Source organism: Aedes albopictus, chromosome 2 (genome assembly GCF_035046485.1).
Source record: "Aedes albopictus strain Foshan chromosome 2, AalbF5, whole genome shotgun sequence".
NCBI classification, from domain to species: domain Eukaryota; kingdom Metazoa; phylum Arthropoda; class Insecta; order Diptera; family Culicidae; genus Aedes; species Aedes albopictus.
The window spans coordinates 12,992,680-14,146,112 of NC_085137.1; the positions used below are offsets into that span (position 1 = coordinate 12,992,680).

Consider the following 1,153,433-nt stretch of genomic DNA (forward strand, 5'->3'; position numbering starts at 1 on the left):
CGAGCTGAAGGGTTCAGTAATTTTTTTTGCTGAACTTTCAGCAAAGTTTGCTGAATTTCAGCAAAGTTTGCTGAATTTCAGCAAAACGTTACTGATGATCAGCAGAGTTTACTGAACAAATCAGCAAAATTTTGCTGAATTTCAGCAAAATGTTTACTGATACCTTCAGCTTGGCAAAATTCAGCAAAATTTTGCTGAAACCCTCAATCGATTTTTGGTGTGTATTCAAGTATTTCTGGTGGGATCCACCGGGCACCAGGAAGTCTTGTTGTGAATCTCCGAGAACTACTTGGAAGACTACCAAGAGCAATTACTGGAAAAAATGCCAGCTTGAAATTCTAGAGAAGTCCTAGCAATATTTTTTTAAAGGAATCCTAGCAGGAACTTCTATTATTATAGTTTTTAGAGGAATCCTCCAAATCTATCAGACATTCCTGGTGAAATTCTCTGGCTGGCGGCTTGACGCGTCTTGAGTTGGAATCAGGTAAATTTATGTGGTTATTATGTTCATAGCATAATTGCCAATCATAAACTCTTGTGCAACCTGAAAAATTTAGCATCTTACTTATTTTTTTAACATTTTTGCTGAAGCCGAATAAGAGCTTTACTATATATTCGTAAAAGGCTTTTAACATCATCATAATAGTGTTTATTAACCCGTAAACACCCGGGACGATCTTCTTTTGATGGAAATGAAATATCTTCTCTGTTCTATAACATTTTTCCCTTACTTACCTTACCGACCAGGCTAAGGCCGGGTAACCTCTGCTGTACAAAGTAGCCGTCTCTATTCCACTCGGTCCATGACTGTTTGTATCCAGTTCCGCACTCTGCGTAGGGTCCGCAGATCGTCCTCCACTTGGTCGACCCACATAGCTCGCTGCGCTCCACGTCTTCTTGTACCGGTCGGATGACATTCTAGAATCATTTTAGTCGGGTTGCTATCCGACATCCTGATGACGTGACCCGCCCACCGTAGCCTCCCGATTTTCGCGGTATGGACGAAGGTTGGTTCTCCCAGCAGCTGATGCAGCTCGTGGTTCATTCGCCTTCTCCAAGTCCCGTCTTCCATCTGCACTCCGCCGTAGATGGTACGCAACACCTTCCGTTCGAAAACTCCAAGGGCGCGTTGGTCCTCTGCACGTAGGGTCCATGTTTCGTGCCCATAGAGGACGACCGGTCTAATCAGCGTTTTGTAGATAGTTAACTTCGTGTTACGGCGAACTTTATTCGATCGTGGAGTTCTGCGGAGTCCAAAGTAAGCACAATTTCCTGCCACAATGCTCCTCTGAATTTCTCTGCTGGTGTCGTTATCGGCGGTCACCAGTGAGCCCAAGTACACGAATTCTTCAACCGCCTCGATTTCATCACCGTCGAGATAAATTCGGGGTGGCGGGCGCGGTGATTCCTCCCTGGAGCCCTTTACCAGCATGTACTTAGTCTTCGACACATTAATGACTAATCCGATTCGCCTGGCTTCACTCTTTAGTCGGATGTACGTTTGCGCCCTCGTCTCAAATTTACGAGCTATAATATCAATATCATCAGCGAAACCAAACAACTGAACGGACTTCGTTAAAATCGTTCCACTCGTGTTTACCCCCGCTCTCCTAATTACACCCTCTAAAGCAATGTTGAACAGCAAGCACGAAAGACCATCACCTTGCCGTAACCCTCTGCGAGATTCGAAGGGACTCGAGAGTGTCCCTGATACTCGAACTACGCACATCACTCGATCCATCGTCGCCTTGATCAATCGTATCAGTTCATCCGGGAATCCGTATTCGTGCATAATCTGCCATAGCTGTTCTCGATCGATTGTATCATACGCCGACTTGAAATCGATGAACAAGTGATGTGTGGGCACGTTGTATTCGCGGCATTTCTGCAACACCTGGCGGATGGCGAACATCTGGTCCGTTGTAGCGCGTTTACCCATGAATCCAGCCTGATATTGCCCCACGAACTCTCTTGCAATCGGTGATAGACGGCGGCATAAAATTTGGGAGAGTACCTTGTAGGCAGCGCTCAGTAGTGTGATCGCGCGATAGTTCACGCAATCCAACTTGTCGCCCTTTTTGTAGATGGGACACACGATACCTTCCATCCATTCCTCCGGTAATACTTCCTCCTCCCAAATTTTGGTAATGACTAGGGACAATGGAAATTCGCGGCAAAATTTCTCAAATTTCGCGGGCCAACATTGCGAGTTTCGCGGTGATTTCGCGGCACCATATTTTTGATCGTATTGTTAAAGAAAACATCAATTTTGCATGCGAAACGAATAATTCACTTGGATTTTATGAGGCGTAATCATAAATTTACAGGGAAAGTAACAAATTTGATGAAAAATTGGAAAAGAAGCTGATGTAAAATGTATTAAACTATTAAATTATTTTACATTGGTAAAATTTATCAGCCAATTTATTTTTTAAATTTTAAAATTAGCGAAACTTTGAGGTTATTTTCTGAATTTTCTCAGATTTCGTGTCATTTCGCGGGATTTCTTAAATTTCGCAACCATTGCCCAATTTCGCGGATTTCGCGGCTTCCGCGAAATCGCGAATTTCCATTGTCCCTAGTAATGACCCAGTGTAGTGCTCTCACCAGTGCTTCTCCACCGTATTTTAGAAGCTCGCTTCCCTTTTTCCTAGAGTCTTTTTTATAGCCAAGGGGAATAGTTGTGCTAAGAAATGCGAGGCACCTCCTTCCATTTGCTGGTATCCGAAAATACGTGTTTTTTGTATATTTTTTTTTATAAATTCTCTACACGTTTTTGCTCAAACCATCAATAATTTTGACTAATCCTTGACATCATAGTCTGTTGAAGTTTTCATCCCAGAGCTATTCTAAGGCATCCAAAATACTCCGATGTTTGTGTCACAAATCCAACATTCTAATCCGAATTTTATACACGATGAATGATCACATAACATAGTCTACGGTACTCAAAAAGCCTCAAAGCACGCCTAGAAAATTCATGGCACGTGAATCGGGTGATCTAGGTCATCCAAACCACACTGGAATTCATTTTCTTGAGAACTACTGGATCTACCATCATTTGTGTTCACTTTGTTCAAGAAATTTAGTCACGTTGATGTTCATTTGATCTCGTAATGCTACGAGCAACTCAATATCGTGGCAGTTGAACATTCCGGGAAATATACAAACGGCCTCCAATACACTTTGAAGCTCGAGCTATGATATCTACATACTGTATCATGCTTTAATTGTAAAAAAAATATTCGTGGAATGTAGTCTGTACTACTGATGGAGCCTCAGTGAACAATTGATATGCTCTTGGTACATTCATGGGATATCCAGGCTTACCAAACTATTCTGGAATGAGGACCTTCAAGGTCTGCAGGCTCTACTCTTGGTTTTCTTCACCGTATCGGCATAATTCTTTCACGATTGTGTCTGCTGCACCTCATAATATTATAGTTGGGTATCCACTGGCTTGGCACAAATTTCCCGAATGGAGGAGAACGTGCCTCTAGAGCCGACCTACTGATCCACTGGCTTATAAATGGATCCCAATGTATTTTTAAGTAAGGGTCGCAATATCTGTAATTTTTTGGATATTTTTATTGTAGCGAATGCTCGCGGAGTATAATCTATGCTACTCTTAGATCCTCAGAGTGCAATTCTGATAACTTAGCAACATTCACTTGGTGATCTAGGTCATCCAAACTATTCTGGAATTAAGACCTTCAAGCTCTACAAGCTCTACTCCTGTATCTCTTTACTTTATCGGTGTGAATCTTTCACGATTATTTCTGTTCTCACTGGCTTACAAATGATCTCCATAGTATTTTTAAGTATGGATCGTAAAATCTGTATATTTTAGTGACCTGACATTTTTTACTGTTTTCATTTAGGGATTCCTCCAGGAATTCCGCAACGAATACAACCAGAAGTTCCTTGAAGAGTGCCATCACAAATTCATTCAGAAATTCCTACAGGGACTTAATCAAGAAATTCATCAAGGGATTCTTCCAAGGCTTCCGTTTGGAATTTTACGCAGACTACCGTGGCGCGGTCTCCTCAGACTGCCGAGCTACGAGAGTCGCTGTTTGCCGATCGATATTGAAACCCTGAAGACACGGAGAGATATTTCGAGAGCAATGTTTGTCGTCGACGTCTTGCAGAACAGAATCGATTGCGCAGCAATTCTCCAAGAAATTGACATCAACGTACAGCCACGAGCACTGCGGAACAGTCTTATGTTGAGACCACCATTCCGTCGAAATAATTATGGAATAAACACAGCTAACGTTGAAATCCAGAGAATGTTGAACCAACTTTCATCCGATTTTGACTATCACCTTCCTCGTGCTACAATACGTCGACGGTTTTTAGACTTTTTAACAGCAGCCAGAGAATTAGGATACCTAAGTATTGTTTTTTTACTGTTTCACCTTTTCTACAATTATTATTTCTTTCTTTCCGTGTGTACCATGTAGTACATTTATGAAATTGTTTTGTATAACTAGTTGTTTTGTGAAAACTGAACATCATTGGGACTTCCATAGCCTATTGATGTAAATAACAATAAATAAATAAATAAATTCTTCATGGAGCTCCTTCCAAAGATTCCTCCATAAATTCTTACCGTAACAGCTCCAAGAAATTCTCTAGAGATTCCTCCATGGATTCCTCCAGAACTTCTTAATGAATTCTCTCACGGGTGCTATGATGGGTAGTGGAGCATTTATGTCAAGGACAAGGATCTGTCTATTGATGGTTACCAAAACGACGAAATTTGAGCAAAAATATGAAGAATTTATAAAAAAAAAATACAAAAAACGTTTTTTTTTCGGTTACCAGCAAAATGGGAGAGGGTGCAAAGGGGGAGGTACCATGCATTTCTTAGCACAACTATTCCACATGACTATAGAAAAGACTCCAGGGTAAATTGTTGTAAAACAAAGAAGCTATTTCATTTAATGAATGATCTCGGAGTTCCAGGAATGCCTGTTTGAACTCTCCAGAAATTCTTTTAGTGACTCGTCAGGAGTTTTCACCGAAGATTTTTCCAAGAATTCCTCTGGGCATTTCTTCGTGGATTCCTCGTAGGATTCCTCCAAGATTAAACGCGAGAATTCCTGCAGGTGTTCCTTGTGTGATTTCTACAGGGATTTTTCTAATGATTTCTCCAGAAATTTCTCTTGTAATTTCTCGAAGAATGCCCGCTTCATCCTTGGTTCCTTTGGAGTTTCCCATGCAATACTTGCAGAGAATTCTTCAAGAAGGCCTCTCGAAAGCAATGATTGGATACATTCCAGGTGAAAGTGTATGGCAGATCTCAGCAAGAATTCCTGGAGAAATTGCTACTAAATTCTCGACCTAACTGTTTTTTTGGTTCTCTGAAGGAATAATTGGAGCAATTTCTAGAGAAACTTCAAGAGGACTCCTTGGATGAATCTCAGGTGGAAATGCTGAAGAATTCCTGGGAGCCTTTTTTAAGAAATTTTAGCGGGCATTCCTGGAAGAATATCAAAAGGAATTTGTAGAGGTACCTTTGGAGTAATCTTTTTGGAATTTCTTCAAGAATGCCTGACAGGATTTCTATAGAAATTCCTGCAAGATTTCTCCAAGGATTCCTCCTGATTTTGCTCCTATGATTCCTTTAGATATTCCTTTTGGAATTCCTCTAAGGATTTTCATAAGAATTTATATTGGAATACCTCCTAAAATTCTTGATAGGATTCCTACCATGGTTTCTGAAAGAATTCGATTTCTCAACCTCCAGGAATTCCTGTTGGATTTCCAGCTAGAATTTCTTGAGGAATCTCAGTAAGGCTTCCGTGTTGATTCCTACCATATATTCATGGAATTACAGAACGAACTTCTTCAAAAATTACAGAACTAACTTCTTCAGCAATCCCAGTGGGAATTCCTAGAGGATTTTCTACAGGAATTCCTGAAGGAATCCTTGGAGAATTATTGGTAGGAATTCCAAAAGGAACTCTTGGAAGGAATTCTATTGAGGTGTCACAGGTAGAATTTCTGTAGGAATCTAAGCAGACATTCCTGGCAAAAAGCTGGGCGCAATTTCAGTAGGACTCCTGGGAGAAATCCCTGAAAACAATCGCATGTGAAATTCTTAGAGGAACTTTAACTGGACTATCTGCAGAAATTACAAGAGGAGTTCTTAGAGAAATCTAGCATAAATCATCATGGAATTCTTCTAAGGTTGCCTGATTCCTCCAAAATACTAGCTGGAATTTTTCTGAGGTTCTCCAAGGATTTTTATACGAATCTCCCTGTGATTCCTCCAAGGAACCTTCAAGAGGTTCCTAAAGTAAAATTTTGAGGCCACAACAACTGGATTACGGCTTTGAACCCCAGAATGCAGAATCAAGCAGGTTCTTTCGGAAATTATATCCAGTGGTTACAGCAGTGTTTATAACAGTATTCGGTTGAAAAATATAAATTTTAATGGAAAATGAGTGATTTTAATTACGAATACACGAAAATACGTTGTAAGAATCTGACCCAGTGGCCCACCGGAATAACTGCGGTCACAGAGACTATTTCGATGTAATGCCCACTTTTACATAATGTTTATGATATTTTGAAAACTGTAAAAAAATCCGTTAAGTATTCTCTTAACGGCGAGATTTTTTGTTCGTTTGTGTTGACTCAAGTCAACACTTGTTAAAAATGTACGAACAACATTAAGACAAAGTTCGAAATTTGCCTGGAGGCGTATTTCACCCCAACCTCCCTACACTGTCCAGCATAAAAACCATCCTTGGTCCCATTTGGCCAGAAGAAATCGACAGTAAAAAGTTGGAAAAACGGAACCTTTCTGCCCGACCCCGAGCTGGTGGAGAGGTGGAGAAAACGGAAAGGAAGAGAACAAAATTGCATCTTACAGAAAAATGTGCAGAAGCAGCAAAAGCTCATCCACCCAAACCTGGGGAGGACGCGCGCGCGGTGACGGTGCGGTGGGGCAGAAAACAAAGGACTTGCAGCGATGCCGGGGAGTATGTAATGCCGGCCGCGGTACGAGGACGACTGACGATTGCTGCCGAACGAAGCCAACTCCAAATTGCAGGAGGCGAAACTCGAAATTTCGATCTGCCTGCCGCTGCTGAATAATCAAGGAAATTTCTGCTCGAGATTGTAATTTGAATGTGAGTTGCGGTTTTGTTTTTCACTCTCTGTCTGGTCTGGTTTTCTTTTTCGCAATTTTGCATTTGTCATTGCGCTTCGCGGTGTAGATCTGTTGGTTGTGCATGTGGAAGCCGAAATCTATGCGCGCGCTCTGGAAAATATTTGGGAGCTGACTTGACGAACGAACAATGTGCATTGTCTTTGAGATGTCACAATTTAGAAATGTTTCGGAGACAGACGCCCAAAGAAGAAAAGATTTAGCTGGATTTAATAACCAAATTTTGCTCGTTATTTGCATTCGACGTTTGAATGGTCTTGTTGAAGTTTTGGGTATTTTCTTTGAGGTAAGTGTGCAGACAGGCAATTTGAAGCGTTACACTGACCAGTTGAAAAGCCGCCTTAATCCGAAAGGCTGTACAAATTTAATTGACAAACCAGGGATCAAATGAAGAATTTACCACTACACATACAGGACAAAATGATCGGGCAGGCAATTTTCTAAAAAATGTTTAACTGCTCCAAAAATTGCATTGAAAACACTCAGGGGTTTCAGGAGGTCTCACGAAGTTTCGAGGGGTTCCAGGGCTCTTTGGGGCGCTTAATACTATTGAATCATTACTGAAATCCTCGTAATCCATTTGAAATACCCCTGAACGCCCTTAATCTCTTGAAAATCCACCCTAAAATGCCTTGAAACGCCCCTGAACCTCCATAACCCAATTAAAACAACCTTGAAGTCCTTGTAATCCAATTGAAATGCCTCTGATATCCCATAGAACACCATTACTACTCAAGTAGCAACAATATTTTATAATGCTCTTGAAGAATTCTTCAACACCTGATCTTTTAAACCAAACATAAACCAATTTGATCTGCAAAACGACATCAACTCAACCATAAACCCTCTATAAGACGGAAGCGGCCCATCCTAAGATGCTGTTGAAGAGTTGATTCTAAGATTTTCTTAAAACTTGTTGTACTACCGAAGGTATCCTCTAGGTGACATGCTTTCTACTTGTAGAGCTCTTCAAGTGCACGATAAAACGATAATAAATCTGTCAGCTTCTGTTACTGCTGCTGCTTTTATGTTGGAAGATAAGTTAAATTGAATTAGGAAAAGCAAAATGATAATGGTACATAATTATAATTGGGATTATTTTTCCCACAAATTGGGAATATTTTCGTAGTTAAACAAGGTTGTCTGCAATAATACAATATTTAAAATTTTTATCCCAGGACATGAGAGCAGTCCAAGTAACACTTTTAGTTTTCTTATAGCCTACAGGCTGTTGTTATAACCTAACCGTTAAAACCTGTTACAAAGCTTAGTGGTCTTAGCAGCTCTAATAAACCCATGATAAAATTCTATTAAACCAGAAGGGGTAGGGTGGAGGTTGTTAAAACCATTCATTAAAACGTTGAACATGCTTTTTGTTTTTATGACATATTCTTGTAGTATACTACACAGCATAGATAAGATCTGTTTTTAGGTTGCAAGAAGACAAATAAGCCGTTTAAAAGTTCGAACAATATCTTAATCTACTTATCTACTTATTCTTAACACATACATTTGTGCGCTACTCAAACACAAATAGGTTTTATAAAATGTGGGTTCAGACTGTATCCTCTTAAGAACTCGCTGCTGCTGCTGGAATTTGGTAAACAGTAAATTTTACCAACGTTTCTTTAGGAACTCCTCAAGCTGGTTCTTCTCACAGGTGGAACGTGTAGTGAATACGAGGCGGATAGTAATGAGTAAAATCGAATCACCTTTACGTAGTTTACGTTGAGTGTGTATTGATGACAGATACTGAAATGAACTCAAGGGAAGAAATAGAAGCGAACGGATCGATGTAAATTTCCCTTCAGTTGTATGACGAGTGTTACGAAGAACGGTCGACGTAGAATTAGAGTTTTGTTTTTGTTACTAATAATATTAGATTCCGAATACGACAGAACGGACCTGGTGTGATGGTTAGAACACTTGACTATCACGCTGAGGACCTGGGATCGAATCCCACTCCCAACAAACTCGCAAAATGTTCTTCTTTCGGAAAAGAAGTAAAGCGCGAATCCCGAGATGAACAAGCCTAGGGCTAAAAATCTCGTTAATACAGATAAAAAAAAGTTTTGCATTTCCGTAATATTTTCAGTTGTGTTTCATTTTTGTAATCGTGTATTTTTTTTTTAAATATTCAATTAGACTTTAGAAGTCCATTGAATTAACAACGATAAATAAATAAATAAATAAATAAATAAATAAATATATAAATAAATAAATTGATTAAAACATAAGTATGCTTAGATGTTTCCTTTTCTGTTTGTGTGGCATAATAAAATAATTGATCAAAATATGATCGCATTGTAGTAACACTCCTTAGCAAGCTTTAATGCTTCCAGTGGTTATTCCGAAAAGGTTTAAGATGGCTTTATTACGACTTTATGCAATCTATCAGGTTTTAAATCTGATAAAACGTGGCATGTCTGAGACTTTCAAAAAGGTTTTATGACCAAATTTGAATACTTAGCGAAAAGGCAAGCAGATAAGTTTTATTCTTGTGCTTTCGGCAAAACATTTTTTCGGCCATTCCTCAAGGAATACTCCCGACACTTGATTTGCAAATTATTTGAAATTTTTCTTTCAAGTTAGATTCTTTTCATTCTTAACCACAACTTAGTTTTAATAGCTCTTTTTTCCACTAGGGCACTACGTGAGCGATTCGAATTGGCAACTGCACTTACTTTGTACAGCACCCAAATGTATTCTATTATATTCTTAATCTACTATATCGAACTGGTTTGCCTTTGTGCTGCTCTCACTTTTCTACCCTGTCCTTGGTAGAATGATGAGCACGATGATGGTGATGTGTGGCTGCTGATCGTCCGATTGGGTTGCCGGTCAGCGATATTCAAGTTATTTAGAATCTTTTGGAATTGTCATTTTTTTCGGTTTTTTTTTTTTTTTATTCAGCAACAATTACAATTACAACAATAACAAACACACAAACTTAAAACTATTGGCTCTCCCGGTGTAAAACCATAACTGAGCCGTGATTCGACTTGTTTAAATTTTCATCTTTTTTTTTTTATTTTTTTTTATTTTTATTTTTTTTTTAATTTTTATTTTTTTTCTTAAAGCTAAAACATAAATGAGGTTCTCCGGATTGGATCTACAGTTGTCTTCGGGATTTGCGTTGTCCAGATTTTCTGCAAATGTGAATTACATTTTTAGTTGATCAAATTCTAATCTTATTTTCCGAGATAAACACGTGGATTAGTTGTAGCATTTTGAAGTCCTTGCAGCCCAAAATGTCTCTTATTGTCGGGTGTTCATTTTTTCTCATGTTTCGTAAATCGTTTTTGAGTTTTTCTCTTTTTTCAGCGTACCGTTCGCATGACCATAACACGTGGTCAAAATCTTCATATGAAACTCCACACTCACACATATTAGAATCAGTTAGGTTTATACGATACAGATGACTCTTTAAGCCATAGTGATTAGACATTATTCTTGAGAACGTTTTAATAAACATTCTATTTCCAAGTTCTGTTTCCAAGTTCTTGAACCAAGGATTTTTAGATACTCGAGGTATAATAGAGTAGCACCAACGTCCCATGTCACTTCTGTCCCACGAAAGTTGCCAATCTTCGGTAATATGTTCCCGTATGAAATATGTATATTCTCTGATTTCTGTTCCATGTTGGAATACCATTCCTCTCCTAGCCCCAAGCTTTGCTAAATTATCCGCTTGATCATTACCGTATATATTGCTGTGTGCTGGTATCCAAAGAAGTTTAATTCCAAATCCTTGAGCGATCAAGGATATGATTACTTCCTTTATTAGTAATACTGTTTGGTTCGTACTACCACGAATCTGATTTAACTGTAGTGCTCTTAAGGCACTAAGGCTATCAGAACATATAGTGTACTTCGCAGGAGGAAGTTTCTGGATTAGCTTTAATGTGAATAGTATGGCAGTAATTTCCGCGGAAAACACTGTGCATGGTTCTTGCATGCCGAAAAAATAGCTGATATTCTCATTATATACCCCAAATCCCGCCGTTCCATCTATACGAGAACCATCCGTGTAGAAGATGCTTTGTTTATTTTCCGTAGCAATTTTATGTTGAAAGATATTCTGAGCCACCCTATTTAGATGATGCGTTGGAATGTTTTTAAGCTCTGTTAACAGCGATTCGTCTATATCAGGTTTAAAAGAGTGAGTTTCGATACCAAAAGAGAAATTTCTTGTTGTCGGAGGATTTTTTATATCTATCGTGATACAATGACGGTAGGCAGATAATAATCTACTGGACGGGTTGATTTCAAAAAGATCATCCAAGATATCAACTACCGGGTGCTTCTCTGCTATGGTCTTAATCAAGAATCGGCAATTGAGTTCAAAAAATCGGGTCTGTAGAGACACTATTCCAGCTATGACTTCTACTGATTTTGTATGTGTAGAGTGCATTAAACCGATGCTTATTCTCAAACATCGATATTGTATTTTCTCCAATTTGTGTAGATGTGTATTACACGCGGATCCAAAGGTAAAGCATCCGTACTCCAGAACAGATAGTATGGTTGTTTTATAAAGCATTAGCATGTCATTTGGGTGTGCACCCCACCACGTTCCAGTTATGGTTCTCAAAAAGTTAATTCTCTTCGAACAAACTTTTTGGAGGTATGTTATCTGAGCCTTCCAGGTCATTTTGTAGTCGAACCAAATACCTAAGTATTTATGTTCAGTTACGTTTTCAATCTTTTCGCCATACAAAGATAGTTCAAGATTAGGCGGGTTGCGTTTATTTGTAAATAGTATAGATTTAGTTTTCTCCACGGAAAAAGTAAGTCCGTTTTCGGATGCCCAATCCTCAATACGGTTGAGTGATTGTTGCATAAAATGCTCGATTACAGCTCTATCTTTTCCTGAAATACTTAACACCGCGTCATCAGCAAATTGATATAAAACACAACCGTTGGGTAAAACTCGATCAATGTCATTTGTGTAAATGTTATATAGAAAAGGACTTAAACAGGATCCCTGCGGAATCCCGAAGTAGCTGTAGCGGACTGTTTGTAAAGAATTTTTGTTGTAAAATTTCATTACTTTGAAGGACAAAAGATTACTCAAAAAGTTAACTAGTTTGGTGGGCAAACCAAGTTTATCCATCTTATCAACTAGAATGTTAACAACGATGGAATCGTATGCCCCAGAAATATCAAGAAAAACTGAAGCACACTCCTGTTTTTTGTTGATGCTTAATTGTGCATTCGATGCAAGTAAAGCCAAGCAATCCCTGGTTCCTCTTCCTTTACGAAATCCGTACTGCGTTTCCGAGAAAACGTTTTGTTTTTCGGCCCACAGCTCGAGCCGGTTCAACAGCATTCTTTCCAACAGTTTTCGAATACACGATAGTAAACAAATCGGGCGGTAAGACTCAGGTAAAGATGGATTCTTTCCTGGTTTTTGTATGCTGACAACTTTGATTTGCCTCCAGTCATCTGGGCAAACGTTTTGTTCTAATAGATCATTAAAAATTTGTAGTAGAGCTTCTCTTGCAACTTCCGGTTGATTTTTAAGGACAGCCATTTTGATTTTATCCAATCCAGGAGCAGTATTGTTGGACGAAGATAGTGCCATATCAAATTCATATAAACTCAAGGGTGTACCCAGATTCCCGAATATTTCGGCTCGACTATTAGAAAAATATTTAACATTTGTTGGGACGTACGGTGGGCAAACTTTTTCCACAAACTGATCAATCCATTGTTCTGAATACTCTGTCATAGATTCAGTACGGGTTTTGCAATTTCTCATCTTTCTGGCAACTGACCAGAGTGTAGAAAGTGATACATCTTTATCTAAAGATTCGACAAAGTTCTTCCAATAGTTACGTTTTTTACTCTTGGTCGTTCTTGTGAAAGCCGCTTCAGTTTTCTTGTATTCAAAATAATGTTCTCTTAAACCCGTGGAACGGAATATTTTGAACGCGTTGGATTTCTCTTCGAGTTTTTGCGAACATTCTCTGTCCCACCAAAATGTAGGATCACGAATCTTATTTTTCCCCGATTTAAATCGTTTAGTCTGAGACTGCATCAGGCATCGTATAAGGGCGTTGGAAAAGTTTTCGTATCTGGTTTTCACGGGATCAAGATTTTTCTGTGAAGATAGTTCTACTGATAACAAGTCTCTAAATTTATTCCAGTCGATATTTTTTGTCATGTCGAAAATGAAATCTTCTGTGAGAGTATTCGTAGCAATTGTTGGAGTGTATTCTGTAATTATTGGCAGATGGTCGCTATCATTGGGATCATCCACCACCTTCCAAGAGCAATACAAAGCCAGGGAGTTAGAACATAGGGATATATCAACGCAACTTGATACATTTGGTGGGCACGCTATTCTGGTATGCGACCCGTCATTCAATATAGACATCTGGTATTCGTCAATTATATCATATAAAATATTAGCTCTTGCATTGTCTCTGAGACTTCCCCATGAAATTCCATGTGCATTCAAGTCGCCCAACAAAAAACATGGTTCTTTAATTTGCGAAAGACTGTTCTGCAAATCTGCAAGAGTACACCGACCATTCGGAGGAATGTATGTCGACAAAATTGCAACAAATTTATCATTAACTTTCACGGAAACTCCTACACACTCTACACTACCTGACGTAGGAACGCTGATCGATTTGAATTCAATACCGTTTCGTATTCCAATCATGACTCCGCCATACGGCTGCTGGCGGTCTTTTCGAAGTATGTTATAAAAAGGTACTCTGAAAAATTTTTCCTCAACCAACCAAGTTTCGCAAATGCAAAATATATCTATGTTGTTTTTTGACAACAGGGCTTTTAGACGATCTAACTTTGGGATGACACTGTGCGCGTTCCACTGTAGAATTTTCAAAGATTTTGAGGAAGTACTACTAGAGTCCATTAGTTCTGCGCAGGGGTTTCAAGGGGCGTCGATGAGGGAGAGAATTTGTTCCAGAGGGCAGTCAATAAAGGGACTAACTTTTCGATCATATCTATCCAGAACTGATCGATGTTCAGAAACTTGCATATGGTTTTAATCAATTCTGAAATGTTTTGTCCAGAAACACGTGGCAATTGCTCAATGTTTTGAGTTTCAATTCTTCGGAACCCTGGAATATCTGATCCGCGTGGTAGAGGGGGGAACGGATCCTGTGAGCTATGTGCTTGCTGATGACCGGCTGTACTCGGTGGTTCAGTTCGCTTGTCTTTCCTAGTCATATCGCTTTTTGGAGAATCTGGCTTCCCTTTGAAATCTCTCTTTCTCTTTCTCATCGGCGGTCGAAAACTTCCGAAGGAGCTTTCCCCATCCCCATGTTCATCATCTTTCTGATGACACAGTGGTTCGAAAACATTTTCTGACTCAAACCGAGGACTAACCTGTTGGACCAACGCTTCGTACGACGATTTGCTACGATTTTGTAGAATTTTCTTATGTTCCTTCCTCTTCGCTTGATAATTTTGGCAGTTTTTGATGGAATCGTGTATTTCGTTACAAAGAAGGCATTTCTGGACAGTGTTGTTTGCTTTTTCACAAGCAGACACGTCATGCTGATCTCCACATTGCACGCAACGGGGTTTTGAAGAGCAATACTTACTGGTGTGGCCAAGTCGACCACACTTTCGGCATAACATGACCTTCGGTGAGTAAAGACGGACATTGAGCAGAGCTCCGTTTATGCAGAGTAGATCAGGTAAAGCTGTACCTGCAAAAGTTACTCGCATAGCGTTCGATGGTGTAAAAGAGGCTTCATTAGATGCTACTTCTTCGCGCATAGCGAGTCTTTCGCATTCCAACACAGGAAGCATCGGAAGCTGAGGATTAATGAACTTTCCCTGGCCATATTGCAAGACTTCCTCAGGAGAGATCATTTCGTCGTAGACAACACCGTCAATTTCAACTTCCGCGGACGGAATGTAAACTCTGTACAGCCCTCTGAAACGAGGAAGAATAACCACTTCGTTTGCATCGTTACGATCGGACATTGTAACGCGAATTTTGCGAAGCTCAACTTGCTTGATTTCTTTAACCGTTTTGAACCTTTGGTGCAATTCGGCTGAAATTAGCAGAAGGTTAAGAGGCTTGTCGATTTTTCGAAAGAAAACCGTGTATGGTCCTCTGGCACTTTCAGGGTATACCCTTACTCGCGGTGCCTCTGGAGTGCTGCGCATATTGTCCACTCCATGCGGGAGTTTGTCAGTATGGGCCACTTCCATCTTATCAAGCGCGTCCCCTGGTGGATCCGGAGGATCACCGGTTCCATCCATCTTTGGATGGAGGGCTTTGCAAGTACAAATTGAAAAAACCTACCTCTGATCGCGTGTTAGTTCCAACCTCAAAACAAAAAAAAACAAAAGGGGCTACTTATCTTTTCACCAATCGAACAAAAAACCTTTGTATATAGCACTAGTACTCAATAATAGAGCTCACAGCACGGAGAAACAGAAACGAACGTCTGCCTGCGTCGACCGATGAACTGCGAATGCATTTTTTTTCGGTTATTTCTTTGGCATTTCCTTCTCCATTTTTTTTTTTATTATTTTTTTTTATCTTTGCTATTCGGTATTCCTTTGGCAATTCATTTTTGAATTCTTATAATTCCTATGAGGATTCTTTCGACATTTGTTTTTGATTTTTTTTTTCAGAAATTAGCAGTTGAAGGAATTTAGATGCTTTTTAAAAATTTTCGGAAATCCCGAGGAAAATTAAAAAAAAAAAAAAGTTTTTGAGAAGGTAATTTCATAAGCTTTGATCGCTGAAATTTTTGGAATGCACTTTTTCTCGTTCCTGAGTTATGGCCAATTTTGTGAAAAATGACCATATAATATAGGCTTACATTGTCATTTTCCACAAAATTGGCCTTAGCTCAGGAAAGAAAAAAGTGCATTCCGATAATTTCAGCGATCAAAGCTTATGAAATCACCTTCTCCAAAATATTTTTTTTGAAAAATTTCCGCGAATTCGGGCATAGTTTTTCTGGCTTTTCTTTATGGATTTTCTCAACAGTGAACAATTTTGTGGAAAACTTTTTTCATTTCTTTTTTTTTTGATTCCTGAGAAAATTTGCTGTCATTTTCATTAAAAAAATTTGTTTCTACGATGCTTCGTTCTTGAGTTATGATTTTTCAAAGAAAACCCAAGTAACAATGAATGCTGAACAGTGAGAGAGTTAGTGGAACAATTGGTGGTTAATGGTTTCAATGGCTGAACACAATCATAGCTGATTATTGGTCTGAAGTATGGCTTGTTCAACCTATTTAATCAGCAAAACATAGATGGCTAAACATCAAGTTGAATAAAATATTTTTCATCTGAATAATCAGCTTTAAAACATACACCAACATGCAGAATTAATCATCTGTTGCTCAACCTTTAATCAAAAAAATCTTGACGGCTGACCCAAGAATGTTTTCGTGAAGTCCACATCGCTTCTTCAGCCTCAATACAGACTTTGTTCAACTTATGTTTTTGACTATTCAGACACTGTTGGCTGTTCGAGCCCGTATGAAGTTGATCATCAATATCAACTTCTTTTCTCGATCAGCCTAGATAGCTGTGTAGTGTCAGTAGCGATTGTCTCAATTGGCTAAGAATAACACTACGGACCGCCTGTTTCGGTGGCAAGAGTCTACCAACAGGTGACCACTAATTCATGGTGTGATGTGGCTTTATGCTTATCGTGCCTAGGAATGAATGGCTAGGGGGGTCTAATAAAAAGCTAATCGCAAACGGAGCCTGTGGCCTGTGCCCTTACTGCGCTAACCGGAGCAATGGTGCAGTGGACCTTTTGTTTCTCCGAGACAATCAGCTGCCCTTATTTAGTCTCACTTGAGGATAAATAAGGGCGGGATTATGAAGATGTTGTTAATTAGTTTAAATTTTCACCTATATGGTTTCGCATTATGCGATTTACACAGTTATTCTGTGTATCCTCGCCTTTGGCGTTTTCCAATCGATACCGATCTGGTTTTGTTGCTGCTGTTCTTTGTTGTGCTGTTGTTGCAAAGAGTTTAATCTTGCCTAGTTTGGGTAGTGGCTACGGTTAGGATAGCTCAGATAAATCTTCAGCATAAAACAACAGCAACGATCAATCTTTGCAGACTTATGCAAAATGGTTGAGCCCAAGTGGCCTTGGTCCAAGAACCTTACTTCCGTAAGGGGAATTTCTATCTAGGAAACCTTGTGAACCCGGTGATTGCTAATTTCAGTATGAAATGGCAAACTCGCGTGTCATGCCTCGAGCCTGTGTGCTTGTCAACAACGCAATAGTTGCTACACTCATCTCAGAAAAAACCACCAGAGATGTATGTGCTATCACAATTGATGTATCTGTTGGAAACCTCATCAGGAAATACGTCTATTGTTCGGTTTATTTTCGGCATGATGAACCATCCCCTACGGATGCTTTCAAGCAAGTCATCGCATCAGTGCTGCAATTTTTCGACAGGCCTTTATGATAGCGATATTTTGCTTTTTTCATTTTCTCCGTTTTGGTTTTCCTGTCAAAGTTGCTTTCCGATCAGCAACACGGGAGCGAAATGAAATAGGTACTCACACTCGCACGCAGCGTGCTGAAAGCGAGAGCTGACAGGGCTAAATTTCCATTCAATTTTCTGTAGTTGAGTGTTTTCACCCGTGCTAACGTATAGGGCACTTACTCTCACAAGCCAGCGCTTGAGACGAATGGCCTTTCAGCATGAGTAGTGTGTGGATGATTGGGAATTGATCGTGTTGGGTCGCTCACGAATGGACCTCTCGGACTCTGTCAGTTCTCACATCGAGGAACTGAAAACGACCGCCGCAGTCATTCATTTTCGGCTGAAAAACAGGCACTGAGACAGATATTTTGCAGGACTGCATCGCATACTGCACTTCAAAAGGCCTTCCGCTAATTGTTGGCAGTAATCCCAACAGGGTAATAAACTTCATAAATTGCCACACGGTGTCTAAATTTCGATTATTATCGAACATTCATGTACCTAGGATTTTTCTTCGAAAATGATTAGTATTTGGGCTATGTATTCATAATCGGAAAACTAGAAAATATTTCATCGGCGAAATTTTTTCCATACATTTTGTATGGGACGTTTTTTGGGCTAAAATGGTAATTATTGCTTTTTTGTATGGAAAATAGCCAAAAACTCATCTAACTCAAATTTTCCCCGATAGAATATTTTCAAATTTTGCATTTGTTCATTATAGCCGAAATTCTAACATTCTATGAAGAAAAATCCGAGGTACATGAAAGTTCGATAATAATCAAAATTTTGACACCGTGTGCCACAAAAGTTCAGCTTATTGGACGCAGTGGCTTAAATTCCCCAACAGGGGAGGGAAAAAAAACGTCATAAAACGAGTTGTGCCTAGTTGGGATCAGGTGTTACATCAACCATTGTCCATCACAGCTCAATTGTGACAGGATATTTGACTAGCACCAAATTAAATATGGGTCATACCACAATATTCCTAAATAAGGGACGCAGTGGTTAAAAGGCTCTACAGATAAGGGAAAAAAATGTTTGCAGTGATACTAATGCTCACCATATTATCTGGGGCAGCTCAGACATTAACTTGAGAGGCTCCAGTTTGATGGAGTATTTAAGTAGTACAGATCTTGCAATACTTATTTATTTATTTAGTCAGTCAGTTAGTGAAGTCAGTCGGTTAAACAAAATCCTTGCGAAATCTAAGGATTTCCGAGTGAACGAGCTTCGTTTGACAAATGGCGATCTGACTTCCTCTGATGAGGATGTTCTGGAATGCTTATTCAGCACACACTTCCCTGGATGTGTGGATATTACATCTTCGGATGAGCCTGATGTCTTTTCTTGTAGTTATGATTCCCTGGCCTCGGCGCGGAGTATTGTAACTATAGAATCGATTGAGTGGGCACATAATAACTTTGCTCCCTTCAAATCTTCTGGAGCAGATGGGATTTATCCTATTTTGCTTTAGAAGGGATTTGATTATTTCAAACATGTTTTGAAAAAAATACTTGTTTGCAGTTTTGCTACAGGGTATTTTCCCAAACCTTGGCGAGATATTACTGTGAAGTTTATTCCGAAAGTGGGTCGTGCGTCGTATGAAGAAGCAAAGAGTTTCAACCTATCAGTTTGACCTCTTTTATTCTGAAATGCTTAGAACGCATTGTGGATAATCACATCCGTGATGTTCATCTGGCCAACCTGCCTCTTCATGTGAACCAACATGCCTACCAATCTGGTAAGTCCACTGTGACTCTTTTACACAAGGTTGTTTACGATATCGAGAAAGAATTCGCTCAAAAGCAATCTTGCTTGGGTGTTTTCTTAGATATCGAGGGTGCCTTTGACAATGCGCCTTTCGATGCCATATTGGAAGCCGCACGGGGTCATGGTATATCTCTAATGATTTCCAATTAGTTTCACCAAATGCTCAAAAACCGACATCTCTTCTCGACATTGTGTCAAGCGGCGATTAGGAAATTGAGTGTTTGTGGATGCCCTCAAGGGGGAGTCTTATCACCACTTTTATGGAATCTCGTAGCAGATACGCTATTGAGGCAACTCAATAATAGTGGTTTCCCTACTTATGGTTTTTCTGACGACTATCTAATATTGTTAGTCGGTATGTGCATCAGCACCCTGTTCGACCTGATGCAAAGTGCTCTTCAGGAAGTTGAGGGTTCGTGTCGCCAATATGGACTTTCGGTTAATCCGAGTAAAACATAACGTTTGTACAGCATCAAATTGTTACCTGGTCATAACTCAAAAACGAAAAAAAAGTGCATTCCAAAAATTTCAGCGAATAAAGCTTATAAAATAACCTTCTCATAAATATTTTTTTGGAAATTTTCCACGATTCCGGGCATAGTTTTTTCGGCTATACTTTACGAATTTTCTCAACTGTGGAAAATTTTTTCCAGTTCATATATTTTTTTGGATTTCTGAAAATTTGCTTTTATTAAAAAAAACTTTGTATCTACGATGCTTCGTTCTTGAGTTATGATTTTTCAAAGTATGTAGTGTCAGAGGAAAACATACAATTTCCACCTGAGTTTTCCGGGAAAAAAGGTGATCCTAAATTTTTCACAATTTTTTTTTGTTCATATATCCATGAGCCCTGACTGTGGAAAAAGTTCCATGAAAATTTGAGACCCTTCGGCTCTAATCACTAATAAATATAATGACCAGAATCTAGGGCAGTTTGGTGGACCTTGAACATTCCAAAAGTAAGTTACAATTTATATCAGTCTTCAAGTAAGTCCAGTAATTTTAGTTGATTTTGTAACGTTCTGCTCCTCGGAATGGTTTGATTGGTCTGGAACATCCCAAATGAATTTTGAATTGGTTCAAAATGAAAATAGTTACTGTACAGCAGTAGATATAAATGACTCTTAACTCCAGGATAGATTTGACGACTTCGAATGTTCTTAAAGTATTGATAAAATCTATTAGCATCCCAAGAGGTTCTGTAACCATAGTTAAATTGCATTGTTATTCTGTAAAACGGATATGACTACTGTTACGAGTGAAGGCCTGAAGTTCAGCTCTTCAGAGTTGTTTAGTTGATTGGAATACCTATCCCAAAATAATTTTGGCATAATTCGTCATTGGAGGTCATTGATAATAGTAGTACGTCCCTGAATGTTTATAAAAATATATCTTTTTTCAAATTTTTAAGTAAGGCCCCAGTGTTTAATACATATTATTGCTGAAGTGAGTAAAAGCACCACTGACAGGAAGTGATCGGTCCTAAATCAACCGAGATCCATAACTCGTTTGAAGTTCTTTCAGAAGCTGTTTTCCCCAATCCGCCGTCGTCGCCGCCGATGTCGGCAGCACCGTTTGATGCGTGACCCTTGCGGTCCTCTGCAGCAGGTCAGCTCACATCACACATTCATGTGTTAGGTTCATGCTTTCCTAACTACTACAACTAGGCATCCTATTTCTCTCGCGGGCGCGTTTGTCATGACAAGACCATTAAAAACTCGAAGCATCTGACCGGACCATGTCCGATTCGGAATGGATTGTTTTCCATCATCATCTCGGGATCCATAAAGCATTTGTGGACGGTCAAACACTATTTGATGCACTGTGAACAAAAACATATAGTTGCGCGAGAAAAAAAAATGAATAACTTTTTAAGTTCTCATCGGCCACGTGTATCAGCATTTGTTTAATTTTAGGGGATCAAACGGTAAAGTGCATCTATTCCACAGAACCATTCCAAGTGTCTGTCTTTTTTTTCGTAATGTCCTACAGTGGCGTAGCTAGGAATTTGGGGGCCCGGTGCGGAAGCAAATAGGTAGGCCCCCATGAAAATTACATAATATGTACATATTTTACAATGATAAATCTATACACATATAACTGTCGAATAATCTCACTGTTATATTTTGTACAAAACTTTGAAAAAATCTCGCTTTTTGTATTCAGTATTCTAGTGATGCTGGCAGTGATGGCCAACGGAAGGTTAAAAATTATCTATCCTATCTTATTTTCTGTTTTCCTTTATGATTTTTTTTCGGGAGCGCGAGATTTTTTTATAATTGATTGATTGATTTGTCTTTATTAGAGACTTTTTTTTTTAAGAATTATGCTGAAAATGTTTTAACAATTTATTTAGAAATTTCACCAAATAATCATTTATAAACGCTTTCAAAGATTGCTTTACTTTTTTCTTTAAGATTTTTTTCTTGAAGAATAATATGTATTCAAGAAATTTTTAAGTTGTAAATGCAAGGATATCATTCAGTATTCCTCTAAAAGCACTCCTTGAGGAATGATATTATTATAATTAGCCTTATTAATGAGGCTTTCAGTCCCTTGGCTGGTTCACCTCAGACATGCAGGAATGTTTTCAAAATATTACAGAGTAATTCAAAAGATTCTTGCAAAGGCTTCATCGAGTATTTCTCAAAATATTAGTTCAAGAAATCATCTAAAGAATCCTTTCAAAATTCAAAAAAAAAAAATCATCAATGATTCATTTAGAACCAGATGTTCTTCCAAGAAATTACATCGGGATTCCCTCAGAGGAAGAGAAGCCCTTCTAGGGTTTCTTTAAACATTCTTCCGTTTCTTTCAGAGAATCCTCTTAATATTCCTTTGGTGATTTTCCATAGATTCTTCAAGTATTTCTCAATTCTTCCCTCAAATAACTCTTTTAGATATTTCTCCAATAATTAAACTTGGAATTTCCTCAAGCATTCATCACTTATCTTAGTGTCCTTTTAAAGATTTCTTAAGAATTACTTCCTAAGATTACTTCAGAAATCCCACCAAAAATTCCCTTTTCCAAAAAAAATCTTCAAGGATTCTTCAAGAAGTTTCTCTAAGGTTTTACTAAGAGATTCATCATAGGATTTCTCCATTAATTAAACAAAATCTCCAAGGATTCCTACTGAAGATTTAGATGGACTTCTGTAGGAGTTCTGTAGGAATTCTTTCGAAAAATCCTTCTGGACTTCCTCTAACGAATTTTTCAATATCCATCAACTCTAGGAGTTTTCTCAAGTGTTCCTTCAGGAATTTTTGCTAGTATTCCTCTGGGCACTTTTCAAAAAAATCCTATTTCTCCAGAATTTATGATTGATTCATCCAGAATTATTATGTTATTTTTTTTATTATCCGTGCTCACTTCTAACAAATATACAAGAATAAGAAACAGAACAAAAACGCTTCATTCCATTGTTTTGAGTGGGATAAAAATGGCATCGTATATGGCTAAATAGTAAAGAAACAGATATCCTATCTTATCAAAACAAATAACTTCTCCAGAAGTCTCTTCAAGGATTTAGGAAATGTTCTAAGGTTATTCAAAATTCTAAAGGATTTCCTTTAAGGTAGCCTTTAGAAATTGTTCCCAAAATTCCTTCAGGAATTTTTTCCAGAGATTTCTTTAGTAATTCTCTTGCGATTTGCCCGAAGATTCGTTCAGATTATATTCAAGTATTCTCTTAGAGTTTCTTCAATTGATTTCATTCATTCATTCCTAAACTGATTTTCCAGGTATTTTACAAATAATGTTGTACAAGAAATCTTTTGGGGTCTTTTTATGCAAGGATTTCTTCATGTATTTATTTAATTACTACTGCAAGGGTTTTCCGGAGATTCTTACACAAATTTCTTCAAGAAATTCCATTGGAATTCCTCCAGGGGATGCATTGAGTGTTTTTGCTAGATTTTTTTAGAAATTCCTCTAATAAGCCTATTCAAGGATTCATAAATTCTTCCAATGAATACTTTAGAAACTCAAAAAAATAAAAAAGAATTCTTTCAAATCTCACAGAAATTCCTCCTAGTAATTCTATAGAAATTTCTTCATACATTTTTAGGAAATTGTTTGTGATCTCTTCTGGTAATTTTAACTAATATTTTTGGAAATTCTTTTGGTAATTTTCTTGAGATTTTTCTCGGTCGTTCCGTTGTAAATTCGTGGATTTATTTTTAATTTGCAAAGATGTATCTCATAGAACATCAAAAGTAATAACAGACGGAATTTAATGAAGAATTATCAGAAGAAATTTACAGAGGAATTACCAAAGAAGCTTTTAAAAGTTGCCACTTAAATTTACAAACGAATCGACTAATTAATTTTCAAAGTACCTGTATGTGTCTCTGACAGGTTTTGGGCCGCTGAATCCGAATCCGGGCACAGATTTGTTTCAGGACGCCGCAATTTTGAGCTATACCTCAATTTATAGGGCAAAATATGCGATTTTGGGCTTTTCTGACTGCAAGCCGTTAAGTATGGAATTTTTTTTAAGCAATTAAAAGGTAATATGGTCAATTGACATCTAAATTTACGACTCACGCAAAATATTTCGTTTTATCAAATCAAATTTGAAAGATTTAAGCATTTTATGATAATATGTAAACTTGCATGCAATTTTTGGAGGGTGGTTTGTATCGTACCTAACATAACCGCGGCCCAAAATCTGTCAGAGACACATTAGTTTGCTCTTGAGACAGACTAAAAGTTAATTTTTGTTACGTTGTGCTATTGAAAGAATTACAATAGTAATTGTCAGGTATATGAGCAAAGGGACTGCTGGTAGAACTTTTAGAGAAATTGCTGAATCCCGTAATAAATTTCCAAACCCAAAGAATTTCAAAAAGTCCTGTCAAAGATATTTTCAAAAATAATAACCTAATTCAACTTTGAATATTATTGCCGAGAAATTCCAAAAGAGTTATGCCGAAATAGTTTTCAAAAACATTTGCAGAGAAAACTCTAAGAATACTCTTATAGGAACTTTCAGATCAAATTCAATCAAAGCATTTCCCAAGAATTTGCCAAAAAAAACGCCAAAAGATATTTGAAAGTTTTTTTCAGGTAACTCACAGAAAACTCGCCGAATAAATTACCAAAAAAAAATGCCAAATGAATTACCCAATCGATTCCCGTAGGGATTGGCATAGAAGTTTCCAGAAAAGTGTTAAAGTTATTACCAGAGATTTTCTCAAACGAATTGTCAAAAAAAAGTCAGTAAAAGTTGCAGATGGAATTCCCAATAAAGTTTTCGTAGAAATAGAAATAAGAATTAGAAAAATAGAAGTTCGTGGAAATAATAATCAGAAGCCATTTTTGTAGCATTTCTGAGAATTAGTTGAAGAAGTTTCCAAAGGAAATGCCTAACAATTAATCAAATATATCGTCAAAGGAAATTTTCAGAGCAATAGCCGAATGGATTCTCAAATTAATGTTCAAAGATATTCCTTAACGAATCTGTACACGGGTTTTCGAATTAATTACTGAAAAAGAAAAAAAAAATCCGAAGAAATACTTCAAAAATTGTAATAAATGATGTAAAAATTCTCACAGGAATTGCTCCGAGAGATTCTACTGGAATTCCTCAATGAATCCTTTACGAATTCTTCCAAGGTTTTTATCAGCTTTTTTTTTCTATTGATACCTTTAACGGTTTCTTTAGCGATTACACCAGTTTAGTCCGTATTTCTTTCACGAAACTTCTAACGAAATGTTTCTAACGATTTCATCAATACTTTTTTTCTCAAGTGTGGAGCTCCAAGAACTCTTTCTCGGATATCTTTTACGATTAATCTGGGAAATACTTCAAGGACTTCTTTACAAATTCCTCGAAGATTTTCTGCGAAAGTTGCAACAGCGATTCCTTAGGAAACTTCTTCTTCAATTCCTTGAAGGATTTTCTTCAATATGTATTATGTTATTTCTTAAAGATATCCACAAACGATTCCCACATGTTCCCTTCAACTTTTTTTTTTTCAGAGGAATACTTTGGAGTTCCTTCAATATTTTTTTAGAAACTTCTTCAAGGGTTCTTTTTGCACTGCCTCATACGATTTATCTTGGAAGTTCTTTCAAGGATTTATTAAGAATTTGTTCAAGTATTTCTTTAGTAATCATACCTGCAGGGATTTCCTCATAAATTCCTCTAATAATTTCTGTAGAAAATCATTCAAAGATTCCTTAGGCAATGTTTTTAAGACCTTTTTCACAATTCGTTCAAGAATCTTTTAAGAAATTCCAGTAAAAATTTAATCTTTTCAACAAGGATTTTGTTTTTCAAGTTACGTATAAAGATTCGTTCATGGATTTTTCGAAGTTTTTCTTCAGATAACCCTACAAGGATGGACACATTAATCCCTAAATAATTCCTGCACAAATTTCCTCAGGGGGTCTTACAGAAATTCACCCAAGGCCTCCTGCGGAAATTCTTTTGAAGATTTTTTTTTATTTGCACCAAAGAATTTGGAATTCTTTGGGGGTTCCGTCATTGATTTCTTGAGAAATTATCTAGGCATTTCATTATTAGTTTAAGTAATTACTCATAGTACTCCTAGTACTTGTAGTACTACTTCATACTACTGTAGTAATCCTTCCAGAACATCATCAAATATACCTCCAAAATCAACCCAATGATTCTTTCCTAATACATCTTAGAATTCATCTAGGCGATTCTTAAAGATTTTTTTTAGAAATTTCTACAAAAAATCCTACAGACATTTCTACAAGAGTTCCTTCGGGAATACATTCAAATTTCTTTGGAAAATCTCCCAAGGATCCATTCGGGCATCCAAAAAAACAATGACAGCTGAAAAACAGCTTATTCAGCCAAAATTTTTAAAATCAAGCTTAAGAGCGGTTTATTCAGCCATTGTACAGCAATAATGTTTGTTGGGATGGCTTCAAAAATCTCAAAAAATCATCAAATATATTTTCCATGAGGAACTACTGCAAGATTCCTTCTTGAAGAAATCTCTAAAATCATTCTTGGAGAAATTCCTTGAGGTCCATCTGAAGGATTTCTTGAAGAGTTCCATGATATAATCCTTGAATGGCTTTATGAACGGTACCGAAATGGTATTTCTGAACGACTGCTTGAAGAAATTCTTACAAAAAAATCTCAAAGGAATTCCTGAAGGATTTCTTGATAATTGTTTGAAGAAATCCTTAAAGAAATGTTAGGAGGAGTTCCTGAAGCAATCATTGTAAGTATTCGTAAACCAATGCTTAGAAAGTTTTCTTAAGCAATTCCTGAAAAAAGTTCTGAAGTAAATCATAGAGGAATTTTTGTAGAAGTCTTTGAAGTAACTGCCTGATAAATCGAAAAATATATTCTTGCCCGAAGGAATTCCCGCAGAAACCCTTCAAGAACGTAACATGCGTTCAGTTCTTAATTTTGAAAAATGGGGCCCTTGAATTTCAGCTGCTATCTTATGCTTAGTCAACACCTATGTTTGGTTCTGTGGTTAGGATATCAGGGACATTTTCATAATGCTCATGAATTATACTTCTATATCGGTACTGAATATCGTAAAATTCAATTTTGATTTCGAACACATTTTTTATTGTATTTTGGGGCTCCTGCAGTTGCAAAGAGTAGTCATCAAATTAATATAAACAAAACTAATGAAACTACATGAATAAAGTGTGTACATTTATAATTGTTAACAATAGAACATCAAAATAGCCATCTGTGTTCCCCATTGCAAAATCTCTTGATAATCACGAAGAGGCCCCTGCATACCTATCAGCAGATCGGCAAGTATTTAACTTATACTTATGTGTAGGAATCTTTCGCTAATCACAGAACTTTTTTCAAACTGGGCCCCCGAATTCAGGGGGCCTCCAAATCAGGGAATGTTTATAACACTAGACCTCCCCTGATTTGGAGGCCCCCTAGATTCGGGGGCCCGGTGCGGACCGCACCCTCCGCCCCCCCCTTGCTACGCCACTGATGTCCTATCCGGGAAAAGCCTGCTTCTTTACTTTAGTATTCAAGGAGCACTTTCATAGATACCATAAAAAAACTGCTAAGGACATCTGGGTTAGATTCTATTCATAAATTGTGTTAGTACCTACTTATACTGTGGGAGTTCTTTTAGATCACTATGCGGAGAAACAATAGAAATAGAAGTATAGGCTGAAACAACAGATCGAGATAAGAAAAAACCCGTTGGATACTTTTCGAAAATTCAGCATACTTTTGTCGTGCAATTTCGCCATTGTTGTCCACAGAACCCCACAGTTTTCGTCGTGAGTAAACTCGCGCACTTTACTTTCTTGTTCTACTTTCATTCCGGTGTGAGAAGGTTGTTCAATATGGATTCTAACCAACGAGCAACGTTTGTTTAACTAAGCAGCATAGTTCTGTTTGGTTTGTATGTAGGTACACTACTGTTTCGTCGTCGTCGTCGTTGTCTGGCTTGGCGGCGCGGCGGTGCAACGTTGCAGTGAGGCAATGCACCATACCAGCAGCAGCATAGGTTGAGTTGTGACGCGCATTCGTCTTGTCATGCGCGGCGGAGGGCTTTCGGATCTCTTGTTCGGCACGGTTTGTTTGATCCTGCCACCGCCACCGTTGAGAGAGGAGCCGTTGAAGGCAGGGATGGAACATGTGAATTAAGTACTAGGCTGTGCATGGTGGCGGTTGCTCACCTTTTTGTTCTAACTAAGGAGTTTGTACTGCAGTTACTGCAACAGTGTCTTCTGGTGTTTCTCCAGGAAATGATTCTGGGAACTTTCAAGAAGTTTCTTGTATCCATAGTCAAGATGTTCCTTACAAGATTTTCTTTTTTAAGAATTCATCCTGTTGGGAATTCTTCAAATATGTTTCTTCTGTGATTTTTCAAGGAGTTCTTTCTGAAATTCCTTAAGGAGTTTCTTGGAGTCTTTCTTGGGTTGCTTCAGAAGCAACTTCCTTCGAGGATTCCTTCAGGAGTTCCTTCACAAATACCTCCTGGGTTCCTTCTGGGATTTTTCTAACATTTTCCTTCCGGAATTTAATACTTCTATTTTAGGATTTCTGGAGTTTTTCAAGAAGTTTCTTCTGAGATTCTCTCTTTAGAAAATTCCAAGTATTCTCCAGCAGTTCCTTCCGGAAATCATTTGAAAATTTATCCTAGGTTCCTCTATAAGTTTTTCTCTGTGATTCTTGATGCAGTTCCTTATGGAATTTTTCAGGAAATTTCTTCTGTCTTCAGGAGTTCTTTTTTGGATTGATCCAGGAGGTGTTTTCCTGGATTAAGTTGAACATTTCCTGCGGTTTTTTCATTAACTCTTTATCGGGATGCCTGCAGACACTCCTTATAGAAATGTTTCATTAATTCAGGGTCAGCACATAATTTACTCTCACGGCAACTGGGAGCATTCGGGTGATTAAAAATAAAAATAAAACGGGAAAACATCCTTTTGCATATAAAACAAACCAAATGATCCATAAACAAATGCGCAACGATCCATAAAAAATATCATTTCATGGGGTCTTGTAAGCAATTTTATTGCTCTTTTCGCATAAACTATGGATCGTATTGCACTTTTGTATGGATCATTACTGCTTTTTTAGGGATTTTCAGTTCAATTCTGTGGAACATGCAAATATATGTTATGGATCGTTTCGTATTTGTTTAAGGATCGTTTTTGTGGTTTTACTGGTACAAAAAAAGTGCTGCCAATAATATATAGTAGACTTCAGCTTGATCCAGTCATCGCGATTGATTATGAAACGGTACTCAGTATGTCAGATATAGCTGATGTTACAAGTGTAGAACTGAAGTTCTGAACTCGAAAATAGTTTGGCTGACCTGGAACATTCTCATAGTGTCTCTAAATGACATTTAAGGTTTCAAGAGCTTCACGGATCTCAGCAGTTTATCCCATACTTTTATTTATGGTGAAAACACATTAAGTTTTTCTTGTAGATTTGAAGGACTTTATTATAGAACAGTTTGAAGCGTTACTCCGATATGGATACTGTAACGAGTGTAGACCTGAAGTCCTGAACTTCAAGGTAGTTTGGCTGACCTGGAATAGCCCTGTAGTGTCTCTAAATGATAATTGAGATTTAAAAATTTCGCGGATCCCAGCAGATTATGAAATACTATTATTTATGATAAAACACATAAAGTTATTCTTGTAGATTTGAAGTACTTCATTATAAAACAATTGGGACGAGTCTGAATGTCCCAAAGGTTTGTAATAAGCTAGTAGACTTCAGATTGCTCCAGCAACTGCGGTTGATTATGTAACGTTACTCAGTGTAACACATATGGCTACTGTTACAAGTGTAGACCTGAAGTTCTTAACTCCAAGGTAGTTTGGCTGACCGGGAACATCCATATAGAGTATCTAAATTACTTTGTAGATGTCAAGAGCTTCACGAATACCAGTAGGTGCAATGTGGCGAAAATACATAAAATTATTCTTGTAGATTTAAAGAACTTCACTAACTATAGGACAGTTTGGAACACCTAGAACATCCCGGAATATAAAACACTTTTTGATATTCTTGACGAAGGCTAAATGAATACATATAAACGTAACCCACATTCAAGTTCAGCTTTTAGAACAACTGGTATGTGAATTATTTCGTTTTTCCAAACTTCATGGTGTTCAGAATGTTCTAGATTATCCATGAAGTCCCAAATACAAATATTCTCATCTTTCCCTAATAGAGGACTCAATTTGTAACAACTTTTCCCAAGACAATATTCTGTTTTATTCAATGGGTAAATTTTCACAGCCGTTTCTATGTTGGGGTCATATATGACTCCTCCGGCTCCAAAGGGTTAAGGAATTTCACAAAGGAAGTTCCCTTTCCATTTCCAATGGAATATCCGAAGTAATTACAGAAAAATGCCTCCAATATTCCTTTTTTTTTCATAGAAGTTTCCAAAAATAATTTCAAAACAAATTTTCTTAGAATTTGACAAGGGGATTTCAAAAAAAGTTATCGAAAACGAACTCCAGAGTAATTAACAAAAAAATCCTAAGGAATTTGCAAAAGCATTTCCAGCCAAATCAGTTAAAAAAATGCTGAAGAAGTTTTCAAAGTAGTTTTTAAAGATATTTCCAAAGGAATCACCGAAGGATTCCTCAAATATACTACTGAAAAGAGTAATCAGCAGGAGATCTAGTAGAGGTTGGCGAAGTCAAGGATGCTTTTGATGAAGACCTGGGCAGCCGCCAAAACTTTCAGGGGATTTAACCCAGGACTGATAAAGATCGAGACCTACTAAAAGCTCGGCGCTGGATTAAAATTATGCTACACTCTCGCATCAATATACCTGTTAGATCTCCGCAAGGTGACCTTTGTTCCACTCTGTCACACAACGTACCAATACAATGCGGTGGCGTGTTGTGTAATGGACCCTTCTTGTGCGGATCCGTTTGTGACGGATGGATTGAAGTGCACTACACTTGGTGGATGAAATGTGGATGGATTAAGAAAAGACCCAGGCGGGCGAGCACTGAGCAGCAGGCGGAAGAAGGACCCGAACACCGAGGGGTGTAATTATGTTTGTTGTTTAATTACAGACCAGACCGCGGTGTGCGGCGGCGTTAGCAATCAACCTAAGACAATGCAGCCAATCGGGAATGCACGCTAGAGGTCCTCTCGGAGCAGGAGCAGCAGCTGATGATGATGCAGTTGAAATGTTGAGTTTTTTTTTTGTGGGTAAGTAATGTCGGCGGCAGCATGAGAATCAGGATATGTCCCGTTCGATAGCAATCGCTCGAAGGAATGAAAGGTGGTAACTCTAGTGGGTGTCCCAGAGGGTGTACCATGGGGTGGGGAACCGGAGGGGAGAGCTGATGGGCTGAGAGGATGAAAAACGTTGATTCCAAAAGCCTGATCATGTCAATGTGCACAGTGGTAAGAGATTATTTGAAGAAAGGTAATAAATTCAAGTTTGTATTATATCTGGTTCTCTCCCACCGCGCCGCCGCGTGGAGTGCCGTCGGTCGCTCACTCGCTCGGTCCAGAAGACATCAGATGGGTCAACCAGCGGTGCGACGGGGCATGTGGGATGTCACAGTGTGTGCAGTGCAGTGCGAGGCGGTGCAGCGTCTTTGTCCGCGTACCGTTGAATGGGGGCTAATTGATCTTTTGAAAATATTTTTAACCGAAAAATTATTGCAGAATCTGAGTTAGTTTCTGACAAATTTTCTGACAGACCACAGTGCAAAAAAATCGTTGTTGTTGGAAGCAATCAATAATATCAGAAGAATTTCCTATGTAATTTCTGAAGATGATTTTGGATATTCCATGGGTAAATCCTTTGATGACATCGACGATGGAGCTCCACGTTGGAGATCCAATTGTGAGGCCACCATGCACGAATTATTTACCGCAGGCATCTATTGATGAAGACCTGCATCCGTTGAGTGTTCTCCACTGATACACACCAGGTTTCACTGACGTATAGCAGCAAAGATTTCACGTTCGAGTTGAAAATTCTGATTTTGGTGCTTCGACTAATCTGGTTGTTTTTCCACACATTTCTTAAACTCGCAAAAGCAGCCCTCGCCTTTTTGATCCGCGCACTTATGTCGATCTTGGTGCCACCATCGGCCGCCATTTCGCTACCAAGACATTGGAAGCTTTCAACATTCTCTACAGATTGCCTAGCTACCGTGACGCTGAAAGGGTTGACCGTGTTTACATCCAACGATTTGGTCTTGTTGACGTTGATGGTAAGAGCTGTCACCGAGGAGCGATCGGCAAGATCATCGAGCTTACTTTGCATATCAGTTCACCGTTGAGCTAAGAGAGCAACGTCATTCACCAGTTCGAAGTCATTTAGGTGCTCCATGGTAATGAGCTGCCACAGAAACTCACGATTTGGTTCACGATCAATCGCCCCTACCAGGATCTCGTCTATTACGATGAGGAATAATGATAATATACATCCTTGCCTCACTCCAGCAACGACCCGGATGGGATCGGATAAAACACCGTTGTGCAGTACTTTGTACGATAAAGCCCTGTACTGTGCTTCATTAAGGCCGATGAGGAAGAGCGAAACGAACGGCGGGTGGTGTTCGCCGCTGCAAAAGCCGCGCTCAAGACCGAGATAAGAGCAAGCAAAAAGGCCTGCTTTGAAGGTCTCTGTCAGAGTGCCAATACGAACCCGTGGGGTTATGCCTACAGGATCGTTATGGCCAAGACGAGAGGTGTGATGGCTCCTACAGAGCAATCTCCAGAGATGTTGGAGGGGATCATTGGAGGACTTTTTCCGCGTCATGATCCTAGTCCTTGGCCTCCTTTCGTAGGACAGCCGGGGACTGGGGCTGGCGATGAGGAAATGGTCACCGATGTGGAACTTGCGGGGATAGCTAAGTCCCTTAGCGTAGGTAAGGCCCCAGGTCCGGACGGAGTTCCGAACCTGGCCTTAAATGTAGCTATTGCAGAAGCTCCCGAGATGTTCAGGTCTGCTATGCAGAAATGCCTGGACGAGGGAGTTTTCCCAGAAGCTTGGAAGAGGCAGAGCCTGGTACTATTGCCAAAGGCGGGGAAACCACCCGGAGACCCGTCGGCATATAGACCAATATGCTTGATTGACACGGCGGGGAAGGTGCTCGAAAAGATCATCCTCAATAGAATGTTGAAGTTCACTGAGGGCGTAAATGGTCTCTCGAGCAACCAGTATGGCTTCCGGAAGGGGAGGTCCACCGTAGACGCTATCTTGTCGGTTACAAAAACCGCCGAGAAAGCACTCGAGCCTAAGAGGAGGGGAATTCGCTTTTGCGGGGTAGTGACTCTGGATGTAAGGAATGCATTTAATAGCGCCAGTTGGGCTGCTATTGCTGATGCGCTCTTGCGTCTGGGGATACCGGAGTACTTGTACAAGATTCTCGGAAGCTACTTCCAGAATCGCGTACTAGTATACGACACGGAGGTGGGTCGGAAGTGCTTTCACATAACCTCAGGAGTCCCGCAAGGTTCCATCCTGGGTCCGGTGTTATGGAATGTCATGTACGACGAGGTGTTGAGGTTAGAGTACCCAGTGGGAGTGGTGATTGTCGAATTTGCCGACGATATTACGCTCGAAGTCTACGGTGAAACGATCGAGGAGGTGAAGTTGACTACCGACCACTCGATCAAGGTTGTGGAGGCGTGGATGCGGTCCAGAAAACTGGAGCTGGCTCACCACAAGACAGAGGTGACGGTTGTTAACAACATGCAGTCGGCGCAGCAGACGGAGATCAGTGTAGGAGAGTGCACTATCCTGTCGAAACGCTCTGTCAAGCACTTGGGCGTGATGATCGACGATAAGCTTACCTTCGGTAGCCACGTCGATTATGCCTGTAAAAGAGCCTCCACAGCTATTGCGGCACTGTCCCGGATGATGTCCAATAGCTCAGCGGTGTACGCCAGTAAGCGCAAGCTTCTGGCTAGTGTTGCTACGTCCATACTTAGGTATGGCGGCCCGGCGTGGGGTACCGCGCTAAGTACTGAATGCTACCGACGGAAGCTGGAAAGTACTTACAGGCTTATGTGTCTGAGGGTTGCAAGCGCGTACCGTACCGTGTCACACGACGCTCTCTGTGTCATTACTGGTATGGTGCCCATCAGCATTCTTATCAGTGAGGATATGGAGTGCTTCGAAATGCGCGGCACAAGAGGCATACGCAAGACTGTCAGGATGGCCTCTATGGTCAAATGGCAGCGCGCGTGGGACAGTTCCACCAAAGGAAGGTGGACCCATAGGTTGATACCGAGGGTAGATAGTTGGATTAATAGGCGCCATGGGGAAGTTTCATTCCACCTGACACAGGTCCTTACAGGTCATGGTTGCTTCCGACAGTATCTACACCGTTTCGGGCATGCGGATTCTCCCGAATGCCCAGTGTGCAATGGTTTAGAGGAAACGGCGGAACACGTTTTGTTCGTGTGCCCGCGTTTTCGCACAATGCGTGACCGCATGCTTGCCACATGCGGGGAGGACACAGCTCCGGACAACTTGGTCCAGAGAATGTGTAGGGATGAGATTAGCTGGAATGCCGTTTCAACGGCTATCACCCATATCGTCTGGGAGCTACAAAGGAGGTGGCGCGTGGACTCGGAGAATGGCTAGTCCAGATGCAGTACAAGAGGTGGTCCAGGGGTTCGAAGTCGGCTTCGTAGGTCATACCGGTGCCCTGCGGTCGAGATCGACCCTTACAGCGATTAAGTGGCCGCGGAGAGGAAGTCCCGGTAGCGGTGCTGTCGTGGCGTCAGTCTACTGGGTTGGATCTGAGCCCGCGGTTGGAAAGGGGTCCCCGGCAAGGGTCGGGGTAGGTGAGACCCTGCTGTCTGCAACCTACGGATGCAGCTGATAAGGCCTGAAGGGTAGTGATACCCTTGCCTTCAGCAGGTCAGATCGGGTTGCATGTGGGCATCAGTTCTTGATGTCCGCTCAGCAGTAGGGCGCGGGCGGGGTTGACCCTGCCCGCCTTCCGAGGACAAAGGGAGTGGCGAGGACCACTCGGGAAACTGGCTAAGCGCCAGCATGCTATCGTGATGGACTCTCCAGTGCGAGTCATCGATGTTCGTTGCTGCTAGGCTACGGCAGCTAACCTTGAGGGTGCGATATGCACTAGCCCCTCTCTGAAGCAATACCTTCTTGGTGGTTCCGGAGAGACGTAGGGTTTGGCGACCATAGGAATGTGTTTTAGTGAGTCGAGGAGAGAGTAGTCCTGGCTTCTACCGGCATTGTAGAAGACGGCCTCATCCCCACACTACCCTAACCTTCCTGTTAGGGTGTCTGATGAGCAGATTTATCCCCCTATGGTTTAGAAGGAAAAAAAAAAAAAAAGGCCGATGATTTTCTCAGGGACACCCTTGTGCCTGAGGGATCCCCACGTGTTTTCGTGATTGAGACGGTTGAAAGCTTTTTCGTAATCAATGAATACCAGGTAGAGAAATTCTTGGAATTCATTGATTTGCTCCAAGATGATACTGATTCGTGCGTCTGGCACGAAATCCTGCTTGCTGCTACCGGAGAGTTGCGTCAATCTTCTCCTATATCCGGTTAAGGATCACTTTGCAGAGTACTTTGAGAACGATGCACAGTATCGCATACAGTCAGGTCCCCCTTTTTGGGTACCTTTACTAAGACGCCTTGCATCCAGTGGACCGGAATGGTCGCGGCTTCCCATATGTTGCAGAGTAATTGATGCAGTAGTTGTGCGGTATATACGGGGTCAACTTTGGGCATCTCAGCTGATATGCGATCGATCCCTAGGGCCCTGTTCGATTTCATGCTACGGATGTCTGTTTCTGATGATTCTGCAATGATGGAAAGGTTTCCAAAGTGCTCGAACCAGCGTTTCAGCTGGTCCGACGGGTCGGTCAATAGCTGTCCAGATGTGTCTTTCACGGGCATCGTAGCATTCATCTTAGTCCCACTGAGACATCGTAGTGGAGACGGATTTCAACGGTATTTTCGGCTTTCTCGCCTTCATCAGCCCACGCTTTTTTGTCCCACCTACATGAGCGCTTCACTTCCTTCTCGAGAGCGTAATAGTGCTGACGGGCTACGGATTTGGCTCCTCGTGTTTTCGCGCGCTCTATCGCGGATTCGGTGTTCCTTCGCTCCTATATCTTTCTACCTAGGTTGTTGGCCTGAGGTCCTTTATCCGCCATGCCACCTTAGGTATAGCTTCCGGTGGAGGATCATTTCATACTCAGCCGCTGTATGCCAGAACAGACACTGTTTGAGCCGTACCTCCTTGGTGAACAGATACTCGATACGCACCTCCTCAGTATACCTCAAGTCAGAAGGACAACAGGGCCAGGCAATGCCAGCTAAGCATACAGCTCTTAGCTATCGGTCTTTGTCATCGCTTGACGCGTGGAAACATGCGGTAGAAATTTGTGAGAGCTAGAGCTCTGTTGGACGCTCTCCTTATCGACTCACCGTTATGCAGTCCATCCTTGAGTAATGGCTTGAGAAATTCTTGGAGGAATCCCCAGAGAAATCCCGGAAGGAATACCCATAGGTATCCCTGGAGAAAATCTTGGACGAATTCCGGGGGAATCCCTGAAAGAATTTCTTGAGGAATCCCTGGACGAATTTTTGGAAGAACGCCTGGAGGAATCCCTGCAGGAATTCCCGCAGCAAGTCCTGGAGGACATCCTGGAGAAATCTCTGGAGGAATTCTTGGATGAATCCCTGAAAGAACACTGAAGGAATTCTTGGACAAATTCCTATCGGAATCCTTGAAGACAGTCTTGAAGGAATCCCTGAAGGTATTCTTGGAGGAAGCCTTGGATAAATTCATGAAGGAATCCCTAGCGGAATTCTGGGAGGAATCCCTGGAGGGATTTCTGAAGGAATCCCTGGAGTAATTCCTGGATGAATTTCAGGGGAACCTGTGGAGGAATTCCATTCGAAGATCTTGGACGAGTTCCTGGAGGAATCCCTGGAGAGATTCCTAGAGTAATCCCTAGATGAATCACAGGGGGAAACCCTGGATGAATCGCTTGAGGAATCCTTGGAGAAATTCCTAGAAGAATTAAAGAGGATTTCCAAGAGAAATTCGTGGAGGAACTCTTGGAGGAATTTCTGAAGCAATTTCTGGAAGAATTCCAAAAGGAATTCTTGGAATAATTCCTGGAATAGTTGCTGGAAGAATTCTTGGAGAAATCTCTGATGGAGTCCCCGCAGGAATTTCTGCATGAAATCCTGGAGTAATGCCGGGAGAAATCTCTGCATGAATTCCTAGAGAAAATCCAGGAGGAATTACTGGAGGAAATCTTGGAGAAATGCCGGGAGAAATGTCTGAAAAAAATCCTGGAGGAAATCCTAGAGGAATCCTTGGAGGAATCCCTAGAGGAATCCTTGGAGGAATCTCTAGAGAAATCCCCAAAGGAACTCCTGGAGAAATCTTCGAAGGAATGAATGAAGAAATTCCTGGAAGAGTTCCGTTAAGAATTCCTGGAAGAATTCTTGGAGGAAGTTCTGGAGAAAGGAAAGGAACTCATGGAGAAATTCTAGGAGAAATCACTGGAGGAATTTATAGTGGAGTCCCAGGAGGAATCTCTGGAGGAATATCTTGAGGAATACCAGGAAGAATTTCTAAAGAAATACCAGAAGGAATTCTTGAAGGAATTCCCGAAGGATATTCTGAAGATATTCCAGAAGGAAGTCTTGATGAAACAACAAAAAGAATACTTAAAAAACCCCGAAGGTCTCTCGAGAAGAGCTCGTGAAGGAACTCCCGGAGTTATCCCTGTAGTAATACCTGAAGAAATCCCTGGAAGAATTCCTAAAGAATCCCCAGGAGGAACCCCGGAAGCAATCCCAAGAGGAACTCCTGAGGGAATCCCTAAACAATTCCTGGAGGACTTTCTGGGGGTTTTCCTGAAGGTGATTCCTGGAGTATGGTTCTGTTAAGAACAAATTAAAAGATGTAGGTTATCCAAGAACTTAGGTTATGTAATTATCGGGTAAGTCGGTCGGGAGCAGTACTGAGACTCCCCGACTCAACAGCCTCAGGGTCGGCACGCTCACGTCCCGTAACTCGCGGGCAGGGAACTCTCGCAATTTGAAACAGATAATCACCACAGCACTTCACGGACAACTACGCTTTATTCGGTCTAACTCATCTATGCTCATGCTCATGCTCATGCTCAACTACGCTTTATTCGGTCTAACTGGTCTGTATTTCTGGCACTTCCTTACACTCCCTCTATCTCCCACTTTCTTAATCTAACCTGACCCTATCGTTGGGGGCCCCTCTTCTGCAACACTCCACCACTCCTGGTCACCTTCTACCTCTGCGTCCTGGGTATTGCGCGCAATGGCGGCGCGCAGGTCTCCGTACGGCTTCCTGGTGCTGGCGTACGCGATGGCGGCGCACGGTACTTCACACCGCTATCAGCGATGGCGACGTCCTACGGTTTGGGGTGGCTTGGGGTTGTACCGCACGGGCTCCTGAACCTCCTACGTGTTCCGTCCTGCCGATATGGTAACGGATCGGCCTTCGGCGGGTTCTGTGCCGGAATTTGCCCAGATGGTTACGGAGACACTGTAGGGAAATCGGTCGAGCACTTTTTCACCAAAAACAGGAAGTGGTGGTAGAATTACCTGTAGTCCACTGCGCACTCTCTCTGTCCACTTCCACAAACTTCTTGAACTTCAACTTCCACTTTTCAAGCTTTTCTTTCCACATCTCAAAGTTTTCCTATCAATTCTTTCGTTTCAACTTTTAGCCTTCAATCTATCTTGGTCGACGAACTCTGGGCAAGTGATAGCATACCGAGTCGTTGACTGCCTTGAGGTTCATGACCTCGTTCCTCGGTCATTGCCCTCTCCAGCCATCCCATTTCTCAATGGCCCCGTTACGCCACCCCTCATGGCCGCTCAATGGTTGGTAACCAGTCCATCTGGTGGTGGGTTTTCCAACAACGATGTGTAGCGTGCTGATGGTTGCTTTTAGGGTGGTGGAGCCTGGCCTTGTCCTGTCTAGCCTATCGGGAGCTTTTTAGCTGGGTGACACCTACACTAACCACGAGTATTACCTGCCATAAACATTTTATCATTTCACGTAACACAAATCACGAAATTCTCGGTAATACTCACGACACAAAATAACCAACACTTACAGTTATCTAAGGACTTTCGCGAGTAAGCGCCTTAAGATCTACAAGCGTAATCGATGGATTGTAGTTACATTACTGATACGGTGCAACATCCTACAGGTCCTTAGAGCATAGTTCTGATGTTATTATTGTTTTAATCGCCGCGATTTGATGTGCTGGTGGTTCATCGATTGGTTTCCGGCGTCTTATAGTGAAGAGATGGCCGTCTGATAGTGAAGAGATGGCTGGAAGATTAGTCCGCAGAAGATGGTCGAAGGCCAGTAAAATCGACCGAAACACAGCACAGCCCGGACAGTGTGGCAAATAAGTTTTTAATTATTTCTCGCTGAAAACCAATCGATGAACCACCAATACAGAGCACAGTTCTGTAGAGATGTACTTTTCAAAGATATTCTGGGACCTCCAAGAACTTCCGCGAGTATAGGCCTGAAAATCTACGAGCGTAAACAATTAATTGATGCGGTTCAACATCCTACAGATCCATAGAGCATGGTTCTGTTGAAAACAACTTCCCAAATATGCTATAGGTTATCCAAGAATTTCCGCGTATAACTGATACGGTGTAACATCCTACAGGTCCATGGAGCATAGTTATGAAGAGATGTTATTTTCAAGGATATTCTAGGGCATCCAAGAAATTCCACGAGTAAAGACCTTAAGATCTATAAGCGTAATCGATGGATTGTAGTTACATTACTGATACGGTGTATCATCATGCAGGTCCATGGAGCATAGCTCTGAAGAGAAGTTATTATCAAGGGTATTTTAGGGCATCCAAGAACTTCCGCGAGTAAAGGCCTTAAGATCTACAAGCGTAATCGATGGGTTGTAGTTACCTTACTGGTATGGTGCAACATCCTACAGGTCCTTAGAGCATTGTTCTGTAGAAATGTAGTTTTCAAGAATATTTTAGGACCTCCAAGAACTTCCCCGAGTGCAGGCCTGAAAATCTTCGTGCGTAATCAATTAATTGTTGCTATATTATTGATGCGCTGTAACATCCTACAGATCCATGGAACATGATTCTGTAGAAAACTACTTCCCAAATATACTCTAGGTCATCCAAGAATTTCCGCGAATAAAGAATTTAAGATCTTCAAGCATAATAAATAGATTTATGTTACATTACTGGTACGGTGTAAGATCCCACAGGTCCATGGAGGATAATTCTGAAGAGATGTTATTATCAAAGATATTCTAGGGCATCCAAGAACTTCCGCGAGTAAAGACCTTAAGGTCTATAAGCATTATCGATGGTTTGTAGTTAGATTACTGATGCGGTGAAACATCCTACAGGTTCTTGGCGCATGGTTCTGTTAACGTGTTCAAGATCACCCAGAACTTCTACCTGAATCTACTGTTTTTACATTACTTATACGGTGTAACATCATACAGATGGAGCACGGTTCCAACCAGTTCTTTTCAAAGATGTTCTAGGTAATCCAAGTTCTTTCGCGAGTAAAGGCCATAAGATCTATAAACATAATCAATAGATTTTTGTTGCATTACTGATGCGGTGCAACATCCTACAGGTCCATGGAAGACAGTTCTATCGAGTCTTGATTTCCAAGGATACTCTAGGTCTTCTAAGTACTCTTGCGAATATAGGCCTTAACAAACAACTATCGACGGTAACATCACACTTGTGATGTATGTAATAAACGTTATTTTTCAATCACGGATTATCATTGCACGATATGCTGGCTTTGGGATTGAATCTTCAAGCATTTGCTTTACGGTAAATAATTTAACCGCAATTCCAGATGTACTATTGCAACAATGCATTTGGAGATTTCTTGTGCGGGAAACGTTATTTTCAGGCTAGTGATTTTTTGGTCGAAAGAAATTCGAGCGTTTGTCATTCAGGTATTTGGAATTCGGACGAATGACATTCGAGTTTTGTTTCCAAAGCATCTCAATTTTTGAGTATAATGAAGTACTTATTGAGTATGTACATATCGATAAAACTTACTTATAAGTCAGCAACATTTATTTTTCGTAGCGAACAAGCCCAAACAGAAATTATCCAATCTCTCTTTTTATTCTTTACCAATGCGAGAACTCAATAGTGAGTCCGAAGTTGACCATAGCTATCGCAGTCGCAGTTGAGAACCGGAAAACCTGAAAGATATTGCACCGCATCAGTAATGAAACAACAACTCATTGATTACGCTTAGATACCCTAAGACCGTTCGCAATGCTGTTTTATTTTGTATGGCGAGTTTTAAAATTTTTAAAACTCGCCATACAAAATAAAACAGCATTGCGAACGGCCTAAGGGCTTTATTCACGAAAGTTCTTGGAAAGCCTGTTAGAACATCTTTGGAAATTGATTCATTACACAACAATTCTCCATCGACCTGTAGGATGTTGCACATCATCAATAATAAAATGAAAATCCATAGATTACCCTTGTAGATCTTAAGGCCTCTACTCGCGGAAGTTCTTGGAGGACTTAGAATATCTTTGGAGATTCGTTCTCTTCAGCTCAATGCTCCATGGTTTTGTATGATCTTGCACCGTATAAGTAATGTAAGAACAATCTATTGATCACGCTTGTAGATCTTAAGGCTTTTACTCATGGAAGTTCTTGGAGGACCTAGAAGATCTTGGGCAATTATTTCTCAACAGAACTATGCTCCCTGGACCTGCATGACGCTACGCTGTATCAGTTATGTGACAACAAACCATTGATAATGCTTGTAGATCTTTAGGTCTATACTCGTGGAAGTTCTTGGAAACACTCGATCATCTTTCAAAATTATTTCTGTACAGAACTATGCTCTCAGGATCTGTAGGACGCTATACTGTATCAGTAATGTGACAATAAATCATTGATAATGCTTGTAGATCTTCAGGTCTTTACTTGTGGAAGTTCTTGGAGGACATCTATGGAAATTAGTTCCTGACAGAAAAATGGTTCATGGACTTGTTGAATGTAACAACGTATAAGAACCCAAGCAACACGACTTGTTGCTAATCCAGTAACAGCAACCTTGGGGCAATTTATTTCTTGTCCGTATTACGGACGACAGAACACAATTGCTTCTTCTTTGAAACCCAAAAAGCGCAGATTTTGAATTCTTATGCAACATAAACGAGGAGGAATGATAAAAAAGTTGGGAAACGATTTTGTCCAGACTCGAACCATGGACACCAGGAGTATTATCTACTCACCTTACATACTACACCACAAGCTCTGTGAGAGAATCGATGCTCAACACACCATAAAAGCTACTGAAGTTACTTGTTACTTTATTGCACCTTCTTTGTCACAAGTTAGAGAACTGTCAAAATGAAAAGACGCTCAAGTTTTCTGTAACGCATATGGAACCTAATCTGAACAAACAAACCAGAGTTAGATGTTTCATGCATGTTACATAACACATTTAATGTAAGCTGACTGTATTATCACTTGCGAGCAATATGTAAGCTCCGCCTCCACGAATCGATGTCAAACACGTGGTAATTTGTGATTTTTATGAAACAAAGCCGCAACTTTACGAATTTCGGAGTTTAAATGCAACTCAACTGACAAAATGGAAGTTTCGTGTGCTTCTAGTGCAACTCATTTAGACCAAAGCATAGAAAGCCACAATCTGCATGATGTTGCAGGTGCTGCTTGGGAAATGTAACAACAATCCATTGATTACGCATGTAACTCTTAAGGCCTTTACTCGTGAAAGTTCTTGGAGGTCCTAGATCATCGTTGGAAATTATTTCTCTACTGAACTATGTTCCCTGGATCTGTAGGACGCTACATTGTATCAGTAATGTGACAACAAACCCTTGATAACGCTTGTAGATCTTCAGGTCTTCACTCGTGGAAATTCTTGGAGGACGTGGAACATCTATGAAAATTAGTTCCTTACAGAAAAATGGTTCATGGACTTGTTAGATGTTACAACGTATTACAATCCATTGATTACGCTTGTAGATCTTAAGGCCTTCACTCGTGGAAGTTCTTGGAGGACCTAGGTCATCGTTGGAAATTATTTCTCTACAGAACTACATGCTACATTGTATCAGTAATGTGGCAACAAACCATTGATAACGCTTGTAGATCTTCAGGTCATTTCTCGTGGAAGTTCTTGGACGATCTAGAACATCTTTGGAAATTAGTTCCTTACAGAAAAATAGTTCATGGACCTGTAGGATGTTACAACTTATCAGTAATGTAACAACAAACCATTGATTACGCTTATAGATCTTAAGGCCTTTACTCGTGGGAGTTCTTGGAGGGCCTAGATCGTCTTTGGGAAGTAGTTCTCTACAGAACCATGCTCCATGGATCTGTAGGATGTTGCATCGTATTGTCATGTGAGAATAATCCATTGAGTACGCTTGTAGATCTTAATGCCTTAAGTCGCGGAAGTTTATGGAAGACTTAGCATATCTTTAGAAATGTACACTTTTTTTTACTTTGCGTATTTTACCTAGCATAAGTTGAAATCATTCTTAGGTTAAGTCTGGAAACTCCGGCAAAGTTGATCAGGACATCAAGAGCTATCCGATAGTGTACTAGTTAATTCTAGGTTTATCCGCTATGTGGCGCTAGTGAGTTCTAGAAAATCTTAACTGCTGTATCTCGAGAACCAGACCACTTAGTGAACTGGACGATTCTAGTTTTATCCGCATGGTGATCTTAGAGTTTCTGAACCATGTTCTAAACTTCTGTATCTCCAGAATCCAACCATTTAATATAATTTTGTTTTCGGAAAAACCGGGCATTAACACCTATGTGCCTGAGCCTCATTTTGCGCCCAATTTCAAAACTTAAAAAATCTGATTCTCATCCGTTTCTCAACGAAAGTTAATGAAATTTTGACAGTTGATCACAAAATCCTTCTAGTTTATGTAACCGGGATCATGGTTCCAGATTTTTCCGTTGTTCCGGATTTATGGCCGGGGGTACTGGGGTAACGTCCTTATCAGATAGAGGTGCAACCTATAATTTGCCTTCTAAAACTAGGTTGCGGCATATCAAACTTCATGATTTTGCAAAATAAGAGTATTGGACCATGTTTCCAGAAATTTCGGATGTACTGGCTACTTCTCCGGATGTTCCGGAAACCTGGTGCCTCCAGGGAAGTGGCCACTTTCTGACCGGTTCTGAAACCTAGCTTGCGACATATCAAACTTTATGATTTTGCAAAACAAGAGTATTGGACCATGTTTCTAGAGGTCTCGGATACACTGGCCATTTCTCCGGATGTTCCGGATCCTGGTGCCCCTAGGGAAATGGCCACTTTCTGACCGGTTCTGAAACCTAGCTTGCGACATATCAAACTTCATGATTTTGCAAAACAAGAATATTGGACCATGTTTCTAGAGGTCTTGGATACACTGGCCATTTCTCCGGATGTTCCGGATCCTGGTGCCCCTAGGGATGTGGCCACTTACTGACCGGTTCTGAAACCTAGCTTGCGACATATCAAACTTCATGATTTTGCAAAACAAGAGTATTGGACCATTTTTCTAGAAATTTCGGACACACTGGCCACTTCTCCGGATGTTCCGGAAATCTGGTGGCCACTTTCTGACTGGTTCTGAAACCAAGCTTGCGACATATCAAACTTCATGATTTTGCAATTCAAGAGTATTGGGCCATGTTAAGAGCTATCCGATAATATGCTAATTGGTTCTAAATATATCCGCTAGGTGACACTTGGTACGTCGTAGAAATTCTAAACTGCTGTATCTAGAGAATAAAACCACTTAGATGAATCTCGTCTTCGGTAATGTTGATCAGCACATCAAGAGATATCCGATAAGGGGCCATTCATAAACCACATAGGCTTTTTGAGGGAGGCGATTGATCTGTCCAAAATTTGCGCTCCACACTTACTTTTAAAATTTTTGTAAACACATTTGATACATTTCTTATGAAGCTTTAGCCGAGGAAATTTTTAACAGTTTATATGATATTTTTTTTTGAATTAATATTTTTAAAGTTTACGTTCTTGGCAAACGAGTTGCGTGTACATTAAAATATTTCAAATTAGATAAAATAATTATATCGAAAGGAAGAATTTCTACAACCTTGGATCAAATAACTCGATTAAATATTTTGCTCTCGCCCAACTCCCAACTGATCACAATTCCCCCCGGCTGACGGTACCCAAAGGGGCGACTCTCTTACACTTCGCCACATATGCAAGATCGTTGTTGTGATAAGTTTTATACTTTTTTACATATCTTTGGTTGGAAAATGTGTAGTGGTTTCGCTGTTCTTCTCATGGCTCCGTCCAAGACGATGACGACGACGACGATTGCTCACGAAAGATAGTGGTAGGTACGTGCGGTTGGTGCAGCGAGTGCAGTCAGCCAGCCAGCCAGCGGTTGGTGACGATAGGAATGGCCATCAGGCAGGCAGGCAGGCAGGCCGGGATGTTGGCAGCCGAGGTGACTACCGGGCGCGCGAGGAACTGCTTGCAGCACAAGCACGAGGAGACAAAAAGTTTGTCCATCCAACCAACAACCGACCGACAACGACGGACCGAAGTGTGCTTGCAACTAAGTTGGCCGAACGGGTCGGGAAGGAGTCCTCTTCTGTGTGTATTTATACACCTCTCAGCATGCCATGGCATCTGCACCTAGTAGGACTCTTGCTGCACCACCGCGCCGTCGCCGCCGCCGCCTTCGATGACTTTGGTTCTCGTCGTATACGAGACACGGTGCTCCCCAGACCGTTATTATAAAATAAAAATCTCCATCCAATCGATGCCCACCATTCGTTTTCTATGGCTATCCTGCATGTCTGGACAAAATTTGAAAATAATCGTAGGGCTCATTTTTGAGTTACGCCCTTTTAAAGGGCGTAAAGTCCAATATTCAAAGAAAAAATCGAAATATTTAGTACTTAATCATTTTTTAACGATTTTGATGAAATATTTTCTTGAAGAATTGTATTGCATTGAGTGTTAGATTTGTTTAGCATAGTTTTTTGTTGAAATAATTGAAGTAAATATGACGTTTTTGTGAGTTGACATAAATAAAAGTGTATTTATATGAAAATATTTCAATAATATTTGTAACTTCTCAGGTTCAAATACGGTAAGAAAAACGTGAATGAATATAAAAAAAAATAAAGTAAATGAAAGGAAAGCTCTTAAAAAGAGAAATTTAGCATAACATGTGAAAAGGGCCTAAGTGCTTTTTGTAAACAAACACGTTTCGATCGATGTAGGGCCCAACTGTACTCACGAATATCTGCACCCTTTACCGATAGCCCGAAGATTGCACTTTCTGAAACATGTTTGTTTACAAAAAGCACTCAGGCCCTATACAATACAATACAATACAATTCTTCAAGAAAATATTTCATCAAAATCGTTAAAAAATGGTTGAGTATTAAATATTTCGGTTTTTTCTTTGAATATTGGGCTTTACGCCCTTTAAAAGGGCGTAACTCAAAAATGGGCCCTACGATCTTTTTCAAATTTTGTCCAGACATGCAGGATAGCCATAGAAAACGAACGGTGGGCACCGATTGGATGGAGATTTTTATTTTATAATAACGGTCTGGGGAGCACCGTGCGAGAGTGATCAACTGATTGAACCACCATATCATCATCTTCTTGCCTTCATCAAGGTAGTCATGTAGCAGCAGGGGGTGCAGCGCGAATGCGGCGAGAGTGCGCTTAGGTCCTGGGAGTTTGGCGGTAGGGAACCAAAAAGTTGCCCTTAGGAATAAATGAAACAATTTCGAAACAAATTGTTTGATGTGTGAAACTACTCATAGCTTAAATAAGGCAGCTGTTCAATGATGAGATATCGATCCGTAGCTCTCAGAAACAAAGTAGTTACTGTGATGTTGTTGAAGTAGACTACAGTTTTTTTTTGAAATCATGTCTCCGTGGCAGCCACTGTTCTTATCTCAGTCTCCTATGATACACCAAATTCTAATTAGATTAGCACATACTAGCAGATGTTATCCAGAATCGGCTAAGATTCGAAACTAGATGGGTATTAACGTTACTGTATTCCTCCTCCCTTGTGCAACCACAGCATACTGTTTGGCAAACGGTGCCCATCGATAGATAAAAATTATTACTTAGATGAAAAACTATAATTGAAAGTACACCATTCGGAGCAACCGGACCGGACTAGAGCATCGTGGAACATCGTGGGAAGCGAACAGATCTAAACTTTCCCATAATTAAAATAGCCCGATAATAGCAGTTCGGTTCAGACCCCGACCACTTGTTGTTGGCGAGTTTAATTTCGATAATTCACAATCTGCTTGAGGTTGCAGCAATTGGATCTCGGGTACTCTTATTTTTGCGACTCTTATCGAAAGCTTTTTGTTGCTGAAAGGAAGAGTGCGGGGTCGAAAGCTGAACTTCTTTCAGCAGATCTTAAAATCTCCTTTTGGCGATGAGCTAACGCTAAATCGTATATGTTTTTTCGATTTCATTTTTCAAGCACAACATATTGCATTCCATATCATTTTCTGTCATCCTTTATTGCTGCCCTTCCTTTCAACTCGACAAACGTGGGTTTCTAATAATGTCTGCTGTGATAAAGAAGCGTTCTAAATGCCGCTTTAAAGGTAATAAAGCATGTTCTTACCAGTTTATTTGGATAACATTTCTAAAATACACTTCTTCAACACTTCATCTGCTGAGTTCTGTCTACTAGGTTTTCTTTTACTCGCAGTCAACTAGTAAAAAACTTCACCTTAAAACTCACGAAAAATATAAGCAAGTCCTATTCGGAAATGTTCCAGAAACCTTTCAAGGAATCCTCCAAGATATTCCTACACTATTTTTTTCTCGGCGTTCCTCCGAAGATTTCTGCAGGAGTTCTTCAACCCTTTAACTTTTGAACCAGCGTTCGAGGTACACGGTGGCAGCGGCGAAATAATAAATCTTCAAATAGTTAAAACTTTTGCTCTCGTATTCCTTCAAGCGATACTCTACCATTTCCCAAAATATTGCTCCGGTAGTAACCTATTAATGCCATTTGGAACTTCTTTATGGATTACTTTTGGCATTCTTCTGAGCACTAGTCCTCTCTTGATATATCATGGAATGCAAACATCCATTATATGTCATATAGCATAGTTCTAAAATGTAGTGAAAATGAACTTTACTTGTCACAAGTACGCATTATTTTTGTGTGTTGATGGGATGCTTGGCCTCGTTTGGAAGTTGACCATCAATGTTAACTTCTTTTCCCGATCAGCCTAGATAGATATGTAGTGTCGGTAGCGGTTGCCCCAATTGTCTAAGAATAACACTACGGATCGCCTGATCTAGTGGCAAGAGTCTACTAAACAAGTGACCTCTAATTCATGGGGTTATGCGGCTTGGTTTGTCGTTGATGTTTCCTTTTTGTGCTGTGATTGTGAAGAGTGTAATCCTGTCTAGTTTGGGTAGTGGCTACGGCTAGGAAATCTCAGATAAATTTTCAGTGTAAAAATCGTGTGGAGCCCAAGTGGCTCTACTTCAAAAAGTTCATCTTCGTAGGGTAACTTCTGTCTATGTTACCTTGTGAACCCAGTTTTGCTTCTTTCATTATAAATGAAGTGTCGTGCCCCGAGCAGGCTGTACTAATTGCTTGCGACCACATTGCATGTGTGGATAACTCGTTTCTATTGCTACACTAAGAGTGGTATACCATAACTATTGCTTTGAAAGAAGCTTATCCTCTGCGGACTTTGCGGACTGCAAGAGGTATTCCTGAATAAAACTCTTATCTGTTCAAGTTCAAAATATCTTCGGATAGACCAGGCTTTTGTATAGCTACGAATCTCTAGCTTCTGTCCCGAGGATTGTAGCTATAGATTCGATTTAGTGGACACTAAAAAGCTCTGCTTACTTCAAATCTCCAGGAGCAAATGGGGTTTTGTCCTATTTTTCTCTAGAGGGATTTGAGTATTTGAGTATTGGGAATTTTAATGGCGTGAAGTTACTCCATAGTTTTATCCCGAAAGGATGTGTGCATTGTATGAAGAAGGAATGAGTTCCAGATTTATCTGGTAACCTCGTTCTTTCTCAAATGCTTGAAACGCAAAGTCGATAATCACATCCGTGATGTTCGTCTGGCTAACATGCCTACTCATGTGAACACTCACATGCCTCCCAATTTGGGATGTCCACCGTGACTCTTTTACACCAACTTTCTAGGTTTAATCACCGCATGACTTCATGATAATTGAATTTTATTGGCTTTTTTCGGTGAAAGTATTACGTACTCAAAGAAGGAGGGAGTAACAAAAGTAATGAAAGAAACGGTGGATAGAATCGCAAGTGTGCGACGAGAGAAATTGAATAGAAGTTGAAAATTAACAGAGGGCTATAATTGAACAACACAATCACAACGACGACCCCTTTGCCTAACGTCCTGGTTTTGAACGGCTAGGTACTAGTAGTTTGATGATGACTACTAGCCCTAGACAGGCAAAAAGATCGTGGTTGTGATCGCACACTTGCGATTCTATCCACCGTTTCTTTCATTACTTTCGTTACTCCCTCCTTCTTTGAGTAGTATTACGTTCACCGAGAAAAGCCAATAAAATTCAATTATCTTTTACACCAAGTTGTATGAGTTTTCAAGAAAACACTCGCTCAAAGTAGGTTTTGCTTGGGTGATTCCTTGAGTATTGAGGATACTTTCGATGACGTGTCTTTCAATGCCATATTGGAAGTCGCATGACGTCACAAGCTACCTTCAATGAGCTATAGGCTCTCTTTACGCTTATGCGTTTTACAGTGTCCTTTTCAGGGCGCTGATTAAACTCGTTGTGGTATGGGGCTATGAGCTGTCGTTGCGCTTATGTGTTCATTCCCTCTTCTAGGGCACCTCTTCCTATTTCATCACCTTGCCTCTTCCAAATTCCCAACCCTTGTCCCTTTCTCCCTCAGGTAAATAATGAAATAGGCTTATATGTATGGCGATGGCACAAATTTCCCAAATGGAGGATAACGTGCCTCTGGAGCCGGCCTTCTATACCTGATTCTTATGAGGCTAAGAATGAGCCTTGCAGAAACTTTGCACATAAGTTTGCTTCTTCAGTAGTTTGAAATCTGCTCAAGATGATATTTGGAACTTTGTTGGAATCTTGAAGTTCATGAAAGTTCGTTTCAGTAGTTCGATGTTCTGATCATCGATGACTTTTTCCTGTCCCTTGTATATAGCATAGTTTCCCAAACTTTATGCATGGCTCGCTACAATATCGAAAAGTCACCTTCACAAACTTCACCTCCCTTCCCCACATGATTACTCCAGGAGTCCCGCAAAAGGCATTCTTAAGAAGTCCTTGGATGAAACCCGTGAGAAATTCCTGATAGGAATCCTCGAAGGAGCCCTGCAAGAAATCCCTGAAACCCTTGGAGGAAATCCATGGCAAAACTCTGAAAGAATCTCAAGAGGCGAATCTTGGAAGGATTTCCTGAGAGAATCTCGGGAGAAAACTCTAAAGGAATTCCGGGAAGAATATCTAAAATATTGCCAGAAGAAAGCTCGGAAGAAATCTCAAAAAGAATCCCGGCCCAAAAAGAATTCTGAAAGCAAATCTCTGAAGGAGTTACTAAAATAACCTTATGGAAATATTGAAGGAATGCCAAGAGCAACCAATGTAGGAACTTCGAAAAAAAGTTACTTGAGTAGATCATGAAGAAATTTCGGGAGGAATCTCTGAAAGAACCCCAGGTGAAATACTGGAAGAGATCTAATATAACAGGAGAAATCCCCAAAGTAATCATGGAATAATTTTGTGTCCGGAAGATGCTAATCAAAATTCAAGATGGGAAATAAAAACTAGATGTTCAAGCCATCTTGTCAGTCTGACACAACAAAATGCATCAGATGTAGGGCATGAATCGAGCTGCATCGAAATGTGTCGTAAATGCAAAAAATACTTTTGCGATAGTTTCACATTTTACGTGATTTTCAGCTTAAGATTAATTCAAATCTTGAGGAACCCAAGAAAAATCCCCAAAAGGAATCTGGGAAGGAACACTTGAATGAATGCCGAAAGGAATCCCACAAAGGCACAAGAAATCAATGAAGGAATCCTGGAAGAAAACCCTGATGAAATCTCGGTAAAGAATCCCCCGGAATGAATCTCGGATGAAATCTCTGAAGGAAAACTGGGAGAAATCAATAAAGAGTTTGCGGATTTGCAATTATTTAAGCAATACTGAAGGAATCGCTGAAGAAAATCTAGTTAGAATCGTATAGCAATTCCTGTGCAATCTTGGGAATAATCCGTAACGTAACTCGTAAAAAATCTGATTTTCCTGAGAACTTTTAACGAAATTCTTGAAGAAGCTCCGGTAGCAATCGCTAAAAAAAGAAAACCTGGGAAGCATCAATGAAGGAATCCCGGAAAAAAATCGAAAGGAATCCCGGGAAAAATGCCGAAAAAAAACATAAAAAATCTCAGGATAAGTCAATGAAGGAATTCCTCGAGAAATCACTGAAAAAATTGCAGGAGGTATTCTTAACAGAAATACCGGCAGAATTCCTAGAAGAATCTAGTGACAAATAAATGAAGGGTTGCCGAAAGGAATCCAGAGAGAATTCATTAGAGGAATCTCGGGAAGAATCCTTGAAAAAAATCATGAATGAATCTTGGGTGGAATCCCGGGAGGTATCAACGAGAAAAATATGAGAGGTATTCTTCAAGGAATTCCGGATTGGATCCTTGGAATAAGCCCAAACGAAATTCCTGGCGAAGTTCCAGGAGAATGCTTGAGAAATTTCAGATGGAATCTCGGGAGTAATCTGTGAAAGAAGACGGGCGGAATCCTCAAAGGAATCCCAGGAGAAATCTTTAAAGGAAACCCGGCAAGATCAATGGAGGAATCCCTAAAGGAATCTCTAGGTAATCTCTTAAAAAAATGCCAGAGGAATCCCAGAAAGAAACCCATGAGAAATCATTACAGAAATCCCAGGTGGAATCCTATTAGAAATTCCTCGGTGAAACCTTGGTAGTGGTGATCACAGGAGGAATCCTGAATGCAACGAATTTAGGAAGCAACCTGTTGGGACTTCTAGAAGAAATCCATGGAAAGTTATCGAGAGTCTGAATATTTTTAAATATTTATCCCTGAAAGAACCTTCAGTAGGTCGGCTCCAGAGGCACGTTCTCCTCCATTAGGGAAATTTGTGCCATTAAGAATCAAGAACCTTTGTATGTATCAGTTATCAGGATGGGACAATAATGTCTACGAAATCTGAGTTGACAAAAACGATGCATGATAAAATGAGGCAGAAAGTGTTCGCTATTTATGTGTGAATACTATTGGAGAAAAATCGTTCCCGTTTGCAAAATAAAATCTTTTTTGTTATTTTGATCGTTCAGGGATACCACAAGGTCCTCTAGTAATGTTTTTGTTTCGGGTTTGCGCTTTCAGTTTAGTCGTTGTACTCATAATCACGGCAAGCCTCTTTAAAGAAAAACCGCCTTGTTTCACAGAAATTGTTAGAACTTTGGTAATAAGTACCATTCTTTCATGTTCTCAAGCTGATTTTACACATTAAATATTTTATTATGCATGACGAAAAAAGAGAACTTTTGAAAATATGTCTACATACTTTAACAAAACTTTAAACTTTTTATTATTTTCACGCACCTTAACATGTATGACCTCTTGAGAAATTGAATTGGGGATTTCATCAGTAATTCCTGTGAAGATCCACCAGGAATTCATTTTAAGTTACTCTTGGAGTTTCTTATGAGATTCCTCAAGAAATCCTTCACGGATCATTTTAGAAGTTTATTTTTTTGAAAATTCATCCGTTTGGTGTGTTTTCAGTAGATAAAAAGCTTGATTCCGAAAAAGAATTCCTAAATAGAGCTTTTGATACGACTATTGGGAGCAGTTTCCCACACAACTGCTAGAGAAATTTCATATGAAGAACGAAGGAATTCTTTAAGAAAATCTAAAAAAAATCATGTAGGAAGTAGGAATTTTATTAGAAACTTTTAGAAGAATTCCGTAATACGGATCGTCTGAAAAAAAAAAACATCTGAGAGAACTCCAGAATGCACTCTGGAGGAAATTTTAGAAGAAGTCTGCAGGAGTTGAAGAAGGGACTCTTGGAGAACTCCCTTAAGAAGTTCTTCGGGAGTGCTTCTTAGGGGAATCCAGAGTGGAGTTCCTGATGGAATTCCGATGTAATTGCTGAAGAAATCCCGAAAGGTTTTTCGAATGAGTGTAATCAGTTTCGTACCTTTTAATTCCGCCCTATTTTGCTTATCCTTTGACAGATACGCGTATTTTGTAATCTTCCTCAGTGTCAGTTATCCAGTAGCAAAATAGGGCGGAATTAAAAGGTACGAAACTGATTACACTCATTCGAAGAGGGTATTCTGAGGGTTGGAAAAGTTGGCACAAGATCCCGAAGGTGATAATGAAGAAATCGCAAAAACAATTTTTGGAGGAACCTTGCAAATATTTCTTGGAAGGGTTCGTGATGATTTTCTCGAATGAACCCCCCAACAAATCTAGAAATGTAGGAAGGAATCCAAAAAGAACTCAAGGAGAAATCCCACAGTATAAGAAAGAATTCCGAAAAGATTTCCTAGTCGAATCTCAAGAAGAATTCCTGGAAAATTCCCGGAATAAAATCCACGAGATACAAATTTCCCATTTACAGGGGAACGTACCACCTGAGCCGACCTACTGATAGGATCTCAGAAGAAAATCCTAGTGGAATCCTTTGTGGAGCTTAGTAGCCGTGCGGTTAGGATCACCAAGCTTCTAATCACACCATGCTATGGGGTGAGGGTTCGATTCCCGCTCCGGACGATGAAACTTTTCGTGAGAATAGTTTCTTCTCCGTATCTATTGGTGCATGCTCCGTGTGTTCGTTGTCGACGGGCTTGGTGGTCTAGTGGCTACCGCTTCTGATTCGTATGCAGAAGGTCATGGGTTCAATCCCTGGCCCGTCCTTTTCATCCTACTTTGTATCTTTCTATCCACTTTCTCTCGCTCTCTCTTCTCTACATATACAACTCATGTATATTCATATGTTCATAGCCATCGCTAGAACCAGAAACGAATTGAAAAAAAGTCGTTTCCCTCCCTTCCGACTTCCACTTACAGCACAGCGTTAAATATAACGCCTATAAGTTATGCAACCAAAGCGTGCTGTGCCGCTTGACCTTATTCACCTTATTCACCACACAATTTATCACGAACACTATAAATAACCCCTATTCATGGATCGCATCACCGACCCAACGGTGACTCCCAGATCTGCCATCCTTTCCGTCTAACAGCCCCTTATTCAGTTGGATCTCAGTGCAATTGGTACCAGTTCAGATCAATCACGGAGGAGCAACCATTGACATGTATAGTCAGAATTGATCGTTTTGATCGTTGATCGTTGATCGTATCTATTGGTGTATGCTCCGTGTGTCCGTTGTCAAGTGTTAAGTTCCATTCAGTCTGTACAGCCTTTGGCTAAAGACGGTGTCCGCGTCTTTATTAACCCTAAAAGGGATACCATCATGGCCTCAGTTTCGTCACCTCAGTGAGTGTGTTCCATCAAAGACAAGCTCTGAAAGGCGCCTGGGGTCCAATGGACCCCAGGTATCCCTTTTAGGGTTAAAGGAAGATATTCTCAAAAAGAGAAATTCCGAAAGTAGCTGCTTGAGCAATCTTCGATAGAACTCCTAGAGGAATTTCGGAAGGAACTCCTGAAGGAGCCTCAGAAAGAACTCTTGAAGGAATCTCAGAAGGAAATCCTGGAGGGTTTCTCAAAATGAGGAATCCTAAAAGAATCTCTTTGAGAAATCTCACAAGGATTTTTTTTTGGTATCCAGGGTGTCCAGGATTTTATTTCTCCAGGAGTTTCTTCTGGGATTTTTCCATAAATTGGTTCTGTAACTTCCGCAGATTTTAATGGGATGCTCTCTGATGTTTCTTATAGAAATTCTCCAGGAATTTATTACTGGATTTCGCCAGAACTAATTCGTGGATTTTTTTTTTATGAAATTGGGAGTTCCGCAAAGGATTTTTCTATGAGTTTCTTACAAAATTAATACATAACTACCTCGACGAACTCCTCCAACAACTTCATGAATAATTCAATCATCAGTTGCGTGAGTAACTTCTGGGTATCCTCAAATAGTCGTGGCAATCGTTTTAAAAGTTGTAGTGGTATTGTCTCGTTATTAAATTCCCATCAAATTCCTCAAAGTCGTACACAAGTTTGTCCCCAGTATGTCTTTCAGAATGCCAAAGATATTGAAAATGATTTACGTGGTAACCTCAGCAGAATTTCTCCTACCTCTGAACCACAGCTTACAGGGGATGGCCGAAATGTTTGGGATAGGCAACTTTTTTTCTCCCACAAAAAAATTCAACATGCTGTAACTTTTCATAGAGTGCATCAAAAAATCTCAAATTTTGACTGTTTGTCAACCTATTATATGTGCATCATTGGTACAAATTTGGGCTCGATTGAATTATTTTTCGCGAAGTTATAACCGTTCGGGTAAAACACTATTATTTAGAAAACTAATTTTTGAACTGCCATATCTCGGAAACCAGTGAACCGAATTGAATGATTTTTTTAACGTTTATCAACAATATATTGATACCTAATACAACGTTATAAAATGTAATATTTCCTCACGGCGAATTAAGTTATACCGGATTGAAATTTTTATCTATATAGAGGAAAATAAGTCAAATTTACAATACCACACAAAAATTACTAAATATGTTATTCCTTCAATCTAAATAGGCTCAAATATATCTGATTAGAGATAGCTAGAGAACAGAAGTGGAAAATCTTTGGATATTAACACTACCTATGTTTTAATAGTTTGTGAAGCATTTACATATTGTTAGTCTTCGTTCAAAATTTCATTCAATTCGGTTTACTGGTTTCCGAGATATGACACCTCGAAAATGAGTTGTCTGAAAAATAGTGTTTAACGCGAACGGCTCTACACACTTAATTCAGATTGCCGGGATATCAGCATTTTTCCATTCTTTTGCCGAGATTTGCACAGCCGAGTAATCAGCAAACAACAATTTTGCTGAGATCTCAGCAATTATGACAGTTCATTGCTGAGCTTCGGCAATCGTTTTGCTGAGAGTCAGCTAACAAATGTCACTTTTTGCTGGGATATCAGCTGATAGTTTTACTGAGCAAACGGCTGTGCGCGTTTTTGCCGAGCCCGCAAATCTGTTTTGAGTGTGTAACTTTGCGAAATATTAATCAATCGAGCCCAAATTTGTACCAATGATGCACACATAACAGGTTGACAAACAGTCAAAATTTGAGATTTTTTGATACACTCTATGAAAAGTTATAACTTGTTGAACTTTTTTGTGAGAGAAAAAAAAGTTGCCTATCCCAAACATTTGGGCCATCCCCTGTATATCGATATTTGATCCTGCCATAGTTCTAACTGCTATCCTTTTCGAAGCCTTATCTAAGTAACAAACATGCTGACTTGGTAAAGACTAGCCTGAAGAACCAGAAGGTGACCAAAATCGTCATTTTTGGGGGGACTGCTCAGGCGTAGATGCAGATTCTGTCGTAGTTGTGATGTCATGCCAAACAAAATAAGATGAAAGACAATAATTGGGCTATTTTAAGCCCAAAAAGTTAAATGGTGTACGTCCTGAAAGTTTCCGTTTTCGCCGATCTGACCAACCTGATTTCTATATTTTGTTTCAAAATCATTGGCTCCCCCCCCTTCAGTGGAAGCCACAGCAACGGCAGCGGCAGCAGCACAAAAAAGCCTTCAAGCGAACCAGAAAGGCGCAAGTAGGTACCCACACACACGGGGAGAGTTCAGCGCGCGTAATCGGATCTGATACCACCTGAAATTCAATTTGTGAACCGCGATTATCATCATGAAAGAGGGCTAATAAAGGCGATTGCTTATTGACTGTTGAATGGATATTGGCTTTTAAAGACATCACTCAGCAGCCGTCGTGGTCCAAGCAGGCAGGCAGGCTGTCGTGAGTGTGTAGGAATTTTCATGCGCCTACTTTGATGAACTGTAAATGTCTCGAGGAGACCCACCAGAGACCCCGAGAGCGAATAGTGTGCTGATGGAATGTGCATTGCATTGAGCCGAATGTCTTGTCTCTATGGATGTTGTAGATCGCTTGGAGGCAGTTCGATAAGAAACGGACCCTGCGGCAGTGTCCAACACCTAAACCGAAGACTTTGGAAGACCCCTGCGAAAGGGACCCCGAGCAGCAGCACGTAGGTAATGATAATGATGGCAAGAAAACAACTAAAATGTTGCATTCGGCGAGGCACGGAACAACAGCCATGCCAGCTAGCCGAAGTACTTCAAAGTCAGAGCAATTTTTATAATAATGATATGGGTTCATTTATTATAATATTCTGTATGTATGCTGTTTGAGGAGTCCAATCTTTTTTATACCCTACCTGTATTTCTGCGCTCTGCGGCTAAACCAGTTTTTCACCTAAACATACATTCCATTGGAGATTGAATCCGTTCGTGGTACGGCCACGCTAGTGCTGCTGGCTGGCTGGCTGGCGAGGAGCGAAGAGAATGAAGCAAGAAGAGAGCACGGAATTGGAACTCGCGCATACAAACAGACCCAGGCATATGGCCAGGCCAAGGCAGCGGCGTGGTGGCGGAGACAGCGATGCTGCGCACAGCAGATCGATTCTGAAGTGATCTTAGCCTTCTTCTGCTCGGGTTGCTGTTGGGTGGTGTTGGTGAAGTTGGAGTTTTTTACATCACGATGCTTTGCTTTGCACGCAGTGGTAATGGTGGGCCATGGATGAATTTAGTTTAGTGCCAAGCAAGTTGGAAGATGATACGGAATAGCGGGGTGGGATAGGTTGTCTACAATCATTGAGCTGTTCTTTTGGATACATAGTCCTGCCGTGTGCAGCATAGTTGTCCCATGTTCTATGGTAATCCCTAAATAGGACAAGTATGCTGCACTCGACAGTTACCGATCTGGACCTCAGGTATGAATATTTAAAAAAAAGAATCTACCTCTAGGAGTTCTGAAAATTGGGTTCTTTAGGGGTATCCGGATTATTTCATATTCGGATTCTCCGCCCAAAAAATAATCAAAATTTCATAATTTTTGGAGTCCGAGAACTATTTTTTAAATGCATTTAAAGTTTGTATGGGGAAAATTTTTTGTTCGGGTCGAACTGTCACTTTAACGATTGAACTGTCATTCTATCCACTAAAATTAAAACTGTTTTGTTAATTTAACCATCAAAACAAAGGTGTTGGAATCCAATAAAATCACGTTATACTCAGAAAAATGAGCTCTTTCGATTAGGCTGTAGAAAATAGCAATATTTTATTCACTAAACAACCCAATTCTCCAATAATTTCTCAAAGAAAACTGTACAAAAAGTTAATCCGATGATACTCTTGGCTGATTTTTTTTCAAATTTTCCTGGAATTATTACAGGAATTCTTGTTCTTCTTCTTCTTCTTTCTTCTTTATGGCTCTACGTCCCCATTGGGACTTGGCCTGCCTCGCTTCAACTTAGTGTTCTTTGAGCATTTCCACAGTTATTAATTGAAGGGCTTCCTTTGCCTGCCATTGCATGAATTTGTATATTGCGAGGCAAGTACAATGATACAACTATGCCCAGGAAGTCGAGAAAATTTTCCCGACCGGAACGGGAATCGACCCCGCCGTCTCCGGATTGGCGATCCTTAGCCTCAACCACTAGGCTAACTGGAAATCTTGTTATGAGTTTAGAAACAACTGCTTCAGAGATATCTTCAGATTCAGAATTCCGTTTGAATTTCACCAAAGATACCGCCAGTGTTTTTTCAGTATTTCTGAAAGATTTTTGCAGGAAATTCTGTAGGGGTTTCTCCGGATTCATCCAGAAGTTCCTCCAGCGATTCATTCAGAAATACAGATTTTTTTTTTGCAAGAATGCTTTTTTGTAATTTTTGTTCTTGTTCCTCCGATGCTCTTTTCAGGATTATCTCCGGGTAATATTTGTAGCTCTTTCTTTACTTTTGCATGCGACGTACGACCCGCTTTTGGAATAAACTTTACAGTAGTATCTCATCTAGATTTGGGAATATACCCAGTTGTAAACAAATATCTTCTTTGTATTCAAATATCTTCTGGAGCAGTACTATAGTACTCGGTACTCCGAGTCGAAGGTAGAGAAGAATTGCTGACAATCGTTGAATTGTGTTTAGAATGCAGAATTAGTTACTCATCTGAACGGTGGTTCAGATGATCTAAAAAAAGTCGCGCAGCAAAGATATAAAGCAGAGCATGCGAAAGTTGCTGAACATTGCAAAAATTATGTCGATAAAACACTTTTTAGGGTGGTATCCCGGGTAGAGCGAAATGGCAAACGAAGGGCAAATTTTACCATTAAAATAGAATGTTTGAATGGCAAAATGTGCTATTAGTTTGTTTGAAATAAGAGTTCTAATAACAAAAATAATAACTGCATTTCTATGGCAAAACAACTAAAGAATAACTGATTTTGCCATTGTAATAACAAAATAATAGCAAAACGAATGTCAAAATAATAACATATTACAATATGATGGTAAACTATGTTATTGTTTTAATATTGTGGCAGGAAAGTATGATAGTAACATTTGTTATTATTATGTTATTATACTATTTAGTAATAACTCGTCAATTACAAGTTTTACAATGACAGCATATTTTATGATTTATGTGTCATTCAGAGCTATTCATAAAGAACTAAAGAATTGCAAATTTAGATATGATAACAGAATATGTTATTCTTTTGTTGTTGGTTTGTTATTTACCTCTACCCGGGATTACAGTAAATATATACCTTCATTGATGCACATAACTTTGTTAGTTTTGAAAATAGAATTTTCCCGTCTTCAACAAAGTTTCTCAAAAGTTATCGTTTACAATGTTTCATAGACGTCATTCGATTTTGGCAACAAATTGAAAATTGATTTGCAACTAAACAATAGTGCTAAGAAGCATTTAGGGAGAATGTCGCTGGTGCTCCCTTTGTTCTCATTCGCAAACATGTCGGGTATCTAATTGTCAAACTGCATACTCTTTCGCCCTGACTCTTATATCCTTGCCTATCTCCGACCAGCAAGAGATGTTGCGGCAGCGACGCCAGCGACATTCTTCCTCTATAGTTTAGCACCTCTATTAACCCCCCTAAGATGTTGGGTTTTTCGCACCACGATAGAGTAGTGCACGCTCAGCTTGCTTGTCTGGGTCATATAGATCCCAACATCCAGCTAGGGTTAACTAAACTGTGAATGCTGTGATGAGCAGCACGAACTAATGAGAGTAGACGACCGCACGATCTCCTCCAAGGGGTCCATGGCGAGAGATTCTTCCACGGATTCTTTTAAGTATGCCTGCAGTGATTTCTCCAGAAATTCTTTCAGGGATTCCCCCTTCAATGGATGGCTATAATAACTAAAATGGGCGCCTTGAAATGCACAGATAGCGCCACCGTAGCCTTGTGTGTTTGACGTAACTCGATTACTGTCACTGTGTTACAGTCCATATACAGTGGCACTTTTATTTATTTATCTGTTCATTGAATTGATGTAACGTAAGACATTAATCTTATTTATCGTTGCAATATGATGTTATGCTCAGAAACAATGTTTTTTTGAATATCTTATAACTACGTTTTCTCTTTACCTGTGTGTATCTTTCTACTGTAAGTTATGCAAAAGATCCAACTTGAAGCTTGATGTTGTGTTCTTCACCTTAATTGAAGTAGGTCAACTATTCCAGCTGACAATGTCTCTAACGGAGAGCGATTGACCAGAGTACCGGCTGAATGTAGCCTTTGTTTTGATGCGACGAGTGGCGGAAAAGTTTGCCTTAATAATTGATTCTTCCAGATGACAAAAACGTGTATTTAATGGGATGCTCACACCATAATGGTGCATTAGATGTTTATTTAGATGATATTATAAACACTTTGATGGTGCAAGAAGTTTTTTGATGGTGCATGAAATCAGTATGGTGTATTAGATACCCAAATGATCAAAAGATGGTGCGTGAAATCAGTATAATGCGTGGATGCCTAGATAGTTCAGTGGACATCGTGATGGTGCATGAAAAGCTTTGAAGAAGGTGCATGATGTTAGTGTGCTGTATTAGTCGTCAATGGTTCTCGACAATTTGTATGGCTAGGTGTACGAATTGCAAAAATGGTGCACTTTAGTCCATGGTCTAATTCAATGTGGTGCCGAAGTCACCATTGCTCACGTACATGGAATACAGTTTTGAAATACGAAATGCCGAAATGATGCATGTTTTTCAGATGTGGTGCTGACATCACTAATTGTTTGATAAATAGTGCTTAAGATCAGCATGGATGCCTAGATGATTATGTGAACATCACGGTTGCACATTTACTACTATGAAATTGCATATGTCATGTCAGTATGATGCATTAGTTGCCACCTTATGGTAAGGATTCAGTGACCCTCAATATTGCATACTTAGATGCAAGGTGCAAAAGTAGTGGTACATGGTATAGGTACAAAATGGAGACTTTAAAATTCAAATGTGAATGATATACAGGGGGTGGCCAAAATGTTTGGGATAGGTAACTTTTTTTTCTCCCACAAAAAAAGTTCTACATGCTAAAACGTTTCATAGAGTGCATCAAAAATTCTCAAATTTACCTATGCTTTGAAGAATTTTCAAGCATTAAAATATATTATTGATAATCGCTCAAAAATTCATTCAATTCGGTTCACTGCTCTCCAAAATATGACAGTTCAAAAATTAGTTGTTTAAAAAAATAGTGTTTTACGAGACATGTTCTAGCTTCGCCAATAATGCACATATAATAGGTTGATAAACAGACAAAATTTGAGCATTTTTGATGCACGCTATGAAAAGTTACAGCATGTTGAATTTTTTGTGAGAGAAAAAAAGTTGCGTATCCCAAACATTTTGGCCATCCCCTGTATGAGTTGTTTAGATGGTGCATGGAATTTGAAGATGTGTAGTGATGACAGTATGCTACAGTTGATGGCAATATAATTTAATTAGTCTCAATATGGTGCATATTTCTTAGATATATTTTTTATAAAAGGTAGGGCAACTGACCTGCCAATACGGGATTGACCTGAACTTTCCTGTGGGAACAGTGTTCTTGTTCTCAGGGAATGCTGAATGTTACTGTTGTTGCGACTCGAGCCAGCGATAAGGGATCCTGGTGAGATTTGGGGTTGACGGAGGTCCCATTTCGGTGTGTAAGCGTTTGGAAAAGGTATTATTGCAGTGCCCGCGTAATACAGTGTCGGACAAAACAATAAGACCACCAGCCATTTTTCATATAAAATGGCCTAGTTTGACGATGTGATGCTCGGTTTCTAGTGAACCGATTTGGCTGAAATTTCGACAGTCGCTATGGAGTTACATGAGTTTTGATTTGTATTTCATTGTTTGAGTTCTGTTAACTACATCAAAAGTTACAGATTTTCGAAACGACAAAATAATAGGACCCATAGATTTCCATTATTAAAGGATTGTTGCCACATCTGGCAGCACTGACGGTACGGAAGGCGAGCCGAACCACAAAGCCCCTCGTACATCTTCCCACACTAATTAGAACAGCGATTAATATGTATTGTAATCCATGACGGGTGAAACTGTCACACAACCGATAGCATTTTGGCAAGTCATCTTGATATAGCAGCTGAATTAGACTCGAGATAGATTTATTCTACAATTTTATTACTCGTGAATTAGTTTAAACCAATTAAGTTAGCTAAGCTGATAGTTGATCGCTGACAGTAGTAAGTGAATTAAATTATTGTATGAATTGAATCCAATATTAGTTGTTTTAGGTCGTTGGGCGAGTTGTTTGAAGTGTCGCGTATTTGCATCGCTTAACTCGGCGAGCTTCTAGAAACTTCTTTCCGAACTACGCCACACTAGCTGTAAGTTACATGAAATTACATCTAAATTAAGATATATTTGTAAAATACCGAATTACGATTAGGGTCGCGTCCACGCTGAAGAGTTGGATTCAAACTACATTGTAGCCGTAAAGGCAGAAGAATTTGTTGGACATCGTATACCCTTAAGAGACCAATTTGTAAGTATAACGCAACTCTACCATTGAAGGTTTCTCACTAATAAAATGAAATTAGCTTCAAGATCTACGTCACCCAACACCTGGCGTTTCTCTGAGGAGGTCGACAAAAAGGGGAAGATCCAACAAGGATATATGAGAGTATCTGATACTTGACGATGGATAAACAAGTACTAAAAAAGGATATGGCAGCCAATTAAACGCCCCATAATAAATTAAGAAATTTCCATAAATAATTCGAAAATTGCCAATAAATAAATAGGGGTGGAAGCAATAATAAACTATAAAAGTTCCACAAACAAATCAAAAAGTGCATAAATAAATCAAAACTTTCGATAAATAATTGATTTTTGAGCAATAAAAAATGCTGGAATATCCACAAATAAATCAACAATTGCAATAAAAAAACTACATTTTTTCCAACAAAAAATTTCGAATAATGTAGTATGAACTTCTATGATAGAAAGACTGAAACTATGTGTGCAATTTAACAGACAATCACTTGCTGTCCGAACTCGCTAACGCTCGTCGGACTTTAAAAAGGTATAACAACTCACCGGGCAAATTCTTGGATCTGTGGATTGCCTAGATCCGAATCGACGCAGTTACGGCGCGTCGGATTTCGAAAACTTCGGCGGCCTTCTGCCGCCTCAGTTCCTCAATCCTCTATGCGGCTTCGCCGCATGGCTCGGCCAAAACTTTTACTATACTCATTGTTTCGTATTAATTGCTAAATTTTCAATTACTTTTTTGATGTTTTTCAATTGGGAATTTTTAAATTATTTATGGAAAAATCAGATTTATTTATGGAAAATTTAAACTTTTTTGATGGGAAAAATGTAGTTATTTATTGCAATTTCTGAATTATTTGTGGAAATTCCGACATTTTTTATTGCTCGAAAATCAATTATTTATGGGAAATTTTGATTTATTTATGCACTTTTTGATTTGTTTTTGGAAATTTTATAGTTTATTATTGCTCCCACCCTTACTTCTTTATTGGCAATTTCTGATTTTGGTATAGAAAATGATCACTTTTCTATGAGTCGTTTATATTTTAGCCTTTAAACATGGGCGCATTTTTATTGAATTGACCACAAATATCCATCATGAAAATCTGGTGTCAGAGTTTTGTCGCACCGTATATCTGTAACTTTGGAAGTAGTGGACAGAACTCAATCATTTTAATACAAATCAAAATTCTCATAAATCCATGTCAGCTGCCAAAATTTCAACCAAATCGGTATACTACAAAACGGAGTACCATATAGTCAAACTTGGCCATTTTGTATGAAATATTACCGGTGGTCTAATTGTTTTGTCCGACACCGTATATGGCGTGATACCTACGGTGCAGTGTAATGCAGGCATGGTGTCTACTCTGTCTTGCCTTTTGAGGACGAAGGAAGTGGTAAGCTCAGCTGGGAAGCTGTTAGGATGCTCCTCTAGAAAGCGATTGTAGAAGTTCGCAACTGCATAACTGTAGCTAGTATTGAGATTGTTTACTAGCATTAGCATAGCTTCTGAAGGTCGTGGAGAGACAAGCGTACAAGAGCTTTGGTTTTTCTCAGATATCTGGTGTTTTTTGGCCAGCGGCGGCGGCGTCATCGGCGTCACGCCGGTGGCAGCTTTTGGCGGCGGCGGCGTGATTCGGCGTGACCAAAATTTGACCATAATCTAAACATTGCAAAATAAAGAATTATTACGTTAGAATGAATACCTTTTTTATTTCTGTTCGGATCCGCCACTGCCACCAGTATTGAGACGTATTGAGATATTACCTATATCCTTAGTGTAATGCATGTTGCATTACTCGATTGCAAAAGATGGGCAATAAAATATCGATTTTGCTATAGTTTTTAAATCCTTCAGCAGCTGTCAAACTTGATAATAAGGTCACACTATTTATACTAAGGAATCCCCGAATGATTTCAGGAAGGTATCTCAAAAGGAATTCCAAGAGGAGCCTTGAAGAAACGTTTGAAGAAATCCATGAAGAAAATGCTGGATTAATCTCTGCAGGAACTGCTCTATGAAACCCTGAAGAAACTTTTGCAGAGATTCTCTCTTAGAGAGATCCATGCAGAAACTTCTGAAGAAATCGCTAATTGCAGTTTTCGAGGAATTTTAGAAGAAAATCTATGACAAATCTTTGAAAGAAATTACAGGAGGATTCCCCAAATGAATTCAAGAAGGAATCCCAAGGGAATTACACCAGGAATTCCAGCAAGATTTTCCGAAAGTATTCCAGCGGGAGTTCCAAACGAAATTCGAGAAGGAATCCCCTAAGGATTTTTAGGAGGAGTCAACGAAAAATATCCAGGAGAAGTCTCTGAAGGAATTTAAGGAGAAATCCGTGAGAGAAAATCAGGAGGAATTTCCTCGTGGATCCTCGAAGGAATTTCAGGAGGAATCCCATAAGGCATTCCAGCAGGAATTTTCATATGAATTCCAGGAGGAATCTTCGAAGAAATTCGAAGATGAATCACCAAAGAACTTCCAAGAGGGAAACCTGAAAGAAATCCAGAAGGAAACCTCGACGAAATATTAGGAGAAATCCCGAAGGAATTTTAGGAGGTATACTCGAAGGAAGAATCCCTCAGGAGAAACCTCCGAAGGAATTCGAGAAGGATTACCCAAAGGAACTCTAGGAGGAATCCACGAAAGAATTCCAAAATGAAACCCCGATAGAATTCCAGGAGAAATTCTCGAAAGAATTCAAGGAAGAATCGCTTCGCAGGAATTCTAGGAGGACTCCCAAAGGAATTCCAGGAGGAATCTTCGAAGAAATTTAAAGATAAACCACCAAAGAAATTCCAAGTGGGAATCCTGAAGGAAATCCAAAAGGATTCCTCGACGAAAAATCAAGAGAAATCCTCAGAGGAATTTTAGCACGAATCCTCAAAGAAAGTTTAGAAAGAATCCCTGAAGAAATTACAGCAGAAATCCCTGCAGGAATCCCAGGGGGCACCACCGAAGGAATTCCAAGCAGAACATCAAAGGTTTTTCAAGAGGGAACCCCATAGGAAGTCCAGGAAGATTCTCCTTAGTAATTCAAGGAGAAATCCTCAAAAGAAATATCAGGAGAAATCCCCGCAAAGTCTTGAGCTTTCACCCTATAAAAATTCTTGAATAACGTTCCGGGGGAATCCCTGAGTTCTCCTGGAGGTATCCTTGGATCTTCCTATACGATTATCTGAAGAAACTTCTGTAGAGATTTCTGACGGAACTTCTGAAGAAATTTAGGAGGAATCTCTGAAGCAACATCTGCAAGAATCCCTGCAACTCCTAGAGGAATCTCGAATGAAACTCCTAGACTAATTTCTGTAAGAACTCCTGTAGGAATTTCTAAAGGAATTTCAGGAAGAATCCCTGCAAGAACGCCTGTTCTCATTTCTAAAGACCTCCTGTATGAATTACCGAAAAAAACTTTTCACGGGATTCTTGATGGATCGCCAGGTGACATTTATGAATCCTCCTGAAGATTTTTTTAAAATGACTTCTGGAAGGATTCCTGAACGAACTCCTGTTAAAATAGCTTAGGAAACTTCTGAAGGAACTCCTAATGAATACCCGGAGGTATCCCTGAATCCTCCTGGAGCTATTGGAGAGGTCCCTTAGTGAACTCCTGAAGAGATCACCGAAGGAACTTCTGGAGAAATCCTTGAAAGAACTCCTATAAGATTCTTTGAAAAATTTTCATAAGGCATCCCGAAATAATTCTAAGAGGAATCCCCGAAGGAATTTCAGGAGGGATTCTTGAACAAATTTCAGGAGGGATGTTAGTGATAGTGATCGTGAGTTTTTTTTTTTATCTCAACTTTCTGTAAATATAATTTTGTTCGTGCACTGATCATCGCATCGGCGCGAAAAATGAAAATCGGCAGCGTGACAAACAGCGGTACCTCGGTCGGCATCGGCGTGGGACAAAAAGTGTCGGCAGCGGCGGCGGCGGCGTGGCGTAGCGGCGCACAGGTCTAGTCTGGTGAGCAGGCAATATCTTGCGCTGGCTTAACTCTTACCTTATTGGTCGCAAATTGATCGTTTCTATCGAAGGCTTTGAATCCTTGGCCGCTTCAGGAATCCTTCAAGAAAGCCATTTGGATCCATTGATATTTCCTTATGTATTTTTTTTGTACTAAAGAGTCCAAGGTTATCTTACGCTGATGATCACTTGAAGTGATTACTTGAAAGATCTCGGAGTTGTGCTTGATACAGAGCTAGCGTTCAAACAGCATGTCTCTTACGTTGTCGAGACGTTGTTGTAGGTCATTATAAACTTCTGTCAGATGCAATATGTTTTTAAACAGTCCGTTGAAGCACAAGCACTCACTCTGAACCACTTTCTGAGGGGCTCTTCTTCGAACCTGCCCTGCGTGACAGTGCCTCTTTTTTTTCAACCGACAGAAGCTCAAAAATATTCATAATCCAGCGTTCGATTCAGTTGGTTAGCATTATTTGGGGACAGTAGAGTATATTCGAGTGTGCGTTGTAGTGCTGCTTCCACCTTTCGTTTACCTCGCGAACTTCAGATGCTCTCAGCATTATCCATATATGGTTCAATTTCCTCATACCTTGCACGATTTTCCCGCTTCCGCTTGTAACTAATTTACGGTTTGCATAGTGTAATGCAGCAGCTCTACTAACTTATGGAGTTTACTCTTGTTCAGCAACGCTGTAACGCGATTCTGCGCCGATGTTATACCGTGTATTCTAGATGCCTAAGAGTTTTCGGTGCTGTTTGACCACTGGCGTAGGTAGATTGTTCTTTTCACTCACTTAACAAAGCCGTATAATTCAGTTTGGTTTTAGGAGGCCCACTATGAGTTAAACAGGTTTTAGTAAAAATCCTCTGACGAAAAACATTGATTTGAAATATGGATCAGATTACACTAGTTTACAAAATAAAATGAAAGTCGTGAACTTCTGTCAACGACCAACATTTTTGAAGCACATTTTAGTGCTGATTTCGAAATCGACCTTCAAAAAATTTTAAGTAGAACAGTTTTTGAGTTTTAGCTCAATAACGAGTTTTACAACTTTTTAAAATATGTAATTTACTAAAATTCAAATATATTGCGTTTTGTTCAATCACTTTCAAATCATTTTCCATAAATTTAAAGCTGAATACAATACCATTCGATCATCTGAATACAGGTTTTGCGTCAGATTGATGAAATTCACGATATTGGCGTGATTTAAGGACGATCTCCTTGAATTTTAGCAAAATTCCTAAAAAAATTTGGAAGAAATGTATTTTTTTCAATAAAAAAACCCGATTTAAAAATTCTTTCTCATATCATATGTAGGCGAGTTACAGTAAAAATTTCAGCTCAATCGGAGCATTGATTACGGAGAATGATATATTTGAAGTGAGCAACTTTGCTTAAAAAAAGAACAAAAATCGATTTCAAATCATAACCCTTGTATGGAAAGTCGAAAAAAAATCCGCTCTACTGTATTTTTTTTCTTTCGCGTTTTCGAACTCAGGGCATGATTCTACAACTAAAATGATCATCAGCTTACCGAGTTCAAAAATGCTGTAAACTAGTGTTATCAACGGATACCTGTGAGTAACCTCATTTCTCTAAGTTCATTCAATTTATAAATGTTTTGAACACGTGACCGGTACATCACTTGATGTTCAGTAAATTAAAAATAATATTCATTTTATAATGTTCAACCTCATTAAGGCGTACCCTTTTTGCACTCCGAAAAGCCCCAACCTTCCGTACAATCAACTCACCGACGAGTAGCATGAGCTCAAAAAGCATTTCCATCTTTTTAAGTCGATATTGCGGTAAACATACTCCACACACGTTGGTTGGTAGAGAGTGCCAGTCCGGTAGCCACCAAGCAAGCGAGCGGGGTCTCTTTCCTTGGGTCCCTTCGGATAAAGCTACGGCTGGCTATGAACCATCCAACCAAACCAGTTAGTTGGAGAGATCTTTAACCGCACAAATACACACGGGGATGCCTATGATGATGATGATGATGATGGCACGAAAAACCAGCACTCGAGCGATTGAACTTTTCGCAGAAGGAATAAAAACCACTCACTTCGCTCGGACCGTCCGTCCATCCAACGTCCGTAACCTATACTTAAGGCACCACCACATCTTCGCGAGGCGAGCTGTGTTACGTGTGGAATGAGGCAAAAACAGCCTCGGCGATCGCGTATATGTACGAGCGCGCGAGAGCATAGTGAAGTCAGTCCCAAAGTAATGACCGCTTTTTGGTTTTGCTGCTCCTCCGGACCTAGCGCGCAGCGCACAACGGGAACTGCCAGAGGAGTGTCAGCAGCGCAGCGCAGCCAAACAACAACAGGAGAGACCTGTACCTGAAGTCAGCCGTCTAACTTTGTCCAACTTGGCCGTCCCTAGGTACTGACTGGGGCAATGGGAATGCGGTGTTTACCACCACCTTGATCGGTGAGCCACCAGGTTGATCGCGATTCAGTTCCGAGAGTCAGTCAGCGCGCAGAGAGCATCGACAACATCGTGGAGTTGCGATCGTCGTCTGAGCGAGGCAAGCATTGGGTCTCAAGCTGTTGCAAGTACCGTAGGGTGGGGGCGAATTGATAAACTGCTCTCTGATTTGAGTTGTTTTAACTTTGTCACATTTATTAATTTCTTTTTGAATTATCAGGTTACCTTCACACTTCAAGCCAAACGTCCAGAATGATACAGATCAGTTTGCCCAGAAAAGCATTGAAGTGTCCATCGTAGTACCTCTTCCACCTTTCAATTTATGCTTGGGCAGCCTTGAACCTTCCGATCTAAAACCAAGCGTTTGCCAGATACGTTTTAGATTCCGCTCCTCAATATCGCTACAGCAGATCCATTTATTCATGACGTACCTCTTCCAAGCTACGTTTTTTGTTTCTCAATCAGAACAATTTTCCTTCGGTTAACAGTAGGGCACTGTGTCCCTACGAACCATGGACCACGATGTACTGCTAGGCTGGTGAAAGAGGCACTTGGAAAGACGAGCGGAAAGGAGAAGGTACAACAAGAAATAAGTCCGAAAGATGTACCACCACAGGTTCAGGTGGGCGAGCACAACTACCACGATTTGCGAAGGCGAAACATATCCAATCCATCGGTATATCGGGTTGTTGTTATTTTCCTGACGACGACGACGACGATGACACAAAGCTTCGGCTGAGGATAGAAGCAGCGCTGGATGTTTGCAAGCTGCTGCTGCTGCCTCTTCGAGTCCAAGAAGGCTGAAAGAGTGCAAGTTGCTGCGGCATGTGAACATAATGAGGACTAAACCAACCCAAGAGAGATGATGACAAGAGGGGTTGGCTGTAGGTAGAGGGAAGAGGGATACGAGGGAGGTGGGCCTGCTGCAGAGATGAGGATCGAAAAGTGGATGGAAAGCACACGGTACAAAATTGCTTTAATAACAAGTTGATTTCAAGCTTTTCCCTGTGTCTCTCATTCGGGTGCGCTGGCTGATGCGGTGGTGTTTCTAATCTTATGATGGGTATTGCAATACATGTGATATACATGTGAAATATGTACTCGGGATGGAAACTCAGTGGATTTTATAACACTAACTGGAATTAATTTTTAATTATTTTATTATTTTTATAAAGGAACTTTCAAACACTTTCTCTGCTATATTTCTAGAATTTCTCGGAAGAGCTCTCAGAAAATATTTTCATAATTTCTAATCTACATATGTAATTTCAACATTATCTACAGAATTTGTCTCAAAAGAGATTTCCAGTTGAGAATTTCCTTTTGAGGTCAAAGTCCCTGTTGCATTTTTTGTGAGGAATAATTCATTTTAAGTTTCACATTAATTTGATTACCAATTAACCTCGACTTTTTACTAAACCCTCCCGTTCCTAAATTTGATTTTAAATTTTTATTCGCCTTAGATGCCACTTAGTAGCCCAAAGTTGACGCTTTTGTTTTTTTTTGCCTGCTAGTCAGCAAAGATAGCAAACTCCGGTATACGGTTGGAAGCTATCTCGGAAATCATTCATTCTACTAATTTAGAATTTCAAAAACAATGTACTAAAAGTTTATGCATTACTTGCAACAATTCTGTGTTAACTATGATAACAGCTGCTTCGATCACTCCGCTCGTCTTCGCCATTGCCCAATCATTCATATGCTTCCGATCCAAACTACGAACGAACAGCGACGAATAACAATGCCAGCGAATGTTGCATCCCATCGCACTGGCGATGGGTTGCGTGGTTCGTTTATGACAGTTTATTTGCTGCATCTTTCTCGACTCGCAGTAAGAGGAGTGAATATGAATAGAATCAGGTGAATATACGGACCCATGCGCCAAACATCTAAAGAAATACCTCGACCCCACTTGACTCGTTTGATCCTGATGAAGCAGTCCGGAGAGGATTGAAATGTCGGTAGTGGCTGCCGGAAGAGAATTACATACAGGTCGGACTCGATTATCCGGGTGACTCCAAAATTTTTTCATCTCGGATAATCGAAACACCCGGATAATCGAGCCATGCATTTTTTCATATATTTTTGATGTTCTTCAATTAAAAACTGTTCGTTTAACATAGAAGCTAACATACATGACGTTGTAGCGCCCAAACTAAACGTCTGGTATTATTATAACCATGTTTTTTAAAAATGAAATTTTAGCTAAAAAATGTGAAAAAATAAAAACAATTTTCAAATAGGCTAAATCTTATTTACAGGTGTTGTATTTGATGTTTATCACATTTTTTGACAAATAATCATCTGAAAATTTGTAAACAGGTATCAGAATATTGGCCCAGGTGGCACGTTCTCCATCAAATGGGAGATTTGTGCCTCGCACGTCATAGCCGATCATCACTTACCTGAGGGAAAAAGGGATTTTGGAGAAAGGAAGGGGAAGTGGGAAAGGGATGATTAAATTCATACAAGCACCCCCGAAGAGTTACTTGTTAGAATAAACAAGGATTCGAACGCAACAATCAAAGTGAAAATCGCGTTGATTCCTTCCAGAACGATTCACTTCTGATTTCTGATTCACTTTCGATTCCCGGAGGGATACTGAAAATGATTCATAAACAAATCCCAACACTCTATGATGACATCACATTATCTACCGCAGTAGAAGACGATGCGCCATTTCGAGTATTAGATTCTGTTTTATTCGATAAAACACGAACAAAAACTTTCGGGAAACCATAGTTTACCAAAAAGTTTTGTTTTTTGAGAAGGACCAACGAATCATCACCAATGTTAAAAAAGAATAGGTGATGTCCTTTTTCACTCGGTATGACTTTATTGATCCCCCAGAAGTTCGCCAGAATATTGGGATTCTGAAAAACTAAACGGTTTAATACATCGTTCCGTTTCAAATCTTCAGACGCATTCCAAGGAATGCGCAAGCAAATGCTGTTTCGGTGAAGATCGTACTGTTCAATCGCGAACTTGAAATCAACCACCGCCTTCTCATTGATCAACAACAAGCTCTGTTTCAGCCAGTCATAGCTTTCTTGATTTTCCGGAGAAAACCAGATTTTGCCGTATCTGAGCCCGGAACCGAGGAATGTTGGGATGAATGAATTATGCGGCGTTTGATATAAAAGAGTGTTCAAACCCTTCATTAGTTCATCCTTCAGCGCATTCGTAAAATAGCCTTTTTCAAGCCTAATTTGCAAACGCAATGAAGGTTTAGAACTGTTTGCTTCCCCAGAGATAGAAGTTTTTCCGATCAAAGCAGTTTTGCGGTTTTGCTTCTTTCTCTGGTTTCTCGCATATTTTTTGCCTTTCACTATCGCGGCAAAACCAGGATCACCACTATTTGTGGTCGATGGCTCCGCACTCGGAAGTTTATGTCCAGCACATAGAGTTTCTTCTTCAGCACGTCCAGTAAATGCATTCGAAGAATCCCCCGAATGCTGCACGAAACTACCAGAGGGCTTACCTGAAAGCTCAGCCATGTTTTCAAATAAAATCACCGCTTAGCTAGAAATATCGAACCACAACGAATGACGTCCAGGATCAAAAGAATGATCAACTTCAGTCAAACCGCTCTGTAGGGTTCTATATCAGTAGTTGGCTCACCAACACACTAACTTTTTGAGAGAATTTGAGCACCAAAAGCGAAAAAAAGGTCCATAAATACACCATTATGAACAATATGCAATACAGGGATATTTTTGGCGTACATATGCCATACGCCCATAAGATACCCCATGCACGCAAATTATCACACATTGTATAGAACCTTTACCCTTTCATATTAAGATTGAAATAATTGACAATACAAGCAATCGATCGAACTCTCATATTGCAAACAAATGAGCAAACCTCCATTGCCATATGTTCTCCCATGAACACATGCCAAGACACATGCAATATAGGTTTATATGTATGAAGGAGAAATTCCAAATAGTGAACAATTTGAAAAATACAGGGATATTTCCTGATGCACATATTACATACACCCAGAAAAAAACCCCATGCAAATCAAAGGTTCACAAAGGTATTTCACTCTTCCAAACAACGTGTCCGTGTTTTTCATATATATTTAGATATATATAAATACGATAACATGATTTGCGATACACTCGTATCACAGTTATACGTCATTCATCCACAAATATTAGTCAGCCAATTCACTATACTATTGGAAATGACCCATAATTGTAGATGACCCATAATTGCAAAACAACTGTACAATTGCTTGCACAGTTGTATTACAACACAATATCACCCTGATACGCGTTCCTCTGTAAGTAGGTACACGCAGTAGAGGCGAATTGAAGAGCGCACACGAAAACAACAGTGTACAGTCTCTCATTGTCTCATCACAGCCACTCTGGTACAGACCACTATTGCAATATAATGCTGTAGCTGTTTACCTACAAATGGCTTTAACGGATACCCAAACTCGCACAACGATAGCTGATATGGATACCACATTAAGTTCTCACCTCCTCTGTAAGCGACAACACTCTGTAAGCGACTCCTCTGTAAGCGACACAGGAGATTTCTCATGGCTCCATACTACCTACATGCACCAAACGATGGAGTAAGTAATTGCACTTCACAGTAAAGAAATATTCTTTTCACTATATTTCTTTTTAGACGGGTCAGAAACATTTCACTTTTCTTAACCCATTAGCACAGTGGTAATACTTTATTTAATTAATTGCCTGAAGGGCAATTAAAACGATAACACCAAACTAAAATTGCTTGAAGCGGGTTATCACAAAGGGCGTCCACTACCCAGCAGCACTACTCTGTCACTGAAATTTTAGCTAAAAAATGTGAAAAAATAAAAACAATTTTCAAATAGGCTAAATCTTATTTACAGGTGTTGTATTTGATGTTTATCACATTTTTTGACAAATAATCATCTGAAAATTTGTAAACAACGCGAAAACAAACTTTTCCCCGTATAATCGAGCCATTATTGCCGGATAATCGAGCCCCGGATGATCGGGCCCCCGGTTAATTGAACCCTCGGATAATCGAGTCCGACCTGTACTTGGATTATCGTTTCGTTCATCTTAATGGTAAGTTTCCAGTTCCCAAGTAGAGCGCTCAAGTAAAATTCCTCCTTTTTCCGTAAGTAATTTTGACATTTGTTTAACCGACAGCATTTTTACGAAACGATGCTGTAAGAAGGATGTGAAGAAAAGGGCACTGCATACGGCGGTTGCTAGATAAATTGTTCGTTGTTCGTGTGGCGTTTCGTGACCTTGTTGTTTACGATTTGGACTTAGAGAAATTTTGTTCGTTTCCTCAGGAAGTGTGATTGAAATTTAAATTTAATTTTTGCGCGCGTATGGGGAAAATCCAGATAGTGAGATTTCAACGCCACGGTGTCAAAATCTCGATTTTTATCGAACTTTCATGTACCTCGGATTTTTCTTCGGATATTGTTAGTATTTGGGCTATATATTCATAATCGGAAGACGAGAAAATATTTTATCGGTGAAAATTTTCCCATACATTTAGTATCGGACGTTTTTTGGTTAAAATCAGTATTTAATTAATTTTAGTATGGAAAATAGCCAAAAACTTAGATAAAGCCTGTATCCGCAATAATCGGGACACAGAAGCACGGCTGTAGCTCTGTAATGAATCGGTGAAATTGACCAAATAATTGACTGAGAACTCTTTGATGTATGTTTATTATTTGTGCAAAATTTCATAAAAATCGATGCATTACTTGGAACTGTGGATGAAAAACAAACAGACGTGGTTTTAAACATTTTGTACAATCTTGACCAATTTTCATTCGCATAATAGATGGTTCTTTCATGCTACAGTTCAAAGTTCTGTGATGATAATTTTGAAATTTCGTTAGCAGTTATGACACTCATAGAGACATATTCCTGCAAAATTTCATCAACTTTGATCAATTGGTTTGAAAGCTACTGGTGTTGATAGGGGTGGGTGCAAGTGAATATTTTTCATGTTTTTCATGTGCGATGTTTGGTTTATCATAACTTTTGCATTTCTCTGTCAATTTTCATGAAATTTTCACAGGAGGTAGTTGTATATGTGTTTATTGTGCCTGCAAAATTTGATGAATATTGGTATTGTACTTTCAATAGTACAATCGAAACATTAAAGGATGCTGACTAATTGCTGTTCGAGGTGCTAAAATCACGTTCAGTCCCAATACATGTTTCGACTATAAAATTTTTGATAGTGCATCGATTTTTTTGAAATTTTGCCTATGCAACAAGTGTAGATTGAGTGGTTTGTGTGCAAAATTTCAGCCATTTCCTCTGCCAAATTCAAAAATTAATGCGCTGACAAGCAAAACTAGGGGCTGTACAAAATTCAATGGCACACATTCTACTCATTCATTGCTACAACAAAAAGTACTGCACCGATTCACATGAAATTTTCTAGGTAAAATGAACACATTGGAAGATGTTATTAGGTCAAATTTGAGCAATTTTAATGTATCTATTGCAGAGCTACAGCTGTATTTCTGTGTCCCGATTATTGCGGATACAGGCTTTAAATCAAAATTTTCCCGATGGAATATTTTAAAACTTTTCAATTATAAAGTATGGCCAAAATGCTGACTTTCTGTGAAGAAAGATCCGAGGTACATGGAAGTTCGATAATAATCGAAATTTTGACACCGTGCAACGGAGTTCCAAGGGAAATGCTAATGAGAGACGCTGGGATTCTGAGGGAACTTTTAATGGGTGTGTGAAGAATTAGCCTAAGTTAAAATTCACAAATAAAAAGAAATTAAAAAAAAACTTTTAATGGTATTACAGCGAGAACTATGGTTGGATACTAATTATAAATTCTGCAATATTGGAGTTCGGACTACGGTGAGAGGAATTCGGCTGGGAATCTGACGGTTACCTTGTGGAGTTTTAGATGAAATACGAGGTAGGACAAAGCTTCACGGGGAATTTAATGAAGAACCAAGAAAGATTCTTTGTGATGAATCTTTTGGCATTCCGTACGAAGGTTTTTCTTTGGGGTTTCCCAGAAAGTCCTCTTGAATTTCTTCCAGATGTTCCACCGAAAAATTCACCTGAAGTTCGCAGGGGATTCTTATAAAATGTCTCTGAGATTTTCATTAGAAGTTCTACAAAAAATCCCTCCGTGAGTTTCTTCTAATTCAGGATTTATTTATTTTGTTTTTTTTTTATTTTGGGATCTTCTAGAGGAGTTCCTTCAGGGTTTTCTCCAGAGGTGTTTTCTAAGATTCTACCAGGAGTTTTTTTGAACTATTCTACAATAGTTTCATCCGGGATTTCTTAAGTATTTTTTTATCTGGGGTTCACTCAGATATTTATTCGGAGATTGCCGCAGGAATTCCTTCCGGGATCATTTCAGGTATTCCTTCTAGGATTTCTATAGGAATTCATTCTTAGATTCGTCCTGGAGTTCTTTCAGTGATTCTTCCAGGATTTCTTTCTAAGATACAACTTTTTGAGATTCATCTAGGTTTTCTCTGGACGTTTCTCATGTGAATCCTCAAAGAATTCCTTTTGTAATTCCTCTAGCTTCTTCCGGGATTCCTCCAGGAACTCCTTCTAGGTTTCCTCTAGGAGTAAATTTATGGGTTCCTCTCATAGTTTCTTCTGGTATTTTTCCAGGATTTTCTTCTAAGATTACACCAGGGGTGGCATCAGGGACCTCTCCAGAAATTTTACCCGGGGTATCTTCCGGGAATTTTCAAAAGTTCTTTCCGGAATTTCTTCAGAACTTCCAGACTCCTGGAAAATAAGTCAAGGTTCTTCCAGGAGTTCCTTCTAAGATTTGTCCAATAATTTATCCAGGATATCCTTCCGGGATTCCTCCAAGAAATTCTACTGGGATTCCTTGCAGATTACATAATTTGGAATTCATTCTGGAAGTTTCTTAAATTTTGCTCATGGAAATACTCCAGAAGTTTTTTTTTATTCATTATGGAAGTACTCCAAGACTTGCTCTTGAGTTCCTTATAAAATTCCTAAAACAGCTTCTTAAGGAATATCTCCACCAGTTTTGCAGGGAATATCTACACGAGCGATTTCAGAGATTCTTTCAATAGTTTCTTCCCAGATAAAAATCTGAAGACATTCCAAAAGGTTCTGGAGAAATCATAAAAAAAAACTCGTGAAAGAATCCCTGAAAGAACTTCTAGAATAATTTCATATGAATCTTCTGGAGGAATCTCGGAAGGAATTTCTGGAGAATTCCATGAAGGAACCTCTGAAGGAATCCCGTATGAAGTTACAGGAGTAATCCTGGAGAGAACTCCTGGAAGTTCTGAACAAATCCTAAACAAATTGCTGGAATAATATCTGAGGGAACTCCCTTAGGTATCCCAGAAAGAACTCCTGGAGCAATCCTAAATTAATTTCGAGAGAGATCTAGGATGGAATTTCTGGAGGAATCCCAAGCAGAAATTCTGAGGGAATCCCAGAGCAATTCTCGTAGGGATCTCGGAACGAATTATTGGAATTCAGAAAGATTTCATAATAAAATGGTAAATGACTATTTTTTTACCAGGAATAGTGTATTACGTAAAGCTAATACTATACAAATTTCATCAAAATCGGATGAATTTTGGTGGAGATATCGTTGAAACAAGAATTTTGCCATTTGAGAAGTTTCTTCACCGTTATAGCTCTAGATTCAAAAATACTGAACCGATTTCAATCAACACTGTTCTGTATGTAAAGTATACATGTAGAAATATTGTGTAAAAATTTCATTCAATTTGATCTAGCCGTAATAAAGTTATAGCCGTATATGTGGCACAAAGTCACAATAATCAAAAATGTTTTTTTGTATCGTGACATTCACACAGTTATAACTTGAAATGTTTTCAAGCAATTTGGCTAAGAACAGTTTTTATAATGGTTTTACAGTTTCAAATGCTAATAAAAATCGGAACAGTCATGACAGTTGTACAAACAAAATAGTACACACGGAATAAAATGGTTAAAATGTACCTAAAATATGCCTTGAAGCGATTTGAGTTTTGAATACTGGAAAAACGTATTGAACCGATTTTAAGATTTTTTACCAGTTTATTGATACTCTGTTAAGAACTTCGAGTCAAATTTTCAGACGTCTTGACGAGTTACATCAAAATTAGCCTTTACAATTTTTAAAACGGATGAAAAAATTTGCTAAAATCTTATTTTATGATATTAACAATATCTGCGCCAATACCAAACTGAATTTGTTGTCATTGTTATGGTATTAGCTACACATTATATATTATTCCTGATCAAAAAAATATTTGATTTTGTGAACGCAATCAAAAGCTATACATTATTTTCTGTGTCCAAATTTCATCGAATACAGTCTTTACTTCTCATGGTTCTAGTGCACCATAGAACATTTTATTCAACAAACGAAATGAAATGATTATGATGCAACAGTTTTTAGAATCATTGTCTCCTCATCAGCTAAACTCAAATGCTATTTACTTTTTCCAATAATCAAACTATTTATAAACAATTCAATTTTGGGATGTCTTTATAAATTTTTAAACTACGTAACGGCAAATTATTCAAGCTCAAGAAATTCAATCTCGTGTTCAGATGCAGCCATGCTGGGGGACGACGGAGCACACATTATAGAGCGACACGGCTAAATACTAATGCACACTGTGAACGCGCAGGCGCGAAAGAAGAAACACAAAGAAAGAGAAAAAATGTCCCTTTTACTCACGGAATAATACATCGACATATTATTCCGTACGGAAAATCAACAACATGACTGACAGCATCGCATGACAGTGCCATCTGTTGGCAAATCTTTCTGGCTGTGAATTACTTATCAACTGCGAACGCCTAAGTAATTTTGATTGCAAAAGTTTTACGTGAGCATTACTTGTCCTATCCTTTTACACAGTACTTATCAGGTGGAAACCAGCCATAACCAGTTGAAGAGGATATGCTAGAAGACTACTCTGGGGAATCCTGCCAGGAGTGTGAGTTTCTGAGGGAATGCTTGTTAGACAGCGGATCATCCTCGTCTGGTATCCAGATATTGGCTTGTATCATCTTCGGAATAAGTTTTCCCTCATTTCAAACATTACCGATGGTCTTCTCCATATTGAGCTGGGCTTCCGGATAAGAATGAACTTTCATAACTACCATTTGACCGGGAAGTAGTCCAACACGACACACTGGGTGAAGACCGCCGCAAGATGGCGGTATGCCCTGTGATCCGCCCGACGTAAGCGGCGGCGTCCTCGTTTGGTCTAGCTGAAGGCTTGTTTACTGCTCCATAAGTTTCATAAGGGCTATACAAGCCAGTAGGTTCTATGCCTTGTTCCGATTGCTGGCGGTTTCATTGGTCATATTCCTGGGGATCTCAGGGGCGCTTCAAGGGGTCTTTAAGGATTCAAGGGGAGTTCCAGAGGGTCTCAAGGGCACTTCAGGAGATACTAGAAGAAGGCATTTAAGGTGGCCTCTATGGTGTCTCAGGGGACCTCAAAGATTTCTAGGGGCGTTTCAGGGGGTTCCAGGGGCGTTTTAGGGGGTCTCAGGTTATAGGGGCAGTTTCGGGGATCTGAAGGGGTTTTCGAAGGCATTGACGAGAGTTTCACAAGATTTCCGACGGGTTTAGGAGGCGGCTTCAGGAACATTTTCCGTGGTCTGAGGTGCGTTACACGAGGTCCGATGAGATTTAATGAGAGTTTCGAAGGCATTGCATTGAAGTTTCATTGATTTTTTTGGTGGATTTCAGAGGCGTTACGGATGTGTTTTCGGGGGATTCGGAAGCTATCAGGTGCGTTGCATGGGGCCCGAAGGAGTTTTAGGGGGATTCCCATGAAAAAAAAAACCTATGCGAAGTGTTATCATTCTATCGAAAATAGTGATCTGGTTACAGTTTACGATGGTAATTGTGCCATTCCATGTCGCCTGTGATTGACATCGCGAACACTCGTGCACACATGATCCTAAGGTGAGTTATAGCTGTCTATTCCACTCCCGTATCATCGCATGTGCTACTCGATGGAACTCATGGTATAGATAAACACCTAACAAATATTGATAAATATGACAACGCAGATGAGGTTAGTTCGATGGTATCATGTTTTTTAAATGTCCCATTAGCGTGTTGTACCGACATTGTGAAACATATTCCAAAATCACTTCGCATGTTAGATTCGTGCATTGGGGCCATTATTACCCCTAAACGTGCACTACGTCAGCGGGGTGACCATTAGTTAATGCACGAAAAACGTTTTATTGAATGCTTATTTGAAATTACTTGCGATGTATGCATCAAAATGGCCCAAGGTAATATGATATAAAATTATAGAGAGTTAGTGAATCGAATTAATGAAACATGGAAGCCTCTGACACATACATAATTGCTCAAATTGTGCTCGTATAAAATAACTAAGGCGTTTTTCATATCATGATTGTAAAATGCTTCTGAATTTAGTGTCTGCTTGTTATTATTGTTCGAGTGTAGCCTCACCCACTTCTAGTTACGTCACTGGCAAATATGGAAATCTCCCAGTTATTACATCATGACATAGCACAGGAACTCTCTACATTCTCTCTCTTTCTACGATAGTAAAACTCAAAGTGTTGAAGAGCTGTTTGTTGGCAATGCTATATGTGACGTCACTAATAATGATAGTTACTCAGATCCTGAGACTAGTCAAATCTCACGGTGTACAACATTTGGAAGGTGATATCTTCCGGAAAACTGACAGTTTTTTGATGACGTAATTGAAATCGTTCAGAGGCGATCTAGTACTCCGCCTCAATTTGATCATGTGCAAGAACGATTAGAATGACGTCATATGTTTACATCCAAAATGTATGTTTACATAGGTTACCAGCCTGCCTTGTGATTTTTATGCCGTGGTCAAACCAGTAGGCTTTCGGTAGCAATAGATGAGAAAATCCAACAATTCAATATGTGTTAAGTCCAAGTATTTTAGGTAAATCAATTATTGTGCGCTGGAACAACTTCAACTCCATGTCCCTAAAACCTCCAGGAACGTTCTTAAAACAACCATGAAACCACTTGTTCATTTGGCTCCTGAGAATCACCCTGAATCGCCATTAAAGCTCCTTGAAACGCTCTTGTTACCTCCAGTGATCTACTGTTGAAATGCCCATAAAACCCCGTAACCTCATCAAATCGCCAACGAAACCTGACGGAATTCTCTTAGAAGGTTCCTGGAATCCCCTGCAACAACTCCCTGTAGCTTCTCTGATGCCCTTGAAACCCTCTTTTTGAGATCTCTGGGAACTTCCTGGAAACCGTCTTGGCCCCATCTCAAATGCCCACGAGTAAAAGTTGTTCTCGCTAACTAGATTCCCTCATTAAAGCCCTGACTTAATTTATGCACAAAAATCTCCCCTTATAATCTGTTAAATTTATACACCCCCAGCCAATGGCATAAAAGGAAGTTCCAGGGTAGTTTGGTTCGTTTGGCAGGAAAAAAAGTGGAAATCAAAACAGAGTTCGAAGTGTTGTGAATGTGATGCGTCATCTAGTTAGGAGGTGCCTGCTCTACAGAAGCACTGAGTAATTTGGTGTGATCCAACAGTTTGTTTGAAATTTCGTTTTAGAGAGCTAGTTATAGTGCTTGAGCCTAGAATTTAAAACCCGACACTAGGGAGAAATGCCTGTGTTTCTTCCCGGTGGGAGAACACCAGTAAGAACAGAGTGAGCAATGACATCACTTTCAACACTTTTATGTTCAAAAACAATCAACCTAAAATTAAACGGCTGTCCTCGTCTTTTCTTACATTCAATTCAAAACATTACATTAACCACGTTGTTCATAAGCGGGTAATTTGATGGCCGTTATTTTTTTATATATAATTACGTAACCGACGAAGTTTACAACCAAAACGTCCATGTGCTGGTTAGATGGCTGAAATTTCTCGGACGTCATTGATGTTATAACTTTTAGGGGTCTCAACATCGACTCAGACCACTACCTCGTAGTTAGTAAGATTCGACCCAAGTAACACACTTGTCATAGAAGAGTTACGGCGGCGCAGCTTTTTGTTACGCAGAAGTCATTGTGACTTACTTCTCACAAATAAACACTTACTTGCTAGATGTAAGTCACAGTGACTTCTGCGCAACAAAAAGTTGCGCCGCCGTGACTCTTCTGTGACAAGTGTGTTACTTGGGGAGCTCGATTGTCTACTGTGCCGGACTCTAGCTCCCGGTGCTCGATGCGTTTCAACATGCAGCGTTTTCCTCCAGACGGTACGGTAGTAGACTATCAACAGAAGCTATACTAGCGGATAAGTAAGACCAACGAGGGTGATAATCTCAACACTCTGTAGGAGTTTATCCACGGAGCGATGAGCATGGCAACGCGGGAGGTGATGGACACTGCGCAAAGACGGCATAGGTTTCAGTGGTTCGATGAGGAGCCCCAGAGGGTATCGGAACTTTCTGAAGTAATGCCTTCTTGGTGGTTCCGGAGAGACGAAGGGTTTGGAGACCATAGGAATGTTGTCTAGTGGTTCGATGAAGAAGTAGTCCTGGCTTTTACTTTTATTGTAGAAGACGGTCCTTAACCCCACAATACCTGGACCTTCCTGTTTAGGTATCGGTTGAGCAGATTATCCCCCATGGTTTAGAAGAAAAAAAACGAGCGTAACAGACGAGGAAATGTTTCCAGAAGCTGGATGCTTGGTGTCGGGGAGCCGGCAGAGCAAGAGTAGCCCAAAATCGAATCAACCGCAAAAAGAAAAGATAGCAAGAGAGTAAGCAACAGAATGATATGCAGAGGTCTTATGGAACTGTCAACGGCATGCGGAGTAAAACAATGGCTTCTCCTGTCATGTGCAACGAGCGTAATGGAAACCTGCTGACAGATACAACAATGGTGGCTGCCACGTGGAGAGAGCACCTTGTGGCATTATTGAACGGTGGAAGTGGAAGAGTGACCGACAGAATTCGAATCGATGACGACGGACAGACTGTGGAACCTCCAACTGAAAAACAACCAGGATGCTGAGAAGGACGAGCTTCTCAAGCACTGTAGTGAACCCGGGTAGAGTTGAAGTACTGACGATCAAAACGTGATATTAGTTTGATTGATATAAGAGATAAAAGATCTGGAAATAATATCTGGAAAATGTTCCTGAAACATCTGAACAATATCAAAATTTGATATTTCAAGATCAAACGAATAGCTTGCTGCTATTGATTAGATCTTGCAAGATCTAAATATGATCTGATGATGATGTTCCAGGAGTAAATTTCAGATATTATTTTTAGATCTTTTATCTCTTATGTAATTCAAACCAATATCACATTTTGATCTCAATATCAAAATATGCCATTATTGAGCTCTTTTCCTCTACCCGGGAACAGTTGCATCAACTCTTACCGTATAATATTGAAGTTTTTAAAAGCTCATTATAGGGTATTGGGATGCTTCGGTGGCATAGTCTCCTCGCTCGGCCCATCTTAACGTAAACCAGAAACTCAAACAAACAAGCATAGCTGAAGATCGGGAAAGCTATGCGTCCAATAACTGTAATATTTCGTTTCAATTTTAGCACTTTAGAGCATTAAAATGAAATGAAAATGTCACTTTGTTTAGCTTTTGTAGATGTCATGATTCTTTGGCTAAGTGGGTAGCCTATACACATGATCATAAATGGCATGATTTTGGAATATATCGAATTGATTTTTCGAAAACTGAACATTTGATGCGACGGTCGAAGATGCTACTTTGAACTTGATTATTTGTTTTCAACGAATAATAACTATTTTACAAATTAAATGTGGGCCGAATATTGAGGACACTTTTTTCATTATGTACCCAAATCTTGACTCATCTCATTAGCAAAGTGACGTCAACAAATTAGATAAAGTGACGCCAACAACAGTGCTTGCGTTTGAATCAGAAGGAACGACTAGAAAGAAAGATTTTGTGTGCGAGGACTGTAAAAATATAACACAATAATTTGGTTGCCTTGTTTTCGTTACTAAATTTAGAAATAACTTTCTTGAGGAATCGACTGTTGATTTTATGTTTCGGCTTTCAGTCACAGATCGAAAAGACAGTGTAATTTTCTGTGACATACTACGCACATGATTGGAGCGTGGGGTTTCACAGAAGTTTACATGACATATCATGTAAATCTCATCAAAAATCATGTAAACTTCCATTATATGTCGTGTAATTCAGCATGACTCACAGTTTTTACATGACATATAACACAGATTTACATGATACATCATGTAAACCATCATAACTTTAAGTTTACATGACTAAAATGAAGTTTACATGATGTGTAAATCTCATCATTTTTATCTGTGTACTGTTTTCATCCTCGACGTCTTTCACCAGAGGCAGCATGGTTATGGCATTTTTTGAGCTAATGGTCACATTTGGATAGTCTTTTCTTAGGATTTTTTGAATGTTTCCCGAAAATTGCCCAACTTGTACTATGGAACTGTAGATCGTTTTCGCGCTGACTGTGACGTCTTCGTTGGTAGGGTTAACCCGTTGTTCCCTCGATTCTGGTTCCAGTGATACGTTCGTCTGGGACAAATTTGGCCTATGCTGTGGGCTTATGTTACGAGAAAACAGAGCATACACATAAGAATAATAAGCACAACATAAGAAAATCATTGTCCACAGATTCCTTGAGAAAGGCACAATATAGTGACCGAAACGTCGGATGAAAACTTAACAATCCGTTTTTGAGTTTTTCTTCCAAGACTGAAAGCCATAACCTGAAAACTTAAGAAATAACTGTATTTTAATCTTTCAGGACGCGCGCGCCATCAAGCTGTATACGACGAGCGAGGTTTTTTGGCAGTGTTGTACAACAGCGCGCGTCCTGAAGGGTTAAGTGATTTATTTATAGTTTTGTGAAGATTTGGCTCCAAAAATGTAATTTAAAAGTTAGATTGGTGAACAAACAGTGATAATACTTCAGAAATATTAAAAAAATGAGGGAAGTTCTAGCGATCGGAAAACAATAGGCCAACGTTGTATACACTAATAGACCAATTTTTGTACCATAGACCAACATGGCATACCATCGCATCGAAGCTCTTATACGTAACTAAGCAATTTCTTGAATATTTACGTTAGTTTATATCCAAGTGGTGAAACATGCATTGTCTAGAGTGCGTGAAAGGGTCAACACATCATTTCTAATGCTATTATTTCACGAGTTATGGTCAAACTTGTCAAAGCGGCTTGCATATTAGGCCAAGGTATGGTACATTAGCGTGGTTCAAAAAATCGTTTTTGCTCCACACCGCTTATTCGATTCATAATCAGATTCTATGCCTTCTCCCAAAATTTGAGCTGATTTGGCTGAAAATTGAGACTGCACAAGCCCTTCAAAGTTTGTATGCGAATTACTATGGGAAAACGATGTTTTTCATTTAATTGACCATAGTATTTTCCCAAGTACCCAAGAGGGTTCGAGGACCCCGGATACACCTAGGCTGCTCTATCAGCTACAACTTTGTCGAAGACCGCAATCAAATCGGACGGCTCAATAATTAATTACCGATTTTCAACCAGAATGAAAATCTTTGCCCATGATAATCAAACTATTCGATAGGCATCACTGCAATTTGCAGTGAAACATAGTAGCCGTGATTTCTGTGTGCTATCTTTGGCGCCATGTGCAGCAATGTTGCCTGCTGGGAAGCTGAACGATCACTGATGACGTTTCTCCAGTTGGATAGAAATCGATAACTAATTATTGAGCCGTCCGATTCGAATGCGGTCTTCGGCAAAGTTGTAGCTGATAGAGCAACCTAGGAGTGTCTTGGGTCCTCTAACCGGCTTGGGTACTTGGGGAAATGCTATGGTTGATTGAATGAAAAACATCGTTTTCCCATAGTAATTCTCATACAAACTTTGATGGGCTTGTGCAGTCTCAATTTTCAACCAAATCAGCTCAAATTTTGGGAGAAGGCATAGAATCTGGTTATGAATCGAATAAGCGGTGTGGAGCAAAACCGATTTTTTGAACCACGCTAAGGTACATATACCCTATAAGTAATGGTCAAAATTTCATGGCATTTGGTTCATTGAATCCGGATATATAACAGCTCAAAGTTAGCCATCGGATAATTATATGGTATGTGGAGGCAAGATGGGTCAGTGTTGTTTTCACGCGTACAAGATATTTTTGGAATCTTTTATTTATTTTCCCAGATCAACGTAAAAGTGATATAGTTATTTGAAAACTCTTTACGTTTCTTGGACAGAAAAAAATGTTTTTTTTGTTATATTCCTTATGCTATACTTCCCATATAACTACGTGTAATGTGTAGACGTTGCAAGATGGGTCACCCTTAGTTTTCGGCATGTTTGCATAGTTTTTGAATATGTTTGTTTGTTTGTTTATTACCAGGGATTTCAACCTTTAAGGGTCATTCATCCCGTACCAGTTTTTGAATATGTTTTATTTTTTTATTGAAAGGCTATTTCGTGACTTACATTATTGAAGCAATTAGAGAGCTGGAAATTTGTGCCCTTAGATTTAATATTTTTTGGCGAAAAACATAGGTTTTTGAAATCCGTTTTTGGCTGCCTGAACAAAATTTTTCTAATTCTCAGAACCAATCACTAATGTGTTTCAACACTGCTTTTATGTAAACTGTAAGTAAGTTCGAATGAGTGTAATCAGTACCTTTCGTACCTTTTAATTCCGCCCCAATTGCTTATCCTTTGACAGATACGCGTATTTCGACTACCACTTGTAATCTTCCTCAGTGTCAGTTATCCACGAGTTATCTTAATAACTTCGTGCTCAATAGCCCGATCTTTTCCAATTTTCCAAAAGATACACAACTAGTCGATCAACTTACAGTGAAAATATGAGAATATATGATGTTATTTTCTAAAAGTTACAGCTTTTTGAAAAGTCTTAATAAAGTAAAAATATTACCTGTCTATCTCCTGTAGATCAGTTAAAGCGAATGCTTTATACGGCGTAGACTCACCGTTACGACTAGTAGCTTATCAATTATCTATTTTATTGAAACCCAATTAGTCTGCACAGTAAGACTAGCTATTTTTTTGTAATACTGCTGAAATGTTGCAAATAGATGTCCAGCCATTTTGCTGAATGTCGCTTGGCCGAATTGGTCGTTTGGTCGAACACCGTTTTGCGAATTATGATCAAACTTCAGAGGAAGTTTTTAACATTTTAACTACCAATACGATCATCAGAAATATTTCTGTTTTTAAATCCTAGGCTATTCTTTCTACTTTCGACATTCAGGGATTAGTTGGCGTTGAAACTGTCGATGTTTTATCAAAGATTTTTCCTTCTTTGAATCATTTGCTGTTCTTTCGAGATATAGTGATGCGGGGAACAGTGGCATGGTCACTTCAGGGTTTTTATTTTATTAAAATAAGCTCAGAAGCAGGCTTTGCTTCAGTTGGGTCGTTATGCCAAACATGATCATATCATCTAATGTTTCATCTACAAACTCTGATCTCATACGTAGGGGAAGGTGGGGTAATATGCACCCCCTAAGCAAACGTGGCCCTATATCTAAGATTAAGATGATTTTATGGGTGTATTGCGTTTTGAAAGTTAGTTTACTTATTTGTCTAAGAGACGCCAACTTTTGGTCCGCGTGATGTCAATTTTACCTAATCAAATTAACAATTTAAAAAAGTGTTACGTTTTGGGTGCTGAAAAACTGTTGGGGGCAAAACGCACCTTGAGGTGGGGCAATACGACCTCTGGGAATTTCCGCTTTGAAATCTAATGAAATACCAGGCGGCGTCATCTTACTATTTACGGCAGCAAATGGAAGGAGTAGGAGGCGGATGATAATTAATAGGTTGATTCTATATAATGTCCTTCTGACATCAGCTAGATTGAGGAGGTACGATCTGAGTGTCTGTTCACCAAGGAGGTGCGGCTCAAACAGCGTCTGTTCTAGCATCCAGCGGCTGAGTAAGAAACGCTGCGCCACGCCCAGCTAGATCCAAGGTGGTAGCCCTATCAGCGTGGTCGTCCCAGTGTTGGTTAGGACGTTAAACAGAACTGGCACGATGGCCCTCCGGCGAGACAGGAGTGTTGGTGTAGGCCCAATAAGCCACCCGTAAAAATCCCCATTGCGAATAACATAGGAGAAAATACGACTCGATACAATCGGCAAAGGCAAATAACGACTACGATTGGAAACTTGGAACATGGAATTGCAAGTCACTAGGTTTCGCAGGATGTGACAGGATAATCTACGACGAACTACATCCCCGCAACTCCGACATCGTGGCGTTGCAGGAACTTTGTTGGACTGGACAGAAAGTGTGGAAAAGCGGGCATCGAGCGGCTACCTTCTACCAAAGCTGTGGCACCACCAATGAACTGGGAACAGGATTTATAGTGTTGGGCAAGATGCGACAACGTGTGATCGGGTGGCAGCCGATCAACGCAAGGATGTGCATGTTAAGAGTTAAGGGCCGTTTCTTCAACTACAGCATCATCAACGTCCACTGCCCACACGAAGGGAGACCCGATGACGAGAAAGAAGCGTTCTACGCGCAGTTAGAGCAAACATACGATGGTTGCTCGCCGCGTGACGTGAAAATCGTTGTCGGCGACATGAACGCGCAGGTAGGAAGGGAGGAAATGTACAGACCGGTAATCGGGCGAAACAGCCTGCACGCCGTATCGAATGATAACGGCCAGCGATGCGTAAACTTTGCAGCCTCCCGTGGTATGGTAGTCCGAAGCACCTTCTTCCCCCGCAAAGATATCCACAAAGCCACCTGGAGATCACCCGACCATCAAACAGAAAACCAAATCGACCACGTTCTAATCGACGGTAAATTCTTCTCAGATATAACCAACGTCCGCACATACCGCAGTGCGAATATAGATTCGGATCACTACTTAGTCGCTGTATGCATGCGCTCAAAACTTTCGACAGTTATCACCACGCGTCGAGGTCAAACGCCGCGGCTCAACATCGAGCAACTTCGTAACGTAGAAGTGGCTCAAGACTACGCGCAGCAGTTAGCAGTGGCCCTACCAACGGAAGAGCAGCTTGGCGCAGCTACACTTGAAGATGGCTGGAGGGACATCCGATCCGCCATAGGTAGTACCTCGGCTACAGCACTAGGCTTCGCGACTCCGAATCACAGAAACGACTGGTACGATGGCGAATGTGAACAGTTGAAAAACGAGAAGAATGCAGCATGGGCGAGAATCCTGCAACACCGTACGAGAGCGAATGAGGCATGTTACAAACAGGTGCGGAACAGGCAGAACTCAGTCTTCCGGATGAAGAAGCGCCAGCAGGAAGAACGAGATCGCGAAGCGATGGAAGAGCTGTACCGCGCTAAGGACACACGAAAGTTCTACGAGAAGCTGAACCGCTCGCGCAGAGGCTTTGTGCCACAAGCCGACATGTGCCGAGATAATCACGGGAATATTCTCACGAGCGAGCGTGAGGTGGTCGAGAGATGGCGGCAGCATTACGATGAGCACCTCAATGGCGACGTTGCAAGAACCGAAGGTGGCGTGGTAACCGATCTAGGAGTATGTGCACAGGACGAAAGACTTCCGGCCCCTGGCCTTCAAGAGATTGAGGAGGAGGTTGGCCTGTTGAAAAACAACAAAGCCGCTGGAGCAGATCAACTACCAAGCGAGCTTCTAAAATACGGTGGAGAAGCACTGGTGAGAGCACTACACTGGGTCATTACCAAGATTTGGGAGGAGGAAGTATTACCGGAGGAATGGATGGAAGGTATCGTGTGTCCCATCTACAAAAAGGGCGACAAGTTGGATTGCGGGAACTACCGCGCGATCACACTACTGAGCGCTGCCTACAAGATACTCTCTCAAATTTTATGCCGCCGACTATCACCGATTGCAAGAGAGTTCGTGGGGCAATATCAGGCTGGATTCATGGGTGAACGCGCTACAACGGACCAGATGTTCGCCATCCGCCAGGTGTTGCAGAAATGCCGCGAATACAACGTGCCCACACATCACTTGTTTATCGATTTCAAATCGGCGTATGATACAATCGATCGAGAACAGCTATGGCAGATTATGCACGAATACGGATTCCCGGATAAACTGATACGGTTGATCAAGGCGACGATGGATCGAGTGATGTGCGTAGTTCGAGTATCAGGGATACTCTCGAGTCGAATCTCGCAGAGGGTTACGGCAAGGTGATGGTCTTTCGTGCTTGCTGTTCAACATTGCTTTGGAGGGTGTAATAAGAAGAGCGGGGATAAACACGAGTGGAACGATTTTCACGAAGTCCGTTCAGTTGCTTGGTTTCGCCGATGATATTGATATTATTGCTCGTAAATTTGAGACGATGGCGGAAACGTACATCCGACTAAAGAGTGAAGCCAGGCGAATCGGATTAGTCATTAATGTGTCGAAGACAAAGTACATGATGGCAAAGGGCTCCAGGGAGGAATCACCGCGCCCGCCACCCCGAATTCATATCGACGGTGATGAAATCGAGGCGGTTGAAGAATTCGTGTACTTGGGCTCACTGGTGACCGACGACAACGACACCAGCAGAGAAATTCAGAGGCGCATTGTGGCAGGAAATCGTTCTTACTTTGGACTCCGCAGAACTCTACGATCGAAAAAAGTTCGCCGTAACACGAAGTTAACCATCTACAAAACGCTGATTAGACCGGTCGTCCTCTATGGGCACGAAACATGGACCCTACGTGCAGAGGACCAACGCGCCCTTGGAGTTTTCGAACGGAAGGTGTTGCGTACCATCTACGGCGGAATGCAGATGGAAGACGGGACTTGGAGAAGGCGAATGAACCACGAGCTGCATCAGCTGCTGGGAGAACCAACCATCGTCCATACCGCGAAAATCGGGAGGCTACGGTGGGCGGGTCACGTCATCAGGATGTCGGATAGCAACCCGACTAAAATGGTTCTCGAGAGTCATCCGACCGGTACAAGAAGACGTGGAGCGCAGCGAGCTAGGTGGGTCGACCAAGTGGAGGACGATTTGCGGACCTTACGCAGAGTGCGGAACTGGAGACAAACAGCCATGGACCGAGTGGAATGGAGGCGGCTACTATGTACAGCAGAGGCCACCCCGGCCTTAGCCTGACCGGTAAGGTAAGTTCTATATAATCAGCGCGCAATTGCTTAAATTGCGTGCGCTTCAAATTAGACAATCTTTCCAAATGTGGAAAATCATCGTTTTCCACGCTTTTCATTCGAATATTCTTTGCATTCTTGGGCTTTTCCGGATCAATTTTACGTCTAGTTTGCTTGCATCGAATGGAACTTCACTTATATAATGGAATAGCGTGAGTGAGTTTCGCCCCAGGTTACCCTATTTACTTGTCTTCAAGCAAAAAAGAAAAGGGGACGCATGGTTGCTAGTAGGACCAAGAACTAATTAAAAACTTTCCCAAATTGAGTTTACTTCACACGACGTTGATGCGTAGCGTTAATTTCTTGACGATCTATTTATGTAGCGATTTATGTGAAAAAATGTGCACTTCAAACTTCAAGGTGAATCACTCCCCACGGCTCTTTTTCTACCTGATCGACGGACGGAGCATACCACAACCACCACAGTTTGCATGGAACAACATCACCAGTCAAGTCAGTAGAGTGAAGCAATGGAAGCATTTTCTTCTCTCGGTGTGCAACCCGTTCACTCATCGAGCTCACCTCATCACCGCAGCGCGCAAGCCAGCTAGCACACAAACATCCAGCAATCAATATGCTCTTAGTTCGGTTTGGATGCTATGCTCTCCGTGCCTCTTTGGTTGCTGCTGGACGGTAAAATACCGCAAGAGACGAACCGCGCGCGCGCGGGACGGACGGACCTGAAGAATGCCAGAGCAAGTTCCCAACCTACCGTCGGTCGTCGTCGAACAAATCTACCTGCGCGCTTCATCGGTGGATCGATCTTCACCTGAGCGCTGAACTCTGTGCTGCTGTTGTGCAAGGATGTGTGCGTGTGACGAACGGGCTTTGCGTTGGTGTCTCTTTGCGCTGACTGACCATCCGTTCCATCTTGGCGGCGCATGGTTGTGTGAGCTCCTTGTGCAACATTCTCACTCACGTTCCTCGCTTGTCCATTCGTTCAAGTCTCTCTCTCGTGGCTCTCTTGGGTTGCTGTGGGTCTGAACGACGATCGTTTTCGCTGGGATCGCATGGATTCGGTTGCTGGAATGGTTGGCCAGCGCCGTGAGATCAGTTCTTTAAACGCTCGGGTGAAGAGTTGAAGTCCGTCCCGTACGTCGTGTTTTAGCTGAGGGTCCAAGCGCGCGCGAGAGGTTTTTTTCGGAAAAGTTTTGCGGTGTAGAGACCCTAGGAGTGGCGAGTGAGGAAGAGAAGAGAGGAACGAGAAGAAGTCAGTGCTGAAGCGCATTAGAGGAGAGCTAGTTTTTCTTAATGGAATGAAATAACACGGCGCGCGAGCGAGTTGAGGACCCCGTTGAGTTGGAGTTTTTGGTACGATCTGAGGTGAATGTGCGGGAACGGGATCGCGATAGAGAATTACACAGCAGCGCGGCGGAGAGTGAAAGACAAGACTAGGGATACATTTTAAATTAACACCGTGCGTTTAGGAGGTCTGTGTATTTGAAGGGAGTTCGACTTTTCGCTCAGGAATTTGGAGATGTGAGGAAGATGGCTGTGGGGTTATTTGGCTGAGGAAAACTAATCAAGAGGCCTAGGAACAAGTGCGTGGAAAGCTTTTGTGTGTTGTGCAGAAGGGTCTCTCAAGATGAATCTCAATCAATGGCGGATGCTGCCACAATAGTTTGAACCACTTTCCGAAGGTTCGATCGTGGTTCACGATCAACCAATTCGCAACCAATTCGAAATTGCCCAAAGTGTGAAGTCTCGTCGTCATCAGAAGAATCAGATGCCGACCAACGAGTAGTTGAGCCGTGCAGAAGAGGTCAGAGGAAACCCCGCAAGAGTTGGGAAGAAAAGGGAAAAATCTTTTCAAGAAAGTTTGGATGGTCGCGGACTTCAACACGTATGAAGAAATTTATTTATTTTCATTTACAATTACAAACGTGCGCGCGCGGTGTGTTCTTGTCCGACGGCCTCCCCGTAGTTTTCTTCTTGTCATTATTGGCAGCGTAATCTTCGGCTGCTGCTACTTCAGCTTCTGCGCGGCGCAGGCCCTAGCAGCGAGGATGGTTATTTTTTCCTCCTTTTCATGAGAAATATCTCATTATATTGTTTTATACAGCTTGGCGCGAGAGCTCTGCCCCCCCCCCGTGCGTGTGAGTGAGAGGGATAGTAGACCAGAAGGCCAGAAGAAAAAGGAAACAAACAAAACCGAAGACCTGTGACGACTTGGAAAACGACTCGTCGACGATGGAAGAAGAGAGCAGCCAGCAGCACCGCGAAAAGAGTGTGTGGATGTAATACAAAGTGAAATACAAAAATATTTTTATAATAAAATAAAGTCAAACGCGCTGACGACGGAGAAGAGCATCAGGAAGAGCAAGGGAGAAAAAGTGCAGCGCGAAGAAACGCGGAGGAGAAAAGAGCAAGGAAAAAAGAAACCGGAGTCTGCGCGAGGATAGAAGTAAGTGAGTGAGTGAGCAGGCGGCGAGGAGCCAAGCGAAAAAAAGTACGAGGAAGAATTTTTTAAAAGAAAATTTTTGTAGCTGCAAATAGGAATTTTAATCACAAATTTTTTCTTCGGGATACGCGTTTTGATTTTGCGTACAGATGATTAAAACAAAGTGAGATTAAAATTGGGCTGCGGAATTTCGGCTGTTTGCGCAAGGATTTGAGAAAGCTGTCGCCGTCGCTGCAAGGAAGAAAGTCTCGGTGAAGATCTTCGTCGCTAAAACAGCAAAAAAAAAGGTGCCAGTGCCAGTGTCGATTTTCGGCTTTGCCTGATTCGTAGTGGTGATTTTGCCTAGCAAGAAAATAAAAGGTGGAAAAAGTGTTGATGCGACGGCAAAAGCCCGAGAGCGAGTGAGTGGCCGACCAATAGAGGAAGAAGATAATAAGGAAGTGAAGATTTCAATCGAGGCAGGCTGACGCTGCTGATGATGCTGAAAGGCTGAATGCACAAAGCATTTCATTGGTGAAGTGGATTCTATTGTTCTTCGGTTTATGGAACGCCGTCGCCACGCAACAAGCGGCGAGAAACAACAACAGTTGAAGCTGGGAAAAGCGGACTACAGCCGGCAGGATTAAGGGATTACTACTTACTGCTATAGCTGTGAATTAAGGTAATTATCGTCGGTTTTGACCGTCAGGTTGACGCTTGAAGCTGCTTTGGAAGACTGTTTTCCAAGAGACTTCAACGCGGGGTAAACGGGAAGCGTTTAGTTTACTGATCTGTCTTACAGATTCGGCATAGGCAATTTCTACGATACTAGTTTAAAGTGATGAAAATATTGCCAATGTTTATTCACATATTTTAAACCTTTTCAACAACTGAGATCCTCGCCTCAATATGTTACGATCCTACTAAACATTACATAGGAAAATCCGCCAATAACGACGTGTTCAAGTGATTGAAAGATATTCTATTCAACCTTAGAATCATTCTTTCAGACTGTCAGTGAATACTATCTGAATTTTAGTAAATATCCCACTTTGAGCTGCGGTAAAACTCAGATTTGCAACTTAACCACTGTTCTACTTAAAACTGGAGCATGATTTAGGAATCTGCACGCGACTACGCATGATAAATGTTTGGCGTTGATCAAAGTGCATTATTCTCGTTTTATTTTGGTCACTTATGCTATCTGCAAATAATGATAGTGAAGAAGTTTCTAACTGTTTTCGAGAATGAATCATAGTTCTAGTTTCTTCAAATCAAGGTAATCCAAGATCACTAAAAGAATTGTAGGAAACAAAGGTGCAGTGAGAATTCCAGTTTTCACAATAATGAATGATGGAGTTGTTCCTTAGGGAAATCACAACTCAAGTGGAGCAGAACCGGAATATTTTTATTCGAGAACCTGATATTGAGTTTCATGTCCGGGAAATTATCAAAATGTGAGGTCTTCGTTCGGAAGAGAAAGACTGCCGTTGGCTCGGGATAAGCTAGTCTAAGACTAAAAAGACTGTTTATAGAGAATAAAGAACAGAAACCCTTAGTGATATATATTAGGGTAAAAGCACTAGAGTTTGCCCTTCTAAAATTCTGCTAAGATCTTCGCCACTTTATACACAAAAAAGGAAATTGCAGGGGCGAACAATACAACAGTGGCGAAGATCAGTGCTTTTCCCCTAAATATATTCTGATTTTGTTGGCACAAATTTACCAAATGGATGAGAACGTGCCTCTGGAGCCGACCTACTGATAAATATATTCTAGGTGATTTGATGAACATTCAGTAGATGCTCTCCTGTAAGTATTTGCGGGTACATTATTTAAAAAAATGGCCGGTATAGTTTTTTTCTAATAACAATACTTTAGCCCGTGACTATCACGCCGTTGACCTGGGATCGAATCCCACTCCCGACATACTTATTTGCTTATTCGGAAGGCTCGGGGCCCCATTATAGTCACAGAAACATATGTGTCTTTTTTATCTTGGATTTTAGACCGCCAACTTGGATATATTGTCAGCATTTTTGGACTTGAGATATCTTCTTCGTACCAAATATACCCATATTTCAAGGCTTAAGACACCTAAAACATCGTTAAACAGCCACTATCTTGAATTTGGAGCAGCCACATTGGATTTTAGACCGCCATCTTGGATATTCTGGTAATCATTTTTTTTACTACGGACATCTTCCTTTTACCAAATATACCTATATCCCTTTCGGGACGGAGCGCAAAACAGTGAGTTCGCTATAAAAATTGCTTGAGCTTGATTTTGACTCTCCAGAATTCTTAAATTTCCCAACAAAACAACAATTTGTGTCCCTCGTTTGGAAGAACTACTCTTTATCTTTCGATTTCTAGCTTTGGCTACCTAGATAGGGTATGTGTGCCATCAATAATCTCACGCTCCCATATTAATCCTATTCGAAAACAAGCGATTACGGCACCGATTGATTCCGTTCTTTTTGTTTTCATGCGTGCTCACTTCTAACAAAAAATACAAAAATATGAAACACAACAAACTACGCTTCAATCCTTTGTTTTTCGTAGGATGAAAATGGGAGCCACATGCTTAATAAGGGAACCAATACCCTAAATCGGAAACAAAAAATATACGACAAATAAAACTTTTTCATGTTTTACGGTTTTGGTTCACTTTTTGTTTAATTTGCTGTGCTAAATCTTACATGAAAGGTAAACAAAAGTTTATTTGCACACGTGCAAATATAAGTAATGGCTCAGTTCTACCGGTGCTGATCCTGATCACTGAAATGGCCATAACTCCAACACGCCTTGAACGATACGGACTATTTTCAATAGCAAACAATGTGGTAAAATTCAAGCTATAATCCGATAAATCCGATTCACACGCACTTGGTGATTGTTAGAATATAACTGTTGTTTGGGTTTCTGGGTATTCCGTGTTTCTTCTTCTTCTTCTTCTTGTTTATGGCTCTACGTCCCCACTGGGACCTGGCCTGCCTCGCTTCAACTTAGTGCCCAAGCAACCAAAAGTTCGGATAAAATAGCATGTTTGGGCTAAATCAGCTATTCGAAGGAAGATGAATAGCATTCTATTCAGCTCACTTTTTAAGTAATTAACCGAACTTGAGTTCACAAAAGGTACACTTGTGTCGTTGAAAGGAACGCTATTCAGCTTGAAAATAAGCTTCGAAAAAATGAAAAAAAAAAATGTGTTTAGTCCTTAAAAATAATTTATTATTAAGAGACATTAATTAGTTCATGTGGAATCCAAATTAATTAATAGGGTATCGGGATGCTTCGTTGGCATAGTCCCCTCGTTCGGCCTATCTTAACGTTAACCAAAAACTCAAACAAACACGCCGAACTGGATATCGGAAAAGCTTTGCGCCAAACACCTGTAACATTTCGTTTCAATTTTAGCCCTTTGGAGTATTAAAATTGTATGAAAATGTCACTTTGTTTAGCTTTTGTAGACGCTATGATTCTTCGGCTTAGTGGGTAGTCTATACACATGATCATAAATGGCATGATTCTGGAATATTTCGAATTGCCTTTTCAATAACTGAACATTTGATGCGACGGTCAAAGATGCTATTTTGAATTTGTATGTTTGTTTTTAACGAATAATAACTATTTTACAAATTACATGTGGGCCGAATATTGAGGACATTTTTTTCACTATGTACCCAAATCTTGGCCCATCAGTAAAGTGACGTCAAAAACACCGATAAAGTGACGCCAACAACATTGCTTGCGTAAGAACCAGAAAGAACGAACAGAAAGATAGATTTTGTGTGCAGTGACTGTAAAAATATAACACAATAATCGGGTTGCATTGTTTTCGTTACTAAAAAAGAAAGAACTTTAGTTTAAGTAATTTATTTATAGTTTTTTGAAAATTTGGCTCCGAAAATGTAATTTGAAAGCATGATTGGTGAACAAACAGAGATAATACCTCAGCAGAAATATTGAAAAAATGAGATAATAAGTGGTTCTAGTGCATGGAAAGCAATAGGCCAACGTTGTATCCACTAATAGGCCAATTTATGTACCATAGACCAACGTTGCATACCATCACATCCAATCTTTTCAACTTAGTTAAGTAAATTCTTGAATATTTACGTTCGTTCACTTCCAATTGGTGAAACATGCATTGCCTAGAGTGCGTAATAGGGTCAACATATTATTTCTAGTGCTATTAATTCATGAGTTATGGTCACAATTGTCAAGGCGGTTTGCAAATTAGGCCAAGGAATGATCCATATACCCTACCTTGAAATATTTTTTTTTGTTTTTTACTTCCTGAGATTTGAACTCGGGTTCTCCTCGTTGAAAGCCGGTGCCTAACCACTACTCCATGTATGTGTTGTTAGGAACTTGGGATTTTACTCAATGTGCTGATATTATTTAGTAGAGCTCAATCAGGTTTGCGTGTGAACTTTATCTGAACTTGGAATACTTTTTGAAGTCGAAAGTTCGAAAGAAGTTCACGTGGAACTTCTTGTAAACTTACACAGTTTGACATTTTCAGTTTGTTGTGGTTCTCAGTGCAAAGCAATAAATTAGGGCCAGTGTATCGACTTTCAGAAAAGATTATAAGTTTCCAGTGACTACGATCGCGCGCTGCAGCGACAAGTGAGACGGAGATGGAGACATCCAGCATAGCTGGAAAAACATTATGCACAGCCGAAAAAAAACTCCGGCGGAATCCGAGGTGGAACAGTTTTCCGCTGCGGGGGCAGCCTTTGAGCCACACAATACGGATGCTTTGCGTTGATTAAAAGTAAGTACGCTGAAATATTATAGTGAAACAAAGTGTACTTGTGAAATTAACACAAGCTGTGGCTGCTGAGCTCGATTTCCGAGTGATATAATTGAATGAGAACTTCTCCCGAGCTCCGCTGTCGCCGAAGTTCAAGTGAAGTTCACTTTTGGTACGGTTAATATTTATCTGAACTTTGAGTAGTAAGTTCAAAACAAGTACGAAACAAGTTCGAAATGGAACTTTTCAAGTTTTTGGAATAGGTCAAACTGAACTTTATTTGAGCTTTAGAGGCACACAAAAGTTCAACATGAGTTCGGTTAAATTTTATTTGAACTCTGCTCAAAAGTTCAAAGTAAGTTTTTTTCTGGATCTCTTTTTTACTTTTATGTCGTTTTGAGGAGCAGTCAAAAACTTGTACATGTACTTCCAAGTTCATAAACAATACATGAGTAACTTTTTGGAGAATTAAGTTCAACGAAACCGGAATTGAACCAAACTTGAACTTCTGAGTTCGTTCTTCAAGTTGAATCCGAACTTTTGATTGTTTGGGTGTTCTTTGAGCACTTCCACAGTTATTAATTGAAGGGCTTTCTTTACCTGCCATAGCATGAATTTGTATGTTGTGAGGCAAGTACAATGATACACTTTGCCCAGGGAGTCGAGAAAATTTTCCCGACCGAAATGGGAATCGAACCCGCCGTCTCCGGATTGGCGATCCATAGCCTTAACCACTAGGCTAACTGGAGACCCGTGTTTCTCTAGAAATTCATTCCCGGATTAATTCAGGAATTTCTTCTAGGACTCTCCAGCAAACTTCTACTAAGATTCTGTTTGGAATTCGTTCATGATTCCTTCAGAATTTTTCTCTGTAATTCTTCCAAGAGTTGAAGGAATCTTTCTAGATCCCTTCTGGAATTTCCCCAAGAGTTCCTTCTGGAATTCCTCCAGGAACTACGTAATCCTTTGAGAGATTTTTTCAATGATTGCTCTTATCCAGCATTATTTCAGGAGTTACAAAAGAACTTCAGCAGATCTTTCTGGGATTAATTCAGGATTTTTTCCTGAGATTGACCAGGAATTCCACATTTTATTGCCTAATAAGTTTCTTTTGAAAGTCCTCTAGATGTTCTTTCTAGGAATCTTTGAAGAGTTTCTGGAGCAATCCCTGAACGAATTATTGGAGGAGTCCTAGAAGGAGATATCCTAAAAGATATTACTGGAGAAATATTGGATAGCACTTTTCTAGGAATCTCGTAGGACACTCTCAATAGAATCCCTGAAATAGCTCCCTGAGAAATCCTGGAACGAACTTCTGGAGAAATTCCTGGAGGAACAATTCCTGGAAGTATCTGGGGAGAAATTTCTGGTGGAATTCTGGATGATTCTTTAAGAATCTCAAAAGAAACTACTGAAAGAATCTCAAAGATGTTTGTTTTCCGATTCTCAACGATGAACTTTGAAAATTCTGAGATGTCAGCTGAATAGGTTTGCTGGTCAGTTGGCTGTGCAAATCTCGGCAAGAGAATGGAAAAGTTGATTCCCGACAATCTGAATAAAATCTGTAGACTAGCACACATCACCTAGCACCCACGTTTTCAATTCAATCAAACTGCCTTATCTTGATTCTGTGGAATTTGAATAGAAAATTTATGTCGTTTAAATTGCAAGGCTGAAAAAAACCCAAGCTTAAGAAACATCAGTCCATAGCAGAGTTGCGCAATATCAGTCTTGTCAGGTGACTAGTGATATTGCACCATCGTCACTATCACTCCAGACCAATCAATATCAAAACGACAATGACAGACAACGACTTGATATTGATCATAGGCGCCAACTTAGGGGGGGGCAAGCATCGTTTTGCCCCCACCCCCAATATTTGACGATTTTTCGATTTTCCCATACAAAAAATCAGAAAAACCAGGCTTTGCCCCCCCCCATAATTTGGCCAAGTTGGCGCGTCTGATATTGATCATCAACGAATCATTGCAACTGATGGGATATTTTAGTGGTTTTCGCCAAAACTCAAACTTTTTTGTGACCAACATGCACTTGTTGTTTTGGACCACATATAAAAATATCATCTTGGTAAATCTTAATTTGGATTTTCAAACGAGTTTTAAAGATGGCCTATCAGTGATATCCCTATACCATCACAGTCAGTCCAGTTCTGATGGAACAAGGAAAGTGACTCAATAGACTATAGGGCACTGCACTGTCAATAAGAGCGAAAGAGAGGGAGAAAATTTCGTGCAGAGCCCTATAGAACGCACGCTGACTTGGACCGCAGTAGGCCTATCAAAATCAGTGATTTGCTTACCATTGACAGTAACACAGTGCTACTCTGGTCCATAGTATACTCAAGAAGTCTATAAAGATACAAAAAAAAAAAAAAGAAATGTGTGCAATAATAGTCGTGTTCAATGAAGTAGGTTGAACATTGTTGAAGTTGCTGTATCCTGCTCTTACCCATTTGTTGACGAATAGGTAAGAGCAGGTTGCAGCAACTTCAACAATGTTCAACCTACTTCATTGAACAGGACTAATATCTTAGCATCTAATGACCTAGGATGCGCCTTTTTTTTTTTTTTTGAAAAGTTGCTGAAATCTGGAACCAAAACATCTAAAAAAGCACACCAAAGGCTTTTTGAAATTGGTCAAGCGGTTAAAAAGTTATCGGGTCAGTTAAATTTTTTTACTTATATTTTACGTGACTTTGGAAAAAAATAATGTTCTACAAGTTTATTCAAAATTCAATTTGTGAGAGATTCATAAACAGATTAAAAATCAGTTGAAAATTCTTTCAACCATTGTGAATTTCTTTGATAATTCCTTAGTTATTTACATCAGTAATAAAATTGAAAATATTGTCGGCAATTTCTGAGGAATATTTTTCTGAAATTTTAACCCCAATTTCTCCGATTCATAGTCCCTTTGCAAATTTTTCCGGCAATTTTATTGTGATTCCTCGTGTAATTCTTTATGATTTCATTGTATTAATATTGGTTCGGCAATTTGTTTAGAAATTTCGAAATATATTAAAATAATCATGGAAAGCTTTTCCGGCAGTTCCGCTTGCAATTTCTTAGTCATTGATTTATAAATTTCTCAGACAATTATTCTTGGAATTAATGTCACAGTTTCTTCTGTATATTCTTTGGAAATTCTTCCAGCTAATTCTCTGTGAATTTCATCGATCATTCCCTTGCAAATTTCCAGACAATTCCTGTGAAAATTCAGAAATTCCCATTTGGGCTTGCTCCAAAAATTTACAGAGGACAATTTCCAAAAGAATAGAAAAATAAATTTCAGAATGGAATTGTCAAATCAATTTGCAGAGTAGATCTAGAAGTTATTCTCGAAGGAAAACCCGAAGAAATTCCCGAAAAACTTTTGAAACAATTCCGAATTAGGACAAATTTCTCTCAAAATAACCTTAAAAGTTTCCTAAGAGTTGTTAAAGGAATTTGTTTGAGAATTACCAAAGTAATCCTGAAAAAAAATTAATACTCTACATAGAAGTAGGCTAAATTTAATCAAAAAAAATAAAATAAAATATATCCCAAAGAAGTCGTCAAAAAAAAAAAAAAAATCCGCAAGTACATCCGATTATTCTTTTGCACGGGAGGTTCTTTTGCTATAACTCAGTCAATTTGGAGCCAATTGACTTTATTTTTTTGTGCATAGATAGTTCTGATCGTGCCTGCATGCGTATAACATTGGCTGAAAAATTTTGCGAAGATATTTTTAATAGGAAAAGGAATTCTGAAGGAATCAATCAACATAGGTTCCAAAGAAATTTGTGAGATGATTCCCAGAGTCATTGGGAACGTTTACAAATTACAACATTTGGGGGAGGGGGGTCTAGAAAAGTGTGACAGTACGTATATTAGGTATAGGAGAATAGCGTGACAGAGAGGGGAGGGGGTCTAGAAATCCTGAAAAACGGTGGACGTAATAAATGAATCTTCCCATTGATAAATAAATGTCTAATGAAAGTATCGAAGGAATTCTCACGAGAATTGCTGGAAGAGTTGTTAGAGAAATAATAATAATAAAAAAACAAATATCAATATAATTGCTGACACACTTTCAAATCCTGAGTACCACAATTGGCAAAGGAATTCAAAAAAAATCCGAGGAGCTTGCCGATGAAGTTTATGAAGAAACGATGAAATTTTCAAAGAATGTGCTGAAAGGTGTTTTGTAACAAATTCCAAGCGTATTAAAGAAGAAATTTTAGAAGAATATGCCGAAGAAATTTGCCTATCCTAAAGAATTACTGAGGGATTTTCAAATTGAGATACTAAATATACCAACAAATTGCAAAACAATTTCCAAATAAATTGTCAGGACTATTTCTTAAGAAAGGGTCAAAAGAATATTGTACCGAAAACACAAATTTCTTGTATTATACGTACAGGCCGGTCTCGGTTATCCAGAGTCGAGTTTGGGAACATCCCAATACGTATATCTTGCAAATGGAATGCTATACGAAGCTGACATTTTGATTGATTACTAATCAAACTTAGTTTTACAATTTTGTATCATTTTCACAAATGCTCTGTAAAAGTATTTGCATGTTCATTTGATGGAGTCACTTTCTTACATTTTTTCTGGAAAGCATTTTTTTAAATACAAATGATTTTTAAAGCAATAAAACAAAGATGTCGCGACAAATGTTAAATGGTTCAATTCAATAATTACCTCAAGAATATTGCACGGATGACACCAAAACGATTGCGTTTAAACTAGTTCTTTTCGTACACCCTTAAATGAAACAACACAGCGCACGAATAACTTTCACGCAGCGAGCAAAAAGACAAAGGATTTTTCACGCAGATTTGTGTACGACTGGATCAACACAAAAAATGTGCTGATCCGGAGGTACACAAATCTGGTGTCCGGCCATTTGGCCGAACGCCGTTTGGCCGAATGCCGTTTGGCCGAACGCCATTTGGCCGAATGCCATCTGGCCGAATGGCCGTTTGGCCGAATGCCGTTTGGCCGAATTATGTTCAAAAGAATTCAGAGGAAGTTTTTGACATTCCAACTACCATAATGGTCATCAGAAATATTTCCTTCTTTTAATCATAGGCTATTCTTTCTAGTTTTGGTATTTAGGGATGAATTGGCGTTGAACCTGTTAATATTTTATCAAAGATTTTTCCTTCTTGGCTGTTCTTTTGAGTTATACTTATGCGAAGAATAGTGACATGGTCACTTAAGTTCATCATTTATTTTCGGCCAAACGGCATTCGGTCAAATGGCATTCGGCCAAATGACCCTTTCGGCCAAATGGCGTTCGGCCAAACGGCATTCGGCCAAATGACCCGGAACCCACAAATCTCCGTGAATTTTTTTTTGTCTTTTCGGTCGCTGCGTGAAAGTTACTCGTTGCTCTGTGTACATCGAGTTCTGCGTGTACTTAGTGCAGTACCTATATCATTAGACACATTCCACGCACATCTAAAACGCGTTTTTTGAACTTCATTGAACGATATTTCCAAGCTCTTGCTGTCGATTTTGATTCTTTTTGCATTTAAATGAAGACTATTACTAATATTCTTCGAATAGTACCTGAAACTTTGAAAAAAGTAACAAATTTCTTGACGTTCGGTCAAAAATCGTCATTTTTTGCGATGGTGTCCCGTTACGCTGCATTTCTTGATTTCTTGATTTCGAAGTACAAAGGTCCAATTCAATTAGAAAGCATATAATGAATCTTCTATTCAAATCTGATCGTTTGATATGCTGGTTAGCGTGTATTTAACAACATAACTGTTTTTTGAAGCAAAAGTTTGATTCTCGCGCAAAACGTAACGTGTGGAATGTGTCATTATACTATGAAATTGATCGGAATTCACTTATACGAAAAATCAAACGTTAAGTCACTGAAATCGGCACTCCCTAGGCACTCCTTAGGGAAAAATCCTAAATACGCTAATATATTTATCATGTGTAATGGGTCTTGAAGGTATTGGAGTATATTATCCCCAATGGTATTACAAAGAAACACGTCATACTCAAATCGTCACATAAACAACTTTTAGGTTTTGGCGCGATACAGGTTACTTGTGTTCTATCTAAACCCATTAATGCGAATGCGCAACTATTCAGTAAGACTATTCTGAGCATATCTGGGTTGGATTCCGACTCGGTTAAAGAGCTATTCATAATGGTAGGTTTAGAGACGAATGCCCCTTCAGGGTAAAGTCTCTATAAACAAAAAAAAAAGTAGTTTTCTTGATTCTCCTGGTCAGAAAGCATTTTGTAGCGTGTTAATATACGAATTGACAATTGGCTAAAAAAGATTTTTATGGGAGATAAAATACTAAGCTGGTAATCATGTCAAGTTGGAACTTCTGAAGATTTTTTTTATATGATTTTGGATTTCTAGATTGAAACTTTCGGAAAATAAATGCATCTCCGTTTTGACATTGAGAAAAACAGCTGAAACGATCGATGTTTGGCTCAGATCAATGCCATTGCAAGCACACAGTCGGTCATATTGGGTCCACCATACCAATCGCCGGTCGTCAGCGCACGCGGCAAATCGAAATGAAGAAAAATGGAAATGAGTGCAGACGGAATTGGAGTAACACTACGCCGCCAGCAGCGCAGCGTCCCCCGAAGAAAGAGGTCTTCTCCGCTGTTCAAAAACGAAAAAAAAAAAAATCGGGAAAGATAGGAGTCAACAACGCGCCGCGCCGGTGCGCGCAGAGCCCCCAAAACGAAACGGACAGCGCGAACATCGAATTGTAGGTATCGGTTGTGGTTGTTGAGCTCTGTGAGATGGAAGGTTGTCCAACGATTCCTGCTGGCTGGCCTGGCCGTTGCCGGGTCGAATTTGCCACTAACCTAGATGCGGGACGGCGCGAGGATGGGACGGGACGGGACGGGCGGACACGGAAAGAGAATCGAAGCTGCCGAGAGTTATAAATAAAATATTTAATCCCAGACAGTAAATAACGAATGTCAGCGTAATATTTTATGGGCTCTTCCTCGCGAGCTGACTTGTGTGTGGCGGGTCTCTTTCTCCTGGCTCTCACTCTCGGTCGGTTTGGAGTTCGACGGCGGTTTTTACTCCGGTTCCTCACCTTTTGCCCATGGGTAGGTAGGTAGGTTAGCGAGCCTACATTGCCAGAGAGACAGGCGAAATCCAAGAAAACTTCAATCGAGAGTTATGCGTTTTTTTTTTCATCCCGAACAAGATCCCAAGAAAAGACAGCGCGGAAGGTATTTTTTCGGGCTCGAGTTCGGGATAGAATTAAATTATGCTAAAAATTCAAAACAAATTATATCGAATCGAGACGTTGACCTTTTTCCAATGAACGGATAGCCCTTTTCTCGTGCTGCGTTCTTTCCTCTACAGGATGAGTTATGCTAGTGCGGTCAAATCGTATCTTGTCCTGTCCTATCGAGCAAAAATATGGGAGAAGAGTGCCAAGCGGGGGTTCGTCGCTTAGAATTGAAGTCTCTTTTCGTTTTGGAGAGGATCGGGAGGAGCAAGAAAGTTATTGATTCCGTCCTTTTGAGTGCAATATGGTCTAGATCTTATCTGGTCTTTAACAGATTTAAGATTCTATCAAATTTCATGCTCGAGCGCGGACGTCAAACTGTTGCTTCCGTCATGTTTTTGTTTTCTGATGCTTTTCCGTTTCGAAAAGTTCGACTTTAGAGTTTCTTCAATAGTGCAAAGTGCCAATGGTAAAGGTTTTGATAATGAAAATAAAAGTTTGCACTACTAAATCATTATTTTGACGAACTGCACTGGAAATGAAATTAAGAAATAACAACATTGTATTTCTTAAGGAATGCAAAGAATTGAAATTGTACTAGTCTAGTGTTACGGTTACTTGCGATGGAAATCACGTATGTAATGTTCCAACCGATTAGAGTCACTGTGGGGATCACTTTGAAAGCGACTTGTCAGGAAACAGGTTCGTCTGCCAAAGAAAAGGTTTACTTTCAATTGCGCACGAGAGCCGCTCAAGTCCACACTGACGTTGTCGCACCCTACAACAGGTATAGGCTCTCCTGCCTGCCGACATGTATGGCTCACCCCGTTCCAAAGCGTTCCAGCACTCATTCACTTCCTGGAGGCGCCCTCAAGCTATTTGGCAATAATAGTAATAAAACCAGCACTATGCCAGAGAGCGAGAGCAGGCGGCCGAAACGACGCGAAGGGGAACGGAGTAATAAATAGACGAGCCCGTCTGCCTAGCTAGGCCGGGGCACACATTGTTGCATCCTCGGTAAAAAGTCGGATTTCTTGGGAAGATACCTAGGTGCTCGCATCTCTGCTGCCAGACAAGAGGAACCATGCCATGCAACGGGGAACAAGTCGCCAAAGGGGACTTTGATGATGCTACTTTCTGGAAGAGGATACAGAGCGTTGAGGGAAAAAGCACGCATGCACGCGCGCCGTCCCAGTTTACGCAAATGAAGTCAGAGTTGAAGCAAGGAAGAACAGACAATCAAGTTAGCGAATAGCGAATATAATGCGATTGTTGCATTATGCATGGGTGCATAGATAAAAAGCAATTTGAGTAAGAGCTTTCTTAAATTTGATATAATCAACATTTTATGTCTATTTATCATGTTGCTGAAGAGCTTGCCTAATGGCGGAATTTTGAAACAAGTGTCCCATTATATGTATGTGAGGGGCCCAGATGAAAAGGGGTGTAAGTGATCATTTGGTTGATTTTGAACTGAGCATATAATAAAATTCTTCAGATTACAAGCTTTCAGGAACTTTTTTAAGATTGTTTTTATAATGATTAGAAAAATTACAATAAATCGGAAAAAAATTGAGTTGATTTTGAAACTGCATACAATTTGTATGGGATGAAGAATTGATGAAAAACTTTAAACCTTATTTACTCGAAAGTAGGTTTTTGTCACTTAAACTCCTTTGCTTCTAACCCCCTCATGTAGGTCTTTGTCATACGTTTAATTTCCGCATATTGGTTTGATCCACTCTATTTTGCGCCTCAATACAGAGATTCTCCTTATACTGTCATTACAGAGGCGCGAAACACTTTCAGATACTATGAAATCCTCTGGATGTTCTCTAAAACACCGATGACGCTTCCTAAAGCATGCTTGATACTTTCTGAAACGCCATGAAACCACTTGTAACACCCCTGATACCTCCGGTACCGGAGTGGACTTGGTGGGATGGTTAAAGCATCTGACATCACACCGAGGACATGGGATCGAATCCCACTCCTGACAAACTCACCTTTCGGAAGGGTCCCGAGGTGAATTAGCCTATAGCTAAAACTCTTGTTAATAACTTATTAACCTTAAAAGGGATACCTTCATGGCCTCAGTTTCGTCACCTCGCTGAGCGTGTTTCATCAAAGACGAGCTCTGAAAGGCTCCTGGGGTCCAATGGACCCCAGGTATCCCTTTTAGGGTTAAAAATCCCTTCTGGTACCTCTTTAACTCCTTTGTACCGCATGAGACTCCGTTAAAACCCCCTGAAACCAGCTAGAATCCCCTGAAACCCCGTGAAACAGCCATATACCTACTGACAAACCTCTCAGGTTTCCTGGGGCCCCTGAAACGCACCTGATACCTCGTAAATCATTCCTGAGGTCCCATTAAATGCCCCTGAGACTCCCTGAAACCCCCTAGCATCTGTGCGACACCATCAAACGCCCCTGAGACTTCTTTACACACCCTTGAGATCTCCAAGCATTCCCAGAAATCTCCTGGGATCCCATGAAACGCCATTGAGACTTCCTGGTATTCCCACTGAAACTCTGAGACCCTCTGAAACGTCTTTGAAACCCCTAAAACCTCCCTGAATCTCCCAGGGAACCCAGGCAACGCCCCATAAGACCCCCGTGGAGCTCCTTAAGACCACCTGAAATGCCCTTGAGACCTCTTAGAGCCTCAAAAGCCCTCTGAAACGACACTGAAACGCTTCTGAAACGATCCTGGGACCCCATGAAACCATCTAAAATGCCCTTTTCTTTTCCCGGGTGTCCCACTTTCGTTCTAGTGCTTCAATCTTTACGAAACTTGGAATACTCTCAGAATATGCAATAAAACATCAATTTTTTTATCACATTTAAGGTACATATGTTTCCTATTAAAGTAACATTACCTAAATGAAATATTAGTAGATTCATAGCAGTTAGGGATACTTAGGGTGAGATTTGGGCGCATTTTCGCTCAAGGGTCGCAGTACGGAATTGAGGGGTATTTAAGGCAAGTTTAAGTCTAAGGGGGAGTTTTATCCAAGAAGTTCCCTAAGAATAGGTCATTGGATCTACATGCATATCTAGCAATCATTTGAAGCACTATGAACAAAGATCATGTTCCCACAGTTTGGATCAATCAATGAGTTCAATAACTGTTCCTTGAATCTACAAGCGTAGCTAGTGACCTCTCGGTATAATACGAATAAGGTTTGAACTCATCTCTGAAATGCACTGATACGCCCTAAAACCTAGTAGAAAACCTTCTTTAAACCCCTGTAGACTTCATTTAAACTCTTCTGACGTTCTGAAGAACCCCCACAAGCCCGCCATGAAGTCCCTAAGCCCCCAGAAATACCTTGAAACCTTTAAGTAATCCCTTCTGAGACCCCAATAACTTCCCTAAAACTTTTTGTTTAGTGGAACCCCTTAGAACCCTGTGTGAAGAATTAGCATTAAGTTTAAAATTCACAAATACAAAGAAATTAAAAAAAAACCTTAGAACCCGCTGATAATAATAAAAGCACAAGGAAGCCCCTTAGAAAGCCTCACTGTACAAACCCACCCCTCCACCCCTGTCATCAAACTTTCATGTACTTAGGATGTTTTTTTCAAAAATGTTAAGTATGTAGAACTAGATGTAGGCTGACTATTCTTAATCGGAAAACAACAAAGAATTTTATGGGCGAAAATTGTTACCTACATTATAGTAAAGAAAATAGTATAAAAAATTTACTAAATCACAATTTCTCCGATGGACTCTTTTCAAACTTTTCAGTTGAACAATATAGCCTAAATTTAGATTTCCGAGGTACATAAAAGTTTAAAAATATTTGAAATTTTGATATCGTACCCTTCGAGACTCTGCTGAAGCTGATTAAAACCCTGTAATGCCGCCATGAAACCACCTAACATCCCCTGAACTCTACTGAAAAGCATTGAAACTTCTCAGGAAACCCTCTGCGGGCCCTAAAATTTCTTTAAACTCTACGAATAACTTTTAGAATGCTCTGAAATCCTCCAGAATAACTCTCTAAGGCCCTCCTAGTCGTTCTTTAAACTCTACGGAAGCTTACGAAAATCCAATGAAATGCCCTGAAATCCCTTTCGAGCCCCTATGCTTTCATAAAAGTTCCTAAGGGGGCATCCATAAAGTACGTTATGCTTAAAGTGGTGAGGGGGGTTTGGCAAAGTGTGACAAGCAATGCACAAAGTATAAGAAAATCCCGTACGAAGGGGGGACGGGGAGTTGCAACATCCCAATTTTAGCATGACGTACTTTATGGTTGCTCCCTAAAACTCCCTGAAATCGCCTGGATCGAATTGTCTTCTGAAACCCCTTTGAAGCTCGAATAAAAGACCCTGAAGTTCCCGGAGAGCCCTTCTGAAACCTTCTAGGATTCTCTTGGAAGCCTCTCAAATCCAATGATACTCTGGGAACGCTTTTGAAATTCCCAGAAATGGCATGCCTTGAATCTGCCTTGACAGCCTCCTTCAATCCCTCTAAACGCCATATGGCAAGACCTTGAATTTTCCTAACCATTCACCCTTGTCAAACTGCCCTGCATTTTCAGACCGATTTCAAGGCCCATTTCAGGAAGGTTTTAGATGCGTTTCAGCGCATTTCATGATGTTTTCGAGACCTTTTCGAGGGCTGCAGAGACTCTTCTTCTTTATGGCTCTTTTTTGAGCATTTCCACAGTTATTAATCGATCCCGCCGTCTCCGGATTGGCGATCCATAGCCTAAACCACTAGGCTTACTGCAGGGACTCTATGATGAGCTAACGGAGATGGTGCGGGGTGAGGCTTATGGTTAATTAGAAGCATTTCAGGAGGTTTTTGGGGGACTTCACAGGCTCCCTGGTGGGTTTCATGAGGCCTTCTTGGGGGATTCAAAGGTATTTCAAGGCGTTTCAGAGAATGTTCCAGAGACACTTTAGCGGGCATTGACTCTCAGGTGAGCTTCAGGAGGAGATCCAGATACGTTTCAAAGCATTTCAGGAGGTTTTCAGGGGGCTTTAAGGGGGCTGTACAGGCCATGAGGTGAGCTTTAGGATAGTTACAGAAGTTTATGTGTCGTTTCAGGTCGTTTCAGAGAACTTCAGGAGGACTCTGAGGGTTTTTAGGGGGCTTCGCATTCTCAAAGGTGAGCTTCAGAGTGAGGTGGGTTTCAAAGACATTTCAAGGCATTTTAAGGCATTTTGGGGCCTGGGGTATTCAAGGGAGTTTCGGGGTGGCTTAGGGGCTTGTAATTATCGGGTAAGTCGGTCGGGAGCGGTACTGAGACTCCCCGACACAATAGCCTCAGGGTCGGCACGCTCACGTCCCGTAACTCGCGGGCAGGGAACTCTCGCACTTAGAAATAGATAACCACAACAGCACTTCACGGACAACTACACTTTATTCAGGTTTTACACTGTATATTTCTGGCACTTCCTTCTCCCTTTATCTCCCACTTCCTTAAAGCTAACCTGACCTTATCGTTGGGGGCCCCTTTCCTGCAGCACTCCACCACACCTGTCCTCCACTGCGTCCTGGATACTGTGCGCGATGGCGGCGCGCAGTCCTTCGTACAGCTGGCGTACTCGATGGCGGCGCACGGTACTCTACACCGCTATGCACAACGGCATCGTCCTTCGGGTTTGGGGTGGCACTACACGGGTTCCTGAACCTCCTACGCGTCTCGGTCCTGCCGATATGGTGACGGATCGGCCTTCGGCTAGTTCTGTGCCGGAATTCGCCCAGATGGTCACGGAAACGACGTAGGGAAATCGGTCGGGCACTTTCAAGTCAAAAACGGCGGGGTTCTGTAGCACAGAGAGGGCATTACTCACAGGTTTTAAATGTTACGCTTACTGTTATTACCTGTAGTCCACTTCTCTGACACTTCTTCCACTTTTCAACTTTCTCCAATAACTCTGCATAAAACTTTCCAAACTTTTACTTCTGTCCAAACTTTCCAAACTTTTACTACTGTCTTAGTCGACGAACTCTGGGCAAGTGCTAGCATACCGAATCGTTGACTGCCTTGAGGTTCATGACCTCGTTCCTCGGTCATTGCCCTCTCCAGCCATCCCATTTCTCAATGGCCCCGTTACGCCACCCCTCATGGCCGCTCAATGAGTGGTAACCAGTCCCTCTGGTGGTGGGGTTTTCAACTACAGTGTGTAGTATTGATGGTTGCTGTTTAGGGTGGTGGAGCCTGACGTTGTCCTATCTAGCCTATCGGGAGCTTTTAGCTGGGTGACACCTACACTAACCACGAGTATTACCTGCCATATTACATTTTTACATTTCACGCATCACAAATCACGAAGTTCTCGGTAACACTCACGACACAAAATAACCAACACTTACAGGCTTCTTAAGTCCACAGATGAGTTTCAGAACGTTTCGAAAAGAGTTTTAGAGGTGTTTCAATGCGTTTCAGGAGGGTTTAGAAGGATTTTAGGAAGCTTTTCATGCTCTGCGGTGACCCTAAGGACTTCAGGGAGTTTTGGAGTCATTTCAGGGCGTTGCAGGAGGTTTCAGTGGCTTTAAAGTGAGCTTCATTGAAATTCCAAGGGACTTTCAGAGTGAAACGCCTCTGACCTATACTCAAGAAGTTTTTAGAAATCCTCAAAAAGACATCGAACTCAACACATAGTGGGACAAGGCTAAATAAAGCTGTGTTAGTATGAGCACAATGCATGACTGTATTAGCACAGACAAACTGACGTATCACTTGGAACAAATTGCGATAAAAATCATCGTCACGAAAGCATTATCGCCCAATGCTAACCAGGCTGTGCTACGCAAACCACTCAGTAGGTGGCAGTAGTGAGCAAACGTCAAACAGAAGCAAAAACGATGCGAGCGCCGTGACCGAGCGATTTGCGAACTACAAAATATTTGAACTAACCGTTAAAAAGGGTAACGATGAGATGTGAGTAGAGTGAGACGTCTGTGGTATTAGCCTAAGTATAAGTATAAACCTTATACGTAATATAGCGAGTGGTTTTTTTATCTGTATTAACGAGAATTTTTAGCCATAGGCTAGTTCATCTCGGGTCCCACGCTTTACTTCCCTTCCGAAGGAAGAACTCGCATTTAGCGAGTTTGTCGGGAGTGGGATTCGATCCCAGGCAGAGTTGCACTCTGTCACTGTTAATGGTAAACAAATCGCTGATTTTGATAGGCCGACTGCGATCCAAGTCAGCGTGCGCTTTCTTTGTCCCATCAGAACTGGTCTGACTGACATGGTGTAGGGATATCACTGATAGGCCATCTTAAAAATTCGTTTAAAAATTCAAATGAAGATTTACCAAGATGATAGTTTTATATGTGGTACAAAATAACAAGTTTTGCATGTTGATCACAAAAAAGATTCGAGTTTTGGCGAAAACCACTAAAATATCACATCAGTTATAATGATTGTGATCTAGAATGCGGGTCAATATCAAGTCGTTGCCAGTAATTGTCGTTTTGATATTGAATGGTCTGAAGTGATAGTGACGAAGGTGCAATATCAGTAGTCACTTGACAAGACTGATATTGCGCAACTCTGATCCCAAGTCCTCAGCGTAATAGTCTAGTGTTCTAATCATCATAAGTTCTCATACAAAATCAAATTGAATTCATTTCAAATATGTTATAAGGATTTTCAAAGTAAACTTATTTATTGACAGAACATCAAACACTGATCAAATACAGCATGTTTTTTTTGGAATTATCCTTCTCTGCTAATCGCTTATGTGTCTTATGTTTCATTTAACGAGTAATGGATATACGTTGAAATAAATTAGATTCCTGTCCTCACCGTTGCTCGGATCATTTTGCGGTCTTTGACTAAGTTGTTTGACATGAAGTGATCTATTTTAAATGAAAAGCGGTAATGATTAAACGCTTCAAGACCCTTAGTATTCTCTGGGTTTATTCAAAAAAAAAAAGTAATTGTTGAAAATTCCACTAGATAATGGTGTTGTCATGTTGAATGAAATGAGAGGTGGCCCCAGCAACATTTTCGATACATGGTATTTTGTCAATCGAGAAAGTTCTCTCTCTCTTATTGGCGTAACGTCCTCATTGGGACAAAGCCTGCTTCTCAGCTTAGTGTTCTATGAGCACTTCCACAGTTATTAACTGAGAGCTTCCTCTGCCAATGACCATTTTGCATGCGTATATCGTGTGGCAGGCACGAAGATACTCTATGCCCAAGGAAGTCAAGGAAATTTCCTTTACGAAAAGATCCTGGACCGACCGCGAATCGAACCCGTCACCCGCAGCATGGTCATGCTGAATACCCGTGCGTTTACCGCCTCGGCTATATGGCCCCGAGAAAGTTACAAAACCTATAATCCTACACTATATTCTACACGCCTTCACAAAAATACTCTTCTTGTGAAATAATTGGCATGTATTTTTTTAATTTGTAACGGATTCGGATACACATGTCGCCGCCGTAATTTGAATGTTCTATCCTGTAATTAAAGTCATTTTATTGTCACGATTGTCTTGTACAAAAAAACAATAAAAACACAGGGTGGTACATCAAAGGTCACGCAACTGAAATGCCATCTTGCCTCGCAAGTTCTCACTCTCGAAAAAAAAAAAAATTAACTGTTTCACCTGTTACCACAGGTGAATCTAATCATTTCGTCGTCGTCTCATTACCGGCTCTCCGCTTACAACTAGCGAGATCTAAACCCGCAAAGCGGGATGTTCTCTAACGGTTCTGGTTCTCGACTCCGGCGATGACACTCTCGCTTGCCGAGAAGCAAAAATTCTCATGCTCTCCCCTCGAACCCACTTATTTTCGTTTATTAGCGACATGTACACGCGGGGTCGTAATCACCGCCCAGGCCGGAAACACTCGACCCGAAAGCCATCCTCCATCTAATGGCTGCCGCGCCACTGACTGACTGACGGTGTCCCGAAAGAGCCCAATAAAACCGAGAAGCCGTCCAGATCTCTTTGTCTGCCGAGCGCGCCAAGACGCGGATATCACAGGGTGCGCGTGTGGAATGATGGTTTGCCTCTGCCTGGCTTACTCTACACTTTTTCGAAACTAGTAATTAGCGATCGTGTAGCTACTTATTTCCGACATTTTTTGGTTTGTTTCGGCCGGAGATTCCAACAACGGTTGTCGCTGGTCGGTCGCACCGCGCACACTAGATGCGGATGCCATTTCAATTTGATTTTGAACGCGCGATACAAAATTTCTATTTCCTAGAAACTGGTGCAGATCGGCGGACACTCGGTGCCCTGCGGGGGTCAACCGAAGAAGATGGGGAAAAATCGCACGACGACGGTGCAAAATTCGACAGAAATCTATCTCTGATTGGAAAAGTGCGGAACGCACCCGGGGGGTTGAACCTGCCGGAAAGATCACGTTCCAACTTCGGGCAACAGTTTTGGAATGGATGCGAGATATTGATTACCAAGGGGAAATAATCGGTGAGCGGAAAAAATCTGTCATGTGTTGCACATTTCGGATCATGGTGTGCTAACATTGGTGAACTGAAAGATAGTTTAATAGAAATCCACCACTGTCCACTGGTACCGTCAAATGGGGTTACTTGCAACACTTTTCGACTTTGAAGCAATATCATTAAAAATCTAAACATTTGTAACATTCTGTAAAGCATCGTGTTCGCTAATTACCCCGAGTAGAATACTATGCAGCACTTTATTTACCAAAATACGTTGCCACCTAATCAGGATGTGCAAAATATATGCATGTTGCAAGTTTCCCCATTTGTGGGGTAACTTGCAACACAGGACATGAGGCTAAGTTAGCTATCATTAAACAGCGATAACATTCCAGTGCTTAGTCGTTTTGTAAATGTGTGATGTTCTGCATGAAATAAATCAATTGAAAAGATGTACACTAACCAATTGACATATATTTTTTTCTTGAAAGGGTTGATTTAGTAGCTATTGCAAACGAGAGTATATTGTTTCACAACAGGTCTCACGTCCCTCAAATATAAAATATGTAGGGATCTCGTGACTCAGTACTCGTTACAAAATGTCAACAATGATTATTGTCATTTCTTGAAAAGCTAGAGTGAGACATCTTCAAGTAGTTTTCAGTTTGAAGTGGTGTTTGGCGATTTCAGCTAAAATAACATGATTGAAACACACCTATTCAACTTTGTATATATTAAAGTCACTAATTTGGGTATTCATCTTGAAAAAAAAAACAGTCTTGGTTCAGAAATGATGTGGGTGAAAGCGTCCATTAACTAAATTAAACTATTAACAAGACGAAACATGAATAAAACTTCATATGGTATATCCTAACAACGTGACCTTCAAACGTGCTAAAAATCTCAAAAATGAGCTATTATTTGAAAATGAACGCATTATGTAATCAATAAATGATCCATTTCGGTTATTTCTGTCAAAAATATCGTGAAATAAAAATAAATAATAGAAGGTTTTGTCAAATTCAACTGTTGCTGTTGTTGGGGTAACTCACAGTGGTTGTTGAATATGATGATGATTTTTTACATTACTTAGTCGATAAGTTTATCAAACTTTTTTCGTTGAGCTAAGCTTACTATTAGATACCCTAACTGCAAGCAAGGTCATCAGACTTATCGCGCTTACCATAGGGGAGAGGTGAAACACGATTTTCATACTTGTTTTTAGGGCATAAATTGAGCAAACCGTTTTAACAGTGTAGCTAAACCATAAACAAAGAAACAAAACTAATTTTTCCACTAAATCGACCTTTGCTACACATAATATTTATAACTGAAATAGTAAGCATACATACTAGTTTTCATTATTATTAGAAAACACTTCGCATTTAGTTTATGTCACCATGTTGCAAGTTACACCGCTGTTGCAAGTAACCCCGTTTGACGGTACTGATTTTGCTGTTTTTTTTCTGGTAACCTTAGAGTAACATTGTTTAGCCAAATAGATCAGAAGAGGTTCTTACATCCATCATCAAACCAAATCGAATGGTATATGGTTTTCCCGAGCATAGGGGAATCTCAAATTAATAACAACGAAATCTCATAATATATTTTTATATCTTGCTTTGTTATCATTAACTTATCAATGCATTACTTTTCGATAACATGTTTTGTTGTGCAATCTTATTTGACATGGTACACAAATTACGTAACGCTAAAATCAGCGATTTCAGTCTCCCCACTCCCCCTTGTAACGCTTTTTGTATGAACACCACAAATATTTTGTATGGCTCGTAACGCTAAGCTAGACTCCCCCTCCCCCTATAGCGTTACGTAATTTGTGTACGATGCCTTTTGTTATGATCAAGCTATTGGCATACCACCATTAAATAACATTTAAATATAATGTTTTGTTGTAGAACATGCTTCATTATTATTGTATTATTGAGAGTGTGCATATATTTGATCAACAATATCACAACAACAACGAGTTTTGTTAGACTTATCATTCACACTCGTTATGTCGTTTGAAAATGTAGTATCAGAAGTAGTTTTGTTATAAGTTTATGCATATCTTATTTGTAACGGAGCATTCATGATTTTTGCAAGTATTCGTGCTATGCTATGCTATCTTATTTGTAATTGAGCATAATTTTACTTTATAACCAATATTGTTATGGATATGTTCACAACACTTTTTGTTATTTAGTCTTATAACTTACTTTGTTATGAGTTTGATATCATTACTAATTTTGATTTCGGATTATTATCAATAATTCTTGGATATTAAAATTTGTTATTGAAATATTTTTCAAATTCACTATTGTGTTGTTATTGAAGCAAACAAAACTTGTTATAAAATTGGTCTTCTAGGAACATTTTTTTGTTATGATATTTGTTTTTTTTGCTTATGACAGACAAAATCATAATAGAATATGTCATATTGATTACATAAAAATAACTGATTCCATTACTCAGTTATTTTGCCAAAATAACTCATTTTCTTATGCTATTGCTATTTTCTTCTGATCGGTTTATGACGGTTCTATTTGACCACGGATTACCGTACTCGAGTTTATAATGCATTTGGTGCGTTACAGCGATAAAACATGGAACAAAATGTTCAAATTACAGTTTTGTTTTGGATGAAAATGGTACATACAAAATTATGAAATTGACATAGGAGTTTGAAACGACCTCATTTTTTTTTGCTAATCACAATCATGTCTCGTTGCCGTATCTTTCTGTTGTAACGGATCCGGATTATTTGGTTGAATTTCGTTTGACCGAATGCACTTTGGCTGACAAAGTCATTTGACCGAACGCCGTTTGACCGAAAACGGGATGATGAAATTAAGTGATGCTGCCACTGCTCTTCATATCGGTATAACTCGAAAGAACCGCCTGTGATTCAAAGAATAAAAAGTCTGTGACAAAAATATTCGTTGTTTCAATAGTAATTGATCTATTCATGGTAAAACTAGAAAGGATAGCCTACGATTAAAAGAAGGAAATATTTCTGACAGCTAGAATGTTACACGGACTTTGCCGCGTCTCTTAATACATTTGGCGCCGTCCACAAATTACGTAACGCTCTAGGGGGAGGGGGGGAGTATGGCCAAGCATTACGGTCCATACAAAAATTTTAGGATTTTCATACAAAAAAGCGTTACGGAGGGGGGAGGGGGGGGTCAAAAAATGTCGATTTTAGCGTTACGTAATAAATGGATGCTGCCTTTGATCATAATTCGGCCAAACGGCTTTCGGCCAAATGACCAGAAACCCTTTGTAATATAGGGGCTGTCCATAAACCACGTGGTCATTTTTTTGGGACATTTCGACCCCCCCCCCCCCTCGCGTGGTCATTAGTCCATACACATTTTTTTATTTGTTCATACAAAATGGTCATTGGCCGAACCCCCCCCCCCCCCCCCTCATGACCACGTGGTTTATGGACAGCCCCATACAATCACCGTGAAAGCAAATTGACGAAACTGTCTAAAGTACAAAATCCTCTGACTGGATGCCTTTGCAAAATTCTTTTGGTTTGTATCTGGAATCAAAAAAAGGTTGATAGATCGTGGTCAACTCTGTAACTTCATTAGTTCTTGAAGAACGCCGAAATGTTAGTGTGTAAATGTTGAATGCGGCTGATGAAACCATTCATATTTTTCCTTATTTTCAATCAAAATTTGGTAAAAATTCGCAAATAACATCCAATTTCTCGAAGTATTTTGATGTCTACATAGGATTAAAGTGTTCTTGTGTCAATTTTTGCCAAGCAAAATATTGACTGCGAGCTCAAATCGGCTTGATTTATTCCATCCAGAGGAGGAAGAATTCTTGTAATATCCTTCGACATCTTTAGATCCAATCGTCAACAATTGCTCAAGAACGTTTTGAATAATCCAACTTGTGGTGTTTGTTGGCCAAGTAATTGCAACACGTTAAATAGTTTATCACAGAATGTTGTCATTGCTCCCTACGACAGTCTCATCAAAAACTCCAGAAACGGGTCGGGGATGCACCTCAATGGATTGGAGGGTGGATTGGAGAGTGGCAAGGAGATTTTTAGGTGATGCCATGAGGGGTTTCAGATGGAACCGGCGTCATTCTGAGAAGTTTCAGGAAGATGCAATGGGTATGAGAAGGATCCAGCTGGTATGGGGAGTCTCAAGGGCTTTCATGAGAGTTTCTGGAGGGTTTCAGTGGAAACCAGATTCCAGAGACTTTCAAAAGAGTTTTAGTGGAATTTCGAACGCATATGTTTCAATGCATTTTCAATCATTTCAGTGAGTTTTTCGAGATTTAGGGGGTTTTACGGGCTTCAGGAGCGGCTTCTGGGGCTTTTAGGAGGATTTTAGAGGGTTTTTGGGCGGCTTACGGGAGATTACGAGAAGCTTCCGGAATTCTCCATTTGGGTTTCAAGCGGCTTCAGAGGAGCTTCAAGTGGAGATGTAGGAGAGCTTCATTGAACTTTCTGAAGGGGTTTCAAGGTGTTTCAATAGGTTTCAAGGAGCTTCAGGCCTCTCGGAGATTTCAAAGGGGGTTCATGAGGATTTGAGACAAGTGTCTAGGTGTTTCAAAGCGATTGCAAGGGATCCAGAGCAATTCAGTGGATTTCGAGAGGTTTCGGGAAGTTCGGATGGCTTTAAAAGCTTTTAAGTGGGGAGACGATTTCCTGGAGATTTAAGAGAAGCTCTTGGATATTTCAGTGAAGGAGAGGTGTTTCAAGATGTTTCATTGGATTTAAGGGAAGGGACGGGGTTGCCGAGGGTTGTCACGACAGTTTCAAAGTAGTTCTTTGGGAGCATTCAAAAAGAAAAAAAAAATCAAGACGTTTCAAGGCGGTTGTACGCGTTTGTTGAGGTTACTGGGGGTTTCAGAGCAGTTTAAAAGATGTTAAATATAGAGGTTTTCGGTTGATATTAAATCATAAACGCAAATTGCACTAATGATATATCCCTAGAATTACTTCACATCTATATATATATATAAAAATGCAGTGGCATACGTGGGACCGCGCATAACTTGCGAACGGGAGGTCCAATTTTGATCGTCTAAGTTTTGTTCTGTTAGTTTTCACCCAAGGAAGGTTTATGAGCCAAAAAACATGGAAAAATTGAGAGTTTTTAAAAATCGATCTTCCATACATTTTGTGACCGGGGACTTGGTCTTGGATAGAAACTTGAAACGTCAAAAAACACAGTAGGCAAAGTTTGCCGGGTACAGCTAGTAGTTTACTAAAAGACTTAAAACTATTTTAGTACTAAATATTTCCAGTAATTAAAAGTGACAGCTTGCTGTCACAAAAAATTTGAAATCAAATTAAATAAAGATAAACTGATATCAAAATGTGATATTAATTTGTTGCAGAACAATGTGTGATTCTTTCAAGACAGTTTTAGAGAAGCTTATGTGAGTCTAAGAAAGGAATTCAGAGAGGGCTAGAAGGAGTTTCAATGCATTTCAAATGATTGCTGGAAGTTTCAGTGGGGTTTCAGGGGCAAATTGATCATATTCAATATTCGTATACCATATGCGCAATAATGCGAGCAATTTCTAGTTACGCTTGTAATTTCCAAAACCTAGTCAAAGAGGTTCGAGTAGATTCTTTTCATGGAACTCACCACTTGACTGGAAATAATTACATGAAGCACTTGGATATTCCGGTCTCATTTCAGTTTATTCCCTGAACTTCATGTACATACGATTTACATTAACATTTCATGCATACTTTTTAAGCTTTGGGAAAACAAAGTTTATGAAGGAATTTTATAACATATGTTTTGGAATGCTGGTCGTTCGTCTAGGCTCAGGATGTATGTAACGGTGCAAACTTTTATGGGAGCCAGTAGTTATTTATTAGTCTTAATTGATCATTTTCTGTGATTGTAGATTATACAGTAATTACTTGGAGGATGAGAACCTTAATCATCCCTTCATATAGATAATTCAACCGATTCAAAGTAAAGCTTGAAGATTACTAAGCTACCAGCAAATCTTGTTGTGCTCACCGGAAATGCATTTTAGTGCAGTGCGTCAATTCCATTTATTCATACAAATTTCACTCTAATGCGCCACCGGAGCAGAAACGCACTGCTAATGAACCGCAGTTGAGCGCCGCCACCGCCGTTAAGAATTAATTCTACTCCGGTAGCTCAGCAGAGCCCAAAGGGGAAGCTTTTATCACTTCTTATAAACTAACATTGTAATTACTACCAATCGGCAAGCGGCGTGGCGGTGGCGTCGGCGTTGGGGTTCTTTGACGAAGCCGCCAAACGAAACACTGGCCTGGCCAGACACACACGCACGCACACAAGATAAGCGCGTAAACTGCAAGCTTACACGGATTTCCTCCATCAACGCGGGCAGCAGCAGCGCCAGCGTGATGCGTACTCACCTACCTGCTACACTTAATCCATAAAATGCCAAACCGAATTACGTTTTGGTTTGCTCGGACTTGTGGTGTGGTGCGGTGGAATCTGGATTGGTTCTCTTTAGACAGACGAGATGAAACTGTGCGGTGGTTGCTTCGGTGACGACAACTTTTCGACCTGTTTCAAAAGCAGCCTGAGTAAAATAGGGAAAATTTACCCAAGTTACAGTTGCTTTGCTCTCTTTTCCTTGGAGTAACGTCCTTTCAAGGACAATGCATGTTTCTAAGCTCTTATATTCTAATGATTTAAGAATTTATCTATTTTTATCAAAACATTATTCTCTAAAACCAACACTATATTTTGTCAAGAACTCCTCTAAAGAGTTCCACTAAAATCTATTCTTAGAATTTTTCCATTATGATATATTTCCTTAAGACATCTTCAATCAGTGACTGTATGAATTTCTAAAGCCTGTATCCGCAATAATCGGGACACAGAAGTACGGCTGTAGCTCTGTAATGGATCGGTAAAATTGGCCAAATAATTGACTGAGAATTCTTTGGTGTATGTTTATTATTTGTACCAAATTTCATAAAAATCGATGTATTACTTTTAACTGTGGATGAAAAACAAATACATGTGGTTTTTAGCATTTTGTACAATCATGACCAATTTTCATTCGCATAGTAGACGGTTCTTTTACGCTACAGTTCCAAGTTCTGTGATGATAACTTTGAAATTTCGTTGGCAGTTATGATACTTGTAGAGACACTTTCTTGCAAAATTTCATCAACTTTTATCGATTGGTTTAAAAGCTACTGGTGTTGATACACTCAGCGAAAAAAAACTAGCGAAATTCATCGAAATACCTTATGAAAATTTGCTATAACTAATTCTCATGGATGACATAAGAATACCTTATGAAAATTGATCGTTCTTGCTATGACAAATTTCATAAGATAGACTTAAGAAAAGATCAAAAAAATCTTAAAATGATGCAGACTGGATTCGATCCATGAACGTCGAAATCACCGAGCCCGTGTTTTATCCACACGGCTACTGACGCTTGAGAATACCATGTTGCTAAACATGAATAAAAGCCAAGCTGTGAGACGATTTTACGTCATAGAGTGACCTTATGAAATTCATCCGAATCATTATGAATTATTTAAAGGCCGTTTCATAAGTTGGGCCTTATGGAAATCTTAAGGTTATTTGGCTGAGTGTAGGGGTGAGTGTTAGTGAATTTTTTTCGTGTTTTTCATGTGCGATGTTTGCCTATTCATAACTGTTGAATTTCGCTGCCAATTTTCATGAAATTTGCACAGAAGGCAGTTGATAATGTTTTTATTTTTCTGCTAAATTTGATGCTTATTGGTATAGTACTTTCAATAGTACAATCGAAACAACAAGGGTGCTGACTAATTGCTGTCTGAGGGGCTAAAATCACGTTCAGTCTCAATACATGTTTCGAATATAAAATTGTTGATAGTTGATCGATTTTTTTGAAATTTTGCCTATGCAACGAATATAGATTGAGAGGTTTGTGTTCAAAATTTCAGCCATTTCCTTTGTCAAATTTAAAAGTTACAGCGCTAACAAGCAAAACTAGGGGCTGTACAAAATTCATTGGCACACATTCTACTCTTTTATTGCTACAACAAAAAGTACTGCACCGATTTACATGAAATTTTGTAGGTGAAATGAACATATCTTAAGATGTTATTAGGCCAAATTTTGGCAATTTTTATATATGTTCTACATTTTTACAGATGTATTTCTGTGTCCCGATTATTGCGGATACAGGCTTTACATAGATTGTAATATATAGTATATATAAAATCTTTTACGAATTTAAATAAATGACTTCCTGGACATATCCCTAGAACTTTTTGTAGAAATCATTTTACCTTCAGTATTCAGTTATTATTCAGTATTTAGTTTTAATTGTATATTTTTTAATGATACATTTCCTCAATTTGTATTCTTTGGGTGCATGATTAATGGTTCGTGAATTTTGCATCGAATTTCCAAGAAAGTTATGTTCGCGGAATTGTTTTTTGAAATAAAAAAAATATTAAGAATTTATCAACTCCTTTAGGATCTCTTGTAAAAATTATTTAATAGAAAATATCTTTGGGAGTTCTCTGTGATTGTACTTGTATAAATTGTTTCACATTTCTAGACACAAATTCTCTCATAACAAAAAAAAAATACTACTTTTTTTTAATTTTGAAATTTAGCTAGCTTCTCCAATAAACCGTCCAGCTAATCGAGGCTTTCTGGAATTCCATCAGTAATTTGATGAAATTTTCTCATAGGAACTGAAGAAACTTTTGCATAAAATGTGTTCCAATTCCTAAATGCTCATTTCGCTTAAAGTGAAACTATTTTCAAAATTGGTTTTCATACATAGTTAATGCATGGATCACGCTATCTTCTGAATGTTTTCCTGGTGAAAAATGTTAGTAATTTTACAGCAATAATTTTTTAACGAAATTAAGTAAAAAAATGTTGTTGAAAAATTGACTAACATTTTCCACCTGGAAAAAAATCAGATGATACCTCGATCCTTTCTCAACTGTGTATGGAAACATATTTTAAAAATATTGCTTCGTCAAAAAAAAAAAAAATAATAAATATGAGGAAATGCATTACCCTCGATAACTAGTTAAACCTTTCGTAGCTCGCGTGGTTGGCCAACACCTCCAGCACCGCGCCAATGCAGTACAGAAGCGAGATTTTTTCAACGTATTTTTACAAAATACAACCGCGTGATCGCTCGAGGGTTCAAAAAGAAAAAAAAGAAAAATCACACCGTCTTCAGCCAGAGGCTGCACAGAGTTAACATATTACTTACACTAGACAATGACAGCACAGAACACCCAGTGGCCCAGTGATGAATTTTTCGTTTGACGAAAATTTTCCACCGACTGGAGCGGGAATCGAACTCACACTCCGAGGCTTACGATACGCCTAGACGGCTGGCGCCGCAAACCGCACGGCCACGAAGCCCACAAGGTTAAGTTAAGATCTGGGTGGAGCTGAAGAAATGGGGCTCATATTAGGGCTCCCCTTATTTTTTCACATTTGCCCTGGAAATCATGCCGATTGTAGTCGAATAAGAATAGAAGCCGAGTTTGAATGGGCAAGTTTTCTTAGAGAAATTCCTAAACAAACATTTGTGAGTTTGTCGGCAGTGGGATTCGATCGCAGGTCCTCGGCGTGATAGTCAAGTGTTCTAACCATCCAACCAGATGCGCTCCACAATTTTTTTTGTTTTTATTTATGTGTATTTTAACATAATGCTAATTCTACACTTGACAAACATTATTCTGTTGCTAGAATCTTTCTCGTAGTTGTGAGCTATACACCTGAAAAAAAAAATGGTGAATCCACGGAGATGTTTGTGTAACATAAACGACTTTCTATCCTACTTTTGATTATCTTTGTATGGCACTTATAATTCACGGTTAAAATTCCCAGAGAAGGAGCTTTTGAAGGAACTCTTGGATACATCCTAGAAACTACTCCTGGTTAATGTTGGAAAATCTAGGTATCCTTCAAGGAACTCCTGGGATAATACTCGGAGCTTCGGGAGGTTTTCAAGAAAGACTCCCAGAAACTCCTTGAGGAATCTGAGGAAGAACTCCTTGAAAAATCAAAGATCTTTCGTAGAATTCCCAGAAGCAATCCTAAAAGGAACTTCTCGACGAATCCAAGAAAAAACTTCTCTTGAGAATTCCCAGAATTAGTTCCTGGGAGAATACCAGAAGAAACATCTGGAGTAATTTCAGTAGGAACTTCTGGGGGTCCCTCGAATGAATCTATGGAGAAATTTTAGAAAGAACTCTCAGATCAATCTCTGAAGGCACTCCTGGAGGAATTTCATAAAGAGCTCCTGAATGAATCTCAGAAAGAACTCGAGGAGGAATCTGAGAAGAAACTTCCGTAGGAAAATCTGATGGAATGTATGAAGTAATTCAGAAGCAACTTCTGAAGGAATGCCTAAAGGAATACATGGAGGATTATCACCCTGCAGCAGGCGAATACCGTGATAGACATTCGTTTAGCCGAGACCAAAAAAATTTCAAAAAAAGTGTCAGGAAACTCATACAAAAGATTTTATGATAACACTTTTTTATCGTAGTGATAGTATATGTAGTACTGTTTTATAAAAATGTGATACACAACACTTACACAACACCACTATGGGGTAACTTGCAACAGTTGAATTTGACGAAACCTTCTATTATTTATCTTCATTTTACGATATATTTGACAGAAATAACCGAAATGGATCATTTATTGATTACGTAACGCGTTCGTTTTCAAATGAAAATTCATTTTTTACATTTTTTTGCACGTGACCTTCAAACATTGTTAGGAAATATCACATTTTGAAGTTTCATTCATGTTTCATCATGTTAAAAGTTCAATTTTTGTTTATGAACGGTGTAAAGCAATCACCAACATCAATTCATGATAGAAATTTGAATACTTTCGGTGCCATTTCTCGAAATGTCAGCTATCCAATGTATGTTATTTTAGTCAGAATACAGTCTAGAAGATGTTGGGAGCTATAAGAAGACGTAATAGTAGTAAACGCTGTGGTTTATGCAAGTAAAACCATCATATTTCATAAAAATAATACTTAAATATGTGATTTTTTTTATGGTTTGCGTTTTTTTTATGTTAAAAACATTGTTTTTCGTAAATTTTCAACCTTCACTCGTCATGAAACTTTCATTAGATTCTTTTGAAACACTTCCGATAAAAATAACTACATCAAATCTTAATTTGGAAATATTTACAATATTATGACATATTTATATGAGATGCATGCAAAATTAATATGGCAACACTTCCAAAAACGATTTAATTCATGATTTTTAAGTCGATCTATAATGCACGTCACCATACAAAGTGATTCAGTTGGATATTTTTCGTAATTTGTTAGTTTTTTTTTATTATGGAATTCCAAAAATTGTACAATTCGGCTAATCGAATGTCTAAGCAAAAAATGACATTTGTAGGGCTTTTATCCTCGTTTTTGTTTCAGTGTATATTTAAGTGTGATGTATCACATTTTTATAAAGCAGTACTAGATATGCTATCACTACGATAAAAATGTTTTATCATAAAACTTTTTGTATTAGTTTCCTGACACTTTTTTGAAATTTTTTTGGTCTCGGCTAAACGAATGTCTATCACTGTATATATGAATAAATAATAAATAAAATAAACTGCTATTTTAAAAAGATGGAGACGAACGTTCATTCCTGGTCCCGGCTGTATATTCGTAGCTATCGTTAGAACTAGAAACATATTGAAAAAAGCTGTTTCTCTTCTTTCCAACTTTTACAGCACAGAGTCAATCTATTATATAACGCTTACAAGTTATACAACGAGTGATCTGTGGCATCCATGCACCAATGCGTGAACCTGTCGCATTGACCTGCATATCTAACCTGGCAGTGGGATTCAAGCCCAGGATCCGAGGAGGTGTCAGGGGGTATTTGTTGGCATTTCAGAGACTTTCAAAGTATTTTCAGGGGTTTCTGAATGTAGGGTCTAACTCGAATCCAAAGTACGATTCAATCTTGGATTCAATAAATCACGATCAGATGATTAACAGAAAATCTAATTCTTCAATTACTTGCGCTCTGAAAAAGCGTCTTTGTATCAGCACGTCTCAGCCAATTCTGCCTTCCTAGATGGTTCCCGATTACTATGACCGTTTCTTCTCAATGAGCACAGTCTCGGAACACCGAAGCAAATCATCTACTATTTTTTTTTTATAATATTATAATGTTCATTATCAAATTCCTACACCGAAAGAGCTACAGGAGTGTTTTCAGGGGCTTCGGAGGGTCTCAGGTGCGTTACATGGTGTCTGAGGGGGTTTTCGGTGGCATTTCAGAAAGTTTCAGAAGATTTTCTGGAGCGTGACAGGAGCGTTTTTGGGGGTTTCATGTGCATTACATGGGGTCCGACGGGGTTCCAGGTGCGTTTCAGAGGTCTGAGGGGTATCAGAAGGCATTCTGTGGCATTTCACGAAGTTTCAGAGGATTTTCAGCGGGATTCAGAGGCCCTACCGAGGCGTTTTTGTGGGCTTAGGAGGGTCTCACGTGCGTTACATTTCAGGAAGTTTCATAGGGGGTTTAAGAGGGCCTACAGTTTGCACATTTTGGATCACTGCTCTCAGGTGAACCTTAGAAGGATTTCAGCGGCGTTTTAAAGCGTTTCATAATCGTTTCATGTGATTTCAGAAAGGATTCAATACGATCTTGACGAAAGACGCTTGCAGATGCGGTGACCTATACTCAAGGGAGCTCCTGAAGATTCTTAACAAACATCGAATTCACCACTTGACAGCACATAGCTGAAGGCAAGCTTACATAAGTCTGAGTTACAAAGGCTGAACACGGAAGGATGAAAGTATATTTAGAATCGTAACGAAAGGCTGAAATCAGAAAAACGCTTGAAGTTTAAAAAAGCATGAAATGATTTATAAGGTCGAGAGAATAAATATGTCTACGAAAATTACTTTTTCTTTTCTTGGTGTTTAAACGATTAGAATAAAGCTCGCATTGCAGGTTAGTGTTCTATGGGCACTTCCACAGTTATAAATTGAGAGCTTCCTTTTCCAATGGCCATTTGTGGCGGGCAAGCCCAAGGAAGTTAAAACATTTTTTTCATCACAAAAAGTTCCAGGACTGGGAACTAGCCACCCTCAACATGGTCTTTCTATAATTTTGTGGCGGATCCTAAAAGCATATCATGGGATGAGGTAGAGCTGGTTTCGAATTGACGGCATTTGAAAAATGTTCCAGCCGTTTGAGAACCATTTGTTATTCAGTCTTTTGTTATTTCAGCCTTATGTGTTTTAGCCTTTTGTACGCTACCCCAGCTGAATTAGGTTGTATTGCATCTTTCTCCTCGCAAGCATCAGTGACTTGGCGGAGTTGTCATTGATGTGTACGGTATATGCGCATGATTCTTGCCGTCATTCAGTGTTACGCACTATTGTCTTCTTCACACAAAAAGCCTTCTTCTTCCTTTAACACTTCAGATGACCATCTCAATGTCGTTTACAAACACGTTCGTAACGGGCGCATTGATATGTTGGAATCTCCCACTATACTTATTCGTAGCTCCGATGCAGAAATTATGACACTCACTGCTGAATGATGCCACCAAGCATGGTTCGAATGAGTGTCAATTTGTCCAGTATTAGTGTTCGGAGCTACAAAAACATATGTAACTCGCTATATGAATAAGAATGTAAGCCTTAAAACAAAAAATCATGCAGTTAAAGCTTCGTGTTTGATCGTGTGTTTCTAGCTTCAAAATCGTCGTACGTTTTGAAAATGTCTCATTTGTATTCTGAAATAAGACCCAATGTCGTACTTAAAGATTGAGTTGCTCTCTAAAAAACAAATTCTCGATAAACCATAAAAAATAGTCGAAGATCTCCTCATGGAATTGTCTTTTTTTACAGCTAGTATTCGTTGCCAAAATGTTATTTGTCACACTTTCAAGATTTTGAATGCACTGTTCCCCATTCTCCTGCGTATAATCCAAACAATTTGGAAGACACTAACCTCATGCGTACAACCAGCATATCGGTCTAAGTAAGGGGCAGCACACACGTGCAAGCATCCGAATCGACCCCTCATCATCTCCATTCTGGCGGAAGGTCCCTTGCCACGTCTGGAATCTTATAGCCCACCGCCGCCACACCACCATCGCCACCCGCTACCACGCCCCGAGAGCGTCCAGAAAAACCACACGTAATTACGAATTAAAATAAGTATAAATTATATGTTTTTAATATAGTCTTGATTAGTCAGCAAAATTTCAATAAAAATTACTTTTTCTCGGTGCTTCCTCTTTTTGCTGCCGTCTGTCTGTCTTTCGGTTCTCGACTTGGAAAAGGCAGCAGCACATAGAATGTATTGTGGATGGTGGGTGAAGGACGGCAGTGATGTGTGATTGGAGGGCCACAGCAACCGAATCGTTCGCCATCTGAAGCCAAGCCACCCATCTGGGGGATAGGATAGATATTCTTAGGTGGTCGTCGGTCACAAATATAATGGTCAAAAGAAACGCCAGGGTTAGATTAGCAGCAACACGATTAGAGTAAGAATGTGAAGTTCGTCAGAATCAACTTCATCATCATTCACAATTACTCTACAAACGCATGAATAAGTTACCTAGCTCCGAGACTGTTAATCGTAAGCTGTTTATTTCCATCCAATGAAATATTATCGAGTATCAGTAAAAAGAGCAAAAAATATTTAAAATAATAAAAAAATAAAAAAAAACATTAAAAAAAAATAAAAGTTCGAGGACAGTTTTGTCAATCTATCAAGGTAGTTTGGGTCCTGTTTAGTTGAAGTCTCAAGTGAGCCTTAAGGCTTTGGATCGCCAATCCGGAGACTGTGGGTTCGATTCCCATTCTGGTCGGGAAAATTTTCTCGACTCCCTGGGCATAGTGTATCATTGTACAAATTCATGCGATGGCAGGCAAAGAAAGCCCTTCAAATAACACCTGTGGAAGTGCACAAAGAGCACTAAGTTGAAGCGAGGCGGGCCAAGTTCCAGTGGGAACGCAGAGATAGATAGAGGAAGAAGATAGTGAGGACATTTTGTGTTAAAAGCGTTCCTTCGGATCAGAAATTTATGTACAATCAGTATATCTTGTAACAGGTAAAGTAAAAGATAAGATCTTCAATTGACAACAATAAAAACAGAATAATAATTAGGAACGAGCTCACCAATAAATTTGTAAATCTGTTTTGAGGAAACGCTATTGGGGTGAATATCGTTCAGCTGAGTGCAATTCTTCTTAAAGCGGGATGAAATTTACGCAAAAAAATATTCGGAGCCATTCTTAACTCTCAGCTCATTCGGCGAAGTTCATTAAAAATCGATGAGTACCAATCAAATGCAGAGGGTGTTGTCAATTCTCATCGTATTTGTTGCGTCACGTAAATAAAGGATGCTGCCTGAGGAGATTACTGGTTTCGAACAAAAGAATCGTTTTTTTTGCGATTCTTTCAGAGAGAAGAAATTACCGATAGTAAAAAAAGAAAAAAAAAAGAAAAACGAGGTGACTCTGGCTCTCAGGTTACAAAAGCAACTACCGGACACTCACGCGCCCAATATCTACCACCATGTGTGAGCAAGTGTGTGAGTATGTGTGTGCGTTCCACGATTTTTTTTTCTGTGCGCGCGATTCTGTGATAGAGCTGCTATTCTTCTAACTTGGAGATCGGCTTTTTTTTTCGGGCGAATGTCCGCTACTAATAATAAGATACCCCAGTCCCGGTTTGGCATTTTTTCCTCCTCTTGTTCGCCGCCTTCTTCTGCTCTGCCTTGTTCGACGATTTGTGGAGCGGAGTTGTTGCTGCTTGCTACCACCGCCCAGAGTGGGTCCACCACAAACCCGCACACCGGTTTCCTATTGCTTAAAAGACCCCGCACGCGTCTCGATCAGATGGGAATAACAAATCCGTAACAGGTTGTGTTGTTTTGTTAGAATGATTCTACTAACTGCATGTTACAGAAAAAACAAAACTACCTTCAAAGAAAATTAAAATATAAAATATAATATTTCCTTATATATTTAACAAGATTTTTACAAAATTTGTTCAATAATTGAAGAAAATTCAATAAAATTTTTCAGAAGTATAACAAGTTATGTTTTATGTTGCAGAATAAAATGTAAATATTGTCGTCAATAATCGAAATAAAAAAAAATCTAACTAACTTTAGTATAATTTTGTTATATCTATAACTAATTTGATTGAAATTGTGGTGGGAAATGATGTTTGTATATTTCATGTTATATATTGTCATGTCATGTTCGTTAAAAATAAAAATTCTGCGTTTTATTTATTTTTTATTCTGTTCTTTTTTTTATTTTTTTTTATTTACTGTCAAGACTTTTAACACGATGTTAATTTATCTAGACATCTTGTTATTTGCTTCTGCTCGGGTTCTGACTGGACTCGGAGACGATGACGACGACCACTCCGATCAGCAGCAGCAGCGGGTCGATTCTCCTTCTCCGAATAAATGGATGCTTGGGTGGGCATAGTAGGCCAGATTGGCTGACGGGCCGGCCGGGACGGGTCGGGAGTAGCGCAGCGCCGGAGTTGAATTGAGTTGATGGTTGATGGGAATATGTAGAGGCGCAGGCGCAGGTAGCTCGAGCTCGCTCGGCTCGAGGAAGAGAGGCTAGAAAATGGAGGCCAAAAGCACCATAAAACCAGGCCACGTCTCACGTGGCTCATTTGGCTGGCTGGCGGGCTGGCTGGCTGGCTGCTGAGAGAATCAAATGGACCGCGATGGATCTGAGCTATTTGGATGTTGACTGGATTTGTTGTTGTTATTGTTGGGGCCATTGAAACATATTCATGAATTTTGCAAATACAAACGATCTTTTGTGGTTCAACAAGTGAGTTTTGGTGTGTCTCATAATGGACTAGTATTGAAATACTGATATAGATTCAACGGAAGTAATGTTCGGCAAACCTCACTTGTCTGTTGAAAACTTATTGTTTTGAGGCTTCTTAAAAAAACATATCCATCTGTTTTTCTGTAAACTTTCCTTTCTAAAATGAAAAAAAAATATTAGGATAGATGGGATAGGTTGGTGCTTTTGAACGTTAGAATGTTACCACGGCTTAGCTTATTCTTGTTTCTAAAATTTGCCTTGTGTTTATTTCCTATTACATTCTTGTATGCCTTGAAAATGTTTAGATAATTTAGCATAACTGTTTGTGAATGCATCCACTTTTTTAATGAATCTGTTGAGAATATGAAGAAGCTTATTGTCCTGTTTTGGAAAACTCTAAACCCCAGCGAAAGATTATGGAAAATCTCAGCATTTCTACTATCTTCTTCTTTATGGCTCTACGTCCCCACTGGGACTTGGCCTGCCTCGCTTCAACTTAGTGTTCTTTGAGAACTTCCACAGTTATTAATTGAAGGGCTTCCTTTGCCTGCCATTGCATGAATTTGTATATTGTGAGACAAGTACAATGAATCACTATGCCCAGGGAGTCGAGAAAATTTTCTTGACCGGAACGGAAATCGAACCCGCCGTTTCCGGAATGACGATCCATAGCCTTAACCACTAGGCTAACTGGAGACCCTACTACCGTGATTTCTACTATGAAAAGATTTGTCTTAAAACGCTAAAATATCTCTGTAAAAAATTCAACATATAATTATTATTTTTTCAAATCACGTGTTCGTGAAATCGTCAAGAAGTTGTTAGTTTTGGAGCTGACGAAAATGATGGGATCAATATTAAAGCAGGATTAATGAAAAACTTTTTTCGAATGAGTATAATCAGTTTTGTAGCTTTAAATTCCGCCCTATTTGATTTAAACTTGAATTTTTTGAATATTTGGTTATATTCCTTAAAAAATATTGCGTTTTTCGACATCTTGACTGAAGTACCAATGAGAAGCACAAATTAATTATAGCAGTTTCGAAACTTATCACGGAAATCCAGAAAATAGATCGTTGAAGGAAAATCTCAAAAATCCATTTAGTATTTCTAAAAATGTAATCCAAATGAAGCTCTAAAAAAAAAAAATTAAATTGTAATGAAATTTTGAGATCCGATCCGTTCAAATTCTGAAGTCTACTTTCTAAACATTATGTTCGATACAAGTGATGTTTTCAAAAAAAAAAAAAACAAAACAATAAAACTCAAGAAAAAAATATAAATAAAAACCAATTCTTTAACAAAAAAAAAACAAAATTAATTAATAAATTATCGATTTTTGTGGCCTAACAAGCCGAGTGGAAGTGTTACTTAATTCCAAAAGCTAGACTTTACAAAGACTGATATGAGTGAGAAATGGACAAATTATAGTTGAATTTGCGATGAAGCTACTCGTCTTATTCGTGAGACTCGAATTCACGACTCCTACTTATTAGACAGGCGTGTTACCAACTACACCAAGGGAAACCCCGAAGATGTAGTGATTAACCTGAATTCAAGTTCAACTTGAAGTTTAAAATTCCAGGAGTTTCTTGAGGGATTTCCAGGGACTTCTTGATGAGATTCTTCCAGGGCTTGATTTAGGACTCCTCAGAAGTTCCCTCTGGGGTTCTTCCTGAAATTTCTTCTGAGATTCCTGAAGAGGTTCCGTCTGGAATTCCTTCAAGAGTTCTTACCAGGGTTCTCCCAGAAAGTACTAACGGGATTCTTCCAGAGATTCTTTCCTGGTTTGCTTGAGGAATATCTTCTGAGATTTTTTCACAATTTCCTGGATTTCTTGAAAATTTCTACTGAATTTTCTATAGAAATTAATTCCGAGATCACTTTGCTATTACTCCTTCCAAGATTACCCCAGCATCTTTTTTTTTGGAGATTCTTCCAGGAATTCTTCCCATAGTTTCTCCACAATTTGTTTCTAGGATCCCACTAGGAATTTCTTTCTGTGATTGCTCAGAAAGCAATATCTGAGATTCTTTTCGGGGGTCCTTCTGAAGTTACCTCTAAAGTCCTCCTGGGACTTCGAGGATTTTTTTCCGGGATTTTTCATGGAGTTCCGGGAATCCTCCAGGAATTCCATCCGAGATTTTCCTGATACCGTCATGCGGGGTGTCATTGGGCCAAAGTGGGGTGACATTGGGCCACTATTCCGCACTTTTATAATACGAAGGGAATGCATATTGTGTGCTAAACTACTGGAATACATAATTCTAAGATACTTTGCATCCACCGTTGGAATCCCTGACTTATATAGAATCCGTTTGATCCATGGACCAATGTGACCCTCTAGGCCCAATGTCACCCCAAACGGCGGTACCATCTGAGGAAAACCAGAAGGAACTATGTAGCTGGAGTATTTCCTTAAGGAAATCCTGTAGGAACTTCATGAGGAGTTCTATAAACAAAAACTTCAGATGTGATTTCTTAAAATACTCCTAAATAAACTCCTGATGGATTTCCATTGGGAACATCTGAAAGAATTCCAGAATGAACTTCCAGAGGAATTCCAGAAGGATTCGCAGGAATTTCAAATGGAACTCTTGGAGGAAACAAGAAAAAAGTTTCTAGATGAATCCTGGAAAGAGTTCTTGAAGAAATCCTGGAAGCAGTTCCTAACGGAATTCCAAAAGATTTTCCCGGAATAAGCTTATAGGGGAATTCCGCAAGAAGTTTCCGAAGAAATCCACGTAGGAGTTGCTGAAGAAATTCCAGAATCAATTCCTGACAGATGCCTAGAAAAAAAACTCCATAGGAATCCCTGATGGAGTTCCAGAAGGAATTCCGGAAGGAGCTTAAGAAAAACTCCTGAAGAAGTTTTTGGAGGGATACTGAACGATGTTCTTGTAGGATTCCTGGAAGGATCTTATAAAGAATTCCTGAAGAAATCCCAGAAGGAACTCTGGGAGGATTCTCGCATAGAACTCCTGGAATCTCTAAAAGAATTTTAAAAGGAGTTTTTGAAGGAATCGTGGAACTGAAGTAATCCCCGAGAAAAATCCTGCAGGAATTTCGAAAGAAATCCCGGATAAAATTGCTGGAATTCTCAGGAATACCTTCTGGAAGAAAAAAAGTACTTTCGAAGACCTCCCAACAGAAACTTTTAGAAGAACCTAGGATAGAATTCCTGGAGGATGAAGGAATTTAGGAAGGTAATTTCAGAAGGTATTTCTCAACAAATCCTGGAAAAAAATCTCTGGAAGAATCTCGGGAGTACTTTCTGGAGGAATCCTGGCGAGAGATTGAGCTTAGATTACAATATTTTACTACAAGTGGCAGAAAATTGCGCACAGCCTACTTTCGTTCTCATGCTCATACTCTCTTTCTTTCAGCTGGTAAACGCTACGGAGAAATGAACGCTCTCCCACACAAATTGAGTGACTAGCATCACTGCGTTTTTTTTTGTTTATTTTCTTTCCCACTGTCGTCAAGAGTTCATTTTCGCTCAGCACATGCATCCTATCGATGAACGCACTACATATTTTATCTCGCATAGTTCAATAGTGAGAAACGGTGTTTAGAAGCTTCCTAAGAAAACTAACAAACACATGTTTTCGTTTTTACTATCAAAAAAAAAAAAATAAATAAAATAAAATGAACAAACAAAAAAAAACTGTGAAACTGTTCAGATTCCTTAATTGACGCATTCGATAAAACATTTTTGGAGTGTAGATTATCTTTACATATCGATTTTGGATGAGAAAAAATGGCGGAAACGCCATAAGGAGGGGCCAGGTACCGCCAGACAGAATAACTCTAAATCAAGGTATGAATCAAATATTCTACCATACCCCATTCGAATGACCGATTAATTATTTCATAGACGTTCTGAGTTCGCGTGCAAAAGATGTATGCAATCGCTGCTGGAAAGATAGATATGAATAGATTGGTGAGCTTGTTTCATGCTATTGATATATTGTAAATATTGATGAAGTATTAATTTGGAACTAATATGGCATTCTTTGATATTTGATCAATCCATCACTACAAGTAACGGCATTAACTAATTTTCCGAATTCTCATGTAAAGTTGGTTTCGTTTGCTTTTAGAGCAGTGTGATTCAGAATGGCGGTGCCATTTAATGGCTAAAATCCGAAGTTTTTTTTTTTATTTCAGATATCATTTGAATGGTTAATCAACTTCGGTTGCACATATCACATCACTTACCAACATACCAAAGTGAATCCAAGTGACTTTTGCCCCTCCCCAAAGCAAAAACTCCTTCCCGTGACAGTCGTTGAGATGTAGAGGTGATTTTTGTCTCTAGTAGCATCGCAAGTCATACGAATATTTCTTCCCTTCCTCGATGACCGTAGAGATGTGACCGGCACCGTTATTGACTTGAAAAGTTTGGATTTCTCTAAGGTGCACATTTAATACGGTAAGCTCCATATGTTTATTCCCTGTGCGATTCTGATGGTTCTGGTCAATCATGGAGTAGCACCTAAGAAACCGTACTACTTGAATGGCAAAGTAACATTCTACACCTATCATTACAATATACTCAGTGAAATTGCAGCCACACATACGTTACTTTCGCACAAATCACTACTAACCCAGGTAACAATTTGATGCTGTACAAACGTTTCTGCAACTATTTTAAATCAGCCATTATTTGAACAAAGGCTGTGCACAAGAGGTACATGCCTTTATTCAGCTCCTGAACATCTAAATTTTGGTGATTTTATTCAATCGTTAGCTGATTTGACGTTCTTTGAAAGGCTTTTTCAAGGCTTAATATGCGCTTAATCAGTAATCAATTAAATTCAACAATTGTGTAAAACACTTTCGTGAGCCTATTTTAACCATTAGTTGCTTTCTATTTCCAGAAGAGATGTTTCGGAAAGTTTAAAGATTAATCTGTGGAAAAACTGGGAATTGAACTCGGACCTCCTGATTAATAGTCATTCACCTTAGCACCTACACCACACACAATTGTATACGTATCCTCGAAAACAAGAGCATTACTTGTTGTACAGAATAGTCAAGAACATAAGTGGAACTAAGCTTGTATCAAGGCTAAACAAGCGATGTGGACTTCACGAAAACATGTTAGGGTTAGCTGTTAAAAAATATTTGATTAAAGGCTGAACAACAGATGATTAATTCTGCATGTTGGTGTATGCTTTAAAGCTGGTTACACAGGTGAAGAATATTCCGTTCAACTTGATATTCAACCACCTAAGTAATGCTGATTTAGGAAGTTGAAAAAGCCATACTTCAGACCAATATTTAGCAGTCATTGTGTTCAGCCACTGACACCATTAACCAGCCACTGTGCAGCTAATACTCTCACTGTTCAGCATTCATTGTTTTTTGGGAAGTCACTTGTGTTTATCGATTTACTATTGCTCGCATGGATTAATCGGAATGGTCAAGTTGAACAAGCAAAGATGATCAACTTGCCGGTTTTACGGCAGACTTATGGTTTGTTGGGGATGAAATGATTGAAAATTATATATATATACAGTGTCTTTTATACTCAATAACAATTTACATATAATCAATGTTCATTGACACTTAGCAATAACAAGGTCTGTTGTTTCTATTATCCTAATAAGTAATACTCGTTTAGAACTTTCTCCAACGGAACATCCACGATCGTTTAACACCGCGGTGGAAAGAACTTCCACGACTTTGTAAATCATATTTTCACGAATCCTACGTGCGCGCACACATCCATTCGTGTTCACGCGTACCCAACAAAACGAAACTCACGATCTTGGACCCCATCGGTTCTCTTGGTCAGACGACGCGTCGGTCGATCGTGAGCCTTGGAATGTGCTGCTTGCTCTGTAGCAGGCGTAGTAGGCTTTGTTTTCCCTGTACAGACCCACTACGCACACCGAAACAAATCATCCACTGCTGCTCTGACTGTTGCAAGGCCTGCTTTGCTTTCACACAGATGAAGGTACAACTCCATTTGGCCAGCATCCACCATGATGGTATGGTGGACCATCGCATAGCACGGACGGCTGGTCAGACGGACAAACGGACGGGTGTATATTTAGTGTGGATGCTATAATTAGCGAGCCATGATGGTTGTAAAGTTTTAAACCAAATTTCTCGGGTCCCGAACCAACCGGCAGCAGCCATGAGGTTTTCATTGGTGAGTGTTTCTTCAGTGCGTGTTCTGTTCTGGCTCCATCGCTGTTGGAAGTTCTCTTTGTGCGTAGATGTGGAAGTCGGTGTAAAATGCTCGGTTAGGTGTTTTAGAGCATACTTACCGAAGTAAATACTGATCTCGTGCCATCTCATGCATATCTACATTCCGCTAAATTTCTCTCCATATGTCGATATGCCCGTTTTTACAGATTGCTAGATCTCGTTTCTTAGGTGCAAAACATTCTGGGAAGGGGAAGTGACACCTGTTTGTTGACGGTTTTCCTAGTTACGGAAGTTTTTTCAATCTAGTGTGCATTACAAATTGCATTCTTAAGTTCGATCTCTCCCTATCTCGATGGTCCCTTTAATATCGAGATACAGAGAGTCAACTGTAATTTTATTTTTACTATTTTTTAATGGAGTATTTTATTTTCCGTGTAATTTTTAGAAAAATACTTTAAGAGAATATTGAAATTTTCCTCAATCATGCTTTGATAGTAAAAGAGTTTGGTTTATTATAAAAGCATGATTGAGGAAGAGTAAAATTTAAAATAGGTTAACTGTTGCGATTTAATACAAAAGAAACAATGACACCTGAAAGGTGACCGAATAGGGCAGTTCAGACTTTAAACATATTAAAAACTTAAAGCTTCCATATGTTCATTACAATACTTGGTGCAAAACTTGGGTTTATATGGGAATTACTATGGAGAATATTCAAAAAAGGTTCTCCACGCTGTAAAGCATTACCACATGGATGAAGTCATTGGGTCAAAGCCAAATTGAATTCTTCAGATCGCAATGATGAATGTTGCCGAAGACCGGAACTCATTTCGACATTCAGGAAAAAAGATATTAAACAAATTCTCATTCGAATGCGCATATTTATACATGTCCTGCAAGGTGTGCAAGAAGGTAACACGCATACTATGATTGCGTATCAAGTGTGTCGGTCGAGATGTGGTCTTCTGTTCACGTATTCATGGATGAATATTGATTAATAACTTCTGTTTTATGAGTCGAAACGAGTTGCGGTCTTCGGCAACATTCATCATTGAGATGTGAAGAAATCAATTTGGCTTAGACCCTACGACTTCATCCATGTGTTATTGATCTATAGCGCGGAGAACGCGGAGAAATGGCTGAAAATTTGACAGGACTCTAGTTTTGCACCAAGGATGGTAATGAACATATGGGAGCTTTGAGTTTTTAACATGTTTGGAGTCTGAACTGCCCTAGTGACCGAAATATCATTTTTCAACGATTATTAAAACATATAAATTCGCTTCAAAAGACACAAAAAAATCAATTTAAGACATACAGATCAGTCTCAAACTATAACCCGGCCAAAGGCGAGGGTATTAGAGAGTTACTCAAAACAATTCTTGCTCAGAACTTTACGACAAAATTGAGACTGCAATGGACAGCGATTTTTTCTGAAACTCGCTTCAGAGTCGATATGAAAATGAGTGTGAGAAATGTAATAGTGAATGTTTCCTATGCCTGCTCCCAAAAACTCTTTCAAAAGACCTTCCAGAAATTCTACCCAAGAATAAAAAAAAATACCAAAGTTATTGTTCCAAGGAATTGCTCTTTCTTCAAATCTACAAATTTAGAGCATTCATATGGTTATCACTTTTAAATTATTTCACTAATTTTTTTACCAATAATTAAAAAAAGACTGTAAAAATTTCAAATTTTCATCTTTTTTTTGTGCACGGAAACTAATTTAAAAATTAATTTGAAGTTCACATGGAAGTGATTTATTACACTATCTCCTGTGGATGTTATGCAAGAAGGAGCTGTCGAGCAGTCGTACAATTGCGAGACAAACAATTTCTTTCACATTTATTTAAAGTTTCAAAAGAAAGTTCTAAAAATCTAAAAAAAAAAAGAAAAAGGTGTTATTTAGTGTAAAATATAAAAATCAACAAATATTTCGAAATTTAAAAACACTTCAATAGGCGATATTAAATGATGAATAATGAATAATGAAATTCAAGTCTGCTATTGGCTCAGTGTTGAAATACTCGGTTTTATTGAGGACTAGCTGACCCGGCAAACTTTGTCTTGCCATGATGTGGTGGTTTGACAACTGTTGAAGTCATCGCTGCACCTCCATCTAGATTGGTTCATTTTTGATCGCGTTGATTTTTTTCCCAGGTTTTCAGAAATCAGCATTTCATCAACTTTCTTACTTTGTAAGTTGGTTTTCGTAACTTTTTTTTACACATAAACATAGCCACCATGAATACGAATCAAAACTAGCAGGATTCATCTTGATCGGTTCACTCGTTCGTTAGTTTTGTTGCCTCAAAGCGAATTCAAACTCATTTTTATCTATATAGATTTGATTGATATTTTCTGATTTTTTTAGTGAATGTATTAGTTTTCAATTACGTGCTTCGATATGACTGGTATTTTTCCAAAAGCAAATCTATTTTGGAAGTGAAGTTTTTTTTTTTTTATTCTTATTCACTTAGCCTAATTTACAGCTCTTTTTGTCCACTAGGGCACTACGTGAGCGATTCCAATTGGACGCTGCACTTTGTACAACGCCTACATGTATTCTATTCTAATTTAACTATATCGAACTGGTGCCTTGTGCTGCTTCAACTTCTCTACCCTGTCCACGGTAGAATGATGAGCACGATGATGCTGATGTTTGGCTGCTGTTCCTTTTTCCAGTCCGATTGGGGGGTCCATTATGAGTTGCGGTTTGCCGATATCCAAATTCTGGGTCCGTTGGAGCTATATGCTCCGAAGAGGGTCAGGTGCCAGCTGCTCTCGGGGGGAAGAGCAACTGACGAAAAACTGCAAGTGCCGGGGCTGGGTTCGAACCCATGACCATCCGCTTATGAAGCGAACGTGTGGACCACTGCGCCACGGGCCCCGACTGAAAGCAAATCTATCTATATTATATACATGCATACATCGGTGCTCTGCTGATGAAAAACAGCCTTCAAGGGACATTTTGTAAAGCCGTTTTGTAATTCTTAAAAGAGTCTTTACTTTAATTAGAAATATCTTAAATAATCCTTAATATACGTATTACGTAAAACTTTCGAAAAAAAGAAGAGACGTCTATAATGCAGTTTCGAAGCTAAGCATTTCTTAAAAAATAATCTGGAAAATGAAATGATAATGAGAATAAATAATAACAATAAAACTACTGAAGGAATACCAACTTCTAATCAGAATAGTTTAAAAAACATTGGGTGGAATATTCATATATCAGTTTTTTGCCTTTCTCGTACACCAAGGTGTACCGAAAGGCTATATGTTCACTCCAAAAACGAAAATTTGATAGAGCCTCCGGAGGGGTCAAGTCTTATATACCAATCGACTCAGCTCGACGAATTGAGGTGATGTCTGTGTGTGTGTATGTGTGTGTGTGTGTATGTGTGTGTGTGTGTATGTGTGTGTACAAAAAAACTCACATCACTTTTTGGCAGTAAACCTCATCCGATTTCAATGACCGACGGTTCATTCGACGCGGAATCTGGTCCCATTGTTTCCTATTGAAAATGGTTCGGATCGGTTCAGCCGTTCCGGAGATATGGCCATTTAGGTGTTCCGGAACGGTACCCCAGGAAGGGACCAGATATGAAAATGCATCAAACCTATGCATGCGACACATCAAACCACGGCATTTTCGATAATCTGATGAGCGGAAAGCAGAAAAATAGTCTAAGACCATATCTGAACCGGTAGTGTTCCGGAACCGGTTCCGGGTGTCCCGCCGGAAGTGGCAAATATCAAAGTGAACCAAACCCATGCATGAGACACATCAAACCACGGCATTTTCGATAACCTGATGAGCGGTAAGCAGGAAAATAGTCTCAGACCATATCTGAACCGGTGGTGTTCCCGAACCGGTTCTGGGCGTCCCGCTGTAAGTGGCCAAATATACAATTGTACCAAACCCATGCAAGCGACACATCAAACCACGGCATTTTAGATGACCTGATGGAAAATGAGCAGGAAAATCATCTCAGACCATATCTGAACCGGTAGTGTTCCGGAACCGGTTCTAGTCGTCCCGCTGGAAGTGGCCAAATATATAAGTGAACCAAACCCATGCATGCGACACATCAAACCACGGCATTTTCGATAACCTGATTAGCGGTAAGCAGAAAAATAGTCTCAGATCATATCTGAACCGGTAGTGTTCCGGAACCGGTTCTAGTCGTCCCGCTGGAAGTGGCCAAATATACAAGTGAACCAACCCCATGCATGCGGCACATCAAACCACGGAATTTTCGATGACCTGATGGATAATGAGCAGGAAAATCATCTTAGACCATACCTGAACCGGTAGTGTTCCGGAACCGGTTCTAGGCGTCCCGCTGGAAGTGGCCAAATATACAATTGAACCAAACCCATACATACGACACATCAAACCACGGCATTTTCGATGACCTGATGGACAATGAGCAGGAAAACCATCTCAGATCATATCTGAACCAGTAGTGTTCCGGAACCCGTTCCGGGGTTCCCGCCGAAGTGGTTAAATCTGAAAGAGAAACAAACCCGTACATGCGTCACATCAAATAGCGGCTTTTTAGATTACCTAATGAACGGTCAGCAAGTGTTTCGGAATCGGTTTTGAGTGGCCGGAAGAGGCCAAATGTAAAAGTGAACCAAATCCAGGCATGTGACACATCAAATCGTGGCTTTTGCGATAACCTGATGAACAGTTAGCTAGAAAATAGCCTTACGTCACTGGTAGTGGTCCGGAATTGGTTCAGAGAGTCCCGTCGAAATTGCCAAACCCTGCATGTGACACCTTCAATTTGCAGCGTTTTTGGTTAACCGATGAGCAGTTAACAAGACAATAATGTTAGACCATATTTGGTTCAGCCGGTAGTTACCCGGAATCAGATCCGGGTAGTAAAATGTAAAATTCAACCAAACCCGTGGATGCGGTACATCAAATCCCGACCAGTCTTGTAAACATTCGACACTTTTTACTACCTTCATTTCGTTGCCGCAGTCGGGTGTCAGTCGGCTTTGTAACATTCGTGCGCTATCGTTACCTCTTACCTACACACAACACGAGCAGAAGAACGAAGACTGATCACGACTTATCGACAATCTGATGGAAAAAAAGGGTCAGACCACATTAGATTCCCGGTAGTGTTGCGGGTTCAGCTGTGGCTTCGAAAGTGGTTAGAAGTAAAAGTGAAGCAAACCCATTCATGCGATGTATCAAATCGCGGTGATTAGGTAAAGGTGAATAAATAGCAATAAAATATTCTCAGACCATAATTGGGACAACCGGTCCATGACTCATGGAATCAGATCCGGCTATCCCACCGGAAATTACCAAGTATAAAAATGAACCAAACCCATGCATACGACACATCAGATCGCAGATTTTTTGATAATCTAATGAACGGTTAGCAAGAAAATAGCCTTAGATAACATTAGGGACTAGCTGTTGTGTAGCAGAACCAACGTTCATGTGAAAAATTAAATCGTGGCTTTGTTTAATGGCCTGATAAACATTAGGTATGAACAACAGTGACGAATAGGTCTAAGTTCTCATATATGAGAACAAAATATAGACAAAACTAAAGCGATCTCATCAAATCGTACCATTTCAGATTCCTAAGATGTAAAGTTATAGCATGATTGGTCAACGTTGAATGGAAAAATAAGAATTTGATCGCGTAAACAGAAGATGGTGGCTGTTTTACGGAATTTTGAGCTCTAAAATTATGTGAAATAAGTGTATTTGGTATGGGAAATTTGTTTGGAGTTCACCAGAGTATCTAAAATAGCGGTCCAAAGTCCAAGATAATCGCCCAGTATTCGAGTTAGTGTCTATTTTATAGGATTTTTAATTCTTGCATTATGGGCATATTTTGTATGAAAATATGTCCAGAATTCAAAATTTGTAATCAGAAAACCCAAGCGCTGTTTCACAAGGTCTGCAATATGACTATAGTTTGAATGGGGAAGAATGCCGGTCTTCGTCCAAAACTGGTAACCAGAAAATCATAAACGACATGCCAAAATTCAATACGGCGACTATTTTATGTAATTTTAGGTGCAGAGTCCAAAAATGAATACCAGAACATCCAAGATGGTGTCTCAATGTTCAAGATGGCGGTTAGTTTAGTTGGGGTAGATATCCGGAGTCATAAAATGATGACCGGAAAATCTAAAATGACGTTTCAAAATTTTGCGGCTTCATGACACTTGTTTGGTTTGAGTTTTGGATCGTTGTCTTATATTTTGTGAATATTTTATGTTATGCTAATATAAAATGTATCCATATTGAGTAGATTTAGCAAGCAGTTTTCATTTTGTATTTATGTCAACGTCATCAACATGTCGCTCGAGTTTTGTTGAAAGGATATTTTAAAGCACGAGAAAGGCACCATCACCACTAGGTGGATTAATTAGGGTTTTTTTATAAGAGGAATGCATTTCGTTTGTTCATTTCGCCTAAAAATCATCCATATATTAAACAGGAAATGCCCCACACAATATTGCTATAAATGCTTCTGGTAGATGTCAAGAAAATACCTCCAGTATTTATCTACAATGAATTGTCAAAATGAAAATGGAAAAACGCAGAAATTTTTCCTCAATTTTTGAACAATATTACCGAAATAATTTTTGAAAATTACGCACTTGTTTGCAAAATTTGAAGAATACTCGAGACCATTAGATAAAATTCGCTCTGGAAATTTTTATTTAGTTGACAGAAATGCTTCTCAGAAATTAAAAAAAAAATATTTTTTTATTTGTTGAAAATGTATAATTTTTCATAAAGCTGTCATTTGAAAAAAAAAATGCTTCGATTTAAGTTTTTTCCTGGTCCGGGTCGCATTTAGGCAACATACTTAAACTGAAAATAATAATGAGAACAATAATTGAAGATTCTTTAAATTTCTTTCTTCAAATGTTGAAGAGTTTTTTTTTCTAATATTTTGAAAATCGGCTTTTCTATATAAGTAGTGTGTTCTGCATACCTGCATGATTATTTAATGTAGAAGAGCTTGCAAGTGATTCTATTCTCTAAGACGAATCAGCTCAGGGCTGTTTGTCTCATAAATAAGAGAAAGAATATTCATGTATGAGTATTTTTAAATTGTTTTTTTTTTCCAAAATAGGAAAATTCAATGAATTATTTAAAAATTCTCATGTAGCATTTTCAACAAACCAAAAATTAATTTATTTATGAAACTCAATCATGATTTTAAATCAGTTATTGAACTTAACATAGAGATACAGAGTTACTATGATGCGCATTCTATATGAAGAAGTGGTAAGAGTATGTTTGTTCTTTATGGTTTTATTATTTGTATTTAAAATTAAAAAAAAAAATAGGTAAATGTCTCTTGTTGTTGTTTAAATATGTTTCTGCGATTCCTACTCACAGCTGGTTTCATTGCTCAATACTCAGGGTAACGCCACAAGTTAAAAAAAAAAACGTTCCGATTGGTAACGGCTTCCATGCGTGAAAGCAGTCGCTCCTTTTGAGACACGGTTTCTGAAAGTGTTTCCATCATATTGCGATAAGCAAATTTCGAGCAGCTTTGATAGTCGTCGCACTGCCAGAGCAAAAATGGAGTGATAAAGGTTCGTTAAAACGATTAGCCTTCAGCCAGTGGTGGTGATGGGTCTCGGTGCTTTTTTTGTTTTATCTTTATAAAAATTAACTCATGGGCAATTCAAAGAAATGTTTATGGGTTAATTAGGAAAGTACAACATCAGACGTAATCACTTGATTCTAGTTTGGATCTGTTCTACGATAGCTTCGATAGTGTATGAGAAATCACTTCATTAGCTCAGTTGCTACGCGCGCCAGAACGTCAGGCTAAGGGGCGGGGATCGAATCCCTGCGCGACGAAGTTTTTTTTTTATGAAAATTTTATTTTCTCTTGAACTCGAAATTCACTACTTTCACGTTGAATTCAGTCAGTAGCGATTCCCTAACGTCAAATTTATCTGTTTTTAGGAAAAAAACTTGTTAAAATAAAAAAAAAACTTCATTTACTACTTGAATTTTTCAAAAAATTCAAGTAACAAAAAAATTTAAAAAAAATTAAAAAAAAATGAAAAAAAAAATGAAATTTTTAAAGAAAAACCAGAAAGGTTTTGAGCTAATTCCTTTTATTTCATTACTATGCTTATCGGACAGTTAGGCCTATTTTGTCTGCGACTTACAGACTTCTTCAGTGTCGAGTGCTTGACTACCTGTTCTTTAAGTAAAAATTCCCAAATTTTCTGATAGTGAGCTTGCAATAAATGTAGAAGAATAGCGTAAAATAGTATTTTCGGTGATTTGGTTTTGTTTTGGATCATAAATTTTCCAGAACTTTTTATATTTGGATCGTAAAACAGGAAAAGTGAGGTATTTATGTTATGAGCATTAATATTTGAAAGATATTCTTAAGGTTCATGTTGAGTATTCATGTTTAGCTTCTCTTGAATGCTGCTATTCACGGATTTTGAAAAAATGAAAATTATTGAGTATTCAATATAGATACCCAATTCATGGATTTTACCCAAAGATAACCAAAGGGGAAGCACTTTGGGGCCCAGTTTCATCATTCCAAAACCATCCTGGATCACAATTGCTGCTGCACCGGACATGAGTTTTAATATAAAAATAAATTAAACATTTGCTCCATCGTCATCACCGTCCAAAGAAAGGGCTGCAATTTTCTTTCAGTCCCTTATTTTGTCCGTCGTCGGTCCATCCTGTGGTGGTTCGGAATGATGATCCTTTTTCATCACCGGTGAAACCACGGAAGATGACGACGACGACGGAGACGATCGATGATTGAATCGACCACAGTAAAAGACCGCGCATCATTGAGGGATCGAGGGCTGAGAGAGAAGAAATCGAATCAGACCACTGAAGCGGGGGGGGGGGGGGGATGGGCTGGGCGAGGGGGACTTCCAGATCGCAATTTCCAACCGCGCTGAGCCACTTGTGCTGTTTCTTTTGTTATTTCGTTAATGCACATACAATGAAATAGTCACGGTTGCCAATTATGTCCAAAATCATTTCCCATGAGAGATTGGTAATAAGATTCCAAATTGTATGTGCTGGGGTAGCAGCAGCAGCAGCAGCAGCATCAGAAGCATCAAAAGCAACAGCAGAGCAGCGGTAGTTCTTGCCCGGGTTCCGCACTTTTTTCCTCCGTTGCCGACGGGGTCGCGACGATGATGACCGATGGGATGGTTTTCGGGGGTTTTAGAGTGGATCTGCACAAGAAAGCGCAAGAAAAGGTGAACTGCTTAGTTTAATAGTATGAACACTAAGAAAATTGAGATTAGATGTAATTCAACTGAAATGAGTACAAATGTCAGATTTCCAAAGTTTAAGAATTTCGGAATATTTTATGGGCAAGCAAACATAGAGCACACATATAGACAGAGAGAATACGTTGAGTTCGTTATGCTGATTTAAATGGGAGGATATCTTATCTTATAAATTTCAAAAATTGTAAAGATTCTAAAAATGCAAAAAAAAAAAATTAAATATAAAAAATCAAAATATTCCAAAAAATTCAAACACTCAAAAATAAATAAGAATTCACAAAAATCTAGGAATTCTACGAAGTTTAAGAATTCTTAAGATTCTAAGAATTCTAAGAATTCTAAGAATTCTAAGAATTCTAAGAATTCTAAGAATTCTAAGAATTCTAAGAATTCTAAGAATTCTAAGAATTTCAAGAATTTCAAGAATTTCAAGAATTCTAAGAATTTCAAGAATTTCAAGAATTCTAAGAATTTCAAGAATTCTAAGAATTCTAAGATTTCTAAGAATTCTAAGAATTCTAAGAATTCTAAAAATTCTAGGAATTCTTAGAATTTTAAGAATTTGAAGAATTCTAAAAAATCTAAGAATTGTGGGAATTTTAAGAATTCTAAGAATTGTAAGAATCCTAAGAATTCCAAAATTCTAAGAATTCTAAAAATTCAATAAATTTAAAAAATTCTAAGAATTTTAGAAATTTTTTAAGTTTAAAAAAATTTAGAATTTCTAGAAATTCTAAAAGGTTTTTGAAAATTCCAAGAATTGAATTCCAAGAATTGAAATATTTTATTATTTTGCTATTATTTTGCTACAGGGTTTCAATCACTTTTCGTTCTTTGAATGCCCGCATGTGCGAGGACGATCACATCATTCTCCAAAGCAGTATGTATGATCCCGAGAAAGAAAAAAAAACGAGGTGAGAGCGTGCGGAAAAGCGCTTCTGGATGTTTGGGATGGTGCTGATGAGTGGTCGCGTTTTTTCCCCTCTTCTCGTGCTTCCATGAGATTATTTTCGGAATTCATGCATCGAAATTGGTCTCGCGTTCGCGCAGTTCTCTTGATGTGTTTGGAGGAAGGAGCCGTACCTTCTGTGGTTGGTGGACCGTCTGCTTGCTGCCTATCGAAGAGCATCCGAGAGTTGATGATGACCCGTGAAGCTGACGGACGACCGGCGATGATGGGTGAAAAGAGAGATTTCGGAACGAATGAACGGACGAACTGCAAAAAAAAACGGAATGGAGCGTTACACCTCAGATGAATGGGGGTGATTTTGGGGTATCTCTCTGGAAGTTGATGATGCTCGTCGTCGATGGTCCCACGGTGTAGGCCAGCAGCGGTGGTGATTGAGATTGTGGGTACACTGCAGGGTATCATCAGGAAATTGGCAGTTTTTTTGAGCATCTTATACACTCTAATAGTATTTCATAAAGTTTTTGTGTGTTTTATACACAACACAGGGCAATTGATGATTTTCAGAATAAGACATTCAATGGAATAAATCAAGAATAGTTTCGCCAAATAGCAAAACGTAATAAATTGTTTGTATGTACGGTGTTTCGAAAAGCCAATCAGAATTGATATTTATATATATCGATCATTGAATCAATCAGACCCAATTCTAATGAATTACATTAAAAACACGATACGCAATCAGGAATTCACTCCAAAATTATCGAAAATTTAGATTTTGTCACTAAAATCCGTCAAATGCTGGGGTATGCAAGAGCTCATCCACTTCAAAGATACATAGAATATTAGAGGTGTATATTAAATTAATAATTGTAATGAAATTTGAAAGCCTTATTGCAAAGAGAAATGTTAACAAACATTATGAAGGTAATCTTTTAACATCCATTTAGAACGCCTAAAATAGGTAGCGTCCAAAATACATAACAGATCCTCTTACCTTACCTTACCGATCAGGCAAAGGCTGGGGTGCCCTCTGCTGTACATAATAGCCGTCTCTATTCCACTCGGTCCATGGCTGTTTGTCTCTAGTTCCGCACTCTGCGTAGGGTCCGCAGATCGTCCTCCACTTGGTCGACCCACCTAGCTCACTGCGCTCCACGTCTTCTTGTATCGGTCGGATGACTCTCGAGAACCATTTTAGTCGGGTTTCTATCCGACATCCTGATGACGTGACCCGCCCACCGTAGCCTCCCGATTTTCGCGGTATGGGCGATGCTTGGTTCTCTCAGCAGCTGATGCATCTCGTGGTTCATTCTCCTTCTCCAAGTCTCGTCTTCCATCTGCACTCCGCCGTAGATGGTACGCAACACCTTCCGTTCGAAAACTCCAAGGGCGCGTTGGTTCTCTGCACTTAGGGTCCATGTTTCGTGCCCATAGAGGACTACCGGTCTAATCTATCGGCGTTTTGTAGATAGTTAACTTCGTGTGACGGCGAACTTTGTTCGATCGTAGAGTTCTGCGGAGTCCAAAGTAAGCTCGATTTCCTGAAACAATGCGCCTCTGAATTTCTCTGCTGGTGTCGTTGTCGGCGGTCACCAGTGAACCCAAGTACACGAATTCTTTGACCACCTCGACATCATCACCATTTATAGAAATTCGGGGTGGCGGGTCTTCAACACCTTAATGACTAATCCGATTCGCCTGACTTCATTCTTCTGTCGGATGTATGTTTCCGCCATCGTCTCAAATTTGCGAGCTATAATATCGATATCATCAGCGAAACCAAGCAGCCAAACAGACTTCGTGACAATCGTCCCTGCTTTTCTTATTACAACCTCTAAAGCAAAGTTAAACAGCTAGCACAAAAGACCATCACCTTGCCGTAACCCTCTGCGAGATTCGAAGGGACTCGAAAGTGTCGCTGATACTCGAACTACGCACATCCCTCGATCCATCATCGCCTTGATCAACCGTATCAGTTTATCCGGGAATCCGTATTCATGCATAATCTGCCATAGCTGTTCTCGATCGATTGTATCATACGCCGATTTAAAATCGATGAATAAGTGATGTGTGGGCACGTTGTATTCGCGGCATTTCTGCAACACCTGGATGGCGAACATCTGGTCCGTTGTAGCGCGTTCACCCAGATCCTCTACTGTTCATATAATATGGCCATCTGTTGAACTACATAGGGATGCTGTGTGATTGCATACTGAAAACTATGAAAACTATTATTTTGATTTAAAAAACTGTATGTTAAACGCTCGAAAATGGAGAAGTGACCCGGTATCCAGTTCCGGAACCCATCTGCCTACAAACCGTGAGGATGAAAAGCAGTGCCCAGCCTACAAGAACGCCGGTCATCGTATCCAGGATTGTCGGGTCTTCTAATGGCTCTCTGTGGACGCTCGTTGGAAGTGTTTGCATTCAAATGGACTGTGCAGGGCAGCTGTGAAAGGAATCTCGCTGCACTCAGTATGTACTTATGAGAGGTCCGGACCAACTGTACTTCGACATGCTCCCTGGCATCAGCCCATTACACTAAAAACAAGAATGTCAAGAATTTTTAAAAGGCGTACCGCCGAGCAGCCGAAGGCATTGTGGAAAATCTATATGGACGACTCGCCTGAAAGTTATGGGTTCACAGAGGCAATAAAAGTGTCCCAGGAGCAGGTGTTCATTCACGAGCAAGGTGGTGAGGACTGAGAAACTGGTTATCCAATAACAGCGAAGTTCTGACCGCTTTAGATGTAGTTAAAGACGAATGAGGCGAGAGATTTGCAACGGACAAGCAACGTGACTTCGACCGGGTACTCGGACTCCTGTGGTTGACACAGGAAGACTCATTTAACTTCTGGACCGAGATGAAGGAAGATATCACTGTGCTGTTGCAGGTGACCAACATCCTACAAAAAGACAGATGATGAACAGTCTGATGACGCACTTTGGCCCTTTGGGTCTGCTGAGCTTCTTTGTGGTGCACGGGAAGATTCTTCAGCAAGAAGTCTGGAGAGAAGGGAAATAGTGGGACGAAAAATTTAACGACGACCTACTTCAAAAGATGAGAAGTTGGACCCACTTATTCAAAGTTGTTCCAAATCTGACAATTCCTCGCTGCTATTAAGCAAAGATACCAGAATCTCCAACTTCACGTACATATTTGTGGATACCAGTGAGTGTGCGCACAATGGAGTAGCATATTTTCGAACACCAAAAGCTGATAGACTGCCACAATATATGCTCATTGCAGCGAAAGTGAAAGTGCCCCCCTTGAGGACCTAATCCATTCCTCGTTTGGAGCTATAGGTCGCAGTTCTAGACCCTCGTCTGTCGCAGTTCGTGGAAGAAACCCGTACTCTAGGCATCTCAAAGAAAGTCCTGCAGCGAGCTGACCATCGATGATATAAACAATTCGTAGCATGCAGGAGCGGAGAATCGTTGACCATCACCAATGTTGAAAACTGGCGGTACGTTCTAATCAAACAGAACCCAGCGGATTTCGCAACGAAGTGACGGAAACGGGCCCAACCTAACGGCCAACAGCGTATGGTTCAGGGGTCTCGCATTTCTTTAATTATCGGAAGACGAATGGCCAGTGCAGAAAATGTCAACGACCCTGTACAGAAGGAGAGTTATGGCTCTGTTATGCACACAAGGCTACGAGTATTGTAGTAAGTCTGGTAGAACTTCTCTCAGCTTTCCAAGATACTCGAGAATCACTTATGGTTAACGATTCATTAGGAACCTCAAGCAAAAAGTCACACGACAGGAGGGATTCGTTGGCCCATTATCATTGGAAGAACTGGTATGATCAGAATGTCTGCTTTTCCGTGAGGCATAGTGGCACTCTTTCCAGATGAAATGGTATACCTGAAAGCAACCGTTCGAAGCCGAACACCGAGCAAGCATTTCTGGGGAAAGTTAGTGCTCTCTATCAACTATGTATGTCCAATGTTGGATGAGCTCGCGTTAATGGCAGAATCAGAGCGTCCCCAACATTCAATGTGCAAACAAAATTTGTAGCGGAAGCACAAGTTCGCTGAACTACTGTTGGACAACTACCATCGTAGATATCTACATAGTAACGCGGAGACTTTAGTAAAGTAGGTCTACCAGGCTTACTACATTCCCGAGACTCAGATTGGCGGATAAAGGCGCTTCCAAAGCTTGTCAATGGTGTCGGATCTACAAAAGTGCTTCGAAGATTCCCCGTAGGGCGCCGTTACTACTAGCAAGAATGGCACCATTTGTGAGACCGTTTACCTACAACGCTAAACCCTGTGTAGCCGTTCACATGTTTGACCAACCGCGCAGTACACGTCGAAGTGGCCTACAATCTAACCACGGATTTCGTGTATCGAATGCATTCGACGATTCATTTGCCGCACACTTTCTAAGCACCGCCAGACTTTTGATATATCAGATTGACCAGTTGGCCGTAACGTTCACGGGCACCACTACCAATCGGGTGTTCAATCCGCCTGGAACTCCGCACTTGGGTGGAGCATGGGAGCGGATAATCCGCTCCATCAAAATAGCCAATAAAACGACATAGTACAACAACCGAAAGCTGAAGGACGAGGTGTTGCACACGTTTATGGTGGAAGCCGAAGTTCTCATGAAAAGCCGTCCAGGTGTCAAACAACCTGCTGTCGAAGTAACGGAACCAGCGGAAGCTCTCCGCTAATGCTGCCACCAAGCTCAGCATGAGCTCGACATGCTTTGGAGGCTGAAAGACAACTGGTACTGGTGGTCGGTAAAGGAAACTAAAAGAGTGGACAAGAGACAAGCAATTGTCCAAATTGTGAGGGGTGGCTAGGTTGAGAGGACTAGAGGTCGAAGGGGTTGGGATCGAAGGGGTCGAAGGGGTGTGGCTTCGTGGTCGTGCGGCTAGTGTCACCAAGCATTTAGTCGCATCGTGCTAGGGGCGCGGGTTCGATTCCCGCCGCAGCTGTCAGGAAAAGTTTTCGGCTGTGCCACTACACTGGGCGTTGCATGCTGGTCTGTCGTGCTTCCTTCAAAGAGCGAATAGCTCACTGGAAGTACTAAACGTGTCCGTGTCTTTTAAAACTGGGCAAGGTGGCCAGTGTTACGGGGAAGAGGATGTTGATACTGGCAACACTTATATGCACGCTCCGATGAGACGGCCGGAGCGAATCGTCAAACATCTGCATCGTCATTGTTTATCCAGAATTCTCAAGTGAAAAGTTAAAACCTAAATCTATCAAGGGTATTGTACCATTTGAGCAGGTGTACTTATTTTGGGCACTTGCCGCTATGGCTAAGTCAATTTTATACCTAATAATCTTATTTTTGTCACATGGTTAGATACGCACAGTGGCTAACCCTATACAAAAATTCAAATCAATTGATTTGAAATTGACTTAGTTATAGCGGCAAGTGCCCAAAATAGATACATCTGCCCAAATGGTACAGTATTCTAGTTCGTAGCTCCAATTCATTATACAAAAACGTACAGTACACAAACTATTCCGCGTTCAATTCCAATCTCACCGATCTATATAATCTTCTCCTAAATCGCAAATATAACCATCTCTGTTGTACATATGTACGACGAGCGAAGCGATTTATTTATTGTTTGAAACTGTTTGCCTATCGTACAGGCACCGCTTCCCCAACGACTGTGTTGAGGAAGAACAATTGCTACCTAGAAGGCGATCAAACGAGTCGATCGTATTCTGTTTGATACGACTGATAACTACCTCTAATTCTCGAAAACGACTCATTCACAGTGCAAAATTTCGGTAATACCAATCCGTGTGGTCAATTATGATTTTCAAATAACTCAACGTACATATGTACAGATGGGTAAATTATTGATTAAATTGGGGAAAAAATCCACAGCTCAGATGAGATCCCATCTGTACATATGTACGTCGAGGTATTTGAAAATCATAATTGACCACACGGATTGGTATTACCGAAAATTTGCACTTTGAGTGAGTCGTTATTCACAGTGTGTTAACGTTAGTACGGCGGTTAGAATTGCTTGAGCTTGAGCTTGAGCTTGATTGACCGCCCGTAGATACTACTCCAGTATGGCCAGACCAGCTACACTCGCACAAGAAACCAATGAGATATCTGCCGGGGATTATGAGGGATTGTCAGTGTGTGAGCGTTGGTGATCTTCTATTTTAGTCGACATTGGCGCCTGACACGTCAGGTTGCAGGTCAATATGTGGAAGGAAGTGATGATTACAAGCATTTGTATCCGCAACAGACCGAATATACCTCTGCGTCTGCACAAATTCATGCGGATGTCGGAGCGTTGGTAGGATATGGTTGGCAGAGGGCGCACACATTGGTGTGTGGATGCCAGGCGTAAGGTGATAGAATTATGTGTTTCATTATTCTGAATATGTGCGGCGCGATTGCCTAACTCGTAGGCGTTATCTGATAGACACTGTGTAGTGAAAGTTGGTAGAAAAGGAATGGATTTTTTACAACCCGTTTCTGGTTCTAGCGATGGCCATGAACGGATATATTCATGTACATGAGTATATGTAAGAGAGGAGTGGGAAAGTACATATAAAGTTACAAAGTAGGAGGAAAGGGATGGGCCAGGGATTGAACCCAGGACCTTCTGCAAAGGAATCAGAAGCGGTAGCCGCTAGACCACCAAAACACGTCTTTAGTACGGCGGATAGAATTGTGCGATAAATAACCCATGCAAACGATTTTTTCTTCAGCCGAATTACAACCAACTATACAAGTGTTGCGATTTGCTTAAAAAAGATCGAACAGGGGTTTGCAATTCATAATCGCAGTAGGAACACTAATTGACTTTAGAACATTGATTTTTGAAACTTTGAAGGGAATTCAAATTTAAAAATCGATTTTTCATTTTTTCACAATAGTTGGCAAAATCCTTCATAATTTATATTACAGCTTAAAAAAAAAAAAACTGCAAATGCATTTCATTTCAGTTAAAGGGAATACCCAGAACTATTGAAGGTAGATTAAATTATTTATTCGTCTTGAAATACTAAAAAAACTAACTTAACCAATCACTATTTTTCCAAAACTTTGATGTGCTGCGCTGCCGGTGGACGCATAAATGTCACATGTGCAAAAACAGACAATCGAGAAAATCGCGTCCAAAGTTCGAAAAAGTAAATTGTCTCAACTATGAAGCATAAATGCCGTATCGTGTTCTAACATCAACCAATTTTGAATTTGAGCACTAATTTTTGTTTTAGAGCGATTTTAAAATTACATAGGTTTTCCAATGAAACGTGACACTTATGCGTCCACTTTTCAGAATGTGACAAATCGGCGTTGCATTTTTTTCAACAATTTTCGGAACATACTACCTATTTATATTTCCCTATATGGTAGTACATTGCCAAAAATGCACATGTGACAATTATGCTTCAACCAAAAAATTGTTAAAAAAATAAACAAAACATGTATTTTTTTTTAGAAAAATAACAATTCCCATGAAAGTATTCGGTATAAAAAGTACTTCGTGCCGAGTTTTAATATTTGATTGACATTAAAACATTTTATGCATTAAAATCTTTCTGCTGTTTATATTTATTACAAATATTCTCCTAAAAAGTAAAAAAAAAATAGTTGTTTGTTACCATTTTCTAAGCTTGCTATGCAAAGTTGTACCCATACTTTCAGGTACACCCTATAACTCGCAAAAGAAATAGTCCATTTTGGACCATTTTTTGTTACGTTCTGCTGGTTTTGACTTAATGAAGGAGTGTAGCCAAGGGCTGAAAGTCTCTTTAATAAAGACAAATCAATCAATCAATTAATGGAGGTTTGTTAGTCAACCTAACATGGGGTATATGGATATGTGGGTTCGTCACGACAGAAATGTTCAAATTCTAGAATAAGCTTCAGATCACAATAAATTGAGGTTGAAGGAATATCATTAAGCCAATGATCATGCTCACATGTTGAAAATTAACATATTTCTCTTTTTTCTCATTTTAGGTACGATACTGGATTTCCCATGTTTGATGAAATGCCTAGTTAGTAAGTAAACTTTTGAGAAGGTTGGCAAATATTGTGTTCATTCAAAACAAAAAAAGATCGAATATGCTATGTTCTGGATCGAGTAAAAAATTATTATTTTTTTTTGGTCTTTATTATAGAGACTTTCAGCCTGGGTAAAAAATTAGGTATTTGTTATAAATACATGGAAGTTAGTACTTTCTACGTTTCTACAATTATCAGTTAATCAGTTGATCAAAATTTCAAGATTTTCTTGAGAATCTTCAGGATTATTGCTTATCAAAATTGTTGTAAAAAATCTTGAAGGATTATTTTGCAGGATGTTTAGTTAGCTTTCATACCACGACTTTCCTGTTTTACCCTACTTTATTCGGGAGTAATTTATGAAATAATTATTGAACACAGAAATTTGAGGTATATTTCCTGAAGGGTTTCTTTTAAAAATTCTGAGCATGAATTTTAGTCAGAAATGTAGGTCAATTGTCTAATTAGGAACATTGTGGATTGCGCTTAGTTTAACCCCTAGTAGGATTCCCATTTTTTCTGATCGTATTCCGAAGCGACATACATTTTAATAACCACACTTTCCCACGTTTTCAAGATTTATTTTGCGTAGCTAAAATAATTATAGAGTGCTGATTTCAGTAATGGAAAAGTGCGCAAAAGCGGAGACTCCATTACACCATCCAACAACGCGAAACCATTTGATCTTTTGTGTGTCCCATATTTCTGCACACTGTACCCGTGCACAATTGTGTAACATCCAACCGGACTAATATCTTGGATCATATGCATGCGTCTCTAAAACCCGGTTCTCACCGTATAATTTCGCTCGGCTAAATCACATGGTTTTAGCGGGCAGTCAGTCGCGTCTTGGCAGCTAATGCCCTAAAACAATCCCCCAATATCCAAGAAATGCGCGCTGCTTCTCCGTCGCGTCGTCGGTCCGCCCGTCAGCAGTCAGTGGTGTCGATGATCCTCTCCGAACTCCATATTGACGCGCGCGCGCGCGTGGGACCCCCGTTTCATGATGCAAACGCAGCCTTTTAGAAGCGCTTTCGGAGGGGAGCCACACAGTGGTACTGCACTGCCACTACTGCTCTGGTTGGCAATTATTACCTCTGTTTGTTGGCCTTGGATGGCCGACGAAATTGCGCGCGCTCCTAGATCGATTTCATTCGCACTTTACCCGAAATTGCATAACCCCATCACCGCCAAAGCCAATCTCCTTGCCAATGCTGAAAGTGAGAGTTTGGACCTCGCGGGGCACCAAACAGCAGCAGTAGCATCATCAACAGCAGCATCGGGGAAAATTTCGGTTGGTTTCGAAGAAATGAGTCAGGGGAGATCGGGGTATAATGGGCAACCTAAGGAAAAGCGAAATTTTCAGTATGAAAATGTTTGCTTTTCAATTTGCTTAACTGAGTTTCATTAAACGCTGCTACTCCAGTACCATCAGATCAGCTACGTGGAAATTTACAAGGAATCAATGTCTTGAATTACTGAAAATAACAACAGTTCTTACTGTACAAGTGCTGATAATCTTCCTTTCTGTATGTATCGTGCCTGTTATGCCTCTCAGCAAACTGGCTATTGATGATACATTCGCTCGCCCACTGCTGACCATTTATCAAGCATCACAAAGACACACTAAACTATTTCCAAAATCTTCATCGAGTGAAAATATCACAGAAGGACAATTATCCCCATGTGGCGTATTTGACACAAATCTCCCCTTCACCCTTACAATCCTCGAGCTTGATGGATCGGATGGCGGGACTGCTGCTGATGACGATGATAGGCATTATCCGACCGACCTCTGAAGGGCCCAGCAGCTTCCGACCTGCCCATTATGAAATGAAGAAATGATTTTCGATCGAACACAACACAGCAAAGAAAAAGCAGCAATGAAAGAGATTGATATTTCGTTTCTCTAATTGTTCGGCTTTTAATTTTCGGTTTTCGAACAGATCGGAACCGGCAATCACGTGTCGGTGGTGGTGGCAATGGCGGCTTGAGTGTTGTTGTTGTTGTTGTTGAGAGTTCGAATGTTACCTTGAGTTCGTTTTGGCTGCTGCACTTACACTCCGGATCAAAAATTTAGAACTGTCCTTTCGAAAACACAATTATTAATATTTGGGACAAATCTTGCTATATTGACGACGACTGTTTTGAAGACTTTCGAATAGTTTTGGCGTTTCAGTCTTTTCGGGGTCAAAAACAACTAAATGTTTTCTTCTTCCAACTTTTCGATCGTTATTGGGTCTTCCTCAGGGAATCGAATGAAATTATTCGATTTCCTGAGGAAGATCCAATAAGGATCGAAACGTTGGAAGAAGAAAACATTTAGTTGTTTTTGACCCCGAAAAGACTGAAACGCCAAAACTATTCGAAATATCTCGCAGAAAAATGTTTTGGTCAAATAGACTAGAAGAGGTTCTCAGAACGATAATAAAACCAAAATAAAAGGCATAAGATTTTATGACGGTTCGCAAAACATCTAAATACAAGGCTGATTGGTCATCAAAACGTTGCTTGAGATGTATTCTGGAGTGAAAAATTGAATATTTCTTATTCAAAAAAGCTTCAGAAGTTCTTCCAGGAATAGTCTGGAGATTCTTTTAAGAATTTTTCAGATATTCCTTCAGGAATTCCGTCCATAGATTTTTCCAATAATTCCATCAGAATTTCTTCTATGAATGACGTTTGCACGCTTTTGCACGATCTATTCCAGGAACTTGTTAAGAAATCACTACTGAAATTTTCCAAAAAATCAAAACGGCACTTTTTAGAAAAAAAAAAATGAATTCCAAGAGTTTTTCAGGAGTTTTATCAAAGATTTGTATAAAACTCCTCTAAAAATCTTACAGCATTTACTTCAAATGTTCAACCGATGTTTGATTCAAGATATTGCTCCATCGGTTTCTCCATATTTTTTTCAAAAGTGGGAGATCCTTTATTGCTACCGAGTTTCCTCTAAAGATTTCTTTCAGAAATTTGAAATTCTTACAGAAATTTTTCAAAGATTCCTCTAGAAAACGTTATCTCTGAATCTAAGCAACTCTTCTCCAGAGATTTATACAGAAATTCTCTAGAGTTTGCTTCTACAACTCATTCAGAAGTTGCTTCAGAGTATTCTTCAGGAATTACGCCCGGCCTTAGAGATTTTTCTATGACATTTCTTCTGGAAATAATCGAGGATTTTTTTTGATCACGAGATTTTAGACCGGGGTTAGTTTATCGCCTGTCCCACCGCAGGAAGAACTCACAACTTGTGAATTTGTCGAGAGTGGTATTCTATACCAGGCCCTCACCATGATCACTAGGCTGATTTCACATAAGAATTCACCTCCGAGGCTCCTCTAGGAATTCATTCCAAAAGGTTCCTCTGAGAATTGTGCCAGAGACTCTTCTAGGTATGGCTAATAGACTTCGTGCAGTGCAAGTAGAATCCAGAGATTCCAGAAAATCCTTCGGAAATCATTGTAATGTCAGAAGGAATCTTCAAAGGACTTTTTGGAAATATCTTAAGATGAACGCTTAGAGACATTGTTGGAGGAGTCATTAGAGAACACACTGAAAAAAAAACCCCTAATTAATCCACCTAGCGGTGATGTCACCTTTCTCGTGCCTTTGAAAACACATTCCAGCACAACTCGAGTGACATGTTGATGAATATCGCACTTGCATACCTTTAACAGAAATCCAATTCATGGCTTCAGAGATCACATCGTTTATTTGGCTTTTGAACAACACAAAACAACAGCAATCTTGAATTGTGAGCCGCCATTTTGGATTTAAGTCTGGCAGCTTGGAAATTCTGGTCGCCATTTTTTTGGACTCCAGACTTCTTCCCCATACCTTCTTCTTCTTTATGGCTCGACGTTCGCATTGGAACTTGGCTTGCCTCTCTTCAACTTAGTGTTCTTAGAGTACTTCCACAGTTATTAATTGAAGGACATTCTTTGTCTGCCATTGCATGAATTTGTGCATTGTGTGGCAAGTACAATGATACACTATGCCCAGGGAGCCGAGAATAACAGGTACACCCATATTGAATGATTTTAGAGCCCAAAACTCCATTAAACAGCCATCATTTTGAAATTTGAATCGGATAATCTGATCGCTATTTTTTAACTCCAATTGTCTTCTCCATACCAAATATACCCATATTGTACGGTTTTATAGCCTAAACCTCCATTAAACAGCCGCCATCTTGAAGTTTATGCCGTCATCTTGAATTTTGAGACACCATCTTGGATATTTTGGTCGCCATCTTGGATATTGTAACCGTCATTTTTGGACTCCAGACTTCTTCCCAATACCAGATACCCAAGCAACACACATGCTTACAAAACAGTGACGACAGCGTATGTAAGGGTTGCGCAGTAAGTCACACTGACTTCTGTGCAACCCTTACATACGCTGCCGTCACTGTTATGTAACCATGTGTGTTGCTTGGGTATACCCATATTGCATGGTTTTAGAGCCATTAAACTGAAGCCATTTTGAATTTTGAGCTGCCATCTTGGATTTCAGACTGCCATCATGGATATTCTGGTTGTCATTTTTTGAGACCATATTTATTCCCCATATTGCATGGTTTGAGGTCCTAAAACTCCATTAAACAGTCGCCACCTTGAATTTTGAGACACCATCTTGGATATTTTGATCACCATCTTGGATATTTTAATCGTCATTTTTGGATTTCAGATATCTTTTCAATACCAAATATACACAGATTGTACGACATTTCCCCGAAAGCCAGTTCCCCGAATGAAGTTTCCCCGAAAGTTATTTCCCCGAAAAACGATTCCCCGAACGAACCGTTTCCCCGAATTTACCGTTTCCCCGAAATATTTATAATACTACTTTTAGTACTGGTTTCTAATCATTTTCTTGATTATTTCCATTGTCTGAACTAGTCATTGAAACGAAGTAGCGGAAAGTTAGCCTGAGTACAAAGTGTGCCGATGTGTAGTCTTTAGAAAGATATCAAGATCATGGAAACATTCACATCTAATTGATATTGTGCATTCCCTCTTACCATGAATTCTTCGAGTTATAATGTTCTTCATGATGCTTCAATGAGGTTTGCTTTTTTTTTGAATATTGGTCGTTCTTTTCTGTTGTACTGATTGAAAATGACATGGCACTCGACTAAGACCACGCTCATCATAATTTTCCCTTCTTTTATTCATAGGCTGTTCTTTCTATTTATTTTTGAATTTTCAATCGATGAAAACGCCCTTTAAACGCATAATACTTTTAAAACGAGTAATCGGCTAAAGTTTATTGTCATTGTAAAACACATGATCCAGATGACTTCAACTTTAAGTCTTAAAGTATTCTTGCTAGCGAAGGAAGTCTATGAGCACAATTTTAATGTGTATTAACAGGCTTTAAAACAAAAGTCAATGTACAGGGGGTGGCCAAAATGTTTGGGATAGGCAACTCTTTTTCTCCTACAAAAAAATTCAGCATGCTGTAACTTTTCATAGAGTGCATAGAAAAATCTCAAATTTTGACTATTTATCAACCTGTTATACGTGCATGATTGGTACAAAATTGGGCTCGATTGAATAATTTTTCGCGAAGTTAGAACCGTTCGGGTAAAACACTATTTTATAAACAACTCATTTTTGAGCTGTCATATCTCGGAAACCAGTGAACCGAATTGAATGATTTTTTTTAACGTTTATGAACAATATATTGATACTTAATACAACGTTATAAAATGTAATATTTTCTCACGACGAATAAAGTTATACCGGGTTGAAATTTTTACCCATATAGAGGAAAATAAGTCAAATTTACAATACCATACAAAAATTGCTAAATGTGTTCTTTCTTCAATCTAAATAGGCTCTAATATATCTGATTAGAGATAACTTGAGAAAAGAAGTGGAAAACCTTTGGACATCAACACTAAAATTTATTGACATTGACGTAAAAAAATTACCTTTTTTCGAGAAAAATCCAAAAAGTGTCAATCCATGATAACTTTTTTCAACGTTCAAAAACTATCTTTGTTTTTGTTAGTGTTTGTTAGTGTACGTTCAAAATTTCATTCAATTCTGTTCACTGGTTTCCGAGATATTACAGCTCAAAAATGAGTTGTCTAAAAAATAGTGTTTCACCCGAACGGTTATAACTTTGCGAAAGTTTAATCAATCGAGCACAAATTTGTACCAGTGATGCACATATAGCAGGTTGATAAACAGTCAAAATTTGAGATTTTTTGATGCACTTTACGAAAAGTTATAGCATGTTGAATTTTTTTGTGAGAGAAAAAAAGTTGCCTATCCCAAACATTTTGGCCATCCCCTGTATGTCAGGCCGAAGTACGTTAGGCTGCAATCATTAGGCCGAAAGTATCATTATGCCAGACGAGCATCATTACAACTGAGTTGAAAGCCAAGAAAATACTCAGTTTGATCATATATAACCCAATACTCAAAAGAACAGCCGACTTCTCAAAGAAGGGTAATCTGTCATAGGACAGTCAGTGGTTTGATAAATTACTACCGGCAATAAGCTATGCAATATTACAACTAAAAACCACTACGTGTTATAAAAAGAGGCGAAATTTTCAGATGGAATGTTGGCAGGGTGATCACATATGTGAGAAAAGGGAAAAGAATAAAGAAATATTGTAAAATCATGGAAGTATATCCCAGTATCCATAGAATTCCCTAGATTCGAGGAATGTAAAACACTCAAGGGACTCAAACATCTTCTAGGCCTTCGAAAACAAATTTCAACATTGTTTATGAAGAAAATTAAGAAGACGGCCTACTGACCCATTCTACCCTATGAACTTTAGCTTTGCAACCCATTCGGCTTAACGTACTTCGGTCTGACGTACTTTGGCTGAGCGTACTTCGTCCTAAAGACCGGATGCCCCTAGTTATGCATTGGGTCAATGTTAAATGGCATATGTAATAATCTTTTCGGGGAAACGGTACATTCGGGGAAACATTTTTCGGGGAAATGGTACATTCGGGGAAAAAACTTTCGGGGAAACTTCATTCGGGGAACTGGTTTTCGGGGAAATGTCGTACAATCTATACACATATTGCATTAAACAGCCGGCATCTTGAATGTTGAACCGCCATTTTGAGTTTTACAAAAATCGCCGCAGTTTGATGTGTCATTAGAATAACTAGCCACAGAAGCCCAATGTCGCGACTGTTCGTGTGACTAACATCTAGTTTGCCAAGCCCTTACAGCGTCAGTAGCGGTACTAGAAGTGTCAAATAAATTTTGTTTACCTAAACAAAAGATGCTCTTCAAGCTGGACACATTAAATGATCAATTATAACAATAAAAGTTATTAATTAAATTAAACAGGAGAAGTGACTACAGCGCCATTGGAGTTCTAGTGTATTTCTATTGATGTGTCGCATGATGCAAACAATGCGGTAAAATTCCGGTTCGATACGAGCTATAATCCGAAAAATCGGCCAGTGGAAAGTGCTTTAAAAATGAGTAAACTTTTTTGCGCACAGACATACATACATACACACACACACATACACACATACAGACATCATCCCAATTCGTCGAACTGAGCTGATTGGATTGTGACTTGACCCTCCGAGCCTTCTATCGAAAATTCGTTTTTTGAGTGAACATATAGCCTTTCAGTACACTTCGGTGTAGGTACGAGTAAGGCAAAAAATCAGGTTAGATCTCTGGAAAATGTTTTGGAGAGATGTCTGGGAAGATTCCTGGAAGCTTTGGAATATTTCTGAAGAATTGGTTGTGAAAATCTCTAAAGGATTTCGTAGAGGAGTTCTTTGACGAAATGCTGTGGAATTCCTTAAAGAATATCGGAGGACTTCCTGGTGGAATCGTTGGATTCGGGGAATTCCTGGAGGACTTCTTGGAGAAATCACTGGATATCCTGGAAGAATCCCTGGAGGAATTTCAAAACAGATTCTTGGAGAAACTTCGGTATGATTTCTTGAAATATCTGGGATAACTCCTTAAAGAATCCTTGAAGCAATTGCTTGAGAAAACTAAAAAAAAATCCTAGTTGAGCTGTGGTGGATATTTTTGGAAGTTTTTGAAGGAGTTCCTGGTTGCATCTTTGAAAAAAAAGTCCTGGAAAAGTTTCTGTTGTACTTTTTGCAGGAGCTCCTGAAGGACTTTGTGGTGGAATCTCCAGAGGAGTTTCCGAAGGAAACTTGAAAAGAATTTCTGGATACATCTCTGTATTAATTTCTGGAGGAATTTCGTATGTGGGAGTGCCTTCAAGCATACCTCCCATAATTGCTTCATAGTCTCCTCTTAGAATTTACGCACAAATATTTTAGAAAGATAGATTCTTCCATAGATTGCTTCAGAACTTTCTGAAGAGATTTTTCAGAAATTACTCCAGAGATTTCTCCAGAAAACCATCAAAGGTACATCGGGTTATTTATCCCGAACTTTCCCAGTGCTTTCTTCAATAACTCATTGGGTTGAGTTTGCTTCAGTTACTTCAGAGGCTCCTCTAGAATCTATTCCAAGACTTTATCCAGAAATTCCTGCAGATTTTTTTCAATAGAATTCTCTTAAGAATTCATCGAAGATTGCCTTGCCTCATAAGTTGGGAGAGGGTTTCGATCCCAGGTCCTCAGCGTGAAATTCACGTTCTCTTTGTCATAGCAGATTCATTTCGTAAAGGAAATTCTATAGAAATTGCTTTAGTAATTCTTCCAAAGATTCCTCCAGAAAGTGCTTTAAGACTTCGTTCAGTATTTTTCCAGGAACTCATCCAGAGATTCCAGGAATCCAGGAAGTCTGCCCTGGATAATCTTTTCTGGCCTAGATTTTTTTTCCTTATTTCACTGAAAACACTTCTCATTCGTAAATGTCCACCTAATTATTTTATTCGGCTTTCTATCCTGGTGGAGTCATAAGAGATGGTCCTTGAGAAAATCCTGGTAAGATTACTGGAAAATTTCCTGAAGGGATGTCTGAGATGATTCCTGGAAGAATCGCTGAAGTATTTTTTGGAAGATTTTCTGAACCATTTGTCTCAAAAAGTGGAACAATTCTTAGACGAAATGCGGTGGATATCTTTGGAGAATCTTTGGAAGAGACTATGGGTATTCTTGAAAGCAACTTCTGGAGGACTTCTTGGACTTTGAGAGTTCCTGTTCTTAGACGAAGCTCGAAAAGGATACCTGGAGAAACTACTGAATGAGTTTTCGGGATTTCCTGATATTTTTGGATGATTGTCTAAAAGAGCTCCTAGAAGAATTTCTGGAGCATTTCCAAAAAAAAACCTGGTATAACATTTTTTGGAAATCCTGGAAGAACATCAAGAATATCTGAATGAATTGCAAAGAATTCTTGGATAAAGCTCTGCATCAATTGCTGATGGAATCTTTGGAAACATTTCTCAAAAATGACAATTTACACCGTCTTCAGGCTGAGCATCACTAACACTAGACAACGGACAACACAGCATACATAATACCCAGTGACCCAATGATGAATTTTCCGTCTGATGAAAATTTTACCCTGATTGGAGCGCTAGTCGAAATCAGACTCCAAAGTTACAATACCGGGCATTTGAATAAATTCCTTAAGGCATGTGTGCAGTATCACCTAGAAGAATTTATCAAGCAATTCTTAAAGGAAACTTTGAATGAGTTTTTGGAGGAATTCCTAGGGGATTTGCGGAGCGGAGCATTCTTTGGAAGAATTTCGGAATGAGTTCTTAGACGAATTTTAATTTCGAAGGAATACCTAAAGGAATAGCAGGAAGAATTCCTTAGATAATCAGGAATAATTTCAAGAATAATAATATTTTTTTAAGAATATCAGAAGTACTGCTCAGGAAAATATCTGTACAAAATCTTGAAGAATCTGCAGAAGAAGAGTTCAAAAATAATTTCTAGAAGATGAGCTTTCATTCATGCAAGAATGAAATATTTTCAGAATTCTAGAAAGAATCTCCGCAGAAAACCTTGAAAGAATCTTTAAAGCAACTCCAAAAATTGCCATCATGTTCCCTCTCTCCAAAACTCCCTATTTTGTCGTCCGACATTGCCAGATTTTTCACATAGTAGACAGTTTCAGTTACTTTTCAGTTAAATTACAGAGATAAACAGGAAAAAACCTTAAAAAAACAAACATAGATCAAGATTCAGTTGAACTTTATTTTTTATTTTTGATAGTCTCTCTAATGAAATTGTTAGACGTACAAAAATATAAAAACAAACTTAACAATACAATTTTTCCTGGTTTTGTGTTTGGACATCTGGCATAAACTTCTAAACAAACTCCACGAGGAAATTATAAAAAAAAAATCAACATAAATTGTCATAAAACTGTTTGGAAAAAATATGTAGAAAAAAAAAACGAAAGTATTTCAAAACTATTGCCAATGGAATTGCAGCAGCAATTTTAAACTGGATTCTTAAAAATTTGCCTCCAAAATTCCCAAAAAAACAAAAGTTGATTCCCAAAAAATTTGGCCAAGCATTTCTCAAAAAAAAAAAACAACAAATAAGGAAATTTCAAAATAATTATCGTGGCAATTCCCAATGAGATTCCCAAATAAATTGAATATGATTTTTCACAAAAAATTCCAAAAGGATTTGCAGATTTTTTTGGATATTTTTCTGGGAAATTTCTGGGCCCATCTTTTAAATATATTTAAGAATCTCTGAAGAATTTCTCAGAAGACTCTCTGGAAAAAATCTTGGAGGAATCTTTGGAGGGATCCCTAGAGAAAACTATGAAAGTATTCCTATAAGATGTACTGCATGAATGAAATATTTGGAGAATTCCTGGAGGAATCTCCACGAAAGAATCTCTAAAGCAATTACTGGAATTGCCATCTTGTTCCCCCTCTTCAAATCTCTCTATTTTGTCTACCCGGCATCGCCAATTCTTTCACACAGTAGACAGAGCTTCAGTTACTTTTCAGATGAAATACTGAAGTGCCGGGAAAAATCTTCAATAAACAAAAGAAAAACCAAAAAAAAATCAAGTTTTAGATGAACTTCTTGAACTTCTTGAATCTTTAATAGACTTTCTAATAAAATTGCTAGACAAGCATGAACATTTCAAAACAATTTATGATAACTGAAAAACTGTTCTATCGTTATTCTTTTATAACTTCAATTTTGATCTGTGGAAAAAGAAAATATTCCATATAAAAAAATTATAAAATATCGCAAAAATACAGTTTTAAGAAAAAGTGGTCAATTACAATTTTTTAATTATTTAGTAAACGAATTTTTTTGAGTAAACGGTGTGTTCGGAAAGGTTATGTGTTTTGTTAGACTGAATTTTTTTTCAGAAGAACTTATTTGCCTAAATATTAAAATTTCGGAAATGTTCCCAAGCCAAAGTTTTTCAATTTTTTTTTTCGAAATACTAAATTTGCGAAAACTTAAAAAATCTTGAATTTTTTCTTAACAAGTTAAATTTTAAGTGATTAAGAGTGTTCCAAGGAGTGTTCAGTTAAAATTTGAAGTCAATCTGCGCATTAGAATCTGAGATTCAGAGCTCAAAACTTGAGCGTTTTGTATGAAAATTGACCAATGCGTTCTATATTTTGTCCAACGCTGTATCTCTGCAGGAAATTCCGAAAAAATCTATCTTATATCTTTGGAGACATTCAATATGTAGTCATTGGAGGAGCTCCTTGAGAAATTTCTGGAAAATTTTCTGGAAGATTGTCTGAAGGAATTGTTAATGTTTTCTGATGTGTGTAAGTTAACAGTAGAAGAGTAAAGTAATCTCTAAAGCAACCCCTGGAATTGCCATCTTTTTCCCAGATTCTTCAAAACTCCCTATTATGTATCTCGATAGAGCCAAATTTCTTCACAGTGCAGACAACATGCCTTTAGAAGCCACAGTTTTCCCCCTAGTTTTTCTGAAATATCTTATTCCCGCCAGTCATAAACCATTTGCACAAATTCACAATTTCTTTCTAGAAGAACCATTATTTTTCCAGTTATAACTAAATTGAAAGACGTTGACCGGAATGAACAGCCCTTATGAACATCTCTAGAATCCACCAGCTTCTTTCCAGATTTTCGCGTTTCCTCTTGAGCTATGGGCTTCTCACTGAAATTGCCAGCTTCTTTCTTAAATTCCTAGCTTTTTCTTGATATCTCTGGTTTATACCCAGAATATCAGGCTTTTTATGGAATCCTGTTTTATTGTTGGAATCGTTTTGTATCTTTTGATATCCGCATCTTATGAGACCCACAATGTTTCAGTAAGGAAGTGCTTTCTGAGAAAAAATCTGAACTACAATTTATTTTCACAATTTAATTTCAGCTAAAATACAGAAGTACCAGGCAAGTCACAGATGATTTTCGATAGCCTTTCGCAATGATATTCTTAGACAAATTAAATGAAAAATGTTTGAAGGAAATCTGAAACGAATTTCTCCAGGATTCTGTGTAACAAAATCTTTCAAAAACTACTATAGGAACTTCACGAGGAAATTATTGGAAAAATGTGGAAGAAATTGCCGAAGAAAGTGCCAAATAAAATTCAAAATCATTGCCGACGGAGTTGCAAATGAAATTTTTAATTGGATATTCAAAAAAATGTTGCTGTAATTTTCAAAACAAATATTGAAATATTGAGAATTTGACAAAACATCTCCAAAAAAATTTAAAGTAATTGCCAAAAAAATCTAGAGAATTCCTAATAAATTGCCTTGAGACGGTACTGCCAAATAAATTGCCGAAGGTTTTTCAAATGAACGCGTAGAGGAATTTTCTAAAAAAAATCATAAAAGATTCCGAAACAAGGAATGCCTAAGGAATTGCAGTAGAAATAAAAAAAAACACTTCAAGAATGAAAATGCTGAACGAAATTCCGGAAGATTTGCCACAGAAACATCCAAATCATCTTCCGATACAATTTAAAAAAAAATTACTAAGGAAATTACCGAGTGCATGCTGAAGAAAATTTTTATGTAGTTATAGAGGAAATTTCAAAAGAAAATGCTTAATGAAAAAAAGACATTCCAAATGGATTTGCTTAACTTTCAAATAAGCAAAGGATTTTCTCAACAAATTTCTGACGGAATTTCCCAAGAAATTGCTGAAGCAATGTCGTACAAAAATTTTCAGAGGTATTAAAAATAAAAAAAAATCGCAAGAAGGTTGAAAGATTTGTCAAAAGAATTAAAAAAAAAATGTTTAAATTTTTTTTTTGAAAATTTTCAATATAATTGCCTATTGAATTTGCAAAAGAACAGCTTATGGAATATCCATTGAAATGGTTATTCAGTTTTCTAAAGGCTTTGAAATTCATTTCTTTTCTTAAGTGTATTCAGAGTCCATATGTTTTTTTTTATGTTTACGTACAATTCGTTTGAACATTTCATACTGAGAGTTGACGTCTTTTAAAAATTTATTTCACAAAAAATATCTTACGACAGGCACGACAAAAGCACTTGTCTGAATGTTATGTTTGTACAATCGTCCTCACATCGCCCATTTGACTGGATGGTCGATCATATGTGATGACAACCTGCCGCTATCCATTACAGTACAAATTAAATCGCAAAATTCCATCGAATTTTTCGATGACTTCATCGAACCACTTGTTGTTCGTCCCCCACAGCAACCCCACAGTACCGGCAGACTGACCGACCAACTGATTGCCGTCAGGCATTTCAGTCAAGAAAGCTCCTCTGTTGTCGTAAAAACCAACCACTTTGCATCTTAATCAAACTCCACTAATCACCCAACAAACCGCCTGGACTTATGCATTGAACGTTTCCATCGTTTCTTTGGATGGTTCGCGCAAATTTTTATTGCACTCGTCAACTTGCAGGAAGAGCAGCCCGCATGTGTGTGCCTCCCTTTTTTTCAGATGTTTGCGCTCCGTTCGGTGTCAAGTGGTGTGGACCAACATCGTCGTCTTCGTCAACGAATTCAACGAAATTGTTTTTTTTTCCGCCGATAACTGATTGGCAAAAGGTTTTCGGGGACAGTTCGCTCATTTGCGCAAAGACAAATTAACATCAAAATCGAATGTAAAAAATGTTGAAAAATCTCTTCAAGGGAATTCAAACAGATGATACACACATACATGCAATCCAAACTGTGCATATGCTATAACTTAAGGAACTTAAAAAAGTAAAACAAATAAAAATAGAAAAATAAAAAAAAAGTAAACAAAAGAAATAAAAATGCAATTCTATACAGCAACAAAAAATTTTAAAAAATGGAAGAGAAGGATGAAGAAGGAGAAGCAAAAGATGAAAATGGAAATAAGATATTTGCTCGGCAAACTGCTTTACAGTAAAAGAACAACTAAAAGTTTAATGAATAAAAAAAAAATAAAAATATAAAAAAGTAAAAAAACGAAACAAAAATAATGTATAGAGAAACTTCGTATGTCAAGAAGTTCTAGTGAACATGTTTTACATGTGATTTCATACTTTAAAATCATTCCAGGAAATGTGTTTCTTTATATTTTTTAGACAAATTTTGAAAATATGATTTTTCGATGAAAATTTACTATTTTAAATGGAACACATAACAACTCCGTTAGTAAATGGTGTGCATTCCTTTAACACACTGAGTAAGCAGCACAACCAATAATAATGATCGTGTTGATGAGCTGGGTTCAGCCACAATAAACCATGCCCGGACCAGCAGCCCAGACAAAATAAGTACTCAAAAAAAGAAAAATGTTTACCTTATGACCAAACGGGTCCCAGGCGCGACCAGAGCGTAAACCCGACGACACAAAAAGCACCTCCACTTGCCGAGGGGGCGTTAAACTTTGGAATCTTCCGATGACGGACGAACCACCGTAAGAGCGTAGCAGGTAGTCAGTTCATATAGGGTGATGCAGACTGACGATGAACTTATTTTGGTTTAGTTTTAACTTAAAATCCAACAGCTTTAGTAGATTTATGAATTTACTTATTTTAATCAATTTTTGGTTGGACTTGAGAAAGCTTCAAAACCCTCTTGAAACCTGATGAGGTAAGATCAATTTAAAAAAAAAATAAACTCAAGTTGGCTTTGAATAGTTACCCAAAAAATTCAAAAATGGTTTTGCTATTTTTTTTAAATATTTATTCAGAGCTTGAATCATTTACTCATGTTTTTTTTAATTTTTTGCCCCAACGTAGATCCATTACCCTACTGGAGAGAGATTACCTTTTTTGCGCTTCTGATGCTCTCGAAGCGAGCAGAGAAAACACACAAATAGTTTAACGTTTTGTCACTGCTTGCCTCTGGTGTCTGTTGGCTTCGTTGCTTGGGAACACAGCCAAGTGCAAATAGCTTCAGGGGAGAAACGTCCCACATCAGCAAGTGTGCGATCCTCGTCATCCAGTTGTAGTGCTAGCAAATGCTGCTTTCTTTTACGACTTTAATGTCGCAATTAAACTTCTTTCCACTGTTCAACTGTTAATCTAAAAAATCATTATTCTTAATACGGGATTTAAGTTATTTTTTACTTCAATTTGCCAGGAGTTTAGTAGGTTGAATTTGAAACCAGGAGTGCGACTCTCTTCAAGACGACTATAAACACCCTCTTAAATATGAATAAATTTAAATGATTTTCCCTTTTGGCTTTTTGAAATGCCACTCACGGAATCATAATCATGAGTCAGCGGGGGTGTAGCTTCACATTTCGATTTTTCTCCGTGACTGAACTGCTAGATTTGTAGCCAGTGATTCGTTAGGGGCAGACATGATCGGGCTTCATATCAAGATAGACACTATATTTGTGAAGAATTAGCATTAAGTTAAAATTCACAAATACAAAGAAATAAAAAAAAGATAGACACTACACATCAACTACAGGTTGTGAAAATTCTAAAAATCTCTTAATAATTTTTAAAACAATTCTATCAGATAATATTCTCACAGTACACAAGTACACTTCGTTCTCTTTTTACGTTCATCGTCAGCCAAACAATAAAAGTTCCCGAGCCTATTCGTGACATACAAACACCATTCCATTTTTATTTATATAGATTATATAATGGTGCAGTTGAAATATGTATATTTTCAAATTTTCGTCCTTGTGTGCCGCCCCTAGTTTAACCCGTTGGTACCGGAGGGTTCATATATAATTCCAGTGATAAAACCGAGTTTACAAACGTGTTCAAGGCCAAGAAGGTTGCGGCTGCAACGGCAAACCAACCCAGCTCCAAAAAGTTAAAATCCTTAGTTTATAATTAATGAATTATCGATTTTTACAACTGGTTTACTGAGTGGAAGTTTTACCTTACTCCAAAAGCTAGACTTAACAAATACAAGTGTGAGTGAGAAATGGACAAATTGGAGTGGAATTTTCGAAAAAGTTACTCGTCCTCTCGATGAGACTCGAACTCACGACTCCTACTCACTAGACTGGCGCGTTGCCAACTACACCACGAGAAGACTCGAAGATGTAGTGACTAACCTGAGTTTAAGTTCAGATCGCTCTTGTGGTGTAATTGGCAACGCGCCAGTGTAGTGAGTAGGAGTCGTGTATTCGAGCCTCACCGACAGGAGGAGTAACTTTTCGCAAAATTTCAATGCAATTTGTCCATTTCTCACTCACGCCTGTATTAGGAAAGTCTAGCTTTTGGACCCTTAGTTTGATGATTGTTACAATTCACATCGATTACATTGGGCCGCTATTTATGTCACTTTTTGTCCCACCACTCTTGGTATAGGTGAAGGGAGGGTAAAGATAAAAATAAATTAGCATTTAATCTGAAATAATCCGGTTGGACAACCTTGGAGATACTGGGCCATACTCTGTCTAAAGTATCAACGGCTGTCAATTGTGAAGCGGACCTGGTGTGATGGTTAGAACACTTGACTATCACGCCGAGGACCTGGGATCGAATCCCACTCCCGACAAACTCGCAAAATTTGAGTTCTTCCTTCGGAAGGGAAGTAAAGCGTGGGTCCCGAGACGAACTAGCCTAGGGCTAAAAATCTCGTTAATACAGATAAAAAAACGGCTGTCAAACTCCTTACGCAAAAAAAAATAGTAAAAAAAACGGAGGGACCTGAACCCGATTGTATTACATGGAGTTTTGAAAATCTGAAATAGGGTCCTAAAATGAAAACTATTTTCACAGTTTTGTTACATAACTCAAAGAAGCATGCTGTTCTGATATCAAGAGCTTTTTTCCGAAAGCAGTGGCAGAATAGTTAATAAACTCGAAAATAAAATAATGGAAAGCCGTTCTTGTTTGACATTGGAGGTCAACCTTGACGTAACAAAAGTGGAACGGCGGGTTGCAAAAGACATCACATTGGCTCACTTTTGACAGCAAATGTTCCTGTTTGACATACACGGTAAACAAAATTTTCCCAAAGTTAAGTGCTAAACAAGGAGTGTTGCAAAAAATAATAAAATGTTTAAAAAGTTATTTTATGGACCTTACCTAATAAGGCCGTTACAAATATTTATTTCACTTTTTGTCCCACCACTCTTTGGCTGATCGAGGGGGGGGGATAAAAAAAATAAAGCATTTATTCTGAAAAATATTAAAAACTCATCGGATTTGTTAAAAAATTTTTAGCAAGACCCGATATTTTGATAAATATTTTTTTATCTACCCCCTCAAAATGCATATTTCTGCCAAAATTTTTTGAAGGGGGGGGGGGGAGACAAGAGTCTAAATTAAATTTGTATCCGCCTAAGAATACTTCAAAAAATAGTAAATATGTCGTAATAATCAATGCTTGATCGATTTGTGCAGAAATTTGGATAGGCCTTTAGGAGCCTATTCTTTAAGTCTCGAGTTTCTCCCCATCCCTGGAAAGAGTGCTTCAATGGAGTGACATTAACTTTCTTAGCAACGTCACTCCCAACGTACATATTTACGTCGCATCTATACTGCACACTGTACGGAGCGGCTAACGAGATGACGCCGTTCCATGAATTATTTCAAACGTATTTGATGACGCTGCACAGTAGGCCTGGCCTCTTCAATACTTGTTACGCATCTGCGGTGCACTGCAATGATTGATAATGACAAGGAAAATGATAAAAGTAGTCGAGTGAAGACTAGTTTAGATTATACATCGGTTGTTTTGTTCTTGAGTTGTTTATCTTTTTAAGTCCTCTAGTTCTCCAGCTGCACAGTGCATAAATGCATTGTATTCTTGAATTGTGCTCTTCAGTTTTCTATTTTTTTCATTCAATCAGTTCATCAGTTCTTCCCCAGTAGTAGGAAAGCATACGCAATTCTTATGTGACGAAATTCAGTCATATAAGAGTTTAGTACAGGAGTTTTTGAGTTCTTGGGCTTATAAGTCTCGGAAACACTGTGATATTATGCTTTGCAATTTATCGATTTTTGGGTTTTATGAGTTATTAAGTTCTTGAGCTAAGAGATGAACTGGCTAAAAGTAAAATGCACGTTGATGAAAAGCAATAAAAAATAGAAAGTTATTGATTTCAAGAGCTCTTTAGCTTTTAAATTCCATAGCTCTCTGAATCTCTTGAGTTCCTGAGGTCTTGAGCTCTTGACTTCTTGAGTTGTCATGACTTTTGGATTTATTGAGTTCTTGAAATCCTGACTTTTTAAGCTATACTGCTTTTTAATTCTCCAGCTGTTGGGCTTTCTTGAATTATTAGGTGAGCTCTAGAGCTCCTTCAACTCTGCCATTCTACTGTTCATTACTTGTCCAGTTCTAGAGTTATACAGTTTTTGAGTGCGGGAGTTCTTTAGCTGTGCATTTGCTTTTAGGCTTTTTGAGTTTTTGAGTTTTCAAAATAAGTGATGAATTAACCTAAAGTGAAATGCACGTTGATGAAAAAGGAATGAACAACTAGAAAGTTGTTAAATTCTTGAGCCTATCAGCTCATCAATTCTTTGGTTCTCTGGACTTTCACTTTATACATTTTTTATTTCTGAAGTTCGTGCTTTGCTGAGTTTTTCAGTTTCACTTTTCAATTTCTCCAATTCCTCAGTTTTTGGGTTTTTCAGTTATTATGTTTTTATGAGTTCTTGAGTTCCTCAGCTCTTAAGTTCTCCATTTCTTCAATTCATGAGATCTGGAGTTCTGTAGCTTTTGAGCCAGTTCATCAAGTCATCAGTTCTACTTGGGTTTCTTGAGCACATCTCGCTGACGTAGTGTACGGTTTGGGTAGAAAAGGACCCTAATGCAAAAGGAGTGAGAGTTCTCTAACTCTGTATTTCTTCAGTACATAAGCAATTCTTCAGCTCATGAGTGTTGAGGATTTTGAGCTCTTTAGTTGTTCAGTTCTACATATGTCTTTTGGGTTTCTGGAGTTATTGAGTTAAACGATGAAATAAATAACTTAGGGCAACATAAAATGCACGCTGTTGAAAAATAAAAAAAATATAGAAAGTTCTTGAATTTCAGAGCTCCTTAGCTCCACAGTTTCTTAGATTTTTATAGAATATAATTTTGTCAGTTCTTGAGTTCTGGAACTCTTGCGTTTTTGAGTACATTGGTTTCACTTTTTAATTTCTTTCAATTCTTTTGTTTTTTTTTGTGGTTTTCAGTTGGTGCTCTTAAGTTCTTGAAGTTTTATTTCTTTTCCTAAGTCCTTCCGGTCTTCAATTTTTCAATTTTTTAAATCATCAGTTCTGGAGTTCTGGAGCTTATCTTCTTCTTCTTCTTCTTCTTCTTCTTCTTCTTTATGGCTCGACGTTCCCACTGGAACTTGGCCTGCCTCTCTTCAACTTCATGTGTTCTTTGAGCACTTCCTCAGTTATTTCTTTGTCTGCCATTGCTTGAATTTTATGCCCAGAGAATCGAGAAAATTTTCCCGGCCTGAACGGGAATCGAATCCGTCGTCTCCGGATTGGCGATCCATAGCCTTAAACACTAGGCTAACTGGAGCTTATGGGTTTTCCGTTTCTTGAAGTTTTCCACATTATTCATCTCTGTGATTCTGAGACCTGAATCTTCAATTCTAAAATTTTCCAATTCCTTGGTTGTTCAGTTCTTCAGCTCATCAGTTTCAATTCAACGAACGACCAATTGGTGTTTCAATTCGTCTGTGCCGATGTTTTATAGTTCCACAGTTTACAACTTTTCCTGTTGATCAGTTTTTCATTTGTTCAGATCTTTTTTGTTTTGGATTCCATCAGTAGATCATTTTGAATTATAATTTTTTCAGTTATTTCAATTTATTTCAGTTATTTCAGAATTAATTTTTTCTGTTATTTCAAAATTGAACTCTTTAGCTGGCCAGATGTTTGGTTCTTGATTCTTAAAATCTGTACAACTTGAATTCCGCTCTTCTTGGGTTTTTGAGATTTGCGTTTTTTTGTCTTTGTTTTACACCTAACAATTCTTCAGATTTTATCAGTTCTTCTGTTCCTCAGTTTTCGTAATACTATCGTAATCAATACATTTTAAAAGTTTTACACTAAGTTTTACTCAACGCAGCTTTGAGTTGAGCGAAACTTAGTCTATCACTATATTCAACCGTCAAAAAAAAGTTCCCTCAGCCGATTTTTTCCGCTTTCAATCAATCAAAAAAGCCTACAGATAGATCTCAGCAAGCTGCTGCTGCTGTGCCGCTTGGCATCGCGCGGTTTCCTATGATGAGTTTTCACTCGCCACACTCACTTTCTTCCCCCGCTTCTGCGCTGCATGCAGACACTAGGCAGCTCTAGGTCCAAAATTGACTGTAATTTGGAAGCGTTTAAAAGTTTATTCGGTTCCATTCCATCATCCGCCGCTCCGCCATCTCACAACAAAACCAAACCGAACGAACAACGTGTGCTAGATTTCGCCTCCTCCCTCCTTATGTAAATGTTTCCTCCCGGTATACAGGTGAAGGTGAGGCTGTGTAGGTGTTCGGATTGGATAAGATGAGCCTTTTTTGGGGAGCGATTGGGTTGTTGGGGGGAGCGCTTGCTGCGATCTAGTCGGTGAGCGAGTGAGTGAGTGAGTGAGTGAATGAGTGCGTAGCTAATCTCGAGCCTAGGCAAGAAGAAAGAGAAAAACCGACGAATTCCGACGAGAAAAAGTGAAATAAAGATGGCTAAAAGCGTGCAAAGTGATTTTTCACTTCATTTTTAATAACAATAATGAAGAAGAGGAACGGGCTGCCAGAAACGGCCTGGCTAGAAACGGCAGCCAGCCAGCAGAGCCCCCGAAAAAGGTTTCATTAAAATTAATTTCGGCCTTCCTCTCCGGGCTGGATCTCTCCTCCGTCCCGTCCGCGTAGGCTTCCCGAGCGGCCTCAACCGCTTTGCCTACTAGGGTATGGCCGTCTGTCCACGTTCGTCGACGCGCGTATACGTTCGGACGGTTCATTTGTGGGGTAAAACCCGACGAAATTTGAAGAAAAAAAATCCAATGCATTAATCTGAGCGCGCTATCCGGGAGGAGCGTTGCCCCTGCGTGGTCCCCCGCCCCACACGCTCTCTAGGCCGAACAACTCCAAAATCGATGATGATGATGATGAGTGTTGCATTTGATTTGCTGGCTGGCTTCTTCCCAAATTGAAGATTACTGGCCGCCGCCGGCACTACCGCCAAATCAGTTCGCTTCGATTACGCACTCGGTCGGGTTTGTATTTTCCTCTGATTTGGCAGTGTGTGCAGGCATATTGATGTTCGCAAATGGTCGATGTTTCAGAGAGTTTCCGAGAGAAAACTTAAAGTTGTGAAACTTGACAACGATGATACAGTGCGTGATGCCTAAAGGTGCCTAAAGGTGATTCCTTGGGTAATCTCTGGACGAATCCCTAGAGAAATTATTGGATAAATCGCCGTGGAGTTTCTGAAGAAAATCACGGGAAAAAATCCGCTACTTGAAACCTGCTCAATGAGTCATGATTTCGCGTAAAATGTGTGTTTTCATGTTATAAATATACACCACAAAAAAAGGTCATACTTTCATGACTCATGTTGCCGTAACGTCACCTTGGCGTTACGTTTTTCATATTTATTGACAAAAATTTGTAAGTTAAGTCATGATATCATCCCCATGAATACCAGAACTATTAACTAGATTCATAAAACCAGAAGCGGTAGTTGTCATTTATGGTTCCAGTTTTATTAGCGAAATTTGGTAAGTCGGTTCATATTATCATGAAGTACGTACTCAAACTATGAACTAAATTTATGAAAGCTTGAGCATTACTCATGGTGCAAGTATTTGTCATTTATGGTACTGGATCGATTTGCGAAAAATGGTAGTACTGGTCATGTTATCATAAAGCATGTTCTAAATTTATTACCTAAAGTTATAAAATCATAAGCAGTATGCATGATTCTAGTATTTGTAATTTATACTATCGGATTAATTGGTGCAAAGTGGCATTTAAGGTCATGTTATCGTGAAGCACTCACTCTGAAATCATGAATAAGGTTCCTGAATATTGAAGTAATTTTTATGATTCTGGTATTTGTCAATAATGATGCCCGTTTTATTAGCAAAATGCCGTACTTAGAGTCATGATACTATGAAGCATGCATGCTGTAATCATGATTCGCCTTCATCGAATCATAAGAAGTACTCATGATTATAATATTTCACCCTCATTCTTGTTTACGGATGTATCCACTTTCGATCGAATTTGATTAGTTCGAATCTTTCGCTCATTTGTTTATGCTGACGTAAACGGAAATACACACGAATTCGAAAGTGGATTCGAACATAAACAATACAGGCTCTCTTTCGCACGGCATCACGTTTTCTGTCTTGTGTCACTGCTTGCTCCTTACGAGCTTTGCTCGTTTGGCTGCACTTTTTGTCTTGTTTGTCTTGTTTGGCTGCAAAAAAACAAAGTCTATTCTTCATTACACCACGAAACCTAACCTCGAAATGTTTGACATTAGCCAGGTCATTTTGACAGATCACACACATGCAAGAAAGAGACGAACAATTTTCTTGCAGTTTGCCGACCTTTTCTTGCTCGTGTGAGATCTGTCAAAATGACCTGGCTCCATACTGTCAAATTTTCATTCATAAAATGAGCGATTAGTTGTTCTGAACCGTCTCGTAAAAAGGTCCATAGGCATAGGGGGCGTTCATAGATTACGTCATGCATTTAGCCAAAATTTTGTGCCGGAATTGTGCGTGAATCTCCGTACTACCCATTAGTCGTGAACCTCAATTTCAGGCTTGCTTTGGCAATCTTTATGTTTAGAAACGGACAAAAAACATCCAGGGAGCATTAAAGGTCAAAGGAGTTTCATGGAGGTTCCAAAGTGTTTTGGGTGGGTTTTTGGAAATTGAGGTGTTTTCAGGTTGGCATTTCAAAGATTTTTAGGGAGAATACAAAAGAATTTCCGAAAAGCACAGAGGCGTTTTAGGAAGTTCCAGAGGGATTTCAAGAAGTTTACTGCCGTGTGCAGCATAGCTGTCCCATGTTAATAGGGATTCCCATAGAACATGGGATAACTATGCTTCATACGGCAGTGTATGGGCCTTTCAGGGGCGTTATGGGGCAATTCAAGGGAGATTCGATGGGCTTCATTGCATTTCATGGCGGATTTAGTGGGCTTTCCATCTAAAATCGCTCTGTACCCAGGAAAACTCCTTGCAATCTTCTGAAAGTATTCTAAAACCTTCTCTGAAACCCCATGAAACCCTCCTCAACAACGTTGGACTGGCTGAGAAAGAGGATATACCGCTCAAGGTGGGTCAATTGGAGACTGATTTGGAAGCCATCGCCGATAAGTTTGCATATGGCTCTAAGGAACAGGGTTGGACTGGAAATCAACTTCGTAGGTTTGCTGCAGGACATCATTCGACCGACAGCTGCCTACGCCTTTTCTGATTGTGGGCGACTTGAACGCCCATTACACATCATGAGGAAGCATAAGGTTGACGTAAGAGGTGAGCGAATACGTTAGTTACTAGGCTGCACCCTACCACTGTGGTTCAGTCTAGTCGGTTTACATGGCAAGTTGACGATGATCTTCATGGTAGTGACCATTTCCCTATTATCTTGTTGCAGGCCATAGAAGACACCCCCCCCCCCCCCCCTTACACTGCGTAAAGACTTAGGCGGAGTATTGAGAAGGCAGACTGCGACGGTTGATCTCGAGATGTCCGTCGCCAACTCCCTGACGGGTACGGCGTACTGACTCTTTGCGAGTGGGGTACGTTAATCCGTGAGGCCACCGGTTATGGTTGTCGCAAAATAGTACTGTGGTGGAATACCGAGGACCACCGGGTTTTTAAACTTAGGTACATACACGTGCCAAAGAGGCTAGCTCCCGATAACCCTGCAAGGCCTTACGTAAGTCATTTGAGATGCCCAAGAGAGAACATGGGGTGACTTAACAGCGAAGATCTAGTTTGGCGGAACTATGGAGAAAGGTCAAAGTTCTCAGTGCTGTAGGGATTGAGAGGGATACAGAGAAAGCGAGAAACAGGGCATATAGCTTTAGCAGCGGTGATGCGCCATCTGAAAAACAAAGCAAACGATCATGATGAAATGAAACGTCAGTCTTGTAAAGTATTTTGCACGAGTAAGTTGGATTACTCGTCGGTTGCATCCCGATTGAATTGGATTGGAATTGCCATGGTGTCCTTCCGGACACGACAATGGCACAGCCGGTAGGTAAGCTCCCAAAGAAAGGTTTAAGTAAGAGTATTTTTTTGTGTTGTCGATGTGTAGAAGCAGCTGGAGCAGGTAAACCATAGTGTGGATTTTGTTTACTTCAAGAGCAAGCGACGTGCGGCCGCTGCGGGGTTGTTTTTTTTTATGGAACAAGGAGCAGTCTCGTTGGCTTTTGGACCTTGGATGTGCAAAAACGAAAAATTAAAGAGTCGTGTTTTGATGTTATTTGCAGCTGCGTTGAGCGACTTCATATGCAGGGGCGGATTGTTTACATTGATTCAGTTGCAGGTTGAGAAAATGTGAGTTTTTTAAGTTTTTTTGTTTCTCTGCTGAGATGAGTGCAGTTTTTGCTTCCCGCTCGGAAATTTCAACTAGATATCTAACAGATATCTGCTGGACAAAATAAAATATCTAGTAGCCATATGGGCATCTAATACAAGTCCGAAACAAAAAGCGAATTCCCCCGAGAGGGTAAGCTAGGCAAATTCCCCCGAGAGGGTAGCCGAAACAGAAAGCGAATTCCCCCGAGAGGGTAAGCTAGGCGAATTCCCCCGAGAGGGTAAGCCGAAACAAAAAGCGAATTCCCCCGAGAGGGTAAGCTAGGCAAATTCCCCCGAGAGGGTAGCCGAAATAGAAAGCGAATTCCCCCGAGAGGGTAAGCTAGGCAAATTCCCCCGAGAGGGTAGCCGAAATAGAAAGCGAATTCCCCCGAGAGGGTAAGCTAGGCGAATTCCCACGAGAGGGTAAGCCGAAACAAAAAGCGAATTCCCCCGAGAGGGTAAGCTAGGCAAATTCCCCCGAGAGGGTAGCCGAAATAGAAAGCGAATTCCCCCGAGAGGGTAAGCTAGGCAAATTCCCCCGAGAGGGTAGCCGAAACAGAAAGCGAATTCCCCCGAGAGGGTAAGCTAGGCGAATTCCCCCGAGAGGGTAAGCCGAAACAAATAGCGAATTCCCCCGAGAGGGTAAGCTAGGCAAATTCCCCCGAGAGGGTAGCCGAAATAGAAAGCGAATTCCCCCGAGAGGGTAAGCTAGGCAAATTCCCCCGAGAGGGTAGCCGAAATAGAAAGCGAATTCCCCCGAGAGGGTAAGCTAGGCAAATTCCCCCGAGAGGGTAGCAGAAATAGGAAGCGAATTCCCCCGAGAGGATGATGATGATGATGAAGGATGATGATGATGATGACGAAGGATGATGATGATGACGATGATGATGATGATGATGATGAGGATGATGAAGGATGATGATGGAGGATGATGATGATGATGATGATGAAAGATGATGATGATGATGATGATGAGGATGATGATGATGATGAGGATGATAATGATGAAGGATGATGATGATGATGATGATGATGATGATGATGATGATGATGATGAAGGATGATGGTGATAATGATGATGATGAAGGATGATGATGATGATGAAGGATGATGATGATGATGATGATGATGATGATGATGATGATGAAGGATGATGGTGATCATGATGATGATGATGATGAAGAATGAAGGATGATGGTGAAGATGATGATGATGAAGGATGATGATGATGATGATGATTAAGGATGATGATGATGATGATGATGATGAAGATGATGATGATGATGATGATGATGAAGGATGATGATGATGATGATGATGATGATGATGATGATGATGGTGATGATGATGATGAACGATGATGATGACGATGATGATGATGGTGATAATGATGATGATGATGATGATGAATGATGATGATGATGATGATGATGATGATGATGATGATGATGATGATGAAGAATGATGATGAAGGATGATGATGATGAAGGATGATGATGATGATGAGGATGATGATGATGATTAAGGATGATGATGATGATGAAGGATGATGATGATGATGATGATGATGATGATGATGATGATGAAGAATGATAATGATGATGATGAAGGATGATGATGATGATGAGGATGATGATGATGATTAAGGATGATGATGATGATGAAGGATGATGATGATGAAAGATGATGATGATGATGATGATGAAGGATGATGATGATGATGAAGATGATGATGATGATGAAGGATGATGATGATGATGAAGGATGATGATGATGATGATGAAGGATGATGAAGGATGATGATGATGATGATGATGATGACGCTGAAGGATGATGATGATGATGATGATGATGATGAAGGATGATGATGATGATGATGATGATGATGAAGGATGATGATGATGATGATGATGATGATGATGATGATGATGATGAAGGATAATGATCAAGGATGATGATGATAAAAAATGAGGATGATAAGAAAGGTTGATGATGAAGGATGATGAAAGATGACGATGAAGGATGATGATGGAGGATAATGAGGAAGCGTGATGATGATGGTTGTTAATGATGGATGATGATGAAGGATGAGGATGGTAGATGGAGCATAATAATGACGGAGGATGATAAAGGTTGATGATGAAGGATGACGATGAAGAGTTGTGGTGATGGATAATGATGAAGGATGATTACGAGGGACGATGATGAAAAATAATGATGAAGGATTATGTTGAAGCATGATAATGAAGAATAATGCTGATGAAAGAGGGTATTGAAAGATTATGAAGTGTGATGGTGAAGGTTGGTGATGAAAAATAATGATGAAGGAAGATGATGAAGAATTATGATAAAGGATGATGATGAAAGACTATAATGAATGATGATAAAGGATTGTAATGAAGGGTGTTAATGAAGGGTTTAAGCTTGAATTCAAATCACAAATAGAAAATTTGCAGAATGCATGTCAATGTGGTAAAGGCCAAAAAAAATATTGAGATGAAATATAGGTGATGCTTCTTGGTTTAAAGTGAAAAGGATTATGATAGTAATGATCGATTATTATTATTTTAACGAATATAATTGTTAGCTACAGTTAAGGTAATGCAAATCGGTGAATATTTAGATAGAAGTTAAAATAAAAAAGAAGTTTAAACTAAATAATAATAAGGAAGGTTGATGTTGAAGGACAATGATGAAGGATGATGAAGGATGACGATGAAGGATGATGATGATAAAGAATGAGGATGATGATGCAGGATAATGATCAAGGATGACGATGAAGGTTGACGATGAAGGATGATGGTGAAGGATGAAGATTAAGGATAATGATGAAGGATAATGATGAAGGATAATGATAAAGGTTGATGATGAAGGATGATGATGAAGAATGATGATGGAGGAGGATCATAATGGATGATGATGAAGGATAATGATGAAGCATGATGAAGGTTGTTAATGAAGGGTTTAAGATTGAATTCAAATCACAAATAGAAAATTTGCATAATGCATTTCAATGTGGTAAAGGCCGAAAAAAATATTAAGATGAAATATAAGTGATGCTTCTTGGTTGCAAGTGAAAAGGATTATGATAGTAATGATCGATTATTATGTTTTTTAACGAATACAATTGTTAACTATGCTACAGTTAAGGTAATGCAAATCGGGTGAATATTTAGATAGAAGTTAAAATAAAAGAGAAGTTTAAATTAAATAATAATTTGATTTTTACAAACAATGACAGAGTAGGACAGGTGGAGAATGTAGGGATTGAGAGGGATACAGAGAAAGCGAGAAACAGGGCATATAGCTTTAGCAGCGGTGATGCGCCATCTGAAAAACAAAGCAAACGATCATGATGAAATGAAACGTCAGTCTTGTAAAGTATTTTGCACGAGTAAGTTGAATTACTCGTCGGTTGCATCCCGATTGAATTGGATTGGAATTGCCATGGTGTCCTTCCGGACACGACAAGTGCTAAGAACAGAAACGAGGATAAGGTTACAAGAGTAGGGGGAGCTTCACCAATAATGATCCGGGCACGGCGGCTGAGGCCTTTGCTGTTCAATTTGCCAAGGTGTCGGCAAACAGCAATTTCAGGAACCGTTTCGGCAGGATAAATTATTGGTGGAAGCTGAGTTCTGCCACTCGCTTTAAGACGAAGTCACCCTCATCTATTGATGGACTACAATAAAGATTCCAGTTTGAACGAGCTCCACTGGGCCCTCAGTCATGGCACTGGAAAGGTTATGGGACTTGAAGATATCGAGTATCCCATCCTTAGGAAATTCCCCTTTATCGGCCGGCTGGCCCTCGTTGACACCATTACCCGGGTATGGTAATCAGGTCCTAAATATACCCGAGGAGTGGAAAAAAGGGTTTGTTATTCCTATCCCCAAAAAGGAAAGAACAATACTCTGACGCAGGGGTATAGACCAATAATCCTACTAAATATCATGGGTAAAATAATCGTGCGGATGATTGATCGTAGCCTGTCAACAGAGTTAGAAAGGCATGAACGTACCCACCCACAGCAACACGTATTTCGATGCGGCTATGGTATTGATCAATGTGTTAGAACCTGCACGTAGATGTAGACTCGCTTGACATATACAAGTTCTTCAACAGGGCACGGAGACTCCTATCTTGACTACCTTCAAGAAATGGGATATCCAAGGGCGTATGTTCTTCTTCTTCTTAGCTAACTTCCTACACAACCGCAGTTTCGCAGGAGCCATCTCCATCCCCACTCGAGAATGGCATCTCGCAAAGGTCTATCATCTCGATCACACTGTTTCACATTGCGATGAACACAGTTTTTAAGCGCATACTCCCGGGAGTACACCTCGTTGATAATGCGACCCTAGCATACTATGGTAAGTATGCCCGGCGAGCTAGGTCTTAAATGCAGCAAGCAGTTTAATGTGTGATGGAATGGGCAGACAGTAGTGTAGGTTTCAAGTTTTTCCTTGGAAGTCAATCCTGGTGCATGTAGCGCATGACCGACCACCTATCTGGTGGGCTACCGGTAGTCCAGCATGCCTTGAGCCAGTGGCAAGACTTTGCGTCGACTAACCGCCGTTTTCTTAGCCACTAGCCCTCGCCTATGGTAACGGATCTGAGACGTGGACGTCCCTAAGATCGACTGGCGATTGGTGAATGAGGAAGCATTCGGAGCTGGTGCCAACCTCGAAGTAGCTCTGACCAACTTGAGAGACGTTGCATCTTCGTATGCACATAGGACACACATTTGCACCGATGGCGCATAAGTAAATGAGGGAGGAAGTTGGTTTGTTACAATTTTTAAATTATATAGATTCTCTACATATACACCGAGATTTAGTACACTAAATACCCACAGTACACTACCAGGAAATAAAAGTTGTACGGTAGAACAGTTAGCGTTCAGTAGATATGGGAAAATGAAAAAGGGGCCGAGAGACACTATCGGACGATGTAGATATTAGCTAGCGTAAAAAGAATATGATCGTCCACTTTGCCCGAAGACGGCATCCCAGAAAGAAGTGATATAACGAAAAGCGAAATTGAAGTTTTTTTTTTGGAAGAAAAGTTAAGGAAAAGTGAGAGTATAGTTGGAGTGTTGTAGAGTTGGAGAGTTGGACTAAAATGAATGAGGTATGGAAAAGGATATCTTAGATTCAAAATTAAGCCTAAAAGTGGATTAGGACCCGTTGGGCTTCACGCAAACTAGAGGTTAGGTCAGATCGACCCACCGTGACATTCAAAGGCTAGGAGTCCTTAGCGATCCATCCCTGGAGCTCAGAGAAGAAGTGAGCCAACTTCTTCAGAACTCCTCGGTTTGCATCCACGACTGTTTCCCGTTCGCCCAGCAGTTGCCGCCCGTTCAGGTAGTGTAAGGGCAACCACCCACTCACAGATTTGTAACGGTTAGGACAATATGTCGTTAAAATTGTACACTAGTTTCCTTTATTACACTCCCCCACATATCCGAGGTCTGATTGGCCGACTAGGTTCCACTCCGGCTGACCTTAAGACCAGAGAGTTGCTCCAGATCGCGGTAAGCCGTTGTTAAGCCATGCTTGCCAAGATATTTTGTCCTGGTAGCACATGTGCTACCCTACCTACTAGTAACAGGTTATAGAGTATCTGGAGAGGTCAGTTCCCCGGTCTCTGTGGTATCTTCTCAGCTGGGGCCTATGCATTACTGTAAGCATGCAGACTTGCTCACGGGTCTAGGGCTGTTGTATTCTCACTTCTCAGACTGCGTGAGTTGTCTATCTGCCCTAGAGCACGAGAAAGTTAAGATACAAGGCTGCAGTGTGCAGCATAGTTGTCCCATGTTCTATGGGAACCCCCATTAACAACTATTCTGCACACGGCAGACGGGTACACTAACATAACATTTGGCTGGGTCCCTGGACACGCTTGATGTTCTAGCGTATCAGGGGCGTTATGCTTCGCCAGAGGTAACTTCGGTTCTTCTCTTTGGTGACGCAACCCGCTGGCGCTAGATCAACCAGACCTTGAGGTATACGTGGGATGCATTCTGGCATTACAACCGGGAAAAAATCTCCCGCATGATAAGACACGCGAGATCTATGAAACAAAAGGTTGAAAAGTAGAGGGCGAGTTTGAGAGGGGTCGTTAGCTACTTTACGCGAGCTATTGTACTACGACATAGTACTGCGTAAGGCAGTACCAAGAATTAGAAGTTGGCTGTCTAAGCATCGAAGTTGAACCTGAGAGATTATTATTCCAATCATTAAGAAAAAAGAAAAAGAAGATCTCTAGAAATCTAAGGAGTAAGTGAATGAGATAAGGACACTCCGCTACCATTTTTCACCGACCAAGGAGCAAGCTATAAGCATCTGGAGATTTACATCTCTGCTAATAGTGCAACAGAGCTTTTCCCTCTTTCAATCATAGGCAGTTCTTCCGAGTTATATTGCTGTTCGGGACAATGACATTTTTCTTCTTTATGACTAAAAGGCGTGCAGCGGAATGACTTTTTTCGCCTCTTTCTAAGATTAAAAGAAAATTTATTTAAACTATTTCCAGTAATTTTATTTGTTTTAATCAATGTAAACAAATCATTCGAAATCATTGAACATATTGAACATTTCAAAAACGTGATTCAAAGTTTACCCTTTTGTATCCGCCATCAAAAACAAAAAGTTCAATCTATGGAACATTGCTCCTTATTTTGGTAAAATTTAAGCTCGATTCGTGATCCAAAATTGCCCAGCTTCGCAACGCGTACCGGGACACTGCCGAAACGCTGAAAAACAATGCAAGACATGTGTCATTTGAGCATTTCTTCTTTCGCCGTGCGCTGACAACCAGGTCCCTGAGCCCAACAACCCCACCAAGTGGTCGCAAAAAGCACAACCGAAAATAACTGTCAATTTAGCAATTAAGTGTATTCCCGAGCGAGATGAATCGTCCGTCGTCGACGTCGTCAGTCACCGCCTCGCCTCGACTTGCAGCCTGTGAGATGCGCAGCGCACAATGCACATGCGTTTTCGTGCTGCGCTGCACCCCGCGCGAAAGTTGAAGACCGAATGACTGACGCATGGACGGGACGGGATGCAACTCGCGCAAAAAGTGAGAACGCATACACTCACACCGGGGGCGAACTAGCAGCCCCAGAATGCTCGGGACTCGAGATTTTCTTCGTCCGAGTCCGACGCGACACGGAACAGAGAAGACTCGGACTCGGATGAAAACGATAATGATCGCTGCAGGCGAAAATATCAATTTCCAAATAATACCATATCAACGCGCTTCAATCTTCTGCTCCCTGGCGTTTTATAAACCGTATTACGCGCATTTTGTGCGGCTCCCCCGCGCCTACACTACCATGCATCGACGACGACGACGTTCACTTTGATGGGTGCCATTGCTTCTTGCGCATCGCAGCATCCTTGCTGGCTGGCTGTTTTCGGAGTAGTCGAGGCCAGGCGAAGCGAAGATGATATTGATGACGGCGATCACGGTCGATGCGTGCCGTTTTGTCGCGCACGAGCTCATCTCCGCCGAGAGAGCTTCCGTCGTCAGCTTGTTGTTGGGATCAGTGCAGGTTTCTCTGCACATTCGCGGCTGGTGGAGCGCGGGAGGTTGCTACGATGGTGGAGCAAGCTACTGGGTGTCTTCCGTCCTTCTTCGCAGATTATTGACTAGCTGTGCAGCAGAAAACTTCGACAGTGCGTACAAGCCAATGGATTTAACGAGTTTCTACAGAGGTTGGCTGAGTCCCGTAGGTTTTGCCTACCGCTGTGGGAGAAGGCAAAGCACAGCAATGTTAAGGATACTAGTTGAATTGTACTACTGCTGCTTCTATCTATAGTCTTTCGAATGCGCAACTCTAATGAAAGAAGTTACTGCTACATCCTAAGTTATGAAATGGTCTTTAAACAATTCATGACGGCTAGATTGAATTTCATAAGGTCGGTTTATGACGCAAAATCGACTCACAATTTGGCTTTTATACACATTTAGCACCACGATATTCTCGAGCGTCGATAGCCGCGTGGGTTGGGCACGAGCTCAGTGATCTCGACGTTCATGGATCGATTCCAGTCTGCATCATTTTACGATTTTTCTTCTCTTTTCATAAGTTTATCTTCCCAGACCCAGACAACCAGTAATCGTATAAGATGTTGCATAAGATGATAAAGTGGAGGCCATATACGTGCATGCCTCCATTTAGGCGCATGTAAAATGTACGCATATCGCCTCCACTTTAACATCTTATACAACATCTTATACGATCACTGGTTGACTGGGTTATGTTATTAGGTCATAATAAGCATGTTTAATTTTCATAAGGTATTCTTATGGCATCCATACTTTGCAGTTATGGCTAAATCTCATAAGGTATTCTGATGAATTTCGGTAGTTTGCTTCACTGAGTGCACAGTCCCGAAAGAGATATTACCCTAAATTGTCTGCACGAGGATAAAGACGGATATGACAAGCAGAAGATCATTAGGGATACTGAAATTGTTCAACGAAGGATTTCCTCGCTTTGCCAACTACCATGAGTTGAACAAGCTATACAGACGGCTTCGGAAGTGGAGTACATCAAGCTGGAGGCGCAGAGGAAATTGGGAAAGGATAGGACAAGATAAATCGATACGTTTAGAAGAATGTCTGTTGGGCTGAATGCATCGTACGCAAGTGAGAACCGTGATTCAATTGGACCCGAAGATTCAGAACCAAACGCGGGTGAACCAAAACTCCGAGATCTCACAGAAGTCAACGTTTAAAAGACACGGACACGTTCAATGCTTCCAGTGAGCTATCCGCTCTTTTAAGGAAGCACGACACTAGACAACGGACTAGCATGCAACGCCCAGTGGCGCAGACGAAAACTTTTCCTGACAGCTGCGGCGGGAACTTTACCCGCGCTCCTCAGCACGATGCGACTACATGCTTGGTGACACTACCCGGGTAGACGAGAATATCTAAATCATATCTCAAATCGAACACTTTTTGCTGTCATAACTCGAAGTGATATTGATAAGTTGTTCAAAAATCTAATGAATATCGCACGAATAGCTCAAAGTGATATGATATCAGTTTTTGTTCTTGTCGAAATAGCTGAAAATTTCTACACAAGAACAAGATTAGCTCTTCTGCACGAAATGGAACACATACACCCATAGAGATGGCTCAATGTTAGTGAAATGCCATGTGCCCATTTCTGAGCTGTGGAAACGAAGAACCGCATGCTCATATTCCCATGTTTTATTACAACAGCGAGCCACAGTTGAGTGGTAAGCATCGCCGCCTGTGAATCCTAAGGTCGTAGGTTCGATGCTGGATGCTGCCAATTTTTTATTTTTTTTTCCTCGAAAAAAGTGACAATTCTTGTCTGTTATTGTTTTGATCTTGTAATATCTTAACAAGCTATTATTGAGTAGTGCACCATATTAGATTTTGCTATTATTTCTGTTCTTTTACCTCTTATATCAATCAAACCAATATCAGTTTTTGCTCTTCAGTAATTCAATCAATCATAACTGCATATGCTATTCGTCAGATTTTTCCACCTACTCGGGTAGCCGCACGACCACGAAGCCGTACGTTACGGAGATCCTACGACGTTATAAAATATGTTTGAAGCGGAAGGAACGACATCGCATGTTCAACAATTACGAAAGGGAGTTCCGGCAACGACAAACCTGATTTTGAAGAAGGTCTTCCGGAGATTGGAGACATCATACAGTTCTATGCCAATCTATCGGAAAACTCTGTCCATCATAGCGACGATGGGATGTGGTTGGCAGAAGAAGAGTGACAGTGTAATGGAGTGTAATGCCCAGTAATTGCCCAGACTTTTTGCCCGTGCACAATTTTTAGTATAGTAATCACATACAATCCATGGACGGATGGCGGAGTGCTTCAGCATGGGGCTAGAAGACACTTTACCTTATATTTTTGGATCTATTAGTAGACAGTTCATAGTTTGAGTTTAAAATTTATAGTTACTCACCAATACCATGTAATGACTCATATATTCGAAACAGGACGAAGAGGACAATTCAGGCCATCATCGACAAAAGGAGAGATTGCGAAATCTTACTCATGTTTCAGAATCTTTGAAGCGAGTATCAGACCCCTTTGATCAACATATAACTAACCATGTACGTTCTAGTCTCAGATTTTTCGGGATCGATTTAGTATTTTCTAGCAGAAACAATCAGTTGAAGACTTCATTAGGATCTACAATGGATCCGGTTAACGCCCTTAACAAGTCTGGCGTTTACAAAATCAGTTGTTCCCATTGCACAATGGGTCCAGAGCCGTATTAACGAAGACAAAAATGTTTTAGATGCATGGTCTCTTTAGGAAAGTTTCTTCTTATTTTTCGATCTTTTTTCCCATCATTGTGAAATTAGGTAGATCCCTCTAGTTTAGCAGGTCCAAGCATCTTCTTTTTTAATGTTTAATATACGTCAGTGGTAGTCGAAATACGCGTATATCTGTCAAAGGATAAGCAACATAGAGCGGAATTGAAAGGTACAAGACTGATTTTTTTCTTCGAAAAGCAAATGGATTTTTATTTTTCATTTTTCATTTGCATACCGAAGTCGTGACGGAGCTGTGAAAGCGACTCTCCACGAGGTGAGTGTAATTTACTTTCACCTCGTGTAGAGTTGCCTTCGCAGCTCCCTCACGACTTCGGTATGCGTGGGCGACCCCTACTCTATTCGGCAAACTTTTGGACAAAATCACGAGGCAAAAGTCGTCCATATAACGTTTTTTCAGCTGCAATATTGTTCTTGAGATATCTTTGACATGGCACTTCACTATCCGTATTTTGGGTGTTCGGTAAAACATTGCTTTCGCCATTCAAGATGCTCTCGTCTTGCGTACTATACATTTTAGTATGTGGCGGGTTTGAATCGTTAACCATTATTAAGCAGATTTAATTTCGGAAAAGATTTATCGGAATTTATATATAGAGGAACAGGAAAAGCGTTGACTATTTTATATCATTGCCAACGTTTGTATTGTTAAATTGAATCTTCCTCAGGGCTCGATCTATTTACACCGTGTCCAATAAGTTCTCATACAAAATACAAGTTTAGAAAATATAATTTTATTTCACATCTGTGATTCATATTTTCAAAACGAATGCATGTATTGAAGGCCCACATAATACTAATTGAATAAAGCATATGGTTTAGAATAACATTATTTTCTATTTGTTTTTATAAGCCTAGCAGTACACTGCCGTTTTCTGAAATTCGTTTGCTCCGGCACGCGAGAAAAATGATCGAAAAGTTTTTCATTGTACGGTAGCTAAATAGAGTACATGTTGTTAAATTTTGAGTTTTTAACCCAAGTATGATACCAAATGGATATACTAAGGCTAAAATAATACAATTTTAATGATGATATGGTAAGAAATTCGCAAGTAAGCTCAACTTGGGCTGATTATCTTGAAAATGACCGTTCTATTGGAGATAAACATCATAAAATGTAAATTTTAGGCAATCTTTACCACAATAGAGATACAATCATGTTTTAGAAGTGAGAATGGTGTGGATTAACTAGATAAAATGCAGATATGCTTCTTTAACACAACAAATCTTATTAAAACAGGAAAATTGACATTTTTTTTTGATTTATGATTAGTTTTGTACAACATTTAACGACTTTTGACTTCACCAATACATAGTCTAATTTTTTTTCTCTTCTGGTCATAGTTGCTACTAGCAATGTTGAGGTCAAGAACCTAATTTGTTTCAACTTAAAACGATTACTCGTTGAAATGAGACGAAATATCAATGAAATGGCGCGCGTGCCAGACGAAATGGACTTACGACACATAAGCGATCGGCAGAGGAGGATAAACGACAATTATTTCCAAAACATATGCTGTATTTGATTAATATTAGATGGCCTTCCAATAAATAAATTTACTTTGAAAATCCTTATTGCAGATGTGAAATAAATTCAATTTGATTTTGTATGAGAACTTATTGGACACGGTGTAAATTTTTATGAATCGAACTTTGCACACATGAAAGCTCTGAGGAAGATTCAACCCAAGTATCGAAACGTTGGCAATTATGTAAAACTTTCAACGCTTTTCCCGTGACTAGAGAATTTTCTCCATAGCTTCGCGAACTCTTCTTACCAATCATAAACCATTTCAGATGCTTAGCCTCTCAGGGCTCATCCTCATAAGTTCAGCTCTGAGTTTGTCATGATCAGTATCTCTGTTGGTAATGAGACACCATCTTTGACATAGCAGATGATTCTATGCCTTTCAAGTGTTTGTTAAAATGCTTCTTTCATCTTTCAAGATGAATTCAGCCTAGTATCGTGATCAAAAGGAATCGCTCATGAAATTCCTTGAACGATTCCTGACAAAACATTCAACAGTCACTGCTATTTCTTTACAACTGCATGCTGCGTTCGAAGAAAAACATTTTCTTGTGCAATTTACGCAAGGTATCTTCCATGCATTAAGGCTGAGAAATTCCTTTCGAACTGTAAACCACACATTCCAGTAAATATGCGTTTGTAATAGGTACAATCAATTTTGTTAGAGAGTCGAAAAATCTCAACATGCAGATTAAGATTAAAGGCGAAAGCAAAATTTATTGTTCGTTGCAAACACAATGCATTCGACAAAGAATAGTTTTGGAAAGTTATAAGCAAACACTTTCTTTCCAAAATAAGTGGGGCTTCGACTAACACCGTTTCGGTTGTTAAACAAGCGTATTCTTTAACCGAGCGAAGGAAAAAAACCTTCAACACTTATCCCACAAAAGCACCAGTTTACGCGTCCAACTAATCAATACCTTTAGTTTAGTTAATCACTGCCTGGCAGCGGCTCGAGGCTTCGAGCGCAATTTCCCACACCATAGCACAACCGGCTCGACCTTAAAACATCAAACCCCGAAACTATCTAGGCTAATTCGAACCCTCATCGAATACAGACACGCACCTTGCATTCCGTCCAGCTACTTTTTTTTTCTTAGGCTCAGCCAAAGAGCTTCGAAATAGTTTATCAAAAATTATCCCCGGTGCAAAAAAGAGTTCTCGTCCCGCGCACTGGCTGCCGTGTTTTCCCACCTACCTACCCTACTAGGAGTGTGGAGGAAGTGGATCGCGCACACGCTTAATTGAACATTAGCGCCGAAATTGCCACTTCTCGATCGTTTCCCCTGGGTACCTCCTACCTGTGCGAGCGGGCGCGTAATGTGCCTGTGGGGGCCTCTCGAAAATTTGCCTCTTTTTTCTCATCACGGATCAGTGTGGTAGGGAAGATACGGATGAAATGCGTTTTCTGGAGAAAAGCTGAATGATGGAATGTACAGAAGATATTTTGCATCAATTATCGGTAAAATTTTGAGAATTTCTGGAATAACTTCAGAAGGAATTCCTAGAAATTGTATGTTTCTGATTAGTTGACATAGCAATTTCAATGCAAATTTTCATTAGAACTCCTATATGAAGTCTTTGTGGTAATCTTTTTGAAAGTACTTGGATAAATTCTTGCTTGATTCTGGAGAAATGTTTGGGGTAGCTTTGAGAGTACTTCTGAATAGCAATCCCTTGGAGAGGATCTAGAGAAATAATATAAGTAGTTTTTAGAAAATTTCTAGATAGATTTCGTTATTCAAGTTTTGATGAAAATTTTGTGAAAAGTACTGAAAATGTTGGCCACATATTCAAAGTCGTTCGAAATAATCATTTCTTTACTTTTTAACTGCACCATACAGTAGAATCTCAATCTAACTTGAACCTCTACCACGTAGTGATTTCTCAACATTTAGGATTTGTTCAGACTTAACATCAGGGATTCCTTCAGAAATTTTGTCGGTGATGTTTCAGAAATTTTTGCAAAGAATATCTCAGCAATTCTCGCAGAAACTACTACAGAATCTATTTCTTGACATTTTTCAAGGAATTATTCAAGATATTTTTCTATGATTACCTACATGCAGAGGGTTTTCCAGTTTTTGCAGGTTTTTTTTAAGATCCCTTAATTTTTTTCAGGATTTCTACAGTGATTTCTTCAGAAATTTCTCCATGAAGTATTTCTGGAATTTTAATGTAGTACTCCATTCAGAAATTGTATGAGAAATTCTTCCAAGAATTCCAGAGGAATCATCGAGAGTTTTTCCGAGGACTCCTTCAGAAAATTCACCCTTAAGAAATTTATTGAAAGATTTAAATTCTAAGGGTTTTTTCAGTGGTCGCTCCAGAAATTTCTCAAGCAATTTTTCCTTCAAAATACATCCAGGAATAAGGGTACAACTCAATAGCTTTTTCAGGTATCCTACCAGGCATTAATTCAGGAATTCCTCCACATAAAATTCCAGAAATTGCTTCAGGATTTTATTTATGACTTCCTCCAAAATGTGCATCTTCTTAGAGAATTTCTGGAACAAATCCCTGCAGGATTATCTGAAGCAATGAATGCATGAATCTCTCTAGTTATCCCTGAACATATTTCTGACGGATCCGCAGGAGAAATTTCTAAATATAATCCTTGTAGGAATTTCTGCAGGAGTCTCCAGATAGCCTAGTAGTTAAGGCTATATATTTCTAAAGAATGGCTGTAGAAATCACAGAAAGAACTCTCGAATGAATCTCTAGAGAAATATCTGAAGAAATCACAGAGGGGTTTCTGAACAACATCCTGAGGAGATTCATCCTGGAGAAATTTTCGTAAGATTTTCTAGAAGAATCCCAGAAAGAATTTCTTAAGTAATCGCTGGCGAAGTAAGGAGCCCACAGACATCTACATGCCCAAACGAAATCTTCGAGAAACTTCCAAGGAAACATCTGAAGGAAGCTCTGGAGTAATTTCCGAAACAAGTTCTGAGATTTTTTGAAGAACCGCCCAAGAAACAGAAGCAGCTGAATAACAGTTTCTTAAGCTAAAGTTAGCTTAAGAGTGGTTTGTTCCACTCTTATACAGCAAAAATGTTTCCTGGGCGGCTTGAGAAGAAACGTTGGTAAATTTTTGACCAAATTCCTGGAGTAATTTCTTAAGGAATCCATGGGTTTTGGAAGGATTTTTTTTTTGGTTGAATAGACTAGAAGAGGATTTCATAATTACCATAAAACCCAAATAAAAGATGTCAGGTTATTTCACGGGTTTTGATACCTCCTCTACAAGACTAATAAGTCATCAAAATGTTACTTGAGAAAGGAATCCTTGGACAATTTTAGGGTTCATTTTTTGATAAAAAATCAGTAGAAGATTTTTTCAAGAAATCTCTAGAAGAATCCCTGCAGAAATCTTAGTAAGTACTCTCGAACTAATCTCTAGAGAAATATCTGAAGAAATCACACGAAGAAAAAACTGGAGAAACTCCTCGGGAAAACGTTGGTGGAATTCCAAGAAAAGTTTATTGGCGATTTTTCAGAAAAAGCAGAAATCTATGAATAACATTTCTAGACAGTTTTCTGAGAGTATTCCTGAAGGAATCTGTAAACGTATTACTGAAGAAATTCCTGTATGTATATCCGAAGAAAATCCTTAAGAAATCTCTGTATGAACTCATGCAGTACATTTTATGGAATTAATTTATCTCCGGCATTTCTTGAGAAATTTTCATGAAAATTTCTTTAAAAATGTCTCAGGAATTTTACCACGAGTTTTTATCCGAAATAGGGTAAATCGCCAATTGTTGCACGGCTAAAAATTCGCCAATTATTGCACACTCCATAAGAAAAGCATGGAGTGTGCAACAATAGGCGAGTTTTTAGCCGTGCAACAAATGGCAAATTATCCTAGTTATTCCTTTTAATTCTAAATCGAATCATGTCAGTTCTCAATAATTTTTGTTCACCTTTTTTGCCTTTCTCGTACACTAAGTGCACTGGAAAGGCTATATGTTCACTCAAAAAACGATTTCTCGAAAAAGGGCTCGGAAGATCGACTTAGTTCGATGATTTGAGATGATGTCTGTATGTGTGTATGTATGTATGTCTGTGAGCAAAATAAGTTCACTCACTTTTAAGGCACTTGGCCGATTTTTCGGATTATAGCTCGAATCGAACCGGATTTTTACCGCATTGTTTGCTATTGAAAATGGTCCGGATCGGTCAAGGCATTCCGGAGTTTTGGCCATTTCAGTGATCCGGTAGAACTGGCCTAATACTTGTAAAACTGAAGCAAGCCCCATCATGCGACACATCAAACTACGGTGATTTTTGAAACCTTAAGCATGGTTGACGAATTTTGTGCGGAAATCAACACTGGAGATCACAAACTTCGCGATGTCGGCCCAAAATTCAAGATGGCGGCTCCTGATTCAAGATGGCAGCTGTTTAATGGTGTTTTAGGCTCTAAAATTATGCAATATGGGTATATTTGGTATGGGGAAGATATCCGGAGTCCAAAAATACGACCAAAATATCCAAGATAGTGGTATACAATCCAAGATGGCGGCTCTAAAATCAAGATCGCAATTATTTATTGATGTTTTAGGCTCTAAAACCATGCAATATGGGTATATTTAATATTTAGAATTTATATTTAGAAAATCCAAGATGGTGGCTCCCAATTCAAGACCTGGTGGCTGTTTATTGGTATTTTAGGTTCTAAAACCATGCAATATGGGTCACTGGCGTAGCCACGGGGGGGGGGCGGTTTAGGGTTAAACCCCCCCCCCCCCCCCCAGAGCCAAAATTTATGGAGCAAATTTTCAGTATAAAGCGCTTTGCGACGAAAAAATTTTTCGGCAGCGCCGCTGTTTTCATTCTATAAATACAATTGCTCACTATTTGTTTACAAAATGTAAGTGTCAAAGCAACAAAGGTATCATGGACCGTTGAAAACCCCTCCCAGAGACAATTTCTGGCTACGCCACTGATATGGGTATATTTTGTATGGGAAATATGTCCGGAGTCCAAAAATACGACCAAAACATCCAAGAACGCATTATAAAATCCAATATGGCGCCTCCAAATTCAAGATGGCGTCTGTTGAATGGTGTTTTAGGCTCTAAAACCATGCAATATTTGGTTTAGGGTGTCCGGAGTTAAAAAATTACGACCAAAGTATCCAAGATGGTGGTAAAAAATCCAAGATGGCGACTCCAAAATCAAGATCGCAACTATTTATTGGTGTTTTAGGCTCTAAAACCATGCAATATGGGTATATTTGGTATGGGGAAGATGTCTGGAGTCCAAAAATGACGAACAAAATATCCAAGACGCTAGACTAAAATCCAAAATGGTGGCTCCAAATCCAAGATGGCGGCTCTAAATTCAAGATAGCGGCTGTTGTATGGTGTTCTGGGCTCTAAAACACGGGTTCCCAACCGGTGGTCCGCAGCCCCCTAGGGGGCCGTAAAGCCAGTCCAGGGGGGCTGCGATGTTACCAAAGCAATTGCTAAATTTTTATTGTATGTTGTGCAAATTATACCAATTTTTAATTTTGTATACCGACACCCCCAAAAGCCACCATTTTAGGAACAAATTTTCAGTATAAAACGCATTCAGCAGAAAAAAATTTCGGCTGCGCCGCTATTTTTCAGCTACGATTCAAATTGAATGCACATTATTGTTTACGAAATGTGAGTGTCGAATAAAAAAACGTATTATTGATCGTCAAAAATCCCTCCAACAGTAAATTTCTGGCTAGGTCACTGTACCCAAAAAACTCGGTTTCGTTTATTTAATTCAAAAAGGTTGGGAACCCCTGCTCTAAAACTATGCAATATGAGTATATATGATGTGGGGAAGATAGCCGGAGTCAAAAAACTACAACCAAAATATCCAAGATGGCGGTATTAAATCCAAGATGGCGGCTGTTGAATAGCGTTTTAGAACCTAAAACCATGCAGTATGGGTATGTTTGCTATAGGGAAGATATCTGGATGTGGAGTCCTTAAGTGACTACCAGAATATCCAAGATGGCGGTCTAAAATCCAAGATGGTCGCTCACAATTCAAGATGGCTGCTTTTTCATAGTGTTTTGGGCTCTAAAGCCATGCTATATGGGTATATTTGGTGTGGGGAAGATGTCCGAAGTCCAAAAATTGCGACTAGGCCCAGAATCCAACATGGCGACCTAAAATTCCAGATGACAATATTTGGTATACAGAAGAAGTCTGGATTCAAAAATGGCGACCAGAATATCCAATATGGCGTCACAAAATTCAAAATGGCGGCTGTCAAAGGCTCTAAAATCAATATGATATGAAGCTGATGTCCGGTCCGGAGTCCAAAAATGGCGAGCAGAATATCCAAGATGGAGGTCTAAAATCAAAGATAACGGCTCCAAGTTCAAGATGGCGGTTGTTTAATGGCGTTTCAGGCTCTAAAGCCATGCAGTATGGGTATATTTGGTATGCGGAAGATGTCTAGGGTCCGAAACTGGCGACCAGAATATCCAAGATTGTGGACTTAAATCCAAAAGAGCGGCTCAAAATACAAGATATCGGCTTTTTTAAATTAAGGATCAAACATCAAAAGCAATCAGTTTCGTACCTTTTAATTCCGCCCTAATACACTCATTCAAAGAGGATATTCTGCTTAGAGGGTTCGAAAAGTCAGTAGAAGATCAAAAGCAAGTTAAGCGAATCATATCTGGTGCCACGATATGGATTTCTGTTAAACGTTTGAAAGTGCGATATTTATCAACATGTCACTTGAGTTTTGTTGAAATGAGGTTTCGTGGGCACGAGAAAGGTGCCATCATCGCTAGGTGGATTAATTAGATTTTCAGAAACCATTTAAAACAGAGTCGAGTCAAGTACAAGACACTGAAGACGACCTTACAGTTGAGGTCGAAATACGTATCTGTCAAAGGATGCAAATTCTTAGTGGAATTCAAAGGAACCGTACTTAACCCGATTTTCTTTTATTTACAGATATTCCCCTAACAAGCCCAGGTTAATCATCATCATTTAAAACATGTCTTCTATAGAGCGATTATTTCAATTTTTTCAATGAATTGCGGTATTACTGCAAGAATTTCTGAGGAATTGCAGCAGAATAATCTGGACCCATTCCTGCGGGAATTTTTAACGGAATCTCTAGAGCGATTCTTCCAAATAATTCTTGTGGACTTGTTAAAGAAATACCTGTACGAATTTCTGAAGGAATCTCTGGAAGATTATTTAAATAAACTACTGGAAAAAAAATTGAAAGGAATCCCTGTATGTTTGGAGGTTATGGCTTTCAGTCTTTGGAGGAATGACAGTCTTTGAGTCATTCCTCCAAAGACTGAAAGCCATAACCTCCAATCCTCCAAACATAATCATCAACAGTCGAAATTCGAAGAAAAGTATCACTGTAGCTAGTTCTGATAAAAATATTTTGGAGAAATTCTCGAAGGATTTCCTAAATGAATCCCTGGAAGAATTCATGAAGAACTCCCTGTTGGAATAGAGTACTCATGGAAATGTGCCCGAAAGATTTTTTCGAGAAATTTCTGATGAAATTCTAACGGAATACCTGAAGGTTGCATCGGAGAAATTTCTCAAAGAAACTTTAGAAGTATTTCTAAAGAAACCACTTGGGGAGTTTCTGACAAGAAAAACCCTTGGTAAAAGATACCAATCGTAGAGTAATTTCTGAAGGAATTCATAGAATGTTTTTAAGCAATCCTTGGATAATCTTGGGAGAAATTTCTAATAGAATCTGTGGAAGGTGGAATTCTTGAAAATTTCTGGAAAAGTTCTGAACAATTGATTTGCAAAAGAAATCGATAAAAGCATTTCAGAAGAAATTTGTGAATGATTTCCAAAGAAAAAATATCGTACGGATTTCTGAAAGAATCTGTAGAATATTTATGAGAAAACGCATAGAAGTTTTTCTAGAGAGAATTCTTGGAAAAAATCCGGAAGATCCTCAAGAGGAAATCTCGACGGAATTTCTAGAAGAGTTTCTGAAGCAATTCATGAATCCTAGAAAAACTTTTAAGAGGAATCCGTGGAACACTTTCTGAAAGGAATTCACGGAGGATTTTCTAATTGAATCCATGGAACAATTCCTGAAGGAATCAAAGGAAGGTTTTTTGAAAGAGATCTGGTTGGGTTTTTTGAAGGAGATGGTTATAACCATCAGACGAAAATAATGAAGCGGTTTGGTCGAGGATCGAGCGCTTTAGCCAGATCTCCCATCCACTGTCGTGGACAAAAAAACTCCCGATCCAGACCAGGTTGAAATAATGAAATAAATTATAAATTACAAATAATTGTTACCAACTTCCCTTGCTATTCGGACAAGTAACTGACCCGATCAAATTGGCCACCCGAGCAGGCAGCGCGCGTATCTCAAGGTTAGACAGATTAGTTTAATCGTGGTGCGGGGCTGCAGCAATTATCATTCCATTAGGTCCGATCCGACGATTGCGCGGTGCGGTGGCGATCGGTTCTCAGGCACAATGAAACGGGAAAAACGCATCCTGTAAGTTTCCCTCCGAATTGTTTCTGAGCATCGCTTAGGAAGCGTACGTTTTCTCGATTTAAACAAAGGCCCTAAAATTTCAATTCCAAGCGAACGGACTCATCTGCATACCGGTGGCGGTCAGCTCCACCAAGTCGCGGTACACCTAAGTAAATAATTTCCCTGCTGCATCTTAATGAGAGCCCCACTCGGCGGACAAACAAACGGTCGAACAGAGTCATTCGCTTCTTGCTTACCGCGCTCTGTTCTTGCGAATACAATTATTAGCAGATATCTCACGTATTTTCAAGTGGGAGAGAGGTGGTGTGGACCAGAAAGACGGTGGAAGCGACGATTCCTTCTGTTCCTTTTCTCTAGCCAAGTGAGCCGGATGATTCTTAGGTTTCACGTTGACCATGCAGAAATGGTAGACTTGGAACGTAGGGGTAACTGGAACTAGTTACTAGTCAAATTTTGAAAAGTTTTTAATTTTTTTTTTGTATCTAGCGATTTTTTGGGAATAGTTCATCTTGATTAGATACAGTAGAGTATGGATTTGTTTTGATAATGTTATAAAACTATTGAATCTTTAAATTTCCAAACATGGAAATGTCATATATTTGTCATTATAGTCCGACATTTATCCAAGGTTGCTATTATTTACGTTGTGATATTCATTTGTTGGGCTTGTTTGGCCATCTCCGTCATGAAAAAGATTTTGAATGCTTCTTTCACGACGTATTATCTAAGATAACTAACGGTTCTATTACATATGACAAATATTTGCCCAAACAAGCCCAACAAATGACCGACACAACCTTGGATAAATGTTGGACTACAATGACAAATATATGTGTCCGTCTAATGGACCCTTAAGTTTTGAAGATTGGCCGGAATTCTATTTTAAGGAGCTTGCTATGTGTAAGTTTATATTGCAAGGTGCCAAAAACAGATTCTTGAAAATATCGATTTTTTTACTTAAATTTTGAAGCTTATTCTCTTTTTTGAAAAAAAGAAAAAAAAATAATCGAATCCTTCTTACTTTGATCAATTGATTACAGGATATTGAATGTTTGAAACATGCGTAAAAATGTCTGCAACGATTTATCCACGAATTTTGTCACGCTTACACTAGATACTTGAAATATCAAAAACCAAAACAATCTGTATAAATCACTATCGAAACCACAAAGGTCGGAGGTCTAAATTTGGTCGTTTATGATATCCTTGTCGAACTCCTTGTATCCTAGGCGATACGCAGATTAAGATAAAAGCATTTCTTCCCATACCAAGAAATATCTAGAACACATTTTCACCTAATTTTATCCTAAAAAGTCTTTTTATTCCTAAATCTTTTGTTAATTTTTAGAAACTATATACCTACATATACATAACACCCCTTTTTAAATGCAGCTCAGATTATTTGATTGTAAATAGTTTGCTTAATCGGCTTTTATTCTGTCATCGAGTGTAATCAAATGTAACCAGTCTAATAACAGTTTTTTTTTTTCTTTTTTATTTCAGGTTTGTGGAAAGCAAAAATGGACATTTTATTTCCTCTAAAACTGTTTTCCTCATTAATTATGTATGGGTAGTGTAAGTATATAAAACAAAAGTAAGCCTTTTGAATCTTGAAATATGTTTGGGTACATCAGTTTGTCGTTTTGACTCTAGCCTTATTTTTGCGAAGGGCCTGAGTAAAAACCATTGAAAATCGTAAAAAATATATTCTAGAAACGGGTTCTCTGTTAGATTATAAAATTGTCTTCGGCAATTCGGCAACATTTTTGGCAATTAATAAATCTATGTGAGAAACGAATTCGCTGTAAAAGTTTTATTTTTCGTTTGAACAATCAAAGCATTTTCAACAGTGTAATTTCAAAAAATCAAGAAATTGACATTTGTAAGGTGCTACGGTGACCCTTACCGTAATCGGTCGGCCGAGGACCTGCTCACTAATTGTCATACCAATAAGGGATTGGGAGGCAGTGCCCGAAGCACTCGACAATTAAAAATAATCTCCTCTCCCGCTTTGACATGCATGTGCACAACAGTGTATGTGTTAGATGTTCATCTAATCCCATCCGAAGGAGGTTTGGATTGTGAAAAGAACACTGAAAATATTCTACACGTTCGAATCACACGTTTCACACATGAATTTTCACTAGTTGAAAAACAATTGAATTTAACGTGTCAAACCAGTCGTAGATATACTTTTCAAATTCATGTGTAAAACACGTTGATTTGGCATCATCAATGTCATTTATTTTTAGAATATCAGTAACAGGACTAAGGACTGTTCATTAAAGAAAGTGGACACCTGTTTTTCAATAGAAAATATTTATTTTCGAACAAATTAATAAGTTTAATATTTATTAATGACAATCAACATACATGTGGCCGAATTCACGTGAGTTTGAACATTTACTTCGCATTTCTGAAGAACGCTCGGACTTTCCTCTTGATACCTCCCATCAGATTCTGCACAACATTCTCCGTAACCTTTCGTTGTGCTGCAGACTAAATTTTCTTGAAACAATCAACAGAGCCTTCCATCTTTCTTGAGATGCCGCTTAATTATTGTCCAGTATCTTTTCATAGGATGCAGTTAAGGGAAGTTTAGTGGATTTTGCCATTTTTCGACAAAATCGACATTTTCCGTCTTGAGCATCTCTAGTGTAGAAGAAGCGTAATAAGCGGATGCCAGATCCGGCCAAAACAATGGAGGATCCGTATGTTTTCGGTAAATGGGTAGAAGTCGGTTTTGATGCATTCCTCTCTGTTATTTTCACCGTTAATTGTTTCCGTTGTGAAATATTAAGAACTCTTTGAGCCGCATGAACAATTGGCTTGCCACACCAAAAACTTTCTCCAATTTTTTTCGGTTCTGACGTACCCTACATCATCCGGCACATCTGTCCCCTGCTCAGCGTTGAAAAATTGCGGTCCCGGAAGTGTACTAGTATGCCAACTCTCGAAACGACAACTTTTTGGAATACCATTTGTGCAGAATTTAAAGCTAGTCGCTAAGCTAATCCGACCCATCGCTCGAAATTTCTCACTTTTTTCCGTTTTCTTTGAGTGTATTGCCAAGGTAAACAATGCTTATACACATTGAGCAAAAATTCAAATTTTTTTGTTAAGTTTTAACTCTAAACTATTGGTGAACAGATGTCCATTTTCTTTAATGAACAGTCCTTAACAGGCACCCGCTTTCCTGTTCCTGTTCTTAAAAAAAATGAAGCATGATAAGACATACTTAGCGCGAGCGAGTTTGGTGATGTACATTAAGTAGTTGGCGAACCATGTCCATTATCGATACAGAAACACACTGTCAAACACGATCAAATCGTGTGTAAAAGATAGTAGTTCAGAACCTAAACTATTCAACATCTGATTCAAAAGAATTACACGTTAATATAGCTTGCTGTTTTCAACGATAAATTAACGTGTAAAAGAACATGGATGAGGCGTTTTGATTATTTTCAGCAAAGCAAAGCAAAGCAAAGATAACCGTACACATCGTAGTTGCTACTCCGTGATTGACCAGAACAATCGAAGTTGCACAGAGAGCCAATGAATGTGAAAGCTTGGGACTAGCTAACCATTCTCAATGTGCACAATTCGAGAGTTCAGCTATTTAAAGTCAATAACGGCGCTGGCCACGTCCTTACGGTCATCAGGAAAGGGAAGGAATGTTAGTTCGACAACCGTTGCTACTAGAAACCGTGGAATCCACAGCATCCCCACAGTTGTCACGGGAAGGAATGGTGGTTAGTAGGGTAGGGTAAGGTGTGGATCTAGGAGCCACCTCTGTTAGGTGATATGATCCACTAGTTATATGGTAATACACGTCGCGGTCTTCATCACGATTATGATTTATTTGATCACGATGACCACTGATCCCGGATTTCGTGCTCGCGTTTCCATTGCCCTACCGTGGAAACCGACTGATCTACGATTATTGTAGCGCGATTCTGAACCCGGATTTTTCACTCGCACTTCCATCGCCCTACCGTGGAAACCGACTCGAGGCGTTTTGATTATTTTCAGTGAAGATAAACTATCCCAAGTAACACAGAAAACATCTTTGGAAATTGAAATTCTTAAAGATGTATTATAAATGTACTTTAAGTGGATTCTCAAACTATCAGTGTCATAGACGAGCTCTAATTGTGTTGTTCGATAACAAACACAAAACCTAACTGCAGTCTTGCCCATGGGCTTCATAAACGTATGGAATATGTTGTTTAAACAATTATACAACACAACCAAAGCAACAGGCGCACAAGTTCCAAAAATGTTTACGTTTTCACATTTAGCGCTTTTATTGTCAATCGTCACTTTTGAAAACAAAAACACTTTGTTTTAGTAAATAATCTGCCAATGCACCCGGCTCTATGACCCCCGCGAGACCAAGTCAGCCAACGTAACCGATTCAGCTGGTCCAGCCGCATAACGTTTCTGTACCTCCAAAAAGACCAGGAGCACTCCAAGCCAACTCCATTTTTTTTATCCCAAATACCTATGTGTCTAATAGGGCCCATATAGCCGAGGCGGTAAACGCACGGGTATTCAGCATGACCATGCTGAGGGTGACGGGTTCGATTCCCGGTCGGTCCAGGATCTTTTCGTAAAGGAAATTTCCTTGACTTCCTTGGGCATAGAGTATCTTCGTGCCTGCCACACGATATACACATGCAAAATGGTCATTGGCAGAGGAAGCTCTCAGTTAATAACTGTGGAAGTGCTCATAGAACACTAAGCTGAGAAGCAGGCTTTGTCCCAGTGAGGACGTTACGCCAAGAAGAGGAGGAGGACCTATGTGTCTACTTTTTAGCAGTATCGCACGGTGTATCGGATACCACTGCAAATGCAGTGGCAGCGTTCTTCCGGCAGTGTTCTGTTGACCTTCCAACCCCAGTGCAGCGTTGCTTATTTTACAACGGCACACGCAAATCGCCCCGGTAGCTTTCAAAACCTTCGAATTCGAACCTCACCGAGACTGAATATGAGCTGAGCCGTCATTCATTGAGCTAAGATTCTTCACACGGATAGCTCTTTTGATGAGCACTACCAATTTCCCTCAGCAATTTATTCGGGTGGACTTTTAAATTTGTCATTGGACTAATACTAATGATTAACGGAATGCTAACTGGAAATTCCACAGAAACTAAAAAACTCTGACGAGCCTTTGGGCAGCAGCGCGATTGTTGACAAAAATACATTTTGACGTTTTGATAGACTTGAGAGTCGCTACACAAATATGTTGTAATACAGTTTTTTAGCTGTTGCGATGATTACTGCAAAATCAAATAATAACATATTTGTGTTTATATTGGAAAAAAGCTATCAAGACGTATTATTAACGTTGATAAATGACCTATCACATTTCATTATTGAGTTCCTCTCTAAATGTAATTTCAACGCTATTTTAACTATGTTTTTACAAACAAAGAGCAGGATTAGTAAAAATGTTTTTGTTTCTTCGAGAAATAATTTTGATTACAGTGCTGGCTAAAAATATGAAGATGCAAAATGCAAGCCAAGCAAATTGACATTACATATTAATTTCCTTGCTTGGTGAGAGCTATATTTTTTTTAAATTCTGAATATGAAAATTTTATATGAGCGATAATTAGTAAATCGTCATATCTTCCATTAATTCGTGTATAATCAAAATTTAAATTATTATTAACATTTTTGATTGTCACTGTTAGCTTCACGAAGTTGCCGCCATATTTTTATCTTTCACGCGGATTAAAAAAAATCTCCAAACCAGGATTATTTCGTTGATTTATGATATATTTTTAAGTCATTTCAATGGCGCTCAAATTATGCAAAAGTAAAATTATTGGTTTCACAGTAAATCTGCAACAGCATAGCTAAACATGATTAACACCTCTGTGCCTGAGCATTTCAGAATTTATCTTCTGAAAAATAAACGGTTATTAACATCATCATTTATAAATAATCATCATTTTTTTTTCGTGCACTTAGCAAGTGTAGATTACATTGTTATATTATTTTTTTTCGGAAAGTTTCTTCGCTTCAAATATCGAGGTTCTTAAATAAAATATCAGTTTGTTTGAAAAAGATATTCTGCAAGCTATATCGCTTTTAAATGACTTAATTGTAACATATGAGTATGTTATGTAATATAAGTGTTTTCTGCTAGTTGATTCATCTAAAATTAGCCTAATTTTAACCAAAGAATGTGATTGCATTATCTGAGTATTTTGTCATTATTAAATACAGTCAAATAACTTGATGGAAACTGATTATTAATGATGCGTCAGGTGTGAACGACATAATTAGTATTATAAGTGTATCACAATACATCTTATATAACTTGTAAGATGTTTTATAAGCCGCCATTTTTTGCGCTGTTTTGATTTTATAAGTGTCTAAAATCAAGTAAATAATGCAAGGAAAATACAGCAGATTATGTTGTAAACGTTGAGTTTTTACAATTATATAACAAGTTGTGTTACTTGGGATGTGCGACTGTGGAATCGAGTTCAGTTCTAGGCATACTGGCGAGTGACTCCGTAGCTTGAAGGAATAGAAGCGCCCATCGAGCGAACTGGGAGTCGTGAGTTCGAGTCTCACCGGAGTACGTGGATTTCTTTTCATAATTCAAATCTCTTTTTTTGCATCGAGCACATGTTCTGTTGTGCACATGGATGTCAAAGCATTTTCAACAGTGTTTTTTAGATTATTGATTTTCATGCTTTCTTTTTCAAATAAATTTCAAATTACATTTCTACAGTGTATGCGTTCTCCATATAGTCCCATGAATTGTCTAAAATATTGCTCAAGACAGCTTATCAACCGGACAAACCGTTTTAGGGATGTTTTGAAAATTTTTAATGAATTATTGTTCAGGCCCTTCTCAAAGGTAAAGCTAGATTCAAGATGGCAAACTTGTGATGCAAATTGTCCTTCCAAATCCTTCTTTGTTAAGATATCGAAATTGAGATTGAAAATTCTGGTGAAGTGTGTCATTTTTGAAAGCATCCATCGACCCGAATTTTGGAATTGTAATCACTTTTGCATTCAACGAAAATAGAGAGACATAAGAATAAATTCTTATATAAATATCTAACAAGATTCTGAAATTTTCAAAAGTGGTGTCACAAATGTAGATTCTCAAAAATGGGGTGGAAACCTCATGTCAGTTAAAAAACTATAATGTAAAAACTGTGCAATCAAGATGTGATAATAGACGTCAATTAAGTTTTACAGTAAACTGCATAATTTAGCATTCTGATTTGACGGTCGATTTATTTTTATATTTTTTTTTTATTTATCTAAAATTTTGCTGAAGCATCTTTCACCACAAAGAAAGATGCTTCAGCAAAATTTTAGATAAATAAAAAAAAAATATAAAAATAAATCGACCGTCAAATTAGAATGCTAAATTATGCAGTTTACTGTAAAACTTAATTGACGTCTATTATCACATCTTGATTGCACAGTTTACATTATAGTTTTTTTAACTGACATGAGGTTTCCACCCCATTTTTGAGACTCTACATTTGTGACACCACTTTTGAAATTTTCAGAATCTTTTAAGATATTTATATAACAATTTATTCTTATGTCTCTCTATTTTCGTTGAATGCAAAAGTGATTACAATTCCAAAATTCGGGTCGATGGATGCTTTCAAAAATGACACACTTCACCAGAATTTTCAATCTCAATTTCGATATCTTAACAAAGAAGGATATGTTGCATGCCTTGCGAAAGGCATTCCTCCACGTGTTTTTTTCTGAGATTCATCCAGGTATTACTCTAAGAAATATCCAGGATTTTTTCTATGCCATCACTTGGAACATCTCCTAAACACCAGAATTCCCCAAGAAGTTCATTCTGAGATTCCTCTAGGTGATCTTGTGCTATTCCGCTTGGTTATCTCTTGGAATTCGATGACAACTTTCCGAGGGAAGAGTTTCTAACACCTGGGTTTTCTTCAAGAGTAATTTTTATGATTAATCCATATGCATCTTTTTAAATTTCTTCTGCAGTATCTTCGGGGATACTTTCAGGAATTCCACTGAATTTTATTATGAAAATCATTAATCAATACATCCTTTTGAAATTCATCCAAGAATTGCTTTTGAGATTCCCCAAGAATTTCCTTCCGAAATTTCTACAGAACTTCTTCAGATTCTTTAGAAGTTCCTACAGAAATTCTTCCGAGATTTGTTTTTGAAATTCTTTCTGAACACACCAAATTTGTACATTATTAACCCAGAACAACACCTACACGACACAATAACCAATAAATTGTTCAGAATGTGAATATTCTTAGTTTCTTTACGTAGTCCGCAAATCCCCTCCGATAACCAATTAGCATACCGGCCCACTATGGTTTATCAGTCGGCCAAAAATCAGAAAAGCAATTTGCTCTGATTCATATTTCTTCATGATCATTCGACAGCTAACGCTTCTATGAGGAGTTTCTCAAAATATCGGTTCATGACATACTACGGTTCCGGAGGTATACAGTGTCAAAGTTGTGCTTCCTAAGAAAACGAATCTTTCAGAAGCAACGGTTGGGTATCTTAAAAAATGATTTTTACTAACGCAGTGTAATAATTGAACCAGGTCTTGTCCCACTGCCGATTTTTTTTAGAATATGCTACTTGGAAAATTTAAATAAGTGATAAATTTGTGTTTTGAAGTGAACAAACATGACAACTACACTAAAAACATAATATGGTGAAAATTTTTGAAAACTTCAAATATCATTTTTGTCCCAAGTTGTCCCAGGCTAAATTTGGTTAAGCATACTTACATATGTCTGCTAAAAATTCGTGAAGAGTTTTGCTGCACATAGGGGAACTCACGTATTTTTGGCAGTTTTGCTCTCTTCGTCATGGGGGGTTCTTGAAACCTGTTGGTCTAAGAGTTGGCCTCAAATCCTTCCCAACCAAGCTAAGTTATATGCTCTAATTTCAGACAGTTCGGCCCACAAAAACCCCCCATGACGAAGAGAATAAACCTACCGATAATACCCTTCGTCACCCTATTTGCACGTATTTGATATAGGACGTTTTATATTTTTATAGTGTTTCCAACAGTTTTGCTCTGTTTTTGGCTACAAATCATCCAAATGGATGCTTCTAATCCACTAATTAATTGAAAATTTCATAAATTTTCGGCCTTAAGCTTTTATTATGATAACCATAGCGTTAATCGTAAATGTGGCTTATACACACATTTTTTCTAAATATACTTAATGGACAACACACCATTTTCAAAAAATTGTCTCGAAAATTATTTTTTTGAGTGATCACATCAAATATATGTTACTATACGCATAAATGATACAAAGAAATCAAAAAATATTTTTGGCCACTGGATTATATGGAAACCGGCCATAGTACGGCCCTGAGACCTAGCTACCGAGCTTGTCCGGGAGTAATTTAGGAGCCACTGTGGGTGCGTAGCAGCCTTATAAGTCTCTGTAGTTACAAACATTTTTGGTAATTGTGCTCAGCAGGAGTTCTTTCTGGAACTTTGGTTTTGAATAATTCCAAAAAAATTTTCTGGATTCTAGTTTTCTTCGTCTTCAGAATTTTTCCAGGATTTCTTATTGCGTTTATTTATAGAGCTCTTACTGCAAGACCTTCAGAAGTTTTTTTTTTTATTTCTAGAAGTTTCTTCTTGGAGCCCTCCTGGTTTACCTTATCGAAATCATCCAGTAGTTATTTCTGGGAATCCTCCAGAAGTTTCTTCTGAAAATTTTCAATGAGTTCCTTATGGGAATCCGTTGGAAATTCCTTCTAGAAATTCTGAAGATGTTCTTCCTAGAAATCCATCAAGAGCTTCTTGTGATAAATTTTCAAGATTGATCAGATTACATTGGGAGTTTCTTTAGTTTCTTCTGGGAATGTTTTAGGAGTTCTCTGAGAAACGCCCAGAATTCCTGAATCCTAGACTAAAACTCTGTTTCCTAAAGAAACGAATCCCTTGAAGTCTAAACTCCTAAATCCTCTTAAGGAATTTCTAAAGGAAACCCTGGGGAAATTTTCAGAAGAAACCCACTAAAAGACGTGAAGAAATCCACAGAAGGCATACGTCTTCAGTGTCTCGTACTCAGTCGAGTTAAATTCGAGACACTGAAAACAACTTTATAGTGATTTTATTAGTGGATTTAAAAGATTTTTTAACATTATACTTAGATTATTAAACAAGTCAATTGCGTAGCATGATTGTCTAATATTATTTTAATTTGAGGTCGTAATTCTAAAAGGACAAAAAGAAACATATAACCACTGCGAATTTTACCCATGTCATTCATTCTGCAACTCCTCTGTGCGTTCATTTGCCCCATGGACGCCTAGGAACCAAGGAATACCAACAGACCTCTTCAGGATCAGGTAGGCACACACCACTCGAAGATCAATGGACAGGAAAAAAAGGAACGACGAAAACACAAATTTCATACAACAACGTTGAATAAATCTTTTGTGCTCGCTGATGGGTAGCAATTTTATTTTTATTTCATCTCGCTCTGCTGCGGTTCCCCTCGCATGATTGTGCTACGCTGCGCTGCCCATGCAGCAGCAATACCAACATGTTTGGAACATGAAGGAGATGGCGGGCATGGCGGCGGGCGGCCAACAACACGACAAAACACAGCCTACTTTGGTTTGGGGTCCAACGGCAGTCGTCGTCGTCGTCGTTCGTTGCTACCGTAGTCCGCGCGCGGTCATCGCCGCCGCGCCGTTTTCATTTGGAACCTGAGTCACCACACTGACTGCCGCGCTGAAGAGAAAAGTCATCGAGTGTGTGTCTCTGACGGAGAAGCGAGTTGGGTAGCTGCCGGCGGTGGACATAATGGGTAAAACGATCCACCTCAATACCCGATCAGAAGGGAATATCGGAATTGTAACAAGTAGTGTTATCTTGTTGTAATAATTTTTGTAGCAAGAGATGTTATCGAAAATGTTGTTAAAATTAATTGTATCCAGAAACATTTCAAATGACTGCATAAAAGTAACTGATTTTGTTATAGCTTCAACAAGATAATAATTAGAGTATTCACTGTTAGATTAAATAACTGCGTACCTAAGCCATTATTATCTGATTATTGAAATGTTTCCTGAAATTGCGAAAGAAATAATCAAAGATTGCCTTGGTGATCGCGAAGTTTAATCAGTTTACGCTGCGTAATGAATCCCCTAAATGATTTTGTTACAAACATGTATACTTATTTTTCATAAATTCTTTAAAAAAATAATAATATAATTAATATTTGGGGGATTCACTTAACAACGTAAACTGATTAAACGTCGCGATCACCAAAGAAATCATTGATTATTTCATTCGCTAAATCATGAAACATTTCAAATAAACAGAAAATCATGGCTTACGCAGCAATTTAATCTGTTTAGTGAGTATACTCCTATTATTATATTAAAAATCAAACTATCATGAGGTAATTAAAGTAATGCTCTCGGAAAAGAGAGGGTTAACGACACGTTTGAACTTTACTTTTCAAAAGCGCACTGCACCCCGATCTCCCCAACCCCCTTCAAATGCGCGGCGATAGAAATAAGAGAAGAAAAAAATACGGCAAGATCACGATTATCGCGGGTATAGAGTTAGTAATGTGGTGCAAAATGATTTTGAATAGCTAACTATCTGTTGGAGGTTTCTTTTCCCCTCTGCTTGCCTGTGCCTCTACCTACAGTCTCCATATTCGATTGGGGTTTTCTTTCGGAGTTCGATGGTTTCGTCTTGTGTCTTGGTGCTTGGTGTCTTATCCCGCGGGTCTCCCCATCAGCGTCATCATCATCAGCATCAGCATCAGCATCAAGAGCTGAGCTGGAAGCAGCCGTGTTAGAGACTCTCTCTCACTCTATTCTTATTCGGATGGGGTCGTCCACGGCGCAACGTGGATAGATAGCTCCAACCAAGAACGGGTATAATGAGGCAAAATTTATTCATATTCATCTGGCTGAACACACAAATGGATACTGGGGGTATGCCGGCGATTCCGAGTAGGAGCGCTAGACCTCGTCCTCGTGGAGTTGTGGAGTCATTGTCTGGGGAATGTTGGATAAATTCGAGTTGGTTGACCGCCTGGAAATTGAATCGTGGAATCAGTAATGGTTGCAGCTGATCTGGAGTTCGTATTGACTATAGCATAACTAGAATCTTTTCACTAACATATGTAACACCTTCAAACCAATAACTGATGAATCTGTAACTTATACGAGTTTCTATCTTGAAAGTTGGATGTCTTGGATTTAGTCTTTCGTTCGTCCATCTTTATATCATTCTACATATCTTATATCTCAATCTATCACTTTTTTACATTTAATGAATCGGCAACACGTTGAGCAGAGCTGAGCTCAATTATTATGGCACGCCTACTGACCGGCAATCCGCAATCCAAAGCGAACCTGTGTCGCTGTAACACTTCCTCTTACAACCAAGTATCGACCTGAATTCATGCAGAAGCAGTTGCAGTTAAGCGCCATCCACAAATTATCTTTTTCTGAACTTGTATAATTCGATTGCCGTTATGTCCTTGAAACCATCAAAATTATCACCCTCTAAAATTTGTATAATTCTACGTGTGTGCAATCCCTCCCCCATACTCCTACAATTACATATAATGATCCATCCTAATAACATCCTGCATCATCGTCAGGATCGAGTTAACCGTTATGTGTCCGACAAATGTTTTGCTTTTTTCTACACCGTGCTTTTTAAATAGGCGCTGGATACCCTGTCGGCCACATAAGGGTTAAACAACTTCCGGCGTAGACACTCATTCTTACGGCACATGGCAGTCTAATTCGGCCATTCTAATACCATTCATTAAGGGTTGCGTGCACACTCGTCAAGCTAAGTCAATAATTGACATAAAAGGAATAATTCGACAGATTGTGGCTTTGCGGGCAAGGTGAAACAAAAAACACAACCTCCAAAGCTAATCATTTCTGAGAAGAAAAATAGACAGGACCTTCATTTGTTGTGTAAAGGGTGAGTCGATAATTATTGTGCCATTTTCAAACTAACGTAACTTTTTTCCTACTTCACCAAAATCAACCAAATTTTGCACAGTTTCTCCTTATAGTCTATTGTTTACATATAACGAATTGGGCAGTTATCAGTGAGATTTCGGTCGATATAAAATAAATTTAGTTTAACAGTTCTATAAAAGGTGTTGTACAATCACATGCTAAAATCAAAAATCATGGTTTCGCGCCTTTGAACAATTAATGATTATACATTATCGGATCATCTTAATGTTCGTCAATAGGTTTCAGGAACGGTTGTCAGTGAAACATAAGCTTGGAGCTGGGTGAAAACCAGGCACGATGCGCATAAACAAACCAGAGAGCTTCAATTATTTGTTTCAAGTGGAGCCTGAACATGTCCATATGGGGGGCGTTAATTGAAAACGTTTTCAACCGGTCAAAGTTACATCGACGGTATTCATACTGAAGTGGTTGGGTTTGATAATTGCTATGCTGACAGAATTTTTGCAGACATGTTTTACGTCATTTGAAATAATTCTGTAGAAAATGCTGGCAAAAGTATCTAAACAATTTCTAACAAAATTATTGATAAATGTTTTGTCCAGTTTATGCATTGATTACTTTGTTATTATTTGGAGAAGTTTTGACTTGGTTTCAAAAGAGTTTTCTGAACTCCATTATTGGTACGTTTTGACAAAGTATTTGAGGAAATTTATTTGTCAATACACGAGTTAAATAAAAAGAACTCGTTTATTAAGGCGTTTATTCAGTAGAAATTCCTTTAAGAAACAATTATTTCTAGATAAAGTTTCCTGACAAATCTTGAAAAGTTTTTTTCTGTTATTTTGTGGAGAAATTTCTGCAGGAATTTTTGGAATCTCCAGCTCGTGTAGGGCCTCAGCAAAGATTTAGGAACAACTCCTGCTGCCGATAGAGCGACCGGAACTACACATACCTACGTTCTTCAGGTGCCACATATGCTTGAACTTGCCAGGTCATGTTGCTTCGTTATCTTACTGGACATGTTGTTCTAATGCAGGGGGTGTCAGACCTTTTGGCTCACTGTGCAATTTTTTAAAAATAAATCATTTTGCGACGCACCTGCTCAATATTGTTACAATGTGCAATTTAAAACCTATAAGGTTTTGTTTGCTAGGTGTATACACTATTCCTTGAAATGTTTTCAGCTTCCAAACTTATGTAATTATGACACTGATTTGGAATTGGTTTTAATTTTTTGCCCAAGCTTAGTATGAGTGACACAGTTGTTCTATTTGGAAAATTTTCTTGCTGTGCTAAGTGATATCCTGAGAAAATATTGATATTTCTGCCAAACAAGTGGTAAATTTCCTAATGAAAACTTCGGCGGAGTGTTGAGTTGGATGATTAATAGTATGGTTTCGCTAGATGATTTTCCAAGTTCAATGGACTTGGATTGAAATTTACAGAAAAATCATTTCCAGAACAAAATGGCATATTTCTAACAAGGTATTTGATATTTTTTTTAGGATGAGTGTAATCAGTTTCGTACCTTTTAATTCCATCCTATGTTGCTTATCCTTTGACAGATACGCGTATTTTGACTACCACTTGTAATTTTGCTCAGTGTTAGTTATCTGTCAAAGGATAAGCAACAAATGGCGGAATTAAAAGGTACGAAACTGATTACACTCATTCGAAGAGGGTATTCTGCTTAGAGGGTTCGAAAAGTCGGTACCAGATCTCCTTTAGGTTTTTCACAGATCGAAAAAAGAGTGTAAAATTCAGTGACATATGATGCACATGATTGGAGCGTGGGATATCACAGAGGTTTACATGACATATCATGTAAAAGTAATAAAATATCATGTAAACTTCCATTATATGTCATGTAATTCAGCATGACTCTGTATGTTTACATCACATGACATATAACACAAATTTACATGATATATCATGTAAACCATTATAACACTAATTTTACATGACTTTACTGAAGTTTACATGACGTGTAAATCTCATTATTTTTATCTGTGTTTGACCAAGATATTCTTTTAAAGTTTCAAATATGTTTTCGGCAGAATTCCTGGTAAACTGATTCCGATAGAGCAATCAAGGATCCTAAACAAAGCCGCAGGAATAATACTTGGAATGGTTCTCAGATTTTTAACGAAGTTTATTCTTTGTTAGATGATTGGAGCTGTGGATACACATGACAAATTCTCGAAATTGTCTCATTCTTTGAGGATGCCTTGTATAGTCTTTGCTGGATTTTCAAATGCGGCGTGAATATATTTTTCATCCATCAGGTAATCAGTTTCGAAGTGAAGGCAGCATTTTCTTTGTACCGCGGTGCACGATCTGAAAGCCCCTGGTCTTAATGGTACAGCAATGTCGATGAGGGTTACCCGAGTCAAAGTTTTGTCGTAAAACACAATGTCGGGTTGGGATCGCGCGATGCCAGTACATCTCTATGCAACTATTTTCCAGAATCGAATCCAGCCAACACCTACTTGTAAAAGGGTACTTAGTACTTGTAAGGGGTCTCTTAATGAATTGTACTTTCTACAATAATGGTCATCCACGTCTCCGTACGATGTGTACCGCCGCAAACTCTTCATCGCAAATAAACCTTATGTTTCCGACAAGAGGTCACTGTCAGGATCCAACGTACCTCGTATTAGTGGACTGTATGTGGGGGATTCCTGCATTGGCGTAGCTAGGGGTGGTTCCAGGGGTGCCTGGCACCCCCTAGAATGTATTTGGCACCCCCTAGAATTTTTTCTTGGTATTAGTCTAAAAGTAAAACTTCACACGATAATTCCAACCTTTATTAACCCTAAAAGGGATACCTGGGGTCCATTGGACCCCAGGCGCCTTTCAGAGCTCGTCTTTGATTGAACACACTCAGCGAGGTGACGAAACTGAGGCCATGAAGGTATCCCTTTTAGGGTTAATGGCGCATTTAAACAAAACTAAAGTTACAAACGAAATGACTTCATTAATAATTTTACATATTAGCGTTTTGGACTTATATTCTTTAATTAAAGCACTAAGAAATATGGTTTTGCTGATTAATTAGTTTTGGACCCTCCAAATAGGATTATCCTGAGACGGTATATGAAATGTTCATCAGTTTTTCGGTTATGGCAGGGGTCTGGGTGATTTATTTTAACTTTTGGCCCTAAAACTGCATCGCGCTCGCGCTGTATACAACGAGCTTGGTTTTTGATCAGTAATTTCATGAGAAATTTGTTCTGAAGTTTCAACGGCAACTGATCTGAATTTCCTTCCACGGTTCCTTTTTCAGTTTCTTTGCAAACTTCTTTGGCAATTCCCTGGTAACTTCCTCTGTAGTTCTTTATGATTTCATTGTATTTATAATTATTGCTTCCGAAACTTGCTTCGGCAATATGTCTATATTTTTTTGAGCATTGTTTATTTTTTATTTATTCGGAAATTTCGTTGGAAATTCCTCTGGCTGCATCATCGATGATTTTTTCGACGATTCCTTTGTGAATTACTTCGGTGTTCAGCACTTTCTTTGAACATTTCTTTTGTTATTTGTGTGGAAAATTTTACAGTTATTCCTTTAAGATTTTCGACAATTTCATTGGAATCTTTTTCGGTAATTCCTCTGAAATTCCCTAGGCAGTTAATTTGGAAGTTTCTTAATCGACTATTTTTGGATTTCCATGGGAATTCATTTTACATTTTGTTTTGTATATGGGGATTTTTTCGGCTATTTCTTTGTGAATTTCTTCGACCATTCCGTTGAAAATTCTCTGACTGTTCCTTTTGAAATTCAAAAACTCACAACTTACAACGGAATTGTGATTTCCATAACAATACCCGGAAAATTTCAAAAGGAAGTTTCCGAATCAATTTGCAAATAAATTCTCAAAAAGATTCTCAATAAAAAAAACCGAAGAAATTTCCAAAAATTACATACGAAGTTTTCAAAACATTTTAACAACTGTTTTAGAAACTTCTTAGGGTTCGTTCAAATATTTCGTAATGCCACAGGGGAAAGGTGGAGGGAGGGTGTCTAAAATTGGCAAATATTGCGTGACGTAATATTTCAATGAACCGTTAGGTAATTTTGATGGAATTTTATCCAGCATTTCTTTTGGGAATATCTCAAGTATTATTAAAAGAACTATTAAGGGCATTCATGAATAAATTATAGAAGCTTTTCAAAGAAAATGGGATCTGATCCAATGCAAAATAAATTGTCGAAATATTTTCCAAAGGAATTACCGATGAAATTTCCATGAAACTTTTCACAAGTATTAAAAACATTTTTTTCTTGAGGGATTTCTCAGAAAATAGGCCAACAATATTTTGGAATAAAGTTCCAAATAATTGCTTGATGAATTTTCTAAGAAATTACCGAACAAATTTTCCAAATATCATGCCGGTGAAATTCTTAAAGGAATTGTTGGCAAAATCATCAAAGGCATTTCTGATGGAATTTTAGAATGAGCTCTAAAGGAAATGCCGATGGAATTTTCAACCAAATTCTGAAGTAATGTTTGGAATAATTTTGAAATAATTGCCGAAGATTCTTCCAAAGAAAATCCTGAGGGATATCTATAAGGAATTTGCCGTAGAAATTTCCAAAGCAATTACCGAAAAAGTTCCCAAAGCAGTAACAGAGCCGTAGCGTGGTCCCATGGCGCCCTTGGCAAGCGTCCAGGTTGGCGCCGCATGACAATTAGACATTGTTAATTTGCTTAATTTGTAGTTTTATTTTTGTACAAATTTTCTTCAAACGTCATATTTTGGTGTTTCAAGGAAACATAATTCCTTCGACTTTGTTTTTATTTCCTTATCGTATTTTTCATTTGTGTAATTTCTATTGTTATTTCAATTGGAGTCACCCTAAAATTATCCGAAATCTTTTTCTCTTATTCAAGTATAGGTACAATCACATTTTGCATTCCAAGCATCTCACTAAGACCAGCTCAATAATTAGAAATAATATTTCAGATCCGTAATATAAATAAATTATGCATCATTTTCTACAAGAAATCTTACAGTATTTTTAAAAACATTTGTTTGTTTTGTACTCACGGATTTTCAGGAATCTTCAAAGGAACTATTTTCGGGGATTAGTTAAATTGGTTTTACCAGATTTTTTTCCAAAAAATAGCAAAGGTTTCTTCTGAAGTTAAATCAAAATATTTCTTAGAAGATCTGTAAGAAAATTTTCAGTAATCATTACACATACCATGGACATGGAGGAATACCAGGAGAAATTCCTGAAAAAATCTCTAAAGAGGTTTTTGTTCTCTGGAAATATTCCTGCTGGAATCATTGGATTAAATTATGCAAGAATCTCTGAAGGAATTTCAGCAAAAACATCCAGAGGAATACTGGATGAAAATCCTGGAGAAATTTCAGCAAGAATTTCCAGTTGAATTCATGGAGTAACTCTTGCAGGAATTCCTGGAGCAGTTTGTGAAAATACCTGATGGAATGTCTGTAAGAATTTGTAAAGAACAACTGGAAGAATTTCTGAAAGAACGCATGTTTTTGGAAGAATTTTTAAAGGAATCTGAAAAAGTTTTTTAAGTATTTTTTGGAGATTTAGAAATTCTTGGAGGAAGTTCCAAAGGAATCCATCAAAGACTTTCATAAGAAACCATTAGAGACATTTTGAATAGAATCATAGGTAGATTTTCTAACGAAATATCTGAAGAAATTTTTGAATGAACTTCAACTTAACGACTTTCTTGAGGAGTTCCTATGGAAATTCATGAAAGGTATCCTAGCGGAGTTCTAGCAGAAATATGTGGATCAATCCTTAGTAAGCATGGAACAATTTCGGAATGGATGAGTTTCTAAGCGATGTGATAGATTTCTTGTTTTTAAAGAAATCTATAGATGACTTTCAGAAGAAAACTTTAATTTTTAATTAAACTTTGGAACTCTAAAAAAAATGTGGAAGATTATTCAATGAAATTCTTGGAAAGATATTGGGACAAATCATTTGAATAATTTCTGAATAAACTTCTAGAGAACAGCCTGAAAGCCTCCCTGGAAGAATTTCTGAAGGAACTTCGAAAATTTCAAGAAAAATCTGTAGAAGAATTTTTTATTTGATTTTTTAAAGATCCCTGAATGAGTTTCGGAGATATTTTTTAGAGGAATTCTTTAAGAATTTTTCAAAGCAAACCGTTGAGAAAATTTCTGAAATATATTTTGAATGATTTTCTGAAGGCAACCTAGCAAAAAATTCTGAAGAAATACTTGGTAAAATTGGTGAAGTAATTTTTGGGATATAAAATTTTATTTGGGGGAATGGCAATAAAAAAAAAACTCAATGGTAGTTTTTTTTTGGGTGAAAACGACCTATAAAATTCTGCATTTGCACTCTTGTCACTCTTGCCAAATTTCTATTAAGCGCAAACAAACATTTACTGGAACAGTTGTTTGAACTGAAAGAGCATCATTTGATTTTTCATTCATTTGAAATACTTTTTAATCACTGAAAAATATTTTATTAAATGCCAAGAAAATCCTCGAACGTATCCTCAAGACCACACACGTAACCACAACTCTCTGTGTCGCGAATGTTTTGGAATTTACAAAAAGTAACTTTCACTATACTGTCGAAAGATTATTGATTATGTTTTGCTCAATACAAAAAAACTGATATATGATTCTCACATCAAAAAGGTATCTGAATTCCCAGGTAACATAATAATAAAAATTAAAAATAATCTAGAGAAATTAGACTTTTTGAAGAATACGGAAGAACGTAAAAACATATGATCATTCTCAGATATTGTTAATGATGAAATCTTGATAACATTCAAGAAAATAATAGCATACTCCTTTTTCCTTCAAGCTTTAGGTTTCTTTCCCCCCTCTGAGGCTGGGGGGAAATCTTGAAGAAAATGCCGAACTAAAACTGAATAACACAGCTAGAACATTAAAAAGAAATCCGACGAAAATCCCGAAAAAAAATAGATGGAATTTCCGAAGATATTTGCCAAGGAATTTGCGAGGAAGTTCCTAAAGTCATTGTCGAATGAATTACAAAAAAAAAAAAAACTGCTGACGTAATTGAAAAATGCTTTAGAAACTACTAAAAATCTGAAAGATTTGTTGATGGAATCGAGAAAAAAATGCCAAACAATTTATCGAAGAAGTGTTCATGGTAATTATCGATGAAATTGTCAAATGATGTGCCGAAAGGTATTTTGTAAAAAAAAAAACTATACATATTACCGGAAAAAATCTTAAAGAAATTGTCGAAGGGAGTCCAAAGAAAATACATAAGAAATTTTCCAACTCCAAAGAAATTACTGAGAAAAATCCAAAATGTATCTTTATTGGTATACAAATGACAATACCATTTCTAAATAAATTGCCGGGAATATTCCCTGAGAAATTTCCGAAAGAATGTTTTGCAGAAAACAAAAAAAAAACTCGATTATCCAGCCGAGTTTAGGAACTTCCCAAAACATGTGTCTTACTGATTACAGAAAATTTCAGCTTCCTACAGCATTTCATTTACTAGATAGGATTGATTAAAATTTGATGTCTTTTGCAAAAAGATTGTAATTTAGCTCAAAAATAATGCGTTGATGTCACCAACACGATTTGACGCAGTCGTGCACATCTATTTTACAAAAACCAAACTGGAAACTGGCACCCCCTAGGCACCCCCTAGGAAAAAATCCTAGATACGCCAATGGATTCCTGTATCCAACACCAGTGGTGGTGCTATTGGTGAACTCTTGAGTAATAGGTGACTCGTTTAACAACGGCGATCACCAGACGAACACGCGTGCCCTACTCTTTGGATGCCTATGATTAACTAAACCTAATTTGATTTACAATCTAATCCGTTCCCTCAATCTCCCAAGCAGCATCCCGATGCGATGTTTCCCGATCAGGAAATAGAGTGATGATAATAGGCATGAGTTCATCTTTATAATAGGAATCAGCCTTGTGGAACCGATTCAAATCTGTCGTGTTCTTCTGTCTATTAATAACTTGTCGATGGAAAAACAGTTGACTGCCAGGGTTGTAGTTGGTGGTGAGCTACTCTTCAACAGTCACCAAGCCACAGCAACGCGTTTAACGCCGCCTTTTCGATCGATTTAATACATTTTGGCTGAAGAAACTGTTATTCAGCTATCCTTATTACTTGGGTTACCACAAAAAGTTGTATTGGTCAACAGGAACACAGGAAACGTGTTGATAGGCATCTCCTTAAAATACAACTGACACGATGCAAGAATTTGTTCAGCAACTCCTTCTTAATCGTTATGTGGCGTATACTTCTACGTTGCAGGATGCCGAGTTATTTGTACGCTTCGCCTTCAATCATATTCCAGATCTCCTTCTGGTATATTGACCGACATTTGTCACCGGATGTTAATTTGAATACCGTCACATGCTGCAACAGTTGATGAAGCCTATACTGACTCCGCAAACAGCTTTTGGTCGTCCATGAAAACGGTGTTTTTTCCTCTCTCTAAGCAATGGAGGGAGAATCTGCTCAACCCGAGGGAAATATGAAAAAGCTACGGTAGTGGGAGGCTGCGACTAGGTCCAACGCCAACGATAAATAAGGGACGACTTTCCCGACCCAACCCAAAACCGTTTCCGCTGCCACCAAGCCTTTCGTCTCACCGGGCCCACCAAAAAGTTATTGCTTCGATGAGAAGATAATGCAGTTCGCACACTCAAGGTCGTGCGTGCAAGTGTCATCAAGCTGTTAATCGCATAATGCTGAGGAGCGCGGGTTCGATTCCCGCCGCTGATGAAGTTTTCGGCTGACTGGTCTTTGAATGGTAGTCCGTTGTCTAGTGTCGTGTTTCCTTTAAGAAGCGAAAAAGCTTACTGGAAGAAGCATTGAACGCTTCCGTGTCTAAAAAAAAAGCTTCCTTGTGGTGCAGCTATGGATTTCGTATGAACTACTTTCTTAGAATATCACGATGGTATGGTCTTAGCGTATTGTCAGCTTCCTAAGCGACCTCACGGAAGTCGGGGTAGAGTCGACACCACACCTGCCCCACCTCCTACATGTGTAGTTTCGAGACGATGTGGACGATAGCCAAAAACATCTTTTTAGAAGATGGTCCGGAGTCCACTACGCATGGCAAGTATATGGTTGCGCACTGTGCAAAAACGCGGCCACCGAACAAAAGATGTACTTCAGTTTCTTTAAGACCTGCACAAACTGAACATCTGGTGTAGATCTGGCTATCTAAAGCAGCCATGTCCCGAAGGGACCTGAGTCAGGTGGAATATTAGTTTCCCCTGGTGCCTAGAACAGTCCTATGCATGTTGTTGCCCTTAGGAATATCAATCTATTGCCAGATTACCCCAGTAGCTGTCGGTACCGTGTCTCTATAGTAGTGCCGTGTCCCCATACCTAAGTTTGGACGAGACGACACTACCCAGAAGCTTACACTTACTGGCCTACATCGCGCTCTTGACATACATCATTCGGGTATAGTGGCACCTGTAGAGGTTCTCTTGCTGACGTAATCAATGTGGCTATTGTGCTTCGAAGGATATTGCAATTGTCCATCCTAGTCACTGGCCCGACTTTCGGTTTCAGCTCACAACAACTACCTAAGCTTTGTGGCGAGCCAATGTAACTGTAACCAACTGTACAGTTTCTCAGAGCTCATCCATTTCGTCACAATCGCGATCGAGAGAGCAGCATCAGCCACTGGGAACTTATACCTCAACACCTCGTCCTACATGACATTCCATAACACCGAATCCAGGATGGGAACTTACGGAACTTTTGAGATGTTACTTGAAAGCATCCATCTCCTTATCGTATACCGGTACTTGATACTGAAAAAAAAATCGAGGTATACTCAGACTTAGGAGTGCTCTAGCAATAGCAGCCCTACCGGCACTATTGGACGCATAGCTTACATTGAACGTCACTACTACACCGTAGCGATGTCATCTTCTCTATCCTTCCCCTTCCCCTTTCCGAAGCGGAACTGTTTATTCGAGAGACCATCTAAAACTAAAACACCAAACCCTTGGTGAATCTTAACAGTCTCTTGGAGATGATCTTTTCCAGCATCTGGAAACCTCTGGGAAGATTCCCTCTTCCAGACATTTCTGCATACCATATTTGAACATCTCGGGAGCTTCTATAATTTCAAGACCAGAGGTTTAGAACTGATTTCGGACCTATGGCCTTATCTGTGTCAAGACCTGCGCAAAGCTTGTAGGCAGGTAGGCTGGTCTCCCATTCCTAGGGTGTACCTGCCTTGGCATGTCGGCATCGCATGTTTACACGTGTGTGCCCCACTACCAGCTGGTCATCACTATGATCGAGTAAAGTATTGCTCAAGACAGAACGTCTCCGTGAATACCGCGTCGTTGAATTAGATATCTTTCTCCTACGAGGGCGTTCGAACTACTTGTTAGGCCAGGATTATAAAAAGTAGCAACGATGATCGATTCCGTTTAGTTTCGGTTCAATGTACTTTTAGTGCCAACATCGAGCATGCTCAGAGCGTCTAGCTGGATATGACCCCGCTCGTTCGTGAAATGGTTTCCCAATTCCACGGCCCAGGTATTGTAGTCACCCGCTATTTAGCATCCACCTTTGCCCTGTCAACTTCTCGATTGTCCACATTGGAGGCACATAACATCTACAGAAAATCCCGTTGACCTTGGCGATCACGAAGCCCTTAAAAGATGTAAACACCAACTCCTGGACTAGGTATTTACCCGTTGTCCGTATTGCCGCCTTTTGGAACCCATCCGCAACCCAATTGATGTAAACAACGGGATGGATCCGCTATGATGGCGATATCCGTCCCCCAATCAGCGACTGCCGAGCCACCCGACTGAAAGCCGAGCCACCCGTGAGATGTTTGCAGTTCGCGGGTTTCCCGGAATTCCTCTTAGAGTGTTATTTGGGAATCCACTTGACTGTTTTTTCCGCGATTCCTTCCTTCACGATATCCGTAAGACCTCTTCCAGAGATTTCTACATTAGTTAGTTCTGTGATTCCTACTAGAGTTAATCCTAGGATTTCTTCAGGAGTTTATTACGAATTTTCTGCAGGAGTTCTCTTTGGGATTTCTCCTAGAGCTTTATTCTGTATTTCTCACAAAATTCCTCAGATTCCTCGGATTTCTTCAGAAGCTCCTCCAGTAATAATTTCTATAAAATTTATGCTGAATTTTCTCTCAATTTTTTTTCCGAAATTTCTGCGAAAGATTTTTTAATTTCACAGGAGCTGTCGCTGATATTCATCAAGGTTTTTTTTTTCGGAATTTCTTTCAGAGGTGTTCCATTTTTGCAGGAACTTTTTCCAACACTTTTTTGAATATTTGTTGGCTTCACCTATGGAATTCCAGTAAGAAATACACAGAGAAATGTCAGAAGAAATCGCCCAGAAATCTTGCGAGATACTTCGGGAAGATCATTTGAATCTGAAAATGATTAAAAAACCATAAATACAAATCTATTGAAATCTCAAGTAGAACCTCGGGAGAAATCCTGAGAAAAATAAATTTGTGAGTTGGCGTGGGGGAAATATTAGCAAAACTCCAGAAGAAACTCGAAAACCTTTATGAGAAATGCTTAGATAAATTACTGGTCAAATCCAGCAAAAAAAAACACTAGAGAACTTTTGAAAAACTCTCTGAAATAAATACTGGGAAGAACTCCTACAAAAATCTCGAGAGAAATTATCCAAAAATCCTGACGAAGCTTTGGGTGAGTTTTGGAAGGATCTCCTAAGGAATCCATTGATAAACTCTGGAAGCACATTGGCACATCCTCTGGAAGAAGTCCGAGCAGAAGCTTTGGTACAACTTAGAAATCCCGGAAAAAACACCAAAAAAACCTCGGCACACTAGGAGCAAATCCGGAAACTCTGAATGGAACCTTGGGTAAAAAAAAGAAAAAAAATAGTCTGAAAACATGAAACTCGACCATCTTTAATTCGCAGGCTGCAGATAATTTCCAGGGGAGTTTGAAGACATTTCAGGGGGTTCTCAGGGGTTTTACAGGATATCACAGGCTTTTGCTCCAAGTGAAATTCACTGGAGTGAACTCACCTGAGTGAAACTCTCGCCACTCAGTGTGGCACTGCTGTGCAGTTTTCAACAAATTGAAATGACATTTAGGATATTTCAACATCCGTCTATCAGTTAGAAGGAAGATCGCATAAATACAATGATTTTGGTTTGAATCAAAACAGCAGAGCTTTCATGCACTGAGTGCAGAAAAGTCTGCATCCAACCATTGCTCCATCGCTAGCCGAAAGAAAATTAACCTCTGCCGTCGCCTATTGTCGGGTACGAAGCATACTTGTCTGTGAAAAACGATGCACACGAGAATTTATTTTCCTTACTTGCTTAAAGTGATGTATGATTTAGGGAATCAGGAGGAATGTTTCAGGTAGAGTTGTTAGAGAAATTCCTAGCGGCAAGATGAACTTCTGGGTGTATTTTTGGACAAGTTCTTACTCACAATTTACAGATTTCCATAGCATCATAATACTGGAATCTCAGATGTACTACCGGTTTAGCTCAAGATCACAAGATGCTTATCAATTCGGCTTGTATCCTGCAAGGAAGGTTCGACGCTAGGGCCAAGCACATACGCTTCGCCAGTCGGTTTAAATTTGGACCTCACCCAAAACCAGGTAGAAGGTTTGGATGAACAAATGGTCATAACATGCAAAGGTTCTAGGAAACAAATTTTTATAGTTTTTTTTTCTTTGTAGCATCGATACATGCACATAAACACTGTTTTTATTATTTCTACTCGTTTTTTGTTCGATGTTCTCTCGGAATCCTTTCTTACCGAGCCAGTCGTCGCCAACGCTCTGCTGGGCTGGTGAATGCCCAGCGTACTGATGAGGAAACTGTTTGTAGCTGCGACAGCCTAAACAACTGTTTGTTTTATTACCGATGAGTTAGGTGCATTTTTTATTCTCAAGCGTCGTTGGGCCCCGGATGCTTATAAAAACATTATATTTTTTTTTATTGGTTTTCCCCATAAATCTTCTTCCCATTTTGTGATTAAGCATTCCGAAGGGCGCTAATGCAATTGATGAGCTGCACTGGAGAGGCGTATCTTGACTCTTTTTGTTTTTATTTCATTCTATTCTTTTCCTCTTCGGTGCATAACACGTTGTGTTGTCTATTTTCTTGTAGAGTTTTGATCAAACTACTTGCTCGTTCAGGAAGAATTAGGGAGTTGTTTTCAACAGCACGTTACCAAATTCTCTAAAAATTTGCTCTGATAAGCTTTTGTAATTCTTTGATCAACCTTCAAGAATTTTTTTTCGTCATAAGGGGTTTTTGTCGCTCAAATTTCCTAATGTCACCTGTAGGCGAACCGAGGCCTGTAGTTTAGTTTGGTGGGGAAAGTTCTTCTTCTTCTTCTGTGTGGCTCGACGTTCGCATTGGAACTTGGTGTGCCTCTCTTCAACTTAGTGTTCTTAGAGCACTTCCACAGTTATTCATTGAAGGGCTTTCTTTGCCTGCCATTGCATGGATTTGTAAATTGTGTGGCAAGTACAATGATACGCTATGCCTAGGGAGTCGAGAAAATTTTCCCGACCGGAATAGGAATCGAACCCGCCGTCTCCGGATTGACGATCCGTAGCCTTAACCACTAGGCTAACTGGAGACCCCTAAAGTGGGTGAAGTTATAATGCCAAATTTGAGTACAACAGGTTTCAGAAGACCCCTTATGGCGAAGAGAACAAAACAGCCGAAAATAGTATATTCCCCTATCTTTCGATAGTTTAGACAGAAAAATTTCAGGTTGGTCGGTTACGTTTATAATTTTTATGTACATAGATTTGAGAGATTTACAAATCTCTGTCTAAAAATCACCAAACGCCAACTAATCCAATGTTTTCTTCTTCTCCTTCCGCAGATTCCCACCACCGAGTACTGTTTCGCCACAGCCAGTACAACGACGTCCCACGCCCGCCCCCCGAGATGGAATCCCCCAGGGCACAGCGCCAGTTGCTGTCGCAAATCGCACACCCCTTCGCCCGCCGGTGATGTTCACCGAAGCAGCGCCCAATCTGCTGCTGCTGCAACTAGTCAATCATTGCAACAACCACCATCATCATCACCAACACATCCACCTACCACCGGCACCGCCCAAAAGATGGCAGCGTGCTTTCGATTCCGCCACCGGAAGATGTCTCTGCTGTGGCTATTACTGATGATATGCGCCTTTGCCGGCGATAGCGGCGGAGGAAGCGAAGGGGGAGGACGGTTGGGGTTCTTGAGGCTAGCGAGGGCCGAACACGTTCGGGAGCTGGAGGTTTCCGAGGGGGTTCCGATCGGGCACCAGATCGGGTTTATCGGGGAGTTTCTGCACGGGGTGGATAGTGGTCCGCCGTATCTGATCGTGCCGGTGCCGGGAAGTGCCGTTGATACCGATCTGGCGATAGATCATACGACGGGGGAGATCCGGACGAAGGTCTTGCTGGATAGGGAGAAGCGGGCTTCCTATTCGCTGGTGGCGATTCCGTTGAGCGGAGAGAATGTCCGAGTTGTGATACGGGTGCTGGATGAGAACGACAATGCTCCCAGCTTTCCGACGGCACTGATGAACATCGAGTTCCCGGAGAATACTCCACGGGATGTGAAACGAACACTGAACCCGGCTCGGGATTTGGATTTGGGACGGTATAATACTCAGAGGTACAATATAGTGTCCGGGAATGTGAACAACGCGTTTCGATTGTCGTCGCATCGGGAACGGGACGGTGTTTTGTATCTGGACTTGCAGATCAACGGATTTCTGGACCGGGAGACCACACCAGCTTATAGTCTCGTTGTAGAGGCACTGGACGGTGGAAACCCACCCCTGAGGGGACAGATGACGGTCAATATTACGATCCAAGATGTGAACGACAACCAGCCGATCTTTAACCAGAGTCGGTATTTTGCCACCGTCCCGGAGAACGCCACGATCGGAACTACAGTTCTGCAGGTCTATGCTACGGATCAGGACGCCGGGGAGAACGGAATGGTTGAATACGCGATCAACCGAAGGCAAAGTGACAAGGATCAGATGTTCCGGATCGATCCCACCACGGGATTGATCTCGGTGAACAAACCGTTGGATTTCGAAACGAAGGAACTTCATGAGCTGGTCGTAGTGGCAAAGGATCGTGGCTTGCAACCTCTGGAGACTACAGCTTTCGTGTCGATACGAGTGACGGACGTGAACGATAACCAACCGATAATAAATGTGATATTTTTGAGTGATGACGCGACTCCGAAGATTTCGGAATCGGCTCAACCCGGTGAATTTGTCGCGAGGATTTCAGTGAACGATCCCGACTCGAAGACGGAATACTCGAATGTGAACGTAACACTTTCCGGTGGTGAAGGTCATTTCGGGTTGACCACTAGAGATAACATAATCTACTTGGTGATCGTGTCGCTTCCGTTGGATCGCGAGATCAAACCGAATTATACGTTGAGTGTAGTGGCTACGGATACGGGAAATCCTCCGTTGCATGCAGCGAAAACAATCTTCCTCACCGTTACGGACATCAACGACAACGCTCCGGAGTTCGAGAAGGAGATCTACCATGCGAATGTGATGGAAGTGGCCGATCCGGGAACCTCGGTCATCCAGGTGACCGCGATCGACAAAGACGAGGGCAACAACTCCGCGATCGCGTACTCCCTGCTGGACACGCCCGACACCCATTCGCAGTGGTTCCAGATCGATTCCAACTCCGGCCTGATAACGACCCGGGCGCACATCGACTGCGAAACCGACCCGGTACCGCAGCTGATCGTGGTGGCGAAAGATAATGGCTTCCCGCCGATGTCCTCCACCGGGACCGTTCTGGTCACCATCCACGACGTCAACGATAACGAGCCGATCTTCGATCAGAGCTTCTACAACGTCTCCGTCGCCGAGAACGAACCCAAAGGACGCTGCATTCTAAAGGTGAGTGTTTAATTTTAAATTACTTGACGTCCCTCGCCGCCATTTCCCAGGAAGACCGTCTCGTTTCAATTATAAGTCCCTTCGATCGCTCAACTGATTGCCCTCCCCACCGTATTGCAGTGCACCGTTGCACCATGGCACTGGCTCTGCGTTCTCGATTATAACGCGATTTTCTTATCTCGAGAATTTTATTATATTCAATTTCAACAAATATTAATATTCATCTCCTCTGCTGCCGTCTTAACCGGTCGCCGTTTTTGCGTGTTCTTCTGTCGTGTGCATTCCGTTTTCTGCAACCATCTCCGCGAGAACACACAGTGGGGCTAACCTTCGGGCGGCGATGGTCAAAATCGATCGCGTTTTGATCTGATCTCCCACCACCGGTTGAGGCGTAGCATTTATTAACGAGCCCCCAGGAATTCCGATCTATTGGCGATCTGCTGACACCGTTCTTCTCACTATACCTATCACATACACACACACAGCCCAAATCCCCGAAGGGCGAAGAACGTGCGGTCTTGACAACCTCCGTCCGTTTCACCATGATCGCCGTCGCGATCGATTAGTCTCTCATCCCTCTTACGCACACCACCAACAACATTTCTCCGCCGTTGTCCGCGCACACACATTCTTGCGCTTCGGCTTTCATCTCTCATTCACTCGCCCCTCGAGAGGGGCCCGACCCTCCCTCTGGTGGGACCCCTCGTCCACCACCCGGGGACTCCGTGTCGTCCGAGTTCTGAAGTGGTGTAGTGTGGTCGCGCGATTTCTCATCAATTATGTGTGTGCCTTCTTGGCCGCATTCTCTTCACACTTGGTTTACGGTTCAACACCACCGTTGCGTTGCGTTGTTGGTTGCTGGCGAAGAGGTATACAAAAGTTGGTACGGCGGCCGGCGGTGAGTAGCTACGGCAAAAAATGCGAGCTTGTTCTGATGTGATGGCGTTCGTACCGAAAGCGGGGAGAGTGGATTCACTAAACTCACTGGAATGGTGAGTTTTGGGAGAAAAGTACCATCTGGGGAAGAGCGTTGACCGTTTTGAAGTTTTTTTGGGGTTCAATTCAATGGATTTAAAAACAAAAACGACAAATGATTGTTCTACTCAAGAATCACAGATATTTGACTACTTGGCCTTATCCTTATCTAATATTCTCTAACGAAGTTGCTGTGGTTTGTTGGCATTGACGATCATCTGAGTTCGTCGCTTGATGCCATCCTTACATCGTTGAAATCTCCTCAATATCTTGATGGCATGTAAATTTCAAAGTCGTACTTTCTGCAGTATAAAGAAATAAGTCGCTAAGAAGTGTATTTTCTAGCATTTTTCACATGCAGAACATTAGGGTGTATAAAGATCAGGAATGTTATAGTCTAAAACCACACAGATATGGGCTATCGAGAAAGTTAGTTATGGCCAGCACTGCCATAGTAATATCAGAGCTGATTACTCAAGGTTTCCAAATTTCAGCGCTCTTATACTGAAATACCCCCATGGAAATTACTTCAATATTGCGCCTAATGTAGAATTGTTCCTGGGATATCCCTTTATGAAAACCATGATTTTCCCTTTTTTTCTGATTATCGTGGCCAAGGCATTCTTGCAGGAACTCCAGGTAGTTCAAAAACAATTTCCAAAAAATTTCCACCGATAATTATTTTAGAATAAACTTCTTCTTCCCATGTAATTCTTAAGAAAAAAATCTTCACGATGCCCTTCGGGAATACCGCAAGAGATTTCCTTAGGAATATTTTCAGGATTTATCGAATTTTTTACAGCATTTTCCTAGAAAAAGGATTACCTAGAATGTTTCAGAAATTTCCCCTGGTATCTCTTTAGAATGCATTCCCAAGTAACCAAAAGTTTCGCTTCCCATGACAAAATGCACTTTCGAGCTCCACAAAGCTCAGATAAAGTTCCGAACGTAACTTTCTAGCTGCTTAAGAGGCTAACAATGAGCCTTGCTAGAACTTCGCACATTAGTTCCAGCAATGACCCTTGTTGGCCTCTTAAGCAGCCAGAAAGTTCAATTCGGAACTTTATCTTGCAGCTTTTGTGGAACTTAAAAGCTGCTTAAGATGCTACTCGGAACTTTATTGAAATTTTCTAGTTTCTTGAAGTTCATTTCAGAAGCTTGATGTTCTAAGGATTTATTTATGTCATGTGAGCAAAAAAAATCACTATTTATATGCAAATTTTCATAGACAACTAAATTATATTCACCAAATCAAGGAATATTTAGTGCAAACGAAAAAAAAGATAACACTTACCAGATTTGAACCGGTAGTCGCTGCGTTAGAGCCCTACACTCTACCCCGACACCACAATTGCGATAAAGTGCAATGCGGATGGAATCTGACTTGAATCTATCCTCTGCCGACATCTAGGTTTGCACACTTGTACAGTAAGTTTGAGAATGTTTCTCAATACAAACAAAAACAAGTTGTGATGAATCTGAGAAGTTCATTTTAGTTTTCACATTCATTTTGAGGAAGTTCCGTCAGAAGCTGCTTAGAAGGCTATCCGACTTCCTTATGTGAACTTTCAAGTTCAAAAATTACTTTAAAATGAAGCAGCTTAGAAGGCTAAAGAGCAACCTCTTACAAGTTGCTTAGCCTATAAAGTACCTTTTATCTGAACTTTTGGTTACTTGGGTTCTCACCAATGAATTCCTTTGAAAATTTTTCCAGAAATTTTTCCTCCTGATAGAAAGATTTCCTCCTGATATATTCTTTGGGATTTTCTGAACAATTTTTTTACCAGATCTTGAGAATGGTGAAACTAGTCCACGGGTTTCCTAAAAACATATATCTGGGGCTCCTTCAGTGATTCCTTGGGAAATTACTTGAAGGATTGCCACAAAAGTTTGTGCATATTACTTCTTCAAACATTTTTGAAGGTGTTCCTCCAGGAATGTCATAAGACTTTTCTCCACTACTTTTTGGGACTGTTTCCTAAATTCTTATAGAAATTCTTCTAAGATTTTTTCTAAAGATTTTTATTCAAAAGATGCAATTCTAGGATATTCAGATTTTTTTTTAGAATTTCTTCGCAGGGTTTCTTCAGGTGTCCAGGGATCCCCTCAGCAATTTATTTAGCAATTCCTCAAGAATATGCTCAAAAGATTTTTCTGGAAGTCCATCTAGGGATTCTGCAGAAGTTCCTCCAGATAGATCCTCCGGCAGGGATCGTTTAGGATTTATTCATATCTTTCTTCAGGTATTCCGAATTTTCCGTTGATGCTTCAGGGATTTCTCCAAAGATTCTCCCAGTATTTCCTGCAGATTTTTTTTTTCAGAATGCATTTCTTGGCAATTTTCAAAGATTTTTTTTTTTTAGAATTTCTTCTTTGAATACGTGCAGAGGGTTCTGCAGTTCTTCCAGATAATCGTTCAAGGTTCTCTTCAAAAGTTTTTTTTTTTTTCAAAAACTTCTTCGGTGGTTGTGTAAAGAATTCCTCCAGGATTTCTTTTATGTTACTGTAGGATTTACTATATAAATTTTGCCAAGTATTAGTTTGAACATTTTTGTGTACTAATTCCTTTAGAAATTCTATTATAAATTATCATTAAATTCATCCAGAGGCATCTCAGCAAAAAAAAAAACAGAAATTGATTGAGGAGTTTGTTTAGAAATTCCGCCAGTACCATTGTGTACAATTTCTGAAGACATTTTTGAAATCGTATCTATGGATATTGGATATCTTTAGGAACCCCAAGGGAACCTTTTCAGATACTTATAAAGCAATTTTCCTTTGGTATTATTTCCAGATTTCCAGCAAAGATTTTTCGTGTTTTTTTTTCTTGTGATGTTTCTAAAGCCATTCTCTTAGGCACTCATGCTGAAGTTACTCCATAGATAACTGCAGCAATAGTTTAAGAATGTTTTGTGCTGGGATCTTTCCAGAATATTTTCCAGAATTGCTTCTGAGAATCTCCAAAGGTATCACCAAGATTTTTCAAAGGGATTCTTTCCATTATTGTTCCAGCATTTTTTGTGCAGTTTTTGGAAAAAAAAAAATAAAAAAAACCTGGAGGCATATCTGTAATTCTGATGGAACCACAGGAGCAAAAAAAGTTTGGAGTTATTTTTGAAAAAAAAAACTCCGTTAAAAACTTTAGAAGAAATCTGGAGAAATCAATAAAATTCTGAAAAAGTCGCTGTACATATTTTTAAATGAATCCGAGCCCAAATTTGTGGAAACAAATTCCAGTAGAAATCCAGTATTTTAGGTATTTTACTTGAATAAATTTCTAGAGAAATATCTTCAGATATTCCAGGGAAATTCTTTAAAGAATCTCAGGAACAATTTCTAAAGAGCTTCCTGGTGAAACTTCAGAAGAAACCGTTGGTGGAATTCTAAGAAAAGTTTATTGATGAACTTTCGGAAAAACGTCTGAAGAATTGTTTCATTTAAATTCTTGGAGGATTTCCTTAAAGAATTTCTGGAGCAATCTGTGTACGTACTTCTGAAGAAGTCTCTGCCGAAATTGCCGGAGAAACGCCTAGATAAGCTTCTGTTAAGATCTCTCAAAAACACTTATGAGATGTTTCTTGAAGAATTCTTCACGAAATGCGTAGGAAATAGTTCTGAATAAATTCCTTGAACATTTCGTGGAGAAACTCAAGGAGTTATCCTTAGAGGAATTTCTGGAACATCACTGAAAGTAATAGAATCAGTGGGGGTATTCCTGCAGTATTTTCTAGATAATTCTCTGAAGAAATTTCTGGGCACATTCCTGCGGCAATTTTTATTAGAATCTTTAAATTATTTTCTGCACGAATATTTGAATGAGTTTCTAGAAGATTTTATCAAAGAATTAATTAAGACATCCCTGGAGAAATTTCTGAAGATTTTTTTAAACGAATCCCTAGAATAATTCCTTATATAATCCTTGGCGGAGTTTAGGAAGGAGTCCATGGAAAGCTTCCTCAAAGAGTTCTTAAAGGAAATTTGTTTAGGAAGATCTGAAGAAAGTGCTGAAGAAATTTATTTAAAAAAATCCTCGGAAGTATTTCTGAAGAGACCGCTGGACGAGTTCCTGAAAAAAATAGTGAATTTTAAGGCCGAATTCTTGGAATGATTTCTAACAAAAACCATGGAGCAATATTGGACAAAATCCATAGAAGATGTCTTAAAGAAATCTTTTCACAAATTATTTGAGGAATCTCATAAAGAATTTCCGAAGGAATCTCCAGGAAACATCGAACAATTTCCGAAGGAGGCTGTACACTATTCTCTGAAGGAACCCTGGGAGTGGAGCGGACCTGATGTGATGGTTAAAGTACGTGACTGTCACGCCGAGGACCAGGGATCGAATCCCACTCCCGACAAACTCACGAAATGTGTGTTCTTCCTTCGGAAGGGAAGTAAAGCGCGGGTCCCGAGATGAACTAGCCCACAATGGGGCGGCTCCATACAAACAGGTGGCCAAAAATATTTTCGCGTCATTTTTATAATGTCTTGCTCCTATTCGTAGGGTTTATGCCTGAATAATATGAAAAACATGTTGAACAGGTTGTTTCAACACGACAGTTTCAAATAGCATGAAATAACAAGGGCATTGCATACTTTTAGGCGTTTAAGGATTTCTGTTCCCATTTACAAAATGGATTTCAATTCGTAAAAACACGCTTTGCTAAGAGATCCAAGACCAGATTAGACTGCACTATGATTGATCTAACGATAAAAGTGGCCATGACGACCAAATGTTTCCTCAGAGGTATTTAATGGCCAAAATTGTTTAAAGCAATATCTCAATCATCGCCAATCACATGATTGGAATTACAGAATAGCAGCTAGTAGCAGACAAATTTGATTTCAATGCCTCCCAGGGATCCTAAACAAAGACACAGAAATAGTCCCGAAGCGAAACTCAGCTAAACTTTTTTTTGTATGGAACTGTTTGTATGGGAAAATTTTTAATTATTCGATGTGGCATCATTTAATAGTTTTATAATCAACATTTCTACGTCTGATACGTCATTCGAAAGGTTTGTAAGCAAGCTTTTAGAAACTACTTTAAAAGTTTGGCATTTTTCATTAAAGCCGAAGATATGCAAAGTTGAACATTTAATTAATTTTACCAAAAATTGGCAATGGTCTCATTCTGCTGCCAATATCTCGATAAGTATAGGGATTAGCAAACTAATATTCTAGGGTTTACTGGTCCAAGTGGTCTACTTCCAACTACCGAACCTTAATCTCAAATTGAATAAAGTCAATTTTCGATTTTTGGCCACCTGAATACCCTTAGTGTAGTCTAGGGCTAAAAATCTCGTTAATACAGATAAAAAAAAATAAAAAAAACCCTTGGAGCAATTTTTGAGAAATTCTGAACTTTAGATCTGAAGAAACCGTGAATGGTTTTATGAGCGAATTCTCGCACGGATACAAGAACAAATCTACGGATGTTCTTCCGAGGAAACTCATAAACGATATTTCAGAGGTATTTTTGGAAAAATTTCAAGATGATCCTCTACAGGAAATTCTGAAAGACATTCGAAAGTAATTTCTCAAGCAATCCATGGAAAATGTTTTAAAATAATCTTTGAAAAAGAATCCGGCCTAACAGTGGAGTTCTTAGAATAATTTAAGAAATATTCTCTAGATCACTTTGGAAAAAAATCTTTCTATCAATTTTTAAAGAATCCCTGGAAGAGTTTCTGAAAGAATCAGCAGAGGAATCTGCAAAGGCTTTTCTGGCAAAAATTTTTTAAAGTTCTCTGGAAGAGTCGCTACCGGTTATTTTTTTTTTGAGATTTCCATGGATGGTTTTCTAAATAAATCCTTCAAATAAAGGAAGGACATTCAGGGGGAATTTGTATAGCAATCCTCGAATTTTGAAAGGAATCCCGGGAATTTTCAAATAAATTTCTGAAAGAATTCATAAAATATTGCTTTCATTTGAAGAAATTTCTGTAACACAACACAACGTGGAGCCTCGTAGCCGTGCGGTCAGGGTCACCAAGCTTCTAATCGGATCATGCTGTGGGGTGAGGGTTCGATTCTCGCTCCGGGTGATGAAACTTTTCGTGAGAATAGTTTCTTCTCCGTATCCACTGGTACATGCTCCGTGTGTCCATTGTCTAGTGTTTAGTTTCGTTCAGTCTGTACAGCCTCTGGCTGAAGACGGTGTCCGTGTCTTTTTAAACACAGTATTGTATACACATATGAGGAAGCATAAACATGGAAATCAATATAAGCATATAGGCAATATATTTAGGATGAGACAAATAGTTAGAATATTCACAATAGGGGGATTCACTTAACAGCGTAAACTGATTAAACTGATTCAACGTCGCGATCACCAAGGCAATCTTCGATTATTTCATTCGCAAAATCATGAAACATTTCAAATAAGCAGAAAATCATGGCTTACGCAGCAATTTAAACAGTTTAGTGAGTACCCCTAATGATTATTTTACAGTAACACACAAAACTAGCAAAATCACGTTCGACTCAGTCGCCGTTCTTTAAGAGTTTTACCAAGTGAATCTAATCGTTTAATTCGCACCAGTATCGCGAATAACTTTTTCGTCGCTTTGTACTTAATAATCCGGTGTTAGTTCGCACTGTTGCAGCCAGATAAAGCCGTAGTGATCAATTTTATAACTTTGTGCGAGCTGCTCAACTATCACATGAGCCGCCATTGTTCGCTGTTTTGCTGCCACAACAACCGAAGTTGAGACAAAGCGCTTCACTCAATTGCACTGGTCCACCATCCAATCTGGAAAGATGTCAAAGAAATGTTCCGCATCCCATTGTATTACTGGCTCATCTAGAAGCAGTAAAATTTCGTGTGCCAGTTGCAGGAAAGGTTTCCATTTGAAATGCGTCGGATTATCTTCCAACCAGTTCAAGGGCATTCGTGATTTCCCTGGGGCAGAATGGTTCTGCCCAGCGTGTCGACATTCATCGTTTGAATCCCAGCAATCGTCAATAAATGCCGTGCTTAATCTCATACTGGATCGTCTCGCGTCGGTTTTGCGCCTGGCTGGAGCCCAAATCGACGTTACACGCTCGCTATGCCGTGCTCTGAATGAAAATTGTCGTCGTACAAGTATGAGCAATAAAACCTCGCAACCTGCCCAAGCAACCCAATCAAGGAATTTCGAGGACGCATTGAACAACCTCCAATTCGAGTTCTCAAATGTCTTCAGCTCCTTCATCGACGCCGCTGATAATTCGGATACCAAAAGGGACCGCACCAGCAGCTTATCGTCATCTCACCTCACAACGTCCAACGTGGAGAAGCGAATGAGAGTTGATGTTCCGATCAGTACTTCTCATTTTGCAAATACTATAGTACCTTCAATTGCAGGCGCTACCTCCGCGGATATTGTCCCATCATCCAGCTTTGACTGTTCCAACCCTCGGACCACCAACCTCACCAACTCAACCGCCACCACAGTCGCCTCTGCCACCTCCGCCACCTCTGCCACCACCGTCATCACCGCCACTGCCTGCACAACCGCCTCTCATACTTTCACCTCACCAGTGATCGTGTCACTACTTTCCCCGCCAGCTAGTAATCATGTCACTGCTCCTGCTGCTGTTGCTCCAATATTCAGCAACAACATTGCCTCCGCTGTTGGCCACGCTCCTGCTGTTTCCACAACCGCCACACAAACGTCACCATCAATGACCACCGCCATAAAAACTTCTGCCGCCGCAGACCAAAGCACGCAAACCTTTTATACTGATCTGCCTAAACCGTCACGTGCCGCACCGAATCTCCAAACGCCTGCTGCTCCTGCTCCAGTGCCATCGCCATACAATACTATGGTTAATGCGTCCTGCACAGTTCCTGTTCTGGTGGATAATATTCGCTTACCAAAATCCACGTCATCCGAGCTCGTCGACTTGGCCACCACTCCTATCACGGTGAGTTCATCCGGGCCCGACTCCGTTTGCCACCAGCCGCTACAACCTCGTACAACTAATTTTAAGAATACACCTGTGCGCAATGAAGATATGCAATGCTATTCTAGCTCTCGACCAAATCTCGCGGTAGCTCGTGCTGATCAGTCAGGTTCAAGCAATAACAATGGGAATTGGTATTACCTCACACGTTTTCTGCCACACGAAACTGAAAACAACATAATTAATTATATTGCACACCATGCTAAATGTAACCCTACACACATCATATGTCAAAAACTAATTCGTGCGAGTGATAGTGTTAGACCGCTTACATTTCTGTCGTTTAAAATTAAGTTTCCTGCTCAAATTGAAAACTCGGTACTTGCAGAAGGATTTTGGCCAGTGGGAGTTACAATTGCTCCTTTTTTAGACAGACGATCCAACAGTCGCAAACCCATAGGATCACGGATAGAACCTCGCTCGATTCTTCGCTACCCGAGCAGATACAACCAACGTCCCACCTCCCTTCAGTCGAATCCTTTACCTCAGCTTCATCCGCAGCGGAACCTAGTGCAAAGACAAGACAAACACGGGTTACCATCGCCAAAACTCACGCCGTCGAGGTTCAGAGTAACTTTAGTTTGAGTGAGCTACTCTGCTATTACCAGAACCTTGGAGGTATGAATACATCTCTTACTGATTATCGTCTTGCATGTTCCGACACCGCATACGATATTTATGCTTTTACTGAAACATGGCTCAGTAGTGCTACACCTTCTTCCGCTATTTTCGGACAGGCGTACTCTGTTTACCGTGCCGACCGCTCACCTTTGACTAGCTCTAAGAAAACTGGGGGAGGTGTACTGCTTGCTTTTCGCTCAACTTTTAAATGCCGCTTATTGCATCCACCCAATTGCACATCTGTCGAACAATTATGGGTGGCACTTACAGTTTTGGATTACACATTATATGTTTGTGTAATTTACATTCCTCCCGATAAAGGAAACGACCCCGTAGTAGCCTCTCAACATTCAGAATCGTTAGCATGGATCACGTCACAAATGGGCTTGAGAGACAAAATTCTGATTTTAGGTGATTTCAATATGTCCTCGGTTAATTGGATCACTGGACCTGCATGCTACTTGTATCCTAATCTTGGGCGGTCTAAAATAAACAATCAGCAGCGCCAAATACTAGATGACTACAGCACAGCAGGTTTGGTCCAGATAAGCTCTGTTTATAACTCTAATAGTCGTTTGCTCGATTTATGTTTTACCAGCAGTGAACACATTCAAAATACAACTGTTGTTGAAGCCCCCGCTCCATTAGTCAAATATGTTCAGCATCACCCACCTATTCAGGTTCTTCTAAGGAATAGTGTACCATGCAAATTTAGATCAATTCCGGACTGTGTCCGATACAATTACAAACGAACTGATTTCCTCAAAATGAATCAATTTTTGGCTTCAATCAATTGGGATGCCATACTGCAAGATTTGAACGTCGATACTACAGTTGAAGTAGTCAATTACGTTTTGAATTACGCAATTGAACAGTTCACTCCCAAGACCCCTCGTCAAGAACCTCGCTTTCCACCCTGGTCAACCAAAGCTCTTAAAAGATTGAAGTCGGTTAAAAGGTCTGCTCTCAAAAAATACTCTAGAAATCGTAATCCTAACACCAAAGCACACTATCTAACGTGTAATGAGCAATACAAACGATTTAACGATCAACTTTTCCACGACTACATAAGCCGCACCCAATGCAATCTCAAGCAAAATCCAAAACAGTTCTGGTCATATGTCGATGAGCTAAGGAAGGAATCAGGTTTACCATCTACCATGATGCTTGAAGGAAATGAAGCATCAAGTATCAAATCCATCTCTAGTTTATTTAGACAGCATTTCTCAGCAGTATTCTCTAACAAAAAATTAGATGCTCGCCAAATTTCTGAAGCCGCTGATACAGTTCCTAATCGCTCTGCTATTGGCCGTCATCCTAGAATTACTCAGCTTACAGTCGAGTCAGCATGCAGTAAGATGAAATGCTCATTGAACCCTGGCCCTGATGGCATACCTTCCATTGTTCTCAAAAACTGCAGTTTGACACTCTCTAAGCCTTTGTCTGCTATCTTTAACCGATCACTGTCTTCTGGATATTTTCCGAGTATATGGAAAAAGTCATACATTTTTCCAGTGTTCAAAAAAGGCGATAAAAGCGATGTTTCAAATTACAGGGGAATCGCTTCTTTATGTGCTATGTCAAAACTATTTGAACTGCTTGTGCTTGACTTCCTTAAACATCATTGCTTGAACTATGTATCTGAAACTCAGCATGGCTTCATGCCAAAAAGATCCACAACCACCAATCTCGTTAGCTACACATCATTTATTATTAAGACATTCGAAACTCGTAAGCAAGTTGATGCAATTTATACTGACTTCTCGGCAGCTTTTGATAAGATCAACCATCAAATTTTGCTAGCTAAACTTGAGCGTCTTGGCCTAACTGACCCACTCTTGAGTTGGATACAATCCTACTTATCTGGTCGCTCTATGTCAGTTAAAATAGGCAGTGTAACTTCTGAATGCTTTGCTGTGCCTTCTGGTGTCCCGCAGGGTAGTCACATAGGACCGTTTTTATTTCTGCTCTACCTAAATGACGTGAATCTGGTGCTTAAATGTTTCAAGCTGTCTTACGCCGATGATTTCAAACTCTACTACGTGATAACTAGCCGCGATGATGCCATATTTCTCCAATTTGAATTAGATAAGTTTACAAACTGGTGTAGAATCAACGAAATGAGTTTGAATGCCAACAAATGTTCCGTGATATCCTTCGCCCGTAAACATTCGCTTATAACTTACGCCTATTCTATTGATGGTATTCCCCTTAAACGAGAGTCCACTATCAAAGACCTAGGGGTTCTGTTAGATTCAAAGCTTTCATTTAAAGAGCATCTTGGATACATCACTTCAAAAGCTTCAAAATGTCTTGGATTTATATTTCGCTCAGCCAAGCTTTTCGTTGATATACATTGCATGAAAACTCTTTACTGCAGTCTAGTCCGCTCAATATTGGAATATGCTGTTGTTGTTTGGGCTCCATACTATAAGTCAGGTATTCAACAACTTGAGAGAGTTCAACATAAATTCATTAGCTTTGCACTTCGTCGTCTTCCTTGGAGTGATCCCCATAACCTGCCAAGCTACGAAGATCGATGTAAACTTATTGACCTGGATCTTCTTGAACATCGTCGAAATGTTTGTAAGGCCTCATTTATCTCAGACGTCTTACAATCAAATATCGATTGTCCTAATGTCCTTCAATCAATGAATGTTGATTCTCGTCGTCGCTGTCTTCGTTCACATCTGTTTTTCCGGTTCCCTGTATTCCATACAAATTACGGCTATAATGAACCTATTAGTAGTATGTGTCGTGTTTTTAATCGCTGCTATCATGTTTTTGATTTTCATTTGTCTCGTGTCTCCAACAAAAACCAGTTTCGCAAAGTGTTAGTTTGATTGAGGAGTTAGGTGTTAAATGTCTTGGTAGAAATAGGTTCTTATATTTTAAGATTGTACTAGTTTTAAGTAGCTATAAGAAATCGTAATTGTATCATTTGGAAATTGTATTCTGTTGATGCGAAAAGAAGAGGAGGTTTAGTGAAAATTTAAAAGAAATTTGCGAAAGAAAAGAGTGGAACCATCTCGGCAGGGCCCCTATTTTCGGCACTTTTCTGCTATAAGATGTTGTCTATGCGAAAGCTCTTAGTGTTCAGAGCAACTTTTCCGAAGACAGCGAAGGTTCAGAATGCGAAATAATCCACAAATACTGGCAAAATATAATGCTATCCCGACTAGAAAATTATATCAAGTTTATATCATATTGTGTTATGATGTTATAATATTTTTCTACAACTTATTATGTTATGAACCAGATGCAGGATGATGTTAAAATAACTAAAATTGTAACAAAAGGTACACTGGCCTGAACAAAATTACAACCGATTTTGTTACAATCATATCAAAATTATAACAAGATGTGATATGAATTTTAGCCTCAGGATTACTAGTTTCTATCAAAATGTGATACAATTTTATAACATTTTTTCCAAATGTCCTAGACTGCAAACTTAATGATAATACAATGAGTTATCAAACAACACTTATGACACAATGTGATATTATTGAGTTATAGTATTTTGAAATCACCAAGGATGTTGAACATGATTAAAGCACATAGAGTTATAAATATCATAGATTGTTAAGATTATGTTATATTTTTGTTACAATTTTCTAGTCGAGATCCCACATGTCCGACATGGTGCCCTATGTAGCAGATTCCCGGTGGCCAATGTTCCCGAGACCACTTGTTTTACCATATCGACAAGTTCTTGACGAAATTTTCTTACAGATAAGACGTTGGTTGTTTGAATTGATAAAATAATTATCATTCTATAAGTGCCCAAATTTATGGGTCATAGTGATCCCAACACGGAGAAAGAAATAAAGTCAAACCAATCATATTGCGGTCCCAAACAAGCATATTTGTGCACCGACGTTTATATAATCCTATTTCGAGATTGTATTGCGCATAATATAATAGGTCGAAGAATAATGGAAGCTTGAATTAAACAGAATTGATAATCTCTTTAGAACAAGAAGTATGGGTATGGTTGATTCAACCATAATATGCTTACATCAACAATATTTATGGTTGATGGTTTGACAGTTCACTTATTGTCATGGGAGATTCAAGCATGTTTATGTTTAATTGGACTCTTAACTTGAGGCTTGAACTAACTATACCGGATGATTGATTTAAGGTGCTTCAAGAATACATAGAAAATCGCTGTTATTTCATTTAAATAATCATGAAAATCTTCAAATTTTTGGATAAACGTTTCAATGATAGTAGTATGTGTGTGCAATATGTTATAATAAGTCTATTTATCGAAAGCTTACGCTCACTTCAACAGCAGGCAGCATGATAATGTGAGAATCTTGTTGAAAAAAAAAATGACTTCGTCAAAAATGCCCTTTCTCCGTTACAAAGACCACTTTTCTCAATTTTTCTTATCGAAATATGTACTTCAGAGGATCAAACAAGCCATTTCTTGAGGGAAAAGTAAATTTTCTTCTAGATCTGTTTGGATTCGGTAGGTACTTGAAAAAAATTGGGGGAAAACTTGAATTTATTTTGGGAATGAAAAATTGAAATTCGATGTAAACAAACAATTTTGGGTGCTCGATTACCGTCTCTACAATACAGGCGTATCCTGATTCACATAATAAAATAGAAATATTGCACTAACATTCCATATTAGAGAATTGTTTACACACTTAGCACAGTTTTTTTTCTTGGAGGGTTGAAAAAACCATGACGACGATGAGAAAAAAAGTTGAAAATAGACAATTTCCCTTATGTAGGTTATTTTTCCATGTTTTGCAAGGGTACTTATACTGGGAGTTGAACCCTTTTTTTATATCTCAAGAGCTGGTTACTCATTGAGTAACCTCGATGACACCACTGGTTAAGGAGAAACATCAGAGAATACAAAGATGGCTGCCATAATGGCCGACTTTGATTTCAACTCACGTTTTCAAGAGTACCAATCTTGAAAATTCTTAAACAATTGCGCTCGATTCTGGAAAGCTGCCTTTTTTGCAAGTGACCAAAGCCTTATACTGGCTACAAGTACGGCTTGCTTCGATGCTTCGATTTGTGCCTCTAAAGTTTGTATGAAAAGTTGAAATGGGATTTCTTGATGTTTCACCTTAAAATCATTAAATAGTGGATTCTCAACAAAAAATGTTCAAAATTCTGCAGGAATTTGAAAATTAAATTTGAAATTTTAGGATTTTTATAACTCTTGGGCAAACAAAGTGGCACAGTCTGTAGGCGAACATCAAAAGCTCACCCCGTTTACTAGTGCCAGAGAAGTTTCATACCGTAGCTTTCGACACATTTCTGAACCATCTGCTGATGATGGGTGAAGAAAGATATTAGTAAAGTGTTCCAATTGTAGGGGCAAAACTATTGGATTTGCTCTTTCCGTAAAAAGTTGTTGAATAACGTACCCGGCAGATGAAAAATTCATAGAGGATTTCAAGCAACGTAAATTTTACACAGAGTCAGTGAATCAAAATTCAACCATCGCTCAACAATAATGACAATGTCGCAACCTGTATTTGTTGCGACAAACAAACCCATGCGACATAAGTTTGTCCCAACTTGAAAATAATGGGATTAACATCGTACACCACGAGTTTAGAGATTTTTAAGCCTTGCATTGCGATTTTCGAACGGTAACTTCGAGTCGGTAAACACTGCAACTCTGGTGAAGCTCTATCATCAAACAATTTCGACTTTGGGTTAGCAATAATTGATTATTCACGAGTTGAAAAGTACGCAACAAATTCAGCTTCCGTTTTGTCTGCAACAAAAAATTTCGAGATCATGTCATTATCTGTTACCAGTAGGGATAAAGAGTAATCGTCGCACCTTCTTTGTTGCTTGTTTTGTGTCGCTTTTGTCTGACAATTCTCTTCACTGCACAGAACATTGAACATTTCATATCTAACCAATGCATGGAGCTTGAGATTAGCTAACCGAAGCTACTGGAGACCGCGGAATCCTCTGCATCTCCCAAATTGTCTCTGAAAGGTGTATTCGTCAGAAGAGTTGGGATAAATGTGGATTTTTTTACAATTTTACCAACCGAAACTGCATAACTCATTACTGGAATAGGAATGTTTTGAAATTTTCCATCACTTGGTACGTTCACACAGGCACCAATGAATGCAATAAAAGTGCTTCACCAATCATCTTTGACGTTACCCACCGGATTCTCCATCACTCAAAAAACTGCATCATCAAAGTTATAAAACCGAAACAAACTGAACCTTGTTGGGTTGTCTGAATCCGACTCGAATATTGTTTGTGCTTCTTGCGCTGCTGCGCGCGGCCATCTTTGCACCAATCCAAGCTTTTATTTTTCGGCGGTAATTAGAAAATGAGCCTTATCATTAAAACATTTATTTCCGAAACCCCCTCCCCGAAGCCGGAGGCAGTGGTGTAGAGTCGATGTTGTCCGGGTTTTACGACCCCACCGATCATCAACGGTAACGGAGGGGCCAAACCCAATTTTTTGGATTTAATTTCCTTTTGCGCAGTACTTTTTAAGAAACCGCGATGATGCTGCTATTGCTGCTGCCGGTGTAATTGAGAGTGCGCGGTCCAACAAAAGGCACTCCACCAATTCAAGGCGAGTCGCCAGACTGGCAGCCAGTTTGACGATCGGACTTCAATCGAGTCCAGTCCGTTTCATGTCGGCGTTTGTTTTTTTTTTATTTAATTGAAACATAAACCTTAATTAGGACCGCGGCAGCGCTAGGGGTAGTGCCTCGATTGGCAGACATGGGAAATGTTTTCACTCGCCACTTCTACAACACTCGAAACTAGGTATTGCGCACGGTGTCTCACCTTCTTGGAGTAGAGTAAACTGGCGAGAGTGCTTTGTGTGACTGGCGTGCTTTACGCACCACCTTGTGTTTGTAGGATAGCTAAAACGATGGAGTAGATTGGTGAGCTCGTTCCATGTTGCTGTGTTTTATTTTTATTGTCATTATTACTTTTTTTGATTTAAGTGAGTGGAATCCACTCATCAGCGCTTCTAAAGTTAATATCTGAAAGCTCACCTGACGAATTGATCATTTTTGGATACCAATTGGTCAAGATCAGTCTCCCCTACAGTGACCGTTTGCTATTTGCTACCGAAAAAATGGCCTCCCAGCAAAGCGCGTTATTCCACCGCGACGACGCATCAACTTGTACCAAAAACGGTTTGTAAAAATAGATGCTTTTTTGCCCGGCTGCCTTTGAGAGAAGATTTTTACGACTTTTCCCACAATCTGATTAAACGACGATGGCGACGACGATGCGATGGTGTTGGCTGGCTCGAGGGGTCAACTCAGCTACGCAACTTGATCCACTAGCAGTAGGTTAGCAAAGCCAGGCTTGTCCGGGCCATTGGCACACCTGGTCGGGTAGGACCAAGTGAGACCAGGTCGACGAAAACGGGAGAGGTCTTCTCGGAAACTAATGCGAGTTGTGCGCGATTAGTGGAATGTTATGTTCTCTAAACGGGTCGAGTCGTAAACGGTGGGATGTTTTGAAATTGGAGGTTTTCGTCGCAAATGGGTTTGGAATGGGGCTCATTGTTCAACTGTTTTGGCTGGTGCAATAAAAGCTCTGAACGGAAAATGTAGGTTGAGTTGAGGGCTGAAATACATTGGGACTCCTGAAATTTGGTTGGATTTCAAATGTTGTTCTCCAATATGTTGGTCTTGATCTTGCTTGTATGAGTAATGGTGGATTGGATTGCTTAAAAACGTTTGAAGATCGGTAAATTATACGCCGCTTCTTAAAGAAGATTTTAGAGAAATCTGCTTTTAGAGGGTTCCAATGTTTTATTTCCTCATACGCCCAAAATAATCTCAGCGATTTTTTGAGTTATTTCAGGGATACCTTCTGAAATTCGTTCTGAGCTTTGCCTCTAGACTAGCGGCTTCGAAGAAATTCTTTTAAAAAATTTCTGCAAATATTCCACCACAAAATCCTCTACAAATTATTTCACTGATTCTTAAAACAAAAAATCCTTCAATGATTCTTTCGGAAATTTCCTTCTGAAATTGCTTCGGTAATTCTCTCAGGGATTCTTTCAGACATTCCACTAGCTATTCCTCCGAAATTTCATAACAGATTCGTTCTGGAAAACGTGTATGAATTGTTTCAGAAATTCCATCATGAATTTCTCCAGAAACCCTTTTGGGATACTTAAGGAATTGTTTCAAGAGATATCTCTAGGAATTTCTCGAAACATTTATTTGGAAAGCCATCCATGGATTCATTCAGAAATTCCGCTTTCGGGAATCTTCATGAAATTCTTCCAGGGATTTCTTTGAAAATAACTTACGAAATTCTTCCAGAGATTCACAAAAAAAGCTTAGAATCCTTTAGAAGTTCTTCCGAAGTTTACGTAAGAGTTCTCCAGAAATTTATCCATGAACGTTTTTATAAAACCTTCCATGCGTTCCTTCCAAAACAGCTCACAAGTTCCTCTCTAGAGGTTCCTTCAGAAGTTTTTCCAACAGTTTTTTCACGATTTCTTCAAAATATCAAACATGTAGTAAAGTTAAGTGTAAAATTAGCCTTAGGTAAAATACACGTAATTAAAAAAATAGTAATTCTCCGGAAACTTCTCCAAAGATTTATTTTGAAAATCATCAAACTATTTCTTCGGAAATTATTCCAGGGATTTCTTAGGATAATTTTTGGGGAACTCATTAATATTTTTCTTCATTTTTATTAAAAGACGCGGACACCGTCTTCAGCCAAAGGCTGCACAGACTGAATGAAACTTAACACTAGACAAGGGACACACGGAGCATGCACCAGTGGATACGGAGAAGAAACTATTCTCACGAAAAGTTTCATCGCCCGGAGCGGGAATCGAACCCTCACCCCACAGCATGGTGCGATTAGAAGCTTGGTGACCCTAACCGCACGGCTACGAGGCTCCACATTTTCATTCTCAGGATCTCATTTAGTCCAAAATTGTAAAGATTCTTCAGGAATTCTTTCAGAAATTTCTACAAAATTTCTCTATGAATTCCTTCAGAATTTTCCTTAGGAATTCGGTCTTGAAATCTTTCATTATTTTTTCAAAAATTGCTGCAGCCGTTTCTTCAGGAATTTTATCAGAGATTCTTTAGGAAATATTACCAAAATTTTCTCATGAACTTAGATATTTTTCTTTAGTAGGGGAAATGGCGGTAAAATGAACACCTTAAGTGTTTAGCGTTGTTTTCAATGGAAATATGTTAAAAATTTTCATTTTTACCATGTCATACCGTAGATGGTATTATGTTCTAAACATTCTAGAAGAAAAAAATGCCCAAAACTACAGTTTTCTTTAATTTTTATCGATTGCAAAAAGTGCAAGAAAACCGAGTAGCGAAAAACACTGAGGGTAAAATGAACAATCGATGGGGGTAAAATGAACACTTATTTAAAAGTTGATTTAAACGTGTAATTTCGATTTATAGCCAGTCAATTTAATGTAAATTGTATGTGCTATGATTTTGAAACTTCTTATATAAAGTTTGCAATGCACTGAAATAATTATTTGGAAAAAATGTACTAAAACAGGCGAATTTTCTAATAACAATCTTATTTTGTTGAAGTAAAATATGTTTTCTTAACTTTTTACTCTAGTTATATAACGATATGCGTTAGAGATTTCAGTATACCGAGCTTGAACAAAATCTTGTAAAAATTATATAAAGTTTGAATCAACTGTTCATTTTACCCCCAAGCTCTGTTTGTTTTAAAGTTACTTCTAAAATTTTATTAAAAACAATACTTAATTTTTTTCTTCACAAAACATTTTCTTTTAGGAGTAAATTATTGGAATATGGTATCAAACATGTTGAAATTTGCGAATAATGGACGAATTGACCTTAATTACGATTAGCTCAGTTTTACACCAGACCATATTGTTTACATGATTTTCGATATTTTCGTCATTTTAAAGTGGTTCAGTTAATTTTTAAGCCCAATATCAGCAGAGGTACACTGATTTATGTTGTTGAATAGAACCCAATTGTTAAAATATGTTAAAATACCCTAAATGCTGTAAAACACCATCCTGTTCTTTTTACCATCCCCCCTGTTCATTTTACCCACAATTCCCCTAGTACTTTTTTTTACTTTTTAAATGGATTCGCCAGGAATTACTTAAGAAATTCTTCGATGCATTCTTTCAGCATTTTTATTTCAAAAATTCTTTCAGGAAATTTTCTTTTAGCGTTTTTTTCAGGAATTCCTGCAAGAATTCTTCCAGAGATTTCTTAGGAAATTTTCCCAAAGCCTTTATTGGAAATCCCTACTGGAATGCCACAAGCAATTTCTTCAAAAATACAATTAGAAAGTCCTTTGAGAACTCCTCTAAAGATTCTTGCATTACTATTTTCATTGATTTCAACAGGAAGTTCTCCATAAATACCTTTAAAATTCAAGACAGAGATCCTCCAAATTTATTCAGGATTTCTTCTAAGGATACCTCCTTCTAGGAATTTCTCCTTGGATTTTAAAAGTTATTTATCCAGAAATTCCTCCTGGAGCATTTCCCAAAATTTTTTTCACAAATTTTGATACCATTTTCTAAAAAAAACTTTTCAAGGAATCTTCAGAAATTTTTCTTGGTGTTTCTTCAGATGTTCCACAGAGACTTCTGCAGAAATATGGCCAGTACAGGAACATTTTCAGAAAATCCCCCATGAATTTTAAATAAGAACTTCTTCAGAAGTTTTTATGAACAGATCGTAATTCTTGTACGATTTTCACGAAGATTCCCAAAAAGTTTATCCAGATATTCCTCCTAGATTTTTCCAAAAGTACCTCCTGACAACCCATCCGTAATTTTCCTGGGATTCTTTAGATTTGCCTCCACAGTTTTGTTGAAAAAAAGAAGTCTCCGCAGATTTCGACAGGAGTTCATCATGAGCTTATTTCATAATTCTTTCAGAGGAAATCTTCCGAAAAAATCCACAATCCGTCTGAATTTATCCAAGAATTCCTTCAGGAATATCTCCAACGTCTACTTCAGTATTTCAAGGATTGCTTCAGGAATTCAAGCAAAGGGGGTTTTTAATAGTTCTTCCATTGCTTTTTCTCCAGATATTACTTCAGAAACTCGTTTAAAAATTCCCCATAGATTTTTTTTTTAGGAAATTCGTTTAAAGGTTCTTCCAGGAATTCTTTGAGAATTTCCTGCTGAAATTCAACTGATACCGAACCGAACCGAAATCCAAGAATTTATTTTGAAATTGCTACTGGAATTCTGTCAAAAATATCTCTTAGGGCTCCAATAGGGATTCTTTCCTCTAGATATTTTTTTCGGAAGTTTGCGATTTTAGAAAAATAAAATCCAGGGAAAAATCTCTGAAGGTATAGGAAAGGACTTTTTAGTTTTATTCTAGGAAAGCATTCAAAGATTTATATATAAATTTGCCAGAAGATTGCTTCAGAAATGCCTGCAGGATCCTTAATTTTTTTTTAGTTTTCTGAAATTTCTCCAGTAATAATTTCAGAAATATCTCCTAAGTCACCTTCAGTTTTTTAAAAATTTCTTCAGGAATTCAAACAAGGGTTCATCCATTGGTTTCTCTGAAATTCCTTTAGGAATTCGTTTAAAAATTCCACAGAGTTTTGTTCGGAAATTCCTTCAAAGGTTCCTCCAGGCGTTTCTTGAGAAATTTCTTCACGTATTCCTGCAGATATTCAACCGATACCAAACCGAACCGAACCAAAATCCAAGGATCTATTTTGAAATTATTACTGTGATTCTGTCACAAATATCACTTGGGATTCCTTATGAAATTCCTTCAAGAATTTCTACCCGCAAGATTTTTCTAAGGAAACTCTAACAGTAATTATACAAAATTTTTGATAATTTTTAGTGGGATTCCTGGCCAAAATTCTCTGAAGCAACTTCTGAAGTGACACCAGAAGAAATTTCTAAAATAATTCTTTTGGCAATTTCTGAAAACAAAATCCAGGAGGCATTATTGACGGAATCATTGAAGTAATCTGTAAAGAAATTCTTTCTAGGATTTCTACAAAAAATAAGATATCTTCAGAAATTCCTGCTGCGATTCTTAAAAAAATCCCAGTGTCCATTAAAGAGACAGACACGGACACGTTCAATGCTTCCAGTGAGATTTTTCGCTCTTTGAAGGAAGCACGACACTAGACAACGGACTAGCATGCAACGCCCAGTGGCAAGGGTTTTATTCAATAGTGTTTCCATTGATTTTTTTTTTCCGAAATTCATTTTAAAATTTCCAAAAGATTTCTTTGGAAATTTGTTTAAAGGTTTCTTCAGAAATCCGAGAATTTGTTTTGAAATAGCTTCTATGATTGTGACTCCTTCAGAACTTCGTTCAGGAATTCTATGCTCCTGTGTACTTTTTCGGAAGTTTCTCTAGAAATTGCACAATTTTTTTTGAAAATTTCCGGATGGGATTCTTGGACAGAATTCCTCGATGCAACTTCTGAAGTGACATCTGAAGAAATTTCCGAAGGAATCCCTTGAATAATTTTAGATAAAATCCAGGAGAAATTATTGAAGGAACTATTGGAAAAATCCCTGAAAAAATAGATTTTCTGAAAGAATTTCTGAAGTTGAGAGAACTGAAGAACTCTAAGCAGTTGGTCCTACAAAAAAATCTCGATTTATTTCTGCAGAAATGTCAAGTAATAAGTTCTTGATTAACTTCTAAAGGAATTCCTAAGACAATCCCGTGAGATTTTCTTGAAAGATCATCGGATAAATTTCTAAAACAATCCCCAGAGAATGGTCTGAATCAACAATGAAAAAAAAAAAAATAAAAACAATCTTTCGGAGACTTCTAGATGGATCGTTTGACAATTTACTAGGTGATTTTTTGAATGACTATAATCCTAGAAACATTTTCTAGAAGACTTACTGATGGCACTCCTGTTAGAATATATGGAGGAATACCTGGAGGAACCTTCTGAGAAATGCTAATAAGACTTTCGGAAAAATTTCTTGAAAAAAAGTTGAATTTTAGAGTAAATTTCTGAAAATAAAAACAATAAAGGAATCTCCTAAATCAATATGGGAATCATTGCTTAAATCTGTGGATAGATTTCTGCAAGAATATGTGAAGAAATTTCAAGATCTGCATTTTTGAAGCAATCTAATGGAATATCTAGAAAAGTTCCTAGGAAATCTCCTGCAGGAATTCTTAGAGGAATTTATTGAGAATTTTCAAGAAATTCCTGGTAGAAATTTCGATACTTTCCCAGGCAGAATTCCTTCGGAAATTTCTAAAGGAGTGCATGGAAGAATACTTGTACGAACTTCTGAAGCAACCTTTGAAGAAATTCTTGACGGAAGTTTTGAAGGAATCTCGTGAACAGGCAATCGTGGAGAACATTATTAGGAAATACATGGATAGGTATATATTCTGAAGGAATTTCCACAGAAAATTCCTTGAGGAATTCTGCAGATTTTAATAAAAAAAACAGAAGTTTTTATTAGAGATTGTTGTATTATATTTTGAAGAACAGCAAGATTGTCAAATATCAAATACCGAAGCCGTCGCATCATGAATTACTTTCTAGAGAAATCCCAAAATGAGTTTTAAAGAATTATTGGAAGTTTGGCAAGTTTATGGCAAAAAATAGACGTCTAACTAGTTTTAAAGGACTTTTGGTTTTATGACGGCTTCAAGTTCTTTTTAGGAGTTGTTTGACTTGTTACTAGGGTTGGAATATATTTTATCATTTATACAATAATTCGTGCTGGAAGTTGGCGAGGATATGCTATTGGAAATCCTCAAGTTATTCGAGGGCTCAAGATAAGATTCCTGAAAAAGCTTTCCATAATACTTCTGGAATTCTGCATTTCTTCAGGAATAGCTATAGCCTTCAAAAGTCGAATACTGATGGACTGCGAAAAATATAGAATGAACTTCGAACGAGCATAACACAAATTCTAAATCACTCGAGTTAGAACCGAAAATCAGAGGAAATGACAGCTTCTTCCGAAAAGACTATTGATCCTACCATTTTTAAAATCGTTGACCATTTATGTTGAAAAGAAATTCATTTGACTATATTAAAAACCTCCTGTACTACCAAACTAATGCGGCAGAAGATTTTAATCAAAGTAGTGTGCACCTACTGTGCTGGGATCATCAATTCCCTTTTGGTTCCTCTAGGTTCTTTCAGCTTCGGCTGTAGCTGCGACTGGCGCATGATGCCCAAGATATGTGCCGTTGATGCGATCTGATAATGCTCAAAAACTTACTCGACCAGAAGTACATAACAAGATAATATCAAATTTCACAAGCTACAATTAACAGAAGTTAATATAATTTGATTCAGAGTTATTCAAAATTTCAGAATTAACATTTTGTTGTATCATTTACGCATGGATGTTGAACAAATTTTTTTATCAAAATTCAAAACAATTTGGCTTTTGAGGATAAACTTGATATTTTTGTGTTATTTTGAAGAGAACCGATTCCTCAAAATTTGTTTGCAATTCTTATAAGAATGGTATCAGAATTTGTTAAACTTTTATATTCTAACTACCAACCTTTCAATGTTTCCAATGTTTCAAAAATCATTATAGCAAAATAACACAACCAGTTATAATTTTGATATGCACATCTGGTCGAGTAACAGGATTGGATGCCTTTGATTGTGCATGGTACCTCCACCGTGCCACAGAAAACGAATGGAAATGATGATGTAGCTACTTTTTTCTGTTCTTTCGGGGTTTCTGCCTCACTCCTGTTGCGCGATTTGATGTCGCTCATATTTTTGTTGTCTGCTTTGTACGCGAAAGAGACGTACGGACATCATTACCATTCAGAAAATGTTAATTAATTAATTTAAATAAATCAAAGAACTTTTTGTTGGCTGGCTTTAATGGCTGTAACCGTTAATGACTGACTGAATGAAACTGGACTGAAAAGTTGCAATTGCTGCAGTTGGATTGAGGAATTCCACCAAAGTGGTACCCAAGTGCTTTATCTTCCGTGAACAAGTGACCTTCATCGGATCATATAGTGCTCGAACAGGAATAATGGCATAACAAAAATGTAATTCAATAGTATCAACGGTTGATAGCTATGCCAACATTTGTTATGTTTAGATACATTTGATGGAATTGGTCTGATCCTGTTTTTATACTCCAGATAGATAACAAGGTCAGTTGTAATGAATGTAACATTATAACAAATTCAGTGATAATAAGGCGCTGTCCTTAAAATACGCAAAACTATTTTTAATCAACTCAGAAATCCTCCAGGCTAATGTCCAGGCATTTCTCCAAGAGTCCTTAGAGTAATTTTTCTTTGAAGTTCCTGCTGGAGTTATGCTTCGAGTTTTTCCAAAGATTCTTTCAGCAATTTCTCCAAGAGTTTCTTCAGAAATTTCCACAAGGACTTCTTCAGAAAGTCCTCTAAAGATGCCTCCGGGACTTCGTCCCTCCAAGGAATTCAACATAAATTTCCCCATAGATACCTTCAGACCGATTGTTTCAGAAATTCCATTAGAATTTTCTCCAAGGAATTCCTAGGAAGTTCCTCCATGATAAATCTAGCGGGAACCCCTTCAAGGATTTTTTCAAAAATTTCTCCAAAGCTTTCTTCAGATAAAATTGATGCTATTCTTTCAAATTTAATTTAACCCTCTAATACCCAATCCCGCCTTTAGACGGGGTATAGTTTGAGCATTTTTGTAATTTTTGTTTCGTGGAAAATCATTTTTTTTTATTTTTGGCTGATATTAAGGACTGTTTTGTACATCTCAAAATGGTTTTTGGTGTATTTTAAAGCGCATTTACATTTTTTAAAAATCATTGAAAAATTGATGTTTTAGTCACCTTTTAGAAGTAATTGTTTATTTTGTATTGAATCGCTACAATTAACATATTTTAAATGTTTCCCAAATCATTCTATCCTTGTTTAATAGTTTAAAGGAATCGAATACACTCTAAAATTATTTTCCTTAAAATAACACGGAAAATAAAATTTTCTGTGAAAAAAAATTTAAATAATAATATTTCAACAATAATCATGAAATCTCAAAATGTTTTTATCTCAAGAAATCCGTTCCCCAAATTGGCTTCCAGGAAAAATATAAAATTGTGGGAATGTTCAAAAATAAAATTTAGAAAAATCAAAAACTGAAATTCACAAAATCGAGAATTAAAAAGAATCATCTTCCAAAACATGTTTAAATCGTCATCTAAAGAAAAATGATATTTAGATCAAAATCACAAATTTGGGTATTAGAGGGATAATTAATTTAAAATTTAATGACTATTTTTTACATCGGAGACAAGTAATAACTGTGTATCTGAATTCGGCAATGCTCCCTTGATCCACCACAGGGCGAGTTTCTGCGAAATGTTTCTGTCACTTGCGGATCAGGTGAGGGTCTCACCGCGCAACAAACCACACTGGCAGAACAAACTAAAAAAAAAAGAAGAAAAGAAGCAGAACAACGACACAAGATACGCGCCGTGACGAAAACAGTGCAAACACAGAACAACGAATCACGAGTTGACATGCCGAATATACATAATGAGCGAAATTATCAAAAAATAAAAAAGGAATGAAAGAATAACAAAGCACTCGCCTCGCCGTCCGTCCAGTGGTCCCCAACAGGCAGATATCCTCGGAGAGGGAGGAGGGCGGACGGAATGCACGCTCTACCGAACCCCGAATCGACGACACTCGAGAGTGGATGGAGACCGGTCGGTGGTGGTTGCCCGCCCGAGCATCGAACAATCGAAAGCCAAGCAACGACGACGACGGACGAATGCAAAAAATACAAACTTTTTGAAATCTATCTTCAACGTCAATCGTAAATTGAGAAAAAGCGACATGTAAATGTAGCACTAAATCTTATTTTCAGATTTTCGTAACACATCGAACACCGCGCCGCCAGCCGCCGATTTTCGTTTCTTCTGCTTCGGCGTACTCCTCCTCTTCTTCTGGAGAAGTCCGCAATGCACAAATGCAGACGCGCCGAGGTCGTCATTCACTTGGATTAAGACGGAGAGGTGCGCAGCAGCAAACTTCCCGCCTTCCCCAGGTCTACGCTTCGCTGTTATCTCCTATAGGTACACACAGTCTGTCTTCGTGGCCTTTTGACAGACTGTGGAATTGCATAGTTGACCATGGAATGCGAATGGCGAAGAATCTCTTGCGATTGTTTGTACAATTGGATGGTTGAGAGTCCAGAGGATATTGTTTTATTAATTTAACTAAAAAGCGTTTATGTAAGGGTTGATTTTAAACTAAATAACCCAAGTAGCACTTTTTAGTCAAACAGTAAAATTTTCAAGAAATACACATGATTCCAAGAAAAAAAAAACTCGAATAAACAGACACCATCTTGAATTCAAAGTCACCATCTTGGATTTTAGATCGCAATCTTGGATATTCTAGTCGCTATTTTTTGACTCCGAACATCTTCTTCATACCAAATATACCCATATTGCATGGTTTTAGGGCTTGAAACTCCAATAAACAGACGCCATCTTGAGTTTTGAGCCGCCATCTTGGATTTCAGATTGCCATCTTGAATATTCTGATCTCCATTTTTGGACTCCAGACATCTTCCTGAAACCAAATATACCCCATATTGCATGATTTTAGAGCCTAAAACTATTAAACAGCCGCTATCTTAAATTAGGAACCGCCATCTTGAATTTTAGGCTGACATCGTGGAAGTTCTGGTCTCTAGTGTAGATTTCCGCACAAAACTCGTCAACTATGCTAAAGATTACAAAAATCGCCGCAGTTTGATGTGTCGCATGATGGGGCTTGGTTCAGTTTTATATACGGTTAGTGTTACCGGTGCTGGTCCAGATCACTGAAATGGCCATAACTCCGGAACGCCTTGACCGATCCGGACCATTTTCTATAGCAAACAAGACGGTAAAATTCCGGTTCAATTCGAGCTATAATCCGGAAAATCCGGTCAGTGGGAATTGCCTTAAAAGTGAGTGAACTCTTTTTGTTCACAGACACACATACAGACATCATCTCAATTCGTCAAACTTAGTTGATTGGTATATGTGACTTGTTCCTCCGAGTCTTCTATCGAAAATTCGTTTTTGGATTGAACTTATAGTCTTTCAGTTAACTTTGGTAAACGAGAAAGGCAAAAAAATGGAAATGTATGTTGTATGTAATTCCAAATAATGAGAGGAGTTCCAGCTGGAAGCTCGACAGGATTCCCTGAAAGAATCACTGGAGAAATCCCGGGAGAAATTAGTGGAGAAATCCCGGGAAGAATCTTGTAGCTAAAAGAATTCCCATTGGATTCTCTGAATATATCTTGACAGCAATCTTTGGAAAATATACCAGAAGGAATCTTTAAAGTCATCCTTGCAGGAATATCTGCAGAGATGCTGGCTAAAATTCCTGAAAGAATCCTTTAAGGATTTCTGAAGAAATCCCGGCAGAAATTCCTGAAGTTATTTCTGAAAAAATCTTGTAGAGAATGCCGGGAGAATCATGACCGGAAGCTGAGCAGAAATTCCTGAAAGAATCAAAGAGGAAAACCCGGAAATTATTGAAGGAATCTCTAAAAAAAATCGGGAAATTTTTTGCAGAAATTCTATTTGAAATTCCGGTACAAATTCTTTCAAAACCCAGGATTTCCCGAAGAAATCTTTCTTAAACATCTATACTCTTTCATAATCCTTTTTGGAAAGAATCCCTTAAGCAATCACAGCAGAATCACCGGAAGGAATCTTTGAGGAAATTCCAGCAGGGATCCCTGAAGGAATGCCGAATAGAATTCCTTGAAGAATCCTTCCAGGATTTTCTAAAGCAATCCTGAAGTCATCTCTGGAGCAATCTCTACAGGAAATCCGGAAAAAATATCTGGAGGAGCCCTGGGAAGATTCTCGAGAGAAATGCCTGAAGAGTTTCCGGAAATAATTTCTGATAGTATCTTGAGAAAATCTCATAACATTACACCACCCTAAGCTCTACATTAACCCTGACAGAATCCCTGATAGTATTTCTAAAGAAATCTCTAGTAGAATTCTAGAAGAAATGTCGAACGAATCTCTAGAGGAATTTCTGAAGAAATCACAGAGGGGTTTCTCAAAAACTTTCTGAAGAGATTCATCCTTGAGAAATTTTATATTTTTATAGGAAAAAGAAGGATAAGCATTGGAGGTCGAAATTACAAGGTACACAGCTGATTCCTCTTATTCGAAGAGGGTATTCTGCTTAGAGGATACGAATACTCGGTATAAGAGACTAAAATAGCTTTTTAGAACCACCATAAAACCAAAATTGGAGGTGTAAGGTTTTATCATGGTTTTCAAAACTTCTACAAGACTTATTGGTCGTCAAAATGTTACTTCTGAATGGAATCCTTGGAAATCTTGGGCGAAATTTTTTAGAGCATCAGTGGAAGAATTGTTGAAGAAATCTCTTGTAAAATCCTGCAAGATTTGCTGGACGCATTCTTGCCAGAATGTTTAATGGAATTATTCGAGCAATTCCTGAACACATTTCTGGTCGACTTCTTAAAAAAATACCTGAACGAATTTTTGAAGGAATTTCCGGAAGACTGAAGAATATATGCATAAAATTAACGTATTTCCGAAGGAATCCCTGTTGGTTATTCAGAAAGGTTTCACTTTGGAGAATTTCCCGAAGGATTTTCTAAATGAATCCCTGAAAGAATTTCTAAAGTTATTCCTGGCGGAATAAGGGACCCATGGAAATTGAAACAAAAAAATATTCGATCTAGAGAAATTATAAGGAAACATCTGAAGGAAGCCCTGAAGAAATTTCTTAAAAACTATGTGGAAGCGTTTCTGAAGAAACCGCTTGAGGCTAGGCTTGGGGAGTTCCTGATTTAAAAAAAACCCTTGGTAGATTTCAGACCGAATTCCTAGAGTAATTTCTGAAGGAATCGATGGAACAATTTTGGAAGACATGCATAGAGTATTAGTGAAGGAATTTTTGCACAATCATGGGGAAAATTTCTAAAGGAATCTGTGGAAGAATTTCAGAAGGAAAGAGACGAATGCCGAGTACGGTAAAGTCTCTCTAAACAAAAAAAAAAAAAAAAAAAAAAAAAAAATTTCAGAAGGAGTCTGTAAAAAACTTTCGAAACAAATCCTTGAAAGAATTCTGAACTATTGATTTTCAGAAGAATTCGATAAAAGCATTTCAGAAGAAATCCGTGGGCAATTTCCTGCAAAATTCTCGCACAGATTTCTTAAAGAATCTATAAAAACAAATTATCAGAATTCATGGATTCTAGAAGAACTTTTAAAAGAAATCCGTGGAGCACTTTCTGAAAGGTATTCCTGGACGATTTTCTGAAACAATCCATGGAGCAAATTCATAGGAAATTCAACGAAGGTTTTATGAAGAAGTTCTTAGAAACTTGGTAATAACACTAAGGCGATTCACATTTACGATTCGCTTATATCAAGTAGGGCGAAAACCAATTCCTAATGCCACTCAGAAGCTATTTTTCATAGGCTGTTTCTGCCATTCTCGTTCACCAAAGGCACTAACTCAAAAACATAATTTTTGATAAAAGGCTCCTAAGGTCAAGTCACATATACCAATCAACTCAGTTCAACGAATTGAGATGATGTCTGTTTGTATGTATGTCTGTGCACAAAAAAGGTCACTCACTTTTAAGGCGCTTCCCATTAGCCGATTTTTCGGATTACAGCTGGAATCGATCCGGAATTTTACCGCATTGTTTGCTATCAAAAATGGTCCGGATCGGTCAAGGCGTTCCGGAGTTATGGTCATTTCAGTGATCCGGACCAGCTTCGGTAAAACTAACCGTATATAAAACAGAACCAAGCCTCATCATGCGACACTTTAAACTGCTGCGATTTTTGTAGCCTTTAGCATGGTTGACGAATTTTGTGCGGGAGCTAACACTGGAGCCCATAAATTCCACAATGTCGGCCCAAAATTTAAAATGGTGGCCTAAAATCCAAGATGGCGGCTCCAAGTTAAAAATGGCGGCTCCAAATTCAAGATGGTTGCTGTTCAATGGAGTGTTCGGCTCTAAAACTTGGCAATACGGGTATATTTGGTATAGAGAAGATGTCCGGAGTCCAAAAATGGTAACCAGTATATCCAAAATGGTAGCCTAAAGTCCAAGATGGCGGCTCCAAATTAAAGATGGCGGCTGTTCAATGCATTTCTAGGGTCTTTAACTATGCAATATGGGTATATTTGGCCTACGGAAGATGTCTTAACTCTAAAAATGGCGATCAGAATATCCAAGATGGCGGCTCAAAATTAAAAATGAAGACTGTTTAATGGTGATTTAGGCTCTAGAACCATGCAATATGGGTATATTTGGTATGGGGAAGATAACCGCAGTTCAAAAATGGTGACCAGAATATCCAAGATGGCGGCCTAAAATCCACAATGGTGACTAAAAATTCAAGATATCGGCTTTTTTAAAGTTTGAGGATGAAACATCAACAGCCAGATAAACGATATGATTTCTGGTGCCATGAAATGGATTTTTGTTAAACGTATGAAAGTGCGATAGTCATGAACATGTCACTTGGGTTTTCGAAGGCGCCATCACTGCTAGGTGGATTTATTTGGGTTTTTTACTTTGGAATTAGTCAATCATCCCTTAGTAAAACTGTTAGATATTCCCTGAGGATTTCCTTAACCAAACACTACGCTTTTTTTAAAAATCTAGGAATTCTATCTAAACTAAAAATAATTCAGTCTCTCAGATCTCCAACGTTAACCAATAAATTTTCAGAGTTTCAGCTTAATTGCAGAATAAAAGCTTTATGGAACTCTGATAATTATTTCTCCAAAACTTCGACAATAAACTCGCCTCTAAATCTGTAGACTGATAATTACAGTATTTTTTTCAGGTTAAGTGGAATTCCCTGATAATGAAGCAGTGAGCTCCATCACAATTAGGGTTTATTATTATTTTGGATTTAGTAAACTATCAGGAAAATATAACTAGGGAGATCTACTACAAAACAATAAAAAGGTCTCCGATAAGATCTGTAGCAATATTGCCCAGCCTTGCAAATTTGATGATGACTGTGACTGCTCCAAACAATTATGAGAAAAATCTACAATGCCTCACCCCTGCATTCAAGCTGAATAATTCAACCATAAAAAGTAATCCACCTAGGCATTCTCAACAAATACTCAATGAAAAATGAAGCATTCACCTCACTAACATTCCTTGATGAATCATAGCAGAAAGCCATGGAAAAATAACTGCAGGAATTTCCGGAGGAATAGCAATAGAAATTCCTTGAGGATTCCCAGAAAAAAAATGCAATTGATTAACAGGGGAAAGCCCTGTTGGAAACCCCCTCAGAAATCCCTGGAGAATTCCCTGAAGGAATCTCTAGGGAAGTTCCAAATAATCCAGGGATAATCTCCCAAATAAATCTGCAGAAATTCTTAAAAAAATCTCTGTGTCATTTCAGCTGAAATTCTCGGAGAGTTGAAGAATTTCTAGCAAAAGTTCTTGTAGAATATCTGAAGGTTTTTCAGGAATCCCAGTAGGAATTGCTAATGAAATACGAAGAGAAATTTTTGGAGGAATACCAAGAGAAATTTACATAGGCATCCTTACAAAAAATCGCTTGAGAATCTCCTAAAAGATTTCTGGATTACTGAAGGATATCTGGAGGATAGATATATTTCCAGAGAAATTCTAATTTCCTGGAGAAATTTCCGTGATACCTCCATAGGGTCCCCAGGAGCATTTGCGGAGAGATTCTTGGAGGAATTTCTTGAAAAAATCTTGGCGAATATCTGGGAAAATTCTTGAAGAAATCTGAGCAAGACTTTCTGGTGAAATCCCAAGAAAAAATCGCTGGAAGAATATCGATCTCGAGGAACATTTCTAGGAAAATGGAAACCCTGGGGACTCATCAACAATACCTATAGAAATTTCAACTGGGATTTCTAGAGAAATCCCTACCGAGATTTCTTGAAGAATGTCTAAAGAAGATTTTGCATGTTCGTTCAATTTCCCACTCTTTAAATCAGTGTAGTCAATTTATAGGACCCCATCACCAACTCAACCTCGACAATTAATTCCTGTTACCTGCTTAGAGAAACGGTTGAGATAAAGAGTTGTACCGAACTAACAAGCACCAGGCAACAAAGTACCATATGAGTAATGCCTAGAAAAATCATCAATAAAACTTCCCCGAGAGAGAGAAAGAGCGATCATTAACTCATGAAACGATCAAATAAATTCAGATCTTTCATCCCTTCCTCACCGCGCGCGCAGGCCGGCGAAAGGAGCGGGTGGGGTGCAAAATATCTCTAATCATCAAATGAGTCGTTGAGGCGATGACGACGACCGCTTGGCACTGGCGAGCGGAGAATCGACGTTCCCATTAGTAAATCATATCGACCGTCGTCTTGTTCATCGAACGAGCTCTGGTCTGCCCACATCACACTGCTGACTGAGGAGATCTTCTGAAGGATCGCATGCCGGCCGTTGCGGTTTTTAGGAGGGAATCCGGCAAAACGGATCGTTGTGATGATCACTCTTGTTGTAAGTAGTTATTAAGGGGCATTTCTGCATTGAAGTTTTGCATTCTTAGTCATATGTTTAGGTCGAATCAGATCGAGAAAGTCACTAAAGCTGTCATAAAACCAAAATAAAATCGTTTAGCTGTTAAAACATTCCTCAGAACCTTTCCAAAACAAATTGGACTTGAAATAGTTGCTTGGTGTTCCAGGGAAAGTGGAAAGCATTGATTATGCATTCGCTCGCCCACAGAAGATTTTGAAATCCTTCACATTCATGCAAGGTCATGTGGAATAGAGTGGGGCTCTCTTCAGATCGTGGATTGAAAGTTTTTCCAGCCTATCGTATTTGAATACTCCAAAGACTGTTTATGAAATGCTGTACTTAGCAGTTGAAGTCATTCCATACAACATTTCCCCCAGATCTCCTCTTTTACATTCATAGATGATGGCTAGGCAGTGCGGTGGTGGATACCCCTACTACACTAACCAAACATCATTTCGAAGCGAACAACGAGGGATATTAAATTTATGAAACGGAATATAAATTAATACATAGTTAATTCCTTACCGTAAGAGATAAATTGTAGCTCAATAGCCGCGCGTCCGTGTTTTTTTTTCTGCTTCTCGTTCTGCAACTCTGCTGGTACGGTTTCCCCTTGAGCACCTCCTTAGCATTTGTGCGGATTGTCACCACTTCTGGCACTGGCACTGGCTGGTCGTCGGCTGGTCAGAGGAGCCGCAAACAGGTATACGACTCTTGGTGACTTGTCTCCGGCGCGCGGCGCATAGGCGACGAACCCCCTTCGATGAACGACGAAGACGTCGATGGATGATGGCTTGCTGGTCGTTCTCGGACCGACTTTAGGTTGTTGCTGTTGTTGTTGTTGTTATTATTGTTAGTGATGCTGTAAGCTGCTGCCGCAGTGGCCACTGATTCGATTCGAAGCAACGCGTTTGTAGCTCTATGTACGATGACTGATCCGGGGGAGTATGAAATGGAGCTTTTAGGCAGGAGTTCTCAATTGTTTTGCTGTTGTCCTGGTGGCTGCTCACTCTCTCGTAACCAGAGATGCCATATATACAGATTTCTGTATTATACAGATTTTTGAGTATCCGTTGGTTTATATGAAATACAGATTTTTGAACTAGCAGCACTAATTTATTTTTGTATGGGATACAGATTTTTCACCCGAATTTTGTATGGGATACAGATTTATGAAAATTGCGTTACAAATTTTTCAAAACATCATTTGGCATCCCTGCTCGTAACTGAAACGGCAACCGTAGTCAAACTGCAGTACATTATGTTAACATTTACGACTCTCACTTGTGAGTGTTTGCATGTTTACGAGTTTATCTATGCATTTATGTGAGTTTATTCATATAACAATGTCAGTTTAACTGACATTTTAAAATATTCTTAGAAAAAAAAACGGAGAAATTTCACCCATGGAGATTTCTTCAAGGCTTCACCAAGAATGTGTACCACAAACTCTTTCAGGAGTTGTCATTGGCCGTAGAAAATTTAATGGCTTTTAATGCCTGTATGTTTTCCTACAGTATTTCCTTAACATTTCGTTGAGAAATTTCTCGGAAGTTTCTTTCTCTGTGGCTTTGGGCGCTGACACGATTTCTTTTATAACTCCCGGAGCATTGTGCAGCAATTTTTAATTAAGGTTAACAAATAGGTTTGACTGATCTCAGAAACTCATCCACGCTAATGATTGCTCTTCAAATTGTTATAACGACACTATATCTTGCCCTACGTTCAAAAGGCTTGGGAACCCCTGCTCCTGAAGTATTGCGTCGATATGATAGCGCATGTACCATATTCGCTTTGAATGACAGGTACCGATGACATATTTTGAAATCGGTACATTTCCACAATGTTGTTTCTTTCCCCGCTCCTCTCATGTTGTTCCCCTACAGATTCCTCCAGTGATCCATAGAGAAGCAACAGACCAAGGCGAGTGAGTGTGATGATGGGCAGCTTATGATACCATTTCGCGTGCTGTGGCATGTACGTTCATATGGGTGTTGACGGGCCAAAGCGGCGGCGAGGACGAATAGTTTTCTATTGTAACATCAACCAGTCGCACACATATGCACTCGCACACACACGTGCAAGGTACATTATCTGTGGATGCCGTCCTTCATCTTCGTTGGAGCCTTGTTGGTTCCACTATAGGGCAGGAAACGAACAACTTCATGCTTACGGACAATTTCCTTTTACAAATGGATCGAATGGATCAATGACGACTGGCTATCGTAGGCATGTCTTCAGTTGCATCAGTGGAGTGGTTGTGTGGTGGGGTGTGGTGGGATCAATCGATTGATCGTTTGATTTCAGCGTTGCGTTCAACGAGAGCCTTCGGGAAACCAAGAACGGTTCAATGCATTGGAATATGCAAGAAAAGTGATGCATCGCCTAGCTGCGTTGTGTGATTTTCCATCCATCAAACCAATAGCACTATGAGCTGGAAAGCATGAATTTTGCGTTGAAGTTAACATTATCTTAATTGTGATCCGAAGGATACCTTTACACAGTTCTAAGCAGATTTTTTTTTTCAAATTTTCATTTACATTTCTAAGCAGAGCCAAACGATGCAAAATTTCTATTTTGATAATAGTGACCGATTGTAGCACTCAAAGCTAAACAAATATTCAAAGTAAAAAGATATTTTATGTGTTTTTTATAATTCCATATAAACAATAATAGAAACCCACATGGAAGACCCTAATACATTTTATTAGAAATTTGTTTCAGAATCTGGGTTTACTGAATTTCCTTTTTTTTTTATTTCCATTGTTACATTTTTCAATTTTTTTTTTCAACTATAAACGAACTCTTCCTGGAATTTCGCTTAGTTCTCAATAGTTCTTTAAAGATTCATGCAAAATTGAAATGGGATTTCATCACATAGTTATCCAGAAATTTCAAAGGGAAATTTTCAAAAATTCCTTCGAGGGTATATCAAAATATCGATAATGGAGATAGAAAATAAAGGGATCTTTCTTTCAAAAATTTATTCTGGATTCCATAATAAGGAGCTTTTCCAGAATTTTCTTCAAGATGTTCTTGCGTGAAGTTATTTCAGTTCTCTCCATAAGTTTTAGCAGTTTTATGAGGGTTCTCTCTAAAAATTATCCAAGAGTTTAAATTGTTGGAGGAGGAGATATGGTAGTGTCCAACCCCTCGCAAGCACGTGCGGCAAAACAGCGAAGTGTGTCACCCCTGAGATGTCTGTTGACGTTTACGTGATCGATGATCGGCATTGTTGTTACAGATTCGGATAAGTAAGGAAGTGTTTAATCGTTGTGCGTTTATTAATAAAGAGATATTTAGTTGTTGCAATACTGAGAATCTTTGTCTTCTTCCTGTAACGCGAAAGTCCCGTCGAGAGTCTGGTGTAGTGACTGCCGGGTGTTCCACTGTTGTGTACGGATTCAACAGGTTCTGGGCCCAGTAAAAGGAAGAAGAAGCTGTGTTTACGTTTCGAGACATTATAATCAAATTAGTGCGAAGTAAATCAAACTATTCGGGTTAAAAATGAGTGACGTAAAAGTAATGATGGAGCGGCTGAACAATTGTAATTGGGCCAGTTGGAAGTTCCGAATGGAACTGATGTTGGTAAAGGAAGGACTGTGGGCAGTTGTGAGTGAACCCAAACCGGACGATGCTGGTACGTCGTGGTCCACGAAAGATGCATCCGCTCGAGCGATGATCGGATTGGCGCTCGATGATTGTCAGCTGTCGCATGTTATTGATGTTTCCACGGCAAATGAGATGTGGTTGAGATTGAAAGGGTATCATGAACGCGGATCGCTGTGCAATAAAATCCACGTATTGCGGAAGTTGTGCTCTTTGAGGTTGGCTGAGGAAGGCGATATGTCGAAGCATTTGACTGAAGTGGCGGATCTGGTGCATAGGCTTCAAGGCATGGGGGAGAAGCTGGGCGAACACTGGATAGTAGCAATCCTGCTGTCTAGTTTGCCCGAGACGTACAACCCGTTGATTGCAGCGCTGGAAGGCAGACCGGAGGAAGAACTTAAAATGGAGTACGTGAAGGGAAAACTTCTTGACGAGTGGCGTCGGCGGTGTGAGAAAGAAGAAGAAAACGAAGCGAAGGCTCTTCGAACGGCTTTTCAGCGTGCGGAGGTTGGAAACAGGACGGAGTATATTAAACGAGAGTGCTTCCATTGTCACAGAGAGGGCCATATTCGGCGTGATTGCCCTATGTTGACGACCGAGAGACGTGATTCGAATGACAGACGACAAAGAGAAGATGATTCCGCTAATGGAAGTAGCTGGAGAGGAAGCAGAGGTCATGTGTGCTTCACGACTACAACGGTTGACACCAATATGTCTGATGGCTGGTTGATCGATAGTGGATGCACAAAGCATATGACTGGAGACATCGGAAACCTAACTAACGTATCGCGACGCAGAGAAGAGGTTTGTCTTGCTGACGGTAAGAAAATTTCCGTTCGAGCTTCAGGAGCAGTGGAGTTTTCTGGACGTGGAAGGAATGACGAAAGAGTTGATGTTAAGTTGAAAGAAGTACTGTACGTGCCTGGTTTGGAGGCGAATGTAATTTCGGTAAGCAAAATGGTTGCAGAGGGATACACGGTAAGCTTCAAATCTGGTAGTTGCTGGATCGCAAGAGGAGACAGGGTCGTACTAGTAGGAGAAAAACGCGGAGGATTGTTCCACCTATGCAAGCCAAGAATGTGAATGTCGGCGGAGGAAATTATGTGGCTGACGAGAGATCAGTTAAAATAGAAACTGTCTGTATTAAGGAGGAGCGATTTCAAGAAGCGAAGGGTTTGTCACTATGGAGGAGTGTTGGAGGAGGAGATATGGTAGTGTCCAACCCCTCGCAAGCACGTGCGGCAAAACAGCGAAGTGTGTCACCCCTGAGATGTCTGTTGACGTTTACGTGATCGATGATCGGCATTGTTGTTACAGATTCGGATAAGTAAGGAAGTGTTTAATCGTTGTGCGTTTATTAATAAAGAGATATTTAGTTGTTGCAATACTGAGAATCTTTGTCTTCTTCCTGTAACGCGAAAGTCCCGTCGAGAGTCTGGTGTAGTGACTGCCGGGTGTTCCACTGTTGTGTACGGATTCAACATAAATGACATACAATTGGTGAATTTTCCTGTAATTTCAATAATAATTTTTAAAAAAAGTCCTTCTGATATATATTCTTCAGATCCCTTGATCCTTTGAAGGATTCTTGAAGGAAGAGATTCAAGAGATCCATTGAAACAGTTTTCGGGATTGCCTTCAAGGAGTTTCTACAAAAGCTTCTTCACTGGGAAGAAGTATCCATTCCTTTTATGTATCTGGCACATACATAATAATAATGGGGGTAAAAAAAAAAACTTTGCTGTAGCGTGCCACATACATTAGAGCCTGTTTACCTGCATTGGTTCCAGGCAAAGTTCTTCCAGGCGCTCTTCAAGAATTCCCCGAGGAGTTTGTCTATGAGTTTTCCCAAAAGTTTCTCAGAGAGTTTCTCCTTGAATTTCTCGAAGAACTACCTAGGATGTTCCAAACCCTCCAAGGCAGGTCAGTTTTTGTAGTATTTCAGTGAAACTTCCGTTTTGTAAGAATTAATTCAGACAAAACTTATTTAGACTTTTCCATTAACTTTCCTAAGATGTCAGGGTTTTCGAACTACGATGACGTGGTGCACGTTTAGCGTGCCTGTCTATGGTATATTTGACCTCAACATCTTACTAGCGACATCTAGGAAGAGAGCAACAAAAAAGTAACACATTTAGCATTAAGGGGTCAAAAATGGCCAATAACTTTGACACGCTCCCAAAAATCCATTTTTGATCCAATTTCCATTCTCTTAGGCTTAAATGAAAGATATGAGTTCCAAGAATCAAACCGTGACTAATTCGTGGCCATTCCGGGACCCTTGTAACCGGTTCCAGAAGGTGCCCACAGAGAACAGATTTTAGTGCAGAGGCTCGTTTTGCCGATTGAAATACCGTGGAATTTCATCTAGAATCTGAAAAGCAGCGCGATAACTAGGGCATGAGCGCATTGACCATATCCAGATATTCCGGAACCGGTTCCGGTGAGAACCGGAGAGGCTAGAGATGCTGTTTTGAGCTCACTTTTATTCAGTATCGAGGAAATTTTGATCACATTACCAAACTAGTCATGTGACGGCTCTATCTTTATGGTGTTTCATTCAAATTACGGTGATAATCCCACTTTCGGCCACTGACATAAAGAAACATGTTTGGAGATGGGGAATGCATGATGGGACAGAGATGGGATTCCTCCAGGACTTCCTCCAAGGATTTTTCCTGGAATTCCTGCACGAATACCTCCAGGAATTTCTCCAGAGATTCTTCCAAGAAATCATCCAGTGATTCCTTCAGGAATTCCTCCCAGTATTCCTCCGGGGTTTCCTTCAAAAAATCCTCCAGGGATTCCTTCAAATCAGTCTTTCCACAAACTTGACACATGTTCAACTTCTGTACGTTTTCTTGCACTTGTGTTGAACATCAAACGCCAAACATCGTAGTACCCGTGTTTGCTACCGTACTCCGTACCGAAGAGTACTCAAGTACAAAACTTGTGTACGTACAGAAGTACAAAACGAAAACCGATCCGAGCGCAAACCGAGAATGAAACCCGAAGCGGCGTTCGGATTGGCAAACGATTTGTGCCGAACTGTCAATCGTCGTTCGAGAAAGTTCTTTTTTGCACGATTGCTTTCCACTTCGTTTCGCACAGTACACGTGTACTGTACATATGTTCGAACTTGTGTTTGAAACGAACTTTGAACATAAGTACACGTTTGGGTACATATTTGTGTGTTGCGGTTCGAACGCACAGTCAGAGTACAGGCGGAGTATAAATACAGCAGTACTTGGCGAGTTTGGTGTTCGTTTGGGAAGACTGCTTCAAATATCTCTCAAAGATTCCTGCTAATATTCTTCCAGGAATTCTTCCAAAGATACCCCCAGGAATTCTCACAGACATTCTTCCAGGGATTCCTCCAGGAATTCCTCCAGGGATTCCTCCACAAATTCTTCCAGACGTTCCTCCAGAGATTCCTCCAGGAATTCCTCCAGGAATTTCTCCTAGGATTCCTTTACGAACTCCTCCAAGAATTCCTCCAAGGATTCCGTCAAAGATTCCTGCAGAGATTCCTCCACGAACTCTTCCAGACGTTCCTCCAGAGATTCCTTCAGGAATTCCTCCAAGAATTCCTTCAGAGATTCCTGCACAGATTCCTCCAAAAAATCCTCCAGGGATTCCTCTAGAGATTCATTCCAAGGATTCCTTCATGAATTCCTCCAAAAATTCCTCCAGGGATTCCTCCAGGAATTTCTATAGAGCACCTCCCAGAAATCCTCCAGGGATTCTTTCGAGAATTCCTCCGAAAATTCCTTCAGGGAGTCCTTCAGGAATTCCTCCAAGGATTTCTTCAGGCATTCCTCCAAGGATTCCTCCAAGAAATTCTCCAGGGATACCATCAGGAATTCCTCCAGAGATTCCTCCTAAAAATCCTCCAGGGATTCCTCCAGGGATACCTTCTGGAATTCTTCCAGGGAATCCCAAAGGAGATCCTCCAGGGATACCTCCAGGAATTCCTCCAGGGATTCCTCCAGGAGATCCAAAGATACCCCCAGGAATTTTCACAGACATTCTTCCAGGGATTCCTCCAGAATTCCTCCAAGGATTCCTCCAGGAATTCCTTCAGGGATTCCTCCAGAGTTTTCTCCAGGAATTCTTCCACAAGTTCCTCCAGGAATTCCTCCAGCAATTCCTCCAAGGATTCTTTCAGAAATTCCTTCACGAATTCTTCCAAGAATTCTTTCAGAGATTTCTGCAGAGGCTCCTCCAAAAAATCCTCCAGGTATTATTCCAAGGATGCCGGACTTACCGGAAAATGACGAAAGGAGAGTTAAAGGACGTTTATGGCAAGTTTAAGCATGAGCAGGAGGGAGTCTTAAGATATCATAGATTTATCTTGACTCTATACCATTGGAACTACAAGCCTACAAGTATAACTACAGTCGACTCTTCATGTCTCGATATTGAAGGGACCACCGAGATAAGTAGAGATTTAATTGAAGAACCAATTTGTTATGGAAACTTAGTGTTTTTTTTTTTTTGCTTACAGTCACAGAAAAAGCGTTGATTATTTCACGTGTCGATTTTCATCACACTAGATTGATTAAAATAAAACTCCTTGACTCTAGAGCTCGATTTGAATAGGTCGTATGTGCTTTTATCGATATAAAATTCGATCAGTTTATTTTAGTTATTGTAACATTATGGAAGATATTTTTGGGACTTTTAATGATGGAACGGAAAGCTTATTTTGTGAGAATTCTGCTGTATGTATCAACTTTGTTAAACTTCAACGGTTTTCGCTACAATAAGCGAATCCAACTGATCGAATTTTTAATCGACAAAAGCACATACGACCTATTCAAATCGAGCTCCAGAACTAGGAAAACCAAATTAAATTTCATGCTCCATCAACTTCATGCAACTATGTTGGAGTAAGCAGTGAGTTCAATAACTGTTTAGGGTGTGCGAATCTCCCTTCAATACAGGTCAAACGAGCTACTATCATAACTAGTGACCTCTCGCTGTATTATGGATAAGTATTGTACTTACCCTGAATACCACTGAAATGCCCTAAAACTCCTCTTAAAGCCTCTACTGAAGCTCCTGTAGACTGAAAGCCCCTGGTACCCCCTGAAACCTCTCGAAATGCCATTAAACCCCTCCCAACCCCCCTTAAAACTCCCGTAGTCTTCCATTCCAATTCTACTAAAACCCCTGAAGCCCGAATAATTTGAAATCCATTGAAACCTCTTGTAACGCCTTGAAACGCAATAAAACCGCTCACACAACTTCACTGAAACCCCGCAAACTTATAATAAGCTTTACTGAAGCTCGCTGAAATCCTATGAAGCCAACTGAAACCCAATAAAATCCACAGAAGCACCTTCAAAACCTTGAAGCCCTTTAGAAAAAAAACTCTACTCAAGCCCACTGAAACCCACCCCACAGAAATTCCAACAGGACAACATTCAATTGAAATAAAAAAAAAACAAAAATATCGTGAGGGATTTTTTGGGATCCATTAAAGAAACATCCAGTGGGATTTTCAAAGGAACTGCTTGGCTGGAGAAATTTCCGAAAAACTTCAAATTCTCAAAAATTCTTGAAAAAATGTTTGTTCCAAGAAAAATGTCTGAAGAAATAAACAGATAAATTTCTAAAAGAAATCCTACTACTCGTACTGGGATTAACAAATTCCCTTTGTCCTGGTTTTGAGTTTAATAAATTAAAAAAAAAAATCATGACGAAGAGAACAAAACGACCGAAAATATGTAATTTCTTCTATAAGCCAAAAAAGAATTAGTAAAATTTCGAAAGGAGATCCATTAAGAGATACATTCAGCGGAATTAGTAGAGGAGTTTCAGGTTGAGCATCTGGAAGAAGTGGAGAAAATATCGATACATTTTTGGCAGAAATCCTAGACGAATCATGATAGAATTTCAAACAAAGTTTTGAACAGAGGTTAAGTCAAATTATTTGGTTATTTTGGTAGTTTTTTGCTAGAAAATATCAACTGAAATATTATTTGAGATTTTGGGGAGAGTCATAGGGAAAGCCTTTGAATAAATTTGTGATGGAATAAGTGGAAACATACGTTGAAAATTTAATAGGAAATCACGTTTTTCTCGCAATTAAAAGGAAAATAGAAACTTTCTGCTACATTTTATGAAACGGAAATTTTTATTCAGTTACTGTCGGCATTCTTAAAAACCCCTTACTAATTGGATTCCATTTTTTTGTAAATTTTCTAAAATATAAGAAAAATGCAGTTTGTAACCAGACAATCTATTAGAAAATATTTAAGCAATTGCCTTATATATTTTTCCAGGAGTTTGCAAACAGTTTTTTTTTTCGGAAATCATGCATTTAATTCTTTTGGATAATCCTTCGTTCAGCAGGAATTCCTTCATCACTACTTTCAGTGACTCATGCAAGAATTTCATAAGAGATTCCTGCAGGGGTTCAAACAGGAATTCCTGTAGGATTTCAAGCAATTTTCTTTTAAATTCCTCAATATTTTTTCTGGGAATTCCATCAAAGGTTTTCCAAGAAGTTTCTCCAGGTATTTCTCCAAGAAGTTTTTAAGCAATTCCTTTTGAAATTCCGTGGATTTTGTTAGAAATTATTCTTTAAATTTGTTTTGAAATTCTTCCAAGGGTTTCTCCAAGAACAATTTGAAAAAATCCTTCAGTGATCCCCACAGAAACTCTATCAAGTTTTTTTTAGATATTGATCTTGTGGTTTTCTTACAAACTAGCTGTCCCGGCAAACATCGTTCTGCCTGCCTACCGTTTTTTTTGGCATGCAGCTCTGTTGAAAAATGTCCCGCAAAATGGAATTTCAAACTTTCTCGTTTTCGGTGCGTTCCCGGTCGATTTTCCCAATTATTTTTCGTACAAACACTTCGGAGTCCTGCACGAATGAAACACTGAAAACAGGGATGACATTTCGCACTTAAAATGTGCACAGTGCAGCTATTTTCATATTAAAACCACGCACGCTTGCACACAAACTGAGCAGCATGCCATCCCTGACTGAAAGAATGATGTAGATTCGTTTGCCCGTTCCCGAGCCTATTCATGACATACAAACACCATTCCATTTAGACATCTACTGGAACAAAGATCCCTGCGGAATTTGTTCATGTGTTCTTCCAGGATTTTTTCAAAAGTTTTTCCAGAAATAGCACAACAATTTCTGAAGAATTCATTAAGAATTTGCAAAAACCAAACCGGGTGGATTGTCTCAACAAATCGCTTGAAAATCCCGGAAATACTTTTGGAAACTGCTTGAAGAAGTTCTTGAAAACTTATTGGAGGACCAAATTCTAAAGTTATCCTTGGGGCAATTCTTTGATAATTGCTTAGGATGAAACGTAGGAGAATACCTGAAGAACGCCTTGAGATATCCCCTTAGTTTCCAGAAAAAGTTCATGAGAATCTTTTGAAGGAACTGTGGAAGTGATTCCAAGGAAAAAATTCTCAATAAATTAAATAATTCCTGAGAAAATCCATAGGGGAATTTCTGAAAGAATCTTTTAAAAATTGGCTGCACAAATCGCAAACAATGGTACTGGTGGAATTCTTGAAGATAACCCTAAATAAATTACTGAAAGATACCTGAAGAATTTTCTGAAGAAATCTTTGGAAGAAATCCTGGAGATAACTTTGAAGGAAGTCCCAGAACGAACCCTTACACATTTTTTGTAGATTTGTACACAAAAAAAAAACCTAAACTAACCTGGGGAAATCTCTGGAAGAAATCCTGCAGAAACCAAGAAAAAGTCGCGGAGGAATCTGTATGCAACCGCGAGTACTCTGGAATCTATGGACAAACTTGAAAACAATTTCCTTTGAAAGAATAATTTAAATAATACCTGGAAAAACCGGAGAACTCACTGCAGGTAATCATAAAGTTATTTTTAAACATCCTTGAAACGTGCTAAGGAATAAATTCTGGAGTAATTTTGGCAGTCATTAGTGTAAAAATCTAAATGAATCCCTGATGAAAGGTCTAGAAAAATACTAAGCAATTCCTGGCCGAATACCTAATGGAACTATTGGAGAAACCCCTGCAGGAACTTCCAGAAGAATCTCGTGAACGTTTTCTAGAAGAGTTTCCAAATAAATATCCAAACAATCCCAGCAGAAATATGTAGGAAATTGATAATGTTATTCTTAAATAATGAGTAGATGATTTGCTTCGGCGTCCCGAGACATGTGCTCGTTGTTAGGGGCAACAAGAAAAAACGGTCATAGTAGTCGGGGACCGTCTTGGAAGGCAGAATTGACTGAGACGTGGTGACATACAGACGCTGTTTCAGAACGCAAGTAATTGAAGAATTAGATTTTCCGTTCATCATCTGATCGTGGTTTATTGAATCCAGGATTAAATCTTACTTTGGATTCGAGCTAGACCCTATAAAATAAAGCAATAGGTTCTGAAAAAAAATTGGAAAAATTTCTAAATTTCTGACGGAAAACTCAAGAGCGACACAAACAAATTTCTGATAGAATTGCATCTTTCGAAAAAACCTTTGGAATAATACCTGGAGAAGTTCACAGAAAAATTTCTTGAAGGATTTTCAAAGAAATCCCAAAGAGAAAATCCTGGAAAAAATAGCTAATATTTCTGAAGAAATGTTAGAAGATACACATGAAGAAATACAAGCATGAATTCATGTAGCAATCCTTGAAAGATTTTTCTATAAAATCCGTTAAGGAATCTCCTAAGAAATTCCGGATGGAATTTATGAAAAAAAAAACCGTGAACCACTTTCAAGATGAATCTATTGAGAAATTTCTTGAAAAATCTAAAGTGGAATTCTTACTAAAACAATTCTAAGAAATCCTGCAAAATTTTCGGGTAAATTTTGATACACTGCGTTACACTGCATGACAGCACTGGGTCTTCCAACAATCAAAACATCTCAAAGCACTCCGACATCTGCATGAACTTGCGCAGAAACAGTGGTAAATATTGCATCATCATTTTCTGCTACTTCGCTCAAACTAGGGTTTTCTCTGACAATTTGATCGGTTGGATATAAGTCCATTTACCTTTATCATTGGATAACAGTCATCTGGTTCATGAAATTTGTGCTCTTGAAAATTTGAGATGTAGCTTCACCACCATAAACGAATGCAAAAACAATAAATCGGCAAAGTTCTCCGTTGATAACCTTGTGAAACTGCTCCTAGGATTTTGAAAATTTGAGCTGAGAAGCAGGCTACATGTCAGTTTTAGCTTGATTGAGCACCAGTCGATCAGCTTCACTCACAAAAAATGAGAAAGTACACACACATGTCTATCTGGTCTGTTGGTACATACATAGAAAACATAAAATTAGATGCTGATTATAGAGAAAATTAAGAAATGAGTTATAGTGAGAAATATGCGTTCTGGGAGCATGTGGCTCGCATTTTTATCCTACGGAAAACAAAGGATTGAAGCGATGTTTGTTTTGTTACTTATTTTTGTACTTTTTGTTAGAAGGGTTCACGCATGAAACCAAAAAGAATGGAATCAATCGGTGCCATAATCACTTGTTTTCGAACAGTATGAATTTGGGAGCATAAGATTACTTCTGGAACTCATGCCGAATTTACCAAAACTTCGTATCAGGTAGATTAGAGTGTTGAGTGAAAAGTGAGCAGTGGGAAAGGAGCAGTAAAAAATGAGGAGTGAGAAGTAAGCAGAGTAGAGAAAACTAAAATGTATGAAGCCAGCAATCAAGATTGAACAGTAAGGTGCGCGAAGTAGTGATAAGTTAGTAGTGAAAATAAACAGTCAAGAATGAACGATAGGAAGCGTAAATCAGTAAGAAAGAAGTAGTGGATAAGTTAGGAGTGAGAAGTGAGCAGTAAAGAGTGTGAAGTGAACTATTACGAGTGGGCAGTGAAGTAGTGGTGAGTGGAAAGAGAGTTATTCGGAGTGAGCAGTTAAAATTTTGGGTTGAGAAGTGGATTAATGTAAGCAGTGAGAAGTGAGCATCGAAGAGTGTGAATCAGTGGGGAGTGATAAGCGAGTAGCAAATAGTTAAAAGTGATAAGTAAGAAATGAGAAAAGATAAATTAGAAATAAAAAACGAGTACAGTGAAGGAGTGAGTAGGTAATTATCAATGAAGAGTGAAATGAGGAGGGAGAAGCAAGTACTGGGGGATAGGAGTGAAAAGTGAGGAGTCCGAAGTGAGAGGTAAACAATGAACAATGAAAAGTGAGAATTGACAAATGAAGATTGAGCAGTGAGGAGTTAGCAATAAGGAATGAGCTGCGTGAAGTGTGGTAGGCAGATATCGATTTTTGGCATGTACTCTTTGAGACAGAAATACCCATATGAAAACTATTTTAGTAATTCAATGCAACGGCACATTTCACTCCTCCCTTATTCCCAAAATAATCTCCAGAGATCCAATACTTTAGGAATTCCAAAAATCCTGAAAATCGCTAGATTTATTGACATTACAGTCCCATCATAGATTTTTTCAAGTTATAAATTGAATAATTTGTATATGTTTTCGTACTTCAATACACAGTACGAACAAAATCTGTAAATTTATGACGAACTGAATGTAACAAATTGACCTCCATCGTGTTCGATAGAAATTTATGTGTGATCTTAAAATTACACTGCTGATCGCTGAGAGAAAAGTGTTATCGACTTTTCATAGAAACTTAAAAAAATCTTTATACGAGAATCGAACTCAGATCTTCCGAGTGAGAGTTCACGCCTAACCCCTCTAGGCTGTCTCACCAAGCTGAAGAGAGAGCAATCAAAGATAAACATGTTCCACCATAAAGGAACAAACTGTTGTACCGCTACGGCCACAGAGAGCGAGAGAGCAGTCTCCGCAGCGAGGCAAACGACTGAGCGTAGCTGTCCTCGTTTACGTTACTGCATGTAAATTTCAAGCGGATATGTCTCAAAAAATGTAAACAGTACGCATGATTGGCTGATTACTGAGCGGGCAGTATCATCTCTCGGTAAATGGTTGTAATTTTGTAGCTTCTGTTATAATTTTCAGTCGATGCTTAACTTACGTGCTGTTTAATTTTCATGATTTCTTTCTGTGTAGAATATATCAATTCTCACGTTATCCTGATAAATTCACTATGTTTTTATAAAATTTGTCCGTAGAGAAGGAACAATAATGCGGCAAACTACAGTTTTTTTCGCAGTTCTCATTTCTTACCCACAGTGTAATGCGGTTTCGAAGCCGGTCTTCATTCAACTGATGACTATTATTGCGCCGGGCAAAAGAGGATTTGTGTGCAATCTGATCCTCTAATCGAAAGAGAGAGATGGGATTTCGCATGAATTCGAGATGAGCTTTGTAAACTGCGCGGCGCGGTGTGGTAGAGACTGTCGTCTGTCTGTCATTCAGTTTGACTTTGACTTCGACGACTTTGAAGCTGAGCATGGTGACAAAGCAAGGCGGGATTTGCGATATGCTTCCCTGGACATCTGCACATTCTGTCGGGGACCCATCATTGTCACGATCATCATCATCATCGTCGAAGTCGTCGTCGTCGTCAAGCCTCAGAGCAGAGAGGAAGAAGTAACACAAGAACCTATGGTTATTGAGGTCTCGGGATTGATCCTAGGCGACAACGATGTCAATTGAGCGCGAACAGAGATGAAAAGTGATCTTCCCGCAAGGCCTCCCTTCTTCTACTTAAGAGCGATGATCGCAGGGAAAAGATAGCCCTGGCTTTAGATTGAGCAGAAGACTGCTGACAGGTCGCTTTGCCTGCCCGGGCTCCAGTCCTCAGTCATCTCATATGCAGTTATGGGGCGACGAGAAAAGTGTCTTTTAGGAAATGAAGATTCACGATTTCCGTCCGTGCGAAGTTAGATCTGTCATTCTGGAGCGGAGATAGGTGCATCAGATATCGACTGATGCGCGAAATGTGGCTTCACTGGGAATCGATCATCGGAATCCGGGGGAGAGAGAGACAGAAACCACAAAGGTGATTGCAATCGCTGATGAATTGTATGGGATGGGATGCAATTAACTGTAGCTGAGTTAGATTTTCCTTTGAAAACCCTTTTTTTCCATAGTAAATACTAATAAAACTTTGAACGACCAGACTTTTATCATGTCTCAGGTTATTGCATACATCTATTCATTCGATCCCAAAATGAATCGATTTTTTGCGCTCAATTGTGGAAAAAATGCTTATTTTGCCTGGTCCAAATTACCACCGAAGTAACCAATCAGGTCACAACCTCCTATATTCAAATCAACCATTCGGCTACGCTCGACCGATCGATCGCAGCAACAGGAACTCCGAATCAAACACGGACACATATGGGCCCTCGGTCAGACGGACAAAACAGAGCAAAGAATGGGCGTGTATTCAAATTTCCGAAAAGTACATAAATTATCGTCAGTTGGGAAATATCGTCAAATCTTGAAATACGTCGTCGTCCTTTTTCTTCTCTGAGACCTCGAAATCGACGACGGTGAACGGTTTTGCGAATTCGTCTACCTCTTTGTTCTGTACGAAGGTCTACTCCTTCTTGGGGATTTTAAACAGGGGATGACATCCACCGTACCCGAACGGGGACAATTTGACGGGCGTGTGATTTGATCTAGACGTTTGTTTGCAAAAACGACCCGAAAATCGAACGTCCCGTTTTTGATTCACGGTTTCGGAAAATTCGTCTCCATTCGTTTGGTCTTATCTTGGGTCTTAATCTTTCCCGAGAGGAGCTAGTGGTTTTTCCCGTAGCGCGTAATCCTGGGTTGGTCCGAATCCGGGGCCCAATTAAGAATAATTGGCTGGGATGGAAATTTCGAGGCCGCCCGACGTGACGCGACGACGACGGTCCGTCCTGATGGGATCCGGAGGATAACGTTCCCAGAAGAAAGACAGATGTCGCGTTGTCGTCATCGTTGCGCCGCTGCCACCCATTTGGACCCGGATTCATGCGCATTCAGGATGGTGGATCACATTAATTGGCTAGTTTCCTCCACTACCTATGTCAAATGCGCATCGATTATTACGGCTAATTATCTCATTTCAGCAGCGGCGAGATTGCACCCAGGCTTGAGTAATCGTTGCTTTCTAATCGTTCTCTTCGATGTGATTGCCTTGGTACACACTTGTGGTGCGGTGACACTATCTGCGTCTTCCTGAACAGCTTTTTTCAATGACCGGGGTTGTTGAATAACCTGAGTGGAAGAAGATGATTTAGTAGGCACAAAATTGGCTTGGCATATACTACTACCTTCACAATATGGTCACAGAGAAACAGACGTCACACTCTGATCGCTTCCCTTCAACCAACTTTTTAATGGTTGATTCAAACATGCAGCAGTTATTCAATTGACCACTCGCGGCTCTGGCATCATTGTTGCTCCTGTTTGACATTTGCTCACAACCGCCACCTAGTAATGGCCTGGCCAAAAACAGTACGTTGAGCATTGGGCGATTGCGTTTTCGTGACGATGTTTCAATGAAATTCAAGTAACTTTACCAAACACCGTATGTAACAAAATCAACGAACGGAGAATATCGAAGGGGAAGTTCGCTGTTCCCATAACAACTCATACATTGAGCATTTTAGGAACATGAAAATTTCAGCATTTTCTTTTTACAAATCATTTCCAAAGGTGAGTGATACAAGTAGTCCTTAACGAAATTCAGCGCCTCATGTGAAAATCTCCTTTTTGTTTACATACAGAGGATAGACAAAATGATCAAGACAGGCAAAATTTTCCCTTCTCAAAAAATTTTAAAATAGCTGTAACTTTTCGAAAAGTGCATCAAATATTTTCACTGTAAGTTGATCAACAAGTTGTGTATCAGTGAACAAAATTTAGAAAAGATCGGGCTATTCTGGACGAAGTTATAAAGATTCTAGAAAAAGTCATAATTATCTAATAGCCAACTTTGAGTTGTTATATCTCCGGATTCAATTAACCGAATGCAATGAAATTTTGATTATTTATGATTAATGTAATGAGCTTTGAAAAACTTTTGACCTAATTTGAAACTCTTCACACGAACGAAAATTATAACGATTAGATTATTTTTCTAATAAAACGCCCAATTTTCTTAAATTTCAACATCGTTTCAAAATTTAAGATGCTAATTATAGTACATTTAAATTCCCTCTAATTATCTTGAATATAAATATGTTTTTTTTTTAATTCTTCAATCTCTTAACCTAATTTACAGCTCTTTTTGTCCACTAGGGCACTACGTGAGCGATGATTCCAATTGGAAGTTGCACTTACTGTTTGTACAGCGCCTAAATGTATTCTTCTATTCTAGTTCTACTATATCCAACTGGTTGACGTTGCGCTGCTTTCACTTTCTACCCTATCATGGTAGAATGATGAGCACGAGGAAGCTGATGTGTGGCTGTTGGTTGTTCCTGTTACCAGTCCGATGGGGGGTCCATTATGAGTTGCCGTTCACTGATGTCCAAGCATCCGGGTCCATTTGAGCCATTGGCTCAGAAGAGGGTTAGCGTCAGCTGCTCTCAGGGGGGAAAGAGCAACTGACGAAAGTTCCGGGGCTGGGATCGAACCCATGACCATCTGCTTATGAAGCAAACGTGTAGCCGCTACGCCACGGGCACCGGAATAAATATGTTTTGAAAGAAATTAATAACATAGGCGGCAATTCATTGAAAAAGTAATGGAATGCATATTAAAAATAGACCAATTTACTAAAAAATCATAAAATAATGAAATTACTATAACTTTTCTCTTGTTAATAATTTCAAGTTGAGTCAAACGTTTTTCAAAGCTCATTGTCATAAATGGTCAAAATTTCATTGCATTCGGCTCATTGAATCCGGAGATATAACAGCTCAAAGCTGGCTATCGGATAATCCTACCTTTTTCTAAAATGCTTATACCTTCGTTCAGAATAGCTCGATCTTTTGCAAATTTTGTTCACTGATACACAACTAGTTGATCACCTTACTGTTTAAATTTGAGAATATGTGATTAGAAAAGTTACAGTAAATTGAACATTTTTTCAAAAGTGAAAATTTTGCCTGTCCCGATCATTTTGTCTATCCCCTGTATATTACATACGGTGTTTGGTAAAGTTAGGCTTGATTTGTCCTAAGTGTTACGTCTATTTCTCTATGATGTGGTATTGCGTGAACTTAAACATAAACTGTATGTTTCCAAAGATAATCCATACTATTTCATTATCAACATAGGAAAATGCAAGTCATATTTATAACGTTTTTCTTTCTTTCATTTCAGGTATGTGAAAAATTCAATAAACATTTAAAAAAATCAATGACATTTTGTTCGAAAAGTGACTGTTTGAGTATGCCGACTATGACGGTAAGTAAAAGTAAAAGTAAAAGATATGTTTTTACTCTAAATATGGAAGTTGGACTTGATGAAGATAGAGCCATTGAGCAAAGAGAGAAAAAGGATTTTAAATAAAACCGGAGTGCATTCTACTATTGGTTCGAGAGTAGTCAGTGGATTAGATGAGAATATTAAGCACAAGTTTAAGCAGTAGGCTGCGGCTTACTTTTCAAAAGTTGATGATACCTGGAATTCGTAAACTCTTCTTGATTCAAGTGACATGAAAAGAGAAAACTCTTAGTTTGAGCCAAAAAATATTGAGATTTGGAGGTGGCGCAATCGCCACAGAGTTGAATTTTCGAGTAATAAAAAGGTGTTTTCACTTCAAGTAAGGTAATTTTTCAATTGATGCACGGCTAAAAACTCGCCTATTGTTTTGCACATTTCATGTTATTCTTGTGAGGTGTGCAACAATTGGCGAATTTTTAACCGTGCAACAATTGGAAAATTACCCTACCTTATTTTTTTTTTCAATATTCAACCGAATTGAATTCCGAATAAACTCGTAGAACATTATTTTTTTCCAAAGTCACACAAAAAAAGCTTTAAATGCTTTTATATTTTCTTCTTCTTTCAAAAGAAATAAACTTAAGAGTCCGATAACTTTCTAGCCGTTTAACCAATTTCAAATTTCTTAGCGTGCTTTTGTAGTTATTTTTGTTGCCTAAGAATGTTGAGCTTGAGCTTGAGCTTGATTGACCGCCCGTGGATGCTACTCCAGTATCGCCAGACCAGCTACACTCACACAAGGACCAATGAGATAACTGCCGGGGACTAGCAGGCATCTTCAGTGTGTGAGCGTTGGTGATCTTCTATTTTTAGGCGACAATGGCGCCTGCCACGTCAGGTTGCAGGTCAATGTGGGGAAGGGGTAAGGAAGTGATGATTGCAATCGTTTGTATCCACATCTGGCCGAATATACCTCTGCGCCAGCACAAATTCATGCGGATGTTGGAGTGTTGGTGGGAATTGGTTGGCAGAAGGTTCACACATTGGTGTGAAGGGGAAGGTGATAGAATTGTGTTTTTTTATTCTTTTAAAGATGTGCGGCACAGTTCGCTTGATTGCATAACTTGTAGGCGTTTTCTAATAGGATTGTGACACTGTGCTGTAAAAGTTTGGAAGGAAGGGAAACGGCTTCTTCAACCCGTTTCTGTTCTAGCGACGGCTATGAACATGTTTATGTACATGAGTTGTATATGTAGAGAGCAGAGAGAAAATATATAGAAAGATACAAAGTAGGAGGAATGGGACGGGCCAGGGAATGAACCCAGGACCTTCTGCATATAAATCAGAAGCGGTAACCACTAGACCACCAAGCCCGTCTTATTTTTGTTGCCTAAGAATGTTGTGCAGTGAAAAGAAATGAGCTTTGGCAGATAATGTCAGAACATGGTTTTCCGGCGAAACTAATGAGGCTGATACGCGCAACGCTGGATGGATCAAAATCAAGTATTCGGATCGCGGACGAAGTGTCTACGTCATTTGTGACCTTGGATGGATTGAAGCAGGGGGATGCTGTTTCAAATTTATTGTTCAACATTGCACTCGAAGGAGCGATTAGGAGGTCAGGCGTGCAGAGGAATGGCTCTATCATCACACGGTCGCACATGCTCCTCGGTTTTGCGGACGATATTGATCTCATCGGCATCGATCGTAGGGCAGTGGAGGAAGCTTATGCTCCTCTGAAGAGAGAGACAGCGAGGATAGGCTTGACGATTAACTCTACCAAGACGAAGTACATGATAGCGGGTAGAGACAAAAGCAGGCCTAATGGTGTTAGTGCTGAGGTAGTGATTGATGGGGAAGTGTTTGAAGTTGTTGAAGAATTTGTTTATCTTGGAACACTTGTGACATGTGACAATGACGTTTCCCGTGAAGTGAAAAGGCGTATTGCAGCTGCGAATAGGGCCTTTTACGGATTGCGTAGCCAGCTTAGGTCCCGTAACTTGCAAACGCAAACAAAATTCGCTCTGTATAAGACGCTGATTCTTCCGGTTGCCCTCTACGGTCACGAAGCGTGGACGTTAAAGGAGGTAGACCGAAAAGCTTTTGGAGTTTTTGAGCGCAAAGTGCTGCGGACAATTCTCGGTGGGAAACAAGAAAATGGAGTGTGGCGCAGACGCATGAATCACGAGTTGTACCAAGTGTACGAAGATGCGAATATTGTGAAACGTATAAAATACGGCAGACTTCGGACTTCTGGCGTAGTGCGAATGTCGGAAGAAAGAATAGCGAAAACAATATTCAGCAGAGAACCCGGTAGAGGTAGGCGACTTCGTGGGCGGCCGCGAACTCGCTGGCTGCACGCGGTTGAAGAAGATCTACGATCCCTACACGTTCGGGGAAACTGGAGGAACATCGCCCAAGACCGACGAAGATGGTGCTCTACTATACGCTCGGCATTGGAGTAAAGTTACTTTGTAGCCAACAAGGTATCAAGGTAAGGTAAGAATGTTGTGGAAAAACTGTACCTTTAAAAAATAGATAAATAGATGGATAGAAAAATCAGAATTTTAACGAAATTTTAATTGTAAAAACATATATGGAAACATTAAATTTCAAGTTTTGGAGTGTTCTGAATTTGAAAAAAATCATGTTTTTAATGCAAGGAAAAAATTGAAAAAAAACCTCCACTGTGTTCCAAATTGCTAAATATGATGCTTAGTATCTGGTTTGGACTAAATAAATGCAAATAATCGCCAAAAACTCATTTTTTACAAGAAAAAAAAACAAATTTTAAGGCATGTTTTGGCAGTTTTTGGTAGGAAGTATCACAAAAATGAATTCTTTGACTAATAGTTTGCTCAGGACAAAGTTAGGCAACCGAAATATCTACAAAAGCATGCTAAAAAAGTTGAAATGGGTCATACGGTTAAAACATTTCAGGGTTCGATAATTTTTTTTGTAAACAAAAGAAAAAATAAATTAAATTTTTAAAAACTTATATTTTGCGTGACTTTGGAAAACATTAAAGTTCTATAAGATTATTGAAATTAAATTTGTGTGATTTTCTTAAAAAATATTGAAAATCGGTAGAAAATTGAAAAAAGTTATGACACTTGAAGTGTAAACTACTTCTTATTACTCAAAAATTCAACTTTGAGGCGATTGCGCCACCTCTAAATCTCAATATTGTTGACTCAAACTCAGAGATTTCTCTTTTTATGTCATTTGAATCCAGAAGGGCTCATGAATTCCAGGTTCAACAACTTTTGAAAAATAAGCCGCAGCCTATAATGCAGTTTACGAGGATGATAACACCAGTTGAGCTATGCCTGGTCAGCATAATTGTGTATCAATTAAAATGGATCAAAAACGCCAAGCTGTTCAATTAATGTGACTAACTCAAAATAAGTGATTTCTAAACATTTCGTGGAATAATTCCCTTTTATTTGTGTGCCATCGATACACAACTAGCTGATCAACTTACAGTAAAAAAATTAGATTTTTTATGCACTTTTCGAAAAGTTACAGTTATTTGACCATTTTTGACAAGTGAAAATTTTGCCTGTCCCGATCATTTTGTCTATCCCCTGTACGTATTCTTATGCGTACAAGTTACATCGCATAAGATACATCAAAAGTTTGATATACCAAAGGGGATGAGTTATACGAACGGTGGAGGAGCAAGAGTAACACTACGTAACTTGAAGCGTTAAATTTTGCGATTTACCGGCAGCTTTATTACGATGTAATGTAGCATCTCTTGTGACATATGTAGTAAATATTGAAAAAAAAAAATCAATTCCTGTTACCTTAGTTTCAAACTAACCTTTTGAGTGACGAGACGCATTTTACAGTAAACGTCAAATATTTGGTATATACTATTTTTGAATACGACACGAATGCACTTTTCTGGTGAAAAGTGTCGTAAATACATACACAAACAAACAAACTACTTTTGAAACAATTTGATTAATTATCATGCCATTCTAACTCACTTCAACGTTTGTTGAAATGCGCTCGGTTTACCAACACTGTGCGAGTTTGATATCCTATCTGAAGTTAAAATACAACGGGACGTTATTTTAATCTCCACTTTAACTACCACTTTCCTGTGTGCGCCATCTATTGTTAGTTGTCAGGGTACCGTAGCCGCATTAAATGATAACAATCGAATAGCTGCTGTTTGAGCACTCAGCGAAAATCGCATAATGTCAACATAAACGATTCCCACTTATGTGTATTTGTATGTATACTTGAATAAGTTTATTTTTACATTTATACGACTTTATTCATGCACTTATGTGAGTTGAGCTGGTATAGTAAAATAAAGTACCAAATGAAGTCGTCATCGCAGTATGCAATATGCGAATCTAATTGACATTTTGTGAGATCGTCGCGCGTTTGTCAATTCAACAAAACATTATTTTGTCATTTTGTGCGATGTAGTCATGTGTGTCATGAGTTGATTCGTATACGTTTAAGAGTTTACTAGCTACGTCGAATACGAAAATAAAACATACTCGGATTGAACTTTAGGATTTCCGCAGAAATTATTGCTGGAATAATTTATGCAATTATAGATGAGATTTCCACTCACAGACCTGCAGTGATTTCACCAGACATTTCTTTAAAATGTCCGGCAGGTTCCTACGAGGAGTTCCATCAAAAACCCATGGATTTTACCCTGTAATTCCTGCTGGAAAACCAGTTGAGATTTATTCAGTAATTCTTGCTGCGATTGCTCCATGAATGCTGGTGGGATTCATTAAGAAATTTATAATACAAGCCACCAAGAAATCTTGCTGGGATTCTTTAGGAAATTCCTGCTGTAATCATACAGGAATACTTGGAGGGCTCCTTAGATCAATTACAATAGAATTATAGTTGAAATTGTTGAAATTTCTCTTGAAATACGTCTAGTAATTACTGCTGGAATTCCTGCTTTAATTTCTTAAGGAATACTTGCTTATATTTCTTAAGAATTTTCAGTAGGAATAGTCCCAATTATTGCTCTTGAGGGTTCTCCATGAATTTCTAAACGATTCCCTAAAGGGGGTCTTCATGGGAAACTCAGAGAAAAATCCTGGAGAATTACTACCAGAAATGTCTACACACGCAACCTGAGATTGGCAGATTCTAATACAATTGGGTATGAAACATATACAAATATTGTATTAGGGCCTTGCAAATACAAAAATTGGTAGGTGGCAGTATACCAAAAATTGTATTGGCTTCCTAGAATCTGGAAAAGGAAAATTTCGCATGTGTGCGTGTGCTCTGTCGCACTGGTTTCTCATTATTTGTTCTATTTTTAGACTGATCATGGCAGCAGCGGCGGCATCAAATACCAATACATGTTTAAAAAGAAATACGGGTGGCGGCGGGAATCGAACCGAGACACTATCATGGTGTTACACAGTATCCTGCACTCTAACCAGCACGGCTATAACTGCACATGAATAGCCAAGAAGCTGAAAGCCATCATGATCAACACAAACGTGGCCTGGTGATGGAAGTGATACAGCCGCCACACTGCACAATGGGTCCAGAGCCGTATTTGCGAAGACAAAACTGTTTAAGCTTCAGCTTTAAGTTTTTAGACACATATTGTATTTTAGAAAGTTTATTTTCAATTGTTGACCCTATTCCCTATTATTGTTATGTTAGGGTGGTTCGTCTGGTTAAACTGATTCAAAAATCTGCTTTCTAATAATTTTATTTGCGATGCCATGATGGATGGTGATGGATCGTTTAATTAGAAATTCCACCAATAAACGGCAAATTTTAAATTTCATGTATCTCAGGACTCTCACCACTTAGAAAGTTGGTGTCTTCGACAACGTTGTTAAGTGAGTCAAGGGCTTACAGTTAATGGTCCACTAGGCGGCGCTAGTTATACATTTGCAAAATCATTCAAATGATTGATATTTTTTCGTGAAGTTATCAACAAGCCGTAAGTTTGTTTTCTTTGAACGTGTCTAAGTCAAGTCAAAGGTTTTTCAAAGAGCTATGTATTAGTCATAATTGTGCAATGTCGCATTTCATTCGGTTCACTTGATCCAGAGATATAGCAATTAAACGAAGAACACTCAAATATGAACTACTTTATTAGAGTTGCTCCAGTTTTATGTAAAGTTATCCAATCGAGCCCAAATTTGTACCGTTTATAGCTTACTAGTTGTGCAACTGGCAGGAAAAATTTGAGAATATTTGGTGCATTTTTGAAAAAGTTACAGCTTGCTGAATATATTTGAAATAATAAATAAAAGTTGCATACTTCAATTAACTCGTAACTAGCGCCGCCTACTGACAGAACCTTGAACCAATCAGCTAATCAACTGAGCAGCCGTAACCAACCGAACAACATCGCCGAAGACATCAACTTTCTAAGTGATCTGAGTCCTGAGATATATGGAATATAATATTTGTTTGCTCACTAGCGCTGCCTTGTGGTGGAATTTTGAATCAAACGGCTCATCATTTGTTAGTTCTTGACCAGCCAAATAATATTGCCGAAGACACCAACTCTCTAAGTAACCAGGTTGATGAGATATTTGGTATAAACATTTCATCAGTGTTACATCTGTTTGTCTCTGGTATGACAGATATCACAGACAGCAAGACGTAGCACTGGCGAAATTTCCATATCGTACATCTTAGCACCATGATTACTTAAATATTCGGTATACTTGGCAAAGTTGTTAGGCCTGCCAAGGTTTTACTGGTGATGGGCCGTTTGATTCAAAATTCCACCACTAGGTAGCGCTGACGATAAATTAATTATTATATTCCATATATCTCAGAACTCTGATTACTTCGAAAGTTGGTTTCTTCGGCAATGTTGTTTGGTTTATTAAGGCGTTTCAGTTGATTAGCTGATTGGGTCAGGATTCTGCCAGTAGACGGCGCTAGTTGCAAATTAGTAGAAGCATGTATCTTTTACTTATTATCTCGAATATATTCAGCAACCTGTAACTTTCTAAAATGTGTAGGGAATATTCTCAAATTTTATCTGCTAGTTGCACAACTAATTAGCTATAAATGGTACAAATTTGAGCTCGATTGGATAGTTTTACATGAAGTTGGAGCGACTCTAGTAAAATGTTTCATATTTGAGTGTTCTTCGTTAAACTGCTATATCTCTGGATTAAGTGAACCGAATGAAATGAAATTTTGCACATTTATGACTAATATATAGCTCTTTGAAAAACCTTTGACTTGACTTAAATATGTTCAAAGAAAACTAAACTACAGCTTTTTGATTGCTTTACGAAAAAAAACATTCATTTCCATAATTTTGCAAATGTGTAACTTGTGCTTCCTTGTGGCAAAATTTCGAAACAAGTGGACCATTAACTGTAAGCCCTTGACCTACCAAACAACATTGTCAAAGACACCAACGTTGTAAGTGACCAGAATTCTGAGATATATTAAATTTAAAATTTGCTTGACCTCTAGCACCGCCTAGTGGTATATACAAAAGCATGCTAAGTTTTAAAAATTGCCTAAAACATTTTTAGCAAGTTGTATCCTTTTATAAAGTCCACCAAAACTATTCAAATTTTGATTACTTGTTCCTCAACGATTTTGATTTAATTGGTGCAAATATGGGCTTGATTGATTATTCAACTTTACACGAAATTAGAGCCCTTTTATCTATATCTAGTTTTTGACTTCCGTTTATCAAATTACTGTACTTAGGACTAAGCGAACCGAATTAAATTAAATTTTGAAAGTTTGTGGCTAATGTATTGGTCTTCATGTATCGTTGGACTCGACTAAAATATGACCAAAGGCAAAAAAGTTGCATTTTATTGCAAACTTTTCGAAAAGTTCTAATGATTCGAATGTTTTATCCAAGGGCTGAAAGTCTCTTTAATAAAGACAAATAAATCAAATCAATCGAATGTTTTATTTTTGTAAATCTGCTATAACTTTGTAAAACAGTCTGATATTGTATAGAGAATAATTAATCAGCAGATTTTTGGATAAGCCACACTTGATTGACCGTAATCATTTCATAATAATGAAAAAAAAAAAAAGAAATGACAGAACTTGGCGGAAACATTTTTGTCTTCGTAAATACGACTCTAGACCCATTGTGCACTGAAAAGCCCGCATCCAGCAGGTTGCTGTTTGCAAGTGGAAAATTCCATGTAGACAATAGGACGCGAAGCTCAGAACGAAGCGAAAGTTATTTTTAGACGCAACCCGGTTCAACTTCTCGGGTTTGAATGGAGGTGCTTGTGTGTAGTGGTATGGAAGCTATGGAACCGTGTAGCGCATCTTAATACAACGAATGGATTATGATTTATCACATTTTCTGTACGTTTTTAATACATAAATTGGTAGAAAAGGCATATCTCAATTTTTGGTAGCTTTTCTTGTTTTGCGTGCAGGAATCCCAGTATTTAGCAGTGCTGAAGTAGAGGCTTCTAAAGTAACCTCAAGTAAGAATATTCATTTCGTTTTGTACGCGACAATATATCGCCTCATTTCGCATCATTAGCAAGAAAAAAATATTCATAAGTTGATATTATTCAGTCAAACTAATTAAGATCTTTGACGTGACAAAGAAAAACATTGGGTATTTGTTCATATAAGCGAATGAATTTGAATTTTCGAGTTTCACGCCTCAAGTTAGGCAATGGCAAAAAATAGATGCGGTATAAAACCGAAATGTCGGTGCTTTTTCAAAGTAGAGTTAACTGATATGAAAACTATCACCGATTATATATACTATTTTATGAATATAATGTAGTGAAATGTGAAGATGAGACGATTTTTTTTTACTTTTATCTTGAAATAGTTCGAGATTACATGAAATTTCTTGAAATTCCGCAGAATGTGCACGTGTCGTATACCCTTAAATCTCAAGAAGATTCCCAATAGTAATACCAAATTTCTGAAGCATTCGATGGAGAAAGCATGTATTGCTAGAGGAATCCCAGCAAGTGGTGATGCCAAAAGATTCTTGGACGAATCTTTGCTGAATTTTCGAGAAAAATCCCAAAAGGAATTCATTGGAGAAATTTCTGGAGAATTTCTAGGAGTAAATCCTTGAGATGTATCAAAAAAATTACTGGAGGAATCCCAGCAGGTATTTCAGAAAGATATTTAAAAGTATGTTTGGAAATCGTTGTAATCGTTGTAGGAATGTTCGGCAAAAAATCCTGGAGAATTCATGAGGAAATTCTTGGGAAAAGTCCTGGACGAATCTAAGGAAAAACTTCGACTGGGCTCCCTGGAGGAAACCCAAGAGAAATACCTGGAGATATTTCTTCTGCAATCCCAGCAGGAAATTCTAAAGAATTCCCTCAGACATTCTCGGAGAAATCTTTGGAAAGCCCTCTTTGAATCCCTCCACAAAAGCCTGCTGGGTTTACTCTAAAAAATCTTGCTGTGATTCTTCCAGAGACTTCTTCAAGTATATAAATAAACTTCTCTTAGTGTATCAGCTGATATTCCCACTAGAATTTTTTCTGTAATTCTTGCTTGAATACCTCAAGTATTTTCAGCTGGGATTTCTCCAGTAATTGCTCTTGGGAGTCCTTCAAGAATCCCAAGGAGGATTCCCATCAAAACTTCCCTGTGGATTCTTTCAGAAATTTCTCAATAAATCCCATCAGCATTCTTGGGTCCCAGCGAGAATTCCTGAAGAAATCGCCGATGAATTTCTAACAGGAATTACTGCGAATTCCAAGAATCAAACGTGGCGAACAAACATTTCTTCGAGAAACACGTCGGTAGTGATGCGGAGAATCCGTGGTACAGTGGCATTCTAGCGTCCGACCAGCGAAGGAGCGATAGAAGGATTTATATGAGCTGGTGAGCTCGTTTCATGTTAAAATTTTAAAATTAATGTTTGTTATTGAAGGGTATGGGTTACTCATTAACAAGAGTAAAAAATGGTATGAGTATGGCAGGTTCACTGCTTTACCGAGCAATCTCAGAAATTTTAACATTTTCTTGAATTTTAGGATTTTGAGTCCCTTTTTTATCCCCTTTTGTTCGGGTCACGCTAAACTTGGCAGAGTCAGCGCCGGAAAACCAGAGACAAGATCGATGCAACCCGCTCATTGAGCAAATCCTTCTAACGTGCGCTAATCACGAAATATGTATCGCCAGGCGGCTTTGCCCAGCTGGAAACACACCATAGTTTGTGTACTCTCCTCTTCTCATACAAACACCACGTGATCCGAACCTGCACGACTGACTTGGACCAGGACCTAGGCACTAGGCAGGCGCACTTGCATGTAGAAATCAGGGCGCAAAATTTTCGAGCAGACGAGTTGAAGTTCGCCGTGCGGAAATTTTCATTCACTTGCCTGCATATTCATATTCAGCTGCTCGATACTCATTTGTCAACTGAATGAAAGTCAATGAATATTTGTAAACATCTTACAAAGTGCTAAATTACTGATAAAATATTAACGTTTCGATTACATTTAACGGTGCTTTACACAGATCTTTTCCCATTTGATTGTAGTGGAGTGTTTTTGGAAGGAATCGTAGCCATAAACGTAGGTAATTATGAAGATGTTTCTCGATCGGCTTCATATTCAATGACTACGAATTGACTGACTGTGTGAAGAGGAAGAGCGAAAATGAATTTGTTTGTTTTGAATGTTCAGTGCAAAATCATTCAAATTCGTGCTGTTTTCAGTCAATGACTATGAACATTTTGCACCCTGGTAGAAATAGAAAGTTAACTTTGTCATCGTTAGTGGCGCGCCGCGCCGAGGAGACCCCGAGAAAATCGAAACCTCGTTGAGTTGATGCCCCTCAGCGCCTCTGGGCTTGCAACTCTCCAACACGATCGACCGCGGTCCAGTCCCGGCTCGGCTTGTTTGTGCGACGACCATGTGTGTGAGTCACTAAATGCACACTGCACATAGGCCTATCTGCATCCAAGCAGGCGCTCTGTCGTCGTCGTCGCGTCGTTTTGCCGCGGCGATTTTATCCATTTCTACAACTGTGTCTCCCCTGCCCGGCACTTTTGAACAACAACAACGACTGGCTTGGCTTCGACCATCATGCTGCAGTGATTCCCTGGGGGAATTTTTCGCACCCCATTCCACATGGGCCTATGGTTATGGTCGGTTGATTTATGCGATCGTCTATGTTAATATGATTACAAAATACCGATGTACAACTAGGGTTCGACTGCAATGGATGCATGCTGAATATGCACGTTGTTGGCTGGCGACCAAAATGTCGAACGGGCAGTTAGCTGGCCCAAGAAACTGTGGCGGGACCCGCCATGGGGTGACAAAGAGGGACGACCTCCGGGGCTTGTTTCACCTTCTGGTTGTCCCGATCCGACGGCGTCAGGCTTTCACTATCGTTGAAGCTATGGGATGTAGAAATCGAAAGACCAGACGAGGTTTCCTGGTATTTCTCAAAAATGGCCCCCGATGAAACGATGTGGAAGCGCACCATTTGGTTCGATACGCAGGTTGTTGTAGGGGGACTCGGACCGGCAAGCCGATGAGTTGCAATGTACAGCGACGACAATCCGGGAATTGGTGAAAGCTCCGCCGCACGATTAACATGTTTCTAGTTGATCTTTCTGACTGGAGTTTGTAATTAATTATCACTTCCGTGGTAATGATTTTTTTGCAACTTCTCATCGTAATAGGCCATTTTACCTCATGCAAATCTGACAGGAAAAGGCCTACTCTCCCACACCAAATTTACAGTGCTGTAATGGTTCATTACAGCACTGATTTGCGTTGCGTAATGAACCATTACAGCACTGGTTTCAGTTTTGATCAACTTATTGATGCTTTCTGGACGAAGGTTTGAAAAATTGTGACAACTGTACTGTATAACCTGCTATGATCAGATTTCCTTAATTATGGCTATGAACATCAGTGTGAAACAGTTTTGTTAAAAACTATCCTCAAGTGGTATTTTATGAAGCTGCAAAAAACGGTGTACGCAACTCGGTGCAGAACTCGATTTTTACAGCACTCATTGTAATTATCCAACTCGGCAAGCCTCGTTGGATAAATGTACGACTCGTGCTGTAAAAATCATCATTCTGCACCTTGTTGCGTAAACTACTATTTTGCAATTTCTCATCGTAATAGGCTGTTTTACCTCACCCAAATCTGACAGGAAAAGGCCTACTTTCCCACATCAAATTAACAGTGCGGTAATGGTTCATTACAGCACTGATTTGCGTTGCGTAATGAACCATTACAGCACTGGTTTCAGTTTTGGTCAACTTATTGATGCTCTCTGGACGCAGTTTTGAAAAAATTGTGACTACTGCACAGTATAACCTGTTATGATCAGATTTTCTTGAACATAGCTATGAACGTCAGTGTGCAGTTTGATGAAAATGTTTTTTTTTAAACTATCCTCAAGGGTAATTTATGAAATTGCAAAAAACGTTGTACACTACTCGGTGCAGAACTCGATTTTTCCAGCACTCGTCGTAATTATCCAACTCGGCAAGCCTCGTTGGATAAATGTACCACTCGTGCTGTAAAAATCATCATTCTGCACCTTGTTGCGTAAACTACTATTAGTGGAGTGTGGAAACAATGTTGCATTGAGTAACTCTCGCTGAGACCGGCCCACCTACACTTTGTCTTCAAAAATGTATTAGGTGGAAATTTTCTGAAAGTCCTCGCCAAAAAAGTAAGGAATATGCATTTGGTTACCTAATTTGATGAACGCAGCGTTATTTCAAAGTGTTTATGAACAAGAAATAAAAATCGGAACCTTTTAATGAATTTTGGCTGTTTGAGCATCTCAAAACACTAAAATAGTTATTTCAAGCCTAACTTTACCAAACACCGTATGTAACATATGTAAACAAAAAAGAGATTCTCTCACGAGGCGCTGAATTTAGTTGAGGACTACATACTTGTATCACTCACCTTTGGGGGTAATTTGTGAAAAAAAAACCCAGATTTTTCACGTTTCGGAAATGCCCAATGTGACCAACTAACCAAAAGTGTCATCGACCTACAAGCTACAATCAAGAAGAAGGACCTAGAAATCGAATATTTGAGAAAGATCTACGTGAATCCCACTCAAACCCAATCAAGCTTTACTACTCCCTTCGATATACATATTCCCGAAACCCAGGATGTACCGACCAACTCGACACCGCAAACAGATACCCTGAACCTTACACCAGACACAAAAACGACTCCGCAGTATCAAGAATGGACATCACAGTCAGGAAAAAGCCGAAAAAAGAACAAGAAAAACCGACTAAAGAAAGATTTCGACCCAGCTATGGAAATTTCATCTGATGACAGCACGGAAAGTAATCGATCGATAGCTTCCATCCAAACTACTCTCTCCAAAAGAAATCACTCCGATGGTGATCCCGGCAGCGACTCCAGTAAACCCTCGAAACCAAAACGAAGCGACCATGGTGACCAGGGAATCGATGATCTAGCTTAACAATACTCTGTATATCTCTTTTCGATCAGTCATTTCCGTGCTAACAAATGTTTATCCGACCATCCGGCAGAATGTCAAAAACGATATTTTCAACTCCAAGAGAAATCACAAGAAAAAGTACTCAAACAAGGAAATGACTGATGATACCCAAAGCGACGAAGATGTAAACCAATACTCCACCAGCGATAACTATCTACATACAGCAGAGGCTCCGAGCAGCCGGAGCCCCGCCATAGCGGCCACGACATCTCTTCCGGTACCGGTGGATTCCCTCCGGCACACAGAGGACACCGTGGAATTCGTGAATGGAAACAGTGAGTCCACAAGAAGATACCCTATACGAAACCGTCGAAAACCGCTCCGTTTCCAACCGGAACAATGCTTTTTCCAACCTCTGGGCCCGGAGGTAACCAACGCCGAGTTATATGATAAGCTTCACGCCAGGAGATACGGTAACTCAAGTATAAATCAACCAGGTACGTCATATAGCATTTCTTCTCCTCGAACAAACCTGTCTCCTTCTATCCCTTCACATACATTAAACGCTAACCGTACGGCGGGTCGCTCATACGATAGAGACGTTCCACAATCTACTCGTACGAATACCGCTGATAATATCCACCATTGTATACGTAGCTCTTTTGCCTTACAGTGGAACATGAATGGATTTTTTAATAATCTAGCCGACCTTCAGTATCTTGTCCGGGAGCGAAAACCGGCAATATTAGCTCTTCAGGAAATCCACAAAGCCTCGTCCAGTTGGATGGAAACCTCCCTTTCTGGAGGCTACAAGTGGATTACCATGTGTGGTCAAAACTTCTACCATTCCGTTGCACTAGGCATTACGGTAGCAATACCATTTTCCCAAATTAATCTTGATACCGAACTTCCTTTCGTAGCCGTCCGTATCTCGTGGCCTTTCCCTGTTTCCGTTGTATCTTTTTACCTTCCGAATGGCACGTCTTCCGATCTTAAAAATCAATTACGTCACGTCTTGGAGCAAATACCAGAACCGATAATCCTATTGGGAGACTGTAACGGACATCATCGTATATGGGGAAGCAAGGCGAATAACTCTCGTGGTATGCTATTGGCCGACGTGGCAAACGAATACAACATTAACTTTTTAAATGATGGGTCCACCACATTCATTAGTGGACAAAAGGAAACTACGGTGGATGTTACAATGACATCAGCATCGATAACACATACGCTACAGTGGTCCGCCGATCTCGATCCACTAGGAAGTGATCATGTACCAATTACATTATTCCTAAATGAGACTTCACCTGAGACTTCGCGTCGACCGCGATGGCTGTATAACCAAGCAGATTGGTCAGCCTTTCAAAGTTCCGTGGAAGCTAGCTTAGATGAAGCAACACCCGGTTCAATTTCAGAACTGACTGACCTTATTCATAACGCTGCACAATCATCAATCCCGCAAACGAGTACTACCCCTGGGCGCCGAGCTCTTCCATGGTGGTCACAAGAAACTAAAAACGCGGTAAAAGCAAGGAGAAAAGCTCTCCGTGCAGCGAAACGCTTACCAGCCGGCCACCCCAACAAACACAAAGCTACAAAAAAATATAGAGAGGCCCGGAACACTTGTCGTCAAACCATTCGGGAAGCAAAGGAAAACAGCTGGATTAGTTTCTTGGATAGTATTAACAACAACCAATCTACAGCCGATCTGTGGAAAAGGTTAAATGCCATCCAAGGAAAACGGCGCGCAAGAGGGATCTCCCTCAAAATCGATAGTTGTACCACGCGTAACCCAGAAATAATCGCAGACTCCTTAGCGGACTATTTTGCGGAGCTTTGCTCCTTGCGACGATACTCGTCTGGTTTCCTCAGCCGGATCCCAGCACCGGCCGAAGCTATCGCGAAATTCACGATTCCCCCAGATCGCGGCCAGAAATTTAATCAACCTTTCTCGATGAATGAACTTGCCCTTGTTTTACAGCAAGGTAAAGGAATATCATCGGGACCAGATGACATTGGCTACCCTATGGTGAAGAGACTGCCGCCAAGCTGTAAAGCCGTCCTGCTAGATCTGATCAATAGAGAATGGACTAATGGTACATTTCCCTCCAGCTGGAGCCACAGTTTGGTAGTTCCAATTCCAAAAAACACTGGATCTGCCAGCGAGACGAAACACTACCGACCCATTGCGCTCACCAGCTGTTTATCAAAGATAATGGAGCGACTGGCCAACAGAAGGCTGATACAGCATCTTCAAGAAAACAATAGGTTAGACCATCGGCAACATGCTTTTAGATCTGGTTTCGGTACAGGGACGTACTTCGCAGCACTAGGTCAGATTTTGGACGAGGCAGTAGGTCGGGGGGACCACATCGAAATAGCCTCTCTTGATTTATCTAAGGCATATAACCGAGCATGGACACCTAATGTGCTCAAACAGCTGGTGCAATGGGGTGTTACTGGTAACATGCTATCCTTTAAAAAAAATTTTCTAAATGGCAGATCTTTTCAGGTGATAATTGGGAATAACCGTTCAAAATCTGTTCCTGAAGAGACGGGCGTTCCTCAGGGCTCCGTCATTGCCGTCACTCTTTTTTTGGTGGCGATGAACGGGGTCTTTGGAGTTTTGCCCAAAGGAGTGTACATTCTAGTTTACGCAGACGATATTATTTTACTTGTAACCGGAAGAACTCCAAAAAGTACTCGTCGTAAGCTTCAAACGGCAGTTAATGCCGTGACAAAATGGACTGATCAATCAGGATTCGATATTTCAGCGGAAAAAAGTGCAAGATTGCACATATGTTCACACAATCATATCCCTCCTCGAAGTCCAATCACTGTTAAAGGTGCCCCAATACCAAACAAAAAGACATTAAAAATTCTAGGAGTGCTCTTTGATCGCAGTTTAAGTTTTCAACAACATTTTGTCAATCTCCGTAAAGATTGTAAAAGTAGGATCAACTTTTTAAAGACTATCTCCAGTAAACGTACAAGAAGTGACAGGATATCACGACTTAGAGTCGCTGACGCTGTCATCAACAGTCGCATTTTCTATGGTATCGAAATAACCTGCCGCTCCTTCGAGCAGTTAGTCCAGAATATGGGTCCTACCTACAACGAAGCAATAAGAGCCTATATCCGGACTCCTTCCATCGACCCCGGCCATTGCAGCATGCATCGAAATTGGTACACTCCCACTTTTACATCGGACAGCAATAGCAGCAGGCAGCAGAGCAGTCAGTTACTTAGAAAGAACTCGAGGTGATGGATCGGTGGTCTTCACCGTTCGTGAAGCTAACCGAATCCTGGAATTGGTTGCTGGCGTGAAAATCCCCCCAGTGGTTGGGGTCCACTGGAACGGATCTATCTGCTGGCACTCTAAATTGCCAAATATTGATCTTAAAATCAAACAAAACTTTCGCGCCGGTTGCAATCCCAGCAGTTTACGATCTACTTTTCTAGAGAGAATCTCAACTGAGTATGCCCAACACACGATCAGGTATACTGATGGATCCAAAAGACTTGACAGAGTTGGAATAGGTATTTATGGAGAATGCAATACAGAATCTCACCGACTACCCGACAAATACTCCATATTCTCGGCTGAGGCAGCTGCAATTTATCAGGCTGTATCATATCCGTATGATGGATCGCTCCTGGTTGTCACCGACTCGGCCAGTGCCCTTTCTGCTCTGGCTTCACCGGTGGCGCGCAACCCTTGGATTCAAGCCACGCAGAGTGTTGTCGCCGAGTCAGACAATGTCACTTTTACGTGGGTACCTGGACACTGCGGTGTAACCGGAAATGAATCAGCAGACCATCTGGCAAATTTAGGCAGAACAAGCAGATTATTAACCCGTAAAACCCCTGCCGAAGATCTTAAAAAATGGCTGAAAACTACTGTTCGAAGGGCCTGGGCATTGGAATGGTCTCAGTCAAGAGATCTTTTCATAAGGAAAGTAAAGGATGAAACTGTACATTGGGAAGATGTCGCAAACCGAAGAGACCAAATAGTGCTCTCTAGGCTAAGAACCGGTCATAGCAGAGTTTCTCATAGTATGGGGGGTGATCCAGAGTTCCGAAGAAAATGTACCTTCTGTAACGTTCACAACTCGGTAGAACATTTTTTAATCAATTGCCCAGCTTTTGATCAACTCCGCCAAGAATACGGCATTGGAAACATTCGATCAGCTCTCCAAAATGACCGTTCCAGTGAAACAGCTCTTATTTGCTTCTTAAAAGAGGCAGGCCTATATCAAGATATATAATGATCTTGTTTGTTTATTAATTATTTATTTTTTATCATTATTTTTGTTATTCTTTTTCATTGATGAGACCCTGCAATCGACCATGCCAGACATCACGGGAACGCAATGGAACGACAAACCAAAGATGCCGGGACCTAGAACCAACAAGGATGTAAAAAAAAAGAAAAAAAAAAAAAAAAAAAAAAAAAAAAAAAAAAAAAAAAAAAAAGAATATGAAAGACAGCAACAATGAAAACATATGTAAAACTCTGTTAATACTACAAACAAACTCTGTAAACATTATTTACTTTTAAGTACCCATAAGGTGCTTAACTATTTCTCCACGAGACGAACCAGCCAAGGGCTGAAAGTCTCGTTAATAAAGACAATAATAATAATAATGCCCAATGTGTGAGTTGCTATGGGAACAGCGAACTTCCCCTTCGATTTTCTCCACTCGTAGATTTTGTTAGATACGGTGTTTGGTACAGTTAGGCTTGATTTATGTAAGAGTTGCAAAATGATGATTTTCACAGCACGAGTTGTATATTTATCCAACGAGGATTGCCGAGTGCTGTAAAAATCGAGCTTTGCAACGAGTTGCACATATTTTTTCTTTTGCAATGGAAGAAATTTTTTCTTTAGAATATGATAGATTCCATCAATATCATCGTGCTTTGCGGTGGTTGAATGGGACCGGCCACGTGCTTTGTGGTGCAAAACACAAAAATTTGGATCAAGCATGCCGTGCTCCGTCGCAGTTTTTCAAGCTCTAGCCGTGGAAACTGAGGTCTAACTGAGGTTGTCAAACAATTGCATTATGATTCATAATGCAACCGAAATTAGTTGCATTATGAACAATAATGCAATTGTTTGGTATCGTGCGAAAAAGTAGGCCGTGACCTCGCCGAAATAGCAAGTCTAAAGTAGAATATTATAGTGGCGAGTTGCGAAAGTTGTAAAAACAATGCCCGCATCATTCAGAAACAGTCGAAAACGGAAACGAACTTCCGATTTTCCCTAATTTTGCTGCAGGTAATTAGGGTAATTTTCCAATTGTTGCACGGCTAAAAACTCGACTTTTGTTGCACACTCCATGTTATTCTTATGAGGTGTGTGTAGTAATAGAGACAGAGAAGAGAATGATTGAAGCGAAAAATATGCGCCTTCTGATTGGCCGACTCAGTGGAAAGCTAGAATGAACAACAAAAGCGAACATACAAAAAGAGCTGCGCATCGTGGATTCAATTCAGTTGATAGACGATAGTGGATACGAACGGACGCACCAAAAGGCAGCAGCAATGGCATTTGCAGTACACAGCAGTCCACCACAGAGAGGTTTTAAAGAGTTTCCTCTCTGCGGTCGGTGTTGTGACTGTAAGAATAGCCGCAGCGGTCACGACAGTGTGCAACCATTGGCGAACTTTTAGCCGTGCAACAATTGGAAAATTACCCTATGTGTATATATGCAGGCGTAAACTCTGATGCTGCTGCATGTCGTTGCTAATGCGCATGGAAATGTATTGAGAGAACGTGGCTTGATTTACAAAACTGCAGATAACCATGTTATTTTACGTAAACTACCCCAGCCTATTAAAATATCACTGCAGCTTTAGGAATCTCTATTATTTGTAGAAGTATATGATAGTATTTTCCATAGTTTTCAATGGATTATCAGTAGAATATATAGAACCTCTTTTTATGCCATTGGCTAGGGGTGCATAAATAAAAAATGTGTGATTCTATAACATTTACCCGAATGTAACATATACCCGAATGCCAAATACCCGAACGCGACATTTACCCGAATAGTTTATCACTCTGCACAAATTATATGATTTTTTTGAATAAAGTTCATTTATTTTGTTCAATGCAAAAGTACATGTATCATTTTGGATTGTGGCTCAGACAAGTATTCTGAATGTTAAGTTCCTAAAGAACACATTGTATTGAATTTTCTGAGAAATGATCCGCTATAGGAATTCACAGCCAGGGCAAATACCTGAATAAAATTAATCACCACAGATTACTATTTTTTGTATTAACGTTGTTAGCATTTTCTCTAGAGATTTACCCTTCTTTGATTCAAAAGCCGTTCTTTCGATAAACAAAGAACAGTGTATAATTTAAAGATGGGATCCAGCCAACACATGATCGCATATGATCTAGAATAGGATGCAAAAGGGGAGGTGATATGCGTACTCTTTACACACAGGTAAATGGAGGCATGTACGCATATGGCCTCCACTTTAGCATCCTATTCTACATCCTATGCGACTTCGTGTTGGCTGTGGAAATCTCTGTAGGCCAAATGGTGATTAGATCGAATCGATTATAGAACAGCCTTTGGACAATCAACATATCATTAGAAAAAAATCTTAAATAGAAAAGTTTGCAGTTTGTTCACGAATCAGAACATCCTGTTATCAAAAGAATGAAGAAATCTTAGATGTAGACTTGGAATCCATCAGTCAATCCTGTGAAAGTGTAATTCAAAAGAACATTCAATGATCGAAAGAAGGACAAAAGTTATATACAGTCACTCATCAAAAAGCCAGCCAAGCATTCGGTACCAAATTAATTAAGATGAAAACAAACTTTGTGCGGGTATGGTTATAAGATTGTCTATTTGAAAGAACAGTCAACATTTGAAAGAAGGGAACATTTCAGATTAAAACACTAATAGTTTTCATAGCAATAAAAAAAACCCTAGCGGCGATGGCGCCTTTCTCGTGCCTTCGAAACCCCATTTCAATAAAACTCAAGCGAAATGTTTATGTATATCGCACTTTCATAAAATTTACAAAAATCCATTTCATGATACCAGAAATCATATCGTTTATCTGGCTTTCAATGTTCGAGCCTCAAACTCTTAAGAAAAAGACGCTATCTTGAATTTGATGCCACCATTTAGGATTAAAGATTGCCATCTTGGATGTTCTGGTCGCTATTTTTGGAATCCAGACATCATCCCCATACCAAATATACCAATAATGCATTGTTTCAGGCCCTAAACACCATTAAATAGCCGCGATATTGAATTCGGAGCCGCCATCTTAAATTTTAGAACGCCATTTTGGATATACTGATAGCCATTTTGGACTCTGGAAGTCTTCCCCATACCAAATATACCAATATTGCACGGTTTTAGAGCCGAAAACTTCATTAAACAGCCGTTAGAGCATAAATCTCCATCAAACAGCCGCCATCTTGAAACTGAAGCCGCCATTTTGGATTTTAGATCGCCATCTTGGATATTCTAGTCGCCATTTTAGGAGTCCAGACATCTTCCCCATATTAAATATTCCAATATAGCATGCTTTAAGAGCCTAAATCTCTAGTAAACAGCCGCGATCTTGAATTTTGAGCCGCCATCTTGAACATTTGGCTGCCATCTTGAGTTTTGGGCCGACATCGTGGAGCTTCTGGTCTCCAGTGTTGGTTTCCGCACAAAACTCGTCAACCATGCTAAGGGTTACAAAAATTGCCGCAGTTTGATTTATCGCATGATGGGCAAGGATGGGAAAAAATCATTCATTTATTGCGTATGCCTCACTCACATCCACGCACAATCTGATGCGAATGTGCTTCTCCCCCAGCCAAGCAAAATCTTTCCACTTTCATTGCCCATTCTTTCTAATCGCCGAGCACCGGGCGAAGCAAGCAACGACGGCCGAATGAATCGCTACCGAATCTGAGTGCCGAAGGCGAACGAACCAAGATTGAACGAGTGTTTGCGTACTGAGTCGGGTGCGAGAGCATTCATATTGGAACGTTCACTTAGCGTTCAGTGGAAGCATTCAGTACTGGGAATTGAATCAGTGAGTGCGTTTTGATTCAATCAGCTGAATGCCACTCGGTAGTTGAGAGAGCGAACGTTCTTTTCGTATACACCGATGCAAGCTGATTCATTTCGAACACTATTTGTTTCTCTCCTGATTCGCTTCGGTGGCGTCGGTGGCGAGCCGTTCGTGTTGCGTTCGTTCTTAGTGCGCCGGGCTCTCACTCAGCATTGGGTTGTTGGCGTTCTTTTTGCTATTATGCATCGCCGGTATTCGGGTGAGCGAATGAGTTTTCCCATGCTTGATGATGGGCTAGTTCAGTTTTATATACGGCCAGTTCTACCGGTGCTGGTCCGGATCACTGAAATGACCACAACTCCGGAACGCCTTGGCCGATCTGGACAATTTAGGATAGCAAACAATTCCGGTTCGATTCAAGCTATAATCCGAAACATCGGCCAATGGGAAGTGCCTTAAAAGTGAGTGAACTTATTTTGCGCACATACATACACACATACAGACGTAATCTCAATTCGTTGAACTGAGTTGATTGGTATATGCGACTTGATCCACCGAGCCTTTTTTCGAAAAATCGTTTTTTGAGTGAACATATAGTTTTATAGTACACTAAGTGTGCGAGAAAGGCAAAACACTACTTTCGAGCTTTTTTGCTTTAGTTATCTAACTATACCAATAGATTCCAAGATCTTTTTGGTAGCAAATTTGATAATCATTCAAATGCGATAAGTTTGACCATTTTCAAGTTATAGGCAGCTTTAGACAAGCAAAGTCAAAAACATGTATTGCTCAATTACTACGTAACGGTTGAGATTCGACCACATGCGTAAAACTTTTTTTTTCACCGATCGGAGCCTGTTTGCTTGCTAACGTTCATAAGGTTATCAAAAAATCCTAGCCTTGCTGTGTCGCATACAAAGGTGCAAATTTTATATTTAGCCGCTTTCGGAGGGACACCTGGAACTGGTTACGGCACTACCGGCAGTCCCTAATGTGGTTCTAACCTATATCTTTTATAACCAGTCATCAGATTATCAGAATAGCTGTTATATGTTGTATCGCATGCATGAGTTTGGTACTCTTTTATATTCGGCCACATCCGTCGAGACCCCCGGAACCGGTTCCGGACAACTACCGGTTCAGATATGGTCTGATACTGCTTTTCTGCTAACCGTTCATAGGTTATCAAAAATGCCGCTGTTTCATGTGTCGCATACATGGGTTTGGTACTCTTTTATATTTGACCACTTCCGGTGGGGCATCCGGAACCGGTTCCGGAACACTACCGGTTCAGATGTGGTCTGATACTGTTTTCCTGCTTACCGTTCATCAGGTTATCGGAAATGCCGCTGTTGCATGTGTCGCATGTATGGGTTTGGTTCACTTTCATATTTGGCCACATCCGTCGGGACCCCGGGAACCGGTTCCGGATTACTGCTGGTTCAGATATGGTCTGTTTTTGTTTTCCTGCTAACCGTTCATCAGGTTATCGAAAATGCCGCTGTTTGATGTGTCGCATGCATGGGTTTGGTACTCTTTTATATTTGGCCACTTCCGGTGGGACATCCGGAACCGGTTCCGGAACACTACCGGTTCAGATGTGGTCTGATACTGTTTTCCTGCTAACCGTTCATCGGATTATCGAAAAAAGCCGCTGTTTGATGTGTCGCATGCATGAGTTATGTTCAATTTGATATTTGGCCACTTCCGGCGGGACATCCGGAACCGGTTCCGGAACACTACCGGTTCTGATATGGTCTGAGATTATTTTCCTGCTTACCATTCATCAGGTTATCGGAAATGCCGTGGTTTGATGTGTCGCATGCATGGGTTTGTTTCGTTTTTATGTCTGGCCCCTCCCAGGGGTACCGGTCCGGAACACCTAAATGGCCATAACTCCGGAACGGCTGGACCGATCCGAACCATTTTCAATAGGAAACAATGGGACCAGATGCCGCGTCGAATGAGCCGTCGGTCGTTGAAATCGGTTGAGGTTTACCTCCAAAAAGTGATGTGAGTTTTTTGTACACACACATACACACATACACACACACGCACACACACACATACACATACACACATACACACACACAGACATCACCTCAATTCGTCGAGCTGAGTTGATTGGTATATGTGACTCGACCCTCCGTACCTTCTATCAAAAAGTCATTTTTGGAGTGAACATATACCCTTTCCAGTACACCGAGAAAGGCAAAAAGTCATAGCTTGAAAGAAGGAGAATTCTTTAATAAAAACTTCAACAGCTTTATTGCAACAGCTTTTTACAGCTCCAAAGAACAGCCAATAATAAAAAGAAGGAAAAATTAATTATAACAACTTGATTTGGGATCAGCGCTAACAGAAAATATTCAAGCAAATTTTGAAAGAAGACCTTAGTTAAGGATTACCCTTCTGTAACTGATTAAGTTTCATCAACTTCAAAGAAATGGTCCACAGTGAACACTTTTTGGGCGATCTCCTGAATGATTCGGGTTGACGTTCGAGCCAATGTAAAATATTAAAAAATCCTCAGATTAAAAATACATTTTGACCACCAATAAGCCCTGTACCAGAGTGCTTGATGATCACTCGGCGTGATGATTATTAGGTCTAACGAAAGCCTGCTGAATGACACCGGGCCATAACATATTCATTTTTGACAAATCATAAATATTGATCCCCATGTCCACCTTTTTTTTGCATTTTTCGGGTAAATGTCGCATTCGGGTATTTGTCGCATTCGGGTAAATGACGTTCGGGTAAATGTCTTTCGGGTAACCGGTTTTCGGGTAAATGTTATAGAACCAAATGTACATGCGTTAAAAAAGATATATGTAAAATGAAGGAGTGCATGAATTAAGTCAAGGCTTTAAGGTGAAACATCAAGAAAGCCCATTACAATTTTGCATACAAACTTTAGAGGCACAAATCTGACGAACGAAGCATCGAACCAAGTCGAACTTGATTATCCTGGCTTTGCTCACTTGCAAGAAGAGGCAGCTTTTCCAAATTGACCGCATTTGTTTACGAATTTTTAAGATTTGTGCTCTTGAAATCGTGAGTAGGGGTCCAAGTCGGCAATTGTGGCAGCCATATTGGTACTCTCTGAAGTTTCTCCATCTATGAACTTATAATAGTATTTGCACATGGGCTTTTGAGGATACATGACTTTCTGTGTATCAAATTTGCAAGTAAAGTGCACAACCATCTATTTTTTGTCTGTATATTTGATCGCTCTTGACCACGGTATTCAAATTTAGGATATCCTAAAATCATGAAATTTTTACAGAAGCCTCTGGGATACCTGAAGAATAATTGCACATGAAAAAATTGCGATATTCGACCTCATATTCGACAAATTACGCAGAATATACCAAAAACCCATGAAATCCTCTCTCTCGTGAGAAGCGTGACCTCAGACCTTAATGAGGGGATCTACACGGAACCGCCAAACTACCCAAAATTGAGTTCTTTTGACGCAATACCATAGTTCGGCCCAATAAGCCAAATTTGAGTAAATCGATTAAACTCACACTAGGTAAATTGCCTTTACCTCCAGCAAAAACATTTACTTAAGAGTAGGTAAATTCAACCCAAGACCCCCCCTCATTCAACCCAAATTTGAGTAAACCTGCATTTACCCAAAATTGGCTTATTGGGCTCAAGGACCCCCGTTGGGTAGATGCATCTCTGTTTGTTTTTGACAACATCGGTGAGGGAAAGAGGGAAAACAACCTAATTTTGGGTAACTAGTTTATTCGATATACTTAGCTTTGAGTAAAATCGACCCAAAAATTAGGTAGTTTGATTTCTCCGTGTAGTTCACGATACTCCTGTGCATTTGAGATGGGGCGAAGTAGGCTTCGAGAAAGTTCCCAGAGACTAGAGAGCCTTTTAGACGTTCCGAGAGCCTAAAAGAGCGTTTGATTCTTTCAGGTCGTTGGTGTTGATGGTTTCAACGGCACTTCAATGGGATTACGGAGATTTCAAGGGCGTTTCAAGGTATGATGGGCCGTATCAGAAGGGGGGGGGGTTCAGGAGCACCTTCATATCCAAGAGGGGGCTCTGAAACTTCCTGCAACGCCTTCGAAATCCCCTCAAACTCCCACGAACCTCCTGCTACGCACCTGAGGTTACCTTACTTACCTTACCGGTCTGACTAAGGCCTGAGTGTCTTCTGCTGTACATAGGAGTCGTCTCCATTCTCCATGTCTCCAGTTCCGCACTCTGCGAAAGGTCCAAAAATCATCCTACACTTAATCGACCCACCCAGCTCGCTGCGCTGCGGTCGGATGACTCTCGAGAACGATTTTAGTCGGGTTGCAATCGGACATCCTGATGATGTGACCCGCCCACTGTAGCCTCCCGATTTTCACGGTGTGGACGATGGTTGGTTCTCTCAGCAGCTGATGCAGCTCGTGGTTCATTCGCCATCTCCAAGTCCCGTCTTCCATCTGCACTCCGCCGTAGATGGTGCGCAACACCAAGGGTGCCAGTTGGTGCCTTGGATGGTTCTAAAGATAATTCACCTTTTTAGTTTTCCTATATAGAGTACCTAAAAGAATGTTTTGTAAAGCTCACAAGCACTTAATTCCATACTACTTTACCAATGAAACCATATTTCTATTTCTCATTACGAGGAAGATCGCAGTAATAGGAACACTATTTTGACCATTTATCGGAATAGACATTTTACAATATAAATTAGAAAATAAATGATAGGGATTTTCAAGCAGGTTTTCATTACTAGAGATCCTGGATTGACCGGGAATCGAACTAATCACCCTCAGCATGGTCTAGTTAAATACTCGCGCATTCACTGCTTCGTCTTGAAATTATTCCCCTTAAAATAAAATGATACCCTATGTATGTGAAACAAATTCTGGCGAAAAAGTCAATTACTGTAAGTGACAAAGGATTTCCAACTTCCGTCCACATTCCTATTGTTTTCAGACTTCGGAACCCTGGGAGCAAGAGAACGAAACCACAACAAAAAACTGGCGGTCCGCATTCCGGAATGTTTCGAGTGCCGGGCGCAAAAGTTCGAAGATTGGCTTAAAATAATCATCCAAACTCCACCGCAAACTCGAACGAACAACGATCCCGCATCTCGGTTCCGACTCCGACGAAAAGCAGGCCATGCCGTTTGCGTTGCTGCTACGACGCGACGCGGCGACGGCTGCGCGCAGTGATCGAATTTGACAAGCAATGAAAATTGCTAATGAAATGCCTTCTTCTCGCGAGGCGGCGGCGGATGCTCGCCGATTCTCGCAGCTTGCCAGGCAGCCATCAGCCAGCGCCTTCTTCGATCGTCGCCGTCGAAGTAGGTAGGCGCAAGAAAGCCAGGAAGAGAAACACGATCGAACAGCCAGCAAATTCCGCTGATGGCCCCCTTTTCGGCCCGGCCGGGGCCATAATTTTCCCGAACTTATTTTCTGTTCGCGCCGAGGCCGAGGCCGAGGCCGAGACAGAAACCAAGAAAAAGCGAACAGTTTTTGCCTTTTTTGGTCAAAGTTGATTGCGTGGTGTGGCGAATCGAAGTTGGCTTCTAAAAGTGCACATGGACCCGGGCCTCCCCGGTTCTGGAGGTTGGTTTTGGGTCAGATGATACGTTGGGTGACTAATGGAGGAGAGAGGGGATGGGTCATTTTAGAGGAACAATTGACCGCGTGAAGTTAGAAGCCTAAGGTTGGATCAAAGAAGAAATACGATGAAAAAAAAACAATATGATGGGAATGAATTGAGCTCCAAATTACCATCACCTGTAGAAGATTGATAAGTAGGTACTAGCCGTTCCGAAGTTTTTTTTTTTGCTTAGGGAATAAAAATCGACTTCCGTCAGAGTGGTACGTTTGTATTAAAAAGTAAGAAGCTTCACTTTTATTTTTTATGCTGAATGTTGTGTTATCATTAATGAACATTTTAGACGAAAGATGAACTTTTTGGCTCAATCACCAGCTTTGGTTTGTTTGCAGAAGATCTAAGATCGAATTAATGCCGATCAGATGAGAACCATACTAGGATATCTAGTCTAGTCTAGTCTACCCATACACAGCCACTTATTATTCTAGTTGGCGTAATTCAATAGGAGATACATGCAAGCATTAAGAAATCCCATTACAATGTTGCGTACAAACTTTGGAGGCACAATTGATTTAAATCTGACGAATGAAGCATCGAACCAAGCCACACTTGTAAATCCTGACTTTGCTCACTTGCAAAAAGAGGCAGCTTTTCCAAATCGCGCGCATTTGTTAACGAAAATGTGAGGAGTCCTAGTCAGCCATTATGGCGGCCATCTTTATACTCTCTGATGTATCTCCTTAAAGCGGACAGGCTTACTATGCAGCGTTATTGGGTATTACTGTGGGAATCAGTTCCACATTACAAGAATGTAACGGGGACATCGCGTACCAACTGTTTAGTGAAATGTAAGATTTTTATACAACTATGTTGAGAGTGACTTTACCAAGAAAGTTAACGTCACTCAAGGTCCTCTGGAATGCTGGGATGGGATAAAGATATTTTGGCCATTTGCGCTGGCTCTCAGCCCAGACCGTTACTCGCTCTATGAAACGATATCAAAGGTTTCGGTCAGCCCTCGCCACCTTTACAAACATTTATCCATTATATCTCGGATACTTTTTCAAAACGACGTATAATACATGCAAATCTTATGTTGATACGTCGTTTTGAAAAAGTACCCGAGATATTATTGATAAGACAAAAAAAAGTGTACGTGTCACAAGAATTCTGAAGTCAAATTTGGAATTCCCGAGTCAAATTCCATTAGCATGGAACAAATAATAAAAATGCATTAAAAAAGTTTCATATTTGTCGACTAGTGTAACATATTTATGTACTTTCTTTTTATGCGTTTCCAAATAGCTTCTCAGTGAAATTAAGAGCTGCTTTTCGCCCTGCTGGAAACAAATCGTAAATGTAAATCGCCTTGTGGTTATTACCAAGTTTTCATGAACTTCTTCATAAAACACCTTCCGAAATTGCTCCATGAACTTATTTAGAAAATCCTCCAGGAAGTGATCCACGAATTCCTTTTAAAAGTTCCTCTAGAATCCATGAATTCTCAAAAGTTTTTCATAGAATCTTAAGCAAAACCGTGCGTGAATTTTTCAGAACGAAAATCACCCACGGATTCCTTATGAAATGCTTTTATCGATATCTTCTGAAAATCAATAGCTAAGATTTTCCCAAGGTTTTTTTTAGAAAATCTATCACAGACTCCTTCAGAAATTCTTCCACGGATTCCTGTAGAAATTTTTGCTAAGATTGTCCAAGGATACCTTCACAAATATTCTATGGATTTCTTCCAAAAACGCTTCATGGATTCCTTCAGAAATTACTCTAGGAATTCGGTCTAAAATCTATCAAGGGTTTTTTTCACGAACTCCTCTAACGGTTTCTCCAGAAACGCTTCCAGATATTTTTTAAGATATTCAGGGCTTCCTTCAGAAACTTCCTTAAAATTTCCCTAGAAATTTATCGTTCATTTCTTTTGGGTAAATTTCTATGGGCTCCCTATTCCGCTAAGCATAACTTTAGAAATTCTTCCGGAGATTCATTTAGAAAATTCTTCGGAAATATCTCCAAAGTGAATCCTTCCAGAATTTACCAAAGGGATTCCTTCAAAAATACTTTAATTTTTTCATATATTCTTCTGAAAGTCTTGCAGAAATTCCTTCGAAAATTCATACAGATATTTCTTCAAGAAGCCCACAAGAAGTGTGTTCAGGTTTTGCTCCACAAATTCCATTAAAAAATTCTCCCAGGAGTTTGAATAGAAAGTTCTGCAGGAATTCCTTCGAAAATTCCCGCGTTACACTTTTACTGATTCTGGTAGGAACTCCTTCATAAACTTCAACAGAAGTTAATACAAGGTTTTTTTTTAGAACTTCCAGATATTCATAATTTAGTCAGATACATATATTTCCCAGGGATTTCAATGAGAATTCCTTTAGAAATACAGTCGAGTCTCTTACTAAACGAATTCCTATTAAACGGACTCCTATTAAACGAACTCCTACTAGACAGGGGTGAGCGTTATAGGAGACTAAGAGCTTATGGGATTTCGGCATTTTGGGGGTGTGGCCTATTATCTCGGGTGTGTTGAGAGTTAACGCAATACTTTCTTCGGCAAAGTTTTAGGGCTTGATAAGATCTACCATTTAGAACTTTGGTTCATATGATTAGTTGGCAATTTGGCCGCTAGAGGGACCATCAACAATTTGATGCTAAATTGCACTACAGGAACCATATCAGGTTGTCAAGCAAACGTTACGATATGCGACAGCTCAAGACCCTGATAATTTGGAAGGATAGTGTCTTCGGGAAAGTTCTTGGGTACGCCAATAACTTACTGACGATGAGTTGCGAAGTTCGAAATTCCTCCACTGGGCGGCGGTAGTGAGCAAGTAAATTTTCAAAACCACATATCTCAGAATCCCGATAACTTACGAAGATGGTGTCTTCGGCAAAGTTGATCAGTATGACATAAACTTACATAAAAATAAACACTTGTTTCGCCATTCTATATTAGAAATAATATTAGAAATCTCATAGCTTAGAATCCTGATAACTTAGAAAGTTGGTGTCTTCGGCAAAGTTGATCAGTACGACATAAACTTACATAAAAATAAACACTTGTTTCGCAATTCTGCCACTAGGCGGCGTTTATCGGGTTTTTTCGTATTTTTTCGATTTTTTTGGTGGTTTTTCGGCTTGGCAAAACTAATGTCGCTCCCCCCGATAACTTAGAAAGTTGGTGTCTTCGGAAAAGTTGATCAGAATGACATGAACTTACATAAAAATAAACACTTGTTTCAAAATTCTGCCACTAGGAGGCGCTAGTGAACTTGCAAATTTTAGAAATCTCATATCTCAGAACCCTGATAACTTAGGAAGTTGGTATTTTCGACAAAGTTGATCAGTATGACATAAACTTGCATAAAAATAAACACTTGTTTCAAAGTTCTGCCACTAGGAGGCGCTAGTAAACTTGCAAATTTTAAAAATCTCAAAGCACAGAATCCTGATAACTTAGGAAGTTGGTGTCTTCGGCAAAGTTGATCAGTATGACATAAACTTACATAAAAATCAACACTTGTTTCAAAATTCTGCCACTAGGCGGCGTTTACTGCTTTTTTTCGTATTTTTTCGACTGTTGGGGGGGGGGGGGCTTTCGGCTCAGCAAAACTAGTTTCCCTCCCCCGATTACTTAGAAAGATGGTGTTTTTGACAAAGTTGATCAGTATGACATAAACTTACATAAAAATAAACAATTGTTTCGCAATTCTTTAATTTTTAATTCTTTTAATTCGTCTAGTAGTTTCAGCTGGCATACTTTTAAAAATTCCACGGAGGATTCCTTTCGAGTCCGACTGACATCAAGGTATACAACTAATAAAATATGCATGCTGCCCAGGGGCAGAATTTCAAACCAAGTATCTCATCAATGAAGAAAACAGACTCTCCAAGATTGCAGAATTCTGAGCTATGAGATTTTCAAAATTTGTGTGATTACTGGTGCCACCTAGAGGCAGAATTCTGACACAAGTGTCCCATTTTGTGCAAGTCTATGTCATACTGATCAACTTTGCCAAAGACACCAAACTTCTAAGTTATCAGGATTCTGAGCTATGAGATTTCTAAAATTTGCATGTTCACTAGCGCCGCCTAGTGACATAATTGCGAAACAAGTGTTTATTTTTATGTAAGTTTATGTCACTCTGATCAACTTTTCCAAAGACACCAACTTTCTAATTTATTGGGATTCTGAGATATGAGGTTTTGAAAATTTACATGCTCACTAGCGCCGCCTAGTGGCAGAATTGCGAAACAAGAGTTTATTTTTATGTAAGTTTATGCCACTCTGATCAACTTTTCCAAAGACACCAACTTTCTAAGTTATCGGGGAGAGCGACACTAGTTTTGCTAAGCCGAAAAACCGCCAAAAAAGTCGAAAAAAGACGAAAAAACCTGGTAAACGCCGCCTAGTGGCAGAACTGCGAAACAAATGTTTATTTTTATGTAAGTTTATGTCATACTGATCAACTTTGCCGAATGTACCAACTTCCTAAGTTATCAGAATTCTGAGCTATGAGATTTCTAAAATTTGCAAGTTCACTAGCGCCTCCTAGTGGCAAAATTTTGAAACAAGTGTTTATTTTTATGTAAGTTTATATCATACTGATCAACTTTGCCGAAGACACCAACTTTCTAAGTTATCAGGATTCTGAGCTATGAGATTTCTAAAATTTGCATGTTCACTAGCGCCGCCTAGTGGCAGAATGGCGAAACAAGTGTTTATTTTTATGTAAGTTTATGTCATACTGATTAACTTTGCCGAAGACATCATCTTCCTAAGTGATCGGGATTCTGAGATATGAGGTTTTGAAAATTTACTTGCTCACTAGCGCTGCCCAGTGGAGGAATTTCGAACTTCGTAACTCATGGTCAGTAAGTTATTGGCGTACCCAACAACTTTCCCGAAGACACTATCCTTCCAAATTATCAGGTTCTTGAGCTATCGCATATCGTAACGTTTGCTTGACAACCTGATATGGTTCCTGTAGTGCAATTTAGCATCAAATTGTTGATGGTCCCTCTAGCGGCCAAATTGCCAACTAATCATATGAACCAAAGTTCTAAATGGTAGATCTTATCAAGCCCTAAAACTTTGCCGAAGAAAGTGTTACGTTAACTCTTAACACACCCGAGATAATAGGCCACACCCCCAAAATGCCAAAATCCCATAAGCTCTTAGTCTCCTATTAAGCGGATTCCTATTGCGCCCCCCGACAAAGTGATCTTATAAGAGTTTCGACTGTATCTTATTTTTTTTTCTTTTTTTTTCTATGAGTCTTTACAGACGCTTATCTAGGTGTTGCTTAAAGTATTCCTACAGGAATTCCTTCAGAAGTGCATTTACAGATTGCTCCAGAAATACTCTTAGAAAATTTTCAAAAAATATTATTTATGATTTTTTTAAGAAATTTTGCTGAAAGAACACCAATAAACTTTTCTTGGAATTCCAGCAGGAGTTTCTCCAGAATGTTGTTCAAAAAATCCCCATGTGATTTCATCAGATATTACTCGAGAGATTTATGCGAGAGTACTTCCTGAGATTTCTACAAGGATTTTACTAGAGATTTCTTCAGAAATTCTTCCACTGATTCTTTCAGAAACTTCCCCCCAAGATTGTCCAAGAATTCGTTTTCCAAGTAACATTTTGATGACCAATAACTCTGGTAGAAGTTTTGAAAACCGTAGTAAAACCTTACACCTTTTATTTTGGTTTTATGATGGTTCTGAGAACCTCTTCAAGTCTCTTGTACCGAATTTATGAACGCTCTAAGCAGAATACCCTCTGCAAATCAGTTTTGTACCTTTGAATTCCGACCTCTTATGTTTATTATTTGACAATATCCCTTTAGAAAATCTTTCGGAAATTTATCCAGGATGAATCTCTTCCGGAAGTTGTTCAGAAACCCCTTTGTGATTTCTTCAGATATTTCTCTAGAAACTCATTTGAGATTTCCTTAGAAATACTATCAAGGATTCTTTCCGGGTTAGGGTAGAGAGTAGGGTTAAGTAATTATATGAGATTTTTTTGAGATACCATCCGGAATTCTTTCCAGGATTTCATCAGGCAATCCTCTCGAGAATCTTTCCAGGATTCCTCCAGATGTTCCTTCTGGAGTTCTTGTAGGGATTTGTTGTTCCTGAGATCTCGTCAGAGATTCCTGTAGGGATTGCTGAAAGCACTCTTCTAGTTATTCTATTGTTAATTGTTGGATTTCTCAGCTATGCAGTCTCCAAACTCCTTGGAACGACAACGGGTTTAATTCGTCCCTATGTTTCGGCAATGTTTATTGCCATCTTCAGGGGCAAACTACCACTAGGTGGATTAATTAGGGATTTTTTTTTTTCTTCATCTATCATTTTTTATCCTAAACCAAGGTTTTGCGTCCTTCAAAATACGATGCGTAAATTTTGAATAATTATAAACCGAAAACATTCCAAGTATCTCTAATACACATGTGATACTGCAACTGGCGACACATGTAACGTAAAAGCACGTTTATCCGTAGAGACGCAAGAAGAATTTCTGTATAAATCCCATGAAGAAGTTACCTGGGGTAACCGCTTGAAGAATCCCTGGGAAAATACCAGGCAAAATCTCTAGACGAATCCTTGGGTAAATCACAAATGAAATTCTTTGAAGTATCACTGGAAGAAATCCGGCAGAATCTATAGAATTATTCCTTGAGATATATCTTGTATTCTTCGAAGAAATTCTTAAAAAACCCGTGTTGTTGAAAATCAGATTTTCTGGAGAAATACCTGTAAAAATCCCTGGAGTTATTCCTCGAGCAATCCCTAGAAGAATTAATGGAGGAATTCCTGAAAGAACTTCTGGACAATTTCTGGAGAAATTCATGGAAGAGGTCCTAGGCCATAGGTTCTCAAACTTTCAGGTACGCGACCCCCTTTTGTCAGCGGACGTACTTTTCGCGACTTACCATAGAAATTGTCTCATTTGTTGTATGTAACAGTAAAATATTAGACAGTCCCTCGCGACCCTGAGGGGTCACGACCCACAATTTGGGAAACCATGTCCTAGACGATGTCTTTAAGATATCTCTGAAGGAATTTCAGGACAATTCTGTGGAGGAATCTCTAGAAGAATTGCTGAAGGAATCCCCGGAGAAAATAGCAGTATCTCTATGTTTGTCAAGACTGGAAAGCCATGTACCCTAGTTTCTGGAGCGACACCTGGAGGAATCCCTGAAATAATCCATGGAAAAACCTTTATATGAATCCTTGGAGGAGTTGAAAAAGAGTTCTCTGGAGAGATTTTTATAGAATTTTCTGGAGCAATTTTTGGAGGAGTTCCTGGAAAAAAAATTTGAAGAAATACATGTAGAAGTGGAATTCCAGAATTTCCCCGAACCCGAAAAAATATCGAAAAGGATCTTCGGAGTACTTTTTTTTTAAACAATTCTGATGGAGGTACTGTGGAGGTACTTGATGAAATCCCTGTAATTTGCTGGGACAGATCACCGGAGGAATTTCTGGATGAATCTAAGCAGGAATTCTTGGAAGAGTCCAAACAGGAAGTTGTGGAAGTAAACTAACAGCAATCCCTCTTTCCTGGAGGAATCGCGGAAAGAATTTTTGATATAAAAATATTCAGAGTATTTATCTGAGGAACTCTTTGAAAACTTCCCTGAAGAAGCATCTGCAGGAAACCCACCCGGAACTATTATGTAAATTTCAGTAGCAATTCTCGAAGCAACTCCAACACACATTCCTATAGAAATCTGTGCATATTTCGTAACTCACTGGATCAATCCGTTCCCCGCAAACTACAGTAGAATCACTTGGCATAATACGAAACCACACGATGAAGGCGACTTGCTCCGCAAAAGCTCCTCTCCTCAATGAGGCAGCTTCACACACTGACAACCTCGCCATGGTGCTGGCTGTCACTGATGCTTGCTAGGGGAAGGACATGTAAGGGGAATAACACTTAACTAAATTCACACCCCACAAAATCCTACAAGGAAAATATAAAGGAATCTCAGTTTGAATTCGAGGATGAAATTATGGAAATAAAAAAAATCCTCAGGAAGAACTCCTGAGTAATTCCTAAAAGAAATGTCTGGGTTAACCGCAGCAAGAATTCCTGAAGGAATCCCATGAGGAGTCACTGGAGGCTAATCCAGTCAAAATGCTTATGAAATTGGGTCACTACTGTATCATATTTCCATTTAAATTTTCCTGATTTTCCAATATCTTTCTTAAAAGATGATGTGATAAAACAGCACTGTATCTCGAAAAATGGGACAGCAGAGTTTGGCACCCATCAGAAATAAAGAGAAGATTTCGCCAGAAAATGGCTCTCTAAAAACTGCAAATAACCTCCAAAGCTACTCATGAAGAATGTTGATCGGATCAACTATAAATAAACTTCGTCTTGATAAGAATGCCGGTCGGTACCGCATTCATTCGCCATTACCGATGGAAAATGTAAAGCTGCCCGTTTCTGGAAATATTATGACAAATCATATCCAACAACTATGCACATAGCAGCGTTCTCCTCAGCCAGCACAGAAGGGCGGAAAAAAGTGGCCACCCCATATCGACTGCCGCAATGCAGTGATTGGTTGTTCATTCCAGCAAGTTTAGTTGCAACCTGTTCCTTGAAAAACTGCAAGGTGTACAAGGTACGCACGCGGATAACAACTAGCCCCTGCCGACTTCTAGGTAGGAACAGCAAAAAACACTTCATCAGGATAAGCCGCTGTTGCTTCTCGGAATGTACGCAACCCCGCTATTAATTGCGCGTACCACCTTGGCTGGCTGCGACTGGCTGGCTGGAAGGGTGGATGGAGAAAATCTTATCACATTGTCTTTACTACAGTACCTACCTACTCGTAGTGAGGTGGAAGACAGTGACGACGACGAACAAGTCGTCGAACGCATATAGGCAGGTACTATGTGTGTAGGGGAGAGTGGAGTGAAATGCTCCTCCTCGAAATATATGCATTTTAACATATTCCTTTTTAAGACAAAACTATCCCCCAGTATGAAACATAGTCGGGTTTCGAGTGCTTTTATAATCGTTTCAAGTTTTCACAGGAAGTCTTACAGAAGTTCACATCTTGTGGCATGCAAACTTCCGTTATATGTTGTGAAATTCAGACTTAGAATGATTACATGAAATTAACACTACACAGATCGAAAAAAGTGTAAAATTCTGTGACATATGATGCACATAATTGGAGCGTGGGATATCAAAGAAGTTTACATGACATATTATGTAAACTGCCTTTACATGTTATGTAACTCAGCATGGCTCTGAGTATTTACATGATATATAACACAAATGTACATGATATATCATCTAAAACCATCATAACACTAAGTTTACATGACTAAAATGAAGTTTACATGACGTGTACGTGTAAACCTCATTATTTTTATCTGTGTATTTTTTACGACACAACATGTTAATTTTCATATGTTTTTTATGTTATTATATGTTATTTCTTTTATATTACATTAGACAGCATACATGGCAAAAGCGAAGTTACAATTTGCACAGTTAAAAATTGTTACAGTTTGCTACCTGTAACAAAAGGATCTATCCATATCGCTCACATTTTTTCATCAGCTTATGAATTTGAAGCTTGCATTCAACATTCCATACAAGAAATTCTTCAATGTAGAATTATGTGAAATCGAATATAAATGCATATGCTGTTCTTTTTTATGTCGGGTGTAATATTAGGATTTTTTTTTGTTGTGTGAGTATAGGCTTCCTCCGGTAGCTTGCAACTTTCTTTCAATACAAAATTCAACTTGTTTGTTTTTATGGAGCCTATAAAATGTTCCTTATCAGATAAGCATGTCGTTTTACTCCGAAGGTAATTCCATACCTCTATCCCCCAGATATTAAAAAGTATTACGGCAGCCTGTATGCATGTCGTGCCCAGGCCATCAACATCGTCATCGTCTTGGTTCATATTCGCTGGCGCTGCACATAGGCCGTCGCGTCGTCAGAGAGGAGGCTGCCATTATAGTAATAATGAGGTCTTGTCGGTCGTTCGGGTTCTGCACTGCACTGCACCAAGCAAAGAGGGAGGGCCCGGATGGCTTGCGCGAGTAGCTCAAATAGAGAGGTACACCCATCAAAAAGCCGGGAATCGATGCGATGGCAGGCAACCGCCCTCCTCCAGCTTCTCCCTCGGTGGGCAACGAAGCGATCGACGACGACGACGACGACGACGCACGCACGAATCAAGCGAGGGAACGAACGAGTACCTTCCTTCGGTTCATAACTACTCCCCATACTCCATTTTTGCACCCAACCAACAGCCACCATCAATGATCGTCGTCGATGTCGATGAAGGTGCTCTCTGTGCATAAGAAGTATACAAAGAAAAAAGCGGAAGAGAGGAGTGGATACATGTTATCATGAAATTAATATTTTTCCATTCTTTTTTTTTATCGATTATCTATCCAATAAAGTATAATATTAAAAGTTTGTAGCGATGAGGAACTCAAGTAACAATTTGATGCTGAACAAACGTTTTTCCAACTATTTTACAGCAGCCTTCAATTGAGCAAAAGCTGAGCACAAGATGTACAATCCTTTGTTCAGCTCGTAAACATCAAATTTTAAGAATTTTATTCAACATATAGCTGATTGGAGGTATATTGAAAGGCTGATTAAAGGCTTAATCAGTAATAAATAGAATTTATTTTTGCAACTCGGCACTATAAATTCTTATTATACACTAGCCGTTTTGGCACCGAAACGGTCTACTTTTTCGCACTATATCAAATAATTACATTATGGTTCATAATGCAACTCATTTCGGTTGCATTATGAACTATAATGCAATTGTTTGATCAACAATCTGAGTTTCCACCTTGGTTGCCACCGTTTTCACGGTAAGAGCTTGCAAAACTGTGACGGATATAGTTGGTTATAGTACAGCTTGCTTGATCCAAACGTCAGGTCTAGTGGAGCAAGGTGGTCAGTCTCATTGATCTACCGCGAAACATGATGGTATTGATGGAAATGATCATATTCAAGTAAATAATACAATTGTAGGGGAACCAACATATTTTGGACACAGCAACGCACCAATATTTTTTGGACACTTACGGCAAAAACAAATGGAAGTGTCCAAAATATATTGGCGTAACGCTGTGTCCAAAATACGTTGATTCCCCTATATCCTTGGAAATGAGAGCATTACTTGTTGTGCATGACTAATCAATAACATAAGCTGAACTAAGCATGCATTGAGGCTGAAGAAGCTATGTGGGATCTATGAAAACATTGCTTGAGACAACTGTCAAAAATCGTTTAAACAACACTGGCGTTTGATTTGTATGGGTCGTATTAGCATAGGAATAACAGCAAACATACGACCTATTCAAATCGAACCCCAGAACAGATGATTAATTCTGCATTTTGGTGTAAGATTGAAAGCTAGTTACACATATGAATAATATTCTATTCAACTTGATATTCAGCCATCTATGTATTGCTGATTGAAAAGGTTGAACAAGCCATACTTCAGGCTAATATTCAGCTGTCATTGGAGCGGACCTGATGTTATGATTAAAGCACGTGACTATTACGCCGAGGACCTGGGATCAAATCCAACTCCCGACGAACTCGGAAAATGTGAGTTCTTGCTTCGGAAGGAAAGTAAAGCGTGGGTCCCGAGATGAACTAGTCTAAGGGCTAAAAATCTCGTTAATATAGATTAAAAAAAAGCTGTCATTGTGTTCTGCCACTGACACCATTAATCAGCCAATGTTCAGCTAATACTCTCATTCTTTTCTTTCTTTTATGGGTTTATGGTTTCTTTTATGGGTTGCTTTTGATCATAGAAACGGGAAGTCAAACACTCCAAATAAACAAACAATTTGAAGACTACTTTGCCTCGAGAAGGCTTTGGAAACCACAGCAAAACCACAAATAAACGTAGACACGATCAGCCCTATATTTTTTTTTTTTGTTTTTTTTTCTATAAAGAATCAGGTTTGCTTTAGTTTCAGTTCAGTTTCAGTTCAGTTTCAGTTCAGTTTCAGTTCAGTTTCAGTTCAGTTTCAGTTCAGTTTCAGTTCAGTTTCAGTTCAGTTTCAGCTCAGTTTCAGTTCTACAGGCTAGATATTTTTTTTTTTCAATAAACACGGTTTCCACAACAAAACTCTCACAGTTACCAAGGCTACTAACTCCGACCATAATCCCAGGAAACCATCGCCCATCACGGAAGCCGGTTTTCTTTTCCAATTACCTATCCTTGGAACGGACCATCCCGGCCAGCATGCACCGGCAGTATCATATCGAGCACATCTCCCACCGATAGCAGCACCGGCCCCCTCATTTCGACCTAAATGAAGAAAAATTACCGGCCTACAAAAAATCATCATTTTCTGATCGCCATCGCGGAAAGCGAAGAAAAAACTATAACTCAACCCAAGGGACCTTCTACTGTAGACTGACTCGGTAAAATGATGCAGCCAGCGCAGCCATCACACTTTTCGATTTATTCTGCCACCGAACGGATATGAGCGAAAATGGAAAAAATATCTTTCGCCAGACATCAGCGAATTTTGCCCTGCATTCGGCTTGCCGCGTTCGTCCAACCGCCATCTTTATCCAATAATTTCTCAAATATTTAATATTTCATCCCTTGCAATCAATGCTCATTGAATTTGATTGGCTTGGGCTGGTGAAGTGGCGTACTGATGTACTCTCCAGGTACTCCGTTTGAGACCCTTTCGCATTGCACTTTTGTTGCGCTCTCTCTTTTGGCTTCTGTTGTTCAGCGTGCACCTTCGCCGTTGTTTTTCGTTTTTTTTTTTATTTCTTCAAAGATCTTAAATATATGCTCTTATTGCCCCCGCGCCCCGGCTCTGGTTCCGTGCATGATGATTACGCCTCCCCAACGCTACCGCTCCAGCACTGGCAGTGGCAAATGGGTGCATTCTGGGGAACTAAGGGTATGACATGTTTGTCCAATAAAGTTCCAAGAAAGTCAACAACTTCAACAGTACTTCAAAATATTGCTTGGGAACTGTAGAAGTGTCTATAGAACTCGAAACAGCGAAGCAGACTATGTTTCACTTGAGACACCGATACGACGAACTGTAACCCCATGAATAGCCGGATAGTCCGCTATTACTTATTGACCGGAATTGAGCAACGAGAAGGAACCCAAAGTGAAGGACCATTTCGACAAAGAACTTTTTCAAACCCTTATCCGATAAAGTGCAGAGTTTTGTCAAAACCAGCTCCACATCTCTGTCAGGTATGACTGTCTTACCCCAGTTCCCCATTCTGCAACAGAATGGAACTTTTTTACTCATTTTGTTCACCCAGAGCCTGCTGCATCTACCCAGGCAACCAACCGGTGATGCTGATGGTGGTGATGATGGCATAGTATGTTTTTACGACGACTTATGCTGCCTCTCGTTGATCTACTATGCATCACATTGCCACATTGCATTGAAGTAAGTTTACATTGTGATGACGGACGACGACGGCGATGACGATGATGATGATGATGGTGGTGGCAAAGTGTGGGCATACGTATTATCAGAAGCACATTTCACGTTCCACCACTGACGATGGGTAGAGCGCCTTTACTACAGCAGCCATTGGCTCCATCGCCACCGTCACCGCCATTGCAATGAGCGGTGGCTCCGGTAATGCAAGTTGCACATTATGTACTTGCTCATTTTATGCATCTGCGGAAGAATGCAGATTGCAAATGCAACGGATTTCAGTGAAACAATAATCAACTCAATGGGCATACCTACACGAACACTACCGAGCGGAGTAAGATGAATGTGATTGCCGAATGTTCGAGAATCAGCAGAAGGAGCTCCAGAAAATTGTATTGTACTTTATGTATTTTTTTTTTAATATTACTTCAACATGTATCCAGAAAAATCTTCAGAAATTCATGTAACTCATTTCATTGACTTCTGAACAAATAAACACAAACAAACACACCAGTGTTCTTGATGATTTCTCCTCCAAAAGTCGTAAATTGATTGATTTGTCTTTATTAAAGAGTCTTTCAGCCCTTGGCTGGTTCTCTCTTCCGCGAAAAGTCGTAAATACCAGTCCTCTAAAACTCTCAGCAATGCCTTCGAAAACCCCGTCAGGTCCCGAAAACATCCCTGGAACCTGCTTCGAAAATTAATGTCTTCAAATATTCACACTTCTGGTTCTCGAGGTGCCCACATGACTTTTTCACAGTTTTCGGAACAACTGGAACTCCATGTCTGCATTGCAAAACTGTCATTTCATAGTCCGATCATCTTGATTTGTGTTACAACCATGATTGTAAGCTGTTTTCTAGGCAAATAGCATTCATGCATGAACGTAGTGTATGACGGTATTATGAAACACTACTAGCCATGACGTTAAAAGCATTACGACAATAGTGATAAAAAGTACAGGACAACTCACTGCCTGAAACCCCCTGGAAGCCCCGGAAACCGCCTGAAACGCCCCTAAGTTTCCTTAAAACGCCTTTGAGATTCCTTGGAACGTCCCAGAGACCAGTACAGCCCCTTAGAACTCCTTGACATCCCCTAAGAGTCATTGAGAGCCCTCTTAAATGCCCCTGATACCTCCACGAAACCCCCTTAAACGACCCTGATATCCGCTGGACCTCTCATGGAACCCCATGAGACCCCCTGGAACTCCTTAAAATCTCCTGAGTAGAGGTGTCAGTGATATTACACCAAGTTACCGAGTAACCAGCTCTCCAAATCAAAACATATTTTTTTAATTCACAGTATGAGAATACGTTTCTTTGCATTATTTTACTCAAGCTCTACGAATTAGCTTAACTCTTGATAAACATTAATAGAAAAAAAGATTTACGGGCGTTTAATTGATTTGCGCCCCACATGTAAGATAAAATTTCTATTTAAAAATTTCCTCTTACTTCAATATCTATGATCAAAATATCTTTGCAATCGATTCGTTGAATCCGGAGATATAACAGCTCAAAGTAGGCCATCGGATAATTTTACCTTTTTCAAGAATCTTTATAACTTCGTGGAGAATAGCCCGACCTTTTCTAAATTTGGACCACTGATACACAACTAGTTGATGAACTTACAGTAAAAATTTGAGAATATTTGATGCATTTTTCGAAAAGTTACAGCAAGTTGAACATTTTTTGAAAAGTGTAAATTTTGCCTGTCCCGATCATTTTGTCTATCCCCTGTAGTAAAACCGCCAATATGGATTTCCAACAATATGTGCCTCCGTACTTGCAGAAATACTGTGATACCTCTTATTTTATGCACATTTTAATGCCCTGCATAAAAAGAGGGAAAGGTATTCAGAACCAATATTGTGCACAAGAACATTCAATATTGACGGCAACTATTGCAACGGCGGCCAGAAAGTGTTTATAGGGTAGAGCAGGGGTTCTCAAACTTACGAAACACGACACTTACGATTATAATAGAATTTGACGACCATCCAGCACATAATTGAAGTCATTTTAAATAATTTCAACTTAACTTTTGAATAAATACAATGTATCACTTTCATAGATTTCCGTTAAGTAGCATTTAATATTGAAATATTTTAAGTTTATTTTTTACAGTGCTTTATCCGTTGTCTTCAAATCAAAATAAGCCAAAAATAAACATATAATTTAGTCTTGTCGAACTTTGCTAATTTGTTTTTGATTTTATCCGATCATTTGTATTTATGCTTTGAGCTTTATTTTCTTTTAATCAGGGTTGACAATCGTCCTTCTCGTCACCACTGCGTGAAGATAACAATAAAACAATCTTCGTCCGATAGAACAACGGTGACGATTAGCCTTTTCGTCGCCGACTGCGGGCTTCACGACGAAGCTCAATCATAAATAGTCACCCACCAACTTTTTCGTCGTCCTCTTTGTTCCCTGGAAACGAGTGACGACGGGCCAAGCGAACGCCAACTGGGAATAGCTTTTATTGGCGTTTCGGTACTTATAGTGGTGTGAAACCTCACTAGCTCAGTTGGTAAGAGTGCTGGATTAGCAATCTAGAGGTTCGTTGTTTGATTCCAGGTGCAATTATTTTTTTATTAAAATCTTTTTTTTTGTGTGTTGCTGGTGGCAACATTGACTCCGTCGGCTAGACGCACTTGGACGAAGAGCGAAACAAAACGAATGAAGATTTTGTTTTCGTCACGACGCAAGCCCTTCACGACGATTCGCTGGCTTGAATGAGTCATCCGATGTGGAACGAGCAACGATGACGATCTAGTTTTCGTTCTCGTCGTCGACTTTTTTGGTCGTACGGCGACGATTTTCAGCCCTGCTTTTAATAGCATAATTTTATTAAAGTATTATCGTCCAGAATATGAAAAACCATCCAAATAATGTTTTAAGAGGGCAATATTGAAAAAAAAGGCAATGGCATACGCCAAGAAGTCAAGAAAAATCGCAGTAGGCAAAACAATGTTTGTCGGGGACAACTAGTTTGATATTAAGGTTAGCCTTTGGTTTTGATTTTGAGGGGAAGTACACAAGAAGTTTTATGGGTTATACATAATCTGAAACTTTGAAACCTCATTGTGCAATTCAAAAACAACAAGCTTTTGTGAATGAATACGGTATTGAAAACAATCCGGACTGTCCCGCAAATTAGACGAGAGAAGATAATATAGAGTGATAGACATTCATTTAGCCGAGACAAAAAAAAACAAGTTTCCGGACACTTATGCAAAACTCATACAAAAGATTTTATGCCAAAACTTTTTTATTGCAGTGATAGTATATCTAGGACTGTTTATGAAAAGGTGATACATCACCCTTACAAATACACTGAAACAAAAACGAGGGTAAAACCCTCCAATGTCATTTTTTGTCTAGACATGTGTTGAGCCGAGGTAAATGAAAATTTTGTTTTAATAGAATTATTGCAATTTCGTGAGTATATATTACGAGCATATACACCAAGGATTTTAGTTTATGACGTGTTAGCAAGATAATTTACCTTAAAAGTATATTTATTTGTGAAATTCCGAGAAATATTACAACAAAACACTTAAATGTAACTAGCGTACATTACATTAGTTGTTTTGAAAATATGGCAAATATGTTTATTTAAAAGCTTCAGTTCACACAAAAATGAAACAATTGGTTTTTTTTCATTCAATCTAAAGAAATATATCATAAATGTGTCTTGGTCATGAGCCATATTCATTTTTGACATGATTTATTTTAAAAGAACTTCTAAATTATGAAGCAAGTAGTTCCTGCTAGAAATTTGAATACTTTGAGTGCCATTTCTCCAAATGTGGGACCTCCAATGTATAGGGTGTCCCAGAAAGTATGGGCACAACTTTGTATAGCGAAAATACAATCATTTTCTTAACAAACAACAATTTTTATATTTTTGTATTATTATTCAGAGCATTTTGATTGATAACTGTGAAGAGTTTATACATCAAAAATGGTTTCTATATGCAGAATGATTAAAATGGAAAAACATCTTTTAAAACTTCTGCACAAACTACTTTTTTACGGTTTTGCCAAATATCCAAATTCGAAACATTTTTTTCGAATTCTTTTCGCATGATACATTCAAAAACAAGTTTCCTTAGATGGTTGATTGATTTTTTTTTATAAAAATATGTTTTTATTGTGCGTACGGATAAATCATAATTTTGAGAAAACTGAAAAAATCGCCTTTTCTATTTTTGGATTAGACATGCCCACAGACATTCGAGTTTTAAAACATGTTTTGTCGAGAATAAAAACAGTTCAATCTACACTTTATAAAGCTGGAGCATTAATTGAACTTATAGTGAAATTAAAATGCAATTTTCTGCATGTTTTGATACATATTAAGAAGCTTGTTTTCAACTATTAGAAAAACGGGTTTTCAAAAATATCGATATTGGTGTTTCAATTCATTTTTCAGGTTCAAAAGAATATATTTTTAATTCGAACTTAGGGTTGTATAATAGATACGCATGTAGAAATACACGGATATATTTTTTGAAATTTTTATCGAGCTTAATTTCATGCGCAGAAAACAATTTATTAAGCGATGTTATTGAAAAATATAGCAATTTGTGCAGAAGTTTTAAAAGGTCTTTCAGGAAATGTTCTACCGCATTCAAACGAAGTGTGAAATGCAAATTTTAATGATTGGCATTTGATGTTGACATATTAAGGCAGGATATGTGTGAAAATAAAGTTTGTTTATGCATCTATTTCCAAATGACAGAGCGGCAAAGTTGTGCCCATACTTTCTGGGACACCCTATATGCTATTTCAGCCAGAATGTTGTCTAGAAGATATTAGGAGCTATTAGAAGACGTGATAGTTATAAACGCTTTGATTTAAACAAGTGAAAACAATACTTAAATACGTGTTTTTTTTTTTTTGAAGAATTGCGGAATTTTTTTTTCTGATAAAAATATTGTTTCCTGTAGATTTTCAAGCTGCACTCGTTATGAAACTTTTATTAGAATCTTTTGAAACGCTTCAGATGCAAATACTATTTAGAATGATTGTGGTCGATTTTTTTTTAAATTAGGCGGATACAAATTTATTTTTGACTTTTTGTCCCCCCCCCCCCCTTCAAAATTTTTTGGCAAGATTTAGCATTTTGAGGGGGCAGATAAAAAAAAATTATCAAAATATCGGGTCTTGCTAGAAATTCTTGAACAAATCCGATGAGTTTTTAATATTTTTCAAATTAATTGCTATATTTTTTTTTATCCCCCCCTCGACCAGCCAAAGAGTGGTGGGACAAAAAGTGAAATAAATATTTGTAACGGCCTTAGATAGTTTTTATCATTTAATTTTAAAAATTGTACAATTCGGCTAAACGAATGTCTAGGCAAATTTTCAATTTTTCATTAGCTAATGCAAATCACCTAGAAAGATCCTCCACTGTATTATTTGACCATAGTAGTCATGAATTTTTCAGCTATATGCATTTAAATCGTTGTATGGACAATAGTCCTGTTCAACGACGTAGGTTGAACTTGCTCGAAGTTGCTGCATCCTACTCTTACCCATTTGTCAACAAACGGGAAAGAGCGGGATGGAGCAAGTTCGAGCAAGTGCAACCTACGTCGTTGAACAGGACTAATTTCTATTATGTCAAGTATTATGTTCATATCTTCTCAGCAGACGATCGTAGACGTATGAACTATGTAACCCTTATTTGAAAGCTCTTTAGATGTACTTTCTAATAAGTCGATAAAACACATACATTGGCTAAAAATTCGTCTCATTGAATTCTCATAGCTATGATACGTAGTGGATGAAGATGTCAGCAAAAGTGGCTTCTTGCTTATGAGAGTTTGAATTTTTGTTTCTTATGGTGTTACGTATTAACCTGGAGGAAACCTGCTTCTCAGCTTTCCACCAAATGTGCCATTCTTAGTCTTTAACTCCGCATAATAACATTCAAGGCCAACCCATTTGTCCGTAATTTTAAATCCTCTTAGCCTGCATTACCTTCCTTACCGCACTTTAGGTTCATTTATCTTTGCAGTCAATATCGGTTGGATTGCAATTTTTGCAGGGCTGGTACTTCATCACTACACGGTCGTCGTCACGATGCGCACGCGTGCAATCTCCTCGCCATCATCTTCGTACGAATCTTAGTAGGCTTTTGCTGCTGCGTGTGCTACTAGGTGCTATCCAGTTTACTTGCTATCGATTCAGGGGGCGTCCGACTGGACTGGAGGAAGTTGTTCTAGGCATCCTTCTTGGGGAACTTCGTATAAAACACACCACTGAAGCACAACAATTTTAATTATTACTAGCTGTCCCGGCAAACTTTGTCTTGCCCGGTTGTAGTGGTTTGACAACTGTTGAGTTCAAAATAGCACCGCACTCTAGATTGATTTTATTTCGGTCGTGTTGATTTCCTTCCCAGCTCATAGAAAAACAGTTCTTTATCAATTTTGTTACTTTTCTAGTTGATATTCATAACTTTTTGTACATATAAACACAGCCAAGTAAACTGTCTTTCATTCCGGGTTGAAAATCAATTCATGCTCTAAGGAAGTGCATTCATTCCCGGTTCTCCCCTACACGCACCGTTTGCGCAATTCTACGTTCCATGAAAACGATCAACGCTGGGCTTGGGGTGCGATCACGAGGGGGAATGGTTTTTCTCGGATTGCTTCGATTGATCTTATGAGAAAATCGATTTTCAACCAGCCAGCCGCAGCGCAAAGCTCTGTGATGCCGGTGCGCCTGCGCACTCCAGTCATAATTGAAAAATACGGCAGGGTAGGTATGATGATGGTCGTGCTGCAATTTTGATGGTCTGATGGGGGTATGTGGGGAGGTGGGGAGATTGTTTTTAATCAGATGGGCACGAAGATATTTACACACAGACACACACGCAAACACCCCGACAATGTGTGGCTGAAGGGCGCCGAGCCGAGGAGGAGTGAACTTCGTCTTGGGCCGCCCCATCATGATATGATGGCTTGCTGATCACACGGCTGACTGCGCTGCTGCTGATGATGATGATGGCCGTGCAATAATGTTGTGCCACTGACTGATGAGATAGGACGGGGGAAGGAGCGGGTGCAGATTTGTTTGACGGGTGAGTAGATTCCTACGCGCTGGGTTCATTCAGTTTTGACCCTTGTGGATTCAGAACGGATCCCGATGGGTGGTTGACTTCACGTTCTTGATTTAGATAACGTCGCCGCCGTATTATGGGAACAGATAGCGATCAGCTAAACTACATTGTTCTAAAAGTCGTTGGAATTTACAACAATGTAGGGGTTTTTCCTTGTTTGCTATTCTACAGTGCGAGAAATAAGTATAAAGACAGAGCCGTTTTCCGTACAAAATAATCATGTTTAGGGATCAAAATCTCCTTTTCTAGCGATTCGATTGTTATGGAATTTTGTCTGCAACCTTAAAATAACTAGAATTTTGGCTAGAAATATAAATTATCATCCATGAAAACGTTTATATCGACTTTTCAGATTCAAATAAATATAAAGACACTTATTTCCATATAAAAATGTGTCTTTATATTTATTTGAATCTGAAAAGTCGATATAAACGTTTTCATGGATGATAATTTATATTTCTAGCCAAAATTCTAGTTATTTTAAGGTTGCAGACAAAATTCCATAACAATCGAATCGCTAGAAAAAGAGATTTTGATCCCTAAACATGATTATTTTGGATGGAAAACGGCTCTGTCTTTATACTTATTTCTCGCACTGTATTGGGATAACGTTTTCATATTAATCTGAAAGCAGAATGGATTTTCCTTATTTTGTTTTACCGTCTACCCCCCTTAGTTTGAACGACACCTCATGCAAAGCAACGGGGTGCATTTTTTTAATTTGAACTTCTAGTAATCCTGTAGGCACCGAAAAACATACTGATGGTAATCCTTTTTGCTGTTCTGTTTTGATTCTGCGTTCCGTTTCACTCCGTTCCATGAGCAGAATGATGTTAGAACCATTTTTAGTTTGAACGATGTGCAGATTAGAGGGAGTCAAATTAAAAAGTGTTCAGATTAGATGAGGTCAAACCAACGGGGGTAGACGGTAGTCAAATTTTCTTTAAAAAAATAGTCATTTCTTCTACTATATCGATTATAGAATGAAGAGCACGTGTAGTTCCCGTTATTCCTGATCAGTCTATCACAAAACATACTCTATTTAAGAGAATGGCTTTCCGGTCTTGATAAACATAAAAATACTACTATGTTATATTCGCCGACGTTTCGGTCCGTTTGGGACCTCTTTCTGAGACTCTAAAAGATTATGTATTAAATCAATAGAACAAAATTATGAACTTTTCAATTTTTACCGAATAAATAAAAGTATCTCCAACATTTGCTGCCCCCACTCGCATAACAGTCCCATTTGCAAAAAGTAAGAATTGAGAAAACAGCATTTGAAGTTTGTAAACTTGTTTCCATATAAAACTTTAAAAAATCGCCAAAATTTGAAAAATATTTCGATCATCTTGAAACTTTCACAGATTGCTTTGCATATGAATATATTACTGTAAAAAATATTACAATCACTACAAAGTTGTTCAGTTTTGTGTCACGTGACACAAAAATCTATAATGGGACAGTTATGCGGGTACTTTTGATATGGGACGCTCATGACTTGGTATTTTTTTCACACATTGACATAAAAATTCGTAATTTTTATTATTGTTTTTGGAAGTACATCGAAAATGATGACTATTCATAACGTTAACTCGAAAGTGATGAAAAGTCAAATGGGACAGTTATGCGAGTGGGGGCAGTTTGGGTGTTGTAGATACCTGAAAGCTTGAGCTAGATTGACCGCCCGTAGTTGCTACGACAGATCAGCTACACTCAGACAAGGAACCAATAAGATAGCTTCTTGGGACTTTGTGAGTATTGGTGATCTTCTATTTTGGTGCGACAATGGCCTCTGCAACATCAGGTTGCAGGTCAATGTGGGAAAGGGGAGGGAAATGGTGATTCAATCAAATGTCACCGCAGGCCGTTGAGATCTGTGGACCTGCACAAGGTCATGCCGTTATATGAGTGTTGATGGCATGGCAATTTTTGGAATAGGGTTCACGCATTGGTGAGTGGATGCCAGGCGTAAAGTGATTTTTCAAAATCCTTTCAGAGATTGTTTTTGAAATTCGCCAAGAGATTACAGAAAATCCTTTGAATATGTATTCAGAAATTTCTCTATGCATTCGTTTGGAGAATCTATTGGAAATTCCTCTATAAAATCTACCAAAAATGTCTTCAGAAATTCTTCGAAACTATCTTTCTAAAAATAATCGTTCGGATATTTTCTTCAGCAATTTGCTTTGAAATCCATCCTTTTCTACAAAGGATTATTTCAAAGCATCTTGCATGATTTATTTCTGAAATTCCTCCATTGTTTTATAAAACCAATATCCATGAATATGAGCAGAAATTCATCCAGGTACTTTTTTAAGAATTAGTTCAGAGATTCTTTCAGGATTTTTTTTAAACATATTTACAGACATTTCTCCAGAGATTCCTATAATAAAATTTTCAATGATGCCTTCAGAAACTATTCCAGAGTTTTTTAGAAAATGTTTCAAATGGTCCTTCAATAATTCGTACTGGAGCTACTTTGAAACTGAACTGAAACTGAACTGAAACTGAACTGAAACTGAACTGAAACTGAACTGAAACTGAACTGAAACTGAACTGAAACTGAACTGAAACTGAACTGAAACTGAACTGAAACTGAACTGAAACTGAACTGAAACTGAACTGAAACTGAACTGAAACTGAACTGAAACTGAACTGAAACTGAACTGAAACTGAACTGAAACTGAACTGAAACTGAACTGAAACTGAACTGAAACTGAACTGAAACTGAACTGAAACTGAACTGAAACTGAACTGAAACTGAACTGAAACTGAACTGAAACTGAACTGAAACTGAACTGAAACTGAACTGAAACTGAACTGAAACTGAACTGAAACTGAACTGAAACTGAACTGAAACTGAACTGAAACTGAACTGAAACTGAACTGAAACTGAAACTCAACTGAAATTGAACTGAAACTTACGTGTAATGTAGATTTCCAGGAGACTTCAACGATGAGGGAAGCTTCAAGCGACGAACCTTACAACGTAGAGCATTCCGATATTTTTGTCACTGTCAACCAGTTTCATCGATATTTTCTCAGCTTCACATTCAAACGAACAGAATGACATGTCCCATCGATCTACCCAAGTGCAGCTCCACGCTGTGGGTGGATTTCAATAAAATCGGTCCATCTTTCGAAGTGCAGCTCGTCTGTTCCCCGGACCAGCCAGCTGGCCGGACACATTTGTTTAATTGATATCCAGCGCGAGCGAGGTCGCAAATGAACAACGACGACAACCGATGATCGCGCAAAACGACGACGACGACAACGCTGACGGTCACATCCGCCGCACAAACCGCCGGCCCATTTAAATGAGTACAAATTTTCTTCCAAGGAGAATATAAATTAAATTAAAGCGAAATGCAAACGAAACAAGAACACAACATGCACACGGCTGGTTGCCATTGGAGAGCACTCGGATCGGAACACTTGGCATGGCACTGACTACCCATCAAACTCCGGGCGGAAGCCAAGCGGGAGCGGAAGGAAGCTGCGCGCCGGCCGGCCGGGATTTTGTACAGTGCGCAGAGCATGGCCTTCCCAATTGTATAAATACGCGCATGCATTCACAGAAATGGCGAATCGTTCGCGCAAATGTATACAGACAGACACACGAAAAGGTAAAATAATAAAAGATGTGGTTGCCGACAAAAGCGCAGAGCAGAGCGTTCCGTGCGCGGTAGCAACGTGCAGCTCTGAATTGTCGCTGTCGTCGTCGTAGCATTGTGTATGCAAAAAACCTAAGTTCGTCTCTCTATCCATCGGCGTGGTCCAGATTGGCGACCTGTCGTGGGAGAATGGCGCGGGAGGATGTTGGGAAGAGGGAACGTGTCGACAGACAGTTTTCATCGGACGGACGCGTCCAGGTCGTCGTCGGTATTTCTCCTTTGTTCCGTCAAAAAATAGCACTGACTGTTGTTTCGGTGGCGGTGGTTTCTCATCTTGTCATTGCAAGCCAAGCCGCCTAAACTGCGAGAAGAAATGTTACCCGCAGTACTGGGAAATCAGTTGCAATTGCAATCGGAAGTGGGAGGGTTTTGCCAAATATTTATGTCCGTCCACGTTTAACCTGCCTGATAGGCAACGGATGTGCGGATAAAAGTGAGCTCATTTACCGTCTAACGTTGCAGCTGTGGAGATTTACAAAAAATCTAAGCAAATGGATTAAACTATCTTAGGACTTAGCACTTATGTTGGAATGGTTTTGGAGTTCCTTTTCGCTACAGATGCCCATGGAGTGACATAAGATTTCTCAACTACGTCACTCCCAATGTTGGTATTTCAATATACTAAAACATTCACACCAACATATCTACATAACCTAATCAAATCTTACACAATCTGAATCTTGTCGCATTACTCGCTCATAGTGAAAACCAAGTCATCCTTTTCCTTGTCCTTTTTATATATCCAACTCCTGGACACTTATGAGGGCGACCTCTTTTTAAGTAGATGTTATATCATCACATCCATTCCTATCCTGGTAACGGAAGAAATGAGCGTAGCCGGTAATGGAAGTTTTCATGTATTTTCTATTTCAACCTCCGTTTGGGTACCGTAAACCGGGGTCAAATTGATCTTCGAGTCGAAATTGATCAGACATATTTCCGTTAGATTAAGCATATTCTAATTATTGTCTTTGCAAGTATCGTGCTGTTGGAATCTGATACTATACGATAATGTTAAGAAAATTATTAAAAGTATGCTTTATCTAGCGAAAAAACGTCTAATCAATTACGACCCCATGATCAATTTGACCCCAGTTTACGGTAACTGTTCATTCCCAAATAGATATCCATAAGTAATTGGAATAATAGTATTAAAGTTTTTAAAATGCCAACGTACTGTATGCAATCTACGAATTACTCCTTTACAACGCAACGCAATTTGCTCACTCACATATCGTATTTGCAAGAATTTTTTTTTGAAAAGTATGCATCAATCCACGTTTTCACCCGGTTGACGTCTGAGAAGTGCCGTGTTATCTAGAGGACCATGGAAACGAGTACATTTTATGTAAACATGGTATTATTAAGCGTCAAGTGATTGATCTCGTTCATCGGCAGGCACGTTATGTTAATGTCCTATTGTTTATCCGGATAAGCTTATGCAGGGACAATTATGATTTTGCACAGAGAAGTGAGTCGTAAACAGAGAGAAAGAGAATCATCGTGAGAGCGGGAGCGAGTGACTTTTATTTTTCATCCCACACTGTGAAAATCCATTATCGTGAAGGTGGATATATCCGTGGAATTTGATCACCCGAGAGAAAAATGTCATAAGTCTTGATTTTTACGACAACGGAACCTTCAACATCATAAATACCACTAAATGAAATGGTATTCTACGTTTTTAGAGCGAAAATGCGTTGAATATTTAATAATAAAAGTATCGTTATATACGTAGATAAGTAGAATGAGTAGATGTCAAAAACGATCGGTGCAATTTTAAAACTCAGGCTAAATAGAAACACACACGAATCAGAAATTGAACTTGCAAAGCACAGCACTTTTCGAAGCTTTTTTATTTGCAGCTACACATTGCAACTTATGAACACGGTGATCAGAACACCCATTGTGTAACTGATTCACACTTCTCACTTCTAACTATTTACTCCTCAATACTTCGCACTCCTCGCTCTTCGTTTTTTTTTTCATTTCTCATTCTACACTGCTTACAACCCACTACTGATTCATCACTGCTAACTTCTCACATCTCTCTGATTTACACTTCTCGCCACAGACTGATTCAATACTCATTCCTGCTAACTTTTTACTCACTCCTCATTCCTCCCTCTTCACCGCTTACTTTTCTTTCTTCACTTCTCATGCTTCACTTCATCACACTCTTCACACACAACTTTCCACTGCCCATTCCTTATAGTTCACATCTCACTTTTCATTGATCACTTCTCGCTACTCAATTTTCACTACTCCACTTTTCATTGCTCGGGCCAAACAGCTCAACTTTTTCTCTTCACTGCTTACTCGTCATTTCACACAACCTACTACCCACTTCTATCTTCTCACTCTTCACTGCTCGCCTATCTCCATTGCTCACATTTCACTCCTTCACTGCATATTCCTTGCAGTTCATTCATCGCTCGGCAGTGCTCCATTGCTCACTACTTGCTTCTCACTCCCCACATTACACCGATTACTTTTCACTATTTATTCCTGTGTACTCACATCTCACTACTGCGTCTACATTGTTCATTTCTCACTCCTCATTGCTCTCATTTCACTCCTAACTCTTCATGGCTAAATATTTATCTCCTACTAATCACTGCACACTAGGGTGGCCCACACTTATATGAAAAACAAACATTTCGAAAAATACCAAGTCTTACCTCCTAAATCAGTTGCTTTGGACTCCCAGAAGCTACGTTCAAAATTTGAGCAAAATCGGTTAAGCCTAAGGGGGTGCTCAAAACGCTTGAAGTTTGTATGGGAAAACTTGGCCAAATGTATGAAGAAATTTTAAGTTTTCGAATTTTGCCGCTAGGTGGCGCTGTATGCGTCCAACAATCAAACCCTTTGGTATTATTGTAGGTGACTATATGCCAGAGAACTTTGTCGAATACCGCGAAGTGATCCGACGTCTGTGACAAAAGTTATACCCTAGGCAAAGTAAGGCAAAGTATTGAGATTTCATTATTGATATTATTCCTTTACATGTATTGGAAAAATAACAATAAAGTTTATCCTCACTTTTCCTAGGGTATAACTTTTTTCACAGACGTTGGAGCACTTTGCGGTCTTCGACAAAGTTGTTTGGCATACAGTCACCTACAATAATATCAAAGGGTTTGATTATTGAACGCTTACAGCGCCACCTAGCGGCAAAATTCGAAAACTTAAAATTTCTGCATACATTTGGCCAAGTTTTCCCATACAAACTTCAAGCGTTTTGAGCGCCCCCTTAGGCTCAACCAATTTGGCTCAAATTTTGAACGTAGCTCCTGGGAGTTCAAAACAATCGATTGAGGAGGTAAGACTTGGCATTTTTCGAAGTGTTTGTTTTTCATATAAGTGTGGGCCACCTTACTGCACTCATTGGCAGGGATGGCACATGACATACTTCTCAGTGAATGAGCAAGAGTGAACAGTTTCGATTCGAAAATGAGCTGCACTATGCACAGTTTCTGCACAGAATGCCAACCCTGCTCATCGATCATCATTGCCTCGCCACTCTTCCACACTCCTCCCTCCATTTAACACGCCAGACTCTTCGCTTATCACTCGGCACTGCTCAATTGTCAATCATCACTGATTTACACTCCACACTCATCACAGGTTACTCCTCACAGTTTATTCAAACTTCTCATTCCTAAACTAAATGCTGAAAAATCGAACAGGGGACAGCTTATGATGTCAAAACTTTCAAACCCCTATTCTTTTTTTCTCATCCCATAACGCGAATTAGTGTTGAACGGTGTTATGGTTTCTAAAATTTTTGAAAAGTTATATTATGAAAAACCAAGTGGATTTTTAAAGGAAACTTTCGGAAGGAAATGCTGAATACCTGAATAATTTATGATAGAGTTTATGAAGATGGATATGTTCTTCATAGGATTCCTAAAAAAATCAAACGGAGGCCGTCAGAAAGATCATCACGAACGAATTTTTAGAGAAATATTGACACTTGAAGGCCCTTTGGATGCGCTTCTGAAGGGCAGCTTTGACAATGGGTCGTATGAATAATAAGTAGCGAATTTTACTATTTTACTATACACAAATTTCTAACGACAATTTTTAGGCAAGCAAGATAAATCCAGAACGAATCTGCGGATAATCGTGCAAGTGAACCTAGAAAAGGGCAGAAGCAGAAATTTCCTGCAACGATTGCCAACGATTACCATAAGATGCTGTATATTCCAGGTGGAAGTCGATGAATCTGGGATTTAAAATTCATCCAGAAATTGCTTAAAAAAGAACTTGTACAGAAACTCTGTCAGGCATTTTCTCTGAAACCTTTTAAAATGATATTCAGAATTTCTCACAAGATATATTCCGTTTTTTTTTCTCTCCATTTTTTTTTTAATTAATTTTCCTCAAGTTCCTGTTGGTGGCTGTTGAGTATCGGTATTTTCCAAGATTCCAGCAATACTTTTCTTAGTTCCTGAGATGCTCCCAAAGCCCTTGCAAGATTTTTCCCATAGTTTCATCTTTTCTTTTCAAAATTTTCCTTGGAAATATTCCCACGGTTTATCTCAGAATGTCTACAGGAGGTTTGCTATTTCTAATAGGACTTCTTTTAGAGTTCCCCGTAGCATTCCTCTTGAATCATTTTCCAGCTTTCGTGCCGGGGGTTTCCTCTGAGTTGTTACCGGAATTGTTCCTGGGATTTCTACTATAGGTTCCTAGCAGGAATTCTTCAGATGTTTTCTTCACGTGCTTTCTACAAGAACACCTCAAGCTTTCTCCCGGTTTTGCCTCAGAGTTCGTCACGGAAATTCTCTCGGAGTTCTTCCAGTAAACCAAAAAATCATAGTGAACTGTCATCTAAGGATACTCCCGGGATTTCTGTAGGAATTTCTCCCGAACAAATTTCCCAAGTTGAAAGTTTCACTGGAGATTTCTTTCGAATTTTGCTTCGGAACATCTCTTGGAATATTCTTGCCGTCGTTTTTCGAGATTTATCCTGGACTTTCTCTCATGATATCTTGAAGAGTTTCATTGAGAATTCTTTTTGGAATTTATACAGAATTTATTGTTATAATTTCTCATGGAGCTTTTCCCGCGATTTTTTTTCTGACATTTTTTCATGACTTATATTTTTAATTGTATCCTAGATTGGTTGCTGTCTTTCTCCTGAGATTTCTCTTACAGATTTTCCGGTGTTACACTGAGTGTTCTGGAATTCATTTCGATAATCGTTTTACAGTTATTCTAAGTTACTCCCAGTGTTTTTGTCAGAATTTTCCATGAGTTTTTTCGAAATACCTGCTGGGCATCCTACGCAAGATGTTTCCAGCGAAATAACATATAGAATCCTGGAGTAGTGCACATTTCTTAGCAAAGTGTCTGGTGGATTTTACGGCATATTTTCCAGATTATATATTGAATTGAGAGGTTCTCTCTGCGTGTATTGGTTCCTGGTCATCTGGCCGAACGTCATTTGCTTGGGTAAAGGGATAATAAACTGAACTGATCAAGTTACTGTGTTCTGTGAGAACTTAATTTTAAAATACAGCCAACGACTGAAGGAAGAGAAAATAAAAATAATAAAAGGTTACGACTTCAAAGTTCGTACAGTCTCGTGTTTTCCAACGGCCGTAAGACATATATAGCAGCTGAATTATATCAAGATTACTATATAATCACATCTAGAACTACAACTACCAATGAGAATTCTCATTATATCTTTGCTTATATCTGATAAGATTGTTGAACTATTCGCATTGATAATGTTGTTGAATAATTTGTGATAACAGTTATTCATAGCGAAATCAGCCTATTCTAATGAACTATTTTTCTTTTTATTTCAGGTACGTTTTTACAATGGAATCATGCCGTAAGTAACATACTGCAATCAATCAATTGTCTTTGACCTATGCTAATTCCATAACTAAAATTGTGTCTTAATTTAACTCAGGTGCCAATGTGAGAATGCACAAGTGTCACTACAATTAGAACCAGAAGTTGTAAATTGAACAACAGATGCCAACCATACATCTACCGGAAGCTGAGTCTCATAAGTGTTTAAAATGTACATTTCTGTCAATCATACTGCCATGCAACAAACGACCTCTTTACCGGTTAACCCAATTCCCTACACGAGTAATGGCGTGTTAGTGTTTGATACTTTACAACTATCCATTCCCACCAAATTCAAATCTCGCCGATGCACGAAACCTTTCCGACAAGCCTTCACCAGTTCAGGTAATTTTCTAAATTTCAGTTGACAATACTCCGTCCCCGTCCCCGCCCATTTTGGTACCCCCAAAACCCTAGTGGAATGTAAGAGATGAGAATTCCGTTAATTTACAATAAAAACACACTTCCCACTTAATACGATAGGCAAGATACCTACACTGAGCTGGTGGCGCAAACACATTTCACTACTGAGTGACTGTTAGTTACCCCGTTCGTTCGTTTTCATCGGATGGGTCCCAGTCCCAACCATACCAGGTTGACGTCAAACAGCTCCGAATTTTAATGGTCCTCGGTTGTTCGTTTTCTTAGGAAACCATTTTCCAGACTCGCTCGGTGCGATCTATTGTTGCTCTGACTCTCGGATTCCACTAGAACTGGGATAAAGCAGCTATTTTTCATCTTCACTGCTGCGCTCCCGGATAAATTGGCCGTAACTAATTGATGGATGATTTTCGAACTGTTCCAAAGACGGGTTGAAAATAAGCACTTTTTGATCAGTAGTGGGGTGCCGTTTTCTTTTTTTTTTTTTGAAGCAATACCTCTACGTTATTATTGTGTGACAAATTGGGCAACTCTCAGTGTGCTTATTTTAGCAATTTGCTCTTCGCGAGGTTTGAACTATGGGGGTTTTGCTGCGATTTGAGATGTACAAATATTCGATGCACATGCTCCTTGGTGTTATAATCTCTCCACTTAACGTAGAGTTCGAATTCTGCTCGCCAGCTGGTACATAGACATAAAGGGCACGATAGCTGAAATAGTTTCCTTTCTATTACTTACTTGAAATTTGATGGGCTAAAACTCGTAGCGGTGAGTCTACGCCGAATGAAGTATCCGCCTCCACTGGTCTCGGTCTAGGGCCAATCACTTCCAGTTGTCTAGAACGTTTAAAGTCCTTGGATTCTCCTCATCCTGCAAAAAGACAACGACTGCTCGGCCTTTCACGAAGCCGACGACCACTTTCTGGTTTTCTGCTGAATATGATTTTAGCTTGTCGTTCCTCCGGCATACGAGCTACGTTCCCAGCCTACCGCAGCCTGCCGAGTTTATTCGCTTCACTATATCCATCTCTTTATATACTTGGAACAATTCGTAGTTCATGTGACGCCACCAAAAGCCATCCTCCAATTTACCGCCGAGAATTGTTCGCAACACTTTACGTTCGAAGACTCCGATCAACTTCTTTCAACGTCCACGTTTTATGACCGTATAAATCAACCGGAAAAATCAGAGTCTTGTACGCCACGAGTTTTGTCTTCGTTTGCAGTCTACGGGATTTCAGCTGGTTCCGCAAACCGAAAAAGGTCCGATATGCAGCCGCAATCCGTCTTCTCACCTCGCGGGTACCATCGTTATCGTACGTCACTAGAGTACCAAGATAAACAAATTTGGTCACTACATCAAACTTTTCACCATCTAATACCACTACCACGGCCGCGCCGGACCGACGTTGACGTTCCGCTCCTTTGCATGCCAGTTCTTCTTATCGCTCCTTCCAGTGCTATGTTGAACAGTAAGTTGGAAAGAGCATCGCCCTGCTTTAATCCGTCTAAGGTTACAAACGATGGCGAAACTTCATCCGCAATCCGTACACTTGATTTCGATCCGTCAAGCGTCGCACGAATCAGTCTAATCAGCCCTTCCGGAAAACCATGTTCGATCATTATCTGACATAACTCGTTTCTCTTCACTGGATCGTACGCCGCCTTGAAATCAATAAACAGATGATGGTTCTGCAAGTTATTCTCCTGAAAATTATCGAGAATCTGCTGCAGGGTTATCATCTGATCCGCAGTTGATCGACCTTCGCGAAAACCCGCCTGGTATTCGCCGACGAAGGGCTCCTCAATCGGCCTCAGCCTGTGAAACAGAATTCCGGATAAAATTGTGTACGCTAAATTAAGAAGTATTGTTCCTCTGTAATTCGCGCACTCCAGTTCCTTTCTATTATATACTATCAAATACAACTGGAGGAAACCTGAGCATGGGTATGGATATTAATAAACCTTTCATAGTCTAAACAGCTTACGATGCACAGAGGTCCAATTTTGGAAAAAAAAGCTGGCAGAAACTCAATTTTTGAACATGCCTTTTATGAGTTACTGTACATCGATCATTCATCTATAATACCAGCAGCATTGAATAGCGTTTAAATAATTTGGAAATATCGTTATCTTATCTTTTTACAGCACTGAATAGCTGCTGATCAAAAAATTACCGAGTTTTTGATAAAGAACACATGCGCGTTTAACCACTACAAAGATGTTAATATACCTATACACTTATTTTAGAGTCACTTGTTCAGCTGTTCTATTTTCGGCAAAAGTTCGGATTGCCGAAGTTCAGCACAGTTTTACCGAAGTTCGGTTGTTTTACCGAACGTTTGGTAAACATTACCGATGATTCAGTAGAGTTTATCGAACGTTCGGTAATTTTTTGACGAACTTCGGTAATATATTGCTGAACATTCGGTAATCTGAACTTTTACCGAAAATAGAACAGCTGAAAACGGTACTTTATTTTAAGTGTGTAAGTAATTTGATTGCATCCAAAGGTTTATTCATAAGTTCTTTTGTACATCAGACATCTGCAATTGAGAAAGAGATCAGAATAACACTTTAGACTTCAAAATTGACATTATATTTCATTAGTAAAAGAATCTCTTACAGTTCGACTTCAAAGCGTCACAAATCACTCCCCGCTGCTCCCCGTGGGGATATTCCGTTCAAATGCCCGTTCAAGTATGCAGAATTGATTGAGGAAAAATGCAGCTGCCAAGATCTGCCAAAATATTGGCGCCATGATGATATGTATATACCAAGTAACAATTTGGTGCTGTACAATCGTTTCTCCAACTATTATAAATCAGCCTTCATTTGGACAAAATCTGAACAGAAGAGGTATAACCCTTTATTCAGCTCCTAAACATCTAATTTTGATGATTTTATTCAACTTTCAGCTGGTTTGAGGTTCATTGAAAGGCTTTAGGCATTTAAGGCTTAATATGCGCTTAATCAGTAATCATGTTTATTTATTTATTATGAAAAATAAAAATAATAACACTTTCATTAGCCTTTTTTACCTTTAGCGGCTTCTTTATTTCAGAAGAGATGTTTCAGAAAGTATAAATTAAAACTGAGAATTGAACTCGGACCTCCTGATATATAGTCATTCACCTTAGCACCTACACAGCACACAATTGTATCCTCGAAAGCAAGAGCATCACTTGTTGTGTCAGAATAGTCAAGAACATAAGTTGAGCTAAGCCTGTATTAAGGCTGAAGAAGCGATGTGGACTTCAAGAAAACTCGCTTGGGTCTGATGCCAAAAATTATTTGATTAAAGGTTGAACAACAGATAAGTAATTCTACTTGTTGTATTCTATTCAACTTGATATTCAACCTTCTATGTATGGCTGATTAAAGATGTTGAACAAGCCATACTTCAGACCAATATTCAGCAGTCATTGTGTTCGGCCACTGACCCCATTAACCAGCCAATGTTCAGCTAATATTCTCACTGTTCAGTATTCATAGTTACCTGACGCTGTCGAATTGTATGAAAAACAGACATTTTCTTCGGATTTCGTTCGAAGAAATCGAAAAATAATGAAAATATCAAAAATATGAATTTGAGAACTAAAAAATGTTCCAATACATTAATTTAGGCTAAAAATAGCAGACTACTACGATTTGGGAATTTTGGCCAGGTATTTTCAAATCTGGACCACTGTGCGTTGATAGTTTCTGAATTACGGGTACGATTGCCATTTCCACTCATCTGCCAGGAACACAATTCAACAACAGTTTTCTTCAGGGGTTAGTCGGGGAGTTTCTTTGGAGATTCCTACAGGATTCCTTCAAATATTCCTTCTAAAATTTCTTCAAAGATTGCTCTGAAATTCCAATCATGGATTTCTCCAGAAATTCCTAGATAGATCTCTTCAGGAGTTCCTTACAGATTCTTACAGGAGGATAAACTGATACCTCCAGAAAAAAATCTGGGAATCCCCAGAAGTATCTTAAGGGATTCCTTCAGGAGTTCATTCAGGAATTAGTCCAGGAGTTCCTTCAAAGATTCCTCCAGGAGTTACTTCAGGGATTCCTCCAGAAGTTAAGGATTCTTCCAGTAGTTCTGCAATCGATCGCTTCTGAAGTTCTTTTGGAGATTTTTGTGAAAGATTTGGAGAAGCCTCCAGGAGTTACATCAGAGATTTCTCCAGAAGTTTCCTGAGGAACCTACAAGAAGGATTCCTACGCGGATTTCTCCTAGCAATCCTCTGGGATTTCTCCTGGAAATCCTTCAGGGATTCTCCCTGGATATCCTTCGATGATTCCCGCTAGAATTCCTTCAAGGGTTCCTGCTGGAATTCATTTGAACATTTATCCTGAAATTCCTACGAGACTTCTTCGTAGAATTTTATCGGGAACTTCTCCTGGAATTCTTGCAGGGATATCACCTGGAAATCCTTCGGGGATTTCTCCTGGGATTCCTTCGGAGATTCCTTCTTGAATTTCTTCGGGAACTCCTCCTGGAATTCCTTCGGGGATTAGCGAATAGCTCACTGGAAGCACCAAACGTGTCCGTGCCTTTTTTCTGGAATTCCTTCGAGGATTCCTCCTGGAATTCCTTCGAGGATTCTTCCTGGAAACCCTTTGAGGATTTTTCCTCGAGTTACTTCGAAGGTTATTCTATGAATTTTTTTATGGACTTCTTTTGGAATTCCTTCGGGGATTCCTCCTGGTATTCCTTCAGGGATTCTTCTTAGGATTTCTTCGGAAACTTCACCTGGAATTTCATCGAGGATTTCTCCTGGATTCCTTCTGGAATTCCATCGAGGATTCCTGAAATTCTTTCACGTATTCGGGGTTCTTCCTGGAAATTATTCAGGGATTCTTCCTGGCAAGTTCAGAACATCTTTTGAAATCCTTCGGGGATTCCTCCTGAAATTCTTTCTGGGATTCCTCCTAAAATTTCTTCGGAGTTTTCTCCTGGAATTCTTTCGGGAATTTCTTTCGAGCATTCCTCATAGAATTTCTTCAGGGATTCCTCGTGGAAATGCTTCGGCAACCCCTCCTGGAAATCCTTCGAGTTTTTTCGTGGAATTCCTTCTAGGATTTCTCCTGGAATTCCTTCGGGGATTTCTCCTGTAAATCTTTCGAGGATTCCTTTTGTAATTTCTTCGGGGATTCCTCCTTAAATTTCTTCGAGGATTCCTCCTGGAATTCCTTCCGAGAGTACATGTGGAAACCCTTAAAGGATCCCTCCTGAAAATCCTTCAGAGATATCTATCGGCGCTGCAGGCAGTCTTGGGGAATCAAAACGACTGTTTTAGATTTGTCCCGACGTTTCGACTCTGTTTCGAGTCTTCTTCGAAACAGAGTTGAAACGTCGGGACAAATCTAAAACAGTCGTTTTGATTCCCCAAGACTGCCTGCAGCGCCGATAAAGTAGCTAGATCACACATATCAGTCGAACTCTCTTAAGTACCTTCAGAGATATCTTCTGGAAATCTGTCGAGGATTCATCCTGCAATTTCTTCGTGGATTCATCCTGGAATTCCTTCGGAGAAACCCCCTTTGAAATCCTTTGGTGATTCCTCATGGAATTTCTTCGAGGTTTCCTCATGTATATTTTTCTATGACTCTTCTTGGAAATCTTTCCGGCATTTCTCTTCAAATTTCTTTGAAAATTCCCGATAGATTTCCTTCGAGAATTTCTTTGGGAATTTTTTCTGGAAATCTTTTTCGTCTTCACGATTTTTACTTTTGTTTTATCTTGTTGTGGTAGCTCGTATATGCATTGTAAGCAAAAGTTTGTTTGCACACATGCATGTTAGCGTGGTTCAAAAAATCGTTTTTGCTCCACACCGCTTATTCGATTCGTAACCAGATTCTATGCCTTCCCCCAAAATTTGAGCTCATTTGGTTAAAAATTGAGACTGCAGAAGCCCTTCAAAGTTTGTATGGGTATTACTATGGGAAAACGATGTTTTTCATTCAATCGACCGTAGCATTTCGCCAAGTGCCCTAGAGCGTTAGTTGACCCTTGGTATTCTTAGGCTACTCTATCGGCAATAACTTTGCCAAAGACCGCATTCAAATTGGACGCCTCATTAATTAATTATCGATTTGAATCCAACTGGACAAACTTGAACAATGATCCTCCAGCTTCCCAGCAGGCAACATTGCTGCATGTGGCGGCAAAGATAGCACACTGAAATCATGGCTACTATGTTCCACTGCAAAATGCAGTGATGCCCTTCGAATAGTTTAACCATCATCAGTAAAGATTTCGATTGTGGATAAAAATCGGTAACTAATTAATGAAGCATTCGATTCGAATGCAGTCTTCGGCAAATTTGTAGCTGATAGAGTAGCCTAGGAGTACCAAGGGTCAATAAACGCTCTAGGGCACTTGGGGAAATACTACGGTTGATTGAATGAAAAACATCGTTTTTCCATAGTAATTCCCATACAAACTTTGAAGGGCTTGTGCAGTCTAAATTTTCAACCAAATGAGCTCAAATTTTGGGAGAAGGCATAGAATCTGGTAACGAATCGAATAAGCGGTGTGGAGCAAAAACGATTTTTTGAACCACGCTAATGCATGTATAAATAAAAGCTCAATAATTAAGGCAGCTCACATCACATTAAACAAAGATTAAGATGATCAGAAAATGTGCAGAAATGTTATTGTTCCAACTTACTTGTGTATTCGTCTCGAAAGGGTTAATGGATGTCCACGCAGTTCCATTTCAGTTTTAGTATTAACCATAGAACCATAGAAATGTATAGTACGAGCTACAGAGAACAGACTGTACCTGAATCTAATCACAAAAGTCTCCTCCCCGATTGCTTCGATTAATAACTAGGACGGCTTTCTCCTTTCTACAACTTTTGCAAAGCCTACTCTGCGCAGCCATCATTCTACACATATTTTCCTCTGATGCGAGATGAGATGGCTGGTTGCTCATTAAATACATCAGCAGGCTTCGATCGACGACGGATCGATCGATCCGTCCGTCCGGTCCAATCGTCGTTCCAATCGATGGAAATTGTGCAATAAATATTTGCAATATTATGCGGCTTTTAGCGCAGGACTCTAAATTTCATATGCGCGCGTTCAAACGCTTGCTTCAATCGGTCGTTAACTCGCTTGATCGTGTGGTGTGGTGCGGGTTGCGGTGGTGATGACGCCGATCCACCATCCACATGCGGAAGATCGCGTGTGGATCGTTAGAGAAGCCATGGAACCGCGTGTGCGCGGTGGATCGAGCGGATGTTGCCCGTGGGGAATGGGGCGCGAATGCAGATGAGGGAGGGGGTAATAACAATATTCTATATGCCCACTTTGCTTGGTCTTCCTTTGACCTACCCGTAGGCGCAACATGACGAACGCATGCGCCGAGCATGATGGTGATGAGCAAGGCGGAAAGTGCATCTTGGGTCCGCGCGACCGGGATAGGCATGCATGGCGAATTGGCGCGGCCGCCAACCAGTAACCACCAATCACCACCGACTGATCAACCGAAGCTGCGCTTTGCTGTACGCTGTCGTACCTACGGACGTACGTACTAGTCATCGTCGTTTGGTTCTGATCGATGTAACGGGTCAACGGGAACCGTTTCTAATAGAGTGCGCGCGAGCAGAAATGCGGTCTTATTTATGCATCACTTGTATTAAGGAGGATTCTTTCTTATTTTCGCTTGAAGAAGAACAGGTCGTAACAAACATGTAATGAACGAAGGTCATGTTTCGGTTTTTCAAGATTTAGGAAAAGACATGAATCCGATCATTTTCCTACAAGTAGTTCTTTCTTCTTCGTCTTCTTCTTATTATTGGCTCAACGTTTCCACCTATTTATATCTTATTTTTCTTTGAACTCTTCCATAGTTATAATTTGAATGATTTTTTTTTTCTACCATGTTTGGATGAGCTGATCAGAAAATCCACAAACAAAATGTTCTTTCAAAAGTCTCACTCACTTGTATTTCTTGTATGAAACAGTGAAATCTCGTGACTCCATCTTCACCATGAAAATGCAATATGAACTACATATTATTTCCAGCGTTGCATATAAAATGTAATGCAATTCCCAGAATCGCCTTCATTGACCATCCTCATCCGTCTTTACAAAGGATTATACCTCATCACGGAAGAACTTTCTCATTAGCGCAGGAGCGTCGCGTCGTTACCCCTGAACTGCTGTGGAAGCGATACACGAGAAGGCAAATCAATCCCAGGAAAACCGAATCAACCAACAATCATAGCCGGGGCTACGAACGAACAACAAACGACGGACGGCAGCCAGTCCAGCCGCGCAGTGAAAAGTAAAGGAGCACAAATGAACAACAGCACAGAAAAAAACATGTAATTTTAATATACCTCCTCACTCTCTTATTTTAAGCCATTATCTGATCTGCGTGCTGTGTGTGAGAGTATCTGAATTTTTAGTACCGTCTCCATGATTCTCATTCCAGCTTCACCATCGTCGTCGGACGGTTGGTCCACGGTTGCCCAGTTGTTGACTGGTTGGTCATGATTCGGCGGTCCAGCAGACTGCCTACCAATCCAGGGGCCGACGCCCAGAATGGGATTTCCTCATTCAACTGGTAGCTCTCCTCCTGTCCCCACACTGTGGGTCAGAATATGGAAGCTTGTGACTATAATATTCATCCTCTGAAAACGAGGCTGTCCAATTCACGAGTATCTGTTGATGAAATCGACAATGAAGACACATGTTGGACATCCAAATTAGATGGCACAAATATCCTAAATGCAGAATAACGTGCCTCTGGAGCAGTCCTTCTGATGAAGTCACATGTTGCAATTATATACCACAGGCAACTAATTAAGACCTGTTCTCCACTGATACTCACCAGGTTTCAACGGCATACCCACCTACCTTACATTGATATCTTGTTGACTACAAAAAAATGTTACTCCAACGCCAAGCATTAAGGAGAGCACCGTCAGTCTTGGGCAATGTCCCTCCAGCTTCCCCGAATCTGTAGAGATCCCAGGTCTTCTTCAACAGCGTGCATCGCGGCCATTCTCGAAGTCACCGACATCTACCGGGTTTCATCTGCATATTTGTTTTCGCTATTATTTCTTTCATTCATTCGGACTACGTGTCCATCTCACAAAAATAATGTGTCACTCCAAATGCACATTAAAATATAACGTATTATAGTGGAACACTACAAATGCGTAATAAACTAGGACAACACATATAGACATATACAACACCGAACTCATAGATTTTGCCCTGTTACCCTATTGGATAATAATTGCCGATGACAGGTTGACAAGGTTTCATTAATGTTGTTGGAACATCAGTCAATCCTGTAATCGTATTTTCTCTGGCAGAATACCTTTTGTTTGCAGCATTAGAGCTTTCATAGCTTAAGTTTTTGTCTAGGAATTTCTATTCCGAAGGGACATCCTGAATCAAATTTTAATATAAGACGTCTACACTTTGATGTCTCTGAGGCCTTGGCCGAGTAACAAGTATTTTTTTTTTCGCGCTGTCAAGTTTCTGCTGAAAAACATCTGAAAATTTTCGAAGACGAATTGGATCATTGTCACAAGGTTTCGAATACAGGTCGTTTTCCGGATTTTTGGTTTGGACGTGGGCCATCGATGTTTTGTTTCCTGCTATTGGCGTTGTTGAAGTCCGTTGGTTCCCTCCGAAAGGGAAACTTTGAAATTCGAAGGAGACCATTCGAGCGTGAAAACACATTCGAGGAGAAGAGGAGGTTGCTGAGAAATTTGGTATTACCAGCTGTTTCCCAAATTTGAGGTTCAAGTCGATTGGTGTTGGATAATAACGGTTGAGCTACGCAAAACTGCCGAAAGACCGCAACGATCTTTGGTGCTAAGGACGGTGATGATGGTGAACTGATCGTGATTCAACCATGTGTATGCCGTAAGAGCGATCCGCGGGTTTTGATATCTGAAGCAACCTGATAAATTTAAGGGCGAGTATTGGAATTATCTGGTGAGTTTGTTCCTTATTTTTTTCTTCTAGTTTGTAGACTCTATGTTTATTATTGTGTGCGTACTATATATCTCTTATATATTCATTCATCAAATTTTGCAAATTTTCTCTTTCGCTTTACCTTCGTCAAAGCGAAAACTTAGACTCTAGGTTAGCGCAGTCTGACAGGCGAAACATTACATATATTGTTTTAGTAGGTACTAGCTGTCCCGGCAGACGTCGTACTGCCATTTTGATTGTGGTATTTGACAGCTGTAGTGTGTTCATTTCGTCACCGCACTTCAGATTAGATTTATTGCGATCGTATTGGATTTCTTCCCCGCGCTCAACAATTTCAGTAATTTCACATTTGTTCATCTTTTCAGTTGATTTTTGTAACTTTTATTACTTATAAACACAGCCACCATGAATAAGAATCGAACCGTGCAAGGGTCATCCCGATCGGTTCAGCCGTTCGTGAGTTTTGTTGCCTCAAAGAGACTTCAAACTCATTTTTATATATATATAGATATATAGATTATCTATTATGTATCTGTTTAGGTATACCTCGTACATCCATCTTTTGTTCATTTACACAATTTTGTTTCACAAGAAGTTTCAATATTAATTCCCTCAGTTTGTGCGGTCCGTCACTGTTGGTTTCGGCACAAAGTTTTGTCTTAATATATTGAGTTCATGGTATCAAAAGCCAGAAATATTGTACTGGCCCACCAGTCCTATCCTACCAACGAACCCATTTTTCAAGACCCCAACGAGCGAATACACTGTAATTTAATTTGTCTCGAAGTTCGCGAAAATTGTGAACTGCGAACCATTGGCGATATAAGGGATTTACATCACAAAAAGAAACCAGGGTAATACACATTTGCATAAGCATTTGAATTTTTGCTGACGTACATAAAACTTTATTTTTGGATTCGGGGATGGGACTATTATTTTTTCTTTCTCGTTCCAGAGAGCGAGCGCTTAAGCCTAGGCTTTAAAGCCAGGACACATGGACTAATGCCTGTGCCCCATCCCAGGAGAAGAGACCCCAACTATAACGGAGTGTGCATTAACCTTCTTAGCAGCACCACTGCCAACGATTTTATATTCAAACATCATTCCCCCAAACCGAAACGGTTGGTACGGTTGTCCCCGTTTCTTCCTTCAATCAATTCAAAAAGGTTTGTCAATCATGTCATTCATAAGTGGATAACCTGATTGCCTTATAGTTTTGAATTATCTTTCAATCCAATAGTCTGCACAGTGGGCCTGGCCATTTTAATATTTGTATCACATCTATGATATGCTGCAAATATTAATGCTGACAAGAAAATATCAGAAGAAATTTTGATATTTCCAGGATGCTTTTCAATACTGGCTGTGCAAGCACTAGAATAGAATAGAATAGAAGACGTCTACACTTTGATGTCTCTATTAGGGAAGTCAGTGCCCAAAATAACTTAAATGTAGGCCATCAATAAGAGACAGATGATATCTTAAGGGGCTCTATTGCTCCAGAGCACTATAAATGCGCATTTCACTTAGGGAAATATTACCAGGTTAAAATAGAACACGTAACACAAAAATAAAACTTGTAACAACGTTCACTCCTTGAGGAATACCTGAAGATCAGCATCTGAAACATAGCGAAATTCATTTGCATATGCAAGTTTCTGGACATAAGCTGGTTACGCAGTCCGTATAAGGTCTTATTCGCAGCTGCAATACACCTTTTCATTTCGCGGAACACATCATTTTCACAAACAAATTCTTCAATATCTTCAACAAGCACATCCCCATCAACCACTACCCCAGCACTATCACTGCTGCCTGCTTTTGTCTCTTCCCGCAATCATGTACTTCTTTTTGATCAAGTCTATCATCAAGTTTATTCTCGCTGTCTTCAAGTTTATTCTTCCGTCTTCAGATGAGCATAAGCTTCCTCCGCAAAGGCGAGGAGCATGTGCGACAGTGTGAATATAGTACCATTCCTCTGTACGCCAGAACTTCTTATCGCTCCTTTGAGTGTCATGTTGAACAGTAAATTTGAAAGAGCTTCACCATGCTTCAATTCATCTAAGGTCACAAACGAGATAAACACGTGACTTGCGATCCGAATACTTGATTTTGATTCATCGCGCGCAACATTCAAATTAGTTTCGCCGGAAAAGCATGTTCTCACACTATTTGCCAAAATGTCAAAGCTCATTCCTTTTCTCTGCTACGTACGCTGCTTTGAAATCAACGCTGCATATTATTTATGCCTCAGAATTTATCTAGTATCATCCGTAGGTTAAACATTATATCCGTCCGAAAATCATCCTGGTATTTGCCAGTAAGACGGATTCCTCAAAAGGTCTAAGTCTGTTGAACAGTACACGTGACAGTATCTTGTACGGCGAATCAAAAAGAGTAATCCTTTTGTAGCTGGCACACTCTAGTATGTGCCCTTTCTTGTAGATATATCCATGAGACCATCCAACCAGCTGAAAGGCAATGCTTCATGTTCCTTATCTTTGCGAGAATCTGGTAGATTGATTGATGTAGCCACTCGTTTCCATGCTTAAAAAGTTTGATCGATGTCTCGTCCTACCCAGCAGCCTTACTGTTTTTCTGCTTCTTAAGAGCCGACGGGTCTCCGGGTGGTTTTCCCGCTTTTGCCATTACACCTCTCGTCTTGGCCATCACATCATCCCATGGATTCGCACAGAGACCCTGAAAGCAGGTTTTTTTTCTCGCCCTTATATCGGTTTTCAGCGCGGCTTTTGCGTTTCGCTCTTTATCAGATCGTGCTTCCTGCTTCCGCCGCATAGCCCGTAGGCAGGTACGACGCAGGTCCGAAATCGCTTGGGTCCACCAGTAAACCGGTGGTCTTCCATTTCTAGGGTGGACTCGCATAGGCATGGTCACATCGCACGCACGTGAGAGTACCACCACCAGCTTGTCACCGGCTAATCCACGGCGAAGCGCCTCCCTAATACTTCGTCGAAGTATGATGTCTTCCACCTGCGAGGGCTTGGCCTTGGTCTAGCCGCCTCTTCTTCTACCCGCTGCCTGCTGTTGTTGTAGTCGATACTGTAGCGAACCGCCAGGTGGTCGCTGTGAGTGTAGCCATCATCTACTCTCCAGTTCGAACTACTTGTTAAGCCAGGACTACAAAAGGTCACGTCAATAATTGACTCCGCTCCGTTTCGACTATAGGTACTCTTGGTACCGACTTAGCCAAGTCGACATCTAAGATGGCCAGTGTCTCTAGCAGAATCTAACCCCGCTGATTCGTGAAACGGTTACCCCATTCCACGGCCCAGGCATTGTAGTCACCAGCTATTACCACCGGCCTTCGCCCTGTTTTTTTTTTTTTTTTTTTTTTCCTTCTAAACCATAGGGGGATAATCTGCTCAACAGACACCCTAACAGAAGGTTAGGGTAGTGTAGGTCTGACAGGCCGTCTTCTACAACAAAAGTAAAATCCAGGACTACTCTCTCCTCGTACCCACTAAACCATTCCTATGGTCGCCAAACCCTGCGTCTCTCCGGAACCACCAAGAAGGTATTGCTTCAGAGAGGGGCTAGTGCACATCGCACCCACAAGGTTAGCTGCGTAGCCTGCAGCAACGAACATCGATGACTCGCTTTGGAGAGTCCATCACGGTAGCATGCTGGCGCTTTGCCAGTTTCCCGAGTGGTCCTCGCCACTCCCTTTGTCCTCGGAAGGCGGGCAGAGTCAACCCCGCCCGCGCCCTACTGCTGAGCGGACATCAAGAACTGATGCCCACATGCAACCCGATCTGACCTGCCCGCAAAGGAAGGGTATCACTACCCTTCAGGCCCTATCAGATGCATCCGTAGGTTGCTGACGGCAGGGTCTCCACCTGCCCCGACCCTTGCCGGGGACCCCTTTCCAACCGCGGGCTTGGATCCAACCCAGTAGACCGACGCCACGACAGCACCGCTACCGGGACTTCCTCTCCGCGGCCGTGCTAACAGGCCTTCGCCCTGTTAGCACGGTCGTTATGTGGTCCAGCATTTGCGTGAACTGCTCGATCGGCCACCGCGGAGGCGTATAACAGTTACAGAAGAAGATCTCATTTACTTTGGCGACCACGAAGCCCTTATAGGTAGTAGACACCAACTCCTGCACGGGGTACATATTTACCCGTCGTCCATATCGCCGTCATTTTTCTGGACCCATCCGCGATCCCGTTGCCGTTGCCGGCGGTTACTCGGTATGGGTCCGCTATGATGGCGATATCCGTCTTCAACTCAGAAACCGCCTGACAAAGCAATTGCTGAGCCGCGTCGCAGTGGTTCAGGTTCAGCTGCTTTACATGAACTGTGATTTGTTCACTGCGGCTTTCTTAATGGCCGGGCACCTTGGACCACCTGTCGGATGTCTGTTGGTCACGGATTTTCCGGTACAGATCATACAGATAGGTGCAATCGTGCAGCTTTGGGCCTTATGACCTTCAGCGCCGCATCGCCCTCACAGTTTGCGCCTGCCACGGCCTTTGCAGTCCCACGACTTGTGTTCTGGTTCCAGACACCTAAAGCAAACCTCTGGTGGCTCGTGGAATGTCAGGCGTCCTGCATTTCTAACGGCGTACTATTCTTCCTCTTCTTGACCTTAGTCGAAGGAGGGTGTTGGAAATGGGACATTATGAGGGCACCGCTCTTTTAGCAGGGCAAATAAGTAAAACACTTGGTTATGCTTTTTGCCACATGCTACAAAGCTAAAAGCATACTTTATTAGTAGGTTCAAACATAAAAACATACAAAACAACTTACAACTACGGTGATTTCTCCACATATAAATCTTCACGATTCATACGCGCCCATTGTGTCTCATTTTCACTGACTCTGTTATGTGACTCGTTTGACAGAACGAGAATGACGGAGAACACAGAGTATAAAACAATACACATATACAAACAGTCAACTCCGACAATGCACAGAGGTTCGCAACTACATTCTCACGTAACAGAGGGTCCTCCCCTTGGTTCGCCCTACTTTGCGGCTCGGAACCCCTTGTTTCCCTTGTTCCAGGGCGGGCCAGCCTTTTCAGGCCCACCCTTCCCAGATATCCGGTAGCCCTGTCTTGGGTCCGACTTTCCGGCATTGTTTGCTGACCTAATACGCCTGGCTTTGCGGGCGCCGCCGGACAGCTGCTCACCTGACGGCTGCCTCGCCCACTTTTACGAGTACTTGACACACTTGTCACGAGCATCTGCATCAACCACTTTGCTCGGACTACCTGCGAAGGAGAAGGCCTCCGTTTGGGTAAACTTTGGCACTTTCTCCTTCACCGGTTCCGCCGCTACAGCAATCAGCATCGCGAGTACCGCGTGCTTCTGCTTGGTCTCATCAATCGACACCCTAAGTCGATACAAGACCGTTTTCAGGTCCTTGCCTCTATTGCGGGCCGTCCTTTGTTCTCTTGGATGATGGCCCTCAGCAGCCACGCTCCGTCCATTATCTCCACCGGCAGGCTTACCGGGGAGTGGACTGGAGCTCCCACCAGGGCGCAAAATTTTCGAGCAGACGAACTGAAGTTCACCGTGCGGCAATTTTTATTCGCTTGCCTGCATATTCATATTCAGCTGCTCGATACTCGTTTGTCAACTGAACGAAAGTCAATGAATATTTGTAAACATCTTATAAAGTGTTAAATTGCTGATAAAATATTAACGTTTCGATTACATTCAACGGTGCTTTACACAGATTTTTTTTTCCATTTGATTGTTGTGGAGTGTTTTTGGAAGAAAGCGTTGCCATAAACGTAGGTAATTATGAAGATGTTTCTTGATCGGCTCCATATTCAATGACTGCGAATTGACAGACTGTCTGAAAAGGGAGAGCGAAAATGAATTTGTTAATTTTGAATATTCAGTGCAGAGTCATTAGTAGTCCTATTCATGGCCGGCGCCTACGCGACTGATTCCCAAGGTGGGGGGAGGGGGTTTCGTCAGTCACCACGACTATCGTCCCTGCTGCCCTGATGATGTATGTGCACGTGTATGCATGTATGTCTGTGTACAAAAAAGGTCACCCAGTTTTTAGCACTTCCCATTGACCGATTTTAACGATTTTAGCTGTATCAAAGATTACGGGTCATGACCCAGGTAACAATTTGATGCTGTACTGTACAGCCTGTACAATCGTTTCTCCAACCATTTTAAATCAGCCCTAATTGGAACAAAAGCTGAGCACAGGAGGTATAATCCTTTATTTGGCTCCTAAACATATAATTTTAGTGATTTTATTCAACCTTTTGTTGATTTGAGGTTCATTGAAAGGCTGATTAAAGGCTTAATATGCGCTTAATCAGTAAATAATAAAATTTATCAATTGTGTAAAATAGAGATAAAAACACTGTGAGCCTATTTTTACCATTATCTGCTACTATTTCCAGAAGAGAAGTTTAGGAATGTATAAATTAATCTGTGGGAAAACAGGGAATTGAACTCGGACCTCCTGATACATAGTCACTCACCATGACACATACACCACACACAACTGTATACTTGTTGTTCTTGTTGTGTCTGAATTGTCAGGTACATAAGTTAAATTTAGCATACTTGGGTCAGTTGTCAAAAAATATTTGATTAAAGGTTGAACAACAGATGATTTATTCTAAATGTTGATATATGTTTTAAAGCTGGTTACACAGATAAATAACACTCTATTCAACTAGATTTTCAGCCATCCATTTATTGATGATTAAAGAGCCATACTTCAGAACAATATTCAGCTGTCATTGTATTCAGCCACTGACACCATTAACCCTTATTCGGGCTGCAGGGTATCCGAGTACCTTTTTCTCTTTCAAATCTCGATAATAAAGTGGTTATTGAGAGTATAAGTTGAAAGTTGGCTTCGAAAAGTTCATTTTCGTAGGGTAACTTTTGTATAGGTTACCTTGAGAACCCAGTTTCGCTTCTTTCATTATAAATGAAGTGTCGTGCCTCGAACATGCTATGTTTTAGAATAACGTTAAGAGTATGTTTCAACCTTTTCTTATGGAAGCCTTCAAGCAAGCTCTTGTTTTAGGCATCTTTTTGCTGATTATATCATCTGAAGTAGCTCAAACATTAATTTGAGATGCTTCCGTTTGATGGAATACTTAGGTAGTACAGTTCATGGAAAAATTAACATAGAATTGCATCTAACCCAACTCTGCATGAGCAGAATTTGTCATGAATTGCCTGATTGTCGGGTGAGGAGTCTCCATTTGACATTCTTTGCGCTTCATTCGCAAACTTTGTGTATTCAGGCGTCCCTGCTCAACAACTAGGAAACCTGTACTAATTGGTTGCAACCACATTTTATGGATAACTTGCTTCCATTGCTACTCCAAGAGAGTTTCGTTGTGGTTTTGTTACTACAAATCCCTCCATTGTGGTATACCATAACTATTGCTTTGAAAGAAGCTTGTCCTCTGCGGTCTGTGCGGACCACAAGAGGTATTTCTGAATGGATCCTGATCTGTTCAAGTTCAAAATATCCTGTGGATGCTATCGACTGTTGATTCTTGGACTTGAGGGCTTCTTTCGGCCTTGCAGTCTGCGGTGTGCAATCAAAACGACATATGTTCTCTACGCCCGACGTTTCGATGGTCTATGCCATCTTTTTCAAGGGTTTTAGGACGAAGAACGATTTTTCTAACCCTTGAAAAAGATGGCATAGACCATGGAAACGTCGGGCGTAGAGAACATATGTCGTTTTGATTGCACACCGCAGACTGCAAGGCCAAAAGAAACCCTCAAGTTCAAAATATCTTCGGATATACCAGTCTTTTGTATAGCTACGAATCTCTAGCTTCTGCCACAAGGATTGTAGCAATATAATCGATTTATTGGGAACTAAAAAGCTCTGCTTACTTCAAATCTCCAGGACAAAATGGGATTTTGTCCTATTTTTCTCCAGGGAGATTTGAGTATTTCAAACATGTTTTGAACTCTTGTAGTTTTCTATTGGGTGTTTTTATGGCGTGAAATCACTCTATAGTTTCATCGCAAAAGGGTGGGTGCGTTTTATGAAGAAGGAATGAGTTCCAGATTTATCTGGTTACCTCGTTTCTTCTGAAATGCTTGAAACGTATTGTCGATTATCACACTTTGATGTTCGTCTGGCTAAAATGCCTATTAATGTGAACTCACATGCCTCCCAATTTGTGATGTGCGTATAGTGACTCTTTTACACAAAGTTGTATACGTTTTCAAGAAAGCATTCACTCAAGCGTAGTTTTTGCCTGGGTGATTTCCTGAGTATTGAGGATGCTTTCGATGACGTGACATTCAATGTCATATTGAAAGTCGCATGACGTCACAAGGTACCTCCAATGAGTTACAAGCTCTCTTTACGCTTATGTGTTTTAAAGTGTCCTTTTCAGGGCACTGATTAACCCCGTTGTGGTATGAGCTATGAGCTCTCGTTGCGCTTATGCGTTCATTCCCTCTTCTAGGGCACCCCTTCCTATTTCATCACCTTTCCCTTTCCCTATTCCCATCCCTTGTCCCATTCTTCCTCAGGTAAATGATGAAATAGGCTCATATTTATGGCGATGGCACAAATGTCCCAAATGGAGGATAACGTGTATCTGGAGCCGGCCTTCTAATGCGCTATGAGTATACAGTAATGTACCATTTTTTTCACTGCCTTCGCGAGACAGGCCTTAATTCACTATTAATGTTACATTTGAGAATAAACTCCCTCCTCTTCATGAAAAAGAATGTTTCAAGCGCTTAAAGTATTGATAACGATATTGCTAACGCATGAATAATTTGTACAATGCTTAAAACAATTTTCAAACAGAGAGATGATAAAATAGGTACGTTAGGGGCTGTCTATAAACCACGTGGTCATTTTTTTGGGACTTTTCAACCTAACCCCACCCCCCCCCCCCGCCCCCCGCGTGGTCATTAGTCCATACAAATTTTTTTTTCGTCCATACAAAATGGTCATTGGCAGAACCCCCTCCCCCCCCCCCCCTCATGACCACGTGGTTTATGGACAGCCCCTTACGGCATTTCGAAGGGCGAAGATGTCTGGAGTCCAAAACTGATGACCGGATTATCCTACCGTTATTGTTATACATGTTAGCCCAAAAGGCCTTTTTTATGAAGTTTGAGGCTCCAGAACCATACAATATTGGTATTAGGTAATAAGAATGTTTACTAAAAAACTAAATTGAGCCGCAAGTTTCAAGAGCGGTACAAAATTAAATATTGCGATTGTTTTATGGAGTTTATGATCTGATGACATGCAGTATGGATGAGTACGTGTAAAAAATATCCGGAGTTTAAAAATGTTATAAAAAAAATAAATTTAAAACTCCAGCTTTGTTATAGAGATTTACAAGGAGGATCTTGAATATCGCATTTGTAAATTTAGTATGGAAATAATTTCCGGAGTCCAAACATGGCAACCAGAAAATTCAAAATGACGTTCCGAACTTCTTCTGCTTTATGAAGTGCGTATGATGTGACGCTTCTAGTTATCGGGGAATCACAAGAGGAAGTCGACACCCTGTGGCAGGTTGGATGCGGGAGAGAAGACTGTCACAACAAGACCGTCACTTCAACTTAGTGTTCTTTGAGCACTTTCACAGTTATTAATTGAAGGGCTTTTTTGCCTCCCATTGCATGAATTTGTACATTGTGAGGCAAATACAATGATACACTATGCCCAGGGAATCGAGAACATTTTCCCGACTGGGACGGGAAGCGAATCCGCCGTCTCCGGATTTGCCATCCATAGCCTTACCCAGTTGACTAAGAAGAGTCCAAAAGAACACCATAAAGGATAAATTACACTAGTTTACAAAATCCAGCTTTTTACGCTGTGATGAGGGGTGATTCATTTTTGGCAGGTGCTGCCGACAGCCCCTGCAGCATCATAGTATCCGAAAATTTCAGTTCACTGCTCTCGAATTGTCAAACATTTTCCCCATTGTTACCATTGTTACCTTCACAACAAAACTAGCTTATAGAATGTTGGAATGTTGAGAATTTAATATTCTTACTAATATCGAACAAAGTTTAATTCCCTTTCAAAATTACAGTGAAAAGCTCGTTTGAGTAGCTTGAGGCGCACGATAGCAGCACCCCAATATGACAAATCAAATCTCTGAATTATACAAAGCAAGGAATTCGAAGCTGATAGCCAACCAAGAGCTTGATCACTGAGTAAATTCCGGCGCACATTTTTTTTTTCAAAGGAAGGAAACATGGAAGGAAAGATCTTTGCTTTGAAGAAATTATGCACCTGAATCCGCCCACATGAGTAGTGAATGTACAGGAAGGAATCCAAAATCCATGAACAAAGTAATTCAAAACCACCAACAGACTTAAGGGAGATTAATCCTAGTTGGGTGGTTCTAGGTCTAACAGGTTGTGCTGGACGGTATCCATCAACGATTGCATCAGGAATCTAAGAAGGACCTTGCCAGTAATCCAATTAAGATCGTAACGAAAATCTGAGTGTCAGAAATCTAATACGAATGTATAGCCTGGAATTTGTCAACGATTTCAGGAGTTTGCGGAGTTCACAGAACTGTATCCTCCAAACCACGCTTGATCCGTGACCGACCCCTACGGAATTGATGCAGGTAACGTTCCTAGTTCTACCGGATTGGTGATGGGTTGATTGTGTCCATAACAAAGGTTCCTTGGTGTCAACTGATTATTTGCTGATGGTAACAATGGTAACATGGATGGTGAAAATTTTTGACAATTCGGGAGCAGTGAACTGAAATTTTCGGTTGCTGTGATGCTACAAGGGTTGTCGGCAGCACCTGTCAAAAATGAATCACCCCTCATCATAGCGTAAAAAGCTGGATAAAACGAAAGTTGTGAACTTCTGTCAACAACCAAAGTTTTTTAAGAACAATTTAGCACTGATTTCGAAACCGTGCTTCAATAATTTTTAAGTAGAGCAGTTTTAGAGTTTTAGCTCAATATCAAGTTTAACAACTTTTAAAAATATGGAATTTACTAAAATTCAAATATCTTGCGTTTTGTTCAACCAATTACAAATCTTTTTCCATAAATTAAAAGCTGAATACAGTACCATTCCATCATCTGAATGCAGGTTTTGCATCAGATTGATGAAATTCAAGATATTGGCGAGTTTTAGGGACGATCTCCTTAAATTTTAGCCAAATTTACAAAAATATATGAAGAGATGTATTTTCTTCAATAAAAAAAAACAATATAAAAATTCTTTCTCAACGTTTGTTTGACATATGATATGTAGGCGAATTACAGTAAAAAAATCAGCTCAATCGGAGCATTAATTACGGAGAATGAGATGCGTGAAGTGAGTGACGTTGCTTAAAAATAGAACAAAAATCGATTTCAAATCATCAACCTTGTATGGAAAGTCGAAAAAATTTCCGCTCTACTGTATTTTTTTTCTCCTTCGCGTTTTCGAACTCAGGGCATGATTCTACACCAAAAATGATCATCAGTTTACCGAGTTCAAAAATGTTGTAAACTAGTGTTATTGTTTTGAGATTGACCTCCCCTTACTAAGCTCTAGTAGGTTTATCAATGATGTTCCATCGCCTTAGATCTCTCATATTAGTCTGTATTCAGCAATGTCTAAACTGAAAGTTATGATTTTTGACGTGAAATTTCAGCTTTCTATCCCACAATGCGTCATCATCGTCACCGGTTCTTGCGCTCTCTCCCTTCTCCATTCGTCATTCTATTATTCCGAGACGAATTTATATTGAAAAATATTGTGAAATCAGACCATCTGGTTGGTAATTATTTTCGAGCATAATTCTATATTTCGTTTTATGTGTGTTTCGCGCTCCTCGCTTTGCTACTGCACCAACCACTATACTCAAGGCGCTTCCCACTTCGCCCACCATCATCGGCCTCGGCATCGTCGTCATCATCATCATCATCCGCCAGAATTGCGGTTGGAAGATGTTGATTGGTCGGTTCGCTGCTATGCTGCTGGTGGAGCTCTCACACAAAAACACTCTGGCCAGAAGAATAATGGCCGCGATTTTGCACTCTCGAAAGAAGAACGGGAGTCGAACCCCGCGCGAGATAATGCCCCTGATTGTTCTTATATGCGATTTTTTTTTTCGATTGTTGTTCAGTTGGCTCTTCCTGTGTTGGTTGGTCTAGGATTAGACAGACGAATAATGGAAAGATTCATTTCACGATCAATTTGATACCTTTGGGTTAGATCGAATTAATCTAATTACCCGGGATGCGTTGGGAGATTTGTTTGCTTTTCACACACTGACTGGCTGGCAAGAGAGGGTTAAGGCTCTCGGACCGCCGCCGCAAAAGGTCAATGTATTCCTAGTGAGTGACCCCGGTCTTTGGCGGTCCGTCCGATTAAATTGCCCACAGCCAGCAGAAGCGAGCGATCGGTAAATCCCATCAAGCAAATCGATTACCGATTTGCGCCCATAAAACTCATCAATTAGGTTTAATTTCACAGTAACTGTTGGTTATATTGTTCCACACGTGAAGATTCCTTGTTCTTCGAGTAGTGCGCTAAGAGCAGAGGTAAGACGATCGCGCCGCCGAACACACAATTGACCTCAATAGATCAAGCGCTGGTTCGTTGCTTGTTCAGGCGAATCGATCTTGAGGAAGCAGGGCAATGACGGAGGAACATCTATTAGATAACGCTTTCATCGCCGCCACCACCATCGTCATCGCCTCGCCAGCCAAGTGGGCAAGTGAATGGCTTTTATCGGTAATAAAATCGCACATATCCTCCTCATCATTATCCGAGTGATGAGAAAGGCGCGCACAGCAGGCCGATGAATATGAAGCTAATCGTGATGGTTCAGTCTTAGGGATGTTCAAAATGAAAGCCACGGCATAATCTTGTTCGCTGAGATGTTCATACATATTCGATATATTTCATGAACTATTCACAAAACCGCACAGGTTTGGTGGCTGACAGTGCTTGAAAACTGAAGCGTTTTTCCCCAAACGAAGCAAAATTTATTCCTCTCTGACCGACGCGGTAGCAAGTGGGAGTTTCAAATTTCTTTGAGTGAGAAACGATGGTTCAGCTGCATGGTGGTGGCTCTCTGAATCATTCCCTTCGCCGGTGTATAGCAGGGAAATTGCTTGGTTTTATCCCGTTATTACAGTGCAAGACCTAAACTCAAATTAAAACGATTATGATATTCACGTACAACATTCCCATACCAACAAATGATTGAACAACTGAATCATTACCGCATCTTTACACTCATCGCTGCAAGTGAGAACGAATGATCATCTGTCAGTTTGCTTCACAAACCACGAGAAACAGCGCTCACAGATGGTCTAGTTTTTCTTTGCTCCCTGATAACTGGTTGTATTTTTCATTTTTACTCAGATTCAAGCACTCAAAGTTGGTGAGCTCGTTCAATACTGTTCTAGTTTTTAATGATTTTTTTCGAAATGTTTGCCTCGTTCGATCACTAAAATAAACTTTGTGATTTCGGGACATTTTCCAGGGTTTCCTTCAGAAATCCCTATAAATAAGCTATAAGAAATATTCTCATGACTCTTTCATAAATACTTCACGGCATTTCTTTAGAAATTTATTCAAGAATTGTACCACTAACGCCTACTGAAATTCCCCAACGGCCTATTTGATCAAATCTATCGAAGATTCACTCGAAAAATTTTTCAGAGGTTTCTCTAGTTTTAAATGAATATCTTGAGAAATTTGTCAAAAACCCTTTCCTCCAGCGGTTCCGTCAGAAAAACCTTCCAAGGAATTTTCAAGAAATTCTACCATGTATGCCATCGAAAATTTCTCTGAGATATCATTGAAGAATTCTTCCATTGATTTCTTTAAGAGAACTCTTAGTTTTCATCCGAATTTTCTAAAATTTTTCTACAGATTATCCAAGGAATTAATTTAGCAACTTTTTTTTATAAAACCAAGGTTGCAACCATTCATTTGCAAAGATTTACATTCATTTGCTATTATCTCAGTTCAGAAGCATGCTATCGAAAAACAATGTATGGATGAATTTAACCTTGTAGTTTTATCTGAAAGTTTGCCGAATAACATTGGGGTCGCACACGCATTCCAAAGTCGTGAGCGAGCTGTGAAGGCAACTTTCCACAGCGTGAATGAAATTTATATTCACCGCGTGGAGAGTTGCCTTCACAACTCGCTCACGACTTTGGTATACGTTTGCGACCCCAATGTAAATTCATCCATACATTGTTTTTCGATAGCATGCTTCTGACCTGAGATAATAGCAAATGAATGTAAATCATTGCAAATGAATGGTCGCAACCTTGAATAAAACCTTCTTTCAATTCCTTCCGATTTTGTTCCATGGATTTCTTTAGAAAATTCTCCAGAAACTCCTTCTGAAAAGTCTTTCACGGATTTCCTTTGAAAGTTCCTAAGAACCTATTCCAAAGATAGCTCCAGCATCTCCTCTAGAATTTCCTTCCGAATTTCCGTTGCAGGATGCTCTAGACATTCCTTCAAAAATTACTCAAGAAAAGCTCTTATTGGTTTCCTTAATAATCCTTCATTGTTTTTTTTTTTCAGGAATCCGTTGTAAAAATCTTTCAGGAAGTCATTCCTTCAGAAATCCTTTCAGCGATTCCTTGAGAAAATCAAAGGTTCCTTCAGAATTTTTCCAAGTATTTTTTCAGAAAATTTTCCGCAGATTCCTCCAGAAATTCTTACAAAGATTCCTTCAGAAACTCTTCCAGGAATATTTTTAGAAATTGCTCTGGAACCTCCTTCGACAACTCCTCATAAGATTAGTCCATAAATTTGTCCAAGTATTTCTAAGGAAGTCTAAGGAAATCTTCTATGACTTTCTTCCAAAGCTAATCCATAAATTCCTATAGAATTTCAGATATTTCGTCATAAATGTTCCGAGTTTCTACAAGAATTCATTGAGGTAGATTTGTATGAGCTTCTTCTGAAACTCCTCCAGGAATTACTTCAAAAATTCTTCTAGAGATTCGGGTAAAAAAAATCATCGGAAATTTCTCCAGGGATTCCTTCAGAATATTTTACAGGGTTTTCTTTATAAATTATTTCAAAGATTGATCAATACATTCTTCTTGTGATGTCTCCTGGAAAATTTTCAGATATTCCGTCAGAAGTTTGTTTAGGTAATTTTTTTAGAAAGTTCACCAGAGATCTATACAGGAATTTCTCTAGGAATTCCATCGAAAATTCCAACATGAACGTGTAGAAAAATTTCTTCACGGATTCAACCAAAAAATCTTGCAGGAATTCCTCGAAAGGCTTTTGCATTAATACTTCCAGTGATTCAGGCATAAACTCCGCCAGAGACTCCTACCAGAATTCATACAGAGGTTCATTTAGGATTTTCTCCAGATATTCCTCCACAGATTTATCTGGCATTTCCTGTAAGGAAACTCCAATAATTTCTCCACTAATTCTTTAAGAAATTTATGCAGAAACATTTTCCAGAAATTTGTATCCTTTTCTTCTAAGGATCTTTGCAGAAAACTATCTATGCGTTTCTCGAGGTGTTCAGGATTTTTTTTCAGAAACTCGTCCACAGATTTCTCCTAGATTACTTCTAGAAAATTCTTCAATAGTTTTACCAAAGGATATCCCCATTTTTTTTTATTTGCTTTGAATTCCATCAAGGGTTTCCCGAGAAGTTTCTCCAGATATTTTTTTTTTCAAGAAGTTCTTAAGATATTCCTCCTGAGATTCCTTCAGAAGTTTTCCTGGGATTTCTTCGAATACTCATCCAGAGATTCATTCAAACATTCTTCCTAAGGTTTCTTAAGAGATTCTACTGCATATTTCTTCAGAAATATCATCAGGGTCCTAGATATCCCTCCATGTATAACTCCAGAAATTGAGCCATCATTTCCTCTAAGCATAACTCCAATAATTTCTCCACTGGTTCTTTGATAAAATCATTATAAAATATTTTCCAGCAATTTCAATGGAAATTTTTTTAGAAACATTTCACAAGTTTTTTCTAGTGATCTTTCCAGAAGATTATCTATGCGTTTATCAGGGTATTCAAGTTTTTTTTTTCAGAAATTCGTCCACAGATATCTCCAAGCACACTTCTTTGAAATCCTCTAAAAAAATATTGAAGTATTTCCCCATGAGTTCCTAAATATATATTTTTTTCTAGGAATTCCACCAAGAGTTTCCCGAGAAGTTTCTCCAGGTATTTCGTCAGGAAATTCTTAAGAATATGCTTGAGTAACTTCTGGAGCGATTGCTGGAACAATTTGTGGAGGAATTCCTGAAAAAATCTTTCTAAAAAATCTGTAGAAATCGCAGACAAAGGTACTGGTGGAGTTCTTCCTTCCCTTCCCTCAATAAGTTTCTGGGCGATCCCTGAAAGATTCTTTGAAGGAATCCTTAGAAGAACTCCTGAAGATACCTCTGAAGAAATTCTCAGAAAAATTTCTAATAAAATATCGGAATAGATTTTTCAAGAAATAGTCAAGTAGGCTAGAACAGGCTCTCAGAAGTCAGAATCATCATAAAACCAAAATAAAAGGTATTAGGTTTTATGCCGATTCTCAAAATCTCTTCAAGACTACTAGGTCATCAAAAAGTAACTTGGGTTGTACACAAAAGTCCCTAAACTACACAGATAAAAATAATGAGATTTACACGTAATGTAAACTTAATTTTAGTCATGTAAACTTAGTGTTATAACGGTTTACATGATATATCATGTAAATTTGTGTTATATGTCATGTAAATAATCAGAGTCATGCTGAATTACATGACATATAATGGAAGTTTACATGATATTTTATGACTTTTACATGATATGTCATGTAAACTTCTGTGATATCCCACGCTCCAATTATGTGCATCATATGTCACAGAATTTTACACTCTTTTTTCGATCTGTGTACTACCTGGAGAAATTTCTGAAAGAGTTCCTGCAGAAGCAATAAAATTATCCTTTTTTTATTTTATGGAGAACCACAGTAGAATATAAAAATATGTTTTTGTAGAAATTATAGAAATAATATCGGAGAAAAACTGGAGAACACTCTACAAGTATTCATATAAAAATTACTGAAACAATTCCTTGAAAAATGCTCAGGAATTGATTCTAGAGTAATTTCTACAGGAATTGTTGAAAGAATCTGTGGAAAAATAATTCTGATAGAATCCCTGAAGGAAGTTCCAAATAAATCCAAAGCAACGCCTGGAAGAATTTCCTGTAGAACCTCTTGACAATTTTCTAGCGAAATCATTTCTGAAAAAGTTTCTGGAAGAATTTCTAAAGGAACCTCTGGGTCATTGTAAAATAATTTCTCTTTGAATTGCATAATGTATCTTAAAGATACGAATGGAGGAATTCCTGGAGAAATTTCTAGAGGATTTTTTTGTGAAATTTCTAAAAGAGTATTCGGAGAAATTCAAAAGAAAATCTTCTGAAAATGTTTTGACAATATTTCAGGAATGTTTAAAGAAATACATACAAGAATATAAGCATGACCTCATTTTGCAATCCTTGAAAGATTTGAATAAATTTCCTATAGGAATCCGAAGGGGAATTTTAGAATAAATTTCTGAGGAAAGTTTCTTACAAACATGGTTGCTATACAACAGCTGTATAAACCACTATTAAGGTAAAGCTTGGCGCATTTCCTCATCTTTTGGTTTTTGATTTTTTTATTCAATAACGGCGCAATATTTTCAAAATCAGTTTTCTTACACATTTAGAGGAAGGATCAGGGTATCTTCGCATTTTTTTTCCTGGTGTAAAATATTTTAATTTTTTTCAAAAACCATTTTTTTAGAAATTTTATTTGAAAATGTTTTTGTTAAAATGAAAAACTTTTGCATTGGAAAAAGAAATCAGATATTCTTTCCAGATGATCCTTTGTGTACAAAACCCGATTATGAAAATATTCCTTGTTATTGAATAAAAAATCAAAAACCAAAATACTTCACTTTCGCCTTAATCTCAATTTTAAAAATGAATAAGCTATCATTGTTGATTACGATGTGGACCACTTTCAAGATGAATATTTTCAGAAATTTCTTGAAAACCTGCCAAGGAAAATTCCTGGTGAAATTTTCAGAGAAATCCATAGACAGGGATGCATTTTGAAGGGATACTAAGAGGAATCTTTAGAGGAGTCCTTGCTGAAATTATTAGAAACATTCCAGAAAATTTTAGAAAATTCTCAAAGAATGCCCAAAGGAATGGGGATTTCCTGGAAGTAGACTGTATAACTGTCCAACTTCCCTAAATAAATAAAGGAAACGACTGGAACAGGTTACTCAGGTTTCATACCCATTTTGGGAACTCGAAATCAGAGTGCCCAGCACAAAACTAAACTATTAGCACATTGTAGCTGTCAGCAAATTATCCAATCATAACCACACCGAATACGACGAAAAAACGACTCCAATAGTTTCGATTCCCACTTTTCTTCAACTTACTAGAGCATGTACTGCTCCAGTCTTCCCCATCTCGGTTGGGGTTAACCGATTTATCCAGTAGGACGCCTCTTTGGGTTTTCCCATCGAACTTTAATCGAATCAATAGCCGGTCAGTGATCGACCAATCGACAAAAATGGTCCAAATTAACCAATCGAGCTGTCGTACTTTCGGGTGCGCACAGCGGCTGCTCATCGATTACTCGTAGCGAGTGTTGATCCCCTGCGGGATGAATTTCTCCTAAGGGGGCTTGTACAAACTTTGTACGCTTTTTTAGGATGGACGAATCTGTACAACGTCCGCCATACATGAACATTAAGTCGATTTTAACATGGACATCCAAGCATCGATAGATTTGATGACCGATTTACATTCAACTATCATAACAACTAGTCGATTGTATTTTGATTTACATTCATACATGACTATTATACATTTATAACCTCCTCTAATCTACTTTATGTGGGTAAGAACCCTGAGAAGGGAGAAGCTGCATATCCGTAGCTAAGCCTTAAGATGCCATCATCGGGAGATTCACTGATCCAAAAACTCAGATTTTACCAATCTATGAAGACAGCAGAAGCTCAAATACCTACCTAATAATGAACTGGTGTTTGTTATTGCATGTAGGAACTGACCGTGTGGCAGCAATACCTTTTCACCCATTCCGAGTGGTATGAAAGTGGGGGAGTTGAATACTATCCCTCTCTCCTCAGGGCAAACAGGTTGTTTTGAAGAGGCACCTCTTCCCCTCTTCTATACAATTTCGCACAATTAGGAACCGTTATTGGGGCGTCCAGTTCCATAGACCATAGAGAGTGAGTCGAAGAATATTGGTTCCTCTTCTCTTTCTTCGGTCAGGGATTATGCTATTGTAATTCAATTATTGCTCATTATGCTGTGTGAGTGATAACGAACATCAGCTGACTAATTTGGCGGGTTCTTAGGCCGCGCCGGAGCTGGTTTTAGGCAGCGCTACTAGCCCACAGCACAAATAGGTTCGCAAGGTGCAGTTTGATTCGTGATTTTAGAGGAGGGAAGTCTTCCTGGACAAGAGCGTTTGTTTGCGTAGGAACAATACACTTTTATCATTATAAGCTTTGCTTTCGTGTGTAGGTGAAGGAGTTTGGAAGAGTGGAAAATGAAAGAAAGAAGCTCTTTGTTTGTACTAGAGATGACCTAGTTAAGTGTGCCAACACCCTAGTTCATGTATTAAAATGAGACATTCAATTTGAGAACATTTCCAGCCCAAAACTCGAAAAAATTGACATTTTTGCCATATAATTTAAATTTTTCAGAAACCTTACCCTTCGATTTTTTTTCAATATTTGCCAAGTAGCCCAAGAAAGTCAAATACTTTTAACTATTTTGACACGAATTTTCATTTTTCATTTAACAAACGAGCCAAAAATAAAAAATCGAGAAAAAACATTTTTAGAATTTTTATATCAAAAATGGGTTTTACGTACAAGTTTCAATGAAAAGCTTTACATATTTTTTTCCTTTTATCCAACCCTGCTTGAGTAGCTCAAGTAGGGATGGATGTAAGAAAATTATGAATTGTATTTTTCATACGAATTAGTTTTTTTTTTTTATTTAAATTTGTTTGTAGATTTTTTTCACACGAAAAAAGAAACAAAAACTGTTCCTTTTGCTAGTTCAAAAATCTAAAAAAATAAAAATTTGAGTAAAAAGTTGAAAGCATGTGTCTATCATGGCCTTGCTACTTTATCGGCACTGCAGTCTTGGGGAATCAAAACGACTGTTTTAGATTTGTTCCGTCGTTTCGACTCTGTTTTGAGTCTTCTTCAGACTCGAGTCTTCTTCAGGCTCGAAACAGAGTTGAAACGTCGGGACAAATCTAAAACAGTCGTTTTGATTACCCAAGACTGCAGCACCGATAAAGTAGCTAGATCACAAATATCAGTTCAACTCTCTTAAGTATTGCTATCGTGGGTTACTTGGCAAATTATGAGGCTGAGAGTAAAAAAAAAATAAAAAAAAATCGAAAGGTAAAGTTCTATAAATTTGAAGTTATATGACATCTAACATAGATCCCCGATGAATATTACTCTCAGACTCAGAATCTCAGTTATTTTTTTTATTATTGTCATTTTGATATCCTCAACCATCCTCAACCATGTCTTCTATCATTGCAATCCAAAAAACCGTTTTTAAATTATATTTTTTGAAAAACAAAAATAGTTTTTATTTTCATACGCCCTTTGCAAAAGTTAGGTGATGCAAAACAAATAACATAAATAAACATTTTCAGACATTTGAGGTCGACCTTGACGTGATGGAAACTATCTGACATACACGATGAAAACAAATCACTTAAAGTATGTGTTATAAGCTAGGGGCGGGACAAAATATTCAAAATAAGGGGGAATAAAACTCAGCAGATACCTTGATCCTTCCTCTGAGCTTGTGGAAACCAATTTTGGAAATATTGCACACATCAAAGACCAAAAAATGAGGAATTGCATCCAGTTTCGCCTTAATAAGTTATTCCAGGTCAACTTTTATATCGGGTAGGCTATCCAATTTTGTAATATAAACTTTCCTAATTAACTGATTTACGCTGAGTTCATGTCCGGGTAGTGTGGTTAGCGGCAATATTTGTTTAAAATCTTGAATATAATCTATATAAATAAAAATGGAACGGTGTTTGTATGTCACGAATACACACTTAAAAATTCTGAAATTTGCACGAGACATAAACATCAATGAACCTAAAAATTTTCAAGACTGAATCACAAATTAGACTCAGTTTTACGCGCATCATGTAAGTCCTGGTTGGTTGCGTTAGATGTCAACAAATCCACTTCACCAGAAACGTAGAATCAGTGTCACATTCATCTGCCACCTTCCAACTCGATGAAATAGCCGAGAGGTAAGAGAAGTGGCTCACAATCAGCAGATCCTGAGTTCGAATCCAGGCATGTTAACTTTATACTTTTATATGTTTTATTTATCAGATCGGTTCTAGCGATTGCTAGACGCTAAGAAAATATAAATCCTGGGAGACGTAAATTTACATGTTTCGACCTCTAAATTTGTGTCTTTGAAGAAGCTCGTATATGTCAGGTTCAGGACACCTAAAATTACATGATTTTTTCTAGGTGTGTAGTTTCAAATATATTTAAATTCCTTTGAACAAAACTGACCTAGAGAAAAGTATATCTTGCTGATTTTGCATGATGATATTTGTCGATCTTAGAAAAATGTTAAGTTATTCCCGAAAAAGGGCAATTTATGGACCCTTTAGGTCTACCAAGATTACTTGAGCATTGCTCAAAGTTGAGAAAGTTCTTCATTATTCTCGAGTTTATTGGTGAAAATTGCTGAAGATGACCCAAACATTCTCAAAGTGTTCTGCACAAAAATACTCTCAAACTATTCTGAAAAATTTCACCAGTACTATTTGGTAGAGCTACGTGAGAGATGGAATCCTCACTTCAAAGATGTTCAGAAGTAATCTTGGGAAAATCTTAGGGAAACCGTTTGAAGACTTCCAAAAGGCATCCTTGAAAGAATTTGCATGTGAAAATTTCTGGAAGATTTGTTGGCAGGATTCCAGGAGGAATGGAGGAACACCGGAAAAAATGTTCTTAGAATTCTTGGAAAATTTCTTGGGTAAATTCCTCACGAAGTATGACTGAATTTCAAAGGGTATTCCTGATAGAAATCTGGATGGAATCCCCTCGTTGAAATAATTTTTGGTAAAGTTCAAGAAGGAATTATCTGATGAATTGAGGGACGAACCACTTAAATCGTGGTGGCGTCCCTGGGAAAATATATAATAATCCTGAAAAGAATATCGGAAGGAATTTCTGGAAGAATTCTGAGGAATCCACTTGCAACTGATTGAGAAGTGTCTAAAAGAGTTCCGGGAAAAAAATTGAATACAAGCTCTGAGAGGAACTCCTGAAAGAATATGGGAAGGAATTCCTAGAAGATTTCGAGAGAACTCTCAGAAAAACTTCAGGAGAATTCCATGGATCTTAAGAAATCAATGTGGAATTTATCAATCGAATCTCTGAAAGATTTCTGGAATGGTTTTCTGAAGAAATACTGAGAGGAACTCCTGAAAGAATATCTGAAGGAATTGCTGCAAGATTTTAAAAGAAATCTCTGAAGTTATTCCGGGAGGATTCCCTGGAAGAATTTTTAAAATCAATCCAAGTACAATTATTCAATGGAATCTTTGGAAGATTTCTGAAAAAAGCCCTGGAAATTGCTTAGAAGAACTCAGCGATGATTAAAAAAAATACCTGGAAGTATTCCAGGAGGAATTCCTGAACAAATTTCAGGAGGAATTTTGGAAAGAATTCCACAAGGAATTGTCTTAAGCCTTCCGGGACGAACCACTAGCAAAAAATCGTGGTGGAGTACCAGGGGAAAACTCCGGATGAAATCCTGAAAATAATTCCTGAAAGAGTTTTTGAAAGAACTCCTAGTGGCATTCTTGGTAGGATTCTGAGGAAACCCCTTGCAACTCATCGAGAAGTGTCTGAGAGAATTCCGGGAAGATTTTTTAAAATAAATTCTGAGAGGAACTTTTGGACGAATATTGGGAGAAATTCCTGGAATAATCTCGAAATAAATTCCGGAAGGATTCCCTGGAAAAATTGAAATACGAGTCAATGGCGAATTAATCAATGTAAACTGTGGAAGATTCCTGGAATGATATCCCTGTAGAAATACTGTGACCCCACGAGAATTGAAAAATGACATTGCTGGAAGTAACAATGCCTGAACAAATTTCAGGAGGAATCTTAGAAAGAATTCCGAAAAAAAGGCTCAAAAATAATTCTTCAAAGTATACCGGAAGGAATTCTTGGAAGATTTCCTGGAGAAATATCTGAAAGAGCTCCTGGGACAATTTTTCAGATGAATGCCAGCAGGAATACCAGGAAGCTATCCAGAAAGTAATCCAGGAATAACCCTTGACAGGTTCCTGGGAACTTCTCGAGGAGTGTCTTAAAGAATTCCGGAAGCAAATTCCAAAACAAAAATCTGGGTGGAACATCTAAAATAATTTCGGGACAAATTCCTGAAGTGAGCTTTTTTTAGTCATTTAGGAGTCTCGAGAACTCGGATATTTAGCCTATTCGGCCTCTGGTGTAATTATCTTTTAATCCCGAAAGAATTCTCTGGAAGCATTTCAGAGAGAATCCACGGAGAAACTCTCAATGAAAATTTCTGGAGAAATACTTGGAAGAACCCCGGCAGGCATTATAAAAAACTTGAAGGAATTCCAGGAAGAATTTCCAAAGAAATCTCTGGAAAAAAAACAGCTGAATGAATATAAGAATGATTTTTAGGAGTCATCCCGGGTAGAGGAAAATATCTCAATAATAGCATATTTTGATATCGAGGTAAAAAAGTGATATTGGTTTGATTGATATAAGAGATAAAATATCTAAAAACAACATCAAAAATTTACACCTGGAACATCATTATCATATCATATTTAGATCTTGTAAGATCTAACCAATAGCAGCGAGCGTTTGATCTGAAAATATCAAATTTTGCTATTGTCCAGCTGTTCCAGGAATATATTTTAGATATTATTTTCAGATCTTTTTCGGAATTGGAAATACCCCTTTAATTTACACGCGTGCCGGAACAATTTATAATTTGTATACGTAAATTCAGCATATTGATAGTTCCGTGTCAAAAATTGAGCTCAATCCATCAACGCAAACCATAGTTACAGCATCTCAAACTTGGCCATTTTCTATGGAAAACGGCGTCTGTCCGATCAATTTTGCACCACAGTGTATGATATCCATTGTTAAGGAGAGGAGGCGGAGTCTGAGGGGGATCTCAAATTTCCAAGAATGAAGAACATCATATTTGAATCGTTCCATGAGCTAGAGTGAATCCATAGAAGACCGGAACCCATCTTGAGCTAAGCGCCCCCATTTTCATCCTATTAAAAACAATTATAATAGGCACGCTTAGTTTTGTTTTTTTATATTAGTATATTTGTTTGGATCGAGCTTTCTTGATGGCAAAAAGAACGGCAACATTCGGTGCTAAAACCGTATGTTTTTGGAATAGGATGAATAAAGGGACATAAGCTGAATAAGGGTACTCATACCCTAGTATCGGTTCTCTTACTCAGCATATAGGCTTCCACTTCCACGTTTATCTTACTTAAAATTAAAGATTATAGCGCTGATTGTTTGGTTTCCTATTTTTTGCATTTATTTAGATTAATTCAGTATGAGTTTTAAACTAATAATTTCTTCTTATTTTTTCATTACAGGTACGTTTCGGATTTGGAATATATTCTTATACATTGGCGTGAGTAAGCTTAAATGTAAAACATTCTCGTATCGCCGCCCCGAATCCAGACGCGAAAGGAAATGAACCCCGCGATAAAAATCTCACACATTTCCCTCTACTACGATCATACCACACTGTGAATTAACGGGTCTGAGAGCAAGACATACATTTACAAGAACACAAAAATGGACATCCTTAGGAGCCATGCTTGGAGCGCGCGAAGCTGATAATTCCAGCATCCCTCCCAAACACATATTTCTTGCAGTGATCGGGCATGTGGTGGCCGCTATAGCTGCTACCTGCCTACCGTGAAAGATTTATTTCCACACACTCGACTGGCCTCGTCCTTATCTATACCTCATTTCATTTCATAAATTATATTTTTCGGGGAGTGAGCGTCGTATTTTTGCGCCAATCCCATTTGTTGTTCTTTGTTTCCGGGAGCATCTCCTGGGGTCGCTGGGAGCGCGTTGTTGACGACCGGGTTCTCCATCGGTTTGTCAGACTGGAAAAAGTTGGAACAGAATTTTTCGATGCCATGCATAGGGAAACGGAGTAAACAAGTTTGCCTAAATAGTTTTTTTAAATAGCTAGGAGATCTTTCCTGCTTACCAAGTGGATGTGCTAGCTAAGCGGTTCTTGATCAGACCATAATAATGATGGAATTCTATTTTTTTTAATTCTTTTTTATTTTTTTTTAATTTTTTAATTTTTTTATTTCAAAAAGCACACACTTTATACCAATTCTTTCAAAACATAAGAAGACAGGCAGGACAAAAATCTTTCCGGCTTCTTCAGCCGACGACGATATGTGCAGCATATGGACAGACATTCAAATGGTACCGGGATGACAGGCTCTTCTCGAGTCGCTTTTCGGCTCCTGCCCTGAATTGCCCGAGGAGAAAGCCAACCACGACACGAACTCAGCACCGATCCAACAACGTTGGAAAGAAAAAAAAATACTACGTCGTTGAGCCAAGAACCAATCCAATTAATGGTTAAATATGTACACATGGTAATGCCAACTGGGTGAAATCAGTTCCAATCAGGTCGCGCGCGCTCCTGAGCAGAGGCTGGGCCGGTGATCCTTCCCAGTGTAGTGCTGCTGACTGGAAAACGCGGCAGGCTCGAGGACTGCTGCTATCTATGTCTGCTATCAGCACAGAGTGAGGGCCCCGAATGCTTCCGAAGAAAAACATAACGAATATTTTATGCAAAATATGTGCATTCTGTCTCTTGGAGAAGGAGGACATCTTTGGCTGAAAGTGAAGCGATATGCTTCTGAGTATGATCCCACTTTTATGATTTTGAGCATACATATGTGTACATTGAAAGGTGTTGACATTTTGAATACATATCATGCACGCACTGATAAAGCCATATTTCATTTCTATTATAGTTTTCGGGTTCGTCTCTGTCTCATAAATGTCGGATGAAAGATACGCAAAGAGTCAGATAAAATTAGACTCTTCATCTAATTCAAACTTCTTCATTCTGTAAAGTCACGCTGAAAGTATCTGGGTTCGATTCCCGGTCGATCCAGGCACTTTTAGTAATAGACAGTCCGTAAATATCGTTGCAGTTTTCTTCGTTTTTCACATTCTCCTGTCACTGGAAGCATATCTTCCCATACTTATTTATTACATGCCTTGTTACGTTTTCGAAGAATCCGCTTTCTCATGAATCTCAAGAGGAGTCCGTGTGGTTATCTTAGAGGAATCCCAGAAAGGATCTCAGAAGCAGTCTCGGAATAAATCCCGAGAGAAATCTATGGTGCAATCCCTGAAAAAAAACTCGAACAGTTTACTGAAGAAATAAATAAAAGAAACTCCGGAGGGATCCTTGAAACAATCTCGTGGAAAAGTTATGAAATAATCCAGAATAAATCATTGAATGATTCACGGAAGAAATCTTTGAAGACTTACTTACCTTACCGATCAGGCTAAGGCCGGGGTGGCCTCTGCTGTACATAATAGCCGTCTTCATTCCACTCGGTCCATGGCTATTTGTCTCCAGTTCTGCACTCTGTGTAGGGTCCGCAGATCGTCCTCCATTTGGTCGACCCACCTAGCTCGCTGCACTCCACGTCTTCCTGTACCGGTCGGATTACTCTCGAGAACCATTTTAGACGGGTTGCTATCCGACAACCTGATGACGTGACCCGCCCACCGTAGCCTCCCGGTTTTCGCGGTATGGACGATGTTTGGTTCTCTCAGCAGCTGATGCAGCTCGTGGTTCATTCGCCTTCTCCAAATCCCGTCTTCCATTTGCACTACGTCGTAGATGGTACGCAACACCTTCCGTTCGAAAACTCCAAGGGCGCGTTGGTCCTCTGCACGTAGGGTCCATCCCAAGTAACAATATTGATTCCATTTGGTTTTATTCATTTTTATGATAGTTTTATCGGAACATTGCATATTCTAGTTGATCTTATCAAAGTTTCAGCTGAGCACAACTATTTTTCGTCAATATTTGGTTTTAAAAACACCTCCAAGAAAACTTGACGTTCAGTTCATAAAACCATAAACACAATAAGAACTGTTGAACTTATTTTCAGTTTTATAAGGCTCTTGTAGTTATCTTCAATCATCCGTTCTTGATCAAGAGCAACTGTTTGGTACATAAAAAATACAAGAAAAATCTCAAGCATCAGATTTTGATTCCCATCGTTCCATTATTGCTGAAAATCAAGACCACCTACCCGTAAACCCAACCTCGACGCGGTGCAGTGTCAAGTTCCTCCGGTTGCAGCATCCGAAATGAGGTGGGTATGGTCATCCAGGACGTCGATTCCCGTGCAATCGGGGTTCCAATCATCGATCTTCAAAATCAACAACTACTTAACTGTTGGAAGTGCTGACCGGAGGAATGAGGCACTGCACCGCATCAAGGCCGGTTATCGAAAAAGGTCTGCCTGGTTGGCAACGGTACCGGGCTGATAATTAAATTCTTCGGACGAGATTCAGAAAATCCACCACGGTGCCATAATTTTACGTTTGTTTACAATTTGGCGTACATGATTTATGACGTTCTCGGCGGAGTTTGCATAAACCTACATCAAGAACGTTATAAACCTGACTACTCTTGAGTAATACTTCTTACCCTTGCATAAGATGAAATAAATTTAAGACGTTCTTGATGGAGGCCAACCAGGCTGCATTGAGAACGTTATAAATCCTAGTATTCTTGAGTCATGCTTTTAGCTCTGGTATGAGTTGAAAGAAATTTAAGACGATCTTATAGTGATGTTGATTAAAACCATCGATGATGGACCGACCACTAGCCTAGATTTCAATGGAAGCCATGTTGAGAAAACTCACGAGCAGTGTTCGCATGACCAGGAATAGTATTTTTAAATATTTTATTAGTGCGTTATAATGGAAGCGCGTTGCAATTTTTGAAAGTATCTTGCAACATATATACGATGAATTTTGCTTGGCATTTGGCATCCTTGTTAAACCTCGGAAATATTTCCAATTTGTGTAATAAATTAATCCCGATTACAATAATGTGTCATTTGCATTGTGTTTTTAATTTCAATTTAATTCACCAAACTTTTCTGTCGACATAAAAGCTGCATCAGCAACAACACTGACAAATTTATTATCGTTTTATCGCGCACTTGAAGAATTCTACAAGGAGAGAGCAATTCGCCTTGAGGACAACTTGGGAAGTACAACAAGTTTTAAGATAAATTTAAAAATAACTCTCCAAGAGCATCTTAGGATGGGCCTCTTTGATCTTATCGCGGGTTTATGGTTGAGTTGATGTCGTTTTGCAGAGCAATTTGGTTTATGCATGGTTTTAATAAACAGGTGTTGAAGAATACTTCAAAAGTATTATAAAATTAATTTTGTTACTTGGGATGTTTCGTGCCCATAGAGGACGACCGGTCTAATCAACGTGTTGTAGATGGTTAACTTCGTGTTACGGCGAACTTTATACGATCGTAGAGTTCTGCGGAGTCCAAAGTAGGCACGATTTCCTGCCACAATGCGCCTCTGAATTTCTCTGCTGCTGTCGTTGTCGGCGGTCACCAGTGAGCCCAAGTACACGAATTCTTCGACCACCTCGATTTCATCACCGTCGATATAAATTCGGGGAGGCGGGCGCGGTGATTCCTCCCTGGAGCCCTTTGTCATCATGTACTTTGTCTTCGACACATTAATGACTAATCCGATTCGCCTGGCTTCACTCTTTAGTCGAATGTACGTTTCGCCATCGTCTCAAATTTACGAGCTATGATATCAATATCATCAGCGAAACCAAGCAGCTGAACGGACTTCGTGAAAATCGTTCCACTCGTATTTATGCCCGCTCTCCATATTACACCCTCTAAAGCAATGTTGAACAGCTAGCACGAAAGACCATCACCTTGCCGTAACCCTCTGCGAGATTCGTAGGGACTCGAGAGTGTCCCTGATACTCGAACTATGCACATCACTCGATCCATCGTCGCCTTGATCAATCGTATCAGTTTATCCGGGAATCCGCATTCGTGCATAATCTGCCATAGCTGTTCTCGATCGATTGTATCATACGCCGATTTGAAATCGATGAACAAGTGATGTGTGGGCACGTTGTATTCGCGGCATTTCTGCAACACCTGGCGGATGGCGAACATCTGGTCCGTTGTAGCGCGTTCACCCATGAATCCAGCCTGATATTGCCCCACGAACTCTCTTGCAATCGGTGATAGACGGCGGCATAAAATTTGGGAGAGTACCTTGTAGGCAGCGCTCAGCAGTGTGATCGCGCGATAGTTCCCGCAATCCAACTTGTTGCCCTTTTTGTAGATGGGACACATTATACCTTCCATCCATTCCTCCGGTAATACTTCCTCCTCCCAAATAGTGGTAATGACCCAGTGTAGTGCTCTCACCAGTGCTTCTCCACCGTATTTTAGAAGCTCGCTTGGTAGTTGATCTGCTCCATCGGCTTTGTTGTTTTTCAACCGGCCAACCTCCTCCTCAATCTCTTGGAAGTCAGGGGCCGGAAGTCTTTCGTCCTGTGCACATACTCCTAGATCTGTTACCACGCCACCTTCGGTACTTGCAACGTCGCCATTAAGGTGCTCATCGTAATGCTGCCGCCACCTTTCGACCACCTCACGCTCGCTCGTGAGAATATTTCCGTGATCTCTGTGCGAGCGGTTCAGCTTCTCGTAGAACTTTCGTGTGTCCTTAGCGCGGTACAGCTCTTCCATCGCTTCGCGATCTCGTTTTTCCTGCTGGCGCTTTTTCATCCGGAAGACTGAGTTATGCCTGTTCCGCGCCTGTTTGTAACGTGCCTCATTCGCTCTCGTACGGTGTTGCAGCATTCTCGCCCATGCTGCATTCTTCTCGTTTTTCAACTGTTCACATTTGCCGTCGTACCAGTCGTTTCTGTGATTCGGAGTCGCGAAGCTGTAGCTGAGGTACTTCCTATGGCGGATCGGATGTCCCTCCAGCCATCTTCAAGTGTAGTTGCGCCAAGCTGCTCTTCCGTTGGTAGGGCCACTGCTAACTACTGCGCGTAGTCTTGTGCCACTTCTACGTTACGAAGTTGCTCGATGTTGAGCCGCGGCGTTCGACTTCGACGTATGGTGATAACTGTCGAAAGTTTTGAGCGCATGCATACAGCGACTAAGTAGTGATCCGAATCTATATTCGCATTGCGGTATGTGCGGACATTGGTTATATCTGAGAAGAATTTACTGTCGATTAGAACGTGGTCGATTTGATTTTCTGTTTGTTGGTCGGGTGATCTCCAGGTGGCTTTGTGGATATCTTTGCGGGGAAAGAAGGTGCTTCGGACTACCATACCACGGGAGGCTGCAAAGTTTACGCACCGCTGGCCGTTATCATTCGATACGGCGTGAAGGCTGTTTCGCCCGATTACCGGTCTGTACATTTCCTCCCTTCCTACCTGCGCGTTCATGTCGCCGACAACGATTTTCACGTCACGCGGCGAGCAACCATCGTATGTTTGCTCTAACTGCGCGTAGAACGCTTCTTTCTCGTCATCAGGTCTCCCTTCGTGTGGGCAGTGGACGTTGATGATGCTGTAGTTGAAGAAACGGCCCTTAACTCTCAACATGCACATCCTTGCGTTGATAGGCTGCCACCCGATCACACGTTGTCGCATCTTGCCTAACACTATAAATCCTGCTCCCAGTTCATTGGTGGTGCCACAGCTTTGGTAGAAGGTAGCCGCTCGATGCCCGCTTTTCCACACTTTCTGTCCAGTCCAACAAAGTTCCTGCAACGCCACGATGTCGAAGTTGCGGGGATGTAGTTCGTCGTAAATTATCCAGTCACATCCTGCGAAACCTAGTGACTTGCAATTCCATGTTCCAAGTTTCCAATCGTAGTCCTTATTTCGTCGCGTGGGTTTGCCGATTGTATCGAGTCGTATTTTCTCCTATGTTATTCGCAATGGGGATTTTAACGGATGACTTATTGGGCCTACGCCAACTCGCCCCTGTCTCGTCGGAGGGCCATCGTGCCAGTTCTGTTTAACCAACCAACACTGGGACGGCCACGCTGATGGGGCTACCACCTTGGATCTAGCTGGGCGTGGTGCAGCGTTTCTTACTCAGCCGCTGGATGCCAGAACAGACGCTGTTTGAGCCGCACCTCCTTGGTGAACAGACGCTCGGATCGTACCTCCTCAATCTAGCTGAAGTCAGAAGGACAACAGTGCCCAGGCTGGACTACCAGCTAAGCACACAACTCTTGGCTGGCGGTCTTTGTCATCGCTTGACCCGTGGAAGCATGAGGTAGGAACTTGTGAGGATCAGAGCTTTATTGGACGCTCTCCTTATCGACTCACCATTTTGCAGTCCGTTTGCGCCACCTACTGCACGTACTTTGAAGTTATCTGTTCATCATGTACGAAGTATCAATGTTCTGAACTAATTGTATAATACTCTAGATATTCACTTTAAGATCTTCGGATAGCGTAGTGGACCTGATGGAATGATTCAAGTACCTTTCACGTCTAGCAACTAGGATTGTAGCTCAATCCCTATGGTCTCAGACTTTTGGTAAACTACTGATAAAAATGCACAAACATCCACGAACGAAAATGCATTCAACCCACTCGCGCCATGTTGCACAGTGCGCTTTGCAAGATGAGCTGCATGGCGTGCCCAACTCATGCATAATCGACAACGTCCCATATTGATCCTCCCACCCTTGAAATGACGACGACACTGCGAGCACCACCGCCTGCGCGAGGAAGAATAACAAATACAACCGAAAAGGACATAAACATCTTCCACGAGCAACATAGCTTTCGATGTTCAAACATAAAAATTCAATTAATACAAGAATGAAGAAAATAAGCGTAAGAATGCAGAATGGTATTTCACTGGGGTGGTGTGCCACCTTCTTGGTCTTGGCTGTTTCTCGCCGCTTTCTTCAGCAAAGTCGTCGATGAAGACGACCACAATGACGCGCAAAGTTGCTCCTACAACGACCAGACCAGATCAGAGACATAGGACCCATCCCTATGTGGTCGTTGGTGTTCTGTCGGTCGGTCGATCGGTAGGACTAAAATAGCGCAGAGTCGCCAGTTAGTGGGCAGGTTGCTTGCACTGGTTCACAGTATTGCGTTGGTATTCTATGCTGAAGATGTTTATGCTGAACAGTTTGTATCACTTACGCGCGTCTCTCACTCCTTTTCACAGAGGTCTCGGTTCAACAAGTAGTCCTCCCTCGCGCATTGCCACGATGCGATGGGACACAACTCGCAGTCATTCGAGTAAGCGGCCGCGCCGACGCGGCGGTGGGACACGTTCACACTTTTCGTTTCGCGCCTCCTCTTCTCCAGCCTACTTTGTATCGTCCCCACCTTGCGTCTAGCGTATTTTTCATTACATCTCGCATGGCATCTTCCGAATGCAGTTGCGTTTTATCAGAGGTCCAAACAAGGAACCAGTTGCGAGCGAGCAAGCGGGCGATAGCCCGCGTGCTGATGGTAAGATTGCGATGATATAACTCCTTTGCCACAAAACGAGAAACTCTGCTGCGGTGGGAATGGGTCCCCCTGAAAGGAGGGTGGTTACAAGCGCGAAGGGGAAACGCAGAAAAAAAAAAGGGCAGCCAGTCAATTGATTTATGGATTTCAGTTTTAATCTCCGGTGTTGAATTTAAATGATAAAACCCATGCACCTGATTTGATTAAGCCGCGATAGAGAGGCGGTCGGTTGGTCGGGGGCTGTTTCTGCGGTGTGAAAGTGCCACCACACAAGTTTTGTGGACGTGATAAAAAATCACATGTCCATTGCGAACACGGTCGCCTTCCGTTCGGGACGATGGGACCAGCCGCAGCCACCGTCGTTGTTGCCAATCGTTACCAGAATCGGTGTGAAAAGCTCCTTCAAGATGAAATCGCATGTTCACAGTGTTTAAAAGTAATATGATAATAAAAGTTATATAGTTAGCTAAAAACTTCATCTAATTTAGGTTTCCCGAACCTAACATAGACAACAAACCAGCTGATAATATCCAAATTCTCCCATTTTTTGCAAAATTACCCATCTTATGCAATTTTTCGAATAACACACATTTGTACATATCTTTTAATCCATTTACGTCCGAATTATGCCACAACCGTGATAAACGTTTTTTTTCTGGAGTATATCAAAACCACAAAAGAAAGATATTGCAGTGATTTGAACGGAAATCTATGGTGAAATTTTGTTTAAATAAACAGTGAGGTACATACAAGTGAACATTGAAAACAATATTGTTGTTTTCGTAGCTCCCTAGCTTATATGGACTTTGTGAAGCATTTATAGATGACTGATATGGCGCAAGGAATAATTGATATTCTTTTAATTTGAAAATTTACAGCATAAGATGTTCTAGAAAGGCATTACATTACACAATGGTCCAGGATTTAGATTCATTTATCTCCTCCGAATGGTTTTCTAGACAAAAATGGTCTTCTAAAAAATTCTTCCTAATAATAAGGCCTTAATTCTAAGGGTGATCCATATTATTCAAGAAATTGAAAACAAAACTTTTTCAATTTGCAGGAATAATTATATGAAATTTTCGGCAAAGTTGTAGATCTATTGATTTTGAGCAAGTTTGCTAAAAAAGCTTTTTGTTTAACTTTAAAATGGATCAATTTAGAACAATTTTTCTGAATAAGATGGTTTTCTAACTGTTTTTTTTATCAGTTTCAATTTCTCATCAAAGCTGCCAAAAAAAACATCAACAGAACATTTGAAAATTCATTGCTTTGTGTGCAGAGATTGTTATTAACGATTTTGATTGAAGAGTTGCAGGCGTTTTGTCTGAAAATCACAGTTTATAATATGACGATATAACAGTTTGGGGCAGAAATATAAAAAAATATCTCTTGGCAGAATTTGAAAGAATAATTATTCCAAAACATATCAAACTCAAGAAAATGTTGTTTGAAAAGTACCTATTTTTTAGAGAAAATCATCAATATTTTTTATATGGAGTTACATAGCACCAATCATGCACATGTAAATTTGCGTTTTTTGAAAGCTCTAACGTCTTGAATGAGACCTTTTAACCTTAGTAAGGTCTTGGGGTCTTTTTTGACCTTTATCGAATTTCAACTCGCTGTAGTTTTTGTTTAACGAATCTTAGCAATCTGAAATTTTCTGACAATTATTTTTTCGCGGAAATAAACCTTTCCCAAAATTAAAAAGTATTGAACGACCCCTAGGGGCGCTCCCATAAAAAAAGTTACAAATAAGACCCTGGGGTCATTTTTGACCCCAAACTTTGAACAGCTCGCAAAAATCTGTGGCTTGTCCGATTTTGGATCTCTTTGGCTCAAATGAAAGGGCCACAAGTCTAGTTTTCAAAACCACCGGAGAAATCCGGATTTGGCCACTGTGGTCACCGGGAACCTGCTTCAACTGAAAAATTCCGCTTTTGAGACCCTAACTTTGACAAGCTATAACTTTGCAACCAAACAAGTAATCAGGACCGTCCAAGAATCGTTGGAAAGGTATTTACGTGGACTTTGATTATAGACATTAATATTGACTAATTATTGAGAACCGGTTCCGGAAATCCGGAACATCCGAAATATTAGTTTTCATCGTTGCTATGTGCTTGAAAATCCATAAATGTATTCCCTTTATGCATTTTATTGCATAACTTCTCTGCACACTTCACTGAAATGAGAAACATATTGTTTAGGACCGTTTTTGGAGGGTTCTGGGCAGGTCTGGTCAATGCTGAACGGGTTACAGGGACTCCGGAAGCTGGTCAATTGGGTAACGACAATGAACTTCATATAGTTTTCGCTTCAAAACCCGGCGCCACATGGTTCAATCTTCGTCTGTTGTTCTTGTGATACAAAAAGAGCTTTATAGTCATCTTCTTCTTCTTCTTGGCATAACATCCCTACTGGAAAAAAGCCTGCTTCTCAACTTACAAGATTACAAATTGGGTTCCAAACTTTGGAGTCAAGAAAATAAATTCGCATGCCAATTTATTGAGAATGCAAGCCACATTAAAGTTCGTTCAAAGATGATCTCGATCTCGGCCATGGTCATCAGAGTAACTCAAATTGTGTTTTACACCGATAAATCATCTAAAATTTCCGCGGAGAATTTCTCTAAGAGCTTCTCAGAGAATCTGTCGAAGGCATTATCAGGTCGATCTCCTCCGGAACTTATGGAAAATTTATAAGAAAAATTCCGAAGGAACTCTTAGAAAGACAATTCACATCGAAGGGATTTTCGGACGACCGCCTGAAGAAATTTTCTGATTTCCTGAGATTTACTGGAGGAATTTCTGCTAGACAGATTCTTGGTAGAAACCCTAAAAGAATTAGCGGTGGAACTCTTAGGACAATTCCTGTGGAAGTACTTGCGGAATTCCTGGTGGAACTGTTTTTTTGTTAGTTTTTTTTTTCAAATTAAAGAAATAATAAAATTATCTTTTGGATGAATTACTGGTGTAAGGCCTGGTGAAATTTTTACAGAACTTCCCGGTGAAGATCCTCAATGATTTTCGGTAGGAAATCTTGGAGGGTTTCCCGATGAAAATCTTAAAAACAATCAAATAAAAGTCTTTGAAGAATTCCATGTGGAGTATCCATAAAAACTATGAACCAGAAACAAAGGGCATTTAGTGGAACTCCTAGGGGATTTTCCGGTGAAACTCCTCTGGGTACCTCTGTGGGTACCTACTATAAATTCCAGAGGAATATCCGGTGTAACTATTGTAAATTCAAGAGGAATTTCCAGAGGAGCTCCTAGAGGAATTCACGAAGCATCTGTGTTGCGGAGCTCCTACAGAGCTCCCAGAAAAAAATTCGGTTAAACTTCTAAACAAATTTACGGTGAGAATCCAAGAGAAATTAGAGTCGAACTCTGGATTTTCACACACAAAAATGCGTCATGGAGGGGGAGTGGTCCGAAAATTAAGATTTCATTATTACGTAATAACTTGATGCTGCATAGAGAAATTTCCGAAGGAACTTTTAGAAAACTTTCCGCTGAATTTTCTGCGAAAATTTTAGTGCACTATTTGGTAAAACTTGTAGAGAAATTCCCGATGGGATTCCTGCAGGAATGTACGGTGGAACTTCTACAGTAGTTACTTAGTATTCTCGGCGGTACTCCTGTTACGAATTTCTAGTGGAACTTCGAGAAGTATCCCCAGTGAATGATACTTTCAAATGAATTCCTGACAGAACTTCCCTAGGGATTAAAAATTTATCTTCTAGAGGAAATTTGCGGCAGAACACATAGAGAAGTATTTTGAGGAATTCTTAAAGAAATTCTCTTTGGAACTTTTAGAACGATTTCTTAAGAGATTTTCGATGGAACTCCTACAAGAATTTCCGGTATAACTCTTGCCGGACTTCCCGATGCAACTTCTAGTAATAATCGATGAAACTCCCAGAGAAATTCTCTAGACGAATCCCTAGTCGATTTCCTAGTGGGATCCTTGCTGTAACTCCTAGGAGAATCACTGGTGAATGTCTTAGAGGAGTTCCAGTGAATATACTGGAGGAATTCACAATGGATTTGATGGACGGATTCACGGTGGATCAACTACTGCAATTTCTGGATATTAGCGGAGGGGGGCCTACAAATATTCATAGAGGATCTTCGAGTGAAACTTCCGGTGTAACTGGAAGTACTTCCGTTGAAACTTCGAGCAAAATTGCCAGTGAAACTCTGACAGGAACTCCTTGAGGAATTCCCAGTGAATCTACTAGAGAAATAACACAAGTTTATAGCATTTTTGAACTCGGTAAGCTGATGATCATTTTTAGTGTAGAATCATGCCCTGAGTTCGAAAACGTGAAGGAAAAAATTACAGTAGAGCGGAATTTTTTTCGACTTTCCATACCAGGCTGTCGATTTGAATCGATTTTTGTTATAATTTTTCAGCAAAGTTGCTCCCTTCATGCATCTCTATTTCCGTAACCAATGCTCCGATTGAGCTGATTTTTTTTAAATAACTGGTCTACATCTAAGGTTTCAAATGTACGTCGAGAAAGATTTTTTCAATTATTTTTTTCTTACTGCAAAAAATACAAATCTTCATTATTTTTGGATATTTTGCTCAAATTTAAGGAGATAGTAAATATCAAAAAACTATAGAGCTCGATTTTCAGGATAAGCTCAAAAACTGTTCTACTTAAAAATTTTCAAAGCACGATCCTGATATCAGAACATAATTATGCATCAAAAATTTTGGTCGATGATAGAAGTTCATGACTTTCGTTTTTTTTTTTTTTTTGTAAACTAGTCTAATTGGTGGAAGTAATAAAAACATTTTTGGTGGAACTCCTAGAGATAGTCTATTCAGAACTCCTAGGAGAATTCGTTACGGAACTCCTAGACGATTTTCCTGAGAAACTCCTTGGGGCATTCCCGTTGTTACTTCGAAAACAGTTCTTATTTAAAAAAAAATTACTACTGGCGAGAGAATTTCCGGGGTAACCTCTTCTAGAGGGATTTCTGGTGGAACTCCTAGAAAATTTTTCGTTGGAACTTCTAGAGCAATTCTCGCTGGAAGTACTAGAGGATGCGACTCCTGCGGGAATTTGCAGTGGTACTAATACAGAAATACGAGGTGGAACGCCTATACGAATTTCTGTTGTGAATCCTACTGGAGTTTCGATTAGAATCAGAACTCCTGAAATTTCTGGTGAAATTCCTTGAGAATTTCTGGTGGATTTGATGGTGGGACTATTGGAAGTATTCCTTATGGAACTCCTTAAAGGTTACCAATAATGGAACATCTAGAGCAGTGGAGCTCAGCGCTTCTCGTATTTTTCGCAACATTTGGTTAGAAATCAATAAAAACTGAAGAGATGTGTTACAAATTTATGCTTTATCCAACGCCTGGTGTTGTAGCTAACTGGTTATGGAGAAAAACCTAAGTTATATTTTCAATCTTTCGAGATTTGCTCGATTGAGTAAAAAATTACGCCCGCAAGTTCGTCAAGTTACGAAAAGTTGCAAAACTTATTTCAGTTTAGTAACCTTGTACTACTAAATGACCTCGATACTAAGCTTCAGTTTGAATACTAATTTGCTTGTCGTTGAAGTGGTTTTCGATAAGTACTAAGCAATTTTGTTGATGAATTGCGTAAAATGCTGAGCACCACTTCTAGATCAGTTTTGCTGGAGCTCCTGCGGGCACTTCTACACGAAAAATAGGCTTCGTGAGAGATTCTCGTTTGAACTCCGTAAGGAAATCCTGGTGAAGCTCCTCGTGGGAGCTCCCGAAGGATTTTTGTTTTATTTTCACCGGAGATGGAAAAAACCGGTGGAATAGAGCAATTTTCAACAATCCTTCCTCCAACTGACATGAAACCTCCTCATTACTTCATCTTTGTATTTTATAATTTGCAATATCAAATTTCGAGTGCATTTCCAGTGAGAGTACATTTTTTTTGGAAGTTAGATTGCTACATCTACAATAAGGTGGATATATATTTCATTTTGACTTTTTGTCTCCCCCACTTCAAAAATGTTTGGTAGGATTTTGCATTTTGAGGGGGCAGATAAAAAATATTTATCAAAATATCGGGTCTTGCTAAAAATTCTGTAACAAATCTGATGAGTTTTTAATATTTTCCAGATTAAATGGTTTGTTATTTTTATCCCCCCCCCCCCCTCGACCAGGGGGTGGGACAAAAAGTGAAATAAATATTTGTAACGTTGAGAAGCAGGCTTTTTTCCAGTAGGGATGTTATGCCAAGAAGATGAAGAAGAAGACTATAAATCTCTTTTTGTATCACAAGAACAACAGACGAAGATTCAAAAATCAAAAATGACCCCAGGGTCTTATTTGTTACTTTTTTTAGGGACTAAGGAAGGTTAAACAAAAACATAAAGCGATAAAACAAACTCAATTTGAAATCATTAAATACTTATCAAATAGCCATTAATATCTGGGCAAATTCAACTGAAAATTCAAAATCAATAAAAAAAAAACCCTAATTAATCAACCTAGCGGTGATGGCGCCTTTCTCGTGCCTTCGAATACCCTTACCAACAAAACTCAAGTGGCATGTTGATGAATGTCGCATTTTTATACGTTCAACATAAATCCATTTCATAGCTCCAGAAAACATATCGTTCATCTGGCTTTTGATGTTTGAGCCTTAAACTCCTAAAAAAGCAGCAATTTTGAATTTTGAACTGCCATTTTGGTTTTAAATCCGCCGTATTTGATATTCTGGTCGCCATTTTTGAGTTCAGACTTCTTTCCCATACCAAATATACCTCATATTACATGGTTTTAGAGCCGCCATCTTGGATATTCTGGTCGCCATTTTTTTACTCCGGACATCTTCCCCAATCTCCATACCAAATATACACATATTTCATAGTTTTAGGGTATAAAACTCGATTGAACATACGCCATTTTGAATTCGGAGGCGCCATCTTGGATTTAAAACCGCCATCTTGGATAGTCTGGTCATTACTTTTGGATTCCAGACATCTTCCCACCAAATATACCCATTTTGCAAGGCTTTAGAGTCTAAAACTCGATTAAAAAGCCGCCATTTTGAAATTGGAGCCACCATCTTGGATTTGAGAACGCCATCTTGAACTTTTTTTCAGGTCTCCAGTGTTGATTTCCGCACAAAATCCGTCAACCATGCTAAAGATTACAAAAAATCGACGCAGTTCGATGGAGCTTGGATTAGTTTTATATACATCCACTTCTACCGGTGCTGGTCCGGATCACTCAAATGGCCATAACTCCGGAACGCCTCGATCGATTCGGACCATTTTCAATAGCAAACAATGCGGTAAAATTCTGGTTCGATTCGAGCTATAATCCGAAAAATCGGCCTATTGGAAGTGCCGTAAAAGTTAGTGAACTTTTTTGTCAACAGACATACATACACACACACATACACACACACACATACATACACACAGACATCATCTCAATTCGTCGAACTAACTTGATTGGTATATGCAGGGCCGGATCTAAGGGGGGGCCAGGGGGGCCCGGGCCCCGGGCCCCCACATTTTAGGGGCCCCCACAAAAACATTTTTTGGTTGCTAACATTAGCTTTATTTTTCATATTGCTCAAGTACTGTTCGAAAATAAGGAAAAATATTTTTGGTTATCTCTCCGAGGGGCCTCCACATCCGCTCGGGCCCCGGGCCCCCACAATCCTTAATCCGGGCCTGGGTATATGTGACTTGATCCTCCGAGCCTTCAATCGAAAATTCGTTTTTTGAGTGAACATATAGCCTTTCAGTAGGTACACTTTGGTGTACGAGAAAAGCAAAATCATGATCTGTAGTCTTGATCAACTACTCCGGAAATAAAATTCATCTTTGTGTGATCTGATTCTCGTGATGCAAAAGTATTCAGTTTCTAAGGAGTGTATCGGAAAGTAGTTGAAAATGTTCAGGATGCTCTATCTCGAAGCTGGGTTGGTCTTTTCATTTCGGTTCTTCTATGAAATCTTCACAATATAGTTGAGTTTAGAACAGCTTGGAAAAATTTGGAAAATGTTAAGTATTATTGAAAATATGGTTAAATGAATACTCCTCACAAAATAAAAATCTGCACAAAATGCAATTTTGTTAAGGTTTTTCATCATTTCAAAAATGTGTAGTGAATAAAATTTGTACGATAAAAAATCTGGAATATATTGATGCTTGTTAACAGTTATGTACACATAACATATCATTCAACACCGACTTTCAAAATTCATATTTTCGATAGAAAAATCTCCTATATCTACAAAATGGTCCATTCCAAAAAACGTATATTTTTTGGTTAAACTTTAAAGCTCTGCTTTTAATATCTTAAAGGGTTATATATTTCCATTTTTTGCTCTAACTTACTCGTCCATAAAATAAAAAACATACCCTATTTGAAAAAATGCGATGTTTTCATTTTATGTGTTTTTTATTTGCGTAAACATGGTTTGGTGGAGCATATAAAAAAGGGGTTCCTCAAAAATGGCCTTTTTTTATTTTTAAGAAATATGCTTAAATGCAGTGGAGATTTAGCCGGGGCCCGTGGCGTAGTTGGTCACACGTCCGCTTCATATGCGGATGGTCATGGGTTTGATTCCCAGCCCCGGCACTTGCAATTTTTCGTCAGTTGCTCTTCACCGAGAGCGGCTGACACTGACCCTCTTCTGAGCCCCATGGCTCAAACGGACCCGGATAACTGGACATCGGCGAATTGCTACTCATAATGGGCCCCCCAATCGGACTGGAAAGGAACAACGGCCACCTATCATCCTTGTGCTCATCATTCTACCATGTAGAGTAGAAAACTGAAAGCAGCAGAAAGGCAACCAGTTCGATAAAGTATAATAGAATACATCTAGGCTCTGTGCAATACTGTAGGTACAGCTGTCAATTGAAATCGCTCACGTAGTGCCCTAGTGGACAATAGAGCTGTAAATTAGGTTAAGTGATTAAGAATAAAAAAATGCAGAGGAGATTTTTCTTGAAAAAAATAATTTGCCTATATCATGAGGATTCTGGAGCTTATTATATTTGCTCAAAAAAGCTAACAATTTTCGAACATTATCGAACCTTTTTCGCAATTTCAATTTTTAAGAAGGTGTGCAAAAATTTAAAAACATGTGTTCAGTAATCTAGGTTAAAAACCTAATTGAAAGAACATTTTTAGAAAATCATTAAAGCCATTTATTTTTTGAAGGATTTATACAGTATCTCCAAAAATAAAATTACTTAAAAGTTGTATTAAACTATTTTTGATGCTATTGTAAACATTTTCAACTACTTTACGATACACTCCTTAATACTCAATACTGGCACTTATTGAATCAATTATTTCATAGGATTGCATTTGATATGCTGATCAACTTTGCCTAAAATGAAATTCTAAGTAAAATTGTTAAGACTTTTTAGCGCCACCTAGCGAATAAACGTAGAATCAAATAATTTATCGGATAACTCATGAAGTCCTTATAAACATGGCCTAAAGCGAAATTTTTCTGTGCGTTCTGATTCTCGAGCTACAGAAGTTTAGAACTTCTCACTAGTGCAACCGAGCGAATACATTTTAAAATCAACTTGTTCACTAGGGACTAATCATAAACCATGTTGATGACCATGTTGATCATTTCAGTCCGTCTTCCCCCTTTCGTCCATACAAAAACTAGAAAATTTGTATGGAAAAAGCCTACGTGGCTTATGAATAGCACATTATCGGATATCTTTTGATGTCCTGTTCAACTTTACCAAAGACGTGATTCTATGTACGTGGTCTGATTCCCGAGATATAACAATTTAGAACTTCTACGACTTACAAGTACTACCTAGCGGATATAATTAAAATCAACAAGTTTATTATTTGATAGCTCTTAATTCCCCGATCATTTTTTTTCCAAAAACGATATTATATTATATGGGCAGATTCTCGAGATACATAAATTTAGAAATTCTAAGACCACCTAGAATGTTCACTATCGGATAGCTCTTGATATCCTGATCAACTTTGCCGGAGGCTCCGTACTTAACCTAAGAATGGTATTAAGTTATGCTAGGTAGGTACACTCACTTCGCATTGCAAAACCACGCTTGATATTTACAACACGAGCGCGACGATACTGGGAATAGCTGTTAATACAAAGCCCATCAAAGCAAAAAGTTTTATTATCACTAACGCCGCTTACTGGAGCAAATATGTACTAAATAACGTACTATCGTAGAGTACACTAAAACCTCCATTTAGGTAATGAGTCGGGACTGCCTAAATAGAATTTTTACCTAAATGGATTCATTACCTAAATGGATTCAGTTTATTACCTAAATGGATTACAAGGTCGCAAAGAAGTTCAACAAGGGAGAGTTACTAGGAGATTTAAAGGAGATCATGCGGAGTTTCAGATGGCTTTCAATGAGTTTCAGGAGGGGATGAGTTTCAGGAGGGGAGGGGCTTCAGGGGCGTTTTCGGGGGTTTTGGAGGGTCTTAGATCAGAATTGCCATTCAATGACTAGCTGGACACGAAACACGAAAAACCTTGCGAAAAACCCTGCAAAATTCCGCCAGACAGAAAAATTATTGAATGTCGGGTCAAAGTCGGGTCAATTTTTATCGTATGTTGGGCCATTGTTGGACCAACATCGAACAACTGTTGTGTCTATATTGGGTTTGGTGGCCAAAATAAAAACAGGTGAATGATAGGTTGATGTCGGGTTTGACGTCATCAATGCTGGAGCTGATATCAATGGAATGATTAAAGGATGGTTGATTATCTCAATTTCAGCTGGAAATGACGCTGGATACGGGCACTTTTCAACACTGCATGGGGTGGGGGGGGGGTTTCGTTTAGGGGGCAACATTGCATCCCCCTCCTCCCATACCCTCCCCTAACACCACTCACTACTTCTCTCCCATAAACCAGTCTTATACCTAATCTTAAGTACTCCAACTGATTTGAACACAATCAAATTCCATTTAGGTAACGTTACCTAAATGGAGGGACCTAAATAGATTTTACCTAAATGGATCCTACCTAAATGGAGGTTTGAGTGTACCTGACCTCCTCAACAACTTTGCTGAAGATACTAGTCTTCCAACATGCCTCATTTATTCACGGTAATCGCTAAAGTTACTGATCTATAAATAGATCAATGGGCATTATGGGTTAAAATCCTAATGCAACCCTCTTCAATTATTTGTATCTTAAGGACAGACTTGTTAGAATCCCAAAATGGCCGCCACAATGGCGACTTTGGCACCTACTCACGATTTCGAGGGCACAAATCTCTTCGAAAACCAGTGCACCTGAGCTTTTTATTTTAAGCTATTTACAAGTGAGCAAGAACAGAATAATGAAATACATTGTTGTTTGAAGCTTCCTTCTTTAGATTTGTGCGTCTGAAGTTTCGATGCAATGTTGAAGCGGGATTTCAATACGTTGTCCTTAAGTAAGTAGAGATTTACGCAGATTCACAAGAGCTTCTAAAGAAACCCTACAACTTGTGTCGACCTCAGTCAACGGATTTGCTTGTTTTTCTTACGGTATACTCGTTCATATGTCTTGTTTCTAAAAATGGACAAAGGACGTCGAAATGGCCCATGTAGCCGGAGTTGTTCCGGTGGGTTACTGGGTCAGATTCTTATGAAGAGTGTGGTATAGTGTCTTTCAAGAATTTGTTCTATATACATAAATTTTCAATTTGGAATATTTACTTATGTGATTAATCCACCTAAAAGTGTGACAGGAGTTCATTTTTTTTTCATAAATTAAGATAGAGTATTGATGTCTTCTGCAAATTTACAGAAATGCATTGTCGGCAAGTTTTCCGAAGAAACGATTACCTTATTTGCTCAATTTTAGGAGGTATGGGTCTTTTTATGTGGACGACATCCTCAAATAATTTTTCTGTTATTACTTTTTCTAGCAATTTTGAAAAATTTTCGAACTTCTCCAAATTTGTTCATTGTGATGAAACTCACCTCCTTCTGCTTTTGTTGTTTGGAATAACGCTCCTAGTGGAACAGCACCAGCATCTCAAAGTCCTAAAACGATTTCCTGGTGAAGTCCTTGAAATCCCTGGTGGATTCACAGGAAGAATTAAAAAAAAAATCCTGGAGGAAAGCTAGAATTCCTGCAGGAATTTATACTGGAATACCACATGCAATTACGGACACTAGAGTAGGCAACCTTCAATTTTTATCACTTTTTTTTTTTTTTTTATTAAAACGAGAAAAATCGGGATTTCTACAAATGTTTTCTTAGAATGTTCCCAGTAATTCCAATAGTAATTACCTTGCGATTCCTTTAGGAAATCTTGCTTCTTGAAGAACTCTTACGGGCAATAACTGGAGAATTTCCAGCTAGAAATGCTTAAGAAACCACTAAAAGAATTTCTGAACATCCTAGTGGGAATATCTGATAATACTCTAAGAGAAATTATCAAAGAAATCTCTGGAGGAATCCTTCAAATGTAAAGGAATCCTATCAGAAACCTAGCAATCCCAGCAAAAATATTTCGAGAAACTCCGTCAGGCATTTGTGGCGGAATTTCAAGAGAATATCTCCAAAGATTTCTCTTGGATTGCTTCCGGGAACGCCTGATGGATTTCTCTAGAAATTCTTGCTGGGATGATTACTGTAGAAATACCTTCAAGGATTCCCCCAGTCCACCCGAATTCCTCCTGTGATTTGTCCAGGGACTTCTCCAAGAATTTCTTCATGAATTCCACCAGTGACTTTTCAGAAGTTCCCGCTATTGTTTCTCCAGTGGTTTCTCTCAGGAAACTTTTATATATTGCTCTCGAATGTCCTCCAGAAATTCATCCTGTGGTTCCTTCAGAGATTGTTCCAAAGATTCTCTTTAGGATTCCTCCAGATTTTTTTTTGCAAATATTCTTCCAAGAACTCATCTGGCATTGCATACCACTAGAGATTCTTGCTGGGATTTCTTCAGCTATTCCTGCATGGATTTTTCCTGAAATTGTGTACTCCTAATGAGAATGCTCTTTAAATTTTATGATGGACTACTGCTGCGGTTGTAACTGGGATCCTTTTAGATCTTTCTGTTAGGAATCCTTCAAGATTTTTTTCTGGATGTGGAGATATTCCTGCTGAAATTGCATGAAAAATCTCAGCAAGAATTCCCGTAGAAATTCTAGTAGTTGTCCTACTGAAGAAATTCCAGCAGTAATTACTGGAGTACAACTCCTAGAGAAAATCTTTGAAAGATTCACGACAGGAATTCTTGTAAAAACTTCAAGAGGATTCCTCAAGACAACTCCTAGAGAAAATCTTTGAAAGATTCACGACAGGAATTCTTGTAAAAACTTCAAGAGGATTCCCTTGAGGAACCCCAGGAGAAAATCCTGATGGAATCCAGAGGAGCCCCAGCAGGTATTTTCCTGTATTTTCCAGGTATTTTCTTGGAATTTCTCTAGATATGTCTGATGGGATTCTGCTAGAAATTTATTCTGGGATTACTCCATGAATTTCTCTAACAATTCCATCGGAAATTGCTCCGGTGATTTCATTTGGGATTCACGGATTCCTCTAGGAATTCCTCCAGAAATACCTCCAGAATATGTTGTTGGGATATATTCATGAACTTCCACTAGGATTTCTCCAAGCATACTTGCTGATATTTCTTAAGCATTTCCATTTATGCAGCTATTGCCTGGAATTATTCCAACCACAAATGTCTAGAGAAATTACAGAAGCATTCAGGAAAAACAAATAACAGAACCTTACCAGTAAGAATATCATGATAAATTCCTGGAAGAGTATCTAGAGAAATTCTGAAAAAATGTTAGAAGAATTTCTGGAGGAATTCTTGAATAATTTCCAAAAGAAATTTACAAAGAAGTTACTGCTAAATTATGATTTTCTTATAGTGATGTTTTGGAAGAGTGTGCATGTGCTGTAACTTTTCAGTTCAGCACTACCTAAGTATAGAATTAGCACACGTAAATAAAAACAAAAAGAAAGCACTACCTTGTGCCTAACAATTGGCAAACTGCGTACCAAAACGAACCTGTTACAGCGGCAACCCTTCTCTAGATCAGCTGTAAACAAGTGAGTGCATCATACATTTCTTTTCCAATGTCGTAACATTAAACAGTATTCGGCTGATCAGGCACCACCTCCGCCTATGTATAAAAAATTTCTGACACCAGCGGTCGGAACACAATTTAGATTCTAGGTAAGCTAAAATAAATATGCATTTCGAAATGATCGTGCATCGAGCTTGATCTTGCTTGAGCTGGATTGATCACCCGTGGATATTACTCCAGTATCGCCAAACTAGCTTCACTCACGCAAGGAACCAATGAGATATCTGCCGGGAACTAGCAGGCATCTTTAGTGTGTGATTGTTTGTGATCTTCTATTCTATTTTTAGGTGACAATGGCGCCTGCCACGTCAGCTTGCAGGTTAATGAGGAAATGGAGAAGGGAGTGATGATTGCATCGGTTGTATCCACAGCACATCGAATATACCTTTACTTCTGCACAAATTCATGCGGATGTTGGAGTGTTGGTGGGATACGGTTGGCAGAGGGTTCACACATTCGTGCGTGGATGCCAGGTGTAAGGTGAATGATAAGTGTGTTTATTACTCTGAAGATATTGCCGCACGATGCTCTAGATTGCCTAACTCTTAGGCGTTATCTGATAGGTTTAAACTGTGCTGTGAAAGTTCGAAGGAAGGGAACCGTTTTTTTAACCCGTTTGAACATATGATTCTACATGAATTGTAGATGTAGAGACGAGGGAGAAATTGTATAGAAAGATACAAAATATGAGGAAAGGGACGGGCCAGAGATTGAACCCACGACTTTCTGCATACGAATCAGAAGCGGTAGCCACTAGACCACCAAGCCCGTCTCTCGAAATTATCGTGTTTCGACCGGGAATATCTAATTCAGACACCCCAAGAATCGCCCACGTTCCACTTCGCTTATATGGGTCCTACTTTTACGATGTGCGTTTCGTCCCACTCTCCTCCTAGGCTTACAATCCGACGTGAGGTGACTCAGGACTTATCATCCAGCTCCAGCACGTTCGTGTAGCCAGTCCAGCAGAGTTGCCGTGGAAATGTAATTTAAGTAATATTTTTCCTCCGACCGATTTGGCTGTGGCCAATCCCGGTCCCAGTCGGTCGTCGTAAAGGGCACGACTGACTCATGTTGCTTTGGCATACACGAGTATGAGAAGTGATGCGACCAGTCTCTTCTCTTGTACCTATAGAGAAGTGACAACGCCGGTCCTTGAGGGGTCCTTCGCCGTCGCCGCCGCCGCCGCCGCCACCACCACTGCAACTAATGGTGGTCATTATTTTCCGCAAGGGATTTTTTGGGGACGTGTATTCGATTATCGCCCCGATGACTGACCGCGTCCGCGGCGAGAAGGACTAACGACCGCGCAGCATTGGCGTAGCTAGGGGGGGTTCCAGGGGTGCCTGGCACCCCCTAGACCAAATTTGGCACCCCCTAGAATTTTTCCTTGACAGGCACCTAAAATTTAAAACTTTACACAATAATTTCAAAATTTATGAACAAAACTTAAGCACACCTGGAATTACTTATATACCTATTGCACGTTTTGGCGTTTCCTTATGTTGGTATGAACAATGAACAAACATGGTTTTCTCCAGAAATACCTCTATCTATTTATACAGTGATTTTTCTAGGCCTTCAAATATAGATTCCTCCCAATATTTCTACAATAAACTTACCTCAGGATTCTGCTTCCTGATGGGGTTGTACATACAAGAAGTTTCTGCAGAGATTGATCCAGCAATTCCTCCGGTGCTTCTTCCAGGAATTCCTTCAGAGATTTTATTCATAGATTCTGCCATAAATTTCTCATGATGTTCCTCCAGGAGGTTATATTGACCTTCCTCCGGGAATTGTGGCTAGGATTCCTCAAGCAACTCCTGCTGAGATTCTTCTAGCAATTTCTCTTAGAACTCCTCCAAAAAATATCACTCTGGTACCCACAGGAATTCTATTAGGGAAGTTCTTCTGGAGATTCTTCCGGAAAATCTCCCTGGGATTTATCTACAAATCCCTTCAGAGATTTCTTGAAGGATTTTTCCTCTAAAAAATCCACAGGGGATTTCTCCAAGAACTTCTATCGACCTTTCCATTAGGGATTCCTCCAGTATACTTCTACCGATTATTTCAAGGAGAACTGTAGGTATTCCTCCAGGCATTTGTAAGAGGAACTTCTCTTAGGATACCCTCGACATTCGTGATTCAAGTATTTCCTAGAAATTACTTCTATGATACCTCCCGGAAACCTGGGAATTTCTCCAGATATTCCAGCTGATATTCCTCAAGCAATTCCTGCGATTGTTCCAGCTATTCTTCCTCCAGAAATTTTAACTGTGATACGTCAGAAACTATGGTATGGATTTTTATAGAGCTTTCTCCTGGCTTTTTTGCTGGGATCTTACTAGGTATTCTTCCTGGAATTCTTGCAGAAATTCTTTTAATTGTTCTACTAGGAATTTCTCCAAGGACTCATCCACGAATTCCTCTAGAGATTTTATTCAAAGATTCCTCCAGAAATGCCTCATGGAATTCCTTCAGAAATTCCTTTTGGCCTTCCTCCAAGAATACCTCAATCAACTCCTCCTGCGGTTCTTCCAGCAATTCCTCCAGAAGTTCGTACTATGACAGGTCCAGAAATTCTTCTAGTGATTCCTATATGAATTTATCCTAGCATAATGGCTGGAATCCTTCCGGGAAATCTTCCTGAGATTCCTTCAGAAATTGCTACTACGATTCTTTCAGGGCCTTCTTTATATTTTTTCCAGAATTCCTCTACCGGTTCTTGCAGGGACTTCCCTGGGTATTCCAAGCATTTTTTTTTCTTTAGATCCCCCAGGTATTCCTGTTGGGGTTTTTATAGAAATTCCTGTATAATGTACTCCAGCAATTCCTCCTAGGATTTCTGCTTCGATTTCCACAATGATACATTCCAGAATCCTTCGAAGAATACCTCCTCAGATTTTTCTGTGATTTCTTTAGAAGCTGTCCGGTAATCCCTCCAGGAATTTTTATCCAAGGATTCTCTCATAATTTTCTCATGGATTTTCTCCAGGAATTCCTCTTGGCCTTTGTACAGGAATTTAAGCTGGATTTATCAAGCTATTTCTGCTGTAATTCTTCCAGCAATTCCTCCTAGAACTTCTTCAGACACACTTACTATAATACAATTTTTCTAAGAATTTTTCCATTGATTTCTTCAAAAACATGCTGGGATTATTCAAGGAAATCTTCCCAGGAGCTTCCTGGAAATCCTAAAGGTTTTTTTTTTCGGGGATTTCTCCAAATATTTTTCATTGGATTCCTCCAGGAATTTCTTTTGACTTTCATTCAGGAACTGCTCCTGGGATTCTATAAGCGATTTCAGCTGCTTCCAATGTTTCAGACAGCCTCCAGAAATTCTTACTGTGATACCTGCAGGAATCCCTCTAGGGATTTCTCCAGGCATTCTTGCTGGGATTCTTCTAGGAAGTTTTCCTAGGATACTTCCAGGAATGCTTTTGATTGTTTCGTGGATTTTTCCAAAGACTCATCCAAGAATTCCTCTAGAGTTTTTAATCATGGATTACTCAAGAAATTAATCATGGTATTGCTTCTGGAACTCCTCTTAGCATTCTTCAAAGAATTCCAGCTAAAGGAATCCCAACAGAAATCTCTGTAGGAATTCCTTAACGAATTTCGAGAATAGTTTTTAATAGTTTTCCAGAGAAATCCTTGGAGGTATTACTAGACAATTCTCTAGTGAAAAATCCTATAGGAACGAACGGGAAAAACAAATTGATTAGAAGGCACCGAATGTTGCTAATTGAAAAATTGAGAGATGAATTTGTGAAAAAATGTTCTGGTGAGATTTGAACCCACGACTCCGTATTTGGTAGACCACAGTATGGCCATTTCTTTGAGGGTTCTTTTGGCATGATTGTTTTTTTTTTAATTTCTGTGGTAGTTTTAATCAGCAGTTATTTTCTATAATTTCAATGGCTATTCTTTTGAAATTATTTCAGCAATTTATTTTTCAGTTATTTTGCAAATTTCTCAGGCAATTGTATCGTGATTAATTTTGCTATTCTCTATGATTTAATTGTATTTATATATACATTGCTTCCGAAAATTACTGACCTGGAAATTCAGAAATTCTAAACTGGACTTGCAAATAAAATCCTATGAAATTTACGAAATGTTCCTGGCAAATTTCCAAAGCAATTGCCGGAAAAAAATCCTTCAAAATTTCTTTAAAACTTTCAAAGTAGTTGCCAGAATAATTAATACATATAAGAATCACCAGAGGAAATTTGGAAGAAAATATTAGGGCATTTTAAAGAAATTGGCCAAAATCAATCTCAAAATAAATTGCCGAAATATATTCTATAAAAATTTCCACAAATATTCACATAAAAATTCGAAGAAATTCTCAAAGAATTTTCCGAAATCATCAAAGAAATTTCTAAGAATTCCAAAAGTAATCAGTGTGACAAAATTTGAAAAGAACCGGCAAAGACTTTTTTTTTCAAATAAATTCGCGAAGGAAATCTCTAAGAAATTTGGAGAATCGATTTCCAAAGGATTTACCGAAGAAGTTCCCAAAGTAATAATCGAAGTTTCCAAAGGAATTGCTGATGAAATTCCCAAATAAATTTTTCAATGCAAGTAACATCGGAATTGCCAAAGAGACTCCGAAATTATCTGCTGAAGGAAGTCCTTATATAATTACTGAAGAAATTGTCTAAAGCATTATCATTAAAATCATAGAAGCGATTTATAAAAGAATTTCCGAAGGAGTTTTCGAAGCAATTGATGAAGGAATACTGAATAGCATAGATAATGAAAGTCTAAAAATAAAAAAAAAAAAATGGAATGACTTGCCGAAGACATTTCCAAAAAAAATGTGAGCTTTCAAAAAGCAAATATCAATAGTATTGCTGACATTAACAAAACAATGCTTGAAACACTTCTAAAAATTCGCAAAGGAACTCTCTATAAAACATTTCCAATGGAATAAAAAAACAAATAAACTCCTAACGGAATTGCAAAAAAAAAATTTCAAAGGGTGTGTGAAAGGTGCTTAGTACCAAATTCCAAAAAATATTACCAAATATTTTTTTTAAAGAAATTTCCAGGGATCAAAAGATATTACCGAAGAAACTTGCCAAATCCAAAGAAATTACTGAAGAATTATCAAAAGAAGTCACAATTGAAATAAAAACCAAAAAAATGTTTTGCCAGGAGCACAATTTTTTGGTATTATACGTATAAACCAGAATCAATTATCCGAATGTACGAAGCTAAATTTCAGCTTTATACACAATTCCGTTCACCACATATATTATTAATCCAGTCGATATCGCAATTTGGTGCGACCATCAGAATCCCGAAAAGAAAAATCGAAGTTCGATCGCACCAAATTTTAGGTCTAAGCTGGTTCGATAATATGGTCGTGAAGCTTCAGAACGGAACTCAGGATAATCTAGTCCAAATTTTGTTGTTTTAAGAATCATACTCACATTTTCTCTGTAAAAGTATATTCATTTCCACATGGTAGTGTTCAACTGATGAAACAAAAACGCTGTCGCCATAAATGTAGTGGTCACACCAAAAATGCAAATATGTATTCTGATTTTGCAATTTTAAGTATGTATTTATAACTCTTACAATTCATCTTGAAAACTATTTTTATAAGGGTTGTTATTCTGCAATAAAACTAAGAGGATATCACGAGGAACACAAGTTACACGCAAATGTGTGGATATTTAATAGTTTCCGAGATTTACACTTATAATAATTGATCTGAAAATGTATTCTTACGGACCTGATTGTTTTCAATCCACAAAACAAAGAAGTTGTTGTCGCGATGATTGTTAAGTTCAAACTGAAAATTCCATGTGTTGTTTCATAAGTAATCAAGTTATCAAGTTTTCAAACCTCACATCGCGGAGAAAGTGTTAAATGTCATTTGGCCGAAAGAGTCGTTTTGCCGAATGCCGTTTGGACGAATTATTATCAAAAGGCACGGGCAAACTTCGGATAACATTCTAGCTGCCAATATAACCATCAGAAATATTCCCTTCTTTTAATCATAGGCTATTCTTTCTTGTTTTACTATTGAGGAATTAGTTGGCGTCATACCTTTTTCGGTCAAAAGGCATTCGGCCAAATGACATTCGGCCAAACGGTATTCGGCCAAATGGCGTTCGGCCAAATAACCCGGAACAAAAAAAAACTGTTCTTTAAAATAAAGTGCATTTAAATTTTCGGGATAATTTTTCCCACGACGCAGTATATCATTATATGTATGGGGATTTTTTTTTATTATCGAACACTTTGGGCCGAAGGGTCTCCGATTTCAATGAAAATGTCACCAGAGCCAGAGGTCGTGGATATATGACCATATATGGAATTCAAAAAAATCATAGTGGACTATTTTTCCGGGAAACGTTAGATGAAATTTCACGATTTTTCAAAATTTTGTAAAATACCCCAAACTTCAAAAAATTATATCTCAAAAACTATGCATCGTAGAACAAACTTTTTTTAGTGAAATCGACGCCAAATTACCTCAGAAATCCGATAAAAATACACTAAGAAAAAAGTTTCTCAAAAAAATTTTCACCATGGAGAAAAAACGTCTAAAAATGCTGATAAAAGTACCGTCTGTATCATAGATTATTTTGAACAAAATTTTTCCTAGCGCAAAAACTAATGTTCTTCCTTTCGTTCTTTGACGCCAAAATGGAATCTCTTACCGTTATTGAGATATAGCCAAAAAACCAACGGCCAGTCGCTATATTTTCATAGGAAGCCATCTACAACAGCGGCCGTTCACCTGTTGCAACATGTTTGCTTTGTAACGATCAAATGACATACGCTAATTGTAACGTAACTTTGACACTAACGTGCATCGGAGTGCACTGACAGCACATATATAGCACAAATGCATTGACTAGTCATGTTTTTCAATGATCGGGTTTCTAACTAAAATATGTTTCAAATAACGTGTTAACAACGAGCTAATGCCACCGGTGAGCGTAAAATTACTTATGGCACTCATACCCTATATGTTTTCCATTTCAATTTCAAACAATGAAAACAGAGAAAACTATTAACGGAGAATGGTTACTACTCAGCAAAATATTTGAAATCAAACCTAACGAAAAAAAATACGAATTTCTATCTTATTTAACTTAATTTTACATCAAACAATTTCTTGTATGGAATGTTGAACGCAAGCTTCATACTGAGAGCAAGCTGTAAATTTATTAACTGATGAAAAAATGTGTGCGATACGACGAGGTCCTTTTGTTACAGGTTAAATGATATAACATTTTTAACTGTGTAAGTAACAAAAATGCATAGTTGTGTAGTATTTTTTAATTATAATTCTTTTGCTTCGTTCAGAAATAACGAAAGCATTCTAGAAATTTCCAAAAGATATAGTTAAGGATCCAATATTGACCCATGAAGCTTCGTAAATGCACAGGATGTGAATGAAAATGAGGACGTTTGAGGATTTCTTGAAATTAAACATTTACTTGACATCTTAGAGCATTAAACAATTTTAGTCAATATTTTAATCATTCGAACCGTGCACCGATTTATTGGTTGATTCGAATATATTATGGGTAGTAGTATGGGTTTGTCATGATAGTTCTCAAAACTGATGAAGTCTTTTAGACAACAAACCATTAGTTAGTAAAAAGTGATGAATTAATCTTACATTTCAGTGTTTTTTTTTAGTAATTAATTAATGTCAAAACCTACTTTAACGGTAATGATCGATCCTCCAGCGTCCCGCGCTGCCTCAACTGTTGTCAACTCAGTAGCTCTATACCGAGCTCAGTAATAATCTTTGCTAAGCATTGCTGAACATTATTATAGTCACTGTTGGAATTGTTTCGCTTCTTAGAACAGGAAAAGCTTGGTTTGGTCAGCGCGTTAAGAAGTTGTAGGCATGGTAAACTCTTAGTTTCAATTTGTTGCCCGTACTATTTAGTACATGTTTTTTTATCTGTGTTAACGAGATTTTTAGCCTTAGGCTAGTTCATCTCGGGACCCACATTTTACTTCCCTTCCGAAGGAAGAACTCATAATTTGTGAATATGTCGGGAGTGGGATTCGATCCCAGGTTCTCGGCGTGACATTTACGAGCTTTAACCATCGCACCAGATCCGCTCCAGAGAGTACAAGTTTGTTCCTCTCATTTATGGTATATATCTTTTAAAGTTCTGTTAAGTTCTAAATAAGTGTTTCTTCTAAAGCACATTATGCACAGACCATGCTATTTATCAAATATTGAGTGGAAAAGGATCTCTTTATGGTGTATAGAAGAATCCACATACCAATGAACATTTAAGCAACAAAAACTCTATAAAAACAAAACAAAGCTTCACATGTGTAAAGAGACCTTATAGTTACCTGATATCCACTCATCTTTAACGGTTTGCATTTGCTTTGATTGAAAAAAAATACGTTGAAATATGCGTTTGCTCGTTGTTATTTTTTATAACTTGTTATTTGCAACGCTTTCTAGTTACAAATCCATTAATTTAAAAATGTGATAAGTTGTTGCATTTAAAGGGCACTCAAGTGCCATATATGTGTTGTCAGTGCACTCCGATTCACGTTAGTGTCATAGTTACGTTACAATTAGCGTATGTCATTTGATCGTTACAAAGCAAACATGTTGCAACAGGTGAACGGCCGCTGTTGTAGATGGCTTCCTATGAAAATATAGCGACTGGCCGTTGGTTTTTTGGCTATATCTCTAAAACGGTAAGAGATTCCATTTTGGCGTCAAAGAACGAAAGGAAGAACATTAGTTTTTGCGCTAGGAAAAATTTTGTTCAACATAATCTATGATACAGACGGTACTTTTATCAGCATTTTTAGACGTTTTTTCTCTATGGTGAAAAATTTTTTGAGAAACTTTTTTCTTAGTGTATTTTTATCGGATTGCTGAGGTAATTTGGCGTCGATTTCACTAAGAAAAGTTTGTTCTACGATGTATACTTTTTGAGATATGATTTTTTGAAGTTTGGGGTATTTAAGAAAATTTTGGAAAATTGTGAAATTTCATCTAGCGTTTTTCGGGAAAATAGTCCACTATGATTTTTTTGAATTCCAAATATGATCATATATCCACGACCTCTAGCTCTGGTGAAATTTTTATTGAAATCGGAGACCCTTCGGCCCAAACCTGTTCGGTAATAAAAAAAAATCCCCGTATGTACTAAGAAGTTCAGGGTGGATCGGTATTTCCCTTTCCAAAAAATAAACAAAACAACCTGGAAGCCACTGAAACTGGCACCCCCTAGGCACCCCCTAGGAAAAAATCCTAGATACGCCAATGCCGCGCAGATATGTGTGCCGGATTTTGGCGATAAATTTCGCAACTGCGATGGTCAGACAGATTTCATCTTTCATTCCGAGCCCGAAAGCCGATGGCGTTATCTAGGGATTGCATCGGGCAGTGAAATATTGAGTGAAAGTGCGCGGTGCGATTTGCTTGCCAAAATAATGTGATCATTTGGTGAGGGGACATTTAATTTCCTTTGAGATGGAGGCCATGATCGGTGGAATAAGCAGATTGGTAAAGATATATATCATTCGAGTGGTGTTTGAAGATTTCAGTAAATTAGTAATGATTTGCATAGCTATACGGCAGAGCTTTTTCTGTAATTTCTCCAGAAATTTTCTTAAGAAATTTCTGCCAGAACTTCTCATAGGATTTCTTTTAAAAATTCTCTAGTAATTTCTCTTGGGATTCCTCCCGGAGTTTCTTCTGTATTCCTACAGTTCCTTCACAGATTCTTCGAGAAGCTCATCCTAGGATTTCTCTTTGAGTGCCATTGCACGTTCTTTCAGGAGTTTCAGCAGTAGATTCTCTTGGAGAGTTCTCATAGGCTATGAGAATCGGATATCAATTTGATATTTTCCACCTGGGCGTTCTTCTAATTTGCCAAAAGTAGAATAAGAATTAACTATCTCTTCAGCTCTCAAATCTAATCTCCAGAGACCTACTCAAGTTGCTGTGATGTGTTCAAGCACACACGATACGTGCGTTCGTTTATCTGTCCCCCGTCCGACACTCCAGCTCAGTCCTCAAAGCTCGCTGCGGGAGAGGTCAACCTCCGTGTGGCCCAAATCAGTATGACACATCCGGACAACCGGCAAATCGTTTGAGATGCTCCTGCAAATCCAACTATCGTGGAACTGCACTGACGGAGAAAAGCATATAAAAAGCACACTACGCGACGCGACGCAACCACGATGCCGTTGAACTTTGTGTATGTGGTGTATCCAATACGGCATCCAAGGTGTACCCCCACCGAAGAAGAAAAGCTTAAAATACGTGACCGGACAAAAAAAAATGTAATTTTCTTCGAACCATGATTATGATATCATTCTGTTTCTTTCTGTTGTATTTTTAATTTCTGGCCTCATTATTATTATGACGATGATGATAAAAAAAAAAGTTTGACGGTGTGGTGTGGCTTCAGCTGGAGGAGCAACACCGTCGTCAGTCCACCCGTCTGCCTGCCTGCCTGCATGATGGGAAATGGGGGGCGGGGAACAAAATAAATTTCCAAACGAAATGAAGAGCCACATCATCCATCTCTACAGCCGGGCCGGGCCGAGTCCCAGCAGTCAGTCAGTGGCTGGTGGCTGAGACATTGGCCTCGGTCCGAGAGAGATCCGTTGAATGAAAATTGACCGCAAATGAGATAATATCGTAATCATAATGCACTTTGGTTGGGTCTCAGCTGCCGAGGTGGAAGCTCCCGTCCGACGACGACGTAGTCGTCGTCATCGTCCGGAGTTCATCTCATCTCCACGAGTCCGCCGCGTCTGCGTTCAATCGGTTTTTGTTTGCGGTTTGATGTGGTGATGTGATGGCGACCGGGGGGAACTGAATGTCCATCATTTTCCCATCCTGGCCAGGCCACGAATGAGCGATTAGGTGGACTTTGGGGCCGGAGTGGTATGGTGGTGTGTTTGCACGGATTCGATTGGATTGCGCCTGCCTCAGATGTGCATCGCCGAACGTTCGTCGCCCGTTGATGAACTTGGCGACGTACCTATCGTTCGGTGGATACCTACCTACATGATTAGAGTGCAGCAAGTGATGCTGGATATGAGTTTGAGCTCAATGATCCCTCGGGGAAACCGGGAATGCTCGAGTTCGGGCACACTTGTTTTGGGCTGGATAAAGAACAACGCCAGGTGAATCGCAGCAGACCGGTACGGGTCGCTTTAATCCTATTTCATCGCTTTCGCTTGGATGGTTCCCTGTGCCGGTGCGATGGTTGTCGTCGCCTACTTTCGTATACCAGTCTGTGTATGAAATCTCATCATCACAAAAGAGTAGGTAAGAGCAAATGGGCTGCTGCTGACCAGCCGACTGAATCGACAGGCGGCGCGACGATCAGCATTGCCAGTTGATATTCTAAACAAGACACTGAAGACGACCTTACAGTTGAGGTCGAAATAAGTATCTGTCGAAGGATGCACATTTTTAGTGGAATTAAAAGGAACAGTACTTAACACGATTTTCTTTTAACTTACAGGTATTCCACTAACAAGCCCAGGTTCTGAACCTCCCAATCCAAACTAATTCTTCAATAGAAAAGATCAGCAGTTTCAAATCACTTCAACAATATGTTCTTGGAATTCCATAAGGCAATCCATGATGACTTTTCGCGATGAGGGTGACAGTCCCCATATTTCAGGGGATCCCACAAAATCTCACTTTACGAAATGAGTAGTACAAGAAATATTTCTAGATCTCTACGGGCAAGAACTATGTGACATCAAATGTGACATGTTTATTATTGTTCAACCACTTAATCTAATTTACAGCTCTTCTGTCTACTAGGGATCTGTAATTTGGGTTGAGTTTTGGGAGATTTTCAAGGGGCTGTTTGCGCTAGTTTGGCAGCTAACTTCTTTTCTCGATCAGCCTAGATAGCTGTGTAGTGTCGGCAGCGATTGTCTCAATTGGCTAAGGGAACGTTCAAAAATTATGTCCATGATTTGGGGGAAGGCGGGGGGTCTAGAAAAGTGTGACAGTAGTACGTGTATAAGGTATAGGAAAATAGCATGATAGAGGGGGGGGGTGGTCTAGAAATCCTGAAAAATGATGGACGTAATAAATGAACCTTCCCTAAGAATAACACTACGGACCGCCTGTTCCGGTGGTAAGAATCCACTATCAGGTGACCCCTAATTCATGGTGTGATGCTTCTTTGTGCTTACCGTGCCTACCGAATAAAAAATACAGTAGAAAAACCGAATGTTGTATTGTAACAGTACTATTTAGAACCATATTTTTACAATAGACACCACTGTAAAAATAAAAAAATACAAAAACAATAAGATGTAATGTAAACACCATACCGTGAATTGTAAATAAGATTTTTACAATATATTATACAGGTTGTTAAGTATCGTAACAATATAAAAAATATTGTTCTCCATATATATTTTTTTTTGCAAAACCATACATTTTATTGTTAATGAATTGTTCAAATTACTGATACGTGGGTTTAAGTATACCGTACATTATATGGTACATGAATGGTTTCAAACAATAAAATGTACCGTAAATATATTGTTTTTAATTGTAATTTCACTACTGGTTATACATTTAATCAAATGGTTTTGGAATGGTTCTATTTTATTATGTTGTATTGTTTTACATTACATAAAGCATATATTGTTATATTATCTTGTCATTTTCCTCCTATTAATGGCATCTTAAGCTTACTAGATTTATTAGAATGCGCTTTGGGAATTCTCCAGAGCGTTTTGGATAACCCATCATATACTGGATCGCCCACGTCTAAGTATGAGTAGTCTCTAATTGCATTAACAGTTGAAGCTTAGGCTCCCATGCCCCACCAGCCAGATAACCGGGTTTTGCAAACTAAGCATTATTTGTGGCAACACTTTGAGCGGCATGATGGAGCTATGCCGAGTGCGCTAAGTGTTATTAGACCACTGATGTAGTTGCATGAAGTGGGTGACGAGGTACATAAGTATCATTACAGCGTGCTTAACCGTTATTGCAATATTGAGGCATTAGTTTGACTAAAGTTTGATATACATAACAACTCATGAGAAAACTGTCAAGTTCGATTCAAATATAAGTTAGGTTAAAAAGCGAACCCGCAGACAAACCTATATTATAAGTCATTTCAGTGTTCAGTCCAGTCCATATGTTACAATTGGCTCTACGTCAAAGATAAAGTTTGTCAATCGCATTTGATTCGATTGTGGTCGAAGGCAAGTTCACATGAGAGAAAAGGAGAAAACTCCCCTAAATGCAAATACAGAAAGAGTAGTGTTGAACTCATCCACTGATTTACGGTATCTGACCTGCATCTTTCCGGGTTGGCCTACATTCGTATTTCTCTCATCGCACTCTACACACCTAGCCCGCCATATCTCTTGGACCCCTGCTTGGACCTGCAGTTCTTAGGACATCTGGTTTACCACTGATTTAAGCATGTTATTGACTTTAAATTGATGTTTTAACTTATTCACTTTTTTCTCATTCCTTTCCTTTGCATCAAAAAAGTCACAAACATCAACAAAACAAACCACGGAAAAAATCTTAAACTGAATAAATTATTAAAAATTCACGGAAAAATAATGTTTTGGAAAAGTGAATGGTTCAAACGTAAGAAAAACAGTATGATATTTTGTTACATAAAAATCCAATGTAAATGTATTGTATAGCGAACCATTTCATTACAATACACTTTATTGTAGCTGGTGCACTGTATGGTGCAGGAATGGTTTTCACCGAACACCCTATGGTTAGTTTTTATCCGGGTAGGAATGAATGGCTAGGGGTATCTAATAAAAACCTAACCACAAACGGAGCGTGTGGAGAATTAGGGCGTCCTCCACTGTATTACGCCGTTACTGCGCTTACCGGAGCAATGGTGCAGTGGACCTTGCCTTTCTCCGAGACAATCAGTCGTCCTTCTTAAGTCCCAAATTTGAGGCTAAATAAATGCGGGATTATTCAAATTCTGTAAATTAGCTTACATTACTACCTATATGAGCTCGCTTAATGCGTTTTCGTCATTGGCCTTTTTCAATACATCGACATTCCAAACTAAAAATATAACAGATGATACTTTTTTGTGCGATAGTATTGTCGCGCTTATCTTAGATTCTCAGCAAGCTGCGTTCGAAACGCGCAGCCTCAGATCGCGCCAGACCGCGCACGTATGATTTGTATACGTTGTGCACCTTGGCTAAAACTGTTTTGCAGCCGCCGGGTGGAGCTGTCAGCCGCCGTGTACAAATCAAATGGGCGCAATCTTATGGCGGCTGACTCAGATCAGCAGGATCTAAGTGATTAAGCTAGGATGCACAATAAAATCGAATTTTCTCCGGAACACGAGGTAAACATAGAAAGTTGTCCTTTCAAACCATTCTTGATTTCTATTCACTAACTTTTCACAAAACTATCCCGTTTTCTAACAATTAACGTTTTTCGCGATTTTTCCATACGATTTGACAGTTCTTGAGGTGAGAATTTAAAAAAAAAAAAAAAAAAGTTGACAACCGAGAGTAGCACAGACGATGCATTGAATACAAGCGATGGTGTCGCCGCCGGGCTGTCAGCGTTGGAAACTAGATGCTATAAAAGTTCTTGCATGCAATTTTTACTGCTGGCGCCAACTGAGAGCAATCAATAAAAATGTGAACAGTAGTCATCCCATTCCTGTTGATGTCTTCCTAGCCGACCCCGAGTTCAATACGCCTGGCCAAATCGACATATTGCTTGGTGTAACCCCGTTCCTGAGCCTCCTTAAATCGGGACGGGTGCTGCTGTGACCGGATCTGCCTGTCCTGCAGGAGACGCACCTTGGATGGGTGGTGGCTGGAGACGTTGAAGATCAACAAAACGAGCAACAGTGTTTCGTCACTACTACCGCCACGCTTTCCGAGACCATGACATGGTTCTGGGAAGTTGAAGAAGTTTCTGATGATGACCAGCCCACCGACCAGCACGGTTGCGAGAGGATTTTTCAAGCCACCCACTCACCGAGTCCAACGACGGAACAGCCCGTTCCGAGTCCTGACGTGTTTGACAGGCAACGCTCATCATTGCCGAAAGAAAAAGAGGTGAGTGCGACTATTGCTAATCCAATCCAGATCGAGAAGCCGCACCGCGGCGAGGATTCCAAGAAAAAGATTCTTTCGTGTGGACCAGCCGAGGTCCCAACCGAGAGTGATTTCACCAAGGTCATTATTCTTGAGTCCGCAGCCCCACCGGCCGAAGAAGCAGCCAAGCGTGAAGAACAGTTGACAACCGTTGCCTTCGAGAGTCCAACGTGTATGAGTGAGAATCCTTCGACGATCCAGGTGGATTTCCTTGTCGGTAACGAGTTTGTCGACAGCAAGACCGAAGACCACAAGACACCATCGTCAAGCAACGTGTCTTCTGAAATCAACCCGGTGGCAAACCCGTTCCGAATTCCATTCGACCCGACTGGGGTTCATCCGAAGCTGACGATTCCGATTCCTAACGGATTTCATCCGGTGCTAAAGCCGTTCCAACCCGGGTAGAAGAAAATAACTAGCGAAGTTCAAATTTTGCCATTAAAAATGAATGGCTGAATGGCAAAATTTGTTATTGGTTTGTTGGGAATAAGAGCTAAAAAAACAAAAATAATAACTGACTTTGTACCGGAAATTTACTCATTAAACTAATTGTGTCCTTATAAGAACAAACCAAGGACAAAATATTCCAAAATGGAGATTAACTGAATAAGTTATTATCGAGTTATTGAGAACAAAGTAAGAACAAAATAAGTTATTTCAAATAAGATCATCATAATTGTAAATTTTGTTCTTATGACTGGAAAAAAAACTGTGTTCAAGCCTAACTTTACCAAACACCGTAGCTAACAAAATCCACGAAAGGAGAAAATTGGAGGGGAAGTTCGCTGTTCCCATAGCAACTCATACGTTGAGCATTTTAGAAACGTGAAATATACGGGTATTTTTCACAAATCATCCCCAAAGGTAAATGATACAAGTACAGTGGGGACCCGATTTTGTCAGCCCCCGATTTTGTCTACCCCCGATTTTGTCTACCCCCGATTTTGTCAGCTTTTTGACCCGATTTTGTCAGCCTTTTTAAAAGTAAAAAAATAAATTTTTATTTCATTCAGGATTTCAATTTTATAATCATTATTAATGCAGTTGATGTCTTTACGCGTCATAGAAAAATTACGCAATGAACAAAACTCGCGTAACTTTTGAAAACGGCCAAACTTGTTTTGCAAACATTACACATTAAGGCAATTTTAGCACCCAACTCTCGCACATGTTTTAAACTAATATTGTTTTAAATTGCTAAGATTCCAGATCTCTCTCTTCTTGGCGTAACGTTCCAACTGGGACACAGCCTGCTCCTCAGCTTAGTATTTCATGAGAACTTTTACAATTTTTAACTGAGATCCCCCACAGCCAATGTTTATTTTGCATTTGTACATATATCGTGTGGTAGTCGTCAAGATATTTTATACACAGAGTAGTTAAGGAAATGTGGATTATGAAATGGATTGCACGTGCGCTTATCACATCGGCTATATGGGCCTAAAGACTATTCTTCTGAATTTCCTCTGGAACAGAACAAACAATAAACGCTGCCTGTTGTTGTGATCACAAGTCAATCCATTTACTTCTTTCCGGCATCTCTGGGATTCCTCTAGATTTACTTGTTTGGGTTGATACAGATAGACTAACATTTGAAAAGGGTGCAACAATCATTCCGAATTTTTGCTTCTCCCTTCCTTTTGATGTAATCTCTGACCAGTAACAGATAGAGCAGACTCCCCTCTATCTGATAACGGGATAAGTTTGCATAAATAAATTGAAATACGCCTAGATAGGGTGGTAGAAGTTGAGACATGCAATGGTTGTTCCGCTCTTTTTTACATGTTGGTCTAGATTTATTATGAGATTTGTATTGTAGATTTCCTGCTATGTTTGCTTCAAAAATTGCTGTCAGAATTGTATTCATTGGAAACCCTTAGGGATTCGAGATGGGATTCCCCCAAAACTTCTTGCTGCAATTTCTTCAAGAACTTTTGCGTGGTTTCTTGTAAGAATTTTTGCTGGTATTTTCCAAGAATTCCGCCGGAAGCTTTTAAAGGAATTCTTCCGGGAGTTTTATAACGTTTCATTAAGGTGTGTCTCTTTAAGATTTTTTCTGGCATTCCTCCTGTGATTTGTCCAGAAGCTTTTCTCGAGACTTGTTCTGGAACTCCTGCTAGGATTCCTCCAAAAGTTTTGCTGATTTCTTACAGCATTTAAAAAAAATTTTTTTTTTTGAACTCCTACAGCTATGTGTCCAGGGGTTTCTCCAAGGATTTCTCCAATAATTCCTGCTACAATTGCTACGTGGATTTATCCAGGAATTTTCCTAGCGATTCTTCCAAGACATCCTGCTGACATTACTCCATACAAATATGTTTAGATAGTCCAGGAACTTCTACTGAAGTTCCTCCAAGAAATTTTCTGGGAATTTCTATAAGAACCTTTTCAGATATTTCCCTAAGAATTGTTCATGCATTCTTCCTATGATACCCCCAGGTTGACAAACTCCTGTTGGTTGAGATTCCTTCAGGAATTCTTGCTGGTATTCCTGTAGGACTTTATCCAGTAATGTCTACAGGAACTCCTCTAGTGATGTACAGGGTGTACGCTATTCGGACCGGCTCGCGGAGAAACCCTTCGGACACGTAGGCACTTTCGTTTCACGGATTGGAAAACGCGTTAAGTAGAATCGCTACGAACTGTTTATTAAAAACTCCAACTGAGGAAAACGAACTTTTATTCCGACGATATAGACGTGTATTCGCGCACGGTCTAGATACAACTGACTACTGCCCGGTATGCACAGTAATACCGAGGGACAGTGGTGAGTATCGCATACGATCTAGAGCCGATCGCTCCTATTACTCTACCTGCTAGCAGTGATAATGAAGGGATCAATCTACGAATGATAAAACGAGACCACTAGTGATAAGGCTCTGTGGAACTCGTCCGTGCTGCCAGAAGGGCTGATATTACTAGGCCTAAACACAGGGGATAGACAAAATGATCGGGACAGGCAAAATTTTCACTTTTCAAAAAATGGTCAAATAGCTGTGTAATAGCTGGTTTATTGAATCCGGAGATGTAACCATTCAAAGTTGACTATCGGATAATTATGACTTTTTCTAGATCTTTCCCAAAATTGGACCATAGATACACAACTAGTTGAACAACCTACATCAATAATATTAGATTTTTTCATGCATTTTACGAAAAGTTACAGCTGTTTGACCATTTTTTGAAAAGTGAAAATTTTGCCGTCCCGTGCCGTGTCGATAGGGCTGAAAGTCTCTTTAATAAAGACAAATCAATCAATCAATCATTTTGTCTATCCCTTGTATTCAGTCAGTAGATACTTCTGAAATAATTCCTATATGAATTACTGCGTGCATAATTCCATGAATTTTCCTAGGGATTTTTCAAGAATTTCTCTTAGGATTCCTTCAGGGATCCTTCTAGGAATTGTAAAATGTTCCTCTATTAATGCCTTCAGTTATTACTCGTACAAGAATTACTCTAGAGATTTCACTATGATTCCTCTGTTAGATTTCCCAATTGGGCATCCTCTATGAATTTCCCGGGGTCCCGCTTGAGATTTTTCCAGAGTTACCTCTTGGTATCTGTTTACGAAAATCCCTTGGTATTGCTTCTGAAATTCCTTTAGAAAATTTGGTTGGAAATTCTTTTGAAATTCATGCTAGACATTAACAATTCATTTCTGCTTTGGTTTCTCCGTAAACTGCTCCAGATATTTCCCCAGTACTTTTTTTCAGGAATACCTCCATGGATCTCTCAAGGAAATTTCTTCAAAGATTGCAATAGGGATTCTTTTAATAATTTTTCAGAATATGCTAAAGAAATGCCTCTGGAGATTTCTACGGAGATTGCAGTAAGGATTCTTTCAGAAATTACTTGAGGGATTTATTCGAAGCTCCTGTACAGGGTTTTGCAGAAACTACTTACGGGATCCCTTCGGGAAAGTCTTGAGGGTTACGTTCCGTATATCCTCGGGTAGTTTCTCTAAAAATTTCACCGAACATTTCTTTAAAGATTTCTCCAGAGATTCTTTAGAGATTAGGCTCTGGAAATTAAAGTGGAAAGGCAGTGGAAACGTAGCCAATTCTGACATTATGAGTGTCTATACTTGTTAATCAGATGTTTGTTCATTTTCATTTGTTGACAGCTAAAGTTAGATGTTATGATTTAAACGGCGCTAACCAGTGTCAACTGTCTTCTGTAGACCACAATTGCTATAAGCTAGGAGAAGGCTGTGTTTTAGTAGGGATGTTATGACAAGAAGAAAAAGAAATAAAAGATTTAATAGTTCTGCTGTCAAAAAGCACTGAAAGTTAACTTTGCCAAGTACCATTTTTTTCTGTGCCATTAACACCCTTTCGATTTTTTTTTACCACAAAAGGTTCGTTCAAATATTACGTAACGCAAAATTTTACAAGACCCTATCCGCTATCCCTCCACCGCGTAACTATTTTTGAAAGAGAAATTTAAAAATTTTGTATGAAGCGTAAAACAGCGCTGGACTCCCCCCGCCCCTCATTGACGTTACGTAATATTTAAACGGACCCAAATCAGACCCGCCACACCGATCTCCGTCTCTGACGTGCTCAGAACAATTTTTCATGAATAAAAAAATGATTTTAAAAAATGTCCCGATTTTGTCAGGTACCCGATTTTGTCAGCCCAAAATGCTACCAGGGGCTGACAAAATCGGGTCCTTACTGTAGTCCTTAACGAAATTCAGCGCCTCATGTGAAAATCTCTTTTTCGTTTACATATGTTACATACGGTGTTTAGTAAAGTTAGGCTTGTATTGTAAGTTCTGAAATTTCAGACTCTAGTTTAATTTAAAAACACTTCACTAATACTTCACTTTTGCAAAAGAAAATAAAAAATGAATAACTCTTTTAAAGAAAAACTAGAAAGGACGAGCAAATTCCTTTTAATTCTACTACTGTGCTTATCTTCGGACAGATAGGCCTATTTCGTCTGTGACTTACAGACTTCTTCAGTGTCAAGTGCTCGACTCTAGTCGACTCTAGTCGAGCACTTGACACTGAAGAAGTCTGTAAGTCACAGACGAAATAGGCCTATCTGTCCGAAGATAAGCACAGTAGTAGAATTAAAAGGAATTTGCTCGTCCTTTCTAGTTTTTCTTTAAAAGAGTTATTCATTTTTTATTTTCTTTTGCAAAAGTGAAGTATTAGTGAAGTGTTTTTAAATTAAACTAGAGTCTGAAGTAACAAGTTCTACTAAAAGCTCTAAAGTAATAGTAAAGTTCTGAAATGTTTTGTCCTTGGTTTGATGATAAAATAACAAAAACAGTTATTATTTACTTTTTTCTGGAACAACTTAACAAACCAATAACAAAATTTGCTTTTCATTAATATTCTATTTAAAATAAAATAAATACTAAATAACTCATCAATAACAAAACAAGTTATGATTGCAGAACATGCTATTGGGATGTTATTTTACTTAGAGTTCTCAGTATAACCTATTTTGCTATGATTGCATATTTTGTTATTATTAAGTTATTTATTGTTATTCAATAATAACTCAGAATAACAAATTTTAGAATGATAATATTACGAGATGAACCAGCCGAGGGCTGAAAATCTCGATAATAAAGAAAAATAATAATAATAATAATGATAATATTTTTTGTTCTTAGCGAGTTATTTAGTGTTATTCAGAAATAACATAAGAATGATTAAATGAGATATGATGGCAAAATTTGTTATTTTTTTGTCCTTGGTTTATTTTTCGCCTCTACCCGGGAACCGCCACCAGGATTCCATCCCAAGCCCAAGTGAATCCCGAAGCCAGTCGGAATACCTCCGGTGTCCCAGTATCCGACCGGTCTCCTTCTGGTACCACGACAGTTGCAGTCCGTGACCGAATCCAGTTTAGTAGTCCCATCGCTCCAGTGTAAGGCCGGTTCCCTTCCGGCATTCTAACCGCATCAGAATCCGACCGGTGTCCTTCCGGTATCCCAGCCATTCCTGTCTATGACCGGTTCCTATCCGGTGCCCCAGCAATTCCAGCGTGCGACCGAATCCCATTCGGCAGCCAATTTTGTCCGAAGGTCTACCGGTGCCAGTCCGGTGGTCGATTCCGCCCTGATTCCCGCCTGCACCCGTCCGGTGACCAATGCAAGCCTGACGTCAACCGGCACTCATACAGTGAACCCAGTGGTACTTCATCCTGTGATCTCAACCGGCATCCATCGAATTATGAAGCCTATTCCGAAGATGGTCTAGATGTGCCCAACAAAGAAGCTGCCTCCAACGACAGCCGAAATTCGTCCGGAACTCAAGCGAATCCAGAGCCTAGAAGAACGTCCCAAAGCTGGAAGATGGGCAGAGTCGCCAACGTGTAACCCGGATCCGACAACCTCGTAAGAGCAGTGGACGTCAAGATTGGTGAAACCATCTACCACCGCGCCACATCAAAACTATCCATCCTACCTATAGAAGACACCCGCCATCCTGATGCCAGTGCTTCGACGGAAGTACTGTTCAGTCCGGGGGCATTATGTGCGCGCCCAAACTAAGCGCTCCGGCAGCCACGTAGTCAGCAAGGTACCGATCACAGCAACACATACAAATCCCGAAATTGTGTCAAGGACGCCGTACCACACCACCGCATCGACGTCATCGCAATGGCAGCAGTTTCTGGAAGGATCCAAACTGCTGTCAAGGCCTGTGATGGTATTGCTGTATTCTCATATAGAATGCTATCAATGGGACGAGATGCGAGGAGGAACAGATGATGCTTTTGCTCGCCCACTACACAACGGTGCAGGTTCGTCTTTGTTAACGGGTTGCCGGTTGTTGGGAGCAATATAGTGATAATTTGCGGCACAGGTTCAGCTTTGCATAGCATGTTGCCACAGTATGACTATGATGAAAACTGAAATTTATTCTAGTATTAGATAAGAGACGGACGAAGGATTGAAACGAAGACCTTTTATATATGAAGCAGCAGCAGTAGAATGTCTCAAAATTTGTCATGCATTTAACGATTTCAAAATATTTTTCGAAATTTTGAAAAGCTTTCATGATTTTTTTTAACCAAGTTTTTGTTCAGCTTATGTGTTAAAATTCTTCACAATGAAGATCAATCTCCACATCTGGCATCCCTGCCTATCATCGTCGACGTTGAAGGCACGGCAGAGGAATGAGGAAAATGATATTGCCAATAATGCTGCGTGATGATGTTGCTGCTGCTGCTGCTGTTGTTGAGAGGAAGTGACGGCGACCACGGTTGATGGGATTGATTGAAAAGAAACCGAGGTAGTTGCTCGAAACGAGGAGAAGAAAACAGTCAGCAGCAACGCGAAGCAGCGAAGGGTGGTGCCCAGAGCTTTGGCCCAATGCTGCTGGCGGCCGACGGTAATGGACTTTTTTTTCTTCGCTGAATGAGATTATTATTTTCTGATGATGGCGAATAGATCATGTGGCTCTTGGGTTGGATTGGAACGATCATCGGTGGACGTGTGACCATCAAAGGAATTCTTCGCTGTGAAATTGTGCTATTTTCCTGTTGAAAGCCCAACAGCATCAGAGAGTGGGGAACTTGTTCACAATTGAGATCACTTCTACCCTCTTTAACCTAAAATTTTCTGGATATACTCATTAAAAGCTTTTTGAGAGTTCTGAATATCGGTTAATGTTATTATACAGGAGCAGCTTAGGATACGAAAACAACGTGAGATAATATGATAAAATGAAATCGATTCCGCAGGTTTATAAATAAATATTGATCGTGTCGATTTGTAGAAGATAATGGACGAATACTGAGCAACGGTAAATATTTTGAATAATCCAGTCAGTTTATCTGCTTCGCTTTTGATATGGATTTTCAATTCATTCATTTTCGCTAAGCAAAACTATTTTTTCCAAAAATTGGAGTGTCCTACATGTTACAGAACTTCGTTCCAAATTCCAAGAACGCAACAAACTCTAACAAATCAAGCTCGGTTGGCAGCGGAAGCTACCTTGAAGTACCCCGTCAAACCCTGCATCCCGCATCCTTTCCATCCGCTAACCCACCACTATCCAAGCGCGCAGCTTGATCCTGTCAACGACCGGTGGCATCAGCGAATCAAGCTCGCCGCTCCAACAACCCGGGTCCAGCAACCAGCAGCAGCAGCACCCGGGAATCGATTCCCGAAGAAAGAGCGCAAAGCAAAATATCAAGACATTTTTTTTAATTAAACTTATTTCGACATTCATACTGAAAGGAAGATTTATTACGATTCGGGAACGGCGATGTGTGTGCTTGACTGGCGGAAAAATTTTTCGTTTATTTCTGCGCACAGAGGACCTCTACCTTCCTACTCTGCAGAGGACATGGTGTGGTATTTGCGCATTTTTTCTGCTCTTAGCTCTGTCCTCTCCGCTCCCGTCTTGATCGCTGCAGCGGTCGTGGCAAGTCAGAGCAAAGACCAATCCAGCGCGTATATCAGCGTGTGGGGAAAGCTACTTTCAATTTATTGCTTTATAATATATGTACATGGGTACCGGTAATCACCCTTTATCCACCGCCTGGAAATACGTCGAATTTTTTTGGGATCTGTGACGTTTGACCATGGAAAAGGGGACCTGGGTTTCCGAAGGACTCGGAATACCTCACTGATCAACGACGGATCCGACCGGTCCAATAGAGAGAGAGAGGCAGTTTCATTGTTTGTCACAAAAGTGGATTTTTGTGGATTACGCTCAATTACTGTCGCAAACAGAAGTAAGGCTTGGAGGTATTTTTCCCAGAATTGAAATTAACTTGATTCAAAAGAATGTGATTTCAGTTTGGAAATCGTTTCTTGCTTTGTTTCTTAATGTCACAGACTCATTTGTGCTTTAAATTCGTTAAGAAATTATTTTAACCGAATACATTTCGTAACGAATTTAAGGGTTTAAAGTGCCAACTCAGGCCCGGATTAAGGATTGTGGGGGCCCATGGCCCGAGCGGATGTGGAGACCCCTCGGAGAGATGACAAAAAATGTGTTTCCTTATTTTCGAGCAGTACTTAAGCAATATTAAAAATAATGCTAATGTTATCAACCAAAAAAGGTTTTTGTCCGGGCCCCTAAAATGTGGAATTGCTGAAGGAATTGCTCCAGAAGTTATACTTTGGAAATTCTGAAGGAATTCTCCTGAAAATTTCTCAAGAATTTTTCAGAATATTCTATCAGAAATCCCTCTTCGGTTTTCCTTTGTAAATCAAGGCCTTTTGTCAGAAACTCTTTTAGAAATTGCTGTTGGAATTTCTCAAGAGGTTCCTTCAGATGTTACTTCATATAATCAGGGATTCTCACAGCTCCCAGGTAATTATTAGAAAACGCCTCTAGAGAGTTCTTTGGAGATTCTTTCAAAACTTTCTTCGAGGTTGTTTTAGAAGTTTCTTCGGGAATTCCTCCAGAGATAACATAGGAGTTATATACACCTTCTTTCATAAAATTTTCCGGTGATGCTTCAGGAACCTTTCCAAATATTCTCTCAGTAATTTCTGCAAAAGTAACTCTGTCACAAGGATTTTTTTGATAGAAATTCGTCCTAGAATACCTGCAAAGAGTTCTTCAGTTCTTCCAAATGTTCTTTCAAAGCTTCCTTCAAAATATCACTTTCTGATGATCTTCTTAAAAATTCAAGCAGGATTTCTCTTCACATTTTTTTAAGAAATTCTTGGATTCTTCGAGAGATATCTGCAGGAGTTCTTCGAAGCATTTTTTTCCAGAAATTACTGTAAATTTTGGGGATTCTTCAAGAACTCCATCTGTACCTTTGTCTGCAATTTCTACAGGGATTTATGTAGATATTTTTACAGAGTTTCCTTCAAAACCCTTTTTAAAGATTTCACCGGGAATCTCTCCAAAAAGTTCTCAAGCAATTTTTACTTTTTCTTTTTTCTGGAAATCGAGGAGGTATCTTGAGAAGTTTTTTCTTGTATTCTCCCAGGAATTCCTTCACAAATAATTGTGTCCAGGAATCCTCCCGCAAATGTAAAATAATTTCTTTTGGGAATTTATAAAGATATCATCAGGAGCTTTTTCAGGCATTCCTGCATATAATTCTTCAAGGATTTTTTTTTCTAGAAATTCCTTCCGAGATTGAAGAATTCTTCCAATTATTTTGAAGAAAATTTCTGGAAGAAATTTTGAAATAAAAATGTGGAGGGATATCTGAATCTGAAACAATTTCAACAGGAATCTCTGAACGAATCCCAGAACATATTCCTAAAAAGAAACCCCAATGCAATTCCTAAAAAAAACCTGGTCAAAATTTCAGTATGAATCTCTGAAAGAATTTTGCAAGGTATTCATTGGAAGAATTTCCAAAGGAATTTCATGACGAATTTTATAGAAAATTTTAGTGGAGTTTCTGAAAAAACTTTGTGAAAAATCTTTTGTAGAATCATCTGAAGCCCTTGACACATTTTTTAAGGAATCCCTGAAAGAATTTCTGACAAAACCACTGAAAACGTTTCTAAACGAAATTTTCACAGATTTTCAGATTGATGCGATTTAGGAAGAAATCCATAGACGATTTCTTAAAAAAGGAATCCTTGGACAAGTTTATTGAGAAATTTCCTAGAGAATTCCTGATGGGAAACCCATGGAAGCTTTTCTTGAAGAATTTTTGGAGGAATTTCTGAAGTATCTTCTAGAGGAAATTCAAAATCATGAGGAATTTCTGAACCAATAAGGATATCTTGAAAGAACTTTCAAAAATAATGCGTTGAATATTTTCTGGAAGTGGTTCCTTGGGAAGAATTTATAAAATGTAAAATTTATTTTAGGGATAATCTCTTTAAAAAAAATGTCAAAAGAATACTATGGATTTTCAGAAGGAAACTATGAATTACCTGAAGTAATCTATTGAAGAATTTTTGAAGAAACTCTCAAAGAAATCTCCGAACTTGTGCTGCGAATCCCCATTAGATTTTATGGAGGATTTTTTGAAAGAATGCATGTTGTTTTTATTTTCAGAATTCATGGAAGAATTTCTGAAGATATCCATGGATGGTTTTTAAAATATATCTCGTTTGAGAATTTTTTGTAGGAATCTCTCCAAAAAATCTGAAGAAATTTATAGAGGAATTTCTGATGCAAGTTTTTCTAAAATTATCTTTCGATACATTTTTGAGAAATACCTGGTACAATATCAAACATAATCTCTATAAGACACTGAATTCGTAATTCCTGGAAAAAACTTCCGAATTGATCTCTAAAAGATTTTTTTAACGATCCGGTTGAGAAGTTCCTGGGGGAACTTCCTTGAATAAGTTTGTAAAGAAATCATGGGACGAGTTTCTGAAACAATTATTTTATTAGGAAGGTTTCTAACGGAACCCTTATGAGAATGCCCATATCATAGAGTTTCTATTAGACGTGTGCGAGTGGAGCGGATCTGGTGTGATGGTTAAAGCACGTGACTATCGCCGAGAACCTGGGATTGGGATTCCCGACATACTAGTTTACTAGTTTCTGACATGTGAAGAAGCACAAAAAAACGAAAAATGGTACATAGCTCATTTGTCTTTTATTTACTTTCAATAGCACTGTTAGTGGGAATTAAAACATGTTATTTTGGATCTCAAGAGCTGGCTACTCAGTGAGTTACTTGGAATAAGCTCGATGATACGACTGAGTTCATCTGGGGATCCACGGCTTTAGGGAACGTCCATAAATTACGTCACGCTGAAATCGACTATTTTCAAACAACCCCTCCCCCTCCCCCCTATGTCACACTTTTTGTATGAAACCTCTGAAATTTTTGTATGGGTCGTCACACTTTGCTCAAATCGTGATGTAATTTATGGACGTTCCCTTATGGTCGTTCCGAAGAAAGAATTCACATTTTGAGAGTATGACGGAAGTGAAATTCTATCCCAGGTACTCGGCGTGATAGTCACAGGCTTAACCTCCTGCAATTTCAATTTACAAACTTTGTTTCAAGTACTACCATACTCACTGAATAATGACTGACTAAATAATTGTCCAGCACATGACCTGATAACTTATACGCTTGCGTTATTGATTGATCGGATCATCCCTAGAAATAGTTTTGAGAGACCTACTCATTGACACAAGGTGGAATATGAGTTTATGAAGTGCACAGAGATTCCACGCAGGTGAAACATGTGATTATATTTCATCTACAGCTCAATGAACTCAATGCCTGTCTTTTGCCAGGCCATCCCGGGTACTCAGGAATCTAGTCGAGGAATTTACTTACTCCTGATTGATGTAGTGTTGGTTTCTGGGGCTAACCATTGTTTTCCACGTGCAAATAACTCTCATTGTTGTCCATCTATAATTCTCTGAAGTCAAGGCATGACTTCGCTTAGGTCATGACATTTTCCTAGGAATAGTTGTGCGAGACCTTCTCATTCACACATGATAGAATATGAGTTTATGTAGTGCACAGAGGTTCCACATAGGTAAAACATGCGGTTACAGTTTATCTACAGCTCAATGAAGTCAAGGCCTGACTTCAGCCTGGCCATCCCGGGTACGCAGAAATCTAGTCGAGGCTTTTGCTTACTCCTGTTCGATGTAGTATTAGTTTCTGGAGCTAACCGTTGTTTTCCGCATGCAAATATGTCTAATTGTAGTCCATCTACGGTTCTCTGTAGTCAAGGCATGACTTCAATCAGATCGTCTTAAATTTATCCGGTTCGTTGATATAGCAAACATTATACAGATGTTCAATTATTGGTGCAAATAAAAGCGATAAAGATAATTGAAAATATTCCTTGGTGATTATTTCGAGTGTTCATGTTTTGTAAGGACGGATTCGGACAATCCATCGAAATATTCAGGAAATATTAATAGTACGACAAGGGCAACACATATTCTTAAGTTGTCTCCGATGATCTATGGGGTCAATAAGGGAATAATATCTCGTGTTCAATTTCATTTGAAACAACAAACGCAAATAAAGACTTGGATGGTTCAGAAATGTTGAATATCTCAGGAGCTCAAAAGAAACCTATAGTAAAATTTCAAATTCGAACATGTAGCAACATCATCTATCGTTAGGCAACGGAATGTGAAAACTCCCATTGAAAAACTTTGTTAAGAAGAAAGTTATGGGGGTGCAAATCGTACTTGGCCTTTTTTTTGCCCGACTTGACCCAGTGACCCACCGGCCTTACTCCATCTAGAAGTCCAAGAAAAAGTTGATCCCGTATATTTCCAAAACTATAGTGTTGTGCGAGTTTGTGTTCAAGATTTGGTTGAATTCTGTTAAGAAATGGGCTGTTGGCGATTATTTTATTTTTTATTTTTTACCTGGGGTCAAACGGGTTAATAGTAATAGTCAGCAGTTCTCTCAAGTAAAAATTGATGAACTTACACCACACATATGAAGACAATAATTGCAAAACTTTCAAAAATTGCAATCCATTGAAATGTAATACCTACACCGCCTTCGCACTCCATCCACCGAAAGCAATCGGTCTCATAATAACCCCATAAATAAGTCACTTTGCCCCTCGCGCGCGCTTGAAAACAAACTCCAACTCGGTCATGTGAGAACTCTGTGTGCGCGCAATTACTTTGCATACACATATGACTCAACTTCCAATCGCGATTGTGTCACCAAGCCAAGCCTTGCCACCATGCATCGTGCTTTTGGACCATGTGGAAGGTCGACGGGAGCGAATACGAAACCGCTGCTCCACTTCTCACCCACCGTGTGCAGCCGCGCCACCTCCATCCGGACTGTAATCTAAATGTAATTAAACTTTTATCTAAATCTCCTGCTAAATCTATTAATCCAAGTCGGCACCCCAAATGTGAGCCCGCCGTCCGTCGTCCGCGACAAACTGTTCTCCCACTTCTAGAGCAGCCTGCCACTGGCACTGCCACTACTAACTGCTGCTACATAAATTCCCGCAAGCAAGCAAGCGATTCGAGTGTTGGTGGTAAACGATCCTAGTAGGTAAGGCTTAACCGAAAGCTCAGCCAGAGTCGCGCTTTCTGCGAGCCAAGTTATGTGCACTGTGCTTGCTGCTGCGCTACCATGGTTACCCACGAGAAAGATCGCGAAACGAATGCCGCACAAGTCACAGTGAACCATGCCGCGATAGGGTGGACCAAATCATTCAAGGTCTTACAGACATTTTTTAGATTTCCAGAAGCTATGCGTATCATAATTTTCATCATAATTGATTTAGAGACATGAGTAATGATTTGCATCGCTATGACTTCTGGGAGGGGCAACCTCTGGCGTCGAACAACTTACTCGCGAGAAGAAAACTTCTAAATCTAGCCGTGCTTATGCCACTGTTTCCTTTTCGCGTCGAACAACTTATTCCTGGCAATGAATCCTTTGATTCTAGTCTAGTCTAGTAGTCACGCTACTTCTGGCAACCATATAGCTTCAGAGCCATCTGGATTTTCAGTATGCCAATCTGGACTATAATGACCCCAATATCATAGCAAGACCAAATTAGTTAAAATGTGACATCTTAAGACCCCCGTTTTTCATTTAACCCACCCTAGTGACACAGTGATCGTCGCGGGTTCCCTTTATACTGGCCCCGAAGAGGTGGGTGAGATCAATGTGTGGTGTGCGGCCGCTGGCTTTCGAAGTCCTCCAAATGAGTGTCGGTGCGAAAAACACTCGCATATGCAAAATCTCAGCAGAACCTCCGTCAGTATTTGTCGTCATCGTCGTCGTCGTCGAGTGACTGGTTAGAGGAGTTTAGAGGAGATATAAAATTGAAGAGAGGGAGCCGAAGGAATGACGACGAACCTGCGGAGAGGCGAGGGAGAACAACATAAATGTTATAATTAATGAAAAAATATCGTAATGAACTCTTCTGTGTATTCTAATTAAATAAATATATTCGCCGGAGTGCTGCGAGATCGGTGGTGGTAAAACAAAATTCCGCTGATCGTCAGATTCAGGCGATGACGGAGGGCAGAGACAGAGAGGGTGGATGATAAACGTATTATGGTGGGTTCCTTTCTCGAAAGGTGTGCGCTCCGTGTGTACCGTTCGGCGGCGGGGTGGGCTCATTAGGCTTTCCGAAGTTTGGCGTGGTGATTTCGATGGAAAAATATTGATTTTGAATTCGGCAAAATCGCAGATGTGTGGATAAAAGATTCGAATGCCTGTTTTTTTTGTGTACGACAACATTCTCGTTGGTGGTAAATGATAAACCAGATTTGGACACATGATTCTGTTTGGGACTTCAGGGCGGTTGATTTCTCTAGATGCCGGTTGGGAATGAATTATCCCAACAATGTAGTTGGGCATGCAAATTGATCATAAGAAGGTGAATTTATTGTTCCAACTGATAATTTTGTTTGACAAACAAAGTGTACGATTTTAAACTAGTGCCTTGTCAATCAGATTGAATGGAATGACAAAGAACAAGAAGGACCTAGGGGCAAGACACTGTGAAGGGCAAAAAAAAACTCCAGAACAATCCTGGGTCGCTCTGTATTTTTAAAACCAATCAATTCCCTTCAGAAACGTCTTTAAAAGCGGAAAATCAAGCCAGACTGTTGTGAAACACTTTGTGAAAAGCAGTGTCATATAATGAAATTCTTAGCAACACTCTGAAAGCAGATTTACTTCCGCTATATCAGTCTTGCCCCTAGAGAAGGACCTGATATTCACGACATTTCTGAAGGGTTTACCATAAGCATTGTCGACCGGCCGTCGATGATGCCAGCTTGATAACTTCCCGCGAGAGCATTTGTTAGAGTACACTAAATTCTTTTTTTACACGATCTTTTTTTACGCGGTTTTATTTTACACGATTTTTTTTACACGATTTTCTTGAAATTACGCGATGTGCTTTTGGAAAGATTCTTCTCTCCTGGTCGCTATTTACTTCTGACGGGGCACAAATTTCTACCAGAGATCTCTCTTATCATCCTTGATACCCTGTCAAAATTTTAGAATGATCCGATAAAAAAAGTTTTGAAAACTTTTTTTACACGATTTTTTTTACGCGGAACAAAAAATCGCGTAAAAACAGAATTTAGTGTATATTCTTCGCACCATTCATATGTGCCCGGCAAGTACTGTATCCACCTTTCAATCATCTCACACTCGTCTGTCAAGGTGCTTCCGTCCATATCCCTACACATTTGAGCTCATGCTTTGAGCTCGTGGTTCGTTGTTTTGGAAAAGGTCACATTATTTTCATTGCTTCGCACTTCACATCTTCTAGGTGGCATTTTTCTCTCGAATTAGGTGGGTCTGCTGCCTCCACCTCCACGCTCTGTCGGGTTCGATGCTGCAGCTGTACTGCCACTTCCCCTGGATGTTAAGTGTGTTTAGGTCCTCGTCTATCGCAACCAGCCATCTTGTGCGCGGGCTACCACGGAGTTGCCGGTCTCTCCCTGGTTCTCTTCTGGATATTATCTTCACACCTCGTTCTTCCAGGCATCCTTTCCACGTGACCAGGCCAACTCAGCCTGCCGTGTTTCATAAGCTTGACAATACGATTTCGTTTATATACTTAGTAGAGACAGCTTGTGATTGATGCGACAACGCCACCAGATGCCAAGTTGGCAACTTGAAACATAAATTACTACACGCATAATAAAAGGAATAAAAAGAACTTGTTTGGCCGTTTTGGCCTCAGATCCGGTTCTTTGGATCAATTATTTACATGATCGACTGAAACCTACAATCTTATTCGGATATTTTACCGACGCCAGCGAACAAAGCCTATGGGTAGATCTGCTGCGCTCTTGGTGGTCGGTGTAGGTTTGGGGAACGTAGAAGACTGATAGAATACCGGCACTCATGTGGCTAGGTAGGCCACTCATATGCTGACTGCTGAGGTCAGGTCATCTGTGGAGAAATAGAGGTGATCTCGATCTATAGCAAGCAACGCACGTCATATTAACATTCCTTCCCTTCCTCGATGACCGTTTGGACGAGGCCAGTGCCGTTATTGAATGATTAATATTGGGAATTCTCAAAAGTAAACATTGAGAATGATCAGTTACTCCCAGCTCCTTTTGTTGATTCCTCATGCAATTTCGATTATTCTGGTCAATCGCCGAAGTAACACGGTCATCTATGCTCATCCTCGTGCTCTTTTGGTGCTGTAAGGATGTACAGGGGATAGACAAAATTATCAGGACGGGCAAAATTTTCACTTCTCAAAAAATAAGAAAATTTGAAGCACTTTTTGAAAATTCACAGCTAACTTTCGAAAAGTGCTTCAAATATTCTCAATTTTTTACTGTAAGTTGATGCACTAGTTGTGTATTAGTGACCCTAATTTGGAAAAGATCGGGTTATTCTACACGGAGTAAGAAAAGTTATAGAAAAAGGTATTGGTGAATCTTACCGCCAGGCCGATCGTCGTTCCCTACGTTGTGGCTATTTTTAATTCTTTCCCGATCGATCTCAATTGCAGCAACTCTTCTTTTTAGACACTCGAGTATCACAAGCACAACGGTGACATCAAACACTGGTAGTACGGGCACAACACTAACTTTATTTCCAATAAGAAACAACTTTTCTTTTATGCATGCACTTCAATTCTTCATTCTCTGACCTATCGCTAAACAGCTGATCTCCTAGAGGTCGGCTAGTGGTAATCCATGTATGCTCGCTGACCCGAGCATAGCCGATCGGGTACAGCGTTGCCAGGAAAACCGGGCGAAAACTGAACCGAACCGGTTATTCCCAAATCGCATGCAATTTATGCTATCACTCAACAGGTATAATTATCCAATATCCAACTTCGAGCTGTTATATCTCTAAATTCAATGAACCGAATGTAATAAGATTTGAGAATATGTGATGCACGTTTGGAAAAGTTACAGCTAGTCGACCATTTTTTGAAAAGTGAAAATTTTGCCTGTCCCGACCATTTTGTCTATGCCCTGAACAAAGATGGCTTCTTCAACAAAACAGTTTATATAAGAACTAGATGACACTGATGTGTGAATAATATACAGGGGATGGCCAAAATGTTTGGGATAGGCAACTTTTTTTCTCCCACAAAAATATTCAACATGCTGTAACTTTTCATAGAGTGCATCAAAAAATCTAAAATTTTGACTGTTTATCAACCTGTTATATGTGCATCATTGGTACAAATTTGGGCTCGATTGAATAGTTTTTCTCGAAGTTAGAACCGTTCGGGTAAAACACTATTTTTTAGACAACTCATTTTTGAACTGTCATATCTCGGAAATCAGTGAACCGAATTGAATGAATTTTTTAACGTTTATCAACAATATATTGATACTTAATACAACGTTATAAAACGTAATATTTTCTCACGGTGAATTAAGTTATACCGGGTTGAAATTTTTCTCATATAGAGGAAAATAAGTCAAATTTACAATACCACACAAAAATTACTAAATGGGTTCTTCCTTTAATCTAAATCGGCTCTAATATATCTGATTGAAGATAACTAGAGAACAAAAGTGGAAAATCCATGGACATCAACACAAAAATTTATTGACCTTGACGTAAAAACATTACATTTTTTCGAGAAAAATCCAAAAAGTGTCAATCCATGATAACTTTTTTCAACGTTCAAAAATAATCTATGTTTTAATAGTTTGTGAAGCATTTGTATATTGTTCGTGGACGTTCAAAATTTCATTCAATTTAGTTCACTGGTTTCCGAGATATGACAGCTTAAAAATGAGTTGTCTAAAAAATAGTGTTTTACCCGAACGGTTCTTATTTTGCGAAAGATTAATCAATCGCGCCCAAATTTGTACCAAAGATGCACAACAATAGGTTGACAAACAGGCAAAATTTGAGATTTTTTGATGCACTGTATGAAAAGTTATAGCATGTTGAACTTTTTTGTGAGAGAAAAAAAAGTTGCCTATCCCAAACATTTTGGCCATCCCCTGTATATTCCACTAGGAGTTCTTCCTGGATCCCTCCGAGAATTTCTACTGGAGTTTGTCTCGAATTTTTTATATGAAAACCTCCTGGGGATTACTTGAGAGGTCAAATTGTGACAAAAAATCGCGTTCTGGTAGGATTTGAACCCACGCCTCCGTATTCGCTAGATCGGCGCTCAAACCAACTAAGCCACTGAACCGGTAGCAATTCAGCAGAGTAGAAAGCCAAACTGATTCCGAACCCGGCATGTGTTCCTGGGTATTTCTTCAAGTATTCCGCTAAGGTTCCCTCCCGAAACTTCTCTGGAAATACTTCTCCCAGAACTGGATCCGGAATTCCTCGCTAAGTTTCTCCAAGGATTTCTCTCAAAACAAGTATAAAAATAGTGCAAGATATATCTCTTGGTTTGTCTTTTATTGGAAAGACAGCAGCTATCGGCCTAGCTACTTATGAATTTGCAACCATTCTCATAAACTTGATAACATGTTTTTTTCATACGAATTGATCAGTTTTTGCGACTGGTCAAGATATTTAACAGGTTGTCCCAAAAATGCATATAGTTAGAAGCCTTGGGAGCTCACCCTGCATATGATAGCGTAAGGATGTTAAAAACAAACTTTCGTATGACGGCAGCTTTCAGAAATGACGTTCAGAGATAGTTTCTACGAGGTTTTTAAAAATAAATGGCATTTTTTTCGTAGGAAATAACAAACAAATATTTTTTACCGTACTAAAATTGATTGATTGATTTGTCTTTATTAAAGAGACTTTCAGCCCTTGGCTGGTTCGTCTCCATACTAAAATTGCCAAAACTCATCCATTTCATATTTTTTACAGATTACTATAGATCCGAACTGCTTGGGAAAAATAAGTAGCGACATGTTTTGCGGGTGACGTTTTGAAACCGATTTTTTGAATTTATCGTTTTTTTGCTCTACCATAGCGTTTACCCACCATAAAAAGTATCTCAACCTAATGCTAATTTAAAACAATTTCCATAAAAAACTGTTTGAGGAAAAACTTTGCCGTAGTTAGCATGGTGATTTCCCATCCGTTTTGAGCTTTTCATGATTTACTGGTTAAATAAATTTGAATTTTCAGATATTTTTCTATAAATATCACAAAAAGACTGTCAAAAACACCTATAGTGAGCAGCCTCAAATGGCGTAGCATTTTTGGTCATTTTTGACACCCCTCTCCCCACGTAGCCTATTTTACTATACCTAATACAAGGTCCGTAGCAAAGACAGAGACTCTACCTATCATTTTTTTTAATAATATTTTACAAATCGTTTATAGGCGTGAACAAAATGATCTAGTAGTCCACATCAATTTGATTAACATATAGGACAATAAGAAAGACATAACATGTAAACGTCCACAATTGGTGTTTACCAATAAAAACCAGCCTTGTCTTCTTGCATACCATGTTATCCTACCCGTTTAAATTTGCCCCAGTATACCCTATTTTCGGTGTTGATAAGATAGTTCAAGTCGGTAAATGTAAAAAAACATGCTCTGCTTTTTGGAGGGTCGAATTGTGTTTGTATGCCACGATTTGAGTTTGGGATAGATTAACGGATTCACCTTTTTTTCTCTTTGTTTTTGTTTCCTGGGCTGCTTCACTAATCCAGGACTCAGATGTCTTCGTGCGGAGAAATAATCGAGAAAATCGACTTGACAGTAAGACAACGGCGAAAATACGAATCTACGTTTTGTAGAGATTATTTTTAAAAAAAATGCAATATGCAGCCGATGCTTGTCAGGAGAGCTAGTTTTTGTTCTATAGAATTCTTTGCTAGCAAATTTGTGTATAAGGGAATGACTAACAAATCCTAGAAATCAATAAATGGTGTCACCTAATTCATGAAAACAATCAAAACAAAACCCTGTTAAGGACAAACGTCTTGAAATCCCACTTCAACAGTGTATGAGAACTTCAGACGCACAAATCTCAAGAAGCAAGCTTCAAACAACCAGATATTTTATTATTCTATTCTTGCTCATTTGAAGCAAGCTTAAAATAAGAAGCTCAAAGAGCGCTGGTTTTGTCTACGAAGAGATTTGTGCGCTCGAAATCGTGAGTAGGTGCCTAAGTCGGCCTTTGTGGTGGTCATTTTGGGATTCTAATAAGTCTCTGCATACGTGATTTTTTACTTTGTATTTGTTTTTGGACAGAGAATTTCAAATTTCTCTAAACAGTAAATCGTGAATAACTCAAAGCGGATAGAAATACGCCATGCTGTCTTTGGCAAAGATTTTTCTCCGAAAATTTCCTATCTTTTCATGGAAATTGTTTCAAATTAGCATTAGATCGAGATTATTTTTATGGTTGGTAAACGCCATGGTATTTCAAGAAAAAAAAAAACGTTCCGGTAATTTCAAAAATTCGGTATCGAAATGTTACCCGCAAAACATGGCATTTTTTATTTTTTCCAAGTAGTCTGGATCTATAGCAATCTGTAAAAAAAATTGATTGGGTGGATTTGCCAATTTTGATGCGGTAAGAAATATTTGTTTGATATTTCCTACGAAAAATGGCAATTTCTCAAAAATCTCGTAGTGACCACAGCTAAACGTAATTTTAGAAAATCGCCGTCATACAAAAGTTTGTTTCTAACGTGCTTAGCTATCATTTGCAGGGTTAGCCTCCAAGCTTTCTGACTATGTGCAATTTTGGGGCACTCTAATATTCATTTTTTTCCCAGAATTCTGGAAAAGCTTCCTGATTAATTCACTATGGAATCCAAAACAAATGTAGAAAAAAGAGTCGAAAAGTGCCTGCTTTAAGATTTCATTTAGAAATTCATGAAGATATTTTCAAGATTTTTTCTCGGAAACCTGGATTCTCATGAATTTCCAATTTTAATTTGAATAGCACATCTATAACCTGCTCAATGCTAAGAAATTGGAGCGTTCTGTAGAGAAATTGATACAATAATTTTGGGCATTTTTTTAAGAATTTTGGTCCAAATTTGTTAAGATATTTGTGGCAGAAAAATCGATTGATTCAATGAGGAAATTGCAAATATTGTTTTGGTATAAAAATGATGGATCTAGTGGGTATTTTCATATGTCTTTTTGCAAATGGGATGTAAAATGGGATATAAATTCGTTCATTTTAGCAATTTAGAAATTTCATTCCTTCAAGAACTTTTGCCAGTAGTTCATTTCAAGCTCTGGACATATTATTTTGGGAAGTTGCATCGCCACCATGCTGAAATTTAAGCAGAAAACCACTAACCATTAACACCATTAGGCCTGCCTCTGTCTCTACCCGCAATCACGTAGTTCGTCTTCGTAGCGTTAATCGTCTAGCCTATTCTCGTTGTCTTTCTATTCAGATGGAACATAACCTTCCTCTACTGCCTTACGATCGATGCCGAAGAGATCATCGTCCGCACAAATCCGAGGAGCATGTGCGACTGTGTGATGATAGTGCCATTCCTTGCACGCCAGATTTCCTAATTGTATATTCGAGTGCAATATTGAACAGTAAATTTGGAAGAGCATCAATAAATCCAAGGTCACAAACAAGGTAGACATTTCGCCTGCGTCTCCAATACTTGATTTTGATCGATCTAGGAACCTGCGGATGAGGTTAAACATTTGATCCATCGTTGATCGACCCTTACGAAAATCAGTCTGGTATTTGCCGACGAAAGATTCCTCAAGAGGTCTCAGACTGTTGAATCGGACACGCGACAGTATCTTATACGCCAAACTTAAAAGGGTTATCCCTCTGTAATTGGCACACTCTAGTAGTGCCTTTTCTTGTTGATTGGGCATATGAGGCCATCCAACCAGCAATCTACATCCTTTCAAATCATTACAATGATCTGGTGAATTGATTGGTGTAGCTGCTCGCTTCCGTGCTTAAGAAGTTCGACTGGGATCTCATTTTATAACTTTCAATTTCGATCGGCATAGTCAATATGGCTGTGGAAGCTGATGATTGTCTCATATTCCGAAAATTTCCCAAGTGACGCTTGAAACCGAACCAATAACCGAACTTCTCAAGACAGGTCCAATCGTACTAATTACATTTTACCGACGACGGTGGCGATGCATTCCAATATCGCTATAGCCTAATCTTAACGAGAGTGAAAGCGAGCAGCAGTCAATTGGTCCGCCTGGTGGCATCAACAGATGGCACCGCTGCTGGAATAAGGTTTGACTTTTAACCTAGCGACAACGTCAACCACTCAATACCGGTCGGTTCCTACGGTACGGGGTACGTACGGTTACGTCGTCGGTAGCGTAATTTTTCAAACCCTGATACAGATCGCACCGGGAATGGGTAAAACGTGAAAGTGAAAGGCAAACATTGGGATTGATGTCGGACAATTAAGATGGTGTAAATTGGTTGAAGTGTACGTTACCTCCGAGTTTGCTTCTCTGATAATGCAGCTCACAAACTCACAAAAGTCTAGTTGTCGGAAACTTGCTAAACAGTATCCGCTAACACCACCGATCAAACAACGCATTCTGCCCTGATTGATTAAAACCGATCATATCTGATCGAAACAGCTCAGCCTGCGGTGCGATTCTCAACTTCAATATAATTAAAGCAATTTCCATACAACATTTGCTACCAGTGAGCACCACCATAAGGAAAACGTACGGAAGCATATCCCGGCGCAGGATTTTGGAATGAAGGAAGGAAGAAACCCATCCAGACGACGATGATCGGCCCGTATTGATTGATCGTACCAACTGATGGACACACGATCAAAGAATACCCGGAGAAGCGGCGAAACATCTGAGTCTGACGCTGACCAACGATGACCAGACGACGACGTCGACATGATTTGGGGGTGAGCTCGCAACACATGCTAATTTTGCCCCAAGGATTCGGGCTTCTGATGAATGGGATGGGAGATCATGGCCAATCGGTTCGGTGTGTGTTTGTGGAAGACGATGAAGCCTTCCGTTTTTTTGTTGCTGAATAAAATATCGATGAAATTTTAATGCTGCCTCCTCGAATTTAGCACTCGGAAGCGGAACGTACGGGGAAGATGAATATCGGTTGTATCGGCGTAGAATGCGTGGTTTTGGGGTAAAACGGATCACTTCAGCTAGAAGCTTTTTCTGCCATTCAAGTTTATACCAGCCTAATCTCAAAATAACAATAATATGAAACAAGCTCGACCATTTTTATTTTCTACCATACAGATTTGAGTAAATCCTAATATATTCAGAGAATTGAATATTCGGAACGAGCTCACCAAATATATCCACTCCTATGTCCACCGAGGAAGTGAACAATGCACTCTTTTCTGTAATTGGGAGATTTAGGGTTAATCCACAATGATCTTTTGATAGAATCAAATGTAATCTTAAACCATTTCCTTATGGAGCGCACCTTACTTCGATCTCCCCGAAAATAACGCTGGTTCTTTTACACGCAAATTGGGAAGCTCAGACAGCAACAGTGGTCAACTGAGGGATGACCGAACAAAGCTGCAGCGAGAGAGACTCTTGAGCGTGTGTAAATAATAGAGGTAATAAACTATAGAGGAAGAATGTCGCTGGCGTCGCTGCCGAAACATCTCTTGCTGGCGGAGATAGGCCGGGCTATAAGTGTCAAAGCGAAAAAGTATGCAGTTTGACAGATAGATACCCGACATGTTTGCGAGCGAGAACAAAGGGAACAGCAGCGACATTCGTCCTCTATAGTTTATTAACTCTATTGTGTAAATAAGTTGTGATCATCGACTGTTGCGTAATTACAGCGCAAGATAAAACTTTGAACGGGACTACTGGAGTTGTTTCAGTCCTCCGTGTTCGTCGGCGGCTGGGCTGAGGTGTGTTGTTGTGCTTAATCTTGATGAATTATTACGTGTGCTTAAGCCCTGGCCAGCGGTATTACCGACCGACATATATAGAAATGGCACGTCGCTGAAATATGTTCAATGGGTATTATTGGCCCGTATCAAGTTTCCCCCTGAAGGCCACGCAGTCAGCCAGTGTGACATAACCAGTTCGAAATCCGAAAAATGCTCTCTCACTGTCTTACTGTCCCAAAGTTAAAGTCCGATTGTTCCTCGGATATGGCGACTCACTCGTAGCAAAGCAAGCCATGCGCATAAGCCCCGATCGGCGATGCAACGCCGCCAACTTGGACCGCTTGAAGAATACAAACTGTCGTCGCTTGCTGGGATAAAATAAAAGACGTCGATCTTATGGGTGTTATCACCGCGCAATCTCTCCTTTTATACGAAACTCTGCGTCGTCTCGGAGTACCTCCTCCGATCGAGCCGTCCCTGACATCAGTTGACGTGGTTCACTTCGCGCGCATTCATTTGCAATCCAAATAAATTTGTTTATACGTGCATTCTTGTTGAGTTTTTTTTTTTCACAGTTTTACCTTCGTCCCATAACTAGCCAATGTGCAATGAGGGCGATTGGGAACTTTGGTTCTCCTTGGCATATTCATACAGGGTGCGGCAGGAAAAAATGCGAAAAGTTCAAGGCACTATTACACGCTGAATGTGAGACATATATGACTATTTTTTCATGACAGTGTATCAGTCAATGTCTATATTCTAGCACTGAAAAATAAAAATGAACATATTTGATGTTTAACATGTGATAATGTAGGCCTAATAAGCGGATATCAATAAACTGCGCGCCCAATGGTCATTAAACAAAATGACTATAACAGTAACAAAATTAGCTCAAATTCGATGAACAACAAGACCACACTGATCCAGAGCCATGTAGTTTCACATACCATATGAAATAAGTACATATATTTGATGACATTGTAGAGAAAATCAAAAATTTTGTTTTATCAGATGCGAAATTTAGCGACCTGTGAGATTTTCTGCGGTTTGAAAATTCTGGTTGTCTTCATCTTCAGGCGCCGCCCTGTAAAGGTTAGTGACCAATGGGAAATTTTTTAATTACCTTTTCAGAAAACTAGCCTATTATAGATCATGGAACGTTGAAACATAGATTGGTTAATGTCAAATGGACGAAAATAAGGTTTGAAGTTGAAAAACACTTTCGCATTTTTTCCTGCCGCATACTGTAGCCGACAGATGGAAATACTGCGGTGGTTATACGAATTGCTATCCAAGCCTAGTGCCCTCAATAAGGATTAAGACAATGAATTTCAAAAAAATGCCATCGGTTATACACCGTTGGATGGTAAATTCTATTTTCAAGTTCCACAAAGTTACGATAAGATATCTAACGGAACTTCTCGTATAACTAAAACCTAGTCTCGCAATTTGAAGGACTCGCTTTAAGAAAATCTTGGCCGATTCTTGGCAGTAGATTTCTACTGTGACTGTCATTTGAACTGTCAGTTTCTTTAGAATTGCGAACAGCGATAAAAAAACTATTTCTTGGACGATAACTGGCAATAACTTTCCACGTATCGTAGTAGGCCGACGAATTACTTCACGCTATTGAAGATCCGAGGAGGCTCACACTGAACATTGTAGAAACTTTGCCCAGATAGTTGAAGGCACCGTTAAGGAAAATCAGAGTATTCAAATAAGGCTACCATAATGGCCGGCTTGAATCTCTACTCACGTTTTTATTCTTAAATATTATTTATCTTAATTATCGAGATTTTCAGCCCTCGGCTGGTTAATTTCGTAACCCTATTGTCGATGTCGTTTTCAAAAGAATTAATCTTCAAAATTCGCAAGATAATGTGTCTTAGTCGGATTATCTGCCTCCATTTACAAACAAATGCATCGGTGCTTGAAAGCTCCCAAGTAACCCACACGCCGTAGAAGAGTTACGGCAGCATTGTGTTAGAATCATGTCAAATTAACATCTATACCACCAATATTTACGCTGCCGTAAGCTGCGTTTGTTTTTACATAATTACATACTTAAAAATTAAGTGCAACCTGTAACAAGTTGCGCAGCTCATAAAGAACCTCTTATCCAAACTTTTATTACTGGGTATGGCTCTACCATATTTGGCATAATGCCATTTGGCATAACGCCGTTTGTATAATGCCATTTGGCATAAAGGCCATTTGGCATAATGGTCATTTGGCATAATGCCGTTTGGCATAATACAAAGAACAGCCTTCTTGGCAAGAATGTGTATAATCCTTGTTATGCCAAATGACCATTATTCCAAATAGCCGTTTAGCCAAATGGCTTTTATACCAAATGGCTTTCATGCTAAATGGCATTATGCCAAACAGCATTATGCCAAATGGCATTATGTCAAATGGGGATGAGCCCTGGGTGTTGAGATGAAAATGCTCTGTGAAACTGGCAACACGGGTTGAATAGACAATAGCGGCACAATGTATAGCAAGTTGTTGATAGGAGGTTGCATCTTTAGAGAGCGCGGAATAAAATACTAAAATGTATGTATATTTTTTATGTAATAAGATAAGGTATTGATTTATAAATCGAATTAATAAATCGAATTACAGCATTGAAGCTGCACAACAAGAAAGCTGCTTTCAATCTTTGGTGTATCGCACAAAGGATGACTGGCCTCCGCAACGCTGGGTATATCTCACGGCCATCAACATCTCTCGAATGTCTGCCAATGTTTAGCTGTCCTTCGGTAATGAATACAACTTGGTTAGCTCGTTCCATGTTATTTGTCTAATACGAAAACAAGCTGAATGCACTATTTTTTTTTTTGGATTAAATAATTGAACAAAAACTAATTAGTTTCTGACTAAAATGTCTATATGAAGTCTTGATTTACGTTTCCCAATAAAAGCTCATTGTTTTCTCTTGTTTTTGTGAAACTATGGGTCGCAGCCCAATATGAACATGGTTTGCAATTAATCTTACCAAGTTTTCTTCAGAGCCATGTGTCTGAAAAACCTTTCGAAGCCTTTTGATAATATCTTGTTGCTATTCGTTAAGAAATTGCGTGAACAATTCTTCTTTTTTCTTACCACGAATTGAAAAACAAACATCATCCAAAAATCCGTGCTACCTTAATTTATGGGAAATTGATCAGTGGGGTGAAGTTGATCAATATGGAATCCAGGTACTTCAACCACTGAGGATGCTCGATGAAAGATTTGTTTTATTTTTCAAAACATCCCGAATAACATTTTTTAGACATATAGACTAGAAGAGGTTGGGCCCATATAGCCGAGGCGGTAAACGCACGGGTATTCAGCATGACCATGCTGAGGGTGACGGGTTCGATTCCCGGTCGGTCCAGGATCTTTTCGTAAAGGAAATTTCCTTGACTTCCTTGGGAATAGAGTATCTTCGTGCCTGCCACACGATATACACATTAGACTGGGTCAACAAAGTCGATTTTCCGGAACAAAGCTTTTTCGATTCATTTTAGCGTCCAAAGCAACTGTGCAAAATTTGGGAGCGATTGGTTGCTTCCCCGTATTCCGCATTGCGATTGAAATTTGTATGGAATTTAGTATAGGAAAACGAGCTATTTTGCATTTTTCTCAGAAATTGAAATTTTCGTCTAAAACGATCTAATTAATAACGTTAAAGTATAGCCTAGGATATGCCGAAAAACTTTACCGAAGACCGCAAAGTGATCTGACACTTGTGAAAAAAGTTATGACGTACAGATTGTCCGGTGGTGCTTAACATTTAACATGTAAAGGAATAACATCAATAATATAATCTCAATTTTTGGCCTAAATTACCAGGCGAATAACTTTTTTCACAAGCGTCGGATCACTTTGCGGTCTTCGACAAAGTTTTTCGGTATATCCTAGGCTATACTTTAACGTTATTAGTTAGATCGTTTTAGACGAAAAATTTCAATTTATGAGAAAAATGCAAAAAAGCACGTTTTCCCATACTAAATTGCATACTAATTTCAATTGCAATGCGGAATACGGGGAAGCAACCAATCGCTTCCAAATTTTGCACAATTGCTTTGGACGCGAATACAGATTGGAAAAGCATTGTTCCGGGTTGATACGATCAAATTTAAAGTTTCTCCATACAACGTTGACCCACTCTAATACACATGCAAAATGGTCATTGGCAGAGGAAGCTCTCAGTTAATAACTGTGGAAGGGCTCATAGAACACTAAGCTGAGAAGCAGGCTTTGTCCCAGTGAGGACGTTACACCAAGAAGAGGAAGAGGAGGAAGACTAGAAGAGGTTCTTAGAGCCGTCATAAAACCAAAATGAAAAAATATTAGTTTTTATTACGGTTCTAAAAACTTCTGCAAGACTAATTGGCCATTAAAATGCTACTTGGATTGGCCTCCTATAAACGCCTTGTATATCTTGTATTTTCATTCTTATAGCGTTTATATGAGGCTTATTGAACTAAGCTTTAAGTGAATATTAATGTTAATTTTTCTTAATGAATTTATGGCGAAAATCAGACGATTTCCAAAAAAATACTGATCTTTAGGCGTTTCCTGCAGATCATTATGTAGCTTATAGAACTTTATTTCATTATTGAAATACACCAGATGTAACCGTTTGAAACCCGGATTTCAATTTTGACCTTTTGAACCATTTTTACAAAATATTGTAATGTTTTGTCAGAATTTCGATAACGGAGCTTGATAAAGGTACTTTCAGTATTATTGTTCGGAATCATAGATATTGTAACTGATTTTAAAGAAAAGACTAGACCAAAAGTGATCTACTTTCCCTCCAGATTACGGTACATCTGTTCTAGAAATTCAACACTCCCTAGATCAATCCTAATCCTCAGAAAACTCTTCTGTGAAAACTCGACAATAATTTCAAAACCTTTTTTAAAAGATTTTTGGGAGATTTTGGCTTTCTCAGTCTAGGGAATCCAAACGTTTAAATTGGCATTGCCCGACGTTTCGGCCTAATTTATTTGGCCTTTTTCAAGGGTAAAGCTGTCTATCGTTTTTTGTTATAATTTATAACTAGTGCCACAGTTTCTTTTGGAGCTTCTTGTAGCATTTCTACACATATAGATTTTAGGCGAATTTTACAATAATTTTGGGAAGGGACGTAGACACTGCTTTCGCACATTCATCAACTCACTTGGTCTACGCCCCTTCCCAAAATTATTGTAAAATTCGCCTAAAATCTATATGTGTAGAAATGCTACAAGAAGCTCCAAAAGAAACTGTGGCACTAGTTATAAATTATAACAAAAAACGATAGACAGCTTTACCCTTGAAAAAGGCCAAATAAATTAGGCCGAAACGTCGGGCAATGCCAATTTAAACGTTTGGATTCCCTAGACTGAGAAAGCCAAAATCTCCCAAACATTAAACTTCCAGTCGAAAATCTTACGCAAACTTTTTTAAAAGATTTATTTAGAATAGCCCCGGTCGCAATAAGACGGAATCAGATGTATTTCCACAAGTAAATAAACAACAGCTATCTGCTCAAGATTAATCGGCATTCTTAGTACTGGTAGGTACTCATACAGTGCTGAAAATGTCATTTAGACATATATAAATTCAATCACCTACAGCTCACTTCAGAAGCTGAACTGAAGAATATGGTATATGAATAACTTGTGCGGCTAGACCAATTCTACGGAAAATTAACGGAAAAACCACTCCCACTATAATTTTTAAGGTCAATGTCATCTACTATTCTCGAAAAACGCCAATTGTTATTCACGATGAAGATCAAATTACACTTTCGAGTGCAGTCGATGACATTTACCCTAAATATTGGAGATAGAGCTAGGTTCAGCTTCTGAAATGAGCTGCAGGTGGCTGAATAACATTTCAGCACTGATGAGTACATACCAATGAGCATCATTTTAACCCTCGAGCAATCGCGTCTTCGACCACCCTCAGCGACACCACGCTCACGTTGTGTACCACAAGCTTGTGTTTTTCATAGTGCATGTACTCAGTGTAAAACGCAACCGCTTCCGGCTTAAAGTAGCAATGTCATCGAATGCATCAAAATCTTAGGCATTGCTAGAATAGGTGATGAGTTGAGCTTGAGCTTGATTGACCTGATCTTGTACCGACTATTGCGAACCCTCTAAGCAGAATACCCTCTTCGAATGAGTGTAATCAGTTTTGTACCTTTTAATTCTGCCCTAATTGCTTATCCTTTGAGAGATACGAGTATTTCGACTACCACTTGTAATCTTCCTCAGTGTCAGTCATCCACTCCACAATACGCGTATTTGTCAAATGATAAGCAATTAGGGCTTGATTGACCGCCCGTGGATGCTACTCCAATATCGCCAGACCAGCTATACTCACACAAGGAACCAATGAGATATCTGCTAGGAATTAAGCGACCTAGTAGGGTAAACTGGGGTAATACGCACCCCGGGGCAAAACGCCCTCACGCTATTTCATTATATGAGTGAAGTTCCATCCGATGAAAGCAAACTAGACGTAGAATTGAGCCGGACAGACCTAAGAATGCAAATAATATTCGAATGAAAAGCGTGGAAAACGATGATTTTCCACATTTGGAAAGATTGTCTAATTTGAATCGCACGCAATATAAGCAATTGCACGCTGATTATATAGAATCAACCTATTAACTACTATCCGCCTCCTAGACCTTCCATTTGCTGCCGTAAATTGTAAAAAGGAGCCGCCTGGTATTCCTTTAGAATTCAAAGCGGAAAATGCCAGAGGTCGTATTGCCCCACCTCAAGATGCGTTTTGCCCCCAACAGTTTTACAGCACCCAAAACGTAACACTTCTTTAAATTGTTAATTTGATTCGGTAAAATTGATATCATGCGGGGCAAAAGTTGGCGTCTCTTAGTCAAATAAGTAAACTAACTTTCAAAATGCAAGACACCCATAAAATCATCTTAATCTTAGTTATAGGGCCACGTTTGCTTAGGGGGTGCATAGCACCCCGCCTTCCTCTAGACGTTTGTCTTAACAAAATTTTTAAAATTTCTTTTGCCAGACATCATCTCTCCTACCCCTCCCACCTAAAAATTAACATGGATTATGGACGGGCCCATATGGGAGGAATTGGTGAGGCATTTGTTTGTTCAACGCAGGCCGCACTTTAAGGTTTTTTTTATACGAGCGGGTCATATGTCTTTCATAAAATCAGTCAAACTGGGCCTTTCGCTGGCAGCAACGTTTGATCAATCATACAATCAAGGCCACCTTGATGTCTTTTCACCGTGGCAACTTCAATCAGCATCTGAACTGCGCGCATGGATTGCTAGATCAGATTGTGTGTAGCAGCTTTGTTTCACAAAGTAGCCTAGTCACTACCTATAGTTTTCACTGCTTTCATCGCCTACTATTTGCGTAATGGCGTCCCGCGCTTTGTTATTGTTCAATTTAGACTGATGAGGAAAAAAACTGTTTTTATCCTCCCATGGTAATCGGCACGCCACGCCGCCGGCCGCCTCATTCGAACACCATAATCGTAAAAAGTCATCATTGAAGGAACACCATCGGGGCTCAATCAGCTGGTGGGACCTCATCTGGAACCTAATCGAGGCTTCTATTGCTGCTGGGAGCATTGTTTGTTTAAACTTGAACGGTGTAAAATAGAAGCGCCTAATGGGGTTATAAAAGGCGAACGAGAAAGAAAAGCGTTGGCCCCGAAATCACCATCTCCAACCCCTATCGGGTCGCTTCGGAGATAGCTATAGCTATAGCTACTTGGTTAATGACCCGGTGGTTTGGCCTCGAAAGAAAGGGCGCAATTTGGAGGTAGCAAGTGAACAGTTGAACAACAATGCCTGGAATTTACGATGCGCCCGGGTCGTTTTTTTTTTTTCGTGTGTGCCGCCGCGGTCACCATGTCACAAAAGCGCCCCATAAAAGGCAGTGAAACACATTGGCCTTTCTCTGTGGGTCAATTCGGCCAGGAGGAGTTGAGTGAGCGACCGGCAGTACGCAATCCAGATTCGGACAATCCGTTCCACCTGACGATGACGGGGATGGTGATGGTGGTGGTGGTGATCGAAGTACTACTCTCTGGACCAACGGTAATAAGGGAGACTGGTGAAAATATGCATGCCCTATCCTACGCTACGCTCTCACCGTGTTTTTCTATTTTCCGTTTGTTGTCTCAACTGGGGCAAAGCCTGCTTCTTAGCTTAGAGCACTACACTTCCACAGTTATAACATGAGTGCAACTGTCTACATTATTTTTTTTTTTTTTTTTTTTTTTTTTATTAAACTTTATTAGTATCTCAATCAATTTTTACATTCTTCAACTTAATCTAGGTGTTCTGTGTATTATAACACACTATCATCCTAATTTGGTGAAATAAATTTAAGCTATTATCAATACTAATTAATAACATATTACATTTCATTTGCTGTAGCAGTTAAGATTTTTTGCAGGCTTTATTTTTCACCTGCGTGTCAGAAATACATTTTTTTTCAACTTATCCTAACCCTAACCTAACTTAAACTAATTATACAAAGAGCTAATCGTAGCAATAGAAGACTGCAACGATTTTTGACGAAAGTTGGCAATGATTTTAGTTGACATCTGTTCCAATGTTTCAATATTAGAAATTTGATGCAACTCATTAGTGCTATACCAGGGAGGCAACTTCAGAATCATTTTCAAAATTTTATTTTGAATCCTCTGAAGTTGCTTCTTTCTGGTATTGCAACAGCTCGACCATATTGGGACAGCGTACAACATTGCCGGTCTGAAAATTTGTTTATAAATCAAAAATTTGTTTTTGCGACAAAGTTTTGATTTTCTATTAATAAGTGGGTACACTCAAACCTCCATTTAGGTAGGATCCATTTAGGTAAAATCTATTTAGGTCCCTCCATTTAGGTAACGTTACCTAAATGGAATTTGATTGTGTTCAAATCAGTTGAAGTACTTAAGATTAGGTATAAGACTGGTTTATGGGAAAGAAGTAGTGAGTGGTGTTAGGGGGTGGGTATGGGAGGAGGGGGTGCAATGTTGCCCCCTAAACACCCCCCCCCCCACATGCAGTGTTGAAAAGTGCCAGTATCCAGCGTCATTTCCAGCTGAAATTGAGATAATCAACCATCCTTCCATCATTCCATTGATATCAGCTCCAGCATTGATGACGTCAAACCCGACATCAACCTATCATTCACCTGTTTTTGTTTTGGCCCCCAAACCCAATATAGACTCAACAGTTGTTCGATGTTGGTCCAACAATGGCCCAACATACGATAAAAATTGACCCGACTTTGACCCGACATTCAATAATTTTTCAGTCTGGCGGAATTTTGCAGGGTTTTTTCGCAAGGTTTTTCGTGTTTCGTGCCCAGCTAGTCATTTGAATGACAATTCTGATCTAAGACCCTCCAAAACCTCCGAAAACGCCCCTGAAGCCCCTCTCCTCCTGAAACCCACCCCCTCCTGAAACTCATTGAAAGCCATCTGAAACTCTGCATGATCTCCTTTAAATCTCCTAGTAACTCTCCCTTGTTGAACTTCTTTGCAACCTTGTAATCCATTTAGGTAATAAACTGAATCCATTTAGGTAATGAATCCATTTAGGTAAAAATTCTATTTAGGCAGTCCCGACTCATTACCTAAATGGAGGTTTTAGTGTATAAACACTTAGGGCCGATTTCTTCACCCCGGCTTAACTCGTAAGCCAGGCTTACCCATATAGTTAAACCTGGCTTAACGTCTAAGCCAGGGTGAAGAAATCGGCCCTTAATGTATTTATTGCACTTAGTTTGAATACTTTCTATGTGGTTTTTAAAAGTTAAGTTTTTATCTAGTAAGAGCCCTAGATACTTAACTTCTTCCGACCAATTTATTGGAGTTCCCCTCATAGTGACAACATGTCTACTTGAGGGTTTCAAATAAAGAGCTCTTGGCTTATGTGGGAATATGATAAGTTGAGTTTTGGAAGCATTTGGAGAAATCTTCCATTTTTGCAAATAAGAAGAAAAAATATCTAAACTTTTTTGCAATCTACTACAAATGACACGCAAACTTCGCCCCTTGGCTGAGATTCCTGTGTCATCTGCAAATAACGATTTTTGACATCCCTGTGGCAAATCAGGTAAGTCGGAAGTAAAAATATTGTATAAGATTGGTCCCAGTATGCTGCCTTGTGGAACACCAGCTCTTACAGGTAATCTATCTGACTTGGAATTTTGATAATTTACCTGAAGTGTTCGATCCGATAAATAGTTTCGAATAATTTTAATAATATATAGTGGAAAATTAAAATGTTTCAATTTTACGATCAAGCCTTCGTGCCAAACACTATCGAATGCTTTTTCTATGTCAAGAAGTGCTACACCAGTGGAGTAACCTTCAGATTTATTGGAACGAATGAAATTCGTTACCCGTAAAAGTTGATGAGTAGTCGAATGACCATGGCGGAATCCGAACTGCTCATTGGCAAAAATAGAATTTTCATCAATATGAATCATCATTCTATTTAAAATAAGTTTTTCAAAAAGTTTACTGATAGATGACAGTAAGCTAATTGGACGATAACTAGGAGCTTCGGCAGGATTTTTGTCAGGCTTCAAAATTGGAACAACTTTAGCATTTTTCCATTTTTCAGGAAAATATGCTAACTGAAAACATTTGTTAAATATATTAACCAAAAATGATAAGCAACTTTCTGGAAGTTTTTTGATGAGAATGTAGAAAATTCCGTTATCACCCGGAGCTTTCATATTCTTAAACTTCTTTATAATAGATCTCACTTCGTCCAAATCAGTGCCCAATGAATTGTCGAAAATGTTCTCATGATTGAGAATGTTTTCGAATTCGCGGGCAACCTGATGTTCTATTGGACTAGTGAGACCTATACTGAAATTATGCGCACTTTCAAACTGTTTGGCAAGTTTTTGTGCTTTTTCAGAATTAGTTAATAATATTTTGTTATCCTCTTGCAGCGCAGGAATAGGCTTCTGAGGTTTTTTCAAAATTTTTGTCAATTTCCAAAACGGCTTAGAGCCGGGGTTTAATTGAGAAACTTTATTTGCAAAATTTTTGTTTCTCAATTCTGTGAAACGTTTTTTGATTTCCTTCTGAAGATCCTGCCAGATTACTTTCAAAGCAGGATCTCGAGTTCGTTGGAATTGTCTTCTTCTCACGTTTTTAAGACGGATCAGAAGTTTCAGATCGTCGTCAATAATAACTGAGTCGAATTTGACTTCACACTTTGGTATTGATGCGCTTCTAGCTTCGACTATAGTACTAGTCAAAGTTTCAAGAGCATTGTCAATATCAAAATGTGTTTCCAATGAAACATTAACATCTAAATGGCTATCGATGTATGTTTTATATGTATCCCAGTCAGCTCTGTGATAATTGAAAGTAGAGCTGATGGGATTAAAAATCGCTTCATGGGAAATTTGAAATGTTACAGGAAGATGGTCAGAATCAAAGTCAGCATGAGTAATCAATTGACTACAATGCTGACTTGAGTCAGTCTGTCTACATTGATGTTTTTTGCACTCGCATATCGTGTGGTAGTAATATGGATAAACACTCATCGTCCTGGGAAGCAAGAAAATCTGTTAAGAAATGATCCTAGACTATGGAAATCAAACCCAAACACCTCCAGCAAGGTCTTGCTGAAAAGCGATGCTTTCACCACTGTTGAAACCTAGGTTGAAACGCTCTTTTTAGTAATTGTCATATTACAGATTAGACTTAACTGTGCAGGCAACTTGATTAAACATTTTCCGAGATCTATTTAACTTCATCCTCCCCTATACTAGAGCAGCTTCAAGAAGAAGGATCCGATAGAAAACGGTGTATGGTGTGAATGGTGGATTCAAGGAATGGGGCTAATTCGTGCTGCAGTGTGCACTGTTACTACTGTTTACGTACAGAGTGCGTTGTACTGTCTGCGTTGTGTATTGAAGTAATGATAATAGTATGGCGTCATTAAAATAAAATTAGCTTGAAATTGAGAATCATCAATCATTTTGGCCAGCACGGATAAGTGACGGTGTGCTATCGGGGGCACATTTCCGTGCCTATAGATAAACGGGGTGGAGATCGTGCGTAGATGTGAAATTCAAAGGAATTTGTGACGTCAGAGTAGTCGCAGGAAACAAAAGTTGATTTCACATAAAAACCATTATTTTGCTTAAGATTGATCAATCATCCTTTCAAGTCAAGAAACCAGGGCTGATAATGAAGTTATTATGAAGTGCAAAATAAATTTAGTTAGCGGAGATACCGGACCATGCGTGAGATACAAGTACAAATTCCGATTGTGAGAAGTGCTCGAGGGAATAATACTTTTTCCTCTGCTTATTAGCCTAGACTGGTAAAACTTCATTAGTTTCTCCTCCAAAATTATACCAAACTGAAAGAATTTCACTTGCACGTGAAAAATAGGCTGGAATTGTGCAAAGATAAGGATTAAAATTTAAAAAAAAGTTCAAATATAGGGCTGGGATGCAATTTTAGCAGGAGATTACCTCTATATATCCACAACCACCGTGAGATATCTGAGGGTCACCTTTGGTCAATGATTTCTACATATACTCGATTGAATCTACAATAAAAGACAGAAATGACTAATTACGGACCATGCTATGGGGTTAAGGTTAGATTCCCGCTTCGTACGATGAAACTTTCCGTGAGAATAGTGTCTTCCTCATATCCATTGATTTCTAGTTTCGAATTTCTCCCGTTTCGTACCACCCACCCAACATCCTACTGGGGTGCTAGTGATGAACGGCATAAGGGCAGTGTTTTATGGAATAAAAAACAGACAAACGATCGTGTGCAAAGTACGATCCTTACAAGTTGATTAAGATGGATCCCTGAGGAAGATTCAACCCAAGGATCGAAACGTTGGCAATGATATAAAATTATCAACGCTTTTTCCCGTGACTGAAAGCCGGAAAACTCCACAGCTATCTATTCTTAAGTTTCGTTCAGTCTGCACAGTTAGTCGCGTTCGGTAGTTTTTACAGAAATCTCAACTGCTGAGCGTTCGGTAATGGATTTTTACCGAAATTCTTGGAAAAATTACAAAACTTCGGTAAAATGTTATCGTTTATCTGCTTTACTGATTTTTTTCCGGTAAACAATACTTAACGGTTGAGCTTTAGTAAAATATTACCGAAGTCGGTGATTTTTTTTAAGTGTGTGTACAACCGTTGGTTGAAGACGGTGTCCGTGTCTTGAAATATATCTTTTTGCAATTTCTCATCATAATAGGCTGTTTTATCTCACGCAAATCTGACAGGAAAAGGCCTACTTTCCCACACCAAGTAAACAGTGCTGTAATGGTTCATTACAGCACTGATTTGCGTTGCGTAATGAACCATTACAGCACTGTTTTCAGTTTTGATCAACTTCTTGTTTCTTTCTGGACGCAGTTTTGAAAAGTTGTGACAACTATACAGCATAACCTGCTATGGTCAGATTTTCTTGAACATCAGTGTCCCGACCAGATGCTCCTAACAAGATTATAACAAAATTATTACAACCGTTGTTAGAAATAACACAATTTCATATAATTTTGTTGGAAGCATTCATATATGTGAATAGCCATAACAAAATTGTAACACAATTTGTTATTATTTTCAAAACAAAACTATAACAAAATTTGTATAATTTATTCAAACAGATATATAACAGCATTTGTTACATTATGCATATCAAAATAATTGCCTATAACAAAATATCGTAACACATTTATTGTAGTATTTGCTACATTTTTTGTAACAAAATAATTTCAAAATGTGTTAGGTTTTTTATATTGACGAGAAATAGTTTGATCATTTTTGTAATACTGACCACTCGAGTCAAAAGCCATAAAACAAAACTTATAGCATTCATTTAGCACGCAACGCTAAAATCGTCATGTTTTAACAACCCCCTCTTCCTTTACGCTTTTTTGTATGAAAGTCCTAAAATTTTTGTATGGACCGTAACGCTCGGTTGTAATTTTCCCTCTCCCTTGAGCGACGCGTAATTTGGGGACGGCGTCATATTTGTTTAGAAAAACTGCAACAGAGTTATCATTTAGTTATAATCTGCCAAATTTTTCACAAACCAGCAATGCTCTGTAGCGTTTTAAAGAACATACTTTCTGCTGAAAGCTGTGGCGAAGAACCTGTTGACGCAACAACACAGTATTTTCCAGAATCTAAATGATGTTGGGTTAGTTTTGTGGCACAATTGTTAAGTCTTGTCTGGTGTGAAACAAAACAAGTAAACATTGACAATCTTCCCCTTCATCAGATCATTAGCTTTTCTTTTTTCTCTGTCAACCTTAGTTTTGTATTCTTACGCGATAGGTAGTCGGGTAAACAACGTGAGAAAAGGTTTGGAACTTTTTATCAGACCGTTTTCAAATTTTAGTAGGATATCAAAGATACAGTAGACGTTCGATAACTGCAACATGTTTACGTTTCACTTAGTAAACAAAAATCCGATAACTGGAACGCCTGACAGTATCAACAAACCATCAACTGACGTTAAATGAACGTGAACTTCTTCCGTCTGTTCATTTGGGCTAACATGGCGCACTATTTTGACATTTGGAGGTGCTTGCAGTTAAAAAACATTGCAGTTAAACCGCTTGCACTGACCGAACGTCTACTGTAATAACCTTTCTGAAAGTATTCGTTTCCGAGATATTCGAAATTTAACTTCATGAGTCTCGCAATATGTAAGGATATGCGCTATTTTCATAAGTTATTCGATGCTCCATCAACAGCATTATGTTATTTCCAACACATTTGTATATCCCAAAAACAATCACTCACTTGATTGGACGAACAGTTCGAAAGTTATAAGTTTGATGATAATGGGTTGTTTTTATCGATAAACTCTAAGTAAGAACAAAGAAGTACTAAGTCGAGTCAAGTACAAGACACTGAAGACGACCTTACAGTTGAGGTCGAAATACGTATCTGTCAAAGGATGCAAATTCTTAGTGGAATTCAAAGGAACCGTACTTAACCCGATTTTCTTTTATTTACAGATATTCCCCTAACAAGCCCAGGTTAATCATCATCAAAGAAGTACTAGTTTGGAATGGCAAAAGGTTATTGCTTCCATAACAAATTGCAAATGCTCCATAGAAAATCAAAAAGCGCTCCATAAAGAATGAACATATGTTCCATGAAAATGTGCAATGTTACCCATTAATAATTGAAAACGTTCCATACTTTATAAAAAATGTACCGGTAAAACATAAAATTTTCTCATTAAAAGTGAAATTTTGCTCTAATAAATAATACTGAAATGCTCCATAATAAAATACAAATGCTCCATAGAAAAATGCAAGTGCTCCAAAAAAAATTAAAATTGTACCCATAGAAAATTGAATATTGCTCCATAGAAAAAATAAATTGCACCATAAAAAATTGAAATTGCATAAAAAATAGACAAATGCTCCATAAGTATTATCAAACTGCACCACATAAAATACAATTTGCTCCATAAAAAAATGAAAATTCTCCATAACATTAAACATTTGCACCACTAAAGCACTGCAATGTAAAGCAATTCAGCCCTGTCGAATTAAATTATGAGAATATGCTATCTTTGGAGGATTTTCAATTTTTCATGGAGCAATTCATATTTTCTATGGTGCTGTTTGATAATACTTATGGAGAATTCATCTATTTTCTTTGGTGCAATTTCAATTTTTCATGGTGCAATTTAGTTTTTCTATGGAGCAATATTCAGTTTTCTATGGGTACAGTTTTATTTTTTTATGGAGCATTTGCATTTTTCTATGGAGCATTTGCATTTTATTATGAAGCATTTCAGTATTATTTATTGGTGCAAAATTTCACTTTTAATGAGAAAATTTTATGTTTTACCGGTACATTTTTTATAAAGTATGGAACGTTTTCAATTATTTATGGGTAACATTGCATATTGTCATGGAACATTTGTTCTTTCTTTATGGAGCGCTTTTTGATTTTCTATGGAGCGTTTCTATTTGTTTATGGGTGCAATAAATAGGCTGCCGTTTGGAATAAGTCAAAATCTTAGTTTGTAAATCAATCATGCTTTTTATTGTTTTAAATAAGCGTCATTACTGCGTGAGCATCCCTATCAACCAGATTCGGATTTCCTATTAAGTGCTTTATCTGACGATAGTGTTCGCCATCGATTCAATACAAGTCGATATCCATCGATATCGAAAATCTCTCACCGGGCTGTTTCAGGCAATTTGGCCGATAAAACCCTCAAGACGAATAGAACAATCCTGTCAATAATACCCAAAGTCATCCTATCTAAAACGACGGATATTGCATGTGCTGCAATTTGCGACCGGACGAACAATGTTTCCGTTACATGGAACTACGTTTTGTATGCCTTCCAATACTTTTAAGTTGAATTTTACACAAATGACGTATCCTTACACGCGAAAACATTAGATCGTTTACAATAAATACCAAAACAGTACTGCTGTTCTAATTTTGCCAAAAAGTAAACCAAGTAGTGAATGTTATTGAACATGGAGAAAGCAAAAGTGGAACTAAATAATTATATCATGGAATTTGTTTATTCTACCTATTTTGCTTCGACCTTAGGGAACATCTATTAACTACGTCACGTAAAAATTTGAAATTTTCAACCCTCCCTGCCTCCTCCAGAAGTGACGATAATGTTAATGGATGACCCCTTATGTGATAGATTCCATTTCATTGCTTAAAATTAAAAAAAATATGGAATATAACAAAATTATATCAACAGCTGCTATGATATCTGCATATGATATAATTGTGATAGATTAAAACAAAATCACTAACGACAAATCAAGTCTATTATACGTCAATGAGCTCTATGTGACGTCATACTACCCCGCTCGTGTGCGTCTGACAAACAAGGATTTGAATGAGGAAACTGGAAATACGTAGAACCAGTAAAGCTTCTATCACCGCCCTCTTCAAGTGTTGTGATGGCCTCATTGGCAGAGGTGCCAGATTGCTACCGATGGTAGGTGTCTTGGTTCAAATCCCGTTTGGATCCGAAAATTTTATAACATACTGGAAACTATTTTTTTATGTTACCTTCTTCTTCTAAAAATAGAATAACACACTTAAAAATATTTACCCAAAAATGAGTATAAAAATTAAGTTTTTACCCTAAAAGGTTGTCAAGGAATTATAACACAATTTGTTATAATTTTGTTATATTCTATCATAATTCATGGAACAAGTTGTATAATATTTTTGTTATGATCATAACACAAGTTATTGCATTTTTGTTCTTTTCAGTGGGAACTTTGTTAGAATTTTTGTTATTTTAACTACTAACGGTACATGTTTTATAACAACCCTTGTTATAAAAATTTATTGTAACAAAATAACACAGCTTGTTATAATTTTGTAATGTCCATCAAGTCGGGGTGCAGTTTGATGGAAAAGTTTTGTTAAAAACTATCCTCAAGCGGTAATTTACGAAATTGCAAAAAACGTTGTACGCAACTCGGTGCAGAACTCGATTTTTACAGCACTCGTCGTAATTATCCAACTCGGCAAGCCTCGTTGGATAAATGTACGACTCGTGCTGTAAAAATCCTCATTCTGCACCTTGTTGCGTAAACTACTATTCTTAATTCATCGTAAAGATAATGACTCGTCTCATCCCAAGTAATCAAAAGTTCCGATAAGAGGGTTCTTTATGAGCTAAGCTGCTTGCTAGAGGTTTCTCTTTAGCCCTCTAAGCAGTTTGATGTTAGGAACTTGAAAGTTCACATAAGGAAGTTTGATAGCCTTCTAAGCAGCTTTTGATGGAAGGTTCTCAAAATGAATGTATAAACAAAAATATACTTTTCAGATTCACCACAGCCTGTGTTGTTTGCTTGTCCTGAGTAGAATTGAGCCGGTTCCTTCTGCGTGATAGCCTGCTGTCGTACCTGAGCAGAAGAGAATACTTTACAAATACCATGCAAAGAACAACCTGTGCTCTAATACCAAAAAATGTTATTATTATATTATTCTTCAAAATGTTATGAGAACATCACAATAACAATTGGAGGCAGTGTTGGGAATACACACTTGCGAAAAGTTCTCGCGTTACATTTGAAAAGGGCCTATCCCTAAAATGTAAACAAATCGATTTTGATACCTTTCCATAGCATCCCCCAACAGTAACATACTGTGCAAACATCACCCACCTAACCGTTAATCTTATCAGAATAAACCCCACCTTCAAAACGGCCGATCATTGCTTTTTTCCCAATCATTGATAAACCCGTGCTCCAAATGGGCCAGTAACGGTAAAATTTTGTTTTCATTTGTTGGTCCTCTCGTTTAAAGGGCCGACAACCGAAAATTTTAGGAGCGGCTCTCGGCCCGAGCGCCGAGAGCGAGAATTCTCTCTCTCAAAAACGGCCAAGCCTTGATACGATGTCAACAACGGACTCACTCGGGGGACCAACCCACGCTAAGAAAATTTTAGAAAGACTCACAATAAGGCGTACACCGGGTGAAACTTTTCAAATTAGCTGAACATGTTTATCTATAATTTTTCATACTTTTTTGTTAACTTTTAATGCAAAATTGATTATTGAAGCAGAGATACATCTATTCTTGTGTCATTAAAACGAAAAGCATGTTGAAAAATCCGAAAACTGTGAAATACGAATAGGAAATGTGATGGAAAATGTTTGCATCGATTTTTCTCAATGTTTACGTTCTGGGGATAGGCCCTTTTCAAATGTAACGCGAGAGTTATACTCACTTGCTTCTATCTCAGTCCAGAAGCATGCTATCAAAAAATGATGTTTGAAGGACTTTTAGATTGTAGTTTAATCTAAAAGTTTGCCGAACAACATAAAGATTGCAAACGCATACCAAAACCGTGAGAGAGCTGTGAGCACAAGGTGTGTATGAATTACGCGAATTTGATTCACCTCGTGCTCACAGCTCTCTCACAATTTTGGTATGCGTCTACGATCTTTACTTTATTCGGCAAACTTTTAGATTAAACTACAATCAAAAAGCTCTTCAAGCATCATTTTTGATAGCATGCTTCTGGACTGAGATAGAAACAAGAGAGTATCACTCTTGCAAGTGAGTATTCTCAACACTGATTGGAGGTATTTGAGCAGAGTTTGGTATTATTGTGGTATTTGTTGATTTAGCAGTGAAATAATTGAAGAACATGTTTTGCTATTACATCATAAAGTTATCGAACAAATGCATGATTTAATAACAAAACATGTTTTTATTTTGTTGTTCAGTACCGTTTGGATAACAATTTTAGCGCTTAAAATTTTAGGTTTGCATTCATTATTGAAATAACAATACTTGTTATTTGCAAGGTGTTCTTCATACAAAAGTAAGGTATTCGTTTTTGTTATTTTGCCTCTTATGCCCACCTAATGAAGGGTGTAGAGTTATCCCTTGGAAGCTTCGGTTCGGTCCGGTTTTCCCGTTCGCACACGTCGAATCTCCTATTCGCACCGCAACCTGATTCCCAGCCTTTGTTTACGTTCTTCCTGTTTGACGTCGTTGTCAGTGGCCCTGTACACTGAATCAAATATCCGCTTTCCACTCATTTGCATAACTCTACAAAGGGCATATCGAGGTATGATAGTATTCAAGATTATTACTAAAATGTGTTATTCAGTTGCTATTCTTTTCTGCTGATATACTTTCTGCTAGCACGGGATGAATGACCCATAAAAGGTTAAAATCCCTGGTAATAAACAAACAACAACAACAACTTTCTGCTAGATAGACTTATTGGTTGTGTTTTATTTAAAAGGTATATAATAAGTGATAAAACCAATTCATGACTACTTGCAAGTCTTTAACTGAAGATGTTTACAGCAGAAGTTATATGTATAATAGTTTTATGGAATGCCAAAGATTTTTACTTTACAACTACCACATAAAACTAATATAGAACAACTAGCTTTTTCACATGCTCGTATAAAACCAGGATAAAACATGAATAAACCTTCAAGGCATGCTGATTGTTGTTTGGACAGGTATCATATCAAGACAAGATTTTGGTCGGTTATCCTGGTATTAGAAATACCTTTCTTTGGTATTTTGTAGCTATTGATATAATACCTCAACGAGTTATCGGTTTGGTGTTGAGGACTGCTTGAGGTATTATTCAATTATAGAAAAAAAAATCCCATGGGGTTTCACGGTGTTCCAGTGGGCTCCAGGGGTTTCAGCAAAGTATTCCAAGGGTTCCAAGGACGTTCCAGAAAGTTTCAGAGGTGTCCCAAGGAGTATCAAGGAGTTTCAAGTTCGTTCTAGTGGTGTTCCAAGGGATTTCAAAGGTTTCAGAGGCGTTTCATGGGGTCCCAAAACGTTCCATGAACGTTTTAGAAAAATAACAGGGACTATCAAGTGGTTTTAGGGACATTCCGGGGAGTTTCGTGGGTGTTCTAGGAAATTTCAGAGGGTCCCAGGAGCGTTCCAAATATATTCTAGGAGGTTTAATGCGAGATCTATGGAGTTTCAGGGATGCTCCAGGGAGTTCCGGGTTTCAGGAGTTTTCAGGAGTGTTCCAGAGGTTTATGAGGAGTCTTAGAGACGTTCCAGGAAATTTCAGATGTGTTCCAGGGGGTTTCAGGGGGTCTCAGAGGGCTTTAGGACATTTTCCCGAGTTCCATTACCCCGAATGATTAATCCACAAGCCTATCTGGAGACTCGCTCTGGGTAATTAACGGTTCACCACATTTTCAACAACAAATTTCCTTCTTTGAGCATATGTTGCTCTTTCTGACTTTACGACTAAGGAACTAAGACTAAGGCTATTCTTTCTAGTTACTAATTTTAGGAATTTGTTGGTGTCGCAAGATTTTTCCTTCTTTTAATCATAAGCTGTTCTTTCAAGTTATGCTGTTATATGGACGAGTCACATGACTGCATAGGCCATATGATCCAAAACCATTTTTTCCTTCTTTTGGCTATTGGCCGTTCTTTTATTAATGGCAAGACATTTCTGCTTAGATATTCTCACAGCAAAATATAGCATTTGTTATCCTTTAAGTAGGGTGGTGAAAGGTATTATCGGCAGGTTTATTCTCTTTATGTGGGGTTTTCGTTGGCAGAATTGTTTGAAACTTGGTCGTATTATTCAGCTTGTTTGAGAAAGATTTGAGGCCAATTTTGGATTCATTAGATTTAAAAAAACATTATGACGAAGAGAACAACACGAAGAAAGTTTTATCAACCAAGCTAATTCATTGCGAGATGAACGACATTCTTTCATATTGGAAAATTGATAATAAAAAAATGAGAAAAATGAGGGTAATGGATCTCTCTGGGTAAAGGAAATCGGTGAAATGTCACAGAGTTTCAGGGGATACACCGGAGTGAACCGTTCAACTATTTGTGAGAATCGGACAACGTTAAGATGAGCCAGCCTCAAGATGCGTTCAACATTCGGGTTGCAGACATCCGAAACAAATGCTCTATTTTCTGAAAAATAGAGCTTAAGGCTAATCAAATTTTATGGGAATTATAAGCAATGACACCTTGTTTTTTTTTCAGTACGCCATTTATCAACTTATTATAAGTAATAGATGGCTCCTTAATACTTCATTCGTAATTTAAACAAATGAAGGATTTTCTAAAAAAAAATGCCTTCTCGCAAAAAGAACTTCTATGAAATAATAGTTATTAATTTAATTACACTTTACTGCCGGCAAAGATCAAAGTCCTAATTCGAATTTGAATGTCTACTGGTTCCGTTCTCGCATAGATCGCACCTTCGCAATGCATTGAAGCCATATTCTTAAAGGGTACACAGTATAGCTTAGAAGATAATTGTCTGACCAGATCATGGACTCCGTATGAATTCAATCATCGGACATTGAAATAGGTAGATTCTTCATGCCTTGGCCGCTCTCTAGATAAATATCTATTACGATCATCCGTCACAGTAATACTCCGTCGGCTCCGCCGCCTCCGCCACCATCTCCAAACAGCTAAACCAAACCATTACTAATAGAGTTCTCTCGTATTTCTCTACTCCCTCCGACCGTGTGTGTGTTCGCGCACCACAACACTAATTACAGGTATCCGCCACCGATCCGGACTGCGGCGTCAATGCGATGGTAAATTACACCCTCGGCGAGGGCTACAAGAAGATCACCGAGTTCGAGATCCGCTCGAGCACCGGCGAGGTGTGCATCGCCGCCGAGCTCGATTACGAGACGCGCAATTCATACGAGTTTCCAATCATCGCCACCGATCGGGGTAAGTTTCTATTTTTTTTTTATTACTGTTATGGTATGTTGATACGGGTAGTAAAGATGAAGGGTTAGGTGAAGGACAGTTTCCCGGATAATCTAAATCGATTGAAATTTTCACCTAATTGCTTAGTGTGGGCTGGGCATAACTTAATACTGCCGGGTTCAAATTAAATAATGAACTTTTAATACATCAATATACAAAGCTACTTAAATGATCAAAACTAACAAAAAAAAATAAGAGTTCGGATGGGATTTGAACCCATGACTTCTCAAACACATGACTGGCGCTTCAACAACTTGAACCACGACTCGCGTGTAAGATCATACTATATCAATGGACTATTTTTCTGACAATTCATAATTCAATTCAAGTTCTGTGAAATACAAAAGAAAAATATCCTTCGAAACATCACATAGAAAAAGTCCCCGAAATGATCCAAAAATGTCACAATTCTCATAAACAGGTGGTCTCAGCACAACGGCCATGGTCAAAATACAGCTAACCGATGTCAACGATAACCGTCCGACCTTCTACCCCCGAGAGTACAACGTTTCCCTGCGCGAGTCGATGCCAACGAACTCACTGCTATCGACACCGGTAGTGGTGATCGTGGCAACCGATTCCGACTCGGGTAGCTTCGGCACGATCAGCTATCGGATCGTGGCCGGCAACGAAGCGGGTATCTTCCGAATGGATCGACTAACCGGTGAGATCTTCGTTGCCCGTCCCAACATGCTGTCCAGCAGGAGTCAACCGTACCACCGGTTGAACATTTCGGCCAGCGATGGAGGAGGCTTGAGGTCGACACATGACGCGGAGGTGTTCATCAGCGTGATCGACGCCACGCAACGGCCCCCGATCTTCGATAAGCCACGGTATACGTACTACGTGAAGGAGGATGTCAAGAAGAATACAGTTGTGGGAACGGTGTCTGCCACTAGTAGTAATTCAGGTTTGTACTCTTGATCGTCTATTTGCTTTGATCGTAAACTGAACTCCGTCCTTCGAATTCTAGGAAGCCGAGGTTCTATCCGATACTTTATCTACTCGGGAGACCCCGATGGGTACTTTGCCATAGATCCCGTGTCTGGAAACATCCGCGTTGCAAGCACTCTGGATCACGAAACGAAGCCTCAAGTTTTGCTCAACATCCAAGCTACCAGTGGCGATCCTCCTGCGTACGGACACACCCAGGTCAACATCGACATCGAAGACGTCAATGATAACCCTCCGGAGTTCGAATCCAACACGGTTCGGATATCCGTCCCGGAAAATGTTGAAATAGGATCCCCTCTGTACGCAGCCAACGCTCACGACAAGGACTCCGGAATGAGTGGTGTGATCACCTATCGACTAAGCAACAACGGACCTGCTACGGGTAATCTCTTCAGTATTGATAGTCGTAGCGGTCACTTGAGCTTGGCCCGTCCACTTGACTACGAAACTGTTCAACGGCACACGCTGATCGTGACGGCTTCGGATTCCGGGATACCTTCGTTATCCACCAATCTCACTATCTTGGTGGAAGTTCAGGACGTGAACGACAACGCCCCGGTCTTCGAACGTAGCGAATATACGATCAAGGTATCGGAATCAACGCCCAGTAATTCACAGGTAAGATGATCGCTGAAATCCACATTCATTCAAAATCTCAACTCAACACTTCTCTCTTCTCTGATACAGATCATGCAGGTAACTGCAGTGGATGCCGACACCGGAAACAACGCTCGTCTCACATATCGAATTCTTGGTGACGATCAGCGACCTCGATCAGGCAAATCCTCCTCTAAATCTGCCGAAGCCAGCAATTCGGAAATCTTCGGCATCTTCCCGAACAGTGGCTGGATCTACCTGCGCACTAAGCTCGATCGCGAAGACCAGGAACGATACAACATAACGGTGATCGTGAGTGACAATGGCGTCCCGACGTTGACCGCCACCACTCACGTGATCGTCAGCGTTCTCGATGCTAACGACAACAATCCGATCTTTGCCAAGCAGCTGTACGAGTTCCAAATCGAGGAAAACATGCGACGAGGATCGGTCATTGGATTGATCACGGCTACTGACGCGGATGCCGGAATCAACGCCGTCGTTCGGTACAGCTTGATTCCGAGCAACACGAGCTTCCAAATCAATCCAATATCTGGTAAGAAATCATCGGAAAATTCATGTCCATCAACAATCATTAACCCATGTCCCTTTGATTTAGGTGAAATCACAACGCGAGACAGGCTCGATCGGGAAACGAAGTCCATCTACGATCTGGTCGTGGAGGCACGTGATCAAGGAACGCCCTACCGTAGCTCACGCGTGTGCATCAAAATCAAGATCCTGGACGTCAATGACAACTCGCCGGAGATCGTCGATCCTCAGGAGGACGTGGTGAGTGTCCGTGAAGAGCAACCCATTGGAACCGAAGTGGTACGCGTTCGAGCGATCGATCGTGACTTTGGCGTCAATGCATCGATCACCTACTCGATACTGAAGGGTCGTGACTCCGATGGACACGGTATGTTCACGATCGATCCCATCACGGGGCTTATCCGAACCAAGGCATCGCTCGATCACGAAGAGAAAACGATCTACCGATTGGCCGTGGCTGCTACCGATGGCGGTAAGCCTCCCAGACAAACGGTTCGTCTTCTGAGGATAGAAGTGCTAGATTTGAATGACAATCGACCTACGTTCACGAGCTCCAGCTTGGTCTTTAGAGTAAGTATAGATCTGATATTTGCAAATGATCGTGTGACTAATTTCTCAAATTCTTACAGCTTCGAGAGGACGTTGGCGTAGGGCATGTCATTGGTTCGATCAGTGGCAACGAACAATCCGATATGGACAATCTCATCACCAGTTCGAATGATCTTCACATCACTTACACGCTGACACCCCTAACAAACGACATTGCGGAAGGTGCTTTCGACATTGATCGTAACTCCGGTAAGTTGGTTGTGGCGCGATCACTCGATCGCGAACAACAGAGCGAGTATCGAATGGAAATCCGTGCGTTGGACACAAGTGCCAGCAACAATCCGCAAAGCTCGGCCGTAACGGTGAAAATTGAAATTGCCGACGTGAACGATAACCCGCCAAAGTGGCCCAGCGATCCCATGAACGTCTACATTTCGGAAGATGCCGCCGTTGGTTCGGTTGTGTTTAACTTCACGGCTACTGATAGCGACTCGGGAACAAATGCGGAGATCAAGTACAACATCACCAAGTCAGCAACATCGCAGAAAGAGTTCTTCTCGATCGATTCGTTAACTGGATCGTTGACTCTATTGGCGCCACTGGATTACGAAGAAACCAAAGAATACCTGCTGATCGTTCAAGCGACTGATCAATCTTCGAACGTTACCGAAAGGATGACAACTTCGGCAACAGCTCGAGTCATGGTCACCGATGTCAATGACAATTCACCAAGGTTTGTAGTTCCACAAGCCCAGGACACAACTGTCTACATAAGTGATTCCCTAGAAGTGAATCACATTGTGTCACACGTGGTAGCTACGGATCACGACAGTGGTGAAAATGGCCGCGTAGTCTATAAGATCGTCAGCGGTAACGATGACGAACGGTTTTTCATCGATCCAGACTCCGGTTTCGTCAAACTGGCGAAACCATTCAGCAGCAACTTCATTGCCGACAACTCCAAGAACTCGATCACTGGTCGGTACAATTTGGTGATCAGCGCAACTGATCAGGGTGTCCCTCGCTCCAAAGAAGCGAGAATCACCATCCAAGTTGTAATCCAAAATACGAGCAACAATCCACCGAGGTTTTTGGAATCCGTCTATCACATCAACATTACGGAGAACGTCCCAACCGGCAGCTTCGTCGTTCGAGTTTCAGCCAAATCTTACAATGACAACGGTAACGCGAACCTTACCTACGAGATTCCGAAAGGCGTGGGGGATGATCACTTTATGGTTGACTCGGTACGAGGCATCGTAACAACTCGGGGGACGTTCGATCGCGAATCCAAGGACATGTATACCGTGCCGATCTACGTGACGGAGCAGAATCGCTTCAAAAGTGCTGCTTCGGGAACGTCCAAAGATATGAGTCAGTTCGACGTCGCCACGCTGGTTGTGAGGATCACCGATGTGAACGATCACGCTCCAGAGTTCCTTCCGGGGTCTTGTTATCCCTTGGCCGTGCCGGAAAACAGCGAGCTGTCGGTAATTCACACGGTCGTAGCTAGCGATGCGGACGAAGGACTCAACGGCGAAATCACGTACAGTATTTCCGGTAAGTTTACTCGATCATTGATCGACGATCGTCAGATTGTAACATCTGGTTGCGTTTTCAGGAGGTAACATCGGTAACAAGTTCAGCATCGATATGAACACTGGAGCTCTAACAGCTCGCCCACTGGATCGGGAAATCCACGCGCGGTACGTTCTGCAGATAACGGCACAAGATCGAGGATCACCAACGTCCCATCAGGGTCATTGCAACATCACCATCCGGGTCGAAGACGAAAACGACAATGACCCAAAATTTGAACTCCAGAAGTATATCGCAACGATCGATGAAGACGCCCCGATCGGTACCACGGTGCTGACGGTGAAGGCTGTGGACTCAGATATCGGGATCAACGCGAGGATCATCTACTCGTTGGCCAATGTTACGGAATGGCTGTTTGACATTGACAGCAAAAGCGGAGTTGTTACGACGGCTGGGTAAGTTTGCGATCACGATCGTTTTGAGACAAGTCGTAATACTTATTTATTCCATACAGATATTTCGATCGTGAGCGGCAGAGTATCTACAACTTCATGGTGGTCGCAACGGATGGCGGGCGTTACAACGCCCGCTCCCAGAGTGTCCAGGTGCAAGTGATCATCGCAGACGTCAACGATAACAAACCGGTTTTCGACAAATATCCCTTCAAGGAACAAATTGGAGCCTTGGTTCAACCGGGACAGACTCTGCTGCACATCTCCGCCACCGACGTAGATCAAGGTAGTAACGGAGAAATCGTATACAGCTTGAATGACAACCCGAACAACGCCAAGTTCCGGATAAATCCAAACACGGGAGCTCTCAGCGCTACGCAATCCCTGGCCAGTGAAAACGGGCGATTGCTACACATAGAGGTCACGGCCAGAGACAAAGGAAACCCTCCACAGGTTGCCACAGGATTGATCGAACTTCGTGTAGGTGATCTTCAGCAAGAGCTCCCAGCCCTCAAGTTTCAGAATAGCTCGTACAAAGTCAACCTGGTTGAAAACACTCCGATCGGTCAAACGGTGCTTCACCTGAACGCAGTTCGCAGCGACGGTCGTCGACAGAAGATCATCTACAGTTTCGGATCTGGCAACGAAGACGGGACGTTCTCGATCGATGCCGTTACCGGTGAGGTGAAGATCCGTAACTCTCACAACCTGGATTACGAACGGTTCAGCCGACTGAATACGGAAGGTATCGATCTTGTTGCGGTTGCTCGAACGGATGGAAGTCCTCTCCTATACGGATACTGCTCGATCAAGGTGGTGCTCCAGGATGAAAACGATAACGCACCTCGGTTCACGCAACAGCAATATTCGGCTTCGGTTTGGGAAGGCAACAACAAAGGCGAATTCGTGATCAAGGTGAACGCCTTCGATACCGATCAAGGATCGAACGCTCACATTTTGTATCACATCGTGGATGGCAATCATGACAATGCCTTTATTATTGAGCCGGCATTCAGCGGAATCGTCAAGACAAACATCGTGCTCGATCGGGAAATTCGCGACAAGTACAAACTGAAGGTGATCGCTACCGACGAAGGAGTTCCGCAGATGACCGGTACGGCGACGATCAACGTTAATGTGGTGGACGTGAACGACAACCAACCGACTTTCCCACCTAACAGTGTCATCAGTGTTAGCGAAGGTGAGTTTTTATGTCTGCTTATCTGAAGGCTCATGCGTCATTACGCATGACGGAGCCGGATTGATTATGTTACTTATGGATCAAATCCACACCAATCTGGAATACAACGTAACTACTTTTGTCATTGTCATTGCAGCTACCACTGTAGGAACTGTCCTGACCTCGATAACCGCAAACGACGTGGATACCAACCCTCCGCTGACGTACAGCTTCGGAGACAGCCCGGACGAGGACGCCAAATCGTACTTCTCGATCGATCGCTACAGTGGAAAAGTGATCCTGATCCGGCCCTTGGACTACGAAGCCCGTCACGAGTTCCAGCTGCGCATCCTGGCATCGGATTCGGCACATGTAGCCCGAACCCTACTAACGGTTCGGGTAACGGACGTCAACGACAATCCACCGCAGTTCCAGCAGATTACCTACCACGCTATGTTGAACGGTACGATCTTCCTTCAATTTCCACAACCACAACCAAGCTAATTTCTTCTTCCACTTTTCCGCAGACGACACGGACAGTAACAGCAACATCGCAATCATCGCAGTCAACGCTACGGACAGTGACAGCGAGAACAACGCCGCCATCCGGTACACGATCAACCCTCCGTCGATCGGTTTTGCGATCGACGAGCTCACCGGGCAGCTGTTCGTCAACATGAGCCAAGTGCACAAAACACGATCCGGAACACTGTACCTCACGGTCACTGCAACGGACTCCGGTGTCCCTCCGCTCAGCTCATCGACCACCGTTAGGCTAGAAATGAAATCTAAGAGTAAGGCTAACCCACATTTCATCCAGAACCAGTATAGGCTATCGATCAACGAGGACGCACCGACGGGAAGCGTGATCACGAACCTTATCCCGAAGGCCATCGCCGAGCAGATCGATGTGAGTTCGAGTATTGCGTTCGAGATCATCGATGGCAACGAGGATAACTGTTTCGAGATTTCCTACCCGTCGGGCGCAATCCTCCTAGTTAAGACGCTCGATCGCGAAACGATCGATTACTATGAACTTCGTTTGGTCGTCACGGAGCCTGGTGCGTCGATGATGTACAAAGGTATGAACATGTCCTCGGCTATCCGAGTGACGATCACCGTGGAAGACGCCAATGACAACGCGCCGCAATTCCAACCGGGTCCGTATGAGGTGGCGATCAGCGAGACGGCACCGATCAAGTACTCGATCGGTCAAATTTCCGCGGTCGATGCCGATCTGATTAACTCGCCGAACTCCGAGGTGGTGTATCAGATCGTTTCCGGTAACGATGGGGGATGGTTCTCGATTGACTTGATCACGGGGCTGATGTACATCAACAATAACCTGGACTACGATCGTGGGCCAACGCAGTTTAATTTAGTTATTCGGGCGTGTGACAGTCACGTCCTTCCCAAATGTAGCGTTCATCCCTTCGTTATCAATCTGACCGATGAGAATGATAATGAACCGCAGTTCCCGGTTCCTGAATATCTGGAGTTTGTGGGAGAGAATGAACCGATCGGAATCAGCATTTTTACGGCTCGGGCGACGGACATGGATCGCGGGGAGTACGGCCGCGTAAACTACTCGATCGATAACGCGTTGAGTAGTGGTTATTCGAGCATCGACGACGGTTGGAAGCTGTTCAAGGTCGATTCGGTTTCTGGGGTGATCAACTCGAATGCGGTGTTTGATTACGAGGAGAAGAATCGGTACTCGTTTACGCTACGAGCGACCGATACGGGAGGGAAATCGAAGACTGTGAAGGTTCGGATTATGATCGAGAGCAGGGACGAGTTCAGTCCTCAGTTTACGGAGAGGACGTACAGGTTTATACTGAAAACTCCTGATACGGGGCATCTTCCAGTGGGATACGTAGTTGGGCACGTGACGGCTACCGATCGTGATCGAGGACCAGACGGAAGGATAGTGTATCAGTTGACTACTCAGCATCCGTATTTCAAGATGAACAGAACAACGGGAGCCATCTTGATCAAGAAGAAGTTGGATGACGTAGCGGCTTCTTTGGAGGCAGGCAGGGACATAAGTTTGGTGGTGACGGCTAGTTCCGGACGTCAAGGATCGCTCACGAACATGACTGTAGTGGAGATTTCGATCGACACTCTCGGACACATCAAGGGTAGTGGCGAAGGTGGTGGAGAATACGGAAGCTCTGAGTCCGTATCGGCGAGTAATGGATTGGCCAATTGGGCGTTGGGCTTGTTGATCTCCATTTTGTTGGTGGTGATCTGTGCCGCATCCGTGTTCTTGTTCTTGCATATGAGAAACCGTCAACAGAAACATGTGAACAAGTCAGGACTGAGCACGGAGTCCGTAGGACATTCTAACAACTACGTAGATCCTAGTGTTTTCGATACTATTCCGATTAGAGGTAGCTCAAGTAATACGAACAATGCAGGACAGTTTGCTCCTCCCAAGTACGATGAAATTCCTCCGTACGGAAACAGTTCCAATTCAGGCAATGCCACAACTTCCGAATTGTCTGGATCAGAACAGTCGGGATCAAGTGGACGAGGATCGGCGGAAGATGATGGAGAAGACGAAGAAATACGGATGATCAACGAAGGTGGACCACTTCAGAGAGATGCCTTACAGCTGGACGGAAGGCTCTCGGATGTTTCCGTACAAAATACTCAGGAGTACTTGGCAAGACTGGGAATAGTAGATAACGCAACTACAGGTAATGCCTCCAACTCCTCGAGGAGATGTTCGGAGAGTATAGGACTGGGTAGTTCCAAAGATGCCATGCTTCATCACACTCTGCCGATCGATACGTTGCACATGTTTGACGACGAACACCGGGAGTCGGATTTGACCAACCTGATCTACGCCAAACTGAACGACGTGACGAACAACAGCGATCGAGCGAGTAGCGTAGATGAAACAGTGACTAACGCTGGCAGTATAGGAGCCGCTGTTGATCACGTCATGATGGGCAACTACGGAGATGTGCCGGTAGTCGGTGGACAGCAGGGCATCTCCATGAACGGTTCCCTAAGCTCAATTGTACATAGTGAAGAAGAACTAACGGGTAGTTACAACTGGGACTATCTCCTTGATTGGGGTCCACAGTACCAACCTTTGGCGCACGTCTTCTCGGAGATTGCACGCCTCAAAGACGACACTCTCTCAGTCCACAGTGGAAACAGCGGGACATCCAGTGCCAAGAGCAAAAACTCGCTCCACCACACCGTTAAGAACGTCCCGCCTCCGCTGTTGACCAACGTAGCTCCACGGTCTATCAACGTTCCGGTATTCTCCGCCAGGGGCACCAGTAGTCACCATGGGCAACCTCCGAATCAATATCTGCTGCCAAGATCGCCCATCAGTCACGACTCGGCAGCAGGCTTTAGTACATCGTCAGCCATGTCACCTAGCTTCTCCCCATCCTTGTCTCCTCTGGCAACCCGGTCACCGTCGATATCTCCGCACGTGGTTTCGACCGGTGTTCCGACCTCCCATCACATGGTTTCACTTCCAAGGCCTCCGCAGCAAAGAGGCCAACGGAAACCTTACTGAAATCCATGCATGCCTAGAGATGTCCCGAAGTAATCGATTAATCGATCATCGAAGTTGTGACATCTCTATCCGCACGTCAGAAGGAGTGACATGGCTGTGTAGATTTTTTTAGCGTGTAAAAGACTGTAAATAATACGAATCAGTCCCCATACGTGGCTACGCCACACATACCTGTACAGTTATTTCTTAGGTTTGTACAGTTCCACGTTTAGCAAATTTTTAATGAAAACAGAAACAAATTTAGCTCGTAAGTTTTAATCGATTCACAACAAAGTGCCTTTTGACGTATTATACAAACTAGATTGTAAATAAAGAGAGATTTTTTAGTGAAAAGTTTTAAAATTGTACTGTGAGAAAAAATAGCATTTAGTTCCAACGGAACTGGACGGATTTTGAACGAACCATCGAATTTTAACATGCTTTTTTTCCGGTTACACGCATATAAGACTGTACATATCGTTTCTTGTTAATAACTAGCGTACTTTTACTACAATTCACACTTGAAAAAGAATGAAAAACTGTATTAAACTTGCCCCAGTAAGTAGGCAAAAAAGCGTGTAACATAAGCCACGACAGGATGTCAGCATTTTTGCGAGGAAAAGACTGTGTTAAGCAAATAGAGCTTTTCGCCTAAAGGAAATAAGAGTGTACAACAAACCTTCCAATTCATCCCTTGTAAAGTAGTAATTATACTGAAAACAAAAAACTTAGAGCATTTTATCGTCGGCAATCTATTTCATCGTTTGAATCACCTGAAACGCATGTCGTACTCATTTTCAAATTCCAAAACTATCGATCGAATTTTGAATGCAGTTCGAAATTTGACTTATTGTATTTATATCATATTTACATAAAGGCCATATGTAAGCAGTGAAAGCGATAAAAGTTTTAAAATAAATATATTAAAAAAAATATATCGAAGGCTTTCTTTCAGCAAATCCGAACAAACAACTCCCCTCAATTCTACTAACTATTATTGTTGATAGTTGTTCTCGATGGTTACATAAATTGCTATTAGACAAGTATTTAATATCACATTTGCTGGCTCTAACCGTCAGCGTACAGTCTGCTACTCTACTGGAGGAGGTTCTCTCAGCTACTCAGCTACTCGCTTTGCGGAACTGGTTTTCAAATATCTCTAAATTCAGCTTCATTTAAGTGTAGGTGTAATAATTGGTCCCCACAAACTGTTTGTGAACCACAAATTCGTCAAAATCCTCACCCCATTGAAATTGCTCATGCTTCAAAAATCGAATCGTTCATTCTTTGGTAAAAATGTCAATTAAACCTCGATGGTCGGTCGGGAAGGGATCTTGCCCTCTCCGTCCAGGGTAAGCTCGTCGTCCTCGCGGTAGGATTGCTGCGGGTCCGAATCGGTAAGTTTGAGTTCCTTCTTGGACAGGTGCTCCACGATGGCAGCACAGTAGCAATCGCCGAGGAAGTTGTTGGTCGTGCGGATGCGATCACTGTAAGAAGAAGAAGCAATATAAATCGCGTGAATATCCGAATCCGAGTAGTTATTCCGAAATAAATGTAACAATACAATTATCAACGTTCCATGTGATCTACTTCAGTACATAATAATTCGAAATCACAGCAAAAGAATGTCAGCAAGTATTTATTATCCACTCTAAGATGCTTCCTGATTGCACATTGAAATAGAAATTAAGGACAAATATTGGCATCATACATGGGAGAAATTATTACAGACTTTCAATGTGATTCAAGTGGCATACCGGGATTTTATGGGGTTCTTCCGAGATGGCTTTATAATCATTCTGGAATATTGTGATTTCAATGCTTTTAAAATGTGTAAGAGTGCTTCCTGATTACTTTTCGAGACGCATCAGGAATCCTTATGGATTATTACTAAAATGTATCTAACAAGGGAAGGTTACGATGGTGTCCCCCGGGGATTTCAACCGGACTATTTTTGTTGCATTCTACTTGTGGAAATATGAATAAATCCAAAGCCTTTCGGGTGATGGGCCAGTGGTGTAGTCAGGAGGGGCCCTCAAAGGGAAAAATTATGCAAAATATAACATTATTGAAAATTTTCAAACGTCATCAAAATGCAAATTTCACAATGTATTGTAGTAGAAACAGACAGAATATGCATAAAAACATGATTTCGTATCAAATTTAATTTACCATAGGCGTTACCAGGGTAAGAACCAGTTGAAGTTATTTTAATAAAAATGTATCACCTTGTTTATCACCCATCGCACCCTGGCAACGCCTATGGTAAATTATTTTTATCACGAAAACTTGTATTTATGCATATTCTGTCTGTTTATACTGTAATACATTTTGAAATTTGCATTTTGATGACGTTTGAGCATTTTCAATAATGTTATATTTAGCATAATTTGTACCTTTGAGGGCCCCTCCTGACTACACCACTGGCCCATCACCCGAAAGGCTTTGGATTTATTCATATTTCCACAAGTAGAATACAACAAAAATAGTCCGGTTGAAATCCCCGGGGGACACCATCGTAACCTTCCCTTGTAAGATTATCTCAAAATTTACTAGGCCAGTTCTTACAATCCTTATGGCATTCTAAGAAATGCCACCAGAATTCTTGAATAATGCTCTTAAAATCTCGCGGAATTGTTATGGAAGCGTTTTAGCACATTTCATGTAATGTAAACTTTCTTATTTTGTGATACATATATCATGTGCCACGATATTGCACCAATTTAACTACAAATTTATAAATATTATACGTTAAAAAGTTAGATTGAAAATTTGTACCGCTGATGGCATGAAGCTGCACAATTCTTAAGATTAATTAAATTGCTTTTACGTAATAAACTATCTCTGGAAAACCGGCCACAAATATCAAAGGCACTCTAAAGTTACAAGAACTGGAAGGAAGTCATATCATTTATTTATCTTGATTTCAACCATGATCCAATTGTTGAACACTGACATAATCTAAACTGTCAGCATGACTGCTAGACTTCGTTTTTTCACTTTGCCTAATCGTGCATTTCAAAAAGTTTTAGGGGCGTTCCAGGGATGTTTTTATTGTTTCTCATTATTCGTGAATTTTAACTAATGCATATTCTTCACACATTTCAAGGATGCTTCAAGGGTTTCCAGGGGTATTTCAGGGATCCAGGGGCAATATATGGCGTTTCCAGGAGTGTTCAAGGGGTTTCCAAAAGTGTTCGAGGATGTTTCAGGAGCGTTCTATGGGTTTACAAGGGAATTCAGGAGCTTTCAAGTGTTCCCAGGGTTTTTCAGGGGCATTTCATGTTGTTTCAGTAACCTTCCAAAAGAATCCCAAGGATGTTCCCACGAGATTTAGATGGTTTCAGGGGATTTGTCTCGGATATTACCTGAAACCCTGAAACAGCTTGAAACTCTTCTGAACATTCCCTGAAACTTCCAGGAAATCCCCATGAATCTCTTGAACAGAAGAATAACAGATCAATGATAGGTTTATGTCAGGTTATACGAACAAAGCCTAAACCGCCCAACAATTAGCGAAAATAGTCCAATATTAGGATGAGCTAGGTTAAAGAAGCGTTTAACATTTTGATTCCAGACATCCGATACAAATTTTCTATTTTCTCCTATAAAATAAAAACCTGTGTAAGCAAATTCATAAACGAATCTTGAAGTCTTGAAAAAAACCTCTAAATAAATGCTGATAAATTTTTTGGCAAAACATGCGAAATCAACTCCGTGAAATTTCTGCGAGCATTTCCAGGGTGACGCTCTGAAGAATTCTCAGGGACACTTCCTTATGAATTTCCCGAGGAACTCCTGGAAGGACACTAGGAAGCCCGCAAGAAAGTGTTTTGAAGAACTCTTGTCGAAACTTCTAGCAGAATCTCCTGAGGAAATTTTGGAAGAATTTTTGGAGATACCATTTGAAAAACTCTAGGCTTTGAACACATGGAGAAGTGCCTGTGTCCCATCCCAGGAGAACAGACCCCAACTATAACGGAGTGTGTATTAACCTTCTTAGCAACACGACTCCCAACAATTTCGCATTCAAACACCATTCCCCTAAAACGTAACGGTTGGTACCGTATTCTGGGGGGTAGTTGATCAGCGGGGTGAAGTTGATCACAATGGGGCCCACGTCCTTCAACCGCTGAGGACGCCTCAATTCTGTTTCAATGGAAGAACTTTTGATGTAAATCGATCGTGTGAATAGGGTGCCTGTACCAATTATGGCACTACCTAAGGAAAACTATTTGTACAAAAATAACGACAAGACCAACGAATGTCATCAATACGTAAAAAGATAGCTTAGTTTCCATACTATACAAGAAAAATATAGAAACCGAGCCAAAACTACCTTTAGTATTTATTATAGCGTGTGCCAATTATAGGTACCCTGTGCCAATTATGGCCACATTTTTTAACTTCGGTTCCTTTTCGCACTAGTTGCATGCAATCCTTATGGGATTAGCCATAACTGGTACACTATGGCGAAAAAGGGTGCAAAGAAGCCGAAATTTTAAGGGAAATGATTTTTTTCTACCATAATTTGAACAAAATGTGGAGTTTAAATTAGTGCAACCATCTTTTGTGAACGTGATTTGTTGTTCACAATTATTTCTTGTTGATATACATCGTTAAAGAGTGAAAAATCTACTATGGCGAAAAATTGGTACTATAGCCATAATTGGTACACTTACCCTATATTTGAAGAATTTTTGAAAATTGTTATGGCAATTGTGACAGATTTTACATTAAAAAAAATCGACTTTTTTGGATGCATATTGAAACTCGGCGAAAAGACTTCCTTCCAAAAAATCGCCTCCCAGTAACGCCTTGTATATCGGATGACTCACAAAACACTTTTATTTATTCATGGTAGGCTTATTGAACATAGCTCTGAGTTAAATTTCATGTTAACACATAAGTTTTATTTGAAAATAGCATATTTTTGCGAAAGACGTTTTTTAAGGCAATTGCATACCTTTAGGCATTTAATGTGGGTCATTCTGTAACTTACTAAACTTTATCTTATTTTTAACTTACAAATTTTACCAGTTGTAAGAATTTTAAAAACTTATTCGGATTCAGCATCATCAAATTTAGTTTGTTCAATAATTTTCCATTCTTAGAATGTTATGTCATTGGTTGATCAACTTCACCCCGGATTGTAAGTTTTCTAATTTGGCCATTTGAGCAATTTTTATAAAATCTAGCAATTTCTTGTAAGAATTTCGTTTACGGAAGATGAAGCAGGTCCATTCAGTACATGTTTTAAAAATATTTGTTTGAAGTCATGTGCATTGTACTTGATTTTATTCAAAATAATAGAGGAAAAGTGATCAACTTCCCCCCAGATTACGGTACGTGTTCTGGCAGCACGGACGACGTTCAGCATCACCGCCTCTAGAATCCCACTCAACAAATGAATACACTAAAACCCCAATTTACGCTCACTTTATTTGCGCCAAACTCAATTTGCGCCCCCCGATTTACGCACTAATTCCCAAATAACGCTCCCCCCATTTACGCACTAATTCCCAAATAGCGCTCCCCCAATTTACGCTCCTTAGGCGTAAATTGGGGTTTTAGGTATTCGGGAACAAGTAACAAGTTAGGGTAGAAGGTAAGATAGAGGGTTGGGTAGAGGGTTAGGTAGAGGGTTCGAGGAGAGACTAGGACAGAGGGTTAGGGTAGATGGTAGGGTAGAGGGTAGGGTAGATGATTAGGGTAGAGGGTAGGGTAGAGGGTTATGTTAGAGGGTAGGGTAGAAGTAGAAGGTAAGGCAGAGTGTAGGGTAAAAGATAAGGTAGACGGTAGGGCAGAGGATTAGGGTAGAAGGTAGGATAGAAGGTAGGGTAGAGGGTTAGGGTAGAAGGTAGGGTAGAGGGTAGGGTAGAGGGTAAGGAAGAAGGTAGAGTAGAAGGTAGGAGTGGGTTTTGTGAGAGGGTAGAGTAGAAGGTAGGGTATAAGGTGGGGTAGAATGTAGAGTAGAGGGTTTGTTACAGGTTAGGGTGGAAGGTAGGATAAAAGGTAGGGTAGAGGGTAGGGTAGAGGGTAGGGTGTAGAGTGAGGGTAGAGGGTAGAGTGGAGGGTAGAGTAGAGGGTAGGGAAGAAAGTTGGATAGAAGGTAGAGTAGAGGATTATGTAACAGGGTAGGGTAAAAGGTAGGGTAGAGGGTAGGGTTGAGGGTTAGGGTAGAGGGTAGAGTAGAAGGTAGGGTAAAGGGTTATGTTACAGTGTAGGGTTGAAGGTTGTGGGTAATGGTAGGGTTGAGGGTAAGGTTGAGGGTTAGGGTAGTGTGTTAAAGTAGAGGGTGGGGTAAAAGGCAGGGTAGAGGGTAGGGTAGAAGGTAGGGTAGATGGGAGGGTAGAGGATAGGATAGAGAGTTAGGGAAGGATGACATGAGATGAGATGAGAGATGAGATGAGAGATGAGATGAGAGATGAGATGAGAGATGAGATGAGAGATGAGATGAGAGATGAGATGAGAGATGAGATGAGAGATGAGATGAGAGATGAGATGAGAGATGAGAGATGAGAGATGAGAGATGAGAGATGAGAGATGAGAGATGAGAGATGAGAGATGAGAGATGAGAGATGAGAGATGAGCGATGAGAGATGAGAGATGAGCGATGAGAGATGAGAGATGAGAGATGAGAGATGAGAGATGAGAGATGAGAGATGAGAGATGAGAGATGAGAGATGAGAGATGAGAGATGAGAGATGAGAGATGAGAGATGAGAGATGAGAGATGAGAGATGAGAGATGAGAGATGAGAGATGAGAGATGAGAGATGAGAGATGAGAGATGAGAGATGAGAGATGAGAGATGAGAGATGAGAGATGAGAGATGAGAGATGAGAGATGAGAGATGAGAGATGAGAGATGAGAGATGAGAGATGAGAGATGAGAGATGAGAGATGAGAGATGAGAGATGAGAGATGAGAGATGAGAGATGAGAGATGAGAGATGAGAGATGAGAGATGAGAGATGAGAGATGAGAGATGAGAGATGAGAGATGAGAGATGAGAGATGAGAGATGAGAGATGAGAGATGAGAGATGAGAGATGAGAGATGAGAGATGAGAGATGAGAGATGAGAGATGAGAGATGAGAGATGAGAGATGAGAGATGAGAAATGAGAGACGAGAGATGAAATAAGAGATGAGAGATGAGATGAGAGATGAGATGAGAGATGAGATGAGAGATGAGATGAGAGATGAGATGAGAGATGAGATGAGAGATGAGATGAGAGATGAGATGAGAGATGAGATGAGAGATGAGATGAGAGATGAGATGAGAGATGAGATGAGAGATGAGATGAGAGATGAGATGAGAGATGAGATGAGAGATGAGATGAGAGATGAGATGAGAGATGAGATGAGAGATGAGATGAGAGATGAGATGAGAGATGAGATGAGAGATGAGATGAGAGATGAGATGAGAGATGAGATGAGAGATGAGATGAGAGATGAGATGAGAGATGAGATGAGAGATGAGATGAGAGATGAGATGAGAGATGAGATGAGAGATGAGATGAGAGATGAGATGAGAGATGAGATGAGAGATGAGATGAGAGATGAGATGAGAGATGCGATGAGAGATGAGATGAGATATGAGATGAGAGATGCGATGAGAGATGCGATGAGAGATGAGATGAGAGATGAGATGAGAGATGAGATGAGAGATGAGATGAGAGATGAGATGAGAGATGAGATGAGAGATGAGATGAGAGATGAGATGAGAGATGAGATGAGAGATGAGATGAGAGATGAGATGAGAGATGAGATGAGAGATGAGATGAGAGATGAGATGAGAGATGAGATGAGAGATGAGATGAGAGATGAGATGAGAGATGAGATAAGAGATGAGATGAGAGATGAGATGAGAGATGAGATGAGAGATGAGATGCGAGATGAGATGAGAGATGAGATGAGAGATGAGATGAAAGATGAGATGAGAGATGAGATGAGAGATGAGATGAGATGAGAGATGAGAGATGAGATGAGAGATGAGATGAGAGATAAGATGAGAGATGAGATGAGAGATGAGATGAGAGATGAGATGAGAGATGAGATGAGAGATGAGATGAGAGATGAGATGAGAGATGAGATGAGAGATGAGATGAGAGATGAGATGAGAGATGAGAGATGAGATGAGAGATGAGATGAGAGATGAGATGAGAGATGAGATGAGAGATGAGATGAGAGATGAGATGAGAAATGAGACGAGAGATGAGATGAGAGATGAGATGAGAGATGAGATGAGAGATGAGATGAGAGATGAGATGAGAGATGAGATGAGAGATGAGATGAGAGATGAGATGAGAGATGAGATGAGAGATGAGATGAGAGATGAGATGAGAGATGAGATGAGAGATGAGATGAGAGATGAGATGAGAGATGAGATGAGAGATGAGATGAGAGATGAGATGAGAGATGAGATGAGAGATGAGATGAGAGATGAGATGAGAGATGAGATGAGAGATGAGATGAGAGATGAGATGAGAGATGAGATGAGAGATGAGATGAGAGATGAGATGAGAGATGAGATGAGAGATGAGATGAGAGATGAGATGAGAGATGAGATGAGAGATGAGATGAGAGATGCGATGAGAGATGAGATGAGATATGAGATGAGAGATGCGATGAGAGATGCGATGAGAGATGAGATGAGAGATGAGATGAGAGATGAGATGAGAGATGAGATGAGAGATGAGATGAGAGATGAGATGAGAGATGAGATGAGAGATGAGATGAGAGATGAGAGATGAGAGATGAGAGATGAGAGATGAGAGATGAGAGATGAGAGATGAGAGATGAGAGATGAGAGATGAGCGATGAGAGATGAGAGATGAGCGATGAGAGATGAGAGATGAGAGATGAGAGATGAGAGATGAGAGATGAGAGATGAGAGATGAGAGATGAGAGATGAGAGATGAGAGATGAGAGATGAGAGATGAGAGATGAGAGATGAGAGATGAGAGATGAGAGATGAGAGATGAGAGATGAGAGATGAGAGATGAGAGATGAGAGATGAGAGATGAGATGAGAGATAAGATGAGAGATGAGATGAGAGATGAGATGAGAGATGAGATAAGAGATGAGATGAGAGATGAGATGAGAGATGAGATGAGAGATGAGATGAGAGATGAGATGAGAGATGAGATGAGAGATGAGATGAGAGATGAGATGAGAGATGAGATGAGAGATGAGATGAGAGATGAGATAAGAGATGAGATGAGAGATGAGATGAGAGATGAGATGAGATGAGAGATGAGAGATGAGAGATGAGATGAGAGATGAGATGAGAGATGAGATGAGAGATGAGATGAGAGATGAGATGAGAGATGAGATGAGAGATGAGATGAGAGATGAGATGAGAGATGAGATGAGAGATGAGATGAGAGATGAGATGAGAGATGAGATGAGAGATGAGATGAGAGATGAGATGAGAGATGAGATGAGAGATGAGATAAGAGATGAGATGAGAGATGAGATGAGAGATGAGATGAGAGATGAGATGCGAGATGAGATGAGAGATGAGATGAGAGATGAGATGAAAGATGAGATGAGAGATGAGATGAGAGATGAGATGAGATGAGAGATGAGAGATGAGAGATGAGATGAGAGATAAGATGAGAGATGAGATGAGAGATGAGATGAGAGATGAGATGAGAGATGAGATGAGAGATGAGATGAGAGATGAGATGAGAGATGAGATGAGAGATGAGATGAGAGATGAGATGAGAGATGAGAGATGAGATGAGAGATGAGATGAGAGATGAGATGAGAGATGAGATGAGAGATGAGATGAGAGATGAGATGAGAAATGAGACGAGAGATGAGATGAGAGATGAGATGAGAGATGAGATGAGAGATGAGATGAGAGATGAGATGAGAGATGAGATGAGAGATGAGATGAGAGATGAGAGATGAGAGATGAGATGAGAGATGAGATGAGAGATGAGATGAGAGATGAGATGAGGGATGAGATAAGAGATGAGATGAGAGATGAGATGAGAGATGAGATGAGAGATGAGATGAGAGATGAGATGAGAGATGAGATTCAGTGGTTCTCAAGCTGGGGTCACAGGCCATGCTGTATTCGCAAGAACCTAAAGGCCGAGGAGGAAGAGTGAACGTTTGTAAGATTCTGCATCTCAAGGAGTATTTATTACAATATTCTGGTGTTGTTAACATCAGGGAATTTCAAATTGTAGTTACGGGCCATTCCTCAAGAATCTAAAAGGCGATGAAAAAGTGAAATCGGCTTTTCAAATTATGTAGATCAAGCAACATGATCAGTAGGTCGGCTCATTTGGGAAATTTGTGCCATCACCAGCATTATATTATAGGGTCCCGGGTCATTTGGCCGAACTCCATTTGGCCGAATGGGTCGTTTGGTGGAATGCCGGAAAAATGAATGATGAAATAAATAACCATAGCATTGTTTGCCGTTTCAGTATGTCCTAAAAGAACAGCCTATGATTCAAAGAAGGAAAAAACTTTATAAAATACAGGTTGGACTCGATTATCCGGGTGACCTCAAAATTATTTCACCCCGGATAATCGAATTAGCCGGATAATCGAGCCATGCCTATTTTCTTTTATTTTTGATGTTCTTCAATCAAAAACTGTACCTTAATCATAAAAGCTAATATACATGACGTTGTAGTGCCTAAACTTAACGTCTGGTATTATTACAAGCAGGTTTTTTGAAAATCAAGTTTCAGCAGAAAAATGTGAAAAATAAAAACAATTTTCAAATAGGCTAAATCTTATTTACGTGCGTTGTGTTTGATGTTTATCACATTTTTTGGCATACTGTAATCTAAAAATTTGTAAATAAAGCAAAAACAAAGTTTTCCCCTGATAATCGAGCCATTTTTTGCCGGATAATCGATCCCCGGATAATCGGGCCCCCGGTTAATTGAACCCCCGGATAATCGACTCCGACCTGTATCGGTAGTTTCAACGCCAACTAATCAATGAATATCAAAACTAGAAAGAATAGCCTATGATTAAAATAATGAAATACTTCTGATGATCATATTGGCAATTAGAATGTCAAAAACTTCCACTGAATTCTTTTGATCATGATTCAGCCAAACGGCATTCGGAAAAACGACCCTTTCGGCCAGATTGTATTCGGCCATATGGCGTTCAGCCAAACGACATTCTGCCAAATGATCTAAAACTTAAACTTTGCTCTTCTTCCTAGCACTTTCGGTTCTCGAGATATTCACGTCGCCCGTGACCATAGATTGGAAACCACTGATTTTTCAACATATCTATATCAGAGATACTGATCCTTGAAATGATCAATCCGTATAACATTTGCTCATCTTCCTAGCACTTTCGGTTCTTGAGATATTCACGTGGCCCGTGACCATAGATTGGAAACCACTGATTTTTCAACTTATCAATATCAGAGATACTGATCCTTGAAATGATCAATCCGTAAAACATTTGCCTTTCTTTCTAGCACTTTCGGTTCTTGAGATATTCACGTGGCCCGTTACCATAGATTGGAAACCACTGATTTTTCAACATATCAATATCAGAGATACTGATTCTTGAGATGATCAATCCGTAAAACATTTGTTTTCTTCCTTACACCTTCGGTTCTTGAGATATTCACGTGGCCCGTGACCATGGATTGGAAACCACTGATTTATCAACATATCAATTTCAGAGATACTGATCCTTGAGATGATCAATCCGTAAAACATTTGCTCTTCTTTCAAGCACTTTCGGTTCTTGAGATATTCACGTGGCCCGTGACCATAGATTGGAAACCACTGATTTTTCAACATATCAATATCAGAGATACTGATCCTTGAGATGATCAATCCGTATAACATTTACTCTTCTTTCAAGCACTTTCGGTTCTTGAGATATTCACGTGGCCCGTGACCATAGATTGGAAACCACTGATTTTTCAACATATCAATATCAGAGATACTGATCCTTGAGATGATCAATCCGTAAAACATTTGCTCTTCTTTCTAGCACTTTCGGTTCTTGAGATATTCACGTGGCCCGTGACCATAGATTGGAAACCACTGATTTTTCAACTTATCAATATCAGAGATACTGATCCTTGAGATAATCAATCCGTAAAACATTTGCTTTTCTTTCTAGCACCTTCGGTTCTCGAGATACATATTCACGTGGCCCGTGACCATAGATTGGAAACCTCTGATTTTTCAACATATCTATATCAGAGATACTGATCCTTGAAACGATCAATCCGTATAACATTTGTTTTTCTTCCTAACACCTTCGGTTCTTGAGATATTCACGTGGCCCGTGACCATAGATTGGAAACCACTGATTTTTCAACATATCAATATCAGAGATACTGATCCTTGAGATGATCAATCCGTTAAACATTTGCTCTTCTTTCTAGCACTTTCGGTTCTTGAGATATTCACGTGGCCCGTGACCATAGATTGGAAACCACTGATTTTTCAACTTATCAATATCAGAGATACTGATCCTTGAGATAATCAATCCGTAAAACATTTGCTTTTCTTTCTAGCACTTTCGGTTCTCGAGATACATATTCACGTGGCCCGTGACCATAGATTGGAAACCTCTGATTTTTCAACATATCTATATCAGAGATACTGATCCTTGAAATGATCAATCCGTAAAACATTTGCTTTTCTTTCTAGCACTTTCGGTTCTCGAGATATTCACGTGGCCCGTGACCATAGATTGGAAACCTCTGATTTTTCAACATATCCATATCAGAGATACTGATCCTTGAAGTGATCAATCCGTATAACATTTGCTCATCTTCCTAACACTTTCGGTTCTTGAGATATTCACGTGGCCCGTGACCATAGATTGGAAACCACTGATTTTTCAACTTATCAATACCAGAGATACTGATCCTTGAGATGATCAATCCGTAAAACATTTGCATTTCTTTCTAGCACTTTCGGTTCTCGAGATATTCACGTGGCCCGTGACCATAGATTGGAAACCTCTGATTTTTCAACATTTCAGAGATACTGATCCTTGAAACGATCAATCCGTATAACATTTGTTTTTCTTCCTAACACCTTCGGTTCTTGAGATATTCACGTGGCCCGTGACCATAGATTGGAAACCACTGATTTTTCAACATAGCAATTTCAGAGATACTGATCCTTGAGATGATCAATCCGTAAAACATTTGCTCTTCTTTCTAGCATCTCCGGTTCTTGAAATATTTACGTGGCCCGTGACCATAGTTTGGAAACCACTGATCTTTGCAATACAACTACATTGTGATAAGTACATACTCCCTGAAGTGCAGACTACGAAAAACCTTTTAACTTTATCCTCACACCTTTGGTTCTTGAGAAATTCGCATGGCCCATGACCGTAGGTTGGGAACCACTGAACTTAGCAAAACTGCTAAATTATTGATTGTAGTTAAATAACTTATAACCTTTACACAGTTTAAGAACTTTGTGATGTCGATCTTCACAAACTAATGATAAAACTGAAAAAAATACACTCCCCCGATTTACGCACTAATTCCCAAATAGCGCTCCCCCCAAGTTACGCTCCCCCAATTTACGCTCCCCCCGTTTTGAGCGTAAATTGGGGTTTTAGTGTAGCTACGGTTGACACAATGAGCTGCCATAGCACAATAGCAAAAGGCAGAAACGTGTGGCATTTTTTCGTATGCTAGAGAAGATGCAGTGTGATGCTAATTTGATGAAGAATTCGATTATATGATTAGTTTGGTGCGAGTTATTCTGTGCTGATTTACGTTGAATTTGGTTCTGCTTAAGTCGTTAACTTGAAATTTATAAACGTTAGGAGTAGGTAAAGAAACCGTTTATTCCTCACAGGGATTTGTATACACTTCTTAATGCCGGTTTCTCATATAGAATATAGCGTTCCGGCGGCTTGTATTGAGGGTTGCAATTATATCGTGTGCATAGAGATATGCTTAAAGCATGCATTCGAAGTTTTACGCTTTGTTAATCAATGTTACTCTCAGGCAACGACTATACGTGATTTCTGTTACATCGATCCAAAGGGGTTTGCTATCGATATAGGCAAGATCAAATGTATTGCTATAACATGACTCGAAATGAACTCTAATAAAATCCCTTTTTTAGCTTTGAGCTGCACATACAAACTGCTGCTGGAAGACCCTTCGCCTATCCGAACAGTACGATTTTTCCCGTTTCTTCACATTCAATTCAAAAAGGTTTGTCAATCATGTTATTCTTAAGTGGATAAACTGATTGCCTTATTTTTTTTTTTTTAATTATCTTCCAACCCATTAGTCTGCACAGTGGGCCTGGCCATTTTAATATTTGAGTCACATCTCTGATATGCTGCAAATATTAATGCTGACGAGAAAATATCAGGAGAAATTCTGATATTTCCAGGATACTTTTCAATACTGGCTTGCAAGAACTAGAAAAGAATAAAATACTATTTGAAAAATTCTCTGATGATCTTTTGAAGAAACTACAGAGAAACTTCTGAAATACGTCGTGAAAACCCTTTCAATAATTCCAGGAGGGATATCAAAGCAAATTGCAGGAAAAATTCTCGAAGGAACATTTTGAAGCATTCCAAAAGGAACTAACGGAAGAATTTTCGATGAAATTTTTTGAAGCATTCGCGATCTCACGAAAGAGCTTCTGGACTGGACAAACTCTTTTTGAAAAATAGGGTAAAAGCATTAGACTTTGCCACTGTTGTAGTCTTCGCCCCTCCATATGAATGCCATTTTTTATGTACACTCATAAATAAAAATATTCTTGAAATTACTATTATTTATGCATTTTGTATCCGCAATCTCTCTCACTTTCTAAACTTTCTTTCAAAAAAGGGTGAGAGAGATGCGGATACAAAATGCATAAATAATAGTAATTCCGTGTATACTTTTATTTCTGAGTGTTTTAAATGGCGAATATTAGAGGAGAATTTTAAGGAATGGCAAAGTATAGTGTTTTTACCCTATCCTAAATTTCCAAATTAACACCCCCCCGGGGAATTTGGGAATTTCTGGAAGAATTTGTAGAACTTCTTGACGAAATCATTCCAGGACTCGCCCGGGAATTCTTTAAAAAAAATCCTTCAAAAAGCATTTCAAGATATTCCTCTGAAATTTATTTTTTCATCATTAATTATGAGGGAATTCATCCAAAAAATATCAGAATGATTTCTTCAAATATTTTTCCAGAGTGTTTCAGTTCTTTCTAGTAATTTCCTTTGGGTATTTTCCTAGATGAATTCCCCTGAAGATTCTTGGAGAATGTCCAAAGTGTTGCATTGGATAACTGCAGAAACTCTGCCAAGAACTCCTTTGGATTTTTTTTCCCAAAAATTGCTCAAGAAATTCTTCAAAGGCTGCTATTGAACTTTAAAGGAAATCTTTGGGGAATTTTTTTTTTCAAATGCTAATTCCATACATTTCTCTCCAGGAAAATATCCAAGGATTGGCGCAAGTATCCTTCAAAGAATCCTCTCAAAAACTATTGTAGGACATTCTTTCATTATCAATAAGGGGGGGATTTCTCGAAAAATATATTACAAAGTTTTTTTTTTAAATATTTTCCCAAGGTATTCTCTACAAACCCTTTCAAAGAGTTTTCAAGCATTTATCAAGAATTCATTATAATAATCCCTCATTATTCGAAAGATTCCTCCACATTGCTTTTAATATTCCCCAAGCATTTATTTTTAGCGTCTCTTATTGAAACTCATCTCAATAGTTAAGAACTCCTTAAGAAATTCAACCTAGTATTCCTTGTTTTTTTTTTCAAGAACTTTTTTTCCTCATCTGTAGAGCCTTTTAACCACTGCGCTCATTATTTAGGAATATTGTGGTATGACCCATATTTTATTTGGTGCTAGTCAAATATCCTGTCATAATTGAGCTGTGATGGACAATGGTTGATGTAACACCTGATCCCAACTAGGCACAACTCGTTTTATAAAGTTTATTACCCTGTTGGGATTACTTCTCCATATTTCCAAGGGCTCTAGAAACCCTTTACCAAATATCGCCAATCTGTGATGGTACAGCACTCCGCAATTGCAGAATAAATGCTCAGCAGTTTAGTTTTCCGTTTGGCAGAAACGACACTCGGAGGATTGGACTTTTACAATCTTACTTAGATGATATTTACTCGGGCAGTGGCCAGTCATTAGACCAGTAATTACCCTGAGAACTCTTTTGTTTAGATTCAGTATGGACCTGGCTTTTTCTGCACTGGGTTTTATGAACCTTTTTGCTTGCTTGGATGTATCCGTGGCATTCCAATTAGATTCTACCGTGGACATTTCCCAAGTTTCAATAACTTCCATAGGAACTCTTCGAAGAGCTGAACGTGATGACCTCGGAGAATTACACAAAGGTCCCATAGAATAATTTCTGATGAATTCCTTCTAGAAATTTATGGACGCTTCCTAATGGAACCCTTGAAGAAATTCCTAGAGGGTTCTTAGTATTCCTCCAGAAACTTCATCAAGAAATCCTAAAGAAGTTTCTTCAAATATTTTCGCATTTCCTCCAGAATCCATCCAAGAATTTCTCTAGGAATTGTCCATTTTAAACACCCCCCCCCCCCCCCCCCCTTTGTCACACTTTTTGTATGAGACCTCTGAAATTGTTGTATGGGTTGTCACACTTTATGAACCCCCCTCCCCCTACAAGCGTGACGTAATTTATGGACGTTCCTTTACCAGTCGTTTCTCCAGTTATTTTCCCTTAAACACACCCAAAAACTTCTTCACGATTTCGTTTCTGGAATCCATTTGGAATGCTTCCAAAAACTTAGTCTTCTCCAGTCATTCTTGCAAGAATTTTTCAAGGAGTTTCTCCCAAGACTCTTTCTTGGATCCAAGAATTTCTCCGGGAAAATCTTCCAGGAGCTTCTTCCGAGAGTTCTTCCAGGCGTCTGTCCAGAAATACTTATATGAATGCCATATGAGTATGATATGACTAACCGTTTCTTTTAAAGGCTCTATCCAAGAATTTTTAAACCCTACTTGTGCATTAGGGTCATTTATTGACCCCAACCATACACTACGTTAGCGAGCAGTTCCCAACGCTATGCATTAAGAAGGCTAAGAATACCCCGGGAACTCACCCAGCTAAGTAACTCTCGCTGAGACCATCCCACTATTTAGACCTTGTCTTTAAAAATGCTTAATATATGTCAACGCCACACATCAAATTTTCAAGGCCACAAATCTGAAGAACGGAATGTCAATTTGCAGTTAAAAGTTGATTGATTGGTCACCACCAGAGGGAAACCAATCGATCAACTTTTCAGCGCAAAACGAGTTTCGGTTCTTCAGATTTGTGCGCTTGAAAATTTGAGGTGTGGCTTCGTCATATCTTCACCTTAAGGTGGCGATTTTCTGAAAGTCCTTGCCCAAAAATTAAGGAAAAGCCATTTGGTTACTCAACTTGATGGACTCCCCGTTAGTTGGAGCCACAACAATTTATGCGGACCACTCGATTTTGGTCAAATGATGGCTCATTAGAACTCTTCCCGAGCAGAGGAAAAAAGCTCAGTAATAGCATATTTTGATATGGAGAACAAAAAGTGATATTTGCTTGTTTGAGATAAGAGGTAAAAGTACTGAAAATAAGATCTCAATTTTACTCCTGGAACATCATCATCATAGCACATTTAGCTCTTAGTAAGATCTAACCAATAGCAGTGAGCTATTTGATTGATCATCAAATATCATATTTTGCAATTAGTTTGATAGTTCAAGAACAAATTTTTGCTATTATTTTAAGTACTTTTACTGACTCAAACAAACCAACATCACATTTTGATCGTCAGTACTTGAACTCTGCCCGGGTTATAACCTGAAAGTTCCTTCTAAACGACCGGCACCCCGAGCAAAGGCGGATAACAAAATGATAACAAGTTCTGTTACCTGGTTATCATTCGTTTGATAATTGAGTTTGTTATCATTTAGGTTGAATTAAGAGCCAACATAACAAAAATGATAACTCAAATTTACTCCACGAATACCAGAATGATAAGAAGTTAAGTTATCATTGAGTTCTGGTTGATAACTAATTGTGTTATACAATATTTTATTCAATATTACGTTTAGTTATCAACATGAAAAAATACAGCTGATTGATAACAGGTTTTGTTATCATTTAGTTATCATTCCGAGCTATTTTATCGACGAAAATAGTAAAAATCTACTTCACCAACACGGTTAGCAGTTGAAAAAAGTTTCTTATAACTATAACCCATGTTTTCAACTATTGCGCCCAGTGGGTCTCGAACCCTGATCGAGTGATTATCGGTCGCAGCCGATAGCCCCTGTTGTCGCGTCCGGTGTGGACAACATGTTGCACCCTGGTTGCGCTGTCGAAGAGTGGTACTGAGCTGTGCCAACACACCCCCTCCCGTAACTCTGGTGGGGCTCCTTGGCTGCACCGGATTTACTCTTCTGCGCCACGAGCACAGCCAGTCTTGTCACCGGCCTCCTAAACTTACCCTTCATCACGGCCTGCAGGATTCTGCAACCCGCGCTCGGGTAGACGTCCGTTACGATGCCCCGCACCCAGTTCTTCTGCACTTCGTCATCAATGATATTGTTTAGGTCGCCACACGCTAGTGGCGGCGACTCGGAAAGCCACTTCGCCTGCTGGTTGATGGATGGCAGATACTCGGACACCCACCGAGTCCACAGCTTCTCCGCCAGTCGCTGTGACCGCTTGTAGCGGTCGCGCAGTGCTTCGGCCTCGCTCGTCGGTGTAACGAAACGCTCTTCGCTGATCGCGCCAACGCCGTGAACAAAACGATTCGGCGTCAACGCTTCCTCCGCTTCTGATTCCAGGTCAACGTACGTTAGCTTCTTCCGCACTTCGTCGGTAAACGTCCACCCGTAGTTCAGCACCGTCGGTTCTGCCTTCTTCGACCTGCAGCCGACCGTGACAGTTATCGGCAATTTCGTTGACTGTTGCTGCTGGAACGACAGCTGCTGGTGTCCGGAGCACTCGGTTTGGACCGACCTGCAGATATACGCATCTTCTTCCCGATACTCGTCCCGCTTCAGTAGCACTATCTTCGTTTGCCCAATCTTCCTCACTACGCTTCGTACATTTGCAGCTGCTGGCATGACCTCGATCTTCACCCCATCTCGCTTCCTTCTACCATTCGATGCAAGCCGGTAGACGCACGCTACCGCCCGAACTGCAACATACCCCTTCGAATACCGCAGTGGGTCCACCATCGACTCGGTGATTAAAATCTCGTGAAGCTGCAAACGCGCACGGATCTCCTTGATACTGTTTGGTACTTCTCTTTCGTGCTTCGGCCAACATTCCTCCGGCTGGTACTGGAACCCTAAACCACGAAACCATGGCCCATCTGAACGCAGGCTATGCACCTTCTCCCACTTCGTCAACGCGTCGGTCACGTTGCACAAACTTCAATGATGATAAATCATCAACACAAAGAGGTCGGTATGGCTACCCGACTGGACGCCCTCAAGCAGCAACTCGAAGAGTTCGAAGTCCGGAGAGCGCTTTGGCGCAAACAGTGCCAGGATGAAGAAAGGCGCAAGGCACTGGAGTTCGAGCGCGAACTTGCGCAGATGGATAAAAAGTTCTCCGATGCGATGGAGAAAATTGAATTGGATTACACGGCAAAGAAAGAGGCACTAATGTGTAGATATAGTGGGAAAAGTGTCCGAAATGAATCGACAACAACCAAGTCCGATTCGTTGAACGACCAAGCCCAGTTACAGTTTGCCTGCTCCAATGCTCCAGATCCAACCACAACGACATCCCAACCAAATTTCGTTGCTCCGCGAACGCAACTTTCCAAGCCGGTTTCAGCTGTAAATGATAACGACAAAGGCATCCCGCACACGGTCCCCATCGTATCGGCGACGACGATCAACCATTCTAACAGAAATCAATCAGCACACAGCGTGCGCCTATCATCTGATCCAACAGAGATAGAAAGGAAACAATCGACCGTGAATATGGTACAAAAATGTGCACTAGTGGAGAAGGCCCTCGTCGTCGTCGTCAGTGTTGAACGCAACGCTGTTTCTGAATGTATTGTTTTTGACCCCGGTGGAGCTGCTTTGTAAAGACTACCACACCGTCTGCATTGCACAGTGGTACAGAGAGATGTTATTGAGGAAATTTAATGCAAGAATTGAAATGTATATAGATTCGAAAAGTGATGAAATAGTTAGTTACCAGTCTCACGGGGGGGAGAATGTTGCGACGGCAATTTTGTTGTTTGGTGAAACTGGCAACGCTATTATCTAATAAGAATCAATTAAATGTACATATTAGAATTGTAAGGAGATTTAGTGTTAAGTTGTGCGTCGAGTGATAGAGTTCGTTAGTGATTAAGAAACTATCATGTAAGTTAATTTTAAGTAAAACACAATGTAAATTATAAAAATGAATTCTATTTAATATAGCATTGAAGCTGCCGTGAAATACGCTGCTCTCAGTATGTGTTTCCCTAATCCCGAAGAAACTCGCGCCAACAGCCCCAATACCAACGGGACTCAGTGAGAGGGAGAGTGGTTGAAAGCTACGCTTTCATACTGCAGCCGCATTGAAGATGGAAGGCGGAATCTATTTTTAGATTCGAGGTCCGCCAGACCCTCAGTTCTGCGAAAGCTTTGAAATGTGCGTTTGAAAAGGATAACATATTTTGTTATTATTTAGTATTTTTATGTTATCGTGATAGACCAAAATTATTGATAAGTAAATTTGTTAACATCTGATTATCATCAATTGGAAAAGATGATAACAAAAATAACAAGATGATAATACCGATAACATAGTTTATTATCAAAGTGATATCACTTAGTTATCCGCCTTTGCTCGGGACCTGACCCAATGTTCAAAAGTGATATGATTTACAAAACTGCAGAAAGCTTTTGATAGGAAAAAAAATACATCTCTAAGTTTTTGATAGCGAGAATCTCGTCCCTTCAAGTACCCCTTTCGACTCGTAATCCAAGAACACTTCTAAAAATTCTTTTAAAAATTTTCATTTATGCAGAATTTACGGTGAAATGCTTGAAAGAATTCCTAAAAACAAAATCTTCAAATTAAACTCATAAGATATACTTTGAAGAATTCCTAAGAGGAATCCTCGGAAGAATATCTGAAAAAGTCTTTGAAAAGAATCCCGAAGTAATTTTTGCAGGAATTCACGGAGAAATCTTCAAAAGAGTGCCTGGAGAAACCTTTGAAAGAATTCGTGAAAAAAGAAAATATGTTGCAATAATTTCTGAGGTAGGGTAAGAAATCAAACTTTGAACTAGTCAAATTGTAATCTTAATTTGAACCATTTCGAAATACATAAAAATGACGTACTTTTTAGGCAAATATTATCCCGAAAAAGATGTTAAACAGTTTTCCGTAATATAACCTGATAACATGGACTTCAAAAGCATTGAAAAAGCGTTTTTGTCATGGAAAACAGGCAATTGAAAAATCACTGCGATTGCACCCATTTCCCCCCAGAGAAAGCACATTTTCGGTGCACTCGTACTGCTCATGCATTGAATCACACGCAATATGTGAACACGTCAAATGAAAGCTTATTTATCGTAGAATCGACCAACCGAATAATATTTCGCATTATTTGTCATAAAATTATCAAATTTAAGTAATTCTTACTTGGAGAATGTTATCTTAAATTGAACTATTTGTAATCTAAATTTGAACTAGTAAACGGGGGCAAGCTTCCAGTGTTGGCCTGCAGACTGCGCTAGTGGTTGTTTTGTTTACTCTTGGGGATGAAAAAATCCAAATTTAGTTTCCAAGTTCCCGAAGAGTTTAGAACATTCTTAGTTGAAATTCCACTGTCTAATGAAAAATAGTTATGGAAATTAGCAGATCCATGTGTTTTTATATTGTTCAGCACAAAATTGGCTGTTGTGGGAGATGCTCGAGCTGCTGCCGCCAGTAGTTCAAATTAAGATTAAAATTGGTTCAAATTATGATTACGATGGTTCAAATTAAGATTAAAATCATTGTTGACGAATAATCGAATTTTTCAATGAAATTCGGTGCAAATACAAACTTTTCACCACTTAACAGAAAGCTTATACCCGTGGCTTTCATGTACATAAGAATTTGCAGTAGTAATTTATTTCCATGGGGGAGAAAAAAATCAGTCAAAATTTGCGCTACTTCGTAAAGCCGCAATTTGGTTCAACTTTTGATTACCTACCCTAGTCGATGTACGAATGAGTAAAATGAGAAGAACTCATTATAATCGAAGTTCTTCAAAGAGAACCTCTGGAAATTCTCGAAAAAAAAACCGAGGAGTCCTAAAATTAACTACTTATGGATTTCTAGCAAGACTATTGAGCAGAATACAGAAAACAATCCTTGTTTCTGAAGGAGTCCTTTTAGGGAGTTATGGAGTATATCCTAGTAAGTATTTCTTTGAGAATCTATACAAATAAATTGATATCATTGGGAGGACTCGAGGTGTAATCCAACACAATGTTTCTTGAGAGATCCTTGAGTGAGTTTCAGGAAAATCCTTGGGCGAATTTATGGAGTTCCTGGAAGAACTCTTGAAGGAATCTTTTTAAGATTTCTTGGAAAAACACTTTGGATTCCTGTAGGACTTTAAATGAAATGTATGAAGAAATCTACGAAGAAATACTTGAACTTTTTCTGAAGAAATTTATGGAGTAAAATCTTGAGGGATTTATGGTGCAATTCTGGGAATATAATTGAAGAAATACTTGGAACGGTTGAGAAACCTTTGAAAAAATCCTGAGTGAATTGACAGGAAGAATCATTGGAAGAATTCCTGTAAAAGTCCAATGGAAGAATTTCTCTAGAAAAATCAGAAGGGATTATAAAATCCTCCAAAAACTTCGTTTTGACGTGGTTTCCGGAGAAACTTTTGAGTTATAACGGTTAAAATGTGCCAACAATTTATCAAAATCGAGGGGTCCACAAAAATGGTTGTGGCTCTAGCTAACGGGGGGCTCATCAATTTGATTAACTAATTGCATTTTTCTCACCTTTTTGGCGAAGACTTTCAGAAAATCGCCACCTGATACGTTTTTAAAGACAAGATGTAAAAGTGGGATCTCCAGTTGGCCTAGTGGTTAAGGCTATGAATCACCAACCCTGAGACGGCGGATTCGATTCCCGTTGCAGTCGGGGAAATTTTCTCGTCCCCCTGGGCATAGTGTATCATTGTCCTTGGCTCAAAACTCATGCAATGGCAGGCAAAGAAAGCCCTTCAATTAATAACTGTGGAAGTGCTCAAAGAACAGTAAGTTGAAGAGAGGCAGGCCAAGGAGAGCCATAAATAAGAAGAAGAAGAAGAAGAAGAAGAAGAAGAAGAAGAAGAAGAAGAAGAAGTGGTCTCATCGAGAAGAAGAAGCGGTCTCAGCGAGAGTTATTCACAGTAATTTGTATGATGTTTGTAAATGCATTTCATTTATGATATTTTTCGTATTCCAATGTCTCATAAGTTTTGAACGTTTTTTTACAACTCCCAGACGTTAATATCTAGGTCTCAGAATTCAATTTTCAAACTCTTGCACGATACGTCGACAGTTTTATTACATATTTGCTTTGTTAGAATATTAGCTATTAGACCTAGTAGGAGTATTCATAAACATCCTACTAAAAATGAAATGGCAAGCAAACGTTAGTAGGATATTCATAATTTCTGAAACATTCTTCCACAGTATGTGGGATGAGATCATTTTGAACCACCTTGCCATATTTGGCATTGTTTCGATGAGTTAAACTAAATATTCGATATAGGTACAGCAGGTCACCGGGAAAGTTTTTGCAGTGTAATATTAAGATAGTCTATACACCTGCTGAAGGATACTTACACACACCAATCCACCGCAAACAATAGTGTCACGTTGTGCATCGGTGCATCGATCGCCGTCAGGACAACCAGCAGTAGCACCAATGCAGCGCTCGGAATACTAGCTGAGCTCATGGAAGCCGCCGTCGACGTCAACACAACGGTCAAAATTTGCCCGAAGTTCAACTCCATGCTACTCATTTGAGTAATAAAAATCGATGCAATCGAGATGAACAGCGCAGTGCCATCCATGTTGATGTTGGCCCCAATGGGAAGTACAAACCGGGTGATTCGGGTATCGATCTTCACCTTATGCTCCATGCACCGGAAGGTCAACGGCAGGGCCGCAGCAGTGGAAGCCGTGGCAAACGCGGTCAGCATCGGTTGAATTAGCGCCACGTATAACTTGAACGGGTTCTTCTTCAAAAACATGAAATATATGAACTGCACAATGATCCATTGGTAGAGAAGCACTCCGAACAGCACCGTAAAGATGAACCAGGCCAGTTGGGTCATAACCAAGCTGATGTCACTCACAGCCAAAATCTTACCCGCGATGACGCTTCCAACGCCGATCGGAGTCAACCACATCACTCCGGTGACCATCTTCATGATGACGTCAAAAATCGCCCCAAAGAATTGAATCACCACATACCCCTTACTGCCAATCGTTCCCAAAAGCGTTCCAAAAACCAAGCAGAAAAATACGATTCCTAGAGTATTAGTGCCAGGTCTGTACTCAACAATCCGAATCAATTCGTCCTCGTCGCTCCAAGTGAAAGTGTTTTGAGCAGTCGGTTTTGCGTTCACCACCGGAAACACGCTACTTGCATTGTTGGCATTCGAGCGCGGAACGTAAACCGTGTGAGCTTGCTGCAGAGCTGCCTGGAAGATGTTGTCCGGGAAGATGTTCCTACGAAAGATATCATGTAAGTTATTTATGTCCTTTCTCAAAAATGGGTGGCCTCACCGTCCCAAATCCAGTATGCTGTCCATCAGCGACACAGTTTTCCCACCGGAAACCGAATACTCCACCATTGCTTCGTGCATTCGTGGGTCGCCCGGGTGAATCAGCAGGACCAAGGTGGTTCCCAAAATGGCATTCAACAGCGACGTCAGTGCAAAGTAGGCAAACGTCCGCAGGGCAATCTTCCCATTCAGTTTGGCGTTCAAGCTGGAAGAACCACTAATCAGACTGGCGATCACCAGCGGAAGGATCATCAGTTTCAACACCCGCATGAACAGCTCGCCCGGATAGGCGATCAACATAATGGTGTCTTCCGAGAGTTCCAACGGTCGAAGCGTGAAGCCTGTGGAAAAGAAATGGAATGAAAGTGGTGCCAATTAGATTAGCGAGCTACCATGCGTCTCCATCCTCAACATGAGCGCATGGTGGTTTGTAAAACTCATCGCCACGCTATACTGATTAGCCGTTCAAATTCAAAGTTAAATAAAACATCCATGAGTAGCACACTTACCAAGTACAACGCCCAACAGCACACCACTCAAGGTCACCAGGATCAGCTTGTTCTCGGACAAGAACCGCATCCATGCTGGCTGCGTCGTTTTAACCGTCGGAGTGTTCCGTTGACTTTCGCCTTTCAAAAACTGCTGCTCGCTTTGTGCCATGCCGTTCGCTGTATATGTTTCCGAGTAATAATTAAACTGTACAACACAAATGAAACGGATACAAAAATAGGTCAACTTGCACTGTCAGCTAAACTATAGAACTATAGTAACATTGCACTTGAAACGGATTGCCGCAGCTCAGCACCCTGCGGGGTGCTTTCTTCACAATAAACTGAACCGATTTACTAGATTATAGAGCTCATAGACACCACGAGAGTATGGCACGCGCCTAATAATCCTCAGCCGCAATTTCCATTTCAATGATGTTGACGACGCGGTGGATAGCAAGTGCTATCACCACTCTGACGGGAGAGCGCGCGATCCGATAAATTAGCTCCATATGAGTTTCATGTTTGCAAACAGAGCTTAAATTAAATCAAATCAAGTGAAATGAGCGACCACAATTGCAATCAATCAAAGCCGAGCGACAATGATCGGTACCATACGGTGAAACAGAGACGAGTGCAATGATTGACGACTTTATTGAAAAGGACAATCTTCCGCGTCAAGTGATCATGAATATCGATGGTAACGAACGGTGCATAACTTATTGAACATTGAGCAGTTCCTTGGGCGGACATTCTTTATCTGCATGATCATTGCTGAAGAAGAGAGGTCATTTTCCTCTATTCTGCTATTCTTCATTTCATATTTAGACAAAAAAAATCCGATGGTTCCCGGACAACCTTTTTGCCTTTCTCGTACACTAAGTGTACTGGAAAGGCTATTTGTTCACTCCAAAAATGACTTTTTGATAGATAGTCCGGAGGGTCGAGTCACATATACCAATCAACTCGCCTCGACGAATTGAAGTGATGTCTGTGTGTGTATGTGTGTGTACAAATAAACTTACAACACTTTTTGGCAGTAAATCTCAACCGATTTTAATGACCAACGGTTCATTCGACGCGAAATCTGGTCTCATTGTTTCCTATTGAAAATGGTTCGGATCGGTCCAGCCGTTTCGGAGTTATGGCCATTTAGGTGTTCCGGACCGGTACCCCAGGCAGGAGCCAGATATGAAAATACTACAAACCCATCCATGCGATACATCAAACTACGGCATTTTCGATAACTTGATGAATGGTAACCATGAAAATGGTCTCAGACCATATCTGAACCGGTAGTGTCCCGGAACCGGTTCCGGGTGTCCCGCCGGAAGTGATCAAACATAAAAGTGAACTAAACCCATGCATGCGACATTTCAAACCGCGGCTTTATCGATAACCTGATCAATAGTAAGCAGGAAAACATTCTCAGATCATATCGGAACCGGCAGTGTTCCAGGACCGGTTCCAGATGTCCCGCTGGAGGTTGCCAAGTATAAAGGTTAACCAAACCCATGCATGCGACATATCAAATGGAGGCTTTTTTGATATCCTGATGAACAGTAAGTAGGAAAATATTCTCAGAACATATTTGAACCGGTAGTGATCTGGAGCCGGTTCCAGGTGTCCCGCTGGAAGTGGCCAAATATAAAAGTGAACTAAACCCATGCATGCGACATATCAAACCGCGGCTTTTTCGATAACCTTATGAACAGTAAGCAGGAGAATATTCTCAGAACCTATCTGAATCGGTAGTGATCTGAATCCGGTTCCAGGTGTCCCGCCGGAAATGGTCAAATATGAAAGTGAACCAACACATCAAATCCTTTTTTTTTTCGATAAACTGATGAACGGTTAGCAAGAAAATAGGATCAGACAACATCAGAAACTACCGGTACTGTTCCGAAATCCATTCCGGGTGCCCCGTCGAAAGTAACCAAATATAAAAGTGAACCGAACCCCATCTTTATTTAGCAAAAGATACTTTTCGATCATATTTAGGACTACCGGTAGTGTTCCGCAACCGATTGCGGATGTTCCACAGAAAACGATCAAACGTTAAGGAGAACCAACCCATGAATGCGACACATTAAATGACTTTTAGGTAACCTGATGAACGGTTAACAAGAAAAAATCATAGGCCACACTTTGGAAAACCAATAGTGTGCCGAAACCGGTTCCAGGTGACCCACCGGAAGTGGTCAAATGTAGATTGCAACCAAGCGTATGCACGCAGCATATTGAATAACGTCTTCTTCGACAACGCGAAGAACGGTCAGCAAGAAAATAGTCTCAGGCCATATTTAAGACTACCGGTAGTGTTCCGGAACAAGTTTCGAGTATCTCGCCGGAACTGGCGAAATGCAAAAATGAACCACACTCATGCATGCGGTACACCAGTTCGCGACTTTTTTAGGAAAACTTATTAACACTTTGCATGGAGCTACTCTAAGACCACATCAGGAACAAAAGGTACAATCCCGGAAATGGTTCTGGGTGTCCCACTGTAAGTGGTAAAACGAAAAAAAGGCCCATACCCATGCAGGCGATACATCAAATCGTGTTGTTCAGGTAACCTAATGAACATTGGCAATGAAATAGTCTCAAACTATATTTGAGAGACCCGGTAGTGCTCCGGAACCAGTTCGGGGTACCCCACAGAAAGTGACCAAAATCTAAATATGATTTGATAATGATGTTCCAGGAGTAAATTTTTGTTTTTATTTTTAGATCTTTTATCTCTTATGTCAGTCAAATCCATATCAAAACATGCTATTATTGAGCTCTTTTCCTCTACTCGGGTATCCCTGGTCTTGAGAAACTTCTACGTTACGCAGCTGCTCGATGTTGAGCCGCGGCGTTCGGCTTCGACGCGTGGTGATAACTGTCGAAAGTTTTGAGCGCATGCATACAGCTACTAAGTAGTGATCCGAATCTATATTCGCACTGCGTTATGTGCGAACATTGGTTGTATCCGAGAAGAATTTACCGTCGACTAGAACGTGGTCGATTTGGTTTTCTGTTTGGTGGTCGGATGATCTCCAGGTGACTTTGTAGATATCTTTGCGGGGGAAGAAGCTGCTTCAGACTACCATACCACGGGAGGCTGCAAAGTTTACGCATCACTGGCCGTTATCATTCGATACGGCTGCAGACTGTTTTGCCCGATTACCGGTCTGTACATTTCCTCCCTTCCTACCTGCGCGTTCATGTCGCCGACAACGATTTTCACGTCACGCGGCGAGCAACCATCGTATGTTTGCTCTAACTGCGCGTAGAACGCTTCTTTCTCATCATCGGGTCTCCCTTCGTGTGGGCAGTGGACGTTGATGATGCTGTAGTTGAAGAAACGGCCCTTAACTCTCAACATGCACATCCTTGCGTTGATCGGCTGCCACCCGATCACACGCTGTCGCATCTTGCCCAACACTATAAATCCTGTTCCCAGTTCATTGGTGGTGACACAGCTTTGGTAGAAGGTATCCGCTCGATGCCCACTTTTCCACACTTTCCGTCCAGTTCAACAAAGTTCCTGAAACGCCACGATGTCAAAGTTCCGGGGATGTAGTTCGTCGTAGATTATCCTGTCACATCCTGCGAAACCTAGTGACTTGCAATTCCATGTTCCAAGTTTCCAATCGTAGTCCTTATTTCGTCGCGTGGGTTTTTGCCGACTGTATCGAGTCGTATTTTCTCCTATATAATTCTCAATGGGGATTTTAACGGGCGGCTTATTGGGCCTACGCCAACACTCCTGTCTCGCCGGAGGGCCATCGTGCCAGTTCTGTTTAGCGTCCCAACCAACACTGGGACGACCACGCTGATGGGGCTACCACCTTGGATCTAGCTGGGCGTTGTGCAGAGTTTCTTATTCGCTGGATGCCAGAACAGACGCTGTTTGAGCCGCACCACCATGGTGAACAGACGCTCGGGACGTACCTCCTTAATCTAGCTGAAGTCAGAAGGACAACAGTGCCCAGGCTGCACTACCAGCTAAGCACACAACTCTTAGCTGGTGGCTTTGGTCATCGCTTGACCCGTGAAAGCATGAGGTAGGAACTTGTGAGGACCATAGCTATGTTAGACGCTCACCATATCGACTCACCATTTTGCATATCAATAGTGGTGGTAGTGACAAATTAACACTATTCTGATTAAGAAAGTTATCAGACAACATTTTAAGTCTATGCATTGTGCTTTAAACCATATCCACCCAAAGTCTATAAAATGGACACTGGGATAGGAAAGCACTTTTGAAGTGAATATCTTGCGAATTACACAATATTTCAGGATATTGTCTTCGGAGAAGTGATAAACAGTTTACTTCAGGAATGACTCAGTAAGTGGCACTAATATTGCTCCAAAATTACATACAGTGATAGACATTCGTTTAGCCGAGGACAAAAAAATTCAAAAAAGTGTCAGGAAACTCATACAAAAGATTTTATTATAAAACTTTTTTATCGTAGTGATAGCATATCTAGTACTGTTTTATAAAAATGTGATACATCACACTTACATATACACTGAAACAAAAACGAGGGTAAAAACCCTTCAAATGTCATTTTTTGCCTAGACATTCGTTTAGCCGAATTGTACAATTTTTGGAATTCCATAATAAAAAACTAACAAATTTCGAAAAATATCCAACAAAATCATTTTGTATGGTGACCTGCATTATAAATCGACTTGTAAATCATGAATAAGATCGTTTTTGGAAGTGTTGCCATATAAATTTTACATGTATCTCATACAAATATGTCATAATATTGTAAATGTTTCCAAATTAAGATTTGATGTAGTTATTTTTATCGGAAGCGTTTCAAAAGAATCTAATGAAAGTTTCATGACGAGTGCAGGTTGAAAATTTACGAAAAATAATGTTTTTAACAGAAAACCCGATTTAATCCACCTATGGTGAACAGAACCCTTCTTACACTTATTAAAACTATTGTTGCATTATTGTAACATATTTATTTTGTGTGATGGACCAAAAGTTCTAGAAAATATTGCGGATTTGGCATCTAGTGGATTGGTTTCCAAAATAGCATCATGGACCATGGACTAAACTACCAGAAATGCCAGACACCTTCTAGAATCTTGCATGAAATTTAAAAAAAAAATAGCTTACATATTCTGGAATATTGTATCTTTTGTTAACTGCCAAAAGATCTTGAATCGATTAACAAATGGATAAGAAAATCAGCGAGATACACTTTATCTAATATCTCTTAATCAGTCGAATAAATTAGCTCCGTAGTACTTGGTATTCATGGTTATGGTGTAAAAAGGACAAAAATGATATATCTACTACGTTAATCAGTTTTGGAATTAGCTAGCTATTTTGGCTGTCCAGTTCTTGCATTTTTCCCACAATATATGAATTCAAAGCTTTCATTTAACATATTGTTAGTTTTCATAGAATTCTTGTTTACTTGTAATTTGTTTTATATAATTTTATTGAAAACAAGAACCTGCTAGTATACACTTTATATGAGGTCAGCATTATTTATTGAACAATAATTTCCCATAGACTGGTCAAAAGCTAATGCAAGATAACAAGCGAATATAATAATAAAAAAAGGAATTTATTGAAATACTCTTCGAAAGATATCTCAGTAACCAAATGTCCAATTAAAATAAAATTTCAGGGCCTTTTACAAGGATACTGTAGCTTTCATTTGGTGCTAAGAGAACCCAAATCAGTTGACATACGGCTGAGATATTTATTATGATACACTTGGTCAAAAATCTCTCAAAAGGTTAACCTGTATTACTCCCAAGTACTCTTTGAAAGATATCTCGATAACCAAATGTCCAATCCTAATAAAATTGTATAGGGTTCTACTAGGATGTTATAGCTTTCATTTGGTGCCAGGAGAACCGAAATCGGCTGACAGACGGCTGAGATATTTATTATGATACACTTGGTCGAAAATCTCAAAAGGTTAAGTTGTATAACTCCTAAGTACTCTTCGAAAGATATCTCTGTAACCAAATGTCCACTCCTAATAAAATGTCTGGGCAATCTATTAGGATGTTGTAGCTTTCATTTGGTGCCAGGCGAACCCAAATCGATTGACACACGGCTGAAATATTTAGTATGATACACTTTGTTAAAAGTCCCAAAAAGTTTAGTCGTATAACTCCCAAGTACTCTTCGAAAGATATCTCAGTAACCAAATGTCCAACCGAAATAAAATTACAGAGCGTTCTACTAGGATGTTGTAACTTTCATTTGCTGCCAAGAGAACTCAAATCGGTTGACAGACGGCTGAGATATTCATCAATATGCTAAATGTCAAAAATCTGTCAAAAAGCTAACCTATATTACTTCAAAGTACTCTTCGAAATATATCTCGGTAACCAAATGTCCGATCGTCATAAAATTCAATAGGGTTTCTAGCATGAACTACTTGTTTTATAATTTAGACGTTCTTTTCAAATAAATTATGATAAAAATGAATGTGGTTCATAACTAAGACTCATTTAAAGTATATTTCTTCAGATTGAATGAAATAAGTCAATTGTTTGACCATATCTTGCATTTTTGTATGAACATCTGCTTTTAAATAAACAGGGTACAAAAATTCTGACACTTCATGCAGTTCTTTCACTTAGCAGTCTTCTAACTCAATTAGTAATGCTAGAATCAAACAGGTATACTCCACAGGCATTACGGCACGTCTTTATTTCAACGAAGAACTATTTATTTTAGCTTTTATCAATCCCATTTTAAGGTTTAACCAACCAAAAATCAATATACTTATTTTTTTCATGACATTTTATGCAATAATTTGAACATTTCCAATAATAATTCTGTGCCATATTTTCAAAACTGCTAATATAGCTTACATTTGAGTGTTTACAGAAATCATTATTCCTAAATAAATTTGTTTATCATCGCTTGACCTTATCGGGACATTTTTTTATAATATTTCTCTGAATTTCACAAATAGACAAACTTTTAAGGTCAATTATCTTGCTAACACGTCATAAACTAAATGCCTTGGGGTATATCCTCGAAATATACTAACGAAATTGTAAAAAATCTATTGAAAACCAATTTTTCATTTACCTCGGCTAAACGAATGTCTAGGCAAAAAATGACATTTGAAGGGTTTTTACCCTTCGTTTTTGTTTCAGTGTATATGTATGTGTGATGTATCACATTTTTATAAAATAGTACTAGATATACTATCAGTACTATAAAAAAGTATTATCATAAAATCTTTTGTATGAGTTTCCTGACACTTTTTTGATTTTTTTTTTTTTGGTATCGGCTAAACGAATGTCTATCACTGTATGGCCGCTGTTTATGAGTTCAAATTAAAACTCGAAGTCAACTTGTTTCCATGGTTTAGAGATTAAAAGTGTTCACTTCGGTGGAGTTTTTAATAGGTAGGAATGTGAATCTTCTTTTGAAATTTCCTATAGGAAGAAATTTTCTCACTTGTTGGTGCTGTACTTTAATTGATTTGATTTTACAATATCTCAGTCCAACAATTTAAGTGTAAAAGTGAAAATATCCTCCCAATAATGCACATTACCTATTTCTTTTTGGGATTTCTCCTGGCATTCCTTCGTTGATCCCTCTTTCATTAACCTTAGTCGTGCAGTGGTGTCATTATAACCTCAATGTACTACGTCAGCGTCCCTCCGGTTTCCCGCCTGAGATTAATTAAGGGATACATACTTTCTTTTGAATTCTGTCAAGGAATCCTACAGATTTTTATCTGGATATCTCCCAATATTCTTTCAGGGAATTCTTTATTCGGGATTCTTCTTCGGATTCCTTCCTAGATTTCTACCATTCTTTCAGGGATTTCTTCCGGGAACCGTCTCAGGATTCCTCTCGTGATTGCTGCAAGGAGTTCATCCGGAAAATATCAAAAGTTGATTAAAAAATGCAACGTCATTTATGGATCCTCCCTTACGGAAAGATCTTGGGCCGACTGGAAACCGAACCCAGGCACTCTCAGCATGGCCTTACTAGCTAAGCTTAACTTAGCTTTATATGGGAAAATATAGAAAATGGAAAAACTCCAACTCCTGTATACTTTTTAAGTTCCACTTTGGTCCCATATCAAATGTGCAAAATTTCAGATCGATCGGGAAAACTATATTTTAGCGCACGCCATTCTTAGTTTTCATACGATTAACTATGGGGAAATTTACTTCTTCAAACAAACATCTCTTGGGGTCTGTGGTAGTTTAGGATCTGATCAAGTAGGCTAAGGACAGGCTTGAAGAGAGGACTAGTGAACTGTCAAGGAGCGAGTACGCAACCCACCACAAATGGCTGACGAGGATCGGATCTTGGAGAATACTGAAGACGTTAACCAATCGAATATGGGAAAAAACGAAGATGCTTTGAACGAAAATGTGAAGAGCAGCCCGCTTCAAATAGAAAGCCGTTTACCTCCGCAAAGTCCAATCCAGCAAATCCAAACAGTAGGACAAGACCCTCGCAACGAACTCGGTTTGCAAATTCCAACAGATAGCCTACGAGGAAATCCATCCGTACAAGTCTACCGGCTGTGACAAGACTTACCTGCAAAACACGAAGCTGCAAATTCGCATCCGGCGGGTCAAAAATAAAGTCCCTCGCGGACAACCTCGGGTTAGCCGGTGAGGGCACAACATAAACAAGCCCCATTGAGCTCAAACATTTGGTCTTTTCATTTCATACTAGCTGTCCCGGCAAGGGGCCTGCACGAATGCAATTTTGTAGATCCGTGGACCCGTTCTCGAGTCAGATCCTAAAACGCAAACGCCATTTTATATATAGATAAAAAGTTCATTCAATAATAAGAAAAAGGAGATGTGGTAGTTTAGGATCTGATCAAGTAGGCTAAGGACAGGTTTGAAGACTCCCCCAAACCGACGCGACTGTCGCCGGCGACAGCGATTTTCCAGGTCAGTAAACATTTAAGCTATGAAGCGCATTTTCCAAAACACAACTTGAAAAAACCAAACATCGTCTTGCGCTGAAATTTTGAACGATTGATCACTCACTGAGTGTGAATAGTTAATTAGATTTTCAGCACGCTTCGATATTTACTTTTTGTAATTTGTGCTTTTGAAAATGCGAAGTTCGGCTTCGAAGTACCTTCGCCTGAAAAATCGCTGTCGCGGTCCAAAATCGCGTTGGTTTGGGGAGCGGTTAAGAGAGCACTAGTGAACTGTCAAGGAGCGAGTACGCGACCCACCACCAGGGTCTACCCTTGATTCTTAAAAGTAAGTCGATGAATGATTACCGAAGACCACGTTCACATCGGATGCCTCATAAATTAGTTTTTTATCCAGAATGAAAATCTTAAATCATGATGGTTACACTATTCGAAGGGCATCACTGCAATTTGCCTTGAAATATATGTAGTAGCCATGACTTCTATGTGCTATCTTTGGCGCTATGTGCAGTAAAGTTGCCTGCTGGGAAGCTGTACGATCACTGTTAAAGTTTCTCCAGTTGGATGAAAATCGATAACTAATTAATGAGGCATCCGATTTGAATGTGATTTTCGGTAAAGTTGTAACTGAAAAAGTAGCTTAGAGGAGTAACAAGGGTCAACTAACACTCTAGGGCACTTGGAGAAATGATACGATCAATTGAATGAAAAACGTTGTTTTCCCATAGTAATTCCCATACAAACTTTGAAAAGCTTGTGCACTCTCAATTTTCAACCAAACCAGCTCAATTTTTGGGAGAAGGCATAGAATCTTATTATGAATCGAATAAGCGGTGTGGATCAAAAACGATTTTTTGAAGCACCTTAACAGATATAGCCTGATATTCAATCTGCTACTGAATACTTTAATTTATAAAACTATCAAGCTATATCTATCCTATATCATATATCCTACATCATATATACGACATATCTATGGTAATAGTGGCCAAGTAAACTAAATATCGGTTTAAAGCAAATTAGAGCCGCTTATGAGAAAAATGCAAAAACCATGTTTTCTCACATAAGCTTTCATAAAAATTTCAAATAAGTTTAGCGACGAATTGAGCAAATGTCTGTATGTGCGTGCGTGTGTGTGTGTGTGTGTGTGTGTGTGTGTGTGTGTGTGTGTGTGTGTGTGTGTGTGTGTGTGTGTGTGTGTGTGTGTGTGTGTGTGTGTGTGTGTGTGTGTGTGTGTGTGTGTGTGTGTGTGTGTGTGTGTGTGTGTGTGTGTGTGTGTGTGTGTATGTTACAAAAAAATGTCACTCACGGTTCTCAGCCGTCTGTTGACCGATTTGAGCTCTCTTGGAAGCAAATGAAAGCTACTACATCCTAGTAGAACGCTATTGAATTTTATTTTGATTGGACGTTCGATTACCGCGATATCTTTCAAAGAGTGCTAGGGAGTAGTATTGCTTTTTTCACTGAAAATTTTCCTTGCTTCGCTGAGCAACATGACGTTTCCTTCCAGCGAAGACTTACGCGATACAGGAAATCACTGAATTTCACACTGACACAGCAGAAAATCTGTCAACAAGACCTCAATACACATGCATTTTCAGCGAAAAGCTCTATTTGCGTGACAACAATCCACTCCCATGACTAACGGGCGACCGCCGTCAAATATCAGGATTGCCAACTGCCCAGCGACTGCTGTCAGCTCTCTTTGTCGCCGAATCTGGCGCTGGGTCTTCGGAGCGGAAACCCAAAGGTGGGAATAAAATTTTGGGGTTTGCGCGCAATACAACTTAATTATTTTAGATATTTTTGACAAAGTGTATCACCATAAATTTCTCAGCCGTCTATCAACCGATTCGGGTTCTTAAGGCCCGCAACGAAAGCTACTGCACCCTAGAAGAACGCTTTTGAATTTTATTTTGATTGGACGTTCGGTTACCGAGATATCTTTCAAAGAGTGCTAGGGAGTGGTGCAACTTAACTTTTTAAGAGGTCTTTGCCAAAATGCTTCATAATAAATGAATCAGCCGTGTGTCAATCGATTTGAGTTCTCTCAGCATCAAATGAAAGCTACAGCATCGGAATAGTATGCTATTAAATTTCATGCCGTTTGGACATTTTGTTTCCGAGATATCTTTCCAGGAGGACTAAGGAGTAATGAAATTTACGCTTTTGAGAGATTTTTGATAAAATATATCATAATAAATTTCTCAGCCGTCTGTCAACAGATTTTTTATGATCATATTTGGTTTCACAAGTTAGTTATACATGAAAATGCAATTGCTACAAATACATAAAAGCTACTATCTCTTTGTAATATTTGAGCTTAATAAACAGTAGCAAAAATATCATAGAATGTACATATGTAAGAAAAGCCTTTTTTATTTGATTTGATTTGATCAAATTTGGTTTCTCAAGTTAGCTCTACATGAAAATGCAATTGCTTTAAATACATAAATGCTAATATCATTTGTTGCTTATATTTATTAAAAGTGTAAGAATGGTACTGTTCACCATCGGTGGATTAATTCGGTTTTTTTTTTTGGTAATTTTGGAAATTTTTGATCTATATTGTTTCAGAAAACGATCAAGCATACATATTACTCCCATGTGTCGACTTGTTTGTATGAGCGTGCCGTACATTAAAATTTAAGAGGCATATTGTTCAATCAGTGGCACCTCCATCAATCACCATAAAGTCGCCCCTCTACAGCGAGCTTGTTTACGCAAAGCCTCAGCAATGCAATTCTGCAATCTGCAAGTCTGAAATAAACAATAACACCACTCGATATCGATTTTCCATGCCGAAACCAACCCACCCACGAGCAGATTACATTTTACACTTTGCACCGGGCCGTTAAATCATAGTTGCAATAATAAGTCTATCTATAGGTTCGCGAACTTTCAAACAACACCCCAGTAGGTAGGCATAACTTCCTATCTAGCTACCTACTGTGCCGGGTAAGTTTGTTTGGATTGGAAAAACGCGAAGACACGACAATTGCGACGTCCCATTATTTTGCCCTCCCTGGCGTGTCAGCGATGTCACATCACAAACCGTTATCCGACCGCGATAGTGCATCATCATCGTCATTAAGGACGATTGGTGGTGCTTCGAAAGCTATAACGGTCGAAATTAACGCTCTTGAAAGGTTAAGGACGAATGGAAATTCACCAAGTTCGAGAAGGTAGTCTAGAAATGATGTATTTGTTATAGCTATTTATGTTGTCATGTAGTTCACCTGGTACTAATCTTAGAGAATACAGATCCTCGATTATGGATTAGCGAGTCTGCAGACACGTGCTCGTCGTTAAAGACGGAAATAGTTGCTCGTTGCACATGAGTGTAGGTATAATAACTCGCTGCAAAATCTGTGACTTTGTGCAGATTACCAATAAATCTACAACTCATTAGCGAATATAGAGTACAATCAAGCATGAAGGAAACAGGCAAAAAATGACGTGGATTCCGCTATAGCAATCAGGAATAAATAACACCGTTGCTATTATTAGCTGACAAGGTTATTTTTAGTATGTGAATTTATAACTCGTCATCGCTGATGGTTGAAAAGACATTGTGCCGCAAATGGATCAGTTGAGTTTAGATTTGGATTTGTTTAAAGAGTGAGACCAGCACCAGAAATCCTTCATTCAATTAATTTAATTTAATTCAATATCTTTGCAAAGATAAGACTCAAGACAATCATATGCCACACAACTTGGTTAAAAGTTGATTTTCTTAAACCACAGGAACATTCTTAACACGCCGAGCCACGCTTGACCTGCTCGGCCCACCTTATCTGCTATGCTCCACGTCGTCCTATACCATCCGGATTCCTTTTGCAAATTATCTTTTCAGAGCTGCAAAACAACATTCTTGCAATATGCAGTGGCTCCGTATCCTTCCGACTTTGATGCTGCTGGCCTTCTTCTATCAGGTTACAATCCCACTGCGACCATTTATTAGTCTATTGTGGTAAGGCTGCTGGTTCAAGTAAACATTTGTATGGACAGGGATTCCTTTATAAGCTCCTCTAGGGATACCTCCAGGGATTTTTCAATAAATATCTTCAGAAATTCCACCAGAAATTCCTCCAAGACAGCCGCCAAGAATTCCTCCAGCAATCCCTTCCAAGAATTTCTTCAGCAATACTTCCAAGAATTCCACCATGAATCTCTCTAGGAATTTCTCCATGATTTTTTTGAAGAATTCTGTCAGGAATTTCTTACAGAATTCCTACAAAAATACTGACAGGAATTTCTTAAATAAATTCTTGATGAAAAATCTTGAAGGAATTCCTGAAGTACTTTCAGGAAGAATTTATGTAGTAATTTATGGAGGAATTGAAAAAAATCCTGGGGGATTTCTTGGAGGAATTCCTTGCACATTTCCTGTAAGAGTCCGTGAAGTAATTACTGAAGGAATTCCTAAAATAATTCATGGAGGAATTCTTAAATTATTTCCCGGAACAATTCCTGGAGAAATTACTGTGAAAATTCCTGCAGTTATTCTTGGAGGAGGCACGGTAAAGGCTGGGTATGCTGCGCCATTCAGATCCCATTGTGATCCACTAGCCTCTGCCCAGCAACTCCTATCCCTGCCTCCTCGTGACCACCCTTAGATCGGGTAACCCACCCCGGTGGGAACTTTAATCGTAGGCTGACAGGGAAGGGGGGGGGGGTTGCTTCGGCAAACCTGAGCGTCTGTTCTCCAGGAGGAGCGGCTCATAACAGCGTCTGATCCCCATGTTAGGTGCGGCTGATCAACGTCCGAGTGCCAGGGAAGGACTCTAAGCTCAACTGTGCACTATGGTCCTCCGGAAAGTAGGGGGTTTGTGTCAGGCCTTACGAGCCAGCCGTAAAAAAACATTGTAACGGAAAATCAGCAACAGAATAATACAAACCGAGACCAACGGCAACGACCCCAGCGAACAAAAAGGACTTGCGATTGGAAACTCGGTACGTGGAACTGCCGATCTCTCAACTTCATTGGGAGCACCCGCGTACTGCCGATATACTGAAGGACCGTGGGTTCGGCATCGTAGCGCTGCAGGAGTTGTGTTGGACAGGATCCATGGTGCGAACGTTTAGAGGTTATCATACCATCTACCAGAGCAGCGGCAACATACGCGAGCTGGGAACAGCTTTCATCATGATGGGTGATATGCAGAGGCGCTTGATCGGCGAAAGAATGTGCAGGTTGAGGATCAAGGGCCGATTCTTCAACTTCAGCATAATAAACGTGCACAGCCCACACTCCGGAAGCACTGTTGATGATAAGGACGCATTTTACGAGCAGCTCGAACGCGAGTACGACCGCTGCCCAAACCACGACATCAAGGTCATCTTAGTGGATCTAAATGCTCAGGTAGGCCAGGAGGACGAATTCAGACCGACGATTGAAAAGTTCGGCGCCCACCAGCTGACGAACGAAAATGGCCTACGCCTCATCGATTTCGCCGCCTCCAAGAACATGGCCATTCGTAGCACCTTCTTCCAGCACAGCCTCCCGTATTGTTACACCTGGAGATCACCACAACAAACGGAATCGCAAATCGACCACGTTCTGATTGACGGCCGCACTTCTCCGACATTATCGACGTCAGGACCTATCGTGGCGCTAATATCGACTCTGATCACTACCTGGTGATGGTTAAACTGCGTCCAAAACTCTCCGCTATTAACAATGTACAGTACCGGCGGCCGCCCCGGTACGATCTAGACCGACTGAAGCATCCAGATATCGCCACCGCATACGCGCAGAATCTCGAGGCAACATTGCCGGACGAGGGTGTGCTCGATGTGGCCCCTCTAGAGGATTGCTGTAGTACAGTCAAAGCAGCCATCAACAACGCAGCCGAGAGCACGATCGGGTAGGTACGTAGAACAGAGTCGACGAAACGATTGGTTCGAAGAGGAGTACAGAGCGGTTCTGGAGGAGAAGGATGCGCGGGCGGTAATTCTGCAGCATGGCACCCGACAGAATGTGTAGCGATATAGACAGAAGTGGAAACAGCAGACCCGTCTCTTCCGGGAGAAAAAGTACCGCCTGGAAGAAGCGGAGTGCGAGGAAATGGAACTGCTGTGCCGACAGTATCGACCGCACAGAGCTATGGAAAATCATGAACGAGAACAGCTTTCCCGGGAAGCTTACCAGACTGATAAGAGCAATGATGGACGGTGTGCAGAACAGCATAAGGATTTCGGGTGAACTATCCAGTTCATTCGAATCTCGACGGAGACTACGACAAGGTGATGGACTTTCCTGCCTACTATTCAACATCGCCCTGGGAGGTATAATGCGACGAGCCGGGCTCAACAGCCGGGTTACGATCTTCATGAAATCCGGCCAATTTGTCTGGTTTGCGGATGACATGGATATTATTGCTAGAACATTTGGAACGGTGGCAGAACTTTACACCCGCCTGAAACGTGAAGTAGATTTCAAGAAAATTAATTCCAGAGTAGTTTGGATGACCTAGATCAAAAAACGATCAATTCTGACTATACAGTATACATGTCAATGGTTGCTCCTCCGTGATTGATCTAGTCAGTTGGGAAGGAAAAGGAATGTTAGAGTATACTGGTTCGAGAGCACTCTGCGTCCCCACAACCCGCACAGACTGGGGTATTTGTTAGACGGAGAGGATGGGAGATCTGGGAGTCATCGTTGAGTCGGTGATGCGACCCATGGATAGGGGTTAATTATAGTGTTCGTAAGGTGATAGATTGTGTGGTGAATACTATGAAGGTAAAGCGGCACAGTTCGCTTTGGTTGCATAACTTGCAGGCGTTATATACACTGTGCTGTGTAAGTTGGAAGGGAGAGAAACGTCTTTTTTCGATTCGTTTCTGGTTCTAGCGATGGATATACTTGAGTTGTATTTGTAGAGAAGAGAGAGAGAGAGTGAGTGAAAGTAGGAGGAAATGGACGGGCCAGGGATTGAACCCATGACCTTCTGCATACGAATCAAAAGCTGTAGCCACTAGACCACCAAGCCCGTCTATAGTGAGGCTTTTTGAGTATCGTAGACTACGTTCTGTGATCATTCGTCGTGTATAAAATTTGCTTTATGTAGAAGACAAACCAATTGAGGTCGTTAAAATCACTATCATAGTAGTCGGCGTTACCCTCCATTTTTTTAAGTTGTTCATTCCTATTCCAGTTATCATTAAGGACAAACTTCTTGAAAACCCACTTCAACAGTGCATCAGAACTTCAGACGCAAAAATCTCAAGAAGCAACCTTCAAACAACAGTGAATTTCATTATTCTGTTCTTGCTCACTTGTAACAAACCTAAAATAAAAAGATCAGGTGTGCTGGTTTTGTTTACGAAGAGATTTGTGCGCTCAAAATAGTGAGTAGGTGCCAAAGTCGGCCATTGTGGCGGCCATTTTGGGATTCTAATAAGTCTGTCCTTAAAGCTAGTTCATTTCATTCGTTTTATTGCTGAGTTTCATTGGCTATTCGTTGGACTACCAGACTGCAACTCTACAGGTTATGGTCGACACACGAACAGAAGCTGCAACCCACAAGATTCCACAATTCAATGGACAACCCAAGTAACCACGAAGCCGTATATAAGTGCATCAATTTTGCCATATATTTACATTTAAAACTAGCTGACCCGGCAAACCTTGTATTGCCCATTTTAATTGTTGCTCTTGCACAGTTTTTCTAATGTTTTTGTTAATTTTCTTAACTTGTTCTACATACGAACATAGCCACCCACCATGAGGACAAATTGATCCGATCAAAAATCTTGTTGATCATTTCATTGAATAGTTAGTTGTAGGGCTTCAAAGAGTATGTAAACTCATTTGTATAAACATCGGAAGCCCGGCTCCAGAGGCACGTTATCTTCCATTTGGTACATTTGTCTCAGATAAAGAATGCTGTTTGCTAACCAACTTTTTATCAATGTAATAGCAAAAGACCGGCCATCGTCCACTGTAAGACGATTGCCTCAGGCCATTGGTCTTAACCGTAAAGGAGGGACTCTTCTCGGCGCGGTCGTTCCGGTCTCGTCCTGGGTCGTGCCGTCCTGGTCCGACAGAGAAGCAAGACGCCTGATACCCGGATCCATCCAGCAACGTCCGCTTGTCCCCGTCGGTCGAGCACTGACCCAACAAACCTGCCATTCCATACCCGAGCTGCCCCGGCGGTGAACTTCCGGCCACACGGTAGTGTAGCGGCTGCTCCACTTCCCAAAGGCCAAAGCAATGAGGCGGTATTCTTCAGCAGCAGGGAGTATTAGATAACGCTTACACACTTTTGGAATTTTGATTGTAAATACATAGCCGTCTCGGCAAACGTCGTACTGCCTACTGCCTGCCTACTGTGTTTTTGACATTCAGTTCCATAGCGAAGTGCCCCGCAAGGTCATTTGTATGGGAGCCCCCCGTTCCAGAGACCGGAGAGGTCTCACACCAAGCTAAGAACCTTCCCCGGTCCCAAAAATATCCACACACAAAATTTCACACGGATCGGTTCAGTAGTTTCCAAATGCATAGCGGTCAGACAGACAGACAGACAGACAGACAGACAGACAGACAGACAGACAGACGGAAATCCATTTTTATATATATAGATTTAAAATTATATTTAAAATTGTGTATATAATGCTGCATTACTTTAAACACCTCATTGAGGCAATATTAAAGTCGAAAAGGGCCCCACTAAAATCAGATTAGTGCCACATATTGCAGCACGTTGACAGCCATTGCTAAAGTGACATAAATGCATGTGCTGTGCATTTGCTTTTGCACATGCTTAATACGTGCAACACAAAAAACAAAAACAAAAATCTATTTTTAGCACCGTTTCGTTATCGGCGGTACTAATGCCCTCCACATGAATGTTTTAACCATCATTTTTTTGATGCCGGGTCGGGAGTCGAACCAGAAGTGTTGAAGACCGCTAGATGAGTTCCATACGTGCTGGCGCCTTGGACTGTTTCTGATGCAGTGATAACAACAGATATTTCATTAACTAAAAGGAAACTATTCTTCTGTCTTAATCATATTGCTGTAGAGGGCAAAACGACTATGTCATATGTAAAAGAATCCCTGTAATTACATTCTGATAAATCACTGAAAAAATCATAATGCATTTTAGAATATATTTATTCTATACTAGCTGTCCCGGCAAACGTCGTACTGCCTGCCTACTGTGTTTTTTTGACGTGCAGCTCGATAGGGACGTTCCCCGCAAGGTCATTCGTGTGGGAGCCCCCTGTTCCAGAGACAGGAGAGATCTCACACCAAGCTAAGAACCTTCCCCGGCCCCGACAGTACCCACATACAAAATTTCACACCGATCGGTCCAGTAGTTTCCGATTCCATAGCGGTCGGACAGACAGACAGACAGACAGACGGAAATTCATTTTTATATATATAGATAAGAAATTTAACACACCCTTCGCACACTACTCATATGATAATAAGGCAATCCATGAGACAGATGCGATCAGCTGATTTTTTTTGTTTACCATGTATTTTTGACAATCGATGATCGGGGTGACAGTTGAACACAAAGGAATTTGTTAAGCACCGACGACACTTGACGAAACTTTGTTAAGTTGTACTCACACTGTGTTTACAGTTTTGGCTGTTACCCAGAGCGTTAATGATTAATCATAAATTTAATCATGATTAATGATTAATGATTATGATTAATCAAAATCATTAATCATAATCACAAAAAAATCTCATTTAATCATTAATCATTAATCTTAATCACACTGTTTTTGCAATCTAATCATTAATCAGTAATCACAATCATAAGAAAAAATATTAATCAATCATTAATCATTCATCACCAAAAATGATTCATCATATAAAATATATGATCCAATTCAAATTGATTCAAATGCTGTTCTAAGTAATATAATTTATGATTCTTTTTTCAAAAATCTAGCGGACATTGTTACCTTTTACTTTTGAAACTTCAAAAACACGTTTAACAATAAATATATTTTAATCATTTCCAGTTTTTTGTGATTGATTAATCATGATTAATCATGATTTTTAATCAATGAGCCATTTTTAATCATTAATCATAATCAATAATCACAGATAAAACCAAATTTAATCATTAATCATAATCTTTAATCATCCTAAAAAGCAAATTAATCATTAATCATAATCAGTAATCACCAAAATTGGAATTTTAATCATCAATGATTAATCGTGATTAAAATTTTTGTTAATCATGAACGCTCTGCTGTTACCCCCATCGCGAAAAGTCGTCATGGATTGCCTTATTGTGGTTTCCAGCATTATTGGCATGCGATAGCAGGCAACAGAAAAGAGAAAAGCTCATCTCTAAAAAGGTTTTGCCGAAGAAAGGCGTGGATCGGTGGTTCAAACGGAGATTAAGTTGGTCGGGAGTCGAACCAGAAATGTTGAAGACCGCTAGAGTTGACCGTAAAGTTGTTCACTCTGCTTGATTTCATTTGTTTACCATTAGAGTCAAGCTTTTATAATTGTATTGTTAAAGCAACCTTTGCTAGTTTGTACATTGCATCTATTCAGTTTTTGCAGTGTTGAATTATTGAATTATCGTATATCACCTTTTAATACACCCTAATGTATAGAAAAAATGTAATGCATCAATACATTGATAATGGCAATCTAAAGGATTATTGCATGAGAAGTGTGGAATTACTGCATTTTGCATTGCAAAGGTTGATATTCAGTCTAATTCGTGCAATGATATAATGCTTGTGGTTACTTGGGAAGGATTCGATATCTGGCAGTTCAGAGTTCAGATGTATCTGAAGATGTAGCTGCGTCAATTGCTTGAGCTTGGTGAAATATGCGGAAATGGATCGCAAAGCTAAGGTTCTGTTGGTGAGATTCATTGTGGACGAATGCATTGGATGCGTGAGAGGAAAGGAATAGGCAAAGCCGATGTGGAAGAGCCTAGAAGACGCTTTCATGAAAAAGTCGGTGGAAAGGCAAACGCTCATCAGGAAGCAGATTGCCAGACTTCAGTTGAAAAACGGTGAATCAGTTCGAGGACGTCTGTTGCGGTTCGAAGATTTGGTGCGACAACTCCGTATGGCATGTGCGAAGCTCGAAAAAGTGATGTGTGTTCGCCACTCGACGGACCTGACGTATGAAATGATCTAGGATAGAAATGATGAAAATCCGACTGTTGAGTGAGGAATCGAAGCGTGTGTAACAATAGCAGATCAACGAGGCGCAACCGGTTGCGTTTGTTGGATGCAAGGACGACATGAAGTTCAGAGGTAAGTGCTACATGTGCGGAAAGAAAGGTCATCTTGCTGGATTGCTGGAAGCTAGATAGGAATGCGAATGCGGCGAGTGTTTCCAGTTCCAAAGTGGTCGTTTTCATGGCTAACAGCGGCGTTGCCAAGGAAAAGCGAAAAGATGTTATGTATCAAATTCAAGCTGGACTCCGGAGCAAGCAAACTTCTGGTGAGCTCGTAAAGATATTTGACGGAATTAGGATACTTGACGAAGCCTGTAGTTATCCCAGTTGCCGAGGAAGGTTAATCATTGCTCGAGTATGAAGCTGGAATCGTCGACGGGATGAGTAACTAAGGAGTGACCCCGCAAGCATAAGACGTGAAGGTTGTTGAAGGACTAAGAGTAAACCTCATGTCGGTAAACAAGCTAACCAAGGCAGGCGTAGAAGTACCGTTCGGCAAACAGAAAGCAGCATTGAAAAAGGTTGGACAATTGATTGCAACGGCCTACCTCCAGGGCGATTTGTACGAGCTGGAGATTGAGATACTTCCGGTGATTGCTAGAGCGTCTACAAACCTACGACGACAAGAAATAATGGTAATTCCTATTATCTTCAATCAAAAAGGGGAGAAACTCGAGCTTGCTGGACCTGAGGACGGAGCAGGATATGTTCATATGTCCAGGATGTCGATGATCCATATCCAAGAGACTATGGTGAAAAAGGTGATGATTCTGCGAAAATACCGGTAAGTCCTCAGCAGAAGAAGGCCGTTCCTGATGATGATGCTGAAGTAGAAACTCCTAAGAAGGTCATTGTTGATAAAGAGTTTGGAGTAATGGAAGTAAGTGGAATCGAAAATCAGTAACCTTGGGTCGGTACGGATTTTGAACCGAAAAAGAAAGCTGAGGATACTGAAAGCGAATTTGTTGCGAAGAGCCATAAGGCTAATACAAATTTCGATTTTCTCTTATGTCACCGCCCCCTCGGAAAATTTTGGTCGGAATTCAACATTTTGAGGGGGGCACAAATAAAATGTTCAAGAAAATCAACAAATTTAAGGTGTAATTCGAGTTCCACAGAAACTTTCTTAATAAATCCGATGAGTTTATCTATGTTGCCTAATTGTTTGGATATTTTTCCATCGAATACATTTATTATTTATCATCCTCCCCCTTAACGAGTCAACGAGCGCTGTGACAAAAGAAGAAAATGAGATTTGTTCCTGCCTAATTGTGTCTGGTTGAAACGAAAAAGAAAATGGATGTGTTTGAACGCCGAAAGCAAGGGAGGCCCTACTCCCAGAAAAAGACGGAAGCGATCTGATGACATGAGGAAGCTCAACAGCATCGTACAAAATTCCACGAAAAGAAAAGGAGGGCAAGGATCGATAGATTCCACGATTGAGAGGGGTTGTTGAAGACAAAGCAATCGAGGTCGTGAAAATCACTATCATAGTAGTCGGCGTTACTCTCAATTTTTTAAGTTGTTCATTCCTATTCCAGTTTTCATTAAAGCTAGTTCATTTAATTTGTTTTATTGCTGAGTTTCATTGGCTGTTCGATGGACTACCGGACTGTATCTCTACAGTTTAGAATGTTGATTTGTGACACAAACTTCAGAGTACTTTGAAGGCTATGTTAGGCCTCCATTAGTGTAGCTCTAGGATGAAAACTGCAACAGACTATGATGGGTATAGCATGTCAAGGATCAGTCAAAACTATTGATAATTACCAAAACGATGAATTTTGAGCAAACACATGTAGAATTTATAAAAAATACAAAAAAGCCACGTATTTTCGGCTGCCACCAAAAGGGGGAGGGCGCAAATGGGGAAGTACCATGCATTTCTTAGCACTTAGCTATTCCCCTTGACTATAAAAATACTCCAGGGTTAAATGTTTTAAAACAAAGAAGATATTACATTTCTACCAAAAGAAGATCGTCCCTGGTATTTACGGGTACGGTCGTGGTAATAAATATGTATAAAAACCAAGCATTGAGTCGGTTTTATTTTATAGAGCGACCTTATGCAATTCATTCTAATTGTTATGAGTTATTTAAAAGCCGTTTCTTATGAAAATCTTAAGTTTATTTGGCTGAGTTTACAATTGTAAACTTACTGGATATTTCGGGCAACGATCAAATTTAGGCATGCAAACCGTTCCCTATCACGGACATCAAAATGTAGATAGGAAGGTTTGGGGCATAACGAGCCCCAGGGCCGAAATGATCACTCCGGTTTTTGACGAAACGTTAAAATTCTCTCTCTCAAAACTCATTTTCAAATAAAAATTCTTACACTGTTTCTAATTAAATATCCGCTAATGTAAAGTTTCGACAGAATTGTTGAGCATTATTTGAAAGGGCGTCAGAAACTCCCCTAGCAGCAGTTGCGTTTGATTTTTTACGCTCAAGTTCCGCAATAAAATCGTAAAAATTAACCAGCAATTGTTCCAGAAATTTCATCATGGTTCTCGCTAGAAATTCTCTTTAGAGATTTCGCGTAAAAGATCCCAGCGATAGCAAAAAAAATATTTCCACTAGCAAAACCTCCCACGTAAAATTGTGGCCGCGGGTCCCACGTTTGTGAATCCAACCCAATCCATATCCTTTGGCACATACGCGTATTTCAACTTGCAATCTTCCGCAGTGCTACTTATCCAATTATTTGGAAATAAGACATTATTTAAAAGAAAATAATGAATAAATTTTCCTTTAGATTCCATTTATGCTAATAAAAAATAGATCGTCGTTCAGCCCATAGAAAAGAAAACAAATGAGTCTGAGTATTTGCTTCAACATGGAATATTGCAGAGAGCTTTATCATCAATCAATGGATCAGTTGAGTTTAGATTTGGATTTCTTTGAAGAGTGAGACCAGCACCAGAAATCCTTCATTCAATTAATTTAATTTAATTCAATATCTTTGCAAAGATAAGACTCAAGACAATCATATGCCACACAACTTGATTAAAAGTTGATTTTCTTAAACCACAGGAACATTCTTAACACGCCGAGCCACGCTTGACCTGCTCGGCCCGCCTTATCTGCTATGCTCCACGTCGTCCTATACCATCCGGAATCCTTGTGCAAATTATCTTTGCAGAGCTGCAAAACAACATTCTTGCAATATGCAGTGGCTCCGTATCCTTCCGACTTTGATGCTGCTGGCCTTCTTCTATCAGATTACAAACCCACTGCGACCATTTATTGGTCTATTGTGGTAAGGCTGCTGGTCCAAGTAACCATTTGTATGGACAGGGATTCCTTTATAAACTCCTCTAGGGATACCTCCAGGGATTTTTCAATAAATATCTTCAGAAATTCCACCAGTAATTCCTCCAAGACAGCCGCCAAGAATTCCTCCAGCAATCCCTTCCAAGAATTTCTTCAGCAATACTTCCAAGAAATCCGCCATGAATCTCTCTAGGAATTTCTCCATGATTTTTTGAAGAATTCTATCAGGCATTTCTTACAGAATTCCTACAAAAATACTGACAGGAATTTCTTCAAAAAATTCTTGATGAAAATCTTGAAGGAATTCCTGAAATACTTTCAGGAAGAATTTATGTAGTAATTTATGGAGGAATTGAAAAAAATCCTGGGGGGTTTCTTGGAGGAATTCCTTGCACATTTCCTGTAAGAGTCCGTGAAGTAATTACTGAAGAAGTTCCTAAAATAATTCATGGAGGAATTCTTAAATTATTTCCCGGAACAATTCCTGGAGAAACTACTGTGAAAATTCCTGCAGTTATTCTTGGAGGAGGCACGGTAAAGGCTGGGTATGCTGCGTAATTCAGATCCCATTGTGATCCACTAGCTTCTGCCCAGCAACTCCTATCCCTACCTCGTCGTGGTACCGGCCGGAAACTATGAGCACCCTTAGGGAAGATCGGGTAACCAACCCCAGTTGGTTGTAGGCTGACAGGGAGGGGGGGGGGGTTTGCTTCGGCAAACCTGAGCGTCTGTTCTCCAGGAGGAGCGGCTCATAACAGCGTCTGATCCCCATGTTAGGGGCGGCTGATCAACGTCCGAGTGCCAGGGAAGGACTCTAAGCTCAACTGTGCACTATGGTCCTCCGCAAAGTAGGGGGTTGGTGTCAGGCCTTACGAGCCAGCCGTAAAAAAAAAACATTGTAACGGAAAATCAGCAACAGAATAATACAAACCGAGACCAACGGCAAAGACCCCAGCGAACAAAAAGGACTTGCGATTGGAAACTCGGTACGTGGAACTGCCGATCTCTCAACTTCATTGGGAGCACCCGCGTACTGCCGATATACTGAAGGATCGAGGGTACGGCATCGTAGCGCTGCAGGAGTTGTGTTGGACAGGATCCATGGTGCGAACGTTTAGAGGTAATCATACCATCTACCAGAGCAGCGGCAACATACGCGAGCTGGGAACAGCTTTCATCATGATGGGTGATATGCAGAGGCGCGTGATCGGCGAAAGAATGTGCAGGTTGAGGATCAAGGGCCGATTCTTTAACTTCAGCTAAATGCTCAGGTAGGCCAGAAGGACGAATTCAGACCGACGATTGAAAAGTTCAGCGCCCACCAGCTGACGAACGAAAATGGCCTACGCCTCATCGATTTCGCCGCCTCCAAGAACATGGCCATTCGTAGCACCTTCTTCCAGCACAGCCTCCCGTATTGTTACACCTGGAGATCACCACAACAAACGGAATCGCAAATCGACCACGTTCTGATTGATGGACGGCACTTCTCCGACATTATCGACGTCAGGACCTATCGTGGCGCTAATATCGACTCTGATCACTACCTGGTGATGGTTAAACTGCGTCCAAAACTCTCCGCTATTAACAATGTACAGTACCGGCGGCCGCCCCGGTACGATCTAGAGCGACTGAAGCAACCAGATGTCGCCACCGCATACGCGCAGAATCTCGAGGCAACGTTGCCGGACGAGGGTGTGCTCGATGTGGCCCCTCTAGAGCATGGTTTCCCAAACTGTGGATCGCGACCCCCCAGTGGGGTCGTCGACCATCATCCAGGGGGTCGCGAGGGACAGTAAAATATTTTACTGTAATAGACAACAAATGAGGGAATTTCTATGGGGGGTCGCGAAAACTACGTCTGCTGGCAAAAGGGGGTCGCGTGACCTGAAAGTTTGGGAACCTATGTTCTAGAGGATTGCTGTAGGTACAGTCAAAGCAGCCATCAACAACGCAGCCGAGAGCACGATCGGGTAAGTACGTAGAACAGAGTCGACGAAACGATTGGTTCGAAGAGGAGCACAGAGCGGTTTTGGAGGAGAAGGATGCGCGGGCGGTAATTCTGCAGCATGGCACCCGACAGAATGTGTAGCGATATAGACAGAAGTGGAAACAGCAGATCCGTCTCTTCCGGGAGAAAAAGTACCGCCTGGAAGAAGCGGAGTGCGAGGAAATGGAACTGCTGTGCCGACAGTATCGACCGCACAGAGCTATGGAAAATCATGAACGAGAACAGCTTTCCCGGGAAGCTTACCAGACTGATAAGAGCAACGATGGACGGTGTGCAGAACAGCATAAGGATTTCGGGCGAACTATAGTCAGTTGGGAAGGAAAAGGAATGTTAGAGTATACTGGTTCGAGAGCACTCTGCGTCTCCAAAACCCACACGGACAGGGGTATTTGTTACACGGAGAGGATGGGAGATCTGGGAGTCATCGTTGAGTCGGTGATGCGACCCATGGATAGGGGTTAATTATAGTGTTCGTAAGGTGATAGATTGTGTGCGTTATATACACTGTGCTGTGTAAGTTGGAAGGGAGAGAAACGTCTTTTTTCGATACGTTTCTGGTTCTAGCGATGGATATACATGAGTTGTACAAGCTGTAGCCACTAGACCACCAAGCCCGTCTATAGTGAGGCTTTTTGAGTACCGTAGACTACGTTCTGTGATCATTCATCGTGTATAAAATTTGGTTTATGTAGAAGACAAACCAATTGAGGTCGTTAAAATCACTATCATAGATCATAGTAGTCGGCGTTACCCTCCATTTTTTCAAGTTGTTCATTCCTATTCCAGTTGTCATTAAAGCTAGTTCATTTCATTCGTTTTATTGCTGAGTTTCATTGGCTTTTCGTTGGACTACCAGACTGCAACTTTACAGGTTATGGGCGACACATGAAGAGAAGCTAAGGACACATGAAGTAACCAAGGAGTGGCCCCGCAAGCACAAGACGTGAAGGTTGTTGATGGACTAAGAGAGAACCTCATATCGGTAAGCAAGCTAACCAGGGCAGGCGTAGAAGTATCGTTCGGCAAAAAGGAAGCAGCATTGAAGAAGGTTAGACAATTGAGTGCAACGGCCTACCTCCAAAGCAATTTTTGCGAGCTGGAGATTGAGATACTTCCGGTGATTGCTAAAGCGCCTACAAACCTGTGAAGACAAGAAATAATGGTAATTCCTATTATCTTCAATCAAGAAGGGGAGAAACTCGAGCTTGCTGGACCTGATGACGGAGCAGGGGATGTTCATGTCCAGGATGTTGATGAATCATATTCAAGAGACTATGGTGAAGAAGGTGATGATTCTGCGATTCTGTATTGGTAACAATACATAGGTAGTCGGGTGCCTGAAATTTTTGTCAGTCTTGGTAAGGTGGTATGAACTACCAAACAAGCCTATTCGTTTAAAAGCACAGGTGATACGGCAGAAGTTTCACGCCTTCGATATATTCGTTCAATACATCGCCTACTTGTCTAATTTCATCTCCTATAAAATTTTCACACTTGTTCGCAACCTAGCGAATACTATCGTATCTACCATTTCATTATCCACTTTGATCTCTACTTCCTCATTCTCTGAGTAGAAAAGGATCGATAAAGCCATAAAATGAAAACCCAACCAAAACTTTGCCTAAGATAGAATTTTATTTAAATACGCATTATCCAAAGATAATTGACAAAAACAAAATAAAACACGCTGCTTCTGAGCTTTTTTTGCTCTAGAGAACTAGGTTATTTGACTAAACTAATAGATTCAAAGATGGCATTTGACAGAAAATTTAATAATCTTTCGAATAAGGATCAAAAACCTGAAATAAGTTTGACCATTTTCAAGTTATAGCCAGTTTAACCCTTTGGAGCCGGCCATGAAACCGAGCATAACAAACGTGTTCGACACCAGCGAGGTTGCGTCGACAGCGGCGAAAAAAATCGGCTCCAAAAGGTTAAGGCAATAATAGTCAAAATCATGGAAAGTTCAATAACTACGTAACAGTTGAAAATTGACCATATGCGTAGAACAATTTTTCTCACAATTTTTGGTCCTCTATCACCTTTTAAAGGTTTTCACTCACGAACCTAACACCCTGTGTGTATAAAAACCAGGCTTTGAGTCGGTTTTATTTTATAGAGCGACCTTATGCAATTTATTCTAATTGTTATGAGTCATTTAAAAGCCGTTTTTTAATGAAAATCTTAAGTGTATTTGGCTGAGTGTATAATTGTAAGCTTTCTGGATATTCCGGGCAACGATCAAATTTAGGCATGCAAACCGTTCCCTATTACGGACATCAAAATGTTCAAGACATAACGAGCCCCAGGGGCGAAATGATCACTCCGGTTTTTGTCGAAACCGTTGCAATTAAAGTTAAAATTTTGATCCAACTGTGTGATGAAACCAGTCATCGTTCTGTTTTCCAATGATACCATTTAAATGACTTCAAAATATCAAAAAAAAAATCTATTACATGAAAAAATCGACTAAAAAATTTGCTCTGTTTGAAATGATGTCCATCAGAAACTCATTTTCCGATAAAAATTCTTACACTGTTCTAATAAAATATCCGCTAATGTAAAGTTTCGACAGAATTGTTGAGCATTGTTTGAAAGGGCGTCAGAAACTCCCCTAGCAGCAGTTGCGTTTGATTTTTTACGCTCAAGTTCCGCAATAAAATCGTAAAAATTAACCAGCAATTGTTTCAGAAATTTCATCATGGTTCCCGCTAGAAATTCTCTTTAGAGATTTCACGTAAAAGATCCCAGCGATAGCAAAAAAAAACAATTTCCACTAGCAAAACCTCCCCCGTAAAATTGTGGCCGCGGGTCCCACGTTTGTGAATCCAACCCAATCCATATCCTTTGGCACATACGCGTATTTCAACTTGCAACCTTCCGCAGTGCTACTTATCCAATTATTTGAAAATAAGACATTTTTTTAAAGAAAATAATGAATAAATTTTCCTTTAGATTCCATTTATGCTAATAAAAAAATAGATCGTCGTTCAGCCCATAGAAAAGAAAACAAATGAGTCTGGACTCTGGGTATTTGCTTAAATATGTAATATTACAGAGAGCTTTATCATCAATCATGAATAGTAGATAAATGTTTACTATAGTACACTATACTATACTATACTTTTACAATATTTATGACAAAAAAGGATAAGCAAGTAATTACGCAAATGGTTATAATAAATAAATAAGAAAATGCATTTACTTCTGAGAAATCGTTAAACCACAAAGCAGGATAGCATTACGAGATTGTAGCAACCCAACAGTAATTGCACATGTATCTAACGAATAAAAAAAGAAAATCGTCTCAGCCTTGTCCTTCAACATGCCGACAGTTGTATTCGTTACATGGTTCTTGCGCAAGTTATCTTCTTCCCATGCTCCCGTCTGAGCTCCCGAAGGATACTCGCAAACATAAACTCCCATTATTGCATATCCTCTCATTGCTCGCTCAGTTTGTCTAATGTAAATTGCTTTAGGGGTAATAAAAACACCATGCGCCTCCATGAGATGCTGCAATCCGTTTCAATTCCAGTCAGTCTCTTCGCTTTGTATTTACACACTTATGTATAGCTCAATCACCTTCATCTCCGTACTCCAGACGTAGGTACTCCTTGTTCGGTGTTCCACCAGAAATGGAATGGGGTTGGGGATGACAAAGGTACTACGTTTCCCTAATTATCCACTTATGCGAGCTGCTTCCTGCTGCTTCACAACGATGTAGATAATCAATCTTGTGGCTCGATTCGTCGGAATGATAGAGACACCTTTAAAACTAAATATCGAACCAATAGTAACTGACTGCGATGGTGACGCGACTAATCCATTTAGGAGGGACTGCACTAGAGCCGGAATCACTAGTTTCCATTGACACGCCGGACCACAACGACGTCCCTCGCTACCACACAACCACTTAGACCACCACCCCCTCTCTAGACAAAGACGGACCGGGATCGACCGGGATACAGGTGCTACGGAAAGATGCGACCGAACCGAACGAACCGCGAACGGGAAATGAGCGAACAAGGAAAACCCTTTTTGCCAGAGTGCAACCCGACCGAACCATCGTCAGCTGGGAAACACTTCAGGGGAGAGTAGTGATGGCACAGCAGAGAGCGCCGTCGTCGGATTTATTCTATGAACGATGGCTATGTTGCACCTTTAGGCTACGTGCAGCGCTGCATTATCAACAGGAGATGCACATAGCAATAACCATATTGCACCCGGTGATGATGTCGTCGTCGTCGTCGCTACATAACCACCAGTAGCGAAGCCGACCGTGAATTATTCATGTGTCTCTATGCCGTTTCGCGAAGATTTCAGCTGTTTTTAGAATCCGTATTTATACGTAACGCTATCCAAGCCTAGGAAATTACGAAATATATATTCGGATAGGAAGCTAATTAAAATAAAGTGTTGCTCTTTACTTATAACTTAGTTATACATATGTTGATAATCGAGTATGCATTAGATCTGAGTAGCTCATAAGTGAAACAGAGGCATAACATTCCGTCTAAGTGAGATCAGCTATCTCAAAGTTGGTTTTATGATTTCTTTGGCTTTACACACTTAAATTAAATCGCCGACCCCAGCAAACGGATTGCCGAGAATGCAACAGCTGAGAATCCAGTAATAATTTTCACTGAATCTCGGTAAAAGTTTTACCGAGATGTCGTTAAAACTTTGCCGAGATCTCGGTAATCCAACTTTTTACCGAAATATCAGCAAAGTTCACCGAGACTCGGTAATGGTTTACCGAAATCTCGGTAAAATTTTTACCGAGAATCAGTAAATATTTTACCGAGATATCAGCTGTTGGATTCTCGGTAAACCGTTCACCGAGATAAATTTCTGAATTTAAGTGTGTAGAGAGAAGTTTACTGCTTTGGCTAAGAGGCATCAACTTTTGGCCCTGGGAACCCAAAATTTCAAAATCCAAAGAAATAAAATATTCAAAAGACACATATCAATCCACCTAGCAGTGATAGTGTCTTTTTCGTAGAATACGTTCTTCAGCATTTGTAGCAACCACCGGCATAAGCCAAAATTCCTAATATTCAGTTATAGTCCGATTCATAATTCCTACTTACAGAGATAATCACGTTCAAATGTACCGTCTTTGGGGGTGACAATGGATCGAGTTACGTACAAAAGGCTGAATTACGAAAGGCTGAAATAACCAAAGGCTGAAATAGTTATTCGGCTAGTTTTCAAACACACTAGCCTAAAGACTAACCTCAACACTAACAACTCAGACAAACAGATAACTACTATTGGGCATAATTACATACATCCATTGATTTAATGATCTATTTGAAAATTTGCTTGTTGGTCAATTACCCAGCCGTGGCACTCGCATTGATTTTACTTGAGCTTGACGATTGAGCGTCCTACCGTCCCTAGTTCATGGTTGGCCAAATTATGCCATTTTGGGGAAACATGCTTCAGTTACTATGTTCTGAATCGGAAAGTTTTACGACTGGCCATAATGCTATGGATTATTGAATGCCTAGATTACTAAGACAGTAATTTTCAAAAGAATAGCATAGAAGGGAAAATCTCTGATGATATTGTTTAAGTAGCCGTTGTGATAACAATCTCCAAAACAACATGGCTCGAAAGAATAGCTCGTGTTTAAAGAAGAATAAATTAACTATATGAATATTATCAGTTCCTTTTTGTGTTCGTTGGTATGCATCATTAGTCTTTTCACTAAATGCTCAGTTTCGAAACTAGGCCCTGGGGGTTACGCGTGCGATTTGCGTTCGGATCAAGAACTTTTCATAAAGAAAATTTTCTTGACTTCCTTAGGCATTGAGTATATTCGCACCTGTTACACGATATGCCAAAGCTGAGAAGCAGGCTCGATCTCAGTTCGGGCGTTACTCCAAGAAAAAGAAATAGTGCTATACTGCCGTTATAAGCATAGTTGTCCCATGTTACTTTTTGACGATTTTGACTTTTTTGCTCCAGGCGCTCTATTTTTACCTATATTTTCATATAACATCAAAAAATAACATACTTTGTTCGAAGACTCAATAAAAAGCATGTCAAGTCAAATTGTCCCACTGTTGAATTTCTACGCATGTCTGTCCCACAACTGAAATTCTACGCATAACAGTCCCACTATAATATTTCTACGTAAAACCGATACATTAAGCATTTTTTGTAACTTACTTCACCTAATAGCATGGCTATTTCAATACTGCATGGTATAAACTCTTCTTTTATGTTGGCATTACGCTCCAGCTGGAACGAAACTAGTTTTCCAGTTAAACAAAAACTGTTATTTCTTCGCAATTTGCAGTTTCAATCTAAATTCAAATATTGCAGCAATGCGCGTTGAGCTCATAAACCAAACATAACATTTTAACTTAATTAAGAGACTCAAATGTCGTGAAGCATGACGAAGCCGATCCAATATAATGACAAAGAGGCTGCTGTATTGAATGACTGATATATTTGAAAATTTCCAGAATTTAAGCAAGCTTGAAATATTGTTGGTAAGTCAGTTGATGCGTTTCACTTTTTTATTTCAATATGTTATCCCAATATTTTAGAAAATAAAAGGAACACTTTTGGGTTAAACCCAAATCGAAGATGAACTACTGGAGGTACTGAACAAGCAATCAATATATCAATTGAGGAGAGATCAACCGAGTAAGTGAATTGAAGAATAAGTGAGTGACTTGTTGAGCGAGATTTTGTAAGTGTGTGGGTTGATTTGTAAATGAGTAAGATGATAAGCCTGTGATTTGATAAGTGAGTTGGTTTATTATTGGGATGATGGGTAAGTGAGTGACTGTTTTGAATGAATGTTTTAATGAGTTATTGAGTAACTTGATAAACAAGTTACCTAGACGCTCAGAGACTTGATGAGTAAGTGGATTCTTGAGTAAACTGTTGTTAGTATGTGTTGTGTCCTAGATAAGCGGCTTTCTGTGTATATGTAAAATAAATGATAGAGCCCAAAAGCATTATATTCTTATTATTGTATTTGTATTAAAAGTGAACATAGTACTGTAACTGTTTGTTTTCGAATAGGATGAATATAGAACCGTAACATTACCAACGGCATTCTGACGCTTTATATTCAAATAAAGATTCATGAAGCATGAAGCCTCTAATGGCAAATAATTCCCAATTTTTGCTGGGGCTCCTATTCATATGACCAAAACAAAGAGAGGAAGGCATGGTGCAGAATGTTTGGAAACTTCAGCTGTTGTATTTCTAAACATATTTTATTTCAATGATATGTACATATTTCTTGTCATTTAAAATTAATACAAAAGCTTAATCAGTTGTATGCTTTGTTGGTCATTAGGCAAAATAGACCATTAGGCCGCAACGGTCATTAGGCCGAAAAATTCAGTAGGCCGAATAGATAATTAGGCCGAAACGAACGTTAGGGCCTAATAATTCAGGTATAGCACAAGGTCATTTCGCCGAGATCTGGCCAAAATACCATTTCGGCCTGAAGACCTTTTCGGCCTAAAGACCTTTTCGGCCTGAAGACCTTTTCGGCCTAAAGACCTTTTCGGCCTAAAGACCTTTTCGGCCTGAAGACCTTTACGGCCTAAAGACCTTTTCGGCCTAAAGACCTTTTCGGCCTAAAGACCTTTTCGGCCTAAAGACCTTTTCGGCCTAAAGACCTTTTCGGCCTAAAGACCTTTTCGGCCTAAAGACCTTTTCGGCCTAAAGACCTTTTCGGCCTAAAGACCTTTTCGGCCTAAAGACCTTTTCGGCCTAAAGACCTTTTCGGCCTAAAGACCTTTTCGGCCTAAAGACCTTTTCGGCCTTAAGACCTTTTCGGCCTAAAGACCTTTTCGGCCTAAAGACCTTTTCGGCCTAAAGACCTTTTCGGCCTAAAGACCTTTTCGGCCTAAAGACCTTTTCGGCCTAAAGACCTTTTCGGCCTAAAGACCTTTTCGGCCTAAAGACCTTTTCGGCCTAAAGACCTTTTCTGCCTAAAGACCTTTTCGGCCTAAAGACCTTTTCGGCCTAAAGACCTTTTCGGCCTAAAGACCTTTTCGGTCTAAAGACCTTTTCGACCTAAAGACCTTTTCGGCCTAAAGATCCTTTCAGCCTAAAAACCTTTTCGGCCTCAATTCATTTTCAATTCAATTCAATTCATTTTCGGCCTAAAGACCTTTTCGGCCTAAAGACATTTTTGGCCTAAACACCTTTTCGACTTCATGCCTTTTTCGGCCTAATGATCAATCCGGTTTAATGACGTTTTTGGCCTAATAACTTATTCGGCCATATATGTAAAGTCCCAACTAACAAAAGTAGCTGCATAAGAGCTTATAGAACAAACGCTTATGTAAAAGTGGTTTATTAAGCTCTTATACAGCAAACATGTTAGTTGGGGTAAATATTTTGATGTAACAATATTTTGCGGTCAAACGACGTTTTTCCGACCAAACGATTGTCGGCCTGGCGACCTTTTCGACCTAACAACATTTTCGGCCCAATGACCTTTCCGACCTTATAACGTTTTTGGCCTAACGTTCGAATCGCTTATTTCGATAATACTGTATATAGGGTATCGGGATGCTTCGTTGGCATAGTCCCCTCGTTCGGCCTATCTTAACGTTACCCAAAAACTCAAACAAACATGCCGAACTGGATATCGGAAAAGCTTTGCACCAAACAACTGTAACATTTCGTTTCAATTTTAGCACTTTAATGTATTAAAATTGTATGAAAATGTCACTTTGTTTAGCTTTTGTAGAAGCCATGATTCTTCGGCTTAGTGGGTAGTATATACACATGATCATAAATGGCATGATTCTGGAATATTTCGAATTGCCTTTTCAATAACTGAACATTTTATGCGACGGTCAAAGATGCTAGTTTGAATTTGTATGTTTGTTTTTAACGAATAATAACTATTTTATAAATTAAATGTGGGCCGAATATTGAGGACATTTTTTTCACTATGTACCCAAATCTTGGCCCATCAGTAAAGTGACGTCAAAAACACCGATAAAGTGACGCCAACAACATTGCTTGCGTAAGAACCAGAAAGGACGAACAGAAAAATAGATTTTGTATGCGGTGACTGTAAAAATATAACACAATAATCGGGTTGCATTGTTTTCGTTACTAAAAAAGAAAGAACTTTAGTTTAAGTGATTTATTTATAGTTTTTTTTTTGAAAATTTGGCTCCGAAAATGTAATTTGAAAGTATGATTGGTGAACAAACAGAGATAATACCTCAGCAGAAATATTGAAAAAATGAGATAATAAGTGGTTCTAGTGCATGGAAAGCAATAGGCCAACGTTGTATCCACTAATAGGCCGATTTTTGTACCATAGACCAACGTTGCATACCATCGCATCGAATCTTTTCAACTTAATTAAGTAAATTCTTGAATATCTGCATTAGTTTACTTCCAATTGGTGAAACATGCATTGCCTAGAGTACGTAATAGGGTCAACATATTATTTTTAGTGCTATTGATTCATGACTTATGGTCAAAATTGTCAAGGCGGTTTGCAAATTAGGCCAAGGAATGATCCATATACCCTACAATACATATTTCGACGTAAACTGCGATGGAAGAGCTATTTAAGTAAAAAAATGAATCCATTTTCGTAATTAATACATTTAAATATCCCCGACTTATTTCTTTAATGGAGATTTGTGGCCCAATGAAGAATTCTTTGTTTGCTGGAAAGTCTCCTCAGACTGGAGTGAGAATCGAAGTCACACTACGTGGATATCAATACGCCTGAATTGCTGGCGCTGCTAACCGCACAACAACGAAACCCATACTTTATAACTCACTTACTAACTCACTAATGCACTCACTCCTACGGAACAAATCTCACATGATGATGATGATGATGATGATGATTGTGTACCCACCATCAGCACAAGGATTACCTATGGCTGCAGAGTCATACCGGAACGGAATGATCTACCTGATGGTTTGTTGTAGCAGGGTAAGCTAAATTCACTGGATACCTTCGGAAAACAACATGATAATTGTTATCTCGTGACAAAGTCTGGCCACCCCACGAACATTTGCCCGGAAACCAGTTCATTTAACTTCCTTAGGCTACCCCTCCGAAATCCCCATATATGTCATGTTCAAATATAAAAAGTAATAATAAGGAACGAACTCACCGGGTAATCCTGACCAGCTGGTTTTCTATGTTTGGCTTTGGTCTCAGCATGCAAACGGTCCAACCATATTAAATGTGCACTCGTTCACACCGCTCGTTGATTCTCCGATCGTCCATCGAAGAATCCGAAAAAAATACATAATCGAGAATACCCGACGCACTGAAAAACAATCTCTTGGATACTAGCATTTCCGAACTCGGAATAACGACGAACACGAGCACCACGATGCGGGCAATGTGGTCTCTTGCCACCGAGCCATCGTCGATCATTTACACAAAGTGCGAACAAAAAACACAATGAAAAATACGAAAACGCGGTAAAGACGAAATGCGGCGTGTTTCAGCCTCCACGCCCTGCTTGTCACTGACGACCGACGACCGTTCACTCTTCCATCAGCATTCCACTCAAGTACAAACTAAAAACACAAAGAAAAATGCAAAAAACGCGAGAACGACGAAATGCGGCATGTTTCCGCCTCCGCGCCCTGCTTGTCACTGCTCCTACGGAACAAATCTCACATACTCATAAACCAACAAACTCACTTACTCACCATGTCACTCACTGAAGTCAGTGAAGTCAATTCACTTCATTAACTCATGTACTTACTATCCCACACACACTCACCAATTTAACAATTCTCTTACCAACGCATAAAAATTAACGGGGCAACTCTCTGTAAGCTGTAACTTTCCTAATTCATAACTGACTCACTCACCAACTCACTTAAGGACCAACGTCATGGAATCCCGCTTCAACAGTGCATCAGAACTTCAGACGCACAAATCTCAAGAAGCAAACTTCAAACGACAGTGCATTTTATTATTCTGTTCTTGCTCACTTGTAATAAGCTTTAAATAAAAAGATCAGGTGTGCTGGTTTTGTTTACGAAGAGATTTGTGCGCTCAAAATCGTGAGTAGGTGCCGAAGTCGGCCATTGTGGTGGCCATTTTGGGATTCTAACAAGTCTGTCCTTAATCTTGAAGTACCTCATATTCATCCTCTCATCAATTCACTTATCAACTTCTTTTTCACCAACTCACTCACCTAGTTGCTACTTACCAGATTATGAAGAAAGTGCTAAAATGTGATGTCATTCTTATGTTGTCTTTCGGCTCCGTTTTGCCTCGAGACATTTGAGCCTTATACATGAGAGTCTTATAATGTTATAAGAGAAGCTAATATAGTTTGTTATTAAAAAAAATATAACAAAAAAAGTACAGAACAGACCACATCGAGCGTGAAAAGAGACGACTAAATATGGTGGGACTGATATGCGTAGAAATTTCGTTAACAGGACCACATTTCTAGGCATAACAGTCCCACTAATCTTTTTTTTTTACTAAAAACACTATATTTTTAAAAATATTTGATTGGAAATACCTCAGGCATGAAAATATAAGCAATTTCTAACGATACTATGAAAACTTAAATCCGATTTGTTGCACCGTTTGGCCAAAAAACATGAAAAACCTGTTTGAAACTTCAATCGCGATTTTCTCAGCTTCAAGTTTTTCAACATGGGACAACTATGCGTAGAACGGCAGTATAACTTATATGCATTTCCATATTTTCAGCCTTTTCAACTTTCAGCCTTTTGTAATTTCAGCCTTATGATACACTTTCTTGATTTCAGCCTTTTATGCATTCAGCCTTTTGAAATTCAGCCTTATGTTACAATCCCCAATGGGTCAGAGGGGCGAGATTGGTTCGAAACATTATCCGAAGTATCTAATCAAATCTAGCGAAAATCGAATCAAAAATTTAATAATGTCATCCTCGAAGTTGCCAGCAGTTCCCGTGAAAATAAAAATTAGGTTTTTAGAGCAATTTGTTGATTCTTGATAAATCATCGAAAAAAGCTTGAATAAAAAATGTCACTCTTAGGGCTCGATGAAATATCACACTTTTTGGTGGATTGATACTATTTAGAATCTCAAAATCATATTTAACATATAGTATATTATTGGTAAGTAGTATCAACCTTGACCAGAACATTATTAACTTGCTTTGTTGTCAATGCGGAACAAATTCGGTTACGTGCATTACCAAAGATCACATTCCAGTGATCAAAGGATTTTTTTCATACAAAGAAGCAAAATTTAAAACACTATTTTTAAAGACATATAATTTTTGAACTTTTATATTGCTAATTTTGAGAAAATTGTCCACTACGGAAGATTGAAAAACTACCGCAGTTGTCAGACTGATGATTTTCACCAAGGACGAATTTCGCACCAACTCGCCTTCGGGGTTGGCAGCACCCCCTCAGAATGTTATGAAATTTTGTATGTTTCAAGACTTTACCTTTTCAAGCAACTTTGCGTATTTTGTTTTTTTTTCAAAATTAACCTAGACTAACATTTAAAATGAGTCAAAGTTCTTTAACCGTTTTTTTTTCACAAAAAATAACTCGAATATGATAAGATGTACAAAAAAGTGATGTATGGGTGACATTTAGAGAATTGTCCACGCTTTCATGAAAAAATATTTTAAAAATTCTAAATACATTTTTACACGCTAAAAATATATTTTTAAAATTAAAAGTCAATTTACAGAAAATGCCCACTTTTTTATGTTTTGATTTTTTTCCAAGAAAGTCAATATTTTTGCCTAACTTCCCTCCATACATCACAAGATGGGCACTTTCAAGAAAAAAAAGTTTTTCTAACAAAAACTTTTTCATGTTAGTTTTTTAGCGTGTTGCGCATTAGCCGTTTTTTCACAAAAAAAAAATAACTCGAATATGATAAGTTGTACAAAAAAGTGATGTATGGGGGACTTTTAGGGGATTGTCCAAGCTTTCAAGAAAACATATTTAAAAAATATAAAAAAATGTTTTACACGCTAAAAAATATCTTTTCAAAATTAAAAGTCAATTTACAAAAAAAAGTCCACTTTTTTATGTTTTGAATTTTTTTTTCCCAAGAAAGACAATATAGTTGCCTAACTTTCCTCCATACATCACAAGATGGGCACTTTGAGGGAAAAAAATTTTTTTCTAAAAAAAACCTTTTTATTTTATTTTTTTTTTGCGTGTTGTGCATTAACTTGTACAGTAATGTATCCAGAATCCTAATGACAATCCATTAAAACTTAATGGGCTCAACTACTTTTTTAATATCTTAACGTGCTTGACATTGAAAACGTGCTTGATATTGGAAAGGGCTCAAGACAAATTTGCTTTTAGGGTTTTATATCAATGAAAACGCTTGTGTATTGATGAAATATGTACATATGTATTATATGTGTATTCAATTATTTTCTTTTCTACAATATATACATCCTTCTTTTATACATTCTTTTGTAACGTTTTTTGAATATTAGATCTTTAGTCTATCTGAAACAAAGTAAACTTTTTTGGATTATCTTTTGAATTCGAAAACTTCTTCGCTTCAATTTGATTTTCAGAAATTGGCACAAATGAATGAAATTTTTGTGTACCAGGTATTGTTTTTACGTGACTGTATGTGTATAGTTCTTCAAGTTCATCCGTCATTTTTGCATATTGTTCATTTGAAATAAAGCAGAAATTCAATTTTGTTATATGTATATCTGACTGTTTAACTGCCCAGTCATACAGTTCTCGAGGAGTTGTGATTGTGTTTCCATAATCTCGAGCAAGACTCGCTCGTTTTGCCATTCGCTTGAGAGTATCTCCAACAGCGTCACATGGACCTTTGCCATGTGAAGTTGCGAAGAAGTGCCATTCTGCTTCCAATCCATAATTCGACCGAAAACTGCACAAACTGGCAAATTTTTTTTTGTTCTTATAATGAGCTGCTGCTCCATCTGACATGAAAGTAATTTTTGAGAAATCAATCGATTGTTTAATGAAATCCAGCAGTTTTGATATAAATAACTGAACTGCTGTAGTATCGTGTGTAAGTACTTCAGATATTATTATAAAGCTCAAGTTTTCCAACTTATTTTCTTTTCTGTAGTACACTTCAAAGGGGTGAATGGTAGCTTGAGAATTATTCCAATGGTAACCTTGAGCTGAATTTTGAATGATAAATGAATAATTTTCTGAAAAGTCACAAATTGTTAATACTTCACCCTGTTTAAGAGATTCTTTTCCATCCCGCAAAAATGAGGATTGTTCTTTATAAATGAAATCATGAGTTATAAGGTTATCAACTTTTTCTACAAAATACGGAACAAACTCGTCTATAGTCTTAGTAATAGTTTCCAAATTGCATCGATCAGTGGTTAGCCATTGTTGAAATAAAACCGATTCTTTATCATTCGCTTCTAATAATGATGTTAGTTCACTGGTTCTAGGCACACAATAATACAATTTCAGCAAACAGAATGCTGTTTTAAGCATTCAGATATCAAAACAAGCTGAGAAACAGGTTCTATTCCAGTTGGGATGTAACGCCAAGAAAAAGAAGGCACCCAATCAAACAAAGTTGTAATGCCCATTGAGTGTTATTAAATGGGTATAAGGATTCATGATACATCCTGTACGAGTGAATGCGCAACACGCTAAAAAAATAACATGAAAAAGTTTTTGTTAGAAAAACTTTTTTTCCTTAAAAGTGCCCATCTTGTGATGTATGGAGGAAAGTTAGGCAACAATATTGACTTTCTTGGAAGAAAATTTCAAAACATAGAAAAGTGGGCATTTTCTGTAAATTGACTGTTAATTTTAAAAATATATTTTTTAGCATGTAAAAATGTATTTAGAATTTTTAAAATATTTTTTCATGAAAGCTTGGACAATTCTCTAAAAGTCCCCTATACAACACTTTTCTATAGGTCTTGTCATTTTTGAGTTACATCGATTTTAAAAAATTCTTCGAAAAAAAATTAGGCCCTCTTCAAATGTTACTCTTGAAAATTTTCGAAAATTTAAGTATGCAAAGTTGCTTATAAAAACCTAGTCTTTATGCCCACCAAGTTTCATTCGATTCTGAGAGGGTATTGCCAACCACTGGTCGAGTCGAGGCGCGAAATTCGTCCAAGGTAGCATTAATTGGGATTGTAACATCAGGCTGAATTTCAAAAGGCTGAATACGAAAGGCTGAAATCAAGAAAGTGTAGCAGGCATTTCTCAACCGACACAATCAAGCAGTCTCATGAACCGGATATGTCCCGGGTGCCCCCAGGGATGTGGCCCAAGTGGCCATTAAGGTGGCCCACACTTATATGAAAAACAAAAATTTCGAAAAATGCTAAGTCTTACCTCCTCAATCAGTTGTTTTGGACTCCCAGAATCTACGTTCAAAATTTGAGCAAAATCGGTTGAGCCTAAGGGGGCGCTCAAAACGCTTGAAGTTTGTATGGGAAAACTTGGCCAAATGTATGCAGAAATTTTAAGTTTTCGAATTTTGCCGCTAGGTGGCGTTCAATAATCAAACCCTTTGGTATTATTGTAGGTGACTATATGCCAAACAACTTTGTCGAAGACCGCAAGTTGATCCAACGTCTGTGAAAAAAGTTATACCCTAGGAAAAGTGAGGATAAACTTTATTTTTATTTTTCCAATACATGTAAAGGAATAATATCAATAATGAAATCTCAATACTTTGCCTCACTTTGCCTAGGGTATAACTTTTTTCACAGACGTTGGATCAACTTGCGGTCTTCGACAAAGTTGTTTGGCATATAGTCACCTACAATAATACCAAAGGGTTTGATTATTGAACGCTTACAGCGCCACCTAGCGGCAAAATCCGAAAACTTAAAATTTCTGCATACATTTGGCCAAGTTTTCCCATACAAACTTCAAGCGTTTTGAGCGCCCCCTTAGGCTCAACCGATTTTGCTCAAATTTTGAACGTAGCTTCTGGGAGTCCAACACAACTGATTTAGGAGGTAAGACTTGGCATTTTTTGAAATATTTGTTTTTCGTATAAATGTGGGCCACCTTAATCAACACTTTAGTGAAAAATCATTTTTCGGTTTGTTAGTGTACATCTTTTCAATGCATTTTGCATGTATTTCATAAAAAATTCATAATACAACTAAGTAGTAGCATATTAGTGCAGTTTAATAGTAGCTATCTTAGCTTCATGTCATGTTGCCCCACAAATGAGGTACTTGCAAGAAGCATGTTTTTCGTACCTCCTAATTAGGTGGCAACATATGTATTTCGGTAATTCAAGTGCTGCCTAGCGAAGTCCGGTTGGGGACTTGTTTTGAGGAGACGAGACTTTTGAGCAACACCCGTTTTCTAAAACTCGATGGTCAAATTTTTCCCATATTGTCGTCGCGGTTGAAACCCGAAGTTTCCCCACACCCGACAATCGAATTTTCTCAAAATCCATACGTGAAACGTAACGTCGGACGTAGTGCGCTGGTCAGCGGACCTGGCCCTCTATCCAGCGCACTGTGCCCGACGTACGTCCGACACACGGTTTAGGAGAAAAATCGATTTTCGTTTGTCAAAAACTCCGATTTTCAACTGCACGAACAATATTTATTAGGATGCCAATTGGGTTGTTTAGTGAATAAAATATTGCTATTTTCTATAGCCTAATCGAAAGAGCTCATTTTTCTGAGCATAACGTGAATTTATTGGATTCCAATACCTTTGTTTTGATGGTTAAATTAACAAAACCAATTTTAATTTTCGTGGATAGAATGACAGTTCAATCGATAAAGTGACAGTTCGACCCGAACAAAAAAATTTCCCCATACAAACTTTAAATGCATTTTAAAAATAGTTCCCGGACTCCAAAAATTATGAAATTTTTTGATTTCGAATAAATTTTGGGCGGAGAATCCGATTATGGAATAATCCGGATACCCCTAAAGAACCCAATTGAAACGAGAGACGTAGTCCTACGTCAAAAACCTAAATAACTTTTTATTTAATTTCCGTGCACAGAATAAACTGGTGTGTTATATTACATCTGAACTGCTGCAACCCGATCAATAAATACGTCGGTTGCATGAATATTACATCGGACGATGTACACATAAGAACATAAGATATTACATCAAAACGATGTAATCGTACATAGTATTGTGGCAAGATAAATCCGCGAAACGCGTTTGTCTTCTTTTTTTCCATCAAGTTGCAAAAATTTGACCGCACCACTATGAGCGACCTGATGGTCAGAAAATCCGCAAGGACAGGCACGCGATACAGACGCAATGTGGGAATGGAAAAGATGAAGCCGCATCCCCCTGCAGCATCACTTAGGGTCTGTTCCAATTGGCGAGTTAAAATTAATTTTTACTTACATTTGACAGTTCGATACTTAAACTTGACAGTTCTCCAGTTGCCTTTCACAAAGCTAATTTTATTGCTCTAAATCACGCGATTTCTCAAATTGACTGGACTCCGCTACTTAGCGCTCCTGATGTGGACAGTGCGGTAGGTTTCTTCACTGATAATCTAAATCAGCTATTTCTTTATCACGTCCCAGCTCCTCGACCACAAAGAAAACCTCCATGGTCGAATGGTCATTTGCGTCAGTTAAAACGTCGTAGATCTAATGCTCTCAGAAGATACACGAACATGAGAACACTGGAGAACAAACGGGCTTTTAGCATTGCCAGTAACAGATACAGATTCTACAATACAACTCTACATGCTCGGTACACCAAACGGATTGAATCAAACATGAAGCGCAACCCGAAACTGTTCTGGTCTTTTATGAATGCCAAAAGAAAAGAAGCTGGCTTACCATCAACTGTATTTCTTGACGAGGAAGTAGCTGAATCCGGTGGTGAAATGTGCAACCTCTTTGCTAAACACTTTTCAAGTGTTTTTCATAAAAGGGTCATTCAAAAATGACGTCCATAGTTTAGGGGGGAGGGGGGGTCTGAGAAAGTGTGACACTCCATGTATAAGGTATACGAAAAAGCGTGACAGAGGGGGGAGGGGGGGTTCTAAAATCCCCGAAAAATGATGGACGTCATATTTGAATCGCCCCAAAGAGCCTGCTGCTGTGCATTTAATCAGTAACGCTTTGGCTGATGTCCCCAGTGATGTTATAACCATCGAAAGCTTCCGTTTTTCTGAAAATGAAGTTCTAAAGGCGCTGAATAAAATGAAATCATCATCTGCAGCAGGTCCTGACGGTATACCCTCGATCATACTACGGAAGTGCGCTGCATCATTGTGTGTCCCACTCACCATCATATGCAATAGGTCAATCGCTGAATCTACATTTCCCACCAAATGGAAAGAGTCCTACATGTTTCCTGTGTACAAAAAAGGAGATAAGCGGGATGTGAAAAACTACAGAGGAATTACATCACTGTGCGCTGGGTCGAAGCTTCTCGAAATTCTAGTTAGCGATGTTCTATTCTCCGCTTCCAAATGTTATATTTCATCTGACCAACATGGATTTTTTCCGGGCCGTTCCATTGATACAAATTTGGTACAATTCACATCACACTGCTTGAGACACATTGAAGAGGGCTATCAAATTGATGCAGTCTACACTGATCTTAAATCAGCTTTCGATCGGGTTGATCACCTTATCCTAATATCTAAATTAGAACGATTAGGAGCTCCTCCGTTCTTCACCCGTTGGCTCGAATCTTACCTGAAAAATCGGCACCTGTCTGTCAAAATACGTGACGTACAATCGAATCACTTCACAAACAACTCTGGTGTACCCCAGGGCAGTAACTTGGGTCCGCTATTGTTCTCAATATTCTTTAATGATGTTTGCTGCCTACTACCACGTGGTTACCGCATAGTTTATGCTGACGATCTGAAGATATATCTTGTTATAAAGAAACGCGAAGATTGTGTTGAACTGCAGCGGATGGTTGACCTCTTCCAGGACTGGTGCCTTAGGAATCATATGACTTTAAGTGCACAGAAATGTACAGTCATTTCGTTCAATCGGAAAAAAAACGCCAATAATATGGAATTACCAAATTTGCGGTACTCAGCTGTCACGTGTAACTGTCGTCAAGGACCTCGGAGTTCTTCTAGACGCCAATCTAACATTCCGGAATCATTATTCCGACATAATTGCGAGAGCCAACAGAAACTTGGGTTTTATTATGCGAACAACAAAAGAATTTTCAGATCCGTTCAGCCTACGATCGCTATATTATTCGCTGGTCCGTTCAACGCTTGAGACGGCGTGCGTTGTGTGGAGTCCTTACACGAATATCTGGATTTTGAGATTGGAAGCTATTCAGGCCAGATTCACAAGATATGCTTTGAGATTACTACCATGGAATAATATTGCAAACATGAAAATGCTTTGACATCCATGTGCACAACAGAACATGTGCTCGATGAACAAATTGAGATTTGAAATTATGAAAAGAAATCCACGTACTCCGGTGAGACTCGAACTCACGACTCCCAATTCGCTAGACGGGCGCTTCTATTCCTTCAAGCTACGGAGTCACTCGACTATCTCCGTCGCCAGCAGGCCTAGAACTGAACTCGATTCCACAATCGCACATGGTTATCTTCTTTTCACAATCCAAACCCCCTTCGGATGGGATTAGATGAACATCTAACACATTGTCTGTTGTGCACATGTATGTCAAAGCGGGAGAGGAAGTTATTTTTAATTGTCGAGAGCTTCGGGCACTGCCTTCCAATCACTTATTGGTATGGCAATTAGTGTGCAGTCGGACTCTCAACGGGTCGGTCCTCGGCCGACCGAATACGGTAAGGGTGACCGTAGCACCTTACAAATGTCAATTTCTTGATTTTGCTTTGGCTGACCAAGCCATGTGGGAAATTACACTGTTGAAAATGCTTTGACATCCATGTGCACAACAGAACATGTGCTCGATGAACAAATTGAGATTTGAAATTATGAAAAGAAATCCACGTACTCCGGTGAGACTCGAACTCACGACTCCCAATTCGCTAGACGGGCGCTTCTATTCCTTCAAGCTACGGAGTCACTCGACTATCTCCGTCGCCAGCAGGCCTAGAACTGAACTCGATTCCATAATCGCACATGGTTATCTTCTTTTCACAATCCAAACCCCCTTCGGATGGGATTAGATGAACATCTAACACATTGTCTGTTGTGCACATGTATGTCAAAGCGGGAGAGGAAGTTATTTTTAATTGTCGAGAGCTTCGGGCACTTGTGAAAAGAAGATAACCATGTGCGATTGTGGAATCGAGTTCAGTTCTAGGCCTGCTGGCGACGGAGATAGTCGAGTGACTCCGTAGCTTGAAGGAATAGAAGCGCCCGTCTAGCGAATTGGGAGTCGTGAGTTCGAGTCTCACCGGAGTACGTGGATTTCTTTTCATAATTTCAAATCTCAATTTGTTCATCGAGCACATGTTCTGTTGTGCACATGGATGTCAAAGCATTTTCAACAGTGTAATTTCCCACATGGCTTGGTCAGCCAAAGCAAAATCAAGAAATTGACATTTGTAAGGTGCTACGGTCACCCTTACCGTATTCGGTCGGCCGAGGACCGACCCGTTGAGAATCCGACTGCACACTAATTGCCATACCAATAAGTGATTGGAAGGCAGTGCCCGAAGCTCTCGACAATTAAAAATAACTTCCTCTCCCGCTTTGACATACATGTGCACCGAGATGTGCACAACAGACAATGTGTTAGATGTTCATCTAATCCCATCCGAAGGGGGTTTGGATTGTGAAAAGAAGATAACCATGTGCGATTGTGGAATCGAGTTCAGTTCTAGGCCTGCTGGCGACGGAGATAGTCGAGTGACTCCGTAGCTTGAAGGAATAGAAGCGCCCGTCTAGCGAATTGGGAGTCGTGAGTTCGAGTCTCACCGGAGTACGTGGATTTCTTTTCATAATTTCAAATCTCAATTTGTTCATCGAGCACATGTTCTGTTGTGCACATGGATGTCAAAGCATTTTCAACAGTGTAATTTCCCACATGGCTTGGTCAGCCAAAGCAAAATCAAGAAATTGACATTGCAAACATGCCGGAATACGAGATTCGATGCCGTCTACTTAGCATGGAAACGCTGCGCTTCCGACGGAACTCATTCAGAGCTTCATTTGTCGGTAAACTGATATTAGGAATAACTGATGCACCGAACATCCTGGAAAAGCTGGACTTTTATGCACCATCAGTTAGCTTGCGTGTGAGAGATCCGCTGAGACCTGAATTTCGGAGAACTGAATATGGACTCAACGAACCCGTTACTGCTATGTGTCGCGAATTCAACAACGTATATCATCTGTTCGACTTCTCGATCTCGATATCAACATTTAAAAGCCGACTTAAACAACTTGCTTGACATGCGGAATCTGTGTGAGCGGATAGATTTACAATCAGGTGAGTAACTCTCCAATATACCTAGCCCTGAAGAAAGTTGCTTCCTGAGTTTTTGTTTTTTCTCGGTATTCAATCAACACCTTTACTACGAGCGACAACAACCTTCATGATGCGGAATTAGCTGATTAGTATTTTAGTTGTTAAGTTATTTTTAGTATTTTTGGACATTTGACTATTGTTATATAATATGTGTTTTTTTTATACTCGATTGTATGTGATCTTTTATGTTATATTGTATTGTTTTCAGAAAAAAAAAATATGGGGTTTTTATGCCCTTTTGATTGGACTTCGTTCTTTCAAAAGGGCTTTTCCCCATCTTAATCCTCATTAAGAGTAAAGTCAGATGAGGTATAAATAAATAAACAAATAAACAAATAAACAAATATAAGGAAATAATTATCGAACTGTCAAGTTTAAGTGAAAATTATTTTTAATTCTCCAATTGGAACAGACCCTAAATAACATCCCGATTATTATGGGTCGTACGCTGATAGCAAGAAATTTCTTGGCCTATCTCGTTGCGTGGAAAATTCAGGCAAGGTATCGCTCAAGAAATAAGAAAGCGTCGCTTTATTCCGGATCCTAGTACGCAGCTGAAACGAAACGTCTAATGGGGATTGCTGTGTTAAATTCATTGACCATTCCGGTCACGAAAAAATGATGCACTGAACGAAAATTACTTGAGCGATTCCGTTTGTAGTCCATACCTCGCATTAAACACAAAGTCGACAAGGTGATGCGTATAGTGAATCAATGTCGCGATAAATATTATTACGATTTCTGGCCACCTGAGTTGTCATTGTGATAACTTTTGTCTTGATATCGGCCTGAAGGCTGCTGCTGGGTGGGTGACAGTATCTGTTCGATTTTGACATTGCGTCTGTATCGCGGGAATCTCCTCGCGGGCATATCGCCGCCGCCCAATGTGGATTTGTTATGAGCGCCGCAATATCTGTCTTGTCCCTAACGTATTCCTACGACAAAAACCCAAGCAAACACCTAAATTACTTATATTTTAATTTCAGTGTATACGTGAATCAGAAAAATTTCTTAAGGGCGGAGATGGATTCTGGTGTGAAGATTTTGAAACGTCAAATTCACGACTTCACATCATGCTTCACACTGTTCCACACATGTAAATAAAAACAACGTGCGTTGATACCTAGCTCGTTCTACTTGAAAAATAATTCAAAAGTTTCTATTTTGTAACAAGTGATCATCAAAAAACCATGAGCGATTCGGAATCGGACACCAACGATCAAGCCGGAGACATCGAGCACTTTACCGGACCGGTTGAAAATGCGTGGCTGCTGAAAATACCTGAATTTAAGAAGGCAGATAACCCCCAAGGACTCGCCGAGGAAAGTTCGTTCTCCTGCCTGTTCCCGAAGTACCGCGAAAAGTACATCAAGGAATGTTGGCCCCTGGTGGAGAAGGCTCTGGATGGACACCACCTGAAGGCGGAACTGGATTTGATTCAAGGTAACATGACGGTAAAAACTACCCGGAGTACGTGGGATCCTTTCATCATTCTGAAGGCGAGAGATTTGATCAAGCTGCTTTCGAGATCGGTTCCGTTCGAACAGGCCGTGAAGGTGCTGGACGATGAGATAAGCTGCGACATCATTAAGATCAAGAACCTGGTTCGGAACAAGGCAAAGTTTGTGAAGAGGCGTAACCGATTGATTGGACCCAATGGATGCACTCTGAAATCACTGGAACTGTTGACCAACTGCTATGTTCTGGTGCAAGGGGCTACAGTCTCAGCTATTGGGCCGTACAAAGGATTGCAATGCGTGCGAAAGGTTGTCGAAGAAACTATGAAGAATATTCATCCGATTTACAACATCAAAGCTTTGATGATCAAGCGGGAACTGATGAAAGACGATAAACTGAAGGAGGAAAATTGGGAACGGTTCCTTCCCAAATTCCAAGCGAAAAACACGACCAAGCGGAAGAAGCCCAAGGAGCAGCAGCAGAAGAAAAAGAAGGAATATACGCCGTTCCCTCCGCCGTTGCTCGAGAGCAAGGTCGACAAAGAGCTGGCTTCCGGCGAGTACTTCCTCACCGAGGCTCAGAAGAAGGCCAAACGGACGCAGGAGCGGCGCGAGAAGGAACAGAAGAATTCCAACGTTCAGAAACAACGACGAGAGCGGGACTTTGTCGCTCCGGATGAGGGTAAGCCAGCGAAAAAGGCTGCCGGTGATAGCAATAAGGTGGATGTGAAAGCGTTGAAGTCGAAAATTGCCAAGGCCAATAAGAAGGCAAAGATGGGTAAATAAACTGTTGTGAATGATTGTATGAAATGTAGGTAAATTTATGTGATGACTTCCTTTAGAGAACAGTTTAGTAATATGGTAAATATTATCTGGTGGGTAAGTCTGAGGGACGCATGAATCATACACCGCTTATATACAAACAACCCATCATTTGGTTGCCAAAATAAGCAGTTATAGTTATAGCGCATTTAGTTCACCACTGGACTATCGCACTAGTTTTCACGAGTGCGAAAACGCTAATAAAAGTGCGCGATTGCATCAAATCAACTCGGTGTCTTCAGAGCACTTGTTCACCATAGATTGAAGAATTAGTGCGCCGAAGACATCATCCTGATTTGATGCAATCGCGCACTTTTATTTACGTTTTCGCACTATAGAAGTCGCAGTTCGCAGTCCAGTGGTGAACTAAATGCGGTATAACAAATCTGCAGACATCCCAAAACCAATAAAAGTGAGGTCGAACATCAAGAAATCCACGTTCAATTTTGCATAGGGTCAGGAACCATTTGAGTAGGGGGACCTATTTTGGGCGCTATAACTCTTTCAATTCATAACCGATTCACTTTATTTTTGGGACACGATCATATACGTGCAGTATTAAGTTAAGTGCCCATTCCCAAATGGACCCAGACTCTATAGCCTTCATAAGCACAAATCTGACAAACAAAGAACAAAGCATCGAGTTGTACTGAATTTGTTCATCCTGGCTTTTGCTCACTTCAAATTAGAGCAGATAATCCATATCAGGTGTATTTGTTTACGAATTTTCAAGATTAGTGTTACGTCGGCCATTGTGGCAGCCATAAATGTATTCTCGGATGCTTCATCGGACATACCCATGACACTAATCCTAACCCGGAATGGCATCTTCATCAAAAACTGTGTTACTAAAGTCTCATATTCCTTTCAGACCACTTTCGTAGATTTATTCTTCAGAAATTTAGGGAGATAAAACAGAATAATTTAACCTTATCAGAGAAAAGAGAACCAAAGTGAGCTTACGATCTTACTTCCGCATTCCGGACTCGATGGAAGTCCTGCTGGCGTTGTCTCACATGCATCACAAAATTATTCCGGCCTCCGGCCTCGGGCGATCCAACGACATCCTCCAAGCTCTACAGACGACCCCCGCGCAAAGCTAGGACCAAGTGGAGCACGGAACCACCCTGTACCTTGTAATCCTGTGCTGTTTTATCATCGTTCCTATTCGAAAAAGCGGATTCAATTAATACAACAAACCATCACTAGCTGACATATTCAAAACTCACATCTGTTTGCCGGAGAAAATCAGACGCTGCTGCTGCGGGGGGATTCCTTCTTTTTCCTCCACCCGTTCCTTGATTCGGTCCACTTTGTCCGTGGGCTCAATGTCGATCTCGATTTCCTTTCCGGTGAGGGTCTGAAATGCAACCGATTTGGGTTATTTCCGCATCGCACCGAAGCCGCAGTGACTTACCTTCACTTTGATCAGCATTTTGGATTATTTTCTGCCCTAGTTTGTGGATGAAAAGGCGATTTTTTGACGATATTTGGATTGAGCTTGACTTTTTGTCCCCGATGAGTGTTCTGCTGCTGATGGTCGCTTTTACGAAATCAGCCGAAAGGTGACAGTTTCGGCGCTTCATTCGTTTCGCGAGTCGACATACAAATGCTCCCTTCAAAATCGTCGGTGGAATGCAGAATCCAAAAAGAGCGCGGCGAATCCGTTGACTGTAATTTTTTAAGCGTGCTTATGGAATATACCTTGTGTCGATTAACTTTGAGCAGTTTACAAACAAACAGCGGCATGCTCGTCTTACTACGATTTTTATCAAAAGTTAACATAAAATAGAAGTTTTCGCGTAAGTGCTTCAATTATATGTATCAAATCTCTACGAATGATGGAATCAAGTGCAATTCTTAAAGTTTTGAATGATTTAGTTGCCGCAAACTTCCAAGGTCAGTGCACGCAATTGCGTTCCATACCAGTGATCCTTATGTTTATTCGTTTTTGTAGATCTCAATGTCCAGCGACTACACACTATCCTGGAACCGGCAGAGAAGGATTTGAATTCATCCGAAAGCGACGATTTCCTATGGAAACTGTCCGTCGGGTATCTAGAAGTCCAACATCGTTTTCTAACCGCCTGTCTGATTCAGAAACGCAACTCAACCGGAACCGGTACGAAAGATACTTTAGCGGACGAGGAGTTGATCAATCTCCCGGAACAGCTGATATTCTTGCAGGCCGTGGATCGGATACGACAGTTCACGTTGAACCTGTATTTACCTAAAGAACTGCGAGGTTTGACGAAATGCGACTTACGAATGATGGTGCAGCTGGAGGAAGCGGAACGCCTAAGGCGGTTAAAGTTCTGTCTGGAAGCTTTTCGAAAGTTGTTCGAAGTTAAAATTTTAACACTCCAAGGGAGCCTGGAAAACTGCATCCTGGAGTACATTGCTGGCGTGTTTAGCTATCATTTCGTTCAGGGGAGTTTCTCAAACATGAAGGAAGATCAGCTTTTCAAGGATGTCGGGTTGTTTCCTGTGGAGCAGGTTTTCAAAAGTTTGCTGATTATCAAAGGCGTTCCGAACTTGGCGATGGAACTCGCCAAACAGATTCACCTAGAACTACTCCGGCTGACGGGGGAACCAGGCGGATTCCCAGTGCTCTGTAGAACTCTCCTGGCAAACGTTCCATCTGATGAAACGCCCACGTGGAAGAAGAGCGAAATCATCGCAAAGATTGTGGCCAGCAAAGGTCACACGAAGCAGTTCTATCGCCAGGTGCTGCAGGATGTGTTTCAATTCTACGAGGCTTCCTTGTTTGGCCATGACCAGGAGAGTCTACCCTACGTGGGCACTTGCATCGAATGCATGAGGCAAATGTATCTGCTTCCTCCGGCGTACCAAGAGCTCCGGAACACAATTGACAACTATTTCGTCGGAAGATTCGACCAACTGGCGGAGCCACCGGAGCTTCTCAGTGGAACAATCCTGCTAGAACGATCGCAGCTTGCTGCGTCTCTGTACCTCAATTACATGGCCTTCAGTGGATCTTCCTGCAGCTCTCTGAGCTCATCAATTCTCACAGCTTACCTGCAAATCTTCCTGAAATTGTATTCCATGGTTCCGGCTGCGATGCAAGAGCAGCAGCACCTCCAAACCTTAATCATATTTTGCCTATCCAACCGCGATAAGCATCAACTCGAATCCGTCCTCGAAGAGCTTCTCCTTGTAAATGAAAACCCCGTGATGAAGAAACTTCATCCAAGGATCTACCTAAAGATTGGACCCAAAGGTGATGAAACCTATTCGCTGCAGATTGGCCCTCAACAGGTGGAGGACGGTCAGGACGAAGACACTTTGGCGCCCACATTGATTGAGATTTTGAAAGCCTCGAACAGGAACCTGCTTATCTACGACGTGTTCGTAGTGCTGCTGAAGCTGTTCGAGCGGTTTAGTGTGGTGAGTAAAATTACTGTTCTATTTCCGGTTTAGTTCCGGTGGTAAGAATCCACGATCCCTAGTTCATGGTGTGTTGCGGCTATATGCTTACCGTGCCTAGGAATGAATGGTTAGCCGATAGAGTGCTAGGACGCGCTTACTGCGCCAACCGGAGCAATGGTGCAGTGGACCTTGTGTTTCTCCAAAACAATCAGCACCTTGTAATGCATAAGTGCGCAGAAGACACCGACACGATTCGATGCAGAATCGCAGTTTTATTCACGATCCCGCACTTTTACTAACTGCGAAAGTGGTTCAATTGGGTGGGAAATGCGCAATAATTAGTTTGAATTCCCACCTATATGGTTTCGCATTATGCGAATACACAGTGTATTCTGTGTATCCTCGCCTCTGGCGTTTTCCAAACGACACCGATCTGGTTTTATTGCTGCTATTTTTAGTTATGCTGTGATTGCAAAGGGTTTAATCTAGCCTAGTTTTGGTAGTGGCTACGGTTAGGATAGCTCAGATCAATCTTCACAGCATAAAAAACAGCAACGATCAATCTTTGCAGACGTACATATGCGAATTGGTACAGCCCAAGTGGCCTTAGTCCAAGAATCTTACTTTCGTAAGGGTAATTTTTATCTAGGAAACTTTGTGAATCCGGTGTTTGCTACTTTCAGTAAACATGAAACGGCAAGCTCGCGTGTCATGCCTCGAGCATGTGTGTTTGTCAACAACGCAATCGTTGTTACACTCGTCTCTGAATTAACTACCAGAGATGTATGTGCTGCCACAATTGATGTATCCGTTGGAATCCTCAACAGGAAATACGTCTATTGTTTGGTTTATTTACCGCATGATGAACCATCCCCTACGGATGCTTTCAAACAAGTCATCGCATACTGTACCTCAAAAGGCCTTCCTATAATTGTTGGCAGTGATGCTAATGCTCACCATATCATCTGGGGCAGCTCAGACATTAACTTGAGAGGCTCCAGTTTGATGGAGTACTTAAGTAGTACAAATCTTGCATTACTTAACATAGGCAACCGCCCAACCTTCATGGTATCTGCTAGAGAGGAAGTGTTAGACATAACGCTTTGCTCTAGTAGAATTAGTTACGAGCTGACCAATTGGCATGTGTCAGATGAAGAATCTTTATCTGACCATCGCTACATCTTTTTTGAACATTTAAATGTTACTTTGCTAACATTGCGTTTCAGGAATCCCCGGTCAACAAACTGGGATCTTTTTACTGATTTGGTTGCGGCCAAATTTCATGGATACTCACCATCCATTGACACTCCAAGTGATTTAGATGATGCCGTTGATACTACAACGACCTTCATCATGGAAGCTTTTGAAGAAGCATGCCCTCTCTCTCTCTCTCTCTTCTTGGCGTAACGTCCTCATTGGGACAAAGCCTGCTTCTCAGCTTAGTGTTCTATGACCACTTCCACAGTTATTAACTGAGAGCTTCCTCTGCCAATGACCATTTTGCATGCGTATATCGTGTGGCAGGCACGAAGATACTCTATGCCCAAGGAAGTCAAGGAAATTTCCTTTACGAAAAGATCCTGGACCGACCGGGAATCGAACCCGTCACCCTCAGCATGGTCATGCTGAATACCCGTGCGTTTACCGCCTCGGCTATATGTGCCCTCTACGCATGCCCTCTACGGTCTGTGAAGATCACAAGAGGAACCCCTTGGTGGAACTCTGATCTGGCAAAGCTCAGGAAACAATGTAGAAAAAGTTGAAACAGACGACGTTCGGCTGGATCAGAGGCTTTCAGGTCGGCTCGCAAGGCCTACAGGAACGTCTGCTGAACGATCCGGCTGGAAAAACCTTTGTACAAATGTTTCCAGTTTGAGTGAAGTCAGTCGGTTAAATAAAATCCTAAGGATTTCCGAGTGAAAGAACTTCGTTTGCCAAATGGCGATCTGACTTACTCTGATGAGGAAGTTCTGGAATGCTTATTCAGCACACACTTCCCTGGATGTGTGGATATTACATCTTCGGATGAACCTGATGTCCTTTCTTGTAGTTACGATTCCCTGGCTTCGGCTCGGAGTATTGTAGCTATAGAATCGATTGAGTGGGCACTTAATAGCTTTGCTCCTTTCATATCTCCAGATGAGATTTACCCTATTTTGCTTCAGAAGGGATTTGATTATTTCAAGCTCGTTTTAAAAACAATTGTTTGCAGTTTTGCTACAGGGTATATTCCCAAATCTTGGCGGGATATTACTGTGAAGTTTATTCCGAAAGTGGGTCGTGCGTCGTATGAAGAAGCAAAGAGTTTCAGACCTATCAGTTTGACCTCTCTTCTTCTGAAATGCTAAAACGCATTGTCGATCATCACAACCGGATGGTCATCTGGCCAACTTGCCTCTTCATGTGAACCAACATGCCTACCAATCTGGTAAGTCCACTGTGACTCTTTTACACAAGGTTGTTTACGATATCGAGAAACCATTCGCTCAACAGCGATCCTCCTTGGGCATTTTCTTAGATATCGAGGGTACCTTTGACAACGTGCCTTTCGATGCCATATTTGAAGCCGCACGGGGTCATGGTATATCTCCAATGATTTCCAATTGCATTCACCAAATGCTCAAAAATCGATATCGTTTCTCGAAATTGCGTCTAGCAGGGATTAGAAAATTGAGTGTTTGTGGATGCCGCCAAGGGGGAGCCTTGTCCCCGCTTTTGTGAAATCTCGTAGCAGATACGCTATTGAGGCAACTCAATACTAGCGGTTTTCCTACTTATGGTTTTGCCGACGACTACCTAAGGCGCCATCCACAAATTACGTAACGCTCTAGGGGGAGGGGGGGAGTATGGCCAAGCGTTACGGCTCATACAAAAATTTTCGGGTTTCCATACAAAAAAGCGTTACGGAGGGGGGAGGGGGGGTCGAAAAATTTCGATTTTAGCGTTACGTAATAAATGGATGCTGCCTAACATTGTTAGTTGGTATGTGTGTTCCATCGGTCACTGTTCATCGACGCGTTGGAGCGCCCCTTGAAGATGCAACCGATCATAACCATAGCATTAGTTCATTCATTATTCATGATCAGTTTTTCTCGAACCACGAAGGTGTACACAAGTAGTAAATAAAGTTCTGTTTTAGAAGTGTATCTTCGTGTTTGATTCGTGGCATCCACGATTTCTTGGCAAAACTGTCAGCCAAAGGGTGTCCGGCCTAGTTCCCACGGAACCCCAGCGAGTTTACGTTGGACTCAGCTCCGAACATCCGATCCCGCCGCCAAACGGTATCCAGCAAAGGTCTCACCGAAACCCCAGCGAGTTTACGGTGGACTCAGCTCCGAACCTCCACTGCAAGCCAGCTTAGACCCAAGGAAAATCGAGCAAATTCCTCCGGTCTTCGCCCTCCAAGAAATACCCTATGTTCCCCAGACGGAACAATGTGCATCAGCACCCTTTTCGACCTGATGCAAACCGCTCTTCAGGTAGTTGAGGGTTGGTGTCGCCAATATGGCCTTTCGGTTAATCCGAGTAAAACATCTATTGTTCTTTTCGCGGAAAGGCGAAACCGTAATGGCGTTCGACCTTTGCGTCTTTTTGATTCTGAAATCGATGTGACTGAACAGATAAAGTACGTTGGAGTCATTCTTGATTCCAAGCTTTCCTGGATACCTCACATTGAGTTCAGAATCAAGAAAGCTTGTATGGCCTTCGGGCAATGCAGGCAAACAACGTGGGGTCTGAAACCCAAGTATATTAAATGCATTTACACAACTGTTGTTCGGCCAATATTGGCTCATGGATGGCTTGTGTGGTGGCAAAAGGGCAAAGTGAGAACGATCCAATTAAAATTAGACCATATCCAAAGGATGTGCTTAATGGCGATGTCTGGAGCGTTCTCTTCAACTTCCATGGCAGCGCTCAAAGTTCTCTTTGACGTTGCCCCACTACACATTTATCTTAAACAAGAAGCACTTTCTTGAACTTTCTTGCATTTGCCGCCTATCGGTACTCGGTTTACTAGACGAAACTCCTGTAAACCGCAGTTCAAAACACACCTCGTTGTTTCCACTTTTGGTGAATTGGGACAAAATTTTTCCTTGTTCCAAGTGATCTTACAATTGCTTGTAATTTTCCATATAGGACATTTTCCACGAAATTTCCTTCCCGGGAAGAGTGGACATCTGGATATCTGGAAAGAAAGATTCAGACGGCATCGTTGTTATACTAGTGGCTCCCTTCTTGAAGGTCGAGCAGGTGCTGGTGTTTACTCTCGTAAGCTAAGGCTGCATCAGTTTCACTCACTTGGTAGACACTGCACCGAGTGCGATCAATATGTCAGCGGCATGCAATAGGCAAATTAATATACTTCTGTTGAGATAGCCAGGCTGCTATTAAAACTCTTACTTCGGCCAACTCCAGGTCGAAGTAAGTATGTAATTGCTAGCCGAACTTAAATTGAGAGGCTGAATTTAAAACGCTCTTCACCATGTATGGGTACTTGACCATTCTTCCGTTGCTGGAAATGAATTGGCTTATCAGTTAGCTCTCATTGAAGCATCACGTGACTTCATTGGTCGTAAGCCATCTATTCCGGTATCGAAATGTAACATTCGCAAATCATGTAGGTAGTTCATCATGTAGGTCATGTAGTTCTTGATCAAATGCCTTAACAATCTTGGTCCCCTCTGACTTAACGCCGACCATTTAGGATCTGATTATTAAACTGTAGGTAGCGGAAGTTGTAAGATCAATATGGCATGCAAACGAGAAATATATATTGTGAAGAATCATAGGTTTCCATAGTACATATCAAATAATGTATCTTTTTATGTTTGCAGGGCACCGACCGAAACCTCCTGCTAGACGCCGAAGAACAGGACGCTTCCCAGTGTAAAGCATTCCTGAGAAAGTACGTCATCATTCAAGCCCTGATGGAACTCGTCAGTCACAAGCACTTTCACAGCCAACTCTATGAAAATCCATCGGATGTGCTGGCGTTTGTGAAATCCCTTCTGGTGAAAAGTATCGACCATGTGCAAGCCAACGAAAGTTTGATAGAGATAATCCTCTCGATATTCCAAGAATATTTGCAACGGCTTCAGACTCGCGACGATGTACAGGAAATACTCAAACTTCTCAATCAGTTCAAACGTTCTGAACGTTGTGGTGACCAATTGAGGGCCCAAATCGATCGCATTTGTGACGGAAGCAAACCTAAGGACGATGCCGAATTGACCCCGTACCAGAATGCGTTCAGCTTGTGCTCCGATAAGGAACCGTATTGCAAAGTGTACGGCACCACGTTGATGATCGGACTGCTAAGGCAACGGGACCAGGAAACCCTCACCCAGAAACATGCGGTTCTGATTTTGGCGCTGGACAACCTCCGAAGCGTGGAGAGTTACGCCTTCCTGAACTCGGTTCGACTGTTGGTGGCGCTGTGCAACGTGCTGGAAGCGGAAACGATCGAGGCGCTTGTCCGGGAATACCAGAGCAGTGCGAACGACGTGGACTACCGATTGAAGATTGGCGAAGCAACGATGAAAACGGTGGAAGCCATGGGACCGATCGCGTTCAAATATCGCGAACAGTTGATCAACTGTTTTCTGCACGAGTGCAAGAGTCCGGTGGATGAGTTCCGGGCGTCCAGTTTGGCAAATTTGGGAATGGTGTGCAAAATATTGTCTTATCAGGTGCACACGTTCTTCTATGAGGTAGGTTTTTAATTGGTTAATTTTTTATATAATTTTTAAAATAACATTAAGAAAAATTGATGTCTCTTATTGAAAATATCTGACAACTAAATTTTCTTGTTTGTAGATGTTCCTGGTCATCAAGTCAGCCATTGAGACCGATACCTACCTTCCCGTACGGAGGGCGGCCATTCTCGTGCTGTCCCAACTCATCGAAGGTATGGACAACCTGCTGGACTACCAAGAGTACCTCCTGTCGATCTATCGTTTCCTGAAGTTCATCGCCGAAACGGAAAGGGACGACGTCACCCGACTGCAGGCCGCCGTCGGATTGGATCACTTGACGGCCAAGACGAAGGATTTCTTCAACGCGGGCAATAGTGCTCTTGCGACCGGAAAACTGGAAAAGGAGATTCGGATATTCGGTATTAAGGAGCAGGAAGCGGATGAAAGGCGGAGGAACGCACGGAGTGGAGACATACTGACAAAGATGTTAGACTAAAAAATGTTTATTACAATGATCGATTTTTTTGTTCTTACACATAAGGAGGATGGAGTACTAATAAAGTTGTAAAATCATAATCGGCCTAAGTCTTGTATTGATATGGATTTCACTAATGCGGAGATGTATGATAATGTAGATTTAAGTGACAGCAAATTGGTACATCGACTTTGCTACGAAACTTATCCATTAATTAGAGTATCACTTTATGATGACGATATAGGAATCAAAATATTTGATTTTGCTCTATTCTATTCAGTTCACAGATCAGACAGCGGTAGATGTATTTGTTCCTACGGAAAAGCAGTTCTAAATTTTTGTACATTTTTTCTCAAACACATTTAAGTTCTTAACTCTTTCGAAATTGAGTTGCTTCCAAGGATAGTAAGAGGTAAACATGAGAAGAATCCTATCATTGAGTAAATTCTATGCTCAGTCGTTTTCGAGAAATTGAAATAAGCGTGCAGCTGTTAACTCATTAGCGCCCAGCGATCTTTTTTTGAGATCAGTAACTTTTGCGATTACCGTGGAACATGTTGGAAGGCTAGTGTCATCGCCAAAGTTGTCGAGGAGGTCAGAGACTCTCCGATAATACGTAATTTAGTACATATTTTTTCAGTAGAGCTTACCTGTAGATTCTATAACATTCCCCAGAAAACCATTCCCCAGGAAACCAATCCCCAGCACATGTGTTTAGAAATTTGAAAAAAAAATATTAAAGCAGGAATTAAACGGCTACGCAGTCTTCAATACGGAAAACGAAGTTTATTGTTTGCCCGACGTTTCGACACTGGGGTTTTGTGTCATCTTCAGGGGTAACTAATTGTTCGAGAAGTAGATTTGCGCCAACAGCGTACAGTCCGTTGCAAAACTAGACAAACGAAAATTGTCATGTACCAACAACAAAACAACCAGACAGTTACAGTTAGACGAAACATAAGACCAAAAGCGAACAATTAGTTACCCCTGAAGATGACACAAAACCCCAGTGTCGAAAGGTCGGGCAAACAATAAACTTCGTTTTCCGTATTGAAGACTGCGTAGCCGTTTAATTCCTGCAGTAAACTTCTCAGTCGATCCGCCAAGAGAGAGAAAAATATTAAATAAATATTTTAGCAATTTTAACACCGGTGGCGGCTGTAATGCCCATAATTTCCAGAAAAGTGCAATTCGAAAGAACAGCCTATGCAAAAAAGAAGGGAGAATCTATGTTAAACAAGAAAGCAGTTGCAATGCCGATAATTTCCTGAAAATTGCAACTCGAAAGAACAGCCTATGCAAATGAAGGGAAAATTGTTGATGAACATGTAAGCAGTTGTAATGCCAACAATTCTTATAACGACTCAAACATTTTTTTAACGAAGAAGGAAACGTAACACTCTGATAATTGCCATCGTACATCGATTTAACGGTTTATTTGAGGGTTGACCAACTGCCAATCCGCGACGCTCGCGTCGTTTTTGTTCGAGTTTGATACTACTGCCACCTAAGTTGATGGTTGGCCAAATTTAGTTTTTTTTTAGAATTAAGCGAACCTGTTTCCGAGACTAAAATTTGAATCGTAAAATGTTCGAAGTGTTACGTCTGTTTGTCTGTGGTGACATTGTTTTCCTTTCGGCATTCAAAAACCCAAAACTGTTCCTTTTTTTAAACAAGCTTTTTCTTTAGAATTTAGGCAATTGGTACAATTATTGGAATTATAACTGCTTTCATTTTCAACATAGATTTTTCCTTCTTTGCTGCATAGGCTCTTCTTTCGAATTGCACTTTTCAGGAAATTATCGGCATCACAACTGCTTACTTTTTCAACATAGATTTTCCCTTCTTTTCTACATAGGCTGTTTTTTCGAGTTACAATGTTTAGGTAATTATCGGCACCACAAGCACAGGTGTTTAGAAATTAAAAAATATATATAATAAATATAACAGCAATTTAACACCGGTGGTTGTAATAATGCCCATTATTTCCTGAAAAGTGCAATTCAAAAGAACAGCCTATGTAGGTAGAAAAGAAGGGAGAATGATGAAAATGTAAAGCAGTTGTAATTTCAAAAATTTTACTAGTTGCCTTAATTCTAAGAAAAATATTGTTCAATAAAAAAGGAACATTGTTGGGTTTTTGAATGCCAAAAGGAAAACAATGATACTTTTTTCCTTCTTCATTAAAAATATTTAGTATTGTTGGCATTAAAACTGCTATATGTTCACTTTTTCTATTCCATAGTATTGGAATAATGATAAAAGCCCTACTCATACCGCATGAATGAAGGGCCTTTGAAGCGAATAATTAGGAACAGCCATTGGGATGGATTCCTCCAACCATTTGCGTAGAAAAACGTGGTCAGTTGAGTATTTCCGAGTAACTCAAAGTTTTCGACAGAAAAATATGTTTAATATAAACCGACCATAAACTGGTCCATTAGCATCTTGTACACTGAACAACATCAGAAGAAAATGCGTTTTCTCTATAAATTTTGCAAATCACTTTTAAAACTTTATTCATCGTGAAACAAGTGCTGCACAATTTTCACGAATCTGTCAAAAACAAAACATTTTATAGCAACGCAACTGGAATGATGACAGTTTGTGAAATTTCAAGATAGGTTTAAAGATCAACATGCAACTGTGTACAATGGTAATCAAACGTTTTAACCATTGTAGAATATTTTTATGGATATACCGTATAAGAAATAGATGTTTGCGCTTAATAACACTATAATGTTAAAATCCTTGCCTATAACATATCATTATGATCAACATTGTACTGTTTGTGTATCGAATTAAACTTTTTAGCCGAGTATAGGGTGGGGCGGGGCAAGATGGGTCGCGGGGCAAGATGGGTCAGTGCCATTTTCGGGCGCATTACTCATGTTTTGATTATGTTAATAATTTTGTTAGATGACCAGCATGAATATACAAAAGTTTGGGGCATTGATTTAAAAATTATTCACTCTCATTGGAAATACAAAATAAAATGGTTTTTTGCCATTTTTCTTATGCGATACATTCCATATATTCTCCATATAAACAGCCGCGGGGCAAGATGGGTCACCTTCAATTTTGAACGTATTTTTGGAGCGTTCAAAAGTTATTTATTTTTTATTACAAGACTATCTCATAAATGACTTCAATCAAGCGGAATAAACGCTCAAAATTATAACATAAAATTATGATAATTTTTTAGTAAAAACATCGATTTTCAAGTCGCCTCAGGACCACTCGAATCGTAAAGTTTTTTATATTCCAAATAAATTTATAAAATGTTTACTAGTAGCTCTTGTTTACTCAGTATGGATATGGAGCATATTTGAATGCGGAACAAATCTTATATTTTGACGTTTTTCGTTGAGAAAATGTTAATTACTTAAAAGGTGACCCATCTTGCCCCGCACTTTTTTCACGGCACAAAATCGATCACTTTTTAAAACTGATTGTTTAACATCACATTTTGTTTTTAATGAACTTTTTATCGACTTTTAGCATAGCTAACTAGTGTATTAAAGAGTAGCGGACGAATGCAAACCAATCCGATTTGTATTTACGAAGTTATGGTGATCCATCCTTATGCGACCCATCTTGCCCCGCCCCACCCTATTAAGCTTTTCTGGGAAATGGTTTTCTGGGGAATGGAATTCTGGTGAATGTTATATAATCTACCTGTATGTATGAAATATTTTGCATTGATAGGCGTCGCGTTACCAGTTACCAGGCATCGCGCTCGCAACCATAAAGTTGCGTTGGTCTTACTCAGAAATTGATTAGTTTTCTGTTTTTTCTACTCAGTTTTCGTTAAAAGTGGAACAACTTATTGACCAACTTTAAGTTAAATTCTTTTAAGGTTTTGAAATTAAATAATCCAGATATTCACTCATTTATTCTGATTGTGGCATAATTCGGGAGCTAATGGGCTAAGCGAGGCTATTAATTTCAAAAGTCACCTAAAACTAACTAGGAAACGAAATTATCAGCTCAAACGCCTCCGTAGGCTGGCATTTCAATAAAACAAAAGAGCATAGATTTCTTCGTACTATCAAAAGACAAATGCCTATCGATTTCAGCTATTACATTTAAAACTTACCATTTACTTTCCCAGTCACGGTTACCATTTGAATAAAATTATGTCTAATGCTCGCTTATCATTACAGATTATTGCTATCACTATTGCGTAAAATATCGTGTCATCATCACCTTTCGACAGGTTTCTCAAAACGCCGCCATCCGATTCGGCGGTCGTTGCGTCTGTTGCGATTGAATCTGGTGGTGCTGTTGGATTATCCTCTGCTTCTTGTACTCCTTCAGCAGCACGTACACGAAAGCACCGATCATTATCACAGCCAGGCAGGCGGAAATTAGCAAACTCGGCAAATCTACGGACCGCTCCTCGCCCCCTGCAGAAGCTCTCGCACTAAATCCTTCTTCGTCATCATCGGAAGATAAGATATCGCTCACCCCCACCCCGCTATCCCCAGCCGCCGCTGACTTCGTCTTGAACAACCTCTCATATTTGGCATCGCGGAAAGTTTCGCCCTTATCAGCGCGCCGTCTACTACCGTCCTTCCTTTCAGCAATCTCGTTTTCCTTGGAACTCAGTTCCTTCTCAGACTTCTCAGTCACTTGACTACTCTCGGTACCAACTTCCTGAGCACTTTCCCTAACCACGTCATTCTCTTCAACCTCCTTGACCTGCGCTGGTTGTATGTCCTCGACCTCTTCCTCATCGGAAGCCTTCAGGACCAGACTGCTCTTGTCCACCATGTTGAACTGCCTAACCCTCGCATTCCTACCCGTGGCTGGCCAGTAATCGCTCATCGGAACCGGAGCGGCCCCTCCACGACCCCTCCCAGGCAGTGCCAACCGCGCTCGGACCGTCAGCGTATCCGGCTGGAAGGTACAAACCACTACGAACCTCCGGGTACTATGCGTCAAAATCCCCAGGTTCTCCTGCACGGTGATGTACGTCTCGACGGTTAGGTCACCGGGGCTCACGTGGCTGCCGCACTGCTCGTGCTCGATCCGCATGGTGTAGCTTTCCTGCGCGCTGTTGGCGTCACCCTGGATGCTGCAGTGGCCATTTTCCGAGCTGATGCGCCCGCCAAAGTACGGTCCGGTTTCCACCTCGATTTCCGACGCGTGCGGAAGACATTGGGTAGCGTGGGCGGAAACTAGAAAAGAGAAAAAGATGTGGGTAGTGAAAATAAAAGTTTAGAAGACATGGATAAGGGGTTTTCAGATCGTGCACCGTGGTACACTTAAGTGGTATACCAAGACACATTCGATGATTTTTTTCATTTGAAAAGGTTACTAGCCGGCTTTGGATAGGACAGAACATAATCCTTCTGAATCAGTATAGCAGACGCGTATTCAAGGCCCCAGGGGCTGCAAAATGATGAGTCGACAACCAGATAGGAGAGTCTAACATAGCTCTGGTTCTCACAAGTTTCTACCTTATGCTGCCACGGGTTATTCAATGACAATGATGATGCCAGTGTGTTTCAGATGATGGTATAGGGGAACCAACATATAATATATAACAACGCGCCAATATTTGTTGGAAACTTATGGCAAAAACAAATGGAAGTGTCCAAAACAAATTGGCGTAACGCTGTGCCCAAAATACGTTGGTTACCCTACTGGCTGTCTAACGCAATGGAAATGGCAACTGAAGTGTTACACGCTTTGATAACCAAATATACGCAAAGTGAGCTAGTAGCGATAGAATTCTATCCCCTTTGCAGGCCGTAGCGAAGTCTTATAGTGAATTCCGGACCTGTATCTAGCTTAGGAAGCCAATCAACGAGCGGATCTGCGTATTGAGGATGTGTGGCAAATTCTTTAACTACAGCCCCTACAGCTTGATCAATGTCTATGCGTCGACCAACGACAAAACCGATGACGTGAAGGATGCGTTTTACGAATGCCTTGACAAGACCTATGAAGAATGCCCAAAACATGACGTTAAGATTGTCATCGGTGACGCCAACGCGCAGGTCGGAAGAGCGGACTTTTTCCGTTCAATCATCGGTACGGAGAGTCTTCACTCCGTCACAAACGACAACGGCCTGAGATTAGTTAACTTTGCTGCTGCCAGGGGGATGGCCATTAGTGGCACCTACTTTGCACGCAAGAATATCCACAAGCACACCTGGAGACACCCAAATGGCGAAGTTTGTAAACAAATCGTCCATGTGCTGGTAGATGGCCGACATTTCTCGGACGTAATTGATGTTAGAACTTTTCGAGGTCCCAACATCGACTCAGATCACTATCTCGTAGTTAGTAAGATTCGAGCTCGGTTATCAACCGTGTAGGACTCTAGGAACCGGCGATCGATGCGTTTCAACATCCAGCGGTTTTCAGCAGACGGTACGGTAGCTGACTATCACCAGAAGCTGGACGAGCGGATAAGTGATATCAACGAGAGCGATAATCTCAACATTCTGTGGGAGTCTATCCACGGAGCGATGAGTACAGCAGCGCGGGAGGTGATAGGTACTGCTCAAAGACGACCTAGAAACGGGTGGTTCGACGAGGAGTGCCAGAGGTTAACGGTGTCGGGGACCCGGCAGAGCAGGGAGCGATACAGGGAAGCAAGAGTAGCCGAAAAACGAATCCACCGCCAAAAAAGAAAGAGCACGAGGAAAATGTGATCGCTCAGGCGCAAGAGAGTATGGAACAGAATGATATGCGGAGATTTTACGAAACTGTCAATAGTGTGCGGAGAAAAACAGCGCCTTCTCCCGTCATATGCAACGATCGTAATGGAAACTTGCTGACAGACAAGACAATGGTGGCTGCCAAGAGGAGAGAGCACTTCGAGGTCTTGTTGAACGGTGGGACGGCTAGTTGGTTGGATGGTCTCATTTGCCCTCTTTTCAAGAAAGGGCATCGACTGGAGTGCGCGAATTACAGAGGAATAACACTCCTCAATTCAGTCAGCGTACAAAATTTTGTCCGGAGTTCTGTTCCACAGGCTGAGGCCGATTGAGGAGTCCTTCGTCGGCGAATATCAGGCAGGATTTCGTGAGGGCCCGATCAACGACGGACCAGATGTTCACCCTGCGGCAGATTCTCGATAAATTTCCGGAGTACAACTTGCAGACCCATCATCTGTTTGTTGATTTCAAGGCGGCGTACGATTCAGTGAAGAGAAACGAGTTATGACGGATTATTATGGAACATGGCTTTCCGGCCAAGCTGATTAGATTAATTCTTGCGACGCTTGACGGATCGAAATCAAGTGTACGGGTTGCGGATGAAATTTTGTCATCGTTCATAACCTTTGACGGACTGAAGCAGGGCGATGCTCTTTCGAACTTACTGTTCAACATAGCACTGGAAGGAGCGATAAGGAGAGCTGGTGTGCACAGGAGCGGAACCATTGTTACGAAGTCGCATATGCTCCTGGGCTTCGGGGACGATATCAACATCATCGGAATCGACCGTCGGGCCGTAGAAGAGGCGTTTGTACCTTTTAAGAGGGAGACTGCGAGGATTGGACTTATGATTAACACCACAAAGACTAAGTACATGGTTGCTGGTGTTCAACGTCGGTCCGGCCGTGATAGTGGTGACGAAGTGGTGCTAGGTGGGGAAAAGTTTGAAGTTGTGGATGAATTTGTTTATCTTGGTACTCTAGTGACGTGCGATAATGATGTTACCCGCCAGGTGAAAAGACGGATTGCGGCTGCAAATCGGGACTTTTTCGGTCTGCGAAACCAGCTGAGGTTCCGCAGGCTGCAAACGAAGACGAAACTCGCGTTGTACAAGTCTCTGATTCTCCCGGTCGCTTTATAGGTCATGAAACATGGACGTTGAAAGAAGTTGAACGGAGAGCCTTTGGAGTCTTCGAACGTAAAGTGCTGCGAACAATACTCGGCGGTAAACTCGAGGACGGCATCTGGCGGCGTCGCATGAACCACGAATTGTACCAAGTATATAAAGAGATGGATATAGTGAAGCGAATAAAATACGGCAGGCTGCGGTGGGCTGGGCACGTAGCTCGTATGCCGGAGGAACGACAAGTTAAAACCATATTCAGTAGAGATTCAAATTTTGATAATCGGCATCTTTTTTTTTCCCAAACATTCCCAGGCTCAAAATCAGTTTATGGTCAAGCTTTAGGTCTACTCTAATGATTTTGTATGCGAAATGCTGCGGTAAATTGCGGTCTTGGGAGATTCAGCATTTTTTACGCACGAGACCGCCCGGGCGCACCCCTTGAGATTAAACGACGATTCTCAAACATTTTAAGCAAATTCCCTTGGAATTAATTTTTGAAAGTAACTACACAATAGTGTTGATCATTCTAAGCACAAAAAAAAAACAAAATAAAAATTTGAAAAATAAAACAAATTCAAAATTTTTATATATTATCAGTTACTAGCTGTCCCGGCAAACTTTGTCTTGCCAAGTTTTGGTGGTTGACAATTGTTATGGTCATTGCAGCATGGCACTCTAGATTGGTATCATTTCGATCGTGTTGATTTTCTTCCCACGTCATAAAAAAATCAACATTTTGTCTATTTTCTTACATTTTTAGTTCATTTTTGTAACTTTTTGTAACTATAAACACAGCTACCACGAATACGAATCGAACCGTGCAAGAGTCATGCTGATTGGTCCACTCGTTCTTGAGTTTTGTTGCCCCAAAGGAACTTCAAACTCATTTTTATATATATAGATTTGACCATATTGAAAATACGCCCTTTTCAAAACTTGGTCGTGATGTTTAAAAATGTCCATAAACAATATATTTTAGTCGAACCAACTACAGAATACTAACAATTTCTCGAAAATATGACGAAAATATTTTTGTCCGCCTGCTTGTATGGGAATCCCCCATAGTGGGGTGGGCTCAAGAGCATGTGGAGTATACGGAACTACTGACGAGTGTGAAGGTTACACAGCTAAACCTAAACCTCCGTGAGGCCACACGGCGATTAGTTTCGGAGTAAGGTATAGATACCCGTATAAAAACTAACAATTAAGGCTATGGGCACAACAATTGAAAAACAATAGATTTTTATGTTAACATTGCTTTCTATTGTGAATGTATTATACATTATATTTTAAAATATGATTCTTTATAATGATTACAATTGGTTCACATTAGATTTCATTGTTACATAGACAAATAATAGATTAACATTTGAATTCATTGTTACTTTTGGATTCAGCGTTCAAACCATTGGTTTACAATAGAATGTATCAGCTACATTGAAATGTACCGTTTTTCAATGGTCTGAACGTTTAAAAAAAACCCTGCTTTTAAGTAATTTCGAAACAGTGTGTATCGATGACAGCCAAGTTTTTTTGTTATCAGTTTGGTCGTCGGCGGTAAAATTTTTCGAAGTGCAGGTTCGTCTGCGGAAAATGTGGAAAATTCACGCTCAACTGCGTGAATTTTCCGCACGGGAGTGATTATAGTGTGCGGTGCACTGTAAAAGCATACAACAGTAGCAGCATTTCAACAGGTTTGTATATTATTTTGTTTGCACTTTTGCGGGAAGTTGAGTTGGCAGGGCAGGGCTGGTAGCAAATCACACTTTTACAGACAAGTTCACAGGGTTGGTTCGACCTTTTTTTTTGTTATATAATGAAATCATCTAAAAGAGTTTTTGACCCAGTTTTTAGATATTTCTTTTGTTTTCTAAACTAACATTTGAAAAGGGTTTATTTTATTGTACCAATATTTAAAAAAAAATATAATGGAGAAAACAAGAAAGTGTTGTCTAAATCCCCCTCTCCTTAATAAAATTGCAATTGTTTCATTAACTAATACCCAATGGTATCCAAATAACTATTCTTTCCTATCACTTTAGGAGTCGCAAGGACATGAAGCCTGTGTAGGAGCAGTTAGCTCACAGCTTGTTCGATCGCATTGCGGTCGAAGGAATGCGCACGATTAGGACTGATCGCTGCATAGACGAGAACTAGGAGCGCTGAGAAGAGAACGGGGATGCGGAATTCTGGATCAAGGAACTTTGTGGTTTTATTTTGAAAGCACCGATCGGTTCAGTAGTTTCCGAGTCTATTAGGGTCAGACAGACAGACATACATTAGTAACTCATTTTTATATATAAAGATAGATAGATGGATACCAGGATAGATCAAGGGGAATGACATATCCTTTTCTAACCGGAATATCCGCTTCTAACCGTCGCTAACCGTTGCTAAGCGAGCTGCTAAGTGAGCAGAAGTTAGACGCGGTTAGCGACGGTTAGAAAAGGATAAATGCGGATATTCCGGTTAGGAAAGGATATGTCATTCCCCTTGGGATAGATAGATATTTCAATTTTACCATTCTAATTTGACTGCATTTTTTCCTTTACATCAAACTCGTTCAGTGAAACATGTTATTTTTGTGTTATTTTTTTTAATATTGGTTCGCTCTTCAAACCTGGAACGCATGTATAGTTTATTATCAAATGTGACGAAATTGCATGCAATCATTCGTAAATAACAAACGACTCACAAATGTACCATTTGAACGCTTCTTTGAATTTGAACGATCTTCTAATATAGGTTCAAGCTGTAGTATATCGAGTATTTTTAAGTGCTACAAAAAAGGTTAAGCACGCTGTAATGTTACTTTTGTACCTCATCACCCAATAAATGCAACTACATTAGTGGACTAATAACACTTAGCGCGCTTAGGCACGGTTCCATCATGCCGCTTATAGTGTTGCCACATATAATGCTTAGTCTGCTAAACCCAGTTATCTGGCTGTGGGGCATGGGAGCCAAAGCTTCAACCATCATTGCAATTAAACATTACTCGATTTACTACATGAGTGATCCAAATATTTGATAATTGTTCGATCTGTTTTTGAAATGTAGCTTAAATTATACAAGCTTCTAGTCTAAATACATAATAATAGTTCAGTTTTGCTTCATTCCGGATTTGCTCAAGCAGTTTATATTGTTTGTTAAGTTAAACTTAGAGGTTGAAGTTAGAATTGTCTGATTCACAATAGAAAACAATTTCCAAACCATTCGATTTAATGTAAAAATAGTGCAAAACAATATGTTCTGCATCACAATAGACAACAATTCCAAAACAATTGAATCTAACGTGGAGCCAGTAATAAAGTCACTGCTCAAAGCAACACGTTTACTGTACATTTCACTGTTTAGAACAATTTAAAAACATAAGAATCTTCTGTATCACAATAGGAAACAATACCCAAACAATTGAATTCAATGTAAAAGCAGTACAAACTGTATGTTCTGCTTCACAATAGAAAACAATTTCAAAACAATTGAATCAAATGTGGAACCAGAAATAAAATCACTACCCAAAACAATACGTTTACTGAGCATTTTACTGTTTGAAACAATTCGAAAACATAAGAATCTTCTGTTTCACAATAGAAAACCATCCCCAAACCATTGAATCTAATGTAAAATAACAGTTCAAAACAGACAGTTCTCGGCATATTTAACAGTTCAAAACAATACAATTACATAAAAATCTACGGTATATTTGATTCCACTTATATATATTAACAACATTTCATTTACATTAGAATCTTCTGTTTTGCGAAAAAACTTGTATGGAAAAAAGTCATTTTTTGTATTGTTACGATACTTAACAACCTATACAATTCAATGTGAAATGCTCATTCACATTTGATTCTATTGTTAGAAACATTTGATTCTATTGTTTTTCTATTGTTATTTTAACATTGAACTCTATTGTGAGAGCATGGTTTTCAATGGTACTGTTACATTAGAATCCTATGTTTTTCTATTGTATTTTTTATTCGGGTATAGCCCCACTAACGAACCCAGACAGCATTGTCCCACACACAACACGAACTGCATAGCAGATAAGGCGAAATTAAGCGGTGATCTGTACAGCTGGTCGGTTCGCAACCCCATAGATAAATTGATTCCACATCGAACCATAGGGCTTCGAAATAGTGCTATCCAGCGAAATAGCGGGACGGAGTCCCTTGGTCATCTGTGGAGACTTCAACCACAGGGTGCACTATGGGGCGGCTCCATACAAACAGGTGGCCAAAAATATTTTCGCATCAATTTTATGATGTCTTGCTCGTATTGGTAGGGTTTATGCCTGAAAAGTATGAAAAACATGTTGAATAGGTTGTTTCAACACGACAATTTCAAATATCATGAAATTACAAGGGCATTGCATACTTTTAGGCGTTTAAGGATTTCTGTTCCTATTTACAAAATGAATTCCAATTCGTGAAAACACGCTTCGCTAAGAGATCCAATACCAGATTCAGACTGCACTATGATTGATCTACCGATAAAAGTGGCCATGACGACCAAATGTTTCCTCAGAGGTATTTAATGGCCAATAGGCTGATTTTATACAGCAATATCTCAATCATCGCCGACAACATTATTGGAATTGCAGAATAGCAGCTAGTAGCAGCCCGATTTGATTTCAATGCCTCCCAGGGATCCTAAACAACGACATAGAAGTAGTCCCAAAGCGAAACTCAGCGAAACTTTTTTTTTGTATGGAACGGTTTGTATGGGATTTTTTTTAATTTTTTGATGTGGCATCATTTAATAGTTTTACAATCAACATTTCTACGTCTGATACGTCATTCGAAAGGTTTATAAGCTAGCTTATAGAAACTACTTTAAAAGTTTGACATTTTTCATTTAAGCCGAAGATATTCTAAGTTGAACATTTCATTAATTTTACCAAAAATTGGCAATGGTCTCATTCTGCTGCCCATATCTCGATAAGTATAGGGATTAGCAAACTAATATTCTAGGGTTTACTCACAGAACAGATAGGTATCTTAGAGCAAATAGAAAATTCCATCCACGTATGTGGTAAATGTTGACAATCATTGCGGAATAAAATATTTTTTTCTTGCTTGGAATTCACAGTGCATGATTTCGTCTAAAATGACAAGCACGGCTAGTCTAAAATCGTTTGACGTTTCGGTGGAACTCGCCTATTTATGAGCGCACTGAAAAAAAATTGACACGACCGATTCATGTGTTTACCTTATTGACTGATCCATAAACGTCAACGTTAATCAGATGCATCTGACACATGTGTTTTTTCATTGAATTAAATGATTTATACACCATAGATAGGTGATTCCCAAAGTGGGAGAATTCGCTCCCCAGGGGGCGAAAATTTGAAAACCCAAAATTGGGGGGCGAAAATACTAAAAAGGGGGCGATTTTTTAAATAATTTGGAAATATTAAAAGTATTGAAATACAAGGCCAGAATGTTAACTGAAACATTAAAATTCCCTGACATTTCAATATTTTTTGTTTCTAGAATTATTGAAAAACGTCTGCTTCGAGATCGACTAAATTCCACCGAATTGTTTATGTGAACCACCAGTGTGTGAGGCCGCCATGTTTGAGAATGTTGTATGTAAACATTTGTGTATACAATTCTTTGTTATTGTTGATAGACAATAGATGTTGGCTCCTGTCAGATCCATTAGGTGGGAATAGGATTGCCACATACGTGATGTGAACTTTTTGACAAAATTCAAATAAGAAAAACAAATAAGACTGCTACACGATTCCGAAAGAATTCCTAGTGATTCTGGAGATCCAATAAATAAGTAACTTCTGTGGCGAAAATTCATGATTGATTTTGTATGTACCTACCGACTTTTCGAACCCTCTAAGCAGAACCCCCTCTTCGAATGAGTGTAATCAGTTTCGTACCTTTTAATTCCGCCCTAATTGCTTATCCTTTGACAGATACGCGTATTTCGACTACCACTTGTAATCTTCCTCAGTGTCAGTTATCCAGTTATCCATGATTATTGCCCACTGGATCACTAAAATAACTTAAACGGCCGCTATGAAATTAACAGATAGTGCCACCTTAGCCTTGTGTGTTTGGCATAACTCGACTGCTGTCATAATGGTCATGTCCATATACGGTAGCGCCTTTGTTAACATGGGGTGAACGAAAGAAAAGTTTTCTTCATTGATCACTTATGAAAGGAACAGGGGTTTTTTTTTTAATTTGATGACCCTCATTTTGTCGATACCTGGGAAGTCGATTGACGCTTTCCGGGTTTAATTTACAATAGGTGTATCGCACCTGGGAGGTGTTCCAGAAACAATCGACGGAAGAGGTGTCGCGGGATGATTAATAGGGATAGGGGTGACTGGACTGGTATTTTCGGTGGAAGCAGCTGGTGGCGGAGGTATCTACAATAATCGATTTCTGTTTATCGATTTTCTCTTTGGATTTTTCCGGGCGATACCACTAATATTCGGATGATCTCTCGGTGCGTTTCGGTGAAGGATGACAAGAACTGGACAACAAAAAAACCGAAAATTATTTGCCGGCCAAAAAGAAAATCGATGAAGAAAAATCATTGTAGATACGCCCGTATGATACTGAGCGCGAGATATGTTTAACACGACACATTCGAGAGTTTTACAATTTGCGCAAATCTATATGTATAACATATTGCCCAGACGTGTCAATTTGTTTGAGTGTATGAACTGTTAGACGAGAATTGTCGTCTAATTGACTGCTGGGTGGAGAAATTCACAGTGTAAAAAGCTTGCCCGCCACCGCTAGGTTCACTGCTGTCGATTTTTAATGACCAGCGCCTATTTTTCTAATGAAGATGTCTATCTGTTCTGTGGTTTACTGGTCCAAGTGGTCTACTTCCAACTACCGAACCTGAATCTCAAATTGAATAAAGTCAATTTTCGATTTTTGGCCACCTGAATCCCCTTAGTGGGGTGGTCGAATGGGGTAGCCCTTGGTTAACGCAAAGGCTGGGTTCTAGACCAATCTATAGATAGGCTAAACGTTAATTTCAGCAGAAACTTAGGCGACAAAAATACGTACTGAATGAATGGTGCAGAGTTCATCAACGCAACGATTTGAACCTTCGGAGTTCGGGTCTAAACCCTAACTCAGACTGGAGGATCAACAATGGGTACACGCACATTGACCATCTGGCGATTCGGATCAAGGTTGAACACGGAGGAAGACGGCCACAGTCGACAGCCATCGGGGATGGCTGACCTCGCGCTTCGACATGCCGGCATTGCCCAAGGAGGTTAACACTGCCGACCTGTCCAGTGACGATCTAGTCGGAAGCATAAGCAGCGCGTGCGTGCCTACGCCTCATCGATTTCGCCGCCTCCAAGAACATGGCCATTCGTAGCACCTTCTTCCAGCACAGCCTCCAGTATCGTTACACCTGGAGATCACCACAATGATGATGGTTAAACTGCGCCCAAAACTCTCCGTTATTAACAATGTACAGTACCGGCGGCCGCCCCGGTACGATCTAGAGCGACTGAAGCAACCGGATGTCGCCACCGCATACGCGGCAGCGTTGCCGGACGAGGGTGTGCTCGATGTGGCCCCTCTAGAGGACTTCTGGAGTACAGTCAAAGCAGCCATCAACAACGCAGCCGAGAGCACTATCGGGTACGTAGAACAGAGTCGACGAAACGATTGGTTCGACGAGGAGTGCAAAGCGGTTCTGGAGGAGAAGGATGCAGCGCGGGCGGTAATGCTGCAGCATGGAACCCGACAGAATGTGGAGCGATACAGACAGAAGCGGAAGCAGCAGACCCGTCTCTTCCGGGAGAAAAAGCGCCGCCTGGAAGAAGCGGAGTGTGAGGAAATGGAACTGCTGTGCCGTTTACAAGAAACACGTAAGTTCTACCAGAAGCTCAACGCATCCCGCAAAGGCTACGTGCCGCAAGCCGAAATCTGCAGGGATAAGGACGGGAGCCTCCTGACGGACAAACGTGAGGTGATCGAAAAGTGGAAGCAGCACTTCGACGAGCACCTGAATGGCGAAGAGAATGTAGGCACGGAGGACCAAGGCAGCGGAGGAAATGACTATGTTGGTGCAGCAGAGGACGGAAACGAACCAACTCCCACGCTGAGGGAAGTTAAGGATGCCATCCACCAGCTCAAAAACAACAAAGCGGCTGCTAAGGACGGTATCGCAGCAGAACTCATCAAGATGGGCCCGGAAAAGTTGGCCACCTGTCTGCACCAGTTAGTAGTCAAGATCTGGGAAACCGAACAGCTACCGGAGGAGTGGAAGGAAGGGCTAATTTGTCCCATCCACAAGAAAGGCGACAAGTTAATGTGTGAGAACTTTCGAGCGATCACCATTTTGAATGCCGCCTACAAAGTGCTATCCCAGATCATCTTCCGTCGTCTTTCACCTAAAGTAAATGAGTTCGTGGGAAGTTACCAAGCCGGTTTCATCGACGGCCGGTCGACAACGGACCAGATCTTCACCGTACGGCAAATCCTTCAGAAATGCCGTGAATACCAGGTCCCAACGCACCATCTGTTCATCGACTTCAAAGCGGCATACGACAGTATCGACCGCACAGAGCTATGGAAAATCATGGACGAGAACAGCTTTCCCGGGAAGCTTACCAGACTGATAAGAGGAACAATGGACGGTGTGCAGAACAGTGTAAGGATTTCGGGTGAACTATCCAGTTCATACGAATCTCGACGGGGACTACGACAAGGTGATGGACTTTCCTGCCTACTATTCAACATCGCCCTGGAAGGTGTTATGCGACGAGCCGGGTTCAACAGCTGGGGTACGATCTTCACGAAATCTGGCCAATTTGTCTGTTTTGCGGATGACATGGATATTATTGCTAGAACATTTGGAACGGTGGCAGAACTGTACACCCGCCTGAAACGCGAAGCAGCAAAGGTCGGACTGGTGGTGAATGCGGCTAAGACAAAGTACATGCTGGTAGGTGGGACTGAGCGAGACAGGACAAGCCTTGGCAGCAATGTTACGATAGACGGGGATACTTTCGAGGTGGTAGAAGAATTCGTCTACCTCGGTTCCTTGCTAACGGCTGACAATAACGTGAGCCGTGAAATACGAAGGCGCATCATCAGTGGAAGTCGTGCCTACTATGGGCTCCAGAAGAAACTGCGGTCAAAAAAGATTCACCCCCGCACCAAATGTACCATGTACAAGACGTTAATAAGACCGGTGGTTCTCTACGGGCACGAGACATGGACGATGCTCGAGGAGGACCTGCAAGCACTCGGAGTTTTCGAGCGACGGGTGCTAAGGACGATCTTTGGCGGCGTGCAGGAGAATGGTGTGTGGCGGAGAAGGATGAACCACGAGCTCGCTGCACTTTACGGCGAACCCAGCATCCAGAAAGTGGCTAAAGCCGGAAGGATACGATGGGCAGGGCATGTTGCAAGAATGCCGGACAACAACCCTGCAAAGCTGGTGTTTGCAACTGATGCGGTTGGCACAAGAAGGCGTGGAGCGCAGAGAGCACGATGGGCGGACCAGGTGGAGCGTGATCTGGCGAGTGTTGGGCGTGACCGACGTTGGAGAGCTGCAGCTGCAAATCGAGTATTATGGCGGCAAATTGTTGATTAAAATAAATAAATAAAAAAAAATATTAAATAAATGAAATGAAAGCAGCGCGTGCGACGAAATTGATGGATTAATATTTGATTCAAAGATTGAAAATAGCTTCAAGTACTATGTACGTTACTCACATCCCTTCGTTGGAATGATGATCGTCTGGCCGAGATTGATCGAGTTTCCATCAAACTCATCGTCGTCATGTTCCGATCGTCCGGTAACCTTCTGATCACCCGGTCGCGTCTGGGGCTTCACGTGGAACGAATATTTGGTGGCCATCCTCAAGTTCTTCACCGTCATGCTGTACTGTTTGGTGCTCCTGCAAATAGTGCATAATTCATTAATCGACGTCATTTTCAAAAATATTTCAAACAATGATCCAAATAAATTTTACCCGCTATCCTCGGAATCGTCCGTCAACGTTTTGGACCGGCACCGGTGGGGTCCCCAGTTCTGCATCTCGCAGTAGTACACGTTGAACGACCGTTGCTGCCGGCGGCCTCCGCGGGCCGCTTTGTGCTGTCGGCGTTGCTCATCTCGTTCGCCTCCGTTGCCGCCGCTAGCCCGCGACGGTTCCACCTCCCAGGTGAGGTTGACTGATTTGTAGTCAGGCTCGCCGGATAGATATCGTACCTCTGCAAGTGCGGAAATCGGAAGAAAAAAAAACAAAAACTCCGTCAAGGGATGGGGAAAATTGTGAATGACCTATTCTCAATCAAGTTTATGCGGCATTGTTTGATTTGAGCCGGCCGCCGACGACAGCGGCCACGACGTGTCGGTGTTCTTTGTAGATGGCTGTCGGCTGAAACAAATATGCAGCGCAAGGTAAGCATTAGCACAATAATCTAATTAGCGAAAACGACAACATCAACGGCCAATTGTTTCATAGATCAAGGCGGGAAACGGCAAGTTTACGTTTTTGAAAAGATAAATTACCCGTAAATTTGTTGGCAGTTTATCTTCTTCTCTGTAGAGCTCTAAGATTTCGTTAACCCTCAACTATGTTGCATACCTTACTAACTTTACACTGTAGAGAAGTTTAATAAATTCATCTGAACGAAGTGAGTTTCCGTTACTCAACCTTTTTTGTTTAATTCTACCTATCGTTAAATTAAAACACCCTCAACCAAGAATGTTTGAAATCAGTTGGCAAAAGCTAAACGCCTTTACCAATAACTAGTTTTGTTTTCCTCGTTATGGGGGGTTTTCTGAAACCTGTTGAGCTCAAAATACGCTTCCAATAAAGCTGAGTTATATGCCCAAATTTCAGACAATTCGGCCTACAAAAACCCCCTATGACGAAGAGAACAAACCTGCCGATAATACCCTTCGTCACCCAATTTGAATATTAATATTTCAACTCAGTAATTCCACTTATAGAAGTTCCATAACACGGCCTTGACGTCCTTCGGGAATATGTAGGGAATGATAATAGGTAATGTATCATTGCAGTTAGCAGACCGCGTTTACATCTACGTCTTCCTGATGGTGACCAATTTGTCCATAAATGTAGGATTCCCAGGGAGTTCTTGATGAGCTTCTTCCGGGGGTTTATCTAGGATTCCTTCAGAAGTTCCCTCTGGGATTCTTCCAGGAATTTCTTCTGAGACTCCTAAAGAGGTTTCTTCTGGGATTTCTTCAAGAGCTCTTGCCAGGATTCCTCCAGGAAGCACTCCCGGGGTTCTTCCAGAGATTCTATCCTGGTTTGCTTGAGGAATACTTTCTAAGATTGTTGCGGTTGTAGGAGGTGCTGGCGAAAAGATTTCAGGAGTTCCTGGATTTTTTTAAATTTCTTCCGAAATTTCTCTAGAAATTAATTCCGAGATCCCTCTAGGATTACTCCTTCCAAGATTGCCCAAGAAATCTTCTTGAGATTCTTCCAGGAATTCCTTCCGTTTTTCTAGGATACCTTTAAGATTTCCTTCTGTGATTCCTCAGGGAGCTATACCTGAGATTATTTTTGGGGTTCCTTCTGAAGTTACTTCTGGGGTCTTTCCAGGAGTTTCTTCTGAGATTCCTAACGGGTTCCATCTCAGGTACTCCTTCCAGGATTTCGTCTGAAATTCTTTCTGGAACTTCAAGGGATTTCTCATGGAGTTTCGGGAATCCTCCAGGAATTCCATCCGAGATTCTTCTAATAGCTTCTGATGAAAACCAGAAGGAACTTGCTGGGGTATTTCCTCAAGGAAATCTTGTAAGATCTGAAGAAATCCATAAACAAAAACTGCAGGTAAAACTTCTCAAAATGCTCCATAATAAACTCCTGGAGGATTTCCATTAGAAACATCTTGAAGAATTCCAGAACGAACTTCCAGAAGAGCTCCAGACGGATCTGCAGGAATCCCAAACGAAGCTTGAAGGAATCCAGAAAGAGTTCCTAGATGAATCCTGGAAGCAGATTCTGAAAGAATTCCAGAAGAATTTCCCAGAATGAGTTATCCTAGGAGACATATCGAGAAAAACTACTGGAAAATCCTTGAAAATACTCCGATAGCAACTATTAAAGAGCACCCATTTTTTTCTGTTCGGGTGAGCCACTGCGACCAGTATTTAGATCTTTTGTGGCATTACCCGCATCCTTAGTATTGAGTGCATGTCGTACTACTCCATTGTCATTGAGAGGCAACGAAGCATAGATTTCTGTACAGTTCCTGTTTTGTAATCCCAGAGGTGCAAGAAATCGATTGCGATGAAAAGGTCCCGTTATCACGATAGTGATTTAAATCCCAGTGAAAGAGCGCCGCTAATCAAACACAATCTATTTGAATTCTGAGAAAAACAAAACAGTGGTACTGATATTTATCCATGCATCGGAACTCTAGCCCCATCCGTGTCTTGCTTCTAGTTTAGTCCCAGGACAACAAAGAAAAACCCGGGACTTTAGGCTAGTTACAAAATTCAACAGTCTCAGTGCCTGTTTTTCATCCGAATTTGAATGACTGCGGCAGTCGTTTTCCATGCCTTGTTGTGAGAACTGACAGAGTCCACGATTATTCCCAATCATCCATACACCATTCGTCTCACACCGTGTTGACGATTGGAATACAAGGATTGGAATACAATGAATTGGAATACAGGCAAACCAAAACGGAGGAAATAATAAAAAAGGCAAACTATCGCAATCATAAAGGCCTGTCGAAAACAAATGCAGGCCTGATCACAATAGTCCTAAAATATAGACGCAGTAATCTTCACCCGACAAACGAAATAGATGGTGGCTACCAGGAGGAGCACTTCAAGGATTTGTTGAATGGTGGAAATGGAAGAGCGACAGACAGAACTCGAATCGACGACGACAAACAGACTGTGAAACCTTCAATGCTGGACGAGGGCAAGACAGCAATAGCTGATGTCGGGCCCTGCCCTAGAAGAGGCGTACATACCTTTTGATGAAGAGGATTGGACTTACGATTAACACGTCAAATACCAAGTTCGTGAGTACTGGAGGTCAACGTCGGATTTTGTAATCTATCAAATTTGATTTGGTAAAACAAAATGTTTTGCATGAGTCGTTAATTTAGGTGTTAAATGACCAATGTACCTTTTGATTGCTTAAAAAAATATTACCATGCTTAATGGCTGGCAGTCAAAAAAGCCCAAAATCGCATATTTTGTCCTATAAATTGGGGTATAGCTCGAAATTGTGCAGTGCTGGAGCAAATCTGAGCCCGGATTCGGATTCAGCGGCTCAAAATCTGTCAGAGACACATAAGTTTGCTCTTGAGACAGACCAAAAGTTAATTTTTGTTACGCTGTGTAACCGTACACATCGTAGTTGCTACTCCGTGATTGACCAGAACAATCAAAGTTGCACAGAGAACCATTGAATAGTGCTTGGGACTAGCTACACACTCTCAATGTGCACAATTCGAGAGTTCAATATTTGAAAGTCAATAACGGCGCCGGCCACGTCCTTACGATCATCGGGAGAGGGAAGGAATGTTAGTTCGACAATCGTTGTTACTAAAAACGGTGGAATCCACAGCATGCCCACAGTTGTTTCGGGAAGGAGTATTTGTTAGTAGGGTAAGGTAGGGTGTGAATCTGGAAGTCACCTATGGTAGGTATGGTATGGTAATATGATTCACACCATTGGAAATACGCGTCCCGATAATCGTAGAACAAGCAAGATTCCGACTTTACCGATCAATCGCAAGATTAAAAACACGATTTTTTTTACAATACTCACTCCAATAGCAATGCACCCGCGACGCGACAGAGTCCTTTAAAACCATCCGTGCAAACGTCTCACTTTACCCGCGCAGAACAACGCGGTTGTGACAAAATAAACCTTCGAAACTAACCCTTATATTTGTCACTTGTTTTTTTCACGCAAATCACCTAACTTGGCCGCCTGAAAGTTGTCTCAAGATGCTTGGAAACAACGTGGAATCTTCTGTACACTGTAATACCAAAACGATCTTGATAATTCGCCTTGTACATGGGTCTCCCCCAGGGTTCATGTCTAAGCCCCCTTCTTTACAATTTTTATGTCAGAGACATAGATGATTGTCTCATGGAAAATTGCACGTTAAGACAGCTTGCGGATGACTGTGTTGTTTCTGTGACGGGATCAATAGCAGTTGATCTGCAAGGACCATTACAGGATACTTTGGACAATTTGTCCACTTGGGCTCTCAAGCTGGGTATCGAGTTTTCTCCGGAGAAAACTGAGATGGTTGTCTTTTCTAAAAAACACAAACCGGCTAAGTTTCCGCTCGTTCTGATGGGTAAGACAATCACTCATAGCATGTCTTCTCAATATCTTGGTCTCTGGTTCGACTCTAAATGCACCTGGGGGAAGCACATTGTGTATCTGATACAAAAATGCCAAAAGCGAATCAATTTTATGCGAACTATTACCGGAACATGGTGGGGAGCACACCCGGAAGATCTGATCAGGCTGTACCAAACAACCATTCTGTCGGTTTTAGAATACGGTAGCTTCTGTTTTCAATCCGCGGCGAAAACACACTTACTGAAGATTCAACGGGTTCAGTACCGTTGCCTTCGGATCGCGTTAGGTTGCATGAACTCAACTCACACTATGAGCTTAGAGGTACTTGCTGGTGTACAGCCTCTGACAGACCGCTTTGCGGAGTTATCGTTCCGGTTCCTCATCCGATGCGAGGTTGTGAATCCATTGGTCATTGAAAACTTCGAAAAGCTGCTTGCACAGAACCCTCAAACTCGTTTTATGAGTGTGTACTACTGGTACATGACGTTGGAGGTAAGCCCATCTCCGGTTAACACCAATCGTGATAACTTCTCAGACTTCGACAGTTCCTCTGTGGATTTTGATCTGTCCATGAAGGATGAGATCACCGGAATACCAGAATCTTTTCGTTCCGTGTGTATTCCACAAATTTTTGCAAGTAAGTTCGGGCATGTTAGCGGGGACAGACAGTTCTTCACAGATGGTTCGAAAACCGATGATTCGACTGGTTTCGGTGTCTACAACGAATTTCATAGCGCCACCTTCATGCTTCAAAAGCCATGCTCGGTATACATTGCTGAGCTAGCGGCTATATACTACACCTTAGAGTACATTCGCACTCTCCCACCTGAGCACTACTTCATTTTTACCGACAGTCTAAGTTCTCTGGAGGCTGTTCGGTCAATGAAACTGATGAAGCACTCAGCGTACTTCCTGAATGGAATTCGCCAAGTCTTGAGTGCTTTGTCCAAACGCTCATACACCATCACCATAGCTTGGGTCCCTTCACATTGCTCAATTCCGGGTAATGAGAAAGCGGACTCTCTGGCTAAGGTGGGCGCTAGCGAAGGCGATATTTACGAGCGTCAAATTGCCTTCGACGAATTTTTTGCATTAGCCCGTCAGGAGACCTTGATCAGCTGGCAACACAAATGGAGAGATGGAGAGATGGGTAGATGGTTGCACTCCATCATTCCGCAGGTATCGAAGAAGCCATGGTTCAAAGGGTTGGATTTAGGCCGCGATTTCATTCGTGTAATGTGTCGGCTGATGTCCAACCACTATTTGTTAAACGCACATACCTTCCGTATTGGGCTCTCGGAAAGCAATCTCTGTGTCTGCGGCGTGGCTTACCAGGATATCGAACATGTCGTGTGGGGATGCGATGAGCATCGTGAAGTCAGATCTGAGCTGTATGAAACTCTCCGGGTCCGAGGAAAACAACAGAAACCCGTTATAGAAGTGTTGGCAGACCTTGATTTGGAGTACATGGATCTTATTTACCAGTTTTTGAAACGTGTTGATGTCAGAATTTGATCTCGTACGTTCCTTGTTTTCGTTGCCCGAAATTTGGTTTTGTTGTTCGCTCCCTGTCTTTCGTTGCCCCCCTTTCCGTTTGTCCTCTTCTTGTCGTTGTCTTCCGATAAAGCCCTTTCTGTTTAGTCCCGTTACAGATCAGGACAGTCGGTCCCATCAAGGTTTTTAGTATAAGATAGCAAGTAATTTAGTATAAGTCCCTTAATTCCCTCCTTTCCAACTTTATATATTTGTTATCCCTAACCTCGAAACAGCCGCGAGTACTTCGGCTCCCAAAACTAACCTAGTATTAAGTCAGTATAAATTTAAAAAACAACATGTAAAATCAACATAAAAAAAATGTAAAGATGATTTCGGCTCTGTTATGCCCAAGTGGCGCCCGAGCCTTCCAAATAAACGAATAAGTAAAAAAAAAAAAAAAATTCGCCTTGACGGAGGCTCTCTGAGAGAATTGCGCTGTGCGTGAAATCAATTTTTTTAACATGGGAAAGGATAGGAGCTGCATTTTCAAATGCTTCTAAAATATTTAAGGGACTTCAGACTGAAAAAAGTGTTAATGTTTTGCAATATACTTTCAATTAGCTACATTATAACTGGTTTTAGACAAAAGTTTTGAAATCACAATGTTATATCAATAATATAGCGTATCAAAATCTCATTCGATAACATTAAGAACGTTTTGCTTGAAAAAATTTCTATAAAGAATTACAAGCATTTGAAAATGCAGCTCCTATCCTTTCCCATGTTAAAAAAAATTGTTTTCACGCAAGCGCAAATCTCTCAGAGAGCCTCCGTCAAGGCGAATATTAACCATACTTACTGAGTCATACTTGCGATTACTGTAGTTAAATTGCATTTGTACTGCGAGATTGTTTAAAAAAACAGGTAATTTTTGCGTCGATTTCAAACTATTGGGAAGATATGAGCACCCTATTTTCAACTTGATATGCGTTGCTGTGAGTTCTATGCATTCAAATTTGAGCATTTCATGCTTAGATTGCTATTCATGTATTATGTGTTCGAACGGAAGTAGTCTAGTGTGGTAATTGTGATCGGGTGTTGAGGTAATTTGTCCAATTCTGTATTATGTTTCTAAATTATTGTACGCTAGAATAATATTCTTCTAACATTTTTATTTCTTCAATATAAAGTCAATATAGGAGCTGCAGGATAAATTTGTAGATGTAACGGAACTCTATGTGGTTTTCAAGAAGTTTCATGAAACCGCATTGACAAAATTACCTCGACTCCTTCTATACAGAAAAAATCAGAATAATCTCACCCAATTCCATCTCGTCAGATGACCGCACCCCGCCTTGACTCCATCAAAAATTGTCTGCACCGAAGACAATAGACCGCAACTACCACATGATCGCGTCACTTTTTCCATTGTAAAACGCGACACGACCGCAACCCCATTCGCTGCGAACGACCGAGAGAGAGCATTCTTGATTCAACCAGCAAATAAAACACTTTAATTAGTATTTCAACCTTGTAAGAGGTAACACAATTATCAATAAGGAAAATATCATGGCGACCGTGACAGGATTTGAATATGCAATCTTCATACTCACTTTACTGTAATTAGTAAAGTGATCAATAGACCCAAGTGACACTTTTTAGTCAAGTAGACTAAAAGAGGTTCTCAGAACCATCATAAAACCAAAATAACAGGTATTAGATTTCATGACAGTTCTCAAAACATCTACAAGACTGATTGGTCATCAAAATGTTACTTGGGTAGTGAAGCGAATAAAATACGGCAGACTACGGTGGGCTGAGCACATAGCGCGTATGCCGGTGAAACGACTAGCTAAAACCATATTCATCAAATAATGTTGATGTTGATTCTCTGATGTGGAAGTACTCTAAACGTTTGGCGTAAAACTGAAAAGTTAGATGATGGCGTCATATATGCGGCAATTCTTCATTTCGGAGTGATTTACTTTGTCCTGGTCGAATGCGTACCCAACGCAATAGGAAACTGGAACCATTTCGGCAGGGATCCTATTTTGGGCACTTTTCTGCTATAACTCAGCCAATTCTGAACCAATTGACACAATTTTTGGAACGCGATGAGATACGTATAGTATCTAGCCGTGTACAACATTTCAAGTCAATTGGTTTGGAATTGACTGAATTATAGCGAAGAGTGCCCAAAATACCGGCCGCTGCCCAAGTGGTTCGCTACCCTATCGGAACTTCGTGACTGCGATTGTCTTATTTTAACAAATTTCCCATAGAATATGTGTCAAAGTTCTATCATCAGGATCATCAGTGCTGGTATGTAATGATAGTAAAAACTATGATTTGATGTTTCGATAACGACTTCAATCTCCACCCTTTACAACCAATTCTCTTGAATATCCCATTCAATGAACTTCCAAGCGCAGCCAATTGAGATCTACATCATTAAGTTAATTAAGTAGGTTACCCCGTTGGCCATTACCACCCCTTTCGCCACGCGTCAAAAGCAAATTGGGAACCGCTAATGTTGGTGTAAAGAGAAGTAGGTATCACTCACAGAAGGAGGTTCCATCGATGCATTTCTTTTTCACACTTCCGCCACACCGGCCGCCGGTCGGTCGATAGTGTCGGTTGCGCAACGTGGGGTTTTGTTTTGTTATGCCACCCCACCACCTCCATCAGTCATCATCATCAACTCACTCAGCTATCGACCGCACGTCGACGACGACGACAGATTGATTGAGCTTCCGAATCAACTGTCCATCCAAGTGAGGAGCGAACCGCCTCTTCTGGCCTGCCGCCGATGCTGAGCGTCAAAGTCGCGCACGTAGTGGACTCAGCACTCAGGTAATTGATACAAAAAATCTACAAGAAGTAGATGGGGATGTGTGCATAAAATACAGCGTTTGAGGAAACACCAAACAACGTGTTGGACCATTTGGGCAGTGCCTGGTATTTTTGGTGATCATTTGAGAAGTAAGATGACTATACCGTCTACCCCCGTTGGTTTGAACGACAACTCATGCAAACCATCGAGGTTCATTTTTAATTTGAACTTCTAGTTACCCTGTCGGCATCGAAAAACACACTGATGGTAACCCTTTTTGCATTTTTGTTTTGATTCTGCGTTCCGTTTCACCCCGTTCCATAAGCAGAATGACGTTTGAACCTTTTTTAGTTTGAGCGATGTGCAGATAAGCGGGGGTCAAATTCAAAAGTGTTCAGATAAGATGCGGTCAAACCAACGAGGGTAGACGGTACCTTTTGTTAAGCAACTGTTATTCCTTTGAATGGACGGTCATATGAAGCGCATTTCACCCCAATCTCTCCAATTGCATCAGCCCGTTTGAGAGTGGATGTTCAAGTTCATTCATTAGGTCGGTTTTTTCATTGTGCGCGAAAAGACAAACGCGTAATGAACGAATATGGAAGTAAAGTAAGGAAAAAACGCAGCCCTGGTTTTGCAGAAATAATTGATTGCATATATTGTAGGTAGGTAGGGTATGGGCAACCCACATAATGGAATTGTTTGGTGATGATTGTTGTTTGCCCTACCGTACCGATCGCGATCGTACCGAGGGATCTTGAGGTATAAATAGCAGATCAGAGGGTTTGGCTGGTGGAAATTAAATCGCTGAGTTGAGTAATTGGGTATAGCAAGTAGCAGAGATGCGAAGCTTCTTGGTGAGTTGGAAAACGCGGTCGGCGATTACTCACTCACACGATGCTGGGATGGGACCTAATTTTTCGGTACAATTTAATCAGTGTCATTTTTTTGACTGAATAAATTGGCACCGTGTGATTGCAGTGAATAACCTGGCAGTGGTTGGAATAAAGTTCAAGTCGGACAAAAAAGCTTTTGGAAAGGTGGTACAACATTTTCGTTAAATTAAGTGCAGTTTGTTATTAAGGCTGCAACAAATATCGATTGTTATTATTGACCTTTTACCTAGCCTCCTGTCCTTTCTCATGAATTTTTTCTAAATTTCTGCTAGGCTTTAACTCTGTGCTTTAACGTTTTTAATACCGTAGACAAACACCTGTACTAGAGTAGGCCATGCCAGAGCGCAGCCCTAACATAACCAAACACATTCGCGACGAACACATTGATACGACGGATACTATCACCACTCTTTTTTTTATAAACCTAGATTGAGTTTAAATAAGGGCGAAAGTAACATGATCGATTTCTCTTCATCGACTCTCTCTTCTGCAAATTAAAGTGACAAGATGCAAATTCAATCGAACTTTTTTACACTTAGACACTAGATTGCATCGCAACCTTGCGGTTTATGGCCCAAAAGTGCAACCATACTTTCGCCCTTATTTAAACTCAATCTAGAAGTCTCTTTCAGCCCAAGTCTCGTTACCAGTCGCTGCAACGCAAACATTATGTCACTCATTGCTATAGCTATAGATGACTGTTATTCAGTCAGGTTCGGATAAAGGTTAATTGACCCATCTAAATGCCTGCGTGGTAGTTATTTGTTTATTAATTTCCTTTTTGGCGTAGGACTACGTCTCTGATTTTTAGATTTTGTGAGAAACGTCAAAATCTTTTGTTCTGCTGTACATTGAATTACTTGCATTAAGTTTCGTTAGATTTTTTTAGAGCTCAATTGGTTAAGTAGTATTGCATGGCGCTTCAAATACAAGCACATTTGCTCTAGTACACCGTATGAATATAAATGCGAGACGTAGAACAAAAAAAAAACATGGAGACAGAGATTCGTGCTTCACCGTGTGTTCAAAAAAGAAGAAACGATCGTTGCAGATATTGCCTTGAACGAGGATTAGCTTGAGCTTTGGCGTTGTCTGATTATGTTTCGTTGGATGGTGTTTGTGAAGAGCAGAGTGAATGTCGTTCGGCATTAACCATCCTGAAATTGCACAACTCTGATATAACTGATGCATTTAGGGAGACTAGCTAATTTGTTTGTATCTGTATTAACGAGATATTTAGCTCAGGACGTGTCCAAAAGATCAAAATTTATGAGATTTTAATTTAATTTAAATATTGCTTTATGGTGCAATTTTAGTGATTTTTGGCCCGTTTAGTCGGTAACATTAGCAACTATTTTACCTCTGCATCCAACGGTTTCGGTTGTTTTATTCAACCTTTCTCAAGGACTCTAGAATAAAAAAGAAGGGGGAAGATCGTTTACATCATCCGAAAAATCGTCCAGAGTTGGATTAGATTGCAGTAAAAGCAGCCCTCGTGACAAGTGATTGGTTTAAGAAAACTGAGCTGAGTAGTTATACCTATGATGTTTGAATTGCAGCTGTCTCATCAACTATGTATTGGCTTATTGTTTTTTTTTTTTCGACTAAGTAGCATCTTTTGTATTCAGCGTTTACTGCTTCAAGCTGACTGTAATACAGAAAGTAAATGACTGATACTTATAGGTCTGAAAATGTTAGTTGGGTATATATACTGAACTGTATTCTGACAACAATTATTCGTCGAGATCAATATGTTTTATCACCTGGCATCAGTATATGTATGGAAGATTCCATTGCCATTGAATCTTGTACTGTTATTTTTCGAATTCTAAGAGAAACACTGGCAACACTGATTAGGGCATAAGCGATAAGGTAATTGTGAGGGTTGGGCGGTTGTCCCTTTCGTTAGTGTGAAATCAGCACTAAATTATATGTAAATAACTGATATATGTGTGATACTAGTAAATAATAAATATATGAATTTCAGCATTGAAGCTGACATCGAAATGCTGCTTTCAATTACTGTGTGTTCGCGCTAAAGGTGACTCTTTCCAACACCCGATTGTTGGTAATTGGTTGTAAAATTTATCAAAACCTTATCCACAACAAGCTACTTTATCGGCGCTGCTGCTGCAGTCTTGGGAATCAAAACGACTGTTTTAGATTTGTCCCGACGTTTCGACTCTGTTTCGAGTCTTCTTCAAAGGGAAAATTCTGATATTTCTGGAAAAATGTCTTGAGAAAACTAAATAACATTTTAAATTTCAAGAGCGTCACGGATTTCAGCAGATTATGCTATACAATTATTTATGGTGACAACACAAGTTTTTCTTGTAGATTTGAAGGACTTCATTAAAGGTCTATGATAAAAAAAATAGACTTCAGATTGGTCCAGTAACAACGGATAAATATTCATCGTTATTCAGTATAGCAGATATGGCTGTTGTTACGAGTGTAGACCTGAAGTCCTGAACTCCAAGGTAGTTTGGCTGACCTGGAATATCCCTGTAGTGTCTTTAAATGACATTTGTGATTTCAAGAACTTCACGGATCCCAGAATATTATGCAATACTATTATTTATGGCGGAAACACATAAAGTTATTCTTGTATATTTGAAGGACTTCATTTTAGAACAGTTTAGACGACCCTGAATGTCCCAAAGGTTTATAATAAAAAAGTAGACTTCAGATTGCTCCAGTAACTGCGGTTGATTATGCAGCGTTACACAGTATAACAGATGTGGTTGTTGTTACGAGTGTAGACCTGAAGTCCTGAATTTCAAGGTAGTTTGGCTCACCTGGAATATCGCTGTAGTGTCTCTAAATGACATTTCAGATTTCAAGAGCTTCACGGATCCCAGCAGATTAAACAATACTACTTTTTACGATGAAAACACATAAAGTTTTTCTTGTAGATTTGAAGTAGAAAAGTTTGGACAACCCTGAATGTCCCAAAGGTTTATAATAAGCAAGTTGACTTCAGATTGCTCCAGTAGCTTTGTGGTTGTGGTTGATTATGCAACGTTACTCAGTATAAAGATATGGCTACTGTTACGAGTGTAGACCTGAAGTTCTGAACTCTAAGGTAGTCTGGCTGGAATATCCCTATTGTGTCATCCTAGAACAGTGATCCTCAGGCCCGTTTTTACAACTGCTCGTTATGCAATACCTGTGTCGATTTGTAAAACATTCAACACGTTATTCTTGATTATTTCTGGAGTAGAACAGCATCCATAAGAAACATTGCAAGGAATTCTACGGCAACATAGAAAACTGGACATCACGTGCGGCCTGCGGGCCGCACTTTGGTGACCGCCGTCCTAGAATATAAAACACATTTTGATATTCTTGACGAAGGCTTAATAAATACCTATAAACGTGAAACACATCCAAGTTTAGCTATTAGAACAACCGGTATGTCAATTATTTCGTTTTTCCAAATTTCATGGTGTTCAGGATGTTCTAGGATATCAATGAAGTTCCAAATAAAAGTATTCTCATTTTTTCCTAATAGGGGACCCAATTTGCAACAACTTTGCCGAAGACAGTATTCTGTTTTATCGAATGGGTGAAGTATAAGTATAAGCCGTTTCTATGTTGGGGTCATATATGACCTCTCCGGCTCCAAAGGATTAAAGGAGTACAAATACAGGAGGAAATATTTCTGGTAAAATTCCTGGAATTCTGAGAGAATCCCTGGAAAAAATCGTAGCAGTATCCTTGAAGAAAATCATGGAGGCATTTCTGAGAAAATACTTAGGGGAAAATACCGGTGGAAATCCCGAAGGAATCTTTATGTTAAATTTTGCAGAACTCCCAGGAAAACTAAAATAAATCATAGGATATCTGAAAGACACTCAAAAGCAATTCTTGGAAACACTACTTTGGAAATATCCAATTGAATCACTGTACAAATTCCCGTAGAAATCCTTGGAATAATTTATGAAGAAATTTCTGGTGAACTTTCTTTAGAATCATAAGAAGAATCTCTTAATGCGTGGAGTGAAGTTTTCTTTGGAAAACTTTTTCTTGGAGAAATTTCTTAAGGAATCATTTAACGATATCTGAATGAACCCGCCAGCTCCGCTGGAAAATTTTTGAAAGAGTTATTGTAAGGTTTTGAAAGAGGAATTTCTAAGAATGAATTCCCATTTCTCAATGTTGGAAAAAGTTCAGGTTTTCTGAAATTTCTGGAATTATTGAATAAATTTTCGGAGTAATCTCTCGAGTAGGTATTTTTAAAGGAATGTGTAGTTTTTTTTCCTCCAAAAATCAGTGATTCAGAATTGCATTACAAATTTCTTAAGTTTTCTTCAGAAACTCTTCCAGGGATTTCTTCTGAAATTCCTTAAAAATCTTCTTTATATATTCATGGAGCAATTTTGGGAGAAAGTAAATGAAAGATATTCTAGAGGATTTTTTTAAGAAAACTCTGAAGAAATTTCAGAAGCAATTAATGCAAGATGTTGTTATAGAATCCCTAGAGATTTTTTTCTAAAAAAAAACGTGGAAGATTTTCTGAGAGAAAAATCCCTTGAAATTTCCTGAAGAAACCCATGCAGCAGTTCCGGAAACAAACCATGGATTTTTTAAAGAGGTTCTTGAAAAAATATGGTTCTAGCTTCTAATGGAACTCCTGAACGAATCCAACGAGAAATATCTAAGTCTAAAGAAATCCCTAGAAGTTTTTGTGAGATTTCCTGGAGAAATTTCTAATGGAATCCATGAACGATTTTATGAAGCATTCCTTTGAAGATTTTCTGAGGAAACTAAAGAAAACTTCCTAAAGGAGTCTCGAAAGAATGTCTTTGAAAATCCCTGAACGTGTTTCGAAGGAATCCGTGGAAAGTTGAGATGAATAGATTTCTAAAAGAATTTCTGCAGACTTTCTAAAGCAGTCCTATGGTGGAAATACTGGGAAAATCTATGAAGGATTTTTCAAAGTTATCATTGGGGACTTTTTAATGGAGAATTTTTTGAAGATTGTTTTTAAAATAAACCCTGATAAATTTCCAAACCCGCATGCTCGTCGCTCTCAATCGATTAATTACTACAACAATAATCAATAATCAATTTCAATATTTATTGCAAGAAATTATCATAAACATCTTCCTCGGAAATCTTGTCCTTCATGCCTTGAGATTTGGCCAACCGTTCGTTGGCAAGTTTCTGCATCCGTTCCAGCAAGTAAGAGTGAGGTTCGATGAGCATTTGAAAATCGCCAAACGATAGCTTGTACACTTCGCATACTTCCAGCGCCACCACGTTAGCCGTTCGCTTTTGGTCCGTTTTCAGCAGACAGATCTCGCCGAAGTGAGCTCCATCCGCCAGATGGCCAAGTTCCTTGCCACTGGCCGAATAAACGGCCGCCGTTCCGCTGGCTATGAAGTACATTGCATCACCCAAACTACCGGCCTGAATGATAACGTCGTTTTCCAGGAAGAGTTCTAACTTCAGTCGATCGACGATGTCTTCAATCAACGCGTGCGGCAGGTTCCGAAACAGTTCCACGTTGTTCACCAAATGCTGACAAGTTTCCATCCTGATGCTGCGTCTCAGATTTGCCGAAATTGTGTTCTGGATAGACTCTTCGTCGAAGTACCTCATCCGATAGCGATTGGCGAAGTGACGCAACATTTTCTCCTTCAGTTCTGGACTTAGCCTCCGGTTGTACGCATATGCTTTCAGTTCATTGACAATCTCGTCGTATTTGGTGGCACTTAAATCCGTCGAGGTTACCATGCGTATCATGGTGAACAGGATGTACGTTAACCACAACCATCCGGATAGGACAGCGTAAGCCGTCAGCCAACTATTCGTGGCCATTGGACCAGCTTTATCCACGTGACTTGACTGCATGGCGATTTGGATCGAATCCATCATCGATCGCACATATATCGAAGGCAGTGTCTCATTCCGAAAGGCGTCATCTAGCTTCAACAGGACGTATCGTTGGTCTCTCGAAGCCAACGTAAATTTGTTGTTCCAAAGGTAATTGCGGTACTCCCAGTATTCCAAGCGATCCATACCTGATCGTTGCCTACCTATTTGGTAAGGTACTTCGTCATCAGCTCGGTAGGTTCTCCAATACATGTCCACCAGAAAATCTCCAACCAAATATCCCGTACTGTTCCACTCGGGAAATTCTCCGTGGTCATGGGTGTAGAACACCAGCATTGGTAAGATGTCAGCAATACAGGATGTCCAGTGCAGCACATAGATCGTCCCTATTATCAACTTCATGATCGTGATTTGGTTTTCAGTAGCTTTGAAGAATTTCGGAATCGTTTCAAAACGACGATTGACTTCATGGAAGCGGAGAATGTTGGCAAAGTATAGGAAGAGGGCAAACACCAAGTAGAAGAACTGTTCCGATTGGTAGTAACAGGTGTCGAGCTTGTAGAGAAGCAAAATGAACGGCATGGCTCCAATGCAGTCGTACACGATTCGCAAATACTTGAAGCGATGCAGCAGTATTTTCTTCGGGTCCAGGACGACAGTTTTCCTCTTCTCAACGACATATCCGGTGAATAACTTCAAGATATTATCCAAGCCAAGGACCACGCACAGAACCAAATCGAACTGAATGATAGCGGGAAAATCATCCACGTCGATGTAGATTAAGTACGACACCACAAAGGAAAGCGTCAACAGATGAGTCAGCAACGCGAAAAAGATCACCACATCCCAGTAGAAATGGAACGTGCTCAACGGATGGATGATGCACGCCGGATAGTCTCGTAGCAATCGTTTGTTCTCGTTGGCTATTTGGGCAATACTGCGGAAGTACGTTTCCGTATCCGGATGCTCGGGAGACAGCATGGTTATCTTCCGCAGGCGACGTCTTATGTTGCGCCATAGTGATGATCCCGACGGGCCATTTTCGGTTTGTGGTGGTAGATTGCAGCGATGTCTGTCGGCGATATCTGTCATTTTTGGTACTGAACTGAACTGCACCACTGCACCCTAGAACTGCACTGACGACAGCTGATTGTGAAAGTTTACACGCGTTTCCCGGCAGAGGTTACTTCGTTTATGTTATCCGAACATTGGAAACTGATTGATTTGGCCATAATTTTATCATTTCATGTGGACATCAAGGTGGACATCAAGTAAGAACTACTTTAAACTACCTTAATTAAGACATCTCTAATTTTTTGATATGTTATGTCTAAATGTCTCAGTTTTCAATTGATGCAAAAATTTTGAAAATCGGTGGTTGCCATCATGGTGAAAAAAATGTTTTAAGAAAAAAATCCAAGATGGCGGCCAAACTCAATTAATATGACCAACCCAACTTTTTATAATTGTAAATAGTAGCTCTATCTTTCCTAGTTTCAACAACAATGCGTTTTGAGGTGGTTTTTGGAGAAACTTTCTAGTTATAACGGTTTAAATGAGCCACCGATTGACCAAAATCGAGGGGTCTGCAAAAAATGTTGTGGCTCTAACTAACGGGGGTCCATCAATTTGAGTAACCAAATGTATTTTCTTTACTTTTTTTAGCGAGGACTTTCAGAAAATTGTCACCTTAAACATTTTTGAAGACAAGGTGTAAATAGTGGGCCGGTCTCAACGAGAATTATCCAAATCTGAGATTCTTTCTAGGTTTCGTTTTAAAATTCCCTTTGGGGTTCTTCCAGGATTCCTACTGTGATTCCTTTTGGGACTTCAAGAGATTTCTTCCGGGATTTCTCAAGGAGTTCCGGGATGCCTCCTGGAATTCCATCCAAGATTCCTCCTAATATTTTCTGAGAAAATCAGAAAGAAATTGCTGGGGTGTTTTCTCAAGGAAATCAATCAGGAACTTCATGAGAAATTCCATATACAAACATGAATTTCTTAAAATACTCTCCGTTAAACTCTTGGAGGATTTCCATTGTAAACATCTAGAAGAATTCCAGAATGAACTTCCAGAGGAATTCCAGAAGAAAAGGAATTCCGAATGGAACTCTTGGAGGAAACCAGAAAAAAAGTTCATAGAATAATTCTGGAAAGAATTCCTGAAGAAATCCTGGAAGCAGCTTCAGAAAGAATTCCGGAAGAACATCCCGGAATAAACTCCATGAGGAATCCCAAAAAGAGTTCCAAAAGAAATACCGGAAGAAGTTCCCGAAGAAATTCCAGAGGCTATTCCTAACAGAAGCCCAGAAAAAAAAAAAACGGAGGAATACCTGATAAAATTCCCACAGGAATCCCGGGAGGAGTTCCCGAAAGATTCCTGAAAGGAATCCAGGAAGAAACTCGGAAGAGGTTTTTCGAGGAATCCTGGAAAAAATTCCCGGTATTACCGTAGGAGTCCCGGAAGGAATTCTTAAACCAATCCGAGAAGTCGTTCCAATAAGAAACCCAGAAGGAGCTCCTGGGATGTTTTTGAAGTTCTTGTAGGATCCCTGAAAGGATCATAAAAAGAATTTCTGAAGAAATTCTAGCAGGTATTCCGGGAGGAATCTCGCATAGAATTCATGGAAGGAATTCCTGACAGAATTTCTGAAGGAATCTCGGAATGAATTCCTGAATCAATCCCCGGGAAAACTTCCTGGAGGAATCCCGGAAGAAATCCCGGGTAAAATTGCTGGAATTCTTTCTGGAATACTTTCTGGAATTAATTATAAACTTATGAAGACATGCCAAAGAAACTATTAGGAGAATCTAGGATGGAATTAATGGAGGATGAATGAATCTAGGAATTCCTGAAGTAATCTCAGAAGTTTCCTTAACCCTTTGGAGTCGGAGGGGTCATAAATGACCAAAACATAGAAACGGCTGTATAAATTCACACATTCAATAAAACAAAATTCTGTCTACGGCAAAGTTGTTGCAAATTGAGTCCTCTATAAAGGAAAAATGGGAATATTTGTATTTCAGACTTCATTGAAAACCTAAAACATCCTAAACGCAATAAAGTTTAGAGAAACGAACTAGTTGACATACCAGTTAATCTAAAAGCTGAATTTGGATATGGGTAACGTTCATATGTATTCATTTAACCTTCGTCAAGAATAGCAAAAGGTGTTTTATATTCTGGGATGTTCTAGGTTTTGCAATCTGCATGACGGGCTTGGTGGTCTAGCGGCTACCCAGTCAACACACGATCGCATATGATGTTGAATAGGATGCAAAAGTGGAGGCGGTTGAATAGAAGCATATATGCATATGGCCTCCACTTAAGCGTCCTATTCAACATCATATTGTGGTGTATACCACACTTAAACGGTACCCAAGTAACAATCTTGATTCTATTTGGTTTTATTTGTTTTTATGATAGTTTTATCGGAACATTTCATATTCTAGTTGATCTTATCGGAGTTTCAGCTGAGCACAACTATTCTTCATCAATATGTTATTTTAAAAACACCTCTAAGAATACTTGAGGTTCAGTTCATAAAACCATAAACATAACAAGAACTGTTGAACTTATTTTCAGTTTTATAAGGCTCTTGTAGTTAACTTCAATCATCCGAAATGAGGTGGGTTTGGTCATCCAAGACGTCGATTCCCGTGCAATTCGGGTTCCAATCATCGATCTTTAAAATCAACAACTACTTACCTGTTGGAAATGCTGACCGGAGGAATGAGGCACTGTACCGCATCAAGGCCGGTTATCGAAAAAGGTCTGCCTGGTTGGCAACGGGACCGGGCTGATGATAAAATTAATCGGACGAGATTCACAAAATCCACCGCGGTGCGATATTTTATTGTTTGTTTACAATTTGGCGTACATGATTTATGACGTTCTCGGCGGAGTTTGCATAAACCTACATCAAGAACGTTATAAACCTGAGTACTCTTGAGAAATACTTCTCAACCTTGCTTAAGATGAAATAAATTTAAGACGTTCTTGATGGAGGCCAACCAGGCTGCATTGAGAACGTTATAAATCCTAGTATTCTTGAGTTATGCTTTTAGCTCTGGCATGAGTTGAAAGAAGTTTAACACGATCTTATGGTGATGTTGATTAAAACCATCGATAATGGACCGACCACCGGCCTAGATTTCAATGGAAGCCATGTTGAGAAAACTCATGAATAGGGACAATGGAAATTCGCGATTTCGCGGAAGCCGCGAAATCCGCGAAATTTGGCAATGGCCGCGAAATTCAAGAAATCCCGCGAAATGACGCGAAATCTGAGAAAACTTAGAAAATAACATCAAAATTCCACCAATTTTAAATTTTTAAACATCAATTAGCTGATAATTTTTAACACTGTGCAGCAAGTTACGATTCCCAATCTGGCAAAATAAAAGTTTAATGCATTTTACATCTATTTCTTTTCTGATTTTTCACAAAATTAGTAACGTTTTCTGTAAATTTATGATTACGCTATACAAAATGTAAGTGAATAATAAATTACACATGCAAAATTCATGTTTTCTTCAACGATACGGTCAAAAACACGGTGCCGCGAAATCACCGCGAAATTCTCAATGTTGGCCCGCGAAATTTGAGAATTTTTGCCGCGAATTTCCATTGTCCCTACTCATGAACAATGTTCTCATGACCAGGAATAATATGTTTAAATATTTTATTAGTGCATTATAATGGGTGCGCGTTGCAATTTTTGGAAGTATCTTGCAACATATATACGATGAATTTTGCTTTGCATTTGGCATCCTTGTTACACCACGGAAATATTTCCAATTTGTGTAATAAATTAATCCCAATTACAATAATGTGTCATTTTCATTGTGATTTTTTTTCAATTTAATTCATCAAACTTTTCTGTCGACATAAAAGCTGCATCAGCAACAACACTGACAAATTTATTATCGTTTTATCGTGCACTTGAAGAATTCTACAAGGAGAGAGCAATTCGCCTTGAGGACAACTTGGGAAGTACAACAAGTTTTAAGATAAATTTAAAAACAATTCTCCAAGAGCATCTTAGGATGGGCCTCTTTGGTCTTATGGCGGGTTTATGGTTGAGTTGATGTTGTTTTGCAGAGCAATTTGGTTTATGCATTTTAAAACCATGCACAGGTGTTGAAGAATACTTCAAAAGCATTATAAAATTAATTTTGTTACTTGGGTAAGCTACCTTGGTAGCGTTCTGATTTAAACGTGAACAATGTACGTTTGTAAATAATACTCTTTTGTAAAAGATCTAATAAAAGTAGATGGCGAGCTGGCCCTCGCTCTCTTTTACGTTGTGAACTGATCCTGAACGAAACATCTTTTTATTACGTCTATTTTGAACAATAATCTACTAGATAAATTAGTTTAATTTACTTCGTTTTACCCATAAACTCATTACTCGGTTATAAAAATATAAGACTTTGTGTTAGCTGGGTACCGCTTCTGAGTCATATGCAGAAGGTCCTGGGTTCAATTACTGGCCCGTTCTTTTCCTCCTACTTTGTATCTTTCTATGTACTTTCTCCTTCCTCTCTACATTATAACATATGTACATTCATGCCTACGACTTATGCAATCATGCGAACTGTGCCATATAACACACAATTCTATCACCTTTCGCCTCGCTTCCACACACCAATGTGTGAGCCCTCTGCCAACTACATCCTACCAACACTCCGACAACCGCATGAATTTGTGCAGACGCAGAGGTATATTCGGTCTGATATGGATACAAATGATTGCAATCATCACTTCCTTCCCTTTTACACATTGACCTGCAACGTGACAGGCACCATTGTCGCCTAAACGCTCACACATTGAAGATGCCTGCTAGTCCCCAGCAGATATCTCTTTGGTTTCTTGTGTGAGCGTAGCTGCTCTAGCGATACTGGAGTAGCATCTACGGGCGGTCAATCAAGCTCAAGCTGTTCTAGTTGTTGCAATCTGTCCTGTAGTAAAGTCCTTCCAATCTACAAGTATAATTTTATGTGTTTTCGCCATAAATAATAGCATCTACTGGGATCCGTGAAGCTCTTGAGCTTTTCAAATCTCAAATATCATTAGAGACATAATAGAAATATTCTAGATCGGTCAAACTACCTTGGAGTTCAGAACTTCATGTCTACACTTGTAACAGTAGTCATATCCGATATACTGAATAACGTTGCATAATCAACCGCGGTTACTGGAACCTGAAGGAACATAAGGGTCATCCAAACTGTTCTGAAGTTTAGCTCTTGACAATAACAGTAGTTATTCTCATAATGAACTGTAACAATACACATCCAACTGTCAATAATCTGTAATCCCCCTGATATTTCATGAGTCATTCCAAGACAGTTTTGAAACATTTCAGATCTATAAAACTACTTCGGAAACCAGGTTGAGATTTACTCTTGTGATAATAGCTTTTGCAAGTACGTTAAGTAGTGTTACATACACTGTATTTACCAAAGTAATTAGAGCAACAATAGCGTTGTTTTTTGGGTTATTATGGGTCATCCTTACTGCTATGGAGCTTAATTGATAAAAACAATCACTGTAACATAAGGTGATTTCGTTTTAGAAAGTAACGTTACACAACCAAATAGTATCCATGAACCTTTCAACTCTCAAGGTTCACTTCATGATAGATTTGTGATAATTTTGGCCATCCAACCTTTCATGGAGTACACAACTTTATATCTACACTTGCACAGCAGTGGCTACACGTTCGCTTCATAAGCGGATGGTCATGGGTTCGATCCCAGCCCCGGCACTTCGTCAATTGCTCTTCTTCCCCCCGAGAGTGGCTGGCACTTGACCCTCTTCTGAGCTCTCATAGCTCAAACGGACCCGGATAATTGGATATCGGCGAACGGCATAATGGACGACCCCCAATCGGACTGGAAAAGGAACAACAGCCACACATCATTTCATCACCGTGCTCATCATTCTACCAAGGACAGAGTAGAAAAGTGAAAGCAGCACAAAGGCAAAACCAGTTCGATATAGTAGAAAAAGAATATAATAGAATACATTTAGGCGCTGTACAAAGTGTAAGTGCAGCCGCCAATTGGAACCGCTCACGTAGTGCCCTAGTGGACAAAAGAGCTGTAAAAATAGGTTAAGTGGTTAAGAATACAAAAAAAGATGAAGATATGACGAAGCCACCTCTCGAGCACAAATCTGAAGTCAAATGTGTGACGCGGCCGAGGATAAGGACTACAGCCACGAACCGAGTGTTGTGGTGAAAAATTGATGATTCAGTTTCATTACAATTGTTATTAATGCTAAATAAATGAAATAGATACAATCATTACGGTTGGTAATGTTGTGTAACTCAAAACAGCAAAAAAGATAATATTAAGGCTGTAGATTCCATGTTGCGAGTTTTCCATATTGCAGCACATAATAGTTTGGATGACCCCAGCCGATCTGATGATGTCCATTGAACACTCAGAAGATTTACTGGACATAGTAGATTGCATATTGTTTGTAACTTTGTATAATGAAAGACGTTACACCCGTACGATTGTGCGATATTTGCCAGAAAACCATTCACCAGAATGACAAACGCCAGAAACCATTTTCCAGAATGTGCTATTTGCCAGAATACTATTTGCCCGAAAGTACCATTTACCAGAATGTACCAATTCCCAGGTGGACTGGAACAACGGCAGCAGACTCTGAAGGGGGGTTCACACGCGTTCACTGGGGTTTTTCGGATGCGCACTAGACTTCCGTCGTACTCGGGTGGTAGTTTTAGCAAGACTGACTTTATTCATGCATGGGGTTCGGGTTTTATAGGGTGGAGTACAGTAGTATTAATGATTTAGGTTAACAATATAGAATTAGCTAGTATATAGAAAATACATAAGGCATTATACAATAGCATTCAATGCTCCAAGGCCAAAGTGGCTTTCTCTTTTGCGGGCCGCTTTATTTCTCTGCGTGTGGTATTTGATTGACTTAAGTGTGTGATGAACAATTCCGAGTGATTTTGCTGTTTGGCACAACAAATATTATTTAAAGTGATCCAATAACATGATTATTGTCAAAAATAAGCTTTAAATTGACTTTCAATTGGGTTCTTTAGGGGTATCCGGATTATTTCATAATTTAAATCACCACCCAAAAATCAGTCGGTATCCAAAATTTCAGAATTTTTGGAGTCCGGGAAGTATTTTTAAAATGCATTTAGAATTTGTATGGGGAAAATTTTTTATTCGGGCCGAACTGTCATTTTATCGATTGAACTATCATTCTATCCACGGAAATTAGAATTGTTCTGTTAATTTAACCATCAAAACAAAGGTATTGGAACTCAATAAAATCACTTTATATTCAGAAAAATGAGCTCTTTCGATATGGCTATAGAAAATAGCAATATTTTATTCACTTAACAACCCAATTGAAAGAAGGGAATCTTTGAAAAATATAATCAAAGCCAAAAATTCCATATCAGTAAAAGCTGGAAAGAACATCCTATGTGTTGAAGGAAGGAAAATCTTTGATGAGTATTGATCAAATTCCGTCAAAATAATATTTGATCAATTGGATTCACATCATGATCAACTTGTCCACAAGACAAATTTGTGGAAATGTTCTAATTGAAACAATAAGCTGCTGTGCGCAATAAAATAATAAAATAAAATAAAAGATTAAATGTATTGTGAAGTTTGAAAGGTTTGAGTTCACATCAATTTTTAGTTTGAGAGTGATTTGCCCTTCTTCAAACTATAGGCTTTTCTTTAAAAGTTACTCTAAAACCATTTCTTGTTTGCTCTTACATCAGTTCCAATAATTTATTTAATTTTCGCATATGAATCCGTACAAAAACTAAATTTTACATTTTCAAATCGTTCCTAAACAAATAAAAAACACGATTTATTTTTCAATAAGAATGTTTTAAATTATCATTAGATTGGGAACACTTCTGGATTGAGAACTTTGGAAAATTTCTGGGAATTGGTACTTTCTGGAGAATGGTACATTCTGGCAAATGGTTTTCTGGGAAATGGTTCTTTTTGGCAAACGGTTTTCTGGGAAATGGTATTTTCTGGCAAATGTCTTTCCGGCCAATGACATTCTGGCGGGTGGTTTTCTGGCAAATATCGCACAATCCACCCGTAGACTTCAGGATCTGAATGCAAGAACAGTTTGGGTAATCTAGGATATCCAGAAAAATATTCTGGATCATATTCTATCCTTTTTATGCTGTTGAGCACCAAAACCCCAGAAATACGTAGATAAAACTTTATAATAACGCTTGCAAAAAATTCAACTCCAAAGGGTTAAGGAATCCCAAATTCTTTAGGTTCACATATACTGCCCCCACTCGCCCCCATTTGACTTTTCAGCATTTTTGAGTTAGCGCTACGAATAGTTACCATTTTCCACGTATTTTTATAACCCACTAGCTGAACCCGGAAAACTTTGTCTTGCCTACTGCGTTTTTTGACGTTTCAAGTCCCTAGCCAAGCCCAAGTCCCCGTTCAAAATGTATGAAAACCCGATTTGCAAAAACTCTCTATTTGTCCATGTTTTTTGCCTCATAAACCTTCCTTGGGTGAAAACTAACAGAACAAAACTTAGACGACCCAAATCGGACCATCCGTTCGCAAGTTATGCGCGGTCCCACGTATGCCACTGCATTTTTATATATATAGATTAGATAATAAAAATTACGGATTTTTATGTCAATGTGCGAAAAAAATACCGAATCATGAGCTTCCTGTATTGAAAGTACCCGCATAACACAAAACTGAAGAAATTTGTAGTAAACGTAATATTTTCACAGTTATGATTTGAGGTGCAAAGCAATTTGTGAATGTTTCGTGATGCTTAAAGTATTTTTCAAATTATGACTATTTTTTAAAGTTTTACATAGAAAGTTGTCAAACTTCAAACGCTGTTTTCTCAATTTCTACTTGTTACAAATGGGACTGTTATGTGAGTGGGGGCAGTATAGTACCCACGCATTTTGGACCAATCATAAATGTACTACAGAGCAAGCTTCAGAAGCCATGGAGCTATAACGCGAATACCGCGCAGATTCAGCAGAGAGAGATATTATCGGAAAATTGCATGCAGTCGTACTTTTGCCACCAGCATTCCCAACCGACATATGTTGCTACGGATGCTACCGACACCAGCCACAGTAGCATGTCGTGAGAAGATGCTATCGGAGCAGAGCTATAGCTGTAGGTAGGTATGCTACTGTTGTAGCAGCATTGTTCGATCGTGTGCATATTTCATGTTCGCCTGCAACGATGAAATCGTTCCAACCAAACGAGATTATGCTCACCGACAAGAACAATAAAAAATGATAATTACATGTTGCGTTGGGTATCAGCTGAGCTGAGCTGAGCTGGGACCTCATGCTGTGCGCTTAATTGTGACGATGCGATGATGTGTCGTTTTATGGGTCTGGCGAAGAATGGGATGCATCACATATCTTCAGATGGTTTGATGGGTCGTCATGCGTTTCGTAGCCGGTGGCGCAGTTCGGTATGAACGTGGTGAGTGATGATCATCATAATTTGGCTTGAATTTATGGTTCGGTAGCTAATGAGATGAAAACACTGTGATATTGATGTTCTGCTGCTACACGAGAGCTTGTGTAATGCAAATTCATGTAGAAGGAGTGCTTGTGGGCTGAAGAAAGTCGAGATATCTTAGTCTCAGATCACCCGATGGCAAAGACCGCCAATCTTAGCTGTTAATACAGCCTGGGCACTGTTTTAGTAGATGCAACACCTGTGTTATCCTTCAGATTGCAGCAATTGCTAGAAGATATCTCTTCAAGTCATCTGATTAAGTAAAATCAATTTCTTAGACATCTGTCGCTTTGAGCTATTATGTTTTTTTTTGCAATGACAGAGCAATATTGATGAATTCAAAGTAGTCGGAATTTGTTAGAAAACTTCATGAAAACTCATCGAAAAGTTCAAAATTTCCAGCATTGTGAATTTTGGAGTCATTCTTCTTGGTCCTCTCTGACTTAACGCCAACCACATCATATTCGGTGACTATAATGAGAAAGCTTCGTTCCTTCTGCGAAATGCAATATCGCTCGACCAAACTTCCCATTTCTTTCGATGCAAATAAAAAGCGGTTGGCCATTTTAGTGCTGACTCACGGTCTGCCAGCCGACAAATCCAATCTGCAAGAATAAAAACCTATTATTTTATGCCTTTGCGGAGCCCGGGTGAACCCTCCCCTCCGCGCTGACTGAAAGCATTTCCTTGCAATCCAATCCCATAACCACACGATCCCATGCAACAGGCGCAGAGTGATAGAAAGCCCTCACTTAACCTTTGAACGGGCGCGGGAGCATAATTTTCTACTGCGGCTGCTGCTGCTACTCCTGATCGACCGACGACCGATCGGTCGATGTTCCGGTTGGACCACAACAGCCCGCCGGATGATCGGACTCTGATTAAGTCGTACCGCGATACCGGGAGGATGATGACGCATTCACATGTATGCAAACGGTTCGCCGCGGGAGTCAACTATCATATTTCTCTCAACCTAATCCGACTCTATTTAATCACACTGTTATTACCGCCCCCCTCTCATCATGATTATCCTCCGCGCGTTGCAAAACGTAGCGGAGGCGGAATGGACTTGAGGGGTTTAGTTGTGCGGTGTAAGTTGCTGCTGGGAGGAACTAGTTTTACGGTGGAGCATTTTTCATTCCCATGTGTCCAATACGCGGACGTGGTTTTGTGGAGTCCGTACGGAGAAACCTTGTAAGCTCGATGAGAAATATTCTATGCTCATCACTGTAAATCAAGAAGGGAAAGGGTAATGCTATTTGCATAGCAACGTCTTAGAGAGGGACTAAGGAAGCGCAAATTTATGAGAAAACGGTTGACCTTTGATGCGAGAGAGAGTCCAGTCCATCCATGACTTGTTCACAGTTCTTCCCGATCGAAGCTGTTATGTACTTGGTAGTAAAAAGAAGTGAAATACCTGAGCCAAAATTACAAGACACGGTGAAGGCTGGCTATTTCGCGTAATTCAGACCCCATTGAGGTCCAGCAACTTCTATCACTACCTCCGCGTGGCACCGGCTGGAAGATCGGGTAACCAACTCCGAAGGGTACTTTGGTCGTAGACTAACAGAGAAGGTGGCTTTGCTTCTGCAAACTTAAGCGTCTGTTCTCCAGGAGGAGCGGCTCACAAGTCACAACAGTGTCTGCTCCCCATGTTAGGGGCGGATGATCGCCGTCCGAGTGCCAGGGAAGGACTCTAAGCTCAACAGTCAACATATGTACATACATTTATTTGTTCAACATCACATTTAAGACAAGACATAATCAACAATAGTACGCCACAATCCTCGGTTCGAATTCCTCCACCACCTCGAAAGTATCCCCGTCTATCGTAACATTACTACCCAGACGGATCTGGCCGTGTTCGGTTCCGCCTACCAGCATATACTTTGTTTTTGAGGCATTCACCACCAGTTCGACCTTTGCTGCTTCGCGTTTCAGGCGGGTGTATAGCTCTGCCACCGTTCTAAATGTTCTGGCAATAATGTCCATGTCGTCCGCAAAGCACACAAATTGACCGGAGTTTTTGAAAATCGTTCCCGGCTGTTGAGCCCGGTTCGTCGCATCACACCTTCCACAGCGATGCTGAAGAGTAGGCATGAAAGTCCATCACCTTGTCGCAGCCCTCGGCGAGATTCGAATGCACTGGAGTTCAACCGAAATCCTTACGCAGTTTTGCACACCGTCCATCGTTGCTTTAATCAGTCTAGTCAGCTTCCCAGGAAAACCGTTTTCGTCCATGATTCTCCATGGCTCTGCGTGGCCGATACTGCCGATGAACAGGTGATGCGTTGGGACCTGGTATTCACGGCATTTTTGGAGGATTTGCCATATGGTGAAGATCAGGTCCGTTGTCGACCGGCCGTCGATGAAACCGGCTTGAAAACTTCCCACGAACTCATTCGTTTTTGGTGACAGACGCGGAAAATCATCTGGGATAAGCAGCATTCAAAATAGTGATCGCCCTGAAGTTCTCACATTCCAAATGGTCGCCTTTCTTGTTCAGTTTCCCAGATCCTGACTATTAGCCGATGCAGACAGGTGGCCAACTTTTCTGGGCCCATCTTAATGAGTTCAGCTGCGATACCATCCTTACCAGCTGCTTTGTTGATTTTCAGCTGGTGAATGACATCCCTCAGCGTGAGAGTTGGTTCATTTCTGTCCTCCACTGCACTGGCGTCGTCGTTTTCTCCGTTGCCGTGGTCCGTGCTGATCAAAGTGCTGCTTCCACCTTTCGATCACCTCACGTCCGTCCGTCAAGAGGCATCCGTCTTTATCCCTGCATATTTCGGCTGGCGGCACGAGGCCGCTGCGAGATGCGTTGAGCTTCTGATAGAATTTCCGGGTTTCTTGGGAACGGCACAGCAGTTCCATTTCTTCACACTCCGCTTCTTCCAGACGGCGCTTTTTGTCCCGAAAGAGGCGGGTCTGCTGTTTCCGCTTCTGTTTATAACGTTCCACGTTCTGTCGAGTCCCTTGCAGCATTACCGCCCTCGCTGCGTTCTTCTCCTCCAAAAATTGTTCTGCACTCTTCGTCGAACCATTCGTTCCGTCGATTCCGTTCCACGTATCCGATAGTGCTCTCGGCTGCGTCGTTGATGGATGCTTTCACTGTACTCCAGCAGTCCTCTAGAGGGGCCTCATCGAGCTCGCCCTCGTCTGGCAACGCGGCCTCGAGGCGACACACGGTTGTTTCAGTCGCTCTAGGTTGTACTGTGGCGGTCGCCGTTACCGTACATTGTTGATGACGGACAGTTTTGGGCGCAGTTTGATCATCACCAGATAGTGGTCGGAGTCGATGTTGGCGCCACGATAGTTCCTGACGTCGATAATCTCGGGTAAGTGCCGCCCGTCAATCAGAACGTGGTCGATTTGAGATTCCGTCTGCTGTGGTGATCTCCAGTTGTAGCGATAAGGCAGGCTGTGTTGGAAAAAGGTACTGCTTTTTGGAGGCGGCGTAATCAATGAGTCGTAGGCCATTTTCGTTCGTCTGCTGGTGGGCGCTGAACTTACCAATCGTCGGTCTGAATTCCTCCTCCTGGCCTACCTGAGCGTTACAATCTAAGCTCAACTGTTCACTATAGTCCTCTGGACAGTAGAGGGTGGTGTCCGGCTCTGCGGGTTTACGATTTGAAACTCAGTACGTGGAACTGTTGATCTCTCAACTCCTCTGGGAGGAATCTATGTCAAAAGGTCCAAGGACAAAAAGTCGAAAGACAAAAGGTCTAATAGACAAATGGTCGAATGGGACAAAAGTTCGAATGGGACAAAATGTCGAATGGGACAAAAGCTCGAATGGGATAAAAGGTGGAATGGACGAAAGGTCGAATGGACAATAGGTCGAAAACGGCAAAAAGGTTAAATAGACTAAAGACAAATTGGAAGACATGAAAAAGTGATCAAAATTCGACAGAAAAACGTTTAAAAAATAGAGCCTGTGATACCAAAATCAGTCAACAACTCCAAAACAATCATTATTGGAAGATAGTGTCTACTAAAACTTGCAATAGCTATGGGAAGAAGGATGAATCAAAGATAGAAATATTGTCATTTGAAACTCCAATCATTACAGCGATTAAGGACAGACTTGTTAGAATCACAAAATGGCCGCCACAATGGCCGACTTTGGCACCTACTCACGATTTCAAGTGTCTCTTCGTAAACAAAACCAGCGCACCTGATCTTCTTATTTAGGCTTATTACAAGTGAGCAAGAACAGAATAATAAAATGTACAGCTGTGTGAAGCTTGCTTCTTGAGATTTGTGCGTTTGAAGTTCTTATGCACTGTTGAAGCGGGATTTCAACACGTTTGTCCTCAAATAAAGCAAACAGTTTATAGACTGTTGTTTATAAAAAAGGACAAATCTCTGGGTATTATAGGGGTGATCCATGAAGTACGTCACGATTATAGGGGGGAGGGGGTTTGCAAAACTGTAACAAGTAATATATTTAGTATAGGGCAGGGGGAGGGAGATCAAAAATTCTCAATTTTTGGCGTAACGCCTGTATGAGCATGAGCAAACAAAATCAAATTGTTCACTTTTACAGTATAATTATTAGGATCTACCTATCAATTCAAGAGGAGATGATCACTCATCGCATCCCCATACGACATGTTCGATATCCTGGTAAGCCACGCCGCAGATACAGCGATTGCTTTCCGAGAGTCCAATACGGAAGGTATGTGCATTCATCAAATAGTGGTTGGACATTAGCCGACACATTACATGAATGAAATCGCGACCTAAATCCAACCCTTTGAACTATGGTTTCATCGACATCTGTGGGATGATACAGTGCAACCATCTACCCATCTCTCCATTTATGTTGCCAAGGTCTCCTGACGGGCCAATGCAAAAAAAAAATCGTCAAAGGCGATTTGACGCTCGTAAATATCGCCTTCGCTAGCGCCAACCTTAGCCAGAGAGTCCGCTTTCTTTTTACCCGGAATCGAGCAATGTGAAGGAACCCAAGCTATGGTAATGGTGTATGATCGTATTCCAGGGCGTATTCCATTCAGGAAGTACGCTGAGTGCTTCATCAGTTTCATTAACCAAACAACCTCCAGAGCGCTTAGACTGTCGGTAAAAATGAGGTAGTTTGTTTGTTTGTTTGTTTATTAGTGATACTTTACACCATTCCCGTGGTGCATTCGTATCAGAAAAATGAAGTAGTGCTCAGGTGGAAGAGTGCCAATATGCTCCAAGGTGTAATATATAGCCGATAGCTCCACAACGTATACAGCACAGGGTTTTTGAAGCATGGTCAAGGTGGCGCTATGAAATTCATTGCAAAAAAGTGAAATACCTACGGAACGAAAAGATTCTGGTACACCGGTGATCGCATCCTTCATACAGCGGATAAGGCCAAGCTAGCGGCGATCTGTACAACCGGTCGTTTTCCGGTCCAGGAAATAGTTTCCACGTCGCACGAGGGCTTCGCAATAGCGAAGATCAACGGGGTATACTACTGCAGTTGTTATGCCCCTCCCAGGTGGACGATAGACCAGTTCTCGTCTATGCTGGAATCGTTAACAAGCGCAATGGTGGAATTGAGTCCCGTGGTCATCGGTGGAGACTTCAACGCCTGGGCGATTGAGTGGGGTAGCCGCTTGACTAACGCGAGGGGTTGGGCCTTACTCGAAGCTATGGCTAGACTAAACGTGGATGTCGCGAACGTAGGCGACAAAAAAAACCTTCAGTAGGAATGGTGCAGAGTCTATCATTGATGTAACCTTCTGGAGCCCGGGTCTAAACCCTAGCTCGGACTGGAGGGTCGACGATGGATACACGCATAGTGACCATCTGGCGATTCGATACAGAGTGGAACACGGAGGAAGACGGCCACAGCCGAAGGTCATCGACCGTCATCGGGGATGGCTGACCTCGCGATTCGATAAGCCGGCATTTGTGGAGCGATTGTTTATGGAGAGTAACACCGACGATCTATCCAGCGATGATCTTGTCGGAACCCTAAGCCGTGCATGTGACGCCGCTATGCCAAGGCGATCCCTACCCAGAAATGGACGCAAACCGGTGTACTGGTGGTGTCCAGAAATCGCAGAACTCCGCGCATCCTGTTTAAGAGCTAGAAGGAGGATGCAAAGGGCTTGTACCGATGAGGATAGAACTGAACGAAGCGAGGCCTACAGGGCGGCAAAACTGGCACTGAATAAAGAGATTAAGACTCGTAAGCGGGCGTGCTTCGAAAATCTCTGCCAGGCAGCCAACACGACCCCATGGGGTGATGCCTACAGAGTAGTCATGGCCAAAACGAAGGGCGCGTCAGCACCCCCAGAACGCTCCCCAGAGATGCTGCAGAAGATCGTGGAAACGCTGTTCCCGCGCCACGATACAAGACCATGGGCCTCCGTTCCCTATAGCCAAACCGGCCATAGCGAGGTAGCCCCGGTGACGAATGACGAACTCATTGCAATAGCGAAATCGCTTAAGTTGAACAAGGCTCCGGGTCCGGACGGTATCCCGACATTAGCCATCAAGACGGCCATCGAGGCTAACCCTGACATGTTCAGAATGGCTATGCAGATGTGCCTAGACAGAGGCGAATTTCCGGAGAGGTGGAAAAGGCAAAGATTGGTTCTACTGCCCAAACCCGGGAAGCCACCTGGCGACCCGTCGGCATACAGACCTATCTGCCTGCTGGACACCGCCGGAAAACTGTTGGAACGGATCATTCTATCGAGGCTGATGGTCTATACCGAGAAACCCGATGACTCTGGTCTCTCGGATAACCAGTTCGGCTTCCGGAAGGGTCGATCGACGGTGGACGCTATTAGGGCTGTAACCAAAACGGCCGAAATAGCGCTCCATAAGAAGCGAACAGGAATCCGCTATTGCGCGGTCGTCACGTTGGACGTTAAGAATGCGTTCAACAGCGTCAGCTGGACCGCCATTGAGTGCGCAATACACCACCTAGGAGTCCCGGTTAGCCTATGCCGGATATTGGAGAGCTACTTCCAGAACAGAGTGCTAATCTATGACACCGAGGAAGGCGAGAGGAGCTACAAAATCACCGCAGGGGTACCGCAGGGGTCCATCTTGGGCCCGGTACTATGGAACGCGGCGTATGATGGCGTATTGAGGCTCAAACTTCCACCGGGCGTAAAGCTGGTCGGCTTCGCCGATGATATTACCCTCGTGGTATACGGCGAGTCGATAGAGGAAGTGGAACTGACAGCAACTCACGCAATTGGCATAGTGGAGGATTGGATGAGGTCGAGACATTTGGCACTCGCGCACCACAAAACGGAGGTGGTGGTGGTAAACAACCGCAAGTCTGAACAGCAGGCAGTGGTCACCACAGGTGGATGCACGATCAAGTCTAAGCGCTCACTGAAGCAATTGGGGGTCATGATCGACGATAAGCTGAAATTCGGAAGCCACGTAGAATATGCCTGCAAAAGGGCAAGCATGGCGATAATGGCTTTGTCAAAGATAATGTCAAACAGCTCGGCAATAGTCTCGAGTAAGCGTAAGCTGCTCGCGGCAGTAGCGGTCTCCATACTACGGTATGGCGCCGCTGCATGGTCGAAGGCGCTAGTGGTTAACCGAAACGTGAAGAGACTTGAGAGTACCCACAGGCTGATGTGCCTTAGGGTGGTGAGCGCATACCGCACGGTCTCAAAGGGCGCGGTATGTGTGCTAGCGGGCATGATGCCCATAGCTTTAGTGGTGGCAGAGGATGAAGAATGCTTCGAGCGACGCGGCATAAGAGGCGCGAGGCGTATCGCCAGAACCTCGTCTATGCTGAAGTGGCAGAGCGAATGGGATTCCTCCAGCAAGGGTAGATGGACACATAGGCTCATACCGAGCGTGTCCAAGTGGACGAGCAGGCCCCATGGCGAGGTGAATTTTCACTTGGCTCAATTTCTGTCAGGCCATGGGTGCTTTAGGTGGTATCTGCACAGATTCGGACACGCAGGCTCCCCCGCATGTCCGGAGTGTGCAAAATGCGACGAGACCGCGGAGCATGTGCTCTTTGAATGTCTACGTTTCGTGGAGCAAAGGTCGAGTATGCAGGAGGTATGCGGTAGAGATATCACGCCTGACAACATTGTTGAAAGGATGTGTATGGGGGCGGACAAGTGGGACTCCGTTACTTCCACGGTTTCTCGAATCGTACTTGAACTACAGAGTAAATGGCGAACCGAACAACAGCTAGTTGAGTTGGCCCCCCTTTTCCATCCAGGAGCTTGAATTCAACGGGTAGTCTAAGTACTAGCCAGGTCCCGAGCCTCCAGGAGAGAGTGGACAACTTAAGGCGGTAGCTGGTGGAACGCTTACTATTAGAGTGTACTCATGTACGGTCCCCCCCTTCTCGAAGTCATCCCTAACGGGCGTACCGCGAAGGTAAGGAAGAGAGAGAATGAGTTTTTAGTGGGTCGATCCCCACATCACCCGAGGAACCACCTCTTGGGTATCTGTTGCAGATTTTCTCATTCTATAAAAAAAAAATCCTTCATACAGAGATCAAAATCCACAGAGGAACTGTCGAAGTCTGAGAAAATGTCACGATTGGTGTTACTCATGAAACGAGTTTGAGGATTCTGTTCGAGCAGCTTTTCGAAGTTTTCTATGACCAATGGATTCACAACCTCGCATCGGATGAGGAACCGGAACGACAACTCCGCAAAGCGGTGAGTCAGAGGCTGTACACCAGCAAGTACCTCTAAACTCATTGTGTGAGTCGAGTTCATGCAACCTAACGCGATCCGAAGGCAACGGTACTGAACCCGTTGAAGCTTCAGCAAGTGTGTTTTCGCCACGGGATGAAAGTTTTAGAGTAATCTCTAGCAAAAATTTCTGAAGCTATCCCTAGATGGTATTCCTTAAGATATCCACAGATGGAATTCCCAAAATTAGAGACGAATGCCGCATAGCGATAGTCTCTCAAAAAAAAAACAAAAGAAAATCCTGAAGCAATCTTCAGATAAAATACAGCAATTATATTTTGTACGAACTTGTAAAATAATATTCACGATGGGTCAACCCTAATGAATGTGGACATCCATTAAACGAGTGGAAACTTTTATCAAGCATCGCAAAGTCCAACAAAAAGCCGGCCAAATGAATACCACCGGAAGCTTGTTTTAATATAAACTTAACGGTATATCCAGTAACTTCGAGATGATTGCACAAGATAAAGCCACAGTGGTTCATCCAAACTTTACAACAATAAAAACTATTAGGAAATTCCCAGACTTACACCGTTCTTAACAGCTTCAAGATATGCTATAATTCAATTTGACGCATTAAAACCTTCATCATCCAAAGTCAAATTTCGTTGCAAAGTACCTCTTCCCATTCTACGAATAACGTTGTTGCTCTGGTTCTTCTTCATCGCATGTGAAAGGTAGATCATTCACTGTCCGGTAAGCTTGATTCTTCCGTTTTGTTTATAAAATTAATTAAGAACCCATATTTCGGTGTGAAAAAACGTTTCATTTGGTCTGCATTAACGCCACAATGCACGCCGTATCTGGATGGATGCTCTCTTTGCCGCAGAACTGTGATCTAGCTTGCTGGTTGCCCCGAAACCCGAGCAGAAGGGAATAGCAACAGCATAATAAAATGTGTTATTTTGGAAAAATAACTGAGTAGAGGAAAGAGTTATTTTCATGTTATTTACATAACACATCCTGTTATAAACTTGTATGTCATAAGCGGCAAAATAACAAAAAATATAACAAAAAAATGTTTCTGGAAGTCCTGTGTAATAACATGTTTTGTTAGTTTCAATAACAACTTAATAATAGCGAATTTTTAAAATATTTCAATAACAAATTTTGATATGAATACGTTATTGATAACAATCCGAAAACAAAATTTGCTTTTTTTCTGATTCGGATAGGAACTCCTCCAAAGTCCCATATGCATTCAACGGGATACGCAACAATAGGATCTATTGTTAAATTTTTCATTCATAATTGGGACACTATTGTTGTCGCAAACGGTTTATTATCGAAAACAGAGAGAAACAATAGTTTTCGTTTATTTTCCAAACAACTTACGATGAAAAACTACCGTCGTTTTAAAACCCTTTATTAGGTGGTTCATTGTTTATAAGATTTATTTACATTATTACCTCATTTATTGACACAATTATCCAAGTGAATCTAAGTGGGCTCGATGCAGTGAAATCAATAAAAATAAAATGTCTAAAAATAATCAATGGAGTTTTTGATGACTTATTTTTTTACATTTTTGTCGAAAATGTGTTGTTCGTCGTTGAATTCCACCAGTTGATCCAAAACGTTTCATAAAATGCCTAACACTCTATTACACTTTCTATTTTCGTATTCATATCTTACTGAAACTGGGACAAAAAACAGGTATACTTTTCAAAGTGCTAATAAAACAAAAAGGCTGATAAGTTGGCACTGTCACAGTTAAAACGTAATGTCAGTAAAAAGAGAAACTGATGACAAAATAATATTTTCTTTTACAGTTACTCACGGAATGCTGTGTACAACGAAAATCTCGAATGGTGTAGTTTTGATTGCAAAGCTAGTTATGTTGTAATATTAATGATCAAAAATTTGTACAGTCTCAATGACACAATAATAACTGAACTTGTGCTACAACAAAACATGTTATTGAAATGTAATTTAAAGAAAATATACCAAGAGCACGATCATAACAAAATAAGATTGCCCAACAGAACATGTTATGGAACGGTGATGACTTAATAAGTTAATAATAACAAACCGAGATATGAAAACAGGTTTTGTGATTCCGTTGTTATTATTTTGATATTTTCCTCTGCTCGGGAAGGAACTCCATTCTTCAAACTCGCGTGATAAATTGTTTCCCATTCTGTGTTGGGGTCGAGTGGAGTCGCCTGCCGGAGAAAAGTGTTACTTCTTGCTGTGTGATGAATGGGCTCTCATATCTTTTGTAAAAACTAGGGTCCATTCGTTACAGCTTATCGCGAACGCCTTCAGTTTCTCCGATCTTCTTTAGATATACTGGGGAAGATACATTAGCCAGTATGAAAGGCAGAAAGATAAAAGAAGTATGTATTCTTAACAACTGGTTATAAATAATCCGGCTGCCAAGACCCTACACACGCCCATTGAAACAAAGTTATCATACTTTGGCATTCTATCGGGGAGTTGGAGTCGCGATCCGGTTTCCATTTGAAAAGGTTCCCCCCCCTTGGGCAGAATAGATGCATAGAAACCCGGTCCCCTGTGGCAATTTTTCCAGAAATTGTATTGCCCCTTTTAGCGAGGAGAAAACCACCGCCGCCGGCAGCGCATGGCTCAATTAGCACCATTAACCCATTTCTGCTCGCGAGGTGAACTGCTGCGAGCTTCTCTTACATTGCACACTTGGGTTGACCCGTTTGCCGACCTCATTCATTAGCAAAATGCGTCAACAGCAACGAACCAACAACGGTTGTATGGATCTAGGATGCCATCGTCGCGTCGCAACTGATGTACGCACTTGTTATTGTTACTTCACTCAAAAGATATGGGATTCATTTAGGTCTGATGTTGATTTTCCCACCCCTACCACAATGCAAATTGTATGATCGTAAGCGTAGCTGAGGCTGACATAAGGGATGCTTGGAATAGAACATTATCGAATTAAGGTTTTGGGAATCGTGGAAAAAATCTTTGAAGAATTTCTTTTAAAAATTCTTAGGTAGTCGGTCAATTCAAATTGAACGAGTTTGGTAGTTCAATGGCTACCGCTTCGGATTCGTATCCTGGGTCCCGGGTTCAACTTCTGACCCATTATAATATTATTTAACAGTAATCTGTCATATGAAATGTGTTGCCTTTTCTTGATTCCTACGAGATTGAAGCTCTTTGACATTTTATTTAAGAATTTATGGTAATTTTTGCAGGATTCATTATTGACTTCTCTGAAAATCATCAATTTTTGTAATAGCTGAAGCAGAAGTATGCTAGTATTCGTGAAAGAAAATTTGACTATACAGAATTTCACAAATAACACGTGAATTCAGTTGTGGTAGAATCTATAGCAAACAGTTCTAATGAAAACATCTGGGAAATTTTAAATGATCATTTTGAACTAGGTACGTTCTGAGTTCTTGAATTCTATCAAAAATCATCAATTCGTTCAAAAAACAGAACTTTTAGATTGAAGATGCATGCAACAACATTTAAAGACCGCCCCAGAAAGTATGAACGCAGTAAGAAAATGCTGTCATTTTAAAATTATTGATGGCTAGTTCTTTTTAAAGGCTATATCCTGTTGATCAACCTATTCTCTCAGCATTTGTATAGTGGTTTAGGCGATTTCAATAGTTTATTTCAAAATACATGAGCTTTCAGCGAAACATCATCGAAAAAATGTGCACAAATGCTGTACATAGCTTGAAAAGTCACTTAGGAAATGATCAAAATATGGAAGGAGTATGTGAGAAAACCGTGCAAGCTTCAATCATAATACACGGTAGGGATAACACGTTTAAAATTGGTTCAAAAATGGAGATCCTGCTAACCTTCGCTTGAATAAACGTATAATGAAGGTATTTGAGCACAAAAAAATTCCTTCTAACTTACACAGAGCAGCATATGACCAAAAAAGTTACCATTTCGAATTCCAATGATCATTGTGGCAGAAAGCGTTTGAATTATTGATCCTATAGTAAGCAGAAACAGCCAAAACAAATCCCTAAACAAGAACCATCGATCAAGCCCAGACAATTGAAGACTAGGTGCGTCCATACTTTCTGGGGCAGTCTTTATATAAAATCTCAAGGATTTTTTTCCCAAATCCGTTCGTCATTACATCCAGCAACTCATCCACAGCTTATGTACGGAACTACCTTGAAGAAAAATCAGATTACCCTCCAAAGATTCTTTCAAGCTTTCACCATGAGATTCCACTAACAAATTTGTAGAAATTCTACTGGGTATTTCACAAGTTTCGTCAGGGCTTTTGGTAGAAATTATGCTATAAGGATACATCCCAACATTTTTTAGTCAAATAGACTAGATACTTCCGTAATTCTGCAAAGTGATGTCATTCCTAAATTCGACGGCTTTTGGTATATATCTGGTGCAATGATATGTCTGCTATATTAGGAAGCAAGATCTAATGGTAATCTAGTAACTATAGAAGAACACATTGAGAACGACCAAGAGTTCAATGCATAATAATCAAAAATGTACTAACATTTTAAATGTCGCTTACGTCACTTTGCAGTAGAACGACAGAGAAGAGCTTATCAAAACCATCATAAAACCAAAATGTCAGTTATAAGGCTTTATTACAGTTATCAAAACCTCTACTAGACTTATTAGTTATCAGATATGCAGTACCTAGAAAATTTTCTCGATATTTGATCTGAAATCCTTCCAACGCTGTGAACAATAGGCAACCTGCCAGAGAAAATACGATTACAGGATAATTTGATGGCACAAATGTCCCAAATTCAGGATAACGTGCCTCTGGAGCCGGCCTTCTGATATCCCAGCTGCGAGAAAAAAGTTCAAAAAATTGCCAACAGCCCATTTTTCAACAGAATTTGACAAATTTTTTAATACAAACTCACACAACACCCTAGTTTTGGAAATATTCGGGATCAACATTTTTTGGACTTCTGGACGGAGTAAGGCCGGTTGGTCACTGGGTCAAGTCGGGTAAAAATAAGGCCAAGTACGATATGCGCCACTATAACTTGCTTCTTAACGAAGTTTTCAATTGAAGTTTACATATTCCGTTAATGATAGTTGAAGTTGCTACATGCTCAATTCTGAGATTCTTTAATAGGTCTCCTTTGAGTTCTAAGGGTATTGAAATTCCTAAACCATCCAAGTCTACATGCACTCTACATTTACGTTTCTTGTTTTCAAATGACATTGAACACGAGATATGATTCCCTTATTGACCCCATAGGACATCTGAGATATCTTCAGAACATGTGTTGCCCATGTACTATTGTTTATATTTTTTGAATCTCTCGATGGATTATCCGAATCCGTCCTTATAAAATATGATTACTCGAAATAATCTCCACGGATGATTTTCAATTACACAGCGCAACATTTTTTTGTCTCAAGAGCAAACTTAGGTGTCTCTGACACATTTTGGGCCGAATCTGGGCTCAGATTTGCTCCAACACGTCAGAATTTTGAGCTATACCTCAATTTATAGGGCAAAATATGCGATTTTGGGCTTTTTTGACTGCCAGTCATCAATCATGGAAATATTTTTTTTAGGCAATCAAAAGGTAAATTGGTCAATTAACATCTAAATTTAAGACTCATGTAAAATAATTCGTTTTACCAAATCGAATTTGATAGTTTTAAGCGTTTTATGATAGGTACGATATTTCCCATACAAGTCACCTTCCAAAAGTTGCATGCAAGTTTACATACCAACATAAAATGCCCTACCCCATAAAATATTTTGCCCTATAAATTGGGGTATAGCTCAAAATTGTGACGTGCTGGCAAAATCTGAGCCCGGATTCGGATTCAGCGGCCCAAAATCTGTCAGAGACACATAAATGTGCCCTTGAGACAGACCTAAAGGTAATTTTTGTTACGCTGTGTTATTCTTATCTCACTTAATTGCATCAATACTTGAAAATCTGCAAAATGATTGTTATGTCAACGCACTGTAAACCATTTGGACGATCTGATTGAAGTCTTGCCTTGACTTCAGAGAACCGTAGATTGACTACAATGAGAGTTATTTGCACGCGGAAAACAGTGATTAGCTTCAAAAACCAATACTACACCGAACAGGAGTAAGTAATTTCCTCGATTAGATTCCTGAGTACTCCGGATGGCCTGGTTTAAGTCAGGCCTTAAGTTCATTGAGCTGTAGATATCTCATTTGAAAACAACAAACGTAAATGTAGACGTTGATGGTTTAGGAATGTTCAATATCCCAAGAACCCAAAGGAGACCTATCAAAAAATCTCAGAATCGAACCTGTAGGAACTTCAACTATCATTAGGCAACGGAACATTTAAACTCTCATTGAAATACTTCGTTAAGCATATCGTACTTGGCCTTATGTTTACCCGACTTGACCCATCGGCTTTACTTCGACCAGAAGTCCAAGAAAATTTTGAACCAAAAATAGGGTGTGAATTGAAAAAAAAAACTTCAGAAACTCCAGAATAGTGTTTTTTTTTCAAGAGTTCTGTCACAATGATTCTCAACAGATTTTTTTTTTTCAGAAATTGCTCCGGATTTTCTGAAATTCGAAAATATTTTTCAACAGAATTAAAGCCAGAACTTCAACAAAAAACAAAAATCTTTCGAAAGAATCTATCCGAAATGAAGAGCCAGCTCCGGCTGAAAAGCTCTTTAATAAAGATAAAAAAATATTCGAAATGCTCCAGGGATTCTATCAAAACTACTTCCAGGAATTCTTTTATTAGGTATCTAAAAACGTTCCATTTTTTCAGTAGAAACCCATTTACGATTTTTCCAAAAATATTTTCCAAATTTTTATTAGTCCAATCTGGAGTAGCTCTACTAAGATATTTAAGCCAATAATGGACCCCCTTATATTTTTCTTAAATTTCCTGCTTCAATATGTTTTTACCAGTGAACGTCTACCGGAAGACAATGGCTTATGTTTCTAGACAGTAGTTTCAAGTGGTAGAATTACAGTGGTAAGCTATAATTCGATTTTTTGAACAAATTTGTAAATGTGAACAAATCTGGGGGGCCACTATTGGTTAAATCAAAGGGGGGTCACCGATTTAACATAGTAAGAGAATACGATCTACTCAATAGTGAACTCCATGGGGACCAGATTTGAAATAACTAATTTATGATAAATATAGAGACATAGAACCTGTTGTGCAATCGTTGGAAACAACGACTTAATTAGGATATATTTCTACCGGGAAATTTATTAGTAAATAAACAAAAGTAACGTCTCAGTCTTTGCATATTAATAATTTTAAGTACACGGGTAAAAATGCGGAACATGAAACTGGAGAAATGAGTGCTAATTTAGAGATAAATTTGTATTTTTATATTATCAAAATGACTCATTTTGTCGTAACTTTACCTCGTCGTTACGTTTTCCATATTTAGAATCAAAAACTGTGAAAAATGATGGAAATTTATTAAATCATAAGCTATATTATAAAACTTGTGCTTATCATTCATGCTTTTTTATTGATGTTTTTTATTCATGATTGCAACTGATCGTGATTCTAATTCATTTTACGCAATTCTTAACTCTACCCAAGTAACCAATAAGCACTTGAATAAGCCGTATTTCTGTTTTATATCTGCATTCGGCCTGTTTACTGCCGTATCATAGCAGTTCGACTGCTAAACTGTCCTATATTAACAATTCAAATGCTACCAAAAATCTGACAGCACTTTCATAGCATTTCAAATGCACGGTATATTTTGGTCAACAGGCACCATAACTGCTACTCTATTGCCATGAAACTACTAAGAGAGATGAGTGATGCTAAAACCACCACATTTCCACTTTCTAATTTACGTGCCACGGCTGTAGAAGTCGTCATCATTCGCATGGCCAGTCAATCATATGTTACAACGAATAAAATCTATGGGCAAACAATCAAACATGCATCGGCAAATTAATTCCATGGTTGGTTTTCTATAATCGATTTTATTATCAGTACCTGCCGAACTCATAGCATAACGATGCAACTGCCGGTGTAATAGGGTACTGGTTCCCTTATTAAGCATGTAGCTCCCATTTTCATCCTACGAAAAACAAAGGATTGAAGCATTGTTTGTTTTGTTTAATATTTTTGTATTTTTTGTTAGGAATGAGCACGCATGAAAACAAAAAGAACGGAATCAATCGGTGCCGTAATCACTTGTTTTCGAATAGGATGAATATGGGAGCGTGAGATTACTGATGGAACACATACCCTACTTATGCCTTAAATAGATCACAAATCCATCGCGCAGTATCTGATCATCTATAGCTTACCCTGTAGCGCAGTACAGCACCATCGTTAACCCGAGAATCGAGGAATCGAATCCCAATTTGGCCAAAGGCAGCAAAAAAAAACAGCAACAGCAGTTCAGGACGTGCCCGAAGCCTCAAAAGTTCCACAGCAGGAGAGTGAGAAAAAAGAAGAGATAAAGAAGCCGTAAAATGGGCAGGGGAAATATTTTGTTTTTATTTTTGACAATATGGGGGATAGGATGGATAAGCATTTAATCAGCCGTATATCGGGCCAAAACCTGCATTTAATTAGCACCAATGGCGCATATACGGCAGATTAGCATTTAATGACCTGCTGTAAAGGCGCATATAGTGCCGAATTAATGCCATTTTAACTGCTTATTGGTTACCTGGGTAGTCACTCAATTAATGCTGAATGGTTGGAAAGGAATTCGAAATAGGGTGCCGTCATTTTAGATGAAGAAAAAATGTCTTAACTGGATTTGATTAATTTTGCATGCAAAACAAACTCATCTACCCTGCAGTAGAAAACAATTCTTACGTTACACTATGGATTTGAAAATTCACACTACAAACATATTGTTAAAACTTAGTTTAGAGTTATAAGATAACTACTTTGTTGTCTTATTGCGAAACACCGCCGAACAGAATGGACAAGTAGAACAGTTCGTTTAATTTGATACATGATTGTATGACGCTGCTTAATGGTTTTATGACTCAGCGGAATGGTTCCATGACTCATGAGTCATGATGTTTGATAAGTGAAAGCTAGAATATGTTTATCGTAATACCATTTGCAACCATGACTATTTTTTTTATAAATAGGGTAAGAAATATTTATGGTAATCGTCGCTAACGTGGTAAATTGAATAATATATAATCATAAATTTTTTCGTCAAGGGCTGAAAATCTCATAAATAAAGATAGTTTACAGCATTTTTGAACTCGGTAAGCTGATGATCATTTTTGGTGTAGAATCATAACCTGAGTTCGAAAACGCGAATGAAAAAAATTACAGTAGAGCGGAAATTTTTTCGACTTTCCATACAAGGTTGATGATTTGAAATCGATTTTTGTTCTATTTTTAAGCAAAGTCGCTCACTTCAAACATCGGCACCAACATTTCAAAAGGGCGTAACTGCATTTGGAAGTAATACCTTCTTTCAAAGCTGTAGGTCGTACTGCCTCCCTTACACTCAAACCACCGTGGTTGTCGGAAAGAGGAGAGTTTTTCCCATCTGGTACTTGTTGTGAAAAACATGGAAATCATAACACATGATCCACAGCTTTAAAAGAAGGTGATGGTTCCAAAAGCAGTTACGCCCTTTTGAAATGTTGGTGTCGACATCTCATTCTCCGTAATCAATGCTCCGATTGAGCTGAAATTTTTACTGTAACTCGCTTACATATGATATGTCAAATAAATGTTGAGAAAGAATTTTTAAGTTGTTTTTTTCTTATTGAAAAAAAAAACATTTCTTCAAAAAATTTTGGGTATTTTGCTAAAATTTAAGAAGATCGTCCCTAAAACTCGCCAATATCTTGAATTTCATTAATCTGACGCAAAACCTGTATTCAGATGATCGAATGGTATTGTATTCAGCTTTTAATTTATGGAAAAAGATTTAAACTTGGTTGAACAAAGCGCAATATATTTGAATTTTAGTAAATTATATATTTTGAAAAGTTGCAAAACTCGATATTGAGCTAAATCGCAAAAACTGTTCTACTTAAAATTTTTTGAAGGTCGGTTTCGAAATCAGCACTAAATTGTGCTTCAAAAATTTTGGTCGTTGACAGAAGTTTATGACTTTCGTTTTATTTTGTAAACTTGTGTAATAATAATAATAACTTTTTCGTCAGGAAGGGATTTTCCCCTTTTAATGCAAGTAGAATAATCAGTATGAGTTTGCTTTTCAAAATATGCCTGTTGTATTTCAACAAATTTTGATCTTTTCCATGCATAGTTTCGGTTATAGATTGAGAACATTCTACACAACAATACAAAAGCTTAAAGCGCAGCAGACCTGGTGCGGTGGTTAGAGCGCATACCTTTCACGCCGAGGATCTTGTATCGAATCCCACTCCCAACAAATTCACAAAATGTGAGTTTTTCGTTAAAATAGTTTTCGGCTTATGCAGTCGGAAGACCAGCTAAAACGTTATTTTTTAATTCTGATCCGACGTTTCGGGCCTTTATTGGTCTTTTTTCTGAGGATTAGAATGGGCTAACGTTTTTTTGTCATGGGGGTCTTATCGTTCGTCAAAATTGTTTGTGTCCTAAACGTCAACTTATCCGGCATCTGTGATTTTTCGTCAAACTGTTAATTTAAATGACCGGATTGCTATCACCTACTTTTTTGTCTAGCTATTCTAAGTGTTTTTCCTTCGGAAGGGAAGCCCCGAGATGATTAAAATCTCGTTAAAACAGTTAAGAAAACTTTAAGCTTCAATTTCATGAGTAATCTGAATTGACAAATATTTTTGTGTTCAAAATGTAAGGAAAATAGTTATTTATGTAATGAGTTGCAAAAAGTTGATTTTTTCAGTACGAGTCGTACATTTATCCAACGAGGCTTGCCGAGTTGGATAAATACGAAAAGTGCTGAAAAAATCGAGTTTTGCAACGAGTTCCATACAAAATTTTATGCCATGATTTTTTCATAATGCAACCCATTTGAGTTGCATAATGTTCATAATGTAACTCAAATGAGTTGCATTATGAACATTATACAACTATTTTTCATTATGCAACTCATTTCAGTTGCATAATGAGCCAGTGCGGAAAAATTGGCCATTATGATACCAAAATGAGTTATATAAAATGTAAATTATGATACTGAATTGCATAAAATGTTTATTTTTGTTTCTATGTAAATGTGTTGGTTTTTTTGATCCAATTATTGTGGCAGTTTTCGGTGAAAAGTATCATAAAAGTGGATACTTAAAAGAAAAGTTTGCTCATAGCATCTTTAGACAATAAAAATATCTGCAAAAGCATGCTAAAAGATCAAACAGTTGAAATGCTATCAGGTTCACTAGTAGGAAGAAACAAAAAAGAAAAATTGAAATAAATTTCTGTATTATGTTGTTTTTGAAAAAAATAAGTTATACAAATTTATTCTTAAATCAATTTCAATAAAAACCATGGTACACTATTGAAAATTGGTTGAAAATTGACAAACTTATGAAAAGTAAAGCGAAAGCAGCATTTTGTTATTCGAAAATTCCAGTTTTCATCAACTTAAAAAAACTAATTTCAATAAGGAATTTCATCTCATTAAATTAATATCTGTTTCTCCTACGAATTGATATACTCTTTAATCGAACAACTGAGACCTGGCACCCCCTAGGAAAACATCTTTTCTACGCCAATGAATAATGGTTTCTAAGGGCCATAGAATGGAGTGAACCCCGAGCGCATGCGTAAATTCAAATGACCATTGAAAACAAACGCAGGGATTTTCCCAAAGGGTGATCCAGAAATGCCAACAGAGACGATGTTTCGATTAAAATTCATTTTTGTGCGTCTAATAGGAGAAATTTTGTACCATCAAACAGTATTCATCTCTGTTCTCACAGTGGGAAATCGCCTATTCATATCTTGTTAAAAATCGGAAATGCTCCGCAAGCATATGCGCCAAAAAATCCACACAATCACGAAATTTGCATGAAAGATAATCTGGTGCTAGGGTACTTGTGTTGGGAAAATGATGAATATTCCAAGCTTCGCTTTCATGTCGACATCCGTGAGGTTAATCGATTCCATCTTGCTTCCAACAACGAAATTACAGTTTTCGGTGGCAAACAACAATACATCACACGCCATAAACTGACAAACAAAGCGTGCCATTGCTCTTTTCGCGCGCGCATCGTTAGCTCCGTCTGCGCAAGCGTTTTTAGTGAATCGCTGCTGCTTTCCTTCGTATAAGATCATCTCGGCCAACTAGGATGGGCGCGCGCGAGCGCAATTTTGTGCACAGTATGCGCCATTCACGGTCGCCATCAGTCTCATTTTAATCATCTGCATTTTGAGCCACTCGCCTCTGCCTGGCTGCTGGCGTCAATGGAACTTTTAGGATGAAGAAAGGTTTCTTTGACCTCGACCATCGCGCTACTGACCGCGCGAGAGTAGTGAGGCAGCCAGCCGTCCGCTGCTGCGCTGCGCTGAAGTCTATGGAAATAAACTGCGAGCGCGACCCACATTTCCTTGTGGCGAAAAAAATGCTTTCTGTCTGGCAGTCATAATGGCACCGTTTCGGAAGTTTTCAAGTTCCTAGGACAAAAAAAAAAATGGACTGCTGTTCACATTATTGGATGGAACGTTTCAACAGCGTGGACTGATTTGAATGTGCGATAGATAGCGGGGATGGGATTGTACTGAAATCCACAGCTGGGTTTCTCTTCTGAAAAGCAAATTTACGAAACTTCATTGATGATTCATTTCGTCTTTGACTAGTAATTGGAAGTTTGCTTATTTGTTTAATTATTTCAATAGCCAATTTGGAGATTTTGATTAGACCAAGCTAATGAATATACCGTTCCTTTAAGCAAACATTTAACTTGAAGTACTGTTTTGGGTTCATTTAATAGAATGTGGGTATTATTTCAGCTGTTGTGTTACTAATAGACAAGCATAATGGAATATTGTACAATAAATACCAATGAATGAAGCTTACCATTATCACGAAAAAACTTACGAGGGCTGAGCTATAAGGTGTCCAACAGAGGCACTCTTCCCTCAAAATGGGACCTGTTGCTTCTTACATCACTTACCTGGAAATAAAAGAAGAAAGAAACTTACATCAGACAAGGGGTTTTTGCCATGTAGCTACGTTATATCATGAATAAAAATATATAATGCGAGCCATGTTGATCCCAAATTCCCAAAGAGCTCAATGCTTTGATGACATATATAGAGGAGAATGGTCTAATAAATGTGATAAAAAGTTGGATCTTCTATTCAACGGAAAAAGGAAATTAGATCGCATTCGATCAGATTAAAGTTTCTTCGATTCCAATTAATGTATTTGTACTATGAGATGCAATAATAAGGTGAGTTGTACTCCGCGTCCTCTGCCCTTATGGTATGCAATTTGGGACGTAAGGCGCTGTCAGCATTTTCAGAGAATTGTCAAAGATTTCTTTGGAAATTCTTCCAAAGGTTACTCCAAGAATCCCTTTCTGAAATTTCGTCGAGAGTTACCAACGAAATAACTAGAAGATTTCTGCGGTTCCTGCAGAAATATCACCTGGAATTCCTTTAGAGATTCTCCATAGAATTCCTTCAGATATATTTCCACAGAGTTTTACAAAAATATTTTATGAAATCACACAAAACATATTTAAGTTAGCCCAAGCAGCACCTGCAACATCATCCAAAATGTGGTTTTCTATGCTTTGGTCTAAAAGAGTTGCAATAAAACCGCACGCAACTTCCATCTTGTCAGTTGAGTTGCATTTAAACTCCGAATATCGTTAAGTTACAGCTTTGTTTCATAGGAATTACAAATAACATCGTATTTAACATCGATTTATGGAGGCGGAGCTTACATATTCCTCACTGTGTGGTATACAATGTTCCCTCGGTAGTGTGGCTTTAGCGTGTGGGTAGCAACCTGCGAACGACTAGCTCCCATCACACCCCTAGTAACGCTTAACGCCCAACTGTCAGCCCGTTGCCGACCCGATCAAGGTTGGCCATGACTCTGCCTCTTTCTTCGGCCGACTGTTGAACGCGGTGGACGTCTTCTGCGGAACTCCGCAATGCACCCAGCACGTGGAGATCGAACCTACACAATGGCGTACCTGCCAGGATTTATTGCTGTTTTAGCAATAAAGGAAAAAGATTGCGAGCGAAAAGTGCAATAACAAGAGTAAGTGTAAAATTAAATACCGTCAAATGGGGTAACTTGCAACACTTTTCGACATTGAAGCAATATCATTGAAAATCTAAACATTTGAAACATCATGTGAAGCATCGTGTACGCGAATTACCCCGAGTAGAATACTATGCAGCACTTGGTTTACCAAAATACGTTGCCACCTAATCAGGAGGTGCGAAATACATGCTTGTTGCAAGTTTCCCCATCTTTGGGGTAACTTGCAACATAGGGCATGCAGCTAAGTTAGCTATCATTAAACAGCACTAACATTCTAGTATTTAGTCGTATTGTAATTTGTTGATGTTATGCATGAAACATACATACCATGAAAAGATGTACACTAACCAATTGATTTATAATTTTTCATGAAAGGATTGACAGTTATTGCAAGCGAGAGTATATCGTTTAGCATTAGGTCTCACGTCCCTCAAACACAAAATAGGGTAAGTGTACCAATTATGGCTATAGTACCAATTATTCGCCATAGTTGATTTTCACCCTTTAACGATGTAAATCAACAAGAAAAAATTTGTGAAAAACAGATCACGTTCACAAAAGATAGTCGCACTCATTTAAACTCCACATTTTCCTCAAAACATGGTATAAATAAATCATTTTCCTTAAAATTTCGGCTCCCTTGCACCCTTTTTGGCCATAGTGTACCAGTTATGGTTAACCCCATAAGGAATGCATGCAAATAGTGCGAAAAAGAACCGAAGTTAAAAAATGTAACCATAACTGGTACAGGGTTCCTATCACTGGCACACGCTGTAATCAATACTAAAAGTAGTTTTGGCTCCGTTTATATATTTTTCCTGTAAAGTATGGAAACTAAGCTGTCTTTTAACTTATTGATGACATTCGTTGGTCTTCTCGTTATTTTTGTAGAAATAGCTTTCCTTAGGTAGTGCCATAATTGGTACGCTTACCCTATATATGATTCTCGTGTCTTAGCACTCATTACAAAATGTCAACAATGATCATTGTCATTTCTTGAAAAGGTAGAGTGAGTCATCTTCAAGTAGTTTGAAGTGGTGTTTGGCAATTTCAGCTAAATTAACATGATTGAAACACACCTATTCTACTTTGTAAATGTCAAACTCGCTAATTTGGGTATTAAACTGAATTAATTTACTCCATCCATTCAAAATTGATGTTGGTGAACTTTTAACATGATGAAACATGAATGAAACTTCAAAATGTGGTATTTCCTAACAATGTTTGAAGGTCACGTGCAAAAAATGTAAAAAATGAATTCTCATTTGAAAATGAACGCGTTACGTAATCAATAAATGATCCATTCCAATTATTTCTGTCAAATATATTGTGAAATGAACATAAATAATTAAAGGTTTTGTCAAATTCAACTGTTGCAAGTTACCCCATAGTGGTTGTCGAATATAATAATGATTTTTTGCATTACTTAGTCGATAAGTTTATCAAACTTTTATCGTTTGGCTAAGCTTACTATTAGGTACCCTAACTGCAAGCAATGTCATCAGACTTATCGCACTTACCATAAGGGAGAGGTCAAGCACGATTTCCATACTTGTTTTTATGGCATAAAATGAGCAATCCGTTTTAACAGTGTAGCTAAACCATAAACAAAGAAACAAAGCTAATTTTTATACTAAATCGATCTTTGATACATATAATCTCTATAACCGAAGTTGTAGGACACACTAGTTTTCATTATTATTAGAAAATGCTTCACATTTAGTGTATGTCATCGTGTTGCAAGTTACACCGCTGTTGCAAGTAACCCCGTTTGACGGTAATTAAAAGTGATACTACAGGTTTATTGGATGCAGTGGAAAACAAACAGAAAATGGTGTGTGTGGGCGTCAATTTGAACTGTCCATTATTCAAAGTTGCCTGTTTTGAAGTGAAAAATTTTGCGCTTGTGCAGCGGAAGATGCTCTGGAAGGGCATCGGAAGAAAAAGGTTTCAGCAGATGTAGCTGGAGGCGCTCTCGAAGAGTGCCGGAATGCATTGGGGAATGAAAAAAAAGAACATCGGCATGTTCCGCAGTTTGATTGGTTTCGGCTTGTACAGTCGAAGGCGCTCTGGAAGAGCGCCGGACGGATTATGGAATGAATTGGTTTCGGCTGATGACGCCGAAGGCGCTCTGGAAGAGCGCCGAATGGATTGTAGATTGAATTGGCTTTCGGCTGATGACGCCGAAGGCGCTCTGGAAGAGCGCCGGAGTTGCTAGATTTATGCTCGATTTTTATCTGGAAAATCTGTAATGTAATGGTCACCAATTCTTCAGAAGAGCATGAGATCAAATTGGATTCGGTTGATGTGCCGAAGATGCTCTAGAAGAGTATCGGATGAATATGGTTTCAGCTGGCGTGGCGGAAGGTGCTCTGGAAGAGCATCGAAAGGAAATAGTATTGCCAAATGTATTTGCAGATGCTCTACAATCGTAGTGGCATGTGATACTTGAAAAAAAAAAAAGAAACATGGAATGTAACCGATGTGACTGATGACTCCGCCGGAAAGGCCAACTATGTAACAAATACAAGTAAGTGTGAAATTCAGCACTTCAGTTTCGGCCGATGGCCGCAAATTGCATGGAGCCTGTTTGAATCACACGTGCTTGTCACTCGATTGCTGCGATGCGAAAGGGCGTCGATCGTCGGTGGCGTGGTCTCTCCTGTCCAACTGGCTCGAGTCATCGTGTCGCTGACGACCACCGACGTACGCGTGAAGTCGCGATGTATGATGCGCGAATGTCGCTGTCGCGGTTGGGTCGTGGTGTTCGATTCGCATCTCTGCGCATAGGGTGCCACAGCAAGCACCCTAATAGAAAAATATGATACAACGTGCTTAACAACCCTTTCGGGCCATCATCTTGATCATACAGGGAATGATACAATCATTCACCCAATCAGCAGTGTATAATACATTTTTATTAGGGCAGTTGGTTCTGGGAAATTGAAGACTTCAGTTTGACAAGGGCTCATTTCGGGGCACTCAAATTTGATGGTTTTGGCTAGTGCAAGTCACACAGTTGATCGATCTTGCACCAGTTGGAGTTTTTTTTTCTCTTTGCATTTTTTTTAATGGGATGAATTGTTGTCTATTTGAGTCCGAAAACACAAAATATATATATTAGGATGCCTTTTAAAAATTGGCCGTGCTAGTTATGACTAATACTGTGTCATAAAACGGTGTTTTGAAATTCGTTCTAATCATTTAAATATATAAATGCTGTTAAACAAGCTTTTTGAGTGGGTAGTACGCAGATTGCAAGAAATTTCTTGGCCTATCTCGATGAGTGGAAAATTCAGGCAAGGAATCGCTCAAGAAATAATAAAGCGTCGCTTTATTCCGGATCATAGTACGGAGCTGAAACGAAACGTCAAATCCAATGGTGCTTGCTGTGTTAAATTCCTTGAATTCCTTGAAATAATGCACTGTACGAAAATTACTTGTACGATTACGTTCGAAGTGCATACCTCGCATATGGCAAGCGATTCAAAGCGATAACACAGTGTTACCGAAGGCAACTTAGCAACCGCCCACCTATGATCCAAAGGCTCCTTTTGGTATCGATTTTGAGGGCTATTTCCAGTTCAAAAGGAATTTCTCGGTCTACCTTGATGTATGGGAAATTTCTTGCCTAGATCACCCAAGAAACCGTTTTCATTTTCTTCGATCACATGACGCAGATGCGAATAAATGAGATGTAGACAACAATGCTTGCAAATGGCGTGGAGAACCAAAAGAATGTTTTGATTTTAGCTGTTAGTGCCGAAGGCGCTCCAGAAGACGGTAATTCGATAATAACGTTACTTAAAATGTGGTCTGAAGGAGCCATTAGAATAACTTAATGACGTCAAATGTGCTTTGGAAGAGCGCCTGAGTAATTTGGACTAAAAAACTAAGAAGAGTGGAATGTTTTGATTTCTTGTTAGTTTTGCTGAAAGCGCTCTAAAAGAATGAATAGATTTTGAGATTTGAAAAAAAATACGATCCGTATATGCACCGCATTGACCAATCCAAATGCCTGGGTGCTAGTGATTTGTGTTCAAATTCCCCTTGTTAAGAACTTCAAAGAACTTTATAAATATTTTTTTTCTCCCGTAGATAGATTTCATGAGACTTTTTTTGAACAACTTAATTGTTTGCATTTGATGGTGAATATGCTACACAGTTTGGACGGCATTTTGTTGACACGGAAATCTTTTAGAGAAACGATTAATGGCAGCATATTCTATTCGTGTACTTTACGTCCCCCTGGGAAAAAGCCTGCTTCTCACCTTGATGTTTTATGGGCACCTCGACGGTTATTAACTGAGAAGAGCTTCCTCTGCCAATGAAAATTTTGCATGTGTATATCGTGTGGCAGACACAGAGATATTCTATGCCAAAGGAAGCTATAGAAATTTTCTCTATGAAAAGTTCCTGAACCGATCTTTACGACTGCCCTTACAGCAATAGCAGCTTTTGCAGTATATCTATATATGTATATCACGAATAGATACACATTAGTCTACATGATTGGAAACATTACACTTTTGAGAAAATTGGTAGATCTGGGATATGTACGACAACTTACAATCGTTCGATACCTTAAGTCAAAGTTTGCGTAACACGTGTTAACCTAGCAGTGAATGATATCGAAAGGAGAAACAATTCAAAATGCGATTTTGTTGTGAGATAAGAGGATTTGCTGCCGATTGCCATACTAGGTTTTTAGAATCCAAAGTTTCGGATCAGAAATATAGACGCGATGCAGTCTTTCAGACAGTGGCAGTACAGACTGGAAGATACTTAACCCTAAACAATTATAAGAGAACACGCGGAAGAAACTATTCAAGCTACGTTTCCTGTTCCCAGTAGAGCGCTCAAGTAATATATTTCCTTTTTTTTCGCAAGTAATGTTGACAGCTGACCTAGAATGAGAACAAACCTTTACCTCACGGAATGTGTAAAATAAATATGCGCAGTAAGTTGAGATAACAGTTTAGTAATTCATCAGGCACTACAGCTTCAATTGTTGAACATTATGACTGCGTTGTTCTGTATTTTATTTCTTTTTTTTTTAGAGGAGGAGGAGAATGTGTGGTATACAATGTTCCCTCGGTAGTGTGGCTTTAGCGTGTGGGTAGCAACCTGCGAACGACTAGCTCCCATCACACCCCTAGTAACGCTTAACGCCCAACTGTCAGCCCGTTGCCGACCCGATCAAGGTTGGCCATGACTCTGCCTCTTTCTTCGGCCGACTGTTGAACGCGGTGGACGTCTTCTGCGGAACTCCGCAATGCACCCAGCACGTGCAGATCGAACCTACACACTCACAAGTGGCAATACAGTCAGCTTGCATTAAATGTGCTATGTAACACACATGAAACATCTTACTCTGGTTTGTTTGTTCAGATTAGGTTCCAAATGTGTTGCGGAGAACTTGCGCGTCTTTTCATTTTGACAGCTTTCTAACTTGTGGCAAAGACGGTACAATGAAGTAACGCGTAATTGAGCAGCAAATCTTTCACAGAGCTTCTGGTGTAGTATGTAAGGTGAGTGGTTAATATTCCTGGTGTTCATGGTTTGAGTCTGAATATATTTTTTTTTCATTTTTTATCATTCCCCCTAGCTCAAGTTGCATAACGATTTAAAATTTGCGCTTTTTGCGTTTCAAAGAAGAACCAATTGTGTTCCGTTGTCCTTTATTTGAACAGTGAATAAATTGCACTGATGTTGCTGGTACTGGCTTTGAAACAAGTCGTGTTGCTTGGGAGTCTTTAAAAGTAAGCATAAGGAAATTCTAAAGGAATGTTCGTAAATCTCCTGACGAGATTCCTAAACAAATTTCATTGATGCAATTTCAAAAACAATCTTTGGAGGAGTTACTGGAGGAATCCCTCAGGAAAAGCCTGGAGGAACTTTTTGAAATGACTTCAGAGAAATATACAGAAGAATTTTTGGAGAAATTTATGAAAAGAATCCTGGAGAAGCTTCTGAGATAATCCATGAAGTAATTTCTAAAGGACAACCTTGAGGAATTTTCGAATTAAATGATAAAGAAGCTTCTGATGAAGTTTCTAAAAAAAACTGAGAATCCGTGAAAAAATTGCAGACAAAGGTACTGGAGGAATTCTTGTAAAAAATCTCAAAATATTACTAAAAAGATTCCTGGAGGATGATTTGGAACAAACCCTGAAGCTCCTGGAGATACTTCTGGAAGAATTCTTCAAAGAATTTCTTGCAAAATGGGTATTAGTGGATAAAAAGCCATAAAGCAATTTCTCTAGTGGGATTTTCGAAGGAAACTTTAATTCTTGAAGTATTATCAAAAGAAATATCATTAAGTATATTTTTAAGGAATATCTGAAGCAATGACATTAAAACTGGAGAATGATGTGAGATATTCTTGGGGTATTCCTGGAGAAACGCCAAGAAATAAATACTGAAGTGATTTCTGAAGGAGCTCCAGTTTATCGCCGAGTATTGTTCGCAGCACTTTACGTTCGAAAACTCTGAAGGCTCTCCGATCAGTTTATCTCAACGTCCACGATTCATGGCCGTATAAAACGACCGGTAGTGTTCACTGGCTCCGAAGCTTCTGCCGTTAGCTATTCTTGTTAGAGCACGAGAATCGATCTAGTAGCACAAACATGGCCAATTGGCGGAAAGATGCAGATATGAATACATTTTGTTCGCTGATTTTTTTCTTCATCCATTGAGTGAGGCAAGACGATTTGCAACGACATTTAATTTTGGTAAAAGTTAATATGCCTTCCGGAATACAAAGAATAAAAAAAAGAAATCCAGGAAACTGGAGAGCATTCGGGAACTGGGGAGTTCAGTAAAGTAAATGTAAACAATCTTAATAAATACCGAAAAGGTCAGTAAACTTACTCCTCTAGATTTACAGACTTATTCGGTAGATTCTGACAGATGAACAATTTTTCAATTTTCTGAGTTTTCGGTAACGGCCAATGTTACCGAGTGGTTAGCAGTTCAAAAACCCAGTAAACATTTACCGAAGTCGGTAATCAGGAATAGCTGTGTGTGTGTGTGTGTGTGTGTGTGTGTGTGTGTGTGTGTGTGTGTGTGTGTGTGTGTGTGTGTGTGTGTGTGTGTGTGTGTGTGTGTGTGTGTGTGTGTGTGTGTGTGTGTGTGTGTGTGTGTGTGTGTGTGTGTGTGTGTGTGTGTGTGTGTGTGTGTGTGTGTGTGTGTGTGTGTGTGTGTGTGTGTGTGTGTGTGTGTGTGTGTGTGTGTGTGTGTGTGTGTGTGAGATTCCCCCAGGAGTTCCTGGGTTCATCTTGATAGTAATTCCGGTTTTTGTTTATTAATTTCTAGGAACCTCTTCTGTGTTCCCTCTCGGATTCTGCCTGAAGTTTCTTCTCAAATTTCTAGAAGATTCAAGCTACCTTTGAGGTTCCATCTCGGACCCCAAGAAATTTCTTCCGGAATTTCTCCGGGAGTGCTGGAAACCCTACAGGAATTCCTCTCGAGATTTTTCCAATAGTTTCTTTTGAAATGAAATGAAAGATTTTTATGGTATTTCTTGAAGGAATTCCTGGAAAATTAATTTTGGAAGGACTTATATGAGAAATACCATAAAATAAAAATCCGGGAGGAAATACTTGCACAAATCTGTTACAAGAGTTTCTTAAGAAATTGTTAGAGTAATTCATCAAGGAACTCCATTAGGAGCCTTGAAGGTACTTTAATAATTTAATAAGAAATTACATTTGAAAACTCTAGGAGAAAATCCTTAAAGCTTAAAATATTTTTGAAAGAATACCCCAATAACCTGCTGGAAGATTTTCATGAGGAACATCTGGGAAACTTCCAGGATGAAGTTCCATAGAAACCCTAAAATAACCTACAGGAATCCCAGAAGTAACTTCTGGAGGAATCCAAATAAGAATTCCTGGAGAAATCCTGGAACGAGTTCTTAAAGAAATCTCGGAAGTAGTTTCTGAAAGAATTATGGAATCCGTATGAGTACCTGTAGGAATTCCGGAAGGACTTCCTGTAGGAATCCTGGAAGCAGTTCCTGTAGGAATCCCGAAAGAAATTCCTAGATGAATAGATAGAGTAGTTTCAGAGAAATCCTGGAAGTAGTTCCTGAAATAGTCCCGCAAAAAGCTCCTGGAGTAATCCCGGAAGGGGTTCCCGGAGTAATGTCAGAAGGAGTTCCTGAAGCAATCCCAGAAGTAGCTCCTTTAGAAATCTTGAAAGAGGTTCTTGAAGAATTTCTACAGATCTCTTGGAAGGAGTTATTGAAGGAATTCCATAAATAATTCTTATAAAAATCCTGGAAGAATGTCTTGGAGGATTTCCTACATGATTATCATAAAGAATCCGGAACCTTTGGTTCCCGCTTAGAGTATTGTAGCTGTAGAATCGATTTAGTGGGCCCCTAAAACTCTCTCTCTCTCTCTCTTCTTGGCGTAACGTCCTCATTGGGACAAAGCCTGCATCTCAGCATAGTGTTCTATGAGCACTTCCACAGTTATTAACTGAGAGCTTCCTCTGCCAATGACCATTTTGCATAAGTATATCGTGTGGCAGGCACGAAGATACTCTATGCCCAAGGAAGTCAAGGAAATTTTCTTTACGAAAAGATCCTGGACCGACCGGGAATCGAACCCGTCACCCTCAGCATGGTCATGCTGAATACCCGTGCGTTTACCGCCTTGGCTATATGGGCCCCTAAAACTCTGTCTCCCCCAAATCTCCAGGAGCAAATAAGGGTTCTCCTATTTTTATCCAGAGAGATTTGAGTATTTCAAACATGTTGTAAATAAATACTCTTTCTTTTTTTCGTGAAGTTCTTCGTGTTCTTGGCGCAACGAACGTTCCAATGGGAACTTGGCCAGCCTCACTTCAACTTAGTGTTACTTGAGGCATTTCCACAGTTATTCATTGAAGAGCTTTCCTTGCCTGCCATCGCATAAATTTGTATATTGTGAGGCAAGTACAACGATACACTGATGTCCGGCCATTTGGCCAAATGTCATCTGGCCGAATGGGTCGTTTGGCCGAATGCCGTTTGGCCGAATTATGATCTAAAGAATTTAGAGGAAGTTTTTGACATTCTAACTACCAATATGATCATTAGAAATTTTTCTTGAAGAAATGTTGTTAACTGTTTCAGTAGGGGAGAAAATTTCACGTTTTCTTGCGGAATAATGAAACAGAAAATGTGTGGCCCGGGAAAGTAATTTTGCATGGAGGATTAGTTTTGCAGATCTGCTAAATCCTCAAGTAATTCTCGGAATCATAACTTGACGTCTGTTCTATGTTCGACCTTAACCTTAATTCATAACATACGAAGTAGAAACTAGTCATAAAAAGTCAAATGCATAAATAATTTTCTCCGGTTAAGTAACTCATCTCTTGGAATCCTCTGGAAAACTAAAGTGGTGCCTCCCTTTGTTACGTTTATAAAGTAGTTGTGACGTATGTAATATAGTTTTAGGAATTTTCCATGAATTGGAGAATGCAATTCATGGAAAATTCTTCGATTGTTGCATGGAGTATGTTACGTTTGTAAATTGTTGTGAACATTTTGTCAGTTTATTTTGTATGTTATACTAAGGTTTGTACACCTGTCCCTGAATTTTAATGTGCATTTGTTGTGCTCCAAACATTTTAGGAGGGATCCAGTACAAAACACACAGGCCGTCCCCTAACACGGACATCAAATTGTAGACGGTCTTGTGTTGTTGTCCGAATCTAGATGCCCCCTTAGGATTAGAAATTCCTAGACCAAAACAAGCTATGAATGCAGCAACAGATGCTGCGAACTAAAAGGCGAACTGCCAAACAAGATACAATTTTAGGATGACTGACGGACCACGAACAAAAATGAAACCTCGTCATCCTGGGTTCGGACTTCGTTATCCATTTGGATGACTGGGCACAAATTAATGTTATGTGTTGCATGTTTGTGTTTTGTGCATGTGTAATGTTCCAATGCATTCGTAAGGTTCCAATGAATTTGTTACACCTTGCCTAGTGCCCACACTTTTTTATTATCATAGGCTATTCTTTTTAGTTTTGGCAATCAGGGATTAATTAGAGTTAAAACTGCCAATATGTTATAATTATCAAAGATTTTTCCTTCTTCGAACTATTGGCTGTTTTTTCGAGTTATACTGATACGGGGAATACTGGCATGATCACTTAAATTCTTGTACACAAACAACTTGTATATGTTTTCAAGAAAGTACTCGCCCAAACGTAGTTTTTGCTAAGGTGGTTTCTTGAATTTTAAGTATGCTTTCGATAACGTGCTTTTCAATGTCATATTGAAAGTCTCAAGACTTCACAAGCTACCTCCAATGAGCTATAAGCTCTGTTTACGCTTATGCGTTTTACAGCGCCTTTTACAGAACATTGATTAAACCGTAGTGGTGTGGGCTATGAGCTTTGGCTACGCTTATGCGTTAACTCCCTCTTCTAGGGTACCCCTTATTATTTTATCGTCTTTCACTTCCTAATCTTCATCCCATTTTCTATTCTCCCTCAGGTAGATGAGGAAATAGGCTTATACAATATCCCGAATGGAGGACAACGGGCCTCTGGAGCCGGCCTTCTGATACCTGATAATCCCAGAAGTAATTCTCGAAAAAAAAAACAGGAAGAATTTCTTGGAGAATTCCTGGAAGGCTTTTATACATTATTTTCACAGAGAACCCGGAAGAATTTTTGGAAGAACCTCGCATGGAAAACTTGGAGGAGTCCTGTAGGAATTTCGGAAGGAGTTTCTGAAGGAATCCCGGAAGGAATTCCTGAAGCAATCCCACAAAGAATTTCCCGAAGAACCCCGGAAGAAATCCCGGATGAAATTGCTGGAAGAACTGCCTACAAAGCGCTTTCTCAGATCATCTTCTGTCGTCGTTGATCCAAAGTCAAAGAAAATGAGTGTTTGTGGGAATTTATATAGCCGGCTGCGTTGACGGTCGCTCGACAACGGACCAGATCTTCACTGTGCGGCAGATCCTCCAAAAATGCCGCGAATACCAACACACCACCTGTCCATCGACTTCAAGACGGCGTACGACAGTATCGACTGCATAGAGCAAAGGAAAATCATGGACGATAATGGCTTCTCCGTGGTGCGACAATGGACAGTGCAAAAAACTGCGTAAAGGTTTCGGGCAATCTATCTGTAATTTGTTTAAATCTCGCCGGGAACTACGACGAGGTGATGGGCTCTCATGCCTGCTGTTCAACATCGCCCTGGAATGTGTTATGTGACGACCCGGGCTCAACAACTAATTTTCACAACATCCGGTCAGTTGGTTTGTTTTGCTGTAATCATCGACATCCGATTTTTCAAATAATGTTTATCCCCAACTTAGAAGGTAAAAAATTTATTTTGAGCAGGATAGCACTGTGCCTAAAATGGTTATATCGACTGTTATATTTTTTCGAAGCCCTGTAAATTGACTGGGCAACAATAAAAAGATTATATATAATTAGGTGGAAAAAAGTTCCCCTTTATTACGTTAATTGTGTAATGACACACTTCATGATAGGGTACCACGTGCAATTAAAACGCAAACCGGTCGGGCATCACAAGTAATTATGCCACTGTAAGTTACAAATTCTGTCATGTAACTACAGCAGGAATTGAATGCGGAAAAGAAGATCGATGTCATCCAGCTGCGTCACGCACGACGGCATAAACCTCAATAACCGTAATTCGCAGCTCTCGAAGCGACAGGCATGCGACACGGCCTCTTCTTCAACACCATCGACTTGACCACGACGATCACTGTCATCCAGAATCACGACGAGGTGTAAATGCGCGTATAGCTCAGTTTCGCGCGCGCCAAGTGGAGGAGAAGCGAAAAAAACCGCAATTCCACTTGTTGACTTACCCAGTCGAACAAGTTGCTCTTGTCCATGCGCGGACGGAAATGTACAAAACCAAGAAGCGGCTTGCTCCAGAATTTAGAAATGTAATCGTGGTCACCGGTAGTTTAGTCGTTTTTTTTTCTCCTTTCGCACTTACCACTTTACTAATGGGTGGAAAATCTTCCGCCGGCCGCCGATTTTTTCGTTCCGTCCGAACGGACGGAGTCAGCGAAATGCGGGGAAAGAGTTAAGTTGAGATATTTAAATCAATAAAAATGACTATCATCATCGCGTTAATTGCAGCAAATCGCTGGACGCCGGCCAGCCAGCAGTGAATTACTGTTTTACCCACCAGCAGCAGCAGCTCATCCCATCCGACGCGTGAGGTGTGAAGTACGGTAGCAGCCAGCAGACGGCCACACGAAATAAAAAGCGTAATGATTTGCTGCCTGCCGAAGGCCGTTGGAGATGGTGTTTTATCTTTGCGCTGGCTGCTCCCCCCCCCCCCCCCCGAGGAGGGGGGAAAGAATTTAAATGGCGCGAGAAAAGAGGCAGTGTGGCTAAGATATCAGCGCACGAAGCGAAACAGTTAGGTTCGCGCGACCGGTGGACCAACTGGCGTGTGGTTGTGGTGTGTAGCTGAATGCAATCTGCGTTAACAATAGGCAGCTGTAGTGGCATAATTCATGAACTAGTTAAGGCTAGGAGACCTTGATGATCTCTTTGGAATTTATACCGGGAACGTTTTAGGAGGTGTAGACCCTAGGCAAGGGAAACAGTACTTCAGCTTTCCACAAGATTTCAAGAGATGAGTTACTTCACGGGAGAAAATTTTTCATGCATTTAACCCTTTGGAGCCGGTGTTTTTTTGCCGGTGCTATCGCAACCGCGCGTGGAGCACGTTTATTAGGCTTGATTTCATCGTCGGGACCATATTGACCCTTTCGGCTCCACAGAGTTGAGACTTATTTCGTGAAGGCCTACCTGATGATTATATTTTTGCTTTATCCTTATACAACGAATTCAATCCGATGCTCTAAATGCATTTTAATACTGGCTGTAGAAGATTCATTTTAACTCAGAGTTGAATTTGAATTTGGAATAAACATTTGCATGTGCCCACTGGAAACGTACATCCGACTAAAGAGTGAAGCCAGGCGAATCGGTTTAGTCATTAATGTGTCGAAGACAAAGTACATGATGGCAAAGGGCTCCAGGGAGGAAACACCACGCCCGCCACACCGATTTTATATCGAGGATGATGAAATCGAGGCGGTTGAAGAATTCGTGTACTTGGGCTCACTGGTGACCGCCGACAACGACACCAGCAGAGAAATTCAGAGGCGCATTGTGGCAGGAAATCGTGCTTACTTTGGACTTCGCAGAACTCTACGATCGAATAAAGTATTTACGCCGTAACACGAAGTTAACCATCTACAAAACGCTGATTAGACCGGTCGTCCTCTATCGGCACAAAACATGGACCCTACGTGCAGAGGACCAACGCGCCCTTGGAGTTTTCGAACGGAAGGTGTTGCGTACCATCTACGGCGGAGTGCAGATGGAAAACGGGACTTGGAGAAGGCGAATGAACCACGAGTTGGATCAGCTGCTAAGAGAACCAACCATCGTCCATACTGCGAAAATAGGGAGGCTATGGTGGGCGGGTCACGTCATCAGGTTGTCGGACAGCAACCCGACTAAAATGGTTCTCGAGAGTCATCCGACCAGTACAAGAAGATATGGTGCGCAGCAATCTAGGTGGGTCGATCAAGTGGTGGACGATTTGCGGACCCTTCGCAGAGTGCGGAACTGGAAGTACACAGCCATGGATCGAGAAAAATGGAGACGACTCCTATGTACAGGACACACCACAGGCCTTATCTCACCGATAAAATAAATATCATAATACCCACGGTGTTTGAATTGATCATCTCACCATACAAAAAACCGGTTCACTACTTTAATTCTAGTATTTCACCGATTGCCTCCTATTACCTGAAACTCCATTGAAATCCTACCAACAAACATTTTTGCTGTACAAGAGTTGCACAAACCACTCTTAAGCAAACTTTGACTTAGGAAACTGTTATTCGATTAGTTTTGTTTCTTAAGTAGCTTCATGAAGCTTAGGAAAGTCCCTTTAAAATCATATTAAATCATTTGAATCGCTCCTGAACCTCCATAAAAACTGCCAAAAAAAAACCCCTAAAACACCTTTTAAACTATTGAATCGACATCGAATTGCCTGACATTTTGTGTAACGCTCCTGAAACACCCCTGGAACCTCTAGAACTTTCCTATGTAATCGCTCAATCGCCTAAGATTAGTCTCAGAAATCCTCTACAATGTACCTGAACATTCTATAAAAGTCCCCTGGAATCCCTTGTTATGTCCCTGAACTTATAAGTTTACCCAATGTGTATTTTTTTTTCATTACCATGCACGACTATATAAATCGAAAAATGTATATCAGCCAAGCTGATTCAAGTGAATAGTTTAGGATATGCAAGTGTACAACAAATGGGCTATAAATGCAAACTGAAAGTGTCATAAAATAATTATTTCAATAGTAGGGTAGAAATTGATTTCATCATTTGCGCTAATTTCCGTCATATCCGATGGAAAATATCCAATAGTTATGGATATTCCAACTTACCTTTGCCAATGACTCCTCAAGGAACAAAACGATGTAGAAATCGATAAATTACACAAAAAGCCACGTTTCAATTTCCGTACACTTACGACTTCACATTTTTTCTCGTTTTGCGTATGACGAAGGCAATCGCACCAAAGCATCAGCTAGCCGAATTGTTCTTCATCACCGTTCAATTTTCACTTCGCCAGATTCACTTATGGAACTGACCTTCAATTTCACACCCGCCATAAGCTCTGTGGCATTTCTAAGTTGGATTGCACTGCTGCAGAATGCAGCAAGAACTGCTCAATTATTGAAATAAATGGCCTTTCCCGTCGGGAAATTATGGGCACAGGGTGTCTCCTTATCATGGAAAAACCTGAAATACTCAGGGAATATCGGGTATACCGATAAAAAATACAACATGAATACCAAGTGAACTTTACTACTTGTAGATCTACTCAGAAGCAGAGTCCACAGAGTTTACAACATTGTACGTTAGTATAAATCTGGTAGTTAAAATCAATCTAGAAATACCGTTACAATGTTTTTTTTTTTCAGAAATTCAGTCAGGATTTTTTTTTGGAACTACTTTAAAAACACCTCTCGGAATGCCTCTTTGGATTAACCACAGGTTCTTTCTGCATTTTTTCATGAAGAATGTTCGTGGTATTCTTTTTTGAATTACTTCCGAAGATTTTTTCGGATCACTACTGACATTTTTCAATCTTCGAACATTTTTTTTCTTTGAGAATCTTCTGAGATTCCTGAATTTCTATCGATTTCTGCTGGAAATTCTCACAGTTTTTTTTTTTAATTTCTTCTAGAGGTTTTTTCGGTATTGCTCCCAGAGTCCCTAGCCTTTCAGGACGCGCGCTGTTGTAAAAAGTACAACACTACCAAAATACCTCGCTCGTCGGATACAGCGCGAATGCGGTGCAGTTTCGGTTGCTTGATGGCCCGCGTCCTGAAAGGCTAGTGGGGTTTTCTTGAAGTTCCTCCTGCGTTTTGCCCAAAGAAATATTCGCGAGATTTCTTCCATGAGCCGAGATCTGCACAAGATATTTCGCAGATGTTTTCTTAAGTTTCTCTCGGAATTCCTCTTAAAGATTTTTCGGGATTCCTCCTAGTGATTGAGACTTCTCCAGTAGATCTTTCCGGGATTTCTTCCAGAGTTGCTGCAGGAGTTTTTTATGGGATTTCTACTAGAGCTCCTACAAGGGTTTCTTAAGGACTTTTCCACGAGTTTTCTGCAGAAGCTCGTGCCGGGATTTTTTTAGAAGTTTCTCCTGCAACTTCTTCGAGAACATTTCGTGAGCTTTCTTCAGAGTTTCGCTTTGGATTTCTAGTGTTTCAGCTGGAATATTTCCTAAAGGTTCTTGCGGGATGTTTTTTTAAGTTGCACCTGAGATTTCTTTCAGAGTTTCTCCTGGTACTTCTCTCAGAAGACTCCTTCCGATGCTGGTAGTGGGATATCTATCAGAGTTTATCTGAATTTATCCTGAGGTTTCTCTTAAGTTTTTTTTAGTGCCTTTTGGAATTTCTGCAAAAAGCTATTTCTCATAGAGTTCTTCCCGTGATTTCTTTCAGAGCTTTTTGCAAGCTTTTCCTCGAAGTTTTTCACCGCATTTCTTGCAGTGATCCACATGAGATTTTTTGCCTATTTATTTCGGAATCATTACCTCATTTTGAGAAATAATTGCTCCAGGAGTTTTTTTTTTTCAGGGAAACCCCTCAAACATCTATTGGAGTAGTTTGTAAGGAATTCAGAGAAAAACTGGGACATCTCGGAAAATCATGTGGAAGTAATCACGGCAGGAAATTTAAGGAGGAACCCAAAAAACCTCTAAGAGAAATTCTGGAAGGTACTTCCGGCAAAATCACGTGAGGATATCCAAGAAAACATCCAAAACACTCTTGAAAAAATTCTGCAAGAGCCTCTGTTGAGAAAGAGAAACTGTTGAAAAGCTTTTCCGGAAAACTGTTTAGAGAAATTTTTGAAGAAATTTCGAAGAATTTGAACAATCTCCGGGAGGAATCCAGTGAGAAACTTGGGCAAAACCTCTGAAAAAAAACATAAAAAACGGGAGGTACCCCAGTAAAGACCCAGTGAAAATCTCCTGGGAGAAACTCTGTTACGAATCCCAAGAACAACTGTCAGAAATCCCAAAAGAACACCGAAAAAATCTCTTTGGAAGTATTCATCGGAATATGCTATCAGTATCACCAGTTATTTTTCTAAATTGTTGATTTGCATTGATTTTCATTTTCCATTGGATTTTCATCTACATCACCAGTACAGATAACAACTTCCAGTCCAATTTCAAAACTGTACTAGCAATTTAATGGTCAGGTGACCTGTGGAATTATGGATTGGACTTCCTGAGTGTTTTCTTCTTCTTCTTATTGATGGCTCGACGTTCGCATTGGAACATTCAACTTATTGTTCTTCTGAGCACTTCCACAGGCTTTCTTTGCCTGCTATTGCATGAATTTGTACATTGTGTGGCAAGTACAATGATACGCTATGCCCAGGGAGTCAAGAAAATTTTCCTGACCGGAACGAGAATCGAGCCCGCCGTCTCCGGATTGGAGAGCCATAGCCTTAACCACTAGGCAAACAGCAGATTTTTCCGGATTTTTAGAGTGTTTGGAAGTCATATCTCATTAGAAGAAATTTTCGGTAAATCGTCGAATCAATTTCTTGTAATTAATTCAAAAGATTTCTGAAAAAATGTAGGAGTTGTTTAGCAAAAAAAGGTACTTGGAAGATTTCAGCTATTTGGTAGGATTTCTAGGGTGGACACTCGTGCCTTTACCTTAAAACTTTCGCTAATTTTTGAGGATAAATATAACTAAAATTTGTTTTTTTTTTTAAATTTAAATTTTCAAAATTTCTCCCTGGAAAAACCTTGAGAACTCAGAGAATTTTATTTTGTCTTATGAATACACCCTGAAACAACAAGTTGTCTTCGTCCCAGGGAAGATGCAGGCGAATGTATGCGTGGATTTTCGGTTCACAACCATAGAGAAAGATTTGATTGATTGATTGATTTGTCTTTATTAGAGAGACTTTCAGCCCTTGGCTGGTTCGTCTCTCCAAGAGAAAGATTTCTTCGTTGCAGTATAATGGCGTTTTATGATCTCGAGGGTAAAAATCAACCGAAAAAATTTGATCGTTATTTTACAGTTCAATAGTTTTTTGACAACATACAGCAGATACTCAAAATAACTGGAACAGGTAAAATTTTCACTTTTCAAAAAATGTTCAACTAGCTGTAACTTTTTGAAAAGGGCATCAAATATTCGCAAATTTTTACTGTAAGTTCATCAACTAGTTGTGTATCAGTGGTCCCAATTTGAAAAGGATCGTGCTCTTGTACACAAAGTTAGAAAGATTTTAGAAAAGGTATAATCATCCGATAGCCAACTTTGAGCTGTTATATCTCCGGATTCAATGAACCGAATGCAATGAAATTTTGATAATTTATGACTAATAGAATGAACTTTGGGGTCTCCAGTTAGTCTAGTGGTTAAGGATATGGATCGCCAATCCGGAGACGGTGGGTTCGATTCCCGTTCCAGTCGGAAAACTTTTCCTTACTCCCTGGGCATAGTGTATCATTGTATTTGCCACACAATGTACAAATTCATGCAAAGCCCATCAATTAATAACTGTGGAAGTGCTCTAAGAACACTAAGTTGAAGACAGGCAGGCCAAGTTCCAATGCGAACGTAGAGCCATAAAGAAGAATAAGAAGAATAATGAATTTTGAAAAACATTTGATTTGGATTGCGAAGAATCTGTCCGACTTTTCGATTACACAGCTACGGTCAAACCCTTGGTCAAACCCATCGTAGTGTCATATAGAGGGTGTGCCGGGAATTGAATAATGGTTGTGCCCGAAATAGACGTGAACTAGACGGAAACAGAATTCGAGGAACAATTATTCAATCTTATTATTTTAAGGAATTTGTAATTCTTTTACAATATTTTTTGAAGATATGGAAGCATAAATAAGTAATAGATATTAAATTGGCCATGACGTGTTAGGCGAGATGTAAGAATAAATTCGATCATTATTGGTCAGTGCTTAGATAGACGGGAATTAGATAAAAACCCTAAATCTCGTAAATTAATAGAATTTTACACCGCTGGGTAGAGGTTTAAACGGCATGAAACGTACCAAAATCATCCATCTGGAAACGAGAATGTTGCTCTGTCGATACGTGTTGGTTGATATGGACGAGGAACTGATTTCTATTCCGCTTGTTGATCTTGATTGCCCACGTTCCGCAATCAGCAGCAGCAACAGCAATGTTAGTTAGGTACGAATGACTGATATTCTACAGGTCTACAACAGTCATGGTTGAAGCATGATGGTGAAAACTGCATCATGCGGGCAATGAATCCATAGCACTCCGTAGCAGGCCAAGGAGAAAGAGAGCACAGCCCCTGGTTCTTGGGGCTGCCTGTTGTGGGCCCCGCTTGTTTAGATCGTTTAGATTCATATCGCACTGAAGGTGAACCGTGTCGGCTTGATCGCGTTGAAGTCGTTCCGGTTGAGGGCCGAGGCTCTGTGCCTTGTTGGCGGTTTATGGATACGGTGTATGCTAAATGTACCGTACTGGAAATGTTTTAGTTAATGTTTACCGGGCAGATTTCTAAAACTTTCCTAATTCTTTCTTTATGCAGATTGATACCTGGGGTGATACACAAATTATGTCACGCAAAAAAGCGACCATTCTCAGCTCCTCTCCCCCTATGTCACACTTTTTGTATGAGACCTTACAATATTTTGTATGGGTCGTCACGTTATGCAATCCCCCGGCCCCCTAAATGCGTGACGTAATTTGTGCATGGCCCCAATGTGACAGAAACAGAATGTCAAAAACAATTGACTTGATATTTTATCGATCGAAATATTTAATTTTATCTCTAGACCCGTATGAATGTTGAAGAAATTGTTTCTAATTCATATGCTAATTCCACGAAAACTCATATGGGGCCGATAAACAGTTACGAGCGGGCAGTTCACCCCATACACTGAAAGGAGCCTTGCAGTAATGATAAGCACAAATTTTTTTTAAATTTACCATGGCAAATCATGATCATCGACCCACCAACGCTTCTTGTGTGCGTTTTGTTTCTTCTCACATCAACCGGTTCGATAGCTGAGTGGTAGCGTGCGAGCCTGGTGATGTCAAGAGTCTTGGTTCGAATCCGGTTGCCAACAGAAACTTTTTTTAATTGAAAATCGAGTCCATGGTAAAATTGAAAACATAATTCTGTTGAATTAAAACGAAACTCAGTCTGCACAAATTTAGTGGCGTTGTGCATTTAAATTAACCCTCAGAATAGTAATTTTCACCGCAAGCCGCCGTTCAGTGTATGATCAATGATCATTATGCTCGTAATTCCACTATGCTTGCTCAACATAGCCTTCTGCGTAGCAATTATGTGCTACGGTTCTAAATGTTTTTACGAGCTCGCTGCAAAAATACCCACATTGAATTTCCACCGCACACATAGCGTCAACGTGAATGTAAAGTATGTTGCCATATATGTATCTACCTACAGCTTGTTCTTGATGGTGAATGCTTTGTTTATATTTCGTGAGGTTCTTCACAACTGATTATTTTCGCATAGTTTATGCTAAGTGGAAACGTACTTTTTCGAGTAGTTTATTGTGCACATATGTATTTACAATAGGGTGGTTCTAAAATGCAAATGACAATATGCTTTCGGTTGTTTAGGGTTGTTTAGACGGATACATAACTAATAAGTTGAATACCCTAAATCAAATTGTAAAGCCAAACCCGAAAACTTCTGCTTTGAAATAACTTGATCCAGACATAGCACAGCAATTCCCATTTAAATTTGCTGCTTGAACCATGACGATAGAACAGCTAACTTCTCCCATTCAAAACCATAAACCCTAACAATTGAAAGAGATGCTCTGCTCACGACTAATTAACCTTGCCGCCGACAATTTCATAACAAAAAAAACATATTCATTGTGGTAAACCTTGCTTAACTGCATGCTTGGTGAGGTAACAGATCGTAATCCGGCAGCAACTGGCACTGTTGTTGTTAGCAATTTGTGTGCTCATTTCACAATGCGTGAAACTAGAACGGGTGATAAAAAAGAAGCTTCCGACATCCACTCCACATCATGGAAGGTGCGCGGAAACAACCAAGCTGACGACGACGACAACGACATATTATAGCTGTGCTAAAACATCAAAGGCCATGTCAGGCCGCGTGTCATGTGAGCTGCTGCCACATGTCGGTTATTTCATCCATCTTCCAGCCAACAACGGTATCCACAATTTTAAGCAGATAAGTGCAGGGTAGCGAAAAATTGTTGCTCGCACAGTGCACAGTGGGAGAAGTGTGAAACATGAATAAATCTAGTATCGCTGCTCGTAGTGGTTAAAATGGAATTGGCTTCTGTCTCTACCCGCTATCATGTACTTCGTCTTGGTAGAGTTAATTGTCAAGCCTATCCTCGCTGTCTCTCTCTTCAGAGGAGCATAAGCTTCCTCCACTGCCCTACGATCGATGCCGATGAGATCAATATCGTCCGCAAAACCAAGGAGCATGTGCGACCGTGTGATGATAGAGCCATTCCTCTGCACGCCTGACCTCCTAATCGCTCCTTCGAGTGCAATGTTGAACAATAAATTTGAAAGAGCATCCCCCTGCTTCAATCCATCCAAGGTCACAAACGACGTAGACACTTCGTCCGCGATCCGAATATTTGATTTTGATCCATCCAGCGTTGCGTGTATCAGCCTAATTAGTTTCGCCGGAAAACCATGTTCTGACATTATCTGCCAAATCTCTTTTCTTTTCACTGAATCGTACGCTGCTTTAAAATCAATGAACAGATGGTGAGTCTGCAAGTTATATTCCCGAAATTTATCTAGGATTTTCCGCAGGATAAACATTTGATCCGTCGTTGATCGGCCCTCACGAAAACCAGCCTGGTATTTGCCGACAAAGGACTCCTCAAGAGGTCGCATTCTATTGAACAGAACACGAGACAGTATCTTATATGCCGAATTGAAAAGGGTAATCTCTCTGTAATTGTCACACTCCAGTCTGTGCCCTTCCTTGAAGATTGTTCATATGAGGCCATCCAATCAGCTGGTAGGCCATTCTTCATCCTCCCAAATCTTTATAGTAATCTGGTGGATTGATTGATTTAGCTGCTCGCTTCTGTGCTTAAGAAGTTCGACCGGGATCTCGTCCTTCCCAGCAGCCTTGCTGTTTTTCAGCTCCTTAAGGGCCTTTTTAACCTCATCCAGTGTTGGTGGTTCCACTGCTTGACCGCACACTGAGGCAGGATTGAAAATACACGGAAAAAACCTCCAGCTCGTCGAGATGTCGAGATCCACACTTGGAGTCTTAAAAAAAATGTTTCTATGAACAAGGTCGATATTCTGAACGGTAGCATATTTTTCTAACGTTATTCGCATAAAAGCCTATAAGTCATTTTGGCCATCTTTTATTTTAGCGATATGGTGTCTTCGGCAAAGTTGTTCGGCTATTTATGCTAAAGAAGTTTGCCGAAGACGTCAAATTTCCAAAGCCTACAATTCTTGAGATATTAGCCGTTTTATAAAATACCTACATAAAATCGTTTTTTATATTAAATTACGTTTGTAAACAAATTTAATGTCCGTTTTCGAGTTATAATAATGAAAATACTAAAATTAAACATATATCAAAGAAATTAGTTGGAAAAAACAAAATATACATTGATTTTTTATAGGAAGTTCCTGAAAATCACGCAAAATGTATAAAAGACGTTCATGCAGTCGGGCAAGTTTTTTCATAGGCATGCACCTAAAAAATACATAAGCTTCAATGTAAATTTTTTTCACCGACATGATATTTGATGATTTTTTTTAAAATAGCGTTCAACTGTGTGAATTAGTACAACATTTTTACAGATATATTACCATGTTATATGATGCCAAGTAAACCATGAGAAGTATAAATGCAGTAGTCACAGGTTTAGTTATTTTTAACAAGATTGCGACCATTCATTTGCAAAGATTTACATTCATTTGCTATTATCTCAGTTCAGAAGCATGCTATCGAAAAACAATGTATGGATGAATTTAACCTTGTAGTTTTATCTGAAAGTTTGCCGAATAACATTGGGGTCGCACATGCATACCAAAGTCGTGTGCGAGCTGAGAAGGCAACTTTCCACAGCGTGAATATAATTTACATTCACCGCGTGGAGAGTTGCCTTCACAGCTCGCTCACGACTTTGGCAAACTTCAGATAAAACTACAAGGTTAAATTCATCCATACATTGTTTTTCGATAGCATGCTTCTGAACTGAGATAATAGCAAATGAATGTAAATCTTTGCGAATGAATGGTCGCAACCTTGATTTTTAAGCTTCAAACAAATTGTAAAACACAAAAATGTCCTAAACACGCCATTTAACCTTGGTTTTATCATTATCCTATATAATCTTATTCAATAGAATTTTTTTGTGTGTTCAATGATCTAAAAACTAATTTATTGGCGTTTCGCACATTTTTGTGTTTTACAATTTGTTTGAAGCTTAAAAATAACTAAACCTGTGACTAGATTGCATTTATACTTTTCATGGTTCACTTGGCATCATATAACATGGTAATATATCTGCAAAAATGTTGTAATAATTCACACAAAACAGTAAACTTTGAACACCATTTAAAAAAAATCATCAAATATCATGTCGGTGAAAAAAATTTACATGAAAGCTTATGTATTTTTAGGTGCTTGCCGATGAAAAAACTTGCCCGACTGCAAGAACGTCCTTGTTGTTTCTTGAACTCGTGACGCTGGATAATGGCGCCCGAATTTTAGCGGCTATAAGATAATGATCCGATTCAATGTTAGGGCCTCTGTAGGACCTCACATCTATAACGTCCGAAAAATGTCACCCGTCGACCAGCAAGTGTCACCACTCGGGTGTCGCCAGGTGTGTTTTCGGATATTCTTACGTGCGAAGTAGGTACTGCTGATTGCCATCCATTATCGTTGGTAGGCTTTCCGATCCAATGACAGGCCGAAAGAAAGTTTCTCTGCCAATCTACGCATTTGTATCTCCGATGACTATTTTGACATCTTGTTTTGGGCACTCTCCGTAGGCCTTATCAAGGCTCTCATAGAACTCATCCTTCATGTCATCGGGTTTGTCGTTCGTTGGCACATAGATGCTGATCAGGCTGTAGTTGAAGAACTTGCCCTTCATCCTCAACACACAGATTCGGTCGCTTATCGGCTTCCACCGAATAACTCGCTTCATCTGCTTCCCGATCACTATAAAGCCAACTCCGCGTTCTGCCTTATCGACGCCGCTGTAGTAGATGTGGTACTTGAATGAAGTGTTGGCGATGGGATCCACCGCTCGGAATTCGCGTTCTCCAGTTTTGGGCCAGCGTATCTCCTGGATAGCAGCCACATTAACGTCAACATTCTGCAGTTCACGAGCCAGGACCCCAACACGTGCGGGTTCATTTAAAGTTCTCACGTTCCAAGATCCGACTTTCCAATCGTTGTCCTTCATTCGTTGCCGGGTCTGTTGCCGTTGAATCAATCCGTTTACTCAAGCTTTTCTGGGTGTTTGAAAGTTTTCAGCAAGCTACCTTACCGGGTACGTAGGCTACCGCGCTGCCTACATTGCGTTGAAGGGGCTGCCTTCTTAGGTGCTCCATTTACCGTTATTATGAAATAAAATATACCATCAAAACCTGAAACGCCATTCTCTTTATTTATCTATCCTACACCTCTGGACAAATTTTTAAAATCATCGTTGGGCGAATTTTTGAGTTACGCCCTTTTGAAGGGCCTAACCTCTAAAAAATCGTGTTTTCTATAGAATAACACCACATTTCATAACAGAATCATGAATTAAACGCATCAACAACAGAAATTATCATGGACAATATTGAAATTTGGTAGTATGCATCCATATGACAATCGGTGGAGTGCATTTTGTATCAAAATTTGTCATTACGTCAATATACGGTAGAAGTTCTTAGGTCCTATAGAAAGCAAACATTACATTGTTGTACTAAATTCAATGAAAAGTATATTGTATTGTGTTTCCATATGTCAATAGATGTTCATATTACTGTCAGTCATAGCGATAGTATTCACATGCATATCAGCATCAACATTTCAAAAGGACGTAACTGATCTTTAAAACAACATCTTTTCCCATAGCTGTAGATCGTATCTCATCTTTCCCAGGACACCAACAACCACTATCGGAAAGAATTGCATTTCCTCCGTCCAGTATTAGTTGTACATTGAATCGGAGAGATAAAGGTTTGGTTTCGGCAAGCAGTTTCGCCATTTCGAAATGTTAGCACCGATATGTTAAGAGCGTACACTCTCTATACAGCAAATATGCCTTAAAAACAATAGTCAAAATTTGCCAAAAATATTTCATACGGGCAACCACAAATTAGACAAAAAGAAATATGTCTGTGTGCCACATATCTTAAGTTATAAGAATAGAAATTCAAAATATCGAAAGGCCAAAAGACAAAAAGTCGGAACAGGCAACATATAATCAAACATAATATTCTGGGTGAATATTCTTTCTTCTTTTGAAACATGTAGGTAAGACCTTTTGTCCCTACTAATTTAACTTTTCTTCGACCTATTGTCCTTCATTTTTTATTTCATTTCTGGAGCAACATTTGAAAAGGGCTCAACAGCAACCCGCCCACGCAAATGAATACCGTTATCCGAAAGATCGATGTTTGCTCTATCTGAAAACGGTCTTAGTTTGTGTGAATAAGTTGATGGGGGCTCAGAAGCGACATGTGAAGTCATTGTTTTCCAATGCTTGTATGCCCTTTTCAAATGTTGCTCCAGATTTGTACGATTTATCTTCTCAGCTTCCGCATTTCTGAAGGACGTAACTGGTTGATGATACGGCTCCTTCTTCTATGTATGTAGATTGCGTGTCACCCCTCTAATGTAAGCCATCGAAAGAAGAGCATTCTTTTTGTCTAGAAGTGCCACGCCACAGCTTTGAAAAAAAAGGTGTTATTTTGGAAAGCAGTTACGCACATTTGAAATGATGAGGCTGAAAAGTCAAAACGCAAAAATGCAAAAAAAAAAAAAAATCGAAGACAATTTTGCGCCTTTCGCCGTAAATCTACACAAAAATGTTCAAAATCGCTAATAAATCGTCGCCAGTACATCATATCGTGTTCGTGTCTTCTGCAATAAGTGCGGAAAATAGCTAAGGATTGACCGCGCAGAAGACACCGAAACAAATAAATGTAACCTCGCATATCTATTTACATTTTTGCATAACTTTGCGCGATTATTTTTCTTGTAATGTATAATAGGTCGAGAATAATAAAAATAGTAGGGACAAAAGGTCATATCTACATATTTCAAAAAAAAAAAAGAAAGAACTTTCATGCAGCATTTTATGTATTGATTATTTGAAGCATGTTTCGACTTCTTGTCTTTTGGCCTTTCAATGTTTTGGTTTACTATACTATTAACATTTTTTAACATATTTCTTTTTGTTTAATTTGTGGTTGCCCATATTTGATTATTGTTTTTAAAGCAGATTTGAAGTATAGAGAGCGTAAGCTCTTAATATATCGGTGCAAACATTTAAAAATGGCGAAACTGCTTGCCGAAACTAAACCTTTATCTGCATTTATGCAATAAACAACCGCTACTGGACGGAGGAAATGCAATTCTTTCCGATAGTGGTTGTTGGTGTCCTGGGAAAGATGAGATACGATCTACAGCTATGGGAAAAGATGTTGTTTTAAAGATCAGTTACGTCCTTTTGAAATGTTGATGCTGATATGCATGTGAATACTATCGCTATGACTGACAGTAATATGAACATCTATTGACATATGGAATCACAATACAATATACTTTTCATTGAATTTAGTACAACAATGTAATGTTTGCTTTCTATAGGACCTAAGAACTTCTACCGTACATTGTCGTAATGACAAATTTTGATACAAAATGCACTCCACCGATAGTCATGTGGATTCATACTACTATATTTCAATATTGTCCATGTTATTTTCTGTTATTGATGCCTTTAATTCATGATTCTGTTATGAAATGTGGTGTTATTCTATAGAAAACACGATTTTTTAGAGGTTAGGCCCTTCAAAAGGGCGTATCTCAAAAATTTGCCCAACGATGATTTTAAAAATTTGTCCAGAGGTGTTGGATAGATAAATAAAGATAATGACGTTTTAGGTTTTGATGGTATATTTTATTTCATAATAACGGTAAATGACACACCGTGATAGCTGACGCGATACAGCATTTCATACTCAGCCGCTGGATGCCTGAACAGACGCTGTTTGAGCCGCACCTCCTTGGTGAACAGACGCTCGGGACGTACCTCCTCAATCTAGCTGAAGTCAGAAGGACAATAGTGCCCAGGCTACACTACCAGCTAAGCACACAACTCTTAGCTGGCGGTCTTTGTCATCGTTTGATCTGTGGAAGCATGAGGTAGGAACTTGTGAGGAACAGAGTCATGTTGGACGCTCTCCATATCGACTCACCGTTTTGCATACATTGGACGCCTCACATTTTAAGAAATGGCACCCAATGTATTCAAATTTTTGGCATGAACTATGTACTTGCTTCATAACTTAAACGTTTTTTTTTTCAAATAAATCATGTCAAAAATGAATGAATGTAGTTCAAAACCAACACACATTTACAATATACAGTATGACCCATAAAAAATGCGACAGTTTTCAAAGTCATCGTTCCCCTACCTCGAACTGATTAAACCTTGCATGTATCTATTGGATAGTATAGTAGAGCCACCAATCTGATAATGGCAAAGGAACATAGACTGATTTCATGCACATACCTTTGGAAATATAACGTTGAACATATGGATGTCGAAATCGTCCACGCGCCAGAGGCCGTTTTTAAGGATATAATTTTCTTTCAATTGCTTTCAATCACATTCAATCAAATTTTATTTTCAAAATAGTACTTTCATGGCTGGATAAGGTCTTCAGGAGTTCGTTGATTCGTCGGATAAGAACGAAAAAAATATTAACTTATAAAATAAGAGAAAATTTCTGAAAATTGAATTGTTTGACAAATGATAATTTTTAGAAAATATTATGTTTTAAGCATGAAATTGTTTTTAAGTACTTAGTATTTGTACCTATCATCAAGGTTGGTTTATATGCCTTCATCGACAAAAAAAAATGTTTTGAAAAATATTCAAACAGTATTAATTTTTTAATTAATTTATCTTAAATACGGTTTTTAATATGTAGCACCTTTTTTAGTTTTTGTTTCCTAAACAATTGAAATTATTTTTAAAATATTTTTCAATCATGGGCGTATTAAAGAGTACATATTTCTTCATGGTTTCCATGTGTTGAAAAGTTTTTATCTTAGTTCATTATGCTCTGAAAATTAGAGGAAAACTTGATTTTATTTAAAAATTATTAACAATTATAAGGTATCCCATATACGTAACCAATGAATATTTTGACAACAAATTCAGAGATCCTGTATGACAATGCCTCCTTATTGTATTCTTATCCAAAAAAGTTTAATTCATTAGGATTATTTCATTTAAAATCATCAAATACCGCAAAAAAAATGGAATGTCGCATTTTTTTATGGGTCATACTGTATTTCTTCAGATTAAATGAAAATAAGCCAATTGCTTAACCATTTCATGCATTTTTGTGTGAACTTCTTCTTTTAAATAAACAGGGTACACCAATTCTGACTTTCCATGCAGTTTTTTAACTTGGCAGTCTTCTAATTCATTAAAAAATGCTAGTTATATATGCTTCAAAGACATTATGATACGTCTTTATTTCTACTCAGAACTAATTTATCAATCCAATATTGATGTTTAACGAACCTAAAACCTAATTTTCTTACGACATTTTATGCTATAATTTAATCATTTCTAACAATAATTTTGTGCTACGGACTCCCTGTAGAGCATTACGTAGTTTGTGTGTGTTTCCTAAGTAAAGTGAACAAGGTGCAGACCTCTCTTATCCATTTTTTTTTTCTAAGATGAAACGGTCCTATTAATTCAAAATCAAATACAACTAATCTAATGTTCCATGCATGATTGTCCCACGAGTCATAGGATCTGCAGAGAACATGACAAAATTATGCGCATAACCGCAGTCACAGTTTAATGCAAAACTAGTTCTTCGCGGTTGGAAACCCCGACTCGTGTTAGCCGCATACGCACAGATTATGCACTAGGCGCGTCGGACCATGAAGTCTTGAAATCTGCCAAGATTAAATTGAGCTTAGCCGGTGTGTGGTGGTAGGACAAGTTGACAAGTGGTAGCGGTAATTCAAGACTAGAAGAGGTTACTGTTGTTGTCTGGCGGCCGCAGCAGCAACATGCTCTGGCTACACCCTGGGTAGGTAATGAAGAGTGCGTGTCGCGACCTATTTCGCACACTTTCTGTGGCCCCTGGCAAGGGCAGAGTAGATCTCATCGCCGCAAGCAGTGCAGTGGCACCACCTACCTCCCACAGACAGACTAATAATAATGAACGTTATTGATCCATTTTTCAATTTCCTGAACGTTTGCTGTTTTTTTCTCATGTAGGTTGTAATTAACTCTTGAATGCACGACCCACTGTGCGAGTATACAACAACAACGTTTCAGCCCAGTCGAAGATGGAACGGACTATGAGGTTGATGCTGTACCCCTTGGATAATTGCTACATGTAAGTGCAAGCATAATTACTAAACAGCAGGCATACTCTTACGCGGTTAGTTCATGCTGTGCAATGGGCGGCTAATGTTGCAGGCAAGAACCCGTAACGGGTCGAGTGGTCCAGCCTCTCTCTCGTTTGCTCTCTTGACCTTCCCAATACAACACACAGGTCGGGGTCCATCATCTCCAGGTCTTGGCGGGGAAGGAATATTGTTTGTTGACCAGTAAGTAGTAATAATTTTAATGCGTTTGGAATGAGCTTGGAGAAATCCAGGAAAGTCATCCATCTGACGAGGTTGTTGACTCAGTTGTTGATGGTGGGATCTCGGATTCCCTGAGAAACCAATGATGTGCAATAAATGGTGAGGCTGGTTCATTTGCCAGTACAATGCATGACCTGTCCTAATGAGAAATAGAAGCCTGGCGGAGGTTATCCTCATTAATTACGTGGTCGTAGGCGGGAGCGAGTGATGGTGCCGTGGAAGTAGCGGTGTGTGAAGAAATGTTGCAGTGTCGTGCTATCGTAAGAAGGAAGCTGTACTAGAAGGTCAACGCATTCCGCAAAGGATTAGAGTCGCGAACCGCCAAAGCTAAGGATAAGGAAGTGACGTACGGATGCAAGATGATCGAAAGGTGGAAGCAGTACTTATATGAGCACCTGGAGGGACGGAGACCAATGTAGAGAACCAGCTACTGAGTTGGGGTAAATTAAGGATGCCAGCCATCATCATATAAATTGCAAGGCAACTGGTAATGATTGTACGAATGGAATTATCCCAGAAAACTTTGGGTGAAATCTCAACCGTTACGTAGTTATTGAACTTCTCATGTTTTTGACTCTTATTGCCTTAACTGGCTATAACTTTAAAATGGTCAAACTTATCGCATTTTTTTGGCTCTTATTCGAAAGATTTTTGAATTTTCAATCACATGGCATCTTGGAATCGATTAGTTTAGTTAAATAACTAAGTTTTCTAGAGCAAATAGCTCTAAAGTAGTGTGTTTTAATTTGTTTTGGTCAATTATCTTTGAAAAATGCGTAATAATTTAAAATTTCTTCGTAGGCAAAGTTGAGGCCCCTGTTTCACTCTACAATTGGTTCTTTGACATCAAACTTCTAGCTCTTATCGTTTTCTTGCAATTTCGATTTAAACAACGCATTTCAGATCATAAATTTACAACTGTCAAGGTAAGCACTTTTTGCGCACTGTGCCGCACATTTAAATCGAAATGTCAAGAAAATAATAAGAGCTAGAAGTTTGATGTGAAAGAACGAATTGTAGAGTGGAACAGGGACCACAACATTGCCGAAGAAAGAAATTTAATTTATTACGCATGTTTCAACGATAATTGACAAAAACAAATTAAAACACACTACTTTTGAGCTATTTGCTCTAGAAAACTTTGTTATTTAACTTAACCAATCGATTCCAAGAAGTCATTTGATAGAAAATTTAATAATATTTCGAATAAGGGTAAAAAAAACTGCGATAAGTTTGAAATTTTTTTAAAATTATAGCCAGTTAAGGCAATAAGAGTCAAAAACATGAGAAGTTCAATAACTACGTACCGGTTGAGATTTGACCATATACGTAGAACATTTTTTTTTCACCATTTATGGTCCTCTATCATCCCTTAAAAAGTTTGCACTCACGAACCTAACACCCTGTATATGTCATGAATGCTCAAAATGGTTTTGCATTCTGGTCATTGAATGCGAAGATCTAACAGCTCAAATTTAGCTATCGGATAATTAAGCCTTTTACTAGAATCATTCTAAAATCTCTTACAGAGTAAAAGTTTGAGATTTTTTGAAGCATTTTTCGAAAAGTTACAGCCAGTTGACCATTATTTGATAAGTGAAAATTTTGCCTGTCTCGATCCATTTCCCGATCATTTTGTCTACTCTCTGTATCAGAAAAACCACGTTAAAAGATGAAATTGGTCAAGCTGTGGAAAACTTATTGAGCCCTTAAGACATTTTTTTGTAAAAAGAAAAAAATCTAAAAACTCATATTTTGTGTGATTTTGAAAAAAAAAACAATTCTACAAGTTTATTCGATAATCAATTTGAAAATAAATCATGAAAAAAATGAAAAACGATTAAAAATTGAGAAAGTTATAATAAAACTTCGAGATGTTTGCGCTACCTCTAGCACCCAATATTGTTGGCTCTCAGACTCAGACATTTCTCTTTTTAATTTGAATCTAGTAGAGAATATGAGTTAAAGGTTTCAACCATTTTTGAAAAATAAGCCGTACCCTAGTATACACTGGGACTTGTAAGACATAAACATGGAAAAACTGAGCGCATTGGTAGCAAACATTCTCATTCCTGGATCTGGGATCTATCCTTTAGAAATTTATAAAACCACCGCCTGCGGACAATAGTAATATAAAGTTGATGTTTTGGAAATTTTACATGAGATTCACCAGAACTTCTACCGCAAGTTCTCCGGGAATTTCAGCAGAAGTTCCTTGCAGGAATCATGCCAGAGATCCTTCTAGAACTTCTTACTATTAGCTCTACAAAGCTTATCGCAGGATATTTCTAAAAGTTTCTACCAGGGAATCTTTTGGCATCTCTCCACAAGTTTGCTGAACAATTATTCCAGGGATATCTCATATAGATTCTCACGGGATTGTTTCAGATATTCATGATTTTTATTTTGAGGTTTTTCAGGGTTTTTCCAGGAGTTCTTTGCGGGATCTGCCCGGAAATGCTATGCATATTTTTTCAGAATTCATAATAGTTTCTCCTACTTGTGCATGGGAAGTTCTCCCCGAGTTACTTGGGAAATCCTGTAGAAGTTCTACATGAATTCATTCAGAAGCTTCTCGGGAATATCTCCAGGAATTCCCAAAAAAAATCTTCCAGGAGTACTCTTGGAAGAATTTCTGAGGAATCTCCGAGAAACTTGTGGAGGAATTCTCAAAGAGTTCCCAAGGAACTTCTGGAAGAATTCCCGAGGAACTCCTGGAGAAATTTCCGAGAAAATCCTAGAGGAATTTCCGACGTATTCCTGGAAGAATTCCCGGTGACTTCCTGGAGGAATTCTCGGAGAACTCTTGAGGGAATTCCCTGGGAACTTGCATGGGAACTCCTGAAATTCCTGTAATTGCATGGGAACTCCTGATTTTCCCGGGGAACTACAACAGGAATTCCCGGGGAACTTTTGGAGGAATTCCTGGAGAAACCCTGCGGGAATTCGCAGATAACTCCTGGAGGTATCCTCGGAGAATTTATGGAGGGGGGAAACTCATGAAGAAATTCTCGGAGAACCTTTGGGGAAATGCCCGGGGAAATCCTGGATGAATTCCCGGGAAACTCCTAGAAAAAATCCCAGAAAACTCGTGGAGGTATTCTCGGAGGGGTCCTTGGAGGAATTACCGGGGAGCTCCAGAAGAAGTTGCCGGAGAACTCCTGAAGGAATTCTCAGGATATCCCTTGAGAAATTCTCAAGAAACTCCTGGATGAATTCCCTGGAGGATTTTTTTTTTTTTGTGAGAAATTTATTCAAATATTTTTAGGGAACTGCCGGATGAGTTTTCGGACATTATTGCTAGAGGACTTTTTGGCATTATTACTGGAGGAATTCTTGGGGAGTTTCTAGAAATACCCTGTTAAATTACTGGAAGTACTCCTGTGGATGCTATAGAGGTATTCCCGGGGTCTCCTGCAGTAATTTACTAGGAACTCCTAGAGAAGTTCTCGTGGAATTCCTGAAGGACTTCCCGGGGTACTTCTGGAAGAATTTTTGTGTAGATTCTGAAAAATTCTCAGGATTTTTATGGAGGAATATCCGGTAAACTCTTATGATTTCTTGGGAAATTGCTTGAGACAATTTTAGAATCAATTCTCAGAAGTATCACAGACCGAAATCTGTGACCGAAACCCAGAAAGTGCTTCTGGAAGAATTTTCTAAATAAACTGTTGTAGAAATCCCTAGAGAATCGACTTAAGAAACTTCCGAAGGAACTACTGGAAGAATTTCAGAAGCATCACAAAAAAAACTGGGACATTCCTAGAAGGAACTATTCAAGGAATTGCACAAGGATTAATCCCACAAACAACTCCTGTACGAATTGTCAATTTTATTATTCTTAACGTCCTTCTTACAGGAGGAATTTTACTTGAGCGCTCTATATGAGAACACCATTAGAAACTTATCATTACTTGGAAGTTTTTTTAAATCATATAAAAACACTTTCAAATGATTGAATAAATATAACGAAATCTCCTAGTAAATTGAGTTTCATTGGATTCTGGGATAGTTATGACCTTCACTGGTATAGCTTTTGATGAAAAAATACACTGAAAAAAAACATTTGGACAAGAAAAAGTTTTCGCTAGAAAAACTTATTTTTCTTATAAGTACCCATCTTGTTATGTATGGACGGTTGGTACGGAACATAATTACCTTTCTTCAGACAAAATCACACCGGAATAAAAAATAGTGTTTTTTCGAATCGACTTTGAATTTTCAAAATGATCCCGACTGCGCGGATCAAAATTCTTTCAGTGTAGGGCTCATTTTGATTTTTTTCCAATATTTTTTTTTTTCTTAAAATTTTATATTTTGTGATAATCACATATTCAACACTTTTTTGTAGCAGTAGTCATTTCTTATTGAACACATATGAAAAAAAAATCAATAAAGAAAAGTTTGGCCATTTTCAAAAGACAGTCAAAAGACAGAAAAATCAAAATTAAAAAAATGAATAAGGTACACCGGGGCAAGTTGAAACGGGTGGGGCAAGATGAAACAACGGGTTAACATGATGTTATCTAATGATGGTAAACAGCCTAAATGCCATAACACATAGTTTTTGATTCAAACAATTTTTTGGCGACAGAAAAATTTCCAAATTGTATTGAAAACTATTTCAAAACATCGTGTTTCATCTTGCCCCACCCGTTTCAACTTGCCCCGGTGTACCTTATGCAAAGTGGTTTATCAGGGCAAGGTCTACACACCAAGAATGTTTCGTTGTAATCTGAGAGGGTACTGCCAACATTTGTCCGAAAAACGTCTATTATTGTATCTTATCAAGTCCATCGTTTTCGGAAATTTCTTGTGGAACTCCGAAAAAAGTTATTGCGCATTGTGTTCATTCCTGGACTGCGCAGTAGGTCTTTATAAATGCGAAAACGTGAAAAGGAGTGCGGATTTAGATACGAACGAGTGGGTGTTTTTGGTGCATTATTATTCGATATGTGAAGAGTAAGCGTTCTGGAGACCATGGTTTTTAAACAGTTCTGCGATAGGACAGTAGAAAACTAAAGGCGCATTTTTTAATTTATTCTTGGTATACATTCATACGAATTTTGATGTTTCTCTAAATGTTTGTTTATGTAAATGTCAACGAATATTTTTGACAAATCTATGAATATCTTTGTTAGAAAGTTTTAAAATTGAATTTATACTATTTTCTGAGAATATTCCTGGAGGATTTCTGAAGTGATAACAATTTTTCGGCTGTTCTCAAATAGCTGCACCGAATTATGTTCATGTACCGCACAATTTGTAGTTGCTGCTCCGTGTTTGACCGGAGTAATCGAAAATGCACAGAGAATCAATGAATGGGGCACCGAATTATGATCATGAACCAGTCGGCTCAACCAAAGTAGGTCAAATACCGAAGAGTTACCAACATTGGCACAACCCTAAACCCTATTAGTAGGCGTGAAAACGTCTACAATTCGCAAGAAATGCAGTTAGGATGCATCGCTTTCACACAGTCACCGACACCGTGGACCTTGGACACACATCAAATGTCCCATTAATGCCTCTTGGTAAGTGAACTGCCAACCAACAGCAAACAACCATCAAGAAACAACCCAATGACATATAATTAAAATTCAGCGAAACATTTCCAGTTTCTGACGAGCTACTCCTCTGCGCGGAAGAAGTGAGTGCCAGAAGTGTTATTCTATCCCGAACAGTAGGCGATAAGCCTGAAGGGTTGCCAATAAACTGCAATTCAATGCTGGATCATAGAAACCGTGCTTATTACGATCACGTTCCAATACGCCTGCTACGATTGCAGAAGTGCGCAGTAACCTGGTTTATAGATTGGATATCGTTCGTTAATGAACTTAAAATGATCGATGGTCGATCATCCTATTACAATCCTCCCCAACTGTACAATAGGCGTTGACCAATTAGTTCACTCGATGGCCAACATTAATTGCACAGGGCAATAAAATTTATCTGCAGGACATGGTCTGGATCTTTTTTATTGTACCGAGTGGCTTCACGGTAAGGTAAAGATGATTCACTTTCGTTTCGTGTTGTTTATTGAAGTTCCTTTTTTTCTGCAATGTTTGCAATAAACATCATTGCTGTCCTTCCGCTGCTGGGATGGGTGCGTCTCGGCTTAGAGGCGGTTATTAGAGAAACCCGTCGTGTCGTTCGCCAGAGGTGGAAGGCTGTTTTTTTATTTACCGGGGAGTAAAATCACTCAGACGGTAATTTCTCTCGCTGTGGTACGCCCGATCCAGTGAGGACCGGGGAGTTCAAATGACCGGTTAGTAAGCTCTTGGGGATGCGTGAACAAATGAGAGGGAAAATCTGGTTGTGCCACAGAGCAATACACGGTTGGCCCAATTATTCCGGGTATCACAAGTACAACCCATGGAGAATCGGATGGGACGTTGAGCGCGAAGTTAGCCGTCAGCGCAGCAGCGGTGCAAGTTGCTGCGCGCCAAAAGGAAGGAGGCGCCACGGCACATGGCGGGCGGAAAAGCTTAGCCTTTCTTGTGTGGCTGCGGTTGCCGGTTGGAGTAAATAACATATCAATTAATTACCTCTAGCTCTAGGTGGTTGCATCGCCGGTTGGCTGGTAGAAACGTGGTAGTTTGAGACCTAACCAACACTGCACAGCACTGGTAACAGCTGGTACTGGGGGGCATGTTAATTCAATAATGTAAATTGAAAGCTGATCGGTGTGTCGATATGCACGCAAAGGAGAAATCGGTTGCCGTAGTCATATTCCCAGTGAGAGTTTTCTTGCGGTGACAATCCTGGGCACTTCGGCTTCTTTATCTTCTTGGCGTTATGTTTCCACTAAGACAGAAAATGCTTGTTGGTTTAGTGTTGTGTGTAGCATTCTAGATTTGCACTCACATGTAGTGAGTGTGCCTAGAGTGGGATTCAATCTCAGATCGTCGGCGTTATAGTCACGCTCCATATAGAAAACTGTTAAAATTATAATTATCGACAGGAGCCGAAGTTATTTAGACTCTCCATTGTAATGGGCGGTCATAGCAAACCCACATTTTTGTTTTCGATCTATTGGACTACCTAGTCAGAAACTTGTCCATTACGATGAGGAACAGAAGCGGCTATCCTTGCTTTACTCCATCGATGACCCCGACGAGATCGGATAAGACATCGTTGTGCAGTACTTACCTTACCGATCAGGTTAAGGCCGCGGTAGCCTCTGCTGTACATAGTACACGTCTCCATTCCACTCAGTCCATGGCTATTTGTCTCCAGTTCCGCACTCTGCGTAGGGTCCGCAGATCGTCCTCCACTTGGTCGACCCACCTAGCTCGCTGCGCTCCACGTCTTCTTGTACCGGTCGGATGACTCTCGAGAACCATTTTAGTCGGGTTGCTATCCGACATCCTGATGACGTGACCTGCCCACCGTAGCCTCCCGATTTTCGCGGTATGGACGATGGTTGGTTCTCTTAGCAGCTGATGCAGCTTGTGGTTCATACGCCTTCTCCATGTCCCGTCTTCCATCTGCACTCGCCGTAGATGGTACCCAACACCTTCCGTTCGAAAACTCCAAAGGCGCGTTGATCCTCTGCATGCAGGGTCCATGTTTCGTGCCAATAGAGGACGACCGGTCTAATCAGCGTTTTGTAGATAGTTAACTAGGCGAACTTTATTCGATCGTAGAGTTATGTGGTGTCCAACGTAAGCACGATTTTCTGCTGGTGTCGTTGTCGGCGGCCACCAGTGAGCCCAAGTACACGAATTCTTCGACCACCTCTATTTCATCACCGTCGATATAAATTCGGGGTGGCGGGCGCGGTGATTCCTCCCTGGAGCCCTTTGTCATCATGTACTTTGTCTTCGACACATTAATGACTAATCCGATTCGCCTGGCTTCTCTCTTTAGTCGGATGTACGTTTCCGCCATCGTCTCAAATTTACGAGCTATAATATCAATATCATCAGCGAAACCAAGCAGCTGAACGGACTTCGTAAAAATCGTTTCACTCGTGTTTATCCTAATTACATCCTCTAAAGCAAAGTTGAACAGCAAGCACGAAAGGCTATCACCTTGCCGAAACACTCTGCAAGATTCGAAGGGACTCGAGAGTATCCCCGATACTCGAACTAAGCACTTCACTCGATCGATCGTCGCCTTGATCGATCGTATCAGTTTATCCGGGGATCCGTATTCGTGCATAGTTTGCTATAGCTGTTCTCGATCGATTGTATCATACGCCGATTTGAAATCGATGAACAAGTGATGTATGGGCACGTTGTATTCACGGCATTTCTGCAACACCTGGCGAATGGCGAACATCTGGTCCGTTGTAGCGCGTTCACCCATAAATCCAGTCTGATATTGCCCCACGAACTCACTTGCAATCGGTGATAGACGGCGGCATTTAATTTAAGAGAGTATCTTATAGGCAGCGCTCAGTAGTGTGATCACGCGGTAGTTCCCACAATCCAACTTATCGCCCTTTTTGTAGATGGGACACACGATACCTTCCATCCATTCCTCCGGTAATACTTTCTCCTCCCAAATCTTGGTAATGACCCAGTGTAGTGCTCTCACCAATGCTTCTCCACCGTATTTTAGAAGCTCGCTTGGTGGTTGATCTGATCCAGCGGCATTGTTGTTTTTCAACCGGCCAACCTCCTCCCCAATCTCTTGGAGGTCAGTGGCCGGAAGTCTTTCGTCCTGTGTACATTAGGGCAGTTTAGATTTCAAACATGTTAAAAATTCAAAGCTTCCATATGTTCATTACACACCTTGGTGAAAAACTTGAGTCCTGCCAAATTTTCAGCCATTTTGGTGGTGATTTAATGGTGGCCCAAACGTTGAAAAAGATATTAAACAAATTCTCACTCGCATGCGCAACTTCATACACGATGTACTCCTAGGTGTGCAAGAAGCTAACACGCATACTACGATTGCGTGTCAAGCGTGTTGGTCGTGCTGTGGTCTTCTGTTTAAGCATACATGGATGAATATTGATTAATAACTTCTGTCTCGTGAGTCGAAATGAGTTGCAGTCTTCGGCAAAACTCATCATTAAGATTTGAAGAATTCAAGCTGTCTTTGAGCCAATAACTTCATCCATGTGTTAATGCTCTGCAGCGTGGAGAACCTTTTTTGAAAATTCTCCATAGTTATTCCCATATAAACCTATTTTTATCTTGGGCCACCATTAAATCACCACCGTAATGGCTGAAAATTTGATAGGACTCTAGTTTTTCACCAAGGTGTGTAATGAACATATGGGAGCTTTGAATTTTTAAAATATTTGAAGTCTGAACCGCCCTAGTGTACATACTCCTAGATCTGTTACCACGCCATCTTCGGTACTTGCAACGTCGCCATTGAGGTGCTCATCGTAATGCTGCCGCCACCTCTCGACTACCTCACGCTCGCTCGTGAGAATATTCCTGAGATTATCTCGGCACATGTCGGCTTGTAGCACAAAGCCTCTGTGCGAGCGGTTCAGCTTCTCGTAGAACTTTCATTGTATTTATCCTAAAAACTAGAATACAATAGCTTTCAAACAAAAAATAAATAAATCAGTCAACTGGTTCGAAAGTTATGATTTTTTGAAAATTTTCATTTTTTCAAAACCTTGAATTTTAGGACTACCCTATTTAAAAGTTGGTCACCCTAATGACGAAATTAAAAAATACGGGTCTAATTATTTTCGATGAACTACAAACCCACTAATTGTCACGAAAATCGGAGTAGCACTATATCGTTTTTCTATGGAATGACTGATAGGAAGTGACAAATTTTAAGATTTAGAGTAGTTCCTGATGCAATTATTGGGGGAACTCCGAAATGAACCTTTGAAGGAATTCTTGGAGGAGTCTTTAAGAAATTTCTGAATGTTTTCTTAGATGTAATCTTTGATGGATGGAGAGATGAACCAGCCGCCGACTGAAAATCTCTTTAATAAAGATAAATAAATAATAATAATCTTTGATGGATTTCTCGATAGAAACCTTAGGGGCTGTCCATAAACCACGTGGTCATGAGGGGGGGGGGGGGGGGGGGGGTTCGGACAATGACCATTTTGTATGGACGAATAAAAAAATTTGTATGGACAAATGCCCCCCAGGAGTGGGGGGGGGGGTTGAGAAGTCCCAAAAAAAATGACCACGTGGTTTATGGACAGCCCCTTATAGTAGTTCCTTAAAATATAATAGGGAATAAATCATTTGGAGGAAATCTCAAAGCAATTCTTGAAGAAAGATCTGCACTAATCTATAAAAAATTTCTGGAAGATTTGTGATGAAATTCTCGGAGAAATGCTAGATGGAATCCTAAGATAAAGTTTTCATGAGAACCTTAGAGGGACTTCGTGGAGGAACTACTGGAATAGTCCCTGCAGGGATTCTTAAAATGTCTTCATATGAATTCTTGAAGAACTCCAAGGAAGAATTCCGAAGTTTTATTTTTAATATTTATATTATTGTTAAAGTTTTTAAGAAATCTGTGTAGACATTTCTGAAGGATTTTTGAAAGAACCCTTGAAGAAATTAACTGAACGAATCATTGCAAGAGTTTCTGTAAGAATCGTTTTAAAAATTTCTGACTAAGTTGTCGAACCAAAAACTGAAGGAATTTGGAAGAATAATTGGAACCTTTAGATGAATTATTTAAGTTTAACATGGATTATTCAGGTATTAATCCATGTAAAACTTAAGAGAATCAGAATAGAATTTTTTGAAAGAATAACAGAAAAAATCGTAATGAGTATTTTGTGTAAAGGAATCCGTGGAGAAATTTTCGGAAGAAATGCTGAAAGGATTGTTAGAGGAGTTTAAAAAAAAGCCTTGCAGGAACTACTGAAGAATTTCGTGGAGGACTTCCTTAGAAAATATTTGTCGAGTACCTGACAATATATCAGCAGAAGTTACCGAATCAATCACCGGAGAAAATCTTGACACAATACATGAGAAAGATTCTAAAGGAATCCTTGGAGGAGTTCCAGAAAGCTCTCTGAGAGAAGTTCGTTTAAGAATTCCTAAAGAAATCTGTAGATATTTATTGAGAATTTTCCTGAAGGAATCCTTAGCGAAATTCCTTGAAAAATTATTGAAGGAGGGAATTCTTATTTTTTTTATTTATGCACAAGGGGGTCATGGGGCCACGTCTCCAATGCAAGTCCAAGAACTCACATCGTCCATAATACACCGTAGAATTTAGGATTAGGTAATGCAACCTCTCAACCCATATCCGCCCAGCGTCCTATTTATAGGACAGATGCGTCGAACGCTCAGCGTCCTATAAATAGGACAGTCCTTTTGATGTGAATATCTCCAGAATTATGCAAAATTTTAGAATACTTTCTTCAGAGAAGATGTTCTCCACCTCCATACCTTGCTCATAGTGGACAATATAGTTAGTGACTAATTCACTAGGTGGCGTAAACGATGCTGCAAAGAATGCATATTGTCACGATCTGTGAGCGTCATTTCCAATGCGGAAAAAAAATATTTCCCTGGAATCTTGACTATGGTATGACTATAATTTACAGTTCATTTCTTCGGCAGAGTTGTTAATCAATACATACAAAAGTCGATGTATGTATGATTGTATGTTTATATGCTTGTATGTTTGTCTATTTGTATTTTTATATGTCTGTATGTATGTCTGTATATTAGGGTGCCAATGGAATGTATGGGAAAAAATTGACCATCGAATTTCCAAAACGGGTAGTGCTCAAAAGTTTCGTCTCCTCAAAAAAAGTCCCCATGCAAAATTTCAGCTCAATCGGACTTCGCTAAGGGGTGGCCCAAAGCGGTCAAAGTTTGGCTGTTTTGAAACACGAAAAATATCCCAAGGTAGGGGTACATGAAAATTTCGAAATCGAAAATTTTTTTTTGATGCCAAATGTCCTAAAAGTGCATGAAACGTCGAGATCTGGTGTTATCTCAAAAAATTTTTTTTGGAAAAAAAATGACTTTTTGGACTTAGAAAATTTTTGAGTTGGGGGAGTGAAATGAATTTGAAATGGAGGATTTGAATTTAGTTGCTGAAATATTCAAAGCAATAGTACTGGAACATGTCTTATATCATCGTTGGCAACTACTAGCATATTATATATCATATATCGTTAGGGTGGTTCACTTATTTTGCATTAGGGTGGTCCTTTTTGTAGAAAAATTAAAAAAAAAGATAATAGTATTAAAAAATCTCATATAACTGTAAGTCATTTTCAATGTTGAATATATATAATATTTCATTAGGGTGGCTCATCTATTTTTATTTAGGGTGGTTCTTTGAGATGTAAATTAAGAACAAAAAATATTTCCAGAAAACTTACCAGTCATATTTTTGTATAGTTTAAAACCATGATCCTTTATTGGCATGTAACACTTTGTTAAGATAATCCTAGACTAACATGTGGAAAGGGCGTAACAACCATTGCGAATTTCTGCTTCTCCTGTCCCTTCCGGGCATATCCCCAACTATTCATAAAATCTTTTATTTTTTTTTTTTATTTTGAATCTTTTTGTTTTTGGGTGCTTCACTTATTTTGCATAAGGGTGGTCCTTTTTGTAGAAAATTAAATAAAAAAACGATAATAGTATTTGTATTGTATTTTCCGTTAGGGTTGTTTTTTTTTGGAAATTAAGATCAAAAAATACTTCGAGAAAATTCAACTAGGTAATCTTTTTCGTATAGCTTCAAGCCATTATTTCCTACACATCTTTCGGTGACTTATCTATAATGAGTTATTCTCTAATTATTATCTTTCCTCTCGTTCTATTTCATTAATCACGGCATCAATATAGTGATTAAAACCGATTTACAGAATTCAATATTGTGGTACGGACTACCAAAGAGATTTATTTACTAGAGAGGTTCATCTCATTGTAAGATTTTGAAAAGTTTTGTGAGACTAAATTCAGAAACTCGAGTAAACATTTATTCAGCTGTTTCTATGAGGAAGAAGAGTTTAGTTTGAAGAGTAGAACTGTTTGTTGAACCCCTAAGATGGGGAAGTTTTTCATTAATGCGGTATTTGCAGATATAATTTACTTTTGCAATGGTCATGGCCAAGCGTGTCCGTACTGAGCGGATGAAATTAATGCTCTATTGATTTACATCACCAAAATTATCGTATTCATGCAATCTTCCTATCTTAACTGATAGAAGGATGTTGAAATAATTTAAATGTCTTTTCGAACTGTCAAAAAACCTCAACGCAGTTCCGCACGGAGCGTTAAAATTCACCCGAGTGAAATTCTCTCCGTGTGCTCAGTGTGGTACTGCGGTGCGGTTTTTTGACAGTTCGAAAAGACATTTAAATTATTTCAACATCCTTCTATCAGTTAAGATACACTGAGAGGAAATTTGATAGCGATTGCTGGCGTATTTTCGGTCCTCGGGTTGCTTATAAAACAACTGTTTTAATTAAAGCCGACGTTTCGAGCGTTTATTCACTCATCTTCAGGGCAAACTACAATTTACATACAAAGTTTGAGTAGTCAAGTCATTTGTTATACAAAAAAAAATTACTCACATCAAAAGTTGTTTTTAGGTCAAGTGGGTTTGGACATGGACTGATGGAACGGCTAACAACATTACACTGTAATTATACATACAAATTTCGGACATAATGACTTGATTCGTTTTTACAATAATTAAAACATTGGACGGAGCACAAACTTACACAGCTTTCACCTAGGCACATCTAAACAGGTTTGAATTAAAATGTCTATGAGTGGAGACGTCAAACGAAAAGATGGAACATAAAGGACGGAAACATTAACAGAAACAGAGAATCACAGCGTGCTGTGACGATGTTCTGCTATCTTTCTCCGTTCGTGATTGAGTGCAGAAGACCCGAGTAAACAACACTTAAATTACTTGTGTCGGTTCTATAGTTAACCGTTTTGGTGTCACAAAAAATGTGACACATTTCAAGAACTTGAAGTGCGTTCAAACGATTGTCCTGTTCTAGAATTTTAGTACCAGGTAAATCGAATCGGTGTTCGTTTTCAATCACATGGACCATCAACGCCGTCTTTTTGAATTCTTCCGCCGTCTCAAAAAGACGGCGTTGATGGTCCATGTGATTGAAAACGAACACCGATTCGATTTACCTGGTACTAAAATTCTAGAACAGGACAATCGTTTGAACGCACTTCAAGTTCTTGAAATGTGTCACATTTTTTGTGACACCAAAACGGTTAACTATAGAACCGACACAAGTAATTTAAGTGTTGTTTACTCGGGTCTTCTGCACTCAATCACGAACGGAGAAAGATAGCAGAACATCGTCACAGCACGCTGTGATTCTCTGTTTCTGTTAATGTTTCCGTCCTTTATGTTCCATCTTTTCGTTTGACGTCTCCACTCATAGACATTTTAATTCAAACCTGTTTAGATGTGCCTAGGTGAAAGCTGTGTAAGTTTGTGCTCCGTCCAATGTTTTAATTATTGTAAAAACGAATCAAGTCATTATGTCCGAAATTTGTATGTATAATTACAGTGTAATGTTGTTAGCCGTTCCATCAGTCCATGTCCAAACCCACTTGACCTAAAAACAACTTTTGATGTGAGTAATTTTTTTTTGTATAACAAATGACTTGACTACTCAAACTTTGTATGTAAATTGTAGTTTGCCCTGAAGATGAGTGAATAAACGCTCGAAACGTCGGCTTTAATTAAAACAGTTGTTTTATAAGCAACCCGAGGACCGAAAATACGCCAGCAATCGCTATCAAATTATCAAAGACGGTCGTTATTTTATCAATACTGAGAGGAAAATACATTTTAGTTTCACTGGAAAAACTCAAGTAACCGTTCAAAAATGATGTTTTCAGTGAGTTCAAATGAATTAAGTAAAATTCGCTTGAAAACTTAGTGAAACTCCAAAGAAAAGCTATTGAAAATTTGGTACTGTATTGTATTGTAAAATGTATATGATTTTCTAGTGGGTTTTACTGAAGTCGAATGTATGAAAAATGAAGCGAATTATTGTTAGCCATCACTAACGAACCAAGCATGAGTGTGATGATGGCAATATGATCTGTGATTTTTATGTTTCCATCCTTACTAGGGAACCGTTTGGGGGTCTCCGATAAAACGGAGACAAACCAACTTTTTTAATAATCTCGAAATAGACAAAACGAAAACAAAAATGGCCAAAAGTTGTTCCAAATATACTGAAAATTTACTTAAATATTATTAAATTTTGTAGAGAAAAATTTTACTTAAATGCTATTGGATTTTTCCAGTGGAATATTTTCACTAATCAATCATGTAAGTTTCAAATGTTTAGTTAGATGGAAAAAAACTACTTTTGATTTCCCGTGGAATTGAAGTGATTTTTTCGCTCAGTGTAGGAAGATTGCATGAATACGATAATTTTGGTGGTGTAAATCAAAAGAGCATAGATTTCATCCGCTCAGTACGGACATGCTTGGCCTTGACTATTGCTAAAGTAAATTATATCTGCTAATACCGCATTAATGAAAAACTTCCCCATCTTAGGGGTTCAAGAAACAGTTCTACTCTTCAAACTTAACTCTTCTTCCTCATAGAAACAGCTGAATAAATATTTACCCGAGTATTTGAATTTAGTCTCACAAAACTTTTCAAAATCTTACAATGAGATGAACCTCTCTAGTAAAAGAATCCCTTTGGTAGTCCGTGCCACAATATTTAATTCTGTAGATAGAAATTGGTTTTAATCACTATATTGATGCCGTGATTAATGAAATAGAACGAGAGGAGAGATAATAATTAGAGAATATCTCATTATTGATAAGTCACCGAAAGATTTGTAGGAAGTCATGGCTTGAAGCTATACGAAAAAGATTACCTGGTTGAATTTTCTGGAAGTATTTTTTGATCTTAATTTCCAAAAAAAACAACCCTAACGGAAAATACAATACAAATACTATTATGGTTTTTTTTTATTTATTCTTCTACAAAAGGGACCACCCTTATGCAAAATAAGTGAAGCACCCAAAAAAAAAAAGATTCAAAATTTTAAAAAGAAAATAAAAGATTTCATGAATAATTGGGGATATGCCCGGGAGGGACAGGAGAAGCAGAAATTCGCAATGTTTGTTACGCCCTTTCCACATGTTGGTCTAGGAATATCTTAACAAAGTGTTACATGCCAATAAAGGATCATGGTTTTAAACTATACAAAAATATGACTGGTAAGTTTTCTGGAAATATTTTTTGTTCTTAATTTACATCTCAAAGAACCACCCTAAATAAAAATAAATGAGCCACCCTAATGAAATATTATATATATTCAACATTGAAAATGACTTACAGTTATATGAGATTTTTTAATACTATTATCTTTTTTTTTTAATTTTTCTACAAAAAGGACCACCCTAATGCAAAATAAGTGAACCACCCTAACGATATATGATATATAATATGCTAGTAGTTGCCAACGATGATATAAGACATGTTCCAGTACTATGCTTTGAATATTTCAGCAACTAAATTCAAATCCTCCATTTCAAATTCATTTCACTCCCCCAACTCAAAAATTTTCTAAGTCCAAAAAGTCATTTTTTTTCCAAAAAAAATTTTTTGAGATAACACCAGATCTCGACGTTTCATGCACTTTTAGGGCATTTGGCATCAAAAAAAAATTTTCGATTTCGAAATTTTCATGTACCCCTACCTTGGGATATTTTTCGTGTTTCAAAACAGCCAAACTTTGACCGCTTTGGGCCACCCCTTAGCGAAGTCCGATTGAGCTGAAATTTTGCATGGGGACTTTTTTTGAGGAGACGAAACTTTTGAGCACTACCCGTTTTTGAAATTCGAAAATTCGATTTTCATTGGCACCCTAACTGTATATTATATATTTATGCCGGAACATAGCGTAACTCTGAAATGCGTCAAGAAATTTCAATCAAATTTGGTATACACATTCCTTAGGATGTGGAGGTGGTAGCAGGGATATTGAAATTCAAGGTGGCGGCTTAGGTTCCAAGATGGCGGTCAAAACTCCAGAATATATGTTTTAAACGGCAATGCTGCTTCGGATACTATGCAATATGGGTATCTATCGATCGGGCTTCACAAGTAGAACTCAAAAATGAATATCCGACGCCATTTTGAAATCCAAGATGGCGGACCATATCCAATATGGCGGCCATGGAATGGTAGTTTGATCTATAATACCATGCAATATGGGTATCTATCGATCGGGCTTGATGAGTAGAAGTCAAAAATCGATATTTTACGCTAATTTGAAATCCAAGATAGCGGATCATATCGAAGATAGCGGTCACGAAATGGTTGTTTGAGCTATGATACCATGCAATAAGAGTATCGATCGATCGGGCTTCATGAGTAGAAGTCAAAATCGATATTTGACCCCATTTCGGAATCAAAGATGGCGGACCATACCCAAGATGGCGGCCATGGAATGGTAGTTTGAGCTATGATACTATGCAGTATGGGTATCTATCGATCGGGCTTCATGAGTAGAAGTCAAAAAACGATATTTGACTCTATTTCGAACTCCAAGATGGCGGCCCATATCCAAGATGGTCGCCTCAGAATGAGAATTTGAGCTATGAAACCATGCAATATGGGTATCTATCGATCGAGCTTCATGAGTAGAACTCAAAAATGAATATCTGATGCCATTTTGAAACCCAAGATGGCGGACCATACCTAAGATGGTGGCCATGGAATGGTAGTTTAAGCTATAATATCATGCAATATGGGTACCCAAGTAACAATTTGACAACTTTTTAGCATTCACTAGAGTTTATAACGGTTTTATCGTGGCAAATGACGTGCTGATTAATTTTATTGATACATTTAATAATGCAAATCAATCAAGCTTCAAGTTGTCACTTTAAGATGATTTCAAAACCATTTCTAACCCGGTAATAAAAACGAAAATTGTCTGAATTTGATGCTAGATTTGAAGAGGTTTTCCGCTCCTCTATAAACAGTCTTGTTAAAACTGCGAATTATTGGTTTATAAATGCTTTGATAACATTATTTATTAAATTGGTTTGCCACTACAAAAGCCACTATAAATCCAATCGGTTACAGGTAAAGAAAAAACGGTATTCCGTAATAATTCACTGCATACAAAAAGAGAAGTAAAAATATGCTTCACTATCCATTTTTAGACAAAAATACGTTTTTCAGCGTGCAATATTCCGGCGCATGATTGCTATGCATTTAGCTGAATTTATGCAGCATTTGGATCAAAATCTAAAATATATGTCTTTTATCCTACATTATATCAAAATTACTTGCCTGCATTATACCATAGCATTCGATGAAAGTTTACGGGAGTAACGTAGCAACTGAAGATACTGCCGTCTCTAGATAATCCTAATAACAACCAAATTTCGCCCACTTATTTACGCCATCATCGTCCGACATCTACAGTTCAGGCTCTTGATAGTGGGTTGGTGATTCGGTAGTCAAAGGACAGAGTAATCTTCCGGATCATGGCACAACTTCGATAGTCACAATGCACAATGAACGCGGGGAATTAATGAAACATTTTGAACAGCAAAGTCACGGAATAAACAGCAGCAAGAAAATTGATCGTCTTGCTCATGAAGAAGAACGGAAATCTAGACGCAAAAGAAATAACTCGCACAAACTTCACTCCAATTGTAAACACTGAGCTTCTGCTGTCAAAAAGCATAATAAATGCTGCTTGGTCAGCATAAATGTTGAAAAATAACCAAGAGATCTTCAATTGACATTTGAAACAACGGTTAAGCATCCATACATGCCGTTTCAAAACAAATAGCTCTTTTTCTTGTTTTTATGAGAGCACAAGCATTGCCTAATACAGATTGTTGTTTGTCATTCCTCCATGTTTATTTCACTGTATTTGATTAATTTGGTACTTTTCTGGATCTTATTTTCCATTATTTGTGAATCATACAACATCATTTGTTGATCGAACAATGTGTGTATCAACTATTACTACACAAATAATACACAAAAATGCTCACATGAGAAAAAAAATACTTTTCAATTACCGTACTATTTGTTTGTAATGAGAATTAAATACAACGATTTACGAAGGCGCACTTGATTTTTCTCACTTTTTCGGTACATTTCACAGTGAATCTCATTTGGCACTGCAATTTTTCTCACTACCAAATAAACACTACATCGAAAAATACAAGCACTTAAGATAAAAGTTCAATTTTTATAGCGTTGCTGTTTTCTTGTTTTATTTATCTGTCAAGACCGATTGAATGTCATAAATTCAATATTGTTGTGATAAAATAATTTTCTAGATGGAACAGCATTCATCTAGATTACGTGGATTTCATACGGCATTCATAAATGCTCTCTTGCTTTCATTGTAGTTTGAAAATGGTTATCATATGGTTTTAACTACTGTGATGGTGTAACCATTGTGTTTTGATTGGGAGTGCTAAAATGCATTTACTAACCCTCTCCAGGGTGGGCCAACTAGACATATTCTAGTGTACAAGAGGTTTTGCTGGACATCTAGAAGATGAAGCTGTCTTGATAGGGGTTTTAAAAATGTTGATTTATAGCACTCTTGTATCAATTCTAAAACTTGAATTGCTACTTGGGTATCTACCGATCGGGTTTTATGAGACACAGGGTAGATGGTAGATGGTAGGGTAGCGGGTAGGATAAAGGGTAGAGCAGACGGTCGGGTAGAGGGTTAGGGTGAAGGATAGAGTAGAGGGAGTGGAGTAGAAGGTTAGGGTAGAGGGTAGGGTAGACGGTAGGGAGAAGGGTAGAATAAAGAGTAGGTTTGAGGGTAGGAAAAATGTTAGGGTAGAGAGTAGGGTAGACGGTACGATTAAGCACAATATAGACTAGAGGGTACGGTAAAGGATAGGGCAGTATTTGTGGTAGAGGATAGTTAGGAGGGTTAGGCAGATGGTAGGGTTGAAGGTTATGATAGAGCGTACGATAGAGGGTTGGAATAGATGGCAAAGAAGACAGTAAGGTAGAGGCTAGAGAGTAGTGTGAAGAATTGAGATGAGATTAGATGAGCTGAGGTTCTTTTTTGAGATACCTTAAGGAATTCTTTTCAGAATTTCTTCAGGCATTCCTTGCAAGAATCTTCCCAGGTTTATTCCCGGGATTTCTTCAGATATTGCTTCCGAGATTGCTGTATGGATTGCTCCGGAGTTCTCTTCAGGGATATTTGCAGGGATTGCTTTGGAAACTCCTGAAAGGATTCTGTTAGTTATTCTGTTAGATTCCTGTTAGATTCCTTCCAGGATTCCTGCTGTTATTCCTTAAGAGATTCCTCCCGAAAAAAAAATATGAAAAATATATGTTTCTTCCGAGATTGTTTTCAGGCATTCCTAGATCATAGAGACATCTTCCATGGTTCTTGCAGGAATGCCTGCTCAGCTTCTGGCCGGCATGTCTGTCATGATCCCTCTAAGGATTCCATCAGGTATTCTTTACGGGATTTTTTTAGGAATAACTTCAGGGATTTCTGCCAGAATTGCTTTAGAAAATCATGAAAGGATTCTTTCAGAAATTTTACCCAGCATTCTTTCATTTTTTTAGTATACTTTCAAAGTGATCTGTCGACACATATTCAGAGAATCCTCATGGAACTCTTTCTATGAGCCGGGATCCTCGCTCGGGATTTATACAGCAATTCATCCCAGGATTTCTTCTGTGACTATTTCAGGGATTCCCACCAAGCTTTCAGTTGAGATTCCCTCAGAACTCTACCAGATATGCCTCTCAGAATTCCTTCTGATAATCCTCCCGGGATTCCTTCGGGGATTTCATATTATCTTTTCGATGTAACTTATATAGTGCCCAGAATAACATCATAAAACCCACATATTGTTCACGAATAAGTAATCATGGAGTAGTACACAAATAAGTGGAGAAGCCGTGTCGAGTATATCTGGTTGAAATTTTATATCAAAACATGGAATGATGATGAACCTGGGCGTGTTAGAGGAATACCTGTAAATATGAGACACCGAAGACGACCTTATAGTTGAGGTCGAAATACGTATCTGTCAAAGGATACAAATTAAATGGAACAGTAAGATTTTCTATGAAAAACTTCTGAAAAGTTTACGTATGGTGAGTACGTTAAGAGAGTTTGTGGGGTGCTGAAGGAACAACTCAATTACTTTATTAGAAATCATTGTCTGTGTAAAATCTAACTTCTACAGCATTTTTAACGTTTGATTATGCCACACATTGTGAGCTCTCTTTGTTTGATTTGTTAAAAAAATGAGAAATGTTGAACACTGCAGTCCAAATTACATGAAATTACAAGAATCATGCATTGCATACTTTTAGGCGTTTATTGGGTTATATTTCTGTACCAGTTTATAAGTCATTTTTCTATTCTTTTTGAGTGGTTATCATCTTTCTCACTTGTTTAGAGCTGTATTGGATCTATACGGATCAGAACATAGCAATAGCGAAGAAGTTGGGCTGAAATAGTACTCGAGAAAATTATCAGACATTGAGGACCTACAATGAACAATTTTTTTGGAACTACACCATAGACTTCCATTTTTTTTCATCAAATCATGCTTATTTTAATGGAGGGTATCCACATAATGTTTCCAGGTTTATGGAGGAATATCTGAATGTATGCCGGGAGGATCATCAGTGAGAATACAAGTAGGAATGGCCAAGAAAAGTTTGGGAGAGATCTCTGGAGGAACCCCTAGAAGAGCTACAAGAGAAATACTTTTAAGGACAAACGTCTTGAAATCCCGCTTCATCAATGCATTGGAACTTCAGACGCACAAACCTCAAGAAGCAAGCTTCAAACAACAGTGAATTTTATTATTCTATTCTTGCTCACTTGTAATAAGCTTAAAATCAGAAGATGAGGTGCGTTGGTTTTGTTTACGAAGAGATTTGTGCGCTCAAAATCGTGAGTAGGTGCCGAAGTCGGCCATTGTGGCGACCATTTTGGGGTTCTTACAAGTCTGTCCTTAAAAACTACAGAAATGCTTAAAGAATCATACGCTCAATTCAAAATTGACATAGCTATCAACCGTTGATGTACTGGTGTTACGCTTTTGTTATGAATTGATGATTCTAACACGGGAGGTTTGAGTGGAGCTGCTCATATCGCAAGGATGCCGGAAGCAACACGGGCGAAGATGACATTCAATAGAGAACCAGGAAAAGGACGGCGCCTTCGTGGTAGCACCTGCACAAGATGGCTGTTTGCGATTGAAAAGGACCTAAGAGCACTCAACGTCCAAAAGGACTGGAAGCGATTGGTCCAGGTTCGAATCCAGTGGAGGAGGATGCTTCATTCGGCGTAGGCTTAATGGAGCGAATTGTAGCCCACGAAGTACCCAAGTGAGCAATTCCGAATTGAGCCTGTAAAAGTACGAATGAGCTTTTGTAATCAAGGCTTCTTTTGATGATTTCTAGTGATCCAAAACGTTATTGATCATCAGTTAGAACAAAGTTTTCTCTACTTTATGGTTCTACTTCTTTTGGCATAATGCCATTTGGTTAAAAGGTCATTTGGCCCAACGGTCATTAGCCATAACAAGGATTGTGAACATTCTTACCAAGAAGGCTGTTCTTCGTATTATGCCAAACGGCATTATGCCAAATGGGATAAAGCTTTAGAAATCATCAAGAGAAGGCTTCGCTTATAAAAGCTCAGTCGTCGTTTTACAAGCTCAATCTACAATTGTTTAGTTCCTCATTCTTCTATTCAATATTACCTACCTATATAGTTTTCCGCTAAAATGTTTCTGCGAACTCTTCAGATTGTACATGTCCGCGCCTTTGCTGCTTGTGGGGTATGAACAAAGCTGAGTAGCATTTCCCATGCGTGTATTTCCCCTAGCAAGCATCAGTGACAGCCAGCACCATGACGGGGTCTTCGTCAGTGTGATGCTGCCGCATTGACGAGTGGACTGTTGGCGGAGCAAGCCGCCATCACCGTGAGGTTCCGTATTATGCCAAGTGATTCTACTGCAGTTTGCTAAGATGGCTGGGAACGGATTGTTCCAGTGAGTTGCCCGGTATTCACACTGCTCAGAAACCAAAGAACGCAGTTCGCAAACGCATCGTACAACTGGTTCTCGACCGCGTCCAATCGAATTTCGGCAGCAAAAAATAAGCAATTTCTTCAACCTGATTGATTGCAACCTATCGATTTGATTGAGCATAGATAATAGATTGGGCTGTATCTAACCATGCGAAACTCGGCAGCCACGCGACTAGATTGCCAATTATGATGCCCACTTCAGGTTGAAGATCAGCAATTTAGCTAACCGGGCGGGCGGCGGATATTGAAGGTAGGTAGGTATCTTCTGCCCGTAATTTGCTGCTCCACGCCCAAACGAACCGTGAGAAAGCGTCCCTCGGGGCACGGCTGCGCAAGATGAGCCAAGAACAAACCGAAAACACGCTTCGCAATCGCACAACGCAGCGCAAAGCAGTGCCGTCCGGGAACGAGAGAAAATAAAACGGAAGTTTGCCAATACAGTCGAACGGTGCCATCGATTGCGCCGCTTCGCTCTTCTCCTACTTTGATAGATGATTGACGGACCGCGCCGGACAATCCATATTCTGACTTCCAGTCAGTAGAGGAAAAGTTCCGTTGGTCGTCCAAATCACGTCGCGTCGTTTCCAGTCCACACTTGGTTGGCTGTAATTTGGGGCACTGATTGAGTCGTCGCCGGTCGGCTAATTGGGAAATTGAATTCTCGGTGGAAAATTGGTACCTGTCGAAGCGGACTTCGATTACGGACATTCCTAAAGGCAGACGCTCAAGTGAGTTTTAAATAAATTTCTCTCAAACGGTCATAACAAATGCAACAACACACACTTTCCTCTAGGAATTTTCGAAACAATGGTTATCGTTTTGGCAGTTGGCATTACCGCGTTAAGCCGGCTATGCTTGAGCGCGTCATGACCATCAGCGGTCATCATCACTCGAGCGATTTTCTCTCGGTTTTTGGTACTTTTTTCGCCTTAACCATCGTAAAACGTTCGTCTTCAATTTTAAACAAAGAAAGGCATAAAAAACAACCGCACACATAACTCATTAAAATTGAACAGGCCCACAGCCGAATGTATCAAAGGAATTTGAAGTTTTGCTAATCAGGTGAAACGGCGACGCTCACTTGAGTGACCTGCTTCGCGATTGTTTTTTCTACCATACCTTCAAAAGGCTACATCACTTTTACCTCTTGACCAAACAGAGTCTTGTTATACGGTCGAGTGCGCAAAAAAAAAATGAACGCCAGTCCAGCCCCTCATATTGCGCCCGAGCGGGACTTGACCAGACACAGAGCCTACATACATACGACCGTCTTCAATCCGGACATAAATTAGCCCCAGCAGCAGCAGCAGCAGCGTTCGAAATCTTATTTGTACACGATCGCTCCCTGGAACGCTGCTGCCATCCACGACCGATGATGCTTGAACTAAATGGGTCAAATGATGGCCGCATATATGCGCGCGAGATGGTATAAGACTCATTTTCCAGCTATTTGCCAAGAGGACTCCAAACACGACATCGTGTGTGTCTATAGCTCAACCATATGCTCCAAAAGAGGATACCTACTAATGTCAAGAGCTGGAACTAGAAAATGCAAAAAAGAGAACGAAAAAAGCTTGTTGGTTCATTGCTCTCCGGCCCCAACATGGTTTTGCAAGAGGTGGGACCTTCCATCAGTTTTTGGCAACTATTATTCAGCATATTAAAATTGGCAAAGATATTGAAGACTGCACACAGTGGGGTATGGGCAGGGATGGGAACACTCACTTTCAAAGAGTTACACTCACTTGCTATTTTCTCAGCTCAGAAGCGTGCAATCAAGAAACGATGTACGGACGACTTTTGCATTGTGGTTTTGTCTAAAACTTTACCGAATAGAGTAGGAGTCGCACACGTATACCAAAGTCGTAACAGAGTTGTAAAAGCGACTCTCCACTAGGTGAGTGTAATTTACATTCACCTCGTGGAGAGTTGCCTTCTCAGCTCCCTCATGACTTCGGTATGCGTGTGCGACCCCTACTCCATTCGGAAAAGTATTAGACAAAACCGCAATGCAAAAGTCGTCCATACATCATTTCTTGATTGCACACTTCTGGGCTGAGAATATAGCAAGTGAGTGTAACTATTTGCAAATGAGTGTTCCCATCCTTGGGTATGAGTCTGGCCCATATAAGCAGAGCGTGAAATTTGCAATCCAATGACTTGAAGATTTCCGCATGTGGCGCTTATACCATGCAAAATTAGCTGATTTGAAATCAGAAAGAGAGTTATATTTACTTTCCCATAAAATGAAAAGGGCCAAACGAAAATTTTACTCAGAGAATGGCATCGATCACTCTTCTACTATGCTATATTGGCAAATGACGTGAGGATAGAAAGTGTTTACTGTAGATTACAATTCTTTCAAAACTATGAAGAGTGCATTCAACTTTGTTAAGGTACGCAAACTACAACTTGAATGAGGTATTGAAGAGCCCTTCATAAGAGGTAAATTACCTAAATAATTAAATGACTTGGGTATTCCTAACGAATATCTGGTGACAAATAACACCAGGTATCGCAATACGTTAATCATAATGGACGATTTTTCCATTCAAATAACGATTTTTCAATTATTGAACAATGCCTCAAACAGTCCTCAACAGTTTTTACATCGATTCGATATAACAAAATATTACAAAACTATAAAACAATTTGTTTGCTGCATTATTCGTCTAAATAAATCCATTATCAAAATATTAGAACAATTCGTGACTCTGATTCGAAAATGAATATAACGTTAAAAAAGTGCATTCTGAAAAAAAATGAAATTTAATATTTATGAATCAAAAGAAAAATCCCTGAAATAAATTCCTGCAGAGTGCTGAGAGAAATTCCCCCAGAGTATTTGAAGAGTCTCCTCCATGATTCTGAAAGGAGTTCCCCTAGAATTATTAGAGAGATTTCTTCAGAATGCTGAAAATAATTACACCAGAATCCTGAGCGTCATTATCTAGAAAAGAAAACAAGACTCTTCCGGTATCTTGGAAGGAATTCTATTAAGGATTTTCCTAGAATCCTGAGAGAGATTACTTCATATCTATGAGACAGATTGTCTCAGAGCTCCGAGAGGAATTCTCCCAGAATCCTGTGATAGATAATATCAGAATCCTAAGAGAAGCTTTCCCTTGGAATTCTCTTAGAATGTTCCAGATTCGTAAATAAGATTATCCTAGAACCCTAAGATGAATCCTCCCAAAATCATGAGAGGCACTCCAAGATCTTTTCTTTCACATTCTTGAGATAAATTCGTCTAGAATTGTGAAAGAGATTCCCACAAAACAAAACAAGATTTTCGGAATTCAAGGATCAATTCCCCAAGAAACTTAAAAGAAATTATCCAGAACCCTAAAAAGCGTAGCTTAGAACTCTAAGGAGGAATCCAGAATTCTGAGAAAGGTTCCCTCAAAATACTGGGCGAGTTTGCCAAAGAAACCTGAGATATACAGGGGATAGGCAAAATTTTCATTTTTCAAAAAATGTCCAATTAGCTGTAATTTTTCGAAAAGTGCATCAAATATTCTGAAATTTTCACTATAAGTTGATCAACTAATTGTGTATCAGTGGACAAAATTTGAAAAAGATCGGGCTATACTGCACGAAGTTATAGGCATTTTAGAAAAAGGTAGAATTATCCGATAGCCAACTTTGAGCTGTTATATCTCCGGATTCAATAAACCGAATGCAATGAAATTTTGTCCATTTATGACTTATATGATGAGCTCTGAAAAACGTTTGACACAACTTGAAATTATTAACAAGAGAAAAAGTTATAGCAATTTAAATAATTTTATGATTTTTTAGTAAATTGGTCTATTTTTAATATGCAGCCCATTACTTTTTCAATGAATTGCCGCCTATGTTGTTACTTTCTTTTAAAACATATCTGTATTCAAGACAAGCAGAGGGAATTTAAATGAACTATAATTAGCATTCTTAATTTTGAAACGATGTTGAAATTTAAGAAAATTTGGTGTTTTATTAGAAAAATAATCTAATCGTTATAATTTTCTTCCGTGTTAAGAATTTTAAGTTATGTCAAAAATTTTTCAAAGCTCATTATATAAGTCATAAATGATCAAAATTTCATTGCATTCGGTTCATTGAACCCGGGGATATAACAGCTCAAAGTTGACTATCGGATAATTCTACCTTTTTCTAAAATGCCTATAACGTCGTGCAGTATGGCCCGATCTTTTTCAAATTTTGTCCACTGATACACAAATAGTTGGTCAACTTATAGTAAAAATTTGAGAATATTCGATGCACTTTTCGAAAAGTTACAGCTATTTGAATTTTTTTTTGAGAGGGGAAAATATTGCCTGTCCCGATCATTTTGTCTATCTCTTGTACTCTCACAGAATTCTGAAAGATAGGATTCCCCAGAAACTTGAGAATCCTCCAGAATCCCAGAATAAGTATTCTCCCAGAATTCCCCTAAAATGCTTTAGAATGGTGCGAATAAGTCTGCCATAATCCCAAAAGGTATTCTCTATAATTCTACGAGTGATTCCTCCAGAATCATGAGAGGGGTCATAAGAGGGGTTCTTCCAGATTCTTGAGAAAAATATATCTTAGGTTTCTAGAGGGATTTTCCGAAAATCTGATGAGGATTCTTCCTGGAAGGGATTACGAAAACTTCTGAAATTCAGGAAATTCTGGGAGGTATTCCTACATAAAACAGAAAAATTCCTGAAAGACATTGTCCAGAATCTTTGAAATCCCCTAAACTCCTGAAAGGGATTGTCCTGAACTCTGAGAGTGATTCCTCTAGAATACTTTAAATTATTACCAGTATCTCAACAAAATCTTCCTATAATCAAGTCAGGGATTTTCCCTGATTACTAAGAGGGATTCTCCAAATATCCTGTAAGGGATTTCTGGGAGCAACTGCTCCAGAATACAGAAAACAGAACCCTAAGAGGAATCATAACACCTATGCGAGGGATTCTTCAAAATCCCAATTTATCTAGAGAACTCTGCCCAGAATCTCGTGAGAGATTCTTCATTAATTGAAAGTACCCTAGAATCTTGAAAAATATAGCCCCAGAATCCCAAGGATTTCTCCAGGATCTTGAGAGAAATTTCCCCAGAATCCTGGTGGCATTACCCCAGAAAGCCAAATTTTCAGAGAATCTTGAAAAGAGTACTTAGTGATATTCCCCCAGAATCTTAAAAGGACCTTACGTAGAATCCTGAGAAGGATACCACTAGAATACTGTATGGAATACCCTCCGAATCCTAGGAAATATTCCCATAGAATTCGCCACAAGTCTGGGAATGCTGAGTATGATTCTCCAAGAATTCTGAGAGGAGTTTCTGAGAATGCTAGGAAAAATTTTCTCAGAATTCTGAGTGGGATCCTAGCTGAGGGTCTTCCAGATTCCTTAGAGGGATCAACCCAGATCATCCAGAAATTACTTATAATCCTGAAAGGGATATCAGGGTATACCCCAAAACCCTGAAATGAATTGCCTTAGAATCTAGAGAGAGAGATTCCCACAGATAAACAGACGTAACACTCTTCGAAAGGCCTTGGTACAAGAATTTAACGATGAATTTTAATTTCGTTTGATTTCCGCGATCCATACACCGGAGGTACTAGAGTTCGATCGCTTTGACGTTTGCTAGTGTACACGTTCCTGAATGATGCAAACGAAATTTACAGCAGATTTGTGTAGTAGTATGCTTGTGTCTCGCGTGGTTCTACCAACATGGATTGCCTCAGAATCCTGAGAGAAGTTTTTCCTCGGGATTCTCCCAGAATGCTTAGACGGATATCCCTAAAACTCCCTGGCGGATTCTTCCAGGGGATCTTGTTGGGTCAAAACGACGCCCTGATTTCGAACTTCTTGCCAAGCCATAGAATTCCAAGCAGATTTATCCTTGTATGCAATTTTTAATTTTCCCGGGACACTTCCTCATGTCATGGTTAACAGCATCTGAACACATTATACATAACGGTTTCACGACTTAGACCATGTTAGACGACGTTAGAGCACGTTAAATTTTTAACGTGTTTGTGCAAAAAAAAAAATACCTTCTCTTGTCATCAATCTGAAATAACTTTTTACTCGTTGCCAGAAAAGCAATGATATTTTCATAATTCAAAGAGGACTTGTTTATGATCCAATTGCTGTCACATAATTATGATTGTGATCATTGCGTGCGTCACAACAAAATATAGCATGTGTACAGATTCTAAGTTGAGTGCTTTAACTTAATTTAAAAACCGTCGGAAAGATCTTGATTCGGCCATTACGAGCGCCGGCTAGAGAACGAACTAAGTAATAAATCATATTAAATACTCACTATCAAAAACTGTGGAGATGTTCATGCTAATTGTTAATGCCACACACTCACCTGAAACAAAGAAAAAACAAATGAAAAAAATGATGAAAAATGTTATTGCTAAATAAACTTTACATATCAATCTTGAAGAATTTGAAAGATTTCAGAATTTGAAACGAATATTTTGAGGATCTTGGAAAATCAAGACCGAATTCTCGCAATGTTGTCAGCTTCCCGGGCGGCAGAAACTCAAGCTAGTCAAGCAGGACAAAGGGACGATAATCGCAACGCAGTCAGCAGCAGAACCACGTCTGTGGGATCAAAATGAGTGTCTGGTCGAATCATAACCAAGCGCGATCAACGAGTTCAACTCCTAGACAACTAGTTATCGTATAATATGTTGCGTAAGATGATAAAGCGGAGGCCACATGCGTGCAAGGCTCCATTTAGGCGCATGTAAGATGTACGCATATCGCCTCCACTTTATCATCCTATCATCTTATACGATGACTGGTTCACTGGGCTATGACCCGGAAGCAAGAATAACGTTTAAGGCCTGGTTTACCAAACACGAATATCTCTTCGAAGAAGACGATTGAGCTCTGGACAAACCGACGATTGCTGCTCTCGGAGCCTACATCCTCCTACAGAAGCCGCAGCAAATGACTTTCGATGACACCATCAAGACATTGAAGTCCATCGTTAAACATCGTTTTTCAATCAACGTTACCAGTGTCTGCAGCTCAAGAAGGATCCGACTGACGATTACTGCACCTACGCTGGAGTCTTGGAGTTGTGAACAGTCTTGTGAGCGATCACGGTCTATATTCGGTAGTCTGTGTTTCCGACATTCGCAATACACGCTCGCGGAGATCAACGCAGATCAGTGCAAATGTTTCATGTTCTCGTGCCTGGCCTGAACCCTTGTATCACGGATCGAGAGTTCCAATCCCCCGCTGCGCCGATGACTTTACACTCGCTAGCCAGATACTACTGAATCTGAGAAGAGACCAGAGCAAAACAACCCGTTTGCGCTGTGTAGAATTCATCAAAACCATCGCACAATAGCAAATCGCAATCTGAAATTCCGAACACAGCATGTTGGAGATGCGGTGACATGCATTATTCGAAGAATTGCCCCTACCTCCAGCATGAATGTTAATCCTGCAAGATCAGTATCACAGCCAGACGTAAGTTTTTGAACCTGGAGATGGACATTCAGTATGACTATAACTAAACAGCGCGCAGATGTCACCGTAATTTAATCGGACGTCTATATACAAATAGGCAGCTCTGTTGACAGTTCAGCATTCACCAACGCATCAGGTGATGACATGGGCCTGATAACCGAATTCGAATGTATCATTTAGGTAAATTAGGTACTTTGAACGACGTCGTGAGGCAAGGAAGATGTTACGTCACAAAACTAGGACAATCTTAATTTGTTCAGCACCGAATGGATTGAGCTTTTTTGAGAATTCCGTTTAACGCAGTTTGCAATCAAGACTCTTCAAAACCACATTCAAAATCGGGAGAACTTGTCCGCTGTTTAGGATACAGTCAGGGTTTTTTTACGCGGGGGATACGTACCGCGTAAAAAAAACTCAGTTCAAAATTCGAAAAACCGCGTAAAAAAGTCTCACCATTTTTCGACGAATCATGCAAAAATAAGACGATGATTTTTTTTTATATGGAGTTTTCATTAACGCGGCCGCGTAAATGAAAACCGCGTTAAAAAATACCTGACTGTACAAGATCAAGAACGTAAAGACCTTGGATTGTGCACCGAAAAGAAGGTATTGCTATCAGTCAAGCCAGGTACCAAGGTACCGTATTTCGTCCAAAGCATCATCAGAGAAGAATGAAGTCGAGTTTGGGAATCATTTCGCCAATTGCTTACTCCGAGTGAGTATCTCCCATCAGAATAGTCCAAGAAACACGCATAAAGACTTGTTTCAATTCAACCGGCTTTCTCCTGGTGTCAAGACCAAGGGCGGGCAATGTAGGGACAATCTTAGTTATGTGATGCATTACAATGAAATAGTTTCATCAAAGGCTACCTATTGTAGAGTAAATCTGAAACAAACACTGAAGAAGTTCAATCACCATTCCCACTGAAGGAAGCCTTATGCAATAGTTGCTTCGTCTTCAGAACCGGCGAGTTCATTGCGCATCCGAGCACCCATTCATTATTACCTATGCATACGCACACGGAGCGATCGCCTCCACCTCTCATCGTAGAGTTGGCCGCATATTTTTATCATAACGAAATTGGCCGGCACAATATAATAACATACCATAAACCGAGAAGTGGCAGAAGAAGGCCCGTGTGGTGGAACCAAGCCGTGACAAACGAGAGTGAGAGGCTTCCACCCGTTCACACTCCGTTCGCCCACAATTATCACACGAATTTTCCTATTATTTCATGTTTGTACGATTGGTGCTCGTGTCTAGAGGAAGCCCCTTTCTAGCCGGGGCTCAAACAAATCTCAACAAATGTAAGTGCATCTATTACGCCATGGAAATCGCATGCTCTTGATTCGCACCTTGTTGAATTGTTTTCAAATGTTTTTACGCGTTCCAGTGCGGCCACCCGCTAAAGTTTCGTTGCAGCGCATCGGCTTATTGTAGCTAACTGGTGAACCTTTGGTGCATAATTGTATGCTAAATTTGAAATGTAAGTGCGTTTTTAAACATCAAAGACCGAAGCGGAAAATGTGCGTTTAACGTGTGTGTATCCATACGACCTTATAACGATTTCCATGGCCAAGTTTGCTATTAACAACAGCAACAGCGCAGGCGGATGAGCAAATAATGCCTATAATGAACTTTCGATTTTGTTTTACCATTTTTACATCGCTTCGCGGTATTGATTGTTTCGAACAGACGGCTGGTCATCAGTATACACATTCGTCGTAATGATTGTGACATAATACCTGATCTTTACCGGATAAGTGTTACTGAACTTCACACCGAGTTGGTTGTCAGTCAGAGTAAGGGGGTAAACTGAGATCCTATATGTAAACTTATTCTTATTAGTATTTATTTTTCACTCAAAATTTTGCAGTTCTTCAAAGCTAGAAGACAATGCTTGATGATTCTGATGACATCCAGTTAAGCTTTAGTGTGGAATGGAACCATTTCATAAAAAAGGAGTTATAATATATTTTCAGAGAGATTCAATATTCAAACCAAATTTCAATTCAAGTGCAACTATTTTGTTCTAATTTTTATCACATTTTCGAAGTTTTTATCACAAAACCAAAGCTACTTTTTGAAGCTGTATTATATAATTCTTTTGCTAGTTTCATCATTATTTAAAAATTATTAGGGGGATTAGGGGCATAATGGACACACGGGGCGAAATGGACACCCCTGTTTTTGCCGAATCCGTTGACTTTTATGTAAAACTTTCAATGCATAAGTGTAAAGGAACAAGTCATTGTTCTATTTTTTTTTCAAAAGTACCATTTATTTTCCTTCAAAATAACCAAAATATCATTGAAATTGAAGTATGTTTTTCATATGGTGGATTTCTTATAATTTCGAAGCAGCAGCAAATAAGGTATTACGAGTGATTGAGTGTGTCCACCATACAAACAAGTGAATTGTTGTAGCCATGGAAGAAGTATTATATTTTTGATCAGAACTTACTGAAAATAGCTATTTCAATATTGTAGTCGATTCGGGGCGAAATGAACACTGGCAATTATGAATGGATGTACGCGCGTTTCATACTGTTAGGCGTTTTAGAGAGTTTGAAAATATTCAATCCAATTATTTTAACCTAAAATTTATTTAATTAACTTTGAAGTTATGTAAACTCGTCTAAGATGGAGTATTATATCTGTGGTATTGATCTCCGTTGGCAAATTATTTAACTGGTCGATATTCTCAAAGATACAGCATGAAATATGCAGGAGTGTCCATTATGCCTCGATGGGTGTCCATTTCGCCCCGTACCTTTCCTGCCAGCCCAAAAAAACACACGGTTTTCAATTCATTATTTATTCACAATAATGACATTCTACCAGCTGTAAATGATTGAAATACCTACGTAGGAAACAAGTTAAAGTTGTATGCCAACTGAAAATATGTTAAGTTTTTGTCTGTTATACAGGCCTAACATACTCATTTGCTTAGGGTGTCCATTATGCCCCTAATCCCCCTATATTTGAAAGTGCATCTTTTTGAAATTCTGTTAAAAATTCTAAATGTTCTGTATTCACGAATTAATATTAAAAAAATCAATACGAAAGTTTAATTAAAAAGATGAATATTAATAGTATAGAACTTTGATACGGCGTAGCATTTAAAAAAAAAATAAAGAAAAATATCGCAATATAAAATGGTTCGGGGTCGCTAACATATACGAAAATCAAAATTTGCACATTTGAACGCAATTCCATAGTAACTACAATGTTGTTTTAAAAAGTCAAACTTAGGGGAGCAAAAACTTATTTATCAGCTCCAAGAGGGCGATTGGGGGAACAGTTTGGGAACCACTGATCTAAGAAGAATACTGATTCTTCGAATAACTGTTACCAGTTAATTTTGATGTTCATTTTCTTCCATTTTATCCCGATTTTGCGAAAATTTGGCAGAATAACCGGAAATTACTACCGTTTCATAGTATTCAACGGTTGGTCAAGTTGGATGACCAGTTCCAGATTTATGCGGAAACCCAGTGGGGAACGTCGGTTTGCTAAATGAGACATTTTCTGTGCTTTTAACATTTGAATCATAAATAATTGGATAGATCTTTGTATACTTTAGGGTCATTTGGAACTATAGCGGCCTGTTCCACATTCAAAGGTACCGTTACTTAGATAGTTTTTCTGCACGCAGTGAATTTAGCAATCATTAACTGCGTATTTTTTAAATTTTACTGTACATTAACATATTTTTTATGTGCTACGCATCCCGGGTAGAGGTGAATAACAAACCAACAACTGAAGAATAACATATTTTGTCATCATATCCAAATTTGCAATAACAGAGGAGCAACCGCGGGCGGTCAATCATGCTCATGCTCTTGCTCATATCTAAATTTGCAATTATTTAATTATTTCTGAATAGCTCTGGATGACACATAAATAACAAAACATCCCGAGCAGGAATAAATAACTGACACATAACTAGAGCATACCAAAGTCAGGTGTCATACCAAGACAAGCTATTCATCAGTTAATCTGGTATTGAAAGTAGCTTATTTTGGTATTTTGTAGGTATTGAGTCGCTGACGAATAAAAATACCTCAAAAATCGTCGATTATTATTTAGGTATTGCAATACTGTTACGTTAGTAAATTATTGTGAACATTTTGTCAGTTTATTTTTTATGTAATACTAAGGTTTGTCCCTGAATTTTAATGTGCATTTGTAGCGCTCCAAACATTTCAGAAGCGATCCAATACAAAACACGCAAGCCGTCCCCTAACACGGACATCAAATTGTAGACGGTCTTGTGTTGTTTTGTTGCCCAAATCTAGATTCCTAGACCAAACACAAGCTATGTAAGTAAGTAACGCTGCAAACAAAAAGGCAATCAGCCAGAAGAAATACGATTACAGGATTGACTGGTGGACCAAGGAAAATAATGAAACCTCGTCATCCTGGGATCAGACTACGTTACCTATTTTGATAACTGGGCACAATTTCTGTTATGTGTTGCATGTTTGTGTTTTGTGCATTTGTAATGTTCCATTTTGTTTTTCATATCCAAGTTCCCAGAGGTGGGGCCCGATACGGAAATAAAATGTACATTTATAAGGTTTTAATGTACTATTTGTTACATTGGCGCCCAACTGAATAACCCACGTGCATGTGATAGCTTCCTTTGATCGATGTTAGTGTGTTTTGGATTAAGAATTTTCCATGAATTGCATTCTCCAATGCATGGAAAATTCTTCGATTGTTGCATGGAGTGTGTTACGTTAGTAAATTATTGTGATAATTTTGTCAATTTATTTTGTTGCCATTTTGCTCTACCCGGGATATTGAGTTCTCTTTTTGTATTAGAAATTTACGTTAACAAATTTCTGACAGAACAGTTCAAACTACATGAAATTACAAGACATTTCATACATTTAGGTGATTACAGATTTCCGTCCCCTTTTTCAAAATACAATTCGTAAAAACACGCCTCGTTAAGAGATTCAATACCATATTTAGATTCTACAATGATCGATCTACCGAGAATAGGCCATTAATTGAAAAATAGTCAAAACCTTGTTCTAGAGCAGATTGTTTGAAGGCGGTCTCCTTTAGCCAATCGACGTACCCCACTGGGTTTCCATATACATAAATCCGTACCGGTAATCCAACTTAACCAAGCGGTGCATTCTATGAAAATGGTAGTAATTTTCGGTTGTTCTGTAAAATTTTCAAAATCGGGTTAAAATTGAAGAAACTAGAGCCAAATGAACATCAAAATTTGATGGTGCAAAATACGTCAGGACGCAAAGGTTAAGAATACAGTAAAAAGATGGACAAAATAGTGAACTCAGTGAAGCAATACTGAGTTGGAACATCAGAAACGAAGTGTTTAGGGCTGGTTTGATTGCTGCAGAACTAGTTATTTTTTTTTTTAATTTATTTTGCTATTAAACGAACAGTTTGTTGGTCATTTTACCCCCTGATGGAGCATCACAAACCGATTTTCCCAGCTAACGGTAAATTTGCGTGTTTTGAATTTCCAAGCATTCCAGCCATAAAGAAAAAATAATTTTCATGCCCACAAGAGACAAGCAAATTAGTTGAGAAAATACCCAATGCGCCAGAATAGATAGTTGCGTGATTCTCTCCACCCCAGGCCGAAGAAGGGGGCAGTCTCTAAGAATCAGGCATAAACTGTCGACACGCTTTCGCGGTATTAGCGCCTCCAGCAGGGCTGTGTGAGAAAACGTCTCATCAGCTATTCATTAATTCTTATTCCACAAGGTACACTATCAACCAAGATAAAACAGAGTCTCTGCTTGCTGATGCGCTGGCTGTGTTCTATGTATCTCTTTGCGGGTGCGCGCGGTTGGTTGATTTTCTAATGATTCCGGCCCGCGGTGGACATTTCCGCTCACAGACGAGAATGGTTCCGAGGCTTTTGGCACCATAAAATCTGTTATTTTTCCTCCAGACAATGGGAGTTCCTGCTTGGCTGCAGATAGTTTGGTGGCGGAGTGTAAATTGTGGGAAATGGAATTTAAACGAAGGCGCATCAAAAAGAGGCGTACAAGACTTAAAATGAAACAAACCGTTTATGCGTGGATGTAGTTCTGGAGAACTTTTTTGTTTCTGGTTGAATTGAGTATGTAGCTATAGAAATTGATTATGAAGTAACTTTTATCTGTATTGATTTTTTTTATTCGACTGACTTTACTTAACTGAAAACATTCATGCAAGAGTTTTTCCAGAAGGATCGTTCAGCAGAATGCTATGTTTCCTTGTAGGGCTTGTCAGCCGACCACAGGCCAGTGCAAACGTGGTTGTGTTATTGACAAGCACACATATTCGAGGCATGACACGCGTGTTTGCCATTTCATTGTTACGGGAAATACGGCTCTAAACAGTGTGCCGATACGTGCATGTGCAGGTAAAACTTGAAATTCTGGGGATTTAAGTTGATCGATAGGTAAAAGAAGCATTTTGTCGAACATCGTAAATTTATAACCCAAGTCAAATAAAAGAAAAAAAAACAGATAACCTCTGAAAGCCTTCGACAACGCAAATTGAATTGATTAGTCATAGCTTTTTCCATCACTCCACCAGAATTAATCCAATTACGTTTATCGGTGCCACATAGATTATCACGCGCCGCGTTTCTGTAATGATAATTGAAAAACAAAACTTTCCTTGCCCATAAGTTACTCTGCCTATACCACCCGCACCTCGCACAGCATCGAATGGAACGAACGTTTAGGGAAACTTTCACTGGATTCGCAAATTTCATCTGCGCCAAAAGGACCGCCATGGCGGTGCGGCGTGCCGACTTGGTGAGATCTTCATTAATCGTCTTGGCTTGCAAAATGTATAGGTAGCAGCTCTATATCCACGGTGAGTGTTGCCCCGCCACCGCAGCCGCCATGACGAAAATGGTTGCAACTAAATTAACGGCAACCGTCGCCGTCGCCACCGTGTTGATGCGCCATTCGATTGAACCGTTCGTTGTTGTGCGGCACGAACCTTTATTAAATTAGTTTCCGATCCGACTCGACATTCCGGGCTCGACATTGGCATCGTTTTATATGTGATATCAGTGAGTGGAGTTCATTCAGCACAGCCGATGAACCAGAACCATGCTGAACCATGGTGTCTGGGTTCGATTCTTGGAATGATCTAATATAAATTTGCTTGACCTAAACCTTATTGATACATGTGGAAGTGCGTATAAACCTTTAATATTTACTGCGGTTGGGTACTATAATATCAATATGAAAAAGAAGAAGTAGAAGAAAAAAAAGAAGAATAAAAAGAAGAAGAAGAAGGAGAATAAGCAATTAAAGAAGATGCAATAGAAGAAGGACACGAAGTACAAGAAGTAGAAGAAACAGAAACCCAAAAAGAAAAAGAAGCAGAATAAGGTATATATTAGAAAACAAGCTGATAAAATATAGAAGTTAGTCTATTTTTCTGTATTGTATGTTCCATGCTCCAAACTGGACAAGAAAAGTTAAGTAATACAGTGCAGTGACCATAGTATGTTATAAGAATGCATCAACTGGCGCCCATTGACTTTTTCTTATTAAAGCAATGCAATCTAAGTGATGAAGAATTACAAACACCAATAAAGTAAGCATGCCTCAAATGAACGGTGTTGTAATGCTTTTTACGCTCCCTCGAGAGAAGGTTGATATGGGAAATGGTTTGAAAACGACGGCTTCGCGCGGTGGCCACCAGCCAAAGAAATCTGCATGAAATTGTCGTTTCCAATTGGCCCCACCATGACAACATAAGCGCCTTGGCTAGATCATTACATCAACCATCAGTTAGTTGATCACACTCCCGTCGTCGGCTTAATGACCTTGGAAGGGATAGAGGGTGAGAGTGTGAATGAGACACCCTTCCGAAAAGACTGACGGAAAGCATGAAATCGTTTGAAGGTACACCAAGGCGCCGAAATTCGTTTGATGACATAGGAGGATCGGTTTCTCACTGATATACCATAGACGAAACGAGCGCCGTGACAACGAAAGACGATGTCTGACCAAGCGATGTGATATGCTTTCGCGGTGTTGATGTTTACCGATCATCTAGATCGAATGTTGCACGATTTCATGTCTGCTTGCTCAGCTATGGCTAAAACTACCGGCGATCGTCAGCTAACTTCGTTTATTGTTAGGGCTTTATATTTACATACGAGCATGCAGGCATGCATGCATGCATTGAAGCTAGACAACCATATGGCTAGAAACGTTTGGCGAAGTATAAGCAAATGGTAGCAATTTTTCAACCGAATTTAATGGTAGTGTGAAAGTGTGTAGTCTGTTTTGCAACATCAATTTTTCCGGACTTCGTCAGGCAATAATGAGGGGAAAATTAACTTAAATTTGCTGGTTTGAACGACGTGCGAAGCCTTGAAGTGATGCCTACTGATTGTTGTTGTCATTCGATGTCAAGTTCTTCTTTTTCTTGGCGTAACGTCCCCACCGGGACAAAGCCTGCTTCTCAGTGTTCTATGAGCACATCCACGGTTATTAACCGAGAAGAGGTTCCTCTACATGTACACTACATATACTGTTATATGACTATGCACATTTTGAATGATCGCTATTTTTACCATCCTATCAAATATGGCTACATTTTAAGTTGATGAGTAGTCAAGAAATTGGAAGAATCTCTTAAAAAATTTCTTGAGAAGTCCTAGGAAATTCCTAGGACAATCACTGGAGGATTTCCTGGAGACATCCCTGGAGGAAACTTTGAAGGAATTCAAGGAGGAACCCTTGCTGGAGTTCCCAGAGAAATTCCCTGAGGAATTGCTGGAGAAATCCTAGGAGGAATTCCTGATGGAATTCGTGTTATATTTCGGAATTCCATGTAATATTTCGGCGGAAATCCGAGGTGAATCGCTGCAGGACTTCATGATGAATCCCTGGAAGGATTCTAGGTTGAATTCTGGAGGAATCTCTGGAAGCATCTTTAGAAGGATTCGTGGTGGAATCCCTTGGATAATTCCTGGAGGAATTCCAAAAGGGCCTGTCCATAAACTACGTAGACTTTAAGGGGGGACGGGGGGGTCTGGCCAAAGTCTATGCTCCACACAAATTTCAAAAATTTTGTATGGACAAAAGTCTACGAGGGGGGAGGGGGGTTGGGGTTCTGAGATGGCCAAAAATGAGTCTACGTAGTTTATGGACAGCGCCAAAGGAATGATGATGATGATGATGGTCCCGCCACATACCCCTACAAAGGTTTGAGCTAGACGATATATCCTTAAGATAATTATTAATTATGATCAATGAAATCAGATTTGCAAACTAAATAAGGTCTGATTCTTTTTACAGATATAAACAACATTATAATTTGTCATACTATACAGCAAAAACATAAATTTCAAAATACTGCTGCTCTCAACTACAGATGTTTGCAAGCGTTAATAGTGATCATGAAAGATCAGAAAATCAAAAATATTGCGAGGATTGATAACGTTCGCGCGATGTCAAAACAGTCGGCAATATTCTCATTCTCAAGAAATTCCCTCAAGGAATCCCTTGAGAAATTTCAGGAGGAATCTCTGTGAGAAATTCCTGGAAGAACCCGTGTAGGAATTGTTGGAGGAACTCCGAGGTGAATTTGTGAAGGAATTCCTGGAGGAATCTCTGGAAATATTTCTGGAGGACCCCGTGGCGAAATTTCTGAAGGAATCCCTTGATGAATTCCTAGATGAGTTAGCACTTATTCCAAGAAGAAGTCCTGGAGGAATTTCTGGAGAAATTACCCACAGAACTCTCTGGGGGAGTTCCTATAGGAATTCCTGGAAAACTTCCTGGAGGAATCCCAGAAGAAAATTTTGGATGAACTCTTGGTAAAATTACCTGAAGGAGTTTTCAGCGAATTCCGCCTGAAGGAATTCCAGAATAGCTCCTGAAGAAATTTCCGAGAAACTTCCGGGAAACTCGTGGAGGATTTTACGGGAAGTCTTGGAGGAATTTCGTAGGAATTTGTAGAGGTATTCTCGGAGAACATCACGATGAGTTTCTAAGGAACTCCTGGAGGAATTTCCGAGGAACTGCTGGAGGAATTATTGGGTAATTTCTAAGGAACTTTGGAAGGAAATTACGAGAAACTTCTGGAGGAATCCCTGATTTTTTTTCGGAACTCGTGGAAATATGCACCAGTAAGTCCTTTAGTAATATTCGGGATAATCCTGAAAAAATCCCACGGAAATCCTGGGGAGGAGCACGCATTATTGCTGGAGAACTTCTTGGCGAACTCCTGAAATAGAAGGCCAGGATTTCCAGTGCAATAATTGAGGAATTCCCAGGAAAATCCTGGGGTACTCTACCACAAATGCTGGAAGAATTCTTGAGGTACTTCTGAAAAAAATCGCGTGATATTCCTGGGGCGCCATGGAGAATGCTCCTGGCCTCATTCTCCGAAACTTCTGGAAGATTTCCCGTTGAACTGGATTTTTTTCTGGAAGCAATTCTCGAGGTACTCCTGGAGGAATTTCTGCTGAAACTGTGGAAAAATTCCCTGGAGGAATTTCCGAGGATCTTTAAGGACTTTTTGGAGAACACCAAGAGAAAATTTTACAACTAATTCTTGGAAATATCGCAGAAGAAAATCTAATAGAACTCCAGGAATACATCCAGATGGAACTGCTGGAGAAATCCGAGAAAGAACTCCTAGGAAGAACCTCAAAAGAAACTTTTGTAAAAATTCCTTATGAAATGATTCTTTCTCGTAAAGATCCATAACATTTTGGTGGAATTGCAGAACTTCCTAGGAATGCAAAACTTCTCGGAATGCCGGAAAAATAAATGACAACTGCTTCATAGTGTGCATGTTTCTATTGTATTGTATTCTATTCTATTCTATTCTAGTGCTTGTTCAACCAGTTTTAAAAAGCAACCTGGAAATACTGCTTCAGGCCCACTGTGCAGACTACTGGATTACCTTCCAGGTAATGCAAAAAAAAAAAAAACAGGGCAATCAGGCTATTCACTTATGAATAACATGATTGACGTAATGTATCCAATTTTATAAAAGAAGAAACGAGGACAACCGTACCAATCGTTTCGTTATCCGGGGAGTGATACAACTGCTTCTTAGTGTGTGTGTGTTTTTGGAAAAAGTCATGAAGCTTGTTTTTACTGCGTGTAATTGAATTTATTGAAATTCAGAGATTGGGATTTGGTATGATGGGGTCTCCAGTTAGCCTAGTGGATAAAGCTATGGATCGCCAATCCGGAGACGGCGGGTTCGATTCCCGTTCCGGTCGGGAAAATTTTCTTGACTCCCTGGGCATAGAGTATCATTGTACTTGCCTCACAATATACGAATTCATGCAATGGCAGGCAAAGAAAGCCCTTCAATTCATAACTGCGGAAGTGCTCAAAAGAACACTAAGTTGAAGCGAGGTAGGCCAAGTCCCAGTGGGGGCGTAGAGCCATAAAGAAGAAGAAGAAGAATGCAGTGATTTCCAGAGTAATAATGGACGAATTCCCAGAAAAATCCTGGGGCGCTCTACCACAAATGCTGGTGGATTTCTTGGGGTACTACTGAAGAAATTCGCTGGTTTTCCGGGGGGGTGGGCACCATGGAGAATGCTCCTGGACTCATTTCCGGAACTTCTGGAGGGCTTCCCGTTGAACTGCAAAAAAATGTGGGAAGCTATTCTCGAGGTACTCCTGGAGGATTTTTTGCGGAAATTCTGGAGAAATTCCCAGAGTAATTCTGGAGGAATTTCCGAGGATGATTTAGGAATTCTTGGGGAACTCCAGAAGAAAATTTTACAACCATTTCTTGGAAATATCGTAGGAGAAATTTTAATAGAACTCCAGGAAAAAATCAGACGGATCTGCTGGAGAAATCCTAGAAAGAACTCCTGGAAGAACCTCAAAAGAAACTTTTGTATAAATCCCTTATGAAACGATTCCTTATCCAAAAGATCCTTAAGATTTTGGCGGAGTTGCAGAAATTCCCAGGAATCCAAACTTCTAGGAATGCTGGAAAAACAAATGACAACTGCTTCATAGTGTGCGTGTTTCTATTCTTTTCTATTCTAGTGCTTGCACAACCAGTTTTAAAAACCATGCTGGAAATACTGAAATTGCTTCAGGCCCACTGTGCAGACTACTGGATTGAAAGGTAGTTCAAAAAATCAGGGCAATCAGGTTATAAATAACAACTTATAAATAACATGATTGCATAATGTTTCGAATTTTAAAAAAGAAGAAACGGGGACAACCATACCAATCGTTTCGTTATCCGGGGAGTGATACAACTGCTTCATAGTTGGATGGTTTATGAAACAGGTTGTGAAGCATATTTTAACTGCGTGTAATTGAATTTATTGAAATTCAAAGATTGGGATTTGGTATGATAAAACAGAGTAAGAGCTTATAGAGCTCGAAGGTCTTGAATCCCGAATAGTTTGGATGACCACCACCAATAGTTTAGATCACCAAGTGAATGTTGATCAGTTATCAGAATTACACTCTGAGGCACTAGAAGTAGCGTAGGTGTTATTTCGCGAGCATTCGTTACAATAAAAATATCCAAAGATATACAGATATTGCGACGCATACTTCAGAATACATTGGGGTCCAGTTATTTATCAGTGGGCACCCAACGAGCAATACAGATACTTGTAATTATGCCGATTGAGTGAAGAGCTTGAAGGACCAAATTCCAGAATAGTTTGGAAAAGCTGGATTGGAATATCCCATGAATGTACCAAAAGCATTATAGTTGTGCACTGAGGCTCCATCAGCAGAATAGACTACATTCCACAAATATTTTTTTTTTACAATTGATTGAGCTTGCTTGATTAGCCGCCCGCAGTTGCTACTCCAGTATCGCCAGATCAGCTACACGCACACAAGGAACCAATGAGATAGCTGATTGGGACTAACAGCACGCTTAAACTGCTCCGCACATCGCATGAGTAACAGTTACTCACTGTGGCGTATCGCTGCAAATCCGGGAGAATGTGTGAAAATTATGTGTACGTCATACTCACGCCGTGAGCTGATGACCAGTTACACATTTTTGAGCTCTTGGCTTGTGTTGACAAACGCTCCAAAAAGCGAGCGTTTGTCAATTTTCCAACAATAAAAAAATAAAAAAAATAAATTTGATTGTGTTGATCACCAGAAGTCCCACTAAAAGTAAGTAATACAAACTTAAACCGAAAGAATAAAGAAATTATATGTTGTTTTTGTTTAAATTTAGGCACTTTGGTATGCTCGTGATGGATAAATCGCTACCGGTACCGGAAAAAGCACCTGATTCAGAACCGCAACGAGTTGGGTCGATAGGTTTGTATTTAAAGTATTCGTGCTTTATTATGTATAAAAGAATAATAAACTTCAATTTTACATTATTTCAAACCATTGTTATCTTATTTATCGAAAAAATCATTTAAAAAACAATAAATTTAGTCAAATGTGTAACTATCACACATTTCCGAAGCAAGCGAAGCATTCGCACTTATGTGTAACAGTTACTCATTCTTCCGGAATGGTGACGAAACGCTTCAATGTGTGAAGCTTACTCATGCTGCTTTGGCTTTCAAGCATTTGCTCAAAAATGAGTAAGGCCCCACTTGCTCACTTTAGGAGTGCCATGGGATGAATACAAATTTGAGTAGATCTTGCTCATTATTGAGTGGACCGACCTCTGCGTGAGGCATCTTCAGTGTATGAGCGTTGGTGGTCTTGTATTTTTATGCGGCAATGGCGCCTGCTGCGTCAGGTTGCAGGTCAATGGGGAAGGGGAGGGAAGTGATGATTGCAATCGCTTGCCCACATCAGGCCGTTGAATCCTCTGCGCCTGCACAAGGTCATGCGGATGTTGGTGTGTTGGTGGGAAATGTTTATTTTTGGTACATGGATCATGCATTGGTGCAAGGGTGCCAGGCGTAAAGCGATAGATTGTGTGATGATTACTGTGAAGTGGCACAGTCCGCTTGGTTGCATAACTTGTAGGCGTTATATGATAGATTGACACTGTGCTGTGAGTGATGAAAGTTGGAAGGAAGGGAAACGGCTTTTTTCAATCCGTTTCTGGTTCTAGCGATCGCTACGAACATACGAATATACATGAGATGTAGATGTAGGAGAGAGAGTGAGAGAGAAAATAGATAGAAAGATACAAAGTAGGAGGAAAGGGACGAGCCAGGGATTGAACCCAGGACCTTCTGCATATGAATCAGAAGCGGTAGCCACTAGACCACCAAGCTCGTCTTCCACGAATATTTATTTTTACAATTAACTACAAACTTCAAAGTGTATTGGAGGCCATTTGTATTTCACGGAATGACCACAACACTGAGTTACTCGTAGCATTGCGAGGTCTAATAGACATGAACGTGACTAAATTTCTTGAACAGAGTGAGCACAAAGGATGGTAGATCCCATGGATCTTAAAAAAAATGAATTCCAGAGTAGTTTGGATGACCTACATCAACCAATCCATGTACCATTAATTTTCAAGGGGTGCTTTGAGATTTTTTGAGTACTGTAGACTATGTTCTGTGATCATTCATCATGCGTAAAATTTTGTTCAGAATGTAGGATTTGTGACACAAGCTTCAGAGTACTTTGAAGGCCTCAGAATAGCTGTGGGATGAAAACTTCAACAGACTATCCAACCCGACATCCGTAGTAGTTAATAATGGTAGAAATTTTCTAACGATCACCTAATGGAGTAGAGCAAACGGATTGATACACGTTATGGTGTGAAGCCAAATAAATCTCTATTAAGCCTCCAATCATCATTAACAATGTTCACGAAATGTTTGAATCCGCAAGTAACAATATGAGTAGGAAAAACATTACAAATGACGGTTTAAAAACGTTAACGAACACTGCCCACAAAAGTCTCGTTAAACAGATGATCACCACACAGTTCCGCACACAGAAGCCAACAATGATCGTCTAAATCATTTAACACCGCGACTTCAAAGCCCGTTTCAATTGAACCGCACAGCTCTCGCATTGATCGAATCACATAGACATTTTGGCCTAATAATGCAACGGTTCGCAGTGTAGGGTAAACAGGTATAATATGCCCCCCCTAAGCAGAAATGGCAATATATCTAAAACTATCGCCGTATTCCATCTATTGTCCACTGCAAATCGTTGTTCCTAAAGTCAGTGAAGTGTTGCATGCAAACTATGCCTTTGGAGGGGCGGCTATGGATGCTTTGGAACGTTTTTCGAAAACGTTCAAAAATTTGCCTTATCAAAACAAACGGGGCAATACGCCCCACCAAAAGAAAATCGTCCAGCCCCGTGATAAAACTGTCCCAGGGAATAATTCCACTACATGCTTATCCTAGGATGGTCTTTTAATAAGTGTTTAACTGCATAAAAGTTGTAAAATAACACAAGCGAACAGAGCTAGCTTCGTTTACAATGAAGTCAGTTTACAAGAGGTAAAATAGTACGCAAAAAGCCTCGATTTCAGACTTTTTGACATTTTTGTTGCTTTTCTGTACCAATTAACTAATGGATTAGCTTGATGGCAATTATTCTTCAACATTTAAGATTTCTAATCGATCACGCATGCGAAAAGCGCTTGAATCGCTAGAAAATGAAGGGGGGCGTTTTGCCCCGGTGGGGCGCATTATACCCTTTTACCCTAACACTTTCCTGGTGCTTAGTACTTGGAAAGCAAATAGCATGATTTGATTTCATAACTCAATCATCATTAGCCGCCAACCAGCTCTCAAAGTACGCACAGATGAAAGTATCGACTAACTTTTTTTTTACTTTCATTAATCCACGTGTAGTAAGACCCAGTGAAGCAAATACCAAATGCCGCCGCCGTTTCACCCTCATATTTTGTATGACGTCGTCGTCATCGTCTTTGGCGCCCAGACGTGTGTGGGGTGTTCGCTCTCGTATACGTTTATAATTTCAACGTTTCAATTATCAAAAGTAAGCGGCGAATTTATCCCTCTTGTGTGAGCTGGAAAGGTTTCCGCACGCCCCATCACAAGAAAGGCCCGATTGGATAACACTGATTAGCATTTTTATCGGTGTACGCTTTCATGTAGTTGCACTTTTTTTTCGCGAACTGCAAGATTCGTTTGCTCAATGGCCTTCGAGAAAGAAAAAAAATATGTACCCAGATTTCTTTTTTCGCGTTTGTGATGAGCAAGTATTAACTAGGTTTAATGTAAACGTAACACTTTCCTTCGTTACGTTAGGGATCAAGTGAAAACTGATCATTTTTTTAAATTTACTTCTTTATTCTCTGAAAACACGGAAAATTTAAACAATTCCAGGGGTAGATCTGTTGTATTGATAAGCAAGAATTTTCATCCGTCTGACCGTGGACCTGAAATGGAATTCTGGCACGAAGCATTGAGCATGAATGTACAATTCGTGGCTAACCCCATCAATAAAAATGGTTCAAAAGGAACTTGAAAATAGCTTACTGTTCTAAATTTGCTAAGGCGCCATCCACAAATTACGTAGCGCTCTAGGGGGACGGGGGGAGTACGACTGACCGTTGCGGCCTATACAAAAATTTTCGTACAAAAAGCGTTACGGAGGGGGTCGAAAAATGCCGATTTTAGCGTTACGTAATAATTGGATGCTGCCACTGTCAGAGTCTAAAATTTTTAGAACTCCAAAATTTGGAAATTTGTTAAATATTTTAAAGTTTCACGAGGATTCAGAAATTCCGGAAAACATTCGAAGACTGAATATACGAATACGATTCTGAAGTATACCTCGATTTAGTGGACCCTCGATTATATAGACCTTCGATTTTGTGTACAAATTTACCTCGATTTTATGTACATTTTTAATCGTAAAATTTTCCATATCCAATCAGTTTAAAACTTGCAGTTTGTATTATGATGACTTATGATGGAGGGATTTTCAGCTTTTTGACATGTGGAGCACTGCATATCAATACAACCGAATCTTTTTTGTCGTTTTTTTATGCTGCAACTCATTCAATTTTAAACCAATTGACCTGATTTTTTGTACACGGATAGTACTAATCGAGCCTACACGTGAACAAAATTTTATGAGAATTGGTTCAAAATTGATTGAGTGATAGCAAACGCTCGACCCGTGCAAAAAAAAAAACGGGCGTAAATTGTTTTGTGGAGCGCCCAAAATCTTATCTCATGCCATACTTAGTTTTATATATTTACCTTAATCTCATACTTTCCTTCCAGACTTCATTTTTTTATAATTATCTCTCACCTTGTCGATAATCACGATGAGCGGAATATATGGGGTGATTCTCTGGCGATACATAGATCCCTTGGCAATGATAACGTTTTTGACGGATGCATGCAAACTGACCATTCGCCAGACTTCTCCTCAAAGCTTTCTTACAAACTTTTTTCAACATTTCTTATGACTTTCTCACCAAGAATTGTAAAATATTAATGATATTTTTATTAAACCCCTTATGCTATTTTGAAGTGTACTCAGTTGATTGAATTCTCAAATTTGTAGCAAATTACATAAAAAGGTAATTGTAATGCTTCGGCAGATTACTGACAAGATGTGTGATAAATTATTTGTAGTGCTGTCATGGTGAAATCAAAGCTAGTAAGTCAAGTTTTCCCGATTCCAGTGCCCCTTTACTGGTACATTCCCATAGATGAATTCCTGGATGAAACTCTGAAGGAACCGCTTGAGCAATTCCTGAAGAAACTGCTGGAAAAAACTTCTGAAAGAATCCATGGATCAACGTCCCTGCTGAAATTTATGAAGTAATTCTAGGAATCATGTACCGACTTATCAAACCCTCTAAGCAGAATTTCCAACTAACAATCACCAGCCGCAAACAAGAATGCATGCTGAATTGTTGCTTTAAAATAGTAATTATAGCTGAACTAAAATTATGCTGTAGACATTACTGTACAAATGCTATTACAATTGAAAAAGTAGCCAATGTTCAAATTTTCGTGTTGGTATTAACAATGATAACTAAAAACACTTTTCAAGCATTCAATAAGATATTTATTCGACTCGCAGTAATTCTTTTACAACATAGTTTAACAAGACTTTTTTCTGCTTCTTGTTAAGTTCATGTAAAAATTAGCACATATATCTGTATAACCCTACCCAATCCCGCCTTTAGACGGGGTATAGTTTGAGCATTTTTGTTATTTTTGTATCGTGGAAAATCTTTTTTTTTATATTTTTGGCTGATATTTAGGACTGTTCTGTATATCTCAAAATAGTTTTTGGTGTATTTTAAAGCATTTTTACATTTTTTAAAAATCTTAGAAAAATTGATTAGTCACCTTTTAGAAGTCAGTGTTTATTTTGTATTGAATCGCTACAATTAACATATTTTAAATTTTTCCCAAATCATTCTATTTTTGTTTAATGGTTTAAGGGAATCGAATACACTCTAAAATAATTTTTCTTAAAATTACACGGAAAATAAAATTTTCTGTGAAAAAAATTTAAAATAATCATATTTCAACAATAATCATAAAATCTCAAAATGTTTTCATCTCAAAAAATCTGTTCTCCAAATTGGCTTCCAGGAAAAATATAAAAGTGTGGGGATGTTCAAAAATAAAAATTAGAAAATTCAAAAACTGAAAATCACGAAATCGAGAATTGAAAAGAATCATCTTCCAAAACATGTTTAAATCGATTTTAGATGACGAAAAATGATATTTAGATCAAAATCAAAAATTTGGGTATTAGAGGGATAATGTGTTTTTCACAAGTCAAATAAGCGCTTTCGTTCCATCATACATCGACTCAGAGTACATGATGCAAAACACGTGGTTTTTTACTGAACAACAGCTGAACTAATCTGTTGTTCAGTCGTTAACCATAATGTTGTGCTAAGTCACCACTGCTGAATAGGAGTCGAAGTCTGCGGGAAGTTTATGTTTTGATTTGAGCGCTGCAATTCATCATCTCTAGGATGGCGCAGATAGGAAAGCATGCGGCTGACAATCGACGGGTCTTGAGTTCGAATCTGGATTTAGGTAAATTTATGTGTAGTTATTATTCCACAATATTTGTTCACAGCATTAAGTTCCTTATGATTGGAAATTTAAAAAAATCATTTTTTATTTTTTTATCATTTTTGCTAAAGCTGAATAACAGCTTTACTATATAGTTGTAAAACGATTTAACAACAAACAGTTCAGTTGGTACACAACACTATGCTTTATAGTTTCTACAAATTATCCAAATGTTATTCAGCATCATGCTGAATCAATTCGTCGTGAAGGTGCTTGTAAAATGAGTGATTGTTAGTTGGGAATACCATCTTTAATGAGTGTAATCATCTCATAGAAGAATACCCGTCAGAATTTCTGATAAAATCTCTGTGTGCAAGAATGCTTTTCCACAAGAATTTTTATAAGAATCTCTGAAGACTCTGTGGAAAAATATCAGAAGGAATCCTTAAAGGGGTTCATAAGCCTTTTTTTCTAGACTCCAAGGTTTTCGAGCAATTTCTGGAAGAGAAATGACTTGAAGGAATATCTAAGGCAATGTGAATCAATTCTTGGAGAAAATTCTTTAGGAAGCTTCTGAGAAAATTTTGAAGGAGTTCTGAATTTCTGAATCATAATGTATCCGTGAATCATTTTCTAAAAAAAATCCATAAAGTATTTCTGCGAAAATCCATGTTTTCTAGATGAATTCTGTGAAGAATTTATGTTTCTTCCATGAAAGAAAAAATCTGAAGAAATTCTTAGATGAATTTCTGGAACAATCATTGCAAGAATTTTTAAAAGAAATTTTTGAAGTATTTTCTAAAGGAATCCATACAACATTTTTGGAAGGTATCCGTGCAAGACATTCATAAGGAGTTCTTGGAGAAATTTCTGGAGGACATTCTCAAGTCTAAAGAAATCCATAGAAAATTCTGTGAAAGAATTTCTGACTGAATTTCTTCAGAATTTCCTGGATGATTTTTTGAAGTAACCCGACTAGAAGATTCTAACAAAAAGATGACATAATTATAACAGACCATGATATGTATAACTCATCATATATATAAAAGCCCAGAGTTGTCTGTCCTTCCGTCACGCTCTGAAACGTTTCATTGTAATGTTTCACAGAATAAAAGCTTTAATAACCATTGCACTGTAGCATTGTACCTGTGTTGAAATGGTGCATCATTGGTTTGATGCATCGTTGCATTGGTCGTACATCAATGCATTGTAGGATTTTTAAAGCATTGTTAGGTTAAATCAATTCAGCAGTTTCTAGAATTTTCTTCCCATCCTATGTATCAGAACCCTACAACAGTCATTTACAGTCAAAAGGTGGATGCTTGGAAGTATACCTTCTGGCGCTTCTCCATGAGATGCCCAATGCTGTGAAATATTTCACATATGCATTGATGTAATAGCTTTCGTGGAATCTTTTAAAAAGTTTCCTTCTAGAAGATTCTGTGAATAAAAATCATATATATGAAATCCCAGAGTTGTCCGTTCTTCCGTCACGTTTGAAATGTTTCGTTGAACTGTTCCACATGGTTATACAAGTATTATCTTTCCATTGTTCCATCGTACATTGGTGCATTGTTGTATTTTTGCATTGGTGTATCGTATTTTTGCATCGCTGCATTTTTGCATTGGTGCATCTTTGCATTGGTGCATCTTTGCAATGCTGCATCAATCCTGTAGAAAGATCGAGAAGTTTCTTTCATTCTATGAATTAGAACCCTACAACAGTAATATACAAGCCAAGGTGAGATATGTAATAGTATACCTTCTGGCGCTTTCGAAAGAGGTGCATCATGCTGAGTGAAATATTTCATGTAGCACAAGAAAGCTTCTAGAAAATTCCTTCTAGGAGATTGTAGGATTTTCTTGATTGTATAAAAAAAAACTACTTTTATTTAGGAACGTGGCTAGCCACGTTGGGTTTGCTAGTTGTGATATAATCATGTTTAACATCATTGGTGTTTAAAAATATTATAACTCAATTGCATCATATTGTGTTATAAATGTTGTTCAATAACTCATTATGAAATAATTTAGTTCTGATTATTTGACATTCAGAACATCATTTTACACAATTGTATCAAAATACAGGTACTCTTCGATATAACGTACAAAAAAGTTTTCTGTTTGTACGTTATATCGAAGTGTACGTTATATCGAAGCAGAGAAAAATTTAATATTTTTTATGCTAATATCCCAAGAAACAATTTTTGCTTTAAGAAATGTTTCTCAAAGCAACGTTATTAAACTGGAAGTCGTATTATATTTGAATAATTTTGAAATAAAACTGTTCTTCAACTCTTGTTCGCCCAAAAATGAGAATCTATTCAACGTCAACCGGTCTATAAGCACGATGAAATGAATGTTTATACAATGATCGTACATCGGTTGTGAAACTCTTGTTCAACGTTAGAACCATCAGCAATTTACACAAACATCATAAACTTTACTTCAACGTTTATTAAACAATGTTGTATGACGCTATTTGTTTAATCATTTAAGAATGGTTTTAGAAACCTTTATTGTGCACTGGCAGCATAGCGCATAATAACAAGCTTTTTTCGATGTTTATTCCACCATAATACAATCAAAACATGCTGGAGCCGTGAAACAACTTACGAAATTTATTTCTATTTATAGATATGATTTTATAATTGCTACAAAAACGATTCTTAAACGTTTCTTCAACATCATGTTACATCATGTAACAATAAAATGAGAAAATGATTTAACTTTCAACATTTCTGCATTTGTGTCTGGAATAGCTCTCTCTGATTATGTACCCCCAACATCTTTATTTCATTACATTTTATGGGACAAATCACATCAATGGAAAGACTCGAACTCTGGATCTTTGGGTTCACACTCGTCTGCATCCGCGCTGCTTCAATCCGAATTACATGAATCGGCAGATTTGAAGCAGTATATAAATATTCAATTCCTGAGTCGAATAATTACCGTACATATGCTGCTTAAACATTGCTTACATATTTTATTCAACTAATTGTCTTCATAAACATTGAAGTTGATCAATGTTTGAATAATTGTAACCGCAACGTTTAATCGTAAGGCATACATGCTAATTATTTTGCTAGTGTGTCAGTAATTCACGGTGTTGTGTTGTAAGATTGGTGTCGCTTCGAACTTTTTTTTTATTTGAACGTCCAAATAAGTGAACTTTATTTATTTTCACTGCTCCTGTTTTGTGTCGGGAGAATATGTAAAACTTGTGTATATCTCCAGGCAACTATAGGATATGGACATAAGGAAGATATGCCCGGTTTGACCGGTGGCAACAAAGTGGATAGAGTAGATTGTCAACACCAAACAGAGGAGCCGCCCAGGAGCCGCCCAGAATCCACTTCAGCTGATTTTTCTGGTGTTTTTGTTACCGATTTTGCTGCCGTTGAAGCGTGTAGTGTAAAAGGTAAGTCAGAATGTTTTTAAAAGTGTGAAGAGTGTGATATTTAGAGCTGCTGCAAGAAGTTTGTTTGGTCTTCAAACTTGTAGCCGCGGTTGCTCTTTTTAGGCTCCTAATCAGCAATCGTGTTTACAAAAAGGGGCAGGGCGAACAACGATTATTAAGTGACACAGTACCACTGCTAATCAACATTGCTTGAATAAAAGTGTAACATTTGTATTAAAGAAACATGGTAATATCTTGTTGTTAAGCTATATCAGTGTAGTTGAATAAAATGATCAAGCAAAAGTTGTTAAACTTTAAATAGGCTACTTGTTCCATTGAAGATCTTATGTGGAATAACGGCATCTGATACGTTGGGAGCAGCTTGTATTCTATCATTATTATAGCACTATTAGACAGATGATGTGAATATTTAAGCAACTGTTTTTAAACTTTTATACCATTGGTTATTCAATGAGCAGAAATATGTTTAACTAACGTGCAGTTTCCACTGCATGAAACATTTATTCGCCATTTTGTTCAACATAAACTCTTGTACAACTGTCGGCGCCTTTATAGCACATTTAATCAACTGACATGCTTATTAATGATTTTGAATTGTTACTTGGGATTGATGTATTCGACGTAAAATTAATCCCAAATAATGATTTCGGTGAAGTTCACAAAACCAATAATGAAAAACTTGAGTTTTGACAAAAAAGTCATTTCGTTTTTTGTGCTTCGATATAACGTACATTTTGCATCGATATAATGTACACTAAATTTTTCCCAAAATATCGCTAATTCTGGGTAGCAAAGCCAATGCTGCAACAAAACATTGATTTGAGCGATTTCGTAGTTTATCTAAGGGTTATTCGTGGGAAAAATATAATTTTTCAATGTTGTACGTTATATCGAAGCAAAATGTACGTTATATCGAATTCGCTATATCGAGGGTACGCTATATCGAGGGTACGTTATATCGAAGAATACCTGTATGATAGAAACTAGTTTTCTTGAAGCTTAAATTTATATCATATTGTGTTATTATTTTGATCTGATTATAACAAAATAGGTTATTGTTTTGATTAGATCGGTGAACTTTTTGTTACAGTTTTAGTTATTTTAACATCATTCTGCACCTAGTTTATAACAAAATAAGTTATAGAAAAAAATCATAACATCATAACACAATGTGTTATAAACTTGATATATTTTCCTAGTCGGGAAATCTATGAGGAGTTTCCAAAGGAGGTTCTGAAAGCATTTCTTTAAAAATTCCTGGGATTTTTTTTCAGGAACGTATGAACGAATCCTAGGACGGATTTCAGCAAGGGTCCATGAAAGAATTATCGAAAATCTGTGATTTTTTTTTTTCAAAGTAATCCCTGAAGAAATAAATAAATTTCTGGAGATATGTCAGAATAAATTTTTAGTCAAAATTATTATAAAAACCATGAGAGATTTTCTGAAAGAATCCTTCGAAAAATTTGTGAAGGAACCCCTAGGGCAGTTTCTATAGAAGTCCCTGCAGAAAATTTCCGAGCGGATTTCGTCATTTTTATGAGTCTTTTGAAACATTTTTTGAAAAACTCTGGAATAGTTTCTGAGGGCATCGCTGAAAGTTTTATTAAAGGCATCTCTGTAGAAAAAAACTTTTGAATAAATGCATGAAGCTATTTTTTTAAGGAATCCATGAACAAATTTTTGGAAGAACCCCTAGAACCCCTGCTCAAATTCATGGATATTTTTTTGGAAAAAATTAAGGAATTTCGGAAGGAAAACATGCACACTTTGAAAGAATTTTTTGTGGAATTTGTAGAATAGGAGGAATTTATTAACAAATCCCTGGAGAAATTTTTCGAATGAATCCTTGGAAGATTTTTGGGAGAATTCATGTGGAAATTTTTGGTCAAATACTCGGACAAATTTTCGAAAAAAAATAGATTTTGGTATTTTCTGGTAAATTTTTGGTAGATTTTCTAAAGGAATCTCTAATAAATTCTCCAAACGAGAATTTCCTGAAAAAATACCCAGAGGCAGTGCTGAAAATGTCATTTGGACTCATCTAGCGGCACAAGCGATAAAATATTCTCAGGATCAGCTTCTAAAATCAGCTGCAGGTGGTTGAATTTAGAAATGTCCAGATGTCATTTCCAACACTGTCCAGAGGAATTCCTGAAGTAATCCCAGGGCGAATTTCTCAAAAAAACATCTGAAAGGATATGTAAAAATCATGGTAAAGCATTGGTGAAGCAATTCATGCTTGATTTCGTAAAATAATTCTTTGTGACGTTGTGTACGTTTTGGGTAAAAAAGGACCCTAACGCCAAAGGAGGCTTAAATAACACTGCAGAATGGCAACAAAAGGCGACCGAGCAGATAGCGGTACAAACCTACACTACTTGTACAAAAAGATCGTTCGGCAAATACAGCACAACCAGTAACCACGCTCTATCAAGTGGTTGTCACGAACTTCTAAATTTTCAAAGTAACCCCTTGAATAATTTCAGAAGGGATCCCAGTAGGAATTTCAGAAGCATCGTTTAGGAATTTTTTTGGAGCAATTCGTAAAAGAAATCCAGTGTAAATCCTCGGAGAAATTTTCGCAGGAATTCCTGAATGAATTTTCAGTTTTTCTTTTTGAGACATTTATGCCAATAACGTTATTGTGCATGTCCATTGCCCAAAATATGTATTGGAGCTTAAATCAACCATACATATTTTAGGAGTCAAAAGGTTTTGCTCATGCCAAGCTAGCGAGATAGTGTTTTATTCGTTATTTAGCGAGACTTATTAGTATATGCCAACAACTTTGAGCCTTTTGTCAAAAACTCAGTTTTCATGCAGGTTTTATATGTTTTGGTACATTTTGGTATACAATTTAAATTAAAAAATCTATTTCGCTTCGATTTTATGTAAAATTCGATTTTATAGACATTTGGAAAATTGAAATGCCCACTAAATCGAGGTATACCTGTACTATGCTTGTACTCCAAAACAAAAAACTTTCCGGAGGATTTAGCTGGCTGCAGGCCTGCAGTAAGTAAACAATTGCAATCATCACTCCTTACATTGGCCATGACCACCTATCCCGCCAAGGAATAAAAGATCACCAACACTGTCACACTTAAGATGCCTGTTAGTCTCACGCTAGGTCCCATGCAAATATCTCATCGCATCGGTTCCTTGTCTGAGTGTAGAAAATCTAGCGACACCGGAGTAGCAACTGCTTAGCAGTACAAATTCAAGTTCAACTATGGAACGAGCTCACCAGTAAATTGTGTCTAGAACAAAAGTGCCTGGCATCGAAGCAGTCTTTGTTAATAATTTTCAAACACCTCAGATCATTACTTTATGAGTTTACTAGGAAAACTGAGAAAGAACCACCAAAAATCCTAGTTAGTAAAGAGTGAAAATTCCTAAAAAGAATCCACCGTCTTCCAGAATACTGTCAAGAAACGAAGCGAAAAATCTACAAGCTTTTTGAAAAAATCAAAGCAAAAATCTTCCTATACAAAATTAAAATTACTGTACGTACATTCATAACTAATTGCACCGCACAGCCATTTACACTCAATAAGTGCTCCGCCAGGGCATAGATCTGAAGACCCTTGCCCTAGTGAACAAGGCTTTGAGCTACTAATCTAAAGAGAGCGAATTCGATTCCCGATCCGATCAGGAATTTTTTTCAACATTCTGGGGCATAGTGTATCATTGTTCTATACACCATACAAGTTTAGGCAGGGCAAGGGAAAAAAACCCTTCAATTTATATATCTAGAATTTCTCAAAGAAAACTAAGTTAGAGATACGAGAAAATTTCAAGTGGGATAATAGAGCCAGAAATAAAAAGAGAAATGAAAAATGAGAGATTTTTTTGAGCTAAATGAATGTTCTCCATGTGTAGATTTATGTATATAGAGGTGGTTATTTATTAACTCATGTGAACATTTCTAACGGTCAATAATCATCTGAATCTAATCTAAACCAAAAATGCTAATGTACACTATTAAGACACATTTTTTGTTATCATTTGTATCAGTGTAGGAGTACGATGCCCGCTGTAATTAATGTGAGCACAAAAAGCCAACTTCGCCAGCAGAAGACTTACCGAAATCTTGTGCTGGAGACTCCTCGCCAGAAACTTCCGGTACACGCATCAAAGCCAGCATCAAAATCGCCGAACTAATTGCTGCCAGAAGATGCATCTTTGACCGAGGCCACCACAACCGGTTCAGAATCAAGCTACTGGAATCCATATCGGCGCCGTTGGTTTAATTTATACTACTTTTTATTCACTCCGTCGATGATTGCTCTATGATTGCGGTTGTTTTGGTTAAATGGCCGATGTGAAAACACTTCTCTTTCCTATCCCTCAGCACATATTCTCAAACCAAACAAAAAAAAACGAGAAAATTAATTCAATTTCCGAGTTGATTCTTTTTCCACCCGCAAGCTCTGATTGAACTAGTTCAGCATGATCATTATCATAATTGAGCGCTTCTCTCTTTCTCAAGAAACGGATGTTGATTCAGAACACGATATGATCATATTTCATCACAACGGCGCAACGATTTAATTCCAACTGAATTTTCTCCGGAGCACTCTCAGGCGGCACAAACTGCAGTTATATTCTGCTTTCGTTTCAAGCAGGCACAGACAGGCGGCGGTTCAGGGTGATATCAACGAGCGAGAGGTCATCAAGCGACGAACCTCACTAATTAATCCTTCTTCTCAGCGTGACACCAAAGTCCCTTAATTTGTCCTCATAAACTCCAGCGTATACTCGCGAGCTCGACCACGACGGTAGTCAATAAGTAACTTCTGGTTAATCCCGCTATTCCAGACCGCGCGCACTCGACTCGACTCGTCGTTCCCTGTACCTTCACAGCATCACCATGATCAATGACCGGTAGACAGAGTGTCTTGTTCTTCTTACTAGCACCGAAAGAGGTCCGTCGAAGGGATTGAGGGGCACCCACCACGTACCACACAGAACACAAAAACACAGCACAAAAACAAGAGGACCCGTCCCGTCGTCTGCGTCGTTCGAAAGCAACACACGAGAGAGCAAATTATTCTATCACGTCGCTTGCTTGCTTGCTTCTGCACGCGTCGGCAACCATACTGGAACTGAACCGAGAGGTCCGTGGGGTCTGCACAAACGGTGTATGGTGCATCATCGCCCGCCGTTGAAGTTCGAGCTTGTTTCTCTTGGCTGGTTCGCTGGTTGGCTGGCGGTTGGGATGTCTGTGAGCGCTCTCACTATGCACGGTCCACAATGGGACAGTGCTCGAGTAAATGCGATCAGAATCTCTTTGTTCTAGGGAAGTGGAACCGTCTCGGCAGGGCTCCTATTTTGGGCACTTTTCTGCTATAACTCAACCAATTTGAAACCAATTGATACATATTTTGGAACGCGATGAGATACGTATAGTATAGTACCCTTCTTTATTATGCCAAGCGTCCATTATGCTAAATGACCGTTATGCCAAATGACTTTATGCCAAGTGACCTTATGCCAAACGGCCTTATGCCAAATGACTTTATGCCAAATGACACAGACTCTCGCTATCCTATATGTTTTACATTAATTTTAACAATTCACTTATTTCTCTTATTTCACTGTTTTCATCAAAAAATGATCAATTAAGTATTTCTTCAGATAGGGTGACTTTGGGTATTATCGGCAGCTTTGTTCTCTTCGTCATGAGGGATTTTTGTCGGTCGAATTGCCTGAAACTTGGTGGCATAATTCAGTTTGGTTTGGAAAGATTTGAGGCTAATTTTGAGATCAACAGGTTCAAAAAAAAAAACAACTCAAGTCAAAGAGAACAAAACAGCCGAAAATGCGTAGGTTCTCCTAAGTTAACTTTACCATTTGCAATTCCTATAAAGGTACTTTAGAAACTTGTCTGAGTAATCTTCCACTCGTTCTTGGAGATGTTTGCAAAACATTCAAAAGTACATCCATAAGTTTTTTTTCGGAACTTCTAACCGGGACTTCTTTAGAATTTCCACCAACAATTAGTTCAGGCGTTTCACCCAGATTTTCCCGCTGATTCGGTTTAAGATTGGCCCCATTTCTTCTTGAATATTTTCAGGAATTCCCTCAAAGCAATACAAAGAATATGAATTTTGCCAAGAACTTGTCCATATATATTTTTTTTTAAATCCTAAAAAAGAGGAGAATGTCCAGAAGCTTTTTTATGGTTTTCTAAAGGAATTAGATCCAAAAGATTTTTTTCAGCAATACAGTACTGTACAGAATAACCTACAGTATCGGACAATAAAAATACACCAAAGCCGATTTCCCATACAAAATAGTCAACTTTAGATTGCCATATCTCAGGTATCTCTTAACCGATTGTTTTCATTTTTCTGTAACGAACTACAAACCATTTCAATTCACAAAAACTATTGAAAAAGTTTGGTAATAACTTTTGATACAAAAGTTACAGATAGGTTGAATTTTGACAATAAAAATGCACCAAGTCATATCATGTTCGTCTCTTCAGCAAATGTATTTGTCATTACACAAGAATCATATTTGCCGAAATACCATAATGATATGACGTAACCAGTTTTTGCTACAATACTTTTTGACTTGGTGCATTTTTAATGTCAAAATTCAACCTATCTGTAACTTTTGTATCAATAGTTATCACCGAACTTTTTCAATAATTTTTCAGAATTGAAATGTTTTGTAGTTCGTCACAGAAAAATGAAAACAATCAGTTGAGAGATAACTGAGATATGGCAATCTAAAGTTGACTATTTTGTATGGGAAAACGGCTTTGGTGCATTTTTATTGTCCGATACTGTACGTATTGGTCGATTTGCGTACAAAATGCTCAAGTTTGGAGCTATGAATCTTAGCTTCTAGCGCATAGATTGACTTCAAACTTACTGGACATTCTCAATAGCTTGAAATTGTTAAGAAACTAGACTATTCCATGCAAGATTTTAAAAGTTATCGCATATAGGGTGACGATGGGTATTATCGGCAGGTTTGTTCTCTTCGTCATGAGGGGCTTTTGTCGGTCAAATTTCCTGATACTTGGCCATACAATTCAGCTTGGTTGGGAAGGATATGAGACCAACTCTGAGTTATACAGCTTTCAAAAAACACCCCATGACGAAGAGAACAAAACTGCCGAAAATACATAATTTCCCCTATCTCATTTTGAGATAAATGGAAAAATATGGATTTTGGAATGATCTCGAATTTTCAATATTTAAACAAAAAGTTGATCAGTCATCCGAAACACACGACTTTTCTGAACAAACTAGTTATTTAAAAAAGTTTCTAATCTAATCTAATCTAATCTAACACAAACGCAGCCAGTACGAGAAAGCATCCTGGAAAATATTTGGGATAGATTACGTCCAAATATTTTTCTTGTCAGTATTGATGCTTGTAGCATATCAAAAATATGATACAAGTATCAAAGCGGCCAGGCCTACTACGTTGTGTTCACCGCAAAGATGATGCTAGAACTGTTTAGATTTTTGTAAGTAATCTCAAAAATCGAAGCTATTCTAGAATCTACAGGGATGGAAGGATGCGTGGACATACCGTACCAAACGCTCCGATTTGTTTAGTTTTATATGGTTGAGTAATATATACAAAATATAGGGATATAGAATTGTTTAGGTATGTACGTCAATATTAATTATGAAAATTTACCTGAACTTATCCTGGAAACCACAATGGTAATCATTATTTGTTAATACAACAAATTCGATGTCACATAATATGCAATTAGCCCAGCTGGACAAATCTTATTATCAACGCGTTTGGCATTGAAAAGATTGATAAGAAATATTGAATAGATTAATTGGAACTAACTCACCAGTTTCTCAAGTTTTGATTCTGCTAAGTTTCCTCAATCCAATAATAGTAAATAAAGTCCTTTTGTTTCTTGTAGCTGCGTGGAGAGGTCGTCTGCCACTGACATCGCACAAGAACACAATTTTCAGTCCTCAACTGTTCATGGCCGATCGTCTCAGCCGAGGGTTTTGGCCGGTCGCAATCGGAAAATTGACATTTTGATCCTTGAACTAGAGCGTGGAACTTCCCAAATGGTCGAAAATCGCTTCCGCACCAGCAATGAATTCCTCCCATAGATCAGTTTTAAGCTTCGCATTCGGGAATAGCTTCCGGAACATGCCCTCGAAACGGCGTTCATTGGGCTTCAAGCGTCCATCGCAAAATCGAGATGACGCCGTTGACACCGATCCGCAACAGAATGCAACGGGAGGAAGGGAATCCATTTTCTTCAAATGCAATTTGTTCCCCTGCAGGCTTCTCTTCTTACGTTACGTTACGAATCGTTCTCCTTCTTTGAACAAACCTTGGATAAATACACTGTCGCGAACTTTAAATGTCTTCCATAATCCAAGTGAAAATCAACGAACGTGAAAAAACTGACAGGCAAAATTTTTCCAAACTAGTTATTTAAAAAAGTTTCGTTTATAAATTTAGCTATTTTTCTCGAAATTAGAGTTTAGTGATATTTATTTTTTGCTCGGACTTTTTTTCTTTTTTCTCAGATCAAATTTCAAGTTACTATGAATGTCCAGACATAATTTGAGATCAATTGGGGCAATAGAAGCTGAGATTCAACCCTCCAAACATAAGCATTTTGTATGAAAAACAGCCAATGCGCACTTTATTCTGTCCAGTACTGTACATCTAAAGATTTGTTTTGAAGCATCGTCTGATTTTTCCGGATGTCTGCAGGAGTTTTCCACGAAAATTCATCCCGAAGTTACATTAAGAACTGCGGCACTAAACATGTAGAAATGGTAAAAAATGGTCAACTAGCTGTAACTCCTCGAAAAGCGCATCAATAAATCATCAATTTCCACTGTAAGCTTATCAACTAGTTGTCTATCCATGATTCGAATTTGGGAAGGATCGGGCTATTCTACATGAAATTAGAAAGATTCATGTAAAAAGCATCCGATAGCCAACTTTGAACTGCTACATCTCCGGATTCAATAAACCGAATGAAATGAACTTCAGAGCATTCATGACTTATATAATGCGCTTTGTAAAAGTTTTAAGTTAACTCTTTTAACTTAACTTAAAAATAAATAGAAATAAACAAAATTAAAAGATAGCGTAAAATAATTTTTCTAATTAAGCACCGAATCAACCAAAACGTCAACATCGTTTCAAAATTGAAAATGGTAATTACAGTCAGGTTTTTTTACGCGGGGGATACGTACCGCGTAAAAAAAAACTCAGTTCAAAGTCCAAAAAACCACGTAAAAAAAAGTCTTACCATTTCTCGACGAATCATGCAAAAATAAGACGATGAATTTTTTATTGTATGGAGTTTTCATTTACGCGGCCGCGTAAATGAAAACCGCGTAAAAAAACCTGACTGTATTAATCTCTCAACTGTCTTGAGTATAGATATGTTTTGAAAGGCAGTAATAAAAAATCCGGCAATAAATTGAAAAAAGTTGTGGGGTGCATGTTGAAAATATATCAATTTACTAAAAAATCATTAAATAAATAAAATTGCTATAACTTTTTTTGTTTCTTAAAAACAATTTTAGGTTAAGCCAAACATTCCAATATTCACTATATAAGTCATGAATATTCGAATTTTTTCTTCATTTGGGTAATTAATTCCGGAGATGTAACAGTTCAAGGTTGGCTGTCGGATAATTATGCCTTTTACTAGAATCTTTCTTACATCTTGTCGAATGGCCCGATCTTTCCCAAATTTGGACCATGTAACGCCAGCTAGTTGACCAACTTACAGTGAAAATTTTAAATTTTTAATGCACCTTTCAAAGAATTATAGCTAGTTGACCATTTTTTTGAAAAGTGAAAATTTTTGGTGATACATAGGTATCTCGAGCATTTTGTCTATCCCCTGTAAATTTCTCAATTTCTCCGAGTATTTGTCCTTGGATACCTATGAATTAAAATATCAAACATTTCATTTAAAAGTTTCTTAGAAGATGTTTTCAAGCAGAAAAAATATCAAAATTTCTCCGAAAAATCTACAATAATTTTTCCGAAAAAAATCTGAGAATTGTTTATGAGAACTCATGGAAAAATTGCTCCCTTCTACCCTGCATTCCTCCAGAAACTCCTTCGAATATTCATTTAAAAAAATCTGCGAGGATTCTTCCAAAATGTCCTCTCTAGGAAATTTTCCTTGAAATCTTTCAAGGTAGGTACCATTCAATATCTTTCAGCCGAATCCTTCAAAAAATCTTCTGAGGATTTCTTCAAATCCCCGAAGATTTCCCCCAGAATTCCAAACGAAATATCTCTGAAAATGCCGCTAGAAGTTATTGAGCTGGCTTCCGCAGGAATACCTCTACTTTTTATACAATACTAGCTGCTCCCGGCAAACTTTTTCTTATGTCCTTATGATCCTTCCAGAAAATTCAATGAAAATGTCTCCAATATTTCTCCTGGAAATTCTTTTGAGGATTCTTCTACAAATTTACACGGTAAATTCTTCAGCAAACCCTATGAGAATTTCCCCAAGGATATCTCTAACATTGCGGCGATGTCGAAGCTCGGCAGTCCACTACGGCTGACTATAGGAATGACGAAGGAGGGGGTTGGGGGGTGGGTGTCTGCGGAGCGGAAAGTGCCTGCTGATGATTTCAAAAAGCAGAGTTGTAAAATGAAAATCTTCCATGACTGCGTCATAATTACATCGATTCAAGTCGAGGTCATAAATGTCTGAAGTTCCGTCGAAACTTTCGCTGATACTGTGCCTGGTCAAACGTAAGACAAATGGTTCAATGTGACAGTCACAAGTTTGAGAATCTAATCCGTAAAAAAAATGTTAGAGGAAACGTTCGATTATAAAAGGAGGGTTTTCTGAAAAAGATCTGGTAAAATTGAAAAGCATATCTGAAAAATTAAAAAAAAAATCTATGGAAAAATTGAGAAATTTGGTTTTTGTTCTTATGAGGAGATTTTCAAAGCTTTTATAGAAACATTTTAGAAAGGTTTCTAAAAAACATGTTGCTACTTAAAGCAATAATGTTTTTACTCCTACACGTCGTAGCCGACTTCAGCAGTGCAATTAAGTTACAATCTTTGATTAAAAAATTCACAAGAACTTACCTGTGGAGTTTCAGATAAAATAGGGCCCATATAGCCGAGGCGGTAAACGCACGGGTATTCAGCATGACCATGCTGAGGGTGACGGGTTCGATTCCCGGTCGGTCCAGGATCTTTTCGTGAAGGAAATTTCCTTGACTTCCTTGGGCATAGAGTATCTTCGTGCCTGCCACACGATATACACATGCAAAATGGTCATTGGCAGAGGAAGCTCTCAGTTAATAACTGTGGAAGTGCTCATAGAACACTAAACTGAGAAGCAGGCTTTGTCCTAGTGAGGACGTTACGCCAAAAAGAGGAAGAGGAGGAGGATTTGTTTTCCATGAATATCTTGAAATATTTCTTCCAGTAATTAACTGAAACTTTCTCAATGAGTCAGCAGAAAAATGCCGCTTTTTACGGTTCGGCACCGTCGCGCTATCGTCGTCGGTTTTGTGTCGTGTGTGTCATCGTTTCTCGTGTGCAGCCGGGTTGTTTAGTGTGTATGAGGAGGCGGTTTGTTTTTTTTTTCTTTTGCGATCCAGATTTGCGCGGGTGCATTTAGTGGTTCTTTTGAGTTTTGCTTTTGGATTTGTGCTCTGTTCGACGACAAAAACCGAGACAACTAGCGATTGAAAGATAAATGGACGCACATAAATGGGTGAGCTCGTTTCATACTATTGTGTCAAGATTTAATTGTAAAATAGCATATAAAGATAATAGGTAGGTATGTGTCAATAATCGCAGATTATTTTTTGTCATATTATTTTTCTGTCTGTTCAGTCTAATAGTTATATTTGAGGCCACTTCGATAAGTCCATTACTTCGAGTAACGGCATTTACTCCTAATCAAGTTTTTATGTAAAGTAGATTGAATTCTGAGAGTAACATTAAGCGACCATCTGACGCGGTGGTGGATTGCTTGATTCCCGCGTGAAGCTAGCAGTGGCGAGTCAGTTTAAATATCCTGTCGTGTAGTTTGTAGTAAATATTTCTATCTACATTTGATTCAAGTTTTTATAAATAAGTCTAAGCCAAGCGTTGTGTTCAGTTCATTTCTGTGTGGAATAGACTAAAGGTTTCTGCTCTTTTTTTTTCCTCCCCTAGACCACTAGGCTAACTGGAGACCCCAACTACAAACTCATGCTCAGTAATTAACTGAAACGTTCTTAATGATTATTACAAGATTGAACAAACATAAACGCATTATAATATGAATTTTGTTTGGAAATATAATCGTAGTAGTAATGGAATAGTTACTAAACTATCTAACTGGTTTTTATTCAAAAAAGAGGGAGGGGCTACTCGAAATTAAAAATGTTCCATTTATGTTGGGAGTCGGTTTCTCTGGCTGAAGGGATACTTTTTGACAGCAGTGTTCCTTAGACACAGCTTCAAAGCTGAAATTTATTTGTATTTAATCTATAAAATTAAGCTAAATACAATACAAAAAAAACTTACATTCTAGTACATAATTCTTGCGGGCCAAAGTAACAAACTCCCCATCTTTTCGCGATCTATTCTACTTTACAACTATTCAATTGTATCGTACAAAGGCAATTGTTGCAGTGTTGCCAGTTTCATCGCAAACTCGTTGCAACATTCTCCCACCCATGAAACTGGTAATAAACTGCGCTGACACCATTTGTTTCAGTACCAGAGTTTGTATCATCTTCCTAATATTCATGCATTCAATTTATCTTCACGCGGAACGAAAAATCTACACTGTGTGTTCTCCACACAAGGCCCACCAGGATCGAAAATTGCCGAACAACACACACTGTCCCTTTTGAACCGATACAATTTAATGTTTGTTTTGATCTCGTGCTTCCCATTGTTAGCCAAATCGATCAGAGATTTCACAATGCATTCATTTCTTCTATCGCCTCGCACTAATGTATCCAGTCCAACGTGTTTTGCTACATCTGAATGGCAATCTGTATGGTACAGCACTACACTAGCAGAGCACATAGCAGTTAACTTGGTAGATGAATTGCGATGAAGTACAGCTCTTATTTTTTTTTCTCCTGGAGGCGTTCGTTGGGCTCCGGGAGATACCGATGAAGAATTGTGATGGGAAACAATCGCATTTGGACATGAGCTGTTGTCATGGAACATCGCTCTACTCTTAACGATTTCGCGATAACAGCTTTCACCTTATACCGTCAAGGCGCCATTCACCGTGGGGGCTCCATTCACCGTGTGCCTTCGAATATTTATTCATTATTTCCATATTATGATAGAATGATATGACAATTTCCCTTCAATTTCACCAATACAACATTGTATTGGTGAAATTGAAGGGAAATTGTCATATCATTCAATCATAACATGGAAATAATGAAAAAATATTCGAAGGCACACGGTGAATGGAGCCCCCACGGTGAATGGCGCCTTGACGGTATTGATTCCGTAATTGTTCCATTTTAGCACTAAATTCCAAATCGATTTTTCTTTCAGCAGCTTCATATTCATCATCAAGTTGCGCCTGCCTGCGGGCGTAATCTTCCTTCATTTGCGTCTCTTTATCTATTTGGTGTTTTCGCCATGACTTTGTTCGCTCTTCTAACAACGCGAGCCGTTGCATCAAGCTTTCCATGGCGAATCTCGTTGAGTTGATGTTAGAATCTTTGAAGTTTGTTGGGAGTCGGTTTCGCTGGCTGAAGGGATACTTTTTGACAGCAGTGTTCCTTAGACACAGCTTCAAAGCTGAAATTTATTTGTAATCTATAAAATAAGGCTAGATACAATTCAAAAAACTTACATTCTAGTACACAATTCTTGCGGGCCAAAGTAACAAACTCCCCATCTTTTCGCAATCTATTCTACTTTACAACTATTCAATTGAACCGTTCTGCCTGCAAAAGCAATTGTTGCAGTGTTACCAGTTTCATCGCAAACTCGTCGCAACAATTTATACTACCAAAATAAATACATGTTCACCCGAGAAGGTTCAAAAATATGAACAAAGCTTCCGACAAATGCTTAGTAAACTTTTTGAGGCATCATTTGATGAATTCCTGTGCAAATCAAGTCACGAGATTCTTTGTAGAGCCTATCCTCATCACGAGGTCATGAGCAGATATTGATAGTTTTTCTATGTCAACCTTTGATACAGTAAAAGTTCTCGCGAAATTCATAATGGAGCATACCAGAAATTTGACTATGATAGTATCAGGCTAATAGTTTACTGTCAAACCGTTCCCTTATTCAGTAATGTTTTTTTTTTTTAATTTCAAATCTTTTATTAACCCTAAACAACCCTTCATGGCCTCAGTTTCGTTACCTCGCTGAATGTGTTCCATCAAAGACGAGCTCTGAAAGGCACCTGGGGTCCAATGGACCCTGGGTATCCCTTTTAGGGTTAAATTTGTACTGGGTGTGTTCTTGTGTTGTGTCAGTTGTCGAAATAATTATGGTGATGAAGCAGAATATTTTAACGTGATGCACTTGAAAAGACTTCGCGGTGCACGATTTTTACACGAAACCCTTGAAACCCCACTATTTGGAACACATCTTATTATCTTTGGCCGCATTTTTCCCAAACCCATCCCACTGTGCCTTATGGTAGGTCCGTACGACACGACGAACGAGTTCGTTGCGGTGTGATGGATACCGGTGTGGCGCATAGGTAACCGATGATATTTCAGCCTAAGCATCGCATCGCGTCCGTTGTCAGTCGCAATAGAGGGGTCCAGAGAAGTAAAAACAACTTAAAATATGAGGAAAACCGCTGAGAATCCACTCGAGATAGGTAGGTACCAAGGGTAAGTACTAGATGGCTGCAGCGCTGTGTTATAGGATTGGGAGAAACGCACGGAACGTTGATGAGAACAACAAATCAGCTGCGATGTATGAACCGTTTTATTGGTAAACGCCTGGTCTAATGGAGTAGACTGTGGTTGAAAATCCACTGTTGGAAATAGTTCTTGAAATTGAAGGTCGAATTTTCTTCGCTTTGGAGAAACGTCCGTTTTGGAACAGAGCCTACTTTAAGCTTATGTTGTTCCACGAGCATATCTACAGTTATTGAATGAGCGTGTTCTTTGTCTATTCGTATATCATGTGGCAGGCACAGAGCGAACCCAAAAATGCATGTTTCGCATACAATCTTTATGTGTTGTAATATTTTAAAAAGTATGTTTTAATATATTATGTCAACTGTGAAGAAAAAAAAATACAGCGATAAGTATTTGATCATGTTGGATGCAAATATGTAGAACTTGAAAGGTGGAAACAGTATAACAAAAAACACTTGAATGATGCCTAGTGCACTGATCATAAATTTCCTTACCATTTACATTATAGTTAGGCACCAAATACTTCAATTTCCTCCTGTTCTAGCATTCCAACTTTTCAAGTGAAATTCCCTCCAGCCACAATCGACGCAGTCTTCCGGTTCATTCCACTAACGAGAAGCATTTCCAATTTCAATCATCCATCCCCGATCAAGAACGTGTCTCCTAGCTGTATAGTCTGCTCACTGGCTGTGGTCATCTTGCGTGTCTTCTGTCTGCTGGCTGGGCTCGCGAATCACCTCTAGTCTAATTGGATAGAGACGAATAGGTACTGTTAATCCCGCGTAGGGTACCTACCCATGGTCGTCTCGGATGCGCGAGATAGACATGGTAAAACCGCACCACAGAGAATAGTCATTTCGCGCAAAGGTAAGAGAAATGATCAATCGATAAGTACTTTTAATGGCAATTTTGTCCAACGGCACACCAGCTCTGTCGCCGCAGCAGCGGAGGTGATGATGATTGATAAACTGTACACGCACAAGATGGGCTTGGGCACGCTCTAGCCGGGCCCCCTGAGGGATCTCGATTTTACTTTACCACCGTGCAATTGACCCGATGTACTAAAAAGAGTCCCGTAAACGTTGACTCGTAAATATCACCAGCTAGAAGCGAGCGAAGTCGCATCTGCCAGCTCCGCGACACATATAAAACCGGATTGGATCGCATTGCATTTGACATCTTCTACTGCAGCGCCGCCGTTGATGATACGATCCCATGTGTCGCCGCCGTGCTCTAATGCTTCTCCATGTCCACGGGATGCTGTCGCGAAATGGAGATGCGGTTTCATACCCGATAATTAATTCCACACCTTGTTTTCCATAGAACGGTACTGAACTTGATGGGCAAATGTGAGCGGGAAATTTGAGTTAGATGGCAACGATCACCTGTTTGGTGGCTGTGTTTAACAAATTAAAAATTTCGAGGTTTGTGAATTTTTTTTAAAGCTTTTCAACTTACGCAAGCGAGTACCAAGTAATAGTGAACGATCAACAACGAATTTTCCAACAATTAAAGAGATACTGTGGAATAAAAGGTTAAGGCAAGTAAGCTTAAGGTTAAGGCAAGTAAGCTTAAGTTTTGAACAAGGGTGCGACCATTCATTTGCAAAGATTTACATTCATTTGCTATTATCTCAGTTCAGAAGCATGCTATCGAAAAACAATGTATGGATGAATTTAACCTTGTAGTTTTATCTGAAAGTTTGCCGAATAACATTGGGGTCGCAAACGTATACCAAAGTCGTGAGCGAGCTGTGAAGGCAACTTTCCACAGCGTGAATGAAATTGACATTCACCGCGTGGAGAGTCGCCTTCACAGCTCGCTCACGACTTTGGTATACGTTTGCGACCCCAATGTTATTCGGCAAACTTTCAGATAAAACTACAAGGTTAAATTCATCCATACATTGTTTTTGGATAGCATGCTTCTGAACTGAGATAATAGCAAATGAATGTAAATCTTTGCAAATGAATGGTCGCAACCTTGGTTTTGAAGCAAGATGGAAGCTAATCTAAGTCATTATTTAGAATATTTTGAATGCGTTTTTTTTTATCTGTATTAATGTGATTTTTAGCCCTGGGCTAGTTCATCTCGGGACCCACGATTTACTACCCTTCCGAAGGAAGAACTCACATTTTGCAAGTATGTCGAGAGTGGGATTCGATCCCAGGTCCTCGGCGTGATAGTCAAGTGTTCTAACCATCACACCAGGTCCGCTCCACAGAATGCATATTGATAAAAGTACCTAATTAAATTAGGACTATTTTCAAAATCGGTTTCTATACATTCAGAGGAGGGATCAAGGCATCTCCTGAATTGTTGCATAAGAAAATGTAATAATGACGGTCACTATGCCAACGACGACCAGGGGACGTATAATGGGGAAAGCAAAGGGAGGTTGCAGGGATGTTTCAGGGGTTCCAAAGTGGGTACAAGGAGATCTCAGAAGCATTTCAATTTAAAGGGCCCTTTCAATGGGCTCCAGGGGGCTCCAGAAAGTCTCAGTGGCAATTCAATGGGTCTCAGGTCCGAAATGGAGATTGCCTGAGATTGTAGGGACATTTATTTGCAGAGCAGGTTTTGGTGGTGTTACCGGTTTTCAGTTGACATTTTTTTGGAAGCATTTCTGAAAGTTTCAGAAGGCCTCATTGAATTTCAGCGGCGTTACGAAGACGATTTCAGGGGTTCCGGAGAGTCGCAGGTGCGTTACAGCGTCAGAGGGGGTGAGGGGGATTTTGGAAGCATTTCAGGAGGATTCAGAAAAAAATCAGTGGGTTTCAAAAGCGTTACGAAGACGTTTTCTGGGGTTACGGAGGGTTTCAGGCAGGGATGGCATGCTCCTCAGTGTGAGTGCAAGTGTGCACGGTTTTAATATGAAAAAGAACTGTACTGAGGATATTTTCAGTGCGGAATGCCATCCCTAGTTTCAGGTGCGTTACATGGAATCCGATCGGATTCAAGGGGGATTTTGCAAGTATTTCAGTAGGTTTCAGAAGGTTTCAGTGGATTTCAGAAGCGTTACGAAGACGTTTTCGGGAGGTTTCGGAGGGCCTCAGGTACGTTAAATGGGGTCCGATGGGGTTGTACGGGAATTTTGGCAGCATTTCAGGATGTTTCAGAGTATTTTAAGCGAGTTTCTAAAGCATTACAAAAGCGTAACGAGGACGTTTTCGGGGGGTTTCGGAGGGTCTCAGTTGCGTTACATAGGGTCCGAGGGGATTTTATGAGGAAAAAAATCCTAGAAACATTTTGAAATGCCCCTGAAGGGCCTTGAAATACCTCTGGAACACCCATAACCCCATTGAAATACCCTTGTAATCCTCGTAACCCTAGAAACATTTTGAAATGTCCCTGAAACCCCAGCTGATTTAAGGTTGTTCCTGAAACCCCACATGATACGACCCTAACCTGAAAAGCGTCGAAACGCCTCAGAAACCTCCGTAATCCCATTGAAACGCCATTGAAATCATGTAATTTTGAAATGCCCTTGAAATTCCTTGGAACGTCTAGAAAAAGCTCCAAAACCCTTCCTGAACCCCTCACCCCACATTGAAATGCCTCTAAAATGCCTCTGAAATAACTTGAAACGCCCCTAAAACCTATTGTAATACCCTTCAAAGGCTCCTGATACTCCTAAATCGCCCTTAAGGTCCCTTGCAACACCCCACAAATCCCCGTAAGGTATTCGTACTGGAATTCCTGATAAAAATCTTCCCGAGCTATTTCAGGGATTTATTTAATAATTCCTTCCGGCCCAAGCAACCAAAAGTTCGGATAAAACAGCATGTTTGGGCTTAATCAGCTATTCGAAGGAAGATGAATAGCGTATACAGCTTACATTTTAAGTACTTAACCGAACTTCAGTTCATAAAAAGTACACTTGTGCCGCTGAAAGGAACGCTATTCAGCTTAAAAATAAGCTTCCGTAAAATGAATAAAAGGCGCTTAGTCCTCGAAAGTAATTTTTGATTGAGAGACATTAGCATATGTGGAATCCTTATTGACTAATATCTTGAAATACATTTTTGATGTTTTTTTACTTACTGAGACTTGAACTCGGGTTCTCCTCGTTAAAAGCCGACGCCTTACCACTACTCCATGTTTGGATTGTTAAGTACTGAGGGATTTTACTCAATGTGCTGATATCATTTAATAGTGCTCAATCAGGTTCGCGTGTGAACTTTCTCTGAACTTGAAATACTCTGCGAGACAAACTTTTTGAAGCCGAAAGTTCGGAAGAAGTTTACGTGGAACTTTTTGTGAACTTACACAGTTTGACATGTTCAGTTTGTTTTGGTCCGCAGTTTAGGCAAGCGCAAAGCAATAAATTAGTACCAGTGTCGGTAATTCTGAAAAGGTTATAAGTTTTCAGTGACTACGATCGCCTCGATCACCGGTGCGCTGGCGCGACAAGTGAGACGGGATGGAAAACATCCAACAAAACTGGAAGACTTTCGCCGTAATCGAAAAAAAATCTCCGGCGGAACACTGGGTGGAGCAGTTGCTCGCTGAGAGGGCAGCCTTTGAGCCGCACAATACGGATTCTTTGCGTGGATTTCAAGTAAGTACGTTGAAATATAATAGTGAAACAAAGTGTACTTGTGAAATTAGCACAAGCTGTGGCTGCAGAGCTCGATTACCGAGTGATTTAATTGAATATGAACTTCTCCCGAGCTCCGCTGTCTCCGAAGTTCATGTGGTCGGCGTTAAGTCAGAGAGGACCATGTGTCTTTTACTAAATTTCTAGAAAAACGACTTTAAAGTTTGCAACTCTATAAGTTTTGAGTTTTTCAACAAATGTTCTTGAATTTTTTCCATAAATCTTAATAACTATCCATCACAACATCGCTCTATATTGATCGCGAAAAAACGTAAAATAAAGCTTGAAACTGAGAAATTGCAAAGTAATTGATTGTACTTAGTCCACTCTGACTGAACGGTTTTTGGAAAATTTTCAACCAACTATAGTTTACACCTAAGTTTTTACATATTTGATGGAAAAATAATGCACAAGTAGGACAACAGTTAATAAGAGCAGTGTATAATGTGAGCAGGAAGTTTGAAATTTGTTATTTCTGTTATTACACTGTTGATTACCATTTTCAATTTTTATATTCAGTCAGAGTGGACCAAGTACCACAGTACAATATCACATAAATGGTAGTCAATTAATGAGCTATTTAAGAATTCTTAACTTGAACATTTAATAGCTAACAGCTTTTGAATGTATTCTCATAGTTCGGTACGTTTTTGAAATATTGTAGTTACACAGTTCATAATAATTTATTCAGAGGACTGGCATTTTTCAAAAATTCGTTCAGACAGAGTGAACCAAGTACACAATTCTTAAATAATCGGTAAAATCAATTTCTTCATGAAACGGGTATTGGTACATTTCAATATTATGCCCAACAGCTACTAAACAAACATATTTTGATTAGGAAAGGATTACGAAGAATAAGGTAATTTCAACTATTTTTCTTAGAGACACATGGTCCACTCTGTCTGCACGCGAAATGCCACAATATGCTTCAACACGATGATCTGTAAAATACGATATTGACCATAACAAAATGTTATTTCACGTGCTTTCTTGATCAATAATCATCAGAAAATGCGTTAGGGAGTCATACGATTTGGAAAAGTATCACATTTTGATGATAAACTATTTTATTTATTGGATATTAACCAATACATATTTTTTCAACTCTCTTGACATCAAGCATATGGTCCACTCTAACTGCACACTATTATCGATTTTTGCAGTTCAATCAAAAGAAAATTGTGCTATAACTCTCGTTCATTGTAACATCAAGAAAATTGGGTGAATGTTCCAAGTAGCTGAAGTAATTCTTAATCGAATGCCCTAAAAATCTAATTTTCGTCAATTTTGTTACTTGGTCCCCTCTGACTTAACGCCGACCATGTGAAGTTCACTTTTGGTACGGTTAATATTTATCCGAACTTTGAGTAGTAAGTTCAAAACAAGTTCGGAACGGAACATTTCAAGTTGTTGGTATATGTCCATTTGAACTGTATTTAAACTTTAGTGGCACGCAGACGTTCAACATGAGTTCGATTAAAATTTGATTGAACTCTGCCCTAAAGTTCAAAGTAAGTTTTTTTCTGAACCTGTTTTCGACTTCAATGTCGTTTTGAAGATAAGTCAAAAGCTTGTATATGTACTTCCAAGTTCATAAACAATACATGAGTAACTTTTTGGAGAATCAAGTTCAGCGAAACCGAAATTGAACCAATTTTGAACTTCTGAGTTAGTTCTTCAAGTGGCATCCGAACTTTTGGTTGCTTGGGGGATTTCTTCTGTGGTTCTTTCAGGCATTCTTGTTGAGCTTCCATTCGAGATTCCTGCTATAATTTCTCTAAAGATTCTAGCAGGTATTCTAAAGTAATAACTGAAAGGATTCCTTCACAAATTCAAGTCGGCATTTCTTCACGGATTTCTGCTGGAATTACTTCACAGATTCCTCCGGTATTCATACAAAGATTTTAATTATATTCATAGAGAATCCTTGTGTAATTCTTTCAGGTATACGTGCCGGAATTCCAGCTGGTATTCCTTGAAAGATTCTTTTCCTTTTTTTTTTGTTTTCGAGGATATCTCCTGGAATTTCTCCTCGGATTTATCCAGTAATTCACCCCGGGATTACTTCTGTGATTCTTTTAGTCGAGCTTTCAGCTGAGATTCCTCTCAGGATTCTACCAGATATGACTCCCAGAACTTCTTTAGGAAATCCTCCCGGGATTCTTTTAGGGACTTTTGCCATTGTTTTAGAAAAAACTTGAACTAACAAATGTTCAGAAACACACTGAAAAAAATGATCTAGTCTGCATTCCTTCAGAGATTAGTGCTGAAATTCTTTCAAAGACGGGGCTTTGTAAAAGATTCCTTTAGAGGTTCCTGTTTGCATTGCTTTAGGGATTCCTTCTTGTATTCCTTCAAAGATTTCCTCAGAGAATTTTGCGTGAGTCTTTCAGAGATCTTTCAAAGATTCTTCTCGGCGATTCCATCCGGGAGTGGGAAAATAAGATACAAATAGAAATATAGGGAGAAATATGCTTTTTGATGCACGTAGACATCTCTAGTAAACCATGACGTCATCTGACAGCCATTTTCTTATTCTTCTAGAGTAGTTATCCTCTCGTTCATTTAAAGTAGATACATTGTATATATATACGAATCAGAGTACAACGGTAGCTTAAAAGTTGTGTTATAACAGCTTGAAAATTTTATTGGATGTTGAAGACCCACATTGAAGAACTTTTTTGGAACTACACCATTGACTTCCAACTTTTTCGTGAAATCATATTTATTTTATAGGTACATCACTTTTGATAGCAATTTTTTATAAAGATTATGCTTGTGAGACACCTTGGGCGTTAACGGGTTAAAGCCTAAACTTAAACTAATTCTTCACACTCTCAGATATGTGCATTTTCTCCATTCTCCAGCTCCAAATGGCATTCAATAAGGTCCAATTTTTATACTACTTGTTTTTGTTTTTGAATTCGTAGTATGGTTGGCTGTAGAAAAAAAAATATGCATAGCTTTTTTTTCTGTTGGAAACATTACGAATCTATTTTTGATATAAAAAAATCTCAAAAATTGTACCTTTTGCTAATTTTAAAATCAATGGAAAATAAAAGTTCCAGAACAAACAGATAGAAGCATCCCAAATACCATTTTGATGGCTAATTAGTCTTGTAGAGGTTTTTAGAACCTCTAATATATTTGTTACTTGGGATACTTTGTAAATTTTGAGTAGCGTCCTGACTCAAAAAAAAAACCGAAGGGTAAAGTTTCGGGAAAATTAATATTATATAACATCTGACATAAATCATAGCACAGCGTAACAAAAATTAACTTTTGGTCTGTCTCAAGAGCAAACTTATGTGTCTCCGAAGGATTTTGGGCTGCTGAATCCGAATTCGGGCTCAGATTTGCTTCAACACGTCACAATTTTGAGCTATACCTCAATTTATAGGGCAAAATATGCGATTTTGGGCTTTTTTGACTGCAAGTTATTAAGCATGGAAATATTATTTTTAATCAATCAAAAGGTTAATTGGTCAATTAACATCTAAATTAACGACTCATGCTAAATATTTTGTTTTACCAAATCGAATTTGATAGTTTTAAGCGATTTATGTTAGGTACGATATTTCCCATACAAGTCACCCTCCAAAAGTTGCATGCAAGTTTTCATACTTACATAAAATGCTTAAATCTATCAAATTTGATTAGGTAAAACGAAATATTTTGCATGAGTCGTTAATTTAGATGTTAATTGACCAATTAACCTTTTGACTGCTTAAAAAAATATTTCCATGCTTAATGGCTTGCAGTCAAAAAAGCATAAAATCGCACATTTTGCCCTCTAAATTGAGGTATAGCTCAAAATTGTGACGTGTGGAGCAAATCTGAGCCCGGATTTGGATTCAGCGGCCCAAAATCCTTCGGAGACACATAAGTTTGCTCTTGAGACAAAAAAATGTTGCGCTGTGTAGTTGCTCAGTTCGTCGAGCTGAGTTGATTGGTATATGAGACTCGACCCTCCAGGCCTCGGATCGAAATCGGATCGGGTTTCCAAGCGGATTTGATATCCTTCTTTAGGATGTAAGAAGGGTTAAAAAGATATCCCTACATAACTAACATTTCAGCAGCCTGTCATGTTAATAGGTATTCCAATAGAACTAGGGGTAATTATGCTGCACACGGCAGTATACCTTGATTAAACCAAAAAACTTAGACTTTTCTGAATAAACCGACATTGGAACCTACAAGCTCGTTGATGGTGTTTCACTTGTAGCATGTAGAGGAACAACAACAATATCCAAATCTTGCTGCTCCGGCAAGCAAAGCCTAACCGTTTGAAAAACCCTAGTGTGGCACAACCATCTCCCACCCGATCTGGCCCCACAGTAAGGCACGAACACGAACATGGATGAGCTACCGCGAGATAGCAGAAAGCAAGTACCTAGTAGTTCACCCGAAACCGACACCAAGTTGCATGTTCTCCTCTCTAACGAGATACAATCATCAGTCAAAGGTATTAACATTTCAATTCTCCTGTTTTCTCGTCCGTCGCGAGGCTGTCGACTCCTCCGCAGCTTCCTCTAGTCTAGCACTATAGCTACTGGACCCGTATTGGAATGCTAATTTATGCATGTTCTACAACGGGTTAACACAATTTTGCACTTCCCAACACACGTTGCAGTACGGGGTGCATGTAGGACGAGACGAACCCAAGAGGTTGCAATTGGTACTCCGTTGAAGGCTCTGAGATTTATGGGCTAGTTAACAGAAAAATGCTAAAATGTATTATTTATGACACAGTTAGTTCACGGAAAAAGATGTGGGGCGACTATAATTTAGCGAGCGTACTTGCAAGTATAGTAGTGGCATAATTATCTACATACGTTTCAAATCTTTCACGATAGATCATTCATATTACCTAATTACTAGTAACAAGGGTATAGCGCCACTTGGGCGGTGGCCTCTATATTCGTCTGTTTGCCACTATAACTCAGTCAATCTTGAACCAATTGACTTGCAATGTTGTATACGGGTAGATACAATACCTATCTCACCACATTCCAAAAGTTGTGTCAATTGGATCAAATTTGACTAAGTTATAGTGGAAAACAGACGAATATACAGGGTGTTAGGTTCCTGAGTGCAAACTTTTTAAAGGGTGATAGAGGACCATAAATGGAGAAAAAAATTGTTCTACGCATATGGTCAAATCTCAACCGTTACGTAGTTATTGAACTTCCCATGTTTATGACTCTTATTGTCATAACTGGCAATAACTTGGAAATGGTCAAACTTATTGCAGTTTTTTTACCCTTATTCGAAAGATTATTGAATTTTCTAGCAAATGGCATCTTTGAATCGATTGGTTTAGTTAAATAACTAAGTTTTCTAGAGCAAAATAGCTAAAAATGGTGTATTTTTATTGGTTTTTGTCAATTACCTTTGAAACATGCGTAATAAATTAAAATTCTTTCTTTGGAAAAGTTGTGGCCCCTGTTACACTCTACAATTCGTTCTTTGACACTAAACTTCTATCTCTTATTGTTTTGTTGCAATTTCGATTTTAACATCGCATTTCAGATCATAAATTTGCAACTGTCATGGAAAGCACTTTTTTGCGCATTGTGCCACACATTTAAATCAAAATTGCAAGAAAACGATAAGAGCTAGAAGTTTGGTGTCAAAGAACGAATTGTAGAGTGTAACAGGGGCCACAACTTTTCTAAAGAAAGAATTTTAATTTATTACGCATGTTTTAAAGATAATTGACAAATACCAATAAAAATACGTTATTTTTAGCTATTTTGCTCTAGAAAACTTAGTTATTTAACTAAACCAATCGATTCAAAAATGCCATTTGTTAGAAAATTCAATAATCTTTCGAATAAGGGTAAAAAAACTTCGATAAGTTTGACCATTTTCAAGTTATTGCCAGTTATGGCAATAAGAGTCAAAAACATGGGAAGTTTAATAACTACGTAACGGTTGAGATTTGACCATATGCGTAGAACAATTTTTTTCTCCATTTATGGTCCTCTATCACCCTTTAAAAAGTTTGCACTCAGGAACCTAACACCCTGTAGAAGCCACCGCCCAAGCGGCGCGATTCCCTAATACATACATATTTCGGTACTTCGGGCGAAATGCTCGAAACTCTGAACACTTTAATGTACATGCAAAAAATGTATATTGAAAGGGTTTTACTCAAAATTTTAAAGGTTACAGCACTGGCAAGCTAATATAGATGTTGTTTAAAATTCATTTTGGTTTTTTTTTTAGTTTTTATTTATGTGTATTTTAACTTTAGATGCTAATTCTACACTCAGATTCATTTTGGGTTTCTTCAATGTTGAATACTAAATATGTATCAGATTTGAAACGCCGGGAAAGAATCGAATTCAAATTTTAAATGTCGGCTCGTTTGGTTACTTCTCCAATCATTTAAAATTAATTCAAACAGTGTTAATTGCACTCAACGAAAGCAAACCCAAGAATAATAGTTCGAAAAGCAGTTAAATCATAAACATTGGTTTACCCGCGTTCGTGACTCCCTTGCTCATCATTTTCCCGGGCCGATTTGTTCAAAGGCTTTCCATCATCACTTTCCCTTTGTACCTCAAGGGTCAAATTGGTTCGCCATTAACACATCTCCAATCGCACTTCGACTGACTGCCTGACTGCTGCTGCAGTTTGTGGCATAATGAACCGAAATCGCTTCCCAGCTTCGCATTGCGGTTTCAGCTCACGTTTTGCGTTTTTTGAGGATAACCCACTGCGCGCGCAACCGGCTGATGATGGATGAGCTCGGAGAAACAAAGCGAAATGCAGAACTGCACCCTCGTACCCTACAAAAGCACCAGTGCAAAGGTAATTGGAAATGTAGCACGTGAATCTGTGTATACCTACAAGCTTAATCGGATTTTCTTCGCCGACGAGAGCGCAAGCGAGCGCCAAAACATTTTCATTTCATTTTTCTGAGGCCCCGGTCTGCATCTGTTGCTTTTGTTTTTACCACACGCCATCCATCTCTCCGAGAGGTGTTTGCCACCCCAGGTTGGGAAGCTTACCTTACCCACCGAGGTTTGAAGTAGGAAGGGAGCCCGGCCGAGATGTTTCTTTCCCTTCGATAGATCATTCGTGGTGCCGGGGAGCTGAGCGCTATGTAATTTGGTCGGGTGTCGAAAAGCCAAGGGAACGTCCATAAATTACGTCACGCAAAAATTGCCCATTTTCAACCCCCCTTCCCCCCTATGTCACACTTTTTGTATGAGACCTCTAAAATTTTTGTAAGGGTCGTCACACTTTTCTGAACCTCCCCTCCCCCCTAAAAGCGTGACGTAATTTATGGACGTTCCCCAATCCACATTATTTCGCTCCTACTGGTTCTTTTGGATCTGTTGGAGGCTCTCTGTTTGGGTTAGGGCTTGTCGGTGGGAAATGTGCCTGCCTGATATCAGATGGCATCTAGACGAGCGTCGATAAAAGTAAAAGTGAACAGCATTGCTCGTAATAATGGGATTTGATCTAATCTTTTCGTGAAATGCTCCGTTCAATGGATGGAGAAAGCCTGGCAACGATAGGAGTGCCGAAACATCCAACAAGAATCGGATGTTCGTTAGCATAATTTATGATTTTTGATATAACTGGAATAGGGTGTTGGCATGGGCAATCTCTGATGATCTTTAGGTTTTGTTTATAGCATTCAATTATGGACTCCCTGACCTGATTTTTTTTCCAGTACACTCTGTTGTTACTTACTTTTCATATTTGAAAACAGTTTCTGAATATACCTAATACCACAGATATCAGTAGTCGTTATTTCTTTCAGAATCAAAGAGAAAATTGTGGGCTCATACAAAAAGTGCTACAAACGGCAGAGGGAGTCTGAAATGGTTGGCGTTATGTTATTTATGTACTATCCTTTATTGGATTGTCGTAATAGCATAACAGCACCAAGATTCCTCAAACCGTCCATCGAAAACAAACCCACTGCAGCAAAAAAAAAACGGGAACACAAAGAAGTGTGTTAGCTGAAGCGCAGGAAAGCTTGGATCGGAACGGTGTGCGGAGGTTTTAGGCAACTACGTGAGACTACATCAATGTTCACGATGTGCAATGACTAAGAAGGAAATTTGCTGATAGACAAAACTCAAATAAACAAACCTGACAAAGGACGTCAAAAATTTGTTTTATGGTAACAACAACAACATTGATGACGTTAAGGATGCTAAAAAAAAGCAAAGAACCCGAGCAGGAATGAATAACTGACACATAACTGGAGCATACCAAAGTCAGGTATCATACCAAGACAAGGTATTGGTCGATTATCCAGGTATTGAAAATAATTTATTTTGGTATTTTGTAGGTATTGATACAATACCTCAACGAGTTATTGGTTTGGTGTTGAGGACTGCTTGAGGTATTATTCAATTATGGAAAAATTGCTATTTGTGTGGAAAAATCACCGATTATTATTTAGGTATTGCCATACCTGATGTCATTATTCACGCGTTATGCACAGAATACACACCAGTTATTATTTTAGGTATTTTACCTCTTATGCAGGGCTACTTAATACCTCATTGAGGTTGTAGGTATTCGGTTTTCCATACCTGAGTTAGTTATTCTTCAACTATTTTCTCCTGCTCGGGAAGCAATAACGCTCCTGGAAAGGATCCCAATAAAATGTATAATGTTAACATCGGTCACTTTTAGCCAATCGACACACTAATTATGCTGTTATTTTGTGGAGGAGTAAGATATAACTCTGAAATTTCCTTACTTAAGATGAGAACATTTTTCGTGCTGAAGGCTACAAACAATGACGTCTAGAAATGACACATCATCACATTGGCACATTAAGGGCTGCCTTGAAAGCTGGCACATTAACGGCTGCCTCAAAAATCCATTTCTGCATCGACTTTCATTCTTCTGAGCTTGAACGAACGAAATGGGTTTCTAGAATGTTAGTGTGAACCACTCTTGGTGACTTGTCAATTCTTGGATACAGGGACATCCGGAACCGATTCCGGAATGAACCGGAATACAATTCAGATTTTCCCACCTAAATTTGGACAATAGGGTGGGTCAACGTTGTAAAGGAAAGTTTGAAATTGATCGAATTGAATCGGATCAAAGTTTTTTGGATGTTCTGACTGCAAAATTTGGGCATTGTGAATACCGAGCAACTCACTGGAACACTCCGTTCCCAGCCATCTTAGCAGACTGCAGTAGAATCACTTGGCATAATACGGAACCTCTCGGTGATGGCGACTTGCTCCGCCAACAGTCCAATCGTCAATGAGGCAGCATCACACTGACGACGACCCCGTCATGATGCTGGCTGTCACTGATGCTTGCTAGGGGAAATACACGCATGGGAAATGCTACTCAGCTTTGTTCATACCCCACATTCTCCCTCTTCTCCGAAAAAAAAAAAAAGTTTTCGACTAGCTGGCTTGTTATTTTTACGCTCAAACACTCAATTTCGTTCTCTTCATCCTTATGGCACCAATGCAACAAGATACACTTCAAGATACAAGAATTAAGACGAATGGCCACATTTACTTTTTTGATTAGTAAACGCACTTTTGTTAATATCGAACCTATATCATTTGATAAATAACTTGCAATGCTAACCAATCATCTATGGGACTTCGCACGTCTCGTTATGTAGCCGGCCTTGTTTTTCTCTCACTCAAATCAATCGTTATTCACGATTGCGAAAATTCGACGCATTCAACGAAAACGAACATATTTTGTGAGAATTATTTGTCAAAAAAGAAAAAAAAACAAGAGATTAACGAATTTGAGATTTATAAAAAGACAATTACACCGTCTTCGACCTTGCGGCCTCTACAGACTGGACATTACAAACATTTCACAACGGACAACACATATTACCCCCAGTGGCCCAGTGGAGAATTTTCCGTTTGACGAAAAGTTTTCCCCGACTGGAGCGGGAATCGAACCCACACTCCAAGGCTTACGAGACACCTAAACGACTGGCGCCGCTAACCGCTCGGCCATGAAGCCAACAATTTGAGATTTATCAGACTAAAGATTCCGTATATCATACAACTCCATTTTCAATGCTTCAATGTGATGGTACAGATGGACCATATATAACACATAAATGTCCTTCATTATACGAAAATAGATTCTACAAAACGAGTTCAAAAGAGGTTCTACAACATATTTTCAGTAGATATGTTTTCATTGCGTACTTCGAATTTTAAACTGTTTTACGATATGTAATTTTTATGGGCGGTTTTCATTACACGTCCCTGCATATTCCTCACGCACAGCTTTCGGCAGTTATCATGCAACGCCATTTCCTTAGACAGGTTTCTTTACACATCGCTGCATTTTCCTAATGCAAACAATTTTCGGCAGTTTTTCAATAACGCCATTTCCTCGGACGGATTTCATTTCACGTCCCTGCATTTTCTTTATGCAGAAAAATTTTCGGCGGTTATCCAAAAATGCCGTTTCCTTGGACGGTTTTCATTACACGTCCCTGCATTTTCCTTATGCAGAAAAATTATCGGCGGTTATCCAACAACGCCTTTACCTTGGACGGTTTTCACTACACGTCCCTGCTTTTTTTTTTTATGCAGAAAAATTTCCGGCGGTTATCCAAAAATGCCGTTTCCTTGGACGGTTTTCATTTCACGTCCCTGCATTTTCCTTATGCAGAAAAATTATCGGCGGTTATCCAACAACGCCTTTACCTTGGACGGTTTTCACCACTACACGTCCCTGCATTTTCTTTATGCAGAAAAATTTTCGGCGGTTATCCAACAACGCCTTGGACCTTGGACGGTTTTCACTACACGTCCCTGCATTTTCTCTATGCAGAATAATTTTCGGCGGTTATCTAAAAATGCCGTTTCCTTGGACGGTTTTCATTACACGTCCCTGCATTTTCCTTATGCAGAAAAATTTTCGGCGGTTCGACACGCCATTAATTTGCAAAACCAAAAACCCGAGCAAAAACCAACCCAACCAACCAACGCCGCGAGTATTTTACGGCAACATTCACAATAGTCAAACACCTCTACCATCATGCACATCAACCTGTTTGCATTTACCGTTCAACCGAGCGACAACACGAGCATGTACGATCCGAGGAATCAACGAAAGCGCGACCATCCATGCCGAGCAAGAACATGAAGAAACATGCATGCAATCATCGACCGACCACCTATCCACAGCGTGCTACCAGTCGACAACAAAAATCAACCACGTCACCGCGCCTTTGTTCATGTGTTTGTGCTAGAACCAAGGCTGAAACAGAACGCGGTTGGAATGACAAAAAATTTTCCCGCGCTCTAGCTTTCGTCAGGAACCGCAGAATTGCAACACCCACTTCACTGTGTTTGCAGCACCACCACACACTTCACACACCAAAACGATTTGTTTACTCTCACTGTTTTTATGCCAAGTGATTCTACCTATTTTATGATTAACTTGTTATTGATTATGATGCACTCCTGGCAGGATCGCCAATGTGAATACCGAGCAACTCACTGGAACACTCCGTTCCCAGCCATCTTAGCAGACTGCAGTAGAATCACTTGGCATAATACGGAACCTCTCGGTGATGGCGACTTGCTCCGCCAACAGTCCACTCGTCAATGAGGCAGCATCACACTGACGACGACCCCGTCATGATGCTGGCTGTCACTGATGCTTGCTAGGGGAAATACACGCATGGGAAATGCTACTCAGCATTGTTCATACCCCACAGGCATGATTGATTCAACCTACATTTTGCGCATCACGATTGAAGTTTGTATGTGATTTTACACGAGTAACATACTTTTTCGTGTTTTCCTTGAAAGTTGCTCAAAACCGCGTATAACCACTAATGTAAATGTATAGTCCAGGATGTGTCGAAAAACTTTGTCGAAGACCGCAAAGCGAACCGATACATGTGGAAAAAGATATACTCTTGATGTTATTACTCTTCATGTTAAATGTTAAGCCCACTAAGACGATCAGTAGGTTATAACTTTTGTCACAAGACTCAAATCGCTTTGCGGTCTTTGTCAAAGTGTTCAGGTTATCTGAAGCTGTACTGTTACATAACCGTTCACATACTTTCAGAATAATTTTATTCTTTTATAAGGAAAATGCAAAGAAGTAAGTTTTCCATTTCCCATACAATATTCCATACAAATTTCAATCGCGATGTGCAAAGTGTAGCGCTCAAATTTTGTGCAGTCACTCAGGACCCGAAATGGAATAAAAAAAAACATGCTTGTTTGGGACCTAAACATAATTGACTTGAGTTTATGTTTTCTCCGTGTTCCGGAACCAAAGGTATCCGGTAGGGCGTGGAGGGATCACTATTGGAACCCTTTTGTAACCATCGTGAAACAGCTCAAAATACGTATTTTTTGTAAAACTTCAAATGAACACTTGAGTCAAAACGTGGATCTACAACTTCTGGAGAAAGCGGACCGATTTTTATTGACTGAATTGTGATTTCACCATGAATATACCTCAACATTAACAGATTGGCCAATATTGATGCTTGAGAAATTTGGGCACAAGAAATGAAGAATCATCACTGTTTATAATGCAGGTCATACAGAGCAGAAAAGATATAGTGTGGAACATAACCTTCAAGAGAAATGTACAACCGAATTTTATCAAAGGAAAAACAATCTAAAATGCTGGAGAGATTCTTGGAGGAATCTCTGGAAGAATCTCTGGAGGAATTCCTGGAGGAATCCCTGGAGAAACTCCTGAGGAAATTTCTGGGGGAATTCGTGGAGGAATTTCTTAAGGGGTACTAGCACACTTGGCACTAGCTAGACCATGCCCATTCCAAATTTTCATAAGATTGGCGCTCCAAAGTTACAACCCATTGAAGCGCGCATCATCTATAAGGACAAGGCAAAGCGCAAAACTTTAAACGCGATTTTCTTGAAATTGTGTAATTAAAAAGTGCCGTTACGGTTCCAAAAACTAGTTGACCGATTTGCAAACTTTTTTTAATTGTTGTTTACATATCGTAGCTTTGTATAATGTAAGAAGTTACTGTTAAACCCGTAGACATAAGGATCTCAACTCAAGAACACTTTGGATAACCTAGGATATTCCGACTGATCTGATACTGTCTTCTGAACTTTCAGAGGACTTACTGGACATGATAGATTACAAATCATAGCTTTGTATAATGAAAGAAATTACCGTTACACCCGTAGGCTTTAGGATCTAAACTCAAGAACAGTTTGGATGACCTAGGATATCACTACTATCCTGATACTGTCTTTTGAACTTTCAGAACACTTACTGAACATGATAGATTACGAACCCTAGCTTTGTATAATGAAAAAGTTACCGTTACAGCCGAAGACTTCAGGATGTAATCTCGAAAACGGTTTGGATGACCCAGGATATCCCAACAGATATGATACTGTTTTTTTAACTTTCAGAAGACTCACTGGACATGATAGAATACAAATTGTTGCTTTGTATAATGAAAAAAGTTACTGTTACACCCGTAGACTTTAGGATCTAAACTCTAAAGAGTTTGGATGACCTAGGATATCCATAAAAAATATTCTGCATCATATTCTACCCTGTTTTGCTGTTGAGCAACGCTTGGAAAAAATCCGGCTTCAAAACGTTAAAGGGGCATCTCAAAGCGATTCAGGGACCTTCAGGGACGTACCTGAAATCCTCTAAAACGCTAAAACACTATTGAAAAATCTAAATCATCTTAAATCCATCGGTGATCTCCGTAAACTCACTGAAACGCCCTTGAATCCCCCTGAGCATCTCTGAAGCGCCCCTGAGACCCCATGGAACTCCCCGAAACCACCTGAGACTACCTGGAACGCCCCTGAAACCCCCTGAAATTCCCTGAACCCTCTGAGATACTCTGATATGAAGTGGAGACTCCCTGAGCCACCTTAGGCTACCTGGAACTTCCCGAAATCCCATAAAACCCTCATGTAACACCCTAAGACAAACAGACGTCTCACTGTACTTACTTCCCATCCTTCCCCTTTTTGATCGAATAAACTTCTGATATTTGAAAATCACTCGTCCATGGCGCTAGCATTGTTTTTGCTCCTGTTTGGCGTTTGCTCATTACTCAGCGGTTTGCGAAACACAGTGTAACTAGCATTGGGCGGTTATGATTTCGAGACGATAATTTTAATCACAATTTGTTCCAAGTGATACGTCTGTATATATGTGCCCTAAGAAACCCCTCTGAATTTTTTTAAGACCACCTAAAACAGACCCCCTGAAACTCTCCTGAGACGTGAGACTCCCTGATATGCCCATGGAAACTCCTTAATCACCCTTGAGATCTTCTCTGGAACACCTCTGGAACCCCTCCTGAATTTTCCTGAGAATCCCTGAAAACCCAATGAAAGCATCTGCAATACCTGAAACACCACTGGAACTCCCTGAGACTAGCTCTGATACACTCTAATCAACCTCCCAAATGATGGTACCACCCGTGTTAATACGAATTTGTTAATATTCCATCATAATAGGACACACGTTCGGTGTAGTACTAGAATTGTAGTAATGAGCTGATTTTTTGTATGGTGAGAAGATGAATTCTTCGTTTCTACAATGAAATGGTGAAAAAGTGTGGGTATTACGATCCCTTGCCTAATTTGATGCTGTTTTAGCAAAACTTTGAGTAGCATGATGTTGTTTTCTCAATTTCTTACCACATAAACAGCACATAAATATACCCAGTTTTTCTCAAATAGCATCAAATTAGGCAAGGAATCAAAATACCCACACTAGGGTGGGTTATATGAAAAACAGAAATTTTGAAAAATGCCAAGTCTTACCTCCTAAATCAACTGTTTTCGACTTCTAGAAACTACATTCAAAATTTGAGCAAATTCGGTTGAGCCTAAGGGAGCGCTCAAAACGCTTGAAGTATATATGGGAAAACTTGGCTCAATGTATGCAGAAATTTTAGGTTTTCGATTTTTGCCACTAGGTTACGCTGTAAGCGTTCAATAATCAAACCCTTTGGTATTATTGTAGGTGACTATATGCCAAAAAACTTTGTCGAAGACCGCGAAGTGATCCGACGGCTGTGAAAAAAGTTATACCCTAGGCAAAGTGAGGCAAAGTATTGAGATTTCATTATTGATATTATTCCTTTACATGTATTGGAAAAACAACAATAAAGTTCATCCTCACTTTACCTAGGATATAACTTATTTCACAGACGTTGGATCACTTTGCGGTCTTCGACAAAGTTGTTTGGCATATAGTCACCAACAATAATACAAAAGGTTTTGATTATTGAACGCTTACAGCACCACCTAGCGGCAAAATTCGAAAACTTAAAATTTCTGCATACATTTGGCCAAGTTTTCCCATACAAACTTCAAGCGGTTTGAGCGCCCCCTTAGGCTTAATTGATTTTGCTCAAATTTTGAACGTAGCTTCTGGGAGTCCAAAACAACTGATTTAGGAGGTCAGACTTGGCATTTTTCGAATTTTTTGTTTTTCATATAAGTGTGGGCCACCTTAACCCATACGTTTGCACCATTTCATTGCAGAAACGGAGAATTCATCTTCTCCCCAAACAAAAAATCAGCTCATTACTACAATTCTAGTACTACACCAAACGTGTCCTATTCCCAAATTATCTTAGAATTTTCATCGGAATCCCACCTTTACTACTTTACCAGTAACACCCTCCAAGGCTTGTAGTAAGTAAGTGCGAAAGTTTTAGTGTAGTAATCTTATTCATACGAACAAGTTCCACAAGTAGTATTCATTACCAAAAATGTAGTAAACTCAAGTTTACTACTTTTTATTCATACGATCCAATATCTTGTATGTGTAAATAAGCAACTGCCTCCGTAATTAACCCCCTCTAGTTGATGCCCTTATTGCTAATAGATTGAATAGCTTGGAGGATATTCAAAAATCTGTTGGGCAATTATTCACTCTCACATATCTTTATAAGTTCGAGCGGGATCTCGTCCTGCCCAGCGCCTTAATGCTGCTTTGCTCGTTTAGGATTCCTTCCAGAAAATGAGAATAAGGCTTTGTCTCGGTTAAGACGTTATACAAAGACAGAAAAGAATAGGCTACTTGAACCTTCCGTTAAATATAGAACAGCATTACTTTCACTTCAATTGAAACAGAGGTTATTATGAGGCCAGCTTGGTTGCAATTCCTCGCTATAAACTGGGAAATAAAACTAATCCAGCAAAATTTATGATCCCAACAAGAAAAGATTGACACAGATCTCCATTACTCTCTATACACGTCATTAATCATTAAGTGCAAAATTATTTAAATAGCCAAGCTAAAGCAATCTCCTTTATTTTCTCTCTTTGAAAAGCATAAACCCTTTTATTGAACTAACAATAAATAAGATAGGAGCACTTTCTGAGCCAACTATCAAAGGCACATAATTCCCATTCAAGCAAAAGCAAGTGCACATAATCAACATTCAAAGCGAGCTAGCGGTCAAAAGGGAGAACCTGATTATCCTAACCGTGTACCTTTCGAACTGGATCCGAGAGAGTGAGAACCACAACTGATTATGACGTTGGCTTCAAAGGCAGATCATTTGTCGATCATACTGATTGAGGCAATTTTCTATCTACTTTTATCTATATCTTCCCATCTATAGTATCTTCGTTGCCTATCAGCTACCACGTGAAGCTGCTGGGCCAGACAAGCCACTAAAGCAATTTAGAGATCGTTGATCTTTTATGCACAGCGCGCACTGATCAATGCAGATTCTTTGAAATCAACTCATGAACGCGCCAGACCACACACGCGGATTCCACTGCCCTAAAAAATCACTTCGATTCTATACAAACATACGTAATTGCACGGGTGCAAAATGACCTGCACCGTTTATTCGGCAACCATGGTCTCGAAAAACTGGGTCAATAATTGCTTCTCGTGGCCCAGCACGGGAATGGAGCACCAACAACCACCACGGGAGAATCGATCGATTCACCTGACGTAGAGCAATACCTGTAATTCAACATCAAACCAACCAAATCATCCAAAACAATCCAAGGCTAATTGCTGGTTGAACACTTTTCCCTTTCGATTGTGCGGGGTTTGCGCACCTGTGCGCACAGCAAGTAGAAGATTATATTGGGAAAGTTTATGCTTTATTTGTAAGACAATATTTTTCTTTTCAAGTGCAATTTGCTTAAAATGTCGCGAGAGCGAGCCTAACTACCTTGAAGCGACGCTATGCACAGAAATGAAAATATTTAAATTTTCCCATCCACTACCGGCTGCACTGCATAGGTATTTAGGTACTTAGTTAGTCGGCAATCTTTGGGCATTAAAAGCGATTGTTGGTTGATGTCAAGGTGTGAACAATAGGTCCGTTTGGGCCACCCCGAATTCGGCCTTTGTGTCGCTTTCAAGAGCTGTTCGACGCGACGTAGTTAGGCAGTCACTGACATTAAGCGAGCATCTTAAGTATGATCTCCGGTAGTCTACGAGAGAGCTGTGGCACAAAGCATCGTGCTTTACCCACCATCATTAGAAATGCCGCCAAATTTCCCGCTTCGTCTCTTAATTGTTCCGGTACAAAATCTACCACCGGCCATGGCGAACTGACGACGATGGCGGTCGGCAGCGTACAGCGACAGAAATGCCAGGCAGAAATGCCGGCAATAAATCATATTGTAATAAAACAGGAATTAAATCATCTCACCTGGGGATTAGGTTTTTTAATGGGTTTCTTTTGCTTCTTCATTGGTCCACGAAAAATCTGCCTCCCTTTATAGCATTGTGTTTGAAGCAATTTGTCCATTCAGCAAAGTTGTGCCAGGTGCCATATAGGGTTCAAAAAAGTTATGCACAATGTCATGCGAAGTGGTATACCCAGAGAAAAAAAATGTAAACACAACCTTATACTAGTTCAAATCAACCGATTTTTGAGTTTAATAGAGCGACAAACTGATTTCTAGTTTAAACTTAACTGTTCCATTGTTTGATAATATAAATATTTTCATTCGTCGAAATTTTTGACAGTTTGTTAGTACAAACAGCTAAATCTCTGTTTCAACATAAAATAATGGATTGATTCAAACAACTGCACTTTTTCTACTAACAAGGCTGGATTGTGATTGTGTTGGTGACGACAAGTCCTAGCTCGGAAATAACTCAAAAACGAGTAGAGATATCGCAATTCTAAGCACATTTTTGGCCCTTTAGGGTCCTAAAATCACCGGTTTTAGTAGAATAGCGTATTTTTCCGTCGAAAAAAATTTCATGTTTTTTTGGTCTCATACCATTTTTGACAACTTTAGGCCCCTTGAGGGACCACTTAGCCTTGAGATACGGACTTCAAATTTTACCACGATCATTTCTTAGCAAAAACGATCATTTTCCATTAACGAACTTATAACATTTCCAATTTTTGCAAAATAAGGGACGGCCTACTATACATGTGTTGTATATTTATGTTGGGAAAGGGAGTAAGTATTTAGGAAGATAAAAAGTAGAAGGAAAGGTACAGGCCAGGGATTGAACCCAGGATACGAATCAGAAGCGGTAGCGACTACACCGCCAAACCCGTCTTACGACTTGTACATCTATTTTTTCACAAAAATAAAGTTATTTTGGGCGCTCAATCCACTTGGTTTAAGTGAAGGGCTTCTCAACGTGTTTCTTACGAAACCGTTGGTATTAAACATTCGAATGCCACTAGGAGTACCTGTAAACTCTCTGTGTACACATTTTTGTGGAACCTTGATTGTGATGTGATGTAGCTATTCTGGACAAGAATCAGTTTCAAAAGTTACAGTTTTAGTTGAAAAAGTGACTCAATGTGGTTGAACTCGTTTATTTCGAAGGAAATTGTATATCTTCAAGCGTGAAATGATCAATTTCAAAATTTAAATATGTCATTTTGTAGCCGAATTCATTAGCTGTAAAAGTTGTGATGGATTATACGTGTTAATAAAATCAATATTTCTTAGAAAAGGCAATTTTCTATTCTTATAGATGTTCAATTGTATGCTAATCAATTTCGCGATAAAGTGACATTTTCATTTGTTTGATCTACCAGGTACTGGTTTTGCAGAAATTCTTTTGCCAATATTTGAATCACTAGAAACATTATATGCAAAAGTTTTATTAACCCCAGTCGTGCATTGGAGTCATCATGACCCTTAAACGTGCACTATGCCAGCAGGGTGAGCGTCAGCTAATACACGAAGAAGGTTAAAGTGATAAATTTGACCCAGGTCTCCATTTTGGGTGCTGCAGTATTGCAACGGTTAATATTATTGGCGTACAGAGCGTTCACCAAGGAGGTGTGGCTCAAACAGCGTCTGTGCTGGCATCCAGCAGATGAGTATGAAATGCTCCTACATCGAAAGTTATACCTAAGGTGGCAGCCCCACCACGGATAGGGGACCTTAAGCCAACAATCCTGCGCCAACTGTGCTCCCAAAAACCGTTAGAGAAACCTAAAGTATACGGTTGGGGTAAAAAATGACCCTAATGCACAAAGCGGGTTAGGTTAGGAGCATCGATAGCATTGAGGAAGCGGTTCAGCTGTCTAAGGACCTGCTTTACTTTCTAAGCATAAATAGCTGAACTCATTTTGAGGAAATGGAGTTCGAATTCTTGAGAACTATTGGATCACCCTATCTGCACGATGAACGCTCTGCCTTGAAACGCCTTTGACTCTTGGAACCAAATGGGAAAAATCGGACATTCTTCGGTTCACTGTGCCTCAGAGGAACCCGCAATTGAGATCACTACAGACCATACTATCCGATTTCGCGAAGTTCTTCGATCGAGAATTAAACATCTCTAATTTTGTGAAATGTATGTATAAATGTCTCAACTTTCAAATGATGCAAAAATTTTGAAAATCGGGGGTTGCCAACATGGTGAAAAAAAAGTTTCGGTATAACAATCCAAGATGGTGGCCAAAATCAATATGGCCGACCCAACTATTTATAACTGTAAATAGTAGCTCTATCTTTCCTCTTTTCAACAACGTTTTATTTTGAGGGAATTTTAGAAGAAACTTTCGAGTTATGACAGTTCAAATCAGCAAACAAAAACATTCAGTAACCAAATACATTTTCCTTACTTTTTCAGCAAGAACTTTGAGAAAATTTAAAGACAAAATGTAAACAGTGGGTCGGTTTCAGCTTGAGCATGAGCAATAGACTGGGTCAACGTTGTATGGAGAAACTTTAAATTTGAACGTATCAACCCGGAACAAAGCTTTTTCAATCTATATTAGCGTCCAAAACAACTGTGCAAAATTTGGGAGCGACTGGTTGCGTCCCCGTATTCCGCATTGCGATTGAAATTTGTATGGAAGTTAGTATGGGAAAACGTACTTTTTTGCATTTTACTCATAAGTTGAATTCTTTTGTCTAATACCATGTAACTAATGCCGTTAAAGTATTGCCTAGGATATACCGAAAAACCTTGCCGAAGACCGCAAAGTGATCCGACGTTTGTGAAAAAGTTATTCGCCTGGTAACTTAGGTCAAAAATTAAGATTTTATTATTGATGTTATTCCTTTACATGTTGAACGTTAGGCACCACCGGGCAATCTGTATGTTATAACTTTTTTCACAAGTGTCGGATCGCTTTGCAGTCTTCGGCAAAGTTTTTCGGCATATTCTAGGCTATACTTTAACGTCATTAATTAGGTTGTTTTGGATGAAAAATTTCAATTTATGAGAAAAATGCAAAAAAGCAAGTTTTCCATTACAAATTCCATACAAATTTCAATCGCAATGCGGAATACGGAGAAGCAACCAATCGATCCCAAATTTTGCACAGTTGTTTTGGACGCTAAAAGGAATTGAAAAAGCTTTGTTCCGGAAAATCGACTTTGCTGACCCAGTGTAATGAGCATAGATGACCGCACAATTCGTAGTTGACCACAGCAATCGAAATTGCACAAAGAACCAATGAATAGGGCTTGGGACTAGCTTACTATTCTCAATGTACACAGTACGAGAGCTCTCAACTTTAGTAAAGTCAATAACGGCGTCGGCCACGTCCTTACGGTCATCGAGGATGAAAGGGAATGTTAGTGAGACAGCGAGAATCGCTGTATCTCCACGTTTGTCTCAGGAAGGACAATAGCGAACGTGATCGATTATACTGCGATACTCACTCCATACAGGTGCGATGCATGCCAGCAAAGAACAACACAATACTATGTAAAGAGTGGGCCGGTCTCAGCGAGAATTACTCATATCCAACTTTTGCAAAAATAGGGCCAGCCTGGTGGCACTATGATAGAATTTCCTAATGAAATTAAGTAAGTTATAATTGAGCATACAGACAAAATATCTTGATATATTGCTTTATAATTTTTTGACTTTTTCGTCTCTACGATAGAAATATAAATTTGTTACCAAAAAAATGGCTGTCGGATTGTTTTAGAGAAAAAAACTGAAATCCTATCTAATGAATGTTACAAAATTGTATTGCTGCAAAATTCGAATAATCATATCCCACACATTGATATTCCATCGATGCGTCGTTTTGACATGTATTGCTCGAGCCGAACATCTTTTTCCGTGTGTAAATAAATCAACTTATAGCTCGTTTCAAGATTATCTCCAATTGTAGAGTAAAAATAATAACTATCGTGTGGTTGATAAGAAAATACTTTGAAGGCACAAGTGAAATTGCATTAAAATCGATTACATTTCGTCATTAAAATACAAATTGAAATCTCAAACTGTGTGTTGTCCCAAATGTAAAGCTTTTCGTTTTCCATACTCCGAGTGAACCGAAGAAAGTAAAACTGTAGTCGATCAAACCGTAGAGGAAATAGAGCAATCGCATACAAACCTTAGCACGTCGTGTTGGACGCCCCGTAACTCTCCAAGTGGCCCATGAGGACCTGCTGCAGGTGGTTGCGGAGGGTCCGCTCTTCGCTGATCTGTGCCTTGACCTGGGTCATGTCCTGCTGCAGTTGGCGCACGGTGATGAATAGCTGACGAAGTGTTGGGGTCATGTCATCGTACTCCAAGCCTAGGGAACGAGGAGGAGAAGGGGAATAGATAATATGGGACAAATCGTTTCAATCATATTGAGGTGGGTGGTGGATATAGGCGGTTAGGGCCTGTCCATAAACTACGTAGACTCTTACGGGGGGGGGGGGGCGGGGGGGTCTGGCCAAAGTCTACGCTCCATACAAATTTCGAAAATTTTGTATGAACAAAAGTCTACGAGGGGGGAGGGGGGGTCTGAGATGGCCGAAAAAAAGTCTACGTAGTTTATGGACAGCGCCTTAAAAGGATCGTTTATTTATGATATCTACAAATGTAGGATCACGCTCGTGTAGCACATGTAGACCGTTTGTCCAATGTGCTATTCTAGATCATCGTATAGATGAAAACAACTATGCGTGATAAAGACTGGTTTCGAAACAAACAAAACACGGTAGTTGAGTAGAGAAGTTTTGGGCAATCTTTAAGTTCAAATTGCGTCAAATACCTAAGGTGATCGAGAACGAGATGATTAAGAAAGAACCTTGGGTATAAGTATCAGAAAAAGTCGGATCCAACATTGCCAATAACGTCATAAATAGTGTCAAGTACAAAATGCGTACATTTGGTAATGAAGAGGATATTTAATAAACAAATAAATTAAAAAACATAATGTTATAGTTTATTCCCAGCAAATTAATTTTTGGTGATCATTTTGTGTCTCATATTTTTTTTTCAAAAACTATCTTAAATGTTAACAATACTAATCCAGCATTCGAAGATAAAAACACCTTGGACTCAATGGTTCAGACATTTTATTTTCAATATGAAAGATAACGGATACATAGTTATATAAATTTCCTAGAGGCCAATTTCAATATAAAAATGTTTTCATGACTCAAGATACAACAAATTTATCCACGCTAGCTTCAGCATAAAACGAGTACGATCCAAAAATGGAAGAACATTAGAAAATATACAATTCGTTGCAACGATTCTGTTTGATTTGGGATTTCTTTTATTTGGTATTTTACTGAAGGAACGCCATCATTGCAGGGATTTGCTTTCGGTAGACGGCCGCACAAATGCGGGGTTTTCTCCTACTGCTACATTTGACACATGTTACAATCACAACAAATATGGTTTGCAAGCAAAGCTGTTGAGCTTAAGAGAACATCGTTTTTTTTGTTTAATGAAGTAGGTGACTATGTCAGTTCACTTCAAAGCACTTTGAAGTATGTTTGAAGATTTAGAAAATAAGAACTCTAATAATACACATTAGCTCAATTAATATCACAAAGTGTTTTTCTGTTCTGTTATCGTTACGATATTTCTTGTTATTATCTTCGTGTGTATGATTTCTAGGTTAGATGTTACAAATCACGACAGTATCTATCCTAAATTTTGATTATCAAAACTTTCATTTGCTATATGCGTTTTTACAAAACGTGGTATTTTTGGAGTTTGGACGATTCCGACGTTCAATGGCACTAAATGTTCACCACAACTCAACGTGCGAGTGTTAACGATTAGTACAGCTATGTACAGGGGATAGACAAAATGATCGGGACAGGCAAAAATTTCACTTCTCAAAAATGTTTAACTAGCTGTAACTTTTCGAAAAGTGCATCAAATATTCTCAAATTTTTACTGTAAGTTCATCAACTAGTTGTGTATCAGTGGTCCAAATTTAGGAAAGATCGAGCCATTCTCCACGAAGTTATAAAGATTCTTGGAAAAGGTGAAATTATCCGATGGCCAACTTTGAGCTGTTATATCTCCGGATTCAATGAACCGAATGCAATGAAATTTTGACCATTTATGACTTATATAATGAACTCTGGAAAACATTTGACTTAACTTGAAATTTTCAACAAGAGAAAAAGTTATAGCGATTTAATTTTTTTCACGATTTTTTAGCAATTTGGTCTATTTTTAATATGTATTCCATTATTGTTTAATTTTGTTGGCGGCTTTGTTGTTACTTTCCTTTAAACTACATTCATCTATATGTCAATTAGAGGGAAGTTAAACGATCTATAATTTGCATCTTGAATTTTGAAACGATGTTGAAGTTTTGGATAATTTGGTGTTTTATTAGAAAAATAATCTCATCGTTGTAATTTTCTTCCGTGTTAAGAATTTAATGTTAAGTCAACGGTTTTTCATAGCTCATTATATAAGTCATAAATGGTCAAAATTTCATTGCATTCGGTTCATTGAATCCGGAGATATAACAGCTCAAAGTTGGCCATCGGATAATTTCACCTTTTCCAAGAATCTTTATAACTTCGTGGAGAATGGCTCGATCTTTCCTAAATTTGGACCACTGATACACAACTAGTTGATGAACTTACAGTAAAAATTTGAGAATATTTGATGCACTTTTCGAAAAATTACAGCCAGTTGAACATTTTTTGAAAAGTGAAAATTTTGCCTGTCCCGATCATTTTGTCTATCCCCTGTATATGCGCTAGACTTAAATTTATATGTTTCTATGCTTCAGTGGGTACGATGATTGATGACCATTATTTCAAAGTAACATTTCAGATTTTATCTTGGTTTTATATCTACTTTTAAACCAAATATAGGCCGATAAAAACCATAATAAATTGAAATTGTTACCTTGGATATGACTAGCAATGACTAGAATATCGAAAACATATGACAAATCTGATGATTATATTGTCTTGTTATACAATAGTCTTCAATCTTCTTTTCTTCCTGTTCTTAATCTTTTGCCTTTTCCATTGTTAACATTGTCACGTTCTTGAAACCATTAAGTTTATATACGATATTTCTGAAAAGTAATTTAAAAAAAAACAGTTTCACACGTTGATGAGGAAGCAAAGCAAGTAACTGTGCTCTCTAGAATGTCCTACAGTTTCTACCTTCTTTATCGATTCTGCCAATAGAACATCAGCAGCTTATTGCAGCACGACACGGAATTTCGGGACATATCGTCTCTCAGTTGATCTTCTTCGTCTCCGTTTAACTGCGGAGTGGAACGCCGCATCTGGGACATTTTACTGTTCCGGCCCAGTCCCTGAGCCGTTTCAAATGACCGATTCAGACGCCGATCGTACAACTGCTGCTGCGGCAATACGGGTCCTTCCGGAGCCGGTGGAGGTGGACTTTCCCGCCTGGGAAGAGGCTCCATTTCCCTACTGGCTGATCGATGCCGAGCAACCTGATTTGCGTTCATCCAGACCGTTTGTTGCTTCGAGACACGCGACAGAAGCGGAGTGTTCGCACTATTGTTCATAAAGATATTGTCGTAGTTCGATCCGGACCGACCAATCGACGTGGTAAAGGGTTTTAAGGTACTCCCCGTTCCGCCAGCAGCAGGTTTTTCTTCGGAATGTGAACGCCATTCGGTGCTACCGTAACCTCCAACGGAGTACCTCCCCCGGCAGTTCGAAGCATTGAGTGAAGATATCGAGGCGGAGTAGAGATTGAAATTGTTCGGACTTGCCTCGCGCCAGATGTGCGACGTATTGATACTACTAGTGGACGCAGTATTGTGACTTTTGCTGGTTTTGATTCCGGCCGCTGGATTCACCAGATAAGACGATAACGATGAACACGTAAACGGTAGCTGTGGGTTCGAGGACGAAAAATGTTTACTGGTTTTCAACTTGCCACCGCGAATCGGTAGACAAGGCGTCCACGGTTGTAGAGCTGTAGAGCGGTTGCGCGGGCATTACGAAATTCAGTTCGATAGGATTACCGGGGTGGCAGTCAGAGAAAGAAAGGAAGAAAAGAAAGAAATAGATACTTTCACTGCGCACGGCTACGCGGTCTCTGGACAGAATAAGGGCTTGGTGAAAGGATTCGCAACAAAAGTCGTGGAGTTAAACATGACGTGATTGTTAACACATTTTTTAATGCACTGGCATACACATAAAGCAGTTACATAAGCGAAGTTAGATACAAAACCATGATATAAATGAAACATAAGGTAAAAAATATATCTTTATTACTCTAGAATTTGAAACGTGGCCTAGGTACACAAACACTAATTTATGATGATTAGTTAGTGGGTCTTATAGTTCAGTTTTGGGCCCATATAGCCGCAGCGGAATACGTGCGAGTATTCAGGTTGACCATGCTGAGAATAACAAGTTTGGTATCCGATAGCATTTCTAGATTTCTAGAAGTTTTATCAAAAATGGTTACAGGTTACAGTAAATATAGAAATCGCGTCCAAATCGCACTGTTATATGAATTTATTTCGAAAAATCGAAAGCTACAATGCGGGAAAGGCGAAAAGCAGAATGCCAGAAGAAGCCAGAAAGCTCACAAGGCAAAATCACACAGAAGGTAAAATTATCAATGGGAAAGGCTTAAGACCCTGAGGGTAACGGATATTGGAGAGGGTGGTAAAGATGGGCCGTGTCGGCTCCCCGGACCAGTCCAGCTTCTTGAGGTATTCATCCCGCCACCCGCCATCCCGCCAAAAGAGCTTAGAGTAGGGTATTGTACCATTTGGGCAGGTGTACCTATTTTGGGCACTTGCCGCTATAACTAAGTCAATTTCAAATCGATTGATTTGAATTTTTGTACAGAGTTAGATACTGTACGTGCCTAACTCTGGACAAAATTTCAAATCAATCGGTTTGAAATTGACTTAGTTATAGCCTGTTATAGCGGCAAGTGCCCAAAATAAGTACACCTGCCCAAATGGTACAAGACCCTACTTCTGAAAGGTTTGGTATTGGCTAAGGCACAATTCGCATGTCAGTTTCTGCGAGAGGGCAAAACATATTCTTCACCAAAAAGTCCAATGGAGCGAGAGCACGAAGATCATACTTATGGTTCAGAGCGATGTGGATTACCTAAGGTGCGGCGAAAGGAAACTAGTCGGCTCCTTCATTCCTACGGCGTTCTTATGGGAGTGACGTCACGTTCCATATTTGTAAACATGACGTCACTCCCATAAGAACGCCGTAGGAATGAAATAGCCGACTAGTTTCCTATCGCCACACCTATGGGTAAATCCACATCGGGTTCAGAGGTAGATGCGAGTCCATGCACCCCTCGATTTCAACGAGTACCAGTGGGCGAGAAGTGTGTAGGACAGGTAGAACATGTTTAGTTGAGTAGGACTGTCAATGTGTTGTCAAGCCAAAAGAAAAATATCATTATACGCATTCATAAGCATATTTTCCCCTAGCCCTAGTAGTATGTTGGGCGTTGGGGTCAATATGACCCAGACATGCGCTTAGCCTAACATCTTTTCTTCTTCTTCTTCTTCTTGGCGTAACGTCCTCACGGGGACAAAGCCTGCTTCTCAGCTTAGTGTTCAATGAGCACTTCCACAGTATTTAACTGAGAGCTTCCTCTGCCAATGACCATTTTGCATGTGTACATCGTGTGGCAGGCACGAAGATACTCTATGCCCAAGGAAGTCAAGGAAATTTCCTTTACGAAAAGATCCTGGACCGACCGGGAATCGAACCCGTCACCCTCAGCATGGTCATGCTGAATACCCGTGCGTTTACCGCCTCGGCTATATGGGCCCTATGGGGCCCTAACATCTAAGAAAAGTTAAAACCGATACTCTGGAATAAAGTTTGGTATTGAATTAACTTTAAATGAAAATAAAATTTTTGGATGCGCGCTACTAAAACTTTTCCAAACATGCAAATCTGCGAAAAACCATGATGTTTGATTTTTTGCATTCTTCGAGGATTAATTGAATTTCTTTACGGATACATCTACAAATGTACATATTGATTCTGCCAATCGTTTTCAACGAGATTGATGAATTCCTCTGCAGATATAATTGAAAAAAAAAATACCAACACTGCCTAATTCTCCGGCTTCATTACTCTGAAGTTTTGACGTAAAATGTGTTGCCAGAAACAGGGAACACAAAGGAGGGGAATTTCGCCGGAGATACGGGAGGAATTACTAAAAACACGCTGAAGTAACGAGCTTGATAACGGCTTGATGGTTAGTGGCTACCGCTTCTGATTCATATGCAGAAGGTCCAGGATTCAATCCCTGACTCGTTCCTTTCCTCCTACTTTGCATCTTTCTATCTACTTTTTCTCTCTCTCTCCTACATATATGTCATGTGTATTCGTATATTCGTAGCGATCGCTAGAATCAGAAACGGATTGAAAAAAAAACCGTTTCCCTTCCTTCCAACTTTCGACAAAGTTATGCAACCAAGCGCTTCACAGTAGTCTTCACAAAATCTTTCACTTTACGCCTGGCATCCATGCACCAATGAATGAACCCTGTGCCAATAATAAACATTTACGCAAGCACAGAGATGGCATGCTCCTCAGAGTGCTAAGTGAGAAGATAAAAAATACACAATACACACAGCCTGTCAGATGAGAAAGAGTGCGCGTAAAGAATAATCTTCTGTGTGGTCCGACTGCATGCGCTCGGCATCGTTGTCGCGTCGCGCACGACGATGAGCGCAGGAAAGCAAGAGAAAGTACAGTCCAATACACAGCTCACATCGGCGCGCTGCGCTACTCTGTACTGCCGAGAGCCTACAACTTGCAGCTCAGACAGCGCAGATGTGTAGCACATTCCTAGAAATGAGCGAAGCTCACGCAGAAGAAGTTTGAGCTCTACGGCGTCTCACGCAGCTGGTGTGGCAACTTACACATTCGCACTCTCACGCAAAATTTTACGGCTGCGCGATGTGTGTTTGTTGCCGGTTCATATTCGTAGCAAAACAAAGCGGCGCACATTTTATTGAAGATGTGTACGCAGAGCTGTTTATCAGTGTATCTATGCCATCTCTGCGCAAGCATTTACCACTAACACACCGACATCCGCATAACCTTGTGCAGGCGCAGAGAACTCAACGGCCTCTTAGCAACAAGCGATTCATCACTTTCCTCCCCTTCTCCACATTGACCTGCAACCTGACACAGCAGGCGCCATTGTCGCTTAAAAAAATAAAATAATAATAACATACAAGACTACCACTGCCCCCATTCGCACAACAGTCCTATGTAATGCGAGGTATGGACTTCAAACGGAATCGCTCAAGTAATTTTCGTTCAGTGCATTATTTTTTCCGTGACCGGAATGGTAAAGAAATTTAACACAGCAAGCCTCATTTGATTTGACGTTTCGTTTCAGCTCCGTACTAGGATCCGGAATAAAGCGACGCTTTATTATTTCTTGAGCGATTCCTTGCCTGAATTTCCCACGCATCGAGATAGGCCAAGAAATTTCTTGCGATCAGCATACTACCCATAAATAGGAAACCCAGCAAACATGGGATTGTTATGCGAATAGAGGCAGACCAACGCTCACACACAGAAGATGCCTGTTTGTCCCAAGCAGCCATCTCATTGGATCCTTGTGTGAGTGTAGCTGATCTGGCGATACTGGAGTAGCAACTGCGGGCGGCAATGTTCTAAATTCCACCAGGTTAGGCCCATCGGGCAAAGTGGTGTTTGTGATATGATAATTTTGAAGTAGTAGTCGTGTCATGTCAACTTCGGCAAGCCGAAATCGCACGAAGTTGCCGAAGGTGACGTCACGTTCCAGAAGCTGCGAACAAATTTTCTGGCGAACGTGACGTCGCGATCAGCTGATCGGTTTGTTTACATATTTTTATCGACAAATACAGGCAAACATATACGTTCACCCGGACCTGTGAATAATTGACATCGTGCGGTCAATCAAGCTCAAGTTCTGAACATGAAAAGATGCATGGTTGTAAGGATAACGGGATCATATATCCGTGCAGTTGTGAAAGGAAAGGTCGATGTACTATCGTTCTTCCTCTTCTTTATTGCTCTACGTTCGCACTGGAACTTGGCCTGTCTCTCTTCAACTTAGTGTTCTTTCAGCATTTCCACGGTTATTAATTGAAGGGCTTTCTTTGCCTGCCAATGCATGAAGTTGTACATTGTGAGGCAAGCACAATGGTATACTATGCCCAGGGAGTCGAAAAAGTTTTCCCGATCCATTGCCATAACCACTAGGCTAACTGGAGACCCTTTCCACACTCCTCTTCAGTGGCTTCCCCTCTTCATCGTGGATCTTCCAGTCCCAGTTTAACGACAAACTCTTCATGTTTCTGTGGCTTGAACGGCTTCGTCATTACATCTGCTGTCTTGATATCCGTGAGGCAGTATTCGAGCACGACTTCTTTCTTATCGCACAGTCCTTGAGCAAATCTTTCTCTGGTTTTGATATACTTGGACCGTTTACTCGACCTTTCTGTGACCAGTTGCTTCTAACTGGAGTTCACCGAAGTCTTGTAGAAGCTGCCTCAAAGCTGGTCTTTTGAAATGCTTCGGACAGCGCAACTCTGTCTCTGGTTCCATGGAAGAGAACGCTTGTTAGGCGGCGGCAACGAAAAAAATAAAACTCCGGATGTTGATCGCCGGCTAACGTTTTGCTGCAATTCAGTTGGGTAAAAAAGGCTCTGAGAACTTTCTTCCCAATTTCTGTGCTGGCTGCCATGCGCATGTGCGTAACTGTTGTTTATTGAATTTGTATGATGTGCTGTAATTAAATGCTTTTGTACGCTAATTTAGGATTAGAATATTCAAGACTGTAAAGTCAGTTGGATTAATACAAATAAATAAATAAATAAATAAATAAACTACAGCGATTTGGCCCCTAGATGGTAGTAGTGCATCACATGCGCCCACGACATTAGAGCTGAGGGGCTAAATGCGTTGTAGTTACAGCATGCCTCCAACTAAGCGGGGCGCGTCCTCAAATCGTTCACTTTCCACGTTGTCTTTTAGAAATCCTATGCACATAGGTAATATCGAAGTTTTCACGGTCTCTATTCCATTCTTGATGATCCACAAATCGATGAATTGTTGCAACCTGATATTGAAAGTGTTGTCAACACATAGAACCTCCACGTTCACACCATAAATGGCATATCTCGCCTAGACACGGTTCTCGAATTGCTTCTTCACATGCGATATCACTTGACCAAAAAAACCCCTTTGAATCCAACAACGGGTGTCCATACGAAAATGCAAATATGTCTTGTCCTTCATCGCTGCACGCCAATCCGAACTTTCAGTAGCTTCCACGTGATCGTAAGGTTCTTCAACGGCGCATGCCGCAGCAACCCCAACGGTGAACTCCAACTGATAGTCTTCAAGATGCTTCTGAATAGCTCGGTTCTGCTTTGACGATTTACTCACGGGTTCAGAGCGCGGGGTGCTGAATTATTCCTCCGCTTCCTCTTTTTCACCAAGGTCCTTGGAATCCGGTCTCCTCCTTGAACGTAGCCTGTCTTTGGTAGACGTGGTCTTCGAAGCTGAAAACTCAACGGACGTCGTTGCATACTCGAATTCTATGAACCGGGCGTTAGTATCCCAAGACGTTTACGCTTCGCTTTCGGTTCCATTTTGCTGCGTTTCACGACGTGTGCCTGATTACAAGTAGGTGAATCCCGGCTTCCGGTCCCACCACATCTCAAATGGAGTCTTGGGAACTCTTCTAGACGGGCTCCACCCTAAAAGATCTTTTCAAGCCCAGAGTACCTAAAGCCTTCAATGATGGACCTATTTTTCTACTCCGCTACACCGTTAGATTGGAAAGTAATGGGAGTCATGAACTGTGGCCTAATCCCGTTGGTTCAACAGAAGTCCCACAATCGAATCGAATAACAGGGCCAAAAAGATTCTCAACCCAACTCACGAAGTCGATAATGTTTTGGGCCGCCTCAGACAAATACGTGACTGTGAAAGGCCTGCGACTGTAATCGTCAATGAGGTGCATGACGTATCTATTTCCACCCAGTTTGGCGGTTTCAATGGGCCCGCAAGGATCAGTATCGACGATAACGAGAATACTGGACCGACTTCCTTCTGCGATAAGGTGTTCTTATCGCTTTGCCGTAAAGAAAGCATTCACAAAACAGTCCAAGACCGCAATCACTCCGTTTATTCCCGTTGCAAGCTCTTCCTTGTTGATGCGGTCCGCCGCTGCCCAATCGCGGAAGGCGAAGCAACAATGCCACAAACGCTGGCAGGTTATCCTTGTGTTGCCATAAAGGAAAACCTTAGATTAATTAGTAAAAAAAAATGAGTTTACATTAGAGCTAATAGCAACGGTCTTGTAGAATTCAGGCCACATGGAGGTGATAAGCAAGTTCTGGATGTCATGAAATCATCGTAACTTGGCCAATGTTTCAATAGCGACAAAAAAGATAATTCCCCAATAGCAAGTCCTAGGTAACATTTGTTTTCTAACAGGGGTAAAGTTCTCACGTTGCTTGAACTAATCATAAAATGAATATTTGGCACATTCCACGCGTTACGTTTTGCGCGAGTATCTAACTTTTGCTTTAAAAAATTTTTATGTTGTTAAATACATGCAGTAAATCAAACGATCAGATTTGAATAGAAGATTCATTTTATGCTTTCTGATTGAGAATTGGACCTTTGTACTTCGAAATAAATCAAGAAATACATCGTAATGGGACACCATCGCAAAACAATGAGGAATTATGAATTATACTTTCTAAAAGCTTTTTTCAAAGTATCAGGTACTGTTCGAAGAATATAAGTAATTATCTTCATTTTGGTGAGAACAAAATCGACAGCAAGAGCCAGGAAATATCGTTCAATGTAGTTCAAAAACAGCGTGGAATGTGTCATTTTGGCTAAACTTCAAATGTTTCATAGTCGGAAGCATTTGAAAATGAATGATCCGGGCTTTTGATGAGTAAAGAACACTGGCCTGGTTCAAGTAAAAGGCGATCCACGAGCACGTTGTATCGTAAAAATCAATATAGATGGCAGAAAAAGATAGTTTAAAACATTTTTTGACACGTAAGAAAACTAAAAACAAATTAATTTAAACAAAATGAAACAAACTGCGTACGATAATATGTTAAAAGCATGAGGCATATCCGCATATAAAACAAATAAAATGACAAACTTACCGGAGTGCATCGTATTCCGCGCGGTGCTCTGGTAGGCAGCACAGTACGCCTCGATAACACGCAACACTAGGGCGTCCTCCTCGTAGGTGGGTGGTGTTTTCGTGCTCTGCTGGCTAAGCGACAAACTGTGATGGACACTTCCGGATCCGGTGAGGCCACCTCCGCCACCACCACCACTACCGGTACCAATAACATTTCCACCTCCACCGCCGCCACTGCCGTTCAGAAGAGCCGGCCGCAGGGAGGGGGCTGGTCTGAGGTTAGTGATTTTCCAATTAGCTGTGTGGAACGAGAGGGAAAAACGAACCGTTGAGGTGTTTTACATGTGATGTAGAGGGTAGAGGAAAAGAGCTCAATAATAGCATATTTTGTTATTGAGATCAAAATGTGATATTGATTTGATTGATATAAGAGATAAAAAATCTGAAATAATATCTAAAATTAACTCCTGGAATATCATCATCAGATCATAATTAGATCTTGTAAAATCTAACCAATAGCAGCAAGCTATTCGTTTGATCTTAGAATATCAAATTTAGTTATTTTAGTTATTCGCCAATTGTTTTGTAGTTCTTTTCTGCCCGGGAAGGAACCTTAATGAAAAATGCGATATGGTTCTCAAAGTTGATTAAAAAGCATTAGTTATTCGAGTTGTGAAGAACATTAATGCTGTAGTAGAGGTGTATGAGTTAGAGGCTCAAGTTCGTAAACGATAACTATGCAACTTTAACAGAACTTGGAAGTAGATCAAATGCTACTTGAATAAGTTTGGAAGTTTACGTTTGTAGTAGTAAACATTTTAGAGACTAATTATAATTCGCTTCAAATGTTCTATGATGACGATTATATCAATGATGACTTCTTCAACAAAGAGTCTAAATCTCGCGTTTAGTATCATACAGGCGTATCTACAATGATCGATTTCTCTTCATCGATTTTCTCTTTGAATTTTTCCGGGAAATACAATCAGTATTCGAATGATCTCTCGATGTTTTAGATCCAGGACGACAAGGACTAGCATCTAGAGCAATAAAAATAGCTGGAAATTATTTGCCGGCCGAGTTATTGATCAAAGAGAAAATCGATGAAGAGAAATCGATCATTGTAGATACGCCCGTATGATACTGAACGCGAGAAATACTTTTCATAGTCTGGATTGTAAATGTTGTGTCGAAACATCTGAACTATAAGGAACTTTCCTAAATATCCTGCCTTTGAAGTTTTAACTTTTGACTATCTGAGTTATTCGGATAAACACAACTTGAAACCATACCTTTTTCCTTGATTCCCTTTAGGTTTGGCACCGGTTGCTGTTGGCTTTGGTCGGAATTCCGGCTTGCGAAGTTGGCCAGCAGCTGTTTTTGCGACTGCGACTGGTGTTGCTGCTGCACCTGGTTGTAGCTCAGGTGGTGGTTGAACGACTGGCTGCGTTTGTGTTGCGACATGTGCTGTGCGATAGAGCTGCTGCCTCGTGACGATGGATGACTGTTGCCGGACGTTGCCGTCGTCGTCGGTGGGGACATCTAGAAAATGCGAACGACGAAAGGAAATACAACAACAGGCAAGTGGGAGGTTAGCGACGTTTGGATGATTTTGATGACGGAGGGACATCGAAGAAAAGAATTGTCAATCAGCGGCATTCAAGCGATGGAGGATGATTTGGTTTTGAATAGTTGGGGATAGCTTTGTTTGAAATACAGTTTCGAGGAAGGAAAGAGGAAGGTTTAAGAGTTTTAAGGAATTTTATAATGTGAAAATTGTACGCGACGAGGAAAATGCTGTTTTGGTTTATTGTACACTGTTCAGTATTAGAATTATGCTGGTATTCGTGGATGTGACCGAAATGGGGCCCAGGCAGTGCAGTCTCTAGAATGCATAAGAAACAATGATTGCAAACAAAATGGAACGCAAATGATACTTTTGTTATTTCGATAAAAGCGATCACATAAAAAAGATCTCGTCAGCCAATTAGGTTGCTTCAAACAAACAATAAAACGTAAAAGGTTTTGTTATTTGGCAAATAAACTGTGACACGATGATGGCGGTGGTGCTTGATTTTCTCGAATGTCGGTTCTCCGAATCGATTCCTAGAATGTGTTTTTCATCGCATCATATTATTACATTTCATACCACGACAGCTTAATTTATTTCATGCTACTCGTAAAAAGATCTTCAATTCTCTGGAATTCTAGCGGAACGGAACTCCTACAAGGATGTAGGGGATCTTAGATATATCTAGTATGAATCATTTCTGGCTGAATCCTGATAAAAATTTTTGAAGAATACTTATAAAACCTTTCAATTTTTTCAAGTATTTCACACGTGTTTTTTGGAGAAGTTTATGATTGTATTTCTAAAGGACTTTTTTTTAGATTTGGAAAAGCTCTATACAAGATTCTTGTGTGAACTTTTGGAAAATCTCGAAATGTGGTGGAAATCTTGAACAAATCTCGAATGTCTTTCTGTTTATTTTTGTTATTTCTGTTGTGTGTCTTTGTAACATTTACTGCGAATGAAGGGAATAACGTACCACTCTCAGTGAAAAACAATTTACAATACTAAAAACAAGCCATTTCAGGAAACGGTTTTAAGGCATTCGATGAACCTACTTTCGAAAGAAGAAGCACTATCGATGGTGGTATTTATGATTCTTTCAAATTGCAGGACTGTCAGAACTACAAATGAAACCATTTATTTAATTGCTTCAATACTTAACATATGGAAGTCCCAGAACATCCCACCTACAATTTCCTCCATTCAGTCCTACAATTTCCTCACACTTCAAGCCTTATTCACAGCCCAAAGATTCGTTTCAACAAAAACCATTAATCCAATCGAGAAAAAGCATTCTACGCGTTTTCAATAAAAAAAAAAAGAAACAAACCCGTATTAGACGAAACACCAAAAAATCAATGCAACAACACTACAGAAACATTAGATTCTTGCCTGAACCCCGAACGGCATCGACACGATCAAGTTCCCGAGCAGAGCCACCAGCAGAGTCGTTCTTTTCACTGGCGTTACGGTTCAGCTTCTTCCGATCGGCGTCGCAATGGCTAATCACAAAAATAGGCAACTTTTCCTTCTTCCACCAATGTGCATACAGTCCAGTCTTATAGATTGTTCCTTGTTGTTGCGATCCACGATCGCCAGAGTCGTCCGCCGGTTCGAATGATCTTCGGCATCCGTACAGGTTAACGACTATCCGACTACGACCGGTGTATTCCTTCTTTTTGGTGGATGATCCTTCGTCGTCGTCACTCGAATGTCGTTCCTCGCTTCTACTACGCGTGAATTTCATTGGATCCATCAGCTCGGAATCCTCGCTTCGCAGGGTGTTATTCCGATGGTGATCATCATGAAATTGATTGCTTTGGTCAAACTGGCCACTGTCGATATAGTTTAGCTCGCTGTCGCGGAGTAACGCGAACCGTCCGATATTGTGACTCGAGCGTGAGTGCCGTAAAGAATTATCTACGCTATGCTCACCGCTTTCGGCGCTACAGTTTAGGGTAGCATCGGTGGCTAGCTCGGGATGCTCTGAATCGTAAAGAAGAAAATCGCCCGATAATTTAGGAGGATCAGGTGAGGATATCGTACAACTACCAGCCATACCTGAATCACTCGATCGCGGACTATGACAGTGTGACCCGCTGCTGGTACTGCAAAAGCGACACTTGAAATGGTGATCCTTCGGACGCTGGTTCTTATCTGGATTCGCCTGCTTGCTAGGAGTCTCGCATTCTCTCCCGTTTTGATTTGTACTGTAATTGGTCTCATTCAACCGATCAACGTGTCCAAGAGTTACGTATTGATAGCTCACACACCTCCTGCTAGACTTATTGGATGGATGATCCTCCTCACTATTGCCCTTTCTGAGATGAGTTTGATTTAGCAGAAGTTTTTTATCGGAATTTATTGAATGCTTACGGAATGGTGACATCTCACGGGACAAACAGCCTACGTCGGAACTCGGGTTAGACAAAGGGATTTTGCACGACACCGCTGATGAGACTCTCGATATCGTATTGTGAAAGTTATATAAAAGCTCAGCGGATACGTTGTCCGGCACGGAAATGGTTGCTTCGGATGCTGGAATATCGAGCGAACTGGAATGTACACTGGTGCGGTTAACGGCAGGGCTATCTACGGGTTTCTGCTTGAGTTGTTGTTGCTGTTGTACTTCTTGTTGATCCTTCCACGAAGGGATATAGATCTCAGTAATCGAAGAACTTGCGAAACGATTCCCAACGAACAAAGTAGGCATGCTGTGCCTTTCCTCGATTATTGGTTTCTGTTGAAGCGAATGTTTGATCTTCATGGAATCATCTAAGTTCACTAAATCCTCACACGCCATACGGCCATGGCCTACTCTATGCTCAAAACTAGATACTTGAGACTGCTCCGAGCACTGCTGTTTGATCTCCCCTAGGTGCAATCGTGCCGTGGAAGTATGTACAGAGCCTACTAAGCCTCGACCCTCGCCACTGTCGAACGACTCGCAGTCGTTCACTTTCAAACAGGGAATCGCTTTAGAACCAATGATATGCGAACCATGAATCTCGATACTCTTTCTCTCCTCGCTCACCGATTGACCCTGAATGAAGAAAAACGACTTATCCTGCTCGTCGTCGGCGTCTTCCGCCTGTTCGATGTAGCTTTCGTAAACCGTCCCTTCCCGAGTTGCACTTGAGTCATTTTTCCGGCCTGTGAAGAAGGTAATCGTTTCATATGGATCTTCGTCACCGTAATCCAACGCATTCTGGCGTTCCAGATTGTTCGATCTACCTGAGCATGACGAAGTACACGAATCCTCGCTCCCGGATTTCCCCTCCCCGTTAGATTCTTCTCTGTTCATCTCCGCTTCGCGGTCCCGGCGGTACATTCGAACGGTGGTTCGATGCTTCCGGCGCATCACTACATCGCTAAAGTCGATGTCCTGCGTGATTTGGGGGTAGAGCAGCGCCTGCACAATGTACCGGGACATGGCGCCAGCTTTGACCAGTTGTCGAAAGAAGGACGTTAGGGCTGCGTACGGTGCCGTCGGCGGGTAAGAGCTAGGTGGAAAAGTCGGCTGGAAGTTCTGACTGTATGCACATACGGACACGCGGGTGCTATATCCCCGTGAGTCGAGCGTTTCTTTACTCTGGGACGAGTTGGATTCGTTATTTGCAATTCAAGTGTGTAGTTTTATTTAATTGAAACAATGTGATTTTTAACATTTCAGCGAGGGAGAAAGAGATATAGAGAGAAACAAAAAAATAAAATGGAGACAGAGTTAACGGTTTCGGGAGAGTCGAGTAGCAGTTGTTTAAATAAAGCAGCTAAAGTGTATATGACATAAGAGTCATTTAAATATTATCGTGAACTTAATTGCATCTAATAAAAAAGAAATACCTATAAAAGTCATGATTGAAGAACGTTGCCTGACGCCAAATATTTACGAGAAGAATGTTGCCAGGAGTCAAATACTACAGTATAGTGACCGGTTCCCGGCTGAATAAAGAGCAATACAACATGGCAAGATCACATGAGAAACACACAGGAACGCATGGATCGGAAAGATAAGCGAAGATTTTATGCAACTATCATTGAAACGCAGAACAAGACTGCGCCAGTGCCCGCCATGTGCAATGGTCAAGAAATAAATTTGCTGACAGCCCAAGTGACATTTTTTTTAATCTAATAGACTACTAGGGGTGCTTGAAACTATCATAAAACCAAAACAAAGGGTATTAGGTTTCATAACGGTTCTCGAAACCTCTACAAGACTAATTGGTACAAAATTGTTACTTGAGAGGCGAATCAAAGAGGTGCCATCATTATTTCCTATCACGTGTCTTGATCAATAAACAAACTGAGAGCACTTGAGGGCTCTTTCGTCGGCGAATACCAGACCAGTCAATTTTACTAGGACTTATCAACGACAAATAAGATGTTTATCCTGAGACTAATTCTAAATAATTTCCGGGAGTACGATTTGCAGATTCATCATCTTTTGATCAATTGATCTTTTTTAAAGCTCCACACGATTTAGTGAAAAGAAATTAGTTATGGCAGATAACGTCAGAATGGGGACCCGATGGAAGAAGACCTAAAAACTCTAAACGTCCGGAGAAACTGGAGTAAATTTTCAAGACCAACGTATATGGAACTCTAAAATCCTACTCAGCGTTTGAGTTACAGCATAGCTTCAGTAGGTCGGCTCCAGAGGCACGTTCTCCTCTATTTGGGAAATTTGTGCCAGCATAGCTTAATGCTAGAACGTGGTTTTTGACAAGAATAAAATTTCATTACGTACTTTTATTTAAACAACTCATACTCGACGGGAGCTAAACCAGGGACTAAGTTACTAGTTAAAAGATAATAAGAGCCAGTGCCATAACCATAATTCATAACACTCAAATTCCTACTTACATGAGGTGGAGGCTGGGGAATGTTGACCGCCGAACTGCTAACGATTCGCTTCATATCCTTTCCCGGTTGGCCATCGCCTGCTCCTCCTCCTCCTCCTCCGCCAGTCAGCTTCGCCCCGAGTAGATCGACCCATTTGTTAGCCTCATTCGGTCCCTGACAAACGGCCACAATCCGATCGATCAGCGATCCCGTAATCTCAAATGCGTTCTTCAACTGTTCGGAATCTTCCAAACGATTCACACTGATACCGGTCAGGGGAAGTTTTCCCTCATACTTGAAAGCGCTCATCCTCTGACTAACACTTAGAATGAGTAACGTTTGCGGAAAGAGGACAAAGTAGCGATCCTTGTGTTCGGGACCAACCGCCACACTACCCATGTGGATGATTTCCCCTAGGGTGCTCAGTTCTTGGCCCTGCCACCCGCGAATCGGCCCGGTTAGGATTTGCAGTTCCAGTTCTTTTTGCCTACGCGTTGCCGAACAGGACGAAGCGATGTCCTTGTAAACTGCTATACTACGCTGAGTGTCACCTCGATCGGCATGACAACTCTCCATGTGTCGTTCAAGCTCTTGCAGAATGGCAGAATACTTATCCAGTCGGCGGAACGGTTTTGATAGTCCGGTTGTTAGTACTAATAGACCCGGCTTGGCCGCTCCTTGCTTTTCCATGAACGCATTGAGGTCATCGCTATGGGGTAAAATTGAAATGTTTACTGCTGATATGAAATAGTAATTGTCAGGGTGTTAACCATGGGTGAAACTCTCATAGAAGTCAAAACCATAATCAATTGTTCCCAGAACTCACCGATATTTGTCAACGATAATAATGGCACGAGGGTGAGCCGCACAATAACATTGGTGGATCTTCTTCATGGTGGGTGCATTCGTAAGGAATACTTTTCCGACGCGATCATTCGATTCTTCTAGGTTTTGAAGAAAGTCTTCGTGCATTTCAACAATCTCGACGAAATTACACATCAACTGTGTATACTCATCCAAATTTAATCTGGAAACCATACGATATTAGAAGAAACTGAATCCAAACACGATCGAAACCAATAAACACCTACATTTGACTACTCTGCAGAGGCTCCAGGAAGTTTTCCACCAACCCTCTCAGCTCCGCTACGTGTGCCCTTTCGCTTTCCAGCAGATCTCGAAACACAACCGATCGGAAAGCCTGAATGTCTTCCGGTGGACGTATCGTCTCCGATAGCGGTAGTGGACCTGAACGAGTAAAACTTGTTACGTTTTAGAAGAAAACAAAAATTAGCCCTACATACCGGCGTACTCCTTGACGTAGTTGCTCGGGAACCAGCCCGTTTTGTCGCCAAGGGTGCCTTCCCACCAGCCGCCCTCTTCGCGCTGGGTAAGTGTGATGATGTCGCCCTTGGTGAAGCACAGCTCGTCATTGTTCGAACCCTTGAAGGAATACTGCGCCTGGACGGTGGACTGTGGCTGCGAACTGTCCATACTGATGGTGGTGGTGGTGCCGCTGGGGAATACTGTGTGATGTTACGAAGTCTGTAATAAGAATATGGAGAAATATTTTAGGGATTAGAACAATGTTGAATACGATTCAAGCAATATGACGTCTATCATTTTTAGAGAATTTAAGGCTTCCTTTTTTTTATGTTACGGTTTTTTATATAGGGGTATTAGGGGCATAATGGACACCCTAAGCAAATGAGTATGTTAGGCCTGTATAACAGACAAAAACTTAACATATTATCAGTTGGCTTACAACTTTAACTTGTTTCCTACGTATTTCAATGATTTACAGCAGGTAGAATGTCATTATTGTGAAGAAGTAATAAATTGAAAACCGTGTGTTTTTTGGGGCTGGCAGGAAAGGTACGGGGCGAAATGGACACCCATCGGGGCATAATGGACACCCCTGCATATTTTATGCTGTATCTTTGAGAATATCGACCAGTTAAGTAATTTGCCAACGGAGATCAATACCACATAATATAATACTCCATCTTAGACGAGTTTACACAACTCCAAAGTTAATTAAATAAATTTTAGGCTAAAATAATCGGATTGAATTTTTCAAACTCTCTAAATCGCCTAACAGTATGCAACGCGCGTACATCCATTCAAAATTGCCAGTGTTCATTTCGCCCCGAATAGACTACAACATTGAAATTGCTATTTTCAGTGTGTTCTGATCAAAAATATAATATTATGTTTCCAGTTCAAAACCGAATTAGCGACATTTTTTCTTTGACTTCCGCTGCTTTTGCCTTGCGTTAAACACAATGTCGGAAGTGGGGCGCTGTATAGAGCACCGGGTGTACAATACAGCGCCCCACTTCCGACATTGTGTTTAACGCAAGGCAAAAGCAGCGGAAGTCAAAGAAAAAATGTCGCTAATTCGGTTTTGAGCTGGAAACATAATACTTCATCCATTGCTAACTCTACATATACATGTAGATAAGCTAACAATACACTTGTTTGTATGGTGGACACACTCAATCACTCGTAATGCCTTATTTGCTGCTGCTTCGAAATTATAAGAATTCCACCATATGAAGAACACACTTCAATTTTAATGATATTTTGGTTATTTTGAAGGAATATAAATGGTACTTTTGAAAAATAGAACAATAACTTGTTCATTTACACGTATGCATTGAAAGTTTTACATAAAAATTAACGGTTTCGGCAAAAACAGGGGTGTCCATTTCGCCCCGGGTGTCCATTATGCCCCTAATCCCCCTACATGAAATTTCGCACTTTTTCAGACCTTCATTAGCTTTACAGCATGATTTTCAATTATCATCTACTGTTCAACTAATCTTTGAAATTGTATACTTGAAATTTTTATCGCTTTATTGGTCATTATCTGTAAAAAGAGCAAGGGAGTGTGAAATTGTTTGTTTATTTGGAAGGTGAAAATTGGGCATGACGACCATATGTATATGAACAATGAATAGACAATGACCGATAAATCCATGAAAGTGTCTAGTATAAAATCTCATACGGTCGATAAACTAGATAAATATTAATATAAAATTGGCTAAAAAGTTGGCTTAAAATAAATGAGTTCTATCCGATAAGATCGAAAAAGGCTAATTGGAAGAACACTTCATGATATGAGCATACACTCATGAGTGGAGTGCGAATTTCACAACAGCCACCGGTCGATAGAACTAGGTTGAAAACAGAGCAATACTTAGGCAGTCGGATGCCTTAACTTTTTGCCTTGCTTGGCGTGGTGGTATGAATCCATCAACCAAGCCGTTTCCATTTCGGTGACGTTAGGCAAAGGATTTACACATCCGATGTATGTATTCTTCATATGTATATGGTATTCATGCCTAATTTTCACCTTCTAAATTAAAACAATTTGACGCTTGTTCGCACCCTAGCGAATACTCATGCGGTCGATAAACTAGATAAATAATTGTAATTCTAAATGCCATAACGTAGTGTGCTGCTATCAGTACCATCAGTACCACGAATGATTGCCTAAATGGCATCAATGACAACACGGAGGGGATCCGCTTCGTAACATATCTCCACTCGTTTACCTGGATACGGAGATCTGGATCCTCCCTGGAGCCACCATGTGGAAAACCTTCAGGTTGACTGCTCTTCACGATGTCCAGTAGAGGTAATTTCATTGCAGACCGTCTGAAGTCTGAATGTCTCTGATGCTGAGCGCACTATGGCTAGGCTTTACGTACTCATTCGTCCCCCAGGAATAGGAATGGGGCACGTTTGGTGAAGTACAAGATCTGCAGTAATGAGCTGAATTTTTCTATGGTGAGAATGTAAATTCTTCGTTTTTGAAATGAAATGGTACAAAAAGCGTGGATATTATGATTCCTTGCCTAATTTGAAGCTGTTTGAGCTAAACTTTGGGTAACTGTGTTGTGATCAATCAGGCAGATGACTTCAACCCTTCGTTTTACTAAGCTCAAAATGGTCGAAACCCAATAGAGCACGTTGTTTTCGTTGTTACGAATTCAACAGCGTCTATAAGGCGAATGCATCCGGAGTATCCCAGATCGTCGTCAGGCTTGATTTGGAAACTCAGACATGTCTCATATTAAGTGATCTTGGAGTCAAAGACAGGATTACTATTTCTTCAAGAAGGCAGTCAGCTTGGGCAACTGCTCTGTACCTAGATGTTAAGCTGAACCTATCCGTTTGTGATGAAGATTGTCTACGAAAAGTAAGGCACACGTCATTGATTGCTGCATCATTTCCTAACGGCCTAATCTTGTGGTTTTAGGTGAATAGTGGGTCTAGTTCTTCTTGGGTGGAATTATCTTGACGACGTTCCGGCCAATGCTCTTCACTTTGACCTAGAAAATTTGTCCTACGGAACCACGGATTTTGAAGATAACTCAACTTAGTTCACTAAAACCTCCACGAACTTTCGAAACTGATGATAGTCTGATCGGGTCCACGCTAAAACGGTTATCGAGTCAGCCCATGAATAGCTTTTAGACACAGAAAGTTTAAGTTTGCTCAGAACAGATTGATGGTATTGATCACCGAGAGCCGCAGCCTTCAACTCTAATCGTGGAATGGAAAGAGTTGTCTGTGGAGATACACTGCTTCTGGATCGAACTAAAGCTATTCGAATACCACTTCCTCTCACTAGCCGGAAGTATACGAGGCAGCAGTATGATGTATTGCTGGTATCAACGAATAATTGAACCTCAAATAGATAGCCGTTGTTGAAGGAAGCGGTGCGGTGGTCGGAGAAGTAGCAACTATACATCTGATCAAACCAATTTACCTAACTGGCGTTTTTGTCGAATGTTCGATTCGTCCTGTCCCAGAGACCCAAACTGGCTCATAACAACCCGAATTATTTATCACTTCTTGTGAGCATGGTTGTGGTTGAGGATGTATGCAGCTGTTCATGAAGATTGAACTTGTACATGACGCATTCCACACTGGGCAATGGATATCCATTGGTAATGCATGTTCCTTAGTTGGAACTGCCGACACCAAAATCTTACAGCACTACTCCGAAGCTCGCGGATAATGCTTGGAGAACATTACGGTGTTGTTTTTATGGGTGCCAGTGCCCTCATAGACAGTCCACCCTAAACGACACTTGACAGAAATGGTGTCGTTCAGCCCGCTCTTGCTGAAACTAACTAAATTTCAGTGTTGCGCCTAGGCGATACAAGACAAAGGTTATATCCAAGTCTATCCGGAGCTTCAGTTGAACGATTTCATAGCTATCCATTGGGAGACCTCTGAGGTGGGGGAAACTGGACTGCCGTAGTTGACCCGCCGTTCCGAAATTCCTCTGAGGATTTATTCCGAAATTCAAACCGCATTCTTCCTTAAACCCTTCCTGGGATTCCTCCTAATATTTCTACCGCATCTTCTCTCATAGTTCTTTACAGCACTCTTGCTATGACATCTTTCGGAGTTCTAGCGATTTTGTTTCTGCCGTAGGTTTTCAAAATTTCTTCCGGAGTTTTTCCAAAGATGCTAAATTTATAGAGGACCTCCTGAATTGGAATGTTTGCCAAACTTTTTTCACAGAATTTTTGGATATTTTTCTTGAAGCTCCCTCTTAAAAGTTGCAGAGTTTCTCCCGGAATTTCCCAAATAATTTCTCCGAGAATTACTAACAGAAACTTTTTCGACATGTCTTAGCTTTTCTCAGAATATTTTGCTATTTTTCCAATAGCTCTGTTTTCTGGAGTTTCTCGCGAAATTTCACCAGCATTTCTTACGATATTTTTTAAGGAATTGATTAGAGTAATGCGGGGCAAAAGTTCGCACGGGGCAAAAGTTCGCAGTGGGGCTTTTTCTGAGCACAAGTTAAGAACCCAAACAAATCTGTATGGGTTCGACACATAATCAGATCAGTTACTCGTCGATAAAAATTGGAATGATTTCGCTATGGTTTGGCAGAGTTATGAGAAAAAATGTGTTTCTGGGTGTTTTAATGGATTTTTTGGAGCTTTTGGAATAGATAATAACTTGTAGTAACAGGAAGAGGCAGAATCTCATAACCTCTTGATGTCAGAGAATAGTTATTCCATAGTAGTTCGAGAGGTGCACTCGAATAAACAATAAACTACTAGTGCTTCTTGCAGAAAGGGACATTGTTAAAACCTCGACAGTGGGGCAAAAGTTCGCAGTAGCTATGGGGCAAAAGTTCGCACTAGATTTCTGAATCTAGTACATCAATATAATTACAGAATCTTTGAAGCAATGATGATTTCGTATGGAAACTACTATATATGTATAATATGTGTGGTATGTACCCTGAAATTGTTCCGGCAGAGGGTTTGAACATTGTTTTGTGAGAAGTTCCTTTGTAAGGCAAACTTTTTATTCATCCATTTAAATCAAGAAATGAAAAATGGCTTAAAAACATTTTAAAACATTTTCTTCGTCATCCTCGTCGTGTCTTTTCGTGTGTTTCTGAAGCTCTTATGTTCATCTACTCTACCGGGGTCTTTCATAGCTTAGTTTGTAAATTGACAGCTATAACTCATCACCATACTGATGGGGATAAGATTCGATTAGGGTTCCGTTCAACAGTTTTGCGGCATATTTGTTTTTTTTTTTGTGTATTTTGTGCAACACGTATCTCTATGATTACCCCACAATATATTTTGACAACTTCAGTAACGCTGGAAAGGACAGCTCTTAGTTAATAGTTGTGAAAGTCTTCATAAAACACACTATATAAAAGCTGAACACCAGGTCGTATTCCAGTTGGGTTGTAATGCTAAGAACAGAAGGAAACAAATTTCATGGCTAGAGTGAAATGACGAACATGAATTAACATAGAATGAATGAACATCACACCAATAAACTATCCTGTACAAGGTGCGAACTTTTGCCCCGCATAATGCGAACTTTTGCCCCCACTATGGGGCAAAAGTTCGCATGGGAGTACTTGTATTAAAAAATGTATTACTGAAACTACAAAAAGAACGCGAAAAAATCTAGTACTACGTTTTGAAGGCAACATGATAGGGACCCGTTTACCGAAGAAAAATGATATTGTTTTCTTTTCGTTTATTAGTTATTTTGTGAAGTCTGTTAGGTGCGAACTTTTGCCCCGCATTACTCTACAAGGGATTTATCTCAGGAGGTATTCCAAGAAAACCGCGAGATTACCAGCTCCATGAGAAATACCAGCAACAGCTTCTGCAAAATCTCTAAAAGCAAGTCTTTATAAGAAATCCTGCAAAAAGTCTTGGGGAAAGTCTACGATAAGTCCTGAACAACTGAGACATCTCGCGAGCCACACTAGGAGGATTTTTTTTTAAAAAAAGCCCCAAGAGAAACTTCAAGCGAAATCTGTAGAAAGACCAACAGAAATTTCTTGAAGAAGTAACAAAAGAAAATTTGAAAGAAACTCCGTGGGGGACTCTGGAAGCAATACAGTAAAACCTCTGGTAGAAATCCTGGAAGTAGCTCCTGCAGAAAACTCCAGGTGGAATTCTGGGAGAAGTTCTAGTTGAAATCCCCGGTATAATTCCTGTAGACCCTGTGGGAGGAATATCGCGAAAATCCATGGGGATTTCAAAGAATAACTTCAGAAAGGTATCAGTAGGTCGGCTCCAGAGGCACGTTCTCTTCCATTTGGGAAATTTGTGCCAGAATGGACTTGAAATTAAAAGTTTTCATGGTGTGGATTCGGAGCGAGTTTGATTTGTTCTGTTCTGTGGCTTAGTTAGCTAAAGCGCTGGTCTAACGAATACGGAGTAGTGGGTTAGAATCCCATCATAATGCGATTTTTTTTCACAAGTGCATCTTTTAATGTGCATTTGGTGTATTCTAATTTTCAAATTTTTCCAAGTGCATTGCGACGCACCAGCTCAAATGGAATATCCCAGTAAGGGGCAGCAGAGACATCAAGAGGAATCGCGCAAAATCATTCAATTGGAATCCCGAGAGAAACTCTAGGAGACATCATCTGTGACATATCCTAAGAAAAACTCCAGTGACGCTGTTTAAAAACTACATAAACCCATTTTCGAATAACTCAAACTATCTCATCCTCCATCTTTGACTTTTGCCCATACAAAATTCTACAACGGACCTTAGATTTTGGTAGGCCTTTCCCCACTTTCCCCTCAGAGTCTACGTAAATCCCGGATATAATCCTTGGTGAGATCACACAACAATTTCCTGGAAACTCCGAAGGAAAATGAAAGTTTAACTGCATCCCCGTGAAAATCTCCAGCAAAAATGGGTCGGACTTAAGGATTCTTGAAAGATTTGAAAGGATTTCTGAAAGATTTCGAAAGAGCAATCCCGGAATGATTTGCTCCTATTTTGGAAAAATGCGGGAAGAAATCCGTAGAAACGAAACCTCAGGTAGAAATTCAAGAGGAATGTTTATAAACGTGCCGCGAAAAACTACGTATAAATTTTGTTAAAAATTCAAGAAAAATCAAGAGATAATTCTAAAGAAATTCCAGAAAAACACTGACGAAATTTTTGGAGAAATCTTTGTAAGCGATTTATTATGGAGTTTACCTTACACGATCATCTGCGTCCACTTGGAATTTGCAGCATCTCAACAGAATCACCGGCTAGCTGGGAATATCTGCTTGATCTTGTTCCGCTACAGATTCGAAATCTTTTTTATTTACATCAACAATGTAGTAAACACTGTGGACTTATCTTGTAAATTTCATTAAAATTCAATCCAGGAATTCCGACAGAAATTACATTTGGATAGACACTCGCAATACGGTTATCTGAGAGACCAGTCAATTTAATTGCTTTACAGGTTACATATGCCAATAATGGCAGAACATTTAGGCCGGTTGCAGATCTTACCCGCTTGAAATCAGAAGCAACGAAGATCCTGTTGCACGAAACAGATCTGGAGATGTTATCTTTGGAGAGCATGTTAATCAATCAAACATAAAATAGGTTTGACGCTGGAGAAAATTACATACAATCTTTACATGTCAAATCACTTTCTCACCTCAGCAAATCATGAGTGAATGCAAAAGTTAAACTGCATTCGCGATTGTCGACGAATCATTCAACATCCAGATATGTAAGCCTCTATGCGGGCGGCGCTGCCAGTTGACTATTGCCAAAACTGAAAACCTGCTCTTATAATTAAATCCAGGCAAACCCGTTTGCTTGTCTTCCGCCGCGCCACCTCAGAGCAACTAGACCAAGGTCGTGAAATTTGTATAAAAAGATAAACACATCGTTCTGTAAATCATATAACAATTAATTATCGTGCCGGGTGACTGAGTAGTACTGCGTGGAGAAAGGCTGTGCGCAGTTCGCAGTGGTAGAAAGTGCATTTAACCATGACAGTTGAGAACGTCTGCTTGATTCTTGTGATAGTGAGTTGCGTCGCTTTCGGTCACGAGGAATTATCTTTGCAAACAGATGAGACAACAGAGGAACAGGATGTGCACGTGATTCGCCAAACAATGGAGAATTTGGCGACAAAACCAGGGTAAGAGCTATAGTTATCATGCAGACGTTGTTTGAAACATAATGTAACTTAAGTAATACTTAAATTTCAGAGTGCAGTTTGTCGAGTACGGACCCGATGGCACAGAAGGTTATAAGTACCATCTAACATCAGCGGAAAACAAAGAGTACATAATACACACAACGGGTAAAGAAATGTCTACCAATAAAAACTACTAATCAACACTAATGCTAGTAACACGTTTTGTAACACAACAGGTCCAATAACAGTACCGGTCCTGGAAACTATCAAAGGCACAAGAGAGGAGAAGGATATAAATCTGTTGGCGCGGCTGATTGCATCTACAAAAATCAAATCTATGGAAAGCATTGATCGGAAAGACTTAACGTTGTGATGAAGAATTAGTACAAGCAACACTTATGTGTGACCAACTGTAATTGTAAAAAGTTGCTGCAACCAAAGTCGTATAAACGTATTACTACGAATGATTTGATAATGAAAACAATTATTGTCTATGTATTGATGATAAAAAATCTCGATAACATATAACTAGGATTTGAAACTGAAGTTAAGAGAAATCCCTTACAAATATAATATTGGAATCAATAAAGCAAAAATAATTCATCTCTGCTATAGATAATATCTTCAGATTGGATCCTTCATCTCAAATTATTTACCTAGAACAGATTTATACCCTTGTTGTTTGTTTCTCGAAATGTAAATCAACAAGCCTTGCCAATTTCCATCCCAAAAACACATTTCACATTGACTTTCACGCCCATCGTAAACTCGCTTGACCTTCTAAACTACTTTTTCCGTATTTACGAAAGAGTGAAAAACATCGGCACTAACACCCAATACAAATCTCGAAAAAAAAATCCAACGACACTTACACTTTCAGTTTCAGTGTCACTTCCGTTGGCCACTCATTAGCCATTACCCTACGCCTCTGTAGCAGCAACGGTCTCTTAACTGGTCTATTACTCTTCTCAACCGCACACAAAAAATATATACTACCGAGTAGGCGTCAAACTAAACCACGTTCCGACCTGGATTTTCTTTCGATCTGTTCCGCTAGACGTTTTCCCGGCAACTGACGAATGTCCACGAGCGAGGGCGACAACGCTGCCGATGCCGGTGGACAATTTTCCAGCAGCACATTTACACCAGACGACGACGAAGACGATTTGGTAAATGGCAGTCCAGGGTTAGTGAGCCTCGTTTGGGTGAACTTTTTTGTTCAAGAAGTAATCCAGAGTAGAAAAATAAAAAGTAAATTCAGATTCTTGTAACACTTGTCACATGTAACAGCGATGTTTTCCGTGACCTGATAAAGCGTGTTGCAGACGCGAATAGGACAACCTAAAAATTGTGTCAAGTTCAAAGACATGAATAACGAGTTGTCGTAAAGAAACGAATATTGTGAAGCGTATAAAACACGGCAGACTTCCGTGGGCTTGTCACGTAATGCGAATGTCGGAAACAAGAATCGCGAAAACAATATTCAACAGGGAACAAAGTAGACGTTAGTTTTATGGACGTATCGTCTTGATAAGTTGATAGTAGCTACTATGTACCGTGAGTGGCAACGCCAAGGGTGATAGTTTACGGAACTAAAGACTGACACATTGATCCTAAATGTACGATTTTTTGTGGTATTTCTCAAACTAAGGAAGATATGTCCCATGAATGATACATCAGCAAATACAAATTTTCAGATTTCGGCCGCAATTGTACGTCAAACTTTTAGGATTGGCCTAACGTAAAAGGTTGTTGAATAACGTACCCGGCAGATGAATTGGAACAAAACCGTACCCATAGCATTGTTTGTCAGCTGTTCTTGATACGAAACGTTTCTGGATCGACTGGGTATCGAATCCAGACACTCTCAGCAAGATCTTTCACTGAAAGGCCGTGCATTTACCGCATCGATTCTATATCCAAACCTAAAGCTACGATCTTTTAGCAATCTAAATTCTAACGAACACTAGAGAAATTCTACTTACTATGTCCAAACAGGGTACCAGAACCCTAACAGCTCCTTTCGAAAAACGTGCGGTTGAAGGCGCAATGACGACGACGACAGTGAACGACGACGTGCACATTTGTTTATGCGTTCAGTGGGACTCTTTCAATAATTTCTCGACCGTTGCTGCTGCTGCTGCAGCTACTTCAACGATCTTGTTTATTTATATCGATTATAATTATTAATTACGTGTGCGAGCATAATATTCGTTTCGCGGTTGCATGCAATTTTTCGGGTGCGTTTCGTTTCGGGGATTAGAGTTTAGAGGAGAAGATCTCCGCGGTCCGACGATATGGTTCCGATTCCAATGGTAATTTACGGTACGATACGCTACTCTAGTACAATCTTAATAGGAACATTTCTAACAACAGCTGCGGCAGGGAACATATTTCCTTTCTACTGCGATGTGCTCTGAATGGATAGATGATGCCGACATATGTATATGAGCGAAGAAATAATTTCTGATGGTACGTGTCTTTAGTTAGGTACAGCGTGTGTGGCGTGTCTGGCGGCGGTGTTGTCTTTTTTCGTTGTTTTTATTACAAGGGAATGTTACTTCTATTCTAGGCCGTGCCGGGACAGGTGTGGCAAGTGCATGTCGTTCTATTTTTTACTTTTTTTTCTGATAGAAAACCGTGGCACAACTGGTGCGAGATTTTGTGAAAGATGTGATAGAATGGATGCCTGTGGGTTTTTTTTATGAATGTAGCTTTTATTTGAATCTAACGTTATATGCATTACATACTTTTATACTTTCTGCCTCTGACTGATTCAGTTTATGGAGCAAAACAAATCCATTCTGATCTACAGTACTGGATTCAAGACATAAAACAATAATATTTAGGTATGATTAGCCCCTGTAATAAAGTTATAATAAAATAATTTTTAAGGATTTCATTTAGAAATTTTAAATTAAGTTGCATTTGATCGCCAATTTCAAAATTTTTCAGACGTATCTGTCAAAATTTGGCAAAAGAATTAAAAGTGTTCATAAGTTTTGGAGAGATTAGTTGAGAACTTCAGGAGTATTTCCAGGAGAATTTTCTGAATGATTTCCAGAAAATACTCCTAGGAACTCTCAAAAGAAACTCTTGGAGGATATTTAGGACAATTTCTAAAGACGTTTCTGGAGGTTCTCCATCAGAAGAAAACGGAGGAATTCAAAACCGAATTATGGATGAATTCCATAAGAAAACAGTGAGGGAATCCCAAAGATAACTACTACTGGAATCCCAGGAGGAGTTCGTGAAGAAATTCCAGAAAAAAAACTCCTAGTGCAATTTCTGCGCGAATCGCAGGCGTAATTGCGATTTTTCCGACACTGGAAGCTTTCGATGCTTCATCATTGAAGGAACACTTTAAAGAATCTCAAAAAGAACTTCTGACAGAATCCCAGAAATACTTTCAAAAGAAGCCTAGGAAGAACTTCTGCTTAGAGAACTCCAGAAGGAACACCTGGAGAAATCTCAGAAGGAATTTCTAGAGTAATTAGCATAGCATAGCATAGCATGAATACTTGCACAAATCTTGGATGGAGTTGCAAAGTTAAATATTTCCATTGACATTGCTGATGTCGCTACTATCTACAATGTCATAGATTCACTCAGCTCCACACACCTGGCCAAGTCCTTGCAAGCATTTATAAATCCCTTCATCAACTTAGAAAGAGCCCAGAACTGAAGCATCTTCCAATAGATGAAAGGATGTTGAAAATAGCGAATTTTCAACTTATATGCAGTTATAAAGTAAATATAATGAAGTAGAATTATTTATAAATAAATAATATTGGAAAGATCTCCCCAATTGTTGTGGGGTTTTTATGGTTCATTGCCGATCATCTAATTGTCTTGATTAATGTTCTTCTTTGTAAAGAACAACACAATACTCAGCAAAGAACAACACAATACTGAATATTAAACACCCGCGCATCTATTGTTTTGATTTTCACTCGAGACAATAGCGAACGCGATCGATTATACTGCCATACTCACCCCTTACAGGAGCGATGCATGCACAGCAAAGAACAACACAATACACCAGAAGGAATTTCTAGAGCAATTTCAGAAGAAAAAACTTGAAAAAATTCCTGCACGAACTTCTGAAAATAAAACAAACAGGAGGAATTTCAGAAGAAATAGAATGAATCGCAAAAGGGAATCTTGAAAAGAATCTCTTGAGTAAAACTTACAATCAATTATTCTTTATGACATTCAAATTCCTGGTAAAACAAGTACAAATTTTCCAAATGGAGGAGAGCGTGCCTCTGTAGCCGTGTTAATGATACTTGAATACAGCACACCGGATTTTATTTTTATTTTAAGCATCTCACAAGTGAGGAAGAAGAAAATCAAATGTACTAGTGTTTGACTGTAAACTCTCGGAGGAAATTATAAAGGGGTGTTTGGTTGTTCCAAAAAATAACCTAACGTACAAGCTTGTTTAGAGGAATCTTAGAAGGAATTTCTAGGGGAAACCTAAAAGAAGTTCTGGATGAGTTTTAATCATTACATCTCATAAGACTTCCAAAGAAAATACGATCACGAGAGTTCTGAAAAGTATCCCAGTAAAAAACCTCCTAAGTGAATCTAACAACTGAATTCGGAATGGGATTTTTCCGACATCGACTGGCAGCTTTCGGTGCGCAATTCCTGAAGCATTTTCTGAAAGACTGCTGGAAGGAACACTTTGAAGAATCTTGGAAGACACTCCTGATGGAAATCCAGAAAAACTTCTACACCTCTAGAAGAATCCTAGAAAGAACCTCTAAGAGAACCCCAGAATGAACACCTGGATGAATCTCGGAAAAAATACTGGAGGTAGCTCAGAAAAAATCTTGGAAGAAGTCCCTTTAAAATAACGGATGAACTCATGGACGGATTTGAAGAGGAACATCTAGGGTGAATCTTAAAAGGAATTTTGAAAAGGATCTAATGCCTGGAAAAACTCCTGAAAGAATCCCCGTATACATTCCAGGAGGAAAAGGGAAAAAAGGAACATCTGATTGATTTCTTTGAGTGGATTTCCTCAATATCCCTGAAGGAACTCCTGAACAAAGGACCAAGGGCCGGCAACTGTTTTAGGTATCCAAACAAGAACTTCTCATGGAACTCCAAGAGATACACAAGATTACTTACGATTACGTACAAGATTACTTCGAGGAATTTCAGAAGGAATTTCTTGGGGAAATACAAAAGGAGTTTTAGATCAGTTCTAATAATTACATCTTATAAGATTTCGTCAAGAGAATAAGACCATGAGAGTTCTGGAAGGTAACCTTGAAAAAAAAACTCCTAAGGGAATCTATTAATTAAATTCTGAACGAATCTTACAAGAAAGTCATAAACCAATTCGCGGTGGAACTTTTAATAGAAATCCCAAGGAACTTCTGGAGAATTCCCAGAGAAACTGTTGGTGGATAATCAGGATTTTCAGAAGGAGTTACCAGAAGGATCGTTTGGAGGAAACCCAGTAGGACATCTAGGACGATTCTAGAGGGAATCCATTAGTAGCTCTTGGAGGAATCCAAAAACGAATTTATCGATAAATTCCACCTGAACGAATCCCAAAAATGACTCAATTGCTTTCGGTGCGTTATCTCTGAAACATTTTCTAAAAGACTGCTAGAAGGAACTCTTTGGAGAATCTCCTTGAAACTCTTTGGAGACACTCCTGATGGAAACCCAGAAAAACTTTTACCCTTCTAGAGGAATCCTAGAAAAAACCTCTGAGAGAACTCCATAATGAACACCTAGATGAAACTCGGAAAAGAATTTTGGAGGTAGCTCAGAAAAAATCTTGGAAGAAGTCCCTTTAAAATAACGGATGGAAGAATTCGAGGAGGAACATCTAGGGTGAATCTCAAAAGGAATCTTGAAAAGGATCTAATGCCTGGTAAAATCCTTAGTCCAAGTTCGAACTCCAGGAGGAAAAAGAAAAAAAAGGAACATCTGTTTGATTTCTATGAGTTGAGTTTCTCAATATACCAGGGGGAACTCCTGGACAAGCCCTAAGGGTCGGCAACTCCAAGCAAGAACTTCTCATGGAATTAATGTCTTGGGGAAACACAAAAGTTGTTTTGGATCAATTACAATAAATTACATTTCATAAGATTTCCTAAAGAGAATAATAGCATAAGATTTCTTGAAGTAACCATGGAAAAAAAAACTTCAAAAGGAATCCAGGACCGAAATTTTTGGGGAACATTGGAAAAAACTCATGGAGCGAATTGAAAAAAAATCGCGGTGGAAATCACAAAAGAACTCAGGGATTACAAGAAAAGCATCTGAAAGAAAAGGAATTTCTTCTGGTTACGGCGATTTTACGACTGGAGACAAAAGGAATTAGATGACAATGATGCAGTAATATTCAGAATACGATCGTGATAAGGTTAACCCAAATGCTAACTAGTAGCCTGGGACACGCACACTAAGAAAATCTCAATTTTAATAATGACCTAATTGAAGAAACTGACGTAATCAGTCATGACACAAACGGAAATATGATTTATTATTACGTCTTTGAAGACAAGAATGCTGAGTCAATCATATTCAGATACATTATAGGCATTTTGAACTTGTTTTAAGTGAGTTCCAGCAACATTTAAACACGACACTTATTTTTCAGTTTTATGTTCCATAAATTTACATGAAACTCCGTCAAACTCCGTCGTGCTAGTTACTTTGTGATTTATGGAACATCATCCGCGGTACGTTTATAGTCTTTAATTAGAAAACTGAGTATCTATTTGTGTAGTGAATAAAGTGAAAATCAAGAATATATCGAAAAAGGACGGCCAAAAGGACGGCAGCATGCGTCACGATACTGTTTCTACAGATACAGTTGACAACAGCAGGGCAATGAGAATCTGCGTTGAAGCACGGAAAGAGAACTTCCAGATCAAGTGATTTACCAATATGGAAAGCAGTGTTCGAAACGTTTTGCACTTATAGTGATAAATAACTAAATAAAGTTTATGTAAATCAGATGTCTAGTCTGTATTTTATTTAACACTAAAGAATATCTGGTAAAAAACGAAGGGATTGAGGTTATGCTAACGGCAGTAGATGATTGCGGTAAAATTACAAACCCGCTTCAATCAGTATCATGTAAAAATAAAACCAAACTTAATTTTGTGTCATTTGGCTCGTTGTCATTTGTCGGCGTAAAATGACACAAAATTACAAGGTTTTTTCGAAGTGTGCGGTTATATAAAAAAATGGAAAAAATCGACCAAAAATTCCCTCACGGATTCTTTTAAAACATTCACTATGGATTCATTCGGATATTTTCTTCTTTTCTTTGTTTAGAATTTTCTCCTATTCTACAAATTTCACAAAGAATTCTTTCAAAGAATCTTGTATGATTTACTTCTGAAATTTCTCCATTTTTTTTTTCTAAAATAATATTAATGAATTCGAGCAGAAATTCCTCCAGGGATTCTTTCAAAAATTCGTTCAGAGATTTGTTCAGAAATTTCTTTAGGCATTTATTCAGAAACTTCTATGCAGCTTCCTTTAACAAAACTTCCAGTGCCTTCAGAAACTTTTACAGAGTTTTTCAGAAAATATTTCACAAGTTCCTTCAAAAATGTGTACTGGGGTTACTTTGGAAATTCTTACAAGTATTTCACCAGAAATTCTCTAGCAACTTCTAATTTCTCCACTAATTCCACTAGGGATTTCTCCTAAAGTTTCACAATTTCTATCAAAAATATTCCTTATATTTTTTTGGAAATTCCTCCAGGGACTCTTTGAAAAAAAAAATGAGATTCATTCGGGAATTTTCCGCAGGTATTCCTGTAGAAACTGCCCTAGGGGTTCCTTCACAAATTATTGTTATTGTAATTCTATTAGCGTACGATACCCTGTGGTTACATTTGTGTACCTTTCGTCAGGTCAAGGAAAGACAACTGTTTGGAAAATTACTTTTATTCGAGAGATTCTTTCAGAAAATCTCCCATGACTTTCATTATAAATTCGACTAAAACTTGCTTCAGAAATATCTCCGAATTTTCCTCCAGAGATTTCTTTACAAATATCTGTAAGGATTACTTTAAAGAAACTTTCACAGATTTTTCGACAATTCTTTCACGGACCCTTTCTGAAACCCATCTTAGGATTCATATAAAAAAATTTCACTTATTCCTGAAAAAAAAAACTCCCAAGAATTCTAACAGAAATTCTTACAGGGACGCCTTTGGAAAAACCTCGTTGATTTACTTTAAAAAAGCATCTAATCATCCTGAAGAAGTTTAGTCGGAAATTCTTTAGCAAAATCTTCTAGGAATTCCTTTAGTCTTTAGAATGTCCTCCAAAATTCATCCAAGAACTCCTTAAGAAAGTCTTGCAAACATAGCTTCGAAAAATGTTGTATGGAATAGATTCCTTTAGAAAACACTTCAAGAAGTCCTTTCACAAATTCTTGGGTATATTGTTCCAGAAATTCATCTACGAATTTCTTCAGATTTTTTTATGGAGGAATCAGACATTTTACAAAGCATTCATCTAGAAAACTTTTCATGAATTTTCTCAAAAATGCTCCATGGATTTTTTTAAACAATTCACGGGTTCATTAAAAATCACAAATTCAGAAGTTCTTCAAAATGCTCTCAGAAGTTTTCTAAGCAGTTTTCTTCAATGATTGCTTTAGAAATTCTACAAGAGATTACTAGGAAAATTCCCAAGAAAATCTATGCCATATTCATAGAATACGTGTAATGTGTTCGATTGTGATTGTGCTATGATAAAAATGAATGTACGAAACCGTATAGTTCGTTTTCCTACAAAAAATTAACAAATATACAAGTTTTTATGTTTCTTCATGTAGATTTCTTAGTAGAACATTCTGACTTTCCAAAATTGTTCAGATCAAAATAGGAATTTCATGACATCATCATCGTCCCATCTAAACTCAAATAAAACCAGTTTTATGAGACTTTAATATAGTTCTTCCAGTCAAGTAACAGCCTCCTTTCCATTCCAAGCAAAACAAAAATCTATGCCATATTCATAGAATACGTGTAATGTGTTCGATTGTGATTGTGCTATGATAAAAATGAATGTGCATTTGCGAGTGTTGTAGACTACAATGTTATCGCATAACTATTGAAGCTAATTCCTAGCCTTCCCTGCCACGATGTCTGCCAATTCTTGGCGGCATATTCACGACCACTCCCTTCTTCGGCATTATTGAGAAAATGCGAACAGGTAAACAAGTACTATCACAATTATCAGGTACCAAATAAGCACCATGTAGTTTTGATTCATTTTGATCATGGTCTCAATCCCTTATTCCGAAATTTCACTCGCGCTCGGCCGTCGATGCAGTGATGTCACAAATATCTCAATATTTCCCGAAAATATGTGACTTATTTATACTCGTCTCTCTCCCAAACCAAGAAGATGAGGCAATCGAAGAAATATCATCCGATGTTCTTCGTTGCTATATGACTCCAAACGGGGGGCTCCTTCAGCGTTTTCGTCGAGTCACTCTCCGACTATACTAATGGTCGTATTTTGGGCAACCGCACTTCTCCTTCGCACCCATCGGCGATGTTGTTGGGCGAATCAGGGTTAAAATAGCCGCGCTCTTGTGTAACAGCTTCTCTTCCTTCCCGAAACACGGGAACACACAATTTCAGCAACAAATTACTCAAATCTTCCACCGTGTCGTCGTTTTCGGTTTTAATTTATGCCCTGGACTTGCTTCGAATCACACACAGCCCTAGAATCGCACACGTGAGCAGCCACACCACACCAGGAAAGGCCTTGCTGTATTTCCCGGAAAATCCGTAGATCCGCGGAACTTGAGGTGAATGCGACCGTCCGCTACCGACAAACTGCCACGCTTTGAGGTGGAGAAAATTCGTCTAGCCAAGTATAATTATTACCACAACGGCTTGAAATATTCGCTATTACCGTCATTTGGGCCAACTAACTCTTTCCCGACACATTTATGTATACTTACATAGGTACCTACCTACCTACTAACCTCTCCTAGTGAGTGCACGTACGGTTCGTTCGGGGTTGAACCTCTCAAATCTACGCGAGTGTGTTTCTAAGTCAAGCCAACAGTGGCGATCGCACTGATTTGCAAACATAGAAGAAAATATGAACTTGAGGGCGCACACGATGGGGTTGGTGGTCGGTCATTCACCCGCGCTCACCCATCCGATCCGTTTTCGCCCTCGTGCTCCCAGTTTATCGTCCTTTTTGAACGGGCTAGACGTATATGGCACATATGTATAAGATCTTCATAGGGGAAAGCGGAATAATATTATTCTGTCTTAGTAATGTAACAAATATTTATACCCGTAATAGAGCGTCAAAATACATTTCAAAACGTATTCTCACTGAATTTTCTAGAATCGGAACCATTTCCAACACAGGTCCTTTGAAGCAGCGTTGTAGAGGTTTTAATCTTGAGAAAATCTACACGTTGCAGTTGATCTTTCGAAATTACAAATCCATATTCGCCACTATTCAGGGTTACCCGAGAATACTTGAAGATTGGTGCTGATAACGCGAGGGTCGTGAGTTCGTTCCTCTCTGGAGCCACCATCGAGCCAACATACTTCAATGATGATAGTTTCTTATTTTATTTTCCCACTCTAGAAGAATGACTTTTAAGCGGCATGGACGCCCGATATGTGAATCTACATTGCAATTTTAACGAATCAAAATGACTATTAAGGATTTGTTTCTAATTTCGTAAACCACATGACTATGAGCAATTCTTCAAGGTTTTTTCCATAGCTTGCTGCAGTGATTCTATCTATAATTCATCCAGATATTCCTTTAAGAATTCTTCTAGGGATTCCACCAGACATTTCTTCGGGAATTTGACCTGGGCTATCTTTAAAGGTTCCTCCAGTGATGGTTCAAGTGCTGTTTTCGAGGTTTCATTCAGGAATTTCTCCAGAGATCCTTCAAGGTATTTCTGCAGGTATTCCTTCAGAGATTTCTTCAAGGATTTCTACATATTCCTTCCAGAATTCTGCTGGAGATTGCTCCAATAAATCCATTTGGAATTATTCGAAGTTTTTCTGCAGAAATTCATTCAGGAAACTCTTTCAGAAAATTTTACTAAAGATTATTCAAAAATCATTCCAGGAACTTCTTAAAAGATCCATTAGGAGTCCATCCAAGTATTCCTTCAATAATTCGTCCAGAAATTTCTGCAGACATAGATTTCTTCAAATATTCATCCTGGAATTCCTACAGAAATTCTTCCAAGAATTCGCTAAGAAAGCTCTCGTGAGATTCCCTAAGGGATTGCTTCCGGGTTTCATCATGGGGTTTCTTCACAAATTTCTCCAAGATTTCTCCCAGGATTCACCTGGAAATTCCTTCTGTGATTCTTTAGGAAACAACGTTCAGTATTATTTTGATGTTGCCTCCGAGAGCTCTTCTTGGGATTCCTTCAGGAATCCCTCCTGGAATTCTTCCAAAAACTTCTCCAGGAATTAATCTAAGAATTCCTCCAGGAACTGTTCAGAGATTCTCTTCAGAATTCCTCATGAGATTGCTTTCAAGCTTCCTCCTGGGGTTTCTTCAGGAACTGCTTCAGGGATTGCTCCAAAAGTTCCTCTGCTTACTGTTTTTAGGATTCTTTCAGAATTTCCTCTGGTATTTCAGCGATTTCTTCAGTACTTCCTTCTGGGATTTCTTCGGAAACTCCTCCTAAAATTCCCTCAGAAATTGATCCTTTGATTGCTTGGGAATTCCTCCATGGATTCCTCTAAAAGTTCTTGAGATTCGTTCGAGAATTCCTTTAGCAATTTCTCTAAATATTTCTCTACGAATTCCTCCAGAGATTCTTACAGGTATTACTCTAGAGGTATTCCTCTAGAGATTCCTCCGTGAATTCTTCCTGAAAGTTTCACCATACTATACATTGCATGGTGAATCCCTGGAGGATTTGCTTCAAGAACTACAGAAGCACTTTTAGGAGGAATTCCTGGAGGAACCTTGTGTGTTTAATTTGTGCTGACAGAATTAATTTTTGACCAGTTTTTTTTTCCTGTTGGGTACATTTTCCACTGCAACCAGTTTTTCGATCTATTGTGGACGTTGACAAGTTTTAGTGTGGTTATGATTTTTTGAAGTTCGAAAATAGTCGAAAAACACTAAATTGATTTGATGCACCTCTTAATTTCAATGAAATTGGCGGAAATTCTGACCAGGTACTTCTTTTAGGATATCAATCAAAATATGGGGGTGGACTTGAGAATCAGAGAATATTTTTGAAAAAGTGGAGAGGCCTAAACAGAGATTCCTCCAGGAATTTATATAGAGATTTCTCAAGGAATTTCTGGATATAGAGAATCCTCCAGGAATTCCTACAGGCATGTCTCCAAGAATTTGTCCAGGGGTTCCTCAAGGCACTCCATTAGGAATTCCTCTTGGGATTGCTCTAAGCCTCCAGGAATTCCTTAAGGAATACCTCCACAATACCTACGGCAATTTGTCTAGAAATTTCTCCAAAAAATCCTCATGAGGATGCATGCATGCATGCATGCATGCATCGAGTTTATCCACGAATTATTCAAACAAAATCAGCGATTCCTGCATGAATTTCTTCTGAGATTCTTCTAGAAATTTCTCCAATAATTCATTTAGAAATAGTTCTTGAAGAATTCCTCTAGGAATTTCTTCTTAAATTTCTCCAGATACCTCCCAGAATTCCTTCAGACATTTCTACAGGGATTCATTTAGGGATTTCTTCGAGAATTCTTCTAGGGAATTCTCCAGGAGTTCCAATTGGGATTCCGCCAGGAATTTGTCTAGAAGATCCTCCAGGCATTCCTCCTGAGGTTCCTCCAGAAATTGCTTCAGGGATTCCTCCAGCGGTTTTTCCAAAAAGCCCTCCAGAAGTTCTTTCATGAATTTCTCCAGAAATTTCTCTAAGGATTCTTCCAGGAATTCCTCAAGATGGTTCTTCTCCAGGGATTCCTCTCAGATTTCCTCTAGGGAATCCTCCAGGAGTTTATCCAGGAATTCCTTCGAGATTTCTTCCAGAATCCCAACTAACATTTATTGTGAATGTAAACGTAAACAAAGCGTCCTCAATACGGCTTGATGCTGAGTAACTGTGTTGTACATATAGATGGAAGCTTCTATGCAAGCCCTATACCAATGAATCTGGCGAACTTAATCAGCATGTATATGCTGTGCGAGAAGCTTCTATGCCACCAAGTCATAGCTCCTTTCTCGGCTCCTATGTAACCACTAACTGAATAACATCTTGAGAAGGCGCTTTTTCAGCCTTTTCGCAGTTGTTAAATAATAGTTATACGGCATCCCCAAATTAAACGATTAAATATAATTAGGTTATGGATACCGTGACGCAATACATGTGGAACTGGAATTATCACTTTTAAAATTGAATAATTAAAGTACTTGCCGCTATTTGGAATCGAACTCACGATCTCCGTATCCACTGGTCCCGATGATGTCCTCGCTACCACACTGCTATATATAAATAACATAGAAAATAGCCCGTTTTGTTTTACTCCAGACAAGGCTTCATAATTGTGCCACAAGAAGCCTTACCCAACTTCATCTTGCTGCAAAAGCTTGTGAAACGTCAAACGCAATAATGTTTACATTGAACAAGCTGTGTGATTGTGCCAACAGATTCTTCTTCACAGCTTCTAGCTGAAAGAGTGTTCTTTAAACGGCTACGAAGCGCTGTTGTTTTGTGTTTTGGCAACATTACAAAACGTACTGTATAAAAGCAGCTGTTGTAGTGGCTGGGACTCTTACTCGATTTGCACATCTTCCGGAAAATCTTCCGGCATTGAATTAAAGTGCAATAATAGCAACCCAAATAATTTCACAGCACAGAGATGGATAGCTGTAAAGAATTTGTGTAGTAGCTATATATCCCGCTTAAAGTTTGTTTTGACAATAATGTTTACATCCGACAAGCCGTGTTGGTAAACCAACAGTTTCTTTATTACAGCTTCTAGCCGTAAGGAAATCGCAAAACGGCCTTTGAAGCGCTGCAGGTTTGGGGATTTGTCAGTATAACGAATTGTATTGTATAGTAGCAGCTGTTTTGTTAGTGGGGACTCCTATTCGATGTGTTCAAGTTTTCACATCTTCCGGGAAATCTCCCGGAGTTGGAATAGAGTGGAGTAAAGGCAGCCCCAGTGACAAGCAATGGATTTCTGAAAACCGAGTTTGGTAGCTGGATGTTGCTTGTTTTTCAGTCGTGTATTAGCTTATGCTTTATATTTGACTAGCTTTTCTTTTATTCAGCGTTGACTGCTTTTACTCGATGGTTACACAACAGAAAGCAAATGACTGAAGCTTATAGCGCTGAAAATGTTAGTTGGGATATGCTCTAGGAATTCATCCAAGAATTTCTCCAGAGAGTCCTCCAGGAAATTCTCCAGGAATTCATCCAGGGTTTCCTTCAGGTATTCCTGCAGGAATACCTACAGAAATTTCTTTAAGATTTTCTCCACGCATTCACGGTTCAATGATCAATCTCAATTTTTGATATTAAATTTATTTAGGAAAATACTTCAACTTGTACTTCATGCTGCAAACGGATCATTTTATGCGGTTTTGCGACATTTTATAATATCGAATCGATGTGAAAACATCGATTCAAAGAATTCGATTAAATCGGTGAATCGATTCTGCTGGTCCAACTAGAATAGATTCACAAAAATCGATGTCTCAGCCAAGCTTGCCCAATGCTAAATACTACCAGAACTCCTCCATAACTTTTTTGAAGTATTATCCCTTGATTCCTTTGGGATTTCTCCCGGGTTGCCTTCGTGGATTATTTCCGGAAACGCATCAGGAATGGCACCCATGATCTTTTCAATGAGTCCTCCCGAGATTTATTCATTTATTCTCCCCGGGTTTTCTTTTAGGATTCTTACAGATTCATTCTACGTAAACATTGTAACGTCACGCTATTATTTCCCATTTTGAACAAGCTTTTCGAACGAAAACGAACGAAATGTTCAAAAGATCATATTTACTGCAAATTTTACAAGGAATCCGAATATGCAAAAATATTTAAGGTTTACAGTCGGACTTAATGAGTTATAGTGGAAAATCTTACCCAAAAGGAGTCAAAACGTTGTATCGTCACGGTAGAGTGAGTCATTAATGTTTCAAGTACTACGTGTAATATATTGCTCAAAAAGTGTTATCTGTATCAGCAAAATAAAAAGACCATTTATTTCAAAATAAGAATTAAGATTTTTTTAAAGAAATTCTAAAACAAATACGCAAGGAATTCAGATATAAAATTACAAGAAACCCGATAGTTGTTCAAGAAAAATCTGTCAAGGGCCTCACCAATAATATTGATCAATGATTGTATGGGGAAGCTACTGGAAGCTTGAATGTATCACTACAGCCATCATAAATGTAGTGAAAGCTAATCATGATATTGCAGGACGTCTACCAAAGTTATAATTTCGATGAACCTCATTGGTATTGAGTTTTTTTTTAATCAGTCAAGTGATTTAAGTGTTGAGTAACAATTTCATTGTCGGTCAACTTATTTGGGTGAAATTGAATTTTTATTTACTAAATGCAATATCCACGAGACTGAGCTTCGACTAGATTCCCCTATCTAGACGAGACTGCGCCGAGAATCCAAACGGAAAGATTTATTGGGATGATGCCAAAGCTTGTGCTACTCTTCTCAATAGTTGAAAGAGGCGCTTTATAAAACGATATTCTCTAGGTGGTAGAGTAAAGTTCACTACGGTTATAGTTATATCTGAAAATTAGCGTATATTACTGTTGAAATTAAATATGTGATTGGAGAAGATTTAACTTAAAACTTTTTCACAATCATTTGGAATTTTATTCTCTGTAATAAACTAGCGCAGATTCCATACGCCGGATCTTACAGGACACTCACTGACGACATTTCACTAGAAAATATTACAAAGAATTGAAGGAGATCACGCGAGGTTCTAGAAAGATCCAAGCGTCCATTTGTTCACCCTGGCTAAACCGTTAAACCAGGTTTAAGTATATGGGTAAACCTGGCTTACTGGTTAAGCCGAGGTATCGAAATCGACCCCAAAAATTGATAATGAAGTCTAGAAAGTTCATATATACTATTTTATAGATTTTCACAATATTCTAGCTAATTGAATCAAAAAATGTTTTCAACACATCTGATCCCCAAGAAAGAACATAAATCATTGGCGCCAAAATGAATGAAATCCATTGAAGAATGCTGCTTAACGTAGCCGAAATCACACCAACGCAATGCATAAGCTGCAATTAATCTGGCTCTACGAAAAACAAATCCATGTGACGAAAAGGAAAAAAAAAATCTCAAAGATCGAGTCTAGCACCCTCACATAAACTCAAGTAGCAACGGGTCAAGCCTCTTCAGGTCGTTCGTTCATATCGTTCTCATCTGATGTTGTGGTTTCTATTTATAGTGGTCCCATACTACGGGAATCACTGCAAAACATAGGCAGATCTTTGACGAGACATTTTCCCAATTCGGCTTGCGGGATTTTCTTGATGTGTTCGGGAATGACTCTTTGTGTGTTCATCTCGTCGCTCCAATTTCATGACCATAAACGCCCCGGAGAGACCATTTCTTTAAGTGACTTTAGATCAATAAAATCGTTTATGTTCCGATTATTGGCATTCCTGAACGAACGATCATCTTCGCGCACATGGCAGACATTGCCGAGCAATCAATTATCTTTGTGAAATGTCTAGACTCACATCCCTCTGGCATGCCTGCCTGCCGAATGTACACGATACGAAATAATGAAAAACAAAACGTGCATCCCGCTTTTAAAAATACTCGTTCGGTCGTTTTCTTCACGCTGCGCCTAAATAAATTTCGTTCGACCTTGCCCTGAGCTGAGATGCACATTGTTGCAAAACCGAACCTTCAGCTTGTAAATACTAGATACACACGCGCCCCGTACATCTCTAAACTAAACATTTGTCCTGAATATCAAACAGATTTATTACATCGCACGTTGAGCTGGGGTGGGTAACTAGCTAGTGTAAAAAAATCCGTACGAAAACAAACTAAACTATATACAAACATAAACAACGGGCAGTTTGTAATACACGATGCCACAAACGGTAGGTGAGCTGATTCTTCGGACGTCGTGCTAGGATAGAAACACTAATTTTCATCCAACGAGGTGTCTTTGCCATAATGGTTCGAAAACTAGTAGTACACCTTAAACTGATGTGGTTACCCTATGTTTTTTTGTCTTCTGTAGTCGGCAAAGTGGTTTACGAGAATAATGCATCTACCATCAGTGTACCAGAAGTAGGTTCTTCAGAGATTAGTCTGAGAGTCCTTTCAGTGATTCCTTCAGAAATTCCTTCAGGAATTCCTACAGAAGTTTCTTTAGGAACTAATCCAGGAGTTTCCTCAGAGATTTCCTCGAGAATTCCTCCTGAAATTCCTTCAAGGATTCCTCTTGGAACTACTTCGGGTTGCTTACTACTTACTTTCAGTCCTGGGCACCGACGGTGGTGCCATCGCCTTGACCTGTGTCCAGGTCAAATTTCTGTCGACTTGCTTGATTTCGTTGTTGAGGCTGCGCCGCCATGAGCCTCTGGGTCTGCCTCTGCTGCGATGTCCTGCTGAGTTCCAATCTAACGCTTGCTTGCAGATGTCGTTTCCGCCTCTTCGTAGAATGTGGCCAACCCACCTCCACTTTCGCTCCCGACTTACTGTCGCTATCTGCTTTTGATGACATCAACGATGGAGCTCCACGTTGGAGATCCAACTGTGAGGCCACCATGCACGAATAGGAAGCAATCAGTGAAGTACTAGATTGAAAGTAGTGAACTGGATTTTTGTATGGTGAGATGATCAATTCTCCGTTTCTGCAAAGAAATACTGTAAACAGCGTGGGTTATATGATTTCTTGCCTAATTTGATGCTGTTTGAGCAAAACTTTGGGTAACTGTGTTGTTGAAGTTGCAAGAAATAAATAATACAACAACACAGTTACCCAAACTTTTGCTCAAATAGCATCAAATTAGGCAAGAAATCATATAACCCACCCTGTTTGCATCATTTCTTTGCAGAAACGGAGAATTGATCATCTCACCATACAAAAATCCAGCTCACTACTTTCAATCTAGTACTTCACTGATTGCTTCCTATTATAAACCGCAGGCATCTAATGGGGCACGTTCGGTGTAGTACTAGATTTGTAGTGATGAGCTGAATTTTAGTATGGTGAGAAGGTCAGTTCTCCGTTTCTGCAATGAAATGGTGCAAAAAGCGTGGGTATTATGATTCCTTGCCTAATTTGATGCTGTTTGAGCAAAACTTTGGATAACTATGTTGTTTATGTAGCAAGAAATGAAGAAAACAACAACACTGTTACTTCAGACTCTAGTTTAATTTAAAAACACTTCACTAATACTTTACTTTTGCAAAAGAAAATAAAAAATGAATAACTCTTTTAAAGAAAAACTAGAAAGGACGAGCAAATTCCTTTTAATTCTACTACTGTGCTTATCTTCGGACAGATAGGCCTATTTCGTCTGTGACTTACAGACTTCTTCAGTGTCAAGTGCTCGACTGAAGAAAACCTCGCATTCGTTGTGGTATTTATACTAGGAGTGTATGTGTAGGTACGTGTGTGGGTAAAAGTGTAGGTATAAAAATGTAGGTACAAAATTGTAGGTACATATTTGTAAAAAAGGGGGTGTATCTGCCTGTTAGAAAACAGGGTGTCAATAAGATACCTAAAGCTAGGAAAATTCCTACCGATTTGGTAGGTAGTCAATTGGTGTTTGTTGTGTTATTTTTTCCTGCCGATTTGGTAGGTTGACTACCTACCAAATCGGCAGGAAAAAATAACACAACAAACACCAATTGACTACCTACCAAATCGGTAGGAATTTTCCTAGCTTTAGGTATCTTATTGACACCCTGTTTTCTAACAGGCAGATACACCCCCTTTTTTACAAATATGTACCTACAATTTTGTACCTACATTTTTATACCTACACTTTTACCCACACACGTACCTACACATACACTCCTAGTATAAATACCACAACGAATGCGAGGTTTTCTTCAGTCGAGCACTTGACACTGAAGAAGTCTGTAAGTCACAGACGAAATAGGCCTATCTGTCCGAAGATAAGCACAGTAGTAGAATTAAAAGGAATTTGCTCGTCCTTTCTAGTTTTTCTTTAAAAGAGTTATTCATTTTTTATTTTCTTTTGCAAAAGTAAAGTATTAGTGAAGTGTTTTTAAATTAAACTAGAGTCTGAAGTAACAAGTTCTACTAAAAGCTCTAAAGTAATAGTAAAGTGAAAAAAAACAACACTGTTGCCCAAAGTTTTGCTCAAACAGCATCAAATTAGGCAAGGAATCGTAATACCCACGCTTTTTGCACCATTTCATTGCAGAAACGGAGAATTGACCTTCTCACCATACCAAAATTCAGCTCATTACTACAAATCTAGTACTTCACCGATCTGTCCTATTATCAAGACCTGCAGCCGTTGCGTGTTCTCCGCTGATACACACCAGGTTTCACTGGCGTATAGCAGCATATATTTCACGTTTGAGTTAAAAATTCGGATTTTGGTGCGTCGACTGATCTGGTTGTTTTTCCATACATTTCTTCAACTCGCAAAAGCAGCCCTCGCCTTCTTGATCCGTGCACCTATGTCGATCTTGGTGCCGCCATCGGCCACCATTTGGCTACCAAGATATTGGAAGCTTTCAACATTCTCCACTGATTGCCCAGCTACCGTAAAGCTGCAAGGGTTGACCGTGTTTACATCCAACGATTTGGTCTTGTTGACGTAGATGGTAAGATCTGCCGCTGAGGAGCGATTGGCAAGATCGCAATTTGAAGTCATTTAGGTGCTCCATGGTAATGGGCTGCCACAGCAATCCACGATTTGGTTTACGGTAAATCGCACCTACCAGGATCTCGTCGACTGCGATGAGGAACAGTAGCGGTGATAGTATACATCCTTGTCTCACTCCAGCAACGACCCGGATGGGATCGGACAAAGCACCGTTGTACAGTACTCTGCACGAAAATGCCCTGTACTGTGAGGCCGATGATTTTCTCAGGAAGACCCTTGCGCCTGAGGGCTTCCCACATGTTTCCGTGATTGAGACGATCGAAAGCTTTTTCGTAATCAATGAACACCAGGTAGAGAAACTCTTAGAATTCATAGATTTGCTCCAGCATGATACGGAGCGTGACATATGGTCCACACAGGATCGTTCAGCACGGAATCCTGCTTGCTGCCGTCGGAGAGTTGCGTCAATCTTCTCCTGTATCAGGTTTAGGATCACTTTGGCCTGTATCTGGTTTAGGGTCCAGTCGGCCGGAAATGTCGCGGTTTCCCATATGTTGCAGAATCATTGATGCAGTAGTTGTGCGGATACTACGGGATCAGCTTTGAGCATCTCAGCTGATATGCTGGGGCTCTGTACGATTTCATGCTACGGATGGCTGTTTCTATCTCCTGCACTGATGGAGCTTCGGTGTTGAATGACACGGGTAATGCGTCCAATTCTTGGCGGATCATGCTGAGGTGTTGATGGCGTGGCCGACACTTGAGAAAGGTGTCCAAAGTGCTCGAACCAGCGTTTCAACTGGTCAGCCGGGTCGATCAGTAACTGTCCAGACGTGTCTTTCACGGGCATCGTAGCATTAATTTTGGTCCCACTAAAGCGTCGTGAGACATCGTAGAGGAGACGGATGTCGCCGGTGTTTGCGGCTTTCTCGCCTTCGTCGGCAAGGGAGTCCACCTACGTTTTTTTGTCCCGTCTACATGAGCGTTTCACTTCCTTCTCGAGAGCCGAATAGCGCTGACGAGCTACGGCTTTGGCTCTTCGTGTTTTCGCTCGCTCTGTCGCGGCTTTGGCGTTCCTTCGCTCCTCTATCTTCCTTCAGGTATCATCTGTGATCCACTGCTATCTTCGGGTGCGTAGCGCACCCAAATTTTTCTCGCCGGTGGCGATGAAGGCGTTCTTGATGGCGCTACATTGATCTTCTACGCTTCCACCGTCTGGAACATTCGCAGCACGGTTCTCTAGCTCCTCGACGAAGGACCTTCGTTTACTTCGGGATGCCTAATGAAAATTTTCCAAAGATTCTTTCAAGGATTGCTCCAGAAGTTTCTTCGGTGATATCTCCAAGAGGATTCAGGGGTGCATCCGGATGTTCATTAGGAGTACCTTCAGAAATTCCCTCAGGTATCCTGCCAAAAGTATCTTCAGAGATTATTTCAAGAGGATTTATAAATGCCTCCTAGAGGTTCATCAAGAACTCCGTAAGAAGTTTCTTTCGGAGTTCCTGCAGGAGGTCTTTAGAAATTAGTCTAGGAGTTCCTGCAAGGATTTCTTCTGTAGATTCTTCAGAAATTCCAACAACAGTTCTTACAGAAATTAGTCCAGGAGTTCCTTCAGAGATACCTCCAGGAGTTTCATTGATACTTGCAGATGTTTATTCAGAGATTTATTCTGAATTTCTTCAGGGAATTTTACAGAAGACCCTTCAGAGAATTTTGTAGGAGGATCCAAGGATACCTCCAGGAGAATTCAGGGATTCTCCGAGAAGTTTATTCAGGGATTCCTATATAAGAGTTCTTTCTATGATTCCTTCAGGATATCCTTAAGGGATTCCTCGAGAAGTTCTTTTAGGGATTCTTCCAGAAGTTTTTCCAGGGATCGATCCTGAGGTGCTTTCAGATTGTAGATTGAGATTTTTCCAGGAGGACTCAAGGATGCCTCCAGGAGTTACATCAGAGATTTCTTCGGAAGCTCATTCAGCAACTCCTGCAGGAGTTCTTCCAGGGAGTCTTGTAGGAGTTGCTTTAATAATTTCCTTGGGATTATAATCAGGCATATCACCAGGATATTCTTGAGAGGTCTTTCATGGAGTTTTTACAAGGATTTCTATTAGGAATCCCTTCAGGAATTCTGTAGGGGATATCTCCTGCAAATCCTTCCTCCCCCTACCGGGAATGACTCCCTTTGCGAGACTTCCGTCGAGGATTCCTCGTGGAATTTTTTTCGGAAATTTCTCCTGGAATTCTTCCGGGTATTTCTCTTGGGATTCAATCGGGGATTCTTTGTAGACTTCCTTCGAGAATTTCTCCTGGAATTCTTTCAGAGATTCCTCCTGACATGCCTTCTCGGTTTCCCCCTGGAATTACTTTGGTGATTCCTCTTAGAATTCTTTCAGAGATTTCTTCTGGAATAACTTCGGGAATTCCTCCAGCACTTCATTTAGGGATTCTTCCTCGACTTCCTTCATAGATTCCTCCTGAAATTCTTTCTGGGATTTCTCCTGAAATTCCTTCAGCGTTTCCTCCTGGAATTTCTTTGATGATTCATCTTAGAATGCTTTCGGAGGTTTCTCCTGGAATTCTTTCAGGGTTTCCTCTAGGAATCCTCCTGGAATTCTTTCAGGGTTTCCTTCAGTGATTTCTCCTAAAATTCCTCCGGAATTCCGGAATTCCCTTGGAATTCTTTAACGGTTAATCTCCACCTAGATAACCATGATTCTATTTCAAATTAACAGTTTGAATATGGATGGACATACTTTTCTAAGAATTAATTTAATCGCATATCAATCCCACGCTTACTGAATTTGCTTTCCTATTCATGCAAATACAAACTGAAAACGTTATCTACAGTCATAAAAAAAAATCTCTAGAAGATAAATATTTGTCCCATGTTAATTTTACCACTTGCTCGACTGGCATAGTTCGTGTCTGTGACAGTGTGTATCCTTAACCTTTAGCTCAATGGTTCGCCGTTTGTTGCTGTTGTACAACACCCTGTCACCCACCAACCAACATCGATCAAATCAACTTGAAAGTTGAGAACACCGACGAGGCCAAACAGCGATCCAATTCAATACCGCATACCTCTTTTACGAGGAGACCTGTGCACCTGTGTCATAGCAGAGGGATTTGTTGAATCTCATTTGATTTGATAAAAAGGTACACACTTAATTTAGAATGCCGAATCTCGGTTTACAAATGCCGAGATTTGCACAGCCGAGTAATCAGGTAAATGTTTTGATGAGATCTCAGCTTATAAATGCCGAGAATCAGTATAGCACACCCTGTTTCTAAGCAACCTACCATCTTGTTAGCTGAGTCTCGGTTAAAATTCAGAAACCGAGATTTGCACAGCCGAGCTCGTGAAATAAAACTAAGTGTGTAAATCTTATCTGCTAGAATGTGACCACAATACTGTATAAAGGCTTTGGTTTTGGAATTAAATAGCAAAGCAATGATTCGAAAAGATCCACCCCAATCAATATCCTCCTCTAGACTCGCCGGTGGATCGCACATCGATAAGATTCGGGAAACGACGAGACTCTCTACATACATAGGTACTAGTCAAGCCGTAAAATTATGTCTTTGGGTATCCACAAAGGAGAAAAAAACTGAAAATATTTCACCGTTTTATAATTAGCAAACACTTACTTGAGAAAGACGGTGATAACGACGGTTGGCTGGCTGGCTGAGGGGGAGGAAGCAAAATGGGAAATCCGAAATGCTCCTTCGAAAGAAGCCAAGCGGTTGAAAGATCACAAACCGCTCGGTCTCTCTCCCTCCTTCTCGTTCGTGTTTGTTGTGTGTGGTGTTTGCGCTTGTCGAGGGCGGCGACTCGCGATCGCGAGGAACCTTCCGCGGCTGCTCCGCCGACTGTGTGATCTTTTGCGCTTCGTCTTCTTTGGCCACTTTTCTTCCGAGCGTGTTTGTTCTTGGCTTTGATTTTACCCTTTACGTTTACTTCCTTTTATGTATATTTATATTTTTTTAGAACTTATGTTACCAAAAAACTTTCACCCCAAGGCTGTCGCACTGATTTCTCGGAAAACACAAAGAAACCCAACACCAGCAGCAACTGTATCACAAACGATCACATAACCAGCACTGGGATATTTTGGCCGAATTTAGGCATATTTTCCACCGTCATTTTTTCCTCACGAAGCACACGACACCAGGGAAGGACCACACACACAATTCCGCCGCGTTCAGAACCTGTAACTTTTCCGACTGTCTAGTTTTCCGAAAGCTTTTTCACTGTTTTACCGCTGCCCGCAGAAAATATGCGGCTATTTTTTCGTCTGTTCCGCCGATGAGCAATGATTTTTTTTCTTTCGTCTCTGATGAACTGAAGTCTGCGAAAAGCCAGCCGCCAGTGTTCTGAATGAAATCGTCCGCGGACGTTCTGACAGATTTTTGTTGACAACGCGGTGCGGCAGTCGAACAATCAGTCGACATTCAGCCAATGGTACACTTTTGTCACAGGTTCGAGAAAGATGAAGCGCTATTTAAATCTGGCGTTCGATTTTAATAGGGCGTATGTTTGCTGTAATTCCTGAGCAGATTCGACCAATTAAATTCGATCGCCAGACAATCGATATAGTCTAACACGAAAAGTCTAGCTTCGTGTTCAAAAGAAATCGCTAGAAATCAATAAACTTCTTGGGCCATTCCCAGCAGGAATCTCCTACAGTGACGCCCGATGTAACTCATTCCGATGTACTAAATAATCGATGTAATCACGATTCCTATGTACGATTACATTGTTTTGGTGTAAAATCTTTTGTTCTTATGTGTACACCGTCCTGTGTAATATTCATGCAACCGACGTATTGATCGGGTTGCAGCAGTTCAGATGTAATATTATTGTCGTCGTGGTTGAAACCCGAAGATTCCCCACACCCGACAATCGAATGTTCTCAAAATCCATACGTGAAACCTAACGTCGGACGTAGTGAGCTGGACAGCGGACCTGATGGCCCTCTATCCAGCGCACTGTGCCCGACATACGTCCGACACACGGTTTAGGAGAAACATCGATAAACGCTGTTAGCAGTTCAGAACGAATTTCTATAGGCCTATCTTGATGTGGGGGATATTCCTTGCCTGAATCACTCAAGAAGTTGTTTTTCTCCGATTGAAGTACGCTGCTGCGAAGAAATGACATTTCAAACGGCAGTCACTGTAGACATTTTCTGCCAGGAATCGGTCAAGAATGTTCTTTGGCGATTCCTTTTGAATACGAAACTGGGATTTAAGCGCTGTTTGCAGATCAGAAGGAATTTCTCAGCCTATCTTTCTTCGATCGCAGTACGCAGTAGCGGAGAAATGGCAGTTACCGAAGAAAGTTTCTGCCAGGAATCACTCAAGAAGTTTCTTGAGCGATTCCTTTCGAACTCGTAATTGCGCTTTAGATGCAAATGAGTCATTTTACGAGGTGACAACGAGGGGGGCGACACTCCTGGGATGAACCATCATTCCCAAAAATCGCCAATAATTCCTTTCAGTGTAAGCTCACTTTTTCATTCTCATCCCATTCTAACCATTCTCACCTATTCCTTTCATCCCAAATCCATCCTCAGCTCATTCTTTCTCATCTTTTGTCATATTTTTAGTTCAGAAATGTCAGTTCAGTGTTTGTTTTGAAGGTTTTGAACGAGAAAAAATAAAAGAAACCGCAAGTCTCGGTCTCGGCGCAAGTGGAAAGATCGTGGACACATGATCAACGTCGATCTTCCGAAGGGATTCGAGCTGGTTGCAGTGATACTTAATCCGTAAGTTTCTGGGGTGAGGAGTTAACAGAATGTGTTTGTTTTATTAAGGTTTTATTTTTTCAGAACAGCTGGAATCTAGCTGCGGCTGCGGGTGCCAGCCGGTCAACATTTGCCAGAGGAGATCAGCAAAGGAAAACATTTATTGCTCATCATCACAACTAGGATCTATGTCATAGCCCGCTGCGTTCCTCGCCTTCTTGTGTAACCCGGATCTGTGACACGAACACTAATTTTGCAGGATTGTTTTTCGACATCCTTGCAATATGCCCTGCCCTCCTTTCGGCTTTGGATGCTGGGTTCGCCGTACAGTGCAGCGAGCTCCTCGGCGAGCTCGTGGTTCATGCTTCGCCGCCACACACCGCCGAAGATCTTAGCATACGTCACTCGAAAACTCCGAGTGCTTGCAGGTCCTCCTCGAGCATGGAAGGAGAAGGCATATTACCGAAGAAGGAGGTTAGCTGGAAACCCACCAACAAAGATGGATGATGAAGCATTGAGCTATAGCACGGTGAGTTAGGTTTTTATGATTACCACACGTAAAACATTTGAGTTGTTAGATTTATTTTTCTTTTTGATTGGCGTTACGTCCCAGCAGGGACAAAGCCTACTTCTCAGTTTTTTTTCAGTACAGTATTTCTTAATTAATAATAAATTAAGCTTAATCTGTTAATAATCAATTATTATCATTTACGACATTTCACCCAAGATTTTACCAAAAAGTGGGCATTCTTGTTGAATAAATAATCATGAATGAAATTGAATTTCATTCATATATCGCTTGGTAGGAACGGAAAAACTCAATGCTTAAGGGTGTCAACGGTGTCAATGATATGTTCATTACGAAAAGTTCCACGACTGATCGGGAATGTGTCTATTGAAAAAATATATTATTCATAAAATAGGGTGATTTACAAGCTTCTTCTTCTTATCGGAATTACGTCCTATTGAGACTTAGCCTGCTTCTTAGCTGTGTTCTTTAAGCGAAAACTTCCACAGCTCTTAACTGAGATCTTCCTCTGTCTGACCATTTTGCATTCGTATATTGCGTGGTGGAATAGGCATGGGCGTAGCCAGAAGGAGGCAAGGGGGCGTGCTATCCCCACTCCCCACAATTTAAATTTAATTCAATCCAACTTAAAATTGTCAGAGTTCCAGAAAAAAAAACTGAGAATTTTACCAAATAACAAGCTAGATTGATTGGCTGAATTTTGTGATTTTGATTCATGGAATACAAAAACAATAAGCCATTTTTTCCGGATATGCCGGAACCGCTCCCGGTAGTAAAAGAGAACAACCATGCTAAGAGCAAAAAACCGGTGATTTCTTTATGAGTTTCTCCAGGGTCACCTTCAGAAATTCCTAAAGGGACTTCTCCATGAATTTCTCTCCCGTGAATTCCTCCATGGACATTTTGCGCGGTTCCGATAGTGATTGTTTCAGGGCTTGTTCCAAGAAATGATACTGGAATTGTCCAACCATTACTTCAGATTTTTTTTATATATACCTACTTCATCCAGGATGCATCGACAAATTCCTCCAAGTATTTTCCCATAGCTTCTTTCAAAGATTCCAAAATGGATTCCTCCAGAGATTCCTTCAAGAATTCTTCTAGGGATTTCACCAGAAATTACACCGAGAATTTTCCTATAAAATCTTTAGAGCTTCCTCCGTGGTTGTTCCAATGCTATATTTCAAGGATTCGTTTAGGTATTTCTGCTGGTATTCTTTCAAAGATTTCTTTTAATTTTTCCTTGTATATTCCTTCAAAAATTCTGCTACAGTTTGTTCCAATAATTCCATCTAGAATTACCCGAAGTACGTATGTAGGAATTTCTTCCAGGAGTTCTTTCAGAAAATTTAACTAGATATTATTCCAAATGAATCCAGGAATTCCTTGAACATTTTGTACAAAAAATCCTTTAAGAGCCCATCAAGGGATTTCTTAAAAAAAATCGTCCTCCTGGGATTTCCCCAGGGGTTCTTCCAGAGTTATTTTTGGGAATTCCTGCATGTATTCCTCCAGAAATTGCTGCAGGGATTCCTCCAGGAATTCCCTTAAAGATTCCCCTAAGGTTTCTTCCAGGAATTGCTTCAGATATTCCTCCAAGAATTCCTTTAGAGATTTATCTAAGAATTCCTAAAATTCCTTCTAAGATTGCACCAGGAGTTTGTCCAGAAGTTCGTCCAGGCATTCCTCTAGGATTTCCTCCAAGAATTGCTTCAGTGTTTCTTCAGGATATTCTCCAGCGATTTCTCCAAGAACTCTTCCAGGGGTTCCTTCCGAAATTCCTTAAGGAATTGGCTTCTTTAGCGGTGTTGGGAAAATTCCATATTCTGAATCTGCATGCCAAACTGAGCCGAAATCCAAATTTTCATAAATTTTGGTAGCCGGGAATCTATTTAAAAATCAATGTGAAGTTTGTATGGGAGCGATTTGTCGAATCACCCCTCGTCGCATTTTGTACTGCGCGGAGCTGTCAAGCAGTTGCCCAGCTGTCAAAAGGTTATTTCATAAAATCTCCCATTGATTTTAGGTATCAAAATAAAGTTCTAAAAATCTGAAAAAAATCATAGTGGCTCAGATCAATAATTTATTCTATTAAAAATCATAGTGGCTCATAAATCAATAATTTATTCTCAATTTAAAAACCCAATTCCTCCAAGAATTCCTCAAGAGATTTCTTCAGAAATATATCCATGGATTCCTTCAGGAATTCCTCCTAGGATTCCTCCAGAAATTTCTCCGTAAGTTCCACCATGGAAACCTCCAGGGGTTCCACCAAGGATTCCTCCAGAAATTAAGCTAGGAATTCCTCCAGGACTTTCTCAAGGAACTTCTTCAGAAATTTATCCTGGCATGTCTCATAGAATTCCTCTGGGGGTTCCTCCAAGAATTTTTCCAAGAATTCATCCAGGGATTACTCCAGGAATTTATCCCGGAATTTCTCCAGGGATTTCATCAGGTATTCGTCCAGGCATTCTTCCAAGAATTCCTTTAGGGATTTCTCTAAGAAGTTCCACCAGGAATTCCTCAAGAGATGTTTTCAGAAATTTTTGGTTCCTCGAGCAATCCCTCCAGGAATTCTTTCAGAGATTCCTCCAGGAATTCTTTCAGAGATTTCTTCAGGAATTCTTGCAAAGATTGTTCCAGGAATTTCTCCAGAGATTCCACCAGATATACTTTTAGATATTCCTCTAAGGATTCCTCCAGGTATTCATCCCGGAGTTCAGACAGGGTTTCCTGCATGGAGTTTCAAGGGATTGTTCCAGGAATTCCTCTAATGATTTCTTCAGAATGCACCCAAGAATTTCTCCAGGATAACTTGAAGATTTTTTTAATTACCTAAAGGATTTCTACAGGAACCTACAGCATTGTATTAGATTTGTATTAGAATTCTTCAAGATAATCTTCAAGATTTTTTTCGGGGATTCACCTAGGGGATTTTTACAGAGATACCTTGAAGAGTTTCCTCCAGTGAAAGTGGTGGTTTACCGAGCATTTCAGATAAATATGCCGAAACCTTGGTCGAAACATACCTACAATCACCAATGTTCCATTTGATAACAGCAGGTTTGCGTTAAACCGTTGAAGGCGCATTTAAGTGTCACAAAGGAGATATGTTTCAGGGATATAGCACGATATAGTGTCCTTTGTGAAGATTGTAGAAAAAATGTTAAGTTCGCCTAAAAAGTTTTTAGGCTTCTGAATTGAGATACATATACCTTAGACAAATGAGGCAAACGATTGTCAGGCTATTCAAATATTTTTAAATGACAAATACTAATACACGGTACAATATTTTTTTTCTTTTTATTACTCGATGTTATCCAGGTTAAACCAGCGAATCGGCCGTTGAGGGCATTGACACACGATGTTGCTGCACAGGCTCAAATCTTTCGCTGCAACGTGCTCCCGTATCAGCAAATACATGATATTTAGAAGTGTTTTTCTTGTTGTTCTTAATAATAAAACATTTGGTGGTGGGGTGTTGAGTTGGGTTGGGATTTATCCGAAAATAGTGTGTGCGACCATTGGGACTTAGACAGGGGGTTATATCTAGGCACTAATTTACGCTTATATCACGCTCTAATTTAGCAATTTTTATACCAATCATCTTTGTACCGTATCTCAATGAGTGGATTTTTCCTAAGAATTATGAAGTAGTTCTTCCAAATATTCTAAATATGTCACTTAAAATGTTCACGTTTAATTTAAATTGTTAAGTTTGCATTGGTTTATCTTGTAGTCTTAGAGATTTTCGTCAAAGTAATTCTATTTCTTCAAGAAGGTTCACCATGTCCTCTTGAATTGCTAGGTTATGCACAAACGAGCACTTCAAAATAGATCACTATTGCTTTGCAGTATTCAGAAGTTCATTTGATATTTTTGCAACTAAACTACAAGTCAGAATTCGTAATTAAGAAGGTTTACCAAGTCCTCTCATATTGCTAGGTGACTAGTAACCTGCACTAGCTTGCAACTAGTCAGAATTTGTAGTTTAAGAGGTTCACTAAGTCCTCTTAAAGTGCAAGGTGACGCACAATACGAGTAATTGTAATTAAGAAGGTTCACCAAGTCCTCTCATATTGCCTTGTGACCCACAATTCGAAATTGCTTTGAACTATTTAGTAGGCTACGAGATATTCTTGCAACTATTCTAAATTTTCCGTTTATAAGGTTCACTAAGTCCTTTTAAACTGTCAGGTGACGCACAATACGAGATCTTTAAAGTAGGTCACTGTTGCTTTGCCAGTATACATTTGTTCATGAGATATTCTAGCAACTAAACTACAAGTCAGAACCTGTAATTTAGAAGGTTTACCAAGTCCTCTCATATTGCTAGGTGACTAGTCACCTGCACTAGCTTGCAACTAGTCAGAATTTGTAGTTTATGAGGTTCACTAAGTCCTCTTAAAGTGCAAGGTGACGCACATACGAGTACTTCAAAATAGGTCACTGTTCCTTTGCCAGTATACATTTGTTCATAAGATATTCTAGCAACTAAACTACAAGTCAGAACCTGTAATTTAGAAGGTTTACCAAGTCCTCTCATATTGCTAGGTGACTAGTCACCTGCACTAGCATGCAACTAGTCAGAATTTGTAGTTTAGGAGGTTCACTAAGTCCTCTTAAAGTGCAAGGTGACGCACATTACGAGTAGTTGTAATTAAGAAGGTTTACCAAGTCCTCTCATATTGCCTAGTGACCCACAATTCGAAATTGCTTTGAACTATTTAGTAGGGTACGAGATATTCTTGCAACTATTCTAAATTTTCCGTTTATAAGGTTCACTAAGTCCTTTTAAACTGTCAGGTGACGCACAATACGAGATCTTTAAAGTAGGTCACTGTTGCTTTGTCAGTATACATTTGTTCATAAGATATTCTAGCAACTAAACTAAAAGTCAGAACCTGTAATTTAAAAGGTTTACCAAGTCCTCTCATATTGCTAGGTGACTAGTCACCTGCGCTAGCTTGCAACTAGTCAGAATTTGTAGTTTATGAGGTTCACTAAGTCCTCTTAAAGTGCAAGGTGACGCACATACGAGTACTTCAAAATAGGTCACTGTTCCTTTGCCAGTATACATTTGTTCATAAGATATTCTAGCAACTAAACTACAAGTCAGAACCTGTAATTTAGAAGGTTTACCAAGTCCTCTCATATTGCTAGGTGACTAGTCACCTGCACTAGCATGCAACTAGTCAGAATTTGTAGTTTAGGAGGTTCACTAAGTCCTCTTAAAGTGCAAGGTGACGCACATTACGAGTAGTTGTAATTAAGAAGGTTTACCAAGTCCTCTCATATTTCCTGGTGATCCAAAATTCAAAATTGCTTTGAACTATTTGGCTTCGAGATATTCTTGCAACTACACTGAAGTTTTTTTTTACGACGGTAATGGTCCCGCGTAAAAAAAACCGCGTTATTTCAAGACCCGTCGTAAAAAAAAACCGCGTTATTTCAAAAAACGTCGTAAAAAAAGTCAAGTCACGTTAGATGTGGTGCTGACTATTTTACGCGTGTTTTTGAAAAAACGCGGATTTTTTTTACGACGGTTTTTGAAATAACGCGGTTTTTTTTACGACGGGTCTTGAAATAACGCGGTTTTTTTTAGGACGGACCGCGTAAAAAAAAACCGCGTAAAAAAAACTTCAGTGTAGCCTAAATTTGCCGTTTATAAAGTTCACTAAGTCCTTTAAAATTGCTAGGTGATGCACAATAGGAGTTCTTTAAAGTAGGTCACTGTTGCTTCGCCAGAATACATTTGTTCATAAGATATTCTAGTAACTAAACTACAAGTCAGAACCTGTAATTTAGAAGGTTTACCAAGTCCTCATATTGCTAGGTGACTAGTAACCTGCACTAGCATGCAACTAGTCAGAATTTGTAGTTTATGAGGTTCACTAAGTCCGCTTATAGTGCAAGGTGACGCACATTACGAGTAGTTGTAATTAAGAAGGTTCACCAAGTCCTCTCATATTACCTGATGATCCAAAATTCAAAATTGCTTTGAACTATTTAGTAGGGTACGAGATATTCTTGCAACTATTCTAAATTTTCCGTTTATAAGGTTCACTTAGTCCTTTTAAATTGCCAGGTGACGCACAATACGAGATCTTTGAAGTAGGTCACTGTTGCTTTGCCAGTATACATTTGTTCATGAGATATTCTAGCAACTAAACTACAAGTCAGAACCTGTAATTTAAAAGGTTTACCAAGTCCTCTCATATTGCTAGGTGACTAGTCAGAATTTGTATGTTAGAAGATTCACTAAGTCCTCTTAAAGTGCAAGGTGACGCACAATACGAGTAGCCCCGCACGACGGTAATTGTAATTAAGAAGGTTCACCAAGTCCTCTCATATTACCTGGTGATCCAAAATTCGAAATTGCTTTGAACTATTTAGTAGGCTACGAGATATTCTTGTAACTAGTCTAAATTTTCCGTTTATAAGGTTCACTAAGTCCTTTTAAATTGCTAGGTGACGCACAATAAGAGTTCTTCAAAGTAGGTCACTGTTTCTTTGCCAGTAAACTTACATTTGTTCATGAGATATTCTTGCAACTAGGTAGTCAGAACTTGTAATTAGGAAGTCTTCTCATATTGCTATAGGTGACGCACACTATGAAATTGCGTTGAACTGAACTATTCAGCAGTCTACGAGATATTATTGCAACTTGCCTGAATTTCCCGTTTAGAAGGCTCACCAAGTTCTCTTAAATTGCTTGGTGACGGACAATATGAGAGCTTAATAAAAGATCACTATTATGTACTTTGATGTATTCATTAGTTTATTAGATATGCTTGCAACTAGTCAGAACTTGTTGTATAGAAGGTTCACTAAGTCCTCCTAAGGAGTCCTAAGTTGCTTGGTGACGCAAAATACGAGTACTAATAGAAAGTCACTATTACTTTGAAATATTCACGAATCCACTTTTGAACGTAAATCGTTGCCATTCCCGCTTACGCTGGCAAATTATGAAGGGATACGGATTCGAACATATCAAATACTATCAAAGGAGGAAAGGTACGTTAACAAGAATGATTCAGTATAAGTTGCACCTCAAGAAAAAAAAATATTTAGTAGCATCCAACGGCTGAATTGTAGGTTATTTTTTTGTCCTTAATCACGAGATTTTTAACCTATGACAAGTTCATCTCAATGACCACGATAACACTTCCCTCCCGAAGGAAGAACTCACATTTTGTTAGTATGTCGGGAGCTGGATTGTCACGTGTTTAAAACACTACACCAGATCCTCTCCGCATAGGTTTAATTTTATTTATATTGAAGAGATTTACATCGACAAAAACATGTAGAAATATCTCAATCACATGCCGGATCCCGCCAATCCGTTCGGTATGGGTTCAGTCGATCGGTAGCAAACATCATGTAGCAGCTCGCAGGCCTGCAAATGAATCGTTTTGGCCACGCTGGTACTATTTCGGCGGTGAAGCTAATCAGAAGAATCATTTTTCGGACGGACACTCGCGTCAACAGGGCCACCAACTGTCCGAGCGTCTGATTTGCTTGTTTTATCGGTTCTTCAGCGCTGCCACAATGCGACATCCTTCTGCATGGCTAGCCGTGGATTGATAGCGATCAGATCAGCAGTGTACAACACAACGTACACGGCATCGGAACTAAGCTTCTTAAAGGAGGTCAGCTCCTAGCGGGTGCAGAACGTCGATCGACGGGTCAGCTTACCGGATATCTGTATGCCGCGGTGAATAGTTTGGATGACATTTGTAATTTTGTAATTTGTAATTTATTTAAGTAAGTACGATAGCCTGCTAGTTACAAAACTTTTGCTCAGGTCACATTTTGTGGGTGTTGTGACTGATGTTGGTTGGGGTTGAGAGAATCGGTGCAGGCTCCGGCGGGAGGTATCTATCCACATATTTGTCGCACATATTGAGGGCCCCATCCAGGCGACCTGTTGATTAGTTCAGGACTCCCAGGTCTTTCATCGAATTTGCTCGGCGCAACACTGGTTTATCAGGCGATCCGACATACTCTCTTCGCATCTGGTTTCTATCATCTGTGAAGAAAGATACATTGAGAAAATCGTCTGTTCGACATAATACATGCTCTTACACATAAAATTATCCATATTGTGCAGTGGCCCTTCGATGAGCTTCGGCCGGACGTAAGGAATCCTCCGTCAATCCAATCCATTACTCTCCTTGGGGTAAACTCTACCGCCGAACCACGATTGGACTCCATCGGCGGGAGTCCGAATTTTGGCGCTGCCCAAACAAAACAACAATAAAAAAAAACAGCATAAACAACTTTTGACAGCTCTCATCATTCGTGACAATTTTCATTCCGTTTTGGGTTCGTTCAAATATTACGTAACGCTGAGGGGGGAGGGAGGGGGTCTAGCACTCTGTTACGCTTCATACAAAATTTCAAAATCTTCCATACAGAAGTTGTTACGTGGGGGAGGGAGGGGGTCTAAAGTTGTCAAATTTTGCGTTACGTAATATTTGAATGAACCCTTTATTCCAATCTATTTTTTTCATCTTTTCATCATTCTCATCATCCTCCGCCATCCTAAACTCACTCTCGTCACTCTCAAATCATTCTCATCATTCTTTGCCATACACACTCATTCCAAGCCAGGAAAATTTCATCCCCGCGAGTGTCAGCCCCTCGGGTGACAATACATTGTTGAGGATGATTTGAAAAATATAAAATATTTAAATATTGATTACATACACACTTAATTTAATTTGCCGAGGCCGGCAAAATAAATCGCCGAGAATCCAACAGCTGAGAGCTCGGTAAAAATCTCGGTAAAAGTTCAACTTGCCAACTAGCCTGCAAACTTGACAAATATCAACTGTCAAACTTTGACGAGTGCTTCGGTAATACATTGTTGGAATGTTTTTGCGCTAATTATAATCCTGTCTATTTTTGGCGAATGTTATTGGTCTAGTCGGTGTTTACCGACAAAATTCCACCCAGAACACTTGTCTAGAATCTGTATGAAGGGATTTTTTGCAATCGTATAATGACAGTTTGATTCCATACCGCAAAGTTGGATTTCTATGTTGTGCCCATGTGTGCCGGATTGTGCCGGCATGTGTGCCGAGATGTGCCGGCATGTGTGCCGGGCACAATGTGCCGAATGACTAACCCCTTGTTCGGCAAACATTATTACCGAAATTCAGTAAATGTTTGTTTTCTTTCATGCTTATTGATAAGAAGAAAAATAAAACAAAAAATATAATTACGTTAACAATTTTATTAAGGGTTGATTCATATATTACGTAACGCAAAGTTTGACTATTTCAGACCCCCTCCCTCCCTCACGTAACAACTTTTGTATGGACGATTTTGAAATTTTGTATGAAGCGTAACACAGTGCTAGACCCCCTCCCTCCCCTCATTGTGTTACGTAATATTTGAATGAACCCTAACGCAAGCAAAAAACGAAAAATATACATTTTCTGGATTTTTTTTCTAATTCGAAATGGTTTCTTCATTTAACAAATCACAATGATAAAAACACAATTTCACACTTCTTCCGGGATCACTTCCTCCTACGCTCCTACTCCTCGTACGCTTCCGCGTGATGGTGACGTTCTCGGCGTGAATCGCGTACAGGCGGTGTCCTCGAACACTCCGACGGTCCGACCAGGTACGATTCGCTTGCTTCCTGCAGGGCAGCAACGGTGGCACATTCGAAGCGCAGATCCGTCTTAAAAACACGTACCGAGCGCTGGAACAACAACGGACTTTTGGTAGCGACGGATTTTTCGTAGACGTTCCGACTGGTAAAGATGCGGCTCTACCGGTCGAGAGAGCACTTTTGCGGGCGGCCTTTATTCCGATGGTTTGCTTGTACGGACCATTTTGTTTTTGGGCTACTAGCTTCTGCTGGTTAAGTCCGGCAGCAAACACACTGGCACGTTTTTGGAGCGAGAATCCGGCACTCTTCCTGCTACGCTCCATCTTCAAAATAACGAACTGAAAAGAAAATTAGAAGAGGCATTAATAAGTGAGTTAATAAGTAAATGAATATTAATAGCAGAAGCATAAACAGCATTAGTTTAAAGCGAGTTTAGTTGTTTTACTTACGAGAATCATTTCAGCTTCAAAAATCCTTGTTCCTTTCCTTTTTCTAAGATGGCAGCCGGCAACGCGGTTTGTTTTCACTTTTGACAGATGCACTTTACCGAAATTTAGCAACACAGTGTGTATAACGCATGAGCGAACAAAGGAAAAATACAAAGCTTTCTTTGTCTGACTCTTGCAGAACCGTCAGAGTTACCTGAGAATTGTCAAACCGTGTAATGCAGAAAACTAATAATGCCAATAATTTGGTTCTTTTGAGTATTCAGATCATTTTATAATCGGCTTCTCCGTGTAAAACGAGGTGAAAAATTCATAATTTTGGTGGCGGGGAACTATTTTTATCATTTTTATAAAACATTTAAAGTTTGTATGGGAGTTTTTTTTGGTTCGGGGAAAACTGTCATTTTATTGAATGAACTGTCATTCAATCCACAGAAATTTAATTTGTTTTGTTTATCTAACCAGAAAAACAAAGAAATAAGATTCTGCAATGAAATGGTGCAAAAAGCATGGGTATTAGGCCGTTCGCAATGCTGTTTTATTTTGTATGGCGAGTTTTAAAAATTTTAAAACTCGCCATACAAAATAAAACAGCATTGCGAACGGTCTTATGATTCCTTGCCTAATTTGATGCTGTTTGAGAAAAACTTTGGGCAACAGTGTTGTTGTTTTCTCCATTTCTTGCAACATAAACAACACAGTTATCCAAATTTTTGCTCAACTTGGCTCAAACAGCATGAAACTAGTCAAGAAATCATATAAACCCATGCTGTTTGCACCATTTCATTGCAGAAATGGAGAACTGATCATCCACCATACAAAAATCCAGCTTACTACTTTCAATCTAGTACTTCACTGATTGCGTCCTATTGACCTTCTCACCATTGATTGATGCACCAAGCGAAAAGAAGAAGAAGTTTTGACATCCAAGCGGTGTGCCGTCGATTAGATCCTCGTCGCTGATTGGTCGATGAATGTAAACGGCACACCGCTTGGATGTCAAAACTCTTCTTCTTACCGCTTGGTGCATCAATCAATACTAAAATTCAGCTCATTACTACACTCAGAATAAAGAACCCGCATAGTGAAATACAATTTGTATTACAGTCCACACAGTATGTCTTCTTTATTTGTTACTGTTACTGTACCACGAACAGGTGCTTTTCTGTTGCAACTATGAATCTCGAAACATTCGATTGTAAAGAACGGTTTATGTAGCGCACTCCAAGTTGGAACAACATATCATATTCTACAGAAATGGTCAAATAGTATATGGATGAAAACTCGGGAGACATGGTGGCAATATAGGATGACCGTTTCTCAAACGGTTTGTGATTTTATTTGCGCAACACACTTACACATGTGCATTTCACTGTATGTCACTTAAATTCAACAGTTTGCGAAATAGTAGCTTTCATTGGTATCTGTACCGCAATCGAACTTTGCAGTTTGCATTTAGTAGAAAAAAAAATCAGAATCTTTCGCCCACAAACTTGGTAAACAAACTGGAAAATTGCATCGGTTAAGCAAATTCTACGCGCTCGAAACGGCCTGGATAAAATAAGGGTAAGTTTTACATGACTTATAAATTAGTTTTTTCGAGCTATATCTTAACGGATGCAAATTGTATTGCAGAATTCTTAAAGTCAACTGCATACAGGAACCTGATCCGGCCTGAGTGTACGACTACTAGGGGTTCCACAAAACGGAGTGCGGAGGATAAGTATTGCTGCGGGCAGAAGTTCAGTGTTTCATAGGATTAAAAATTCGCTCCCACCGGAAAGAGGTCCAGAGTTAGCTTTAATCGCCACAGGTGCTGACTACAGAATAGGGCATTGAAATTGTTAATAAAAAAAAATCCGATGAACGCCCAACCCATTTTTTATTTTTAAACGGTTCAAATATACCAGAACCATAGTTCAAATATACCAGAACCATATATCATAAGCTTAAAATACCATGAAAGACCATAAATCAATAATAACCTATACAGTGCACGGATTTCTTTCAGATTATAATGTTTTACCGTTCCCTAACCATTTGCCATGCAGTGAATTGTCTGAAAAACTGGATAATAAATTGACCATATTCTTTACTGTTTTGCGAAAAATTTGTTCGAGAAAACGAGCGATTTTTTATGGTAACCTATCTTAACCGCCTATTGCACATACTGTTATTTGGCGGATTACCGTTTGTCAGGCTGGCAAATCTGTACGTGGTATGGTTAGCTTACTGTTGTCTCGGACAGTTTGAAAAATGGTTAAACGACAATTGTTAATAGTCATCTACAGAATGAGAAACACTACATTTACAGTTCGAGATTATGCGGGAACACATTAAATTTAAAAATTCTGCACTTAGATTGTGACCAGTAGCTTTTACACTTGGAAAATAAGTGCAGCGCTATTGAGTCTTTGTCGATTCAATCATGATAGAATATATGTGCATCGCTGTTGATTTCCAATCGTTCAGTGCATAGTTTTCATTATGACGAATAATAACACAATTTACACGTGGGATTAGCTTCAAAATGTAAATAAATCCAAATTTCGCATAGTCTACGATCAAACTGATTTTATTCGTTAAACTTAACACTAAATTGATCAATTTATGTTGGAAATATCGCACAGTGGACAACTTCAACAGCGGACGGAAAATCAACGGCGGACGGAATTCACGGACCGGGAAGAAAGCAAAACACCGGTGTACTTTCTAACAGTACTCGAACGACTAATTTATTTTCACTATTTACAATAACAATAACAACATTCGACAACACACAATCATGGTGTATCTACATTACATAAAAGTCGTCTCGATATGAGGGTTGTCTGATTGAAACATAATACACATTCAACACGCCTTCTCAAGTCGACAACCCGAGTACTAATCACAGAGTCAATATCACAGATCTATCAACGATAGTCAATAAAAACAAACGGAACAACATCGATATCTTGGTCTTTCACAAGTTCTTCGCATCATCTGAACTTCAGTCTAGTCAAGTTCTACAAAACAGACCACCGCTTCCAAAACACATTTACGGCATCAAACGTCTAAAAACAATCTTCTTCACTCGGCCGTATCTGCTAGCGAGAGGTCACACTGCTTTCCCATTGCCCTCGTCATTTTGGCTTCTATCCGTCATCTTCCTTCATACAGGCCAGCATGGCAGCAACTTCATCATCTTTTCACTAACACGAAACGTCCAACACATATTGTTTACCATTATGCTGTCCAACGGCCATCACCATCCCGTTTCTCACAATGTGTGTCCTGGCACCGACGAACCTAACCTCCAATCCCGCTCTTGTCACTCGGTTCACTGAAAGTATGTTGCAGTTCAGTTCGGGGAGGTACAAAACATTCCGAACTTCACATTTCTTCTTCTTGTTACCAACCGTCGCGTACAGGACCACATCACCACAATATTCTGCTTTCATCTTTTCGCCGTTCGCTACCAGCACATCTACGGGTCGTTCCAGCCTTCGCATCACAATAAATACGCTGGAATCCTTCGCCATGTGGTTCGTCGCTCCGGAATCCAGGATCCACTCCGCATTCCCCAGCTCTTCTTCTTCCTTCGTCGCGAAAAACACAACATCCGCACGATCCGAGCAACGGTCTTCTTCATCTGCTACATTCGCTTCACTGTTTCTAAATCTTCGCTGCCTCCCGAATAAAACGATATTATACGACGGTGATTCAGGTTATCATTTTTCAATTATTCATGGTATCATAAACTGGATCATAAATCTACGATACAACGAATCGTTTTGGCGATAGCAGTTATCATTTTCGTAGTTACAACGATAGGGCGAATGGGTTGTTAAGTATCGTTACCATTCAAAAATGCCATTTTCCTCGAACAAAAATTTCAAGCAATGATTCAAGCTATCATTGCTTTATCATCTACTTGATCATACAGGGAATAATAAAAACAATACGGAAATATTTCACCAAATCTACTTTATCGTCTCGAAAAAAGTGTACACCCCTGCGGGCATTTCTCGCGTTCTGTCAACTCAGTGAATGATAATGTGAATCGTTGTTTATTTTTAATCGTTAGTTTAGTGAAAACGGGAATTGAACTGTCGGTGCCATGGTTCGCTGTTCTCCTCGAGATTCTCCTATCGCGCTTCGTTCGGGACCATATGGAACTAGTGCTCGCGGGACGTTCGATAACATAAAAGTTCCGAAGGTGGAAAAAAGTGGAAAATTGTTCAACGAGCCGCTGCCCAATTGAAGGGTCACAGTGGAAGCGCTGGAGCAAACGTTTCGAACATGTCGTGCTTTTTTTGTAATGTATGGAACTTCCAACACTTTCGTCTGGTTTAGCCATACAAGATAAATTGTGGAAGCTTCTACACGCTAAGGTCAGTTTACCTTTTTTCCAAAAAGTGAACATTCGCAAATATGCGTAAATGATACTCAAATATAGGTAAAAAAGACTCAAATATGGGTAATGTGTAACTAATTGTAACCCAAATATGGGTAAATATTACCCATAAATGCGAATGTGCACTTTTGCAAAATATGAGTTTTATTTACCCATATTTGCGTAAAGTTTACGCAAATTTGAGTAAAATTTACCCATATTTTAGAAAAATAGGTAAACTGACCTTAGCGTGTAGGTAAGTTTGCAAGTGATACTTGGCTAATCCGACGACAACCAAAACCTGCCACTCCCAAGAGCTTTAAAGTGATGGCACGTCCAAACATCAAATACCAATAAATGTTTATGTGGCATAATGTACGGCGTCACACAGTGTCAAGTGCATTTCATCAGTTTGCGAATTCCTGCACCCAAAAAGTTATAAACTGCGGTGCTAAGTCCAGTTAGTACTACAGACTAACTTTATGACGTCCATAATTTACCATTAAATCCTTAATATAGTGACAAAATTGAAAACAGAAAACAGAACTGAAAACTAATGGGGAATTACATTATTAAAAATTATTCATAAATTATTGGATGTATCACTTGTGTGATACTTCAAAAGTTGTGAATGATAGATTTTTTTCAAACATTACCATTTTATCGTAAAATGATCATCACTTGTATAATTATCATTCCACCAATAAACATCGTATAATATCAACGATACCGTGCATCGTATTTTTCTATGCGGGCTATGCTCACTCGGATCGGGATCCGCTAACAGCCTCACACGACAATCGGCTCGCTTGTGCCCACATTTACCACATCGAAAACACGTTATCTTCCTCCTGGTGTGCCTGCTCATCATGGCAACACCATCACTGTTACCGTCACTGTCCACAAGATTTTTCTTTTTCAAGTCTACATCGAGTAAACGCTTCTTCACGAAAGCCATCGTAACACCACCAGGAAGCGTCTCGATCGCGGTCACCACCGAATCAAACGACGACGGAAGTGTCACCAACAAATGACAAATCGCGTCGGATTCTTCCACTGCTGCACCACTTTCTTTCAACTCGCGAATCAGCCTATCGAATTGCAACAAGTGTTCCGGCAAACTAACACCCGCCCCCTCAACGTAACGCAAGGTGAGGAGCTGTTTTCTCACAAAAAGTTGCCCGGCAACACCGCGACGCTCAAACACTGCCCTAAGCGTATCCCATATTCGCTTCGGGGTCGCGCAATCCTTCACCAACTCGAGCTGATTATCAGCGATGGCCGAAATTATTAGCGCCTTGCACTTTTTCACAGCACCAGTTCGCACAACCATTTGCTTTTTCTTCGCTGCTTTCACATCAGCCGTATCGTCAGCCATCACTCGCAAATCATCGATTTCATCAATTTCCCGGTGCACACAATCCAGCAAATCGTACGTGTCGAGTACGGTCTCCATCCGGAACTTCCAATTGTGGAAGCCGGTACCGTCGAACGCGGCGATTTTAATTTTCTCGTCCATGCCTGGGACCCACAACCTGTTGGAAATATCGCACAGTGGACAACTTCAACAGCGGACGGAAAATCAACGGCGGACGGAATTCACGGACCGGGAAGAAAGCAAAACACCGGTGTACTTTCTAACAGTACTCGAACGACTAATTTATTTTCACTATTTACAATAACAATAACAACATTCGACAACACACAATCATGGTGTATCTACATTACATAAAAGTCGTCTCGATATGAGGGTTGTCTGATTGAAACATAATACACATTCAACAATTTAGACCATACCAAACTGTTAGCCGATCAAAAAGTACATCCTTCTCGCAGCTGCATTCGGTCTAGGATCTGGCAGCTCCCAAAATCGTCCACGCGTTCGTCCTTGGTGACGGTGAAGGAGCGGCGACAATGAAGTGCAATTCTATGGAAATACGAAAGGAATGTACGTAGTTTGAAAAGGTTCTTAAAGATTGAATAACAAGTGCACTACTTACCTTCAAAAACAACAAGCGACTCGGGCGACGGAGCACCACGTATGGAAGAGTTTTTTTTTCAATATTCCGCAACCAAATGTGTGTCTTCTGAGCACACCATGTTCGATTCGGTTTGTTATGTTTGTGTTTGGATTTTATGTTGACTGGGTTGCTTTTTATGTTGCCCCACTCTAAATATATTATAGGAAGAATAAAATATAATAACGTAACTTTTAATTTGTATTAGTTGCACTTAGAACGATTTTTTCTCTCTCGTTCGTAATCTATGTGCTTTCTGCACTTAGATTCTATCAGTAAATTAATTTGAGTGTACAAATCTAGTACTTCGCCGATTGTGTCCTATATTTCAATTATTTTTTGCAATATTTTTTGGTTCCGTGCATGCATTTGCCGCATCGGCCAAAGTTAGTACAACTTATGGACAAGTGTACACGTGACTGAATGTCGACAAATTTTGATCGACTCATTTTGGCGTTTCTTTTTTGCAACTATTCGTAAATAGTTCCAGTCCCAGACGAGTGCTGGAGCCGGTGGAAGCGTCGTAATTTTTGGAAATTATTTCAATTTCAAGATAAACTGCCCCCCAATTCTCACCTAAAATGACTGCTATCGATAAAATTCAAGTGCTCGACTCCATCGAAAAGGAATTACTACTTTGTTTGCAAAGTGCAGGTAAGAAACGAGTGCTAAAATGCCCCTCAGTTCTGCGACCGGTTTCACCTACTGTCTCTTATTTTCAGGGCAAGCACTGTTGGAGCTCAGCAAGGAGAAAACCAGCCAAAAGGCGACGGAAACCCACACGAACCAGTTTCTCAAATCGCTGAACATCGTCGAATCGAAGCTCTCGGAACAGATCAACTACCTCACGCAGGTGTCCACGGGGCAACCGCACGAAGGGTCCGGATATGCCGCAGCGAAGGTGCTGCAGATGGCATGGCACCGGATTCAGCATGTCAAATCTCGGATCAAGGAACTGGAGGAGTGCAAGATCAAGTATGTGCAGGCTACGAACCGATTGCAGACGCAACGGAGTGGACCAAACGCGGGGTCCGGAGGAGTAATGTAGGGAGTCTAGGGAGTTTCGATTTATTAGGTGGTAAGCTTTTATGTAACGGTGTAAAACGATATTACTTTATTTTTCTTTAATCTTGATTGTCCAACTGATTATCGGCAGCCGAAGCTTTCGGCTGACCGATACCGAAGAAATTATTTTGCACTACAAATCGTACGCACTGCAGCAGAACATTTCTTTCATGCCGAATTTCCGGTTCCAGGAGTTTCTCCAGGAGGGTGTTTTTTCGGGCGTGACAGAGCTTGGAGTAGTCTAGCAGGGGTTTGTCAATTCGGGGAGTCTTGCTTTGATCGGAAGGTCCTTCTTCGGAAGCGTCAACTCGTCTCTTGCGATGTGTCCGATGCCTCTTCTTCGTTTCAGCTTCATCATTTTCTGGGTTTATTTCACCCACGTTGTCTTCGACTGCGACGGTTGTACTCTGTTCCGGAACATGTTCCTTCTCCTCTGCAAGCTCGTTCTCAGAATCAGAATCTACGATTTCTCCTTCACTTAAATGCGATTCAGTTGAAGCAATTGTTTCTGTCGATACAGTCGTTTCTAATTCCTGACAGGCAGAATCGGTGTTCTCGACGACATCTGTGGACTCTTCAGCTGATTCTTCTTCAGTAGATGCCTCGCTGTCGCTTCCGTAGGCACAAAGCAGAGACAACGAATTCTTTTGTTTTTCCTTGTAGTCTTTCAACTCTGCTGTTCCTTTAAATTTGATTCTAGATTTAACATCTTCATCGGAGTCTGATTCGCTTCCAACTGTTTCTGCGATTTCCTCAACCCTCTTGTGCCCTCGACGTTTCCTCCTTGTATTTCTAGAATCTTTCACGTTATCCTTCCTTTGACTCGGTTCCCATTGCTTCTTGTTCGGAAACCTCGACTTATCCTCCTCTATTCTCTCTCCTCGCTTAAACCGCTCTTCCTGTTCCTGCATTCTCCTTAAAACATTCGCCTTCGAAGGATACCTCATTCGCCTTTCCTTTCTCCACTTTTCAACGTCCTCGGGACCCTCTTTGCTCTCCATCAGCGCCTTTTCCTTCAATTTCTCCTCGTCGTGCGCCAACCTCCAATGTCGCTTCATCACCCGCGGATGTCCCACGTATTTGCACCCTTCGACCTCACACGCCCGATGTTGGCTCAAGTGCCGCCGCAATTCCTCTTCCGTTTTGCAATTTACGTCGCAGCCCTCGCACCACAAGTTCCAGTCCACCTCCAGCAGTTCCGGGATGACGTCCTTGTCGAAACCACTGTGGTGGTGATGACCTCCCCGAGGCGGACCTCTGAATCGTGGCTGCTGGTAACTGGATTGCCCCTTGCCGGGACCAGGCTGCTGGTGGTGCTGATGTCCCTTGCTGACCACCAACCAGGGTGGGACGGTCGAGCCACGCGGTCCGTACATCGGCGGCGGTTGCTTTTCCCGCGGCAGCAACATTCCGGACGGGGTGGAAAAATGCGGATTCCGCAGTTTGGTGAAACTGTCGATGGATTTTTTGGTGGTCTCGCCGAAGCTGGGCGTCGGCAGCCGGAACGGATTGGGATGTTTGGATTCGGCCATCCTGAACGAACGCACACACGAGTCACGATACGAAACTACGGTTAAAACGAAAATCCGAATAATCGGAATAATCAATCAAAACAAACACGCGTGTGACTTGTAAACAAAAACAAGTTAACAAAAAAACACGGAAAGAAAAGTTTGTTTGAAATTCCAGAGCGATGCGCGAAAAGGGCGTCAGTGACTTTACGGTCGATTTCTTCACTTGGAATGACATTTCCTTTGCTAACCGGAAAAATCCGCATTTTATCCGTTGCTGACCGTCGTTAAGGACAGACTTGTTAGAATCCCAAAATGGCCGCCTTTGGCACCTACTCACGATTTCGAATGCACAAATCTCTTCGTAAATCAAAACCAGCGCACCTGAGCTTCTCATTTTAAGCTAAGTTTCCTGTTGTCAAGTACAGTCGGAACCCGCTCGTTGAGCCACAACCTCCACCCAACCAACGAATTCGATTCGCTAGTTGGGTGAAGTGACAGCAGCACAAGGGGCGTGCGCATTGTTTTTTTTTTAATCATTTTTAGGTTGGAAGCAAAAAGCAAAATTTTTCAATTTGTTTCACATTTAGAGCAAAACTGATACGTTTTGCAAGATACATATATGGCCAATGCGAGAAATAATTATTTTCACCCATTTTTAGTCGGTGAAGTGAAAATATAGATGTTTATGAAACCACCCGGACCAAAAGCAAGCACAAAACGCTTTCAATGATCGACAAAATAAAGATTACCAATGTTTTGCATTTATTTCGAAGTAATTGTACATATTCTTTTTTTTTAAAGAAATATGAAATAGAAATTCTTTTCGATTATCATTTAAGTTTAAGAAACCAAAAACTCATTAGCTCGCCCCTCGGAATTACAGATTGGTTGTCATTTTCAGTTTGACATTGAATTATGACATCCAGGTACTTTTTAGTTGGCTGACAGCTCAACTAACGGGGCCCCAACTAAAAAGTCACCCAACTATTAAGCCCCCAACCAGCGAGTCATGACTGTAGAGCATTCAAGTACAGTCGGAACCCGCTCGTTGAGCAACAACCTCCACCCAACTAACGGATTCGATTCGTTGGTTGGGCCAAATGACAGCAGCAAAAAAAATCTTGAGGGGCGTGCGCATTGTTCGTTTTGGTACCGCTTAGATTAAGAATAAAAAGTAAAAATATTTAAAAATTTTCACTTTGTGTCCATTTGCAACATAATTGGAACGTTTTGCAAGATATAGATCATATGCGAAAAATAATTATCTTTACATATTTATACATAGTTGGTGAAAATCGAGATGTTTATGAGTTCACCAGGATCAAAATGCAAGCACACAACGCTTTCACAGGTAGACAAAGTCAAGTCGGCCCTAAGGGTCGATTTCTTCACCTCGGCTTAACCGGTAAGCCAGGCTTACCCATACAGTTAAACCTGGGTCATCATCGTAAGCAAACGACTAATACATGAACCTCCAGATAAGAAAGACTTTTGCTTATTGCTGCAGTCCATTGACAATGTTTTCTGACATGTTTTTCGGGTGTGACTTTTTTTGAATCACTGCGCAACAAGTAGGTCGACAATGCTTTGCATTTGTTTTTATGTTTTAATTGTATTTCTGGAGCTCGATTTGAATAGGTCGTATGTGCTTTCGTCGATATAAAACTCGATCAGTTGGGTTCGCTTCTTATAGCGGGAACTGTTGAAATTTAACAAAATCAATACATACAACCGATTCCTTATAAAACAGGAATTTGGTTTTGTCATTAAAAGCCACCGAAATATCATCCATATTGCTACTATTACTAAAATAAACTGATCGAATTTTATATCGACGAAAGCACATACGACCTATTTAAATCGAGCTCCAGATTTACATGTTGAAAATTATTAATCGATTATCAATTATTAATCATATTGGCCAAGATTTAGAAAAACTCAAAACGGATTTGCTAACCCCTCGGAAGAGTAACATTGGTTGTCATTTTCAGTTTGACATTGAATTTTGACATCCAGGTGCTTTTTAGTTGGCTGATAACCCAACTAACGGAGCCCCAACTAAAAAGTCACCCAACTATTAAACCCCCAACCAGCGGGTCATGACTGTAAAATTCCACCTTTTTCCGCAAGTAGTTTTGACAACTGATCCAGTATGGAGAGAAACGTTACTTTTCCTTACGGAATATTATTTATCACCGACGAACCGACGTGACAGCTAGAACAAATAAATTCGAATTTGTTGTCCCCGACGCCATGATGAAAAATAACCAAACACTATCGCCACCTCTATAACAGTTCGCGTTGGTTTGATAGCTTGATCCCAAACCCCCGTATGTTGATATAGGGAATGGTTCGCGTCTTCGCTGATTTGACAGATGCGTTCACTCGCTTCGCTAGTCGACCGTTAAATTTAGGGGGGACAGTTTTGAAACACCACTGTCACGTCGGTTCGTCGGTGATATTATGCCTCTCAAGAAAAATCAGAATATGGCGATTATCTGCCTCTGGCTTCTGATATAAGCACGACAGTCACTAATGGCCGTTCGCAATGCTGTTTTATTTTGTATGACGAGTTTTAAAAATTTTAAAACTCGCCATACAAAATAAAACAGCATTGCGAACGGTCTTAGCGTCACCAGATTTAAAAGTACATAATTTCATTATATAGGGTAGTACGCACCTGATAAGTACTGTGGAAAAAGATAGGCAAAGGAACGGTCAAGAAATGATTTCACTGTTAAAATTTCTTGAGCGGTCCGCAGCTGGAAAGAAATGAAAATTGTGTAACGCTCGTAACGCCTGCCGGGCAAATCAAATGGAGCTGAAAAATATTCGGTTCAATTATTTCTCAAGGAAAAGTGACATTTCTTCCCATACTAATCAGATGTCAAAATTCCTTTGGTATTGACGTTTTCTTGAATTTATAGACTCTAGTGCAGTTTTGTTTTAGTGAGATACAATTTGCACACTCACTAGTATTAGTAGGCGTATGCATTAAAATGTTTGACATTTTACCAAAACAAGGGAGACAAGCTCACAAAATATTTAGCATAATATGACCCTCACCGAACTAGTTTTTTCTGGCAGATTTCGTGGTCCGCAATCTACTATTTACGGTTTTCCACAACTGGTGTTAAGGGATAGTTAAGGAACTCTACGGAATAGTGATATGCGCTGATAATTTGTTCCAGACCGGGTTGTAAGATGTAATAATGGATAGTGTTTTGTTTGTTGGGTTTTTATGGCCTCCGGTCGCAGCGGGGTGGATTGAAGTTGGTGGGGGAGGGGGGCTGCTAGGTTCGTGATTGGGGTGGGGAGTCGTTCGATGTCGAATAGTAAGGGACATGTCAGGGTGGAGACTGGGATTTTGAGTCAGCAGGACGGCTGTGGCTGGTGGAATTGGGAGTGTCAACATCTGTGGGGACTCGTCTTTGCAACGCGGGTATCTGAAAGCCGATTTTAACCTGGGTTGTCCCTCCTAGTTTCACGAGCCATCCTGTGAACATGGAGTACTATTGGAAAATGGGGAGAGAGCCGAAGAACGAACTACTTCGCTTGACGGTTGAAACGAAAAAGAATGAGTTTATTAACTAGACGGTACAATTCAAAAAGGCATGGCCTACCATGATTGACATCATTGGGTATTGCGGGTACCCAACTAACAATCACTCATTTAACAGGCACCATTATGACGAATTAGTTCAGCATAATGTTGAATAACATTTGAATTATTTTCACGTACAACCTATGTTCGGGTTTTGTTCACACAAATTTGGAGAAGTTATAAAGCATCATGTTGTGCACCAACTTAATTTTTTGTTGTTCAAAGCGTTTTACAAATGTACAAGAAAGTTGTTATTAAGCTTTGGCAAAAATTAATGAAAATAAATAAAATGCAAAAATGTTGAACTCTCACGAGAGTAATTATTTGCTCTCATGTTGAGAACACCTATTATGAAATAAGAATTACATATAAAATTACCTAAATCCGGATTAGAACTCGAGACCTGTTGATTGCCAGCCGCATGCCTTCCTATCTGCGCCATCCTAAAGATGGTGAGATGTAGCACCCAAAGCAAAACATAATCTTTCCATGGCTCAATAATGATCACTCCTGAACTTGTCTTCAGCAGTGGTGAATTAGCACAGCACGTGGTAATCAACTGAACAACGCCTTATACTTCAACCGCTGTTCAGCCCAAAACACGTGTTTTCCATTCTGATTTCGCTGTCAGTATTTTTATCGCACGGTGAGAAAACTTGTATCGAATGCGACCAAAAAGTGTTGGGCCTTATTGAAGATATTGTTTCCAGACAAACTAATTGCGATATGAATATGTTTTCATTTTTATTATTAAATATCAATCTTTTTTGTATGACAATATGTGGTGCGGTATGGTCTTGAACATGGTGCATTCACAGCATCTGTTCAGGTAATCTACTCATGCTCAGTCGAAGATCCGTTAAGCATTTTTTATCTATTTATGCTTTTGTCATGTAATCTTGATATTATGTTCAATAAATAGTGCATAAGGATGTTCAGGGATACTTGAAATGTGTCAATTTATGAATGCTGTTCGGTTATCTAGGTGACTATGGGAGCAATATTCAGTGAACACGACAGCACTGAAATGTCAAATGAGTCGATCCAAGCGTCTCGTACAATCGAACTGCTGCGGAAAATAAAAAATACAATAATCAAGGTACAAGATATCTTGTTACAGACTAATCATAATAAATAAATGCCTCATTTTTACGTTGATTACGTCTCTTGGTACTCAATGTTGAACTACATAATTCTATTCTGTTTTATTTTATGTAATTCGTTTAAAATTTTGATTCTTTAATAACTTGGTTGTCTAAACAGTTTTAGCCATGATTTATCCCATAATCCGCACAAAGTTTCGAGTCAAACTATGACGGGCTGAAGGCGTTTATTTGATAAGTGAAAAGCACATTGTTCAGGAGCATATCCTTATCGATACATCAGCTTAATAAGATGCAGACGAATGTTTTGTTAAACTCCTTTGTTAAGGAATCAATGCTTGTCGAATAAATTTCTTGTTAAACTTTTGAAAAGTGTTTTAATTTATCATTGTTGATACCGATGAGGAAAGTCGAACATTGACTATTTTCCCAATTGAAAAATCATTTAAACAGTAATGTGTAGAGCATAATTTTAGTTCAGCTATCATTACCATTATTAAGCGACAATTCAGTAAGCTTGCTTGTTTGTGACTTGCAATTGTTAGTTGGGTAATGTTCGATATTGCATATGCTAACACTCCTCCTCGAACTGACTTGGCAATAGCCCTAACTGCTTGTTCAATATTTTAATCCTACACTGTTGCAAAGGCTTAGTTAGTATATCTGCAAGCATATTTTCAGTTGGACAATATTGCAAACTAATCTGTTTCTTCTCTTGCAGGTCCCTAACATAAAAGTATTTAGTGTCGATATGTTTGGATCGTTTTTCAATTCTATCACTACAAACTAACTTTATACAACTTTGGTTGTCTTCGTAGGTTGGTACTGGTACCGAGACGTCCTCGCCGAAATCCGCTAGCAGCTTCTTCATCCAAGTGAGCTCCTGGCAAGCCTCTGCCAACGCCACGAACTCCGCTTCTGTGGAGGATAGCGCAACGCAGGTTTGTTTCCTGGATGCCCAGCTTATGATACCGCCTCCGAGACGAATCAGGAAACCGGTGTTGGATTTCCGGTCACGGTGGTTGCCGGCCCAGTCAGCATCCGCAAACAGCTCCAAACCAGAGTTCGACGACCCAAGGTGCAACTTATAGTCGCATGTAGCCTTCAGGTACCTGAGAACTCTTTTGGCCTCCTGCCAATCCAGCTGCGTAGGGCAGCTCGACTTCTGTGCCAGAATCGATGTGCTGACCGCTATGTCCGGACGTGAATGGACAGCCACGTACAACAGACCTCCAATCAGGCTGAGATACTGCGCGTTGCTCGGCAGCCGATTCTCCTCCTCCTTCTGCTGTAGGTAGGCTGGATCCAACGGTATCTTCGACGGTTTGGCATCCTTCAGACCGTGTCTCTCTACAAGCTTCGTGTTGTAGCTGCGCTGGTTTAGCTTGAATCCGCCGGAATCTCGCTCGACTTCAATGCCAAGGAACTGTTTCACGTCCCCCAGATTGGCAACCTCGAACTTCTTCCGCAGCTCTCCGAAAATCGTGGCGAATTCTTCCTTGCTCCGAGTGGCAATCAGCATGTCGTCGACGTAGAGCAGGATATACGAGACCGATTTGCCTTTTCGCCGGACGTACAGACATGGATCCGCTTCTGAAGGCTTGAACCCCATTTCCCGGAGCACCTCGTCGATCCGCAGGTTCCATACACGAGCGGATTGCTTCAGCCCGTATCTAGGCCCGTATATGCTTCTCCGCAACCGGCAAACTGTGTTGGGGTCTCCCGTGGAGTATCCTTCCGGCTGCTTCATGTAGATGGGCTCGTCCAGCTTCCCATGAAGGTACGCAGTCTTGACATCCACATGTTTCACCAGCATTCGGCGCCGGCTTGCGATGGTCAAGAGCGAACGAAATGTGGCCTGTTTGGCGACAGGAGCGAAAACCTCGTCAAAGTCGACGCCAAACTTCTGCGAGAATCCCTGGGCCACCAGCCTGGCCTTGTGACGGACGACGTTCCCCATGGTATCCTCCTTCGTCTTGAACAGCCACTTGCAACCTATGGCTTTGCGGTTCGGTGGCAACTCGACCAGTTCCCATGTATCGTTCTCGATGTGCGATTGATACTCATCGTCCATCGCAGCTCTCCACAGGTCGCCTTGTTGACCATTTAACGCCTCGGATGGGGTACGTGGATCGTTGGTCTTCGTCCGGTTTGTGACGACGAATCCCTGCTGCAAGCGGCTTGCTTGAGCTTCAGGACCATCACCGTGCTCGGCGGTTGCCGTGCTGTCGTCAGGTTCGCCTGTAAAACGGGTGGAGGGCAGTCCAGTGGTTTTGAAAAAATAATCTTTTAACTTGCCTGTAAGGAAGCGCTCCCTGCCGCTTCGCCTCAACGCCGGTGACTCGGGCGGATTTGAAGATGTGCGCGACGGGAGCGCAGGAGTTGTCACAGTGTCATCTGGAATAGGACCCACGGTATCGCTGTATTCGCTGTCGGAATCGTCTTCGTCGAATGGTGTTGCCGTTGCTTGCTCGGTGCTACCTTGCACGGTAGGTTCCCTTTCGCAGGCAGCCGGTTCCCACGGGAATTCGCCATCCAGGTCCAGTCGAATCGTTTTCCGTGCTTCTGTTGCCTTGACATTGCTAGCGGCCTGTGCCTCTCCTCCTTCACGGATGAAACTTACATCTCGTCGCTTGATTACTTGCTTCGCTTTCGGGTCCCACAGGCGGTACGCCTTGGTGTCTTCATCGAACCCAGTGAGAATACATTCGTGCGCCTTTGCATCCCACTTCTTACGTTTCTGCTTCGGTATATGGGCCATCACCGACGACCCAAAAACACGGACGTGTGCTAGGCTCGGCTTCTTACCGCTCCACATTTCTTCCGGTGTCTTATCGTGCCCCTTCGTGGGAGAACGATTCACTAGGTACACAGCTGTTGCTGCCGCTTCTGCCCAAAAACTTTTCGGAAGGTTTGCTTCAAAGAGCATACACCGCGCACGCTCCACGATGGTGCGGTTTACACGCTCCGCCAGTCCGTTTTGCTCGGGCGTGTAGTCGACCGAGGTTTGGTGGCGGACTCCCAATCGCTTCAGATGGTCGCCCAAAAGCTTGTTGGTAAACTCTTTCCCGTTGTCTGTTCGTAGCACTTTTAATTTCTTACCAGTCTGTCTTTCAGCTGAGCGCCGGAAATCTTCGAAGGCCTTGAACACGCTTTCCGCTGACTTCTCGGCTAGGAAGTACACGCTGATTCTCCGCGACTTGTCATCGATGAAGGTGAGATAATACCGGCTACCACCCAACGAGTCCGTCTCCATGGGTCCACAGATGTCGGAGTGTACCAGTTCCAAAAGCTCCGTCGCTCTTGAACCGACATTGCTGAAAGGCAAACGAGAAAGCTTACCTAACGCGCAAATCCTGCAGTTATCATCCTTCTTGGCTACGTCGCTGAATTCGAGGCCCGACACCAGGCCGCCCCTCAGGCGCTGCAGACTGTTGAAATTGATGTGACCCATCCTTCTGTGCCACAGATCAGCGGTGACCACCGGTGCGCATGCCAGCGCTTTCGTAGACGGGAGTTGGTCCAGCTTGAATAGACCATTCGTTCTACTTCCGGTAGCAAAAATCCCTCTGGATTTTTCACGGTGACACCGTCGGTGGTGAACGTGACGGTGTGTCCTCGTTGCACGATTTGATTCACGGAAAGCAGGTTTGCCGACAGCTCCGGAATCACGTGGACTTCGTGCACCTCGATCGGAGGGTCTTCTGGACAGCATTCAGGTCTCAGCTTCATGCTTCCCTTAGCAACAACTTCCATCGAACCTCGGTTGGCAGCGACCACCGTGCCACCATGCCGCCGGACGTTTTCCAGCGAACTTTCCGTTTTTGAGAAATGGTTCGATGCACCGGAGTCGAAATACCAGTTGCCATCATCTTCGGAAATTGCAGAAAGGACTGTGCACCACGCGTTACCATTCCTGGGCTCCTTCTGGGGACATTCTCGGGCGATGTGGCCGTACTTCTGGCACCGTCGGCACTTGGGTCCCTTACCTTGAGGCGCTGGATCGGCTTGCTTCGGTTTTCGGCCGTGGTGCTTGTTGCTTGAAAACGCAGCACCCGCCGCTGACGACGACGACGACGACACACGAACTTCCTGCAGCAACTTCGTTTTGACGATGTCACCGGACGATGCTGTTCCGGAATTCTCCAGTGCCATTATCATCGGCCGATACTCTTCTGGCAGGCCCGCCAGTAGGAGAGTGCCGATCCATTCCTCGCTGATGTCGAACCCGATGCCACGCAACTGGTGGGCGGTTGCTACGATCGTGTTGACGTACGCTTCCATGGACCCGTTGGTTGCTAGGGACGCCGTAATCAATTTTCGCAGCAAACCAACTTTTCGCGTGAGCCCCGTGTCTTCAAACGCCGATTCTAGCTTGGACCACGCTTCCTTGGCTGTTTTCGCTTCACGCATGTGGACGTAGTTGACTGGGTCAAGCAGCAGAATAATTTTCCCCCGCGCTCTTCTGTCCTTCAACGGGTCGACGGCAGGATCCGTTCCGTCCGCATTCGGTGTCGGCTTGACTGCTTCCCACAGGTCTTCCAGTTCGAGAAACGTCTGGACCGCAAACTTCCACGTGGGCCAATTTTCTCGCCCCACTAGACGCTCGATCGACGGCAGACTCGTTGAACTGTGCACCCTTTGAGCAGCAGCACCATCACCAATCTGCTGGGAACTTCCTGGCGCGTTCATCGTTCGGACAAATTTCGCGATTCACTTTTCGAGAAAAAAAAATGGCTAAAACTCTGGCCCATAACCTATTGGAAAATGGGGAGAGAGCCGAAGAACGAACTACTTCGCTTGACGGTTGAAACGAAAAAGAATGAGTTTATTAACTAGACGGTACAATTCAAAAAGGCATGGCCTACCATGATTGACATCATTGGGTATTGCGGGTAATGTTCGATATTGCATATGTTAACAAGTACCTGTTTTATCCCTGACGTGCCCTGTCCATACGGACTCTCCCACCTTCATCGTAGATTTGCCAGCTTTCTGACCGGGGGTTCAAAAAGTGCAACATGTAGTATACTCTATCCTCCGCATTACAACCATAACAATCATTTACACCCAGATTAGTTCCAGCTCCATGAATCTCCACATTGTTTCTGGAATCTCCGGGTCTAATACAGTCAGGTCTTTTTTTACGCGGTTTTCATTTACGCGGCCGCGTAAAAAAAAACTCCATACAAAAAAAAAATTTCATCGTCTTATTTTTGCATGATTCGTCGAGAAATGGTGAGACTTTTTTTACGCGGTTTTATGAATTTTGAACTGAGTTTTTTTTAAGGGTAGTACGCACCTGATAAGTACTGTGGAAAAAGATAGGCCAAGGAACGGTCAAGAAATGATTTCGCTGTTAAAATTTCTTGAGTGGTCCGCAGCTGGAAAGAAATGAAAATTGTGTAACGCTCGTAACGCCTGCCGGGCAAATCAAATGAAGCTGTCACTTTTCCTTGCGGAAAAATATTCCGTTCAATTATTCCTCAAGGAAAATGGACATTTCTTCCCATACTAATCAGTTGTCAAAATTCCTTTGGTAATTAGAGGGATTTTTTCTGGAGTGCTTTTCTTACCAGGTGCGTACTAGACTTTACGCGGTACGTATCCCCCGCGTAAAAAAAACCTGACTGTAATGTTTTCAACAAACTGTGTCGATACGATGCTAATCAAATTTTCTTCCAAAATAATAACAATGAGAAAAAAAGTTGTTGTCAGGGTAACTATGAGAAAGTGTTGGTGTTCAGTGAGGTGTGCAAATAATCACTGTGCAAAAAATAATTGCACAAAAGTCTAATAAGCTGTAAAATACTCAATAATTAGAGGGATTTTTTCTGGAGTGCTTTTCTTACCAGGTGCGTACTAGACTTATGGGGTTTGAAAACAAGAACACTCATTCCATTGAGCCACTCTTGCCGTTCGTCACAAATACATTCGAAAACATCTGTCACTTCGCGAAACCCACGTGCTATTGTTTTTGGCGGGAACACTTTTTCTTTTGTTTTGCCTTGCGACTGTCATGCGGCGGTATGACTTGCGAGCGTACGACCGCCGCAGGACTCTAATAAAAGATAAGCGCGACAATAATAGCACGGACCAGCGTTGCCAACCTTCCAGATTTATCTGGATCTATCCAGATTTTTGAGGTCTCATTTTGCAAAAATCTGGAAGATCCAGACATTTGTTTTAGGGATTTGTAAGGTTTTTCTCGGCATTTGTAAGGTTTTACCCGGAATTTGTAGGGTTTTTTCACACAATCTAGACTTTTCCAGAAATACTTCCTAAATCATCCAGATTTTTCAAAAATTGACCTGGCGCCCCTGGCACGGACTATTTTTCCGCACGGAAAAGTGACAGCTCCATTTGATTCGCACGGGAGGCGTTACGAGTGTTACACTTTTTTCCTTAGGGAAGTAGAAACTAGCCATTAACCGCGGTTAACTGCCAAGCTAACTGCTGCTTGGTTAGCAGCGGTTAGCGACGGTTAGGAACGAATAATCGCGGATTCCTCGGTTAGAAAAGGAATGGTTGATCTCCCTGCCTTTTTCCTTCTTCTGTATGGCTCTACGTTCCCACTGGAACTTGGCCTGCCTCTCTTCAACCGTGTTTTTTTTAGCACTTCCGCAGCTCTTCAACTTTCTTTGCCTGCCATTGCATGAGTTATCGAATCCGCCGTCTCCGGATTTGCGGTCCATAGCCCCATAGCCTTACTCTGAGTCGAGATTAAATGTTAACGAATAGTTTAGACCAAACAGCGGATCGTTTTCAATAGGAAGCAATCAGTGAAGTACTAGATTGAAAGTAGTGAGCTGGATTTTTGTATGGTGAGATGATCAATTCTCCGTTTCTGCAATGAAATGGTGCAAACAGCGTGGGTTATATGATTTCTTGCCTAATTTGATGCTGTTTGAGCAAAAGTTTGGTTAACTGTGTTGTTGTATTATTTATTACTTACAACTTCAACAACACAGTTACCCAAACTTTTGCTCAAACAGCATCAAATTAGGCAAGAAATCATATAACCCACGCTGTTTGCACCATTTTGTTACAGAAACGAAGAATTGATCATCTCACCATACAAAAATCCAGCTCACTACTTTCAATCTAGTACTTCACTGATTGCTTCCTATTGGGTTTTTAAATTTTGAAAAATGTATTGATTTTTTGAATTTATACGAAAGAGCACGTTTTTTGAGCCACTATGATTTTTTTTCAGAATTTTAGAACTTTGTTTTGGTACCTAAAATTAAGTTCAAAGAGATTTTTTGAAATCACCTTTTGACAGCTGGGCAACTGCTTGACAGCTCCGCCCAGTACAAAATGCGACAAGGGGTGATTCGACAAAACGCTCCCATACAAACTTCAAATTGATTTTTAAATAGGTTCCCGGGCACCACAATTCATGAAAATTTGGATTTCGGCTCAGTTATTATAGGAATTATCTCAACACCACTAAAGAATCAGCTCTGTTAGTCAGGTTCTATATTCTGCTATAGAACCGACTTTATGCCATGTTTACGGCTTAATGGTCCGGAAAATTGCCCACCGGAGGCATAGCAAGAGCTCCTCAATTTAATCACATAAATTAATCTGAAGAACCGAGGGTTAGTATGCGCTGAAAAGTTGATCGGTTGGTCACCACCAGTAGGTCACTAATCGATCAACACTTTTCAGCGCAATCCGTCTTTTGGTTCCTCAGATTTTGTTACTTTCGCCCTTATTTAAACTCAATCTAGAATTGGGTTTTTAAATTTAGACAAATTCAATGATTTTATATTTTTAAACAAAAGAGCAACTTTTTCTGAGCCACTACACTCACAGAAAAAAACTAGCGAAATTCATCGAAATACCTTATGAAAATTTGCTATAACTAATTCTTATGGATGACATAAGAATACCTTATGGAAATTGATCGTGCTTGCTATGACAAATTTCATAAGATAGACTTATAAAAAGAACAGAAAAAATCTTAAAATGATGCAGACTGGATTCGATCCATGAACGTCGGGATCACCGAGCCCGTGTTTTATCCGCACGGCTATCGACGCTTGAGAATACCATGTTGCTAAACATCAATAAAAGCCAAGTTGTGAGACGATTTTACGTCATAGAGCGACCTTATGAAATTCATCCGAATCATTATGAATTTTAAAGGCCGTTTCATAAGTTGGGTCTTGTGGAAATCTTAAGGTTATTTGGCTGAGTGTATGATTTTTTTTAGATTTTTAAAACTTTATTTTGGCTTCTTTAGCGGTGTTGAGATAATTCCATATTCTGAATCTGCATGCGAAACTGAGCCGAAATCCAAATTTTCATGAATTTTGGTGCCCGGGAACCTATTTAAAAATCAATTTGAAGTTTGTATGGGAGCGATTTGTCGAATCACCCCTCGTCGCATTTTGTACTGGCTGGGAGCTGTCAAACAGTTACCCAGCTGTCAAAGGGTGATTTCAAAAAATCTCTTCGAAATTGATTTTAGGTATCAAAATAAAATTCTAAAAATCTGAAACAAATCATAGTGGCTCAGAAAAAGGTGCTCTTTCGTATAAAATCAAAAAATCGATACATTTTTCTTAATTTAAAAACCCAATTGGGTTTTTAAATTTAAAAAAATGTATTGTTTTTTTGATTTCATACGAAAGAGCACCTTTTTCTGAGCCACTATGATTTTTTTCAGATTTTTAGAATTTTATTTTGATACCTAAAATCAATTTCAAAAAGAATTTTTTGAAATCACCTTTTGACAGCTGGGCAAAGGCTTGACAGCTGCGCCCAGTACAAAATGCGACAAGGGGTGATCCGACAAATCGCTCCCATACAAACTTCAAATTAATTTTTAAATAGGTTCCCGGGCACCGAAAATCATGAAAATTTGGATTTCGGCTCAGTTTGGAATGCAGATTCAGAATATGCAATTATTTATCTCAACACCGTTTAAGAAGCCAATTCTGGAGCTCGATTTGAATAGGTCGTATGTGCTTTCGTCGATATAAAACTCGATCAGTTGGGTTCGCTTCTTATAGCGGGAACTGTTGAAATTTAACAAAATCAATACATACAACCGATTCCTTATAAAACAGGAATTTGGTTTTGTCATTAAAAGCCACCGAAATATCATCCATATTGCTACTATTACTAAAATAAACTGATCGAATTTTATATCGACGAAAGCACATACGACCTATTTAAATCGAGCTCCAGAATTATCAAACTGATGTTCCAAAATGGAACAATTTTCATTAATTCATGAAATCAATGTTGTTTGCACTGTTATATCCATAATATTTGGAAACTTTGGAGAAAATTTGTTTGAAATGAGTGCAATACTTATCTTCACTTTTGCGGCAATCGTCAAGGTTTGTTGATTTTGTTCATTAGGATACCAGTTTGACGGTTCGATAAGGTATTTTTGGCTTCACACTATTCGCTTCTCTAATTTTCTCTGACCTCGAACTGCTCGGACTTCACCCCTGAGGCCGTACCCTTCAGAATCGCTTTGTTTTGGTTGTTTTCGGTTTCATCGACAAAAAAATAAAACCAACTGCCAGCACTGCACCGAAATCGACAAAACAGTGTGCGACTCGAAGTGTCAAACAAGTGCAAATCCGCGAAAATATTGCAATTTTTGGCCTAAAAACATGCCAAAACCGGGCGAAAAGTGTTGAAAAATCCGTATTAGGTACCGCCGCAGCGAAACCAAGTGGAAATTCCCATGAAAAAGTAAAATTCGCGCCGGGAAGCGCATTTTTCACCTGCGCCATCGTCGGTGCTGTCAGCAGCGGGAGTGCTAGCGCTACCGTTCGGCGGCGGTGGGTGGTTGCTGTTTTCATCGATTCCTTGGGAGGCGCAATATTTCGTCGATTGTTTTTATCCGTTGCGTCGCGCGTCTCGTCGATCGCCTCCCCCCGCTTCGTACGGTTCAGTTCGTCAAAGGTCAAGAACACGGCGCCGGTTTGTTTACTAACTAGAAGACTTCGCGATAGGGTGAGGGTGATAGTTTTTGTAACGTGTTTAGGTGTTTTTGTGTATTCGCTGTGAATTACGATCATGTCGAACGTGGTGCTACAGTTCGTGAGCGGGCTCAAAAGCCGCAACAAGGATGCGCAGAACAAGGCGGCCCAGGAGCTGTCGCTCTACGTTAAGACGGAACTGCGCGAAATTCCGCAAGATGACTTGCTGGCATTTTTCGAGGATTTCAACCAGTACATTTTCGAAATGTTGTCCAGCGCCGACATCAACGACAAAAAGGGCGGCGTCTTGGCCATCAGTAAGACGAAACTCTCAATATAAAGACTTAAAAAATTTTTTAATGATATTTTTTTCTTTTAGATTGCCTGATAAGTGGCGATGTGGTCAACACAACGACTCAAATATCCCGTTATTCGAACAATCTGCGAAACCTGCTTCCGTCGAGTGACATTTCGGTGATGGAGCTGGCAGCGAAGGTGCTCGTTAAGTTGGCTCTTCTGCCCGGTTCCAAGGGGGCCGAGTCGTTCGAATTCGACATTAAACGTGCCTTCGAGTGGCTGATGGAGGAACGAACGGAGGGAAAACGGCATGCCGCTGTGCTGGTGTTGCGTGAGTTGGCCGTGGCCATGCCAACGTTTTTCTACCAGCAAGTTGGGAGCTTTTTCGAGCACATATTTGTTGCCATCAAGGATCCCAAACCGATGATTCGAGAGGGAGCTGGACAAGCCTTGCGCGCTGTGCTGATTGTCACCTCGCAGAGAGAGGGAACCAAGCAGAATAACAATCCGCAATGGTATGTTGGGATGCGACTTATTATATGATGTGCTTGTATTCTAAACATAATTTTATCCTAATTTAAGGTACAACCACTGTTATGACAACGCCATGGATTGCTTTAAGGAAGTTCCTTCACGTGAGAAAGGATTCAACCGAGACGATCGCATCCATGGAGCAATAATTGTGTTTAATGAAATTCTACGATGCTCAAATGCAGCCTGGGAGAAAAAGTACATGCAACTGGAGAGTTTGAATGTTGATCGCAGGTGTCGTCATACGGATGAAAGTCATAGCATCTTTCCTAGGATTCGTGTCCCCTTCATGGAAAAGCTTGGCGGAGGTGGCCATAGTTCCAGTACTGCATCTCGCAGTAGTGATGGTAGCGATGTCAAATTCTTCCGGCAAAATAGTTCCATACAAGAATCGGCTATTTGTAGAGCATTAACAAACGATAATTACGAATTGATCTGCCAGAAAGTGCTTGAACAGCGGAATTCTAAGTCTCCTTACGTGATTCAATCGCTGCTTACCATTCTACCTCGATTGGCCGCCTTCAATCGCAGAGATTTCGTCACTAACCATCTTAAAACCGTCGTCAACTATCTGATCCTAACGATCAAAAGCAAAGAAAAAGAACGGAACCTGGCTTTTGTCACGCTCGGCTATATTGCGGTTGCCGTCGAGAAAGATATTGCCCCTTTCAGGACGCGAATCATTGAAGTCATCACCGCAGCTCTGCCGCCGAAGGAAACCCCCAGCAAGAAAAAGGTCTCCGTCGATCCGTCGGTGTTCATGTGCATCACCCTGTTGGGTCATGCTCTGAAAAGTGCAATTACAACCAACATCAAGAGCCTGATCTTGCCGATGCTGTCGACGGGACTGAGTACCGGTCTGACGGTTTGCCTGCACGAGTTGAGCGAGAATGTGCCACAGTTGAGGCAGGAAATCACCACCGGACTGCTGCAGATCCTGTCCTGTGTGCTGATGAATAAACCGCTGCCGCAGTTTATGCCCGGTCGACCTCAAGGTAAGTGCTGTAGGAAAGTCAACGATTTAGTTCCCAAAAATGGACTTGTCGAAAAATTATCTTGCAATCTATGAACTATATTCAAACAACAGTCTTCGATAGAAATAAGGCAATGTTTTTCTGGCAACACGGGCCGGTCTATTTGTGCTTTACGTCGGTCGCTTTTGTAAAGTAAATTACGTCTCGTATATTGTAGAAAAAAAACGTGCGCGGTGGATAGTTTAGTCCATAACGGTGTTCTAAATCGCCAAAATGCCTCCGGGGCATCTATGATTCAGATAAGATGTAACTACAACAGTTCCAAAATAACCCAAGCCACTGGACACTCCGTCGATGATGTGAACCCAGAGAGTGCAAAACGTCAAAAGAGAAGTCACTCAGATCTCACGCAGATCAATACTGTCAGCGCTATGAATGCTTCATCTAGCAACGCTCGTATGGGTGTCGTACCAAATCAAAACAACATCTTCAACACACTACCAGATGATGTCCCCAATGTTGAAGTGGATATCAACAACTCACATCGATCTAAAGCCTCGAAAACTCGATGTCCTCCGATCACAGTAGCTGGAATAGGAACGAAACATCTACGCCAACTTCTCTCATCGAAAGAAGTCCCACAGGAGAAGAAGTACAACATGAAGTTGATCAAGAATGGGGTTCAACTGATAGTCGCCGATAAAGAACAATTTCAAAAGTCGGTGGATGTGCTGAAACAAGGTCAGATACAGTTCTTTACGTACCTGCCACCTGAGGATACTCCTGTGAAGATAATTTTGTCAGTCCTAGCCCTGTACGATCTGGAGGAATTGCGAAGTGAACTTAATTGTTATGGTGTTCAACCGGTTGAAATCAAAGTGTTCTCTGTGAAGAAGACTGACGTGGAAGATGACGTACTATACCTGCTGCATTTCCAAAAGGGGCAGGTCAAGCTTAACGAACTGAAAAAGATTAAAGCTCTATTCAGTACCATGGTCAGTTGAAGATATTTCGTAAAAAACAAGTCTGACGTCGTCCAATGCCACCGGTGTCAACGGTATGGACATGGAAAAACAAACTGTAATATGTTGCCTCTGTGTGTCAAGTGCGGAGAAAGGCATGAAACAATTCAATGCAAGCTGCCTGTGAAGGCTAAACTTCAGGACAAGGATCGGTCAGACCGTTCGCGGATTAGGTGCGCAAATTGCAGCGGTATAACCACACGGCGAACTTCCGCGGATGCCCGGTTAGGCAAGACTACCTGAAGCAACTAGAAGAACGTGCGGCAAGAAGAAGAATCTACAATACGGACAAGCTTCGTCGGCGCGAAACAAACGTATCCGGTGGATACAGGCCACAGTCTACTACAGCTGGTTCGTCGCGAGTAAATAACCAACCTAACAGTTCCGGCTATCATCAAACTCGTCAACTCTACGCAGATGTCGTTCGCAACCAAAGTCAACCAGCCCCAGAATTCGACAATGGAGATTCAACATTGTTCTCTCTGTCAGAGTTTCTCAGTCTAGCGCGTGACCTGTTCCAACGCCTACGGGAGTGTAGGAACAAGGAGCAGCAATTTCAAGCCCTAACAGAGCTGATGATCAAGTACGTTTATAATGTCTAATCACATTATCAAAATGCTCAACTGGAACAGTAGATCAATCCTCCCCAAACAACTGGAATACTTCGAGTTCCTGAACCGCAATAAAGTCGATGTCGCCGCTGTGACCGAAACCTGGCTGAAACCTACGAACTCTTTCAATCATCCAGATTATTACTGTCTTCGTATGGATAGACATCGTGAAAATGTCGATAGAGGCGGAGGAGTTATGCTTTCGGTGAGAAAAGGTTTGGTGTTTCAACAAATAAACGTCTGCACGAAATTGATCGAATCGGTTGGCATAAACGTGATCAGCAACGATATCCGTATTAAAATCGTTGCGGTGTATTTTCCTGATACAAAACGAAATAGTGATTGGCAACATTATCGCAATGATCTACGACTTCTAATGCAAGATGATATTCCAACGTTCTGGGTGGGTGATTTTAACGCACGTAGCCGTCAGTGGAATTGCATCAAAAATAACAAGGCCGGTACTCAGCTCATCCAAGTCATCACCGCTAACAATTTCTTCGTTCACGCACCGGCCCTACCAACATTTCATCCTACCGGCAGAGGACAGGCCTCGACCTTGGACCTGGTTCTGTCCAACAACCTTGTAGACATGTCTATACCAAGAGTGTCCAATGATTTATCATCCGATCATCTACCTGTTAGTTTTGAAATCGCTGCAAAACCGAACCATATCGACACTGCTGTCAGCACTATGTACAATTATCATCGAGCAGATTGGCCCAAGTTCCAGAGAGTCATGAATGAAAGCTTAGACCTCTCCGCCCCAATTATTACGGAACTAAACGATTCAGACGCAGTGGACACCGCCATACAGTTTTTCTCTGACGTCATCCTTCGAGCGGAAAATCTGGCAGTTCCGAAGATGCCCATTCGAACTTATCTGTTCCTGAAATTTCCCTTCATACCGAAAACTTGATAACACTTCGAAATCAACGTAGACGACAGTGGATTCGAACGAGAGATCCCTTCTACAAATGTATTGTGGAGTCTCTGAATAATCGTATTCGCCAAGAATGTTCTCAGACTAGATTCCAAAAATTTGGTAGCGCTCTCAGCAGTATGGAGTCCAGTTACAACAATATGTGGAAAATAACGCGAGCACTCCGCAAAACCTGCAAATACAGTCCACCTTTACGTAACGATGGTACTATTGTGTCATCCCCTCAAATGAAAGTGAATCTACTAGCGGAAAGTTTTGCAAAAGCCCACGCCAACACGCTAGAATCTGATGCAGCGACTATAGCCGCTGTGGAAAATTCGATAGCGATGATCAACGAGGCGCCGAGCATATCCGAAACGTTTCTGGTCAGACCAAAAGAGATTAAGCTTCCGCTCAAGAATCTCAAGAACAAAAAAGCTCCTGGGGGTGATAAAATCGGAAACCAGCTCCTCAAACATCTGCCTCGTAGGTCGATCATAGTGTTAGCTAGGATATTTTCAGCATGCCTACGTCTCTGCTATTTTCCCAAAAATTGGAAGCATGCGCTCATCACAGCAATTCCAAAACCAGGAAAAGACATAACAAATCCAGTGAACTATAGGCCTATCAGTTTGCTCCCCACAATGAGTAAATTGCTTGAACGTATCATCCTCGTCCGTCTAGAACAACACCTGCAAACAGCACAGATAATTCCAGACCAACAGTTTGGGTTCAAACAAGGGCACTCGACGAATCATCAGCTTGTTCGACTTGTGAAAGCGATCAAGACAGGATTTGGCATGAAAAAATCGTCCGGTATGGTATCGCTGGATATTGAGAAGGCATCCCGAGCAGGGAATGAGAACTAATTGAAAACAAAAAGAGTTATTTAGATATCACGAGTTTTGATAACAGAGTGAGTTTTCATTTTGTATGACTTAAGTGTTAACATAACAAAAATGATAACAAAATAATGTACTGGAATATCTAATTGAAAACAGAATCAGTTCTCATTGATAACAAATTGATACCTCATTTTGTTATCCACATTTTACGACTTGATATCATACGCAGTTCTCAGGGAGTTATCAAATCTATAGGGTAATAACTAAAAATGAATAACAAATTTAGTATTCATTTTGATATTTTATTAAGCATTAACTTACATGAATGCGAGCATGAATGATAAAAAATGTAAATGAGATTTTATTTTAAATTCAGAAGAATCTCGTGATTGAAAACTTGTTTTGATTGATACGATTTCATCAGAATATGACCCCTATTATTGGCGTAGTATTATCGATTGTGACATTAACATTTCATCAACAGTCATTTCTAACTTGGAGGCTAAACGAAGAAAAATTGTATGGAAATCGAAATCCGACATGATATCCTCATAGATATGCAGCATAACTATACCATGATTCAACTAAAAGAATAATGATGGGCATTGAAGTGACAAAAAAAAGTAAATTTGGAGTCAAAGGGCAACTGCACTTAATATTTTTGTATTGGTAGAGTAATTGATCCGATCATGGAAGAGTTACCCGAGCAAGGAATGAGAACTAATTGAAAACAAATTGAGTTATTTAGATATCACGAATTTTGATAACAAAATGAGTTTTCATTTTGTATGACTTAAGTGTTAACATAACAAAAATGATAACAAAATAATGTACTGGAATATCTAATTGAAAACAGAATGAGTTATCATTGATAACAAATTGATATCTCATTTTGTTATCTACATTTTGCGACTTGATATCATACGTAGTTCTCAGGGAATTTTCAAATCTATAGAGTAATAACTAAAAATCAATAACAAATTTAGTATTCATTTTGATATTTTATTAGGCATTAATTTACATGAATAAGTAAAAAATTAAATGAGATTTTATTTTAAATTCAGGAGAATCTCGTGATTGAAAACTTATTTTGTTTGATACGATATTATCAGAATAATACCCCTATTACCCCTTATAAGGCAGTGGCAACTATATTGCCACATACTGTTTTTATTTATTTTTTGTTTTATAACAATTTATTTCGAACTTTAGGTTTACGCAAAATTGAGATTACTAACAACGCCTGGTATTTTTTTTGGTACTAAACAAAGCTTAAACATTAATTTGGGAGCTCAAAAATGGCTAAATATGACCGCGTGAAGAAATTTAGCTCAAACTTATTGTAAAACTGTCGATTTAATAAATATTTAAATTATGGGTTGACATGAACTGAACTACACAGTTTATATTATGGGGTAAGCCCTAATCCACCCTAAAATCTCTTTTTCAGCTTTTTGATGAAGTCAAAAGAAGAAAAGTACCCTAAACGGGCAGTGGCAAGAATATTGCCACCAAGATTTTTGAGAGTTTCTTTCAAACGAAAATTGTTTTGTACATGTAATCATGTATATGTATAATAATTTCCATAATAGTATGCGTTGACAACTCTTCTATAGAACTGGATAAATAATCACCCTGTAGTTCAAATTTCAAAATATTTGGCAATATGTTTAGATTGAAATAACTGATATAGGGGAACACTTGTATTCTTGGCAGTTTTGTTTTTTTTACAATAGGTAGATTTAACAAATATTTTGTGAATATAATAAATGTTAATAAAGCATATTAAACCTATTTTGGATTTTTGAAATCAAATCTTGTTATCATTGAGATTTGAAATGATAACAAAATGATATCTCAATTTGATATTAAATAAAAACAATTTGGACCGAAAACTTGGTTTGATTTCATTTTGTTATCAAGAACAAAATGAGTTATCAATTTGTTATAGGTTTGTTCTCATTCCCTGCTCCCCGAGCAAGGAATGAGAACTAATTGAAAACAAATTGAGTTATTTAGATATCACGAATTTTGATAACAAAGTGAGTTTTCATTTTGTATGACTTAAGTGTTAACATAACAAAAATGATAACAAAATAATGCACTGGAATATCAAATTGAAAACAGAATGAGTTCTCATTGATAACAAATTGATATCTCATTTTGTTATCCACATTTTACGAATTGATATCATACACAGTTCTCAGGGAGTTATCAAATCCATAGGGTAATAACTAAAAATTAATAACAAATTTAGTATTCATTTTGATATTTTATTAGGCATTAAGTTACATGAATAAGTAAAAATTTAAATGAGATTTTGTTAATTCAGAAGAATCTCGTGATTGAACACTTGTTTTGTTAATACGATATCATCAGAATATGACCCCTATTGACGGCGTAGTATTATCGATTTTAACAATAACATTTCTTAAACAGTCATTTCTAACTTGGTGCCTAAATGAAGAAAAAATGTATGGAAGTCCTCTCTGGAAAGTTTTCACGTCCGATTTACATGAAAACATAGGTAGTTTTCGTCCATCCACTTTTTCATGTAAGTTTTACCGGAACGACATGTAACCCAAAGAAAAATTGAACCCGAGAGTTTACATGAAAAGTCAGGTAAATCAGACATGATTTTCCGGTAATATTGACGTGATATTTTCAATAACTTCCACATGAAAACTAGGTAAATTTTACCTGAAATTTTATTCCATTTTAAATTTCTTTCGTGTCATTTTTACGTGACTTTTTAGTCAAAATAACTCACAGGGTGTCCATCCATCCGGGAAATACGGGAAAACCGGGAAAAACCCGGGAATTCGAAACCACCGGGAAAAATACGGGAAAAAACACGGGAAATTGTAAAAGGCACCGGGTAAAATCTTTATGGTGTCTATCTGTACTTCATAAGTGTCAAGCAAGTCTTGAATAGAATGACAACATAGCTACATAACAACATAGCAACATTAACAGAGTTGCCGGTTGAATATGTTTTTTTAGAAAGGCAGCCTCTCAGGAATTTTAGTAGTTTCTGTTGGATCTTGATAAATTCATGTAAAAGAAATCAGAATATACTTCTTAGGCGAAATTTTCAGATTTCTGCAAGATTTCACGGTGGACTTTTTGTGTCTTGTTAGGAAAATCGGAATTCCTGGCGAACTCTGTGAACCTGCAAAAGTTACTTACGGCGAAGAGATTTTCACATTTGAAAAAAAATGTGTCAGTTTCTGGAGGGATTCTGGTGACATTCTTTGTGGAACTCTTCATATATTTCTGCCAGGTCCCTTAAATTTGATCCCTTTGGCTGAAGTCAAGGAGAAAATTATTGAAAAACAGTGATATTGTGCCTATCCGCTTCTGTACAGAATTTTGGAGGAGCTTTAAGTAAAATTCAAATAAAATTCTGAAGAGTAAGTACAATACTGTAAATTACAGCGAATTTAAAAAAAAAACTGCTCATGAAAGACTCTCTGATAGGATCCCATAAGAAATTTCCTACAGATTTCCTTAAGAGTAGTAGAATCCACAGAAGAATCTTCTATGGAATCTGTGAAGAAATGTTTCAAAATGTTACTTCCTGGAAGCATCACTCGGATCCCCGGAATACAATAGAATCCCTGATATGTTTACGGCAATATTAGCCAAAGCATTTTGAAAGAAGTTGTAGGTACAACTTTCATGATTTTTTTTTTGGCAGAACCCATGGAGTTTGCATGGAGTACTTCCTAAAGGAAAAAATGTTGAATGTCCTCAAGATATTATTTAATATTGGAGAAGAACTCAAACGTTTTACTTCAAAATTCGGAGAAAATCGGTGTCAAAAGATTTTGGATTCTGCAAGTAAATTGTTTAAAATGACGATGCAAGTAGAACAAAAAGTTGGATGGAGATTTTCACAAAATGTAGCAAATAATTGATACATTTGTTTCTAAAGACCAGGTTTACCAAAAACGTTTCGATATTTTTCTACCGAATTTTTTATGATATACAACAAAAATTTCGTGAAAAAATCAGACACAGTAACATCAGTTTCAATAATATTTTCATATAGATTCCATTTCCTTGTTATAGAAAAGACCTTTTCAACTAACTCTATTCCTAACTTTCATGTAAGAAGGGGAAATTAACACCAGTGATTAAAGAGTTAGTAAGTTTTTTTTTAAATCATAATTTATGAAATCAGGAAATCTATATGATTCGTATCAAGTTATAGACCAAATTAAAACTGTATATAAAAATACACTGAGGAGCGCAAAAATTTGCGTTCGTACATACTCGGGAAGTTAGTCCATACCCGGGAAAAATCCGGGAATCGGAAAACTGAATTTGAATGGACACCCTGAACTCAATACAGATCCGGAAAAAAGGTCAAACTAAAAATGTCTTTTTATTTTAATGCGAAGTATGCACTTCAAACGGAATCGCTCAAGTAATTTTCGTTCAGTGCATTATTTTTCCGTGACCGGAATGGTCAAGAAATTTAACACAGCAAGCCCCATTTGATTTGACATTTCGTTTCAGCTCCGTACTAGGATACGGAGTAAAGCGACGCTTTCTTATTTCTTGAGTGATTCCTTGCCTGAATTTCCCACGCATCGAGATAGGCCAAGAAATTTCTTGCGATCTGCATACTACCCATAACCCTCGAACGATCGCGCTGTTGTATTTTGTACAACACGGTGAAAAAATCTCGCTTTTTGTATTGCGACATTTGCACCCATTTAGACTCGGCCGAAATTCATTATCATCACAGTCGAATTTCGCACACGACTTCGCAGCGGCTGGCATACTCAAGTTCGGTTGAGTTCATGACAGGGGCGTCGGATGCACAACAGGTAAACAAAATAAGTTTGATTAGTGTGAAATTTCGTTGGGAAATAATGATTCAGTGGATTCTCAAATTATCACAGTAGTCTAAACATCTAAACCCAATACTCAGCATTAGTGTGCTGCTGACGCAGGTAGTCAACCGCGCGAGTTACGGAAGGTTAATCAATTATCCACAAATCACACGATGCAAGCTTCCGGAACACAAGCTGTCACGGCGGGGGGTCACAACTGAATCTGTTGGTTGGGGATTCGATGGATGGCCGACCTGGACCGGGCCGTAATGATCTACAGTGGCGAACGCTTTCTCTTCTGAAGGAACCGGTTGGTCATCATCTGGCGCTTCGGACGGATGCACTTCTAGTTGATAACTATTATTTGCTGGGTCGAGAATGTGAAACCTGAAACGTTGAATCGTTAGCTGCACTTCGATTGGTAAAAATGGAAAAATTTACCCATGACCGAATAGTAGATTTCTGAAAAGAAAACAATAAAAATCAGTCAACTATCATAAAAAGGATAAGTTAGACTTACGTTCCGATTCTTCAGGTCTCAATAGGCGGAAACAACTCAGCGTTTCTTGGCACCAAGTTCTCGTTTTCGAAGAGCTCCAAAATTTGCTTAAGTTGATCTTCAGTCACCGTAAAATTCCAATGCCGCGTTCTGAAATACTTGAAAACAGGAAGATTCTGATGGTGAATTAATACGATGTTAAATTAAGTCAATTCTTCAATTTTTAACAATTACCTTTTAAAAAATGCAGCACACTACACGAAAACTTCAGATCAGTTAGCAGATCGTCGACTAATTTGTTTGTAGACGCCATATTGGTTTATTTCTGCATACATGAAATCCACGTAAACCTCGTTTCCAATCTGGTTCGCGGAAATGTCAAACTCACAAACACACTAACACAAATGCACCGAAGCTATCCACGTTGAAATGTGATCAATGTTACTAAACTTTCCAGTAAACATGAAGTGGGAAGCAGATAAAAGTTACATGAATCACGTAACTTATGTGATTTTGAGAATCTAGATCGGTTACATGAAATTTCACGTGGATCGGACGTGAAGATTTTTTAGAGTGTCGGATATGATATCCTCATAGATATGTAATAAAACACGGAAACATATGTAGCTCACGACATCCCAGAGCCACAGACTTCGGGACTGAAATTGAATGACATCGAGCAACGAATTGAGTCGCATTCGGCTTTTCAGCTCTTTCCTTCGTTATCCGGGGAAAAATGATGACATTGAAAAAATAAGGTATCCGATTGGCAAAATATTTTAAGGAATTCACTATCGTAATTTCTATTTTATATTACTCATTTTAGTATCATAATGACAAACTTTTCCGTACTGGTTCATTATGCAACTGAAATGAGTTGCATAATGTTCATAATGCAACTTATTTGAGTTACATTATGAACATTATGCAACTCAAATTAGTTGTATAATGAAAAGAAAAATCATTGCATTAAATTTTGTATGGAACTCGTTACAAAATTAGATTGTTGCAACTCGATACATAAATAACTATTACTACATTAATTCTTTTTGGCACAATGGGCAAATGGCATAATCTGACAAAAAAGTCGTTCGGAAAAATGGCCGTTTGACATAACAATAAGTGAAATGGCATTCATCATTTTCATGTATGATAAATATCTGTGTTATTTTTAAAACTGTATCAAACATTAGGGGATTCATCATTTTGGTACGGAGCTACAATGAATCCTTTTTCACGGGAGAAAACTTAAGAAAGAAACACTATGCCAATTCGAGCCAGTTTAAGGTGAATATAGAACGAAGCCACACCTTGAATTTTCAAAAGCACAAATCTCTTGAAAATTCGAGGTGTGGCTTCGTCATATCTTCACCTTAAATCAATAGCATGACCATTACCCAGAATCAGCAAATTAAAAATGTTGTGTCAATATGTAAATACAATACTCAGGTACAGGGAATAGACAAAATGATCGGGACAGGCAAAATCTTCATTTTTCCAAAAAATGTCCAATTAGCTGTAACTTTTCTAAAAGTGCAATAAATATTCTCAAATTTTCACTGTAAGTTGATCAACTAGTTGTGTATCAGATGACAAAATTTGGAAATGATCGGGCTATTCTGCACGCAGTTATAAGCACATTAGAAAAAGGTAGAATTATCCGATAGCCAACTTTGAGCTTTTATATCTCCGGATTCAATGAACCGAATGCAATGAAATTTTGTCCATTTATGACTTATATAATGAGCTCTGAAAAACGTTTGGCTCAACTTGAAACTATTATCAAGAGAAAAAGTTATAGCGATTTGATTAATATTATGATTTTTTAGTAAATTGGTCTATTTTTAATATGCATCTCATTACTTTTTCAATGAGTTGCCACCTATGTTGTTACTTTCTTTCACAACATATCTGCATTCACGACAATTAGAGGGAACGTAAAATAACTATACTTAGCATCTTGAATTTTGAAACGATGTTGAAATTTAAGAAAATTTGGTGTTTTATTAGAAATATAATGTAATCGTTATAATTTTCTTCCGTGTTGAGAATTTTAAGTTAAGTCAAAAGGTTTTCAAAGCTCATTATATACAGGGGATACTCAAAATAACTGGGACAGGTAAAATTTTCACTTTTCAAAAAATGTTCAACTAGCTGTAACTTTTCGAATAGGGCATCAAATATTCTCAAATTTTTACTGTAAGTTCATCAACAAGTTGTGTATCAGTGGTCCAATTTTGGTAAAGTTCGGGCTATTCATCACGAAGTTAAAAATATTCTAGAAAACGGTATAATTATCCGATAGCCAACTTTAAGCTGTTATATCTCCGGATTCAATAAACCGATTGCAATGAAAATTTGATCATTTATGACTGATATAATGAACTTTGAAAAACATTTGACTTGAAATGAAATTATGATTAAGAAAAAAAGTTATAGCGATTTCTTTTATTCTAAGTTTATTTACTAAATTTATATATTTTTCATATGCATCCCATTACTTTTTCAATATAATGCCGGCCATTTGGTTGCTTTCCTTCGAAACATTAATATTTTCAAGTCAATTAGAGGGAATTTTAATGAACTATAACTATTATCTTGGATTTTGAAACGATGATGAAGTTTTGGATAAATTGGCGTTTTGTTACGAAAATGATCAAATCGTTATAATTTTCTTTCGTGTAAAAAAATTTAAGTTTAGTCAAAAGTTTTTAATAGCTCATTATATCAGTCATAAATGATCAAATTTTCATTACATTCGGTTTATTGAATCCGGAGATATAACAGCTCAAAGTTGGCTATCGGATAATTATACCTTTTTCTAGAATATTTTTAATAATTTTTAATTGGACCACTGATACACAACTAGTTGATGAACATACAGTAAAAATTTGAGTATATTTGATGCCCTATTCAAAAAGTTACAGCTAGTTGAACATTTTTTGAAAAGTGAAAATTTTACCTGTCCCAGTTATTTTGAGTATCCCCTGTAAGTCATAAATGGACAACATTTCATTGCATTCGGTTCATTGAATCCGGAGATATAACTGAAAGTTGGCTATCGGATAATTATACCTTTTTTTAGAATCTTTATAACTAAATGCAGAATAGTCCGATCTTTTCCAAATGTTGTCCACTGATACATAAATAGTTGATCAACTTACAGTGAAAATTTGAGAATATTTGATGCACTTTTCGAAAAGTTACAGCCATTTGAAATTTTTTTGACAAGAGGAAATTTTGCCTGTCTCGATCATTTTGTCTATCCCCTGTACATTTAACAAATGTTTTGTGAATATAATTATTGTTAAGAAAGCACATTAACCTTTTTTGGATTTTTGAAATCAAATCTTGTTATCGCAGACAGACGTTCAAGTTTGACTCAGCAGCTTGTGTAAAAAACATGGCCGCCACAAATTGCCAAGTGGCAATCAGTGAACAGATGGCGTTAGCGGCGTTCATATACAATCGCTGCCTCACATGTGCGTTGCGACCAACAACTGTCACCACGGTCGTCTTCCAGCCGGATGGCAGAGTAAATGACTTTTATTTAATGTCTAAAATCTTTTGCACAAATTAGCGCAGGACTCTTGTAAAATATTATACACATTATTACTTTTATGTTACATAGATTTGCTTGAATAAAACTGCATTTGGATGAACTTTACTCGCATTGGGAAATCTTTGTGAATGTGACGCAAATGTAGGAATGATTTTGACAGTGTTTGTTTTGATTTTATTTTTCGGTGGGTGGTGAATTGGGTGGTAAGTAAGCGGTTGGAAGCACGTGGTTTCTCAAACTGTCAACTGCTCGCGACTGCACTGTGGCAATCGGTTGCCTAGGTGTCGCTAGTGAAAATTTACATAGAAAATTTGAATAAATTTGTTCGAGCTAGAACGTCTGTCTGCGTTGTTATCATTGAGTTTTTGAAATGATAACAAAATGATATCTCAATTTGATATTAAATAAAAACAATTCGGAACGAAAACTTGTTTTGATTTCTTTTTGTTATCAATAACAAAATAAGTTATCAATTTGTTATAGGTTTGTTCTCATTCCTTGCTCGGGTAAGCACTGGGTTCATGCTTAAACCACAATTGTTTCGCCCCAAGTAAAAGTTTAACATGGATTGAATTGAAAATAATAAAATCTATCCTTTATCTACGGGAAAATAACGAAATATTGCCACTTTGAGGTTGTTATGAGCATTTTATTCGTTTTTATCTGAAAGAGCATTGTGTTCCTAATGTTGCGGTATCCCATTGAAATCATATGGGATACCACAACATTAGGAACACTACCGCAACAATAGGAACACAGCAGCGAACATATTAAGGAAAACATTTTTTCATGTTTTCTACCACCCATAAACATGGCAGGGTTCAAAATTCACAATAAGGATGATTTATTTGACTAAACAAAAAAGATGTCTTATGGTTAGTTCAAACATGCTGCGGGGCAAGACGAGCACCCCTACGAGGCAAAAAGAGCACTTCATTATTTAATTTGACGATATTTTTCACAATTCGTTCGTTATGAGGCACCTTTTATCAGGTTTACAAACAGGATGAACTTTATTCTAACGGATTATGAAGTTGTTTAGACAAAATTCATCATAAAAGGAGTAAAACAGAGGGGTGCTCATCTAGCCCCGGGTGGCCATCTTGCCCCGTCCTACCCTATATGCCCTGCTGCAGTAAAACAAATGTGGGAGATGTTCACGACATCCCAGAGCCACAGGCATCGATACTCAAATTGAATGACATCAAGTAACGAATTGAGTCGCATTTGGCTTCTCAGCTCCCTCGTAACCCGGGGAAAATGATGACATTGAAAAAATAAAGCATCCGAATGGAAAAATATTTTACCAACGAGTATTAATCTTTGATTTTACTACATTAATTCTATCGGGTTTGGCATAGTCTTTTGGCATTAGTCAAATGGAATAATCTGGCAAAATAGTCGTTTGGCAAAATGGCCGTTTGGCATAACAATAAGTGAAATGGCATTCATCAGTTTCATGTATGATAAATATCTATGTTATTTTCAAAACTTTATCAAACATCACGAGATTAATCATTGCTACAATGAATCTTTTTTTCACGCGAGAAAACTTTATAAAGGTAAAATATGTGACCTTCAACAGCAGAATAATCGTGAATTACTTTGGATGACCATATCTAACTTCATTTGCCTTTAATTTACAATTATTCCAAATGAACATTATGCCAATCGGCTATAATGCCAAATCACTTTATGCCAAACGACCTAAAATGTGAGAAAACTTGGAGAACTGTGGAGCTCTCGCTATTTCCATACGAAAGTGCGAATGATGCAGTTTTAAAATATAGAACTGGAAAAATAATCACCCTGTAGTTCAAATTTCAAAATATTTGGCAATATGTTTAGATTAAAATAACTGATATATGGGAACTTTTGTATTCTGGGCGGTTTTGTTCTTTTCGTCATGGAAGGCTTTTTGAATTCAAAGTTGGCCTCAAATCTTTCCCAACCAAGCTGAGCTATACGACCAAGTTGCAGGCAACTTGGCCGATGAAAAACCCCTCAGAACGAAGAGAACAAACCTACCGATAATACTCAGTCACCTTAAAAAGACTTATTAAAGGACAAGCCAATTTAACCCTTTCGGGACGACTTTTTTCACCAACCTCGCCGCTGTAGAACGCGTCAGCGAGGTGCAAATGACCCAACCGTCCTGAAAGGGTTAAATCAATAGCATGACCATTATCCAGAATCAACTAATTATAAATTTTGTGTCAATATGCAAGTAAAATACTCAGGAAGATTTAACAAAAATTTTGTGAATATTGTTAATAAAGCATATTAAACCTATTTTGGATTTTTGAAATCAAATCTTGTTATCACTGAGTTTTTTAAATGATAACAAAATTATATCTCAACTTGATATTAAATAAAAACAATTCGGAGCGAAAACATGTTTTGATTTTATTTTGTTATCAATAACAAAATGAGTTATCAATTTGTTATAGGTTTGTTCTCATTCCCAGCTCGGGATATGACTCTGTCTGGCAAGATGCAATTCTCCACAAAATGGTAGTCGCCGATTTCCTAATCCGCCTCGTCAAAATAGTGCAATCATTCCTGAAACACCGAAGCTTCCAGGTTACAGTCAATGGGACTTTTTCTGAGAAGAAAACCATCCCATATGGAGTACCTCAAGGATCTGTGCTGAGTCCAACCCTATATAATATTTTCACAGCTGACATTGTGATGATCGATGGGGTGAACTACTTCATATTTGCAGATGACACAGCTTTTGTGGCAACAGACGCCGATCCAGAAGTAGTCGTAACTCACTTGCAAGCTGCTCAGAACGCTCTGGAAACATTCCATAACAAGTGGAAAATTAAAATCAACCCGAGTAAAACCCAGGCTATTTTCTTTTCAAACCGGAGGAGCCCCAGACACCTCCCGTGACGCAAGGTACTTGCTCGTGATCTTGAAGTAGAGTGGTCTGAAGATGTAAAATATTTGGGTCTTACCATGGACCGCAAACTCAAGTTCGGAACACACGTACAAGTTTCGCTTCAGAAATGTGATAAACTCGTGAAAAGTTTGTACTCAATGATTTGTCGACGATCGCGCTTGAGTATTGCGAATAAGCTTCTGCTGTATAAAGCCATCATACGACCCACCATCACTTATGGATTTCCGGCGTGGTGTAACTGTGCCAGAACACACCGCAACAAGCTGCAAATAAAACAAAATCGAATACTAAAAATGATGATGAACCTCGACCCTTTCTACCCTACAGATGATCTTCACAGAATTGCTGAAGTTGATCTCATCGATGATTGGTTTCAACGTCTGTTACCCAAGTTTCAGAATAGTTGTTTAAGTTCCTGGAATCCCTTGTTGCAAAATATTTTTTAGTTTGTACTGTGATATTTTATTTAACGTATTTATTGTTTTTCTAACTATAAGTAATTGTAAAGGTTTTTTGTTGTGACTTTTCCTTTGATGTTTGTAAGATTGTTCAAGATTCCCAATAGTCTCTACCAATTGAATGTTGTTAAACTACTGCTGAAAGGATCTCCAAACCTCAGTGAATGAAATCAAATTATGTATTAGGCTAAATAAATGAATAAAAGAATAAAGAATAAAGAATAAAAAGAAATAAGGCAATTCATTAAATAATAAATTATGAGGTTCCATTTGGATTTTTTTACGATTCCATCCAAAACTCTCCTCGGGACCCTTCCCAGATTTCCTTGCGAGGTTTCTACTGAAGTAATACTAATCACACTCTTTTCTTCATCAGGTGGAATGAACACGAGTCTGTACGAGCAGCAGATTCAGGATACCCCGACCACGGTGCTGGCCCTTCGCACGCTCGGTACCTTCAACTTCGAGGGTCACAGTTTGCTGCCGTTCGTGCAACGCTGTGCCGATCATTTCCTGCTTAGCGAACAGCAGGAGATTCGCATCGAGGCCGTTCAGACGTGCACTCTGCTGCTGAAATTGGCCCTCCAGTCGGTGGATTCGGCTGACGGATCGGAAACGCTAACCCAAACGGTGGGCAGCGTGCTGGAGAAGATTTTGATCGTGGGCATTACCGACGTTGATCCGAATGTGCGGCTGAGGGTGCTGAAGTCGCTGGACGATAGTTTTGATTCGCAGTTGGCGCAACCGTGGTTTCTTAGTTCGCTGCTGATTACTATGAACGATGAGGTGTTTGAAATTCGGGAATTGGCTATCATCATCATCGGTAGGCTATCGGCTATTAATCCGGCTTATGTGATGCCGAGTTTGAGGAAGACCATGGTGCAGATTTTGACCGAACTGGAACATTCCGGTATGAGTCGAAACAAGGAGCAGAGTGCGAGAATGTTGGATCATTTGATCGTCAGCACTCCGAGGCTGATATCTGCCTATATGAGACCTATTTTGTCTATTTTGGTTCCGAAGTTGAAGGAACCAGAGTCGAATCCGGGGGTTGTATTGAATGTATTGAGAGCAATAGGAGATCTTGCGGAAGTCAATGGAGGACACAATGTTTTAGAAACGTGGTCTGACGAGCTGTTGGCTACGTTGTTGGAAATGCTTAGCGATGCCGGATCTACGGAGAAACGTGGCGTAGCTTTATGGACCCTCGGCCAACTTGTCAGTGCCACAGGGCAGGCCGTCAAACCTTATCATAAGTATCCCAATTTGATCGATATATTGATCAACTTTTTGAAGACGGAACAGCAACCGTACGTTAGGCGGGAAACAATCCGAGTGCTAGGACTACTCGGTGCCTTAGATCCGTACAAGCATAAGATGAACCGTGGTCTGATCGACAGTCAAACCAATAACATCCTAATATCGATTTCTGACACAAAAACAGACGAATACACTGATTTGTCTACCTCGGAAATGTTGATCAATATGAACAATCAACTAGACGAATACTATCCGGCGGTGGCCATTTCAACGTTAATGAAGATCCTCCGCGATCCCACATTGTCCTCTCACCACACCAGTGTAGTCCAGGCCATTACCTTCATTTTCAAAAGCCTCGGCATCAAGTGCGTTCCGTATCTGTCCCAAGTCTTGCCCAGTCTGCTTGGAAATATCCGCAATGCCGAAATGAACTTGAAAGAGTTCCTCTTCCAGCAGCTCTCGATCCTGATCGAGATTGTCAAACAGCACATCATCAGTTTCATGGAGGAAATATTCCAACTGATCAAGACGTTCTGGAACAGTATCTACCCTCTTCAACCGACCCTCATCATTTTGGTAGAAAAGATCGCGATCGCTTTGGGATGCGAGTTCAAGATCTATCTTCCACAACTGATGCCGCAGATTTTGCGGGTTCTCCTTCACGACGCGTCTACCAATCGAATAGTCACCGTCAAACTGCTCAATGCCTTGCAAAAATTCGGAAACAACCTGGACGACTATCTCCATCTGATAATCCCGGCGATCGTGAAGCTGTTCGAACCGATCGAAGTTCCCTATCAGGTATCCCTCGCTGCCCTGGAAACCATCAACTACCTGGCCGAGATTCTCGATTTCACCGACTTCTCCTCACGGATCATTCATCCCTTGGTCCGCGTCCTGGACAATCACCCGGGACAGCTGCAAACCGCAGCCCTACAAACCCTCTGCTCGATCATGATCCAACTGGGCAAGAAATATCTCGTTTTCGTACCCCTGGTCAACCGCGTCATGATCCGCCACAAGATATCCTACACCGAGTACAACAAACTCCTCTCCAAGCTCCAGAGCCAGAGCACCTTGGCCTTGGACGATGAATTCCGTCTGCGTCAAGCTCGCTTCAAGAACCGCGAAATGTCCCTGGCTCAGGACACCACCATCCAGAAGCTGAACGTGTCCGTCGCCTACCTCCAGGGGGCTTTTAAAGCCAATCGTCGCGTTTCGCGTGACGATTGGCTCGAATGGCTGCGACGTCTGAGTATCTGCCTGCTGAAAGAATCCAAAAGCCCTGCGTTGCGATCCTGTCGAACCCTCGCTCAAAACTACCCGCAGCTGTTGAAGGACCTGTTCAATGCGGCGTTCGTCAGCTGTTGGACGGATTTGCCCGACAGCCTTAAAGAGGAGTTGTCCTCTAGCTTGAGGCAGGCCCTGATGGTGCCGGATCTTCCGGAAATCACCCAGACCATCCTCAATCTGGCGGAATTCATGGAGCACTGTGAAAACGATGCCTTGAGGATCGATCCAAAGATTCTGGGAGAGCGTGCCATGGAGTGCCGAGCCTATGCTAAAGCCCTGCACTACAAGGAGGAAGAGTTCTTAAACATGAAGGATAAGGATCAGAGCGTGTTTGAATCCTTGATTCTGATCAACAACAAACTCCAGCAGAAGGAAGCGGCCGAGGGATTGCTGGAGTACGCTATGGAACACCGGAGCGCATCCGAGGAGATGAAGGTCCAGGTCAGGTGGTACGAGAAGCTGCACAGTTGGGAGAAAGCGTTGAACCTGTATCAGGACAAGCTGGAGAGCAATCCTAGCGATTTGGAGTCGCGACTTGGCCAGTGGCGATGTCTGGAAGCGCTCGGGGAATGGTCCACCTTGAACACGCTGACCAAAGAAACGTGGGAAAAACTGGGAACCGAAGGACAGAGCAAAGCCGGAAGACTGGCAGCTGCGGCCGCTTGGGGCTTGAAGGATTGGGAAGGAATGCAGGAGTTTGTCAAGTTTATCCCGGAGGATACCCAGGACGGATCGTTCTATCGTGCCGTTCTGGCAGTTCACCACGGCGAGTACGAACTGGCTCAGACGCTGATTGATGACACGCGAGACCTCCTGGACACGGAACTGACCGCCATGGCAGGCGAATCGTACGAGCGTGCCTACGGAGCGATGGTTTGCGTTCAAATGCTGTCCGAACTGGAGGAAGTCATACAGTACAAGCTGATTCCAGAACGGCAGGAAACTATCAAGGCAATGTGGTGGGATCGCTTGCTCGGTGGGCAAAGGCTGGTCGAGGACTGGCAGCGGATTTTGCAGGTAAGTGTTATTTTAAACTTGTAGTTTTTGCACGACTAGGTACTTATTTATAATTGTAACCGCAGGTTCACACCCTGGTTGTACATCCAGCCAACGACGTTAAAACGTGGCTTAAGTTTGCATCGCTCTGCCGCAAGAGTGATTCGTTGAAACTTTCAGAGAAGACCCTTGTCATGCTGCTTCGGTACAATCCTTCCGAGTATCCGGATCATCCACTAGAATTTATGCAACCGGACATAAGTTTTGCCTACGCCAAACATCTCTGGGCTGCTGGCGAGCAGGATAAGGCTTACAATCAACTGAACCGTCTGGTCGCTGATATGGGTATCGAAGGTAATTTCGATGTCGAGGAAAAGGACGAAAATCGACGCCTGCTAGCTCGTTGCTACATGAAGCTGGGTCAATGGCAAAACCAGCTGCAAGGCCTCAACGAGCAGTCTATCAAAGGCATCCTGGCATGCTATGAGAAAGCCACTAAACACGACTCCAATTGGTACAAGGCGTGGCATCTGTGGGCCTACATGAACTTCGAGGTCGTTCAAAACCAGAAGCAACAAGAGGATTTGATCAAGAATCCTGGAGGAGACAAAGAAAAGTGTATGATTCGACAGTATGCCGTTCCCGCTGTCGAAGGCTTCTTCCGGTCAATCAACCTGTCTCACGGAAACTCCCTTCAGGATACTCTCCGCCTGTTGACCCTCTGGTTCGATTACGGACAGTATCCCAAGGTTTATGAGGCCCTAGTAGAAGGAATGCGAGTTATCGAGATCAACACCTGGTTGCAGGTGATTCCTCAGTTGATCGCTCGGATCGATACTCCTCGCAATCTGGTTGGCCAACTAATCCATCAGCTCTTGAACGACATTGGAAAGTGTCACCCACAGGCGCTTGTTTATCCACTGACCGTTGCTTCCAATTCGGCATCCAGCGCCCGCCGGCAAGCCGCTCATAAGATCCTGGGCTCCATGGGCGAACACTCCTCAAATCTGGTAAACCAAGCGATCATGTGCAGTGAAGAGCTCATTCGCGTGGCGATCTTATGGCACGAACAGTGGCATGAGGGTTTGGAAGAAGCGTCGCGACTGTACTTTGGCGATCGGAACATCAAGGGCATGTTTGAAACGCTTGAACCACTACATCAGATGCTTCAGCGAGGGCCGCAAACTTTGAAGGAAACCTCGTTCAATCAAGCGTATGGTAGGGATCTTAACGAGGCGCAGGAATGGTGCAAGCACTATAAGGTACTTTTTATCGCTTAAAACAAATCAATGATCATAACTAAACCTCCAATTTCTTCACAGAACTCGGGCAACATTCGCGACTTGAACCAAGCCTGGGATTTGTACTATCACGTGTTCCGCCGGATTTCCCGGCAACTGCCGCAGCTCACCTCGCTGGAACTGCAGTACGTTAGTCCGAAGCTGCTGGCCTGTCGTGATTTGGAACTGGCCGTCCCGGGAAGTTACGCTCCTGGCCAGGAGTTGATCCGCATTGCCAGCATTCAGTCGAACCTCCAGGTGATCACTTCGAAACAAAGACCCCGGAAACTTTGCATCCGTGGCTCCAACGGCAAGGAGTACATGTTCCTGCTGAAGGGCCACGAAGATCTGCGCCAGGACGAACGCGTGATGCAGCTGTTTGGGCTGGTGAATACCCTGCTGCTGAACGATCCGGATACGTTCCGGCGGAATCTTACCATTCAACGGTATGCGGTCATCCCGTTGAGCACCAACTCCGGTCTGATTGGATGGGTGCCCCACTGCGATACGCTGCACACGCTGATTCGGGATTATCGTGACAAAAAGAAGACCATGCTGAACATCGAGCATCGGATTATGTTGCGAATGGCACCGGATTACGACCATCTGACGTTGATGCAAAAGGTCGAAGTCTTTGAGTATGCGTTGGAACTCACCAAAGGGGATGACCTGGCCAAGCTGCTGTGGCTGAAGAGTCCCTCGTCGGAGGTTTGGTTCGACAGGAGGACGAACTACACTCGGTCGCTGGCGGTCATGTCGATGGTGGGCTACATTCTGGGGCTGGGCGATCGACACCCGTCCAATTTGATGCTGGATCGGTTGAGTGGGAAAATCCTGCATATCGATTTTGGCGATTGTTTCGAGGTGAGTTTAAAATGGTGCAGTGTGGTGCGGAAAGTAATTACCCCCAAGGGTACATAGCCTCCCTGAGCGGTAATTTTACCTCCAGTAATGTTATTTAGTAAGGCACCACCACCATTTAATACCTTTCTTCCAACACAGGTTGCAATGACCCGCGAGAAATTCCCGGAAAAGATTCCATTCCGGTTGACGCGTATGCTTATCAACGCGATGGAAGTGACCGGCATCGAGGGAACGTACCGTCGGACGTGTGAAAGCGTCATGCACGTGCTCCGTCGTAACAAGGACAGTCTGATGGCCGTCTTGGAGGCGTTTGTGTACGATCCGTTGCTCAACTGGCGTCTGCTGGATGCGGACAAAAACCGACGGTCCAAGAATGCCACCGACGTTGATAGCACGGCGGAGAGCATGGAGGAGACGTTGGATCTGCTGGCCATCAACGCGAGGAACCTTCGGATGAACGAGGCCAACGGGGGTGGCGATGTAGTGGATCAGGGCAGCAATTGTATCGCCAACCCGGCGGAAGCCACTAACAACAAAGCCCGGGCGATCGTTGACCGCGTGAAGCAGAAACTGACTGGTAAGGACTTTAACACGGTGGAACCGGTGCAAAGGCAGATTGATCTGCTGATTCGGCAGGCGACGAACAATGAAAACCTCTGCCAGTGCTACATCGGATGGTGTCCTTTCTGGTAAGCTGGCGGAACAAAATTACGCGTTTTATGTGTTAAGCTTGCAATTGTGAATATAACGTAACTTTTAAGATTTTGTACCGTTGCTTCGGCACCACTATATGATATCTGTCGATGTGGGAAATATTATTAGGAATAGAGTTGGGCGGCAACAACTGACACAATGCCTGTCTTGTGCTGGAACCAATAGTAGTGAACAGCGAAAGTTAGATGTTTAAACAATCATCACCGCAAAGTTTACCAAATCTTGTTTTGTATTAAGCTTCAAAAATGAGATACCCGTAAGCCAATAAATGATTTAGCTTATGCAAAAACGGGGTCATTGTTGAATATGTGAAAGAAATCCTAGCGTCTATCAAAAAATCTTCAGAGAAAAAAGACGCCGTTTGCAGCTTCTTGAAAAGTTGTAGACTGAAGCATTTTTTGAGCAGGCGTACCACGTGACAGTATCAAGAGATGCTTAAGCATCAAAACAAGCACCTTAATGACGTTTTAAAAACAAAAAGTTTACACTAACCGGACGAAAACACAATTAGAGTTGAACTTCAGTGTTTTACCAAGAACACCTAAGGTAGCATCCCCAAAAGACGGAACGTTTTTTTAACGATTCTCAACACCCCCTCCCCAATCCTAGCTTATTTTTCCAGCGCGATCACTCTAGGGTTAAACAAATCGAAAATGTCCAGCTTTTCCACATGTGAAACTTTGTCTGCGTTGAGATAATGAACATGGACATCGCCAGGCATTATCAAAACGCTCACTATTTGCAGTTCCTAATTAAATGTGGTGGGGGTGAACGATTTGCCACCCAATATACCTTCCTCGGTGATTGTTAAAAACCTTCGGAAATATGAAACCATTCTTTCCATTTCCATGGAAAGGTAGAAACCTAGGTAGAAATACTAATTAAACTAATTTAAATCTTCCGTCGTCTATCACCTATAAGAAATGAGATCATGAAGTAAACAAGCCGGCTTTGTCGATGGCCGGTCGACAAACGGACCAGGTCTTTACCGTAGGACGGTAAATCTTTCAGAAGTTCCGTGCCGTAAATATCAGATCCCCACACATCATCCGTTCATCGACGCCAAGCGGCATGCGACAATATCGACCTCACAGAGCTGTGGAAGATCTGTGCCAAAACGCGTGAAGATTTCGGGAGAACAAGCTAGTTCGACTGGAAGACAAATAATTTTCGTGACTTCCGATTAAGGCGAAACTGGACTCATTTTCTCATTTTTTGGTTTTTGATTTTTTTAATCAGAAGCAATATTTTGTATGGATCAAGGTATTCCCTGATTTTTTTTCCTGGTGAAAAATGTTTTTCGTTTTTTCAAAAACCATTTTTTTTTTCGAAATTGTGTTTAAAAATTTCGAAAAAAAAAACAGTTTCTGCAATAATAAAACACATTTTCCACTACGGACTCCTTCAGAAGTTCTCTAAGCAAATTCAATAGGGTTCATTCAGGTGTTCTTCCAGAAGTCCCTTCAGAGATTCTTTCAGGAGGATTCATTAATGCCTCCTGAAGATCCATCAAGATTTGCGTAAGAAGTTTCTTCAGGAATTCTTACAGGTTTTTAGAAATAAGTCTAGGAGTTTCTGCGGGAATTAATTTCGAAGTTCCTCTAAAGAAATTCTTACAGGAGTTTTTACAGAAATTAGTCTAGGAGTTCCTTCAGTGTTCCTCCAGGAGTTTCAGTGATTCTAGCGAATGTTTCTTTAGAGATTTCTCATGAATTTCTTCAGGGATTCCCATAGAATTTCCTAAAAAAATGTCTCCTTGAGTTCCTTCAGATAATCTTATAAAAGGATACAAGGATACCTCCAAGAGAATTCAGAGATTCCTCTACAAGTTTATTCAGGAATTCCAATATAAGAGTTTCTTCTAAGATTTCTTCAGGATATTCTTAGGGGGTTCCTGGAGAAGTTCCTTTATGGATTCTTCCAGATTGAGGAGGACACACGGATGCTTGCAAGAGCTACATCAGAGATTTCTCCAGAAGCTCATTTATGAATTCCTACAGGAGTTTCTTCAGGGAATCTTGTAGGTGTTCTTTCAATAATTTACTTAGGATTATAATCAGGCATATATTCAGGATTCCTTTGGGGGATACGTTCTGCAAATATTTCCTCCGCGATTCCCTTCGGGATATTCCGCTGAAAATTCTTCGAGGATTCCGCCTGAAAATTCTTCGGAATTTCCTCGGGGATTCCCACTGGTATTCCTGCAAGTATTTCTCCTGTAATTTAATCGAGGATTCATCCTGGACTTCCTCTTAGATTCCTCCTGGAATTACTTCGGAGATTCTTCATGGAATTTCTTCGGGGATTCCTTCAGGACTTCATTTGGGGATTCCTCCTGGACTTCCTGGAGGGATACCTCCTCGAGTTCTTTCGAAAATTCTTCCTGATATTCTGTCGTGGATGTCTCCTGAAATTCCTTTGAGGTTTCCTCCTGCAATTTCTTTGATGATTCCTCTTAGAATTCCTTCGGAGATTTCTTCTAGATTTCCTTCGGAAATCCTTCCCACAATTCTTTCAGGGGTTTCTCCTGCTTTCGGCCTTCTGCACCACCGTGGGTGCCCAGGACTGAAAGTAAGTATGTAGAAAGTTTCTCCTGCGATCCCTGCAGAGTTTTTTCCTGTAATTTCTTCGGGGGTTTCGTCTGGAATTCCGTCGGGGATTCCTTCTCCCAAGTAACATTTTTTAATCAAATAGACTACAAGAGATCCTTAGAATCATTATATTAAACCAAAATAAATGTATTAGGTTTTTTGGTTGTTCTCAAAACCTTTTCAAGGCTAACTGGTCATCAAAATGTTACTTGAGCTGGAATTCTTTCGAGGATTCCTCCTAGAATTACTTCGGAGATTTCTCCTGGAATTCCTTTGGGGTTTCCTCCTAGAATTCTATCGGGGTTTCCTTCTGATATTTCGTTGGGGACTTTACCTGAATTTTGTACGATAATTTCTAATGGGGTTTCTTCGGAGTTTCTTCATGGAATTTCTTTGGTGATTTCTCTTCGAATTTCTTCGGAGATTCCTCCTCATATTCCTTCGGGGATCCCCCATGGAACTCCTCCGGTATTCTGGAATTCTTTCACTGATTCCTCCTAGCATTCCTTCGGAAATTTCTCCTGAATTCCTTCGGGGTTTCCTCCTGGAATTCTATCGGGGTTTCCTTCTGATATTTCGTTGGGGACTCATTTTGTACCATAATTTCTCCTGTTTTTTCTTCGGAATTTCCTCTTGGAATTCCTTTGGCGATTTCTCTTTGAATTTCTTCGGAGATTCCTCCTCATATTCCTTCGGGGATCCCCCATGGAATTCCTCCGGTATTCTGGAATTCTTTCAGTGATTCCTCCTAGCATTCCTTCGGAAATTTCTCCTGGAATTCTTTCGAGGATTGCTTTTGGAATTCCTTCGGCGATTCCTCCTAGAATTCCCTCAGGATTTTCTCCTGGAACTCCTTCAGAGATATCTTCTGGATATTTTTCGTTGATTGTTCCTAGACATTCTTTGAGAATTCTTTCTTGAATTCCCTTGGAAATTTTGTGTGGATTACTGTTGGAATTCTTTCTGGATTTCCTCTTGAAATTCCTGCGGGGATTCGTCCTAGAATTATTTCAGGGGTTTCTCATCAATTCGGGTATTGCTCCTAAAATGCCTTCGGGGATTCCTCCTGAAACTCCTTCGAGGATTCCTACTAAAATTTCTTTTGGGGATTCTTCTAGAAATTATTCCAGAGTTTCCTCATGGAACTCCTTCTAGGATTTTTCCTGGATATTTTTCGATGGTTCGTCCTAGAAATCCCTTCTCGAATTCCTTTGAAAATTCTTCCTGGGGGATTCCTCCTGGACTTCTTTCATGAATTCCTCCTGAAACTGTTTCGGGGATTCCTCTTAATGATCCGTCGTGGACCCCTCCTGGAATTCTTTCGGAGTTTCCTCCTAGAATTCCTTTGGTGATTTCTCTTAGATTTTTTGCGGAGATTCCTTCTGGAATTCCTTCTTGAATTTCTCCGGGGACTCCTCTAGGACTTCCTATGGGGATTCCTCTTGGAATTCCTTCGGGGTTTCCTCTTGAAAAACCTTTGAGGATTCCGCTTGGAATTCCTTCGAAGATTCCTATCGGAATTCCTTCGGTGGTTCCCCCTGGGATTTGTGCAAGGATTTCTCCTGGAATTCCTTCGGGGATTCTTTCTGAACTTCCTTCGGGGATTCTTTCTGAACTTCCTTCGAGGATTCCTCCTAAATACCTTCGGGGAATTTCCTCTGGAATTTCATCCAGATTTCCTCTTGGAATTCCTTTGGAGATTCCTTTTCGATTTTTTTTTCGGAGTTTTCTCCTGCAATTGCTTTGGGATTTCTTACGAAACTTCAACGGGTATTCCTCATGAAATACCTCCGGAGATTCTTCCTAGAATTCTTTGGTTTCTCCTAGGGGGTTCTTCCTCCTACAATTTCTTCTGGAATTTCTCCCGATATTCCGTTGGCGATTCCTTCAGGAATTCTTTCGGGATTTCCTCTTGGAATTTCTTTGCTGATTCTTCTTCGATTTTTTTCGGAGATTCCTCCTGTCATTCCTTCGGGGATTCATAATAGAATTTCTTCGGGGATTTTTCTGCAATTCCTCCTAGAATTCTCTCAGATATTCCTCCTGAATATGTTAATTGATTCCTCCTAGAATTCCTTTGGAGGTTCCTTTTCGAATTCCCTTGGAAATTTCCGCTGGAATTCTTTTGAGGATTTCTGCATGAATTTCTTCGAGATTACTCCTGGATATTTTTCGTTAATTCCTCCTAGATCTTCTTCTTCTTCTTGGCGTAACGTCCTCACTGGGACAAAGCCTGCTTCTCAGCTTAGTGTTCTATGAGCACTTCCACAGTTATTAACTGAGAGCTTCCTCTGCCAATGACCATTTTGCATGTGTATATCGTGTGGCAGGCACGAAGATACTCTATGCCCAAGGAAGTCAAGGAAATTTCCTTTACGAAAAGATCCTGGACCGACCGGGAATCGAGCCCGTCACCCTCACCATGGTCATGCTGAATACCCGTGCGTTTACCGCCTCGGCTATATGGGCCCCAATTCCTCCTAGATATCCTTTGCGGATTCCTGCTGCATTTCCCTTGGGGATTTTTGCTTGAATTCATTTGGCTTCAATCAGTAGTTTCACTACGATAAGCAAACCACTTGTCGGACGCTGTTGAGCGTTGCCGCCCGGAGAGGTATGTTGGTCCAGCACGTCGACTTGAAGACGGCATATTAGCATGGAGAGCTTACGAAGAGCATCTTCATGATATAGCCGAAAGGATTCCAAGGCGGGACCGGAAACGATGTATGCCTGTTACGAAAAGCCTCTAGGGACTCAAGCAAGCCGGCAGAGTTTGAAATGCCAAAACTAACGATGATTTGCAGTAGCTTGAACTTGGATACTTACGTCCAGTCCGGTACAGATCCCTATCTGTTCGTGAGGACCTGGAAGACGAAGAAGAAGTCGTTCATATTGTTATGGTCCACTGCACGAATTCATGCTGGCCTGCTTACTCTCACAGAAAATTTGACATTTGAGAGGTGCCGACACCGCTCAAACGTCAAATTTCGTGTGAGAGTAAGCAAGCCAGAATAAATTCGTGCAGTAATCCATATGAGGACGATATGCTGATATGTAGTAATCGATATAGAAGCAGAGTGCGAAAGAGTCCGAAAGCATTAATCATAACATGCCTTGGAGATGTGAATCACTATTTGGACATCGAGGTCACACGATTTGGTGGACAGCTTTTCTGAGCCTAACGTCCTACATTGAGAAAGTTGTCGAACGATTTGCACAGACCAATGCGAAGCATTTTCCTACACCAATGGACCCTGGATACCTAAATGCACCGCGGATGACGAGTTCCAGAGTCTGGGCGCTTTTCTGTACGTCGTGGTAAACACGAGGCCGGCCATCGCCATTAGTGCTTCAATCATGGGTCGTAAAATGAGTCGACCAACAGCAGCAGACTGGACAGAAGCAAAGCGGACACTACGGTACCTAAGGTCAACAGTCACTTCGAACCTGCGAATGGGATGATCCAGCTGGTGATAAAGTCGACCGGAAATCCAATACCGCCTTCGTTTTCATTCTCAGAGGATCAGTGAGTTGGGCAGCCCGAAACCAACCATGTGTCACTTTGGTCGACCGAAGCTGAATACGAGGCAGTTTCCGAAGCCATCCGTGTGCTGATGTGGTTACTGATGCTATGGAAGGATGCAAAAGAAGAAGTTCCTGCTCCGATGGCCATACTACCAGAGCTGTATAGCAATGCTGAAACCGAATCGTAATGGCAAGCGGATCAAGCACATCGACATTCGATTTTAATTTTGTTGTTTTGTGATAAACGTACGCTATAAGCTATAACTCTAGTGAAAGGATAGTGGCCGATGGTTTAACGAAGCCGCTGGTACGCGTGAGGATGAAAAAGATGCGGCAGAGAACTGGTCTACAGCATGCCGAGCTTGAGGTGGACTGATGGAGGTCGAAGCAAATAGGTGGTTGAAGCTCCATTCATATTAGTCTTAAGAACTTGAATTGAAAATAAATTCTACGCTTTCAACCAAACCCTTTAGGCTTCATTCTCCTTTAAGAAAATTGTTCTACCTTAACACTATCTAAAGTGTTTCGAGTATACCGAAATAACGAAAACTTATCCTGCTCGATTAACTATGCAGACGACAGTAAATCGACTGTTGACGAGCTTCCTCTTTATATTTTTCCAGGTAGCGTTCACCCTTTTGGCATTCAGCTTTTTGGCAGCTTTCCGTTACGGCGTAGTGCAAATGGAAGATTGAACGTGGATAGAGCGAACGAACCGTGGTCTGTATCAGCTGTAAAGAAGACTAATCATTGTCTACACCGAGGAATCGATTCCTATATACGACAGAGGCCACAGGCATCTAACCATTAAGGTAAGCTACGAATCTTATGGCTTACAATTTACCGATCTGATCGCGTGTTTTGGAGGTTCGGATGAAACAGTTACACCATCAAAACTTTAAGTGTTTGAAACTGCTAAGATTATATTTCCACTTCTACGGTCACAATACAGGAAAACGAAAACTTTCTCACCATCTTTCTCCACTCCGTCTCCGGCGACTAGAGGAAGAATGCTCCTCGTCTCTTCTTCGATCATCGCGATCTCTTCTTCCGCGTTCATTATCGCGATCTCTGTACTCTTTCCTCCCACGATCATCGCGATCGCGATGGCGGTCCTCTCGACGATCTTCTCGACGTTCTTCCCGGCGATCATCTCTTTCCCGTCGATCTCGATCATTTCTTCCGCTGGCTTCCTCTCTTTCATAGCCCCGCCTGGAGGAACCGCCTCCATTCTCCGGCGGTCGTCTCTCATCCTTGTGCTTCGAATGCCTATCCTTGGAGGCAGAAGTTTTGGTCTTTGCCAGCCGTTTGTCCTTTTTGCCTTTCTTTTTTCGACGATCGTCCTCCGAATCGGAATCGGACGAACTGGAAGAGCTCGAACTCGAATCGGACGAAGAATCGGATGACGACGACGACGACGAAGAAGACGAGCTCGAAGAGGAGGCATCTTCCTCCTCGGGGACGGGAGCGACCACCGGCTGAACAATCTGCTTGGGAGCATGCTTGAGGAAATCTCGCAGCTCGTCCGTTAGTCCTCCCAATCCGATAGATGTGAAGAAGTTGATGGCGAAGCGGGTATTTTTGGGATTATCCCGCGGGAACAGTCCCGAAAACGGCTCGGCCAGTGTGGGATCCTTGAAGCGGGCGTTCAGCTTGAACAGTCCCATGTATTCGGCCAGCTCCTGGAACAAGATTTTGATGAAGATTCGGCTCGAACTGGTTGTGTCCTCCTCGTTCAGCCGGATGCATCGCATAACGTCCCACCCGATGGAATCGGTAAAGAGAAGATGGGCAAAGAACTTGCTAACGTTCCGGAGGCGGTTCGTGTCCAATCGATGGGTTGTGGTGTACGTGTCCTGTGGAAAGGGAATAATAATTAGCCTCTGGATGGAATATTTTTGGGTCTACCTACACAGACACATAGTAACACATACCTGGAAAATCTGCTCAAACGGCTCGATGTAAATCTTGTTGATCATGCAAAATCGCTGCGCCAACAGTCCGTAGAATTTTTCGTACGTCCTTTGTTCGGCACAGCAGTCCAAAAACATGTGACACAGCTCCGACTCCTGGCCGGGCTTCAGCTCCATTTTCATCAGCTTGTGGGCACATTCCTCGTAGTCCAAACTGGAGTGGATCGTCAAGTAGATTGTCCGGCGCAGCGCAATCAGGTTCGTCTCCGTATTGTCCACGATCAGCTGCTGTTTGGTTTCGTCACCTTCCTCGCCACTACCGCTGGCATCCTCGTCATCGGAATCACTTCCACTACCGCTTCCACTCGAGGAACCACCACCATCCTCGTCGTCACTGGCATCACTGCCCAGAATTTCCTTGCTGATGGCTTTGTACTTTGATTCGTTTTCCTCGTACTCGTTGTCCACCTTGAAGACATCTGCAAAAGGAAAATAATTCGTGAATCTGAACCATGCCAGAAATCTAAATGAACTTACTCAGGATATCCTGTGCGTCGGTTGCCTCATCCAACATGATTAAATGCGTAAACTGATCGTCCTCCTCGACCAGCTCGAGCGCATCCACCACCGCAATGTGGTCCTTGAAGCCATCCTTCCGGATCTGGAACACCACCTCTATCATATACTGCACTCGTTTATCCAGCTTGCCTTCGTGCAGGATGTTCTTCAGCATTTCGAAGATGGCATTGATTCCCTTGCCGGACACTTCCGTCAGCTTTTGGCCCACTTCCTTGAGAAAGGCAATGGCCACCTCGACGGAATCGTCGGTAGGATTTTCTACCAACAGCGTTAGGATCTCCAGGGCCAGGATTTCGTGAGCTACCCGCTGGTTTACCAGATGGGCTACGAATCGAGAAGACGAAAGGCAGATGCTCTTGTCGTTTCTCCGGAATCCTCTCTTGAACTGGATGACCAATCTCTTCAACAGTAGCTCTCCGATGTTCGGAAACTTCGAGTTGATGATCCCGACCAGCGCTGCATAGACGTGGGTGAATGTCGGGGACGCAGCCTGAGCCTGAATAATCGACCGACAAAGCAGACCCCGTCCGCGGACAATGTTCTCCCGGAGCAGTTCCCTCGTGATGATCCCGATATTATCCACGTTCACCTTGTTGATGTAACCGTGAATCGACTTCTTCAGAGCTTCCCAGGAGATCCGCTGATACGCCGCCGACGTTTTGTCCGTAATCTCCGCCTGCATCATTCGCAGCTTAGCCGGAGGAATGTAAGCTCCTCCGGTCTTCGATGTCAGCAAATCAACCGTGCGCCGAATCGCCGGTTTCTCATCCTTCAGCAGCGCCTCATCCCCTTCCTGTTCCTTTTCCGCAACTTTATTCACAACTTCCGGTGCTTTCTTCCGCTCTGCGCTCTTACTTCGTGATCTTTCACCGGACTCCCGGCTCGATTCACGACGCTCCCTCCTCCTCCCGCCACGGGAACCATCATCCCTACGCCCCCTCGAACCCGACCGGGAACGCGTTCTCCGTCGGCGATCATCTCGCCGGCGCCGGCGCTCTACACTCCTCGAACGCGATCGGGACCTCGATTTGGAACGGCTGGACCGCGAATCCCTTTCCCTCCGGGACAACTTTTTTCGACTGCGTCCATCGGAGTCGAAACGGGAATCGCGTGAAGCACTGCGATCGCGCTTCTGATCCTGGCGGCTGCTGCGCGTTTGCTCCCCGTCGGACATTGTGGAATTCCTCTCGAGAAGGTTGAGCACCTTGCCTTCGATTTGCACTTCCTTTTGGGGCGATTTTCCGGGGTTTTCACAAGAAAAATTGCAGAAAAATAAAAATTACGATTCCACGACGCGCTTGGGTTTGCAAACAAAGTTGACAGCAGCTGGTGGGTGGATGACAGCTGAGGTGGATGACAGATCTTCGAAAGTTTCTGAAAGGCGGACACGGAAAACAGATTTGATCAAAAAAATGTTTATCGTACACGCAGAAAAAAAACAGCAACTTAAAGAAACTGAGGGGGGCGACACATCTCGATTATTGTTTTATAATTCAGGCCAAACATTTCAATAGGTCCTATCTGCAACTGAGAGGCTCTCTTTGTTTACTTTCTCTTTCAATTATTGCAATGTAATGGTACACTTTTCAACTATTTTTGCAGTACAAACAGGGATTGGCGGCATGCACCGTGCGGTGCGAAAAAAGCGTCGCGACTTCGATTTGGTGTTGCGATATGTTTTATCAGTAGGGTGAAATGGCTATCAAACTCGGTACATTGCCGCTCTTACTAGTCCTGTTCCATAAAAGAGATTGAATATTGTTGAAGTTGCTGCATCCTGATATTATCTATTCGTCATCAAATGGGTAAGATCAGGATGCAGTAGCTTCAACAATGTGCAACCCTAGGGGCAAGGCACTGTGAAATCCGGAGCATCTCTGAGCAATCCTGAGTAACTCTTTTTATTCAAATCCATTCAGACACACGTCTCTACGAAGCGGGAAATCGGGCAAGGTTACTCGATATTTCACTGGTATCAGGCAACACTATAGATAGAAAGATACAAAATAAGATAAAATGTACAGGCCAGCAATTGGATTCTTTAACGGTGTAGAGATAATTTGATATTTTGAATCTGCATGTCAAACTGAGCCGAAATCCAAATTTTCATGATGATGATTAACCTGGGCTTGTTAGGGAAATATCTGTAAATAAAAAGAAAATCGCGTTAAGTACTGTTCCTTTGAATTCCACTAAGAATTTGCATCCTTTGACAGATACGTATTTCGACCTCAACTGTAAGGTCGTCTTCAGTGTCTTGTACTTGACTCGCAGTCGAGTCAAGTACAAGACACTGAAGACGGCCTTACAGTTGAGGTCGAAATACGTATCTGTCAAAGGATGCCAATTCTTAGTACAGTGACGATTCGTTCGTTGAGAGCTCGTTAGATGGGCTGTCTCGATGGTTGAATGTTCACTGGTTAGGGCAAAACCCAACTAAAAAGTACTGTCAATGTCAAAACGAGTTTGACGTCTGACTGCCGTCGCATCACAGCTCCTGTTTACAGAACGTTTGCGCAAGTATGTGAGTGTTTCATGACGTCTTTCTTGTCACTTGCGTGTGTCTAGATCATTTTGATCAGTTGTCAGTTGCCCCAACGAACGAACACGATTCGATAATCGGGGCGCAGTCGTGACCCAACCAGCGAATCCAGACTGTATAGACACTATAGATTCCATAGACTCGCGAAGGCGAAGACAATTGTAGCCAAACGAACTGTCAGTTCGTGTAGCCAAACGAGCATGACGTCACGATTTCAATAGCGACAATGGATTGCGTGACGTCATATTCGCTCGGTACACTCTAAATTCACGGAAAAACACACTAAAATCGTATTGCTCAATCATGTCTCCGCGAGTCTATGGAATCTACAGTGTCTATAATTCTTAGTGGAATTCAAAGAAACAGTACTTAACGCGATTTTCTTTTTATTTAAATTTTCATGAATTTTGGAGTCCAGGAACCTATTTAAAAATCAATTTGAAGTTTGTATGGGAGCGATTTGTCTAATCACCCCTCGTCGCAGTTTGTACTGGGTGGAGCTGTTAAACAGTTGCCCAGCTGTCAAAAGGTGATTTCAAAAAATCTCCTTTAAAGTTCTAAAAATCTGAAAAAAATCATAGTGACTCAGAAAAAGGTGCTCTTTTGTATAAAATCAAAAAAATCAATACATTTTTCAAAATTTAAAAACCCAATTGAGCCCAGGACCTTCTGCATACGAATCAGAAGCGATAGCCACTAGACCACCAAGCCCGTAGTCATCTATGTTTATAAGCCACTCACCAAATGAAAGCTAAGGGTCTCCTCTTTCATTTGGTGTTAAGAGGAAAACGTTCTATCGGGAGGTCTAGAACATTTTTTATTGTTTAGGAGATTCTAGAACAAATTCTGAGAATTACCCATATTTTGGACTATTTTCACCAAAAAGTTATAGAACGTTTTGCTCTCTCTCTCACCACCAAATGAAAGAATAGACCTTTAGCTTCCATTTGCTGGGTGACTCAGGCATACTGATTTTTTCCTGTGTTTCTCTTTGTTTATCACTTACACTTAGCAGTGAAGCAGTGTAGATGTTTCAAGCTCTTTTTTGCCACGATAGTTCGTTAATAGCAATAAAAACATTGGATGCCATATTGAATCGATTGCTGGTATGCTGATTCTGGCCCTTTGTCATCACCCTGGTTTCAGAGTGTTGCTCAGAATTTATCTGGATGTTTTGCCTGATTTCTCACTTCTAAAGGCATGTCTAAAAGAAAATTAAGGTTTTTGAATCAACGAGTTACTCTGGGTGGCTCTGGAGTTGCTCTGTCCAGCACAGTGTCTTGCTTCTAGGATCTGACAGTAAACGGGGCAATCACAAAGTATTTATGCGTTGGGTACCGTGGCTCGTTCACAATCTGCGAACTTGACTTCAAAAAATCGCTACCTTCGCCTCGCTGGTGATCTCTAAAGACACTATATGCAGAGGACAAGAAATCTGATGATTATTGTTGTTGATGATGACATCAGCATCTGACGATGGTGCTGCCGAGAAATGCCTTTGAAGCGCGTTTGACAGGTCTCCTGCTCGATTGGAATGACATTGACAGTAAATTTGGAATTCCAATTGAAACCGCAAGTAACCACGGTGTTGAAGCTTTATTGCATGCTGATATAGGGCGTAGTTAGAGCAACCATTACTTTACATGCAAACTTAAGGTTGATTTGAATCGGGGTGATTCGACAAATCGCTCCCATACAAATTTCAAATTGATTTTTAAATAGGTTCCCGGGCACCAAAATTGATGAAAATTTGGATTTCGGCTCAGTTTGGCATGCAGATTCAGAATATGGAATTATCTCAACACCACTAAAGAAGCCAATTGTAGAATGAAATTACGATTATACCGGTATAATCTTAAATCAGTCGCATAATTGCCATTTCCACTTTAAATCAAACTTAAATGTTCATGCAAAGTAATGATTGCTCTAAATACACCGTATATCTGCAAGCAATAAGGCTTCAGCACCGTGGTTACTTGGGACATTTTGTGTCTTTGTATGAAGTGTCTTTAGTGATCTCTTTTGAACACAAAACGAGGTTAATCCGAAAAAAAAACTGACATACACAGCAAAAAAAATCAACTCAAAACATGAACCAAGGAGTGAGACACAAGACCAACACCATGCAAAATACATTTTGAACTACACCGGATAAAAAATTACCATTCATCACATGGTAAATATTATTAACATATGATTGGTTTTATTGTTCACAATAAAACACATAGTAGATATATTGTTACTTTTTACAATAGAAATCAAACCCATATAGTTCGTACAATAAGTGAACATTAGCTTTATTAGTGACTAATTGATTCGATTGTTTTTCAATAGTTCTATAATAATTTAAAGTTACTATCAGTAAAAATTAATTTAAGTTGTTTTTAAATAGTTGCAAAAGTACCTGCAAAGTTCTCATGGACTTCTTATTAAAAAAGAGTTTATTTGTCAATTACACTTAAAAACAATTCGTAACAAATAAATAACAATTAATATAATTGTTGCTTGAATCATGTTTGTATAATCAAATACAAAATCACTTGACATATTTTTTATAGTTTTCGTTTTAAATTTGAATACAATAGATGTTTTGCTTAAGCTTCAACGACTGACAGACGTCAAGCCGTGTTGGCAGAGGAATCTCTCAATGAATAACTGAGGAAGTACTTATAGAAAACTAGCTGAAAAGCAGGTTTAGTCAAGTGAGGATGTTACGACAAGAAAAAGATGAACAATGATTTTTCTAATGTTTTCCAATAAATTTAAGGAATCTAGTAAATAGTAAACTATCATTGATAACAATACAAATACAATTAGTTTAATGGGGTCAATTGAACCGATGCTAAAATAAACATGCAATAATATTTGTTGTTATGTAAACAGATTTCGCCTTTGAAAAACCAGAGAATTCATATTTCTCGCTAACATTTTTCCCCAGCATTTACAGATAGTAATGGGCACATGAATTGTGAACGATTTATGGTATGGATCATACGACCTGAGGTCTGACTTGTGATATTTGGCAGTTATTTGAAAAGATTGAAGATAGATCTTATCAACAGCTGCCAAGCAATACATACCAGACAGACATCAGAGTGTTTGATTCTTATCCTAAAATGTGCATATCATTCTGGCGGCCGTTAGTGCTCGTAAATGCTGGATATAAATGTTAGCGGAAAATATAAATTCTATGGATTTTCAAAAGAGGAAACTGCTTACAAACAACAACAAATATTATTGTATTTTTATTGTAACAACGATTCATTTGACGCCATTCAATTAATTGTATTTGTATTGTAAGAACAATGAAAAAACATTAATATATATTGTTTTCTTTTGAAAATTGCCCTAAAAATGTCTCATAAAAACACAATACATTCTATTGTTTTTCGCGAAAAAGTGTATGAAAATTTTCTCAAAATTTTATGGTTAAGATACATAACGACCACCATTTTTTATTGTAAAAGTGCCATTTACCATTCGCCGAATGGTATAGAACAATAGGGGTGATGGTGAGTGTGCTGTGTAAATTACAATACGTTTAATGGTGAGTATTTTTCGAAAAAATGGTGTTGTAACAATAAAATTTATCGTATTTTTATGATATTTTTTATAATCAATATGAACATCGGAACATAAGTAAACGTTTCCCTCTTGGAGCATGACTTGTAGTTTAAAACAATAATCTAGGTAGCGCATTAGGACCCTATCGTGTATATGACAAAACCGAACAGATGGAGCGCACCTGGTGTGATGGTTAAAACACGCGACTCATGCCGAGGACCTGGGATCGAATCCCACTCCCGACAAACTTGCTAAATTTGAGTTCTTCCTTGGGAAGGGAAGTAAATCGGGGGTCCCGAGATAATCTAGCTCAGAGCTAAACATCACGTTAATACAGAAAAAAACCGGACACTTCGGAAAAGAAAACATCAATTCCCTCATAAATAACCATTTATTTTATTCAACGCCAGGTTCCTATAAATCAAATTCAACAACAAATACTACCAGCTAGGGTCAAATATTTACAAGTATATTATGTACTATATGCAATACAACTGAAAACTACTCGGTCTGAAAATGTGGTGCAAATCAATTTGCTTCCTTTCTTTCTCTGCAATCTAATGTTCTAATGTTTCTTTCGTTAAATACAATCGACCGAAAGCATATATACTCACTCACTGCAACAGTACGTTCCTTTTACGACTGATTACTGCTTAATCCCTATAGTCTACCCCTTAGCGTAAACCTTAAATTAAATCTTAAATGTAGTTAAATAATTTTGATTGATTACACTTTGGCTCCGATTGTGGTCCTAATAGTTACTGGTAAAATGGAATTCATCGTGATTTTCGTTTCTGATTTTTTTTGTTTGTATGTTTCTATGTTTGTGTCACTTTTTCTTCACCTATACTTCTAATGATGATGAGTACCTACACTGACTGTAATAAATCATTTTTTGTTTAGGTATAATACTAGCTTTTTCAGCATGCAAACTACGCATCAAATGCGGTTGTGAAAGCGTTTCCGTTTGTTGGATTAGGGGTGTGTTTGTAGCGGTGCGTGTTTGTGTGAGTAAAACAGAACTAGAAAATCTTAAAACCGAAGATGGTGGTCTTCACTAAGTTGTGTGACGCCTACACAGACCAACTGCGTTGGATGTGAGTAATATATTTAAATAAAGTGATCGAATCCTGAATTGAATCGTACACAGCCGCTCGAACTGAACTTGGTGCAGGAAAGTGAAGGATGAGGAATTACAGCTTGAATGATTGTAATTTTGAATAATATAGAATTTTTGTGGTAACCAGATACATTTTAGAAAAATGTTTATAAAACCCAACAATTTATTGAAAAAAATCCGCCATGTTACGATGAGTTTTAAAATAATGTGGATTGAGAAAAAATAAGATTTTTTAATATTCAGTGATCGCGATAGTTTTGTAAAAGTTCATTAGAAAGTTTCTCGGAAAGTGATTTTGAACTGCTTTGAAAAACGTAATAATTTCAAGATTTTCACACCCAAACACATACCTCATCCCGCGAATAAATATATATGGTTATGTAACTCGATATCGCGGTTCATATGGCTAGAAAAAAAAAACAATGTCACTAAAACAGAAGCTTGCATCTTTTTTTTCTCGTATATTGTTTTTCGTTTGGCTAAAAATTTCGTTACTAAAAATAAAATAACTCAATTTGTACTTGGTTGAGATTTTCTCATTGTTCCAATTTTGGTTGAATGGCAAACTACGAAGAACCTTCACTCCTTGCTATTTATTTAGTACAGGGAAAATTATGCCTACTATTTACTCTTACTTACGCTAGCTGTTTCAGGTGTCGTTTACTACAAGTGCACTGGTCATCGTTTTACATTCATACATTTGTGGGTTTGTGGGTGTGTGTACATGGTTACAGCGGTTCTATTTATGTGGTCTGGAAGGGGGTGGGGGACAATGTGTCAAGAAGACTGGCAATCCTTCAAAAAGGTTTTAAGATGTTTTGAAAAGTGTCATAAAACCTAAATGATTTTATTTTGGCTGTATGCTGGTTATATGCATAGATCTGCTTGATTCGAGTTTCTTGGGAAAGATTTGTTTCAGCAAGTTTTGAAATTTTTGCTTAAATGTTCTTCATTAAGAATAGTTTCTTGAACCCTGCTGTTTCCATGAAGATTGGAAAATGTTAGTTTCTTTAACCACTTAATTCGAAGGTCGAGTCGACACCCTATTTAAAACGCCCTTTTCGACGAACCTCGTCAATTGAGTCTCCTTGCTGTCACTTTTACACAAACTACCTCGTTTTTTGATGCAACCTTCTGCTGCCGTTGTTGCAAAAGAGAGAGAGCGAAGATAAAATGTGAGCGAGTCAGCAAAAAAGCACTCTGTCACATTTGACACATTAAACTGCGAAGCAGGGGGAGCGACACTAGTATTGCCAAGCCATAAAACCTCAAAAAAGCTGAAAAAAGCCCAAAAAAGTAGCTAAAACCTGCAAAAGTATTGCGGGTTTTGCCGGTTTTTTCCGACTTTTTTCGGCTTTTTCATGGGTTTTTCGGCTTGGCAACTAGGGTATTGGTTCCCTTCTTAAGCATGTGGCTCCCATTTTCATCCTACGAAAAACAAAGGATTGAAGCGCTGTTTGTTTTGTTTCTTATTTTTGTATTTTTTGTTAGAAGTGAGCACCCATGAAAACAAAAAAGAACGGAATCAATCGGTACCGTAATCGCTTGTTTTCGAATAGGATGAAAATGGGAGCGTGAGATTAATGATGGAACACATACCCTAGTGTACACAATTAATAAATTTAATTGAATACTGATTAAGCGCATATTAAGCCTTAAATCAGCTTTCCAATGAACCTCAAATTAAGGTTGAATAAAACCACCAAAATTAGATGTTTAGGAGCTGAATAAAGGATTGTACCTCTTGTGCTCAGCTTTTGTTCAAATTAAAGCTGATTTAAGATAATTGAAGAAACGTTTCTACAGCATCAAATTGTTACTTGGGTAGTTTCATAAACCTTTCCATTTCCAATCAATACAGATGAGGGAACTTTTGGATGACCAGTTTTGCAAATCTAAACCAGTGTCGCTCCCCAGGACAATTCTCATGCCACATCCAAGATAAAGACAAACAATACCAACAATGCCGATCTTTTTATGCTCATTTTAGATCTGTCAAGTTACCTGAAATTTCAAGGTTAGGTTTGTTCTTCATTACACCAAATGTTTGACAGTTCTCTCTCTCTCTCTTGGCGTAACGTCCTCATTGGGACAAAGCCTGCTTCTCAGCTTAGTGTTCTATGAGCACTTCCACAGTTATTAACTGAGAGCTTCCTCTGCCAATGACCATTTTGCATGCGTATATCGTGTGGCAGGCACGAGGATACTCTATGCCCCAGGAAGTCAAGGTTTGACAGTTCTTAGGTCATTTGACAGTTAGGGGCAAGACACTGAGCAGTAACTCTGGAGCAATCCAAAGTAACTCTGTCTTGAACTCTGTTGATCTAATGCTTGGTTTAGACGGTGTAAGTTACATGACTCCAGTCAGTTGAAAATTTTGTTTCGAATCCATTCAGAAACGATTCTACGAAGTGGGAAATCGGACAAGACTGCTCCATTTTTCACTGGTATCAGGCAACACTTCAGGAAAAACAGAGTGATCCAGAGCAATCGAGAGGAATTTTGAGCAACACTTCGATAACAGAGTTACTCTCGCTGTATCTGTCTTGCCCCTACATTCGAGTTAAACGAAATCATCTCACTTTTCCTGTTCAATCCCGTGATTCATGTGAGTCATCTGTCAAGCGAGATGAATTCAATACAGTTTGCTTTACGACGAGTTGAACGATGTAAACACTTGCTTCAACTGGGATGCATTCATGAGCATTCAAGTGGACACTCAAGTCACTTGCTCAGTGATTTCTTTATCATTCCATTGAACAAGTTTGAGATGTTAGCCAGTGGAATGCTCGTTTCAATGGAACAGTCTTAACCAATGAGAGTATATTACAGGTGGGGAAGAAGAAGAGATGCCTATGTTTGAGTAAGGAAAGAAAAATGTAAACACAAATAGTGACGTCACTATTTGACACGCGTTCTTATGGAAGCTCGCTTTGTTTGTAGTAGTGACGAAGTATCTTCTTCCCCACCTCTATTAGACTCTCATTGAGTCTAAATCAGGCCACGGTGTACAATATTTAGAAGGTGATACCTTCCGGAAATCTGAGAGTTTTTTAATGACGTAATGGATCACTAAAATAACTAAAATGGCCGCTATGAAATGAACAGATAGCGCCACCATAGACTAATTTCAAGAGCTCGATGTACCAACAGAGCTGCCACATACAGGGTTGTATACGAAAAAAAATGTGGCACCCCCTCGTTTATTTTTAAACTGCAAGGCAATGGAACAAGTTTGTTAACTCAAAAAATAGTATATTTTTGGAACTATTTTTTAAGCTTTCAGTCCTAGTAAAATACTTTGAGGTAGCAAAATAAACGAGGGGGTGCCAACTTTTTTCGTGTACAGAATACAGGTAATGTGGCAGCTCTGTGTACCAAAGAAAACGATCAAATTTTCGGTGACCAGTCCGGTACCCAATAAATATTCATAATCGTGTATTTTTTTCCGTGTAAATTGCCTTTTGTGTAAATTTTATTTAGCGTGTTACACTGATCTGACAGCTCTGACAGTAAGGGATTAAACATAAATTACGTAAAGTGAGTACCGAGGATTGTTCACAATCTGCGAACTTGACTGCGGAAAAAAAAATGCGACCATGACGCCACTGTAGCCTTGTAGTTTGACGTAACTCGACTGCTGTCACTGTGTTATCGTCCATATACGGTGGCGCTATTGTTTTGATGTGGTGAGTAGCGGAAAAGTCGGCTCCAATGATCCATTCAAATCGTTCATAGGCGTTTCCACAATAATCTAGTACTCCTCACCAATTTGATCAACGTAAAACGATAAGAACGACGCACGGTGTCAAAATTTCGATTATTATCGAACATTCATGTACCTCGGATTTTTCTTCGAAAATGATTAGTATTTGGGCTATATATTCATAATCGGAAAACTAGAAAATATTTCATCGGCGAAAATTTTTCCATACATTTTGTATGGGACGTATTTTGGGCTAAAATAGTAATTTTTAATTTTTAGTATGGAAAATAGCCAAAAACTCAGCTAACTCAAATTTTCCCCGATAGAATATTTTCAAATTTTGCACTTATTTATTATAGCCGAAATTCTGACATTCTGTGAAGAAAAATCCGAGGTACATGAAAGTTCGATAATAATCAAAATTTTGACACCGTGCGACGTCACATGTTTACATCCAAGAATGATGTTTACATTACATAGGTTACTAGCCTGCCTTGTGATATTTATGCCGTGAACCAGGCATAATATCGATCGATTCCCTTCAGAACATCTCTGAAAGTGGCAAGACTGTTCGATTTTTCCATGACATCCTGAGGGGGTGACACTAGCTTTCTACTTTACTTTAAGCCCTGAGCACCCACGGTGGTGTAGAGGGCCAAATCACTAGTTTTTCCAAGCCAAAATGTCCCAGAAAAGCTGAAAAAAAGACCAAAAAAAACGGTAAGAACCGCAAAACTTTTGTGGGTGTCGTCCCCCTGCTGACATCAGACAACATTAGGGGCTGTTCATAAACCACATAGACGAAAATTTGGCCATCCCAGACCCCCCCCCTCCCCCCTCGTAGACTTTTGTCCATACAAAAATTTTGAAATTTGTATGAAGCGTAGACTTTGGCCAGACCCCCCCCCCTCCCCCCAAAAAGTCTACGTGGTTTATGAACGGCCCCTTAGTGAAAAGCAGTGAGATCCAGATAAATTCCGAACAACACTCTGAAAACACATTTCAGGCCAAAAATTTCAATAGGTCCTATCTGCATTTGAGAGGCTCTCTTTGTTCAATTTTTCCTTCAATTATTGCAATGTAATGGTACACTTTTCAACTACTTTTGCAGTACAAATCAAAAGACGATTGTTTTGACCATCGTTCAATGCAAGGAGACAATCATAATACAAATAAACAGCTGAGATATTAACGAAAGAGAGGGAAACCAAAGAGAGCCTCTCTTCTGCAGCTAGGACCTTCAGACATGAAGAAATGATGTATTGAAGGATTATGTTGTAGTAACTATGAAGTAACAAACACATTCATTGTACATTTAGTCTTGCTCAAGGTCATGTTAGGGGACTGTTATGGTCTTCTTGTTTTCTTACCCAACATTAAAACTATTTTAAAAACTGTGTTAAAAGATAGGTTGTCAGCTTGAGCCTCACGCGTGAGCCGCAGTTATGTTGGCTACGAAAACATTGCATTGGTGGGATAGGTATGCCAATTCCTTGGGTCATGTCCTTTCTACCTCTGTGTTATGCCATTCTCAAAAAAAAAAAAAAATCCGTCTGTTCAATGGTTATATACACTCGTAGACCTCAGGATCTTTATCCCAGGATTACTTGGATGGTCTAAAAAACATCTATTGAACTTTATAATTTCCAGAAACCTTATTTGAACTCAGTTCACCAAGAAGCTCAACTTTACGAACCTCATGAGCTCATAACCTCACACGAGCTCTTTGTTCGAATTTAATGCATGATTGAGGTTGGTCTTAAGGGCCTTGTGGACATCGTGTACTTGTAATCATTCGAAGGATATTCTTGCCTATCTAAGGCCTTCATTCCAGGATTTTCTTGGCTGATTTAGCACATCTGTTTCCATCCAGTTCTTGGTATATGTTTCGGTTTAATAAAATACTCACTGGCTGTGCTTTCAGAAGTTTCCATTTTGTCACTATCCAGCAAACACATACGTGGAGCTCAAGATCTTCACTCTGAGGTGTTCTTAACCCTAAAAGGGATACCTGGGGTCCATTGGACCCCAGGCGCCTTTCAGAGCTCTTCTTTGATGGAACACACTCAGCGAGGTGACGAAACTGAGGCCATGAAGGTATCCCTTTTAGGGTTAAATAACCTATAAAATCGAACATCAAGACCCAAGTAGTTCATGAAGAACCGACAATCTCTATTGAACTCAATTTGTTATTCGGATCTGATGTATGAGCCTCATAAACTCATGTATATGCACTATGCAAAAGGTTTTTGGTAATTATTGTAACCATATAAACCATGAAGATGTATAATTAGATTCAATCGCCAGTCTTCTTGACATGTCCCCTACAACCCCCGATCAAAAGTTACATCTAAAAGAACACAACAACTATCCTCTAGATTTCGATAATGATCCTATCGGTGCTATTGCACTCGCTGCCGACGCCGACCTTGACCGCTTCCTCCGAGTCGTAGTTCAGCTCGAACGAATCCTGCGGATCCGCCTTGGAGGTGGCAATCAGCCGAAACGGTTCCCCCGACTTGTCCAGCGATGCGTACTTGTTCACCTTCGGAAACAGGATGGCCGCAAAGTGAAACTTGACGTGATCCTTGAAGGAACACTCCGAACTGTCGGTGTAGTCGCAGTGCTCGCAGCTGTACACTTTCGGTTCCTTGGTGATCTCCGTGACGGCGGCGGTAATGGACGGACTGTTGTTCTTGGACCTGGTGACTCTACGCTGGGGAACCTCCGGGTCCGGTTCGGGCGATTCGACTTGCATGCTGTGAAGCCTCTCGTAGTCATCCTGAACTACCCATAGCTTTTCTACGGCATCGCCTATTTGGACTAGTCTCCTTCGAGGGTGCGTATCGCTTTCGATGTTCAGCTTGCGGAGCTCCCTGGTTCCTCGCCGATAGTTGGCCGAGTGGACATTCCGGTGAGTCGTTACACCGGATTCGTCGCACGTCGAGAACGAACAAAGGTCACATTTATATTTTTCTTCTTGCGTGTGACGATTCTGGTGTATAACGATCTCACTTTCGTCCAAGTATCTAGCCGGACAGTAAGCGCAGTAGTAGACGATCTTCTCGTCTATGGTGATCGTATCGGAAAGGGTTGGGGTACCTCCGGCAGGCGTTATGCTCACTTCGTCTCTTATCTTCTTCGTCAGGTCTAGAATGTCGGCTGGTGTCAATCCGGTCGACTTGGTTTCATTGCCCATCACGATCGAGAGTTCACCAATGCCCACTGGAGCTGGGACCGATGGTTTCACTTTGGATTTCGTAATGTGATGGCTGCTGGAACTAGTCGAGGGAACGCCTCGTTCAGCGTGTGTCTTCTGATGCTGTATTAACAGGTGCTTTTTGGTGACGTTATATGAACAAATGTTACACTTATAGGGATCGCCACGTGGTTTGTGGAAAGACTTATGGTAAGCGAACTGGGTCTTGCTGTCTGTCTCGTAAGGACAAGCATCGCACTGGTATCGTTTCATTCGATGTGTTGCCATCGGTTCTTCATAGAATTCTTCTGCGGTAGCATCACTGGTGGGGGCACTGTCGGTTTGCATGGGCGTCGGAAGCGACGATGGTGGCTCCAGGGAGGAGTCATCCGTCAAGTTGATGAACGTCATGGTCATTGGTGGGGTTCTGGTACGTATTCTGGGAGCTATCGTAACGTTCGGGGGAACTACGTTGTTGATGTTTGTGTTTTCGAACGGGATGAGGGCCAGCGGGGGAGGCTGCAGGAGTGGCACGTCCTGGACGATTAGGCTCACCTCCGGAACAAGCTCTATCGGGTGCAGCGTGACCGGCTGAACGGGGATATCCTGTGAAACTGAGTCGAATGATTGAAATGGCTTTCTCACTTTCTTCAAATTGCGTGTATCAGTTACGTTTTGTGACTGTTTGGCGGAGCTGTTGTTGACCATCTCGATGAGCACGTTGCCGTTATGCTTTAAACGGCAGTGCCTCTGTAAAGATATGGGACAATTTGTGATTAACTGAATTGCGATTGGCGGTCATGCAAAGCAAAAGAAAACAATTCAAAAGTGCCACACATTTAACACATCTTAATTCTATGGATCTATCTACTGTGCATTTGTTGCAATTCTACTAAGTGCAATTTGAATATGAATTATTTTAACTAAAAATTATCCCTTTCCTATCCAATAAATATCATACTGTTTAAGACCGATTCTCGTTCCCAAAGGATCTTTTACTTTTTAAGAGTATATGTCAACATATGTTGAACAGATTACCCATTTGTGACAACCAATTCCGGCTTGATTCGTTTGAGATTATTACACGCACCGAGTGGAGGAAAATATTTCATATCGAACGATAGTTCAATTAACTGAATATCACGTTATGATCACCAGTATTGAAGTTCGATTCCCAATCAAAAGCTTCGGATCACTCCCTAAAAACGCGATAACTTTTGATGCAAAGACGCTGTGCTGTCCTTTTTTTTGGTGATTCGTTCATCTGAAAACCTTTGCTGTGTTAGTAAAGTGTGTTCTTATTGAAGGAATTACTGTAATATGTGTTGTAGACTTCAACGAAGAAGGGAAAACTCACGCGACGAACCCTAACGCAGTACTTCGTAAGTATCAGCATTCTGGAAAAGTTGCAATGACTTACTATGGTTTTAATTTCTGTGTATGTATCATTTACAAAATTTTAGTGTTATAGCATGATGGGTGTTATTCCACATTATGTAAGTTTTTTTAACTGAAGAGTTTCCAACGAATCGCCTCTCATGCTGTAAGTGATCTGTAAGAATCAGGGATGTTTTTGATCACCTGGCAATCGTTTGTCTCATTTGCCCATAACTCAGTTCAGAAGTCTTGTATTGAAATGTTGGGTTCGACAAAGTTGTAGATTACTGTTTTTCCTACAATTATTACCAAGGATGCCGTATTCTAATTCTTATATATACGGCGCTAGAGCGCTAGTACCACCTACTCATCATATTAAACGATCAAAAAATCCGATCGTTTAGTATGAGTAGGTAGTACTAACACTTTTACGACGTAAATATTGAAGTTAGAATATGGTGTCTTTGGTGATAATTGTAGGAAAAACAGTAATCTACAACTTTGTCGAATCCAACATTTTAATACAAGGCTTCTGAACTGAGTTATCGACAAATGAATGAACGATTGTCAGGTGACCGAAAACATCCTTGGCCAGATTATAAGAAAGTCCCTACACAGCAGAGGTGGAACCTATAAAAATTGTGTAAAACTGAAAAATTAAAAAAAATGACAAGTTATGAATGAAAGTTTAAAAATTCCTATCTGAATGCTTGAATAGCTTGACGAGTTTAGCCCTAGTAAGATGTTGTTGTCAGTATGACTCAGACAGGCATTAGGAATGTGTTTTACTCCTGTGTGATACCTGAAGTGATCCTTAAAACCTCAAAGTATAATCATTAGTGTTAGCTGGCTTACATAACTTTCTGGTTTTTCATTTTGTAAAAGGTGCTTAATTTTGAAAGGCTTAAGCACAATAAAGTTTACTTTCTGTTTCTAATTGATTCCATGTCGGACAACATTCACAGCCGCTTCGTCTTAAGGTTATACTAGCAAACATATTGAACCAAAACTGCAGACAAAACAAAACAGAACAAAACATTGTAAATTTCACGCGCACACAAGAAACAAAACACAAATGGTGTAGAAACAAATTTTGATCTTGCAAATACCTGAATGACATGCTTCCAATTCGACACCTGATGACAATGACCGCACCGATACGGGGCACTCGGACGCCACGAGTTGGACGCCCCCTTGCCACCCGCCGGGGTAGTGGGAGTGGTGGTGTTGGTGTTGGTAGTACTGGTAGAGGGAGGAGTAGTAGTGGTATTGGTATTGGTAGTACTAGCCGAGGCCGAACTAGCGCTTAGAGTAGTAGTAGTAGATTGGGTAGTTGTACTAGCAGTAGTGTTCACCTCGCCACCAAACACGACACTGGGTATAACAGTATTACTGAGAGTATAGGTAGTTCCCAACCGATTGTCATTAGCTACAACTGCCTGGCTAAAGTTTAATCCGACACCAATTAATGTAGCGTTAGTAGTATAATTGTTACTATTGTAACCACTAGCCGAACCGGAAGTCACACTAGGTGTGGTACTAGCACTGGGCGAGGCACCGGTCAAACCACCGATGTTACCGCTTTCGCTTCTGGGACTAACAACAACCGACAGTGGTGATAATGATGGTCTTAGCGGAGATTGTGGATTTAGCGTACTGTTTGTTGCTGTGGGGCCGGTTTCTATTGGTTCGACGTCCTGGTCCTGGTCGCACGGCAGCAGGTCCAGTTCGGCTTCGGCCGAGCTGGATTTGTCGATGGCCATGTGGGTTGACCTGATATGCAGCAACACCAGCTCGCGGAAGGGGTTCCTGTGGAGAGGTGCAATGGATGATAAAATAACTTTTGTGTAACGATTGTACCCTGATTGTTACAAAAGTCGTTTGGCATAATCAAATATTTTTTTCAATAAGGAAATAGATTTCAATCATAGATTTCAATTCAATCAATGTTTTTTATACCAACATGTTTTAGAGCACGTTTTTTATAAGTCCCGAAGGAATCCCTAAAAGAAAGGAATTCCAGGAAGAATCTCTAGATTAGGTGTACCATCCGTTTTGATTCAGCCTGACATGTCCTGAGACTTGGTTAACATTTCTTAACAAATCCGATGATTTTTAATGATTTTTATGAAAAACATGAAATGTGAAATATAATGTTGACTATCTTTATTTGCAATGCGGTGCAAACCCTAGACGAATCCTTAAATGAATCCCACAATGAATCCTGATTGAGCACCCGGAAGTGATTCCAGGAGAAATTCTGGGAAGAATCCCTGTAGAGATTCCTAAAATATCTCGGGGAGAATCATTGAAAGAACCTCCGAAGAAATCCCGAGAGGAATCCCGGACGAAGTACCGGTAGAAATCTGTCTCTAAAGGGATCAGGAGAGAAATCAATGAAGTGACTCCGGAAGAAATCCCAGAAGCAATCCCTGAAAAAAAAAACATTGGTAAAAATGCCTGAAAGCATCCTGGAGGAATGCTGGGATAAATTACTGGATCAACCCCTGAAGAAATCCGTATAGGAAACATGCGAATAATCAATGACGACATTTTTGGAAGAATCATGGAAAAAATCCTGGAAAAATCCTTATCGACATCTCTAAAAAATATGAAGAAGTTCCTAAAAGAATCCAGGTGAAATTCCTTAAAGCACTCAGAAAGGAATCTCGGCAGAAATCGCTAGATGAATCCCGGAAGAAATCCCTGGAAGAATCCCGGGAGATATTTCCGGGAGAATACTGACTGGCATCTCTGTAAGAGTAATCCTAGGAATCTCGGAAAGAATCTCTGAGAGCTCCGAGAGAATCACAGATGCAGTCCCTGAAGCAATTCCTGAAGGAATACCGGGGAAAATCCAAGTAGAAATCCGTAAAAGCATCATGGGAGTAATCAGTGAAGGAGCCTCGGAAGGAATCCCGGAATAAATCTACAAAAAACCCCGGGCGGAATCCCTGTGGGAATTTCGGAAAGAATTTCAGAAGGAATCTCAGAAAAAAAACTGCTGAGAGAGTTTCGGGAGAAAACCAGTTTTAGGCATTCCGGAGCATTTATTTGGGAATACCATTAGGAATCCATAATTCCTGGAACTCCTGGAGGAATCCTTAGAACAATGTTTAAATCAATCTTACGAAGAATTCTGAGTGGAATCCCAGGAGAAATCCTAGGATGAACCCCTAGAGGATTCCCGGAAGGAATTATGAGATGAATCCATGTAGAAATATCAGGAGGAATGGCTGACTAATTTCATAGATAAATCTCTATAGCAAGTACCATGAAAACTACAAGTAGATTAAGATTTTTGTGCTATAAATTAAATCAGTACCATCTAGTGCAATTATTTCTAACCGGAAAATTGAAATTTGTTATGATAGTTTTTTTTTATCTTTATTATCGAGACTTTCAGCCCGAGGCTGGTTCGTCTCCGACCTGTTATGATAGTCTAAATAAAACTAATATCAAAAATTGAGATTGTTCATCGAACCGTCTCTGGAGGAATTCCTGGGTGAAAGCGGAGAGGAAATCCTAAAGAAATTCCAGGAGGTATTCCTGCAGGAATACCAGAAGGAAACCCTAGAGGGATCCTGGAGGACTCCCTGGAGAAATTCTTGGCCTAGAGCAATTTCTGCAAGAAATTTCGAAGGTATCCCTGGATGAACTCCTGGAGGATTCTCTTGAGGAAATCTGAGAGGAATCCCTGGAAAAGAAACATCTTGAGGAATTCCTGGAGGAATCCTTAATGAAATTTCTGGAGAAATTTTTGGAAGAACTTCTGGAGGACTTTTTGGAAAAATCGCTGGAGGAATCCCTGAAGCAATTTCTGGAGGAACCTCAGGAGCAATGCCTGGAGGATCTTCTAGACACATTCCTGGCAGAATCCCAAGTGGAACTCCTGTAGAAATTCCTAGAGGAATTCTTGAAGAAATCCCTGAATGAATCACTGGAGGAATTTCTGAAGGAATTCTGGTAGGAATACCTGGAGAAATTTCTGAAGCATTTCCTAAAAGAATTCCCCGAGAACTGTTTCTGGAGCAATTTCTGGAGGAATCGTCGAAGAAATTTCTGGAGGAATGTCTGGAAGAATCCTAAGAAGAAACCCTGGAGAAATTTCAGAAGAATATTCTAGGAGGAATCCAAGGGGAATTCCTGGAGGAAACCCTGGAAGAAATCCTGGAGGAATCTCTGGAAGAATTCCTAGAGAAATTCCTGAATAAATTCCAGAAAGAATTTCTGAAGGAATCCATGGAGGATTTCCTGGGGAAATTCCTGGGGGAGTTGCTGTAGGAATTTCCGAAGTCATTCCTGAAGGAATTCCTGGATCAATTCGTGGAGAAATTCTTGGTGGAATTCCTGAAGAAATACCTGGAATAATTCCTGGATAAGTTCCGGGAGGAATTCCTGGGGGAATTACTGAAGGAATCCCTGGACGATTCCTCAAGAAATCCTTGAAGGAATTCCTTGAAGAATCTCAGAAGGAATTTACGCAGGAATTGCTGAAAAAATTGGAATAATTCGTGGATAAACTCCGGGAGAAATTTCTGGAGAAATTGCCGTAGGTATTGTAGAGGAATTCCTGGAAGCTTAGAGCAATCCCAAGAGCTATGCCTTGAGGAACACCTGAAAAAATCTTGGAGACATGCCTGTAGGAACTCCTTGAGGAATCTCTAGATGAATTCCTAGAGGAATCCCTGTTTAGGCCTCTCCACTTTTTCAAAAATGTACTCTGATTCTCAAGTCCACCCCCATATTTTGATTGGCATCCTAAAAGAAGTCTTCTTCTTCTTCTTCTTCTTTCTGGCTCTACTTTCGCACTGGGACTTGGCCTGCCTCGTTTCAACTTAGTGTTCTTTGCGCACTTCCACAGTTATTAATTGAAGGGCTTTCTTTGCCTGCCATTGCATGAATTTGTATATAGTGAGGCAAGCACAATGATACTCTATGCCCAGAGAGTTGAGAAAATTTTCCTGAACGGAACGGGAATCGAACCCGCCGTCTCCGGATTGGCGATCCATAGCCTTAACCCATATAGCCGAGGCGGTAAACGCACGGGTATTCAGCATGACCATGCTGAGGGTGACGGGTTCGATTCCCGGTCGGTCCAGGATCTTTTCGTAAAGGAAATTTCCTTGACTTCCTTGGGCATAGAGTATCTTCGTGCCTGCCACACGATATACGCATGCAAAATGGTCATTGGCAGAGGAAGCTCTCAGTTAATAACTGTGGAAGTGCTCATAGAACACTAAGCTGAGAAGCAGGCTTTGTCCCAATGAGGACGTTACGCCAAGAAGAGAGAGAGAGAGAGAGCCTTAACCACTAGGCTAACTGGAGACCCCTAAAAAAAGTAACTGGTCAAAATTTCAGTAAAATCCATTTAAATTAAAAGGTGCATCAAATCAATTTAGTGTTTTTCGACTATTTTCAAACTTCAGAAAATCATAACTACACTAAAACTTGACAAAAATTAATTCTTTCAGCATAAATTGAACACACAAGATTCCTCCAGGAATTCCTACTAAAAGTGCTCCAGTTATTCTTCGAGGAAATCCTCCAGGGATTCATCATGCAATGTATAGTATGGTGAAACTTTCAGGAAGAATTCCTGGAGGAATCTCTAGAGGAATTCCTTGAGGTATCTCAAGAGGAATACCTGTAGTAATGTCTGGAGGAATTCCTAGAGGAATCTCTAGAGATATTGCTAGAAGAATTCCCGGACTAATCCTAAGAACTTTTAGAGGAATCCATGCAGGAATTCCCAGAGGAATCCTGGTGGATTTTATGGAGGGATCCCTTGTGGAAGAATTGCTGAAGAAATCCAAGGATCAATTTCTGGGGGAATTCTAGGAGAAGTTTCTGAAGGAATCTGTGAATACCGGGCAACTCTCTGGAACAATCCGTTCCCAGCCATCTTAGCAAACTGCAGTAGAATCACTTGGCATAATACGGAACCTCACGGTGATGGCGTCTTGCTCCGCCAACAGTCCACTCGTCAATGAGGCAGCATCACACTGACGACGACCCCGTCATGGTGCTAGCTGTCACTGATGCTTGCTAGGGGAAATACACGCATGGGAAATGCTACTCAGCTTTGTTCATACCCCACATTCTCCCTCTTCTCCGAAAAAAAAAAGTTTTCGACTAGCAGGCTTGTTATTTTTTCGCTCAAACCCTCAATTTCGTTCTCTTCATCCTTATGGCACCAATGCAACAAGATACACTTCAAGATACAAGAATTAAGACGAATGGCCACATTTACTTTTTTGTTTAGTAAACGCACTTTTGTTAATATCAAACCTATATCATATGTTTGATAACTTGCAATGCTAACCAATCATCTATGGGGTTTTGCCGAGCTCCAATAAAAATAACTACAACACACGCAGTTGGGTGCCCAGCAAACCAGAGATCACATAAGAATGTTAACTTCAAATCGTTTTTATGTACAGATCAAGTTGAAATTATAAAAGATGCAATAACTAATCAACTGCAATCGTTAACGAAGTCAGAAATTTCATCCGATTATGTTCTACGTGTTGTAAAACTTCAACTTCAAATGGACAATTATGTAATTTCAAATTAGCATTTTTATACAATCTCCTCTGCAGTTGTTGCGATTATAGTGCAATCTATAGAGTTTGATTGTTTATAAGTTCATATTTGTAAATCTGAAATTATAAAGGGGGAATTTGATTGCGGTGGCAGTGGAAAGTGAATGTTATGATGTTTGCATAAATTTGAACCTGAAAACGAAGAGAACTCAGGTGTTATTCCATTTTCCTACCATGGTTTCCATTTTACTTCGACGCTGAACCAGGACCGTGCTGGCCGTATCGTGGAATTCCATTAGTGTTGATATTAGGTAAGGTTTTCTTCTCCCGGACGGTCGTAAACATCAACTTTTCCATCACCTTCCGCCGGCAGCGCAATTGACATCGTCCAGTCAACTTCGGTTCGGTCATGTGTTTATGTTTTAAGATCGCCCGCACTAAGTGTCTACTGGCCAGTCCTTAAAATACTTATATTTGCCAAAATTCTGAACCCTACAACATCAAATGAACGGCTCAGTGGTAGAGTATCTGGATATGAAGCTATTGGTCAAAATATCAAGACTCGCAAATCGCTTTACTTTCGTTTTTTATTTTTTTTATTGTTTGTAAAAAGGAAATCATATTGATATCCAAACACAGTTGTAATCGAAGTTATATATTGCGACAGATCAATTCATCTGCAGTTGTATATGACAGAATGATTTCAGAGAAATGTACACATATGGCCTCCAGATTTGTGCGAATAGAGCAAATCTGTGCATTTTAAACAATCTTCCTTAATCGAGTAAGGGCTCACTTAGCAGAGTTGTAGTTGAGTAATATGAATCAATTTGTTGGCTGGGTGATGCGTCTTCTCTCCTTCAAGCGCACGTCTCGTTATGTAGCCGGCCCTGTTTTTTTCTCACTCAAATCAATCGTTATTCACGATTGCGAAAATTCGACGCATTCAACGAAAACGAACATATTTTGTAAGAATTATTTGTCAAAAAAGAAAAAAAAAACAAGAGATTAACGAATTTGAGATTTATCAGACTAAAGATTCCGTATATCATACAACTCCATTTTCAATGCTTCAATGTGATGGTACAGATGGACCATATATAACACACAAATGTCCTTCATTATACGAAAATAGATTCTACAAAACGAGTTCAAAAGAGGTTCTACAACATATTTTCAGTAGATATGTTTTCATTGCGTACTTCGAATTTTAAACTGTTTAACGATATGCAATTTTTATGGGCGGTTTTCATTACACGTCCCTGCATTTTCCTCACGCACAGCTTTCGGCAGTTATCATGCAACGCCATTTCCTTAGTCGGGTTTCTTTACACATCGCTGCATTTTCCTGATGCAAACAATTTTCGCCAGTTTTTCAATAACATTTCCTTGGACGGATTTCATTTCACGTCCCTGTATTTTCCTTATGCAGAAAAAATTTTCGGCGGTTATCCAACAACGCCTTTACCTTGGACGGTTTTCATTACACGTCCCTGCATTTTCTTTATGCAGAATAATTTTTGGCGGTTATCCAAAAATGCCGTTTCCTTGGACGGTTTTCATTACGCGTCCCTGCATTTTCCTTATGCAGAAAAATTTTCGGCGGTTCGAAACGCCATTAATATGCCCAACCAAAAACCCGAGCAAAAACCAACCCAACCAACCAACGCCGCGAGAATTTTACGGCAACATTCACAATAGTCAAACACCTCTACCATCATGCACATCAACCTGTTTGCATTTACCGTTCAACCGAGCGACAACACGAGCATGTACGATCCGAGGAATCAACGAAAGCGCGACCATCCATGCCGAGCAAGAACATGAAGAAACATGCATGCAATCATCGACCGACCACCTATCCACAGCGTGCTACCAGTCGACAACAAAAATCAACCACGTCACCGCGCCTTTGTTCATGTGTTTGTGCTAGAACCAAGGCTAAAACAGACCACGGTTGGAAAAACAAAAACTTTCCGCGCTCTAGCTTTCGTCAGGAACCGCAGAATTGCAACACCCACTTCACTGTGTTTGCAGCACCCGCAGCACCACCACACACTTCACACACCAAAACGATTTGTTTTCTCTCACTGTTTTTATGCCAAGTGATTCTACCTATTTTATGATTAACTTGTTATTGATTATGATGTACTCCTGGCAGGATCGCCAATGTGAATACCGGGCAACTCACTGGAACAATCCGTTCCCAGCCATCTCACGGTGATGGCGTCTTGCTCCGCCAACAGTCCACTCGTCAATGAGGCAGCATCATGCATCACACTGACGACGACCCCGTCATGGTGCTAGCTGTCACTGATGCTTGCTAGGGGAAATACACGCATGGGAAATGCTACTCAGCTTTGTTCATACCCCACAGAATCCCAGAAGGAAGTACTGAAGAAATTGCTGAACTTTCCAGAAGAAATCCTGAAGGAATCCTAAAAAGAGTAAGCAGAGTAACTTTTGGAGCAATTCCTGAAGCAGATCCTGAAGAAACCCCAGGAGGAAGCTTCAAAGCAATCCCAAGTGGAGTTCTGAAGGGAATCTCTAAACAGTTCCTGGAAGAATGCCTAGATTAATTACTGAAGGAATCCCAAGAAGAGCTCTCAGAGGCGGATTCAAAATAATCATGGAATTTGTTTCCGAAAGAATAACAGAAGGAATTCCCAGGTGAATCCCTGGAGGAATCTTGGAGAAATTTGTAAAAAAAAAACCATGATGACTCCCGGAAGCAATCCCATGAGGAATTCCTTCGGGAATCTCACAAGAGCTTTCTTAGCGAATACCTGGAAGAATTTCTGTAGGAATTCCAAGATAAAAATTTGAAAAAAATCCATGTCCGCAATAATTTCTGGACGAATTATTGAAAGAATACTTGGATGGACTCCTAATGGATTTTTAAAAGAAGTTCCTGGATTAATTTTTGAATAATCTCTAGTAAAAATTTCTGAAAGAATTTCATAAAGATATTCCTGTAGAAATACTTCGATTAATTCCACATGGAATTATTGGAGCAATCTTCAGTGAAATTCTGGAAGGAATATACTTTGTAGAAATCCTTGAAAAAATCTCTGATGGAATACCTGCAGAAATACCTTGAAGGATCTCTGGAGAAATTTTGAAGGAATCCTCGAAGCAGCACTTGAACCATTACTGGAGAAACCTTTAAAGATATCCCATGTCAAATTCCCGATAAAATGTATGGTGGAATCCCTAGATAAATTCTTAAAGGAATCTCTGGAGGAATTGAAGATGGAATCACTGCAGCAAGCAATTAAAAAAATCATGGAGGAATTGCTCATACTCATATGGTTTACGAAACTTGATACAAATCTTGAACACTCATTTTGATTCCTCAAAACTGCATTGCCTATTTGCATATTCACATATCGGGCACCCATGTTGCTTAAAAGTCATTCCAAGTCAGCCTCCCTCCTCGGCGCCCTCCAGAATAAATCCTAACTAAGCCAATGATTTTACGACTTTGTGTCGAACATTTATATAACGTGGAGACAATGCATTCTGAAGAAAAATAAAAATTTAATATTTTTGAATCGAAAGAAAAATCGAATGTAACGAATCTATTCGGTCGATTTTTTGGGGCTTCAACATCGATTCAAAAAATCGATTAATCGAACCAAAAACATCGATGTTGCGAACATCGATTTAAAATTGCCACATTGCAGAGCATATTTTAACAGAGTTTTTCCAACAGAGGTTTTACAATTGTTTGAATGGAGTTTTAATTTACCATTACACCAAACGACCTTCAACTTCCCTTTTACGCTTGAGCCTATGTAAAGTAATACTCACTTGAAATTGCACTTTTTACACTTGTACGCCTTCTGGGGCGACGATTTAGCATCTTCGGTTGGCAAGGGTTTCGGCGGCAGTCCCACCAGGCTTTGCAGCATCTCTGGCTCGAATCGGGCCATCTGGTTCATGGAAGCTAGATTGAAGGCCTGCGCTAGCTCCTCACTGGAGTACATCTTGGCCAGGCTGTTCAGGCTGGCTGGCGAGTCTCCGGCTTTGCACATCGCCAGGTAGTCGGCTTGACTGGTTTCCATCATGGATTTCGAGCTGGATGAACTGTCTTTGTAGTTGTTGTCGGTGACCTTCATCAGCGTAATGTACCGATTGTACTTGGTGTAGTTTCGTCGACCGGTTTCGTCGTTCATGAGAACTCCGGCGTTCTTGTGACTGGGGTCTCGTATGGTCTTCAAACGGATGTGTTTGGTAATATCCCAGCGCCAGTTCGATCGGTACGAGCAAAGCGAACACTCGAAAGGCTTTTTGTTCAGGTGACCTACGATATGCACGTGAAACCGGGAAGCCGTCGAGGCCCAGAATGAACAATGGGGGCACTTGAATACCTTCTTCATCACCGATGTTTGCGTGGGACCGTCGTCAATGTTGTACTTACTCGTGACTTCTCCATATCCGGGCGCTGTTTCCACTCCAAGATAGGTCTCATTTTTACTGATTGCTGATTCAACTGTTTCAGCATCATCTTCGTCGTTGGAATACTGCCCGGATTGCATTTCGCTATCGTTTTCACGGGACTCTTGTTCTTCCAATATAGCTTTGTTATTCTCCAGTAGCCTCTTCCATATATCTATCGTTAGGCTCTCCGCCGTGTACGCCTGCAGCTCGGTTTGTCCACTATCTTCGGGTTTCTTTTGCAGCAGTAGCGCAAACAGTTCCTCGCTGTGAAACGTACGCAAATGCAGCGCCAAGTCATCCGTCGTTCTCACCATAATCTGGCAGAAAATACACTGATGCTGCAAACTCTTATCGCCGTTCAGATCTGCCGTCAAATTGATTGGACTTTCATCATCATCGATGACGAACGATTTCCCCGACGTTCCCGCATCTACGGAATTATTGTTATCACTATCAGCAGCACGGCTTTTTATGGTAACCTCGGGGTTTAGATGGTACGTCTTCCCAACCTCGCCACGCAGATGCAGTTGTCCAATACTGTGCAGCGGAATCAGATCTGGGATTGGACGGACCTTCTTCTTCTGTTTCGTAACCATTTCCGTTCCGCTACCACCGCCGCCACCACTTCCGCTAGCCATGGAAGTGGGGGTGATCGTTAGCTGCTTGTTCTTATCCACCAAATTGTGCTGCAGCATGGCCAGTAGATCCTGCTGAAACAAAAGCACAAAACTCAATGAGCACGGTATGGAATATGTGTGGTGCTGCGATAAAGACTCACGTTGTTTACCTGACTGCTTGAATCACCACTAGTACTAGCGCACGGCCCGAGCGACGAGGTTCCGCCGTTATCAGCAAAGATATTTATGTTTGATGAGCCCTTCAGCTGCGATAACTGTTGAGACGGGTCCGCCAGTGTTAGACCGTGCTTATAGTTCGCTGCAAGAAGAAGGAGCAGTTTTTTTTTCGTGTGTTAGAAGATATGGTGCAACTCTTGAGCTTACTCAACGTGCGGCTGTTGACTGATTAAATATTATATTGGGGCGTTTGTCAATGTCTCGGAGAATGTTCACGTTTTTCGAAACACCACGCCGGCCGCCAAATGACTGGTCAGTTTTGCGGTGCTGATAAAAGTCAGGTTGTGGTAATGAGATTACACGAGCTCAGTTCTTCAGTTTAGATCAGATAGCCGTAAGAAGCAACATATGCCTTTTTTTGGCAAAAACCGTTTTCTTCGCCATCATTTTCTAATGTGCGATACGAGAAACACTTTTTAGTTTCAAATTAAATTCATCAATGAAGCATTTTTCGATGTGCCAAGCAAATTCTCCGGCAATGATGAATCAATTGGGGTTTTGATTAGATAGTCACTGCCCCGTGACTTTCAAATTATAGTATGAATATTAGACTGACACAAAATTTGCCACTCATGGTGCTCAATTTATGTATTATGCTTATTTTGGAGGTAGATATCCTCAGAATAATTTGAATTATCAATAGTGTCTTCAAATAAGATCATACTGGACTCGAATCATCGTGGTTGTTCTAATTCTGAGCCACGCGATTTGCGAATGCAAAATGTCTTAATGGATTGATAATAGCTTTGCATCAATAGACCTGAAATATATACACGTTTTGATATCATAGATTATAGGTCCAGGAATACTTACATTTTTAGTAAATTTATGGAATTGGTAGTGTTTCTATAGAACTTTGTATCAACACCCATCTATGAATTTGGAGAGTACTGAATAACAAAATTTGAGCAGGACTTTCGTGAAATTATTTAAGAACATAACTCCTCTCCTCCCATTTCTTGGTGTTACGTCCCAACCGACACAAACCTTGCTTCTCAGTGCAGTGTTCTATTGGCACTTTCAAAGTTTTTAACTACTTAAGTGATTTTTCTACCAATCGTATGTCGTATGACGTTGACGATCGCGCTGTAGTATTTTCTTCAACACGTTGAATCTCTCTGTTTGTGGCCAACCGCGCGATTGACGGAAGGCTAAGGAAACTTGCAATACAAAAAGTTACTGAATTGTCAGTCAAATCGAATCCGTCATCCTAAGCATGGTCTTGCTGAATACCTGCGCGTTAACCGCTTTGACTAGGTAGCATTGGCATAGTTAGGTTTTTTGTTCTGAAGGGGGACTATCAGAACTATCATAAAAATAAAATAAAATCATTTTTGTTTCATGACAGCTTTCAAACCCTTATTATTATCTATTATTCTTCAAATTATTGCATAGGATTGCGTTATCCAGCTTTTTACGCTGTGATGAGGGGTGATTCATTTTTGACAGATCTTGCCGACAGCCCTTGCAGCATCACAGCAACCGAAAATTTCAGTTCACTGCTCCCGCATTGTCAAAAATTTTCACCTAATGTTATCGATGTTACCATTGTTACCATCAGTAAATAATCAGTTGGCACCGCGGAACCTATGTTATGGACACAATCAACCCATCACCAAATTGGTAGAATTGGGAACGTTACCTGCATCAATTCCGTAGGGGTCGGTCACGGATCAAGCGTGGTTTGGAGGACACAGTTCTGTGAACTCCGCAAACTCCTGAAATCGTTGACAGATTTCAGGCTATACATTCGTATTAGATCTCTGACAATCTCAGATTTTCGTTACGATCTTGATTGGATTACTGGCAAGGTCTTTCTTAGATTCCTGATGCAATCGTTGATGGATACCGTCCAGCACAACCGAACCGACCTAGAACCACCCAACTAGGATGAATTTCCCTTAAGTCTGTTGGTGGTTTTGAATTACTTTATCCATGGTTTTTGGTTGGTGTTTAGAGTTTGACTCACAAATATGACTAATTTATTCCTTCCTTCCACATTCGCTACTCATGTGGGTGGATTCAGGCGCATATTTTCTTTAAAGTAAAGATCTTGCCTTCCATGTTCTCTTCCTTTGAAGAAATTGTGCGCCGGAATTCACTCAGTAGTCAAGCTCTTGGTTGGCCAACAGCTTCGAATTCCCTGCTCTGTATAATTCAGAGATTTGATTTGTCATATTGGGGTGCTGCTACCGTGCGCCTCAAGCTACTGAAACGAGCTTTTCACTGTAATTTTGAAAGGGAATTAAACTCTGTTCGATATTAATTAGGATATTAAATTCTCAACATTCCAACATCCTATAGGCTAGATTTGTTGTGAAGGTAACAATGGTAACAATAGGGGAAAATTTTTGACAATTCGAAAGCAGTGAACTGAAATTTTCGGATACTATGATGCTGCAAGGGCTGTCGGCAGCACCTGTCAAAAATGAATAACCCCTCATCACAGCGTAAAAAGCTGGATAAAATAATCAACAATTCCTTCCGAAAGCCCAGTTTTACTGAGGTTTCGGAAGAAGTTCAGATGAAATTCTAATTTATCATGAGACATTTCAGATGTGGAAGACATAGAAAACTTTAAAATTGAATTCTAGGAGATTTTTTAAGTCCTTTTTGATGCTCTAATTCCTAGAGACATTTATGGATAAAATACTCGAAGAAGTTAGGGGAACAAAGCCCAAAATGCCAAGATGGGGTAAAATGGCCTAACTCATAAAATCATTTCTGAATGGAACTTGATCATTACTATTGGTGAATGGTGTCAGGATATGTTTGCATCGAACATTCTTCTAGAAGCTAGGCCAGCTAGACCCACGAAAAATCTTTTGATTTCCCAATGAAAATTGGCAACTTCCGGTTTTTCGTGCTTGCAATTAAGGTTTTCTGGTGATTTTATTACCAGCCAAGTGTTTCCAACGAGATTGAGACACGCATGGAGACGCATGGTTGTTGATGTCTACGCTTTCCATGTTAGGGGTCATTCAAATATTACGATCATCGTTTTGCGGGGAGGGGGTAACACTCCATTTATTGAGTATACGAAAAAAGCGGGACAGAGGGAGAAAAAGGAGTAGGAAATGACGGAAAACTTATGGACGTAATTTTTGAATGTTTTCATGAAGTGGCATCTTACCATGGCAGATGGTCTTTTTGCACCACTTCCGTTTTACGAATCAGTTTTTGAAATCGCTAAAAATCGATGAAAATGCAATTATTTAGTGAATATTTTTGCTGAAGTATCGAGCAAATATTGTCTAGTTGCTGTTACCACTTTGAAAGTCTAACAAATGAGGCTAATTATCATTGAAAACGATGAAAGTTTGAAAAATGGCATTTTATCCCACTTGACCCTATATCAAAATTTCTAATGTCAACTCCATAAATTCTTCCCGTAACAGCTGCAAGAAATTCTCTATCGATTCCTCCAAGGATTCCTCTAGAACTCCTTAATGACGAATTCCACCCCGTAACGTGGGTAGATCACCTTAGAATGGTGCGCTGCGGTGTAAGATCTACCAAATCAAATTTTGATCTTGATATTTACCGTATGTTTAAATATTCCTAGATCAAAGTTTGATGCTCTTTTCCTTGTGTTTTGTAGTATTTGTGTTTCAATGTACTGCTAAATAACATTTTATTTCAGCAGGATTCAGGTAAATGTATCGTACGATATAAATAATATTTTTAAAATATGTAACTGTGGCGAGCGTATCACTAATATGCAGTGCTGAAAAATTCATTTCGTCATATCTAATTTTAATCACCTACGGCTCATTTTAGAAGCTGAACCTGAGAATATGGTATATGAAGGAATTGTGCGGCTAGACCAGTTCTGCATGAAAGTCACGAAAAAACCGCTATTTTTCGAATATTTAAGGTAAATGTCACGGACTACCTTCGAAAAATGCCAATGATATTCACGGTGAATATCATTTGGCATTTTTCAAAGGTAGTTCGTGACATTTACCTCAAATATTCGAAAAATAGCAGTTTTTCCGTGACTTTCTTGCAGAACTGGTTTAGCCGCACAAGTTTTCCATATACCATATTCTCTAGTTCAGCTTCTAAAATGAGCTATAGGTGGTTGAATTTAGAAGTGACGAAATGAAATTTTCAGCACTGCTAATATGTAGCTTATTTGACGTACGATGTTAATATTATTTTATATTTCAGATTACCAACCAAAGAATCTAGTAATTCAACCAAATGCCAACAAGATGACGAGGATGAATTGGGCAAGACAACTGATTCGAAGCAGTCTAACAATGGTGTGCCTGAACGTTAACCAAGCGTATCCTTTGGAGTTTACCCTTCCACTAACAACACCCAAATTCCCGTGACACCTACACACCGAAAATCGATTGAGAGTTTCAGCAAAATTTTGCTGAATTTTGCCGAGCTGAAGGCTTCAGCAAAAGTTTTGCTGGAATTCAGCAAAATTTTGCTGGTTTGTTCAGTAAACTCTGCTGATCACCAGTAACGTTTTGCTGAAATTCAGCAAATTTTGCTGAAAGTTCAGCAAAAAATTTTGCTGGACCCTTCAGCTCGGCAAAATTCAGCAAAATATTGCTGAAAGCGTTTAGTGTGTAGGCCTGAGAGATCGTAGAGTTGTCTACATTTTTCATAGGTGTCCAAAACTAACCATCCTTTCCCATTCCTCAGCAGTCGCAAGGACGTGGCCAGGACAGTGCTCGACCATTGGAGGATTGCGTCAGTCTTGTCTAAGAGTCAGAGATTAGTCCCAAATCTTTGTTCTTTGGTTCGGACGGGAAGGAGGCAACCCTCATAACAGCGGTCTAGGACTGTACCACCTACGAATTTGTGCGACTCGCTTAATGCTAATGCTAATGCTAATGCTAACTCCTTAATGACGAATTCCCCCACAAAATCCTCCAAAAATTCTTTCAGGAATCCCATCCCTATATATAGTAACTATAGTAACAATTTTTAGTGAAATGGACTAGAAGAGGTTTTTAGAACCATCATAAAACCAAAATAAAAGGTGTTAGATTTTACAACGGTTTAAAAACCTCTACAAGGCTAATTGGCCATCAAAATGTTACTTGGGTATCAGTCACTCCTCAAGGAATTAAAATTCTTTAAAAATTCCTTCACAAATTACTATCTGCATTCTTCCTGAAAGTACTCCAGGAATTCCTTCAAGATTTCCTCCAGAAATTGCTTCCTAGATTTTTGGAAAAAATCCTGAAAGAATTCTTCAAGGAATTCCTGAAGAAATTCCTAGAGAGATTCTTGGTGGAATTACTGGAAGTATTCCTGAAGAAATTCTTGGAAGGGAATGCTGGAAGGGATTGTTGGAGAAATTCTTGGCGGAAGTCTTAGAGGAATTCCTGAAGCAATTCTTAGAGGATTTCCCGAAGGAATTCTTGGAGAAATTCCTGAAGGTATTTCTGGAGGAAATTGTGAAGGATTTCCTGGAGTTCTTCCAGGATATTTATTGAAAAATTATAAAAGAATCCCTGGTCAAATTTTTGGAGAGATCCTTTTAGGATTTTTTGGCAGAAGTTTTGGAGAAATTCTTGGACGGTGGAATTCTTAGCAGTCTTGAAGGAATATCTTGAGGATTTTTTGGAGAAATTGTTGGAGAAATTCTTGGAGAAATTCCTGATGGGATTTTTGGAGGAATTCCTAACACAATTCTAGGGGAAATTCTTGGAGGAATCCTTGGAAGAAGTCTTGGAGCCAATCCTGCAGAAATCCCTAAAGGAGTGCTTGGAGAAATCGCTAGAGTTGTCCCAGGAGTATTTTCTTGAGGAATTTCTGGAGGTTTCCTGAAGAACCTCGGAGGAATTTCTGAGGATTTATTTTGGATGAAATCTTGAAGGAATTTCTTGAAAATATCCCTGTAGGTATTTCTGACGAAATTCCCGAAGGGATTCTTGGAGAAATTCTTGGCAGAAGTCTTAGAGGGACTCCTGGGGAAATTTGTGTAGGATTTTTATGGAGGAATTCTTGGAGGAATTCTGGGCGGATGACTTGAAGGAATTGTTGGACAAATGCATTGAAAAATTCTTGAGGAGTTCTTGGTGGAATTCCTGGATGAATTCATGATGAAATTCCTGAAGATAAGAGGGATTCCTGGAGAAATTTCTGGAGAATTTTTTGGGGCAATTTCTGGAGGATTTCCTGGTATAATTAAAAAAAGAATTAATTGAGGCATTCATGTAGGAGTTCCTGAAGGAGTTCCAGGAGGAATTCCCGATGTGATTCCAGAAGGAGTTCCGGAAGTAATTTCGGGAGGAATTTATGGCGTAATAGCTTAAGAAATTTATGGAGGATTTTCTTATGAAATGGAATTTTCTTAAAGTAATCCCAGGAGTATTTTCTAAAGGTTTGCTGAAGTATGCTGGAGATATTCATGGAGGAATTTCTGTAGGAATTTTTGGTGGAATATCTCGTGAGATTATTTGAGGAATTCTTGGCGAAGGTCTTAGATGAATTCCTGGAGGATTTTTTGGAATATCTTTTGAAGGAATTCCTGGAGGATATACTGGAGAAATTCTTGGAAAAAAAATGTGGAGAAATGCTTGGAATAAAACCTGAAGGAATTCTTGCAAGAATTCCAGGAGGGATTCCTGTAGCGCTTTCTGGAGTAATTTCTGGAAGATTTCCTAGAGCGTTTTCTTAAAAAATATCCGAAAAAATCCTTAGAGGAATTCATGAAGCAATCCCGAGATAAATTATTGGAGTAACTGTGGGTGTAATACCTGAAATATTGTTTGAAGATTTTCCAGATATGAGTGGCGTAGATCATATTTCGTGAATAACATTACACGATTTAAATTAAACTTGATATAAACATAAACATTGTATTCTGAGCCTCTAAGAGTATCATAGATTATGTTCTACAAGCATTAAGTGTTCACATCCCTGTTCAGTACAATAAAACGGATTTTGCGATCCATACTTCAAAATACCATGATAATCATGCCACTGTGGGCGCACAAATAACAATACAAAGAGATGCTTGTAATATTGCGACATATAGTTCATAATACATTGGAGTCCTTTTGAAGGCCAGTGGACACCCAAAAAGCAACACATAGAAATACTCCTAAGGTACAATAGAGACAATCGTGAAAGAATTACCCTGAGAGATTGAACAGAAACAAGAGTAGAAGGCGTAGACCTTGAAGGTCCTGATTCCAGAATAATTTGAATAGCCTAGAACATTCCATAAATGTACCAAATACATTATAGTTGTGCACTGAGGTTTCATATTGTAACCCAAACTTCAAAGTGTATTGGAGGCCATTTGTATTTTGTGAAATGTCCAACAATCGAGTATCAGTATAGAGTTGTTCGTAATACTGAGAGGTCTAATGGACATCAACGGGAATGAATTTCTTGGATAGAGTGACCAGAAATGAGTGTAGATCACGTAGATCTTAGAGCACTCAATTCCAGAGTAGTTTGGATTTGAGGTGTTTTTGAGTACCGTAAACTTTTTTCCGCGTTGTTTATTGTGTAGAAAATTCGATTCACAATGCTGGATTTGTGACACAAACTTAGGAGTAAAAACGACTGGATAAGTACCAGGCTAATGTACACGGTTTATATGCGAAAATATAAAAAATGGAAAAACTCCAACTCCTGTATACTTTTTGAGTTCCATTTTAGTCCTATATCAACTGTGCAAAATTTCAGATCGATCGAAGAAACTATATTTTAGCGCCCGCCATTATTAGTTTTCCATACGATTTACTATGGGGAATATTTACTTCTTCAAAGAAAAATCGCTTGAGGTCACCCATTGATCCCTAAAAATAAGTCGTTGAATGATTTCTGTAGATAACTTCACAAGGAATCAGACCTCCGAAGACCGCAAAGCGATGCAACATTCGTGGAAAAAGTTATTAAGCCTTACCCGATCGATAAAATAACTAGATTTTATTATTTATTGTTATTCCTTACATGTTAAACAGCTTTGGCATGCCATTCGGTTTTCAATCAATAATTTTTTCCACATTCCTTAGATCGCTTTGCGGTCTTCAAAGGGTTTGTTCCTCGTAAAATTTCCAACAGAAATCATTCATTGATATATTTTTAGGGGTTAAGGGGCAACCTGTGGAGATTTTTCTTTGAAAAAGTGATTTTCCCCATAGTAAATCGTATAAGAACTTAAAACGGCTGGCGCTAAAATATAGTTTATCCGATCGAGCTGAAATTTTGCACAGTTGATATGGGGCCAAAATGGAACTCAAAAAGTGTACAGGAGTAAAATGTCTTTTTGTGTCCCACGCTAATAAGTATGTATCCAGCTGACCAGGGGAAAACATCCTTGTGCATATATAACAAACCAAATTATCCATAAACAAATGCGAACAACCCGATATACTACCCCCACAAAAGCTCCTCTTGCAACCGATGCTTTCGGAAGTTTTGAGTTGGTGTAACCCGACTCTCAAACCCCACAAAGATCATCCTGAATGAACTCCGAAAGCCGACAACCGTAGAAAGAACAAGCTTCACACTTCCATAATACCTGTCTGTTGGATTTGTATTCAAGAACAAATTCGAAACACAAAGCAAAAATAAAAAAAGAGTTGCCAAATTTTAATGACCAAGATAGTGCAGGTGGAACAGTTATCGAATTAAAAGTTTACCACGGTAATTCGATAACAGTCGAATATGCGGAGTAATACGGTAGTCGAGCCACACTTGACCTGTTGGAACTCTGCTGAAGCCTAGGTTTTCATATGGATAACAACCACCCAGGAACAGGATTAACATAATGGATGACGGTCAAGCAGTGGAATCACCAACACTGGATGAGGTTAAAAAGGCCTTTAAGGAGCTGAAAAACAGCAAGGCTGCTGGGAAGGACGAGATCTTCTTAAGCACGGAAGCGAGCAGCTACATCAATCAATCCACCGGATTATTATAAAGATTTGGGAGGATGAAGAATTGCCCATCAGCCCGGTTGCATGGCATCATATGCCCAATCTACAAGAAAGAGCGCAGACTGGAGTGTGCCAATTACAGAGGGATTACCCTTTTAAATTCGGCGTATAAGATACTGTCGCGTGTCCTGTTCAACAGACTGCGACCTCTTGAGGAGTCCTTCGTTGGCGAATACCAGGCTGGTTTTCGTGAGGGCCGATCAACGACGGCTTAAATGTTTATCCTGCGGATGATCCTAGATAAATTTCGGGAATCTAACTTGCAGACTCACCATCTGTTCATTAATTATGAAGCGCGCTGCTTAAACGTACGCGCTGTACGTCATTAATTTTAAACGCTGCAGCGTACGATTGAGTGAAAAGAAATGAATGGTGTGGCTTCGTGACCGTGCGGCTAGTGTCACCAAGCACTTAGTCGCATCGCGCTGAGGAGCGTGGGTTCGATTCCCGCCGCGGCTGTCAGGAAAAGTTTTCGGCTGTGCCACTGGGCTTTGCATGCTAGTCCATTGTCTAGTGTCGTGTTTCCTTCAAAGAGCGAATATCTCACTGGAAGCATTGAACGTGTCCGTGTTTTTATAAATGAGCGTTGGCAGATAATGTCAGAACATGGTTTTCCGGCGAAACTAATTAGGCTGATACGTGCAACGCTGGATGGATCAAGTATTCGGATCGCGGACGAAGTGTCTACGTCGTTTTTGACCTTGGATGGATTGAAGCAGGGGGATGCTCTTTCAAATTTATTGTTCAACATTGCACTCGAAGGAGCAATTAGGAGGTCAAGCTTGCAAATGAATTGCTCTGCTATCATCACACGGTCGCACATGCTCCTCGGTTTGCGGATGATATTGATCTCATCGGCATCGATCGTAGGGCAGTGGAGGAAGCTTCTGCTCCTCTGAAGAGAGAGACAGCGTGGATAGGCTTGACGATTAACTCTACCAAGACGAAGTACATGATAGCGGGTAGAGACAGAAGCAGGCCTAGTGGTGTTAGTGCTGAGGTAGTGATTGATGGGGATGTGTTTGAAGTTGTTGAAGAATTTGTTTATCTTGGAACACTTGTGACATGTGACAATGACGTTTCCCGTGTGAAGTGAAAAGGCGTATTGCAGCTGCGAATAGGGCCATTTACGGATTGCGTTGCCAGACTAGGTCCCGTAACTTGCAAACGCAAACAAAATGCGCTCTGCATGAGACGCAGATTCTTCCGGATGCCCTCTACGGTCACGAAGCGCGGACGTTAAAGGATGTAGACCGAAGAGCTTTTGGAGGCTTTAAGCGCAAAGTGCTGCGGACAATTCTCGATGGGAAACAAGAAAATGGAGTGTAATGCAGACGCATGAATCACGAGTTTTACCAAGTGCACGAAGATGCGAATATTGTGAAACGTATAAAATACGGTAGACTTCAGTGGGCTGGACACGTAGTGCGAATGTCGGAAGAAAGAATAGCGAAAACAATATTCAGCAGAGAACCCGGTAGAGGTAGGCGACTTCGTGGGCGGCTGCAAACTCGCTGGCTGCACGCGGTTGAAGAAGATCTACGATCCCTACACGTTCGGGGAAACTGGGGGAACATTGCCCAAGACCGGAGAAGATGGTGCTCTACTATACGCTCGGCGTTGTAGTAAAGTTAATTTGTAGCCAACAAGGTATCAAGGTAAGGTAACAACCATGCGCCTCCACGTGTTTGTTTTGGAAGGAAACCCTTTTGCTTGCTACCAGTAAGAAAATAAACTATGGAATTGTACATGTTAGAGACCGTCCATCAATGACGTAATATTTTAAGGTGGAGAGAGGAGTCCATAATGTTGCTACGAGCTATATGTAAGATGTAGTGAAATAGGCTACAAGGGGAGAGGGGGTGAGAAAAATCGTCAAAAAATGCAACGTCATTTATGGATACTTCCTCATGAGTAGTAAATTATGTAGAAGATGCTGTAACATGGCACAAAAACGTAAACAAAAAACTGAAAATACCTAGAAACATTTAATACAAGTCAACAATTGCTACACGTGCCTACCTGCGTGCTTTCCTAATCACACTCACCTAAATAAATTTGATTATCCGATGCACTTTCACCTCCCGTTCCCCCACCAGCCGCCCCGCGCAGCATCTTGTTCAGCTGTTCCAAATAACTCGCTCTGTTTTGATTGTAAAAGTCACTCTCATTGGTGTTCATTTTGAACTTGTTCTTCTTGAAGTACTCCTTCCGGAACGTTCCACGGCGCCGCGAACTAAACGGTGTCTTGATGCCGTCCGTCGAGCCATGCACCATCTTCATGTGGCGCACCAGCTTCTGGTAGTGGCGCGACGCGTACAGACATCGTTTGCACTCGTTGATAATGATCTTCTCGCCGTGCACGTCGCGCAAATGAGTCAAATACTTCCGCGGATTCTGGGTAAAGTACGTACAATTGCTACACGAATAGTTCCGCTTGATTTTACACTGGGGCAATTGCTGTTCGGTGCTGTCACCGGTTTCACTGGATGCGCCCTTCTGGCCGCCACTACTATCCTCCAAAATCAAACCAAACTTGCTGAGATCTTCTTCTCCGGGGTAGATCTTCAAACTATCCGCCAGCGATTGATTCGAAGCGGACGATTGGTGTTGGTCCTTGCTGGACGACGCCGACGAAGGCGAATCGAGCTGGTTGAGAAACACTTCGTCGCCACTGACGACGCGCCGTACGATCAATTTGTCGCCATCACGTTGGACCATGGATGGCGCATCCATATTTCAGGATTGTCGCTGGGGAGCTGCGTTGGCGTGTCCTGTGGAAGGTGGTTTGGAGAAAAGGGAGTTTGTATTAGCGAAGACGTAATAAACTTGCAAAATCTGGCAAAAAAAATGGAAGCGACATTGAATATTTCGGCACATTTTTGGGCATTACATATTAACTGTTGGCCATTCTCAGATTTTTTAGATAACCTACGGTTAACATAGATCCGCGAGGTAATATTCTCTGTGTATTTTTTTTTTTCTTAACGTATTTCAATGAAGAACATTTATAAAACCAGCAAACTAGCCAGCATCATTTGAAGGAAAAACATGACCAAATTATCTTTTGCGTTATAGCTCTTTTGCAATTTTAAAGGAAACGCATGGTTTATTACTATTTCAGATTTCGAGACCATGTAAACCTCCCATGATAGTAGGAAAAAAATGCTCCAAAACGCAGGTATATATTATTACTGTCAATTTATTTATTGCAGACCTCATCTCATTAGAAGATTTGAAGGATTTTTGATTTTATGATCGGTTAACAACGCAATTTGTACAATCGTGCTCGAAAGCAAGCATTTTCACGAACTTTCACGATCCAACCAGACGACCACCCTCCATTCTGGTCCACGTTTGATTCTTGTGACTAACCAAGCCATCCTCATGCGCGACTCGCACAAATAGAAAACACCACGTAAACAAAGTGGGTTAAAGGTTCTTAAAACGTATTACATCACGCCCCAACACACAGCACAACATCATCCAGCCAGAGCCAGCATCAGCAGCCGCAGCAGCCAGCAGCCGCGAACGCGATGTGTGCGAGATGTTGAAGATCGATCGGCATCGATGGCCGGGCGACTGCTGCTCTGTTAATTTTCTCCGCTCTGCGTTCCGTTCTTCTGTGCGCCGTGCCGTTCGAGTTGGACTCGAGTGTGTTTTCGCTAGAATCTCCGCACCGCACTCCATGTCGATGAGGAAGTGTCGGGAGGAAAAACAGATTAGGTTATGCAAACCGAATGCTGCCACCGTGCGCGCGGCCAAGTTTGCCTGATTGTACGTGGATTTTGTACAGTGTGGGGTGGCAAAAAAGTAATAAAAATGGGAGATTTCAATTGGAGAGTTTGAAAACGTATATTTTTCGTTCTTAGCTGTGCATTTGGGTAATATTTATCTAAAGCCAAATCTCCAAAGGATTATTATTTAAAAAGATTCATAATACAGTAATGTTCCGATTTTATCATCCCTTCACATGTACCTTCGTTTTTCATAAATTTCCTGTTACATTTCCATGTAAATCTTGCTCCCTTTTCTTCAAGATGGATATTAAAGGCATACTTTGCAGCGTAAAAATATTGCACGTATAGGTTTTGTACAATGTTGATAAAATTATTTGTTAGGGGGCCAACATATCCCCCCTCCCCCCAAAATGGGGGGAGCATAATAAAATCGGGGCATTACTGTACATTAAAATTGAGGTTTGCTAATGTCAAAAGGAAGACTTTGTTTCTGCATATCAGTTTCTCCCAGATTCTTACGAGACTTACACAACAGTGCATGCATTTCAACATAGTGTTTATGTTTTTTAGTGTTTTTCACTATAAGCTTTCTTTGTTCATTAAGAGTCCTTGTACTCATACATTATGTGGCAGTCACGAAGAAACTCTATGCCTAGGCTGCCGGGTTGACACATAATTTTCCACTAAATTTCAAAAGAGTACATTTCCTCAACTATAAAGGAGTTGCTAAATTGTGATCTAATATCAGTTAATTCGAATTTAAATACTATTTTTTTAGAGCGATTTAACCCTAGTAGAATATTGCGGTCAATATGATCCAAACAGGCTCGGTGACGTGATGCGTCTAGCGTAATATCTTAGGAGGGTTAAATGTTCCATAGAAGTTCCAATGAAATGTGACGCTTATGCGTCCCATTTTCAGAATTTGACAAATCGGTATTTCATGTTTTCGACAATTTTCGGATCAAGCAGACGTTTTTCCGTTAGATCAGACATACTTTGAAAAGTTTTCTTCCGAATATTATGCTGTAGAAATCAGATACTAAACGATACATGTAAGAAAATCATTTAAAGTGTGTTTTATCTAAAGGAAAAATGTCTGACCAATTTCTAAGAGTATCCAAGAACTCCATGATGTATAGGTCATCGGTTGGTAACTAGTTGTGTTTCAAAGCTTCATGATTAAAATTCATACATACGCATAGCCTCTGGTAGCTACGCTCTATCAAGTGGTATATTCAATAACTCCAGAATACCCCTAGAAAGTTTGTGAAGCCCCCTGAAGCCACTGGAAACCCTTTCCGAAGCCTCCTGATGTGCCCCTAATACCGATCAAAAATCTCTCTGGTTTTCTTCTGAAGCTTCATTGACAGCCTATGAACACATTGAAACCCACGGAAGCGTCCTAACAGTGAAGCCCTTCTGAATCCCTCTGAAACTGACATGAAAGTCTGTGAAGCCCCCTAAAACTACCAGGAACTTCTCTGAAACTCGCTGAAACGCTCTGAAACGCCTTCAAACGCCTCTTAAACACCTGTAAGCCAGTGAAAATCCAGCGAACCCATATAAAATGCCTTGAAACGCCTCTGAAACCCTCGTGAAATCTTCATGAAACCTGGATTCTCCCAAAAAACTGCTAAACCTCCTCTAAACTCAAATGACACTCCTTTAGCACTCCTGAAACTCCTTCGAGCGCATTTAAAACACCTTGATGTTCATCCAAATGCCTATGAAGTTCCTTAAGCGCCCTCATTGAGGGCTTCAAGTGGCTTGAATCACCTCTAGAACTTCACCTGAAATCTCGCCGAAGTTCACCTAATAACCTGGGAAGTCCCCCAAAACACCCTGAAATGGCTTGAAACGTCTCGGAACACCTGGAAGCGGCGTGAAATCTCCCTGAAGCTCACCCGAGAGCCTAGAAAGCAATCAAAAGTTCCCTTGACTTCTAAACTCCCCTGAAATCTTCTTGAAGGTCGGTTGAAAGCCTGTGAAGCCTCCTGAAACTTCCTGAAACGCCCACCCCTAGACCCCCACAGAAAAGCTATGAAACCTCTCTATAATCTTCATCAAACTCTTCTAAAAGTCCCTGAACCCTCGAGAAGTCTCCAGAGTCCCGCTCTGAAACCTCTGAAAGCCCATCCGAGATGCCATGAAACATCCGGGAATCTATTTTAAACCACCTATAATGTCCTTTGATGGGGCTTGAAACACCCTAAACTCTTCTGATATCTTCACCGCATCAACATTGCGTAAACAAACACGTTTCTGCCGACATAGGGCCTTCTGGGATACTCCCACGCATCTCACCACCATTAACAGAAAGCTTGATGTTTGCGCCTTCTGTTAGTGGTGGTGGGGTGTGTGGGTGGAGTTCAAAAGGTCTCAAGTCGACAGAAACATGTTTGTTTACAAAATGTTGATGCGGCCTTTTCAATTGTTGGTCTTGATTTATAGTGTTCGTAAGGTGATAGATTGTGTGGTGAATACTATAAGAAGGTCAAGCGGCACAATTCACTTTGGTTGCATAACTTGTAGGCGTTATATACACTGTGCTGCGTAAGTTGAAAGGAAGGGAAACGATTTTTTTCAATTCATTTCTGGTTCTGGTGATGGCTATGAACATATGAATATACAAGAGTGGGTCATCGTTTATATGGAAAAATGAAAAATTCAATGGTATCCCATCAGATCAAAGCTTTTTTGATCCCATTTCAGGACCCAAATAAGTGTGCAAAATTTGGGAACGATCGGTTATGTCTACGTTTTGCGCATCGCGTTTGAAGTTTGTATGGGGGTTTACATGGAAAACACCTTTTTTTGCATTTCTCTCATAACAAGCTTAAAACTTTCTAAAACCATGTAACCGATAAAATGAAAACATAGCCTAGGGTGTCTTAAAAAACTTTGTCGATGACCGCCAAGTAATCTGATGCTTATGAAAAAAGTTATAGCGTTGGAATTGCTTGGCAAAACAGCATGATTTTGTTGCTATTGTTATTCCTTTACATGTTAAAACATAAACACATATATGCGGTTCGTTGGTTATAACTATTTTCACAAGCATCTGATCGCTTTGCGGTCTTCAACAAAGTTTTTCAGAACATCCTAGGCTATCGGTTAAAAAGTTTCAGACAAACTTTTTCAACTTATGACAAAAATGCAAAAAAGTATGTTTTTCCATGCAAAATCCCATACGAATTTCAATTGTAATGCGCAAAGTGTAGACGCAACCGATCTTGCTCAAATTTTGCACAGATACTCAGGACCCGAAACGGAAACAAAAAAGCTTTGATCTGAGAAAACGGTTCCGATGACCCACACTAAATTATACATGCGTTGGTGTCAGGCCATTCGGCCGAAGGTCATTAGGCCGAAGACCATTCAGCCGAAGGTCAATAGGCCGAATGGTCATTAGGCCGAATGGTCATTGGGCTTTATTTTTTGACGTTACGTCCCCACTGGGACAATTCCTGCATCTCAAATTCTATGTTCTATGAGTACTTCCACAGTTATTAGCTGACAGCTTCCGCTGCCAATGACCATGTTGTATGTGTATATCGTACGGCAGGCACGAAGATAACTATAATCAAAAAAGTCAAGGAAATTTCCTTTACGGAAAGTTACTGAACCGGAAAATTGAACCCAGTGCCCACCCTCAGCATGTTTTTTTTTCCTAATGACGTTCGGCCTAATGACCTTGCCCTGCATCACATGAGTTGTATATGTAGAGATGAGAGATAGAGAGAATAAAAGGAAAAAGTAGCATGAAAGGGACGGGCCAGGGATTGAACCCATGAGCTTCTGCATAAGAATCAGAAGCGGTAGCCACTAGACCACCAAGCCCGTCCTTTGATCCCGTAAGATAATAAACTGATTCCATTAACGTAACCAATTCATTTAAACACAAAATTCTATTTGTGTATTTTCCCCGACTTATTACTTAAAACATGGATTCCCCCAACTTTTTTGAGGTGATGACCCCTTTAAAAGTTGTCAAAACATCTGGAGCCCAATGTTTTTTTTTTAGAAAAAAAAAATGATTTTTTTTTATCTGTATTAAGGAGATTTTTAGCCCTAGGCTAGTTCATCTCGGGACCCACGCTTTACTTCCCTTCCGAAGCAAGAACTCACATTTTGCGAGTTTGTCGGGAGGGGGATTCGATCCCAGGTCCTCGGCGTGATAGTCAAGTGTTCTAACCATCACACCAGGTCCGCTCCCAAAAAAAATGAATTAAATAAAAGAATCCGAGTTGTTTGGATACAGTGGCGTATCCAGAAATTTACTTTGGGAGGGATTCTCGGCGATCAATGATAATTTTTTATATTTGACATTCACATTTCGTAATCAATGATGCATTTGGTATGTAATGGTACATTTCATTTAATCGTAGCTTGAAAATAGTGGCGCATCTGAAAAGTTCCCAATTATTATATATTACACGGTGATTACTCAAGTGTTTTATACTGAAAATTTGTTCCTCAAGTTGTGGCTCTTGGAGTTGGCGGTTGGGGGTTTGGTAGTGGTTAACGCTAAAAAAAGAAAGAGGTTTAACGAATGTCTCGCTAAATTACTGTGCTTTCCAAACCACTCCTAGAGATAAGCAAAATTCGTAATTCTCCTGGAAACTTATTCTGAAATATCTACAATGACAGTTTGACGAACTACAACAGAATTCATGATTTTTTTTAGGATGATGAATTTGAACAAAAATGGAGTATTCTAACCAATACCAGCCTAAATTTGTTTTGAACAAAAAAATCCTCCTGTGAATATAAAACAACATTTTCATATCAAGTCAGGAAAAAACTCTCCTTCTTTTACAATTGTATTAAAAATAAGCTTCATAATGTATTGCCCTTCGTGGTGTTTCTGTCTTTTTCGTAAGGTGACAAAACATGACTCATAAATTGTGCATTTTCTTGGTTCTATTGTATTTTTTTGTGCAGAAATTTAAGTTTTTTTTTGCGTTTTAAGGAAAACAAAGTTCAATTTAGATTCATATGTTTAGTTTAGAAAAATGTTTGAGTTTCAAATTTAAATTTAAACGAACAAATTAGGATTTGCTCCTAGAGTTGCCTTGAAGCCACTTCAGGAATTTCTCATGCAACTTTTACAAGAGGAAACTCTCTGAATTGCTTTCTCGTAATTTAGAAGAGTTGCTCCGGTACGTTTTCGAGGAATTTCTCCAAAACCATCTCTTAAAATAGCTTATCCAGAATTTTTTATTGGAGTTTATTTTGGTATTTTTAGAATTCTCTTGGACCACCTCTAAGAACTCCGTTTGGACTTGCCTTTGGAATTGCTTTGCAGTTACTTCAGGAATTCTTCATAAATGTTTTCCAAGAATATCTCCTAGAACAGCTTCCAGAATTTTCCTTAAACTTGTCCAGGAAATTTCCCTGGACTTTCTTGTTAATTTTAGTGAAGTATTTCCAAAGGTCTGTTCTGGAGTTGCTCCCGAAGGATTTCATTAAATTTCTTCAAAAAAATCTCCTGATGCTCTCTATGAGCTTATACAAAAAAAAAAAAACAACAGAACTTTTCAGAAATATTTCCTAATAAGTTCCTCCAGGAATGCTCCTAGATATCCTTCAGGTTTTCCTTTAAGGCTGCTACTGATTTTTTTTCTTAAAGCTGCTTCAGTTTGTTTCTTCTTAAAATTCTTCACAATTGTCTCCTGAAGTTCTTTTTGTTGTTGAGTTGCTTCATGAGTTGCTCCAAGATTCATGTTCAAATTTTCCTCTGGCTGTCTAGACATCTATTGGGTTTTGTTGCAATTGACCCTGGATTTTTGTTTGTAGTTCATCCAGTATATACTATTTTTGTTGCTCCAGGATTTTCTTCTAAACGTATAAAAGAACTGGCATCAGAACATTTTTAAGGAGAGATTCCAACAATTTCCCTAATGATTTTCCTCCACATTCGTCTCTCAGAGTCGCTTCAAAGTTTACTCCAACAATATCTCATGGCGTTTCTTCAAAACTGTTTTCTTAAGTTTGTCCATGTTAACAGGAGAAATTGTATAAACCTCGGCTGGGAATAATTCTATCAAATTTATTCAGGAGTTTCGTTTGGACAATTCAAGTTAGAATTGTGAATTTTGTTTCGAAAAATGTTTGAGTTTTATAATTGAAATTAAAACAAATAATTAAAATTAAACAATATTGGTTGAGGTTTTTAGAGAATTTTGTCGAAAACTATTTTGATAAATAACTATATGCTGGATTTTTGACTAAACTGAAACGCTGAAATATTTTGGAGTCATGAGTTCGAATCTTACAGGAAGGGATTGTTTTTTTTTTTGTTTTTTTGTCATTTTATTTGTATTCAATAATGTAAAAGTGGACACGCTAGACTTTTGTCCGATTTCTTTAGGGAAATTTAATGATTTATTTCAAAAAAATCGTTCAGAAATTTCAATTCGTCTTAACACTTAAATTACAGAGAGGGTGAAAACTCCCGCAAACTACCAAGGGTCCAAAAAAGTCGGAAGTCCAACTTTGGCAAGGCATTTCTCGGCCGTTTTTCAACCGATTTTATTTTTTTTTTGCGATGGACAGGTTTCAAGAACAGCGTCCATTTTAAAGATTTTAAAATAGATGAGTCTACCCAAAGTTATGAAGCAAAAGGCACTTCCTAGTTTTTTTTTTTTGGAGCGCATATTTTGCACACTTTGATCAATTAAAAAAAAATTAAAGTACTCCGCGGGTCGCATCTCAAGGCTTAGAGGGCCGGATGCGACCCGTGGGCCACAGGATTAGCCCCACTGCCTTAAGTGATACACATACACACAGAGTTCACATCAATTCCTTGAGCTGAATTCGGCCCTCCGGACCTTCTATCGAAATCATTTTTGGAGTGAGCATACAGCCTTTTCAGAACAATTAGTGTATGAGAAGTTCGAAAAATATTGTGAAACGACATTTACATGATACTGTATTGCGAAATTTGCACCCATTTAGACTCGGCTGAAATTTATTATCATCACAGTCGAATTTCGCACACGACTTCGCAGCGGCTGGCACACAGAAGTTCGGTTGAGTTTAAGTCGGGGGCGTCGGATGCACAACAGGTAAACAAAATAAGTTTGATTAGTGTGAAATTTCGCTGGGAAATGATGATTCAGTGGATTCTCAAATTATCACAGTAGTCTAAACATTAATGAGAAACCCAATATCTAGAGATCATCATCCCATTCATACGATCGCCAAGGATTTCCCATCTTTTTCGACAGCACCCTGTATTTCGAATAATGAATGCAATGACACGGCCTACAAGTGAAAACGCATTTCTACACCAAGCTCTGTGCGCTCTGTTTTTTATTACTTCGTGCTTGGCAGAATATAATACACGATTTGCGCGAATAGTTCTGCCTGCCCTGTCCGTTGCATTGTGGGGTTGAGGTATTAATAACTCTTTTTTGCCATGTTGAACTCGGTATGGCACTGTGAATGACTCCCTATAACATTTTCAGTGAGGAGGAAAAAAAGATTTGGCGATGGCTAATCAAAGGGAGTGAAACCCCTCACAGCGGAGGTCAATGGAGTTGCACTGCTGCTTTTGGAATCGATACCTACCATCGTTTTGCGTTGATTTCACCCGTGCTCGATTCAATATTTATGTATGTTGTTCTCGTTTCGAAGGTCACGATTGATTTGGGTAAATAGTCGTATATCACTTCTCTCAATACCAACCGAGTTGGAAAACTTCTGGCTGCAAACTGTTTCCTTTACACGCGATTAGTAGAGATTCTTCACCAAAGACTACACACTTGCTCTATTGGTAACACTACCACAAACCCATTTTCTTAATTTTTCACCGAGCGAAAGAACACCACCGAAGGGAGCAATATCAGGAACAGCAGCAGCAGCACCACCAATAGCAACAGCAAGGATGATGATCTTTGCACCAAACAACAACCTTTGCCTAGTGCCGTTGACTAGGATGAACTCGAACAAGTGATACTGTTCAAACCACCTTGAATCAAACGCTCGCACAACTTCAATACCGAAACTCTTAACAGATTTTTCACATTTCACATCTCAAAATTTCCAAGAATATGAGATTATTTTACTGCCTGAAATATTCCCTCGAAAGTGGAGCACACATCAGAGTGTTAAATCTCTGTCAGTCGTTCACCACAAGCTGCTCTAACAACTGCTGCTTCTGCTTCTACTTCTGCTGCTGCTGGTGCTGGTGCTTCAGTTGCTGCCATGGGGGGCTTTCTATGAATAAATTCGAAGCATGCGCATTCGGGATCTTGTTCCGTCGTCGTCGTCGTCGTCGTCGTTAGTCGGTCTCTGTCTTTAACACTCCGCATCCACAGCAGAACAACAGTCGCCGAGTGGGAAATCTACCAGCACCAACCAGCCTGCCATCATCAGCCAGCAAGCAGCAGTAAGCAGTGAGTTTCCTTGCTGCCTATACCTCTACTAAACACTACAATATCGCGCACCATCATCCCTTGTGCTGGGATGCTCGTTCGTCACCGTCCGTAGCCGCATAAGCATAATCAGCAGTATAACAGCAACGAAACGCGATAAATACACGTAGGGATGTTCGGTTTTGAAATGGAAGGATCCTCTTCTCAGGTAGACTGAATTCAAGATCAACCATCCCTTGCAATTAGTCTGAGAGGTGATTCGATTGAAGTGTCAATGATTTCCCCCAATTTAAACCTCTGATTCATTATTTTCGATCGCTGAGCTTCTATTTAGGTTCCCTATTCTAATGCATACGGATTCGATCATCCCTTCGGTAGGCAGCAGTCTGAGCAGTAGAGGAGGAACGTGAATGAAACTCTTCACAGAGTTGCTGCTGCTGTTTCCCATATGGCAGAATGGGGTAAACGAAAGAAAATTAGCAATTAGGATATCAACCTACACGCTAAAAAAATACAAAGTATGAGTAAGATCCAATCAAAACTGAGCTATTCGGAAACTCAGTTTATCTCTCTAACTCTAGCGCTGGATAGAGTACTGAATTCACGCCAGTTGAGCACCTACCGATTCTGGATAGGAAAAGAATCGGACAATTTATGTTGCTATAAAATAGGAGGAGTACAGTTGCAAATATTTGGATTATCATACAAAAAATCTTACAACGGGAAGAGATGTTACTGTATTGTCAGGTCTGCTAGGTCGAAGAGGCACGATACGATTGAGGGGTTATCCTCATTCATCAATGTCTCTTTGTTGTTTATGATGATCATATGTAGACTCCCATGCATTCAAATGTGAAATATTTGAACGCATTTGATCAGTTTCCCTTCTTCCCATTTTATTTTGTGGTTGTTGTTCGAGGTACGGACAGTGACGCTGGATTCGTTGGGTTTGTTTGCATCTGTGACGACATGGATTGCATGTAGTACATAGAAGCGATAATACGTTACGTGAACTATTCTGCAATCTAAAAGATAAAGTCTCTTCAGATGAGCAGTCAGGGATTTATCAGATCCCATACCGAGACAGGTTCACAGTCTACATAGGTCAAGCACGCCGGAAGATGAAAACAAGAATAAAAGAACACAAGAATGCTATAGACGCACACAAACCGAATGAATCCTGGTCGCTGTTGCGACACGAAATTGATCAAATGCGTTCAAAAGATTTCACATTTGAATGCATGGGAGTCTATGATCATCACAAACACCAAAGAGACATTGATGAATGAGGAGTCCCCCAATAGTATCGTCCTACTTCGCCCTAGCACACATGACAATACAGTAATACTTCTTTCGTTTGTGGACGTATACGAACAACGTACGAAAATCAACCCAGTCAGTCAAACATTGTCCTGTAGATGGGCTGGATCACGCTCGAAACCGGTCGACATAATAGTTAATCTTAATCTTTTCTTGACGATTGTAAGAACCAAAAGTATTATGGCTTATCTCATGTCGCGTCTCGTGTGTGTTGTGAAGTTCTTACGTTAGCATAAACTGTAAATGTTAATAGGGGGAGGAGTGTCACAAAATCGTGAAAAATTCCTTACGTAATAAATAAGTTACCCAGAAGTTCAGAATTGGGTGAATTTCATGACCGTGTACCGATTCCTGCTGGATATTTCTTCAGGAATTCCATCTGGTGATTCATTCATGAATTCATTTTGAGGATTCCTCCACAGTTCATGAACTCCTGCCGGGAATTTCTCCAGGAATTCCTGCTGTCATCCAAAAACTCCTACAGAGGGTTTTAGCAGGAATTACTTCTGAGGATTCTTTCAAGAGTTCTTCTGCAGATTACTCGAAGAGTTGCATCAGAATATTTCTCCAGGAATTGCGTCTGGTGTATCCTCGATATTCTATTGTGGTCTTCTTCTGAGATTTTTTTTCAGAAATTCCTTCAGAAGTTCCTTAAGGGATTCTTACAACAGTTAAAAATCCTCCGAGAATTTCTTCTGGGGATCAATCTAGGAATTTGATTAAATGATTTCCACAGGAACTCTGAAGCATTCCCAGAAGAAAAATTGGAAGAAACTTCTGAAGGGATCCTAAAAGGAGTTCCTGGAATGATTACTAGAAGGAACATCTGAAGAATTCTCACAACTCCTGGAGGATTTTTAGAAGAAACATGGTAGATCACCAGAAAAAACCTTTGGAAGATTTCCAGAATAAAATCACGAAGGCTCACAGAAACAACTTTTTGAAGATTTTCAGATTATCTACTGAAATATTTTGGAAAACAAAAACCTGGAGGATTCCTTGGAGAAATTCCGAAAAAAACTATAGAAGAATACCCAGTAGGAAATTCTGACGATTTTGGGGGCATTCAGCAGAGGAATCCATGAACGAATGTATTGATGACTTCCAGAAGTAACTCTTGCAAGAATCCCAAAAATAACTCCTCCAAAAATCCACGAAGAAACTCCTGTAGAAACTTTTGGAGGAGTCCTAGAAAAAAAATTCTGGAGAAAATGCTAGATGAATCTCAGATGTATATGGAGTTTTTTTTAGCCTTGCAGTATCCAGTGCCTATTCTCAGAAGATCAGATTCCCTGAAAGAATGCCAGGATAACTCTTTGATTAATCTCAGCAGGAATTAATAATGGAACCCATTTTTTTTTGGGTGAATCCCAGGGAGATTTTTTGGGAGAACTCCGAAAGAAACTCCTAAAAGAGACTTGGAATTAATTTCTATGAAAAATTCCAGATAAAAAAAAGTTGGGAGAAATAAACCCCGGAGGAACTCCTTGATACATTTCAAATGTTTCTGAGTAAATCTCAGAAGGAACTCCCGGTGGAATCTCAAGATAATCTCTTTGGTAAAACACAGAATATTTGTTTTAAGGAATTCCTGGTGAAACTCCAAAAATAATCTCCTAGAAACTCTAGGACTATTTTTTTTCTTTTTTATCTGTTTTAACGAGATTTTTAGCCCTAGGCTAGTTCATCTCGGGACCCACGCTTTGCTTCCCTTCCGAAGGAAGAACTCACATTTTGCGAGTTTGTCGGGAGTGGGATTCGATCCCAGGTCCTCGACGTTATAGTCAAGTGTTCTAACCATCACACCAGGTCCGCTCCACCTCTAGGACCAATTTAAAAAGGCATGCCTTCTGTTTGGATCCCCGAAGGCATTCCTGCAGATATTCTAAAGGTTAGTAAATCTTCTAGGTATCTAAACTAAAACATTTTATGAAATTCCTAGTGAAAACCAAGCGGAATGTTTCTGAGATAACATAAAGGAAATTAAAACAAGTTTTAAAAGCAATCGCAGAATGAATTCCTAGGTTAAACGTAAAAGTAACTCTACACAGAAAAAAATATTCATGTAAAGTTCAGCGAAAAATCATGCACATAAAGGGAATGCTAGAGTTAGTGCATATTTACATGAGATATCATTTAAAATTACGTTACGTTCGTGTAAATTTCCGCTAATAGTTGCGTAACCAGTTGGTGTCCATGATGGTTTACGCGATGGTTGGCGGAAATTTGCACGACGATAATGTAATTTTACATTATATCTCATGTAAAAGTGCACTAACTCTAGCATTCCCTTTATGTGCATGATTTCACGCTGAATTTTAATTACTTATTTTTTTCTGTGTAAAGAAATACCAAGACCCAGTAGAAACTTCTTCAAGAACCCGTGAACAAACTCCTGGAGGATTTTCAGAAAAAAAAAACAACTAATGTAGCCGCTTCTGGCGGAAATTCTGATGGAAATCCCACAAAATCATTTAGAGAGTCCTTGGAGGATTCCTGAAGGGATTTCAAGAGGAACTTTTGTGAAAACCATAGATGGAAACTTTTTAAGGCATGCAAGAAGATTTCATGTAATGGCAGCAGGCAAAGAGAATCCTTGATTTAATTATTGTGGGAGGTGCTGAAAGAAAACTGAGTTTTTATATTTTTGCCTTTCTCATACACTAAATGTACTGGAAAGGCTGTATGTTCACTCCAAAAATGACTTTTTGATAGAAGAGGGTCGAGTCACATATACCAATCAACTCAGCTCGACGAAATGAGGTGATGCCTGTGTGTGCATATGTGCTCGTACAAAATAAAACTCACATCACTTTTGGGCAGTAAACCTCAATCGATTTTAATGACCGAGGGTTCAATCGACGCGAAATCTGGTCCCATTTTTTCGTATTGGAAATTATTCGGATCCGTCCAGCTTCCGGAGTTATGGCCATATAGGTGTTCCGGACCGGTACTCGCCGGAAGAAGTCAGATATGAAAATTCTACAAACCTATGTATGCGACACATCAAACTGTTGTTTTTTTCGATATCGTGATGAAAACGAGACAATGGTCTCACAACTGGTAGTGTTTCGGAACCGGTTCCGGGTGTCCCGCCGCAAGTGGCCAAATATAAAAGTGAACCAAACCTATGAATGCGACACCTCGAATCGCGGCTCTTCCGTTAACCTGACCCGAGCAGAAGAGAATAACAACAGCATAACAAAATGCGTTATTTTGGCAAAATAACTGCATAATGGAATTAGTAATTTTCATGTTATTAACATAACATATTGAGTTATAAACTTGTCTGTCATAAGCGGCAAAATAACAAGTCACATAACAAAAATTTGTTCCTGAAAAATCAATTTAATAACATGTTTTGTTAGTGGCAATAACAACTTAATAACAGTGAATTTGGGAAATATTTCAATAACAAATTTTGATATTAAAGAGTTAGAGTTAGAGTTAGAAATTAGGGTAAAAATTAACTTTTTTTACTCATTTTTGGGTAATGATTTTAAGTGTGTTATTCTATTTTTAGAAAATAATAGATCACATAAAAAAAAATCGATTTCATTATAAAACTTACAAACATGGACGGGATTTGAACCTCCAATCCTGCTATCGTAAATTTTCAGTCACCTTTACCAATGAGGCTATCACAGCACTTGCGGTGAGGGACGATAGAAGCTTTACTGGTTCTACGTATTGCCAGTTTCCCCATTCCCCCATTTCATGTTTGCCAGTCGCAGGACAAAAATAGACAGAGATTTGAATGCAAGATCAAACAATGAACCTCTCTCTCTTACCAACAGCGCTATCGCGGTGCGCAGACATGCGCACTGAAACACTAATAACAGTGGTGGCGTGCGCATGGCCCGTCGTCGTTTGTTGAACAAAGAGAACGACGGATAAATAGCCAGTCGACTATTTATGATTGAGCTTCGTCATGGGGTGTATTTTGGCGGCGACAAAGATTCTTTCCGGACGGAGATGATTTTTATTTTATTTTTTGTTTTGTTCGCGTTGTGAGAACGGCGATTATACATGTACCTACGTGAGCGAAGGTAAAAGGTAATTATATCATATGCCGATATGATTACTTCTGCAGATGCTTTTTAGTTTTATTCTGTTTAGGATTATTTTTAGTAATGAAAAAAGATATTTATGACATAATGTCAAACAATATATGATCAAATAATAATAGATCGAAAGGAAAAAGTTATAATAGACAAATGCAATCACCAATTGAGCAGAATTGTCTGTATAGTTGACATTTTTATTGATTAGAATTATTTAGTAGGTACCATATTTGCTATCTCCACTCTCACTAACATTCATTACTTCGTAATACATAGTCTGTTCGGTACTTTTTGACGTTATAATTAGAGGTTAGAATAGCAGTACTGTTAAAATGACATATAAATTCAACTAAGTTTACTCAATTTTGAGATAAAAAAAAAACTCATTTGCAGATGTATCACTTTTTGAAGCTAAAATTATACTTAACCTATAAGAATTGGGAATCGTAGAAAAGTGATAGGAATTTGGCACCGTAACGGGACTGGGATATTGAAAAAAGGAAATTAATACAAAGATAAACATATCAATAGCTATGATGCTATATTTACCCAAAACTCAAATTATAGCAATGAATAAAATAAAAAATACGGAAGAGTCTGATGAAATTTCTAGATATGCAATGCCTTTATTTTTTACTTCATAATATGAAACAGCAGACAATAAAATAAAGCAGGTAAACTATGTAATGGTTATATCTGCGATAAATTTTCTCCGATTTTGACAATATTGATCTCATTTGATCCAGATTTATTTTTTCCATCAAAAACAAATCCGACTGAACCGATCTGGTCATCGTGAGTTAAGAAAAAACCTGAATTCAGTAACAAATTTTGAAAACGACGTATAATCAATGGTGTAGCATTGATTATACGTCGTTTTCAAAATTTGTTACTGAATTGCCATACACGTGGAATTTTCCATAAACCAGCTGCAATTGGCTTCTTTAGTGGTGTTGAGATAATTCCATATTCACAATCTACATGCCAAACTGAGCCGAAATCCAAATTTTCATGAACTTTGGTACCCGGGAAGCTATTTAAAAATCGATTTAAAGTTTGTATGGGAGCGATTTGTCGAATCACCCCTCGTCGCATTTCGTACTGGGCGGAGCTGTCAAGCAGTTGCCCAGCTGTCAAAAGGTGATTTCAAAAAATCTTTTTGTAATTGAATTTAGGTATCAAAATAAAGTTTTAAAAATCTGAAAAAAATCATACTGGCTTATAAAAAGGTGCTCTTTCGAATAAAATCAAAAAATCAATATATTATTCTTAATTTAAAAACCCAATTGGTGATTGGTACAAATTAAGTACCTTACCAAGAAAAAAATGTTAAATTTAAATTTATACGTTCAATATGTAGTCCGTCCAAAGTCTTACACCGTACATGAAACCGTTTTTAATTAGATTTTGTTTTAGATTTTATAGAGGCATTTTAAAATCTTCTCCTGTGTGATAGGGATAGGATTTTTCAAAACACCATCGTTCTTCTTCTGCTATGTTCTGCTATGTTCTCGTTTAGATGTATGCAGGGTACTGCGCCACTTGGGCAGTGGCTGGTATTTTGGGTACTTTTCAGCTACAACTCAGTCAATTTCAGAAATTTAGCAAAACCTCGCGCCGCCCAGCAGGGACTTTGTTTTGTACACATTACAGCACCTCCATGTCACGTAATATACCACACCTCTTATCAAATGTGATACCGTAAGCGTACCATACTTTGCGCACCTAGGGCCTAACTTTGCGCACTTTTCAAAAAATCGTTAAATAGTTTTTCTGGTGCATTATGCAAACTTTTTCCCACGGAATACTAGCTAATGATATGGGGCATGCACTTTGTCTCAGTTTGGATGTAATGATAAATGGAAGAGGAAGACAAATTGATGAGTGAATATGCAGTTGCTTTCCCTAAAATGCTGTAAATAACGTTGTAGAATGACGTAGGTTTTGTTTCAAAATTTGTTTTAGTTTAGATAGCAATACCATAAAGTATTTGTGCACTCTCAATAATACAATAATAACCAAACTTGTTCCACAACAGAATGTAATATTGAAATGTTATTTAAGGGCTGCATACCAATTGCTTGGTCATAACAAAATAAGATTGTCCAACAAAACATGTTATGGAAACGTAATGCCTTGATAATTCAATAATAACAAAACAAGATATAAAAACAGGTTTTGTGATTTCGTAGTTATTAATTTGATATTCCCCTCTGCTCGGGGATGGACGGTAAGCAGGAAAACAGTCTCAGACCGTGAGCCAGAAGTGTACTGGAACCGGTTCCGGGTGTCCCGCCAGAATTGATCAATTGTGGAAATGAACTAAACCCATGAATCGACACATCGATTCGCGGCTTTTTAGGAAACCTGATGAACATTTAGCAAGCCATTTTTGGCACAATCGATACTGTCCCGGAACCGGAAATGGTAAAGTGTAAAAATGAACCAAACTCGTACATGCGGCACATCAAATAGCAGCATTTTAGAAAACCTAATAAACTGTTCGTAGCGTTCCGGAACCAGCTCTGGGTGTTCCGCCGTAATTGGCTAGTTCCACCCTCGCGCTCTGTAATGTGGTTGAAATGAAATTTGAATGGGATTTAGTAACGGCAATTTCACTTGCTGTGCAGAAAAAAGCTTTGTCGAAGACCGCAAAGTGATCTGTGATTGCGAAAAACAAGTTATATCCTAGTTTGATCGGCCTCCAGTGATAGTGAAGGTGATCATCCAAATCTTGCTTTTCTAAATGGAGTATTCTCAGGATTCAGGAACACTTTGGCTTACGGCGATGAAAAGATCATGGATACTTATTCGACGAGAAAGGCACTTGCACCACTAGGTGAACTAATCTGTTTGTCTTTTAAATTTTTTTGCAGAAATTTGAAATAACCTAACTAACTTCCTCCTCTTTAGCTTTCTCTCGATTTTGTCACCTTTCAAAGAAAATTACCTTTTTTTAAACAAGATAATAAAAGTACTTTAAGCTCAGCTTTACCGTTTTATAATCTATCGGGTTCCTGATTTCCACTTTCCATCTTCTTCCACATGCGAAGACAGTCAGCAGCGAACGGTTGTCGCTTTAGTTTGTGTGTTTGCTCCTCAGCGACGACAGCAAACTCCGGCGAACGGTGGGAAGCCACACTTGGAAATTACTCATTCGTCCACATTCGCATCGCAAGCGATCGAGCGGTGATGCGATTCGTGAGTGATATTGTGCATACGAATTTTTGATGTTTCCAAAGAATGTTTATTATATTCTTTGCTAATCTAGCATTTCAACTATAATACACTAAAAATGTATGCATTACATGCAAAAATTCTCTTCTAGTTATGGTAATAGCCACTTCGATCGCTCACCAGCATTCTTCGCCATTCGCCATTCATTCATTCGCGTGCGATCCAAACTGCGACGAACGGCTACAAATATCCATGTCAAACAATTTGCGCATCGCTTCCCACTGGTGATGGGGTTGCATGTTTGATCATGACTATCCGTTTGCTGCATCTTTCTCGATTCGCCTCAGCAAAGAGGAGTGATTATGAATGGAGTGAGGCGAATATACCGATCCTTGTAACATGAGTTTATATCTTTGAGCATCACATACAAATTATGTAACGATCAAATTTTGCATTTTATTTAAAAACAATTCAAAAATATAGTAAAAAAATGCTAAATTTATCAGAATTTCTTAAGGAATGCCTGCTGGAATTCCTCCAAAAAACTCCACTACAGATTTTTATTAGGGCAAATCATACAGATACTTTTTTAAGCGATGAGCTCCGCTTGGTATTCCTTGGAATTTCTCCAATAATTCCTCCTAAAGAAGTGTCTTTATGAATTCCTGCTGAGCAATTTCTGCTGGAATTCCTCCCAGTCTCTGCACTTCCGTCAGTTGCTCTTTCCCCCTGAGAGCAGCTGACACTGATTCTATTCAGAGCCGATGGTTCAAACGAACCCGTACATTTGGACATCGGCGAACGGAAACTCATAATTGACCCCCAATCGGACTGGAAAACGGATTAATTGATAGCCACACATCAACATTCTCGTGCTCATCATTTTACCATGGACAGGGTAGAAAAGTGACAGCAGCTCAAAGGCAACCAAAGGCAATTTTTTACAAAAAAATCTTTAGGAATTCTTATTAGGATTCCATCAGGAGTGTCTACTGTACTACTGTAATTCTACCGTGGATTCTTTCTCCGGAGAATCTGGAGGGATTTCTTCTAGGTTTTATCGCGAAATTTGACCTATAATTCTTACCCAGGATTTTTCTAGGGAGTTTTCTTGGAATTATTCTTGGGGTTTTTGTAAGGATGTCTTCAGGAATTTCTGTAAAGGTTCTGCTGGGATAGCTCCAATAATGTTTTTCAGAAATTTAATCAGATATTCCTCAGGATTCTTTTATGGACTTCCTCAAGAACTCTTCCATGTATTTGCTTCCAAGATTTTTTTTCCCATGGAATCCTTGCTCAAGAGATTTTCCTAGAATGCTCTATGAGTTACAGTGAATTCCTTTCAAGATTTTTTTGATGATCCATCTAGCGATTCCTCAATGAATTCTGATGGCTTTTGTAAGATGTGGGCTTTTGCGGTATGACATCACCGTTTCCAGTATCACGTGTGCGTCATAAACACACAGAACACTTAGCCTTAGAACACTTTGAAAATTATTACGGAAAGGCAACGAAAACGGACCCCAACGAGGTTGGCCAGTATTGGCAAAAATAATACTTATTATTGAGAAATTGTTAAGGTTAGATTTTGAAATGTTATATATTTTTTCTTTGTTGACACTAATTGAATTTATTGAAGCTATCCTGTCCGGTTGCGTTTCCGTTATGCCTAATATTCTCATTCTAAACTCAGTTTGGTTCTTTCAACGTATCTTTACTTAAAAATACAATTTAATATCTTCCAATAAAAAACAAATTGACCAACTGGTTCAAAAGTTAAAAAAAATATTTCAAAAAACTTTGATTTATCATAATAATGGAATAAAACATACGGGTCATCTTTAGGGTGACAATTAATATGATAGGGTGGTCGAAAATTATTTTTCTTTAAATCGTATTTTCTGAACCAATTGTCCGATTTTAAATTCCTTATTTTGTTTGAAAAATATTAAAATGTTTTTTTAGAAAATTATGTTTTTATGCAAAAGTTTTCAAAATATATTAGTTTTTCCACGTTTCAATGGTCTCGGGACCAAAAGGGCACCCTTGTTTATATTTTCATCAGATAATTTACAAAATTTGGCGTAACATTAAAACAATCAGCGATTTTAGTTTTTTAGTTTTTGAGATGTGATTTTTTGTAAACCTTATATTTCAATACTAACTTCTATAAAATTGTGTTATATTGTAAATCCTTATAAAACTTTGCATTGTATTGCATTTTTGAGTGATACCTGGTGATTTTGTATCCCTGATTTAATAAGGATTCAAAAGAACACAACTTTTAAAAAGTTTCTTGTATGGGGAAAAATGACTTTTTTTTTTAAATCATGATCTCATGCGACAAACTCGCAAAATGTGAGTTCTTCCTTCGGAAGGGAAGTAAAGTGTGGGTTCCGAGATGAACTAGCCTAGGGCTAAAAAGCTCGTTAATACAGATAAAAAAAATAAAATCAGCTAACAAGGCTATGTTATGATTTTATTTTTGGAAGTTTTTAGTAAAAAAAAGGTTTTTTTGGACCTATCTTACGGGCCTTACTATTTTCGATGAACTTTGAAGCTATCACGTATCACGACACTAATAGTTGCAATATGTACATATATAGATTGTCTATGGAAGTGCTGATGCTCAAATTATGTTTGTACTTCAGAGATTTTAATATGAAAATTTTGTGGGGTTTTTAGAGCATTATTAAAGTTAAGGTACACCGGGGCAAGTTGAAACGGGTGGGGCAAGATGAAACAGCGGGTTAACATTATGTTATCCAATGATGGAAAACAGCTTGAATGCCATAACACAATGTTTTTGATTCAAGCAATCTTTTGACGAAAGAAAAATTTCCAAAATGTATTAAAATATATTTCAAAACTTCGTGTTTCATCTTGCCCCACCCGTTTCAACTTGCCCCGGTGTACCTTACATAAAAAAATCACTCACATGAAAAGTTATGGATCATTACATAGATTATTGGATACAATTTATCAGTAAGATTCTAGTACTTGTTAAAAAATAGGGAAAATTCTGTTACATGTACAAATACTAAAATAGTCTGTTGAAGGTGGTACCCCATTTAACGGTATACCAAGATGTTTTTTTAAGATGTCCAACCCTCAATCGCTACCTCAGTAGTTCACTTAATTTAGAACGAGTCAGATAACAGAACACACAGTAACTAGTAACTGAGGGGAAAGATATATGTTTAGTAAAAAATAAAAAGTAAATAAAAAACGAAAAAAATAACAGATAAAAAAAATAGACAAGTTATAATAGTGCCATCTGGAGAAGTATGAAGTTTCAAACATTTTCTATTACCAACCATAGCCATTTCACTCCAACATCCCTCTGAAGATCAACCACTCTTCAGCGAGGAATGTGTGTGCAGCAGCAAAGTTGGTATGGTTAGTTGTTCCTGTCGACCGTCATCGTACTGCTAACAGCCTCGGTTGGATTGATATTGACTAACGCTATACATATACCTATGTGCAGCGTGACCGCTTGTATTAACTAGCAATAGCAAGGACTAGCTTCTGACTGCAAACGGTATTTCATACTGTGCCATACTACAAGTGCGACTCGAGAGACCGCGAACCGCGAAAATTAGGCCGCTTGGTTGTTTCGTATGGAGATGTACGGTGTGCGGACTGGATGAAAGCAATTTCACCGTGCTCACAATTGCAAAATCCCCTCGGCCAGTAATAGGCACACTGGTTTTGGGGTGGTCTGTTCTTCTGGTGTCCATCTATTTTTCAATTTGGGTGTTGTGTTGCCTCCTATATTTGCATATGTGTGCGTGAGTAGGGTAAATATATCGTTTGTGGCTATAGAAAGGAACGAATCCACGGGATTTTGAACATGAAAATTAGTTCATGATTATTCTGCATGACTATGGTTTTGATTCTCAGATATTCATGATCCTATGGTGCCTACCATAGGATATACGAATGCAAAATGACCAATTGTCAAGAAGTTGGATAAGGAAAAGAATAAGTAAATAACAAGACAAATAAGACAAAAAGTAGCGTGTTGGATTATTTTAAGAGATTTTATATCATGATTATATTCAACAGCATAAGAGTACATGCGTTCAATAAAAAAACCACCATATCCATGACTGATATAATTACCCTAAATCGCAGCCATAACACATAAAAGCATGCTAGGGTATCGGGATGCTTCGTTGGCATAGTCCCCTCGTTCGGCCTATCTCAATGTAAACCAAAAACTCAAACAACAACGCATAACTGGATATTGGAAAAGCTATACGCCAAACAACTGTAACATTTCGTTTCAATTTTAGCACTTTGGAGCATTAAAATAGAATGAAAATGTCACTTTGTTTAGCTTTTGTAGACGCCATGATTCTTCGGCTTAGTGGGTAGTCTATACACATGATCATAAATGGCATAATTCTGGAACATTTCGAATTGACTTTCCAATAACTGAACATTTGATGCGACGGTCAAAGACGCTATTTTGAACTTGTATACAGTAAAACCTCCATGAGTCGATATTGAAGGGACCATCGACTCAAGGAAATATCGAGTAGTGGAACAAAAATCTTTTGGAAAGCTCTTTGAGGGGACCATCATAGTAACCCAGAAATTCTTTTTCAATACGGAAAAATTTACCTCCATGAGTCGATATCGAGTCAAGGAACATCGACTCATGGAGGTTCGACTGTATTTGTTTTCAATGATTAATAACTATTTTACAAATTGAATGTGGGCCGAATATTGAGGACATTTTTTTTTCACTATGTACCCAAATCTTGGCCCATCAGTAAAGTGACTTCAAAAACAGCGATATAAGGACGTCAACAGCATTTCTTGCGTAAGAACCAGAAAGAACGAACAGGAAAAAAGATTTTGTGTGCGGTGACTGTAAAAATAGACACAAATATAGGGTTGCGTTGTTTTCGTTACTAAATTAAGAAAGAACTTTAGTATAAGTGATTTAATTATAGTTTTTTGAGAAATTGTCTCCGAAAATGTAATTTAAAAGAAAGATTGGTGAACAAACAGAGATAATACTTCAGCAGAAATATTGAAAAAATGAGATAATAAGTGGTTCTTGTGCATGGAAAGCAATAGGCCAACGTTGTATCCACTAACAGGCCAATTTTTGTCCCATAGACCAACGTTGCATACCATCGCATCGAATCTTTTCAACTTAATTAATTAAATTCTTGAATATTTACGTTAGTTTAATTCCAATTGGTAAAACATGCAGTGCCTAGAGTGTGTAATAGGGTCGACATATTATTTCTAGTGCTTTTAATTCATGAGTTATGGTCAGAATAGTGTGGCTTGCAAATTAGGCCAAGGAATGGTACATATACCCTATTAGTTAACGATGCAGTTTAGGTGGGTAGGTACATTGACGCTGGTGCTCCTCAACCCTCTGCTGTTATTGGATGATTTTTGACAGACATAGAGAGGGAGAGCAAATATGACAGACGGACGGACGGACGGCGGGGACCACACAGCGACGAGAGCAGGAATAAACGCACGATCAAACTGTTTCATTGCGTTTGTTGTTGCATCCATCGCATTGTAGCTCATTCTGATGACCATGAATGGGCACCACGATGAATCATTCAGATAAATCGATTTCATCCCGTACATAGAAATTAAGTGGCATATTAAGAATATCATTGTGGCGCAGACCGAGGAGCAGGCGAATTATTCGGAATGATTGTCCAAGTCCAATGCAATGCACAGAAATGCGACACTCCCGCGTTAGACCGGAACTGCTTTGGTGCTCGCGGTCGTGCTCTTCATTGCTCTGTGCTTCATGCAGCTCTACAAAGAGCACCACAATGCACATTCTTAGGGCATGCGAGCACCAGCAGCGTGGTGAGCACTGGATAGATGGAATTTGCTTAGGTGGTTGAATCATTTGCATGATGATGCACTTCTTCGACGACGACGATCGTCTTGTCTTATGCTTGTGGATTATGTCAAGGTTACAGTGCGGTCAGTGGTGGTTTGGAGTTAACCACCGTGTGGCGCGTGGGTAGAATCGAAATACCAAGAAAAATTTTTTATTTTGAACATGTTAGTAACAAATGTTAGGAGAAGGTTAAAATTCAATGGTTATGTGAAATTGTTCTTTTAATGATGTAATGTAATGAAATTACAAGAATTTCGAAATCGTATGGTTTTAATTGTTCGTATTAAGGAGTGTATCGGGAATTAACAATAAATGTTCAAAATGCTCTCTTATTCAAATTCTTCTATCAAATCTTAACAATATATGTAGTTTAAGTTTAGAACAGCCTGAAGCAATTTGGGGTTTGATTTTAGATTCGGCCGAATAAATGGCGTTTTTCCATTCGATTCGTAAAAAGTCTAAGCGCTACGCCATCCGCGGAGTATTTTTCGTTTTTTAAATTTTGCAACGCGAATAGATCTGAACGGCGCAAATCATTCAAAATCGTCCTAACCATCGCGAGTGTGACGATTTTCGATGTACGCGGAACGGTCCCAGCCAGGATGCAAATCGACGAGTAACCATGAGAAACCCTTAGGGAAATGCAGTGCGGGATGTTTTAGGCAAAGGAACTGTGCGATTGTGTATCTGGGTGGTGAAAAGCTTGATGTTTCGGGCGTTTCAAGGTGTCCAAATTTGCTGAGAAGTGAGTTCTTGAACAGTCAGTGAGTGTAGTACATAGTATAGACAATCCAAAGTCACAAGCAACTGTGGTTCGTCGAGATGAACGGCAGCATTTTAACCCAGCTTCAGAAGAAAAAAATCGACTGATATAGGACAAATTTAAAAACGAAAACAAATCCTGGTAGTGGTAGTGTATCGTTTCCTATGTTGTTGAAGTCGATGTAACGTAAAAAAAAACGTGATCTGAACCCCCACAAAAATAACAGAAGAAAAAGTCCGGAAACAATTACTTAGCTGATTGGACCGCGCGAATCAAGAATGACAAGAAACTACATCACTTTCTGGATTTCACTCATTGCTTTATTTCTTGGTATACAGATGTTGGCTTTCTCGGTCTAGGGTCAATCTAAACGGCTACACGCTCAAAAATCCGTTCCGATTTTCATGAACAAAGAGTCACGAAAAGCAGAACAATTAGTGTGATCGAATTTGTGACAAAGTTCTCGTTATCAAGAACGGTTGAAACATACTTTTGTGAACATGTTCCTAAATCCACGAATAAAGTTCACGGTCTACATTTTGCCCGTAACGCATGCAAATTCGCGAATAAAAATCATGCTATCGTGATCTTCAAATCCAATCTGTGATTATGTGCCCAGATATGATGACTCTATGCACGGTGGCTGTCACTTCCACACAAGCGTAGAAAAAAAGCAAAAACACCAGTAAGTGCACTGAAGACTAGTGACAAAATTCGTTAAAGATTGAGATGTGCTTAATATATAGAAGAAGTTTTGGGTAAATGGAGGAAACTGACATTGGTAAGCTAGTGCTATTTGCAAAAATATTCAAAATATTGTGATACGCGCACAGATTCCAGTTTTCCGCAGTGGGAAAGTGTATCCGTTGTTTTCCTTTTTTTTCATTGCTGATATGAAGTGAGGAGACGAGGGTTTTGACTAGGTAAGTGCAAAATTGTTCAAAATATCTAAAATACTGCTCGTGGCCGTCATTTCATTGTATAATTGATCATTAGTGTAAGCAGAGACTAGCAGTGCTTCATTAAATGTCGCAAATTCAGCTTTGGTTTCTTTCAAAAAAGCTCCTGCTGTCGTCCCATTACCATGAACTGATATCCAGTTTTCGTGAATTAAATTTCTATCACCCTAAACACGAATCTCATTAACGAGAACATAGTTCTTATTTACGTGATTGTTTTGGTTTTGCTTGGCTCCTAGCGGTGCGTTACGCAAGCGTTACACTCTAGTTTATGGAACTATGTCCTCGAATTTTGTGATTTTTATTCATGGTGTATTTTCGTAAACTGAGTTCTGCTCTGTTCTGAAGAACGTGACTGAATGTTGACAATTTCAAGAACGGATTATTTTGCGTGTAGTTTTGGATTACCCGACGTTTCGGCCGGCTTTATTTGGCCTTTATATCAAGGGAAAAATCAGTCAACCGTTTTTTGTCTTATGGTTTAATGCGGGGGTGTGGGCTTCTTGTTTTCTGCAATTATCATATGTATAGTTTTTACAAATTTTTCTGGACTGCACAGGTGAACACTACACTACTTGACGGTACTCAATGGTATTCTTATTACTTACTTCGATGTTTTTAGGATTATACGATAGAACAAAAGCAAATCTATCGTACAACAACATTGGATGCCGTTCAAATTGGTTTGGGTTCGTTTTACAAGCGAACGAGATTTCGGCGCTTGACTCGTGAGAGCGAGATTTTGCATGAAAATCTCGCACGTGAGAAAATGATTCAGAATTGCGCGCGTGTTTGCTCACGCAGGAACGATTCATGAGTGTGCTTTGAGTGTGATTTTACCAACACTGCATGAGGTTCATATAGATAACCTGAAAAAATATATGATTTTGGCGATTGTAGGGCAGCGAAGAACAGTCTTGAATCAGGGATGGGAACACTTACTTGGAAAGAGTAACACTCACTTGGTATTTTCTCAGTTCGAAAGCATGCTATCAAAAAACAGTGTATGGAGCACTGTGGAGGGCTCCACGCGGTGAATGTAAATTATATTCACCTCGTAGAGAGTCGCTTTCAACGCTCTGTTACGAAATTGGTATACGTGTGCGACCCTTACTTTATTCGGCAAAGTTTTAGATAAAACTACAAGGTAAAAGTGCTCCCTACACTGCTTTTGGATAGTATGCTTCTGAGCTGAGAAAATTAAAAGTGAGTGTAACTCTCATTCGCATATTTCGTAACACAAAATTTCCCAATTTTAGACCTCCTTCCTCCCCCACGTAACAACTTTTGTATGAAGAATTTTGGATTTTTGTATGGAGCGTAACACAGCGGTAGATCCCCTCCCTTCCTTCTTAGCGATACGTAATAAGTGAATGAACCCTAATGTAATGTAATCTTAAGACCTTTACTCGTGGGAGTTCTTGGAGGACCTAGATCATCTTTGGAAAGTAGTTCTCTACAGAACCATGCTCCATGGACCTGTAGAATGTTGCAGCGTATCAGTAATCAGTTAATGTAATAACACTCCATTGTTCTTAGGGGACCTAGAACATCTTTGGAAATTAGTATGTCACAGAACAAAGCTCCATTGATCCGTAGGATGTTACAACCAGTGTTTGGACGAAAAAGTGATCAGTGAACCACTCGGCAGTTTTTCTTCCCTTCTGTTGGTTCTGTTTCAATTTCCAAGCGGTGTATGTTCTCTCGTCGAGTCGCATGGTTCACGAAGGAACACAAAGAGGATACTCCGATATAAACAAGCTGCGGCGATGAGCGGGCATCGCTAAGTGTAACACTTACCGATGATCGCTCATCGTTGGCTTGGGGCAACTGTGAATAATCGTTATTTTCATCAGTATTTAATGCGTTTTCGCTTTAAAAACGTGAAATACTATTTAATTTAACTGTATTCATGCCGTTGCAGGTTGTGTAGTCACAATAAAAAAAGAATTATGGCAATAAAATATTCTTACCGAATGCATCGCTTTCATTAGCGTCATCGAGCATCTTCTCTCTTGATTGCGCTCTCGTATCGAACCGGGCAAGAGAATGAACAGCATTTCGGGGAGCGTTCCCGAGCATGTTGGTTCATGAAATGTTACATTCGCGAATGTATCACTTGCTGAGCATGGACCATTCAGTGGTTCGCGATAAAAATCCACACACTGGTTACAACGCATGTAGCAAGATACCATTGGCTATGTTTGTAGATCTTCAGGCCTTTATTCGCAGAAGTTATTGGAGGTCCTATATGCTTGAAAATTATTTCCTTTCAGAACTATGCTCCATGGACCTGTAAGTCGTAACAATGCATCAGTAATGTGACAACATTTAATTGATTATGCTTGTAGATCTTCAGCCCTTGACTCACGTTCTTGAGCTCTACACCACCATGGTCCATGGACCTGTGGGGTGTTTGCAATCTCCTTAATCCTTCGCTTTGTCCGTCTCAACAGTCCCTATGACCCCAAAATATCCTCTGAAATCTTTCTTGAAACCAGTAGCGGAAAAAGATTCACCCACGCACCAAATGCACCATGTACAAAACGCTATCAAGACTGGTGGTCCTCTACGGGCGCGAGACATGGACCACGCTCGAGGAGGACCAGCAAGCACTCGGAGTTTTCGAGCGACGCATGCTAAGGACAATCTTCGGTGGTGTGCAGGAGAACAGTCTGTGGCGGAGAAGGATGAACCACGAGCTCGCTGCACTTTACGGCGAACCCAGCATCCAGAAGGTGGCCAAAGCCGGAAGGATACTATTAAATAAAAAGAAAATCGCGTTAAGTACTGTTTCTTTGAATTCCACTAAGAATTTGCATCCTTTGACAGATACGTATTTCGACCTCAACTGTAAGGTCGTCTTCAGTGTCTTGTACTTGACTCGACTATTGGATACTATTGTTGATTATGTCTTGTCTTAATGATGTTGAACAAATAAATGTATGTATGTAAGGTAAATACACACATAGTTAAATATTGCTTTATATAACACCTTATCATACGCTTTTTCGCCATGGAAAGCATCCCATAAAACCCCAAACAACTTCCAACTCCAGAAATCTATGAAGTGGCCCAAGTTCATGGACATATTCTGAGTAGATATCTAATCAACATTTCCTACCCATCCCCGCTGATCGTAAGGACCTGACCAGGTGTCTAACAAAAAGGTCGTTCAATGAAAGGTCTGTCAAGTCCCAGGCAGCTTTTCTGGCGCATTACACGTCTCTATCGATAGCCACCCCAGGATGTGTACGGTCGGCAATGCTATGCTAAGAGTGTGATTCGGCTTAAACAGTCAATAAAAAACTTGCATAGATTACTTTTAAAACTATGCCAAAGAAATCGATGCAAGTTTGTTGACTGTTAAAGCCTAAACACACTCTTTGCGCACCAACTCCGCTCAAAACCATCCCGATTCAACATATTTTTTTTCTCTGTTTTTGTAGCTCTACATACAACTTCTCACTAGAACTTTTCCAGACACTTGATGAAATACCATTCCCATCAATCTGAAGTTAATTCTCGTGAACTTTTGAATTCAATTACCTTGATCATAATTTGCAACACAGTCAAGCTCATTTCTTCCCATTCAGTTGGCGTTGTTCCCAAAACGCATCTCTGTTATGCCATGTACCTAAGTACCAAGTAAAACAGCTTCCACTTAGCAGAAGTTGCACTCTAATCACGAGATGCGTCTCATTAGAATTGCAATAAACGAGAAATAATCGTTCCATGGATACACCGCAAACGCGTGTGCACTGTGCAGCCATCGCCGCCGCCGCCGCCGCCGCAAGCGTAGTACCACATTCTCCCTGAACTCCCCCTTTGGCTACGGCCCTGACCAAGAACGTTCTCGGTGAAGCCGTCTCTCGCTCTCAGCGCCAGCGCCAGCGCGCTACTGTGTTTAGGTAGTGCAACTGGCCTTTTGCTGTTGTTGCTGATCTTGGCTATTCCGGACGGAGAAACGACAATGCAGTTGCTGTGGTCGCGGTGCCGCCATCCGTCACCACCATCGTCATCGTCATCACGGTGCACCACCGTTGCTCTCTTTGGTCGTTGAGCTGCTGACCTAAACAACATCTATTTGGCTTTTCTTCACGACTGCTGCAGCAGTCAGCCAGCGCTCACCGGCCGCTGCGATGGTGGTGGCCTAATGCACTCATGTGGTATAATAGTTCGGTGTACAGTGCTGTTCGGAATGACCGAAACAAATGCTGAAATGTAACACAACTTTGATACCACGTATGTGGCAGCCCTAATCCCACCTAATGCATCTGACAGGAGCCAACATCTATCGTGTATCCACAATGGATTCCTTTGTGGATACACAAATGTTTACATACAAGATGTTGGATTCTTAAAAATGGCGGCCTCGCACCCTGGTGTTTGATACACTGTTCATCTTCTTCTTCTTCTTTATGGCTCTACGTCCCCGCTGTTACTTGGCCTGCCTCGCTTCAACTTAGTGTTCTTTGAGCACTTCCACAGTTATTAATTGAATGACATTCTTTGCCTGCCATTGCATGAATTTGTATACGCCCAGGGAGTCGAGAAAATTTGTCCGACCGGAACGGGAATCGAACCCACCGTCTCCGGATTGGCGATCCATAGCCTTAACCACTAGACTAACTGGAGACCTCATACACTGTTCATCTTTAACGATAATAGTCCTGTTCAACGACGTAGATTGAGCTTGCTTGAAGTTGCTGCAAAGCTGCTCTTAGCATATGTCAGTGGAACGAAAGATTTTAATCCTTGGGAGCTGGAGGGGTCATATATGACCCCACGATAGAAACGACTGTATAAATTCACACATTTAATAAAACAGAATATTGTCTTCGGCAAAGTTATTGAAAATTGAGTCCTTCATTAAGGAAAAACGGGAATGACGAAAAACAACAACCTAGAACATCCTGAACACAATGAAGTTTGGATAAAACAAATAATCGACATACCAGTTTTTTTCTAAAAGCTTAATTCGGGTATGGGCTACGTTCATATGTATTAATTTATTCGTCAAGAATATCAAAAGGTGTTTTATATTCTGAGATGTTCTAGGTGTTCCAAACTGTCCTGTATTGAAGTCCTTCAAATCTACAAGAATAATTTTATGTGTTTTCGCCATAAATAATAGCATTGCATTAGCTACTGGGATCCGTGAAGCTCTTGAAATCTACTTTGTCATTTATAGACGCTATAGGGATATTACAGATCAGCCAAACTACCTTGGAGTTCAGAACTGCAGGTCTACACTCGTAACAGTAGCCGTATCTGTTATATCGAGTAACTTTGAATAATCATCCGCGGATACTGGACCAATTTGAAGTCTACTTGACATTATTATAAACCTTTGGGACATTCAGGGTCGTCTAAACCGTCCAATAATAAAGTCCTTCAAATCTACAAGAATATTTTTTTGTGTTTTCGTTATAAATAATAGCATTGCATTAGCTACAGGGATCCGCGAAGCTTTTGCATTCTACTATGTCATTGATAAACACTATAGAGATATTCCAGTTCATGGAGTTCAGAACGTCAGATCAACACTCGTAGCAGTAGCCATATATGTTATACTGAGTAACGTTGCATAATCAATCGCGATTACCGGCCCAATCTCAAGTCTACTGAAGTTTAGCTCTTGACAGTAACAGTAGTTATTCTCACAATGAACTGTAACATTACACATCCAACTGTAACCTGTAATACCCCTGGCATTTCATGAGTCATTCCAGAATAGTTTTGAGATATTCCAGATCAATCAAACTACTTCGGAGATCATATCTTCAGGTCTACACTGGTGATACACTGGAACCTCTTTTTATGCACATAACTGGGACTGCATAAATTAAAAAGGTCTCTCTCTCTCTCTACTTGGCGTAACGTCCTCATTGGGACAAAGCCTGCTTCTCAGCTTAGTGTTCTATGAGCACTTCCACAGTTATTAACTGAGAGCTTCCTCTGCCAATGACCATTTTGCATGTGTATATCGTGTGGCAGGCACGAAGATACTCTATGCCCAAGGAAGTCAAGGAAATTTCCTTTACGAAAAGATCCTGGACCGACCGGGAATCGAACCCGTCACCCTCAGCATGGTCATGCTGAATACCCGTGCGTTTACCGCCTCGGCTATATGGGCCCTTTAAAAAGGTGCATAAATTAAAAAATGGATACAAAATAGAGAAATTTATGCATAAATTAAGTTTGGGCTTTAATTAGAGAATCTAGTTCGCGAGAACAGGTCTTGCTCCTGGGCAGTTGAGGTGGGGCTAAGGAGGTTTCCACAAAGTTCCCAGAGAGCCCAAAAAGGGAGTTCCAAGGGGCTTCAGGGGCGTTTTAAGGGGCTGTTTCGGGGGATTTGAGGAGCCTTTTGAGGGTGTTCTGTCAAGATTTTATGATATTTTAATAGGATTACGGGGATTTCTGGGGTATTTCAATAGTATTAAGTGGGTTTCAGGGGCGTTCCAAGAGGCTTTAGAGGGGCAATTCAAGGGATCTCAAGAGCCTTAAAAGGGCGTTGCAAGAGGTCTGAGGGGCGTTTTAAGGTATTTCAGAGTCTGCTCTGAAACTTCCTGAAATGTCTCCAAAATCCCCCTTGAACCCCGTAGGGACCCCATGTAACGCACCTTAGTGGTTTCGAAACCCCTGAGAACACCTCCGTAACGCTTCCGTAACGCCTCTGAATCCCCCGAAAATGCTCTGAAACGTTTCGAAATGCCTCCAAAATCCCCCTTGAACCCCCCGGGGACCCCATGTAACGCACCTGACAGGCTTCTAAACCCCTGAGAACTCTTCCGTAACGCTTTCCTACCGCCTCTGAATCCCGCAGAAAATGCTCTGAAACGTCCTGAAATGCCTTCAAATCCCCCTTAAACCCCCTTGGACCCATGTAACGCACCTGAGGGGCCCCAAACCTTGCTCCAAACCCCCCGAAAACTCCTTCGTAACGCTTTCGTAACGCCTTTTAATCACGCCGAAAATGGTCTGTAACATCCGGAAATGCCTTCAATATCCCCCTTAAACCCCCTCGGACGAAAACTCCTCGTAACGCTTAAGTAACGCCTCTGTATCCCGCCGAAAATGCTCTGAAACGTCTTGAAATGCCTCCAAAATTCCCCTTAGATCCCCTCGGACCCCATGTAACGCACCTGAGAATCTCCGAACACTCCTTAAACTATTACGTAACGCTTGCGGAACGCCTCTGAATCACTCCGAAAATGGTCTGAAACATCCTGAAATGCCTCCAAAAATCCTCCTAAACCAAAACCCCTAAAAACGCCTCTGAAACCAGCCTGAAATGCTCTGAGACTTCCTGAAATGACTCCGATACCCCCTTAAGACCCACTCGGACCTCATGTAACGCACATGAGACCTCCGAAAACACCCAAAAACGAACCTGTAACCTTCCTTTGCTCTCCTCTGTAAACACCCCTTGGCCAATGTTGCAATAGTTCCCGTCATTATTAAATATTCTTATGCACAATATTGGTTCTGAGTAGCTTTCCCTCTTTTTATGCAGGGCATAAATAAAGGTTCATAAATAAAAAGTTTATGCACTTTACAAGTTTATAACATGCATAAAAAGAGGTTTTAGTGTAATAGCTTTTGCCACTACGTTAAGTAGTGTTACATAATCCACTGTATCTACCAAAGCGGTTCGAGGACAATAAGTATTGTTATATATTTTTGGTATATTATGGGCCATCTTTTCTTCTTCTTCTTCTTCTTTTTCATCCTTCTTCGTCATTTTCTTCTTCTTCTTTATGGCTCTACGTCCCCACTGGGACTTCCACTTATTAAGGACAAACGTCTTGATATCCCGCTTAAACAGTGCATCAGAACTCCAGAAGCACAAATCTCAAGAAGCAAGCTTCATACAACAGTGCATTTTATTATTCTGTTCTTGCTCACTTGTGATAAGCTTAAAATAGGGAGATCAGTTGTGCTGGCTTACTTTACGAAGAGATTTGTGCACTCCAAATTGTGAGTAGGTGCCAAAGTCGGCCATTGTGGCCGCCATCTTGGGATTTTAATAAGTCTGTCCTTAATTGAAAGGCTTTTTTGCCTGCCATTGTATGGCAAGTACTATAATATACTATGTCTAGGAAGTTGAGAAAATTTTCCCGACTGGAACGGGAATCGAACCCGCCGTCTCCGGATTGGCGATCCGTGGCCTCAACCACTGTTTGTGTTATAAAAAGATACGTTACCTTCCAACGTAAGTCTAACCCACTTAGATACGTGAACTTCTGTGAAACTCAGAGTCATTCCAAAATATTTTTTAGATATTTCAGGATTACTAAACTTCCCTACAATTAAGAACTTCCAGCTATGGTGAAGATATGACGAAGCCACATTATGAGCACAAATCTGAAAGCAAATGAACATGAAAGAATATAAAGCATAGCTTTGTATAATGAAAGAAGTTACTGTTACACCCGTAGACTTCAGGATCTAAACTCAAGAATAGTTTGGATGACCTAAGATATCTCAGCTGACATGATGCTATCTATTGAACTTTCAGAAGACTTACTGGACATGATAGAATACAAATCGTAACTTTGCATAATAAAAAAAGTTACTGTTACACCCGTAGACTTTAGGATCTAAACTCAAAAACAGTTTGGATGACCTAGAATATCCCGACTGACCTGATACTGTCTATTGAACTTTCAGAAGACTTACTGGGCATGATAGAATACAAATCGTAACTTTGTATAATGAAAAAAAGTTACTGTTACACTCGTAGACTTAAGGATCTAAACTCCAGAATAGTTTGGATTACCTAGGATATCCCGGCTGACCTGATACTGTCTATTGAATATTCAGAAGAATTACTGGGCATGATAGAATAAGTACAAATCATAACTTTGTATAATGAAAAAAGTTACTGTTACACCCGTAGACTTTAGGATCTAAACTCAAGAATAGTTTGGATGATATAGGATAAGGTACACCGGGGTAAGTTGAAACGGGTGGGGCAAGATGAAACAGCGGGTTAACATGATGTTATCCAAAGATGGTAAAAAGCTTGAATGCCAAAACACATAGTTTTTGATTCAAACAATCTTTCGGCGAAAGAAAAATTTTCAAATTGTATTGAAAACTATTTCAAAACTTCGTGTTTCATCTTGCCCCACCCGTTTCAACTTGCCCCGGTGTACCTTATGCAGAAAAAAAATTTGGCATCATATTCTACCCTTTTTTTTGCTGTTGAGCATCGAAACCACAGAAATATGTAGAAAAAACCCTAATTAATCCACCTAGCGGTGATGGCGCCTTTCTCGTGCCTTTGAAAACACATTTCAACGCAACTCAAGTGACATGTTGATGAACATCGCACTTCCATACGTTCAACAGAAGAAATCCATTTCATGGCATCAGAGATCATATCGTTTATCTGGCCTTTGATTTTTGATTTTTTCTTGAAAAGCCTCCATTTTGGATTTAAGTCCGGCAGCTTGGAAATTCTGGTCGCCAGACTTCTTCCCCATATCATATACACTCATATTTAATGGTTTTAGAGCCCAAAACTCCATGAAACAGCCGTTATTTTGAATATTGAGACGCCATCTCGGATACTCTGGCTGCTACTTTTGAACTCCGGTTGACTTCCCTATACCAAATATACCCATATTGTACGGTTTTAGAGCCTAAACCTCTATCAAACAGCTGACATCTTGAAGTGTATGCCGCCATCTTGAATTTTAAGACGCCATCTTGGATATTTTGGTCGCCATCTTGGATATTTTAATCGTCATTTTTGGACTCTAGACTTCTTCCTAATACCAGATATACCCATAGTGCATGGTTTTAGAGCCTAAAACTCCAATCAACAGAAACCATTTTGAATTTTGAGCTGCTATCTTGGATTTTAGACCGCCATCTTGGATATTCTGGGTGTTATTTTTGGAGTCCAGACTTCTTCCCCATATCAAATATACCCATATTGCATGGTTTCAGGTCCTAAAACTCCATTAAACAATCGACATTTTGAATTTTGAGACGCCATCTTGGATATTAAACAGTCGCCATCTTGAATTTGGACCCGATATCGTGGAATTTCTAGTCTCCAGTGTTCATTTTCGCATAAAATTCGTCAACCATATTAAAGGTTACAAAAATCGCCGCAGTTTGATGTGTCGCATGATGGGGCTTGGTTCATTTTTATATACGGCCAGTTCCACCGATGCTGGTCCGGATCACTGAAATGGCCATAACTCCAGAACGCCTCGACCGATCCGAACCATTTTTAATAGCAAACAATGCGGTTAAATTACGGTTCGATTCTAGCTATAATCCGAAAAATCGGCTAATGGGAAGTTCCTTAAAAATGAGTGAGCTTTTTTGTGCACAGACATACATACATACACACATACAAACATCAACTCAATTCGTCGAACTGAGATGATTGGTATAGGTAACTTGGCTCGGAGGATCATCGAAAATTCGTTTTTTGAGTGAACATATAGCCTTTCAGTACACTTCGGTGTACGAGAAAGACAAAACTCTATAATAACGCTTGGAAATATTGCGGCTTCAATGGAACATCAATATGAAAATAACTAAGAAAAATGAAGATACATATTTTTCGAGATCTTCTAGGTCATCCGATGTGAACTTAAGTTCAGATTTCAGAACATTAAGTCTAAAGTTGTATCAGCATTGTTTTTCACGTGCGGAGCACGTCACGAAACCTGTTTGGACGACAAAAATGGTCATGTGGTGGCTTTATAAGAGCTTCTTCAGATCTTTCTGGGTTAATTTCATGACAAATTCGAGGAGAATGTCAGAACGAAATCCTGGTACAGTTCCACAAAACTGACATGTGTTCCTGTACTTTCGAACACCACTGTACAACGGTTCACTTCTGGTCCCGGTACCAGTCGTCAAGGTGCCTGAGAGATGGAGAGACGCTAAGCCACCTACTCAAACTCAGCTAGAACTCTACTAGCAGACGCGTGTGAGAACCTATCTGTTCTAAATGTCTGTCTCTCTGTGCGCTCTCTGCATCTTTCTTCAATGAGAATATATATTTTTGTTAGATGTGATGATCATTTTTTTTTTCTTTCAGAACTGTGTCAAGGAGTTCCTTGCGTCTGAGATGGTAAAGACAAGTAAAATGTGACTAGAGCTGCCTGAGCCGGCTGAGCGTAGATTTTTCTCACATCAGCTCGCGGTGAGCCGCACGCGAGATTGACTGGCCGTTCCGTACTTAGTTGCCCGTTTGTGTGGATTGGATGCTCAAAGTTCTCCCCTGAAGAGCGCGCGGCGATGAAGGTACTCGGCGGCAGAACGTGATCCATAATAGATTAATCCGACGATGAATAAAAGAAGGAAAGCCAGTGGGTCATGGTAGAAAAAAAAAAGTAGTGAAGCGTCTAATATGATTCTCTGGTACGACTGGTAGTGGGTCGTACATGTCGAATGGGGTTCGCTTGCCTACCCCTAGAGAGATGATAGTGCAGAGGCAGTCGCGCCGCTGCGCTGCTGATGCTGTTTGAGAGGTGATAGCAGCCAACCAGCGGCAGCAAAACGCGTTGCGCGTCACGTGATGACCTGCGGAGAACTGGCATGGCGGCGACGCGTTGAGAACTGCACTTTGTGCGTTCTAAGCATTTCAAGAACTTTTTGCCATTGCGATTGCTGTTGCAGCGGGGTTTTGAAGCGATGCTGAATGCTGATGCTGGTTCTGCCTCCGTTTTCACGTTTATGGAATAGGGTCAGCAACGATGCTAGAGAGGAGGCCTTCACTTGTTAAAATTCTTCGATCAAGATCAGGTGGCTGGCTAGAGCAGTGTAGGAATCAAATGCCCCGATTGGGGATTGGGGTTAGATCTCGATGCGACGGTCACCACGACGGGCAGCAAGTGCCGAAAGGTTATATAACTCGTATGGGCATAATATAAAGCAATAAACTATATAAGTACGGGTAATCAAACAAGGAGCAGAATCAATGCGAACAGGGCTAAAATGAACTTTAGAACTAGATACTTAGCCGTATACATCGACCTTTCTTTGACATTTTGTTGCAATCGTATTGTAATAATCTATCCTTTTATACGTAAAATAGTGCATATTCGGAAACTGTCCATCGAAAATTCTAATGAAATTGGTTTTATTTTACAGAGTTATAATGTTTTCGAAAGTGTTACATTTGCAATAAACATAATTATGATAATGGTCCATATTCACAAAGGTAGCGGCTCAAAGGTTCCCTTTATCATGATCAGTGGTTTACATAAATCATACTAAGAAATCAATCCACTAAAAGAAATTGACGGTTTAGCCAACATTAGTAGAATATCTTCCAGGTTTAAGCCCTGGAATGATCGAGCAGCACATATTTTCATCACTCAATTATTCACGCTTATTCACGCAATGTGTTTGCTAAATTCTAAATGTTGCAGAATATGGAGAAGCTCAGTAGGAATTTATTCCATTGTTTCCTATTGAATATGGTTCGGATCGGTTCAGAGGTTCCAGAGTTATGATCATTTGTGTGTTCCGGAAGGATCCAGATAAAATAAATGCAGTAAAACCATGCATACGACAAATCAATCCGCGACTTGTTTGGTAACCTGACAAAAAGTTAGCATAAAATGAGCTCAGACTATATTTGAGACTACCGGTAGTGTCCCGGAACCGCTTCCGGGTGTCCCGACGGAAATGGTCAAATGCAATGGTGAATCCAACTCATGACTGCGACAACCTCAATTGCTAACTTGATGAACAGTCAGCTGGAAAATGAACTCAGACCATATTTGAAACTATCGGTAGTGTTCCGGACCCGGTTCCGGGTGTCCCACAGAAAGTTATCAAATGTAGAAGTGATCCAAACCCATGCATGTGACACCTCAAATCGCAGCTTTTTCGCTATAACTTGATAAGCAGTTATCAAGAAAATAAGCTCAGACTACATTTGAAACCATCGGTAGTGTTCCGGAACCGGATTTGGGTGTCCCACCAGGAGTGGTTAAACCATCCAAAACCATGCATGTGACATCTTAAAATGCGGCATTTTTGCTAACTTGATGAACAGTTAGCAAGAAAATGAGCTCAGACCACATTTAAAACTACCGATAGTGTTCCTGACCCAGTTCCAGGAACTTGTCAGATGTAACCTATTCAATGCAATCGCCATATCGTATAGCGGCTTTTTCAATAACCTGAACAAGAAAACAGGCGTAGACCACATTTGAGTTTACCGTCAGTGTTCCGGAACCGGCTCAATTTGTCCCTCCGGGTGTGATCAGGTATAAATGTGAACCAAACCCATTTATGTGACCCAACGAATCAAGTTCAACAATTCAAGGATTCAAGGATTCAAGGATCCAAGATTCAAGAATTCTTCGGCATACGTCGATGGAAAGATCATGGGAACGAGAAAGGCACTATCATCACTAGGCGGATTAATCTGGTTTGTTTTTTGCTTTATGGTATTTTATGACCCAAACCGTATGCTACGTCATGCAATAGAAAGGTTAATTGTGAAATCATTCTATGCCGTGGGTATAAAAAGCACATGTAATAATGGGAGTAGTGACGTCAGCAACGGAGAAGCGCACTTATCTCTGAAGGAATGCCTTCAAGAATTCCTAGAACGGACACATCCCATAGGAATTCCTGGAGGAATCACTGGATGAATCCCTGGAGCACCCCTAGAATAATTATGGAGAAATCCTTATATAATATTCAGGAGAAATCATTTTAGAAGTCTATTGGACCTGATGTGATAGTTAAAGCGACGTCGAGGACCTGGGATCGAATCCCACTCACGACAAATAGAAAAACCCGGATCAATCCACCTAGTGGTGATAGTGCCTTTCTCGTCGAATATGTACTCATGATCTTTCCGTCGACGTAAGTCGTAGTCCTGAATCCTGTGAATACTTTATTTATAAAAGCAAGAATTTTATCCAAGCCATCATCGAGTTGGAAAACTTAATGATGGCACATATTTCCGACGTTATGTTCAATGTATAGGCAGAGCTGAAAAATATCAGACCTCTTAGTTGACTGCTTGACCGCCTTTACTATTACTGGAGGCCACAACAAAAATCACTTTACAGGCTTCGATAAACTTTTTTCGGCACACTTAAGGCTATATTTTATTATCATTGATTACTAGATTCATAAAATTTGACCAAAAAATGGAAGCAAGTGAAATTTTTCATACTGAATTCAATTCAAATTTGAACCATATTACAGAGCGCGAGGAGCAACCAGTCGGATCAAAAATTTTGCGCAGTAATTTTAGACGTAAAAGAGGACTGAAAAACTTTGTTCGAGGTTGATGCGATTAAATTTAAATTTTCCCATGCATCCCTCATTCTACTGTATATTTACACTTCAGGAATTTGAAAAGGTGTGATTTGATGAGCCTGCTTCAGTTTTGTCAAGATTTTGTTCTCTTATACATATTTATCGCTTGTATTTTCACTGTTTTTTATCACTTCCTGTAAGATACCCGGAACCGCTGCCAAGACTGTACCTATTTGTTGGGAACCACTGATCAGTTCAGCATTCTCTCCCTATACTGCTTGCTCACCGAAGGCGATGAGTCTGCCTTTCGGTTGATGCACAAAGTAGTTAATTAGGATTAGAAGTATTGTAGTCGTCCTACCGTGTACGTGTCGCGTCATAGTCATGTAATCTTTTATGTTAATAAAGTTACATTTTAATTTGTTATTCGTTTACACCTGGAGTTTTAATACACTACCATGTGTCTCGGCCACGCAGGACTCCAGGATGTAACACTATTGTCTCAAATATAGTCTGAGACTATAGTTTCTTGCTAACTGTTTAGCAGGTTTTCTGAAAAGCCGAAAATTGATGTGCATGCATGGATTTGATTCATTTTACATTTTAGTCATTCTGGCGGGCAATGTGATGTAAGACTATTTTCTTGTAAACTGTTCATCAGGTTATCGAAAACGCCGCGGATTAATGTGAACTGGTTCTGGAACACTACCGTTAGTCTCTTATGTGATCAAAGGCTGTGTTCTAGCAAACCGTTCACCAGGTTATCAAAAAAGCCGCGATTTAATGTGTCGCATGCATGGGTTTGACTCCCATATGCATTTGACCACTTCCGGCGGGACACCCGGAACCGGTTCCAGAACACTACTGGTGGTCTCTGCTGTGATCTAAGGCTATTTTCCTGCTAACCGTTCACCAGGCATGGGTTTGGTCTAGGGTTTGGTTCACTTTTATATTTGGCCACTTCCGGCGAGGCACCCGGAACCGTGTAACATGGTTACAATATTGAAATTGTTTCCTCAGTTTTTATTAAACCGATTGATCCTCTTTTCGTCAAGAAAAGGCGGAATCAAATCGCAATCTAAAATGAAGCATTAATATGCAAGTAGGGTAAATGTACCAATAGTGGTGCTATTAGTAGCTCCTTGAAGTAAAATAATTAAATCAAATTGATAATACCACAAAACAAAAAGTCTTAAACCGTTAATCGGCAGTTTTCCACTTAAATTTGCTAGGAAAAATGTAAAAATTATTGTTTATACCAGTTTTTGCTAATAAATCATTTGCACCAACTATAGGTACACGGTTCCTATTATGGAGGTAAAATTTAACAGTAATTCCTATAGTGGCGCATCCCATTGAATTCATATGGGACCCACCACTATAGGAACACTACCATCACTATATGTGCAAAGGAGCAAAAATATTAAGGAAAATAATTGTTTAAAATAGGTTTTTCGGCAAATCCTAAACACAAAACTGAATTAATGTTATCAATTAAGTATGATGCATCTATTAAAAATTTCATTTGCAAGCTTTTTGATCGAAATAGTGCTAAATTGCCACTACCACCACTATTGGTACTACCTCCATTAAGGGAGCTTTTACCCTATTATTTTAATGACGGTAGCGCCTCCTGGTGGTCGAGATTGGAACCACCAATTCTTAAAGAAGATGAGTTGTTTTGTAACGGGGGGGACAATGAGAGCAACAAGCTATTATGTAACTGTAACAAAGAATCTAGAAACCCCATCCAAAGTCTTTCCGAGTCGAACAGTGTTCTAAAGCGGACGTGGTCCCGGCATTTAGTGAGATTTTTATAGTTTGAAATAGTAACGGTTATCTGTTCGAAAACACAAAGTGAGTTAGATAAAAAAATGTAACTTGTTAAAAGTATTAACCGTAATGTTTAAACTATTTTAGAAACCGGAAAAAAATCATATATAATAGTGGAAGCTAATTTAGGCCCAAGTGAAAGGGAATCATATTCTCGATGTGAGTAGGCGAACCGCCATGAAGATGGTGTAGTTTTGGTAATACTTTGTTCCATTGTAGATCTTTAATATAAGATAGTTGCTGACGTCACCATTCCAGCAAACCTTGAATCTGCTGCTCGAGGCTCAGGTAAATGTGTAAACCCTTTGTTGCGTGTCGTGAAAGGAAATTGTGCTGCCCTATGGAATATGTGATGCTAATGGGATCATCTATGTGCTTCTTCTTATGTTGTTTGTGAAGGAATCATATCCTTCACGCGAAGGTGTTCCTGTCGGGTTCTAGAACCGGAGGTAGGTTATAGGGGGATTAGACCACTACGAATCCTCTGGGAGGATCCAGAAGCTTGGCGGCTTGTAGGCTATAGGTCTCGTCGTCCGGCCAGTGAACCCCCGTCGCACCTACGGGTCTGGGGGACTCCACGACTCCCGAGAATTCTCGACTGGAAGCCAATCACCATCGGATTCGCATTCAATTAGCCTCGAGACAGTTGGCAGTCCGCAGTCAATGGGACTCGCATGTGAGAGTGCTGGTGTTAGCGAAGACACGCACCACTGACACCCTACACGCGTGTATAGAGGCAGCCCCGTCATCGATCAGCAACAACCAATACAACAGCAACCTCGTTGCGCTATCATCAACCCTGCGTCTCCGTCGCCGCATCAATCGTTGGACATCACCGCCTGAGCTCGGGTCGAGCCAGATCAAGGTCAGATAGGGTATCGCGCCACTTGGGCGGTGGCTTCTATATTCGTCTGTTTTCCACTATAACTCAGTCAATTTTGAACCAATTGACTTGAAATGTTGTACACGGGTAGATACTATGCCTATCTCACCACATTCCAAAAGTTGAGTCAATTGGTTCAAATTGAGTTATAGTGGAAAACAGACGAATATAGAAGCCACCGCCCAAGTGGCGCGATTCCCTAGATAAAGTAGAAAGTGAACTGAGGGACCAAAGTAAAGCACGGCCGTGCGCATGAAAATTCCAATTGGAATCGTAGGAGAGTAGAAGTGATTTTCAATACATGATACAAATTTGAACGTTGGCTAGTTTACTCTAGATGACGAAAGATATTTTGATGGGAATTTAGTGGGAATTTTGGAATTTTACCTGTGCTCTAAATTGATTGGGTCATTGGGGTCAGAGTTGTGGTGAGAAAGGAGCGGTACCGGATTAGAATCTTTCCGTGGTTTGATGGACTCGCCCTGAGTCTCGGTGGACGTTGCATATTGCTGCTTCACATGCAAACGGTTTGATAATCTGCTTGGCACTAAAGTGAAGCCAGTCGAGGAAAAGACAAGATTCGATTAAAATCTGATTTTGAACCGTGACAACCGGTTCCGGAACACTACCGGTAGTCTCTGTTGTGATCTAAGGCCATTTTCTTGCTTGCCGTTCTTCAGGTTATCAAAAAAGCTGCTATTTAATGTGTCGCATGCATGGGTTTGGTTCCCATTTACATTTGACCACTTCCGGCGGGACACACGGAACTGGTTCCGGAATACTACTGGTTTTCCTAAATATGGTCTGATTCCATTTTATTGGTAACCGTTCATCAGGTTATCTAATGAGCCACGATTTGATGTGTCGCATGGATGGGTTTGGTTCAACTTTATATTTGGCCACTTCCGGCGGGGCACCCGGAACCGGTTCCGAAACAGTACCGGTAGTCTCTGCTGTATCAAATGCTATCTTCCTGCTCACTGTTCATCAGGTTATCGAAAAAGCCGCTGTTTGATGTGTCGCATGCATGGATTTGGCTCACTTTTATATTTTACTACTTCCGGCGAGACATCCGGAACCGATTCCGGAACACTGCCGGTCCAGATATGGCCTGAGACTATTTTCCTGCTTACCGTTCGACAGGTTATCGAAAAAGTCGCGGTTTGATGGGTCGCATGCATGGGTTTGTTGCATTGTCATATCTGTCCCCTTCCGGAGTACCGGTCCGGAACACCTAAATGGCCATAACTCCGGAACGGCTGGACCGATCTGAACTATTTTCAATAGGAACAATGGGACCGGATTTCGCGTCGAATGAACCGTCGCTCATTAAAATCGGTTGAGGTTTACTGTCAAAAAGTGATGTGAGTTTTTTTGTACACATACACACACACACACACACACACACACAAACACACACATACATACACATTACACATACACAGACATCACCTCAACTCGTCGAGCTGAGTCGATTGGTATATAAGACTTGACCTCTCAAAGGCCTCTATCAAATTTTCGTTTTTGGAGTGAACATATAGCCTTTCGGTACACCTTGGTGCACGAGAAAGGCAAAAACATATACAAATTCGCAAACCTAATTTTTGATAAAGGGAAATAAGTAAGCAGTACAAGGGCAGCGGATCAAGTTCCATATTAAACTTGAGAAATCGATTAATCATATCAGACTGCGAATAAGCAAGTTGGAAGTGGCATTTGCAACTTCTCATATTTTCACAATGTTGGAGTTACATGTACCCTTCAAAACGTGAGTAGGTCATTTTGTCGGCCATTTTCGGAATTCATCAGCTTTGTCCCCAACGATCTAGTTTTCACACACCAAAAGCATAAAGCAGCACTGTGAAGGCAATCGACGTAGCTTCCCCTAAAGTAGCCATTCAACTACATCCAACTTTCCCATAAACAGACTGGATGATCATTTCTCGTTACCCTTCGTGTCAGCATCATCGTCAGTTGGAAGCGCGGTCATGCGACCTAGAACTTGCTTAGAACACACAGAGATTACAATAGTGCAGCGGCTAAGCCGCGCGATAACATTTTTCCCGGCTCACAGGCCAAGCACGGAACAACCGACCATCATCGGCACCGCCTGGCTGTACAAAGCTGATTGATGGTGATACTTCAGATTTTTATTACCGTCTATTTTCTGTTGTTATATCACGTGGAAGTTGTAGTAGGTAGGTACTAGTGCACAGTTCAACTAAGAAAAGTGCACAAAACAACAATTGCCGTGGCGGCGGCGTCGTCGTAGATCTACGATCCGCGGTGCATCATCATCATCATCATGTAGAGTCACGGAAAAATGGCGAGCGATTATACCTAGTGCATACAGCCAAACCATCCCAGTGATCCCAGCTAGCTGTGCCAGCGGTGGATGCATGCTTTTCCGCAGTTTCTTACAGTGGGTAGGGGGAATGGGAGTAAGATGGGAATATTTGTGAAAAGCAAGTGAAAGAATTTAATTCAGGTAGAATTTCTCAGAGTATGGAAAATATCTGCTTGAAATACTGCGACCGGCTGTGCAGTATATAGACAAAAATTCTTACGTAATTTAAAAAAAAACATCTTGAGATGTTTCTGTTACTTCTAAAACCGTTTTCATGACAAAATTACTGTTGTAGGTTAACTTAACCCTCTAATACCCAATCCCGCCTTTAGACGGGGTATAGTTTGAGCGTTTTTGTAATTTTTGTTTCGTGGAAAATCAATTTTTTTTTATTTTTGGCTGATCTTTAGGACTGTTCTATTTATCTCAAAATGGTTTTTGATGTGTTTCAAAGCGTATTTACATTTTTTTTTAAATCATTAAAAAATTGATGTTTTAGTCACCTTTTAGAAGTCATTGTTTATTTTGTATTGAATCGCTACAATTAACGTATTTTAAATTTTTCCCAAATCATTCTATCCTTGTTTAATCGTTTAAGGGAATCGAATACACTCTAAAATTATTTACCTTAAAATTACACGGAAAATAAAACTTTCTGTGAAAAAAATTTAAAATAATAATATTTCAACAATTATCATAAAATCTCAAAATGTTTTCATCTCAAAAAATCCGCTCCCCAAATTGGCTTCCAGGAAAAATATAAAAGTGTGGGGATGTTCAAAAATAAAAATTAGAAAAATCAAAAACCGAAATTTACGAAATCGAGAATTAAAAAGAATCATCTTCCAAAACATGTTTAAATCAATTTTAGATGACGAAAAATGATATTTAGATCAAAATAAAAAATTAGGGTATTAGAGGGTTAACTATACATAGCTCTAGAACAACCCGAAAAATCCCTAAATTAGTATACTGAAATGATATTTTATTGAGTTTATTAATCCTAATAATGAATTAAGTATTTCATCATTCTTATTGATCTACTCTCATCAATCAATCACGAAAATAAAAAAAAATAAACATGAATCAATTAATTTTTGTAAATCCAAACCAAAGAAATTTTGATTTTTGTTGGATCAGTTGCTGATGCCACTCAGTTTTATTCGATGTTTTTATCCGATGTACCCAAATATTTATATTTTTTTTTTGGTGAGCTCGTTCCTCATCATTTTAAATAATTAAATGGTACTCAACCTTCTTCGTGCATTAGCTGACGCCCACCTCGCTGACGTAGTGCACGTTTGGGGATCATAATGCCTTCCAACACTTCTCTCCTTTATCAGCATGAAAATCCTTTCAGTTCTTCTCTTTAACCCTCTTGAATGATAATTCACACCTCCGGTCTCCCCTGAAGGATACTTTACAATGATTACTTTACCAGTTTAGCAAACAACTTTGTAAAAAGATTTGAGCAATTTCAAAAAAGATCTTATTAGTTTAATCGAAAAAAAACATTAAGAAGTTTTAGGAATGTTTGAAAGTTCATAAATAGTAAGATAAACAGCTGAAGCCTCATCCGACTAAGTCACGTCTTCGAATGCGAAATAATTTGACCGCTAGGCAGGCCAATTGATCACTCCCACACTCGATTTGGACCAATCGATTATAACTATTAGAGTGGGTCAACGTTGTATGGAGAAAATTTAAATTTGATCGCATCAACCTGGAACAAAGCTTTTTCAATCTATATTAGCGTCCAAAACATCAGTGAAAAATTTGGAAGCGATTGGTTGCGTCCCCGTATTCCGCATTGCGATTGAAATTTGTATGTAAGTTAGTATGGGAACACGTGCTTTTTTTTCGTCTAAAATGATCTAACTAAAAACGTTAAAGTATAGCCTAGGATATGCCGAAAAACTTTGCCGAAGACCGCAAAGTGATCCGACGCTTGTGAAAAAAGTTATTCGCTTTGTAACTTAGTCCAAAAATTGAGATTTTATTATTGACATTATTCCTTTACATTTTAAATGTTAAGCACCACCGGGCAATCTGTACGTTATAACTTTTCTCACAAGTGTCGAATCACTTTGCGGTCTTCGGCAAAGTTTTTCGGCATATCCCGTCATTAGTTAGATTGTTTTAGACAAAAAAATAATTCATGAGAAAAATGCAAAAATTCACGTTTTCCCATACTAAATTCTATACACATTTCAATCGCTATGCGAAATACGGGGAATACGCTCCCAAAATTTTGCACAGTTGTTTTGGACCCTAAAAAGCTTTGTTCCAGAAAATCGACTTTGTTGACCCAGCCTAATAACTATCTACCACTAAACCCTCCTATCATCAGTGGGTTCAGCGCGTTTCTCTTGTCCGTTGATCGGCAAAGCCAGAATCGAATGCCGTCTCTCTTTGCAGCGTACCGTGCAACTACTGTGGTTACCATCATTGTTGTCGTCGCCGATTGATCGTCGCGGCAGCTGAGAGGAATACCACAAAGGCTAAGTGCTGACTTCAACATATGGTGGCTCCAGAGAGGAAATACTGCTGCCAATATTTGGCGACCTACCAGAGAAGAGCAAATCCGATCTTTGGGAGCGCGCTAAAAATGAAAAGACGACACCGAATCCAGTGTGAAACAATGAATAATCTTGAACCCTAATCATCATTAAACAGTAACATGTGTCGAAGAGAAGAGAAATTATGGAATAAGTTTGCTGAAAAGTATTACCAATATTGTGGAAGGCTGTTATAGTAAAAAAATAGTGAATAGAATGATTGCAAAGCGAGAAAAAATCAATGCCAACAAATAATGTAATATGTGATCTGAACTGTGAACTGAATGATATTCACAAAGAATAGTGTTTTTCGCGTTGTAACGGCCTGCAAAACGGTGAGTCGATAAGGAGAGCGTCCAACTTAGCTCTGGTCCTCACAAGTTCCTACCTCATGCTTCAACGGGTCAAACGATGACAAAGACCGCCAGTTAAGAGTTGTGTGCTTAGATGGTAGTGCAGCCTGAGCACTGTTGTCCTTCTGACTTCAGCTAGATTGAGGAGTTACGTCCCGAGCGTCTGTTCACCAAGGATGTGCGGCTCAAACAGCGTCTGATCTGGCATCCAGCGGCTGTATATGAAACGCTGTATCGCGTCAGCTATACCTAAGGTGGCAGCCCCACTAACGCTATGTGGGCAGCGCGACCCCGGTAAGGTAGCCTGTCGAAGCCTTTCAACGCTACGAAAAATGAAGTAAGAAATAGAATATGTGAACGATACTCTCGGAAACCGACCTGGCAACGAAATAAGGTCTATGATTGGAAACTCGGTACCTGGAACGTCAGAACCTTAAATGAACTTGGACGAGTGAGCCTTTTACCTCGTGAATTGCAGAAAGTTGGTGTGTGCGTGGCTGCTATACAGGAAGTGCGGTGGCCCAAAACTGGTGAACGTGAATTCAGGGCGGTGGATCCCGTTGCCAACACATCGTTCAAATATAACATCTACCACAGCGGCAGCTATAAGGCAGAACATGGGGTCGGATCCATAGTGATCGGGAAACAGGCCAAGCGAGTTATGAGGTGGAGGCCAATCAAAGAGCGGATCTGCGCATTGAGGATCCGGGACAAATTCTTTAACTACAGCCTGTTCAATGTCCGACCAACGAGAAAACCAATGATGTGAAGGATGCGTATTATGACTGTCTTGACAAGACCTATGGAGAATGCCCAAAACACGACGTTAAGATTGTCATCGGTGACGCCAACGCGCAGGTCGGAAGAGAGGACTTTTCCGTCAAATCATCGGTACGGAGAGTCTTCGCTCCGTCACTAATGACAGCGTCACTGAGATTAGTCAACTCTGCTGCCGCCAGGGGGATGGCCATTAGTAGCACCTACTTTGCACGCAAGGATATCCGCAAGCACACCTGGAGACACCCAAACGGCGATACTTGCAACCAAATCGACCATGTGCTGGTAGATGGCCGACAATTCTCGGACGTAATTGATGTTAGAACTTTTCGAGGTCCCAATATCGACTCAGATCACTATCTCGTAGTTAGTAAGATTCAAGCACGGTTATCAACCGTGTCGGACTCTAGGAACCGGCGATCGATGCGTTTCAACATCCAGCGGTTTTCAGCAGACGGTACGGTAGCTGACTATCACCAGAAGCTGGACGAGCGGTTAAGTGAGATCAACGAGAGCGATAATCTCAACACTCTGTGGGAGTCTATCCACGGAGCGATGGGTACAGCAGCGCGGGAGGTGATAGGTACTGCTCAAAGACGACCTAGAAACGGGTGGTTCGACGAGGAGTGCCAGAGGGTAACAGACGAGAAGAATGTTGCCAGAAGCCGGATGTTGGTGTCGGGGACCCGGCAGAGCAGGAAGCGATATAGGGAAGCAAGAGTAGCCGAAAAACGAATCCACCGCAAAAAGAAAAAAGAGCACGAGGAAAATGTGATTGCTCAAGCGCAAGAGAGTATGGAACAGAATGATATGCGGAGATTTTACGAAACTGCCAATGGCGTGCGGAGAAAAACAGCGGCTTCTCCCATCATGTGCAACGACCGTAATGGAAACTTGCTGACAGACAATACAATGGTGGCTGCCAGGTGGAGAGAGCACTTCGAGGAATTGTTGAAAGGTGGGAGTGGAAGAGCGACGGACATAATTCGAATCGACGACGACTGACAAGCTGTGGAACCTCCAACGCTAGAGGAGGTCAAGACAGCCGTTAGGGGACTGAAGAACAACAAGGCTGTTGGGAAGGACGAACTCCCGGTCGAACTTCTCAAGCACGGTAGTGAGCAGCTGTATCAACTCTTACACCGTATTATATTGAAGATATGGGGGGAAGGAAGAACTGCCTGCTAGTTGGTTGGATGGCTTCATTTGCCCTCTTTTCAAGAAAGGGCATCGACTGGAGTGCGCGAATTACATAGGAACAATACTCCTCATTCAGCGTACAAAATTCGGTCCGGAGATCTGTTCCACAGGTTGAGGCCGATTGAGGAGTCCTTCATCGGCAAATATCAGGCAGGATTTCGTGAGGGCCGATCAACGACGGACCAGATGTTCACCCTGCGGCAGATTCTCGATAAATTTCGGGAGTACAACTTGCAGACCCACCATCTGTTTATTGATTTCAAGGCGGCGTACGATTCAGTGAAGAGAAACGAATTATGGAAGATTATGATCGACCGTGGTAGTGGTGACGAAGTGGTGCTAGGTGGGGAAAAGTTTGAAGTTGTGGATGAATTTGTTGATCTTGGTACACTAGTGACGTGCGATAATGATGTTACCCGCGAGGTGAAAAGATGGATTACGGCTGCAAATCGGGCCTTTTTCGGTCTGCGAAACCAGCTGAGGTCCCGCAGGCTGCAAACGAAGACAAAACTCGCGTTGTACAAGTCTCTGATTCTCCCGGTCACTTTATACGGTCATGAAACGTGGACGTTGAAAGAAGTTGATCGGAGAGCCTTTGGAGTCTTCAAACGTAAAGTGCTGCGACACGTAGCTCGTATGCCGGAGGAACGACAAGCTAAAATTATATTCAGCAGAGAACCGACCCAAGCAACACACATGTTATAATAGAGTTACGACAGCGCAAGTTTTGGTTGTATATAAGTTTATTTTACGTAATTCTAACATTGTGTTAAAATAACGTAAAATAAACTTCTATACAACCAAAACTTGCGCTGTCGTAACGTTTATATGTGTGTTACTTGGGGAGAAGGGGTCGTCGGCTTCGTGGAATGCCGCACACACGTTGGCTTTTTGCAGTTGAGGAGGATTCTAAACGTTCAGGGCAACTGGAAGCGATTGGCCCAGGACCGAGGCCAGTGGAGGCGGATACTTCATTCGGCGTAGACTCACCGCTACGAGTTGTAGCCCATCAAGTATCAAATAAGTATTACCAAGAATGTCGTGGTTCACTTTTTCATCTGATCACTGCCGACGAGACTCCTGGAACCGATTCCAGAACAATACCGGTAGTCTTGTAAATGTGATCTGAGACTATTTTCTTGCTAATTGTTCATTGAGTTATCGAAAAAGACGCTATTTTATATGCCGTATGCATGGGTTTGGTTCACTGAAGAGAAACGAGTTATGGCAGATTATGATCGAACATGGATTTCCGGCGAAGCTGATTAGACTGATTCGTGCGACGTTTGATGGATCGAAATCAAATGTACGGGTTGCGGATGAAATTTCTTCATCGTTCGTAACCTTTGACGGACTGAAGCAGGGCGATGCTCTTTCGAACTTACTGGTCAACTGGAAAAAGTATTAAGGAGAGCTGGTGTGCACAGGAGCGGAACCATTGTCACGAAGTCGCATATGCTCCTGGGCTTCGCGGACGATATCGACATCATCGGATTCGACTGTCGGGCCGTGGAAGAGGCGTTTGTACCTTTTAAGAGGGAGACTGCGAGGATTGGACTTACGGTACATGATTGCTGGTGTTCAACGTCGGCCCGGCCGTGGTAGTGGTGACGAAGTGGTGCCAGGTGGGGAAAAGTTTGAAGTTGTGGATGAATTTGTTTACCTTGGTACTCTAGTGACGTGCGATAATGTTGTTACTCGCGAGGTGGTACGGTGTGTGATATGGTATGTTGCGATGACTGTTGGTTTCACTTAACTTGTGCAAACCTGGATCATAAACATTTTTTTTGCGTAAAATGCACACGATTGGAAATGGAAAGCAAAGACTTGCTGTAGCGTGGTTCAAAAAATCGTTTTTGCTCCACACCGATTATTCGATTTGTAACCAGATTCTATGCCTTCTCCAAAAATTTGAGCTTATTTGGTTGAAAATTGAGAGTGCACAAGCCCTTCAAAGTTTGTATGAGAATTACTATGGGAAAACGATGTTTTTCATTCAATCGACCATAGCATTTTCCCAAGTGCCCTAGAGGATTAGTTGACCCTTGGTACTCCTAGGCTACTCTATCAGCTACAACTTTGCCGAAGACCGCATTCAAATCGGATGCCTCTTTAATTAGTTATCGATTTGTATTCAACTGGACAAACTTTAGCAATGATCCTCCAGCTTCTCAGCAGGCAACATTGCTGCATATGGCGCCTAAGATAGCACACTGAAATCATGGCTACTATGTTTCACTGCAAAATGCAGTGATGCCCGATGATTAGTTTAACCATCATGAGTAAAGATTTCGATTCTGGATAAAAATCGGTAACTAATTAATGAGGCATGCGATTTGTATGCGGTCTTCGGCAAAGTTGTAGCTGATAGAGTAGCCTAGCAGTACCAAGGGTCAACTAACGCTCTAGGGAACTTGGGAAAATACTAAATACGGTCGATTGAATGAAAACCATCGTTTCCCATAGTAATTCGCGTACAAACTTTGAAGGGCTTGTGCAGTCTCAATTTTCAACCAAATTAACTCAAATTTTGGGAGAAGGCATAGAATCTGGTTACAAATCAATTAAGCGGTGTGGAGCAAAAACGATTTTTGAACCATGCTACTGGATATGTTAAAGATATAGCTTATCAGAGCAAATAATTCAATCAATCAATCACTAATAAGAAATAAGAAATAATGATGCAAATTATATCTTAAAAGACAAAAATTAAAGAGTATCTGTCATGATACTACGCCAGAAGGAGCATTTATTAATTTGTAAAACTTGAACCGATTGGAAAATATATTGAGTGAATCTACAGCAAAATGCGTTGCCAATGATGATGAAACTTTCGGTAGACCTGAAACTGTTTATAAGCAGCTGTTCAGCGACTTGATGACAGTACTTTATCAAATAAGATTAAGCCCTGTTGAGTTATCAGACACTCTGGATAATTTCGTCACAAAGATGGAATCGTTGAAGAAAGTAGATTTTTTACGTGATTATTGACTCATTAATAAAAGGACATTACGAAAAAACTACTATTCAATTTGCAAATCAGCTGAACGGATGGAATTAGTGAAACAGAATCAATCGGAGGAATCAGAGGAATAATTATCATGGACGTAAGAAGGGTATGTACTTCCAGGTCCGAATTAAGGATTGAGATTAATTAATGAATTAAGGATTAAGGGGGCCGGGGCCCGAGCGAATGTGGAAGCCCCTCAGCCAGTATTACACTTTAAAAATCAAAGCTGCCCATCTCACCCTCACTTCCCTCACCGCGCCGATTGGTTGCTATTGATGCTTCCCTGCTGCCCACATCTAACAAGCTATGGTTGGGAAGTAGCACCAGCAAGCAAGCAAGCAAACAAACAAACGAAGCAAAGTTCTAATAGCCAAAGTGGCAAACCGACGACGACTAGCCAGCAGCAGCAGCAGCAGCAGAAAACACGTGCGATCGTTACCTTCACTTGCCATTGCGCGCTTCTTTTTTTTTTCCGCCGTCGCATCGCTTCCCAGTAGTTAGTGCCACAGCCAGCCAGCCAGTCAATGCAATAATGGTGCGCACGGCTAGTGCACTGCAATTCACTCACAGGCAGTGCTCTAGTCTAGAGAAGACACAGAGGAAGCTCGGCGTTGCTGTTGGATGTTATTCGGGAACACTCTTCGGTGTGTGAGTGCTTCTAACATGGTTAGTCGGCTTTATAGTTTAGTAGTTAGTGCATTCTGCGGGGCACTTGCAGGCAACACTAGGGTGGCCCTAAATGGGACAAGTTCAAGTTCGATCAAAGTATACGTTGCTTAAAAGATCCAGGTATTGAAACAACAAGTTTGAACAACACGCAAATGCTATGTACAGAACCTTACAAATGCTTTGAATTCTTCATCAAGAGTGTGAGTTCATATTACTTAGTTATTGAAAATTCAGTTTATTCAAACAGATAGTGTTTTCAGCAAAATCTTCCTAAGAAAAAAATCGTAACAAACGTCTGGTTTAACGTTTTGATGAAATTTGTCGGCTACAGATCCGTAACCAATCTAAACAGTTTCGGGATTTTTCTTAATACTTATAAAATTAACTCAAACTTTCAAAAGATCATATAGATCATTTAAGATTTCATTCCATGGCGCATAGTTGGTTCGAAATTCCAGATATTAGCCCACTCTAAGCCAGCACTCACTGGCTGTGATCCATCTCTGGTTGTTAGTTGTTGTATGCATCGCATCGCAGCTCTTCGGAGTCGGTTTATAGATTTTTGTAATTTTCTGATGCCTGTTGCGATGTGCACTTTTTCGCAGTGCAACTGCGCGGTTTTATGGGTTTCCTTCACTGGTGTTGCTGTTGTTGTTGGTGTTGTTGCTGGTGCTGCTGCTGCTGCTGCTACTACTGCATCTATCCTAGAATATATCTATCGCTGTCGTGTGACGCATTTGCTTTGATTGTATACTACAGCAGAGATGGTGGTGGCGGCTGAGATAGGCCGCTCCAAGTACATAGAGGCAATTAGACACTTCTCAGGTGGTTATCAAGTGGTCTTCAGGTTGTCACGGTTTAGTGTCTTCTAATTAATTGCCGTCGCTGCGTTCCTGCAGGGACGTTCCACGCTAGGTTCAAACACTGCTGTTTCCTTGAATGAATACAACGAAGAAGGTAGTGCGTTTCCTTTGGCAAATGAACATGATACAGTTGCACCATTTGTGAAATGGGTTTGATGAGTCAGGAAATTCAGAACGTACAAGATTCTCAGCATATTGTTTCGGAACCCTAATTGAGACGGTTATTATTTCAATTTGTACAAGCACAATATTCTACAAAGCTCTCTATCGACTAATAACTACGCTATAACACTGTTCGACAAAAAAAAACTTTTGCCGTGATCAGAGACCCCATTAGTAGGGCATAAAAGCGCATGAAAAATGTAGAAAAATGTCATTTTCAAATTTGTTGGAGCACCCCTAGAAACTTTTTGAGATGAGTTTAAATTTTATTCATTTTTGAAGGTTTGACACGAGCTTTAGAAATCATCATAAACACTGAAATACAATATCTTTGAAATGCAATTTTGTGCACCGCTAAAATTTTCACAGATCTGAGAAGTAACTTTGATAAATAACTAGTCAAAATTTCAGCCTATTACGACATTCCATTTCATTGATACATATCCGGGAAGAATCAAATATGACTTATAAAGCCTGTATCCGCAATAATCGGGACACAGAAGTACAGCTGTAGCTCTGTAATGAATCGGTAAAATTGGCCAAATAATTGACTGAGAACTCTTTGGTGCATGTTTATTATGTGTGCCAAATTTTATAAAAATCGATGCATTACTTTTAACTGTGGATGAAAAACTAACAGACATGGTTTTAAGCATTTTGTACAATCATGACCAATTTTCATTCGCATAATAGATGGTTCTTCTGCGTTACAGTTCTTAGTTCTGTGATGATAATTATGAAATCTCGTTAGCAGTTATGATACTTATAGAGACACTTTCTTGCAAAATTTCATCAACTTTGATCAATTGGTTTGCAAGATACTGGTGTTGAAAGGGATGAATCTTAGTGAAAATTTTTCGTGTTTTTCATGTGTAATATTTGCCTGTTCATAACTTTTGAATTTCTCTGCCAATTTCCATGAAATTTTCACAGAAGGTAGTTGATTATGTGTATATTATGCCTGCAAAATTTTATGAATATTGGTATAGTACTTTCAAAAGTACAATCGAAACAATAAAAGGTGCTGACTAATTGCTGTCTAAAGGGTTAAAATCACGTTCAGTCCCAATACATGTTTCGACTATAAAATTTTTAATAGCGCATCGATTTTTTTGAAATTTTGCCTATGCAACAAATGTAGATTGAGAGATTTGCGTTCAAAATTTCAGCTATTTCCTTTGCCAAATTCAAAAGTTACAACGCTGACAAGCAAAACTAGGGGCTGTACAAAATTCGATGGCGCACATTCTACTCTTTCATTGCTACAACAAAAAGTACTGCAGCGACTCACATTAAATTTTGTAGGTGGAATGAACACATCTGAAGATGTTATTTGACCAAGTTTGAGCAATTTTAATGTATCTATTGCAGAGTTACAGCTGTATTTCTGTGTCCCGATTATTGCGGATACAGGCTTTATAATACAAATCCTTGAAGTTTTCTCTTAATTCAATCACAAAAAGCAAGCCCCTATCCTTATCTAATCATGACAACATAACTATTTTACTTTGATTTGACTTCGAAATGCTACACTTATGATCTAAATAATTGAATTCAAATTTTCGAGAAGAAAATCTGGTCGATCTTTCAAATTACTAACGTGTTAAGCCTGTGTAAAAATAAAAATAAAATCTAATACATTTATATTTTGCGATCAGTACAAAAAAAAAACGTTTCCAGTGTTTTCGTGGGTTGTCTATATTCACTTAATGTTTCGAAGAACCTCCTAGCCATACCAAGGTGGTAAAATTGATAACTTTATTGAATAAAACAAACTTATTTCAATACAATGAATTGAAGCTGGCATTGCACAGAAAACATGGTTTGAGTTCACGACTATTCACAACAATACAACCCTAAAAAATGCAAACCAAAAATGAGAACACTCTCCATTTACTATTAGTAATCGTACAAGCACTGTTGCTTTCTTCACATTTTAGTTAGTTTCACAATACAGAATGTGTATGTTGGGGAAATACCATTGAAGACACTTTTATGAAATTAATTGAATTTGTCATGTAGTAAAATCTTAATTTCAAGCTCAATAATGTCCTCTACAATTGTAAAATTGCTTTATAAGTTCCAGCAGCATAGGGTCTGGAACCATTTGGGCAGGATCACCTATTTTGGGCACTTGTGTCTATGACTCAGTCGATTTAGAACCGATTGACTTGATTTTAGAGACACGATCAGATATGCATATTATCTAGATCGGTTAGGAATTGACTGAGTTATAAATAGCAGCAAGTGCCTAAAATAGATGCTCCTGCCTAAATGATCCTAGACCCTATTTGTTAATATAGTGTTAAATATTATCTATCCAGAAGCACTAACGCGAGTTAATATAATTTATTTAGTCCAAATATAGTCCAAATTAGTTTCAATGCAGAGGTCGTTGGAATTAGAATATATTTTCCGCATCGTATTTAATTTTTTAAGAACACGGAACTGCTTGATATCTGTTGCGATCATAGTAGCTCTGTAATTCGCGTCGCTATGGACTTGTTATTAGTTTCTAAGGTAGTCAATAAAATTTTCATTCCATTGCTAGTACTCAACGAAGTCAGTCGTTTTACTAGTAGCTCTGCTATAGGTTACGAGCCCAGCAAGAGGACCGTAGCCGGAATCCGGAATTAGTCTTCAAGATTTTTTCAACCTCAAGAAACCTGAAGCAGTAAACCCGAAGTAGAAATGTCGCTGAATCACGTTGCTGCCGGAAGTGGAGGAAACGAAAGAACCGCAGCCGAAGCAAGAAGCGCTCGAGTTGGCGGAGGTTCCGTGGCGCTGCCGGCCATCGAGAAGCTACGCGGCAGGGAGAACTACACGACATGGGCGTTCGCGATGCGGATGATTCTCATTCGCGAAGGATGCTGGGAAGCCGTGAGTGCCGAAACCGTCGAAGCTCAAGCGTTGGTGCCGGAGGACCTGAAGCAACGGGCGCTCGCTACCATCTGTTTGAGCCTGGAAAGCTTCAATTACAGCTTGGTGTTGGATGCGGCCGATGCGCGAGCCGCCTGGAAGAAGCTCGAATCAGCCTTTCAGGACAGCGGCCTGACACGGAAAATCGGGTTGCTAAGGAAGTTCACTTCGATACGCCTCGTGAACTGTCAAACCGTCGAAGCCTACGTTGATGAGCTGATGAGCACAAGCCACAAGTTAGCCTCGGTGGGGTTCAAGGTGGACGATTCCTGGTTGGCGGCCATGCTACTGATGGGGTTACCGGAACATTATGAGCCTATGATAATGGGCCTCGAGGCGTCCGGTATCGCCCTGACGGCGGATGCAGTCAAATCGAAAATTTTGCAAGACGTCAAGATCGAGCAGGGTCCGACCAGTTGCAGCAACGAAGGTGCGCTGTACAGCCAGCAAGGTTCCAGGAGATGCAAGCCAGCGGCGGGTAAGTCAAAAAGTGACGAGAAGACCTGCTTCAATTGCAACAAGACTGGCCATTTTGCTGCTAAGTGCCCGGAGAAGCAACCGTCGAAGAAATCGAGCAAGCACAAGGGTCTTTGTTCCATTTTTGCCATGGGTGACGTCAGCGCGGCAGAATGGTATTTTGACTCGGGCGCCACGTGTCACATGGCGCGGCCGGATCAGAAGTTCGTCGAGGAAGCCCCGGTAAAGCACACCGTTGGAACGGCGAACAATACCAGCATGCAAGCCGTAGCGAAGGGTTCCGTCGTATTGGACAGCACCGATGGACGAATTGATGTCAGCGGAGTGCTGAAAATCCCGGATCTGGCAACGAATTTGTTATCGGTGAGTGCTATCTGTAAGAAAGGGAAGACCGTTATTTTCACGAAGGACAAATGCGAAGTTCTGGATGAAAGCGGCGATCTGGTTGTCAGCGGAGTCGAGGAAGGTGGCTTGTACAGAGTCAATCGCTCGGAGCAGTCGTTCTTGGCGGGCGGCATCGAGCTCTGGCATCGACGGCTTGGGCATCTGCACGAAGGTGGCCTGAAGAAGCTGAAGCGGATTGCAAACGGAATCGATTTCCAAGGAGGATCGTTGGCGGGTTGCGTTGCCTGTCTGGAGGGCAAACACGCGAGGCGGCCGTTCCCGAGAAGCACGTCTAAGTCGGAAGAACTGCTGGAGTTGGTACACTCCGACCTCTGCGGACCAGTGGAGGTTTCGTCGCTAGGTGGAAGCCGCTACTTTATGACGTTTCTGGATGATGCGAGCAAGCGGGTAGCGGTTTATTTTCTGAAGAGCAAAAATCAAGCCCTTGAAGCGTTCAAATCGTTCAAGGCTAGAGCGGAGAGGCAAATATCCACCAGGTCAAGCAATCTGGAATGGTTGCTAAGATACACACTAAATCACTGAAAAGTATTTTCATCCATATGCGATATATGGATATTTAAACTTGGGCACGACTCGAAATTCGATCAAAACAAAATACTTCCTTGAATTAAGTAGACGAAGTGTATTTTGCCTGAATTGTGATCCTAATCCATCGCATTCAAAATCGCAGTTTATTGGTATTTGGCGATGGCGCAGGGGAGCAGCGGATAAATTCTTCGGTAAGTACCTTCCTTTTCTTCCAGGTTCGTATCACTGAGCACCATAGGCGACGGCGGCGACAAATATCAACGCTTCGATCGGTGAGTAACTACACTTTCTTTATTAGTTCAACGTTAATTTACTAGTTCATCACTATATTTCACTTTCTACATCAACTATAATTCACTTTGCTATCACTCTACTAAATCTAACTTCGTAAACAAATTACATTACTGACGTTTCTTCTATGCACCTTTCCCTGTCAGATAGGAAAAAAAAGAGAGCAACATGACGTCTTGACGGTCCTTTTATAGCCACCGCAGGGCGGAAATTATTCTGTCTCCATATTGCTCAATATTACTACATTCATTCTTTTACGTCTCGAACTTTCGATACTATATGTCAATCTGCTATAAATTATTCTCCTTTTTTAAGATGTGCGACGAATCACGTTCAGATGGCGCAGGGTTCCCGTCGTGCATCGACCATGCTGGCCCCTTCAGAAATGCAATTTCTGACAACTGCTAAAACGATGGTTGTTTGTCCCTTTGGCCTCGCGGTCGGTCGTCGTGGATTGACAGTTGTAAACATCACGAAGAAGAAAACATCGTCGATAGCTGGCAGGAAAACAACAACAGAAGACCCGGTAGCGGGTTTTTGGAAGATAAATTGAAACTGGACAGGTGCTTACCTGAGCCAGGCATAAATTTGCCTTGTATTACGTCGTTTCAGCGGTCTCCAAGTTTTCCTGGATGGTGTCGATGCCCGAAGATGGAAATTTTGGATGCTCTCCCTCCGTCGACGAATTGGTTGGCACAGGCAGCAGGCAAATTTTAGATACTGGACGAGTGTATATCCCATCGGCAGTTCGCACTGTCACGACTCTGGTGATTCCGTCTGGTCCAGGGTGGAGTTCCATGATGCGAGCAGTAGGCCAGTGCATTGGTGGACAGTTTTCTTGGCGTATAATCACTAATCTGCCCCTTTCGATAGCAACAGGAGGCTGGCACCATTTGGTACGAGGCTGAAGTGACGATAAATACTCTGTGTTCCATCGCTTCCAGACGTCCTGAAAGATTTTTTGCGTTTGTTGCCAACGTTGAAGCCTGTTGAACGGAATAGCTGATACATCTTCGTCTGGAACTGCCTTCAAGGGTGATCCAATCAGAAAGTGGCCTGGTGTAAGCGGTTGCAAATCTGTCGGGTCGTCACTAATCGGAATAATGGGCCTCGAATTGAGACAGCACTCTATTTGGGTGAGAAGGGTCTCCATGTCATCGTAGTCTAATTTGTGCGGCCCCAGGACCCGGAACAGATGCTTTTGAGCCGATGCAATCGCCGACTCCCATAATCCCCCGAAATGGGAGGCTTTTGGTGGATTAAAGTGCCATTTAATGTCGTTGCTGGTGCACTCTAGGGCGAACGCTTGCCTATATTCATTGCTGCTTAGCAATTTTCGTAGTTCATTCGAGGCACCGACAAAATTTCGTCCGTTGTCACTATAGATTTGAGAGCAAAGTCCACGTCGTGAAGTGAATCGTCGAAAGGCCTGCATGAACTTCGCGGTCGTTAGATCCACAACTAATTCTATGTGTACGGCCTTGGTACAAAAGCATACAAATACTGCTACGTATGCCTTTCTTGCAGCGGATCGTCTAGTCACGGGTCGTAGATGCAATGGTCCCCAGTAGTCAACTCCTGTTACTCCAAACGGCCGGGCTGCAGTAACTCGAGTGGAAGGTAGGTCGGCCATGAATTGCTCCACTCTTTTTGGATGAGCTCTGAAGCAAGCGATGCAAGTGTGGACAACCTTCCTGGCCAAACTCCTGGCCCCTATTATCCAGTACCGATCACGAAGAAGAGTCAGAAGAAGCTGTGGTTGCGCATGCAAATTTCGGTCATGCACTTGTTTGACCAGGAGGTGCGAGTATGGATGATGAGCTGGTAGTAGAATTTGATGCTTGCTGTCAAACGGCTGCAATGCGTGTGTTAGTCGTCCTCCGATCCGGATGATTCCTTCGTCTGACATGAATGGGTTGAACCAACGCAGCTTTGACTTTGTGGAAAGTGGTCGTTTTTCGCTTAGCTGTTTCCACTCGACTGAGAACGCTTGTTGTTGGATGAGTGCGATGAGAGTGGCCTCCGATACCTTGATTTCTTCTGAAGAAAGGAATGTTTCGTCTGTGATGGTAACCTTTCGTGATCTCTTACGACAGTTTCGAAGAAAGCGGTTGCAGTAGGCCGTTATGCGCAACATGCGCTGGTAATTCGAAAACCTTGCCACAAGTTCATCGATGAAAGACCGCTCGTGATCGTGATGGACGTTCAAAGCTACTGCTGGTGCCCTACGGGCTTCTCGAGAAATCGTGGGAGAATGTAGATCAGCATTGAATTCGGTTGGCCACTGATTAGGTGTCCATTGTAGCCAAGTCGGCCCGGTCCACCACAGAGTGCAGTTGAGAAGTGCTTCTGGCGTTGCGCCACGCGAAAGGATGTCTGCTGGATTTTCCTTCCCGGCGATATGATTCCAGGTGCAGTCTTTGGTGGCCAACTGTATTTTAGACACTCTGTTCGCCACAAACGTCGTCCAAGTTGATGGAGTACATTTCAGCCAGCTGAGGACGGTAGTGGAGTCCACCCAGAAAAACGTTTCCATTCGAGATCGCATGGAAGCGCTAATTTTCTGGTAGAGCTCCGCAGCAAGGAGAGCCCCACACAGTTCGAGCCGTGGAATACTCTGTTGTTTGATTGGGGCGACCTTCGATTTCGAGGTGAGTAACGCACTTTTTACGAGGCCATTTGGATCTGTAGATCTAATGTAAGCACACGCACCGTATGCTTTTTCTGATGAGTCGGAGAAGATGTGTAGTTGCACAGTTTCGGGTGCTTGGCAAGTGATTAGACGATCGATCCGTAGTTCGTTGAGCAGGGGAAGTTGGTCCTCATACTGTAACCAGCGCTCTTGTAGAGAAGATGGAAGCTCCTTATCCCATCCCCAAGGCCTTCCGCTGTCCTGAAGTAACCAGAGTGACTGCATGAACAGTTTTGCTGTGGTCACCACAGGGCCTACTAATCCCAGCGGATCAAATAGGCGTGCGATGTAGGAAAGGGCCGTCCGTTTCGTAAGCGTTTCATCCTTCAGTGTCCCTGGAAGTTGAACCTTGTATCGTAGACAATCGGTTTGTGGCTCCCAGTGTAAACCGAGTGTTTTTATGCACTGATCACGATCGAGATCCACCGAGGGTTGCATAGCGAGATTTTCAGGCGAAACATCGGCAATGGCATCGGGTTCATTTGATGCCCATTTGCGCAATTGGAAACCTCCCCTATTCAATAGTGAATCCAACTGCTTACGACGAATCCTGGCTTCCTCGGTCGAATTTGCTCCAGAAATCAAATCGTCGACGTAGAAATCGTTGATCAGTATTTCGGCTGCTTCCGGAAATTCTGTGCGTTCATCATCTGCTAGTTGCTTTAGGACCCGTGTTGCCAAGAAGGGGGCACTAGCTGTGCCATATGTTACAGTTTTTAATTCATAGGTATCCAACGGAGCATCATTCGATGACCTCCAAACGATTCGCTGTAGCGGCGTGTCGAGGGGGTCCACTAAAATTTGGCGAAACATTTGCTTAATATCCGCAATAATCATTATTCGATGCATCCGTGAGCGCATAAGGATCGAACGAAGATCCTGTTGCAGTGTTGGCCCAACCATCAACGCATCATTTAGAGATGATCCAGTCGAAGTCCTACAGGAGGCATCGAAAACAACACGCATCTTGGTTGTCGTGCTGTCTTCGCGGATTACGGCGTGATGGGGGAGATGATAAACCCTTTCACGTGGCTGTTGGTAGTCCACGATGCGTGTCATATGTCCAAGTGAAAGGTATTCGTTCATGAACAAGGAATATTGTTCCTGTAGATTTGCATCTGTAGCGAATCTGGATTCGAGCATTCGAAATCGCCGAGTAGCTGTTCGACGGTTGTTGTCTAGATTATCGAGAATATTTTCTTTCACCGGTAGGCGAACTATGTATCGTCCATCTTCGCTGCGCTTAGTGGTTTTCTGGAAATGTTCCTCACATGCTACTTCCTCCACCGAGAGACAGGACGTTGTGGCGCCTTCCTCCATAGACCAAAAGCTCTCCATAAGCTGATGCAGATCGGTGACTAAGGCCAAGTTTGCTGCTATTGGGGTTGATGTATTAGTGGCCACGCTGCTTCCCGTGACTATCCATCCAAAAACGGAGTTTACGAGGACCGGAAGGTTAATGCCAAGGTCGATTCGGCCACTCATACTGAAAAGATCGAAAAATAGCTCTGCACCCAAAACGATGTCGATGGAACTAGTCTTGTAGAATGCCGGATCTGCCAACTGGATTTCTGAAGGAATCTTCCACGTCGAGACGTCGAGCGACGATGATGGCAGGTCCATGGTCACCTTCGGCATAACGAGAAGTTCAACCGAAGCGGTATATTCATTAATCCTTGAGCGAATGGTAGTTAGCAGCATGCTACGGACATGTGCTTTTGATTGACCAATCCCAGAGATGGGCAGATGTACTTTTCTGCGTCGTGCTTTGATTAGTTGCGAAAACGATTCTGTTACGAATGAACATTCGCTACCGGAGTCTAGTAGTGCTCTGGCTGGGAACTCCCTCCCGCTGTCATCAACTACGATTATTATGGCTGTCGCAAGAAGAACTCGTTTTGGTGTTGCTCCTACAGCGGCGTGGCCGGAAATTTCGAGTGTTGCTGAGACCGATGCTGACGGTGGACTGGCTGCGGACTGAACAGAGGTGTCCGCTGGGGGAGATGCCTCTGCAGCCTTGGATTTGCTTGAATCGCATTCGGACTGTGGGCAGATTTGTGTGTGGTGATGACCTCTGCACCTTCGGCAGGTACTAGATGACGGACACTCCTTGGCCGGGTGGCCTTTCCGGAGACAATTTCTGCAAAGCTGATGACGGCGGATTTCCTTCTCCTTCTCTTCGATGTTCATCTTGGAAAATTTATTGCACTGGTACAACGGATGACTGTCCGGGCATACTAGGCATTTCCTAGAGTTGATGTGAGTCACCGCGTGACTGGAAAGTGGCCTTGATTGCGGTTTCTTTGCTGGTATGGATGACGACACTTCCGTTGCCTTGCCGATAGTTTGCAGGACGGTAACGCGGCGTTGAATAAACGAAGTGAGGTCCTGAAACGTTACAGCCTGCTGAGTAGCGCAGTATTCTTCCCAATCTCTTCGTGTGACGGAGTCAAGTCGAATGCTTAACATTCGAATGAGAATAAGGTCCCAACACTCCGTCCTTTCGCCGAGCTGCTTAAGTATCTTCACATTTGCTTCAAACTTTTCCACTAATGAATGAAGCTCGGTGGCCGACTCTCGTCTAATTGGTGCAAATTCGAAGAGGGAATCAACGTATGACTGCTTTAGCCGAATCGGATTCTGATAGTGGTCCAACAAGAGATTCCAGGCGACCATGTAGTTGTTGGCCGAGATTGCGATCGTCTGCACGAGTTTCAGAGCTTCCCCGGTGAGCGAAGAGCGAAGATAATAAAACTTCTGAATATTTGAAAGCTCGTGCGACGAGTGGACCAAAGATATAAAAAGATCGTGGAAGTTTAACCAGCGATCTAGGGTACCGTCAAACACAGGCAGTTTGATGTCCGGCAGGCGCACGTGGGACGTGGTGGAAAAGGGTTGCGATTGAGAACTCGACGGTGTTGTTGGCGTAGATGTAGGTTTACTGACGGATAGAAGGAACCCCTTGGCCTTGAAATAAGAGGTCTCGAAAGCGATACTATCTTGCAAATGCGCTTCTACGTTGGTGTCGTCGAGTGTTTCGAGCTCTCCTTGGACGGCATTGAAATCATTCCAAATCGAGACTAGATGTTCCAACCTAACGGGCACTTCATAGCAGTCCGTCTCTTCTTCGTATCCGTCCACGAATTTCACAACGAGTTGGAATGACGTCAGCAGACTTTTCTGCCTCGTCTTCAGCGACTTGATGCGTCGTTCCGTCGATGACATGGCGACAAAAGGCGAAGGCTATCTGGAATACGTAAGACCGCGTAGACCGAGAGGAGCGATGTAAACTGTATGGAATTATAATTACCTATTAAAGGCAATGCAAGTGCCTTGTATGACTCGAATAGAGGTAGATGTAGCCACAGACAGATGAAATAGCTATCGCTGTAAGCTTTGATTCCGTAGGGTATCGTGGAGTGTTGAACGGACTCGTAGTTCCCACCAGATCGTGGCACGTGGTTTGACTTTGAAGAGTTGAAGGGCTGATGACTTTACGGTGTAGGAGGACGCAGTATTAACCGGAGCTGGCGAATAACCGGAGTTCGACGGTTATCCGGTTCGAAGGACCAATGGCGATGGCGCAGGGGAGCAGCGGATAAATTCTTCGGTAAGTACCTTCCTTTTCTTCCAGGTTCGTATCACTGAGCACCATAGGCGACGGCGGCGACAAATATCAACGCTTCGATCGGTGAGTAACTACACTTTCTTTATTAGTTCAACGTTAATTTACTAGTTCATCACTATATTTCACTTTCTACATCAACTATAATTCACTTTGCTATCACTCTACTAAATCTAACTTCGTAAACAAATTACATTACTGACGTTTCTTCTATGCACCTTTCCCTGTCAGATAGGAAAAAAAAGAGAGCAACATGACGTCTTGACGGTCCTTTTATAGCCACCGCAGGGCGGAAATTATTCTGTCTCCATATTGCTCAATATTACTACATTCATTCTTTTACGTCTCGAACTTTCGATACTATATGTCAATCTGCTATAAATTATTCTCCTTTTTTAAGATGTGCGACGAATCACGTTCAGATGGCGCAGGGTTCCCGTCGTGCATCGACCAGTATTTAAACATGATTATGAAAGTAACTTTTGATGTCAAATGTTACAATAAACTTTGTTCATTTTCATAAGCGATAATTCAGAACATTACATTTATTTGGAAACGTTTTTCCTTAAAATACTCATGTTGACCTCAATGAGTTAACTTTCTTCCTGTTCTCATATCATCTCATTTCATATCAAATCATATCCTAAAATTTCTCGTATAGCTTTCTAGAATCATATTTAGTTGAACCAGATGTTTGAAATACAATTTTCATCTTCTTCAGTCAGAGACTGAAAAATATATTACCACTAGAAAACGGACGTCACATCTAGTGACCTAGTGGAGAACTAGTAAAGAAACGTTTTCTCCTACTGGAGCGAAAATCCATCCAATATTCCGAGGCGTACGAAGTATCCGAAAGACTGACGCTTCACGGCATTAACGCATAGAAGCTTTTTAAATGGATATGAATATGGGCGTGCTTTATGGGATTAGATTAATAAAAAAACCTAAAAGATTTCCACTATATAAGTCAGAGTTAAGCCTTCGCGAATATGTATCAATGAAACGGAATGTCGTAATAGGTAGAAATTTTGACTAGTTATTTATCAAAGTTGCTTCTCAGATCTGAAAAAATATTCAGCGGTGCACAAAACTGTATTTCAAAGATATTGTATTTCAAATGTGTTTATGATGATTTCTAAAGCTCTTGTCGAACCTTCAAAAATGAATAAAATTCAAACTCATCTCAAAAAGTTTCTAGGGGTGCTCCAACAAATTTAAAAATGGCATTTTTCTACATTTTCCATGCGCTTTTATGCCCTACTAATGGGGTCTCTGATCACGGCAAAAGTTTTTTTTTGTCGGACAGTGTAATTATTTGGATCTGTAATAAAACATCTTTTTTCAATTATGAGCCAGCATTAGCTCACATGCATTGCAACACAAATCATGTGGATTTCATCAGACTGTTTAAGAACTCTCACGAATTCCATGATTTTTAAGTATAAGATTTGCACGCGTAGTGACTCCTCGTTGTTTATTAATAGGATAAGTCCTTGCCACTATGTCAAGCCAATAAGTGATTATAATGGAAGGGTTTCAAAGACAAACTTTCAGAAAAAAGTCATTGGACATTTAAACATAGCTAGTGATCATTTTAAGTAGTGAGTTAACGTTATCATGAGGCTGTTGAAGTTCCTAAGAACTTCTTAGAGTACCGTAAAATGGGGTAGCTTTTCGATTTTTAAGCAATATCATTGAAAATCTAAACATTTGAAACAAGCTGTAATGCATCGCGTACACTAATTACTACGAGTAGAATACTTTGCAGCACTTGATTTCCCAAAAATATGTTTCCACCTAAGCAAGAGGTGCGGAATACATGCTTGTTGCAAGTTACCCCATCTCACAGTGGTTCCAGCCCCATATGAGGGCGGCCATAAATATGATTTTATTGAGTTTTATGATGAAATCGCTAAAATTGATGCATATTTGCATTCCAAATGCGTTTTTGAATTGTTTTTAAAATTGGGCTCAATCAAATTTTTGGCCTTACGGAGCCGAATTTTATTATTTTGTAATTTTGGTTACCAATTGATTTGGATATACTAATATTAGTTTAGGCGGTCCACGGTAGTCAAAACTGCTCAAAAATAGTAAGAACACATAATTTAATGGATGAAGAGGGTGAAAGTTGGGAAAAAGTGTTCCGTGCAATGCAATGCGGGAGGTATTTGTTAGTTTTTGAGAAAATTGAAAGTACGACACTTAAGTGACTACCACCAATCTGGTCGCAAACGGTCACAGCTAAATTTTCCAGTAAATCATTGTTTATAGGAAAGTTTTATAGACAAACGTCCGAAGGGGATGGAAGGGGAAACATTTTTTCCGGCTTGTTGAAAATTTTTAGCTTTTAATACTTTGCGAAAAAAGCATCTAATTCAGTCACACTCATTCAAATAAAATGATGAAGAATGGCATCTAAATTTGTGATAAACATCCGTTTCAACTATGTAAGAGTCGAAAACAATCAACCAAATACATGTCGAAAGGATGAGACTTTTTAATAGAGTGATAAATGCATACGACTGAAATTAGAACAATTCAAATGAAATATCTACTCAAGAACATCTACTTTCATGAGCTCTGCAGAAAAATTTCGGCAAACATTTGATAAAAGTTATGATTACCCTAGTTATTACCCGAGCAGAAGGGAATACCTTAACAATATCATGCAAAGAACAACCTGTGCTCTAATAGCAAAAAATATTATTATTACATTATTCTACAAAATGTTATGAGAACATCACAATATCAATTGGAGGTATTTGAGCAGAGTTTGGTATTGATGTTGTATTTGTTGATTTAGCAGTGAAATAACTGAATAACAGGTTTTGCTATTATACCATGGAGCTATCGAACAAATATACAATTTAATAACAAAACATGTTAAGGTACCCCGGGGCAAGTGGGACCTAAAAAAATGCTAATTTGGTTTTGTCATGCCAAAAGTTTCAGAACACAAATTCTTTAATAATTCCAATGGACCCAAAAGACGTTGTTGGTATATTTGTACTTATTAACGTGCATTAAAACTGTTTCAAAATTTTTGCATTCCATATATTATGTATATAATGAAAAGTGTAGCAGATCTTCATTTACTGCGTTTCACGGGGCAAGTGGGACCTATTCAGAGTTTTTGTTCAAAGGGCTTAATATAAGTCGCAACAAATGAGGTAACATAAATCATAAATCTCTTATATGAATGGCTATGTTTAGAGATTAAAATAAGAAGAGGTTTATGGTATCATGCATAAATTACGTAACACATAACAAATCGCTGGGGGGAATCGAATCCACTCTAGCAGCTCATGCAAAATAAATTGATTTTTTTTTATACAAAAAGCGCCGTAAAGTGAAGAGACAAAAGATTTCGAAACTTGATCTCTATATTATATAGTTAATGATTCTCACCAATAGTAAATCTGGTGTTTCGAGATTTTCAGTAATATCTTCTCCCTTACATAATCTTACGATCATTAAATAATGTTTTTTATTCATGAATTTTGAAAAGACCATTTCCCTATTTTATTTTTTTATGGACGGTTCCCAAATACTCAGAAGAATGCATTATGCAGCGTTAAGTGAAAAAAATGGAAGATATTTAGAAAACAACATAAAAAATACATGCTTTTGATTTTTTTTGTTTTACCCAAGGTTTTATCATTTTTAACAAGAATTTGATCATTTAGAGGTAATAAAATATAATTTAACAGTAGATTACTTAACGCGTCAATTGTAATTGACTTTCGTGCTAATTTCATCTTAGGTTGGACAAGGCGAGATGAACCCATAAAATTGTCTATGTTTATTCTCATAGGTCCCACTTGCCCCAGATAGCGAAATGCACTGGGACAAGAGAGAACAGTAAACTAAAGGTAATAAATAAAAATAAAATACAGCTTTTTCGCTTGCAATCATTTGCATGAACTCCAAATACTATCCTGAAACCAAAAAAGAATTTGTAGAATAACAAATCTATTTTCAAACGACGAATGTAGTAGAGCACGTCAATCTTACCTAGTGAATTGAAAATTACATATGAACAACAATAACGTATATGGTCTCTTTATGGTTGAAACAATAGCATTTTTTGTATTCAAAGTATCCGTAAGTGTGATACTTATGTTTTCCATGAAGAATGTTAGTCTTTAAAATAAATAATAAAAAAAATACTAGCTATAGGTCTCACTTGCCCCCGATTCTCACTTGCCCCGGGGTACCTTATTGCTTTGTTATTCAATACCTTTTGGATGACAAATATAGCACTCCAAATTTTAGGTATTCATTCATTAATGAAATAACATCACTTGTTATTTTCTAGGTGTTATGCATACAAAAATATGGTATTCGTTTTTGATATTTTGCCTCTTATGTCCACCTAACGAAGGGCATATCGAGGTATGATAGTATTAAAGATGAATACCTTGATATGATTTTCAGTTGCTATTCTTTTCTGCTCGGGTAAAGCATTAAACTTTATGTTACCGCAATGATATCACAGTCTCATTGAGGTCAAATTTTTGGATTAATGACCTATGGCGGAATCACTGTGCTTCTGTGGGGTAACTTGCAACACATGGCATGAAGCTAAGTTAGCTACCATTAAACTGCACTTATATTCTATGTACTACTAGATCATATTATGAGTTTAAGATGTAATGCATGAAACATACATTTAAAAAATAAACACTAATTAAAAAAACTATAATTTTTCATGAATTTTTCGGTAGTTATTACAAGCAAAAGTATATCGTTTCATAACAGGTCTCACGTCCCATAACAGGTCATGCATTTGATATACATGGATCTGATGACTCAGTACTAGTTACAAAATGTCAACAATGTTAAATGTAATTTCTTCAAAAAGGAGAATGAGTAGTCTTCAGGTAACTTTCAATTTGAAGTGGTGTTTGTTTAATTTAGCTAAAACAACATGATTTAAACACCGATTCAACTTTGTAAATATCAAAGCCGTTAGTTGGGGCATTTTGCTGAAATAATTTTCTCCATCTAGGTTCAGAATTGATGTTGGTGATTGTTTTAGAACGTCTATAAACTATATTAAGATTTTAACAAGATGAAACATGAATAAAATTTCAAAATATGACAGTCCTTAACAATGCTTGAAAGTCACGTGCAAAAATTTAGTCGAAATTTGGAAAGCGCGTTACGTAATTAAAAAATGGTCCATTTCGATTATCTCACTCAGAAATATCGTGAAATGAAAATAATTAATAGAAAGTTTTGTTAATTTGAACTGTTCGTTTATACATAATGTTGATAACCGAAATAGTGGAACATACTAGTTTTCATAATTGTGAGAAAATAGTTTATATTTAACCCTCGAGCAGTCGCGTCTTTGATTACATGCAACGACGCCACGCTCACGCTATGTACCAAAAGCGTGCATTTTTCATGGTGCGTGTACTCAGTACACGACGCGACCGCTCCCGGGTTAATGTATGTCATCGTGTTGCAAGTAACCCCTTTTGACGGTGTTATACATAATCGAATCTGCCAGCGTATCTTGTAATCTCTCGAAGTATTTTGATTAATTTAATTTAAAGGGTAATTTAATGGCGATTCCGGTTAGATTTTTTTAGCGTGTGTAGGTAAATTATAGTGATATTCTGGGTTCTGGGAGTGAATATCAATAAAACTTCAAGAACTATTACCACTACTATAAGAGGAAACCCAGAAGCTACACCTAGGGGAATATTCTCCGTGCAGTTGAAACCCGGTATTTTCGACTAGCGAAGTTGGATTTTTCTCCAAATCCGTGCATTGGACCTAACTTCGGAAGTAGTGCGCTGTATAGCTACTTAGCATGTCGAAAACTCCGTTTTCAACTAAATTGAGAATAACATTCAAATCTGCAGAAAGAATTCTTTAAGAAATTGTTGGGGGAATTCCTCAAGAAAGTTCTGTATGAATTCCCTAAGAAACTCATAGTCGACATCCATACTGAACTCCTGGAGTAAGTTCCATAATCAACTCTAACAGAACTTCAGTAAACTCCTGAAAGATTTCCATTAGAAACATCTGAGGGAATTTCAGAATGAACTTACGGAAGAATTGCCAAATAATATACAGAATTCCAAAAGATGTTCCTAAAAGAATCTCGAGATTAATTGCTAATGCAATTTTTTAGGGAGTGTCCAAAGAAAATCTTTGAGAAATCCTACAAAGAGGTTCTGGAGAACTCCAAGAATTTGGATGAATTTCCTGGGAAAATCCTGGACGGGATTTCTGAAGAAATCTCGGAAGAAAATCCTGGAGGAAACCTGGGATTTTCCAAAAAAAAAAGAGAAATTCTTCTGGGATTTCTCAGGGAACTCCTCCAGGAGTACCTTCAGAGATGACTCCAAATAAACGTTAAGAAAAAAAATCTCAAGGAGCTTCTTCTGTGATTCTTTTTGTTTAGGATTCCTTTTTTCGAGATTTCTCCAAGAGCTTTTTCTGGGATTCCTCCAGATGTTTCTTTTAAGATTCCTGCAGGTTTTTTTTTCTGAGATTGATAAGGAGTTACATCTAGGATTTTCAAATGAGTTCCTTCTCACATTTCTTTTAAATGTTCCTTCTGGCAGACCTTGAGAAGCACTTTCTGGGATTTCTCCAGAATTTCCTTCTAGAACTCAACCAAGAGTTCCTCCACGGGAAGGCATTCCTGGAGGTATCCGGGAACTCGTGGAGAAATCCCAAAACTCCCAGGATTGTTTTTTGAGAATCTCAGATGGAATTTAGGTAGGAATCTGGGAACAAATTCCTTGAAGAATCCCGGAGTAAAATCTTGGAGAAATTCCGGAACGAATTCTTGGAAGAATCTCAGAACGAATTCCATGGAACATTCGGAAGAATCTCAGAAGAAATTCATAGAGAAATTTCAGAAGAAATCTCTGGAGAAATCGCTGAAGGAATGGCTGGAGAAATCCTGGATTGAACTTCTAAGAAATCTCAGAAGAATTCCTGGATGAATCCAAGAAATAATAACCGGAGGTATAAAAAAAAATCTGAAGGAGTCCCAGGAAGAATTTCTGGAAGAGTCACAGAACAAATTCCTAGGAGAATCTCGGAAGGAAATTTTGAAATAATCCCGGAAATAATCCCTAAGGAATCCTGGAAGAAATTGCAGAAGAGACAGAGAAAGAAATTCCTGGAGAAATCCCAGGAATCATTTCTGGGGGATTCCCAGAATGTATTCTTGAAGGAATCCCGGAAGGAATACCTGGAGGAATCTCAAATGGAGCTGCTGGGGGAACTCCACCAGCAAGTTATAAATTACACAACTCAACAACACATTTTGAATTTAATCACATAACAACAATTTAGACAACCGCGCAGTACGAACCGCAAACTTAGCAGGATCTCACAATACAATACAATTCCTCTGTTAGTTTTCCCAGCTCCCAAGCGAAATGCCTACCCCCGGATATCATAATCCGGGTTTAAGCTGAAAACAACCAAACAGTAATGAATTGCCACATTTACCTCACTCTACTCGAGAAAGCCAACGAAATTTTCCTAAGTCCTAATCGTCAACTACAAGGCCATGAAACGTCAAATGCTTAGAAAATTCCTTAAGAGTCCATTAGACGGGCAAATGTGTGTGTCATTGTAGCCCGACATTTATCCAAGGTTGCCATTATCCAAGATGTGTTGATCATTTGTTGGACTTGTTTGGCCAAATATTTGACGAGACACATTAAATTCGAACAGTGAACAAACTTTACCAAAATTACGCTGTTAGCCATTTACACACTCGGGTTCAGTGGCCGCAGCATATAATTGTTTCGAAGAGGATCAAGTTGAACATTAATGTCGATTTGTCCCAGAATAGCGGGACAATCAATGTGCCTTTGCAGAATAACTGAGATCAACCCTAGGGGGTCATTCAAATATGACGTCCATCACTTAGGGGGCGAGGGGCTCTGAGAAAGTGTGGCATTCCATGTATTAGGTATTGAAAAAGCGTGACAGAGGGGGAAGTGTGGGTCTAAAATCCTGAAAAATGATGGAAGTCATATTTGACTTGTCCTTAGCTGTATCTCTTGGGTCCGATAATGGTTCCAGGTGGATCAGCTGACAACGGTTTTCGTAACTTTGCAATTGATACGATTGGATCAAGGCAAACGCCAAAGAATATACCTCAAAACCCGTTGTTGAACAGACTCGATCCTTTCGACGCCGTTAATGTAGAACGGCGAAATGGAGTAACCAAAATTTTACCGATAAGCTTCACAATATGTTCTTCCTGGAATTTAAGAAAAAAAATAAATAAAACTTCTTGTACCCACTTTACAAACCCTTCAAATATAATTCCCTTTGAGATTCAGTGAAATCGTCTTCTGATTCGTATACTTTAACAGATATGTAAATTTTGACTTCTCTGGCTGTCTTTTCCACAAGATATCTAATATTAAGGAAGACTGCAAGTAGTAGTAGTCGAAACATATGACGAACATTTTGATTATTGATATTCAAACTGTCTTTAAAGTTTGTAAAAACAAAGAATGCTGATTGGAAAAAATATATTTGAAGTTTTTCTAACCTTGTATATAGATTCTCTTCAGATTCAGAAAGCATCACGGAAGCTTACTTATTCAGTGCAATATAACTTAGCATGCAAAGTAAAAATTCATACTGTTTTAAACACGAGCTCCAAATAAGAAGTTAAAGATTTCATTAGAACCACAAAAGCCTAAAAGCCGACGAAAGCAAATTGATAACTTCAGAACGGATTGTCCATAATATAACACTACTGAAAGGAATGTTTGATTGGGCATTTTCAAATCATAAACTACATAGCATAAACTTGCCCACACATCGCAATCGTTTTCTGCTGAACCGACTCATTCCTCTCTGAACGACTGCGTTATCGATGGGAAGTATGTTTGGCGTAAATACATAAACATTACCCTTAAGGTAACGTGCTACGATTTTTCATCCATCAATTGCAAATTAATACAATTCCAGTCAGTGCTTCCCCTCAGTATAGTGCTGTTATGGTGTGAATGTGGTTAACTCCATTCGTTGCGGTCTTCGTTTTCCCCGGTTCCTCGGGGTGACCCGTGTTAGTATGTAGCCGCACTTCCTACCATCCCGAGTAAGTAAGTGATCCACCACCGAACTGTGCTGAGATGCTGTGCAATAAAGAAGCCTCCTCTAAATACAGAGTGCCAGAGTGTATACTAAACAGTGGAGTGTGTAGAGAGTTAGTAGCACATCGTGGCGCACAACGAGCGGCTTTGTTCACTGATAAAGAGTTGTGTGTTGGCTGGCAGCAGCCGTAACCATCCAGCCAGCCAGCCATCATCAGGCACACGAGAAAAGATGTTAGATGTTAGATGCTTAGAACCATCCATTGCCGCCACCGCTGACGACGACGACGACGACGATGGCGGTGGCCTTCGACCGAAGCGATGCGATGAAAGATGGAGACGCCAAGTAACTACCTACATCGGCAGGGGTTCCCAATCTGAAGGGGTATTGTGCCAGAGTCTATCTGGTTTCCCTGATGTTCGCAAATTGGTTTCCATACTTCTTGCAACAGCTGTGAGATATAATAACACTAGTTTACAGCATTTTTGAACTCGGTAAGCTGATTATCATTTTTGGTGTAGAATCATGCCCTGAGTTCTAAAACGCGAAGGAAAAAAATTACAGTAGAGTGAAATTTTTTTCGACTTTCCATACAAGGTTGATGATTTGAAATCGATTTTTGTTCTATTTTTAAGCAAAGTCGCTCACTTCACACATCTCATTCTCCGTAATCAATGCTCCGATTGAGCTGATTTTTTTACTGTAACTTGCCTACATATGATATGTCAAATAAACGTTGAGAAAGAATTTTTAAATTGTTTTTATCTCATTGAAAAAATACATTTCTTCACATATTTTTGGAAATTTTCCAAAAATTTAAGAAGATCGCCCCTAAAATCCGCCAATATCTTGAATTTCATCATTCTGATGCAAAACCTGCATTCGGATGATCGAATGGTACTATATTCACCTTTTAATTTATGGAAAAAGATTTAAAATTGATTGAACAAAACGCAAGATATTTGCATTTATTGAATTCCATATTTTCAAATGTTGTAAAACTCGATATTAAGCTAAAACTCAAAAACTGTTCTACTTAAAATTTTTTGAAGCACGGTTTCGAAATCAGCGCTAAATTGTGCTTCTAAAATTTTGGCCATTGACAGAAGTTCACGACTTTCGTTTTATTTTGTAAACTAGTGTAATATTATCATATGTTTACCTATTTTTTTCTTTGGATACTTTGCAGGATCGCAGAAATCCTTGTAAAGATCAAAATAAACTTTCAAATACATTAATTTGAATGGCACAAACATCATTTGCTATTCATAAGAGTGAACTTTCAAAACGAATGCATTTTCATCATTTATCACAATTTGCATTGAAACATGTGCTTGTGAAAAATGTCATTCAACATATGGATCATTGGCATCAACAACCAAGCGTTCCCATTGCATTGGGGTTTCAAACTTCTTGGGTACACATTATTGTTTATAACTAAATAACTTCAATCCCTTACCAACGACAAGACGAGATTTGTCGAGCATTATATTGTGCTTTAGGTCTCGAATAAAGTGAAAGTACTTGACCAGTCACGAATAACTGCCACATAACTGCAGGATACCAAAGTCAGGTATTATCCCAAAACAAGGTATTACAAGTTTATTCTGGCATTCAAATTAGCTCCTTTTTGTATGGTGCTACATTACTGGCAAAATATACCACAACAGATTGTTGGTGTCAAATTGAGGACAGCTTAATACTTCAATTCCATTATTGGAAAATCATTATTTATATAGAAAAATTGTCGATTACGCAGCGCAACATTTTTTTGTCTCAAGAGCATAGGCGAAACTACCGGAGGTGCCAGGCACCCCCTAGAATTTGAATGCGTTGCTTGTGAGATATGGGGCGATGAATGATGAACGGATGAACTAATGAATATTTGTTTGAAGTGCACCCCTGGCAAAAATCCGTAGTGTCGCCCATGCTCAAGAGCAAACTTATGCGTCTCTGACAGATTTTGGGCCGCTGAATCCGAATCCGGGCTCAGATTTGCTCCAGCACGTCACAATTTTGAGCTATACCTCAATTTATAGGGCAAAATAGGCGATTAGATGATAATTGACCAATTTATCCTTTGATTGGTTTAAAAATATTTCCATGCTTAATAACTTGTAGTAAAAAAAGCCCAAAATCGCATATTTTTCCCTATAAATTGAGGTATAGCTCAAAATTGTGACGTGCTGGAGCAAATCTGAGCCCGGATTCGGATTCAGCGGCCCAAAATCTGTCAGAGACACATAAGTTTGCTCTTGAGACAGACCAAAAGTTAATTTTTGTTACGCTGTGTTATTTTTGAGGTGTTAGAGACATAGGTATAAGTTATAGTTTTAGGTGTTTTATCTCCTAAGCAGGATTCTTCAATACCTCATTAAATTGGAGATGAACCAGCCGCGGGCTGAAAATCTCCTTAATAAAGCTAATAATAATAATAATAATAATAATAATAATAATAATAATAATAATACCTCATTCAGGTTGTTGGTATAAAATTTTGCATCCATGAGCTTGATATTCTACCACTGTTTTCTCCTGCTCGGGTTACCATAACTCGATTATGTCTATAGACGGCATCGAAAGCAGAATCCTCAACATCCTAGACGGATACCTAGAACAACCCTTAGTATGATATCTTGAAGGAAATCCTGGAGGAATCACCGATTCTCTGAATTTTCTCCTGCTCGGGTTACCATACCTCGACTCCGTCTACAGACGGTATCGAAGGTGGAATTCTGAACTTCCAAGAGAAATTCCTACACTGATTCCTGGAACAAGCCTTAGTAGGATGTCTTGATGGAATCTGTTTTAAAATTCCTGAAAAAATCTCCGAAGGGATTCCTGAAGAAACTCCTGAAACAAATCATGGAAGATTCCTCTGAAAATTTTCTAGATATTTCAGAAAAATTAATGGAGAAACTTCTGGAGATATCTCAGAATAACATCTGAAAGAATCGTAGGAATTCTGGTCCAAATTCTGGAAGGAATCCCAGATGGATTTTTTTTAAAGGAATCCGATCAGAAACTCACGGAGAAATCCCAGTACAAATTCCTGCAGCAGTCCAGATGAGAAATCGTAAAGGAATACGTGGAAGAATTCAATAAAAAATTCCTGAAGGAAAAATCACTCTACAAATCTTTTCTGAAATTGATGTAGGAATCACAGGGCTAATTTCTGAAACAATTCCTGAAGGATTTTTACCAGAAATTGATAGAGGAATCCCTGCAGGAATTTGCACGTGAATCACAGCAGAAATCACATGAGCAAGAACCTAGAGAAGCTAGAATTTCTAGAGAAATCATAGCATAAACCCCTGGAGGAACATCCGGAGAAACCCCCCAATTCTTGAAAATATTTCTGTGGAAACCCATGGAGAAATTCCTCAAAAAAATATCTGGAGGATTTCTAGTGAAAGATGATTTACTGAAGAAATGTTTTGAGTTATGCTAGCAAGTAGACACCAAAAACAAAATACAATTTCGTGAGTTTGCCAGGTTTTTCCAAGGGGAAAGTTTACACACTGCCGATCAAAAAATTGGGGTCACCCCCTCAAAACATGTCATTTTTTAGGCCCATATCTCCGCCAATTTGCGTCCGATTTAGAAACCCTCATTCTAAAGATAATAAGGCAAAGTAACTTTGAACATGATTTAGGTGAAACTTTTTCAAAAATAGTTGTATGTGAACTTAATCCATGATGATTAATGATCATGTTATAATGTTGAGATATCGAAATTCTATGCATGATTTTTTTCTTGAAATCCTTCCGGGATTCCTCCTAGTATTTATACGGTAATACCTCCTTTAAAATCTTTTAGTTTGTCACAGAATTGTTCCTGTTAGTTAGTCCTTGAGTTTATTCAAGGTTTTTCCCCTAGAGGTTTGTCAGAGTTCTCCAGTTTTTTTTTTTCAATTTTCAGTGTAGAGTTTTTTTTACGTAGGGGAACTTACGTATTTTCGGCAGTTTTGTTCTCTTCGTCATGGGGGCTTTTTTGAAACCCATTGATCTCAGATTTGGTCTCAAATCCTTCCCAACCATGCTGAGTTATATGTTCAAATTTCAGGCAATTTGGCCCACAAAAACCCCCCATGACGAAGAGAACAAATCTGCCGATAATACCCTTCGTCACCCTATTTGGGACAAAAAATAGTTCCTTTCTAGATTTTTTCGGTGTTCTCCCGAGATTTCATAGATTTGGGATTTCTACTAGAGTTCTTAGCAGGATTTCCACAGGAGTTTTTTACGGAGTATCTCCCGGGGGTTTCTTCCAGAGGTTTTCCCGATATGTTTCCAGTGTTTCTCGCTGAATTCCTCCCGGATATCCTTTCAAAGTTTATCCAAAGATCCTTAAGGAATTTCTCTTTGTCATTTTCTGGGATAATATCCCAACATTTTCTCCCGGGATTTTTGCGCAAGTTTTTCCAGGGATTTCTTCCAGAGAGAGTTACAGGGAATTTCGTTAGTTATCCCAGTAGACATTCGGAAAAAATCCTGGGAAAATCCTTACAACAACTCCAGGAGCAACTATTTAGGAAATCCCAAAAAGAAGCATCTTAGAAGAAAGTCTAGGTGAATACAGAGAAATTCTGAGGGACCTCCTATGACCAACAGTGAAAGGAATTCTCTTAGAGATATACCGGGAGAAACTCCGAGAGACACTTGTGTCACAAGACACTTCAAAACAACAACAAGAACGTTTGGGAAATATTCCTTAAGAAATCCTTGAAGGAGCCCCTAAAGCTCCTGAGGAATCCCAGTATCCCAAATCTCCTATAGCAACTCTGGGAGAAATCATGGAAAGATCTCTTGGGCAAGTCTTAAGAGGAACACCACCGGAAGAAATCGCGACAAATCTTCAACAGGAATCCCAAGAAAAACTCTTGGCGAAACTCCACGACAAAATCTTCGATATCCGATATATTCTTAGAAAAACGCTCGTGTAGGTCACAGGATAAATCCTGGTAGAAATTCCACGAAAATGTCTATGGACAAAACGCAATCCCATGAAGGACTTTGGGAGCTATACCGGGAAAACCTGTGGAAGAAATTCTGGAAAGAATTTCTGTAGTATTCTTGTAAAAAAAACTTCATGAGAAATTGGTCGGTAATCGGGAATCCTGCAAGATTCACAAGGAAGAATTCCGGAAGCAATTATTCGTATCTTGGGAAAATGCTGGTAGGAGTCCGGAAAAACTTCAAAAACAAAATTTTTGAAAAATGCCAATTCTTACCTCCTTAATCAGTTGTCTTGGACTTCCAGAAGCTACGTCCAAAACTTGAGCAAAATCTATTAAGCCTAAGAGGGCGTTCAACAAGCATGAAGTTTGTATGGGAAAACTTGGCCAAATGTATACAGCAGTCTCAAGTTTTCGAGTATTGAGTTGCGAAGTATTGAGATTTCATTATTGATATTATTTCTTTACATGTAAAAAACATCAATAATGTTTCGGATCACTTTACCTAGGGTACAACTTTTTTCACAGACGTCGGATCACTTTGCAGTCTTTGACAAAATTGTTTGATAAATAGTCACATAAGAATACCAAAGGGTTAAATTGTTGATCGCTTAGCTAGCCGGCAAAAATCGAATACTTAAGATCTCTGCATACATTTGGCCAAGTTTTCCCATAAAAACTTCAAGCTCTTAGGCTTAATTAAAGAGCTGTTTTTAGGACAAAATTTTGTGCAATTCTTATTGAAAGAGTTCTCAAATTTTTGAATAGTTTGTAGGGTATTCTTGGAGTGAAGCTTAGCAAAAATCGTTGAAAAATATCCAACAACACTAAATAACAAAGCACCCTGGGCAAAGGCACAACCTTGTGATCAGCTTGATTGCTGTCAGTTTAGCCGCATGGCTAAAGAGGTTGCAATGCCTGCTCCCAAATTCCACGGTGTATTATGGAAGCTATGAGTTCTTGGACTTACATTGGAGACTTGGCCCCATGACCCCCTTGTGCATCAATAAAATAAAATAAAATAAAATAAAACAACAATAAATAACAAACTTCTCCTAAAATTTGGTGATATTGATAGATACGTCTGAAGAAGAAGCCATGGTAGAGTTACAGTTGAGTAGAATCTGGGGATATTTTTTTTGGAAAAAAGCTTGCTTATTGTATTTTTAAATATATGCATGTAGGTATGCGTATTGAACATTTAGAGTTTTTGGTGAAATTTCTAAGTAAGAATCTGTGGAGGTTTTCTTAAATTTGACAAACAATCAAACAAATAAATCGGTTTAAAATTGACTAAGTTTTGGCAAAATATGACTTGCGTAAAAACAAGAATCGAATGTACCTTCTAACTTAAAGTTTCAAGATTGAGGGTTGATAGATCGTGAGTAATGTCTCGTTATAAATGGATGGGATTTCCGAAATAAAAAGGCGTTGATATTTCACGAAATATTCATAATAATGTTATAATGTTTTTTTTTTTTAATTTCTCGCATTTCTCGGGTAAAAATTGCATCTGATTTCTTTGTGTAATATGTGATAGAAGGCTGCTGTTTATTTTTCAAATGTTCTTAAAACTTGAAAGTCGTGAGCTCCCCTGGATTCGAATGACATAAAAAGAGAAACCTATGAGTTTGAACCAAAAATATTGAGATATAGAGATGGCGCAAATGCCTCAAAGTTGAATTTTCGATTAATAAAACGATGCTCCCGTTTTTGAATGCCACTACTTTTTCAAATTTCAATCGATTACACATTAATCACATTAATTTTCGTATAAACTTGTAGACATTAACTTTTCCCTAAGTCTTGTAAAATATGAGTGTTTCAAGATTTTATTAAAAACTTCTTCTTCGAATGAGTGTAATCAGTTTTGTATCTTTTGATTCTGCCCTATTTTCCATATCCTTTGACAGATACGCTTATTTCGACTACCACTTGTAATCTTCCTCAACAACAACAGTTATCCACACACTGAGTGGATAACTGACGCTGACGAAGATTACAAGTGGTAGTCGAAATACGCGTATCTGTCAAAGGATAAGCGAAGTATGGCGGATTTAAATGGTACAAAACTGATTACACTTATTCGAAGAGAGGGATAAAGAGAGATTTTCTAAAAAAAGATTGAAAATCGGTGGAAAATTGTAAAAGCTATGGCACGTTTGGGGCGTTTGTGACACCTCTAAATCACAATATTTTTGGCATAAGCTCACAGATCTCCAGAATCTAGCATACAAATGTCAGGTTTCAAGAACGTTTCTAAAATAAGCCGCAGTTCACTGAAGCGTCATTTCTTGTGAACTTCTTGGAGTTTTATAAAAACATGTTAACCCAATTGAAATTTTATTTACTCACAAAATAAGTGCATTTTTTCAGTAAATTACGTTGAAACAATGTGAAAGACTTTCAGACAGAAAGTCCATCCACCAAAAATTTCATTTGGTGTTTTCAAAAACAAAAACAAAAATATTCACCACAATGAATCAAACAATTGTTCGTACAGCAAATTTTTGTCATAATTTCATTTTTATTTAAATGCTTACTACTTTTTAAAGGTGAGTCAAATCACCTGAAAATGTAACCCTGAGTTATCTATATATTGAAGATTATTTGCTGAAATTTTGAGTAAAATTAGATAAAAATTCAAAAAAAAATATGAAATTTTTAGTAAAACTTGAAAGATTTTTGAACAAATTTATAAAGCATTATATCTCTATGTGTACTTGAAGACACATTTTCATTTTTTTTTGTGTTACAGCCTAAGATGAAAGCATTAGGGTTTAATATTGATGTGATGTGATGTGATGTAAAGCCACCACCAGTGCAGGACTTGCCATGTCGTACGGTTCTCTTAATAGCCAGATCAAAATGTTGGACAGTCAGTATATTCCCAATTTTGTTGTATGAAGGGCCAAAAGGGAGTGTGGACCCATATGTACTTTGACAAATGCGCAATCCACTTCAAGGGCAGAGAATCTCCTTTCAACAAAATGTTGAAAGCATTAGGGTTTAATATTCACTACAAAAATATAAATAATCTGAATAAGTTCAGAGTGTTTTTTTTAATAATTTTATCATATTTTTATCAATGAAAGTGCCAAGTGTTTTCAACTTCTTAAAACTCTTTTATTGTTGAGTGTTTAAGCAGGACCTACAAAACTACATATGCAGAGGTCTTATGCATTGTTCGTTCTATTACCGCACTTTCATTAGTGGAAAACGTTTGGCTGATTATATATGCAAAATATGGTAAATTTATTAACATCGTCAACTACATAAACTACATAAACAGATTATTCACTTTTTTTTGTAGTGAACAAATTAAACCTAACAAGATTGCGTATTTAATGATCATGTGTTAGTATTCCCTAAGAAAAGTTTGAAAATATTTCATCCAATATTCTTTGAGATAGGTATAGAGTATTGAAATTTGGTTGAATAAACCGTCAAGCTTTACTAAAAGTTCTATAACTTTCAGAAAACTTTTTCGATCTTGCTCAAAATTTGACCAATGAAGCTTCAATATAGTTTATTTTTAATTAAATTTCAGCATTTTTTATTGACGTATTAAAAGTTGTAAACATTGAATGACAAAATATTATGGCGAAAAAATTGTTGTACGGACAATTGTTTGATACACTGTAGATTCAACTACAATTGGGATAAGAGATTACTACCTGTTACAAACTACATGTACAAGCTCTAAGGAATCATAGGTGTCTGATATCGCTTCAGAGACTATGTCAAATATATTTATATGTATTAGTTCTTCCAAACTCCCACGTGAATTCTCCAGGAAATTTATCTAGGAGTAACGATGCAACAATATATATTACAGGATTTTGTCGGAAAACGCCTTTTCAGTAATATCCTAGGAAATTGAACTAATCCAGAAATGTTCTAAATAGATGAGCAATGAATTGATTGCATTAGTGAACATTAAGTAACTACATTATTAAGAAAGATGCCTGCTAATGCTTGGGAATGTCTGATCTACATGTTTACGCTACCATCATCATCCTCGCTGCCACCTCCGCCAACGACCGACCAAAAGCTGAAGCATCACCACACCATGCATGCAATTGTAATCTACATATACACACTTAACCGTGATCAGTTTACCCGCGTCCCTTCTGCGTTTCTACCGCACGCCTTTGAGCGCGCGCTCGGAGATGGTATCATAATAATAAATTCAAATTTAACTTACAATGACAATTCATTCCAGCATTTGTTCTTCGTTCTTCGTCAGCAGCGCGCCGTGATGAATATCGCTATCGCCTTGCCAAAGCAGTTGAAGCAGCAACAACAGCCCGGGCTAGTAATATTCCTCTGCTGTTGCGTCCTCCCGGTTGTTGATAACATAGTCGCTGAGATAATCAAACAAAATTTGCTCCCGCGTTCCAAGAGCCTAGATACAACACACAGAGCGCTCTGGCTCCTCTCCCAATCACAATATCATATGGGGTATGTCTCTAATGCATGATGGTCATAATTGTATATTAGCCTAGGCAGCAGAAGAGTAACATATACACACAGCAAGCAAAAGAGTGTTTTTGAAGTTAGTACATTCTAAAAATAGCGCACAAAACCAACCAACACACAAAACACACGTTTATGGGTTCGAAAACTCACATTGCCATCTGAACACCGAGTCGGGGAGAGGCCAAATGAAGACGACAACCGACGACGACGTCGACGACGAGGGGCCAGATGTTGAGTGGTGCCGTCCTTTTTTTCGAGAATTGGAATAATTGTGCCCCGTCTTTCACTCTTTCTCTTCACTTTGTGCGTTGAAAGCGATCTTCTTGAGCGTTGATTTCGTTTCCTTTCTTCGGAACGATCCGAACCAACCACTGCTGAATGAAGCTCCTTTGTGCAATTGACGAAAACGGATAACACACTGGTAAATGGTAATATGCACTTTTTGTTATTTCGGCTTTCAACTGTTGCCAATGGTCAAAAAATTCCAGCCCCAGACCGTCACATGTGTGCACGCGTGACAGTCACGCCCTTTTCGTCGATCACCGCAAATTGCTCCGCCGCGCTTCACTGAGCAACGCCAAGAATCTTCTTCACATGACTGAATCGAATGTGTGGTTCCAATCAACTATTTAGTCATCACCAGCCAGAAGCGACGTTGATATTCGTACTAATTCCTCTTTGGAGGCTAATTCAATCACCACACAGAATTGGAATGGATGCTGCACTCTAGAACTCTTCAACCATCAATTACTTCCACCATCGAGTCACGTCGCTCTTCAACGCTTCAAGAACTGCGACCTGCGACGAAGTGGGACACGCGCGGGACTCCCTTCTGACAATATAATGCTCTCTAAGGCCACCAGCAAATTTGCACTAGCACTCTGTACCCAGTAACACACTTTAGAAGCAACAATCAGCACGTTCACATTAGTCAGCGTTCTAACACGAAATGCCTCGTTTCGTCCAAAGCATCTAGTATTAAGCCCTTACAGCAGCAACAGCACCAGCAGCGCGCGCTTAGGAGAAGAGAAGCAGCGCGCGAACATTTTCATCCGTGAGGGAACACATCACCATATGAGCAGCACCAGCCAGCCAGCAGCAGAAGGCAACGGGCAGATCAACAGACAGGCACAGAACGAAGAAGAAAACATCATCCAACTAACTTATATAAACAACGGGATACAACCCTGCGCGTCCCTGGATGGTGTGAGGGGGCGGCGGCGAGGGTCGGGAGGTTCGTTTAGTACACGCGCTACAACACTGACGCCCGCCTATTAGCCGCTGTTGCCCTCGACGCGTACTAACCTACTAAGTGTGGAACCCGTCCCGACCAGCAGCAGCAGCAGCAACGATCTAACCAACCGTCATCACTGCAGGCGATCATCGCCAGCCGACCACCACCATCAAGAACACGCGATTCAAAAAGCCGCCTCAAGATTCTAACAATCATTCCCCGAGTCGCCGCCCGACGAGCCGCAGCTGAGTGTGTTTGTGTCGAATCGATGCAACCTCCTAAGCGCGGTGATGCAACGGGCGCTGCGCTGCTGTGTGTACTAAACCGCGGCTTAAGTGCACTAGTAGTTGATGCATCGATCCCGTTCGTAGTTTTGCTCCCATGGCATTGATATTCTCGCTCTCGCGCGATCGCGGCGTGCTTGCTAAGGCAGGCACTAGCTACTCTCCGATGCGATGGTTCGGATTCTAATCGTCGCTCATTTTCAACTATGGTCATAAACAAACGATCGCCTCGCCACCGCCGCACCACAATCATCATCGTCATCATCGGAAGGATGCCCGAGTTGTGCAATGTACCAGTGAAAGACACGGTGCGGCTCCATCGATGCTGGGGAGATCATGTGATCAAGAACATAATTAGGTGGCGTTTTTGATCGGATTGTGGTCCGTATTTCTCTTGTCACGTTTTAATTTTCCTGATTAATACAATATGTCTATAAGTATGATTGTACTGTACACAAAGCCCCAATATGCTCGTCATATTAAGGACAAACGTCTTAAAACCCCGCTTCAACAGTGCATCAGAACTTCTGACGCACAAATCGCAAGAAGCAAGCTTCAATCAATAATGCATTTTATTATTCTGTTCTTGCTCACTTGTAATAAGCTTAAAATAAGAAGCTCAGGTGCGCTAATTTTGTTTACGAAGAGATTTGTGCCCTAAAAATCGTGAGTAGGTGCCAAAGTTGGCCATTGTGACGGTTATTTTGGGTTTCTAACAAATCTGTCCTTAAGTGAATTGTATATTTTTTCCTATGATTTTTGATAACCTAAACGAATTTTTCACTCTGTACTGCATAAACTCTCTTTACGTATTCACTATACGTAGAATTTTTGGGAAAAAATCCATGTTCTGACACATAATTTTAATTAGATATACTCTACACGGCTTCTCTAATTATGTTTGTGCTACTCCATGGATTTATATCCGCGAACAATGTGTGTGTTTTAAGGTGTTTTCAGGGCACTAGCTCTACGTGAAAATTATAAACCACCCATAAATTTTATACGAAATGCAATTGCAATTGATACCAGAGATCCCTGTACTTATTTAACCCATAAATGCCCGAATTATGCTTCAATCATGGATACACATTTGATTTTTTTCTGGTGTATCTCAAAACCATAAGTTATAAAGTTATAAGGGGCCGTCCACATACCACGTGGACAGGAAAATCATGGTTTTTGACCCCCTCCCCCCTCCCCGTGGACTAGCGTGGACTTTTCATTGACCCCTACCCCGCTCCCTCAATGTCCACGTGGACATCCGAAAAAAAAATTTTCTTCAATAAACGGAAAAGTTTCTGTCTTTCTCGTACATTAAGTGTACCGGAAAGGCTATATGTTTACTCCAAAAATGACTTTTTGATAGAAGGCCCGGAGGGTCAAGTCACATATACCAATCAACTCAGCTCGACGAATTGAGGTGATGTCTGTGTGTGTGTATGTGTGTGTGTGTGTATGTGTGTGTACAAAAAAACTCACATCACTTTTTGGCAGTAAACCTCAACCGATTTTAATGACCGACGGTTCATTCGACGCGGCATCTGGTCCCATTGTTTCCTATTGAAAATGGTTCGGATCGGTCCAGCCGTTCCGGAGATATGGCCAATTAGGTGTTCCGGAACGGTACCCCAGTATGCGGCCAAATATAAAAGTGAAACAAACACATGCATGCGACACATCAAACCGCGGCATTTTCGATAACCTGATGAGCGGTAAGCAGGAAAATTGTCTCTGATCATATCTGAACCGGTAATGTTCCGGAACCGGTTCCGGACATCCCGCCGGAAGTGGCCAAATATAAAAGTGGAACAAACCCATGCATGCGACACATCAAACCACGGCATTTTCGATAATCTGATGAACGGTAAGCAGGTTAATAGTCTCAGACCATTTCTGAACCAGTAGTGTTCCGGAACCGGTTCTGGGTGTCCCGCCGGAAGTGGCCAAATATAGAAATGTACCAAACTCATGCATGCGACACATCAAACCACGGCATTTTCGATAACCCGATGAGCGGTAAGCAGGAAAATTGTCTCAGACCATATCTGAACTGGTAGTGTTCCGGAACCGGTTCCGAACGTCCCGCCGGAAGTGGCCAAATATGAAAGTGGAACAAACCCATGCATGCGACACATCAAACCACGGCATTTTCGATAATCTGATGACGGTAAGCAGGTTAATAGTCTCAGACCATTTCTGAACCAGTAGTGTTCCGGAACCGGTTCTGTGTGTCCCGCCGGAAGTGGCCAAATATAAAAGTGATTCAAACTCATGCATGCGACACATCAAACCACGGCATTTTCGATAACCTGATGAACAATAAGCAGGAAAATAGTCTCAGACCATATCTGAACCGGTAATGTTCCGGAACCGGATCTAAGTATCCTGCCGAAATGGTCAAATCTTAAAGTGAACCAAACCCATACATGCGTCACATCAAAGAGCGGTTTTTTCGATTACCTAATGAACGGCCAGCAAATATTTCGGAATCGGTTTTGAGTGGCCGGAAGTGGCCATATGTAAAAGTGATCCAAATCCAGGCATGTGACACATCAAATCGTAGCTTTTACGATAACCTGATGAATGGTTAGCAAGAAAGTAGCCTTAGATCACATTAGAAACAACTGGTAGTGTTCCAAAACCGGTTCCGAGTTCCGCCGGAATTGTCATACCATGCATGCGACACATCATTTTGCAGCGTTTTTGGTATCCCGATGAACAGTTAACAAGAAAATAGTGTCAGACCATATTTGGTACAACCGGTAGTTACCCGGAACCGGATCCGGGTAGTAAAATGTAAATTTTAACCTAACCCATGGATGTGGTGCCATCAGTGGGGGTGTCATTGGGCCAAAATTGCATAGTCCTTCCTTTTATAAGTTGTTACAACAATATTTTAGCTCTAAATTAACTTTAAATTTCGTATACTCGTTCATTTAGGTATAACTCAGGACTAGTGTAGATATAAATGCTCTAAAAATTTTTTTGACGATGTTGTAGCTTAATTAAAATTGGCCCAATTTAACCCCTTCTAGGGGGTGACATTGGTCCAAACATTAAAAATCAACCAAAATTGTTCAATTTCACAAAATATTGATGGCTTATCAAAAATATTGAATATATTGATACTTACGCACAACTGATTAGTGTTAAATCCGTTCAAAATAGCTTCACAGACAAATAAACGTAAAAATTGAACCACATTGATTGTCATCCATCAACGATGCAATAGAAATCATCCGTTGTCACTTAAATATATTCAACTAGCATCCTCAATAAAAGATAGAAGTATTCTTCATCAAATGCTAAAATTATTAAGTTACGTAAGCTTGTGCGTGCCTTTGGATTTTGACTAAATCTTACAATAATCTCTGAAACTTTTCGCAGAATTGGGCATAAAAAACTATGAACGCTCGCTTACAGGTGTTTTAATTCAAATTTGTAGGGTTCTCAAGCTTATTTCCTTGCAACTGCATGGCCCAGTCACCCCCAAAAAGCTGGATTTGCACAACAGCTCGTATTATTAAATTTTCTGTACAAAATAGCAAACAAAACCAATACAACTTATATTACTTTTCAGAATAAGTGCTCAATACACCCTGGAATCAGCAATTCATTACATACCGGCACGGATGGGAACACTCACTTGACATACAGATACATTCACTTGATATTATCTAAGCTCAGAAGCATGCTATAAAAACAATGTATGGAGCACTTTTACCTTGTAGTTTTATCTGAAAGTTTGACGAACAGTGTAAGGGTCGCACACGCTTAGCAAATCTTCGACAGAGCTGCGAAAGCGACTCTCCACGTGGAGAGTCGCTTTCATAGCTCTGTCGCGGCTTTATTATGCATGTGCGACCCTCACATTATTCGGCAAACTTTTAGATAAAATTATAAGCTAAAAGTACTCCATACACTATTTTTTGATAGCATGCTTCTGAGCAGAGATAATATCAAGTGAGTGTAACTCTTTGCAAGTGAGTGTTCCCATCCCTGCATACCGGGTGTTCTTCTGTTTTCTAAACGATATTTTAAAACAACGATTTTGTGTAGTATGTCTAACAATAAAATTCACATCACTGTTTCTTAATTAAAAATTTAACTAAAGATCACTTTTTTCTACACCAGATGGTTGACGCAAATTATATCTATCATATCCTACCTACTTTTGATAGTCACTTAGGTAAATGTTAGTTTTTTGAACGAAACATCTTTCTTGATTTTTGGCCCAAAGTTACCCCCAGGCCTAATGTCACCTTCACTGACGGTACATCAAATCACGACTTATCGACAATCCGATGCACAATTAGTAAAAAATAGGGTCAGACCACATTGGATACTTCTCGGTACTATTGCGGGTTCGGGTGTGCCTTCGAAAGCAGTTAAACAGTAAATTTGAATCAAACCCATACATGCAATATGTATATCAAATCGCGGCGATTAGGTATAGGTGAAGAATTAGCAATAAAATAATCTCAGACCATATCTGGGACAACCGGTAGTGTCATGGAATCAGTTCCGGGTATCCCACCAAATATAAAAATGAACCAAACACATACCATACGACACATCAGATCGCAGATTTTTTGATAACCAAATGAACGGTTAGCAAGAAAATAGCCTTAGATCACATATACTAACTGTTGTGTAGCAGAACTAACGTTCAAGTGATAAATCATATCGTGGCTTTGTTTGATGGCCTGATAAACGTTGGGTATGAACAGTGACGAATAGGTCTAAGTTCTCATAAATGATGACCTGAAAATCTAGAATGACGCTTCAAAATTTTGCGGCTGCATGACACTTGTTTAGTTTGAATTTTGGATCATTGCACAATGAGTAAAATAGGTATAAAACGCGAATAAATTCAATATCTCTGCTCGGAGTGGATGGATTCAGATGAATTTTTGACACAAACTGCAAAAATCTATACAGTTTCAGATATGGGGGGTGTCATTCGCCGCACGATGCTGGAAATCGGTGTATCAGGCCTGTTTTACCCCACTATCTCTCGTTTTCATCTATTTGGAAAAATCCTGAAGTGCAAAATAAATGATTTATTTAGTTTGTGTTTGTATAAGAACTTCCGTAGTATCGAATGGAGCTGGTTTGGCTGATCGCACGACCTTAAAATTTGAATTATCTTCAAATAACTCCGATATCCCCTATTTTTTAAAACTTTCACATGCATCTCTGCCAGGAGTGGAACAGAATCGATAAGAGTAAGACCAACCTTATGTCAAATTGACGATACTATGCAAGTTTCATTCGAATCCATCCACTCCGAGCAGAGATATCGAATTTATTCGCGTTTTATACCTATTTTTCCCACTGTGCGTTGTCTTATATTGACTGAATATCGGATGTCATGCTAGTATAAAATGTATCCATATTGAGTAGATTAAGCAGTTTTCATTTTGTATTTATGTCAATGTCATCTACATGTCGCTTAAGTTTTGTCGAAAGGATATTTCAAAGCACGAGAAAGGCACCATCACCGCTAGGTGGATCAATTCGGGTTTTTTTTATAATAATGTTTTGCCTACACTTAGTGTACTGGAAAGGCTATATGTTCACTCCAAAAATGACTTTTTGATAGAAGGTCCGGAGGGTTGAGTCACATATACCAATCGATTCAGCTCGACGAATTGAGGTGATGTCTGTGTGTGTGTGTGTGTATGTGTGTGTGTGTATGTTTTTTTTTCCTCCCTACCTCCCCAGCAGAGAAAACCGATTGGAAAAACTCTGCTACACCTAGATGCCTCGATCCCCCTGGTACCACTGATGCGACTGCTTCAGGGGGGGCAATGCGCTCATGCGCTCTTCTGTTACAGTGCTCTTGCACTTTTTGTCGCTTCTAAACAGTGCTTCTCATCTGTGCACTTCCTCTTCAAGCGATCCCAGCTTGCTGGTCGCTCCTCCACTTCCGCTGCAGCTCCGTCATCATTTTTGTGACTGCCCTGCTGATCGCATTCCACGTCTCTTCAGTACGGCACATCTCGTCGACGACGTTTTCCACGTTTAATTCCGGCATCGATCTTCTTACCGCCTCGAATCTGGGGTAGATGAACACTACGTGCTCCGGTGTCTCCTCCACGTTCTCGCACTCCGGGCAAAAGGGCGAAGCGGCATGGCCAAACCGATGTAGGTACTGCCTGAAGCAGCCATGACCAGACAAAAACTGGGTTAGGTGGAAATTCACTTCTCCATGCTTCCTGTTCACCCAAGTCGACACATTAGGGATGAGCCGATGGGTCCATCTTCCTTTCTCCGTGGAATCCTATTCCTGTTGCCACTTTGTCATTGAGGCCGTTCGCACCAACGTTCTCACTTGGCTGGTCCTCCTCCGTTCATAGCACTCGATGTCCTCCTCCAAGGTGATGCAGATCGGGATCATCCCTGCAATCACACAAACTGCCTCCGACGATATTGTTTTATACGCGCTCACTACTCGTATGGCCATGAGTCGGAACGCGCTGTTTAGCTTCCCCCGATTTCGCTTGGTTTTTAGCGCCGCACCCCAGGCTGGGACTCCGTACCGCAGTATTGAAGATGACACGCTCGCTAGCAACCGCCTCTTGCTGCTTCTCGGACCGCCGGTGTTTGGCATAATCCTCGACAGTGCGTTGATCGCCTTCGCTGCTTTTTCACAGGCGTAGTCGACGTGGCTGTTAAAGTTTAACCGATCGTCGATCATCACACCCAGGTGCTTCAATTCTCGCTTCGACGCCACTACGTGTTCTCCGACGGAGATTTCCACTCGCTGCACTGCCTTGCAGTTGCTCACCAACAGCACCTCCGTTTTGTGGTGGGCTATCTTCAACTTGACTCCATTCATCCAATTTTCGATGATACCGATCGATTCTGCCGCCAACATTTCTACCTCCTCCGGTGACTCGCCTGTTACTGATAAGACGATATCGTCCGCAAAGCCCACGAGCACGACGCCTGTGGGTAGCTGTAGCGTAAGCACTCCGTTGTACATAGCGTTCCACAACGTTGGCCCGAGGATGGAGCCCTGTGGAACTCCCGCCGTCACTTTCATTCTCCTCTGTCCAGCTTCAGTGTCGTACACCAAGACTTTGTTCTGAAAGTAGCTTTTCATGATCCGACACAGGTAGTCTGGAACCCGCATTCTGTGCAGCGCTACGGCGATGGCCTCCCAGCTGGCGCTATTGAACGCATTCTTGACGTCAATTGTGATTACGGCGCAGTACCGGTTTCCTCTCCTCTTCTGTTTGGACGCCTTCTCGGCCCTCTCCAGGACCGTGCGGATAGCATCCACCGTCGACTTTTCCTTACGGAATCCAAACTGCATCTGTGACAGTCCATGCTCTCCTTCTGTAAACGGTACCACCCTGTTAAGGATGAGCTTTTCCAGCAGCTTCCCAAGTGTGTCCAGCAGGCATATCGGCCTATACGATGCTGGATCACCCGGCGGTTTTCCTGGCTTCGGCAGTAAACCAGTTTCTGCACCTTCCATATGTCTGGGAAGTGACCTTCTTCCAAACATTTCTGCATCACCGTCCTGAACATATCGGGATAAGCTAGGACTGCCGACTTCAACGGCACATTGGGGATCCCGTCCGGACCCGGAGCTTTGCTCGCTTTCAGTTTCTTCGCCACTGCTTCCAGCTCGACATTGGAGACTTGCCGAGCTTCCGCACTACCGTCGTTTTCCTCACCATACGGTGTTGGTGGCCACGTCGTTGGGTCCTGCTTCGGAAAGAGACCCTCCACAATTACCTTTAGCTTGTCTGGACACATTTCGGCTGGCATCGCTGGACCTTTGATCTTCGCCATCACGACTCGGTACGCGTCACCCCAGGGGTTTGCGTCGGCATCTCGGCATAGCTCCTTGTGGCAGTTCGACTTGCTCACGATTATCTCCTTTTTAAATGCGGCTCTGGCCTCCTGGAACACCAACTTCCGCTCCTCCCTATACGGAAGGTTTCTTGCCCTCTGATAGCGTCTTCTGGCTCTTAGACAGGCAGCACGGAGGGTACCGAGTGTCTCGTTCCACCAATGCGCAGGACGTCGTCTGTACCTTGGCTCCCGTTTCCGTGGCATTGTAGTGTCGCATGCCCTTGTATTCGCTCTTGTTAGCTCTACCGCATCTAGGTCTGGAGTATCACTGTCCATGCGGAGTGCCTCAACGAAGAGGTCCTTGTCGAAGGCCTTCGTCTTCCACTTTCGCTCGCATGTTCTGTTTCTCTGCATGGCCGTAGGGTTCCGTTGGACAACGCTGTAGCAGATCGCCTGGTGATCACTGTGGGTGTACTCTTCGCTTACTTTCCAGTTCATGTTGCTTGCTAGCGATGGACTGCAGAAGGTAATGTCGATGATCGACTCCCGCCCGTCTTTCCTGAATGTGCTTACGGTGCCAACGTTGCACAGTTGTACCTCCAACCTCGCTAGTGCTTCCAGCAGGCTGTAACCTCTCGCGTTGGTTAGCTTGCTACCCCACTCCACGGCCCACGCATTGAAGTCTCCGCCGATCAGTACTGGCCTACGTCCATCCAAGTTGTCGGCTAACTCCTCCAGCATCCGATCGAATTTCTCCGCTGTCCACCTTGGGGGTGCATAGCAGCTGCATATGAAGATACCGTTGATTTTGGCGATGACGAAACCTTCGTACGTGCTTGCAATCACTTCCTGAATAGGAAATCTTCCCATCACTTGTATAGCAGCCGTTCCCGTGCTATCTGCCACCCAGTTGTTGTTACCGAGAGGAACTCGGTACGGCTCTGCAATAATCGCAACATCGCACTTTGCTTCCGTTGTTGACTGCCTCAACAGTTGCTGTGCGGTATCACAATGATTCAGGTTGATCTGCATTATCTCCATTACTGTTGGCCTGCGATCGCCTTCTTATATGCAGGGCACTTGTATCCACCCGTCGAATGGACGTTTCCTTCTTCCGCTGTGCAGAGCATGCACTTTGGCGCTTGCGAGCAGTCCTTCGCAAAGTGTCCCTTCTCACCGCATTTTCTGCATTGTTCAGCTCTGTCTGGGCCTTTGCAGTTGGCCGACATGTGTCCAAAGCCCATGCACTTGAAGCATCTCAACACCCGTTTGCGGTCACTCTTTGCTGTTCGGGCGGCGACCCTCAGCGGGCACACCGAACAACCAACTCGTACCTTGCCTACCTTCAACAATTTGCTAGCCGCAGACACCGACAGTCGAATCATCGCTGTTTGTGTGCCTTGGTACCCCTTCGTCAGCCGGATCGTTAGAACCTCTTCTCCCAATTCGCATTGCGTCTTCAGTTCACGACCAAGCTCCTCCACTGTTGTGATCTCGTCCAGGTATCGGCATTCGATCGTTGCTTCCTGGCACAAAGCTTTCACGTTCCCACCATCCCCGACGAGGTCGCCCAATGACTTGGCGAACTGCTCTCGGTAGGCAGAACTTTTAATCGCCGGATCCTTCTTCAGCTCAAAGAGCATATCTCCTTGCTGAGTGCGCCTGGTTCTCACCACGTTCTCACCCAGTTCCTTCAACTCCGGATCCTCTCGGACTTTCTTGAGGATTGCTGCGTACGACTGTTGGTCGTTTGCCTTGACCAGCAGGGCGTCTCCCATGTGTCTCTCTCGATGGGGCAGACGGCGTTCTTGCCTGTTCTCTTTGGATCTCCTTTCGTCTCGAGCCGGCTTTCTACCTTTTTCGATCCGATTATTCCCTTTCGTTTCCTCCTTTTTGGGCTGATTTTTCTTCTTCTCCTTGCGATTTTTGACGACGTTCCAATCGCTGTTGGCTCTCTCGTCGCTTAACTCCTCGCTACCTTGAACATTCTTTGTCTTCTTCGGGCGTTCCTCTTCGCCTGGTGTTTCTCTATCCCGCTTGTTCGAGTTCTTATTTCTGCGTCCTTTCGGCGTCTCCTGTAACTCTGTTGATGCTTCCACCGCCGCAATCTGCTCCAAAGCCAGCTTCAAAGCCTTTTCAGCAGTCTCAGCTCTCTTACGCAACGCTGTGTGCTCGCGGTCAGCTTCCAGCACGGCATACCTGAGGCTCGACACTCTTTGCTTAATCTCAGTGTGCACGTTGTTACGGCCTTTTACGTATTCGTGCAGCTCGATGACCTTCCTGTTCAACTCCACCATTGACACCTTGGGCCTCGCAAGTTGTAGGCCTTCTTGAGTGGTGCTGCTGCTCGGTGTAGACACCGGGGGCCCTCCTTTAGTGCTACCGCTTGGTGTGGACATTTGACTCGTTACCCCTTTTGCTCCGAAGAGTCCATGTTGCCCACCTCGTGGCGTGCTGCTGTTATCCATTGCCGCGATACTAAAAGTTTCTACCGGCGAACGTGTCAACCTACTGCTCCTTAGGAATGCGCTCGCATCCTTATCATCTGCTACCTCCGTTGTTGTGTAATTGTTGTTCTTCTCCATCTGGTTGGGTCCCCCCTCCAAGCCGCTATCTTCGCCCGTCGTAAGTAGTTGCCGTCGTGATCCCATGGTGATCTTTGCAAGCAGTGAGGCCATGCTAGGGTTGACACGGTCCTTTATGGGGAACCGTGTTCAGAGCCAGATCGGCACTAGTCAGGAATGTTCAACTGAGCCTACTTCCACCGGCTAAGGTGGCGAGTTCGGAACGTACTTGGAGGCCTGCCAAGGTTTTAACGGGACGGGGGCAACCATACCATTAGCCCACTCGCCGTTTCGGAAAGGTGTCACCCATTCTTACTAGGGTAGTAGAATAGTACGGTTGTCAGCTCTGTAGCGTTTGGTGGTATATACGTATTCCTTGCTCGTGTCCATGTCCATGTGTTGCCAGTTTGCCATAATTAGGGTCTCACTGGCGTCGATCCTAATGTGCCGGTTGGCACGCCGGGTGTTTGGGCTAAGGCACTTTGGAAGCGGTACCAGGTCGCTTGTACGGAGTTGCTTGCAGATGTGTGGCTTTTTATGGGAATCCAACAGAGCCCACTGTTGAACCCCCGCCACATCCTAGGCATCCTCCTCTTGAGCTGTCTGGAGACCAGAAGCCCGGTCGCTCCCCGAAGGAAGCGCCAAAGGTGGTAATTCACACCGGTGTGTGAACGGTTTACGCTTCGGGAAGACTCCCAAGCTGCCACCCGACTCGCAGAAGGGGGGGTTCGTCAGGCCCCTGGACTCCTGTCCCTGCTGCCCCGTGTGTGTGTGTATGTGTGTGCGTGTGTGTGTATGTGTGTATGTGTGTGTACAAAAAACTCACATCACTTTTTGGCAGTAAACCTCAACCGATTTTAATGACCGACGGTTCATTCGACGCGGCATATAGTCCCATTGTTTCCTATTGAAAATGGTTCGGATCGGTCCAGCCGTTCCGGAGTTATGGCCATTTAGGTGTTCCGGATCAGTACCTGTGGGAGGGGCCAGACATGAAAATGCAACAAACCCATGCATGCGACACATCAAACCACGGCATTTTCGACAATCTGATGAACGGTAAGCAGGAAAATAGTCTCAGACTATATCAGAACCGGTAGTGTTCCGGAACCGGTTCCGGATTTCTCGCCGGAAGTGGCCAAATATTAAAGAGGACCAAACCCATGCATGCGACACATCAAACAGCAGCATTTTCGATAACGTGATGAACGGTTAGCAGGAAGACAGTATCAGATCATATATGAACTGGTAGTGTTCCGGAACCGGTTCTGGGTGTTCCGCCGGAAGTGACCAAATATAGAATTGAACATAACTCATTCATGCGACACAACAAACAGCGGCATATTCGGTAACCTGATGAACGGTTAGCAGGAAAACAGTGTCAGACTATATCTGAACCGGTTCCGAGGGGTCCCGATGGGTGAATGCAAACTTTTTAAGGAGTGATAGAGGATCATCTAGGGCCCATATAGCTGAGGCGGTAAACGCATGGGTATTCAGCATGACCATGCTGAGGGTGACGGGTTCGATTCCCGGTCGGTCCAGGATCTTTTCGTAAAGGAAATTTCCTTGACTTCCTTGGGCATAGAGTATCTTCGTGCCTGCCACACGATATACACATGCAAAATGGTCATTGGCACAGGAAGCTCTCAGTTAATAACTGCGGAAGTGCTTATAGAACACTGAGCTGAGAAGCAGGCTTTGCCCCAGTGAGGACGTTACGCCAAGAAGAGGAGGAGAGAGGATCATCAATGGTGAAAAAAATGTGTACGCATATGGTCAAATCTCAACCGTTACGTAGTAATTGAACTTTACATGTTTTTAACTTTGCTTGCCTCAAACTGGCTATAACTTGAAAATGGTCAAACTTATCGCAGCTTTTTATCCCTCATTCGAAAGTTTATTGAATTTTCTATCAAAAACAGATCTCTCTATTGGTTTAGTTAAACATCTTAGTTTTCTACAGCAAATAAGCTCTAAAATATTGTTTGGCTTTTTTGTATACCGAAGTGTACTGAAAGGCTATATGTTCACTCAAAAAAAAAACAATTTTCGATAGAAGGCTCGGAGGGTCAAGTCACATATACTAATCAACCCAGTTCGACAAATTGAGATGATGTCTGTATGTGTGTATGTATGAGTGTCTGTGCGCATAAAAAGCTCACTCATTTTTAAGGCACTTCCCATTGGCGGATTTTTCGGATTATAGCTCGAATCGAACCGGATTTTTACCGCATTAAAAATCACAGTTTATTCAAAATTCAAAGTACGACTTAGGACAAACAGAGTAAATCATATTTAAAACATAAAAAACAATAGAGATATGTTATTTTTGGAACTCAAGAAGTTGATTTAAAATACCAACTTTTTTTTAGAAAAAATCATTAATATCTTTTGATCGGAATTACTTTGCACCAATCGTTCCACACGAAAATTGGCGGATTTCTAAAGCTTAAAAGAGGTTGTTAACGTCTTTGATGAGAAATTAGCTTTGATGCACATTAGCTGAAAATTCAAAATTAATAAGTTCATCACCAATGTTGGCCAATGTTGCCAAAGATGAAAATCTTCTATGTGATCTGCTTCTCGAAAGTTTACAACTTTCTAAGACTCACTAGCGGCACCTATCGAGTTAATTATTTCAATTGGCTCATTATCGGATTGCTTCTACTATCCTGATTAACCTTGCCGAAGACGAAATTCTTCTGTGTTCTCTGATTCTCTAGATGTAGTAGTTTAGAATTTGTCACTAGTGACACCTAGCGGATATATTTAGTATTAACTAGTTCATTATAGTATATATCTCTTGATGTCCCGATGAATTTTTCCAAAGACGAAATTATTTTATATGGTCCGATTCTCGGGCACAGCAGTTTAGAATTTCTTAGACATACTAACGCCAGGGGAGCGTCCATAATTTATGTCACGCCTTGAGGGGGGGGGGGGGAGTTAAGCAAAGTGTAACGACCCATACAAAAACATCAGAGGTCTCATTCAAAAAGTGTGACATATGGGGGAGGGGATTGAAAATGGCCGATTTTTGCGTAAGGTAAACTATGAAAGTTTTCTTAAGCTAGAACCAATTAGTTCATTATCGGATAGCTCTTGATGTCCTGATCAACTTTGTCAAAGACGAAATTCTTCTATATTGTTTGATTCTCGCGATGCAGCAATTTAAAATTTCTAAGACTCACTAGCGCCACCTAGCAGAAGAACCTAGAATCAACTAATTCATTATCGGATGGCTCTTGATGTCCTGATCAACTTTTCTGAACAGTTTACCTTCGACTTAAATATTAACGCGCACTGAATCGGCTTAAACTAGCAATAGCCAATATCTTACAAAAATATTGATGATAACTATCTAAGTCTTTTATAATAGAGAGATGATCCTTCTTTTTATCATCTGCACGCAAAACTATTGAAAAATCTCCATAGAATTTCGAGGAATTCAATAAAAACCTGAATTTTTATTGCTTCGCCCATACAAAGTGTTAGGCAAATTTGATCAAGTTTATTGCTAATTTCTAATTTTAATTTGTGCGATTATATAGCTGCCTTATAGTAACCATACACGGTGTGATGGAAATTCGGCTGCAACAACGTTGTATCGCAAAGAGATCTGATAGGTACACGAATATTCAGCAAAGAGCATCAGTTTCGCCATTCAGCAGCTTTGCAATCATCAACGATTGCTGTACTTTCCGTCGTCGATTCAGCGTATCCAGTCCCAGTAGGCGGCATCTATCAGGATATAATGATAAGGATGCCACACGATCGAAGCATTCTCCAAAATTGGGAATGAAATACCGTCAAGGCGCCATTCACCGTGGGGGCTCCATTCACCGTGTGTCTTCGAATATTTTTTTCATTATTTCCATATTATGATTGAATGATATGACAATTTCCCTTCAATTTCACCAATACAACATTTTATTGGTGAAATTGAAGAGAAATTGTCATATCATTCAATCATAATATGGAAATAATGAAAAAATATTCGAAGGCACACGGTGAATGGAGCCCCCACGGTGAATGGCGCCTTGACGGTTTTAAGCACTGGTTCTGTTCCTTGTTGAAACTTTTTTTCCCCGCCTAATAGGGTGACGATGGGTATTATCTCCAGTTAGCCTAGTGGTTAAGGCTATGGATCGCCAATCCGGAGACGGCGGGTTCGATTTCCGTTCCGGTCGGGAACATTTCCTGACCCCCTGGGCATAGTGTATCATTGTCTTTGCCTCACAATATACAAATTCATGCAATGGCAGGCAAAGAAAGCCCTTCAATTAATAACTGTGGAAGTGCTCAAGGAACACTAAGTTGAAGCGAGGCAGGCCAAGTCCCAGTGGGGACGTAGAGCCACAAAGAAGAAGAAGAAGAAGAAGGGTATTATCGGCAGGTTTGTTCTCTTCGTTATGAGGGGTTTTTGTCGACCAAATTTCCTGAAACTTGGTCATATAATTCAGCTTGGTTGGGGAGGATTTGAGGCCAACTCTGAGTTCAACAGCTTTCAAAAAAAAACCCCATGACGAAAAGAACAAAACTGCCGAAAATACACAATTTCCCCTATATAGGCCGTTACACTTACTTACCCGGGATTTCTAGTTCATATATATATATATATATATATATATATATATATATATATATATATATATATATATATATATATATATATATATATATATATATATATATATATATATATATATATATATATATATATATATATATATATATATATATATATATATATATATATATATATATATATATATATATATATATATATATATATATACACACTGGAACCTCTTTTTATGCCATTGGCTGGGGGTGCATAAATTTAACATGTGCATAAATAAAAAAGGGAAATTTGTGCATAAATTAAGTTAGGGTTTCAAAGAGAAAATCTAGTTCAAGACATGAATTCCGGGCCTCTGAGATGGAGCCATAGAAAAGGGGGTTCCAAGGGGTTTTACGGGCGTTTCAGAGGATTTCAGGAGCTTTTTGAGGGCGTTCCGTAGAATCATCTTCCAAAACATGTTTAAATCGATTTTAGGTGACGAAAAATGAAATTTAGATCCAAATAAAAAATTTGGGCATTGGAGGGTTAAAGAGAGTTTCTAGGGGATTAATGACAGAGCAATTCAGATGCATTTCAACAAGTTTCAGGGGCGTTCCAAGGTGTATCAGATGGCTTATTAGATTAATTGATTATTTATGACGATTTCAAGGGAATTTCAATGTGATTACGAAGGTTTCGTCCGTTTCGAGGATTTCAAGTGGAGTTGTATCAGGTGGATGGGGATGGACGATAGCATCTTGACGGACGGACGTGTGGCGGTCGAAAGGTGCCGCACTACGTCGACCACCTAAATGGTGCGGGGAGCGCAGACGTCCCTAATAGAAAAATATGATACAACGTGCTTAACAACCCTTTCGAGCTATCATCTTGATCATACAATGAATGATACAATCATTCACTCTATCAGCAGTGTATCATACATTTTTATTAGGGGTGGAGGATAAAGGCAGTCAAAGAAATAACTACGTTAGTACAGCAGGGAACAATAACGAGCCAACTCTCACCTTGTATTGTCATACCTGATGTCATTATTCACGTGTTATGGACAGAATACATACCAATTATAATGTTAGGCATTTTACCTCTTATGACAACGGTATAAAATACTCCATAAGGGCGATGCAAATATTTAATTTGTTTTATGTAATAACTTTTAAATGTCTCTGTCAATTTGCATGAAATTTTCACAGAAGGTAGCTAATTATGTTTATATTATGCCAGCAAAATTTGATGATTATTGGTATGTTACTTTCAATAGAAAAATCGAAACAATAAAGGGTGCTGATTAATTGCTTTGCTGTCTGAGGGGCAAAACCACGTTCAGTCTAAATACATGTTTCAACTATACAATTTTTAATAGTGCATCGTTTTTTTTTTTTTTTTTTTTTGTAATTTTGCCTATGTAAGAAATGTAGATTGAGAAGTTTGTGTTCAAAATTTCAGCTGTTTCCTTTACCAATTTCAAAAGTTATAGCACTGATAAGTAATACTAGGGGCTGTACAAAATTCAAGTGCGCGCATTCTACTGTTTCATGCAGGTGAAATGAACACATCTTAAGATGTTATCAGGCCAAATTTGAGCAATTTTAATGTATCTATTGCAGAGTTACAGCCGTATTTCTGTGTCCCGATTATTGCGGATACAGGCTTTACGTATTTTTAGTTTTGACCTCAACTGTAAGGTCGTCTTAAGTATCTCGTACTTGATTCGACCTGACTCGAGTTAAGTACGAGGCACTGAAGACCACCTCACAGTTCAGGTCGAAATACGTATCTGGCAAAGGATGCAAATTATTAGTGGAATTCAAAGGAACTAGTACCCGATTTTCATTGTCAGTTTCGAACTATCCTTTCATACAAGCAGCAAATTATAGTCGTACACAACGCATAGTGAACTTTCTCCGTAGTGAAGAAAAATGGCCAACCATGCGCTTCCATTGCATTGGATTGTTATGAGACAAAAAGCGTTTCAGGTTTCAAAATCGCAATGCGGTTCAATCCGTCCCCATTTTACCGTACCCCCAGTTTGGTATAATTTTGAATGAGATATTTCACACATCAATCTTGTTGACAGACCTGTGAGGATGACGGGTCACGACACGGCTCGAAAAAAATACTGTAAGTAAAAATTCGTGAAACAACGGTGCAGAATGCTCGGCCCCGCTCCGACAAAATTAATTGCGTTTTCATCACTTTCTCCGCTTGAGTTGCTTCCAAGAGTTCAAATATGTATAACATTTTGTAAATGGTCTGAATAATAAGCACACTAATTTACTGCTAAACGTTTCACCTGTGTGTTCGAGCGGCATCGATATCGCGGTACCAAAAATGTCGCCCGTTCCGATCTATTTATCCCTCGTCAGTGTTACTTTCAGTTACAGTCATGTGTTTCAAAGTTCGGGAAAAAGAGAAAAAAGCGGCGCGGCCGTGCCATTTGCCAATGCAAAAGTCCTAGAGAGAAACGCCAATCGAGACAAATTGTCGATGTCAAGCAACCAACCGACCGAAGTGACGCAAAGTCATATGGGTGTTGACAAGGGTATGAGACTCTATGATTTAATCAATGTCTCCAAATGGCCGCACAACACGAAGCACGGATGCTCCTTAGTGGGTCTGGTTGGTTGGGTGGTGGGGTGAGGGTGCTTAACCGCTGCGCTGGCTGGCTGCTGCTAAACGGACTGATTGTCGAGTGCTATCTTCATCTTCCCGATCTCGTGGCGCAGCTGACCGCGATTTGGGGCGTAAATATATTTGTGGATGGGTGCCTCAGAGCATTATATAGGAGTACATTGCACCAACAAGTGAAGTTTGTTTTTGAACCTGCGCTTTTTTTTTTCTGGGGCGCATCCTCACCGTATTTCGACGGTATGGCTATTTTTCTTAACCAATATTTGTCGATATTTCAAATATAAATCATTTTCCAACAGAAAGATGTTGAACAATATATTAGTTACATTGTGGAGACGTACAAATAAAATTTATTTGCTATAATTTGTTTACGAAGCTAATAGCTTTGGATCAATTTAAAAGACAATTATACCGTCTTCGACCTTGCGGCCTCTACAGACTGAACAATACTAACATTTGACAACGGACAACACATATAACACCCAGTGGCCCAGTGGAGAATTTTTCGTTTGACGAAAAGTTTTCCACGACTGGAGCGGGAATCGAACCCGCACTCCGAGGCTTACGAGACACCTAAACGACTGACGCCGCTAACCGCTCGGCCACGAAGCCCACAAATTTGATTTGCTTATGGAGAAAGCATTATAATTTAGTGGAGAATGATTTCATTATTCTTTTATATAGTGCGTTTTCAGTTTTGTATGAATGCATTAAACAGGTTGCACTGCTCCGTGAAGTTCATTTGAGGCAACCTGAAACACCCGCTGAAGTGTCCTCAAACCTCCAACGCATCGAACCGTCTTGAAACGCCTTTAAAACTTTCACCAGCTCTCCCACCGGAGAGCTCTGCTTCAAACGTCAAACGTCAGTTGATGGTTTGTTGATACTGTCAGGCGTTCCAGTTATCGGATTTTTGTTCGCTAAGTGAAACGTAAACATGTTGCAGTTATCGAACGTCTACTGTATCTTGATATCCTACTAAAATTTGAAAATCGTCTGATAAAAAGTTCCAAACCTTTATTCACGTTGTTTACCCGACTACCTATCGCCAAAGAATACAAAACTAAGGTTAACAGAGAAGAAAAAAAACTAATCTGATGAAGGGGATGATTGTCAGTGTTTACTTGTTTTGTTTCACACCGGACAAGACTTAACAGTTGTGCCACAAAACTAACCCAAAATCATCTAGATTCTAGAAAATACTGTGCTGTTGCGTCAACAGGTTCTTCGCCACAGCTTCGAGCAGAAAATATGTTCTTTAAAACGCTACAAAGCACTGCTGGTTTGGGAAGAATTTGGCAGATTATAACTAAATGATAACTATGTTGCAGTTTTTTAAACAAATATGACGCTGTCCCCAAATTACGCGTCGCTCAAGGGAGAGGGAAAAGTACAACCGAACGTTATGGTCCATACAAAAATTTTGGGACTTTCATACAAAAAAGCGTAACGGAAGAGAGGGGCGGGTTGTTAAAGCATGACGATTTTAGCGTTGCGTTCAAAATGAATGCTATAAGTTTTGTTTTATGGCGTGTTTGACTCGGGTGGTCAGTATTACAAAAATGATCAAACTATTTTGCGTCAATATAAAAAACCTAACACATTTTGAAATTATTTTGTTACAAGAAATGTAGCAAATACTACAATAAATGTGTTACGATATTTTGTTAAAGGCAATTATTTTGATATGCATAATGTAACGAATGCTGTTATATGTATATCTGTTCGAATAAATAATACAAGTTTTGGTATAGTTTTGTTTTTAAAATAATATCAAATTTTGTTACAATTTTATTATGGTTATTCACATATACGAATCCTTCCAACAAAATTATATCAAATCGTGCTATTTCTAACAACGGTTGTAATAATTTTGATATAATCTTGTTAGGAGCTTCTTGTTGTTAGAAGTGAGTCACAGTGACTTCTGCGCAACAAAAACCTGCGCTACCGTGACTATTCCGTGACAAGGGTCTAATAAGACGGTGTACTGTATAACTATTGTTACGGCGCAGCCAGAGGGTGTTTAAAGGGGAAACCAAAGCGAGGCTACAGAGGAGTTTCGGAGGAGGGGTGGGGTTAGCCCTAGGAGGTGCCAGGGATACAAGGGACACTCAGAAAAGTTTCATGGGGTCTCAGAGGCGTTTCTAGGGACATCAGGGGGACAGGGTAATTCCAGGAAGACTCGAAGCGTACCAGAGCGTCTCAGGAGCATTTCAGGGGGTTCTAAAAGGTCTCAGGATAGCTTCAGGGGTCTCATTGGGCGTTTCAGGGGATTCAATCAATCGGCTGGTATGTCTGAAATAAACGATAAAACTCAAACTTTTTCGAAGACACAGTGTGTGTTGCGACCGCGTTGAGTGTTCAACGCATACTGATTTCGTGCTGACCATTCAGTCGGTGAAGAAGCATGCGGCCGTAGGGCATCAAATCTCATCGCATAAACAATTCGCTCGTGCTCATCATTTCGAAGGCGCAATCGCGAGAGTGTGGCAGATTGACATTTAAGCCAAAAGAGAGAAGAAGTTGTGAAAGACGGACCCCCCAAGTAACAATTCAGAACCATTAATAAGCATGCCAGTTTAACAAGTGTTCTACTAGAGCGCCGACAGTTGAATAAGAGTAAGTGTTGAAGAATGTGTCGAATAAATATTACAAAAAGTTAAAACAGCTGAACGAATAGAAGTTTAAAAATGTTGTTATGGAATTTTCTTCAATTGCTTAATAATGTTTTAATAATGTACGATGACAAGCTGCCTCCAACGTATTAGATGCCGTTATTCAACAAATCATTCACACAGGAACAAGTAGCTTAAACTCAGTTTAAGAACGCTTGCTTGATCATTTTGTGCAGCTGCTGATTCACAGTGTAACAATATCAGTTGTTTGCCATTGTACGCCATGTTTACATTTGTAAACATGGTTACTGATTAGGAGCTTAATAAGAGCATCTGCGACAGCATATTATTTAACAACAGCCTGTGTGCTGTACACTTCTATATAATTATATCACATTAAAAAAAACATCACGACTCACATTTCACAATACACTGACCAACGGGCAGCAAAACCACGAAGTTCGAAAACGGCATAGATGGCTAGCAGCATTGAAATGTTCTCCCCCTGATTCCTTCGTCGTGACACGTGTCCAACCTCACTTCAATCTAGACCGAGTTCAACATCCACTTGATGTCAAAAAAATTACAGTAGGAGAATATACATTTTTCCTTCCTACACGAAATGAAAGCTCTAAAGCGAAACACAAACTCACTTTTTAGGGTATTAAACATGATAATTTCATTTAACGAGTCGCCAAATTTACAAAACAACAACAATTTACAAATCACTTACGTAGGTTATACAACTACTATTAAACTCTAGTAGCGCTGCGGATGCACAAAGTTTACAGAAACGTTAACTCACACGAATAAAAGTTGCGGATATGATTAATCAAAAATTGATCAGCTTCAATGTTGATGTTGACAATTAGTCGAACAACAAATCTTAGGTGATGTTTAAACAACACATGCACGGCAACGTTGGTGACTCAATATTTATGATTGGACAGCAGCAGATGCAGGCAACAGTGAAGCAGTTGATACCTAGATCGAGCCTTGTCCTTGATGTGAGTGCTATCATGGAATTTTAATTAAAAAACGCTAAAGGCTAAAGTATAGGTAATATGGTCATTAAAAGTTGTTTCAAGCTATTTACATATGACAAATGTGTAAAAAAAATGTTTTTTGCTTGTTCATTAATACGTGATAATAAGTGATATTAAAGGAACGTTTAAGAAACATTATTGCAGCATTTGTTGTTGAAATTATCACCCTGTTTTGATTGCACAGTGGTGGAATAATTGTTGTAGAAAGCTTGTAATCATGGCTTTTAATTAGCTATACTTGTTTCTTACACCTTTATTAGACGATTATACAAAAACACATCATACAACTTGGTTTAATAAACGTCGAAGAAAAGTTTCTGATATATTTGTAAATAGAAAACGGTTTGAACGTTGAACAACAGCTGTATAGCTAATGGACGATCATTGAATAAACATTACATTCGAAATGCTTATAAAACGGTTGATGTTGAACAGATTCTTCATTTCAGGGCTAACAAGAGTTGAACAAAAGTTTTTACTCAACTAAACCAAATATAGTTCGACTTATGGCTGAATAACGTTGCTTTGAGAAACATTTTTCAAACTTGTAATTGTTTCTTGGGCCGGTTAGGGTGGTGCATCGAATCCAGTTTGATTTTCTATTTCACAGAAGCGTAACTTGTTCTGTGGCTTAGTTGGTTAAAGCGCCGGATTAGCGATACGGATTCATGGGTTCCAATCCCTGCAAAACAAATGGTATTTTTTTCACAAATTCGTCTCTCAATTTGCAATTTGCAATTCGCAGTGTACGTTTACACTGCGTCTTCGAAAAAGTTTAAGTTTTTTCGGCAGAAGATCTCAGGATTGCTTCAGGCAGTCTCAGGGGGTTCCAGTAGCCTCCAGGGGACCTCAGAGTCACTTAAGGGAGTGGCTCTTCAATGAGTTTCAGGGGTTTCCAAGGGAGTTCCAGAGGATCTCAGGAGTGTTTCAGGGGTTTCCAGGGGGTTTAGGCAGGCTTGATAATTCTACTCAAAAGAGTGGTAGGTTGTTTCTGCCTCATAGCGAGGGAGCTAACGAACCCCGAAGAGTGAGTTAATAAAAACCGGGGAAGAGGGGACCAAAAAAAAAAAAAAACGATGATGATTTTGAGTAGCGGAATGTGTTTTGAGCCTAGCGAGTCTTTACTTGTGTGCGAGTGGAATTCTGGAGTGTTTTTTGAGTGTTAGTGGACGTGAGAAACACAACCAGCAACTATGAGTGTTGGACGAACTCCTCAATGTGCGACAAGCTTACGCTCAGTCCTGTTGAGGATTTGCGCTGTGATTTCCGATTTTTATTTTTCTTCCTCATTTCCTCGCAAAAAAGTTTCTGTCAAGCCTGGTTTTAAGGGAAGTTCCAGGATGTCTCAGAGGCGTTTCAGAAGGTCTTAGATATGTTCCAAGGGGTACTTCTTCTTCTTTGTGGCTCTACGTCCCTACTGGGACTTCGCCTGCCAAGTGTAGAATTAGCATAAGTTAAAATACACAAAAATAAAAACAAAAAAAACTTCGCCTGCCTCGCTTCAACTTAGTGTTCTTTGAGCACTTCCACAGTTATTAATTGAAGGGCTTTCTTTGCCTGCCATTGCATGAATTTGTATATTGTGAGGCAAGTACAATGATACACTATGCCCAGGGTGTCGAGAAAATTTTCCTGACCACGGGATTCGAACCCGCCGTCTCCGGATTGGCGATCCATAGCCTTAACCACTAAACTGGAGACCCCAAGGGGTCCAAAGGAGATTATGGGAGTCTTATAGGCATATGAGAGGGTCTCTAGGGAATTCAGGGGGTTGCTATGAGGCTTTCGGGGCTTCAAGGAATCTTAGGGGGTTGCAGATGGGCTTCCGGGTCATTTGGATGAATGTCGTTTGGCCGAAAAGGGAGTGATCATGCCGAAAGAACAACCTATAATCCAAAGAAGGAAAAATCTCTGTCAAACATTTTCACAGTTTCAACGCCTGCTAATCTCGTTATGGTTAAATTAGAAAGGATAGCCTATGATTGAAAGAAGGAAATATTTTCGATGATCGTATTGTCAGTTAGAATGTTACCCAGAGTTTGCCTGCGCCTCTTTTTTTTTATATATAATTCGGCCAAACGGCGTTTGGCCAAACTACCCTTTCGGCCGGATGGCATTGGACCAAATGGCATTGGCCATACGATATTCGGCCAAATGGCCAGACACCCCGTGAGAGTCTCAGAGGCGTTTTAAGAGGTCTCAGGGGTGTATCAGGGTGGTTCAAGAGATTCGCAGGAGTGCTTCAGAGGGTCCCAACTAACAATGGACTACCCGCTTGGCGCACACCCACAGTTGATCAGCAAGAGTAAATAAATTTTATTTTGTATGGTGAAAAGCATCTAAACTTGAATTACTTGAAATGGAAAGCTTTTACTGAAAAAATATTTGGTTGGCTTAATAGTAGTCACAATTGCGCACAACCACTACCAAATACTTTTTCGAATAATGTATTCCACTTCGATAAATTTGCCTTTATACGCTATTCGCCATACAATATTTTTGCGATTTACTTTTAGCGATTTTTCGCGCATAGAAGCTAGCGCCACATTGGTCGATGCGGAGAGTAGAAAAACAGCCGATGTAGTTAATTCATTGCAAGACACAAACAAGCAAGCTTGCTGAATTGTTGCTTAATAATGATAATGATAGCTGAACTAAAATCATGCTCTACACATTACTGTTTAAATGATTTTTCAATGACTAAAATATTAACGCGCACTGAAACGGCAAAAACTAGCAATAGCCCATATCTCAAAAAAACTTTGATGAAAATTTCCCAAGTCTTTGATAACAGAGAGATGTTCCTTCTTTTTATCATCTGCACTAAAAACTACTGAAAAATATTCATAGAATTCCTAGTAATTCAACAAAAACCTGAATTTTTATTGCTTCGCAGATACAAAGTGTTAAGCGATTTTAATCAAATTTATTGCTAATTTCTAATTTTTAATTGCGCGATAATATAGCTGCCTTTTTAAATTGAGAAAGTAGTCAATGTTCGACTTTCCTCATCGATATCAACAATGATAAATTAAAACACTTTTCAAAAGTTTAACAAGAAATTTATTCGACAAGCAATGATTCCTTAACAAAAGAGTTAAACAAAACATTTGTCTGCATCTTATTAAGCTGATGTATCGATAAGCATATGCTCCTGAACAATGTGCTTTTCACTTGTCAAATAAACGCCTTCAGCCCGTCATAGTTTGACTCGGAACTTTGTCTGGATAATGGGATAAATCATGGCTAAAACTGTTTAGACAACCAAGTTATTAAAGAACCAATATTTTAAACGAATCACATAAAATAAAACAGAATAGAATTATGTAGTTTAACATTGAGTACCAAGAGACGTAATCAACGTAAAAATGAGGCATTTATTTATTATTGTTAGTCTATAACAAGATATCTTGTACATTGATTATTATATTTTTTATTTTCCGCAGCAGTTCGATTGTACGAGACGCTTGGATCGATGCATTTGACATTTCAGTGCAGTCGTGTTTACTGAATATTGTTCCCACAGTCACCTAGATAACCAAACAGCATTCAGAAATCGACACATTTAAGTATCCCTAAACATCCTTATGCACTATTTATTGAACATATTGATATATTGTGGGCTTCGTGGCCGAGCGGTTAGCGGCGTCAGTCGTTTAGGTGTCTCGTAAGCCTTGGAGTGTGGGTTCGATTCCCGCTCCAGTCGGGGAAAACTTTTCGTCAAACGGAAAATTCTCCACTGGACCACTGGGTGTTGTCCGTTGTCTAATGTTGTAATGTTCAGTCTGTAGTGGCCGCAAGGTCGAAGACGGTGTAATTGTCTTTTATATTCCATGAAAAAGCATAAATAAGAAAATTGCTTAACGGATCTTCGACTGAGCATGAGTAGATTACCTGAACAGATGCTGTGAATGCATCATGTCCAAGATCATACCGCACCACATATTGTCATACATTTTTAAAGATCGATATTTAACAATAAAAATAAAAACATTATTCATATCGCAATTAGTACGTCTGGAAACAATATCTTCAATAAGGACCAACACTTTTTGGCCGCCTTCAATACAAGTTTTATCACCGTGCGATAAAAATACTGGCAGCGCAATCAGAATAGGAAACACGTGTTTTGGGCTGAACAGCAGTTGAAGTATAAGGCGTTGTTCAGTTGATTACCACGTGCTGTGCTAATTCACCACCAATTCAACACAAGTTCAGGAGTGATCGTTATTGAGTCATGGGAAGACCCTGGTAACCACTAAGCATTTGAATAAGCCGTGTATCAGCCCGTATTATGCATTTAAACTGCTTATGCTTATGCTTAAACAGATATGATTTATCAATCTCCGGATTGTAAGTTCAAACCTACATCACTACAAAAATCAGCAAAAAGTACCACCTAGCACCGACTGGAATATGGAAGGACGATGAAGCGGGGAAGCAGGCTGAGAGAACGAAAAGCAGACGTCGATCTATTTTTGTTTTTTTTGCTCGACGAGGCGTTACGCTTCTTTGACATTTCGTCACGACGTTCCTGAAGGGATAGCACTAAGACAGCCCGTTATTTTGCCAAAACCTGCTGTGAGGTAGCACTATAGGCGCATATATGGTTAATTAGCATTAAACGCCTTGTCGTAAAGGCTACTATAATGCGGAAGGGATGCTAAAAATGCTTACTGGTTACTTGGGGATTATGTTTTGCTTTGGGTGCTGCATCTCACCATCTCTAGGATGGCGCAGATAGGAAGGCATGCGGCTAGCAATCGACAGGTCTCGAGTTCTAATCCGGATTTAGGTAATTTTATATGTTATTCTTATTTCATAATAGGTGTTCTCAACATGAGAGCCAATAACTACTCTCGTGAGAGTCCAAAATTTTTGCATTTTATTTATTTTCAGTCATTTTTGCCAAAGCTTAATAATAACTTTCCTGTACATTTGTAAAACGCTTTGAACAACAAAAAATTAAGTTGGTGCACAACATGATGCTTTATAACTTCTCCAAATTTGTGTGAACAAAACCCGAACATAGGTTGTACGTGAAAATAATTAAAATTTTACCAGTAAGCATTTAAAATAGCATTCCTTCCGCATTATAGTAGCCTTTACGACAAGGCGTTTAATGCTAATTAACCGTATATGCGTCTATAGTGCTACTTCACAGCAGTTTTTGGCAAAATAACGGGCTGTCTTAATGCTATCCCTTTAGGAACGTCGTGACGAAATGTCAAAGAAGCGTAACGCCTCGTCGAGCAAAAAAAAATAGATTGACGTCTGCTTTTCGTTCTTTCAGCCTGATTCCCCGCTTCATTGTCCTTCCATATTCCAGCCGGTGCTAGGTGGTACTTTTTTGCTGATTTTTGTAGTGATGTAGGTTTGAACTTACTATCCGGAGATTGATAAATCATATCTGCTTCAAATTCTGTTGCTCCTGATCCACGATGCTAAAGCTGTTCCGGTGGCGTGCGGTTATTTAATCGCCAATATAAAGAATGATTTGATAACAGCTTCAGATTCAACATCCAAAACTTGTTTTCATTGAGATGTTTCATTGTGGTAGAGCATTACGATCCCTTCTTTCAAATATCTGTGGAATATAATTCTTTCTTCCCTCTTTCAAACAATCCTATGATCCACCAAAGCATCCACCTATTCGGCACACATTTTCCGACGAAATGATAAATAATTAGTGATTTTTTGATGGACAAATTCCCAAACCAATCCAGCTGCAGTAATGTTTTCTTTGGTGCTTTTGGATGAGTAGGGGAAAATGAAGAAACAAATAAGATGCACAAATTTGTAAACAGAAACATAGGCTGTGTGAGAGAGACAGACAATATATGTAGCCAAATGCGTAACATATCTCCCAACCTTTTTGCTCCTAGCATTTAAAGAGCAGTTGAAAAGCATTCTGATTGCTTCCAAGTGAAAACACTTCAAGCAGTTGAAATTCTAATTAACAGTCAAAAGCATTTGAGCAGCACAGCTTATGCTAACTCAAGGCAGTTATGCATTCAAACTGCTTATGTAGGACAGCAAGCAGTTTAAATGCATAAAACGGGCAGATACACAGCTTATTCAAATGCTTAGTGGTTACCTGGGAATGGTGCCTGTTAAATGAGTGATTGTTAGTTGGAATGTCATGGAGCGTTTCAGAGGGTTTTAGGTGGTTTAAAGGGGATATCAGGGGCCTTTTAGGTGTTCCTAGGGGCGTTTCAGTAATTCGCAGGGGCTTTCAGAGGGGTACCAGGTAGTCCCAGGGGCGTTCCAGGCATTCTCAGTCGAAACGCTCTTGTTGGCTTCTGAAATTCTATGAAACGCTTTGAACCCCCTACTTTTGGACACCTTGAGAACTTTCTGGAAACGCTCTTGGCCTAAACTCAAACGTCCAGAAGCAAGACCTGTTCTTTCGAATTAAGTTTCCTTATTGTAGCCCAGATTTACTTCATGTACAAATTCCCGTCCTACTATGACTTTTGTACTGTATGTACATCTTTTATGGATCCACCCAGCCTATGACTTAAAAAGAGGTTCCAGTGTAGGCTAATTTTTGTGTTGTAACCACGTTTACTCAGTTAAGATTCACGGTTATTTTAACATTTTTTTTGTCATGTTAGGAAAAGAAGAAGAAGAACGTTGAAAAGAAGAAGTGGTAAAACAATAAAGAAATAAGAGAAGTAGTAGTAGAGCCAACTGCAACTTGTTGGAGTTGACATTGAAGCCACATCACGTTTTTATTCAACAAGTCGTTCCACTCAAAGGAATTGCGCACAGGGCTCAAAATTATTCCCGTTGAAGAATTTCACATTCAAAAACTTTTGAGGAAATCCCATTCCTACACAGTCCCTAACGACGCCGATCACGCCCTCGTCCACATTCGATTGGATGGTTGGCGTTTAATCATAATTTTCATTTTCCTATGTGCTTTATTTTTACTCACCGTGACATGGGGTAAGAGTATCCTGCGTAGTAGCTAGGCTACCTATATCTATGATATTTTGTTGGTCATTGGTTGGTTGACGTGTTATTCGATGGTGTGGAAAACCGGTCGATTAATTGCTTTTCCCGACATGATCCGCGCTTTTCTCACTTCTCTCGATCATCTCGAGGGGCTGCTGGCTGTCGTTGTGATGGTTTGGCCGGCGGCCTTGGTGGGACCGGCTGCGGCTGTTTGATCTGATCAGCGTTTTGCACTATTAGAGTAAGTACGAACGGGTCCGGAATCGACACTGACTGCACCGCGCTCTGTCCTTGGTGTCTGTGCGGGGTGACAACAATTCTTAATCCATTTCTTACTTCCCATTAGATAATTTCTCTCGGTGTGTTCACTTCTTATTCTAATTTTACCTAATGGTTTATATTTTTTTTATTGAAAAGCGTTTCGGTCTCAGCATTCGGTTGAAATTGATCGTGGAATCTAGTTTATGTAATAAGTATTGATTTTCAATCGAAGCCCCGTCTGGGAGGACAATCGTCGTCAGTAGCTAACGAGGCGTCCTCCTTTCAGGTTTACTTTCTCAGCATACTGGTGGCGGAAATCGCGTTGAGGCTGTTGCATTCCAGCGCGGGAACAAGTCTGGCGTGCTAGAGCTTCGTCGAAACGTATGCGGAAGTGGTAGATCAGTTCCGGAAGGTACACACGTGAGCATGACAAGCGTGGGAGTGATCGTGGTTAAGTTTAAAAGTTTCCTGCACGTTGTGTGATTTTATTTTGAGTGGTGTTTGTAGTTTGTGTGATTTGAGGTTGGCATCAGCGTGACATTTGAACTCAACGAAAAAATGCAGGTTTGGTGTCTATCTAGCTATCAATCATCGCTTTTTGTTTACATATAAAGGTGTATCCACCAGAGAGTGATGCTTAATATTTACTGAGATGAGATGCTTTTCTCGTGTCGAGAGAATACGATGACGAATGTGAATGTCAGAAGGGAAATTGTGTGTTCAGTGACGTATTCGATGTAGATGGTTGGCAAATGTTTCCCATTTTCAATTGATCGTAGGTGCAAAATTGTCTTGTTTGATTTTCGACATTAATTATGTTAACCTTTGTGCAGCAAAAATCGCATAGTGAGTGTTTCTTTTTTTCCACTTCAGATTTCGAAGTTACAATCTTATCTTCTATGTTGATTCAAATATTCGCGTTATATATTTGAACATTTAAACAGCACAATCGTTCTTCAGATCACTAAAAATTAACAATGGGTGTTTCTCTGTTCACGAATAAAAAGCTCAAGAAAATCTATAATCAATACATTCAGGTCTGCTGCCCGTGCTCGCTAATACAGAGATAAGTTTTAAAACAAACATGTTTAACGCCTATATTTGTCATCAGTTACATTCTTCTTCTCTGTGGCTCTACGTCCCCACTGGAACTTGGCCTGCCTCGCTTCAACTTAGTGTTCTTTGAGAACTTCCACAGTTATCAATTGAAGGGCTTTCTTTTCCTGCCATTACATGAATTTGTATATTGTGTGGCAAGGACAATGATACACTACAGGGTGCGGCAGGAAAAAATGCGAAAAGTTCAAGGTACTATTACACGCTAAATATGGGACATATATGACTATTTTTTCATGATAGTGTATCAGTCAATGTCTATATTCTAGCACTGCAAAATAAAAATGAACATATTTGATGTTTAACATGTGATATTGTAAGCCTAATAAGCGGGTATCAATAAACTGCGCGCCCAATGGTCATTAAACAAAATGACTATAACAGTTAGAAAATTAGCTTTAATTCGATGAAAAACCAGACCACACTGATCCAGAGCCATGTAGTTTCACATACTTAAAGAAATAAGTACATATATTTGATGATATTGTACAGAAAATTAAAAATTTTGTTTTATCAGATACGAAATTTAGCGACCTGTGTGCTTTTCTGCGGTTTGAAAATTCTGATTGTCTTCAGCTTCAGGCGCCGCCCTGTAAAGGTTAGTGACCAAAATGGGAAAATTTTTAATAAACTTTTCAGAAAATTTGCCTATTAGAGATCATGGAACATTGAAACATAGATTGGTTGACGTCAAATGGACGGAAAAAAGGTTTGAAGTTGAAAAACACTTTCGCATTTTTTCCTGCCGCATACTGTATGCCCAGGGAGTCGAGAAAATTTTCCCGATCGGAACGGGAATCGATCCCGCCGTCTCCGGATTGGCGATCCATAGCCTTAACCACTAGGCTAACTGGAGACCCCAATCAGTTACATGTTATTGTTTAAAATTTTGTTTCTTTAACTACTAGCTGTCCCGGCAAACTTTGTCTTGTCAAGCTGTGGTGGTTTGATAACTATTAAGTTCATTGCAGCACCGTACTCTAGATTGGTTTTATTGCGATCGTGTTGAGTTTCTTCCCAGCTAATACAAATTCCATTACTTTACCAATATTTCTACTTTTACAGCTGATTTTAGTAACTTTTTCTACTTATAAACACAGCCACCATGAATACGAATCGAACCGTTCCAGAGTCATGCTGATCGGTTCATCCATTCGTGAGTTTTGTTGCCTCAAAGGGAATTTTAACTCATTTTTATATATAGAGACTAGCTGTCCCCGGCAAACTTTGTCTTGCCTGCCACGATTTTTTGATGTTTCAAGTCCCTAGCCAAGTCCAGGTCCCCGTTCAAAACGTATGGGAAATCGATTTTCAAAAACTCTCACAAACCGTCCTTGGGTGAAAACTAACAGAACAAAACTTAGACGACCCAAATCGCACTTCCCGTTCGGAAGTTATTTATGCGCGGTCCCACGTACAGGGGATAGACAAAATGATCGGGACAGGTAAAATTTTCACTTTTCAAAAAATGTCCAATTAGCTGTAACTTTTCGAAAAGTGCATCAAATATTCTCAAATCTTCACTGTAAGTTGATCAACCATTTGTGTATCAGTGGACAATAATATTTAGTTATAATTTTCTTCCGTGTTAAGAATTTTAAGTTATGTCAAAAGTTTTTCAAAGCTCATTATATAAGTCATAAATGGTCAAAATTTCATTGCATTCGGTTCATTGAATCCGAAAATATAACAGCTCAAATTTGGCTATCGGATAATTACAGCTTTTTTTTAGAATCTTTATAACTTTGCGCAGAATAGTTCGATCTTTTTCAAATTTTGTCCACTGATCAACTCACAGTGAAAATTTGAGAATATTTGATGCACTTTTCGAAAAGTTACAGCTGTTTGAAATTTTTTTGAGAAGGAAAAATTTTGCCTGTTCCGATTATTTTGTCTATCCCCTGTATGACACTGCATGTTTATATATATACAGATTTTGAATGAAAATTATAGTATTTTAAAAACTTTTTTTGGTGAAATAAATTAAGGGTGTCACAACAAAATAATAGTGTAATGTAATCATCAAAACTTTACCAGAAACTTGTCCAGTACATCCTAACGGAAAATGTAAGGCATGTTATGGCTTAAAATTTTATTAAATTGACTATTTTGAGTGAAAGTTATCGAATTGTTGTAAATTTATGAGGTAAAATAAAATAAGAGTGTCATGAAAACGTCACTATTGTACATGAAATATGTCCAGTGCACTTTCGCGAATAATTTCAAGGCAAAAAACTACAATGCATTGTAAACCATTATTATCTGTTAACCACTTTGTTTGAAAAATGTGGTACTTTCGTTGGTTTAAGAGTGAATCAAAATTTGAGTGTAATGAAAACATCACTACAGGTATTCTTCGATATAACGTACCCTCGATATAGCGTACCCTCGATATAACAAATTCGATATAACGTACATTTTGCTTCAATATAACGTACAACATTGAAATTTTTATTTTTTCCCAGGAATAACCATCAGATAAACTACGAAATCGCTCACATCAATGCTGTGTTGCAGCATCAGCCTTGTTACCCAAAATTAGCGCAGTTTGGGGAAAAAATCTGTGTACGTTATATCGAAGCAAAATATACCTTATATCGAAGCACAAAAAACGAAATGAGTTTTTCGTGAAAACTCATGTTTTTCATTAACGGTTTTGTGAATGTCACCGAAATCATTATTTAAGGTTCATTTCACGTCGAATACATCAACACTAGCATAAACAATATTAAATTTTTCTCTACTTCGATATAGCGTACACTTCGATATAACGTACAAAGAGAAATGTTTTTTGTACGTTATATCGAAGAGTACCTGTATTATTATTCAAGTAAGTCCCCTAAATTGCTACAAACAATTCAAGGCTAAAACACTACATGTTATCGTTTAACGTTTGGGTTTGTTGACTATTTTGTGTAAAAATATGGAACTACAATTCTACGAACAATTTAAGACTTAAAAACTATATTAATTGACCGAAGTGTGCAAAAAATGTGCTCTCAAAAAAACTAGAAAGTGTCTTTTGCTTAATAACTTTGGGTAGACGCATCTATTTTAAAATCATTAAAAATGACGTTGAAACCTTTCCGGATCCATCGCAAAAAAAAATTTTGAAATCGGTTGAAAAACGGCTGAGGAATGCCTTGTCAAAGTTGGACTTTCGACTTTTTTTGGATCCTTGGTAGTTCGCGGGAGTTTTCAACCCATCGGTAGTTTAACCCTCTAATGCCCAAATTTTTGATTTTGATCTAAATATCATTTTTCGTCATCTAAAATCGATTTAAACATGTTCCATTCTTTTTAATTCTCGATTTCATGAATTTCCGTTTTTGATTTTTATAATTTTTATTTTTGAACATCCCCACACTTTTATATTTTTTCTGGAAGCCAATACGGGGAACGGATTGTTTGAGATGAAAACATTTTGAGATTTTATGATTATTGTTGAAATATTATTATTTTAATTTTTTTTCACAGAAAATTTTATTTTCCGTGTAATTTCCAGGAAAATAATTTTAGAGTGTATTCGATTCCCTTAAACTATTCAACAAGGATAGAATGATTTGGGAAAAATTTAAAATATGTTAATTGTAGCGATTCAATACAAAATAAACAATGACTTCTAGAAGGTGACTAAAACATAAATTTTTCAATGATTTTTTAAAAATGTAATTACGCCTTAAAATACACCAAAAACCACTTTGAAATATACAGAACAGTCCTAAATATCAGCCAAAAATATAAAAAAAAATGATTTTCCACGAAACAAAAATTACAAAAATGCTCAAACTATACCCCGTCTAAAGGCGGGATTGAGTATTAGAGGGTTAAGTGTTAAACAAGCTAAAAAAAATGGTGCGAAAAACGTCTTTTGATTGAATATCAAACAAACTGTCTATGCTGGCAAAATGTATGTAACTTGTCTAAAACCCAAGTAACACAGAAAACATATTTAGAAGAAAAAACTTTAAAAGATGCTTTATAAACGTATTATAAGAGCATCAGAAAACATCAAGTGTTATTTTTTAGTTTATTTTCTGTTGGCTGCTGACTTAAAGCAAAAAAATATCTTTGGCTGTATAACGTGAAAAAATACGTAGAAAAATCATATATCCAACATCTATCACCGTCTAACCTTTAGAGGAATCAATGTTTACGTTTTAATTCAGAGTTTGTTGATGAGCCATACTGCGGCCATCCTACGATTACTCAGTTCCGCAAAGGCTATGTGGTGATAAACCCGTCTACGGCAAACAAATTCATCAGTAAAACATGAATTAACCAACTTATTCAACTAGATAATAAATAAAAAAGACCGGGTTTCAATAAGATCACCAACACGATAAAGCGCTGAGCTCTCAGAAGGAACCGAACATCCCACTCTACAAGTTCGTCTAAAAACAGCAACCGCGATTACCTTCCGTGTCCAAACAGGGTCTAAAAACATTCACTAATATGGGAAGTATCCGGCCAGAGCGCCTGGCGTAATGGTTTATACAATGAAAACCTGCAGCCGGAACACAATCGCCAAATCCACCAACAATCGTCAAGATTCTATTCCGGTTTGATTTGCTGCGTTTCCTAGCCGCTATACAATTCTCCACAATCAGGAACCATCCAATATCGGGTTGTTCCCGACATGAGCTAACCGGGTATCATCGTGAACCGTCACTGTGCCCGTTAAATTTCACCGATAACTCAAGAAACTATCAGCGTCCATTAGCAGAATGGTTCGACATTACTATTTAATTTTCACACTTTGACAGATAAACCAACCAGCTATAATATAGTTGTTTTGGCGTATCACAAAACAAACAAATAAGTAAGTTTGTTGAAAAGTTGTTAATAAAATGTTTTATAAATGTTATAACAAGCGTTAGTTGTATAGTTGCTCACAAGATGTAATTTTGATGAAATTTATACTTGTTCTATATCAAAACAAATAATTTGTATTTTCTGTTTCTCTTTGTTCTATAAGAAAAATGATTCAATTTACAGTGCCGAATGAAAGTATGAGCTCATAAAAAAGTAAGGACCAAAATTACTTTCTTATATTCCTTGATTTGCTGATCATTGTTCAAGAAACTGCTTTTAAGTTTAATAATATTCTATTATGCGGCATAATCAGTTTATGACGGGTCGAGGGTCAAATTGTATGTATGAATAAAATTTTTAATTGCATTTAAAATATTTTGAACAGCACTGTAATTTGCATGGACAATCCGCCATATTACTTCTTCCGTGCGAATTATGAAAAAAACTACGAAACAGTATCAAGTGGTAGGATTTTGCTACATTTTTTAACTCAAATCAACGGCGCATAAATTATGAATGACTGGAATCATAAGTTTCACCATAAATCTTAAAGCGCAAGTGAAACAGTGGAAACATCACTGAATATGTCTCATTTGATACTTTGTTATCCAAATATTTAACAATCATCGGCTTCATTTCTTGAAAGGCAGTTTTCATGTTGAGGAAGCTAATTGCATTTGTCCAGAAAAAATAAATTCTTACTTCATTGTTCTTTTTTCGTGTTTTTTTTTTCTGGAAGTTGTCACGCTTTGAAAACAGTCGGGTTTCTTGCGGGACTGGTAATATATATGTATTCTGCAAGTTATATTACTTTCAAATAGCTTCATTACGAAGATTTCAATAATGTGCACTATAAAAGCTTTCTACATATCTATATCACTTGGAAATTACTCATTTTCAACCTATAATTGAGATTGTGTTATATGTGTTATATGCAAGTTATATAATCAACAAGTTACTCGGTTTAAACTCATCAATATTAAAAAGTTGCTTTGATCATATATTTGGAGTAATATAAGTGTATTTGGATACATCTTATACAACCTGTAAGATGTTTTATATGCCGCCATTTTTTGCGCTGTTTTGCTTATATAAGTGTTCGATATTAAGTCAATAATGCAGGAAATGAACAGCCGACTAAGTACGAATCGTGAATTTTAAACTATTATAATACTAGTTGTGTTACTTGGGAACTTGTTATTAATGAAAATATGTTACATTTACGGAGTTCTGGAGGAACTCCAACTCTTTCTAATGAAGAGTAATAATGTTCCTTCTCATTTCTGTAGCAAATCCTGGTTGATATTTTGATGATATTTCCGTATTGTTCTTGGGAGAATTTCTTTCAACATTTAGAAGAAATTTTATATTTTTTGGGTTTTATTTCATTAAAAAAAATATTTAAATTGCATTCTACAACTGTCGCAATACTTTAGAGAACTATGCCAGCATTTCTGGCGGATTATTTTGAAAGATTGTGGTCCGAATTGGTTTTGAAAATATGATTGTGTTTTTGAGATACATTTTTTCAGAATTGAAGATGTATAGCACGAGCACCGTATAATTACCATTGCTCCATAAAGTTTCGCCAGAAGTTGTGTTCTGAATTTTCTCAAAAATGCTTTTGGGTTTGTTAGAAACTCCCCTTGCAGTCGCGTTATAATTTTTTATGTTTAAGTTCCACAAAAGTCATCGTTTTTTTTTTTATTCTTAATCACTTAACCTAATTTACAGCTCTATTGTCCACTGGGGCACTACGTGAGCAATTTCAATGGACAGCTGCACTTACATTTTGTACAGCGCCTAGAATCTATTCTACTTTATCGAACTGGTTGACTTTCTGCTGCTTTCACTTTTTCTACTTTATACCAAGTAGAATGATGAGCACAAGGATGGTGATGGATGGCCGTTGTTTCTTTCCAGTCCGATTGGGGGTCCATTATGAGTAGCAGTTCGCCGATGTCCAGATATCCGGGTCCGTTTGAGCCATGGGGCTCAGAAGAGGGTCAAGTGTCAGTTGCAATCGGGGGAAAAGCAACTGACGAAAAATTGCAAGTGCCGGGGCTGGGAATCAAACCCATGACCATCCGCATATGAAGCGAACGTGTGACCAACTACGCCACGGGCCCCGGTTCAAAAAAAGTCATCGTTATCGACCAGCAACTTCTCCATAGATAGCACTAGTGATTCTGCTTGTAAATCTTCTTTTGGAATTCACAAAAACGACCCCTTGAATTACGCACTACGGACCACCTGTTCAGGGGGTAAAAGTCCACCAAATAGGGAACCCTAATCCAAGGCTTCGGGCGACCCGTGCTGAGGCATGAATGGTTGAAGGGGTTCAAAATATGCTCGAATTATAATATTTGGAACTATAATATTTGGTCCTTGCTGCTGGTGTTTTGGTGGCTTCCAGTTAAAAAAAAAAAAAACTAAGTTTACCAGCTTTACTTTGCATATAGTTAGAAACCTCACCATCTGAGGCTAAACTCAATGCAAAGGAAATCAAATTGGGTTAGGGATCCATGTATGTACTAACTCTTCAAAGACTGGAAAGTGCTAGTACGCAAGGAACATACTAGAATCCTTTTTACTGACGTTTTTGGTCAAATGTCTTGTCTAACTTAACTGGCTCGTTTTGTGTCGTTTTTGGTACATGCTGTAAAGTGGGTACGTTATCCACACTTTTGAACTGGTCCAGAATCCCCAAACCTCCTAAGGCCACGAAATCTTTCAACATTTCGCATTCGCAGTAGACTTTCGAGGCCGATTCAGGATTATTTCAAACGCGTTTCGGGGGCCTTCGGGGGCTTTCAGGAGAGCTTCAGGAGGATTTCAAAGGTGTTTCAAATTAGTTTCAAATGGTGGTCTTAGAGGCGTGGTGTTTAGGCAGTTTAATGTGGCTTCAGGGGTGGGGGGTGGTTTGTTACTAGGCATTTCAGGGCGTTTTAGGGGGTTTCACAGGGATCTAAGCAGGCATCACAGGCTATCAAGCAAGCTTCAGATAGTTTTCAGAGGATTCCAGAAGCGTTTCAAGGTGACTCTAGATGTTTCAAAAGGTTTTGTGGTGTTTCAGAGGAGTTCCTGAGGGCTTTAGGGGGCTTTTTAGGCTTTCTGGTGAGCTTTAGGGGGTTTCAGAGGTGTTCCACAGCTTTAAAGGCATTCAAGCGAGCTTCAAGACATTTAGGGGCGTTTCAGGGTATTTCAGAAAAGCTTCCGGTGGCTTTTGGGTGGTGTTGTCTTTTTAGATTTTCTGGCGAGCTTCAAGGGGAGGGCTTAAAGCTGAACTCTCTGAAAGTCTCTGAAATAAAGACAAATCAATCAATCAAGCTTGAAGCTCACTTTGAAGGGAATTCCAGGGATGAGAGATATTGTAGCATGAAATTTAATCATAAACCTCTTTGAGACAACAAGTTACGTGAGTAGATTGTGAAGCTTTTTGTGACAACAAGTTACGTTTGTGGAGAAGAAGAAGAAGAAAAAGAAAGCAGATTTAATTATACCAGCAGCAGCAAAGGGGCGGGTCAGGAAGTGAACCCAGGATCTTGTGCATACGAATCAGAAGAGGTGAAACCACCAAGCCCGTCCTCTGCTGAAAATATTCTTATAATTTTCGTTGAGCAGTTTAAAGCAGTTGATATAACTTCCATAGTTGGAAGATCCACTAAAAATCATCAAGCAAATTTGTAAAAACACACAAATTTATCCATGAACCCCCAATGATCCTCTATGGAAAAGGAATTTGAGCCTGGAACGTAGTTCGAATTTTCAGAACTGTCAAAATAAATGAATGATTGAGCCAAGCATACGGATGAGTTGAACCAGCAATAAATAATTGGTAAATATATTCGGAAGCTACCCCTTCCATGTTGCTGTTTGATCAACAATGATCATTATGAGCACCTATTGATATATTCTTATAACAGTTTTCTAGATTCGCATTGATGTTTGATCCGATTTCTTAGCTTTGAAGGTCACATTTACCGATCAGATGTATCAAATTACCCTAGAAAACCCTTTTAACCGATGGTAATTAACACACCGTCTCTGGTGGATTCTAGTGGCTACATCGGCTACTCCTGTCACACTCGTATGAAAATTGAAAGCAATCGGCATCTCATCATCATCATCGGCCAGGGCAAAGTTGTGTAAACACATTTTCGATCGCCCAGAGGCCCACAGCCGCAGGAGCGTGGAGTACGTGAAAGCATCGCTGACCGTGTGTTTTCAATGGAAGTGACTTAAAAAATCGATGTTATTTGTTTATTTACGGTCCAAAACCCGAACGAACGGTATTTTTAACCCATGCAACTCCTGTCCGGCCTCTGTCTTGTCCGGACGCATGTGAAAGAGGAAGGAAGGCCGGACGCGTTTTGAAGGAAAAAAATGGGAAAAATGAGCACACATTTTTGCTATTTACCATGGGTACATAATTTGTTTATGTAGTATATAACGGAAAAACGTTGGTATTTTTAGAAAAATTATCTTTTCCATTCGACTGTCAGTATCGATCGTACTCTCCACTGGAAAACATCTCAGTCTAGTCCCCAACAGGGAAGAAATTCAGCGCAACCGAAAAATGTAAGTTGAGTCTGCGTGCTACTTTGTATGCCTGGTTGTACTTTAACGATCTTCTAGAAGCACTATACTTTGCACCATCGATCGCTGCCAATATCTAGTTTGATGATCGTTTTTCTTATTTAGCTTTCGACACGCTTGAATCACAAAATGCACTTGTGTTAATTAATCTCTATCTATCGATTTTGATTTATTTTAGCCAGCCCCACCCGAGTTCAAGATGTCTGAAACTAGAAACCTCATGACGACGTTCATAATTCTGATCTTCCTGCTATTCCTGCTGTACGTCGTAATCGAAATATTTTACTAGGAGGATACATTCAGTGCAGCGTAGCTCTAGTTAGATGAGGATGAGTGAGTGGGGATGAAGTGTAGTTTATATCATGAGTGATAAGGATGAGCGAGTGAACGGAGGATCGATCGGTGGACCGAATGTGGATAAGCCGAGTGTACCACCTACATTTAGCCAGTTTTAAGATGCACGTAGATAGTAGGATTCCAGCTTGAGCTTCGTACCGCCCATATGCACCTGCACACTGCGCGCACAAACTCTGCACACCCAGATTGCACACCCGAGTTGAGACAATGTTGCACCACCACCGCCAGCCACAACGGACAACGGACGTCATCAGAATGAGTAAGTATTTCGATTTATCTTTGAAACGTTGTTCCTTGAAAAATGTGTAGTTCACAAAATGTAACGATGGAAATAATAACAAGTACGGCGATGATCTTCGGCGGCTGGTTGCCTATAATTTGGGTGGTCGCCGGACCGGAAAGCGATCAACCTCGTTTCGGTCATGCCAGATGTTCCACCAGAAAGTATGCGACGATAATTTTAGAATCGACTCTCCGGAAAGCCACGGTCCCATAAAAACCGTTGGCGAAATACTTGAAATGCTTTCTAATCGCTAGAACTACACCCGAACCGGACCGGCGGCTACGTGCAGCTAGAAGGTACCGCCGCGCCGCGTATCGCAATCATAACTTTATGCGCCGCCGCTCGCCCACTTGAACATTGCTGCCTTTTTTCTATTCCCAAGTGTAACGACGAAAATGGAGACGCATGGTGGTGCGTAATAGAATGGCGCAGTTTTGCGCATCACCTTTACAAAAACTGGCTCACTTGTGGTGGGTGAATATTGGAAGCAAAATGCGTCAGCCCCCTGGCGACGGTGGTTTGGAAGATGATGTATCTTTGAAGTAATAAATTTTATGGATGGTGTGTTTTTGATTTTAGTTGGATTCCATCGTCTTAATTGGGGGAATAAACAGAGATAGGATGAAAGAGCATTTGCGCGGCGTCGGCGAATCGATACAGCTGTTTTCCGGAATGGCTAAACTTTGAATGTGATTTTAAAATAACAAGGGAAATTATTTTTCATTTCATATTGATACTATATTGCCTATGATCGCATAACTGTCCCATATGAATAGGAAACCCAGCAAATATGTGACTGATATGCTATCATAGGCAGTATACTTATCGAAAGTTATGATTTTTAAAATATACACAGATAAAAATAATGAGATTTACACGTCATGTAAACTTCATTTTACTCATGTAAACTTAATGTTATGATGGTTTACATGATATATCATGTAAATTTGTGTTATATGTCATGTAAACTCTTAGAGTCATGCTGAATTACATGACATATAATGGAAGTTTACATGATATTTCATGAACTTTACATGACATGTCATGTAAACTTCTATGATATCCCACGCTCCAATTATGTGCATCATATGTCACAGAAATTTACACTCTTTTTTCGATCTGTGTATTTTATCATTTTGATTCAAACATGGTTTCTATGTCAATGGTACTTGGTATCAGTATTACCCATCTAAATTGTAAATTAAAGCTATTTATCCAATTATAGCCCAATAACACCGTATGGAAACAATTGCCATGAACGAACGGGTTGTTAACGAAAATTGTCTTACATGTCGCTTCTAGGATATGTTTGTTTATTACCTAGTTGTTTTGTCATGTGCGTTAGCATTACCTTTTTTTTGCTATCGAATGCTAGAAAAAAAGAAAAAGGTTGGTTGGCATTTCATTTCCATATAGCTGTCATCATACCGTCGGTGAATGTTACAGTTACAGTATCGCTTCTCAGTCGATTGCAGGCTGGGGGTGTCGTTCAATGTAATGGCTAAGCGTGCGCCCATAAATGATGTGGCATTTTAGGGATGGTGAGTCTAAGATTGTGTGACGAACCATGTACCATGTATGGGAAAATATGCTACGAGAGAGGAGTAAAAATCGGTCAAAAATTGATACGTCATTTATGGACGCCCCCTAAGAAATTCACAGGTTGTCAACAATAAACTTCGAAGAGGAACTGTGCAAAATTTGATTAATTTTTGTCCATCGAGAAAATAGTTACAACCAGTTGTAATTGTTGCAATAATTTCGTGTTCGTCTTTTATTGGGCGTTATAGGGGAAGGTGGGATAATATGCATTCCTTAAACAAATTTGGTCAAATAACTAAGATTAAGATGATTGTATGGGCGACTTTCATTTTGAACCAGGCTTGTCCGCACTCAGCGCATGAAAATTCTGCTCTTTGGATTTACACCATCAAGCACATCATAAATTAGAAATGTTTTCGTCTTATCAGATAGAAGGATGCTGAAATATTGTAAATGTCATTTCGAACTATCAAAAAACCGCACCGCAGCGCCGCACGGGCCGTTCAAAGTGAAATTCACTAGAGTGTTTTCACCCGGGTGAAAATCTTAACATGTAAAGGAATAACATCAATAATAAAATATCAATTTTTGGCCTAAGTTACCAGGCGAATAACGTCATTAGTTACATGGTATTATATAAAATAATTCAACTTATGAGTAAAATGCTCAAAGTACGTTTTCCCATACTAACTTCCATACAAATTTCAATCGAAATGCGGAATACGGGGACGCAACCCATTCGCTTTCAAATTTTTTTACAGTTGTTTTGGACGCTAGTATAGATTGAAAAAGCTTTGTTCCTTTTCGATGCGATCAAATTTAAAGTCTCTCCATACAACGTTGATCCACTCTAGTGTGTATATATGTGGACAAACAAACCAAAATGTTTCAAAAAATGTAACCTTTTCTTCGTAAATTTATCGACATATTCCAAATTTTATAAAATTAAAGTGGTAAAATAGAAAAAATCTGATTGGAAGTATAATATTGACCCAATAAAAAAAATTCTGCCTCATTTTCGCAGTACTGAACGACTGGTATCTACCACTGGGAAGATTTGAATATACGGGGTTTTGAGAAATCTTACGTAACGTACAAAAATATTGGGAGTTTTCCACGAAAAAATTTACAATGGGCAGGCTTGTCCGCACTGAGCGCATGAAAATTCTGCTCTTTGGATTTACACCATCAAGCACTTCATAAATTAGAAATCTTTTCATCTTATCAGATAGAAGGATGTTGAAATATTGTAAATGTCATTTCGAACTGTCAAAAAACCGCACCGCAGCGCCGTGCAAATCTCTTTGCGCGCTCGGTGTGGCTCTGCGGTGCGGTTTTTTGACAGTTCGAAATGACATTTACAATATTTCAACATCCTTCTATCTGATAAGATGAAAAGATTTCTAATTTATGAAGTGCTTGATGGTGTAAATCCAAAGAGCAGAATTTTCATGCGCTCAGTGTGGACAAGCCTGACAATGGGTTTACATTTCTAACAAAAAACGTGAAATTTTCGTTACCTAATAAATGGACAGCCTCTTGTCGACGTAAATGAGAAGTACACGTCCAAGTGTCTGCTTTTTTGGTTGTTTATGTCCTGCACGGAAAATTCAAACTACCTTATTTTTGGTCGATTTTACCCTAAAATGAGTATATCAAATTTATTAGTTATCCAAAATAAGGTTGTTTTTCCTCTCTCCCCCACAGATGTTGTCGTAAATAAACAGAGATGCGTCCTTGAGGCCAATAAGCCAATATTGGGTAAATGTAGATTTACCCAAATTTGGGTTGAATGAAGGGGGTCTTGGGTTGAATTTACCTACTCTTGAGTATATTTTTAGCTGGAGGTAAAGGCAATTTACCTTGCGTGAGTTTAATCGATTCACTCAAATGTTGACTTATTGGGCCGACCCAAGTAACACATCTAGCTATATAATAGTTTAAAATACACGTTTCGTACAAGTTCTGTTGTATCATTCTTGTATAATTTACGCAATATTGAACACTTATATATTCAAAACAGCGCAAAAAATGGCGGCTTATAAAACATTTTTCTGGTTGTATAAGATGTTTTCCAAAACATTTATAGTACTAATAATTGCGTTCCATTCAGTTTTTATATATCCATTAGCTCAAATTGAGCTATTTGTCAATAAGAAATACTTGTAAAATACTTTTAAAATACAATACTATTCACTAGTTGAAATGAAGTTACTTCAAAGCTATATAACTGATGCCCAACTTTTATGTAACATAGCATATGCATAGGTTCTACTTAAGCTATATGTAGGTAAAACAATCTACGGGTACCTTTTATTTTACAAACTAATATGAGCAGAAAATATATGAATAGCGACCGGCAAAATAATGGTGGAAGTTTACTCTTGCAATTTGGAAAAAATAAATCCAAGTCCCAAGTGATCATTGCCATTTGATGATTAAACATGACATATTGTAAACTATTCTTATAATTATTCATGACATTGTTAACAGTCAATAGCAGTAGAGATGTTCAACTTACGGTTTCAGATTTATGGTGAAACAGTTGTTTTTACTCATCCATAATTCAGCCGCCATAGAATTGAATTGAAAATTGTATGTAGAAACAATTAAATGGTGTGGTTTGATGACATATTTTTCTTTATCAACATGAAAAGCAATATGGCAGCTATTCCATCTAGCTTACAGTGTAGTTCAAAAATATTGAGAACAATTCGAATTTCTATCCAAGTTATAATTGTGCCTATGGCTCACTACTGGCTATAACTCAAATATGATTGTAAAATTTCTAGTTCAAAAAATCAAGTTTCATAGTTTCATCAAAAAAAACCAAAAGAAATGTTTCAAATTGCTACTAATTTTATTTTGGGTATCTATTCTTTTGATCGGTAATGTGAGATGAGAAAAATACACAAACATATCTCAAAAATTCCAGTGTTGAAATTACGATGGTAATACATCTAAAAAACACATATTCAACAGAACTATAAATTAGCCATATTTTTGTTTTTTGTACATCTTTACAACATGTAAAAAACTTTATTATAGCTATATTCACAACAGGCCAACAGCTGTCAAAGTACCAAAACATTGTCAACAATAATCTTCAAGCGTCTCGTGTTGGCGGCGGAGGCCCGTCAGAGATTTACAGTTTCCGCAGAATTTTAGATGGTCGATAATTATAATTACGAAGCAGTATATCGGATCTCTAAGACATGGTCCCGGAGGATTTCATGCCAACCGGAGGACGAGTGTATCTCACCATCAAGAGCAGTTTATAACAGTTCCGGCAGTGCTTGAAAAGCGAAATTGGATCCAGGTGAAAACCTGGGTCAACAAACACAGTTGATAATTTGTGTTTAGAACGTTGAAATGCTGGAGCGGCCAGTTTTAGATTCAGGCTGTTGTTTCATGTTGTCGTTAGCTATCCAGATTTCTGTTTTTGAAGAGGAAGTTCATCTGATAAGATCAGGTTATATGACAAACGGAACCTTGCAGGCGGCCTGACCAGGACGCGATCACTGGCTGCAAGAGAACAAAATACGGCATGTGTTTGGTTACTGATTCGTGAAAAAAGCTCGATCATCGTCTATCCTCCTGCGAAATGGAAAACTTTTTGGCTCCATGAAAAGGGTCTAGTCTATTGCACTCATTGCATTGATTGCTTTTTCTTGTTAGTGTTACTTTATAGAGTTGCGACACGATATTTTTTTTCGTATGTGAGAAAAGTATGCTGTTTAATTGTATTACAAAAGTATTCCATGCGTGGCACCAAAAATGATGTTTTTCGGTGATGTTTGTTATCTTCCAACATATTTACAGCTAGATAATAACACAAGATGTATTCTGAGTCGCTTATATTATACTTAGAAAACATCTTCAAAAAAAATAGATTTCCAAAGATGTTTTCTGTGTTACTTGGGGAACTATGGGATTGCGTCAAAAGCATCCAATTTTGGGTAGTTTGGTGGTTCCGTGTACCGCGTGCAGCATTGTTGTACTTTGTCAATACGGATTCCCATAGACATGATTTAGCAAATAGTATCTTCCTAAATTATAAAATAAATTTTCAGCATTTTACGGGTGCATTAAATAAGCTGCTGAAATGCACTCCGTCAAAGCAATATGGCGAGTTAATTTTTACCACAAATGCCTAAATTTTCACTCGCAAAATGGGGTTACGTACAAAAGGCTGAATCACATAAGGCTGAATGATCAAAAGGCTGAAACACATAAGGCTGAATGATCAAAAGGCTGAAAGCATCAAAAGGCTGAAAGATATCAAAAGGCTGAAAGATATCAACATGTTGAAAAGTTTTGAAAGTTGTAGAGAATCGAATGAAATGACATTTTGGACATTTATGGCGAATCTATTGGTCTTTGATAAACATTTGACTCGACTTGAAAATGATCATAGGAAACAAAAGAATCTTTGCTCGAAAGTACATTTGGTCAAACGGTCATTTGGTCAAAACCCATTTTACGGAAGAGGAAGTATATGACATTCAATCGATTTGACTATTCATCGAATGGACATCTGGTCACGTGAGTTAACTCTAACTGATGAAAAGATATTCAAGTGGAACATAATCTTATGGATTTCGGTATCATAATGTCTATGTTATTGTACTTTCTTCAGTATCATATCGGCCAATACCCCGCTAATACTAAACTATTTTAGCTCAAATTGACAAAGGATTTCGCCAACAATTTATTTCCACTCGTTTGAAGTATTATGTGTGTCAACTCGGAAACTAGATTAAATGAGTCTTAGATGTAAACAATTGTTCGGGTAATTAGGGTAATAAGCGGTAGTTGAGGCAAAAATTATTGTACCTAACTGTTGCTCAAAAATGTTTGAACTTTTTTCAGTTCTATGTAAATTTAAAACGCGTGCGAGCTCTAAATTGAACACTAGTGAAATCCGCGAGACTGAAATGGCCATACCTCCACCATGTTTCCACAGACTTCAAACATTTTGAGCTCATTAGATTCAGAAATTCTTCTGCTATTGAAACCATATCTGAGCGTACCAGTCCAGTCAACATGGGTTTTGGAAAATCCGGATTTCCAATCATATGATTTAATACAATACAGTAACGGAGTTATTGGCATGAATTATCGAAAATCATAAAATTGCCTAAACCAATAGAGTCTTTTCGTCGGTCCATCAGTTGGCCATTCCTGATTAAGTTTCTCAAGGAGGAGTTCCGGGTGACTAAACAGGTTTATTAGCATCACATATCGACAGAAACTATTTCCCCCAATGTTGTGCGCATAAGAATTCAGAACCGAATTGCAGCACTGCAGTGTGAACGCGTTCAATTTGCATTGAAGTTCATACTCGGCACACTGCGATCAAATATATTTGAACATGCAAATTGAACGCGGCATGAACTGGAAAGGACTGAACCCGTAGCATGCTGACTAACATGTTACCCTGGTATCTGTGATACTAAAATGGTCATATTTGCGCCATTTCACCCTTCAATTTTGGCAATGTTTTGGGCTAATTCAATCTCCTTTTATTGAAGAGTAAACCAGTCCGACCATCGTGTGTTTCGAAAAATCTAAATTCCTGGAGCTGTATTTCAATATCCGAGACCACAATGTCGTACCAAAGGATCTATGATGCATTTCCCTGTGACATAACATAATAACGTCCAAACATGTAGATGCGGCTCAAGGTTCTAGTCCTAGTAAAGAAGACACATAGGATTTAATGATGAAGATAAGCGCATGTGAACTCAGAGTTGAATGGGAACCGAGCGGGCGCTCTTAAGCAGCAAAAGCTCAGACATGCAAGTTCAATGCTTTGTCGACCAAAACATTTAAAGTGTTCAGTTCATTTTTGGCTCACGTTCTGTTCGAATACAATACTGCTTGAAAGAATAGCCTATTTTATAAGAAGGAGAAAGATCTGGTAAAAAGTAAGCAGCTTCAACACCTGAACTTAAATTATGGTTCTTTCAACATTTTAAAAGAAGGAAAACCTTTGATAAAAAAAAGATGCAGCTATAACATTCAAACACAGTAAGAACAGCCCATGTTCAAAAGAAGGGGAAATCTCCGATGAATCGTTTTTAAGGAATATGCGCACGCAGAAGCTCGCTGCATTTTACACAGGTAAGAATGCCAACACTGAATATATGCAAATACCTCAAAAGAACAGCCTATTTTTAATAGAAGGAAAAATCACTCACGGGAGAGTTATTAGTATGCAGATATTGTCATCAAACCTTTCCGCTTGGTCGTTATACTGTACTATTTACGATCACAATATTTACTCTTCCATAAGAGATTTTTCCCGTTATTTTAGAAAGGCTGTTCTTCGAGGTAAATGCATAGATCATAATTTAACCATTCAACTTGGCTGCCTAGTAAACCTCCTTAGCATTAAAATCATTATAACCCATTCGCCTTAGTAGCATTTGAGGCCTGATATCCTTCGGCATAATGACACAGCACCAACGGGAACGACATTTCGGCAAATGCCACTCCAGGGAATAGTATTCCGGAAAATATAATATCTTGTGTAATACCATCTTTTAAATCATTAAACCTTCAGCTCAGATTCTATAGAGTTCATTATTATGCATATTTCAAGTTTTGGAATTTGCCATGTTTTCAGCCTTTTGTTATTTCAGCCTTTTGTAATTTCAGCCTTTCGTTACATATCCATAGTTTCAGCCTTTTGTGCATTCAGCCTTTTGGAATTCAGCCTTATGTTACCATCCCGCAAAATGATAGGTAGACTGAGGCGCGTTGAGAATACGGAGCTAAAATGCGTAACTTACCGATAAATCGGGAATAGCACACAAATTGACGTTCTCGGTCAGCCTTATTTGCGGTACATTTATGCACACAATTTTTTAATCACATGAACGAAACTGTTGATGCATTATTACTGGCAGTGACGAATGTGGTGACTAGCTGACTAGTTGTCGAATCGGTCACCATTTTTTAAGTCGACTATAAGTTGTATCTCGGTTATAAATCAATTGCGTATTAAAACTGTTCATATCACGAATGGATGTTTTATATTGGCTCCACCTCTTGCGCTTTTTTGGTTGCAATTTAGTCGTTAATAAAACGATTGGTTCAAAAGGCATAACTTTCAATATAGTTGCATACAAATTACAGGAACTTATTAATGTCCAAGTGTGTTGCTTGGGTTGTATATCGGCCAGTTTGCGATCATCGATTATCACGGTAGATATATCCTCTGCATATGCTACCACAAGATCCAGTGGACCATTACAGATCGTCCGTATTTTTTCTAGGAGTGGGTGTAGGTGAAGTACAAATAAATGCATGCTTTAGGGATCGCGCTGCTTAACAGAGCGTTGGATAGGGATGTTTGGAGTATGATTTCTGTTGATTAGCAAACAAGATTTCGAGGTGGACATAATCTTCCCTAAAAGTTTCATAACGTTTGCATTCCAAGTTCCGGATCATGATCTTCAGAAAAGCGTGATAAAGATCGAAGGAAATTAGTTTTCCACTGGTTTTCTTACAGTTTAGTTCTGCAGTTCGATCTTAAATAGCATGCACAGCTTCGAAGATAGTTCCATCTCTATTAGAGCATTTTTGGATCACGTTCAGCAAATTGTTCTCAATCATTTTTTTTCTAAGCGATTTTCGAAAATTTTAGACAAACCTTTAACACGATAACATAATTGAGTAGCCTAATCGACCCGTACGATTTGATTGTCAAACTTGTTTTCTGTCAAACTCAAAGCTCATCAGGCTTTAGCATGCATGGAGGGATAGCAGCGAAACATAATTTAACATTATTTCTATAACACCACAACTATCAGGAATCGTTCAGTGCAAAAACATTTGTAAACTTTGCCCTAATGCCCTAATCATCCAGCTTTTGGTGGTACCAATTTTCCACACCTTCTGATTGGAAGTGCATGATGTTGAACTCCTGAGTTCAACACGGTTGATAAACGTTCTCGAATCTCACTGACAGTAAGATTGTGATCCAAGTCAATGTGTAGTCCTGTGAATGTCCTCACATCAATGGCATAAGAGAAGTGCCGGCCGTCCACCAGGACATGGCCTGTTTGATTGCCAGTTTCACCATTAGAGTGCATCCAGGGACCATATAGCCGAAACGGTATGCGCATGGATTTTCAGCAAGACCATGCGAGGTTGACGGATTCGATAACCGGTCAGTACATGAACATTTTGTAATTGCATTTTATTTCTTGACTCCTTTGGACATAGAGGATCTTTGTGTCTACCACACTATGTACAAATGGAAAATGGGCATTGATAGAGAAAACTCCTAGTTAATTACTGTGGAACAGACTCTAAATACTGAAAAGCTTGCTAGATCCCAGTTGAGACGAGTCACCAAAAGAAGAAGAAGGAGTGTGTCCAGGCGTGCCAAGTAGGTGGTGCTTATGGCCATCCCTCAAGTTAAAGCTTCTAATCTCGAACCGTTGTCATTGGTCCGCTCCTTACTGATTGGGCGGAAAAGGACAAGAGTAACCTTGGGTGATACGCACCGACGCCATCACTCTATTTCATTATATAAATGAAGTATTCTTCTGATGCAAGCAAACTAGACGTAAAATTGAGTCGGCTAAGCCTAAGAATAACTAGAATATCAAAGGAAAAGCGAGGAAAATAATGATTTGATTGCGCGCTGATTATATGTAATCGTCTCATTAACTATCATCCGCTTCCTTCACCTTCCATTACTGCCGTAAATAGTTACATGGACCCCTCTAGTATTTCATTAGAAGTCAAAGCAGGAGTTGCACAGGTTGTTTTGCCACACCTTAAGGAACGTCTTGGCTCCAACACGCAAGCCAAAAGTTGACGTCTCTTATTAAAAGTAGATAACTATCTTCCAAAACGCATGAAATCATCTTAATCTTAGTTATTTAACCACCTTTGCTTGAACGGTGCATATTATCCCACCTTTCCCTACGTCTTCCGATTCCACTGTACTGTTGATATTGACAAAGTTGTTCTGGGAATTTTCATCAGAGATAAATCATTGACCGCAGGATTGACTATAGTATACTTGTAATCATTCAAAGTCTCGCTATAAATCGTACAACATATTATAGTCAGAATTATCAGATTCTACTTACAAATGATATTAAATACAAGAATTAGGCAGTCAATTTTGTTTATTATTGCAAAACCCATAAAAACAAATCAACGGATCGAATAAACCTCTCAATCCACCATGCGTCTCCACCAGTTTTCTCAAGTGGTTCACATTAAATTTTATTGTTTTCAGTCTTTGCTTTCGACTGGAAAAAACAATCATAAACAATCTACTCGACCATTAAAATAAATTACGCTTTTCATTTTCCAAATGTTTTCCAAAATACTCCTCATTAATCAACCAATTTCTTCCCAGGATCACCAGACCGACTTCGATTGCGATGCTGCTTGTCGATCGTACCGAGTTCATCTAGGCCACCTGCTGATGTTGCAGTATTTGAACCTGCTGATTCACACGTTGTAATCCGACGGTTCCATTTGCGCTGTTTACAGTTGCAAGGCTTAGGTTCCTTGCTGCAGTCAGCGTCAGTGTCAATCAACTTTGGGTACTTACCGTTGTTGACGAGCACACCGCAACCGCCACCATGAACAACAGGCGTAACAGTATGAAAAAGGACGATAAGCATGCAAAGGAAAAGGTGGATCGCAAGATAATCCGCCATCCGACGGCGCCGTTTTCGATGAAATCCATCATTATGAACCTGATCATTGCGTTCTTCCTGTATTTGCTGCGGCGAGTCATAGGTGTGTATCGGTGGTACTCTCTGGGTGGGTCGTTCCTGTCTGATGTCTGAATTGTTTTCTTTCCCGCATTGCAGAGGCTGGCGGGAAAAGTGCGATCACCAAGTACAGCCGGTTTATCAAATGAAGCGATAGGGGAGAGGAGGGTGCCAGTGGCAGGTGTTGGGTTAATTGATATTTTCTTCTTCGCTAATGTTTTCCCCGCTACTATTGACAAATATAATCTTAATGTGATAAGGTTCCGGAAGAGACGGTTTTTTTCTGGTAGTCATATCCGAAACTAATCAAATTGGGTCATGATGAAAATATTTTTGGATGTTTTTTCAACATTTTACGACAAATTCACCAGAACAATCTTGCATGATTCTCTAAAAGCCAACCCTGAATGATTTTCCATAGTTCCCTTCAGTCTATGAACAAAAGATATGGTACTCTTGCGCTTGTGGAGAAAATGCCGTACGGTTAAGATCTTTTCCTTTACAAACCAGCCGATGGTGATTCCACCTTAATAACTTAACACGAACTCATTTGTTTAAGATGGTTCAAGGGATTGCGTCGACATGTTTGGGAAATCCTGTGATAACATGACTTGAAATTCTCTACTTTAAAAAGCAATACAAACCGCAAACTGCCAATTATAAAACCACATTTATTGCTCAGGTTAGTTCGTAATCACAGAGTTATCTTTAACAAATTTTGATAAGTACATACCAACGAAAAAATCACATCTTAAAATCATGTACGGTCCAATTTGCGAATGTTAGAACTAACTTATAATTGTACACTTTGAGTATGAAGTATTTCGGTGCTACATCCACCACAAGTGTGTAGCAATGAGCTGCTCGGAAGCGTAGTACGGGTTACTTGTCCTTATTGCTAACCTAATTTACTATTTCACATTATCTCTATGCCATGATCTAGTATTGTCATTATTTTCATTCTACTTATTTAAAACTGTTTGTAAAATCTGACAGAGTAAGTCTTATGGTTTACTGAAACTAAAGAAACCCCGGTACCTGGTACCATAAACCTTTGTCTCTACTAAGTAGTTAGCACTAGAACTAGATTTGATTTGTCGTCGTGAACATCATTGTCGTTATCGCATGCAAGGGGACTCCACCGTCCGAACATAAGGGCGGGGGTCATCCAAGCTCGAACCCCAGAATGTCGTCCAGCCCATAGTCGAACAGTCGAAAATCGTCCTCGTACAGTTTGTATAAACTTTGTATAATCGGTAGTGGAATGTCGCTGAAATACTTTCGTAACCGTTCGTTGGTGCCGGACGTTTTGTAGGCGATCGGAAAGTTGATGTCGCTCATTCCGGTCAGGTGGAGCGCCAGCGAAGAATCGTCCACCAGGGTTTCGTACTTTCCGATGATGTTGTACTGCAGCAGGCACGGATGGCACAGTTTGGCGGCCGGTTCCCAGTGCTCGTTGAACGAGAGGTTCGAGTTGCGACTCAACTCCGGCGTCAGCAGGTACTGTATGAACTCCAGAAAGGTCACGTCATGGCCAAGCTCCAGCGATGCGTTGGAAGCGTTCGGACGGAAAGATCGGATGATGGTTTTACCCACGCGTGACTGCAACGGCCCCAAAAAGGTTAGTACATTTTAACATAACGAATTGAAAACGCCCCTACCTGAAAATATTTGGCACTCCGGGAGTTTCCTTCCAGCTTGTTGCGAAAGGCAGACAGCAACCTTTCGAATGGGTGTCGTACCAAAATGAATCGGTTGTAGTCGGTTAATACTTTTTGCTGTTCTTCGGGTTCCAGGGAATTGAACGTTTTGAACATGCCGTTGGAATGTGCGCTGTCTGCTGGAATCTGAAGGGGGTCTGTACCGTTCCACCTGCCGGTCATGATCATGAGAATTCGCTTCCAGTTGGTGCAGGCAACCTAGAGAAGAGTCGATAGTAGTTTGGAAGATATACCTACTAAACTCAACTAGTAGATATAATCTCTTGATATGGTAAAGCCTGTATCCGAAATAATCGGGACACAGAAATACACCTGTAACTCTGCAACAGATACATTAAAGTTGCTCAAATTTGGCCCCATAACATCTTGAGATGTGTTCATTTCACCTACAAAATTTCATGTGGATCGTTGCAGTACTTTTTGTTGTAGCGATGAAAGAGTAGAATGTGCGCCATTGAATTTTGTACAGACCTTAGTTTTGCTTGCCAGCACAGTAACTTTTGAATTTGGCGAAGAAAATGGCTGAAATTTTGAACACAAACCTCTTAATCTGCATTTGTTGCATAGGCAAAATTTCAAAAAAATCGATGCACTATCAACAATTTTATAGTCGAAACATGTATTGGGACTGAACGTGATTTTAGCCCCTCAAAAAGCAATCAGTCAGCACCCTTTATTGTTTCTATTGTACTATTGAAAGTACTATATCAATAATCATCAAATTTTGCAGGCATAATATACACGTAATCAACTATCTTTTGTAAAAATTTCATGAAAATTGGCAGAGAAATTCAAAAGTTATGAATAGGCAAACATCACACATAAAAAACACGAAAATTTTTCACTAACATTCACCCCTATCAACACCAGTAACTTTCAAACCAATTGATCAAAGTTGATGAAATTTTGCAAGAAAGTGTCTCTATAAGTATCATAACTACTAACGAAATTTTATTATTATCATCACAGAACTTTGAACTGTAGCGTAAAAGAACCATCTATTACGCGAATGAAAATTAGTCATGATTGTACAGAATGCTTAAAACCACGTCTGTTTGTTTTTCATCCACAGTTAAAAGTAATGCATCGATTTTTATGAAATTTGGCACACATAATAAACATACACCAAAGAGTTCTCGGTCAATGATTTTGCCAATTTTACCGATTCATTACAGAGCTACAGCCGCACTTCTGTGTCCCGATTATTGCGGATACAGGCTTTATTATTCTAAGGCTGTGTGTTTTGGCAATTCATTAGTTTTTATTACTCGTAATCACCGATAACACTCGAATTTAACTCGAATTTCGAGCTTTAGCGGTTGTTCGGGCTCGTTTAGTGACAGACGGTTTCACGGGGTTTCAGGTACGTTTCAAGCCCTGTAAAACCCCCAGAAGTCCTCTAAAAATCATCTAAAACGCTTTAACAGAGTTAAATGCGTTACAAAGGGGGCATTTCGGGGGATCCCAGGGACGTTTTTGGGTGTTTTGGAGGATTTCAGCGGGGTTTGAAGCCAGGTTTCATAGGCGTTATAGGAAGTTTTATGGTCGTTTTGTAGGGTTGAGAATTGCAGATGCGTTACAGGGAGTTTGAAGGGGTCTCCAGGTTTCGAAGACTTGTCAACGGATATCTGGGGTGTTTTGAGGGGGCTGAATGCCCCTGAATGCCCCTGAAATTCGCTTTAACCTCCGATAGTGCCCCTATCGGACGATTAAGAGGGTTTCAGGGACATTCAGACCTTCTTGAATTACCATTCAGTCCCCAAAATCGTCCATGAAATCCCCTTCAACTCTTTTAAAAACTCTCTGAAAGTCCCAGTAATGCCCTTGAATCCTGCACTCCCTGAAATGCCTCTGAAAACCCCCTTAAATCCTTCTAAACCACCCTAACCCTCAGTAGCGCCCCTGAAACGCTCTTGAAACCCTTAAGAAATCTCTACTACGAAAACTCCCTTAAGTAAATAAAAGTATTCCTAAGAACGCACTGAATCTCTTCTGAAACTTCTCTGAAAAGCGTCCAAAAACTCCTCGAACTTCCTGTAACTTCTCTGAAAACCTTTTTCTCTCAAACTCCCCCCGGAATTTGCTGTATTAATCAATGTCTACTACATTTTCTTATGTACAATAAACTAGCTGAACTAAATAACTTTTCAATTTAAATAAGATTTCGTTCATGCGCTTGATTTCTTTAGTCATTTACTTTTGCATAAACAAATAACCATTTTGTCTCACGACGGGTTTGGTGGTCTAGTGGCTACCGCATCTGATTCGTTTGTAGAAGGACCTGGGTTCAATTCCTGGTCCGTCCCTTTCATCCTACTTTTTAACTTGAGCTGCTGCAATTGCGCTATGAGAATGTGTTGAGTGTCCCAGCCCTTATTGAGGTCTATCTCAATGCAGCGCATACCAGATCAGATCAATCACATAGGTGCAACCATTAACCTTTATAGTTAGTTTTAGCTTAGCTAAGCTATGATAAAACAAAACCAATTTTCAACATATAGCTTTTGAAAAGGGTGTCGTAGACAACTGCCGGGAGGTTAACCCGGGAGCGGTCGCGTACTGAGTACACGCACCATGAAAAATGCACGCTTGTGGTACACAGCGTAAGCGCGGCGTCACTGCAGGTAGTCAAAGACGCGACTGCTCGAGGGTTCATTGAAAAAAGTTGCGACTATAATGAAGATACTAAGTTTCCAGTTTTGCTTTTCAGATTTTGCCAAGGGGGTTTCCAGTCAAAAAATAAAACAGACGGGGTTCCAAACAACCCCCTGAAGAAAGCGTTAGTTCTTGAAGCCGCCGTCTTTGGTGGGGCGCCACGGGTTTGTTTACATAATTTCAGTCTGCTGGCCAATCTGCTACGTGCTGAAGCGAACTTTGTCGTACGAAGATAAATTCGTGATCGAATAACGATCATTTCCACATATTGTTCAATGGGTTTAGTGTTCTTTGTTAAATTTACAAGACGCACAAGTATGAAAATACATTTAGCCCATTTAAAACAACTCTTAAGTCAATTAAATTTGAATGTCGCACCTGCTCCAACAGAAAAAATCACTGTGTTTTCAGCCTTATGCAACCACCGATTAAAATCAGCACCACGTCCAGCACCATATTTTTGGCTTCAATCCAGTTGTATGTGGATGACAGCCGTTTCATGGGGTGGGTTCCAAAGGGCTTGAGGAGCTTTCCAGAGAATTTTAAAGGTTTTCCAGAAGTTGTCTCAGGAGTTTGAGTGCGATCAAGGGTTTATCGAAGGGATTACAGGGATTTCAGAAGCGTTTCAATAGTATGACACGTCCCAGAGCAACCCCTCCCTTCTCCTAGCGAATGGACCTCGTGAGACCCTCTGCAATTCCCTGAGACTCCCTGAAACTCCTGAGACCTTCAGGTCACACCAGAGGTCCCCTGGAATGTCTATGAGATCCCATGAAACGTCCTTGAGATCTCCAGAAACCCCATGAGACCAGCAGGAATACCATGAGACCTCCAGGAATTCCTTGAGTTCCCTGAAACTCCTAAAACCCTCTTAAGACTCACTGGGACCCCCATAAATGTTCTTGAGACTCCTTGAAACAATCTTGAACCCCTGGAACTACATTAAACTCTCCGGAAACTTCTCCTGAATTCCATTAAAACCCCCTAAACGCCCCGAAGACCTACAAAATACATTTTTTTCCTTTTTTAACTACAACTTATCCTTCACGCAGCACCGAAACACCTCTGAGACCCCCCTAAAATACTCCTGATATACCCTGGCGCGCTTGAGACCCTCTGAGGTACCACTGATACCCTTGTAATACCTCTGGAACCCACGTGAAATTCCGAGGGACCCCCGTAAACCCCGTGGGATCCTTTCAAAGGCTCCTGAGGCCCCCTAAAACGCCTCTTAGACATCCAGGAACCCAATGAAACATCCTGAAGCGCTTTTAAAACCTCCAGGTACCCCTTAAAACGCTTCTGCCTCCTGGAGCGACCCTAAGACCTTGAAGCACCCCTGAGACTCCCTGGAACTCTCTAAAAGCACCCGATATCCCCTTAAACGCCCTAGGATTCCCTTGGAACACCTCTAAAATCTCGATCATCGATCGATCGATCAATTCTGACTATACATGTCAATGGTTGCTCATCCGTGATTGATCTGAGCTGGTACCAGTTGCATTGAGGTTCAACTGAATTAGGGCCACTTATTCTCAAAATGCAATTTAAACAGTTCATACATTTTTTGTCAATAACGGCGTCGGCCAAGTCCTTATATTCAGCTGGGAAGGGAAAGCACTGTTAGAGTGTACTGGCTGTTGCTACTAGAGACCGGAAGCACTCTGTGTCCCCACAACCCGTACGGACGGGGTTATTTTTTAGACGGAAAGGATGGGAGATTCGGGAGTCACCGTTGGGTCGGTACCCAAGCAACACGACTTGTTTCAAAGTCAGTAGTAGCAAACTTAGTGCAATTTACCCAAGCAACACACATGTTATAATAGAGTTACGACAGCGCAAGTTTTGGTTGTATAGAAGTTTATTTTACGTAATTCTAACACTGTGTTGAAATAACGTAAAATAAACTTTTATACAACCAAAACTTGACCTGTCGTAACTTTTATATAACATGTGTGATACTTGGGTAGGGTATTCACTGTTCGTATTATAGACGTTAGAACACAATTGCTTCTTCTTTGAAACCCAAAAAGCGCAGATTCTGCAGATTATGCAACTTGAATGAGAGGGATTGCAGATAAAAAATGGAAAAAAAGATTTTGTCCAAACTCGAACCATGGACACCAGAAGTATTAACCCTCTAATACCCAAATTTTAGATTTTGATCCAAATATCATTTTTCGTCATCTAAAATCGATTTAAACATGTTTTGGAAGATGATTCTTTTTAATTCTCGATTTCGTGATTCCGATTTTTCTAATTTTTATTCTTGAACATCCTCACAGTTTTATATTTTTCCTGGAAGCCTAATTGAGGTACGGATTTTTTGAGATGAAAACATTTTAAGATTTTATTATTACTGTTGAAATATTTTTAGTTTTATTTTTTTTTATAGAAAATTTTATTTTTCGTGCAATTTTAAAGAAAATAATTTAAGAATGTATTCGATTGCATTAAACTTTAAAACTAGGATAGAATGATTTGGGAAAAAAATAAAATATGTTAATTGTAGCGATTTAATACAAAATAAACAATGACTTCTAGAAGGTGACTAAAACATCAATTTTCCAATTATTTTTAAAAAACGTAAATATGCTTCAAAAAAACCAAAAACCATTTTGAGATATACAAAACAGTCTTAAATATCAGCCAAAAATATAAAAATTTTGATCTTCCACGAAATAAAAATTATAAAAATGTCCAAACTATACCGGGGTTGGGTATTAGTGGGTTATTTACTCACCTTACATACTACACGAAACGCTCTGTGAGAGAATTGTTGCTTAACACACCATAAAAGCTACTGAAGTCACATTTTTCTTCATTGCACCGTCTTTGTTAGAGAACTGTCAAAATAAAAAAACGCGCAAGTTTTTTGCAACACATTTGGAGCATATTCTGAACAAACAAACCAGAGTTAGATGTTGCATGATGAAGGTGATGATTACTATGAAGGTCTAGTGGCACAGTTCGCTTCGATTGCTTAACTTGTAGGAGTTATATAAACTGTGCTGTGGAAGTTGGAAGGAAGGGAAACGACTTTTTCAATTCGTTTCTGGTTCTAGCGAAAGAGTAGAAGTAGAAGGAAAGTAGAAGTAGAAGGAAAGGGACGGGCCAGGGATTGAGTTTTCCTGGACACTCCTGAAAAGCCCCTGAAACCCACTAAATCGCCCCTGATATCCCCTAAAACGCCCTGAGAAGCTCTGAGAAGTGACCCAGAGACCCTTTGGAGCACCTCTAAAATCTTTGAGGCCCAATGGAACCCCCGTGAGACCCCCTGAAACGCCCCTGAGACCTCTTGCTAACCCTCCCCTCCCGAAAGCGCCCGGGAAACGCTTCAGACATCTCTCGGACACTCCTGAAAACTCTCTGAGACCCCTCAAAAGGCCACAGAGACCCCCTTAAACGCCTCTGAGACCCCTGGGAAGCTCTGAGATCCCCCTACCCATGAGATCCCTTGCACCAGCACACCTGAGATCTTCAGAAACTCCCATGAAACCCCAGTAACAGCCTTTGAAACGCTTCTGAGACCCTCTTAAACCTCTGAAACTCCCATGAGGCCCCTTGAGACATCCCCTCAAATGTCCTGAAACTTTTTGGAATGCCCCTAAAACCTCACGCCATTTCCCAACTCAAAGGGAGATATTAAGAAAAGTGAATGTAACCCAAATGTTATACCCTAGGATCGTAAGTGTGGATCACTAGTCTCAGAATCTATGCGACTAAAAATATTTCATCTTGGATTTTTTTTACGCATTATTTTTTTTTTCAATTTTCCGATAAATATCGAAAAAAAATAAGGTCAATTTCATCCCATATAACAATAATGTGTGAAAAAGAAACGCAAGATGAAATATTTTAAGCCATTCATATTCTGAGTTCCAAAAATACGGTTCTAGCTAAAAATTTTGAGGAACATTTTATATAGCGTGAACCAGGCTTTACAACTCTGAGACTCCCTGAAATGCACATGAAATCGCATGGTACCCCCCGAATCTACCTGGGACCCCCTTGAAAAATCCATGAGATCTCCAGATGATCATAGTTACTATATTTTTTTTCATTTTTTTTTTATGTACAATGTTGGTTCAGAGTAGCTCTTCCTCGTCAGGGCCTCCTGTTAGCCTAGTGGTTAAGGGTATGGATCGTCAATCGCCAATTCCCGTTCCCGTCTCGGTATCGAAAATTTTCTCGACTCCCTGGATATAGTGTACTATTGTACTTGCCATTCAATATACAAATTCATGCAATAGCAAATACAAACAAAGAAAGTCCTTCAATTAATAATTGTAGAAGTGTTTGTGGCACCCCCTGTGCATGTCATTAAAATACGGCATGAAACACCCTGTGAAGCAGCTGTCAGAGTGCGAGAGTGAGGGATATGTTGTGTTATTATTTACTATGTGTAATGATGAATGTCTAACGTGTAGATTATGATAATATAGATATTGTATTGTGTGAATATAAGAGTGTTAATTATTTATGAATATCTTCCGAAGAATCCGAATCCAGAGGGTGTAACATTGGCGACGAGGATGGGATTCTGAACCTGGGCAAAACGGAAAGGTGAGAAGTGTAAATGTTTTGATTTTAGTGATAACTGAAGGATAATTATTGTTCTCTGTGTCCAAAGGTATGTAATCCATGAAAACGGAGAAAATGGGAAGTTCTACCACAAACGAAGATAATAATAAATTCGTATGTGGTTCTACTGCAAAAGGCTTCATTGCGAAAGATTTAGGCTTAGATGCGTTGTTTAATGAAGATGGCTTAAATGCCGATTGCCAAATAAAGGCTGATGGTATCGATGTCGATAAGAAAGGGTTTGATCCCGTTGGCTTAAATGCCGGAAAATTTGGCTTTAATGCCGTTGATCAAAATAAGTGAAAAACTGATACTGGTAAAAGCAGAAGTTCTTTTACAGTGGGGCTTAAATGCCGTAACACTATTTCAATTCATTATGAGTAACATATTGATTTGTGTATAGGATAATGAATAAATGGAAAATGCAACAGTTTGCGTTTAAGGTCCTAGCTCAGAATGATATTCGAGGACAATGGCTCCACTGGAACTTGCCGTAGTGCCGCTAGTGGAGGAAAAGACCTAACGAAATTGAAATTTCTATTGCTGGCGAAAGCAGGGCCAGACGTACAAGAAGTTTTTCAGTCTATTCCCAATGCTGATGTGGTAGAGTCGGACGATATTAACCCTTACGAAGTCGCGTTGGGTAAATTAGAAGAATATTTTGTTCCGAAACACCATGATTCGATGGAACAAACGATTCTAATGCAGGAGGAAGCGTAAATCGTATGTATGGTTACCAACGCGGGCGAGTTGGATTAGTGTGTTCTCGATGTGGTCGAAAAAAAAAAACATCTTGGAAATATCCCAAGTGTCCTGCTCGAGACAAGGAATGGGGTTACTGCAAGCGTATTTGGCACGAGTGTAGAATTAGCATTTAAGCTAAAATACACATTAATAAAAACAAAAAAAAAACGTATTGGGCATTTTGCCAAGAAATGTAAAACTGCATTGCGAAAACATCGCTAGTGTTTCTCAAAGGAGCAAACCTATGAAAAGCGGCCCACAACAAACTCCACAGCGTATCAGAGTAGTTTCGTCGTAAGATGTAGATGAGGTCGATAAAGAAAATCCTCAGAGTTTTATATTTTCCATTGGCGATGGCGATGATTTCATTTGGCTAAAGCTCGGAGGTGTAATGACTCCAATGTTATTGATTCCGGTAGTCGCAAGAACATAATTGACTGTTCTACTTGGAATTCGCTTAAATTGCAAACTATTGTTATTCGGAATGACCAAGAGCGGTAATAAATAATTTCGTGCATACGGATGTTTGATTCAACTGTCGAGATACCTAATGGAAATCACCAGGCCCAGTGCGATGCAAGGTTCTACATAGTACATGACGGATATCAGCCACTTCTGGGGAAGGATACGGCAAATGAAGTGTATGTTCTGCAAAGGGGGTTCCAACGGATATAATAGAGTAGGTGGATCAATACAGATATTTGATTTCGCCTCTGGTCGTCATTGCGGTTGATGTTTGGAGTGTCATGCGCTCCAGAAATGTTTCAAAAGATAATTGAGCAAGTTTTGGCCAACTGTGAGAGCTGTGTCAATTTTAATGAGGAAGAGCATAATCGTTGTTTGCGAAAGGTTTTGGATGTTTTTACGAAACCATGATGTACTACTGAATGCTAGGAAATGTGTTTTCAATGTCACCGATTTAGACTTCTGACCAGATGATTTACGTTCTAAAGAAGGTACTCGACCTACCGAAAGTAAAGTAAAAGATCTACAAAGTGTTAGACCGCCACATGATGCCGAAGATCTGAGAAGTTTTCTTGGGCTTGCAACGTATGTGAGCTGGTTCTTGCCAGATTTTGCGACTATTTCAGCACCTTATCAGGTTAACAGTGGAACAACTTTTGTCTGGAATGCAAACCAGGACTCCTGTTTTTCAAAATAATGAAAAACATGATTGCAGAAGTCGAACATCTAAAAATTTTGAACAATAATTTGCGTACCAGAGTCATTGTTGATGCTAAAAAAAACTAGTCGCAGTAACATATACCCAACAAAGAAAAAAATGCTGATGCTTCGCCTGTTCCTTTGGGTGCAGTTTTCATACAAGTTCATTGATACTGATCCTTACATCATTTGCTATCTAAGGTGAACCAGCCAAGGGCTGAAAGCCTCATTAATAAAGCTAATAATAATCATTTGCTATGCAAGCGAAAGCCTCGCAACTACAAAAGAACGTTATTGTCAGACGGATAAGGAAGCTTTTGTTTAGTGTGGGAAGGTTTTCTATATATGTGCTTGGACGCGCATTTGAACTTGAGACTAACCATAAGCCTATGGAAATGTTATTCAAACCAAATTCACGGTCGTGCCCGAGGATCGACAGGTGGGTTTTAAGATTGCAACCTTTCACATTCTCGGTGGAGGTTTGGAAAGGCTCGACAAACATTGCTGAGCAGTTGTCAAGACTAAGGGAGCATCGACCTGTGGATGATAAGGACATGGAGCAAGACGAATAATTTCTAATACTAGCTATCTTGGAATCATCTGCCATCGATGTAACGGCTCATGGTATAGATCTGAGACAAAATCGTAAGAACCGTTTCAAAATGAGCTAGGCCTTGTTGGTGAACTTAGTGCGTGTAAAACGGTTATTCCACAAGGCTTAAGATGAAGGTTCATAGAGTTAGCTCATGAAGGACATTCAGGTGAAACACGATGAAACGGAAAATGCGCGATAAAGTTTGGTGGCTGGTGAGTGCAATGTTAGTCCTAAGGTTGACATCAAATTAATATTTAAAATAAATGGTGACTGGTAATGTGTACTTGTGAAGGATGTCGACTAGTTGGATTACCTCAAAAACCAGAGCCAATGCATAGAAGACCTTTGCCTTTCGGAGAATATTTGTTTGTGATAGTTGATTGCTATAGCCGATATAAGGAAGCCGAAATTATGACAAAAATAATTGACAAGAGACAGTAAATACACTATATAGGAAATTCAGGCGGTTGGGATTCCCTCGCACCTTTATGTTAGACAACGCCAAACAATTTAGTATTGTAAAACAAATGGTACTATGGTACTATTTTAAATTTCACAATACCCTACTGACCACAACAAAATGGAGAATCGAAAGCCAAAATCGTTCACTGTTAAATCGACTACAAATTAGTTTAGCCTTGAAGCGCGATTGGAAAAAGGATCTAAAAGAATACCTTATCATGTACTGCTCAGCTTCACACTCTGTAACTGGAAAAACTCCAACTCAGCTGTTTGATGGGCCGTACAATTCGAACTAAAATTCTTTTTCTCAGGGATGTAGAGACAATCCCTTCCATTGAAGGATTCCAAGATTGTGACTGGAGTAGAAAGTATCATTCTCATAAACGGGAAAACGAAAAACGGCATGCAAAAGAATCTAATTGAAGGAAGGAGATGGAGTGGTGATGCAAACCTTACATCAGGAAACAAGTTAGCAACTACGTATGATGCAGCGGAATGTGCTGTAATAGCAAAGGCAGATACAGGCGTTACAGTGCAAAACCAACAGACAGGAAGAACTTATCAATGCAGCTCGGCACATTTGAAGAAGATTTTAGACCGTAAGGAACAACTCCAAACTTAAAAATTCTTCTTTACAGGACTTTCAAGAGGACCATGATGTATCGGAGATGGTTAGCAGGCCAGATCAACCAACGACCTTTGAAGAACCCATGAACCTGGAACTGGACAAGGAACAACCAGAGCCTTCTGAACGACCGAAACGATTGAGTCGACGTCCTACGAAGTTTGATGATTACGTCGTTGATGATGAGTCTTCTTATCCTTGAGAAAAAACGAGATGTGGCACCCCCTGTGCATGTCATTAAAATACGGCATGAAACACCCTGTGAAGCAGCTGTCAGAGTGCGAGAGTGAGGGATATGTTGTGTTATTGTTTATTATGTGTAATGATGAATGTCTAACGTGTAGATTATGATAATATAGATATTGTATTGTGTGAATATAAGAGTGTTAATTATTTATGAATATCTTCCGAAGAATCCGAATCCAGAGGGTGTAACAGTGTTTAAAGAACAGCAAGTTGAAGAGAAGCAGGTCATGTTCCTACACGAACATAGAGCCAGAAAAAAGAAGAAGCTTTTCCTCTTCTTATTCAGGCCATATAAAGGTACCAAATGTAAATCCTGTATAAAACTACTTAGTTCTCATTAAGGTACATCGGAGCAAGTTGAAACGGGAGGGGTAAGATGAAACACGATGTTTTAAAACAGATTTCAATATAACTTGGAAATTTATCCTTTGCTATAAGCTTGTTTGCATTAAAAACTATGTGTTAAGGTAATCAAATTGTTTATCGTCATTTTTAAACACCATGTTAACCCGCTGTTTCAACTTGTCCCGGTGTACCTTACCGATTGCAACTCACCTTTGGAACATAGCAGTACAGAAACTTGTGCTTCTCGTCCACCAGCAGGTGACTCATCTGAAACGGGTTCAACTCGTCCAACGATTTGTACTCCAGATGGTCTCTCATCTGGGCGCACGCCTTCACCAGAGCATCCTGCCGTTGAAAGTTCTGCGACTGCGTCAGCTCGTGGCCGTGCGCACCGAAACCATCGAGCAGCGCATTTTCATCCACCAGCAGCGGATTGGACTGCTGACCAAGCTGACTCGGCGGCTCCAAACTGCCGGACACTACCGTTAGCACCACCACCAGCAGCAGCCGCAGGTGGATGTTTATTGCCGCCGGTAGAAATCCAAACAACCCCGGGCTGGATGATATCATTCTAGCCATCGTCAGTTCGCTTCCTCTTGCCGTGGGTCATGGGGGTGGTCGGTGGTGTCGCTCGCTGTTCGTTCGCTCTTGGCATGGGAGATGAGCACAGTAGGGTGTAACATGTCTGAAAAGTGCGAAAGCAAGCGAAACTGTTGTTAAAATGTTTACTTCAACTGGCGCGAGACATCCAAACAAAGCGGGTTTCGCTCATAAATTACGTAATATAAGTGCGATGCGCGCAATCTGCGAATCTGGTGCGGAAAAAAATTGTGGTTGCGACAATTGATACCCCAAAATTGTTTCATGGAATGTACAGCAAAAAGCAACTCCAACTGAAAATGGCTTCTTGTTGTGGTAGCCACATTTCTGCAGTTAGAAGCTAAAAGTTCAAAGAAGTTAGTCGATTAAAAACGCCTTCAGCATGGCTTTGCTTAAATTTTTTGAACGCATCACCGATTACATACTGAAACCATGTGAAGGGGGGACATCAACATAGGATAAGTAGCTCCGTTGTTCGATTACATAGCGGTACGAATACGCCGTCAACTATTAAGGCATGCACAAATAAATGGGTGAGTTCGTTCCATACGGTTATTCTTTTAAAAAGGATCAGTAGATTGTTTTTACTCTACTTCACCAATTATGTACGATGAGTATCGCGAGAAGAAACACGTCGTTAAATCGTTACCTTGTTAAGAGTTCATTGTTCGTATTTCAAAAGTTATTGCGACAAGATAAATCATGTCCGATTTCGTCTCATGGCTCAACAATCATTTATAGAATCTATAACTATTCAATTTACTTATCAAACTGAATCTTGTGATCCAACGAACCTTCCCAACTACTTTAGGCTCGAATTTGTAATATCTGTGGACAATCAGATGGAATAGAGGTAATTTCAAATAGAACTGCCTACAAACATTTCTTTCACTTTTCTCAACTGTCTAGTCGTTTCAAGGATGTGGACTGCGCCGATATTGAACCTTTATTAAAGGGATTGGTGAAATAACATATGACCACTCTCAATCATTCTTTCGATAGATTCGTTATGTATTTTCACTGGTTCTGATTTATCTGGAAGAAGCAACGATAGATATGTGCAGTCAGTCCAAACTAAGCAAAGATTTCCTACTTACTATGTATTTTATGGCTTCAATAAACACTCTGCCAGCCAGATCAGTTTTGCGATATGCAAATTACACGCTTCTTATTTCTCACGCCCCGCTAAGGCAACAATTTCACTCTGGCAATTGTTCGTCAGAAATTTTGTTTACGAAACAGATCAATAACAGATGAGAGTAGATCTTCTGGTTACGCCAGCGTGATCGTAATCCGGTTGATGCACCTCCGTCATCGTCAGGTAGAGGTGGAAATTTCCTTTCGCTAAATATAAGTAAGACGGAATCAATCTCAAAGAGAAACCTTGCCCTTCCTTCGTGTCAGGCCATTTCAGCGTCGACTCGGAAGCACTTTTCAATAGTGAGATAGTTCGGCCTAACCACGAAGTACTTTTTTATTATCTCTCTAGTCTAGCATGCTTAAAGACGGGAAGCAGAGGCACGACGATAATTGATCATAACAAAAACACACCACCCTTGACGCACGCCGCACCGCTCGTCGAGTACCGTGTGTGTGATGTGACGAGAGCGATGAAGCAGACCCCGGACAGCATTCCCGTCTACGCTGCGCTGCTACTATCTCCTCACACGAGTTAGTTAATTACTCAATCGAAAGAAAAGGGCCTCGCGTGTCAACTAGTTCCTATGCAATCATCTTCCTGAAATCCACTCACGTTTGTTCTTTTTTCCCGTTGATGTTCTTTTTTCGGAAAAGAGTAATCTTAAACTGTATCAAATTTCACTTGAATCCATGGTTCGGAGTGGACTACGTTGGCGACCAGGTCCAGTTGGATGACGAACCGAACTTGTACGTTTGTCGAAGATTCACACACGACTGTCTCGGCCTGTCTCGGGTCTCGGTGCGGTTGTCTGTCATCAGCGAAAAGACCTTCACCACACCAACATGGGGCGATTTGCGGGGATTGGTGCTAGTGGTGTGGGTTTTAACCGTCTGTTGATACCTGGAGCACATGAGAACAGTGCGCGATGGATAGACGGTGTTCATTCAGTTGGAATCAGCTTTACCTACGATGACACCGAAAACGAGATTTCTCCATGCAACATGTTATGGTTTGTCGTTCAATGCAGTTTGTTTACGATTAATATATTTAATTAAATTTTACAAGTTGTTTGTAGGCTGAGCAATCCTTAATTGCAGACGAAAGGTAATCAAAATGTTTCAATTTATTTGGCATAGCCTGTAGCTACCAATACATTATTACGATTGCACACAAATATCATAATGATAAACTGTGGTTTATGAAATGTGTAGTTCCGTAATCGACAAATAGAGGTCTGAAATTCAAAAACCATCAAAATTATGGTTCTGCACTTCATAGCAAATCCTTAATTGGTATATTCTAATCACTTGATAATGCAAGAAATCTTGAGTAGCACATTCATTAATAGTGGGAGTTTTATCAGTTCGGGAGCTTCTTTTCTTTGTTTGGAGAGAGTGCTTCAAAACGCAGCTCGAACTGAGAAAATCTTACACTTATTTAATATGTACGTCTAAGAAACAATGTTTCCCTAAGACCAAGGATTCAGCATTGCGGATATAAATGGAGACGCCTGGTTGTTAATTTTTGAACCTTATTGAATCTCATTGAATGACAAAGCGATGCGTTTTGAAGCTGGCTTTCATTATTACATCATAAGCTTCCTCATTTTTGGAATTGGAATGCAGGAAGAATGCTCTGGTACGCATTTTTCAAGCAGGTTGCCATATCAGTTTTCCCAGACACGAATGCCACTTAAGGCGAAACTGGAAGCATTTCCTCACTTTTTGGTTTTTGATTTTTTACTAAATAACGAAGCAATATTTTCAAAATCGGTTTTCGTGCACATGTAGAGTATGGATCAACGCATCTTCTGCATTTTTTTTGTAGTGGAAAATGTTTTTCGTTTTTGCAGAAACCATTTTTGAACAAAATTTCACAAAAAAATGGTTTTCGCAAAAATGGAAAACATTTTCCAACTCAAAAAAATCAGAAGATACCTTGATCCATACTCTATTTACATGTGTACGAAAACCGATTTTGAAAATATTGCTTCGTTATTTAATAAAAAATCAAAAACCGAAAATATGAGAAAATGCTTCCAGTTTCGCCTTAAGTGGCAAATATAATGATGTTAACAATAAAAATGGTTTCTGTAGTTAATCATTAGAAAGCATTTTCAACACAAAACCTGAAAAAATGCCTTTTTGACTCGATATTTTTCAATCTAAATGAGATTTTGTTTATGCTCTGTATTTCAGGTCGGACTCGTTTATCCGGAGTCGGGTTCGGCAGATTCCCAAACATATATCTAGCAAACGGAAAGCTGTAAGAAGCTGAAACTTTGACTGATTACTAATCAAATATGGTTTAACAAAATGTTCTATGAAGCTGAAATAGAACATTCTATTCACCAGATATATGCTTGGGAAGCTTCAAAACCCTACTCCGGATAACCGAGTCCGACCTGTACTAACATTTGCTTCAACACATGACAATGTTTCCTCACCCAATTTTAATAAAAGATGTATGAAAAACAAGCGAGTTTCTTCTTCAACAAATTCTAACTCGATTATGGTTTGTTGGACTAAAATATTGTCTCCGAAGATATTTTTTCAGGATATTTCAAGAACTTAGAAAAATACACCGAGAGAAATATTCATCACGTATCTATGTTAGATGTCACATAAAACTCATTTCCCAAAAAAATCTTTGCTGTGGAGCGGATCTGGTTGGATGGTTAGAGCACTTGACTATCACGCCGAGGACCTGGGATCGAATCCCACTCCCGACAAACTCACAAAATGTGAGTTCTTCCTTCGGAAGGGAAGTAAAGCGTGGGTCCCGAGATGAACTAGTCCAGGGCTAAAAATCTCGTTAATACAGATAAAAAAAAACAAAAAATCTTTCCCTTTGATCAATTTTTACCGAAAAATAAAATTTGCAATCAAACAAGTGCAATAGTAATTATACTGTGCATCATTTTTCATGTCATGAAAAGTATTGCCACTTTCGCCTTAAGTTTCTGAAAGTATCTATAAAAACTATAAAAAAACAAATTTTGGGGTATTGCTAATTTACTTCGAAATTTTGTTTGAAGTCTCTATCAAGGTTTGATAAACGACAAATAAAGCTATTATTATAGGGGCAATTCTCGCTGAGACCGGCCCACTATTTACACCTTGCCTTCAGGTTGCGATTCAGGTGGCGATTTTCTGAAAGTCCTCGCTAAAAAAGTAAGGAAAATGCATTTGGTTACTTAAATTTTCTGTGAGAGTAAGCAGGCCAGCATAAATTCGTGCAGTGGACCATTGCATTTTCCTTACTTTTTTAGCGAGAACTTTCAGAAATTCGCCACCTTAAACATTTTTGACGACAAGGTGTAAATAGTGCGCCGGTCTCAGCGAGAGTTACCAATAGCTGAAATTACAAATTTTTTGTACTGCTATGTGTTGATTAATTTCGAAATAAGGTCCAAGCCTTTTTCCAAACCTCTGTTACTATTAATATTCATGACTATAATTGTTTTTTTTTGGTTTTTAAAGCATTATCTAAAAAATGCTTACTTTCAGGCGTTTCCGTGGATTTCCTTGAACATGCATTTTAAGCATTTTACTTGGCTCTTAAAAACATATGAAACATTTGCGCTGTTTATGCATTTTGGATTGTTTAATCAATTAAAATAAATATGTACAGTACTCTTAAAACCAGCTCACTGTCTGATTTATTCAACTCCGAAAGCTAAATAACAAATCATCAAGTTCTAAATTTGATAGTTAAATGATTACCAATTGAAATTTCAACCTTATTAGCTGATGAACTCCATTTTCGTACTCATGTTTAAGAATTGTGTTTGGTAATATTGGTATCAATTGAAAAAAAGAATCGACGACAAAATATTAAAAATGATACGGATCACCCAAAGTGGTAAATGACAATATGTACCGCTTCCAAAAAAAAACAAACTAAAGAAACAGCAAATGGAACAATAAGAATTATTTGAAGATTTTTGCAGTGTTCAGCAAAGTTACTCGTAGAGATGTAGTAGGTAAAGATTTCTGTTGAAGATAATCGTACTAAAATGTGAACCATTCTAGGACGACGACCGAAACTACTTACTAAAATATGTCATATTTCGTGCTATCATGCTATCACCGTGCAGTTCAAACACTGTTTAAATTAAAAATTCCGTCCCCGACCTATTATAAAACCTGTGTGTTTTGATGTCAGGAAATTTTTTTCCTACTAGACTAAGCTTGTTCAGGTTGTACGATGTGGTTAGCGAGGTGGTAATTTATTGTACCAAATGTCTCCAGGAACAGAGTTTTCAATTTGTAGCACTCTCAACACTTGGATTTTCCCCCGTTGAGTTGAGCAGTCCTTATTCAGATTTCGTCCATGGCCACGATGCGCTTCCTGCATCCACGACTCTCCTTACAGACTGATTTCTACCTGTAAATCCAGTTTTTCTATGATCTATCGTCTTATATTCCTACCCACTACTCAGGTAACCAAGAAGCAATTAAACAAACCATTTTTTTTTTTCAGAATTATATCTACATTAAACCTGATTAGTGCTTACTGCTTTATCATAGCAGTTCGACTTCTTAAATGTGCTAAATAAGCAGCTGAACTGCGAAATCTGAATAGCATTTCAAATGCACGATATTTTGGGCAAAAATGATCTGAACTTGTTTAAATTACCCTTTTTTTGAAGAAGAGAATGTAAAAAAGAGATAAGGAAGAACGAGAAGCTGGAGAAGAATTTCAAATATGCGGAAAACGAGGTTTCCGTATTGTAGACTGCGTATCCGATTAAATCCTGTAGTAAACTCCTCTGTCGATCCATCGAGAGACTTTTTTGTTTGTTTCCAGTTTCGAAACTCCAAAGAATAAGCATTTAATCAGCCAAATATCGGGCCAAGTACTACATTTAGTTAGCACTGAAGACACATATACGGGGGGTCAACGTTGTATGGGAAAATTTTAAACTGATCAGATTCAATCAGCTCTAAGTATTTTAAATGCTCTTTGAGGTCTCAAACAACCGTGCAAAACTGGAACATAATTGGTTTAGCCTACATTTTGTGTATTGCGATTGAAGTTTTTATGCGATTTTACATAGGAAAGCATACTTTTTTCGTATTTTTCTGGAAAGTTGCTCAAAATTGCCGTATACTATATAACCGCTTATGTAAAAATATAGCCCTGGATGTATCGGAAAACTTTGTCGAAAACCGCAAATCAATTCGTTGCATGTGGAAAAAGATATACTCCTGGAAATTTTTCGCCAAAAATAGAGATTTTGTTATTGATGTTATTTCTTTACATGTTAAATGTTAAGCACACTCAGACGATCTGAATGTAATATTTATAACTTTTGTCATAAGACTCGGATCGCTTGTGGTCTTCGGCAAAGTTTTTCAGGACATCTGAGGCTATACTTTTACACAATTGACTACATACTTTAAGAATAATTTAATTCTGTTATAAGGAAAATGCAAAAAATAAGTTTTCCCATAAAAAATTCCATACAAATTTCAACCGCGATGGGCAAAGTGTAAGCATAACTGATCGCGCTCAAATTTTATAAGTTACTTGGGTTCCGAAATGGAATCAAAAAAGCATTGATCTTAAAAACGACATTTATGACCCACGCTAATATACAGCTGAGTTTCATTTAACGACCTGCTTTAAAGGCGCATATAATGAATGAAAAATGGTAGTTTGGGTACTGACTAGATGAAACCTCAGCATATACCATCTTATATGAACCCCCAGAACGGATCCGTTTTCAAATTCCCAAAAATCCTAAAACCATTGTATCTGGAACGTCCTGATTTACCCAGAGTATATATGGCCAAAAATAGCTAAATAAAATGTGGAAAAACTATTTGCGCAGAAGTCTAAAAATCATGCAATTGGCAATACTATTTTCTATTTTTAATAGCATAATCAAACAACGTACAACACCTCCAGAAACCAAAAAGGCGCACGCACTGGAGGGTTCAGTTAATAAAAATAAACGGCAAGCTGCGTTGGGCTGGCCAAATTGCACGCATGCCAGAAAACACCAAACAAAGAATATATTTAGTAGGAAACCATGAGATACCAAGACTCATTGGCAGGCCGTGCCCACGATGGCCATTTGTGGTAGACGAGGAGCACCGATGCACAGCACAGGGTAACTGCAAGCGATTGGCTCAGGACCTTGTCCAGTTCATTAGGCGAAGATTCAACGAAGTTATCAAGTAAGTTTAATTGAAAATGAAGAAAGTTAGAAAAATTGCTATTAAAAAACGGACACTACAGGAGATTTTTTTAATTATCGAATAGTTTCGGCTGAAGGGTCTCCAAATTTCATGAAAATTTCACCAGAGGTAGAGGTCATGGATATATGATCATGTATGGAATTCAAAAACATTATAGTTACATATTTGCCCGGACAACGCAAGATGAAAACTTCACGATTTTTCAAAATTTTCTAAAACAACCTATATTTTAAAAACCATATCTCAAAAGCTTTGCATCGTAGAATAAACTAGTTTAAGCTAAATTGACGTTAAATTCGTTAGTTAAATCGACCAAATCAACGCTTCAGCAAACCAATATATATGTAAATACTTTGAGAAAAAAAAATTCTTTGAAAATTTTTCACCAAAGAAAAAATGGCCTCTAAAAGTGCAGATAAAAGTATCGTCTGTATCATAGATTATTTCCAACAAAGCATTTCTAAGTTGAAAAAACGAATGTTCTTCCTTTTGTTCTTTGACGACAAAATGGAATCTCTTACCGTATTAGAGATATGACCGAAAAATCAACGACCAGTCGCTATATTTTCATAGGAAATTTAAATTATCTACAGTGGCTGTTTGCTCGTTACAACATCTTTACCTTGCAATGAACAAATGGTATTCGGAAATTGCATCGAAATTTGGAAACTACAGGACGTTGCTGCCATCTCGAATAGTTAGCCGTCATCTTTGGTTTTGAGTCGCCATCTTGCATATTCTGGTCATCATTTATACCCACATTACATCGTTTTAGAAACTAAAACTCCTTAAACTGCTGCCACCTTGAATTGAGCCATCCTCGATTTTGGGCGGCCATCTTACGTATTCTGGTCGCCATTTTTGGACTCCGGACATCTTTTCTACACTAAATATACTCATATTGCATGACTTAAGAGCCTACAACTATTTAAAACAATAGTGTAGAATTGGCTTTTAGGTCGAAAACACATTAATAAAAACAAAAAAAAAATACTTAAAACAACGTCCATCATGGATTTTGGGCCGCCATCTCGAATATTCTGGTTCCCATTTATGGACTCCGGACATACCCACCATATCCCTTTCGAGACGGAGCGCAAAAAGTGAAATCTCCATACAAATGGCTCAACTTTGGCTCTAAAGAACTCTTAGATTTCCCAACAAATCAACAATTAATTTTCCTCATTCAAAAGAACTACTCCTTATCTTTCCATTTTTAGTTTTGACAACCTAGATAAATCGGAAAAAAAATATGCGACATATAGAACTTTTTCATGTTTTAAGGATTTTGTCCACTTTTTGTTTACCTTGTTGTGGTAAATCTTACAGGCGATATAAACAAAAGTTTGTTTGCAGTTTGCACTCATACAAGTACAAGCAATGGCTGAATTATTGAAATATTTTACTTCGCATGAAACAAAGTCTAGATGAAAAAAATATGCAAAATTGTTACCGCTCCACAACACAATTGTGCTGGTTCGTCACGAAAGGGGTATTGCAAGGTTTTAGATCCTTAAACTCCCTAAACAGCTGCCACTTCTAGTTGTGAGTCGCCATCTTGGATTTTAGGTCGCCATCTTGAATGTTTGCCAAAATCTTGTGGCAACCACAAAATGGTTTCCATTGATAATTTCCGCATAAAATTCGGCAACCGTGCTAAAGTTTACAAAAGTCGGTGCAATTTGTTGTGTCGTATGCAGGGGCCTACACCGTCGAAACCAAAACATGACGCCGAAAGCGAGTTCCCATCAGCATCGTAGGGACGCAGACGACGGGAACACTCACAATAACATCCAAGCGCATCGCTTCATCCGTCCTTCTTTACCGCTTTCTTTGACGCAACGACGGGTTGCGGGTCATTTTCACATCGACTGGGTTTCAATTGAAATTTTCAAATTGCCTAAAATGCATGTTTGCTACATTTTTTATACCATACATACATACATACACACATACAGACATCATTTCTATTCGAACTGAGTCGAGTGGTGTATGTGACATATAGCCTTTCAGTACACATTGGTGTACGAGAAAGACAAAAACAAATAAGGTGGCTTCCTCTCAAATTGTTGAAGTTCTTAAGAAATTTCAATTGTTTTTTTTTTGTTTTTCTATGTTCTACATACTGTTTACTGTATGCAAGAAGCACATATGCCACAGAATAATTACGATTGTTGAGATTTTTTGGTTTCAAAAGGGTTACAGTGACTATTACAGTGATGTAATTCTAACTAATTGCTGGAATAACTTGACATTGACTCTTGTGCAACTTAACACTTGCAATGCCTTTACTCGTTTGTTACATACAAATGACGGCAATAATAGTCAAAAACATGGAACGTTCAACGGTTGAGATTTGACTATATGCGTAGAACATTTTTTTTTCATCATTTATGGTCCTCTATCACCCTTTGAAAAGTTTGCATTCAAGAACCTAACACCCTGTATGTGCTACTTGGGTGAAGGTCTTATCTTGAAACCCGAATTTTCTTTTGTACTTCCGAGTTGTTGTTTTTTAATTAACTAAAATAATGAAATTTAATATATTTTAAATGTTTTCGAAACTGAAATACAATGACGGCAAATATAAATCTTCAATGTGTTAACCAAAAGATTGATAAGAGATGAACCAGCCTAGGGCTGAAAATCTCTATAATAAAGAAATAAAAATAATAATAATAACCAAAAGATTCGAAAGAATATAACACTAATAGAGCTTCGATCTAATGAGATAGTGTGTAAAATGTAATTTAACATGGGCCATCAAAAACACTACGTCAGCGATCGTAGTGATCGTAATGATCGTAGTAGATCCATTATGTTTGTTTCGAAAATTATGTAACGCAAAATTTTACAATTTCAAGCCTTCTCCTACCCAACGTAACACTACTTCATGAAAAATTTGAAGTATTCCTGACGGTAGTTAAAAATTTGCGTTAAGACAGGTGTTTTCCAATATTCCAAAGGGACATTGACACTGAAAGCATTGGTAGTACTTTATGTTCAATGTCTAGTATACATCTGGCTTCCCTTTCGAAGGGAAATGTCATGTAGCTGACCTTTTCTATTGTCATTCTTGACGACTACCCAAGTCCGTCCCCATGTGGAAGAAGCAAACAACATTTTCACGAGGCATTGTTTTTTTTTATTATTATAATACTTTATTTATTTTTGGTTTTGATTTACAATACCTTAAATATACATATTCTTATTATTTCACAATATTTTTTTCTTTGTTTTACTGGTTTGATGATTAAAGTTCATTTTCCTTTGTATATGTCTAATTATTGTTATATTTGGTTTTACTTATACTGCAATTTAACTTTAACTCTTGTTCTCTGGTTTTGTTTTTCTCATTTCAATGGTAATATAATTACAATTAAGTTTCTGTTCTTGTTGTTTGTTTTTTTGTCTCGCTTTTCTCAGTTTTTTTTTCTTCGGTTTTGCATGTGTAAGCATTTAGTTGGTTGCGTTTTCATGTCTCTTTGGAATCCGACTCCATGTCTTGTGTGTCCGATGTGTCCTTGTGTTTATGTTTGGCCGTTTAACGGAGTGCTGATAAGTCGGGTTTTTGTCTGCTGGTTGTCTCTATAGGCAAATAAAATATCTCCTCTGATTTTTTTCCCTCGGCTAAGATAGTTTTTTGTTTTCTGTTAAAGTTACGATCTTTTTTGTTGGATTTTTTCTATAGTTTCTTAAAACCTGACCTCAGTCCACACAGTTCGGGAGATTGTTGTGTTTCGTGTACGTTTTTTTTTTGGGATTTGGTTTCTGTCAGTTTTCCGGAAGATAAATGTACTTTCGAATAAGAGAAGGGTGTGATTTCGCTAAAAGCAATATTGTTTGAAAGCAGCTGAACGATTCTCGCTTGATTTCTGTTGAGGGTTTCCCTCGCTCTTTTTTCGACGATATCATACCTTTCTATATCATTCACTAGAGTGGTGCAGTCTGAATTCTAATTCATCTATGTGGTGCACTGTGGGGCTGTAACAAGAAGAGTCTTAATTATTGCCTATTTTTGCTCTTATAGTTTCCATATCGTTCTGGTTCAAACTTGCTTGGAAGGTTCGAAACAAATTGCATTCGCATGGTTTCATATTATTTACACATCGCTGTCGCTTGGACTTGCCACAGTACGACAGCAGCAGTGACAAGACGTCACGCAAGAATTAGGAGGGTTCAGCTGTTTTGCAAAACAAATTGAGGGGAACAATGAAAGTGGAGAGTTCCGAATATTTGTGGGAGAATTTCTAAACAAAAGTGTTACTGTTTTTCTTATGGTAAATTGTGTGAATTGGTCGAAGCGAGCAACGCCAACAAAAACACTTGCTTTCCGGTTTCGTTGAACAGGCTTACATTGAAATGTTTAGTCTTAACAGTGAAATCACTAGAAATGCTAGTGCTAGTAGTTATGATATTAAGTAGATCACTAGTAAATCACGTTTATACTTGCGTCTTGGTAAGGAAAGAAAAGGTTAGGACTTGAAGACGTACAGATGCTCTGAGGTGCAAATTTCCCCAATAAGTGATCATGATCACTGATTGGGAAATTAACAAAGCCAGCATCCTAATGGCTCCTGACAAATAGCTTCTCTTGAACATGACTATAGATACAAAGTTTTTTTTTCTGTCGTTGAGAGATTTTATACAGAGTTAATCGCTGCTAATGCCATTAGAATTTTTGAACTGATATAGCTGAGTGTACAAATACTGTATTTTATGGGAATATTCGTATTCAAATTTGATCAACTTTGTAATATGTATATATAATTCAATAGATAGATCATCTTATTTAACGGTAAATAGCGTTTTTTATAACTTTTCTTTTTTTTTTTCGTTTTAACAAGAAGTACAGTTTTCGTAATAATAATATGTCATCAAACTGATTTACAGTAATCTATGGAATTTGTGAACCCATACTTGCTTCTGACGGAAAATTACTTGTTTTTATAACAGTGTCTTTCTCTATTTTTTTTTCTTGTTTTTTTTTCTCTTTTGTTTGTGTGTGGTTTTATGTGAGGAGAGATCGACTGGAATGCTACTTTCGTGATGAGAGCAACCAAATGTCTGATTGTGAACTTTTGTCCTAGACTTATCCTGTTCGGTTCGGTGAGGTGTTGATAAAGTCAAAAGCTCCTTTGGTAGTCTTCCTATCGTTTTGTTTCAGTTAAGCTGTTCGGCGAATTTTGAGAAAAGAAAAAGATCACGCTATGGAGTGGAATCGAAAATAGCCCGGGTTGGATTTTTTTCCAATTCTCATATAGGTGGAATTTCTTGAAAACATAAGGCTCTATTTCAATAACTCGAACCTAAAGTTTGTACGAATTCATAGAGCTGTTGAATTGCAGAGAGTCATTCGAAGTACAACTTTCGTGTGTATGAGCAATTTTTCGAAAATTTGTTTAAGGAATTCAAACAAGTTTTATTGATGAAGTTTTTTGAAAAATTCTACGCCAATATTCTGGTGAGAATTACACAGTTATCTTGTAACCAGTACTCTTAAATTCACGAGGAAAGTTTTCAAAAGACTCAAGGTTTATGGGTATTCTTATTGAAAATCTGAGGTAATATTGAATGAGAATAACATTTCGAGATTGTCTAAATGAAATTCTTAAAAACCCTTTTATGCTCTGCAAAAGAACCATTATTATTTTTTTTAAATAGTCGTTTTTTTCCTATTGTGAATTTTAGAAGAAAGGTCCAGAAGGACCTTTAGGAAAAATATCGTTAAAAATCTTGAATGGGACTTTTAAGTTTCAAACCAAACATAATTTTCAAAAATTTCCTCTGAAAAAGTATGTAGAAGTCTTGAATCGAGGAAAATTTCCAGTTACATTCCATAGCGAGAATATGTGTTTAGCGCCCAAGCAGCAATTTAATATTTAGTTTAAGGAGGCTTTGAAAACCGTCATAAAACCAAAATAGTGTTTTTGGTTTTGAGGTGGTTTTGAGAACCTCCTCTAATCTTATTGAACTGAAAAATGTCCCTTGGGCGGTACTCTGTGTGCATGGTGGGAATTCCTAAGACTGTGCTCTTCGAACCATCTGGATAATCATTGAAAGGTTTCCTTGCAAGGTCCAAATACGACGACTATTCCATGCCCTGGTAACACATTTTAATTTTTTTCACGATTGGAAAATATATTTAAAACCTTCATAAAACCAGAATTGTTACTTGAGTTGTATCATCATATGATGCTTACATTTTAAAACGAAATAATCTTCGCCCTGTAAAACTACAAGTTCAACGAATCGATCGAAAAATTGCTTCCTCTACTTTCCAATAGATATATATTGTCCGGAATCGAAAAAATCCACTCAAACGGTAATGCAGCATGCAAACACAGACTCAAGACTTTCGTATTTCTAGCTCAGTATCCATTTTTCATACACTACAACATTCGTGGTTCGTTTTTTTATTCGACGACTAGTATTTGCTCTCCGTTTTCCGAATCGAAACCAAATACGAAAGCCACATCCTTGCCCTAAATTTAAAAGGTTCTAAAACACATCTATTACTTGTTTCTTTACTTCAAGTTTGATTTACCTACTCACAATCGGCGGTCGGTGTGTATGACTGTCGTCTGCTTATGCATGGTTTAGGCTATTATTGTGCTTCTTTTCTACAACATCGAATGGAGACCATGTATATTGTTTTCTTTTTCTTCTTCTTCTTTTACGATATCCTTTATTAGTTCTAAGTGTTTCAATCTTCTCGCGTTTCAGAACTCTATCTATTGATTTGCTTCAAGTGTGTGAGTGTGGCTGTGAGTTTGTTACTTGTACGCGTGCTTGTAGTCGTTAGTTACGAAATCAAAAGAAATCATTTTCAACCAATCAACGAGGCATCGATGCTAGAGTTTTTATTAGTTCACTTTTGATAAGTTATATAGCATGTAATCCGTCACGCAGTGACGTTCCATTTCTTCTTCGTTTTTTCAGTGAGAGATATGCAGTAGCTAGAAAAGATGCACAATAGGCGCACTTTCTGGGCTTTCGACCGTTTGTTCTAGACCGCGTTCCAATGGATCAATTTGTTACACACCTTCACATGTATCCCTATCAATATGCTATGCATAGAAAACTGAGCTAGTTTCAATTTTTCAACCACTGTTTCGACCTATCAAGGAACGTTATTTCCAGAGTCCAAATTTAGACGCGTCCAAGCTTATAAACCGAACTTAACAATCGAATTTTGGGTGAGTGTACCCAGTTTTTGGAAGTAGTTGCTTTCGTTCTAGATATACCGGATGGTTGGAGATATAAAATCATTTCAAACATGTTACTCTGACAATTTTAAACTAACAGGGTTCCAGATTTAACATCATGTCACCATAAGTACTTTTGGCTACTCTCAGAGCCGATTTGTTTGCGAAGCAACCGTTAAAATTTGTGAAAAAGTGGATTTTTTTTCTTTTTTTTTCACAGAAACTTTTTGATGATTTTAAAGCATAAACTTTTAAGCTCTGAAAAAAAAACCACTCAAAAATAACATGCCGCTGTCATTTAAACTTTGGAAATTGCATTTCTTTAAAGATATTTTCAAGGTTTTATATGAATTATCATGGCCAGAGTTAGGTTTAGATACCTTTTTAAAGCTTCGATAAAACTAAAACCAGTCATCATTTTTTTTTTCGTTTTATTTACTTATTGTTTACTTGCAATTTATTGCATTAAACGATCGCTGCTCAAACCAGTATGACTGCTTGAAGGTTTTCAATTTATCCGATTACTCTTCCCAGAAAATGCAACCACTATTTCCAAAAACTGGTCCACTCAACCTACCTGTCATTTTTTTCAATGGATTTTATCGATGAGTTTTTTTTTCTTCTTCTGGTAACAATTAACTGACTCCTTCCACGCAACGTTCCACTAGTACTTGAACATACTTTTAAGAACGAAATAAACATCAACATTTCTTTTTGGTATTGTTTCATTTCTTTTTTTTTTATACATAAACCTGATTAGATCTTCGTTAGTCTGTGAATCAAATCAGCCGCCGGAAAGAAATTCGATCAAGAAATCTTCAACCTCGAAAGAGGGGGGCGGGGCCTATCAATCGCTTCGATCTCGCCCACTATTCACTCTTTCCTTCGATTAGTGTGTTTATTTTTATGTGTTTTTTTTTATTTTCTTTTATTCCTATTCCATTAACGCGATTCCACCTATGATTCTCGTCTCCCCCCGTGATCCAACCTCAGTGTCTCTTGTCTCTCGTATTTTTTTGTTTGTTTTGTTTGTTGTTGTTGCTTTGTTAGCTGCTGCATTCATCCGGCTGCATTGGTCCGCCTTCTTAGTCCTTCTTGTCGTCCTCCGGGTCCTTCAGGGTGTGCCATTGTGCGATCGGACGTCTCGGCGAGGCCAGCATGTCGGACCAGTGGCGCAGCTCGGTGCCGCTGGCGTTGTAGCCCAGGACGACCTTACCGATGGGTTCCGACGTACCGATGCGATCGTAATCCACCACAGTTACCACCAGGTTCACTTTCTGCGAATGGGATTTTTTTTTTGGCGTAATAGGAGATGTGTGGAAGGAAATTGCGAAGAAAAAACAGAGAAAATTAGTTTTATTCGGTTGGTGTGCTTCGCGCGGTGGGCCACGGTTTTCACGGTCGAACACATTCAGCTTTGGTAGGTTAGTTTGCTTGCTTTTGCACATAATTCCAACAACAATAGATTTACTCCATTTAGGGTAAAGGGACTAGACTACATAAAGTTTCATTTTACAGAAAATTAGGAAAACAGGGGATTAGGATACAGGGCGGAAGATTTTCTCAGTATATGAATGCATGTTACAAATTACCTGTTAAAACAAAAACTATGTAAAAGAAATATGTAATCAATGGCATTAAACTATGCCGACTCTTGAAAAAGGTCTATCAATCCTAAGCTTAACATTCGAAAGACATAGCATGCCATCCCCATAATACGCATTTCATAAATAATCTCAATCATTTCTTACAACTTTTTACTAAAGATTATCAAGGTTCATGATTAAATTTTAGGGTTTAACTATTTTAAAATCTTTATTAAGGAAGTTGCATCGTTCATTCAATCACGGAAAAATAACATTACTAAAGGGGTTGCCAGTTAGCCTAGTTGAAAAGCCTTTAGATTGTCCGTGTAGCTGCCGGCTCAGAATAGCACTACAGACCACCTGTAAAAGTCCATCATACAGGGAATTCTAATCCAAGGTGTCATGCGACCCGTGCTGAGAGATGAACTATTGAGAGGATTCAAAAGGGTTTAGATGATCTGATCAACTTTTCACGGTACGCGTTACGCGGGTAGATGAAGAAAAACATCTTCTTCCTCATTACATTTCATATATTCTGAATTGGATACTGAATTGGGTCTCCAGTTAGCCTAGTGGTTAAGGCTATGGATCTCCATTCCGAAGAAGGCGGGTTCGATTCCCGTTTCGGCCGGGAAAATGTTCTCGACTCCCTGGGCATATTTAGTGTACCATTGTGCTTGCCTCACAGTATACTAACTCATGCAATGGCTGGCAAAAAAAACCCTCTAATTAATAACTGTGGAATTGCTCAAAGAACACTAAGTTGGAGAGAGGCAGGCCAAGTTCCAGTGGGAACGTAGAGCAATACAGAAGAAGACGAAAAAAGATATTCTGAATAGGTCTTGGTTTGGCAGGGGCCGAGAATGATTGAGAATGACACAAGTACAAATTATCATTTGGTGTTTACTGGTCTACGCCAGTAAGGACTGGAGTTCCGATGTATGATCAAAATCGGTGTCATTCCTTGATTGTTTTAATTTAGGGATCCCAGTTTGACTGACAAAGGAGCGCGTTAAAAGCGGAACCTTAAGCTAAAAATTGTCACATACAGGAATGATTATGTGAGCAGTTCGGACACAGTTGAAGAAGTGGCTCGAGTAGTTCTTGATGTAAAAGAGATCCATATCAGTGCGGGTTTTGAAATACGGAATTGGCTTTCTAGCTCCAAGCAAGTTCTTCGACGGGTCGGGGTACAAAGTGAGAAATCCTTCATTTCGAAGAACCCGAGCAAAGGCGGATAACAAAATGATAACAAGTTCTGTTATTTGGTTATCATTCGTTTGATAATTGAGTTTGTTATCATTTAGGTTGAATTGAGAGCCAACAAAACAAAAATGATAACTCAGAATTACATCTCGAATATCAAAATGATTAGAAGTCAAGTTATCATTGAGTTCAAGTTGATAACTAATTGTGTTATACAATATTTCGTTCAACATTACATTTAGTTATCAACATGAAAAAATACACCTGATTGATAACTTTTAGTTTAGTTATCAATAAGTTATCATTCAGTGCTATTTTACCGACCAAAATAGTAAAAATCTACTTAACCGACATCATCACCTTTTGAAAAAAATTTCTTTCAATTTACAACCAATGTTTTCAACTATTGCGCTCAGACGGGTATTGAACTCTGATCGAGTGAGGCCGCGTCCATTTATTACGTAACGCTAAAATCAGTATTTTTACCCCCTCCGTAACGCTTTTTTGTATGAAAATCCTAAAATTTTTGTATGGGCCGTAACGTTGGACCGTACTCCCCCCCTTCCCCTAGAGCGTTACGTAATTTGTGGACGGCGCCTGATTACCGATCGCAGCCGATAGCCCCTATAGACCATCTCACGGCAAAATTCTATCTCTTTCGCTCTTTCAGAGAGTTTGAAAACAACAGGACCAGTACCTGTCAAATTTGACAGGTGTTGGTCCTGTTGTTTTCTAATTTTCCGTAGGAGAGAAAGAGAGCAATTTCTTGAAGACGTCACCGTGCAATGGAGTATACCAATGGGACTCATTGAGTGTGAGAGTAATAAAAGGCTACTACAGTCGCATTGAAGGTGGAAAGAGGAATCTATTTTTAGAATCGATTTTCATCAGACACTCAGTAGTGGGAAAGTTTCGAAATATGCGTTTGAAAACAAATAACATATTTTGTTATCATTAAGCATTCTTAAGTTATCGCGATAGACCAAAATTATCGATAACAAAATTTGTTATCATCAATTGTAAAGAGATGATAACAAAAATAACAAAATGATAACACCGATAACACAGTTTGTTATCAAAGTTATATCACTTTGTTATCCGCCTTTTCTCGGGAAAAGGCTACCAACTCAGAGCGAATCTTTGAACTGTCGTGAGTGCCACAGAACGATGAGTTTACGATTGTCCTGAATCTATGACGACCGTACGTTCAGCAGTTACTAGCAGAAAATATTATTCCAAGGAAGCATCAGGTTCAGCAAGTAATCTTCGATCCCCTCGGGCTTGTGGCCGCGTTTGTGGTTCATGGCGAATGCTTGATCCAGGACATTAGGGGGCGTCCATAAATGACGTTAGCGATTTTTAATACCCCCTCCCCCCTCGTAGCATTTCGTCACAAATTCGGATACCCCCCTATAAATGACGTAGCTTGTTAAACAACCGCTCCTTAAGAAATGGTTGTAGGATTTCATCGAGGAAGTCCTGTAGAAATTATCCGTTCGATAGCGGCATGTATTATGAAAGGAAGCCGGTATTTATGTCCATTATTTGTTATTTACATTAATGTGAATGGAAAGAGAAATCATGCAATATATTTTTTCTTCGATTTACTAATACTTAATACAAGTAAAAATTCCAAAAAAGCTACGTCATTTATGGACGACCCCTTATAAAAGCTGTTGTGGATTGGGACGATCGGATTCCGGAAGATTTACTCCATCGATACCTAGTATTCTTGTACTAGTACCTACCATATCCTATGAATTCCGGATAAATTGCGGCGAAGGACAGCGGAACCCCGTTATTTTGGGCAAAACTTCGATTTGGAATAATGAAGGCATCCGTCCTCCCTTACGTTGGAAAGAAACGGCAAGTTCCACCGTAAACCAAGCCAGACGCCCTTGAAGGAACAATGGGCCCGATAATCGCCATCGCCACCCTAAAGGTGCCAGAGATCCGTCCGATGTAAGCTAAAGGCCGCCATCGTAGCCACCCTGAAGCAAGTTGCGACGTAACGGTGAAAGCTTGTGGAAGGTGGTAGTAGAAGGGTCTTCGAAGAAGTAAGGTCGGAAATGTTCGAAAAATGTAGAAGAAGAGGTTGTAAAAGTCCGATAAAATACGACAATGTGAATATTCGCTGCCCGCGAAAAATTGGATAAAAAACATGTCGACCCTGAGGTGTTGTTTCAGGGAGTCTCAGGAAGGCTCCTCTCTGAGCAAGTCGGCAATTACAAGTGAAAGAATAGGTTTACTTTAAAAGACTAAAAAACTCAATATTTGCTTAGATTACTCGTTATTTCTCAAAAAAAAAAAAAACGCGACTTAACGACCGGAACAGTATGGCCTCGGACGCAGTGATCCGGCCCCATCTAGGTAGACTCAAAAACGGTTCAGTCCTGGATTCTTTCAGACCAGCGAAAGTACAAGCAGTTTGTTGCATACAGAGTAAACAAAATTCTGAAAGCAATGAATCTGAAACATGTCAGAATTACGGTAGATCATCGGGTCAGATTTCTACGGAGACGAATCAGAGTTCTCCAGCCCCTCCAGAAGAAATGCGCTCACCATAATGCGAACCCAGTTACGTTGGTCACCTGTAAGCGCTTCCCGAAGTTTCAATAGCTGCTGCGGACGGTTGGCTACCTACGTTCTTCGGTTTATCGATCGCTGCAGGATCCTTGTGATGGGACCATTCTCTCCAGAGAAGACTTATTGGACGCAGAAATCGTTCTTTGGAAGCAAGTACAGTGGGAAGAGTACTAGAAAGACGTGTCAACGATCCGAAGAAACAAGCATCTGCCAGCAGAATAGACTAAGCCAAGCGATTGGCAAAGGAGAACCCATTGCGAAAGCGGTTCGGAATTCCTCGATGATTACGGAGTGCTGCATATCCAAGATATGATTGCCGCTGCTGAATTTGTCCCGTATGGTCCCAAGTACCCTATAATTTTACCGAAATCGCTTCGTTTCAACAAGTTACTTGTTGAGCATTTCCATCAGCGGGTACGCATACGGTTAAGGAGAAACCTTGATCAACGAACTCCGCCAGATTTACCACATACCCAATGTAAGAACCGTTGTCCGGAGGGTTGCGGAGAGATGTTCATGGTGCGCGGTGTATCGCGCTGTTCTTAAAGCACCACGAATGGCATCCCTTAAGTGAAGGTTGTAGACCTGGTAGTCATTGTCGAGGAAGGCGTTCGAGACAGTTGGATACGTGGCAAGATCGTGAGGGTATCGCCTGGAAAAGATAGTAGAAGTCGAGCAGTAGATGTGCAGACTGTGAACTGTGGAGGGAAAATTCCGGCTTCCAGTTAATAAAGTGGGAGTGCATGAGGTGGGCAAAATATTTGCAGTATCCTTAGCAGATTTTAGTTTAAGCTTTTGTTAAACTCATTGCAATTTTCAGGCGGAAATTTTGAAAGATCCTCAAGGCAGCGAAGTCCTGTAGTAATCTTCACTGATTTCTGGTATTAATATTGGTAAATATTTTCCCAAAATTGCAAATTCCACGGTGAATGCTTTTTCAGTACTGTTATACATATTTTCTAATTCAAACGTTTTTCAAAGATTTATCATGGAGCCATTTTCATTGTAAATAATATTCTTATATCAATAAGGTCATAAAAAAAATCCTCGAGATAATCAATTGATCTCTACTTTAGTCCTAAATGATACTTAGTTTTTTTTTAGAGAAACATGTGGAGAAATTGACAGGATTCTCGGGATTTTTTTTTATAATTACAATTGATGACCAAAGCATTGCTGAGAAAATTGTTATATTTTATAATTGAGGCGAGATAATTGGTGGATTTTTCCATTACTGGGGAAACTGATCGTATAAGGGTTGTAAGATTTTTTGGAGATGTTTGAAACGCAAACACATTATTTAAATTGTCGTGGTAAATTCGATAAAGCTTTCCGGTGTACCATGTGCACCGTTGTGCACGATCTGAAAACCCCTGATTTAGAGGATTCATCCAGAGGATCATGGTTTGAAAATCTCACTGTATTCCAATTTGATTCGAAATTCAAGACAAAGATAGCTTCTACTGCCAACAAAAACAAAGATGACATCTGGAAGATGCACTCCGTCAAGAATGCTTTCATCTATACCAGTGGGAGTCCGAGCAGGAACGAATAACTGACACATAACTGAAACATACTTAAGTCAGGTATCATACCAAGACAAGGTATTGGTTGGTTAGTTTGGTATTGAAAATAGCTTATTTTGGTATTGTGTAGGTATTGAGTCATCGACAAAAGTTACCCCTATGAGTTATTGGTTTGGTATTGAGGACTGCTTAAGGTATTATTGAGTTATGCACAAATCACTATTTGTATGGAAAATTCGTCGACTATTATTTAGGTATTGCAACACCTGATGTCATTATTCACGTGGTATGCATAGAATGTACACCAGTTTTTGTTTAAGGTATTTTACCTCCTATGCAGGGCTACTTAATACCTCATTCAGGTTGTAGGTTTTGGGTTTTGCATACCTGAGTTTGGTATTCTACCGCTATTTTCTCCTGCTCAAGAATAATCTGAGTTAGTTACGCACCCAGAAAGAAGAGTGTATCGTAGATAACACATAAAGAAAGGTAAACAAACAAAGTAACGCTAAAACCGCGATTGAGCGAGCAAAACACGAGGAGCCAAAGCCATTGCCCATGATTTCGCGCGCAAGTTTCGAACGATTAACATATTCTGCATGCAGGAACCGAGAGTAAACAAGGGTACAGATAGCTATCCTCCTTTCGTTGTCTGAATCTGCAACAAAATTAAGTTTAACCGTGGTAGAAACCTTTAAGAACTTTTTTCTTAGAGTATTTAACTGCCGTTCAATACACTACGACGTGTTGAACGAAGTCACATAAAACTTGTTTGTATCGGTGAGTAATTAAGAATATTTCATGATAAAACTCATATTATTTATGGCGTCTGTATGTCTTTGCCAAGTTGGATGCAATAAGGCCTGTACTCGAAAAAAATGCATCACAGAAAAAAGTGTTTAATTTTTGATTGAACGCATCCAAACAGCTGATTTTTTAAACAGTTAGTGTATAGTATGTGTAGAAAATGCAAAAAAACTGTCATGAAAATCTGTGAGGTATTGGCGAAGATATCTCAGACGCAAATAATGAGATTTTTAAATTTTGTGCGAACGATGATTAATGTTTTCTGAGAAAACAATGACCAAAGCGTAGGCGATAAAAAGTCAAAGAAAATCGTAGGCGATCAAAGTCGATAAAGCCGTCAAGAAAGCTCCACTGAAAATACAGTGAGGTAGAAACGGATCGACACAAGAGCACCATAGCGGACGCCATTACACCATGACTTCGTATATTGAACGTTTCCAGAAATCTAACAAGAAAACTTGCATCTAATCCTTGAAAAAGATTAAATCAATAACCGAAACCGTCGGGTTAAAATGCAATAATCGTTTTTGCAAACGTTTAGAGACTGCCAAGGCCGAAAACACCTGCTCTGCCAGTTTAAACACCAACAGTCGTAACGAAAATCAAAAAAAAAGAAAGGTAAAGTACATATGTACATTAGACCTGTTCACTTTGAAACTTTTTTTCTCCGATTCTCCGTGACACATCAAATTATCAATCCACATGTAAGACCAAGTCTTCAGTCCAAAATTGGGCCAAATTGATGAAGATTTAAAGGTGTATCAAATCGATTTTGTGTTTTTTTAGCCGTTTTCACAGAAATTTACTCAGAAATTCACAAAATTGCTCTGAAAAGATGCCGGAGATACCGTTAAGATATAGTTAGAACAATACTCTACAACTTTGCCGAAGACACTACGGTGTTTAAATTACGTATTTCGAAGTTATTCAACAATTTTAGTTAAAAAATCACGACAAAACACGATATTTTTACGATTTTACATATAAAAGTCATGTAATTTTACATTGTTTTAGGTGACTAAATTAATTAGCGATTACTCCTTTGTATAACGAACATTTCGTCCATACATCGTTTTTGTGTAGGAATTCGTTTTCATTGACTAATTATCAAAAGTATATCACGTTGACACTAAAAAGCGCACAGAGTTATCAGCACGAATTAAAACAAAGTTACCCATGATTTAAACGTCATTACACTTCTTTGTCTCATCTGCATCAGTTTAAATTTGGTGCAGTTGGTTGAGCATGAGATTGTGGATTCGAAGATTCAAGGTTCGAGTCCTGGAATAGGATTTTTTTGCGTCTCGTTCCAGCTATAAGTTGATGAAACTACGCACTGCATCTCATTGCAATTTGGCATCATAGCATTGTTTCGAAATTTTATGCTGGCAACTCTGTACAATTTTTAGTATCAACGTGACAAACTTTTGATAATTAGTCAATGAAAACGAATTTCTACACTAAAATGATGTATGGACGAAATGTTCGTAACACATAGGAGCAATAGCTCATAAAATTAGTCACCTAAAACAATGTAAAATTACATGACTTTTACATGAAAAATCGTAAAAATATTGTATTTTTTGATGATTTTTTAACGAAAATTGTTGAATAACTTTGAAATACGCAATTTAAACACCGCAGTGTCTTCGGCAAAGTTGTAGAGTATTGTTCTAACTATATTTTAACGGTATTTTCGGTACCTTTTTGGTACAATTTTCTGGATATTGAAGTACATTTTTGTGAAAATGCTCGAAAAAACACAAAATCGATTTGATACACCTCTATCAATTTGGCTCAATTTTGGACTGAAGCCTTGTTTTTGCATGTGGATTGATAATTTGATGTGACACGGGTAGGTCAAAAAAAGTGAACAGGTCTAATGTACATGGAAACATTTTGAGGTAATTTCATTGAATTTGATCTGACCTATAAAAAGGTGTGGTCGTATATGTGGCCAAATGCCGCAATTATCAAACATGTTTTTATTGTGACATTCAAAGTGTTCTTACTTTGAAAGCATTCATCCAAAATTGTCAAATTTTGATAAAAATCGGGGCAGTGTAGACAGTTCTACAGTCCAAATAGTGCACATAGACCTTGGCATTGCTAAAATTGCCTAAATTTACTCTGACGCGGTTTGAGTTTTTATTTCTAGAAAAGAAAAGTGCCGAACCGATGTTGATGAAATTTTTACCACTTATTATGTACTAGGTTGAGAACCTACAGTTTTTTTTATATAAAAGTAGGTTTATTATTGTTTAAGTTTAGCTAAAATTATTTACATAATTATTCAAACTTCAACTTCAAAATTGAAAGCTATTTCATCAACATTTATCCTATCATTAGAATTAATAGTGTAGGTAATGTAAACTGCAAGAATTCTTGTTATCGGTATCGTTATTGGTGAAGCCTACATTAAAATTTTCAGACTTTTTTTTTACGAACTAACAGTAAAGTTATAGCCAAAACCATTGTTTACAGTGTTGCACAAAATTTAAAAAATCTAATTTTTTGCGTGTGAGATATCTTCGCCAATACTTTACCGGTTTTTATGAAATTTTCATGGCATTATCCACACATACTATATGGTAACTGTTTGAAAAATCAGCTATTTGGATGCGTTCAATCAAAAGTAATACACTTTTTCTGTAATGCATTTTTTTTTCGAGTACAGGCCTTAAATACTGCCGATTTTCTTTTAATATGAGGGTACCGAGCAAAAACTCTTTGGATCAAAATTGGCTCTCTATTCCGCAGAAACGTTACTTGCTCTGTGGTGTAGTAGATGGTTGGCGCGTTCTGTTCAATAAAGAATTCATATGTTCAAACCCCATCAGAGCTACGTAGATTTTTTTTACAATTTTTGAGTATAAATTTGTTGATTTTCCAACACAGTAGTTCCTCTGTACTCCAAGAATGTGCTTTTTGCTTAGTTACAACCCAGACTGCTACTTCCAGGATGTATACAAAAATTATTTATTCCTATATTTGATTTCATTTTATGCCATTACTTCAGATGTTCCATCATTTTGGATTATTTAGTATCGGCTATAGCAAACTGGATAAGGCCCAACTGTTATTTCCAAAGATAAGTTGGAAAACTACGATATCCATTTTTTTATTTTACCTGCTAATAATTCCGTGAATGTGATAAAAAGGTTTTTTTTTTATCCTGGTATACACTTTAGTTTATTAGCTCAGGGGACTTATAGCAGGTAATAATATCTTTCCAAAAGTTCTGAAAACGTAATTTTCAATATTTATGTACTCTAAAACCAGAAATTCCAAGTAATACCTTATGTGATTTCAATTGACTTGAATTTGGATCGATGACTTCAGGATACGAATCATATTACGGGTCGAAGCTCAAAATCGGAGATCCTCTTTTTAAAAGTGTACATTGGTCATCTGGGCATTTTCAATTGATCTGGTCGAGCACGGAAAAGCAACTACAAATTTTGCTGTAACAATTGCTCGTGCTTAAATAATGCACTCAAATCGAATCGCGATACATAGCTTTCAAACATCTTTGAAAATCATTTGTCAATGTTATTCAATCCCGAAAGCAGTTAGTATCATCGGATAGGTATCAAACAAAGATTGATGAATTGCTCATGTATGAAAGCATTACATTGAAATGTTTCTTGCCCATAGGACAGGATATTAGCTGTAATCGTAGTGTCGGAGAACTCCCAAGTTCTACATTACCTACCAACGAATGGTTAATACCTAATCTATGCTAAACTTGTTTATCTTGAAAAGTTTTCTACACGAGAACTAGAATTAAGATTTGAAAAGTATGGTGAAAACATCAGAATCATTAGTATCACTCAACCGTGAATTTTCTTGGTACAAGCCAAGTTAAAATCTATTGATTATTTTGGTTCAATTGTTTCGTTAGGTTCAAAACACTTAAATAAAGTCTAATCGCTTCGTAACGGAATAAAAACTCAAAATTCATGCAACCTATTTCACTAGACCTCGAACCAGAACAGTACTGCATGCGTGTAAACCTAAGCCGGATGGAGGCCTCTTTTTTTTTTTTGAGAAAATCTTCCGCCGTCTTCGTTGTTGTTTAGATGTTTCAGTTGAAAAAATAAAACAAAACTCATCATTTTGAGGGAAAAACATAAAACGTAATACATCAAAAATGCAGAGATAGTCAAGGGAGTAGATAGAGATACACAGTATGTTACCTTTCTGAGGGAGGAACTCTTCGTGCTCAAAGTGTTTGCATCAACTGGTAATCTGTGTTGTAGAGGTATGTATGGGTTTGAGATTGACGTTCATGCAGACACCTTGGCACTTTGGTATTGTTTCCGCATTTATGTTAGCCTTTATGGGTGTTACACACCCATAAGTGCCACACAAACGCGATTGTAGTAGGATCTTTTTCAGTGTCAAGTTTTGCGCGTTTCTTTTGTGTGCATTTGTAGTATTTCGTTTCGGCTGTTTTTAGAAATACTTGTAAACGGAAATGTATTGATACTCGATCAAAACTGTGTTATTTTTGGTTTGGAAGTTCTGGAGATAGCTGATTTGATCTGTTTCGTCCAATTCCAAGCGGCAAAATATTCAAATACTTTGCATCGATGGGAGTTTTTGGATAGAACTTGAAATGTCACAACAAACAGTAGAAGTTAGTGAAAAAGTTAATCATTGACAGTGACTAAAAAGTAGTAGATAAAACAAGATAACATCTTACAAGTTACATTATATGTTATAAGATTGAGCGAATAGATGTAGATTTACGAATGATACAATAAACGGTACGACTTCCGAAGTGAGAACACACTTTCGACGCGCTCTGTTAGGAATGAAGCTGGTTAATAACTTTATTGTAAAAAAAGGAATGAAGATTATCTGTATGAGAAAGAAGTTGGAAAAATGATAATACTTAGTCGGACGGCGCTTCATATTCTCATATTTGCCCAAGGATTGGATTTGTGGTGACGCTTCTGTTTTTCGGTGCGAGGTCCACGGGGATTGCGACTAGGTTGTGTGATCCTTTAGGGTTCGTTTTTTTTTCTTGTGTGATGTTGATGTAGATGTCTTTTTTTCAATTTGTTGCTTGGTTTGAACTAGATAAAAGAAGTGTCGAAAAAATGTCACGCTTCCTTGATGTGAGATTCGAATGGGACGTGCTCGGAGTAGAGTATCTATCCTGAAGTGGTACTGAGGTGTCTTATGTTGGTTGAAGTAAACTTCCTGTATAGCAGGAAGTTGTACAAGTTATTGTAAGGAGATGTTTGTCTATGAAGTATATTTGACTGACTGTTTCTCATTTTTGTTACAGAAGAAACTTAAAATAGGAGAGAAATTGTGGAAGAGTTGTAGATTCACAGAAGTGAAGATACATCGGTTGTATCAATTACAGAAATACATATGGTTGTTGGGGATATTATCTCTTATTGTTGGGATTTTATATACAGATAGACACAAAACTACAGTATACGAGAAAGGCTGTGCTGGATTCGGTTTCTTAGTTTTTTGGTTTTTCAATCCAACAACAAAGCATTTCCAGCATTTTTTTTTGTTTGGAAGGCATTCACACAATACTAAAGTGACACTAAAACAACGTGAAATCAAAGCAACCTTGAAGCATTTCACCAACACAGCAGGCTGTGGTAAGCTAAATGCTACAACGAAGTGTTAGTGCCATTAGAACAAAAGACATGGAAAAATGCACTGGAAATCATAAACATGAACTACATGACAGATTTTTTTTTACATAATGCTACTACGACAGATTACATGCCACAGACAAATAGATGCGTTACACTGTGTTGCAACTTTTGGTCGTTGGGTTTTGGAATCGAATGTGTTTCATCCCATCTGAATGTCTGTGAACGATGTTTAGAGTGTGTCTGTATCCGATTGGTCTGTAAATGCTCCGTTGTCCGAAATCAAAGCCAGCACAACGGAAGCTATCGAGGCTTGCTGGAGATATGTCTTTATCGGAAGTATTGGGCGTATGTTTTCGAAGTCTTGTTCAGTGGGATGCATGCTTTTTTGGGTAAGTTTAAATGTTTGCATGTTAAAACTTGTTCTGTTATCCGGCGGAACTGAACCAGATCACAAAACTGGTATCGGTCGATGCCGGATAAATATTACTTGTGGCGTGTTCCATATATATGTTAAATTACTTCAACGTAAGTTTTTGTCGAATTCGATTCATACATTTACATAAATAAACTCTATGCAGGAGAAAACGCTCAATATATATACAGTACGGCATGTATAGAAAAATGCAACACAACACAGAATTTTTATATGATAGTATAATACATTCTCGCATACTTGTATTTGTTCGAAAGGAACTTCGAATGAGAACGACTCATTGTAGTAGGGGTTTAGTGTGCATTTTTTGATACTAGTCTTTTTCTTTTTCAAACGCTTTCCGTTCTGCATCAGTGCAATCTTTACGTATGGATCTACAATTGAAGAAAAAAAAAGAAGAAATTCGGTTAGTACAAAAACGGTTCACCTTCAACCCGCGGTGCATCAATCATCGAAATTGTTTGTGTGAACTGATTTGCAAATGGTCTGTCATCGTTTGACAGACCAGTGTTGCCATGGTTACTTTACCTGACAATCCACCGACGTCCATCTTCTTTAGATTCTTCGCCTCCAGAATCACGACGGTGAGTTTACCTGCAGTTGGTACGTAGCGCAGCGAGAAGCAGATGTCTCCCAGCTTGTTATCCTGTACGGTGCCATTTTTGGGATAGTGATTTTGACGTGAGGCGTCGATTGTTTATAAAGTCAACCGACAAAACAGAAGAGAAAAAAAGAGATGGGAAAAACGAGAGAGAAAACAACATTGTAGAGCTTTTTCACTAGCATAACTGCTCGGGAAGCAGCTTTTGGCGGAAGCTAATATTGTTTTTTTATGGTTTAAATAAATATTTGTCTAGCAGCACAGTTAAATATATATAAAAATATAATAAATAATAACCAAAAAAGACATCATCAGGATATCATGCTTTTTTGATTCTCTAAAACCAGCAGCGAAAATACAATATATGTATATAGGTTTTTAAATAGTTTTGATTCTTTTCTGTTATAATATCTCTACGTGCTTCTAGAAGATAGCATTTACAGTTGGTTTTGAGTTATTATATTCAATGAACGATTAGCGGGAAGAAGGTTGGAATTTTTGGACTTTGTCTGACCCTGTCTCGAATGTTGTTCGATTGTTTGAAAGTAGGAGAAGGACTTGGAATATTGAATGTGGGCTTGAAGTTTGCTTCCTCTTTTCAGCATGGTGAGTACCGGAACATGATAGGAAAAAGGTTTGCGGAGTAAAGTTGCTATTTACAAGCACTTTATGAATGTTAGCATCGTTGTCCAAAATTGAGAGTCGAATTTTTTTGAAGAGTAGTAAAAATCATGCGTTATATTTTAAGGGATGCTTTTGGCCAGTTGAGATTACATGCTACTTTTTTGAAAGAATTAATATACGAAGGCACATCTCTTATCATGGATAAGATGTTGAATAACACAAAAGGGCCACTACAAAGATTGGAGTTTTTGAATTTGAAATATAGTGGCCATATTTCAGAATCCTAACTCCATGAGGGTAACATTTTGTGCCACTAATGGGAGCTATTTGAACAACTCTTCCATTTAATTAAAACATCTGCAGAGTTGGTTGAAGATGTCAGGTGACAAAAATATCCCACCAGTCAATCGCCTGCTTGAATATCTGAGTACCTTAATACTTCAACAAGTGACTGCTCGACTGTCATCTGACTGCTTGACGACCTATTGTACCGTTTGTTTAACTACCTGACTGACTGTCAGTCGAACTAACAAAACTGACTTGCTTTTAACTGATTGACATTCAACCGAACGAATTTATTTTGATTTCCTAATTGCCTGTGTAACAGCTAACTACCTACTTGTCTAATTGATGGAGTACTCGGTTGAATTACTGCTTAAATGTCTGATAATTTGATTGCTTGACTACTTGCATAAATGACCAATGACTATCTAACCCGACCTTTCCACCAGTCAGACATATCGTGACATTTTTCTTGACATGAATGCCGTTTGAAGCGAGATCTACACACTCAGTTGAGCTCGGCTAATTTCCATTCTTTTTCCGAGATCCGCACAGCCGATTGCACGGCAACCTAATTTCAACTGAAATATCGACAAAAAATCAATTTTATTCGTAGCAGCACCTATGGGTGCCGCTGGCATCAAACTTCAAACGTCAAGTATTTAGCCGAGATTCAGCAAATGAACTTTAACCGAGATTTGCACAGCAGATCTCGGCATTCTGTTTTAAGTGTGTACGACCTCTCTTTCTTACAGTCGAGCTAACAGTGAAATTTTATGTGAAATAGATACACCGCGCTGTATGACTGTCTACCTGTTTGTCTGACTGCTTGCCTGTCTGGTAGTTAATTATCCAATTGCCTGATTAACTTATAAACTGATTGTCTATCTGACTGATTGTTTTACAGTTTCACTACTCGATTGTTTGACTGTCTTACTGTCCAAATGTATGATTAGTTGCCTGTTTGACTCCTTTTTTGCCATTCTGACCGTTTGAGGGAAGATCAGCACTGACGAGAAAATAAACAAAACATTTAGAAGTCTACTTGTATGTCTGATTGCCTAATAGCCTAGTTGCATGATTATCTATCTTCTTCATTATTTGTTCTTATTGATATGTTGTCCAGCTGCCTGACTGCCCGAGACACTTTATGATCAATTCGAAAATTATCCTAATATTTGTTATTAAATGAGAAGTTTTCACCTAGCTAAATCGTCATTGCCTTGATTCCAACAAATGGTTTTAACAATGCTTTTATCGCGTCATATTGAGCATTAGATACAATGTATTATACACATTGATCGAAACAGATCCGGAAACAGAAAATGTCAACTCTAAATGAACCAAAATTTGCACAAACTGCTTAATCAATTACAGCCATCTTCTGTAATCTTTCTACTGGTTATATGGGTATTTCAATTACAACTGTACGCAAAACTATATGTATATATGCTAGCTCATTTATACAGCGTTCAAAATTAATAGCAACTCACTCTTTTTTTTAACATTTTTATTTTGGCATTCATCTATATAAATAACAATGAAACGCTTGGTACTATGCTAAACAAGGACAATACTATTGTTATCGAATTTTTCGGCTCTATCATTGTATAGGTGTGACACAAACAACGTTTTAACTGTAACATGAGGATCACTGGGAAGGGAGTAGCAAACTTATCCCTTGTTTATACCAAGGAACAACAATAACAACCGATTCATGGAAATTACAGCAGGAATGGGTCTACCAAGGGTTTCAATCAAATGGGGAGCAACGATCCGCTTGCAGCTTTGAACAAATGCCACCGCAAAGCGACTTTATGATCCACTTCACAAATAGTCAGGGGTGGGACACACCAGTCAGGGAAAAAAATGGTAAACGAATATCACTTGGTCACCATAAAAGGCATGCAATACATCGAAATGCACTCTACTAACTGCACTCGCTCAAATTGCTCGCAACATGTAGCTTCTAAAATCCATCGGAAATACTTTACTGCTTGTGAATGTCATACAATTCTGTTTGGTAGTCTCGCAGTTTAAAAAAATGTCACCTCCGGCATTTTTTTTTTCTTCAATTCACATCCATCAAAACTATCAAAATTGTGATACTTCTAGATATTGTCGGATGCTACGCACAATTTTTTAATGTTCGCAAATGAGGCGTGAATTTTCGTGGCTCGATATGCATTCGGGCGTCGATGAGTAGTCATTTTTCTTAATTGGGGAAAAATTGTCCGGCTTTGGAAATTTTGTTTCAGGAAAACACCCAGCTCAAATGAAATCTTTTAAATACGATGGTCTAAAATCAAACAACGTCTTTGAAACAAAGGATGAGAAACGTATGAATATTATGAATTTATATTTAATTGAAAATATCTAGAATGTAATTTGTAGTTCGATTCATTACCTTTTATTTATACCTAAGATTAAGTTCGATAGAAAGATTAGTAAAAGAACATCAATTGAAAAAACATTTGTGTTTGAGCCCCTGTGCCTCCTGATGGACCATTATGAAGTATTTTTTTTTTGGATTTTACGTTTTTTTTTTCGTAGAATGATACTTCTCATATAAAAACGTTGTAGCAGTTTTCCTCCACTTTTAAGTTCGAATGCATTTAGATGATTCAGACGCTTCCATACTAATTTTTAATTATTTTCATATTTATGAGCTGTGTAACTAGTCTCACAAAAATCACTTAAAAATTAATTGAACATGTTTATATTTTAAATTGATCAGAGGTTGGCCAACTGTTGGCTGTTGACTGACTATCGACAATTCCTTGAATACATACCTGATCCAAGGTCAATTCAATTTTTATTACAACTTATATAAGTATTGTTGTTATTTGTACGCAGAAAAATAAGGCTTAACTCCACAATCTGGCGGCGACAGGTTCGAATCCGGTTCCAGTCGGGGAATTTTTTCAACTTTTTTGGAGAAACCGAATTATTATGCCTGCCACACATTATAAAAACTCATGCGATGGCAGTCAAACTGCTCCAAAAACACTAAGGAGAAGAAATGTAAGTCATGTTCCAGTATAAACTTACACAAAAACAAGAATGAACAGAACATTCAAGAGCAAAAATCTAGAAAATTTGCACACAAATGCTTTTGATCTTGTTTATCTAAATCTAAGAATTTAGGCATAATAAACCAATCTCGCGGGCGAACCTGTATTTCTCTTTATCGATTTTCTTATTGGATTGTTGCGAAAAATACTGAACGAAGACGTTTTACCTTAAATATGTGTTCTTGGGATTATGGTAGAACATTTATGGTAGAATTATGGTAGAAAGACTAGTAAATCCGCAATCCCAAGAATATGGGTTAATGTAGATTTCACTAAAACCGCTGAAAATTGTGTACGTAAGTATTTATACTACAGATGATTTCAAATATCGTGTACATCTATCGAATCTATCTTTCCATGTCAAATACATCAGTTTTGAACATGAGTGTAACGCAAAAGGTAGTACGACCTAAAGCGAAAAATACATTTTTTTTATCTAGATTTATGAGATTTTCAGCCATATGCTAGTTTGGCTCGGGACCCACGAAGGATGAACTCACATTTTGTGAGTTTGTTGAGAGTGGGTTCGATCCCAGGTTCTCGGCGGGCAGGACAATCCCAATAAAATGGGTCCCAAAAGCAAAATTTTGAAAAAAAAAATCATCCATTTAAGATTGTTAAAATGATGTGTTTTATTCGTATTTTTTCAAATTCGTATTAGGTATTTTTAACCAGTTATGGACATTAGATTTCTAAAACTGCCCCAAATTCCTAAACATTTCATTATCCTCTCATTTCTATGGTAACATCTGTTCTCAATGATACAGATGGGCATCAAGCTGAAACTGGAAGCAGCATCTGACATTTTCTCGTGGTAAAAATATTGCAGAAACCATTTTTTCGATCTGTTGCTTAAAAATTATTACTGCAAAATGAAAAACACTTTCCACCAGGATAAACCGATTTTGAAAGTATTGCTTCGTTATTTAATAAAAAATCAGAAACCAAAATATGAGGAAATGCATCCAGTTTCACCTAACGCAGTTATTTTCAGAACATAATCGTATAAACACAGACATATGTTTTATATCTTTTTAAATTTTTATTGATGAGATTTTCAACCCAGGGCTTATTTGAACATTTCCAAGACCCTCGACGTGCACACCAAGTCCGATTTATTACATATTTCCATTGGATGTTTAGGTTATTATGCATTCGATAAGAACTTTCAATGGTTTTGAAGAAATGGCGTATACAAACATTAACCCTTCGCGCACCGTTGCAAAAAGTTCAACACTACCATAAAATCTCACTTGTTGTTTACACTCAAACCTCCATTTAAGTAATGAGTCGGGGATACTTAAATGGATCCATTACGTAAATGGATTCTGTTTTTGACTTAAATAGAGTTCATGCTCTTCCATTGCAGTTTACGTCAAAATATTTACAGCATTATCGAAATAAGCCAATAGACCGTTGGGCCGAAAACGTTAAAGGTCGAAAGGGCCGTTAGGCAGAAAATGTTGTGAAGTCGAAGAGGTCATAAGGCTGATATATCGTTTGGTCGGAAAAGGGTCGTGTGGCTGAAAAATATTTTTACATCAAAGTGTTTATTTGGCAGAAAAAGTCATTAGATGGAATAAGCCACAAAGCCGAATAGGGCATTAGGCCGAATAGGTCATTAGGCCGAATTGATGATTAGGCCGAATTGGTCATTGGGCCGAATAGGTCATAAGGCCGAATAGGTCATAAGGCCGAATAGGTCATTAGGCCGAATTGTCACCTAAAGACCTTTTCGGCTTAAAGACCTTTTCGGCCTAAAGACCTTTTCTGCCTAAAGACCTTTTCGGCCTACTGACCTATTCGACCTATTCAGCCTAATGATCTTTGCGAAGAAGAGATGTTTTCGAAACCGTAGTAGGGTACGTGTGCCATCATTAACCTCACGTTCCCATATTCATCTTATTCGAAAACAAGCGATTACAGCACCGATTGATTCCGTTCTTTTTGTTTTCATGCGTGCTCATTTCTAACAAAAAATACAAAAATAAGAAACAAAACAAACAACGCTTCCTTCCGCAATCCTTTGTTTTTCGTAGGATGAAAATGGGAGCCACATGCTTAAGAAGGGAACCAATACCCTATGTATATTTACATTTGTTTTGCTGGGAATACAGTCAAATTCCATTTAAGTTACGTTACTTAAATGGAGGGACTTTAATAGGACTCGGCTTAAATGGAGGTATGAGTGTACATCGTGAGCGCGGTGCAGTTTTAGGATCAAATAGGCACGGGTCCTGAAAGGTTAAAACAAACTTGTATTAACAATTGAATACGGTGTCTGGCCATTTGGCCAAATGCCGTTTTGCCGAATGTCGTTTGGCTTAACGCCATTTGGCCGAATGTTATCTGTCTGAAAGGGTCATGTGGCCGGATTATGGTCAAAAGAATTCAATGGCGTGGACAAAATCCGGGTCACATTCTAGCGACCAATATAATCATCTGAATTATTTGCTTCTTTTAATAACAGGCTATTCTTTCTAGTTTTACCATTAAGAATAGATGAACAGCGAATATTTTTGTCAGAGGTTTTTCCTTCATTGTATTATAGGCTGTTTTTTCATTCATACTGATATAGTATGCTGGCTTACTTTTGCCAGTCTTGGTAAGAAAAAGAAATCAAAACATTAAAACGTGCGCTTTTTCTGTAAATTGACTTTTAATTTTGAAATGATATTTTTAAGCGTGAATTTTTTTTATTTTTTCTCATATGTTTCCATATAAGCCTGAACAATTCCCTAAAAGTACACCATAAAACACTTTTTTGTTGGTCTTGCTATTTTGAGTTACTTCAATTTTAAAAAGAACTTTGAAAAAAGTTACGCCTTCTTAAAATGTTACTCATGAAAAAATTGTAACATTTTATCTTTTTTTCAAAGTTCTTTTCAAAATCGAAGTAACTCAAAATAGCAACAAAAAAGTGTTGTATGGGGTACTTTAAGGGAATTCTTCAGGCTTATATGGAAACATATGAGAAAAAATAAAAAAATACACGCTTAAAAATATCATTTCAAAATTAAAAGTCAATTTACAGAAAAAGTCCACGTTTTTATGTTATGATTTTTTTTTTCAAGAAAGGCAATATACAGGGGGTGCCAAAATGTTTGGGATAAGCAACTTTTTTTCTCTCACAAAAAAATCAACATGCTGTAACTTCTCATGGAGTGCTTCAAAAAATTTTATACATTTATATTGATACTTAATACGACGTTATAACATGTAATATTTTCTCACAGCGAATACAGTTATAACGGGTTGAAATTTTTATCCATATGGAGGAAAAAAAAAGTCAAATTTACAATACCATGCAAAAATTACTAAATGTGACTAAACAGTCAAAATTAGAGATTTTTTCATGCACTCTATGAAAAGTTATAGCATGTTGAACTTTTTTGTGAGAGAAAAAAAAAGTTGCCTATCCCAAACATTTTGGCCACCCCCTGTAGTTGCATAGCTTACATCACAAGATGGACACTTTTAAGGAAAAAAAATCTAACAAAAACTTTGTGTTGTTAGTTTTTTTAGCGTGTTGCGCAATAACTCGTACAGAATATATCAAAATTCCGTAAACCAATCCAATAACACTCAATGGACATAAAAGTTAACGATGTTTTTTTTTCTAGCTATTAAATGAAAAACTACCGATTAATGGTATCAGGCTATTTATTTTGTGGTATGTATTATCAATTTGATTCAATTATTTTACTACAAGGAGCTACTTACAGCTCCACTCTTGGCACGTTTATCTTATGTATTGTAGAACAGAAAATAATAACATATGTACATATTTCATCAAATCACAAGCGCTTTCATTTATATAAAACCCCAAAAGAAAATTTGTCTTGAGCCCTTTTCAAATCGTAGTCTAGGATGTTTTCAATGTCAAGCTCGTTAAGATATAAAAAAAAACAGATAATCCCATTAAGTTTTAATGGTCTGTTATAAGGATTCTAGTTAATGCACACCACGCTGAAAAAAAAACATGAAAAAGTTTTTGTTAGAAAAACTTTTTTTTTTCTTTGAAGTGCCCTTCGTGTGATGTATAGAGGAAAGTTAGGCAACCATATTTCTTTTCTTGAAAAAAAATCAAAACATAAAAATGTAGGCTTTCTCTGTAAATTGACTTTTAATTTTGATATTTTTTAGCGTGTACAATTTTTGGACAATTCCCTAAAAGTCTCTCATACAACACTTTTTTGTACAACTTATCATATTCGAGTTATTTAAAAATACGGCTCAAAACTTTGAATCTTTTCAAATGTTAGTCTAGGTTAATTTTGAAAAAAAATATATGCAAAGTTGCTTGAAAAGGTAAAATCTTTAAACGTACAAAATTTCATTACATTCTGAGGGGGTATTGCCAACCTTGAAGACGAGTTGGTGCGAAATTCGTCAAGCACGTTATATATACTTATGAAAAACATGGATTTCACTCACACTTCGATGAATCACATTAGTATCGGCAAAAGGTTAGGCCGATGCAAATATTATTTTTCTTTTATGTCCGAGACCTCTCATCGAGTACGAAGAGGTGGACAAAAACAAACAAGGAACAAACAAAACAAAACTTTTGAAAATTTTAAAATTATGATCACTATTGAAAACATATTTGTCAACTATTGAAAAATGGTTTGCTTGAAAACATTTTTTCTATTGAATATAGAGTCATTGGCCGCCATGTTTTTTTTTGCCCCTTCAATATTATGATATTTTTGAAGGGGGTGGTGACATAAAACAAATTAAATATTTGCATCGGCCTTATTGAGACCATAACAAATGGCAAATGCTCCATAGAAAATCAAAAAGTTCTCCCTAAAGAATGAACATGTGTTCCATGAAAAAGTGGAATATTACCCATAATTAATCGAAAACGTTCCATACTTTGTAAAAATTGTACCGGTAAAACATAAAATTTTCTTATTAAAAGTGCAATTTTGTACCAATAAATAATACTTAAATGTTCCATAATAAAATACAAATGTTCCATAATAAAATGCAAATGCTCCATAAAAAAATAAAATTGTACCCATAGTAAATTGAATATTGTTCCATAGAAAAACTAAATTGCACCATAAAAAATCAAAAATGCACCACAGAAAATAGATAAATGCTCCATGTTTGTGTTAACACTCTGTCTGATTTATGCTTTAGTTGTCATTAGTATCTGTACAGCTATTATTATAACAGTTGGCAATATCATGGCTACCAAGGGCTACCAAGCTACTCGACTGTGAGATGACCGTAGAATGCGTGAGATAAACAGACTGATACTGAATGGCAGGCATAATTAGCGCGTGAAGTACCTGCATTCCACAGATGCTCCATTTTTAAACTGTTAGAGATCTCCAAGAATCTTCTTTCTTAATCTTAAATCCAGTCCCTTTTTCAAATGTAATTAATAGTTAAATAAACGTATAGTCTGTAGTGTGAATAATCGTTTAATGTAGTTTGTAGTAAATGTGTTGACAGTGAAATAAAGTGTTTTATGGTGTAAACGTTTTCTTACTGCACTGAACCTGGAACATACCTATCTACCGGAACACCTACATACCGACCTGAGAACTGCAGACTCTCGGAACAAGAAAACCTGAACGATCTCTGATGGAACACTTAGTTAAGGTCACAACACTCCATAAGTGTTATCAAACTGCTCCATATAAAATATGATTTGCTCCATAATAAATTGGAAATGCTCCAAAACTTTCAAAATCTGCACCACTTATGTAGTGCAATATAAAGTAATTCAGCACTGCCGAATATAATAAGGCCAACATGGTATTTATGGAGAATTTTTAATTTTTCATGGAACAATTCATTTTTTATATGGTGCAGTTTGATAATACTTATGGAGCGTTTATCTATTTTCTATGGTGCAATTTTAATTTTTTATGGAGCAATTTGATTTTTCTATGGAGCAATATTCAATTTTATATGTGTACAGTTTTATTTTTTATGGAGCAATTGCATTTTATTAAGGAACATTTTAGTATTATTTATTGCTCCGAAATCGAACTTTTAATGAGAAAATTTTATACTTTACCGATACATTTTCTATGAAGTATGGAACGTTTTCAATTATTTATGGGTAAAATTGCACATTTTCATGCAACATATGTTCATTCTTTATGGAACGCTTTTTGATTTTCTATGTAGCGGTTCTTGTTTTTTATGGATGCAATAAATAGGCTGCCATTAGTACCAGCTTTTAAAAGAACGGCCCTAAGGGAGATTCCATAAATGGCGTAGCATTTTTGGTCGATTTTTTACTCCCCCTCGTAGCATATTTTCCCATATCTCCCAAGTAACATTTTCAGTTTTATAAAACACTACAGGATCATCATAAACCTACTTCAATAAAACTCTAGCCAAAGCAACATTATCTACATTGCTTCTACCATAACCTCAGGAAGATTATAATCTTGCTAGTTGGCCCATCCTGGTGAAGGTTTTGAACAAAAGCATTCCAGCATTTGTAGTAATCATTCCTAGAGTGCTCTACCTAGGTAAATGCTATCCCCACTAATAATGACTTTCATCGTAACTATTCTGAATTAATAAATTTTATTTTTTCTTGACAGATCATGACAGAACAAAAACCTGCCAGATAAATAATGCAAATAATTCGTTCCAAATTTCGCACAGTGAATATTTATCATATAGTGCCGCCAAACCAATTACCCAATGAAATTTAATGTGAAATATGCTAGTAATCGTTAATATAACATAAAAATGCCACCATTCATAACATGCTTGAAAATCATCACCAAGCAAGAAAAATCCAACAATCCAATATGTCGGCGGTGAAAATGTATATTTTTCTAAAATCGCCAGTTTGCCTTCATAAAAGCATCATTTAACACATAATGTCTTGTGATTGCATTTGTAATGATAACCTGTAAGCTAAATGGTTACGTTATTTAAAAGCTAATCTAAAACCGATTCGTTATTTTTCTACTTATACGAAGACTAAACAGCAACCTGTTAAAAATTTGACAGCTGGAATTTGATGTTTACATTTGAACCAATTAATTCAGTGAAAGTACCTTATTTTGTGTATTTGTTTATCGAAGTGAAAGAACTACATAAATTACGTATAATGGCCAATTTCCTATCGGCCATCATATATAATTATCGAGAAGCGAGTGGTAAGTAGCTGAATATTGAGACGAGCGTTGTGCACGTTCAGCGTGCTTGTCTGGGTCACATAGACCCCAACATCTTACTAAGGTTAAATTCACCATTGAATATTAAGTGTAGAATTAGCATGTACATTTTACATTATTAAAAATTAAAAATAAAATAAAATAATGTTCTTCGTTTTTTTACAACAAAGTTCTAATTTGATCATAAAAAATCTTAATTCATATTCATTTGCCACTTTCTGAAGAAACATATTTTATTACCCTTCATTTTCTCTAAACAATTTTGATGTTACATATTTAGAAAAAAAAAAACTTTTAGAAACTTTTTTCATGTCTTACGTGAGTGAATCTTTCTCATCGTGTTTCGTGCTTACATTGCCATATATAGATTCAGTGGCCTCATATCAACCAATGAAACTTTATGGATGTTTTAAAAGGTGCTAAGAAACAATTTAGCATAATCTTATGTTTATCTGGACTACCATTTAAAAAGGGGGTATTAGGGTGACTAATTTATCGATTTTAATTTTTAAGACCTTCAAGTGATGTTATTTATTTTGCATTTTTTTTTTTATTTTTCTCAAAAGAACTATTTGGAATTTCACCATAGGCTGCCAAATAACGCTTTGAGTTACATCGATTAAAAAAATATTTGAAAAAATGGGCTCTTTTCACATGTTAATCAAATTTCGCGAAAAATAAAATAAAACAAAGTTGCTTAGAAAGACCTATTGATTATGCCCACTAAGTCTCGTTCGATTCTGAGGGGTTGTGCCAACCGCTGGTCGAGTAGGCGCGAAATTCGTCCATGTATAACCCGTTTAATAATTTTCTTGTGTGTAAAAACACGTTCACCAATGACCAACACACAATTTTCCACCGGTATTCATCGTACTAGATATTCTCAAAACTAGTTAGGGAACAGGAAAAGCGGAACTGGATTCCGGTGAGATAGGAAGGATTCACATTTTGAAACCGAAAATACATTGTATTTTGGCTGCATTGCTGCAGTTTTTAGAGAATGAAATTCTGCAAAACACTAAACCCGTCGAAAACACCATTCACTGGACTCAAATGCGTATTCAGTAGTGTGTAATCAATGAGAAGTAAGAAATATTAAAAGTAATATGTATATATAGTAATATAGCATCAACTAACGATGGTACACACGCTTAAACTCCAACACTTAGGGGTGGGGGATATTTGGTATCGGTAATGGTGGGTAAATTTTAGTTTCTTATTTTTTTTTTGTTTAGCAAATCACAAACACAGAGCATTTTACAAAATTTGCTAATCAAACGATATGCTAGTATTGTACACGTGGATAAACTCTACATTCATCTAATGTCAGCAAATAATAAGAAGTAACTCTAAAACTTAGGGCTGATTGGTATTTTTATTTGGAATAGTAGCACTACGTTTTTTTTGGTGGGGTCACTATGGTTAGTAATAATGGACACAAACACAATGTTCCCTGGAATTTGCGATATTTACGGAACTTTTGTCAAGCCCTGTGGCTGGTGTTTACATTGCAGATTTTTATTTGAGTATTTCGAGATATTAGCGCACACTACAATCAAAGGTAATACCCATTCATCATAGGGAACAAACAATTTTTCTCGTAACTTTCATTAGAAAGACCAAAAATGGCCACGGTTTTGCTTGGATAGAGTTGGGGCCAGTTAAATTGTGGCCACCTCCAGGAGGGAAAGGGATTTACGTATTTGGTGACTTTTTTTTCAGAGTCCTACACAAAACTGGTATCAGAGTTATTAGAGTTGCACAACACAAATGTTTTTTTTTGTTCAAACTTTATTCTTAGGTATAAATTTGAATTTGGGGATCATTCTTCGACTAATTGATGCAATGATCGATTTAGATTTACAGGGAAACGAAACAAATATATGTACACATGGTGGAAAGAAGATTTCGTTTCAAAATTGGAATTTTGACTCGTTACTTCTACTGACTACAGATTGGTCGAATGGAAAAGAACTACCAGCATTTTTTTTTTATTTCAAGCTCTAAGTAAGGGAAGGAAAAAGCTTTTGTGGAGAAAAAGCAATCTTACATGTCTAACTACACTAGGTACTTTAAATATACAGACGGTGCAAAACCATTTTTTACATCTAAAATAACTCGGCGTGATTCATGTGATTTGGGTGGTAATCGGGAAACAAGGATAAATGGTACAAAACTTCATCGAATTATTTTACAGTAAACTTATAAAATCAATACATCTAACTTAAGCCGGAAAAGTTCGATTTTATACACAGTTGAGCAGTACATAAATGTTACAAAATGAAACAACTGCACAGAAACTGGAATTCAAAATTAACTTCGAAGCCAACTCAAGTAGATATTCAATAAATCATTCATGTCATCCATGTTTAAAGTGTTCTACGCCTAGTAAGCACAACTACATAACAAACGTGTAACTACTAAAAAGCTACGTCAAAAACGAACTTGGTTAACCGAACAAGTATAAAGTATTGCAAAAGAATAACTTTTGGTGACAAATTTGTGATGTTTCTGGTGAGATGTTGTTATGTTATCAAGAGAATGCACAGACGAAACTAATTTAGGGAAAGTAATATTTTTAACTCTTTCAACCAAAAAAGAGTTCACAAAGCCCAAAGAAAATCTGTGCAAATGTTACGTAACACAAGGTCTAATGAGTTAATCAAGAATATCAAGCTCCAATTCAGTGGAAACAATAGGTGTCCAATTGGTTCTACGTAAATAAACTGGACTACGGTAAAATAAGTGTTCGAAACAATATCCTACGTTGGAGAAGACGAATCTTTCCTTATTGTAGTCAATAATGTGAATACCAATTTGCAAATAATAGCGAAAAGTCGAACCGAGGTTACATTAAACAAACCACTATTTGCAACCTTCGAGAGTGCCTAAAAAACGATAGTAAAATAGTGAGGAAACGTTTCGTAACGCATAAAATCGCTGAGTTCAGATGAGTCTTCAAATAGAAAATATGTTCAAAAGTAGTAAGTAGCATTGTAGTGGAAAGAGAGGAAAAAGTGAAATGTATCGTAGTAGTAAGAAGCTAACCTCCATTTCAAGAATCTTATCACTTCACAACCATTTAGCAACTAGTGTAGTGGGGAGTCCGCTTAAAAATGGATAATAATCTTGCCATCGAAAAGGAAAAACAGTTTTGAGTGTGCGCAGTAATTTTTTGTTGGATTTTTCTAAAATAAATTTCTGATCGAATTTGTCGTGGTGATTGTATCATTATTTTGTAAAAAGAACGGAAAAGAAAAAAAAACAAAAAGTGTTGAATTTATTTGATTAGTAGACAATCCACAGCATTTTCGATAATATTTTGCAGTAAATACAGTTGTACATAGTTACATAAAAGCTATACAAAAAAGCCAATACAGTCAAACAATATACAGCGGCACTTTAACTTGGATAATGTAGACTTTAAAGATATTTTCCTTATGAAAAACGATACTTACGTGTAATGGTTTAATCGATTTTTATAGTTTGTTTTGAAGCAGTTACATGCATATGAAATATTTTAGATATATTTTTTTGATGAAGACACAACCATTCACAGGCGTAAGCACAGCAGAGAAAAATTTGAGGAAAAAGAAAAAATAACTTACGTCAATTAAATCAGTTTTGGAAAATAAAGTAATGTCAGACCACGAAGAAAGAACTAAATTTTGTTTTTAGTTTTATTATATTGTCTATATATGGATCGAAATGGGTGAAATGTTGTTGAGTTTTCAAGTTAGATATTGTTATTTAGCTCGTTAGGAATGATACATCTTCTATTCATCGTGACGGCATGATAAATTATGTAATTGTTGATAGACGGCAGCCTCATTTGGTGTAGGTTGAGTAACATTGAGTAGTCAATACGTAGATGACCGATTTATATCTTTCTCCCGACCCCGGGATATAATTCTTCATAGACCTTGAGGTCCAAAAACACAACTTCATGGACCTATTGGCTTTTTAGAAACTTCGTTGAGTTTTCCGGAATTTAAAATTTAAAAGTTACATTACCAACATCTTACAAGATGTCCAAAAAGCCTCGGTAGGCACGCTAGGTACGAAAGCTGTCATCGACTGCGTGTCCTTTAGGAACAAAGACCTCAGCAGGGTTTGCTAAGGCTGAGGAAGTCGTTGCAAATGGCGCAACAATTCCATGATAAGCTCACGTCAACGGTGGCAGCAGCAGGATTCGTGAACCAGAAATAACCAAAGCCTGTCCAAGCGGAGGCCTTCGTATTCCCGGAAAGCTCGACAACGCCACTGGAAGCGACTGTAAACTCGAAGCAATGCTGACGGCTGTTCGGGTCCGTATGAAGTTGATCATCAATATTAACTTTTGTCGATCAGCCTAGACAGCTGTGTAGTGTCGGTAGCGGTTGTCACAATTGGCTAAGAATAACTGCATGTTCCAGAGTCCATTAAACACGTGACCCCTAATTCATGGTGTGATGCGGCTGTATAAGCACCATGCCTAGGAATGAATGGTTAAGGAGGTCTAATAAAATCCTAACCGCTTAACCGAGCCTGTGGAGTACTAGGGCGCCCTCCACAGTATTCTGCCCTTACTGCGCTAACCGGAGCAATGGTGCAGTTGACCTTGTGTTTCTCCGAGGTAATCTGCTATTCTTCTTAAGCCTCAACTGCGAGGCTCAATAAGGAGGGGATTATTAGTATGTTGTTTATAAGCTTTAATTATTACCTATATGGCTCTCGCATTGAGCGTTCTTCACAGTATCCTCTGTGTATCTTCGTCTCTGGCGTTCTTCAATCGATACCGAATTGGTTTTTATCGATGCTCTGTTTTCTTGTTTTGTGATTGTAAGAGTTTGATCGTGCCTAGTTTGGGTAGTGGCTATGATTATGACTGCTCAGATCAATCTTCAGCAAAAAAGAACAGCTTTGGTCCAAGAACCTTACTTTCGTAGGGGGAATTTCCATGTAGATGTAATGCTTTAATTAACACTGCATTGTTTTGATTTTGTATGGGATTTTGAAGTTTCTTGGCCTTGTTGTTAACAACATTTCTGTAAGAGTGAAAGAGAAGGAGAGAATTTCATGCAGTGCCCTATATGGTTTTGCATTTTGCGTTTGAGCCGATGTTTGCGAAATTGAAAAGGCCATCTCGCGTGTCATGCCTCGAGCCCCAAAATGTTTTGATAAAACTGCTTGTTTGCAGCCTTGCTATTCCCAAATCTTGGTGGGATTATACTGTCAAGTTTATTCTGTAAGTGGATAATGCATCGTATGAAGGTCAGACCTATCGGTTTGACCTCTTTCTTCTGAAATGATTAGAACACTTTGTCGAGCATCACACCCGTGATGTTTTTCTGGAAAACAAGCCTCTCCATGAGAGCCAACATGCTTACCAAAATGGAAAGGCCACTGTGATTTGTTTACACAATGTTGTTTACGATATCGGAAAAGCATTCATTTAAAAACAATTTTGTTTGGGTGTTTCTTGGATTTCCAGGATATTTTTGAACACGTACCTTTCAATTCCATATTGAAAGCCGCACGGATTGTCCCATTTATTTCAATGATTTCCACTTGGATTTACCAAATACTCAAAAATCTCTTTTCGGCATTATGCCAAGAAGCGATTAGGAAATTGAGTGTTTTTGGATGCCCCCATGCGGGAGTCTTGCCACCACTTTTTAGGAATCTCGTAGCAGAAACGCAATTGAGATAACTCAATGTGGCTTTCCTACTTATAATTTTGTCCATCACAAGCCTCAACAGGCAAAAAAAAAAATAAAAAAAAATAAAAAAAAAAAGAGAAAAAAAAAACAAAAAAAAAAAAAAAAGAAAAAAAAAATAAAAAAAGAAAAAAAAAATAGAAAAAAAAAAAAAAAACAGGCTGCTTCATTTGTATATCTTAGCTGGGAGTCCGACAGTGGAACTTTGAATCATTTTATATGTAACTACCCAGTTTTTACGCAACTGCGTTTCCGAGTACTCGGTAAACACTTGATTAAGTTAAACTGACCTAAGAAGCCTGAATCTTCAGGATGTTCTGTTGTTTTGAACCCGTTGTGGCAAGTAGCTATAGGCTTACTTTACGCTCTATGCGTTTTTTACAGTGCCCTTTTCAGGGCGCTGTTTGAACCCGTTGTGGTACGCTTATGCGATTATGTCGACCCTATTCCCTTACCTTCCCTTTCCCTATCCCATCCCTTACTCCTCCCTTCCCTGTCCCTCAGGTAAATGATGAATAGGCTCGTATTCAAAGCGATGGCACAAATTTCCGAAAAGGAGGACAACGTGCCTCTGGAGCCGACCTACTAATACCTGATAGCAGGATTCGTGAACCAGAAATAACCAAAGCCTGTCCAAGCGGAGGCCTTCGTATTCGCGGAAAGCTCGGCAAAGCCACTGGAAGCGACTGTAACAATAAGCAGAAGGGTGGACTTCAAAAGGTATGCTCGACCATAGAGTGGACGCCCCATGGACCCTCGTGCACTAGAAGAAGGAAAAGTAAAAGAAATAAGGTAGGCAGATTCTTGATCTCAAGAAGGACACTACGTGCAAGGACCAGTCCAACAAATGTCTGGCTTAGCTTCTCCTTGTAGAGCAAGTTAGATCCGTTAGAGACCCATGTAGCCATGGTTTGGCTATCATTGGCGGACGACGCTGAGGCGTCCATGCGTATTGCTTGTCCAGTATCAGTTGTCTCAAGGTGGGTCGATCAGTGTGCTTGTTGAGCATTTACCAGTTGCTAGAGATTTATTTATACACTGAGTTAAATGAACTTAAGATTTCCATAAGACCTAACTTATGAAACGGCCTTTAAATTATTCATAATGATTTGAATGAATTTCATGAGGTCCCTCTATGCCGCAAAATCGTCCCAGAGCTTGGCTTTTATATATGTTTAACAACATTGTAATCTCAAGCGTTGGTAGCCGTGGGGATTAAACACGAGCTTAGTGATCCCGACGTCCATGAATCGCATCCAGTCTGCATCATTTTAAGACTTTTTTTTTACTTTTCCCATAAGTGTATCTTATGCTATTTGTCATAACAAGTACGACCTTATAGCAAAAATTCATAAGGTATTTTGAAGAAATTCGTAAGTTTTTTTCGCTGAGTGCAGTGTTTTGAACTGGGACATACACACTAAGATCAGCTCGGTATTTTTCCAATGTTTTTACTGAGTTCTCAACAGCAGATTTAACTCGGTACACTCGATTGTTTCTTTTGCAGATATTCTGTAAATGAGTTACCGAGCTCAGCTAACAAACTGTCAAAAGTTGCTGATGCACGGTAAATATCCTTACTGGTGAACGGTAAATACGATTGCCGAATGTACCGAGATAAATCTGCTGTTGAAAACTCAGTAAAAAGATGGAAAAAATACTGAACTCAGTGAAAAAATTACTGAGCTACAACATCTGAATCTTAGTGTGTAAGTCTTGGGATTGCAAAGACTTCAAGCTGTGCAGGCGAGTGGACGCGAAGGCATAAACACAAGACTGCATTAAATCATTCAAGTGTTTGATCTGCTAAAGGATATCCAGACCACTTGATGCAGCCCAGCAACTGTTGTGCCAGGAAGTTACCGAGTGGGGGACGGATATTGCCATCATATCGGATCCATACCACGTATATGTCGGAAACGAGTGCAATACCCAGTCAACTAGTGATCCTATAAGATGTTGAATAAGATGTTGAAGTGGAGGCGATATGCGTACATTTTACATGCGTCTAAATGGAGGCATGGACGCATATGGAGGCATGGACGCATAGTGGAGCCTCGTAGCCGTGCGGTTAGGGTCACCAAGCTTATAATCGCACCATGCTATGGGGTGAGGGTTCGATTCCCGCTTCGGGCGTTGAAACTTTTCGTGAGAATAGTTTCTTCCCCGTTTCCACTGGTGCATGCTCCGTTGTCCGTTGTCTAATGTTAAGTTTTAAACAGTCTGTACAGCCGAAAGCTGAAGACGTTGTCCGTGTCTTTTTTTTTTTTTAATATGGCCTCCACTTTATCATCTTATGCAACACCATACACGATTAGTGGTTGTCTGGGTATGGACCACAACTCACGGTGAAAGCCGGTGGTGATATTATCGGCGGACTTCAATGCCTGGGCTATGGAATGGGAAAGCCATTTCACGAACCAGCTAGTCATGCTCTGTCATGCTCAATGCCGATCGGTACAGATTGAACTAGAGGGTAAGCGATGCCACAAGATGGCGGTCCACTTCAGCACTACAACAACAGCAGGCAGCGCAGGGTAGCCCTTTGCAGATAGAAATACTACATCGTCTTCAACCAGAGATTGGACAAACTGAACAAACTATAACATTAGAACAACAGACATCACACATAACACCTAGTGGCCCAATGAAGAATTTTCCGTTTGACGAAAAGTTTTCTCCGACTGGAGCGAGAATCGAACCCACACTCCGAGGCTTATGAAACGCCTAGATGACTCTAGCCGCACGGCCACGAAGCTTACTGATATCATTCTTCAACGAAATGGCATTTGGGCAGATGCTCTGGCGTGAACGAAATTTACTTGGTCTAAGCAGTGACGAGTTGGTAGCGGTGGAATGGGAGACCCCCGGTGCACTAAAGGTCTCATGCTATTGTGAACCTGCCCTGTATATGGGCTTGTCTATGGTCAAGGCTACGGATGTAGCGCGCACGCACGCAGTGATTAGAAGAGACATGAGCGGGTGGTCTTCGCGGCTGTCAAAGTTGTGCTCAAGACCAGAGGGGAAGCATAGAGGACTATTCCCATTACGCCGGGCCGGGACCGTGTCGGGCCTCGGCCGTGCCCCAGTCATTGATTTCTTAAGGTGAATATATGACGAAGCCACATGCCAAATTTTCAAAAGCACAAATCTAAAGAACCGATTGTCGGTTTGAGCTGAAAAGTTGATCGATTGGTTACCCGCTGGTGGTGACCAATCGATCAACTTTTCAGCTCAAACTGACATTCTGTTCTTCAGATTTGTGCTCTTGAAAATTCGCGTTGTGGCTTCGTTATGTATTCACCTTAAATGCGATTACTATGGCGTGTTTCACATCATACCGTGCCGGGGCTCTGGCGGGTCCCTGCCGGGCTAGTGAGAAGCATGCCATAGATATCGTTAGAAAGAAATCGGCATGGTCCAGGACCGGGGAAATGAGAAAAGCGCTTAAAGGCCTACTATAAGGACCTTTGTTAAGCTTTGTCAGAGTGCCCAACCCGTGGGTTGACGGCCAAGACAAGATGTGTAATGACTCCCATCGAGCAGTCTCCAAAGCTGCTGGAGAGTGTTGTCGAGGTACTTCCATGTCATGACCTGAGCCCTCGGCCTCCTTTGCTAGGAACGAAGACGGACGATGAGGAACTCGCGTGGATCGCTAAATACTTTAGCGTAGACAAGGCCAAAGGTCTGAATACAAGGAAACGTTTACTGGTGATTTATTGGTAACATCATATAGACGTTCGACTGTTGTGTGATGTGGCTTGAACGGAATGCGCAAGGGCCTGTTCATAAACCACGTAGACCAAATTTTGGTCATCTAAGACCCCCCCCCCTTCCCCCTAGTAGACTTTCGTCCATACCTGAAACGAGACCAGTCAATAGGTAGCTCGATATGGGGCCAAAACGGACCAGCTGCTGATTGGTTGATTTCATGCTATTAGAAAAAAGCAAAAACCATCCGGCCGTTCCCGACCGCGTGTGGACAGTGTTGTCAAAAGCGATTGAAAATACGGTCCACATACATTTTCATTATGGTATAAGTGCATTATAATAATGAAAGAGAATTATTTTTTTTCATTCGTAATAATTAATTAAATGTATTGAAAATTTAACAAAAAAATTCAACATTCAAAAACTGTTATTACAGAGATTGTTTCAACTGCTCGGGGGGTTGCTTTATCAATTCAATCTTACTCAAAACGAAAGATTGATTGAAAGATTGTTTTGTTCACTATTTTTTTGTATTTTTGTTAGAAATGAGCAGTTATAATAACACCAAAAGAAGGTAATGAATCGGTGCCTTCTCGCTTCTTTTCGATGATGAATTTGGGAGTAGTCCTATTTTAAACAATTTGACCTTGTTTGTTTTGTAGCTGATGCTACAAAATAAAATAAAAAATTAAGCTTGAATAAAAACCGAAGACATTTTTTTCTCGTCAAAAAGTGTCAACGGTGACTATTTTGTATGATAATCGTGATACGTGATCAATTTTGAAGAAAATCTAGCTTTAGCGTTAAGGTATTTTTTCCAAAGAATTATGTTTACAAATATCATTTAGAACTAATCCTTCATTAGTTTTGATTTACGAACACGCTATGGATAATCAATGCTCTTCCGTTGGTAGGGCTTGAAGATGGCTGGAGGGACATCCGATCCGCTATAGGTAGTACCTCGGTTACAGCACTAGGCTTCGCGACTCCGAATCACAGAAACGACTGGTACGACGGCGAATGTGAACAGTTGAAAAACGAGAAGAATGCAGCATGGGCGAGAATGCTGCAACACCGTACGAGAGCGAATGAGGCACGTTACAAACAGGCGCGGAACAGGCAGAACTCAGTCTTCCGGATGAAGAAGCGCCAACAGGAAGATCGAGATCGCGAAGCGATGGAAGAGCTGTACCGCGCTAAGGACACACGAAAGTTCTACGAGAAGCTGAACCGCTCGCGCAGAGGCTTTGTGCCACAAGCCGACATGTGCCGAGATAATCACGGGAATATTCTCACGAGCGAGTGTGAGGTGGTCGAGAGGTGGCGGCAGCATTACGATGAGCACCTCAATGGCGACGTTGCAAGTACCAAAGGTGGCGTGGTAACAGATCTAGGAGTATGTGCACAGGACGAAAGACTTCCGGCCCCTGACTTTCAAGAGATTGAGGAGGAGGTTGGCCGGTTGAAAAACAACAAAGCCGCTGGAGCAGATCAACTACCAAGCAAGCTTCTTAAATACGGTGGAGAAGCACTGGTGAGAGCACTACACTGGGTCATTACCAAGATTTGGGAGAAGGAAGTATTACCGGAGGAATGGATGGAAGGTATCGTGTGTCCCATCTACAAAAAGGGCGACAAGTTGGATTGCGGGAACTACCGCGCGATCACACTACTGAGCGCTGCCTACAAGATACTCTCTCAAATTCTATGCCGCCGTCTATCACCGATTGCAAGAGAGTTCGTGGGGCAATATCAGGCTGGATTTATGGGTGAACGCGCTACAACGGACCAGAAGTTCACCATCCGCCAGGTGTTGCAGAAATGCCGCGAACACAACGTGCCCACACATCACTTGTTCATCGATTTCAAATCGGCGTATGATACAATCGATCGAGAACAGCTATGGCAGATTATGCACGAATACGGATTCCCGGATAAACTGATACGGTTGATCAAGGCGACGATGGATCGAGTGATGTGCGTAGTTCGAGTATCAGGGACAATCTCGAGTCCCTTCGAATCTCGCAGAGGGCTACGGCAAGGTGATGGTCTTTCGTGCTTGCTGTTCAACATTGCTTTGGAGGGTGTAATAAGAAGAGCGGGGATAAACACGAGTGGGACGATTTTCACGAAGTCCGTTCAGCTGCTTGGTTTCGCCGATGATATTGATATTATTGCTCGTAAATTTGAGACGATGGCGGAAACGTACATCCGACTAAAGAGTGAAGCCAGGCGAATCGGATTAAACATTAATGTGTCGAAGACAAAGTACATGATGGCAAAGGGCTCCAGGGAGGAATCACCGCGCCCGCCACCCCGAATTCATATCGACGGTGATGAAATCGAGGCGGTTGAAGAAATCGTGTACTTGGGCTCACTGGTGACCGACGACAACGACACCAGCAGAGAAATTCAGAGGCGCATTGTGGCAGGAAATCGTGCCTACTTTGGACTCCGCAGAACTCTACGATCGAATAAAGTTCGCCGTAACACGAAGTTAACCATCTACAAAACGTTGATTAGACCGGTCGTCCTCTATGGGCACGAAACATGGACCCTACGTGCAGAGGACCAACGCGCTCTTGGAGTTTTCGAACGGAAGGTGCTGCGTACCATCTACGGCGGAGTGCAGATGGAAGACGGGACTTGGAGAAGGCGAATGAACCACGAGCTGAATCAGCTGCTGGGAGAACCAACTGTCGTCCATACCGCGAAAATCGGGAGGCTACGGTGGGCGGGTCACGTCATCAGGATGTCGGATAGCAACCCGACTAAAATGGTTCTCGAGAGTCATCCGACCGGTACAAGAAGACGTGAAGCGCAGCGAGCTAGGTGGGTCGACCAAGTGGAGGACGATCTGCGGACCCTACGCAGAGTGCGGAACTGGAGACAAACTGCCGTGGACCGAGTGGAATGGAGGCGGCTACTATGTACAGCAGAGGCCACCCCGGCCTTAGCCTGACCGGTAAGTAAGTAATGGATAATCAATTATGGAACTTTCCTTCATTCGCCCGTCCCCCTAAACTCATGACAAAATTTATGAGCACTTCTCATTCATGTTTAATCCGTAAAAACTTGAATCTTGAAGCAACATAAAATGTTTGGCAACACGTGCCCGAACGACGATCGGAGCGAAACGTAAATAAACAACAAACATTTTGGAAGAAAAGAAGATCAATAAGAAGCCAGTTGTCCGGTCTCGTCTCAGGTCCATACAAACATTTTAAAATTTGTATGGAGCGTAGACTTTGGCCAGACCCCCCCTCCCCTTAAAAAGTCTACGTGGTTTATGAACGCCCCCCAAGCTTACCCTGGGTGAAGCGGTCCATAAATAAACCATGTTGTTCATCGGAGATCGTTTGAAGATTGAACTTTGAAAATCATAACAAAGCATTGGCGGAGGACATTGTTCCTAGCTACTGCAGAGCCAACGGCAATTCCAGAACCCAAACAACAGAGCTAGCTGAATAACAACTTCTTAAGCTAAAGTTTGTTTAAGAATAGTTTGTTCCCACTCTTGTACAGCAAAAAAAAATGTTGTTGGAGTAAATCATCCTTGAAACCACCTGTTTTGTTTATTATGCAAGAAAAGTACTACACATCGCAGTGCAATATAGCTGATTGAGCTACTTTAGATTAAAGTTGAATTGAATACGCTTTGAGACCTAGGATAATTGACCGGGGATTTTCACCCGGCGTTTAGAATAGTTTTATTGTCTGAAATAATTTTGAAGATAAAGGTGCCCTGGAATATTGGCATAACCAACGTCTAGATGACAATGAGAAATGTGTAGTGTAATAATTGGAATCGGGTAATCGAAAGAACTTGCAATACAACTTACAACAGTACACAAGGACTTCGGAAATTTTACATTCTTCCCAACCTTGTGTTCAATAGATATTAGAAATTCATCGGAGTACATGTCAACGAGCAATTCTACAAATCCATCAGATTATGTATGTCACAGATATTCCATTGGCATCTTGACAGAATTAGTGCGACTGTAAACTGATGTCTGATTCTGCTGATTCTGCTATAAAACCCTGTTTGAATCAGGCAATTAATTTTTTTTTGTTTTGTATTGTTTGTGCGGTAACATTTCATGATTCCCCGTTTTTTAATAAAAAACGATTTATTTTCCATTAACTTGACCATGTTCTGTGACGTTACGCGATGAATAGAAGATGTAGTGATTTTGGTTCGAATGAAATTTTGAGAGTAGTTCAATTTAGTTTTTCTTTTTGGTTTGTTTTCAGTTTTATTCAATGTATAATGAGTCATCGCAACAACCGGTTCGTGAAAATACCAGAGCTTATTTCCAATCGAAAGAATACGTGTGTCGTACGTGAAAAGAAAATTAAACCGAAAACAAACAGTTTGAAGCCGTTTGAAGACTAAAACCAAGAGTAGTATATAATAGTAATGAATGAATGTTAGAGATATTTTTTGTTTGATTATTCTTAGTCTATACTTCCACGTCAAATAGAAAGGAAAATATACTAACATGTAAGCAAATATATGAAGTATGAAATGTAATAAGATATCGTAAAAAAAGTAACAAATCTCCTGAAGTCTAGTATTATTGCCTAATAATATAATACCATGGAAAATCATTACTTGTTAATAGTCGAATAGTATCGAGAGAGATGAATTGGATTTGAACTGGGTGTAGATTTCAAAAAATGATCACATTTTCCTGTAGTTGTTTCCCGACGAATCAAAAACGGAATTCTATCGCTTTCGACAGAGGTTTAAGCGATTCACGCGCGTGTCTATTCAATGTCTCTCGGAGGGTCTAACCAAATCTCACGTAACTCTGCCATCGCAGAGCAAACAAATAAAGTTCATCTTAGTTGCGATCTCGGGACTGTGTGTTGGTGGTAGTAACAGTTGTTTGTAATGGTTGTATTCAGGTTTTGTAAGAATTGTTGAATTACATTCGATCACGATTGTTCTGTAGTAACGTAATAACTGTACTTTGTTCCTCAAACAAAACGAAATCATAAACCTGCCTACGGATGGGAACTGAGCACGTACCTGACCGCCTTCGCCTTCGACGCTCTGCAGCTCTCGCCACTCTTCGATGGTTTGGGCCAAATCGATCTGGCACAGGGGTACCTTGACTTCTCCGATCTGGTCGTGCTTGGAGAATCGATCGAAATCGAATATGGCAAACACTAGGGTTTTGTTCATCGCGTCGGCATACGGAAGGCTCTATAGTTGGCAGGAAAAGTTTATCCCACGGTTGGAAAAAAAAAGAGGAAAAAAACACGTAGGTGAATTAGTTTATTGAGGGTTTAGTTAAAAGTCTTGAACACATCCTTACACATAGACAATCAGTTTACCACACATATTATAGACAGACCAAGTATTTCTAGCCTAGAGTCTTGGGGCTGTAGCGAAACTTATTGAGCTAAGAACTGTAGGTTTGTTAGTATATCTGAATTTGTGAAGTTGTGTACCTAACGGAGAAATTCTGGAATAATGGAATGAGCAATGGATACATGGGAAATGCTCACAAAGAATAATGGGAAGAAATACGGTGTTCGAACAAATACGGTAAGTGCAAGACGCGAAAGTGGAAGTGGTGAGATCGTTCTAGTAACAATATTTGAGAAAACTATGACGGAACCTATGAGACTTTTGAAGAAGATCGAAACAAGGCACTACTAACTTAATAACTAAAACAGAGACAAGATTTTTTTGTCATGGTTCAACTTACCTTGAATGTGAATGATTCGTTAAATACCGGATTAAGAGTTTTCCTATGGACTTTCGTTTCGAACTTTTTCTTCTTGTCTGGGAGTAGATAGACTTTCACGTAAGGATCAGACGTGCCTCCCATGTCAAGAGCTGGCAATTCTTCCGCTTGGATTACTGTCACAGTTAGGGCATTCGCATTGAAATCATATTCAAGCTGAAATCAAAAAGGTGTTTTTAACGGTCAAACCTCGAGATGACCTAAAATTCCTCACCTTATATTGTAGTTTGCCTAGTTTCTGTTCACTTTGCTTACTTTCTCCTTCGTCTTGTTCTTCTGCGTTCTCAGTCAGTTCTTCCATGTCCGGTTGCACCTAAAAACGCGATTGGTTTTGGTGTTTTTTTTTTCGCGCCACGCAGAGAAAAGAAAAAGATGTAGTTGAGGGTGCTCTCACAAGATCTCCCGCTCAGCGATGGAACAGGTGGGACATCTACTAACATCGATATAGAACAATACGCTAATAGTTATGATAAGTAGCATCTAGATTGGTTCAGCTTTAAAAGAGGGTTTACAACAAATACAACAGATTCTTTTTTGTTTGCTTTGTTTCTGGTTAGATTAGTGAACGCACATATTACAATGCACCTGTACACTGACACATTTAATGAATGAGATTCTACTGAATACCTTTTCTTTGTATGCTGAACCTAATAATTGTACCGATTTCAGATCGACTCCTTTCATGCCCTTCTTGCCATCTTTGGAGCGTCTCTTGCGGAAGCAGCGTCGGATGCAGAAGCCACATATGCCGAGGATGATCAGGAGGACCACGATTATGATCGACACCAGGCCCCACGTTGGTATGCCCATTTCGCTTGCCAGGGCCTCGGTGATCTCTGCCGCTTTGTCGCCAATCTTCTCCGCTTCGCCTTTCGTTGGCGATGCGGTGCTTCCAAGCTCGTCATTTTCGTCTGAAATGGGAAATCGGAAAATTTTATAAGCTCATATTCACTATAATGTAGAAGAATTTTCTGGTGCTCTTACAACTTAATCTTAAGATGCTGGACTTAAAGTTCAGACTAGAATTTTCGACAACAAACATCACACCCACCACATCATATCGAGAACCTGGGCTTCAATCTAGACGTTATCTAAACCCCCACGAAAGACAAGACGATGAGAAATTTACGACCGCCATCCCATCCCAGATAATATTAGGACGGCGGAAAAGCATTCCTTAATATGATGTGGATCACCACCACAACCGCCAACCAGTTGCTCGGGGCGGGCTGCTGCTTATCTCATTCTCATTTGCATGACCGAATGCACCTCCGCGCTGTTTCTCTATTGGGAACACGTAATACGACGTAGCCTTCGCTTTATTTTTATCTCGTTCAAATCAATTGAAATCAATGTCGGGTGCAGATCTCATTATACATAACGAGGCGGAGGACGAAGGATATAGAAAAACTATGGAAACAGGTGAATTTTTCTATCCTCACAAGACTATTTCAACTAACTGTAGCTGTTCCTTAAGTGCATAAAACATTATTTTTAATGGATGGTTAATTGAAATAGTTGAATATAATTAGTACAAATGATAAAGGTTTAGTTTCAAGGCGTACACCGCTCGCAATGTTTATCTACGACTCTAGTTTTTAATTAAATCCCGTCTCCCAGATCTGTCACTCAGATCCTTAATTCAACGAGTGTAACGATATTATAATTTTTGTTGGACCGAACATCCTTACCAGTTATTTAGTTGTTTTGTGTTGATGAATTGATTTGACATTCTTCAAGTCTATCAGTGTGGAAATTGGATCATTGCTCCACAAGCATCCTCGATATGCAAGTGCTTATTCAGGCATTCCTTCGACCTTTCCATCGCCTCATGTCCTTCGATAAAAATGTTGGACCCGTGGCTCAAAACCTTTACCTTTTTTTACCTGAGAATTTCAAAACTCGGTTACAAACTTGGTGTCTTTGGCAAAGTTGCTCCAAACAACATTTTCTACAACTTTTGTAAATACACCAATCTCGTATCTTGAAAAATTCATTTCATTTTTCACAAAAGTTTAAGGACAAGGTATTTGGAGTACATTGCTCAAAATTTCTAGAGCACCGTTTTTTAGAACCGTTGAACGGATTTGGATTAAAATTCATCACGCTGTTGACAACCACTGAACAATTAGCGTGATGCATTTTCATCCAAATCCGTTCAACGGTTCTAAAAAACGGTGCTCTAGAAATTTTGAGCTATGTACTCCAAATACCTTGTCCTTAAAAGAAGCTCCTTATTATAGTGAAAAACTTTCTCGAAGACACCATGACGCTAAACTTCATAGTAAAAAAAGTTAGTAATCAGGTGCGCTAAAATGACAAAATCAGCCACTGTGCGCAGCTGTCAGGAAAAGTTTTCGGATGTGCCACTGGGCTTTGCATGCTAGTCCGTTGTCTAGTATCGTGCATCCTTCAAAGAGTGACTAGCTCACTGGGAGCATTAAACGTGTCCGTGTCTTTTAAAACATTACCTATATGGAATTCAGGGATATCGAGGTATTCAAGGTTAGGCTCACGGGAAACCCATGTGAAACCGACACAAAAAATCCCTTAAGGCCCCCTGAAATCCCCAGAATTCCTTTCAAGTTCCACTCAAACCACTTCAAAACGCCTTGGAACCCATCAGAAATCCCCCTGAAACCACAGGCAGGGATGGGAACATTCACTTGCAAAGAGTTACACTCACTTGCTGTTTTCTCAGCTCAGAAGCATGCAATCAAGAAACGATGTATGGACGTCGCCATACATTCACCTCGTGGAGAGTGCCTTCACAGCTCCCTCACGGCTTTAGGATGCGTGTGCCACCCCTACTCTATTCGGCAAACTTTTAGCCAAAACCACAAGGCAAACGTCGTCCATACATCGTTTCTTGATTACTACACGCTTCTGAGCTGAGAAAACAGCAAGTCAGTGTGACTCTTTACAAGTGAGTGTTCCCATCCTTGACCACAGGTGACATCACTTGATCGCAATGGAATCCCTCTGAAATCCACCGACACGCCTTGAAACGCCTTGGAATCCCTCAGAAAACCCCTATAAAGTATAGACACTGTAGATTCCATAGACTCGCGGAGGCGAAGACAACTGTAGCCAAACGGACTGTCAGTTTGTGTAGCGAGCATGACGTCACGAGATCAATAGCGACAATGGATTGTGTAACGTCATATTCGCTCGGTACACTCTAAATTCACGGTAAAACCACTAAAATCGTATTGCTCAACCATGTCTCCACGAGTCTATGGAATCTATAGTGTCTATACTATAATATCGCCCCTTCCCCATAGTCTTCCCTCAAAGTACACTGGAGACTCCAATGAGGCTTCAGGGGGTTGCAGAGGGTTTGTAAAGGGGCTTATCAGAGGTTTACCCTTGGCCGACAAAGTACCCGGGTACCCAGCACCCACTTAAAATACATCGTGTAGAAAAAAGCAAAAAGTTCGTCAGACACACAACGGTTAAGATGACTTTTTATACGTTTCAGGGAGTTTTAGGGGGCTTCACTGGCTCTCGCCTGAGCTTCAAGGGGGTGTCAGAGGCATTACATGGCGTTAAGAGAAATCAGCGAGTTTTCAGGGAAATTTCCAGAGGCGGTTGAAGGTGTTTTAATATATTTCAGGGCGTTTAAGAATTTTTTTTTCTCTATTAACGAGATTTTTAACCCTACACTGAAAAAATATTTTGTTGCATTGTACGAAATTTCTCGTCCGGTTTACGAATGCCATTCGTTGTTTTCTGCAACGAAAAGTTTCGTAGTGTGCCTGAGTTTGTTTCGTAAAAAAAATCACTCCGACACAATAACACAGATTTTTTCTGTCTCTTTTTTTGTCGGACCGACATAAATCATATTGAAAAAAAAAAATAGCACGCGTATATCAGCTTGGTTTTCACAGGCTCCGAACACGCAACTTCTGATTGATACCTACCAATGCTAGACATCCATCTGTAGGCGCTTGTTGAAACCGTTCAGAAACAACCAGAACGCTTCCTACTCTGATCCAATTTATAAATATCATTTACTTCCAACTGAGAGCATGCTTCCTTTCCTCTTCTCGCACACGCTTCATCATCCTCTCCTCTTCTTCTTGGCGTAACGTCCTCCTGGGACAAAGCCTGCTTCTCAGCTTAGTGTTCTATGAGCAGCACTTCCACAGTTATTAACTGAGAGCTTCCTCTGCCAATGACCATTTTGCATGTGTATATCGTGTGGCAGGCACGAAGATACTCTATGCCCAAGGAAGTCAAGGAAATTTTCTTTACGAAAAGATCCTGGACCGACCGGGAATCGAACCCGTCACCCTCAGCATGGTCCTGCTGAATACCCGTGCGTTTACCGCCTCGGCTATATGGGCCCTAACGCTTCATCATATGCATATGAAAACAGGTTGCTTTGTTGTCTCTGCGCTCCACTCAAACATCAGTGATGACTGCAAAGCTTTGTTGCATTCTACGAAGCGAAATTTTCTTTTTACGCATGGTTAGGGGCTGTCCATAAACCACGTGGTCATGGGGGGGGGGGGGGGCGGTGTTGGCCAATGACCGTTTTGTATGGACAAATAAAAAATTTTGTATGGACAAATGACCACGCGGGCGGGGGGGGGGGGGGGGGGTTGAAAAGTCCCAAAAAAATGACCACGTGGTTTATGGACAGCCCCTTAGTAGAAAACGTTTGACAATTGTTTATTTTGTTTCATTCTACAAAGCGGGAGCTAAAATCTACGAATGAGCAAGCTTAGCGTCTGTCGGATTCGTGATTTCGTACATGATACAACTCCATTTGTACTGTTTCAGCGTGGTAGTACGAATGGACCGTACATTTTACGCAAATTGCTTTCAATTTACGAAAACTGGTTTTACGAAGCATATTCGTTGAGCTTATACGAAAGTATTTTATCAGTGTAGGCTAGTTCATCTCGGGACCCACGCTTTACTTCCCTTCCGAAGGAAGAACCCACATTTTTGTAAGTATGTCGGGAGTGGGATTCGATCCCAGGTCCTCGGCGTGATAGTCTTGTGTTCTAACCACCACACCAGGTCAGCTCCATCGTTTAAGAATGTTTCAGAAAAGTCCCCGAAGACTTTTCGGGGTTTTACAGGTTTTCAAGTGAGATTAGTTTTAGTGGCCTTGCATAAATTTCCTTCATTTGGATCCTCGTAATATTCGATATGAACAACATGATCTCACTAGGTGCATGATTTAGAATTTTAACAATTGTGATTGTTTGTCATGTACCTTAAAAGATGTGGATTTTTATGCGTGATTAAGGCTTTTCCCAGCCACACTTCATTACGATCCAAGCAGATAAGATGAAGAGATACAAGAAAAAAATAAATAAATAAGTGAAGTGGCCTTTTTTGATCGATTTTTACTCCCTCTCCCCCTTCGTAGCATATTTTTCCATGCCTTGTAACGATCAAAATCCATATTGAATTCTTTATTGACGGACCTGGTGTGGTGGTTAGAACACTTGACTATCACGCTGAGGACCTGGGATCGAATCCCACTCCCGACATACTCACAAAATGTGGGTTCTTCCTTCGGAAGGGAAGTAAAACGTGGGTCCCGAGATGAACTAGCCTAGGGTTAAAAATCTCGTTAATACAGACAAAAAAAAAAATTATTTATCAAAAATACAAATCAAAAACTGCGTATATCATTCCCTACTAACCGCTGCTTTGAATCGCACTAGCTTCGCTCTGGATTCGTAGTCGGGTCTGAAGAATGCCTGCGTGACTCTCCGAGCTTGTGCCCACAGACAATGTTGGGCAATCCTTTGAACTTGAATATCAAAGTTCCACACACTAAGCTCTTCGTACACGTGCTCATCCATATTGGGGATACCCAGGGCCGGATTTAAGGGGGGGGGGGGCGGTGGCAGGGCCTGGGGATACCCACACGATTGTCCGAACTAGCCGCAAGATATCCGTCACACCCTAATACTTGGCTAGTCACACAATCCCAGATTGCCCCTTCCCCCCTAAAATGCTACGTCATTTATGAACGCTCCCTTACAGGTGAGTTTCAGGTTTTCAGCCGAGATTCAGAGAGTTTGCAGGGGGATTGAAATAGTTATTTATGTAACGAGTTTCAAAAAGCTGATTTTTTCAGCACGAGTCGTACATTTATCCAACGAGGCTTGCCGAGTTGGATAAATACGAAGAGTGCTGAAAAAATCGAGTTTTGCGACGAGTTCCATACAAAATTTTATGCAATGATTTTTTCATAATGCAACCCATTTGAGTTGCATAATGTTCATAATGCAACTCAAATGAGTTGCATTATGAAATTTATACAACTATTTTTCATTATGCAACTCATTTCAGTTGCATAATGAGCCAGTTCGAAAAAATTGGCCATTTTGATACCAAAATGAGTTATATAAAATGTAAATTATGATACTGAATATAAGTTTGCTCTTGAGACAGACCAAAAGTTAATCTTTGTTACGCTGTGTTATCTAAATCAGGAGCTTTCAGGCCTTTTCGGAAATAAATCACGCTGAGGTATTTTTCGAAATCGCTTCCAGGTGAATCCTGTGTTGATCCGTGACAGTTTTTATTTGTATATTTTTTTAACCTAAGATATCTCCATAATTTTCAGAAGATTTATAGAAAATTTTCGTCAAATCAAGATATATATATTTTTTAAACTTTGGACTGGGTTTCCTGGTGGGCTCATGATAAAACTAACAGATGATCCTTCGATAACAATAAGGTAATTCTCAGTAAAATCTTTGCATTTGCGTAACTATAAATGGATTTATTCGCAGATCTCAAACAATAGCAGTTACATTAATTCTGAAAACGCCCTTGAAGGCATATTATTGATTCCTTGTTAGCTGATTGGTGTTTATGACAGCCATGGCAAATTAGGCTGACACATATTTAGATTTTCTCTAATGTTAAACCCACCCCCCCCCCCTCGGAATTTTTTTGTCGGAATTCGAAATTTTGAGAGCAAATAAATTATTCAAGAAATTAAAAAATTTTTAAGTGAAATTAGAATCGTCGAGAAAATTTCTTAACAAATCCGATGAGTTTGACGATTTTGTTTGGGTAATTTTACATCAAATACATTTATTAATTATCATCCCCCCCCCCCCCTTGACGAGTCAATGACCAAAGTGACAAATGGAGAAAATGAGATTTGTTCCGGCCTTATGAGGAATACATTTTCTAGTAGAGTCATACTTTGCAAATTCCTTGTAAGGTTGTATATGAGCTATTTTAAACTTTAATTTAATATTTTTTATTTCTTGCAACTTCAACAACACAGTTACCCAAACTTTTGCTCAAATACCATTAAGTTAGGCAAGAAATCATAAAACCCACGCAAATGTTATGTGGATCATAAAGTTATTAACTGAAATCCCTGGTAATACTCATCGACATATTTGAAGTCTTTTTTGTAAGGGTTGATACTAAAAGGAAGGAAGTTTTTGAAAATCATTCGAAAGTAGTTTGCGATGGCCTAGCCATTTTCATATTATTTGTTTTGACCAACAAGTTAGTCTTCAAAGGCAGCCTTCGAACTTTGTAATTTGCAATTTGTAATTTTATTACTGATAACGTAAACCTGGTAGTTACAAAAATATTTTTCAAATTAAGGAAAGTCTAAAAGTATTGGCAATTTTTGAATAGCTTTGTCAGAAATGATAAGTATACGGTGTGTATATGGAAATCTATTGACTTTTTGATTGATTAATTCGAATATACGTTCTCCTTTTCTAAATAACAATTTTGATTTATATTAGTCTCTTTCTTCATCCGATTCGCATTTGTAATTGAAACTGTGCAATGATGTGGCCCAACGAGGTGGAAATGATGTTGGTGCACCGACGCCAGTTTCGTCTGAAGATGCCTTTTCAAACTTCTTCAATTGTTTCGTACTCGGTAGGGTTTTTAAATTTCTGCAATAAAAGTAATGAAAACTTGTTTTGCGTTGGATTGGCTTTTATTTGACTTCAGAAGATGAGGCGTCTGCAAATAAGCTACGAAAGGAACTGAAAAGAAGTGTTGTTTAAATGCCGGCTTTATTAATTGCTTCACAACGCAGTCACAAGTGCAATTAGATTTAGATATATTAAATTGCATTCCTGAAAGCTCAATTTATTTCATATCCCACAATCTTGAACCCGGATTGTGATAACTTTAAAACAAATTTTGCGGATGACATTAATAGCAATTCAAATACAGTGGTGTCTCGATGTTGTGTACCACCGATTTCGTCGGCTTATTGACTCGATTTTGTCAGCCTTCAATTAAGTATTTGATTCAGTATTACCATTCTAATACTAATATTAATGTCGGTTCATGTTTTTTGGCATTACAGTGGTTTTTCGGTTTTATCACGCTCAAAAAAAAAAAAAAAAATTATCGTGATATAAACGAAACCGTGAATTTGGCGAAACGAGAAATAAATGTAAATTTTTATCCAAAATTGTTCAGCTGCAAAATATATAAGTCGTAGCTTATATTTATTAACTGTTTTGGTGAACTGTAGAATGCTGTATTGATTTTATATTGAATTCGGAATGTTTTAAGACAAGTGTGATAAAAACGAAATGAAAATCGTGATAAAATCGAACAGAAAACCGTGAATTTGGGCGAGTAGTGAATAAAACGACTAGTGATAAAACCGAAACGCCACTGTATATACAAATTACTTTACGAACAAACCTTCTTATTCCTGGCATGACGTCCCCACTAAAACAAAGCCTTATTTTGAACATAGTTCTAGGGTAAAAGCTCCCTTAGTGGAAGTAGTACCAAAAGTGGTGGTAGTGGCAATTTAGCCCTATTTCGACCAAAAAGCTTGCAAATGACATTTTTAATAGATGCATCATACCTAATTGATAACATTAATTGAGTTTAGTGTTCAGGATTTGTCGAAAAACCTATTTTAAACAATTATTTTCCTTAATTTTTTTGCTCCCTTGCACCTATAGTGGTGGTAGTATTCCTATAGTGGTGGGTCCCATAAGAATTCAATGAAATGCGCCACTATAGGAACCAATGTTAAATTTTACCTCCATAATAGGAACCGTGTACCTATAGTTGGTGCAAGCGATTTATTGGCAAAAACTGAAATAAACAATGGTTTTTATATTTTTCCTAGCAAATTCAAGTGGAAAACTACCGATTAACGCTTTCAGACTTTTTATTTTGTGGTATTATCAATTTTATTCAATTATTTTACTACAAGGAGCTACAAATAGTACCACTATTGGTACATTTACCCTATGAGTACTTAAGCAGTAATTAATATACAAATTTCTTTGGTAATGGCAAAATGGTCACCTTTGTAAATACCGAGGTCGAATGCAAAATGGAAACCACGAGAATAAAAAAAACTCACATAACGTTTTAAAGGCAATAGCGAATCTGATAAGGCTTTAAAACATAGGTACTATTTAAACGTTGTATAAAGTTGTGATGGATTGACACTTTTTGGATCTTTCTCGAAAAATCGTAAATTTTCTACATAAATGTCATTAATTTTTAGAGATTTTCTACTTCTGTTCTCAAGATATCTATAATGTGATATCTGGAAGCCTATTTGGATTAAGGCGAAACTGGAAGCATTTCCTCACTTTTTGGTTTTTGATTTTTTATTGAATAACGAAGCAATATTTTCAAAATCGGTTTTCGTACACATGTAGAGTATGGCTCAAGGTATCTTCTGATTTTTTTTTGTGGTGGAAAATGTTTTTCGTTTTTGCAGAACCCATTTTTAAACAAAATTTCACAAAAAAATGGTTTCTGCAAAATAGGAAAACGTTTTCCACCACAAAAAAATTCAGAAGATACCTTGATCCATACTCTGCATGTGTACGAAACTCGATTTTGAAAATATTGCTTCGCTATTTAATTAAAAATCAAAAACCAAAAAAAATGAGGAAATGCTTCCGTTTCGCCTTCAGGGAAGAACACATTTGGTTTTTTTAGTGTGATATTGTAAATTTTGTGTTATTTTCCTCTATATTGATGAATATGTCAATCCACTATAACTTCATTCGTCGTGAGGAAATATTGCATTTTAGAACGTCGTAATAAGTATCAATAAACGTTCAAAATTTCATTTAATTCGGTTCACTGATTTCCGAGATATGACAGTTCAAAAATTAGTTGTCTAAAAAATAGTATTTTACGAGAACGGTTCTAGCTTCGCGAAGATTAGCCAATCGAGCCCAAACTTGTAACAATGATGCACATATAATAGGTTGACAAGCAGCCAAAATTTGAGAATTTTTGGTGCACTTTATGAAAAGTTACAGCATGTTGAACTTTTTTGTGAGAGAAAAAAAGTTGCCTATCACAAACATTTTGGTCACCCATGTAATTTCAATTTCACCAGAAATTCATCCTGTATTTCCTTCAGAAATTCTATAACTTTTCCAAATTTTTTTTCACGAATGAATGTTTAGGATTCACTCTCTTGAGATTTCTCCAGAAATTACTATTGAAATTGATCCAATATGCTGAGGTTCCTCCAGGGATAATTCAAGAAGATATCTTCAGAAATTTTGTGGTTTTTTCAAATAGGATAAATTTCCAATTGTTGGACACCTTAAAAACTCGTTAATTGTTGCACACCTCATAAGAAAAGCAGCGTGCACAGCAATTGGCGAATTATTAAGGTGTGCAATAATTTTCAATTTACCCTACTTCCCTAGGATTTTGTCCAGAATTTTTTTTCATAGATTCCACCACGAATTCGTCTTGTAATCTCTACAAGGATTTTCAGAGGATGTCCACCAGAGATTCCTTCTAAGAATTCATTCCAGAGATTGCTCTATTGGTTTTTAAAGATCTCTTTCAATGAATTCTTCTAGAAATTTCCACAGGGATTTATATAAAGATTCCTCCAGAGATTCCTTAAAATATTTCTTAAGGGATTTCTTCAGAGATTCATCCAAGAATGTCTCTCAGGAATCCCACAGGATTTTCACTAAGCATTCTAGAAATTTTAGAAATTTCTCTGAGCATTTCGAATAGTTTTTGGCGTTTCAGTCTTTTCGGGTTCAAAAACAATTACATGTTTTCTTCTTCGTCCAGTGGTAGTTTTTTTATAATTTTTTAATCGTCATTTGTTGTTTTTTTTTTAATTTATCCTTTTTTTTCTGTTCCGGAGGAAAAATTGTAAGCAAAAGTAGTGGACCGGTCCGGTTTCCGACTAACAGGCATTATCTGTTTGAATTTGAAGATTTTTCGGAACAGAAAAAAAGAACAAATTAAAAAAAAAACAACAAATGACGATTAAAAGTTAAAAAAAACTACCACTGGACGAAAAAGCAACAATTTTATTCGATTCCCAGAGGAAGTTCCAAGAAGGATCGAAACGTTGGAAGAAGAAAACTTTTAGTTGTTTTTGATCCCGAAAAGACTGAAACGCCAAAAACTATTCGAAAGTCTTCAAAGCAGATGTCGTCAATATTCTGAGCATTAATCTACAAATTCTTCTAGAGATTCATATAGGAATTACCACAGATTGCCACAAGGAGTTTTTTTTTGTAATTTTCCTTCGTTTTTTCCTGGGTTATTAGAGGTACAGTATTAAAAATTTGATACATAACTAAAAATTACCTGTATATTCAATATTTCCATTGAGCAAAAAAAAAATTCACAGGCGAAATGTTGAGTTTCTGTCCGTGTCGTTTGGAAATAAAAAGGTAAACAGTTTTGATCCTCATAACTCAAAAACAAAACTAATATTGAAATAATCTGATGGCTATTTATTGTCGGGCTGCTAATTTCATGCATGCCCGAGCAGAGAAAAAAAAGCTCAATAATAGCATATTTTGATACGGAGATCAAAAAGTGATATTTGTTTGTTTGAGATAAGAGTTAAAAGTACTGAAAATAATATCTCAATCTTACTCCTGGAACATCATCATCATAGCACATTTAGCTCTTGGTAAGATCTAACCAATAGCAGTGAGCTATTTGATTGATCTTCAAATATTAAATTTTTCTATTGGCAATTTTTTGCTATTATTTTCAGTACTTTTACCTCTTACCTCAAACAAACCAATATCACATTTTGATCGTCAGTAGTTGGCCTCTGTCCGGGAGGGCAAGCAAAGAAAGCCTTCCATTTAATAACTGTGAAAATGCTCAAAGAACACTCAGTTTAAGAGTGGCAGGCCAAGTTCCAGTGGAAACGTAGAGCCATCAAGAAGAAAAAAAAGAATAAGAAGAACAATCGATAAACCATCAAGTTTCTAATTAGGATATAATTGCTCTTGTTTCAAAACCTCTAAAATGGTGAAATTTTAAGTTGTTTGACATTTTTGTTAGAACGATTGATTCCGGATCTATTCGCAATGTAATTATTCTTGACTATCTTGGGCATTGACTATCAATGTGCCTTCTTATTCGAAGACAAAAACTGTCAATTGGAAATAAATACTCTTAATAATAGTGACCGTGCTGATAAAACACTGTTAAATACTCGCCCTGAAATGGCTGAACATTCACATTGAAAAATTACAACATTAGGGGGATTTACAAAACGGCGTAAAACGCTGATTAAATATTATCCTGATTGAACCTCGCGATCGCCAAGACAAGCTCTGATTATTCCATTCGTAATTTCGTAACAGATTTCAATAATCTGATTATTTGAACTTACGCAGTTGTTTAATCTGTCTAGTGAAACCCCTTATTATTCTAAGCGACCATTGTAAGCTTATATAAGGCTTAACAGTTTTTTACAGAGCACAGCACACTTTTTTCTTTTGAAAAAACTTTAGCTGTATCTTATGTAAAAAGCTTCTCGAACTTTTCACAAACCATTTAGGAACGATTATGTTGAGAAATAAAATTGCACAATCTCATCGCAACGTCGCCACAACCGGCCGTACGCACCAAAGGAAAAAACCTTTTGTTGGCACGTACCCCCAGTGACGTCCGATTACGTAGGCAGAGTATACAGCTTTATCCCAGTGCAGTCGTTCGTTTTTCCTTTACCTCCCGGTAGCCCGTGCCACATCCACCGAGCCCGTCGTTCGTCCAACCAGCCAAACAGTCACCTAGCCGACCACCGAACAGCGCGGAAGAAATCGATAACTATCGTTTATCATGCCTTTATGTTGCCATCATAATCATCGTATCGTGGTCGGCTTTATACTCCGCCGCAGATTGATAGAGTCATGCAGAAGCTGGTTCCATTTATTGCCACTGCTATATGTGTGTTTTATTTTATCGAGCGTTGAAGCTTTTTTTTTGTATTGACTTTTAATTTTCTACGGATCCTTGGGCATCAGAAGCCTCCGGGCAGCACAGTGACATTGGTTCTAGTTGTTGCAATAAGTTAGTCAGTGTCTTGATATTTGCATTTCTTCTGGGGACGAGTTGGTACGTGTCATTATTAGACAAAAGAGAAGATAGTTGCTAATGTCAATATCTCAATTTATTCTTATATTTCGTTTTGCAAATATACAACAAATGAAGAACTATAGTTTTTGCAATATTGTTGTCTCGATTTTGCAAAAGTACAACGGCTTATTTCAATAAATATCTGATGCTCCATTCAAGAACTCCAACAAATCCTCATTTTCAATAATTCTTTACTGGAATTTTATCAGTCATCCTGATGGATTAGTGTAACATACGATATCGTCTGAATTAGTTCTCTCCACATAATACAATGTGCCTCTTCCCGTGAAGGGAAGAATGTCCTATATGGAAAATTATGAACAAATGTAAGATCACTATGGGCAAGGATAACTTCGACCGAATTTTCCAAAAATATAGAAACAACGAGGTGTGTGTGTTGATCTTCCGTTCACATGAGGTTCCTCTAATAAACCGAGTACCGAATAGGCAATAAGTGCAAGAAAGTGCTCCTTGTTTAAGATGAATGTGTGGTGGACAATGTCAAAGAGAACTCGAGCGCAGCCGTGGGAGTTGAAGAGAACGCTCCAGACATCGCCATTTGGCACATCCTTAAGAGATGACCTAATTTTTTTTTTTTTTTTATTGTTCTCACTTCACCCTTTTGCCCCATACAAGATTCCACAGGCCAATATTAATCGAACAACAGTAATGTGCAGATCCATTTGATATAGTGTCTGGGACCATTTGCGTCCTAGACCCTACTTGGGTTTTAGACCCCTAATTTTACCAATGGTTCGCCGGCATTGCCCGAAGGCCATACAAGCTTCCTTGATTCTGAACTCAATGTGAGGTGTCCAGGAAAGCTTGGAATCAAGAATAACTTCAACGTAATTTACCACTGATTTCAGAAGACGCAAAGACACAAAAGGCGAACGCCATTGCGGTTATTACAATAGATGTTTTACTCGGATTTAACGAAAGGCCATTTTGGCAACACCACCCTTCAACTACCTGAAGGGCGCTTTGCATCGGGTCGAAAAGGGTGCTGATGCACATACCGACATACCGACTAACAATGTTAGGTAGTCGTCGGCAAAACCATAAGTAGCAAAACCGCTATTATTGAGTTGCCTCAATAGCGTATCCCTCTCTCTTCTTGGCGTAACGTCCTCATTGGGACAAAGCCTGCTTCTCAGCTTAGTGTTCTATGAGCACTTCCACAGTTATTAACTGAGAGCTTCCTCTGCCAATGACCATTTTGCATGCGTATATCGTGTGGCAGGCAATAGCGTATCTGCTACGAGATTCCACAAAAGCGGTGATAAGACTCCTTCTTGGGGGTAACCACGAACAATCAATATACTAATCGCTGCTTGACGCACTGTCGAGAAGAGATATCGATTTTTGAGCATTTGGAAAATCTAATTGAAAATCATTAAAGATATACCATGACTCCGTGCGGCTTCCAATATGGCTTCGTCAAAGACACCCTCGATATTATAGGAAAATACCCAATCAAGATTGCTTTTGAGTGAATGCTTTCTCAATATCGTAAAGGTTGTAAAAAGTCACAGTGGACTTTCCAGATTGATAGGCATGTTGGTTCACATGAAGAGGCACATTGGCCAGATGAACATCACGGATGTGATGATCGACAATGCGTTCTAAGCATTTTAGAAGAAAAGAGGTCAAACTAATAGGTCTGAAACTCTTTGCTTCTTCATACGACGCACGACCCACTTTCGGAATAAATTGAACAGTTATATCCCGCCAAGAGTTAGGAATGTACCCTGTAGCAACACTGCAAACAAGTAGTAATTCAAAACATGTTTGAAATAATCATACTCCTTTTTATTTATTTTTTAATCCTTGTTGGGAATCTAAGTCACTGCGACCAGTTGATAGATCTATTGTGACTATAATCATATCCCTTCTGAAGCATATATTGGATATATCCCATCTGCTCTAGGAGATTCGAATGGAGCAAAACTATTTAGTGCCCACTCGATTGATAGTATCAACGGCATCATCTAAATCACTTTGAGTGTCAATGGATAGTGAGTATCCATGAAATTTGGCCGCAACCAAATCAGTGAAGAGATCCCAGTTGGATGACTGGGGATAACTGAAACGCAAAGTTTGCGAAATAACATTCAAATGTTCAAAACAGATGTAGCGATGGTCAGATAAAGATTATTCATCTGATACATGCAAATTAATAAACTCGTGACTTATTCTACTAGAGCAAAGCGTTATGTTTTCCTTTGGCAGATACCATGAAGGTTGGGCATTTGCGCATCCGTAATCCGAGATCTGTACTACTTAAATTAAGTTAAAGTCTGAGCTGCCCAGATGATATGGTGAGCATTAGCATCACTACCAATCAGCGGAAGGCCTTTTGAAGTACAGTATACAATGACTTGTTTGAAAGCATCCGCAGGAGATAATTGATCATGCGGTAAATAAACCGAACAATAAACGTACTTACTGTTGAGGTTTCCAACGGATACACCAATTGTGACAATACATACATCTCTGGAGTTTAATTCAGAGACGAGTGTAGCAACAATTGCGTTGTTGACGAGCACACAGACTCGAGGCATGACACGCACCATTTCATTTTTACTGAAAGTTGCAAACACCGGGTTCACATGGTTTCCTAGATAATAATTCCCCTTAAGAAAGGTTCCTTGAACTAAACCATTTTGCATAAGTCTGCAAAGATTGATCTGAGCTATCCTAACCGTAGCCACTACCCAAACTAGGCAAGATTTACAATCACAGCTCAACAACGAACAGCAGCAATAAAACCAAATCAGTATCGATTGGAAAACGCCAAAGGCGAGGATGCGCAGAGTACACTGTGTAAATTACATAATTCGAAACCATATAGGTGAAAGTTTAAACTAGTAAACAACAACTTCATAATTCCGAAAGGTAGCTGATTGTCTCGGAGGTAATGGGTTGCTGGTCAATGAGGCATGCTATTTGAATTCAGTCTTCGGCAAAGTTCTAGTCGATAGAGTAGCCTAGGAGTACCAAGGGTCAGCTTCCTCCACATGTGGAAATGCTTCAGCTGATCGAATGAAAAACATCGTTTTTCTCCAGTAATTCCCATACAAGCTTTGAAGGGCTTGTGCAGTCGCAATTTTCTACCTAATGAGCTCAAATTTTGGGAAAAGGAATAGAATCTGGTTACGAATCGTATAAGCGGAGTGTGGCAAAAACGATTATTTGAGCCACGCTCTCTATCAGGGAAAAAATATTACTAGTATTAATGGCCTGCATGGAAGTTCTTTTGGGATATTTCAGACCAAACAAACTACTCTAAAAAGTCGAACTTGAGGTTAACCCTCGAGCACCCACTTTACAAAGTAACGTTTCATGATAAACTATTGCTACCGGACCTACAGGAAAACAGATTTATATCATTTTAGGGACGTTCAATGTCGTTCGAACTGTCGTCGAATTTAATATTTGACATCTACAACTGAAAGTAGTTATTTTCGCAATGCACAGTGGTCCACGAAACAGATTTACGAAGAAAGATGCATTCAACGCCTTTAAATGAGTTTTTAGGGAAATATGGTGCCCTCTTTAAAATGTGCATGAAAATTAGGGTGGTCCATATTTTCAAAGAAATTGGTAACAAAACTTTTTTATTTGCAAGAATAACTGTAACATTCTTCGGGAAAGTTGTAGATCTATCAATATTGAGCAAGTTTGCTGAAGATACTTTTTATGTAGCTTTAAAATTGACCGATCTAGAGGTATTTTTCTGTATAAGCTTAGGGTGGTTCAAGAAAAACCGGTTTTCTGGCGTTAACTTTTTCAGTTTCGATTTTTCATCAAAGTCGCACAAGAAACACTTGTAGAGCATTTGAAGACGCGTCGTTCCGTGCGCTGAGATGGTCGTTATCTCTTTTGGTTCAAAAGTTACAGTCATTTTTTCTTAAAAAATCATAGTTTTTTAAAAAGGTGTTAAGACGGGTTGGGGCAAACATAAAAAATTACTTTTGCCCGAATTCAAAAGAAGAAATGTTGTTTTAAAACATATCAAAAAAATTGAGGGGTGTTATTTCTGTAACTCCAGTGAAAAATACTTGAAAAAATGCCTATTTTTTCTAGAAAATCATCAATATCTTTTGAACGGAATAACGTAACAACATTCTCAGCGCACGAAAATGCGCGTTTTTGGAAGCTCTAAAAGTGGTTCTTAGGCTACTTTGACGAGAAATTTGAAACAAAAATGTTAGTTTTAGAGGTTTATTGTATTCGATGAAGTTGTATTAATCGTCCTAGAAGTGTGAATGAAATTTATTAATTTTTTTCATAAGTGAAGATACTGTGTTCATGTCTTCAGCAAAATTGTAGAAAATATATGCTTAAAATATATATGCTTAACAACTTTTTTTTCTATCTGCTCAATTTGTTGAGATATCGGCCATTATTTGTACACTATCCCTAAAATCAGTTTATTTGTTTTAACTTTTTCTAGATAGTTTTGGGATTCACATTTTCATTTTGGGGTATCTTTAATGATGCCCCAAAAACCACATCAAAACTAGAGAAATAATGACGTATTGAAATCTTGGTTTGATTGAAAATGGTACATGTTTTGTTAGTTTCAATAAGAACTTAATAACAATGAATCTTGCAGTGAATTTTAAAACTTGTTATTGTTGTGTTATAGTTCATCACAAATTTGAACCTTTTCAATGGTAGAATTTTAACAAAATTTGGTCCATAACAAAGAATATAATTTAAATGCTATTTAGGGTCTGTGTCAATTGGCGAATTAAAATTAATTTTTACTTAAATTTGACAGTTCAACACTTAAACATGACAGTTTTCCTAAGGAAACAATTATCGAACTGTCAAGTTTAAGTGAAAATTAATTTTAATTCGCCAATTGACACAGACCCTTAGTGGATGAATTTCAATAACTTGATCATAACAAAATAAGATTGCCCAACAAAACGTGTTATAAGAAAGTAATACTTTGATAAGTTAATAACAACAAATTATGATATAAAAACAGACTATGTGATTCTGTTGTCATGAATTTGGTATGCTCCTCTGCTCAGGCAGTAAGCTACATATATTGAACTGAGGATTGCGAACTGAAATTTGACAGCAGCCGGGCTGCTGCCATACCTCCAAAATGATCAGAGTGTGCCTGGATACAAGTTTGGTTGGCTTAGTCACGCTAAAACAAGTGAAACATTTAATGACACACAAACTTTGCCGTCAGATTCGAAAACGTTTAAAACGTTTCATCTGTGAGAAAATTATGTGTGAAACTTGCCTAAAATTTGTAAATTATTCTTCCAAGCCCATAATGACAAAGTCAGCTGAATATACGTTTTATTGTAGCTTTTGCTGTAATCGATATGTTTGAGCCATGGTTTAAACGTTGTGTGAAGTAGTTTATACGTGCAGTTCGAAATTAATCTCCATTGGGATAAGAAATCTTACAACGGGGAGCACTGGAAGAAAGAGTACGTGCTCAAATTGAATGACCAAAAAAGTTGAGTCCGCATCCCTCAGATATTGAATTGTGGCTGTGGTAGATCCAATAGGCCATGTAAGTCTTAACTCCAAGATAGTTTGGTTAATCTAGAACATCCAAACAAAACGGCAACAGCTGCCCGTTTTTGTCTTGTGGCTCTAAGTATTCTGACAAAACCATCGCATGAATGTATTGCATGGATTACATTCAGGCGCTTACAGAGCTTATTACTTGATGCGACCATGCCTAGGCGAGTCCACCCTAGAAATGGGAGGCCCCCGGCTTACTGGTGGACCGACGCGATTGCGGGCCTGCGCCGCGCCTGCCTGCGGGCTAGGTGGCGGATGCAGCGAGCACGATCAGAGGAAGAGCGAAACGAACGGCGGATGGTGTTCGTCGCTGCAAAAGCCTCGCTTAAGACCGAGATAAGAGCAAGCAAAAAGGCCTGCTTTGAGGGTCTCTGTCAGAGTGCCAATACGAACCCGTGGGGTGACGCCTACAGGATCGTTATGGCCAAGACGAGAGGTGTGATGGCTCCTACAGAGCAATCTCCAAAGATGTTGGAGGGGATCATTGGAGGACTTTTTCCGCGTCATGATCCTAATCCTTGGCCTCCTTTCGTAGGACAGCCGGGGACTGGGGCTGGCGATGAGGAGAGGGTCACCGATGTGGAACTTGCGGGGATAGCTAAGTCCCTTAGCGTAGGTAAGGCCCCAGGTCCGGACGGAGTTCCGAACCTGGCCTTAAAAGTAGCCATTGCAGAGGCTCCCGAGATGTTCAGGTCTGCTATGCAGAAATGCCTGGACGAGGGAGTTTTCCCAGAAGCTTGGAAGAGGCAGAGCCTGGTACTATTGCCAAAGGCGGGGAAACCACCCGGAGACCCGTCGGCATATAGACCAATATGCTTGATTGACACGGCGGGGAAGGTGCTCGAAAAGATCATCCTCAATAGAATGTTGAGGTTCACTGAGGGTGTAAATGGTCTCTCGAGCAACCAGTACGGCTTCCGGAAGGGGAGGTCCACCGTAGACGCTATCTTGTCGGTTACAAAAACCGCCGAGAAAGCACTCGAGCCTAAGAGGAGGGGAATTCGCTTTTGCGCGGTAGTGACTCTGGATGTAAGGAATGCGTTTAATAGCGCCAGCTGGTCTGCTATTGCCGATGCGCTCTTGCGTCTGGGGATACCGGAGTACCTGTACAAGATTCTCGGAAGTTACATTCAGAATCGTGTACTAGTCTACGACACGGAGGTGGGTCGGAAGTGCTTTCACATAACCTCAGGAGTCCCGCAAGGTTCCATCCTGGGTCCGGTGTTATGGAATGTCATGTACGACGAGGTGTTGAGGTTAGAGTACCCAGTGGGAGTGGTGATTGTCGGATTTGCCGACGACATTACGCTCGAAGTCTACGGTGAAAATATCGAGGAGGTAAAGTTGACTACCAACCACTCGATCAAGGTTGTGGAGGCGTGGATGCGGTCCAGGAAACTGGAGCTAGCTCACCACAAGACAGAGGTGACGGTTGTTAACAACCTGAAGTCGGAGCAGCAGACGGAGATCAGTGTAGGAGAGTGTACTATCCTGTCAAAGCGCTCCGTCAAACACTTGGGCGTGATGATCGACGATAAGCTTACCTTCGGTAGCCACGTCGATTATGCCTGTAAAAGAGCCTCCACAGCTATTGCGGCACTGTCCCGGATGATGTCCAATAGCTCTGCGGTGTACGCCAGTAAGCGCAAGCTTCTGGCTAGTGTTGCTACGTCCATACTTAGGTATGGCGGCCCGGCGTGGGGCACCGCGCTAAGTACTAAATGCTACCGACGGAAGCTGGAAAGTACTTACAGGCTTATGTGCCTGAGGGTTGCGAGCGCATACCGTACTGTGTCACACGACGCTCTCTGCGTCATTACTGGTATGGTGCCTATCAGCATTCTTATCAGTGAGGACATGGAGTGCTTCGAAATGCGCGGCACAAGAGGCATACGCAGGGCTGCCAGGATGGCCTCTATGGTCAAATGGCAGCGCGCGTGGGACAGTTTCACCAAAGGAAGGTGGACCCATAGGTTGATACCGAGGGTAGATACAGGGGTTACTCAAAATAACTGGGACAGGTAAAATTTTCACTTTTCAAAAAATGTTCAACTCGCTGTAACTTTTCGAAAAGTGCATCAAATATTCTCAATTTTTTACTGTAAGTTCATCAACTAGTTGTGTATCAGTAGTCCAATTTTGGAGAAGATCGGACCATTGTCCACGGAGTTATAAAGATTCTAGGAAAAGGTAAAATTATCCGATAGCCAACTTTGAGCTGTAATATCTCCGGATTCAATGAACCGAATGCAATGAAATTTTGACCATTCATGACTTGTATAATGAGCTATGAAAAACCTTTGACTTAACTTAAAATTCTTAACACGGAAGAAAATTATAACGATTAGACTATTTTTCTAATAAAACACCAAATTATCCAAAATTTCAACATCGTTTCGAAATTCAAGATGCAAATTATAGTTCAATTAATTTCCCTCTAAATGACTTATATATAAATGTGTTTTGAAGGAAAGTTACAACATAGCCACTAATAAGTTGAGAAAGTAATGGGATGCATATTAGAAATGGATGAATTTACTAAAAAATCGTGAAATGAATGAAATTGTTATAACTTTTTGTCTTGTTAAAAATTTAAAGTTAAGTTAAACGTTTTTAAGAGTTCATCATATAAGTCATGAATGGTCAAAATTTCATTGCAATCAGTTTATTGAATCCGGAGATATAAAAGCTCAAAGTTGGCTATCGAATAATTATACCCTTTTCAAGAATCTTTATATCTTCGTGAAGAATAGCCCGATCTTTTCCAAATTTGAACCACTGATACACAACTAGTTGATGAACTTACAGTAAAAATTTGAGAATATTTGATGCCCTTTTCAAAAAGTTACAGCGAGTTGAACATTTTTTGAAAAGTGAAAATTTTACCTGTCCCAGTTATTTTGAGTATCCCCTGTAGTTGGATTAATAGGCGCCATGGGGAAGTTACATTCCAACTGACACAGGTCCTTACAGGTCATGGTTGCTTCCGACAGTATCTACACCGTTTCGGGAATGCTGATTCTCTTGAATGCCCAGTGTGCAATGGTTTAGAGGAAACGGCGGAACACGTTTTGTTCGTGTGCCCGCGTTTTCGCACAATGCGTGACCGCATGCTTGCCACATGCGGGGAGGACACAAACCCGGACAACTTGGTCCAGAGGATGTGTAGGGATGAGTTTGGCTGGAACGCCGTTTCAACGGCTATCACCCATATCGTCTGGGAACTACAGAGGAGGTGGCGCGTGGACTCGGAGAGTGGCTACCCAGACAACCAGTAATCGTATAAGATGTTGCATAAGATGATAAATAGGAGGCCATATGCATGCATGCCTCCATTTAGGCGCATGTAAAATGTACGCATATCGCCTCCACTTTATCATCTTATGCAACATCTTATACGATGACTGGTTTACTGGGTAGTCCAGATGCAGTACAAGAGGTGGTCCAGGGGTTCGGAGTCGGCTTCGTAGGTCATACCGGCGCCCTGCGGTCGAGATCGACCCTTACAGCGATTAAGTGGCCGCGGAGAGGAAGTCCCGGTAGCGGTGCTGTCGTGGCGTCAGTCTACTGGGTTGGATCCGAGCCGGCGGTTGGAAAGGGGTCCCCGGCAAGGGTCGGGGTAGGTGAGATCCTGCTGTCTGCAACCTACGGATGCATCTGATAGGGCCTGAAGGGTAGTGATACCCTTCCTTACGGGCAGGTCAGATCGGGTTGCACGTGGGCATCAGTTCTTGATGTCCGCTCAGCAGTAGGGCGCGGGCGGAGTAGACCCTGCCCGCCTTCCGAGGACAAAGGGAGTGGCGAGGACCACTCGGGAAACTGGCTAAGCGCCAGCATGCTACCGTGATGGACTCTCCAGAGCTTTATTAAGGAGATTTTCAGCCCGCGGCTGGTTCATCTCCAATCATATAAATTGTAAGAGTTTTGACGCGTTATTCGTGTTCAGAAGATCAATATTTAGTGGAGAAGGCAATTTTCTATTTTTTCCAATGTTTTGTTGTATGCTGATCAATGTCGCCCCAAAGTGGCATTTTAAAACTTTTGATTTTTAAAGTTATTTAACTTAAAGTTTAAATTTGTTGAACAAAATTCGGTTACGTAGTTTCAGGGAGATCCACCGGGTACTGGTTTTGCAGAAATAATTTTGACAATATTTGAATTGCTACAAATGACGGGCCCATAATCGAAGTGGTGTAAGTGACCTTTTGTCAATTTTTGTCAAAAAAAAAATCTTCAGCTTTCAAGGTTTCAGGAGCTTTGTTAAGATAATTTTTGCGATGATTAGAAAAACTACAATAAATCGTAGAAAATTGGGTCGATTTTGAAACTCCATACTTTGTGTATGGAATGAAAAACTGGTGAAAAACTTTAAATCCCATTTACTCGAAAGTGGATTTTGTCACTTACACCCCTTTGCTTCTAACCCCCTCAAATGTTATCTGCAAAAGTTGTTTCAAAGTGATCAATTTGACCCCGGTTTACGGTATTGCATAAGAGGTAAGTTTTTAAGAACCATATCGAGGCCGTGAATGCGTAAGTAATAAGTAAACCTGTGTTGAGAGTGATAAGTTCAATACTCGGCCAATCCAGGATCTTTTTGTAATGGAAATTCTCTTGGCTTCCTTGGATAATGAGTATCTGCGTGCCTATCATACGAAAGCAAAAACGGTTAATGGCAGTAGAAGATGCTTATAGATCGGTTGCAGGCTCAGTTCCAATTCGGATTTTACAACAAAAAGGGGAAGAAAAAGATTAGATATTTAAGATGTTAGAAGCAGTTGAATGTTATTAAAAATGTCGATTTACATATTTTCTCAACGTTCCCTCTTAATATTTTGGCACCAACATATCAAAAGGGCCTAACTGATTTTAGATGTATCGGCTTCTTTCAAAGTTGTGGATCGCAATTTCTCACGAATTTGACATACATTACTAGACAGAGAAATTGCTCCTCATTTCGATAGTGTCGGTGTATTGCGTGGGAGCAATAGAATAAGTTCCACAGCTTTGACAGAAGGTTTAGTTTCACAATTCAGTCACATCCTTTCGAAATGAAAGAGCCCATTAAACATTTAATAAAGCAATTAATATGAGCATTATTATTTTGCAATGCTTATACCAGAAACAATATCAATGGGGCTGGAAACTATACCAAATTTGAATCGATCAAAAAGGCAAACAATGGCTTTTAATGGCATTAACCTTTTACATCAATAGGGGAACATTGTATAAAATGTGGTAAGGTAAAATTGCCCAACACATAGAATCATCCTAGTGTGTGATTTGATTATTACTATTTATAATTGAGCATTGTAAGGATATTTTTGCATAAAGAATCCCTGTAGAAGCTTGACAGGCAAACCCACGTAAATAATTTTGATTTCCCAATAAAAAGACAATAATGGTTTTCTGGTGGTTTTGTTATCATCCAACGAGATTGAGAAGCACATGGAGGCGCATGGTTGTTGGTGCCTATGCTTTCATCCGTGTTAAGTGACATCTTACCCCATGGCAGATGGCCTTTTTTCACTAGTTCCTTATCACGAACCATATAAAAAAACGCTCAAAATTGATGAAAATGGAATTTCATGGATGTTTCAAGCAAATATTTTTATTAGTTGCTGTTAACACATCGAATGCCTAACAAATTAGACTATTTATCATTGAAAACAACAAAAGTTTTAAAAAATGACATTTTACCCCACCTTACCCTACGCCCAGCCCAATTAGCTGATTCCTTTTTATCGGCTTCCAGTGTGCCTTCAGGAGAAAATCAAGAGCAGCGCCCTTCAACAACCGTCTGATAATACGCGTTCAACAACACCGTGTGGCATTCCGCTCATTTTTTACGTGGGCAGCAATTTTCCATTCGATTTCAACACAATGAAAAGTCCGTGGGTTTATTTCGCATCCCATTCCTTGCTGATGATGCCCACGGAAGGGCAACAAACTATGGTGGGTTTTCCAGTTTTGTATCCGAGCCGCCATCACGTGAGGGTTCTTCAGAGGTTCCAAGAAAAAGTGCACTTGATGTTTTTTTTTTTTTGTAGTGGGTTTATATTGAAGGGTTCTTAATTTTCACCTCTCCGAGATAATCCTTCTTGCAACGTCGTAAGTCGAACACTTTTCCAGAGAAAGAATTACATAACTAGTTATTTGCCTTTCTTTTTATGGCAACGAGGCTGTGGGTGATAAGTCAACTGAAATTGAGCGATTGGATATTTTTCGATTGGAATAAGGAAATGCTCATCCTATGGAGCATTTCTATATAATTAGCTCCCTGAGGGGCAACATCAAGAGTGTCGTCAATCGATAACAATCTACAAATGCAAACGATTGAAAGCTTGCTTCGTGATACCAAATTGCATTGAGTGAAAAACAGTTGAATAAAAGTATGTAAATGAAGTTTCAGTACTTATCTTAATTGATCTCCACAAATACTTAAATAAATCTTTATTCAAGATTATAAGCAGATTTCTTAAAACATCAAATGATTTTTTTTCGAGTGAACACATCAGAATTTATGGGCAATAATCTCCATTTACATATCAAGTTGCAAACCACGGTTTTTATATCCCAACAACAGACATTTTTCACTAACCTGTTTCTAGATCTGATTCCGTCGTCGTGCGAAGATGGGGATGCTTGTGACCGAAGATTTTCGTCCCCAGGGTGGTTGCAGCCTCTGCCAGTTTCACATCGGCATCGGGTTCCGCCTCTCTTTTCCATATTTTAATACCCGGAGCCATTTTGGATTTTTTTTTTCGCTGCAGAAAGCACACACATCACATGAATTAATTAACGGCAGATTTTCATTTCTCGATTTCTGGCGGAGCCCAACCGAGAAACGTTCAATTTCCGATGCTTTTCACCACCATTTTTGTCTGATTAATGAGCTTTTTCCACCACTAATTTCCATCGCCGGATAATCGGTTGACCTACATGGGCCCCACTAATTCGAACCACTTTGAACTACAATTTTCCGCACGACAAGATTTGCACCGAGATTCGATTTTTCCCGCAGCGGCCCAATTCGAAAGCTCAGAAACCAGACATCGGAAACCAGAATTCCCCAAAGAAACATATCTCAAATTGCCGTACCAATTTCGCTGCGACTGGCTGCGAAGGATTTTCCTACGGACAGGACAAACCTAGTCGTCCTCAGCTATTTTTCTTCGATTTGTGTAACTGGAAAAACTCGGAAAATCCTCAACAACTACTGCCCGCACTATTCATTTTTCACTCGGAGAGCTAAATCAGCACCACTGGGTCCCGCAGACTCGTTGCTGGCGACAGGACTTGGACATTCGATCCTCACGCAGATCAAACCACTATTTTTAGTAGAAGAAGAGCTGCAGAAAATTTTCCAGCCTCTGACTCGGGGAACAGCGAAATTTTCACTCCATGCCAAGATGGTAGCTTTTTCAAGTGAACTCAGGGAAAATCGATTGAGGAGTGAGCAAAACCGACCGCCCGACCAACCAACCAGCCGAAAGTTCTTCTCTTGGACTGGGAACTTGGATGGGGACACGAAAAGGAACAAGGAGAGCAACGCATGCGCGCCGACCACAGCCGACATGCGTACGCAAGCTTCCGAAGTTTTGACACGGGCTGTTTTTGGCTCTGGTGGAGGCCCTGAGGAAGCCCCAAACCGGTTGCGGGACAGGGTAATGTTGTCAAAAATAGACAATGCAAGAGCTTTCCGAGACACGGCGACGACGAGTGGAACCACAGGCACGCGGACGGATGAATGGGAAATGTATGAATGAAAGCTTTGCGGTTGCTGGCCGCTGACAGGTGTTCGGTCGGGTCCTGAAAGAGCCTAGAGATGTGTCAACAGGATGACGTTGGTGTGAAAGCTATCGCACGCAAGCGGAAATTGCTTCGAACGCTTGCAAATAGGGCTGTGAATTGGGCATTTCTAACAAAAAACTTGACGCTTTTAGAATTTTAAAATTCAATTGATTCAATTGTTTATATTATTCTCTAAATGCTTAGGCAATACAGTTGTTTGAATTTTGACAAGCTTACAAGCACTACTGATGATGAATTACCCAGTTTTGGGACGGTATCTAAAAAAAACTCTTTAATGGAGACCAGTGGCGTAGCCACGGGAGGGGTATGCTAACTACACAAACCGACCCCCCCCCCCTCAAGGGGTAAAATTTGTGGAATAAATTTTCAGAATAAAATGCATTAAGACGAGAAAGTTTGCAGCTACTGCTTAAATCAAATGTACATATATGGCCACATTGTTTATTGTTATTTCCGAAATGTAAGTGCCAAATAAGTTAGGAAGTGTCATTGATCGTCGAAAACCCCTCCCAAAGCAAATTTCTGGCTACGCCACTGATGTAAACACTTGGTAGTACAGGAATTAAGTAATTTTTTTAGCAGTCACCGTCTTACAGACAACGAAAGGTATCACAATTATTCGAAAAATTCATTATCGATCCACTAATTCATTCTTCTCTATGAATCAAGGCAAGGGCTTGAAAAATGTATAAATCACAACTTCCTCTAACCATCTTCGTCAGCCTTTTTCAACCGCATCCAGGGGGATGTGTCGACACGCCCTTTGTGTTGGCGCCGTCCACAAATTAGGTAACGCTCTAGGAGAGGGGGGAATACGACCGAGCATACAAAAAAGCGTCACGGAGGAGGTGGGGTTCAAAATTTCGATTTTAGCGTTGCGTAATAAAAGGAGGTTACCTTTGATAATGACTACCCGGTAGACATCACCCCAGAAGTTTGTATTGGCTGTCTGGCAGAGATTATCGAACCACGTCCACTTACGTTGCTTCTCTCTTGTTGGTTGGGTGAAGAACATTGCGTCCAGATTTTAGGATTTTTGTGATACACCATTTTGCTATAAAGTACGCAAGTTATTCCATAGCTCCGTATAGGGTAGTGCATTCCGGTTAACCGTCAAAGCCCCAGGACAAACTTTTTATTACTAATCGGCTGATATTCAGGAACTGCAAAGAGTTGTACTTCATGAAAGGGTAGTTGTTATAAAAGGAGTGCATGCTTGCTCCTGTTTTTGTGCCTGAAACAAGTGTTCGCTGGTGTAATGTTTTGGTGATTCATCTATGTATTCGGCATTTTATAATTATTCTGAACTTATTATATATTTATTTATTTATTCTCCGATAGTTTGAAGTCTTTTAATGCTACACACTTTTTCCAATTCTTGACTAATCAGAATACTCTTGACAAGATCACTATGCTGAGACTGTTTTCTAGCATAAGTTAATGGGCACTTCCGATAGGCCTCGGGGTATCAATTTCGTGATCATAATCATTTTGGAACTGAAAAGATGATTTTAGAAGTTAAGTGTCTATGAAGAATTTGTTAGGTATACCACATCCCGTCTTTCAAAAGTATCACTCATGTGATTAATCCACCTAGAATTCATACACGGGTCAAAGTTTAGCCAACGAATTATTACAAGATTATTGTATACTTTAAGACGTTTTTCTGTTAAGGCCATATTTAAATTCGACTTTATTTTAACCACCGAAAAAAAACAGCTATTTATTGAAAAAAGTAGCCAAACAGCTGTAGAACATATAACCCAAACTTTGCACCTGGGATCACTTATTCCCGGTGCTAAATCAAGTTCAAGCATGGATTTTCGTTTTGACCCTTGCATGGAGTACAACTCTTCCCATCTGAGTACATATCAGCGGATTAAAAATAAAAAAAGTTTGTTCTGGGACTTTGAGGGTTAATTGTGGTTTGACTGATCAGTTCAGTTCCATTTTTATAGAACAGTCTGAGTTCCCACAGCAGGGCTAAGGGCCAATGAACCTTTCATTAGATCCAACGGAGTAGCCAGCTTTGTCTTTTTTCTTGCTCACTCACCTAAACAAACACGAGAAAGAGTGGGATAAAACCAGGGCGAATGACCCCTCTCTTCATCCTTCTCTTTCTCGTGTTTGCTTAGGAAAGTGAGCAAGAAAAAAGAAAAAGCTAGCCGTTTATTACCAGGTCTATTCTGGGCTAGCTCAATTTCAATCTCGTTTCCTTCTAGACCCGTGTCTTGGGATTCAATATAGGTAGACTCGATTGCGTATGGACAGTGAATCAAAATTCAACCATCGCGCAACAATAACGACAATGTCACAACCTGAATTTGTAGCGGCATTCTACCCAATGCGGCATAGGTTTGTCCCAATTTGAACAGAATAGGACAAAGATCGTGCACCACGAGTTTAGACATTTTTAAGGTTTGCGTTGTGATTTTCGAGGGGTGACTTCGAGTCGGTAAACACTGAAACGCTGCTGAAGATGTATCATCAAAAAATTTCTACTTTGGGTTGGTATTAATTGATTATTCACGAGTTGAAAAGTACGCAACGAATTCGGCTTCCGTTTTGTCTGCAACAAAAATTTTCGAGATCATGTCATTATCTGTTACTAGTTGGGATAAAGAGTAATCGCCGCGTCTTCTTTGTTGCTTGTTTTGTGCCTCTTTTGTCTGACAATTCTCTGCACTGCGTATGGATAAGTATTTGAATGCCGGAATGCATTCTCAAATTAACTTTGAGTAACAAATGTAATTCGAATAACATACATTTGCACCTGTAATACTGTGGGCCACTGTTAAGTGGAAAGAGGCTTTTGTTCTAGAGCTATAGATTGGACCCTATCAGATTATTCATTTTCGAACTACACCTAAACCTTATTTTACGTCCACTATTGGCTTAGCGAAAAAAAATTCTACCGACAAAATAATGATCAAAATACACATTTTTATATTTTTGTACACTTCTCCTAATCACGAAGATGTTTTAAAAAATATAAAACTGATGAGTTTGCTCATTGTCTCAGCGGTAAAATTTTTTGTCACTTAGCCAAGCATGGACGAAAAAAAGGTCGAGGTGTATCTGTGAAGAAATTCATAGATCTAGTTGGAAAGTTGGGCCCCCTTCTTTCCATTTCTGACGTAAGGGGTGATACACAAATTACGTCACGCAAAAATCGACCTTTTTCAACCCCCCCCTCCCCCCTATGTCACACTTTTGGTATGGCACCTCAAATTTTTTTATAAGGTTCATCACGTTCTGCAAAACCCCCCCTCCCCTCTAAAAGCGTGGCATAATTTGTGTACGACCCCTAAAGGAATGAACACACCATAAGGTAAGTCATAATGTATTGCCGTTTAAATCCAGTTACTATTTACAATTTCCAATTGCGGGATGTATGGCAAATTCATTAAGTATACTGAAGTGAAACATAAGGTCCTAACCTAACAGCACATTCAGGTGAAGCATTGCGTGTAGGGTGAACTACGAACTGCATAGCAATGTAAACGATGCGTCAGGGCAGCATGGACAATAGTCCAGGGGCTTGGCGACACCACATCTCCCCACCCCCCCTTCTGCGACTGACTCGTGCAGTTTCTGGCTAAGAAAAGGACTACTAACGCCAGTTCAATGTTTCAAGCGACCCGTGCCGAGGAATGAGTGGTCGAGGGAGTAAAAAAGATGCTCGATCATTAACGGAGCCTGTGGGGTACCAGGAGGCACCACCACAGTATTTTGCCCCTTACCGCGTTAATGCATGGCTCTGATGTGGTAGACTTTCACCACTGAAACTCATGGGATTTTAAAATGAGTTCAATTTAATAAAAATCAACACGAAGGCAGTGGTAGTGGCGAGGTTAACCCTTTCGCGAGTAGCGGGTTGGCCAGGTCTACGTTAAGGAGAGAAAATGGAGGAATAAGGAGCTGTGCACGTAGTGCCAGCGTCGGCAATTCGATCTCTTACCCGGCTAGCCACCTATTCGATGGAGGTGGCTGTGCAGTAGCTTCACTCCATCATTGACTTTGTGTCCACGAAGTCTTATATTAGTAAGGGCCACAAGCAGGCCCTTATTAACCCTCGAGCAGTCGCGTCTTTGACTACCTGCAGCGACGCCGCGCTCACGCGTGCATTTTTCATGGTGCGTGTACTCAGTACACGACGCGACCGCTCCCGGGTTAAACTTCGGCTTTCGCGAGTAGCCGCAAAGGTGTAGCGGATGCTATTGCTTATGACAAGCAATCGCAGAAGCGCGTGAGTCATCAGATGAGAAGCTACCAGGTGGCACCCCGAAGGCTAGGCGGCTGTTAACCCCGAAGTTCGGTAGTAAATCCGGCAAGCCGGACCCCAGCCAGGCGTCCCGGAAAGATGAGAAGGGTGGACCTGAAAAGGTCGGTCCATCCCGGATCCCGGAATTGACCATTGATTGGTCCTCAATAACCACAAGATAGGACAGGACAGGGGGAGGACGACCCTTGGATTAAAATAGAGAGAAGAAGAAAAAGAAGGCATCACAAGCTGTGCAGGAGATCCCTACGCTCGCCTAAGCGGCCTATAAATTGTAGGAGGGGAGGTGTCAAGCGCGAGAAGGGCAAAGCGCCCGTCTTCAAGACTGAAGAGTCCAAGTACTCAGACGTCTTCAAGGCGATGAGAAGCGATGCCAAGCTCGTGGATCTGGGAGCCGATGTGTGCAGTATAAGAATTACTCGTACAGGTGAAATGATCCTCGAGCTCAAGCGCGATCTTCAAATGTCTGGCGGAAAAGGTCCTTGATTAGGGCGTTAAGGAAGGAAGGGCCCAGCAGGGACACAGGTGGCCTTGGTACAGCTATCTGAAGCTCAAGGTTGACTGGTCAGTCAGTATGCCAACTGACCTTGCACGAACCACCGGAGGTTTGTTTCAGCTGTTTGTATCCGGTTGTTCGGGCGGACCCGATATGAAGTTGATCATCAATATTTTTTTTCGATCAGCCCAGATAGCTGTGTAGTGTCGGTAGCGGTTGTTACAATTGGCTAAGAATAACACTACGGACCGCCTTCAAGGTGTGATGCGGCTATATGCTTACCGTGCCTAGGAATGAATAGTTAAGGGGGTCTAAAACAATCCGAACCGCTTAACGGTGCCTGTGGAATACTTGGACACCCTCCACAGTATTCTGCCCTTACTGCGCTAACCGGAGCAATAGTGCAGTTGACCTTGTGTTTCTCCGAGATAATCAGCAATCCTTCTTAAACCTCAACTGCCAGGCTTAATAAGGGTAGGATTATTAGTATGTTGTTTATTAGCTTTAATAATCACCTATATGGCTCTTCGCATTATGCGTTTTACACAGTAGGGGAGACTGAGGAGACTTGATCCCTGGGGAGACTTGTTCCCCCCATATTTGCTCGGAATCAAAAACATTTTTCTTCGAGCATATTTTTTCCAAAACTACTCTTGGACAAACGACTATGTTTTGGCTACAAGTGATTTCAATTGTACATTGCATTATTTTTTAACGTCTGATGGTTTGTTTTCAGTCCTTCAGAAATCTTTTAGGGGATTCCGAAAAATATCAATAACTTTGTGAAAATTGTACCAAATCGTGTCAAAATTTTACAGCACATAGTTTAAATAAAATACTTTCAAACTTATTTATCCAAATAAGGCTGTTGTTAACATATTTTAATTATTTCAGCTTAGTATACACAACAGTGACATGGGGAGACTTGATCCCTCGAGGATTACACACACATTATACATGTGAAAAATAAAATTCTATTCGGAAGCCTCTATTTACTTGGAATTCTAGTCTTTTCAACGATAAAATGTGTCAGATAATTATAACTTTAGTACAAACCAAGAAAAGGGGGATCAAGTCTCCCCATTTTGAAAATACGGCGTATCCTTAAAAAATTAAGGAAATCTTACAATTTCAGACTCTAGTTTAATTTAAAAACACTTCACTAATACTTTACTTTTGCAAAAGAAAATAAAAAATGAATAACTCTTTTAAAGAAAAACTAGAAAGGACGAGCAAATTCCTTTTAATTCTACTACTGTGCTTATCTTCGGACAGATAGGCCTATTTCGTCTGTGACTTACAGACTTCTTCAGTGTCAAGTGAGTCGAGCACTTGACACTGAAGAAGTCTGTAAGTCACAGACGAAATAGGCCTATCTGTCCGAAGATAAGCACAGTAGTAGAATTAAAAGGAATTTGCTCGTCCTTTCTAGTTTTTCTTTAAAAGAGTTATTCATTTTTTATTTTCTTTTGCAAAAGTAAAGTATTAGTGAAGTGTTTTTAAATTAAACTAGAGTCTGAAGTAACAAGTTCTACTAAAAGCTCTAAAGTAATAGTAAAATCTTACAATTTCAAACACTCCATATTCATCGAAAACACAAGAAAACTCGAAAAGAAAATGAATAGGAAGACTCTGGGATTATTTTCCCTTTAAATAAACCATGTGCTCAAAGGGGGATCAAGTGTCACCCATTTTTTAAAAATACATCATAAGACATGCCTCCATAAAAACACAGTTTTGAAAACTTTAACAATAATTTAAAGGCCTTCTGTTGTGTATTAACTTGCAATAGATGTTTACCTGCCATTTTGTACGGAAATCGGATCTAGTTTTGTGTTTTTTCTTAAATTAAGAAAAAGGGATCAAGTCTCCCCAGTCTCCCCTATACCTTCGCCTCCGGCGTTCTACAAGAGAGACCGAATTGGTTTTTATCGCTGCTGTTATTTTCTTGTGGTGTGATTGTAAGAGTTTGATCATGCCTAGTTTGGGTAGTGGCTATGGTTAGCTCAGATCAATCTTCAGCATAAAATAACAGCTCTAGTCCAAGAACCTTATTTTGGCAGGTTGGATTACTATCTAGATGCCTTAGCTTTAATTAACACCTATATGGTTTCGCATTATTCGTTTTATCCGATGTTTGCTACTTTCAGTAAAAAATGAAATGGCAATCTCGCGTGTCATGCCTCGAGCCAGAGATGGAATCCTCCTCAGAGCAAAACAAGAGAACAAAAAATACGCACCACGCTCCCGCATCCAATGCCAGAGCGGCTTCTCTCGGTTTCTTTCACCTTCCTGCTTGCAGCTTGTGACACCGAAACATGTGCGGATTTGTTTGTACAAAAAAGTGCGTTTGCTCAAAATTGAGGCACTTTGTGCACCGGGAGTTAACATAAATATGCTTATGCTCATAAAATCAATAATTAACAAGCGTACAAGTATTTATGTATGCAATTGTGTCATGCAATGCGAACGGAACGATCAAACCGCCTAAAACGCCGGTGAAATTGTCGATCAACTTTGCGGGAGCCTCAAAAATGATGCACAAAAATGTTTCTCTTTGTGCTGATTTTTGTGGTTCGACGTTTCTCTTTGTTTTCGCATGCTTCCTCCTTGCGCTACGCTCCCGCACAAACGATAGCGGTGGGAGCGTACAAAGATAAAGAGAACAAAAACATGCATTTGAGGCACATTGCGGGAGCAAATGACAAGCCTGCCTCGAGCGGCAATTAACTTCCTCTGGTGATTATTTCCTGGAATGTTTTGATAAAACTGCTGCAGCCTTGCTATTTTCAAATCTTGACGGGATTATACTGTCAAGTATATTCCGGAAGTAGATAATGCATCGTATGAAGATCAGACCTATCAGTTTGACCTCTTTCTTCTGAAATGATTAGAACGCTTTGTCGAGCATCAAATCCGGATGTTTTTCTAGCAAAAATGCCTCTCCAACATGCTTCCTAAAATGAAAAGTCCACTGTGATTCGTTTACACAATGTTGCTTACGATATCGAGAAAGCATTCACTCAAATACAATTAGGGTGTTTTCTGGGATTTCCAGGATACTTTTGAACTCGTACTTTTCAATTCCATATAGAAAGCCGCACGAATTTTCTTGTTTCTCTTTAATGATTTCCAATTGGATTCACCAAATGCTCAAAAACCGACATCTTTTCTCGGCATTACATCAAGCAACGATTAGAAAATTGAGTGTTTGTGGATGCCCCCATGCGGGAGTCTTGTAGCCACTTTTAGGGATTCTCGTAGCAGAAGCGCAATTGATATAACTCAATGTGGTTTTCCTATTTATGATTTTGTCCACGACAAGCCTCAACAGACTGCTTCATGACTTCGTCTCGGCGTGTGATTCGACCGTCAAAATGGCTGGTGTGAAATAGAATTTACCAATAATTTCGCGTGTGATCAGTGCCGTTGTCCTTTTGGTGATGCATTCAATAAGAAAATGGATAGATTTTCTTGCGGGAAAGAAGAGTTAATGAACTAAATAATATTCTTGAGACATACGACGTTTTCTCACTTCCGCGGGTTGTGGATATGGCCGGGAATTCGAGTAGTTTTGTTTTTCGCGACCCACCGTATCAGGCTCAGGGTTTTCTCTGGTGCTGGTGCTCGTCGGTAGTGGATTTATCCGTAAAGTTGCTAAGTTCGTTTGGGATATGCAAAGTTGCAGCGAACGAAGAAATCCAGCAAAAATACAGAAAAATGTGTGGAAAATTTTCAATTGGTTGCTCATTCTGAACCGAAGTTTCGGCCTTCGACTACGGAAGAGCAGCTTGGCGCAGCAACACTTGAAGATGGCTGGAGGGACATCCGATCCGCCATAGGTAGTACCTCGGCTACAGCACTAGGCTTCGCGACTCCGAATCACAGAAACGACTGGTACGACGGCGAATGTGAACAGTTGAAAAACGAGAAGAATGCAGCATGGGCGAGAATGCTGCAACACCGTACGAGAGCGAATGAGGCACGTTACAAACAGGCGCGGAACAGGCAGAACTCAGTCTTCCGGATGAAGAAGCGCCAGCAGGAAGAACGACATCGCGAAGCGATGGAAGAGCTGTACCGCGCTAAGGACACACGAAAGTTCTACGAGAAGCTGAACCGCTCGCGCAGAGGCTTTGTGCCACAAGCCGACATGTGCCGAGATAATCACGGGAATATTCTCACGAGCGAGCGTGAGGTGGTCGAGAGGTGGCGGCAGCATTACGATGAGCACCTCAATGGCGACGTTGCAAGTACCGAAGGTGGCTTGGTAACAGATCTGGGAGTATGTGCACAGGACGAAAGACTTCCAGCCCCTGACCTTCAAGAGATTGAGGAGGAGGTTGGCCGGTTGAAAAATAACAAAGCCGCTGGAGCAGATCAACTACCAAGCGAGCTTCTAAAATACGGTGGAGAAACACTGGTGAGAGCACTACACTGGGTCATTACCAGGATTTGGAAGGAGGAAGTATTACCGGAGGAATGGATGGAAGGTATCGTGTGTCCCATCTACAAAAAGGGCGACAAGTTGGATTGCGGGAACTATCGCGCGATCACACTACTGAGCGCTGCCTACAAGCTACACTCTCAAATTTTATGCCGCCGTCTATCACCGATTGCAAGAGAGTTTGTGGGGCAATATCAGGCTGGATTCATGGGTGAACGCGCTACAACGGACCAGATGTTCGCCATCCGCCAGGTGTTGCAGAAATGCCGCGAATACAACGTGCTCACACATCACTTGTTCATCGATTTCAAATCGGCGTATGATACAATCAATCGTGAACAGCTATGGCAGATTATGCACGAATACGGATTCCCGGATAAACTGATACGGTTGATCAAGGCGACGATGGATTGAGTGATGTGGTTCGAGTATCAGGGACACTCTCGAGTCCCTTCGAATCTCGCAGAGGGTTACGGCAAGGTGATGGTCTTTCGTGCTTGCTGTTCAACATTGCTTTGGAGGGTGTAATACGAAGAGCGGGGATAAACACGAGTGGGACGATTTTCACGAAGTCCGTTCAGCTGCTTGGTTTCGCCGATGATATTGATATTATTGCTCGTAAATTTGAGACGATGGCGGAAACGTACATCCGACTAAAGAGTGAAGCCAGGCGAATCGGATTAGTCATTAATGTGTCGACGACAAAGTACATGATGGCAAAGGGCTCCAGGGAGGAATCACCGCGCCCGCCACCCCGAATTCATATCGACGGTGATGAAATCGAGGCGGTTGAAGAATTCGTGTACTTGGGCTCACTGGTGACCGACGACAACGACACCAGCAGAGAAATTCAGAGGCGCATTGTGGCAGGAAATCGTGCCTACTTTGGACTCCGCAGAACTCTGCGATCGAATAAAGTTCGCCGTAACACGAAGTTAACCATCTACAAAACGTTGATTAGACCGGTCGTCCTCTATGGGCACGAAACATGGACCCTACGTGCAGAGGACCAACGCGCCCTTGGAGTTTTCGAACGGAAGGTGTTGCGTACCAACTACGGCGGAGTGCAGATGGAAGACGGGACTTGGAGAGGCGAATGAACCACGAGCTGCATCAGCTGTTGGGAGAACCAACCATCGTCCATACCGCGAAAATCGGGAGGCTACGGTGGGCGGGTCACGTCATCAGGATGTCGGATAGCAACCCGACTAAAATGGTTCTCGAGAGTCATCCGACCGGTACAAGAAGACGTGGAGCGCAGCGAGCTAGGTTGGTCGACCAAGTGGAGGATGATCTGCGGACCTTACGCAGAGTGCGAAACTGGAGACAAACAGCCATGGACCGAGTGGAATGGAGACGGCTACTATGTACAGCAGAGGCCACTCCGGCCTTAGCCTGACCGGTAAGGTAAGTAATGCAAAACGGGTCCTAGTCGGTGAGATTGAAGCATGTTATCCTAAATTATTTTCCATTTCTTCTGTTTCTTTGGCAATTTATGGATTAACAATTGGAAAACCATGTTTAAAACATTGCTTTCTATATATTATGTATAAAATTACCTATTTGTTATCTAACATTTACTCTTTCAGCGGTAACCAGGTAAATGATGAATCTAAATTCCTGATATATAACAATTAACCGTACGCTTTTTCACCATGGAAAGCTTCCCATTATGCCCCCATCCAACTTCCAACTCCAGATATCTATGAAGTGGCCCAAGGTCTTCGACATTCTGAGTAGATATCTAATCAACATTTCCTCCCCATCCCCGCTGATCGTAAGGACCTGGTCAGGTGTCGAACAAAGAAGTCGTTCAATGAAAGGCTTGTCAAGTCCCAGGCAACTTTTCTGGCGCATTTAACGTCTCTATTGACAGCCATCCCAGGATGTGTATGGTCGGCTATGCTATGCTACAAGCCTCAACAGGCTGCTTCATTTGTACCTACAGCAACAATGTTTGTTACGTTTTGGTTATATGAGACGAGAGTCTGTGGTCGTGTATCGTGGTAAGGGAAAACGTTTCCACGGTCTTCATTTTACAATTTATTACTGCCTTAATACTATGTTAGTTTGGGAAGCCGGCTGTTTCGAGGTAAAGGATTGAGAAAAAATAAATAAAATAAAATTGGGAAGGAGGGATTTATGGGTTTAAAACTAAATTAATTACTTTTACTAAAAACATTGATGGGACAAATTGTCCATATCTGTAACGTAACCAATTAGAATGGACTTTATCGGTAGACAACGAAAAGAAGAGGACAAACGGAAGGGGGGCAACGACCAAATAGCGGATAACGAAAACAAGGAACGTACTACATCAAACTCTGACATCAACACGTTTCAAAAATTGATAAATGAGATTCTGTATTCCAAATCAAGGCCTGCCAACACTTCTCTAACGGGTTTCTGCTGTTTTCCTCACACGGTGAATGTCAGCAGCTCAGATCTGATCTCATGATACTCATCGCATCCCCACACGACATGTTCAATATCCTGGTAAGCCACGCTACAGACCCAGAAATTGCTTCCGAGAGCCCAATACGGGAGGTATGTGCGTTTAACAAATAGTGGTTGGACATCAGCCGACACATTACACGAAAAAAATCGCGGCCTAGATCCAACGCTTTGAACCATGGCTTCTTCGACCCCTGTGGGGTGATGGAGTTCATCCATCTACCCATCTCCCCATCTCTCCATTTGTATTGCCAGCTGATCAAATAAATAGAGTCGAGTCAAGTACAAGACACTGAAGACGACCTTACAGTTGAGGTCGAAATACGTACCTGTCAAAGGATGCAAATTCTTAGTGGAATTCAAAGGAACCGTACTTAACCCGATTTTCTTTTTATTTAAATAAATATTGCCTTCGCTAGCGCCCGCCTTAGCCAGAGAGTCCACTTTCTCATTGCCCGCAATTGATGACGTCCACTTATACGCCTTAATATCATTGTTTAGTGCTAGTTAAGCTGTACTGTAGGCCTCGTTTCACTCCGTTCTCACCTCATCATTCCCGGTTAGGGATCTGGCATTACGGTGAAAGTAAAATAATGAACTGGATTCGAACACTGGTATGCTGATTGAGAGGCACGGACTATACCTCTCGGTCATATCACTGAGTTGTAGGGTAGGCGATAAATGTACAACTGTTTCTACCTACCTGGTCAGATTTGTTGACATCTTGTGCAATCAATTCGAACTAACATGATGGATGTAAGATTCTGTCAAATTTGTCATTCAGTCATGGAATATTTACTTACGTTGATGGTTTACGTCACGTGTAAATTCTTAATTTTTTAAGAGTGTGTCATTGAATCAAATAGAATCTAGCCTCTTACGTTATTCAAGTGCCTAACCCGATTCGACCGCACAGGCGTTGAAGTATCCACCGTTTACCACGGAACTCGATCGCAGAGCGCACGATTGAGGGGGCGATGGATAGTAGAAACTTCAGTAGTACATATACACACCATTGATCTTCGCTCGCCATTGAACATTTTCAGCGTAACGCATGAACCGCGTAGACGCTACCTTTTTCAATTCAAATATAATTTTGCTCATCATATCCCTTTCAGGACGGTGCGCAAAAAAGTGAAATCTCCATACAAAAGGCTCAACTTAGGCTCTCACAACAAAACAACAATTATTTTTTCTCATTTGGAAGAACTACTCTTTGTCTTTCGATTTCTAGCTTTGACTACCTAGGTAGGTAGATAAATCGCAAATAAAAAATATGCGATAGATACAACTTTTTCATATTTTAAGGTTTTTGTCCACTTTTTGTTTACCTTGTTGTGGAAATCTAACAGGCAATGTAAACAAAAGTTTGTTTGCACACATACAAGTATAAGTAATATATGATTTATTGAAACAGTTTACATCACTTGAACAAAGTCTGAACAGATGAAAACATATGCAAAGCTGTTACCGCTTAACAGCACAATTGGGCTGGTTCGTCACGAAAGGGATTTTAGGGGCTTTTATCTAAGAATGTGTTTCATGTTATTTGTATTGCAATATACTTCAACTAACTTTAAAAAAGGGCTTATGAAGAAATCTTCTTCATAAAAATAAAATTCGAAAATGGTTTGTTGGACTGAAATGATGTTTTCAAAAATGTTTGAGGAAGTTTGAAGGACTTTGAAAAAAAAATACGCTGAGGGTAATCTTCATCGCGGATCTAAGCTTTTAGGGATATTGTTTCGGATAATTTCAAAGTCAATGTTTCACTATTATTACAAAGCTGGTAGCATTTTGTATTGTTTCACAATTTCAACTTTAATGCATCTTACAATAAATGTTATTGAATGTAACGGGAAATAACTTTTAACAAAAAGTACCACAATTAAAAAAAACACTTTCATAAATAATAATAATACACAATGAATGCAATTCCCTCAAATAATTGCGGCAGCATAGTCGACGCTAAAATGTGGATTTGTTCAGTTTCTCGTCTAACCATAATAAGGCATACTTTTGCTTTTTTTCTCTCTCTATCTTAGTGTTTAAGTTTATGGATGCATGCGTGTTTGTGTGTTTGTGTGTCTCTGTGTCGGAGTTTGTGTGATTCAATCCTCACTTCATTCATCGCCGTTTGTCTCAGGCGGGCAAACAAACAATAACACTAGTACTCTATTGTCCGCGTATCGCGCGGTTTCCGCGAATACTTGAGTCCAAGGGTGTCGCTGATTTCGTCAATCACCGACAGGGCGTAGTCTAGCTGTTCTTTGGTGTGTGCCGCCGACAAGCAGAACCGGATCCGGCCCTCCATGATGGGCGTAGCGGGGAATCCAACGCCCACGACGGCAATGTTACTCGATGTTAGCGTACGGACGACGGCACTGTTGGAGAAAAGAGTTCATAATTAAAACATGATTTTTTTTTCAATATGTGTCTTCGTGTCTTTCCTTTCTCTTTCCTATCTTTCCGTGTATTTTGCAATCTTTGCTTTTTTATCTCCCCTTGTATCTCCTTGTATTAATATCATCTTACCTACTGTTGTACGTTCCTACTTTTCAATTTTTTCATTCACCTTACTATATTTTTTGCATTTTTCTATTTTTCTGTGTTTTTATTTATATTTAACGCTTGTTTTTTTTATTTCTATTTGTCAACCTTTTAATCAATCTTTAATTCAATCTGCCAATCTGCCAATCTGTCTATCTGTCTATCTGTCTATCTGTCTATCTGTCTATCTATCGATCTGTCTATCTGTCTATCTGTCTATCTTTTTCTTTTTTTTTTAATGTCTTTGTATTTGTGAATTTAAACTTAATGCTAATTCTTCACACTATCTGTCTATCTGTCTATCTGTCTATCTGTCTATCTGTATATCTGTCTATCTGTCTATCTGTCTATCTGTATTTCTGTCTATCCGTTTATCTGTCTATCTGTCTATCTGTCTATCTGTCTATCTGTCTATCTGTCTATCTGTCTATCTTTCTATTTGTCTATCTGTCTATCTATCTATCTGTCTATCTGTCTATCTGTCTATCTGTCTATCTGTCTATCTGTCTATCTGTCTTTCTGTCTATACGTTTATCTGTCTATCTGTCTATCTGTCTATCTGTCTATCTGTCTATCTGTCTATCTGTCTATCTGTCTATCTGTCTATCTATCTATCTGTCTATCTGTCTATCTGTCTATCTTTCTATTTGTCTATCTGTCTATCTATCTATCTGTCTATCTGTCTATCTGTCTATCTGTCTATCTGTCTATCTGTCTATCTGTCTATCTGTCTTTCTGTCTATACGTTTATCTGTCTATCTGTCTATCTGTCTATCTGTCTATCTGTCTATCTGTCTATCTGTATTTCTGTCTATCCGTTTATCTGTCTATCTGTCTATCTGTCTATCTGTCTATCTGTCTATCTGTCTATCTATCTATCTGTCTATCTGTCTATCTGTCTATCTTTCTATTTGTCTATCTGTCTATCTATCTATCTGTCTATCTGTCTATCTGTCTATCTGTCTATCTGTCTATCTGTCTATCTGTCTTTCTGTCTATACGTTTATCTGTCTATCTGTCTATCTGTCTATCTGTCTATCTGTCTATCTGTCTATCTGTCTATCTGTATTTCTGTCTATCCGTTTATCTGTCTATCTGTCTATCTGTCTATCTGTCTATCTGTCTATCTGTCTATCTGTCTATCTGTCTATCTGTCTATCTGTCTATCTGTCTATCTGTCTATCTGTCTATCTGTCTATCTGTCTATCTGTCTATTTGTCTATCTGTCTATCTGTCTATCTGTCTATCTATCTATCTTTCTATCTTTCTATCTTTCTATCTTTCTATCTTTCTATCTTTCTATCTTTCTATCTTTCTATCTTTCTATCTTTCTATCTTTCTATCTTTCTATCTTTCTATCTTTCTATCTGTCTAGCTGTCTATCTGTCTATCTTTCTATCTTTCTATCTTTCTATCTTTCTATCTTTCTATCTTTCTATCTTTCTATCTTTCTATCTTTCTATCTTTCTATCTTTCTATCTTTCTATCTTTCTATCTTTCTATCTTTCTATCTTTCTATCTTTCTATCTTTCTATCTTTCTATCTTTGTATCTTTCTATCTTTCTATCTTTCTATCTTTCTATCTTTCTATCTTTCTATCTTTCTATCTTTCTATCTTTCTATCTTTCTATCTTTCTATCTTTCTATCATTCTATCTTTCTATCTTTCTATCTTTCTATCTTTCTATCTTTCTATCTTTCTATCTTTCTATCTTTCTATCTTTCTATATTTCTATCTTTCTATCTTTCTATCTTTCTATCTTTCTATCATTCTATCTTTCTATCTTTCTATCTTTCTATCTTTCTATCTTTCTATCTTTCTATCTTTCTATCTTTCTATCTTTCTATCTTTCTATCTTTCTATCTTTCTATCTTTCTATCTTACTACCTCCTAAACAATGTCTTCTAATTTATCTTCTATCTATCTTCTGAAAAACTGTCTTCTTATTAACTCACCCAATTTTGGAGAAAAGATACACCAACATCGGAACGACGGGCGAATCCTCGTGGCCGTACGTGATGACACCGATCTGTGCCAGTCGCTTTCTGAAATATCTGGTATTTCGGGCTAGCTGATCGATGCGCTTGCTGCCCTCGTTGGTGCCGTCCAGTCCCATGATAATCTTCATAGAGGTGAGAATCTGCTGCGTGACGGGTGGAGACATTGAACTAGCGTAGCAGTGTGCGTGGCTGTGAACTCGCAGGAAGTTGATCAATTTCTGGAAGGAAAAGAAAACCGTGGTTTTTAGAACTTAGCGGCACGTATGTCGAAAATATGATCCTTACTTTGCTACCAGCGATGTACCCGCCGGCGGAACCGAAACTTTTGGTGAATGTTCCCATCAGAATGTCGATGTCGTTGGGATCGACGCCGTAGAAATCGAGGACACCTCGGCCCGAGGGCCCCGTAGCTCCAATGCTGTGCGCCTCGTCCAGGTAAATGTAAGCTTTGTACTTTTTCTTCAGTGCAACAATCTCCGGCAGTTTGACGATCGATCCCTCCATGCTGAACACACCCTCGACGATGATCAGGATCTTCTTCCAGGGTTTGCCAGTCTTGGGCTGACCGGCCGCAATCGACTCCTGCAGGACGCGTTCCAGGTCCTTCATACTGTTGTGGTTGAACACTTTTGTGACCGCCCCGGACAGCCGGAGGCCGAGAATGATCGAAGCGTGGTTCTTCTCGTCGCTGACCACCAGGCAGCCGGGCGAGATCAGCGTGGGAATGTTGAGCGAGTTGGTGGCGAAGCCCATACCGAACACAATGGCATCCTCAACGCCGAGGAATCGGGCCGTCAGCTGCTCGAGCTCGACGTGCAGTGGGTTGGTACCTGTTTTGAAGAGTCAAGTAGTTGAATGTTATTGGGAATTACGGAGATCCTATTGATTAACAGAATTGTAGCTTCTGTGAAGCTCTCAGACCTGTAAAAGATTTACAGATAAATAGTGATTAGTGTTTCCCAACGTGATCACATAATGTATGTGCCGATGCTGATATTCTAGGTTATCCAAGATGAATCTTGAATACAGGCCTGCATTTGAAGTCAACCCTGCTTATTAGACAGCGAAATCTAAGAGTCCTATTTCAACTGATATCTGACAGTCAAATAATCAATCCAGTTGATAAGCCAATGCACATATTACACAACACCATCAACCTGCTGCTTCAAACGGATGACAATCCAAAACCTGCGGGCATCATTTGCCGATATTCGAAACCCCATACATCATCAAAAGCAATATAAACAAATGAGTCAATTTCCTTTCGCAAACGGTGACTCCATGCGAGTTCAGCTAATTCAGCCCACACGTCATTATTCATCGCATGGCTCCGAGCTGAGCGCGCGAGCGCGCGGATTTCTTATCAGTGCACGGAAAAACGTAATTCATTATCTCATAACTCGTACCACATTCCACCACACTGACTGAACTGTGGTCGCACATACACGCGCTTAATGCCCCCGCACCCGCATAATAAAAAAGTATAGTTTATTCAAACATGGTCACGGTCACTTTGGGGAAAGCCATTTGCATGTCAACAATCATCTAATTAGAGCCACCGTCGGACGGACGGTACACACAATTATTATTGTGTAGTCTATACCTATTACGGGACTATGGGTTAGTGAAATAGAATGGAACATTACCGATTTCCCGCCGTGAGCTGCAGGCCGCCAGTCCATAGGCTTTGATGGATTCCTCGGCTTCGTCTGCACATGGGCCTTCGTTCTGGGCAAAGCCGAGATAGTTGTACGAGCCCAGGTTCAGACATCTGGTCTCGGTACCGGTGAACCTACGGAAGTGGGGAGAAAAGCAGAGTTAATAAAAAAAAATAACGAATGGCAAAAGGTTCTTGCGACGATTTGAAAGTGAGTGATGCACCATAACAAATTGGAAATGAGGCTGTTGAGTATAGTTCTATAATGTGTACGCCACTGAGCGTACAAAGATAAGCAAGTTCATCAACGTTGACATAGATAACACTGAATCCACAATACTGAGCCACAACATTAGTCATTTTATATATTTGCACTACATCACATTCAACCTTTCAGGACGCGCGCCGTTGTAAAAAATACAACACCACCAAAAAACCTCGGTTCTCGTACACAGCGCGAGCGCGGTGCAGTTTTAGGCTCAAACAAGCGCGCATCCCGAAAGGTTAAGATAATACATACCCGAGCAGGAACGCATAACTGACACATAACTGCAGCATACCAAAATCAGGTATGTGTGTGTGTGATCCAACTAACCCCCACTGTCCGGCAGTGGTATTATGGAAGAAAGTTTTCTGCAATATCATTTTGATGCTATTGCAAAAAGCTTTAGTCCGGGAGTTAGAAGGTGATAGCTCTATTGCAGATTCAGAGACCCATTTCAGAATGGCTGGAGAGACACGTCCATTCAGAAGCCACTTTCACTAACAATAAGCCCCGCATGTGTACATTACCACCATCATTTGGATAATGATAATGCAAACACACTTCCTGATTCAAAGAAAATCCTTGAAACTGGCACGTATTTAGTTCCTTTTGTTGTAGTAAAAGTAATCAGAACATTCTCACCGGAATCCATCCAATCCAAGATAGCGCTGCCATCACCATGGGAACGTCTTCATTGTGCAGTCAGGCTTCCTCTGCGTCTCGCCACCGTTGCGCTTGCAGTCAGTCATCATTTGAACACACGTCACTTTAGCTCTCACAAAATTATGAATGTTAAGCCACACGGGATGATTCTGTAATCCCTCGCGAATCACTGATGGCATGGCGGTAGTTTAATAGCCACATACAAAAAACACGAAACAAAACTGCAGCCTTAGTGTCTTTACAAAAACTTTACAATGGAAAACTACTGGAAGGCGTAGCGCCATCATTGACCGGTTTACGTGACAACGCGAAACAGACGGCACATTCCTACACTCTCGAAACGAATTCCAGCACCGTTTCCGAACCAGAACTACTTTAGCAGCGGCATTCAAACACACACAATCTTTTAAACTCCCCGCTATCGCACGATTCATTTGGAAATTATGATTTGTTTCGAAATCAATCAATCCTTTTCTCACTATGAAAAATTCTCGCAGAATAAGCACTCTTTCACACGCGGAAGCTATCCGGATGGCGTAGCACCAGCCAAACCGTCAGCAGAATCACACAAAAATTGGCGAACGCGAAAGAAACGCGACGAGCAAAACAAAACACGTCTGCACGCGGCTACGCCTACTGCGGAAATTCACACCAAAATCAGGTATCATACCAAAATGAGGTATTGGTCGGTTACCCAGGTATTGAAAATAATTAATCTTGGTATTTTATGGGTATTGATAAAATACTTCAACGAGTTATTGGTTTGGTGTTGAGGACTACTTGAGGTATTATTCAGTTATGGAAAAACCACTACAGTCAGGTTTTTTTTTACGCGGGGGATACATACCGCGTAAAAAAAACCGCGTAAAAATAAACCGCGTTAATTCAAAAATCCGCGTAAAAATAAACCGCGTTAATTCAAAAATCCGCGTAAAAAAAACCGCGTTAATTCAAAAATCCGCGTAAAAAAAACCGCGTTAATTCAAAAATCCGCGTAAATGAAAACCATGTTTTATAACTTTAACTTAATAATTTCCTTCTTAAGTTTATATTAAAAAATGAACTCAACGAATTATGTTAAGACAACATTTTAAGATTTTTGCTTGTCACTCAAAATGTCTACAAATTACACAAACTGCCAAGCTATTGTTTAAAGGTTTAAAGCTTTTACCATCATTGATGACGTCAAACCCGACATCAACCTATCATTCACCTATTTTTATTTTGGCCACCAAACCCAACATGGACCCAATACTTGGTTGATGTTGGTCCAACAGTGGCTCAACATTCGATAAAAATTGACCCAACTTTGACCCGACATTCGATATTTTTTCAGTCTGGCGGAATTTTGCAGGGTTTTCTCATTCAAGTGACAATGTATTCAATTGACAAGGATTCGCTTCTCATTTGATAGGTGTCCTGATTGAATGAAATCGTTTTGAACATGAATAGAAGTAAAAATGTTTGAAAAGATTTGTTGGTTAATGTTCAAATGAATGAGATGAAGTTTTGCAACACTGGTTGTTAAGACTCCATCTCACAGTTGTCGCATAAGTGTCGAAGTACAGGCAGTAAATCAAGTTCACTTAACCTTCCGTAACTCGCGCGGGTGCCCACCACCGTCGACACCACGCTAATTACTGAACACGAAAAGCGAGATTATTTCAACGTGTTGTACAAAATACAACAGCGCGATTGCTCGAGGGTTGACAGTTAAAGGTCACAAAGCATTCTTAGACAAATTTGGGATATTCCAGGTAATCCTAAGTGTTCTGGAACTCAGTTTTTGAAGTCTATGGCTATGACAGTAGTTTCTCAAGCTAAAAATAGTAACTATACATAATTAGACAGGGTTTAAATCAATAATTATTCCAAAATAGTTTTAAAATATTCCAAATTAGCCAATTGAACAGCCAGAAATGGACATAATAGACATAATTATCTGATAGATACAATAATAGATATAATAATAATCTCTGGACATAATAGATTACA

The 1,153,433-nt window shown here is 39.7% G+C and overlaps 18 protein-coding genes and 2 long non-coding RNA genes across 37 annotated transcripts in view; 8 read left to right on the top strand and 12 right to left on the bottom strand.

The window, feature by feature from the left end:
- The first annotated feature begins 92,497 nt into the window (after positions 1–92,497).
- Positions 92,498–469,178, top strand: LOC109415442 (protein dachsous). Its single transcript, XM_062849191.1, has 12 exons — positions 92,498–94,671; positions 228,639–230,687; positions 458,700–458,880; positions 459,341–459,829; positions 459,893–460,491; positions 460,561–461,026; positions 461,090–461,592; positions 461,652–463,131; positions 463,193–463,565; positions 463,625–464,763; positions 464,900–465,205; positions 465,270–469,178. Exons 2-12 carry the CDS (start codon positions 228,879–228,881, stop codon positions 468,281–468,283), a joined length of 10,359 nt encoding a protein of 3,452 aa, XP_062705175.1. The 5' UTR covers positions 92,498–94,671; positions 228,639–228,878; the 3' UTR covers positions 468,284–469,178.
- A 62-nt stretch (positions 469,179–469,240) lies between these two features.
- LOC109429886 (excitatory amino acid transporter) lies at positions 469,241–523,017 on the bottom strand. Of its 2 annotated transcripts, none has more exons than XM_029873494.2 (5): positions 522,483–523,017; positions 493,565–493,751; positions 493,057–493,396; positions 492,109–492,999; positions 469,241–469,749 (listed from the first exon to the last, which is right to left on the bottom strand). In XM_029873494.2, exons 2-5 carry the CDS (start codon positions 493,713–493,715, stop codon positions 469,566–469,568), a joined length of 1,566 nt encoding a protein of 521 aa, XP_029729354.2. In that variant the 5' UTR covers positions 493,716–493,751; positions 522,483–523,017; the 3' UTR covers positions 469,241–469,565. The 2 variants fall into 2 exon arrangements, with proteins under 2 accessions (XP_029729354.2, XP_029729353.2); XM_029873493.2 differs by having other exon boundaries at positions 522,502–523,013.
- Positions 523,018–541,409: 18,392 nt separating this feature from the next.
- Positions 541,410–542,567, top strand: LOC109429888 (KRR1 small subunit processome component homolog). Its single transcript, XM_019705880.3, has one exon. It carries the CDS (start codon positions 541,499–541,501, stop codon positions 542,549–542,551), a length of 1,053 nt encoding a protein of 350 aa, XP_019561425.3. The 5' UTR covers positions 541,410–541,498; the 3' UTR covers positions 542,552–542,567.
- An 881-nt stretch (positions 542,568–543,448) lies between these two features.
- Positions 543,449–544,164, bottom strand: LOC109429927 (NEDD8). Its single transcript, XM_019705932.3, has 3 exons — positions 544,005–544,164; positions 543,817–543,947; positions 543,449–543,751 (listed from the first exon to the last, which is right to left on the bottom strand). The coding sequence occupies exons 1-3, from the start codon at positions 544,020–544,022 to the stop codon at positions 543,664–543,666; spliced, it is 237 nt and encodes a 78-aa protein (XP_019561477.1). The 5' UTR covers positions 544,023–544,164; the 3' UTR covers positions 543,449–543,663.
- A 122-nt stretch (positions 544,165–544,286) lies between these two features.
- On the top strand, positions 544,287–552,249 carry LOC109415438 (transport and Golgi organization protein 6). The gene is made up of 4 exons (XM_029864249.2): positions 544,287–544,486; positions 544,545–545,995; positions 550,813–551,688; positions 551,795–552,249. Exons 1-4 carry the CDS (start codon positions 544,426–544,428, stop codon positions 552,167–552,169), a joined length of 2,763 nt encoding a protein of 920 aa, XP_029720109.2. The 5' UTR covers positions 544,287–544,425; the 3' UTR covers positions 552,170–552,249.
- Positions 552,250–555,767: 3,518 nt separating this feature from the next.
- Positions 555,768–706,617, bottom strand: LOC109429890 (uncharacterized). The gene is made up of 5 exons (XM_062849192.1): positions 706,551–706,617; positions 705,102–706,505; positions 569,937–570,177; positions 569,677–569,861; positions 555,768–557,331 (listed from the first exon to the last, which is right to left on the bottom strand). Exons 2-5 carry the CDS (start codon positions 705,247–705,249, stop codon positions 556,373–556,375), a joined length of 1,533 nt encoding a protein of 510 aa, XP_062705176.1. The 5' UTR covers positions 705,250–706,505; positions 706,551–706,617; the 3' UTR covers positions 555,768–556,372.
- LOC109418051 (uncharacterized) lies at positions 561,150–563,477 on the top strand. Its single transcript, XR_009997277.1, has 2 exons — positions 561,150–561,642; positions 561,991–563,477. It is a non-coding gene; the product is annotated as an uncharacterized LOC109418051 (long non-coding RNA).
- On the bottom strand, positions 584,550–586,580 carry LOC134288839 (potassium/sodium hyperpolarization-activated cyclic nucleotide-gated channel 3-like). The gene has a single exon (XM_062854731.1). It carries the CDS (start codon positions 586,416–586,418, stop codon positions 584,568–584,570), a length of 1,851 nt encoding a protein of 616 aa, XP_062710715.1. The 5' UTR covers positions 586,419–586,580; the 3' UTR covers positions 584,550–584,567.
- Positions 706,618–741,871: 35,254 nt separating the features above from the next.
- LOC109429892 (rho guanine nucleotide exchange factor 7) lies at positions 741,872–793,365 on the bottom strand. 8 transcript variants are annotated; one of them, XM_062849197.1, is made up of 9 exons: positions 792,626–793,361; positions 761,007–761,247; positions 760,794–760,950; positions 760,529–760,729; positions 759,724–760,411; positions 754,580–754,829; positions 753,307–753,585; positions 745,393–746,084; positions 741,872–742,447 (listed from the first exon to the last, which is right to left on the bottom strand). In XM_062849197.1, the coding sequence occupies exons 2-9, from the start codon at positions 761,194–761,196 to the stop codon at positions 742,265–742,267; spliced, it is 2,640 nt and encodes an 879-aa protein (XP_062705181.1). In that variant the 5' UTR covers positions 761,197–761,247; positions 792,626–793,361; the 3' UTR covers positions 741,872–742,264. The 8 variants fall into 8 exon arrangements, with proteins under 8 accessions (XP_062705181.1, XP_062705180.1, XP_062705178.1 ...); XM_062849194.1 differs by lacking the exons at positions 741,872–742,447; positions 745,393–746,084 and adding exons at positions 756,253–758,013; positions 758,095–758,452 and having other exon boundaries at positions 753,462–753,585; positions 792,626–793,365; XM_062849193.1 differs by lacking the exons at positions 741,872–742,447; positions 745,393–746,084 and adding exons at positions 756,253–756,846; positions 756,922–758,452 and having other exon boundaries at positions 753,462–753,585; positions 792,626–793,365.
- On the top strand, positions 768,615–769,687 carry LOC109429893 (uncharacterized). Its single transcript, XM_019705891.3, has 3 exons — positions 768,615–769,159; positions 769,230–769,324; positions 769,396–769,687. Exons 1-3 carry the CDS (start codon positions 769,008–769,010, stop codon positions 769,530–769,532), a joined length of 384 nt encoding a protein of 127 aa, XP_019561436.3. The 5' UTR covers positions 768,615–769,007; the 3' UTR covers positions 769,533–769,687.
- Positions 793,366–812,208: 18,843 nt separating the features above from the next.
- Positions 812,209–812,933, top strand: LOC109429534 (mediator of RNA polymerase II transcription subunit 11). Its single transcript, XM_019705501.3, has 2 exons — positions 812,209–812,377; positions 812,446–812,933. Exons 1-2 carry the CDS (start codon positions 812,305–812,307, stop codon positions 812,769–812,771), a joined length of 399 nt encoding a protein of 132 aa, XP_019561046.1. The 5' UTR covers positions 812,209–812,304; the 3' UTR covers positions 812,772–812,933.
- On the bottom strand, positions 812,822–814,413 carry LOC109429894 (nuclear FMR1 interacting protein 1). Its single transcript, XM_019705892.3, has one exon. It carries the CDS (start codon positions 814,318–814,320, stop codon positions 812,848–812,850), a length of 1,473 nt encoding a protein of 490 aa, XP_019561437.3. The 5' UTR covers positions 814,321–814,413; the 3' UTR covers positions 812,822–812,847.
- Positions 814,414–828,549: 14,136 nt separating this feature from the next.
- Positions 828,550–853,128, top strand: LOC109429896 (serine/threonine-protein kinase mTor). The gene is made up of 7 exons (XM_029864242.2): positions 828,550–829,276; positions 829,339–829,771; positions 829,839–830,782; positions 846,809–850,002; positions 850,068–851,243; positions 851,304–852,125; positions 852,264–853,128. Exons 1-7 carry the CDS (start codon positions 829,057–829,059, stop codon positions 852,816–852,818), a joined length of 7,344 nt encoding a protein of 2,447 aa, XP_029720102.1. The 5' UTR covers positions 828,550–829,056; the 3' UTR covers positions 852,819–853,128.
- A 6,724-nt stretch (positions 853,129–859,852) lies between these two features.
- LOC109429897 (pre-mRNA-splicing factor CWC22 homolog) lies at positions 859,853–862,781 on the bottom strand. Its single transcript, XM_019705895.3, has 3 exons — positions 861,406–862,781; positions 860,890–861,347; positions 859,853–860,811 (listed from the first exon to the last, which is right to left on the bottom strand). The coding sequence occupies exons 1-3, from the start codon at positions 862,619–862,621 to the stop codon at positions 859,924–859,926; spliced, it is 2,562 nt and encodes an 853-aa protein (XP_019561440.3). The 5' UTR covers positions 862,622–862,781; the 3' UTR covers positions 859,853–859,923.
- An 11,913-nt stretch (positions 862,782–874,694) lies between these two features.
- On the bottom strand, positions 874,695–986,194 carry LOC109429899 (uncharacterized). 4 transcript variants are annotated; one of them, XM_019705899.3, is made up of 6 exons: positions 984,145–986,194; positions 899,770–900,495; positions 888,731–888,879; positions 887,314–888,650; positions 878,065–878,764; positions 874,695–876,328 (listed from the first exon to the last, which is right to left on the bottom strand). In XM_019705899.3, exons 2-6 carry the CDS (start codon positions 900,455–900,457, stop codon positions 874,754–874,756), a joined length of 4,449 nt encoding a protein of 1,482 aa, XP_019561444.3. In that variant the 5' UTR covers positions 900,458–900,495; positions 984,145–986,194; the 3' UTR covers positions 874,695–874,753. The 4 variants fall into 4 exon arrangements, with proteins under 4 accessions (XP_019561444.3, XP_019561442.3, XP_019561441.3 ...); XM_019705897.3 differs by having other exon boundaries at positions 874,696–876,328; positions 888,722–888,879; positions 984,570–986,193; XM_019705896.3 differs by having other exon boundaries at positions 874,696–876,328; positions 888,722–888,879; positions 984,145–986,193.
- Positions 960,160–965,478, bottom strand: LOC134285974 (uncharacterized). The gene has a single exon (XM_062847534.1). The coding sequence runs from the start codon at positions 965,476–965,478 to the stop codon at positions 960,160–960,162; it is 5,319 nt and encodes a 1,772-aa protein (XP_062703518.1).
- A 28,254-nt stretch (positions 986,195–1,014,448) lies between the features above and the next one.
- Positions 1,014,449–1,037,150, top strand: LOC109429901 (uncharacterized). Of its 4 annotated transcripts, XR_009997281.1 has the most exons (6): positions 1,014,449–1,014,463; positions 1,014,574–1,014,622; positions 1,014,718–1,014,829; positions 1,025,126–1,025,563; positions 1,036,518–1,036,906; positions 1,036,981–1,037,150. It is a non-coding gene; the product is annotated as an uncharacterized LOC109429901 (long non-coding RNA). The 4 variants fall into 4 exon arrangements; XR_009997280.1 differs by lacking the exons at positions 1,014,449–1,014,463; positions 1,014,574–1,014,622 and adding an exon at positions 1,014,499–1,014,515; XR_009997279.1 differs by lacking the exons at positions 1,014,449–1,014,463; positions 1,014,574–1,014,622 and having other exon boundaries at positions 1,014,668–1,014,829.
- Positions 1,037,151–1,037,532: 382 nt separating this feature from the next.
- Positions 1,037,533–1,052,539, bottom strand: LOC109429538 (carbohydrate sulfotransferase 11). Its single transcript, XM_019705509.3, has 4 exons — positions 1,052,376–1,052,539; positions 1,050,233–1,050,707; positions 1,038,543–1,038,800; positions 1,037,533–1,038,483 (listed from the first exon to the last, which is right to left on the bottom strand). The coding sequence occupies exons 2-4, from the start codon at positions 1,050,599–1,050,601 to the stop codon at positions 1,038,046–1,038,048; spliced, it is 1,065 nt and encodes a 354-aa protein (XP_019561054.3). The 5' UTR covers positions 1,050,602–1,050,707; positions 1,052,376–1,052,539; the 3' UTR covers positions 1,037,533–1,038,045.
- An 11,955-nt stretch (positions 1,052,540–1,064,494) lies between these two features.
- On the bottom strand, positions 1,064,495–1,132,278 carry LOC109429539 (synaptotagmin 1). 4 transcript variants are annotated; one of them, XM_019705511.3, is made up of 9 exons: positions 1,131,911–1,132,278; positions 1,131,411–1,131,576; positions 1,106,498–1,106,781; positions 1,106,085–1,106,183; positions 1,105,832–1,106,026; positions 1,105,147–1,105,323; positions 1,079,483–1,079,591; positions 1,079,195–1,079,328; positions 1,064,495–1,066,457 (listed from the first exon to the last, which is right to left on the bottom strand). In XM_019705511.3, exons 2-9 carry the CDS (start codon positions 1,131,556–1,131,558, stop codon positions 1,066,266–1,066,268), a joined length of 1,338 nt encoding a protein of 445 aa, XP_019561056.1. In that variant the 5' UTR covers positions 1,131,559–1,131,576; positions 1,131,911–1,132,278; the 3' UTR covers positions 1,064,495–1,066,265. The 4 variants fall into 4 exon arrangements, with proteins under 4 accessions (XP_019561056.1, XP_019561055.1, XP_019561057.1 ...); XM_019705510.3 differs by having other exon boundaries at positions 1,079,483–1,079,600; XM_019705512.3 differs by having other exon boundaries at positions 1,079,483–1,079,600; positions 1,106,531–1,106,781; positions 1,131,911–1,132,277.
- Positions 1,132,279–1,146,070: 13,792 nt separating this feature from the next.
- Positions 1,146,071–1,153,433, bottom strand: part of LOC109429540 (serine palmitoyltransferase 2) — a 16,173-nt gene continuing 8,810 nt past the window's right edge. Inside the window, exons 4-7 of the mRNA XM_029864240.2 lie at positions 1,150,500–1,150,645; positions 1,149,139–1,149,683; positions 1,148,809–1,149,071; positions 1,146,071–1,146,687 (exon numbers count right to left, since the gene is read on the bottom strand). Of these exons, the coding sequence (XP_029720100.2) occupies positions 1,146,471–1,146,687; positions 1,148,809–1,149,071; positions 1,149,139–1,149,683; positions 1,150,500–1,150,645 (1,171 nt within the window). The 3' untranslated portion in view covers positions 1,146,071–1,146,470. The remainder of the gene's footprint in view (positions 1,146,688–1,148,808; positions 1,149,072–1,149,138; positions 1,149,684–1,150,499; positions 1,150,646–1,153,433) is intronic.

What these genes read in the sequence shown, in the direction of transcription:
- LOC109429892 (XM_019705885.3), bottom strand. Translation starts at nt 761,196, where the DNA reads ATGGACAGTTCGCAGCCACAGTCCACCGTCCAGGCGCAGTATTCCTTC. An exon ending in CTACGTCAAGGAGTACGCCG is followed by an intron (nt 760,951 to 761,006) that starts GTATGTAGGGCT and finishes TTACTCGTTCAG; the next exon opens with GTCCACTACCGCTATCGGAG. An exon ending in ATTATCGTTGACAAATATCG is followed by an intron (nt 760,412 to 760,528) that starts GTGAGTTCTGGG and finishes TTTACCCCATAG; the next exon opens with CGATGACCTCAATGCGTTCA.
- LOC109429539 (XM_019705510.3), bottom strand. Translation starts at nt 1,131,558, where the DNA reads ATGGCTCCGGGTATTAAAATATGGAAAAGAGAGGCGGAACCCGATGCC. An exon ending in GTTCAGCATACAAAGAAAAG is followed by an intron (nt 1,106,184 to 1,106,497) that starts GTATTCAGTAGA and finishes TCGCGTTTTTAG; the next exon opens with GTGCAACCGGACATGGAAGA. An exon ending in TTCCTTTCGAACAAATACAA is followed by an intron (nt 1,066,458 to 1,079,194) that starts GTATGCGAGAAT and finishes TCCCATTCGCAG; the next exon opens with AAAGTGAACCTGGTGGTAAC.
- LOC109429927 (XM_019705932.3), bottom strand. An exon ending in ATTTTCTCCGGCAAACAGAT is followed by an intron (nt 543,752 to 543,816) that starts GTGAGTTTTGAA and finishes TTTTTCGAATAG; the next exon opens with GAACGATGATAAAACAGCAC.
- LOC109415442 (XM_062849191.1), top strand. Translation starts at nt 228,879, where the DNA reads ATGGCAGCGTGCTTTCGATTCCGCCACCGGAAGATGTCTCTGCTGTGG. An exon ending in AATCATCGCCACCGATCGGG is followed by an intron (nt 458,881 to 459,340) that starts GTAAGTTTCTAT and finishes TCTCATAAACAG; the next exon opens with GTGGTCTCAGCACAACGGCC. An exon ending in TGTCATCAGTGTTAGCGAAG is followed by an intron (nt 464,764 to 464,899) that starts GTGAGTTTTTAT and finishes TTGTCATTGCAG; the next exon opens with CTACCACTGTAGGAACTGTC.
- LOC109429886 (XM_029873493.2), bottom strand. An exon ending in GCTGTTGGGCGTTGTACTTG is followed by an intron (nt 493,397 to 493,564) that starts GTAAGTGTGCTA and finishes TCTTTTCCACAG; the next exon opens with GCTTCACGCTTCGACCGTTG. An exon ending in TTTGCGGTGGATTGGTGTGT is followed by an intron (nt 469,750 to 492,108) that starts GTAAGTATCCTT and finishes TTCTTCTTACAG; the next exon opens with TGATCGCATCCGCACGACCA.
- LOC109429888 (XM_019705880.3), top strand. Translation starts at nt 541,499, where the DNA reads ATGAGCGATTCGGAATCGGACACCAACGATCAAGCCGGAGACATCGAG.
- LOC109429534 (XM_019705501.3), top strand. Translation starts at nt 812,305, where the DNA reads ATGACTGCTATCGATAAAATTCAAGTGCTCGACTCCATCGAAAAGGAA. An exon ending in ACTTTGTTTGCAAAGTGCAG is followed by an intron (nt 812,378 to 812,445) that starts GTAAGAAACGAG and finishes TCTTATTTTCAG; the next exon opens with GGCAAGCACTGTTGGAGCTC.
- LOC109429896 (XM_029864242.2), top strand. Translation starts at nt 829,057, where the DNA reads ATGTCGAACGTGGTGCTACAGTTCGTGAGCGGGCTCAAAAGCCGCAAC. An exon ending in GGGCGGCGTCTTGGCCATCA is followed by an intron (nt 829,277 to 829,338) that starts GTAAGACGAAAC and finishes TTTTTCTTTTAG; the next exon opens with ATTGCCTGATAAGTGGCGAT. An exon ending in ATTTTGGCGATTGTTTCGAG is followed by an intron (nt 852,126 to 852,263) that starts GTGAGTTTAAAA and finishes CTTCCAACACAG; the next exon opens with GTTGCAATGACCCGCGAGAA.
- LOC134288839 (XM_062854731.1), bottom strand. Translation starts at nt 586,418, where the DNA reads ATGACAGATATCGCCGACAGACATCGCTGCAATCTACCACCACAAACC.
- LOC109429538 (XM_019705509.3), bottom strand. Translation starts at nt 1,050,601, where the DNA reads ATGGCTAGAATGATATCATCCAGCCCGGGGTTGTTTGGATTTCTACCG. An exon ending in TGTACTGCTATGTTCCAAAG is followed by an intron (nt 1,038,801 to 1,050,232) that starts GTGAGTTGCAAT and finishes ACTCTTCTCTAG; the next exon opens with GTTGCCTGCACCAACTGGAA. An exon ending in GGAGTGCCAAATATTTTCAG is followed by an intron (nt 1,038,484 to 1,038,542) that starts GTAGGGGCGTTT and finishes GGGCCGTTGCAG; the next exon opens with TCACGCGTGGGTAAAACCAT.
- LOC109429897 (XM_019705895.3), bottom strand. Translation starts at nt 862,621, where the DNA reads ATGTCCGACGGGGAGCAAACGCGCAGCAGCCGCCAGGATCAGAAGCGC. An exon ending in CGACGCACAGGATATCCTGA is followed by an intron (nt 861,348 to 861,405) that starts GTAAGTTCATTT and finishes TTCCTTTTGCAG; the next exon opens with ATGTCTTCAAGGTGGACAAC. An exon ending in CGTTTGAGCAGATTTTCCAG is followed by an intron (nt 860,812 to 860,889) that starts GTATGTGTTACT and finishes CCCTTTCCACAG; the next exon opens with GACACGTACACCACAACCCA.
- LOC109429894 (XM_019705892.3), bottom strand. Translation starts at nt 814,320, where the DNA reads ATGGCCGAATCCAAACATCCCAATCCGTTCCGGCTGCCGACGCCCAGC.
- LOC134285974 (XM_062847534.1), bottom strand. Translation starts at nt 965,478, where the DNA reads ATGTCATCGACGGAACGACGCATCAAGTCGCTGAAGACGAGGCAGAAA.
- LOC109429899 (XM_019705897.3), bottom strand. Translation starts at nt 900,457, where the DNA reads ATGGATGCGCCATCCATGGTCCAACGTGATGGCGACAAATTGATCGTA. An exon ending in CAAGCAGTCAGGTAAACAAC is followed by an intron (nt 888,651 to 888,721) that starts GTGAGTCTTTAT and finishes TTGTTTCAGCAG; the next exon opens with GATCTACTGGCCATGCTGCA. An exon ending in ATTGGAAGCATGTCATTCAG is followed by an intron (nt 876,329 to 878,064) that starts GTATTTGCAAGA and finishes ATATCTTTACAG; the next exon opens with AGGCACTGCCGTTTAAAGCA.
- LOC109415438 (XM_029864249.2), top strand. Translation starts at nt 544,426, where the DNA reads ATGATGGAATCAAGTGCAATTCTTAAAGTTTTGAATGATTTAGTTGCC. An exon ending in TGTTCGAGCGGTTTAGTGTG is followed by an intron (nt 545,996 to 550,812) that starts GTGAGTAAAATT and finishes TTATGTTTGCAG; the next exon opens with GGCACCGACCGAAACCTCCT. An exon ending in TGCACACGTTCTTCTATGAG is followed by an intron (nt 551,689 to 551,794) that starts GTAGGTTTTTAA and finishes TCTTGTTTGTAG; the next exon opens with ATGTTCCTGGTCATCAAGTC.
- LOC109429893 (XM_019705891.3), top strand. Translation starts at nt 769,008, where the DNA reads ATGACAGTTGAGAACGTCTGCTTGATTCTTGTGATAGTGAGTTGCGTC. An exon ending in AATTTGGCGACAAAACCAGG is followed by an intron (nt 769,160 to 769,229) that starts GTAAGAGCTATA and finishes CTTAAATTTCAG; the next exon opens with AGTGCAGTTTGTCGAGTACG. An exon ending in GTACATAATACACACAACGG is followed by an intron (nt 769,325 to 769,395) that starts GTAAAGAAATGT and finishes GTAACACAACAG; the next exon opens with GTCCAATAACAGTACCGGTC.
- LOC109429890 (XM_062849192.1), bottom strand. Translation starts at nt 705,249, where the DNA reads ATGGATTCCAGTAGCTTGATTCTGAACCGGTTGTGGTGGCCTCGGTCA. An exon ending in GTCTCCAGCACAAGATTTCG is followed by an intron (nt 570,178 to 705,101) that starts GTAAGTCTTCTG and finishes CCGCACTTGCAG; the next exon opens with AGGTACGATATCTATCCGGC. An exon ending in GACGATTCCGAGGATAGCGG is followed by an intron (nt 569,862 to 569,936) that starts GTAAAATTTATT and finishes CACTATTTGCAG; the next exon opens with GAGCACCAAACAGTACAGCA.